At 28.3% G+C, this 942,883-nt stretch overlaps 145 protein-coding genes and 16 long non-coding RNA genes across 221 annotated transcripts; 75 read left to right on the top strand and 86 right to left on the bottom strand.

Annotated features, from left to right (window-relative positions):
• The first annotated feature begins 7,210 nt into the window (after positions 1–7,210).
• Positions 7,211–10,727, top strand: LOC113798625 (uncharacterized). The gene is made up of 12 exons (XM_027349188.2): positions 7,211–7,984; positions 8,731–8,953; positions 9,057–9,109; positions 9,233–9,344; positions 9,470–9,495; positions 9,590–9,624; positions 9,701–9,707; positions 9,785–9,883; positions 9,942–9,976; positions 10,041–10,125; positions 10,189–10,236; positions 10,311–10,727. The coding sequence occupies exons 1-12, from the start codon at positions 7,897–7,899 to the stop codon at positions 10,592–10,594; spliced, it is 1,095 nt and encodes a 364-aa protein (XP_027204989.2). The 5' UTR covers positions 7,211–7,896; the 3' UTR covers positions 10,595–10,727.
• A 128-nt stretch (positions 10,728–10,855) lies between these two features.
• On the top strand, positions 10,856–12,684 carry LOC113798580 (uncharacterized). The gene is made up of 3 exons (XM_027349138.2): positions 10,856–12,062; positions 12,136–12,241; positions 12,319–12,684. The coding sequence occupies exons 1-3, from the start codon at positions 11,006–11,008 to the stop codon at positions 12,569–12,571; spliced, it is 1,416 nt and encodes a 471-aa protein (XP_027204939.2). The 5' UTR covers positions 10,856–11,005; the 3' UTR covers positions 12,572–12,684.
• Positions 12,685–12,759: 75 nt separating this feature from the next.
• On the top strand, positions 12,760–14,333 carry LOC113798613 (protein FAM98A-like). Its single transcript, XM_075819443.1, has 2 exons — positions 12,760–12,994; positions 13,058–14,333. The coding sequence occupies exons 1-2, from the start codon at positions 12,820–12,822 to the stop codon at positions 14,170–14,172; spliced, it is 1,290 nt and encodes a 429-aa protein (XP_075675558.1). The 5' UTR covers positions 12,760–12,819; the 3' UTR covers positions 14,173–14,333.
• A 135-nt stretch (positions 14,334–14,468) lies between these two features.
• On the top strand, positions 14,469–15,596 carry prel (preli-like). The gene is made up of 2 exons (XM_075819449.1): positions 14,469–14,819; positions 14,878–15,596. The coding sequence occupies exons 1-2, from the start codon at positions 14,731–14,733 to the stop codon at positions 15,461–15,463; spliced, it is 675 nt and encodes a 224-aa protein (XP_075675564.1). The 5' UTR covers positions 14,469–14,730; the 3' UTR covers positions 15,464–15,596.
• LOC113798615 (peroxiredoxin-2-like) lies at positions 15,563–16,316 on the bottom strand. Its single transcript, XM_027349177.2, has 2 exons — positions 16,093–16,316; positions 15,563–16,043 (listed from the first exon to the last, which is right to left on the bottom strand). The coding sequence occupies exons 1-2, from the start codon at positions 16,308–16,310 to the stop codon at positions 15,593–15,595; spliced, it is 669 nt and encodes a 222-aa protein (XP_027204978.2). The 5' UTR covers positions 16,311–16,316; the 3' UTR covers positions 15,563–15,592.
• Positions 16,317–16,410: 94 nt separating this feature from the next.
• Grx3 (Glutaredoxin 3) lies at positions 16,411–17,303 on the top strand. Its single transcript, XM_027349179.2, has 3 exons — positions 16,411–16,548; positions 16,604–16,718; positions 16,775–17,303. The coding sequence occupies exons 1-3, from the start codon at positions 16,502–16,504 to the stop codon at positions 17,219–17,221; spliced, it is 609 nt and encodes a 202-aa protein (XP_027204980.2). The 5' UTR covers positions 16,411–16,501; the 3' UTR covers positions 17,222–17,303.
• A 138-nt stretch (positions 17,304–17,441) lies between these two features.
• Positions 17,442–18,968, top strand: LOC113798624 (uncharacterized). The gene has a single exon (XM_075819448.1). It carries the CDS (start codon positions 17,866–17,868, stop codon positions 18,901–18,903), a length of 1,038 nt encoding a protein of 345 aa, XP_075675563.1. The 5' UTR covers positions 17,442–17,865; the 3' UTR covers positions 18,904–18,968.
• A 402-nt stretch (positions 18,969–19,370) lies between these two features.
• Positions 19,371–21,975, top strand: LOC113798617 (uncharacterized). The gene is made up of 2 exons (XM_027349180.2): positions 19,371–19,697; positions 19,756–21,975. The coding sequence occupies exons 1-2, from the start codon at positions 19,518–19,520 to the stop codon at positions 20,056–20,058; spliced, it is 483 nt and encodes a 160-aa protein (XP_027204981.2). The 5' UTR covers positions 19,371–19,517; the 3' UTR covers positions 20,059–21,975.
• Positions 20,178–22,289, bottom strand: LOC113798611 (uncharacterized). The gene is made up of 3 exons (XM_027349174.2): positions 22,135–22,289; positions 20,956–22,066; positions 20,178–20,901 (listed from the first exon to the last, which is right to left on the bottom strand). The coding sequence occupies exons 1-3, from the start codon at positions 22,175–22,177 to the stop codon at positions 20,301–20,303; spliced, it is 1,755 nt and encodes a 584-aa protein (XP_027204975.2). The 5' UTR covers positions 22,178–22,289; the 3' UTR covers positions 20,178–20,300.
• A 1,912-nt stretch (positions 22,290–24,201) lies between these two features.
• On the bottom strand, positions 24,202–32,558 carry LOC113798610 (uncharacterized). Its single transcript, XM_075819435.1, has 8 exons — positions 31,889–32,558; positions 27,719–28,019; positions 26,964–27,610; positions 26,806–26,867; positions 26,492–26,739; positions 26,262–26,344; positions 25,377–26,180; positions 24,202–25,319 (listed from the first exon to the last, which is right to left on the bottom strand). Exons 2-8 carry the CDS (start codon positions 27,889–27,891, stop codon positions 24,712–24,714), a joined length of 2,625 nt encoding a protein of 874 aa, XP_075675550.1. The 5' UTR covers positions 27,892–28,019; positions 31,889–32,558; the 3' UTR covers positions 24,202–24,711.
• Positions 32,559–33,725: 1,167 nt separating this feature from the next.
• Positions 33,726–35,064, bottom strand: LOC113798519 (tetraspanin-2A-like). Its single transcript, XM_027349075.2, has 4 exons — positions 34,796–35,064; positions 34,529–34,726; positions 34,167–34,445; positions 33,726–34,099 (listed from the first exon to the last, which is right to left on the bottom strand). Exons 1-4 carry the CDS (start codon positions 34,865–34,867, stop codon positions 33,932–33,934), a joined length of 717 nt encoding a protein of 238 aa, XP_027204876.2. The 5' UTR covers positions 34,868–35,064; the 3' UTR covers positions 33,726–33,931.
• Positions 35,065–36,515: 1,451 nt separating this feature from the next.
• Positions 36,516–37,039, top strand: LOC142644866 (uncharacterized). The gene is made up of 2 exons (XM_075819450.1): positions 36,516–36,750; positions 36,803–37,039. The coding sequence occupies exons 1-2, from the start codon at positions 36,525–36,527 to the stop codon at positions 36,940–36,942; spliced, it is 366 nt and encodes a 121-aa protein (XP_075675565.1). The 5' UTR covers positions 36,516–36,524; the 3' UTR covers positions 36,943–37,039.
• LOC113798697 (uncharacterized) lies at positions 36,958–51,524 on the bottom strand. The gene is made up of 10 exons (XM_027349263.2): positions 51,300–51,524; positions 50,153–51,222; positions 47,341–50,082; positions 47,026–47,274; positions 40,172–46,969; positions 39,122–40,102; positions 38,806–39,054; positions 38,439–38,728; positions 37,538–38,374; positions 36,958–37,476 (listed from the first exon to the last, which is right to left on the bottom strand). The coding sequence occupies exons 1-10, from the start codon at positions 51,433–51,435 to the stop codon at positions 37,113–37,115; spliced, it is 13,716 nt and encodes a 4,571-aa protein (XP_027205064.2). The 5' UTR covers positions 51,436–51,524; the 3' UTR covers positions 36,958–37,112.
• Positions 51,525–55,702: 4,178 nt separating this feature from the next.
• Positions 55,703–58,407, top strand: LOC113798698 (NDP-glycosyltransferase YjiC-like). Of its 3 annotated transcripts, none has more exons than XM_075819441.1 (4): positions 55,703–55,779; positions 56,249–56,409; positions 56,700–57,482; positions 57,555–58,407. In XM_075819441.1, the coding sequence occupies exons 3-4, from the start codon at positions 56,885–56,887 to the stop codon at positions 58,379–58,381; spliced, it is 1,425 nt and encodes a 474-aa protein (XP_075675556.1). In that variant the 5' UTR covers positions 55,703–55,779; positions 56,249–56,409; positions 56,700–56,884; the 3' UTR covers positions 58,382–58,407. The 3 variants fall into 3 exon arrangements, with proteins under 3 accessions (XP_075675556.1, XP_075675557.1, XP_027205065.2); XM_075819442.1 differs by having other exon boundaries at positions 55,705–55,779; positions 56,919–57,482; XM_027349264.2 differs by lacking the exon at positions 55,703–55,779 and having other exon boundaries at positions 56,228–56,409.
• A 610-nt stretch (positions 58,408–59,017) lies between these two features.
• On the bottom strand, positions 59,018–59,961 carry LOC113798699 (uncharacterized). Its single transcript, XM_027349265.2, has 2 exons — positions 59,820–59,961; positions 59,018–59,739 (listed from the first exon to the last, which is right to left on the bottom strand). Exons 1-2 carry the CDS (start codon positions 59,863–59,865, stop codon positions 59,048–59,050), a joined length of 738 nt encoding a protein of 245 aa, XP_027205066.2. The 5' UTR covers positions 59,866–59,961; the 3' UTR covers positions 59,018–59,047.
• A 176-nt stretch (positions 59,962–60,137) lies between these two features.
• On the bottom strand, positions 60,138–62,199 carry LOC113798559 (uncharacterized). Its single transcript, XM_027349116.2, has 2 exons — positions 61,769–62,199; positions 60,138–61,674 (listed from the first exon to the last, which is right to left on the bottom strand). The coding sequence occupies exons 1-2, from the start codon at positions 62,197–62,199 to the stop codon at positions 60,264–60,266; spliced, it is 1,842 nt and encodes a 613-aa protein (XP_027204917.2). The 3' UTR covers positions 60,138–60,263.
• A 999-nt stretch (positions 62,200–63,198) lies between these two features.
• Positions 63,199–66,653, top strand: LOC113798542 (ectonucleoside triphosphate diphosphohydrolase 3-like). Its single transcript, XM_027349097.2, has 3 exons — positions 63,199–64,836; positions 64,933–66,056; positions 66,127–66,653. Exons 1-3 carry the CDS (start codon positions 64,612–64,614, stop codon positions 66,413–66,415), a joined length of 1,638 nt encoding a protein of 545 aa, XP_027204898.2. The 5' UTR covers positions 63,199–64,611; the 3' UTR covers positions 66,416–66,653.
• On the top strand, positions 66,456–71,283 carry Rrp5 (Ribosomal RNA Processing 5). The gene is made up of 3 exons (XM_027349096.2): positions 66,456–66,810; positions 66,864–70,422; positions 70,482–71,283. Exons 1-3 carry the CDS (start codon positions 66,702–66,704, stop codon positions 71,182–71,184), a joined length of 4,371 nt encoding a protein of 1,456 aa, XP_027204897.2. The 5' UTR covers positions 66,456–66,701; the 3' UTR covers positions 71,185–71,283.
• Positions 71,284–89,291: 18,008 nt separating this feature from the next.
• On the top strand, positions 89,292–106,751 carry LOC113798518 (uncharacterized). The gene is made up of 5 exons (XM_075819770.1): positions 89,292–91,473; positions 100,258–100,312; positions 100,812–101,925; positions 103,223–103,329; positions 105,136–106,751. Exons 1-5 carry the CDS (start codon positions 91,460–91,462, stop codon positions 105,805–105,807), a joined length of 1,962 nt encoding a protein of 653 aa, XP_075675885.1. The 5' UTR covers positions 89,292–91,459; the 3' UTR covers positions 105,808–106,751.
• A 38-nt stretch (positions 106,752–106,789) lies between these two features.
• Positions 106,790–108,736, bottom strand: LOC113798598 (isobutyryl-CoA dehydrogenase, mitochondrial-like). Its single transcript, XM_027349156.2, has 2 exons — positions 107,709–108,736; positions 106,790–107,650 (listed from the first exon to the last, which is right to left on the bottom strand). Exons 1-2 carry the CDS (start codon positions 108,256–108,258, stop codon positions 106,926–106,928), a joined length of 1,275 nt encoding a protein of 424 aa, XP_027204957.2. The 5' UTR covers positions 108,259–108,736; the 3' UTR covers positions 106,790–106,925.
• Positions 108,737–108,884: 148 nt separating this feature from the next.
• LOC113798534 (mitotic spindle assembly checkpoint protein MAD1-like) lies at positions 108,885–111,596 on the top strand. Its single transcript, XM_027349088.2, has one exon. The coding sequence runs from the start codon at positions 109,108–109,110 to the stop codon at positions 111,463–111,465; it is 2,358 nt and encodes a 785-aa protein (XP_027204889.2). The 5' UTR covers positions 108,885–109,107; the 3' UTR covers positions 111,466–111,596.
• fws (Conserved oligomeric Golgi complex subunit 5 four way stop) lies at positions 111,461–114,057 on the bottom strand. The gene is made up of 4 exons (XM_027349090.2): positions 112,340–114,057; positions 112,167–112,283; positions 111,719–112,114; positions 111,461–111,648 (listed from the first exon to the last, which is right to left on the bottom strand). The coding sequence occupies exons 1-4, from the start codon at positions 114,055–114,057 to the stop codon at positions 111,540–111,542; spliced, it is 2,340 nt and encodes a 779-aa protein (XP_027204891.2). The 3' UTR covers positions 111,461–111,539.
• Positions 114,058–114,084: 27 nt separating this feature from the next.
• Positions 114,085–114,793, bottom strand: LSm3 (U6 snRNA-associated Sm-like protein LSm3). Its single transcript, XM_027349092.2, has 2 exons — positions 114,620–114,793; positions 114,085–114,484 (listed from the first exon to the last, which is right to left on the bottom strand). The coding sequence occupies exons 1-2, from the start codon at positions 114,638–114,640 to the stop codon at positions 114,197–114,199; spliced, it is 309 nt and encodes a 102-aa protein (XP_027204893.1). The 5' UTR covers positions 114,641–114,793; the 3' UTR covers positions 114,085–114,196.
• A 6-nt stretch (positions 114,794–114,799) lies between these two features.
• Positions 114,800–115,908, top strand: sloth1 (sloth 1). Its single transcript, XM_027349091.2, has 2 exons — positions 114,800–115,157; positions 115,580–115,908. Exons 1-2 carry the CDS (start codon positions 114,927–114,929, stop codon positions 115,697–115,699), a joined length of 351 nt encoding a protein of 116 aa, XP_027204892.2. The 5' UTR covers positions 114,800–114,926; the 3' UTR covers positions 115,700–115,908.
• Positions 115,909–115,973: 65 nt separating this feature from the next.
• Positions 115,974–118,635, bottom strand: LOC113798667 (tetraspanin-6-like). The gene is made up of 6 exons (XM_027349230.2): positions 117,846–118,635; positions 117,638–117,777; positions 117,355–117,543; positions 117,116–117,286; positions 116,818–117,045; positions 115,974–116,486 (listed from the first exon to the last, which is right to left on the bottom strand). Exons 2-6 carry the CDS (start codon positions 117,725–117,727, stop codon positions 116,415–116,417), a joined length of 750 nt encoding a protein of 249 aa, XP_027205031.1. The 5' UTR covers positions 117,728–117,777; positions 117,846–118,635; the 3' UTR covers positions 115,974–116,414.
• Positions 118,636–120,998: 2,363 nt separating this feature from the next.
• On the top strand, positions 120,999–122,705 carry LOC113798538 (2-oxoglutarate and iron-dependent oxygenase domain-containing protein 3-like). Its single transcript, XM_027349093.2, has one exon. The coding sequence runs from the start codon at positions 121,529–121,531 to the stop codon at positions 122,642–122,644; it is 1,116 nt and encodes a 371-aa protein (XP_027204894.2). The 5' UTR covers positions 120,999–121,528; the 3' UTR covers positions 122,645–122,705.
• On the bottom strand, positions 122,668–124,804 carry LOC113798599 (ubiquitin thioesterase OTU1-like). The gene is made up of 2 exons (XM_075819482.1): positions 124,213–124,804; positions 122,668–123,814 (listed from the first exon to the last, which is right to left on the bottom strand). The coding sequence occupies exons 1-2, from the start codon at positions 124,640–124,642 to the stop codon at positions 122,814–122,816; spliced, it is 1,431 nt and encodes a 476-aa protein (XP_075675597.1). The 5' UTR covers positions 124,643–124,804; the 3' UTR covers positions 122,668–122,813.
• A 279-nt stretch (positions 124,805–125,083) lies between these two features.
• Positions 125,084–126,659, top strand: LOC113798564 (pyruvate dehydrogenase E1 component subunit alpha, mitochondrial-like). Its single transcript, XM_027349120.2, has 3 exons — positions 125,084–125,624; positions 125,689–125,836; positions 125,895–126,659. Exons 1-3 carry the CDS (start codon positions 125,305–125,307, stop codon positions 126,618–126,620), a joined length of 1,194 nt encoding a protein of 397 aa, XP_027204921.2. The 5' UTR covers positions 125,084–125,304; the 3' UTR covers positions 126,621–126,659.
• A 582-nt stretch (positions 126,660–127,241) lies between these two features.
• On the top strand, positions 127,242–130,154 carry LOC113798565 (uncharacterized). Its single transcript, XM_027349121.2, has 2 exons — positions 127,242–128,890; positions 128,960–130,154. The coding sequence occupies exons 1-2, from the start codon at positions 128,844–128,846 to the stop codon at positions 130,113–130,115; spliced, it is 1,203 nt and encodes a 400-aa protein (XP_027204922.2). The 5' UTR covers positions 127,242–128,843; the 3' UTR covers positions 130,116–130,154.
• Positions 130,155–130,718: 564 nt separating this feature from the next.
• Positions 130,719–132,443, top strand: LOC113798622 (uncharacterized). The gene is made up of 3 exons (XM_075819415.1): positions 130,719–131,405; positions 131,481–132,163; positions 132,218–132,443. The coding sequence occupies exons 1-3, from the start codon at positions 130,736–130,738 to the stop codon at positions 132,284–132,286; spliced, it is 1,422 nt and encodes a 473-aa protein (XP_075675530.1). The 5' UTR covers positions 130,719–130,735; the 3' UTR covers positions 132,287–132,443.
• Positions 132,444–133,075: 632 nt separating this feature from the next.
• On the top strand, positions 133,076–133,771 carry LOC113798582 (uncharacterized). The gene has a single exon (XM_027349140.2). It carries the CDS (start codon positions 133,082–133,084, stop codon positions 133,769–133,771), a length of 690 nt encoding a protein of 229 aa, XP_027204941.2. The 5' UTR covers positions 133,076–133,081.
• A 61-nt stretch (positions 133,772–133,832) lies between these two features.
• LOC142644877 (uncharacterized) lies at positions 133,833–134,667 on the top strand. Its single transcript, XM_075819476.1, has 2 exons — positions 133,833–134,509; positions 134,564–134,667. Exons 1-2 carry the CDS (start codon positions 133,946–133,948, stop codon positions 134,630–134,632), a joined length of 633 nt encoding a protein of 210 aa, XP_075675591.1. The 5' UTR covers positions 133,833–133,945; the 3' UTR covers positions 134,633–134,667.
• Positions 134,668–138,791: 4,124 nt separating this feature from the next.
• On the top strand, positions 138,792–139,643 carry LOC113798500 (uncharacterized). The gene is made up of 2 exons (XM_027349053.2): positions 138,792–139,476; positions 139,537–139,643. Exons 1-2 carry the CDS (start codon positions 138,793–138,795, stop codon positions 139,603–139,605), a joined length of 753 nt encoding a protein of 250 aa, XP_027204854.2. The 5' UTR covers position 138,792; the 3' UTR covers positions 139,606–139,643.
• A 500-nt stretch (positions 139,644–140,143) lies between these two features.
• On the top strand, positions 140,144–141,931 carry LOC142644888 (uncharacterized). The gene is made up of 3 exons (XM_075819526.1): positions 140,144–140,818; positions 140,891–141,582; positions 141,643–141,931. Exons 1-3 carry the CDS (start codon positions 140,152–140,154, stop codon positions 141,709–141,711), a joined length of 1,428 nt encoding a protein of 475 aa, XP_075675641.1. The 5' UTR covers positions 140,144–140,151; the 3' UTR covers positions 141,712–141,931.
• On the bottom strand, positions 141,794–146,674 carry LOC113798621 (uncharacterized). The gene is made up of 4 exons (XM_075819525.1): positions 146,421–146,674; positions 145,381–146,308; positions 142,234–143,589; positions 141,794–142,154 (listed from the first exon to the last, which is right to left on the bottom strand). Exons 2-4 carry the CDS (start codon positions 145,821–145,823, stop codon positions 141,950–141,952), a joined length of 2,004 nt encoding a protein of 667 aa, XP_075675640.1. The 5' UTR covers positions 145,824–146,308; positions 146,421–146,674; the 3' UTR covers positions 141,794–141,949.
• Positions 146,675–147,358: 684 nt separating this feature from the next.
• On the bottom strand, positions 147,359–148,502 carry agt (O-6-alkylguanine-DNA alkyltransferase). The gene has a single exon (XM_027349115.2). The coding sequence runs from the start codon at positions 148,426–148,428 to the stop codon at positions 147,859–147,861; it is 570 nt and encodes a 189-aa protein (XP_027204916.2). The 5' UTR covers positions 148,429–148,502; the 3' UTR covers positions 147,359–147,858.
• Positions 148,503–149,397: 895 nt separating this feature from the next.
• LOC142644854 (uncharacterized) lies at positions 149,398–149,908 on the bottom strand. Its single transcript, XR_012846033.1, has 3 exons — positions 149,784–149,908; positions 149,655–149,719; positions 149,398–149,430 (listed from the first exon to the last, which is right to left on the bottom strand). It is a non-coding gene; the product is annotated as an uncharacterized LOC142644854 (long non-coding RNA).
• Positions 149,909–150,637: 729 nt separating this feature from the next.
• On the top strand, positions 150,638–151,918 carry LOC113798548 (uncharacterized). Of its 2 annotated transcripts, XM_075819408.1 has the most exons (2): positions 150,639–150,839; positions 151,002–151,918. In XM_075819408.1, the coding sequence occupies exons 1-2, from the start codon at positions 150,752–150,754 to the stop codon at positions 151,739–151,741; spliced, it is 828 nt and encodes a 275-aa protein (XP_075675523.1). In that variant the 5' UTR covers positions 150,639–150,751; the 3' UTR covers positions 151,742–151,918. The 2 variants fall into 2 exon arrangements, with proteins under 2 accessions (XP_075675522.1, XP_075675523.1); XM_075819407.1 differs by having other exon boundaries at positions 150,638–151,918.
• A 3,670-nt stretch (positions 151,919–155,588) lies between these two features.
• Positions 155,589–158,968, bottom strand: LOC113789526 (carbonic anhydrase 1-like). 3 transcript variants are annotated; one of them, XM_075819512.1, is made up of 6 exons: positions 158,788–158,904; positions 158,450–158,717; positions 157,839–158,323; positions 157,535–157,656; positions 156,260–156,580; positions 155,589–156,167 (listed from the first exon to the last, which is right to left on the bottom strand). In XM_075819512.1, the coding sequence occupies exons 3-6, from the start codon at positions 158,155–158,157 to the stop codon at positions 155,778–155,780; spliced, it is 1,152 nt and encodes a 383-aa protein (XP_075675627.1). In that variant the 5' UTR covers positions 158,158–158,323; positions 158,450–158,717; positions 158,788–158,904; the 3' UTR covers positions 155,589–155,777. The 3 variants fall into 3 exon arrangements, with proteins under 3 accessions (XP_075675627.1, XP_075675626.1, XP_075675625.1); XM_075819511.1 differs by having other exon boundaries at positions 157,839–158,717; positions 158,784–158,968; XM_075819510.1 differs by having other exon boundaries at positions 157,839–158,717.
• An 18-nt stretch (positions 158,969–158,986) lies between these two features.
• Positions 158,987–160,110, top strand: LOC142644883 (uncharacterized). The gene is made up of 3 exons (XR_012846061.1): positions 158,987–159,350; positions 159,422–159,640; positions 159,704–160,110. It is a non-coding gene; the product is annotated as an uncharacterized LOC142644883 (long non-coding RNA).
• Positions 160,111–160,898: 788 nt separating this feature from the next.
• On the top strand, positions 160,899–163,305 carry LOC142644882 (uncharacterized). 4 transcript variants are annotated; one of them, XR_012846059.1, is made up of 9 exons: positions 160,899–161,288; positions 161,397–161,490; positions 161,555–161,609; positions 161,665–161,763; positions 162,135–162,260; positions 162,317–162,530; positions 162,587–162,711; positions 162,768–162,981; positions 163,038–163,305. It is a non-coding gene; the product is annotated as an uncharacterized LOC142644882 (long non-coding RNA). The 4 variants fall into 4 exon arrangements; XR_012846060.1 differs by having other exon boundaries at positions 160,902–161,288; positions 161,567–161,609; XR_012846058.1 differs by having other exon boundaries at positions 160,906–161,288; positions 161,397–161,494.
• A 1,287-nt stretch (positions 163,306–164,592) lies between these two features.
• LOC113789531 (uncharacterized) lies at positions 164,593–178,364 on the bottom strand. The gene is made up of 5 exons (XM_075819481.1): positions 177,248–178,364; positions 168,549–169,687; positions 168,154–168,457; positions 166,599–168,047; positions 164,593–164,670 (listed from the first exon to the last, which is right to left on the bottom strand). Exons 2-5 carry the CDS (start codon positions 169,568–169,570, stop codon positions 164,593–164,595), a joined length of 2,853 nt encoding a protein of 950 aa, XP_075675596.1. The 5' UTR covers positions 169,571–169,687; positions 177,248–178,364.
• A 2,458-nt stretch (positions 178,365–180,822) lies between these two features.
• On the bottom strand, positions 180,823–186,304 carry LOC113789527 (uncharacterized). The gene is made up of 7 exons (XM_027339076.2): positions 185,752–186,304; positions 184,762–185,648; positions 184,218–184,655; positions 183,414–184,070; positions 183,134–183,291; positions 182,078–182,993; positions 180,823–181,742 (listed from the first exon to the last, which is right to left on the bottom strand). The coding sequence occupies exons 1-7, from the start codon at positions 185,916–185,918 to the stop codon at positions 181,525–181,527; spliced, it is 3,441 nt and encodes a 1,146-aa protein (XP_027194877.2). The 5' UTR covers positions 185,919–186,304; the 3' UTR covers positions 180,823–181,524.
• A 4-nt stretch (positions 186,305–186,308) lies between these two features.
• On the top strand, positions 186,309–187,023 carry LOC142644867 (uncharacterized). Its single transcript, XR_012846045.1, has 2 exons — positions 186,309–186,694; positions 186,892–187,023. It is a non-coding gene; the product is annotated as an uncharacterized LOC142644867 (long non-coding RNA).
• An 858-nt stretch (positions 187,024–187,881) lies between these two features.
• Positions 187,882–189,031, bottom strand: LOC142644868 (uncharacterized). Its single transcript, XR_012846046.1, has 2 exons — positions 188,283–189,031; positions 187,882–188,177 (listed from the first exon to the last, which is right to left on the bottom strand). It is a non-coding gene; the product is annotated as an uncharacterized LOC142644868 (long non-coding RNA).
• Positions 189,032–201,486: 12,455 nt separating this feature from the next.
• LOC113795000 (cholinesterase-like) lies at positions 201,487–203,407 on the bottom strand. The gene is given in 3 exon segments (XM_027345172.2): positions 201,487–202,002; positions 202,069–203,074; positions 203,146–203,407. Coding segments are annotated over 3 exon segments (1,638 nt in total). The 5' UTR covers positions 203,327–203,407; the 3' UTR covers positions 201,487–201,551.
• A 990-nt stretch (positions 203,408–204,397) lies between these two features.
• Positions 204,398–205,292, bottom strand: LOC142644859 (uncharacterized). Its single transcript, XR_012846038.1, has 2 exons — positions 204,952–205,292; positions 204,398–204,866 (listed from the first exon to the last, which is right to left on the bottom strand). It is a non-coding gene; the product is annotated as an uncharacterized LOC142644859 (long non-coding RNA).
• A 511-nt stretch (positions 205,293–205,803) lies between these two features.
• On the top strand, positions 205,804–208,632 carry LOC113794968 (uncharacterized). The gene is made up of 5 exons (XM_075819782.1): positions 205,804–206,897; positions 206,975–207,163; positions 207,238–207,541; positions 207,622–208,108; positions 208,191–208,632. Exons 1-5 carry the CDS (start codon positions 206,148–206,150, stop codon positions 208,471–208,473), a joined length of 2,013 nt encoding a protein of 670 aa, XP_075675897.1. The 5' UTR covers positions 205,804–206,147; the 3' UTR covers positions 208,474–208,632.
• Positions 208,633–208,678: 46 nt separating this feature from the next.
• Positions 208,679–211,682, top strand: LOC113794967 (uncharacterized). The gene is made up of 5 exons (XM_027345134.2): positions 208,679–210,022; positions 210,096–210,284; positions 210,356–210,668; positions 210,743–211,232; positions 211,312–211,682. Exons 1-5 carry the CDS (start codon positions 209,237–209,239, stop codon positions 211,589–211,591), a joined length of 2,058 nt encoding a protein of 685 aa, XP_027200935.2. The 5' UTR covers positions 208,679–209,236; the 3' UTR covers positions 211,592–211,682.
• Positions 211,683–212,171: 489 nt separating this feature from the next.
• Positions 212,172–214,780, top strand: LOC113794966 (uncharacterized). Its single transcript, XM_075819479.1, has 5 exons — positions 212,172–212,708; positions 212,774–213,314; positions 213,377–213,659; positions 213,730–213,945; positions 214,025–214,780. The coding sequence occupies exons 1-5, from the start codon at positions 212,172–212,174 to the stop codon at positions 214,323–214,325; spliced, it is 1,878 nt and encodes a 625-aa protein (XP_075675594.1). The 3' UTR covers positions 214,326–214,780.
• Positions 214,781–215,031: 251 nt separating this feature from the next.
• LOC113794965 (uncharacterized) lies at positions 215,032–218,775 on the top strand. The gene is made up of 5 exons (XM_075819783.1): positions 215,032–215,446; positions 215,521–216,281; positions 216,349–216,567; positions 216,637–216,824; positions 217,464–218,775. The coding sequence occupies exons 1-5, from the start codon at positions 215,066–215,068 to the stop codon at positions 218,663–218,665; spliced, it is 2,751 nt and encodes a 916-aa protein (XP_075675898.1). The 5' UTR covers positions 215,032–215,065; the 3' UTR covers positions 218,666–218,775.
• On the bottom strand, positions 218,662–233,776 carry Nrg (Neuroglian). Its single transcript, XM_075819781.1, has 5 exons — positions 233,269–233,776; positions 220,583–223,845; positions 220,358–220,516; positions 219,941–220,303; positions 218,662–219,882 (listed from the first exon to the last, which is right to left on the bottom strand). The coding sequence occupies exons 2-5, from the start codon at positions 223,827–223,829 to the stop codon at positions 219,824–219,826; spliced, it is 3,828 nt and encodes a 1,275-aa protein (XP_075675896.1). The 5' UTR covers positions 223,830–223,845; positions 233,269–233,776; the 3' UTR covers positions 218,662–219,823.
• A 1,201-nt stretch (positions 233,777–234,977) lies between these two features.
• Positions 234,978–236,874, bottom strand: Arl8 (ADP-ribosylation factor-like protein 8). The gene is made up of 6 exons (XM_027345111.2): positions 236,550–236,874; positions 236,166–236,478; positions 235,915–236,069; positions 235,685–235,846; positions 235,538–235,608; positions 234,978–235,474 (listed from the first exon to the last, which is right to left on the bottom strand). The coding sequence occupies exons 2-6, from the start codon at positions 236,286–236,288 to the stop codon at positions 235,428–235,430; spliced, it is 558 nt and encodes a 185-aa protein (XP_027200912.2). The 5' UTR covers positions 236,289–236,478; positions 236,550–236,874; the 3' UTR covers positions 234,978–235,427.
• A 113-nt stretch (positions 236,875–236,987) lies between these two features.
• Positions 236,988–243,482, top strand: LOC113794964 (major facilitator superfamily domain-containing protein 3-like). Its single transcript, XM_075819514.1, has 6 exons — positions 236,988–237,288; positions 240,001–240,325; positions 240,861–241,028; positions 241,107–241,702; positions 242,250–242,422; positions 242,742–243,482. The coding sequence occupies exons 1-6, from the start codon at positions 237,269–237,271 to the stop codon at positions 243,056–243,058; spliced, it is 1,599 nt and encodes a 532-aa protein (XP_075675629.1). The 5' UTR covers positions 236,988–237,268; the 3' UTR covers positions 243,059–243,482.
• An 8,625-nt stretch (positions 243,483–252,107) lies between these two features.
• Positions 252,108–264,065, bottom strand: LOC113794992 (dual specificity tyrosine-phosphorylation-regulated kinase 2-like). Of its 3 annotated transcripts, none has more exons than XM_027345163.2 (2): positions 263,637–264,065; positions 252,108–257,755 (listed from the first exon to the last, which is right to left on the bottom strand). In XM_027345163.2, exon 2 carries the CDS (start codon positions 257,338–257,340, stop codon positions 254,932–254,934), a length of 2,409 nt encoding a protein of 802 aa, XP_027200964.2. In that variant the 5' UTR covers positions 257,341–257,755; positions 263,637–264,065; the 3' UTR covers positions 252,108–254,931. The 3 variants fall into 3 exon arrangements, with proteins under 3 accessions (XP_027200964.2, XP_075675577.1, XP_075675578.1); XM_075819462.1 differs by lacking the exon at positions 263,637–264,065 and adding an exon at positions 262,173–262,191; XM_075819463.1 differs by lacking the exon at positions 263,637–264,065 and adding an exon at positions 259,068–259,082.
• A 3,767-nt stretch (positions 264,066–267,832) lies between these two features.
• Positions 267,833–268,739, top strand: Vps29 (vacuolar protein sorting 29). The gene is made up of 3 exons (XM_075819414.1): positions 267,833–267,986; positions 268,060–268,251; positions 268,322–268,739. The coding sequence occupies exons 1-3, from the start codon at positions 267,984–267,986 to the stop codon at positions 268,670–268,672; spliced, it is 546 nt and encodes a 181-aa protein (XP_075675529.1). The 5' UTR covers positions 267,833–267,983; the 3' UTR covers positions 268,673–268,739.
• Positions 268,740–268,843: 104 nt separating this feature from the next.
• Scsalpha1 (Succinyl-coenzyme A synthetase alpha subunit 1) lies at positions 268,844–270,645 on the bottom strand. Its single transcript, XM_027345150.2, has 4 exons — positions 270,203–270,645; positions 269,889–270,139; positions 269,380–269,812; positions 268,844–269,322 (listed from the first exon to the last, which is right to left on the bottom strand). The coding sequence occupies exons 1-4, from the start codon at positions 270,240–270,242 to the stop codon at positions 269,033–269,035; spliced, it is 1,014 nt and encodes a 337-aa protein (XP_027200951.2). The 5' UTR covers positions 270,243–270,645; the 3' UTR covers positions 268,844–269,032.
• Positions 270,646–270,810: 165 nt separating this feature from the next.
• LOC113794982 (uncharacterized) lies at positions 270,811–273,780 on the top strand. The gene is made up of 4 exons (XM_027345149.2): positions 270,811–271,942; positions 272,002–272,756; positions 272,832–272,949; positions 273,025–273,780. Exons 1-4 carry the CDS (start codon positions 271,634–271,636, stop codon positions 273,154–273,156), a joined length of 1,314 nt encoding a protein of 437 aa, XP_027200950.2. The 5' UTR covers positions 270,811–271,633; the 3' UTR covers positions 273,157–273,780.
• Positions 273,781–273,835: 55 nt separating this feature from the next.
• On the bottom strand, positions 273,836–276,537 carry LOC113794984 (clarin-2). Its single transcript, XM_075819413.1, has 4 exons — positions 276,284–276,537; positions 275,031–275,998; positions 274,431–274,619; positions 273,836–274,169 (listed from the first exon to the last, which is right to left on the bottom strand). Exons 2-4 carry the CDS (start codon positions 275,359–275,361, stop codon positions 273,856–273,858), a joined length of 834 nt encoding a protein of 277 aa, XP_075675528.1. The 5' UTR covers positions 275,362–275,998; positions 276,284–276,537; the 3' UTR covers positions 273,836–273,855.
• Positions 276,538–281,201: 4,664 nt separating this feature from the next.
• Positions 281,202–292,991, top strand: Appl (amyloid-beta-like protein). Of its 3 annotated transcripts, none has more exons than XM_027345142.2 (6): positions 281,202–281,604; positions 281,691–282,275; positions 287,039–287,221; positions 287,408–288,283; positions 288,385–289,389; positions 289,457–292,991. In XM_027345142.2, exons 2-6 carry the CDS (start codon positions 282,183–282,185, stop codon positions 289,724–289,726), a joined length of 2,427 nt encoding a protein of 808 aa, XP_027200943.2. In that variant the 5' UTR covers positions 281,202–281,604; positions 281,691–282,182; the 3' UTR covers positions 289,727–292,991. The 3 variants fall into 3 exon arrangements, with proteins under 3 accessions (XP_027200943.2, XP_075675917.1, XP_075675918.1); XM_075819802.1 differs by having other exon boundaries at positions 281,670–282,275; XM_075819803.1 differs by having other exon boundaries at positions 281,663–282,275.
• A 403-nt stretch (positions 292,992–293,394) lies between these two features.
• Positions 293,395–296,802, bottom strand: Pdcd4 (Programmed cell death 4). The gene is made up of 4 exons (XM_027345187.2): positions 295,990–296,802; positions 294,505–295,379; positions 294,292–294,431; positions 293,395–294,230 (listed from the first exon to the last, which is right to left on the bottom strand). The coding sequence occupies exons 1-4, from the start codon at positions 296,237–296,239 to the stop codon at positions 294,179–294,181; spliced, it is 1,317 nt and encodes a 438-aa protein (XP_027200988.2). The 5' UTR covers positions 296,240–296,802; the 3' UTR covers positions 293,395–294,178.
• A 469-nt stretch (positions 296,803–297,271) lies between these two features.
• On the bottom strand, positions 297,272–299,066 carry LOC113795014 (26S proteasome regulatory subunit 6B). Its single transcript, XM_027345188.2, has 2 exons — positions 298,905–299,066; positions 297,272–298,815 (listed from the first exon to the last, which is right to left on the bottom strand). The coding sequence occupies exons 1-2, from the start codon at positions 298,935–298,937 to the stop codon at positions 297,592–297,594; spliced, it is 1,257 nt and encodes a 418-aa protein (XP_027200989.1). The 5' UTR covers positions 298,938–299,066; the 3' UTR covers positions 297,272–297,591.
• A 92-nt stretch (positions 299,067–299,158) lies between these two features.
• On the bottom strand, positions 299,159–300,251 carry LOC113795015 (mitotic spindle assembly checkpoint protein MAD2A-like). The gene is made up of 3 exons (XM_027345189.2): positions 300,050–300,251; positions 299,932–299,984; positions 299,159–299,841 (listed from the first exon to the last, which is right to left on the bottom strand). The coding sequence occupies exons 1-3, from the start codon at positions 300,117–300,119 to the stop codon at positions 299,356–299,358; spliced, it is 609 nt and encodes a 202-aa protein (XP_027200990.2). The 5' UTR covers positions 300,120–300,251; the 3' UTR covers positions 299,159–299,355.
• A 52-nt stretch (positions 300,252–300,303) lies between these two features.
• LOC113795011 (pre-rRNA 2'-O-ribose RNA methyltransferase FTSJ3) lies at positions 300,304–303,025 on the bottom strand. Its single transcript, XM_027345185.2, has 3 exons — positions 302,849–303,025; positions 301,917–302,784; positions 300,304–301,849 (listed from the first exon to the last, which is right to left on the bottom strand). Exons 1-3 carry the CDS (start codon positions 302,913–302,915, stop codon positions 300,361–300,363), a joined length of 2,424 nt encoding a protein of 807 aa, XP_027200986.2. The 5' UTR covers positions 302,916–303,025; the 3' UTR covers positions 300,304–300,360.
• Positions 303,026–305,458: 2,433 nt separating this feature from the next.
• Positions 305,459–311,509, bottom strand: LOC113795012 (G protein-coupled receptor kinase 2-like). 3 transcript variants are annotated; one of them, XM_027345186.2, is made up of 8 exons: positions 310,234–311,509; positions 308,573–308,739; positions 308,306–308,392; positions 307,859–307,974; positions 307,506–307,681; positions 306,515–307,343; positions 306,273–306,416; positions 305,462–306,188 (listed from the first exon to the last, which is right to left on the bottom strand). In XM_027345186.2, exons 2-8 carry the CDS (start codon positions 308,622–308,624, stop codon positions 305,793–305,795), a joined length of 1,800 nt encoding a protein of 599 aa, XP_027200987.1. In that variant the 5' UTR covers positions 308,625–308,739; positions 310,234–311,509; the 3' UTR covers positions 305,462–305,792. The 3 variants fall into 3 exon arrangements, with proteins under 3 accessions (XP_075675624.1, XP_027200987.1, XP_075675623.1); XM_075819508.1 differs by having other exon boundaries at positions 310,340–311,509; XM_075819509.1 differs by lacking the exon at positions 310,234–311,509 and having other exon boundaries at positions 305,459–306,188; positions 308,573–308,653.
• Positions 311,510–313,299: 1,790 nt separating this feature from the next.
• LOC113795005 (huntingtin-like) lies at positions 313,300–324,557 on the bottom strand. The gene is made up of 10 exons (XM_075819686.1): positions 324,330–324,557; positions 324,175–324,258; positions 317,426–324,105; positions 315,783–317,163; positions 315,579–315,687; positions 315,267–315,474; positions 314,769–315,079; positions 314,436–314,602; positions 314,091–314,178; positions 313,300–313,775 (listed from the first exon to the last, which is right to left on the bottom strand). The coding sequence occupies exons 1-10, from the start codon at positions 324,446–324,448 to the stop codon at positions 313,659–313,661; spliced, it is 9,264 nt and encodes a 3,087-aa protein (XP_075675801.1). The 5' UTR covers positions 324,449–324,557; the 3' UTR covers positions 313,300–313,658.
• A 77-nt stretch (positions 324,558–324,634) lies between these two features.
• Ntmt (N-terminal methyltransferase) lies at positions 324,635–325,385 on the bottom strand. The gene has a single exon (XM_075819689.1). It carries the CDS (start codon positions 325,383–325,385, stop codon positions 324,663–324,665), a length of 723 nt encoding a protein of 240 aa, XP_075675804.1. The 3' UTR covers positions 324,635–324,662.
• Positions 325,386–325,446: 61 nt separating this feature from the next.
• LOC113794988 (tRNA (guanine(10)-N(2))-methyltransferase TRMT11) lies at positions 325,447–327,113 on the bottom strand. The gene is made up of 3 exons (XM_075819688.1): positions 326,946–327,113; positions 326,807–326,872; positions 325,447–326,744 (listed from the first exon to the last, which is right to left on the bottom strand). The coding sequence occupies exons 1-3, from the start codon at positions 327,009–327,011 to the stop codon at positions 325,578–325,580; spliced, it is 1,299 nt and encodes a 432-aa protein (XP_075675803.1). The 5' UTR covers positions 327,012–327,113; the 3' UTR covers positions 325,447–325,577.
• A 1,171-nt stretch (positions 327,114–328,284) lies between these two features.
• LOC113794987 (uncharacterized) lies at positions 328,285–331,494 on the top strand. Of its 4 annotated transcripts, none has more exons than XM_027345158.2 (4): positions 328,285–328,367; positions 328,826–329,067; positions 329,388–329,560; positions 330,247–331,494. In XM_027345158.2, exons 2-4 carry the CDS (start codon positions 328,829–328,831, stop codon positions 331,278–331,280), a joined length of 1,446 nt encoding a protein of 481 aa, XP_027200959.2. In that variant the 5' UTR covers positions 328,285–328,367; positions 328,826–328,828; the 3' UTR covers positions 331,281–331,494. The 4 variants fall into 4 exon arrangements, with proteins under 4 accessions (XP_027200959.2, XP_027200956.2, XP_027200957.2 ...); XM_027345155.2 differs by having other exon boundaries at positions 328,367–328,509; XM_027345156.2 differs by lacking the exon at positions 328,285–328,367 and adding an exon at positions 328,611–328,744.
• Positions 331,495–331,577: 83 nt separating this feature from the next.
• On the top strand, positions 331,578–335,079 carry betaCOP (coatomer subunit beta). The gene is made up of 3 exons (XM_027345170.2): positions 331,578–331,787; positions 331,865–334,291; positions 334,497–335,079. Exons 1-3 carry the CDS (start codon positions 331,706–331,708, stop codon positions 334,940–334,942), a joined length of 2,955 nt encoding a protein of 984 aa, XP_027200971.1. The 5' UTR covers positions 331,578–331,705; the 3' UTR covers positions 334,943–335,079.
• Positions 335,080–336,223: 1,144 nt separating this feature from the next.
• LOC142644919 (uncharacterized) lies at positions 336,224–338,271 on the bottom strand. The gene is made up of 2 exons (XR_012846122.1): positions 337,149–338,271; positions 336,224–337,057 (listed from the first exon to the last, which is right to left on the bottom strand). It is a non-coding gene; the product is annotated as an uncharacterized LOC142644919 (long non-coding RNA).
• Positions 338,272–341,514: 3,243 nt separating this feature from the next.
• Positions 341,515–345,873, bottom strand: LOC113795023 (uncharacterized). Its single transcript, XR_012846121.1, has 3 exons — positions 345,010–345,873; positions 344,377–344,933; positions 341,515–342,791 (listed from the first exon to the last, which is right to left on the bottom strand). It is a non-coding gene; the product is annotated as an uncharacterized LOC113795023 (long non-coding RNA).
• Positions 345,874–352,242: 6,369 nt separating this feature from the next.
• Positions 352,243–358,001, bottom strand: Rap2l (Ras-associated protein 2-like). Of its 3 annotated transcripts, none has more exons than XM_075819690.1 (3): positions 357,066–358,001; positions 356,173–356,261; positions 352,243–355,972 (listed from the first exon to the last, which is right to left on the bottom strand). In XM_075819690.1, exon 3 carries the CDS (start codon positions 353,634–353,636, stop codon positions 353,085–353,087), a length of 552 nt encoding a protein of 183 aa, XP_075675805.1. In that variant the 5' UTR covers positions 353,637–355,972; positions 356,173–356,261; positions 357,066–358,001; the 3' UTR covers positions 352,243–353,084. The 3 variants fall into 3 exon arrangements, with proteins under 3 accessions (XP_075675805.1, XP_075675806.1, XP_075675807.1); XM_075819691.1 differs by having other exon boundaries at positions 357,877–357,994; XM_075819692.1 differs by lacking the exon at positions 357,066–358,001 and adding an exon at positions 356,549–356,567.
• A 1,308-nt stretch (positions 358,002–359,309) lies between these two features.
• On the bottom strand, positions 359,310–361,367 carry LOC113795027 (cholinesterase-like). Its single transcript, XM_027345200.2, has 3 exons — positions 361,161–361,367; positions 360,060–361,086; positions 359,310–359,995 (listed from the first exon to the last, which is right to left on the bottom strand). The coding sequence occupies exons 1-3, from the start codon at positions 361,315–361,317 to the stop codon at positions 359,512–359,514; spliced, it is 1,668 nt and encodes a 555-aa protein (XP_027201001.1). The 5' UTR covers positions 361,318–361,367; the 3' UTR covers positions 359,310–359,511.
• Positions 361,368–361,458: 91 nt separating this feature from the next.
• Positions 361,459–363,327, bottom strand: LOC142644918 (cholinesterase-like). The gene is made up of 3 exons (XM_075819687.1): positions 363,171–363,327; positions 362,049–363,075; positions 361,459–361,983 (listed from the first exon to the last, which is right to left on the bottom strand). Exons 1-3 carry the CDS (start codon positions 363,325–363,327, stop codon positions 361,506–361,508), a joined length of 1,662 nt encoding a protein of 553 aa, XP_075675802.1. The 3' UTR covers positions 361,459–361,505.
• Positions 363,328–363,515: 188 nt separating this feature from the next.
• Positions 363,516–365,414, bottom strand: LOC113795025 (cholinesterase-like). The gene is made up of 3 exons (XM_027345199.2): positions 365,208–365,414; positions 364,089–365,127; positions 363,516–364,024 (listed from the first exon to the last, which is right to left on the bottom strand). Exons 1-3 carry the CDS (start codon positions 365,359–365,361, stop codon positions 363,547–363,549), a joined length of 1,671 nt encoding a protein of 556 aa, XP_027201000.2. The 5' UTR covers positions 365,362–365,414; the 3' UTR covers positions 363,516–363,546.
• A 307-nt stretch (positions 365,415–365,721) lies between these two features.
• Sec15 (exocyst complex component Sec15) lies at positions 365,722–370,607 on the bottom strand. 2 transcript variants are annotated; one of them, XM_027345198.2, is made up of 2 exons: positions 369,108–370,607; positions 365,722–368,476 (listed from the first exon to the last, which is right to left on the bottom strand). In XM_027345198.2, exons 1-2 carry the CDS (start codon positions 369,836–369,838, stop codon positions 365,971–365,973), a joined length of 3,237 nt encoding a protein of 1,078 aa, XP_027200999.2. In that variant the 5' UTR covers positions 369,839–370,607; the 3' UTR covers positions 365,722–365,970. The 2 variants fall into 2 exon arrangements, with proteins under 2 accessions (XP_027200999.2, XP_027200998.2); XM_027345197.2 differs by lacking the exon at positions 369,108–370,607 and adding an exon at positions 368,579–369,025 and having other exon boundaries at positions 365,724–368,476.
• Positions 370,608–370,973: 366 nt separating this feature from the next.
• On the top strand, positions 370,974–374,176 carry LOC113795007 (T-complex protein 11-like protein 1). Its single transcript, XM_027345179.2, has 4 exons — positions 370,974–370,992; positions 371,699–372,592; positions 372,670–372,806; positions 372,875–374,176. The coding sequence occupies exons 2-4, from the start codon at positions 371,754–371,756 to the stop codon at positions 373,738–373,740; spliced, it is 1,842 nt and encodes a 613-aa protein (XP_027200980.1). The 5' UTR covers positions 370,974–370,992; positions 371,699–371,753; the 3' UTR covers positions 373,741–374,176.
• Positions 373,850–384,320, bottom strand: LOC113795031 (MAM and LDL-receptor class A domain-containing protein 2-like). Its single transcript, XM_027345208.2, has 4 exons — positions 381,075–384,320; positions 374,806–380,996; positions 374,221–374,735; positions 373,850–374,156 (listed from the first exon to the last, which is right to left on the bottom strand). Exons 1-4 carry the CDS (start codon positions 384,225–384,227, stop codon positions 374,002–374,004), a joined length of 10,014 nt encoding a protein of 3,337 aa, XP_027201009.2. The 5' UTR covers positions 384,228–384,320; the 3' UTR covers positions 373,850–374,001.
• A 454-nt stretch (positions 384,321–384,774) lies between these two features.
• Positions 384,775–386,643, bottom strand: LOC142644891 (MAM and LDL-receptor class A domain-containing protein 2-like). The gene is made up of 2 exons (XM_075819527.1): positions 386,324–386,643; positions 384,775–386,262 (listed from the first exon to the last, which is right to left on the bottom strand). Exons 1-2 carry the CDS (start codon positions 386,559–386,561, stop codon positions 384,860–384,862), a joined length of 1,641 nt encoding a protein of 546 aa, XP_075675642.1. The 5' UTR covers positions 386,562–386,643; the 3' UTR covers positions 384,775–384,859.
• A 302-nt stretch (positions 386,644–386,945) lies between these two features.
• On the bottom strand, positions 386,946–389,325 carry LOC113795032 (MAM and LDL-receptor class A domain-containing protein 1-like). Its single transcript, XM_027345209.2, has 2 exons — positions 388,921–389,325; positions 386,946–388,840 (listed from the first exon to the last, which is right to left on the bottom strand). The coding sequence occupies exons 1-2, from the start codon at positions 389,114–389,116 to the stop codon at positions 387,504–387,506; spliced, it is 1,533 nt and encodes a 510-aa protein (XP_027201010.2). The 5' UTR covers positions 389,117–389,325; the 3' UTR covers positions 386,946–387,503.
• Positions 389,326–389,655: 330 nt separating this feature from the next.
• LOC113795033 (uncharacterized) lies at positions 389,656–391,607 on the bottom strand. The gene is made up of 4 exons (XM_027345211.2): positions 391,143–391,607; positions 391,020–391,072; positions 390,712–390,953; positions 389,656–390,624 (listed from the first exon to the last, which is right to left on the bottom strand). The coding sequence occupies exons 2-4, from the start codon at positions 391,020–391,022 to the stop codon at positions 389,769–389,771; spliced, it is 1,101 nt and encodes a 366-aa protein (XP_027201012.2). The 5' UTR covers positions 391,023–391,072; positions 391,143–391,607; the 3' UTR covers positions 389,656–389,768.
• Positions 391,608–392,750: 1,143 nt separating this feature from the next.
• On the bottom strand, positions 392,751–399,940 carry LOC113794990 (uncharacterized). 3 transcript variants are annotated; one of them, XM_075819418.1, is made up of 4 exons: positions 397,281–397,640; positions 396,711–397,160; positions 394,623–396,347; positions 392,751–394,555 (listed from the first exon to the last, which is right to left on the bottom strand). In XM_075819418.1, exons 1-4 carry the CDS (start codon positions 397,287–397,289, stop codon positions 393,482–393,484), a joined length of 3,258 nt encoding a protein of 1,085 aa, XP_075675533.1. In that variant the 5' UTR covers positions 397,290–397,640; the 3' UTR covers positions 392,751–393,481. The 3 variants fall into 3 exon arrangements, with proteins under 3 accessions (XP_075675533.1, XP_075675534.1, XP_075675535.1); XM_075819419.1 differs by lacking the exon at positions 397,281–397,640 and adding an exon at positions 399,611–399,940 and having other exon boundaries at positions 393,283–394,555; XM_075819420.1 differs by having other exon boundaries at positions 393,283–394,555; positions 397,340–397,639.
• Positions 399,941–399,975: 35 nt separating this feature from the next.
• Positions 399,976–401,153, bottom strand: LOC142644855 (uncharacterized). Its single transcript, XR_012846034.1, has 3 exons — positions 400,670–401,153; positions 400,446–400,543; positions 399,976–400,382 (listed from the first exon to the last, which is right to left on the bottom strand). It is a non-coding gene; the product is annotated as an uncharacterized LOC142644855 (long non-coding RNA).
• A 1,864-nt stretch (positions 401,154–403,017) lies between these two features.
• Positions 403,018–405,647, top strand: LOC113794991 (uncharacterized). The gene is made up of 4 exons (XM_027345162.2): positions 403,018–403,747; positions 403,821–404,045; positions 404,282–404,578; positions 405,041–405,647. Exons 1-4 carry the CDS (start codon positions 403,566–403,568, stop codon positions 405,243–405,245), a joined length of 909 nt encoding a protein of 302 aa, XP_027200963.2. The 5' UTR covers positions 403,018–403,565; the 3' UTR covers positions 405,246–405,647.
• A 1,858-nt stretch (positions 405,648–407,505) lies between these two features.
• Nup107 (nuclear pore complex protein Nup107) lies at positions 407,506–411,356 on the top strand. Its single transcript, XM_027345145.2, has 3 exons — positions 407,506–407,754; positions 407,816–410,393; positions 410,448–411,356. The coding sequence occupies exons 1-3, from the start codon at positions 407,631–407,633 to the stop codon at positions 411,259–411,261; spliced, it is 3,516 nt and encodes a 1,171-aa protein (XP_027200946.2). The 5' UTR covers positions 407,506–407,630; the 3' UTR covers positions 411,262–411,356.
• Positions 411,357–411,429: 73 nt separating this feature from the next.
• Positions 411,430–413,043, top strand: LOC113794978 (leukocyte elastase inhibitor-like). Its single transcript, XM_027345146.2, has 2 exons — positions 411,430–412,792; positions 412,976–413,043. The coding sequence occupies exon 1, from the start codon at positions 411,430–411,432 to the stop codon at positions 412,702–412,704; it is 1,275 nt and encodes a 424-aa protein (XP_027200947.2). The 3' UTR covers positions 412,705–412,792; positions 412,976–413,043.
• Positions 413,044–414,313: 1,270 nt separating this feature from the next.
• LOC113794961 (uncharacterized) lies at positions 414,314–417,743 on the top strand. Its single transcript, XM_075819478.1, is given in 3 exon segments — positions 414,314–415,654; positions 416,229–417,177; positions 417,180–417,743. Coding segments are annotated over 3 exon segments (2,586 nt in total). The 5' UTR covers positions 414,314–414,400; the 3' UTR covers positions 417,563–417,743.
• A 75-nt stretch (positions 417,744–417,818) lies between these two features.
• LOC113794959 (iripin-3-like) lies at positions 417,819–419,143 on the top strand. The gene has a single exon (XM_075819534.1). The coding sequence runs from the start codon at positions 417,819–417,821 to the stop codon at positions 419,064–419,066; it is 1,248 nt and encodes a 415-aa protein (XP_075675649.1). The 3' UTR covers positions 419,067–419,143.
• A 592-nt stretch (positions 419,144–419,735) lies between these two features.
• Positions 419,736–421,193, top strand: LOC113794979 (intracellular coagulation inhibitor 3-like). Its single transcript, XM_027345147.2, has one exon. It carries the CDS (start codon positions 419,739–419,741, stop codon positions 421,080–421,082), a length of 1,344 nt encoding a protein of 447 aa, XP_027200948.2. The 5' UTR covers positions 419,736–419,738; the 3' UTR covers positions 421,083–421,193.
• Positions 421,194–421,365: 172 nt separating this feature from the next.
• Positions 421,366–425,208, top strand: LOC113794981 (iripin-8-like). Its single transcript, XM_075819535.1, has 2 exons — positions 421,366–421,798; positions 421,931–425,208. Exon 2 carries the CDS (start codon positions 423,182–423,184, stop codon positions 424,412–424,414), a length of 1,233 nt encoding a protein of 410 aa, XP_075675650.1. The 5' UTR covers positions 421,366–421,798; positions 421,931–423,181; the 3' UTR covers positions 424,415–425,208.
• On the bottom strand, positions 424,609–428,637 carry ric8a (ric8 guanine nucleotide exchange factor A). Its single transcript, XM_027345174.2, has 8 exons — positions 427,725–428,637; positions 427,579–427,620; positions 427,351–427,469; positions 426,884–427,285; positions 426,390–426,809; positions 426,048–426,308; positions 425,580–425,974; positions 424,609–425,506 (listed from the first exon to the last, which is right to left on the bottom strand). The coding sequence occupies exons 3-8, from the start codon at positions 427,426–427,428 to the stop codon at positions 425,242–425,244; spliced, it is 1,821 nt and encodes a 606-aa protein (XP_027200975.2). The 5' UTR covers positions 427,429–427,469; positions 427,579–427,620; positions 427,725–428,637; the 3' UTR covers positions 424,609–425,241.
• Positions 428,638–428,723: 86 nt separating this feature from the next.
• Positions 428,724–431,491, bottom strand: LOC113794945 (carboxypeptidase D-like). Its single transcript, XM_027345110.2, has 3 exons — positions 430,219–431,491; positions 429,553–430,160; positions 428,724–429,481 (listed from the first exon to the last, which is right to left on the bottom strand). The coding sequence occupies exons 1-3, from the start codon at positions 430,767–430,769 to the stop codon at positions 428,799–428,801; spliced, it is 1,842 nt and encodes a 613-aa protein (XP_027200911.2). The 5' UTR covers positions 430,770–431,491; the 3' UTR covers positions 428,724–428,798.
• Positions 431,492–432,374: 883 nt separating this feature from the next.
• On the bottom strand, positions 432,375–434,858 carry LOC142644893 (uncharacterized). 2 transcript variants are annotated; one of them, XM_075819533.1, is made up of 3 exons: positions 434,388–434,858; positions 433,144–433,825; positions 432,375–433,075 (listed from the first exon to the last, which is right to left on the bottom strand). In XM_075819533.1, exons 2-3 carry the CDS (start codon positions 433,672–433,674, stop codon positions 432,455–432,457), a joined length of 1,152 nt encoding a protein of 383 aa, XP_075675648.1. In that variant the 5' UTR covers positions 433,675–433,825; positions 434,388–434,858; the 3' UTR covers positions 432,375–432,454. The 2 variants fall into 2 exon arrangements, with proteins under 2 accessions (XP_075675648.1, XP_075675646.1); XM_075819531.1 differs by lacking the exon at positions 434,388–434,858 and having other exon boundaries at positions 433,144–434,378.
• A 4,937-nt stretch (positions 434,859–439,795) lies between these two features.
• On the top strand, positions 439,796–442,718 carry AsnS (asparagine synthetase). Its single transcript, XM_027345205.2, has 4 exons — positions 439,796–440,084; positions 440,163–441,016; positions 441,108–441,582; positions 441,648–442,718. The coding sequence occupies exons 1-4, from the start codon at positions 439,999–440,001 to the stop codon at positions 442,126–442,128; spliced, it is 1,896 nt and encodes a 631-aa protein (XP_027201006.2). The 5' UTR covers positions 439,796–439,998; the 3' UTR covers positions 442,129–442,718.
• Positions 439,800–453,608, bottom strand: Rab3-GEF (Rab3 GDP-GTP exchange factor). Of its 4 annotated transcripts, none has more exons than XM_075819530.1 (13): positions 452,374–453,608; positions 451,560–452,303; positions 451,019–451,463; positions 450,417–450,956; positions 449,977–450,352; positions 448,775–449,894; positions 448,033–448,708; positions 447,338–447,755; positions 446,859–447,272; positions 446,684–446,790; positions 445,261–445,269; positions 443,369–443,441; positions 439,800–443,273 (listed from the first exon to the last, which is right to left on the bottom strand). In XM_075819530.1, the coding sequence occupies exons 2-13, from the start codon at positions 452,099–452,101 to the stop codon at positions 442,942–442,944; spliced, it is 5,052 nt and encodes a 1,683-aa protein (XP_075675645.1). In that variant the 5' UTR covers positions 452,102–452,303; positions 452,374–453,608; the 3' UTR covers positions 439,800–442,941. The 4 variants fall into 4 exon arrangements, with proteins under 4 accessions (XP_075675645.1, XP_075675644.1, XP_075675643.1 ...); XM_075819529.1 differs by having other exon boundaries at positions 447,958–448,708; positions 451,560–452,326; positions 452,374–453,602; XM_075819528.1 differs by having other exon boundaries at positions 447,958–448,708; positions 452,374–453,602.
• A 752-nt stretch (positions 453,609–454,360) lies between these two features.
• On the bottom strand, positions 454,361–462,075 carry LOC113795030 (uncharacterized). 2 transcript variants are annotated; one of them, XM_075819432.1, is made up of 3 exons: positions 461,814–462,075; positions 455,035–455,201; positions 454,361–454,963 (listed from the first exon to the last, which is right to left on the bottom strand). In XM_075819432.1, exons 2-3 carry the CDS (start codon positions 455,099–455,101, stop codon positions 454,446–454,448), a joined length of 585 nt encoding a protein of 194 aa, XP_075675547.1. In that variant the 5' UTR covers positions 455,102–455,201; positions 461,814–462,075; the 3' UTR covers positions 454,361–454,445. The 2 variants fall into 2 exon arrangements, with proteins under 2 accessions (XP_075675547.1, XP_027201008.2); XM_027345207.2 differs by lacking the exon at positions 461,814–462,075 and having other exon boundaries at positions 455,035–455,529.
• LOC113794974 (uncharacterized) lies at positions 458,257–460,088 on the top strand. Its single transcript, XM_027345141.2, has one exon. The coding sequence runs from the start codon at positions 458,775–458,777 to the stop codon at positions 459,774–459,776; it is 1,002 nt and encodes a 333-aa protein (XP_027200942.2). The 5' UTR covers positions 458,257–458,774; the 3' UTR covers positions 459,777–460,088.
• A 1,063-nt stretch (positions 462,076–463,138) lies between the features above and the next one.
• Positions 463,139–464,944, top strand: LOC113794994 (glucose 1-dehydrogenase 1-like). The gene is made up of 4 exons (XM_027345165.2): positions 463,139–463,641; positions 463,836–464,346; positions 464,423–464,529; positions 464,597–464,944. The coding sequence occupies exons 2-4, from the start codon at positions 463,882–463,884 to the stop codon at positions 464,838–464,840; spliced, it is 816 nt and encodes a 271-aa protein (XP_027200966.1). The 5' UTR covers positions 463,139–463,641; positions 463,836–463,881; the 3' UTR covers positions 464,841–464,944.
• A 41-nt stretch (positions 464,945–464,985) lies between these two features.
• Positions 464,986–467,512, top strand: LOC113794985 (uncharacterized). 3 transcript variants are annotated; one of them, XM_075819431.1, is made up of 3 exons: positions 464,986–465,111; positions 466,379–467,083; positions 467,174–467,512. In XM_075819431.1, the coding sequence occupies exons 2-3, from the start codon at positions 466,432–466,434 to the stop codon at positions 467,473–467,475; spliced, it is 954 nt and encodes a 317-aa protein (XP_075675546.1). In that variant the 5' UTR covers positions 464,986–465,111; positions 466,379–466,431; the 3' UTR covers positions 467,476–467,512. The 3 variants fall into 3 exon arrangements, with proteins under 3 accessions (XP_075675546.1, XP_075675545.1, XP_075675544.1); XM_075819430.1 differs by having other exon boundaries at positions 465,001–465,471; XM_075819429.1 differs by having other exon boundaries at positions 465,051–466,032; positions 466,092–467,083.
• Positions 467,509–469,045, bottom strand: LOC142644863 (uncharacterized). Its single transcript, XR_012846044.1, has 4 exons — positions 468,497–469,045; positions 468,418–468,437; positions 467,928–468,185; positions 467,509–467,864 (listed from the first exon to the last, which is right to left on the bottom strand). It is a non-coding gene; the product is annotated as an uncharacterized LOC142644863 (long non-coding RNA).
• Positions 469,046–471,654: 2,609 nt separating this feature from the next.
• LOC142644861 (uncharacterized) lies at positions 471,655–472,365 on the top strand. 2 transcript variants are annotated; one of them, XR_012846042.1, is made up of 3 exons: positions 471,658–471,884; positions 471,974–472,210; positions 472,295–472,365. It is a non-coding gene; the product is annotated as an uncharacterized LOC142644861 (long non-coding RNA). The 2 variants fall into 2 exon arrangements; XR_012846041.1 differs by having other exon boundaries at positions 471,655–472,210.
• A 72-nt stretch (positions 472,366–472,437) lies between these two features.
• Positions 472,438–473,223, bottom strand: LOC113794958 (uncharacterized). The gene is made up of 2 exons (XM_075819477.1): positions 472,930–473,223; positions 472,438–472,862 (listed from the first exon to the last, which is right to left on the bottom strand). Exons 1-2 carry the CDS (start codon positions 473,221–473,223, stop codon positions 472,797–472,799), a joined length of 360 nt encoding a protein of 119 aa, XP_075675592.1. The 3' UTR covers positions 472,438–472,796.
• A 2,780-nt stretch (positions 473,224–476,003) lies between these two features.
• LOC113794952 (uncharacterized) lies at positions 476,004–479,354 on the bottom strand. Of its 2 annotated transcripts, XR_012846032.1 has the most exons (3): positions 478,095–479,354; positions 477,645–478,021; positions 477,101–477,153 (listed from the first exon to the last, which is right to left on the bottom strand). XR_012846032.1 is itself a non-coding variant. In XM_075819412.1 (2 exons), exon 2 carries the CDS (start codon positions 477,075–477,077, stop codon positions 476,028–476,030), a length of 1,050 nt encoding a protein of 349 aa, XP_075675527.1. In that variant the 5' UTR covers positions 477,078–477,153; positions 477,645–477,955; the 3' UTR covers positions 476,004–476,027. The 2 variants fall into 2 exon arrangements, 1 of the variants encoding a protein (XP_075675527.1); XM_075819412.1 differs by lacking the exon at positions 478,095–479,354 and having other exon boundaries at positions 476,004–477,153; positions 477,645–477,955.
• A 489-nt stretch (positions 479,355–479,843) lies between these two features.
• Positions 479,844–484,394, bottom strand: LOC113794957 (uncharacterized). 3 transcript variants are annotated; one of them, XM_075819575.1, is made up of 4 exons: positions 482,736–484,394; positions 482,544–482,672; positions 480,106–480,606; positions 479,844–480,036 (listed from the first exon to the last, which is right to left on the bottom strand). In XM_075819575.1, the coding sequence occupies exons 1-4, from the start codon at positions 483,579–483,581 to the stop codon at positions 479,971–479,973; spliced, it is 1,542 nt and encodes a 513-aa protein (XP_075675690.1). In that variant the 5' UTR covers positions 483,582–484,394; the 3' UTR covers positions 479,844–479,970. The 3 variants fall into 3 exon arrangements, with proteins under 3 accessions (XP_075675690.1, XP_075675688.1, XP_075675691.1); XM_075819573.1 differs by having other exon boundaries at positions 482,544–484,394; XM_075819576.1 differs by lacking the exon at positions 479,844–480,036 and having other exon boundaries at positions 480,243–480,338; positions 480,396–480,606; positions 482,544–484,392.
• Positions 484,395–490,675: 6,281 nt separating this feature from the next.
• LOC113795001 (uncharacterized) lies at positions 490,676–494,425 on the bottom strand. Of its 4 annotated transcripts, none has more exons than XR_012846127.1 (5): positions 494,026–494,425; positions 493,119–493,947; positions 491,655–493,051; positions 491,099–491,331; positions 490,676–491,027 (listed from the first exon to the last, which is right to left on the bottom strand). XR_012846127.1 is itself a non-coding variant. In XM_075819738.1 (3 exons), exons 1-3 carry the CDS (start codon positions 494,198–494,200, stop codon positions 492,679–492,681), a joined length of 1,377 nt encoding a protein of 458 aa, XP_075675853.1. In that variant the 5' UTR covers positions 494,201–494,425; the 3' UTR covers positions 491,407–492,678. The 4 variants fall into 4 exon arrangements, 1 of the variants encoding a protein (XP_075675853.1); XR_012846128.1 differs by having other exon boundaries at positions 491,099–491,345; positions 491,939–493,051; XR_012846129.1 differs by having other exon boundaries at positions 491,939–493,051.
• Positions 494,426–495,879: 1,454 nt separating this feature from the next.
• dbe (KRR1 small subunit processome component homolog dbe) lies at positions 495,880–497,027 on the bottom strand. Its single transcript, XM_027345139.2, has 2 exons — positions 496,865–497,027; positions 495,880–496,776 (listed from the first exon to the last, which is right to left on the bottom strand). The coding sequence occupies exons 1-2, from the start codon at positions 496,884–496,886 to the stop codon at positions 495,881–495,883; spliced, it is 918 nt and encodes a 305-aa protein (XP_027200940.1). The 5' UTR covers positions 496,887–497,027; the 3' UTR covers position 495,880.
• Positions 497,028–497,169: 142 nt separating this feature from the next.
• On the top strand, positions 497,170–503,241 carry Zyx (lipoma-preferred partner zyxin). Its single transcript, XM_027345137.2, has 9 exons — positions 497,170–497,490; positions 497,556–498,118; positions 500,125–500,362; positions 500,421–500,588; positions 502,253–502,354; positions 502,424–502,491; positions 502,551–502,729; positions 502,806–502,926; positions 502,991–503,241. The coding sequence occupies exons 1-9, from the start codon at positions 497,352–497,354 to the stop codon at positions 503,102–503,104; spliced, it is 1,692 nt and encodes a 563-aa protein (XP_027200938.2). The 5' UTR covers positions 497,170–497,351; the 3' UTR covers positions 503,105–503,241.
• A 94-nt stretch (positions 503,242–503,335) lies between these two features.
• Positions 503,336–505,107, bottom strand: LOC113794972 (uncharacterized). Its single transcript, XM_027345138.2, has one exon. The coding sequence runs from the start codon at positions 504,926–504,928 to the stop codon at positions 503,444–503,446; it is 1,485 nt and encodes a 494-aa protein (XP_027200939.2). The 5' UTR covers positions 504,929–505,107; the 3' UTR covers positions 503,336–503,443.
• Positions 505,108–505,246: 139 nt separating this feature from the next.
• LOC142644876 (uncharacterized) lies at positions 505,247–506,489 on the top strand. Its single transcript, XM_075819470.1, has 2 exons — positions 505,247–505,816; positions 505,888–506,489. Exons 1-2 carry the CDS (start codon positions 505,582–505,584, stop codon positions 506,487–506,489), a joined length of 837 nt encoding a protein of 278 aa, XP_075675585.1. The 5' UTR covers positions 505,247–505,581.
• A 129-nt stretch (positions 506,490–506,618) lies between these two features.
• LOC113794997 (uncharacterized) lies at positions 506,619–508,096 on the top strand. The gene has a single exon (XM_027345168.2). The coding sequence runs from the start codon at positions 506,701–506,703 to the stop codon at positions 507,673–507,675; it is 975 nt and encodes a 324-aa protein (XP_027200969.2). The 5' UTR covers positions 506,619–506,700; the 3' UTR covers positions 507,676–508,096.
• On the bottom strand, positions 507,593–508,234 carry Mocs2B (Molybdenum cofactor synthesis 2B). The gene is made up of 2 exons (XM_027345169.2): positions 508,098–508,234; positions 507,593–508,039 (listed from the first exon to the last, which is right to left on the bottom strand). The coding sequence occupies exons 1-2, from the start codon at positions 508,232–508,234 to the stop codon at positions 507,694–507,696; spliced, it is 483 nt and encodes a 160-aa protein (XP_027200970.1). The 3' UTR covers positions 507,593–507,693.
• A 280-nt stretch (positions 508,235–508,514) lies between these two features.
• Positions 508,515–510,349, top strand: Miga (mitoguardin). 2 transcript variants are annotated; one of them, XM_027345167.2, is made up of 2 exons: positions 508,515–509,507; positions 509,658–510,349. In XM_027345167.2, the coding sequence occupies exons 1-2, from the start codon at positions 508,515–508,517 to the stop codon at positions 510,210–510,212; spliced, it is 1,548 nt and encodes a 515-aa protein (XP_027200968.1). In that variant the 3' UTR covers positions 510,213–510,349. The 2 variants fall into 2 exon arrangements, with proteins under 2 accessions (XP_027200968.1, XP_027200967.1); XM_027345166.2 differs by having other exon boundaries at positions 508,515–509,519.
• Positions 510,350–510,941: 592 nt separating this feature from the next.
• Positions 510,942–512,146, bottom strand: LOC142644927 (uncharacterized). Its single transcript, XR_012846131.1, has 3 exons — positions 512,045–512,146; positions 511,397–511,951; positions 510,942–511,264 (listed from the first exon to the last, which is right to left on the bottom strand). It is a non-coding gene; the product is annotated as an uncharacterized LOC142644927 (long non-coding RNA).
• Positions 512,147–512,859: 713 nt separating this feature from the next.
• On the top strand, positions 512,860–524,106 carry LOC113795018 (uncharacterized). Of its 2 annotated transcripts, none has more exons than XM_075819734.1 (6): positions 512,860–513,796; positions 520,873–521,703; positions 521,779–522,504; positions 522,629–523,249; positions 523,329–523,524; positions 523,591–524,106. In XM_075819734.1, exons 2-6 carry the CDS (start codon positions 521,001–521,003, stop codon positions 523,772–523,774), a joined length of 2,430 nt encoding a protein of 809 aa, XP_075675849.1. In that variant the 5' UTR covers positions 512,860–513,796; positions 520,873–521,000; the 3' UTR covers positions 523,775–524,106. The 2 variants fall into 2 exon arrangements, with proteins under 2 accessions (XP_075675849.1, XP_075675850.1); XM_075819735.1 differs by lacking the exon at positions 512,860–513,796 and adding an exon at positions 520,487–520,617.
• LOC142644885 (uncharacterized) lies at positions 515,253–515,932 on the bottom strand. Its single transcript, XR_012846065.1, has 3 exons — positions 515,854–515,932; positions 515,616–515,762; positions 515,253–515,557 (listed from the first exon to the last, which is right to left on the bottom strand). It is a non-coding gene; the product is annotated as an uncharacterized LOC142644885 (long non-coding RNA).
• LOC142644928 (uncharacterized) lies at positions 518,608–521,147 on the bottom strand. 5 transcript variants are annotated; one of them, XR_012846135.1, is made up of 7 exons: positions 521,015–521,127; positions 520,765–520,952; positions 520,520–520,639; positions 520,239–520,445; positions 519,683–519,994; positions 519,016–519,619; positions 518,608–518,964 (listed from the first exon to the last, which is right to left on the bottom strand). It is a non-coding gene; the product is annotated as an uncharacterized LOC142644928 (long non-coding RNA). The 5 variants fall into 5 exon arrangements; XR_012846134.1 differs by having other exon boundaries at positions 520,239–520,639; positions 521,026–521,147; XR_012846133.1 differs by having other exon boundaries at positions 520,239–520,639; positions 520,761–520,952.
• On the bottom strand, positions 523,861–525,952 carry Alg12 (Alg12 alpha-1,6-mannosyltransferase). Its single transcript, XM_027345192.2, has 2 exons — positions 525,124–525,952; positions 523,861–525,048 (listed from the first exon to the last, which is right to left on the bottom strand). Exons 1-2 carry the CDS (start codon positions 525,884–525,886, stop codon positions 524,108–524,110), a joined length of 1,704 nt encoding a protein of 567 aa, XP_027200993.2. The 5' UTR covers positions 525,887–525,952; the 3' UTR covers positions 523,861–524,107.
• Positions 525,953–526,049: 97 nt separating this feature from the next.
• On the bottom strand, positions 526,050–527,109 carry LOC113795020 (regulator of microtubule dynamics protein 2-like). The gene is made up of 2 exons (XM_027345194.2): positions 526,698–527,109; positions 526,050–526,631 (listed from the first exon to the last, which is right to left on the bottom strand). The coding sequence occupies exons 1-2, from the start codon at positions 526,970–526,972 to the stop codon at positions 526,181–526,183; spliced, it is 726 nt and encodes a 241-aa protein (XP_027200995.1). The 5' UTR covers positions 526,973–527,109; the 3' UTR covers positions 526,050–526,180.
• A 3,823-nt stretch (positions 527,110–530,932) lies between these two features.
• Positions 530,933–544,767, top strand: unc80 (unc80, NALCN channel complex subunit). Its single transcript, XM_075819728.1, has 15 exons — positions 530,933–531,538; positions 531,646–531,795; positions 531,880–532,230; positions 532,335–533,101; positions 533,174–534,532; positions 534,601–535,152; positions 535,205–535,374; positions 535,443–536,103; positions 536,176–536,769; positions 536,841–538,229; positions 538,309–539,999; positions 540,067–541,031; positions 541,107–541,202; positions 541,260–541,900; positions 541,965–544,767. Exons 1-15 carry the CDS (start codon positions 531,330–531,332, stop codon positions 544,151–544,153), a joined length of 11,784 nt encoding a protein of 3,927 aa, XP_075675843.1. The 5' UTR covers positions 530,933–531,329; the 3' UTR covers positions 544,154–544,767.
• A 2,735-nt stretch (positions 544,768–547,502) lies between these two features.
• On the top strand, positions 547,503–551,056 carry LOC142644924 (docking protein 5-like). Its single transcript, XM_075819739.1, has 3 exons — positions 547,503–549,672; positions 549,765–550,034; positions 550,175–551,056. Exons 1-3 carry the CDS (start codon positions 549,369–549,371, stop codon positions 550,627–550,629), a joined length of 1,029 nt encoding a protein of 342 aa, XP_075675854.1. The 5' UTR covers positions 547,503–549,368; the 3' UTR covers positions 550,630–551,056.
• Positions 551,057–551,188: 132 nt separating this feature from the next.
• LOC113794986 (uncharacterized) lies at positions 551,189–552,470 on the top strand. Its single transcript, XM_075819742.1, has 3 exons — positions 551,189–551,608; positions 551,668–551,982; positions 552,048–552,470. Exons 1-3 carry the CDS (start codon positions 551,518–551,520, stop codon positions 552,194–552,196), a joined length of 555 nt encoding a protein of 184 aa, XP_075675857.1. The 5' UTR covers positions 551,189–551,517; the 3' UTR covers positions 552,197–552,470.
• A 63-nt stretch (positions 552,471–552,533) lies between these two features.
• Positions 552,534–554,848, top strand: LOC113795009 (uncharacterized). The gene is made up of 3 exons (XM_027345183.2): positions 552,534–552,977; positions 553,046–553,797; positions 553,863–554,848. Exons 1-3 carry the CDS (start codon positions 552,633–552,635, stop codon positions 554,758–554,760), a joined length of 1,995 nt encoding a protein of 664 aa, XP_027200984.2. The 5' UTR covers positions 552,534–552,632; the 3' UTR covers positions 554,761–554,848.
• On the bottom strand, positions 554,783–568,221 carry LOC113794993 (uncharacterized). 2 transcript variants are annotated; one of them, XM_075819732.1, is made up of 7 exons: positions 566,228–568,221; positions 559,933–560,210; positions 557,968–558,109; positions 557,645–557,868; positions 557,253–557,582; positions 557,083–557,188; positions 554,783–557,010 (listed from the first exon to the last, which is right to left on the bottom strand). In XM_075819732.1, exons 1-7 carry the CDS (start codon positions 568,182–568,184, stop codon positions 556,358–556,360), a joined length of 3,690 nt encoding a protein of 1,229 aa, XP_075675847.1. In that variant the 5' UTR covers positions 568,185–568,221; the 3' UTR covers positions 554,783–556,357. The 2 variants fall into 2 exon arrangements, with proteins under 2 accessions (XP_075675847.1, XP_075675848.1); XM_075819733.1 differs by lacking the exon at positions 566,228–568,221 and adding an exon at positions 563,077–564,686.
• Positions 561,676–564,992, top strand: LOC142644926 (uncharacterized). The gene is made up of 5 exons (XR_012846130.1): positions 561,676–562,021; positions 562,084–562,494; positions 562,567–564,444; positions 564,537–564,793; positions 564,852–564,992. It is a non-coding gene; the product is annotated as an uncharacterized LOC142644926 (long non-coding RNA).
• Positions 568,222–572,125: 3,904 nt separating the features above from the next.
• Nipped-B (Nipped-B cohesin loading factor) lies at positions 572,126–580,753 on the bottom strand. Its single transcript, XM_075819729.1, has 4 exons — positions 579,833–580,753; positions 573,008–579,762; positions 572,525–572,940; positions 572,126–572,462 (listed from the first exon to the last, which is right to left on the bottom strand). Exons 2-4 carry the CDS (start codon positions 579,467–579,469, stop codon positions 572,330–572,332), a joined length of 7,011 nt encoding a protein of 2,336 aa, XP_075675844.1. The 5' UTR covers positions 579,470–579,762; positions 579,833–580,753; the 3' UTR covers positions 572,126–572,329.
• Positions 580,754–583,325: 2,572 nt separating this feature from the next.
• On the top strand, positions 583,326–587,350 carry LOC113795010 (uncharacterized). Its single transcript, XM_027345184.2, has 6 exons — positions 583,326–583,904; positions 584,148–584,414; positions 584,486–584,545; positions 584,605–585,540; positions 586,228–586,614; positions 586,687–587,350. The coding sequence occupies exons 1-6, from the start codon at positions 583,697–583,699 to the stop codon at positions 586,776–586,778; spliced, it is 1,950 nt and encodes a 649-aa protein (XP_027200985.2). The 5' UTR covers positions 583,326–583,696; the 3' UTR covers positions 586,779–587,350.
• On the bottom strand, positions 586,947–589,526 carry LOC113795003 (uncharacterized). The gene is made up of 3 exons (XM_027345175.2): positions 588,391–589,526; positions 587,880–588,308; positions 586,947–587,807 (listed from the first exon to the last, which is right to left on the bottom strand). Exons 1-3 carry the CDS (start codon positions 589,154–589,156, stop codon positions 587,242–587,244), a joined length of 1,761 nt encoding a protein of 586 aa, XP_027200976.2. The 5' UTR covers positions 589,157–589,526; the 3' UTR covers positions 586,947–587,241.
• A 7,263-nt stretch (positions 589,527–596,789) lies between these two features.
• LOC142644925 (uncharacterized) lies at positions 596,790–597,829 on the bottom strand. Of its 2 annotated transcripts, none has more exons than XM_075819741.1 (2): positions 597,455–597,829; positions 596,790–597,379 (listed from the first exon to the last, which is right to left on the bottom strand). In XM_075819741.1, the coding sequence occupies exons 1-2, from the start codon at positions 597,645–597,647 to the stop codon at positions 596,874–596,876; spliced, it is 699 nt and encodes a 232-aa protein (XP_075675856.1). In that variant the 5' UTR covers positions 597,648–597,829; the 3' UTR covers positions 596,790–596,873. The 2 variants fall into 2 exon arrangements, with proteins under 2 accessions (XP_075675856.1, XP_075675855.1); XM_075819740.1 differs by having other exon boundaries at positions 596,791–597,379; positions 597,449–597,828.
• A 1,801-nt stretch (positions 597,830–599,630) lies between these two features.
• On the top strand, positions 599,631–601,105 carry Syb (Vesicle-associated membrane protein synaptobrevin). 2 transcript variants are annotated; one of them, XM_027338032.2, is made up of 4 exons: positions 599,631–599,850; positions 599,922–600,089; positions 600,165–600,216; positions 600,656–601,105. In XM_027338032.2, the coding sequence occupies exons 1-4, from the start codon at positions 599,803–599,805 to the stop codon at positions 600,670–600,672; spliced, it is 285 nt and encodes a 94-aa protein (XP_027193833.1). In that variant the 5' UTR covers positions 599,631–599,802; the 3' UTR covers positions 600,673–601,105. The 2 variants fall into 2 exon arrangements, with proteins under 2 accessions (XP_027193833.1, XP_075675858.1); XM_075819743.1 differs by having other exon boundaries at positions 599,655–599,850; positions 600,357–600,715.
• Positions 601,106–601,496: 391 nt separating this feature from the next.
• On the top strand, positions 601,497–603,274 carry LOC113788569 (tetraspanin-33-like). Its single transcript, XM_027338031.2, has 5 exons — positions 601,497–602,075; positions 602,136–602,339; positions 602,414–602,725; positions 602,799–602,966; positions 603,071–603,274. Exons 1-5 carry the CDS (start codon positions 601,797–601,799, stop codon positions 603,143–603,145), a joined length of 1,038 nt encoding a protein of 345 aa, XP_027193832.1. The 5' UTR covers positions 601,497–601,796; the 3' UTR covers positions 603,146–603,274.
• Slik (Sterile20-like kinase) lies at positions 603,158–608,602 on the bottom strand. The gene is made up of 9 exons (XM_027338028.2): positions 607,983–608,602; positions 607,746–607,910; positions 607,458–607,656; positions 606,825–606,897; positions 605,141–606,749; positions 604,909–605,078; positions 604,182–604,833; positions 603,676–604,119; positions 603,158–603,611 (listed from the first exon to the last, which is right to left on the bottom strand). Exons 1-9 carry the CDS (start codon positions 608,154–608,156, stop codon positions 603,525–603,527), a joined length of 3,573 nt encoding a protein of 1,190 aa, XP_027193829.1. The 5' UTR covers positions 608,157–608,602; the 3' UTR covers positions 603,158–603,524.
• A 742-nt stretch (positions 608,603–609,344) lies between these two features.
• Positions 609,345–613,230, top strand: Oga (O-GlcNAcase). Of its 2 annotated transcripts, XM_027338029.2 has the most exons (4): positions 609,345–611,513; positions 611,762–611,827; positions 612,052–612,690; positions 612,751–613,230. In XM_027338029.2, exons 1-4 carry the CDS (start codon positions 609,632–609,634, stop codon positions 612,885–612,887), a joined length of 2,724 nt encoding a protein of 907 aa, XP_027193830.1. In that variant the 5' UTR covers positions 609,345–609,631; the 3' UTR covers positions 612,888–613,230. The 2 variants fall into 2 exon arrangements, with proteins under 2 accessions (XP_027193830.1, XP_027193831.1); XM_027338030.2 differs by lacking the exon at positions 611,762–611,827.
• On the bottom strand, positions 613,192–617,816 carry RhoBTB (Rho-related BTB domain containing). 3 transcript variants are annotated; one of them, XM_027338025.2, is made up of 8 exons: positions 616,610–617,816; positions 616,169–616,388; positions 615,858–616,055; positions 615,555–615,593; positions 614,220–615,322; positions 614,027–614,145; positions 613,899–613,935; positions 613,192–613,820 (listed from the first exon to the last, which is right to left on the bottom strand). In XM_027338025.2, exons 1-8 carry the CDS (start codon positions 616,677–616,679, stop codon positions 613,312–613,314), a joined length of 2,295 nt encoding a protein of 764 aa, XP_027193826.2. In that variant the 5' UTR covers positions 616,680–617,816; the 3' UTR covers positions 613,192–613,311. The 3 variants fall into 3 exon arrangements, with proteins under 3 accessions (XP_027193826.2, XP_027193824.2, XP_027193825.2); XM_027338023.2 differs by having other exon boundaries at positions 613,192–613,935; positions 616,610–617,812; XM_027338024.2 differs by lacking the exon at positions 615,555–615,593 and having other exon boundaries at positions 613,192–613,935; positions 616,610–617,804.
• Positions 617,817–618,238: 422 nt separating this feature from the next.
• Abp1 (Actin binding protein 1) lies at positions 618,239–620,754 on the top strand. The gene is made up of 4 exons (XM_027338021.2): positions 618,239–619,001; positions 619,076–619,244; positions 619,317–620,262; positions 620,342–620,754. The coding sequence occupies exons 1-4, from the start codon at positions 618,919–618,921 to the stop codon at positions 620,575–620,577; spliced, it is 1,434 nt and encodes a 477-aa protein (XP_027193822.2). The 5' UTR covers positions 618,239–618,918; the 3' UTR covers positions 620,578–620,754.
• On the bottom strand, positions 620,634–633,647 carry LOC113788561 (uncharacterized). Of its 2 annotated transcripts, none has more exons than XM_075819737.1 (5): positions 633,477–633,647; positions 622,405–622,689; positions 622,185–622,348; positions 621,131–622,094; positions 620,634–621,072 (listed from the first exon to the last, which is right to left on the bottom strand). In XM_075819737.1, the coding sequence occupies exons 1-5, from the start codon at positions 633,507–633,509 to the stop codon at positions 620,755–620,757; spliced, it is 1,764 nt and encodes a 587-aa protein (XP_075675852.1). In that variant the 5' UTR covers positions 633,510–633,647; the 3' UTR covers positions 620,634–620,754. The 2 variants fall into 2 exon arrangements, with proteins under 2 accessions (XP_075675852.1, XP_075675851.1); XM_075819736.1 differs by lacking the exon at positions 633,477–633,647 and adding an exon at positions 622,786–623,812.
• On the bottom strand, positions 623,999–625,554 carry LOC113788565 (adipocyte plasma membrane-associated protein-like). Its single transcript, XM_027338027.2, has one exon. The coding sequence runs from the start codon at positions 625,313–625,315 to the stop codon at positions 624,032–624,034; it is 1,284 nt and encodes a 427-aa protein (XP_027193828.2). The 5' UTR covers positions 625,316–625,554; the 3' UTR covers positions 623,999–624,031.
• A 233-nt stretch (positions 633,648–633,880) lies between the features above and the next one.
• LOC113788564 (uncharacterized) lies at positions 633,881–669,211 on the top strand. Of its 2 annotated transcripts, XM_075819730.1 has the most exons (14): positions 633,881–634,357; positions 659,039–659,173; positions 659,385–659,768; positions 659,902–660,261; positions 660,361–660,657; positions 660,758–660,849; positions 662,680–663,049; positions 663,268–663,699; positions 663,812–664,264; positions 664,330–664,518; positions 664,627–665,161; positions 665,276–665,598; positions 667,288–668,045; positions 668,700–669,211. In XM_075819730.1, exons 1-14 carry the CDS (start codon positions 634,045–634,047, stop codon positions 669,054–669,056), a joined length of 4,998 nt encoding a protein of 1,665 aa, XP_075675845.1. In that variant the 5' UTR covers positions 633,881–634,044; the 3' UTR covers positions 669,057–669,211. The 2 variants fall into 2 exon arrangements, with proteins under 2 accessions (XP_075675845.1, XP_075675846.1); XM_075819731.1 differs by lacking the exons at positions 633,881–634,357; positions 659,039–659,173 and adding an exon at positions 642,166–644,225.
• A 6,866-nt stretch (positions 669,212–676,077) lies between these two features.
• Positions 676,078–714,426, bottom strand: LOC113788558 (uncharacterized). Of its 2 annotated transcripts, XM_075819416.1 has the most exons (14): positions 712,863–714,426; positions 699,519–699,581; positions 684,321–684,662; positions 682,602–682,712; positions 680,859–681,062; positions 680,417–680,767; positions 680,244–680,335; positions 679,565–679,841; positions 678,095–678,472; positions 677,558–677,857; positions 677,330–677,458; positions 677,153–677,261; positions 676,823–676,992; positions 676,078–676,728 (listed from the first exon to the last, which is right to left on the bottom strand). In XM_075819416.1, exons 1-14 carry the CDS (start codon positions 713,311–713,313, stop codon positions 676,169–676,171), a joined length of 3,537 nt encoding a protein of 1,178 aa, XP_075675531.1. In that variant the 5' UTR covers positions 713,314–714,426; the 3' UTR covers positions 676,078–676,168. The 2 variants fall into 2 exon arrangements, with proteins under 2 accessions (XP_075675531.1, XP_075675532.1); XM_075819417.1 differs by lacking the exons at positions 699,519–699,581; positions 712,863–714,426 and adding an exon at positions 697,346–697,878.
• On the bottom strand, positions 701,251–704,330 carry LOC113790467 (NDP-glycosyltransferase YjiC-like). Its single transcript, XM_027340140.2, has 2 exons — positions 702,932–704,330; positions 701,251–702,870 (listed from the first exon to the last, which is right to left on the bottom strand). The coding sequence occupies exons 1-2, from the start codon at positions 703,485–703,487 to the stop codon at positions 702,026–702,028; spliced, it is 1,401 nt and encodes a 466-aa protein (XP_027195941.2). The 5' UTR covers positions 703,488–704,330; the 3' UTR covers positions 701,251–702,025.
• Positions 714,427–741,141: 26,715 nt separating the features above from the next.
• Positions 741,142–749,390, top strand: LOC113789277 (multidrug resistance-associated protein 1-like). The gene is made up of 15 exons (XM_027338795.2): positions 741,142–741,489; positions 742,489–742,830; positions 742,902–743,219; positions 743,339–743,709; positions 743,785–744,131; positions 744,196–744,632; positions 744,708–745,111; positions 745,406–745,611; positions 745,693–745,773; positions 745,851–746,471; positions 746,548–746,764; positions 747,041–747,096; positions 747,478–747,536; positions 748,013–748,392; positions 748,462–749,390. The coding sequence occupies exons 1-15, from the start codon at positions 741,442–741,444 to the stop codon at positions 749,315–749,317; spliced, it is 4,743 nt and encodes a 1,580-aa protein (XP_027194596.2). The 5' UTR covers positions 741,142–741,441; the 3' UTR covers positions 749,318–749,390.
• A 13,731-nt stretch (positions 749,391–763,121) lies between these two features.
• LOC113798917 (uncharacterized) lies at positions 763,122–773,695 on the top strand. The gene is made up of 5 exons (XM_027349504.2): positions 763,122–763,636; positions 765,806–766,829; positions 766,920–767,227; positions 770,980–771,025; positions 771,165–773,695. The coding sequence occupies exons 2-5, from the start codon at positions 766,032–766,034 to the stop codon at positions 772,818–772,820; spliced, it is 2,808 nt and encodes a 935-aa protein (XP_027205305.2). The 5' UTR covers positions 763,122–763,636; positions 765,806–766,031; the 3' UTR covers positions 772,821–773,695.
• Positions 773,696–793,308: 19,613 nt separating this feature from the next.
• LOC142644942 (uncharacterized) lies at positions 793,309–795,489 on the bottom strand. The gene is made up of 3 exons (XM_075819800.1): positions 794,723–795,489; positions 794,046–794,650; positions 793,309–793,977 (listed from the first exon to the last, which is right to left on the bottom strand). The coding sequence occupies exons 1-3, from the start codon at positions 795,081–795,083 to the stop codon at positions 793,723–793,725; spliced, it is 1,221 nt and encodes a 406-aa protein (XP_075675915.1). The 5' UTR covers positions 795,084–795,489; the 3' UTR covers positions 793,309–793,722.
• Positions 795,490–795,533: 44 nt separating this feature from the next.
• On the top strand, positions 795,534–799,971 carry LOC113798919 (putative E3 ubiquitin-protein ligase HERC4). Its single transcript, XM_027349505.2, has 4 exons — positions 795,534–796,257; positions 796,322–798,972; positions 799,047–799,646; positions 799,730–799,971. Exons 1-4 carry the CDS (start codon positions 795,759–795,761, stop codon positions 799,895–799,897), a joined length of 3,918 nt encoding a protein of 1,305 aa, XP_027205306.2. The 5' UTR covers positions 795,534–795,758; the 3' UTR covers positions 799,898–799,971.
• Positions 799,972–800,022: 51 nt separating this feature from the next.
• On the bottom strand, positions 800,023–843,515 carry LOC113798920 (protein sax-3-like). The gene is made up of 11 exons (XM_075819797.1): positions 842,777–843,515; positions 841,605–841,936; positions 816,900–817,038; positions 816,640–816,827; positions 804,063–804,383; positions 803,857–803,995; positions 803,723–803,783; positions 803,577–803,643; positions 802,997–803,509; positions 800,939–802,935; positions 800,023–800,871 (listed from the first exon to the last, which is right to left on the bottom strand). Exons 2-11 carry the CDS (start codon positions 841,789–841,791, stop codon positions 800,173–800,175), a joined length of 4,311 nt encoding a protein of 1,436 aa, XP_075675912.1. The 5' UTR covers positions 841,792–841,936; positions 842,777–843,515; the 3' UTR covers positions 800,023–800,172.
• LOC142644941 (uncharacterized) lies at positions 807,511–808,954 on the top strand. Its single transcript, XM_075819799.1, has 2 exons — positions 807,511–807,665; positions 807,749–808,954. The coding sequence occupies exons 1-2, from the start codon at positions 807,647–807,649 to the stop codon at positions 808,828–808,830; spliced, it is 1,101 nt and encodes a 366-aa protein (XP_075675914.1). The 5' UTR covers positions 807,511–807,646; the 3' UTR covers positions 808,831–808,954.
• A 14,560-nt stretch (positions 843,516–858,075) lies between the features above and the next one.
• Positions 858,076–892,357, bottom strand: LOC113798921 (protein sax-3-like). Of its 4 annotated transcripts, XM_075819499.1 has the most exons (10): positions 891,712–892,357; positions 866,369–866,531; positions 866,108–866,286; positions 862,517–862,810; positions 862,303–862,441; positions 862,158–862,218; positions 861,966–862,032; positions 860,972–861,457; positions 858,516–860,917; positions 858,076–858,436 (listed from the first exon to the last, which is right to left on the bottom strand). In XM_075819499.1, the coding sequence occupies exons 1-10, from the start codon at positions 891,968–891,970 to the stop codon at positions 858,083–858,085; spliced, it is 4,404 nt and encodes a 1,467-aa protein (XP_075675614.1). In that variant the 5' UTR covers positions 891,971–892,357; the 3' UTR covers positions 858,076–858,082. The 4 variants fall into 4 exon arrangements, with proteins under 4 accessions (XP_075675614.1, XP_075675613.1, XP_075675616.1 ...); XM_075819498.1 differs by having other exon boundaries at positions 862,303–862,810; XM_075819501.1 differs by lacking the exon at positions 891,712–892,357 and adding an exon at positions 870,695–870,758 and having other exon boundaries at positions 862,303–862,810.
• Positions 892,358–898,289: 5,932 nt separating this feature from the next.
• LOC142644948 (tRNA (34-2'-O)-methyltransferase regulator WDR6) lies at positions 898,290–902,621 on the bottom strand. Its single transcript, XM_075819810.1, has 5 exons — positions 902,414–902,621; positions 899,434–902,352; positions 899,141–899,350; positions 898,687–898,996; positions 898,290–898,609 (listed from the first exon to the last, which is right to left on the bottom strand). The coding sequence occupies exons 1-5, from the start codon at positions 902,472–902,474 to the stop codon at positions 898,531–898,533; spliced, it is 3,579 nt and encodes a 1,192-aa protein (XP_075675925.1). The 5' UTR covers positions 902,475–902,621; the 3' UTR covers positions 898,290–898,530.
• Positions 902,596–903,377, top strand: LOC142644949 (uncharacterized). Its single transcript, XR_012846163.1, has 2 exons — positions 902,596–902,878; positions 902,943–903,377. It is a non-coding gene; the product is annotated as an uncharacterized LOC142644949 (long non-coding RNA).
• On the bottom strand, positions 902,794–903,583 carry LOC113795681 (methionine-R-sulfoxide reductase B1-like). Its single transcript, XM_027345888.2, has 2 exons — positions 903,366–903,583; positions 902,794–903,295 (listed from the first exon to the last, which is right to left on the bottom strand). The coding sequence occupies exons 1-2, from the start codon at positions 903,455–903,457 to the stop codon at positions 902,974–902,976; spliced, it is 414 nt and encodes a 137-aa protein (XP_027201689.1). The 5' UTR covers positions 903,458–903,583; the 3' UTR covers positions 902,794–902,973.
• Positions 903,584–904,077: 494 nt separating this feature from the next.
• RpLP1 (Ribosomal protein LP1) lies at positions 904,078–904,760 on the bottom strand. The gene has a single exon (XM_027345889.2). It carries the CDS (start codon positions 904,576–904,578, stop codon positions 904,219–904,221), a length of 360 nt encoding a protein of 119 aa, XP_027201690.1. The 5' UTR covers positions 904,579–904,760; the 3' UTR covers positions 904,078–904,218.
• A 286-nt stretch (positions 904,761–905,046) lies between these two features.
• LOC113795654 (uncharacterized) lies at positions 905,047–912,648 on the bottom strand. 3 transcript variants are annotated; one of them, XM_075819811.1, is made up of 3 exons: positions 911,567–912,648; positions 909,714–910,219; positions 905,047–908,722 (listed from the first exon to the last, which is right to left on the bottom strand). In XM_075819811.1, exons 1-3 carry the CDS (start codon positions 911,880–911,882, stop codon positions 906,047–906,049), a joined length of 3,498 nt encoding a protein of 1,165 aa, XP_075675926.1. In that variant the 5' UTR covers positions 911,883–912,648; the 3' UTR covers positions 905,047–906,046. The 3 variants fall into 3 exon arrangements, with proteins under 3 accessions (XP_075675926.1, XP_075675927.1, XP_075675928.1); XM_075819812.1 differs by lacking the exon at positions 911,567–912,648 and adding an exon at positions 910,518–910,633; XM_075819813.1 differs by lacking the exon at positions 911,567–912,648 and adding an exon at positions 910,411–910,498.
• A 4,369-nt stretch (positions 912,649–917,017) lies between these two features.
• Positions 917,018–921,138, top strand: LOC113795633 (uncharacterized). 2 transcript variants are annotated; one of them, XM_075819467.1, is made up of 5 exons: positions 917,018–917,119; positions 917,842–918,183; positions 918,257–918,383; positions 918,445–918,582; positions 918,643–921,138. In XM_075819467.1, the coding sequence occupies exons 2-5, from the start codon at positions 917,876–917,878 to the stop codon at positions 920,662–920,664; spliced, it is 2,595 nt and encodes an 864-aa protein (XP_075675582.1). In that variant the 5' UTR covers positions 917,018–917,119; positions 917,842–917,875; the 3' UTR covers positions 920,665–921,138. The 2 variants fall into 2 exon arrangements, with proteins under 2 accessions (XP_075675582.1, XP_027201637.2); XM_027345836.2 differs by lacking the exon at positions 917,018–917,119 and having other exon boundaries at positions 917,777–918,183.
• Positions 920,723–925,860, bottom strand: Ranbp16 (Ran-binding protein 16). The gene is made up of 15 exons (XM_027345835.2): positions 925,159–925,860; positions 924,929–925,075; positions 924,600–924,860; positions 924,474–924,535; positions 924,150–924,409; positions 923,973–924,076; positions 923,632–923,898; positions 922,879–923,564; positions 922,652–922,796; positions 922,445–922,592; positions 922,317–922,381; positions 922,144–922,232; positions 921,652–922,057; positions 921,080–921,585; positions 920,723–921,006 (listed from the first exon to the last, which is right to left on the bottom strand). The coding sequence occupies exons 1-15, from the start codon at positions 925,171–925,173 to the stop codon at positions 920,910–920,912; spliced, it is 3,258 nt and encodes a 1,085-aa protein (XP_027201636.2). The 5' UTR covers positions 925,174–925,860; the 3' UTR covers positions 920,723–920,909.
• Positions 925,861–926,135: 275 nt separating this feature from the next.
• On the top strand, positions 926,136–927,772 carry LOC113795634 (uncharacterized). The gene is made up of 2 exons (XM_027345837.2): positions 926,136–926,776; positions 926,843–927,772. The coding sequence occupies exons 1-2, from the start codon at positions 926,574–926,576 to the stop codon at positions 927,564–927,566; spliced, it is 927 nt and encodes a 308-aa protein (XP_027201638.2). The 5' UTR covers positions 926,136–926,573; the 3' UTR covers positions 927,567–927,772.
• Positions 927,773–928,002: 230 nt separating this feature from the next.
• Gyg (glycogenin 1) lies at positions 928,003–929,705 on the top strand. Of its 2 annotated transcripts, none has more exons than XM_075819774.1 (3): positions 928,003–928,393; positions 928,469–928,598; positions 928,662–929,705. In XM_075819774.1, exons 1-3 carry the CDS (start codon positions 928,384–928,386, stop codon positions 929,491–929,493), a joined length of 972 nt encoding a protein of 323 aa, XP_075675889.1. In that variant the 5' UTR covers positions 928,003–928,383; the 3' UTR covers positions 929,494–929,705. The 2 variants fall into 2 exon arrangements, with proteins under 2 accessions (XP_075675889.1, XP_027201665.2); XM_027345864.2 differs by having other exon boundaries at positions 928,005–928,393; positions 928,466–928,598.
• Positions 929,706–929,827: 122 nt separating this feature from the next.
• Positions 929,828–932,422, top strand: LOC113795656 (GTP-binding protein 2). The gene is made up of 3 exons (XM_027345861.2): positions 929,828–930,569; positions 930,639–931,603; positions 931,675–932,422. Exons 1-3 carry the CDS (start codon positions 930,239–930,241, stop codon positions 932,281–932,283), a joined length of 1,905 nt encoding a protein of 634 aa, XP_027201662.2. The 5' UTR covers positions 929,828–930,238; the 3' UTR covers positions 932,284–932,422.
• Positions 932,405–932,990, bottom strand: LOC113795661 (transmembrane protein 230). Its single transcript, XM_027345867.2, has 2 exons — positions 932,855–932,990; positions 932,405–932,787 (listed from the first exon to the last, which is right to left on the bottom strand). Exons 1-2 carry the CDS (start codon positions 932,981–932,983, stop codon positions 932,500–932,502), a joined length of 417 nt encoding a protein of 138 aa, XP_027201668.2. The 5' UTR covers positions 932,984–932,990; the 3' UTR covers positions 932,405–932,499.
• A 313-nt stretch (positions 932,991–933,303) lies between these two features.
• On the bottom strand, positions 933,304–936,819 carry slmb (beta-transducin repeat containing E3 ubiquitin protein ligase slmb). The gene is made up of 7 exons (XM_027345863.2): positions 936,083–936,819; positions 935,709–936,009; positions 935,469–935,655; positions 935,133–935,397; positions 934,610–935,064; positions 934,442–934,552; positions 933,304–934,363 (listed from the first exon to the last, which is right to left on the bottom strand). The coding sequence occupies exons 1-7, from the start codon at positions 936,155–936,157 to the stop codon at positions 934,102–934,104; spliced, it is 1,656 nt and encodes a 551-aa protein (XP_027201664.2). The 5' UTR covers positions 936,158–936,819; the 3' UTR covers positions 933,304–934,101.
• Positions 936,820–937,302: 483 nt separating this feature from the next.
• LOC113795659 (CD151 antigen-like) lies at positions 937,303–941,130 on the bottom strand. Of its 3 annotated transcripts, XM_075819775.1 has the most exons (8): positions 940,902–941,130; positions 940,770–940,827; positions 940,395–940,508; positions 938,521–938,702; positions 938,091–938,429; positions 937,986–938,009; positions 937,712–937,897; positions 937,303–937,648 (listed from the first exon to the last, which is right to left on the bottom strand). In XM_075819775.1, exons 4-8 carry the CDS (start codon positions 938,584–938,586, stop codon positions 937,517–937,519), a joined length of 747 nt encoding a protein of 248 aa, XP_075675890.1. In that variant the 5' UTR covers positions 938,587–938,702; positions 940,395–940,508; positions 940,770–940,827; positions 940,902–941,130; the 3' UTR covers positions 937,303–937,516. The 3 variants fall into 3 exon arrangements, with proteins under 3 accessions (XP_075675890.1, XP_075675891.1, XP_027201666.1); XM_075819776.1 differs by lacking the exons at positions 940,770–940,827; positions 940,902–941,130 and adding an exon at positions 940,618–940,730; XM_027345865.2 differs by lacking the exons at positions 940,770–940,827; positions 940,902–941,130 and having other exon boundaries at positions 940,395–940,577.
• Positions 941,131–941,264: 134 nt separating this feature from the next.
• On the top strand, positions 941,265–941,977 carry mRpS6 (mitochondrial ribosomal protein S6). Its single transcript, XM_027345866.2, has 2 exons — positions 941,265–941,591; positions 941,661–941,977. Exons 1-2 carry the CDS (start codon positions 941,398–941,400, stop codon positions 941,917–941,919), a joined length of 453 nt encoding a protein of 150 aa, XP_027201667.2. The 5' UTR covers positions 941,265–941,397; the 3' UTR covers positions 941,920–941,977.
• Positions 941,978–942,883: the final 906 nt, after the last annotated feature.

The raw sequence follows: 942,883 nt of genomic DNA, 5'->3' as shown, positions 1-942,883 counted from the left end.
TATTTCACCGTTGAACACCAAGAACACACAACATATCTATCGATTATTAATTTAAATCATTCACTCATTCATTTTGTCACTCTCTCTCTCTCTCTCTCTCTCTCTTTCTCTCACTTGCCCTAAAACAATGGCCATCATCATCATTATAATTTGAAGAATGAGATTGTTGTTGTTTGTTTCGACTTTGCCGAGGTGTCGCATTCATTTTATCGATCCAAAACAATTTCGAATTCGGATTGGATCGGAACCAAAATCCAAAAACGAACGAACGAGCAAACGAACAAAACAAAACCAAACGAATGAGACAAAAAAAAAACCAATCCATCTATTTCATTTTTGTTTCATTTGATTTAATTACTATTCATATATCTAAACAACGGGAAAAAAACAATGCCAATGAGCTCATCCAATGAATCTGAATTGACCAAAGAATTGGCAATTCTTCTCTCTCCGTTTCTCTTTTTTCTAGCAATTCAATTCGATGATGATGATAATGATGATGATGGAAAATTGAATTGACTTGAATCGACCATATTATATTCGATTGAATGTACAATATATTTTGTTATTCTCGTTTGTTTCCGGTTATCCATTCTTTATTCTTTCATGGATTTTTTTTTTTGCCTTCTTCTGTGTATGTCGAGACAATCAATTAATTGTCGAATGTTTCATCATCATCATCTTCATTGTCGATTTGTTGCCATTGGATTCATTGTAAGCAAGCAAAATATAAAAAAAAGCATTTTGACAATTTTTTTTCTGGTATTTTACATTCGCATTTAAATTATGAATGTTGTAGATGAATCCAAAATGGAAAAAAAGCAAAAAGAGAAAGGAAAAGAAAAAAATAAATCGAACCACATAGTCAGCAATTCGGATCAGTAAGAAACACGACAACACAAAGAATACGAAGAAGCAGAAGAAGAAGTCAGTCATTTCATCAATAAAATGTATTGGATCAGCACCCGAAAATTTTTTTGGTGCTTGATTTTTGATGTTTCAAGAAAGAGAGAGAGGGAGAGCTATTGCTTTCTTCTTTTTTCTTATTCCCTCTCCCTTATTATTTATCATATATGATCTCAATTGCTATGCATATTGTTTGGATGCTGGGTAAAGTATAATGAATATATTGCATTTGTAAAGCAACAAAAAAATAAAAATAATTAATTATTGCCAACGATTGATCTCTTGGATAGAAAATGGCAATAAATAGAAACAATTGAACATCTAGTTGGGAAAAAAAATGGATCGATGAGCAGCAAACAAAACAAAACAAAACAAAACGACTGAATCGATTCGAATAAAAGAGAGAGTGAGAGAGAATCATGAAAATCAAAATTCAATTTAGATTTGTTATTTGCGAATCGATTATTTAATTTTTTTTGCTTTCTTTTCTTTTTGTTTTTTGTTTTTTGTTGTTGTTGTTGTTGTTGCCATTATTATTAATTCCATTTGTGAATGGATGATGTTGATGATCAAATGGAATCGATTATCATCTAAGATCTGAATACAAAGAAAACAACAATGGTAATGGGGTGAAAATGGCCAAACATTATCATCATCATCAACAACAACAACAACAACGACAACAACAAAGATTCTATAATCATTGACATAATCCAGAATGGATGACATACATTAATTTAGTGTGGTACCGATTTTTTTCATTTTTTTGGTTTTTTCCTATTGTTTGTTTCACAATGATTTTCAAGATTATGATGATGATGATGATAATGATGTGATGTTGTTAATCCCCTTGAGAGTTAATGCAATTCTTTTTCTTTTTTTTACTCTCTAAAAAACAACCGAGTCACATTTCCATCATCAGTCCAGTTTGTTCTTTTGTTTTTCTGGTTTTTCTGATTTTCCAAAAAAAAAATGATAATATTGAAAGTTAAAAAAGAATCATTATTGAAAAAAATGGAAATGGATGCAATCAGAATGATGTGTGTGTGTGTTTGGAAAGCCACTTATCCCATCCATTACATAACCACAATTCAACCAAAGCCTCTTAGAGAACTGGTAGGAAAGTAAAAATTCCATAAAAAAAAATCATAATAATAATAACTTCACAAATATGACATGAAAAAGTAAAACAAAAAAAACATTTACATCCAAAATCATTGGAAAAAAAAGATCAAATAAACTGAATAGTCGTTGTTATTATTGAAATGTGATTCACATTCGATGATTCACATTTCCAAAGAATTATTTTTGATTTTAAATTTCACTTTCCACTTGGTTTTACTGGGGAATTTTTTATCCATAAAATCCAAGAGGTCAGATATTCATTGGTAAATATTAGTATTGGTTGTTCTTTTTTTGGTTGGCCGGTTATTCCAATTTCAAAAAAAATGGAATCCATTCTTTTTTTGTTTGAAACAATCGATTATAATTAATAACCGATCCCGGGAAAATGATTAAGGTTAAAATATCCTGTCCCGTGTTTCTATCCTTATCCTTATAGTACACGGATATCCGAAAACTTTTATAATTTTTTTCTTTTTTTTGGTATTTCGATTTTAATTGCTCAACATTATTATTTCTGTTGTCGTTGTTGTTGTTGTGGTTATTTTGAAAAAAAGCAAGCAAAAATAAAAGTAATAAATGAAAGTGAATATTGTCTCTACGGAAACAACCAAAGCGTAGAAAAAAAACTGACAATCGAATCATTAAATGAATCCGGATACCAAAAAAAAGAGAGAATGAGTAGAGTGGAGAAAAAAACAAAATTCAGGTAGCTTCACTTTTTTTTTGTTGGTGCACGTAGGATATCTGTGTTTGTGTCTGTGTGTATATCACTGAATTTTTGTTTGTCGTGATTTTTTTCCCTCCTGTTTGTGGTTCTTTACCACTTTACTGTATGGTACACACCATAGGTAACTGGTGAAAGGAAAAAGAAACAAAAAATTGTCCCGAAAAATATCTAACGGAAACTTTTTCATAATATGAAAAATGTAGAATGATCATTGATCATTCATTGCCATTCATATTAATAGCCATTAATTAATGTATTATTAATATGTGTGTGTGTGTGTGTGGTGTGTGTGTGTGTACACCTTATACACGTCTGATTATGTTGATGATGATGATGATGATGATGAAAAATTCGTCAACAAGCACAGAATTATTCATCATCATCATCATCATCAACACAAACACAGAATCTGTTGGATTCATATGTCGTCACACAAACACACTATGAAGAAAAAAAAAAATTCTGTAAACATAAAAAATGACCAGACAACAACAATAATTAGTAATCTTTTGTGGATTCATTTGAAGCAACGACAACAATAACAATAAACATTGTCAAATTGAAATGAATTTTCAAAATTCTGGAATCAAATTCTTGGTGTTGATATTTACATAGCATATTTTTTTCTGTATCATCATCATCATCATAATCATCCAATGATGACAATATGATGACAATTTTTTAATGTAAAAGTTTGTTTGTTCGTATTTTGTTAACTTTAAGCATTTTTTTCTTTACCATCAATTTTGTTTTTTCATATTTAGAAAGACTAGAGATTATTATTATCAATTTAGTTATTTTTTTGTTGTAAATTTCTCATGAATCATCAATATGTTTTACCTATTTTCTTTCTGTTTTCTGATTCAAAGTGGAAAATCCATTAATTCTGTAATCGAAATCCAAATGTCAACAACAACAACAACTAAAACAACAATTTTATGCACAAATGAATTTGATGGACCACTGTTGTTCTTGTTGTTGTTTGCTATTATTTTTCGATTCATATTCAAACCCTGAGAAGAAAAAGAAAGAGAGGATGATGATCATTGATAAATAGTAAATCTAAATAATAATAACAACAACAACAGCAACAATAATCATCATTAAAATGACCATAATAATAACATGGGATTTTTTTTTTTGGATTGACTGTTAACAAAACCAACAAAATCAAACAACATTGGACCAAACCAAACAAACCACATTCAATGATTCTTGTTATGTTGTTCGGGACTTTAATTTGTCAAAAAAACTATTCCCATTGAATATCACTGTATCATTCGTCGAATAAAGCTAAAAATAATAAATAAAAAAAATAAAAAAGATTAACCCGGCTCTATGTTTGTATACATACACACATACACTGACAACAATTATAATAACACTCTTGTCTTTTTTCTCTGTCTCTTTCTGTGTATGTGTACAAGTGAGGACAATGATAATTAAAATGATTTATTAATGGCGCATCCAGATTCTTTTTTTTTTTTTTTGTTAATATTCTCATTCGACACAGTTGTTTTTCAAGTTGTTGTTGTTTCTTTTCACTGTAAAATAGATTTTGGTTTTGTATTGAATTTGAATATGCTTTTTTCTGGGTCTCTTTTTTTTCCTTTCAATCATCAATTTGAACCAACCATTTTGAATCATATGGCTGGTAAACGAACGAAACGAACGAAAAAAATAAGGTGAAAAAATGTAGCAAACAAAAACATAAAATCATTGAGAAATGATTGGTGGCGGTGGCTCCACAAACACACATCCAAACAGATCGATTCCCCTTGATCGCATGTATATAATGTTATGTCATTTTTCTTTTTTTCGTTTTCGTTTTTTTCTTCTCACCAAAAAAAAACTTGATGGTAACGAGATGTGCGAAAAAACAAAAAGTATAACGACAAAGATCAACCAACAAGAAAATGATGATGATTATTATTATATCGATATATGTACATGTTATGTAATGTGTGTGTGTGTGTGTTTGTGTGTGTTAGTCAATGTAATCGATCGATCGATCCAAATATTTTTTGGTTATTTCTTGGTTGGGTTATATAATAATAATAATAATATCAATGTGTAGAAAGAAAGTGAAAGTGAAAGTGAAAAAAAACCATGTGTCAAATGCACATGGTGGTCGTCATTCATTCATTAGATTCGATACAAAATGGCCATACAGTTTTTATTTTTTTTGGTTCTGTTCTCACTTTTTCTCACGATTATAATTTTATTTGACTTTTGAAAAGAATTTGTTATAATAATTGTTGTTGTTGTTGTTGGTTTTGGTCATTTTGGTTTTGTGGTTAAATTTTCTTTCAATCAATCCTTTTCCACTCTCGCTCATTCATCCATTCAAACAAACAAGAAAAACTTTAGCAATAAATATTCAAAGGATTATTTGTCGATTTGGATTGTGGAAACAAAACTTTTTCTTTCCTACAAATCAAAGTAAGGGGAAAAAAACAATAACGGAAAAAAACTTTTAAAAATGAATATTTTTATCAATGTTCATTGGGTGATTTTTGCCATTATCTTTTCAAATAATGATCATCATCATCATCATTTAATGAAAAAAATTTTCCAATAACATCAATATGAAATTTAGAATATTTTTTTTTGAAAAATCCCTTCATATTGAAAAGATTTTTTTATCATTTTGTTTGCCGATATTGAATTTTTTAGGTGTATGTGCGTAGGTGGTTGCACTGTTTAAGTTTCAGATTTCATATCCAGAAACAAGAAATTTTTCAATATAATCTAAACCCGGTTCAGGGAATAAATGTCATTAATCATTCAAATGAATAATTTTACGTGTGTTGACATTTTTGGTTGTTTTTTTTTCAATGTTGTTGCCCCGTTTACAATTATCATCATCATCATCATCATTATTCAATGAAAACCGAATCAATTTTGGTTTTCAAGAAAAAATTTTTTCTCTTTTTTCATTTTATCATGGAATGTGCGCATATATCATTTGTTGATTGAATTCATTGCATATACGCGCCATTGATCGATGAAATTATTTGAATTTTTTTCTGGGTTTTTTTTTGCCAATCCGTTACTTTTATGGCCATCTAGTGAATGAAATAGGAAAAGGAAAATATTCTTGTTTTTTTTCGCCCGAAAAAAAATAATTTCAAGATTAATCCATTATAATCGATAATAGATGGCAGCTGGTGATATGATTTTTTTTTGTTTGAAAATCAAAAAACCAGAATCATCATTAAATTCTGACAGTTCTGATTCTGTTGGTTAATTGATTTATTCAATTTCATACATTTGTTACCATATTCACCACATTCGGTAATATGAATAATTTCAGAATTTAAATTGATATTTTTTATTCTTAAAGCAATCCTTTTGTTCCTGGATAGAGGATAAGGTTTTTTAATTGAAAACACACCAACATAAAAAAAACGCAATTGCCTTGAGCCACAATGTCAAATTGATGTTGTGATGTGTGTGTGTGTGTAGGTGTCTAACGGATTCAGTCTGTACCAGATGCATTCATGCACCCATTATCTAATTGAATCATTCATTCATTCATTCATTCATACATCACATACATTTTGATAACAAACAAAATGAAAATGAAAATAAAAATCCTTTCACACAAATAATGAAAAGTAAGTCTTATTTTTGATTTGGATTCTTTTCTTTCCGATTACAATAACCAACAATTGCAAATTGCCTAGGTTTTTTTCTTTCATTCTATCAACTTTAATAGTTTTTTCTGTTGTTGTTGTTGTTGTTGTTGTTCGGTGTGAATTTTGTTTTTGTTTTTCTGTTTCCTGAACACTTTTTTTCTTTTGGTTTTCTACCGGTTATATATGAAAAACTGACCGATAAAATTGATGAAGAAAGAAGAAATTCATCATTACCAATCGAAATCAATGAATAAATAATTAATAATTTTTTCTTATTCGATAAATCAAAACCAAACGAAATAAAAGATGATGAAAGAGGTATATGATTTGTTTTGATCAATATTTGGATACTGCATTTCTTTGATTTATCCAAGAAACAGAAAACAAAAACAGGCAAAATAGAAATTCATTTTCATATTAATTATTGATTCTAATGGGTCTATGATGATTAAGATCAAGTAAAATTGATGTTTCTGATGATGATGATGATGATCGGTTTCCGTATCCGATCAACCGAAATTCTCAGTAAATTTGACGTTATTTATAGCATTTTGTTTTTAAATTCTTAATTGAAGATTCTTGAAAATCAAAAAAAAATCAGTAAATATCGAATCCTGTCATCTCTTTGGTTGACCAGAAAAATAAACAACCAAACCTCAAAGGCCATTTTGCAAAAAAAAGATTTATTGGAACTGGATTCAAGCTTAAAATAAAAAACAAGTTTTACAAAAAAAAAAATCCATATAACGTTTGCTGGCTTTTAGATTTGTTTGTTCGTTGTTGTTGTTGTTTTTTTTTCATTTTGCCCATCCATATATCAGTATGGTTGTATATGGTGATCATCATCATCATCATCATCATAATTACATATGCGCGGCTTGTCGCCAACAATTTCTATCATCAAAATTTTCCGACCCCCTATTCCTTCATTTTTTTCCCCCCATCCGTACACCAACACAAACACACTACAGACACGCTAAGAATGCATAGATCACTTCATGAATTCGGCAGCATGATCATTCGAATTTTACGCGCGTGAATCAACGTTTCGTTTGCGATTTTCAGTTTGTTCAGTTTTTTTTCTTTACTGACCAAATTCTTCAAGTGCTGGTGTTTGCAATTTTTTATTTCTTAGTTTGCCTTTTGGTTTTTCTTTGATCTTTGGCTATTATTTTAGAAAAAAAATCAAAAGTTAACTGTAAAACAACAAACAAACATCTTATGCACGCAATATCCATTTGAAAAAAAAAGACAAAATTATTGTGCCTACAACAGCAGAATAAAAAATTTCTGATCGTTTATCGTGATTATCATTATTATCCATAAATTTTTTTGTTGTTTTCGATAATCCTTCTCGGATGAAATAAATTTCCAAATCTCGATTTTCATTTATTGTCATTTTATTTGTTCAACGTTTTCTTGTTTCAACATAGATTTTGATCTTGATTTTTGGTTGAAAAACATTGTTGAATTTTTTTAATTTTTTCCAAAAACAAAATGCTCTCAAATCATTTACCATCATGGATCATCATCATCACAATATTCCTTAATATTCGTTCATCATCATCATCATCATTATTGATTGGTAAGTTAATGATAACAAACAATCAACTATATAACAGGTCAACGATTAGAATGAATCATTTTTGGTATTTTTTTTATATAAATGCTTTTTGCAAGGCAGAAAAAAAACTAACTTTATATGCAAATCACAAATCAGCATAACCTGTAGTTTTTTTTACCGTTATTGTTTGTTGCAGGTAAAAAAACTAGAAAAAAAAGATAGATACCTTTAATTAATTGTCCATAATTGGTACTGTGAACAAATTTAAATTTCTTGATTGCACTTGGAATAATAATAATTTTTTCGGTGTTTGTGTGTGTGTAAGTGTAAGTATGTGTCCAGAATCAAATGGACACCTTTTTTTTTGACTAACTGTGTGTGTGTGTGCGTTACATAATTCATACGAACCTGTTTAACCATTGATGATGACGATGATGATGATGATGATTCAGGATTTTTTCTTTTTGCAGAATTGTATTATAGTAAAAAGTTTGACCAGAAAACAAAAAAAGGTAGAATATTTACCACCCGACGATTATAATCAATTATCTGAATCGAAATTCTTGTTGTTTGTTCGTAATAACAGAGAGAAAGAAAAAAAATTCCAAACTTTGTCCTTTAATTTCCGAAAAAAAACAAAATGATAATAACAGGCTTTCGGTGGGAGAAAACAAAAAAATGTTAATTTTTTTTCCTAGTTAATCGATTCCATTTTGGTTGTTTTTTTTGTGAATAATTTTCTATAATCGAAAATCCGAAATTTGTAGAAAACATCAAACCACCACCAGCAGAAGCAGCAACTAATCCCGATGAGATAATCCTAAATTCTACACGTACACATTATCAAATAATCGATTCGGATTTGGCTAAAAATGATCCAATCAGTCGTATTGAAATTATATTCGATACTCCAGTATTTCAATATGAAAATTTAATACTTGAATGTCGTTATCGATTGAATGTGGATAAAAAATTATATTCTATCAAATGGTATGTTTGTTTTAAAAAAAATAAATAAAAACTTAATTTTTCAAGTCACAAACATAAAAGTAATGATCATTTTCTTTATTTTTTTTTTAACACATTCCCTTAGGTATAAAGATGATGATGAATTTTTTCAATACATGCCCAATGATTATCCCAAAGGTACTTGTTCTATAATATGTGACACTGTATTCATCACTGTTATTACAGAATTTGTAAATAATTCAATTCTCACTCTCTCTTTCTCTCTTTTTAATTCTGTTCTGATGATTTTCTGTTTCAAAGTTCAACATTATAATAATAAAATCATAACGACAATGCCCGAATATGAAATTGGTTACAATTCATTTCGTTTATTATTACAAAATATTAATATAGAATATCAGGGAATCTATTCGTAAGTGTTTGTATTTTGTATTTTGTTTTTTGTTTTGTCAGTAAACTTATTGTTCGTTCTTTTGAATAATTGATTTTTATTTCAAATTTTTTTTTCATTTCACTACTTTCTTTTCTGCCTTAAAGATGTGAATTGTCGACCGATGCTCCAGGTTTGTGTTTCAAAATACCAAAACAAAAATATAAAAAACATAGTAATCATTTTGACAACATGATTTATTTTTTTTTTTCTGGTTGTTTGAATAGAATTTATGACATTTAAAGATTATAAACTACTAGAGGTCAGTGTCTCTTGATGATCATTCATTCATTCATTGCTTTTTAATTATTTATTTTGTTTTTATCTTTTTTTCTTAGGTTTATGGTAAGATTCGTTGATTTTTTATTTTTCATATTTTTTTTTTGGAAAACTGAATGGTTAAAAAAATTGTTTTCATCTAGTTTTGCCGAATAAAAGTCCACGAATCAGTGGTAATAAATTGAATTTTTTGCTCAAATCACGTATCGATCTGAATTGTACATCACCGAAAAGTAAACCAGGTAAATTGATAATGATGATTTTGCTAACAATGATGATGATGATGATTGAATTTTAAAGTGTCCATCATACAATGGTTTATCAACGATCAATTGGTTAGTATTTTCTTGTTTTATTTTAGTAAAAATCATAATCATCACTAATGAATTAATTGCTAAGGCTCCAAACGACTATCTTATCATTTATAATACGGTCAATCATACGGATGGTTTACAAACACGTACTGTAAGACTTAAATTCATTGGTAAGTTTATAAAATTTGAATAAAATTATCTGAAAAATTCAAATCCTAAAATCATTTTAAAAGTAAATGAAGAACATTATCAATTAGGTCATATGAAATTGGAATGTGTTGGTAAGTTTTGTAAAACTTTTTATTAAAATTGTAACGAGAGAACAAAACAAAAACAAATTCTTACACCTAAACAGCAATCTATAGGAAATTAATAATTGGAGAGAATGGTACAATAGTAAGAATCGAATCATCAAGTGTACATCATCAAGAATCGTTAACACCGAATGGACAACGACGAAAACCGGTAATTTGGACACGAAGACCTAATCGATTTAATACAACAACATTATCACCAATATTGCCAACACAATCATCATCATCAACATCATCATCTTTACTAGCGTTATCATTATGGTATATGGTTTATATGGCAACCATTTCGATTATTATCAATAGCAACAATTATTATTATGGCTAATTTTTTTGGTCGCCAACAACGACAACCAAGATTGAGCATCTCTCTCTTTCTCACTCTATCAACAAAATATGCAACAATCAAATGGATTTTTAGTTGATTATTAAAACTATTAATCAGGTAACCAACCAATCAATTTGATACTCAATGTTTTTTTTTATATGATAATGTATGATAATTATGAAAAGAAAACAAGAAACAAAGTTTTATTATTTGCTGTTCCAATACGATTTCATTCATTCTTATGGGTGTGTGATTATCTTTTATTATTATCTTTGGATTGTTTATTGCGTTTGCATTGCTTGTTTATTTGTGTATGTGTGCAAAAAATTTGTTAATTTTCTGGATTCACAACAAAAATTTTCTCAGAAATTAACCTTTTTTTTTTGTTTGTTTTTCAATTCAAAAATAATCATGTTGTTCAATCGTTTGATTATATTATTTTTATTATTCGTATTGGCAATTATTGTTGATGGTAATAATGAACAGAATCCGAACACAATCAAACAATCTACTACGACCACTACTAATAACAATAGTTCGGATGTTTGTAGTAAACTATGTTCATGTATAGATTATGATACGGGTGTTAATAGACATCCGAATAAATTTGTTGATTGTTCACGTCGTCGTTTAACAAAAGTACCAATAGCCAAAACAATACCAGTGAATATACAACATTTAGATTTATCGATGAATAATTTGACCGTTGTAGAAAAATTTGAAAAATTTGAAAAACTTAATCGATTATCATTGGCCATCAATGGTTTACATCAAATTGATAATTTTGCTTTCGAACAATTACCTAAACTTGAAAATCTTGATCTTAGTTATAATGAACTGGAAGAAATACCTGCAACATTATTTGAAGGACTTGATGAATTACAATCATTAAATTTGTCGAATAATCTTCTTAAATATTTACCAAAAGAATTATTCAAATCGAATGGTTATCTACATGAATTGAATCTGGCTCATAATCGAATCAATTTTATACAACCAGATTTATTTTCCCCACTAAGTGAATTACAAATATTGAGTCTAGCAAATAATCATTTTTATTCAATTGCTTCCGGTTTGTTTCATCGATTAGAAAAGCTAGAAATTCTTGATCTTTCAGGAAACAATCTACATTCGGTTCCAACTAATGCATTATATTTGTTAAAACGATTACAATTTATCGATCTAAGTGAAAATCCAATTCATACATTGAATGCAGCATCATTCAATCAACTAACATCATTACGAGAATTAACGTTGAATAAAATGCCTGATTTAGTTCGTATTGAAAAACAAACATTTTCAACATTGAAAAATCTTGAACGTTTAAACATTGAAGATAATCCACATTTGTCGACTATCGATGAAAATGCTTTTATGGGAATGTTTAATCGTCAATCGATTACGATCAAATATGTTAGTCTAAGACGTAATTTGTTAAGTCGACTTTCAGAAAAGACACTACCATTTTGTATGTTTTTCTTTTCTTATTTTGAATTCAATGTTTTATCTATTGACAATTTTTACTAATTCCTTCCACACAGGTAACCTAACACAATTGGATTTACGTCAAAATCCATGGAATTGTGATTGTAATATTCGATGGATGCACTATTGTCATGGATCGACCGAATTTGAAAAAGATATCAAGTATTTAGCCAGAATTTTTTTTCCAACATTTCATCAATATTCTGATATTATTTTGTTTTTCGTTTGTTTGAATATAGATGTTCAACACCGGAACCATATTCAGGACAGGAATTGGTAGCAATTGAACCGAAAAATTTTCGCTGTAAAAATAATCAATATAATGAAACACGTTATCTATTCTTTTTGTCATTATTCTTTATGACTGGCCTGTTCATATCGATCATTATGTTGATATTTCGTGAGAAAATAATTCAATTATATGGAAAACGTCATCATACTAATGAAGGATCGATCTATTATGTTCGTGCACAATCTGAACAATTAGAATAATACTACTGTGTTATCTATCTTTTTTTTCCTTTTTTTCTTTTCGATAAATTCTTTATCCATATCCTTTATCCGTTGAAATTATTAATAAAAATTTGATAATTATGATAAATGAATTTCAAAAAACCAAATCAATTTATGTCCATTCATATAGGACGAATGAATACATATGTGAATTAAATGCACGCGTTTCACAGTTGTTTGATTATTTCATTTGATTAATCAATTTGTTTAAATCCAAAAAAATCATCATGATGTTGATGTCACATGATTTGATCGACATTTTCGGTGAATTAAATTATCCATCGATTAAAGATATTGATCTGGATAGCTTATCATTGATTGATTTTGCTCGTTTATTGAATTGGATTTCATTACAATTGAATTGTTTTGCCAAAACTGATTCAATTGTCAATCTGATTAAAGGTTTGTTTCATATGATTTTTTTGTTTTCATCTTTATTGATTATTGATTTCAAATTCTTTGCAGATGAATCAGAACTTGATTCACTTAGAATCGAATTGAATTCATTGTTCGGTGAACTTGGTTCGATTCATTCTAACACCAGTATCGAAAATGTAGTAAATCGTCATATGATTCTTTATAGTTTAGCCGGTGATTTATTAGCTGCTCGTGTGAATTATGTAAAAAAATTTGATGAAAATCTTAATGTTTTTACCGATAAACTAAATCCAAAGAATGATATACAAGTGATAAATAATTGTCTATCAATACCGAAATCATCAAATCAATTGAAAAATATTAAAACTTATTTTCAAACCGTACGACAACGGCTAGATAAAAGCCCATTAAAATATCAGGATGAAGATAGTCTGCTGTTACCAAATGGTGGTCGTCTAACAACGGCTCAATGGACCGAATTGAAAAATCTGAATGAACAATTGGCCAATGAATATGCATTACGTCGGGAGATGTTATTACGTCGTGCCGATATGACTATTGGATCATTTTCTTGGAACCGTGAGAAAACCGACGATACCGATGAAAAAATCATCACTCAAATTTATCAGGAAAAACGTAAAGGCTGGTCATCAAAACCTCAAGTAACTCTATCACATTCATTAGCTGCCCGAAATTCTGATTGTGATTCATTGATCAACAAACGGATCAGTGTTAGTCATGCTAGTTGTATTATTGAAGCAAAACAGATTGGAAAAGCAAATATCGGTCTACAACAGCGGCTTCAATTGCATAAATTCTTAATTGGTGCCGTACCCGATCGCGGTGGTCGTCCGTATGAGCAGCCACCTCCACCCAAAGAAACTTTTTCACATCAACAGTCACAACGAGATAATCGAGGTGGACGTGGTGGTGCTCAACGTGGTGGCCGAAGCCCAAATCGTAGAAGCCGAAGCCCGAATCGAAGATATCAACAAAACTATAATAATTCCAATCGTTATAATGATAATTATGGTGGTGGTCGAATACAGAATGCTGGATGGCAGCAACAACATCAAGGTGGTGGATATTATCAGGATGATGATCAACGTGGTGGTGGTGGCTATCATCCTCGTGGTGGAAGAGGTGGCTATTATCGAGGTGGGGGTGGTTATCATCGCGGAAGAGGTGGTGGTCGATATTAGACCAATTTAGTTTGGTATTTTTATTCGAATTTGAAGAATAAAAACAATTTAAAATCATCTTTACAAACAAACGCCATCTGGTTGATCCATTTGAATTTGAACCCAAAATATTGTTTTTTTTTCTTTATCATCAACTCAATAATAAAAAAATTCAAACAACATTCTTTCCAATGCTTTGAGTTTGCGTCTTTGTTGAATGTGTCTCCGTGATTTTTTTTCTGTGTGTGTTTGTGTTCTGTGAATACATGCATGCTGCCAAGATGATAATGGATGGATATTAGCGAGACAACCTTGTTTATTATTTAGTGGTGTTTGCCTTTTTTTTGGGTTTGTTTGTTAGCTTGTTGTTGTTTTTTTTTTCAATTTTGGAATTATCTTCTGGAAAGTGTGTGTTGGGAAAAAAACAACAAATATCAAAGATTTTCAATATCTAAATGAAAGTTTTAGTTATCTTTTAATTTTTAAATGCGACCAAAGTATTGATATTGAAAATATCATTTAATCAAGGCAGTTGTGAATCAAATGAAAGTGAATGGAAATAAATAAAACATTAAAATAATGACCTATTTTCAATATATGCAAACATTCAATTATGGTTGGGAACAAGTAGCCATCGCGTTTTGGAACCGGTATCCAAATCCTTATAGGTAATTATTAAAATAATTTATTTGAAAGTGAAAGTGATTTTCAATATTTATTTTATAGTAAACATGTGCTTACTGAAGATGTCATACATCGTCGTGTAAATCGTGATGGTCGTCTTTTTACTAAACGTCTGTTAATGAAAACAAATTCCGCACCCAAATGGACCGAACGTTTTTTACCCGCAAACCATGTGTTCATTATTGAAGAATCGATTGTCGATTCAAAAGCAAAAACATTGACCACATATACTCGTAATATTGGCCTACAACATTTGTTAACATTAGAGGAAAAAGTTGTATATAAAATTGATCATGAACATCAACAACAAACTATTTGTGAACGACAAGCATGGATTCAATCAGCATTCTATGGTCTTTCATCAGCTATCCAACGGCTTGGTCTTGAACGTTATAAACAGAATATTAAAAAAGCCTACAAAGGATTCAATCTAACATTGGAAACAATATTTGATTCGGTCAATCGTAATAAAACAATTGTTGACATTGGCAATTCACAATTACCTATTCCTTCATTCAATCCAATATTCAAAGAACGATTACGACAAAGTGCTACAAAAGCCAGTCAATTTGCCAAATCAAATATACCGACAGTTATTGCTGCCGCTGGTTCTGATGATCAAGATTGATTTCTTTTTCTTTTTTTTTACTTTATTCATTTGTTACCGATTTATTTCTTTTTTTTCTTTGATATTTTTATCAAACATTTTACAATTAAACTATTAAACTATTACAATAAAGTGTTTTGGTTTAATGATCTAATTTTGTTTTTCGAAATATTCCCGAGCATTTTTCGGATTAATAGTTGGTCGATCAGGTTGCCAATTGGCTGGACAAACTTCACCATGTTTATCAGTATATTGAAAGGCTTTAATTAATCGCAATGTTTCATCCACTGATCGACCGACCGGTAAATCATTGATCGTAATCTGTCGTACGATTCCTTTTCCATCGATAATGAATAGACCACGTAATGCAATACCAGCATCAGGCAATAATACACCATAATCTTCGGAAATTTTTTTTGTCAAATCGGCGATGATCGGCATTTTCATATCACCTAAACCACCTTGTTTTCGTGGTGTATTACACCATGCTAGATGTGAAAAATGTGAATCAACCGATACGGCCACAACTTCGGTTTGAAGGTCACGAAATTCTTGTAATCGATCATTGAATGCAATGATTTCGGTTGGACATACAAACGTACTGAAATGATGTTTATTAGATTCAAATCGATCATTATCTAACTACTTACAAATCTAGAGGATAGAAAAATAGTACCAAATATTTGCCTTGGAAATCGGTCAATTTAACCTCTTTAAATTGTTTGTCAACAACGGCTGTAGCTTTGAAATCAGGTGCCGGTCGTTGTACAAATGCCGACATGAAACGAGTATTCATCAATGGATTGACATTGCGTATGGCCCATGGAATAGATGCTCGTGTGATAAATTTTCCAAGTAAAGATGCCATTTTTTTGTTCTGATTTCAAGTTTGAATAGCTATGATTGATTTTCGATAAATGATGAGTACTTTTGAAGATAATAATCAGCAAACTATAAACACTCGATGCGTTCTATATGAACGGGCCCTATTTATTCGTTGTTTTTTAATCATCAATCCAACCTCGTGGTCTTTCGATTTATTCTTTTACAAAAATCATCATGGAAGAAATCGAAGCATCAAATCTTGAAAAGACCATCCTATCCAGGTAATTATTGGTTGTTCAAAGTTTGTGGCTAATTTTCCTCTATTCAACACCATAGCCCATTGGTCGCCATAATATTCTATGCAAAAAACGATGAAAGATGTTCGCAAATTCTGGATTTCATTCCTGAACTTGCTGCTCAGGAAGAATTCAAAAAATTTAAATTTTATAAAGTAAGAATCAGAAACATACTTTCATTTTCTTGTATTCATTATTGTTCCATGATTAGGTTGATGCTGTATCGGGAACATTTGCCGTTCGTTCTGTGCCAACAATGATTATGTTTCGTAATGGCAATGAAATTGATCGTGTAGTTGGTGTTGATACATCAGCTATAACACAAAAGCTTCGAAAAATTGTTGAATCCGATCGTTCCATCGAACAGCGATTAGTATCGTTGATTAATCAACAACCAATCATGGTTTTTATTAAAGGAACTCCCGAACAACCAAGATGTGGATTCACCCGAACACTGCTCTCAATATTGAAAGAAATGAACGTACAATTCGGTTATTTTGACATTCTCAGCGATGAAGAAGTACGACAAAGTTTAAAATCCTATTCAAAATGGCCAACATATCCTCAATTATATGTAAAAGGTTCATTGATAGGTGGTTTGGATATTATACAAGATTTACGTGAAAATGGTGAATTGGAAAATGCATTGAAATGTTGAAATTAACAATTATTTACTAATTACAAATAATAATAATCATAAATCTAATTAAAATGAAAACAATCTGTGTTTTTGCTGTTAAGTCAATTGGGTTAATGAACTGTCAACTGAGCATGTTGATGAATTCAAGCATGAAATTACCATTACCGTTTACAACGGATGGATATTCGTTTATGGATGAAAAAAATGAGACTAAACAAAGAAACAAAAAACCGGCTCAACATCCCGCAATATTTAGGATTCTATTTTTACAACCATGTCACCTTATTGATTTATTGATCTCAATATAGAACAATGGTTATATCTCTCATTTGAATGTTTTCCCCTATATAACTAAATTTGTAACTAAAATCATATTTCATCTATTTTACCTGTTAGTGTTAATTGGTCACGACAATTGACGATGATTTAAATGTTCGGATCATACAATAGCCAAATAGAAAGTTGTTGTTGTTTTTTTTGTAAGAGAAAAAAATAATGATATTTTCCTCTCAACTTTCTCATCCTTATCCTTGATGGTTATACTTCCCCATGATTTTAGCTATGAAAGATATATTGTTTTCAATTGATAGTTATACTTGAAAGTCGAAAGTTTGTTATATTTTTTTTGGTAGATTGAATATTTTGGTTATTCTTCATAATCGATGGCAATAATGATTCTTCAGGAATCTATTAATCAAACTATCCGGTCGTTTCATTCGACAATATCACCAACAACATTGTTTTCCTCAACATTATCAACAGCGAGTCCTGTATCATCATCATCATCATCATCGTCGACAATGATCGCTACAGAATTACATCATCCTCAAGGTCATCTAATTCTGAATGTCAATTCAGAAACAACTACTGGTCTAGTTTTGGATTTTTCCGAATGGGCTAATACATTCACGTTGGGCTGTCTAATATTTCTGTTTTGTCTAATAGTGTTTGTATTTTCTTTATTATTCATACTGTCCTTTCGTCGTACTGAAACCGACATCGAGTCGAAAAGTGTTTCAACAACAACAGGAACGGGAAACACAACGAATACAACGATTGGTTTGGGAAATTCGAGAAAACGTCAACCAACATTTACCATAATGCCTGATGATAAAAATATTATGGAAAAATTTATTCGAACCGAAAGTCAAGATAATATCAGCAACAATGCGACCACACCTTGTGCCATAACATCATTAGAAGATGATCGGCGACAAGCTGATGAAGTGGAAAAAGAACGTGAAATAACTCTGTTCATTACAACAGCTAGATTTGCTCATTCTGAACATCATAATCGTTATTTTCGTTCGACAAAATATGCAGATGAATCCATTAGAGAAGATATGTATACGGATCTGTCATCACCGGAAAAATATAAATCTATAGCTCGAGGATCGCTAATATTATCCCCAACACCACATTATAAACGTTTTCGAACATTTAATGGTGGCAGAAATTTTCAATCATTGAACCTAACCACCATGACAACAAATCATCATTCATCATTGAAAAGACCATTGAAAGAGCTAAAAAAATCATCAAATGAGTTACGTAAACATCAAGCAATGACTACCATCTATAATATCGATTTGAATGAACCTGAATCGATTGTTGGTAATAATGAAAAATATCACAATTCTTATTCCGAAGTAATTGAAGAATTAAAAAATCGTTTTGAAATATTATCCACGGCTGCATAAACAAAAAATTATTCATTATAATTGTAATCCTTATCCTTATTCATCATTTCAAAATTTTTGCTGTTGTTGTTGTTGCTGTTTTGATATCTCTTGATTTTGTAAATAAAAAAATTTAGAAATTTGATTTGGTTGCTTCATATTTTTTTTAATATTTCCGCCGATATTAGTCACTAATCATTTGATGATTTCAAAAAACGTGTAGTGTTTTCTTTTTTTTTAGATCAGAATATATCGACATTATTGACATAACAGTGATTAGAAATGCTTATAATTTTGTTCATTATCAATTTGTTACAATTGATAATAGAAATACAAACAATTTATACTGCTTAGAGATTTATAGATGCTTAGAAACGACATGTTTGTTTTCTATACACACACACAAAACTCATCCCACAAAGGAAATAATAATCATAATAATTATATTGCACCTTGGTGATATACTTTAATCATATATGAAAGATCTTTAGAGATTGATAAATAGGATTTAGTTATAATTAAGCCTGGCATTCTATTCAATATAACAATTCGAAATCGTTTCATTTTTATCATTTCAAATTAATTTGTCTTCAAATTCACCTGTGTTTTTTAGTGTTTATGATTTCAAATAAATAATGGCAAAAATATCATTGAAATTTCTTTGTTCATCAACAATGTTAATTAAAACAATAATCATAATGTTTACCATAACAATATCATTAGTTAATGGTAGATGTACAAGCGAACAAATGGCTCAAATTAACCAATGTGCAGTTGATGCTCGATATGATTGGGATATAATAGATACAGATATTGTAAGTAATCTTTATTAATTGTAAGCATCATTTTCCTATTACATGTTTGTCTTGATAGGATTCTAGTACAAGGAAATTTTGCTGTTTCAAATGGGATACATTGAATTGTCAAGTAAACATTGCCGAAGATTGTGATCCAACTATGGCAAAACATTTAGCATTTGAAACCGAACAAACATATGGTGCAACGTGTGAATATTTTTATCGTCATTCACCATTATGTTTTATACGTTGGTGGTCAGCAATATTGATTGTATTAGCATTGATTTTAATCATAGCTTTAATTGTATTCATTGTTTATCGTAAAAAACAATCAAAATTTTCTCGTGAATATAATACTGCCGAAAGAAATTATTATTGATTCGTAAAAAAACAAAAATCAAACAAAAAACAAAACAAAACAAAAACAATCAACATTTGTAAATACTATAATCAATTAAATTTTTTGTTTTTGCCTAATTAATTAAATTTTCAAAAGTATCAAATGTTCACTCTTCATTTATTTTTTAATAGTGTTTTCATAAGAAAATTGAAACAAATTTAATAGAAATAAATCTAAATTTTTGTCTTTTCAAATCAGAATTTGATTTGATCAATGGGAATCTAGCTAATTTGTTGTTGTTGTTGTAAATGATTCATAATCCATTGTCGATAATGTGATACAGCTGTATAGATACCAGGAAAATCGGGCTGTGCACAACGATAACCAAATGATACAACTCCAATCTGATAATGAATACCATCTAATTGCAATGTTAACGGACCACCGGAATCACCTTGACATGCATCTTTTACACCTTGTTCAAATCCGGCACAAATTAATGTTCGTCCAATACCGTAACGAAATTTTTGATCAGCATGTGCCAATCGTCGATAATTTTTATCACAGAATTGATTTTCAATCACTTTGATATCGACAGCCTGAAGAAATTCTGATTGTTTTCCTTCGAAATTTGAATCACCATAACCGGCTACAGTCGCTTTCATACCGATCAAATTATGAGCATACATTCGAGGTGTAGCCAAACAAGCCGGCAAAACATAGGAATTAAATTGAACTGGATGTGTCAATTCAAGCAAAGCAATATCATGATAAATAACCGGTGGTTTATAATTCGGATGTAGAATGACACGTTTAACAGGAACAGCCGGTCCTTCATGTACAACGTTACTACCGTATCGAATATAGAACCAATCGGATAATCTAAAAAAATTTGATTTCAAAAATTGATTTCAAAATTTAACTATCACATCATACTTTGCACTGTTGAAACAATGTGCAGCAGTCAATACGAAACGATCAGAAATCAATGATCCACCGCAAGTAAATGTATCACGCAGATAAATTGAAACAATCCATGGTATCTCGCCGTTTGCAACAGATACACCGGATACGATTCGCTGCGAATGTGATCGAGAATCCCTTATCGTTGATGTTTGATTGAATAGCGACTGAAATCGATCATCCGATTCTAAGTCTTTCATACGACGATCAGGCAGTTCAAAAACATAACGCATAAATTGTTGCCGACGATGATTTCGATTAAACATTGTTTGACCACATCGGGGTTGCGCAACCTGAAAATGGTGAAAAGGATGAGAAATTAAAGAATTTTGTACGGTAGCCATTGGATGTGGGACAATATTCCAGAATGAGCCCATTGATGTTTGTCCATTACCGAAACCAAGTGCCAATTGCTTTTGCCACTGTTCTTCAATATCAGCTTCGTTGTTAAGGTCTTTGGGTGTAAATGATTGTCGTTTTTCACAACAAAGTTTAATCGGTATTCGTGTACCAGTCAATCTATTTTGTGACCATTCACATAGGTTGAAAACACTTTGTTTTGGTTCACGTTTCAGACAAATAGGAGTAGAACGACATTCACCCAATGAACCATGGATTGTTTCACATTCACCTTTATTAACTATGTATTCATTATTGGTTTCGTTGTCAGAATCATTTTCATAATCAGGAAGATTATATTCGAAAAATTCTCGATCTTCTTCATCATAATCACTAATCGTGTCCATTGGTTTGGTGGTGAATTTTATCGAATTCGAATCAGTTTCTACCATAGGATTTAAAGATGGCTGTTGGTTTTCGATAATATCATTACTGCCAGGTTCTAATTTTTGCAAAATTGGATCAATTTGATTGGTTGTTGTTTTATCCACTGATTTTAATAACGATTCGAATAATGAAAATAATGATGTTGACCAAAATGAATTTTGTTGAGGTTTTCTTGTTGATGATGATGATGATGATATCGAAATGGATGTGGTTGGATAATTATTATGATCGATTTGTTCATCAATGTTAAAATAGTCATCAATAAATGAATCATCATCATAACAATGACAAATGGATGCTTTAAAGACAAACAATGATTATCAGATTAATATTTTTTGATTTTGAAAAAAATGACAATCTACATACCGTAAATGGTTAATATTTGTAAAATAAAAATGAACATGTCCATAACGATGAATGATTTGTCAAACTGTGATTGATGATGATGATGATGATGATTCTGTCAATCGGTTATAGATCAGATTTGTCTAAAAAACATTTCGTGGATAATCAAATATTGAAAATAACCAAACGTAGATGATAAACATTGTGCTTATGAACATTTCGATATGGCAATCAAATTCACGTTTGACATGTTTTTTTTCAATATGTTTACAAAAAATATAAACAAACTGAAATCGATTAACACGATCGAATGAAATTGGAAGATATTTTTTTTCAAATTTACAAAAATATTGATGGCTGAAGTTGATAACTTCGTTTTATTGGAAAAAGTTTTGGCTGTATTGTTGAATCGGAACCAGTGGATGATGTATGACGTTGCATTTCGATTGCTGATAAAGTTATGTAGCCAACTTGTTGACCATCCTGATCCGATACGGTAACCGATGTTTTATGCTGTTCTGATTTACTAACCGAATCTTTATTATTAATATTCGACTGAATCGAATTTGATGTTCGATGCGACATTTTTGATTGATATTTCATAGAATTTGGTGTAAATATTTTGACACGTGGTAATTCTTTTCGGATTTCAAATCCTTGACGTTGTAAACGCATCATTTGATGATTTGAAATCTCTAATGATCGAAATAATGACATAAAAAATAACATCATACGAAATAATAGAACAATAATCAATCGAACATTAACAATTGAAAGAAACAATAAGAATATAATCTGTATGGCAACAATTGTCAAATGTAAAGTTAGCCATGAATGATGTGCCCAGATATAAGCAAAAAAACCATTCACTTGTGATGCATAGATTATAATGTAGACAGCCAAATTGACATCATATTGAAATGAATAAATCTTACTATCGCTATCTTCAACAAAACTAATCGAATCTTGTTCTTTATTTTTGGTTCCACTATTTCCGTTATCACCTCTACCGGTGGATGTAGTTTGTCGACGATTACGTATCGATGTTGAATTTGTTTCTAATGTTTTTACATCATCATTATCGACAGATGGTGATTGTTGTTTATGTTCACCTTGATGATGATCATGGTGTTGTTCGTGCCAAACATACATTGTATCCATATTTTTTACACCGAAATCAACATCGACCATAATGTAAACATAATCATAATATAACATTAATGTATTGAATATGAAATCAATGAAAAGCAATAAAACAAACACTGTTACTGGTTGTCGTAGGGTAAGTCGAATGATATCGATTCCTAATGATAAACGAATCGAACAACCATCACGTACAACATTAAAAAAACGAAATAATTTTTGTGAAAAATTTAGCCTATTTTCATCATCATTTGAATTATTTTGTTGATTAATATTCAAAACTAAATTATCATTAGAGAAATTTGAATGAATTGATTGATTTACTGAGGTTGTTGTCGATCTGATTACATTGAATTTATGTTGTTGATTTTGTTGTCGATCATCAAAATAATCTCGATTATAAATGTACATGTTTTTTTTTAGTTTTTCGGATTATGTCGACAATGAAGGAAGGGTGTGTTTGAATTCTTCAAATTCTGACACATTTGTTGCAAACAACAGAAGCTAGTTTTCACAAGAATCACATGAACATGATTCGATTATAAACAAAAACAAAAAACAAAAAAATGGTCATATCTCCATGGTGTCCATTTAATTTTCATCAATTTAGAACCTGACCATTGATTTTGATTTTGATTGATCGATCTATCTATCGATCGATCGATCGATCGATCGATCGATAAGAAAAACAAGAATTATTATCATTCGAATTCAAGTGCATTTCATTGTTTATTTGGGTCATTTTGTTTGTAAATAAAATTTTTGGTCACGATTCTTTCTTTCTTTTTTCATTTGTATTTGCATTTCCAATGTTGGTTGAAAGTAAAAATTCTATAGGTTCGAATATCGATCAAGGTAATAAAATTTAATGATTATTCGATCGATAATTTCCTAAAAATAAAGTAATAAAAATAAACAGACAAATAAAAAATCATCACCATCAAGTTTTTCTTCGTAACAATCAATTTTATTTTTCAAGCTGACATGTATGTGTGTGGCTTCTGTTTTTAAAGAATATTTTATGATATAAATGGTGAAAACAGAAAACAAACAGAACAACCATATTATATTTTGGAAATAAATAAAATGAATATTTACAATTAACGAAAAACGAGGGAAAAGAAAAACAATCTATTCATTCATATCATTTGACAACAACAATTTTTAACAATTCAATTCCGAATAACAACAAATAATATTAACAAAACTTTCAATAAACATCACATTTAGAATAACATTGACTTTTCAACATGAATATTTATAGAGAGAAAGGAGGAATAGTGATGTAGAGAATTCTGAATAACGATATGAAAAAAAATGTTGAAATGAGTTTCGGAAAAAAAAGGATTTGGGTCACTTTGGTGGTGGATTAAGCGCTTTAATTTTTTTTTTTTGCACAAGTCACAATCGATTAAGATTTTAAAATAAGAATTTATGATTTGATTGATTGATTGATCAGCTCATTAGTTTGTAATAAATTAATGCAGTCCAATAACCAATAGCGAACAATACAAATGAAAATGGAAATAGATAACGGCTACAATAATCAACTTCACTAAGTTTTGATCGTTGTGTTTCATATCCACCCATTCGATTACGATGAGCCGAACTAACCGCTTTCAAATTACGACTTGACATTTGTCGTCGTAATGATTGACGAAATTTTGATAATCGATGTGGTTTGTTTGTTGCGGTTGTTGTTGTCGATGTCAATGGTCTGGATGACTGTCGCATTGGTTTTCGTTGATGTAAAAATTTGCAATTTTCATTTTCATTATTACGATTATTATTGCTATCAATAATTGTAGATTGTTTTCCCGTCAATTGTTGCTGTTGTTGAATCAATGATAATGTTTGTTGTAAACGTTGTGCATCCAACATTGAACGTTGTGCCGATTGTACCATACCAAGTGTTTCAGCAAATTTTTCACATAATAATTGTTCCAATTCTTTTGATGCACTATGTATACGTTGTTGAGCCTGTACAAAACGATCATTAGTCGATATTGCTGATGGTGGTCTATTTTCATCATTTGTTTTTGCATCTGTTTCTTTGGCTGATTCTAAGAATGAATTTAATCCATTGTTAATGTAAAATTATAAAATCAATCTGTACTTACCATTCGAAAAGAGATCAGTCGGAAGACTAGAAGTTTTCAATGGTGAAACTTGATTATTATTATTATTGGAAATAGCTGCCTGAAATAATGTCTGATGTTGCATAGGATTCGAAGCGGCTGATGTTATTGGATTATTATTCAGTTTATCAAGTTTGCTACTCATCATAGAATCGATACCAGTATTGGCCATCATCAATGATTCTGATTGTCCAAGATGATCAAAACCAAATGGATTATTATTGTTATGATCAACATGGCTGCCATCATCATCATTACCATCATTATTATTATCATCATCATCATCAAAATTATCATAATAATGTGAAATAGTATAAGCTAATGCATATTCCATTAATGCTAAAAATACCATAATCAAACAGACAAATAGCCAAATATCTACAGCCGTAACATGATTACCAGCTTTTTCATAATTTGTTAGAATTTGTGTCATTATTGTCAATGTTGACATAATACCCAATGACATACGACCCGGTACAGCTTCAACATCGAACCAAAATTGCAACCATGATAATGTTACAATCAACGATGATGGTATATAAACTGTCAACAATGAATGTATTATTCGCCGTTCGAATATAAATTCAACGGTCAATACTGAATAATAATCATTTAGCCAATTGATTGTTGAATAACCGGCAGGCCGCTGTACACGAATATCAAATAATGATGGTGCAAATTCGGTTGAATAAATTACTTCATTTTGATTAACATCCAATAGATCTGGTTTCGGACTAGCCGAATTTGATAGCCATTTGAGCGTTACTTTTCTTATTGGATCGGTGACTAATATAATCATCATAAAATAATCGATAAAAGAAAAATATTGAATATTGATGATTGTTATATTGTTATCACATTACTTACATGTTCGAATCTTAAAATTACATGAATGTTTATCCATTGGATAGATCTGTAGATTCATGTGACAACGCACTTTTAATGAATATCTTTTTTGATCAAAAAATAAAAAAAAATTAACAACAACATCATTATTATTGTTCAATTTACAAATAATAACAACACTATCCGATTACAACAACATTAATCAAATGATCAAATTTCTATTAAATAGATTCGAACAACAAATAATTTACCTTGATTTTCGCAACAAAACTAATGATCGATTATATTCTGGATGTGCAAGTAATATATTGGTCGGTGGTAAAAGATGTTCTTTTTCGGTTGAATCTTCAAAAATCAATGATGGTGTCCATAAACAATCGGCCATATTTGCTTCTAAAACTGGTATTGGTTCAGATTTTCTTGACCAATATCGTAATGCTGTTGTATTCAGACGTGGTTCTTCCCACATTTCAAAAAGATATAATTGTAATGAAAAATACTGTACAAACAAAATTATTTTTAAAAAAATGTAACAAAATCTTCTAAATAATATTTATAAACTAACATTTTCAGCATCGTTTATATGATCAATATCAAGAATTTCAAGGCCTATGTATACAGGATGTGCTGTGATTTTGTTGAAATAGGAAAAGAAAATTTGTTTGTTTTTTTTTGTCGTCAAAAATGAAAATCAAAATGAAAAAAAAAACATTTCAAACTTACAATTCGATGGTGGTGAATATGAATAATGATAAGGATTTTTCTTATAGCTTATATGATTATTGGATTTTTTATTTTGTTTTTTTTGTCGTCGTTCTCGACTGTTTGTTGTTGTTGTTGTTGTTTGATCCTGTATTAAAGAATCTGTATTGATCGGTTCAGTTGGATCAGCCAATATTGGTTGTGTTTGTGTATGGCTCGATTGATCCAAATAATGTGGTTGTTGTTGTTGTTGATTTTGTATAACAGGAATCTGAACTGAACCAATATCTTGTCGACGAATTCGTATCGAAGATGATGATGTTGATGATTCTTTGGAATTAGGCAAAGGCAAAGATTCCATAAGGCTATGACTGGTTAGATTCTTTAGATTCGATTTGATGGTTGATGATGATGATGATGATGTGTTACTTTCCTCTTCTTTCGATATTGAATGGATGTGCGGATAATGTAAATTATTATGATGATGATGATGACGATTCGAATGTACAATAGTAGATGGCATTTCCTTCATTTCAAATATCGAACGTATCATTCGTTTTGATCTAGTTTGATCAATTTGATCATTGATATCATCATTATCATCATCACCACCGTTACTATCGTTAGAATTTTCATCATCATCATCATCAACAACATTGAAAATGAATCTAATTGGTGAGTGAGTAAAGCGGAAAACAAAAAAATCAATTTTATTTTGTAATTTGACTTTACAGAAACAAGAACAGATTCTATCGAAATGTTTTCATAGAACTTACTTGCAAAAATCATTAGAAAACATAATGGATGTAAATTGTTCTTCAGGCATCACTGATTTAATGTCTGTTTGTGTGGATGATTGATGAACAAAGCACATCACATTAACTGGAATGAGATACAAAATGATTGTCATCATCATCATCAACAAATTTGATAACCGATGGACAGCCATTTTTGTTGTTGTTGTTGTTGATGTTTGTCTTTAGTTGCTTTCAATTTACACAGATCAATTGGCCATTAGGTGATAATTTCTTTTTTTCGTTCATATTGTTTACGTGATTGTTGTCATTCAAATGAATTCTATCGGAAGATATTTACAATAACAATAATCAAAAAAATCAATCAAACAATTAATATAATGAATATTGACAATTGGCAAAAGGAAAATAGTACAATTCTTCAAACAAAACAAAACAAAAAAGTAAAGAATTTCTAATTAATTACACACTTTATAATTGGCAATCGATAATGTTAAATTCAATCAAAACATTACAATTAATGGACAATCCATTAGTCGAAAAGAAAATGACGGAAGATGAAAAAAAGAGGAATTCAATTTTGATTATACCTTTTCATTAACGTCATACACTCTTGTTGCATCGGACGATTTTCAATTTGAATGTCAAATCGATATGCAAAAAAAAATGAATCGATTTACATTCGTCCCATCCAACCGATCCATTATGTTGATTTTGTTTTGTTTTTGTTTTACAGAAGTTTACTTTCTGTACGTGATTGTAGAATATTTATTTTTTTCACATCCTTAACTTTTTATGTGAATTAATTTAATTAAATATATTGGCTATAATTGATGGTGATTGGTGTCAACAAATCTCTTGATGATTTTGTGTTTCAATTTGATTTTCATTCATTTAAAACATTGATACAATGTGTATTTGGCATATGATTTAAAAAAATGTTAATTACTTTAACCAAGAAAAAAAGAAAAAGAAAAATTCCTTTCATGAGAAACAAAAACAACTAACGATGATAATGATATGTTATATTATGCAATCATATTATCATTATCATCATTATTATTCCTTGATAGATCCTATAAGTTTGATTAACATATTGATTTATTTGTCAAATTCATTATTCTCCACCAAAATGAAAAAAAATGAAAAATTGGTTCTCCATATTCATTAAGATAATCACCATAATACATTGCTAAAAAGGAAAGGAAACCATGGACCAAAAAACCGACAACCATGTGTCTGGGCCTTTTTGTGCCCCTCCATTCGATATCACAGTCATTCATTTAGATCAAAATTTTCACAAACGGCGACGAAACGATCCGCCTGGAACATCTATTTTTTTATTATTATTGTTATTTTTATTATTGTTGTTGTTTTACCCGTCTGTGATTTTGCCGAACAGGCGTAAATAAAGTTAATTCACAAAAAGGAAAGGAAAAGAAAAAATTGAAAAAAAATTGTCTGCAAAACTATGACAGAAGAAAAAAGAAGGAAAGAAATGAGATGCATTGCATTACGATAAAATTGGGTATGAATAAATTATGATCGCATTATCATCATCATCATGATGATCAGTGAAAGGCAAATGTACCATTGATAATAATAATAATAATTGCTAAAATACAAGAATCCGGAGTTAGATGCAGAATTTTTTGTTTTTGTTTTTATAGATGTTGAAGAAAAAAATGGAAATTCCATTACAAAATATTTTTATTTTTTAGTATTTGAAGGAAATTTGTACGGAATATACACATTTTTCATCTGGGTTAATAAAATATATCTTTGTGAAATTGAGAAACGAAACCAAATATGAATGAATGAAAGAAGCAGCTGCTTTTTTCCCAAAAAAATATTTGTGGCAAAAGGATGTGTGTTTATGTATGTGTGGTCAAGCATTTGGAGCATGGAATTTCAATTTTTTTTTTTGAAAAGATGGATCGCTGATGTCATTTTTTCATCATCATCATCATCATGAAAAAGAATTCTTTTCAATTCTTTTCTCATTTCTAAATAATAAAAATTTGATAATGTTCAGAAATTAAATGCATCTAATTTTAAATTTAGATTTTCAACAATAAATCCTTCAAGATAGAATTATTTATTGGATTTTTTACTTTGACTATAAAAAAAATAAACAGACAAAAATCGAGTTCATCATATGGTTGTATACAACAATTCTGTTGTTTTTTTTTTCTAATATTCTTGAACTTGATCAACTTTTTTGTTTGTTTGTTTGTTTGTTTGAATCTAATTATAGGAAACATTTATTATGATGTCGCGACTAGATAAAATAATAATGTGTTAACACTTCTTTGCATCAATCGGGTTGTGAAAAATAGAAAAGGAATTTCTTTTTGTTGTTGTTGTTGTTGATGAATAACAAAAAACATCATTTACATTTTCAACTGATTTTTATTCATCAAATTACAATGTTTTTTCTCTATTCTGTTTTCTTTGCAATTCGACGAAAATCAAGATGAGTTAATGATTGTTTACCATATGATAAATTTAAAATGAACAAAAATACATTTCCAACACTTTTGAATGATTGGCCATAGAATAACAACAACGACAGCAAACTTTAAAAAAAACAAGCATGATAAACATCATCATTATGGATATCCGATGATCGAATGGAATGTCAAGATCAACATCAACATTTTGAAAAAAAAACAAAACAAAACAAACTTTATTTGTTTGTTTGTTGCATTTCATTTCATTGTCATTAAATTGTTGATATTCTTTGATTATGGCTCATTTATTGTGTCGTCTGCGAATCGATTCAAACAAATTTTTTTTCTTATTTCGAATGTAGAATTTTTTTCATTAGTTTTGAAAAAGTTTTAGCTTTTCATTTTTTTTCTTTTCAAAATATACTTGGCAACCATACAAGCACAAGATTGCCTTGGAAACATTAATGTATGCAGAATATTTTCCATATTCATTTATGCTCGATCATCATTGATTTGAATGAATTTTACATTTCTTTATTTATTTTTTCTTACGCCTTAATTCTTTTTGATGATTGCAATCATCATTTTGATTGATGTTTGATAAACTTAACTATGATTCTTGAATGAAATCATCATCAGATATAAACTGTGAATGATAAGTTTTTTTCGTTAATGAAAAACGAAGTAAATTTCATCTTCTAACCGTGAAAAAATCATTCTCCTGTCATCCTTTGTTTATTTTCCTTTCTCAATTGTCAATCAAAATTAAATTAGCTTAGATAATATCGCTGTTGGAGAGATGAATGTTTGCTTGTAATTAATTAGTTTTGATTAATTTTAGTTTTGTTTTCTCTTATCTAAAATCTAAGATTCGTCAGGAAATGTGTAGCTCAATCAGAATTTACATTACAGAATTTCTAAGTGTTTTGCTTGTAGCCTTTGAAAAACAACAACAAACATAAACATTTAATCATCATTGAATGTTGAGCCGGAATTTCAAGTGTCATTGTTTCAACAACAACAACAACAACAGCAAAAATGAAATTAAGAATTCTAAAAAAAATAGAATAGCCATTGAAATGTCAATATAGAATGAGAAAAAACGCATTTTTCCATCACTATTGAACGAGATATAGAGAGAATAAACAGAACAAAACTTTTTCTTCTTCAATCCAATTATATTTGACGATATAATTTCGGTAGCTAAGATGCTTGGTTTTTTGGTTTTGTTTACCGAACATTCTGTCGGTTTGTTTGATTTTGGCTGTTGAACATCAATGTTAAAAGATGAAATAAAATGAAAATTGGGTCATTGTCATATCATCATTGTCAAGAATATATGGTTATATGGTTTTTTTTGTTGTGTGTGGATGATTTTATTTCACTGGAATTCATATTCGCTTGTTGACTGTAACAAATGTTTGTTTGATCAATATTTGTTTGTAATTGTGGCTGCCTGTATTTATCGATTGTGTTTTATGCCGAAACATTTTCATTGCTTGTCAACAACAAAAAACGATATCAGACATATGTCCGATTGGAACATGTCAGATCGATCCATCGATTGATATATCAATGGAAATTCATTGATGATTTGATGAATAAAATAATATTTACTTTTTTTCTGGAAAGAATTTTATATTTTCAAAAAAAAAAAAAAAAATTTCGAAGAATTTTTGATATTGCAATATGTCAGCCAAAAGATAATCTTCAAGGTAAATATTATTAAAGAACTTACTTTATTATTATTATTATGTTTCATTTTGGATGACATAAATGAAATTATGATTAATGATGATAAAATGTTAAAGCCATAGATATTTTTCAAAACAAAACAAATCTTCATTACGACACACATATGTGTTTACAGTAAATATTATTAGATTAGATATGGAAAACAAGTAATGACTTGAATGACGGGTGGAAAATCATTATCATCATTATCGTTTCGCTTATTTAAATGAATAATAATCACAGATAGAATATGATGAGAATAGAATAAGAATCTTAAAAATTTTGGTTCGACAAACAAAACAAAATAATAAATTGTAACAACGAATAACATAAATCAAAATGAATTACGATGAAAAAAAACGACATAGAAAAAAATCAAATATGAATGAAATGAATGAGATACAACAACAGGCGCGCCATCAATATTTGGCAATGGCAATGGAAGCCATTCACAAAACTCTCATCAGATCAATGTTCAAGATGAAACTGAATTTTATATTTCCGAATGATGGCTGCTGGTAACTGAAAAAACCATATCGAAAAAAGCAACCGAATCAGCCATTATTCATTTTAGTTGTTGTTGTTGTTGTTGTACAGGTCCCAATTCTGTTGGTTGTTGTTGTTGTTTTATTTTTCTTTGGGGTCCCGCTTGTAGAGGTATTCTTTCTATCTGTTCGATTCTGTTGTGTATGTGTTTGAACTAAATTCTTGCCAGAAATACAGTCAAAAAAAAGAGAATATAAGCTGCCAGTTTATATCAAATATTTTTTTGGCTATATTATTCTTCATGTTTGAAGAAGAAGAAGAAGAGTATATTCCGCCATGCGTTCTTTTTTCTTTTTTTTTGTTCATTCCTTATGTTGATGATGATGTGGATGATGATGATAATATGAACAAACAACTGAATAAACAAAAACAACAGCACAGGAAAGTTAATCCCATAAAAGTAAAGGAATTTTTTTCAAATGGAACACAAAAGAAAAAGAAGTGAAGTGAAGAGCGATCCTAGAATCTAGATCTTTTTTTTTGTTGTTGGGATGATTATATGAATATCTTATCGATTATCACTTTTGAAAAGGTTCACGCATGTATTGTAGTAATGTGTATTGTAATCATAATCATTATCATCACATAGTGATTAACAGTTTCAGGCTAAGTTTCACTAGAGACATGTGCCATTGACATCGCAGGTTTTCCCCGATGAATTAAGTGATAGTGGTGGTTGTTTGTTTGTTTTTTGTGTACCAAAATCAAACTTACTTTACCGGAAAAAATTATTATTATGATTTTCATTAAGTAATTGGCAAAGGACATGATACAATTATATCCATATACTGTCTGGCTGAATGACTGACTGACCAAAAGTAATAAACAAACAAAAAACGTTAATGGAAACTTTTTTTTTCATTTTTTTTATTGTTACATCTAGATTCATTAAATTATATGCTTATCATACACACACACAGGCAGACACATTAACTCACATCACCACCAACCACCATCACCTTCATCATCAAACAGAATAAAGTGATAAAAATGAGCAAGAATCACTTTTTTTGTTTCACAACATTCTTTACAATGACAATTGAAAGCAATAGACCTTGGCTAATGAATGGCTTCCTAACAAGCCCAAAAACAAGACAAAACAAATCAAAACAAAAAACCATTTTTACAACTAAATAAATGAGTTTTACCATACTATCACTGAGAAATCTTTCATTCATACTTCCGAATTAATTATTTTAGCAAAAAAAAAAAAATAAATAAATAAAAAAATAAAGAATATAAAAAAAATCCAAACAGGAAATATTTTTACTGATTGATGTAACAAACAAACGAAAAACAACAAAACAATCAATCATTATTTATTTGACAAAAAAAAATTTAATGTATAGAAAAAAATTGGATGTATTGATTTGTAATGTAGAAAAAAATGGATGAATTGAATATTTGTGTAAATGAACAATAAATGGGTAAGAACAATTATTCATTGAACGAAAAAAAAAATGAAATGGAATTAAATGTTGTGTGTAATGTGTGTGTGTGTTTATCGATAATCATAATGTCTCATTTCATTTTTATATTCTTCACTTTGTCGTAGTAGCAAAAATGAGAATAACAATGATCCAAATTCAACAAGAATCAATGAACAAACAATACCACCAACAGCACCACCACGTTTTTCCAGATATCGTCGTAACATTTCAGCACAGCTCTGGAATAAAATTACAATCAAACAAATGAATGATTCAATATTAATATATTGGTTAGATTAAACTTACCCGAATATTAATATTATTTGTACGTGGTGAATTACAAGAAGCCGGTATATCTTGATACATTTTTCGATAATCCAACATAGTTTGTGCACCACAACATTCTAATTTTAATTGAATAAGATCAAGAAATTGTCTTGATTTTGTATTATAAAGTCGTTGTTCCATATGCCATTTAAATTCATCACCAAGATGATATTGTAAAGCATCACCGCCAGGTATTCGCCAAACAAGTATAGCGGCTGCAATTTCCAATATAATCAATATACCTGACATTATACAATACTTGATTTTTTTTTGCAAACAAAATGAATGATTATTTATTTATTCAAAAAGAAAAAGATTATTATCAAATATTCAATACTTACAAAAAGCATTAGGTATTTAAATTCATGTGCTGCACTTAAACAACCAAGAAATGCTAAAACCAAAATTAAAGCACTGATTGCCAAACATATATAGGTAGCTTGATAATAACGATAAATGTCCATATTATCACTATATGCCCATAATGCTGAATCTGAACGTATCCATATACAAATGGCCAATAATACGACACCTAAACTCTGTAATATTTTGTTTAAATAATTAATATCAATGAATAAGGTCATCAAAGGAATTTGATTGAAACAAACCCAAAGCATGAAGTTAGTTGCATATACACCCATTTTCAATGGAAGTAAACTTTCGTGATGTGTAGCACCCATTGTTTATTTGAAAAAATTATATGAATATGAAACAACAACAAAAAATGAGAAATGAATTAATGTTTTTTTTTCTGGATCAAAATAACAAATCGCTTAGAATTGCGTAGGAAAAAAACTTTTAGATATTTCTATATTTTTTTATGATTGCTTAATGGATGAGACAGTGGCCAAGAATGCAATGCAATTACAAATTTACAAACAATCCCTCTCTTTTTTTTTGTCTAATCAACAATCATCAATGATAACGGTAGTTAACGGATTGTTTTTTTTATAACTAAAAACAACATCTCTAAAATCCTGGTTTCCATTGACATCTTTTTTTAGTGTCAATGATAAATTTCACGGTAACCTATGGTGATTGTTTAATTATTTACTGTTTTATTTTTTTTTGTCAATATTAAAAAAAATCTAGCCAAAACCTAACAACCAATTATCATTATCAATAGCAAATAACAACTTGTTGTATAGGTGTGTGTCACACACATAAACAAAAAATCTTTTCGATTAGAATCCATACTGTTAAAATGGAAATTAAAGTTTTTTGGTTCATTCAATTTATGATTTTTGTTTTTTTTACGGAAACAAATCAATTTTTCTTAATACAAATTATTCAATTATAAATGAATTTTTTTCATTATAAAACGAAATCGGATCAAGCGGATATCGGATCCAAACAAAATTAAATACATGTTGTGATCGATCCATCAATCAATCAATCAATCAAACAAATCGAATAGATTTTTGATGATTATGTTAACCATCCATAATCATGATCATGGTTACCATGGTAAATTTTATTTCCATTTTATTTCCGTCGCAACATAACTCTTATCGTTTAATCATACACCTGCTGCATATGTTTAAACAACAAATTGTTTAAATTGATAGTTGTTTTTTTTTGTAATTGGAAATAAATACATCGACATTGACATCTGATGGCGGAAATTGTAATTATTTAATTATGTTTTTGTTTGATTATTGATGGATGTATATTGAATTGGACGATCATCGACAACAAAAGGATGAAAAAAATTTCGAAAAAAACGTTGGAAAAGATAAAGTGGTCGACGAATTAACCATATTGGACGTTGTTGATTATTATGACCCGAATCGGTCATATTGTTGATAATGTTATAATAATTATCAGGATATGGACGAAATTGTCTCTGTCCCGGTGGTATTGGTGTTTGATAATTTCGATTATAATTATTGTTCATTGGAAATGGAAACATCATTGAATTGGTTGGTTGTTGTTGTTGAGCATCGATAAAACATAAAATACAATAATAGCAATAAACGGTCATCAAATTGAGCCATACGATTGATAGTGGAATTTGTGCCATATTTTTCTATCGCAATGTTTAATATCACATGTCAATCGATAACAGAACTAATATATCTAACTTTTATAAATCATATCTTTTTATAGTTCTAAGAAACATATATAATTAGAATCGGTGACAAATTCCAAACTAATCAATCAAAATTGAATCATCATTATTGTTCAAAATTATGATTACAATTCAAAGCTGTCCAAATAAAAGTAGATTTTTTTTAATTAAAAAAATGTAATTAAAAATCAAGGTTAGAATTGCCGTCATATGCCGAAAAGATAGAAAAAAATTTGTATTTAAATACTATGATCATGAAATTAGAAATGATAGATCAATCAATCAATCACTTGTCAAATTGTTCACCAATCTATTTTTTTCAACAAACAATCAATATGAATGATCAATCAAAATGGCTGTACATCTTTTTCCTGATGACAATGATGACCATAACCATATCGTTGGCAATTAGTGACAATAATCCATCCGTCATGATGATGGATCAATTATTTCGACAACCTCAACCAATGTATTCTCAAGATAGAAATGGAGGTAAGTTTATGATAATGATATTAATGATTATTAATGGAATTACATTCACCAGGAATGGGTGGAGGAGAAGGAAGAGGTGGACAACAAAGACGACGAAACGGAGGACGAAGGCGAATGAGAAATGGAAATGGTGGTGGTTGTCGTTATGAAGATGATAACAACGAAAACAATCAAATGGGTACTGAAGAATGATTGTATCATTCTAAGTTTTGTCATTATTATTATTATTATTTGATATTTTTCAACATAAAGTTTTCAGTAATCAAATTAAAAAATCAATTTTCGTTTTTTTTCTGATCAAACAATTTTCCAAAAATATTAGATATGTCATTTAAATTGTAATTATAATTGTGTGTAATAATTTATTGTCGATTTCTTAACCATTCGAATACTTTCAAACGATAATTTTGAGTCCAGGCAATGTTTGTCTGTATGGTTTCCAATGATTTATTTAGATTTACATCGGAAACACCGGTATCACGATGTACGATGAAAAATTGTTGAAATTCTTTCAATTGTTTTTCCGTATAAAGATATCGAGCAAAATATGTTGCTAATCGTCCAATATTTGAAGATGATAATCTTTGTGAAAGAATACGACGATAATTTTGTTGAAAATATTGCCAACCAATTTCCAAACCAACAGGTGTCCGTAATATATAGGTATAAAGACCTAGATAATCTTGACGACGAACATATTTTTGTTCCATACCATAATCCATTAATCTACAATAAATTTCAGAAAAAAAATCAATAAAATCATGACAAGATCAGGATTGTAACTTACTTAATGAGCAATTCTTTGTTCTGTGTTTGAGCCAATGCTTGTAGATAATTCAATTTCATTACTGTAGATTGTTCTTCGATATATTTTTTCCATACAAAATTCCAATCATCAGCATCATTCGATTCTTGAATAGCGTAACGAAGTACAACAGTGATTATATTTGGCGATATTCTATCAATATAACCGTTACGCCATTTTTTAAATTCTACTTGGGCTTCGGCTAAACATAAATCAAAACCATAGGCACAGGCAAATGATGTTACTGTCGAACGTAATCGTTGCGAATTAATATCGGATTGTTTGGATGAATCTTGAAGATTGAAGTCTCGGTAAACATCACGTACAAGATCATGTGCAAATGAACGATAAGCTTGCCGCATTAACTGATTCAGATTGATTGATCCATCATCGAGATTATTATCATTACGGAAATATGGCCATAATTTGCTAAGAATATTTGAACCAGTTGACCAAACCGAATACAATCGATTTGTTTTCAATATTTCAAGTAATTCGAATACTTTTTCGAATGGCAATAGATTTACATTGGCTAAACGAAAAGCATCAAACATAAGATGTGAATAATCTTGTGATGTTAGACTTAATTTTGACATTGTTTCTTGATCTCGAAATAATGATGTCCATTTGTTCCATTCATCTATTGGATAATTGACAATATAGAATCCTTGAGAATCGCAATTAAATTTCAATGGTAATGATTCATCATTTGGTCTTTCCAATACGATTTCTTGTTCAACATTCGAAATATATTCAATTTTCAGCTCACCGGATTTCGAATAATCAATATAATATGAAAGCGGAACAATCCAATAATCACTGTAAAATTTTTCAGAATAAAATGTATAACTACATAAATAAAATCAATTAATTAATTTCATACTTATTATCAGGAAATTTTCCATTCGATAAAAATCTTTGCTGTGTTATCTTATATCGAGTACTATTATCGATTCGAGTGATGTTTATGTAAGGAAATCCAGGTTTCAATGTCCATGATTCTAAAAATTTTCTTGTTTCATCATATCCTTCGATTTTAATTTTAGAGATTTCAGTTAAAAATTTATCTGTTGTAACTGTTTGATATTGATTTTGTTTTAGATATTTTTCCAATTGACCATAAAATGGTTCGGTACTTAAAGCGAATTCAAACATTCGTAAGATGGATGAACCCTTATTTCAGAAAAAAATAAGTTTTAGAATCATTAATAAAATGCTCTGAATAAAGAAAGGATATAAAAATTTTAAACCTTTTGATATATAATAGGTGTTATATAGGGAATTTCGGAAGCTTTATTAATTGAAGGTCGAGCCAATGGATGGGCAGTAATACTAGCATCAGCATCCATACCGGCAATATAATCAGTTATAAAGAATAATTGTTTATAATTCCAATCCGGTTCAACATTATCGACAGCAAACCATTCTAGATATGAAGCGAATGCTTCGTTTAGCCAAAGATCTGTCCACCAATCACAGGTGACTAGATTTCCGAACCACTAATTAAAAAAAAAGAAAACAATAATTAATCAACAATTTGAATGACAATAATGAAAAAAAAATTACCATATGAGCAATTTCATGTGCAACAACAGCTACAACACTCATTTTATCTGCTGCCGAAGATGTTAAATTATTCCATAATAATGCCGTTTCACGGAATGTTAATAGGCCCCAATTTTCCATTGCACCAGCATTAAAATCTGGTAATGCTACAAGATGCATTTTATCCAATTGATATGGATAATTTAATCTTTTTTGAAAATTTTCAATTATATCAGGTGCTTTTGTTAATGAATAGGCTGTATTATCGATTTCAGGTGGTGATGAACAAATATCTACATTGATTAAGTCATTATTTAATGAATGTGTTTCATTTTGTTTACAATCAAAATCACTGATAATAAATGCCAATAAATAGGTAACCATTTTTGGTGTTTCTTCAAATTCCGTTTTTGTCCATTCTGTTTCATCGGCTAATACTTTGTTCGATTTTATTTTCGTATTTGATATGGCAGTATAATTGGCATGATGTTCAATTGTAACATGAAATATTGATTTGAATGATGGTTCATCAAAACATGGAAATGCTTGTCGTGCATGTGTATCTTGGAATTGTGTTGCAGCCAATTTCTTAACATTTCCATTGTTATCATTATATTTACTTAGATAGAAACCGGTCATATCTGTATCAAGTTTACTGTTGAATTCGAAATTCAATGTAATGTTCAATGGTTTTTGATTTTCAACAATGATAGATTCTTTCATTTCAATTACCCAAAATTCATTTGATTCATATGCAAATGTTTGTTTGATTTCTAAATCAGTTTTGGATTCAGTAATGGATAATTTCGAATCGGTTATATTCAATGATTTTGCCGCATGTAAAATCACATAATTAATTGTCTCTTTTATTTCGACAATAATTTCGACAGTTCCTTCAAATTGTTCTTGATCTAAATCAACTTTTATGGACAAATCATATTTTATGGGAATAACATTTGGATTCAAACGAAATTCAGTGAATGGACAAACATCATTTCCACACTATTTTGAAATAGAGAAATATAGATTTAACAAAATGATTTTTGCTTACTATAAATCAATTTTACTTACCAAAAGAAATCGTTCAACTTCAATCATTCGATTTGCTATCCAATTAATATTATTATCAATTTTGTTTAGAATATCATTTTGTTGATTTTGAGTAAGACCGATGTTTGGATATTTGGCAAAAAATTGTTTCATTTCATTTTTTTGATCGGCAGTGAAAAAATATCTGGAACTAATACTATTTAATAATGATGATATTTGTGTCAAACGTAATGGTGAACCTTTTCGAATGAATTTTGAATAATTATCTTGAATAAATTTCCATAAAATTGCTAAACTTTTTGGATTATCACAGCCACTGATTGCAATGAATACCGAATATGAATCTTGTGATCGAATTATTTGATCGGCATTCAATGCTTGTGTTAATAACATTGTTAATAATTTTTCATCATTAGTCTGTGCTAAAGCATTCATATAGATTGAACGTAATGTAGACGATGTTTCATTGGAATATTGTGACCAAACAAACAACCATTGATCGGTTGAATTAGAATTTTGTATACCATATTCAAGTACAGTACTCAATAGATTTGGATTTGGAATTTTATCCATTTCTTGATTCTGTTTAGCAATAATCCATTGTTGAAATAATCGATCACTTTGTTCAAGACAATCATTTATCTGATTAAAACAGGCAAATTCCAATATTGAAGAACGTAATCTTCGTTTAGTTACCGGTTCTTCTATCGTATCATTCCATCCCAAATTATCATAAACGGGGTTGATAAGATTTTGTAGATATTCACGGAATTTTTCTTTATATGAACTTGAATGCGAAATATATCTTTGAATTGAACTAAATCCACGTATGGCCGTTGTCCATGGAGATAAATGTTTTTCATTGACTAGATATTTAGCCAAATTTAATGGCACATTATATGAAAGTAGATTAGCTTGAGCAAGATAAAATGCATCCATCATTATTCCACTGCGATCAAGTACGGGTATTTCAGATGATTTATCCATAAATGTATCAATCCATTGTTTCCAAATTTTTGATGGATAATTTACGAGATAATAACCAGAATGACGAGCATTCAAATTGATTGGAAGTTGGATTTTGCTTGGAGTAAAATCCATTGTTTTATCGATCATGAATTTGGTGTTTGTATTATCCCATTCAGAATCAATATAGTATTTGATTGGTATTTTCCAAATAGGTATTGTATCATTTTTAGAATCTTGTAATAGAAATCGATCTTGTACAAGATGATAAGATCCAGTGCTCGATTCAGTAACATTTATGTAGGGAATACCATTACTGAAAAACCAATCCTGAATAAAATCGCTCATTTTTACTGTTTGATCAATATCATTGAATATAAATTTATTATCAAATTCTGCCAATAACATTTCAGGTCGAACGCTTGTGAATTTATGTTTATTAAGATAATCACGAAGTGCTAAATAAAAATTTTCAGTTCCCATTACTGTTTCAATCATACGTAAAATTGAAGCACCCTTTGAATAGATTATACTGGAATCAGCTTGTTCGCTTTGTTCAGTACGAGTAACATTACGTATTAATGGATGATTATCTTTAGCATCGGCTGTTAAACCGTATTCAAATTCAGATATTAAAAATAGATCGAATGTTTTCCATTCAGGTTCAACTTCATCAACTGTAGTATATTGCATATAGGTTGCAAATGCTTCATTCAATGCAATAAAATCCCACCATTCACATGTAACCAAATTACCAAACCAAAAATGAGCCAATTCATGTGCAATCGTATTCATGATTGACATTTTTCTTTCCGATGTTGTATCTTGTTCATTGAATAATAATGCTGTTTCCCGGAATGTAATAAGGCCCCAATTTTCCATAGCACCATAATAGAAATCTGGTATGGCAATCAAATCTACTTTATTCATTGGATAAGGATGACCAAGCTTTTTCTCAAGATGGCTCAAACATTTAGGTGCTTTTTCCAATGCATAATCTAATTTATGTCCTTGAAGATGTGATGCACACACACCAACATTAACTTGATTATTTTCAATTGTATAATTTTTACAAACAAAATTACTGACAGCCATTGCAACCAGATATGTAACCATATCTAATGATTGATTAAATCTTGTCTGAATCCATTGTGTATTGGGAATAGGTTTCACTTCAATCACTTTCATATTTGATAATGTTGTATTCATTTCTTTATCATGAATAATTGAAATATTGAATTTTGATTTAAATGCTGGTTCATCAAAACATGGAAACACTTTACGTGCATCGAAAAATTCAAATTGTGTTGAAGCCATTTTAAAATGTTCATTTCCATTCGTATAGTTTGATCTATATAAACCGGAAATACCAGCATCCAGAAGGTTGGCTGTAAAATTAAATGTTAATTCATATTGTCCGATCGATTGTTGTTGATCGAATTCAATTACAACAAATTGTTTTGGATGATATCTAAACATTGTAACATCTTCAATTGAATAATTATTCGATTTTTTAACTGATATTAATTTTACTTGAAGCATTTGAGCTGCATGTAAAACAATATATTCAAATGGTTGCAAAGCTTCAATTTGAATGACCACACTACCATTGTAGATATTTGTTGTTAGATTAACCTGTATGGTTAGATCATAATGTTTAGGCTGAATAATAGTCTTATTAATACGTGTTTGTGCCCATGGACATGGTTCAGGTGTTTGACGTCCACAAGCATTCTGACCAAACCATTCACCAACCGTTACTTTATTATTTGTCATCCAAGCCAGATTGTATTCGATTCGAGCAAATGTTGATTCTTGTCCACTCATCGAAACACCTGTTTGTTTATCTTTCAAAAAATTCCAAATAATTAATCGACGTTTTTCTGTAACAGTATGATCAGCAAATCTTGTAATAATCACATCCATCTGAGATGTTGATAATTTTCTTGATAACATTGAATAATTTTCGGTAAAATATTGCCAAATCATTTGTTCATGTTCATAACGATGAATAATGTAAACGAAAAATTCGACAAAATGATTATTCGATACAATTGATTCGTTCAAAGCAAGATCTAAATATTTTTGAACAATTTTACTGTCGGAAATATGACTTAAAGCTTCAAGATAGCTAGTTTTATTGGTATGTGTAATTTTTTCCGATAAAAATCTTTGCCAAACAAATTCATAATCTTGTAAATTTTTACTTGATTGCATAGCATACGATAATGTATAAGAGAATAAATCCGGTTGAATTGTATTATTTTGATCTTTCCATTTTTCAAACATTGTAAGCGCATCTTTCAAACATTGTTTATTACCACTTCCACATGCATTTTGTATCAATATTTTTCGAAACATTCGATCAATTATTGTTGTATTTTCAAAGTTCCAAAAATCAATACCACTATAATGTGATTGAGTTAATCGACGTTCAAAATGAAGATATGATTCACGATATTCGGTACGTTCCATTTCCCATGCAAGATTAGCAATCAATTTGGAATGAATAGTCCATGGAACATAATGTGTTTCATGTACAAGATAATTATAAATATCCAATGCAATCGAAAATGGTGCAAGTTTTGCTCGTGATAAAAAGTATGATGATGTTATCAATTCACTACGATCATTTACAGTTAATAATGAAACAATATTGTTTTCATTTGTTATCAAATTATTAATCAATTTTGACCATTGTTCAGCAGGATAATTAACAAAATAAAAACCATTAAAGTTTGGATTTATTTTAATACCATCAAAATTGTCAATCTGGCCAGTTTTTTTCGATAAAAATTGAATCGATGATTTTTTCAATTGTTGTTGTTCATACGTATAATATTGGAATGGTATTACATAGGTTAAATCATTTGATGGTCGATCACCATTTCGAATGAATCGTTCTTGTACATATGTACAGGATTTATTTATTTCATCACAAGTAATATTCAAATATGGAAAACCTATTTGTTCGGTCCAAGAAGTAAAAAATTCTCTTGCATTTTGTGTATCATTATAAAGCCAATTTGTTTCTAATGCTTCATAAAGATTTTCACTTGTTGCTGTTTGAAATTGTAATGAATTCAGATATGTTTGAATTGATTGCTGAAATTCTTTCGAACCCATTGTATTTTCAAACATATTTAATATTGTCGATCCTTTATTATAAACAATTCTTGTCATATAATTCATTTCATTTGGTTTGTTCACTTTACGAATTAATGGTTGAGATGTTTGTTCGTAATCACCAACGATTGCTTTATATGTATGATCCTGTACAAATGTATCCCATATATTCCATTCTGGATGTGCTGCATTCATTCCTTTATATTCCATAAATGATGCAAATCCTTCATTCAACCAAAGATCACCCCAGAAATTCATTGTAACTAGATCACCAAACCACATATGTGCTAATTCATGTGCAATCACATTACAGGTATCTTTTTTATCTTCAGAAAGATTATCCATTTCATACCACATCAATTTTTTCTGACGATATTTTATAATACCCCAATTTTCCATTGCACCAGCTGAAAATTGTGGTAATGCTATTTGATCCAATTTCGGTAAACTATATTCAATTCCTGTGTAAGTTTCATAAAATTTCAAAATTTTCGGTGTAACACTCAACGAATATTCATGATGATATTCACTGTACAATGGCGATGAACATACATTAATTGTAAGATTGCGAAGTTCAACGTATTGCCGTGGTGTACATTTGAAATTTGATACAAGAATAGCAATCAAATATGTAACCATAGGTGGTGTCGTATTGAATTTCGTTTCTTGCAAATTATCATCGATTTCATTGGTAGAAATGATATCCATATTTGATAATGTCGTTGACATTTTTTTCGGATGTATTACTGTAATCGATATATTTGATTTGAATGCAGGTTCATCAAAACAGGGAAACATTTTTCTTGCATGTGTTGATTCAAATTGTGTTGCAGCTAAATTGATACGTGTACCATTGTTATCATCATACCAACCGCGATAAAGGCCAACTTGATCAGTTTTCAATAGATTACCATCGAAATTTAATTCGACTATATAATTATCACCTTTTGTTGTTTTGTCTTTCAATGGAATCACATAAAAATCTAATGGTGAATAAGTAAATCCACGTCCGGTAGACAAATTAGATTCGGTTTCTGTATCACGTTTTTGTTTCTGTTCAATTCGAGTAATTTTCGGTGATGAAACATCCAATATATCTGCAGCATGAAGAATAATGTGATCGATTTCATCATCAATGTTTACCTGTATCTTAACGGTACCATTATATCGGAATGTATCAGTATCGATCTGAATAGTTAGATCATATTTTGTAGGTTTGACCAATTGATTCAATCGATATTGATTCCATGGACAATGTTTTGAATCACAATCATCTGTAACATATTCAATCACATTTTTATAATAAGATTTTGACCAACGAATATTTGCATCAATTAGATCTATTGTTTGTTGTCGATAAAGTTCACTTGCACCGGCTTCAGGATATTTTTGAAATAATTCCATTACTTCTTCACGACGTTTATTGGTGGTAAAATGAAATGCAAAACGATAAACAGCGCGACCAACATTCGAATCATCCAGTCCATATCGTTGTTGAATTTCAGGATAATGTTCACGATAAAAATCCCATGCTAAATCTAATCCAACAGAATTATCGGACATATACATGAGAAATGTAAAAAAATCTTGTGTACGAAGATAAGTAGTGTTCAACGAATTGTTAAGCAATTTTCGTAACATATTTTCATCAGTATTTGCTGTCATTGCTTTAAGATAGGTCATTTTTTCATTAGTTGTATTGGCTTGATTATAACGTTCTTGAAGAAAATTGAAATTATCTTCGGTTGGATTAAAATTTTGTGCATGAAACAAAAATACGGGCAATATATCGGGATCATAATTATTTGATGGTGATTGACGATATTCATCAAACAATTGTGATGCTTTTTTTCGACAATCTTGATGACCATATTTACAAGCTAAATTCAAAATCAATGAACGGAAAAGTAGTTGATTCATATTATCATCAGATTTTGCATTCCATCCAACATCATCATAATGTTTGGCAATCAATTTGGTTCGTACCCATCGATCGAAAGCAACACTTTGATCCTGTACAGCCATAAAAACACGTAAATATTCCAACATATCGGCAGCGATTGACCAAACCATATAAGACTTTTCATATTGTAAAAATTCAGCTAAACCCAAACATTGTCGATATGGAAGTCGACCGGAACGTGCCAAATAAAATGCATCCATTAATAAATTGTTTCGATCCAAAGCACTCATCTGGTTTCGAATAATGGATTTACTATTGTTCATTGTTTCAATCCATTGTTTCCATTGTTCTATTGGATAATTAACAATATAAAGCCCTTTTTGATCGACATTGAATTTGATCAAATCATCTGTTTCAATTTTTAGATCATCTCTATACATTTCTTTCGTATCCATGATAATTTTTTGAACATTTCCACTGATATTTGAAAATTTTTGATTAATCAAACGATAAGTAATTGGAATGGACCATAAATATGTTGAAATTGAATTGCTTGAATCTTTGAAAAATCTTTCCTGTACAAATTTCATAGAATTATTCTTATTATTTATCTTGATTGTAATTATGGGAAAACCATCTTTTTGTAGCCAAGTTTGCATGATTTTTTCTACATCTAAATTTTTATCAGCAACATTGGACAATTCATTCCAAAGATCATTGGTTAATGTAGTGGAATAGCTATATTTTTTTATATAATTTTTGATTCCAATACGAAACGTTTCGTCACCGATTAATGATTCCAACATACGAATAATACAAGATCCCTATCAAAATAAAAAGAAATTAAAGTCATGAAAATTTAATAAATATTCATACAAACTTTTGAATAAGTGATAGAATCAAAAACTGCTTGAACAGAATTATCATCAGTTACTTTTGTTAGCAATGGATGTGTACTGGGCATCGAATCCGACTCATATACTCTAGCATATTCATTAATTGCAAAAAAATCATGATAATTCCATTTTGTTTCCACATAATCAACAGCTTTGTATTCCATAAATGTTGCAAATCCTTCATTTAGCCAAAGATCATCCCACCATTTCATTGTGACAAGATTTCCAAACCACTAATTAAAAAAAAAAACAAAATTGAAATAAAATTTTAAAATATTCAAAACTTGAACATTACTTACCATATGTGCTAATTCATGACAGATAATCTGACAGATTCTAGCCTTAGATAATGTACTTGTTTCTTTTGCATCATAGAGAACATATACATCACGATAGGTAACAAGACCCCAATTTTCCATTGCACCCATTGCAAAATCCGGTATAGAAATCATATCCATTTTAGGTAATGGAAAACCAATTTCAAAATATTTTTCGGAATAAAATTCCAATGCTTGAGGACCGACTCTTAATGCATAATCGGTTTTATCAAGATTTATGGCTGGATCAAAAGTGTAGACACTAAAATTTGACAATAATGGACTAGATTTTGATACAAAATCACTGACAACAATGGCAACTAGATAGGTAGACATTTTTACCGAACGTTCAAATACTGTCATTTTCATGTTTTTATCATTTAACGATTGTTGAACATATAATGTAGGCATATTTGAAATGGCTGAATAATTAGAACCATGTTCAATTTGTAATGCAAATGTTGCTTTAAAGTTTGGTTCATCAAAACATGGAAATGCTTTACGTGCATATCCAGCTTGAAATTGTGTTGTAGCTAATTTGACGAATTCACCTGTATCAGAACGTTGATATTGTGATAGATAAAGACCGCTTAATTCTTTACTTAAGTTTCCATTGAATTGAAGTTCAACAATATATGTTTCAGGTAGAATTAATCCCTGCAAAGGAATGACCCAAAATTGATTTGGTCGATATGCAAAATGTGTCATTTGCGTATCGGATATGGATTCTGAATTGTTATTGATGAAAGGAATAGAAACTTCTACACGAGGTTGTTGTTTGGTAAATACAGCCGATGATGTTATGTTCAAATCTTTTGAATGTAAAATCAAATGACGAATCGGACGCTGAATTTCAACTTCAATTCGAACGGAACCTGAAAATTTTTCTTCATTCACCAAAACCGTAAGATTAACATCGTAATGTTTTGGTAGAACAGAATCACCAAGACGCCATTGTTTCCAAGGATTTTCATTTGGACTTTGTTGATTTAATATATTTGAAACATTTTGCTGATTGTTTTCAATCCATTGAATATTTTTACGTATTGTTTCAATAGCTTCATCACGAGCTCCTTGACCAGCACCAGCATCGGGATATTGTTTGAAAAAATCTTGAATTTCTTGCAATCGAGATTCCGAACGAAAACCACTAATGACTGAACGAACATAGGTTCCTAGACGACGATCATTCAAACCAAAACGTTCGATTAGTTTAGGCCAATGATTTCGAATATATTCCCATATCAATAATCTTCCCTGATCACTATTCGATGCGATTGATTGTTGAGCAGAGAAAAAATTTTCATTATTAATTTTTTCCGGATCATCCGAATATGATATTAAAACTGATAAAAGATTTGGATCAGTTGTCGATGTTAGTGCGGACATTATTTTTGATTTTTCGATTGCATCTTTTTCAGATTGATATAAATTCCACATACTTTGCCAATCCGATTCAATTGTACTAGTACGTAAACCATATTTATAAACATAGAATTTTGTATTTGAATCTAATGGTCGTCCATTATCCATCCAATCACGAAATCGTTGATAACATTGTTTAGTACATTTTTCATAACCAACTTTACATGCAATCGAAATCAAAACATTACGTAATGCTATTTCGTCTGGTGCTAGTCGATCGTCAATAGTTGTTGTCGATGTTGATAAATCAACATTTGAATCAAATAAATTGGCAATAATAGATTTGATAAAATCACGAAATTGTATTAATGTCATTCCACTTTCACCAAGTTTATTGATCAATGATGTTATTGCATTATTAGCCACTGACCATGGAACATAATTTGTTTCCTTTTCAAGATATGTAAATAGATTAAGTAATCGTTCATAAGATAATGCCGATATCTCTGATAAAAGATATGCATCATGTAAAAGATTTGCACGATCACCAACATTGAATGATTTTGGATTTCTTTTTAATTCAGTTATCAATAGATCCCAATCTTCTGGTTGATAGTTTACAATATAATAATCATGACCATCAGGATTTAATTTGATCCAATCTGATGGTGCAAGTTCATTTTCAAGTTCAACGGTCATTTCAGTTTGATTAAAAAGCCAGGCAGATTGTTCTCGTTTTTGTTGAATATATTTAACGTAAATTGGCCGTGGATCATCTTCCGAATCATTTGATGAAGAATTCGATCGATAAATTGATTGTTTTAATTGAAGTTTCATTGTTTTTGTTTGAGATGTTGAACGTTTCGATGTTTGTTGCTTACGTTCAACTGTAACGATTGGAAATCCATTTTGATAAAGCCATTGATTTAGAAATTTTTTACCATTCATTTTGGTTGTTGTTTCAATATCCTGATAAAAGTAACTCATCATTTTTTCTGTATCAACATTTGAATATTGATTTTCCTGAAGTAGATGACGGAAATTTTCAAGAAATTTTTGTCGACTAATAATACTTTCGATCATATAGGCAATCGATGCACCTTTTGAATAGGAAATTGTATCAAATTGAGCTGTAATCTGATTTGGTGTAAGAATATCATTCTTATTCGGAACCAATGGATGTGTTTTGGATAATGAATCGGTTCTAAATGCTGGATGAAGATCATCGATTAAAAATCGATTCCAAATATTCAATGAAGCTTGAAGATGATTTTGACCATAATATTCGATAAATGATGCAAAACCTTCTTGAAGCCAGAGATCATTCCACCAAGTTGCTGTGACTAGATTACCAATCCACTTTTTTTTGAAACATAGCAAAAGTTGTCAAGGTTGAAATTTCTATTAAAAATTTTTTTGTAATACTTACCATATGAGCTAATTCATGGGCAATTACTTGTGCTATTTTCCGTTTATCATCAGAACTAGATTCATTAGCATCAAATAATACATATGTTTCCTTATAGGTGACTAGACCCCAATTTTCCATTGCTCCGGATACAAATTCAGGTAAACCGATAAGATCTAATTTGGCCATCGATTGGGAATATGGAATAGCTGTTATATTTTCATAATATGATAAAATGGTTGCTGCCGATTCACAAGCATATGTTGTTTTTTTCACCTGATCTGGTCTTGAATATACACGAACACGTGTACCAAATGTTGTACGTGTTTCCGTATATTCGAAATCATTAACCGAAAATGCAACTAAATATGTAGACATTTTTGGTGTTTGGGCAAATGTTGTTTGACTGAATCCTGGTTCATCAATAATTGATACAGTTTCTGTTTCAATTTGATTTGATAATGCTGTTAATCCGGTTGGATAGATTAACGATATGTTGAATGTAGCTTTAAATGATGGTTCATCAAAACAAGGAAATGCCATACGTGCATATGTTGGTTCAAATTTTGTTGCTGTCATATATCGAATCTCATTTTTAATGGTTGTATATGAGCTACGATAAAATCCAATAATTTGTCCAGTTCGAAAAGTACTGGAATAGAAGATTTGTAATGCATATTCACCTTTGTTCAATGATTCATTCAATTCAAATACACATCGTTCAAGTTCTTGATCGATATGTACATTTTTTATTGTTATCGATGATTCTAATGATGAATTTAATATGTTAAGATTTTTACAATTAAGTACAATTTGATCGATTGAATTGTTAAGAACTTGTAACAAAATACGTACTGATCCATTAAAAAAATTCTGATTTGGATCAGTTCGTATTTGTAGATGATAATTTATCGGTATAACATTATGATCAAGCAATAGATCATTGGATATTATTGGTGGGTTAGATGTACTAGTCGTTATTGATGGATCTGTTGAATTTGACGATGAGGTCGTTCCAAACGTAGATGAAATCTCCGTCGATGTTGTTGTTGTTGTTGATGACGATTGATCTTTCGATAATTCATTGATTTCTAAATAATCATTTGGAATTGTAATCATATTTTTATTTGATTTCAAACTTTTGAAAAAAAAACAAAATCAAACTTACTATTATGTTCAACAATGTATGCGGCTAAAAAACCAATAAACAAACAGGCCAATATAAAAATGATAAAACCTAATAATAAGGTTTTTGTACGACCAGGTTTTGGTGAAGACGGTGATGACATCGATGCGCTTGCCATTCAAAATTTATTTCCAAAATTATTATTATTCTTATTTTCAATTTTAAAATAATGTTTTCAATATGATCAAACGATGGATTTCTGTTTTTTTTTAAAAAAGAAAATATACAGAGAACAATCAAGTAAAATTAAAATAACAAATGTTTTCTTTTTTTTCTTTGAATGATTATGAAATCAATCACATCATATTGATTATCAATCGATTACAAATTTGTATTCAACGACAAAGATTAACTAATTGATTCAACAAAAAAGAATTCTACAATCGTGGTAAAAGAAAGAAAAGCGATGATGAAAGAAAAGTTTTCAAATGGCGCCAAAAAAAAAATAGAAAATTGATAAACAGGAAAAAAAGTGTGATTTTCTATTTTAACTCAACGTCCTTGTGAGGAAAAAATAGAAATTACCTAAATAAAAAAAAAAAATATTGTTCGAATGGCACACACACACACAAGGCTGAGCTATTTGCAATCAAAATGGCACTTCTGCATCAGCCAGAAACGACAAGCGAAATCCAAATATTCTCTGATTCAAAGTCCTCGCTGGACGCGATCAAAGATCGGACCAACTGCCACCCGCTAGTGGTAGACATCAACAATCGAATCGATGAGCTAAGGGAAACGGGCACCCACGTTCAGCTATTTTGGATTAAAGCTCATACTGACTATATCTGGAACGAGACTGCAGACCGTTTGGCCAAGGAGGCAACTCTGGAAGCCATAACGCCAGAATCGTACAACAAAATGCCTATGGTGTCATACAAATTAAAGTGCAGAAATCAGACTAATTCAGAATGGACCGACAGGACCACTGGAAGCATCAACAGGACGGTGGACGACCCGACTCATCCCGGATCTGACAACGGCAGCGAAATGGCAGAGCAGAGTCGGGATAGACAGATATCTAACACAGGTGTTGTCTAATCATGGAGCGACTAGGCACTACCTATGGCGATTCAAATCCCGCGTTGACAACGCCTGCCCATGTAACGATCAACAACCACAAACAATGGAACATCTCATGCTGGATTGCCCAATCTGGGCTGATCTTCGACATCGTATAACGACTAAGCATAACATCCAGACGGACGACCTGGCGAATTTGGAAACAGTCCTCAGGAATAAAGACTTGGTGGAGGACTGGACAAGTTATGTTAGGCTTATCATGGATGGTCTGGCCCACATCAACCGTGAACCATGATCACACACACACACTTATGTACCCCATTCCTATCCTAGTTCATTTCAACCAACATTAATCATATTGACTTAATTGTCTTTGTTTATTTCATCTCTTATTTTCACTTACCTAATTATCTAATTGCATACACAACGCCCTACCTGCTATAATGTTTCCCTTGCATTGGCGAGTAGCGGATTATAAGGACACACACACACACACACACAAACGAAAAGAAGAGAGAGAGAGAAAGAGAAAGTTATGAAAAATGTTTTTTAATACATTGTCGTCATTATATTCGATGATATAACAAGAATCGGATGAGAATAACAAATTGATTCATCGACTTCGTCGTTTGTTTGTTTGTTTGTTTGTTTGAACAACAAATTAATAAAACATTCACGTCAGAAAGTAAGATTGAAAGAGTGGTAGAAGCAACGATTATGTTGAACGAAAAGAAAAAATCTTCGTTACCATCATCGTCAATCACTGATTGAAATGAAATTAAAAAAAAAGAATTAACCAGAAGAAAAACGAAAACAAACCACACCGAAAAAGAAAATCTTCATCATTGTAACATTGCATCTTGATTCTTGAAGAAAGAAAAATAAAATTCTCATATAAAAATATAGTTAACTTGTTGTCAAAATTTATAGAAAACGACAACAACAAAAAATGTTCACTTTTATTGCACTGACTATAACCGAATCTTCGAATAGACGACAACAGCCGAAAAAACCCTATCCATCAAATGTTATCCAATTCATCCATCATCATCAACATCATCATCAACATCAACATCATGATGATCAAGAAACATGTTTCATTTTCTTTGATTAATGAAAGCAAAAAAAAAATTTAATGAAACATTTTTATTTTTGCAATGAATAAATATGATTGACAATTAAAAAAAAGTAACTGGATCATCATCATCATCAACATGAACAACTTCAACTTTATATATGAGTATCATAGAATCTGTCATTCATACATATGGCATAAATAAATTCTCGATGCTTCTAACGAGCACACACTCACACACACACACACATGTTCAACCAAAAATGATTTGTTTTGATTATCATAATATTCTTCATCATCATCATCATCATCATCTTCACTATGAATGAAATGAAAATTAAAAGTTCAGATTTGACATCTTTAAGTTGATTTTTTTTTGAAGGATTTTTCTTCTTTTTTCTTATTGTAGCTAATGTTTTAATGAAATGAAATGAAATTTTCGTTAAATATCATCATCATCATCAAGAAGAAAAAAAACGGTACATTCACATTTGATTGCCAATGTTTCATGATTCTTCAAGTGTTTTTTTTCTCGTTCATAATGATATGATGATGATGATGATGATCAAAACTTGTGATGTTTGATGTATAGTGTAGGACGGATTGTAGGAAGAGAAGAAAAAAAACTGGTTTATGAAAAAAAAAGATTCCACTTTATATTTTTAGGGTCATTTTTTTAAAAAATCTACCCAGAATTTTGTCAAATAAATGTCGACGACGACAACGACAAAGACAAAAATGACAACAACAACGTCAAATCATTAATTCTGGTTGGCATTGATGAAGAATGAATGAATGAATTTGTTTTTCTTCATTTGATTCTCACTTTCTCACGCATACACACACAAAAACACAAACATTCGGTGGGCATCCACAGATTAAAAGATATCAAAATCAACAGAAAGGAACAATCCTATCAAATAGAGAAAGATCAACTATTATATTAAAATGAATGGTAAAACAAAAAACAAATTATATTCTTGTCCCAACAGTCATCGAATTCATTAGATTTTTTTTTCAAATCATGTGATTACGAACAAAACAATATAATTCATTACCGTTAATCTGAATGGATTATATTGGTTTTTTTTTTGGAAAGAAAGTAGAAATTACTAAACTAAAATTCTCAATGGACCAGTGTTGTAACATTGTATTAATTGTAGAAAATCATTTCATCAAGCGTACATTAATTTTTCTTCTTGGATTTTTTTTTTTGTTTTGCAATCAAAATTGATTGTATTGATTAATGATTTTATCATTATTATCTAGGCAGCAAGGGATTTTTTTAAATGTTTCAATTGTTGATTTTAATTAAAAATACATTTTTTTCATTTTTGGAATCTAATTTAAATTTGTTGTTAACATTTCAGATGGAAATAAATCCATCATTTGAATATTTGATGTTACTATGGATGATGATAATGATGATGATCACATTAAATTGAACGAAATCAAAAGGAATTTTGCAATTTTATTTGTAATGAAAACTGAATAAACAGAGAAAAAAATGTACATTTTTGTTCACCTGTTTCATCATGTTCAGAAATATGAAATTGTTGTTGTTTTCTTGTTTGAAAATTAAAAGTTTTTGATATTGAAATGAAAACATAAAATTGCAATATTTTGTTTATTAATCTCTAAAACGAAACAAAAACCTTTTTTTTCAACAACAAAAAAAAACTCGATTTCTGCATTACCAAATTGATTGATTAATCATTTTATTACATTGGTTACCATTTGGGATATGGAAGAAATATTACCTACCGAACAACAAAAACAATAAACAATCAATCAATCAATCAATCTCACCTTTGTTTTTTTTTCAATATCGATGATATCCTGATGATGATGATGTTAATTACAACAGCACAACACTACAGAAACTTACAAACCAAAATATTCAAAAATGCCAATGTTTTTCCTCTTCCAAAAACCAAACGTAGAAGAGAAAAACTTCCGAAAAATTTAACCAACAAAACAAAAAACTTTTCGCAAAATACAAAAAAAAATTTTCTCTCCGGTATTTAACTTATATTTGGATCAATATTTTTTCCTTTTTCCCTTTTTTTTATGATACCAAGTCGAAAACATCATCATCATCATTGATAATAATAATTATTTTATTATTCAAATACAAAAAACTCATAAAAAACGCATTTGATCCAATAGAAAAATTGTTTTTTTCTTTCAAATTTTTTCTTGATGAAAAAATGATAAGTAGCATCATCATCCTGATGATGATGATTATGGCATTTTTTTTATTACATTGAAAAATTTGTAATTAAACCAGAAAAAAATTTACAGATTGGGCGTTAAAAACATTCTCGATTAATCCCGAAAAAAATAATGCTAATAATTTACAAGGTAAAAAAGAAATTTTTTTAATTACAATTTTCCAAAGTTTCTGTAAAACAAAAATTTTTATTTCCATTTCGTAAAAATAAAAAAAATTTACAAAAAGGTCGCTAACCAAGTGATATAAAAAAAAAGAAGAAATAAATTTCCTAATAAATTTGATGACAAAAACAACAAAAAAAAATGTCAGTAGCTAAATTTACCAGTCGATACTGGATTGTTATTTTTTCTTTTCTTTTCTTTTCTAACATTTTTGTCTATTATGGATGTTGCGAAAAGAAAAGAAAAAAAGAAAAAAAAAGTAAAGTAATTCATATCATCAAATATTGTGATAATTGCCATAGTTGATTGATTGATTGATTGTCTTGGTAATGGTTATGTTTATGACAAACAACATTTATTAATTATCCTGATATATAATAATAAACATATTTTTTTTCGGATAACCATATCATATTCATTTATTTATTATTATTAGATGTAATTTAGTAACACGAAGTAAATTAAACAGCAGCAACTGCAGTGAATGCACCGAAATTTATAAAGAAATTCCAAAGAGTTGATTTTGCTGATTCGACAATTTTTTTTTCTTGGGAAAAATAAAATTATCAATTCAAGAACGATCGGACCTCGAACAAAGTATGTTGAACTTTTTTTTTCTCTTTTCCTCTGATGATAAATATATTTGGAGATTATAGTTTTAGTTGGTTGTACTTTTCCTTTCTTTTTTTCATCTCAATCAATCAATCAATCAATCAATGATGATGATGAGATTAGGAATTGGAATTTGTGATTATGCGATTTGATACTTTGTCTTTTTTTGTTGTTGTTTTCTTTTTCTCACTTTTTTATTTATTATCTTTTTTACTTACTTCCCGTTATCGTAATCAACAATAACAACAACAACAACATTATGATGATAAAAATAGCATTTTCTTGTCTGACATCATTTAAAAAAAACGGTGCATTCCCAATTTGATTGCTAATGTTTCATGATTCTTCAAGTGTGTGTGTGTGTGTGTGTGTGTGTGTGTTAACTTTGACGAAAATCATATAGATCAAATAAAATAATATTTGTTTTTTTTTATTCAATCAAATCAAACACTATCGATTGATGATTATGGCAAAAACAACAACACCACCAACAGCAACAACGACATCAACAACAAAATTGAATACTAACGAAAATAAAATGATGAAAAAATCGAAGAAAAATATTGTTATCATTTCATTGAATGCTGTTGGACATGTAAATGGTTGTCGTGGTGCATGTATTGAAAGTTTAATTGGCCGTGGTCATAATGTTTATTTTTTATTGGAAAAAGCATTCGAAGGTCAATTAAGACCATTTGGTTTTAAAGAAATTATTTATGATATTTCTAATGATCAAAATGAACCAGCAAAAAAACCTGGTGAACAATTAGCCAATGAATTATTATCATATAGAATGTTGGGAAAAATGACTATCGAAGAAAAACTTCAACAAATGATAAATTATTTTGCCAAATCACATACATTTCTTTGCTATTATCAACAGGTAGATATTTGTTTAAAACGATTAATGAATGAAATGAAAATCGATTTATTTATAATCGATGATTGTCATATACATCCTGCCATCTATTATTCAAAAATACCTGTAATTAAATGTATTACATCGGCACCATTTATTTTTTTTGCACAAGATCCGGCAATACCACCACCATTTACCGGTTAGTAGAAATTTTTTTTTCACACAGTAATAACAAAATATTCGTCTTTCATCAAATGAATTTTTTTCATAGGAATAGCATCCAATGCTGATCCGGAAACATTGCATAAATATCGTGAAATAGTGTTAGGTGTATTGAAAAAGAATGCATTCGCTGATCATATTGTAAAACTTGGTTATGAAAAATATCCAGATGATCCATGTGAAATTGAAAAACGATATGCTTTTTATGTTTATGCTTATCCAAAAGAATTAAATCATTGGAAAATTGAATCAACATATCCAAGATGGTTCAATTTGGATGTATTTAATCGAAATGTTCAAAATGAAACAATTGATTTGGAAAAATTAGTTGGTAAGGATTTTTTTCATGATGATCTTGGTGGAAAATTCAGTGGAAAATGGATTTATGTTTCGATGGGATCAATGGGATCAGTTGATTTAGAATTAATGCAACGTTTAACTTCGATTCTAGCTAAATCCGATCATAAATACATTGTTTCGAAAGGACCAAGACATGATGAATATGAATTAACAGGAAAAAATATGTGGGGTGCAAGATTTATTCCACAAGTTAAAATTTTACCATTAGTCGATTTGGTCATCACACATGGCGGGAATAATACAGTAACTGAAACATTTGCCCAAGGAAAACCAATGATTGTTATGCCATTATTTTGTGATCAATCAGATAATGGTCAACGATTAGTTGAAACAGGTTTTGGTGCATGTTTTGAACCATATGATTTTGAAGAACAACAGCTTTTATCAACCATTGATCGTTTATTGACAGATGAAAAATTAGCTGATAGATTACGTCGAGCATCCGATAGAATTAAAAAATCTAATGCACATCAATTATTTGGTGAAAAAGTTGAACAATTTTTAAATGATTATTGAAATAAATTATTTGTTTTATTGATAAATTCACAAATATTATGTTGTTCGGAAAGTACTGTCGGCGTTTTCTTGCATCAGTTTTGATCGTCTCTAAAAAATTTTTGGTTGAAGATTTTGAAATTTTTCAAAAGTCAATTAATTTCTTGGTTATCTGGCTATAATTTGATCTAAAAATTTTATCAATTTTCCAGCCCAAAGTTTGGCTAGGGCCGCTGGAAGTGACCCTTGTCAAAATCAAAATTTTGACGTTTTTTGTTTTCAGTCCACTGTGACCTCAAAAAAAATGTCCAACAACTTTTGACCCCTAATTTTGAAAATCACTTCTGGTTAGTCCCAAGACATCAGAGATTATCATTCAGTGGTAAAAAGTTGTCGGACAATTTTTTTGATGTCACAGTGGACTGAAAACAAAACACGTCAAAATTTTGATTTTGACAAGGGTCCCTTCCATCAGACCTAACAAAACTTTGGGCTGGAAAATTGATAAAATTTTTAAATCAAATTATAGCCAGATAACCAAGAAATCAATTGGCTTTAAAAAATTTCAAAATCTTCAACCAAAAATTTTTTAGAAACGATCAAAAATGGTGCTCGAAAAAAACGACAGTACTTTCCGAACAACCTAATATATTAATATATTCATCAAAAGAAAGTTTATTTTTTAATTTAATTATCATCTTCATGATGATGTTCATGGTGGTTTTCTTCATGATGATGTTCATGATGGTCTTCATCGTGATGATGTTCATCATGATGATGATGACGATGATGAACACGTTCCAATAAATGTTTCAACGAATCTTCATGTCGTTTCAATGCTTCTTCTTCACGTTGGAAATCATGTCCTTCTGGTCGTTTACGGATTTCTTCCAATAAATGATGTACAGCATGCATTTCATGTTCAATGGCTTCCAATTCTCTATCACCATGATGACGATGTTTTTCAACGACATCTTGTGCTTGACGCAATAATTCTTCACCACGTCTGATCAATTCTTCACCACCATGATGTTCATGGTGTCGTTCATGCATCAAAATGGCAATCTCTTCACTGACACGATTTTCATAATGTAATAAATCTTCTTCAATCAAATGTATATGATGTAATTCCATAACATTTTCAACTTTATGTTGAGATTCTAAATCTTTGACCAATGCTTCAACCAAAACGGCTTGATGTTGAATAGCATCCAATAAATGTTCATTACCATGATGTTTTTCCATTGTTTCTCGAATCAAATGTAACAATGCATGACCACGTTTAATGAGATCTTCGGCCATACGATGACGTTCTTCATGATCATGTTCATGATGATCATGATGATCATGTTCATGGTGATCATGGTGATCAGATTGAGCTATTGAGAAAACGATAAAACAACAACAGCAGCATATAATTAATGTTCAAACATTAATTAAAATAATTGTGTAAACTTACCCAAAGTTACGGCTACCATCATACAGACAACGATAAAAATTTTCATTTTTGAGATAGTTTTTTTTCTTGGTTGGAAATCTTAATGGTTAACAACAACAAAAAAAATGAGAATGATTCTGAAATTTTATTTTTGTCCTACTTTTATAGTGAAACAAAAAAATCCTTTATTAGAACAAATCAATCGACTTTTAATTATCGATCTGTGTGGTTGACGTAATTTTTTTTGCAAATTTTATTATCAATTAATATTATAATGATGATAAAGGTTTTGAAAACAATTGTTTTTAAATAATAATTTCAAGAAGAATGATCCCGGATCAAATTATCTTGTGATACATTATTTTAATCAATCAATCAATCTATCACACTTTTTTTGTAATAATAATGTCACATGATTTAAATTTTTTTAATTAAATTATCAATCAAAATGAGGGTAAATCATAATCAATTATGATGATTATTATTATTATTATCATTATTAATAGTTAAATTATTTGAATTTGAATGAAAACCACGCATTAATCGTATAAACCATAAATGATTACGTGAACAACGAATATGAAATGATGATCTTGATTGTATTGATTCAATTATAAATCTACAAATAGCAATAATTGAAATACCAAGCCAAATATGTGCATGTCCACCAATATTACCTAAAAATGATGAAGTGGTAAATTTTTCACGATGTTCAATATAAGCAACCGGTTCGGTTGACCATTCAATTCGTATTAATGAATCATTTTTATATAAATTCATATCTAGATTATAGCTTGTATCGATCCAAAATGTTTCTGAAAAACATTCTGTTGGACAATTTTCCAAACATTTACGTTTAATTTGACCATATTGTTGAAAGCTATCATTAATACTACAGAATTTAATATGAGTATATCTTATCAATGCATCGGTAATATTATCCATAATTTTCCAACGATTTTTCCATTGTTCATTGATTTCATTCATATCTCGTTGTAACAAATCAAATGTACGACATTGTGTTTCCATTGAAAATAAATGGACAGTAAATATTGTATAGAAATTTAAACATTGTTCATTATGGCCTAAATATCGCCACATACAATAAAGAAAACATTCACCACGTGAACGAAATAATTTCAAATCTTTTTGTTCAATTTGGCCATGTTCACGAAATACTTTTTGTTGTTGATCATCCGGTGTTATATTCACTAAACGATTATAATCAAAACATTTTGTACGATATGGTCGTGGTTTACGTTTTTCAGTCATTTTTATAAATTGAATCTGTGTATATTTACGTGGAAATATACGATGATATGAAAGGCTTAACATATCGGCTAATATTGTTGGTGAATGTAATACAATAAAAATACCAATTGTTTCACCAATTTCCGAATTATCAAATAATGAATTTGAATGCCATTGATCTTGACCATTAGCTACCGATTGAAGATATTTACCTTTTATATTTATTTCTAAAAATGGAAATTGATCAAAATCCATCATAATTGGAAGATTTTCTTTTGTATTATCCTGTCCATAATTATCATTATATAAACGTGAAATATCACCAAATATATCACTGAAAAATGTAAAACATTTATGTCCTTCTTGCATACTAACAACTACAGGTGCCAAATCTGAACAATTAAAAAATTTTGATTTGGTTTTTTCATTCAAATCTAATGCATTCGGATAGAATCGACAATAATTTATAAAATCGGTTAAATTTAATGAAAGTGCTTCATCATCTTTATCATTTTTATCATCTTTATCATCATTTTCATAATCATAATCCAAAATATAATCATCATCGATATTATTTTCGATTGCTTTATATACAAGCATTTTATTCTTTTTTGTTTGATTATTGCTGTTTAGATCAGGAAAAAAAAGGATTAGTTATTTCAGAATTATGCGGAAAATATAATAAAAGAATTCAATTCAATCAATTCAAACAAACTTACCTATATCGACAATAAATACAATGTGTACAGAATGTTATACCTGGTGGTCGTGTATGTTTCGGTGTACGATATTCCATATAAACAATTGTATCGAATGTTAAAAAATCCGAAAATACTGTTATAAAATTTATCCAAAACCAAACAATACATATTAATATGAATATAAAACGTGCAATACTATCCGAACGAAAATAATGTAATAATGCAAGACGTAAACGTTGACGACGATTAAATTTACGTTGAAATTGTTCAGAATTTATAGCTAATCGTCGTCTTCGATTACGTGAATCATCCAAATTATTATTATTATTATCTGATGATGATAATATTTCTTCATTGGTTATAAGTTCATTACGTGAATGATATATACGAAATATATCATCATCTTCAGCTGATGGCATTCTTTCGATCGTATAAATATTTTGCGACATTTTTTTTTAATTTTGAAAAACAAAATTACAATCAAAAATTCAATTTTACAATCAAATAGAATTTGAATAAATGCAAATGAAATTATTTATTCTATCGATCCAGATTTATATTGATTGTAATCATCAATTTAAACCATCTGTTCCATAAAAAAAAATATTATTTTTTTTCCATAGAAACAAATTGAATTTCAATTTACATTTGTAAATAATGGATTGGTAATGTAAATATCGAAAAATATAATGACATTGACATTAACTTGGCTAAAATGGAAATTCTCAACAACAACAAATTATAATAAAACAATCATTGAAGTAATTTTAAAAAATCAGTTTTTTTTTTGTATCCCTTTTAACCCAATAAATCAAATTTATTTCAATGCTATTCATTCATTCATTCATTTATTCCCCACCATCGAATTCACAGATTTGATAGAAAGGCAATTGAAAATTCCATTTTTTGAGATGATATAACTGTAGAAAAATGGAAATAAAAAGGGAGAAAGAGAAAAACAAACACATTAATCTTATTGTCATTACCATAATTGGCATCTTGTTTTTTTTCTGTTTCCCACATCTTGTATAATTAAAACAAAAAAAAAATTGATTAAAACAATTTCAATTGACTTTTTGAATTGATTTATAATCAATTTTTTCGGAATAAAGACATATGATTAATTATACAATAACAACAATAACAACAATGACAACATTAACCGATAAAGAAAAACAAAAAGAGAACCTACACACACTTACACAAGAAAAAAAATCATTTACATTGAAAAGCAATCAACAACAAAAAACACGTTCTTTGATGCATTTGAAATTCAAAATAGAAAAAAATTTTAAAAATTCATGAACATTTGAATCCAAAAAAATCAAAATGGAAAATGAATTTCATTTATCATTTAAAATTATTATTATTATTCCAAAAAGATTTGAAAATTTGATTTGATGTTTGTTTTTATTTTCTTTGTTTTTATCAAGAAATTTTTTTTTCCATTTACATCTCATCGTTTTCTTTTCTTTTATTTTTTTGCAGCCATAGAAAGTGATTGAAAATCAAGTATTAGATTTGTTATTAACCAGAAAAATCCAATATTTACTAATCACATTATCCCATCAATCAACCACAGAAAAAAAAATGATAATGATTTATAGTCGATGACAACCACAATGTTATATCGATATTAGCAAAAGATAAAGTCAAAAAAAAAATCTTGCCATAATAGAAGAAGCCTTGATTAACGGGTTTTTTTCTGTTGATCGATCAAATCCGAAAAACAAAAACAAAAACAAAACAAATAAGCTCGTGTGTTTGATTTAAAACAAAATCAAGTTTTCATTTGTTTTTGTTTTCATTCAAAAAAACAAACAAACAAACAAACAAAATCAATCGATGGTCAGACATTTAATCGTATGATTCTGCGATGATGAATTCATGTGATCAATCGTTTATTGTTTATCGGTGAATAATTACCGTTATTTCTTTTCATAAAAATCATACCAACATCGATCACATCCATTCACTATCATTCAATCAATCAATCATTTGAAGAAGTTTAATTTTTTTTTTCTTCATCATTTTCAATTATCAAGTGTCATATGCGTGTATGTTTGTAGATTGTTCATTTAATTTATTATATTGATTTGATTAACAAATGAATAAAATTTGGTGCATTTGTTCTTTTTTTTATAATCGAGAAAAAAAAATTAATCAAATTTTGTAACAACAACAAGAAAAAAAATCGGTTACAATGTACATATAATCAATACCGATAAATATCGATCGACAATTATATATTTTTGAATCAAACGAGAGAAAAAAAAATGGATCAACCATCAATATTGTTACGAATATTAAATTCTATTATGATTTCAATAAATTATTGTCGTCAATGAATAATATTAATCGAAAAAAAACAAATGATAATCGTCAAACAAATTGCTGTCGTTATTGGTTACCAGATAAACAGAATTCATTAGTTGATTTTTTTTTTTGTATTATTTTATTCATCATTGAGAATTTGCCGAAAATATTTCTGAAGAAAATATAACCATAAAATATTTAGAATCGATTAATCTTTTTAAAATATAAATTCATTGATTTTTTTGATTTGTGAAATTCGTTTCAATAAATAAACATAATTTAATAAAGAAAATTGGTTAATTAAACAACAAAAAAGCAATTGAAAATCAATTAGGAATGGCTATTCAACAATATAGTCTAATGATTGATTAAATTATCGAACATTAATTAATTAACATTTTCTAATTGTTGAAACAACTAAAAATGTTAGACGAAATAATAATATCGTTTGATTTTCATCAAAATGTTTTCGATTCATTGATAAAACATTAGTCGAATTGAAATAATATCGAGAGAGAAAGAGAGAGAAAGAGAATAAAAAAATTATGAAAAAATTTATCACAACATCATCATCATCAATGACAACAACATTAACACCAACATCCTCATCATCATCATCATCATCGTCAACACCAACATTACCATCGAAAAAAATAAAATCCAATTCATCAAGATGTTATTATTTTGACATAATTTTAATGGCCACATCAGTGGTTGGAATTTTACTTTTATTAATATTTTATTATTCGACATGGACTGTAAATTATAAAGTTAGTATTTTATTTTTTATTCTTTTTCTTAATGGTGATAATCAACGGAATAATTTTCGCAAAAAAAATTTTTGATTTCCATTTTTTTTTTAATAGTATTCGATTGCCATCGATTCTGGTTCAACACATAGCCGTGTTATATTGTTTAGATGGAAAGCTGATAAATTAAATAATACCGGATTGATTGAAGAGATTAATTCCTGTAAAATTAATCAAGGAATTGCATCATATGTTAATAATGATGATAATAAAGTGGTTGATGATATTTTCAAATGTATACAAAATATAACGGTCGATTTGAAGATTAAAAATGAAAGTCTATATGTATATTTAGCAGCAACAGCTGGTATGAGATTATTATATCTAACCGACCAAAATTTAGCGACCAAAATACTTGATCAAATACGAAATGAATTTCAAAAATCAGGTATGATTGTAAAACGAATATCTATTATCACTGGCCAAGAAGAAGGAATGTTTGCCTGGATTGCAGCCAATTATCTTTCAGGAACATTGTTTTCAAATAAATCGATCGGAATATTGGATATGGGTGGTGCATCAGCACAGATTGCTCGTGCTATACGATCGAAAGATAAACAGAATGATGATGATGATGAAAATTATAAACAAATTCGTTTATTTGGAAATGAATATTTAATTCATACATTTAGTAATCTTTGTTTTGGTTCTGAACAAGCATTATATCGTTATATTCGTTTATTAATCTCAAGACATACGGATAAAAATAATACAATTAATGTTGCTTGTTTTCCACGCGGTTATCAAACATCATCAACAAAATATCCTATAAATAATAATGTCTGTACAGAAATGAAATCAGAATCAGCAAATACTAATAATAAACATAATGAATATGATTTAATCGGTACTGGACAAATAGAACAATGTCAAAAGGATATTGATTGGTTATTGAATCGACAAAAATGTGAAGAAAATTTTAAAATCTGTTTTAAAAATATTACCATTGAATCAAATGATGATTATAATAATCAACAAATGAATCTATTTTATGCTATATCAACATATTATTATGAAACAAAAGTATTAGGATTTGAAAAATTAGAAAACATATCACGACAACAGTATTTAAATGAATATAAACGATTGTGTACAAAAACATTTGATGAATTGAATAATGAACTTCGTATTGATATTAAATATACATCAAATAAGTGTTTTAAATTACCATTTATAATCAGGTAATAATCAATTTGTTCATCAATTTTTTAAATTTTTATTATTATCATTTATTTTTCTTTTGCTATTCAGCACATTAACCAACATTTATAAATTCAATGATAAAACATGGCCTCTATTAAAATTTGCCCATGATGTAAACAAAACTTATCTTGGTTGGATAACTGGTATGATGATCAATGAATCTAATGAGATTGCAAGCGAACAGCCAATAATTTATTTTATTTCTAATGTAATCTATTGGGCAATGATAATCACATTCATCATGATATTCATTATCAGTGTTATAATTGTTTATAATTTGAAAATTCATCGAAAAATTGGCAAACAGAAACGAGTAGTACATAATACATTCGTTTGATTGAAACATTAAAAAAATATGGCGCGTTTAGTCAAAAATTTAAAAAAAGAAAAATACTAAATCTCGAAACATTGTTTATGAATTGACCAAAAAAAACCACGTGTTTGAAACACACGCACGCGTTGTTGACGAAACGAATCATCATCTGTGTTGATAATTTTAAAGATTCTTTTAGATTTTGACAGAATTTAATTTCATTTTTTAAATCATCCATTTTTAATAAACTAATTTATTGTAATTTAAAGTTGAATTTTTATTGTGTTATTAGTGTGTGTGTGAAAACAGAATGCCACTCAAGGAGGAAAATTTTCCTCGATCAAAGCCATCGAAACATCCAACGTCCATCGTTCCAGCATATCAACCATCAATTGCTGAAGATGAACAATTGTTCAAAAGTAAGATCATTACAGTGTGTTATATTTTCTAATTATTTTCTATATTTGATTAGGCAGGAAAAGGAAAACAGAATCTAAACCAGTCCAGCCAAAGAAACGATCTAAAAAAACTTTGAAAAAACATGAAACAAATGAACATAATCAAGAAAATCTCAAAAAGACAGTGATTGAAAATTTAACATTAAGTCGTTTGATTGAAAATACGGTTATACTTGGTTGCATTCAAGAGATTGCCGATTTTGAATTGAAATTTTCTATCACAGGTGGAATCGATGTTACCGTTCCCATAACAAATATTTCGACATCTTACAGCCAATTGATTGAAAGTTTTGCTAACAATGAAAATGAAGATATTGTAGAGATTGCCAAATTGGCTTCATTATTTAATTTGGGGCAATATTTTCCCATTCGAATTCTGTCCAAAAGAATTTGTGATAAATTTGGCCATGCTGAAGTTATCGGCTCAATTAATCCGAAAGATGTTTATCATAATTTTACTTCCAGGACTTTTCAAAAATTACCATCCGGATATAATTTAATTGCGGCCGTTCTAAGCAAAGAAGATCATGGCTACTTAATGGATATTGGTATTGAAGATTTAAAAGCATTTTTACCTAATGAAGATCTTGAACAGAATAATTTCACTACACTTAATATTGGACAAGTAATTCATTGTTCCGTAGCGACCGTCAACGAACGAAGTCTTACACTGACTACTGATCAAACAAAGGGAAAAAAATTCAGCATTGAAGATGATCATCAGCCGGGCATTCTTTTTTATTCTCCGGGAATCAATACGAATGCAATAATTACCGAAACTTTTAATCATGGAATTGAATTAGGATTGCCCGGAGGTTATAAAGGTTTTGTACCTCGATTTCACGTTAGCGATGATCTTTCTGTGATGCCAAAACAATTAAAAATCGGTGATACCGTTCAAGGCCATGTAATGTACGTACATCCACATACCAAACAAGTTTGCGTTTCACTTAAATCTAAAATGAAAATGAAAAAAATTAAAAATCTTATCGATTCAATACGAATTGGATCGATTATCGATAATGCTATCGTTTGTTCTCGATCTCAAAATGGTGGAATAATATTTCGATTACCGGGTAATAATTATTCAATTGCATTAAAAAAGAATCTTTTTGAACCAAATGAATTTGATGAAAATAATTATGATCGTTTATATCGATCGGGTTCATCACATCGTGTACGAGTTAAAAAATTTCATCTTATCGATAATCTTATTGAAATTTCATTACGAAAATCATTTATTGATCGTAAAGATTTAACAATCGATAATATTGATATTGGTACAATTGTAGAAGGTGTTGTAAAAAAATTTCGACCAGATGGTGTTTATGTAAAACTTGGTTTCGGTATCAATGGCTTTATACCGAATATTCATCTAACTGATACACCTACATTGAATTGGGAAAAAATTCGTACACAATTTTTTCCATTGAAAAGACAAGTTCAATGTAGAGTATTGAAATTGGATCAAACAACACGAATACCGAAAATAGCATTAACAGCGAAAAAAACTTTAATTAAAATGAATGATGAAGAAATGTTTAAAGATTTTGATAAAATAACCGCACGAATGTCATCAACAGGTGTTGTTTGTTTAATTACTGATAAAGGAATATTATTAGAATTTTTTAATCGTGTTCGCGGTTTTATACCAACCAAATTTCTTGCAACATATAAAATTGAATATCCGGATAAAGTTTTTCGCCTTGGACAATTGATAAAATGTACGGTTATTTCAGTTAATCCTACAGATCAACATATGGTCTGTTCATTGATCGATATTGATGAAACGAAAAAATTAAAAATGAATCTACAGATTAAAACAAAAAATGATACATATAATTCTAAATTGAAAGTAGGACAAATCTTAAAACGAATGCGAATAATTTCTAAAACACCAATGAAAGGTTTTGATTTGACCGATGTACAGGAAAAAATTCAAGTTTTCTTACCGATGGCTCATCTATCCGATGATACATACATTAGTCGTATATTGTTTGGAACATATAAAATCGGTGATATTATCGATGAATTGATGATATTTTCCAAAGATTCAGCCAATGTTGTTTGTGTTACGATGAAACCAATTTTCCTAAAACAAAACTATCCATTGATTATGAATGAACAAGATGTACAACTAAAATCACCATTTCCTGCCATTGTCCGTAATGTTACACCTACTGGTGTATTTTTCGAAACGACTAATGCACAATTTGGTGTGGTAAGAAAAAAATTCCTTCAAGATGGTTTTATTGAAGAACCAAAAAAACTTGATCTTTGTCGTGGTCAGACAATATTTGTCAATGCAATTGATGTATCATCATATGAATTAACTGAATCAAATGATAATTATCTAAAACGATTCAAATTTTCGATGAAACTTTCCGATGTTTGGAATAAAGATTCGAATGAAAGTATTGAAATATTAAAATCTTATCTAAAACAAATGGAATGTATTCGAACATCGATGAAAAATATGGCCGAAAATGAATCGATTCGATTGTTGTCATCATATTCGATTGGTGAAATTATTACATTCATCATTACAGAAATCAATGATGATCATATTAAAATGGATTGTAGTCGAACTGGTAATAAACATGAACCAACTGTAACTGGTATAGCTATGAAACATGAAAGTTTCGCCGATCTAACTATTTCACAAATGGGAATGGCTATTGTTTGTGATATTGATTTTGATCGAAAAAATCTTATTTTATTCATACAATCCAGTCCGGGAAAATTGATACGTCAGGTTAAAAATTTTCAACGTTCAAATTTAGCAAAAATTAAGCCAAATCAAACAATAAAAGGAACAGTTATTCATGTTAATCCAAAATATATTTTAACCATACTTGGTGGTCATTTACCTGGATTGATTGCCTATGTACCAGCACGAAAACATTACAATGACCTAAGACACGTGGAAAAATTATTTACAATCAATCATAGTTATCAATTTATGATTAAGCATTTTGATTATAATGATAATCATATCGAAATATTGGTAACACTTCATGATCAGACGAAAAAACCAAATGAAGTTCATAAAGAATCTTTAAAAAAATCTATCACTCAATCAATAAATGAATCGAATGAAAATAATGAAAATACCGAAACAGTGAAAAACAAAAGTAAAAATCCTGAAAAGCATATAGAAAATTCAACAACTACAATCGATCGATTTGATTGGAATGTATTGGATTTATCGAAATTGACAAATAAACGAAAATTTGAAGAATTACAAACAAAATCCGTTGATGATTTTGATTTCGATATTGAAAATGATTCTGATGATGAATCAAATAATGAATTGAATAGTAAAAAACATCGAAACCGTGATGAACGAAATGAAGAGGCAAGAAAACGTGAAATAATGTTACGAGAAAAAGAACAACAATTAACCGATTTGGATCGAAAACCAAAAGATGAACAAGATTTTGAAATGGCCATTGTTGCCAAACCAAATAGTTCATATATATGGATCGAATATATGGCATTTATGGTCGAACGTAAAGAAATTGAAAAAGCAAAAGAAATTGGTGAACGTGCATTGAAAAAGATTTCATTCAGGTATGTTTTTATGATATTTTTTTTTAAAAAACAATTTTTAATTTGTTATAATCAATTAGAGAGGAAAAAGAAAAACTCAATATATGGACAAGTTTATTGAATTTAGAAAATCAATATGGTGATGAACGTTCAATGCAAGAATTGATTGAAAAAGCTGTTAAATTTAATGATGCTAAAACCATTTATAATCGTGTGGCAATCATCTATGATGAAAGTGAACATAAAGATAAAGCTGAAATGATTTATAATTTTATGATCAAAAAATTTTATTCAGATATTTCTACTTGGATTTCATTCTTATTGTTTTATATGAAAAATAATCAAATTGAAAAAGGAAGAAAATTATTTGTCAAAGCTTTGGCTTCGATCGAAAAACGACAACATATTGATTTAATATCAAAATTTGCACAATTTGAATTCTGTTATGGTGATTATGAGAATGGTAAAACATTGTTTGAAAAATTATTGGCACTTTATTGGGAACGATTAGATAAATGGTCAATATATATCGATATGCTTATTAAATATACATTGAAAGATGACGATGATGATGATCACCGTAATGATGCTATCGAATTTATTCGCAATATTTTTGAACGTTTATTAACATTTAAATTTTCACCACATAAAATGCGTTTTATATTTAAAAAATATTATGATTTTGAAATGAAATATTCATGTAATAATGATGATGATCTATTGGAACGTTTAAAACAGAAAGCCGCAGAATACGTTGAACATGGCAAAATTTTTTCAAATTAAAATTGCTTGTTTTTTTTTGTTCATTGTTTGATTGTCAAATTATTATTTTTTTTTCAATTGAAAATTTTCGAAAAATAAATTTTAGTTTCAGCTGCTGTCCGTCGTATCTTTTCATGTTTGTTATTTTGTTTTTCAGAAAAAAATTGTTGTTGTTTTTTTTTTCAATTAGCTATTCATTGATTTGTATGAGATTTACATAGATGATTTTTACAAACAATCATCATCGTAGTCGTCTTCGTCAATCGACCATTGTCGTCGTCGTCGTGGTCGTCGCGCGCGCGAACGTTTTTTTTTGTTTCATTGATTTTAAAATAGAAATCAATGATGAGAGGATGGTGTTTTTCACAGCACGAAATCTTTTTTTTTTTCGTTAATTTCTTGTTCACCAAAAAAAAAAAAAAAAAAACGAAAATCAAAACTATCCGTCAGAAAACTAAGTGAAAAAACAAACGATCCTCAATTGATATTCATTTATTTTTTTTGGCTAAGTTGAAAAAAATATTCAAATTTTTTTTCCACTTTGTTTTAATTGAAATTTTTTTTTCGGATTCTAATTAAGTGAATTTGGCTAGAATTTTGAACCTTGTACCTTTGATGATGATGATGATGGCACGAGCTAAAAAATTTACCCACAATTATCACACTGTTATGATATTTGTTTGTTTGTTTTTTGTTATTCAAATTGCTAACTGTGTTTAGTTGAACATTTTTTTTCATCAATAATATCAAAAACAGCAGCCCAGCAATCAATCAATCAATCAATCAATCAATTATCGATTTATGAAAAGAATTTCATTTTTTTACTGCTGCTGCTGATAAAGTTCACCATCATCGATTGGAATGTAAATAATATTTTTTTTGGCTCGTGTTTCGAAATTATCATTATCATCCTCATGTTTTTTTTGCTATCTATTTTTGTTACCGAACAGTGTCAAGATGATGATTTTTCTCTCAAGTTGTTGTTTGACATTTGTAATTTATTTATTTTTTTTTTTTAGTTTGATGAATATTGATCGATCAACAACAACAACAACAAGTATGAATCGAAACAAAACATCTATTATTAGCTACTACAAGATATTATCATAGATGCAATGCCGGATACAAGTCATCATCATTATCATATGAAGAAGCTATAATTGATAATTACAATGATTATGATAATCAAATCGTGTTTTTTTTGACAAGAAAAACAAAGTTTATGATTATTATCATCATCATCATCATCAGACAAACAAAACAAAACGAGAGTGAGTGAGAGAGATAAATAGAGAAACATCTGTAATAATATTGATATTTTTTCAATTCAATAAATATCATTTCATCATTTTGTTTTCATTGGATAATAGGTGATAATGATGATGATGATAATTATAAATTGAATGATTACAATTACAAATGAATTCCGCATACCGGACATTCTTCATCATTCTTCTTTTTCACTATATTCAGTTTGGAAATATACTGTGAGGGCAAAATGCAAAATTTTTACGAAAATAATCAGTTTGGTTGTTATTGTTGTTGTTGTTGTAATTGTATTTATTGAAATATTTCTCTTTAAATAAAAAAAATGTCACATGTCACCGGATTTCATTATAATTGTAATCATCATTATTATTTATCCATTTAAAAGAAAAAATGAAAGGAATTTATTTTCAATGACTATTATTATGTTTATGCATTTGGTTATATGCATTTGTTTATCGTTAAAGATAGAAATAGAAATTAAAAGAAAACTGTCACATTAACATTATATTTTTAATTATTATGATAATGATGATGATGATTAACTCATTAAATGTATATTTTTTCTAAAAAATGTATATGCAATTATCATCATTCATTATAATCAAATTAGATAATTTTGGATTTTTTCATTTGTTGTTTTTGTTTGGTTTTTTTTCTGATTATAATCCATATTGATAAATAAGTGTCCAATGTCTTTTTTTCCAAATGATTTCTGATTAAATTATTTTTAATAAAGCAAGTGATTTCCGATTGAAATCTCCCGGATTGAAATCTCAAAAAAAATGTTCTTTTTTTTATTATTATTATTAAAAAGTTTTTGAAGAATTTTGTGACAATCCAAAACAGAGAAAACAAAAATATCAACAAAAAAAAAAACAAACGAAGGAAATCCATATTGATTGATTTATGCCGTAAGATTGATATTTAAAAGGTCTTAAGGTTCGGGAAATGATGAGGTGAGGCCCAAAAACAAAAACAAAAAAAAAGTACAATGTTCCATCGATCATTGAAAGAAAAAGGTTTGCAATCAATAAATCAATCAATCGCGATGAAAATGATGCTGTTTTCGTCATCAATGTTATTGTTGTTGATTGTTGTCTGCCAAATTGTCACACATTTTTATTGATCTTAAGTTCAGAATTCAATCAATCAAATCAAATTAACACGTATATCGATGACGTCAATTTGAGTATTTTCCATTTCTCTCTCTCTCTCTCTGTCAACAACATAACAATAATATCAACAATTTTCAATTCAAAAATGATGATTGCATCCAAATTTTTGTTTTCTTTTTTTGAAAACAAAAATAAATCCAACAATTTTTTACAGCTTGGGATAGACATGACATCATCAAATAATCAAAGAACAATAAATGGAAAATTGGATTTTGATTTTGTTTTCTATTTCGATTCAAAATGGAAAACACATTTGGATTCGGACACATTTTTGTTTGTCTGTTTTGTTTTGTTTTGTTTGTAAAAACATTCTGATAAAATCTGTCATCATCACCATTATATTAAACTGTCAATTGATATTTTTCAACAACGACAATGTCCAGTACGAAGAAATAAAGCGAAAAATGGAGAAAAAAAATGATGAACGAATGGTCAATTTATTCATTCAGAAAATTTTTTGTTTTGCTCTACAATTATCATTACACAAACACATCTGCTTCATTCATATAATGGCAATAAGTGTTTGACCAGTGTTCGGGCAATTTGCACCTAAAAAAATAATTTGATGGACAAGTTTACCGACCATCAAATTTATGATGAATGAGGACATCATACTTCAATCCACTTCACTTATGGATCGAATAAAATAAAAAAAGGAAGAGAGAGAGAGATGACCGGTATAATTGTTTCGGGATAATCTTGTTGTTGTTGTTAGTGTGTTTGTTCGACCATGTTTTTCCTTTCATTCAAATCAAATTTGATTTCAATATTTTGTTGTTGTTTTGCTCTTTGACTGATTGACTGATTGAATTACCGAATGACCGACTGACTGACTGACTGACTGACTGACTGAAAAATTTGTAAATTTTTTTTCATTCTTTCTCAACAAGATTATTATTGTTGTTGTTGTGCAAACAAAACACGTTTTAATGACACATTCGAAAATCGAATCAATCGAATGAATTAATTTAATACAAAAAACAATCGATGATCTGATTGAAAGCAAGCTGTTGTTACATTTCGATTAATTTTCTTCTTTGAACCAAACAAAATTGAAAAATTGTTTTATTGGGGATCTTTTTTTCCGAAAAAAACGAGAAAATTCCATTGTTTTTTTCTTTCATCATTTTTCATTATGAAAGATTAAAGATTTAACGATTAGTTGAACAACAACAAAAACAAAAATCTCTGGACATACCATACTAATTAAGTCAATAATTATGTCAATTAATTATATGCAATGAAATGTATGGGTGTAAATAGTAGAAACAAAAAAAAAAAAATGAAGAAGAAGAAACCCAAATCCAAAATTCACCTTTGGGTCAACACAAAATGATAATAAATTGTTCTAGTTTCAAAACTAGTAATTAAACACAACAACAATTAACCATTGTCAGTCAACCAACAGCATCAAAAATCTTTCTTTGAAAAAAACCATATATTCATTGACCTTCAAAAAAAAAAATTCTTTAAAATCAAAAATTCTTATCTTGGATTTTCATAGAAAAAACTATGGCTATTCAACAAACACAGGTACACAGGACCATTTTACAGTGAATATTATTATTATATACCACACTTTGGTGCTCATTGTTAGTACATCATCATCATCATCATCACAGGTAAGTATCAGTTGATCATATCACCCATAACCGATAATTTGTTCATTTAAAAGTTGAAAGAAAAAAACGCGAGAAAATTCATAATAATATTTTTCCATAATTTTTTTTAACCAGTTGCTTGCTTGCTTTTTTTTTGGTTAAACATTCGTCGGCATTTTGGATTTATTTCAAAGATTTTTTTTTCTTAATGATTACAGGGGTTTACAGGTATTATTTTTTTTGTTCTCCTGTTTTCTGGTTATAAATTTGATAGGCGGATTCTTTTTCTTTTCCATTTTTTTTAATTCGGCCAAAATCTTTTGATCTTTTGCTTTCATCCAATATTATTATTATGTAGAATCTTATTCAAGATGTAACAGGAATTTTTTTTCATTGAAAATGAAGAAGAAGAAATTTCTCAATCCAACCAGCCAAACAGAATACATTCCTATTTTTATCAAATAAAACGGATGTAATGATAATGAAATGTTCGGCAATAATCATCATAACATTTGCATATAAACAACATTCATTCAACAAAACAAACAAAATTTTTCATTTTTTTTGAAATAAATAAATTATCACCAAACGAATGTTATGTTATCTTACAACCTCAATGTAATTGATCTTATCACCTTTGATTCCATAAAAAGAACAGAAATTCTTACACACTATTTTTGGATTGAAAAAAAACAACAGCTGCTGCTGCTGTGAAAAAGAAATTTCACCCGGTATTTTTTCCAAAACTGTTGATCATCATAATCAATTACAACGAGCAATATATACGTGTGTGCAGTGAATATAATGAGTATAATCAATTAGAAAAACCTTAAACCAAAAACCAAACCAAAGTCTTTTGCTTGTTTTTTTTTTTTGGTTTATCTAAATTGAATTTGTTGAAATCAAATCAAATCAAAACAAACAAACAAAATGTCAAAACAAAACAAACAAGTTAAACAGCAAGAAGCTAATTTCTTGTTTTTGATTGACAATGAAAGATTGTAAAAAAAAACTTGATAAGATCTTTTTTTTTGGAGTTTGGAAGAAAAAATCTTTAAACTTTATCGACGACGATAATTATAACCAAAGCAGCAGCAGCAGAAGCAGCAGTAGTAAATAACTTTACAGAAGTCATTTTAATAGAAATTGGAAAATTAGAATAGGAAAAAGAAACCAATTGGAGGTATCACGAATAAATTCTTATTCAAAATGAACGAGAACAAAGATGTTCCATCATGATGGTCAATGTGTCATTGAATGATCATTTTCGCTTTCTATAAGTGGCTAAAGTGGTTGATTGTTGTTGTTGATCATAAATTGTTTTTTTTTTTATTACAAATTTTACAACATTGATCATATTCGGTTCATGACAAGCCCAGAAAAAATTTTTGTTTTTTTTTTCTGGTTGTTGTTTAATTACTTGGAATTTAATTTCAAATTCAAATTAGACAACCCAAACAAATATATCAGATCAGTCGATATAGTTTGATAAGTATAAATCTTTATAACTTCGTTTATAGGTGTCGAGATTTTAGTGGGAAATTTTTTTTTCCTACCATCCAAAACTACCCCCCGGATACAAAATTGTAGGTCCGTAATTTTTTTTTTTGCCCCACCATAAATCCACGCCTTAGAAATCATCATCATCATTAAAACGAATAAATTATTAATTAACAGAAACACAAAAAAAAATGAATTTCTTTTTCATCCAAATGTTGTTGAGAAAATCAAATAAAATTCCAATCTTTTTTCTTTTTGTTGCTCTATATTGAATTCATTTTGCCTAATTCATTTTGGTTGATTTTTTTTTCTTCTCTCAGGTTAATTAATGAAAGATTTTTTTTCTGCTGTTGATTAATTCAATTAAAATATAGCCAACCAACCAACCAAATCAACAGAAAATGAAATGAAAATGGTTTCATCACATTTCAACAGGTGGTAATGTAATACACACAAACAAATTTTCAACAGAAGGTGAAACCAACATAGAGAGAAAAACACGAATTTTTTCAACGAAATTCGATGAAAGATTTATGATGAAGAATAATGATGATCTGATGATGATTTCCTTTCACGAATAATATCATATCTTTTAACTTCGTCGAAGTCGATGATGATGATGATCATTATGGGAAACAATCATCACTCGCCTTGATTTTTGGTTGTGCTGCCGTATAAAAAAAAACCATTATCATCATCACCGCTACCGCCTACAACATATTTGTTGATGAAAGATTTTCATCATCATCATCGTCGTCGTCGTCGTGCAAACTCAATGATCAATTTCAAAATGGCCATATCAATGACTAAGCTTAACGAACGAACATGAAATGAAATCATTGAAAACATTTTTTTCTTATTTTTAAAATCGATATTTATATTAATTTACATTGAAATGTCATAAAATTATGACAGTTAAATTGAAATGTTTTTTTTTCCATTGAAACAAAAATATCTAATCATTTTTTTCCACCCCCGTAATTTTTTTGCTGAAAAAATTCCATCAAAACAATTTTCAATTTCCAACAGACTTCAGGTACACACGCATTGATCGCAGACTATTTATAAACAGTTTTGTAACAAGTTCATTTCTTTTTTTTTCACCTGAGGAAATATCGATTGATTTTATGACCAAACGAACAAAAAAAAAAACCAAAGTGACAAGTTAATGAAACAAAACTCGGAGTTGGTCAATTTTACAACCGAAAACAATTTAGTTAACAAAAAAAAAAATTTTTAGTGACAAAATTGATCTTCATTCAAAGATTGATATCTTAGTTTGATTGAAACACATATGAACAACAAAACCCAACCAAAGACAGGTAAAATTATCTGACCACATAAACGATTATCATGTTTTAGATTTCAAATCACATTAAGATTTACCTTTTCGGACAATATAAGTGTTCAGGTATTTGCAAGAGTTTTCCAAACTAATTACGGATTAAGGTATTCATTTGGTTATTTGTTAACCCTTTTTTACCTAGATTATGATCATCATTAAAAGCAGGTTGAAATGAATGCGGAAATTGATTTTTGGTTGTTGTTTTCAACACACACACACACACACACACAAAATTCATGGTAGCAAGTATTAATTAATCAAAATACAGAGAGACAGATAAAATGATTAATATCAAATTAAAAAAAAAAAAGAGTGGAACAAAAATAAATGATGATTGATTAGTAGCATCAAAAATACCTATGTTATGAATCAAAGTATACAGTGCAGACAAAATATTTGAAATGAAAAAATACAACAACAACAAACAACAAAATTGAAAAAACATTCATTCATTTACCGATGATGTTGAATAATGATAATCTTGTATCATCCAATTTTTATATGATTGAACGTGTCATCATCGAGTAAATGGCTAATAATAATGATGATCAAATAAAAAAAAAGCACTGGATTTACAAATGTTTATTCAGTAATTATTACGAAAAATATGATGATGATTTTTTTGTTTGCAAATCGGTTTTTTTATATGTCAAGTTGAAAAGGAAATAATATCTGTTGAATGATTTTTTGTTGTAAAACAAAAATAACGGAAATTATCGGATTGACTAACCTGACTGACTGACTGACTGAATGATTCACTGATATTAGAGATTCTATAATAGTAGTAATATTTGATCATTATTACTTTTTTTCATTTTTTTGTTTTGTATTTCTGTATTTGAGCAGATGTTTTTTATTCAGACTGAATAACTAAAGAAGAATCGATTACTATGAGTTTTATCAGATTTTTCATTCATTTGAACAATTTATTATCCGGATTTACACGTGTGTTTGTTTGAGTGTGTGTGTGTGTGTGTGTGTGCGGTCACCAGAACAAAACAGAAAAACAAAGATTAGATAAAATCAAGTTTGGACAAATTATTGGTGTGTTTGTTTTGTTGTTTTTGTTGTAGATTTTCTGGATTTCTCCGGAATTACAAACGACAAATGATTTTTTTTGGAAAAAACAACTAATTTTTCAAGATAAACAACCAAATGACAATAATAAATTATTTTAATTATCAATTTACTTGAAAGTAAAAAGACAAAAAAAGCAAATTATATTTTCAAAGTTTGGTTATTCGGAAGATTTTTCTTTTCTTTTCTTGTCCAAGTAAAGAAATAAAGTAAAGAAATTTAGATTTTTTGTGTTGTTGAAAAACTTTCCATTCACAGCATGTGATTTTCAATGTGAATTTTTCAATTTGAAAATTTTGAAAACTCATCATCATCATCATCAACAACAACAGAATCTCAATTGAAATAAAATGAATGAATGAATGAACACACCTTTCAAGTCATTTTTTTTGGACATCATTTGGGAATATGGCTTCAATATTTGACTTTTTGTGCATCATCATTTTTCTGCATCAATCATTCATTCATTGTACACACAATGTGTATATGTTTCTTTAAACGTTATCGGCATCGCAAAGCAAAAAAAAAAAACAAATAATAAAAAAAAATATCGATAAAATCAATAAATAAAAGTCCAGTAATCAACCATCATCACCACCACCACCACTGGAATCACATCATTCAGTGCAATCAATTTTCAATAAAAAAAATTGATTTTTTTTTATTAGTTTCAAAATTTTTTCAACAACGATTATTTAATGCAGGTCTCTTCCATCCATCGATGTGTGTGTGAGGTAAAGCCGGTAACAATCTGTCAAATTGAAATTGGAGAGAGAAATTCGTTAAAATAAAACACCTTGAAAATTTTCTTTTTATTGTGAATGAATTTGGTAGATTCATTGTGGAATTTCAATTTTTTTGATGGCTTGGTTTTTGTTTAATATGTTTTATATGTTTCATCAAGATTTTCAAATTAAAATGAAATAAAATCTTTTCTTTCTCTTTTTTCCAATTTTGATTACTATTGAGTGTTGACAATTGAATTTATTCATTCATTTCATTTCATTTTAGCTTGATGTGTGGCCAAATTTTATTATGTATTTTATTTTCTGATACGAAAAAAAAACGGTAAATTTTCATCAAATCAAATGAAATATTTCCACAAAAAAAAATAGATTTAAAAAACTGGGTATGTGAAAATAGGCGTGTGTCTGTCTGTGTGTATTTAGAATCGAACCAAAAAAAAATTCCAAGAATGATATTCCACTATTTTGATTGACATATTTATGACGACGACGATGATGATGATGATGATGATAATAAATTCAATGATATTTCATCACATTCCAAACAAAAAAAATGCAACATTATTTTTTACTGTTTAACAAAGAAAATTTATTTTTTTCTATGTTCTTATTTTTCACAAATTCAAACATCAATTAATTTGTCATTGCTCGAAGCTATTTTTTGCCATTTGATTTTACTGATTGATTGATTGATTGATTGATTAATTTTTTTTAAGCAATGGATGATACAAACATGTTTACCATTTGTGTGTGTGGGCATCCTATTTTACAAAGCAAAAAATTCAAAGTAAGAAATGTTTACATTTCATAATTATTTGTTTTGTTTTATAGCCAGGATTTCTCCGTAGGGAAATTTCCATGGAAAGAATTTCCTGAAGAACAAAAATTTTCTATTTGTTTTTCATCATCATCATCATCATCATCATCTATAATTTTCGGTTTCTGTTTTTTCTCCATTCATTCATTCATTTAAATCCTAAATGAAAAGAAAAAATACCTCAGACTAATTAATCATAAATGTCATATTAATATATTAGGTGTGTTTTTTTTTGTTCAGTATTTGTTTCACGGGTGTTCGTCGTCGTGCATCATCATAACGTGGGGCTAGTCTATGGATGTGTATAATTATCATTGAAACAACCAAACAACCAAACAAACAAAATGTTCAGCTTTTGTTTATCCAATTCATAATTAGTATTATTTACCTAAACAAACCAAAGAAAAAATTATTAATTATGAATTTTTCCAAGTCATATTTTTCAATCAATCAAATCAAAAAATTATTCAATGGCGGTAAATTCCTAATATTCTTCCACTACTTCTATGATGATCATGACATTTATGATGATGGATTATGTTGTTCCATAATCATAATCATCATCAATATAAACACGTGTAGTGCACCAAAAAATATGTATTTTTCTCCTATAGTCCTGGATACTATTACTTTTTTTCTGGTTTTTTTTTCTATCAAGCTGACCTTTTGTTTGGGTGGCCTGATACCACACACAAACAACCATAAAGATGTCTAACTAGGGTTTTAAATAAATATTAAAAAAGTAAGTTTTTGTTTAATCGATTTTAAAATTTAAACATCATTTTTTTATAGAAAAATGAAAACAATAATAAATATATGAAAAGAGTAAAAACGTGATCAATGTTTGATGCTAAACACACATACACACACACCAATCATTTACCATCATCATTATCATCGATTATCATCATCATTATAATCATCCAAAACCAAAGAAAAATTACAAGGAAAAAACAACATTGAATTTGCTGAGAAAAAATTTCTTTTCTTTTTTTCACGAACTTTCAATCATCATCCGGCTTCTCTTTTTTTTCTCTATCTATCTATCTATCTAATCATAGCATCATTTGATGTTGTACAACAGAATAGAATAGAAAAATTTTTCATAAACTTTCTTTCCTGTCGCAGAAATTATCATCCAAGTTATGTGTGTGTGTGTGTGCCTTACCTGTGATCGTTCCATAGCCAAAAAAGAAAAAAATCGAATTAAATAAACAAACGAAAAAAATCATCATCATCATTATTCGTGATTTGATCACGTGAATTTATGATATGGAATTTACCGCCACCACCACCACCACCACCACCATCACCTCCTCCGTCATCTAATAATGACTAGGTCTGTATGAAATATGTATGAGAAATTTATGATGACTATCCTCATCATCATTTTTTGGGATGCCAAAAAGATTGTCTGTAGTTTGGAAACAAAAAAACAAAGGGGGTGGAGAAATTTTTTGGCTAGACAAAATGTTTTTTTTTTTTGTTTTGGAAAACACCTCTTGAAGAATGAAAAACATTTTAACCGAAAAATAAAGATGGATTGATTGTCTTTGGTTTGGTTTTAGTTTTTGGTGTTTTTGTTTGGTTTGGTTTGGGTGCATACACTAAACTACTACACAATAAACCATGGTAATAATTAACCTGGTCAAAGGTGAATATTTTGTTGTTGTTGGTTGGTTGGTTTATTTGTTTTACAGTCTTTAATTTTGTACCCAATATTCCTTCATGTTGTTGTTGTTGTTGTTGTTGTTGTTTTAGTTGATCATAACCATCATATCAGTAGTGTCAGTGTAATAAATAATTCTTTAGATTTTCTTCTTCTTCTCAACCCAAAAGAGATTCAAAGAGAGAAAAAAGAAATTTATTTATTTGTTTAATAAATAGATTTTTCTTCTTCTTCGTTTGTTCGTTGAGCCATTTGTTCCATGTTTTTTTTTTATTCAACATGACAAGATCTAATTAGTTTATCCATCAATTTTTTTTTGTTTACCTGTATAGCCGCCACCGCTAACGCCTACCTAGACATATGGAGAGAGAATGATGATGATGATGAAGCAAATATTTTCAAGTCTAAACTAAATTGATGAATGAATAAATTCTCAACAGATAGTTTACTTTTGCAAATGTATCAAGGAAAGAAATATCGTCCAAAAAAAAAAAAAAAAGAAATTGTCACATGAAAGGAGAGTAAAAATCAATTGATTTTTTTTTCCATATTCAAAAATAAATCAATAATAGTTGTACCGGCTGGTACAAACAATCAACAATCAACAACAACAAAAAATAGCTTTTGTATTGCATGGAATTGTGAAAAAAAAATCATTGATTTCATTCGATTATCAATGATGATGATGGTGTTGACACGTTGCTGGTACCGAAACAACGAACCTAAAGCAATTCAGAAAATATGAATAATGACCATCACCATCATAATCATCATTGTTGGATACTTGTCACCACCACCAAAGTCCATAATTTTTCTTTTTTGCCTCATTTTTCCGCCAAACTTTTAAAAGAAAAATTTATTGACCAAAACCAATCAAAAACAATGAACAAAAATGGATCATAAGTTAAGTAGGAAATTTTTTTTTTTGAAAATTTTCATAAATTCATAACTAACAACAGATAATTTATTGCTAATCATAATTTTGTTTTTTTTTTCAGAAAAAACCTTCCACCCTTTTTTCTTTTCATTTCGTACGATGAAAACATTGCCGACAACAACAACAGCAAAATCAACATTGACAAATTCAATTGGTTCCGTTTCAAAAGATCAAAATTGAATGAAAAAAAAAAAAAAATACTCACATAGTATGAACTAGAACCCAAAACAAAACAAAACATAAAATATGAATCTATTTTCATTCATATATGATTTTTGTTGTTGTAATGATTTTCAATTGATTTATTTCTTCAATTCAACAACAACAACAACAACAAAAAGAATATCCCATTGAAAAAAAAAAAGAAACAAGACAAGATTTATCGATTAATAGGGAATATGAAAAAAGAATTGATTTCAATACTAGCCCTAAACAAGTATGAATCAAGTGATCAAATTTATGATCACTTATTTGGAAAAAATCAAAACGATCAATATAGATCAGTATCGATTGGTTATGGGGCTAATATTTTGTTGTTTTCTTTTTTTTTCTTTCGGGAATCCATAAATGATAGAATGGGAAAAAAAGAAGAGAAAAGAATGGTCAAAACTGAATCCAACCAGGTGATATACCTGCAAAAAAAGTACTTTTTTCAAAGATTTATTCACTTGAATTTCCCGAAAAATGATGATGATGATAATGATTATGTTTGATATGGTGATGAAATGGACACGAGCTGTAAATTAGCCATGGTTTTTTTTTATTGTTGAATTGTCAAGAGAAGAAAAACGAAAGAATAGAAAATCTATTTGAATAGAAAATTTTTATTTAAATTTTTTGAAATTTTAAAGCAAAAACAACAACAACAAAATCATGAATGATGTGAACAACAACAACAACAACAACCAAAATTCAATGGAAAATTTATTTGATTTTACTAAATTGAATTGAATAATAAAAGGGAGGCTTGTTCTATCTTGATTTACTGAACTGTGTGACCACCCACGCGATATTTATAAACAAAACAAAAAAACGAACGAATGGGAAAAAACAACATAAAAAACAAACTAATAAATGTCACCATTTTTTTCCATTTGTAGATTTTTCAATCGAATAAATCTAGAAAAACTGGAAGAAATAATGTGATGGTGGTGAAAGAATCAGGTTAAATAAATTTTAAAATTCAAAATTTTACTTGTGAAACAATCAGTGGAAAAAAATAAACAAACTAATTCGATTAATTAAGGATGTTTGACCAATTTTAATCTTTTTACCACAGTGGCTAAAATAGAAAAGAAAAAAAGACATTATAATGATGTTTACCATATGACACACATGTACAGAACAAAAACGGAAATCAATTTGTATCATCAATGAACAAATCGATGATGATGAATATATAGAAAAAGAAAAAACCGTGATAGTTAACTAATGATGTAGTGGTCATTTAGGGAAAATTTTCACTTTGTTGTCGGATAATAATATGTTTTTTTTTTATTTCTCTGTTCAGAATTGTTAAAATGATGATGATGATGATGATGATCATCATCATTATCGATTATGTATCAATCATGTTTACTAATGTCATTTCCATTTACATAGGATAACAAGAGAAAATTTTCTCAAAATGATATAATTTAACCACCATAACACACACAAACGAACGAACCTAGCCAACAAAAAAAAACTTATAAACTCTCGAAATCATTTATTCACCTGGATAAAGCCATTATTTTTTAGACGAAAAAAATATTACAGGGTAGACAACAACAGCAAAATCACAATTTTCACTCACTCACTATATCTTTCCTGTAATAAATTGATTTTAAACTTTTTTTTTCTTTTCTTTGGCTGCTGCCATTCATTCATTTTTTTCTGGAAAAAAAATCTTGAAAAAAACACACACAAAAACACCGAAAAAGGACCCGATTTTTTCTTCTTCCATAAAGATCCATTATGTGATCATTTAGTTAGTCGATTATCATAGGTAAACACCATATGTATATGGCATATGGTTTGTTCAGATGTTTTTCTCTCTCTCTCAAGATCTCTTCAGGTTGACCATCAATTTTGACCATAAATTTCAAAAATGAAAAAAATAATCATTCATCATAATCATCATTATTGGATAATGATGGTCAAAATATGGATTTGTTGTTGTTGTTGTTTTTCAATTATCGTTCGGGATCAATCAGAATCAAGGTGATTCATTCATTCATTTAGATTTTTATTAATATTTTTTTTTTGACAGAATCGGATGTGCACGATTTTATCAATTTTGTTATCAATTTGGTCCTGGGTGATTCAATCAATATTTGGTCAAAAATAGTTTTCTGGTTGACCTTTTTTCTAAAAGGAAAGGTCATAATATTTTTTAACCACAAGAAAAAAAATCAGGCACGCGCATTCATTTTTTTTTTTTTTTTTTTTTTGCTTTCAATCGATCGTGTTAATGGACCAATCAATCATAATAAATGAAAATGGAAAAAAAGAAGATAATTTTAGCTAATAAAAGTCATAATTTCTTGGAAAATTGAAATATTTTTTTCCTTGGTTGGATGTAATTTTCCAACAACTTTTTGCTGAATGACATACATAAAGACCCGGTGATATGGTCGAGTTTCGGGTCATCATCATGACCATCAACCATCGACCATTATTATCATTATTCATAAACAAAAGGCGAAAGGTTAAACGACGGTGGCTATATGGAAAATATATGAAACAAAAAAATGATGGTTAATTGAACAACACCCTCACCTTGAAATTGATTTTTACTGAAATTGAATTGAAAATATGTCGATTTCGGTTTTCAAATACAGCACACACACACACAAAACTTTTATGCTCGTGCCAAAGACTGAAGCCACAAAAATCAAACATTTTAGCCATATGGATTTTTTTTCATCAATCAATCGATTTTTCTTCTGAAAATAAAATCTGGAAAATTAATTTTTCTTTTTTCAATATTTTCATAGATTCAAAAAGAGATGTGAAATTGGATTGAATTAGATTGAATTTTACAAGGTTAAAATGTTAAAGTGTCAAAAATTTATCGATCATAATCTGGATCTAGATGTTGTTGATGATGATGATGATGATGATGAAAGAAAATCGTGCTAAAAGCTAAATTCTTAATGGTACACAGATGTTTTGATCATGTCATCATCATCAAATCAAATCATTTTTTAAATTCATTAATTTCTTAAGAATATGAAAATCTGTTTTTAGTTTTGGTTTATGTTTGATTGATTTTTTTTTTCTGAAGAAACCCACACCATCTTCATCATCACAATGGAATGTAACCATTTCGATTGAATAAAGTTTTTTTCCTGGATAAATGAATTCCTGAATGAAAATTAACCATTTAACAACAACCAATCAAACACAATCAGCCAAACAAAAAAATGATCAAATGATGACGACATTGAAATTTGGAGAAAATCAGAAAAGGAAAAGTATGAAAAAAAGAAAGAAAGAGTTAAATAAGAAAAATCAATCAATTAATTGAATATATAAAAATCAAATCAAATCGTTATTCAATTATGAAATGAATTTATAAAAATGAAGTTCTGTCAATCATTAATATTTGATTGGATTTGTTTGATTAACATTCGTATTTAATGTATTAATAAATGCAATGGAATTGGCGATTCTTGGAAATCCATTTATTGGAAGAAAGGAAAAAAATTGAAAATTTGCATCATCATCATCATCATTATGTTGGTGAAGGACATTCGATACTTTTTCATCTTCAGCATTACAATAATTATCATTTTTATCTTATGAACAAATTGTAATTGAATCTGTTGATGATTGGTGATGGTAATGGATGACAAGAAATAGAAAAAAAAATCACAACAATGACAAACAATCGCGATTATTTTTGTTGTTTGCCGACATTTATTTACTAATCGTTGAGGAATTTTCATAATTTTCCAAAACCTTTAAAAAAAATTAATTAAATTAATTGGGTTCAAATAATCATAATAATAATTAGTAAAACAGATGATTAAAAAGAGAGAGGGGGAATCGATTTTCAAAAAAAAAAAAATTTAACCCCCAATGATGATGATAATTGTCTCTTTTATTTGTTGTTTTTTCTTTCTGTTGGCTATAAATATTATTGGCAACAAACAATATACCGATGTATAGAGAAATGGAGAAAGAGAGAGAGAGAGAAAAATTGGATTTGGAAAACTTAATCCCGACAATTACATGCATAGTATAGTGAAAAAAAAGAAAGAAATCGGAATAATTAGAAGAAAAAAAAACAAGTTCAAATTTCAATATATAAATCCTATTCTTATTACATGCATCGATTGAATGTTGTTTGGTTAATAAATAATAACAACAACAACAATAAGCAACAATCGATGATGACAAATAACAAAATGACAATTCCCGAATACAAATGGATTAAAAATAAAATGTATCCGTTACAAATTTTCAAAAAAATAATTTTAGGTCCAAATGTGTGTTTGTTTTTTTGTGTAAATCAAACATATCAGAAGAAAACCAAACATAATTTTGAAACAGGAGGTAAATTTTTTTTTATGTGGATTTATTATTTATAAAAATAATAATAAAATTGTCGACAAAACAGAAATAGAAATTGAAAAAAAAAATGTTTGGAATTTCTTCTCATTTTTTTTATTATAATAATGTAATTTTATCATTTATGATCAAAAGAAGAAGATTATAAATATTTCATTTAACATCTGTTTGTTTTTTGTTTTTTTGATGGAAATTTAATGACGAAACCGAAAAAGGGTTGTCCTTACCATGATGATGATTATATTTTCTTTCTTTTTTCGGCCAAGAAAACTGGCCAATTTAAATTTTTCACATGATTTTTTCAACAAAAAATGATACTCAAATGGACAAGGACATTTGTAATTGTTATGTTGAAAATCACATCAGAAACATCACATATCATTGTTTGATTGATTTTCATATATGAAAAAGAGACGAAAGAATTTTAATTTTTTGCCAACCAACGCTTAAAATTGATGATAATAATGATGATGATGATGACATTCGAATATTTTGTGTTCGAATTTTTTGTTGTTTCTCCACCCCATCATCATCATCATCATTGGTTATTGAAACCAAAATGGAATGAATTTTTTTTAATTTTATTTGGGAGGGGGAGGAGCCCAGGTAGGAGTGGAAGGATTATATCTGTTCATTAAAACGATTCATTATTCCCCTTTCTGTATTTTTATTTCTTTTTTTTCAATGCTTTTCGCAACTTTTTTTCTCACTTGTTTTTGTAAGAAAGAAGAAAGAAAAAAAATCATTCCATATGGATAAGAATTATGGAATTTTCGTAATATTTTTCAAAATTATCATCATTATTTTCAACAATATTGATTTATAATGAAAAAATCAATCAAATGATTATCGATTCATCGAAGAATTTTAAAGAATTTCATTAGAATTTTGATTATTTTGTACCAGATGAATTCATTTTTTTGTTGTTTTTTTTCTCTCACTTTTTTCCCTTAATATCCATGGATCATAATAAATTATATCCATGGATAACGATGATGAATAATGAAAATATTTTTTTTTTGCCACTCTTTCCTTCTTGCGGTAAATTTCAATTTCATTTTCATTTTTGAAAAAGTTAAAAACACACAGGTAAAAAAAAATATTATGAAAAAAGTTTCCTCACCCTCTGATGATCTCGTAAAAAAAAATCATAACGTAATAATATGCTGCTAGCAGTTGCAGATAAATTACGAAAAGCAATTAAATTCTTTAACATTTTTTCATACTACTTCCTCATTTTTTTTTTTTTTTTTTTTTGGAGAGAGAAAGAGAGAACAGAACAGAAAATGAGGATGATTATGAGGATAATGATGAAGATCCGCCTTATCCTAACTATTTCCACAGTATTTTTTTGAAGTACATCATAGGAACAATTTTTTTTTTTTTTGGTCACACTCCTCGCACTCCTCACAATCATTATCAATGGCGCGTTTGTCCAAAAAAGTTATAAAAAACAAAAAATTTTTTTTTCCTGATTTCTGTTGTGTTTTTTTTTATATTAATCACAAATTCATTCCAATTTAGTTAGTCGATTGATCAAGTCGTAGATTTTTTTTTTTTTTTGTTTTCTAATTATTTTCACTAAAATAATCAATCAATCAATATTGTTAATCAATTAAATCAGTTGATTTTTTGTTATACCATGTGTGTGTCCATCAACACTTGATTGAAAATTCTCTTGAAATTTTTTTTTAATATTAAAGTGAGTTGACATCATTTGAAAATATGATAATGATTGATATATAAAAGCTAAATGTGTGTTTGAAAAAAAATAAAAATAAATTGTTTTCAATCTGCGATTGTATATCAATATCAATATCAATTATTATTGTCAATGTTTGTTGCAAATAAGCTCATATTACCCAAATGCGAACAAATTTTTCATTATTATCTTTTTCGAATGAAATCAATTTATCATCATCATCATTGAATATGCGAAGGTAAAATTATCTCAATGACGAATCTGAACAACAACAAAAAAAAAAAAGCTGTGAATATATAACAACAACATTGAAAACGATATATTTTTTTTTTTGAAGAAAAATCAATGTCAATGGTTGATTCATCAAACATAATCAAAAATTATTCAATCAACAGGTTTTTTTATGATTTGTTGAATGTTTGTTTAGTTTTGTTGTTGTTGTTTTTTTTCGGAATTTCCATCATCACTACAACTTAAAATTGATGAAATTTATCCACCGATTTTTTTTTGTGAATCATTTCAATCAACGATGAATAAACATCAAAATTGTGAATCATCAATATCGACAATTATTGATCTCAATGAATTTTTTTCAACAACCAAAAAAAATCGAATGTTTCATCAATTCGAAATGAGGAAATAATATTCGAATGTTGATCAATTTTTGTACCTCATTTGTGTATGGTTAATTTTTTTTGTTCCCCCTGTTTGTTTGTTTACCATCGATCGATATGTCATGTTTCATGATTTTGACATAAAAGCGATCATCATTATCATTAAGTCAAGTTTGAATGAAATGAGAAAAAAAAAGAAGAAAACAACAACATACGCAAAAAAAAATTTAATAATTCAATAAATGAATCAATGATCGATTGAAAAGCTCAATGAAACACTCAAATAGACAAAGAAGATCAATCAATCAATCATCGTAATGAAAAATGATGATGAACAGATCAACAAACTTTAATCATTTTTGAATAATAATAAAAAACAAAACAAAACAACAACAGAAAAATAAATCCGACATTTCGGAAGCTTTATTTTTCATTTTATTTATTTTTTGTTTTTTGTTTAAATAAATGAAAATCATCATTATTATCGTCATATAAACATTCATTTTTTACCGAAATCAAAAAAAACGAATCGCCATAATCAATCAATCAATCGATCGATTATTAAGATTTCATTGATCCAAATTATCATTGTGTAATAGGTTTTTTTTTGTCTGTACGCAACAAGAAAAATTATTTCGTATTGATTTTTGATTGATTAGAATAGGAGAAAAAAAAACTTCTTTTTTTTTGGGTTTTGATTAATCAAACATCGATTAATATGACGACGACGAAATCATTGTGAAATAATTGAATTCAATGAAAAAAAAATGTACTAAGATTAATGATATCATCATCATCAAAACTATCAATTTTAGTCAAATGTTAATTTCCCAAATTTCATCATTCAAATTTTTCCTATGTATTTATTTAACGTTATGTTTTTGGAATTATTATTCCCTGGATAATATAAGAAAATATCATTATCATCATTATCATCATATAAATAAATTGTGAATGACGTGATCATTTTCTTTTTTTTTTTTTTTTGGTTTGCACACAAAAACAAACATTGATTTCCGATATTTTTGTCTGAAGAAAACAAAAACAACAACAGTGGAAACAAAATTCATTCACCATTGAAGAACAGATTTGAAGATTTTTTTGGTGTAAAATTTCGTTTTTAATCCGGAAAAAGTTTAACCCGGTTTTTTTTAAATCAACCCGAAAATACCAAACAATCATCGAAGAAGAAGAGAGCGTGTGAGAGAAAGGAAACCAAACAACAAACAACTAAACAAAAAACGAAACAAGTCCGTATCAATGAATCTCGTTCGTGGCACATGACACATGTTAATTAACAGGTAGGTTTTTGTTTGTTTGTTTTTTTCAATACCTATTTCCATTTGCATATTTTCTTTTTCTTATTTTCTTTTGCTTGAGATCCACTGAATAACTATGAAAATTTTGTTTGAAGCCAAGGTATTTTTTTTTATTATTTTCGTTTGACATTTTTATTATTATTATCATCGGACTATGTATTTTTTCGTGATAAATTTTTTTTCAGATTTGATTTGATTTGATTTGGTTTTTTTTGTTTCTTGGTTCTACCACTTCTTTTTTTTCTATCAATGATCACTTTACTTGATGATAGTTAATTCATTTCATTTTCAGTATATGGTGTGTTGATGATCTTTGAATGAACCTAATACAACACCAACAACAATGATAATAATATCAACAAAACAAAACAAGCCAATCGACAACAACGAGGACTTTGATCGTCTTCAAAGTTCTTTACTTGAATTTTGCTTTTATATTTAATGTATATATGTAGACCACCCTCTGATCTTGATGAAAATTTCACTACCAAACCGACAAATCAACAGCAACAACAACAAGATGGTGATGATGACTAGGTTAGGGTCATAGATATTATTGAAGAATTGACATTTGACATATTGAATATATGAAGGAAAAATGTTTTCCTATTTTTTTTTTCTTCAGCTCCCTTTCATTTATTGATTTATCTCAATCAACGATGATGATGATGATGAGAAATATGAATTTTTTTTTTTTTGATCCAATAAAAAACATTCATGAATTAAGATTTATGCCTTTTTTTCACCTGTTTATTATGATGATAAGCAGAAAAAATAATCTCGATCATCATCATAAACTTTTACATCAGGGGTCAAATATTTGAATTATTAAAATGTTTATGATGATGACAGAATTCATTCATACATATCCCAACATATAATCATAAAATTCATGAGTGATTTATGTATGTGTGTGTGTGTGATTTACTACATATATTCATAAATTGGATCTTTTTTTTCATCACCCATTTGACCTTTTTTTTTGGCAGGTTAAATCTATTTTGATTCATTTTTTCTATACATTTCATCTTCAGAGCTTTTTTACATACACTTTTCAAACATGTTTTGATTGAATTCTTTTCATTAAATTTGTTTTTGTTTTGTTTGTTCGAGAAATTCATTCGAGATTTTCATATTCTTGCGGTCAAATCCTTTACCTGTTGCATCTGTTTTTTTTAATTCATATATATCGGAGTTTTTTTCGGGTACGAACTCATTGATTATTGAATGGATTTATGTCAAATTTTTCTTTTTCTTGTTACCATTCCACTAACTACCCCATTCATATTCACAAATATATTTTATATGTAAAAGTATTTTGTTGTTATTCACAATCAACAAGTAGTATTTATTGATGATTCAATAAGGCCAAATGATGCAAATAATAACATTATATGATATTAATAAGAAGAAATCAAAATGAAAAAATTCACAGAATACGGACTTTGACACTTGTTGCTGCTATAATTACAATTATTTTTGTTGTTGTTGTTGTTGTTTGCTGATTTGTGGCATTCAACATAATATAGTTATCATCCGCACACACATTGAAATCACATCGTATTTTATGATGAAAAACCAAAACCAAAAACATCCAAGTATTTTTTTTGTTGGTTGTTTTTTTCTTGGTTACCATATTTGATGTTTTTTTTGGGTGTTTTTTTTGTGTGGTTTATTTTCGGTCATTTTTTTTCGGTCTTCCACTATCAATCATTTGCGGTGTTGTGTGTTTACAATTTAATTATATTTTTTTTCCTCTCTTATTTTCTTCTTATTCGGCCAAAGCTTTTCGTTGTTTAGAACAGAAAAAAAATCCATAAAAGAACAAGATATATAATATAAAAATACCAATAGAATCAAGATATTACCATGGCAATATATCAATGAATCCAAAGGTTTTGTTTTTATGGATTCCCACATTTTTTATTCATCGTAATTTATGAATGTTTTGAATGAATTTTTTCAATGTGATGTATAGTGTATTGGGTTTTTTTTCATTCGTTCGTTTTTGTTATTCTTTTCATTCTAACAAGGTCGACCTTCACTGTTTCTCTGACTGATAAAACCTTTTTTTTTTTTATTTATTCACATGTCATTGGTTTGTCATCATCATGATCATCATCATTTTTGATCTAAATATGCCAATTTCATGCCGATAATAATAGAAAAAATACATGCTACCAGAAGGAAAAAAAATTGAAAATTTTCCTTTCCTGAATGAATTTTCATTCATTTGAAATTTCTATCTTTTCCGTTGTTGTTACCATTTATACATTCAATTATATATATTGATAAAATCGAATTGACAAGAACAAGCGTTTATGTGTGTGTGTGTGTGTGTAAGTAAAAGAAAAAAAATTCAATCATATCAATCAACATGTGACTTGTGGCCATGTGTCAACTCTACAAAATAACAAGATTTTGTTCGTTCGTTTGTAATTGACACCTTTATTATATTAAATTTCATTCAAAAAAATAAAAAAATAAGTGATTTTATGGGCCAAGGTATTCATCGAATGTATGTAACAACTGAAAAATGTTTTCTTTCGTTTTCTCTTTTTCATTTTCATTCATTCATTCATATATTTCATGAGATTATCATATCTATTGAGCCATATATTGGTTGTGGTAAAATATGGTCAATTACACAAGTACAATTCTTTTCTATCTCACCCAAAGTTTTACATTACAAACACCTACGCAAAATTTAAAAAAAAATAGATTTAAGAATTTTGTTGCTTTCCAACAACGAAAATAAAAAAATCCAATTTGCAACCAACAAATGAAATCCATTTATATAATGTTTATGGATGGATGATTGAATTGAAATGAGAATTTTTTCTTTTTTTTTGGCTTTCGTTCGCAAATTTGATTGATACGTCAGGTTAGAAGTTAGATCGAACCACAAATGTTTTCTTTCAGTGAAGATAATAAGATTTTCTTCTTCTTCATCATCTCCCATTACGAATAATAATTTCATTTTTTTTCTCATCGCCAAAAAAAACGTAATGTAACGTTTCTGGCAATTTTTTTCCCTTTCAAACCTTGTTATAAATTATTATTCGGCTTATTTCAAAAAAGAAAACAGTATCTGATAATAATAACCATTTTGCACTTGTCAAAAATAAAAATGAAACGTTTTTCAAAATCTCGTTCCAAAAAAAGGGGTCCATATTTAATGGACTTAATGATAAACCACGTAATATTTGACCTATACCGTACAAACACACGCCTTTTCATTATCGGATAACACTGCTTTTTTTTCGTTTCATTTCATTTCATTTCGATTCAATTCCCTTCATTCATTCATTTTTTTTCTTGATTATTTATGAAATTTAAATTTTTTTTTTCGTTGTTGGTGGTGATTAATTTTGTGTAAAAGTTTTTCTTTTTTTCCCTTGAATTTGCCGGCTTTTTTTTTCTTTCTTTCGTTCATTTCGTTCCTATTTGTTTCATTGATTGAGTTTACTTTTACCTGCGGCTACACACACAATACTGCACATACAAACACATTGACTGATCTAATATTCTTGATTCTTCTTAATGGACTTTGGCTTCAAAATAATTAAGATTTTAATTTTTTTTTCAAAGAAAAATCTTTTCAACACGTTTTAAACTCGTTCGTTATCGAAAACTTAAGTAGGGAATGATGTTGTTTTCACTTAAATTTTCGCAGATAAAATGTATCAATTTTTTTTCTTGAAAGAAGAAAATTCATTAATCATTAAGATGAACGAAAAAAATCATAAAATTATTTCACATTTCATAAATTGATCATGTCAACACTCAATGAAAAGCCAATCACCAACCACCTACTTGTATCATTTAATTTTTATTTTACGGCCATATGGTTGACATGATATTCAGTTTTTATTTTTTTTTTTTTTTTTTGTTGCACTCGAAAATTATCAAACATCCTACGATTTTTTTCAAATGTTTTTAAAAACATTTTGATTCATTTGTTGTTGTTGTTGTTGTTTGACAAAAAAATTGGAAACGAAATTTGATCGAAAAGTTATAAATTTAAAATTTGACATTTCCTGAATGGTTGATTTCTGCACTACCTATGATGACCGGTGGTAAATTTTTTTTTTGCTGACCACTTTTGTCTTTGTGTGTTTGTTTGTCTTTAGGCTATTGAAATTTACCTGGAAAAAAAATTGTAATCATTTGGTCTGGTTGGTTCCGTATGGCCAGTAAAAAAAATAGTTTCCATGAACGATTTAGTTAGAGATATTTACCCACCAGTTTGTCTTTTCTAAATAAGAGAGAAAAAAAAAGGGTTAGCTATATGGTAATCAATTGATCAAATGATTTTTGTTTTTGATTTTGGAAATTTTCTTTTAACAGTTCATTAATATCGTTTATTCTTTTTTATCGGTAAATTCATTGTTGATTCTGATGAACCCGATAAAGTTAATTGACTTTTTTTGTTAATTATTTTTCCATATTTACACGTTTAAAAGTAGAATGAAGAATTATGTTCATTTTAACATTTGAAAAGTTTTATCAATTTGGTTTTCTTTGTCTGTCTGTTTGGTTTTCTTCAACATTAATTAACCCACAGAAATATCATGTCAAATTTAAATTGTCTTTGTAAATTCTTTTTTTTTCTGTATATGTTTTGGATGGTTAATTGAAATTGACAGTTTTGGAAATGAAATGAAATGAAAAAAAATGGTTAATCCTATTATTTCAAAATGAAAAAAAGAACCGAATATAAAATTCCGGTCAATTGATTACTTATTTACTCATTTCAATTTCATTCAAGTCAAACAAATTGACAAACAATTATTTGGATCCTATTAGCTCGCTTTTTTTTTGTTTCTCCATTTCCCATTTGTCATTCCCATTTTTTTTTGCTTCATTTGAATATGACAATGATTGATCGATTTGATTAATTTCTTTTTTTCTGTTCATCGTGTGTGTGTGTGTGTATTTGCGTGGGGGGTTGATTATGAACAAATTATGATTGAACAAATTATTGAAAACAATTTGTCACCTATCAATTGTTGTAACTTTATGAATTACATTTGTCTTGGTATGAAAAAAAAGGGTCATGTTTATCATTAGTGTGTGTGTGTGTGTGTGTGTGTGTGTGGTTTTTATTCTGTTTACCCTTGGTTCAATCAAAATCTAATCGATCAATTTTTGTTAATCAAAATTGAATTTACATTTTTTTGCTTTTCAAAATTTTTTCCATGGCGGTATTCTTTTCTTATTTGCAAACCGAACAAGCAACAAAACTGACATTATAGTGATCAATTCTGTATTGTCACACACAGTAAATATTGATCATTGATTTCTGGCTTGAAATTCTGCATCACTTTTTTTTTTTGCTTGTACAAATCAAAATACATTGACAAACACCACGCACACAGTTTTTTTTCTATTTTTGTTTACTACAACGAAAATAATACCTATCAATAATATAGCCCAACAATCAATCCTAATACCAAATCATCATCATCCTGTATTTATGATATTTATCATCATCATCACCTTTTATCCATTATTTTAACAGAAAAAATAAAAAAAAAGTAAATAAATAATCAAATAAATATGTCATCTGTTTATGTGCGTGTGTGGGATTATATTATACAGTTCAGATTTATTTTTTCATCATCATCATCATCATCATTTGGTATTTTTCATTTTCACATTTTAGTTGAGTGCGAGAGATTATTGATGATGTGGGTGACATATACAAGAAGATGATGATGATGAAGAAGAAGAAGAAGGAGAAAAAAAGTGTGGGGAAATGAGAGAGGGATGAAACAAAAAAAAAATGTCACCTAGGCGACATGTCGGCATCAATTTTTCTTATGTTGTTTTTTTTCAATAAAGAAAGAAAAACATCAAAAATTTCATTATGTTTGTGCATGTTGTTTTCTTTCGCAGCAATAAAATCAAAGAAGAAAATTAACAATCTTTACAGGTATTTCATCATTTTTGTTTTCAATCGTCAATCATCATTGAAAACAAAAACAAAAAGAAGAAAAATCCTGATGGATTGCTCAAGATTACGATGCAACATTGCACATTTTTATTGTCGATGTTTTTTTTCCTTTTGGTTGATTGTTTGCAAATATTAATGATAATCCCGATATAGAAAATATTGATTTCATTCATTCAAGTCTCAACATTCACTCACTCAAATATACCACACACACACACAGGTATTAAGAATCGTAAATATTTTACGGAAAAAAATGAAATCAAATGACACATTCAGAACATATGATTACCTTATTTTGTTGAAATTGAATTGAGAAAAAAAAATTTCAATTGAAATTTAAGGTTATTTATTTATTGTTTGTTTGTTTATTTTTTTTCAAATTTATCATGTTTTTTTTTCAATCAAAATGAAATTGATTGATTGCAATCAAGATGATGTTTTGATTTTGCTTTTTCGCTTTATCTTTGTTTCAATTAAGTAATTGGAATTTTGTTTTTTGTTTTTTAAATTTTGTTTCAATTAAAATTTATTGAAATAATTTAGCCATTAGCACATTAACATTTGATTTCTTTTGATGAATTGAATAATTTTGACATTTCTCTCTCTCCCTTTCTCTGTATTTTTTTAAAAATGGAATTTTATCAATTTATTTATCACCATACATAGGACATTTATCTTGACTTTATGTTTGGTTGATTGTCCCAAAAAAGGCTTCATAACTTTCAATCATCATCATCATCATCATCAATGATCATTGATAATAAATCAGACTAGTTGTCGGATAATCAATCTAATGATAATTTTTGTTTTAATAAATATTTATTATATGACATTTTTCATTTCTATGATGATGATTATGAGAAAAATTGTTCATTCATAATGTTTTTTTATTTGTACCTACGAAAACTTCGAAATTTGATTTGAGTTTATTGTGATCAAATCTTATCACACAAAAGATATTTATATCGTAACCAAAATTTTAATCAAAAAAGAATGTATGATTTACCTGTACATTTTTGATAAATATATTAATTATAAAAAAATTGATTGACAATCAATGATGTTGTCATGTTATTATTGTTTTATGTCAGGATTTTTTTTTCTGTTTGGATTGATATGATATCCCGAAAAAAAAGAAAGTTTTAGAAAGATTTCCGATTCGACAATTTTTATATTTCTTCTTATGTTGTATACGGAAAATAATAATAATATCGGAAGCAATAATATCCGAACATCTTTGTTTGCACAATGTTTTTTCTGTTTGTTTGTTTGTTTGTTTTCAACCAAATATCACAATATGGGAGAATGCCATAAGTGAGAAAAAAACAAAACTTTTTGAATTGACGACGATTATGAATGCCACAAGCCACATCAATGCAACAAGTTTCTCTGTGTGTGTGTGTGTTTAGTAGGAAATTTTTATCAAATATCATTCTTTTGTTTGGTTGTTGTTTTTTTGTTTGTGGTTTGAATAGGCTTCTTGTATTTTTTGATTGCTATTTATGTAAATTCCATTTTGGTGTTGTATTTGATAGTCGGGTTTTTTCTTTTTCTTTATTTTTACTTAAATTCCTAAATCTTTTTCTGGTGAAAATATTGCATTCGGATGTCTGTGTGTGTTTGTGTCAACACACTTGCAAAGTTTGTATTTAGGTAAAAGAAACATCAAGAATGGAATGTGTTTGTTTGTTTGTTTTCAATGAAATTTCGATTACAAAATGGTTAAAACAATAGAACCGAAAAGATGCAAAAAAAAATTGATTTTTTGGGTAACTTCATCGCTTCCTTACTTGATGGTTTTTTTCCATTCAAACCCTAGAGGATTTTTCCAATTTTTTTTCAACAAAAAAGTAATCATTGAAATCAATTGTGAACAGGTTGTTCAAAAGAAATTCAATTTAAAAGAAGAGAAAGAATTAGCAAGAAAAAAATTTCAAGTACAACAACAAACCACTTTGCCATCATCATCATTGACATGTGATGTTTGTCCATGTCAACCATATTTAAATGTTTTTTTTTCACATTGGTTGATGATGATGATGATTATCATCAACAAATGAAGAAGAAATGAAATAAAATGAATAAAACAATGAAAAATTTTTCTTCTTGAATTCATTTCGGTCAATTTTTTTTTTGGTCATACCATTTTTGGATCATGATGATATACAGCTGAACATATGTTTGTTATTGTTGTTTAATCAAATTGTTGTTATTTTTTTTTTAATTTCATATTTTTTTCAGTATATACTCACTTGTTCACTTGTTGAATATGAAATAATTTTTTTTCTTCTTTTGCTTTGTTCATTTACATTTCATACAAATTAGCTCAATTTTCTTGTTGTTGTAAGAAAATTATTTATTCGTGTTTTTTTTTGTTGTTGTTTCTGATGATAATGATAATAACCTTGTTGGATTGTCATTTGGATGTTTCTCCCACACTGTTTTTTTCTTTTCTTTTTTTTTGTTGGAAATCATTCTAGTTTTTTTTTCGTTAGAATTGTTTATTTTTCTGTATTTGAATCTAAATTCAGATGAATTTTCGATGAAAATTAAACATTTTTTTTGAATCGATCCAATTAATCAATCAATCAATCAGTCAAATTATCGATTTGATTGGAAATTCTAATAATTGTTTGACATTGCTTGTGTCACTTTTGTTTGAAAATCGATTCAAATTTTTTCCTGTTTTTCCTATGTTCCTTGTTACAATTTATTCATTTTTTTGTTTCCAAAATCTTTTCCTGTTTTAAGTTGATTTTTCAAAATTGATTTTAATTGCAATTTTTTTTCTACTTTCCCAATTCTAGAATCATAATCTTCGCGGCAATCTTTTTTGTCATTCATTGCCCTTTCAGTGTTTATGTAAGTATAAATCTCTCAATATTTTGTTTTAAAAAAAAATTTAAAAAGTAATTTACATGAATATGATTGGAATGAATGGAATTTTTTTTCAATTTTAAAATTTTAAAAAATTTATTTTCTTATTGGCCCATGTTATTGATGAAACTGTTACACTGCTATACGCCGCCTACACACACACAAACACAAATAAACTAACATCACACACCTGGAAATTCATCATGAATTTTTTTTTTTCATCGTTTCAGGTCATTTTTTTGCTAGTTTTTCAAATGAAAAAAAATGTGAAATTTTTCCTATTTCAATTTGGATTTGAATGATATACATTTGTCCCTCCACCCATGCATATCACATTTTTTGAAAAAATAACTGGAAAATTTTTTTTAATTTCCCTTTCGTTTTTGGATTAGGGTTTTTGTTTTTGTTTTACATTGAAATTTGCCATTATCATTAATTTTTTTCTCATTAATTTATTCTTTTTCTTTATTGTTTTGAATTGTAGACCAATACCATCGCCATTGAACAAACATCATCGTCATCGACTCCATCAATATCATTACCATCTTCATTATCATCTTTTTTTTCTACTTTTTTGTTTTTACAAACGAAATTATTATTAATACGAAAAAATTCTAGATTAAATATCGATTTGATGACGAATCCGGCCACAATAGATCAATATTATAATCAACCAAAAAAATTATTATTACAAAATAATACATATCAAGGCCATAATTGGCTGGCTTTGGTTAGATCTGACCACAATAGACTGATAAATTGGCAAAATCATCACCATCATCATAATGATGATGGTGATGATGATAATAATCACGATTTTGATAAAAATTATAATCATCAACTAATGAATGATGATGATTATGATTATAATAATAATGATGCCGATGTCGATGATGATGATAATGATGGTCAAATAATAAATGTGGTCAGTAATCAACCAATAGCACAACCAAGGCCAAATAGATATCCTTATTATCAAGTTAGACAAAGAATAGAAAAAAATTTACATTCAAATCATAATTATCATAATCAACAACAACAAGAATCATTAAAAAATCAAATAAAAAATTCAAAGTCAATAAAATTATCATCATTAATCAATGATCATCATGATGTGATATTATCATTAGGTAATCAAAGAACAAAAAGTTACAATGAATATGGTGATTCTAGTAGTAATCCGGAAAATGTTATATCAAATATTTTATTAAAAAAACTGCCAAAATCCTTATCAACGGAATCAAGAATCGATATCGAAAGCGATGTATCGATATCATCATCATCATTATCAAATGTTGATACTAGTCATTTAAGAAATAAACGTCATGTCATTCATCATTCTCATGATAAAAATCATCATCATCATCATGAACAACAACATGATCTTCCTACTCATCATCATCATCATAAGCAAGAAACAAGTGACATATCATCTGAAGATTCAAATAAAAATCATACAGATATTTTCAAACATTCATTAGAAATGGAATCAAGAGTATATCGTCTGCATAATCGTTGTTCAAAAGGAGATTTATCATATAATAATCAAACGAATACGATTTTATCTCAATGGAATACTGATCCAACTATATCTGATAGTAAGTTTTTTTTTGTTTTTTTTTTAAATTATTTAATTGGAATTTCGGTTGCGAAAAAAGAACATCAAATTTTGCTACCTGAGTTCATATTTGTTCCAATGTTAGAATATTTACCGCACACACACACACCTGTTGATTTTTGAAGTGTATATTTTATGTAAATATTTTCATTGATTCAAGTATGTTTTTATTCTTTTGTTTAATGAAAACAAAAAGAATTCAGTAAACAGGATTTTAAATTTTGTTTGTTTGTTTTTGGTTTGGTTTGGTTTGAGTTGATTTGAGATTGAACAATTTTTTTTGTTTTGTTTTCATTTCTATTTTCTAAATCCTGTTTCATAAGAATTCTTGTTTAATTTTATTATCAATTCACAAGTGTGGAGAAAATGAAAGAAATCTACATTTTTCGTTTGTAGTCCAAACATTTATCGCTTTTGATGGTGTTAGCTAGGTATTTGAATATTGTGTGTGCAAAGGAATTATCATCATCAACTTCCATAAAGAGAAATTAGAATCGTTTTCGACAATTAGATAGATGTTTGTGTTTGTGTTTGTATGATGTTTGGATGGTTTTTCCCCTTGTGTGTTGTGTGATGAAAGGTATATTAAAAAAGGCCGACAAGAAGAAGAAGAAAAAAAAACAATAAGAAAAAAAGATGAATTGTAAACGTCGTTTATGATGGCAAAAATTTCGGCTAAACAGGATTTTATTTTCTTCTAGAAAATCAAATTTTTTTTCTGATGCAAAATTCATGTGGGCGATTCGCGATCATCATCTCGATGATGATGATGATGATTATATAAACTAAGACAACAACAACAACAAAAAAACAATAATAAATTGAATGTGGATGCTAAAGTGGTTGTTGTTGTTGTTGTTGTTTATTATGATTATTTTGGAGCATCAAACATTTACACAATTTTGATTATTAGATTTTTTGTTTTGTTTTTAATTTTCCCGTTTTTTTGTTGTTGTTGTTGTTTTGTAACTGACTTTTGATGATTGTTGTTAATCCTGTCTTGTATAAAATTCATTTATTATGGATCAAAAAGGGGCTAGACATCATTATATTATAGTGAGAATTGAAAGACAAAAACTTCGTAGGTGCTTGATAATTTTATTGAATTGAAACATATAGAGAAGAAAACAAGGGTAATTCGGATTATTTGTTTAGTTTTGTTTTTTTTTCTGATAGACTTGTTTCTTGAGAAATTGTCTTCTTCTTCTTCTTTAATTTGTGATTTGATTATTAATGATTCTTTCTTTCTTTCGTTTTTTCCAATCAAATTAATTTAGCTCATCTAACGTTTATTCCATCCAAATATTATGGTTTTAGTATCTATTGGCCAAGGCAACAAAAATTTCTATGCATCAATCCTAATACAAGTCAAATAATTGCTAAGGTAAGTTTATTTACTTCAAATGATAAAATAAAAAGAAATTTTCACACATTAATAAGATAACCCTTATCAATTTGTTCGTTTTATTAGTTAGTATCTCACAAATGGAATATATCATAACAAAATAATGATTCCAAAGAATATTTAGATCATAAAAAACAGATAATTTTATTTCACACAATATTTATTGGAAAAAATTATGATTATTTTATGTTTTTGATATGTCTATTCTATTGGAATCTAAACAATATTATACACCTAAACATGGTTGAATGAATTTTATGAATATTCTTTTTTGATTTGTTGAAAATCATCTTTGTTTTTTCTCATGAAATCAATTGTTTTTTTCACATATTAAAAACAATCATATCATGATGATGATCATCATCAAACATTAGATAGTCCGAAATGAATTTTTAGCCATATTTGAAACAAAAATTTATTATTATTTTTTATGATTCCATAAACACACATTGTGAAATTTTATCGTTTCACAATTTTTTTCTTCTTCTGTTGCTGATTAAAAACAAAATGAAAAAAAGCTGAAAAATTTTTCGTTTGATGTGTGTGTGAAACACGCCTTGGTCATCAAGAAACGAATCATTTTTTTTTGTTCAAGCCTGACCATAAAGCTGTCATGATTGATCCATAATTATAGCAATGTATGTGTATCATCATTTTGATTACCATTTGAACTTTTTCCGACTAAAGTGAAGAAAATTTTGGATTTTTTTTGTAGTTTTGTTTTGGTTGAGACGGTAGCCTAAAACAATTTTGATTGTCTGTTTGTTTAGGTTTTATTCATTCATTCATTCAATGATTATCATCATTTTTGACAAACAAAAATGATAATTACATTTGATTGGCGTTTTGTGATTATTTGTGAATATGAATAGATGGCCAACCAACAAACACTTGAAATAAAGTCATTATAATAATAATAATAATATAATCAATCTATCAATAGTTTTTCCACTTTTTGATTCACTAATAGCGGTGCAATAATTGATAATAACTGAATGATAATGATGTAGATGTAAAATATCTTAATTTTGACAAAGAATTTTTTTAAAAAAACATTTTTTCTATCTTTTATTTTGGTTTCGCGAAACATTATTTTCCCAAAACGATTATCATATCACATGCACACACACACACACACACAAACATAAATAATTGATACGCCAATCAAAAATTTTAGATTCTATATTTATGTATTTATAAGTCTTCCCGTGATTTTTTGTTGTTGTCGTCGTCGTCGTTGTCGTTGCTGTTTTTTGTGAAATGTATAGCAAAGCTAATATATAATTTTCAATTATAATTTTGTTGAATCAATTTGGCTATCTTTATGCTTAAAAAATTGATTGATTTTTTTGGTTGGCAATTTCAATTATATTGGAATGTTTTTTCTTTCGGATGAAAAAACAATTTATGTGAAAACAATTTTCCAAACGATCGATCGATATTGTTACATTTGTTTCGGCTACTTTATTTCTTTCACCAAATGATCATAATTTGGTTATCAGATCTGAATTCAAAGAATCATATCCTGGTATTGATGACGAATTGCCATTTAGTCACTTCAGTTTTTGTAGTAAATAACTGCTATGAACTTTATTATCAGTTTGTTTAAAACTCAATTTTGTAAAAATATTCTTATTATTGGTGACAAATTTTCCCTCATTTTAAATTATTTTTGGGTGATGATAATAATCTTTATTGATTTTAGTTTACTTATCGTTATTTAAAAATTTTTCTTTCAAATTCTCATTCAATTTTTTTCTTTTTTCTATTTTTTTTCTTTCACAGGATTGTTTTGATTGGTGTTTATGTAGCTTTAATGAAAGTTTTGACGGTGATCATCTAATGTATGAATTAGCCATGAATCCTGATTGGAAATTGGCATTCAATAAAGTTGGCCAACCAGTGGCTGTAAATAAAACGCAAAAAAGATATCTTAAATGTCGCCATTTTACGAGAATTGAAATTGATGATAACCATCATCATCATCATCATAAGCATCATTCAAAACATCATCATCATCATCATAATCATAATCAACAATTATATCATGAAAAAACCGGTCAAAACAAGTTTATATATGCTGAAGATGGTATTTGCAATGATTGGGAAAAATCGGGTGAAGAAATATTTGATAAAGCAATTCATCGTGATCCACGATTAAGTTGTATACTTACTCATCATCCACAGTATAGTCGTTTAGCCTCGAAGAAAAAATCAGAATCAAAATTGAAGCGAATAAAATTGAATATCAATCAAACGGATAATGATAATAATAACAATTACAATAATAATGATAATATCACTGAAATGGCTTTACCGAAATCAAATCGTTGTTTCAACATTTCATCCTTATTATTCGATAGTTCATATCATCAATCAAATAATCATAATGGTCAAACGATGCCATGGAAAAGGATTCGTCGTTTAGCAAAAAAGGTCAAACATTTGTGTGGGTGATCAATTTTTGAAAACATAATCATCATCATACTTGATGCCAAAAAACATTTTTATAAATATGGAAAAGATGACATTTGTCCACTGACGATGATAATATGACATGGAATTTCAAATATTTTCGGCTTTATAAATCAAAAAACAACAACAACAACAAAATGAAATTTGATACATTTTATGAAATGTAATTTTAATTTCTTTCAACAAAAAAAAAACATTGTCATGTCCAGACGTCGAACATCACCCACCTTTATATGAAAAAAAACCTCTTTACTACCTCATCATGAAACCAAAAAAAAAAAAAAACGTTAAAAAAATTTTAAAAAAAGAAAAAAAATCAAATTATTTTCGCACAATTCATGTATATTGAGAAATGAATCAAGAATTTCGTTCATCATCATCATCATCATCATATAATCGATTGAAATGTAAATGTATTATTATTTTTGTTTTTTTACAGCTATTAATTTTGAAATATCACCGATTTTATATATGACAAAACAAGCAAAAATCGATGAACATTGATTTTGTAAACAGTTTCGACAACAACAACAACAAATTCATTATTGTATAATTCTCATAATTGAAATTTTTTTTTCTGAAATTGAAAAAATCATTCATATAAGAAAACCTACTATGAAGAGACATCATCATCATCTTAAATTTAATTTATTTTCTCCCACACACAAACACACAATCACTATCACCACCACTCAGCAAAACACATCTAATCAATTTCACAATATTGCACTGATTTAACACCATACATTTCTTTTCTTTTTCTAATAATCAATTGGAACGAAAAATTATTCTATCTATTCTCATATATATTTGTATTTTTTCAATCGATTATATATACATTTTTTTCCAGACAATTGTTCTTAATTATAATTCATTTTATTAAATAAAATATTAAATCAATTATTATATTGATTACAAAGAATCAATCGATTTGACTTTATTGATTTATATTTATTTTCGTTTGTTTCATTTCGTTAATTTCATTTAAATTATGATAAAATTCGGTAATGATTTTTTTTTGACCACCGCATTACCATCTAGTGAATTGAAATGGAATTTATTTTTCTAATCATTTTTGATTTTTATCAATTTTTTTTTAATTATTTTTGTTGAACAAAATCGCGTGATATGATAAGCTGCATTATTTCATTCGTACCTTCCAATATACGATGTACACGTGTATCACGTAATAATTGTTGTAATGGAAAATCTTTTAGATAACCATAACCACCAAATAATTGTAAACATTGATCAATAATTGTAAATGCTTTTTCGGTTGTTATTAATTTTCCTGCTGCAATTACTGATGGTAATGGTACACATTTAAGATTCAATTCTGAATCATTAGTTTCGGCATCAAATCTTCGTGCATTCGAACGTATAACTAATCTTGATGCAAATAATTCAGATGCTAACAAAGCTAATTTGAATTGTGTATTTTGAAACGATGATATTGTTCGATTAAATTGTTTACGATCCGATGTATATGCGATTGTTTCTTCTAATGCCCATTGTGCTGCACCCAATGAACATGATGATATATTCAGTCGGCCACCATTTAGGCCATCCATTGCCATTTTAAAGCCTTGTCCTTCTTCACCGACTAAATTCTCAACTGGTACTTTACAATCTTCCATGATAACCGCTCGTGTAGGTTGACTATTCCAGCCAAGTTTTTTCTCTTTTTTACCAAAATTAAGACCTTCGGTACCTTTTTCGATCACTAAGCATGAAATTCCTTTTGGTCCAGGTGGACCTGTACGACACATAACTACATAAACTTCGCTATCACCTCCACCACTTATAAATGCTTTACTGCCGTTTACTGAAAAAAATAAATTTTATCATTCATCCATCCAAAGGTAAAAAATGTTCAATCTTACCTATATAATATCCATCTTTACGTACAGCACTTGTACTTAGATTACCCGCATCGGATCCAGCACCTGGTTCGGTCAAACAATATGATGCCATCTTTTTGAAACTAGTTAAATCGGGTAGAAATCTTTTTTTCAATTCTTCATTACCATAACTACAGATTAAATTGGTAGCCATATTATGTATGGTCAACAATGCCGTTGTTGAAACACAACCTTGTGCTAAAGCTTCGACAACAATCGATGTTTCTAATCGACTAAGACCAGAACCACCATCTTCAACAGGTAGATAAAGACCAGCAAATCCAAGTTCGGCACCTTTTCTCATTTGATCACGTGGAAAATGTTCATTTTCATCCCATTCTTTCATATATGGTCGAAATTCATTCAAAGCAAAATTGAGTGCCATTTCTTGCAATTGAATTTGATCAGTTGTTAATTCAAACGATGGATCAATAATCGTATTGATCGATGTTGATTGAAATCTTTTAGCATTACATCGAAAATTTATGAATAAATTTCGAAGTAAATTATTTCTTAATAAAACACTAGTCATAATAAAATATTCGATGAATATAATTTGATGAAAATCTAAATTGAAATGAATATCACGAAGGACGACGAGCAAATGATTTCACTAATGATCACCGATGACATATCGTTGAATATTTATTCAACAGAAAATTTTTCTGAACAGACCAGTTTCTTCATTTGAATGAGCAAATGTTGTACTTTTTTTTCAAATCATTCGATCATGTCAAAATTCATCATGTGAATTTGCAAATTTCTCCAAAAGAAAAATGAATCGATGTCTGAATGTAAATGATCCGAGAAAATACCAAAATCATAATCATCGGATAATCATCGTGTGCTTCTGTCGGAAATATTATTCAAAGTTTGTCAAAAAGATATTAATAAGAAAAAGATTAAGTTCAAGTGTAAGCTCCGCCTGTTTTGATTTTCTTTTACCCTCGCCTTAATTTACAAAGTTCAATTTTTATCAATGTTTAAGACAAATTCCAAAATTCAATACAATTTAATATCGAATGATTTTTGTTATCAAAAACAAAAATTTGATCATCAATAAAATGATGATAACAAAATGAACCAATTCATTCGAAAGAAGAAAAAAATTAATCGTTATAACCATTGTTAAATTGAATTAATAACGATTAACAATCATCATGATTCAATCAACAAGTGGTCAACATTGAATATATTTGATTATAATGCAAGAATCCATGATATCGTCATAAACAATGTTCACCCAAAAAAAGAGCGCGCATTGATTTGCGCACTTTGTCACTCGTGCTCGTACATCTAAATCAAGCGGTCAATATTGAAAGTGAAACATAAAATCTTTTCGTATTTTTTTCATTCAATAATCATTTGAAAAACAACGGTGATGGATTCGAGTATTCCTACGTTTAGTTCGAAAAAACCATCCGGTTCCCGGATACCAAATATATCGTCAATACCAAGACCATCAATGATTCCAACAACGGCAAAGAAACCATCGAATTCAAATATCATGTTTAGCGGTATTAAACGGCCAAGACCAAACGATCCATCTGTTTCACATATTCCAACATCTGTGTCTAAATTTAAACGTTCAACACCATTATCATTGATGAAAGCAAAAATTAATCGTCATAATATGATGGATGATTCGAATCCTCCTGATCTTAAATTAGATTTTCGTTCTCCAATGCCAATGAGTCGCAGTGTATCGGCTATGTCTATTAGTTCAAAATTATCAAATGTTCAAAAATCAGATGTAAACAATTCGAAAATTTCAAGTAATAGTTCACTGTTTGAAGAATCGACCTTAATTCCACGAACAGTAGAATCAAAAGCTACAAGTCCAATTGTTGATTGGAAAACAATCACCAAAGATACTGAAGTAATCTCATACAAAGTTCGTATCAATGTTTTGCAGAAAGAAGTCAACGAATTACAACGTACAAATTCAGAATTAAGAATCGATAATGAAGTCAATGCAACTAGATATCAAAATGAAATTGAAGAATACAAAAAACAAACAAAAGAATTACAGAACGAAATTCAAACATTAAAAAAGAATGAAGAAAAATTAAAATATGAATTTGATGAGTTTCAAAAACTTCATCTTGAACAATCTAAATTAATGGATAAACAGAATGTCGAACATGAAAAAGAAATTTCCAAATTAAAAGAAGAATTGTTTCAAGCTAAATCTGATGGCGAAAAACAACGATCTCAACTATCGATGGATACATTCAATTTTGAACATCGAATCAGTCTTCTTCAATCCGAAAACGATCAACTCAGACAGGAAAATGAACTACATCGTTCAAATTTATTGGATTTTGATCTAAAAAACAAAGAAATTGAAAATTTAAAATTGAAATTGAACCAAGCTAATTCAACTATCGAACAATTGAAAACTGAATTGAAATCATTTGAAGAGAGTAAAAAATTGGAACCAATTTTGCAAGATGTATTAAGTCAATTACGCACTATGAAAGATGAAAATGTTAATCTTAAAAATAAAAATGATCTTTTGTCAAGTGTGCATGAAAAGAATGTAATGTTGAATGAAAAATTATTAGGATATGAAACAAAGATTGATATACTTCAACAACAATTAAATAAAAAAAATATCGATATACATGCTTTGGAATCGAGTAAAGAAAAATTATTAAAATGGACACAGATTGTTGGAATTGATTCGCCCGAAATTGTTGCCGAAAAAATCATGACGTTCAATGAACAAATATCATTATTGAATGTTGAAAATGATCTGCTCAAATCTAAAATTAAAACATTTGAGGAAAAAATATCAAATGAAAATTTTCTTCTAAAATCTAATGAATTGAATTTGAAGAATGCTGAAACTAAAATTACCAAACTTAACGAACTTTTAGAACGTACCAACAAAAAATGTTTGTTCCTTTCGAAAGAAGTAGATTATTATAAGAAAATGGCTTCACAGGATTCTGTTAACAAAAATTCTGATGTTAATAATAGCCAAAAAATTACTGAATTAGAATCGATTATTGAACAATACAAAACTACAGCCAATAAATTCGAAACAGAATTGAATGAAGCACGTAAAGAATTGGAAACAAAACGATTGTTGGATAAAGAAAATGAAGAATTGAAAAATGAAATCCAAAGAATCAAAGAATTGAATCCACATATTTGTACAAATGTATCAATGTTAGATTGTTCAACTTTGCAAACAAACGAGAAACAATTCCGTATAATACATTTGAAAGATAATCCAGTTTCATGGGAAATCAAAAAACGTAACGAAGAATTTGAAAAATTAAAAGAAGAAAATGAACGTTTAAAATGTTTGGTAGAAATATTAGAACGAGGCGAAACAAATAATGCCGATATTACTCGACAGATTGATGAAGGATTACAATATCGTTTTAAAATGAAAAAAATGGAAGAACTTATATCCCGTTATGAACAACAATCAATTATATTTAAAGACAAATTTAGAAAACATTTAGATGATTTTCGTAGATGTTGTATGGAAGTAACTGGCTTTCAGATTGATTTTCTTCGTAATAAATATCGTTTACGAAGTAAATTGGCATTCAAAAATGAATTCTATGTTGAATTTGATGGTAAAAATATTCGATTAATAGAAAATGAGGTAACCAAACGTTTGAACGATAAAATTGATTTATATATCAATGAACATAAAAGTTTTCCTGCATTTTTTGCTAGTTATACGTTGGAATTATTTAAAGAGCGAACAATGATTTAATTATTCTCATTATATTTTTCAATTATTGTTTTAAATGATTTATTGATGATAAAATGACAATTTTTTTTATTCTTTTATTCAACAATAGCCTTTTTCATAAGATTTGACAATAAATGATATGTTGAAAAATATTGTTTCTTTTGTAATTTTTTTGCCTGAATAATGTATTCATTCAAAGAATTCCTATTAAAAAAAAAGACGAAATAAAATAATTTTTTTTCTTTTGAATTTTAAAATAATAAATTTTGATTACCTTATTATTGATAATCGTTCTTCATCACTTCGATTGGTCATAAACCATTGACTATATCGACTAATTGACCAATCTTTAAATTTATGTGGTGATTTCAATTCATCCGATGTATAATTGGCAATAAAAAAATGTATGACCAAATAATATGGAATTGGATCACCAACAATTGATGATTCGCATATTTCTTCCGGTGATAATGGTAACAATGTTTTGAAAGCTTTCAATATTTGAAATGATCGACCAACATCACCTAAACGATTACAGATTGGTATGATTGCTTCTTCCAATTGTGTAAAATCATTGGCAATTTTACGTCGACCAATTTCCGATACCGGACGGATTAGACAATTTTGTAGCAGAAAGAAATCGATAACAAATGCGGCCATTCGGTGGATTCTACATGAATAAAATTTTATTATTTGATTTGACGAAAAAAAAATATATTCACCTTTCTTTGATAATTTCTGAATCATCCGGATATTGTTGAAAATAATCTCGTGATACACGAGCAATGAATCGTTGTAGTTCTTTCATGTAAAGTGAACATTGACCTGGTAAAATTTCACTGAAAAATTTTGTTTTTAAAATTAACATGAATATTTAATTTTTCCAAACACCAACCTGTTGATATCATATTTTTCATTATGAATAGTAAGAATAATATCTTCAATAGCATCCTGAATTGAATTGATAAATGGTTCGAATGTATTCAATATTAAATTATCAATTGCTTTTAATGATGATATTTCTACATGTTTCTGTAGAATCGAATGATTATTATCATTATTGGCTATCAAATTTTTTAATTGTTTATGAAAATAATTCAATGTATAGATGATCAATGAATTATGTCGTTGATTTATGGTAAATTTACCAATCACCTGTGTTGCATCACCATCATTCGATACTAATTGTTCACATTTAAATACAAAAAGATTGATTGTTTTAACAATATTTCGACAAACTGATTCCAACAATATTGGATCAAAATTTGATGATGAAATTTCATTCGAAATATCTTTGATAACCATATCGACATCTTTTTCCGATGGTATTGTATCGATTTTTTGATTTTTAATCACACCAACATTGGTGAATATTCGATTAACCGATTCAAAAAGTAATGATAATGAATTGGAAAGATAAGCATTTTCAAATTGTCCAATAGTTGAACGTAATGATTTTTCATTTTCAATTTCCGGTTCATCGATAATGATTCGTTTTGAATAATCCAAAAATAATGATAATATATTTGAATAATCAGATTCGATTAATTTTTTTATTGCCGGTGAACTTTGAAATAATTTATCGAATGTTGATGAAAACATTCGAATAATTTCATTCCAAAATTTTATTATCAACAATTCATTTCTATTGTCAACAAATTCAATCAATAATGTTTGTGTTTGATTATCACGACGTTTTTTCAAAATCTTAATCATAATTGATAATTGATGAAAATGATTAAAAAGATTTTCAAGATTAAATTTACAATTATTACGTATATTTGTTTTCATTATATTATTCTGTCTTGGTGATGGTATAGTTAATTTTACTTCTTTTAAGCTCATATCATCAAATAATTTTGTTAATGATTGTTCAATTAATCGACATTTATTATCAATCAAATCATTAACTATTCGATCAAGTGAACGTAAATTATGATAAACTTGCATTGCAGTACTGATATTATTATGATCCAATGTTTCGAGACCATTTTTAAGTAATAAATCTACTTCGGTTATTAATTTTGTTTTAATTAATTGAAATTTTTGCAAATCTTTACTAATACAATTCAATTTGAATAATAAATTTTCCTGATCCGATTGAATAATACCATCAATTTCATTAATATATTGTGATAATTTGACAATTTCTTTTAAAAAAATTGGCTGTTCATTTTTTGTATTATCCAAATCGGATTCTTCAATTCGTTCCATTAGATGCATAATACGTAACATTTTTCTTAATAGATCACAGGTTTTCTGTAATCGTGATAATAAAATAATTTCATGACTAAGCTGTTGATGTGGAGCTTCGAATCTGTTACGCATTAATTCTAATGTTTTCATTAAATTCTGTGATTTTACACAGATAAAACGTAAATCATTATATAATTCATCAAGTTGTGTAGCTCGTTTGAAAAATGTTTCACAATTTTTCGATGTCAATTGATTGATATTGTTTTTCATTTGTTCAATACCGGTAGAAATTTTCGAAATTTGTTCCGAAAATGATAGATTATTAATCGAAGCAATAGCATTTTGTTGATTAAAATCATCGGCTAAAAATTCCGAATAAATCGGATCTATTGATTCTTTGTTTTCCAACATTATCATCAACAATAACAACAACAAATTATTCAATTATTGAGAAAAAAATGATCAAAAGTTTATTGAAATGATTAGTGAAATGATCGGACAAAAATGTTTATGAAATCAACACACACAAAAAAAACATGAAAGAAAAAAAATCGAATTAATTTGCATTTCGAACTGGTGGTGAAATAAGAATGACACTATCACCACGTACGAACAACATTGGAATGTTACGTTTATTTGTATTGATGAATTCTTCAAATGTTTCTTCATTTACTTCGATTGTTTTATTCACTTCTTCCACATCACTTAATACCATATTCAAATGTTGATCATAAGCATGAAGACGACCACGAAGTTCACGTTCATTACGTAATTTAACATAGATTCGTTCATCAAGACTTAAACGAATTAGATCGAGTGGTTCTTCAACGGTAACCGGTGCTGTCTAAAATTTTTTTAAGATAGAAATAAACAAAGGCATGAGTTTTTTCTTTGTCAATGATATAAATGATGTATTCATCGATGACATCATGAAACCATGGTATCGATATCATTTTGATTTATATCACAAATAATTTACCTGATTTCCTTCGTCACCCATGATGTTGTTAATGATGATTATTGGTTAATGAATATCGATTAAATTCAAAATGTAAAAAAATCAAATGATTCGTAGAAAATGACAATAAATTTCAATTTGTATTTCGAATTAATGAAAGAATAGTTTTTTTTTTTGCCGAGCATGCATGCCAGATGTTCTGTGATCCTGTCCATAAAGAACGATCTTCTTCATTTGATCCTGATTTTTTTGCGATTCTCATCGTTGTTTAAATTGATAATTTTATTCAAATTTGAATTTTACTGTGATATTTGAATTTAATAAAATAATGTATCGTTATTTTTATCGACAATATATGCAACAATATCGGAGAGTAATCAATGTTATATTAGATAATTGGCCATTACGTAAACAGCTTGGATTCTATGCTTATTTACCGATATTTTTTGCTATTGGTGCATGGACAGAATTTACAATGATTCATATGCGTATAAATGGTATTGATTTTTATTCTGTTTATATGCGAAAAGAACGTGAACGTTTAGCACAAGAACGCAAAGTAAGTTTTATTTTAAAAAACAAAAAAAAAATGCATGAAATATTTGTATTTCTGAAAAAAATTTGGTAAACTTTACCATCAAGAACATTCTATCGAATGTTCATTTGTTTCGGTAAGTTCCTGGTAAAACTTTATACCTTAATTCACATGTGGATCGATTTGATGTGGTTATTTTTTGTCAACAAATAAAAATAAAATTTCAATCCGAGAATTTTTTTTTGAAAAAATGCCATTCGGTTTATCATGGTCATCATATTTATCACGTGTTATGGCCGCTTTATTAGCCGCTGCTTGTGGCTCACAATTCGTTCATTCTATTTATCGACCTTTAGAATCAGATGTAAATTTTTCAACAAAATTTCCGTTCATTAATAATTTGATTTTTTGTTTCCTTTATTTTATTCTAAAATTAAATTATACAGAGAATCGAGCAAATGTTGGATGCAAAACGAGCTGAATTGGAACAACAACAATCATCATCATCATCGACAGCAGCCACAACAACAACAACAACAACGTCTAAAATGGTCAATCAATCTTGAATACAATCGATCATTGTCGCAAAAAAGATAATTGACAAAAAAAAAACACTGATTTATTATCAAATGAATCAATAATATATAATATGGATAAGGACGAAGAGGAAAAAAGAAACAAATCATATTTGTCCTTCAAAAAAAGAGAGATATATGTACATTGATTATCATTCGAATAATCTTCGAATGGATAATTAATTCTATCCAAAAAAAAAATTTCTGTTTTTTTTTCTGTAGATAATTTTTGTTGTTGTTGTTTTTTTTGTTTGTTACAAACAAATTAGGAATAAAAATAGATAATTATTTTATAAACTAAAAATTATTATAATAAAAATAATAATAATATCAATAACAACGAAACATTTGTTCAGACAACATTTTTAATTGTGTTTGTAGGAGATAATTTTTTTTCTTTAATTGTCTGTTTGTTTGTTTGTTTGTGAGTGAAAGTGCAACCAAAAGAGATTTTTGTTTCCATCTTGTTTTTTTGTTGTTGTTGTCTAATATATTCAAAAAAATTGTAGATCGATATTTAAATTTGAAGCTCGAAATTAAGTTTCGTTTGAAGTATAGGAAATGAATTGTGCTAAATGAAAAAAAAAACAAGATCAATCGCGATACACAGTGTTTTTTTGAATATGATGTTATGGAATTTTTTTTGTTTTGAATATTTATGTTTGTAGAAAATTCATTCAATTAAAAATTCTTGCCATTTTTATTATCAATACATTTCTTCATATTTTGCTTTGTTAATATGATTCGCCAGACAAACGGCCAATGTTACGCCACAAAGCTAGAAGCAAATAGAAAAGATAAAAAGTTAATTTTAATGATCATGATGATTGAATGAAAAAAAAACAATTTTCGATTGAATTAAATTAAATGACACGCGTGATATTGTTGAAGGTTGTTTGTGTTTGCTAAACGTGTACAATAAGTATATTAATTCGATTCGAATTGATTAAATTGAATTAATTAATCGATTGATCGATCGATAAATTGATTGATTGATTAGGACAAATAAGATCAAAGATCAAAATTGATCGATATTGTTTAATAAATTATGATAAATTTTTTGTTTTGTTCATTTAATTTAATAGAAAATAAAATTTCAAATCACGTACCTGAAATAATGCAATAAAAAATGTTCCCAAACCTAATGTACTTAGATTTTCATTGAATGCATTTACAATTACTGGATAACATCCAACAGCATAGATCTGTTCCACTTGTTTATTATCGCAATGTTTTAATGTTTTACAACAACTATCGGGAAATGATAGATTTTTATTCTGTTGATGCCAATCACTATTTAACCAATCTTCATATGTATTAACACCACAACAATCGAACTATTTTTTAAACAAATAAAAAAAAAAATTATTAAGTCAAGTCTATATCTAATCTTATGTTTCGACATACATGTGTTTGAATTCGATCAAGATCTTTATCCATAATATTACCAGTACCATATTCATTCAATGTATGATTTAATGATTTTAATAGCTGTTCTTTTAATGTATCACGATATGCATAGCCAGTAATTGATAGTGCAAATATTGATCCAAATATTAGGAAAAATATGACACTCAACTGATTGTTGATTGAATAGATAAAAATATAAATTATATTAATTCCAAAATTATAACCCCAAAACTTACTATATATAATAATGTTGGACTATCGGTTGATGAAGAAAAACAAGCCAAAACTGATACAATCATCATTATCGAACCACAAATGATTAACATTGTTGGTAAAGCAAAATTAAATTGTGGTGATATTTCGAATACTTTTCCGATAGAAACACGCATCCAAAGACCAAACATTAATAAAATAAATCCAGCAATCTTGATTTTTTTTTTGTTGAAATAATAATAAATTTTTCATCATTATCAATCTATCTGTTTTTTTTATCCGAAAAATATTCCCGCAAAAACTTACCCAAAAAATTACATTGAATAACATTAAAAATGTTCGTGCGCCAGCAATACAGGCTTTTGTTTGAAAACGTTTACGTGCTATTTCTTGCATTTTTTTTGTTTTGTTGATTTATTCAATCATAAAAATTGATGAGATTCAATCTATCACGAAAAACAATACAATTAAGATATGATCCAGAAATCAAATCATCAAAAAATAAAAATCTCACATTTACACTGAAAAAAATATACGAAATTTGAAACCAAAATCGTTAAAAAAAAGTTGATTTTTTTTATATAAATCACAAACACAAGATGATAACACACTTGTTGAATCAGAAAAATCAGATTGAACGAATTCAGTGAATAAGGTGCTAAATAATAAAAAAAAATGATGGTTTACTGGTAACAACAACAACCAAATCGATGATTTGTAGTGGTGGTAGGATTCACTTTAATGGTTTTCTTTTTGCCCAAAAAACTGAAAAGATTTTTCTTTCGTTGAATATCATCACCCCGCTCAAAACAGGTACACAACAACAACAACAGCCATAAACACGGTCACAACAACAACAACAACGACGAAGAAAGACGATTATATCGGATCGAAGAAAACTCAAATATCATTAACCATACATAGAACACCACACATACATGCATGTACGACTTTCTCTTTATTAATTTTCAGATGAAATTAAAAAAAAAAGAAGAATTCATCATCGGCAAAGGTAGTGAGAAATTTGAAAATGGTTAATGTGGATACACACACACAAACACACACTTATAACTAACATCATCATCATCATCATCATGAAAATCAACAATATTCGTTAGTAGTTGTTATCTTCTTCTTCTTCTTCTTCTTGTTGTTCGTCTTCGGTGTTATTTTATTTTTTTTTCGACACTAATCTTGAATGATAAATGCACAATTTATCAAATGAACAAAAAAGCTGCTTTGATAGGTTTCAAACACACACATACACACACACACCTTACAAGGTGAAAATCATAATGTTTCATTATGGCATTATAAAAAACAAAACAAAACAAAAAAAAACATGGTGTGATATGGCATCAATTAATTGAATGTAGTAATTGTGTGAAAAAAAGGTTGAGTTTTTTTTCTGTTGTTGTTTAATTCTTGGTAGAAATTTTTTTTTTTGATGAATGAAAACAGATTTTAATCATTCATTAATTCCTTGCTATTCCGGATGATCTATAGTAACAAAAAGAATGTCTGTTTATCATATTTAGGTCGATATAGACTTGGGTAAACGTTCGAATTTATCAATTTTCCAAGAATCTTTGAGTTCACAATTGAAGATAAATATTGTTGAATTATTTTGTTGTTGAACAAAAAAATGTTCAATGACAGCTAAAAATGATTAAATTTTTTGTTTCTCAATCTTTTTTTTCTGGTTTAACAAAATAATTTTGTTTTCGGTTCACAATTTTTCAACGAAAAAAAAAATTTCGTCGTGGCAATTTTTAACCATTTAAAAAAAATAACGAAATAAAAAAAAAATACTGTTTAAGATGCCGATAAAAGATATGTTATCTTTTGAAGAAATAAGTTTGTCCTTGATCATTCATTCATTCATTATCAGTTCAAAATATCTGTTTTTTTTCAAAAATAAGCAACGAAAACGATTGAAGAAAATAATAACATCACATCACATTCGATTTGATGGATCAATTCGCAAATGTATATTTTTTATTTTTGATACTCAAGAAAAATGAAATGAAAAAAAGAGAAATGAGAGCAGAAATTTTTTTCAAACAAACAATTTTTACGTCAACAACTTAAAAAAAACATTCGAAATTTTTTTTTGGATTTGCAAACATCAAAATGAAATTTCAAACAACAGGTAGGCGAGAGTCATACACCTGAATACACACACACACACGTTTATTTATTCAATGTTTCATTTAAATTTCTATTTGTTTCCGATTTTTTTTGTGCATGAAAAAAGAAAAAAATTGTACATTTTTAGTTTTTTTTGTCAGAAAACACGAACTACAAATATATTAATATGAGATCATAAATGGTTGACTGGGCGCCAAACAAACAAAATACAAGCATTATTACGCACGTTTACGTGAATGAAATTTCATTAAGCCACAATCACCACCACCACACCACGATTAACATCATTTTCGTGGATTTCAGACCAGTCACACTATTCAATTGATGAAATGGATACAAATTTTCTTTTCCCTCCTCTTTCCCCCACCAAAAAAAGCATTTTTTTGTTAATGATGTTTGTTTGGGGATTTGTTGTTGTTGTATTTCTTTTCGTTTTCTTCCTGTATTTTCGATCGACCAGAACAATATGACGTGTTTTTTTACTGTTAGTTTGAATATATTGAACAGAAATTAATTGATTGATTTTTCGTCGATGATCATCGTCATTTTTCTTTTGTTATTGTCGTGCAGTTAGGAAAATGAAAAATTATTCCATCGTTAGATTGGCGACAAATAAAAATAAAAATGGTTTTTTCCAACAAAAAAAACATTGAACCATTCGAAAGGATAATTTTGACATCATTGGATTTTTTTTCGTGCATCATTTGTTATTTTTGAATTTTTGCATGATGATTCCGTTTTGGTTGTCAATGTTGTTGTTGTTTTTTTATTTCATTTATTTTTGGCTGATTTTAAAATGGAAAACAAAATATGAAAATATTTTTTTTTATTTATTTTATCGCCTCCGACATTCTAAATTCGAATGTTTGTGTGTGTGTGTTCTCGACGAACGAACGAAAAAAAAAACCGAAAACGTTCGATGGCTATTTTTACTCAAACATTTCATTTTGTTAAGATGAAAATAAAAACAAATCTATGTCAAGATTATAAAATTATTATCATTAAAAAAAAGGAGACCGCGAATATAAGATGTTTTTTTTTTATTTTCTCTCGGGTTAAGATCCGGTTTTCGTTCATTTTGATCTATCTAGAATCTATTTTACAGCATACAACGGGTCAAATATGGTTTGTTTTCAATTAAAATCTTCTTCGTTTTTTTTTTTAAAAAAGACTAACAAAATTTAGATCATATCAGATTGGTCAGATTTTTTTTTTTACTAATTTTAAGAGAATTCAATTTGTTAATTTTTTTGTGGATTCAAAATGATTGTCACACAAAAACACATTAATCATATAATTTGGAATGACATTGACATCGATCATTCTCACAATAATATACCATGACGATATCACCAAATGTTGTAAATGTTGTTTAAAAAACGATCTACCTGTTACGAGCATCCAATTCGAAACCATAATCAAACGAAAGTGATTGATCACATTATTCGTTATTTAAATTTTTTTTCTTTCTTTCTTTTAATGGTAAATTGAATTTTGGCGCTATATCGAACAAGAAATGGTTGGCTATTTTTACCTTTGTATACGCACACACACAAACAGACAATTATAGCCATGTCAATTCCCAAAAAAAATGTATGTCAATTGCTCGCGTTATATTTTGAATCAATATTTATCATCAACAACAACGACGATTATAACCAGTTTTTTCCTATTTTGCTTTGAATTTCATTTAGCTCGATTATATTGACCATTGAATGAACATTAACGCGTTCGCTACCAGCGACGCATATATGCGTCGTTTATTTGCTGTAGTTCTATGTGTTTTTCGAAATCTCCGGTAGCGAACGCGTTAAGAAAACATATGATTAAGCTATCCATTTAATCGAATGTTTTGAGCTTCTCTAAATCTTTTTTACTTTCTTGTTTTTTTTGGTTGTTGATATTTTACGAAATTTGGAAAAAATAGCTAGTTTTTTTCGCCCTGCAACATCAACAAAAAAAACATTGACATTCATTGAGCATTAATATCTTATTTTTCGAAATTTCGATCATCAATTTGCAACGATTTTATTCAAGAAAATAAAAATGGTACAAAATAATCATCGCCGTCGCAATTTATTGCATAATGAAACGAATGTTAATAATAAAAATAAACAACATTCAAATGATGATGATGACCAATCTATTAATAACGATAAAAATATTGGTAAACAAAATAATTCAAAACAGCAACAACAACATAGATCAATGAACAGTAATGTATTCAGTGATGATAACCGTAATAATAATAATAATGTTACTAGTATATTATCATGGCCAATCTGGTTACGTAAAATTATGATTTCAATGTCGATAATGTTTATTATTTATATCTATCATTATCATAAAGATAATCAATCATTATCATTGAAAACAACAATAACAATGGCTTCAAGACATGATAATTATTTAGGAAGTCCGATTGGAAAATTTATACAATGTTCATCGAATGATTATCATGATGATCGAATTAGATTTAAACAATGTACACCAAATAAATGTGGTCGTTTTGTTAGTGATTCGATTGTTAATAATAATGAAGCATTAGAATTACGATTATTTGCACAAACCATATTCACATTGGTTCGACCACAAGGTGGTGTTGCTATTTTTGATTTAGCTTCCGGTGCCTTATCGAATGGAACACAATTTGTAAACTTATATAAATTGATAAAACTTTCATCAAATCTTCAACAGGTGATAAAACCAAAAACTTTTGATACATTTCATATTGTACGTAAAAAATTATTACAAACAATTTCATTGACATTCGGTATTGAAAGTAATCATCTTTATCTAACTAGTCCAGTATTTTTTACTCGTATTGATTCACGACAAGCAAAAACATTAAATGATGAATATTGGCATCCACATGTTGATAAATTTACATATGATAGTTTTCATTATACATCATTACTTTATCTGTCAACATATGATGAAGAATTTTCTGGTGGTCGTTTTATTTTTATGGATGAACAAAAATTGGATAAAAAAATTTCGAATACAACTATCGAGCCGAAATTTGGTCGAGTTTCATTTTTTACATCCGGTTCAGAAAATCAACATATGGTCGAAATAGTTTCGAATGGTGAAAGATTTGCCTTAACCATTCCATTTACATGTGATCCAAATAAACAGGCTATTCTGCCAACAACATTATAGATTTTTTGTAATTTTTTTATTAATTCAAAAAAAATAAAATTTTTAATGATTTTATTTATAATTTAATGATGAAATTTTAATATTTTCTAATCGAGTCTATTAATAAGTGTATAGGGTTTTTTTCAGTTTCTTTTCATACAATGTTAATAAAAATAATAATAAAAAAAAATCATTTTTTGTCAGTCAATTCACTAAAATTTATATGTCCAGTTGATGATGCATGTTTACGTGCTTGATTTTGATCAAATAATCTATTACATTGATTACATTTAAGATACATTTTATTTAGATCAGTGTATTGATGTTTAGCTTTTGCTTTACGTGCAACATCTAATGCCATTTCAATTACTTCAAAATCATCGGATGAAAAACTTGTTTGTATTGGATTATCTAAATCATTCGAATGTACTACCAATGGATCATAATGTATACCGTCAAATATTAGAAATATACGTCTCGGATAATTTTTATCTTCACCAAAACGATTTAAACGTTCATTTTGTGTATCAACAGCAACAATTTCAATTTCATAATATGCTGATAATATTGATAGTTCAATACCACCACCCCAATGATCTTCATTACGTATCCATTTTTGATATTCATCATTTGGTTTTCCTAAAAATCCTTCATTATATGTAATCGGATCAGATCGTACTGTTTCGGCTATTAGATTACGTAATCGTGGACATTTTTCCTGTATTTCGCCTGTCAAACAAAAATGAACACTAACAAATAGGCAAGAATTATTGGCAGGCACTTCGATACGATCCATACGACGTATCAGTTTATCTTCATTGATATTAAATGGTATAGCTGGTCGAACATTTTCACGATTATTCAATGATGATTGTCCAACAATTTCATCCATTATTAATGTTTCACGACGATTTGGTATTATTTCTTTAACTAATTGTTCATCATCGACAAGAAATATCTCTTTTGGTGGATAACCAATCATTAATTTACAATTATCTGGATGTATTTGGGTTATACTCCATATTACGGATTTTAATTCACCAATTGTTGATGACATACGCAGTGTATCAATAGTAAATTGACCATTTTTAGTTTTAATACGTAACTGTAGAGTATCATTCGGTACATTGGCCATATTTGTTTCAAAAAATGAAAAATGAAAATCTAAAAAACGAAATTTTGAAATAATTTTTCAACAAAGAATTCGCGAATAATGAATTTGGCTGAGTCGAAACGCAAATATATTCAATGCAAAATCAAAACAATGAGGAATACTACTACTATATCGACATCTATTGTCAACAATTATAATTATGACCGAAAAAAAAGTTTCTTTCATTTTATTCATCTCAATATAATCAATATATCAATCTGCAGATAATCTTTATGTTTAGTTTTTTTTTGTTTATTTGTAAAGGAATTTATCGCATATCAAAAAAGAGGAAGCTTACAACAATGTACAGAAAAAAAATGTGTAAAAATGTTTGTATGGTTGTTGTTGTTGTTGTATGTGTTTTATAAAAACCCAATTTGACAAAACAACAATGTCCAAGAATCGGGTGTTTGACTTGTTTATTATATTCATTTACCACTTTTAGGTACTAATGGTAATCCTTTATCTTTACCACGAAGTTTAATACCTAATGCACGTTCCAATTTACCCAAAATCTGTTGATTCGGTATAGCTTTACCGGCTTCATATTCATTAACCACTTGTGGTTTTTCACAGATTTTTGTTGCCAATTCTTTTTGTGTCATACCAATTTTTTGACGTTGTGATGAAATTAATTTCGATACATCCATCGATACATGATTATGATGAAAATCTTCAGTTTCTTGATCAAGTTTTACAGCACTAACACTTGGTCCGGCATGTTTATTTGTAGCGGCATTAAATTTTTTTGTCGTTTCAATTGGTACACCAGATTTCATAGCATTATTTACCGCTTGTTTAGTACGTAGTTCTGATTGACGTACTGGACGTTTATTCAATACGGTCACTTTATCCCAATCGCTCATATTGATAGGAAAATTATTTCTTTTTTATTCAAAATTAATAGTTTTAATTTTTCTTTTCAAAAATTAACTTGCTCGCTATAGTCATCCAATGTTTTCTTTCTAATAATAATAAAAAAACAAGACACATCGAAGCAATAAAACTGAAAAAAATATATAAACCACGTCGTGATCCTGTACATAAATGCCGTGATCAAAGAAAATTCGGGAATTTTATTCAATATTGCGGATTTTATAAATAGAATTTTTTTTCTTCCCCCTTTTTGTTTCGTTTATAATTGGAAATTATTATTAATTCGTTAAAATTTTTAATCATAATAATAATATCTAAAAATTCTATAATTAAATCAAAGGAAAAAGATTTTGAATCCAATCGCCGTGTTGACGAATTGAACGATTGACAAGAATTTTTTTTTTTTTGTTTTGAATGAAAAAAATGAAGAAAACTAAAATAATATTACTCAGCTGATTGATGAAATTCTGCACATGCACAGAATTGAATTCAGGATGTGTTTGTGAAGGAGATTTTTGATCTCAAAGTTATTAAAAGGAATCATTCATTTTTGATTAGAAATTATTTATTTGTTTTACTTTTTTCGGATCAGATAATCATTTCAATATAACTTTTACAATATATTTTGATATCTAAATAATATCTTCTAGTCATGTTTTCTTTACGAACGATTTCGTCATTATGGCGAACATCGAAAACCGATTTAATTGTTCAATGTCAACAACAAAAACAACGATTATCTTCGGCAACATTTACTGTACATCCATATAAATTACATCGAATTGATGAAGGTCCATCCACTGAAGTTACCTGTACACGTGATCAGGCTATTAATTATTATCGAGAAATGACAACTATACGTAGAATGGAAGCAGCAGCAAATGCATTATATAAAGAAAAAGCTGTTCGAGGTTTTTGTCATCTTTATACCGGACAAGAAGCTGTTGCCGTTGGAATTGAAGATGCCATTACGTAATTATTTATCATAACTGTTATCGATCATAAGATTTGTGTGTAACATTTAATATTTTAAAAGGAAAAAAGATGCCATAATCACTGCCTATAGAGCTCATGGTTGGACTTATTTGCGTGGCGTATCGCTTGTTGGTGTTTTAGCAGAATTAACTGGTCGTGAAACAGGTTGTGCCCGAGGTAAAGGAGGTTCAATGCATCTTTATTGCGATGTACGTATGATAATGGTTTTTGATTTGTTTTGCAATTTAAAAACATGTTTTTCCGCAGAGATTCTATGGTGGAAATGGAATAGTCGGTGCACAAATACCATTAGGTGCTGGTATAGCATTGGCACAAAAATATACAAATTCCGGTGAAATTACATTGGCTCTTTGTGGTGATGGTGCAGCAAATCAAGGACAAGTATATGAAGCATTCAATATGTCAGCACTGTGGAAATTGCCCATTATTTTTGTTGTTGAAAATAATGGCTACGGTATGGGAACTTCAGCTGAAAGAGCTTCTGCTTGTCCATTATTTTATACACGTGGTGATTATGTACCCGGTATTTGGGTTGATGGTATGGATGTTTTAGCCGTACGACAAGCAACAGAATTTTTAGCCAAAATGTGTCGCGATGGTCAAGGACCATTCGTTATGGAAGCATCAACTTATCGTTATTTTGGACATTCAGTATCTGATCCAGGTACAAGTTATCGTACACGTGATGAAGTACAAGAAGTTCGTCGTTCACGTGATCCAATTACAATGTTTAAAGAAAATATTATACAAGCTGAACTTGTTACCAGTGATGAATTAAAACAAATTGATGTAGATATTCGTAAACAAGTTGATGAAGCACAACAAAAATCACGAACAGATCCAGAATTACCAATTGAACATTTATATCATGATGTATATGCAAATATGATTGGTAATGATATACGTGGTATAACACCATTTCAACGTCATAAACATCAGAATACATCGAAACCATGTAATATTACAATCTGAACAAAAACAAAATGCTTTATAAATCCTTTATAATCCTATCATCATCATCATTATTCGATAAAAATCTTATCATTGTTTTTTTTTCTCTCTCTCTCACAATCATCCATTCTACTTATACTGATACTGAGATTTGTTTTATTTTTCTCAAAAATAGCTTAAAAAATTTCCTTAATTTTGTTGTTGTTGTTGTTGATATAATCCTTTTTTTGTTTTTGTTTTGTTTTGGGTTGATCAATTAGCTGGTCAATTTACATACACTTGTGTGTGTGTGTGTGTGTTATATTTAATAAATAAATGTAAAAAGATTTTTGTTTGTTTGTTGATTGTAAGCAGCAGCAGCAGCAGGTAATAATGTTGACCATTTTAATTCGGTCATCGAACCACAATTATATATATGGCCTTTTGGGTCGAATGGCTTGACAAATTAACAAGTTTGAAGATTATTTTCATTTGAAAAAGTTGTTTGTTGTTGTTGAGACACATAGAGCGCGAAATCTAATTTTGGAAAATTTTATTTGATTTTTTTAAACGAATTTTTTTTTCTCATTTTGCAAATGAAAAAAAAATTAAACAGAAATTTTCAAAATCCAATTTTTGACAAAAACGTCAAAACACTTTTGATAAATTGGAACAACCAAACAACAGCAGCAAAAATGAAATGAATCATCTTGAATATGAATTTCTGTCCATAATAACATAATTATCGTTTGTGAACAAATCCGTAGGCAGTAGGTTGTTGTTTGTATGTTCCAATTCTATATATATTGAATTGAATGAAAGACGATGATGTCGTTAACTTACTCCTACACGTGCCTTTATCTCATCGACAACAACAAAACATTATTGGGAAATCATTTTTCAAGAAAAAAAAGTGATTCTCTCCAATTTTTTTTTAAGAAAAAGGTAGATCGATGAAAAGAGAAACCATACGTGAGTGTAAATGAAAATTTTCTGTGTTCCTGTCCTGTTTTTGATCATCATTAACAAAAAAAAACCGATGATCATCATCATCATCGTCAGACATTATTTACCATTTATCATTCATCATCATCATCATCGGGTGACAAACAAACTTGTTGATTTAAACAGAAAAAAAAGAGTAATAAAATATTGTCATTATTTGTTTGTTAAGTATTGTTGTTTGCCTGTTTGCTTTTCTAATGTTATACAATGCAATTTGTTTTGCATTTTTGATAAAAACTGTTTCGGTTGACATCTTTTGGGTGGTGGTTGATTTCAAACATCGTTGTTGTGGTTTTTAACTCGCTCACCTTATTGTTATTCAATTCTTCATTGGCCAATGATGACGATAACAATGTAATTCCAGATCAGCAGACTTCCGATCATCATCATCAACGACAACGACAACATTATAATTGCGTTTAAATTTGATTTTATTTAATCAACAAAATCCATAATAATGTCGGTTTAAGTTTTTCTTAATGTGATGTGTGTGTGTGTGTTTTTTTGTTTGTTTGTTATCCGTTGCTATTGTACATTAACGCAATCAATGTCATATCATAAACATTGTCGTATCACCAAAAAGACCAAACAAAAAAATTGAAAACATTTTCCTTTCTTTCATAATCAAATTTTTTTCCGTTATAATTATCATCAAATTTGTTGGGCGCCATATGTTATTCTGTTGGTTTCATCATTGATTATGTTTTCATTTCCCAAAATAATCAATGAAAATCAAAAATTATCATTTTTTTTTTATTTTCTTCAATGCCGACATTCGAAATGGTGAAAATGATTTTATGTGTGTATGGTGATTTTAATCATTTCAGCAAAGAAAAAAAAATAATATTATCAATCAATGTTGACATTTTTCAAAATAATCGTTGAAAAATCGTTTTGGTTTCGTTTATTTTGATATTTTTCAAGTTGATATTCACAATGATTTATGATTGTTGTTTATGATATATTTCAACAAGGATTTAACAGTTTTTTTTTGAATTTCAATAGTTTTTCTTTCTGTGTTTGGTGAATTATTGTAAACGAACCCCAAAATAAAATTGGCAAATGAATTTCTATGACAATATATCATTTGCGGAAATCTTTAACCACCAGTTTTGTTTTTCACAAATTCAATGTGATTTTGATATTTTCATTAAACGTTTTTTTGTGGTTTTTAATTTGATGTCATCATCGAATAGCGAGCCAAAAATAGCATTTTAATTTCAAAAAGAAATCGATTAGTAATGTAAACGAAGAAAAAAAATGGGAAATTCAAAATCCTCAATGGCCATTGTACATAAATCTTTCGAGTAAGTTTTTGACTAATTTTCCCAAATTTGGTAATAATTTGAAAAAATTTTTTCTCAAACAAAAACAAGTGATTTTTACATCGATAGCGATTGGAAACAAAATGATTGTTCAATTTACACAAAAAGTTTTGATGATTATTATCAATCACATGGTGGTGGTGGTAGTGAACAAAAATTATCCGAATTAAAACGTGGACGTTCATTGTTTTATTCGAAATCAAAAATTAATGGATGTAATAATCAACAACAACAACAACAATCATCTACAACATCGTCATCATCTTCATCTTCATTATCAACAGCACAGAATTTTAAACGTATCAATTCATTACCACCGATATCACGTTTACAACGAAAACAACAACAACAGCAGCAACGACAACAACAACAACAATCAACAATAAATTCAAATCAAAATGAATTAATTGAACCAAAACAATTACATAAAGGTTTTGATATGATTCGTCATCATTTTGGTCAAAAAGATTGTGAATGGACACCAAAATTAACCGAATTAGAAACATCAATTTTATTATTGAATGAAAAAGTAACCGAATTAGAATTATCAAGACAGGATTGTTTAAGAAAATTATCACGATTAAAAATTGAATTAGAACAACAACAACAGTTGCAGCAGCAACAACAACAACAACAGCAAAAGAATTCAAGAAAAATTCTTCAATTACCAATGACAAACAATAAATCTAATCATCATCAACAATTGGGACATGTTTTACGAATAAATTTTATTGAAAATTATATGAAACGTTTAGAAAATCTATTGCATATTGATCGTGAACCATTTTTAGCTATTACAACATGTTCATCATCATCATCATCGATTGATAATCATCATTCTAATGATAATCAAATTGATCGATTCTGTGATAAAATACAACCAAACCAATCAACAGCGAAATTAACAACCGAAATGAAATGTAAACAGATAAAAAATTATTATGAATATTTATTAAAAACAGTAATGCCACAATTATATGGTAATCAAAATTCATTTAAACATAAATCGGATAAAAATTATTGCCAATTTCGTCAAACATTAATACAATTACGATATCAGGTACAAATAATTTCAACACAATCTGAACAACAATTATTAGATGCTAAACGTGCATTTATACAGGAAATTGATTCCTATATAAAAACATTAGATAATATGATTGTTAATGATTTTGATGATTGTCAACAATGTTATGATTATCAATAGCAAAAATGTTATATAATAAAATGATTTTTTTGTTTGTTCTATTATGGTATTTTTGGTTCGTTTTAAATGATTTTCGATTAACAAAAAACATTAACCAACAACAATTTAGTAATATCATTGCGAATTTGGTAACGATAATCAATATTACAAACTATAGAAACTAATGAAATGTCAAAAGTTTCCATTAAAATAATGATCAAATGTTTTTTGAGAAGAGGATTTTTTTTTAAAATTTTATTTCCAGGTTTGTTATGCATGATAAGAGAATTTATTTTTTTTTACTATTTGTTTTGTGTAAAAAAACTCATCCCAAACTAACAAAAAAACAAAATATGCACTAGAATTCGTATTGTTACTCGATATAACTGGATTGGTTTGTGCCAGGTTTCTCAGAAATTGAAAAAAAATAATAATGAATGAAATTGTAGTTGTTTTTGAAATACCAATTTTAAAAAATTATTGATTTTTTGGAAGAACAAAATGAAAAAAAAACCAATGATCAATGAATGATTCAATGATTTTTTTGGAAAAATTACAAAAGTTTTTTAATGTAAAGAACAAATATCTTGGAATAAATTTCATATTAGGCAGTGGTGCTGAATAGTTCTAAATGTTCAAAAATGTTCATACGTATTCATGAATTTAGCTATGGCCAAATTAAACAATTGGTCGAACGTAAAGATGATTATCGTTTACGTTTATTGTATCGATTTGAAATGGCCATCATAATCATATACATTATTCGTGTTATGGCTATTATGTTGATGCTTAAATGGCCGGATTTATTTCCTATATATCGATATGATTATTTTAGTGATTTTATATGGAGATATCATGATATTTATAATGAATTTTTATTATTCATATTGATTTTGGTACTTTTAATTATTGTTGTAGGTTTGCATACATTTTATCTTTGTGATAAACAAACATTAGCGTTTCAAATTCTTTACGATATAATGGTTATCAATTTTGAACATTATCAAAATTGTCTTATTAAAGATCCAATTATCATAAAGAATGCGATTGAACTTCGACGACAAAATTATCTTCAAAAACGTATGACTATTAAAAAAACGATCATACCGTTATTTATATATAGTCGATATTGCTGGCTAAAAGCATGGTTTGATTCTTGGTTCGAAATGGAATCTTTTAGATTGAATAGATCGATGTTCATTAGAAATCCAATGAAATTATTTTCAAAAGCACCAGTACGTGCAAGAGTATATCTTGTTCTTTTTATGATCATACAAGATGGTTTAAATTTCATTCTCCATTTAATTGCAAGTAAGTTTTGGACCATTTGATTAGAATAAATGAAATCTTATCATTTGACAATTATTTTCATTTATTATTACCAAGTGTTTTTATCAATTTACGTAATAAGTAATCTCATTAAAGAATTTTCTGAACATTATATCGAAAGTGTTGGCACATGGTTTATCGTAATTCTTGATCTAATTGTATTACTTAATGGAACAATGAATTTATTGCAATCAGGATTATTGACCATATTTGCGGCATCAACATCATCATTAGTCTATTGTCTTTGTTTTAATAATTTGAATAGGAAGTTTTATTCATTAATACGAAATATTGGTGAAAAAGAATATTTTCCTCATTTCAGTCTTTGGCAATTACAGTTTATTTGCTCCGAGCATAATCGTCTTACTGGTTTTATAATATGCACAGATCGTTTGAAATGGAGTATGGCATTATGTCAATTCCTTATGGTTGGCATACCGATGAATGTATGTTTTATGTGCATTCTAATATTTGGCCATCCAAGTCAAAGTGAAAAACAGATTTATATATTCATAACGGTATTACATGCATTCAGTTCAATTTTACCCACAGCATCATTAGCCCATATATATAATTATATTGAACATATTCGAAAATACATTTCAAGAAGTATTCCATATTTAGGACATTTACGATTGAAATTAAAATATGAACAGCTTTATGGTCATCTTATGTATGATAATCTATATTGTTTTACATTCGGTTATATTGGTCCTGTTACCTACACTACCCTTTCTCAGGTTTGTATTAATTTTTCAATTGAAAATTTTTCTTTTAATTATATTTCTATTTAGGCTTTGACAGCTTATATTTTAATATTCATTTTGGTGACAAATTTTTATTTGAAAAATTTTCATATTTAAATTAATATTTCAAAGGATACAAGACAACAATAATATTGTTTGTGTATATCTTAGTAAACGATCTATTTCATTATATTCATTCATATTATTATTGTAATAACTAATCAATTGCTTAAATTTATTATTATATGTTATAATTATTTGATTGTACCGAATAGGCACGAATAAAGGTTACGGTTAAACTAATACACAGAACAATAAAAGATCATTCCTAATCTAACGTCATTGATTATATTGTTATTGATTTTGTGATCATTTATCAATTAGGAAAAATGATTAAATTTTATTAAACTTTTTTTTTAAAAAAAAAAATGTGATTCGATTGGCAAATTCCGATATTATGACAATGTAGCGATCAATATTTGGAAAAAAATTAAGGAAAAAAATGGTATAGTTATAATAGTTTCCTTTTTTTTTGATCGAATATTTTTTTCAAAGAAACGGTTCAATTTTTTTTAATACAAAAAAAATAACTTACAGCAAATCATTGAATACAATAATGTGCGTCAAAAAATTGTCCCTCATAATACGGTATTTGATAAAGATATTCTATTGATTCATTATTCATTTATGAATGAATTTTATTTTTTTCAGTTATTTCAAATTTAAAAATTATTGATTATTTTATTTAAGGGCAGAAGGAAAAATAAACTTTTTGATCTATTCTTTTTTTTCCAGATAAGAGAAAAAATCAATGATTAATAAATAATCATTTTAGAATATATAACAAACGTTCAATGAAAACTAAATATTTTGAAATGAATTTTACATTTGTCAGTGAATCTTTCAACCAAAATGTTCATACGTATTCATGAATTTAGTTATGGCCAAATTAAACAATTGGTCGAACATAATGATGATTATCGTTTACGTTTATTGTATCGATTTGAAATGGCCATCATAATCATATACATTATTCGTGTTATGGCTATTATGTTGATGCTTCAATGGCCAGATTTATTTCCTATATATCGATATGATTATTTTAGTGATTTTATATGGAGATATCATGATATTTATAATGAATTTTTATTATTCATATTGATTTTGGTACTTTTAATTATTGTTGTAGGTTTGCATACATTTTATCTTTGTGATAAACAAACATTAGCGTTTCAAATTCTTTACGATATAATGGTTATCAATTTTGAACATTATCGAAAATGTCTTATTAAAGATCCAATTATCATACGGAATGCGATTGAACTTCGACGACAAAATTATCTTCGAAAACGTATGACTATTAAAAGATCAATCATACCTTTATTTATATATAGTCGATATTGCTGGCTGCAAGCATGGTTTGATTCTTGGTTCGAAATGGAATCATTTCGATTGAATCGAAGAATGTTCATCAAAAATCCAATGAAATTATTTACAAAAGCACCAGTGCGTGCAAGAGTTTATCTTGCCTTTTACATGATCATACAAGATGGTTTAAATTTCATTCTCCATTTAATTGCAAGTAAGTTTTGGACCATTTGATTAGAATAAATGAAATCTTATTATTTGACAATTATTTTCATTTATTATTACCAAGTGTTTTTATCAATTTACGTAATAAGTAATCTCATTAAAGAATTTTCTGAACATTATATCGAAAGTATTGGCACATGGTTTATCGTAATTCTTGATCTAATTGTATTACTTAATGGAACAATGAATTTATTGCAATCAGGATTATTGACCATATTTGCGGCATCAACATCATCATTAGTCTATTGTCTTTGTTTTAATAATTTGAATAGGAAATTTTATTCATTAATACGAAATATTGGTGAAAAAGAATATTTTCCTCATTTCAGTCTTTGGCAATTACAGTTTATTTGCTCCGAGCATAATCGTCTTACTGGTTTTATAATATGCACAGATCGTTTGAAATGGAGTATGGCATTATGTCAATTCCTTATGGTTGGCATACCGATGAATGTATGTTTTGTGTGCATTCTAATATTTGGCCATCCAAGTCAAAGTGAAAAACAGATTTATATATTCATAACGGTATTACATGCATTCAGTTCAATTTTACCCACAGCATCATTAGCCCATATTTATAATTATATTGAACATATTCGAAAATACATTTCAAGAAGTATTCCATATTTAGGACATTTACGATTGAAATTAAAATATGAACAGCTTTATGGTCATCTTATGTATGGTAATCTATATTGTTTTACATTCGGTTATATTGGTCCTGTTACCTACACTACCCTTTCTCAGGTTTGTATTAATTTTTCAATTGAAAATTTTTCTTTTAATTATATTTCTATTTAGGCTGTGACAGCTTATATTGGAATATTTATTTTGGTGACGAATTTTTATCGGAAAAATTTTCATACCTGAAATAATAATTCAATTAATCGAAATGTTTTTTTTTCCACATTAATCCTATTCAATGTATAATCATTTATATTTGTGAAAAATTATGCAATAAATGAAAACATTAAAAAAATAATCAATTATTTGAGATGAAGAAAAATTCCATACTAGAAAAAAATAATTAATGAAATATTTCAAACTTATAGTTCATCACAGAAATATTAGCTAAGAAAGTCTAATCATGACAACTTTTAATTTATTTGAAATGAAAAAAAATATCTTGAAAAAAGTTGTTGTGTTTCTCTATGTTTATGTTTTGACATTTTTTCCTAGAAGAATCAACACAAAAAAAATCGATTTTTGTTTTTTAGAAAAAAAACTCAACCATACGAATGGCAATTAATGATTATTTTGAGGCTAAAAAAAGTTTAATGTATATATCAAAGAATAAGATATTAATGATAAAATTTTTTAAGGCGGCGGTCCCACTTGTATAAACTAACAAACAGACTAAACCGAAAAATGCACTGTGGAAGTAGAAAACGGGAAAAGTTTGCGATTTGACAAACTTTCGAGTTTAACATATCAAGCAAGCATGATCCGGCAAACTAGTTTTTTTAGTTTATACAAGTGGGACCGCCGCCTAAAATTAATATTATTACAAGTTTACGATGGAAAAATAATGAATATAAGAAAAAAAACGATTGAATAGTTTTTGTCATTTTCCATCATTTATAATCGAGACATACATTGATAAACATTGAAACAATATGTTCTTAAATATTCGTGAATTTAGTTATGGCCAGATTAAGCAATTGGTCGAACAAGAAAATGATCATCGTTTACGTTTGTTGTATAGATATGAATTTTTCATGATTGTTTGTTATTATTTTCGTTGCATTGCCATCATAATTATGTTAAGATGGCCAGATATATTCCCAATATATCGATTTGATAATTTGGCGCTTTTTGTCTGGGTATATCGAGATATTTATAATGAATTTGCAGTATTCATTTTGTCTTTGATGGCATTACTTTGCCTACTTGGCTTACGGGAATTCTATCTTTGTGATAAACAAATATTGTCGTTTCGAGTCATTTACGATTTAATGGTTCGCAATTTTGAAAATTATCGTAAATGTTTGAAAAATCCAATTGACATTAAGGATTCGATCGAACTTCGACGGCAAATATATCTTCGACAACGCATGATTAATAGATCGATCATACCGATGTTTATATCTAGTAGATATTGTTATATAAAAGCATGGTTTGATTCTTGGATCGAAATTGATTTCTTCCGATTTGATCGTCAATTGTTCATCAAAAATCCAATGAAATCGCATCCGAAAACATCATTACGTACAAGGGTATATCTTGTCCTTTTTATGATTATACAAGATGGTTTATGTTTCATCCTTCATTTGTTTGCAAGTAAGTTTTGTAATGTTTGATTCAATTTCAATAATTAATTTGAATTTTGTCTGTTTTCATTTTCATTTACAGTATTTATAATGTGTTGTTTATATGTATTCTTTGTTATTGAATTCAAAACCAATGAAAATGTTGTCCAAAGTTTTCGCGCATGGTTTATCGTATTAATTGATATGTTTTTGGGAATATTTGTAGCGGGAATGATCTTATTACAAATATCACTATTGACCATAAGCGTGACAACTACAGCATCATTACATCATTGGTGTTATTTTAATGATCTAAGTAAAAAATTTCGTTTATTGTCACAACAATTGTGTTTGAAACAAAATTATTCAAATAAAAATTCTTTGCAATTACGATCAATTTATTTTGAACATATTCGTCTTAGTGGTTACATAATACGTGGAGATCGTGAAAAATGGAGTAGAGCATCATTTCAATTTATTATGCTTGGAATACCATTCAATGTTTGTTTTGTATGCTTTTTGATATTTGGTCATCCTGGTCCAATTGAACAAATTCTTTATTTATTCTTTACTGTAACGCATTTATTAATTACGATTTTTCCATCAGTATTAGCAGCTCATGTTCATAAGTGTATGATACAAATTCGTTCGCATATTCCGAAAACTATTCCATATATACGAAATATACGATTGAAATTAGAATATGACGATTTTTATAACCGTCTTATGTATGGTAAACCATGTTGTTTTACATTCGGTGTTATCGGTGCTATTACCTATTCTACTCTTGTTCAGGTTTGTTCTATTCATATTTATTCTGATTTTTTTTCCGAATATAATTTCATTTCGATTTAGGTTTCAATTGCTTATATGACATTATTCACTATGGTAGCTAATTTTTATATGAAAAATTTCAATCGTTAAATCGATATCAAAACAAATGATCAATGTCACTTTGGAAAGCCTCATTACATAGAAACTTATCGATTCAATTCGAAACAAATTATTTTTATTTCAATTTTTTTTTTTATTGAAAACATGAAAAATACATTCATTTTAGACATGTAATTGATTAATAGAACAAAAAAAAAAATTGTAAAAACTTTATAAATTAAAAATGATGATTATATTAAATGATGATCAATATCTGTTAATAGTTTTTAAAATATAGTACAACATGATAATAATCGATAAATTGTGGTGAAGATAAAAAATATTACAAAATTAGTAAACTAAACAAAAATAAAATAAAATAAAAAAAAAAATAAACAGAAATTACGAACAATACGATATTGGATATCGATTGTATTAATTGTATTAATTGAGAAAAATTGTATTATGAAAAATGCTAAGTCCGACGATTGGAAATTGACGATAGATAAAAATGCAGACGCATTGAAGATTTTAATTAAATTAAATCAACAAGAATTTATTCCGAAAAAAAATGAAGAAAAATATGACAATGTTTATGGACGACCACAAAATTTGGCAATGTAAAAGTAGATTGGAAAATTGCGATTCAACGATAATGAATATATCAGCTAAGAAAGTGATCGCTTCAAATTTTAATTTATTTGAAGTGACAAAATTAAAAAAATATTTGAGTGAACAACAACAAAAAAAAATTTTAAAATGTCTTTTTTCCATGAAAATATTGAACAAACTAATGAATGGTATAAATTCTTCAAGAATTTCAATACGTTTCATGGAAGCACTGGCATAAAAAAAACTACAAAAAAGAATGTTGTTGTTTTTTCTATTTTAATTTATTTACATTTTATTTTTATTGGAAAAAATAAACAGAGAAATAATAAAGAAAATAAAGAGACAAATCGATTCTTTTAAAACCTAACCATACAAATGGCATTTATTCAATAAAAAGTTCAATGTATATTCCAGAGAATGTAATATTAATGATATTATTCTTTAAAATTAATGTTATTACGATGAAAAAATAATGAATAAAAAATTAATTAAAAAGTTTTCATCATTTACCATCATTTATGATCGAGACATACATCGATAACATTGAAACAATATGTTCTTAAATATTCGTGAATTTAGTTATGGCCAGATTAAGCAATTGATCGAACAAGAAAATGATTATCGTTTACGTTTGTTGTATAGATTTGAATTCTTTATGATAGTTTGTTATTATTTTCGTTGCATTGCCATCATAATTATGTTGAGATGGCCAGATATATTCCCAATATATCGATTTGATAATTTGGCGCTTTTTGTCTGGGTATATCGTGATATTTATAATGAATTTGTTGTATTCATTTTGTCTTTGATGGCAATTCTATGCCTACTCGGCTTACGGGAATTCTACCTTTGTGATAAACAAACATTCGTGTTTCGAGCTATTTACGATTTAATGGTTCGCAATATTGACAATTATCGTAAATGTTTAAAAAATCCAATTGCCATTAAAGATTCAATCGAACTTCGACGGCAAATATATCTTCGACAACGTATGACTGTTAATGGATCGATCATACCGATGTCTATATTTAGTCGATATTGTTGGCTAAAAGCATGGCTTGATTCTTGGATCGAAATTGATTTTTTTCGATTGGATCGACAAATGTTCATCAAAAATCCAATGAAAATATTTGATAAAACACCAGTACGTACAAGAGTATATCTTGTTCAGTGCATTATCATACAAAATGGATTTTTTTTTATTTTTCACCTTATTGCATGTAAGTTTTTTAATGTTTGATTCAATTTTCAACAATCAATTTAAATTTTGTTTTGCTTTCATTTACAGTATTTTTAATGTTTTGCGTATATGTATTCTTTGTTATTGAATTTAAAACCAATGAAAATGTTGTCCAAAGTTTTCGCGCATGGTTTATCGTATTAATTGACATGTTTTTGGGAATATTTGTAGCGGGAATGATCGCATTACAAATATCACTATTGACCATAAGCGTGGCAACTACAGCATCATTACATCATTGCTGTGATTTTAATGATCTAAGTAAAAAATTTCGTTTATTGTCACAACAATTGTGTTTGAAGCAAAATTATTCAAATAAAAATTCTTTGCAATTGCGATCAATTTATTTTGAACATATTCGTCTTAGTGGTTATATAATACGTGGAGATCGTGAAAAATGGAGTAGAGCATCATTTCAATTTATTATGATTGGAATACCATTCAATGTTTGTTTTGTATGCTTTTTGTTATTTGGTCATCCTGGTCCAATTGAACAAATTCTTTATTTATTTTTTACTGTAATGCATTTATTAATTACGATTTTCCCATCAGCATCAAGAGCACATGTTCATAAGTGGATAATACAAATTCGTTCGTATATTCCAAAAACTATTTCATATATACGAAATATACGATTGAAATTACAATATGACGATTTTTACAACCGTCTTATGTATGGTAAACCATGTTGTTTTACATTCGGTTTTATGGGTGCTGTTACCTATTCTACTCTTGTTCAGGTTTGTTTTATTCATTTTTATTCTAATTTTTTTTCCGAATATAATTTCATTTCGATTTAGGTTACAATTGCTTATATGACATTATTCACTATGGTAGCTAGTTTTTATATGAAAAATTTTATTCGCTAAATCGATATCAAAATAATGGACAAAGATGCGGACGTGTTGAAGATTTTAATTAAATTAAATCAGCAAGAGTTTATTACGAAAGAAATGAAAAAAATATGATTATATGTCCATGCACGATTACAAAATTTTGCAATATATAAGTAGATTGGAAAATTGCGATTTAACGTTTTAATAGTGTGATCATGAAAACTTTTTATTTAATTGACATGAAAAAAATAATAATAAAATAGTTGTTTTTTTCAGTTTTCATGTTTTTACAATTATTTTTGTTTGTCAGAAAAAAAATGAATAAAGTAAAATCGATTCTTTTAAAACTTTTAACTATACGAATGGAATTTATTGACAAAAGGTTCAATGTTCAATTCCAAGAAATATTATATTAATAATATTTTTTTTTTTAAATTAATATCATTACAAGCTTATGTTGAAAAATTAATGATTTAAAAAAAAAGAAAGAAATTGATTGAAAAGTTTTTGTAACCATTACCAATTTTGTCATTTTCCATCATTTATGATAGAGACATACATCGATAACATTGAAACAATATGTTCTTAAATATTCGTGAATTTAGTTATGGCCAGATTAAGCAATTGATCGAACAAGAAAATGATCATCGTTTGCGTTTGTTGTATAGATTTGAATTCTTTATGATAGTTTGTTATTATTTTCGTTGCATTGCCATCATAATTATGTTGAGATGGCCAGATATATTACCATTATATCGATTTGATAATTTGGCGCTTTTTGTCTGGGTATATCGAAATATTTATAATGAATTTGTTGTATTCATTTTGTCTTTGATGGCAATTCTATGCCTACTCGGCTTACGGGAATTCTACCTTTGTGATAAACAAACATTCGTGTTTCGAGCTATTTACGATTTAATGGTTCGCAATTTTGAAAATTATCGTAAATGTTTAAAAAATCCAATTGCCATTAAAGATTCAATCGAACTTCGACGGCAAATATATCTTCGACAACGTATGACTGTTAATGGATTGATCATACCGATGTCTATATTTAGTCGATATTGTTGGCTAAAAGCATGGCTTGATTCTTGGATCGAAATTGATTTTTTTCGATTGGATCGACAAATGTTCATCAAAAATCCAATGAAAATATTTGATAAAACACCAGTACGTACAAGAGTATATCTTGTTCAGTGCATTATCATACAAAATGGATTTTTTTTTATTTTTCATTTGTTTGCATGTAAGTTTTTTAATGTTTGATTCAATTTCAATAATTAATTTGAATTTTGTTTGTTTTCATTTTCATTTACAGTATTTATAATGTGTTGCCTATATGTATTCTTTGTTATTGAATTCAAAACCAATGAAAATGTTGTCCAAAGTTTTCGTGCATGGTTTATCGTATTAATTGATGTGTTTTTGGGAATATTTGTAGCGGGAATGATCTTATTACAAATATCACTATTGACCATATGCGTGGCAACTACAGCATCATTACATCATTGTTGTGATTTTAATGATCTAAGTAAAAAATTTCGTTTATTGTCACAACAATTGTGTTTGAAGCAAAATTATTCAAATAAAAATTCTTTGCAATTACGATCAATTTATTTTGAACATATTCGTCTTAGTGGTTACATAATACGTGGAGATCGTGAAAAATGGAGTAGAGCATCATTTCAATTTATTATGCTTGGAATACCATTCAATGTTTGTTTTGTATGCTTTTTGATATTTGGTCATCCTGGTCCAATTGAACAAATTCTTTATTTATTTTTTACTGTAATGCATTTATTAATTACGATATTCCCATCAGCATCAGGAGCACATGTTCATAAGTGTATGATACAAATTCGTTCGCATATTCCGAAAACTATTCCATATATACGAAATATACGATTGAAATTACAATATGACGATTTTTATAACCGTTTTATGTATGGTAAACCATGTTGTTTTACATTCGGTGTTATCGGTGCTATTACCTATTCTACTCTTGTTCAGGTTTGTTTTATTCATTTTTATTCTAATTTTCTATCCGAATTAAAATTCATTTCAATTTAGGTTTCAATTGCTTATGTTTCAATATTCACTATGGTAGCTAGTTTTTATATGAAAAATTTTATTCAATAAATCGATATCATATACGTGATGGAAAACAAATGGTAAATGTCACTTTTGAAAAGTTTCATTATATAAAAAGTCATCGATCAAATCCTAAACAAATAATTTTTTATTTTTACGGTAAGAAAAAAAAATCATTTTTTCATTGAAAACATGAAAAATACATTCATTTTAAAGACATGTAATCGATTGAAAGAACTTAAAAAAAAATTGTAAAACTTTATAAATACACCGTTAAAAATAATGATTATATTAAATGATGATGATGATGATCAATATCTGTTAATGGTTTTTGAAATGTTGTACAACATGATCTTCGTGGATAATAATCGATTTCATTGATTAATCGTTTATTGTTAGCAATGTTTGTTGTTAGATTATGATATGATTGTGATCGAAATATTGGTATGTCACCACCACCATATATCATATTATTATTATCAATCATTTCACTAAATTGGGGTAGAAAATAAAAAAATATTACAAAATTAATTATCCGAAACAGAAATAATTAGCAAAAAAAAAATTTACTCATTTGTTGTTATATGTTCCATGTATAATGGATTTTTAGCTGATATGGTTGTTGCGGTTGTTGATGAATGATTTCGATCATTAAGTTGTTGTAAATTATTTTTCATCAAATATAATTGTGACATTGATTTATTGATAAAATGATTTGGATTCGGATTCTGTCGTTGTCGTTGACGAATATTCATTGCCATTGTTTTTTGTTTATCCATTACAATGGCTACAGGTGATGGTGGCGATAATGATTGTTGTTTATTTGTATGTAATCGTTTTTGTTGTTTTTCATCAACATCGATACAATCATAATTATCATCATCATCATCATCCGATCCGGTTAAATTCATTTCAACTGTTTGTACTTCATAATCACGATCATCAATTATTGATGAACAACGATTATGATTATGTTTCTTTTCCGTAATTATCTTTTCCTTACATTTAGCTGTCAATGATGATGATGATGTTGTTGATAATGTTGATGAAAAAAATGGCTGTAAATCTGTTTGTTGTTGTTGTTTTTTCGAATCATTTGGATAATAACGTTTTTTACCAAATAATGTAAATGATGATTTAGTTTTTTTATTCTTTTGGTTTTTGATTTTTTTATTAATTTTCTTCTTTTTAATATTTATCATTTTATTTTTTTCATTATCATGATTGTTTGATATTTTCTTTGGAATATCAACAACATAAATAGGTGATGATGATGATGGCGGTGATGGTGATGTTAACATTTTTGATGAGGCCATCATATTTTTATACATGAATGGATGTTCCAAATAATGATTGTTATAATCATTATTGTTATTATTGTTCAACAATAATTTAGATGCTTTGAAATTACTACGATGATGATGATGATGATGATGATGATACGGATGCGGAAAAGTATTATCTGCAGTAGCAAAGAACATCATTCTATTTTGATTATAATAACCATTTGATTGTCCGAATGATTTGATCACGCAATCATTTGAATGATATTCATCAAATAGACCGTTTGTTGATGTTGGTGATGATGAATGAAGATGATTTTGATGATGATGATGATGATGATATGAATTTGGTTGTTGTTTATGTTTGGATAATGATTTATTCCAACACCAGGATCTGATCATTAGTTTATGTTTGTTATTATTAATTTTTTGATTTTTTATTTCATCATTATTTGTTGATAATGATGATGATCGTTGTGGCAATGGTAATGTTGTTGATAATGTTGAACATCGTGAATCATCATAATCATCAACAGCAGCAATCATATTATTTGAATGAGTATATCGAAAACTATCATCATATTTAGCTAATTTGGTTCGATCCAATTTATATTCCAACCAGCTATTTGTATCGATATTTTTCCTATATCAAAAACAAAAACAAAAAAAAAAAGATGATCAAAATAAAATATTACATCATTTGAATCGAATTCAAGTGAAGAAAAATCGATTAATCGAATGTAAGGAAAACAATCGAAATTCACTATCGATTGTAACGAACGAACAAAAGTTTCGTATATCATGTCAAAAATATCGATCGGTCAAAATAATCGAACAATGACAATGATAATGATTCTTTCTATATCATCGATAATGTATGAATTTCAATAAAAATGAAATTTCCATATTTTTTTCCTATCATAATCAAGTTGAAAGTTTTCTCTTTCTCTTCCCCGCAACAACAACATTAATTTGTCAATCAAAGAATGGGGACAGAATAATAAATTTTCATCCCGAAAAAAAAATCAATTCACACTTGAAAGATGTCCACAAATACCACATTGAACTTCATCAACTTTTTTAAAAAAAAGAAACAAGAGAAAAAAACAATAGATATCATTCTCATCATCATCATCATTAATGTCAAGTATCACTCCACTTATCATGTAATTTCATGTAAGATGTGCAACTTTTTTTTCGGAGGGGAGCTAAAAAACTAACTATAAAAAAACAATTTACAATGCTATAAACAAGAGCTACATAATTCTCGTCTATAGAATGCGGAACTTTTTCTCCCGACCATCATCATTATCATCATCTTTTTTTCATTCAAAAGTTGAATGTCCAGCAGCAGCAAACAAGATCACAAGCATCATCATATAACCCATCATGATCTAAGTTATTACTAATGTTATTCCCTTACCTCTTTGGTTTCATTTCACAACAACAACAACAACAACAACAACGGTTTTAGAAAAAGTCTATTTTTAAAAATATTCGTACAGAAAAGAAAAGATCCTTGACCTAATCACAATTTCATCATCATGATGATACGGGTAATGATGATTTGAAATCCAGAAAAAAAACTGAATCTAATCTAAATATTGTTGAATTTTTTTTTAGGAGAAAGAATTTCCAATGAAACAAGCAAAAATCAATTTAAATCGCTAGCGGAACTATTTCAATTTTCGTTTTTTGTTTTGTTATCCGGGCAATTTTATCAAATTGAAAATTATCCAAAAGAAGAAGAAGAAGAAGACGAAAAAACAAAATTTGAATCGAATCAATTTTAAATATTTTGATTTGATTTTTCATTTCCATTGCATTTCCGTTATTGTTTGAATGAAAAAAAAATTTCATTCAATTTCCAATGAAAAATAAATAAATAAATTATTGATGAAAAAGAAGGAAAAAAATGCTATGGCAAACTATACAATTCAATCAAACATACACACCAAATACAAACAAAAATCAAATGATGAGAAAACAGAAATTGGGCCAATTTAATATCGATGATGATGATGATGATGAAAACTCAAGCCACCCACTCATTCAATCAACAACAATTTGATTTTATTTTCCAAATCACACAGCCATTTACACTTAATAATAATAGAGTAAATTTTGATCGGGAAGCAAAAAAAAAAAACCGGGAAAAAAATGTTTCAGAAAGAAAAGAAAATCAACAACAACAAACAAACAAACATTTGTAATTATAGAATTTGATTTGATTTTGGGTTATTTTTCAAACAACAACAACAACAACAATTGGATGTGTGAATATCAAAATCTTTTGACTTTTTTGTTGTTGTTGTTGTTGTTTGTTGAAATGATTTGGATCAAGAAAACAAAACTTCCGGTCAATTGTTGAATGAATGAAAAAGAATGATAATTTGGAATTAAATCATCATCATCATACTTTAAAACTACTTACATAATCATTGATTGTGATTTGGATTTTTTCCACATACGACATTGATAAATGATTGCCAATATACCGACAATAACAATTATAATGGACATAATAATTAAACCGATTGCAAATGAATCAAATTCTTTTGATAAATCCATAAGAATTTCTTTACAAATATTTATAATTATTTTATAATAATAATAATTATTATTATTTTCTAATTGTTGTTGATCATCATCTTCGATTTTATTTGAGATTATTATTGATTTATTATTAATCAATGATGGTAATAATAATGATAATGATTGTTCACCATTATCAATATCATTGATAATGGTTGTTGTATCGAATATTGTTGTTGTTGTTGTTGTTGTTATTGTATCGTATATTTCAGTTGTTGTTGATATTATGAAATCATCATTATTATCATCGAATGATGATTGATCCAAATCAATTATTGCCATTCTTTTTCAGGTTGCTTGATGAAGTTTTTCTTTTAGGGAAAAAAATCACAATTTGATGTTTGATGTTTGGTTTTTCAACATGCACATGTAGAATATATTGATTTGAACAACTAAAAATTTAAAATTTAAAAATTTTGACGGTTTTTTGTTTGCGTTTTCAAATTTTTCGAATCTAAACAACAACAACAACAATGTTGTTGTTTGCAGGGATTTTCAAACGAAAAGACCACAGAAACCTGTCCTGTATATGTGTGATTTCAATTACAAAGTTGAAAAGAGATTTGTTTTTTTTCTTCTGTTGTTGATCAACAATTATACACCGAGGGTTGTTTTTCGAGTTGTTGATAATTTTTTTTTTTTTTTTGTCGGTTGAAGTTGATAAGGAGTAGTGGACCGAATGGCTACTTTCTTTTTTGTTTGTCCAGCCGTAGAATCAAGAAGAAAAAATCAGCAACAAAATTTATTCATTCATTTTCACCTGTAATCTTTTTTGTTTGTAGGAGAGAACAGAAAAAGGTAAAAGTTGATGGACATAGATTGATTTCAAATGATCGAAAATGACCATTTTGGATGACCATCACATTCCAAACTACCCACCATTATACCACCAATATCGTTGTTAGATTCACACACAAGCACACCTGAAGAATGGGAGACTAGGAGAGAAAGATACAGGTTATAAGGTCGAATTATGGAGGGTCATTGATTGAATTGAAAATTTTTTTTTGTTGAAAAATTTTGTTCATTTCGAAACAGGTTTTCTTTTCTTTTTTCACATTTGTATGAGGGGTTTTTCTTTTCTTTCTCTTTTGATGACCTTAACTTGAATTTATTTTTCAAAAGAAAATTTCTATTTCTTCATACCTGAATCTATGATGTCCTTGAAACGATAACATAAAAAAAATTTTGTTGAAAAAAATCAATTTGAAGATCAGAACAGCAAACGAAAATTTAAATTTCACTTTTTTTCACTTGTATCGACACTTGATGATGATTCAAAAATGGTTCAAATGATTTTTTCTTTTCTTTTTCTTTATCACTCCATTTGATCCATTGTCATATTTGTGAATAGATAATATTTTCTCTTTGATAAACCATATGCCATAGACATGCATGGCCTCTCTCTCTCTCTCTCTTGCTTGATCTATTCTTTCTTTTTTTTCAAAAGAATTAAAAAAGAGAGAAATAAATGTAAAAAAACCAAAAACATCAACCAAAATTATCACCAATCATAACCAACGATGATTGAAAATTCCAAAAATCAATAACACAATCAACAAGTATGATTAGAAAATATCATTTGAAATCAAAATTTAAACAACGAAAAACAAAAAACAAGAAAACACATTTTTTATAATGTTGAAATTAGGCCATTATTATGATGGTAAATGGTGGTTATTATAATAAAATTTTTTCATCATCATAGAGATCTTGAATATATTGTCGATCCAGGAAACATTGTTCCAATTTGTATACAAATTTTTTTTTCAAATAAAACCAGCAAAAAAAAAAAAGAAAGCAAAATACACATATGCTTATGGGAAATGTTATTTATTTAATTCATTCATTCATTCATTCAACCAAATACAACAAAATGTGAACAATTTAAATCAAATGTTTTTTTTTTTGTTTTGTTGTTGTTGTCATCTTCAACGTAAAGGAGAAAACATAATTAAATGAAAATTGAATATACCGGTGTGGGAGTGTGTGTGTGATGTATTAATGGGATAACAATTTCCTGATGAAAACAAAATGATTATGATTATGATGATAATTGTTCATCATCACACATAATCACACATTATATAATGATGATAATTGTAATCATGTCAACATTAACATTTGATTAACATTAGTAAGTTATTGTTGTCATTAGTTTGGTTGATTTGATTTGATTTGATTTCTGTTTCTGTATCACAGTAACGGTAAATCCAACAACAGACAAATCGACAAATAGACAAGCACACCTTGTATTTTTTTTTTTGTTCATTTCGCAAGTAATTAGTATAGGGTGTGTGAAACAAAACAAACAAAATCATTTCCGTAGTTTTATTGTTGTTGTTGTTTTTTCATGTTCAATTAACCATCGTTTCATTGGATCTTCTTCACCAGCATATTTACCAATTATTCCAGATTTTTTAATGATACGATGACATGGTATCATTATTATTAATGGATTATTTTTCATCACTGTACCAATGGCTCTAGCACTATGATTATTATCGATTACCATTTTTGATAGTTCACTATATGATGAACATTGTCCATATTGAATATTTTTCAATAATTCTAAATATGTTTTACGTTTAAAATTAGTTAGTTGAATTTTTCGACATAATAATTTGTCATTTTTCATCAAATCATATAGATCCAAATCTGGTTGGCCATAATTATTATCGAAATATTGTCGAAACCAATTAAAAGCTTGAATCAATGATTTGGGATATGATTTATTATCAATATTTTCTGTATCATTTAAATGATAAATTTTTTGATTGAAAGATTGTTCGATACGTTTAATTTTATGTAAACCATTTGTACATGATGTAATTTCAAGTAAACATATCGGTGTTGATAAATTAATTCTGATCATTTTACAATCCATTATCGTTATTTGATCGTAAACTGTTTGACAAAACAATAAGAATCTAACGATTCATGCAGATGATTAAAATTCTTTGTCTTTTTGTTGTTATCACTGATAACAGATGGCAGCATGGTGTATTTTAAAATAAAAATATTCAATATTCATTCGATATTCAACTTTGGAAATTCATTTCTTTGTAATTTAATGAAAATGAATAGAGACCAATTGATAAAAATGCAATTAAAAAATGAATAATTTTTATTTTAACAAGTGAAAAAAGTTTTGATTAATAAAAAAATATTTATTCTTGTATCGGTTGTGAACGTATATCGGGTATATTGATCAGTACAGCTTAATAATCGAGAAATATATGTGGAAAATCTTCCAAATGGAACATTTTTCATCAATTCCACATATAATTGACGTTATAAAAATTGATGGACAAAGTAATTCAATACTTGCAATCGATTTGAACGATTTTGCATAAGAATGACAATTATAGAAAAAATATTTTTTCAGCCAACAAACAGCCGAGTCTTGGCATTTCTCGTAAATCATCAGTAAGCAAATAAATTTCGCTCACTATATCCTCAGAAATTTTGATCTGATGAAGGATTTGAAGAGAGACAGTCACGGAGAATACTGTCGTCGTCCTGTTCAGATTGCCAATCGAAAGATTCAATCATGCATATTCGAGACAATGCGTCAGCAATAACATTGTTACTACCTTCGATATGTTCAATTTCAAAATCGTATTCTTGAAGTTTTAATGCCATACGACCAAGTTTATTCGTCAAATTACGTTTGGACTACAACCATACCAATGGTTTATGATCAGTTTCCAAAACGAATTTTTTACCGATGAGGAATTGATGCCAATTTTGAATATACATATACACATTATAGCAGTAGTTTCTTTTTCAATCGTACTATAACGTTTCTGAGTATCAGAAAAGCGTACTCGATAATACCATGCCGTTATTTCAAGCATGCCAATTAGTGTTGAGACATTAATGGTAACTTTGTTGCAATAATATGATTGTTATCAAAAAAAAACATTAATCCGACAACAGAACAATGATTTGATTAAAGATGTTAAAAATTCAGCAAAATGAAATTCAAAAGAAAACAAACAAACGAACAAAAGAAAAATTTTCAATAAATTAGTTAATTGTTTTTTTTTCGATTCCATTAATCATCAATGTTAACTTGAATTTTAATCAATTCTAAGTGATTTAACTTACAAGATTAAATTAACAAGATTTTCATTGTTTTTTTCAGTTTGTTTTTCTTTGTTACCAAACAAAATCTACATTAAAAATAAATAGATATTGATTAATTAAATATATAGATTATTTTATTTTTTTCCATACAAATTACCCGAATACAATTTATTTGATTGAATTCTGTTTTCAAAGAAGAAGAAGAAGGAAAATCTCTGATAAACAAAATCGAAACATTGAAATTTCTTTGAAAGTTTCATGTTTCATATTGCAAAAAAAAACTTTTGAGCCATAAATGAGTGATGATGATTGTTTTCATAAGGAAAATGCCTTTTTTTTGCTGAAATCTATTTCCCAATTCCGTTATAAGTGATGATACATTGTATATGAATAGAATCAGATTACGCGAATTCTATGATGATGATGATTTGGAAGAACAAAAATTTGGCCATGAAATTAGTTAGAAAATGTCCTGTACATTTTTTTGTTGTTGTTGTTGTTTGATTTATTCTCGCGAGATATCTGATATTTGATTTGACAATAATCATCGAATGATATTTTTTTATTTATTTATTAAGATCACTTTATGCTTCTCGAGGTCATCTTGGTTGTAATTTTGGTTTTTTTTTCCAAAAAAACAAAACAAAACACAAAAGAAAAAAAAGAAGAATGTTCTTTCTTTATCGTGATTTACAATTTGAAATTTTTGTATTTTAATTTGAAAATTATTTTATTTTTCTAAATATGATTTTGAATTTTTCGTTGAATAGAATTTAAAAAAAAATTTTTAATTATTCGAGACGTAATGATTTGATAAAATCTCAATTTTTTTCGTTCGTTAACGTTTTTTTTATATGACAGTGTTTGTTTTTTTTCAAAGTTATCAATTTGATGATGGATTGATGGATTTGATTTGATTTGATTTGATTCGTGGTTTGTTTTTCTTCTTTGTTTTTCTTTTTTGTTGTTGTTGTTGGTTGTTATTAAAGGAGTATATAAAAACATCTTTCCAAAACATTTTCAGAATCACAAATCAAAATCGTTACATCATTTTTTTATGCTGCCTGTTTATTTTTCCAAACATCAACAATTGATTTTGAATTGAAAAATTTGAAAAAATGAAATTCATTACCGCTTTCGTATTTGCTTTTGTTGCCATTAAAACTGTAACCGGCCATGGTTATGGATCATCATTTCAAGGATTTGGCTCTAGCTATTCGCCAATGTCTTATGGTCATGGCTCTTCAGAAATGTCATCTGGTTATGGCTATTCACCAATGTCTTACGGTCACGGATATTCAGGAATGTCCTCTGGTTATGGCTACTCACCAATGCCTTATGGCCACGGTTATTCATCAAAGTCATTAGGCTCTGACTATTCACCGATGTCTTACGGCCACGGTTATTCAGGAATGTCTTCTGGTTATGGCTCTTCAATAATGTCATCAGGTTATGGCCGTGGTTATTCATCAAAGTCATTAGGCTCTAACTATTCACCGATGTCTTATGGTCATGGCTCTTCGAAAATGTCATCTGGTTATGGCTCTTCAGGAATGTCCTCTGGTTATGGCTACTCACCAATGTCTTATGGCCATGGTTATTCATCAAAGTCATTAGGCTCTAGCTATTCACCAATGTCTTACGGCCACGGTTATTCAGGAATGTCTTCTGGTTATGGCTCTTCAAGAATGTCATCAGGTTATGGCCGTGGTTATTCATCAAAGTCATTTGGTTCTAGCTATTCACCAATGTCTTATGGTCATGGCTCTTCAGGAATGTCATCTGGTTATGGCTACTCACCAATGTCTTATGGCCATGGTTATTCATCAAAATCATTAGGTTCTAGCTATTCACCGATGTCTTACGGCCACGGTTATTCAGGAATGTCCTCTGGTTATGGCTACTCACCAATGTCTTATGGCCATGGTTATTCATCAAAGTCATTGGGCTCTAGCTATTCACCAATGTCTTATGGTCATGGCTCTTCAGGAATGTCATCTGGTTATGGCTACTCACCAATGTCTTATGGCCATGGTTATTCATCAAAATCATTAGGTTCTAGCTATTCACCAATGTCTTATGGTCATGGTAATTCTTGGGGTTACTAAAAAATTAATCAAAAAACTGCCAGTTTTTTTTGTTGAATTTCTTTTTTCTTTTTTTTGTGTTACTTTTTATCCCATTTATCTATTTCATGCAATAATTGAAAGATTTTATTCATTTAAAATTTTATTTGTGCGTTGAAACAATATGAATTGGAAATAAATAAAATTTTGAATTCGAAAGTTGTTTTTGAGTTGAATTTTTTCAACAAAAAAAAAAATTGATGTAGAAAATAAAAATTCAACAAAAAATTCATTGATAATTATCAATGAAATAATAATATCAAGGTCAAATGTTTATGTAATACAATGTAAGACAATGTTGTCAATGTTGATCAAGGTTTTTTACAAACACATACGCACAACCACCTGGCAACCTGTATTTGATAAGAATCAAATTCTCAAAGATTCTTGGAAATAAAAAAATCAAAAGAATCGAAAATTCAGATTAATGTTACTTAAGATTAATATCATAGATAAAAGAGAATGATAGAAAGAAACCTTTTCATTCAAAATAATGATCATTAATTTATTGACGATGTTGTTGTTTTCGCAAACAAGTACAGTGATTTTGATCTGATTATATAATGATGATGATGTCATCAACAACTAGCCGCCGATCCAGATTTTTAATGTTCGGTGGGTTTTTTTCTGATTTGTGTCTGTGTGAATTTAATGATTCAAGTTTTGTTTTGCCTTGAAAAAAATTAATTTTTTTTCGAAGAGGACCTTGTTTACATTATAGAATCATTTGATTCGAATAAATTTCTGCTGTCCTGTTGTTAAGCTATTTAGATTTAATACGATTTTTTTATTGATAACATTGTGGTAGAGAAATTCAAGTTTTTTTTTGTTGCTTCAGTTCAATATCGATCAAATATCTTGATATTTGTTGCTAACCATAACTTATTCTTGTCATTATAATCGTTGTTGTTGTTTTTCTTGTCAATAATGATGATGATGACGATGATAATGGGAGAGAAAATTCACATAAAAAGCACGATGGCCAACACAATCCAATTGAATTTTGTTTGTTTGTTGTTTTTATCAAGAATTTTTTCTGGAAAAATTTTTCATTTTTTTTCTATTTCATTATGAAATTTATAATTATTTTGGCCACATTTTTAGTGGCTGTTAATGGTGATCATCATCATCAACAACAACAAGGATATAATGTTCAACAACAACAACAAAAACCAAAATTGTATTCATCGAATGCAATGGTTGATTCGGTCCATAAAATTGTTCCATCATCATCATCATCATATCAACAAGCTGATGGTCGATATTATTATTCAATGAAACCACAACCAACACCAGTAATATCGGATAATCAATATTATTCAATGCCAAAAATGTATTCACAGGCCGGTGGACATACTGGTTCGGGTTATATGGTACCCGTATCTTACAGTGGTAATTATATTCATAATCCAAAATATTATCCAACTGCAGTCATTCCATCATCTGTATCGGATACTGGTTATGGATCATCATCAAGATATTTCTATGGAAAACCAACAATATTTCTTGTTGGTCGATCATTTGATGGATCTAATATGTCTATAAGTGAAATTGTTCCTAATGTTACCGATGTAAAAAATGTTGCCGTTTCTTCCGTTCCAGTTAATGTTCCATCAATGACCAAAAAAATGGATACAGTTAATATTGTTGCTGGTAGATCATCAATCCAACCATCATATCAACCACCAGTTGTTTGTAATACTCAACCACCATCTGGTTATCAACCACGTAGTTTTCTTTGGGAAATGGAAAACATTGTTGTACCATGGCTTCAATATCGTGGCCTATTAAAATATTCAACACCATTAAATTCAGCTATACCACCATGGGATGGTGTAAGTAAATATTGGACAGCTATTCATACAGATGATTCACCATGTGGAATTCGATATGTTTACATGCAAGATGAATTGGAACGTATGTTTCAATCACATTTAATTTACGAACAACAACAACAACAACTGCCACAACAACCGAACCGTGTTTTACCCGGAACTGCCATTAGCCATCATCCAAATCAACAACCACATTATCCACAACAGCCACAATATCCACAACAACCACATTATCCACAGCAGCCACATTATCCACAAAAACCACAATATCCACAACAGCCACATTATCCACATCAACAAAAAACAATTCAAAATTCACCAATCATTGTAGGCAGCGGTGTACCAGTTATGGATAATTCTCATATTACCGGAATTCCTGTTGGACATAGTGAATCGATGAAAGCATAAATTTTTTTATTTTGATTGGGCTTACCATGATTTGATTGATTGATTGATTGAATAAAAAAATGAAAAAATTTTTGATTTTATTTCAAAAAAAAAACAAACAAAATAAAAGCAAAGTTACGCCACAAGATGGTGCTCAATACACACCAAAAATATTACATTTTTGTTCCATTTAAAATTTAAAAATGTAATGCAATGAAATTACACAATCACGATATGAAACAGGAACAGCAAAAAAAAGATCCATTAAATTCCTTTATTCACTATGGCCTGTAGATGCATTTAGAAGTGCAACAAAAATGAAAAGAAAATAAAATCATATAATCAATTTGGAAAAATCGAATCAATTTCAATATAAGAAACAAAACGGTTTCTTCTTCTGTTCTCTTTCGTAATCAAATTTCATTTTCTTAGAGAAAAAAAATGAAAGAAAGAAAGAAAGAAAGAAATCACCCGTTTCATGTATACAAATTTGCCATTAATCAGCATTTTCTGATTCTTTCAATTAAATATTTGTTTTGTCTTTTTTTTTCCATTTAATTTATTCCATTGAAAAAATTTTTTTTTCCATGATGATGATTCTGAATTCAATGATGAATTTCGTTTTCTTTCTTCTCAATCAATGTTTTTATTGAGAAATTTTTTTTCACCTCATTCACACACACATAACAGCAATTTATGTCAAAGGCCATCCATATAATGTTGATGATGAAATGGATTTTTCCTTATAAAATATAAATTGCTGATTGATTGGTGATGACTAACCAGGAATATTTAGTTGATATATAACCTATATGATATAAAAGAATTTAACAATTCGAAAATATATTTCAAGACTTATATTGATGAAAGAATGAAAGAATATCGATTTCAATTTTGCAATAAACATTGTTGGTTGTATTTTGAAACCAGAAAGAGTGAGTAAAATAAACATTAAAATTTCATGTTTTTCCGATAGGATAATGCAATTTTTTTTTCTTCGAAAAACCAATCAAAATGATGATTATTATTTTGGTAACGCGTTTACATATTTGACATTACAAAATTATGTTTGTTGAAAATGATGAAAAATGAATAACGGAAATTCTTGTTGAATCTCTTCATTTTTTTTGTGGTTGTTGTTGCCATTTACCCATTACAAACAAACATGACTTGTAAATGAGGTAATATATGGTGAGAATTTAGAAAAAAAAAGTTTCTTTTTTTGTAAATGTTGATAAATACTAATAGTTTAATCTATTATCTTATTTCAAAAACATTTATGAACTTTAATTCAACATTTTTATTTTCTATATAAAACACTGTATTATTATTATATTCCAAATTGATGATTGATTGGTAAAGGAGAGAAAAAAAAGCTTTTGAGCTAGATTCTGAATGACTGAACGAAACAGAATTTTTTTTTTTTTTTTTTTTTTTGTTACAGTTTTGTTTACTGTTTCCTGAATCATAAATTAAGATTTGAATTTTTTTTTCAACATCTTTACTAAATCTCTCTCACACCCGACTTATTTTTGTTTTTTAAGGAAAAGTTTCTGTTTTGTTGCATTTAAAAAAACCAAAGAAACCGAATTTTCCAAGTGTTTTTCATGCCGAACAGGAAAAGAACATTTATTTATTATTTTTCTTTTTGGTTGAAGAATTCGGAAAAAATCAATTTTTCAATTTAAAATTACAACGACAACAACAAAGACTTTTCAACGGATACATTAACAAAAACAAAAAATTTGAAAAATTATTAATTGAAAAATTTTCATCTTGATAGAATTTTCTATTGGCTATCGTAAAAATTGATGACCATTATTTGGACGTCTTGTATAATTATTACGCATGATTCTATTATTTTGATTATGATTATTATTCATCATCATCGTCATCATCGTTCTTGATGATGATGATTGAATTTCATTTGAATTCATCATATTTCTTGAAACGAACTGATTATTATTAATAATATTCATTCTATTTCTTGGAATTGTTGATGGATTTTGTATGGAAATGCCATCAGTTGTTGACGATGATTGAGATGATGATGATGAATTTGTATCACGAAAAAATTTAACAACACGTCCATTTAATGGTTGTGTATGGCGATAATTTTCAATTAACTGTCCACCAAAATTGGTTTCATTTTCACTTGTATAGAATAATTTACGAAATTTGGCAATCTAAAATTCATTTTTTTTTAAAAAAAGATTATCATTAAAATTTTTATCAATTTCTGAATAGATTTTAAAAATTAAAAAAAAAAACAAAATACCTGTTCATGTTGACTATAAATCGGTGTTGTATAAATGATCCATGTAACTGATTCAAATAATGGTGGTGTTGTTAGCGAACCATTATATGTCCAATATGAACGATTTGTTGGCATTAATTTTTCAATATCAATCGATTCATCAATCATACGTTTATCACCTTTATATTTAACAGTTTCAATTTGTTTAAGAACTTTTTCTAAACCATCATTCAATTGATAACCAATATCGATAAATACGGCAACAACAGCTAAACCATTTGGTTTTGTTAATGCAATTTCTGGATCATTATATAATGATGTATTCCAATGTACAAAATGTAACTAATTTTTGGTAATCAATTGTAGTTATGCAATTAAATAGTGAAAAGAAAAGAATAAGATTTTTGTTATTGTTTTATTTTTGTCGAAAATTTCATAGGAAAAAGTGAGAAAAACAAACCATCATCAAATCTTCATCATATGCTTTTTCTCGAACACCTACTTGATGATAATCAAATTATTATTGATGAATAACTTGTTTTTTTTCGTTTTTTATCTAACTATTTAGATTTATAACTCATTTTCATTTTCACATTTTCGCTTGTTTGCTAATTTATTGCATTCATCCATCATTATCATCATCAAAGATGATTGAATGTTTGTTTTTGTTTGTTTAGAATCATTGAATAAACATCATGAATAACAACAACAACAACAACAACAACAACAGTTCGATATATTCATTGATTAGGTTATAGTTTGTTGTTGTTGTTGTTGTTATTATTATTATAAAACATTCTATAATAATAAATTAATTTTTTTTCCAATTCATTTAATCCAGCGGTCGGGGAACCGGGGTAAATTACCCCAAATGGGGTAATGAATGAAATTTTCGGGGTAAAAATGAAAGTTTTGTGAATAACAATTATATATTTTTAATTTGCTATTTCTAACGATGGTCACTAACAAATCCAAATTCATTTACTAAACAATTTTAACTAAGTAACGAATTCAAATTCATAAACGAAACAAGTCCAACAAAGTTTAACAAATTTTATCGATCAACGAATAAAATTCGATTGGATGTTTTAGTGATCATTACTTGGTTAGTAAATTTGGATTTTTCAGTTGTTTTCTTTTCGAAATTATCATGGGGGTTATAATATGAAAGATGTTAAAAAGAGACGTTTTTTTTTTTGCTTTTCATCATGGGGTAATATCAACTTACAAAAAAAACATTTTTGGGTAATGACTAAAAAAGTTCCCCGACCGCTGATTTAATCAGAATTTACTTACTTCAGCTGAATAACTACGTTTATTAACAGTATGTTCAGAACCAATATTAATATTTGGTCCCCAATGACAATGAAATTGCCACATACGATAAATATGTCCTTTTAATGGACCACCAATCAATTCTTGTTTTAGTGTAATTTTTTTAAATGCATTTGTAAAAACGGAGGAAAAAAAAGAGAAAAAATTCTGTCATTTTTAATGATAATCATTTCAGATAAATCAATTTTTGAAAAAATTCGGAGATTCTTTGAAAAATTGAATCTGAATTTTCTAAAAAAAAAACAAAATAATGAAAAATATTTACCAGTTTTAGCTGCAACCATATCCGGTAAATCTAATTTCCAACCATAACCAGTATTCTGTATAATTAAATTTGACATTAATTTTGGATAAATAATTTTTAAACATTTTGTTCGTTTTAAATCATTCAATTCTGAATTCATTTCAACTAATGATGTATCAATATCGATTGGTGATTGTCTTTGACCAGTATCAACTGAATTTAATAATAATAATTGTTGTTGTTGTTCATTATTATGTCTTTTTTTACGTAATTTTTTTTGATCATTATCATCAACAATATTATTATTTGCATTGACAATATTGGTACAATTTGCACCCATTATATTATCATTTAAATTTCATTGATATTCTGGTAAATGAAGAACATAGATAAAACACAATAAATTCACATCATATTCTTGGATAATGAATCGAAATAATTGGCGAAAATCGAGCAGAATAAAATGTCTGTGTTTTGATTCGAGCAACGCTTTTTTTCTTTGGTTGCTTTAGAAATTCGATTGAAGAATTCGCAAATAAGTGGTGAATGGAGGGAAACCAACCAAAAAGAAAAAATGAAGAAGAAAAACAAAACCGCATTTAATAAGCAATAAATTCCAAATCATTGCTCACCGAATTAATAACAATAAAAAAAACACACAAAGCTTTTTACGTTTCATTGAATCCAATTGGATAATAATAATTTTTTTTTTTGTTGTAATTGATTCATTTCACTTGGAAATTATTATTATCTTTGAAATTGTCGTCATAAAATTGATTAAAAACGAGAAAATAATAATGATCATTTTATATCATTCATTTTTTTTTCAATCATTTTGTCGTCATCGTTTGTGTACAACGTCATTGTAGTGAAAAAAAAAGAAGAAAAAGTTTATCCATTCTATATTAATTTCAAATCAAAATTATCAATTGATTGTTTTTTTTTTTGTTTTGTTCAACATATTACCTACCTGATATAGTATATATGGGGGTGTGATTGATTGAAATTTTTATTTTATTTGAAAAATTTTCTTTTTTTTTACTTGAAATGTCATTCACATCGTTTAAGCGAAACGAAAAAAAAACGAAAAACACATTAATTTTAATTATTATTTTTAATTAATTTTTATTCTTCATTTTAGTCATTACGTAAATTCAAATGAAAATTCGAAAAACAAATTTACGTCAATCATTTTCGGTGTATTTGTTTGTTTTTTGTCACATATCATCACACAGAAAAAATCAGTTGAAAAAACCCTAAATTTTACACATGAAATGAGTGAACACTAAAAAATACACCACAAAATCGAGAGAACATTAAAAAATACACCATAAAATTAACTTTACCCTAAAATTTGTCCACTAAATTTTGAAACACTACAATTAGGATATGATGCGCATGCTTTTATACAGAAAAATCCGTTTGTAATTGTTTATCATTCTATGACGCAATTATTCAATAAATTATACAATCTTCAATAATTATCATATAAAATTGGATATTTTTTGTATTTTCGTCAATTTTTTTATAAATGTAAATATAATATTATTGTTCGATTGATTATGAAGACATTTTAATAACATAAAATATTCTTCATTTCATAGTTTAATCTTTGAAAAGCATTTTTCTTGGTTATTTTTTGTTTTCTCATCGAAATCATGGTACGTTTAGACGAGGATGCTTATTGTTTATGAATTGTTTATGCATTTATGAATTTGTTCATGCTTTTGAAAAAAAAACTTAAATCCAAAATACCGATTACCACACGGAAAGCGTGTGTTGATTTAGCTGATGAATATGATGGGCTATTTTTTAATTTACAAGTTTGTTATATTATATTGATTATAGTTATATTGATTATTGATTTTATTTTATTTTTGGAATAGATTAATGATGATGTTACTGGTATTTCGAAAAAAATTCATGATAATTATAATTCTCCAACTATATTGAAGCAAGTGGATGTGTTTTTTTTATCGTATGACCAAAAAATTATAAAATTGGATTCTTTTAAAAAATGTTTCATTTTGCTCCTAAAAATGTTATTAGTTTTGAAAATTAGAATCTCCAACGCCAATTCCAACTTTATAACATTTTTCAACTTGGTATTATTCGATATTAAAAAAACAAAGATTCCAAAAAAAGTTAATGATTTTTGCGATTCGATTGGCTTTGACAGAAAAAAAATGTTGCAAAATTCATTTCCAGAAATTATTTTTTCGTCTAAAACCATTAAAATCTGACAAATGAACGTTCACAAACTTTACATTGAAATAGTCTAATAAAATTTTGATTATAATAAAAATAATAATACAATTAAAAAATAATAATCAAAAATCTATTGACATACGAATGTGGATCGTTACAGCTTTTGCGAAATTCTTATTCATGTCAAGTTGAAATTTGTCATTTTTTCAATTCATGGAATGATTTGGCGCGTTTTCTTTCTTTGAACAAATTATCGAGGCTATTGTGATATGAACAATGTGGATCGTATTTGTATTTTCAAGATTCTTCAAGATTCTAGTTCATGTTAGGTTTGTCAAGTTGGTGTAAAGTTTGGTTTGGTAAATTTAATGTTTTCTCTATTAATGACAATTTTTGGCGCGTTTTATTTCTTTGAACAAATTATCAACACTATTTTAATATGATTAACATGAATCGTATCAACATTTTGAAGATTCTTATCCATGTTAGACTTGGTTTGGTAAATTTAACGTTTTCACTTTTCATGAAATGATTTGGCGCGTTTTCTTCCTTCGACCAAATTATCTACACAATTCTGGTATGATCAATGTGGTTTTGTTTCTTATTTTCAAAATTCTTGACCAAGTTACGTTTGTTGCCGTTCTTTCGATTCATGACAATGTTTGGCGCGTTTTCTTCTTTTGAACAAATTATCGACACAATTTCTTTATTTCACAACAAATTATCAATTGAATTCTTATGTGATTAACATGGATTAACATATCTTTATTTGCATCGTTCCGGATCATGTTAGGTTTGTCAAACATATTTCCTAATTCACACTTTTTGGAATTCAAAATATTTTTCATTATTTGGTACATCGATTCAAGAGAATTGAACTTTTTTGACATCCATAAATTCACAAGTTGGAAAAATCGATAATAAAATTAATTGTTGATTTTTGTCAATGTTAAGTCTATGGAAAATAATAATGCATTCTTTTTTTTCAAAAAATTCAAAAGTTCGACAAATGATCATTTGCGCATAGTCAAATGGCTAACTATTTTCAATACAATATGGTCTGCACTTTTGATAGTGTAAATCGTGTTGCGGCTCGTAAAAATTTTCTAGCGGCAAGTGGTAACTATTTTCTATACTTTTCCATCGTCCAATCATTTTGATTGAATGTTAGTAAAACGTTCGATTTGTCCTCGTCATTCTATTTCGAACTTTTTTTTTTTGTTGATGGTTGTTTTTTCGAACGCGTTTTTTCTGCTCGATCTTGTAAGTTATTTTTTTCAATTTTAATCATTGATTTTGGTCCGAATTTTTGGAACAACCACTTTTATTGATTAAAGATTATCTTTGTTTGTTTCGTTTATTTGTTTCCAGATAAAAAATTAGCCACGAAATTGATGAAAATTGTTTGGACGGGCGATGATGCAATCGACGAAAAATGATCATTTTCTCGATGGCATTTATTCAAGTTTGTAATTATCAAATGATATTTCATTATAAATAAACTTTCATTTAATAAAATCCTAATCAAGTTTATTTTTCAGTTTCATTATGGTGATAATTAGCACTTCCAATAAATCAATAAAGGTAATGTTACCATTTTGAGTGGCATGAAAATGATTACAATTTTCCTTCGTTTTAGCATACAATTCGACATGGCAAAAATCTATGAATAATTGGTCCAAAATAATAAAACTGCTGGTTGGATCGATGGATGTTAATCATTCAGTGAATAATCCAGGTAAATTTGCAATATAATCCATAATACCTTTCACTTTAGTTTCTCAAGTTTTTACTAATGAATGTCGAAACAATATTCGATTGATTATCATCATATTCCAGATTGATTTGTCGGTTCTATTGTTCATCGGCATCTGAATCAAGAATAGTTTGACAATGTTCAACAATAGGATAGGCTAGGTTAGATTAGGATTAGAGAACATGGTCTGAACTATTTCCTATTGAATTCGATATCGGGTGAAACTTTGTTACCGACAAAACGATCGACAAATATGATTAAATCAGTCGAATATCGGCACACTTGACATCGATTTGGAATGATATGTGATTGAATGAAATGAACAAACTGACAACTTATATTTTTTCCATCAGGTATTCACTATTATATCTCATCATCCGCTGGAACGGTCATTAGTGGACAGTGATATATTGGACGCTATTGGACATCTAATTGAGTCGACAGACAAAATTGGCCACTAATTGAATTGATAATGAATGGTATGTGATTGAATAAATGAACTGAACAAACTGACGACTTATTTTTTTTCTATCAGGTATTTGCCATTATATCTCATTTTATCATTTGTTGGAATGGACATGAAACGATATCATTGGCCCTTATCCAATGCCAATTCCAACATAATCACATTTTTAAACTTTGTCTTATTTGATATTAAAAAATCAATGATGCCGAAAAAAAGCAATTTTTGTGATTCAATTGGCTTGGACCGAAAAAAATGCTGCTAGAATCATTCCCGGAAATGAATGGTATGTGATTGAATAAATGAACTGAACAAACTAACAACTTATATTTTTTCCATCAGGTATTCACTATTATATCTTATCATCCGCTGGAACGGTCATTAGTGGACAGTGATATATTGGACGCTATTGGACATCTAATTGAGTCGACAGACAAAATTGGCCACTAATTGAATTGATATTAATGGTATGTGATTGAATAAATGAACTGAACAAACTGACGACTTATATTTTTTCTATCAGGTATTTGCCATTATATCTCATTTTATCATTTGTTGGAATGGACATGAAACGATATCATTGGCCCTTATCCAATGCCAATTCCAACATAATCACATTTTTAAACTTTGTCTTATTTGATATTAAAAAATCAATGATGCCGAAAAAAAGCAATTTTTGTGATTCAATTGGCTTGGACCGAAAAAAATGCTGCTAGAATCATTCCCGGAAATGAATGGTATGTGATTGAATAAATGAACTGAACAAACTGACGACTTATATTTTTTCTATCAGGTATTTACCATTATATCTCATTATCATTTGTTGGAATGGACATAAAGCGATATCATGGGCAATAGCTGTCGATCATAGATGTTGGACATTGGTATCAATCACTGATATTGGACATTGGCGTCAATTATCATTGCGATTATCATTGGAATTGGAAAGATTGGAATCCTTCAAAAAATGTTTCTTTCTATTGTTGAAAATGTCTCTTTTCAAACTAAAAATTCCCATTGCCAATGCCAAAATTTTGAAATTAAATTTTTTGTAAATTAAATTTGAGTAAAATTTAGTGTGAATTGCATTTGGGTGTAAAAATTTCATGGTGTGATGCATTTGGGTGTAAAAATTTCATGGTGTGATGCATTTGGGTGTGAAAATTTCATGTTGTTATGCATTAGGGTGTAAAAATTTCATGTTGTTATGCATTAGGGTGTAGGAATTTTATGGTTTAATGCATTATGGCTAAGAAATTGAGGTTTTTTTGACGAAACCCTAAAAATGGAACCTTCTGACAGAAAAACAGCAAAAATGTAACCCTACATTTTTACTCTCTGTGATCTGATTGAAATAATCGGTTGAACAATAACAAAAAAAAAAAAAAAAGTTTGTAAAACTTGAATTTAAATCATTCAGAAAAAAATGATGATGATTTGGGGATGGGGGAAATTCATTATATTTTCATTTTCATTACGATTCTACAATTTTTTCATTGAACCAAAAAAAAACGTTCGATTCAAAAAAAAAAAATGTTGTCCATAACAATCGATTGTATGATGATAATCGATTGTTTGCATTGTAAACAGAATTCAAGAATATATTCAAGAATTTCATTATTATGGTCAACCAAAAACAAACAAAAACAAAAAACAAAACAAAAAACAAAACAAAAAAAAAAAGGAAATAGATTATCACAATGAAGATCATTTGTTTCTTGTTTATTCATCTGTGTTTTTTTTGCTGTTTATCAAAAATTATAATGAAAATAATGATGACGATGATATTCGGAAATTATGCATCAAAGAAGATGCATAAAATATTAAACTAGAGAAAAAAAACCAAAAAAAAAATTATTCGATAAAACCTAAAGAATTTCATTTTCATTTTCATTCATGTATGTTTATCATCTAAAAATATGCATAATATTTTATACTTTATTATTAAATATTTTTCATCTTTTTCCATCATTTGCATCCTAAACACACATACACAGACACAAACACCGAAATTCAATTCACTTTCTTAAGGACACAAACACCTACACACTGAATAAATAGATTTTCCGTATATATACAAGCCACAAATGCCATTTCTAAGTAAGGAAATCAATGATGATGACGACAACGACAAAAAAAAAAACAACAACATCGACAAACATAGATAGAGAAAAATGATGATTATTTATTTAAAAAAAAAAAATCCATTAAGAAATTCATCATACCCGCAAGGTTCATTATAAACATTGCACTAAACAAAATGAAGCAATTTAAAAACGTTTTCGTTGTTGCTGATTTTTTCTCGGGAATCGATTTCTTACGATTAAAATCTTTAAACCCTTTGAATATTATGTTTTAAAAAAAGATGTTTCGTAATCTGGTTGCTGTTGTTGTTGTTGTTGTTTAAGCTTAAATTTAAGCTTGCTCTGTAAATCAATCGATCATAATCAGATTTTAAATTTGTAACTTTATTTTTTTTTTGTATTGTTATTTGATCTTATTTTTACAAAATTACAACATCAGCAGTGAAGAAAAACAAAATAGGATAATGTAAGAGAGAGATTATTTTGATTTTCCAAAAAAAAAAAAAAAATAAATAAATAAATTTTGTTGTTTGCTAAACAAACAAAAGAAAAAATTGACGAAAATTGAAATGCCAACAAAAAAAACTAAAATTTCTAAAGAATTTTTAATGAAAAAAAGAGTGATTATAAAAAAAATTTGGAAATTTTTCAATCAAAGAAAATTGAAAAAAAAGAAAAGAAAAGAATTCTAAGAAAAATAAAAATAGTGAAAATGTTAAGAACATTATTTGGAAATCATCGTCATTTGGAAAAAAAAAAATTATTTTGAATTCTAATGAATGATTGATGACGATGATTAGGAATATTCCTTCGACAATAATCAGTGTGTGTTTTCTTTGTGATTATGTTCGACATGACAGATATAAAAGGAAAAAGAAAGAAGAATAAGAAAAAAATTTCTAGCGAAATGAAGAAATGTTGTTGAACACGAGAATTTTCGGGTCTCTGCTCCTTCTGTTTTCAACTTTGTGATTCAGATTTGGCGGATGTTTTCAACAAAAAAAAAAAGCACTGACGACTTGAAGATTGAATTGAATGTTTGCTTTTAAAATCAATTTTCAAATATTCAAATAATTTACATATCTAAAATTGGATTTTGGAAAAAACAAAAATCATTTTCAACATAACAATCAAATTAATTTAATCATGTCAATGAAGAAAAAAAATTGATAATCAAGTGCGTTTTGATTTCCAAAAAGAATTTCAGAAGATTACAAATATATTTCAAGATGATCGAAAATTTTGAATTTCGATTGATTTTTTTTTTTTGAAGAAAATTCTTTTTTTGAAGATTTCAAAGATTTCAAATGATGATGAAATACTAAATAACTTAAAATCAAAAGTTTATTTTTTTCAACAAAAAAAAAAAGAAAAAGAAAAAGGAAAAATTCTTCAAAATAATGAGGAAATTCTTCTTCTTTTTTTTAAGTAGACTTTGATTAAGAATCTTGTTGTTGTTGTTGTTGTTGAACATCAAGATGTTGTTCCTATTTTATTTACTTCTTTCAAATTACCAACATCATCGGCTCATCAACATTGATTTCGAGTGTAAAGCACCAAACGAAACAAGAATCCATATGAATTACGATCGATCGATTGTTTGATTATTATTATTATTATTATCATCATTTAAAATAATGAGCATTGATGAACAACAACAACAACAACAATTTTGGCAAAATTTCTCTAAAAAAAAAAATTCAATCGATTCTTTGTTTTCCGCTATATTAAGATGATAACCAGAATTGTTTTGTTGTTGTTGTTTGTTTGTTTCCACATTTTGAATCCATCATTATTTTCTGGTTTCATTCATTCGATTTGATTCTGGTTTTTTTTTGATTTGTTTTAAAAACAAATTCATTATGGTTGTTGTGTTAATTGTTTTTCGAAACATCAATGTATAACGACAATGACAATTGATGAAAACCAAACCCATGTAAAACCATATAATGAGAGCAATGAAAATAAATCGATACTATCGATACTTATTTTTTTCGGAATTCGATTCCGAGCATAACGAAAAACAACGACAACGACGACGACAACGACAACGACAATCATCTTTGATGATGACGATAATAATGATGATGATAATGATAATGATCAAACCAAAGAAATATAAAAAAATCGATTCATTCAAAATGAAAAATATATATTCAAATCTAATGAAATTATTATTTGATGTAAATTTCCTTCTTCTTTCGCTTGGAATATCGAGAAAAATTCCGAAAAAAAAGGAGTGATAAACGAAGCAAAAAAAAAGAATAAACAAAAAAAGAATTTTTATTTTCATTCAAATTCAAATGATTATTATTATTATTTGAATTGTTTGTATGTTGTTGTTGTTGTTGTTGTTGTCGATTCTGTTTATTTTCATTATTTTTTCTTTTTAAATTAAATTTATTCAATGTTTTTGTTGTTGTTGATGGTGTTGTTGTTGTCGATGATGATGATGATGATGATGATGATGATAATAATAAAACTTTAGTTAAAATACGATTAGATTTTATAATGGAAAAAAACTTCGATTGACATGATTTTGTTGTTGTTGTTGTTGGTGTTGTTGTTGTTGTTGATAATGATGTTGATGATGATGATGATGATGATGATGGTAATGGTAAAGTTTTAAAATTTCCATCATTAATATCAATAGCTGTATCATTTTGATTGTTATTGTTGTTGCGGTTGTGGTTGTTGTTGTTGTTGTTGTTAATCTGATTATCCATATTGACAATAATAGTATCGATTTTTTCTGATTTTGTTTGACACAATTTTTCCTTACCATTAATATTTTTCAATGATAATAATAATGATGATGATGATGGTGATGATAATGATTGTTGTTGTTGTTGTTGTTGTTGTTGTTGTTGTTGTTCCATTTTTAATAATTGATCATTTTTCTTTAATCGTCCATTGTGTATTTTGGATTTATGATTATGATCATTATGATTATTATTACAAGAATAACGATTAAATAATTGTGGATTAAAATAATTTACAGCAACTGTCATTGAAAATGAACGTTTATTTTTCATTGTTGTTGTTGTTTGTGATTTTTGTTGTTGTTGTTGTTGCTGAGATGCTTTTCGATAATGCTTTTTACAATGATAATTACCATTATTTTGACCATTTCTCATTAAACTTTTATCATTATCGGTAATTATAATTGTAGTTTGTTGTTGTTGTTGTTGTTGTTGATTATTATTTAATGTTATTTGATGATTACTATTATCAGCACTAATACCACCGATGCTACAACCACAATTATTATTACCATTACCATTACCAGCACCACCAATACCGATTGTAGTTGCTAAATCACCATCAATATTATGACGATTATTATTATTATGAATATTATTTAATGTATTACTTGTGACACCTTGACCACAACCACCACCACCACCATCATTTCTGCCGCCGCCGCCACCACCATTATTATTATTAATCGATAATGAACGTGGACAACAGCGATATCTACAAAAACAACGTTGTAGAACAAAACGAAAACCATTACGAAATCTTTGATTCATCCAAATATAAATAAATGGATTATATGATGCATGTGACATTGCTAACCAATGACATGCAACCCATACATATTCAATATGATCATATTGATAAATATCTGGATAATGATCACCAATTATAATGAATATATTTAATGGTAACCAACATAATGTGAATGCAACCACACAGGTAATCATCATTTTTACCATCTTTAAACAAAAATGGGTTAGAAAAAAGAAAAAGAAAAATCATTGTTTTCAATCATGATTAATTAATCATTTTTTTTTAAATTATCTACTACTAATTGTAAATTACCTTTCGTTTAGATGCAGCAATACGTGCATCACGTCCACCATCACGTTCACCTGGTGTTTGTCTACCCCAAATCATTAATCCAATACGTGTATATGTAAAAACCAATACAGTAAATGGTAAAATATATTGTAATATCATTAATAATACTGAATATGATGTACGATATTCTTGATTATTATTCCAATCTTCTTGACAAATGAATGCATTATTATTATTATTATTATGATCATTATCATTATCATTATCATTAAAATTATTAACAAATGATTCCGATTCTTTTGTCATCCATAAAATATTTTCATTACTATTGAATATTAATATATTGAATAAGTTAAAAAGGAAACAAAACAAAACAGAAGAAAAAAATGAATTCACTTTTTTTTCGTGATTCTTACCTTAATGATGAATTTTTTAGCTTTACAATTTCTGAATGTTTTAATATTTTTGTCGATAAAATATTTGATAAATCAAATGATAATAATGATGATGATTGTTCGTTTGATTCATTTATTCCATCTAAATCATTTGAATATTGTTCATTATTATTATTATTTGATTGTTGTAATGATTGATCATTATTTGATTTAAATGTTGAATTTACGGTTGATACAAATGATATAGGCGATGATGATGATGATAATGAATGCGATACATTTGTTTGATCAATATCAACAACCATAATATTATTATTATGATCGATATTTGATGTTGATGATGATTGTAACATTAATCGTGATAATAAGGCAGTTGGTAATGGTGTTAAAAGGGCTACTATCCATACAAATAAAACCAAATATTGACTATGACGTTTAGTCATACGTGGCCTTAATGGATAAATAATGGCAATATAACGATCAATACTGATTGCAACCAATGTATATGCCGAAATAAATACAAATACTGCTTGAGCATATGATACTAAACGACACATTAATGAACCAAATGGCCATGCATGGAATAATAGATTAGCTGTAAATGTAAATGGTATACATAATATTGCCATCAATAAATCACCAATAGCTAAATTTAATATAAATAGATCGGTTACTGAACGACGATTTCGGCGAAAATTTACAATCAAATAGATAACAATACCATTACCACCGATTGCGGCTAATGATACTGTTGAATAAAGTATTGAATATATTATATTCTGTATTGTAAAATCGGATATCGATTCAAATAATTCAATAGTATTATCATCATTATTCATATTTTTTGTAAAATTTTCATTTTGATCATTATTTATCATCATTGCCGCTGTTGATAATGATGATGATGATGATGATGATAATGATGGTGTTAATGTTGATGTTAATATTGATGATAATGAATCAGCAATAATCGATCCTGTATCGACAAAATTTTTCGCTGATTCTGCCATTGATAAGGATTCAACAGTAAAAACCTGAGTCATTATTTATCATATTTGGAATCGAAATTCATATTTTTCAAGGCTATTGGTTATAAGCAAATCAATACGTGAATTTGATGTATAATAATCGATTGTCAATGGTGGTATACTATATTTTTTCTATTTTAAAAATAAAATTAAACAAAATAAAAATATGATGAGAAAATGAATTATCAGCAAAAAGCAATCATAAAGTGTAAGAAGAAATTGTAACAATACAAATCTATCCACTACAACAGAAAATTAGATTCTCCAAAGACATTTAAGAAATTTTATTTTTTTCCGTTGTAATCTAATTTGTTTAATTAAGAAACAAAGGTAAAATTGGCAATTATCCAAATTAGTCAATAAAATCAATAAATAAATTCCTGTTAGAATTACTATTAGAAAAACGAATGATGATGATGATGATTGAAAAAATGGACAAAATTAGCTGTATTTTTTCTTTGTTTCATACAGGAATCCAAGGATGGAATCCAATTATGTTGATGATCGGAATTTGTTTTGTTTTTTTTCGATTCAAAAACTGATGAATCTAATGTACCAATTTACACGTAAACAAAAACAGAAAAAAGTTTTTCAATTTAAATTTACGATGTAGTAAACATAAATACCAAGAAAACAAAAGCAGAAGAAAGAATATTCACTTCTTTACACTTTTCTATTTTATTGTTGTTGTTGTTTAGTTCAGTTCAGTTCAGTTCAACAACAAAAAATGAATGAAGAATGCATCCATAAATATGATGTGTATGTTTTATTTTTTTCAACAATCTTCAATAAATAATGAGAAAAATATGATTGTTTCATTTGCCTTTGTAACATCCATTTGTAATCATTTTTTTTGTGTTTTGTTTGGTTGATAACAATGATCATCCAGATTGTAATAATAAAAAAATATGATGGAAATATGATGTTATTTTTTTCCCCGGTTATTTTTTTCATTCTCTCATTTGTTGTTTTGAATTTCAATGTTTTTTCTTTGTTGTTTTGTTTGCAAAAATTGAAACATCATTATCATTTCAATGGCATTTACACAATGATTTTAGCATCTAAAATTTCATCATTTTGTTGTTGTTTTTGTTGTCGGTAGGAATATCATTTTTCATATTATTTTTTCTCTTCCTAATTTGTTTTCAAGTTTGTTGTTGTTCTTTTCATTTTGATAATTCTTTGAAAAAATAGGTCTTTTTTTTATTTCACAATGAAACTAATTTGAAAAATGTTACAAAAATGTTACATCAAAGACATTTACTCGAAAAATTAATTATTAATCAATGATGAAATAATGTGTTTCTTCTTCTGCTAATGATATCAAATAATTTGACAGATTTTGTTTCCAAAAAAAGCAAAAAACAAAAAGCAAAAAAGAAAAGAATCCCGAATCAAAGGTAATTTTTGATTTTAAAGTTGAATAACAAAAACATTTGGAAAACATGGAATTTTTAACAAACAAAACAAACGACACCCACCATCATCATCATCATTTTACATTATTGGTGATACATATTAGGTTTCACATTTATAGATTTGAAAAAAAAGAAAAAAAAAATTTCGATTGTAAAGAATTTTGATTTAATTTAAAATTAATGTTTTTCTATTTTTTTCCTCTCTATTTCAACACAAATATGGCTTTGTTTTTTTCAGGTGCATTTTTTCGTTTTTTCCTTTTCTTCTTCATCTTCACATATAAACATTGAATTGCATTGTCAAAAAAAAAGAGAAAAGAATTTTTCACCTAACATGTTTTTCTGTCAAATTATACAAATAATTTTTTTTTTTTACAAAGTTTAGTTCGCTACAATTGTTATATTTTCATTGTTATATTCAAGTAAATTCTAATTATCATTTTATTACAATTTGATAATAATGTTTTTTTTGAAACATACAAAATTTTACTAATTTCCGAATAATTTTTCCTCAAAAATTTATCTGTTTATTTGTTAAGGTAGAATAGAAAAAAATTCACCTTTTTTTACTCCTGAAAATCAAACAAACATTAAATTCTCATTCATCAAATTAGTTTTTTGTTGTTGTTGAATCAAAAATTGTAACAATTCAATACTGATTTGATATTCAAATAAACATTTGCATTGGAATTTATGTTTTTTCTTTTTTTTTCTCATTTGACATTCTTGTTTAATTGAAAATCATGTTTTTTCTTCTTTAATCTGATCAGCATTTTATATTTCCTTTCAATTTTTTTCCGCTTTTTCCCATAACAACAACAAGAGAAAAATTAACAGGAAAAAATACATGTTACAAATTAAAAGTGCTTTATGAAGTGAATCAAAAGTACACCTTTTTTTTATATTTATTTATTTGATTGGAAAATGAATTTTGGCAGTGAAGCCAACATTTTCATTTGATTTTCTAATAATAATGAAAATTTCTAATGAAAACAAAAAAACAATTCAACCGAAATTGAATCAATAATTTTTTTTTTAATATATCGATATATGTTTCAATCAATTTGTATTTTTCTTCTTCTAAATTTTATTAGTTTGTCAAATAATAAAGATTTTCAACAGAGAGAAATTGCAGAATTGCACTAGAAAAAAATGAATATATATGATTTCAATTTGTTCATTGAATTATATATTGTACATTTTTGAGAATTGTCAATGAAAAACAAGAAAAGAAAACTCCCCGGAAAAACATGTTCAAAAATGAAAATTATGGATCATTTTTTTTTTTGATATTTAACAATAATTTCGGTGTATTTTTGGAATGATTCTTTTCTTTATGGATGTTAACATTTGTAAAATGTTAAATGTTTTTTTTCCTCCAATTGAAAAAAGAAAGTAAGTAAGAAAGAAAATAAATTACATCAGAATTTTCAATCATTTTAAAGTGCGAATAAATGGAAAGAAGGAAAAGAAAAAATAGGAAATTAGGTTGCCATTGGCTATTTGATCTATAAATAACATTATCTATTTTCCGTACAATAACAACGACAACGACAAAAGAAGAGGAAATGTTTATGATAGACAAAATAACAATAATAAACAACAACAACAACAACAACAAGTGATGAAAGTGCCAAAAAAAAAATAACTTCTAATGGAAAATAATGATTATTATTATTATTATTATTATTATTATAACACTACTCATTATAGGAAATTCAACACACAAACAAACTTTTACACATTGACAAACATTAACATAGAGATACGGAAAAAAAAGGGGCAAAAAAAAAGAATACATTGAATATTGGAAATCGTATAGTAAAATTATATGATGATGTGAACGATGAAGAAGGCAAAAAAAAAGAATTTTTAGACAATAAATCGAAACTGAATGAACAGTGATGATGATGATGATGATAATGATGGCGACAATGATGGCCAAAATTCTCTATGATCACATAAAATATTCATGACTTTTTTATTTTTGGTTATTGTTGTTGATTCACTACAATCAATTGATGAAATGATGTTTTCTTTTTTCTTTTTTTTTTTTTTGTGTGTGGGGAGTTGAAATGACGATAACAACAACAACAACAGCTAAATATAGATGATAAAAAAAATGTTATAAGTATAGTTATAGTGTAATTTACACACACACATGAAAGTTATACTGGAAATTATGCATTGCTTTTTTTATTCTATCTTGTTGTCGTTGTTGGATTCTAGATGTAAATAAAAGCAAATTGAAAAGTAAAAGATTGATGGTGATCCAACGACAACAACAACAACAACAACAAATATATCAATGAAAAAGTAAACACATTTCAATGAACAAACTAACTAACAATATTGTCATCATCATCATCATCATAATGATGATTTCTTTATTCGGAATTTCGTTGTTGTTGTTTGTTTGTTTCATTCCACATTATCTCATTCAATATGATAAGATTCTATTTTTTTTCTTGAAGTAAATCTTCTGGTGAATAGATAAGGGGTTTAGCATCTTTGTTTTTTTTTAAATTTTTGGTTCAGATAAGTCAAACAAAGGTTAAATTCGTATACGTATGTGATATTGAATTCATTATTTTTTTTTGGAAATATTTTCATTTTCCCGGGAAATTTTCTCAAAAAATTTAAATAATGTAAAAAGGAAAAAAACTAAATCATTATTATTATTATTATTATTTTGACATTGTTGATGATGATAAAAGTAAATGAAATTAGAATGTCGACCATTTTGGTCATTATAATTTTTTTTTTGGTTTTTTTCAAATTCAATTCAACATTTAGAGAAAAAAATTTTGTCTTCTCTTTTTGCTCAATGTAGGTCCCAATTTCATTTTTTTTTTCATTTTTATTTCAAATGCAAAATATAAAAAAAAGTATTTTTTTTTCTCAATTGCTTCAAGCTGTTTTGTATATATGTCACTCTTTTTTCACTAGCTATCATTCTTGTCGTTTTGTTTTCATAACAAAAAAAAAATATAAAAAAATATCAAACGGAATCAAATTTCATCCGAATGTCATTATAGAATAAATAAAAGGGTTAAAAAATGAATCTAAAAATATAATTGGAATTTTTATTTTTTTGCTACTTTTCATTTGTTTGTTTGTTTGTTTATTTATCTGTTTGGTTGGTTGGTTGGCTGTTTGGGTTGCTTTAATGTAAATACAAATTTTTCTTTTCAACTCTTTTTTTTTTATTCACCACACTTTTCATCAATCAAAAAGCAAGCAATTCATATATTGAAAAATTCCAGAATTTTTTCGAAATTATATTTATTTTTATTTATTTTCAATAAAAACAAAAACAAAAAAAACAAAATATTCAATGTTTTCATACAAGGAATTTGAAATATTTATGAATGGAATGGGAAAAAAAACTTTTACTGAAAAAACTGTATATGAATTCATATTTATATTTATTGTAAATAATCTCTCATTTCAAAAAAAATGATAATGATAATGATCATCATTGAAACTTTTCATTTGTTTTTAAGGTGTTTTTTATTGTTGTTTGTTTTTCAATTTCAAATCACATGATGATGACGAAGATGATAATAATGACGATAAGGATGTTAATCATTTTTTTTAACTTGAAATAATTTAATGATGACAATTTTTTTTCCGTTTGTTCGTTCGCGTTTGTTAATGATGAAAACATTAATCTTTTTTTTCACAAACATACAAAGTAAATGATGATGATGATGATAAAAGTTTCAAAGAATTTTTCTTGATTTTATTCGAGAAATTTAGGGCATTTCATTTTCACCTAAACTTGTAGAATATGAAAAAACATTCGTTTATTCATTGCGAATAATTCAAGCTGAAAATTTTTAAACTTTACAACTTTGAATTGTAAAGAAAAGTAAAGAGTTAAAGTAGATTTTGTGTTTTTTCTTTTGAAAATTAATTTCAAATCTATAGGATTATTTTACTATATATTTATTTTCGAGTAAAAACCACATTATCATCATAATGATAATGAGAAAAAAAACAATTATCATAAACATTTTATTGTTTATTTATTTTTTGATTATAAATTCTTTTATTATAATTAAATTTACAGCTACATTATATATAAAATAAAAAGAGAATTTATAATTATGGAATTTTTCAAACTCAAACTGTAATGCGTGTGTATAATCCATTTTTTTTGGGTCCATTGCATATTCCGTTGGCTACAATGAATTTGTTCCAGAAAATTTACATGAACAGAATATTTATGGCAAAGGAATATTTTGTATGTAGAAAAAAAAAATTATTTTGACATTTATTGGGAATGAAAAATTCATGTGGATAAAAAAAAGCCCGCCAAAAATGAATTAGGAAATTTTTTTTTTTTTTCGATAAAATGAAGAAAAAAAAAACAATCATTGATTGAATGTGTGAAAAGGGTGTGAAAATTTCTTTTCAAAAGAAAAAAAAATCAATTAATGTTATTCGCGCACGCAAATTCCTATGAAGTTTGGGTTAGTTTTGACAAACCGAAAAAAAAATTTTTATTCAATTATCAACTACAGCATCAGCATCAGCAACATTCCTTGGAATTCATACAAATTTCTCTATTATTATTATTATTAACTTTGATAAACCTTTTTTCTAAAAACCAAACCATAAAATTATATGGATAATGTAACTAATCTTTAATTTCATTTCAGTGTATTTCATATATTATGCAATAATGAAAAAAAAAGAAAAAAGCTTCTTGTTTCTTTCTCATTCGTTATTCTTTGGAATTTCATCAGAAAATTTTTAATACAATTTTTTGCATATCAATAATTTTTAATTGAATTTAAAATCTTGTTTTGCTTGTTTGCTGTTGATGCTCAGAATAAGGTGCGTGTGTTCTGTTGTGTAACCCATATCACATATCAGATCGGGTTTTTTTCTTCTTTTTTTCCAATTAATTATTACATCACACACATGTTGATGATGATGATGATGATGATAATATTGAATGAATAGAAAACGAATAGGGAAATTTCTATGGAATTTTTTTAAAGTTTTTTTTTCGCTTCCTTCTTCTTCCATTCACTCATTTTCTTTAGGCAAAGTTGTTGTTGTTTTTTGTTTCGCATGAATATTTTTAAAAATTGGTAACAATAACAACCTAAAATTGAGAGAAAAATTCATGAAAATCCTATTCTGTTTTTGTTTTTTTTTTTACTTTCCTTCCTATTCACAACTTATTTTTAGCAACAAGCGCTAACCAAAGTGAAGAAAAAACAATGGAAATACAATATACGAAGAAAACTTTATGAGGAAAGAAATGTTGATTGATTTTTATTTAGAATTTCTAAGCCATATTGTTTGTTACCAAATGATAATAATATGATATCGAATATATTTGATGAATATTATCTGTTTCTATTATGTACACTGTTTTTTTATTTATTATTATTAGCATATGATTGTTATGAAATTGGGATTTTTCTTTTTCTTGTTTCGTTGGTTGATTGGTTGGTTGGTTGGTATTCAATCATTCAATTGGAATATTACTATTACAGAATTCATTTCATTTCATATTTTTCTTCTTCTTCTTCTTTACATTTAATATTCCTTCAATCATGCCTTCAGGTCTTGGTTTTCATTATTTATTTATTTATTCTCGATAATTTTTGATTTGCAAAAAAAAACTATTGATCGATTCATTACAGATCAATGATTTGATTAATAGTTTTGTGTGAGCTTATGTAGCGCTTACAAACGACGAATTGGGTATTGAAATTCATCTAAACCGCAGAATATTCTTGTAGAATTTATTCAAATAACTGATATTTATAAAACGATATTCATAAATGATTAACTATGTTTGTGTGTTGTGTATTGTAAGAAAATTTTCGACTAAAAACATATCAAATATGTGAAAAAAAAATGATTTTTCCATCAAAAAAAAACAACAGAAACAAAGCTGACAAATGAAGATAAATGTTTGTGGTAAAAGAAATTTTAAAATTTAATGTGACAAGACACACACACACACACAGAGAGAGAATCGAAAAAGAAGAAAACCAAATTCTTGTTACATTTATTCAACCGTTTTTTGTTTTTTGTTTTTTTTTTTTGATTTATTCACAACAATTTTTTTTGTTGAATTTGGCAATTTTGATGTTTATCTTCCATTCCTTCAATGTTTTGTTGTTTGACAGTAATGAATAATCAAATTAATTTGAAATTGATTTCAATCAATCAATCAATCAATCATGCTGATTAATTTGAATTTTGTGTTTTTTTTTGTTTTTTTTTGTTTTGCATTTCAACTTACATTTAAAATCAATTATCATCAAATTGATTGGATGGCAACGATGAAGAGAAAGAGATAACAGGATGAGAAAAACAAAAAAACAGAAAAAAAAACAGAAAACTGGATAACCGGGAACACAAAAAACCAAACCAAAACTATAACATCAAAGGAAAGAAGAAAAGAATAAGCTAATTAAATACTTGTTTTTTGTTTGTCGTTGAAAACACAATGTTAAAAGAAAATTCTGCATAAATTTATCATGATTCACGCAAACACACATACACACACACACCACATAATAATTATTTATTTAGATGTGTAAATTCAATGATTACAAATATGCAATTATCAAAATGAAAAAAAAGATGTTGATGGAAAAGTTATGGTTCTGGAGGATGATGATGATGATAGCAATTGAAATTTTAGAAAAACAACATTTGAAAAAAAATATGTTTCTGAATTTCCCAAAACAAGAATATTTAATTTCTTTTGACATTTGAGATGTTTGGATTGTTTTCCTCGTTGTTGTTGTTGTTGTTCAAGTTGTCTAAAAATTATAATTTGTTGGCCCGTAAACAACAGTAACTTTTTTTTCTGATTTTGAACAAAAAACAAAATGATGATGGTTAGTGGTTGTCAACTAAACAAATGAAAAATTATTTTGAAAAATCATTAATTTATTTTTCACAGAATTTTCACAGTGAAAAAAAATATATATGGAAGAATCTTTTGACAAAAACAAAATCTTGACAAGTTGAGAAAAACATTTTTCGTTTCCTCTGAAATCGATGATGATGATGATGATGAATTTGTAAGTAGATTATGTGAAAAAATAAAATAATAATCAAATACAATCTTCAATGGATTAAATTCTTTTCGATTTATTTATCGATTTTTTTTGGATCACCAGCATAATAAAATAAGAAAATAAAAATGCAAAACTATAGTGAGAAAAAAAAGGCCAGAATTTTTATTCACATTTTTTGTTGTTGTTGTTGTTGTTGTGAATCTATTTTTTTCACTGTTTCAACATAAACACAAAAATAAAACCGATTTAATTCAAATTTAAACTTATTTGAACTGAATTGAACTGAACAAAATCGAAAGACTTTTTGTTGAAATGAAAAGAAGTTTGAAGAAAGAAAGTATGAAATTCATTGCAGAATGATTCATTCATTCATTCACATTCACGCAAACAAACATGATCTTAGCAATTTTTATTCTGTCTGTCTGTGCGTGTCTGTGTATGTTACACAGACATATTCTATATCTGAATTTTCATCCAATGTTCATCCAATGTTTCTTCGCAATTACCAAGAAAAAAAAAATTGCGAATTGAAGTTTTGGCGCAAACGCAATCCTTTTTTTCGGTATATCAAATTCTCTCTATTTGCAACGAAAAAAAAAATACAGTGAAGAAAAGTAATAACAAAAAAAAAAAGAGGGAAAAAACAATGAGAAATTATATTCTTGTTGTTGTTTATGGGATTCTTTTTCATTTTTAATAAAATCAAAAAACAAAACAAAAATCCAAATGATTGCAATGGATCTATTATTAAATTACAGGAATTTTTTTTTTAGAAAACTTTTTTTTTCGATCAGCAACAACAGCAATTCTATTTATTACATACTTCCGATTTTTTTATCTGGATATTTCCAATAATTGTTGTAATCATATTTACAAAAACGAAAATTTTATTTTTAAAATTTTTGTTTTACAAAAATATCATCATCATATAAATCATATCAACAACAGTATATTACATTTATGATTTATTTTCCCATTTAACACACACACGTTTTTCTGTTGTTGTTTGTTTCGTTTATGATTTATTCAATCGCATCATAATTATTATAATGGAAAAATAAAAGATGTTTATTTAATGAATCATTTTGGAAAAATATCTATTTTTGTTTATTCGGGTCATCATCATCATCATCATTGTTTTTTTTTTCTTCCCACTTTCTTTTCATTTTCCGGTTGATTTCCACAGAAATATTTTCTTTTTCTTTTTTAACATCTCCATCATCATAATCAAACATTTTTTTTTTTTTTTTTTTGTTATTATCATTTACCCGGATTACAATCACATATCAAAACTGAAACATTATGAATTTCAGTTTTTTCCCATGAGATTCACAATGATTACTATTTTGGTTGGTTGATTTTGGTTAAGGGCTTCTGTTGATGTCATCACCATTATCGTCATCAGTTGGCTTGCATGCTTGATCATGATGATGATGATGTGGGTGAATTATATTAAATAATAAGATGATGTTCATGGATATGAATAATATTATTCGAACAAAACAAAACAAAACAAAAGTCAGGATATATACAAAAATGTAATTATGAAAATTGCATTGGAAAAAAAGATGGCCAACACAAATGGTATTGTAATTATAAATTTGTAAATTAAAAATTAAAACCAGAGATTTTTGTTTCTTTAAAAAATTTTTATTTTATTATAAAAAAATACAACAAAATTAATAATAATAAAAATCATTTTAAAAACAACAACAACAACAACAACAATCACAAATTGAATGAATTTTGAAAAAAAAATGGTATATATAAATATCGAAATGATTATGAATCAGTGTTGTTTTTTTTTTTCACGGGAAATTCAGGAATTTTTTTCTTCAGAAAAAATCAATTTATCACTTAAAAATAGAATCGATTTTGTTGCTTCATAGTTTGATTCGATTTTTGTTTCTGGTTGTTGAAAAATGAAATTTTTTTCTCTCTTGAAAATTATTATTGTTTTTGGATGAAAACGAGAACAGGATTTCCCGAGAAAACAAAAAATACATTCATCTTATCATCGATTGGTGAGATGTTTGGATGTTTTTTCTTTGTTGGATTGTTATTCTTCAGTTTGATCACCAATCAGTGGTTTGTTTTATCTTCTTCATCTTCTTCTTCCCAAAAGAAAAATATTACGTGAAATGAATTTAAAAAAATTTCGATTCATTGGCTATTAACGATTTGCTGATGTGTGTGTGTGTGTGTGTGTAAATGGTGATTATCTATCGAGCATCATTGATGATGATGATGATGAAAAAGAGCATCGATTGGGATAAAATGGATGTTGTTAAAAAACCTGAACGAAAGATGCTTTTTTTAAAAAAATACAACACATCAATAAATAAAGTGAAAAACACACACACACCAAGAATTCAATCCAAGTTTCTTTGTTTTGTTTTTTCGATTATACTGAAAAATTTTTTCCACTCGAATAAATTTCATTAAACATCTTTACACACCATCCACAATACGATACCCAACGAAGAGTTTATAAGCAGCGGTTTTCACACATGAAAAACATTATTTAATGTTTTTTGTTTTGTTTTTTGTTATACGAATGATTTTCTTGTTCACCACCATATTTTTTCATCATTGAATCTTTAGTTTTCACTATAGTTTTTCTTTCCAATCGGATGATTTTTTCTTATTATTTGAAAAAAAATATCAACACCATCAACAACAACAGTAATAACAATAAAGGTTTTTTTTCCATGATAAAGGTTCATTGAAAAATAACAATAGTCGAAACGAATAATGAATTGAATTGAATTCATTGAAAAGAAGCGTATCTTTTTTTTTTGTTCTCCCGAATGTTTTTGTCGTTTTGTTGAAATTTTTATCTTCACTTTCTTCCTGGATTCTATTTATGCCATCCTGTCCATTTCTTTATTACATAAGAAAAGATTGTTAATGATCGAAAACAAACAACAACAACAAAAAAAGCTTATGCCACAATATATTCAGTGAATATAAGGTTAAAGAATCGTTCATTCATCCATATATATTTTTTTGCGATAAAATTGACCAAGAAAAAAAACCCGTAGATGCCAGTGATGTTATCGAAATATTTTCGTTTTTTTTTCTTTCTTAAAAATTGAATCTAACGGTTTTTTTTGTTTTCTTCCTCTGCGAATTTTATTCACGATGAATAGCGATGGTGAAATGCATTCAAGCATGATTTTTTTGCTGCTAAACCAGGAAATTCATTGAGCAAGCACAATAGAAAAAAAAGAAACCTTTAAATTGATGATGATCATATATATTTGAATGATGATTATATATTGAAGAATGAAAAATTGTTGAAGAAATTCTTATTTTTTATTGATGATGATGATGATGATGATGAAAAGAGAAATTTTTAAAAAAATCATTTTTCTTCAATTTTCATTTCATTTCATTAATTTTCTTCAGGGGAAAAAAATATATTCAACAATTCGCATATTTTTCTATTGCTTTTTTTATGGTGAATTTGTTTTTTTGGGGGGTGGTTTCAAGATGATTTTGTCGATTGAGTTTTATCATTTCTAATGAAAATTTTCATCGATTCGGCAATTGCCTGTATTCGTTCAAGATTAATCGTTGTTGTTGTTGTTGTATATTGTTGTTGCTTAACATCATTATTTAAATCGTTCATTATATCATCTTCACCATTATCAAGTGATGAAAAAAATTTCAATGCATTTTGTAATGTTTGTTTTGATGCACATTCTATATTGTTTTTGTTTTTTTTGCCAAAATTAATTAGAAAAAAAAAGAATAAAAAAAGATTAAATTTTTGTTAATTAAATGATTTTAAGGTCAATTTGTTTTTTGTTCATTATTAGTTTGTGAATCTAGTCTAATTAATTTCCATTGAAAACAAGAAATGTTAAACAAAAGGTTAATTGATAGAGCTAAAAGAATAAATAAAGGCCTATTCTGTGCTATTCTATATAGAAAAAATATATATTCTCTGGTACAGAAAAGATAAGAATTTTCATCTGTTTGTTTTCTTCATCTGTTCTCATCTTATTGTTTGTCTGTTTTTTTTCGGGTTTGCTTACCATAATAAATATAACCATTATGTGCCATTTGTTTAGCTTGTGTTATCAACATTTTTAACAATATTTTTTCATCAATATTAATTATATTATTATTATTATTATTATTATTATTATCCATTATGATTGGTTTATAACCATTTGAATGACCATTTGCCATTGTATAATTCTGTTGTTTAAATTGTTCAGAATTTATATTCATTATTATTTTATGATGACAATTTTTTGGTTGATTATGATAATTGATACATTTTGTATCATTCATTAATTTCAATGATGATGACGATGATGATGATGATAATTCATTATAATTTGCTATACAATCGGCAACAAACCAATATGCTTGAACATATGGTTCTAAAATTGAACGATATAATGATAATAATTGACAATTTTTTTCAGTTAAACGTATATAAAATTCTTGTGGTAAATGATGATTATTATTATTATTATCTTCATTATCATCTGTAGATGATGATGATGATGATGATGATGATAATGAATGATCACTAATACAATCAATAACATCCATAATTTCATCATCATCATCATTATTATCATTATCGATTAAACGATCTTCATCTACTTCTAATATACATTCATTTTGTAATGTTCCTTCCATATTTTTAAACATACTACTACGTCTTCTACGTGTTGATGATGTTAGCCAACGATTTAATCGTCTATATGATACTGGTAAATTTTTTCCTGTTTTTATTATTGTTGATGATGATGATGAATGATGATTATTCGTACCATTTTGATGATGATGATGATTATTTGGATAAAGATGATTGGCAACATCCGACATTGGTAATGTTAAACCAGTTGGTTTGTTTGGATTCAATACAAATATATCATGTTTACAGAATGAATCGATAAATGTTTTTGCTAACATATGATCTAATGATTGACAGCTCTGTGAAATAGGACGAATATAAAAAAAAAGAAAAAAAACAAAATGTAAATTGAATGAAAATATTCTTTCTTTCTTGTTATTTTTTGAAAAGAATCTGACAATTTTTTATATAAACAAAATGTCAAAAATGTTAATTATACCTTGGTGAATATGAATTCATTCTGTAATAATGAACAAATTGTACGACAACGTTGAAAAAATTCACGTTTATTTATAGAAAGATTTGAAACAAATGTTGATGGATCATAAATGAGTGATGAGATCTCTGTTTGCTGTACAAATGTATGTAATGATATGGCTTTATGGAAAATGAAAAAAAACATATGGAAAAAAATCATTGATTGATTGATTGATTGATTGAATATATATTTTTTTTACAGAGAATTTAAAAAATTTCTTTGAAATGAATTTCAAACATACCTAAAACTGATTCGAATACAAATAATGATGAACAATAATTTGAATAATGTTGTAAATGTAATAATGATGCTAATTTATTTGATGGTTTTAAATAAATTATCTCTAATCTTGAATCCGATTTATTATTATCATCATCATCATATACGCCATCATTATCATTATTATTACATTGATTCCATGAATTTCTTTGATGATAATTTCGGGAATAATGATTATTATTATTCCATGATGACCATTTAAGACGAACTTTTTCTGTTTGTATTAATTCTTCTTGTCGTAATAATTGTATTGCTTGTCGTACTAATGTTTGTGAATCACCATTAATTGATAGATTTTGTTGTTTATCACGACATATTGTTTGCCTTAACCAATCTAAATCCTGTGATAATTGTTCAATCGTTGTACCTTTTGATCGATATTTATTCAATAATAAAAATGAAACTAAATGTGTTGACATTAATGATGAATCACGATATGCATCATATAGTACATGTTTGGCTAATGAATCACAACAACGATATCTACGTCGTATTTCTTCATCTAATCCATCATTTTTCTTGTCATCAATATTATTATTATTATTATTATTGTTATTCAACAATTTTATCGCCGACAATGATAAACTATTATTCTTTTTACAATGTGTTATTCGATCAACTATTCGATCAAACGAACAAAAACAGAATGATTTGTAAATAGAAAAAAAAAGAAAAGTAAAAATAGAAATTTGTTTGAAAGATCAAGATAGATTAATCATCATCATCATAATATATCAAAAAATATAAATATTTTTTGTAAACTTACGTGATGGTGGACATGCAACACAATCGGCTATTGTAACACCATAATCAATTTTTCTTGGAATTGGATACAATTTATTATGATCATTATGATGATGATGATTATCAGCCAGATCATTATCATTCATTGTTTGTTGTTGTTGTTGTTTTATACGTTGTTCATTTTCTAATTGTTGTTGAATTTGTTGTTGTGCCATACATTGATTCATATATTCATTTAGAATAAATGGTTTACCAAAATCAACACGTACTGCACCATAATTTGAACGTAATGTTTTCCAAATAGCCATTATTGTTGTTATAAATGTATCGGATGATTTTCGTTGCTGTTGTTGTTGTTGTTGTGGTAAATCCATTTGTTCACGTACAACTAGATTAGTGCCTTCAATGGATTTTTCATATGATATTGATACAGGAACAATGCATACCTGTTGCACTGAACCTTTTTTTTCGAAATCAAGAAAAATGAAGAAAAGAAAAAACATTAATCATCATGTGACGATGAGGAAAACAGAATAATATAACCAACAAAAAAAAACCAAACCTACCTTCAGCCAATGCATCCAAAACAATTGATAATAAATGAAGATTTGGCATCAAAACCTTACCAGTTGATGTACGAGAATCTTCAAGAAAAAATTCCATTGAATTTCCTTGTCGAAGATTTTCAATAATATATGATCGTAATATTGCTTTATGTATTGGATCATTTTCATTATCATCATCATCATTATTATTATTATTATTATTATTAACGTTGTTATTATTGTTACCATGATCCGCTTTAACATTATTATTATTTTTTATGCACTTTTTTCTAATAAAAAATGCACCTAAACCACGAATAAGATTATCAAAAAATGGTAAACAACAATGATCATTAATAGCAATTAATGGTGGATTTAGGCCATTCATTGATAATATAAATGTAATCAATATACAATCCAAATATGAACGATGTAATGGTAGATATATAATCGGTATATCAGATTTTTGTTGTTGTTGTTGTTGTTTATTTTTATTATCAAATAATTTTTGCCGTTGTCGTATTTGTTCAATTTGTGCTTTACTAAATTGTACACTATTAAACATTCTTGATAATAAACGATATAGAATCCAACCGGCAATTCTTAATAATGATGATGATATACATGAACTTAATTCTTCATATAATTCAAATGCTTTATGACGATTTTTTCTAATAAATTGTTGATATTCATTTTCATTTTTTACATCTTGATGACAAATATTTTTTACTTGTTGTTGTTTTGTTAAAGTTTTTATTCGATATTGATCACATGAAACTTGTTCAATTGCTCGGGTAACCGATTCTGATTTGAGAACATTTTTTCGTACATCAGGATAATTATGATTAATTTTTCTTGTTATCACATGCCATGCATAATAAAATGTTAATGATATAATATTTTCATAGCTAAATTATAAAAATTTATAATAAAAATCAAATTATAAAAATCAAATTAAATCAAGCAATTTTATTAATTACAATCTCGATTTTTTTTTGGTTGCCAATTTACCTTGTTTGACTGGTTGAATTTGATATTAGATTATCATCATCATTACCATTATTATTATGATTATTTGATGAATTTGTTTGTTTTAAAATATTTTGTTTGAAAAAATTCTGTACAAAATACAGAATCCATTGTAACCATTCGGAAATCATTATTAACATTGTAATCATTTTTGGAAGAATAAATAAAAAAAAATTAAACAGAATGATCAACTGTGATAATCGATCGATGATAATGAAGATGATTTCAAAGAATGGACAAGAATTTTTTTTTTTTGAAAAAAAAGGAAAGAATCTCTCACACTCACTCTCATACACACACACTCTCTCTCTCTCGCACACAAAGACAAATTTGTCAAAAAAAAAAAAAAAAAATTATTCAAAGTTTTGTTTTTCGCTTTCGAAGTTGTTGCTGTCGATGTTTATTTGTTCAATGATCAACTGATGAATGATGATGATGAAATGACATCAATGTTTTCAAACATTTTTTTACCAGAAAATTTTTTTTTCTGTTATTTATTTCTTATCTTTTTTGTTTCATTCATTCATTCATTTATTTATATTTTTTTTGCTTCAAAATGATGAAGATAAAACATATCATCAACAAATTACATGTACACATATAATTATAATATGATGATAATATTCATCTTATTTAGATGATTATATTGTTGTTGTTGTATCGATCGATAATTGATCAATAATTGATTTGATTTGATTTGAATGACAAATGAACAATCTTTGAACAATTTGCTGAAAAACAAACATGTGCACCAGAAAATAAAAAATCAAGTCATCATTTTGAAATGTTCAAAAAAAATGAAAGAAAGAAAGAAGGGGTGAGAATAAAACGATGATAATTCAATCAATGGATGGATGGATATCTTCAAATGATTGATCCATACAAAAAAAAAGATTTTCAAAACTTTAGCATCACTTTGATGAAAGTAATATTTTTGAAGTTTTTTTTATAGGGGTTTCACACTAGCAGCAATGTGAATGAAATATTTCAAATGCAATATTTCAGTCCATTTCAACCTTATGGGCTGAAATATTTTCGTGTATATATTTCATGAAATATTGCTGTAGTGTGAAACCCCTATTACTTTTTTTCATTTGTTTTTTTTTTTTTTGAAAATTTCAGATAATGATGATTGCTATTGTCGTCATTTGCTGTTGTTGCTTGGTAAAAGTGTTCATCATTTATTTCGCCAGGCGAAAGAAAAATGACAACATCGACGAGACAACAAAAAAAAAAAAAAAAACAATTAAATATTTAGTTGGTCTTCACACAGATTGTCGTTTTTTTTTCGTTTGATTAATTAGCCATAACAATTGTCAATCATCAATATTTAACAAATAAAACAAATCCAAAATGCTAATCAATTTCAATGAATCTTTGGATGAATCTTTTTTTTTTTTTTTTTTTTGATTTATTGATCACATCATTTTATCAATTTATTCATTTTTCACCAGAAAAAACAAAACATAAATGTTCCATGAACATGACAAAAAAAACAACAGAAAACATTGAATAGAAAAAAAACAATGATAATGTTCACGTGTGAAAAGAAATCACCAAGAAAATTAACAAGGAAAAAAATTGTATTTTTTTCCAAATATCAATAGTTGGTTGTATCAATCAATGATGGTAAATGATGATCATCATCGAACATATTGATGGCACAAAGACACTTCTGGATAATTTTTTATTTTCACATTTACTTGATGATTGTCATTTGCTAATAATTTTTTTTTGTTTGGCTGTCGATATTTGTCGATGTAATGTTGTTGTTGCTAACCGATTCAATGATCAAATGAAACCAGAAAATTTTTTTTTATTTCGCACTATTTTTTGTTGTTTTTTTTGTTGAATTTAAATTCGTAATTTTTATTCAATTTTGATTTTTTCACTGTCTGGATTGATAATTAAATTGAAAAAATCATTTTTATATACTTGATTTTTGCTTGTCTACTTTCCGGTCTAGAATCGAATCGAATCGAATGAAATAAATAGAAAATTTTTTGATAAGATTTTCTTTCGTTTTTCAATAAACCAAAACGAAACATTAAATCAAGTTGTAGCAGCAGTAAGGAACAGAGCAAGGCGAAAAAAATATTGAAAATTTCCAAATAAAATTGATTAAACAAACTTATATTGACATCATTAGCATCATTATTATGGTCTTATCAATCAATCAATCAATCAATCAAAGTGGTGGTAAATTGAAGAAGAAAATTGTACAAGATTTTTTTTTGTTTTTCGTTGTTGAACTTTGATTTTTTTTCAATTCTTGTTGTTGTTGCTTTTTGGTGAATATCACGTGCACATCACAGAGATATTTTTGGTTTTGGTTTTTCGATTCTGGATTCTGGATTCTTTTCATCTGAAAACCGCGATGACGATCCAAAAACTTGTTGATTTTAAAACTTTTTAAAATTAAAAAAAAACAAAACGCAAAATTTTTGATTATAATGAGCTTTTTGAGTTGGAGTTTTGTTTTTATATTTCCCAAATAAAATTCTTTTAATTACTATTCATTGTGTGTGTGTGACCTTTCACCGAAATGCCATAAACACACATACATAGACGTAAAAACTCAAATGATATTGGCCTTTTGCTGATGCTGCTACAATAAAAAAAAATGAATATTTTTTCGAGAATTTCTATTTCATTGAGTTAATGTATTTAGAGTATCTTGTGTGTCACATGTCTGTATGATACATATGTGATGACCTTCTAAACTTTGGCACGTAGGCCAAATTGAAAAAAAAACCAGCATGTCAATATCACACAATGTAGAGAGAGAGAGAGAGAGAGTAAAGAGAGAATCAATAAAAAAATCGAGCAAATCAATAAAATCAATAAGATTTTTGTTATTTTTTTTGGCTCTTCATTTTTGTTTTGTTTTGTTTTGATAATTTAATTTGATAAACGAAAATGGTCAATTTTTTTTTGTTGTTCTCTAAACATCGACATTTATGTTTGTTTAATAACCATAGTGACAAATGAAGATTTTTTTTTTTGTGGATTGATTTTATTTTCTGCTTGAAAAAATCATAGATTCTTTGATATTTGATTATCGATTTTCGATGTTGTCATAAGAAATCAATCAATCAATATGATGATAATATTTCTTTCATCAAGTTTGTGGATTTATGGATTTTTTCTGGTTGTCGTTGTTTAGTTACTAGGAAAAACAAATGTACCAAATGATGATGATTAAAAAGCAATCAAAAAAAAAAAAAAAAAACAAAATCAAATGGCAAAAATCATCTTATCATTGCGTAAAGAGAATGATTTTTCTTTTCTTTTTATTTGGATTTCTTAAAAAAATTAAATTTAGCAAAACAAAAGTTTTCAATTTTTTGTTCGATGTTGATTCTTATCACAGGCGCAGGCACAATTCAAGCATAATTCAATAAGGTTGATGAAATTTGAAATTCAAAAAAAAAAAATTTAATTTAAATTTAATTGAAATTTTAATAATTTCATTTTTTACCCAGATTTTTTCTCTTCGTTGATAACAGCATTGAAAAAACATTGAAAACAAAAGCGATAATTTTAATGAACTTTTTGATGATAAACAAAAAAATTGAAAATGAAAATTGAAAATTGAAAAAGCAGAAAATACTTTTATCTTTTGGACATTATGAAATCAATATTTGCATATTATTTCTCGTGCATTTTATGTTGTTTATGTCAATTACATATCCGGTTACGTAATGGTCATTGATTTAAATTTTGATTGTTTGAATGGAAAGAACAAAATTGCTTTCAATTCAATTACAATTGCAAATTTTATTCAAACAACAAAAAAAAAAAAAAAACAAAAACAAAACAAGGGTATCTCATTCATTATAATTTCTAACAAAGAATTGATTTGGGGGAAAAGTTCCGGCAATTCCTATCATTTCCTGTCAATGTTTTTGTGTGAAGTTTTAGTTCGCGTTTAAGTTTGTTTGTTTTTTATTCATAAAATGAACGTGCAAAAAAACAAATATGACAACAGTAACGACGTAACTGCGTTTTAAAAGAAAACGATAATATTCTGATCATTTTTTTTTTGTTGAAAAAATAGAGTTTTTAGCATCCCATTTCTACAGTTGTTGTTATTGTCGTTTTTTTTCTTTGATTTTCCTGGAATTATATAGATTGTTTGGTATATGTAGATTGTTTGGTATCACTTTTGTTTGTTTGTTGGCCATCAAATTTCTAAATCATTCGATAGATTTTTTGGTTTTCTTGGTTGGTTGATTGGTTATTTTTGGAATTCAGAAAAAAATTATCTTTGATTTTGTACGGTTTTTTCTCATAGTTGATTATTCGTTTTGATATGTTTGTTTTTCATATATGAATGAAAGAAGAAAAAAAACATTTCTGGGTCCAAAATTTTGTTTATCATCATCATCATCATTTCATTGATTTATTGATCGATCGCTAATTAATTGATTGATTCGATGATGATGATCATTTTTTTCCTGATATTTTCATGCTTGATTAATTTTAATAACCAAAAAGGAAATTATCATCAAACCATTGATATGTATTACCTGGAAAATGATAAATTCGTTGAAACTATGTTTCAAATTGAAAATTTTCCATAGAAAAAATATTGATATCATTAGTAAGGAGAACAAACAACAAAAACAAAAACATAAAATGATAATGATTGTTAGTGGATAGTTGTTGTTATATACAGGAATTACATAAGAATTTTTTTTTGTTTGTTTCTCATTGACCATTGGTCATTGCTGATATTTGGTAACGTTATTATTATCATCTAAACCATATCACATCATCATCATTATCGATTCTGCATCTCTTTACTTAATATGATTTGTTCTTATGGTATATTTTTTTCTTTTTCCCCATTCATTCGAATCGAAACAAAATTTCTATCATTATTATTCGTATACAACAACAACAACAACAAGCAAACAAACAACCACACGAATCATCATGTACACAATATTTGTTTTCTTTCTACGTCATACTAGAAAAACATATTCCATATTCACATCATATTTAATGATTTTTTTGAGACAAAAAAAAATGTTATTTGTTGTTGTTGTTGTTGTTGTTGTTGTCGATGAACACAGCAACAACAACAACAACAAAATTGTACATTTTCTACTGTCATATGTCTATAGACATTTTTTGTCATTTTTTTTTGTCTCTGTGTTGAATGTTTCAAAATTTTCATAAATCTTTCATTTTTGTACATTTTTTGCTAATCATTTTGTACATTTCCATATCAATTCGTTGTCATGTTGAATCCAGATTTGAATTGAATGAATGGAATATTGGAAAAAAAATGAAAATTATTTCATTTATATTTCGGAAATGATAATGATGATGAAATTAGAAACAAATCAAATGTGCCTAACCTAAAAAAAACTCATAGATAATTATTGAATGATTGAATTGAATGTACAAATTATTGGTTTGGGTTAATTTTTAATCAATGAAAAACCATAAAATACAAATGTTTTCTGGTTTTTTTGTTTGTTTGTATGTTTGCTTTTGTATCGTGAAGCTAGCGGAATTTTTTCTGGTTGTTGTTCGGAATGAAAAAATCCAGGATTTATTTTTTTTGTCAGCCCTTTCATCCACCCACATATTGGCTGGTCGTCAAAGAAAGAGAGAGAAAAGAAACATTTAAATGTTATGTCTTATATAACATACACAACACATCCATCCATCCATTGGGAAATGTTATGGGAATATTTTTTTTCTGGGTTTTTGTTTTGCCTTGTCTTTTTCTGTCTACGTGATTATTACAATTTGAATTTTATTGAAAAACAAAAACAAAATTCCCCGTACATTTTTCGTTTGTCTTTGGAATTTTTTTTCATTTCTTCACACTTTTCCTATTTAACATTCACTGATTTTTTTGCCTGGGATTTATGTATGTGTTTTTTTCCATAAGCATCTTCTTTTTCAACTTCTTCTTCTTCTTCGATTCGTATTGATCAAGATATTTTATCATTTCTTTTTTTTACCCAAAATAACATTGTCCAATGTTATTTGGTTTTGATTTGATTTGATTCGATCATCATGTGATGATGATGGTGGTTGTTGTTGTTGAAAAAAAACATAATGGTATCGAATCAAGAAATTTTCCACCTTTTTTTCTGGAAAATTTTACATCATTATATTTTTTCGTTTGTTAACTGATTGTTTCCGGGGAATTTTCTTTTCCAACAAACAAATTCCCAACAAACAACAATATGTATTTCACATCGTTTCTTATTTATTCCATAATAGACATTTTGTAAAATGGTATTTTGTTGTTGTTGTTGCCTGAATCAAATGATATTCGCGTTTTCTTTTTTTGAAAAAATATGGCCCATAAGCAATAAAAAAAAATCCATAGAAAATTCCTTGTTTTGGGAAATTTTCTGGCTTGATCGAAGTGATTTTTTTTTATTCTTTCACCCAGAATCTGTTGTTGTTCATCGTTTTTGTTTTAAAGAATTTTTTTTTCTCTTTTTTTTGATTTGTTTTTGAAACGAAACCATTAAAGAGGGCTTATTTGTGAGTGAGTGAGTGAAAAACAAATTACTAAAATATTAGTGAACAAAAATGACATTTTCAAATGCAAAAAACAAAAACAAAATTGATCGATTGATGTAATTCATACCAATTCCGAAAGCAAAACAAAAAACAAGAATTTTTTTTTGTGAAAATTAAATTTTGATTCTGTTTATTGTTATTCGGTTATTCTGGAAATCAATTTTGGGTTTTTTTTTTGAAGAAAAATGTCAAAAACATTTTCATAAAATCAGCGTTTTATGTTCGTTTGGTTGTTGATGATTCTTTTCTCACTTTTAGTTTTAGTTTTGTATTTTCGATTTTATACAAATGTCAATGAAATTCATTAGATTCAACAGAGAAAATAAAAACGAACAAAACTATTGAAAAAAGGCTCCAAAAAAAACATTCACAAACATTAGGTGGTTTGGACATTTTTTTTTGATTCAAAGAATATGACATTTTCAAAAATGTCTTTATTCTTTGTCATTATTTTTATGAATGGACCTTCTCTCTCTGCAAACAAAAAAGAAATTTTTGACAAGTCAAACAAAAAAAATTCTTTGCCAGCATAAATCTATTGATACAGTTCGGAATAATCATGGATGTTCAAATAAACCTATTGATACAGAAATTCTTTTGAACAGAATTTTTTTTTTCTTTATCAAAAATGATTGAAAACAAAATTTGAATCAAAAAAAAAAATGTCCAAACCACCTAATGTTTGTGAATGTTTTTTTTGGAGCCTTTTTTCAATAGTTTTGTTCGTTTTTATTTTCTCTGTTGAATCTAATGAATTTCATTGACATTTGTATAAAATCGAAAATACAAAACTAAAACTAAAAGTGAGAAAAGAATCATCAACAACGACATTTTTCATTTCACATCTTGCAAACTGTATAGAGTTCTTCAGTTTTTTGTTTCCAATCAACAATTTTATATTTTGAAACACATTCCTTGCGACATTCATTTAGTATTTATATATACGCAAATTCGAGTAATGATGATAATCTAAATTTACTTTGACATTTTCTATTTAGTCCAGTATTCTACTTTGAAACAAACATCTACACATCATCATCATCATCATCATCAACAAAATTATAAGGGTACATTAATGATTGAAAACTCTAAGGGTACTTATTAAAAAAAAGAAGACAATTTCAAAGTACATTTCGTCCAAAATAAAACTACTGTGACATGATGATGATGATGATGACTATGTACAGATTTGATTTCAATTTATCAATCAATAATGATGCAAAAAATGAAAAAAGAAATTCATGATCATTATTGATTATCATTTCTTTATTAGCCTCTCTATATACAATATTCAATGAAATCATTCATTCATTCACATTGATTATTTTGGAAAATCAAAAAAAAAAAAAAATCAATCATGTGAAATTATTGATCATTAATCTAATCATCATCATCATTATTTTATTTCTATTTGTTTCATTCAATTCAGATTGACCCTATTTAATGACCGATAAAAGTTATTTAGTTTCTTTGTATAAAAAAAACCTTGAGAATGGGTATCATTTTTTTTTCTTGCTTAATTTGGCCACCTCTTTTTGATTTCTTTCTTTCAATCACAATCCATTCAATACTGATTTTTTTTCTGATTGATTTAATCGACTGATTGATTGAAAATCGAAAAAAAATCTTCGTTTTTTTTTATTTTATCCATGGACATTATCATTGATTTTTTTTTTTTTGTTCACCATCGGTTTGTATTTTCTAATGTGAATTTTTTTTCTTTTTTGGGTTTTTTTTTCTTCTATATCAACCCGATATCGTTGACTACTACCATCATCATCATCATCATCAAATCGTGATATCGTTTGGCTAGTTTTTTTGTTGTTGACGGATTTGCGATAAAAATCATTTAGTGACAGAGTGTGTGTGTGTGTGTGTCAGGGAGAGAGCTGCGAAAGGAAAAACAAAAACAAAATCCAAGACCTTGGAACATTTCCTTTTTCTCTCTTTGGTTTTGTTTCTGGAAATTTTTCAAATAATCAAAACAAAACCATAACATAACAATCTGCCGCTTCAATCGATTGATTGATTGAATCGAATAGATTCGAATTCATTTCATTTGGATCCGGTTTTATTTTTCTTACTAATTTTTTCAACATTCAAAAAAATAATCATGATTATGAAATCAGAGTGAAAGAAATTACTGAGAATTTTATCAATATTTTGAAATGAAAACAAAACAAACAAACTGAAAAATTTTTCAAGCTTAAAACACCCACAAGAATCACTATAAATAAACACACAGACATATCTGTGAAAAAACCAAAACACATGCAAAAAATCTAGCAAACACGTGAATAGTTTTTTGATAAATCTAATAGTTTATTCATGATTCGCTTCTAGACACCGAATGACTTAAAAAATAGTTTAGAACAATTAAGAACAAAAGTTTGAATAGAACAAAAGTTCGAATAGAACAAAGATTTAAGTTCGGAACATCGAACTTGATTTTAGAATGTTTTTGCTTCATGACACTCCCGGCGCGGAAAGGGAATATCAGTTCGTTGTCATCTAATAAAACGATTAGCCATAAATTACATCTGAAAATACGATCGTAAGACACTAAATCATGAATACCAGTTCTTTTAAATTTAAATCGAAAAACTTTCAAACGAATCGGCCAAATTCCATTTGTTTCCAAAACATCAACGTTTGTCGGTTGTTGTCGTCCGTATGCAATTACGAATGCACCAGGTGGAAAAAATATCCATTCAAATTTTCGGTTATCCAATTTGCTAAAAATTTCATTATCGTAAATCATTTTCTTTCGGTTACGATAAAATCGGTAGATCAAAATCATTCTTTTCATTGATGTATTACCTAGAGGTAATAGCTTATCCACAAAAATCATCAAATCATACGTCAATTTTTCCAAAAATAAACGAAAAACCAAAGACGAATTTTTCGGTATCCATATAGGACAATAATTAGGATCCCGAGTTTTAATTTCAATAATATCATCAATAATAATTGGTAATTTAATTTTATCAACATCATGACCATGTTGAGCCAATTTGAAAATTAAATTCCACCGGTAAATTGCTGTGTTTCCAATAGGTAACAATTTTTCAACAAAATCTTCAACTTGATCAGCAAATTCAAAATCTTTTGTACTCAATGACGATATTCGATGAGTTTTGAATAAATTTGAATCTTTAAAATCAAAACAATTCGCATCAACAACAAATTTAAAATTTTTCAAACAATAATTTGAATCAATAATTCTACTACGATCAGCTAATTCGAGATTCTTGAAAGACGAGCCATGACGATGTAAATTCATCATCGAATCTGACCAAATCGTTACTTTGTTCGGAAAATGAAATTTGACATCAGCAAAAGCATGAACGTCACCACCAGTAACAAGATTACGATTCATCTTCAATTTCTTCAATTCTTCCACACAGTCTAAAAGAGACAACGCTCCATTAATATTATGATCAGACAATCGTTCATCCCAATCATTGGTCAAAACTTCACGATTCCAAGAACTTAATTTCAATTTTCGTAAATCAAGGTATTCATATGGATCGAAAAAACGTCCAATCACTTGATCAAATCGTCGCTTGAACTCAATAACATCATCTTTATCTCTATCGTTGTTCAAATCATCATTGTCGAAATTCAAATCTTTTTCTAATTCCGGTTCCATCAACTCTTCTACAGGTGTAGATGATTGTTCATTTTTGAATTCAACAATATCTTTTTCTTTCTTCAAGTTCAAAGTTTGATTTTCGTTATCAATTTGGTGGATTAGATTCAATTCATTTTTAATTTCTAAAATCGCATCTTGATGAACATCGAATTTTTCACATATTTTTTTCCAAATATCTGGCGATGACATTTGTTGACCGATCAAATTATTAACAATACGGGCTGGTTCATTTGTCATTGTTTTCAATAATATCGATTTTTTCAATTCTTCATTAAATGAAATATTGTATATTAACAAATTTTCGACCATACCTTTGTAAACTTTCCAATTTGAAAATTCGCCATCAAACATCGGTAATTGATCAACCCTTATTTTTGTGATCGAAGAATCCAAAGATAGCTTTTCCTTTTGTTGAACAATATCTTTATTCTTCACAGATCGGTTGTTAACTTCCGGTAAATCAAAACGTTTCAAAAAATCATTAACACGACCATCATATAAAATCATCATTTTCAATAAAGCATCCGGTACATCTTCATCAGGTTCCAATAATTCAACCAATTGTTCATGCAAATACATTAATTCTATTTTCAAATTCAGTGTTTGATATTTATCCCAACGTCTAGCTGGCAACATGGTGATATTTCGACGGCAAGCCCACAGCTTGTTTTTAAGTTCTTCCGGAATAGGTTTCATTTTCACAAAAAATCAAAATCAAACAAAATCTTGACAAAATAAAATCAAATTCTTCCACAATCTTGAGGAAAACAAAAAATGAAATTCAAACAAAATCTTGAAGAAAATAAAAATCAAACAAATTCTTGACAAAAAACAAAAAAAAAAATCAAATACAAACAAAATCTTCACGAAAATCAAAACAAAAATCTTGCAAAATCTTCACGATAATCAAAACAAAAATCTTACAAAATCTTCACGATAATCAAATCAAAATCTTACAAAATCTACACGATAATCAAATCTTCCAAAAACAAAATCTTCCAAAATCTTCACGAAAATCAAAACAAAAATCTTGCAAAATCTTCACGATAATCAAAACAAAAATCTTACAAAATCTTCACGATAATCAAATCAAAATCTTACAAAATCTACACGATAATCAAATCTTCCAAAAACAAAATCTTCCAAAATCTTTAATGAAAACGAAATCGAAATCAAATAAAATCTTCACGAAAACGAAATCGAATTCTTGATGATAATAAATCTTCCAAAATCAAAATCTTACAAAATCTTCATGAAATCAAAACAAAATCTTCCAAAATCTTCCAAAATCTTCCAAAATCTTCCAAAATCAATAGATTCGATGAGCAATAATCATGAATAAATGTGAAAAAACCAAAACACATGCAAAAAATCTAGCAAACACGTGAATAGTTTTTTGATAAATCTAATAGTTTATTCATGATTCGCTTCAACAAAATCGGGAAAAAAAAACACCAATAATGTTTAGCATATGACTAAAATGTTAATGACATTTTTGTTTTACTAGTTGTTGTTGTTGATGATGATAATGTTTTTTTTTGGTAGGTTGATATATATCTTGGATGCAAATAAGATGATGATAATGATAATGAATGGCAGAAAGAAAGAAAGAGAATGGCTAAAAATATATGGCCATGTAGGTTTTTTGAATGATGAAGAAGAAAAAAAAACTTTTGGTTTTCAACTTTCAATGACAAATATATGCAAATGATGATAATGATGATTTTAATCGAATGAATGAAAAATCATCATCATCAAATTCAGATACAGGCATCAATTTACAATGTACAGAACATGAAAATGTAGAAAAAAAATTATCCATTCATTCAAAATCACACTACAGTAAGTAATGGAAAGAAATATTCTGGAAAAAATGATAAGGAAATTTTCTTCTTCTTCTTCATCATTTAATTTTTAGTATTCTTTTTTTTTCTTACAAAAATATGGAAACGAAGTGGAAATTGATGATCATATTAGCGACGAAATACTAAGTAAAAAAAACAAAATTCTATTCAACAAAAAAAAAAAATGATAATCTTGTAAAGTTATTTGGAAAAATTTTCCCAGAAAAGTTTTTCCTTGGAAATTTTTTGCCCTGTTTTAGATTAACGAGAAAATTTTCCCACCACGAAAAATAAATAAATTCATTTTGTAGAATTAATTGGAAAATTTTTTTCATATTTTTAAAATTCATTTAGCAATGAAAATTTCATTTAATTTAAAATCAATTACTAATTGGCCAAATTAATTAGATTCTGTTCATTTTGTTTGTTTGTTTGTTTTCGGGAAAAATTCCATCCCATTGAAATTATCGATACAGAATCGAGATCTAGAACTTTTCCATCAAACACAAATGATAACATGTATGAACCCATTCATTCAATTTGACAAATACAGTGACAAAATCAATATTCAAACAACAAACAAACAACAATTATCATTTATCGGTTGCTAACGAAAAAAAACATCATTTTTTTAATATATCAAATCATATCGATATTAATCGATCAATCAATCAATCAATCAATCGATATTAGATTCATGCATCACCATCGCTCATTCATTCATTGATTTAATCAATCCCAAATATAAAAAGACGATGATGATGGAAAATTTATTTGATTTTTTCGTATATGTGTATGGTGTATGTGATGATGATATTTTTGGCTGTTAAATGTTTCTATATTTTTTTTTGTCTTGTATCAGAAAAACAATTACATTGGTCAAATAGATTTGATCATTTTTTTTTGATTTATCAAATTAATTAATTGATTAATTGATCGATTGATCGATCGATCGATAAACAATCAATAACATCATCATCATCATCATCGTTTGATGATCGATTCAATTCCAATAATTTTATTATTGAATTGAAACGATGCCAAAATATTTCGTTGTTGTTGTTGATGTTTGTTTGTTTGTCATTGATTTCATCGATTTTTATTAGTCCTTGTTTATTTGATTGATTGATCATGAATGAATGAACATCATCAACAACAGCATTATGAATAAAATTAAACAAATGTAAAGTGATACGATTTCTATTTTGAGTTTCTAATCTGATTTGATTGATTATCGATGACCCCCCTCCCAAAAAAAAACAAATTAATTAATTAGATTTCATTGTCTGTGTGTATTCAATATGATCAAATTGAATCTTTTCAGGTTTGATGATTATTTTGCACAAGTTCAGGGACGATCAATTATTAGAGAGGGGTGGTTATGGTGGTGGTGGTGGTGTAGGGAGAATGAATGAAAAAAAAATGATAACTGTAAAACGATTGATGATTGATTGATTGATTGTGACAAACGAAAACGATGTTGATGATGATGATGATGATGGTTGTAATTACTTTGATACAATCAGTTTAGTTCTTTCATTCTTTTTAATTATATAATTAAAAAAAAATATTGATGATTATGTTCGAAAAGATTTTATGATTATGTTTTTTTTTCAATATGTCTATGTCTGTATCGTTTTGCTTCTTGTTTGTTTGAAATGATAATTTGCAAATTTTTCAATTTTTTTGCTCGTATCGATTATTGTACATATATTGGACAATATCCGATTGATCTAGATTTTTGGAATGATAAAATTTTTTTAGTTCAAGTTTTGACCTAAAAAAAACTTTATTTGATCAAAATATGTTATTTCATTGAATAAAGAATGCGAATAAATGAATCAAAGAATCTTGTTGTTGTTGTTGTTGTTTCTTCTTAGTTTTGTTTCATCGCACATCATCAATCAATCAAATCAAATCGATTGGCGGCCTGGTTGTTTTTTTTCTCACTCACTCTCTCTCTCTCTCATGCTCTTGGTGATGGAATGATTATTGATTTTAATACCAAAATAATAAAAAAATGATGGGTTCAAAGTTTCATTTTCTAATTCACTCACTCTCTCTCACTTGTTTCATTCGTAAATTTGATTTGATTCAAAGTCTAATGATGGAAAGAAGAAAAAGAAGAAGTGGAAAGAAATGGAAAATTTTTAAACAAAAACAAACAAGTTCTGTTATTAGATTATAAAAAGGATCTTATAAAGGATATGTTGATAAAGGTTATGACATTCATAATCTTAACACACACACACAGAGAGATCACTTGACCTTATACCTTGTTTCATCAATAACATTCATTACACAAAATTTCATTTCATCAAAGAAAAACAAATTTCAAAAACAAACCAAGAAAATTCTCTTTAAAAATTTTTAAAATCAATGAAATTTATCCACCTATCAATTTCAACAACGACAACAACAACATATGATAGATTTGTTCAAATTTTATCAAAAGAAAAAAAAAGATTATCATTACAACGAACATTACAATGTACAATTTATCAAATTAGTAATGATAATTTTCAGAAACGAACCAAAACAATCAATAGAAATCATTAAAAAGATTAGCATAGCAGTGACAAAACCAAATCAAATCAAAATTCTCATTATCATTATCTTTATGTGTGCGTGTTGAAATGTGTGTGATCAAATCGTGATCAATGATAATTTACACAGTGTAACGGTGGTAAACAGAACAACATAAAGATTAACAGAAATTTTTTACATTTTCTTTCATTGTTTATCTGATGTACTAAAAAAATCAAATAATCTTCACAAAAAAAATGAATAAAATATTTTTGTTTGTTTGTTTGCGTTTTGTTTGCGTTAGCGATTGATGAATAAAGTAATTCAATACAATGTACATTTGGTTTGGGCCGAATGGTGAGCTGGAGAGAGGGTGGAAAAATCCAGAAAAAATCGGGTGTTTGTTCAAATATATGTTTTGGTCATTTTCAATAAAATTCCTGATTACATTCTTCAATATCGATCTTATTTACATACCCATCCACCCACACACACACTTTTCATTCATCACAAAATTCACAGACATCACATGGTTGCATCATGATTTATCGGAAAAAAGAAAATGATTATAAACGAATGTAATGAATGTCCAAAAGAAATGAAAAAAAAAAATTGATGACAATCCAGTTTTTCATTTTTCATCTCTATTTTTATTTTTTTTCATTTTTTCCAGACATTCGTTGGTGTGTGGGAAAATTGGATCGCGAATGCAAAGATGAAATTTTTTTTTCATATTGAATATTCAAATGAAGTAAACGAACAAAAAAAAGAACATTCAAATAAATCACATGAACATTATTGTTTTTTTCTTGTTTCTGTACATTTTCATGCAATGTATTACTTATTTCTAAAAATTCCAATCATTCATTGACATTTATCAATCTCAAAACATTGATCAATCAATCAATCAATGAATTAATCAATATTGTTGGTATTGAAAATCAATATGGAAAAAAAGAAATTTATCATTATAGGCCACCAACATCATATAAATATACAGAGTGATTTTGTTACAATACAAACACAGTATACAGTGGTACATCGGTTAATCTGTTCCATCGAAACTAAGTAGATTATCATTTCCCATATTGATGATATTCCTTCCTCTTAAGTTCAAAATTCATTTCAATCATCTCAGAGTTAAAAATTAGATAATTTTTATTTTCAGTTTTAAGCTGTTATCTTAAAATAATAAATAATCAAACATTTTCGTCATAAATTTTTTCCCAGAATCCGCATACATCTTTGAAAATTCCTTTTTCCATTCTATTTTCAACATTGAACAACATAACTGATGCCGAATCTTTTTGTTCATTTTCATATACTTGTCGCCATTCAATTGATCCAACTTTACCAGGTTGGCCGGTTTTAACGAAATTTGTCCATGCTTTTAACATTTCATTACTTAATTTCATATCTTCAGGAGAACTTTTTATGACTGGATTATCGAAAACATATGCTACATCATGTCCATGACAAACACCCATCCATTCGAATATACATCCAAATTTAGGAGCCGATTCTAATCGTTTATCCAAACGATAAGAATAGAATTTGTTTGATTTTCCATAATCACGAGCCATTCTTTGACCAAATAACATTGTTGGACATAGCAAAAGGTATTCTCCAAGAATTCTAGTAAAAACATTCCTTTATGGTATGAGAAAAAAAAATCTATTTAAAAACAATCATAAAAACTCATATTATAACAATTACCGGACTTCATTGATATTGGATGCATTTAAGGTTTTCGTGTAATAATCAATAATTTCATTTGATTTTTTAATATTTAATTGATTCATCATGTTTGATATCATTTCATGAATTTTTTTCATTGTGAAAGTTGCTTTATCATTCATTAATTCTGGAAAATATAATAGAGTAAAAATGCTACCTTCATCATGAGTGGCACCGTAAATTAAGTCAACATGATTATGATAATTTTCATAAAGAATAGCCTTAATTGGTAGAATTTCATCACCATATATTGGTGAAAATAATTTTGAAGATAATATATTAGTCGAATCATGCATTACAATTTTTTTGATATCTTCGATAGATTTTGTTCTTAAACAGTCAATCATTTGTTCAAGGTCTAATACATCACAATTTAATTGTACAGCAAATCTTATTGTTTTTCTTAAGGCAATTTTTTTATCATTGAATAATGTTGATACTGCGGCACCAGATTCCATTATAGCTCGATGAAATAAACCTTCAGCTAATGGTGATTGAATTAATGCTGATACCGAAATCGATCCAGCAGATTCACCAAAAAGTGTTACGCTTTTAGGATCGCCACCAAAATTTTCAATATTTTCCTGAATCCATTTCAATCCTAGAAGCTGATCATGAAAACCAAGATTTCCTGGAGTATTATCATTACCGCCGTATAAAAATCCAAATGGTCCAACACGATAGTTGATTGAAACAACAATAACTTCACCTTATGATGCTAGAAAAGAAGCATCATACAATGAAAGAAATATTGAACCAATTTGAAAAGCTCCACCATAAATCCAAACCATTACGGGTAATAATTTCTCATTATTCGTAACTGGTTTATAAACATTCAAATATAAACAATCTTCACTTTCATTTGGTGCATTTTCAACCAATTGCTGAGCGAATTGTATACAAGAATTGCCTTCTTTTGTTGCATTGTAAATGCCATCAGGCCATGATGTTACCATCATAGGCTTTTCAAAACGATTAGCATATCCTTTGGAATGATAATAATTTTAAAAAAATTAATATTAAAATTGAATGAAATCCAGCAAGAATTAATCATACCAAAACGAAAACCTTGATAAAAATGTATTTTTCTTTTTTGATCACCTTCACCAATAGTTCGAATCAATCCACGAACTTTACCATGGCGAAGATTAATGATTGGTGCAAATTCTTCATCAGCTTCAAATGAACTAATGAAACCAAAATTGAGAAAAAATGCGATTATTAAATATCCGTTCATTTTGAATCAAAAACAACAACAGAAAAAAAAACAAACAAATTAATCAAATTAATTAACCCAAACAACTATCCGTTATATACTTAATAGATAATCTAATTTGAACCAAAGGACTAATAAATCAAGATAAAATCGATATTAATTTGTTTTCAAGATGCACTTTTAATATTTTTTTTAAATTTTATTTGTTATTAGATAGTTACTATAGTTGATAACTAATCTTGAGTGTTAATATACTTGTTATTGTTCGATTGTATTGTTAATTTCTAAATCAAATCAAGGACAACAACAAAAAATGAATTCAATTTGTCTATATTTACAGGTGTTTGTGTCTGTCTATAGTAGTCAATCATTCCCATATTGATAATATGCCTTGATAATAACATTTAAAACCAAAATGATGCTATAAGACTAAAATGATTGAATATTTACATTTTTTCCAAACACCCTGTGTTATTTATATTTATTATTTTTTTTGAATCTTATCTTTTTGAATTTGATTTGATTCGATTGATGGCTAATAATAATCTTTAAAAAAACTAAATTGGAAACCAAAAACCTCAATAAATTTTTTAAAAAAATGTACATTGCCATTACACAACAGCAACTTTATGTTTTTTTCAATAAATTCCTCGGAAATACATGATTTTTTTACAAAACAAAAATTTTAAATTTGAAAAATCAGCAAGTTTCGTTCGTTGTTCGATAATAATTATTAATTATCGATAACCGAATGATAAATAAACAGGGGAAAAAAAGAAAAAGAAAATTAGAAATTTTCCAATTGATTTCTGATTTTTTTTTCCAATTGATTGATTGATTGATCGATTACTGCAGATTAAAACTAATCGGATACTAATCTGATGATTTATCCAATTAGTTTATCATCATGGATATCACTTTTGTTTCGGTATTTTTTTTCTTTTCATCTTCTTTGTCAATATTATCTTATCCCCACCGCTCTCTCCCAATAAGTTATTTTTTTCAATTGATTACCCCCAGATTGAACTTAAATGTTTATATTTACAAATTTCGAATCAAAATAATGATAATGAGAATTGTTTATTTTCCGGGTTTTCCTTTATGACCATGTGCATTTTTATTTTATTTTTGTTCGTTCGGGATATACATAACAACAAACTAACCGAAAGATTTGGGGGGGAGATGGGTAAAATTTTATTTTATTTTTTCCATCATCTGATTCAATCTTGATTGATTATACACAACATCAAAGTGTAAAGATCAATGTAAAAGGAAAAACGTGATATATTTATTTAGAAGGGCAATGGAAAAGTTAAAAAACAACAACATTTTAACTGTCAATCAATCATCACCTGCCATTGTTGCTGATTAAATTGTTGATAATATTATCAATGGTTGCATTTAATGATTGAAATATATGGTCAAGCAACCAACAACAACAAAAAATTGAATGAATTGAATTTTCATCCAGAAAAAAATATCGATTGTTTTCATTTATTAATGATGATGATGAAATTGAAAATAAAATTCGAGGTTCCAATGTACTCGGAGGTTATATATCCTATATATGTACAGGAAAACAAAAAACAAAATTAAAATCAAATAAATTTTTTAAGCTAAACAAACAAAAAATGAAATTTTCTCACTTTCCCTTGTTGTTGTTGTTGTTTTTTACAAATCCAAAATGTAAAGGAAATGAGGTCAAAAAAACATTTTGTTTAATGTTTTTTTTTGTTCATTATATTAAAAAATTTACAAAAAGAGGGAACACAAAAAAAAATTGATGAATAAATTCATTGATCAGCAAATTCAAACAAACCAAACTGAAAAATTTGATATAATAAACAAAAGATCATTTCATTTTTCATTTTTCTTAACAAAAAAAAAAAAAAAAAAAATGAAACTTGTGATTGAAAAAAATTGAAACAAATTCAATTTCTTTTCGATTCAATCAACTTGTCAATCAATTTGGAATTTTTCAACAAAAAAAAAACATTCGAATGTTTTTGTTGATCGTTCGAAGAATTTTTTTTTTTTTTTGGTTCCAACACTATTACATCACTACTGCTGCCATCTTTCGAGTCGCTCAATCATCGCTATAAATAGTAAAGGAAGTTGGTTTTGGAAAACATTCGAATCGAATGTTTGAAAGAATTTTCAAAATTTTTTGCATAAAATTTGTAAATAAATTTCCTTCACTTTTTGACATTTCTAATGGAAAATACTATTTTTACTATATTTTCAATTGTTGATGATTATGATGAAATACTTGGAATAATGATGAAAGAAAATTTCCAATTACTATGGAATTTTCTAAATAATGATTATTATTATTTTCTGGTTTTTTCGCTTTCTGGTTTTTTTTTCTCCATTGTGATAAATATCATTATTTTTTGTTTTCCTTTTTCGTTATATTCTTATTATTCAACTGAAAAGATTGATAAATCGATTTTCTTATTTCAATGAATGAATCTTCCTCGTGATTTAAGTCTGTTGTGGTTTTGACAAGAATATTTTGTCTATTTCAAATCGAAAAAAAAGCCGAAAAAATATTGCACTTGAATAAATAATGATAAAGGAATTTTTGTGAATTTTGTTTTCATAAATTGATTGAATATTTGGAACAACAACAGCAACGGTAGAAGAAAATAAAACAAAAATTAATTATACCCATTGGGTATTACCATTGGTTCCAATAGAAGTTTATTTAGTTGATTCCTGAATATTCTTTTTCTTCTTCTTTTGCAATTTCAATTGCTTTTCCCTGTCTTGTGAAATCATTCATTCATTCAATTCATTTGTCATCATCATCATCATCATCATCATCATCAATATTCAAATAATGTCTTTACGAATTATCATCATTACATTTATAACAATTTATTCATTTCATACGTTTGTTATATCGATAACAACATCAAAAAATTTTCATCCATATTTAGGTGATAAAAATATATGGTCATATCTATTGAATCTATGTAAACAATTAGAGATTGAAAAATTTTATATAATTCTTATTGAAACAAATATTACAAATGTTGAACAACGACAACAATCAAAGAAACAATTTTTTATCAAAAATAATTGTCCAATTGATTATTTTGATAATTTACAATTAGCTCAACAACAAATATCAACAAATATTAAATATTATTATCGTAATATTCAAATTATTATTGATTTTATCCATAATAATAATAATAATAATAATAATGATGGACAGATTTTTAATTATAAAATTATTATTCAACAATATTTTTTTATTATAGAAAATATTTATCTAAATTGTGCTCATTGTGTACCAATAATTTTATTATTACATTATGATATTCAATTACTATATGATTGGTTTGATAAATTTTCAATTAAATTGGATCATAGATTTCGTTGTTCATTAGTATCGACCACAAACAACAACAACAACGATTCGAATGCAATGAAGAATGTCATGCATTTACGACCGACAATTGATGGTTGCAATCAATATGATGGTCTATTTTGGCCAAAATCATTAAATGATTTTCAACGATTAAATATATCACCATTAAAATGTAATCTTAATCAAACCGATATACGAATTGTTTTGAATAATGTTTGTATAATGATAATTATTTTATTTATTTTGAATGAATTGTGAATGATAAATGTATTTCTTTTCTTTTGATACAGTTTACACCATTCTGTCGAATGATTAAAAATGGTACGGAAATACAAATGACAACATCAGTGGAAAAATATATTATCGATACAATGGCAGAAAAATTTAATTTTCATCCAAAATTTATTGATGCAAAACAAAATTGGGGTAAATTTGTGAATGGTACTTGGACAGGTTCGGTTGCATATCTTGTCAATGAGGTAATTTGAAAAGTACAAACAAGAAAAGAAAGAAGATAATGAATTTTTTTGATGGTTTTCATTCCCCGATTCAGACTGGTGATCTAGCTATGGGTTCAATATCGGTTCTATATGAACGTCTTAAATTTATTGAATACAGTGATGTTTATCTAATCGATGAAGTAGGATTCATTTCAAGAATTCCAAAATTAAAAACAAGAGATTGGCTTGTAATTGAACCATTTACATGGCCAGTATGGTTGATGATAATGATTTCATTTTTTTCCGTCTCTATAATTCTTTATTTGATTTCTAATCGTATGTTTCTCAATGGTAATAATGAATCGTCACCGTTTCATTTAATTTGGTTAAAATTATTTGCAACTCTAGTCGATCAACGTAAGTTTTTGTTTGTTGTGTTTTACTCTTTAGACATTATCTTTTCTAAATTGTATTTGTTTGTTTTTTTTCTTAAATAGAAACCAATGTTCTCAATACAAGAATTTATGAAAAACGTATCATATTTATTTGTTGGATATTTGGAAGTATGATAATCAGTAAACTTTATTCTACACAATTCTATACTTTTCTTGCTTTACATCAATATGATCGACCATTGCTAACAAATATCGATTTAATCGATGCTATCAAAACCGGTGAACGTAAATCGATTACACTTAATCATAGTATTGTATTAGAATATAATATTAATAATGATAGTTTTTCGGATATTATTAAAGATATACGAAAAAATTCTGATGAAAATGTTCCCGTATTAGAATATGGATTCGATAAAATGGAAAATGATTCAAGTTATGTATTGATTGAATCAAAAACAGCATTTCAATATTTGATTAAAACTTATTCACAAAAAGCAATGCTTATGAACCAAGATAATATGGCCAATGATTATTTGGGTATTGGTTTCAGTAAACGTTCACCAATATTTTTATCATTTAATCGTTTGTATGTATCTGTCTATTTTGATAAAATTATCTGATTATTAATTTGATATATTTACTTCGTTTCTCAAATTTTGCCTAAATAGAATTAGAATATTAATTCGAAATGGTTTCATTCAATATTGGATAAACAAAGTAATACAATCAACAAACACTGCCGATTATGATGCATATTCATTATCGATGATTGGAATGCCTAAAACAACAATCGATACCGATGGTCTTGATATGAATAGTATTAAATCAATATTTATTGTATGGTCAATAGGATTAATTGTTTCATCGTTGATAATATTGATTGAAATTATACAAAAATTCATTTACATAAAAATGAACGTAAACAACAACAACAAAATGATTATTGTTTGATTATTGTTTGTTTGATTATTGTTTTTTTCTTCTCTCTCTCTCTTTATTTATGTTATTATTATTATTATTATTATTATTTCTTTTTTTTGATGTTGTTTAACTCATTGTATTTTTTTTATTTTTTTATTTTTTTTTTCTGGATTGTTTTTGTTTTTTACCCTTATTTTTTTGGTATAAGGGTTTTTTGTAATAAAATAAAAAAAAAAAAAAACAAAATGAAGAAAATGAATCGAAGAAAAAAATTTTAATGAATAAAATTTAAAAACAACAACGGAAAACAACAACAACAATCAAATCAAATCGGATAAATCTTAAAATTCAGAATAATTTTTTGGCTTCCCACTCGTTTTTGACAAAAACAATATTGCAGAAATGAACAACAAAAATGATAGAAGAAATTGCAAATGAATTTCCTCCTATTCATAATAATCGATACATTGATTATTATCCTTTTGTTTTTCAATCAAATTTCGATTAATTGTTTTTTCTCAACATTTTAGTTTTGCTTTCTTCTTTTCATCCGAGATTGTGTGTGTGTGTGTATTTCTCATTTGACGCAACTTAATAATAGCAATTAGATTGATCGTTTCAAGTCAGAGCAACGAACAACGAACATGTGAAAAGTTAATAGAAAAATCCCATGTCTGTACATAACGATGAGGATTGATTTGTATTTTGAGAAAACTTTTTCTTTTTTATTCTTCAATATTGAACCCAGATTTTTTTCTTCAACAATTTTATTACATTCAAAAAATGATATTGAATGAATTCAGATATAGATATTAGATCATTATTTATTATGATTTTCATCAATTTCTACAAAATAATGATCAGAATAATAAATCAATCATCATCATTATTATATTTTTCAAAAATTTTATTATTATTATCATTTATAATAATATCCGTTAATTGTATACAATCATCAAAACAATTTGTTCATTTTTATGGTGATCAAAATTTACAATCATATCTAAATAATTTATGTAATAATTTTGAAATGAAAAAATTATACATTATTGTTGTTGATAATAATCATAATAATCATTCATGGAAAAATAATGATTTGAATTTAAAAACATTTTTCAATAATAACAATTGTCCATATGATTATTTTGATTCATTCGAATCAACACAAATATCAATCAATAATGATCAAAAATATCGTTATCGTAAAGTATTAATTCTTATCGATTCATTATCATCGATTCATACAAACATTAGTGAATTATTTGAATTATCACAGAATATTTATCTTGATTGTATAAATTGTGTTCCAATGATTTTTCTATTACGTTATGAAATTAAATTTTTATACGATTGGCTATCCGATTCGATTCGATGGTTAAATCAACGTTTTCGTTGTACGATTATATCGTTTTATGATGAATCAATCGAACAAGTATTACATTTAAGACCAATTATAAATGGTTGTCTTGAATTGAATGAAATTTATTGGCCAAAAACTGAACAAGATTTTAATCGTTTACGTATTTCATCATCACGATGTGATCTTAATCAAACCTTAATTAATATTGTTATTAATGATGTAAGTCAATTGAATTATAATTTGTTTTGTTTTGCTCAATTTACCATTAATAAAAAATTTTTAAATTTCAAAGTTTAATCCATACAGTGAAATACTTTATCATGAAAATTATATTGAATTTGGTCCTTGTATTGAAAAAAATCTTATCGAACTTTTGATTGAAAAAACAAATTTTCGTTATCGATTAATCGATGGTTTTCAAAATTGGGGTAAATATGAAAATGGTGTTTGGACCGGTTCGGTTAATCATCTAATCAATGGGGTTTGTTATATTTGTTTGGTGAAAACTTGTTGAATTTTTTTTCATTTATCAATTCTGTAATTTTCCAACAGTCTGCCGATTTAGCCATTGGTGGTTTTTCCATTACATATGATCGATCATTATTCATTGATTATAGTGAAGTAAGAATGGTTGATGAAATTGCATTCATATCACGTATTCCTAAACTTCGATCAAGATCATGGCTAGTTTTGGAACTATTTTCTCATTTACTTTGGTTTACAATGATCATTGTATTCATAATAGTTTCTTATGTTCTTTATTTTATTTCAAAATGGGAAATTAATCATAATTATAATCATAAAAATATTTCATTATCATATCGATCGATTTGGTTAAAATTGTTGGCCATTATTGTTAATCAACGTAAATATTTTTTAAAAAAATTTATATAAACTTTTGCATTAAAAATCTTTTTTTTCCAATTCATACTGAACCAGATGCTCATGTTGTAATGAAAACAACTTTGAAACAACGTATGATTTTAATCGGTTGGATAGTTGGTAATATGGTACTTGTTATAGCATATTCAACAGAATATTATACATTTCTTGCATTACCACAATATGATGATCCATTATTGACTAAAAATGATTTAATCAAAGTAACACAAAAAATGGATCATTATTTATTCACCCTTGATGGTAGTATTGTAATGAATTTGAAAAATATCGAAAGTGATGATTTTAAGATTATCGGTGCTAATTTAGCACAAAACGAACGTTTCAATGTTGCACAATTAGAAGAAGGATTTGAAAGAATTGTTCAGGATTCTCGATTCATATTAATCGAATCAAAAGCAGCATTCAAATTTCTATTGAAAACATATGCACAAAAAGCAATGCTCATTAGTAATGATATTTTGGCCAATGATTTTTTAAGTGTCGGATTTACAAGAAGATCACCTATTTTTGATTCATTTAATTCAATGTAAGTTGTTGTTGTTGTTTTTTGTATCTAATCATGTTGATAATTTTTCATTAATTTGTCTTCTCATTTTAACGATCAGAATTAGCGCATGTAGCTATTTTGGCTTCAAACAACATTGGCTAAATAAATTGATTATATTATCAGAAACGGCAAATATTGAAGAATATTCCATTTCATCTATTCAAGCATTGACAACAAAAACAACATTAGCAATCGATGGTTTACAAATCAATGACCTTGGTTCAATATTTATCATCTGGTCGATTGGATTATCATATTCTTTTCTAATATTTTTGTTAGAAATTGTTATGAAACTTACAATCATATCACCTGGAATTTTAGATAAAATGTTTGAATAATAACAAATCTTTAGGAAAAAAACTGAAAAAAATCAATATAGAGAAAATAAATTCCTAAACAACATTTGAAACATTGATTTTATGATTTATAATAACCTGAAAAAATATTACCATTAAAAAACAAAATATCGATAATGTTTTTATCAGAAATTTTTCCCGTGATTTATAATGAAATTTCCCAATATCCTTGCTTGATATGTTAAATTATTCATGATATTCTTTGACATTCACACACCATATTAATGACATTTTTTTCTTTGTTGTTGGAAATGTTTCGGGTTTCCATTTTTGTTTGCCGTTGATATCGCGTTTGGTTGTTCTGTACATGTTTTGAGCATTTAAAAAAAAATTTTAATGGAGAAAAATGTTTGTCTATAAAATTCAATTATGGATGACAATTTTCATCATTATCAATACTTTCAATCAGTTAAAATGTTTTACTGTTTTCAATCCATATTTTATTGGTGATCAAAGTTTTGGTCAATATCTACGTGATTCTTGTCAAGCAATTCATAATCATAATGATTTTCATTTAAATTTGGTTGAAAATTTTAATTTTTCAAATATTACATCATCTTCGATGACTCAAATAAGTTCAGTACGTAAATTTTTACAACAAATTGATTGCTCATTTAAACATTTGGCCAATATTGATTCGAAAAATTTATTAATTCAATTGAATAAACATGCTGAATTAATTGAAAATTATGGTCTTTTATGTATTATTGATTTATTACATCAATCTATTGATCTAAATCAATATGAATTTTTCCAAATGATTCGATCATTAGAATATGTTCATGTTCAATGTATTGATTGTTATCCATTAATCATATTGATTCATCCACAATTACTACAACAATTAATAAAATGGTTAATCGATAGTTTTGACTTATTTGATCAAAGATTTCGTTTTACAATCGTATTAAATGATTACTCACTGGATAATGATGATCAAAATGGTCAACAAGTTATTCATGTTCGTCCAATTTTAGATGGTTGTTATTTGCTAAACAATGTTTATCATCCTCAAACCGTAAATGATTTTAATCGAATGAAAATTTCATTTCGAAATTGTAATTTCAATCAAACATTGATTAAAATTGCTGTAAATAATGTAAGTTCCATGAAAAAAATGTTGAATTTTAAACTGACACAAATAATTCACACCGATATGACCAGGTGATTCCGATTTGTAAAATCAAAAAACAACAACAAATAAATGGCAATGGAACAATAGATATGGATCTGAATCATTCACTTGATTTCCGTTTGTTGAAAATTTTAGCAAAACGATGGAATTTTAGTTATCAATTTATTGATTCACAACAGGATTGGGGTACTTTTGAGAATAATATTTGGACCGGTTCGATTGGTTTGATAAAAAATAAAACAGTCGATATGGGAATGTGTGGAATTTCTCATACTTATTCACGAAGTTTAATTGTTGATTTTAGTTTTTCTACCTTTATTGATAGTATTGGATTTTTAACAAAATTTCCAGAAAAATTATCACGAAAATGGTTATTATTTCAATCATTTCCATTACAAAATTGGATAACCATTTTATTATCATATATTTTAGTATGGATTTTTCTTTATCTTATTGATTGTAAAATTTATCCATGGTTACGAATGAATCGTTATCAATCATCCAGATCAAAGAAGAAGAAGAAGAACTTATCAATATCATTGAAATTAACAGCGATTTATTTGAATCGAGGTTAGATTTGTTTTTTTCTTGTTAATTTGATGATAATATAATGTTGTTGTTGTTTCAAATAGCAATCAAATTTGACCATCCAGAACCGATATCGATGCGTATTACATATTTTTGTACAATGTTTTCAATGATGATTGTTCTAATGTTATTTCCGGCAGCATATTATTTACAATTGAATACAGCACATTATGCTAAACATATTGATACGGTTGATGATATTGTTGATCTTGTTAAACAAGGAACACATACATTGATTGCTCAACGATCAAGTGAAATAATGAATTTTATTAAAAATTTACAACCAGAAAATGGTCCTTTATATTTGATTAATGAAAATATAAACCAGTATGTTATATTTAGTGATATTTGTATGAAAATTATATTTAAATTCTTGAATTTTTGTATGAAACTACAGGAAAAAACATATAGAAGTTTTGGATGATATTTCAGGACTTGATTTGGTTCAATCAAATTCAAAATATATTTTTATTAGTCACAAACTTATCCTTTATTATTTACAAAAAGCATATGCAGTTAAAAGTGTTTGGATCGGTACACAACCATTACAAATGGATATGGTTGCATTTTCATTTCCAAAACATTCACCATTATCCAAACCAATAAGTTATCAGTTTAGTTGTTTGAGAAATGTGATCAAAAACAAAATTATTATTATTCTAAAAATTTTTTTATAATTTTTTTCAATTTAGAATTTTAATAATACACGAAAGAGGTCTATATCTGAAATGGATTCGTGATGTATATCGTTCAACAAAATTAGCAAATAAGCCATCTTATTTAGAAGCAATTCGATTTCAACGAAGATTTCGAAAATGGTCATTATCATCGACAATAATATCGACATCATCGCCACCATCATTCGATCGTTTTTTATCACTTGATCTAGATGATTACGAAGCAATCATACATTCATGGACATTAGGATTAATAATTTCAGTTATAATTTTTTTAATTGAAATGATTATCCATAAAATTCACAATTATAAATGATGTTTATAATTAATTTGAAAATTTCTATCATGGTAAATATGATGAATAATTCAATATCCGTCATCCAAATTCATTTAAACAAAAATAAGACACACACACAAACACATTTAGATGAATGTTTTTCGCACCAAACACCTATAATTAAATTTCAATAACAATAATTATTCTCATGGCAACAACAACAACAACAACAAATTATAAATATCATTGTCGATTAATTGAAATCGATATCATTTTGTTTTTGTTTGAATGACATATCTAAAAGTTTGTTTTTTGTTGTTGAAATTTTTCAATATCAAATAAATGTCAAAACGAATGGAACAACAATGATGATTTGTAATCAAATTTTTAACATTATTTTAATCATCATGTTCAAGATTATTATTAATCAAAATTCTATACATTCATTAGGATATAAAGAAAATTTTAATACATTTATTGGTGATCAAACAATATGGAATTATTTGATTGATTTATGTCAACAAAATGAAAATAATAAAACTATTTCCATTATTGTGATTGAAAATTTTCATTATTATCCAGTAGATCAACAAAATGATTTATCATCATCATCATCATTAATGTCAGATTGGCGATCATCAGGTTTGGTAAGCAATTTTCTTCAACATCATCATTGTAAATATGAATTGTTCAATAATTATGATGCTAAAACTTTATTATCAACAATAAAAATCCGTAATAAACAATTAAGTTTTAATAATTGGTTATTAATATTCAATATGATATCATCAGATAAATTAAATATGACAATGTTTGAATATTTATCGGAATCAATGGGAAAAATTTATGTTAATTGTACAAATTGTTTACCATTGATTGGAATATTTTCACAATCAATTCATGATTTAACTGGATGGTTTTCAGAAAATTCTATTAAAAAATTGAATCAAAAATTACGATTAACATTAATAAGCAATAATGATGATGATCATCCTAATTATAATAATCAAATTGTAATACATTTTCGTCCAGTACTTGATGGTTGTAAACTGTATGACGGTATTTATTTACCAAAAACTAAATTTGATTTTGATCGAATGAAAATTTCCTATAAACAATGTAATCTGAATAAATCATTGATTAAAATTGCTATCAATGATGTGAGTGAAAAAAAATTGAAATATTTGAAAAGTGAAAAATTTCTGATCATAAACAAATATATTCAAACATTTAGGTAGTACCAGTATGTTCAATCATTGATTTGGGTAATGGAAAAATTACAATGGATGCTGATAAATCGGTTGATCTATTATTAGTAGAAACAATGGCTAAAAAATGGAATTTTACATATGAATTTGTCAATGCTGAACAGGATTGGGGAACATATAAAAATCAAACATGGACTGGTACGGTTAGATTATTAATGGATGGATATGCTGATGTTGGAACTTGTGCAATATCAACAACATTTTTACGTCATAAAGTTATTGATTTTAGTTCATATATTTTTATGGATCATATTGCATTCATTTTACAACATCCTAAAACTTCAACAAATAAAAATATATTAATACAACCATTTGGATGGGAATTATGGCTAGCAATTTGGTTTTCATTCATAATTGTTTGGATTTTAATAAAATTTATAACCAAACAAATTTATAATCGTTCAATCGAAAATGTTACAATGAAACTTTGTGCCATTTCGCTTAGACAAACGGTAAATTTTAGCAGTCAACAATCAACACCAATACGTATTCTTTATATGGGTTTAATGATTGCAATGAGCGTTTTGACACCATATTATTGTGGATCATATTTTGCTATATTAAATATATCCGAATATGATTTACCAATAGATACGATCGAAAATCTAGTAAAAGCTTTAAGTGAAAATTCTGTTTATGCACAAACAATAAAATTAAGTTCGTTAATGGATTTAGCAATGAATTCTCGTCGAGGACCTTATTATTGGCTTGGAATGAATATTCGAAGGTAAATTAGTTGACAAAATTTTAATTTGTTTATTGTTTTTTTTTCTCAATTCATATATTTAATGCAGAAACAAAAATTCAGTGAACATTTTCAGTCATTATGATGGAATCGATTTTGTTCAAAGTGATAATCGAAATATTTTTGTTGCCGAACATTTTTTATTATCATATCTACAAATTTTGTATGCACAAAAACCATTATTAATAGGTTCGGAATATTTTAATCAGGATAGTTATGCAATGGCATTTCCTAAACATTCTCCATTATTTAAACCATTTAATCATCAGTAAGTAATTTAATTGAAAGAAGTTCATATATCCAATACATTCATTACACACAAAACTTTTGCCCATAGGATAAAATGGTTTCAAAAAATGGGCCTATTTCAAAAATGGATGCATAAAATTTTTATGAATGTAAAAATTGCTAATCCCAAAGCTTATCCACAACAAGCCACACGATTACATTATCCATCCGAAAAAATTGAATGGACACAATTACGTTTGGTTGATTTTACTACCATATTTTCAATTTGGTTTTTTTGTATAATATTTTCGATTACAATTCTTGTCATAGAAACTATCATCTACAGAAACAAAACAAGACAACATTAACCTAATAATTAAATAATATTATTTGAATTTAAATTAGATACAAATCGATTTGCCATAAATAATTGTCATCGATTTTTTCGCTGTATATCATTATGAATTCAAAGAAACTTTTCCGAAAACTTTCAATTACCAAAGAAATCTTTCCAAGAATTTTTATGTCTTTTTTTTCCCTCACTTTTTTAAACAAATTCATTAATTTGGCGTGATTTCATCATTTTTAAATTTTTTCTTTTGAATTCTGATAAAGTAAATGTTTTGATAATGAAATCTACAGTTATTGGAATAAATCTTCGTACATTATCTAAATCGATTCGTTTAATGTCTAAATATTCTGATCAGATAAAAATCCTGGCCATTGAAGATAGTCTTATATTACAATCAATAAACGCCGAAGATACTGTATTTTGTCAGGTCGTTTTTGAAAAAGATTTCTTTCAATCATTCCAAAATGATAATGATTTCGAATGTAAAGTTGATATACGTTCAATTGGATTAGTTTTCAGAGTTGCCTGTTTAGGTTTGTATTGATGATGTTGATTATTTCATCACTAATCACTATATTCAACAGATAAAATAACCAACAGTTGTGAAATTGTAATGGATAATTCAATGGATCGTATTAATTTTCGTATGGAATGTCCTAATCGTGTAAAACGTATATTTTCGATACCGATTTTGGAAAATAATGATCATAAACGTTGCCCGGTACCTATATCAAGACAAATGTCAAAACCAACATTACAATGTGATGCTAATACTATGTTTGAATTGTTTAAACCATTTCCATTATCTGCTGATGAAATAATTTTTTGGACATTTCGTGATCATTTAAGTTTTAAAACATATTATGAAAACGATTATGAAGGACCTATGACCGAATTTTGCGTATCATCCGCTTTATTTAATACGAATGATTCGTTCTATAACTATACAAATGAAATGTCTAATGCATTCGATTTAAGAGATCTTCGTGCATTTTTAGATTTTGCCGTTCATCGTAACAGAATTATTTCGGCTTATTTACAATCAAATGGAAATCCTATTGAATTCACGTTTAAAAATTCCAATGGATGTTCGGCTTCAATTATCATGGCCACTATTGATTTGGAAACAAGTACTCAACGACCGGTGCCACCTACATTTCGAACAACTCGCCGAATAGTTGATGATTCATCATCCGGTAGTGTTATGCAAAACACAAGTCTAGATACGCGTACTTCTCAAGAAATTCCAATGAATCAATCAATGGAACAACAATCCAATCATGTTTTGAATTCTACAATCAGTCGTATTACAAATTCATCACCTCCTGATGAACTAATGCAAGTACAATCAAATCAACATGCTTCAAACTCTATCTCTACTTTTAGCTCTGTCACTACTTCTGCTATTCCTCCAACCTCTTCCGAAGATTCAATGGAACAACAATCAAGTGAACATATCTCAAGCTCCGGCATCACTTCTTCTACCCGATCTCATTCATCTTCTAATCAACCAAGTGATAAACAACCATCACCAATATCAAATCAATCCGCGAATGCCAGTGATCATCTTATGCAAACTGAAAACATTGAACCAAATAATGACTTTGATAACGATAATGATGATGATTTTGGCGATGATATTATCAAACAAATCATGATGGAAGATAATGATAATGAATTAACATCATCACAATTTCATTTTCTTCGTGGTGATCATGATGGTGATAATTATGATGAACGACTTGAGGATATTTTAGCATCATTTTCAGATGACGATAGTGATTGAATTTTAAATGTAAAATTTTTTATTATAATTTCATTTTTTGTTTTTTGTTTCGTTTGTTACAATCATCAAATATAGATAAATATTAAAAAAATTTATGTTTACATTTATAACGAATATCGATCTTTTTTATATATGTAAAAAAGTTTTTTCTCCAAAATCAAATATCATTTCAAATACAGAATTTTCAATCATAAAATTTCCATCCGAAATTTTTCATTTATTTACAATTTAAAAATTAGAAATTTTTCTTGAAAACATCAATGACAGATAAATTTTTATGTTATAAATGTATAATAATATTACCGGTGTAAAATGTTTAAAGCTTTATGAAAGGGGAATCAAGGGAAATTATTATTTTTTTTTAAAATCTGCTTTACAATCATATAAATATATAATGAGATCTATGCAGTGTTGATGTGGTGATGATGATGATGATAGTGATGTGAAAATATGCAACAGATTTTAATTTCTTTTTCTTCATTTAGTTTTGTGTTGTGATTTGTTTTTCAATTGTGTGAGAAAAAAAAAGTTGCCTCAAATCAATATATTAGATATTTGAAAATGATTGATAATAATAATATAAATCATTGGATAGAAGTGGTTTGAGCTGGAATTACATTTGATATAAAAAAAAAGAATCAATATAAAGTTGAAAATGATGTCAAAAAAAAACAAATAGAATTGATAAAATCATTAGCAATAAATATTCAAAAATTATATCAAATAATTTTGTTTGTAATAGCTACACACAAAAATACACATTTGGAATGTCAATTATCGTCTTTTGTTTTTTTTTAATTCAGTAATCATTCAACGATAATAAATAGCAGCAAATGTCCAAATGAAAAAAAATCAGTAATTTCGTAAAACTTTGAGGTTATTTCATGGTTATCATCCGATTTTTTTCTTTTCAGTTAAAATCACAAAAAAATCGGATGAGAATCAGCTCAATAATTGGTCATTTCGTTGTCTTTCCCAGCACATTTTCCGAAAATTGAAATAAAAAATAAAAATTCATGGAACCCATTTTTCAAAAAAATAATAATAATCACAACTTGACTTCATTGTTTTCTTGAAAGTTAATAATTTTGGATAAGGCGATAAAGATTCTGGCAGTTGAAATAATTGTTGTCGATATTGTGTTGTATACGAACACAATTAAACAAAAGTAGCAATTCCAGTTGGTGATTGAACATCATCACGTTTTTTCTTTGGACCTGATCAATTCAGAAATCAATTATTATCATGATATTCAATGAAAATTTAATTTATTACCATATTCTCCGATGAATGATCCATCTTCACCAAATTTTGAACTATCCGCTTCATAATCGGCCATTGAATCTTCATCGCTTTCAGGATTTAGGCTACTATTCATTGAATGACGACTACCACCACGTGGAAATGCTGATAATCGTTTATTATATTCAACATTATATTCATTAAAACCAGCTTCTTCATAATCATCTTTGCCATGGGCAACCTCTTTTTCATGAACCGAATATTTACCACCACGATTACGTTTAACAATACAGACAAGAACAACAGCAACAATTAACAATGCAATTGCACACATCATCGATATGAACCAAGGTGCAAAATTAGAAATATGTCCAATTGGATCCATACCGTACATGCCTATAATATAAATAATTAATAATTAGGATTCTTATTGAATCAATAGAAACTTACCACTTGGTATTACTTCTTTTAATTCACTCGGTGTTTCATATTTACCATCAACAGCAACAATTCTTACTTCATAAGTTTTATCCGGATCCAATCCACTAATGTAAACCACTGTTGAATCTTGATTTTCATCTCTTGGAGTGCTGAAAAATGAATTGGTTCCTATACTTTCAAACAACAAAGAAAAAATCAGTCATTTTATCTGAACAATTAAAATTGAAAACAAACCTTTTAATCGATATTGTACATAGAAATTATTGCCCGGTATTTTAGAGGAATTAGGATACCAAGTTATTTTTACATGATCAGTTCCATCATTAGCACGTACATGATCAATGTCGAAAACCGGTTTATCCGGTTGTGCAGCTGCATCCTCTCCTTTTGTTTCCAATTCGATGAAGAATGGTTCGCCCATACCAACTTTAGTGACAGAATGAATTGTGACACGATATTTTGTACCGGGTAATAGATTGCCAAGTTTAACACCGGTAATTTTTGGATCATCAATCTGTGGAAATCGTTCTTGTTTCGGACCAAGTTCAGTGCCATCAACACTTTCGTAGAAAATACGATAACCGGTAATTTTTCCATTCGGTTCATCGGGTGGTGACCAATACAAGTAAATAGCATTCGATCCCATTGAAACACCTTCGAATGATGATACAGGACCGGGAACACCTTCCGGTGTATTGATAACAACCTCATTTGATGGATCACTCATATACATTGAATTATACACAAAAATTCGGGCAATATTTCGTGAATTTGGTTTGAAAATCTGTACCAAACTTCTCGAAACATTTGGTGGTATTTTTACTTCACGCATTAATTTTATATCTTCACCAACTGCATATGTTTGGATTTTATAACCTTGAAAATGTCCACGTACAGAATCTGATGTTACTGGATCCCAAGCCATTAATGCTGATTTATGATCACGTACTTCAATAACACGAAAATTTTCCGGTGATCGTAATGGTTTAGCCTCACTTGACCAACCAATTACTTCACCAGCTGCAGAACGTGCAGCACCACGACGATTATGTGCTTGGACTTTAATACGATATGGTTTGAATATTGGTTGATTTTCAATCGTTAAATGATTCTGTTTCCAATCCGTTATTTGACGACTTTGCCATGAATCATTTTCAATATCATGTCGTTTCCATGATACTTTATAATAAAAACCTTCAGAATTATGATCAATTGGTGTCATTGGTGTCCAACGTATTACTAATGTTCCTGGTTGTTCACCACGTCCAACAACATTATCAGGATTTTTATATGGAACATCTTCTTTTGTTGAACAAAATCCATGAGGTTTACTTGGTTCACTGGGACCAATTTTATTCTTAGCAATCATTCTGAATGTAAAATTCGACCATGGACTCATGGCTACTCTTAATTTTGTATCCGGTCCAGGTAAATTTGTAAATGCATTAAGCCAATTATCCGGCTGAAATGATGTATTATATTGGATATCATATGATAAGACTGGAGCTCGATTATCACCTGTAGGTATCCATTCAACCATAGCGGTAAGACCTTCACATACAACACTAATAATTTTTGGTGAATTAGGCACATCTTGTACAGTTAATGTAGCTGAAGCATTCACAGAATCAAGTTCAGTACTTGCAATACATGTATAAAGACCGGAATCTAATTCTTTTGTTGTTGTAATGGTCAATGAATTATCTGTTGATTGAACAATTCTCGGATCATGTGCAGTGTCGATTGGACGTTCATTGAATGTCCATGATATTTTTAGATCTAAACTTGGATCAGCTTCAGCACTACAACGAAATACGGCAGTTTTTTTGGCAGCCACTTCATAATTTTCCGGTGCATGAATAATTTTTGTTTTTCCTTTCACTTTCAATTCACCCGATGCAAATCTGGTGCCAAATTTATTTGTCGCAATACATTTATATTTTCCTTGATCGGTTACACGAACATCATGGATTCGCAGATCACCATCGTCAAGTACTTCATAATTGGCACCATTCAATGGTGTATCATCTTTTTCCCATTTCACTTCAGGTTTTGGTGCACCAAATACACGACATTTAAGTATAACATCAGATGTAACAACAGCACGTGTTTCTTTTTCAGGTGGATCAACAATTTCCGGTGGTAATTTTAATACATTCAGATAAAAATCTCTAAATGCATAACCATTAACGTTTGATGCATTACATTGATAAACGGCAGTATCAAGAATTTCTTGTACATTAGTTATTGTCAATTCATCACCATTTACACGTATACGATCATTTGATACTAATGGTTCACCATTTTTAAACCATTGTAATTTAGGTTCAGGTACACCGGCAGCATTACAACGAAATGTAACTGTTTCAGTATCGGCAGCATTCGTATTATTTGGTGCTTCAATCCAATATGGTATCGATTTGACAACAACTTCCATAGCATGTGTTTGTATTGAACCAACACCATTGGATGCTGTACATTCATAGATACCTTCATCATTAAATTCTACTTTTGGAAATGTTAATGTTTTGCCATAATTTGTTTTCGTAACACCTTCACGAATACGTCCATTTCGTTTATACCATGTTACTTCGGGTAAAGGTGTACCACCAAATATACAATATAAATCTAATCGTTTTCCTTTCAATGCTGGTACATTCGGTGGTGATGCATATTGTCTTGTTGGTGGATAACTTGTTTGACCTATTGCACCGGATGGTTCAACAATTAATCTTGTACGACGTCCAATACGATATGTTGTTTTAAATGTTGATGTTGCACTACAAGCATAAACAGCATCAGTTAGTGTATCTTTATGTGTTAAATTTGAAAAATGTAGATTTCCTTCTGGATCAACTGAAAGACGAGATGAATTAATACCGTTAATCAATGCACCAGAATCGGATTGTATAATCCAAAATACTTGTGGTCTTGGATAACCAGTAGGTGGATGACATGGTATTGTAAATGGTTCACCTTCCATTGCATGTAAAACAGATATGTCATTACTTGAAAATGAATTTAATTCAGCTTTTTTCAAATAAACAGCATTCGATACCGAACGACCATGTTTATTTTCAGCAAAACATTGATAAAGACCTTCATCAATTGCTTGTGGTTTAGTAAATACTAACGAACCACGTCTTGGTTGTTGTGTAATACGTTTATCATATGCAACATAACTAAATTCGATACCATTCTTTTTCCAAGAATATGTTGGTTCAGGATTTCCATTAGCTTCACATTCAAGTACAAATGGTCTTTCAGCTTGTTCAGCATCTGAACCTTGAAATACTTCAAATAATTTTTCATGTTGTGGTTGTTTAATCATTGTTGGTGGTGATTGAAGACCATCCACTTTAACTATTATTATTGTTATTGACCAAATAATGGCCATTAAATTTATCATCCACGACATCATCATGTTGTCTGATTTTCTTCTTCTTCCTCTTCGATTATTTATATTATCATCATTTTCCATTGTGTATGGATTTTATCTATAACGAAAAAAAAACAAAAAACAAAAAATGAGAACAGTTAGATTTTATCTTTGAAAATTCAATAGAAAAAATAAAATTTATTTCATTTTTTATGCAAAAAAAAATTTAAATTTAAAACTCATTCATATCATTATGAACATAAAAATATCTTCAAATAATCATCGACATTATTTGAATTTCAATGAACAAACAACAAACCAAGCAAAAAAACTTTATGATGGTAACCTTTTTCAATCATCATCATCATCAAAGACTTTTTCTACCGAATTATGCTGTAGGAAAAAAAATGAAATCTTTTTTATTATTATTATTATCATCTACCACGAAGTAATAAATAAATGAATGAATGAAAAAGATGGAAAAAATGGATCAATAATATTTATGATATGTAAAAAAAAACAGACATAGTGAAAACATTATTGTTTCTGGTCAAAGAAAAATATTAACCCTTGTCATTTAATAATCAACACTGACACATATGGCTTGTATATATAAATTTATTGATTCGGAGTGTGTGTATCAATGATAATAAATAATAAGTACATGTAATTTGGGAATATATCGATAAAAATAAACAAAAAACATTGAAAAGAAAATGAATCCTCGTGATAATGTTGATGTTGATGATTATAAGCATGATGATGGTCTGGTTAGTAAATTATCACAACAAGGTAATATCGAAAAAAATAAACAACCAATAAGATATGAAAAAAACTTCAAATTCAAAATTTCAAATGAAATTTTGATAACCATTAATGATGATTATGATTAAGACAAAACAACACATATCATGTTTATTGATAACATACATATTTTTCATATAATCCAAAAGTGGACGAAAATTTTCATCTTTTTCAAAATCACCAAAAAAAATTGACAACAAAGACAAAGACAAAGATCAAAATTCATTATCATCATCAACATCTACCTGTAGACACAATAGAAAACCGAAAACATCATATTGATTAGTAGAAAAATATTGTCAAGTCACCGAAGAAACCAAAAATCAATAAAAATTGATTCTCACAAGACAATGATCATTGGCAAAAAAAAGATGGTACATTCAGATCATCATCATAATCATCATGAAATAAAGAGAGTAAGAGAGAGAAAAAAAAACTATAAAATTAAAAACGTAATATCATCATCATTAAATGTTTGACAATCAAACTGATAAACAAAATGTGATATGGATACATCAAAACATCAATAATCATTGTAATTGGATACACGGATAGACAAACGACTGCATATACTGCATTTTTCGAAAAAGTTTTTTCTTAAATCTTCGAAAAAAAATCCTAATCGATTGATTGATTTGTGTGTCAAACCAGAAGAAAAAAATAAAACAAAATAAAATCAATCAGGAAGTAATTTTTTTAAACAAGGAATTTGTTTATTCCTGACATTACATTGTCATCATTCTCAATTTTTATTGTTTTGTTTTTTTTTGAAAATTGTTCAATAAAAGCCTTTTATTTATTTCTAGCTCATCAAATAAAAATATTGTCATCATCATCATCATCAACAATGATAATATCTTTTCAATGTTCAGAACAGAAAAAAATTGACAATTAACGATCAATAATCATATAGGTGTGTGTGTGTATGGTGTGTGCGTGACATTTATACGAATTCATTCATCATTAAAACAACAACAAAAAGACAACGAATATAAAATCCTGCTGACATAAACATAAACAATAAAAATGAAATGAAAAATATCTTTATTTGGCTGCATTTTTCATAAATGAATGTTGTGGACAACAACAACAACAAACGTTATTTTTTGGGTAGAAAAATTGATACAACAAAAAAGTCAATGAAACAAAATGACTCTAGAACCCGGGAACACATATAGAAAAATGAATAAATGAATAATTGTGCGTGTGGTAAATACACACCAGACACACACACACACACACAGAATGATCGATCACACATAAACTTTTCTGCATTAAAAATGATGATAGATTGACATGTGACATGTGTATTTCATGGATATTCCGGTCGATTTATACCGACAACACGAAATATAAAGACAATGAGCTTTTCAGCGGAATAATAATCAAGTGAAGAAAAGATTGTTTGGTTGAGAAAATTTTCTTTTTATATTTCAACAAATCAACAGGCATCAAATTGTCACACAAAAGTGACAATGATTTTATTTTATTTTTTTGTCGTTTTGACAATTTCATCAAATCGATCTGCAAATCATCTGTTTTGAATATTTGAAGAATTTATTTTGCTGCTTTGGAAATGACCAGAGAAGAAAATTTCTCCAGCGAAAAACAAAAATCATATTTAATGAAGATAAATGACATATAAATATATGCAGATAATATAGTCATGTAAAATGTTTTAAACATCTCCCTCTCTTTCAACCATCCATACATCCATCCATCCATCCAGATATTAATAAAATTACACAAATTGACAAATATATAGTCGACATCTCAATCGACAAGAAGAATGATGATATCATTATCATTATTTAGACCGAAATAAATGTCACCGGGACAGGGTGCTATAGTGGAGATATACAAAAAAATGTAAACTGAAAAAAATAATGATGACTTTGAAAATGGTTGAATCACATTGTTTGGCACTTTTGTTTCCATGTTGACATTTGATAAAGAGAGTGAACATCAACACCAACGACAACAATAAAACTGACATTTATATGTGAAAAACAAACCAATATTAGCCATATTTTTTTCTTGTGAAATGAAAAAGGAAATGAACAATTCATACCATGGATACGCCGTATATGTTTCAATCAAATGAATGAATTTTCAACTAACCAACCAAAAAAAGAAGAAAAACTGGCTAAAAGTGAATGGGAAAAACCACGAAACCAAATGTTCATCAAACATGAATGATTGAATGGTTTGTATGATGTTGGAGTGTTCCATTTCATTCAAATTGGATTCGGTTGTTGTTGTTGCTGAGATGGTCGTTTAGATTGGCAAGAATTTTGTTTCATACATTGTGCAGATGCTGCATATGACATGGATAATAATTCTTTTCTTTCGTCTGAAATTCGTTGCTATAATGGATGTGCAAAACAAAAATGAATCATGAATCATCGACCGAATAAAGTTGAAACCATTGTCGATATGATCAAGCATACAAATTCACCAAGAATGAACACCAGCCAGCCACAACACTGGCCAGAACCGATCCAAATTAATGAATGAATGAAAGATTCCCTTCAGTAATCCAATTTAATTTTGGATACACAATTCTGGTGTCTCCCCAGAATACGTATTTCGTAAAATTTTTACATACAAACTTAATTGATGACAATGACATCAACGAGATTGAAAAATCAAACAAACAAACACCATATGACCGTAACTAATAGATGAAATGAACTATTAACAACAACCAAAAAAAAAGTCATTCCATTTTCAATGGGAAAAAAAATCTCAACCAACAAAAAATTAAATTGAATATCATTCGACCTTAACCGACATTAGCAACATCGACGACAACGTCGACGATGATGATGGCTAATGACTTTTACTTACAATGATGAATGATTGTAATGTAATGGTTGGATTAAAATCCCAGCCAAAGATGTTATGCATTATGAACAAACAAATACACACAGATAAAATACGGTATTACCATATTCTTGCATCATATTATATAATGGTAACAAAAAAAAATATATAGTCGTAATGAAATTAAATTCTCATAACATTCTCATTGACATTTAAAAAAGATTACCGAATGTTTTAAAATTATCATTATGTGAAATTCATATTTTTTTTTCTAAAATTAATTTCCAAAAAACAAAAACAATGGATCAAAATTGTAATCAACAAAAAAGATGTTGTAGTTTTGCGTTAATACATTTTATAATGAATGAAAAGAGATTCATTATTGAAAACAATTATGGCATCCATGCACACAGACGTTTTAACCGCCCACACACACACACATAAATTCTCTTTACATTATCCCCAATGCTAATATATCGTTGCAAAGATTTCAATTAAAAGATAAATAAATCTAGACTAGAATCACTGGTGTTATTATCGAAATGAAACTAAAAACAAAAACAACAATAACCCTTACATTTTCATTTTTCGTTGAACAAATTGAATAAAATTGTTTATCGATAATGGTAAATGAATTACTATCGATAAAAAACAATCGATAATTCATAAATAACAACCACAGTATTTTCATCAAATTCTTTATCGATTCTGAATATAAAAAAACAATCATTTCAAGTTTCATTTCAAACGATTCTTATCATCATCATCATCATCATCAACGACATTCATTGCCAAATGTTGTTGTAATAATCCTTTACTGTGAAACAAAAAAAAAAACAAAAAGAAATAACCAAAATATACTAAAGTCATTTACATTAAGCCGACTACAAAAAATTCCCTATGTAAACATTATTTTAACTTTATAATTTTCTTTCTCTCGTTGTCATCAATCTATTTCCATTGATGATTACTAATGATGATGATATATATTACAAAATGACAATCATCATCATCATCATCGTAATCATCAATGAATGTCTTTGGAAATAACGATGATAATGATGATGATGATGATAATAATGATGGCATCAATGAGTAAAATAATAATAATAAAAAACATTTAAAAAGACATCGACCGGAATATAATGAATGAAAGAATGGATAAAGAAGATAGAAAGAAAGAAAAACTGAATGAAGGCCAAATGATGTGTCATCATTAATAAAAAGCAATTTAACTATACACAGCATTCAAAATGTATATAATACAAACAAACAAACAAACACTTACTTATATAAACACAATATACACACATGCAATAAATATTTTGATTATATAATCTAATAGGCAACAAAAAAACCGAAAGAAAAAAAATGAATAAATTTAAAATTATTCATCACACCTGAATCGATAATAATGATGATGATATCAATTCAGTTTTTTTACATTCATTCATTCAATCATTCTTCTATGATGATAAAGGCAAAAGTGATGAAAACAAAATTCACATTCATTAAAAAATTCTGTCTTTAAAGTTTTTTCAAGAATTTTCTAATTCACTTGTTGAAAATCACATATAGAATACCATGTAAAACAATAAACAATAAACAAATTGAATTAAATGATGTTTGATTGGGGGGTTAGGAGATCGAGACATATGTAATTTGTAGTGAATAGAAAATATGGAATGAAAAAAAAGATGTTAACCTTCTTATTAAAGATTTTCTATCGAAGCAACAAAATAAAAATTACATACATTGTTTAACATGAATTTTTCGTTCACGAAATCAAAAAATCTGATGATCGAAACTGGTTTCCAACAACAACAACAACAACCGACGAAAACCAAGAAAAACTAACCATACCACCTTCAACATCATCATCATCGTGGTGGTTATATGATGCGAAAAGCAAGCAATCTGAAAAAAAAGGCCAACTGAATTATGTTGAGAATATATGAAGAAAAGAAAAACTTCAACAAGTTCAGTTCTTAAATCATGAAATGGAATATATAAAAAAAAAATATAAAAAAAATTTTATATGAAAAAAAAAATGATTAAACAACAACAACAACAATCAAACAAACAATGGATTTTCTTGTTTGTTAAAAAAAAATTTCCACACACACAAACACATTTGGTGGTGGTGGAAAGATTTCCAAGAAAACAACAACAACAACAACAAAATCCATTACCCAGATCAAAATCAAGAACGAAGCTAAAAGACCAAACAAACAAATTAAAGTAATAGAATTTCCATCAAGTGTTTTCCATTTACTCTAGTTTTTTATTCGTAGTTTATATCAAGAAATTAAAAAAAGGATTTCTTCCTATTTCTCTTTTATGGTAAAAAAACATCAAGTGATGATGATGATAATAAAAAAAATTCGGTTAGAAGATTATAAAAGTCAACAAATGATTGATGTTGTTGTTGTTGTTTTTGTTCATTGATATTTCTCAAAGAATCTTTTGACAAATCAAGTTCATGAAAGACAAACATTTCTTGGAAAGAATCAGATAAAATAGATTGAATTTATACCGAAAAAAACAGGTTGAAAGACTTATTCGGATTGACAATGGAAAAAACAAAGTTTAATTTAAAAAATCCAAATTCTTCAACAAACACAAAAGGACATTGGCATTTAGTGTATAAAAAGTGGTGTTCTTTTTTTTATTATTATTTTGGGCGTCATAAATCAAATGATTTAGATTGAAAAAAAAAGAAAATCTGGAGCAATCTAAATATCCAAATAAAAAACATACACAAACACACATAAATTTTGCCTTGAAAATTTCTACTTTTGGGTAAATATTTAAAGAAATTAAACACGAAGCAATAAGCAAACAACAATCGATCCATTGATGATCCTAAAGATTCTCCCTCTTTTCTTCTCCCACACACACACACATTATTAATACACATTTTCAATGAAAATAAAGTGTCCTAAATTAAATTGTTGTTGTTGTTGGTGATCAATATCTCCAACAACAAATGCTATTGGTTTGTGATATAATCATCAAATACAAGCAAAACAAACAAACAAAAATGTTATGATGGTAACCAAGTGTTGGCAAAATATAATCTGATTTTCAATTTTGGTTGGATAAGACAACCGACAACAACAAAAAACTTTGTAACTGAAATTTCATGTTTTCTTTTCTTTTCTTAATCTCATGTTCTCTGCAATAATAGAAAATATCCAAAATGGATGCATTTATGCAATATTTACATATTGAAAATGAAAAAAAACAACAAAAAAACGAAAATACCACCCCCATTCACAGTGCATAAGACAATTTTTCAGTTTGAAAAATTTGATGATGATGTTTATAGGAAAACAAGCAAGCGCACGTGTGTGTTTTGTTTGTTTATAGTGTGAGAAAGAAAAAAGATTTCAATTTTTTTTAAATAAACTTCTATAAATCAATCAAAATCAAATCAAATCATTTCATTTCATATCGGTTTGATCGGTGGTAAATAAAATGAAGATTTCACAATTTTAGATACAATTTTGTTTCATTTCATTTGCTGCTGTTGTTGATCTATTTCCGATCGATCCATGCTAACCATAATTTGCATATGGTAATTTTAAAAATAAATATTTGTTTAATTTTGAAAACTTTTTCTCTCTTCTTTTGACATCCATTAACATGAATGAAAATGGGGGGAAAAGAATTCATTACAAATATAGAAAATTGTTTTAAACTTTTGAAACTTTTGAAAAGAAAAAATAAACAAACGTTTTCGGTATTTTTCTGTTTTTGTTTTGTTCACTAAACATTTGGCAAGAATCTCGTCCAAACCAAAAAAAACAATGAAAATTGAATGGAGGGTAAACACGAAGGATGATAAAGAAAGAAATGGGAATCTTTTTGTTGAAATCTCAATTTTAAAATGAAAAAATCCTTTTTATCCCACTTAATATAATGACCTATATTATAAAGGTTGACCCGATGAATTAAGGGAAATCTTTTTTTTTTATTTTTGTTGTTGAAAAAAATGAACTTGAAAAACATAAAGAGAGAACGGAGAACCTAATTTTAAAAATAAATTTCTTCGAAATAATGATAATCAAACAAACAAACAAACGAAGGAAAGAACGAACGAACGAAAAGGTGCCATCAAAAATGGCCTAGGTTCAATGTTATTAACACTGTATACTACTATTCTCGCATAATAACCGGTATTATTATTATGATAATATTTTCAGGAAATAAATGGACGTTTTCTTTTTTCTTTTTTTTTTTACGAAACTGATATAAAGGTGAAAAAGATAATCTAATCATTGCTAGCAAAAAGGAAAAAAATTGATTCAAGTAAATTCGTGATTAATTATTTTATGATAATGTATTCTGACAACAACAACACATATCATACAAAAATTTGTTGTTGCTTAACAAAATAGATAATGATAATCATCATCTTGATTATCAATCGAAAATATATTCTTGACTGATCGTATATCATTGATATCATCTATACAAGTTGAAAAAAATCAAAATCCACTGACTATTTCGACATTTCAGACCCTCAAAAAAAACATTCGATTCTATTTCCACAAACATTCGAATGTTTTACATGATAATTATGATTATTGAATTGAATTGAATTTAATCAATTTGATGATGATTATGATTGACAACCGAATATCGGTACTTACCAAAGACTTATTTTTTTTTCCTGAAAAAATTTAAATATTAAAAATTATGATTATTATCAAAGAATGGCTGCCATATGATGATGAACATTGATGATGATGGACACCCACATTGAATTGAACGGATCACTATATAATTTTATCGATCAAAATATAATGATGGTAGGTATTGGTTGGTGTTTTTCTTCCGAAAAAAAACAATTCCAATCAATCAATCAATCAAATGAATATTTTTAAAGAAAAATTATTTTAAAAAAAATCACTGGATTCACCACACAAAGATGCTCGAATGAAAAAAAAGGTAACAAACTTGTTTCATTCAACTGAAAAAAAGCGATGACTTCACGAACAGCGAAAAAATGACAAGACGAAAATCAATCAATCAATCAATCGTAATCAAAATGAAATGAAATGAACGGCAAAAAAAACAAACAAACAAACAGACAAAATATCAATATGAACAAAACAACAAAATTAGATCATCATCATTCGGGTAATAATTAATGTATGGTATGCTGAAGGGTTGATTCGAACAAATTCGATTTCGGGTGGTGTCCGAAATATTATGAATGAGTGTTATTCATCGAATATTGATACTTTTTTTCTCCGAAAAAAAAATAAAATAAAATCAATAATAAACACTTAGAACGCACCAGGTGTATTCGACAACGACAACAACAAAATTCGAATTTTAACTCAACTAAAATTGATCAATTGGCAATGTTCTTCGTCTTCATCGTTTTTTTGTTGTTTTGTTTATAAAAGATTTTCTCTTTCTTTATTTTGAAAATTTCATCAATTTTTTTTTCTCTTGGAACATCTGTAATGTGAAAATCATGATTTTTCCGTTCGTTTCGTTTCATTTACACAGACAAAAACAAACTATTTTTGGAACGTTTTTTATAAAAGAAATGATAACCCTGTGATGTTGTTGGTCATATACACACACAATCGTTGAATCAAAAAGTGGTCAAGATGAACCGTTTTGTTTTCATTTTTTCAGTTTTGTTTGTTCAAAAGAAAAATATAGAGCAACAAAACTTTGTGTGAGGGAAAAAGATTCAAATAAATTTTGCAGCTGCTTTTATTTATAGGGGTTTCACACTAGCAGCAATGTGAATGAAATATTTCAAATGCAATATTTCACTACATTTCAGCCTTATGGACTGAAATATTGCATTTGAAATATTTCATTCACATTGCTGCTAGTGTGAAACCCCTATTACGGATATTTTGGAAACAAAAACCACACTTACTGTTTTTTTTTGTATGTTGGTTTGGTTTGGTCGATATTAATATTTTCTATTCTTTCGTTGTTTTTCGTTGTCGTCAATATTTTGGATTTTTTTTTGTTTTTTTGTTTTATTTCGTATTGTTGCTACAGTAGGGTCATCATTAATTTACTGAGCATTTTGTTTTTGTTTTGTTGATAAACAATCTATGTTGAAACACACAAAAAAACGCATGCCACAATTATAAAACGACACAGACGATATAAAAATGATGTATCATCGGATATTACTGATCTCAGGTTGGCTGGCTGGATATTGTCATCAAGATTCGAATTTGAAAAAAAAAATCATCGAAGTATCAAAATATATAACACAAAGATACTACTCTTTGTGGGGATATCAATGGACAAACATTTCATTTACCATGGTGAATTGCTCAATGTGTTTGACGGATAAATATATAAGGCGGCAAAAACTGGATTGTTATAATATAATATCCCGATCCGAAAAAAACATCAAACACAAATGATAACCAGAAATCATAGAATTGAAATACAAAAAAAAAATCCAAAAAAAATGGTAGTGGTAATGATGCTATTTGGATATATATAGATGCTACTAGCATCCCGTTTATCGAATGATGAGAATCTTCTTAGTGATCTTTCTTTTGTTGATGATGATGATGATGATGATGATAAAAGGTAGAAGCATTTGTTTGTACGTTGTTAGTTTTTCATACCCACCCGACTACACTCCACACACACACACACCTTCATTGTTAATTTGGCTACACCTTTTTGGTTTTTATCTTATTTTTTTTTTTGGCATTTTAAAACTGCACATGCGTAAATCGAAAAAAAGTGTTCTATTTTTTTTTTGAATTTGAAAAACATCACACCCATTCCTTAGAAAACAAAAAAGTTCTTTTGGTGTTCGAATTTCAAATGTCAATGAAAAAAAAATTACAAAAAAATAGGATGCTTTTTGATAATCAACAAATTTTAATTATGAAAAAATATTCTCAGTTTTTCTCGTAACAAAATTGATGAGTCATAATTGTAGGTGTATGTGTTTATTGACGCCTTTTGGATGTTTAAAGAAATATTTCTTTACTTATCAATTCTTAAGTTTGTTTGTTTGTTTGTTGAATCATCATCAACTAATCTCCTATAATTTAGTGGCATTGAAAAATGATGATTAAACGATAAAACGGATGTGCATAACATCAACATTACAGATCGTTGCAATAAAATAAAAAAATAAATTCCATGCCAAATCTAAATGAAAAAAAAAATTGACACTAATCATTGAAATGATGAACGAAAAATAAAATAAAAAACAAAACATCCAATTCTAATAAATGGATGTTTTTTTTATGGAATTTTTCTCAAGATAATCTCTTGTTAACCTGAAAATATCTTCTTTTTTTTGATAAAAAATCATTTAGAATCTTGAGTTTTTTTTTATTTTCCTCAAGATATCGGAAATCCAATACTGCTAATCAAAGATTATTTTAATCGGATTAATCTTTTGAATGATAAGGAAAAGATTGAAATACAAGAAAACAAAAAAAAAATCGATCAATTAATCAATCGAGATTTATTTTTTGAAAATTAAACAAAGCCAATTAAAATTAGCCATTAATTTCCCCCCGATATCGATACAATCGATTTAAAAAATTTCGATACAATCGAATTCGAAAGTTTTACCGAACAAACAAACAAAAAATCGAATATTTTTGAAAATAATTTAATTTTTTTTTAATGTTTTCAAACAATTTCATTTTGTCGATTCATATCATAATTCTGATGTTTGGTTGCGTTTGTTTTTTTGTTCTTGTTCATTAAAGATTTGTGCATGCATTGAATTGAATTTTAAGTGATTTTTAAGAATTTGTTGTTGTTGTTGTTATTGAAGACATTGATTGAAAAAAAATGAAAATGACCAAAACATTGAAAGAAAGAAAGAGAGAAAAAATCCAATAATTGTGATAAAATATAGAGAAAAAAAATTATCGTCATTTTGCAAATTAGATCATCAAATAAAGAAAATATTGAAATGACGACATCAAGAAAGGAAAAATAAAGAATGGAAAATAATTACAAAAAAAAAAAAATAAAATAATAATTCACACTAACAGCTTCTTTTTTTTCTGTAACAACAATGAATAAATAAATTTCGATTTATCGTGATGATTTTGAATGATTAATCAACCATTGTAAAGTGATATCTATATGGATGGATTAATTTAAAAAAAAATTATAAAATTTTCTATATTTTTAATCATTCTTACCGATATTAGTTTTATCTTTACAGGATATTGAATAGCAACAAATTTCACGATCTGGAATCGATCCAAGATCCCTAAATTAATAGATGTAAAAACATTGTTTTAAAGAAAAATTTAAATTATTCATTTTCTTCAACAAAACCAACATACATTTCATCAATCAATTGTTTTTCATCCAATGCACCAGGTAAATCTTTTTTATTGCCAAGTACTAATACAGGAATACCTTCCAATTGTGGTTTTGATAATAATCCATGTAATTCAGTTTTCGATGCTTCAATTTTACTAAGATCGGCAGCATCAACCATATAACTTTTAAAAAAAAGAAAATATTTTCCAAAATTTAAAAGTTTAATGAAATAAATAATTGTATAACTTACATAATTGCCTGTACACCACGACAATATTTTTCCCACATTGAACGAAATCTTGGCTGTCCACCAATATCCCAGATTTTAATTGAAACATTTCCTTTGGTAACTTTTCTCATATTAAATCCAACTGTTGGTATCATATCTTCGGAAAATTGACCAGACTTTTTGGATTGGAATGAGAATTGAAAAAAAACAAAAACAAAAACATCATTAAAATTCTATCGAAGTTTTTTTTGTTTGTTGTTTATTTTACATACAGCAATTACACTGACAAATGTTGTTTTGCCCGAATATTGTAGGCCGACTAGTGTTAATTCAAGCTCTTCTTTCCAGAATAGGCTACGAAGCCAATCAAGAAAACGTTGAAATATGGCAAACATTATTTTGTGTTGTTTTGTTTTATGGATGACAACAATAATGATAACGATGATGTTTCTTTAATTTTTGATCTTTTCTTCCAAGATAAGAGTGATGACAACTAGATCAATTTGGCGGGTTGATTTTATTCGGGAGCCAGCAAGCAAGCAAAGAAACACCAAAACACGAAATATTTATGAAATGGGCGTATTTCTGTTCGGAAGAAAAATTAGATTGTTTTTTCAAATAAAAATGAAATTCAACACCACACATCATTTACTTACATGAGACAGAAAAAAAATTGGAAAAGATTAACTAAAATTGGAACGTTTAATTCTAAAAAATGGAATTCTAATCGTATTTGAATGATAACCGTAAATTAAAACAGATGTTTTGTTTTGTTTGATATAATTGAAATTTCGTTGATTCGGTTTGTGTGCGAGCAACAAAACAAACAAACAAACAATGTTGAAAGAATCTGTTAAATTCCTGGAATTTTAGTTAAATAATTCTGAATTAAAAAGTTAAACAAATTTTTTTGGCAAACATCTGTCAATCTTGTTGTTGGATCATAAAGAGTTTATCAAAATATCAAGCTTAAAATGATGAAAATAAATAAAAAAAAATTGGGAGAGAGAAAAATACCCAAAAAGAAATTTGGAGCTTTTCACAAATGACGACTATGAATTGATTTTCTCTTTCAAAAAAATTTAAAAAAAGATTTTTACATTGTGTAAAAGACATTACAACTAGTTTTGTTTTTTTTTTCTAAATTTCTTTTCGTTTTCTCTTTTCTCAAAGATGTTATTGATGATGATGATGATGATGATCAATGACAACAACAATTATTATTGTCGATTGTTGTTGTTGTTTTTGTTTACCGGTTACGTTTTCTCTTCTCATATAATCATCGCTCATTGGTGAATTTGCTGTTTTTTCTTTCGTTTGAAAGAATAATTTTATAATTTATCCGAAGGCGAAAAACAGATCAACAAACAAAATCATGAATCGAATAAGAAAAAGGTAAGATCTATTTGGTTTTTGGCTAATAATAGTTTTCTTTTTGTTTGTCTTATTTCAAATTCTTAAATTTTCCCCAAAAAAAAAATCGACCAACATTTTTGGTTTTCGGAATTTTTTTCCTCAATTCATTGCATGTTGTTGATGATGATGATGATGATAAATCGATTCATTTTGATGATCATCATTTGTTTGTTTGTTTGTTTGTTGATTGATGAGTACACGTGTAACCTTGATTCTAATTATTCAATTTGAAATTATTTTTGAATTTAATTAAAAAAATTTCGTAATTTTATAAATAACATCCGTCTGCTGTCGCCACCTGGTGATGGCTGGCGAAAACTTTATTTTATTCAAACAATTCAAAAGTTTTGCAAAAATAAAAAAAAATTCATCAAACTAATCAATCAATCAATCGATTGATGACCATCATTCAATATTATTATTATCATTATAATCAATCAGATGAGCAGATGTTCAAACAGAATGATCCATGAAATGTTTATGTGTTTATTTCAATTGATAAAATTCAATTGATTTTTCAAATATCATTGACCTTTGATCCTTTTTTCGCTTGTCCGAATCATATGTTGAGATGTGTTCGTTGTTGTTGTTGTTGTTTTTATCTGTCCATTACAACAACAAGCAAGAAAAAAAAGATACTCAGAATATAATGTTATGATGATAATGGATAAAATCAATTTTCCACTATAAACCATTACCCATTCATACAATAAAATAGTTCAGCTGTCCATGTTTTATGGTCCGGAAAAACTTCCCCGGAAATTCATTGATGAATTATTGTTGTTATTGTTGTTGACGAAAAATTTACCAAAAAGAAAAAAAAAATATTCCATTTTTTATTATCAACCATGGTAACCATCTTTTTGGGTTGGTTTTTTTTTCTACCTGTCGTTCTTTATTCCCCTCAAAACCTAATGGATCCAAAGAATATCACAGGAAACAATATCATTTATGGTTTTGGTTTTTCATTGTACCAGAATTATACAAAAGAAACCCTCGGAATTCTTTAATGGTACCAACAACAACAAAAAAGTTCAATGAATTTTCAGTGTTTCTTTTTGATCAATTCGTGAAAATTTGATAACAAGGAAAAAAAATTTGTCACTTTGTCAGGTTGTTGGCCTTTGAATGGAACATAGTCTAAGTATTCGTGTTTCTCATTTCCTATTCCACGATGGTTTTATGGAAATTTTCTTTTGCAAAAAAGAAAAGAAAAATCAATTTCATTTTGCTAACAGAAAAATGTCCAAAAATGGATAACAACCAAAATCCCCAAAGATGATAATCCAATTTTTCCTAAGTGAAAAGAAAAATAAGATTTTTGTTTTGTTTTTTGTTTTTCAAGCTCCCGGAACACTAAACGATTTACTTTGTTGTTGTTGTCAATGTTTGATGTTGTCGTGATGATAATGATGATGATGATGATGATGATGACAATTACATTGATATCAATGATAATATCATCATCATCAAAAACATGGCAACTAAATATTATTTCCTGGTTTTATTTTGCTACTACCACCACCGTCACCATTGATGATTATCATTGTTTTTTCTGTTTTGTTTCGGAATTATCATCATCATTATTAGGTAATTTTGTTCGAAAAAAAGTCCATAAAATTCCAATGTTTTTTTTTTTTCACTGGCCATTCATTCATGATTTTGATTTTTGTTTTTGTTTTTTTTTCATTGACAATCTAATATCTGCAATGATAATGCAGTGGTGTAAATTTTTTTGTTTATCGGATATTATTATCGGGAAGTGGTTTACATTTATGATAATCTTGCTATGTGGGTGGTTGATGTGTGTAATGATAGTGAGAATTTCTCTTTCAAATAACTTGTTAGTATGATAAGGGGTACAATAAATAGGTACAATAAATGAAGGAGATGAATGGCGCCAATCCGTTTATTATTCAATCGAAAATGCGACGGCGCCATCATTATCATTTTGGTTTTTTTTTCTCGGTTAGAATTGGATTGTGTATGTGTGTGTGTGTGTGTGTGTGGATCCATATCAAGTTTTTTCTCTCGTGTTTTTTCCTCTACCCCATTTGTTTTGTTCTGTTTGGTTGGGTTATTTCACACCCAGATATTTCGGTTCAATAACCGTTGTATGAACACAACGTTGATACGTTCTTTGACTTTTTATTGTTTCTTTTTTTCTCTCACAAATTCCGAGATCAATGATTCCGATGCTTGTTTGTCTATGATGATGATGATGATGATGATGGCGTTGTAAATTGGATACCAGAATTCTTTTGGTTATACCCGATATTCATTGTAATTGAATCCTGGAATCTCAATTGATTCAATCAAAAGAAATTGATTCGAAAAACAAGAATTTTTTAACAAACATGTCATGAAATCAATGACCGCATATCATTCATCATCATTATAACATGACGATGATGGTGTAGGTGTTGAAAATTAATTAAATTCTTCAAAGAAAAAACAATGTAAATTATTATTTTGGAAGGCCAATAACCCCTTTAGCGTTTTATTATTCATTCACAATCATTCATTTATTCACAGCGGGACCATGGTAAATTACAAAATATCAAAATATTTTTTGATTGTTTCGATGAAAGTTTTTCGTTTTTTTTGTTTTTGTTTCAATTGACAATACCTTTACAGAAAGAATTTTGGGATTTTAATACAATATTTTTTTTCGCCCCTAAAACAAAATAGGTTATTGATCGATGATAATGATGTTAATAATAATGATGATGATTCAATCGACAAACTTTTAAAACAATCACCATCATCAAATCGACGAATAAAATTAAAAACAACAACAACCGCAACAACAACAATAAAAAATTTATCATCAACAGAATGTACAATATTTTTAGGATTATTATATTTTATACAAGGATTTCCATACGGTTTTCAAGATAAACTTATACCATTATTATTGATTATAAAAGGACATTCACCATCAACAATTGGTTTTATACGTTTATTATTATTACCATGGTTAACAAAGGCATTATTTGCACCATTAATCGATATGGTATATTATTATTATTATTTTCAACCATTTTTTTGTTGTTTGTTTGTTTGTTTCGTTACTCTTTTTCCCCTTATTTACAAAGCAGAAAATTATTAAATTCATAATTTCCATAATAAAATTCAGGGTTTGGTTTTTTTCTAGCGCGTAGGTAGAAAAAAAGCATAGCAAGATAGAAAAATGAAGAAAGCCAATGACCAATGAACAGATTCAGTCAACATTTTCAGGATCGAGCATATATCAGAAATTTACCACTCATTTTTTCTCCAGAAAATTTTTTTTTTTGAAAAGATGCTAAATTTAGCCACCATTATTATGAATTTTTTTTTCAATAAAATTTCTATTAAATTTTTTTCTGATTGATTTTTTCATTTGCTACTGGCACAATAGTCAATAGCGAATGGCTAAGGTCAATGTCTTTGATGTTGTTTTTTTTCTTCATTTTTCAATTTTTAAAAAAAAATTTAAAATTTCAATTTTCTGGAATTTATCAATAACATTTTCTTTTCTTTTTTTTGTTCATGATTCAAATTGATAGACATTGTCGATGACAAAATGGATTCAAATCAGTTTATTTGGTTTGATAATCATTTCAGCTTATAATACAATTTTCCCAGATACAACCGTTAATGATGATAGTAATGGTGAAATTACCTGGCAATTTATTATTGCATTATTTTTGTTGAATTTTTTCTCTGCATTTCAGGTTTGTTTAATGTGTGTTTTTTATCTAATTTTCGTGTCTTAATTTGTAATTACAAAACGAAAACAAAAAAATCAAAAGGATATTGCCGTAGATGCTATAGCCGTAACAATATATTCAAAACATCGTGATATAATGACAGGAAATGCTGGACAAATTGTTGGCTATAAATTAGGTGCATTTTTCGGTAGCGGTATACTATTCTGGATTTATAATTTATTCAATTGGAATGGTTTGTTTGCTGTTTTAACGATAATTTATACGATTGTATTATTCATATTTCAAACATATTCAAAACGTTTATCGATAAATTCGATCGATAATGTCGATGATAATGTTGATAATGATGATCAAATGACAGCAACAAATAAAAAGCGACGAAATCAAATGATCAAATATCGAAATCCTAAGGCAATTTCATCATTAAATGATCAACAACAAAAATCAAAGATTGACAAGGATAATCGAGAAACAACAACAACATTACCATTGATCAGTATCTATATATTTATATTTGTTTATAAATTAGGTGAATCTGGTTCAATGGCTATATATCCATTATTTTTAACAAAATTTAATACTATAACAAGTCAATCATTAGCATTTTGGAATGGTACAATTGGTATTATTTGTTCTATATTTGGATCATTATTGGCATCAAGATTATCAATATCAATGTAAGTATCAACCATCCACAAATACCATTCATTTTTTTTGTAAAAACACCAAAAAAAACTACAAAAATTCATCCAACCAAAACCAAAACGCGTTTATCGATTATGATTGTTGAAAATTTTTTTCATTTCGGGTTCATCAAACCAGAAAAACGCACTCACTATTCATATTGAATGTGTGTGTGTGTTTATGCAACAAGCCACAAAGTCAATCAATCAATCAATCAATTTAAAAATTTCAAACTTTTGAGAAAGAAAAATATGTAGATCAAATAACACAGAAAAAAATTATGGAAAAATTTTTTTTACAATCCAACCAACCAGAAATCTTGTATACAAGATAGAGAAAGCACACACACACACCGACACCACAAACACACATAGAGATCAACACTTATCTAATCTTCAAAATGTTTAAAAAACTTTTACTCCAGTTTTTCTAATCTTCTTTTTTCTCTTTTTTTCTTCTTTGGTATTCAAATTTGATTCGATCATTGTCGATGACAATTGATTGATCAAATCAATGAACAACAACAAAAAAAAACTATAGGCTAAATAAATTGATCAAATTTCGGTTATTGCCCTTATGTTTAAAATTGATTATCATTATTATCGTTATTTCTGTTAATCATAATCATCATAATTATGGCAATGATTTTATCAAATTTTTAACAACAACTGAAACAACAACAACCGAAACAATATCATCATCATTTTTAAATTGTAAGTATTTATCATCATTGAGAATGTATCGTATCAACGAGATTAGGAAGAAGTAAATAAAGATTTTCATGTTGGAATTGGATATCTGAAATGAATATTATCTGTAAATGATGATAATGCGATTCGTTTTCATTTTTTTGGTATTTTGTACTATGTATGACATACATTCATCGTATGAATTTCATATGATTTTTTTAAAAAAATGACAGAATTCAAACGAAGAAATCATTGAAATTTTTTTATTCAATGACCATTTCCATTTGAATCAATCGATTTCATTTAATTTTTTTTTATTTTATTTTTCTATTCACTTTTGCAGTTGTAAGCATTATATCAATGTTATTGTTACATTTTATTGGTGGATTAATCACAACCATGACCTTCACCTTGATGATGATTACTTGTCAACAACAACAACAACAGCAAATGTCACGAAAATCATCATCATCATCATTACGTGCAACACATTATACATTAATGTCAACAATTGAAGTTTTTGGTAAACTTTTATTATCATCATTATCCGGTTTGATTGTTGATAATATTGGCTTTATTGGTGCACAATCATTATTTATTTTATTGGCAATTTTACCATGTACAATTCTTCATTATCATCATCATCATGGAACAAAATAGAAGATTCTTCTCTCTCTCTCTCAATGAATTGAATTATCATTGAAAGATAATGATCAATCATTGAAGCACATTGAGAAAATATTTACTATTCAAACAAACTAACTAAAAAAAAAAACAGTCAAACTTTCTTCTCGAATCATTTTCGTTCATCAAACAATAATGTGTTTCAAATTTTTCAAACACAAACAAACAAACAAAAAATTTCATTTTATTATTGACTTTTTGTTGCCTTTTGTGTTATTATCTGGAATGTGAAAAAAAAATCTCAAACGATTTTATGAGATAATCAATTTGAATTATCAATTCTGTCAATATGGTTATTTTTTTTAACATTTTGAAGAAAAATGTTTGTTGTTTTTTTTAATCAAGTTTTTATTTGATTTTTTTTTTACTTTTTTAAGAATATCTATTTATTGTTAACTTTTGAAAAATTGTTTTTTTTCATCATTAAAAATGTTTGAAATAAATGAAATAAATTTCAACTTAAGGGTAACCAATTTTTCGGGGGTTTTTTTTGTGGATCAATAGGTCAATAATCATTTGAAATTCATCAGAAAAAATTAAGGTTTTTTTCGTTTCGTTTTGTTTTGTTTTGTCTTCAATTTTTTTTTTTGTAAATCGTTAATCGATTTATGATCCAAATACCAAAATGATAAATAATGATCTGGATCCGTTCGATGATGATTAATACAATTGGATTTATAATTGAGAACACCAACTAATTATTATTATCATCAGCGTTTTGTTTCTTCTATTTACTTTACTTTAATGTTTAATGTTTAAATGTGAAAATTGACTGGATCATTTCAACGAAAAAGAAAAATTTTCATTTTAATCCAGTAACACTTAATTATCCAGGTGCAAACAATTTAATCGATTTAATTTGACATTTTCACAAAAATTCCGAAAAAGATCTTCGTTGACATTTAAAACCATCAGATGATCCAATTATGATTCAAGTTTCCTGATATTAACGAAAAAAAAACGTTGCTAAACAGAAATAATTCGGCTAGTTTTTTGTTTTGTTTTGTTTTTGTTTCACCTTGAGCCAAAAAAAAAAAAAACAGGAAAGAAAAACAAATTCCAACATTGTCGCCGGTTAACAAAATATATGATCAACAACAACAACAACAAGATCATATGATGATGTTTTTGGTCGTTTAATTCTTGTGATCTATTTAATAACCGAAACAAAACAAAAAAATTGTTGACATTCAAAACAAAAACATATCAAGGGTGTTATATATTTATTTTTTTTTTTGTTCCACTTTATCATCATCATTATCATTGATGGATCATCATGTCAAAAACATATTCATTCATTAACAAATTCATCTAATTAGCTTTTTTTCTAGTTAATGAATGAAAACTTTTTTCCCCTTATCGATTGTTTTAATTTTTCTGGTGATGAACTTTTTGGTTCCGAATCTATATCAATGGATATTGCTGTAGTGCCAAAATGTTTATCATTATTCAATTTTGATACATTTGAAATGTGGATCAACGGTTGCTTTAATTTGATTAATGATAGTTGTGTTGATCTGAAAAAAAACAAATTCAAAACATGAAGAAAAAACGAAATATTATTATTATTATTAATCTGACAATCCCACACCTACACGCGAATATACTTAGATTAGATTATTTAGTTTTGATTTTTTTTTGAATGATGGTAATAAGGATGATGATGATTTGAATTTGATAAATAATCACAAAAAGTCATTTGTTTGTTTGTTTGTTTGTTTGTTTTTTGGAATAACGGGGTATTCATCATCATCATAATCATCATAATCATAAAAAGAATGTTATCTTAGTTTTTGTGTAGGTGTGGGTGTTTTTCGTTTATCCATCACCTGATGATGATGATGATGATAATCAGCATTTGTTGTTGTTGTTTGATTACGTTTGTTGTTGTCTGTTGTTTATGTACACAAGCAAACAAATCTAAATTCTTTTGAAATTTGGGTTGTTTTTCATAATCAGGTTGTTTTTTTTTTTTGTTGACCCAATGATCTAAGAATATGAATGAATGAATGAATAATTTATAATAATGTTTCATCTTTAGAGATTTATTCCGGAAATAACCGAAAGAGATAGAAAAAAAGTAGAGGTAGTAAACATAAAATCAACGATGTGATGAAAAGTTTGTTTTTTGGTTTGGTTCAAATTGATGTTTCAGATTGGCTAAACTGATGTATTTGGATTCATTTAAAATGAATTTAAAAACAGAAAACAAAAAAAGATTTTAATAATAAATTCTTGAATTTTTTTATAATTAAAAACCAAAACAAAAGTAGGTTTCAATGTCTTTTAATCAGCAATCTATCTATATTCAGAACGTATTTGTTAATTCAGTGTCTCTTTTTATAATTTTGATCCAAAAATATAAAATCCATAATGTCGAAATACTTTTTGAAGTGTTTTTTTCTGTTTTTGTTTTTGGATATTCTCATATCTATATAGAAGAAGAAGATAATGTCCATGGCCCGAATAATTTTTTTTTCCTCATCCACTATCAATTTCTGGTGTTTCCCATGTGTGTAATACCAGAAAACAAAAATGTTCAAGTGTCGATGTTCCAAATTTAATCTAATGGCCCTTATGATACGCGATCACAACATAATGAAAACAAAACACGGATATTCAAGACCTAAATATGATGATGATGATCTCATATAACTAAGATTATGATAGAAAATTTTTTCTTCGTCTTCTTCTTCTTCTTCATTGTCAAATAATGATGATGACGACAATGATAATGATAGAATAAGAAAAGGTGACCTAACTTTTTTTTTTTAGACACTTCCAACGTGTTCACTCATCATCATCATCAATATCATCATCAATATCATCATCGTTATTAAACATGGTAGAGAATTTCTCTCAGTATCTTGTATTGCAATTTTTTTTTTGGTTTTGTTTTTCTAGGTGAAAAACACAAGCGCATTGAATAATAATAATTGAATAAGAGACTATGAGCTATCTATGCTGTCTATATGTACGATCCAGGAATTGGGTTATATCAAAAAAAAAAAAAAAAAAAAAAAAAAATCATCATCATCCTCGATTCGACCAGAAAACCGTATGAAATGAAATGAATTGAACAAACTTGCTCCATTGAATATAACGGTTAGTATTTTTCTTCTTCTTCATTTTTTTTCGGTTTTCTTGTCATGTTCATCATCATCATCTTTTTCGGTTGGCCTATTTTTTTTTCTTTCTTCATTTGCTCTCTATTCTCTCTCTCTCTCTTTCCCTCTAACACACACGCACTCTACATTCTCTTTTCATGTATGTAATTCAACAGAAGAAGAAAAAAAAGTGTTGACGATTCTCATGTGGTGTTTAGGTCGAATGATTGGTATCATTCGCCAACACACATAATATTATTGTTGTTGTTGTTGTTGTTAGTAGTAGTGATTGTCGCAAAATTTCTTCCCCCCTACATTGAATGAAGAAAATTACATAACAAGACATGTCCTTATAATAATAATAATGTTGGCCATCGACCGACAATCGACAGTCCTTGATCGATATTCATATTATAGATTCATTCATTCATTCATCAATTTGAAATTATTTTTTTTTTTCATCTAATTAAATTCATTATAAATCTAATCATAATCATTATTATTGTTGTATGGCTTCTTTCTCCTCCTTATTACCCTGGCCGAATTTTGACCGAAATAATCGTCATCATCATCATCAATACAAACCCAAAAGCACACCCATTTTCATTCATGAAATCATCATCATCATTTTCGAATCGAAATTTAATGACATTTTTTCGTTGGAATTTTTTGAATATTTATCTTTAATTATCTGAAAAATAAGGTTAATCATTCATTTCTGGAACGATTTTTTTTTGTTGTTGGTGATCGAATGAATGTGTTTCAATGAGGGGGAGAAAAGGGACGGGTGGAGGACAAACATAAATTCCATAAATATTCCATAATTCGGGCATCTTTATCCCAGATTCACATTCTTAATTTTTTTTTTTTTTTTTTTGAAAATTTTCATTCAACTTCGTAACGATCGCGCAATGCCCTGTATTCGATGGCGATATAACAACAACAACAGATCGTTCTCTGCAATTCTGCATTCTGATCGTAACATATCTTTATGGCCGTGTCAAAGCTACCACCACCACCATCATCAACATTCTGGATGTCTTTATTTTAGAATATTCTTCTTTTTTCCCTCTAGTTTATCCTGTTTATTGAACCAACAATATGATGTTCGCGCAAATGCAGGCATCCATTGAATTTCTTTTTTTTCTTTTTTTTTTTTTTTTTGTTGGTATGAATGTTCAACTTTTTTTTCTGGCATGACCTAGTTTTTCTGGGTCTCTCTTACTCTCTTTATTCGTATGTGGCTCCCGTTTTTGTCGAAACAAAAATTACCAACAAATATAAAAACGAAAAAACATAACCGAAACTAAACTAAACTAAATTAAACTGAATTGACGATGAAAATAGAAAGAAAAATAGTGAGAGAGAGAGAGAGAGAGAGAGAGAGAGAGAGAGAGAGAGAGAGAGAGAGAGAGAGAGAGAGAGAGAGAGAGAGAGAGAGAGAGAGAGAGAGAGAGAGAGAGAGAGAGAGAGAGAGAGAGAGAGAGAGAGAGAGAGAAAAAACAAAACAGATGATGATACAAGTGTATCCATTGCGCCGGGTTATGAAATATAGTTTTAGTTGAACAACAACAACAACAACAACAAAAACAAAGCGAAAAAACAACAACAACAACAACAAAATACCAGTTAGCCATTGGGTTGATTAGCCTTATAGCCATTTATTTCTGGTTAGTCATATATTCTGGTTCAATTTATTATTATTTTCAACCAAAAAAAAGTAACTATTACAAAGAAACAAAGCAAAACGAAAAATTTGATTCATAATATAAATGATGTAAATAAACAGAATTTTTATTATTATCGACATTATGGCTTAACGAGGATATGGATCATTCATTTCATTCATTTTTTTCAGTCAAACACAAAATACGTGATAATTTCTTTCTTTCGACGAATTTTCTGGTATATAATGGACATACACATTAAATTACCAAACAATTTAAACGAATTGAAGAAAAAACTTGTTCAAGATTTTCTTCCAAAATGAAATCATGATATTAAGACTTTTCAAGGACAAAATTGTTAGCTTTAAAAAAAATAAAATCCAATCGAAATAATTTGCTCTGTGTAAATAATGTTTGTATTTTTTCGTTTCAATGGTTTCATTATAACTTTTGCTGTTGTTGTTGTTGTTGTTGGGTGTTTTTTTGTTTTCTCACATTTACTTACTTACATACTCTCTGTTCGAAACCAAAAACAAACAAACACTGTAAATGTATAGTTTCCGGCATTTGAACAAAAAAATGAAAAATGAAATTTTAATCAATTTTTTTTTGTTCACCAAAATGAATTTCTAATCAAAACTTGAAGCTTTTTATTCAATCATCATCATTTTATACCATACCCAATACACAGAATTCATTCATTTGAGAAATTTTTTTTTTGTTTTGTTTAATCGAAACAAAACAAACAAACAGCAGAAAAACCGAAAACAGAATCAATCAAAATTCATTTTTGTTTTTTTTTTGTTTAAATAATAATAATAGTTATGTAAACTAAATACTTTTTATGTGGAAAAAATGATGATGATGCTAACGGTTGTATATAATTTGTTGAATTTGTTTTTCTTTTTATTTCTAATCATAATCATTCAATCATTCATTCATTCAAACAAACATTTGATATTATCCATATGGGGTTTTTTCAATTTGAAATTTTTATAATTATGGTGGTGGTGGTGAATGCCAAACATATAAGAATTGAGCATTTTTTCTGATACAAATATAACGATGATGATGAGAGAAAGAAAGAGATGATCATCATCTTGAACATTTTAAAACATAGACATAGTTTGGCCATAATAAAAACAAGACATGTTTAATTGACAGATGAATGTTTCTTTTGGTTGATGTCTTGGTTATTTTATTTTGGATTTTTCTTTGGTAATAATCATTTTCATGATCAAATTATAATTTCGTTTTGTTTCGTTTTGATGTTTATAACCAAAAAAAAAAAAAAAAAAAAATCATCCAATCATCATAATAATCATAATCATCGACAAAGAATTAGAAAACATTGACTATATTGACATATAGATTTTTTTTTGATGATTCTGACAATACAACGAATGAAAACAAAAACAAAGAGAATAAAGAGAGAATAAGAATTATGGTTAGCATTGAACATCATTTTAAATCATTAATCATTTCCATAGAATTCCGGTTTTATTCTTGTTGTTTATTGATGATGATGACGATAATTATTCTTTTCGTATGTTTTACACAGGAAAAATGTTACTTTTTTATTTGTGACAATGTTATGTGTTATATATGGAATCATTTTACATTTAATTTGCCTTGAATTTTTTCTTTTCTTTTCTTCTTCGTCTTATCATTGAGATGGATATTAAGAGTGAATTGAATGATTAGAAAAAACGATTTAAAGGCCATTTCATCATTGTAATCGTGAAAGGATTCTTGATTTGTTTAGTAAAGTAAATTGCAATCATAAATGCTGAAAAAGCAGAAAAAAAAATAAACAGAATTTGGCTGAAGAAATTTTAGCTAGAAAACACAAGGAAGACGATAAAACAGATAAATTTCATTTCCAATCAAAGAAAAGAAAATAATTGACGAAACGAATTAGCTAAATTCTTAATTTATATAAAAAAATCTTTTTTTCATCATCATCATCATGATGATCTTTCTTCTTTTGCCTATTCTTTTTCACTGATCTGAATAGCGAAAAAAGAAAGAAAAGAAACATTTCCAAACAACGTTTCTGACGTTATGATTACATTATAATTTTCTTTCATTTTCTGTAGCTAAAATTAGATCAATTTTCGTTGTCAAACAAAACAGAAAACCATAGAAAGCCTGTTGAACGAATTCATAGGAAAATGAAAATAAAAAAAAATGTTTCGTTTCATCAGAATTTCAATGAATCAGGTTTAGTATAAAAAAAACCCATTAAAATATGGAAAAATAAACATTGCACAACGTGTGTGTGTTATTGGGGCAAGAAAAAACCAAATCAAACAAACAAACTAAGTATGATAATGTGGGAGGAATGTCATTATCTGGTTGGCAATGAAAAAAAACTGATTATGAATCATTTTTTGGTCAATGAAAAATATGCACGTGCGTTTTTGGGTCGTAATATTTGCCGCATTATCAACATTTGATGATAATAATGATGATGATTATGAAGATTCGATCATTGATCAATATCATTGATTGATTGATTGATTGATTGATTGTAATTTTGGATTTATACTTGGAAAAAAACAACAAATTAATTTCCTATCAAACCATTGAATCAATCAATCAATGATCAATGATTGCAACAACAACGAAAAAAAAAAAACATTGAAAACGTTAATTCATTTGTAATTTGAGAGATAAAAAAAAATCATGGTCATCGAACCATGATCATCACCATCGATGATAACCAGGATGATGATAATCCAATCCACAACAACAACAAAAAATCAAAGTCATCATCATTATCAAATTGTGTGAAAAAAAACAAATTTATTCATGATCGGATATGATTTTGTCAATTGTCAAAATCATGGTCATCATTTGAAATAACGAAAAAAATGATTATCATCATCATCATCATCATCATCATTGTCCAATGTGATAAACACATTGCCAAATTTTCATTTTTTTTTCTTGTTTTGCTCAATAGTCGAAAATTGATTCGACATTTCGATCGATATTTGAATTCAAATTAAACATTTCATCATCATCATCATTATGATGATGATCATTAAGGTCACACAATCTTAATGAGAGAATTTTCTTTTTTTTGCAAATGAAGAATTCCTTATTTTTCCAAGAAGAAATGCTAAAATTTTTCTTGATTTTAATCAGATTGTTTGGGAGAGAGAGAGAGAGAGAGAGAGAGAGAGAGAGAGAGAGAGAGAGAGAGAGAGAGAGAGAGAGAGAGAGAGAGAGAGAGAGAGAGAGAGAGAGAGAAAATTTCTCTTTTTCAATTTAACGGTTACTATCGTGACTTAGTTGAAGATAGAAGAAGAAAAAAAATGAAACATTGAAAACCCAAAATCCTGTGTAAATGGGTTTTTTCTGCTTTTCTTTCCTTTGTTTCAATGAAAAAACAAAACAAAATTAAATTTTTGCTTAATAAGAAAATGATTCAGAGATTCGGGAGAAAATTTCCTATGAAATCATTTTTCGATTTGAAAAACAAAAAAAAAAATTAAAAAAATGAAAATATGAATCCAAAGCTTATAACAATAAACATTGTTGTTAAGAAGAAAAAAAAACCACAGTAGGTGTATTGAAAGAATGAGAATGAAACATAAACACCTACCCACACACCGACACCGACACAGAATCTAAAATAAATGTTCCATTAATATGATAAGGCCCATCCACAATGATCTTTGAATGACATTTTAAAGAAAGAAGAAGAAACAAAGAAACAAAGAAGCAAGCAAGCCCCTGTAATCATAAAACCGAATCAAATAATTTTTCAAATGTTCCATCAAAAACAGAAAGATCAAAAAAAAAAATGAGAAAAAAAACCAATTTCAAAACACAGAATTTGGGTCATGAAAGAAGGGGAAAAATAATAATAATGAACACAAACAGATTGTTCCAGAAACAACACCAACAACACAAACACACTATGTACATGAAAATAATTGATCGATGATTATGATTATGATTATGATGATGATCAAAACCAAAGAAAAGAAGAATTTTTTTCTAAATGAAAACAACTTTTTGTTTTTCATTATGAATTTGACAAAAGGTAATAAAGAATTTGACAATGAATTTTTTTCAATTTTTGTTTACTTTTTAATCGATTATTATTATTTTTTATTTATTTTCATTTTTCATTTTCAATTTGTTGAGATAATCCAAGAAAGAAAAAGAAAAAAAAAATCAAAATTACATAAAAGATTAATGATAATGTTGTTGTTGTTGATGATGTTGATGATGATAAAATTTTTAAAAATCACAATTTTAATTTATTAATTTATATTTAGAAAAAAAAAATTACAACAACAACGACGACACAGACAAACAAAAGTGTGTGTGTGTATGACATTTCATCTGACATCAAGAAACCAAGAATCGATCCAAAATATTATTGTTGTGACAAAGTTTACTAACAAAAAAAAAGATCAAATGTTGCTGTTTATTATTGTGTGTTTCACTATTTGAATCTATTATGAGATATACACTGTTATAATAATAATAATTAGAAATAAAATCATCATATCATTGTGTAAAAAGAAAAGAAAAGAAGAAAATTACATTATTAGTGAGTTATAGAAGGAGAGTGGAGATAAAAGAGATAAAAGATGTGTTTGGTGGTAATGGTCGTCCAAATAGTTGATGTCCGAAGGTCCATTGGATTTTTCTGGTAATCATCATCATCATTTGAGGGAAAGATTTTCATCACTAGCTGATAAGACTAGTTGTATATCATCATCATCATCATCATCATCACCAAATACATCAAAATAATTCATTCTTTTTTTGTTTGTCCAAATTTCAAATTGTTGAATAAGGAAAATTTAATCAATCTTTTCATGTTCTTTTTGAACCTGTTGCTGGTTGTTCAATTGTTCAAGTGTTCAAGTGTATCTTTTGATTTGACATAATATTTATTTTCCATAAAAAACAAGACAAGAAAAGAAATTATTACATAATGATTTTGAATAAAATGATTGAAAAAAAATCTAGCTAAACAGAAAAAAAAATCAAAGTTATAATAATTGAAATATATCATTCGTGTATTTATAGATTTGTTGTTGTTGGTTGGTTGGTTGTCCTTAGAGATTTTCGTGTGAATTTCACAAATAAACATCCGGGTGATATTTTAAGAATATTTTCCTCTTTGTTTGTCATATTTTCGGTATTGTTTCATTTTAGTGTTTGAAATTTGAATCAAAACAATCAGCATTTGAAGAATGATGAGAAGAAGAAAATTTGAAAGATCGATGCAAATGATGAAGAACAGAAGAAGAAAAAAAAATATCACAAATAATCGATAGTTTCGTCATAAACTAAAAAAAAAGAAAATTCTTGAATTTGATTTTTTCATAGAAAATTTCCTTTTGCACCTTCTTACATTCTCAGGAATTTCAAACAAAAAAATTAAAAATTCTAGAAAAATGAATGAATGAATGAATTTCAAGTTTTTATCATTCGCCAATATTTTGTTTTGACAATTCTGTTGTGTGTGTGTGTGTGTGGGAGCCAAATAAACAAACATTTGGAGAGGGAGAAAAAAAAACAGAAAAATTCAAATATTTTTTTTTGTTTGTTACATAATGAAAAATTCATCAATGTTTTTTTTTCTGATGCTTTCCCTGAATGTTTGAAAATGAAATTTTTATATCAATCAAACAAACACACACAAACAAACAAACAAACAAACATTGATTTCGAGTATTCAATTCAGGTCTATAGAATCATCATCATCATCGATGAAAAATGACAAAAAATAATTTCAAATTTATAGGTGTTTTCGGTGCATCTGATGTTGTTGCTGTTGCCATTTTAAATTTACAAATATCAACGATGATGATGATGATAATGATGACAATGATGACGCCATCTTTATGTTTATTATTTGTCTGTTGTTGTTGTTGGATGATGATGTTGTTGTTGTTGTCGTTGGTAGACAAGACCAAAAAAAAAAAAAATTAATAAAATATTTATAATTTGAGATGCAATAGGTAATCTATATGTCGATGATGATGATAATTGATTGATGGATTCCAAAAAAAAAAAAGAAAAGAAAAAATTATTGAAATTGAGATGCTGCATTGATGTATTTTAGTTGATGACGTTGATGATGATGATGATGATGATGATGAGACAAGAATTTTGATTCTGTAAATTCTTAAACAGTGTTTATCACTAATAAATGTAGATAAAAATTCTATTGTTTTTTGTTTGTTTTGTTTTTTGGTTTCTCGGAAATAAAATTTGTTTGCTGTTTTTTTCCCTTTTTAAATTCAATCGATCGATAATGAAACAAAGCTATCACAAGTGTAGTGGGGTGTTGTTGATGGTGGTAATTTAGTTGATTGATTTTTCAGCCATATTAATTCAATAACAACAACAACAAAAAAAAGTGTGGATCGTTTTCAAAGTGGTCATCAACATTTTAAAAAAAGAATTTTGGTTTGTTTTTGTTTTTAAATTGGCAGTTTTACGTTAGATTTAGTGTGTAATCATTTAAAATATGGTAAATCAATTGATTTCAAAAAAAATCGGTGAATTTTTTTAAATAAATTTACATAATTTTTTTTGTGTGTAAGGTGTGAAAGCAAAACAAAGAAAAAAAATTGAAAGAATTTGTGTGAATTACAAGTGTAAACGACTAGTATCATTTTTTTTGAAATATTTTTTGTTTTGTATAGAAATTGCGTGATATAATTTGGTTTAATGTGTGTCAATGTTTGTTTTTCTTTTTTTTTCAATTCTTTATGTCGATGATGATGATGATGACGATGAAATGATGTGTGCGCAAATGAAGAAAAAAAAACTTGTCCGTCGTTACATAACTTTACGTTTTTTTCATTGATGTTGTTGTTGCTAAAAAAATGATCCATTTTTTCATTCATTTCCAATTTCCAAATATTCGATCCATCAAAGAATCATCACATTCAATCACAATTATTGATGATTTGAAACGAAATATAACGATAAGATGCAACAAAATGAACAAAAAAAAAGATGGAAATGAGATTCATTCATTGTCGTCATATGAAGAAAGTATGAAGAAAATTATGATGTTTGTCGTCATTGTTCAACGATTATATGAACGTCCAATTAATGATAAAAATAGGTCATTCGATAATGCTCGTACATCTGAACTACTATTATTAACAACGGATAAACCATCTTTATCTTTTCCGTTCAACATTTTTCCATTAACAACAACACCTGAATTTGTTGTTATAGCATCTTTACGTGTTGTTGACCATATTGATGATTCTTTTGTTTGTGAAACACCACCATTACCACCATTACCATTTGTTTGACCACCAACACCAAGACTATTTGTTGTTGATTTATAATATTTACTAAATGCATTTGTATTATCTGATTTTTGATCCGGACTACTTGGATCCCAAATTCTTGCCAAAAATGTTCCACCATTATTCGTACAGCCATTATTATTTGTATGATTACCAATATCATTTGTAACTGTTGTTGTTGTTGTTGGAACATTATTTGTATCATTTGTATTATAACGTTGACTATAGGAATTGATGGCTGCTGCTGCTGCTGTTGGTGGTGGTGGATGAAGTCCATTGCCATTTTGTTGTGTAGCTGATGTAGCAGTTGTTGATGATGCGGCTGATGTACCATTAATTTGATTAATCTGTAATGATGAATGATGATGTACAGGTGATGTTTCACTAACACTATTAGCAGCATTTTCACCACCATTTTGTGGAAGACGAGGTAAACGTCGTCTAGTAAGCCATGAATGACGTAATGCTGCATATGGTGTCATACGTGTATGTGGATCCCAATCCAAACATTTTTTAATAAAATCAACAAAACATTCATCTTCACAGCCTTTTAATGCAACTGACCAGCTTTTTGTGCCAGGTGGACCACGCATTTTACCACGTGGTGTACGACTTCCTTCGATCAATACCGAACCATCTGAAAGAACTTTGGTATAACAATAACGTGGATAGCCTTTTGAATTGAAAAATATTTTGGCTCTTTTTGAAACATCAATTAATTTTTGTGGTGGCATGCCCAATAATTCAATTATACATGATAATTGATCATTTTCATTTTCACCCGGTAATAATGGATAACCAGTTGCTAATTCGGCCAATATACAACCTAAACTCCACATATCAATTGGCATACCATATGAAGCGCCTAATATAACTTCGGGTGCACGATAAAATCTTGATTGAATATAAGTATAGATACGTTGATGTTCAAAACAAGATGAACCAAAATCAATGACTTTAATACCACTGCGTCCTTGTTGTTTGAGTAGTACGTTTTCTGGTTTGAGATCGCAATGGATAATTTTATTATTATATAAAGCTTCTAAACATCTTAGTATGGAATAAGCAAATCGTCGTATTAATTGTATACTAAAACCTTGAAAATGATTCTTTTTAATAAGCTCATAAAGATTGACACTGAGCAGTTCAAACGTAATGCACATATGATTACGGAATATAAAATGTTCATACATATGTATTATATTCATTGTATTATCTTTATCTTGTTTTTTTAGATGTTGTAATATTCTTATCTCTTCTTGTGCTTGTCGATGGAATCGTTTTTCATTTCGTACAATTTTTAATGCAACATGTTGCTGTGTTTTATGATCATAAACTTTGATCACTTGGCCAAAACTTCCTTTGCCAATTACTTTGAGCATTTCATAACGATAAGCAATATGATCATGTGGAACAAAAATATATGAGCCTTGTTCATCATCATAATCATTATTATTTGCGCCACCAATTATACCCATACGTTTGATGGCATTTGCACCGATAAAATATAATTCAGAATAATTAAATATTTCACGATGTTCATATGGTGTTAATTTATATGAATATAATTTCATCACTTGTTCAGGTGTAACGACCAATGGTTTTGTTTTGTTTGATGATATTTTACAAACACTACTTGTATTACTTGCAGCTGATGATCCATTTTGTGATCCATTAGCTGAACCATTTATCATTGTTTTTGGATCATTTGATGTTTCTTCATTTGATGTTGAACCTGATGATGGACTAGCTTCGGATGTGGCTGCACCACCACTACCGCTTCCAACTGAAGCTCTTGGTAAGCTAACAATATCATTACCATTTTGTTGATCAATATGTTGTTGATATGACCATTTTGTTGTTGATGATGTTGGCGGTTGTTGTTGTTGTTGGTCATGATGTGAATGATGATGATGATGATGATCACCACCACTATTATTATTTGTTGCTGATGCTGTCATTGTTGTTTGTTGACCAAAACCATTTGTTGATGATAATTTAAAACCTGAAAATGTTGTTGTTTTTGTTATCGGTGGTAATAACATTTGATTACCGGTTGTTAATTGACCATTTAAATTATTACAACTTTTTTCACAACCAATCTGTGGTAAAAATGATTCATTTGGCGTACTGCCATTTATATTTGCAATTAATGAACGTGTACGAGATAGTGGCATTATTGAAAAGAATTATATTATGATTTTTGTTTCTTCTTCAAAATAACAATATTCAATTTTTTTAAAATGAATCTAAAGATTTTTTCTTCGTCGAAAAATATTTTTATCGTTATCGTTATGAGACTATTTTTTTCTTCGGTTTGTAGGTTACGTTATATTATTATTATTTAATGAATAATCGATATTATAATATCAATAAATTATCCACACAGAAAAAAATTATTATTATTATTGATCTGATGAAATTGAATATATGAATTATTTTCATTTGACAAGAAAACATTATTCTTTCATTGAAATATCATAGAATTGAATGTTTGAATGTCACGACGTTGTTGTTGTTGTTATTGTCATAGACGTTGTTTTTATTGTCGTCATTACCATCACGGTATCTTTATCGTTTTTTGCTGTTAACCTAATGAAAAAAATAAGAAGAAAGAAAAAAAATCAATCATTTTGTTTGAAATAAAATCATTCAAATGATAAGAATAAAATATGATTGAATGAATGAATGAATGGAAAAAAACCATTACATCAGACACAATCGTCATCATCAAGAATTGAAAATTGTTCTTATCTTTAACTGAATTTGAAAATTAAAATTTAAAATGATGAAATTTGTAAACTTGAATTTATCATAAAAACATATCTAGATTTTCAATATTTTTTCAATCAATTTTCATTTTGTTACTAATTACATCTTCAATAATCCGGATGATCATCATCATTATGAACATCTTTCTTCTTTTAAATAATTTTTCATTCAGTCAATTAATTACAACAGGTGTGTGTAATGCTGTAATGATATTTGTTTGCTTACATCATTCATTGATTATAAATGATGATGATAGTGATGATGACCTCGAATCTTTGAATTGGTTCAAGATTATTATTATGATTTTTGATCAAGGATAATGAAAATCTGATATTATTATTGCCTGCCTGCTAACTTTTTTAGAAACAAAATTTATAATCAACAACAAACAAAAAAGAGAAACTTTTTTGTTGAAAAAAAAGTGATTAAACCCTATGTGTGTGTGTGTGTGTGTTTGTATATAAACATGGATAAATTTAAATCTTTTTAAAACTTTTGCCAAAAAAAAAAAACATAAATACCAGATCATAAATTCAAACGGATATCAGTAACATCAGTAGTTTAGTTTATATGTCATTCAGATTTGTTATCTTTATCAATAAAAAAAGAAAGAAAATGTTTATCGCTTTTTTATCATTTCTATCGATGCATGATAGAACGGATAGATAGAGCAGAGCAAATCCTATTCGGATAAAGTTAAATATAGGGGTGATTTAATTAACTAACCGGTCAAAAATCTAAACTAAAATTGAAACAGTTTTTTTTCATTATCAATTTGAAGAAGAAGAAAAAAACAGTAAAAAAATTTCATAAATCTTCAATATTCATCAAAAGTTTTTTCTTGCTTATATTCAATTATCATCTGTGAAAAAAAGGATTATTTCAGGTTTTCACACACACACACACACACAAACAAACATCTCACCTATGTTTACTATTTATTTATCATCCATAAGAATTTTCAATTTAATTTATTATTCAAAACTACGAACAACAACAACAGCAAAAAACTTGTTCAATCAAATCAAATATTCTGATATCAGTTATAGAGAGAAAAAAAAGAGTTAAAAATATATAGAACAAAAATTAGTATAACATTCTAATGGTGTTACAAATATCTATTTGGATTTACCTGAAGAAAAAACAAAAAAACAAAAATCACCGATAGGCCAAAAACAGAGTAAATATATTTTAAAGATCGGAAAAAAGTTTGCTCTCTTTTTTCAACTTTTTCATTCATTCTCTCATTCTCTCTATCTCTTTTTCTAAATCTCTTAACGTAACTCACTTGTTTGATCTCTTTTAATGATTAGAACATAAAAACTGAATGATTTTACTAACATTTTGGACAACAAGAAAAAAAAGGTTTGACCTCAATATTCATGATGTATTTATTTTAAAAAAGAAAGAAATGATTCGTCCATCACTAACATCATTAAACAGAAAAATGAAATAACCACATGGCAATAGCCTTAACGAATCAAATTTTCGTATTTCCCCTCCTATCACACCCCACCCCACCCAACAATAACACCATCAGTTTTTTCTTCCTCCACTTCTCTCTTTCCCCCACACACACACACAACATTATTCAATAAAAAAGCCTTCATGACAAATGCAAAAACGCTAAACAAATTCATAATTTTTTATCCAAACAAAATAAACGGATTGATGAATTTGGTATACAGAGAGACAGATAGATAGATTCATCTTAAAAAGGTAAAAATAAATAGGAAATAATAATAGCTGAAAAGAGCAAAGAAAAAAAATCCTACATCATCATTTGATGTGTAAATTTTTTTTCTGTTTTGTTTCCATTCAAAATGAATTGTATATCCAATCCATCCCCTCTTCGTATATAATATGAGAAATTGAAAAAAAATGACTAATAATAATATCTATACTGTTTTTGAATACTGAATATATTTATTGTATTAAGCATGACATGACATGACAGATCTGAATATACACAATGATACGTTTGTAAAACGTTTTCGACTATAAATGATATATCAGGTAGATGATGATTTGGTTAATAACCCTCTTTCACATAGACAGACAGACATAGAGAAAATAGATTGTCCATTGTAGATGCCATTGACCTATCATTAGTTGTGGTAAATCATCATCATAATGTTTTTGTTTGTTTGTTTGTAAAAACTCTTTAAAATCAATCAAAAATAATTAATAATTTAATTTAATTTTAAAAAGATAAATAATAATAATAAAAAACAGTAATTACAATTTTCTTCTGTTTTGGTTTTGAGGAAAAAAACATTGCTATAAAAATTAAAAGAAAACTAATCATTTACACAAACAAAAATGACGATGATAATAATGATGATGATGAAAAAAATACACCTGTCCATATTAAGAGAGAATGCAATGTAACATTGATGTTGATAATGATTTTTTTTTGTGTTGTTTTGTTTTCATTTTTGAAAGAAAAAGATTTAAATGGCCTCTGAAACAAAACAAAACTTGAAAAAAATTGGCCAAATTTTCAATTTAAAAAAAATTACTTCCGATAAATTTTCTCTCTCTCCCTCTCTGTCAACTTTCTCAATAAATCATAATCATGACCTTTGTTGCGGTGTAAAATAAAAATCATTACGACTATCAAATCATTACGTCATTATAATTAGCATTGTTTTTTCATTCATTCAATCAATTTATTCCGGTTTTTGTTCAAAAGATTTCATTATTCAAAAAAAATCAATTTGGTTACAGAAAACTTTATTTCATTTTCATTCGTTTGTACTTTTGTTTCCTTAATATCATCATTAAAAATGAAGAAAATTAATGAAAATATCATCATCATATCACTGGAAAATCATTCATCATGTTTTTTTGTTTTGTTTTTATTGATTTTTTTTCGTTCTCATTACCAGAACAAAAAACAATCAAAGAATCTGATAAGAATAGAATAGGAAAACAACGACAACAAAAACAAATAAAAATTTCAGATTACAAAATCCAGAAAAATAAAGATTACAAGAACAAAAAAAAAGAGTAATTATATAAATGAAATAAGATGAAAGATAAGTAAGATGTTGATGATATTATCAATCTGTGATTGATTGATAGATTCAACTATTAAATTTTTAAAAAAGAGGATTCTCTCTCTCTCTCTCTCTCTCTCTCTCTCTGGTTACTATTAGTAGATTAAATTTAGAAATTTAAGAAGAAAATTTAAGATGAAAGAAAAGAAGTCTGGTTAAAAACTTATCGACTTACAACAACAACAGAAAAAAAATCCTATTGGCACACAAACTTAAATTCATTAATAGATTCTCAGACTTGATCATTAATCTTGATCATCATCATCATCATCATCAGCTTCTTAACCCAATCATTCATCGAATATAAAGTTTTGAAATTTTAAAAAAAAAACTAAAATCCAAATTAAATTTTTTCCTCTTCTTCTTTTTTTACAATCAAAGATTCGTATGTAGTTGAGATCGAAACACCTTTTTCGTCGTCGTTGTCATTTCTCATGACAATTTTCATCATCATCATCATCAACCATTTGGGATCCTGTATGACGATAGTGATGAAAAAGGATGATGATGGTGGGGGACGAAAAAAATAAAAATAGAAACTAGACTTTAACAGCCAACCATCATAATCAACGTTTGATTCTGAATTTGTCTTCATCGTCGTTGTCGTAAAAAAAAAGCTTTGATGTTTTTTTTTTTTTTTTGAAAATCGAATAATAATGATGAATGAATGGCATAAAAAAAACATAACAATAATCATTGGGAAAAAAAATATTACCATCACCATTATTATGATAAATTTCTCTCAATTTAGCATTTTCATTTTTACTTATTTCATCATAACAATCGAAAACAAGGATAATAAAGGTAGAAATAGGTAATAATAATAATAAGATATTAAAGATATTATAAGATGTATATAAGTAAAACAAGAACAAAAATCCAAATGAAAATTGATCAAAATTGAATATTGAGAAGAAAAAAAACTAATTGAACAATGATCATTCATTTTGAAAATCATCGACAACCATCATCATATAACTTTGATGGATTTTCTTCATTTCATTCATTCACTGAATATATCATAGATTTCTTTCAAACAATGATGACGATTGAAATGAAACAACCCAACCATCAAGTTTACATTACATTTTGATGATTCATCATCATAAACATTTTTACAAAAAGATTTAAACCAAAAAGAAAAAAAACATCAACAGATGTAATGATTTAATTACCCGAATAATAAATTAATTGATGATGATGATGATGATAATTCTAACAAGGAATAATTCTTGTTGTGGCTAGTTGTTGATGATGATGTTTTCGAAACAAAGCAAAAGAAAAAAGAAACCAAAAAAAATGGTCCATATGGTGATCATCAAATTGAATAAAGAAAGATTTCTTTTTATTGATTAAAAAAAAAATTTCCAGATGTCGAATCACGAATCACGAAAAATAATAACAAAAACAACAAAAACAGAGTCGATCACCAACAAAAGGCTAGGCCATTTCTTTCGTTATTTTTCTACGGTCATCTGTTGCTCATTGCTGTTTGTTGTTATTGTTGCTATTTTGGACCTCTCCTTTTCTTAGGGTCTGTTTTCAAGATTTTTTTTGTTGTTGTTGAACAAGAACCAAACACACGCTCAGCAACAGGCGAAAATGAAAAAAAAATCTTGTAAGACCACTGAACCTGGTCAACAATCAACCACAACCATTCATATTGGCTGAAAAGATATAAACAAAAAACAACACCAATCTTCCTCCCCAAAAACAGATTCCCGTGTTCAGCAAAAACAAGATTTAAATCAAACAAACATCGACCGGACGACCTCTACAAAACATTTGAACTTTTACATTTTAAACTAAATATAAATTTTTTTAAAATCTCTCTTTTTTTGTATAATATAAACAAAATCTGTAATGGATTTTATTTTTGTAAATTTCAAAAACGGAATTGGGGCCATATGTTAAGGTCATTGTTGGTGGGGGAGAAAACAACAACAACAACAGCAGAAAATCGAATAGAAGAGATCGATCAATATTGATCAATTCGACAGAAATGATAATTTTCATCAAACTAAACATTATACAATGGTAGGATGATGATGAAATCCAGAAGGACAATCATCATCATCATCATAATCCATGATCAATATGGTAAACCAATTACAAGTCAGACAAACAAACAAATATAAAAATTGAAAAATAACTAATATTTTTTGATTGAATAAATCAACAACAACAAAATTAAAAGATACAAGGTTTCGACCTTTATCAAAACATAAATATACGACATATATGAACATTTTTAAAATATTCATTTCTGTTTTTCATTTCATTTCATTTCCTTATTGATATATCAATTATATTCATATATTTTTTCTTAGTTAGCAAAAAAAAGGAAATTCAATGATAAATAATAATAATAATAATAATAAATTATCATTTACAATGGAATACAGACGACAAAACAAAAATAAAAAGCAGACGATTGATAATAAGGATGCTTGGATTAAATTCAACTATTTTAACATGTGTGTGATTGTATCTATTTCAAATTATCCTACCAGGATTCATTTCAGACTTGATCAGACATTGTTTTTTGTTTTGTTTTTTGTTTAGGATAATGGATTGGATCAAATGAACAATCACTTATCAAGAAACAAAAACAAAAAATGTTTTAATCTTTAACTTACCACAATTTGTGTTTAGAAATAAATGATAAATTGTAGAAATAGTTTAAGAGAAAATTGAACATCAACACAGACACAAACAAACAGAGTATATATTTCCGGTCAAATTATCAAACAAAAATGATAATAATGACGATGATAATAATCACAATATATATGAATGAACTTTTGTGGCCGGTTTTTATTATTATTATTATTTTGTAAAGAAACAAATTATCATCAAATTCAGGATATAGTTGAATGTTGTTGTTGTTGTTGTCGTTGACAATAATGTTGATGATCCAACATTATCATCATCATTAATAATGTTGTTGTTGTTGATGATGATTGAAACTTTGTACAATTATCAATGCTAATTTCCATCATCATCATCATAATGACAATGATCTATTCATTTGGTACAACAAAAAAAAAACTTGAAAAAATTTTCAATTCAATTTTTGAAAAATTGTTGTTGTTGTTGTTGTTGTTGTAACACACATATCAACAACAACAACAACAGATAATAGTAAAAAGATGAAGAAGATTTTGTCAATATCGTTGAAATATTGATGTCAATGATGAAATAAACACACAAACAAACTATTTAAAAAAATCGATTGATCCAGATATATGTTTGGAATGGAACGTATGTTCGATAAGCACAAATGATAAACACTATTTTGCATCGATAAATGGTGATGTAATTTTTGTTGTTGTTTTTTCAAAAAAAAAAAATTTAAAAAAAACATCACGAGGAAACAAAAAAAAAGAAGAAATTAAGCAAGAATAGATCGATAAAACGATTGTGGTTAAATAATCTCAATTTACAGGAGAAAGAAACAAGCTCAAATTGACCGGAAAAAACACTAATCAGGCAGTAATTTGTTATTATATAATCGAAGATAATATGATGATGATGATTTAGATCAATAGAAACAAACGAAAAGAGAAAAAATTCTTTGAAAATTGATCCGGATCTATTAGATATTTCTATGGGCGAAATAAGATTTTCGTTTTTCTGTTTTTGATGATCAAAAAAAAAATGTTATTATGGTGGTCGTTTTTTTTCTGACTAGAAATAAGGATGATCAATTGATGAAATTTAACGTAGACAAAACAATAGACATTTTTTAGAAAAATCAAACCAAACTAAAAATAGCCAAAACAAAACACCGGATTACTTTGATCAATCAATAAAATTTTTGTTTTTTCAATTTGATGATGATGGTGGTTTCCTGGGTTTAATCATCCATCAATATCGATGATATTTTTCCGTTGTTTTTTTGTTTGGTTGTTGTTGTCGTTATTGCTCAAATCAAAATGATTGAATGGGAAAATCATGAAAATCATTCAATTTATATACCATCATCATATCTAAACTTTTGTTTTGTTTTGTTTCTATTTTAATTATTACGACATAATTTAGTCGTAGTTTGATTCAAATTAAATAAACTAAACATACACATAAATGATGATGATGACTAATTAACAATTTGTGTTAAAGGATTTTGATCTTTTTTTTGAGGAAAACGACGATGACGATAATCAAACGATGGAATACATCTACGCACACATTCGAAGAGAGTGTTGACAGAAATTTGAATTGAAAACTTTTGTTTTTGGGAAAATTCAATGGAGGGTGAGGTTTTGTTTGTTGAATTTTCAAATAAAATATTCACATGGAAGTTTTGCTGATGATGATGAAGATGATTAGGAATTTTTTTTCTGGTTGCTTTCTTCTTCCCTGTTTTTTGCTTTGCATTGGATCACAATCAAAAATAATAATAATAATAATCAAAGGGGGTAATTGGATATTATATGGATGTATTTTTTACAGATTTTTTTTTGTTGTTGTTGTTGTTTAAAAATAATGCACATACATTTATAAATGAGAACAAACAAGAGAGATCAATGGTTTTGTTTTTTCTGTGCAGCTGAATGGATGGATCCCCGAAAAAAACGATGATGATGATCGTTGACGCCAAAAAAAAATACTGATACTGGATTCTTTTTCTTTTCTTTTTTTGAAGAAGAAGACGACGACCGATCGACCGACGACGTTATACACATCACACAGATGTAGTTGGATATTTTTCTTCTGGGGGTTTTTAATATCCGAATGGTAGTGGTATTTCTTCTGGGTTTTTTTTCTGCAGAATGGTGTATGGTGTAGCAGATAAAAACCGAATTTTTTCTTTCATTTATTGAATAAAAAGATTTTTCGTTCGTAATTTTTGTTGGATACCACGACGACGACGACGACAAATGATAAACAATGATAATTGTATGAATGATGATGAAAACGACAAAACAAAACAAAAAATTGAACGAACAACCTTAACGAAATATTCGAATTGTAGAAGCATAGATAAAGGTGGACACTAGGCCATCGCGCATGTTGGATAGGATCCATATTCTCACAAAGGATACACAATCCCTTGCATCATCCAAAAAAAAAAAAAAAACGGTAGTGGTAGTTTGTTCGTAAAAAAAAAAAACAAAATCCATTCTATTACATCACATGCTGCTATCATTTTATTTCCTCTTTCTCTTTGTATCTCTAAATGGGGAAAAAATCGTCTGTTTTTTGTTTCTGTTTCTGTTACCTGTTTCCAAAAGTTGATGATGATGATGATGAGGAGGAGGATATCTCTGGGTCGTGTTTACAAAAAAAAACAATATGCGCATGTTCTATTCGTAAAAAAAAACTTGTCTTTTTGTTTTTGTTTTTGTTTTGTCAAAATACTCATACAATTTTTATTTTATTTTACTGGTCTTCGACCTGGTTCTTCAATGATTTTGAATCATTTCATCTTTTAATAATAATCATCATATATGAATAAAATGGAAGCATCATTGAATCCTGCCACTATCTTTTTCCTCTCTTCTATATTTTTTTTGTGTGTTCGGGTATTTTATTTTCATTTTGTAAGGTTGCCCGGTTGTTGTTGAATCAATGTTGATGATGATGATGATGATGATGATGATGTCCTTAACATCACATCACGTACATTTATAAAATCTTTACCAACCAGTTTTTTTCCAGATTCAGGGGAGAGAAAATTCTTCCTTATTATTAATATCACAACCATCCATTCCTATTTAGACTAAACAGAAAACATTTGAATTGTTTTTTTTTCTGGTTGTTTTTGTTAAAATATTGTTTAATTCTTCGATGGATTGATCTCTATGATTTTTTTTTCAAACAAATAACAGACAAGATTAGCATTCATTTCCGCTTCGTTTTAGTCTGCCATTCGATTCTTTCACATAATAATGTTTTCATGAATGATCAAATATAAGCAAACATTAACGCAAACACCAGAAACCCTCATAGAACAATGACCCAATCGAACCGGATGTTAATGAACTCTTCTTCTTCTTGTTGTTGTATAGGTTTATTGTCATTCTTGTCATTTTCATTGATTTTAAACCAGAAAAACTGACAGTTTTATTGTAGGTGGTATCATCCGTACGATCACCTTATATACCAATTTTGTGTATATGTAGTCATAATGATAATGATGTTAAACAAACAAAATGATTTAACCATTGAGAATCTATTATCCATTCAAGAATTTCATCATCATCATCGAAATGATTGAATCAAAACAACAGAAATATATTGAATTGATCATTGAGAATATGATTATCCTGGGTTAACACACCCTATTTTCGAAAGAATTTCATACAGGCGACACATTCCAAAAAAAAAGTTATATGAAATGAATCGATGAATCTGGGACCTAGATTTTCTATGTTGTTGCTGTTGTTGGTGTTATTGCGTAAGATGATCCAAAATTCTCTTCCGCATTTTTGCATCTACATCTCTGTATATGAACTCTGGGCACAGATTTATGGACATTAAAATGAACAAACTGCTGCTGGCAGCTATTTTATGATGGAAAAGTTCTCCATTCTATATACAAAACAAAAATGATGAAAGAAATTCTTCTTCATCGAGTTCAACACATTTATATAGTTTCAATTGGAAGTTTTAAAAGTTCATTCGATAAATCTTAACAAAGCTTCTTTTTCTGGATCAAATGGAAATGCACAACAAATCCGTCCATATAATTGGCGGGTAAATTGAATTTGATATTAAAATTTTTTTTGCTAAAATCGGTGCTACCATCTAATGTTTGAAATTTTAGTTTAATAATGAAGTAATGGAATGTTTTCGATACGTCCTTTTCGACGATGACCAATTAAAAATTCGATATGATTTTTTGTTTTCTGTCAATTTTCAGAAACAACAACATTTTTATCAAAATCGAAAAAAAAACACCTATAGATTTTTTTTGGTTTGTTTTTAATCAAATTCATTTCATTTCATAATAAATCAACGAACATTTCATATTTTAAAAAATGGTATGTTTTTTTGTTCAAAAGAATATTCTGTCCAATATTTTAATCAATTTTTGTTTGCTTTTTTTTTGAATAGCTTGTACTTGTAATCGGTGATTTTCATATTCCATATCGTAAACATAGTTTACCAAGTAAATTTAAAAAATTACTCATTCCTGGCCGTATTCAACATATACTTTGTACCGGTAATCTTTGTACAAAAGAATCATATGATTATTTAAAAACATTGGCAACCGATATTCATATAGTTAAAGGAGAATTTGATGATGTAAAATTTTGATTTTGAAAAAATTGTTGAATTTATTTTCTAAAAAAAATTTTTGTTTCTTCTTTTCTAGAGTAATTATCCGGATAAAAAAGTAATCACTATTGGTCAATTTAGTATTGGTCTTTGTCATGGTCATCAAATTGTACCATGGGGTGATGATGAAAGTTTAGCAATGATACAACGTGAACTTGAAGTTGATATTTTAATCAGTGGCCATACACATAAATTTAATGCATTCGAAAAAGATGGAAAATTTTTTATCAATCCTGGATCGGCAACCGGTGCCTATTCATCATTGGAAGATAATATTATACCATCGTTTGTATTGATGGATATACAATCAACAACTGTTGTCAATTATGTTTATCAATTAATCGGTAATGAAGTTAAAGTTGAACGTACTGAATATAAAAAAAATTAAATCAAAAATCAAACGAATCCAACAAATCAATCCGTTTTGTGTGTGTGCATTATCATTATTCCAAAATTTTTTTTATATCCAAAAAATCAGGAAAAAAAGATGTTATCAATGAAATAAATCAATTTTTTTTTCTCTTAAAATCATATTTATTAATCATTTCATTTCATTTTTGTCAAATGACGATAACAGCAAAAAAAAAGAAGAAAAATTCAATGAGAAAGAAAGTTCGGTTTTACATGGCTTGTTTGACATTTTAAAGTTTTTTTTTTTGAATTTTCTAACCAGTGTATTAAAAGATTTTTAGTGTCAAGTATGTGTGTGCGGGTGTTAAATTTTTTTGTTTCAAAGAAGATTCTCTCTTTAAGCTAAACCACGTTTTTTCATTTCATCCAATAATGATGAACCCATTTGTGCTGGTGATCGTGTAACACGTACACCGGCATTTTCTAATGCATCAATTTTATCCTGTGCACCACCTTTACCACCGGCAATAATTGCACCAGCATGACCCATACGACGTCCAGGTGGTGCTGTTAAACCGGCTATAAATGATACAACAGGTTTACCATTCGGACCAGAATTATTATTCTTAAGATATTCGGCTGCTAATTCTTCAGCATTACCACCAATTTCTCCAATTAAAATTATTCCTAATGAAATCATTTTTTTTTGTTAAAAAATCAAAATTTATCATTAATAAAACAAACCTTTTGTTTCAGGATCATTCAAAAAAATTTCCAAACAATCAATAAAATCAGTACCATTAAATGGATCACCACCAATACCAACACAAAGTGATTGACCTAAACCAACTTCGGTTGTTTGATGTACAGCTTCATAGGTTAATGTACCGGATCTTGATACGATACCAATTTTTCCCGGTGTATGAATATGACCGGGCATTATACCGATTTTACATTCACCCGGTTTAATAATACCCGGACAATTTGGACCAATTAAACGTGATTTATTTTGTCTTACTAAACGATGTTTAACTTTTACCATATCCAATTGAGGAATGCCTTCGGTAATGCATACAATTAATGGTATTTCAGCATCTAATGCTTCCATAATAGCGGCTGCAGCACCAGGTGCCGGTACATAGATGACTGTTGCATCGGCATCTGTTTTATCACGTGCCTAATTATTCATTATCATTAGTATATTTTTAAGAAGAAAAAAACAAAATGAATAAAATTCAACAGATTCAACATACTTCTTTAACTGTTTTGAATACAGGTAAATCTAAATGAATTTGGCCAGCTTTACCTGGTGATACACCACCAACCATTTTTGTTCCATATTCAATAGCTTGTTTTGAATGAAATGTACCTTGTTTACCAGTAAAACCTTGACAAATAACTTTTGTATGTGAACCAATTTTCAATGAATTACGTGTTGATGTATAATCCGAACGTATAATTTGATGATTAAATGAATTTGTTTTGATTGATATTAATCTTGACACTGGAATGAAAAATTTTAATTAAAATCAATTTTGTTTTCTGCAAACACAAATTAATAATTTACCCGATAATTGTCGAAGAATGTTATTTACTTGAAAAACCATTTTTTTATGATTTTTAAAAATTTTTATTTTTATGAGAGAGAGAGAGAGAATCAACAACCAAGAAAAAAAAGGGCAGTATAAAATTCAGTCAACGAAATTTTATTTATTTTTTGCTCATAAATTGCTTATCCCAATGATATTAATATTTATTTTTTTTCATATACACGTTACGATAGATATTGGATGAGGTCGAGATTTCAACGACAACAACAACAACAATAAATAATGATAATTACACCGTAAATATATCACACAAATATATTTACCACCACCCTCAATGGATAATGAATGTTTTAAATGAATTTAAATGAAAACTTATTCGAATTTTACAGATAACGTTTTTATATCGCACATCAATCACACATCAATATCAGTTACATGTAAATAAAAAATTTAGTGGTTTTTTTCTGGATGCATTTGTACTTGCAAAGATTTTTTTTTGCTGTGAATGAATGGAATATAAGATTTATCAATGTTGAACCAGCTGTATTTCTAATGCGATTGCGTCAAATATTAACGCTCAAATATCACGTTTTTTTTTCATTTCGCAGCGATTCTTTTTCATAGATTTTGTTTTGTTTTTTTGTTTTTTTGATTTTAAAATTCAATTTAATTCATTATTCTGAACTGATGCTCAATCAATCGATCGATGTAATTAATTAATCCATCTGATTGATTGATTGAAAAATATTGTTTGTTTGTTTTTGTTGTTCGGAAACAAAAAAAGAATTGCAAGCAAATTTCGATAAATGATTAAATCCATTGGACCAAAATCTAAATGTTGATGACGATTATTTAATCAATCGATTTTTCGAATTTCCGGAATTTTGTTTGTTTTTTTTTCTCGGACAAAATTTCCAACAATAATCTAATCTTCAGTAACGTTGTGTTTGAATGAATTTTGAAAAATTTAAATTCTTATCAACCAAAAGCCCAACTATTATACTGCCACTGCTACTACTGCCACCCATTTTTTTTTTGGTTTTTGGCTTTTAGCCTGAACGTTGATGGTGATTGGGTTAGAAGCCGTTGAAGAAGCTGCAGCGCCAAATTTTTCTGTTTGGTTCACAATTGTTTTAGCGCGCTAACAACACAACAACCATCGAAATCAATCGTCAAACATACCAGATTTTTTCAATCATCAAACATCGAATATTTCGATGATCATAATTTAATAAATTTTTTCTTCTTCAATCATCATCATCATCATCGATTGATTGATTAATTGCTCGGTGGTTGTTGTTGTTGTTGTAATTATCGTCGGTGATGGTGGTGGTTGTTGACCAGATTTTTAATTGTTTTTTCCGTTGAATTAATTACCACGAAGTATCATTTTTGAAAAACGTAAAATTCTATCGATATCTCCGTTCGCAATTAAGATAAACAAAAAAATGGATGAATCAATGATGAGTATCGAATTAAATCAAAGTATTGATGATCATTTTGATGATGATGATTTTATACAAGAAACATTAAATGTATCGATGAATAATAATAATTCAACAAACGTTGAATTTAAACTACCATCACCTGTATCCGAATTAATCACTAATGTAACATTACCAAAATGTCGTCTTGATTTTAATGTTTCTGATATTGATACACCAAGAAATAGTTCAACTGTTGCACGTAATCGAAAACGACGAAATTTTACTCGTCGTTGTCTTTCCACTGATTTAAATGGCGATCATAATAATATGGTTTGTTTTCAAATCAAAACATTCTTTATGCTAATTATCAATTGTTTTTTTTTCTTTAGTCGGATCAAATGTCTTTTCAGGAATTTCGTTTTACCAAAGAAACAACACCAGCCAAAACATCAATAAATGAATTTAAAAGTCCAGTATTATCATCAATTCAGAATATAATATCACCACGTACAACACCTAAATATAATCTTGTAACATTAGAATTGACACCAGAATTTAATAATATTAAACCAGTATCATCATCATCATCAACGATAAAATCATTTGATGAAAATGATTTAATACCAAAAGCTAAATGTATTAAATCTTCATCAATAAAAACATTGAACAGCAGTAATAATAGTAATAATAGTGGACCAAATGTACCGATACAAAAATATTTTAGCGAAAATCATGCATCAATAATGCGTGCCGTACAATTATCATCAAGTGATTCAACATTAATCGGTGATTTTAGCCGTACATATGCATTACCATTGATACAAAATTCAAAACATCAAGATCTTCGTTCAATTGATTGTCATGTATTAGCTAATCTTTTACAAAATCAACAATATATGGAAAAAATACGTTCATTTACAATAATTGATTGCCGTTATCCATATGAATATGATGGTGGCCATATACGAACTGCAATTAATCTTTATACACAAGAACATATTATAAATCGTTTTATTAAAACTAAACCTAAAGAAGCTGATTGTTTTAATAATAGCGATGATGATGATGATAAACAATCATCTAATGATAAACGTGATATATTAATATTTCATTGTGAATTTTCATCCGAACGTGGTCCAAGTTTGTAAGTTTCTATTTGCAAAAAAAAATTCTTTTCGTGAAAATTAATCAGAAAAATTGTTATTCAATATTTGAATAGATGTCGTTTTCTTCGTAACAAAGATCGTGTTAAAAATAGCCGTGTTTATCCAAATTTACATTATCCAGAAATTTATCTACTTGAAGGTGGTTATAAAGAATTTTATCAACATTATTCGGTTAGTATTTTCTTAAAGCTTTTTTAGTTTATTTTTTTTTTCACTGTTATTCATAATTTTTTTTTATCCAACTAGAATCTATGTGAACCATGTTCATATCAACCAATGCATTCGAAAAATCATGAAGATGATTTGAAAAAATTTCGTACCATTTGTAAAAGTTTAGATTATAAATATTCTACACGAAAACGTAATTTACGTCTTTAATTTGCAATCAACAATGATCGATGGATGGATGGATGGTTACACTTAACCCCCCTCCCCCAATTTTAATCTCTTTGTATACGATGAAAATCAAATGAATATTTTGGCGAATCAAACCCACTATAAACAGTACAACGAAAAATATTTATTTTTCTTTTCATCAGAATTTTTCTGATCATATCTCATCTGATACCACCTTTGATTATGTTCTTTATTTCGATTTTTTTTCCTTAAACTTTCTCTTGCACTCATTTTGTTCTCATTTGTGTGATTCAAAAAAAAAACGATCAATCCAATAAGCCGGAAAAACAACTCACCGATATTCGATTGATTGTTTCGTTACATTGAATTTTATTTGGCTTTAATAATTTTCTAAAATATTTTCTAACCCAAAAAATTTCTTTTGTTTATTTCGATCAATAATTCTCTGCATCTATTTTTTATGTTTTTGAGAAAAATTTTTCTTTTGATTTTTGTATTGAAAAACAACTAATAAGATAAGAGAATTATAAAATAATAATAATTTTAAAAAACTTCAAAATTCAACCTTTATTTACAAATTATTTCATATTAAAAAAAAATTTCACAATTGGAAATTAATTGGAAAAGAAAAAAATATTTAACAAAGATTTTTTTTAAGAAAAACAATGGAATTTTTTTTTCACTGATCGTTCGTGATGTTGATAATGTTGATGATGATGATCAATAAAGCATGATTAAACCTTCCGGATGTTTATCATTACGATTTGATCTTCGTTCATTACAACGATGACGACCATTACAATTTGATCTTTGTTTGGAATGATTTTCAATCATTGTTGTACCATAATAAATGATAAATATATTGATTAAATGTAAACCAATAGCAATAATAATAACATAATAGCTAAAACTTAATGATGTACGATTCAATGATGTCCAACCATCCTGTTGTTCATCATCGGTCATAACATTTTTAATTAATCTGGTTTGATATTGTATTAACCATGTGATTGCGGCAAATGTACAGAATAAACCTTTGTTTTTTTTGTGTTAGAAAAAAAAATTAGAGAAAAATAAAAAGAGAAATGAAAAAATACCCGATCAAAATAAGATAAAATCATTTGATAATTTGATTTATGATACTATTATTTGATCAATCGATTTGGTTAATATCGATTGAAATGTCAAATTTGAAAAATGCGATTTGATCATCATCAACATCATTTTTCTAATACAATCATCTCACGAAATTTGTTTCCTTTCAAAAAAAATAAAAAAATAAAAATAAAACTTACTTGCCAATGCATTCCATAAATATAAACCTTGTACACCTGTAATAGTTTCAATAGGCGTCATTACTGTATTTATAATTGAAAATATGGCAGCAACCAAACCAAATATCATTGCAATTGAAATGGATAATATTGTTAATAACCATAATGTAAATGACATTAGATTTGGATTACGAAGCATTTCTTGTTTTACTATAGTTTTTTTTTTTGGAAGAAATAAAAATAAAAATTGTTAATTTTAAATTTGAATAAAAAATTGGTCAAATTTTTTGTTTGGGAAAAAAAATCCCTTGAAAACAAAAATATCGATTTCGTGATCATTTTTGTAACCACAAAACAAAACAGAAAAACATGATTATGATATGTGTAATCGATCGATGATGAACATAATCTTGATGATGATTATCATTACAGTAAGTAAGTGTTGCTGTCATGATTTTGACCATCATCCAACAATCAACAATAATCTATCATTGAACATGTGATATGAATGAATAAAACACAAACAAACAAACAAACAATCATCGATAATAATCTGCATGTTTTTTTTTTTGAATTTAAATTTGAAATTTGAAATTTGAAACAAAATACAAACAAACTTACACCAAATAATTGTTGTACGATCACCAAGACCATAATTTAAAACTTTTGTACCTTGAAATAGGCCAAAATATACAAAACCACGAAATTTTTTCGGTAATTCTAAATCGATTGATTGTGGCAGTTTTTGCTGTTGTTGTTGTTGTTGACCACCAACATTATTATCAACAAAATAATCATTCAATTGAAATAATGTTGATGAATTTAATGATATTAAACGTATTGGATATGCTATAATCCAACGATGTGTTGCTAATGATATTGTTAACAATGCTAAACATGTTGTACAAATGAAAAATGTTAAAAATATATAGATACGTTTACGTTGTTCCATTTCTTTCTCTAACTATCTTGGTGTATGTTATGTTTGTTGATCTTTGACTGAATTGCAAAAAAAAACTTATCGAAAATTTTCATTGATCACCGTTGATGATGATGATGATGGTAATCATCTAAATTATTCAAAATGTTTAACAAAATCATTTTCCAAATTGGATGTTTATGAATCAATACACACAAACACACACACAAGAACCGTTTGAATTGATTCTTGAAATCAAAATGATTTCAATGTTGTCGTCGTTGTCGTTGTTCTATTGATCATTATTATCATTATTATTGTTAGATATCAATGCAAAAACAAACAAACAAACAAAAAAAAATCAAAGTCATTATGTTGTTGTTGTTGACCATCTTGATGATCATGATGTTTGGTGATGGTGGTGGTGGTGGTGGTCAATTTCATTGTCTCTTTGTTTAATGAGTTTTTTTTACGTCGATCGACACAAATTTAACACATTTTTCATAGACGATTCAGAAAAAAAAGGCCAGGTGTTTTTCTTCTTCTTCGTTGTCGACAAACAACAGCAACAACAAATTATCAGCCACAAAGAATATTGAAACAAGAAAACAACAACCCAGTAGCAGATGTGATATGTTATTCGTTTCACTTTAAACCAAATAAATAAAATCTGATGCAGATTGGCGAAAAAAAAATAATAATCAAATTTTGAATAACAACCTGGTCGAGTTTTATCATCTCTCTCTTTGACTAATCAACAATCTTTGGTGTCTATTATTTTTTCATCTAATTTAATGTAATTATGTCTAACTGCATGCAGTAAGATTGGCTGAAATATATTCATTTCAATTGAGAAAATGAAGAAAAGAAAATATGCGCCCACTATATCATCACTATCACCACCACCATAGCCACAACAAATATCAAAACAACCGAAGCAAAAAAATACAATCACCTTTACCGAAGAACAATGTTTCAGTTGAATTGAATTGAATTGAACAACAAACAGCGAAATAAACAAGAAAGAAATGAATTTCATTCTTTAAACAGAGGAAAAAAATGGATGGATGGATGGATGGATGGATGGATAGGTTGATCTTTTTCTCTCTACACTTCTTTTTTTTTCCTGTTCTATACAAACGGTATACACAATCCTATGAGAAAAAAACTAGATATTCAGCCTGTTGTTGTTCAAATTGATTTTATTAAAAGTGGCAACAAACGAAAAATGAATTATTTTCATTCAAATTTCCATCCATTCATTCATTCATTCTCTCTGTCTCTGTCGGTTTTGTTTTGTAAATTTTTTTATTATTATTATCATTACTTTGGGTATGAAATTTTGGATTTTTTCACTTCTCCACACACACACTTATCATCATCATCGGATTGTTTGAAAAAGAGACCAGAGCAAAATGGGTATTAGCTTTTTTCGCTTCTTTTACATTGAATAATCAAATGATGATGATGATGATGATAATGAAAAATTATTTAAACAAAAAAAAAATCCTCATTAAATGATGATTATTATGAAGCAAATTCAGAAAATTTTTCGGTAAGAATTGTATGGTTTTCATCATCATCATCATTTGAAATGAATGGATGATTTTTTTTTTCATTTGATGGTCGATGGTTATTCGGTCGGTCGTTCATTTTTTTTTTTTTTTTTTTTTGGTCGTGCTTCAATGCTATTTGCATTATATACAAATGGTTAAAATGGCTTTTATCCATTATTATTTTTCGCCTAATTCAATATGAATTCGGTATGTATGTATGTATGTATGTATGTGTGTGATGTCAATGATATTTTTCATTCATTCATTTCATTTGAAATATGATGATCCAGTTTTGTTTGGAAAAAATGATAACAAAATCATTGTGAATGAATGAATGAATGAATGAATGAATGTGTGGTGCTGTCAATCTATTTCTTTGTTGTTTGGTAGTCTTTTTCATTGTTATTTTTTTTTGAGTAATTATAATAAATAATAATCACTAATTATAAATTATAATTATGAGGATTTTGGGTTTTGTTTTCTTGTTCACTTGACTCATTTAATTAATGATATTTTTTTCGAGTATTGATATATAGTTTTTGTTTGTTTTTTTTTGATTGTAAATGCCGAAGAGATTTTTAAAAAAAAATTTAAAAATACCAGTTTTACATTATGGGCAACTAGATGGCGTTCATAGATAAAGAAATTTCTTTTCAAAATTCTTGTTTCGAAATTTTTTTTTTTTTTTTGAGAAAATTTGATTTGGTTTTTACCGTTTAAACAAAATGAACGGAATTGAATTGAGACATCAAGATATTTTCCCAAGAATTTCTTCTTTTTTTTCATTCTGTTGTTGCAAATCTTTTTTTTCTTGGAGAGATAAGTGTTAACAGATCATACTTAAAAATCAACTTGAATTTCTATGTCCTATTTTATATTTAGATCTTTTCATTCATTCATTCATTCATTCATTCCGGTTTATACAGGTATTTCTATCTTTAATCCATCCAATTTAAAATCTATGAGTGCCAAGAAAAACAAACAAACAAACAAACAAATAACAACAACAACAGAAAACGAAAACGAAAACCATTTTTGTTTACGAAAAAAAAATATAATTGCAATCTATTGATTTGAAATAGAGAGAGATTGATTGATTGATTGATTGATTGGATGAGCTTATAACAAACTTTTTTTTTTTTTTTATCTTTCCAACGACAACTGTCAAACAACATCGGCATTGACAACGACGAAAAACAAGCAACAGCAATTAATCACAGATTAATGATATCACAACTGAACTGAAAAAAACAAAACAAAACAAAAAAAGTTTTTATTTGCAATTTTTATGGAAAAAAAAAAGAAGAACACAGTTGATAATGATCAAAAAAATACTAACAAAAAAGAAAAAGTTTTATCTAGATAATCAAATGAAATGAAATCCGAAAATAATAATAATACCGAAATCGGAATTTTTTCGGTAGAAAACACCCGGGATACACAATCCAAAATGAATGAATTCCAAATGGAATTTTTTTTTGTTGGATACTTGGCCAATCAAAAGAAAAAAAAATTTGTGATTTTATTTGGCTGCTAACAAATAAATATTTTTTGTTATAAATAACCAAAATGATGGAAAATGTTTCTGATAATCAATGTTTCATTGATTAAAATATATGAAATTCCATTTTTTTTTGTTTTTACTTTCAAATAATGACATTGATTCTTGGTGGTTCTCATGGTTATCATCCCGGTTCTCCATCCATTACATAGGCTTGGCCATTGAATCTGGATTCAGGAAAACTCCAGAAAAAAAGAATCCCAGAGCTCAACCAACCAGCCAACATCACTGGAATGGATTCCTGAAAAAAAATCTGGTACTTTAAAATATGTTATATGTTGTTTGAAAAAAAAACGTTAATAAAATTTGTTGTTTAGGAGAGAGAGAGAGAGAGAGAGAGTGAAGAGAGGAAGAAAACAAATGGAAATTTAAATGGAAATTCTTGAGAATTCTTGATTGTCATCATGTGTGTGTGCGTGTGTTGTGTGTTGTTGTTTTTTTCGTTGTTGAAATACAAATTGAAATTCAAGAATTCAAGTTGTTTTCAACTCCGAAAAACGAAACGAAAACGAAACTTTCAAACAGAATGGCCATTGAACAGCGAAAAACTGGAAAAAATTCATTTTCAATAACCCTTATATGTGATCAATTCTCTGGAAAAATTTTTTTTTTTAAATTAAAAATTTCATTTTAACGCGTTCGCTACCAGCGACGCATATATGCGTCGTTTATTTGCTGTAGTTCTATGTGTTTTTCGAAATCTCCGGTAGCGAACGCGTTAAAAATCAATTTTTGTTTTTCCCCTTCGACCAAAACCAAAACACACTGGATCCAAAATAAAATAATTTCTTTTGAAATCGACCAGAAATTCTTTCGCTTGTGGAAATCAACGAAATGGAAAACAAAAATATATTCTCCCACACAAAACACCCACACATAGAAAAGGAAATTAATTCCAAAAATATTAACACCCAATTGTTACATTTTTTTGAGCAAAACCAGAAAAAAAGAAAAGAGCAACCAGAATTTCAAAAAAAAATTATCATAATAATAATAGGGTTTTTTTATGGAAAAAAATAATGAGAATTTTTTTTTTTTTTTGAAAAATTGATAACAAAAAATGGCTTTTCTCTGAAAAGCCATAAGCCACCATCATCATCATCATATGGTTTACAGAATGAAAAAATAATGATTTTTTCCCCTTCTCCCCTCATCTCACTCTATTTGATGATAACTTTTTGTTGTTGTTTTGGTTGTTGTTGTTGTTTTTCGTTGTTGTTGTTGTTTTCAGTCATAATAATTATTTTTCATTCAGAGAATCATTCATCACCACCGCCATCAACAACAGAATCAACAGAATCATTATTCATTATTCTGGATGATGTTTATTGATTATTATTCTGATACATGTTTTGTTTTACCTGATACTTTTACTTGACCAAATGACCGTATATGTTATGACTACTGAAATTCTTTTTGTTGTTGTTGTCCATTTTTGGCTTTCAAGAATTTCTCTCATACAGAATTCTATTCTAACAGTTTTTCATGGTTCTGTTTCATACGGTTCATCGATTCTCTTTATTCATTTCACATTTCATTAGGAAATTACTATTTGTGTGTGAGTGAATCGAGTTAATTTTTTTCTGGTTCGATTCATTTCTTTTTTCTTCTTTGGATTCTTTTTTTTTTTTGGCCATTTCGAAAACCCAGAAAAATATTTACTTACAACTGTCAGTTTTATTGTTGACAGAATGAAAAAAAAAATGGATAAGGATATATACAAAGTCACCAGCTATTCAATGTATCATCCTATTATTCTGTTTTTCATTTTGGTTGTCTATTTCGAGAATTCCCACATTGAACACATCGATGTCCATTTCATTTTTTCTCTTTCCAATGGAATGTATCTGGTTGAATAATTCTACGCTTTTTTGTGTTTGCACACCCCCATCCTTTATGCATGTGATTTCTGGTTATATTCGATATCGATATGTCCAAAACGAAAGCAAAAAGAAAAGATACACACTATATATAGGGTTTTTTTTTTCACTGTTTGATTTTGACATATGGGATAAAATTGAAAATGGAATCGATTACATTTTCGGTAAAACAAGCCGGGGGAGGGAAAAAAGTGAAAAAAAAACGATTCTATCACATAGGAATCTGGATCATCATCATCATCAGCTATTTTCCGAAAATGCGCCTGTGTATTCTGTATTCTTTTGTTGTTGTTGTTGGACTTTTTCATATCTCCTGTGTATTCACACAACACACTAAACAACGATTACAAATAATCCGTATTTATTGAATCGGTAAGAATTTTTCACTTTTTTTTTCTTGTCAAAGAATCTATTACAAAAGTATGAAATTATATATTTGTTTGATTCAAAAAATCCAAAAAAAAGGAAAAGATTATGCGCGCTTTTTTTTATATTGAAAAAAATCGGGCATGCGCATCAACAAAAAAAAAAATTTTCATCTTTGAATGCTCCACCCACTTTGTATATTTATCCAAAACATGAAGAAGAAGAAGTAGAACAGGAATAAAATGGAGGACACACATGCATAACATATATGTACATATACGGTGTTCATGTAGAGGAAGTGGAAAAACGAGTAGGATGATCAAGAGAGAAAAACAGAAAGAAAAAAGGGAGTACCGTTTCTTTTTTTTTGTTTCATTTCATATGTGGGTGAGTAGTAGCACGACCGACGACCATGATAAGTGGATTTCCCACATCTCCTTCCCCCCTCTTCGATGAAAATAAATTCCTCAATGAGAGAGAATAAAGATGGATATTTTGTTAAAGTTTTTATTTTTCGTTTATTACTGCTGCTTGATATGATGCTCGACAAACAAGCTTTTTTTTATATATAGCTTCCTTTTGGGAAAAGAAAAAAACTTTGAAATCTTTTTTCTTCGTGTTTTGATGAGAGAGGAAAAAAAACACCACCACCACCACCACCATTGACCGTCATCGAATCAATTCGAATGTTTTTATGGTGTTATATTGTTGTTGTTGTAGTTGGCATCAAGTCTCAAAGAAAAAAGTGGTCAAAGTGGTCTTCTACTTCTTCGAATTTCATTCATCTCCTTGTTTTGTTAAGGAACTTCGATGTGTTTGAATAAGAATGAATGAATGAAAGAATGAAAAGTTCAATTTGGTCAAATAAAATGTTACGCTCCAAAATGATATAGATGATATCGATAAAGAGAGGGTGAGTAGTATTTACAATCTATACGATATTTGCTAGGTACCAGATCTTATATATATAGATTTCAGATAAATTCTCTATATATATAGATGCCACTACCACCATTTCCATTACTGTCATCATCATCATCATGGATTGATCCATACCAACACCCACTCATAAAAATTGTAGCAGCTATTTTAATGTCCAATACCAATCGCAGATAATAATTCTTCAAATTGAGTCTCTCGTTTTTTATTTCTTTTTGGATCCATAGTGATCATCATCATCATAATAATCATCGACATTAAAAGTTATTGAATTTTCAGTGGATCATCATCATCATACATGAATTGATCAAGTTTTTATCCTTCAAGTTGTTTCAAATAACAACAACGATAACGACATTGAATCATCATTTGGAATCTGTTGAAAAAAAAAACAGAATTAAAAGGTTCAAATTGAGACAAAATTCATCTTTTTCTTCTTTCTTCATTCATCAACCCATCCCCTACCAATCATCATCATCCATAAGTGATAAGATTCATTTTGTTTTTTTGTTGTTGTTGTTATTGGTGGTGAATTGAAATCAACAACCAAATATGAAATTCATCATAATCAATATGAATATTTTAATGATTATCAATATTATCATTGGCTGTTGGTTAGCCGGTCAAGCTTTTGCCTATGTTGAGGTAGGATTTTGTTTTCTTTTTCATTTTTTTGAATCCATGTTTTCAATTCCCTAAAGTTATGTATTTTTCTGTAATTAACTTGGTAGAATCTTTCTTTTCATTGTTTCTTTATTTTTGTTCGAATCATATCTTGATAACAAGGAAAACCCAATAATAACATTAATTCCCGTTTTTTTGTTGTTGTTCGGTGAGGAAAAGAAACAAAACAAAAATCAAACAAACTTGTTTCTTGTTATTTAATTTTATTATTATTTCAAACAACAAAAAAAAACCTGACTCCAAACATAAGTTAATTGGAAATTATTATTATTATTATTATATCATGATGATGATCAAATCAATCAACAAATATTTTTTTCATTCATTCAATTTTGATTAAAAAACAACAACAACAACAAAATGTTTGATCAGTTTTATCTACTTTAGTTTTATTATTATTATTCTTTTTTCCTTTGTTTTATGTGGATTTAGGTGTTTGTTCTGTGTACATTTGGTGGATTTTGTTTTTGTTTTGTTTTGATTGTTTAATGATTAAAATCTTATAAATTTTTCTAATATTTGTTGATTTTGTTGATTGATTATATTGTCTTATCACAACAACAATAATAATAATATTCTTTTTTTTACACAATATATATGAACGGTTTATCTTTTCTGTTTTTTTTTTTTTGGGTAAATATATTCTTGTTTGCCTTCCTGCCTGTCTGGTTTTGTTTACTTAATTCATTTTCATTTTTTTTCATGTTTATAAAAGTTTTAAGAATTTTTTTTGTTTTGTTTTTGTTTGTTTTGTTTGTTTGCCTATTTATTTACTTAGGGTTCAAAGAATATGAACCATTTGAATAAAACAAAAATACAAGTAGAAAATTTTATTCATCATTTTTTTTGATCTAGAACTGAATGAATATTTGCAATGATATGCAAGTTTTTTTTCTGTTTGTTTGTTTGATTGATTCTCTTCATCTATATTTGTTTTTTTTTTTTGTTTCTGTGTTTTTCTGTATAATAATCATTTGAATTTGATGATAAAATGTTTAATATGGTAATGTTTAATAATGATGGATAAGGGAGAAAAACATTACATTCGTATACACACAAAACAAAACATGGATATACATTGAATGTTTGAATTGAATACCATGGATGGAAATATACAACAGAAAAGAAAATAAATTCATTTGCCTTATTTGTACATTTAATTTTTGAAGAGCAAAAACAACAACAACAATAACAGGCTTTTGGCTTAGCTTAGTTATTACTGTTTGATAATGTTATACAGCGTTTTTTTTCCTTTTTCATCATCATCATCATTATCATCAAAATCGCCCACGTTTATTATTTCAAAATGATGATGCTGGCCTTTTTTCTGTTGTCGTTGCTTTAATCAATAAGCAATACACACACTTTGGAATATGATATGTTTATATCGATGAAAACATGTATTGATGACCAAAAACTTAGAGAAAAAAATGATGATAAAATTTCTTTTTCTACGGATTTAGGGTAGGATTGAAAATTTATTCGAATTTTCAATGGAAAAAAAGACTTATTTTCCTTTGTTTGTTGTTTGTATTTGACCAGGAGAAAGAAAAAACACTAAAACATTTGATAATGAAAAACACCTGGTGTTTCGTGTGTTTCAGCCCAAATTTTCTTCATTTTGTTTTCATTTCAAACGAAAACAACAGATTTGACGTAAATAGAAAACTAGAAAAAAAACAAAACAACCAATCCCACCCTCATATTTGACCAGAAATGAAAACTAAAGAAAAAAGATAAAGAAAAATGGCAGCTGACAATCGAGAATCTCAATGATAATCATTGAATCACCATCATCATAAGGTTATGATAAGGTTTCTTTTAGTTTTAGTTTTTTCTTGTTCAATTATTTTAAATTGATTTTTTTTCTTTTGCTTGGATCGTTTCCTTGGAAGTTTTGTTTTGTTTTGTTTGTTTTGTGAATTTGTTACTATTGTGTTGTCTGTTGCAATCAATTGAATTCAATCAATGAGAAAAACATATTGAAACAAATTCATTTGATATTTCATATTACAAATGAAATACAACCGGATTCTTCTTTGTTTTTTGGAAACATTTCTTTTTGACGCCAGAAACAAAAAGAAAACAGCATGTACCGTTTCTTAGGAAACTTGTTTTGTCTATGAATCATCGAGAATCGATGATCCAGCAGAAAAACAACAACAACAAACAAGCAAAATGTATAGAAACGAAATTCATTCATTTTTGATGCTTATTGAAACCATATGATGTATGTTCAATACCCTTTAGGGCAAAAGAATAATCTTTAGCAAAAAAAATAATGATCTCTTATAGATTCTGGTGAGAATATCATCAACCGATTCTTTTTTTGCACAGAATAACAATAATTTATTTGTTTGCCCGATACATTACATCATTGATTTCGTTTATCTTTGTTTAGAGACACAATGTATTTTGGAAATTCTCTAAAGTTTTTGTTGTCTAAATTATTTTTAAAAAATAGAAATATTTTACCCAGAGAATATTTGAATGGAATACTGCTAAATAAATAAATTTTTTTTTACAAAAAAAAGTGATAAGAATCATCATTTCTTGAATAATGAAACTGATTGTAATGATGATTATTATTATTCCCAAGAAAATAATGCTGATAATAAATTAGAAAAAAAGTTTTCTTTTTCTTATTCTTTTGCATTCAACTTTCTTTTGCATTCATTCATTCTTTACACATTGATTTCAATCATCATCATTATTTTGCCGAAAAACTTGTTTGACAAATAAATCATTTGCTTGTTTGTTTTTTTCATTGAAAATAAACATTTTATTTTTGTAAAATAAACAAACAGACAAATTATAGAAATAACACAGAAGATCCATCCATTGCACAGAGCAAATGTGACTTAATAAAAATGTTGATGGAAAAAAATTAAATTTAAAAGAAGAAGAAAATGATTTTGCGGCTGGAAAACATTAAAGTTAACATGAAATAATAATGATGATGATTTATTTATTCGACAACAAATAATAATGCATACATCATGTATAAATTATCGTATTGAAACCTTCTATACTACCCACCCATTCTACAGAATAATTTCAATTTTTTTTGCAAATGAAAAATTGAATTTAGAATTTTTCGATTTGGAAAAGAAAATCAATTTTGCCTATCGATGATTATTCCTATTACATATTATTCTTTGACCTTTTTTTCATCGCCCCTTGTTTTTTTCGAATGTGAATGACGTCTGGAATTCATTTGATTATTATTTTTTTGCTTGTTTCGAGACGCCGTCGTTGTTTTACGAATTGAGACACACACAAAATGTATGCATTCAACAAAATATGTTTCGCTTCAATGTTTTTTTTCGTTGTTATTCTCTGGGAGTAGATTTCATCGAGCAAAGAATAATAATGAATTTGGTTGGAAAAAAAACCGACAACAAATTTTCCCAAAGAAAAAAAACTAGCCGAAACACTTTTTTTTCATCTGGAATGAATTTTGACAAATATTAGTGAGTGGTGGTGGTGGTGGTGTGAAAATAAAACCGAATAAATAATATTCGAAATGTAGAGAAAAAGCAAAAACAAAAAACTTTTACCATATCATTACCGTTGTCAATGTTTTATTTTGGTTAACAAAAAAAAAGTTTCACCACCACCATCATCATTCATTGGGCAAGGTTATTTTCTCTCACTCTCCTTTGAGCCCCATTTTCCCCTTTCCATTGGTTCATGATGCAAAGAAAAAAAAAAAGAAATATGGAACACTTTTTGTTTCTAACTTTCCTTCTCGCTTTCTCTATATATATGTCTGTCTTTCAATCTGATGAATCTATATATGAAATGAAATGGTATTTTGGAAAATTCTGATTTAATGTACAGCGGCTGTGTGTGTGCTCATACTATCTTGATAATGTTGGTGATGATGATGATGATCCATTTGGGAGCAACCAAACAAAAAAAAAGAATACTTTTTCTTTCGTTTTTTTTACAATATGAATGAAGGATTCTTGTTGATGTTGTTGTTGTTGTTGTTGGTTATGTGTGTTGTTTTCCACAGCCACCCCTTTTCCACCCAAAACTCCCATAGAAAAAAAACATCAATTTTGTTATTTGTTTTTGATTGTAATATTTTTATTTTTCTTTATTATTACAAAGATGTTTTTCCTCACATTCAATAGTCTATTTCGAAAAAAAAAGAAAAAGATTTTCCATAGAGAATTATTTCAATTTTGGGTATATTTTTTTCACACCCACATTTAAACACCTACACACCATATACAAACATTATCGAACTGTCCATTTCTAAATGAATGTACATTGAATGTGAATGTCATAAATTGTTATTGGAATTAATGGAACCGAATACAACAAAAAAATAAAATAAAATAAAATAAAAAGAAGAAGAAAATCTTGATTGACGTTTATAGAAAATGAAGAAATCTCTCAAAAAAAAATTCTGGAATAGGAATCAGTAATTGGTAGCAGTAGTAGTTAATAGAATCTAAAGAAAAAAAAATTCCGGCAAATTCTCTCTTTCATTAAATTGACAGATTTTTTTTCTCTCTCCAGAATTCTGATTAAAGTTTATGATATTAATTTCTTTTTTTTTTTTTGAACATTTATTTAAGCTTTTTGACAAGTTTTTTATTTTTATTATTATTATTTTGGTCACCAAACCAACATATTGGTTACCAAAATAAGAATTTGGCTGTCTGAAAATAAAAATTTATTTACTTTTTTTTTGGTTTCATTAAATTTAGGCATTAGCAGCTAATCTTGATACAGCACAATTAGGTCATTTTCAGCCAATGGTTGCCATATTATGTGGACATGGTAAATACCATAATCAATTTCTTAATGAAGATAATAAATGGATAACAGATATGGATTCAAGAGCTGTTTGTACGAAAAATACATTGGAAATATTGGAATATTGTCGAAAGGTAAATTTATTTTGTTTGTTTGTTTGCTTTTTCAACTAATGATGACATATAAGACAGATTATTGTCATTCGTGACTTTTGTAATGTTATTCAGATTTTAGATAATTTTATTAAATATTTTGTTTGTTTGTTTTTTCTTTTAAAATTTTCAATTAAAATGATAACTAAATATATGTTGAATGTGTAGGTTTATCCGAAAAAAGATATTCGTAATATTGTCGAATCGAACAAATATTATCGTATTGAATGGTGTAAAGTTGGCCAAACAAAATGTAAAACGAAACATTATGTTAAGCCTTATCGATGTTTAGAAGGAAGCTTTCAAAGTGATGCATTATTGGTACCTGAACATTGTGTCTTCGATCATATACATAATAAAAGTTTATGCCAGAATTCACAATATTGGAATCATACAGCAATAATTAGTTGCTCTACACGTAATATGAAATTACAAAGTTATGCAATGCTTTTACCATGTGGTGTTGGAATATTTTCCGGTGTTGAATTTGTTTGTTGCCCACATTCTTCATCATCAATGTCCATGAATCATGTAGCAGGTGCGGCTGCTGCTGCTGCTGCTGCTTCTACTTCGAATATTCATTCTTCTGGATCTAACAATGATTATTGGTCATCGAAAAAACATAATACATTATCAGCTCAAAATCAAATGGATGATATGAGCGATACTGTTAGCAATAATAATAATAGATATAATAATATTAATAGAAAATCTGATGATATTTATAATGATCAATCAGATTCATCGGATGAAGATCAAAATGATGGCGAAAATAATAACGATGATAATAATATTAATGGTGATGGTGGTGGCCAAGATGATGATTATTATGATGATGATTTTGATGATGATAGTGATGTTGAAGATTTACCATCAACAAGATCACCAAGCACAACAACAACAACAACTACTACAACAACAACGACAACAACCGAAACACCAATAAAATATTATCTAAGCCATTTTAATTCACAAAAAGAACATCAAGCATTCAAAGATACACAAAAAGCATTAGATGATGATCATAAATTAAAGGTTACAAAGGTTAGTTTAATAATAAATTTCGATTTGATGTCAATTTTATATATTATTATAAATTATTTGTAATTGTTTTTCAAATTTTATGTCATGTCATTGTATTTTAGGTTATGAAAGAATGGAGCGAATTAGAAGAACGATACCAGGAGATGCGTATCAAAGATATGAAAAAAGCAGATGAATTCAAAAAACGAATGACAAATCGTTTCCAAAAAACAGTTGAAGCACTTGAAGAAGAAAATTCGGCAAAAAAACGACAAATTATTTCAATGCATCAACAACGTGTAATGTCAATTATTAATATGCGTAAAAAATCGGCAATGGATTGTTATACACAATCATTGGATGAAATTATACCGAAAGCAAAAAAGATTGAAAAATGTTTGAAAAAATTATTACGTGCATTAGAAAAAGATCGTATGCATACATTACATCATTATAAACATTTATTGAATTCATTCACTAAACAAGCATTAAAAGATAAGAAAGCAATATTAGATCATCTTACCGATCTAATCAAAATGGCAAATCAAAGTATACAGATGTTAGATCGTGTTGCAATCGTTGCAGATAAAATCAAATTCCGTATGATTGCCTATTGGCATAATTTACGTGGTGTTCCAATTGAACGAACAATTTCACATGAAACTGAACTTAACATTATGAATCGTTATGAAGAAGAAGTGGCACAAAAACAAATCGAACGTGAACGACAAAAAAGCTTAGAAGAATTGAATCGTGAACAAAAAGAATTGGATGAACAAGAACAACGTCAGAATAGTGAAACAGTAAATAGCTCACAACAGCAACAAAGTAAATCATCAAATCGTTATCAATATGATCCCGAATCAATGGAAGATGAAAAAACATCAGCTCAAGCATCTGATGATGATAATGTTAATGATGCATCATCATCATCATCATCATCAAGTTCATCGACAACTAAATCAGCAATGGTTTCATCATCATTATCATCATCAACATCAACATTGTCACCAATTGTCGATGATTTCTGGAGCCAAGAAGATCCTGAATCAAATGAAATAAATCGGGTTGCCCATTCAAATCAACCATTATATATACAAAGCCAATCTTTTCATCACAATGAACCGGTAAATAATCGTACATAAACTGTCTTAATAAATTAAAATGATTATTTTCTATTCTAATCTTTTATAGAGTTTTACATTAAAACGTGAACATTATCATTCAAAAATGAAATGGAACGGAAGTGTTTATCTTACATTGGCATTCGCTGGTATCGCATTGTTAACGGCAACAATCGTTGGTGTTGTATTATTACGTAAACATACACAAACATCACCACATGGTCAAGGTTTTATTGAAGTAAATCAAGCATCAACACCGGAAGAAAAACATGTTATCAATATGCAAATCAATGGCTATGAAAATCCAACATTTAGATATTTTGAAACACAAGAAGATTAATATTTTGAAAATAAAAATAATAAACAGCTGAATAGAGAAGAATTTTACATCATAAAACAATGACATTTATAATGATCACAAAAATACACATTCTCACACATCCATAAACTCTCTCACTCTCACACACACATCCCAATATATACACAATGTAATACCAGTGTGTTATTTCCTAATTAATCATAATGATATTCCGTGAATATTTCTTAATCACTATTTTTCATTATAGTCATTATTTTGGGACCAAAATTCTTATTATTATGCCATCATCGAATTGAATTTTGGTTCTTTCTAATTGTTTACCTACCAACATTCTTCGGTTTTCTTTCTATTTTATTCCATTTATTTTTTTTCTTTCATTTTCGTCTTCACATCACACACATTTATATATAAATTATATCAGCCAACACAAAAAAATTATGATTCAATTTGATGATGATACAAAACAAAAACCTAGGCCATGTCGATGAATCCTGTGTGTGTGTGTTTTTCTCATTCAAAATCTTTTTTCAAACATCTTCAAAACAAAAAAAATAATGTTTCCGTTTCACAATGATTTTTCTTTCAATATATTCTTGCTCTTAAATGTGTTTGTGTGTGTGTGTGTGTGTTTTGTACATTTTTTTCCGTTTGTTTTTCTTGAGTGTGTGTGTGCATCCCCGTGTTCTTTTTTCTTTTGAATTGAAACAACAACAGCAGCTAAAACAAAATATAGAAAACAAAAAACAGATAAAATTCCTGTATAATATCTTCACAATTATATCCGATTTTTTTTTCTTTTCCTTTGATTATTATTGTTACTATTATTCTCATAATGATTGTTTTCATTTACAGAAATGAAATGAAAAACACTGACAGAATATTCTTACACACATAATCTATACACACATTTATACCCATCATCACATTATATCAACAACAACAACAACAAAAAAAACGACTGATTACATAAAGTTATGAACACATCACCATCATTCAATTATTAATCAGAAAAAACATCAGGCAGCATCAGACAGTATTATTATTATTATTATTATTTTATCAAAAAAAAAAAAAAATTTCAACATCATCATCATCTATATTTGATCGATATTATATGATTTCAAATGAAATATTCGTTTTCGATATTCTTTCTATTTGTTTTGTTTTGTTTTGTTTCGTAATCACGACAACCGCAAATTCACCACAAAATTATCGATTTTGAAGAAAAAGAGACATTAGAAAAAAAACATCATTCAAAATGAATAATGTCTATCCATATATAGAATTGTCGGATCAAAAAAAAGAGAAGTTTTCATTCGTCTAACAAACAAACAAATCGATCAATTTTTTCATCATTTTTTTCTCACACACAAACAAAATATTCATTTATTATTAGTTCACAAAATCGATCTATTTCGATTCAATCGATTGTGAAATTGATGTATGACGGTATGCTTCAAGAAGTACTCATCTTATCATTTCGGTTATTATTATCATCTTGTTCGGCTGCTTTTCTCCCCATCCTTTTTTCGCTCTCTCAGATCGATTCATCAACGGAAAGAATTATACATAATTGAAAATAATATGCTGAAAAGAAAATATCTAATATCGATCAAAACATAACCCATGTTGTGGATGGTAACCGAGATTCTTCTTTTTTTTGTTTGAGTGAGGCCCGATCATCATTTTTATCGTCGTTCATCATCAACATCAACGATAGCAACTTTAACATTAACAACAACAACAACAACAACAATACAATCATCATAGACAAACATAAACACACATTTTGGCCATCAATTATAACCAAAAAATAATAATTATTTAGCATACTACCTACACACACACACGGAAGAGCAGCTCATATCATATTCCGAATTTAAAGTAGGATATAACAACAACAACAACAAGCTCACGCAAACTCAAGAATCGTTGTCAGACAATGAAAATAGACTTAATGGACCAAAATCAGGAATTTTTTGCTCTTCATTATGATAATTATTATTATTATTATAATGAACAGGAAATTAGAATTTTTCTTTTCATTACATTTCTCTTTTTTTTTGAAAAATTCTTCTTCAATCACATGATAACAAATGTACCAGACAAAAATATTTCCGAGAAAAAAAAATTCTTTTCAATTTTTCGAAACTAATGCTGCTGAATTGTTTGCAAAAAACAACACTATATTATCTTGTCATCATTATTATCTTAATGAAAGAAAACGTTCGTTTTGTTTTTGTGAAAATTTTGAAAATATTTTTTTTTTTAATATCAAAAAATTCAATTATTTTCATTTTTAATCATTCCATGATTATCTCATTATTTCATTGACAAAAAAAAAATTCACTTATTATTATTTCATTTTCATTTTTTTTTGTTTGTTGCTGTTAACTCTATAATTCCTGTGCCATAGGCTGCTGCTGAAAAATAACTGTTTATTTTAATTTCTGAATTGCCATTTTTTTTTAATTTCATTTTTTTTTTCTTAATTGATTTCGTTTAATTAAATTTTTATTTTACCCTCATCATCTTTTCACATTTATCAAAAAGAAAACGATCGATTTTGTTCGATATATATTGATTGTGTGTGTGCGTGCATATTTACCCGAGAATCGATTTTCGTATGACTTGTTGTTGTTGTTGTTGCTTTCGTTTAGCCTAAAATAATGTAATACAAAATTTATATTTCAACAAAAACAGCCCCCAAACAAACCGATAATTATAATTATTAATTAAAAATCTATAATTTTCATTCAGTTTATTTTATTTTCGGGCTGAAAACAGCTAAAACCGAATTCATTTATTTTCTTTTTCACACCATCCGATATATAAGCAAAGCAAAAAAACAACAGTAATGATGAAAAAATTCTGATTCAATTTGAATTTGTTCCTTTCTTTGATTCTTTTCTATATATAAAAATCCTGACAAAAATTCAACAAAAACAACAACAACAACAACAATCAACTAATCAATAGACGATAAAGAATTTCAAGGTTAAACAAAAACTGTTCTGCAAAAAAAAACAACCAAGCAAAATGCCTATCCATCCATTTGAAACATACAATAAACAGAAGCAGTAGAATTTGTCGTTTTTTTCTTCTTCTTCATGTCACTATTTTCTTATTCCATTCAAAACAAAAACAAAAACAAAAAAGAAATTTCTTAAAAACAACAACAACAACAACAAAAAACTATAACAACAAAATCTACCTGAGAAAAAGATTTTTTTTTTCACCTGAAAAACAAAGAATAATTAAAATTAATTATAAATAATTTGAAAAATAACCAACCAACCAACCAATCCAGTCAAAAGTAAAAAATTTCACAATGAAAAATACCACCAATTAACACACACACACAAACTTTTAAAGCAACCAAATTTATCATCATTACCATAATAATAATAATAATATGACAGAATTTCAATTATAACCCAAAAAAAAAACTAAACTAAAAACAAAAACAATTTTGAAAAAAATGAAATAAAAACTTGAATAAAAAAAAATTTAAATAAAAAAGACACACGTGTGTTTACTTCATTTTTTTAAAATTGATATTTATTGAAATGAGAACACCGAATCAATCGAGCTACTTTGTCGATTTTTCGAATTGGAAAAAAAACCGACAAAATTCATTTCAATTTCATCTAAACAAAATGTGTTGAAGATTTATTTTCAACTAAATATTGATATTTTTAAAGAAAAAAAAATTTTATTTTTTCACTTTCACAAAATTTTGTTCCAAAATTTAATCATTTTTTTTCCATTCCATATTGTTGTGTTTTGTTAATACAATTCATTTGTTATAATATCATCAATTTCGAAAAATTAAAACAAAATGTATTTGTGAATAAGAGATGTTTTTTTGAAAGAACATCATAAGTGTTTAATCAACACAAAATTCAAATGAATAGATTTTTTGTTGTTGATGATAATTGATGATGATTAAGAAAACAATTTCGAAATGATTTACTCTTTTTTTGCATTATTGAGTGAAGAATTCATTTATTTTTTATTTTTTGGTTCCGGTTTTTAAAAAATATCCAATGGGAGAAAAATTGTTTTTGTCCACAAAAAAGTTCATTCGCCTTTTAAGATTCTTTTGAAATTTTTTTCTTGTTACGCCAACAAATATTGTTGAATGAATGTGAATTGAATGAAACAAATTAACGACGGAAATATGAATTTTGAATGAAAGATGAAACATTGAATGCGAAAAAAAGAAGAATATTCTACAAATTCCATTTTTTTCTTCAGAAATTTTGTTTCTTTTTCTCATCATCATCATTGGTGTTTGAAATTCGATGGTGACTATATATATATTTGATTGGCAACAATATAGAGTAGATATATATGCTGTGAGATATATAAAATTAAAAAAAATTGTTTGACAAATGACACGAAAATATTGGAGACTGAAAATGAGCTACGGTAGCCATTTTTTCCAAGAATGAATGAAAAAAAAGAATCTCAAGCTTTAATAACACCACCATCGCCTTCAGATACGAAACGTTTTCGTCCCCTAGTTAGAATATATTTTAAAATGAAAAATTTTCACCATTATTCGACATCAAAACAAATACCTTTGTGGCATTTCCTTTTCCAATTCAGCTGGAAATGAATCTAATTTTTCTGCTTTGGTTTTGATCTGATCAAGTATTTCATATGCAAACGGTACATCGATGACAATATCAGGCATCTCTTCAAACACACGTAGATAGCCCTTTTTAAAATTCAAAATAATAATAACAAAAGTTATAACAAAGCCATAACAAAGAAATAGAATAAAGACTTACATTTTTCAATTGATCGATAGTGATGACACCCGAATCAAAAAGATATTTGAGCAATGCACAAATCTTGTCGATTGTCGTTTCTTTACTATCTTCGATAGCTTTTACAATGGCTTCATAAACAAATTCATGATGAAAATGTGGAACTTCCAACTCATTGAGATTGGATCCAGCATCTGTTGCCAGATTTGATACCATATATTCTTCTAAAATCAAATGCATCTGTTTGACAAGATATTTTACTGGTCGCATACCACCAGTAAAACCCCAGATGCGATCAACATTAATAAGACCATGTTTAGAGGTCAATAAATCGTTCGCAACTTCAATAGAAAATTTTTGCGGTTTTTCCGTATATTTTTCTTTGTTACGTTTAACATAAATCGGTGGGATACAATCATCAGCAACTGCACGGGCAATAAAATTACCCAATAATTCATCAGCACTCGGTGTGTCAAGCATTAGATCTGGAAGCATTTCAAGCAAAACATCGAATGCATGTTCAATATCAGACTGACGGAATACATGGCCATATAGATCGGATATCAATACTGATGTCATCTCTCGATTAGCATTTTTTCGTTCCATTGCCAATGAAACAGCGATGACAACAATCATATAAACATGATCGCCAAAATTAAATTCTTGCAATGAATCAATTACCTCTTCAGTGTTTCCATGTTCATAATATTCAGTGACAATAGGTTTAACATATTGTTCAATTTGATCTTCATCCAACACTGGTGTAATGGCTTCAATTTTACAATTTTCCATATTATCCGAATCATAATTTGGATCATTTGGATCCAAAAAATCACCATCACCATCTGGATAGACTTCACATATTTTTCCCCACGTACCTTTACCACCTGCACCGCCTATTTAACAAAAACAAAACAATTAATAAATTGAATAAAAATAGAAAACTCGCGCACATTCAAAAATGCCAACAAGTTAATTATCATTATCAATATAGTGATAATCTTGCTATCATCATTTGACTTTATTTGATGTTGATAACAATAATAATCATTAAAATTGCAATGGCACGATCAAAAACGATCAAAACAAAATTGAAAAACAAACTAACAAACAAATTAAATTGATTGATTAAAAAAAATACCATATTATCATCACCCATATCACTATAAATAACAATCATCATCATACACATAATGATAAAAATGAAGCCCAATAATAACAAAAAAAACAAGGAACTAACAAATTAAACAAACATCGAATATAAAAAGAGAATTTGGTGAGCGTGATTATCATCATTCAATCATTTTCTTCTTCAATTCTATTCTATTATGGTAGTAGCAAATATGCTGATCTTTTCAATTATATGACCTTATGTGAATTAAATTAAAAGTTTATGTGCAATAATTTCCAGAAAAAAAATAAAATAAAAACAATGACATCCAATTAGGCCAAAATATGAATAGATGACTGTAATAATTGTCACCAAAATAAATAAAATAAATTTACCTTTTTTGGCTAAACCACGACCAAATCGACTACGTGATCGTCGACTATTTTTCATAAATTTTTTCATATTAGCTTCGGTTGTTGGTGAATGAGGGTGATAATCAACCGATGTTGCTGTTGATGACGTTCCATGATTCGGTATAGGTTTACCTTTACCATTCGAATCATTTTTACCATTATGATGTTGATTGAGACCGGCATCTTCAACGCCATTGAAATGACCATCCATAACATTTTTAGGAGATGACATTGTTGGCAGATTAGTTTTTGGTTAACGATAAAACAAAATAAGTTCGAATTTGAAAAATGACAAATGAAAAGCAGAATTTTTTTCAGAAAACAAACAAACAAACAAGAAGAATGGCAGAATATCGAACATCAATTTGAAAAAAGTTCTTTTCAAATTTTTTTTAGAGGAGGTTATGGCAGTCACGAAAAACGCACGTTTTTGTTATTTAAAATTCGAATTATATTTTTTTTCGGAAAAAAATTGAATGATGCTGATGAATTTTTCAATTTCTTCGTTTGTTTTGTTTTGTTTTTTTTGCTGCTGTATTCACATGACATCAATGTCCACACACACGAATCAATGTGATTTTGATAATGATAATAATATTTATGTCGTAAATATGGAAAACAAACCACAAACAAACACATATACACAATCTAAACAGACAAAGAGATTGGGATTATTAAAAAAAACACATAGAGCTTCTCTCACTCGATTTAGCTAATTTTTTTTTTGGCTTTCTCTTCTTTCTTTCGTTGTTTTTTTTTGCTTTAAAATCAACGATGTTGTTGTTGTTGTTGTTGTTGTTATAGTTGATGTTGTTGAAACAAGGAACTATACACATACAAAGCAAAAGCAAATGAAAAAAATACTTATAAAAACACTATTCAATATATCGCGAGAGAGAGAGAGAGAGATATATCGGGGGGATCAAAATGCAAAATAATAAACCAGAGCTGGCCAAACTGCGGCTCGCGAGCCGCATGTGGCTCGCGAGCCACACTTCTATAATTCAAAAATCGAGGGTGAGGAGGGTGAGCTTGGCCACCCCTGTAATAAACATTCGAAATTATATATTTATAGTAGTGGTACGGGTGGTTAAAAGTAGTGGTATGAAAAATTGTTTTTAAACAAAAATTGTTTCTGCTGATTTTCATTCGAAAAAAAAACAAAGAAAATAAATTGCGCTTGCGCTTGATGATGAGACCGAATTCACTTTCTGGAATATTCGAGAATTTTATTTTCTGAATGAATAACGATGGTTTTCAAAAATTTTCAAAATCAAATATTTTATTTTGCAGGAAACAACGGGAAAAAAGTGTCTGATTTTTTGTTTTCTTTGAGTAAACATATGATGATTGTAATTTCAATTAGCCCAAAGTTAGTCTCCGGCGGAAAACATAAAATTATCAAAATTTTAATTTTGTAATAAAAATGAAAAATAAGGAAATAATGAATAGGAAAAAAAATCATCATCGTTGTTTATTTAGGAAAACATTCAAATGAATTTTATTTTTATTTTTATTTTTACCTATACTTTATATATTTCAATAGAATCTTCAATTCTTTTTTAAAAATAATAATGATGATGATTATTTATAAAATTCATGTTCCGATTCATCTTTTTTGATCGTATTTTTATAACCTTTTTCAAAATCTTTTGGCAAAACAACATAACGATTTTCACGTACTGCATGCATACCAGCTTCTTGACAGATTGCATTAATATCGGCACCAGAAACTTTATCCGGTCTTGCAACATAATCTTCTAGATCGACTTCATCACTTAAATTCATTTTAGATGTAATTGTTGAGAAAATTAATCGTTTTTGTCGTCGATCTGGTAATGGGAATTCAATTTTACGATCCAAACGACCGGGACGTAATAAAGCTGGATCCAATGTATCGGCACGATTCGTTGCCATTATAACCTTTACATTGGTAGTCTGATCAAATCCATCCATTTGATTCAATAATTCCAATAGAATACGTTGAACTTCACGATCAGCACCAGTTTGTGCATCAAAACGTTTGGTAGCAATAGCATCGATTTCATCAATAAAAATAATTGCCGGTGCATTTTCTCTAGCCAAACGAAAAACATCTCTTACCATTCGTGGACCTTCACCAAGATATTTTTGTACAAATTCTGATCCGACTACACGAATAAATGATGCAGTAGTATGATGAGCAACAGCTTTGGCTAACATTGTTTTACCACAACCAGGTGGTCCAAACATTAAAACACCACGTGGTGGATCGATACCGATTTGTTTGTATAATTCAAAATGTGTAAGAGGTAATTCAACGGCTTCACGAATTTCCTGTTTTTGTATATCAAGACCACCAATATCGGCATAACAAACATCAGGTTTTTCATCCGGTCGTAACATTGCGATTGAACTATCTGCTTCTGGTGGTAAAACATCGACCAATGCATTACTATGTTTATGTAATGCAACCGAACTACTTGGTTTTAATAATTCACGATCAATAGTGCTCAGTATACGAACATAATAATTTGAACCGGTTGTTGAACCAACAATACCAGTGTTTGCATCAACAGCTTCTAAAAATTGTCCAATCACTAATGGTACACTTTGTATACGTTTAACTTCTTCCTGTGCATGTAGATATTCTTTTTTTAAATTTTTTTGCTCATCTTTTATATATTCTTCTTGAACTTGTAAAAATTCTAATTGACGTTGTAGCTTTTTAAAGATAACATATAAATCATCAACATCATCGGTAAGCAATGTTTCACAAATCGATGGTGTTATTATGTTTTTAATTTCGCTTGGTGATGATTCTTCTTGCTATTATTATGGTATTCAAATACACGTGAAACGAGAAAAAAAAGTCAGTTTTTCTAAATTAAAAAAACAAAAACCAAAACAAATCATACCTTTTCGGGCACAACAATTCCAATCTCTTCCATGTTTTAAATGTTTAATAAAGAAAAAAGAAAATTCAAGATTAAAAACTCGATGCGAAACAAACGATGAAATTATTTTTGTGATTCGAACAGATGCGGATGACAATCTGGCAATATTGGCGAGTATTGAAAATGAATGAGATTGCTATTTTATAGTGCAAACATCATAATCATAGATGGCGCTCGTTTTATTTCGAAAAAAAAATCGAATTTTTATTGGAAAATTCTTTTATTTGAATTTTTTTTCTTTAATTCCTGATTTTTTTTCAAATTCATAATTTTTTCATATTAATGAAAAAAGAGCTTTAAATAACACAAATTAGAAAAAGGAAAATTGCGAACAGAATAAATATCATTACTTTTTGAATGATTTTTTTTAAATGAAAAAAAAGATGATAGATTAATTTAGCCAGATCGATAATTAGCCATTTTGTTTAAAGGCAACCGATGCTTTAAGATTATGAACTTTTGTAGTAAAACTACGAAGCTGTACTTCTTCAGCATTCGGAATGATATGTGATGATGAATCAGACCAATCTGTAGATGATAATTGTATATCTTTGTCTGTGTAGAATAGTATGTCAAATGAAACAGGATCATCAATTAATGGTAAATAAGTGATACTGGCAGTAATTTGACGAATCAGATCACGAATCTGAGTCTGTATGGCTTTCAAATCAACTTCAATCTGTTTATCGTCGGTAACACTATTATTACAATCAATTTTAAATTCCCATCGTTCAATTGTTTCTTGTGTATCTATTCGAATCAATGTCATAACAACACGATGAAGTTTTCGTTGTAACAAAAATTCTTGCATCTGATCGAAAATAATTTGCAAATGTTTTTTCAATCGATCATCCTTTGTCATCAATATGGTTAGACCATAATTTTGTACAGCTTTAAACTAATAACATTTAGAAAATTAATAATCATAACAGAATTTAGTCTTCCTTATGTTTTCTATTTTCCAATAATTAATTCACTAAATACTTACGGAATCCGATGGATAAATGCCACGTTGAAAAAGGATATTATTGATACAATAATCTATCAATTAGAAAACAGAAAGATTCATTAGAAAAATTTTTGGACAAAATTCTATTTTTGCTTACTGAAAAATTCCTTAATAATCGATACCGATCCTTTTAGATTGATCGAATTACAAACACCAACCGATGACATTTTGATTAATTGATTTTAAAAAATCGAATCTTTTTGACAAAATAGAAAACAGAGAAAAAACTGGCGCAAAAATTGATCAAAAAAAAACACACACACAACGGTCAGAATTCTAACACTATTGTGACATAGACGACCATACAATGATTAAATGGAAAAAAAATGATAGCGACATCTTTTATATGAATTTCAAAAAAAATAGAAATGAACTTTATTTAAAAAAAGAATATATTTTTTTCAACATTTATCTAGATTTTTGTGGTTTTCGAAACTTTTTTTTACCTTTACCAGTTTTTCGTTCATTTTGTTGTTGTTTTCGTTTATCTTTTTTCATTCTTGAATCAACAATTTTATAACGACCTTTTACACCTGGTGGTCGTCGATTACCGTATTGTTTTTTGGCCACCACAAGTTTTGGTCGTTTTTCATTTTTAGTCGATGCTCTTTTATATATTCTACGTATAGTATCAGCTTTTTCTTTATTCGACATACTTGGATCTTCTGTAAGTGTTTCCGCTTTAATACGAGCTTTTTCCAAACGTCTCATGGTACGTTTCTTTTTTCTTGCTTTAGCTTCCATTTCTTTTTTATTTTGTCGCGAATTAATTCCAGGTGTTATTGATTGTTTTGCAAATTCTTTTGATACTGGCATCGGTTTACGACAATGTTGTTCTTCTTCTCTTTTAAACCATGATGGTGCACCATCTAGATCATTATTCATATAACGATTCCAGCTATCATCAATTAAATCACGTTTAGATTTTTTCGAATGAATCATTGCGGTTGCCATTGTTAATTCTTCTGGGCTAAGCATTCGTTTAGCTTTTTCTTTACGATTCATTTTCTTACTTAATCCATTAGTCATTGTTTGATTTTCTTCTTTTTTCATAACTTCATCATCATCATCATCATCGTCGTTATCTTCAGATTCTTCTTCGTTATCTAGTTTTGTCAAATTTTGTTCTTCATCTTTTTTATTATCTGATTTTTTAAGAAAATTTTCAATCTCTTCCAATTCAATTTCTTCATCATCTTCAAAATCTTTGAATATAGGCTTATCAAAAAATCGTTCACTTTTAACATCCATTGAATGATCTTCAAGATCAACGATTAAATCATTACCATTATCATCACCATCTTCATCATCAAGATCGAAATGAATTACACCATTTTCTTTTTTTACATTGTCATCATCGAAATCATTTTGATCTGAATCTTGATTATCATCATCATCATCATCATCATCATTTTCAGATAATTCATCTTCAGAATCAAGATATTTTTCATCTTTATCATAATAAATCTTTTTTTGTTTTGAATTTTTTCCATCATCATCAACATCATCATCATTATTGTCATTATCGTCTAGTACAATATCAGGATCAACATCTTTAATTTTATCCAAATTTTTACGTATTTTAGTCAAACTAAATAGATCTTGTTCTTCTTGAACAAGTTGATCATTTTCTAAAACCATTTTCAAATTCATTCGTTCAGTTAATTTACGTTTTTCTTTAGCCATTTTTTTCTTTATTCGTTTCATTTTGATAGCTTCTTCATTTTCGAATGAATCAATTTCTTCAACTTCATCATCATCATCGTCTTTATCAACATCATGATTTTCTTTATCGTCGATATCAACATTGTTTTCTTTTTCTTCCGAGTCTTTATTAAATTTTTTTACCAAATTTTTCATTTCATTATTTATTGTACGACGCCAATTTATTAAAAGCCTGAAAAAAAATTATAAATTATTTCATTGAAAGATCATTGAAAATGAGAAGAAAAACAAAAACTTACAATAATTCTTTTCTACCAAGTACTTTAATATCTTTGCAACATTCAACAATTTCATCAGTAGTTGCAGGATGATTTCGAATATAATCATTATTGATGACAATTTCACTTGATTTACTTAACAAATCTGCATAATTTTCATTTGCGATAAAATCAGAAGCATTCAATTTTCGATATAAATTTATTTGTCCATCATCATAACCTTCAGCTTTAGCTTTTTTCTGTTTCATACTTGCTTTAAGCAAATCATTTGTTGTTATTTTTTGTTCCGATTCTTGAAGTTCAGCAAACACATATGTTGGATCGAAAAATTTCGGATCAATTCGATCGGGTGCAATAAAATTTTGACAAACAACAAAAATTTCGGCCGATTCATTACGTGATGCTTGTGGTTTAGTAGCGAATACTTTTTTAAAAAATTTATTCAATACCCATATTAATGCATTATAATCTTTGGAACGAAAAACCTTTGTTATAAACCAGCCACCTTTGACAAGAAAATCACATGCCAAATGTAATGCCGATAATGTAAGACGATTCTGTTCGAATGCATCATGTATCCAACTTTTACCAACATTTGGTGCACCATCATTAAGAACAACATCAGCTTTCCATGTTTGTAGATTTTTCTTCAATGACATTCTACATTTTTGTGTTGTAATATCTTCTTGTAATGTAATAACATTATGAATCGGTTTGATTGGTACTAAATCTACACCAATTATAACACTAGATACGGGCATATATTTTTGTGCTACCTGTAACCATCCTCCTGGTGCTGCACATAGATCAATCAATACTTTTGATCTTTGTAAAAATTCAAATTTTCGATTCAATTGTATCAATTTGAATGATGCACGTGAACGGTAACCTAACCAATTAAAAAAGTTTTAATAAAAATCTCCAATATAAACACCGATTCAAAAATTACTTACCCGTCTCTTTGGCTAATTGATAATATTTATCTTTACGTTGTTTTCCTACTTTTCCTTTTTTACCCATTTTTTTATTTATTGCTAAAAGGAAAAATTTTTGCCAAAAAAAAAGAATTGTCGTGAAAAATTCTCGTGTCTACAAATGTATCAAGAACCACATGGCTCATCAGAATCGGTCATGAACGCCATCTTTTGGTACGAATATCATCTCTCTCTCTCTCCATTTATATTTTATCCTTTTAACAGAATTGTCAAATCCATTAACTTCGATTTTCTATCAAAAATAATATTCGTGAGTAAATATTTATTTCCGTAAACAAACGAAAAAAAAGACTACAATTATAATATAATGTAAAATTTGATCAACAAAAGAAAGATAAAGTGGCACAATAAACATTCGGTAAAAATCAATCATCAAGTAATAAAATTACCCGAAAGAAAAAAATCATTATTTGCAAATTATCATTCTCCATTCAAAATATCATGATCATTTTTTGCATCCAAACACAATCAACAAGCAAAATCTTTTTTATTGTTATATATCGATTCATATAAAGATTCTGCCATCATTATCATCATCATCATAAAACTCGATACAAAGACATATCACATAATCGTTGTTATTTGTTATTGTTGTTGTTGTCAAATAGATTCATTTTAAATTCAACAAAACGACAACAACAACAATAATAATAATAAAATAACAAAACAAAATAGCTTCGGGGTTATTTTTTCCTCTTGTTCCATCTTATTTTGTGTCATTTTGGATCACAAAAGAAGAAAAAAACAAACAAGAATTTGCTTTGTTTACACAAATTCTTAACAAATAACCAATGTTTTAATGACCATTTTTAAGATTATAAATCATGGGTTCTAACCATAATAATGATCTAATTGTCGATCAAACAAATTAATCATCGTTTTTTTCCAGAGAACCAAAAAATTGAATCAAACTCTTAAACTACCCCCACCACCACCCCATACCATCATTAATTCCTGTCATTTTTTGTTTGAAAAACATGAAATTGCTTTCTAACAATCCTGAAACAAAAAGCTTAAGAACAGAATTTTTTTTTTTTTTTTTTTTGGTTCAAATATAAATCAATAAATAATGATGATTTAGCAAGAATTTTTCCCATTTCTATTTCGAATCAAGTAAAACGAATCAAAACGACAGCATTAATTCCATTTTGATTTTCGATACCTGAGTGTGTGTGTGTACTGAATTCCGGATGTTTGATTCATTCCAAAACACTCGCCTCCTAAATAAATGTCAAATGGAAGTCAATCGGAAAGATTTTTTTTTTCATTTATTAATTCATCATCATTTCGAAGAATTTCGAATGTTCCGTTTTTTGGTTTCAATGACAAACAAAACAAAAACATTCGAATCGCGATTCTTTCGAATATTGTTTACTTGAAAAACAAAACAAAAAAAAACAAGATTAACGTTGATAATGAAAAAACATTGTTGTTTTTGTTATTCAATGTTTTTTTTAGTTTTTTGTTTTTTAGTTTTTTGTTGACGTTGGTTATCTCTAAAAACAAAAACAAAATAAATCACATTCATTATAGGGTCAACAACAACAACAGCAAAAATTATATAGAAATTTTCTGTTGTTGTTTTTGTTTTTAGAAAAAATAAAAAAATTACCAAAAAAAATACAATTTCTGTTGATTGTTATCCATCCGAATCATTAACCAAGAAATAAAAAATTCAATTAACCAAAAAAAAGCAAAAAACAACATAAACAAAGTGATTAAAAAAAGGAAGAAGATAGAAATGTGTGAAAATTAAGATCATATCAATTCTGTTTGAATCTTCAATTCTGGACAATCAATTCAATCATTTTGTTTGATGAATTTTATCTGTTCGATTGTCTTTCGTTGTTTCGTACGACGTGATCGAAATAAAATTTATGAACAAAAAAAAAAGACATCAATGAAAACTTTGGTTTTCGGGCCATTTTTTTTCTTTATTATTATTCCGTAGTAATGTATTTTTATATCTTACTTATCTAAATATTTTATATGTTCAAAGTTTTTTTTGTCGTCGTCGTCGTTGTTGTTGTTGTTTTGATCAATATCGAAATACACGATGATCAAATCTGTTTTTTTTCAGGCAATATTCGATTGGATAATATTTCGTCGATCAATCGATCGATCGTTCGATCCAATGTTTTGCCAATGACATTGATTAATTCAATATGTGTAGTTTTCTCTTTCTTTGGTGTAATAAGAAAGAAATTCTTGTTTTTTTTTCGTTCAATGGTGAATTGGTCGAATTACTTTTTTTTCACCCAAATTTCTTGGAAAAATAAAAATTTCCATCTTCGTTTATCGAAAATAAATAAATAAATGAAAATGATCGATCGAATTGTCCTGAAGTGAAGCCTAGGAAGTATGTTTATCAATATTTTTTTTCCAAGGAAAAAAAACAACCCTGAATATAGCAAAGACGAAAAACCCCGATAACGAATACCAATGGATTTAATGGTCCTGAATATTAACGGAAATAGGAAAAATGATTTATTTTGTAATAATCAAATTTTTTTTTTGGTAATACCCCGCTCATCATTTATTTATTTGAAAAAAACAAAACATTGGATTTCATTATCATGATATGATAAGGATATAATAATAATTTATTTGGGCTACAGAGAAAAAAAATAATATTGGGAAACAATAATGACAGGTGATGATTATGATTGAACAAAAAAACAAATATGGAATGATGATGATGATGATGAGTTATTGTAGAAAATTATTAATTAATTAAGTAGAAAGAAAGAACAGGTAGAAATGAATAAAATGATGATGATGATCAATTAGCGATAAATTATTTGGTTGAGATTTTTTTTTTTTGTAAAAATTAATTAATTAATTAATTATATATATTTTTTGAATTAGAAGAATTTATCAACAATGTTTTTCTTTTCTTTCTTCAATTTGTTTGGCTAGATTCGGTTGTCGTAATCATTTCAGATTCATTATTAGTATTTAATAATAATTTATTATTTAAATTTAAATCATTTTTCAATTTAGTATTATTTTTATGACGATGTTTACGTAGAAATGGAAAACAATTATAATTATCTTCAATTTCTGGTGGTCCATTCGATATGATTAGATCGGGTGTCAATTCATCACCAAATGGGCCACCAAATATACTTAGCTCTTCAAAACAATCTGTTTCAATTATTTCATTTTGCCAAGGTATCGATACACAACCAGTATTAAATTTTGAATAAAATGTATCATCAGTTGAATCAATATTAACACCTTTTACAGTTGAAAATTGTTCAATATCAAGAACATCTTTGGCATAAACGGCATGTGGCTATATGAAGAATATTCAGAAGAGAAAATTTTCAGCAAACAGAAAAAACCAATTTAATTAAAAAAAAAAAATTTCTTTACTTACATCGGGCACAAATGGAGGATCAAGAAGACCAGCTTCAAGTCTTTTCCAATTAATATCTTTGAAAAAGATATGATTTTTTACTTCACGTGCACCATAACGATCACTTGAACAACCAAGTCGATCTCTAACTTTTTTCTGTAATAACTATATTTTTTGATTTGATTTGAAAAACAAAACATTTAATAAAGTTTAAAAGTTTAAAAGTATTTTGTTTTTTGTTTCAAAAAAATCAATATATTTACCTGTCTACAAATTAACATAGAATCTTCGGTAAATTTTTTTGAATATACTTCCTGTTCATATTTAATACGTCTTTCAACTTCTTCACGTTTAACTTTTTCTTTACGTGCACGAAATGGTGCTTTACCTTCAATCATTTCATAAATTAAACAACCCAAACTAAACCAATCAGGACTATATGAATATTTTTCATTATCAACAATTTCTGGTGACATATAACCAACAGTACCGACACGTCCACGTACCATTTCATTTTCAGGTATTTCAACAGCTAGGCCTAGATCCGAAATACGTACATGACCATGATCATCAAGTAAAATATTTTCCGGTTTTAAATCACGATAAACAATACCGATTGAATGTAAATGTTCAAAACCTAATGTAATTTCGGCAGCATAAAAACGAGATCGTTGTATACCGAAACCGGATTCACCACCCATATTATAGATATGAAATTTAAGATCACCACCATTCATTATGGTTAATATTAGGCATAAAAATTCTTTCGTTTCATATGCATATGCAAGACTAACAATAAAACGTGAATTAACTTTTTGTAAAATTTGTTTTTCCGTCAATACCATCTGTTCGCCTTTACGTTTTTTTATACGTTTTTTTTCCAATTTTTTACATGCATACATTTTGCCTGTAGCACGAACCTGACAAGCACATACTTCGCCGAATCCTCCTTTTCCAAGTACACGATACATACGAAATGTTTTGCTTGTAACTGGACGTAATTCTAGAGCTTTCCATTGTAAATATCGTAAAAAATATTTACTATTTTCAAATTCTTTAAACGGTTTTTCCGATAGATAATGTTTAACATAGCTAAAATAAAAATAAAAAAAAATGAATAAAACATTTTAGAATTCAAACAAAAAAAAGTTTGAAAATCATTCAAGCTAAAATTTGTGACAAGCATTACAATAACAACAACAACAACAACAACAATGACAATGATTTGAATAAATTTTGAAAAAATTCACTTACAATGAACAATCGGCAAACAATCCTTTGGTTGCATTCGATGAATTTGATAAACAACGTTCAACAATTTCTTCGGTTAGAATTTCGACAAAATTTTTGCTTTGATTATCTGATATTAAAAATTCTTGTATAATTTTTTTGGCAGTTTTTTCCTTTTCTTCCGATAATTCGTAATTTTCCTATATATATTTTATTTTTCCATAATCAATCAATCAATCAATCAATGGCAAACATAGGAAACATTAGAAAAAGAACCAATAATAAAAAAAAACAAATTAGAAATCCGAAATTGTAATTCGTATCACATAGAAAAAATAAATAACAAAAAAATAAATAAATAATCAAGTATTAATCACCAGAGCATCGAGAAATAGATTACAATTATGATATGAAAGTTTTGTTGTTTCACAAAATTTACGAAACAATAGACGACCAATTGGTTGAAGCTCGACAATATATCGATAATGAATATCTGAATGATGAATCGGTTCGTTGATTTGTTTTATATTCGGGGGGAAGGGAAGGAATTGGAGCAAAGAAAAATGACAAGAATTAGAATCAACAACAAAAATAATCAATAATAATGATGATGATAAGAATAAGAAATAGGACAAACAAACAAACAAACTAAAAAAAACAATTAGTTTTGTAAAATCACTTGAGTAAAAATAATTAATGAATAAATTACAAACAACTAATTATTATTCATAAGAAAAAAAGGAAAAGATATTGATAACGAAAAAACAATAGGAATGCAATGAATGCATTGAATTTTGATAGAAAAAACAAACAAACAAACAAACCTAATTTATCCTTCAGATAAAGGCATTGTGTAATATGTGGAAGTTGTAATAATTTTTTCCATTTTTTGCTTCTGCCTTTATTACTGTCTGAATTGGATTGGATTGGATGATGATGATAATTCAGCAGAATGGATGATGTAATTTTTTTTAAAAAAGATAAAAGTTTCAAAAAGGATTAAAAGTAAGAAAACCAAAATTAATTAATTAAATTTGAATTTAAATTTTTTTGAAAAAGTTTTCTTTTCTTTTCTCTCTTTCTCAATTTACCTTCACGAGCCTTAAGATACACAGTATTGGCAACAATATTCTCCAATTCCATCAACTCCAGCTTTGACGATTTATTTTTGTTGACGTTTTGTTTTTCTTATTGTTTTCCAGTTGTATCAATATATTTTATTTGATGAATGAATGAACGATTTGAAAAAACTGAAATTCTGAAGAATTAAAGGAGAAAACCAAAAAAAAAAAATCAATTTTGATAAAATTAAAACAAAACAAAAATCTCTTATCAGAATTACAAAACACTGGAAACAAATCAAAAATCAAAGATAAAAATAAAACAAACAATTCCAAAATCGTATGTCAATCATCATCATCATTTTGTATTCATTTCAATTGACAATATCGATAATGATTGATTGATTGAAGAATTTTTCTCTCTCTCTCTCTTTTCTTATTCTCGTAAAATTTTTACAGAATGACAGCTGACATGTTTCACTATCATATTTCGTTTTTTTCTGGTTTCAAATATTTCACTTAAAAAAAATAAGAAAAGCTGATACCAACTGACGCCATTTATCCTTGATGATTGTCGTGATTTTCAACAATCTATAATGATGATAATCAATCAAAAAATAGATGGGGTTTTTTTTCTCACACTGGGTACAGTGATAAAGGAAAGTAGTATGTAGTTTATTATAATAGAATTAACAAAGACTAGAAAATGATATGAATCAAAAAAAACGGATTATGGATTAATATCAAAAGAAGGAAAACCGGATTTTGGGCATTTATCATCATCATTTGATCAATTTGACACTTTTTTTTTCTTGTAACACCGGCTAAAATGGAATTGATTTTTGTTGTTGTTGTTGTTGTCTGTAACTTTTTTCTATAGAACAAATCAATCCACATCAATCGATGGTTATCACATTTTTTTTAGACATAATCTTTCTTCTTTTTACAAATCAGATTTTTTTGTTTGTTAATCAATCAACACAATTTAGTTATTTTTTTGTTTTCCTATACCGGATTTGATGTCATTTCGATTTCATTTAATGATTCAATTAGTTTTGGTTTTTGGGCTGGTTTTTTTCTTTGTCCCAAATCGATCATTAAAATACAATTTGAATAAATGTCGAAATTTTTTTCCACGACATAAATTGTATTCAAAATTACTAATCAGTTTGGATGAATAATTGTAATCGGTTAGAGTGAAAAACCTTGAAATGAATTTCTCAACAACATCTAATGATGTGCAACGGAAGAGTTTTTTTTTGTATTGATTGATTGATTGATCATGGAAGAAAACCCAAAAAAAATTATTAACCCTTCGATCATTCAGAAACAAAAAAAAAAATGATCAAATTCCATATCTGCACGCACACACACAAAACACCTACGCATATTATTCATTTGTTTTGAGAATTTTTTTCGATTATTAAATGACGGATATTTGCGGTAGAAAATGATGATGATGATGATATAGTGATAATAATAACAAACAAAAAACAAAACAACAACAAACAAAATTGACATTTAAACAATAACATAATTGACACTTTTGTCTTTCAATGTTTGTTTGTTTGTTTGTGTTTTTGATTAAATGATGAATAAAATGCTGACACAAACAAAATTTTTTTATTCATCAAACAAATTAATTAAAGTAAATTGATAAAAAAAATAGTAATGATAATGATAATAATTACCCGTCAAACAATGGTAAAAATAATAATGATGATCGGGTGATCAGAATCGGAACGAAAAACAAAAAAACAAATGGTATTTGAAAAATTTTTTGTTTTGATTATTTACTTTACATCGTTTATTTTGATCGAAATCGTCGAATAATGAAATTCTTTGTTGACAATGATATTTTCGTTTTGTTTTTTATTTGTTTTTTCAATTCGACCACAAATACATTGACGATTTTACACTTGCGTGAATATTATCAATTGAGATTTTTGTTGGTTGGTTGGTTGTTGTTGTTAACCAGCAACGACGACAAACCGAAAAAACCCGAAATATCCGGAAATTAAACAAAACCGAAAATTGAATGATTTGAACGAAAAAAAACGACAATAAGATGAACGAAAAGAAATCAGAATCCGAATAAATTAAATGACAAAATCATTGAATTATGATGATAATAAAGATGATGATGATGTTCATCAACGAGAATCATCAAGAATCATCATCATTTTTTTTTGCTCTCAGAAATTCTTTCATTAAATAAGGCTGAATATGAGAAACAAACAAAATGAACAAACAAAATGAACACACACAGCAAAAAAACAGTCACATCAATTCCACTCAATCAATCGATTGATTAATCAATCAATCAATCAATCGGGTAATCAATTTATTGATGATATTTGAAAATTTTTGAATCACAGAAAAAAAACACTTTTTTTAAGCAAAAAACAAAAAAACCGATTGCTCAACACAAAATGATTGTTGGGTAATTCTGGAAACCAAAGAAAAAAAAAGAAAATTGAAAATCAAAAAAGGAAAATTGAATGTTGAATGATGATTATTATGGAGATTCTGTTCGTTTCAATTTCGATGATGATGATAGGTTCACGGTGAATGAATCCAAGTCCAGTTTGAATTCTTCAATTCGATTCGATTCGATTACATTTCTAATTTCTTTTCTTTTCTTTTTTTTCGTTTGTTTGATCGGATGATGGTTTTTTTCTTTTCTTTTCTTCTTCAATCACTATAATAAAGATATAGATGTTTGTTTGTTATTTGGTTAGTTAGTTGTATATAAATGGATACCCCGAATAGAAAAAAAACCAAAATAAAAGGTTTTTTTCTTCAGTTTCTCAATGTAATTCTCAATTCGGGAATTTTCGGATGAACAAGAAAAATAAAAAAAATCATGAAATCTTCTTGGTGCTCATGAGCAACAACAACAACAACAACAACAATAAGAAGAAAATTGGTCCAGAACCGGCTACAACAACAACAACATAACATCTATCTTGTGTCCTATACGCACTTTGTATATAACGAGATACACACTAACACTGTATACCACTTTCCCTTTTTTTCTGGTTGTTGTCTTTGCCCAAAACACAGCCACCACAATCCATCCATGAATGATGATGATATATACATGGGATACACATAACAGAAATACACGAAGATACAGACAGATTTTATATAGCAAATTGGATATTTTAATGTTTTTTCATTCATTCAATTCATTTTTTTGTTGAACAACATTAAAAATTAGGAAGAATATGGCATATGGAACATCCTATATAATCATCATAATGTTGTTATTGGAAAGGTTTTTATTTCGCTTCTCAGAAGAAAAAAAAACATTTTTTATTTTTATTTTTTAAAAAATTTTAAAATTAAATTTTCATTATGAATAAATGTATCTTTCTTGTAAAGTTTCTCTATATCGAAAAAACGAAAAACCTATTACCATTTTCATTTTTGTTCTTCACTCCCATTTTCTTCATTCATTCATTCTCCATTTTCATTATTCATTCGATGTTTTGAATATTGAATGATATTCTTTGGAAACTGAACGAAAGAAAAAATAAAAATTCTAAATTTCATTCAATTCATTTCAGGCGGAAAAAAAATCTTTTTTCTCTCTCTCTCTTTGATAACCAGAATAACCAGAAAAGATAACTAATAAACAAACAATCCGAAAAAAATTATAACCCTTTTTGACCTGAAATTTTTTTTAATTTTAGATTAATTTTCGCTTTGTTTGTTTGTTTGTTTAATGATTATAAATTATTTATTTTGTTTTTTGTTTTTCATTTAGCATCATAAATGATGAATTCAATGAAGTTTGAATGAAGTTTTATTTTAATTGGAAAGCTTTTTTTTTTGAAAAAATTTTGTAACAAAAAAAATTCGTAAAAAGATGTTACGGGTCTGCTTTTTTTTCCATTTCAAATTTTCATTAAAATTATTAGTTTTTTTTAACATTTGTTTGTTTTTGTTTTGGGTTGTGTTTGTCCCAACAGAGACCTGTCATACACATATCATTGTCCATCACCATCATCATTATCATTGAATTCTCAAGAATCCAAAAAAAACAAAAAACAAAAAAAAAAATCATTACCCCCTATGAGAATTAAACAATATAGTCACGTTTATCACGATTTATCATTTTCAAATATACACCACACACACACACACACACACACACACATATAAATCAAACAAAGAATTCTCTATTATTATTATTGTTTTCTATCTATTTATCTTTATGTTGATGATGTTGGTTGACCCAGAATATATTCTCTCACTCTATTTATACCTATATATATCATAGGTCTATGACGTATGTTTATTATTATTGTTAAGTTTTTTTTTATTATTATTATTATTCTTCACATGCACAGAATTATTCTTGAACATCCTACACACTTGAAACACACACACACACACAAACACATGACAAATACTATAGTTTCCCAAATAACTTTATAATTCAAAATTTATTATCATTATCATGATGATCCTAAATTCTTGGTATTGAAATAAAAAAAAATTCGTCATCATTATCATGTGGATTCCTAATACTTCCTACTACCTAGCCCCAAAAAACCTCCCCTCTCGCTCTCTCTCTCTCTCTCTCTCTCTCTCTCTCTTGCCTCCATTATAATAATTATCCAAAAAAATGGTATACGTTTTAATTTGTAGATGGCAAACAAAACAAACAAACAAAAAAAAAAACCATATTTTTACATTCATATTTTCAATTAAATTAAATGATAAAATTATAATGATAGCAACAAACAAACAAACATAACTTTTTCATTTATTTAAAAAAAATAAAAAATATTACAATTAAATTTATTAAATCTTTGTTGTTACTTGGTGTTGTTTCCTGTGTGTGTATACTCTTTCCCCTCCGGTAATTCTTGGTGATATTTGGATATTGAAAGAATTATATTTTCCCTTCTTCATTCACTTACAATTTTATTAATAGAAATTATTAATTGGATAACGAAGCAAACATAGAAAAAGAATAAAATAAAAGATGATGAAAAATAAATGAGAAAGAACGAAAATTAACGATTCTTCTTCTTCTTCTTCTTGATTACTTTTTTCTTCTTCCTATTTTTTTTTCTATTTTACTTTAAATTTGATTATTTAATCACAGATTTATATCATCCCATAAATATTGTAAAACTTCAAAATATGGTGAATTCGGTACACATGCCGCTTTTTGGAATGTTTTTATGAACGACATTTTATTATCATCCGATTTGATCTTTTTGTTTTTTTGGTTATGTTGGAGCAAGTTTCGGTGCGTGGGAGAGGAAGAGAAAAAAAACGAAAATTCCCATTTCGATTCAGAATCCATACGATGATGATGATGATCATAAATGAAATAGAAATAAAAAAATGAAAAGATTATTTGGATTTTTTAGGAAAGAAATGTGGAAAAAAAATGATTTGATTTTAGGCCAAATCAAAAGTTATCAAAGTTAAATTAAAAAAGTATATTCCAGTGGTGGGTAGTGATTGTTTTTTTGTTTAATGGCAAAACTTGATTCAAAACACAATTCCAATAATATCAATATACCTCATTGTAGAAATTATTACAGATGGTGAAAAAAGCTCGTTTATCGTGTTCATTAAATTTACCAAATCGATTTTGAAAATAGTAATAACTGATGATGGTGATGATAATGTTTGCCGCCGCAAAAAAAATTCCCAATGAATATGAAAAAAAGGAAAAACAAAAAAAAGATAATGAAAATCAAATGGAATAATAAATGAAAAAAAAATATTATATTTCATTTTTGGGATATGGAAAACCATTTTGCTTTGTGGCTGCATTTGGCATTTGCATTCATTTACTCCATTCATTCATATATTACATCTATTTCACAACAAAAAAATATATATAGAACAAAAAAAAACATACCATGATCGTATCCAATGATTATGTGATGCACAAATTAAAAAACAAGTTAATGCCCATAATGCATGTGATATTGGTACTAATTGTGTAAAACTTGATAATGATAATATTACCCAATCTTCACCAGTATCATCTGTATGTTGACAATCAATTTGTAATTTACTATAAATCTTTTTTATTTTGTTTGTAGCAAGAAAAAAGAAAGAAAAAACATTAATGGAATTCTATTTTATTGAAAAAAAATATTTGGAAAAGTGAGGTTTTCATTCGGCCAAATCAAAAATGAAGAAAACAAAAAAAAAGGAATTCTTGTTTACAAAAGAAAAAAATACTTACAATAAAAAGTATTTCAATCAAATATTTATAATGATTCTGTTGTTTAGATAAAAATTCACCAATACATTTATTTAATATATCTTGTGGTGGAAAAAATTCAGCTAAAAAATAACCAAATACTTGACAAATAATCATTGCATCAAATGAATTACAATAACGTAATGGTTCAAATATGATTGATAATTTTTCCATTGTTTTAAATAATTCATTACTACCGTCAGCATTTGGATCATCATCATTTGTATTATTATTATCATCATCATCATCATCATCACCATTATTGGTTTCTAGATTAAAATTTGTTGTTTCCACTTTACAAATGTTTGATTATTATCATTATTATTTTGTTGTTGTTGTTGTTGTTGTTGATAATAATGGACAATAAATAATGGATGAATTGGTGATCATAGAACAAAAAACAGAACAGAAAGGAAAAACAAAACATTTACAGTTCCCATTTCATTTCACAAAAAAAAAGAAGAAAAAGAAAATTCTTACCTAAATATGTTGTATTAATAATCATATTCAACATTTCAATCTGATTTGATTGATGATTATTTTTATTCATACGTTTCATTGATAAATTTCTTAATAATTTTGCTTCATTTTTATTTAATTTTTTTTGTCGTATAAATTTTTCCAAATATAATGTTATTATTTTTATTACATTTATATTAATATCTTTGGATATTAATCTAATCAAGCCCTATAAATGTATTGGAAGAATGTGTACAACAACAACAAAAAAAAGATTAGGCAACAATTAGAATCCAGAAAAAAACAAAACAAAACAATAATTTTAACAAATACCTTTATAATCTTTTCATTTTGATTGTGTAGAAAATCCTGATTCGAATCAATCAATTTGAATGAAATTCGTACCAATTTTTCAACATATTCTTTACAATAACTGCTTGGTCTATTTTGGAAAAAAATAAAAGATTTCAAATCATTTATAAGGAAAGAGAGAGAAAGAGAAAAACAAATTAGATTAGATTTTCACTGGAAACTCACATGATATGTTCAGTATTCAAATGTTTGATAATATAATCCAATAATGGTTGTAAATCTTTTGTTTTGATAATTTTTCCATCAATCATATAATCAATTGCATCAATCGAATGTATACGTGTTGGTAGGAAAAATTCTTTAAAATTTTTTTCAAATATTTGCTTTTTTTGCCGTTCAATATGTTCATCCGAATGTTCATCTAAAATTGTATAAAATTTACATAAACCAGTACCGATAAATTGGCCAAGTATTTCATCATCATAATTTTCAACAATTTTTTGTAAATCAATAAACAAATTCAATGCATTACGATATTGATTACGATCAACAAATAATTCGGATAAAATTAATGTTGATCTAGCAATTTCGGTTATGATTGGAAAATGTATTAGATTTTTATTCAATAATGATCGAATCTGTTGAGCGTAATAATCGATTAAAAATTGTATACATGAATATAGATCAATCGATGTTTGAACATTATTATTAACTGCTACTATCGATGATGATGATGATGATGATGATGATTGTGTTTGAAGTGATTCCGATTGATTACGTTCGATTACATTCGATGAAAAATGAAATTCATGAATTGATTTGAATTTATAATGAAATGAATGATTCAATATTGGATCATTATAACGTTTTAGGATTTGTCGATCTGAATGAAATTTTCTATGAATAATATGATAAATTTGTTCATATTTTTCACCAAATGATGATGATATTTTATCATCATCATCATTATTATTATCAATATCATCAAATGAATCGGATATAGAATAATCGGAATGATAATCATTTGATAGCATTGTTGTATTTGCATTATATAAAAGATTTGTAATAGCTATTATTACTAATTTTGTAAGTAAAATATATTCACTTAATTCTTCAATACTAACACCTTGACGATATTGTGTTATAAGTGATATTGATTCGGAATATACACCCAATAATGTCATCCATATTTCTTCAAATTGTATTCGATTTATGAAACCAATATTAGCAATACGAAATAAAAATTGTCGAAATATTTCCGTTTCACAAAGAAATTGTGATGCCATTATCGGTAAATTTGTTAATGATTGTATACCATTCCAGATATTTGCATTTGTTGAATTCAATAGATTATATGGTATATAAATTAATGAATTAAAATATGGTAAACGACATATATTCAATATTATTCGTTGCATTATTCGATGATAAAGTGATGATGGTGGTGGTATTGGAATTTTCATTCTATTCATTGAATCATTTTCCAACGAATGAAACATTGTAATTATTTTCTGATAATCATTAATTGTAATATATTTTGATTCAAATGAAATATAATTTAAATCAAAATTAATGAAAATATTATCCATTGACGATATTGAATAATCTATTTCAATTATTATTATGAAATGTTAAGCAAATACAAAAACAAAAAACAGAAAAACAAAAAATGTACGGAATTAGAAAAAAAAATCTTGTTATTGTAATAGGGGTTTCACACTACAGCAATATTTCATGAAATATATACACGAAAATATTTCAGCCCATAAGGTTGAAATGGACTGAAATATTGCATTTGAAATATTTCATTCACATTGCTGCTAGTGTGAAACCCCTATAAATGAAATCATACGAAATTGAAAACTTACGATGTTTAAATGAATAATAAATTGAATTGATCAATGTTAATTGTAAACAAAGAAATTTTTCCTCACCAAATTGAACAAATAATGTACGATTATCGAGGAAATTTTCAATTACATTCAGAATATTCAATATATTTTGATAATCTTGTCTATCCTGTTCATCATATAATAATGTTGAATAAACGATTGTTAAATGTATGATTATCGATTGTATCGATGATGATTGTTCCGGAAAATAATTATCAATCAAATAATTTTCAAACAATGATAAATGTTCAATAAAATAGATAAATGATGAACAAAATGATTGTAATAAATCATTATAAAATGGATAATCATCATGTATCAAAAGTTTATTACGAATATCATTCAAATCGATTTTTCGAACATTATTATCATCACCGTCAACATTGTTGTTGTTCATATTAAATAAATGAATCAATGGAAATCTTTCAAGAATCGATTGTAAAAATCGGCAATAAATTGGTACAATAAATTTGGCCATTTCTTTTGCATCAAGTGATTGTTGTTGTTGTTGTTTATGTTTATGTTGTTTTGTAGCACTGCCAACAACAACAACAATACCTTGTTGGCTATCTTGTTGATGTTTTTCAACAATCAATTTCAAAATAATAATAAAATTTTCAAATGAAAATTTTGATGAAAATATTAAATCAATAATATCATTATTTGTAAGACGTTCCAATGATGTCATTATATTCGTTATATTGATCGGTTGTCGTCGTTGTGATAATTGATTGCCAATCAATATTTTAAACCAATTTTTATCCATATCCGGAACGGCAATACGTTTCAATCTTAATGGATCTTTTATATCTTTATGATGATGACGTTTTTTTCTTGCAAAACGTTGCTGTTGCTGTTGATTAGTTGAATTATTATCATTGATTGTATCATAGAATCTTACACGTATCATTTTTAATGTAAAATATAATTTATTATATGATGTATGTTTGACAATTTTTAATAGATTATTAAAATCATCAAAACTAAATAATAATTGTTGTTGTTGTTGTTGTTTTTTAGTTGATTTTCTTGATTTATAATCATAAATTAAATTCAAACGATCAATAATAATTGTTTCAGCATATTTACAACATTTATAATATAATGATAATCGTATATTACAAATATAACGTTCAATAAGAAACATTATTAATGCAATATTTTGTCGATTATGTGAACGTTCTAAACAATAAAGAATTTTCTGTACCATTAATGGACTATCATTATTTGTATTAAAAAGTTCATCACATTTTGAACTTATTACTTGTAATAATAAACCACTTGATACTGGTTTACGATGTATTGTATTTATAAATTCTTTGATTGGCATTTCATGACAATGTTCAATTATTTCATGTAAATAATTTATTATAAACCAAGATAAAAATTCAACATTTTCAAGATTTTCGGATAAATAATCACATAGTAATATTAATGAACATCTTTTCAAGATTTCCCAGTTGATTATTTTTGTTTTTGTCATCGTTGTCGTCGTCGTTGCTGTTGTTGTTGTTGTTGTTTGCTTTGATTTCATATTATTCCCATTGGAAAAGATGTTAATTTTATTTCTTTCAATACATTTGGATAGTATTTTTGCCAATCTATCATAGTTAAGTATGTATAGAAAATTCAACCATGAAATTGTAATAAATGGATAGAATTTTGTAATTTTTAGAAAAATTTCATTAACCATACGTAGATTAAATGTTTCATTATTCAATGATAGATATTCGGATTTTGGTTGTTGTCGTATTAATAATGTAGCAGATCTAGTTAATCTTGGATAAAAACCTGATTGAAATAATGAAACTAAAATCATATGATAATGACGATAAAATGTTACAATTAATTTATGATCATTAACAACAATATTATTATTATTATTTGAAATTAAATAATAATAATTTCCATTTGAAATATCTGAATCAATTTCCATAATAATTTTCTGTAAAAGATTTAATAGAAAATAAGCAAAAATATCTTCAGAATCGATTTTTTCCAAACAATCACCTGTACAATTATTAACAGGATTCAATATAATTATATTCATTTTCATTTTAATATAATCAATTTCTTTCATAATAGTTGTTTCATTCATATCCATTAGTATTATTTTCAAATACATTAAGATTTTTGGTAGCCAATGTTTGAATAGAATTTGTGAATTTTGATATGATCGATATTCATTGAACATAATCTCCAATAATGATTGTGATGATGATGATAATGCTGTTGTTTTTGTTGTTGTTGTTGTTGTCAAACAAGATAAAACACTTGGACATAATGTAGCCAATAATGATTGTAATGAATTAAAATATTCTTGTGAATCGATTCGTATATGATTTGTTAATAATTTTCCAATAATAATATCTAAAATTTGTTGTGAAAGATCATTCCATTTGATTGGATCACAATGTTTATAATGTTGTAATATTAATGTTAACAGTTTGAATGTACCTTTTTGATTGATTAATTTAAAACAATAGGCAACAATTACTTCTTTTTGTGTTTCAATAGCCATAAAAAGTTCATCATTAATTAATGTTGTTAGATTTGAATTATTTGATAATTTGGATGATGATGATGAAAAATCTAAATTAAAAATATGTTCAATAAGTATATGTAAACCATCGATAGCTAAACATTGATGACCATTAGCAATTAAATTATCACATAATTGTATAATTTTTGGTATGCTAACCAAATCATCATTAATATAATGTTCAGCCGAAAGTGTTGCTAAAAAATGAAATACATGTTTCATTAATAATTCGTATGGACCGGAATCATAAATCATTTCCAATTGTTCAAATTGTTTCATAATAAAACTGATGAAAAAATTTTCCGAATCAAGTAATGAATAATTTATATGAAATTGTATTAATTGTACAAATAAATCTAATATGATTGATTGAAATTTTGTATCATTACTGAATGCATAATGTTTCATTGATTGTATAACTAATGGTTCAAAACATTGAATTTTTGTTGTTAGAAATTTTTTCAAACAAAAATCAGAATTTTTCCCAATTGAAATTCCACGTGTTACATCGGAATTCATTATTTTTATATATTTATATTCAATCCATTTTCTTAACCAATTTAGATATGATATTGATGGTAAAGTTGTTGATGATGATATTGTTGTTGATGAAGAATGATCAACAACATTACCACCAATCGATTGAAAATCATTATATTTCATATATGGAATAACAAAACAAATATTATATAAACTATTCAATTCGATTGATAATGATTTTGATTTGGTATTTCGACGGCCACGATTACGACGATAATGATGCGAATGATGAACATTACGAAAACTATCATTATGATTAAATATTTCCATAAACAATGAAATATAATTAATTTCAAATATACATTTCATTAGTTGATTAATTGTTTTGATTGTAGCCGATGGATTCATATAGAATATCATTTTCAAATAGATAAGTATATCTTCTAAATGATTACATAAAAAGGATGAACTTGTAAATTCTAATAATTTTGAAAATATTATTAACATTGTATTTAGATGTGATGATTTATCACTTGTTGTACGTGCCGATATTGTCGCTGATTTACGATGATGATGATGGTGGTGGTGGTGATGGTTACGATGATTTTTAAGAATTTCAAACAATCGAAATGATATTGAATCATATGCCAAAGCTTCACGACGACGTGATGCTTTTGTTCCACTAAATGGTGATGATGATGATATAGCTGCTGATGGTTCTTTACGATGTTTATCTTTATTCATATCGAAAAAACTTGTAGAATGTTTTCGTATTATTGCCGATATTGATTCTCTACGTGTATAAAGATTATGAATAAATGTTGTAAATATTAATGGATTATCTTCATTAATTGCACTATAAATAACAATAATTTTATATAAATAAAGAAAAAATGTTTCAATACATTGAGCAAATTCAATGGAAATCATTTGATGAAGATAATTTGTTGATTCAATATGTATTTTATTTGAATGATGATTTTGTAGCTGATGAAAATAGTTAATACAAACACCTTCGATTAGATTCATAATTAATTCGGCAAGATTTTGTTGTATGGATAAATCATTAAGTATCATTGGATTTTTTGTCAAAATTTCAATAAGTAACATAATCATTTCAACTGAATTATGCTTTGATTGATCATCATTCGATTCAATAAGCCAACCATTTGAATGTTTATTTGGTGGATATAATTTTGATAATGTACATAATGAATTTAAACAAATTGTTAATGTTTGTTTACAATGATAATGTTGACGTAATTTGTAGAAAAATTTCTTAACAAAATAACCAATATTTGATTCGATAATAAATTTTTTAAAATTAATAAATTCATCATCATCATCATCATCAATTTCATCAGCATCAACATCATTGATAATCGATTCAAAATTTGAATCAAACAATTGATTTTCATTCAATGGTTGTTCAAAAAGATCTAATGATGGAAATTTACCATTAAAATATTTTGATTTATCCAATTGATAATCATCATTTGATAGAATTGAATTTATAACCAATAAATTGATACAATCATTTTGGAAGACATAATTATTTAGGCAAATATTATCAATAAAATTTGGTAGTAAATTTAATGTTGCTTGTCGTACACGATAATCAGAATCGAATATAAAATGAAAAAGTATTTCTTCCAAAATTAATTTTGTAATTGGAACATGTTTTAGATGATGATTTTGAATTTTTAATAATTTCCATTCATCAGCGTTTGATTTAAGTATAAATTCCATATGTTTCAAATATGGAATGGAAATTTTGGCAAATAAAGTGATCAATTCAATTTTGATCAACCAATATGAATTATCTTTCAAACAAATTAACTGATGTATTAGATTGAATATTTGTATAATATTAATTTCATTATGTTCGATTAATATTGGTAGAAATTGTTGTAAACTAATCAATACCTGACGAATTGTAATTGATGATGAATCCAATAGAAATTTTTCCAATAAATTTAAAAGTGAATCAAGTGAAAGCTCATCATTATTATTATTATTGTTTCGTGTAAGAAATTCATCATAAGAAAATGAATATGATAATGTACGTTGCAAATATTTTCCAATAATCATTGCTATATGTCCACGTATATTTGGATCCGAATGTGTTGAATATAATAATATATCATTGATTAATTGTTGTGAAGTTTTTTTATGTACAATTTTATCCAATAAAATTTTTGGACAATGTTGAACGATTGATGTTAAACAAGATAATGATAAACTTTTAATGGCTACACGAACTTCTGTATCGGTCATTAATTGACCTGATTGTCCTTTGAGTAGATATTTTAGACAAATCAGTTTCCCTACATGTTCAAATGAAAACAATGGACCAAGATTATAATCATCCAAATCAATTGAATTGAATTGATTTTCAGTAATAATCAAATCAAACGATGATGATATATCGAATGGTGAATTCAAACATTTATGGCTTGTTGTATTTAATGATGATGCTTCGGATGATAAATCAAATTCAGGTGTTTTATTTCCAATCGATTTGGTATCGATTTCACTTTCATGATCAAAAATCATTGATCCAGTATTTTCAATCAAAGAATTGGAAAACATATTTTCACTTGCTTCCGATACATCATCATATAAATCAACGGTAGATCCTGCATTACTAAAATAAATACCCGCTTTTTCAAATGTATCATCTTCAAATTCATCATTAAGATTTTCCAGATTTACCAATGAATCATTATTAACACTTTTCATTACTGATGATCGAAATGAACTTATATGTTTAAATTCCATTTCTTCTTCACATAAATCTGTAAACATTTGAAAAATTTTTTCAGGCATTACATTGAAAAATTCAGCTAAAGCTTCGAGTATAGCAATAATCAAAATATTATTTGTTGCATGTTTCATTGTCAATATCATCTGTTGATAAATATAGGATAAATTTTTCAATAAAGAATCAAATAATTTTGGATGTTCATTTGGATCAAGATATTTGATTAATTTGGAAAATGAACATTTTGCCATCATAAATATACCAGTAAGTAGATAATCTTTATTTTCTGTATTGTTAGATTTTATCGATGTTGATATTAGATTGCTAACATGATTCAAAGCAACATTAAAATAATGATCCGATTTTCTTGCACTATCACATAGTATGACAATTGAAAGTGAAGAATATCTTCGAATTGTATTCGATGATGATGATAGATTAATAAGATAGGCATTCATTATATCGAATATTTCTCTTTCGGTTGCATATGGTGTAAGCAATGGATAAATTTTACAAATAGCTGTATATAATGATTCTTGTACAAGTTCATCTTTGGACAAATCGATCAATATCGTTAAAAAACTTGAATATAAATTCATTGTGAATGCACGATATTTGTTCGGACGAATTCGATGACATATTTCGGCAAATTTTGTCAATGATAAACGAAGTGAACGATTTGATGAAAATTTTGTTATACCTTTACATAGTTCACTTAATAATCGATTTGAATTGAATTCAATAAGATTGCCAATAATTTTATCAAATGTTTCTTGAACAACATTATGAACATCTATATCATCATTATTGCAAAGTTGAAATAAAAGTTCAATAGATTGTGATAAGAATTTATTGAAATCCGGATGATTTCTATGATCAAAACAGAAAACGCCTATTAAACTTTGCGAAAAAAAAATTCAAAATAGAAAAAAAATTTACCTAAAACTAGTCGAGATTAGAATATTGCCAAGATGATCACATTGTTTAAGACATTCTTTTTTATCAACAATATTATCTTGTCGCCTTGAATAATCAGAAAAAACAAAACAAAATCATCTCATCTAAAAGTTATGCATTTTTTTCGACAAACTTACAAATATTTGGGCGAAATTAATGATTTTTCCGATGGTAATTGTCCAGATATTTTCGGTGTTTGTATTGTAAATTGTTTTATTAATTCAAAACTACGTTTAAACTTTTCAATATTTGCCATTTTTTTCCCTATCAATATTCTAATAATGATTCTGTAAAATTCATGATAAACTCAAAAATTCTTTGATTCGCCCTAATATATTGTTGATATCAACAAATTATATTGCATAATACAAAACATTCGCAGCGACTGTTACCACATTGATCGACCATTCGTGTCGTTATATCAAAATATTTTGGAAAAAAATTTAGAAAAAAGAAAAAATTTAAAGAATTTAATAAAATTTAATAAAATTATCATCATTATAATTCGAATTTTGATGAACAAGTACAAACATTTTAACGGGTAATAATTCTTTTGGCATTCTTTTTTGTCGCAAAATATTTTTAATAATCAAATTCGGTACTTTGGAAAAGATATTTAAAAATTGTCTTTCGGTTCTTGTTACAAAACCATCTTCTTCATCAACATAAGGATCATTATTGCCCGATACATTATCTTTGATCACAATAAATCCATGTTGTTTATTTAGGATTCGAAGACATTTTTCAAGAAATAAAATTAAATCTTCATCGGTCAAATAACCATAAACCCATTGACCCCAAATACAATCATAGATTATACCATCGATAGGAGTAAATTCTTGCATTCCTTGTATAAAAGTATTCTTTACACGATGATAATCATTACCGAGAAAATCTTTGGCTTTTAATAAAAACGTTTCATTTTGTTCGAGTAGATCAATTTCATCGAAAAATTTTGATAAAACATATTTACTAACACGACCAATACCGGCACCACAATCTAAACAACGAAGTGAACGATTATTCGATTGGTTAATTGGTTTCAATAGAATTCGTAGTAATTTTCTTGATTCATCAACATCGCTTGTATTGATATTCGACCAACCGCCTAACATTCCATCAATATTCGGTGCAATACGATTCCAATATGTTCGACTTTTTTCATAAAAATCATTATCATCATAATCAGCCATATTGTTTAATTTTGTGTCAAATTTTACTCATAAAAATATTGATAATATTCATTCGAAATTCAAAAAAATTATCATCATTTTTATTATCATTATAATCACAGATGATCAAAGAATAAAACATGCAGACATCAAATTTCAGCATTCTATAGTCATATTCATAGATTACGTTAATCTTTTTTTTTTTTTGAAATTTTATTTCAGAATTTTTTGCATTACAACCAATATTCTTGAACAATTTTTTGTTAATTTTTGTTCACCAAATGATAATAAACGAAGATTTTCATGTTGAAAACGTATAGCCGGATCTTGATGATCATATTTTGGTAATGAATCTATTTGTGGTAATGTTTGTGATTGTTGTTTGAAATTTTTATAAAAATGTTTAAAATATGGTGCCCAAAATATAACAATACCATTTGGTTTTAAATGTTGTGCAGAAAAATTTAATAAATCATTATAAATATCATCAAGTTTATATTGTAATTTAGCTGGTAAATGACGATCAAGATATTCAATCGGTACGGTTGGATCAGATTTTTTTGTACCAATACGTTCACGTGATTCTCTTATACCATATGGTGGATCAGTAATAATTGCATCGAATTGAATATCATTACGAAATAATGGTAATGATGAATCACCGGCAATAACATCAATATATCTGGATTCAAGTTTATATTGTTTAAGATTTCCATGTACAGATTCATCATCACCACGTTGTTGAGAACCAACTCTTGTTGGTTTTATCATACCATGTAATAATGGATAATCAATATCTGTACCACAAACATAGGCACCAAAATAAGCAGCTGATACCAGTATACTACCGGAACCGACAAAAGGATCATAAACAATATCATTTATATTGATTTGAGCAATATTAGCCATCAGAAATGATAATGTTGCATCCATCGATGTATTGGCTATAAATTTTCTTGTTTTCAATGAAAATATTGAACATAATTTACGATTACTATCAGTAATCCATTTTCCAAATAAAATTTGATATGGTTTTTCGGGTTGTCGATTAGGATTTAATCCATAATATTCCATATAATAAAATGTTACATCCGGATTAATCATACGAATTTTTCCTTTCAATGGTAAACCTGATAAACGTTCGATTCGTTCAATTTTTTGTTGTTGTGAAATTTTTCTACCAAATGCTTCAACTTGTATACGAAATGAACAATTTCGATAATAATCATTATGAATTTGTTTACAATTATTTACTTCATCAATAAATTCATCAAAATCCAATGATGAAACCCAACATTCGAATAGACTTGTAGCTAAAATGATTCGATTGAATACATTCAATAATGCAGCTTCATCATTAGTTTCGATAATCATGAATGGCTTTTTGGATTAATGAAAATCAAATGTAAAATAAATCGCGATTTGTTTTTAAAATAATTTACCTTTTCCGATATCGGTTCAATGAATTTAAAATCTAATTTATATAAAGATGCTAATGCATTGAATTCCTTGAAAATTTGAATTATTTACAACAACAACAAAAATTTCTCATCCAAATTTTTTTCCCAAAAAAAAACTTACCATCGAACGAAAATTATTCAATTCATTAGCAAAACGTATGACATAGGATTTTTTTGTTTGAGACATTTTGTCAAAAAAAAAGATTTTTATTCTTTTTCTTTTATCAAAAAAAAGAAAAATCAAATGACATTTTTCATTGAGAAAAAAAAACACACACACACATGATAAATTTTCCGAAAAAAAAACTTTAGCAATCCGAACAGGAAAACTTTTCGGAAAAAGAAAAAAAAATTTGAAAATTGCGGTTAATTTGAAATAATTGGATAATTATTGGTTAAAAAACGATACATTATCATTATAATAATTCGATAATTGTAATAATTTTTTTTAATTACAAAAATAACTAATTCGACCTAATCATTTTGAACAATAACAACGACAATTTAGGTCAATCAATGTAACAAAAATTCGGTGATCACATTAAAAAAAATGAAATATTTAAATTAATCCGGTACCATTGTCTCATACATATTTGATGACAATGATGATGATAAACATATTTTTTATGATCATCATCATCATCATCATAATCATTTGCATTTGAAATTAATATTTTATGATTTTATCAATTCTTTATTTAAGTTGAAAATTTCGAAATCAATTTTTTTCATGGTAAAGTACTCCATTATGGATCGATCCAACAGACTCTGATTTGAAGTTTTGGTAGCGTTAGAAAAAACCGGTTACAAGTGTGTTTTTTGTTTGTTTTCATACTTCAAAACAGAAAAATGTAAACAAAAATAATTTGATTTCGTCATTAAAACTAAATCAACCAACCATGTTAAGTTCAATGATGATGACGACAACCAATATAGACAAAACTTTTTTTTTTGAATCCAATAGATTCTCTTCTCCCTTTCTTTCTCATTTTTCAATGAACAAGCAAGGAGAGAGAGAGGAAACTTTCTCTTTCGTCCATGTATCTCTCTCTCTCTCTCGCTATATAATCAAACAACACATACATCCAATGTATTCTATATGGTGGAAAACGAAGAAAAAATTCTAGTTTGTTATTTCGTCGTTTTGTTTGTTTGGGTTTCATTCAATGGCGCATTCATATGAATGCACATTAATTCAATTGTTTCATAGCGCGCCTCTGTCATTCGTTAGTGTGTACTGCGGTTTAATCGTATATTGATTTGCTACTCCATTCTGGTTTTGTGTATTGGATTCGTTTAATATTTTTGTTGATGAATTTTTCAATTGTATTCAATTCTATATAGACACAACAGTGGTGGTGGTGGTAGTAGATCTTTCTTTTTTTTAATATTTTGGTGTCACCCATTTTATAAACATTCATATTTATCGTCGGTATTTTTTTTTTTTTAATAAAACTTTTGCGTTTTAATATATCATATGTGATTTGAAGATTATAAACATTATCATCATCATCATTACCATTGTCGATGACATTTTCTGGTTGTATGTGTGATATTATTGATGCAGCATCAGCAGTGATATTAAATTCAATCCAAATATTATCAGCAAATTTATTATTTTGGTTGAATGTCGCCCCTTTTATTTTCAAACAAAACCAAAACAGAACAGCTAATAAATCAATGATGTAGGATTTTTTTTATATATTTGATAAAATTTATAATAATGATGATGACGATGATTGTTGTTTGTTAAATGTTGATATATTTTATTTTTTACTTTCAAATGATAATCAATCAAGATTTTTGTATATTTTCCACTGCAGTGTTTACTTTTTTGTTGTTGTTGTTTGTTTGTTAACGAATTTTCATCAAATTCGAATCATTTGTTTTTCCGGAATCTTTTCTACATCCCTTACTCAGGTTCCGGAAACTTTACCTTACTTTACACAAAAAATTATTCCTAGGTTTTTAAAATTAATTACATTTTTTCTAATTAATTAGAAAATGTCTACACAAATTGTTCTGCCATCATCATCATCACCATCATCATCATCCAAATCGAATCCATCGTCAGCGACATCAACAACAGCAGCAAATAAATCATCATCAACAACAACAACAAAAACAAATCGTTATCGTTTTCGTCCACAACGTAAACCTGAATTACAATTAGATAAAAATGAATTAAAACAACAATTAACACCATTACAATATAAAATAACGCAGGAAAAATTTACTGAAAGGTATTTTTATTTTATCGTTTATTAAGAAAAAAAGAAATCCTTAAATTATACTCAAACCATGGTTCAATGATTCTCAAGTCCTCGTTTTTTTTGATCATCTTTTGTTTGTTGCTGTTTTAAATTGTTTATTTATCTGTCAATCTTTGTTTTTTTTTCTGTTCTGTTGATAATAATTGACTGACAGATCTGGATCCTATTTTTATCTTTTATGAAATTTTGCCTTTTGTAAATCATTATTCTTTATGAAATTTACCTTTTTTTTGTTTCGTTTTCTGACTTAATGATTTTTATTGTTTTTCTTTGATAAAAATTTTTTTTAGACCATATTCAGGTGAATATTTACGTCTTAATGATCAAGGTATCTATTGCTGTATTGTATGTGGTGAAGAAATATTTTCATCCGATACAAAATATGATTCGGGTTGTGGTTGGCCAGCATTCTATGATACAATTGATGGTGATAAATTAATTAATCAAATGGATCTTTCACATGGTAAGTAAACCATGAATCGTTGTAGTTGATTATTAATGCAAATCGAATTCAGACATTGATTGAAAATCAATCAATCAATCAATCAATTGTCGATCGATTAGAAACATGATTGAGAAAACATTCATTTTTCCTTAGAAACAAAATTAGATTGATTTCCTGATTTTGAAAGATTTCACTGTTTTTTTTTCTGAATAAACTTTTTTTTTGTTGATAGAAAGAAAGGAAAATTTGGCAGCAGACAGAAGGAATTGATGTTGATCAATGTTTTCTTTCTTTTTTCTAAATATTGTTCGACAAATCACGGCCATCGTTAATGGCCTTGATTTGGATTTTTTTTCGTTGAAATTTTGTTTCTTGTTGCATTTTTTCATGGCGGTGTTAATGGCAGAAAAAAATAATGTTAAATTCAATACAAACAAGAAAGGAATGGAAAAAATTTCAAAAATTTTTCTTTTTTTGGATAGAAATTTGTAATGTTTTTAGTTGTCGAAGTAATTTGTAATTTTTTCTGTTGATTGAAAATTTTGTAAACAAACTTTTTGGCACAAAAATTCGTTCGAATAATGTTTGCGCACGCGTTAATCGAATTCGAAAGTTTTTTTTTTTTTTTTTGATGATCCATGATGAAAACAATGAAGATTACTAAAAAATCGTTTTTTGTTGAAATTTTTTTTTTTTTAATTTAGTTGGCGGAAATCTTCTATTATTAGCATTAAATCAAGATCTAGCACGTACTGAAGTAAAATGTGCAAAATGTGGTGCACATCTTGGTCATGTTTTTGATGATGGTCCACGACCAACCGGTAAACGTTATTGTGTTAATTCAGCTGCATTAAAATTTAAAAAATCTAATGGTGAAGAAATTATCTGTGATACATTATTGTCATCATCATCATCAACATCGAGTTGCTGTTTTCGTTCGCCCACCAAAATAAATGATTCCAAATCATCATCATCATCATCATCATCGACATTACCACCAACGCCAACGACGACAACGACATTACCACCTTCACAGCCTACAACAAAATCGTCATCGGATACCGTTAAAGATGATAATTCAACAAAAACATTATCATCGAATTCATTAGCAAATAAAACACCATTATCAATACCGACAAAACCTTGTCGTCAATCCAAACAATCAAAAACAAAATCATTATCACCTGCAACACGTACTTTGAATGATAATGGAACAAATGAAACAACAACAACAACAACAATACAGCAGCCATCATTGCATGCAAGAAAAGTTCAGATGAATAGAGAAGATTTTTTCAAATCATCACCATCATCATCCACAAATAATTCAATTCGTACATCAAAATATAACGAAATCAATGACCGAATAAAAAATTCATTATCATCATCAACAGCAACAACGACAACGACAACAACAACAACAACAACAACAAAGCCTATTTCAATCAACAATCGTACAAGAAGAATTGCCCAAACATTTGATAATGAACAGCAACAAAATTCTAAAAATGATATGAATAATAATAATCAATATTGTGGTAAGCTGACAAATTTGTCATCATCAACGACAGTAAATAATAAATTATATAGCGATGTAAAATCACGTTATCTTGATCATTTGGATATGATGAGTAAAAAAAGTGTTATCAAACATACATTTACATCGTTGTCGGCGAAAAAATCATCATCATCTAATTCAACAACAACAACTGTACCGGTACTGGAAAGTGATTTGTAAATTTTTTGATAATTTTCTCTGATCTTTGTTTGTTTTTTTCTGTTTGAAATTCTGTGATGTTGAAATGTTTCTTTCAACAAAAAAAGACAATTTGTATTTGATTTCTTTGAATTTTTTCCCGGTTTTTCAACAATTTTTTCTTATTTCAATTTACAATTAAAAATTATTTGAAAAATAAAATTTAAAAATAAATTTTTTTTTCTGATAAACTATACGCCATCTTTTGTCGTAAAATCTATTCATTGATTCACAAATTTATTCGAAAGATGGCGTAAAGATCCTGGATTTCTTCGATGCTCAACACTGCAGTGACGTGGTCTTTACTCAATTCGATGGATCGTGTTGGTGGATTGACCGGCTGATATTCATTCATTTTTTTTTTGATTCTTGATTTTATTTCAACAAAAAAAACTTATCATTTAATCATGGCCGAATCAATTTGTTATACGTTAATAAATGTTGAAACTGATGATACTACGAATGAAGTTTCGATACGAAATGATATCGGTAAATATATTTTTTTGCTAAATGATGTTGAATTTTGAGTTGTTAAACGTTTGTTTTTCACAAAAAAAACTAAACAGAAAAAGGTGATACGAAATCTAAAATTACAGCATTGAAAAAATTAATCTACATCATTTTGAATGGTGAAAAATTTCCACCAAACATGTTAATGTTTGTCATTCGTTATCTTTTGCCATCGAATGATCATCAAATTAAAAAATTATTATTAATTTTTTGGGAAATTGTACCGAAACGTGGTCCGGATGGTAAACTATTGCATGAAATGATTTTAGTTTGTGATGCTTATCGTAAAGATTTACAACATCCTAATGAATATCTTCGTGGTTCAACATTGCGATTTTTATGTAAACTTAAAGAACCGGAACTTTTAGAACCATTATTGCCAACCATTCGACAATGTTTAGAACATCGTCATTCATATGTTCGTCGTAATGCAGTATTAGCTATATTTAAGATCTATATGAATTTTGAATTTCTTATACCGGATGCACCGGAATTGGTTTTGGATTTTTTGGGACGAGAATCTGATGCTAGCTGTAAACGTAATGCATTTCTAATGTTGATTCATTTGGATCAGAAAAAAGCTTTGGATTATTTGAATTCATGTTTAGAACAGATTGGAAGTTTTAATGAAATTCTTCAATTGGTTATTGTCGAATTGATATATAAAGTTTGCATATCTAATCCAGGTGAACGTTCAAAATTTATTCGTGCAATTTATAATCTATTAAGTATGTCTACATCGGCATCTGTTCGATATGAAGCTGCTGCAACATTGGTCACTTTATCGCAAGCACCAACAGCATTGAAAGCTGCCGCAAATTGTTTCATTGATATTTGTATCAAAGAAAGTGACAACAATGTTAAACTAATTGTATTGGATCGTTTGATTTCATTGAAAGATTCAGCTTCTGGTGCTGAACGTATTCTACAGGATTCATTGATGGATATTCTACGTATATTGAATGTAGCAACCGATTTAGAAGTTAAACAAAAAGTTTTGAATCTTTCATTGGATTTGGTTAATCTACGTAATGTTGAAGAATTGGTTCAATTATTGAAAAAAGAAATCCTAAAAACCCAGAATGAATCACATGGAACACAAGAAGAGAATAGTAAATATTGTCAAATGTTGGTTAAAACTATTCATGTTATTTGTATGAAATATCCCGATGTAATCAATTCAAGTAATGTTCTGACAACATTGTTTGAATTGTTGGCCACTAAAAATGATGAAGCAACCGCCATATTAGTTATTGTTTTCTGTAGGCAATTCATTTCGAAAAATGCTCAGCTTAAAAATTTTATCCTAAATAAATTGATGGAAGTATTTGCATCGATCAACAATGTCAAGGTACATCGTGGTTTGATTTGGCTTTTGGGCGAATTTTGTGATGAAAATGCTGTTCAATTACAAGAAGTACTTGAACTTATTAAAACATCTATGGGAGAATTGCCTATCGTTGAAAGTGAATTACGTAAACTTGATGATGGAAATGAAGATAATTCAACCTATGTAAATCATGATGCTTCAAAAACTTTGGCCACTTCATCGGCACCAAAATTGGTCACAGCCGATGGATCATATGCAACACAATCGGCATTAAGTGTAACAACAAAAACAACAACTAATGAACAATCACAACCACCATTACGTCGATATATGTTGGTGAATAATGAATTTTTTATTGGAACAACAATTGCCAATTGTTTGGTTAAATTATCGCTTCGATATAAACAGATGCCTGGTGTTGATCAACGATCAATTAATGTTTATCTAGCTGAATCAATGTTATTATTGACATCAATATTACATTTGGGTAAATCTAAATTGGTTACACAGATGATCAATGAAGATGATTATGAACGTATATCATTATCATTATATGTATTGATCAATATTAATAATATGGATACGAATGAAATTGAAACATTAATGAATCAGATTTATTTACACGATACACGTCAATCATTGATGAGCATGTTGGATAATTCAAAAGAATGTGAAATTAAATATGATTCTGTATTGAATAAAACGAAAAAAGCTGTTGAAATTGATGATCATCTAATATTTTCACAGCTTATTAATAAAGCTACTGAACAAATGGAAAATCTATTGGATGTAAGTTTGAATCAGGCAATAGCCGGACCAACAGCAACATCAACTGCATCGGGTAGATCATCATCCACTGGACTATTATCGGCAAGTCAATTATCCAAAGTAACACAATTAACTGGTCTTGGTGATCCTGTTTATGCTGAATGTTATGTTAATGTTAATCAATATGATATTTCATTGGATGTATTGATTGTCAATCAAACATCGGATACATTACAGAATTGTACATTAGAATTATCTACTATTGGTGATTTAAAATTGGTTGAAAAACCACAGCCAATTGTATTGGCACCGCATGATTTTACCAATGTTCGTGCATCGATTAAAGTAACATCGACCGAAAATGTTGTTATTTTTGGCAATATTGGTAAGTTCGTTTGTGTTTGTGTTTATTTGTTTTGATGTTGTTCGTGTTCAGAATTTGTTGTTGTTTTTTTCTTGACATGAAAAAACTTTTTACGAAAAAAAATCAAATTTTTGTTTCTTTTTTTATTTATTTCCTTGATTTTAACCTCTTATTTTTTTCTGTTTGTTTGTTTATTTATTTGTATGAAACAAAAAAAACGAAATAGTATACGATATTTCGGGATCAACATCGGATCGTAATGTTGTCGTATTGAATGATATTTATATCGATATTATGGACTATATAATACCAGCTACATGTAGTGATGCACAATTCCGTCAAATGTGGACTGAATTTGAATGGGAAAATAAAGTAACTGTCAATACTGGAATCAATGATCTAATTGAATATCTAAATCATTTGATCAAATCGACTAATATGAAATGTTTAACACCACAAAAATCATTATCGGGTAATTGTGGATTTTTAGCTGCAAATCTTTATGCAAAATCAATATTTGGTGAAGATGCATTAGCTAATGTTAGTATTGAAAAAACATCATTAGATGCACCGGTTACCGGTCATATACGTATACGTGCAAAATCACAAGGAATGGCATTAAGTTTGGGTGATAAAATTAATACATCACAAAAAATGGCTAAAGCTGCTTAGAATAAATAAATAGCGAATGTAACAACAACAACAAGAACAACAATAAAAAACATTTAAAACAGATTCGATTCCAGAATATTTGAATGAAAATGAATTTATTCTGCAAAAAAAAAAAAAAAGAAAATATCATCAACCAATGAACCAGAATTTATTATTTTTATTATTATTTTTACTAAGAAAAAATTACAATCTTTTTTAAAAAAAATAAATAAATCGCAAATTGAAATAAAATTATCATTTTTTTCCATATCAAATGTGTCAATACGATTCATGTGTGTGTGTATATGATTCCATTATCCTAGCCACTTATAATATTTTTACTTTTTTTTCAAATGTTTTTTGTTTATAAAAACATCTAGTGTTTCTTTTTTTGTACGATGATGGTAGTAGAAAAGGAAAAAATTTAAATTTTATTTCTTTCAAATTTTTTTTCTCGAATGATAATGTCAAAACATATCATTTTGGATGGCTTCGACCACAATTGAAGTAAGTAAGCAGACAGTTAGACAGACGGGGAATAAATTTGAATAGATAAACAAATGATGAGGCCTACCACCAAATATCAAAACAAAACAAAATTCAAAATAAAGAATTTTAAAATAGAATTCTAAAAATGGCTAACAGAAAAATCCTGATTTATTGGGTCTTTTTTTTCAACACACAAAATGAAATGAATATTCGAAAAACGAAAACAAAGACAGAATCTTTTATTTTGAATAATATTGGAATTTTGTTTCCATTTTTGTGGTGGTTGTGGTTTTTTCTATTTCTGGTGGGTAGAATAAAAATTTATTCATTTTTGAATTTTGTAATAAATTCTTTATGGGGGTAAAAATAGTCTTTTATGGAAATTTTTGAACCAGCAAAAGAAATTAATTTTCGATTTTTTTTTCTCTCATTAAATTTGATCATAAATCAAAAAAAAAAAAAAAACACAAGACAAACAAACAAACAAACAAACAAAAAACATTGTTCCAAAAAAACTGTATTCTCGATCAAGAGCATAGGACTCGTCTCAATTTACACTTGAAATTCCATGTTTAAATGAAATTTTCTCTGCGCGTTTACACACACATTGTCGACACCAATTGTAGACAAGAGTGAAAAGTGTTAATGATTCAATTGTGTTTGAAACATTAATAACAATGAACAACGAACACATCATTCTGTGTGTGTGTGTGTGTGTGTGATACATCTGTCTTTTAGCCAGTGATGGGGGGGATGACAAACACGATTATTTTTTGGATGCGAAAGTAAAAAAAGTAAATTAACTGTTTAAAATATAACAGAAAAAAACTGATAATGTTTTATTTGATGTTCGGGACAAAGTTCATTCATTCATTCATTTAATCCTCATGTGTGTGTGTGTTAATTTGTTTCATTACAAGTCTTTTGCTTGAGCATCGTTTTTTTTTGGAACAGCAATGAAATAAAATGAAGGAAATAAACGTTGCAGAACTTTTTTTTTTTTTGTTTTGTTTTCAAAACCAATCTATTTATCTATCTTCTGTTTATTGCACGAAATGTTTTTTCTTCGTAAAGATAATTACAATATGTGAAGTTGGATAAAAACAAAACGAAGCGAAAAAAAAGACCAAACCAAATTGCCTTGTTGGGAAAAAAATGCAGCATTCTATCCATCTCTTTTGATTTGTTGTCATTTCTTTTGGTGGCCGTTTTTTTGTGATATTGTCATTTTCTATGGATGAATGGAATTTAACTTTGAATAACAAAATAACGATTTGGTTGATTTCTTGGATTTGTTTTTTTTCCTTTTTCATTTCTTCGAGTGCATTTTTAATCAAACAAATTTGGGCCAAAATCATTATCAATGATAGAAAAATGATGATCAGTGTTGATTGTGGGTCCCTATTGAATAAAAATGGAAAGCTGATGAAATTTTTCGATTGTTATTGACATCTATTATCAAATGTTATCATTGATTGAAAATCAAAAACCAAAAAACACCCGAAACCCAATGATGATAATTGTCAATTCAAATCATGAATGAATTGAATAAAAATGGCCATTATAATCATTGATTGTGGATCGAATTTTTTTTACTTATTTCCAATTTTTCTTTGATCATCATCACCATCATCATAATGATTATTTCTGGTTATATAAGGTTACAGAACAGAGAGAAAAGAAAAGAAAAAAAACATTTTCATCTTTTATTATTATTATTATTGTTATATAATCATACCATTGAAATCTATAATTGGCCACAAATGATTCATTCAATGATAACGATAATGATGATAATGGTAAAAAATTCAAATCGAAATGAGCGAAATTTTGGAAAATAATTTCCAAACAACCAGCAATTGCAATTTCGAACAAGACCAGATAGTGTCGAAATAGAAAAAAAAGTTTAGCGAGAGAGCAAAGAGACGAAAAAAAATGGATTGGAAATCCGGATTTTCTAACTTTTTTCTTCAAAGAAAATTCAATTTGGAAAGCAAAAAAAAAAATGATAAATTACTTATTGGTCTATTGTCATCATCATCATCATATTTCATAAATAGTATGGCATCAATAAATTTGAACAAAAAAAAATACTTTTTCTTTTTAGCTAAAAATATACAGTGGTACCTCGGTTAACGAACACCTCGGTTAACGAAATTTTCGGTTAACGACGATGGGTCAGGAGAAAAAATTACCTCAGTTAACGATGATTTTTTCGGTTAACGACGATTTAAAAAAATCAATTTTTTGATTTTTTTTGTGTATAATTTATTATAAATATTTGATTTTTTCAACAAAGACAACATCCTACTTATGAGAATTGATACCTAATCAAAAAATTTCATGAAAATTACAAGTTCCAAATATAATAATCGCTAGCCGAAAATGATTCTTTTTGGTTGAACAAATCTGAATTCCCTTATTCAGTTATGATTACTAACGATTCAAAATTCGCTTGCTTAACGATGATCACTAACAAATCCAAATTCATTTGTTTGAAGATCATCACTAAAAAATCCAAATTCACTTGTTCGAAGATCATCACTAACGTATCCGAATTCACTTGCTTAACGATGGTCACTAACAAATCCAAATTCACTTGCTTAAAGATAATCACTGAAAAATCCAAATTCACTAACCAAGCAATGATCACTGAAAAATCCAAATTCACTAACCAAGCAATGATCACTGAAAAATCCAAATTCACTAACCAAGCAATGATCACTGAAAAATCCAAATTCACTAACCAAGCAATGATCACTGAAAAATCCAAATTCACATGCTTAAAGATCATCACTGAAAAATCCAAATTCATTTTCTAAACAATTTCAACTAAGTAACGAATTTAAATTCATAAACGAAACAAGTCCAACAAAGAATGAAAAGTTTAACAAATCTTATCGATCAAGGAATAAAATTCGATTGGTTATCAAAAAGTGCTATGGGAGAATATGGTTCATTTTTGAAAGATTTCGGATTTGAATAAGAAAACAATTTTCTGGGTTTGAATGGATTTAAAATTTCATTTTGAATTCAATCGTTTTGAACGAATTGAATCGTTATAAACACGTGAATTTGAATTCTTTACTGGCCATTGTTGGAATGGTTAAACAAGTGAATTTGGATTTGTTAGTGACCATCGTTAAGCAAGTGAATTTGGATTTGTTAGTGATGATCTTTAAGCAAGTGAATTTGGATTTGTTAGTGACCATCGTTAAGCAAGTGAATTTGGATTTGTTAGTGACCATCGTTAAGCAAGTGAATTTGGATTTGTTAGTGACAATCGTTAAGCAAGTGAATTTGGATTTGTTAGTGACCATCGTTAAGCAAGTGAATTTGGATTTGTTAGTGACCATCGTTAAACAAGTGAATTTGGATTTGTTAGTGACCATCGTTAAGCAAGTGAATTTGGATTTGTTAGTGACCATCGTTAAACAAGTGAATTTGGATTTGTTAGTGACCATCGTTAAGCAAGTGAATTTGGATTTTTCAGTGATCATTGCTTGGTTAGTGAATTTAGATTTTTCAGTGATCATTGCTTGGTTAGTGAATTTAGATTTTTCAGTGATCATTGCTTGGTTAGTGAATTTAGATTTTTCAGTGACCATCGTTAAGCAAGTGAATTTGGATTTGTTAGTGACCATCGTTAAGCAAGTGAATTTGGATTTTTCAGTGATCATTGCTTGGTTAGTGAATTTGGATTTTTCAGTGATCATTGCTTGGTTAGTGAATTTGAATTTTTCAGTGATCATTGCTTGGTTAGTGAATTTGGATTTTTCAGTGATCATTGCTTGGTTAGTGAATTTAGATTTTTCAGTGATCATTGCTTGGTTAGGAAATTTAGATTTTTCAGTGATCATTGCTTGGTTAGTGAATTTAGATTTTTCAGTGATCATTGCTTGGTTAGTGAATTTAGATTTTTCAGTGATCATTGCTTGGTTAGGAAATTTAGATTTTTCAGTGATCATTGCTTGGTTAGGAAATTTGGATTTTTCAGTGATGATCTTTAAGCAAGTGAATTTGGATTTGTTAGTGACCATCGTTAAGCAAGTGAATTTGGATTTTTCAGTGATCATTGCTTGGTTAGTGAATTTGAATTTTTCAGTGATCATTGCTTGGTTAGTGAATTTAGATTTTTCAGTGACCATCGTTAAGCAAGTGAATTTGGATTTGTTAGTGACCATCGTTAAGCAAGTGAATTTGGATTTTTCAGTGATCATTGCTTGGTTAGGAAATTTAGATTTTTCAGTGATCATTGCTTGGTTAGGAAATTTAGATTTTTCAGTGATCATTGCTTGGTTAGGAAATTTGGATTTTTCAGTGATCATTGCTTGGTTAGGAAATTTGGATTTTTCAGTGATGATCTTTAAGCAAGTGAATTCTGATACGTTAGTGATGATCTTCGAACAAATGATTTTGGATTTTTTAGTGATGATCTTCAAACAAATGAATTTGGATTTTTTAGTGACCATCGTTAGACAATCAAAACATATTGCAACTCTTTTTTGAGAAAAAAAGGTAAAGAATTATGACAGTGAAGCAAACTTTTAAGGGAAGTGGGACATTTTTCATTTTTATCGCCGAAAAGTGATGATTTCAGTTATCAGATCCAGTCTATGGATTAGCCTAGATAAGAATGAATTCAAAAATAATCAGTTTATTATGTTTACATGGCTTTTTTCGAGAATTTAAGGTGATAATAGGAAATCAAGGTCTGAGGTCGGATCAATTCTATCCGCTCTCCATTGAAACCTATGGAAAATCGTACCTCGGTTAACGAACATTTCGGTTAACGACGGTTTTTCAGGTCCCGATCATCGTCGTTAACCGAGGTACCACTGTATATCGATAATATCAAAATTGTCATATATATTCATTTACCCTATAGGTATTTCAATGACAATCAAGTTTTTCTTTTTTTTTAAAAAAATGTTTGAATGAAAATTAAAAATAACTTTTTTTTTCTTTTTTTTAGTTGTTGTTGTTATTGTCGAATTGAATAATGATTGGCAATCAAGAAAGTGGAATGTGTGTGTGTGTGTGTGGCCTTCTTTTCACCAAAGATAATAATTTCATAAATGACAATGATAACAAACAATCAGAAACAGACAAAAAAAATCGTAACATTATCATTATGGTGATGATGATCAACTTTTTTTTCCAAAAAGTTATATGAATGGATCGAGAGCGAGGAAGAAAAAATGAAACTTTTTTTCTTCTTTGCTTTACAATGTCAATATCAATTGAATGATAATGATTATCATTATGATGATGATGATGGTGATATAATGATCCTTGAAGATTTCATTTACTGTTTCGTTTTTCCCATTCATTCATTCATTCGAAATATTTCTTTTGGCAAAATTTTAATTTCATTTTCTTCACCACCACCACCACCCGTTCAATAATGTTGGGCACCATAACCATGATCACTATACACAGAAGCAACGAAAAAAAAAGATTTAAATCGATGAAAAAAAAATAGGCTAATCCATTGAATTTAAAGTGCATTTTCGTTGTTCGCCTGAAATGAAAATTGAAATTTTAACAACAACAACAACGACGATGAAGATGACGACAAAATTGGATTATCTTGATCCTTTGAGGATTAAATAATATTTGATGGTGACATGTGGGTGGATGATTCCACTTGTACTTTTTTTTCACACTTTTTCGTTCCAATTGGATTCCGAAAATTTTTTTTCTTTTTCTTCTCATAAATTCGTTGGCGTTCTCATAGGGGAATTGGAAAAAACGAAAACAAAAAAAAAAATTATCAGAACCATAATCTTTCACATCATCATCATCAAATGATACACATTTGTCACATTTTTCAGGACAAAATTAAAAAAAAAAATCCATATTTGGCATATTTGAAGAAAAAAAAAGACAGAACAGAAATGGTAAAAATCTAATTGAAAATGGATAATATTATGAAATATGGAAGACGAACAATTAATCAAAAAAAAAAGAGCAGAAAAAAAGTTATTTGTTCAACTTGTATCGATGCCAAAGCCAAGAAACATTATATTTCATGATGATGAGGATGATAAAAACCATGAAATCTTTTCATTTTGCATAAAGAATCTTACATCAACATTAAACCGTAAAGGATTATTTTCAATGATTATGTTGATGATGAAATAAATTATATTTCTTAATCTAATTTTATACAACCAAACAAGCTATCATTATATTTTAAGAATTTGACAATATTTTTTTTCTTCTTCATTCTGTCTGGATGTGTAAACGAAACTGAAGAAATTGAATAACGAATCTTTTCAAATCATATTTCATACTTGATGATGATGATGGTTACATCGAAAAAAATATATAGAACAGATCTTGCAAATTGATGCGTTTGTTGATGATTCATTCATTTGTTCTACTTTTTGTTGTTGTTGTTGTTGAATTCATTCCAAACATTTTCATCATCATCATCATCAAACTTAATTATTATGATAACTGTGTCTATAGACAAACAAAAAAAATCTTTCATCTATAATAAACATAACAGTGTTGCCAATTTGAAACCAAAAAAAAAGCAGAAAATTTCCGATAAATAATGATGATGATGATGAATCAGCTGAAAATCTTAATGATGATGATAATTATTGTCGTCGTCGTCATCATCATCATTAAGAAGTTTATCATATGATTGAATTCTTTACATAATGAATAAACACAAAGCAGAAGAATATTCTGTTTTTGCTCAAAAATCAAAGTCAATATCATGAATCGAACATCTCACGAAACAACATCGTTATCATCATCATCAATTTGGTGATTGGAATTTGGCATTTTGGTTGCACCGAAATTTTTTCATTCATTTCGTTTTGAAACGACATAAAAGGTCGCTGCTCTTCTCTGTTCGGCATTTTTTTTTTCTTTCTCTCTATCTCACTTATCAATTCCTGGGGTGTCTCTTCGTCGTTCCAATTGGATCGTAATATATTAAGTTTGATTGCCTATTTTTTTTCATTCCTGTTCATATTTTATCTCTGTGTTTTTGGAGAGATGTTTCTTTCGTTGGTTTAGTCTGGTTCGGTATATACGATGCTAAACTATTAAATCATACACGGTTATAACAATATGTGGCCATATCATTCGATTCTATGTTAGCACCTTTTTTTTCTTTCTCTTTCGATGAAAATCAATATTATTGAGAGAAAAAAAAAGTTCAATGTATTCTTTTTTTCCTCTGGATCGTACCATTTTCACTCAAAATGGTTGTTTTTTGTTTGTTTTGTTTTGTTTTTCGCTCGGATTCTCGACAAACAGGAAAGTTGATTCTCTTTTTTTGTTGTTGTTGTTGTTGTTGCTCGAGTTTGTTTCGTTGGCTGTCCGTTAATATATGTCGCTTTTCGAAAGAAGTTTGTTCCTAAGGAATAAAAGTCAGAAAAAAAACCATTAGTTTTTTTGTTATATACCATCATCAATTTAATAACTCAGGTCATCATGGTTTGAATTTATGATGAAAACGATTAACACCCACATCAACACAAACACACACAGACAGACAAGAAAATAGATTGAATAAGGAAATAAATTAATTTTCGTCACTTCTGGTTATATATGATTCACGAGTCGAATACTAAAACAAAAAAAAAAAAAAAACAAAAACAAGAATTAATCCAGCTTTAGTTCAAAGCTTTTTGTTATAAAAAGAATAATAATTCTGAGAATAACCCAAAAAAATGGAAAGAAACAAAAAATAACCAATTTTTTCATTAGGCCGGTTACAAAAAAATTCTGGATCATCATCATTTATTCGATTCGAATCATCAACTATTTCCACAAAAACGGATGTTCACCATTTCAACATCATCATATTTCATTATTTTCTTGTTGTCAATTTTTCATTTTTCTTTCTCTCTGCCATATCCGACAATTGATATGGAAAATATTTTTCATTTTTGTTTCATCAAATATAATCAATCGATGATGATGATGAAGCCCTCCGGAGAGTTATCTTTCCGCCAACACAACCTGATAATATTGCGTGTGTAATCATCAGCCTGTAAATATCATCATCATTTTTATTTCAATTTAATTCATTGTATGATTAGTGATGATCATCCAATTGATCCGTAATTCATTGACAATGTTGCAGAAATATATTCGAAAATTCCTATCCAATTTAATGAATATAAATTTGATTTGATGTGAAACGAAAAGAAACGAAAAAAACAAGTTTATTGAAGCATATGAAATGATAATGTAAAATTAATCATTTTTTCTTTGGTTACATCCGTTATTTTTTTTTGTTGCGAGAATGTAAACATTTGATCATCAGGATAATAAAGAAGCTAAAAAAAAGCCAAAAAACTACAAATTCTTCATTGGATCGTTCGTTTGAAATGGATCGCAAATTGCCCTTCCGGGCAATCATTTTTTCCAATTTTTATTCCATTACACAGACATTCATATGATTGGATTGACTTGATTGATTGAATTAAGTGAGAGAGAGAGACAGAGAGAAAACAGGAAAAATCCATCATTCATTTTCACATGATGAAAATGAATGATGAAAAAAAAGTTGCCTTCAAGTCACATGACAAACAGAATAAACTTTTTTTTGAGAAAAAAAAACATTATAATTATCATAATGATTAGGTATAGAAAAGAGAAATCAATTATATCTTTGATAAATTGAATTAATTTCGAATGTTTTTAATTGTTGTTTTTTTTTGTTGTTGAAAAGTTAGTTTTCTTTTTTGATCAAATTAATCTATCATTGAAAAAACAAACATTGAAACAACATCTTATTTGTTTTTTGGTTTGTTTGTTTGAACGAATTTTCAATGATAAAAACAATGACATTTCTTGTTGGTTAGATCCAATCGATGATTATATGGAATAAACGTTATAATCAATGGTTTTTCATGTAGAATATGATGAACATCAAAGTTATAAACATCATTATTATGATGATCGAAAATAGTCTATATTATGACATAACATACATCTCTTATCATTATCATCATCGTTTTGTGTTGTTGTTTGAATTGATTTTGACTTTTTTCTTTTTTTTTTTTTGTTGACTTCATTTGTTTGTCCATTGTCATCATCATCATCATCATCGTCATCGTCATCGAACAATAAAAGCTTCTGTTTAGTGGAAAAAAACTTTTGGCCATTTAGCTAAAATCAGAACATTTTGTTCAGATCAAAGCGAAAAAGATTTAAATCGATTACTGTTATTCAATAATAATAATAAAAATAACATATGTTTTGGGATAAAAACATTCCACACTAAACAACAAAATCAATGATGGCGAAAAGCAGCAACAAAAACAAAAATCATTGCCAAAATCGAAAAAAAATTCATGAAAATCTTGTTCGTTCGTTTGACCACAATTGACCCACGATGATCATGATCATGTTCGAATCGATGTGATTTTGAATTTGTTAAAATACAAAATATTTTTTTTTTTGAATTTAAAATGTTTTTTATTTCCTAAACGAAAAAAAAAAATCCCATATAGGGATCGATACAAACAATCGAAATGATTTCTGTTTTCTTTAAACGAGAAAAAAAAACATCACATGATTCAATCATTAACGTTTTTAACAACAACAACAGAAAAAAAACTTACCAAAAAAATTCAATTCATTCAAACTTTATCACGAATTATACAAAGCAAAAAAGAAGAAAAAGAAAAAGAAAAACACAATTTAAAATGTTTTTTTCGCATCCAAAATGAGATAATGATGAATGTTTTTGTTGTTGTTGTATCCATTATCATTCGAATCGAAAAAAAAGTGTTCGAACATAAAAATTATCGATAGTATCGATGTTGTGAATGTGTGTATCGACTTTCCATCCATCCATCCATTATTATCTGGTCGATAAATTGAATCGATTTTGTTTTTTTGTTGTTGAAATTGATCACAAACAGAAATGATTAAATCTGCATATTCAAATTGCGTCAAAGATAATGTCATTGATTTTTCTTCCACCATGTGAGTTTCAAAAAAGCTGAATAATTGGTTCTCAAAACATTGGTCATCAATATTCAAGCGAAACCGAAACGAAAATCCAATTAAAGAATCAATGAAGCGATAAATGTCAATTACAGAGAGAAATTCCATTCCCAAACAATTAAATCTTCTTTTTGGATAATTAAATGAACCAGATCAATTTGATTATACCCATCGAGCATATTTTAATCCGAATTTGATTTAATTTCCAACCCCCCTCGAATCAAAACAAACATTATCATTATTGGATTGTTTACTCTCCATTGGCTTTTTTGTTTTTTTTTCAAACTTGATTATCATGGCCAAATATCCAAATCATTGAACACTCGAAATCATCATTTGAACATTCGAAATGGATCCACCACCACCATTATAGTTAGCTAATCAGAATGGAACATCTGTTTCCCGGGAAAATTCCACAAATGAAATTACGATGATAATTTTTGATTTATGAGAATGAAATGTTTTTTTTTTTGGGTTGTTTCCTTTGAAACAAACAAACAAACCGAACAAAACAAGATTTTTCTCGTTAAATTGCGAACATGGAATTTTTTTCTAGAACACAAAATTCCAGGAACACACGACGTAATTTTATTATGAAAAAACATAATTATATCAAACACAAGAAAGTAAACAAGAAGCGAATTTCGGAAAGAACAAAAAAAAAATTTACATTTAAATTAAACAACAACAACAACAACGACGACGGATGATGATGAAAAATGTAAAATAATTTCATTCAAAATTTATAAATTTTTTCTTTCTTCACAAGAATTATATTCAAAAAAAAAAAAAAAAAAAAGGAAAATTATGATCCCGGGTGATGATGATGTTTGAACAACAAATGTATATTATTCAAAATTCAATTTTGATTTGGGAAACACCATAACAACAACAACAACAACAACAAAAAACTGCCGATGTATCAAGAATTATTTGATAGAAAATATGAAAAAAGTAAGAATTTTTTTGTTTTGTTTTTTCCGAAAACTTATTTTTCACGGTTTTTCGATTCTTTCAGCAATCAATCTTCGATCTCAGACCATCAGCTGAACACATATTCTAAGAGGATTTTCTTTTCTTTCGTTGTTTTCACCGTTTTTTTTTTTGTTGTTTGCAGATAAAACAATAGAGAAAATATATAGACAAGTAACAACAACAAGAATTCATGAATCGATAAGAATTTTAAGAAGATTTTTTGGTTCAAAAGATCCAAAAACTTTAACTAACTAACTAACTAAGTGTAATTCTTTAATTCTAACAGCTTGCAACTATTCTGACAACTTTTTATCTTTATTCTTGAAGTTTTTTTTTGTTGTTTTTGTTTTTCACCGAAAATCCATTTAAAAATCTGATAAATCCAAACAAAAACACGATTCAAGTTGATTACACAATATTGTTGTTGTTGTTGTTGTTGATTAGTCAATTTAACAACAACAACAACAACAACAACAAAAATCAACCATTCAATCAAGACAGTGATTATGATTTTGTTTCCATCCATCCATTCACCATCACCAAAATGAATGAATGAATGAAACACTTTATTAAACACACTAATCACTGTATGAATGTATGTGGAAAACAGAAAAATTTGTTGTTGTTGTTTGTTTGAAAACTGAAACTTTGTAATTTGTTCCAGGATCAAACAACAATAACAACAGCAAAAGTTTTGTTCAATTTATTCGTCAATGAAGTGTGTGTATGTCGATCCAAAGTTTTTTTTTCATTTTGTTTCGGTCTATAAACACATACAAACGAAAATTATAACAAGTTTCACTTACAACGAACGATAACGGTTTACGTAAATGAAAAACTAAAATGAATATTTTAAGTTTGTTTTTTTTTTGAAAAAAAAGTAAATCTTTTTTTTCTTCCCAAACAATTTGTTGAAATTTTTTTTTTCTTTTGGATCGTTCCATATTGTACTCAAACATAAAAAAAATATATCACGTACCAAACGATGTGATCAATAAAGTTTGTGAGGTACGGCGTTCAGTACTGCCATTGTTGTTGTTGTTGTTGTTGGAAAATAAACGTGCATATTTGATCCATGCAAATGAATGAATGAATGAATGGATGAATGAATATGGATATCATCAACCATTCAATAAATATTCGAATGGTATATTCGTCGTGAAACATGGACTATTTTTGAACCAAAACAAAAATATCATCATAAATATAGACAGGAAATGAACCATAACAACAACAGAAAACGAAGAGCTTCTTAAGATTGTATTTCGATGATGATAATGATGATGATGGTAATAATAATACTGACGACGATCATGATCATCGATCGATGATTTGTGGCTGTCCACATATAATGTATACAGGGGGAGGAAAAAAATATTCGAATGTTTTTTTTACTCACTCATCTTTTTCCTTGTTGTTTAGTTTTTTCGGTCCATTTTTTTCATTTCAAACGTTTTGAAGATAAAATGCAATCAAAAATTTTGTTTGTTTGGACGCCAGTGAAAAGTAAAACAGCAAAAAAAAAAATTGCATTTGAAAATTACCAATAATGTTTCGTGACTTGATAAAAAAAATGAATCGAAACGAAGCAAAATGAACCGAACGTGTGTTTTGTTTTGTTTGTTTGTTTGAAATGGTCGATGATGATAAGTTGATCATCAACAATCATAATCATGGTGATGGTGATGATGATGATGATGAAAATGGTGTTCAAATTTATTTTCTTTCACACTCGTTTTTTGAAAAAATCCAAATTCATCAACCATAGCCACTTAACTTTTGCGTCAAAATAAGAAAAGAAAATTGTTTGAATTGACGATAATGGTGAGTGTTTGTTCAAAAAAAATTTGTTCCAGGAACAAAACAAAATCTGTAACAACAACAAGAACAGCAATTTTTTCTTTATCTTTTTTTCGTTGTTGTCATCATTAACAACAACAACAAGTAACGTCATCAATGAACAGATTCTTTTTTCGGACACCGGATGATGATCGAATCGTTCGAAAATAAAAACATTCGAATTTCAACTTTCAATTTTTTACCATAATTACAATATAACATCCGTAGATCATCAAATCATTTTCACTTTTTTTTTCTTGATAATATTATTATCATCATCAGATAATGATCATCATCATCATCATCATCAAATCACGATTGTTATTTTGATTGATCGATCATCCTTTTTTTTAAGAAAAATTAAAAAACTCTATTGAATTTGTTCATCATCATCATAATCAATCAATAAGATTGAAAAATATTGATAATTATTTTATCTCTGTTCAAGTTTTTTTTAACCAATGATTGATTTTTCATCCAAAAGAAGAAAAAAACTGAATTTTTACCGTTGTTGCCTAACATAAACATCTCTTCAGGATAATTCAATTAAAGGAACATGATTCGGAAAAGTTGAAAATTCAAAACGAAAATTCTGAACTAAAATACATAAACAAATATTCTTCATTTTCAAACAGACAATTTCTGTTTTCTCTCTCTCCCTTGACTTGAGTGAAAATGATCCAGATTTAGCTGAATATCGTCTTACTAACTTCTACAAAGAAATGAAAGGAAAAAAATCCGAATTCAATGATTTCAATGATGATGATGATGGTAATGGTTATATTAGGTGTTTGTCGACAGTTTTTCATTTTGCTTTTCAAATAAAACGATGTCAACACTATTGAATGACAAACGATTTAGTTGATGATGATGATGATGAAGGAAAAAACTTTCTTCGATGGAAAAAAAAGTTACCGAAAGTTACTTAACGGAATATAATGATTTTTTTCTATCTTCTTCGTCGATAAATTTGAAGATAATGTCATCGAAAACGACAACAACAACAACGAAGATCATTTATAAACATGAACTTGTTTTGTACAACAAGAAAAGTTAAACATTTTTAAAAATTGATTGAATTTGATTTTTTTATATTTATTTCGTCAAGAAAATTTTCCATAAAGTTTTTTTCCCTGAAAGTTTACCAGATAATTTTCCCATTAAAATTTTCTTCATAAATAAATTCATTTGAAGAATTTTCAAAGATTCTACATTCGATTAATGTAAAGTTTTTGATTTTTGATCAGATTAAAAAAAAAAAATTCGGGAAAATGAAAATGAAAACCAAAAAAAAAAAACCAGTTTATCTTATGGTCAAACGATATTTGCAAAAACAGAAAATCATTATCACCTTTATGATGATTTAATTGTGGTTACCTATGGTGAGTGAGAGCGAATGAAAACTAGTTTTTTTTTAAATTATTCATTCTGATTAGCATGCATACAGTACTCTCATTTGGCTCATCACTTATTGATAATTCAAGATAGAAAAACGAAAAATCACTTTGGATTTGATTTCATCTTCGATTCGTAATTAACAAGAGAAAAAGAAGAAGGAAAATTTGGCCCTTTTAAAAAAATATGGATCATCATTTTTTCACACCAAATATGGTTATTATTAATCTGGAGAAAATCTATGGCCATAATCGGTGTGTCTGTGAAATACAATTGTTTGTGAACAATCAAAGGTCACCAATTGATGACAATTTTTTTTTGTTGTTCTCCCCTTAAATATTCAAAACGACAACAACAACGATTGAAAAAAAATCAATCAATCGATAAAAATCGGTCATTTGATTGATTGAATGATTGATTGAATGATCAGATCAACAACAACAATAGAAAATGAATGAATGAATGGATAATCATTATAATGATGTGCTATGGATGATTATACAGGATTAGCCTTTTGTTTTTTGGCTAAACTTGGTTTTTTCTTTTGTTTTTTTTTTTGAATGTTCTAATTATAATTATTATCATTTTTTGATGATAATAATGGAAAGCCTGGCTAAAAAAGAAAGATAAAGATACAAAGATAAGGTGGTAGCAGAAGTTTGGATCATCCAAGATCTTTTCTTTTCCTTGGAAGAAATTCATTTCTCATTATTCATAAAACCAATGAACGAAGAGAGTAAGTGAAAAAAAAAATGATAAAGTAACATTCTCATTCATAGTTGATGGTATTATTCAATTATCTTCATTTCTTTGTGGTTGATAATTATATCCAAGATCCATGATGATGATGATGATGATGATGATCCATAATGATGATATAATGATGATGATGATGATGAAAGTGGCTCGTGTTTGTTTGGGTGAAGAAAATGAAAATTGAATTTTTTTTTTAAAAACTTTGTTGCTTCTTCTTCTTCTTCTTCTTCTAGCTAACCATCAAAGATATCATCATCATCATCATCATCTTCGTGAGTTATCATTATGAAATGGTTGAATGATTTTTTGTTGTTTGTTGTTTTTTTCTGTCTACAAAATTCATTCATCCATTCATAGATGGATATGGTCTGAAAAAACAAAACAAAAATCGATTGACCAATTGAACAAACTGACAAGAACCAGAACATATCGATTGATTTACTCTCGTTTTTTATTCGTATCATTTTGAAAGATAATTTGTGATGCAAGCTGTTTTTTTTGGCTACAAACAAAAAAAATGTCAACATTCGAATTTGCTGCCAAAAGAATCTCATTTATCATTTCTTGAATTGATTGAATATTAATCAACAGAAAAGAGAAGAAAAAGAAAAAGTTTCTCTCCCAAAAACCTATTTATAATGAGGATGATGATGATAAATGATGATGATAATAAAAAAAAAAATATTTAACGATATCCTCCTGTATGTCTCAATGTGTGGGAATTTTGTTAGTAAAATTTAAATTTATTTTTTCTTTTTGTAAAATGAAAAAATTAACAGGAAATGTTTTTTTTTATTGCGAAAAGTTTAAAAAAAAATCAAATAACGTAATTCAGAAGCTGTTGTTGTTGTTGTTGTTGTCATTGTAAATGATGAACGACTTTCATCGATCCATCGATGATGATCGATGATTGAATGATACATTCGATTCGAACGTATTTCGAATTGAAAATGAAATTTATTGGAAAAAAAATGAAAATTAAATCCTTAAAATCAACAACAAAAACGAACAAACAACCAATTTATCATCCGCATCTTCTTCAAGAAATGAAAAAAAAATCCATGTCCAAAACAAATCAAATCAATCAATAATCAATAACCAAGTGATCGATCCAATATACTAAACGAATGTATGAATCAATGAATGAATGATTGACTTGAACATGAATGAATCAAAATATATCATTCAAATAAACAATCAAAATTGATTGATTTATTTGATCGGCAATGAAATTTTCAATGTTTATATGATCGAAAAATTATTAGTTTTTTTTCCCAGTTTCTCGCATAAATATCTGAATCAAAGAAATAATCAACAAAAAAACCAACAACAACCATAATCTGAATTTGAAATAACCTTCACCAATGATTTTTAATCATCATGATTTGGATAACAGAAATATTTTTTTTATCATTCAAATAGATTTTGTGATTATGATTTTTTACCCAAAATGAAATGAAACCGAAATTCAATTTGAAATTAACCAAGTATGTGTGTGTGTGAGCGCGGCATTTCAATCAAACATTTCTTGGTTATCAAATATTCAATCAATCAATATGATTCGTTCCGAAATCCAATACGATTAATAAAATTTTTCCTTTTCCAATCAATCAATCAATTTGATTGATTTAATTTCAAATGATGATGACTAAATTCAACAACAATCGTTTTTGTTTCATTCGGAAAAAAATGGATTTATTTTTTTCGCTCAATTTTTTCCCGAAAAGAAAATAGAACAACCAGCTTGCAGGCTAAAATTGAACGTTTCAAGTTTATGAACTAAAAAAAAGTTTTGAAAAAAAAACAACAACAACAGAATTTAAATGATAATTTTTATTATATTCCGCAGTTGGAATTTCATCAAAATTTAAAAAAAAAACTTTAAACACCGGCAAAACAACTTTTATTTTTTTTACAAACAAAGTGTAGTTCTTTGTAAATAATATCAGTGTGTGTGTGTATATAAAAAAAAGTATTAATAAACTGATAATTTGATGATTGCCTTATTTGATGATCAAATGTGTGACATTTTTGTTTTTTAAAAGAAAAAAAAAATCTTCTATTACAAATGTAGATTTACAAATTATGAATTTTTTTTTATATATAAATAAAAAAAAAATTATATAATAAAAACAAACAGAAGAAAAGAAATAAGCTTTGTTGAAAAATTTGAAGAGAAATTGGATCAAGACATTCATTCATTCATTTTGTTGTTGTTGTTGTTGTTGTTGTGTTTTTGTATATATTTTGTACAAATCAAGTAAATTCAAAGAATTAGAAAAAAAAATTGAAAGGAATTATATAACGAAAATGAAAATAGAAAATCAGTGAAAAAAAAGTGTAGGTGTGAATGAGTGGATGAATGAGTGAGTGAGAGCAAGATTTATTATTATTATTATTATATCACAAGTGAGTACACAAATCGGTAAAAGACAGAAGAGAGAAATTAGAAGAAAAAAATTGCAAAGCAAAAAAAAAAAAAAGTAAGGCCATTCTGTTGTTGTTGTTGTTTATTACGTCATGGAACGATTGGATTCAATATTCATTTGATTTATAAAATGGCCATTTCACAGCCAGATTTTATATTGGATTCGGATTCTTTTATTTATTAAATTGAATTGGATGGATTCGATGATGTAAAATTCTTTTTTTTTCTTCTATACATTCGTTGTTGTTTTTGTTATCGTTCACATTGATTTGATAAAATTAATTAATTAATTAATTAGATAATCGTACAGCCATTACAACAATAATTTGGTTTCTCTTTCTGTGAATTATAGCTCATTTCACGAACAACTTCGGCAAAAACTTCATTTACATTATGACGACTTTTAGCTGATGCTTCCATAAATGGTGAATTCCATATCTGAGCTAATGTTATACCTTCCTGTTTTGAAACTTCACGTTGATGTTCAATATCAACTTTATTACCAACTAATAATATTGGTACACGATCACTACCTTTTACCCGAACAATTTGTTCTTTCATATTTTTAATATCTTGAAATGTTTGATGGCACGTTATTGAATAAACAACAACAAAACCTTGACCATTTTTTATATAAAGATCACGCATTGATGCAAATTGTTCGGTGCCAGCTGTATCTAATATTTCCAATACACAAGGGCTACCATCAACTTCGATTTCTTTACGATAAAAATCTTCAATTGTTGGATCATATTTTTCCATAAATGATCCGGATACAAATTGTACGGTTAATGCCGATTTACCGACACCGCCACTACCCAATACGACTACTTTATATTCACGCATTTTCTTTTTTGTTAAAATTTATATTCTATTTTTTTTTCAATCAACAATTGAAGAAAACAACAAACGACTTTTTTTTATTACAATGATAAAATTATAGTGATCCTTTGTGATGAAATTGGACGAACAAAACAAAAAAGAAGCTCTTTGACGATAACTCTACAATTTTTATGATGATGTTGTTGTTGATGATGATGATGACACAGCCACAGAAAGAAATATTTTATTTTTAAAAATTAAAAAAAAAATTTACAAAAGAAATATAAAAAAATTGATGAATCAGTAGAAAATAAACCAATGCACAAATACACAGACAATTGTGTAAGATTGGATTCAAATGAATGAATGATGATGAAAAAAAATATATTTTTTTCAACAAAAAAAAACTTTATTCAAACCAAAATCAATCTTATAAATTGGTTACTCATTATCATCATCATCATTTGATGACACATACATAGACATAGACAGATATCAAGAAATCACGGTCTAAATATACAAATTATTATTGGGTGGATGTTTGATATGATTAAGATATTGATGTTAGATTTTATTCAAATGAATGATTCGATTCGAATTATAATTTTTCAGTTTTTTTTGTTTTGTGGTTTGACACATCAATTGAAAAAAAAACGAATTGATAACAATTTTTTGTGTGTGTGATTAAGTTTGAGATCGTAATTTAAAACTGTTGCTTTTGAATCATAAGGATCTAATCAATAGTGAGAGATGGAGAGAAAATGAAATTGGCTCAATATCAATTTTTTTTTTATCAATCAATAATACAATATAATTCCATAAAACACATGGGATCACATCAATTATTATCAATATATATGATTGTATTGAAAGTTGATTGATCGATTACAGATGTCTATACTGTTTTGTTTATTTGATGATAACAATAATGATGATATGATGATATAGTTGAAAATTTGAAAAAAATGTCGTAATAATTGATTTGAAAAAATTATGAAATTTTCCAAAACGTAAATATATCTATTTTTTTTTGTTGAACAAAATGCTACTTAGAACAAAACATAAACAATATTATACAGCCATTCATTCATTCATTTATTTTTTTTTGGTACAAAATGCAATATTAATGATGATTGAAACGTTGAAATCTTTCAAATACGAAACAAAACAAACTTGTCGAGAAAGAGCATGAATGAATGGATTGAAGAAAAGAAAAAAATGAAGAAGATGATGTTCTTTGGTCGATGATAATGGTGATGATGATGAACACTGCTACCACCACTACACACAACCAGAAAAAAAAACAACAACAACACGATCAAATGAAAACCGAAACCGAAAAAGAAAACGATGTTTAAAAAAAATGGCAATCAAAGTTTGTTTTTATTCGTTGTTGTTGTTGTCGTCATTCACAATGTGCTATGATGATTGCTTTATGCTTATGGTTTTCTTCTTAAGATGATAATGATGATAACTTTTGAACGTCGTAGATGATGATGCTGTTATTATTATTATTGGAATAGCAAGATGTCTATTTTATCTGTCTATCCACATCTATCGTCGTTTTTGATCATCATAACATAGTCGACAAAGTTGAATTTCAGATTTTGCGACGACGACGACGACGTTCGATTGAATGTATCGGTATAGAAATCACAAACATAAACACACACACATAAAAAACATACAGGTAAATTATCCATTTGCACACATAAACATTGATTATTATTATTTTTTCATTTGTCTGCTTATTATTATGATATTGATGATGATAATGGCGTCTTTATATATTGTGAATGAAAAACAACTGAAAAAAAGTCTCGATGCTAAATATGCACATTATACATTCAATGGTAGAGTTTTTTTTTTGTTTTGTTTTCATTCAATCGATTTTGATTGCAATAGAAAAAGGGCAAAATTTTTGTAGTTTTGACTATTTCTTAACCAATATACAGTTGTTTTATTTGATGGTTGATATATTTTTTTTGCTGTTGTTTTGTTTGTAGTGGTTTGGATTTAATATCTCATCATTTGGAAAATGTTGCCGTTCGTTACTTTATTTTGCCATTTTTTTTTTGTTGATGATTATAAAATCCAGAAAAATAAGCTTACTGGTTTGAATTGATTGCCGTCAAAAATTGGATTTTTTTTTTTGTTGTATATATTTTTCTTTTCTTTTGGTTAGCTGCCGTTACTGTTGTTGGTGATTGTTGTTGTTGTTGTTGTTGTTGTTAGTATTTGATGTTATCATTTATAGCTATGGTTATTATATGATGATATGGATTTATATGTTTAATGATCCGCAAAGCATCCGAAATCAAAAAATGATGGCAAAAGAAAAAGAAAAAATTATGTCGAATCTAATCGGAAATAAACAAGGCCAAACAATGTTTGTTTTTTTTTGTTTTGATCCACCAAAACGAATGTAAAAAAATAAAATTTCGAAATTTTCCAACAGAATTAAAAAAAAAGGTGAAGAGAAAAAAAAACGAAAAGAAAATAAATAAATAAATTTTCAAATAATCAAAAAAAAAAATATATTTCACAAATAAATACATACAATTTATCAAGCATCAATCACACGAATGAATCGATTATCAAATTCTTCGGTCTTATGACGACGACGACGACGACGACAATGTTGTTGACCTATAAATGAATCAAACAGACAAAAAAAAAAATAGAATTAGGAAATGGATTAAAAAAAACACCGAAACAAACAAACAAACAAAAAAATTTTCATTGATAACAAAAATCTAAACATTATATCATTTTTCTTTTTTTTTGTCAACGATTGCTAATAGCAACAACCAAAAAAAATACGAAATAGAAAATAACAATGACAACAACAACAACAACCATGATGATGGTAAAAGAATTGGATTGGGGATAACAAATTCCGTCGAATAAAAAAGGAGAAAGAAAAAAAGATTTACAATTTCTTGATCGAATTCGGTATTCTCTTTTATCTTTGTACCATTATTTTATTGGATTTTCTTCACCATAAGAACACACAAGGATTATTATTATTATTATTGTTTAAACACTAATAAAATAAACAAAGGAAGTTGTCATCATCATATTTTTATTATGATTATTATTATCAGAAAAACATAATAATAATAATAATCAAAAATTATCATCATTTTTTCGAAAATTTATGATGTTGGTGACACACAATACTCTTTTTTTTTATAACATAAACACAACCAGAAACAATAATATTTTCTTGTTTGTTTACCAAGTCGAAACAAAAATCATCACAATGTTTGTCATCCAAACAAAAAAAAAAATGAATAATACAAACAGAAATTTTTGTTGTTGTTGTAGAAAATCAAATTTTTTCTGGTGAACAAAAACAAAATTCCTCAAAATTCGATCTTATTGGTCACATTCAACATTGATGACAATCGAAAGAAAAGAAGTAAAATATAAGGGGGGAAAAAAGCTCACTTTTGCTGATGACCACCGGTTTTTTTTTGGCTTTTCTTTTGGTTCGGTAGCTATTTTGGATGGATGGATGGATGTATTTTTCTTGTATGTTTGTTGAACGTATCGAATGTAAAACACAAATCCAAAATAAAATATCAAGTCTGTGAACAATTATGGTATTTTGGTGTCGAAGGTCGAAGGTTCAATCTTTATATTCACACAGGAGAAAAAATGTTTGAATACACAGAGAGAGGGATAGAGAGACAAAGACGTGACACCAATGTGTTTATGTGTATGTATGGGTGACCTCGGGACATCAATTCACCATAAAGACTTTTTTCTTGTTGTTCAAAAAAGAAAAAAGAAAAAGATAAGGTCCAAAAGTCTGCAGGCACTTTTTTTTCTCCTTGTTATACAGATGTTTTAAATCAAATACAGATTGATGATGTTGATACGGTCGACGTGTTGTGTTGTTTCGGTATTTTGAACATTTGATGATGGACAAATAAAGAAAAAAAAACATAAGAATTTGTTTAGCTCCTATAGGATGACAAATTAAAATAACAATGATTTTTTCTTTGATCAATTATTCATCATCAGCGTATTTTTGCAGAATAATAAATCAGTGTAATCACAGTGATATATACAGGCTGTTTTGACGAGAAAGAAACAAAAAAAAAGCATGTGGAATTTGGATTCTGATTTTATTCTTTTGTTTATTCAGATGACGATGATGATGATGATGATAATGGTGGCAGCAATACAAACAAAACAAATTAGCAGCAGTAGCAGCTGACAAAACTTTTATCAGAATTGTTGAAAATAAAATTACAGAATTATCTTCGAATAACAACAATTATTATTGTTGTTGTTGTTGTTGTTGGAAACCATTTATACAATCACAACAACCATTTCGACCATAAATAGACGTTTATAATAACTTTGAAACATTCGATTGAAAAATGTTCGAATGATTGTTATGGCTGGATGTGTAAACCACTATCATATTTCAAAATATTATGGAACAAAAACCATTCGAAACAAAAGCTTTACATCATTCATACATACTACTACTATTTGGATTCTTACCACTATCCAAAAAAAATTTTCATAAATATCTTTTCGATATTTTATGCTACTATGTTATAACCAAAAAAAAACTGCTACTACCTTTTAGCTTTGGGCCATTGTCCTATTGTGTTTTGAATCTTGAATTTCAAATTCAAAGTAGCAGCATTAGTTTATGAACAGAATACTCTTCAATTCAAAAAATTCGAATCCATATGGATGGTTCTCTCTTTTCTCTCATCATGATCATCATCATCATCAATTTCAAGTTCTTCGATTTAACAAACAAAAACAAAAAAAAAATGACAAATGAATCTTGTTATCTTCTAAACTTTTGTATATTTCTTTAAATGATGATGATGATCATGCAATAGGCATGTAAAAAAAAAAAAATAAAGGTATAACCTTCCCCCCTTCAAACAAATGAATGATTATTATAAGATGTATTCAATTGCTTTTTCTTTCTTCCATTTTTTTCAAATTAGAATTCGTATTTTTAAATTGAATTGAATGGATGGATGAGTCATTCGTTGTTGTTGTTGTTGTTCGAATTATAACAAGTTTATGTTTACTCCCTGTTTTCTATTGCTATTGCTTACCTTTATTCATTAATTATTATTAATTGACCAATCTGATCGCTTCTGTTCTGTTTCTTCAATTTCCACAATTATCGTCATTGCCTTGAAGCATAATAATCTATAGATAAAAATCTTGAAAATTTTCAAATTAAAATGTTTTATTTATGATGCCTGTTGCTTGTCATCATTATCATCGGAATTTTCAAAGAATTTCAAACGCATTTCTGATTTTTTTCCCATTCGATTCGTTCGAAATGATTGATTCATCATAGTCCTGTTGACATATGTCCTAAATGATTTAAAGAAGAAAAAACCAAAATGTTAAATGTCATCATCATTAAGATCTTACTGGAAACAACAACAACAAAAATGTTATTGTCCATTTGATGTTGAATAAATGAATGTTATTTTTTTTGTTGTTGTTAATGTTCACATATTATCATCATTTATGCAACAATACCTACCTGAAGAAGAAGAAGAAGAAATGAAAAATGGGAAAAAGGTTTTTAGGTCATCAAAAAAAGAAAAAGGAAAAACTTTTTCTGTTTTCCATGTGAACTTATGGTTTGAACAAAAAACACACACAAATGGAAAAACATTTAATTCACATCATATGATAATCACAAACATTACTGATTTGGTCATTAATTTTATTAATTTTTCTCGCTGGACATTACAAACATTTGATGTCCATTCTGGGTTTATTTTATTTAATTCGCGAATAACATTGAAATCATTTTACGGAAATCAAATTGAATTTTTTCAAAAAAATTGCATGATTACGCCATCTGTTGGTGATTTAAAATATAAATATATTTTTTTCATTTAAAAATGTATGGTTTCCAAAATTTATCACATTTTTCTTCAAAATAATTTTCAATCATTTGATAATTATTTGGATCTAATGACATAAATGAAACATAATCATCATTGGTATAATTACTGTTGGTCATAGCCATTTTCCATTCAATCGGTTGATTTGGTTTGGATATTGTTGTCAACGAACCAGGATTACCATTTTTAGCAAATAAAGTCCATGCTTTTATCATATCATTACTTAATTTAATTTCTTGTTTTGTATATAAATGATGATTCAATGGAACATAAAAAAGATATATAACATCTTGTACATGACAAACACCTTGCCATTTTTGACAACTCCATGGACCATTTGATAATGGTAACATTAATCGATATGAATAGAAATGTTTCGTAAACGGTTTCATTGCTCGTGCATAATATTCACCAAATAAAATTGTTGGACAAACATTTTGATAATCACCAAGTATATCGGCTATAGTTAATCTTTTAAAAATTTTAAAGAATTTCAAATTTTTGAGAAAAAATTTAAGGATATTTTTTTGTTTACCTTAAATCATTTTGATTTGTTGATTTGTTTAGATTTTTTGAATAAAATTCTACCACTTTTTCAGCTGTTTGTTTAGATTCTTGAAATGCCATAACTAATAATCGTATGGCCATTTTTGTCATCGATAATGAAATATCATTAGCTTCTACTTCGGGAATATATTGTACAATAAAACCGGCTGCTTCATTTTTTGTTACGCCAAACATTAAATCTACTTGATTATTGGCTACTTTTAATGCTTCATTTGGTGAAATAGGTAATAAATCATCACCAAAAATCGGTATCATTAAACGTGAAAATGTCATTTCATCATTATAAACATTTAAAATCTGATTGATTGTACGATTACGAAGACAATCCAAAATATTTGGCTGATAACAATGTAAACGATGAGCAAAATCTAATGTTTTTTGCATGGCTAGATTTTTATTCCATGATCCATAATAGGAAAGAATTGCACCGGATTGAATGATTGCACGATGAAATAAACCATTGGCTAATGGTGAAAGAATTAATGCCGATACAGATAATGCACCTGCTGATTCACCAAATACTGTAACCATGTTTGGATCACCACCAAAATGACCAATATTATTCTGTACCCATTTAAGTGCTAAAATTTGATCATGTAATCCTTGATTTCCAGGGGAATCATCCGTACCAGCATAAAGAAAACCAAATGCACCAAGACGATAATTAATTGTAACAACAATAACTTTACCCATTGAAACCATATAGCTTGGATTATAAATATCATCAAATATTGAACCAACAATAAATGCACCACCATGTATCCAAACCATAACTGGTATTCGTTTATTGTTTGATATTTTTTCCGGTCGATATATACTTAGATAAAGACAATCTTCACTCATTGTTGGTTGAGAATTTTCTGGTGAATTATCCAAACCAGTAATGATTGTATAATTGCCTTGTTGTGGACAAACACTACGAAATTCAATAGCATCATATGTATCATTCCAATGATTTTGTAAAAATGTAGATTTTTCAAATCTTTTTGCTTGTCCTTTTAATGGAAAGATTGAAAGATTTTTGTTAGTTTTTCATTTGGTGATTTAAAAATAAAAAATTAAAATTTACCATAACGAATTCCTTGATAAACAAAGATCGAAGAATTATCCGTAAGTTTCGTTATAAAACCACGAACATTACCACGATCTGTTTGAATAATTGGTGCATATTCAATACAAAAAATTGTCGATTGAAAACACAGTATTATTATAATCAAATGTATCATTTTTCATTGCGAGTAACAAAAACAACACAAAGATACAAATAAACAATTTAAAAAAAATTGATATTTCTTTTTATAAATTTATCATCATTTTGTTGATGTTAAATAAATTAATTTATTATCAAATTGATGATAACAAAGTACTTGATCGATCGATCGATTGAAAATAAATAAAAAACAATGTTTATTTATTATTCTTTAAATAAAATTGGTTTCCAAAATTGATCACATTTAGTTTGGAAAAAATTTGTAATCATTTGATAATGATTTGAATCTAATCCCATCAATGAAACACTTTCGGAATTATCATTCGGATTGATTGCTTCTGTCCATTCAATTGTTTGATTATCATCCAAATTTTTCAATGAATTTGGATGTCCTGTCCATGCGAATTTTGTCCATGAATAAATCATATCATTACTTAATTGAATTTCTTGTTTTGTATATGTTTTAGGATCAATAGGAACATGAAATAGATAAATAATATCCTCAGCATGACAAACACCTTCCCAACCTTTACATCTAAATGGTCCACTCGAAAGCGGTAACATTAATCGATATGAATAAAATGTATTGATTGAAGAATTTAGACCACGTGAAAAATATTCACCAAATAACATTGTTGGACAGACCAAATGATAATCACCAAAAACATCAGCTATAATTATTCTGTAATTAAAAGAAGAAAAGAAATCTTTAAATTATTTTTAATCATCATCCAAACCAATGATTACCTAATATCATCGAAATTGGATTTTTCATTCAATTGTTTCATATAAAAATCAGTAATTTTTTTAGCAGTTGGATCTGATTTTTCAAACACCATCATCATCAACCATATTAATGCTTTAGCCTTTGATAATGTCATATTTGGATGTTTAATGTCCGGTTGGATTACTGAAAAAAATCGTTTAACAAAACTAGATCCTTCATTTCGATTTACACCAAACATAATGTCAATCGGATTGAATTGTTTTGTTTCCAATGCTTTGTTCGGTGGAATTGGCATCAATTTTTCACCATAGATAGGAATCATCAGACGGCCATTAAGTATATCATCTTTAGTTGCATCCAAAATATCTTCGACACTAGTGTTACGTAAACATTCAAGGATCGTTGTTGAATTAAATGGTTCTTCATAACAATTTAATCGTTGTGCTAAATGAATTGTTTTATTTAATGCCTCATTTTTTTCACATGATCCAAGATAGGCATTAGTTGCACCAGATTGCAGAATTGCTTTACCGAATAAACCTTTTGTTAATGGTGATAGAATTAATGCTGATATTGACATTGAACCAGCCGATTCACCAAATATAGTTACACGATTTGGATCACCACCAAAATGACCAATATTATTCTGTACCCATTTAAGTGCTAAAATTTGATCATGTAATCCTTGATTTCCGGGTGCATTATCCGTACCATCATAAAGAAAACCAAATGCACCAAGACGATAATTAATTGTAACAACGATAACTTTACCCATTGAAACCATATAGCTTGGATTATAAATATCATCAAATATAGAACCGGTTATAAATGAACCACCATGAATCCAAACCATAACTGGTAATTGTTTATTGTCAGATATTTTTTCCGGTCGATATATACTTAGATATAAACAATCTTCACTTATTGTATATGAATTTTTCTTTTTCTTTATATTCAGTTGTGGACATGAATCACGTTTTTCAATAGCATCATAAATTCCTTGCCATTTTTCAACAAATTTTGACTTTTCAAATCGTTTTGCTTGACCTTCATGCGAATAAAGGATCAGCGAGAAAAAATCATAAATATTCGGATGCCAGTTTTTCAACAAAAAAAAAAAAAAAAAAAAAAAACAAACTTACCATAACGAATTCCTTGATAAATATTGACAATACTATTATCGAGTAATTTAGATTGGAATCCACGAACTGAACCTGAATCAATTTGTATGACCGGTGCATATTCAATACTATACGCGATATGAAGTAAACTGATGACAAAAACCAATAAACGTAACATTTTGTTTTCGACATCAAAATAATAGCAAATGCAAATGGATTTTAATTGAAAAAAAAAATCATTGGAAGAATATCATCAAGTATTCGACATTTATTTTCTTCATTATTGAAGCATCATTGAACTTTGAACTTTAAATTTCGATAAAAAAAAATATATGTAACATTTAAATTAATAGTTTTAACGTAAAATCAAAATGAAAACAATTTTTATTTTTATTTATTATTCTTTAAATAAAATTGGTTTCCAAAATTGATCACATTTAGTTTGGAAAAAATTTGTAATCATTTGATAATGATTCGAATCTAATGACATAAATGATACACTTTCGGATTTATGTTTCTGATTGATTGCTTCCATCCATTCAACTGTTTGATTATCATCCAAATTTTTCAATGAATTTGGATGTCCAGTCCATGCAAATTTTGTCCATGAATAAATCATATCATTACTTAATTGAATTTCTTGTTTTGTATATGTATGTGGATCCATAGGAACATGAAATAGATAGACAACATCTTCACCATGACAAACACCTTCCCAACCTTTACAGCTAAGTGGTCCATTCGAAAGTGGTAATATTAATCGATATGAATAAAATGTATTGATCGATGAATTTAAACCACGTGAAAAATATTCACCAAATAACATTGTTGGACAAACAAGATGATAATCACCAAAAGCATCAGCTATAATTATTCTATAATCAAAAAGAAGAAAAAGAAATCTTAAAATTATTTTCAACCATCCAAACCAATTATTACCTAATATCATCCATATTGGATTTATCATTCAATTGTTTCATATAAAAATTGGTAATTTTTTGAGCAGTTTGATTGGATTTTTCAAACACCATCATCATTAACCATATTAATGCTTTGGCCTTTGATAATGTCATATTTGGATGTTTATTGTCCGGTTGGACTGCTGAAAAATATCGTTTAACAAAACTAGATCCTTCATTTCGATTTACACCGAACATAATGTCAATCGGATTGAATTGTTTTGTTTCCAATGCTTTGTTCGGTGGAATTGGCATCAATTTTTCACCATAGATAGGAATCATCAGACGGCCATTAAGTATATCATCTTTAGTTGCATCCAAAATATCTTCGACACTAGTGTTACGTAAACATTCAAGGATCGTTGTTGAATTAAATGGTTCTTCATAACAATTTAATCGTTGTGCTAAATGAATTGTTTTATTTAATGCCTCATTTTTTTCACATGATCCAAGATAGGCATTAGTTGCACCAGATTGTAAAATTGCTTTACCGAATAAACCTTTTGTTAATGGTGATAGAATTAATGCTGATATTGACATTGAACCAGCCGATTCACCAAATATAGTTACACGATTTGGATCACCACCAAAATGAACAATATTATTTTGTACCCATTTTAGTGCTAAAATTTGATCATGTAATCCTTGATTTCCGGGTGCATTATCCGTACCATCATAAAGAAAACCGAATGCACCAAGACGATAATTAATTGTAACAACGATAACTTTACCCATTGAAACCATATAGCTTGGATTATAAATATCATCAAATATAGAACCGGTAATGAATGCACCACCATGAATCCAAACCATAACAGGTAAATAAATTTTTGGTGAACGTTCCGGTTTATAAACGCTAAGATATAAACAATCTTCACTCATTGTATTTGAGTTTGAAATAATTGAATGATTTTTCATTTGTTTACCCGGTTGTGGACATGTATCACGTTGTTCAATAGCATCATAAATCCCTGACCATTTTTCAACAAATTTTGATTTTTCAAATCGTTTTGCTTCACCTTTTTTTGTTTGAAACAAGACGGGATTATAATCATCGATCAGAGAGAAAAAAAAATATTTTCGACAAAAACAAACTTACCATAACGAATTCCTTGATAAATATCAACAACACTATTATCGTTTAATTGTGATCGAAATCCACGTACTAAACCGGAATCGATTTGTATGACCGGTGCATATTCAACACCGGACACAGTATAAAAACTGATGACAATAATCAAAAAACGTAACATTGTTTGTTTCTTTTTCCAACATCAAATGAAATAACGCAAATGAAATGGATGATTTTTCGCCCATTCTTTTTATATATTTTGGATTTAAAGAGAAAAAAAAATTGAACATAAATTATCCTGCAAAAAAAGAAGAAGAAGAAGGGAAAAAAATTTTCTGAAACATCTTAGCAACCATAATATTTATGGATTATTGAAATGCAAATAAAAAAAACCCTTAGATCAATAAAAAAAAAACAAAATTTTTTGATTAACTTTTATTGATCTGATCTGATCTGATTAATTTAATTAAAATTTTTTAAATTTCAAATCAGTTTAAAAAAAAAAAAAAAAATTTATTCAAAATTTATAACAATTTTTTTTTTATTTGAAAAACAATGAATATTTAATAAAAGTGTTGGACAATTGGAGAAAAAAAAAGGAATGGAAAAAAAAAATTATAACATCATCATCTTGGATAAATCATTATTGGGATTAAATTAAAAAGGGAAGTAGTATATTATATCAGCATGTGGATCAATCAATCAATCATAAAGAAAATTGTTGTTGTTTTTTCCAAGGAGGGGTTAAATGAAAAGAAGAAAATCTGAATTGGCACCAAAAATTTGTTTTTTAATTATTTGCAACTATTAATTGTTTAAGCTTTTTCAATATTGTATCAATTTTATTTTTTTTATCTCGTTCATTTTTTGATAATGCTGAAAATATTGTTTTTTTATTATCACCACGTACTAATTTTTCTAATAATATTAATGCTGTTTGTGGATTAACTCTCAAATATCTGGATTCATTTTTACCATATTCAGCAAAATAAGTACTCCATGAATCAAATTCCATAAACAGATCCATTGTTTGTCTTAGTTCAGCAAAACATGATTGTAGTGCACCTTCTTCAAATTCTTTTACCGGTTCACTACCGGCAAACATTTCACATTGCATTAAATCAAGATTGAATTGTTGTAAAAAACCATGTGATATAGATTTAATATCATCTTCAAGCAGTATGTTTAATAAACGTGATGAAATAAATTTACATGCCGATAAACATGCAGTTTGTGCAACTTTTGATGGCAGATTTGTGAATGCTTCGAATGTTGATTTTAAAAATGCCATTAAATCAAGAATATAACTTGATGCTTTACCCGGTGAATCGGATAACATATAATTATATGTTGCAAGTGAAAAAAATTCTTCAATCTTATTATTTAATTGTATATAGATTTGTGATTCAGCTTCTGATCTTGAATCTTTAAACATTGTACGACCTTGTAATCTAGCCAAATGTGATTGTGATGATGGTTCAGATATTGATAATGAATATTTAAGACGATTTGATGATGTAAAATTATCGGATGATTTTTCTTTTGTATTTTTACGATGAATTAATTCCGAAATAAATACTTCTAATACAATGCTTGATTCTTCCAGATAATTTGTATTAATTGATATTTGTATCAATTGTAATAAGCCTAAATTTGGTTTTTTAATCAGACTAGAAAGTGAATCGCTTAATGTTCTTGTCAATAGAAGATTTGTTGATTTTCTTACAGTATCTTCTTTATCACTATCATTTAGATTTAAATCTTCAATAAATTTTAAACAAACAATAATAAATTCTTTAACTTTTTTATAAACATGTGGTACGAATGATGAAAATGGAAATCGTTTTGGAAACATATCCAATTTTTGCATAGTATCATCATTATCTTTAAACATTTCTAATTCTTCAGCATTCAAATCATTAAAATATTCATTAAATTCATGTTGATTATTCACCACTAGCGGATGATAAGTATCGGAATCGAAAATTTTTCGAAAGACTAGTGACCATTGTTTAAGAAGAATATCAGTATAAAGTTGCCGTAATTCGACCAATAATTTTATGATTGATTCAACTGAATAACCATAATTATGTGTAGTTTCACAGAATAACATTAACATATTTTTCATATATAACATTTGTTCGGAATCTTGACATAATGTAGCTTGAAAATGAATCGATTCAATTAATGATTTTATAATATCATTCCAATTTTCTTCAAGATATTCTTTCGTAACCAAACCATTCGAAGTGTTCAAAAGATGATCTTCAATGACAAAAAATCCAACAACACCGAATAGATAATTTTTAAAATTTTCACGATTAAATACATTGGTAATACTAGCTAATGATGATGGTGGAATTGAAAATGATTGTAAAATTAAACGTGCCTGTTGTTTACGTTGTTGACGATAATATGATTCAAATTGACCACGTGCACCAAGACAACCAAAAATATGTAAACAACGATAAACTGGGCTAAAATCAACTAAATCAGTTGCACTTAATTCTTCTTGTATCATCATATAATCATCTTCATTATCCGAATTAATACCATTATTATTATCATCATGGTTTAGATGATTTAAACCATTCATTTTATCACCATTCGTTCGAATGAAATTTGTTCCCAATTTTGAGCGATCAATATTTTTATCACGATTATTTGCCATCGATGAAATTGTTGTTGTTGTTGTCGATAGAATCATGGCAAAATCTTTTGATTTATAACGTATGGCCGTATTTTTCATTGCAATTTCACCAATTTTAAATGTTAATTGACGAATATTTTCAAGAAAATCTTTTAAATCTTTCATCGATTCTTTTTTAATTGTTTCACGTATTTTAGGTACACGTAAAAACATTGTTTGTGCAAAACGATATTTTTTAAATTTAGGCATATATAAACGTTCGAATTGTTCCAGGGTTTTCAATGCTGAATAATATTTTTTTTCATTCATTTGTTGATCAAGTTTAGAAAATGTATCCAACATTGGTAAACATTCCTGTAGATATTCGATTGCTGTTTTTGTATTGCATAAAACACGACGATATTTTATTAATTCATCTGCTTTTCGTTGAATATTTTCCGATGATTTCAACAGTTCATTATTAATTTGATTGATTTCAGTTTTTAAATCCTGTGCTTGTGGTCGAACTTTTAACAATTCATGTATACAATCAACAAATCCTTGATAATGACAATTACACATTCGTTCAATATCTTTATCATGATTCTTGATTCGCATATCAAGTTTTTCCATAAAACGATCATGTTCATCACCATCATATATTGCTCTGTTTGAAAAAAATGAGAACAAAAAACATTCAAGATTAGTTTTCCATCATCGTTTGATCAACAAAAAAAAAAAATCATTTTTCGACAAACAAAAAGAAAACCTTAAAACAAGCGCTATGGTACTAGCATCCGAAGATTCTAATTCCAATAACAGATGATCAAATTTTGTATCCGAACGAAATAATGGTTTGGAATTTGTATTCGATAATGATGATGATGATGATGTTTTCCTCGTAGTCGTCGTCGTCGACGACGTTGTTGTTGTTGCCGTAGTGTTTATCATCATTTTAATCAATCAAAATCAAAAGAAAAAATCGAATCAATTCACGAGGAAAATTTCAAAAAACGAAACCAATTCAGTTGAATAATTATAACTGTAAACTATCGTGTGTTTTGTGTTATAGATGTATCCATAGCATACAAGCACAGCAAAAATTGAGCAGGACATATAGTCATCATCACTATGTGTTGTGTATTTGGGATACCAAACCCAAATAACAGTAACAGAGCAACAATAACAAAACCAGGATTCAATGAGAAAATATCAGCTGATTTATTTTAATTTAGAACACGCGAGTTTGGCGTCGTAAACATTCAACAGAAAAAAATATCGATATTTTCAATACTAACCTTATTGTTGATCCTAATTGAAACACAGGATCCATTTCAATTTCAGCAATATACATATCGATACGACGTTCTTTAATTTCATATTCAAAATGATCATCAACATTATTATTTTGATTATTTAAATTATTTTGATGTTGTTGTTTTGTTTTTAATTTTAAATCTCTTAAATCATTGATTGAATGTGAAAGACCTTTTTGTCGTTGTTTACGTAATAAATTCATTTGATTCATATTCATTGAAATATTTATTGGTGAAAATAATGATTGTTGTTGTTGATGATCAATCTTTTCATTGTTTTTCATATTGACTAGATCTTTTTTTGGCTTAATTTGTCGTTGATTATCATTATTGTGATGCTGATGATTATTATTTATCGATTCTGATGTGGGGTGTTTCTCATTGACAACATTATTTGATAGCATTATTCGTTGTTGATTATTTTGATTTCGATAATGGTGATTATTGTAACGAGATGGTGAATCATTGATCGTTGTCGTTGGTGAATTATTATTATTATTTTGGATAAAATTTTTTGACAATCGAAATTGATTAATACGATTTGTTTGCGTTTGTAATGATGGACTATTATTATTATTGTTGTTATTGCTACCACCACCACCACCACCACCACGTATACTCCAACTACTTTTCGATAGAAATTTTTGATTCATTTTCAATAATGATGACATTTTTGTTGATGTTTGATGTTGATGGCGGTTTTTGTTGATCATTAACCAAACAAAACAACGATGATCAATTGATTTTTCTTCCCTGAGTGAATATGTTTATTTTCAAAATCAATCAATGTTTGTTGACGTTGTCAGAAATTTTCTGTTTATTTTTGGATTTTCTTTTCGTTTGTTTGTTTGTTTGGCCAGTTTTCCCCGATTTTTTTCTTTTTGTTGACGAAATCACAATGATGATGGTGATGAATGGATTCGATGATGATGATGATGAAAAAACGATGATGAAGATGAAGGAAAACGATGTTCAAAGTTTGTTTGTTTAGAGTTCGTAAATCCGTAAATGGCCACGAAGTTATTTGCCAAAAAAGAAAAATGTTTTTCTATCTCACTCTTTCATTCATTTTACTCAGAAAAGGAATGGATGAATGAAGAAAAACAAACGTTAACGAATGATTTTTAGCTTTATCGTTTACCACCACCACCACCACCGCCATCAACTACCACGGCTACAACGAAGACTACGACGATGATCCTGAATACCATCCATGTATGACAATAATAACAACCACCTTTGCTAAAAAAAATCGATAAGCAGCTGAAATCAACTTGTTTTTTATATTCGGCATTTTTTTCTTCTCACTTGCATCATCACCATTCATGCATGAATGTGTGTCCTGCTTATTTTCTTCGATGTTTTTTTTTTTCTTTTCTATTCGGTATATCCAGTTCATGGTAGTTTTTTTCCCAAAAAATGATCGAGAAAAAACAAAACAATGTTCAATGTAATCGATGCTAATTAATTTTTTATGCAAACAAAACCAACAACAGGTTTTTTCCCATCACACAGAATTTCAGGGGGGAAACAGATTCGAATTCAAAATACATTCGAATTATAATAATGTTTTAGTTTTTCCAAAAGATGGCGATACTAAATAACGGAATAAAAATAAAAGTCTCACATATGATTTTTTTTTTTTTTTTTTTTTTGGATTTTCATTCGCAAAAAATTGTTTTTTTTGTTGAATGAAAAGTCAGGAAAAGAGCGAGTCCATTTTATGACCAAATGTGAATCATCATTTGGAAAGAAACAAAAAAATTTCTGGTTACATCCATTATCCAAACCAAAAAAAAAAAAAAAAAAAAAAAAAAAAAAAAAAAAGATTTCCATTATTGAATCATTCGAATTGTCAAAAACAAAGGTAACCAATCAATCTCTTTTCAATTTTGATTTATAATGACAAATATCCTTTTTAAATTACGTCTTTGTTTTGATTGTTTAATTTCTGTCAAATCATCATCATCATCGTGGGTTTATCATTTTCCAAAAACAAAACAAAAGATCCTATTTAAAAGGAAAATTTATTCCCGTCCTACGGTTATCTGTTTTCTCTTCTCAATTTTTTTTCAGAAAAATAAAAGATTAAATATTTGCTACGCATCATTAGACTTTCTCTTTCCTTCTTTTTTTTGTTGTTGAAAACTTGCTCCAAAATTTCCAGAAATTTTCAAATTTTTTTTTCCGTTATTTTCTCTTTCTTTTCAAAAAAAATTTGTTTTTTAAAAAAAGAAAGAAACTTGTTCATCACAATCGAGCAACAGTATACGTGGTTTGTGTGTATTTTTAACCAAACAAAAAATAAATTTCCGCATTCAAATCTGTTCAATCATCAAGCTAAATTCTTATTCTTCTTGCTTAAATTCTTGACCTAGTTTTCTTATTTTTTCTTCATGTTTAATTCTTTAAAATTAGTTCATTTGTTGTTGCTCTAAATTCATTTTCATTTGATTTTAAATTGTTTTAACAACAACAACAAAAACATTGTCGACAGTTGTTTTTTTCGATTTATAAATATCCAAGACAATCAATTTTTTCTTCAAATTAATTGATTTTTTATTTTTTTAAAGATTTACTTTTTAAGATTTTAGATTTTGAGAAAGACTAATTCTATCTTCCAACAAAATGCAAAACAATACGAATGATGGTGAAAAATTTGAACAAACACAAAGTTCAACTAAATCATCATCATCATCAAATAATGAAATTTTTCATCTTGATACCAATGATGAACAACCATCATCATCGTCTTCACCATCATCATTTTCGATGAAATCTTCAACGGCTGGACGTAAAAATGGTTTCAACGATGATGAACGTGATGAACATGAACATCATCATCGTAAAGAATTTCATAATAATGATGATGATGATACTGATAATAAACGACAACGTCCAACACCATCATCATCGTCGAATAATCCTTCCAGTACAAATCAAATGCCTATATTCGGTATTACACCACCGAATTTTGTTTCATTCGAAGAAATTATGAAAACAGCAAACGAAATGAATCGTATGGCATTAGTAAATGAAATTGTATTGAATAAAGATTTTAAATTAGAACGTAAAGAAGAATCATCATCATCATCATCAACAACAACAACATCACCATTATCAAAACTTGAATCAAATGTACGTGAAACAATGAAAAAAGCATTCTGGAATATTCTGGAAGAACAATTAGCTGAACAGCCACCAAATTATCAACAAGCAATTTCATTATTAAATGAAATAAAAGAAACATTATTATTATTTTTAATGCCACAACATGTACAGCTTAAAAATGAAATTGATGAAATATTGGATATTGAATTGATTAAACAAAAAGTTGAAAATGGTATTTTTGATTTTCAACGTTATTCACAATATATTTTATCAGTTTGTTCAAGACTTTGTTGTCCGGTTCGTGATGAAATGATTAAAAAATTGACCGAAATTAAAGATATGATACCATTGTTTAAGTATGTTTTTTTTCTTTTAAATTGTTGCTTTTTATATCTAATGATTTTTTGTTTTTCTCCCCCCCCAAAAAAAATAGAGGAATATTTGAACTTCTTGAAGTAATGCGTTTAGATTTTGCCAATTTTTATATTCAACAATTCCGTCCACATATACAATTAGCATCGGTAGAATATGAACGTGAAAAATTTAAAAATTTAATCGAAGCACATCAAAGTAAGTTTTGTTTTGTTGTTTTTTTTCAATCATAATTTTCTTTTAAAATTTTTCAATAAAAAAACTAGAATATCAAATCGATGTACTTGAATATACCAGTAAATGGATACGAAGAAATTATGAATGTTTAGATCTATCGCATGAAACAGATATGAAAAAATTATTCAATAAAGTATTAATTTCATCATATATTGATCTACTTCAATGTTTAAATCCATCATTCAATTGTTATATGATTAATAATAGTGATGAACAAAAAACCGAAGATGATTATCCCGAAACATTATTATTGATTCGTAATCGTATTGATTTGGTTCGTGAAAAAATTTTCAAAGTAACATTGATTAGTAGCGTTTTTGTTGTTACATTTGCCGCTATCGGTGAACCATTACAATCGATTAAAGATTTTCGTTTAAAATTAAAACAAGATTTAGAAGCAATAATGAATACATCTAGTGGTGATGATGAACAACAACAAAAAATTCCATTACAATATTTGAAATTAAATGATCTAAAATCGATGCTTACATCGATATCCATACAAGTACGAACATCGATTGAAAAAGCATTAAATGATTATCAAGCACCTGGTTTAAGTGAAACAAAATTAGATTCACTTAAATATCAGATAAATGAACTATCAACACCAGGTAATCGTATTCGTTCAGTTATGGAAAGACGTATACTTGAATTTATTGAACGTGTTATTCAATCACCATCATCACAAACAGCTGCACCGATACAGGTTCCAAGTGGTTTAAGTACATTTGCTAACGAATTAATACAGATTGCAAGTGAATTTACACGTTTTGTTTCATATAATCGTGCCGTTTATTCACCATATTATACAAAAATTATTGCCGAAATTGCCGGACCAACACATTTTATTCCACAGAATGAATTGAAAACAATTGAAAAATCATTCTATGGCTAGTCCTTCTGACAACTGAATCACTGGGCGTATATTCTTTTTGATAAAACTTTCTTATATATTATTCATTATCTTTCGCTGTTTCAATTATTGTAATTTCTATTATTTTCAAAAAAAAAAAAAAAAAAATTTGCTCTTGTCAATTATGAAAAATTATTATTATTATTATTATTGATAATTAAATTAAAATAAATATTTAGAAAACAAAAATGAAAAACAAATGAAAATCAATCAAATTTTAGAAAAAAAACAAATTAAATTAAATCATTGATCTGCCAATACAACCGTATCACTTTTACTCATAAACATTGTAACAAATGAACGATTTAAACGATTTTGTCCATTTGAACGTCGATAACCATAAAAACCGAATGCAATACCAATTATTAATAATATTGGTACCATGATAGCTGCCCATGCTAAATATTAGAGAAAATAAATTTCAAAAAAATCATTCAAATAAAAAATATTTTATTAATTTACCTCCATGATGATGATGATGATTATTATGAATATATGGTGGATTTCCTGTAGTAATTGGACCGATTGTTGGTGGTGGATTTGTTGGTATTGTTTGATGAATACAATATAGACCATAACTTAAATCATCAATTGCTATACGTGTTTTTTCATAATTCAATATACCACGTATAATAAATTGAAATGGCCGATGAGATTTATGTAAAATAACTTGTTTATTCCAACGTTGTTGTTGATCATATTGGCCACGTATAAATAATTTCGATATTAATGAACCAGTTGAATTTTTCATATCATCCGTTAATTCTTGTACATATACTTCTAAACGTTCCATTGAAATTTTATCAAAATCCGAATGCATATACCAAAAGAAACGAAAATGACAAGAATTATCATTCAAATCATTTGTATTTGTTGTTTGTGTTCGAAATATTGGTGTATAAAAATCAGCATGAATTAATGGTTGATTCCATTCGGGTTTCGGTACTAATAGGAAATAATTTCCATTTCCATTTCGTCTACAATGATAATGACAAGATTAGAATTTTTCATCAGAATTAAAAAAAAGTAAAAGAAAGAACTACATACTGTGTATTATCAATCAATGGTTCATAGCCAATTTGTCGATCAGTTCGATGTTGATTTCCATTCGATTGTTGCCATAAAACACGTGTTTGATTATCTAACGGTATAGTTAGACCACAATCATATAATGAATTAAATGAACATAAACGATAACGATAACAATTTCTTTCATCATCCATATCATCACAATCATTAACATTATCACAGATTTCATCGATTGTTATACATAAACGTGTACTATTACAAAGAATTCCTTGTTTTGGACATACATGATTAGCTGGTAATGGTTTTGGCCGTGAACAATTTACAAATTTTATATTATCCAATGCGAATATTGTTGTTGATGGATTGATTTGTTGTTGAAAAGCATCAAATTCAATGAAAAATGATGATAAAACTTGTCCAACCAATGCTCTTGCTTGACGCCAACCACCTTGACCTTCATGTGTTAACGTATAGAATGTCGATAATTGTGATGGTTCATGACCAAAACTAACTTTCAGAAAATAATCCGATATTGTATGTAGATAATAATCAAAATGAATTTCACATGTTTTGAATGAATTTTTTAAATAAAATGGTCGAAGTTTATAATTGATTGCCATTTCAGAACGACCTTCATCTGTTTTTAATGGTCCATGTGGTCTCATTATAACATAATGACCATTCGTTTTGGATGAACCATCCATTTTTGGTGCATTTGAATTGATTAATTGTAATTCATTTACACCAACACGTTGCCATGGTAGATTTATTCCTTGAATTTTATCTGTATCTAACCATCCACACATATCTGATTCAAAATTACAATTACCACAACCCATTTCATCCAAACCGCTTGGACAATCATTAATAAAATTACATATACGATCTTGATCGATTGCAATACCATTTTCACAAAGTAATCCTTTATTATCACATGAACCATCACTTAATACAATATCATCAATAGCAATTGCTGACATTCGATTCGAACCTAATGATCCTTCGATTAATATCTGTACTTCATCGGTTCCATCAAGAATTGTTTTATTTAGTGTATATAATATTCTTGTCCATTCACGTTGTTCAACATTTTTCATTTCAAATGCTAAAATTTTTCTATTTGAATCATTCCATTTTTTACCATAACGTATGATCGTTACTTTAAGACTAGCATCATTACTATTGATTACGGTCCACATTTCTAAACACCCGACATTATTGTTTTTTGAAATTTTTCGAACACCGGAAACAATTTTTGCATGTAATGGTTCAATATGTGAAACAGCACGATAAGCAGTTAAGAATAGATAACCACCATCATTACTTTTTATTGTATGATCATATGTTGGTCCAGGCCATTCAAGATCAATTGCTGGTGCTTGAAATACTTCAAAATGATAATTAACATCTGAATCTTGATATGATGTATATGTACAATAATGACCCATATCAAAATTACAATCAATTGGTGCGGTACATGGATTCAATAATACGGTAATATCATCCAAAGCAACGAAACTATCATCTTGACCTTTTTTCGACATATAAAATATTAATTTTGAAATATAATTTGCACCGATATTAAATTCTTCAATAGTCCAAAATGATCGAGGATTTTGTTGATACCAAATAGGCCTGTAATATCTCCAATCACCAACTAATGCCAAATCATTCGGTAGATGATAGATATAAAATTCAGCATTACCACGAGATTGATAAGCAAAACGAACACAAATTTTAAAATCAAAATATTGTCTAGGTATATTACGCATTTGTAATGTATCAATAAAATATTGATTAGCAATATTATTGATTTGTGGTGAATTTTTGAATAGAAAATAATAACCATTTGATGTATATGTTGTATGATCAAAACCGGGTACATTTTCGAAATGATCTTCGTTGTTTGGATAGATACGAACAGCCAATTTATACAAATTTATTGGTTGTAATTGTTGAATTTCTAAATTTTCAATTCCTTTTGTAAATGTATAAACATAATCATATTGATGACCACAATGTCCTGGTCGTACTTTGATATCATCAATAGCAAATATTGAGAAAAATTTTGGTGATGATGGTCGATAATTTATCTGAATATTTATTCGTGATTGTTTTTTTGATCCATTATCAACATATGGTATATCGATTTTAATCAATTGCCAACGACGTGTTTCCATTGTTGAACCATAACGGCCAATTAGCTTGGTTTGATCATTAACATTTAAATGATAATAAAAACTCAAATAAAATGGATCTTCACCATCATTATAATACCAAAGTAATAGGCAACGATCTTTATCATTTGAAAAATCAGGTGAAATTAATTTATATTCATCATTATTAGTTGTTGATTGATTAGTAAATAAAAGATAATTTCCATATCTTGATAAATAGGTATGATCTGTTGGTGGTGCATACATATTATGACGAATTTCATTAACAAATGATATTATTTTCCATACATCATTCGAATATTTCCATTTACAATTTGTTTGTTCAAAATTACAATCGGCAATTTTTTCACTATCTGGTATCGATGTTGTTGGTCGTAAAGTTGTTTGGGATGATGGATTTGGACATGATTTTTGTTCAATTTGAATATCATCAATACCGATATCACTTTGAATACGTTGAACATTTGAAACAATAATACGTAATGAATAAATATTTGGTACATTATCAAATGTTTGTTTAAATAATGTCCATTGTAAACTGATTGTTGCATTTGTTGCAAATTCTTTTACTGTTTGTCCATTTTCAAGATTTATCATCTGAATTTTCATTGCAATAATACCAATTGAAGCATCAGAACTTTTAGCAAAATAATACATTTGAAAACAAATTGATTCTGATGATGATTTATGTTTCATATATGGACTAATCAATGTAACTGTTCCAGTTAATCTTGAATGCATTTCAACAGGTAATACCAAATAATTTCCCATTCGTGAACGTAATGTATGATCATATGACATTCCATCTTTTTTTGCAAAACGATTTGTCGGTTGTAAACGTACCCAAAATATTGTTTGCTTATGTGATAATGATTCTTTCCAATCATTATGCCAACCACACATATCATATTCAAAATCACAAGTACCTTGTTCTTTACATGATGTTGGTCTAATAATAAAATCATCCAATAATATTTCTGTTTGTTGATCATTACGTTCAATACGAACAATCAATACATTTTCTTTAATAGCCATAAAATTCACGCTCAACAATGACCAAATATTTGTTGATTTTTCATTATATGCATCATTGATTGTTATATTTGTTAATTTTTCAATATAATTTCCACGAAAAACTGAAATCGAAATTGATGATTTAGGATCTAATGGTGGTGTTTTTGTTGAAAAATAATAATAAAGATTAAAACATAATTCACGTTCATCTTGATCATTAATAATAAAATATGGTAGATTTTTCAAATCTTTATAAAGTGAAACAGTTGATCCAATTTTTTGTGTTTTATCCGTCAAATATCTACCAAACGATGTTTCAGTAGTATGATCAGGAATTATGCCACCACCACTACGTTTAATTTGATTTTCAGGTTTAATTTCCCAATCACAATTATTTACTTCAAAATCACAATATTCAACACTTTGAATTGGACATTCTTTATTTATCAATTGTATATCATCAATACCGACAATTGTTGTCATGGATACTAGAGCTTCAAAAAATAGATAAAATTCTGAATCCGATTCAAATTCAACTTGTGCTTGTTGCCAATAACGAATATTTGGTATTACACGCATCCATATGGTTAAATTTGAACGATGATTGTAATTATAGATAAACACACGAAATGATGCTAGCTGTATTCCAAAATAATAATGCCAAAATGTTAGACAAAATTTTTCTTTACCATTCGGTTCAATTGGTCCTGAACTACGTAATTGATTTGTTGAAAATTTTTCACTTGTTGAAAATGTACTTAACCAATTACCATAATTATGTGGCCGTGGTATAATTAATTCTGTATGATCTTCACCCGGTTCTTTTAATGGTGAATTTGTTCGTATCCATGTATCATAATTGGAATCAGATCCAGGTACAATCCAACCACACCAATCTTGTTCAAAATCACAATTCAATTTTTCAATTTGTATTGGTTTTGTATCATTATGATTATGATCATTGTTTGGATTACAATCAATCATTCGTATATTATCAATAATCATATAATAATCATTAACCACATATAAAATGTGAATAAAATTCGGTAATCGATATGTTTTTGTATGGATAAAAATATTAAATGGTGATTGTTGTCGTCCAATATCTGCACGTATTGTTATCCAATCAGTTTTTCTTTTAGTAATACTACGTAATAATCGATTATTAACCAAAATAGATATTGTTGTAAACATATTGGATTGATAGGAAAATTCAATTGAACAAATTTCCGTTGTTGGTGCATTAATTTGTGGACCCATAATACTTGATTGTAATCTTGCATTTACAATTGTACGTTTATATGCACCAACATATCCACCATTCGAACTATTATTTGCATCTTTTTTTGGTAAATTTTCTGGCGTTTCATTTGCAACATATAATTGATATGGAATATTATCACCATTCATATTACCCGTTTTCCAACCACACATTGTTTGATTATTAAAATTACAATCACCACATTGTTGTTCATCTTCACCATTTTTACATTGTTCAATAAAATCACAGATATTTTGTACAGGTAAACAGATTTTTTTTTCATGTTTATCATTACAAACTAATCCAATACATGGTTTTTCTGTTGTTAAATTATGTATTGGATGATCGATTAATGTACAACCTTTATAGAATATAATATCATCAACAGCAACATATGGATCAAGAAAATTATCATCCGTACGATTAAGTAATACTTCGATTAATAATTTATATGTATAATCATTCGATTCTGAATGTACAGTAATCCAATTTGGATAGAATGCCAAACCACGATAACTATCAAAAATACTTAATGTTTTTATTCCACCTGTATCTAGATTCCATAATTTAAATGAAATAGTAGAATTACGTGAATTTTTCATTGTAAACATTCGTATATCACATTGATCATAACCATTTGTTATTGTGAATGCTGGACTATCGATTATTGCATGTGAAATTGGTACATCTTTTGCTGAACGTGTAAAAAGATATGAACCACCAACAAAACCAGTTGTATGATCAAATGTTGGACTTTCACGTAAATTTCCAATACTATTTGCTCGTTGTAATGTCCAATTATTTACATGTGGTAGATATGTTTCAGCCCAACTTTGATAACCATTTTCAAAACTAAAACGTAATTTTTCATCACAATTATATTCATCGGAATTATCACCACAATCATCTTCAAAATCACAAACAAATTCTTCATTAATACAGACACCATTTCGACAATGAAATCGATTTTCACATTCTTCGGCAATATTTTTGGCCGGTTCTGGTGGTTCACAATAATCAAATTTAATATCATGTAATGAATGATAACCATGTTGTCGCATTGCTGTAAATGGATGTGCTTCAAATTCCAGATAAAATGGATGTACGATTCGATTTAATTTTATATAGATTTCATTCCATTCATTTTCAGGTAATGGATTTATTGCTGAAATTTGCCATATTTTTGTTCGTATACCTATATTATCTAGATAGAGATAAATATTAAATGGTTGATGTTTAGCCATTTGAAAATTGGTAACATTTGTATTGAATCGATAATAGAATTTTAATTCACAACCAAGATATGATTGATGAATAAGCGGTGTTATAAGTAATGATAGTTGATAATTATTTTGTCCAGTACCACTTGCTGTTATTGATGATCGAAAATAATAATCATTTGGTTGATGATCAGGTGTTTGATCAGTAAAACGAAATCTAAATGAATAATTATCATCTTTTTTCGGTATAATCGAATATCGACATTGATCATGCATTTCGAATGAACATGATCCACAATATTTTTCATCCATATTGTTTGTACAATCTTTATGATAATCACATACTTTTGAAGAAGGTATTAATGATCGATGTCCATCGATTTGACAATCAAAATAACCATTTGGTATTTGTGTTGTTGTTGATGATGATGATGGATTTGTAGTTGTTGTTACAATATTTGATGGATTTGTACAATGATCTTTTATTTCAAAATCATCAATACCAATATAAGCTCTGCCAATTAATCCGGTTGCAACCTATAATTATTAAGTTATATGATTAAAAAGAAATTATCTTAAAAAAATAAATAAATAAAAAATTAAAAAAATACTAACAATAAAAAAGAAAATATCTTCAGTTTTATCATTACGAGCATTAGCAAGAATTTCAAATTCTTTCCATGAATTAGTATTATAGGTAAGTTCCCATATTTTCATTCCTTCATCCAGAATGGATGAATCACCTTGATAAACTTCAAGAATAACAGATTGGCTTGAATAAACGGCCATTGTTAAACATAATGATCGTTGTTGTTTAGATAATGAATAACGTTCAGTAATAATAATACCACGCCAACCACGTAATAATTGTATGATTAGATATTTTCCATATCTAGAACCTTTAGTATGATCAAATGGAACAAATCCATCATGTTGTTGTAATGGTGAATAAACATGAAATAATTCATCTGTATAACCGGATAAATAATCGATATCAAGTAATGTATAATTAGCTCTTTTGGTTAATTCTAATGCTTTATCTGCAGAAATTTTTGTGCTTATAGGTAATATTGGTTCCAAAGTACAAGTATTACCATTTTCAAAATCACAACGAATAGATGGATCACATGTTTTTGGATAAATGGTAACATCATCAATAAATGCCATTCCTTTTTGTTTGTTACCATCATTTTTAATACCAAATTGTAGATGATATTTTGCTTGTATTAATTGTGCATCAATATTATGTTGATGTGTAAACCAAAGACCATTGGTTGTACCGGATACATGCCAAATAGATTTTTCCAAATCGGTTGATGTTTTATAATAAAGTGTAACATCATCAGTTAGATAATAGGAAAAACGTATACAATATGGTGATTGATATGATAATGATTTTGTTTGAACAATTGACGATTTGACTGATGTTGAACTATCAAAAATAAAACCATAAACATGTCCATCCGATGTATGTGTTGTATGATCAACCATTTGTAGGTCAATTGATGATGCAGTCATTATACTCCAATATTCACTATATTGATTATAAACATTTTCAAACATACATTTACTATTCATTTCAAAATCACAAAAATCATGATTATGTGTTATATAATCACAACTAGATTCAACAGCACTTATATCATCAATGGCCACAATACTTCGAACACTACCAATAAATATAAATGAATCATAATGATCATCAACTTCAAATTCGATCATAGTACGACGCCATTCTAATGAATCAGATTCATAACCTAAAAATAATGTATGATTTTTATGTTGATTACCAAGAATTAAATTCAATTTTGATTCATATGCTGCATAGAAATAAAATTCAAAACAAAATTTTGTTCCTTTATCGAATGGATTTTTTGCTTTCATAAATGGTGTCCAATCATCAATTGTAGAACTTGCGGCAAAATGTCCTTGTGAACTTTTAGTAGTATGATCGTCAAAAATATCATATTTAGTATCTTCAGCTTTATATATACGAAAATGTTCTGATAATGATTGCCATGAACAAAAATTTCCTTGCTCAAAATCACAATTTAATGATTGTTTTGATGATCGGATTGTTGTTGATGATGGTGTATGTGACCATGATGTTGGCCATGTTGATTCGGTTGTTGTTGATAATGGTGTATGTGACCATGATGATGATGATGTAATTATTTTATTACAATGTGAAAATGTAGTTTCATAATTAATATCATCAATAGTGATATATGTTGATGAATGAGCCGATTTTGCCACAATAATTAGTCGAAATATTTTACCATTATTATATGGTATATAAATGTTAGCATGATTACTACCACGATCATTTGAATTGAATCGCCATATTTCTTTTTCCATTGTTTCATTTTTTTCAACAAATGTTTGATAATTGATAAAAAACTTATCGGTTTTCGAATCAAATGACCATACTTCATAATTCAATCGTATACATGCACCAGATTTTGGTATACCATCATCAACAATTTCACTAATTATTTTCATTTGACCAATTTTACCATCAGGTAATTTAGTAAAATCTGTATACAATAATGGTTTTGTATGATAGACAAATTTTTTTGTTGAATTTAAAAATGTTAATTTGGTTACATCATGTACACGTCCAATTCCTATATTCCATGTTAATTGATTATCATCATTTAATTGATTTTTCCAACCACATGTATTCAATAGAAAATTACAAGAAATTTTTTCCGGACATTTATGGGAAAATAAACCAAAATCATCAAATCTTATTGATCCACGACCAGTATAATTTAAATGAAATTGTAGCCTTGTAGTTGATGATTCGGCGGAATTTAAAGTTACTTGAAAACGATTCCATTCTTTAGCCATTTGTTGTGTAGCATTTAATTCCCATATGTTTGTGGTATTATTATCATCCGATAATTGATGTAATGATAATTTTAAATATTCAACAGGACCATCATCGATAAAAATCCAAAATTGAAAACATTTTTGTCCATAAAATTTATCAATAACCGGACTTGTTAAAGTTGCATTTGATAAATGGTGTACTGAACAATATCTACCAAATAAAACATAACCATATGGTGTTAATGTTGTATGATCAATTCCTTTTGGTGTACCAGCATAAAAAGCAAGTGTTCTTCGAATTGTAATACCACCTTTCCATGATGATTTCCATCCACAGATACCAGTTTCGAAATCACAAATATTGACATTTTTCGGACAATGATCATATTTAAGATGAAAATTTTTAACAGCCATTAAACCACCATCACTATCGGCAATAAAGTTCAATCTAAATGATTTTGATGGTCTTGATATTTCCACATAAGTATGATGCCAAAAATCAGTGTTTAATATTGGTGTTACCCATATTTTTTTACCATTTTTGACAGAATTTGATTCAAATAAATATAATGTCAAATAATTTTGATTATCATGACGACCATCATTCATAAAATAATAATCAAAATCAAAACAAACATATTCTGAACTAGATTGCAATGAAAATTCTGGTGATTTTATAAATTCATTACGAATTAAATGATTTTCTAATTCATAACCACCTTCATCTGTAAATGGTGTTGAATTTAATTGTAATGAATGTTGATCATGTTTACCAGAAATCGGTTGCCATTTCCAATTTGACGAAAATGTCCAATTACATTGACGTGTTTGAAAATTACAACCACTTAGATCAGAATAGTGATCACCATACACATTATTATTGATTATGAATAACCAAAAAATAATTCGAATGAATCGAAAATTTCGATCCATTTTGTTGTTGTTGTTGTTGTTAGTAAGTCACTTTCACAAATTGAAAATATTTTGAAACGAAAAGAGCAAAATTTAAAATTAAATGATTGAATGAAAAAAAAGCAAAAACATCCAAAAATCACCGATCGATTGGCTTAAATAGAATCGAATCCATTCAATTATCGATCCTCATCAATGAATGATCTGATAAAGTCAGGTGTCATTATCATCATCATCATCGTGTGTGTGTGTGTGCAATATCTATTGTTTTCTTCATTAGCCCAAAAAACGCCTATTGAATAACAATAAAAAAAAGGATTATCTTTTGTTAACCCAAAAAACAATTCCATTCAATTCAATTCAATGATTTCATGGTCATTCAATTTTTGTTTTTTGTTTTTAAAAAAATCAAATGATAATCATCAATAATGCAATCGGATAATGAAGATGAATATCGATTGTTCTCGAAACAAAATCTCAATTTTCAATTTTCATTGTTTGTTGTCTGATTAAAATGATGAAACTTTATATAGACGGTTGTTGTTGTTAAGGTTATTTGAAAACAAAATTGTACTTTTTAAAAAATCGCACTTTTATTAAACTTAGAAAAAATTCAAAATTCAGAATATCAAATACAGAACTGGACATAATAATCAAACTAAACTTTTGCTACAATCATCATTGATTGATGATTTTTCCCAGAATTGAATTTCTTTAACAGTAATATATGTTGATGAATGTGCAGATTTAGCTGTCAAAATTAGACGAAACAATTCACCATCAGTATATGGTAGTTGCAATGTTACAGTATTATTGCCACGATTATTTGAATTAAAATGCCAGATTTCTTTTTCCCGTGTTTCAGTTTTTCCCAAGAATGTTTGATAATTAATGAAAAACTTATCGGTTTTCGAATCGAATGACCATACTTCATAATTCATTCGTAAACAAGCACCATGTTTTGGTATACCATTTTCAACAATTTCACTGATCATTTGCATTTGACCAATTTTACCATCAGATAATTTAGTAAAATCTGTATACAATAATGGTTTTGTATGATAGATAAAATTTTTAGCTGAATTTAAAAATGTTAATTTTGTTACATCATGTACACGTCCGATTCCAATATTCCATGTTAATTGATTATCATCATTTAATTGATTTTTCCAACCACATGTATTCAATAGAAAATTACAGGAAATTTTTTCGGGACATTTATTGGAAAATAAATCAAAATCATCAAATCTTATTGATCCACGACCAGTATAATTTAAATGAAATTGTAGTCTTGTAGTCGATGATTCTGCGGAATTTAAAGTAACTTGAAAACGAATCCATTTTTCAACCATTTGTTGTGTAGCATGTAATTTCCATATGTTTGTGGTTTTAATATCATTTGATAATTGATGTAATGATAATTTTAAATATTCAATAGGACCTTCGTTGATCCAAATCCAAAATTGAAAACATTTTTCTCCAGAAAATTTATCAATAACCGGACTTGTTAAACTTGCGTTTGATACATCGTATGCTGAAGAATATTTGCCATATAAAACATGACCATCTGATGTTAATGTTGTATGATCGATACCTTTTGGCGTACCAGTGTAGAAAGCAAGTTTTCTTCTAATTGTAATACCACCTTCCCATGATGATTTCCATCCACAGATACTGGTTTCAAAATCACAAATATCAACATTATTCTGACAATGATCATATTTGAGATGAAAATTTTTAACAGCCATTAAACCACCATCACTATCGGCAATAAATTTTAATCTAAATGATTTGGATGGTTTTGGTAAATCCACATAGGTATGATGCCAAAAATCAGTGTTTAATATTGGTGTTACCCATATTTTTTTACCATTATCAGTTGAATTTGATTCAAACAAATATAATGCCAAATAATTTTGATCATCATGACGATCATCATTCATAAAATAATAATCAAAATCAAAACAATAATATTCCGAACTAGATTCCAATGAAAATTCGGGTGATTGTATAAATTCATTACGAATTAAATGATTTTCCAATTCATAACCACCATCTTTTATAAATTTAAAAAAAATCAATTAAATTTTTGATGAATTTCATTGGAAAAAATTTACCTTGTTCTGCAAATGTTGTTGAATTTAATTGTAATGAATGTTGATCATGTTCATCAACAATCGGTTGCCATTGCCAATTCGATGAAAATGTCCAATTACATTGACGTGTTTGAAAATTACAACCACTTGGGTCAGAATAGTGATCACCATACACATTATTATTGATGATGAATAACCAAAAAATAATCGAAGAATATATTCGAATGAATTGAAAATTTCTATCCATTTTTAATTGCATTTAATTAATTGATTGAATGAAAAAAAAGCGAAAAACGTCAAAAATCATCAATCGATTTGTTTTAAATACATCAATAATCTGATAATCAAAAAGTCATATGTCAGGATTTCATTATCATCATCATTATCGCATGTGTAATATCTATTTAGAACGCCCATTTAATTAAAAAAAATAAGTGTCTTTTTTAAAATCAAAAAACAATTCCATTCAATTCAATTAATCATTTCATGGTCATTCATTTTTGTTTTTTTCAAAAATCTAAATGATAATCGTCAACAATACAATCAGATAATGAGGATTATGATGAATGTTGGTTGTTTTGTAAAACTAAAATTTTTCAGTTTTCATTATCACCAAAATGGCTATGGGGCGAAAAAATTGAATTTTTTTTTGTGCACTTCCAAATTGAAAAGGTGACAGTTTTTATTTACTCATCTTTTTTTTTTTGGTTTTTGTGTGTGTAGGTGGATGGTTGATTTATTGGTTGGTTGCTTTCATCCATCCATACATCCCTCGTTAATAAGCGTATCAGCGTAGGTTTTCTGTTTGCTAGTTTGTAAATCCTTGAACTCTATATAAATAGATTCGAAATGTTGTTGATATTTGAAAAACAAAATCAAACTTTTATTATTAAGTTTTGTTTTGAAAAGAAAATCAGAATACCGAACTGGACATAGGTTTTAGTTTTTTGAAAGAACAAAATTTTTAAAATTATCTGGTTTTTTACTACAATCATCATTCACTGATGATTTTTCCCAAAATTGAATTTCCTTAACAGTAATATATGTTGATGAATGTGCTGATTTAGCTGTCAGAATCAAACGAAATAATTCACCATGTGTATATGGCAATTGTAATGTTAGGCGGCGGTCCCACTTGTATAAACTAAAAAAACTAGTTTGCCGGATCATGCTTGCTTGATATGTTAAACTCGAAAGTTTGTCAAATCGCAAACTTTTCCCGTTTTCTACTTCCACAGTGCATTTTTCGGTTTAGTCTGTTTGTTAGTTTATACAAGTGGGACCGCCGCCTTACAGTATTATTTCCACGATCATTTGAATTGAAATGCCAGATTTCTTTTTCTTTTGTTTCTGCTCTACCCCAAAATGTTTGATAATTTAAATTAAACATATCGGTATTTGAATCAAATGACCATACTTCATAATCCATTCGTAAACAAGCACCATGTTTTGATATACCTTCTTCAACAATTTCACTGATCATTTGCATTTGACCAATTTTACCATCAGGTAGTTCGGTAAAATCGGTATACAATAATGGTTTTGTATGATAGATAAAATTTTTTGTTGAATTTAAAAATGTCAATTTTGTTACATCATGTACACGTCCAATTCCAATACTCCACATTAATGGATTATCATTATTTTGATTATTTTTCCAACCACATGTATGTTGAAGAAAATTACAGGATATTTTCATTGGACATCTATATGATATCATAGAAAAATCATCAAATAATATCGAACCACTACCACTATATTTAAGACGAAATTCAAGATTTGAACTAGGATAATAATAAAAATCGATAAAAACTTGAAAACGATTCCATTCTTCGGCCATTTGTTGTGTAGCATAAAATTTCCAAATTTCTTTATCACCTTCAAATTGATCATTTGTTCGATGATATAATGATAATTGTGCATAATCAATTGGACCATTAACATAAAGCCAAAATTGAAAACATTGTTGATTTAAATATTCACTAAAATTTGGACTAGTTAATGTAGCTTTTGGATCAGATCGTGGATTAGATTTTGCAAATAAAACATGTCCATTCGGTGATAATGTTGTATGATCAATATCATTCGGTGAATTAGTATGCGATGCTATTTCTCGTTCAATTGTAAGACCACCTTCGTATGAAGATTTCCATTCACAATTATCTGTTTCAAAATCACAAACACCACCAGTTTTTGGACATTCATCAAATAAAAGACGAAAAAATTTTACGGCTGCTAAACCACCATCACTATCGGCAATAAATTTTAATTTAAATGATTTTGATGTTGGTCTTGCAAAACTAACATATGATTGACGCCAATAATCACCATAAAGCATTGGTGATATCCATATTTTTTGTTGTTTTTGATCACCATCAATAAAATATAAAGTAAAATTATTCTGATCATTACGGCCATCATTCATAAAATAATAATCAAAAATAAAGCAAAAATTTTCCGATTCAGATTCTGGAAATAATTCCGGTGATTCCATATATTCACCACCATTTAGATGATTTTCCAATTCATAACCATTACCTTTTTTAGAAACATATTGAAAAAATGATTAATTTAGAAAAAACAAATTGATTTTCAACCGAACCAGAAAATAATTTCACCTTTTATTGATGGTGTTGAATTCAATTGTAATGATCGTTGATCATGTGAAATTGGTTTCCATTTCCAATTTGATGATAATTTCCAATCACATTCACGTGTTTGAAAATCACATCTACTTTCTTCATGGCAATTGATAAACAATGTTGACAATGATAATAGATAAACAAAACAAACAAATTGAAGAATTTGATTCATGGCTTTTCTTCAATCAATAAGATCAGTAAACAATGATTAAATCAAATTTAGTTTGATTTGATTATTGATCGATTCAGATTTATATAGAATCAAATCAATTGTCAAAAAAAATGGAGCAAAACAAAAATACAAAATCAAAGTCCAATGTAAAATTATCATCATTTGTGTTAGGATTTAACATACAATTCTATCAGAATAATCCAAAGATTATTTCTCTTTCTTTAAATTTCATTCAATAATTTTCATAATCATTATTGATATTGGAGAAATCGATTGCTAATCAATTTATTGAAGGTTATAATCAACCTGGAAACAGAAACAAATTTACTCACCCACACACATACACACAAACAGACAATTGTTTTGTCATAAAAAACTTGAAAAAAATCAATACTAACACTTTGTACCTAATCTAGAAAAAATCCAAATCAAAATTTGTGCTAATTTTTCATTGTGTTGATAACATATCGAAAGGATCTTCTTTACTTTTTTTTTTTTGAAAAAACAACACATTTGTTATTTGTGTTTCTCAGCGGATCTGTACGTTTTTATTTTTATTATTTTCACATTATGTCAGGAAAATGGTTAAGATAATACCGAAGAAAACAATCAAAATTAAAATTTTTTAAAAAAATCCGATCAATCAATCAATTTAAAATGCATATGAATATTGAAATGCAGCCGGTCCAAATTGTTTGAAATTAACATGTGCATGTGATTGTCCAGTACCGGGAATACTATAACGTGATGAACGTTGTGGTTGTGATTGTTGTTGATATCCACCTTTAACCGATGAATATGATGCTGCCGGTGAATAAGCTGTGGATGATGATGCAGATGCGGATGCGGATGATGCAGCAGAAGCAGCTGATGATGCAGCCGATTTATATGCAGATGTCAAGGATTTATATGGTGTTACAACTGCTGCTGGTTGCTGCGGTTGTTGTTGAATTTCAGTCAAACGTGCTGTTGGACTTTTCAATGCACCCGAATATTGTTGTACTGATTTGGTTTGATAATATCTAGCTGCTGGCTGTATTGTTTTTTGTGAATAATATTGTCGAACAACCGGTGATTGATATTGATTATTATTGTATAATACTTTTCGTTGATGATTATATTGATTTGAATAATAATTTCCATATTTTACTGGTGCTCTTGGAATTGTTGGTGTTTCAGCTACAATACGTTCACTATAGATATTCTTACTGCTACCACCTTTAATATTGTATTGTTGATTAATAGAATTATCCGGAACTGTTGTCCAATCAGTTTTTCCATTACCATAATAACCACCTGTTGATGATGATGATGATGATGCTGAAGCTGCAGCTGATGCGGCTGATGATGATGAAACTTGACCAGGAGCTTGTTGCCATGTTTGTTGTTGAATTTTTGTTGCCTGATCATTTTCATATAATAATCTTTGTTGTCGTAATGTTTCCTGATCAACACCAATATCACCTTCAGCATAATAACCATCAGATCCAGCACGATATTTAACTATTCTATTTTGATTAGATTTTTTTCAAAAAAAATTCATATGATTAATATGCGGAATTGAAAATAATTCTCATTAGACTATCTATACAAACCTTAATTGTCCATATGGATCAACATATCCATATTTACCATGAACATTACCATATTCATCACGACTTTCTTCACGAAATGATTGTGCTAAATCTGGTTCATTATTTGCACCGGTTTGATAAGAAAATTCATAAGCACCATTACCATTATCATATTCATTACGCTCATATGGTTCGGTATAATAATATGCTGAACAAAATTCTATTGCTAATATTGTCCATAGACAAATAATGATTGATCGAAACTTTTGAAAAGATCAAAAACATTTCAAAGGAAAAATTATCAACATAATTGATTTAAATTCACTTACCATCTTTAATGATCAAATTCAATTCAATTCAATCGTATGAAAAGAAGAAATTTCTGAAAAACAAAACGAAAAAAAAAGTATTTTTTCACAAATTAATCATCAAATGGAAAACTAAAAACATACAAAACACAAAGATTCGTAAAAAAATTCTTCCGTTGTCCTATCAACCATCAAATGATAGAATAAATGATTGAAATAAATGGCAAAACGAATTTCTAAATTGAAATGAACATTTATAAATTTTCAAATGAATTCTTCAATTATTTTCAAACGACAAATAATTGAATAAAGAATGGAGGCGGTGGTTGTGGTTGTGGTTATGATTTATAAATAAACTAGACGAAATTATTAAATGATGGTCCATCCCTTTGTATCATCGAAACAGGTGTTGATGACGATGATGATGACAATGTTCCAAGATTAGCTCTATGTTGTTTCGTGCAATTGATGTTTAGCTTGTGTGTGTGTGAGTGTGACATTGGTAATGTGATGCTGCTGCCCATTGTCGTTATTGATGATGATAATGATGATGATGCTAAAAATTGATAAATAAGAATGTGTGGGCGTCAATTGAAACAAAACAAAAAAAAACAGAAAAAAAAGTGATACAGGTGATTTACGATAATTTTGAACGAGAAAAAAAACAATGATGCTAATTTCATCTGATCATCATTCTTATTTCCACATATTGGGTTGTTTTTTTTCGAAAAAAAATTCCATTCAAAAATGTTTCGTTTCATCAGCCATCATCATCAATAAATCAGACAGACTTGAAATATGATAAAACGACACCCACAATATTTTGTGGCTTGAAAAAAAACCTTGAAGGGTTGATTTTCCAAAACAACTCATAGAAGATAATCCTTGTTTGTAGTTGTTAGTTTTGTTTTGTCTTATTGGGAAAATTATTGAAAAGGATTCATTTGTTTTTGTTCAGCAAATTTTGGCGACATTCGATGATAATAAGCTTCCGATTTTAATTTGATGATAATTTGTTACGAAGAAAGAAAGAGAGAAAAGCATTTTCCAATCAAATATAGATTTCAATAACCCTTTTTTTTGATAATGAATTTTTTCGTATCGTTTTCGTTTTGTTACTTGACTAAATTTGGGTTGAATTTTAAATTATTCATGTACCATTATCGATCCAAATATGGCAATTCATTCATTTTGTTGTTTTCCACCACTGTATAGAAAAAAACATTAAAACAGTGATGGCTATCAATTATCATCATCATGGTTAATCATAATCCAAATGACAATGAAAAAGGGAAATGAAATGTTTTGCGACAAAATTCTTTTTTGGATTTCAAGATTATTATTTTAACTTATGGCCAGACTTAGTAGGTTTTTTCGGATTAATGATGGTTTTAATTACGATGATGATGATTATCTCGAATTTCTTTCTTTTTTGCTTTAATTATTTCATTTATTATTATATCATTCATCGAAAAAAAACATCGGAATTCGACCACTATTTTGACCAATTATGATGATAGTGTGTGTAGGCGAATTTGATTTGTTTTTTCCTAAAATTATAACGAAACAGAAGAAAATGAAAAAAAAGAGAATGCAGATGTTTGTTTGTTTTATATATTTTTTTTCAATGTCATAATCTGGTCATAAGACTGACCATTTTGATGATGAAATTTTTTTTTCTTGAAAAAATTACCAATTTTTTCAAGAATGAAAAGAAAACAAAAAAAAAGTTTGTCAGACATACATATTTACTTACCATCAGAATTTTTTGCATTGTTTTTTTTTGTTTTGTTTTCAAAACACAAAAACGATAAAGATCATACATTTTTTGATGGAACAGGTATTCAGGATTGTTTACTTGTCATCGTCATTATTATTATATCGTCGTTGAATCTTGTTTCGTCTTGATTTATTTAATGATCAAATTCTACAATGATGTTCATGAAAAAAAAGAGATGGACGGCTCAAAAAAAAAAATTTTGAAGGTTATTATATTCGAATCATGAAAATAATCGATACTATCGCGATTATGGAAACAACAAAATTGTAGAAAAAAAAATACATTTCCCTGTCCCATCACAGTTACACGTGCGACAACAAACAAAAAACTTAATTGAAATTCCTGATCTTAATCAAAAATTTCTGAAACTCTTTTTGAATTAAATTGGCCGATTTATATCTGAAACAATGTTGTTTCGAGTTCCATTTATCGTGGTCATTGTATCGAATCCGAAAAGGATTTTTTTCTCTAATATACCAAAAACAAAAACAATGTAAACACACATTAAAAATCTATGAATATTAAATTTTAATAATTTAATTTTTTTTTCAATGTTACAATGAATTAATTAAAATAATAATTAAAAAAATAAAATAATAAAATCTTGTTCAAAATTAATTTAAATTTAAAAAAAAAAATCACATTTGTTTGTTGAAAATCAACAACAATAATAAAAGAAAAACTTTGTTGTCCAACAACATATTTATCCACTAAAACGTCGATTATTTTCCGATATTTTTGCTTGCTTCTGTTTGGAATCATTTTGTTGATGATCATCATTCGATTGATCATAATTAATGGTAGAATACAATGTTGATTGTGTTGCTAATGGTGATGATGATGACGATGATGATGATATGTATGTCGAAGGTGTTATGGATCTTATCGATATAATTGATGATGAATCAATTGATGAAGAACTATCGTTTACAGATAGATATTTATTTATTGTTTTGGTTGATTTTGTTGACGATGTTGTTGATTGATAATCAGAATTTTCAATTGATAATTTTTGATTTAATTCCTGTATAATTCTTTCTAAACGATCTATCTGTTGATATTGAATTTCGGATAAATTTTGACAGATTTTTGTTACATTTATTAATGAATTCTGTATAGAATTAATACGTGAATGCATTGTTTTTACACGTTGAATAACATCAGCATGACCAGCTGCATTTTGTTCAATAACATCATTAATATCATATGGACGTAATGCATTTTTAAAATTTTTTCTTGCTACTTCAAATTTAACTAAACGTATGAAACGTATCATTGATTTTTCGGCCGGTGTAAAATATTCACAATAATATTCATCATTATTTTGATTCATTATGATTGGCATTGTTGTATGATCTAATAAACGATGTTTATTTTGATAAATTTTTGGTGATGTTGCCATTATTGCAAATGATTGTATGGATCGACCACTACTTTCATTATTATTATCAATTGTATTTGATGATCTTGAAGAATAATCAACTAATGATGATTGTGATTCGCTACCAAAATGTTTATGAATTTTATTTCGTAAACATTTTAGATCAACAACACTACTAATCGTTTCGATTTGTTGATCCGAATTTGATTGTGAAATATTTTTCAATTTATAACGTCGTCGTTGTTGGTGTTGTTGCTGTTTTTTCAAACAAACTTTCCATGTTGCAATTGAACGAGAATTTTTCGATGATGCATAACAACGCCATGCACATTGTATTAAAAATGCGGCTGGATCACGTCGTTTTTCAAAACGTTTTTGTCGTTGTTGTTCTTGTACCTATTTTTAATCAAAATAAATGATAATTAGTATGAACAATTCATTGAATTTTTTTCAAAATAATTACCTCTAGTGCTAGACCAGTACCAAGAATACCAGCAGGTAATGCAAATGATGAAAAACAGATTAATAATAAAATACTTGCTGTAAATTTACCGGCTATTGTTGTTGGTACCATATCACCATAACCAATAGTTAATAATGAAACAATACCCCACCAAAGTGTTTTTGGTATTGATGTAAAATCAGTATCTGGTTGATTATGTTCAATAAAATAAACAACAAATGTAATGAATATTAATGATAATGTACACATATAAACAGCAACAGTAAGATGATCACGTTGATTCCAAATAACTGATGCCATTATACGCCATGGTTTAAAACGATGACTTAAACGTAAAATTTGAAATGCTTGTGCAATACGTAACCAATTTATTTGATTCGAAATGGATGGATCAATTTTATGTACATAAAGTACAGTTGATGCACATAATATGATAAATATATCGATCAAACGAAATGTTGATGTACAAAATCGTAACAAACCTAACCATCCTTGATATTGGCTAATACATGATGATGACCATGCACGTGCCAAAAATTCAACAATAAATAATGCCAATATGAATGTATCATATATACGTAAATATTGAATAGTTTGTAAATAATAATCGTCAACAGTTGATAAGGCAAACAATAATAAACCAATAATAATAATTATGATTACAATTCGATGATAAAATTGTGGCCAAAATCCTTTTGGTCGTTGTAATAGATTATAAATTAAAAACCTTTGTCGATAATATGGTACTTCTTTTCGTGTTGGTAATGGTTTACCAAGTATACTTGTACGCATACTGATTGGTGATTTTTTATTCATCGAATTATCAAACGATGATTGATGATGATCTGATTCTTTGAAATCGGACCATTGTTGCTGTAAATATTGATTTTTTTCATCATCATCATTATTCATCTGAAATTTAAATGTTGATGTTGGTGTTGTAAAATTGTCCATAATATCATCTGTAGATTGATTATATCTTTCATAATGATTATCGATTGGATCGATATTGAAATTCATTTTACATTTATGATGATTAATATTGGATGATTGTTGTTTTATCAATTGTAATTGATGTTCATTATTTGTTTTAGCTGCAATTGATGGTGAAATCATTTGATCATTTTCAACAATAACTACAGGTGAATCAAAGATATTGTCAAATACTGAATTGTTATTATTTGATTTTGAAATTTTGTTATCGATCATTTTTGGTTGTGGTGATGGTAATGTTTTGTTTGAATCATGTTGTTGATGATCATCATCATTTATTTCGATACAAATTGAATTATCATCATCATCATCAACATCATAATCATCAACAATATCGTCATTTTCATTTGTAATTATTAATTTTTTTTGTTTTTCTCTGATCATTTCATTATCATCATTGGAAAAACTATATGGTCCAACGAATGATTTATGATGAGGATGAGGATGAGAATGTGAATGATTCGATGTTAACATTACCAATGATTTTGTTGGTGATGATGGAGGTTGTTGTTGTTGTTTTCGATTCAATTGACCTAATGAATTTTTAACCATTTTTATTCGATTCGGTTGTTGTCGTCGTCGTTGTTTAGATGATAAATCAAGCTGTAAGAACTGATTATTTTGCTGATGATGATGTTGATGATCACTTGATTGTTGATGTTTTAATGACAGTTGATTTTCATTTGATTGTTGTTGTTGTTGTCGAAGTTTTTGTTGTTGTTGTTGTTGTTGCTGTACGAAAAAAAAACAAAATAAAATGAAAAAAAAACATCAAAATGAAATTCCGTGAAAAAAAACATCAAAAAAAAAAATTGTGATTTGATTTGATCAAAACGAATCCGATGACGACATTCATTCGGATGGAAAACAAAACAAACGAAAGAACCAAAAACAAACAAACAGAAAAAAAGAGAGATGCATTTCAGTGTAATTCGACTTTGACAAAAAAAAAAAAATTTTACCAGATGATCATCTTGATTGATCGATGGTAGTAATGTATTAGTCCAATGACCATTGACTGGATCAATGTTTGATCATTTGTTTTGTCTGTGTACACAGTGCCGTATGTGTGTATAATTTTGATCATGAACTAACCTGATGATCATGACGATTTGGTCGTTGTTTTTGTTGTTGTCGTTGATCATCATCATAATAATCAAAAAAACCATCATCACTTGGTGATGTTATTATTATTTTGTTTATTTTCTTTTTCATTGAATTATCATCATTATTATCATTGGATTTGGTTTCAATTCGATCCATTTTTGTCTTCGATAACGATGATGATGATGATGTTTGAACACTTGTTGATTCAACATCAACATCATCATCATCATCATCTTCATCTTCATTAGTTGTTGTTGCCATTTCATCGGAAGTATCATCAATATTACTAAGATCTTCTTCATCATCAACAAATTCTTCTTCTTCTTCATCTTCTTCAAGATGATTATTAAATTTATTAAGTAAGTTTTTCGATTTATCATTAATAATCATTTTTTTTTTGCAAATGATGGTGATAATCAAAACCACAACAAAATTTATCTAAATAAAATTAAACAAATAAAAGAAAAATTTGGATAAAAATCGAAAGCAAGGTAAAATTTGTAGCTTTTTTTCAAAAAATAAACTTTCAATGTTAATAAAGTGTGCATTTATATATACATTGACCATATTGAATTTTGTTTTTTTTGTGGGATATTAAATAATAATAATAAAGTTACTTATTGGAATTCACGTGATTCAGACATTTATGTGTGTGTGTGCGTTTGGTTGGATGGGTTTAGTTTTTGGGTGATTATAAATATCATTCAATTAGAATAATTAAATTTGACAGTTCATTCGTCATCTGCATCATTTATTTTCAAAAAAACAACAACAAGAGATCAAGAGACCTGTTGAGTATCAAAGATTAAGAGCTGTTGTTGATTGATTGTGTTTGTGTGTGTGTGTGTTTGTTGAGTTATTTTGGTTTTCAACCGTAAAACAAAATCATTTAAATTGTGGAAAATTTTAAAAAATTGAACTTGAAAAATTTTTGAACGAAAAAAAACAACCATGAAAAATGAAATGATTTCGATACCTGTGTGTATAATCGCGGGTGATGATGATGTTAAAAACGTGAATAAATGTCACATGACAAAATTGATGATTTTTTTTTTTTTTTTTTTTTTGGTTGATGCGATTAAACCATCAAACAAATTGGATTATTGTTTCTTATTTCAGGTTAAATAAATGAATGATAATGATGGCTATTTTTAGATCAGAAAAATAAAAAAAAAAAGAAATTTTAAAAAACCAAATTAGATATGTTGATTTGTGAATGATGTTGTTGAACAAAAGAAGAAAGATTTAAAGAATGAATGAATGAATGAATGAATGATAATTATAAACACGCACCACCGTTTGTGAAAATAGTCGTTTTCAAAACCAAATCGATGATAATGATGATGTTGTTGGTAAAGAATGGTGCAATTAAGATAATTTTTTTTTTGGTTTTTTTTTCGTCTTTGAAAAATTTTCAATGACAATGTAACCAGATGTAAATGTTGTAATTATTTTGTTCAAAAGTAACAACAAAAAAAAGCATCAATTAATTTCTAGATATTTCCATTTGGAAATTCCAAAATCAAAAAAAAATGTCATTTTTATCGTTGACTTTGGATTGATTTTCGTACGGATATTTTATACTTGAATTTGGTCTCTCTCTTTTGGTTTGTTGACCGTCGAAACAACGTTATCTAATAATGATTTAAAGCCACAGAAAGAGTTAAAAAAAAATTCAGATGAAAACGAAAGAAAAATAAACAACAGCCAAATATTTAATTGACACAAATTCTTGAAATTTTTGAAATTTTCAAACATCTTGATTATACTACACACAGGTTCATCAGGGTCGTTAGTCGTTTGTTTGGTCAACATTGACATTGACATTGAATGTTGTTGTTGTTGTTTATTGATGAATGTTGTGAGGGGGATAAAAAAAATTCGGTTTGGAATGTCGCCGCCATCATTATCATCATCATAACCGATAACGTTATTTTTATTAAAAATATTCAAGGTGTGTGTGTGTATAATGATTACAGAGAAAATTTTTGTTTTTGTTTTTCATAAATAAATAATGATGATGAACGGGTTATTATTGACCTTGTTGAAAGCATATTATTATTATTATTATTATGCAATCAAGCAAGCCAAAAAAATTCGATTTATTTAACCCGTTTGATATGATTGGGTGAATGTAATGGTTTAATTAGATCTAATGAGATTCAATAGGTTGTTGTTGTTGTTGTTGTTGTTGCTTACCTGATAAAATCAAAGAGAAGTTATTTTCAAGAAGAAAAAAAATTCAAATTTGTATGATGTGTACTTGATTATGATGTAATCATCTAATGATAATGTTTTTTTTTGTTCGTTTCGTTTATTGTTACCTGTAATGTTATTCCGGCAATATTTTGTTTTTCAATGATCGATTCTTTTACATAATAATCCTGAAAAAGATTTTTATTGTGTGTGTGTGAGGAGGGGGGAAAAAACTTTTGAAAATTGAATTTTTGTTCAATATGATTATTATAATGGAAATTCATTGATTGTTTGTCGTCATCATCATCATCATCCACCACAATAATCATCAATGTAATGGTAACAAAACGATGATGATGATGATTGCCTAAAACTTTGATTTTAACATACACACACACACACACACACACACACACACGGATTGAAATTTGTTTTGTTTTGTATATTTTGTCATTCATTCATTCATATCATCAACAAACAACAAATGTAAATGTAAACTAACTACAAACAAACATTGAATTGATTCATTAAACACGTATCAATGATCAATTCAATGATTCGATCAGAAAAAAAACCTATCTGCCTGCACAGGTATTCATTATAATTAAATTTCATCATCATCATCGAAGACAACATAAAAGAATCAATTTTTAAAATGTACGAAAAAAATAAGAAGAAAAAAACCAAATTACCTTTTTGTCTTTTTATTCTCCGGTGTTCAAATTTAATTACAAAAAACCCTTTATTTCGGTTGAAAAGGATGTGAAACCGCACACACACACACACACTCATCTCATAAACAAACTCATCTTAAACAACAATTTCACTGACTTTTGCAAAGACATACACACATTACTTCGTATCCAAAACAGACATTTGAAATACAACACACAAAATTAATCACCAAATTCTTCATAAACACAAACACGCATTTGTATTTTCTCTTTTCATAAACCCTTTTTATAATTTTCTTATATTCTTTTAATAATATCAAATAAAATTTTGGAGTTATGCTCCTTAAAAAAAAAAAAAAAAAAAAAAAAAAAAAAATACACACACACACACACATTCAACAGGTTGGATTTTTCGTTTTTCACTTATTGATTTGTTGTGTGATGTGATGATGATGATGATGTCCAATCACTTTTGATGCTGATTAATAAATGATTACATTTCGTTTAGAAAACAAAAAAGAATTATCTCATTTGATGATGCGGCGGCGGTGGTGATGGTGATGATGATGGCGGTCATCCATCCAGGATGATTAAAATGATTTTCTGTTTACACAAATGATGATGGTGATGATGAGTACATTCCATACAATTATTGTTTTAGTAAACGATGATAATTGATGATGCTGAATTTGTCGCCTCTAAAGAACATCATCATCATTATCATTATCATTATCATGAAAATTTGATCTTGATTTTTCTTTGATGGGGGATATTTTCCCATTAACAAAAACTTAAAATTTAAAGAAAAAAAAAAGAAAAAATTATAAAATTTAAAAATAATTACAAAACGTACCAACCGAAAAAAAACAACAACAACAAACAACATATGTAGGAGAGAGAAGAAAAATTCCATCATCATCATCAAATTCTTGATAAAACAATTTTCTTTTACTGATAAAACGAAACAAATAATAATAAAAAAAACAAATTTAAAATTGAAAATTCAAAAGATAAGCAATAAAGGTTGGTCGTCAAGGGCCATTCGATTATCATTCGATTTTTTAAAATGATACTCACCCTCTCTCTCTTTCTTTTTCGCTGTATCTTGATTTCTACATTTACCATGATTATCATTGAAATGAATTTCTTTGATTTTTTCCATCATCATCATCATCAACAACAACATTGCTTTTTTTTCTTCACCAAACCTTTTGACCATTCGTTAGAAGAAGAAGAAAAAAAAGGTTAGTTGACCTTTTTTTTCGAAGAAACAAACAAACAAACAAAAAATCAAAATGATCATGGCCTTCGAATGAAAATGAAATATCTTGTCCATGTATTTTGGTTGTTATTATTCGAATTCGATGATCGTATTCAATTTCAACAACAGCAGATGGCGTTGATTCTTTCTTTTTTTTTTTGATAAAAATTTTCAATCATTACCGGTTAATTGTGTGGGATCCAAATGGAAATTTCCGTTTTTTTGCCATTCAAATGTGTTTTTCAATATATTCAATTGGAAATAGAAGTACGATTTTTTTTCGTTTCCCCACTCTCATTCACCGTCACCACAACTTTTTAAATAGAATTTTTTTTGGTTCAAATTATGGATAGAGAAAAAAAATTTAAATAATTAAATATTGGCTGACGATACATATTGATATTTTGTAGAAAAAAAAATAGAAGTTTATTACGAAATAAAGTAAAGAAAAATTCTTGGTGCGAATTTGTACATAAGCCCATAAGGGTGAAAAGTGTTTTTACAAAAAAAAAAAAAAAAAAATTCAAAATTTTGGAAACAAAAAAAAAGATTTTTTCGGGAATGTTTTTCGGAAATTTTGCCATCCAAAAACATTTGATAAAAAGAAACAAAAAAAATTTGTGTTTTGAAAATTTTCCCGAAAGCAATTTTGCATTCAAAAAAACAAATCCAATTCATTTGAAATCTATCTATCAAAAGATGGTTTTGTTAAAAAAAAATATTTTTCATTCCACCAAAACTAAATCATCATCAACAACCGATTCGATTCACAATCATTTGATGATGATGATGATGATGATGATAATAAAAAAAAAATATTGCCACCTTTTCCATTTTTCTTTTCCTCGTAAATCGGATGATGAATAAATTTCAAGTTTTATTGATCCAATATCGATATTTTATAATTAAAAAAAAAGAAACAAAATTTATTGTATCAATTTTGTCTCGATGGAATGATGATCATGATGATGACAGCAACAGCAAAGTAATCAACAAAAAAAAACGGGCCAATAATAATGATTAAATCAATAATGGTTTCATCATCCAAAAATCATGAATCATTGAAGATGAAACCATTCTGTCGTGTTTGAATTGCAATGGATCGATGGATAATAAAATGCAATCAGTAATTTTGGAATATAATAAAAAATCATTGATCAATTTTGTTTGTGTTAACTTTTCATTTTCATCTGGTTGTTGTTGTTGTCGTTGTTGTTATAAAATTTTGAATAAACATTGAAGAAGGAAAAAAAATCATGATCAGGATACTTTTTGTAAGAATCATCTTTTATTTCTTCTGCTGTTGTTTCCGTTGAATTCAAGTGCAATTCCCCACCAAGTATGTTGGTTGGTTACATCCGATATGGATAATGTCGTCATTAGTGAACCAAAAAGACGCTAATCAATCAATCGATCGATAATTACGAAATTTTGAAGGAGGAAAAAAAATCCATTAGTAATTATCGGTTAATTGGAAATTCTTGATTGTGATTGATTTTGCTCATTATTTTGATTCATGAATGATATTCGTTCGTTTTGTTTGTTGCCAATTTTAAAATTTTCCAAAGAATTTTCAATTTACAATATTTTTTACAAAATTTTTTTTCCTGCTTGTAAATCATTTATAACTGGTAATCAAATTGAAAAATTTTTCTGATGGAAAAGTTTTTCAATTTGATCTTTATTCTGGAATTATTATTTTTTCCCGATAATGATGACATCAACTTTAAAAATAATTTGCCAATTTGACATAATAATAATGGTGAGGAGAAGAAAAAAATTTGTTAAATTCTTCTTTTACAAATCACATTCGAATCTGTAAATTGGAATTTTTTTTCTTCTTCTTCATCATCAATAAATAATAATAACTGAGAAAAAAAGGGTTGAATAGGAGCAACAAAAAAAAAAAAAAAAAAAAAAATTCAAATAAATAACGTCACTAAAACAGCATGATGAGATGTTGTATTGTAAATATGATATATACACACAGTATGATTTAGCAATAATAATAAAAAAAAACCGAAATTTTTCAATTTTCCAATATTATTATCATCATCATCATCATAATGATCACAACAGATGGTTGATTGATATTCGAGAGTGAGAGAGAGAAAGTGTTACCATTATATATCATCAACATGATGATAATAAAATGATTGACGTATTTTGATGATTTTTCAAGTAAATTTTTTTTCTGGTTCGACAACAGATTCTTGACATCTTGTATTATTCAAGTTATTGTTGATTATCATCAATTCATCGATTGATTGAATTTTTTTCTTTTTCATTTTCATCAAACAAACAAGCCATAATATCAGTTTATCATCAGTTGTCAATGGACACCACCTTGTTTAGGTTTTATTTTTCGGTAATTCGAATCTTGCAACAAAAAAAACATTCGAAAAACATGAACATTCGATTTACGCATGTGCGGTTATGATGGATTCTTTTTTCGTTCGATCCGGTTGTACGTAAAATTCCTAATCCATTTTTTTCATATAAAAACGAAAAAACATTTTTCATTTTTTCTTCAAAAAAAGAAGAATTTTCAAACAAAATATGTGAACAAAATTCTCTACCACACACACAAAAAACACTCATTCAAACACCCAAGAGATTCAAGCAAAAAGAATCTAAAATTGTTTTACCTGGGTATTTTTTCTTAATTGATTCTTTAATTAGAAATTTTAAATTTAAAAAAATAAAATAAAAATGTTTGAAAATAATAATCGAAAATATCGCTATCAAATGACATTCATTTGGTTAGCCAACATTATAATGATGGCCAGTTTGATTGGAACGATTTCTGCTTCAATTTCTTCATCATCATCATCTTCATCCGAAATGGATGACCAACCACAACGATCATCATCATCATCGATTCGTAATTCAAAGTAAGTTTCCTTTTTTTTCTCTCTTTTTATTTAATATAAAAAACAAATAAAACTCATTGATCAATATATTAAGTTATCGTTTAAGATTATTACAACAATCATCATCACCAACAACAACAACATCGACAACAAATTTATTTTCAAATCAACAACAAAAACATCATCCACAACAACAATTAATTGATGATCAATTTTTTAATAATATTAAAGATCGTTTATTTATGTTACAGCCGATTATGTTAATCCATGGTGGTGGTGGTGGTAATTTTGATGATAATGGTAATGGATATATTAGCCGGTAAGTCGAAAATCAATCATTTTCTTATGATCAACATAAATATCGAAGGCTTTTTTTTCAATTTTATTTAAAATTTTCTATTTTCCTCTCTTTGATCCATTTGATGGACAATCGTTTTTCGTTTTTTGTTTTCAATGTTTATCAAATTGACAAACCCTTCCATCCTACAATAATCGATATAATCGATATTTTCATATAATGGTAAAAATCATCAACAAAAAACAACTAAACAATAGAAAACGTTCATGTTTGATCAATGCTGGACTATCAAATAATTGCGATTTTCGTGATTTTATTTCAGCATCGAATGCTCGTCGTATTTGGGAATCACAAGCATCACCCGGGAAAAAACGTAATAGTGAATCTTCAACAACATATCGATTTTTACCAATAAACAATCGATTGTTATCATCATTATCAAATAATCCATCATCATCATTATCATATAATACATGGTTTTCGGAACAACAACAACAACAACAACCATCATCAAAATTATTAATCGATAATGATGATTTGATAAAAAATATCGAGTAAATATTCCAAATAGCAGGCATGATTTCGAAATTTCATTTAAATTTCAAAGATGATGATGATGATCGAATTTCGAATCCAATTTGATCAATGACCAGAATTACTGCACTCAAAATTTTCACGAATGAATTTTTCCTAAAAACCAAATTTAGTTGTTTGCACCCGAAAAAAAAATTTCAAATTTATCTGTGATGCTGTCATGGTTTTCTTTTCATTTTTTTCACGTTTTTTTTCAAATTGCCTGATCTCGAATGAATGATTTCCCCATTTTTACCATCCTTGTTGTGGTTTGATGAATTGATTTTTTTATCGTTTCGTTTAGTTTTTTCTTGATTTAGTTGCATAATTTATTACTGCAAATGATGCATGCAATGTTTTCTTATCTATATTATTTATCGATTTATGAAAGATAATTTATTAATTATCAAATTTCTAATTGATTTTTTGTTTTTGTTTCATAGAGTTCCGCATCGAATTACATCATCATCATCGATAAATGGTAATGGAAATCAAGAAAGGCCATTAGTTAATAATGATCGTTTAATTATCAAACGAATGGAATGTATAAGCGGTTTACCCGGTGGTGATTGTGAAAATTCATTTCTTGGTGGTGAAAGTTTAGGACAAGATTTTCTACGACCAGGTGGACGTAATCCTGGTAAATAATTATTATTATTATTATCGATGAAATCTATAAATATGAAGCAATCGATTTTTATATCGATTCGATCGATCAATATTGCACATGATTAATCTGAAATTTTGATCAAAGAAAAAAAAAATCACAAAAAATTATCATCCCACCAAACAAAACAAAACAAACCAGAAAAAATCAAAACCATCATCATCGTCGTCGTTGTCGTCGTCGTCGTCATTATTATCAGTTTATCATTGTCTCCTTTTTATTTGATTCTTTTGAAATTTCTTCTTCATTTTTTTCTCTCGATAATAATTCTTTAAAAATTAATAAAAAATTTTTGTTTGAAAAAAAAAGAATCCAAAAAAATAAAATTTCGAACACCATTAAATTAATGCCGTTCATAAATGACGTGTTCCTTTTTTGAAGAATATTCTTTTGGTTTTTCAACTCACTTCATATCTAAGTTGAATGTTTGTTTGTTTTTTGTCTTGTTTTTTTTTGATTTATTTCATTAACATTATCCATATTTTAATGATAATTATCCATCCATCCATTATCGTCAATAAATAATGTTTCAAAAAAAAAAAATCTTTATTGTTGTTGTCGTTGTTGATATTGTCACCATAATCATCATGGTTATTAGCCAAAAACAAAAATGAAAATCTGAATTTATTTCCGTTTTTCCCTCTGAATTTCCAGTAAAAACCTTTACTTCACCCAATTATTAATGATGATCATAATAATGATAATTCATTTGCAAAATCAAAATCCAAAAAGAAAAAAAAATTTCCATGTTAAACATTTACATCTTTTTTTCAGGGTTGGCAAATTGATAAAAAAAACAACCCGAAAAAAGTAAACGAATGACATACACACACGCAAACTATATGAATTTTAAAATTTCCAATCTTTTTTTTCCAACGAACCGACCTTTTTTTTCAATTTAGATCGATTATTATTATGTTTTTCCTCTAATCATTAGGTAAAAAAATATTCATGTTTTTTTTTGAAAAAAAAATTAATTCACTAATGGTTTTTTTCATTCAAATTCAAACAAAAAAGAAAAGAAAAGAATTCAAATGAATGAAAGGAAAACCATTATTTTCCACCGAAAACAAAATTTACTAAACTAAACAAAATTCTTTATAATGTTTCCATTGTGTGTTGGTATTTTCACGGGGCTGAATGGGATTTGGAACATATATTTTTTTTTTTTTAAATTCATCATTTTTTTCTTTGTAATCATTCTTGTTTCACCTGATTCTCCTGTAGTAGTTGTTCGATACAATTGAACAAAGAAGAAGAAGAAGAATATTTTGAATAATTCTTTTTGGATTGAATTGAAAGAATGTCATTTGAAATTTAAATTAAAATACAATTCGGATATTCATCATCATCATCATTATGTAATTGCTTTTAGGCATCGTTTTTTTTTCTTCTCAACAACTTTTGAAAACATTATTACATTATTCATGGCATATATTTCATTATTTACTTTTTGTTGTTGTTTTTGTTGTTGTTAAAATGAAATTGAATATCAAATTTCTTATCAAATATTATTGTCATTCGTTCGCTCGCACATCCGTTTTGGCTATTTATTTTTTTGGCTATTCGGGAAACGAAAATTTGATTACATTACCATGGCCTGGTTTGTTTGGTAATCGTCTCATTTTGGTTTGATGGATTTGGACAGATAAACAAACAAACAAACAAAATAAGGGTTTATTTACCGTCAAACAACCCAAGATAAACCGGAATTGATCGATACTGTCGAAATAGGAATTTTTATTGCTCGTGTAGATAAATCTGAACTTAACAATTTCTATTTCCATTTCAAAACAAACAACAAAACAGAATTAGAATTGATATAAAAACAAACAACAAAAACAAAACCACCTCCTCCTAATTAATGATAATTAGGAAAAAAATGCACTAAATATTATTAATTATAAATTAATTAATAAAAAACTAATTGATTCTATGGAAATGATTTTCTGTTTTGTTTTTGCTGTTGTTGTTGCAATCTTTCACCATTTTCAATTGATTATAATGTTCGTCGGAATTCCTTATAATGATGAATACACGGAATAACAGATCAAAAATCCTGAATTTTCATATTTCATTCAACAAAAAAAAAAAGAGTAAAAATTCCTATTACATAATGTTGATTGTAATCAATTGATTTTATAATTAGCTTTTAATTAAGTTGTAAAATTTTCAAAATTTAACTAATAGATGGCGTTGATCAACATTATCATTTTGTGATATAATCCCGCTCATCAATCACGTTGGATCACATGTTGTATATGTCACAGACGGTTGAAGATTTTTTTTTCATTTTTCATTTTTTTAAAAATTTCATTTGATTTGACTGGAAATTTGAAGGAAACGAAACCAAATAGAAGAAAAAAATGTCACAATCATCAAGTTTTAATAATGATCGTCAATCGATGAATTATTCATTATTTGATTCATTAGCAATGGATTCACCGATTGCTTATCAACGAAATTTTTCACGTTTTTCAAAACTTGCCGGTATGTTTCATTAAGATTATCTATGATTGTTTTTTAATAATTCATTCATTTGTCGTTATAGATCGATCTCGTACTTTGTTTGGTGGTAATAATTCTTCAGCATCATTTGCTGCTATCGATGAATCACCAACATTGTCTCAATCAAACATATCTGCCGATTTACATCATCAATCTATGAATATAACAATACAATCACCAATATCTACTAGTAAATTGATAAATATATCATCATCAAATGCAACCATACAATATTCACAAAATAATTTAGATGATCAACATATTACCGAAGATGAAATGGCTCGTTTAGCTATATTTGAATCATTTTTTGAATTAAATCAAAAATATTTACCACCATTAGATTTACAGCATTCACCATCACAACATTCTACTACCAATGTATTTACAATGATGGATTTATTTCAACAAACTTGTGATGATAATCTATTGGTTACACAACGATTGTTAGAGAATAAAAATCAACATTCAGAATATCAATTAAATTATCTGAATAAATTCTGTCAATTAATACGTTTGGAACGTAATATTTGGTGTCTATTAAAAGTATTACTTGGTGATCGTTGTACCGCTACAATGATTACCAACAATAATCATCAACGAAATCTTTTGGCTGCAGCTAATAATAATTCAGGTTTTGGTGAACTAAATAATCAATCAATAATGGATATGGAAATGGAAATTGAAGAAGATATGCGATTACGTTTAAATGATTCGGAATTAGTTGAACGTGCTATGGAAAAAAATTCAATGTTACGTGAAATGCAAATCATAATCGATTGGCTTGAATCAATGTATGAAGATGAAGAGGAAAAATCAATGGAAAAAATGGATTTCTATTCTGATGGTCCAGCATATTGGGAGAATACATTACATCAATTAAAAATTTCGTCAAAACAACAACAACAACAACGTAGTAGTATGTTTATGACAGCAGCTTCATTAGGAACGGGAAAAAATTCAAGAATTTTATGTCAAGAAATGGATCCAGATGCACCGATTCGTAATGGACAACCATTACATGATTTGGATAAAGAAGATGAAAATCGTCTTTTTCATCATCTATTCAAATTAATTCGATCCGGTCGGCTACCTGAAGGAAAAGAAATTGCCGAACGTTTTGGTTATTTTTGGCTATCGGCTGCATTGGAAGGTTGGATTTTTCATAATGATCGAAATTATAATGAAAAATCTGAACAATTAAATAATGAACAAAATGATCAATTAATGACATCATCATCACCGAATAGTCGAATATCGATCGCATCACAATATTCATCAACAGTTAAACAATTAGCACCAATTGAAGGTAATCCATATCGTGATCTGTGGAAACTTTCATCATGGAAATGTTCAAAAATGGATGGTACAAATCTTTATGAACGGGCAATTTTTTCTACATTCAGTGGAAATCGTTCAATATTGATGCCATTATGTAATAAATGGATGGATAAATTATGGGCATATTTTAAATGTTCACTTGATGTACATTTAGAAAATTTATTAATCGATACAAATATTTCTAAACCAGATATGCAACCAAGAAGTAATATTGAATTACCAGATTCTTATTGGGATAATCGTCTTACACCAGATGAAATTTTTCGTGAATTAGAAACACAATTTAATTTACAAACATCATCATTTATAACAAGATTAGAAGAAGAATGTTATCGTGCTATTGTTAAAGATATTATTTTATCAAATATTGATTCACTTGTTGATCATTTATATGAATGGTCAAAAACAATACAAACAAATAGAGAATCACGAACAAAAATGATTGCCGATCAAATATCACGATCATCATGGAATAAACTTCGTGATATGGAAGAAGAATTAATGGTTAAAATTATTGAACCAAATCTATTACGTTTGTTTGCACATATTGTTATCTGTTTGAAAGAATTAAACCTAATCAACATTGAACGTCATTCGATATTATGTGTAGAAATTTTAGAAATTTATATTGGATTTTTAATCGAATATAAATTAGTTGAATTGATTGCATTCTATACTAGTTTTCTACCTGAAACTAAACAAGTTCGAACATTTGCTACATTATTGGAAACAATTGATGATGAATCTGATCGTCGTCTTTGTTTGATTATTGCTAAAAATGCTAAATTAAATTTATCGGCTATTCTTTCAATGGTTATTGAAAATATTCGTTTAAATAAAACTGGTTATCAATTATTGAATGCAAAATCCATACCATTTGCTAATTTTGGTCATTTTCAATCGGATAATATGAAAAATATTGATGAACGTTCTGTTGTTGATGAATCAAAATCAAAAATTGCTAAATTATTATCAAATACTGTTACTGAAGATGATATTCGAAAAATTAATTCATTAGATTGGTTATTATTGGATGGTGATAATCCACAATATTTAGAATTATTATGGCAAGCAAATGCATTGATTAGAAATTTTTTATTAGAACAAAAAATTGATTTAGCATTTGAAACATTTAATAAATTACCATCAAATATTATAAATGAATCATATAATGAATGGAAATTATCATTAAATTTTGATTATGGATTTGATATTGAAAATGTTATACGTGAATATCTTTGTCATTCATCATATTTTGAAGCTAATGAAGCATTTAAAAAATGGTAAGATTGATTCTTTTTTTAAACAAATTTAACTTTTTCTTCCTTTTTAAATAGGCATCATTTTCTTTATACAACAAAACCACGTGAACCAACTAAACCAAAAACACCAATCAATCGTATTGCCGATCGTGTACTTTATGAACAACGACAAAAACAATTTGAACAAGATATGGAAATATGGCGTAATCAGTTAAATGTTCAAGCTTCAAATACGACAAAAAAATTATTGGCTTTTCTTTGCTTTCCAAATGGTATATGGTTAGATGTTGTCGATTCAAATCTTATGCAAGAAATCTATATGAATCAAGATCGTCAAACAATCGATACGGATGATATTCATTCTTCTCGTAATCAGATTTCGATTGCTGAAGCAACAGTCGGTGAAGAAGCACCATCAGTTTTATCAACAGAGATTGTTATCGCTGGAAATGATCAACAACAACAACAACAACAAATGCATTCAGAAGCTGTTGATGATGATGATTATAATGATAATGATGATGCACAATCATTGATGACAATTAATAGTATTGGTATGTGTAAAGAACATGAATTGGTCATTAGACAACAATTGGAACGTAAACGTAATGAATGGCAAAATTGTCGACCAGGACAAATGGATGGCATACGACGAATCTATATACCACAATTTTGTTTTCTATTACATTCAGTATATCGTGATTCAGGTGATCATCAACAATGTTTACGTGTTGCTGATTTAGTTGCAGATGAAAATCAACGTTTACATACAACATTTACACAGGAAAATTTATCCGATTTTCTTGCATTGATACGAGAATCAGCCATTAAAATACTTGATTATAAATCTGATCCATTTGGTTGTGATTCTGATAATCATCAACATTGATTAACAATGTTATTTTTTTTAATGTCAATTGTCAAACATGATGTATTTTTTCCGATTAAAATCATAATAAATAAATGCGTATCAATTTAAAATAATCACGCGTTGTTTTTTTTTAAATTAGCATTCTTTTTTCTATTTTTGTTTCATTTGATATCCAACCACCGATTGATGATGATGATGATGATGATAATGACGAAATTAATCTTGACGACATTGCTAATCGGACAAACATTTTGGACGGTCCGGGCCATTAATCATGAATCAATTGCTTTAGCATTTACAATTGCATCGAATCAATTTGGTTTTGATCTTCTGCAACAATTATCCGTAAAAAATTATGAACAGAAAGAGAACATTCTTTTTTCACCATTAATATTGGAAATATCATTATCAATGATTTATGCCCGTTCACAAGGAAATACAAAATATCAAATGGAAAATGTTTTAAATTTTTATGAATCACCTTGTGCTAATAATATTATCGATGCAATTCAAACGATTCAAAATAATTTGAATGAAACAAATTGGATTTATCTGAATTTAATGGCCATAAATTCAACTGAAAATTCAAATCCAGATTACAAAATATTTATGGAAGAAAATTATCAAGCGAACATTATCAATATGATGAATGATATGGAAGATTTGAAAAATCAAATCAATCAATTTGTCTTACCGAATGCTATGATCAATAAATTGATAACGACGTTACATTCGTTCAATCTTACGTCGATCAATGATGATAATGATAGAAAACCAATTGCTTTGATTAATATGGCAACATTTCAAACAAAATGGTTAGAATCATTTGATCAACAACAAACACAAATTGGTTATTTTCATAGTTCGAATGGTGAAAAATATTCAAATATACAATATATGTTTAAAAATGGTCTATTTCCACATCTATATCTACCCGATATGGATGCCGATATGATTATGATAAAATTTTTGGATCAAAAATTTTCATTTATCGGTATTCTACCCAGATTAATCGAAATGGATTTAAATCGTATTCATCGATCATTATCATCACTGTATCTATATCATTTAATTGAAAAATTAAATCAAACATTTGCAACTGAATTTGCTTTATTTTTACCACGTATGAATTTATGTATAACATATGAAAATCTTGTCGATGATTTCGAAGAAATGGGTATCAATGATTTATTTCATCCATATCGTTCGAATCTAACTGATGATAATAATGAAAAAACCAATGAATGGATTGATCGTATTTATCATCAATCACAAATACAAATGAATGAATATGGTATAGGAAATGATGATTCATTTTATGATTTACATACAATGGATAAAATTATTGTTGAAAAACGACAATCATTACCTGTATTAAAATTTGATCATCCATTCATATTTTTTATCAATCATATTCAATCTGGACAGATATTATTTTTAGGTGAAATACAAAGATTATAATTTCAATTCAAAACAATAAAAAACAAAAAACAAATTTCATTCATTTCAATTTCACGATAATCATTACTATTTCAATCGTAAACAAGAGGTATTATTGCAATTGATTATTATCATGTTTTTTTTTAAATTTTGTTTTGTTTTTAAGTAAAAGATGTTTATGTTTTTTTTTGTGTCACTATCATCATATTGATGCGGCTGTCATTTATATTTTCACTGATAACAATTTTTTTCTGGAAAAATATACAAATAAAAATATCATCCGAATAACCAGCTGAATCATCCGAATTATTCTTATCGATTTAAAAAATTGTTTGATAATTTTGTTTTCCACTCTTATTTTTTTTTTTTTTTTTTTTTTTTGTTTGTGGCATCCTTGAATCGAATGCTAAAAATAGCCAGTAAAAGAAAAAAACCTAAACCAAGTGGCCAATCAAGCAATAATGATAATGCTTGCCTGCCTGCCTGGCAACAACCAGAATATACACATTTTCGAATGAGAATCAATATGAAAAGATTTCCATAGCAACGAATCCTTCGAATGAAACGAAAAATGATGAATTGATTGAAAAAATTATGAAAAAAATAATATTAGAATTCAACAAGTGCGTGGTGTAGTAGCCATAATCAATTGATTTATGTCAGAACAAAAAAAAAACAAACCCAAACAATGATGATGATGATGATGATATTTGTTTGATTGAAAATGCTCAAACTTGTTCTAGCCAAGGACATATAAAAAAAAAAGAGAGAAAAATCGTTTTGTCCCATTCGTTTGAAATAAATGAATGAAAGAATTCATTATCATCACACTATAATCATAATGATGATGATCATCATCATCAAAAATTCACATCATCATAGCCTGGACACATCAAAATCATCATCTATTATGCGAGACACACACACACAATGAAATTATGTTTTTTAAAAAATAGAGAAAATAGTGGTCGTCTTTTGGTTGTTTTGTTTTGTTGTCAAGATGGAGGAATATATGTTTGATTGTTTGAAATGCTTAAAGACAATGGAAAATTCATTGATTATATGATTGTTGTTATGGTTGTCATTTTTCCTGTACATTTTTTTGCTATTCGATTAAACACCCCCACGACAACAACAACAGCAACAAAAAGATGATAACCACGGAAAATCTTCCATTGAAATGGATGATTAAGATATTTTTTTATTTCATTTCTTTCATTTCGATTAAAATTATCAATGAAATGATTTTGATTCGTAAAGGATAATATATCGCATAGTAAGCCAGTTTTTTTAGGTTGGTTTTGGCTATTGATGATTCAAATTTTATTTCTTGTTTGCTAGAAATTTCGAAAAAAAACAAACAAACACAGAAATTGAATTTCTTTTTAATTTTGAATAATTTAGCAACAACAGAAATTCAGCTTTGTCATCATAATTCAACAAAAAACAGACAGACAGATAAATTGATTGAGGCTATGATTGAACGATCGATCGATCTCAATGATCAATACAATCAATCGTATGACCATGGCCATGCATTCATTTTGGCAATGAAATAATAATGATGATGATTAGCATCATCGGTAGCAAAAGTGTTAAGGCGATATGATAACAGGTTAATATTGTATAAAAACAACGAAAATCGATCATTTTGTTTCATCATTTTCATCGAAGAATTTTCATCAAACAACGAAATTCAAAAAAAAAATCAAAGAAAATGAAAATTTTTATTACATCATTTGTTTTGATGATGGTGATGGCTGTCACTTATGCAGCTCATGTTGGCAGTCATAGTCGAAAACCGGCATCAGCTGAAGGATTTGCCAAAGCTTCGAATGATTTTGGTTTCGGTTTATTGAAACAAATTGTTCAACATCAATCATCATCATCATCCGGTTCGAAAAATGTTCTTTTCTCACCATACAGTGTTGCTGTTGCATTATCGATGGTACATCAAGGTTCACAAGGATCAACTGCCGAACAATTTAAACGTGTATTGAATTATGATCAAGTATCACAATTGAATAATGGTGAACATCAAGCTGTTGCCAATTCCGTAAAACAATTACGAGAACAAATGACAAAATCAGAACATAATAAATTGGAATATGGTAATATGTTGGTTGTTGATCATAAAATGCCTATTAAAGATGAATATCGAAAAACTATTGAACAATATTATGATGGTCAAGTAATGTCGGTTGATTTTCCCAAAGAATCGAAAAATATTATGGAACAAATCAATCAATATATATCGAACAAAACACATGGTTTAATTGATCGTATGCTTGAACAGCCACCATCGTCCGGTACTGTTCTTGCATTGATAAATGCCGTTTATTTTAAAGGTGAATGGTTGAAACCATTTATTCCAAGTAATACCGTACAAGGTGTATTCTATGATCATCAAGGTCATGAATATAAAAATGTTGAATATATGAATGGAGAAGGTCCATTTGGATATGCTGAGATTAAACAATGGAATTCCGATCTAATTAAAATGCCATACAAAGGTGAAGATGTTGCCTTCTACGGTATATTACCACGTGAACGTAATTTTGATCTAAGTAAAATTCGTCAATCATTAAATTCATCTTATATTGATGAAATTGTTGGCCAAATTAATGATGATCAATCATCAACTGTTTATTTTCCAAAAATTGAACTCAGTACATCATATGAATTACCCGAAATCTTAAAATCAATGGGCATTCAAGATGTTTTCACTGAATCGGCTGATCTTTCTGGTATCAGTGGTAATAAATCAATGAAAATCGATGAAGCCATTCATAAAGCCAAATTAATTGTCAATGAACAAGGAACTGAAGCTGCTGCCAGTACCTATATTCAGATAGCTCTTATGTCATCATTTAGAGAATCAAAAATTTTCCGTTTTGATCATCCATTTTTGTATTTTATTCGACATCAAACAACCGGTCAGATTTTATTCCTTGGTGAAATTCATAATTTTTAAATAATAATAAAAAAAAAGATCACCATCAATGTTATACATTGAAATCCCATTCCCTAAATGTATAAATCGAAATAAATAATTGTTGTTGTTTACCTCTACCGAAAAACAAAATGATAAACACGGAAAAATCTTCAATAAATATAATGATTAAAATGGATGATTGCGATATTTTTTTTTTCATTTCTTTCATTGATTGGAAAATTATCAATGAAATGATACTGCTATGATATTATATCGCATAGTAAGCCAGTTTATTTTTTATTTATTTTTGTTTGGTTTTCCTGTTGATGATTCAAATTGAATTTATTTATTTTTTAATTTTTAAATAATTTAACAAATGATAATATAACTGTAAATATGTAGAGATGTTTACAGAAATTATGCTTTGTCATCATTATTATTCGAAAAATAGACAGACAAATTGATTGAGGCTATGATTGGACGATCGATCGATCGATCGATCAATACAATCAATCGTATGACCATGGCCATGCATTCATTTTGGCAATGAAATAATAATGATAAACCGGTGACAAAAGTGTTACGGTGATATGATAACAAGTTATATTAATGTATAAAAAACTATGAAAATCGATCATTTTGGTTTCATCAAAGAATTAGACAACAACAACAACAACAAAAATCAAATAAAATGAAAGTTTTTATTTCATCATTTTTTTTGATGATAGTGATGGCTGTCACTTATGCAGCTGATGATGAAGTCTCAATAACCGGTGTTGATAAATCACAATTACAATCACAACCAGATAATTATAGTCAAAATCCGGCATCAGCTGAAGGATTTGCCAGAGCTTCAAATGATTTTGGTTTTCATTTATTGAATGAAATTGTTAAACATCAATCATCACCATCTTCATCATCATCCGGTTTGGAAAATGTTTTTTTCTCACCATACAGTATTGCCGTTGCATTATCAATGGTACATCAAGGTGCACAAGGATCAACCGCTGAACAATTTAATCGTGTATTGAAATATGACAAAGTATCACAATTGAATAATGGTGAACATCAAGTTGTAGCCAATTCCGTTAAACAATTACAAGAACAAATAAAACAATCCGATTCTATTAATAAATTAGAATACGGTAATATGTTGATTGTTAATCATCAAATGTCTATTAAAGATGAATATCGAAAAACTATTGAACAATATTATGATAGTCAAATAATATCGGTTGATTTACCTAAAGAATCGAGAAATATTATGGAACGAATCAATCAATATGTATCGAATAAAACACATGGTTTAATTAATCCTATGCTTGAACAGCCACCATCACCTGATACTGTTCTTGCATTGATAAATGCTGTTTATTTTAAAGGTGAATGGTTGAAACCATTCAATGAAATACGTACTAAAGAAGGTATATTCTATGATCATCGTGGTAATGAATATAAAAATGTTAAATATATGAATGGACGAGATCCATTTGAATATGTTGAAATTCCGGAATTGAATTCCGATCTAATTAAAATGCCATACAAAGGTAGCGATGTTTCTTCTACGGTTTATTACCACGTGAACGTGATTGTGATCTAAGCAAAATTCGTCAATCATTAAATTCATCTTTTATTGATGAAATTATTAATCGAACTTATAGTAATTCTGGTCTGTTTTTTCCAAAAATCAAACTTGATACATCATATCGATTGCCCGAAATCTTAAAATCAATGGGCATACAAGATGCTTTCACTGGATCGGCTAATTTTTCTGGTATCAGCAATAATAAATCAATGAAAATCGATGAAGTCATTCATAAAGCAAAATTAATTATTAATGAAAAAGGAACAGAAGCTTCTGCCAGTACCTATTCATCATTTATGTCTAGAATGTATACAGGAATACCAAGAACTATCCGTTTTGATCATCCATCCATAAATTAAAATGAATAATTGTTGTTTTTGAACATTAAAACAGTTCGAATAATTTCTAGTTCGATTCACGGAACCTTAGCCGTTTCGAGAGGAAAATGTTATAAATTGAATTATAATTCAACAGAATTTTAACAATTAAGAATAAATTATATAAAGCTAAGCTTGGTTCTAGCTAAATTTTAACCTTTAATAGTTTGATTATTACTATTATTAAAAGTATTTTTATCCGAGAATTATCCAACAACCAAAAACAAAATCAAAGAAAATGAAAATTTTTATTACATCATTTGTTTTGATGATGGTGATGGCTGTCACTTATGAAGCTCGTAATGTTAGTCTTATTAGTCATATTGTAATACTGGGATCAGCTAGAGGATTTGCCAAAGCTTCGAATGATTTTGGTTTTCATTTATTGCAACAAATTCAACATCATTCATCTGGTTCGGAAAATGTTTTCTTCTCACCATACAGTGTTGCCGTTGCATTATCGATGGTATATCAAGGTACACAAGGATATACTGCAGAACAATTTAAACGTGCATTGAATTATGATAAAATATCACAATTGAATAATGGTGAATATCAAGCCGTAGCCAATTCTGTGAAACGATTGCGAGAACGAATGAACAAAGCAAAACATATTATATTGGAATATGGTAATATGTTGGTTGTAGATAATAAAAAACCACCTATTAAAGATGAATATCGGAAAACTATTGAACAATATTATGATAGTCAAGTAATGTCGGTTGATTTTGCCAAAGAATCGAACAATATTATGGAACAAATCAATCAATATATATCGAACAAAACACATGGTTTAATTGATCGTATGCTTGAACAGCCACCATCGCCGAGTACTGTTCTTGCATTAATAAATGCTGTTTATTTTAAAGGTGAATGGTTGGAACAGTTTGATCCCAAATTAACCAAACCAGGTGTATTCTATGATCATCGTGGTCAAGAATATAAAAATGTTCAATATATGAATGGAGATGGTCCATTTGGACATGTTGAAGTTAAGCAATTGAATTCCGATCTGATCAAAATGCCATATAAAGGTAAAGATGTTGCATTCTACGGTTTATTACCACGTGAACGTAATTGTGATCTAAGTAAAATTCGTCAATCCTTAAATTCATCTTTCATCAATGAAATGATTAGTCGAATTGCTGGTTATTCAACTGTCTATTTTCCAAAAATTAAACTTGCTACATCATATGAATTACCCAAAATCTTAAAATCAATGTGCATTCAAGATGTTTTCACTAATTTAGCTGATCTTTCTGGCATCAGCGGTGATAAATCATTGAAAATCGATAAAGCCATTCATAAAGCCAAATTAATTGTGAATGAACAAGGAACTGAAGCTGCTGCCAGTACCTATATTCAAATAGGTGTTAAGTCAGCTGGACTATCAAAAACTTTCCGTTTTGATCATCCATTTTTGTATTTTATTCGACATCGAAAAACCGGTCAGATTTTATTCCTTGGTGAAATTCATAATTTCTAAATCAAAATCATCACCATCACCATCACACATCAAAATCCTATTTCCTAAATGAATAAAATTCTTTTTTCTTGTTACAATTTCTGTTTGTTTTTATTACTTCAAAAAAAAATCCAATTTCAGGTAGATTTTTCCAATCTGGCTAACCATTCTCATCAATGATGATCATCATACATATCATTTTATTTTTCTTCTACTTTTTACTTAACTTTTTCGAATGCAAACAGAAAAAAAAATTGTACTTTTAAATCTGAAAATTGAATTTCAAGGTAAACTCGTTTCGTTTCCCCAATCATCTCTATCCCTTTCTCCTTCATACAGGATATCTAGAGTGGATGCTTCCAGCCAAAAAAAATTAATGTACTAAATTCATTTGTTTCCAATCCCTTTTTTTTCTGTTGTTGCTTGATAAAAGATCTTAACATCCTAACACACACACACATAATCATTGTTATAAAACATGTATTTATTATAATATATATCCCATTGATTCAAGGTGGTCATGGCTTTTTTTCTTGAATAATAAGGATGTTTGCAACATCTTCTAAATGTTGTTGTTGTTTATGAAGATGCGGCTGTTGTTGTTTTGTTATCGGTGAAGTTCTTCTTCTTCTTCATCGTTTTGTTGCTTCTGAAGAAAAAAGTCCGAAATTTTTGTTTTCCTATAAAAATTCAATGATTATTGAATTTTCTTTTCATTCCAGTTTGTTTTGTTTTTTGTTTAAAGTTTATTTCCAATTAATTATTTTGTTTTGTTCAATCATCATCATCATCATGAAATTCTTTTCAATTTTTCTATTGAATATCTGTTCAATATGTTCATTAATTAATTGTCAAAATGTTATTCTGTCAGCAAAACAACCGGAACAGCCAATAGTACCATCACCATTTGTTAGTGCATCGAATGAATTTGGTTTTAATGTTGTTGAACAATTAAATCCATCACCACCGGATGATGCTACTGAAGAAGCTAGATCTCAATATGCGGAACCGAAAAATATTCTTATATCACCATATGGTTTAGCATCATCATTGGCAATGTTATATGATGGTGCTAATGGCCAAACAGCTGAACAATTTGCTAAAGTAATGAAATTTGATTCAATGGATAAAGCAATGATACCGAAAGCTGTAAAAGATGGTTATGAATCAATTCAATCATCATCATCCGGTGTTACATATCGTATGGCTAATGCATTGATTGGTAAAGATGGTATTGGTTTTACCGATGCATATCGAAAAATGTTAGAAGATAATTTTCAAGCACAATTATTCGAATCAAATGTTAATATGAATGATTTGAATAAAATGTTTGCCGATAAAACTGATAATATGATTAGCCAAATGATAATGGCTAAACCATCGGATATAAGTATGATGTTAGCAGATGGTACATATTTTAGTGGTAAATGGATGTATCCATTTTATGAAGAAGATAGCCATATTGATACATTTTTTGGTCGTAATGATGTTACTTATAATAATGTTACATTTATGAGAAAATTTGGACGATATGGTTTTGTTTATCTATCGGATGTTGAAGCCGATATGATTGAATTTCCATTCAAAGATGATCAGGTTGCATTTTATGGTATATTACCAAGAGATCCAAATGATGATCTTTCCGATATACGTACATCATTGAATGTATCATATATTGAAAAAATGATCAATAAACTATCATATAAAATTGATTCAACTGTTGAATTACCAAGATTAAATGTTGATTATAAAGAAGAACAATTATCCGATGTTTTAATGAAAATGGGTATTGTTGATGCATTCGGTAATGATGCTAAATTTGGTTCGATTTCAACACAATCGGGTGCACATCTTACACAAGTAATTCATCGATCCAAAATGATTTTGAATGAAAATAATGCCAAACGAAAAGATAATGAAAATGAAGATTCTGGTGTTGCACCAATATTCTATAATTTTAATCATCCATTCTTTTATTTTATACGTCATAAACAAACCGGACAGATCTATATGATGGGCGAAATGCATACATTCTGAAAAACAAAAAAAAAACAAACAAAAAACATTAAGGAAGCGAATTTCTTTATTGAAAAATTTTAAAATTGAATTTCGAAATAAAAAAATAAAAAAATAAAATTTTCCATTGAATTTTTTTTCGAGAACAATGAAATTGAATAAAAAAAAATAAAATGAAAAAGTTTCATACCCGCGATAAACTCTGTGTGTTGACAATTTTTAAATGATGTGATGGATTTTTTGTTTTGTTTTGTTTTGTTTTTTCTTGTACGGTTTTGATGGTAGAGGAAATGTAAAATGAAAAAAAACTTTCCATTTTATTTCGGGTTTTGGTAATGGTAAAATTGATTGAATCTTGATCTGGATCACGATAATGATATGAGGATAATGGTGGTGGTGGTGGATGTCTAACCGTCCATATCTTATCCAACACATCACCATCATCGTTTTAGATGTATTTTGGCTACCGGTTTTTTTTTGTTTCAATTTTTGGAAGCCAAAAAAATCCAAAATGAGATTAACAAACAAACAAACATCCTGATGATTGTTTTGTTTTGTTTTTTTCCCATATCCAAAAAAATCGATAGTAAATGTTCATCACTATCGCGCCATATTATTGTCGATTGGAGAATTTTCATTTTTAAAAGTTTTTAAAAAAATTTTGCAATAAAAAATGATAAATAAATAAACTGATTGAAAGATTGTCAACAAACAAACAAACATCGAGAAAGAGAAACGTAAGGAAAATTTCTTAATAAAATAAAAATTGTGAATTGATTTTTTTATTTGAAAAAAATACGAACGAACAACAAACGAAAAATTTTATTTAAATTTATTTTTCTTTTATTTATTCAATTGTCATTTAACAGGTCTGTCTGATGACGATAATGGTGATCATCATTATCGATGACAATACAAAGATTTTCTTCTTCTTCTTTTTTTTTGCCAAACGTTCTTCATTTCTTCTTCAGTGGTTATGGATCATCATCATTATTGAATCAAGAGAAAAAAAAACAAAATTATTATCAGGTGTCGTCGTCGTTGTTTTGACACATTCGCGAATTGAACAATATTTTTCGTTTTTCTTTTTTTTTCAATGAGAAAATTTCAGTCATGATTTGAACTCTTTTTGTTGTTGTTTGTTTGTTTGATGAATACTCTTTTGATCCTTTATTAGTCAATGTTGATGATGATAGTCATCAATCGCGTGCTTGTCCATTTCATTCTTCATTCATTCATTCATTCATTCATTCATTCCTTATCCATTGAAATCGACATTCTCTTTTTTTCGGATTTCATCATCATTATGATGTGTGAATTTCATCATCATCGTCATCGGCAGCAGCAGCAAAGAAATGTCTAAATTTTTTTATTTGCACGTGCACGTTGATTCATAAGAAATGATGACAGTGGACATTTCATAAAGAATTTTTTTGCTTCTTCTATTTGGGTTGATCACCACCATCATCATCACCACCACCAGTGAATTGTTTCCATCAACCAAAAGTGAACAACATCGACCTTCGTTTCAATCTGTCATTATTATTATTTTGATTTTTTCATTTTTCATCTATCCTGGATCATTTCGGCTGCGCAAATTGATCACAAACATTATTGATTGATTGATCGAACGATCAATCGATCGATTGGCATCATTAACGGCATTGAATATATATACAGCTACTGAAGAAGAAGAAAAAAAAAAATTATATTTTGATTATGATGATAATGATGATCATCAAAATCAATATTTTCCATTTCAAATTGGTTAAATTTATGCTTTGATGATGATGATGATGGTGATGTGTGTGTGTTTATAGTTGATGTGTCCATGATGTGACGGCTACGACTACAACGACTACGACCACAACAACGAAAACATCATTAAAAATTCATTTTTTTTTTTTTTGAATTTCATCCTGACCAAAACATATCATCTTTTTTTTTGTTTGTTTGTTGATTCGCCACCAATTTGTGATAATCATCATCAATTTTTTTCATCAAAATCAATTTTGTTTTCTGTGTTTTCATTCCTTCATTGATTGATTTTTTGGTTTCCGGATTTCATTTTCAGCTAAAGAAAAGCCAATGAAAACAAAACGATCCCCAAGTAAACAAAAATGGCTATTGATTCGTTGAAAATTCAATCAACAATAATTTGTTTTATGGTTATGAATTTATTTACCAAACAAACAGTATCATCATATTCAAATCGTCCAATTATAATACCAAGAAAATTTACATTAGTTACAAATTATTTTGGTTATAATTTATTAAATCAATTAAATAATGAACAATCTGATAATGAAATAAGAAAAAATATTCTAATATCACCATTAAGTTTAACAACAACATTAACAATGTTACATCTAGCCACTAATGATGATTCGGATGCTAATCAACAATTAGAATCATTATTAGCATTTTCAATGGCCAATATTAGTCCTGATCGTAATCGTGAACGTGAATTGATACGAAAAATTTTACTCAAAACAAATGATCTTAAAAATACACGTGCATTAATTACAAATCAAACATTAAAAATTAATCTTGATTATGCACAAATGATACAAGATTATTTTAAAGCTGAAATTATTATTAATCAAAATCCATCGGATTTTATTTTAAATGGTTCAACATTAATCGAACAAATACCGGATTCGAATGAAGCTGTTGTATTATTGGATGCAGCATTTTTTCATGGTATCTGGTTAAATCGATTCGATATAACGAATACAAAACCGGCAACATTTTATGGTGCAAATTATGTTACATATGATAATGTTCCATTTATGAGATTAAAAGCACCAGTTGCTGTTGTACCATTAGATGAAATTGATGCAGCAATGATTGAATTACCATTCAAAGAACAACGATATGCATTATATATAATATTACCATCACGTATTAATGATGATCTTTCATTAATTCGTCGTGCAATTAATCCATGGTATATTGAAACAAGTATACGTCGTATGGATGTTTATGGAAAAATTTTAATTGAATTACCAACATTCGGTATTGAAGCCGAATATGATCTCCGTGGTACATTAGAACGAATGGGTGTTCGTGATATATTTCAACCAAAAATGGCCAATCTATCATCAATAATAACGTATCAGGAGAATATTTTTGTCAATGATATTAAACATAAAGTACGAATGGAATTTGGTGAAAATGGAATCGGACCTGTTGATTCGATGTTTACGAAAAAACGTAAATCCAAATCCAAATCTAAATTAATTAATGATTCAAAAAATGCTGCCCTTTCATTTGATCATCCATTTTTATATTTTCTACGTCATACTCGAACCGGTACAATTCTATTGATTGGTGAAATTCATGGATTCTGAACAGATTTTTTTATATTTTACCGAATCAGAATTTTTTTTTTTTGTTGGATGGAGAAGCTTCAACGCCATCTATTATTGCGATTCTCAATTCATTGTTTATAATTTCCAATATTGTTTTTTTTGTTGTTGCGAAAAATCCTGCCATTAGATTCCTAAAAAACATTTTTTTTTTTAAATAATATTTTTCAAATTCCGAAAATTTGCAAACATTTTATATTTTCATTTGAAAAAAAAGAAGAAGAAAGAATCAAATTGTTATAAATATGAAGTTTTTTTTCGGGAAACAAAACAAACAGAAAAAAATAAGCTTTTTCATATAGCGAAAAGAACGGAAGGAAGGAAGGAAAACAAATATTCATATAGAGCAAAAAAGAAAGAAAAAACAGACGAGAAAAGTATTTTTGAATATATATTTTGTTGTAGTTGAAAATCATCTTGATTGAATTGTTTTTGTTGTTTTTTTTAAATCGTTGATTAGAAGAAGAAACATTCAAAAAAATGAAGTATTAGTTGAAATGAATGAATGTAATTGATATATATTGGCCAAATGTTGAATGATTTAGTATTGAATTTCAATAATAATAATGATGATGATGATGATTGATGATGCAAAACAAAACAAAACAAACAAAAACAGAAAAAAACAATCAACAAATGAAAAAATCAAATATCGAATGGTTGAATAATGATGGAAAAACCAAAAAAAAAAAGAGTAAATAAAGTTATCAAAGAATTAAATAATTTGATGATAATTTGACTAAATAAAATAATGATGATGATGATGCAAAAAAAAACACTTCGTTTTTGTGTTGTTGGAATAAATAAATTCAATCAGAATCAGAATCTGATTGTTGTTGTTTTCTGTTTGATGAATGATTATTTCGTTGATATTCTTCTTGTAATTGTAATACATGTTCCACTGGTTGTGGTCTACCATCAGCACCAATACGACATGGTTGTATTATACCACTTCTTTGAAGTTGATCAATAGCATTAACTAAACGATTAGCTTCATATTCTTTTTGCTCTTCAGTCATATTGGCTAATGGATCGGGTCCTTCTTCTTGAACACATCCAACAATTGGATTTATTCTTTTTTTATGGTAATTTTATTTCGAAAGAAATTTCGTTAGACAATTATTTGCTGAATGAAAACAAAACTTACTTATCAACATTTGATGAATATTCTTCTGTTTCACTTTCTTCTGAATCCGATGAATAATTTAACATTTTTGAATCTGTTTTCATTAGACCAAGACTGGCCAATAATCCTGCAGCATTACCATAGCCAGTATATTTAATTAAACGGCCAACATTTCCTTTGCATAGGATGAATAGAAAATGTGCGGATAAATGTTTGAGATTAACATTGGTTGATGTCATCAATCGAACCAATTTATTTCGCATTGTATCGCCTTGTTCGGGTCGATTTTGTACATCTTTTAATGGAGGTAATATTTGATAACGAACATATTTTCGAATGATTGGATGAGCATCACAAGCTCGTATTAAACATTGTAATATTGGTGCCAAACGTTCAAGGGCATTCGATTTATCTGCCTAAAATATTTAATTATTTTTGATGAAAAAAATCAATCAATTTAGAATTTGATTGGTTTAAAAAAAAACTTACATCATCAAGACGAATACGTAAAAAATCCAATAATGCAGCTATTACTTCAAGATTCATTTCCATATATTCATGTTCAGGATTTTCTGGTTTACCAAGTTCGGCAATTTTCGATAAAAGCTCTTCATAACTCTGTGGAGGCATATTGGTTAATAGATTAACAATATGGCTTTGTAGATCTTCTTTGCGATCATCATTTTTTGTATCACAGAGTAGAAGATCATGTAATATTGATACTAAACGAAAAAAATGTGCTTCTTCAAACTTTTTAAACAGAAGGTTTGGGGAAAAAAACAAGATGATTAAACAAAACATAAACAAAACAAAAACATCAATCAAACAAACCTCATTCATTGAATTTGAATCAATATTCATTGTTAGATTAAATAATACTTTAATAACTTGTATGGATAGATTAACTTCCCAATCATCAAGACAATAAGCTACAAGTGTATCATCCAAACGTAAATCTGACATTGTTTCATTTATTTCATCAAAATTTTTAGCTGTTTCACCACCACCACTGGTATTTGATGATTGAGCATTATTATTACTATTATTTCGTTTACCACGTCTTGAACCTTTTGAACGACGTTTATTTTTATATGGCATATTTTCGGCCAAATATTCGGCATTATTTTTCAATAATAAATCAATAGCTTCCATTAAATAAATTAAACCATGATATTCATCACGTATTTTTTGACGTAATTCGGCACAATAAGCAGTTAAAAAGAATAACATTAACATGTCAAAATATTTAACCTTTTTGGCAATAATAATGAAAAAAACTAATCAATTTTTGTTTCAATTAAAATTAATTATAATTTTAAACAAACCTCATATGGTAGATTAGGATCTGGATGCATACGAAGTCTAAGCATTATACCATCAATACAAGAATTATTACTACAAGTACGACGTATTGTTGATGATAAAGCAATCAAATTTGAAAGACATTTTTGTGATTCAACAACAATTTTAGCATCAAATGATTGACTATTTTCAGTCATAAATGCTTCATCTTCACCAACCAACATTGCTAAATGTAATAGGGTTTCAATGCGATCATTTGAAAATAATGTATCTACTGTTGAATTATCTCTTGTTAATATACGTAATACTTGTAATGTTGTTGCATAAAGATGAATTTTTTGTTGATCTCTTAATACTCGAAATAGATTATCAACTAATTTTTGTTTTAATGGTAATGAATCTTGTAGAATAGTTGTATTTCCATACTGTAAATAAATAGGATAATTTTAGAAAACAAAAAAAAAGTAAAAACATTAAAAATATTCTATACCTTTTGAAAAAATTTGACCAATTCGGTGGAAATTTGTTCATCATTACCAAGCTGTAATGTTTGTATAAGAAGCTCCATTTTGTTATGATGATTGAATGATGTTTGAATGAAAATGTTTTCTTTTCACATTCAGATTCGAAGAAAAAAAGAAAGAAAAATTGACCATAGAATAATCAGGCAGGATGATTAATCGAATGAATTTGATGATTTAAAAAAAAATACACCTACACAAACACCGACATAGAATTACTATTGATGATAATTTTAGATCTTGAAAAAAAAAGATGAATGTTTTTTTCCATCAAACAAAAAAAAATGATAATAATAATGTTATATCAGAATTCAGCAAATAAAATAAAAAAACATCAACATACAACAATTTTGCTGTTCCAATTCTTGGAAACTTCTATCATCATCATCCTAATACGAGTTAAAACGCGCATCATCAATCCTGACAAACTCGAACCAACATCTATAGTTTGGATCCACCAGATATGATGTTGATGATGATGATGATAAAGATTCGGCCTGAAAAAAAAATATATAACATTCAGGCGTCCATCAATCGAACACACTATACAGCCATCATACCATCATCATCATCGATATAAACAATTGAATCGAATCAAGGCGGTGTTTTTCTTGTTGTTGTTGTTGAATAATAATCTATATAACTAAATCACCTTGGAAAAAAAATTCAATGTTGATACAATTTTGATGATGATGATGATGATGGTTGCTTAGCTCGGACGTGATCGGTTGATCAAATTCGAATGAAGAATAAGGCCGCCAACTAACCAACCAACCGAAGGGAAAAAAAATTTAGCCAAAAATCTTGAAGAAACACACTTCAATATTTATATATAGCTGTTGTGTGTGTGTGTGTGTTTGTGATGTTTTCTCGTCTCGTTTAGTCAAAGATGAGCATCATCAAATCGATGATGATGATGCTCAAGTCATTCCAAAAAGGATTCAGTGAATCAAATTCAAAATCACAGAACAAGAAATAATTCTTATGATGAGAAAACCTAGCCAGAATCGGCGCACATTAAAATGATGATTCGTGAAAGCAGAATTCGTTTGTCTCCCAATAGAATTGTGTGTAAATTCTATTTTTTCGATTCTTGGATAATCAATGAATAGATTATGGAATAGATTAAATTGTGACTTGAATTATCACAATTTGGAATGAAATTATTCGGGATTCTTTTTTTAGAAAAATGATAACAAATAAAATCCAAAAAAAACACATCAAATAGAACTCATCAATTTTTACAGAATTTCATCAACATCTGGAACAAGGCAAAAAAAAGTTGGACAGCGCCATCTATGAATTGAATTTCTTTTTTAATCAGAATTTTTTTTGTGTGTGTTTAAATTCGAATCGAATGTTTTTTTTTTTTTTTTTTTAATTGATTGAGAATTTTGTCTGTTATCTTTTTTCCCAATTAAATTGATAAAAATCTTATCGATTCAATAATGGTGTGCAACAAAATATTAATCAAAATAATGGACATATAGATTTTTGTTGAAAAATTTAACATTGGTGAAAATCGATTTGTTGGTACACGATTATTGATTAGAAACATTTTTCTCATTCCAAATGTTGGTGATGTTGGCGATGATGATTTATTCATGAACAAAGTTTGATCATCAAGTTTTTTCCATCGATAATGATGATTATTGTTTATATTTGATAATGATGATGTTAATGTATTAAGCTGTTTACCATTCTGTTTTCTTATTGGCGTTAAATATAATTCCATTACAGTAATTTTATTTGCCAAAACTGTAAATTGTTTTTGTAATCGTGAATAACCATTTTGTTTTACAATTAAAACATAATCACCGGGTAATAATAGACGCCAAAATCGACCTTGATTATCACTTTGAAATTGAACATTACGACCCAATATTGTTATATTAGCTTTAGCGATTGGCATTTCTGTTTGATAATCTTTAACAAAACCTTTAACACCTTTATTTGCTTCATTCAATAATGATAACATTGGTATTTTGTTTTCATTCCAATGTGTTAATAAATTTGTTGCATTTGGATATTTACAGCATGATATTTCAAGTGTTAATTCCATACATCCAGCATAAATGTAATTATAATCTTGCATGCTTCCTGTTATCCAATTTAATCGATTTAATCATCAATGTAACCAAAAATAACAAAACAAAATTTGTATTACGTACCTTGTACCGGATACCATGCATTACCATTTGTAATACCATCAATAAAATTATCATCTTTTCGACATTTAATTTGTGATTTAAGTTTACGATGACGTTGTGCATATGTTTTGGCTAAATGTAAAAAAACATCATGATCGGGTGTTTTTTCCAAATGTTCTGAATCAATAATAGCACTACCATCAAATGGATAATTAACAACTAATGCACCACCATGTATATTTGCCGAAAGAACAAATTGTATTTGATTCAGCCATTTACGAATAGCTTCAGTTTCAGGTTGTTCAATTTCAGTACGATTAAATAAACGATCAGGAAAATTACGATTCAAATCAATACCATTTGAATTTTGTCTACCTGGTCCTTCACAACGACCTTCAATAGATTTTTCAAATCCATCCGGATTCATTGATGGCATTATATGAATATTTGTATGTTTTAATAATTTTTTAACATTTGCACTACGATTAGAAAAATTGACCAGATATGCAATTAAATGTAGAAGCATTTCACGACCAACAGCTTCATTACCATGCATATTTGCAATATATTTTACATTTGGTTTTAATTGAATGGATTGATTATTGATCGTTGTATCATCAATTGAATCGCTATCAATTAATTAATAATTATCTAAACGTGAATTTAACAAAACAAAAAAAAACTTACTCAGTAAGATGCATAACCCATAATTCACGTCCTTGTAATGATTTACCAATCGAATATAAACGTGTTAGATTTGTATGTTTTTTAGCTACATTTTTCAATAATCTTGTCATATCATTATAATTATGATATTTATTAAAACGGACGGTAATTTTATTACTATTTCCAGTGGTTGTTGTTGATGTACGATTTTTTTGCTTTTTACTCAATGATTTAACAACGGAAGGTGATGATTTCAATGCTGCCGAAAATGATGATGATTGATTGTTAAATTTCGTTGATGATGATGAATTAGAATCAGGTGGTAAATATGATGATAATGAAATGGAAAAACTTCGTAATGGATATAATGTTGGTTGTTTATCAACATTATCATTTGGATAATAATTTAAATCATTCAATGTTTTCGAATGATTTTGTAATGAAAATGTTGAAACAATCGATTGTGATGATTGCGATGATATCGATATTTGAAATAACAATATAACGATAATCAACAAATTGATTTTTGTTGTTGTTGTTGTTGTTTTGAATTTTTTATGAATTGAAAACATGATGAATAATTAATTTTACGAAAAAAAAACAAACAAACAATGAATTTCAATCAATCCGATTGATCGATAATCGATAAACATTGAATAAGAAAAAATCAAATTATTCAATCAATCAATCAATCGATCGATCCGATGCAAAATCAAAATGATGAATTGATAAATTTCATTGGTGTTTTTATTTGAAAAATGATCAACCAAACCAAAAAATTCGATGAAAACAACATCAATTTCCACATATGAAATTACAATTAATATTTTTTTGTTTGAATGAATGAAGCAAATACAAAAAAAACTGAATTGCAAATAACATAACCATATGTTGATCATCGCGTTTACCACACACACACACACAAATTGATCATTTACTTCCTATTACAGATGATCATCGTAAATTTTTGTTGTTGTTGTTTTTTTTGTTCATAGTTTTTCTTCTTTTTTCGAGTTCTTCCTTTTTCCTTCGACAATCATCATCCGTTTATGAACCACACTCACAAAACGTTTTCGAAATGAAAATGGCAATGAAACTTTTTCGTTGATTAAATTTTTCGTTGGTTCGTATGAACAACAATTTCATCATCATATGATGATGATGATAAAGAAATTCAGCTTAATTAACTTGTCATTGAACTATTTTAAATTCATCAAAATCCATCATCAAACAAATAGTTGGGTATAGTTCTTATTTTGGCCAACTGGAAAAACAACAAGAATTTACGACGACGACGACAACAACAACAACTGGAAATCAAAATCGATAACAATCGATAAATTTCGATCAAACAAAACAAACCGATGAAATGTGTGAAGAGAAATCAAGATTTTTTGTTGTTGTTTTGTTGTTTCTCTATTTTTGAGGGAAACTATCAGAAGAAAAAAAAAGTTGAATCCTTTGATGAAAAAGAGCTTTCTTCGGAGAGTGAGAAAAGGAAATACACATCGGCATGGACATGGACGTTGAACGATGACAATCAATCAATCAATCATTGTGATTGAATCCATAAACTCTATTTTTTATTTAGTCTATACTAAATGATCAATAGTTATAGCTATAAATATCATTAATCCAATTCCTTTTTTTTCAAATACGTCATCTTTGAAAGGTTAGTTGCTCATATTCCGGTTGATGTTTGAACAATATTTTTTCCAAAAAAATTGTTGTAATCATTTCTAACCTGCAGCTATAAATCAATCAATCAATTTTATTTCGATCTTTTTGATCGAACCGTTGTTCAATGTTTTTTTTTATCAATTAGTGGCCCATACATTTTTTTCTTTTGATCAATTTTCAATCAATTGTGTTTTGTGTCAATTTTTCATTTTTGTTCGATTGATTGATTGATTGATTTAGAATCGATTATTTTTATCTGATGTACAAAAAAACCCATCATCTACCATCATCATCATTACAGATATTTACTGTTTGTCCAGACAAAATCCTTTGTTCATGTTTCATGTTTTCAATTGAAAAACATAAATTATTTTCGATGTCCATCCAATTGATTGATTGATTGATCGATCGATTATCTCCCAAAAAAAAAAGAACATACATTTTTTTTCGTATTTCACTAATTAAATTTAATCTAATTAATGTTTTTTTTGGTTTTGTTTTGTGGATAGAAATGTTAGATAATCATAGTTAATAAATGTTTATTTTTTTTTCGTGTTTTAGCTTTTCGTTGATCGATTCATTCTGTACAATACATTGCTAATGATGCAATAGCACCTAATGCTGTTGTACAAAAACAAAATATTGTCATACGATCTTTTTTCCATATATAATCTTCGGTAAATTTTAATTGATATTGTTGTTGTTGTTGTAAATTATTATTGATCAACATTGGTGATGTTGTTGTTGATAATATTGTTGATGTTATACCATTATTTATATGAAGAAATTTACGTTTATTTTTTTGATTATTCTGATTATTATCAAGTAAATTCATTGTCGATGCTACAGTTGATGTGGATGAATCATTCCATGCATTACTTATTGGTAATTTTTCTTTTGTCATCATCATTTGTGTTGTTAATGTTGTTTCAAGTTTATGATATTCAAGACTTAATTCAGCTGATTGTATTGATGATAATCGGCTTCGATTATTTAAAGAATTTTTATCATAATTATCATCATCATTGTCGTCGTCATCATCATTATCATTATCATTAACATGATGATGTATCGATGATGATGATGATTTTAATCGATTATTATTCGATGATCGATTTATTCGTCCATCATTATGATTATAATTCGAATGTTTTTGATGAAATGATGTTTCTATTAATTTTTTTGGCTGACTAGTTATCTTTTTTAATTTTAAAAAAAAGTTAGAAATTTTTTTTCTTCACTTTAAAATCTTCAAATTCTACTTACAATTGTTTGTCGTGATGATGAAGAATCATTATCATCATCTTGATGAAGAATATTACGATTCAATGAAAATGATGTTGATAATGTTGATGATTTTATTGATCGTATATCATGATATTGTCTTGTTGAAATATTGTTATTATTAAAATTATTATCACTATAATTTTCATGGACATTATTATCATCAGCAACATACATATCATCTTCATCAATATCATCATCATCATCATCATTATTATCGATAATTATTTGATCAACTTTTGAATAGCTTGGTGGACGATCATCATCATTATCATATTGATTTTGATTTTGATTTTCATTAAAATTATTTTCAATATCTTTAATAATCTGATTTTTTGTTGATAATTTTTTCAATTCTTCATTTTTCATTGATGATGATGATGATGATTCTATATCGAATGTTGATTGTCGATTTAATGGATTTCGATTTATCGGTTTATCGTTATAGATTTTATTATTATTATTATTATTATTTAATCCTTTTGTCAATGATATTGATGATAATTTCATCATTTTTATATCTTGTTTATTATCATCATATCTTAAACTATTATGATTATCATATGAATTGGCTGTCTTTGCCTTTGTTGTTGTTGTTGTCGAACGAATCGTTGGTGTAAAACGTTTTAAACTAATTTTATCCAAACTAATAATCGATATATCACTATCATTTGACGACATTATTCAAACAAAAACATTATTTTACAATCAAAGAAATATATAGGTAATAAATCTTTTTTGTTATTATTGTTGTTTCATTTCAAAAATCTAAAATGTTTATTTTATTTTTATTTGTTTCTGAATGAAATTCGACAAAACAAAATTATGATATTTTTGTCGAAATAGTCGTTGTTGTTGTTGTTGTCATGATTACTCTGGTTTTGAAAATGATTATTATGGAAATATGGTTTTTTTAATGGATTTCTGTGACTAAACAAAATTCACCTTCAAAATTCGTAATAATGATAATGTTTGTTGATTTTATCAGCAAAACACTATAGCCTGACTGTATTTGGAAAAAAAATCTCATCATGAATATTGATCATACTACCGGTCACATAGCCAAAAAAAAAAACATGCAGACAAACAATGATGATTCTTTGATTTCGTTTATGCTTTGTTTTTTAATTTTCTGATATTCTTCACTGATGATTTTTTTTCACTTTACTTTAGTTATGTGATACGATTCGATTGTTGTTGTTTTTGGGAGACATTTTGATACTCACCCTGAATATTTCCAGTGAATTTTGAAAAACTAACTTTTTTTCTTTGGTTTCCAAGGGTTTCAAAAAATTCATTTCGATTTTTTTTTTGGCTTTGCTTCTATGTTTCATCATTATGATTAAAAATTCAATACTTTTTTGAAAATTCATTCAGGTCTGATATGTTATTTTTTTAATGTCAAGGTTACCTTTCCATTTTTTTTTCGCTTAGTTTGTTGTTGTTGTTGTTGTTCACAAACGATCGATTCCTTCTTCTTCATTTTTTTACGTAATGATCATCATTGATGATTATCACTCAAATATCATTATCGTTATAGGTTTTTTTTCCTTGGTTTTTTTGGTTGTTGTTGTTGTTGTTGATTCTTTTGATTATTGATTAAGAAATTCTTCATTTTTTTCCAATTTTTTCATTTGAAAATAATAAAAATTCATGTGCGACGAATTTTTTTTCTTTTAACTTTTTTGACATTTTAAAAAATTGATATTTATTGATCGGAATGGTTGAATGAAATATTTCTAGTTTATGGGGGGAAACAAAAATTTAAAATCTTGTCAGATCAAGTTTTGGTTGTTGATTTTTTTTCACTCGAAAAAAAAACCATTTATTTTTGATGACGATAATCATGATGATGTTTATGGTTGAAGGAATGTTCATTGGTTCGCTGACCACATAAATTCTGGATTTTCCAAAATTTTTTTGCTCGTCATATCATCATGAACATACACTAACGGGCATGAATAAATTTCCAAATGAATTCGGATTAATCGTTTAAAATATGTCAAAAAATGTATCATTATGTAATTGAAACACAAAAATATCCAACAAATCGAACAGTTAGGAAAATTTCCCGGGGAAAATGCTCAATTTTTTTTCAAAAAAAAGTTTACGGTAAATCATTTTTTTAACGGAAGAAAACGTTCCTTTTTTTGTTTTGTTTTGTTTTATGAAAAGGAAATCTGTTCGAATGAATGAATGAATGATTTGATTCAACTGGTTTGATCCTGTTTCTTTCCACCATTTATCGATAATAATTATTGATTGATTGATAATTTTTTTTTTAATATTTATTTAAATGCTTAACAACAATTTCTACCGTCAAATGATGATGATTAAAGTTGTACCGAAATATCAAATAACAACAGCAAAAAAAAAAAAAAGAGAACGATACAAAGATCATCGAAAAAACTCGAATTAAAACTGATGATGATGATGAAACAAATCTCCATCACCAAATATTATCAACAATTCCATACATTCAGATTATCAGATAATCTTTTATGTAAAAGTAACTGTTGTAGTATATTTAGAATTTAGTAATTGAATTATACTTAGATTAATATAAATATGTGAACACTTGAGTTAAATAAAGCTAAGCGTAATTCGTATCAAATTTTACTTTGTCTAATAGGTTATGGGCCCCAGCTTTTAATACGTTTCTGCTGGTTATTTGTAATTGTTATTAAATTGTTTTGTTTTTGGTTATTGATACGTATTACTTGTTATTATTGTTTTATCGTTGTTAATATTGTTTTACCGTTGTTAATATTGTTTTACTGTCGTTATTATTGTTTTGGTTATCGTTTTATTGTATTTATCGTTATGTCTTCAAATGAAAACGCTGTTATAAAGGTTTTAAAGTTGAGTAATGCGACCTATCGCCAATGGTACGATACATTGGTAGATGTTTTAGAGGCATTGGATTTAGATATGTATATTAATGAATTTAAATATGAAAATCGTTCGCCGGAAAATCCAATAACTGGTTTACAAAAGAGCAAAATTGCGAAAGTTCGTAATATTATAAAGCAGTCTTTGGGTAAAGAAGACTTGGAAAGTATTTTAGATTTGAAGAATCCTAAGGAAATGTTAGCGGAATTAGAAAGAAAATATCGTGGCCCTGGTGCCAAGTCAGCTTGGGAATTATTAAAGGATCTTGATTCGATCAAGTTTGATGGTTCTATACCGTGTTTGTTTTCCCAGTTACGTCAGTTGTATTCTGCTTTTGCTGATAAGAATATCAAGTTGCCGCATCATATTATTAATTCAAAAGTTCGTTCAGTTCTTCCTCCGGAATATTCAGATATGTGTACAATGTTGGACATTTATAATGGCGGACGTCTTGAGTCTGATTATATGTCAGATAAACAGTTTGAATCTGAATTATTACGTTTTGATAGAGAGAGAAATTTGGTCAAAACCGATGTACAATCAACTTCTTTGGCAGCTGTTTCGTCTCCGTCTTTACCAGAAATTTCATCAACTACTTTGGCAGCTGCAACTTCCAAGAAACGTTTTAATGGAATTTGTCATTATTGTGGTATTCAAGGTCACATAGAACGTTTTTGTCATAAGAAAAATCGTTCTAACCGTTTTATTAGTAATCAAAGTGTTAATCGTTATAATGGCAATAATGGTGATAATTATTCTAGTAAGAATGAAGCAGTGACTTTAAGTGCTGTTGTTCGTTCACCAAACCCGTTTGTGAATCCTCAGTTATCTAAGGTCTTGCCTTCTGGATCGTTGTCATTGGTCTCAGCTTCTTCTGTTAAATTTTTGGCCGATTGTGGTGCGTCTTATCATATTGTTAATGATCGTTCGTTGCTGACCAATATACGTAATACCAATGGTTCAATCCGAACTTTAAGTGGTGAAATTGTTAATCCAGAACAGGGCGACATGTCTTGTCATTTGTTTAATGGTCAAAAGTGGATTCCTATGGTTATCAAGGATGTGTTTTATGTTGCTGATCAACCGTTTAATCTTATTGCTATCGGTAAAATTTGTAACAATGATGGTTTTAGTCAATGTTTGAATAAGAATGGCATGATTGTTTATCGTTATCGTAAACCTATTTTGATTGGCAATTGGAGTAATGATTACGTTAATCTTATTGAGTTGCTTATTCGTGTAAATGGTTCGTCTACCGGTATTGTTAGTGCGGTTGCTAGTGCTGCTGCTGTTAATTCGTTGTCGTGTTGGCATGAACGTTTTGGGCATTTCTCTGTTAAATCTATTGCTAAAATGGTTCGTCAACAATGTGTTACTGGCATTCCTTTACGTCTTAAAGATGATATTGATTTCTGTAGTTCTTGTTGTCTTGGTAAAACTACGGATGTTTCTCATCATTTAGAGAATGATGTTGATCATATTAAACCGGGTTTCAAGTTGCATCTCGATATTGGTGGTTATTTGGATCCGTCAATTCATGGTAATAAATATTTTCTTTTGGCGGTCGATCATAATTCTCGTTATATGAAAGTGGCTTTTATGAAGAGTCGAGATCAGACGCTCGAGAAATTTAAACGTATTGTTAATGAAGTTAAAATGGATATTGGTGTAGATGTTTTATGTATTCGTACTGATATGGGAACAGAATTTTGTTCAAATTCTTTTAAAAGATATTTGGAAGAACGTGGAATTATTCATGAAAATGCAACTGTAGCTACTCCTCAGCAAAATGGAAGATGTGAACGCGCTATGCGCACGTTAATGAATCATTCGGTCTCGTTATTATCGTCTACAGATCTGCCACGTAATTTATGGGATGAAGCGGTTAATTGTACTGCTTATTTGTTTAACCGTGTGTTGAATTCACGAAATGTTATTCCCTATCAACAATATTTTGGTCGCAAACCCGATGTTTCAAATCTGAGAATTTTTGGATCGGGGGGAGAAGCATTGGTCAAGGATCGTCATAGTAAATTTGATCCAAAAACTAAGTTTGTTAGGATGGTTGGCTATCAAGGTGAATCTATTTATCGCGTGTTTGTACCATCTACTCGTCGCATTGAATTATGTTCTTCAGTTATATTTAATGAAAAGCCTAAATGTTCTTTTGATGTCAGATCAAATGTAAATGAATCATCGAATGTCATCAATGATGCTGATAATTTTATTTCTGTCAGTGAGTCATCTGAGGGTGGCATCGATGTTAACAATGAAAATCGTCGTGGACCTGGTCGTCCTGTTGGATCGCGAAATCGTTTGTACCAACGTGATGAAGAACGAATTGCTTCTTTACGTCAATTGCCTAGTCGTTCTTTTGTTGGTGTTGGTGTTCAAAGTAAAGTCATACAAAGTCATACAAACAATAATTTATTTCGTAATCGTGATTCAATTTTACGAAATGTTTGTGTTTCAAGTTTTTGTAAAGTATGACTTAATACTAAATAGGGGGGAGTGTTGTAGTATATTTAGAATTTAGTAATTGAATTATACTTAGATTAATATAAATATGTGAACACTTGAGTTAAATAAAGCTAAGCGTAATTCGTATCAAATTTTACTCTGTCTAATAGTAACAAACCAAAAAAAAAAAATTTCTCAAATTTCGAAAAAATTCCTTAATCTAGAAAAAATCTTCAAACATTCTTGTGAAAAAAGAAGAAGGAGAAAAGTGATTTTTTTTCAATTTATAAATCTTTTTTCCCATTAAATCGACTTTATTTTGGTATCTTGGTGTTTTTTCAAATTCAAAGAAAAAGCAAAAAACGAAGAAAATTTCCAAAAATCGATCATATGTGATAGCAACAACGAAATGAAAAAAAAATAAACATTCGAATCAACGGCTATATCAACATTGATGATACATATGGATTTAAATGTACAAAAAAAAATCCACATCCACACACATTCCAAATCAACAGAAAAAAAAAATCTTTGCCAGTTTTTTTCTGGTGTTCTTTTTTTCAATGTTTGCATAATTTTTTTTTGTGAATTTTAAGTGCTTTAACGAAAAAATTTTTCACTTTAAAAAAAACAACTTGTTGCTAAGCGCGTAAAATATATGTTTATTTAGTTTGTACAAATATTATTTTCACATTTAAAATTTCAATCAACCAGAAAAAAGAGAGAGAGAAAACAGCATTTTTTTCTCAATTATAAATGACCGCCGGATAAAATGATCGATGGAGACTTGGAGATTAATTTTTCTATATTTGCCAATGTAAACGAAATTTTTTCATTCAATTCAAACATCAACAGCAACATAGCGACCACAAAAATTCATCAAAAAAAATGGCCATGAAAATCATTTGCCATACATTCATTCATTGCCTGCCATCCATATAGACGCAAAGCAAAAAGATACAAGTTCAAGCGAAAAAAAATCGATCAAAAACCAAAAAAAAATCATATCAAATTTCTCTTTATCATCATCATATGGAATTAATTTATTTCATAAGCCAAAGAGAGAACGGAATACCAATCTATTTTTGCCATGTGCCGCTGCTTTTCCCAATAATAATAATCATTACGTACTTCTTTTTCTGCTTCAAATATCAAATGTTCGGGTTAAACATCAGTGGTGGTTGATGATTATGATTGAATTAAAAAAAAAAATATCATAAGACTGATGATGATGATGATGATCGAAAAAAAAAATTAATAAAAAGCCGTTTCAAATGAAAATAATCTTTCTTTTTGGATTTTAGTTTGTGTTGTTGGTTGGTTGTTTGTTTGTTTGTTTGTTGGTTGGTTGATTCGTTCATTTTTTAAAATTCGTATTGGCTGTTTTGTGTGATTTACTATAATAATTCCATCCATTTACATTCAATTTCATTCCGATTTCGATTTTGATTTTAATTAGTTTGTGTAAACATCATCATCATCATTATGTGTGGAATATTTGCCGTACTTAATTATTCAAAAAATGATGATGTAAAAAAAATTCGTCAAAAAGCATTGAATCATTCGAAAAGGTATCAAATTTCATTACAATTTTTTTGTAATTCAATTTTGTAATTTTGATTGTTTACGAAAAAAATAAAAAAATAAAGAATTCGTCATCGTGGTCCAGATTGGTCAGGATGTGTTATATCGGATAATAATATATTTTGTCATGAACGTTTAGCTATAATTGGTGTTGATTCAGGTGCCCAACCAATTGTTAGCCATGATAAATCATTAATATTAACTGTTAATGGTGAAATTTATAATTATCGTAAATTGAAAAATAAATTATTAAAAGATTGTCAATTTGTTACCTATTCGGATTGTGAAGTAATTATACATCTTTATCGTATGTTTGGTAATGATTTTGTTAAATATTTGGATGGAATATTTTCATTTGTATTATATGATAATAATGATAAATCATATTTGGTTGCAAGAGATGCTATCGGTGTAACAACACTTTATTATGGTTATAATAAAAATCAACCAGAAACATTATATTTTGCATCCGAAATGAAATGTTTAAATGATTTATGCGATACAATAATGTCATTTCCACCTGGACATATTTATAATTCAAAACAAAAATCTTTTCAACAATGGTATCAACCAGAATGGTATAATGAATCATTGATACCAACTAAACAGCCAGTCGATTATGAAATGATACGTAAAAAACTGACAAAAGCTGTTAAAAAACGTTTAATGTCTGAAGTACCATATGGTGTATTGTTATCAGGTGGTTTAGATTCAAGTGTTATTGCATCAATTGCAGCACGTGAAACACGTCGTATGCTTAAACATGAATTTGTTGCTAATAATCAATTTTTTAACAAATCATCAAATGATGAAGATTTAGTAATAGCAAATAATGGTGATAGTAGTGGTGGTAGTAGTAGTGATGAACAAACTGATTCTTATTGGCCAAGATTACATTCATTTTCGATTGGATTACCAGATAAGTATTATATAAATAACGTTTTTTTTCAAATCTTGATCCTATCCTAGTTGAACAAATTATCTATTTAATGAATTTTTTTGAACTTTACGATCCCCTGATTTAGTTGCAGCAAGAGAAGTTGGTAAATTTCTTAAAACAGTACATCATGAATATACATTTTCAGTACAGGAAGGTTTGGATGCAATTTCCGATGTTATTTATCATTTAGAAACATATGATGTAACAACTGTACGGGCAAGTACACCAATGTATTTGTTATCAAGAAAAATCAAAGCAAATAGTGTTAAAATGGTATTGAGCGGTGAAGGTTCGGATGAAATATTTGGTGGTTATCTTTATTTTCATTCAGCACCAAATGAACAAGCATTTCAAGAAGAAACAGTTAAACGTGTTAAAAATCTTCATACATCGGATTGTTTACGTGCAAATAAATCAACAATGGCATGGGGTCTTGAAGCACGTGTACCATTTTTGGATAAAGATTTTCTTGATACGGTTATGAATATTGATCCAAGAGAAAAAATGTGTTCGAAAAATCGTATTGAAAAATATATTCTTCGAAAGTAAGACAATAATAATAATTTTATTGTGAAAATTAATTACCAATTTTTTATATTTTGATGATTAGAGCATTCGATACATCGGATGATCCGGATAAAGAACCATATCTACCGGATAGTATTTTATGGCGACAAAAAGAACAATTTTCTGATGGTGTTGGTTATTCATGGATTGATTCATTGAAAGCAGAAGCTGAACATCGTATAACTGATCAAATGTTTGATTTACGACATGAACGATGGCCAATGGATACACCAATGACTAAAGAAGCATATTGGTATCGTGAAATATTTGAAATGCATTATCCACAACCAGCTTGTATGGAAAGTATTGTACGATGGATACCACGAACTGATTGGGGTTGTCCAATGGATCCATCTGGCCGTGCACAAAAATCACATAACCAAGCATATGTTAAATCTACAGCAACAATCAATGGCAACAATACAAACAATATCGATGAAAATGGTCATTGTAAAACAACAATTGTAAACAATGGACAGAATAACAACATTACAACAATGACAAATGGTTCGATGGTACATTGATTCCAAAGAATTCAGAAGAAGCAATCAAAGAAAGAAAAAAAATCCCTAAACCCTTTTTGTCCAAATTAAATAGAAATTATTAGCAAAAAAAAATAAATAAAAAAATTGAAAATTTCCGAAAAAAAATCGATATTTATTTCAAATTATTATAACACAATTTACAAATATAAAGATTCTAGAAAAAAAAGATCAAAATACAAAGTTAATTTTTGCTTGGTGGTGTAAGTTTAGTTCAAATAATAATCAAGTTTTTCTATACAAACATTACACAAACAAACAAACAAACATTACACTAATCCTTATTGAAATATAAGCTTATCCTAATTATGATGATATGATATGATGATGATGATAACGATGATGAATTTAAATACCTAAACAAAACAAAACAAAATTCACAATAATAACAACAAAAACAACAATGATGATGATTATGATGATGATGAAAGTTTCATTTCTATACTTTATCTATCTCCAATTTGTCAATTTGTAAAAGTACAATTAATTAAGAAATCTTTGTGTGTGTGTGTGTGTGTGATTCTCATTCATTCATGAATTCATTTGTGTGGGATTCTCTATTGTGTGTGGGGGAGTAACAACAAAACAAAACAAAACATGGACGGTTAACGTAATGGATGAAGATATGGATGATGATAAGAATATAAGGAACTTTTTTAAATGAAAAAAAAAGAAGAATTAAACACAAAGGAAAACCAACACACACACACACACAGACAAAATGTACAACAGAATTAACCAATTCTCTGTCAAGTTTGTCAAAACAAAAGTTCCTAAAATTCTTTAGATTTTTGTTCAGTTTGATGATTGTTGTTGTTGTTGAGATTGTGGAACAAGTATTGCACTGATTACTGTTGATGATGATGATGATGTTGTTGTTGTTGTTATTGTTGTTGTTGCTGTCGATGATGATGATGATGATGATCGTTGAATATTTGTTGGACAAAGATTTTTTGTATCCATTTTTCCATGTAGTTGATGATGTTGGTGTTGTTGTTGTTGTTGTTGACGTTTATGTTGTTCAAGACCAGCAGCAATATAGCTAAAAACACAAAGTACAGCATAACATATTTGATCGGCCATTTGTGAACGATATTTTCGTTGAATTGTTTGTCTTGTTTTAGGATCTATGGAAGATTTTCGATCAAAATAAAAAAAAACGAACGAAATGATAGCGAAACGAGATGACAAAAAAAGAATTGTGTGAAAAGAAAATTCTTACTGAATTCTTCGATGATAAATATTCCACCTTTTTGTGTAAAACATTTTCGTATGTTTTCCAAACGAATGAAAAACTATTTCCATTCATTCAATCAATTAATCATTAAGCGAAAAAATGAAATGAATAAATAATATTGGGAAAGAAATTGGAAATAAAAATTACAAGAGATAATAATTAGAATTAATTAATGAATAAAAAAAATGTTTATAATTAACCAAAAAATCCTGAATAATGAAAAAAAACTACAAACAAACCAGAAAATAATAAAATTTAAAATTGATAAAACTTGAAATGAAATTTATAAAAACAAAATTCCAATCAGATCAGGATATGATATTTTGAAGATCAACTTTGTTTGTATATAAAAGGAAGAATTCCCGAATATCGGTGTTAAATGTTTTATCTGACGTGTATTGTGTGTGTGTGTGTTTATTGATTTGATTCGGGTATTGGTGTGTTCTAATTTGGTAGATGTATTTGATGCTTTTTAAAATTTTTTAACCTGTAGTTACCAAACGCACACACACATACATGCATACGAAAAAACCGACTAAGCAAAGGTAAAAAATAAAATTCAAGCTAAAAAAATAAAACGATAATTACGGCAGGCAAAATGGACAAAATGCACACCAAAATCAATCAATCAATTAATCAAGCACGATCGATAACAAACAAACAAACAAAAATTAAATTAAAATCAAAAATCAAAAATCAAAAAACAAATCATCATCTATGATTTTGATTGTGGTATATGAAAGAGAGGAAGAGAGAGAGAAAATCAAAAAAAAATTCTTTGACTAAATTGAAAATTAAAAACCGGCTACTAATTCCACTAATTGGATACTAATTGATAAATTACTATTACTACTGCTAATGAACTAAATTGAAAAAATTAAAATTCTAATACAGAAAAAAAACGATTCTCTCCTTTTGTTTATATAGATTATTATTACACACACATAGATTTTAAAGCGACTAAAATAAAACTTCATAAAAATTGGATAAACATTTAATGTTTTTGGGGTTTGTTTGGATAAATTTGAGATGGTTTTCAAGAAAAAAAATTAAAAATGAAATAAAATAAAATTAACCAAATTGGGAATAAACAAAATTAAAAATCAAATAAAACAAATAAAGCAAAATAAATGAAACAATTTTTATTTAAAAAACCCCGGAAAAAGATACCTTTTTGTATGACTAAATTATTCCAATTAACTAATTTTACTACTACTAGTAACTAACTACTACTAAATAAAATTAGTAAAAAAAATTATTGAAAAAAAATCAATGGAATTTTTTGGACAATTTTCTAAAATTTGTTTGTTTGTTTCAGCATCAAATAAAAAAGATACACACACACACACCTTCACACAACATTCTTAAGCAGCATAGTTTCTATGTCATTTTTTTTGTTGTTGTTGTTGTAAACGGATATCAAATTTGTGTCAAAATTAGTTTTAAGTGTGTGTATGTGGTGCACAAAGGTTTCAAACAAACAAACAAACAGAAAAAAAAATTCCGGTGAAATTAGGTTTTATTTGGTTTTACTGGGTGAAATTCGGGGTGGTTTTTCTTGTTTGTTAGTGTATTTTTTATATTCAGTTTATTTTTTGCATTAAAAAAGTCGACAAAATAACATATCCCGACCGATTTGAATATTGTGTGATTGGGAAAAAACAAAAATCAAATTGAAAAACAAAATCAAATAAAAAACAAAACGAAAACGAACAACAATAAACAAAAGAGATGGAGAGAAAGAGAGAAACGAAAAAAAAAAGAAAAACTGAAGCAAATGAAAACCAAAAAAACTACAAAATTCTACAAGAATTTTTTTACATATAAAAATCAATTTTTATAAATTATTTCAATTATAAATAAATATAATAATATACCTCAAAATCCTAATCCAAAGTAGTAGGAATTGATAGTTTTTTGTTTTCAATTTAGAGAGAGAGAGAGAGAAAAAAATTTATAAGAAAAAAAACATTGTTGCAAAGATAGATCAATTGGTAGGATTTTGATTGGGAAAGGATTAATGATAGAGAAAAAAAAAGAAAGAATTAAAAAGAAAATGAATCAATGAATTTTGATAAAATTTAATAGATTTTTGTCTTTTAAGTAAACAACGAAATTAGTATTTGGTATGTGTGTTTGTTTATTTGTCTATGGAAAAAACTTAATGAATGATTAAATATTTCAATGCAAAAATCCCACACACCAAACTCACACACACATAAACCAAGAATATTCACAAGCAAGATTACTATTTTACTAATGTGAATTTAGAATTGAATTTCCTGTATAGATGAAAGAAGACTTGAAAATTATAAAATTAAAAAAAAACAAAACAAGGAAAAATGAAATGAAATAAAACATCCTAGCCATCAAAGGACCATCTCAAATTTTAAAAAGTCTAGGGTTGAAAAACAAAAACAAACAAAAAAATAACAGAGGAGAAAAACAAACAAACGAACAAACATCTAGGAAAAATAATTTTATTCAATTGTATGCATGTATGTGCGTGTGTGTGTAGTATCTTGAATCAATCAAATTATCATATACGGAATTTGATTCGATTCTCCAATAATAATTTTTTTTGTTTTGTTTAACTAATCTCGATTATTTTGTTTGGTTGATTGGTAGATCGGTTGGTTCATCTGTCTTGTCTGTTTTGTTTGATATTTTTTGAGTGGTCCGAAATAAATAATTATCAATCAACTTAATCAATCAATCAATCAATGGTTAAAATGTTTACACACACACAACCGAATCATAATGATGATATTCGAAACAAAACAAAAAAAATCAAAGGCGCAAACTTAAATTTGAAAAATAATAATGAAATAAAAAACAAATCAATCTGGTCAATCTTTGGTTATAAAGATTTTGTTTTTTTTTCGGTGGGACAAAATAAAAAATGAAATCAGAAAAAATTAAATTAAAATTCAAACAAATTGAAAACGGAATGTGAAAAAAAACATTGTTGTTTCATTTAATTATTTGATGAAATATTTCTTCAAGTAAAATACTAATCAACGATGATCAAACAAAACAGAAACAAACAAAAAAAAAGATTGTTAATCAATCAATCATAAGTTTCAGTGAAAACAAAATACAAATTACCAATCACAAACAAAACAAAAAAAAAATATTCCTATTCTGTTTTCAATTTCAAGTTCATAGATGTACATGGTCTCACACATCACACATTACAAACAACAAATTTATTTTTTTCAATTTAATATAATTAATGAGGAGAGAGAGAGAGATAAAGAATAAAAATTGAATCAAACATCAGGTAAACCAAAGACTTACCTTACTATTGGCAAATAATAAACCAACGCCTTCCATACAAACTTGTAATAGGCCACCTTCACCACTTTTCATATCTTGTATTGGAAATTCACCACCAAGTTCAGTACCTTTTTTTTATAATGAAAAAAAAATTTAGTAAAAATAAAAAATTTTTTTAAAAATTAACAAAATTTACCTGGCAATGTACCTGTACCATTTTGTACAGCACGTTCCATTGATTCTTTAATACAATAATAAAGATCTTTACATTTACGTGTATAATATTTATGTAATTGTGTATGGGCACCATTACGGCGCCACAAACATAATACTTTATTTTTGGGCGAATAAGTCATATTGACTAAACGTTCATACCACCAACGTTCAATAATAATACCATTTATTGAACGTAATATGAGACCATCATCACGTACCTCCATGAACATCATATCACCCAATGAATCAGTACCCATATGTACAGTAAATGTTTGCCGATGTATTTGTCTTGTTGATAATGGTTTTAAATCAATATCATTACCATGTAAGTAATCAATTTGATCTAATACTTCATTAATTTCGGCTGAATAAACAAGACCAATATGACATTTACCTATTTATAATTACAATTACAATTAAGATAATTATGATTATTATTTTATTTTTCGATATATTTACCCAATAAACGACGACATTTACGTTTAATTTCGGTACGATCAATATTGACCATAATCATAAATGCAGTCATATTATATAAAAATGTTGCTAATAAACGATCCTCTTCATGTTCTAAACGTTTTTTATCAATTTCCGATAATGTATGATATCTACTCATCATTTCACCTGGACCTTGATCCATACCGATCAGATCACGTTCTTGTGAAACAGCATCCAAAAATACATCTTCCCAAAATTGCATCTGATCCCATAGATTTGAACGATTATTACCAATAATACCTTCAAATAGATAATATCGTTGAATTTCCATCGGTATTGAACCGATTAATGCACCACCATGATAACGAAAACCAGCCGATATTGATGATTTACTACTCCATACACTTGATGTACGTGATTGTCGACCTTGTTGTAATCCCTGTTATTGAAGAAAAAAACAATTCAGAAAATTAGCTTAAAATTCTTTTGGTTACGAAATATGCAAAGAATTTTGGTTTCCCTAAAAAATAGCTAAATGGTATTTGTTGTTAAATGTAAAATTGTTGAACAGAAAAAAAACGTGGAAAAGGAAAGGTCTATTAAAAACAAACAAAAAAAGAAAGAATAAGTGGAAAAATTACTTCTATATCAGTGTCAGAACAGGTAGAACGAAAAGAATTGCTGTTGAATAATTTCGTGCCAAAAATAGGATTTACCGTCAATGATCCGGCATCAGAGACATTGCATGACGGTGATGCATCACTTAATACATCCGATTCAAATGAAATTAATTGATTTAACATTAGATTACGTTTCCAATTTGGTGTTGTTTGTTGTTGTTGTTGTTCATTTGATTTTGATATTATTGTTCCTTTTGTTTCGGATTGTAATTCAGGTGATGGTTGTTGTTGTTGTTGTTGTTGTTCAATATTAATCGATTTTGAAAGATTTTCATTCGAACCAAATGGTGTTGAACGTTGTGAACAAGTTGCCGTTGTTGCTGCTATTGATGATTTTTCTTCCGCTGTCATTTCTTTAACCCAATAATGTGTATGTGCAATTTCTAATATTGCAAATGTACTTGCCATACCACCACTACCGCTATTATTATTATTACTGGATGGATGATGAAAATAATTTTGTTCTAAACCATAAATCATTGCATTCAGAATTTTCAGTAATCCTTTCCAAACATTACGTGGTATTTGTACATCTTCAATATGATCATCAGGGCCAATTTTTCTCGGTACAGCTTTATTTAATAATTGTATTACTAATGAACGATATTGTTCATCTTCCATTAATTTTTTTAATCTTGATAATTTTAACCAACCAATACCTTCACCATCCAATACTGAATTTATTGAATCTTTTAAGAATATTTGATTATCACTGTATAAATTTAAAATTATTAGTTAACCCTTCAGACGAACAAATAGAAATTAAGAAAAAATTTACCTATGATTTTGATTTTTTTGTTCAATCGATTGTTGTTGTTGGCCTGATGTATGACGAATTAAATTTGATTTTTCAATCAAACCTTTTTTACCTTTTGGAAATGGTCCAAATGGTTGTGTACGTTCTTTTACTTTGGCCAGATTTGATTTGCTAAAAAAACCCGATAACATACCGGCTGTTTTATCGGCAAGACCATTAAAATCATTTGACATTGATGATATGATTGATGATGATGATGATGATAATGGAAGTCCAAAATTATCTACATTTGTTGATTGTGGTGTATGTTGTTGTTGTTGATGATGATGATGATGATGTTGTTGTTCATTTTCTTCTTTTGAATAACGCCAAAATTCTTTTGCCTGTCCTTTCATTGGTTCACCAAAATCTTGTAATTTAGCTAAGAATTTTTTCTTACCAGCTTGTGCAGCTGGTTTTGCTACAACTTCTTTTGCCACCGCTTTTGCTTCACGTGCCATATCTTTTGCTTCATTTGTTAAACGATCTAGAATTGAATGACCACCCGATATTGAATCACGATGTGTTTGTGATTGTGAACGTGAAAATACTGATGATATTGATATAGCTTTTGTTAATGTTGGTGTTGATGTACCGGATGATTTATCCAATGAATTTGATGGTGATATGTTTGGTATTGATGAACTTGATGCATAGCTAATATTTTCTAATGCTTTTGGTGTTGAACTACGACTAATTTCGGTAATTGGTTCCATTGTTTCAGTACTTTCACTTGTTACTTTATTTAAATTTGATGTTATTTGATTTAAATCCGGTAAAGTGATGTTTGTTTTTTCATATAATGTGGTTGTTTTAAATTCATGTTGTTGATCATCATCATCTGAATCTGAATTCGATGATGATGATGATGATTTATGTATTTCTGGTTGTTGTATTGATTGTTGTTGTATGGAAGATTTTCTACGAATTTTTGTTCGTGCAGTTATTATTGGAACAATATCAACATTCGAATCATTATTATCTATTTTATCATAATAATTATCTTCAGGTATTGATGTTAATTGTATTGATTCAGGTGGATGAAATATTAAACTTGTATCACATAATGTAAAACTTGAATTTGATGGATCTCTTAATGTATCTAGTATCGCGTGATTTTGGAAAAATAAAAAAAAAACATTAAATCAAATGAAAAGAGATATGGATAAAGAATGAAAACTCACTTAAATACTCGGAATTGATACGATTTGCATTACACATTTGTTCAACAAATTCATTCAATGATGAATATGATGATGATGTACTTGGTTCATCAATACTATCATCATCATCATTTGCATTATCATCGTCATCATCATCATCGTCATCATCATCATCATCATCATCACTATCTTGTAATTCTTTTTCCAAAAATTCTTTAAAAATTTTTGTCAATTTACAATTAACATTACTGCAAACACGAAAATTTATTGTATCCAATTGAAAGCTATACCATTTAGCTTTATCACCAATAATCGCTGGATCATAAACACCATTTTGAACACGAATAAAGGCAACATTATCAGGACATAATGACCATTCGGCAAAAAATTCAACAGCCTAATTAGTAAGTATGTAAAAGACATTGATGATAAATATTGGAAAATAATAGAAAAATTTTTACCTGAGTTTGAACAAATTTAGTTAGGAAGACAGATGATTTAGGACGTGAATGTAGAAATGAATTGATTTGAAAGGCAACAACAGGTCTTGGAAATAAACGTATTGTTCGTGTATATTCAGAAAAATTCAATAATAAACCATTTGAATTGAAAAATTTAACCATCGCTATACGGGCAGCAATATCAACCGAATCAACATCATTACCAAATGATAATGGATCAAATATACGATTTGAACCGATTTGTTGTTGTTGTTGTTGTTGTATGGAATGTAAGGATGTGTTATTGCTTGTTATTGATTGTTGTTTTAATTGAGCCGGATTTGTTATCGACATTGATGCAAGAACTTGTTTAAAATGATTTTTCAATGTACTACCTTCTGGTTCAGGTAATGGTGGTAGATCATCAGCAGCAGTTGGTTTAATTATTTTATTTGTATCCAAATCAACTAACCAAACATCATCGGGTAATTTGAAATTTCTTTTATATAATAAAAATGATGATGGAACACCTATTATGAATGGAGTTGGTGCCAATAATAACTAGACCACAAAAAAAAAATCAATTAATTTGTTAATGTTTTTTTTTGTTTTTCGTAATTTACCTGTTCAGCTGAATTCATACATGTTGGCAATAATGGTATCACAGGAAACATATATTCAAATGGATAAATAATTGTAACAAATGCCATAACTGACATTGATAGGGCATTATAATCTCTTGATTGTATAACAATTTTATGTTCCATCATAATCATTGTTATTACTTTTAAACAAGTTTCAACACCTAATAATTCTAATGGTAAATGTAATGGAAAATCTATTAATGAAAATCTTGTATGATCAGGTAATGCTAATATTAATGGTTGATGAATTTCTTGATCCAATATTTCTAATTCAACTTTTGTTTTACCCGGTACAGGTACTGGTGAACTTAATAAACGTAAACACCATGTTTCAATTTCACAAACATCATTTAAAATATTTTCGGGTAATATTTTTGTAAAATCTGGTTCAAATTTTGTTGTTAATAATGTCCATACAAGATCTCTGAATAAAATACATGAAAATAAAACAAAAAAAATAAAAAAATAATCAAAATTTTGTTTCTGGAAAAAAATTTCAGAAATTTTCTTCTTTTCTTACCTTCGATGTTTTTTATCTCTATTTCTTTGGCTAAACATAAAAATCATTTTTCTTAATATTGTTAAACATTCACGAAATGTTGAAAAAAATGGATGATGTGATATAATACATAATGATATCAAGGAAAGGCATCTTTGTTTGGTTTTACTACTTCCAGTAGTTTGTTTACCACAACCATTACCATCATTATCATTATCATCACCTGATTTTGAACAACGTGGTGTATGTAGATCAAAATTTCTATAAAAATTCATACAAATACCATAACGTACACGTGATGTATCTTTTTCGGTTAATGCAAATACAAATGAATTTGTATCCCTTTGTGATAAACGTCTTATATCCGTATTAATACAACCTTCTGGTTGACAAAAAAATACAACATCCGGTGATAATGGAAAATCTTTATGATCTTCAGGTGGATAACGACGTAATAATTCTGGTAGCTGTACTGATTGTGTTGATGATGGTGTTCGTGTACCAACAATAACAATATAATCCAATAAACGTGGTGAAAAAAATTTTTTCACACAATCTGCCATTGTTTTTGACTTTAGGATTTTTCAATTTTTTTTTCGATTTTTGAATTTTACATTTGATTTTTTTCACTTGCTTGCTGGCACATCAAATGAAGACAAAAAGAATATTGAACTAACTTAATTTGGGAAATTAAGTTTTTTTGTGGGAAAGATGATAATCCGATTAATGATAATCGAAGCTCTTTTCTTTTGATATTTTCGTTTTCTGTTCCAAAAATAATTAATTAACTAATTAATTCAGGTAAATTATCCAAAAGCAAATCAGCAACACTTACCTGTGAGTGTGTGTGTGTGTGTAGGTGTATGTGAAGGTTAATTGCTTTAAAATTTTTTTCAATTAATTAAATTCAATTTGTTGTTGTTGTTGTTGAGAAATTGATTGAGCCAAAAAATTATTTGTAGTTTTGTTTTTTCCTGGCCATCATAATAATTTTGGTTTGTTTGTTTGTTTATCGTCGTTGTTGTTAACAACAACAAAATAGCTGGAAATATTCAATCATTTTTGAAGAAAATTTATCATTTTTTTTTCTCTCTTTTTTGATTTGAAAATTGATTAACAATTCTTCACCGCCACCTTTACCATCATTATCGTCATCATCATCATTGTCGTCGTCGTTGTTGTTGTCGTCGCCCATTTTGAAACCATGGCAATATTGATTTTTTTCTTCGTGATTGAATTCAATTCAATTGGCTTGGGTTTTACTGTTACAAGCAGTGAATTTTGTTCTTCGGCTTAATGACAATGAATGAATGAATGAATCTGATGAAAACCAGATGATTGATTTCAAATGAATCACAATGTTAACACAACGAATGAATGATGAATGAATGTTGTGTTTGAAAAAATGTTGATCACACTTATGAATCGATAAATTTTATTTTTGGTGTGACTTTACTCAACCAACAGGAAAATGTTCGTTTCAAATTTGAAAAATTCTTAGCTGCAAAAAACCAAATCGATTCTTGACAGATTCTTGATACGTCAACTAAAGTAATGATCGGAAGAATTTTAAATTTAAGAAACAAAACCACCAAAACCACAAAAGAAAAAAAAATTTTGAAGCAGAAAAGATTAATTGAATGACGTCTATAATGATGATGATGATGACGAAGAAGATCTTTGACTAATTGGATGGTCAATGTGAGTGATGGAAGGGGGGACAAAAACAACATCAAAAATAAAAAAAATTTGGGATTCAAACTCGAAAATAAAGCTCAAATTTGACTGCTGCTACTGAAAAAATAAGGGGAAATATAAACTTGGGTGGATGGGGGAAAAACATTCAAGTATTCTGACTCAATACATATGGGATTTTTTTTGAAAAAAAAATCTTCGGATACCCAGTTTTTTCTGGTTTTTTCCCGGTTATATAGACACAAACACACACACACATACCAACAAGGACGATGTAGTTGTACAATGAAGGCAAAAAAAAAATCCAACAACAACAACAAAAATGGCGTTCCAAGTGTTTCAAAATGAAGATAAACCTAAATTCAATGAATGTATATATCACAGGGAGCTATATAGTCAAATGCATTCACAATGTTCCAAATGGAACATTGGTTGTTACGAGACGTAACGAAGAAAAAAACTTTGGGTGCGAGCCCTTTGTATACCAAAAAAAAAAAAAAAAAAAAAAAACAGCAAAAACCAGCCAAAATTCACCAAAAATCTTATCTATATACAGGACTTTCAAAAAACCAACCAAACAAAATTATTTTTTTCGAAACGACAATTCCTGACGATATCACCAAACACACACACGCCAAAATGACAAATGGAAAAAAATATTTCTTATCACAATTTTGCTCTGCCTTTACCTTTGTTAACAAATATTGTATTACTTCTAGCCAGAAAAAGAAGAAGAATGATGACATTTTTTTTCCAACCATCTGTATCCTATATAGTTTCCTGTTTTTGTTTTTTTTTCGTTGGTTGGTTGCTTTTTGATAAATTTATCATTCACTTGCTTTGCTTTCACTTGGCCTTATAACTTGATCGATTTTTCAAAAAATGTTCGGATGTTCAATACATCCGTTTATTACATTATATATGATGATTTTTTTTCATTCGACCTCTCTCCCTCTCTCTTCATCCAAGTGTGGGTGGAATGAATGTTGAACGCATTTTCGTTTCTGATTATCGTTTTTTGTTTCGACCAAAATTAGTGTAAAAATATCGATCATATTTATTTCCTGACCACCACTCGCCATCTAGTGGTTGACAATCAAAATGAAAACATTTTTTTTCATAAATTTTTTTTATTTTTTAAATTTTTTTTTCGGTAAAACCAAAAATACAAATAAAAGGAAGTAAAAAGAAGTAGGGAAAAAAACAACAAAATCAATTACGATTCATTTTTAATGCTTGTCGTTCATCAGCATCATTATCATCTGCATTATCAACGTTTTTCATAATGTTCGGATCTGTACCGGATTCCAGATCACCACCATCATTATCATTATCATCCGGTTTTGTTAATTCAAATTGATTTTTTTCACCATTATTAATAATTGTAGGAAATTTTTTACATTGACGACGACGTTTTTGTCGTACAATCACGATAATAATGCCTGCAACGATAATCACAATAAGTAATATCGATGTTAATATGATCAATGCAGCCAAATAAGGATATCTGGGTATTAAACACAGTATAGTTTGATCATGATAAACAGTACACCATTTATTTAGATATGGTACTAAACGAAATGGTAAATGAAATATTAATTCTGATTGATTTTTTGAACAATATTTTTCACTATGTGATATCCAACAATCACGTACTAGCCATATACCACAACATTTAATTATTTCACCAAATTTTGATTGTTCTTCAATGATGGTGAATATTTGATTGGCTTTAAGAGAAAATGGGATTTAAAAGTTTTAAAAAAATTTTCATAAAAATCGAAAACATTTTTTACATTACCTAATGCAGACATTTCTAAATTACATTGTGAAAATTGTTGTCGCCAATTTGTAACACAATCAACCATTGTATTATAAACATTTAATTCATCAACATTAAATAATTGTATTGTTTTATGTTCACTATAATCGATTGGTTTTTGACAATTGATTATATTTGATTCGATGCTGATTGAAATGATGATGATGATGTAATTAAAAATCAATAACCGGTTATTATTATTATTATTACGGTAATTCATTATCGTTTTAATGTAAACAATTTCGAAATTAACACTTTCAAAAACAAAATAATGATGCTTTCTGTTCAATTAATTAACACAGAAAAACTAAATGCATTTTTTCTGGTTTTTCTTGGTTACCAAAAGGATTTTCTATTTCTTTTTCTCTCTTTCTCTTTGAAAGTTTTCTTGATATATTTTTTTCTTCAATTCGGTTAATGATCGATTAGATAGAATCAATGAATAAGAAGGAAAATCAAAAAATGTATAACGCACAAATGCATCACATTTGTATGTGTTTGAATGTAAACGTAACACATTCAATGTCACGATCAAGATTTTGGACAACAAAATCCTCGTTTTTTTTCCATTTCATAATAATTAAACAAAACAAACAAACAATTGATTACCTTGAACTTAAAATAAATCTTTTTATATTTAATCATTATCATCATCATCATTATAAATTGTGGAAAAAATCTTATAACATTTCTATGGAAAAAAAAGAAGAAGAAGAAGGTCAATTATCATTGAAAGTAATGGATGCTGAAAGTAATGAAATTATCAATTTGTAACGAAATTATTATTATCATTGAGCGGTGGTGATAGTTTTTACGATCCAACAAACCACTCATGTAGATATAGTCGTTTCGAATGTTCCGTTGTTTGTTGTTCCGATGAACAAATCGATTAATCAATTGAGCAACTTTTTTTTCAATTAAATCATTTCATCATCGTTTTTCTTAACATCAAAACTGGATTTTTTTTTTATCATTTTCATGACCGACTTTATCATCGTGAATCCAAAAATACAAAAATGTCTTTTTTCTTTTCCTTTTTTTTCTGTTATTTAATTTTGACATACCAGGTTTATCATCGTTATCGTCATCTAAAGATAATTCAGTTTCTATAATCTATTTCCAGCAACAACGAAAGATTTATTTTTTTGTTTTTGTCTTCTTTTTCCTTTTCCCTTGTCGTCTATGATAAACGTTATAAATGAAAATGAAATTTTTTTTCTTCATTTTTTCCCCGAAAAAAAATGTTATTATTGATACAGGTATCAATCATGGGATAAAATGAAACAAGAACATTGAAAGATCAACAAACAACAACAACAACAAAAAAGGAATTATCAGGTTTGAATCCTTTTTTAATGAAAAAAAAACAACAACAACAACATCGTCATCGTCAACGGAAAATTCCAGATTTATAATAAATAAAAAAACGAAGATGATTAATGATAATTGATTTTCGTTAGAAACAGAAGAAGAAGACGAAGAAGAGAAAGTATTAATAACATCCATCGATGTATGCCTACGTTCAATTTTTGTTCCATTTAATAATGAAAATTTTTGTTTGATCTTAGCTGGAAATGAACGAACGAAGAACTTTCCATAATCTTTGATGATGATTATGAATTCCCTTTTTTCCGAAAATTTTCTCACTTTTTTTCTTTCAATTATATTCAAATATTATTCATCAGAATTATGATGAATAATAATAATGAGATTCAAAAAGCGAGAGAAAATTGAATTTCACAAATTGGATTTATTCATTTTCGCATTCAGGTTTGTATTTGTTTGTTTTTCTTGTTTTTGCACCAGAAATTTTTTTTTTGATCATTTTAATTAATTAATTATGATTCTGGTGATCGAAAGCGATTCGATTTCGGTTACCTGAATTTCAAAATTTGTTCGTTTCCTATTTTTTCCCAATTTGATTTTGAATTTGAATTTTTTCCCCTTCCGAAAAAAAAACATTTAAACAGCATTTGTCAAATGTTTTTTTTTCAAATGAAAAATGCTTTGTTTTGTTTGTGAAACAAATTCTGTTTGTAAAATGTTTTCATAAAACGGAAACAATTTACTTTTGTTTTTTTTGGGTACTCTTTGTGTTTACAATGAACAAACAAACAAAAAATTTTCAAAAATAGATTTCATCAGACAATTAAAAAAACTGATGATAATGATAATGAATGGAAAAACAAAAAATCCATTCAATTATCAAATGATGGTCAAATAGATTTGTTGATTTTTTTTCGTTTGTTTGAAATGAAAAATTTTCCATTGTCCAGAGAATATTCTAGAGATTGGATTTTTTTTTTTTTTTTTTTTTGGTACAACCAAAAAAAACAATAACAACAGCAAAAATCAATTCCAATATTCCATATAGATGTTTTTTTTTCAATATTTAAACATAGCTTACGGGTAAGTTACACAAAATGACCACACATACATTGTCATCATTATCAAGGTAAATCATTTAAATTGATTTTAATTATTTATTCCAGAATTTTTTTTTCAAACAAAAAAGATGAACCAAAATGAACTGGAAAACACACAGTTGAATTCAAGTATCAAGAATATCGTGATTCTATCAGTGATTCTATATGGTGAGAATTGTGCCAAAAAAAAACAATTTCACAATTCTCATTTCGTTTCATATTCTGAATAGGATTTTTCCTGATGATGATGATGATGATGATGATAATGATAACTGACATCATCATCATATACCTGCCTGTCACTTACACACACATGTCAAATTGTTAGATTAGAAATTGGATTGGATTGAATGATTGGATCGGGGTATATTTCTTTTTGTGTATGTTTCAAACAACAACAACGAGAGAAAAAAAAATTTCCGGAAATTTTCCAAAAAATTGCTTTCAGAAACAAAATCAGACAAAAACATTTTTCTTTTTCTTTTTCTTTTTTATTTATTTATTTATTTATAAATATAAAAAACAAATGATCATTACAAATGAAAATAACAGAAAGATTTCCATTCTATTCATCATCATCATCATCATCATTATCGACATTGATGATTTCATCTTCAAAATGTGTGTTTTTTTTTGTATATTAAAAAAACGACAGAATTCAAAAAGAAAAAGAAAAAGAAAACTAACTAACTAAAAAAAGGATTTCATTTGATGATTTTGATAGTGATGAATGCGCATGATTCATAGAGGATAATGAAAACTTCTTTTTTAACCCGAAGACTATATAATAATAACCGAAAGAATAACAGAATAATGTTACATACATACACAAAACGATACAATCCGAAACAATTAGTAAGAGAAAAAAACAAGCGCGATTGCACAAAGTTTAAGCAAACCATCATCATTATTATCAGGCAAATGGGTTATATTCTATACCGGTCTGATGGATCATCATTGAAATTTTTCCGTTTTTCGTTTTTCAGGGATATTCCTTGATAGCAGGTTTCAGAATATAAAAACCGTTGCAACTTGTCCATCATTCTTTCTTTCTTTCCCACACACATGCAAACATTTCACACATTTATTGTGTTTGAAATCGACACACATCAAAAACACCAAAGAAACACACCATTGTGTGTTAGCGAAACACAAACCATATCAACTTTGAAGTTTTTTTTTATCCTGTTTTGAACAAAAACAAACATCAAATTTCATTATTTTAAACATCTCTGGTGGTTACCTGTTTCACTTCGTTTTGTGTAATTTAAATATTTTTATGATAAAAACAAAATGTTTGCAACAACAAATTCGTGGTTTGTCGCCCTGAATCATCATCATGATAATCAACATTTTAATAATTTTTTATTGAAAAAATTTTCATTATTCATTATGATGTTGGTCATTTTCGTATTGATTGGTCCGATATTTGGTCAACAACAATCACCAACAACGACAACAGCATCGACAACGATATCAAAACAAGAATTACCGACAATGATGAAATTATCGAAACGTTCATTACAACCATTTGGTGGATCATCATCATCATCATCATATCGTTGTTTATCGATTTGTCGTCGTAATGAAGAAAATCTTTGTAAACGTTGCCTATTTCGTGAACCAATGCGTTTTGGTAAACGTAGTTTATCATCATCAACATCATCACAATCATCATCATTATCATTTCGTGAACCAATGCGTTTTGGTAAAAAACGTTTAGCTAATCAATTTAGACAACCAATGCGTTTTGGTAAAAAATCATTATCAAATGGTAATTTTCGTGAAATGATGCGTTTTGGTCGTCAAAGTAATTTACAAAAATTTAATAAAAATGATAATTTAGATAATGATAATGATGATAAAATGATTCAAATCATTGATGATGATCAATTAAATCAGATAAAATCAATAATAATGAAAATGATGATTGATTCATCATCGGATTTGGATGATAATTACAATGATCAACAACAACAACAACAACAACAACAAACATCATCACCATCAACATTAATGAATTCGATTCAAGAAAATCAATCAATATTTGATCGTGATCAATTTGCTAATCTAGTTTTATGGAATCTACAACAACAACAACATCAACAACCATTGAAACGTTCATTGAATGATACGAACAGGAATGGACAACAACAACAGCAACCGCAACCGCAACAACAAAATGAATTAGAAATATCGATCGATAATAATAATGATTATAATCAACAACAACAACAACAACATGGTGATGATTTATCATCAATTGAAGATACAAATCAAAAGAAACAATCTTAAATGCATCGAAAGTCGTTTTTCTCTGGCAATCAATTTGAAAAAAAAAAATTTAAATGAAAATTTAATTTACAAAAGTTTTTAAAAGGTTTTCTTCACTTGCTTTTTCCTTTTTTCCTTTTCACTTCTCTCTACACCCACACACACCTGAATCCTTTAAAAAATTCATCAGTTTTAACCCCCACCACTCCCACCACCCGAAATAAACGAACCGAAACAAAAATTATTCATCAATTTCAACAAGTATAGAATTTCGGAAATCATTTTTTTTTTGGTTCAATCATCATCATCATCGGTTAATTTCATTATCATCATCATCATCATTATTATTAGCCAAGAATCATCGTTTATGAAAGCGAAAAAAAAATCATCAGAATTCTTTTACAAAAGGAAAATTTCTAGCTGAAAAAGAAAAGAAAAAAATTTCTTAAATTATTCATCATCCACAAAGATCAATCTTAACCAAAAAAAAAAAAAAAAAGATACTAACAACTTTTAATGTGAAACATACACACCGAACAAACAAAACTTTCATTTTCATTTCACTTTTATTTTATAATCATTATTCGTTTTCATTTTATTTTCTCAAATGAATTGATAATAATAAAAAAAAAAGTATTTTCAACATCAGAAAAACAAGTTGAATTTTCTTTTAACCCTTTTTTTTCTCATTAAAGATCATTTTGGATCAGTTTGTTTGGCGCGTGTTACGTGGTGTAATTAAAAAATACAGATGATGATTATGGTGATCATCATCATCAAGTTCTTCTGCGTCCAATTTGCGTTTTTTGCCTAACGTTTTTTCTCAGGTTTTCTCTTCTTAGCTGTGGAAAAAAAAATTCTGATAAACAAAATAATTAAAAAGTTAGCTAAGAGAATATTCTTTTTTTTTTTGGATGGATAAACATTATTCTGTTTTTGTTTTTATTATCATCATTATCATCATAAAGACAATAACGAATAATAACGATGTTCATATGATCATAAAATGTAATCAAAACAAAACAAATCAACAATCTTTTTTCATGAAGAATATATTCAAGAAAAAAAAGGTCATTAAAAAAGATTCAGAGGAAAACTTTCAGGGAAAAAGAATAGAAGTGGGAGAAAAAAAACAATAAACAATTTTTTGTTTTCGGTAAAGTTTCTTGAAGATTCATCTATTCATTTTAATCTATTATGACTATCATTATCATCAATATGGATGAAGATGATGATGGTCATCATCATCAATAATTGATTTATCTCTTTCTTCTTTTTCTTTTCATTGACCTTGTCTTGTGAATATGATCACCATCATCATCACAGGTGTATGATTTGTCGATTAACAACAACAAAACAACAAAAAGAAATTACATTAAATGTAATTTTTTATTATATGGGGAAAGAATTTACAATTCTAGATTAATAACGACAACAACAACAACGATGATGATGATAATGATACCCAAAAGGCTGAAACCTGAAATCGAAAAAAATCAAAATCGAAAAATTCTTCATAAAGCCCACACACAGAATCAGAAAAACAGAATCAAAAACAGAAAATTCATTTCCGCCGTTGATGATGATGATGATGATAAGTTTTCTTGTTAATTATTCTGGTTTTCTTTCTTTGATTAACCTTTTAGTTTTTTTTTTTTTTTGGTTAATCATTTTCTTCTTCTTGCTGTTTGATTGTTTGTTTGTTTACCTGTCTGATGATTTTCGGAAATAATCGGAAAATTTGTTTCTCTCTCTCTCTCTCTCTCTCTCTCTCTCTCTCTCTCTCTCTCTCTTCGGTTGTTTGAGAAGATGGACAACCAGAATTACCGAAAAAAAAGAAGAAAAACCGAAATGTGTAATTGAAATGAAATTCAGGGTTTTTCATCAGAAACATTTTTTCATTCTTTTACAACAGGAAATTTTTTTCTTCTTTTTTTCCTACAACAATCATGCATGATAATTTGACATTTTTTTTACAAAAGTTTCAAATTAATTGAAATGAAAATGAAAATTTCATTTTCATTTTTTCACATGAAAAAAATTCATAAAAATATTTACGATTCAAAATGGCCATAATAATAAGCGAGAAGGTTTTTTTTTGGGATAAACAAACAAAAACATCATAAGGTTCACTTCGATTCGGTACATTGGACATTTTCATTCAACAAAACAATATCCATTTCCATTTGTTTGTTCGCTGATGTCGTTAGTGTTGGAAAAAATTATTTCAAAAAAATTTCAAAATTTCACAATTTCACAATAATAATCATAATGATGTTCATTGTCATCCAGACGACAACAACAACAACAACAAAACTGGACAATAGATTTTGTTGTTGTTGCTGCTGTTTTTCGGGACATTTTCCCGAAAAAAATGATGATGATGATGATGATATTTATGCAATATTGTTTGTTTTGAATACAAAAAAAAAACTTTAATCATCTTGGTCGTCATCATCATAATGTGGGAGTGAAATGAATATTTCATTTTTATGATTGAATTTGAGAATTTTGAATAGGGAAAGTGGAACTTTTCGGTTCGGTGGGTGTGTTTAGTGCGATTTTTTTTTATAAAAAATTTTCCATTCTGTCATTGAAAAGTTTATGAATAATATATATTTTTTTTGCTTGTTTGTTGTTTGTTGCATTTTTTTTTTATTTTACAAAAATTTTACAATTGAAAATAATCAATTAAATTGATGATAAACATTGTCCGGATATCCGTTGTTGTTGTTATACACTCGACTCATTTTGCTATTGTCATCAAAATAGGATTATTAGGATCACAATAGAATCGAATGTTGTTTTTTTTTTTTTTTGCCGAATCGAATGTTATTGTCCGTATATTGCCGGTAACATTCGAATGAACAAAGAAGAAAAAAAAAGTTTGTAATTTTCTTGATTACCGGATTTCGGAAATGAAAATGATCAATTTTAATAATCAATGGATAGCCATCATTATTATTGTCCATGAAAATGTAAGTATGTGAAATGTAATTTTTCAAAAACAAAAAAAAACACTGGTTGATTGTCAGATACATCTTTCATTGTGTGTGCGTATTGTTGTTGAAGAAATTTCGAAATTTTCTCTTCTTCTTCTTACATAAATTATCCAAAAGAAAAACTTAAATCCCCAAAATGATTATCATTATCATCATCATATGAATCAAAAAAAGAAAAAAAGAAAAAGAAAAATAATCAAAATGTGATTACAATGATGGATACAAGATGGCCTTGAGTTTTTTTCTTCTTCTTCTTTCATCATTTATCATTATTTATTTTGTTTTTCGTCTGTTTTAATGAAAATCAAAAATTTCTTTTCACATCATCATAATCATCATCATCATTATTATCATTAAAATATCAGCCCACAACACAATCCACGGATGGATTTTTCTTTTTCTTTTTTTTTCTCTCTCGATGTCATTTCATAGTACAACATTATTTTAATGATAATCCTTGTTTGTTGTGGTGTTTGTTTTCATCATCATCATCATCATCATCAAAATACGACAATTTTTGTCACCCAAAAAGAACTAATAATTATGTTTGAATGACAAACAAGAAACGAAAATCAATAAAATAGCAAAATCATTCATTCATTCATTCAAAGTTGGTTGGTCATTGATGACAGCAATCGAATCAAATCAAACCAGCAACGAAAACGTTATATCGAAGATTTTGGTGTGAAAAAAAACGATCGAATGATATTCGTAAATCATAAGATTCCTTGAAATATTGATTGAAAATTTAAAAATATTGTTTATTTTATGTAATCTTTGTGTGTGAGAAGATTTCAAATCTTTCAATATCTTTTCTCTACGTGTGTATTTTTCATATATTGAAAATTTTCAATTCATCATTTTTCAATTCACTTATATATCGGGTAATGTTGATTTTATTTTTTCATCAAAAAAAAACAAATTAAATTAGATTTAGAATTGATTTTTTTTGATTATTTTTGTTTTTTAAAACCAAAAAAAAGAAAAAATTTTCCATTATGATGAATAATTATACAATAATTTCAAAATATTTTCGAAATTTTAATCAAATTTTTCCATTTTTTTCACGAAATTTTAGTGTCAAGATAAATAATACCATAAAAAATCCTACTAATAATCAAACAATGTCGATTCATTGTGATTTCAGCGATAAAGTTGTATTGATTACCGGTTCAAGTTCGGGTATTGGTGAAGGTATTGCCGTACATTTATGTTCACTTGGTGCAAATATAACAATTACTGGCCGTAATGCTGAACGTTTAAAACGTGTTGGTGAACGTTGTCGACAATCGACAAAAAATCCAAATGCCAAAATATTGGAAATAATTGGCGATATTAATCAGGAAAAAGATGCTGAACATTTATTGAATAAAACAATTGAAACATTTGGTAAATTAGATGTATTGGTTAATAATGCTGGTGCATATCAAGTTTCATCAATTTGGGATGATAATTATATGCAAAATTATGATATGATGTTTCATACAAATGTACGAAGTGTTGTTTATCTAACCAAATTGGCAATACCATTTTTAGCTAAAACACAAGGTAATATTGTTAATGTATCAAGTGTTGCTGCACAAAAACCTGTATGTATTTTTTTTAATATTCAATGGATGGCGTTGTTTTTCTTTATTTTAAAAAAATATTTTCAAAAAATCTTAGGCGGCAAATAATACATTGTATGCAATGTCTAAATCAGCAATCGATATGTTTACCAAATCGATGGCATTAGAATTGGGACCAAAACGTATCCGATGTAATGCTATTAAGTAAGTGTTATGGATAATTTTTGTGTTTTTTAAATTAATTTTATTTTCTTTTTTTGAATCATAAAAGTCCGGCTGCTATTCGTACACCAATATTCAATAAAGTACAGAATAGTGATCTAAGTACTGATCGTATGGCTGATATTGCTGCACGTTCATATCCAGTTGGTCGTATTGGTGAACCATTAGATTGTGCTAATGCTGTTGCATATTTAGCAAGTGATGCGGCTAGTTTTATTAATGGTGTTTGTTTATTAGTCGATGGTGGTTCAGTTAATTCGGCATTAATCATGCCAGATGATTCAAAAAAATAAACTTTGTGTAAACAAAAAATTTCTGTGGACAAGACAATTATAATGACCAAAAAAAAAAGAAAATTTTTAAGAAGCTACAATAAAAATGAAACTAATTTTTTTTACCCCGTCTGATTTTCTTTCTTTCTTTTTTTTCACCCTACTTCACATTTGAGATCAAAAGTAACCAAATGAACCATAAAAACCACACGACCACCACAATCAAACAACAATAACCACTTTAGATTTTGTTTTCCGATGATGATTATGATTATCATCGAAAATAAGTGATGTGTGTACACATGTTTTCTGAAGTGTGAATATAAACAATGAATGAATGAATGAATGATTATGATAGGGGAGGTGGTAGTTGAAACACGTTGATAAACGTGTTTCAACAAAATGGGCAAGGCGTTGATGTGTGAACAACAAAAAAAAGAAACAGCCTTATGGTGGTGATGGAGGGGGAAAAATTCATTCAATCTTTATTATCCGGGACAACAACTTCGATGATAATAACCGAACAAAATAGAGGACCTACTTCAAACTGAAAAAGTGGAGAGAGGGGGGTTGATTTTTGCAAAATTAGATGACAATCAATCCAGTTGTGTGTGATCCTCGACCTACCTTCCAACCAACCTACGTAACTACTGTACTACGCTTTATCATTTTCGTTTAACGTAAACGTTTTCGGCCACTTTTTTTCTGCTGTTGTTGTTGTTGTTGCCTATCATCACCAATGGGGTGTGAAAAAAGAAAAAGGAAAAACTCTCTCACAAATGATTAACCTTTTTATCTAATTTTATATTTCAACTCCTCCTCTGTTATCAATCGTATCAGATTTCCTATTTTTTTCTCCCCCTCTTCCTATTGTTATTATGAAATTAGTTTGAGAGGGGTAGGTGTTAAAGTCAAGTCAAATCAGAATCGAAATCAAAATCAAATACATTTGAATGATGATAAGGATAATTGATAAAAGTTGGTTGAATTTATACATTGAAAGTTTCTCATTTTTTTTTCTCAAAAAAAATCGTTGTTTTATAATCGGTTATTATTATTTATTTATTGTTGTTGCTGCTGGAACAAAATGCCTATGTTAACCCCCACTTCCTCCCCTTGCATTCATACAACACACACACCCTATTTAAATTAAGTGAGGAGGTGTAAATTGGTGTTATTGTTGTTGTTGTTGTTGTATGAATAGCGTATTGTTGTTGTACGTGTAATAAGGGACCACTTGAAAATTACTGAATATTTTTTTTTTTGTTGCAGGAAAACATTTGACATTTGACCAATGAAGAAGAAACACACACACTGAACACTTTACCTATGCTTTTATTCGTGGTCAAGATAATTAGATTGAAACAGAATGTCGAATGAAAAATTTGTCAATCAATAATTTCAGCTACTTTTTTTCCAATTTTTTTTTTAATTTTTAAAAAATATGAATCCAAATAAATCAATATTTCGTCCATGGGATCATCATTCAAATCAAAATGATGAACGTATTCAAAAATCATCGAATGAATCATCATCGATACAATCGAATAATTATTTAGATGAAAAAATCCATTCTTTACCGAAACAACATATTGGCAAAGAAGAAAAAAGAATGAAAAAACATCTTTATCGACAACAACAAAATTCTCAACCGACAAAATTTCCATCAACACCAACAACAACAACACAGCCATCATCATCATCATCATTAACCATCAATGATCAATATTACCGATCAATGACACAAGAATTTTTCAACAATTTTCTCAATCATCAACAATCCGCACAACAATTTCAATATGGTCCTTCATTTGGTTGTTCGGAATATTTTTTTGAACAATATTTTCATCATTATTATCATCATCATCATCCACAACAACAAAATTCAATGATAAATTCCGGTCAAATTGATTCATCAAGAAATTTTCAGAATTTTTTTGAAAATTATTTTAATCCCGTAAATTTTCCCATCATACAAAATTATGATTTTTTACCGAAAACAGCAACATCATCGGCCTCAACAATGTTTCCGGCAAATAATTTCGATTTAGATTTGATAAAAAATTCAATGACCAAATTAAATTGTCACCAACAACAACAACAGCCGGAAACAACAATAACATCAACAACAACATCGACAGCAACATCGACAACAGCAAATAATGTAATGAAAAAACAACGTCCAAAACGTTTTCAATGTCCACATTGTCAAGTGTCCTTTTCAAATAATGGTCAATTAAAAGGTCATATTCGTATTCATACTGGTAAGTAATTTTTTCAAATTACAAAAAAAATTCTTCAATTATTCTGATCTCTTTCTCTTTTGGTGTTTGTTTTTTTTTTGTTGTTATCAGGTGAAAGACCATTCATTTGTGATCATCAAAATTGTGGTAAAACATTTACTAGAAATGAAGAATTAACTCGTCATAAACGTATACATACTGGATTACGTCCATTTTCTTGTAATCATTGTAATAAACGTTTTGGTCGTAAAGATCATTTGAAAAAACATGTTAAAACACATCAACGTCCACCACAATTACCAACATCATTTTTAACAAGACCATCACTAACATCATCATCATTATCAATGACATTGGCAAATTTTCCAACAAATATTGTTTCAACATTATCAATGCCATATACATGGAAATGACTGATGATCGATTTGTTTCACCTTGTTATCGCTATATGTATATATTATTTTTGTTGTTATCATAAATGATTTTGTTATTTACAAATTTTTTTCTAATTAAAAAAACTTTTTTTTTTTTAAATTATACTTTTCTCGTTGTTTTTTTTCAAAAACTTTTCATCATCATCATCTCTGTTCTATAAATAAAAATTATTTTATAGGATCAAAACACACCCGACAAATGCAGAAAAACATCATCATCATAATATTTTGCATTACAAATTGATTTCAATAAAACCTATAATGTTGATGGTAATCCGATCTATTTTGATCCGATTAGATCAAAATAGCGTCAATAGTGTGACAAAAAAGAACTGATTTATGTTTCTGTCTCTCCGTGATCTTTTGTACTAGAAAAAAATGAAATGATGTTAGTTTTGTTGTTGAATAAGATGGATTTATAATCACTTAACTTTTTTGTAAACAACTATCGATTGTTCACCGAGATCATGATTATCATAAATCCGATTTTGTTTCGGTTGTTCATTCATTCACCGAAAAGGAAAAAAACTCGAAAATACCGGCTTTGAAGTTTTTTTTTGATTCACAAAAAAGCAAACAAGAAAATTATCACCGGTATTCCGCCATTCAAAACTTGTTAGATTCATTTATCGTATTTAGTCTCTGTTTGGTTTGATTACCGTGAATAAATTGATTATCAAATTATTGATCTGATTGATTTGATCGATGGATGGAACACGTTTTTGAATCATTGAATAAAATTTCATGAAATTTTAAGAATGAAATAAATCAAATTAGAAAAAAATTGTTGAAATTTCGAAATAAAATTTGTCACACATAGTGATGTTGACAAGTTTATTAGATTTGATGACAGTTTTTTTTTTCGTTAAAGATTTTCTTCTTCTCAGTAATCAAATCAATTATTCTGATAGCGAAACATACTTATCATTATTATCGACTAACTAGAAATAAAAAGAAAAAAAGTTAATAAAAAAAATTTGTTATCAATTTTACTAAATACAGGTATATTTGTTACGCAAATTCGTAACGGTTATCATGTCGAAGATTGTGATCTGTCGAAGTAGTCATTGTCGGTAGTCGGTACTCGGTAGTCATCGTGGATCGAAGTAGCTAGTAGATATACACGAGGACGCACCCAATTCATTCGATTCGATTTGGGCTACTGAATTTGGCACACACAAAATTTTTTTCTTCTTTGATTGTCTGATTTTCAAATTAGTTTTGGTTATCATTTGAATATTATCAGTTTTTTCCCCACTTATTATTTGGGCAACCAAAAAACGAAATGAAAAAAAAAGATTCGATTTTAATTTGATTTGATAATTATCTTCTTTCTGTAACCTGTAAAATTTTTCCTGTCATAATTTTCAAATGATTAATCGATTATTAATTATTCTGTTAACATTTGATTAATTTGAAAAAAAATGATCGATTGATTTCAGATATTGATTCACTTTTTTTTAAAAAAAAGAATAACCGCTTTAAATTAAGAAATCAAAATATTTTGATTTGAAATTCTTGAAAATCACAGATTAGAAACAACAAACAAACAAACAAACCGAAAAACAACCAAATTCTGCTCAAAGATTCGAATATGATCGGATGATGTTCGAACACTAAAACAACATCGAATGATCCGAACATGTGGAAATAGAATCGAACGAATCGAATTCGAACGTTTTTTTTTTTTTGTTTGTAATTTGATGCATCCTTTGATTTAATCATCGTTATTAAATCCATTTTTGTAATCAAATAATGATTATTATTATTATCGTTTCAAGTGTTTATTTTCAATCTGATAAAATCTGTTTAAATCAGTTTCTGTGTGCTGTGTGTGTTTTTTACCGCCATACAAAATTGATGATTATTTTCAACAACAACAACACCTAAAGTAGTTGATAACATCAAACAATAAACAAAATGACTTATGTATTTAAGTGGTGGTGATGATAATGGTGGTGAAGTGAGTGAAAAAAAAATTTTTTTGAAAACTTTTCGATGTCTCAATTGTGTGTTTCAATTGAATAGAAAAAGAGGGCCGATTTTCTTTTTTTGTTATCGAAATAACGAATCTCGCTATTTCTTTCTCTTTATCCACTCAATTTTTATGAATTGAAATGAAAATGATCCAAAATTTGAATGTGTGAAAACCTTGAATAAATGAATGGTGATGAATGAATGAATGAATGAATGAGAGCAAAGAGGGTCAAATTCAATTGAAACATTCATATAAATGGATCTCTATGGAAATTTTTTTTTTGTTTTGTTTTGTTTAAGAAATCAAGAAAAAAAATTGAAAATGAAAAGCGATATTCACCGACATTCACAGATCGGTAACAAACAACAATTGTTGACAACCTCAAACAATATTTTTTTCAACCTTTATTTCATTCATTCATTCATTACAATTATATCGTTGATTGTCGTCATCCGTATTTCTCTATGGTAAAAATCCTATCCAAAAAAAAAGAGTCCTAAACATTGTTTTTTGGTTGAATGAGCTGGCTATATATATTGAGCAAAACTGGCTGGGCAATTGGAACCTGAATTTTTTTATCTCTGATTCGAAGTATTTGGTCCTTTTTTTCTGCCTGTATGTTTTGAGCCTCTCGAGTGAGCCTTCAACTCATTTGTAACATTGTCCTTGTTGTTGTTGTTGTTGTTGTTGTCGGGTATGAAAAGAGGACGCCCCGCAAGCTAAGGTCCAAGTTTATGAAACCAAAAATCGATATGATGATGATGATGATGGGCCCCAATTTTTTTTTTTTGAACGATATCAACAACAATAACCACCACTTGATTTCTTTTTTTTTCTTTCTCTTTTCAAAATGATAAATTTTTTCAACACCTTAAAATTTTTTGTCATCAAGGGGCCGCAATATTCTCATTGATTTTCTACTTTTTTTTTATTGTTGAAATTTTTTTTCTTAATGATAATGATCGATTGGTTGATTGTCACCAATGAAACAAAATTTTTTTCATTCGAATTTTATTTCGAATGCAGACAATCGATTGTATCGTTTTGATTTCGACATTAATACGACCCTCACTTTGATCTGATATAATAAATGAAACATATCGGATTACAATCAATATATGATTATAATTATTCAATTGATCAGATCCAAGATTAGATTAGATTATTTTTTAATAATAATGAAACCGGAGAAGAAGAAGAAGAAGAGAAAAAAACATGCATGATTACATCCTTAAACATTTTAATATAAAAAAACGATTGTTCGATATATAATCGATACTTTTCTCTTTTTGTTGTTGCCGATATTATCATTCGAATGTCGAATGTCGAATGAAAAAAAGAAACGGTAGCCCGAAATGTGTCAAAAAAAAAAAGCCTAAAGAGAACATATGAAACTAATACTACCCGAAAAATTATTTCTTTTTCTTTTATGTTCGCAACAATTATTATTATGAAACATAAAGCCAAAAACGACGAACACAAAAGAAAAATGTGTTAATGAACAATGGGCAAATGAATGAATGAATGAATGAGAGATGTAGAGCAGTATAGGAATAAATTGAATTGAATTGAATTTATGGTTATTTGAATAGAATGAAATTTTTTGTTGCGACAAAAAAAAAGAAAGAAAGAAAGCCAATAAATGGTAAGTGTTGATGATCATTATCAATAGAGCACAAGATAAATGAGAATATAGTATGGTATCCGTCCCCTCTTAATTTAATCCACTTGAAGAGTCAAAAACGAGACATATTGAGTGTTGATTGCTCTCTCTCTCTCTCTCTCTCTCTCTCCCACTTTGATGAGTGTTCCATATCTCTTTTATATGTATGTTTCCCTCTCCAAAAAGAAAAAAAACCAATAAACGGAACACAACGGATCTATAGAAAAAAAAAATTTGGTGAAAAATTTCCATTCTTCTTTTCGGTTGTTGTTGTTGTTGTTGAATCGATATTATTCACTTTACAGTTTCTCATTCATTTATTTATTCATATCACAGACACACTCTCCGATATTTATCCATTGTGAATGAACAAAAACATAACAAACACAACAAAACAAAATTGAACAAAAGTGAAGCAAAAAAAAAAAAAAAAAAATTATTCAGATTTAAAGCCAGGTTTTATGAAAGTGTGAAGTATTATTATTATTATGGATCTCAATTTCTCATTGTCATTGTCATCATCATCATTTAACAGAAAAAAAAAATCATTCAAACCGAAAAAGAGAATTTAATTTTATTGTCTCCTATGATATTCACACAAAATGTATACCAGCGATTAATGAAAATCAAAAAAATCTTATCGATCAAGAATTGAATTGAACAATCGATTGTTACGACAATCATCCTCATCGAATACACCTTGTTTTATGTATTTTGTTTGTTCGAATTTAGATTATACGACCGACGGTTAGTGATGATGATAATTCGGGTGAATACATCATCATCGTCGATTGAATGATATTTGGATTTTTTTTTTTAATTTTTTTGTTATCCAGAAAAAAAGTCATAAAATTATACGTTGAAATCCATTGGGTAAATTCTATTGTGTGTGTGTGGAAAACAAAAACAAAAAAATTACAGAAAAGAAGAAATTTTGCCCATAAAATCGTTTGATATCGTCGTTGTTGTATGAAATGGGTGCGAAAAAAAACCAGACTGGAGGCCATGATGAAACAAAACGAAAAAAAAAGAAAAATTCAAAAGTCGAAAGGCTGATATTGTTAAAATTTGGGGTAAGCAACAAAATTCAATTGAAAGTCGAATATTGAACAAGATTTATTCATAAATTTTGTTTTTTGTTTTTTTTCTTGGTTTAGATGACGGGAAACAAGAAAAAAAACAAGATCAAACAAAATCGACCGATCCAAATTGGTTTGTCAAGTACGAATTGTCGATTGTGTTTAATGAAATATTTAATGATTTTTGATTGGAAAAAAAAATCTATTAGATATTGGGGGGAAAAATAGCATCTTGAATTAGCTTGAATTTATTAATTTTTTACGAGAGTTTTTTTTAATAATGTTAAAAATCGATTGTTGAAAACAACAAAAACAACAAATCGAAATAAAAGTTCTTAGTGAGTGAGTTTCTTTTTTTTTCGTCAAACAAAACAAAAAAATTGATTTAACAACAAAAACCAAAGGAAATAAAAGTTTTGAAATTTTAAATGGTTAACAAAAAAAAAACTTTGAATGAATTTTCAATCGGGTTGCTATGACAAAATTCTGACTGAAATTATTTAGGTTTTTTTTGTGTGTGTGTTTGTGTGTCGGTGTTAATTCCATTTTGAAATTTTGAATGAACTAATTCTTGATTTTTTTAGACATTATTATTATGGAAAAATGTGAATGTTATCAACATTAAAGCGAAATAGGACATTAAAAGCTAAATATGGAATAGAAAAAATTGATTTAATTCATTGAAATGAATAATATCATCAAAAAAACATTACCTGAAAAGAATTATGATAATTAATGATAGCAATACGACCACAATAAAAACCAAAACCATTACCGGTAGTTGATAAACGTTCATAAAATTCATGAACTTGCCATTTAATTGTTGGTTCTTTCATATATGATTGAATCGTTGGTAATTGTCGTTTAAATTGATGAGCAGAATAAATCAATAATGATGCAACTAAAAATACATTGAATAAAACAAACGATTGAAATATTAAAAATCCTAAATACATAAATCGATTATTTAATGAATCATATTTGAATAAACAATTATAGATACACATTATATTCAATGGAATATTGGATATTATTGCCATACAATAAGCATTATTCCAAACATCTTGACCACTTGAAAACGTCGCCAACATAATAAACGTTGACAATGTAATGAGAATTTTTTCCTATAACTAAGATCAACGAATAATTGTTTAAATTTTTCATTCAAAAAATTCATCTGTGATACATAGAATATTAGACTGATTGAAGCAAAATCGAAAAAAAGAACAGCATTTCGTATGAAAATATAAACACAATATAGATTAAAAATACAATCAAATAATGCTAATGGCCATAAATTCCACATATGAATATGAATAAAATTAAAATATTTCAAACAAGCAAGATTGAATGTAGTAGATATAACCAATGTCAACAAAAGTACATCCATACAATGTAATATAAACATTGTTATTGCCAATGCGATTCTTTGCTTTAAACCAGTATAGCTGAAAAATTTTAATTTAAATTTTTCAAATTTATAAAGATCAATATCCAACATTATTCGTATGAACAATTTATCTAAGAAATTTTTTTCATTTTTCTTCAACATTATCGCCAAAGAATTATGCATAAATTTTGTTGATTTGGTCGTAATTGATATTGATTCATTAGATTCATTGTTATTATTTATAACAGTTTTGATCGCCTTATTTATTATATTCATATTTTTTCCACGAATAATTGAATTATGAAAATGATCATAATTACGAATGGTAATATCATATAATGACCGACATGCTAGAGAATTTCTATCGGTTAAAAATATTACATATTCACTATGTAAAATATATAGCTGTACATTGATAAACGTTGATTTACGTTTACCAAATATTTTCATAATTTTTTTATTCAATATATTCATTTGTGATGCAAAAAATGTAAAATTTATTAATGCAAAATCAAAATAAAGTACAGCATTTCTTAAAGCAATATAACCACAATAAAGGTGATAAATACAATCGAACAATGCTAATGGCCATAAATCCAACATATGATTGTAGATAAATTCAAAATATTTCAAACAAGCAAGTGTAAATGTAGTGGATATAACAAATGTTAACAAAAATACATCCATAAAATGTAATGTAAACATTGTCATTGCCAATGCGATTCGTTGATTTAAACCAGCATAGCTAAATATTTTTAAACGTAATTTTTCAAATTTATGAAGATTTGTTTCCAACATTAACCGAATGATTAATTTATCTAGGAAACTTTTATGATTTTTATTCAACATTCTTACCAAAGAATCATGCATCATTTCCGATGATGTTGCTAATGATGATGATATTGTTTTATCAAAATTTTCTTCGTTACTTAATGATTTGATTACCGTTTGAATCATATTCATATCTTTACCATGATAAATTGATCTACGAAAATGATCATAATTACGATTAGAAATATCGTATAGAAAATTCCATGTAAGTGATTTATGATTATTTAAAAAAATTACATGCTGAGTATGTAGAATGAAAATTGTAAAAATTGTCAATATAATCGATGTTATACAACAATCAGTAAGATTTAATAATGTTCCATTATCTAGATGATGAAAATAATTGAATAATGGTGCAGCAGTTGTATCATATGGACAATATGAACGTACGAAAGATTCATTCATAAAACTAAGTAAAACATAGAATGATAAACGTACAGTTTGAATGATGATCAATAGAAATTCAAATAACCACCAACGACGATTTTTTTGATCCAATATTTGTTCCAATCGATAATAATATTTTAAACGATCGAAAAACATTGTCGAATTAAAACAGGTATTTTTGCAAATGCAATCAACAAATGAATTGATTAGGACAACTGGAGAATTTACGAAGAACCTTACGAAAGAAAGAATGAATCAAGATGAAAATTATGAATTGGTAAATTATTATTATTATTTTTTTGTCGACGAATATGATATGATTTTTATATGAATTTCATTCATGGAATTCATGGTTTTTTTCTTCACTTATTTCGTAATGGATTTTTCACAACAACGAAACAAAATAAAAAAAAAGTACAATTTTTTTCTGGATCTTTTACGTTTTTTTTATTAAATAAAAGTTTAAAACTTATTGTTTTCTCTTAAATAAAACAGTTAATGAATTTGATCATTTAAGGTTTCTATGACAAAATGATTCACTTTTTGTTTCCTTCGACATATTTTTTTCCGAACAAAGATTGTCATACACGATCGATTGATGGCCACATAGAGAATTTTTTACTAATGAATAATTCATAAAAAAATACATCATTTTTTTATGTGAACAAAAAATTGATTTTATTTTATTGCGTAACATAAAAAATTTTAGATATTATTATTTAAAAAGAATTTAAACATTATCAACATGAAGGCAAAATATGAAATTAAAAGCTATTAGTAGTTACAACAGAAAAAAAATAATTAATTAAAAAAGTTGTTTTATAAAATTATTTATTTGATACAAATATATTACATTACCTGAAATGAATTATGATAATTAATAAGTGCAATACGACCACAATAAAATCCAAAACCAGTATCGGTGTTTGTTAAACGTTCATAAAATTCATTTACCTGCCATTTAATTGATGGTGGTTTTTTCATACATGATTGTATGATTGGTAATTGTCGTTTAAATTGATGGAAATAAAAATTCAATAATGATGCAACATAAATAACATTGGATAGAATAAACATCTGAAATATGAGGAATCCTAAATACATAAATTGATTATTGAATGAATTATAACGAAATACAAGATTATAGATCAACATTATATTCAATGGAATATTGGCCATAATACCCATAAAATATACAACATTTCAAACATCATGACCACTATACATTATACAATATGTCATATGTTGATGTTGTCGTTGAAATTGACGCCATACCATTAGACGTAAATAATTCAATCGAGAATTTATCATATGTCTACTATTTTCGAAAATCTTTCGAAGTTTTTTATTCAAGCTATTCATTTGTGATGAATAAAATACAAAACCAATTGTAGAAAAATTAAAATAAAGTGTACAATTTCTAATTAACATATAACCAGAATAAATATGATTAATACAATCAAATAATGCTAATGGCCATAAATTCCACATATGAATACGAATAAAATTAAAATATTTTAAACAGGCAAAATTTAATGTAGTCGATATAACCAATATAAACAAAAATACATCCAAACAATTTAATAAAAACATTGTCATTACTAATGCCATTCGTTGCTTTAAACCGGCATAGCTGAATACTTGTAATTGTAATTTTTCAAACTTATAAATATCGATATCCAACATTAGCTGAATGATTAATTTATCAATAAAATTTTTTGGATTTTTTTTCAATATTCTTGCTAAACAATCATGTATGATTCTAGGCGATGAATTTAGCATAGATTCATTGAATTCATAACAATTATTGAACGTTCTGATCACTGTTTTAATCATATCTACATTTTGTACATGAACAATTGAATTACGATAATGATCATAATTACGATTGGATATATCATATAGTAAACACCATGTTATTGAATTATGATCATTTAAAAATAACATATATTGACTGTGTAGAATAAAAATCAAAAATATTGTCAATATAATCAATGTTAGACGACAATCAATAAGATTTAATGGTGTTCCGTTATTCAAATGATTAAAATAATCAAATAATGGTGCAGCAGTTGTATCATATGGACAATATGATCGTAATACAGATTCACCCATAAAACTAAGTAAAACATAGAACAGAAAACGCCCGGTTTGAATGGTGATCATTATCAATTCACATTGCCACCATAGACGATTTTTTGGATTCAATAATTGTTCAAATTGATGATAATATTTTAGACGATCCAGCAACATTGTTGATTAATGAAAAAAAAAGTGTAGCAATCATCCACAAAATGTCAAATGAAAATGAAATAACTGATGAATTTCACTATGTTTGCAGTGAAAATTGTTTGCGAAAAAAAAATCATTAAAGATGGAAGATTAATTGTTTTTTTGTTTTGAAAACGTTATTGTTCAAGTACAAAGCTATTTTTTTTGTCAAGGAGAATTGTAAAAATAAAATATGTTTGACATTTTACAAAGTACAACTAAGAGAGAGAGAGAGAGAGAGGGGAAAATTATTGCTTTTTTTAACTAATCATTTTTCTTTGCGGAAGAAAACAACATAATTAATTGGTTAATTTTTTTTTTTTGAAAAGTTTTCAAAGGTGTAATTCATTCATCATATAAAGAATCAATAATCAAAGCAAATATGTTTTTACAAATGTGAATAAAGTATAAACAGAATAAAGATAGAATAATAGAATGAATAAAAGAAAAATGTAATGCTTATTCTCAGTCATAATCGGTAATGATGATCGAAAATTGTTCTTGAAAAAAAGATCTCACTTTCTTTTCGAATAATAATAAAAAAACTACCTGATAATTTTTTTATCATTCAATTTCCATTTAATTAGATAATGTTTGTTGGCAACCAAATTGAAAATTTAAATGTCGACTTTTTGGATTGTTTTGTTTCAATTTAAAATGATGATTATCAATTTTGACTGAAAAATTTTAAATGAATTTTTCACCTTTCTGGTTTCTATGACAAAATAATAATTGATTTTTACTTTTTGTTTTTCATTCAATCAATACTTTAAAATTCCAATTAACCAGAATATTTGAATCATTGAAAACAAAATTGACAAATTAAAAACAACAAAAAAACTATTATGATTGATAATAATTTAGAGATTATTATTACGAAAAAATGTAAACATTATCATCATGAAGCCAAAATATGAGATTAAAAGCTGAAAAATGAAAATGAAAAGTAAAAGAATATTATTCCATTGATTGAATATTGAAAATATTATGGAATATTACCTGAAAAGAATTTTGAAAATTAATAATAGCAATACGACCACAATAAATACCAAAACCAATAACAGTGGTTGTTAAACGTTCATAAAATTCATTCACTTGCCATTTAATTGATGATGATTTTTTCATACATAATTGTATGATTGGTAATTGTTGTTTGAATTGATGAAATGAAAAATTTAATAATGTTGCAACTAAAACAATAGTGAAAATGATAAATGTTTGAAATATTAAAAAACCTAAATACATAAATCGGTTATTCAATGAATTATAACGAAATATTAGATTATAGATACATAATATGTTGAATGGAATATTTGAAATTATTGCAATAAAATAAGCATTATTCCAAATATCCAGACCACTATACATTAAACAATGTGTCATATGTTGATGTTGTCGTTGAAATTGTTGCCAAATTAATTGACGTAAATAATTTAATTGAGAATTCATCAAATTTCGATGATTGCCAAACACCTGATTAAGTTTTCTATTTAAACTATTCATCTGTAATACATAGTAAATAAGACTAATTAAAGAAAAATTAAAATAAAGTGTACAATTTCTAATGAAAATATATCCACAATAAAGATGATTAATACAATCGATTATTGCAAATGGCCATAAATTCATCATATGAATATGGATAAAATTAAAATATTTTAAACAACCAAGATTGAATGTAGTTGATATAACCAATATCATCATGAAAACATCAATGCAATGTAAAGTAAACATTGTAATAGCCAATTCGATTCTTTGTTTTAAACCAGCATAGCTGAATACTTTTAAACGTAATTTTTCAAATTTATAAAGATCAATATATAACATTAACTGTATGATTAATTTATCCAAGAAATTCTTTTCATTTTTTCTTATCATTTTTTTCAAAACATTATGCATCATTTTTGATGATGAATTCGATATAGTTTTATTGAATTTATTTCTATAAAACAATGTTTTGATTATCATTTTAGAAATATTCATATTTTGTCCATTGATTATCGATACACGATATTGATCATAATTACGATTGGAAACATCAAATAATAATCGCCATGCAATAAAATTATGATCAGTTAAAAATATTATATATTGACTATGTAGAATAAAAAAGAAAAAAAATGTCAAAATAATTGATGTTAAACGACAATCAGTAAGATTTAATGGTGTTCCATTGTTTTGATGATTAAAATAATGAAATAATGGTGCAGCGGTTGTATCATATGGACAATATGAACGTAAAACCGATTCACCCATAAAACTAAGAATAACATAGAACAGAAAACGTCCTGTTTGAATGGTGAGTATTATGAATTCAAATAACCACCATTGACGATTATTTGTATCCATTAATTGTTCAAATTGATGATGAAATTTTAGACGATCAAACAACATTGTTGATCAAAGTAATCGAGAATATATGATAACAACAACTGTAAAGACCAATGAAACAAGAATGAAATAAAGAAAGTAATAAACAAATCTAACAGAAAAAAAAGTAATTATTGAATCATTTTCCAAATGAAAATTGTTCATAGAATATTAATCTCCAAGGTGGTAAAATTTCTTTGAAAAAAAATAATAAAACGTCTTATAATCGATTCAATTCAAGTATATTATCTTTAATTTTATAATGTATTTTTTTGTGTTTAACGGATTCGGATTAATCTTTTTTATTATTATAACACAAGAATAATTTAATAATGATCAGAATTCATAATATAATTTGCTGATAATAAATGCGTTAAAGTTGAATGTTAATTACAGGGAAAATAAGCGATGATATATTTTTTTTTGTTGTTGTCAATTTTGAAGTATCCATGGGAATATTTTTTTCCACAGATTAATTATTCTATATTATTTATTTCGATATAATTTAGACATTATTATTGAAAAAGAATTTAAACATTATCAACATAAAGCCAAAATATGACATTAAAAGCTAGATTTTTTTCGAAAAAAATAGACTTGTTGAATAGAAATATTTATTTGATTTTTCAAATTAACTTACCTGAAATGAATTATGATAATTAATAATAGCAATGCGACCGCAATAAAATCCAAAACCTTTGCCGGAGGTTGTTAAACGTTCATAAAATTCATTTACCTGCCATTTAATCGTCGGCTTTTTCATACATGATTGTATAATTGGTAATTGTCGTTTAAATTGATGAGCTGAAAAATTTATTTCCGATAAAATTATAATAACAGTGGATAAGATAAAAGTTTGGAATATTATAAATCCTAAATACATAAATTCATTATTTAATGAATTAAATTTGAATACAATATTATAGATACACATTATATTCAATGGAATATTAGCCATTATGCCCATAAACAATACACCATTCCAAATTTCCATACCACCATACATTATACAATGTGTAATATGTTGATGTTGTCGTTGAAATTGTCGCCAAACTAACTGACGTAAATAATTCAATCGAGAATTCATTATATGTCTGTGATTGCCAAAAACTTTTTTAAGCTTTCTATTTAAGCTATTCATCTGTAAAACATAGAAAATGAGATTTATTGAAGAAAAATTAAAATAAAGAACAGAATTTCTGATGACAATGTAGCTACAATAAAGATGATTAATACAATCGATTATAGCAAATGGCCATAAATTCATCATATGAATACGGATAAAATTAAAATATTTTAGACAACCAAAATTTACTGAAGTAGATATAACCAATATAAACCAAAATACATCCATATAATGTAAAATAATCATTGTCATTGCCAGTGCGATTCGTTGCTTTAAACCGGCATAGGGGAATATTTTCAAACGTAATTTTTTAAATTCATAAAGATTTATATTCAACATTAGCTGTATGAAACATTTATCAATGAAAGTTTTACGATTTTTTTTCAACATTTTTGCTAAGCGATCATTTATTATTCTAGTTGATGAATTCGGCATATGTTCATCGAATTCATTGCTATTGCTTAACGCTTTAATTACCATTTTGGTTATATTCATATTTTGTTCATTAACAATTGAAGCACGATAGTAATCATAATTACGATTAGACAAATCATATAATAATCTCCATGCAAGTGTTAATTCATGATCGGTAACAAAAATTTTAAAGTCACCATATAGAACAAAAATGAAAAAAATTAATATGATAAGTGATGTAAGACGGCAATCATTAAGATTCAATGATGTTCCATCATTTAAATGAGTAAAATAATCAAATAATGGTGCAGCGGTTGTATCATATGAACAATATGATCGTAAAACGGATTCATCCATAAAACTAAGAATAACATAGAATAAAAAACGTCCGATTTGAATGGTGATCAACATCAATTCAAATAACCACCATTTACGATTTTTTGGATCCATTAATTGTTCCAATTGATGATAATATTTGAAACGATCAAATAACATGACTGAGAAGAAATCTTCAATATTGAATAATCAGTAATGCAAACACAATTGAAATAAAGAAAGTATTCAAAAAAAAACTATCAAATTATATCAGTGTTCGGAGTGAAAACTATTTAACGCATTCGCTACCGGAGATTTCGAAAAACACATAGAACTACAGCAAATAAACGACGCATATATGCGTCGCTGGTAGCGAACGCGTTAAGGAAAAAAATTCATTATTGTTATGAAATTCTTTTGAAAAGATGAATTTTTTTTAATTGTTCTTTACCACAAATATTTTCAATGAATTTTATAATAATAAGCTTTCATTTACTCACATTGCTAATAACACATTTGTGCAAAACAAATTTAAGAAATGAAAAACAAAAAAACAAAAAAAAATCAATTAATAGTTAATATTGAATTTTATAATGATTTTAACATTATTTTGTCAAGGAGAATTCATTGATAATCAATATTCGGTAAAATATGCTGTCATTTAAAGTAGAAGTAAAACAATAATGAAGAAATTACATAAAATATAATTATATTAAAGGATTATTTAATTGAAATTGAATTTGAACAAAAGTTAAGAAAAAAAAAGTTAAGAAATATATTAAATGAATGTTGATTCTCCGAAAAATAAATAAGTTAATTTTGAAGTTGCTATGACAAAATAACACTATAGTATCATTATTGAAAAAACATAATTATCATCATAAAGTCAAAATATGAAATTAAAAAATCTAAATTCAAGAATCCAAATCATTATAACGTAAATAATATAACCGTAAATTTGATAAATGTTTATGATTATTGAAAAGATGAACAAGTTTTTCATTCAATGTATTCTTTTTTGATGAATAAAATACAAGACTTCTCCCAACTAATAAATTTTTCATAATTCAATATTGTTTATTTTGATATGATTCAAATATTATTATTGAAAAAGAATTTAAACATTATCAACATAAAGGCGAAATATGAAATTAAAAGCTAGATTTTTTAAAAAATAAACATGTTGAATAGAAATATTTATTTGATTTTTCAAATTAACTTACCTGGAAGGAATTATGATAATTAATAATACCAATACGACCGCAATAAAAACCAAAACCAATTTCAGTGGTTGTTAAACGTTCATAAAATTCATTAACCTGCCATTTAATTGATGGTTTTTTCATACCTAACTGTATAATCGGTAATTGTCGTTTAAATTGATTAGCTGAAAAATGCATTGTTGAAGCATTTACCATGATTGCAGATAGAACAAACATTTGAGAAATTAAAAATCCTAAATACATAAATTGATTATTGAATGAATCATTTCGAAATACAAGATTATAGATGCACATTATATTCAATGGAATATTGGCCATAATACCAATAAAGTATACATCATTCCAAAGATCATGACCACTATACATTATACAATAGGTCATATGTTGATGTTGTCGTTGAAATTGAAGCCAAACTAACTGACGTAAATAATTCAATCGAGAATTCATTATATGTCTGTGATTGACGAATAGATCGTTAATCATTTTATTTAATGAATTCAACTGTGATGCATAAAAAATGAGACCTATTGAAGAAATATTAAAATAAAGTAAAGAATTTCGTATGAAAATATATCCACAATAAAGATGATTAATACAATCGATTATAGCAAATGGCCATAAATTCCACATATGAATGCGAATAAAATTAAAATATTTCAAACAGCCAAGATTTAATGTAGTAAATATAACCAATGTCGAAAGAAATACATCAATACAATGTAATATAGCCATTGTCATTGCCAATGCGATTCGTTGCTTCAAACCGGTATAATTTAATACTTTTAATCGTAATTTATTAAACTTAAAAAGGTCAATATTTAACATGACCTGTATGAACAATTTATCTATTAAACTTTTTCGATTTTTGATCAACAATTTTTTCAAACAATTATGTAATGATGATGATGAATTTGGTTTAGGTTCATCGAAATCATTGCTATTACTTAATGCTTTAATTATCATTTTGGTTACATTCATATTTTGTTCATGTAATGATTGAATTACGATAATGATCATAATTACGATTAGAAACATCATATAATATAGTCCATGATAGTAAAATATGATTGGTCAAAAACAATATATAATGACTGTGCAGAATAAAAAAGAAATATAATGTTAAAATAATTGATGTTAAACGGCAATCATTAAGATTTAATGGTGTTCCATCATTAAAATGTGTAAAATAATGAAATAATGGTGCAGCGGTTGTATCGAATGGACAATATGATCGTAATACAGATTCACCCATAAAACTAAGTATAACATAAAATAGAAAACGTCCTGTTTGAATGGTGAGCAAAATGAATTCAAATAGCCACCATTGATGATTTTTTTGATCCATCAATTGTTCCAATTGATGATGAAATTTTAGACGATCAAACAACATTGTTGATCAAAAGCAATAATGACTTTGTTCATAAATTTTAAAAAACAATGAATAAAAAAATGACTAAACGACAATAACTAATAAATTTATATTTTTAATGCTAAAGCGGCATTGAATTGTCTTATGACTGCAGTTTATTGTATACTAGCATTGCAAGCCATTGGCCATTGGCTTCGTCCACTAAGTGGACGAAGTCTAGCTTAGTCATAAGGCCAAGTCCAATGCAAGCCAGCCATTTGTTTATGTAAAAAATCAAAAGATCCTTATAAATAAAAAATGCAAGCCATCCATTTTTCGAGCATGCGCATTGAAATAGAAAAAAGTGTTTCGTCTCAGCCAGCCAGCCAGCCAGCCAGCCAGCCAGTCAGTGTTTTACTTTTTTATGTTATTAGATATTTCCTTTTAATTTTATAATGATTTATTTTTGTTTGAACATTTCGAATTAATTTCTTTATTAGGAAAAACTCAATAATGATCAATATTCCGTAAAATTGGTTGATATTAAAAGGCTGAAATTACTTTTGAACAACTGTTAATGGATGTTGATTCTCCAAAAAAAAAAAAAAGCAAAACAAATTATGAATTTTCAAGTTTCAATGACCAAAATTACAACAAAAAAAATCTATTGATTCTATAATAATCGATATAATTTTAGACATTATTATTGAAAAAGAATTTAAACATTATCAACATAAAACCAAGATATGAAATTAAAAGCTAAATTTAAAAATGAAAAAAAATAAAATAAATTATTCAAGTTGTTTTAGGTAATAAAAAGTATATATAGAAAACATACCTGAAAAGTATTTCGATAATTAATAATAGCAATACGACCCAAATAAAAACCAAAACCATTATCGGTGGTTGTTAAACGTTCATAAAATTCATTAATTTGCCATTTAATCGTTAATTCTTTCATGTATAATTGTATAATGGGTAATTGTCGTTTAAATTGATGAGAAGAAAAATTTATAGTCGATGCATTTGTCAGAATATTTGATAGAACAAATATTTGAGAAAACGAAAATCCTAAATACATAAATCTATTATTTAATGAATCATAACGAAATACAAGATCATAGATGCACATTATATTCAATGGAATATTTGCCATTACGCCCACAAAGTATACTTCATTCCAAATATCATTACCACTTTTCATTATACAATATGTCATATGTTGATGTTGTCGTTGAAATTTTCGCAAAATAAATAGAAGTAAATAATATAAACGAAAATTCATTAAGTGTTTACAAGTTCCAAAAACATGATTAAGTTTTCTATTCAATGAATTCATCTGTGATTTTAATGATATAAGACTGATTGCAGAAAAATTAAAATAAAGTAAAGAATTTCGTATGAAAATATAGCCACAATAAAGATGATTAATACAATCGATTATAGCAAATGGCCATAAATTCCACATATGAATACGAATAAAATTAAAATATTGAACACAGCCAAGATTTAATGTAGTAAATATAACCAATGTCGAAAGAAATACATTCATACAATGTAATACAAACATTGTCAATATCAATTCGATTCGTTGTTTCAAACCGATATAGTTAAAATATTTTAAATGTAATTTTTCAAATTTATAAAGATCAATATTCAACATTAGCTGTATGATTAATTTATCAATAAAACTTTTGGGATTTTTCTTCAACATTTTGACCAAACAATTATGTAATGATGATGATGAATTTGGTTTAGGTTCATCGAAATCATTGCTATTACTTAATGCTTTGATTATCATTTTGGTCATATTCATATTTTGTTCATTGATGATTGAATTATGATAATGATCATAATTACGATTAGAAAGATCATTTAAAAAATGCCATGTTAATAAATTTCTATCAGTTAAATATATCATATATTGACTGTGTAGAATATATATGTAAAAAATTAATAATATAATCGATGTTATACGACTATCGGTAATATTCAATGATGTACCATTGTTTTGATGATAAAAATAATTGAATAATGGTGCAGCGGTTGTATCATATGGACAGTATGATCGTATTACGGATTCATCCATAAAACTAAGTATAACATAGAATAGAAAACGTCCAGTTTGAATAATGAGAAGCCATAATTCGCATATCCACCATTTACGATTATTTCGATCTAATACTTGTTCAAATTGATGATAATATTTTAAACGATCAAAAAACATGGTCGATCCACAAAACAATGTATATATTCTTAAATTGTTCACTCAAAATGCCAACAGAAAATGAATTTTTTTTTTTTTAAATTGTAGAAAATAAAAGAACTAATGAATTATTTCATCTTGTTTTCAGTGAGAAAATTGTTTACGAAAAAAAAATCATTAAAGATGGGAAAAATTTAATTGTATTTTGGAATCGTTAATGTTCAATTTTCAATTGTAGTTTTTTTCTCTAAGGAAAGATTTTTGATATTATTTTTGTCAAGGAAAAAATAAAATATGTTGATGGGGTTAATTACAACTATAAAAGAGGGGAAAATAAAATTAATGTTTTTTTTTTGTTTTAGTTAATTGAATAATTTTATATTTTTTTTCGAGAAAAAAAACAACCATAGTTAATTGGTAAATTTTTCGAAAAGTTTCTATGGTGAAATTCATTCATCATAAATAATCGATTTATGTTATCGTATTTTTTTCCGGCAATTTTTTTTTTAATTTTTTTTCAGCCCGAAACCCTGTATCGATGTATTGATGTCAGTGATTTCGATATAATTTAGGCATTATTATTTAAAAAAAATTTAAACATTATCAACATGAAACCAAAATATGAAATTAAAAGCTAAATTCCAAAAATTTAAATTATTTGATTAATTTTTTTTCAGTTATATAAATTAAGAAAAACACATACTTCAAAAGTATTTCGATAATTAATAATAGCAATACCGCCCAAATAATAACCAAAACCAATACCTTTGGTTGTTAAACGTTCATAGAATTCATTAACCTGCCATTTAATTGAAAATTCTTTCATACATAACTGTATAATCGGTAACTGTCGTTTAAATTGATGGAAAGAAAAATGCATTGTTGAAGCATTTAACATGATTGCGCATAGAATATACATTTGAAATATTAAGAATATTAGATACATAAATTCCTTATTCAATGAATTAGTTTTGAATACAAGATTATATATCAACATTATGTTCAATGGAACATTGGCCATGACTCCCATAAAGAATACATTATTCCAAACATCATGACCACTATACATTATACAATATGTCATATGTTGATGTTGTCGTTGAAATTGTCGCCAAATCAATAAACGTAAATAATATAACCTAGAATTTATTAAGCGTCTGCGATGGCAAAATATTTCGATAATCTTTTTATTCAATATATTCATTTGTGATGCAAAAAACATGAGACTCATAACCGAAAGATTAAAATAAAGAACTCCATTTCGAAAGAAAATATATGTGCAATAACAATGATTAATACAATCAATTAATGCTAATGGCCATAAATTCCACATATGAATTTGAATAAAATTAAAATAATTCAGACAAGCAAGATTTAATGTAGTAGATATAACCAATGTCAACATAAATACATCCAAGCAATGAAGTACGAACATTGACAGTGCCAATTTAATCCGTAGCTTCAAACCGGTATAGCTGAATACTTTTAATTTTAATTTTTCAAATTTATGAAGATCGATATTCAGCATCAGCTGTATGATTAAATTATCAATGAAACTTTTATGGCTTTTTTTCAACATTTTTGTCAAACAATTATGTAATGATGATGATGAATTTGGTTCAGGTTCATCGAAATCATTCCTACTAAACAAAGCCTTAACCACAGTTTCAGTGATATTAATATTTTGTTTAGCGATTATTAAATCACGATAATAATCATAATTACGATTAGAAACATCATATAATAAACGCCATGTTATTAATTTATGATCAGTAAAAAATAACATATATTGACTATGTAGAATAAAAATGAAAATTATGAAAAAGATAATCGATGTAATACGACAATCATTAAGATTTAATGGTGTTCCATTATTCAAATGATTAAAATAATCAAATAATGGTGCAGCAGTTGTATCATATGGACAATATGATCGTAAAACAGATTCATTCATAAAACTAAGAATAACATAGAATAAAAAACGACCGGTTTGAATGGTGATCAATATCAATTCACATTGCCACCATTGATGATTTTTTGGATCTAATAATTGTTCAAATTGATGATAATATTTTAAACGATCAAAAAACATGGTTGATATACGAAACAATGTATATATTCTTAAATTGTTCACTCAAAATGCCAACAGAAAATGAATTTTTTGAGAAAAAAAAATTGTAGAAAATAAAAGTACTAATGAATTATTTCATCAGGTTTTCAGTGAAAAAAATTGTTTACGAAAAAAATCATTAAAGATGGGAAAAAATTAATTGTTTTTTTAGAATCGTTAATGTTCAATTTACAATTGTAGTTTTTTCTCTTAGGAAAGATTTTTGACATTATTTTTGTCAAGGAAAAAATAAAATATGTTGATGGGGTTATGTACAACTATAAGAGAGAAAAAAATAAAATTAATGTTTTTTTTTTTTGTTTTAGTTAATTGAATAATTTTATATTTTTTTCGGGAAAAAAACAACCATAGTTATTTGGTAAATTTTAGGAAAAGTTTCTATGGTGAAATTCATTCATCATAAATAATCGTTTGGACATCGATTTATGTTATCGTATTTTTTTCCGGCAATATATTGACATTGATCAACATACAGGTTATCGTTTTTACCTAGATAAGAGCAAAGCGATTTTTTTTTTTGTTGCATAATTGTTTCAAACAAATCTTTCTACGTCAAACTTAAAACAAAAAATTTAGATTCCCTTTTATTATGTGATATTTTTAAACATAAATTTAAAATTGTTTGATTATAATTTAGTGATTTAGATATTATTATTACTTAAAAATGTAAATGTTATTAGCATCAGGCCAAAATATGACATTAAAAGCTGAATTTAGAAATTAAGAAAAAAAAATGTTAAAATTTTCTATTTGATTAACCGAAATATTAACAAAATACCTGAAAGGAATTATGATAATTAATAAGTGCGATACGACCACAATAATAACCGATACCAATACCGGTAGTTGTTAAACGTTCATAAAATTCATGAACCTGCAATTTAATCGATGGATCTTTAATATATAATTGTATTGCTGGTAATTGTCGTTTAAATTGATTAGCAGAAAAATGAATTGTCGATGTCATTGCCATGATTGCTGAAAGAATATACATTTGAGCGCTTAAAAATCCTAACGATATAAATTCATTATTCCATGAATTAAGTTTGAATACAAGATTATAAATGCAAACTATATTCAATGGAATATTAGCCATTACGGCTATAAGATATACATTATTCCAAACATCCTGACCACTATACATTATACAATAGGTCATATGTTGATGTTGTCGTTGAAATCGTCTCCAAAACAAATTACGTAAATAATTCAATCCTGAATTGTTTGTCAAATGTTTACGTTTGACAAATAGATCGATGATATTTTGATTTAATGAATTCATTTGTAATGAAAAAAATATAAGACTCATTGAAGCAAAATTAAAATAAATGATTCCATTTCGAAGAAGAATATATCCACAATAAAAATGATTAATACAATCGATTATGGCAAATGGCCATAAATGCCACATATGAATATGAATAAAATTAAAATATTTCAAACAACCAAAATTCAATGTAGTAGATGTTCCCAAAATCAACAAAAATATATCCATAAAATGTAATATTAACATTGACAATGCAAATTCTATTCGTCGTTCTAAACCGCTATAGCTGAATACTTTTAATCGAAAATTTTCAAATTTATAAAGATCAATATTTAGCATAAGCTGTATGATTAATTTATCAATAAAACTTTTGGGATTTTTTTTCATTATTCTTGCTAAACTGTTATGCATTATTTTCGGTGATGAATTTGAAATGAATTCATCAAATTTATTATTGTCATAAGATAACGCTTTAATTACCGTTTTAGTGAAACTATTATTTTGTTCATTGATGATTGAATCACGATATTGATCATAATTACGATTAGAAACATCATATAATAAACGCCATGCTATTGAATTATGATCAGTTAAAAACAATATATAATGACTGTATGAAATAAAAATGAAAAATATTAAAAAGATAATCGATGTTAGACGGTTTTCGATAATATTTAATGATGTTTCATTGTTTTGATAATCAAATAATGGTGCAGCGGTTGTATCATATGGACAATAAGATCGTAATACGGATTCATCCATAAAACTAAGAATAACATAGAATAAAAAACGTCCAGTTTCAATTGTGAGTATTATGAATTCGAATAGCCACCATTGACGATTTTTCGGATCCAATAATTGTTCAAATTGATTATAATATTTTATACGATCAAACAACATGGCTGATCAAAAAAATTGTGAATGTACAGTAATGCAAACACGATTGAAATCAAAGAAAGTACAAAACGAATGAATAACGAAATTTAAATAAGAAAAAAAACCATCAACAACATAACAATTAAAATTATGTAATGATCGTACTGAAAATTGTTTACGAGAAAAAAAAATCATCAATGTTTTGATATTCCTTTGAAAAAATGTTTTTCTTTTAATTTTATAATGATTTTTTCCTTTAATGAATTCCAAATAATTTAAATATTTGCTTTTGTCAATGACAATTTCGGCAAAAAAAAAAAGTACAAAAATATGTTGGTGACATTATGGCAAAAGTCATGTTTCAACAACGGTGTGATAAGAATAAAATGAATGTTATTCTTTTGTTGTTCTTGTTTCATTTGATGATTGAAAAAAAAACATGACTAGTTAATAAATTTTTTATGTTTCTATGACGAAATTCCAAGAAAACTTAAAATATTCGCTTCACTTCAAATAAACGATGGAAATTCCAATGGTTATCATGTTTTTTATACGTTCGATAATTATGATCATTTTTTTTGATTGGAAAATTATTGATTATTATTACGTAAAAATGTAAACGTTATTAGCATTAAACCAAAATATGACATTAAAAGCTTAATTTAGAAATTAAGAAAAAAAAATGTTAAAATTTTCTATTTGATTAACTGAAATATTGACAAAATACCTGAAAGGAATTATGATAGTTAATAAGTGCGATACGACCACAATAATAACCGATACCAATACCGGTAGTTGTTAAACGTTCATAAAATTCATGAACCTGCCATTTTATTGTTGGTTCATTCATGCATAATTGTATTGCCGGTAATTGTCGTTTAAATTGATTAGCAGAAAAATGAATTGTCGATGTCATTGCCATGATTGTTGATAGAATATACATTTGAGAGCTTAAAAATCCTAACGAAATAAATCTTTAAAAACCTTAAATAAGTCTTTAAAAACAGTTCTTAAACTGTTAAAATCAGCGCGTTTTTTAAGGGTTTTAAAATAGTATTTTAATAGTAATGATTTACAGTTCGAAAACTGTTTTTAAAGAGTAATAATTCTGCCTGGGGAATATTTTTTTTTCGTTTGTAAAACACCCACTCTATATAATAGTTTTTTTCGAGTATTTTCAAACAAGCAAAAAATCTGGTAAATTTTTGTTTTCACACACACCGCAAAATGTAGACAGTAGAAAGACTAGATAATAATAATGAATAACAAAAGATTGAACGTACTTGAACGAGCGAGAGAAACACGTTACGGAAATTACTCTTGAAAAAATCAAACCAAACCAAACAAAACAAAATCAATATCGGTGACAAAAGCCAATTGTGTTTGCGAGTGAATGAATGAATGGAAAATGTAAATGAAGTGAGTGAGAAAAAAAAATCCATTGCTAAACAGTGTCAGATGATGATAAGGATCATTGGTTGGTTCGGTTCGGTAAAGTCAATCAATCAATATCGATAGTTTCTTTTTTTTTTTTTTGCGATAGACATCCGATACTTCACTTACTTACCTTACTTGCTTATTGAGTTTCACAATTCAATTGGTGTTTTAGGTGTTTTATTGTTATTTAAATGTTGACAATTTGCATTTTTGATTTTTGCTGTTATCTATTTTCGGTTGTTGTTGTTCGTTGGCAGATGAGCCAATTGTGAAAAGTTTCTTTTATTCATTTTTTTTGTTTTGTTCAAGAACTACTGGTCATCATCATCAAAGACCACACACCAATACCGGGGTCATTTAGACTAAACAATAAGACCACACCAAACCATCAGACCAACTTAGTCAACCTAACTTATGACAATATTGTCTATCGAGTTTTCTTTTCTATGGACCAAATAAATTATGAATGAATTGTATTCAGTCAATTCAATGAGATGATATTCATTCATTGAATTTCTCGAATCCATGGATTGTTTGTTCATATATTTCAGTCAATTAGTGGCCAATTATGGTAAGTAGATTCAGATTTCTTTTTATTATTATCATTATTTTGAATTTCATTCATTCATTTTTCGTAAAAAGAAAAAATACTGAATGAAAAGAAAAGAAAATTATGATTGTTTGTGTGAATTGTGTGTGTGTGTAAAAAAAACGTTCCAATTTTCAATTGTCAATTGTCAGATATTTGAAAATTGATAATGATGATGACAGTTTGAGAATCGAAAAGAAGAAAGAAGTTTTTTTGTTGTTGTTGTTGTTATTGTGGTTGTTGACGAATTGAGTTTTATTAATATAAATTTATTCTTCTTTTCAAACAAATTTCAATGCATAACTTGTTAAACGATATAATTGTATAAATTTTCTTAAAAATACTAAATCATATTGTTGTTTATCATGATCATTGATTAATAATTTTATATTATCATCTAAATCAATTTCTTTATTTATAATAAATAATAATGTTTGTTGTCGACGACATTGTTTCAATATTTGATTTAAATGTTGATTAAATTGAAAACCGGATATATTCAATTCAAGTAAATCTTTTTTCGGCATATAAATAAATGTAATTAATTCTTGTTTATTTGTTATACAAATAGCCGTTTTATTTGATGTTGATAAACGTAAACGTATATTATCTTCAGCATTTTTTACACGTATTTCATATAATTTATTTATAGCTCTATGAGAGAGAAAAACAGAATTGATTAAAAAGATTGGTAACCAAAATTCAAAACAAAAAAACAAACCGAAAATAAGCTGCATAATTATTATCGACATCATGAGGTGAATTTCCATTATTATTACGACCACCATCACCACTACCTGTATTTTTAATTTCCAATTCTTTACGTCTTGTTGAATGTCTGATTAATTTTATGGCAACAAAATTACAATCAAAATTAATAAAACTTGGTGTTTGTTGTAGAAATAAACAATCACGAAATAATGTTATACGATTTGGTATTATATTGACAAGAAATATATTTTCATATGGACCTTGATTTTGTTTTTCAATTTCCTGTTTTAATAATGTTAATATCCAACTATTTGTTATAATATTTGCATATTGTCGTAATTGTAAACGTAATTGTTCTTCTTGTGATGATTCGGATTTTCTTCGTTTCGAAATTGATAATGAATTTATTTCATCCAATAATGATTCAGAATTATCATCAATATTTGTGGTATTTAAAAAATTATTCATTGAAATTGGTTGCTGTTGTTGTTCCATTGTTGTTTGTAATTCAGTAAATTTTCTTATTCGTTCATCAATATTATCGATAATTAAACGTTCCATATCGATATAATGATAACTAAAACGAAATCGTTCTAAATCGATTTCAATTTCATTATTATTATTATTATTATTTTCAAATTTGTTTTTCTTGTCAACATTGTTGACATTATTATTATCAAAATTGATTTCGTCATCACCATCATCACTATCATCATCATCATCATCATTATCGATTAATAATAATTTTATTAGATCATTATTCTGATTATTACGATAATTTTCACAACTTTGTTCCATTATTTCCCAGATAAATTGTCCTTTATTCGAACCAGGACCGCCTGTTACAAAAAAAACAAACAACAATTTTTAAAAGAAAATTTAAAAAAAAAAAACCGTTGAAAATTGAATATTCTTACCGAATATAAATATACATTTTGGATTAGGATTATCTTCCGAAAGAAAACGATATAGATTATGTGGTGCAACAATTAATGCTTTTGAATTTTTCGATATATTCGAACGTTTTGATAGATCAATAATATGATCATTAAAATAACTGATTGCACAGCCCATTGCATTCAATATTATCATCACGATAATAATAATAAAAACAGAAAAATAAACACAGAATTTAGTTTTTTTTTTTTTTGAAAATTTCAACAGGAATTATCAACAGGCAAAATCACAAAACAAAACATAAGAAAAAAAAATGTTATTTTCACAATCAACGTAACTCGTTGATTTGAAGGAAATCGAACAGCAATAACCATTGGAAGACGAAAATTGTTGAAGAAAAATGTAAAAATTGAAGATTTTTTGATGATTGATTCGATGATGTTGGTGGCGTTGATCATCATAATCACAATCAACAGAATCAAAAATCGATTCCAATCGAAAAATGATGAACAAAACTAAAGCAGAAAAACGAACTGGATTGAAAAACCACCGGGTAAATATGATTGTAAAACGAATTAGATTCTTATTCTCTAGATGGATTTTTCTCGACTAATCAAATTGAAATCCAATATTCTATATAATGAAAGATTTTTGTTGTTTTGTTTTTTACCAGAAAAAAAGACGAAGAAGAAGAAAATGGATCTGATAATGTAGTGGTGGTGGCAGTTGGTGGTCGGTTGATTTGGCGATTATTCTACAATCCGATTATTATTATAACATTGGAATAATTATCCCGTAAATGTCAAATTTTTTTTTCTCCCGTTGTTTTTTTTTTTCTGGACGTCAGAATGAGCAAGAAACAAAACACAACAACAACCAACGACAACAACCGATAATTAAGATCGAATCGAATTCTTATGATGATGATGATCAATGATCAAATATTTAAACAATGATCAAATGTGAATGAATGAGCCAACAAAAAAAAAGCAGCAAACTGTCAAACTTTTCTTTTTTTGTTTTGCTTAGGTAAACAAACGTAAACATAATAATAATCATTCTAGGATCTAGTCATCAAGAATCTATATAGAACAAACGGAAAATGATATGATAATCATTGACCATCATTAACAAACTGTGTTGATTCTTTGCTCAAAATAAAAGAAAAAGAAAAAACAAACAAATCAAACATCGCAAAAAAATAAAAACCATTAAATGAAATGATAATGTTGAAATAATCGACAAATGATGATGATGATATTGGAACTGGATAATCAACAACAAAAGAATTATCCACATACATTTTGATGGTAAATTGAATGAAACCAAGAAAAAAATGTCAAACATTCACCAAAAAGAAAATCCGTCGCGTGACAATTGGTAATTTTCATCATCATCATCATCACCATCATCATTCATAAATATAATGATTGATGATAAATTCAAAGTTGGATAACCGTGTTTTTGTTTTTTGGTTTTAAAGAATTCTCGGTACAGAATCAAAACAATTTATTTTCTTTCTTTTTTTTTGTCATTAATTTTTTGTTTCATTTTATTTTTTATTTTTAGATAATGAATAAATTCAATGATAATGGATTATACACAAACATGAAACACAAAAAAGATAAACTTTAGGATCCGATTTATATCGAAGGCTAATTGATGGATAGGCAATTATCTCGATAATGGTATCCCGGTATACACACATTAAACACATAAAATCCATACACACACACATTGTTTTCATCAACGTCATCAGTCTTGATTGCAATCAGATTAATGACGATAAACAAAACAACAACAAAAAATGAACGCAGAATCCAAGATCTTCAAGTGAATGTTTTCCCTTTTCCTCAATAATTCTTGGTTCTTGATTTAATTTTTTGTTGAACTAAAATCCGGTTCCGATGGTGGAATAAATGATCGTTCACGTTTTTCTTGTTGTCGACGTTTTGTTTCGATATTTTTTGCCGATTTATCACGTCGATGTTGTTTGTTTTGTTCCATAAAATATTCACCCGTTGCAAGTTGTTTATCGATTTTGCTTTCAGTTTGCGGCGGTGGGAATGGTGTATATTCTTTCTTTTTATTTACAGTTTTCGGACGTTTACGTTTGGATAGATTTTTTGCTTTATATTTTGGCAGGAAACGATCCCAATTTTCATTACGAAGTTTAGGATCTTTAGCAAGTTCACGTTTGATCATTAATGCTTTAATATTATAGATTGGATGTATATTTTTCATTGTATCTTCAACAATTCTTCGAACCTGTTGTAAACCTTTATGTGGACCAATTGCAGCAACTGTATTACCTTGTACTAATACATAACAATTAGTCAATAATTCTATTGCCTTCAATGTTGAACCATTTGGTCCAAGTAAACGTTGTCGTCGACGTATAAAACTTTCTTTTTTATTTACTAAATCACCAATTTTAATTATATCGGATGCATTTTCATCTTCTAGGATTTTGATCGCTTGTTCATATGGTACTGAACGTGCCAATAATTTTATCATATCTTTAGCCTTGATTATTATATATGGATCCCATGTTTTTCTTGTTGTTGCAACAGTCATACTACCTTCTAATAAATCTAATTCAGCTTTGATAGAATATTCGGCTAATGTTTTTTGTACTAATGGCCAACATTCTTTTAAATATTTTTCACGATATTTTGGAAATAATGTTGCAAATGCACTTTCAACAAGAACACCATGTGGATTATCTTCTGGACGAAATTTTGGTATATCCATTTTCCATGGATTGTCAACTATTTTATTTCAGTGAAAAAAAAAATAATAAACAAAAAGGATTATTATCAAAACAAATGAATCACATAAATCATTGTATAGTCATACCAATACTTTCATCATCAGCCATGTTTAATCCAGGATATAATTGGAAAAGAAAATAAATTATTTTGATTTGGAAAAAAAACAGTAAAATGAAAACAATTTTTTTTTTTGGTAAAAAAAAAAACGAGAGAAAAAAACACGAATAAAACACGTGACAATGTTGTGTGAGCAGAATTCGAATCAAAGTAATGGACGTATAAAATCGATACTATCAACTATCGACCCAACTGTTGTCAGTGTTGTATTCGTCATTGAATTCGAATGATATAAATTCTTTCGATATATTTCGTATGAATTCGTCCATTTCTTGTTTTTGTTTACACAATTTTTTTGTTTGTGCAATCTTGAAAAAATTTGGCATTTCCAATAAATTTGGCAATAATCAATCGATGTTCGATTGATATTTTGTTTCTCTTTCACTCAATCATTCTTTCACTTTCCATTTAACACTGTGATCAACAAGTGCCATCAAAAATTTCAGCATTTAAATATGTCTTATTATACGATTCCGAATAAAATCCAGAATTCAAATAACAATAATCCTAATTCTCAACAACAGCAACAACGTACTAATCCAAACATTTTACCTTCATCAAATATTTACAACAATTTATTAATCCATAATTCTGGTAAGTTTCCAAAAATAATGATCCGGTTGTCATTTTTTGAAATGTTTACAAATTGTTTTTGCTAGGCCAATCATTTTCTCCCGATTCTTCTTCACGAATTTATGCCAATAACAATATTAATCCAATAACAAATCATGAAATTTTAAATCATAACAATAATAATTATGAAGATTTAGACAATCTGTCATTGCCACCACCGCCGCCTCCTTCTTTTCATTATTATCATCAACAGCCGCAACAACAACAACAAAAACCATTGAAAATTCCGTTGAATCATCAAGAATCAAATATTCGACATATTTCTCAACAACAATCGAAAACAAACAAATTTGATTCACGAAATAATTTTCCTTTACCACCACCACCACTAGCAATATCTTCCGATATAGAAAATTCTGCAACATATGCCAATTTGATTGATACATTTTCTGGTGTCAATATTGATAATGTTGATCATAAAAATTTAAATCATTATCATCATTCAAATCAATTAGTAGTAAAGTCAATTGAAAATCAAAAACAGCAACAATCAAAAAATCAGCCACCATTATATGGAAATATTGATGATTATCGAATGGTAAAAAATCCAACCAACAATAACAATTCTATCCATGGATCTAAATCAAAAGTAAGAGGTGTTAAATTTTTTTCTGTTGTGTTGATTGATTTATCAGGATTATACCATATCAGTCTATGATTTTATATCAAATTGACATTTTCAAGTGTCACAGTTTTTTTCCAATCTTGACAATGACATTTTCAAAAAATATTTTGTGGTTTTTTTCTCTGTTTCAATGAAACCCGGATTAATCAAGAGAGAAAGAGTAAAACATCGAGAGAAAATCCGTGTTTTATGATAATGATGATGATTGATATATGTACATTGCAAACAGTGTGATTGTACAGCAGTGTATTTGTGTAGGCGGATGTACAAAATTAACGAACGCAATATATTACCCTTTGGATTGTTAAATGATTGACAATTGGAAAAACTAAAGGTTTTTGGAAACTGATCATTCCAAATTTAGTTAGTTAGTTAAACAACAACAGCAAAAATTTCCAAATAAATTTGTTTGTTTTTAAATTGCTATCCAGTGAAAAAAAAAATATTGTAAATTTTAAAGTAAGTTGAAAAAAAATTATGTGATTCGCTTTGTTTTTTTTTGCCTTTTCATCAAGAATTGGACAATATTTGTTGCTGTTGAATAATCATCAGCATCATTGTTTGAGATGATGACGTCGATGACATGATGATGATAATATTGACCTTGATCCAATCTTCGAAACCGTTTTTTTTTGTTAATGTGCCATATTTGTTTATTTATTGTTCAGCTCAGATGGTGAAATCATTTTTATCACTGATTTTACTACCGCTGCTGCTGCTGTTGTTGTATTTTTGTTACCGGGTTTTAATCGTTTTTTTATGGTGAGAATATTCACGTTGTTGTCGAGGATGTTTTTTCAGTTTGATGATGATGAGAATTAATATTTTTTATTTTGAAAAAAAGCTAATTTTAAGCCAAACAAGAGGACAGGGGAAAAAAATAAATTATATTTAGCAATTCTATATAGGAATTTTGTTGAATTCAAAATTCTATCATCTTGAATATTATGACGTACAAAGAGACGCAAAGAATATGTATTTCGGCACTGTATTTGAATAATGATGATGATGGAAAAAAAACATCTTTTTTTGCACTGATGAAGATTGAGATTTTATTTTTTCATCCATGTCAATTGACAGCCCGCACACACGCACACACCTACGCGCACACTTACTAAAATTGTTTTATTTTCAAAACCTACATAATTGAGATGAGAGAAAAAAAAAGTGTAAATTAATTCTTCAAAGAAAAACGACGAAAGAAAATTCTGTGAAAATCTCGTCCCTCTTATTTTAGCTTGTCTTTTTGTGATTCTTCAAGTCTTTTCAAATGTATCACACTTTTTTCATTTTCATTTTCATTCAGTGATTCTTAACCTTTTTTGTTTGTTAATGATTGTTGTTGACATTTGAATTTCACTGAATGAGAATCACTGAACAATTTGTTGTTGTTGTTGTTGAAAATTGATGAATAACATTCAACAGAATAATTATTCAGAATCAAAGAAAAAAAGAGTGCAAACTTAAGGAGAAATCCTTGATTTTAAAAAACGATTTTTTTCACTGAAAATATCTACCCAAAAAACACGAAACAAAACAAGAAAAAATTTATTCAGGTTTCATTTTCCTTGTTTGTTTGTTATTCTATATGCATGGATCATCATCATAATCATAATCATCATCATTGAAAAACAATAACAAAATAATTACAACAGAATCTTGTGATTGTTTTTTTGTTTTGTTTTAATTTTTTTTGGCTTTGGCTTTGTAAATTTATACGGATTTTTAATTCTGTTTGTAGTGAAATAAGCGATTATCCTACCATAAAACTAAAATTAATTAATAAGAAACATAATTATTATTCTGATACCGGTAAGATTTAGATTTTGTTTTGACTTTTTTTCTTATTTCGTTTTCTTTTGATTGTAATCTCCCTATATATAAATATACCAACGAATATATAAACAAAATCATTTCATTTTGTCTGTTTTTTCTAATTGTTTGTATCGTCGTTTTGTTTATTTTTTTAGGTACAAAATATTTATGATTCAATATTTGAACCAGTTATTGATCATTCATCATTAGCTAATAATAATCAACATTATCGTGATCAACAACAACAACAACAGAATCATCATCAATCACCATTCTTGAATCAATCGAATCAAATCTTTGTAAAGAATTATAATTCGAAAAATTCTACCAATAATAATAATAACAAAAATATTTCGAGCTTAAAAAATCAATCATCAACAAATATTAAAAATTGTAAGTAAGAATATTCTTTTTAAACAGAATTTTAAAATTTTTTTTTAACTAAAAATAGATTATCATCCAACACGTTCGAATCAGACGACAACAATATCATCATCACCAATCAATAATAATAGGCCAAAACAAATTTTGGTAAAAGGAAATCAAGAAAAACAAGTTGATCATTTAACCGATTTATTAGTGAAAAGCATGGAAAATTCGGGTGAAATTGATTTTTATGGTAATTTTTTGTTTTTAAAAAAATGATATCTGTATGTTTCTTTTTTGTAAAACATCGATTTAAACAATCGAGATTCTATAGATGTCAATCGGAAAAAAATACTGATATGATTGAAAATCATCATTGACAGATAGATGTAGTTAGAAAACGGAATACACCCATTTAAAAAAATGTAGTTGTAGTTTGTTGTCGTTGTCGTTGTCAACTTTATGTTGTAAAATTTCATTTATTTTTTGCAATTTACTTTTTTTTTACTCATCAATCTGTTTATTTGTTTGTAGAAAAAAAAACAAATTTACTTTTTTTGGGGATATTTTTAGTTTTTTATTTGCTGATTTTTATTTTCACTTCAATTCGCTAGAATTTTTTGTTTTGTTTTGCGCTATATATAGAGAAATATAGATTCATCAAAGTCATTTGATTCGGCATTTATCATTTTATTCTTTGTTTTTCCTATAGGAAAACTAAATCATAATTTACAGTAACCTGATTATATTTTGATAAAATGTCTAATGTCAATCAAATTAGATGTTTTTTTGCCGGAAAAATTTCTCACAGAAATTCATAAAACAGGAAGTTTCTCATTATTCGACTATTTTAACTATTTTGATTATGTTGCTCATTTTGGCTATTTTTACTAAAAAACAATGAATGTGTGTGACGAATAATTCTAATTAGATGATGATGATGATTATGATGATGATAATTATCCATTAATCGTCATTATTCATTGTCATCATCAACAAAATAATCATCACCATCATCATGATGATGATTTGATTATGTATAGGATAGGATGTGTAAAATATACACTACACACCCACCCACATAAGAATCTTATAAAATGAGTACAAAAAAAAACAAAAAAAAATGTTATGATGCAATTCAAACTGAAGAATTGTTTAATTCTTTCTCTCTCTCTTTTGCTTGCTCACTATTTGCATAAGAATAAGATGTAGAGTGGGCGATAATGATGTAAAATGACAAGAATAAAAAACAAAAAACAAAACAAAAAATTCTTTTAGAATTTTACAACAAATAAAAGAATCTTATTTGATGATGACACAATATGGCTATGATAACGATGTAATCGTCATCATCATTTTGAATGAATGAAAACTTCAAGATTATTTTTATCATTGAAAAATATTTCCGTTTTTGTTTTTTTTTGATATGATATATTTGATTTGATATATGATTATTTTTCATTCATTAACAATGATGTTAATTTATTCAATTCTGTTATTCAAGAAGATATATATTCTGTTTGCTTGTTTGTGAAATAGAGCAATGAATGATTTTGAGAAAAAAAAACAATGAATGATTATTGATAATGACATTTGACATTGTTTCTTGCTTCTGTTTGCTTTTTCTGAGATGTTGATGATTCTTTTTTTTTGTTTGAAAATTCATAATTTTTAAATTTTTGTTCTGTGTATGAAAACAACAAACTATCATAGTTCATTCCGTTCATTTTCATTTGGTTTCAATTTTTTTTAAAAAAACTAATGTTTGATTCATTTTATGTTTGCAAATGTTTGACCATATCAGAATTGAAGATAGTGATTTACCGGATTATGTTCTTGGTATTTTTTTTTAATTGTTTTGTTTTGTTTCGATGAAATTTTTAAATTTAATATTTTTGATTTCATCATTTGTTTCAGGAATGTGCAATAAATGTGGTGAAAAAGTTGTAGGCGAAGGAAGTGGCTGTACAGCAATGGAAATGGTTTATCATACACAATGTTTTACCTGTCATGGATGCAGTAAGTGAATCTTTTTTTTATTTGATTTTGAATTTTTCTATTCATTGTGTTTTTCATTGATTTTTAAAGACAGTGAACTTCGTGGTAAATCATTCTATTCGATGGATAATAATCCACATTGTGAACAATGTTATATGGTTAGTTTGATAATTTTCTATTTGATTTTTATTTTCTAATTTTGTTATTTTTTTTACAGAATTCATTGGAAAAATGTTCAGTATGTGAGAAACCAATTTTGGATCGAATACTTCGTGCAACAGGTAAACCATATCATCCAAGTTGTTTTACCTGTGTTGTTTGTGAAAAATGTTTGGATGGTATACCATTTACGGTTGATGCTTCCAATCAGGTTCATTGTATTGATTGTTTTCATAAGTATGTATTGATTTGATCATAAAATTATTCTAGTTATAATTTAAAATTTTTATCTTTTCTCTTTCTTTTTCATTAGTAATTTTGCTCCACGTTGTTCAGTTTGTAACAAACCAATCATACCGGAAGCAGGTAAAACTGAAACAGTTCGTGTTGTTGCATTGGAACGAAGTTTTCATGTTAATTGCTATAAATGTGAAGTATGTATACGTTTTTTTATTACAATTCAATGAATAAATTTTAATTCTTTTTTATTATTACAAGGATTGTGACCTGTTGCTTTCATCTGAAGTTGAAGGACGTGGTTGTTATCCATTAGATGATCATATTCTTTGCCGTGGTTGTAATGCTAAACGTGTACAAGCTATTACTGGTTAAATTGTAATGGTTGTTATTCTTACCAACAACAACAGCAACAAAAAACTTCATTTTTTTTCATTCAATCACAAAAGCCAATTACTTTTATTTGTATCTTCACACACACATTACACAAATTGAACTTATGACAACAAAAAGGGAAAAACAATTCAGCATCCAAGATCCTTTAATATAAAATATTTCTGATGCTTTTTTTTCTCTGCCAAATGATCAATCAATATCTACGAACAATTTTATTTTATTTTAATTGAATTTTATTTTATTTGAATAAATTTTAAATATCAATGAAAGAAAGAAAGAAAGAAGAAAAAAAATGTTGAATAATTTCATTTTGGAAATTTATTTGTCGTATAATCGTGAGTTTTGTTCCTGTTTCCAAACAAATCGTTCCGGTGATCGAAATAGTCGATGATTCGAATCTTCATTATCAATAAATATTGTCGGACGATTTGGTCGAAAATTATATGAATTTTTTGATTGATTTAAATCAAAACTATCGTCATCATTTGGTTGAAATGATTCATCTGTTTCATAATCAGATAATGATGATTCATTATCATCATCATCTTCGGTACTATACTCCGATTCATTTGATAATATTCTTGATGGTATCGTATATTTATGATTATCGATTGTTAACATTTGATGAATATTTCTTAAAATTGATGCATTCGTACAAAGAATTTGATTATTAATTTCATTCATATCTTTATAGGTTAAAAATCTCCAAATAAATATGAATGCCTGTGTGAAAAGCATCGATTTTCTTAATAACCATATTTTTTGATTCATATCCCATTGCATTTGTATGATTGAATCGAATATATTCGTCGATGATGATAAATTTGATGGAATTAAATTCAACCACCAGCATAAATATTCCAGTCCTTTTTTCTCGAAAAAGAAACAAACAATCATAATCATATATAACCATGAACGAATATCAATAGTTCGTTTTGGTGTTGTGATAAAATAAATAACCAACATTGTTATTATATAGAAAAATATTGTTGAACTTGTTGAAAATTCAGTGATAAGAAAATCTTGTAACACTGTAAATTGTGTAATAATTTTTTCAATCAAATCTTGTTGTTTTCTTGTTTGTCGTTGAAATTGTTCCAAATTCATTTTAGCTTGATTTAATTCATGATTTATTGTTATCTGTGCTTCCAATGATGAATGTTGTAATTGTTCTAAATTTTGTATCTGACCAACAGCTGTTGTTAATTCATTCGAAACAATATGTGCATCATGAACAAGATTATTCACTAATTTTTCAGTATTTTTTTGCCATTTTTCTGATTGTAGATAAAAACAAATACTTTGTGTATGAATAAAAAACATTGTATATGTATTGAATAGATTGGAATCAATCATATTACGTGTACATTCTTTTATTTTGTCTCGGTTGGATGAAAATTCCGGTTTAATATGACCAATATTATCATTATCATTCCATCGGATTACTTGTTGACAGGAATCAATATTCAATTTACTACCCATATTTTGAAGAAAACATGATGTAAATGATATTGATAACCATGATTGTCGTAATTCATTCATTTGATTACAATTTTCTTCTAAACGTTCAATAGCCAGTTCCCAACATTTACCATATACAGGTATGTTACGTTTTTCCAATAATGTTTCATATTCTTTTCGTCCATTTTTGATTAATATATCCGAATGTTTTGGTGGTAATACAGTAAACTCGAATGATGATGATGATTCTTTAATCGATTCAATTTCACATTCGATCGGAATGATTATAGCAGCAGCAATTAACAATAAGAATTGTAAAGAATGATGATAATTTTTTGTCATTTTTTATGATCAAGAATCGAATGAAACAAACAAACAAACGAAAAAAACGTGTGTTTCACATGTGAAGATGTAACGGCATAAAAACGACGTTTTGATAACGAATTTTTTTGTGAAAAAAATTTTCGCTTTTTTCACTCCCATGTACAGTAATTGTGTCATCTTGTTTTGTTGATTTCACTCTCGTTCCCTCACTTTTATTTCAATTTTCCTCTGACAGCAAACTGGCAAATGATCAAAGTATTTCAAAAACAAAGGGCGCCAAAGGGAAAAAAAATCAAATATCGAAACGTTATCTATGAATAATGCCGATTTTCCAGATTCCGGATTTCGAAATTTTTTTTAAATTTTACCAAAAACAAGAAAAAACTTAATGTTTTTTTCCTAAAAAAATTACCTTTTTTTGTCAAATTTTTTTGAGCTTGAAAACCAAAACGATCAATAATTTCAAGTTTTTTTTTCACCTGGGGAACGTAGAAAAAAATCGAATTTTAATTTTTTTTTGAAGAAAAAAAATTCAAAAATGGTCTGTTTTTGTTACCTCGGATACGAGAAAAAAATTCTTTGTTTTTCTCTCTTCTGCTCTTACCTTGTCACTATTTTTAGCCACTTAGACGAATACCTTAGATTTTACCTTTTTACCTTTTATTTTAATCATGCTAAATTATCTTAATAAACTTAATTCGGCAAATGAAACACCAAAATGGATTGTTGATAATCCATACATTCGGAAATGGTTTCGTCCATCAAATCTTAATCATTTTGAATGTCTATGTTCAATGTTTACAATACATAATCAAACATCAAATATTTGGACACATTTATTTGGTCTTTTCATAAGTCATTATTATGTTTACTACAGATTTCCTTCACACCTTATCAATTCAATTGGTTAGTAAATTTTAGCGAAAAACAAAAAATTGAAATTAATTTTCTTTTTCTCTTTTCTAATCAATCAACAGATATTCTGTTCATGTCGATTACCTATACTGGTATTACAATATCATATTATTGTTCAATATTATATCATATATTCAATATTGGTTCATCATATGAATTTTCTTGTTTTCTTACACGTTTAGATTATTTTGGTATTATATTTCATTTAATTGGCTGTATGTTAACATTAGTTTATTTTGTTTATTATCATCATTCATCGTTTATTCAATTTGGTTATGTTTTAATGTTTATTATTATTGGTTCAATATGTTTATTAATGAATTATTATTCAATGTTTACATCGATTGTTAATACAAATATGAATGGTTGGAAACGTACATTAATATTTGTATTGGTTGCTGCATTATCATTACCACCACAATTGAAAATATGTTCGAATTATCCATTGAAAATTGTTTCGTTCGTTTTGTTGACTGATTTTTCCTATTTATTGGCTGGATTAATTTATTCATTAAAATATCCGGAACGTTTATTCCCTGGTCATTGTGATCTATTTAGTTCGCATGCAATATTTCATATTATTATCATTATAGCTGGTATTGGATCAATGCATTCATTATCAATGATATCATATTATCAAATTAACATGACAAAATTATTTTAACAAATTTATTTTTTAAACTAATTTTAGTTAATTAATTAATTTTAATTTTAATTTGAAAATTTTTTTCAATAAATTATTTCAAAATCCTTATTACACACAAATGGATCCATAACAGTGGAAATAGAATCTTTGTTTTCATTCGCACAAATCCAAATCCATGTGAAAATTTTGTCATTTTCAAAAACAAAACAAAACAAAAAACAAAATCATCATGAATGAAAATGAAAAATTATTCGGTCAATTAATAATCGGACCAGCTGGTAGTGGAAAAACTACTTATTGTAATGTTATTTCCAAATATCTAAATAATCTTAATCGTGATGTGATTATTGTAAATCTTGATCCCGATAATGAAACATTTCCATATAATTGTCATTTAAATATTCATGAAATGATTCGTATGAATGAAGTTATGCAAAATGAAAATTTAGGTCCAAATGGTTCATTTTTATATTGTATTGATTTTCTTTATAAAAATATCGAATGGTTATACAGAAGAATCAACGAAGAATTTATTAAAGCTAAACAACGTATACAATCAAATGTGACAAACAATGTTGATCGTCGACAACCATACATTCTATTCGATTGTCCAGGACAAATTGAATTATATACTAATTATCCTGTGTTTAAAAAACTAATACATCATCTATTGAATACAAATCTAGATCCTGAAACAAGTGAAAAAAGGCGGCAAAAATTTCCAATCGATATGCGATTAGTAGCTGTTAATATTGTTGATTCACATTATGCAAATGATCCAACAAAATTTATTACAGTCGTATTGAATTCACTAATTTCTATGCTACATATTGAAGCTCCATTTATTAATGTTCTTTCAAAAATCGATCTCATTGAACGTTATGGTGAAATTGATTTTGGTTTAGATTTTTATTGTGAATTGTCCGATCTTAATCGATTGGTTGATAGAATTTCTGATGATCCACGATTAGCACGTTATAAAAAGCTTACCGAAGCTATTGCATCGATTATTGAAAATTATGCTATAGTTTCATATGTACCATTGAATATTAACGATACAGAAATGATAACCAAAGTGATCACTTTAGTCGATAGAGCTAATGGATTTCATATAGCTGATCTATCATCCAATCAAGATGTATTTAATTGTTATCAAAAAATTCAGGCAGATTTTGAAGCATCAAAATATGGTGATCTTAGATGAAAAAATAATAAATCAATTTTATGATTGCTGTAGCCAGAATGCTTCACTTTTATCACTCCATTTACCATCAATGATATCTTTACTATCGAACTGTATTTTTTTCCATATCGGTACAGTTTGTTTAATTTTATTCAAAATTTCCATCACCATTCGATGACCAGCTAATCGATGCGGTGATGATACGGCAATAATAATCGATGTTTCACCCAATGGTACATGACCAATTTTATGGCGAACATATACTTTTATATTTGATTGATCATCATCATTCTGTTCGGATAATATATCCATCACTATTTTATTCATCATATTCAATGCCATTTGATCATATGCTTCATAATAAAGTGAATGAACATGACAATTGCTAAAATATAATGTATGAATTTTTTAATAAATAAAACCAATTTCAATTGTTTGCTTACGTCGAATCATTTTCATTGATTCGTGTTGTGCCTATAAATATGGATATTGCACCACAATTTGGTGATGATACGAATTTTTTCGCTTCATCAATGCTTAGATTTTCACGAGATAATTTGATCGAAATTTTTTGATTCATTTTTTTCCCATTGCTTCGTTTTTTTTCTTCATCCAATCGAACGTTTTCCACACATGTACGACTATTTTCACCCAATACTAGTTTTTTTTTGCAGATGTTTTTTTTTCGTTATGTTGACCGGACAAAAATTTTGCCATGGCATGATATTTTGTCAATTTATACTTGTTTAATTTAAACGAAAATTAAGAATAATGATCATTTCAATCAATTTTTATCTGTTCTACCCCCTGAATTAATCATAAAGAATTAACAAAAATCGCAAAAAAGAAAATTATCGAAAATGTCATCAACATCGTTATTACGATCATTTCGATTGCAACAAATTTCATTGCCACAAAATATTATTGCCCGAAGATTGATCATATTTGGTCCACCATTAATACTTGGCAGTTTTTATATCGGTAAACAGCTTTATTTGTATCTGAGAAAACGGCGAAAAAAACAATCAAATGTTAACGATAGTAGAAGAAATTTCTATGATACATTTGATCATTCACAAGTAACAACACCGGGTACAAATACAAATTCAATTTCATTAAATCATTCGGATAATACTGATGGTTGTTTATTAGCCACTATAGATGATCACCATTCATCATCAAATCATCATAATCAAATACGTTCATCATTACTTTCAAATAAATGTTCATATTGTCGTAGTAATCAAAAATTATCATTCAAAGATTCGGATATATTTGAAACATCATTGAAAAATCTATCCACAACACAATTGATAAAAATTAGTTTGGATAAGTTGAACAATGTTGCACAAACATTAGATGAAATGAAAATAAAACAAAATATTCTTAAAGAATATAAAGTTGATACAACAAATATTGATAATAAAATTATTAGTTTACATGAAAAACTTGATTCAATGATAAATGAATTAGAATCATTACGAAATGAATATATGCCTATAACATATGGACCAATTAATCAAATTAATGATGAAAATGATGGCGATGATTTTGATGATCAAGCATCATATATATCATCGGCAACAACAGCATCACTTGGTTATTGGGATCCCGAACCTAATCTACATTTTTTTCAATTATATCAAGATGCATTAAATATTGTGGATAAAATTAAACCACCAAAAACTGATCGTACAATAATAACTGGTAGTGAAAATTATAATGATTTTCTTGCTAAAGTTCATTGTTTACGTAAAGCATTTGAATCATTATTTACTAATCAAGATTTACGTTATCGTTATGCAAAAATTGGTGAAGAAATATTACGTATAATAATGGATCATTCATTGAGGGTAACCATTTGCGTATGCATCTGCTTATTTAGTTTTTTCATTTTAACCAAAAAAATCTTTTAGTTTTTTGCTTTGTTTTTTTTTACTTCCAAAATCTTGAATTTGTCTTGATTAATTTTTTTCTTTTTTTCTTTTCTCTTTATTACCTAGGATTCAAACGAATGTATCAAAGCATATTATACATTTTTAGATTTTGTTCAAAATGAAGATAATCTTTCAACAATTGAAATGGAAATTGAACCAAGAAATATACCATTAGTATCATTTTATGATATTGTTTTGGATTATATGTTATTAGAATCATTTGATGATATTGAAAATCCACCATCAGCTGTAAAAAGTATAATTAGTAATCAATGGCTATCGGCATCGTTTCGTGAAATTGCATTACAAACAACAATATCAACAGTAATGCGTCGTAAACGTTCAAAATTATTGGTTAAAGATGGTTTTTTTGAACATTTTTATCGTATACTTGATCATTTATCACCAATATTAGCATGGGGTTTTTTAGGTACCGATGATAATCTAAAATTTAAATGTGAATCAGTTAAAGATTCAACACATGCTGTTGTAAGAGATTATTTTTCATTTGATCGTTGTCGTTATACATATTTAGATGATCTTTGTGATGATATAAAACGTGTTACTGAAGAACGTTTTTGGGAATTAAATAATAAGCTTAAAATTTTAAATAATTCTTAAAAATAATTATTGATATTTTCCAACACACTCACTCCACTCTCTTTACTCACTGTTTGTAATTTTTAGTATCATCATTATTCGATGTAAAAAACAAAATCTACTTTTTTTTTTGTTGTTAAATTAGCCTGCCATAAAAAAAATTAAAATTAATAAAAAAAATTTATTTGAAATTTTCCATTGATTTTTTGACTTTTTTTTCAAATTCGTCGTTGACAAATATTAACAGTTGATGTAAACAACAAGCAAAAAAAAATGTGTAAATTTTCTCACTGAAAATGGCTTTTTTTTCATTCGTTCTTCGTTCTTCCATCCAATAAACTTGATCCTCAAAGAATCAATTCTGAAGAAGAAAAAAACAAAAATAGTGGCTGAGAGAAAGAGAAAAAAGTGATATTTTTTTCACATCTTGTTTCAAAAAAAAACAAAAAAAATATGAATTTTTTACCGTTATTTGACTAACATTGATGGTTTCCAAATATAAACCTATTTCCATCTGTCACGGGGTTAAATACGAGAGAGAGAAGAAAAATGAAGTTCACAATGACCAAATATACCTGTGAGATGAGATAGTTGGTTGGTTGGTTGTTCGTTTTTTTTTCTGAATCAATATTGATTTTTTCATTTATTCATCATCAATTTTTTTTCCACTTCATTAACGGATTTTCATCATCATCATCATCATCATAACTAATTCAGGCGAAATAGTTTCGGTTTGACCAAGCTGAGAAATTGACAAAAAAAAAAATGATGCCCAATAAAAAAAAAAATAGATAAAGGATTTATGTGTGTGAAAATTTGGTTTTTTTTTTTTGGCAAAACACCAAAAAAAACACACAAAAACATTGCCGGTTTTCTTTCGTCCACGAAGAAGAAAAACATTTCTCATTTGAATTCATAGATTATGATGAGCAATTTGTTGGGGATTTATGAAAAAAAAATTATTGCAATCTTACGACAAGTTGTGACAGGCAATGACGACGACGACGACGACGATGACGAAGGGCCCAAATCAACCAGTCAGCAATAGCCAAGGATTCTCTCATCATCATTTTCTGAAACAAAACAAAATGAAAAACAAATTGATGATGAATATGAAAATAAGAAAAATTTTGGCGGTCAAAAATTTTTTTTCTGTTTTCTGGGTGATGATGGTTAATTTATTATCATCATCATTACTTACTTACATTACTTATATTTCATTTGAATGATTGAAAAACATGGGACATTTTTGACAAGTTTTTTTTTCTTTTTACATTTCTTATCTTTTTTCCATGTTGCATACATAATTTTTCATCTTTGGTGAAAATTTATTATCTATGGGGCGATTGGTTTTTCTTGCTTCGTCTTCGTCTTTTCGTTGAATGTCAAATGGATTTCTCTTTTTTGCTTGTTGATTATGATTATGATGATCGTTTGTCATCATCGTTTTGTTTTTTTGGCTGCATTATCATATATTTCATTGTAAATCACATTTTTTTTTGTTTTGTTTTGTTTTGGAGGATCAAATTTTCCGAACGAAAAAAAAAAAATCAGATGAATGGTGGCTACTTGAATTTTTTGTTTCGTTTTTTCCACAAATCAAAATCGATTAATGATGAATTGAAATGGATATATATCTCCAGTGTAAAATTTTGAATTTGTAAGAAAAGAGAAAGTTAGAAATGTTTACGGATTTTTCTTTTTTTCAGTGTAGTTAAGGCGGAGTAAAATGTACAAAAAAAAATTGATGAAAATAGAAACTGATGAAAAACAAAAACAAAACAAAAACAAAAACAAAATAAAATTGATGAAAAAATTAGTTAATTAACAAATTTCCAAAGAACAATACATACATTTGATGATGATGTTGATGATGATCGGTAGGTAACATCATCATCATCATGATCATCATCAACATTCAAAAAAAAAAAAATTATCGAAATGAAAAAATTCAGGTTTAAGAAAAAAAAAGACAGAAATAAAAACCAGCAGCAGCAGCAGCAACAACAGCAAATTTGACAACAACGGTGGACGCACACGATGTAATCGATGATTCTTTCGTTTCTTTTTTTTTTTCTTTTTATTAATTTCCAAAACAAAATGATGATGATGATGATGAAACAATTTACTTTGATTGAAAAATTAGTTTAAAAAAAGAAAGAAAGATTAATTTTGAATTTTTAGTTTCATTTTAAAAGTTGCTATTTTGCAATTGAAAAATTTCTCGAAAATTTGATAAATTCTTTTTTTTCTGGAAATATTCTCAATCCATTTCCTATAGGACCATATTTTACCTATGTGCTAGAATTTCTTTCTTTTCAAAAAATTTCATCACCCCCAAAAATGAAACAACCAACCAACCAATAAAAAAAAAGTCACAAAATTTTCTTATTTTTTTTTTTTTGGTTGTTGTTGTTATTGTGCACTTAACTTTCACTACTTACCTAAATTGAAAAGAAGCAACAAAAAAAAAATTAAATTTTTACTTCTTCTTCTTCCCATATAACCAAGTTAGTTAGTAGATTTTTTTTTCTTTCTTTCTTCTCATTTTCATTCTTTGAAAAGTCAGTGTTAGTGTTTGAGGTGTGTGCAAAAGGTATCCCAGGTATAAAGCTAATGAAGAAAATGACAGAGATAGAGAGAGAGAGAGAGAGAGAGAGAGAGAGAGAGAGAGAGAGAGAGAGAGAGAGAGAGAGAGATATTCGGATGCTCTATTGGTTTACTTCTTCATGTCGTCGTTGACTTCGCTGTATAAGAAAAATTATTAATTGTAGAAAAACGTCGATGTTGACATCACATATTCTCAACTAACCAATTAACCAACCAGCCAACAAGATGATCATCATACTCTCTTTTTTTTTCATTTCTTATTGTCGATGATGATGATGGTGGTGATGGCTTTCTCTCTCTCTCTCCATCGGTGTATCGATTATTAGTATTTTTTTTAACTTCCAATCAGATTTTTTTTTCATTCACTTTGATCATTGTTTATTGTGTAAGTTGGTTAGTTGGTTAACTTGAATTTTTGTTTGTTTGTTTGTTTGGAAAAAACATACAGTTTTGTTGTTGTTGAAAAAATTCATTGAATAAAGTGATTCTGTTATATCATGATAATTCGGTTTTTCCGCTTATTCTTCAATTTCGTCTGTAATTCTGATCGATAATGATTTTCACTTTCAATTATGATAATCATCAAAATCAATGTGACCAAAAACAACAAAAAATCAAATCAACAAGAATTGCTATTACTGGTGAATTCTTTCATGAATTCTTCGTTGTTGAATTATCGTAAAATGACCAATCTTTTTTCAATATGAAACGGTTAATTGATTATAGTCCAATCTTCTTGAACATTTCATCTTTCATTAAACAACACTTGTTGATTTTATGATTCTGTAATTTTTATTTCCCAAAACACATTGAATTATCGAATGTTTTGCTAATTCGAATCTTTTTTTTTGTAAAAAAAACATTCGATTTCCGTTATTTGCGTGTGTGCCCTTGTGTGGTCCCTTCATAAAAATCGTATTCCATCAAATCAATCAATATTTCAATTTTTTTTCACATCAAATCAACAATATTCATCAAAGAATCATTCGCGTGTGGTAAGTGCATTTCTGAAAATTTGTTTTTTGTTGAATTGAAATTGAATTGAGAGAGAGAGAGAGAGAGAGAGAGAGAGAGAGAGAGAGAGAGAGAGAGAGAGAGAGAGAGAGAGAGAGAGAGAGAGAGAGAGAGAGAGAGAGAGGGAGAAAAACAAACACAGAATTTTAACACAAACATCAACGGGAAATTATGAGATGAGAAAAATCAAAATAATATTTTCTTTCTTTTTGATTATCATCATTATCATTCGTAAACAAATATCGATTTGATCTTTAGTTCAATAGTGATGATGATGATGATTGTTAATTACTGCAATGGACAAGGACAGTGAACAAACGAAAAAATTTTGATTTGATTGATCAAATTGAACAAAACAAATGAAGAAGAAAAAATATTGATATTTCAAAGATTCAAAAAAGGGAAATTTTATTTATTTTTTTTCTCATAATATTTTTTTTTCTCTAAATCCAATCCAATCGAAATCAAATTGATTTAGTGAAAAAAATAATAAAATATTCAATCTGGCGTCGTCGTCATTGTCGTTGTCGTTTTGCTGTTGTTTATCGTCAATGGTGACGATAATGAAGAATGGATTTAAGAAAATGATATGCAAAATTATATGACAAACATGGACATCCATCTTCTTCGTCATTTGTCTTGTCCCGTGTCTTGTCCTGTATCTCATGTTTCTGTGTTGTTGACCAATTGATTCATCGATTCTAAATCTGAAATATGAAAAAAATTCTTTTTCTTCTTAACAAAAAAAAAAAAAAAAAAGAAAACTTATGACGAGAACGAGAAAAAAGTTTCCCAATAAATTACCTATATGAATTTTTTTTTTTTCATCATTTCTCCCTTCAACTAATTTCATCATCATCGTTGTAAGCAATCGCAATGTTGTTTGGTGATTTTGTCATTTGTCGATTTCCATTTCTGATCTGGTCTTGGATTTTTTTCACAATGAAATTCTTTCAGAAAAATTCCGAGAATGAAAATAAAATTCCCGAAAAATTTCTCTTACTTTTCAATTTTTTTTCTGTTTGTTCACAAAATTTACAATTTTACAACGATGATGATGATGATGAAGGAAATCCAGAAAACAAAACAAAACAAAAACATCCTAATCAAATTGATTAACAAATTATAAAAATCCAAAAAACTTTTTACTTTTTCGGGGAAACATTATCAATTACTCGGGACAATTTTCAGTTGAAAAGTTTTTTTTTGATTTTAAATCAATTTTCATTGTAACTTGGTCGTTGAATTTTTAGAAACTTTATCATTTCAGATTTGAACAACAACAACAGCAGAAGAAAAATGATAATCTTTGACCAAATCAACAAAAAAAACGGGGTACATCATCGGAAATGATTCCGACTGTTTTATTCAATGAATTTTATTGACTTTTTTTAAAAAAGTAACAACAAAAAGTCAATAAAATTCACTTACCCGGTGTGTGTGTTTGTTTCCATAAAGTTCAGGTATTTATCAGTAGAAATAAAACAGGTCTGGTTTTTTAAAAAAAAACTCATTATTACAATGTTTTTCAGTTACGATTCTTGTTTGTTTATCTTTGTCAAATATCATCATCTAATATTTTTCCATACAACCAAAATAAAATCATTTTTTCATCGTTTGTTTTGATTAGATAGAAAAACCGAGAGGGAGAGAGACTAGCCACACACTTTTTGGTACGTATTCCGTTTTTGTACGCGAAATGATGATGTTCGGCCGACAATTTTTGTTTTGTTTTTCTTTTACTTGAATGAAAAATAAAATAAAATTCTTAAACTTTCTCTATGGTTTTTTTTTGCTTACTTAGCTTCATTGTTGTTGTTGTTGTTGTTTTTGGTTGGTTATATTTACAATTTTCTCCCAAGGTATAACCAGCCATGATGATGATGATGAAAACTGAATTTTCATTCATTTCATTTCGGAAAGAATCGCTATGAATGAAATTTTTTTCTTTCATTTTGAAATAAAAAATTTTTTAAGAAAAAAAAAGAAAAAATAAAGTAAATTGTAATTGCTTTTTTATTGCTTCTTTCTTATACACCTTATATATATTCTTTTGTTTATTTTGTTTTTTTTTCGTCGTTTTCGTTTTCATTCTTAAAAATTCATTTCAATATTTGTTTCTTTTAACTTTGAATCATTGTCCAATGATGATGATGTTGATGTAATATATATATATTCTAGATCATTTCAATGACAAACATCACCAAAAATAATCATTGTCAAAATTTTTTATGAAAGAAAGAATCAAATAGTAAAATGATTGAATGAATGAAAATTTGATTTTCGTTGTAGAATTTCAAGTTTTCTTTTTTTTGATTCTTGAAAAAAAAACTTTAGATGAGAAAAAAGGAAACAAACAAACAAAACAAAACATAAGAATTCGAATCTTTTTTCGAATGTTGATAAAGATTCGATACTATTTCGACATTATCAGTATGAACCTATGACAATAGACAACGATGATGATGATAAAATTGATGTTTTGACAATTCCCAAAACGAATAATTTTTTCCGGAAAAAAAATCTCATCATTGAAATCAAAAAAAAATGTCATTGCAGAAGGGGACAAATTGCCAATTGATTTGGGTGGCAAAAAAAAAAAAAAGAAAAGAAAAAAGTCTTTTTTATTTGCTTGATTTGGCCTTTCCAATTCATTCAACTGTTTGTTTGTATTTGGACAACAATTATTCAACAATCGATGATAATGATGTGAAATAAACCAATCATCTTCATTTCATAACAACAATAAAATTCGATTTATCATTGTCATGGCCAATATTGTTGTTGTTGTTGATTGATCCTGACCACGACCCGATCATTTGGATCCAAAATGATCGGTTAAGATCAAAATATTGATGATATTTGATCCGATCGAATCATATGGCCCTTTCTTTCTGTTGTTGTTGTTATTATATAATATTTTTGATTGTCAATATCAAAAAAGTTCATCAACAATGAAATGAAATGAAAATTTTCATTTTAAAGTCCAAAAAAAAAATCAAATCCAAATCCAGTATCATTGAATTTTTTTTTTTTGTGTGTGTGTGTTGATTATTTAACCCGAGAACAAATATGATTGGAAAAGACGGCCATCCAAATGATAAATGAAAACGACTGTCGTTTTTTTTGGCCATAAAATGAATTAAGAAATCATCAATGAATGAGGCTCAAGTAACAGCTACTTGGATACAGATCTTGATGAAGCCAAACAACAACAACAGTAACCAATTCATTGAGAGGGAATGTTGAGCAAAGAAAAAAAAATGAATAAAATGGCCATCATCGATAACGGATATTCATTCATCGATTATAGTTGAATTTTGATTTTTCTTTCTTTCTTTCTTTTTTGGCCACTTTATCGTTCCATTTTTTTTCTTCTTCTTGCTTATTAAATGTCAATTTTCGTTGTTGTTGTTGTTGTTGCTTCGACGTCATTTTCTTAACGCGTTCGCTACCGGAGATTTCGAAAAACACATAGAACTACAGCAAATAAACGACGCATTTATGCGTCGCTGGTAGCGAACGCGTTAAGAAATTTTTTTTTTTTTTTGAAAAAATAAAACATATATCCAAAATTGACGCCAAAGTAATGAACAAAAAAATACATTTCTGCACAATTTTTATCACTTATAAATTCATTTTGGATTGTCTTTTTTCAGAACTGTAATTATAAAAAAAAACAGAAAAAATTTAAAGTGAAATCCGTTATCCATCGATTATATTTTTGATCGATCAATATACCGAAAACAAAAACAAAACGAGATGAAATTTTGGCCATGTAATCTTGTCGTTGTCGTTGGCCATATATTTCACGTGTTGAAATTTTTAATTTTGCTGATGTTTTTGAATTAGTTTCACTCAATGAAAATGATGTATTGATTTGATTATCTGGATTTGTAAAATTGGTTGAATGTAAAGCAAGGTATTCGACCAACAAACAAAACAAAAAAAAATTCATAAAAATTTCTACGGAAATGAGTGGTAAACATCGAAAGTCGCTCAACCAAAAAAAAAAAATATTTCCATAAAATTTCTTTTGATTTTCATTTTCGAAAAAAAAAGTTTCCGAGAAAATTTTCCTTTCTTGATCATAATTTGAAAATCTACCAATTTTTTTCCATCCAGATCATATCCAGGATTTTCTTGTTGTTGTTGTTCCAATTGGAACATTTTCACACACACACCATATACACACATCATAAAACAAACAATTAACTTTGAAAATCAAAAACAATAAAACACAATTCATTTGACCTTTGTTTTTAAAAAATATTCAAAACATTGATAATGAATTGATTTATTGTTTTGCTTATAATTATGATTTATTTTGAATATCTGATTGATTGAAAATTCAATTAATCAGTTCAAGATCAAATTATCATCATAATCATTATCACCAAATGATGATGATGATAATGTTTTATTTGATCTAAATTTCATTCAATCACGAAATCATTGAATCATTAAGTTTGTTTTGGTTTGTTTATTGTGTGAAAGAGATAAAGATAAAGTGAAAGTGAGTTAGTGTAAAACTGATAAATTTTAATTATTCGAATCAATTTTGATCAATATGGATCATTTGGATCACAATAGACATCCACAAGTAAACATAGGTCACAAACACGAGCAGATAATTTTTGTTGTTTTTTTTTAATCAAAATAAAATGAACCAGAAAAAAAATTACGATGGATTTTTTCTGATGAAAAACGATACGAAAAACGAAAAACTTTTACTTTTTTTCAGGATTTTCAACTGGAAAAAAAATTTGCGAAAAACATTTTTCCAAACAACAAAAAGCATTGTAACGTTTCAAAGTTTTTTATTTGTTTCCAATCATCACTAATCGGAAACAAAACAAAACAAGCTAATAATTAACATTTGTTTCTTCATCAGGTTTCTTTTTTCCCCAGAAATATAATAATCATCCTGTATCTGTAAACTCGAAAAACTCCAAAGAAAATCCAGCGTGTTTCTTTTTTTCCAATTTTGCCAAAAAAAAAATTTTCTGTCGCTTCCAAAGATGTTTTGTCTTTTGAATATTTTATCGTTTTTTCTTTTTCTTTTTCTTTTTCAAACGTTAACAAACCAAAAATGCCCATATATCAAATGTTTGAATCGTTTACCGTTTTTTTTTGTCAAAAACAAAATCTAGTTATCGATATTATCATTTCGCAAAAAAACAGAGAAAAAAATGCTTACCTTTTTGTGTGTGTGAATCCATCTTGGATATTTTTTTCGCCTTGTTTCCATTCTCATTCATTCATCATATTTGTTTTGTTAATTAGTTGTTGTTGTTAACGTTAGATAACAACAACAACAGAAGAAAATTACATTTCAATATTATGATTATTCAACAACAACAACAACAAAAAACTAGTAGCGAACAGAAAAAAACTTTGAAATTGATTGACTTTTTTTCGGCAGGTAATATAATTTTGAATATAAGATATGAAAAATGAAATCTGAAACTTTAAACGTTCTGTTGTTCGGTTGTTGTTGTTGTCAAAGTGAGAAAATAAATGATAACAACAACAACAAATTGATTTGAATATAAATAGATTTTTTTTGGATATGAACATCTCTCTCTCTCTCTCTCTCTTGCATGTCGTTTTGTTTTCCTGGTGAAATAATCATAATAATTATTATTGAATTGTCAAAAATTTTTGTTTTTTTTTTGGGCAAAAAATAATAATTGTTAACACGATGTAATGGCGACCAGAAAAATGTTTTGTTTTGTTTCGTTTTTTCTGTTCTGAAATAATCAGTTATCAGTTGTCGTTTGTTGTTTGTCGAAAACAATCATCTATATTTTATTTTGTGGGAAAATTAATCGATTTTGTTATTTGTTGTTGCTGTTGTTGTTTACCTTATATTGATGATAATAATTTCAATAAATCATTATCATCACTTTGAAAATTTGATGTTTTTTTTTCTTGTTTCGCTCCCATTTAGTTATTGGAGATTTGTTTGATCCACATTAGAACTTGTTGCCCAGTATCATTATTTCACCATGGTCAATTGATTGATGATCGATGAATTCGATGGATAAAGGGAAAATATTCTTCATTTTTAACCAAGAAATATTCTTTTTCTGGAAATTTTCTTTTTGATCAAAATCAAAAATCGTGATGATGATGATGTTGGGAGGCAACACATTTCACACACACACACAATATACCTATATAGAGAAATCAAAAACAAAACAAAAAAAATTGTTAAAATGATGCATCACATATTGGCAAAAAAGGAGGAGGAGCTTTCTCGAAATCGAAATGAAATTTTTTTTAAAAAATTGATTCATTTTTTCAATCGAAAAAAAATCAAATTTTTAAAAAATATCATTTCATTTGATTGACACGAGTAACAATCTTTTTCTTTTTTGTTTTAAATTTTTTGTTTTTTTACCAGAAAAAATGTCTTACCTATGTGATCATCAACAATGTCTTCACATAATTATGGTGATCGAAAAAAAACATCGATAATACAAGGACATTGAATGAAATTTTGAAAACAAAATCGTGATCTGTGATCGATGATTCTTCTTCAAATTGGCCACACGATTTTTTGTTTTGTTTTGTTGTTGCGTGGGTGTTTTAAAATCGATCAATAATTGATGTTCATTTAAATATCTAATAAGAGAAAAAAATCAAAATCAAATCAAAATTGTCATATCAATCAGAAAAAGAAAAAAAAATTGTTTCACGATTGATGATTGATCAGCATTTATCATCGATCAGTCCGGTTAATTCCATATTTAACCAGATTTTGGTTGAATTTTCTTTTGCTTTGGTGGTCATGAAAGTAATAATTTAAAAATTTTTTTCTTGAAAAACAGTAACAAAAAAAAATAATGATTTCTTTGGACAAAAAAGTTCGTGGACATTGAAAACGAAGAAAAACGTTTTTCAATGTCCAGGATTTCTTTTTCATTTTCTTTTACTTACTTACTTTCACTATTTGATTTTTCCAAAAAAATTTCAATGAACCTTCGATGATGATGATGATGAACTAAACCAGAAATTTTTTTCATTTCATTTCTTGATTTCGAATCATCAGCAACAGGAAAAAGTCATTCGATTCGAAAACCACATTCGAATCATTTCGTCACAACTGTAAACATCATCATCGATTTTGATCTTTTGGGAAAAAAAACAGAAAAAAAATTTAAAAAATTAATAAAAATAATGACAATGAGTACATTATTGATACATCAGATTGAACCATTTTTTGGTGGTTCAACAATACAATCTTCATCATCATCTTCATCTTCATCATCGTCATCTTCATCATTATCATCGAATCCGGTTGATGATCAAATGGATAGTTTTTCACCAACATCCGTAAATCTTACATTTCCCGAACAATATGGTGGTGGTGGTTGTGGTAGTGTTGAATCATCGAATCGTACATCAACGTCATCATTAAATCATTCAAATGATAATAATGTTGGATTTATAACCATAATGAATTATAATCTTTTTAATCAAACAAATGATAATGAAAATTTTAATCATCATCAACAATTATTATCTTCGATTAATACGGAATCAGATAATACCAACAATAATAATCATGATGATAATTTAGTTATAAATAATAATTGTCAACAACAATCATCATCATCATCATTTTTATTACCATTTTCGAATGTTTTATCAACAAACAACAATAATCATCATGACGAAAACCATTTTGACTTGAATAGGTCATCTATTGATCAAAATAGCCAACATCATAATAATAATAATCATTCGAATTCCTATCATCATCATGTTGATGATTTTATTGTCCATAATAATTCGGATGATAATGATGAACAAAATGAAGATGATAATAATAATAATAATAATAATATTGTTAATTGTATGCCATGTATTCTTCATGATGGTAAGTTTTGTTTTGTTTTTGCTTGAAGTTTATTTTTTTTTTTCAAATTAAATTAATCATCATCATTGAATCTAGATTATGATATTTCCAATCATATCGAACAACATTCATTGACAACAATAGGAACAACTGCATTATCATCATCATCATCATCATCATGGTCAATAAAATCACCGGAACAATGGCAACCAATTGAAGTAGCTGAATGGATACGTTTTTGGGCATCAAGAAACAATATACAGGATATTGAAATTGCACATTTACTTTATAATCAAATGTCTGGCAATGAATTATGTCAAATGCAACGAGAATATTTTACTAATATTTGTCCACAATATGGTAATCTTATCTATGATTCATTACAATCATTAATGGAACAATTTCGTCATTCGAATCAACAACAACAACAATCGAATGATGATAAAAATTGTTTTTTGCTATCCAATCCAAATTCTGATTACGCTCAACAACAACAACAAAATCTTCATCATGATGAATCTTTACAAACCAATGACATATCAAATCATCATCATCATCATTTATTACCAATTCATTTAGATCTATATCATCATCATCAACATCATCATTCGTCAATGATAAATACAAATTTAGATTCAACAATAAGATTGGCTATCAGTAATGATGATTTATTCGATGATAATAATAATAATAATCAACAACCGCAATCATCACAACAAACAAATCATCATATACAAAATCAATTTAATCATCATCATCATCACCATCAACTTAATCATTATAATAACAATACATTCGAAGATCCAAGTCCAAACTCTTATGGTAAGTCAAATCGTAAATGACAAATTAAGAAACGAAAAAAAAAAATTAATTCAAATCCAAATTAAAATCAATGTCTTTTCTTTGGAAAATTATTCTTTGTTACTTTTTTTTCATTTGAATTTAGCATTTGATTCTGATCGTGAAAGTAATACTAGTAGTACAACTTTTAGTGATCATCATCATCATCACAAACACAATCAACAACATGGAAATCATCAACAATATCGTCATCATGAACAACAACAACAACAACAATTACAAAAAATTCCCCTCGTTATCGGATCCTATTATTTATCACCACTAGAGCAACAACAACAACAATGGCAACAACAACAACCACAATCAGCATCATCATCACCATCATCCACATCATTATCATCATCAATTTTGATCAATAATAATAATAATAATAATAATAATGGTCATCAGCAACAACAACAACAGAATTGTCAAGAAATTCATGTTATTTTTAGTAACAATGATAATAACAATAATGAACAGGATCATCATCATCATCATCACAATCACCAATCATCCAATATCGAATTGGACATTGATCAAACATCGATTGATGATGATGAATTAGCCTTGAAACAGCAACATCATCATCATCAACATTTAAATCATCAATATACAATGAATAATAGTAGCCATCATCATTTTCAAGATAATAATAATAATTGTTCCAATGTAATTAATAATGGACGACGAGGACGGCCACCGAAAAAAGAGAATAAATCTCGAAGTAACTATTCATTACTTTATTATTTGGTGAAAGTAATTAATTTATTTATTTATCCTAATTGAATTTGTTCATTTAAAAGGTAAAGGTAATGGTAAACTATGGGAATTTATTCGTGATTTGTTATTAAATCCGGTGACCAATCCAAGTTTAATACGTTGGGAACGACAAGAAGATGGTATATTTAAATTCATACAATCGGATAAGGTGGCAAAAATGTGGGGTGAACGTAAACAAAATCCACGTATGACATATGAAAAATTAAGCCGTGCAATGAGGTAAAGACATTATTCAATATTTTTTTTAAAAAGACATTAGTTTTACAAAATATGATTCATTCATAGATACTATTATAAATCACAAGTATTATTACCGGTATTTGGAAGACGATTAGTTTATAAATTTGGACCAAATGCAACTGGTTGGAGGCCAATAAAAACAACAACATCAATTGATGATTATGATTATTCACAATCATCTCCATCGACGACAACAATTTGTGAAATGACACATTTGGATTCAAAATGAAAATACTTTTCCCAAAAACAAAAAACAACGACCTATCGTTCGTAATTATACCAAAAAACAAAATCCGGTCTCTTAAAACATCATCATTTCATTATCAAACATCATCAGCATTATTATTTATTCAAAAATTTCTTATATTTATCTTATATAACATTTTTAACATTATTTAATTATTATTATAAATCTCTTTTTTTTTGTATTGCATATTGATCATCATCAATATATTCATTAATTTAATTTAAATCATCACATTTTTTTTCTCTTAAACAAATGACAAACGACATCTAGTGTGTTATTGAATAAATATTTCTTTTTGGTTTTTTTAAAAAAAATTCAATATGATGGACGATTATTTGATAATTCGATAGAATCGTTTACGATAAATGATTGACATTTATGAATTTCGAGAACGATATGAAAATTAGTTAAACTTGATTTATCCAATGTTAATATTGATTGTAGTAATGTACAATTGAAATGATAATGATGATCATGATGGTCATTTTTCACTGTCGAAGATATTTGACAATCATATTTATCATTACATTGATTGAAATATTCCGAACGATCTTTTGGTTCGATCAGTAGATAGATCCAATCGTATTGTTGAAAATTTTCAATATAAAATTTTGGTTCTTTATTATAATAAACATTTTCAAGCTGAAGAAATCTTGTCACACCAGATTGAGCAGCCAAATCACAAACATAAACACCAAATTTTTCGGATGTTCCAGATTTTGATTGTAATTGTTGAATATTACCATTAATAATTTGTATTGAATAACCACCTGGATAATTATAACTTGAAATATATAATTTGATAATTGTTATTATCAGATTAAGAAAAAGATTTACAATAAGGCCATAATGAAAAAAATGTTGTAAATGTTTGATAAAATATACGGATATCGGATTGATAAGTAATCGATTATTTTGACATTTAGACTGTTTCAACAGTTTGAACACATAATGTTGAAATTGAACAATAAAATCATTGATTGTAATGATAATTTGAGCAAATATTGCATTCAATAATGGCACAACATAAATGATAAATCGAAGTTCTTTATGCGGTAAAAATGAATATAAAAATATAAATGCAAACGATACGAATGTATATGGATGCCAGAATTGTTTGAAAATCAATGCAAACGGTAATAATAAAATTGTTGTGAAAAATATATTCGGTAAAACATTGGTAAAATACCAATAAAATGGCTGTACACCCCAAAGATGTGATTTATTTTCAACAATATTAAACCATATTGTATCACCTATTTGTTTATGGAGAAAAAAACATGAAAATTAAAAAGATATTATCAAAAAAATGAGAAGAATGTTAAACAAACCTTCAGGCCAAATCCATTTGTTCCACATAAACGAATCAAACAATATGGTTAATAATAATGAAAAACAGCCACTTGGAATTCCATAAATAAAAATATTGATTAATGATAATCGTCGTGTGTAGAAACATTCAATCAAACAGATAATGGAAAATAATATAATCGTTTCAAATCGAACAACAATAACAGTGAATGCAAATAAAAAAATAAACATTGGCCATCGTTGACGATTCCAATAATCATATGCAAATAACATTAAAATCAATGCAAATGTATTTGGTAATGTACGTGATGAATAGAAAATTAGATGAAATTGTGTAATTGTTAACAATGTTAACCACCAAATGGATGAATTATGATGACGATAACTAGTAGTAGTTGTTGTAGAATGAATAAATCTTTTGAATGCAAATGTAAAACAAAATAACAATGATAAACGTATGAAAATTTGTGCAAAAAATTTATCCAAATCGATAATAGTTTGAAATAACCAATAAAATGGTTTTGTAATTATTGCGATAATGAAATTTGTAATGAATGTTCGATGTACAACACCGGGAAAATTTTCATGATCCCAAATTATCTTAGAAGATTGTTGTTTTGGATCGTTAGCCGGTGATGATGATAACCATTTGGAAAGGAAAAGAAAATCATGACAAGCTTGTATACCGAATGATTCTTCAACTTTTGTATAAGGTACTAAAAATAAATGTAAACAACCAATTATGAATATGAGAATTGATGAAATTAATGAAATATTCTTCATGATTTTCGAAGAAAATTTTTTTTTTTTTTTGAAATGAATCCAAAACAAAATTCCAAATCATCTGTAAAAAAAATAATAAAAATTACTTAAGAACACGCCATCTATCCACAACGATCAACATTAGTTGCGAAAAATTGAATTTTTTTTTATTTAAAAAACCCCGAAAAATTTTAAAATTTTATTTTATCCATTCTTATAATTTTGATAATAATTTAGATTAGAAAAAATTGAAAATGAAAAATTTCTATGTTTTTGTTTTTGTCGCTTGTCTGTTGAACCAATTTGAAATTATTATTATTTGGCACGATATTTTGCATAAGATTTTGCCAATGATTCTAATTCTAATTGTGCAACACCATCTTCAGCTGTAATTGATGGATATGATAAACCATCATCAATCCATTGCATTGCTTCTGGATATTTTTTCATTGAAATCAATACTTTAGCCATCCATAAATGATTTGCTTTCCATTCATGTTTTAATTTATCAGCCATTTTTAATGATTCTAATGCATCTTCATATGTTGCTTCAGGTGGTGTACCGAAAAATGTTTTTGCAATTTGTCGTTCCATAAATGAAAGACTGGCTACTTCTGAACACCAACGACCATACATATGATGCATTAATTCATCATTATTATCAATGGAAACGGCAATATCACGATGTTCTTTAAATTGATGTCCCATTTGAATACGTTCTTTTGTACTGACATGTGGTGCCATTCGTCCAACAGCAGCACAATACCTGTTGCAAAAAAAATTTGAAATTTTGAAAAAATTAAAAAAAAATTAAGCCAAAAACAAATCATACCATTTATGTGCATTCATCGATTTTGGATCCAATTCTATAGCTTTTTTAGCATATTTTAATGCTTCTTCTTCCCATTTTTTTCCTTCAGATTTATTCTTTTTTTTCAATTCACAATCAGATAATGTTAAACAAATAATAACCAAACGATAACAATATTCAACATTTTTTTCACCATCATCATTAAATTGTTTCAATAAACGATTATATAATTCCATTGGATCTTTTGATGGATCGGCAACATCTTTATCATATTCTACTAAAAAATTATCAGCCATTTTATTCGTTGTTTGATGGTGTTAATGAAATATTCAACGATGATACACGTGGAAACCGAGAAGAAAATTTCCAAAAAAAAATCACTATGAAAAACACGACAAGCAAAACAATTTAGAAAATTTGATGAGAAAATTATCTATATTTATAGACGATGATTTAAAAGAAATTAGGATCAATCAAAAATTATCAGGAAAGTGGAAAAAAATCTCTAATCGTACCGGTGGATTATGATTCTAGGAACAAACAAACCAACCAACCAAAAAGTCACAATCAATCAATGAGAAACACAATGAGAAATTGGTAAAAAATCAAAGAAAAAATGATTCGATTTGCTTGGATGAATGAATGAATGAATGGATTTTATATGCATGTATGTATTTATGTATGTTGTGTAACTGTGTGTATATTTTCATTTGGCCAACGCCTGCAACAACTTTCCAAACTAATGTTGGTTGATAATTTTATAAAGAGAAACAGATACACTTTTTTTTTGATCAACAACTGCTTTTAGAATACAGTTTGTTGTTGTTGTTGTTGTTGGTTACAACATTCGATGATTGTAATCGGAATTATAACAACAACAACAACAAAAATGTCGACAACAACAAAAAAACATTCATTGATCAATAATTTTTTGAAAAATTTTTCAAGTACACATAGACATTATGTGTGTGTGTATGTCTGTGTACGAATAAAAAAGATAACGACGAGAGTGTTGTATCTTTTCTTTTTTTTTTTTGTTTTTGAATAATTTTTTTTTTACGCAGAAATACTGATTTTCTATCAGAGGATACACCACTACTTGTGTATTGGATGATAAATTCATCATTATCATATTTTTTCGATAAGAATGTAATGACGAGAAGAAAAAAAATATAAGAAATCTATTGATTTGTTGATTGATTGATTGATTGTGTGATTGATTGGTTGTCTGGTTAGTTGTTTGGTTGGTTGATTGATTTCTAATCAATTTGGATTTTGTCGTTTGATTGTACTCGATATACATGTATCCAGATACAATTATTATTAAAACATTTTTCTCCTCGGTTCGATTCGGTTCGTTAGATTTGTGATTTGAATTTAAATTAGTAGATTATGGTAATGGGAATTACATCATCATCATCATAATCATCATTATTAGAACGTACCGAACACAGTGATCAAGGTTAGATTCAATAGACCGGAGATATGAATCGTTTAATATATTTAGAAACAAAAAGGAATTGCACACAAACACACATTGTGTTTGACTGTTGATTGACAAATAACGATAATTTTGACAGAAAGAAAAATTGACAAAACTTTTCAAACGGATAACATAAATGAACAGAAAAAGGAAACTAATTGGAAAATGATAATTTCACAAACCAGATTCATTCAGTAATGTAACTTGTAATTTTATCAACAACAACAAACCGATTTCACTAATGATATAATGCCAAAAACAGGTGAATACGCAACAACAAACAACAAAAAACGAAAGTAAATCACTTGAATCGAAACAAAAACAAAACAAAAAACAGATTTAAATCAGGTCAAATGTGAAATTGGATTGAAGAATCAGCAAAAGAAAGCCAGAGAAAGAGAAATTCGATGAAAAGTTGCAACAACAACAACAGAAAACATTCGAAAGAGAAAAAAAAACATTCGAAATTTTGACGTTCGAATATTTTCGAACGTCAAAAAAAAAAAAATGAGAAAATTTCTTTTCTGGAAAACTTTCTTTTCTTTGGATTTTAAAAGTTCATTGTATCATTGTTGATGATGATCAGTCTTGATGAAAACCTTGAACGAAACAAAACAAAAAAAAAAATGTAATCACATATAAGCATGTCCAAATGGAACGATTAATTTTCATCATGATCATCAAAGATCATCAAGATAAATGATCAAGACTGTAGGTGTGTTTGTGTTTGCATTTTCACTTTCTCTCTCACTCACTCTCTCTCTATCTCTTTTCTCAAACAACAACAAATATGATGACCATATAATCTTTTTTTTTTTTGCGTTTCTTTCGAATGTATCTTTCAATCATCGATCAACAAAACAAACACAAAGATCTCTTTCATATTTCCAGAAAAAAGGAATGAAAAATCCAATTTGATTGATTGATTTGGTCATTGAAAGATTTGTTTGTTTGTTATCCTCATTTCAATCCTTTTGTTTCTCGATGAGGAATCCATAATATGATTCGGTCAGTTTTTTTTTGGGGGGGCGAAAAAGTCGTCATTAACGGTAATGATTTCGACGAAAAAAAAAGTTTTTTTTTTTTGGTAAATTTAATTGTTCAATGGAAGGAAAAAAAAGCCTGAAGCTTTGAAAATCATCAACAACAACAACAGAAAAAAAGTGATGATTTTTTTGGAAAATGTTATTTCATTTTTTTGTCAATTTGATTGAATCAAAAATCAAATCAAATCACAAACCAATCTGTTTTTTGGAAGATGAAACAGAAAGTTTTCAATTTTCTTCTTTCGTTTGTTTCCTTTTCGCACTAAAATTATTCAATTAAACTTTTTTTTTTTGTTTAACTAAAAGTTTTTTTTTGGTTCCCGAGAAAAATTTATTTATAAATTTGACGAATTCTGGGGGGGAAGAAAAAAAATTTTTGACGAATTGATTGAAACCAAAAAGAATTTGACAGAAAAAAATATTCTTTTTCTCTTGCAGAATTCCAATGAATAATTAAAAATTCAATGGAAATTTTTTTTTGTTTTCAAAACATCAAACAAACCATGCAGACAAACCAAACCTTCAAAAAACAATAAACAAAGTTTCAATGAAACAGAGAAAAAAATGTTCCGTTCGGAATAATGTTTTTTTCTTCTTTTGAATGGCGTCGACTCATCATGTCCGCATCATTTTTTTCAAAACAACAACAACAACAACATTCCGAAACATCATCATTTGGTGTGCTGTTTAAAATATTCTTGAATTTTGAAGTAAAAAATAAATCACTATTCCGCTGCCACTGCCACTGATGTTATATAACGCTTCTCCAGAATCCTCTTGTATTTTCTCTCATACAGGATGATGATAGGAAAGCAAAATGTATGAATGAATTTATAAACCCATTCTGATCAATCTGGCGTATCCAAAGAATTATTCAATAATTTTTTTTTGCTGGATTATAATTTTTTCTGGTTGTAGTAGTAGTAGTAAAAAAAATGACAGTGGTAGTGGTATTTTCCAATGAAAATGACGCCTATACACCTTTTTTTGGAGATAGAATTGATGTTTCTGGATTTTTCACTTACCGAGAAATTTCATTCAGATATTTTTTCATCCAAATGAATATATAGTGTGTGTGTGAATACGAGAAAATAGTTTTTTTTTGAAAAGATTAAACAAAAAAGCCGAAACAAAAAAAAAAAAAAAAAACAAAGAATTCAGTTCTGACCATCCATTCATTCATTCAAAATGAATGGAAAAAACGCAAAATAAAATCGCATCAATATAGTCAATGCGTGTGTGTGTGTGTGATTAATTCATTTTTGAAACAAATTTTTTTCGTTTCTTTGAACGAAAAAAATCTATATAGAATTTCAATGATGATGATGATCACTTGGTCCACGATAATGATGCTACCATCATGGATGTTTATATAACACATCCATCCAAATTCTTGTTTTCTACCGAACATTAACATCTATATAGAATTTGGGAAAATATTCGGGAAACATTAGACAAAAAAAAAACTCGATTCTTGATTCTTTGGATGTTGTTGATGTTTCTAGAATCCAAAAAAAAAAACAACATCACCACTAGCAAAAAATTTGTTAAAAACTTTTCATCATCATCACCACCAACAACAGAATCGTATACCAGAATTCTTTGACTCTAATTTTCATTATTATTATCTTTTCTTTGATTCTGGTTTTCTCTCTTTCTCGCTCACTCTATTCTGGATTCTGTGTGTAGTAATATCTTCTGTACGGGTTTTTCTCTTTCTCTCGCTTTCTTCCAGTAATGTATCCATGTTAATTTTTTTTTTTTGTTTTTTTTTTTGTTTCATAATTCGGACTCTATTTTTTTTGGGACTTTCACAACATTGAATTGATGATAATTTTCAACAAGAAACCCAGCCAATCAATCAATCAATCAATCAATCAAATTCCGTTTTTTTTTCAAACTCTCCTCTCTTCTATTTTCCGAATCATCGTTTTGTTGTTGTTGTCGTTTTTCCGAATTATTATCTTTTTTTCTCTCGCAAATCATCCCATTATCAGTCGTTGTTATTCAGACAAAACACAGAGACTTTCATCGATTAAGGTGTTTTTCGTTGTTGTTGTTGTTTGAAATGTTTATTAATCATTGTAATGCGTGAATATTCTAATCATATTGATCGAAACGATAATGATCAAACGTAAATCATCACATTCAATCGTTGGTGGTGCGGGAAGCATTCGCAGTAGAATCAATACCAACAGTAGTATTGGTGGTGATGAAACACATAATAATAATAATAATAATAATGAAGAAGATGAAGATGATAATGATAATAATGATTGCCTTTCATATTCAATTCCATTACCAATACAAACATTTTTATGGCGACAGACAAGGTAAATTTTTTTTAAAAATTTGAAGTTCTTAATTAATTTAATTTAATTTAATTAAATGTTACCTGAAATCGCCAAAAAAAACAATCAATCAATCAATCAATCAAAAGTCCATTTATAAGACCAAAATTAAGTAAATTACAAGATGCATCAGCAATGGAACAACGTGAAGCATGTAAATTATTTGAAAAAGTACTTGTACAAAATATACGTTTCGGTCTTTCACCAAGTTTAACAAAAGCAATTGCTAGTGTTAGCAGGTAAATAAAATATTTAATTAAAATTGAATTTTTCTGGACAACCATTAATGATTTTTTTAAAAAAATTACTTTAATAATGCAAAGATGGCGACTAATTGTATCAGCATTACCACATGTAATGCATTGTTGTTCAACATTATTATATATACGTCGGAAAAGTTCATTTGATAAATTATCAGCATCGGAAACAAAATTATTATATACATTACATTGGATATTATTGGATGCAGCTGAAGAATGTGCTGATGAAGAATTAGAACGTGGTATTAATCGTCAACAAGAACATTATATACTTCCAATAACAACAATACAAACATTTGTTTATTTATTTGCACCATTAATACCTCATCTAAAACAATCAGATTTTTTAACATCATTTCGTTTAGAAAATGGTTATAAAATATGGATACCATTATTTAATTATTGTCATCCAGAGTAAGTATTTCATTCATTCCAAAATCAAAACTCAATTCAATTCAATCCTTTCATTTGTTTCCCTTCCCCTTATTTCTCATGTTTTTTCCCCACTTATCTCTCAGAATACCAAGCTTTTTAGCACATGCAAAACAGAATACATTTTCATTAACAAGAAATGCAGAGAAAAAATTAGCAATTCCAAAATTTGGTGATGTTTTTATTGGTTCATCAACACAATTAGATAAATCTGTTAATAATATTAATAATGATGGTACAAATGATAAAAAATCAACAACATCTACAACAAAAATTGATCGTAAAGATTCGAATGATATATTTAATTTTGGTCAGCCACCGGATAGTTCTCCATCGCATTTAGTCAACGGGTTAAGTGAACAACAACAACAACAATCATCATCAACAACAACTACGACAACAACAACAACAAAAACAGAAGAATTAAAGAAAAAATATGAATATCAGAAAAAAGATTTACCCGAACCATCAATGGCAACATATTTAGATGTTGCTGTATTACGTTGTTTATTTACATCACAATGGATGGAAGATGGTATTGATTGGGCATTAAATTTTCTTTATTATCGTTTGGAATGTATTGAAAAAAGTCGTCAAAATCAACAACAAAAACACCAACAACAACAATTTTATCGTCATCGATCATATTCATTACCAACACCAAGACGACGTCGTTATCGTGATTCAACAATAATGTTTAATATTGGTGGTATGATGATACAAGAATCCAAACGAAACCGTCCAAATGTCAAAGATCAACATCATCATCATCAACAACAACAACAACAGGATAAGGAATCCAAATTGAAAACATTTAGAGATGTTCGTCGTTCATCATTTTCTGGACTTCCAGGTATTTTTGATTATTGTTATTTGAAATTCATTTTTTTTAACCAAAGAAAAAAACTTTTTTTACCACACACAGGACTGTCAGGATTTCAGGCTTTAATAAGCAGTACTACATCAAGTGCCTCATTTGGCAGACATGGAAGTGAAAAAGTTAAACATAAAAAATCATCAAAAAATAAATCCAATCCAAATCAAACAACAACAACATCACCCGTTGAATCTCAACAACAACAACAACATTCGTCAACAACAACAACAAAAATTCCATATAAATTAATTAATGCTACAAGTAGCCATCATCATGTGCCAACACCGCCATCATCATCAGCATCAAAATCCGATATTCATGTTAATAGTAAACATCATCATCATCATAAATCTGGTTCATCAAAAAATCATTCCACAACAACAACAACAACAAATAAATCGGCTAAACAGACAATCCGTGATGTTGTCCTATCAAAACATTTACATTATCATCAAAAATCACAAAAATCTTCAGCAGCTGTTGTGGTGAATGATGATCCACAGCAACAACGATCAACATCAGCAAATAGTTTTAAAAAACGTAAAATTTCACTTTCATCAATGGAAAATCGTCTGATTGATCGAAATGATACAAAAGGAAAATCAATGCCAACATTACATCTTATTAATGATGATGATGATGAATTAATTCATTTTGGTGGTGATGGTGATGAGGATGATCAATATCCATCAATTTATTTATCACCTGAACAGGTACGAACACCAAGTCGTACATCATTGACTGAAATCGGTGGTGGTATATCATCTACAAATGATCAACAACAACAACAACAACAACTCAATCAACAACAACAACAATCGACAACAACAACAACAAATATATTTCCAATCATAACAATAACAGAACATTCACCTGTTTCATCGATAAAATTTTTTAATCAAAATCGTTCAAATAATGATAATGATAATATCAATGATGTTGATGATGATAATCGAAACAAACGAAAATCATCAACAACAACAACAAAACATAAATTCTATATCGATGATGATGATAATGATAATAATGATGGTAATGGTGATTATAATGATGATGATGATGATGATGATGATAATGATGATTATGATCAACATTATTATTCAAGTGCCTATTGTTCTGGAGGTAGAAATAGCCATGGTGGTGGTAGATCTGCAACATTATTATTACGTTGTAAAAGTGATGGACAAATTGATTATACAATTGAAACAAGTGGTGAATCACTTGCATCAATAAATTATGTTAATAAAAATGGTCAAATTAGTTTGGTTATTGTATTGAAAGCAATACATTCAATTACATTAAAAGATTCTGTTTGTACAATGCGTGTTTGTAAAATGATACATAAAATTTTAAATAAATTAATGAGCTTTAAATTGATTTCAAAACGTATTGGTAGCATCTATGTTGGTAAGTAATTAATTTTTTTGTTATTTTTAAATTCTTTATTTCATTTGCTTCTTTCCGTGTCGAAATAGCCAAAAAATATAAAACATTTAAACCGAATTGTGAAAATCCTGAATTATCGATACATCATCTGTTTATGGATACATTATTTCGTATTATAAAACAATTAGGATGTTCACGTGGTTGTGGTGAAGGTCGTCGTGAATTGGAAGCAATTCGTTTAAAAGAAAATGTTATGAAAACATTAAAATTACTGCATGAAATGTCTGAATTATTATTTTTACAATATTGTGAAATGTTGGTTACAAGTCATCCAATACAAGAAATAATGGATATATTTCATGCATTTTTTGGTTTTTGTGCCGAAGGAACAACATCATCATCACATTTATCAACAGCAGCAACAAATATTCAACAACAACAACAACATTTAACAGCAACAACAACAACAACAATTCCATTGAAAAAATCATTACCCTGTCAGATAACCGGTACAAGTAGTGGCCTAGGTGGCGTTGTTGGTGTTGGTAATACACAATTAAAAAATGGTTATTTTAATAATTTTGGTGCCGGTTTTTCTACTACCGGTACGACATTTGTGAATGGTTCAACATTATCTAAAAGTAAGTTATTTGAAAATTCAAATGATTTTTTCATTGATTTTTTTTTCTTCAGTAAAACTTGAAGTCGATACGATAATCGTTAAATATACATTCAAACCATTCATAAGTCGTTTAGTTTTTGTACAAAAAGAATTAAAAGTACAGGAAAATATGTCATTATATTGTGAAGTACGACAATTTATATCCTATGTTCGTGAAAATCATGGTGGAATATTTCGAAATGTAAGTTTTTTTTTATTGTTTGTTTCCGGAAAATTTCTCAAATTTTGTTTTTCTCTAATCTTTCGTAGGCTGCACTAAGTGGCCTGATAGAAAGTACAAAATTTGTATTACAAAATCAACAACAGCAACAGCAACAACGTCAAAATACTGAAATTCCAGGTAAAGATGATCCGCAGGCATTATCGCAACAGCAACCATTACCACTTTCATCATCAACAACAACAACAACAACAAGAGTGGCAAAACATAAAAAATGGGGTGCAAATCGTTCCAAATCAACAATGATGGCTGATTCGTTAATCATTAATGATTCGATAATTGCACAATCTGAATCATTAATATTTCCTATGGGAAATGCTCAACAACAACAACAACAATCAACAAATCAAATGGAATTACAATTAATATCAGCAACGACACCATCGATTCCAACAACAACAAATCAATCGAAAATTGATTTTTTTGGTATCCACAATGATCCAACAACTCGGTTACCATCCGAACATTCATCAATGATAATCAATAATGATAATAATCAAATTGATCATTATCATCCACAGAATAATAATAATATTCGATCAAATGATTTTGATGGTGGTGGTGGTGGTCAAAATTATCTTACAATTACATCACTTGATCAACAACAACAACAACAACAATCACCATCAACTACGACAACAACAGTGATGATTCGTCGTGGAAGTTTTAATAAACAAACACAACTTAAAGGTAATCATTAATAAATGGCATGTGTGTATCAAGTGTGGTTAATTTGATTTTTTCAATCGGATTAACCAATAGGATTTACAACGGCAAATCAATCATCATCTTCATTTGCAGTTACAATGGCAGCCGGTGCTGCTATAAATCAAAAATCAACATTTTTTAAAGCAAGAAAACAATTTAAAAATGTATTCGGCGGTGGTGGCAGTGGTGGTGGTAAAAATAAAATCAAACAAAATAGTTTTGATGATACACCGGATTTATCAAGAAAAAATTCCCTACAAGATTTTGATCGTTTACAACAACAACAACAACAAGATGTCGTCGGAATTGGTTCGACAATCAATCAAACGATGAATACATACGGTGGTGGTAAACCGGGAATAATGCCTACCATTAATAATAATATGATGGATATTCCAATGAAAAAAACACGTACAATTTTATTTGAAATTCTTAAAGATGGAATGCTAAAATTTCAATTCTTATTGGATACATGTACACCTGGTTCAATACCGGATGCACAATTAGTTGCGGCAATGTTAGATTTAAAAGCACCAGTATTATCAAGAGCAGCATTCTTATTGGAATGTTGTCATTTTGTACATCGTTGTAATCGTGGACAATGGCCCGGTTGGATGAAAATGAATTTTAATTTTTTTCGTCCTTCAGGTAAAAGGACATTGTGTTTTACTTTGTGTGATGTAAAATGACCATAATGATTTTTTTTTGTGTATGTTTAGGTCCAAGACATGGTTCACAAACAGTGGTCAGAAGTCGTGCATCAACTACATTACAAAAATATGCTGGTCGTTGTTTTTATCAATGGGGTGAATTATTATCATCACGTTTAGAAGATATTCTGCAGAATGATATCGATATGATGCAATCTGCTGCAATTGCTGATAGTGATGGAAATCAGCAACAGCAACAACAAGATGAAGATGATTTTCTAACAGTTTCTTGTACGGATAGTAAAGAAGGTAATTGTCCGTTTGCATTGAAAATCATTGCCTGTCAATTATTGTATGAAATAACTACATATTTACGTGAAACACATCAATATTTATTGACACAAAATTCACGTCGAACATCGATGGTTATGAATCCAACAGCAATGCAAACAGCAGTTGCATCGGTTAAAGATAAACTTTCGGTTGAACCATTAGCAAGGCCATTAGCTATGCATCAAAATCGTCGTTGGTCAATGGCATTAAGTACAGGAACATTTAATAATTCTGCACATAGTTTAATGTCATTATCAAATTTTCCTGGTGGCCAATTACAACATCATATGGAATCACAACATCATATATTACCATCAACAAATGATAGACGTATTAGTTTTGTACTACATGAAGCAGCTGAAAATGAAAATGATTCAAATAGTTTAATCGGTTCAAATGAAGATATTATGATGATGCAACAAAATAATGATCGAAAACGTTTATCACAAGTTGGTTCAACTAATTTAAGTACATGGGGTGGTAGTGGTGTACGTAGCGGAAGTGGTCATCATGAAAGTTTTCGTCGTCGTTCAATTAAATTGAAAAAAAATGATAGTGGAAGTGGTGGTGGTGGTGGTGGTGGTGGTAGTAAAAAACAACCAAAAATTCGTTCATCAACATTAGTTGAAGATGATTATAAATCATCATTATTTAAACGTTCAAATTCATTACGTTCAAAACGTAAAGTAAGTGCTGCATCAGAAAAATCAGATACATCGGAAAGATTTTCCGGTGAAGAATCACCAGGACTGTTTTCGGAAGAAGGACATAGTTTTGAATCAGCATTACTTGATAATATAAATATTGATACAAATGATATTGATATGGTGGAAAATATACCATGGCTAAAAATAACAACATTATTTTCATCATTAATTAATTTTGATTGTAATCATCATCAACAACAAAAATGTTTAAATAATTGTCATAAAAAAATTATACAATCAGCATCATTCCTGACGAAAGAAGTACAAAGAATTTATGAAAAAGATGTACAACCATTATTTGATTTTGATATGATGACACAAAAATTATTAGATGATAAAGAAGATGTTGCTAAAAAAGAGAAAAAATTGAAAAAAATTTTAATGGGACATACATCACCATTAAAACGAAAAGTATCAGGTAACATTTAAATTCATTAATAATAACAATAACTTTCGATAATGATTTCCATAATTCTTTTTCTTTTCTGGTGTTTTAGGTTTTCAAATGGATAAATATTTGGATCGTGATAGTAGCCATGGACATAGTGGTGGTGTTTATAATAGTCAAACAGGTCTTGCACATTCAGCAATCGATCTTGAATATGGCCTATATGAAAGTGAAGATCCCCGATTAATATTTCATGATGTATTAAGTTATCGTTTAGAAAGTAAACAAGAAGAAAATACAACAATGTTGTATATATTGAATCAGGTTAAAAATCCATTTCATTCAATCATATCGATGATGCTTAAAAGTGCATTAATATTAAATCGTAATCAATTTGAATATTTATTAAATCTTTCATGGAATTTAATATTGGATGATGATATACAAATATCATCATCAGCATCGGTTGCCATAATTGTTTGTTCATTAAAATGTCCAGATATTGTTATAAATTTATTGAATCAAAATCTAAATCATCAAAATGTTGATATACGTGTTAGTGCTATAAATAAATTCCTGAAAATTTGGTGTAATCGTCATCAATGTTGGCAACGATTAGAAGAAGGTGCACATTTAGTATTAAAACTACCACCAGCTGCAATTGAATTTACATTACCATCACCAAGAATTGCTGTTGAATGTAAACCGGTAGTCGATCCACCATATATGCCTATTGTTAAAACAAAAGTTGATGAAGTTGCTATTAATCAAGAACCAACAATACAAAAATCATTTGTTGCTGCAACAAAAACACGTCGTAAACAACAAATAGAATTAATATCAAAAGCATTACAAGATCAAGAAGATAAATTAAGAGAAGAAAGAGAAAATTATCGTTTTAATAGTGTACCGGTTACATTACAGGCTGCATATGAACCAGTATTATATCATACAATTGATGATCATGATGATCAAGAAGATGATGTTGAACGTATACCATTACATCATTTACAAGTAGCACAATGTTTTTTTCCATCCAGTTTAACAACAGCATCATTTTTGATTGTTAATCTTTTGGAAGATACACAAATGAATACCGATGGACAAGCTGTTTATGATGTTGCATATAAAACTATTTGGCATTGTTTAAGTGAAGATTCAGCATTATTCTTAAGAAATTTATTGGAAAAATTAACACGTGAAAAGAAAAATGTTGTCATACAAACTATTCGTCGATTAATACGTTTCGTTCCAAGATTACCGGCACAAGCTGCATTTACATTATATAATTATCTGATTGGTTTTATTATGTATCATGTACGAACACCAACTGAAGATTCACAATCAATTATAGCATCAGTTATGTCTATACTGTGGTTAATTGTACCGAATGTTTTTGGTTTATTTCTTAAAGATTTAAAACAAATTCTTCGTAAAGAACAATGCGATGCAACCATATTGATCACTGCCAATGTACCAAGTGCCAAAAAAATTATCGTTCATGGACCGGATCCAGGTTCAATTCCATCACAATTTCCCGTACATGAAGATACACAATTTTCACAAATACTTACAGATAGTTTGGATTTTTTCGGTATTGATGAATCAAAACATAATGAATATTTTTTGGTCGATACAAAAACCAATCAGATTCATAATCTGAATGCATTTGTACGGGATTTTTATTTCTTTAAACGATCACAATATCCACAAATATCATTGGTACATATGAATCCGATTGATGCATATGATAAATTTCAACGACAAGCATTTACTTTACAGTTTACTGAATTGGGAAAGGTAATGTTAATATTCATTCTCAAATTCATGTTTCTAATATTATTTTTTTCTTTTCAATTTGTATCAGTGTTTAATGTCTTTATCATTGATAAAAACATCTTATATGGGTATACAACGTGTACTATTTTTACATGAAGAACTAATGAAATTACCATCATTTCCACGTAAAGCATTGGAAACAAATTTAACATTATATACAGGTCCAATGGGTCGTGAAGTATTAGGCTTGGATACATTACATAAAATTTCATGGGTTAAATTGGTTGCAAGAATGTTTGAAGCAACATCCGGATTTTTTGCCGATTCAACCGATATTCATCTATTTTTAAATGTTGTTAATGGAACATTATTACTGCATTGTGAAGATGCAACAATTCTAAGATTATGTATGGCAACCTATATAAATGCTGCTCATCAATTTAAAAATATATTCGCTACAAATGGTTATTTGCTCATTGTACAGACTATCGTTCAGATTTATGGTACACATCAAACAAATTCATTACTATGTCGTACGATTGAATTTGTATTCAAACAATTTTATATACTACATTCAAAACCATTTGTATTACAAATGTTTGGTGCTGTTGCACCATTATTGGATGCAGATTTTTTAAATAAATATGAATCATCATCATCATCATCATCATGTCAAATATCATCAAAAGCATTTTTTCAATTATTACAATCATTAGGACAATATACAGCCGACCCGTTAGATATATTGGAATTAGTTGATGCTGAAAAACCATTAAAAGCATTAGATTTTTGTTATCAAATGGATTCAGAAACATTAACAGTATTGGATTCAATATCATTATGTGTTACGGTTATATCATATGCACCTGATTCTGAACGTGGTCATCAAATGTTAACAATACTTGATTCAATATTACCATTTCATTTAATGCATATGCAAATATTAACAACAAAAAAAGAAACACCCGGTGGACCACGTGCCGAATTATCAATGATACATAATATTTCTGTTTGTATTAAAACATTAATCTATAATTGTGAAGCATTGACCAGGTAATTCGATTCATTCGATCAATGTTTTTGTCTTCATGTTTTTTCATGTTCTTTTTTCATGTTTTTTGGAAATAGAAACTTTACCGGACCACAACGTACATTGGATATTCGTGAAACAAGTGTCAAAAATCTATCGCCACACATTGAAATTGATGAAGATAGCCATTCAAAGTATGAGCAAAAGTTAATCTGAATATTTTTTTAAAACATTTTTTTCCCTCATTTCAGATACAATGCTGAAACTTATTATCCACCACGTCATAATCGTATTGAATTAGATGATGGTGAACTTTGTCGGCTAGAATTTCGTAAACCGCGTGATTTATTATTGAAAATTGTTTCGGAATTTCTGACAAAAAGTACATCAAGATTTGCTGAATTAAGTAAAAAAATTGCCGAAATTCATCAGAAAAATTCTAGTTATGAATTATTAGATGTTAAATGTCATATTCGTTTAGCTGAAATTGCACATAGTTTATTGAAATTAGCACCATATGATCCACAAACAATGGCCTGTAAAGGTTTAGTTCGTTATATGAATGAAATTCTACCGAATTCAGAATGGCGACAAGAATCAATGCGTCCAGCATTGATTATGGTACTGCGACGATTAGATAAAACATTTACAAAAATATCAAAAAAATCGGCAATTAAACGTACAACGGATTGGGAAGCAGCAAGACGGTTATTGAAAGGTGTTTATTTGACATTCGCTAAACATCCTTATATTGTACATCTACCTCATTTAAAATCATTGATAAATGTTTGCCAGAATATAATTATCGGTGATCAAACATCATATTTTCTTTCGGAATCATCATCCGCTGTATCATCATGGACGGCTGCATTAACACAAGCACCACCACCAGGTAACGCTACCTATTTCATTTTTCAAATTTTTTAATGATTTTTTTCAAATTTTTGTATTCACAGGATTTACATCAGTTGCAGTACGATTAATATCACTACAAATGATACAATTAGGTGATTCACAATCATTAGAAACAATATGTTCAGGTGCATTTTCATCACCAGAAAAAAGTGAAATATATTTAATGAATATGATTTATCCAATGTGTATACGTACAACAAGTGGAATGAAAGATACACCAAAATTTCGTCTTTGTGATATTAATTTTGTACTAAGTGTTATATTGAATATTTTAAAACCATCAAATTCAAATAAACCAACAAAAGGTAGTGATTCATCACAAGCAGGTGTACAATTGAAACAATTTTCCCTGCAACAAATTGGTTTTCTTGGATTAAAAATCCTAATTACTTGTTTTGAAAAACAATTAAATACTGAATGGTATCATATTGCAAAATGTATTCGTGATTTAGCTGATAAACCACATCTGATTGGTTCAACATTTTGGAATTTTATTGATTTCATTTCAACATATCGTTCACCGTTATTTGTATTGATGTTACCATATATTGAATGTAAATATCTGCAAAAAAATTGTGAAAATGGTATTGAAAAAGCTTATCAATTACGAATACAAGAAAAACTGAATGGTTGTGGTTTACCATTTAATCGTTCAAAAGGTAATCTTTATGTATCATTAGTAAATGAAATGAAATCATTACGTGAAGATATTATACGAAGGAAAAATAATCCAAATTTAGATGAAAGAAGTAAATCAATTGTACAAGAACAGAATAGTGCAAGTGATAGACAACAAGAACAAAGTGGTGGTGGTGGTGGTGGTCAAGGTGGTCATCGATTAAGTTTTGCATTTTCACAATTAGCTGCAAGTGCATCAAAATTATCGAATATTAGTACAACAATGCAACCAAATGCAACTGGTGCGGCTGCTGGTACAACCGTTGGTCAACAACAACCGCAAGGATCACAACAACAACAACAACATGGTGAACATTCAATAAATTCACCAACGACAACAACAACATCATCATCAATGAAACCAAGAGTATTACGTGGATTAAGTTTTCGTTTAAGTTCGGATTCTCGACGTTTAGCACAACGTGGTTTAAGTGTAAAATTAGCATCAAATCAATCGGATAAACGAATGTTTACACGTCGTACAAGTTATCCAGATCATCCAGATTTTGATGAATCAGGTGATATTAAACATCCATCCGGTTCAGAACCAAAACTATTTCGAAAAATGACATTAAGTTCATCCAGAACAAATAAAACAAATCATAAATCATCAATATCATCAAGCGGTGAAGCATTAACGGAAAATATTCCACCCGCACCACAATCAATGAGCTCAATAACATCATCATCATCAACAACAGCATCGAATGTTCCAATTCGAAAAGAAACATCATTTACATTAACAACAACAACAACAACGACGACAAATAAAGAAGAAATAAAACAACAACAACAACAACAACAAAGATTACAGCGTCAACAACAACAACAACAAAAATCTTCATCGACAAAAAAATCATTTCGATTTAAAAGTTGTAGTTCAGTATCATCATCAGATGATCATTCATCATCAACAACAACAAAATCGTTAGAAAATTCTACATCTGATGGACATGATTATAAACCACCACCACCACCAACATCAATTTTAAAATCATCAATAAAATCAGCATCATGTGATAATGAACAACAACAACAACAACAAAAACATCAACAACAACAACAATCGTTGACAAAATCATTATCGGCCAATCAAGCAATGAAAATTACACCATTTGTTATTCAACAACAACAATATTCGATCAATAATTTTGAACATCATCATCCAACAACAACAAGAAATTCTGTACCAATTGTTGTTGGACAATTACCATTGATGAAAACAACATCGAATATGATCGAAATGAATAATAATAATCAGACGCAAATAACATCGATGACACAATTATCATCAACATCGACATCGACCACATCGATGGTATCACCTTTGTGTACGGAAACAACAGCAACACCAACCGGTAATAATAATCATCAAATTCAACAACAACATCAATCATCAACGACTGGTGGTCAGCAACAAACCATAGTTGGTGATGATAATCAACAAGCAACGAAAAATGGACAACAATTATCATCAACATCAGCAACGACAACGACGGCGACTATATCAACATCAACGATAACAATACCGTTTGCTGATGAAGAAACTTGAAATTAATCAATCAATTTTTCTTTTTTTTTCTTTCAATTCTGACTCAAAAAAAAGTTACCCTTATTTCATTATCGTTATTTCGATTTGTTTTAAACCAGAAACACACTACAAAACGGAAAAAAACCGAACGAAAAAACAAAACAAAACAAATTTTCATCAAATCAAATAGTGAGATTTATCTATTTTTTTTTCCTTTAAAAAAATTCTTCAAGAATTTATTTTTTTTTCTCATTCAAATCATTTACTTTATCATCATCATCATTCTTTCTCCTGCTTTGTTACCATTATTATCTCTTTCTCTCTCGTTGATCATCATTCAATTATCATCATCATCATCATCATCGAAAAACATTCAACATTTAACATAAATCATTGAGAATATTCTTCTAATCATTATCGACAACAACAACAAATATTCCGTGAACTAAAACAACAACAACAAAGAAAAATTCAATATTCGTTATTCGTTTATTCATTAATCAAATGTTATCGCGATAAATTTATTATTATAATGATTATTGTCAAATTCTGTTTCTTTCTCTTTCATTTTTTTAATCTTTCCATAATTATCATTATCATATGACGGTCAGAAATTAAAAAAAAGATGAATTTTCAATTTGAAAAAACCAAAATAAAATTTATCTATGTCAAAAGTCAATTGTGTGATGGTCGAAACACTGGCCAATTGTGTGATGGATTTTGTTTGAGCGCGCCAAAAAAAAATTCTGAAAAAACTTTTTCATTGTCATTTTGTCTCGAATTTCGCGCTACTTTTTTTTTGTTCTGGATTGAAATTTCCAATTACAAAAGCAAAGAAATGAAATGAAATGAAGCCACTCAACCGAACACATTTGATATGATTTTTTTTTTTTTGAAAAAAATGTTTCAATTCAATTCTGGATCACAAAAAAATTCACAATTCAAAAAATTTTGAATTGTTCATTGAACAACAACAACAAATGAAAATGAAAAAAGGGTCAGATTTTGTTGAATTGTTGATACAATTCATTTTAAATTTCTTTTTTTACAAAGAAAATCGTTACTGCTGACCACCATCCATTCAATTTTTCCAATTCGTTTTGTGCAACAGTAAAAAGAAAAAGATTTATGTCAATCGTTTCTTCAATATTCACAGTGGTCATCATCAAAGTGGTCAAAGTTGAATTTTTAAATTTCAAAATTTTCAATCTTTTTTTTTCTTCTTTCAACCAAAAATATGGGTTTGGTGTATAAAGATAGTTAAAGCTTGGTGTGGCGGTGGTTGTGATAACCCTTGTTTGTTGAAATAGTTGCTCACTGCTGGGTCCACCAGTGTCAACTTTGGCTTGTCCATAAACAAAAAGTTAGAGAAAAAAAAGTTCATTTTTTCCCGGGCCCAAGAAAAAAAAACCCAAAAAACTATATAATCACCCCAGAAAAAATAAACACCATTTAAAAATGAATGAAGTGAAAGTCTTTATGTCTTTTTGAATCAAACGAAAATAATGGGGTTTCAAGTTTAGTCACTCCTATCTTTTTGGCTGGGGAAAATTTCTGTCTTGAAAAAAACTTTCGAAATGGTTTTTTTCTTTCGTTTGATAATCATGGGACACGATTCGTTTTTTTTTGGTCAAACAAAATATACAGAAGTCATATTTGAAGAGAAAATTGAAAACATTGAATTCTCGAAAGTAGTCCAAATGCCTTGAAGGTTCAATTTCTTAATGATGATGATGATGATGATGACCACCACCGACACCATCGTAGATGATGATGATGATGGTCATCATATAATCAGCATCATCGTTTTCGATATTAGACAAGGGCAAAAGTAAGGTAAAAAAATCGACACGAGGTGTTTTTTTCTGTACCGAACACCACCATCATCCTTCTGATGATGATGATGATGATGAGATGAGATGATCATCACGATGATGATCGTCGTCGTCATCATCATTAAAGTATCATATATTTTTTTTTCTTCTTGCTTCTTTCTCATTCAATCGAATTCAATGTTTGAATGAAAATTTTGTTCTAAGGTTTTATGACGATGATGATGATAATTATGTTGATGATGATTTAGATGGAGATATGATACATTTTTTAGGTGATGGACCATCGAGATGAACGAAACGAAACTGTGTAGATAGAAAAACCATGTCTAATTCGATATGAATTGAATTAATGTTTAAGAAGATGAAAATGAAGAAGATAAAAATAAAATTTTAAAAGAAAAAAAATTGTTATTAATTAAGTAAATCAAAGTTTTTGTTGTTGATGATCATCCTGATCATGATATTTATGAATGATTCGAATTCGAATCATTCGAATCCGTTCGAAACGAAAAACGTTCGAAATCAAAAACGTTCGAATTTGTTTTTGTTTTGTTTTTAGGTTAACCTGATTTTCCTTTTTTTCGTTGTTGTTGAAAGAAAACTACAAGGGGATTACCATGGATGTTTAGAATTAAATTAAGTAAGAAAGAAACAAAATCGAAAATTAAATCTTCACGAATCGAAAACAACAAATCCAAAGTTAATTGATTTAATAAAAAAAAATAGGTAACATTATTATTATTATTATTTTCATTGATTTATGTTCATCACGAATGATAATCATCATCAACAACAACGATTGTTTCATCAATTACACATCGATTGATGATTTTTTTTTACTTACTCAACTTATAAAGAGAAAATAATTTAATCATCATACAGGTATGAATGAATGAATGAATGAATGATGATGTTTTTCTTCTCTTATTAAGATTTATTAAGGTAAGGTTTATTTATTCCCATTTGGGAAAACAACAAAAACAATAATAATAATAACCGATTATTAACCCGATTTTTTTCTTCTGTCTATTTATGAAATTATTATCATATAACCTGAATGTAATGAGAAACAACAACAACAACAAAATTGAATTGAATTGAAAGAGAAACCGAAAATGTTTGTTTCTCTTTTTGTCAAAAAAAATTGATTCATTTCAATTCAATTCAAATTTAATTTTGTTATGAAAAAACTGAAAAACAAAAAATATTGAATGATGTTTCTCAACCAAAAACAAATGAAATTATCCGATTCAATCGAAATAGATAAAAATCCGATTTTAACCACCAACAAAAACATCAAGATATTCATCATCATCATGTAAAAAGAGGAAAACACCAAAAAGGAAACACATCATCTATTTGATCATCTTGAATTGCCCATTACGATTGCCTCATCATTATCATCATCAAACGCGATTGGGGCATCATATTTTTTTTGTGTCTGTTTGGCCAAACCAAAAAGATCTTCAATAAGTCAAAACAAGTCGAACCAAAAAAAAAAAATTACGAAATAGAAATCATAATTATATGTATGTGTACCACCACCACCATCATCATCAATTTTTGTTGTTGTTGTTGATGATATTTTCAACATTGAAAATGTGGTTGGCTCACCAACAATTCAGCCAACAACAACGAAGCAACGAAGAATCGAATCGATGTTCAATCCTGTGGCCTCTGTATACAAGTTTCTTTCCTTTTGAGAAAAAAAAGTTTTGATCTTTGGCTCATCATCATCATCATCATGAACATTTTCTGAAAGAAGCGCAAGCCCGAACAACAAAAACTTGCCTTGTTTTTTTCCCGCTTGTTTCAATTGAATTCAATACGACGACCAAAGATGATGATGATGATTATTTGACCAAGAAAAAAAACTTGAACGAAGACATGGCCAAACAAAAATGGCCAACCTTATGCCAAACTAATCGGTATCTTATTTCTTCTTCCACCACCACCATCACATTGATAATATATCTTCTGAACTATTCTTCGGTTCTCGTCCATCGAAAAGAAAAACTTCGTTCTTGCCTTATCTTGTTTGGTGTGTGTGTGTGTTTGTATTTAAATTTTGCCCTCCTTTTTCTATTCATTCAATTTTTACCATTCGGTCATTCGATATTTTATTTTCTATATGTTTCTTCTTCAAGCTCTGGGCACATTCGATCATCATCATCATCGAAAATGATCCATCTTCATTTTTTGAAAGCTTGATTTTCTTCTTTTTTCTTTCTTGCTCTTCCCTTCACTTGTTTCTGTCTTTATGTTGTTGTTGTTGATGATGATGATCATCATTCGGGTTGTTTGGTCGGTCGATTCACATTTTCTTTTTTTTCTTGTTCCTCAATTCGATTCAAAACAAGCAAAAATTCATTGGCCTTATATGATCAACAACAACAACAACAACATGGCAAAAAGAGAGAATAAGAGATGATAATGGTACCACTATGTTTTTATGGATTATTTATTTTCTGGGGTTGGCGGTAGCGTAGATATAATGGTCAGGATGGATGATGGTAAATTTCGGAGGGGTGGATGTCGATATTTAAGAGTATTTCTCCTCCTCATTATCATTCCCTCCTCATTATCATTCCCCCCTCATCACCATCAACAAAAAAAAGCAGGTCGGTGATTTTTTTTCGCTCCTATACCCAATTTATTTATTCAATGTTTTCGGTCGACGTTCTATTTCGAAGTTTGAAATTTTCAACCATTTTCTGTCTCTCTCTCTCTCTCTCCCGATTGAACCTATGTCTATCGGTTTTATGTATGGTCGTCGTCGTCGTGGTTGATCAAAAAAAGTTCTTCATAACTTGATGGCTACAAGTGCTGTAGCTGGTGCTCATCATTATTAGTATTTCTTCGTCTTCCCTATCTTTCTTTATGTCATAGTGTTTTTGTGTGCTTGTTTCTATTCATCATTTGGTTTTTGGTTATATACCCTCCGTTGTCATTTTATCGGGCATTTTTTTCCCAATCCACTTGTTGTGCCTTTTTCAATTTCAATTGTCGTCATTAATTTTTTTGGTCTTGAAAAGACGACAAATATTCACTGTGGTGGTTGTTTTTTTTTGGTGACGCGAATATTATTTCTTCATGGTTAATATCGATTCTATACTTTTTTTTTTTTGCTTTTTGGTTGCGAAAAAAATCAATTAGTAAATTTGTCATCGATTGATCAGCCACTTTGTTCAATTTGTTAAAATTTTCTTTGGTCAATGATAATGTTATTCATGTTGTTTTTGTTTAAGTTTTTTTTTGAAAATGATTTTTTACCAAAATTGAAAATTTGAACAAAAAATATGGCACCATTTCATCCAAATTGAAATTTTGTAAAATTTGTTTGTTTTTTTCTCTTGAATTTTGAATTTTGAAAAAAAAACTCTAAATAAATAAAGTGAATAATGGCAACCGATTTAAGTGATGTTATAAAACAAGGTTATATGAAATGTAAAAGTCGTTCATTAGGTTTATGGCAAAAACGTTGGATCATTTTACGTCGACAATCAACAAAAGGACCATGTCGTTTAGAAAAATATCTAAATGAATATTCAGCAAGAAATATTGATCATCATCATCACCATCAACATAAAATACAATTATTAACAAATGTTATATCGATTGATCGTCTTTCGAATTCACAAAAACGTCATGCATTTGAAATTGATTTTAATGATGGTTCAGCAAAATATTTTGCATGTGATTCCGGTATGTTTTAGTTGAATTTTTTTTCAAACTTAACAAATGAAAAATTGATTAACACCTTTTTCGGTTCGTTTTATCAAAAATCATCATCATAGATCTTGAAGCTGATCAATGGATAAAATTAATGATACAAGAATGTTTTCTACCTGAATCTGGTATTTCAAATGGTGAACCTGATGTACTGAAACCTGGAATACAAAAAGAATTACAAGAACAATTTAAAGTTTATTTAATGCCAAGTTCAAAATTAGATATATTTGGTGAATGTTTTCTACAGGTAACCCATGAAAATATTTATCTATGGGATTGTGTAAATACTAAACAAAAATTATGTGCATGGCCATTGACCGCACTTCGTCGTTATGGTAAATAATTTTTTTTTCATTTAAGATTTTTTTTCCTATTTTGACCTCACCCGAACACGAATTAACTGATCATTTTTTGTTTGTTTTTGCTGTTGTTCTGATCAATTGTCAATTTTTTTTTGTTTTGTTACAAAAAAAAGGTTCGGATCTAACAAAATTTACATTCGAAGCTGGACGACATTGTGCAACCGGTGAAGGAATGTTTATATTTCATACATTAGAAGGTGAAAAAATTTATCGTAAAGTACATCAGGCAACATTGACCATTGCTGAAGCACATCAACGAATGAAAAAACAACAACAACAACAACAAACATCATCTTCTTCGTCAATGAAAAAATTACAAAAAAATGATCAAACTACTAGTCTTCTTTCCAAATATAATGATGATGATAATGAAGATGATGATATCGATTTAGAATTTAATCAACAACAACAAAGATTATCCACAACAAATAATAATAATGGTTTGGCAGATTGGTATCATTCGGATAATGATTCAATACATTCATCATCGACAACATTACAAAGTCAACTATATCAACAACATCATCGTCATAATCATACCAATATGGCCATGGGTCTTGAAGTTTAGAATAAAATTATCATCAAAGAATGAAACCAGATGATATTTGTGATAGAAAATTTGGTGGAGCGAAAATTTTTTCTGGTTGAAAAACAAAAAACAAACAAATCGAGTCATTTTCATATATCATATCGAAATCCAAACATTTTTTCTTCTAAATTCTGTCTACCTGTAGAAATTGAATCCATTTCACCTACGCACAATTTTTTTTGAAATTTATCATTTTTTTTTTTCTGAAAATTTTTTTCATCATTTTTTCGCCGAAAAAGATGTTGTGCCATTTTTTATGCTCTTAATTGCCTTGTTCGTTACTTTCTCTCTCTTTTTTTTCGGTCATAAAACAAAAACAAACATTTTGTACATACAGATGATGTTAATGATATTCTATTTTTTTTCTTGGAAAAAAAATTTGAAATAAAAATGATTTTTTTATTAATTTTTTTGGGTAAAATTTTTTTTTGAAAAAATAGTTTTGATCATTGTTGGATAGATGTCGCCATCGTCTAGTTGATAAATTATTTTTTTTTGCTCTCATTTTTTCTCCTGTTGTTTACGAGTTGATGATCAATTGATGGTGATGATCAGAGTCAAATTATCATCTGATATTCAATTTATTCGATAGGTTTAATTTGTTGTCAATCCTTTACTTTTTTTCCTATTCATTCAGCAGCCTTGACAACGATTTTTATTTGTTTGTTTGCTTCAATTAAATCAAATCAGTGTTTTTTTTTTGTTGTTGTTTTTGTTGCTAAATTATCATTCAGATCAGAAATAAACAATAAATTTTCATTGATTATTCGGGTGTTTCCGTGTTTGATATTTTGTTTTGTTTTTTTTTTGCTATTTTTCGAAGTTCAATACACACTGTCACTATTTTGTTCCTTGACGAAAAAAAAAATGGGAAGCTGGTGTTGTTGTTTTTCAAAATCGGATACCGATAATGATGAAACACAAGGTATTTTGGATCATCCAATCGGTATCAATGATGGTATGATTTTTTTTTAATTTTTATCATAGAAAAATTTAAATGTTTATTTATTTTTCTAGGTGATTCACATTATGGTTCAACAATGGTCAACAATAATTCTAATGTTAATCAATCATATCCAAATCAAAATATTCCTAATCAAATGAATGGTTCGAATATTAAACAACAACAATTACAACAAACAACAAATCAACAAAATCAATTATATCAAAATGTTTTAGATCGTCTTACATCACGTGTAATTGATATAGCGGCTATTGAAAAAAGCTGTGAACAAGCTGATCTTACTGATCGTGAACAAACATATCGTGATAAATTAATGTCCATACGTCGTCATGTTACGTTGCCTTCAAATTCTGCAGCAACTATTCAAGGTAACCGATATTTTTTTTGTGATAAACATGAATGAATGAATCTAATGATTAATCTAATTATTTAGCGGCCGATTATCCACATAAAAATAAAGATCCAATGCCAATGGATGATTATAAATTCATTACCGAATTAGCATTGAATTTGAATGCAGCCATTCAGGATGGTTTCAAAATTCATTGTGACGAACCTTTTGTTGTAAATTTTGATGCCTGAAATTTTTGATATGGCCATATATTAATTATTAATTCAAATGTTTTTTTTTCAACATTATCGTGATTTGCAAATTCTATCATAATATTCGATAAATCAAATAGTTATCATTGGAATCGTCTGGCAATTAATTCAATGGGTTTTCTTTTCGCCCCTCCATCCAGTATAATTCTCTGTACATATTTATCATATAATATTTAACAATGTTTTCTAAATCGGTATTTTGTATTATCGATAAACAAAAAAATTTTTAATAAAAAAAATTTTTAATTGGTGATCATTCGACTATTTTTATTCAATATCAGCTATTTTAACCAAATAGGTTGATCGATCAATTCTTGCTTATTTCTGTGTTTATCAACATTGTTTCGCGGCTATAAAAAAAAAGAATCTGTATTTTTTTATTGGTTTTTCTTTTTATTGGTTAAATTTTATCATCATGAATGATCAACAAAAACCCGGACCTTCTGGAATTAAATCTGAAATGACAGAAAATTTGGATGATTTTCTTCGTTATTTTAATATTGTTCGTGATGATCATCACGACAGAATAGATGAAAAACCATTGAATGATCAATGGGAAAATGATGTATCGAAATTTTTATTCGAAAACAATTCAAATGATGATATTGATTTTGATAGGCCAGAATTCGATTCAAAAGATGTTGCCGAAATTGATAAATTGCTTGCCAATTTTATCGGTAATACTGATCAAAATGAAGATGAAAAAAAACCTCAACAAAAAGCATTTATTAATCCAAATTTGTACAAACTCAAATTCAATGTATGTATTTAGAAAATTAAAGAATATATAAAAAGTTGTTTTGTTTTTTTTTGTTTGGTATAAATTAGGAAAAGAAAATGTTTCGATTATTTCGAGAAAATATGCTATACGATCCAATGGATGATATACTTGAAAAAATTGAATCAAAAAAACGTAAACATTTAACCACCGAAGATGATAGTTGTTGTTCAGATTCTGATAATGATAATGATGATCATGATCATTCCAATTCAATTGTTGGTGATGGTGATGAATGTCAATCTGAAATCAGTTTATATTCGGATATTGGTGGTGGTGATGATGATGAAGATGATGATTCGAGTTATAGAAATAAAAAATTGAAAACAAATGAACGCATTGGAACAACAACAACAACAACAACATCATTAGAACAAGGTGGCAGTAATTTACCATTATCATCATCAACATCATCAAATACAATGGCTATTAGCCCGAAAAAAGAGGAACCAATTGAACAACAGCCAATATGTCGTAGACTAAGACGACCAACATTACGAAAAGATTATCTTTCATCATTACCTCGACATGGAAATGTATTCAATTTGATTCGATATTCATGTACATCACGTATTGCACAAGATTTTCTTAAAACAACTGAAGGTAAACAACAGGTATTAGATGCAATAAAAAATTGTCGAAATATGTCTACATTGATCATACCGGAAGAAGAGACAGCAAAACCAAGTAAAGTTTTATTAATTTCACAACAAAATTTTAAAAAATCTAAAAGTGCTAATCATAAATTTCGAAATTCTGGTTGGCATCGACAACTAAATCAAGGTGTTAAAATGGAATCATTGTAAGTATTGTATTGTTGATTGTTGATAGCAAAGTGTTATTCAAATATTTTTTTTTGGACACTAGTTTATTTCAGACAAATTTTCGATTTTTGAAAAAAAATCTAAATCAATCATGGTTTATTGAAGAGAAAAAACAGGAAAAAATTGAAGATAATACACCATCAATGAATTTCATCAATGATCATGGTTGTTTTAAATCCGTTCCAATTGGATTATCAATTCTTTGTGATAATAATGGACAACAACAACAGCAACAAATACGAAAAAATGAAATTGCAAAACATTCTGTCAAAATCAAAATTAAAGATATTCCCGTAAGCGTTGAAGAATTGAAAACAAAATTATTGAAAAAATTTCATGAACCACCAACAAATCGATTAGAACAAATAGAAACATCTATTATATCGGATGTGAATTGGCTGAGAAATCAACAAATAGTTACTATATGTCCAAAACCATCATCATCATCATCATCATCGACGAAATCAATTACTTCAGATAATATTGATATTGATGAATTTCGATCAAAACGTATAGCTGAACTAAATGATTCGATGAACGAAATATCTAATAATGATATATGGAAAAATTTTATAAAATTTGATCGAAAATGTACAAAAACCAAAACCGAATCTCGACCATATTTTAATATGTGTGATAATTTTCAATTCATATCATCCGATATGAATTGTATACCTATTGTTAAACGTATAAAACCGGATATATTTGATGATAGTGAAGATTTGAAACAATTATGGATAAGAATGAAATCATCGAATGAATTTCCATTCGAACAATTTTTTCAACAAACAGAAAAATTGGTAAATGGTCGTCAACAAATATTACGATTAGAATCATTAGCACAACGACCTGATTATATTCAAATGCATGGTATGACAGCAATACTTGAATCAATAGCCGATAATCATCTTATATTTAGTCCATTTTTTTCTATCGAATAATTGATTTTTGTAAAACAATCGATTGGTTAAATTAATCATCATATTTTATAAATAATTAATAATTAATAAATAATGAAAGAATAATGTAGATGGGTTTATTGTGTAGTCTATGTCATCTATGTGTGTGTGTGTGTGTGTGTGGGTGGTTGGATGGGTGTAAATAGGTGTGTGTGAGCGTATGTTCCGCTAATGAGAATTTGTTGACAAAACATTTTTTTTTTTGGAATTTTGATGTTTGAAATTTTCTTGAACAATAATACTGGTCATTTTTGTTTCATGGTTTTTTTTGGAACAGGTGTGTGTAATGTCGAACAACAACAATAAAAAAAAATGAAAAAATTGAAATCAAAATGTCATGTATTGAGGGGGGAGAAATGTGCGAATATAAAAACACACACACACAAACCATGTATATGACAAATCAATCAATCAATCAAGATCGATGAATTTAAAAAAAAATTAAACAAACAGGAAAAAATGAGAAAATTCGATAGTGGCAGTGAATTTGCTTGGTTTAATTTGTTATTTTGTAAATAAAAATTTGTAAACTTTTGAAAATGTTTTGATCCTTTTTTTCCATTGTTTTTTTTAAACCACCCCAAGATGCACAGCGAAGAATATTAATTATGTGTAAATCATTTTGTATCAAACTTTGTCCGGGGGATGTAAATGTATTCTATAAAAAAAATGCTGGCTTCGAATTCAGGGGATGGTAATTTTTTTTTGATCGATAATCAACGGAGGTGGATTATGAATGATGTGATAGTAAGGAAGGAAGGAAGCTTGAATTGTAAGCTTACAAGAAGAAACAAAAAAGCGAATGTTTTAAATGAATTAATTATTTTGCGAAACAAATGAGAAAAAAAAGAAAAAAGCAGAGATAGTGATAGAGAGATAGAGAGATAGAGAGAAGAAGAAGAAGAAAAAACAGCAACAACAAACAAACAAAAACAAATAAACAAATGTGTTGTGTGTGTGTTTACACAACGAATATGATGAATGAAATGAAATGAAATGAATGAATGAACAATCCGGAAGAAAAATTTGTGAAAAAAAATTGCAGATTTTTTTCTTCCAATTTTTTTCTGTTATGAATGATTTGATCCTAAACTTTGTTTTTTTTGTCTATGTATCATTTTCTACATTTTTTGTTGCTTGAAATGATGAATATTTTAAGAATCATCAAAATCTTTTGTGGCTGCTTCTGTTGATATAGTTGAGATTTTGAAATGAGGGTGTGTGTATGTTGGTGGGAAATTTATTTCTTTTTCTGTTAATTAATGTTATGGATTTTGAAGGGGGAAAAAACTGAAAGCAAAAAACAAAAATCAAACAAAATCCATCAAATCAATCAAACACATCACACACACACACATTAACACACTCCCACTCAGACAAGAGACATAGACACATTCAAAACACCATGCATACATAGATAATATTTATATGGAAAAAATATAACAAAAAAAGAGAGAGAGAGAAAAAAAACGGAAATTGGAAGTGAAGTGTTAATAATAACAATAATTAATAAAGTGTGTGTGTGTAAATGTGTTTGGAAAAGGGTTATTCACAACAACAATCATCATCATTATCATCATTAATCTTCTAATTTGATTCTCATGGATGTTGTTTGTTGTTGTTGTTGCTGTTGATCAACAACAACAACAACATTATTCGATGATAATGATGATGGTGTACCAATCATTTGAACCTGTTGTTGTTGTTGTTGTTCAAATGGTTCAGTTTTAATAATTGTTTGTGTTGTAGTTGCCGGTTGTATCTGTATTTGTGATGTTGATGATGATGATGGTGGTGATGATATTTGATTATTCAATGTAATTATTGGCTGCTGCTGCTGATGTGTTAATGATGTATTCGATATCATTATTGTATCATTATCATCATCATTATTTAACGTCGTCGTCGTTGTCGTTGTATTTATTGGTTGTAATTGCTGCGAATGATGATGTTGTTGTTGTTGTTGAGAAAATGATGACATTTTTGGTATATCAAATATTTCGGCAAACAATGGAGGTAGTTTTAAACGTGACCAATTTGTACGAAACCATTGTAAATGTAATGAATGGCTTGAACCAATTGCACGTAATTCATTTAATTTCATTATTAATTTTTGGAATGTTGTTTGTGAACCTTCATTTTCTCTATGTTTATTTATTTGAAATTTTAATGCAGCAATTATTGTTTCCTGTATTTTATTGATTGCTTTTACATCATAAATTTGTGGTCGATCTGTTGATGTGAAACAAGAAGAGAAAAGTTGAAAGTAATTGATAAATAACATTATCATTAATTGAAGATTACCTGATTGAAGAATAATGATTGCTGAAAATAGGGCCACTTCTTCATCCGTCAAATTTAAACTATTCAATCCGGACATTAGATGAAATAGATTACCAACAAATTCATGCTAGAATTGGAAAGAGAAGAAATGTAATGCTATGTTTTTCATTTGGAAAATAAAGAATACTTACATTAAACATTAATTCTAATTGTCGTCGACTTAGAAATGAACCATCAGCAAATGTTAATGTATTTTCAATAAAATCAATAGTTTTTGATATATGAACTAACCAAACTTCAAAAAATCCTAATTTTATTAGGATTAATTGATCATCTTGTGTTAGATCAGAAAAACCGGGTATACGTTTTGCAAATTCAACAATACGTTGTATACACGGGGTTATTAATAATGCTAAATGTTCCCATAATTCAATTTTTTGTGTTTCTAAACTTTCCGATACTGAACCAATATCTGGTGATGAACAGGTTTCTGTTTCATGTTTTAATTGACTTGTTGATAGCTAACCAAAACAAAATCAAAAATCAATCAATAAAATCAATAGTGCTATATAGCGTTACTTACAAGATATATTGGTTTTTTATTAATTCCTTTAATTTTTTCATTTGTATATGAGCAATTATCATGATGTGCTTGTGATATTGTTAATGCAATTTCATAACAAGCTAAATCTTTTGATTCATTATCACCATTTGATGATTGATCAGCTTCGGCTTGTGTAACACGTTTATTTTCATCTAAACGTTCTTTTTCTTTGGATTTTTTCGGTACCCGACCATAACGAACAGCTTTTTTTTGAAAGTAAATAAAAAGTAAAAAGTGAATAAAATTGAAAATTACAATTAAAATTATTAAAAAACAAACAAACAGATAAATAAATTACTTACAATCACGTGACATACCAACAGCTAAACATTTTTTAAATCGACAATATTGACAACGATTACGATTTAAACGTATTATTAAACATTTACCATCACGTAAACAACGATATTCAATCTGTTTCTGTATGGAACGACGAAAGAAACCCTTTTTTTTGGTTGGAGGGGGGAGAGAAAGAAAAATTATCCGATAAGAAAATATGAATGAAAGAATATTTCCAGAAAAAAATAAGGGGGACTTTGAAAATCCGATTTTGGAAAAATTTCCGGAAAAGAAATTTCCCAGAAATTTGTCATAATTTTCCACGAAAAACTTTACAAAAAACAAAATATATGACATTTTCTTTTTCTTCTTCTTGTTTCGTCCATAATAATGATAATTATTATTAAAAAACAAAAAACAGAAAAATTAAATGACCATAATTATTCATAATCATAATTATTATTATTTGATAATGATAAAAACAAGCAGAAAACTTTGTCGAGCAAATTGGCTTTTGGCTTTTGAAAATTATGAAAAAAATTATGAATGAAATTATTTCCCGTATGAATAAATCATCAAACAGGACATTCATTTCCGTATTTTTTTAATATCAATTTTTTCGGTTGTGCAAGAAGAAATGAATTTTTTTGAAAAAAACCACGATTTTTTTCAAAAATGGTTATGGAATCTCATTGCCAATTCTTTGATCTTGATCATTGAATATATGAACAGGACCTTATCGAGTGAGTTAAACAGGAACTCAAACAACAACGATGATGAACGGGAAAAAAACCTGTTCGATTTCCTTGTCCCTTTCCGAAAGAAAAAGAAAACAAAATATTCATTTTCGGGATAAAATGAGATTTTTTTTTTGTTTTCATTATTATCATCATCATCTTCATCAGCAACAATGGTAAATAATTTCAATTGTTTTCTCTCTCATTCACTCTTTGATGACTAAAATGACTCTAATGATAATGATGATTGCGAAAAGAAAAAAATTTCGCATTGGATCTATACAGGTTTCTGTTTCGCCAAAAGAGAATCAACAGAAACAAACAAAAAAAAAAAGATTTTGACAACGAAAACCGCCATTACCATCATATGTGTGTGTCTTTTGAAGAAATATTTTCCCGAACATTTTCATCATGAATTTTAACGTCCCACACACCACACACACCCGGTAATATCAATGATTTTCCTTTCGTCCGGTATTTGTTTGTTTGTTTTTCATTTTTCATTTTTTCACTGTTTCAATGATGAAAAATGAATTCCCGCTTTTCCTTTCACTTATTCATTCATTCACTTTTTGTCTCTTCTTTTCCCTTACAAAAAAAAAAAAAAAAAAAAATGAAAATCAAGTAAACACAGTGTCAAGAAAACGAGCAAAAAAAATCCGGAAGTGCAATGCATTTTTTTCATTCATCAGCATTCATTCACAATAATGAAATAAACACACAGGTTCCAATTGGAACAAAAACAACAACAACGGAAAAAATTGCTGCATAAACGAGAGAAAGATTGAAAAAAACAAGTTTTGCTTTTTTGTGTGTTCTCAGGAACAACAACAAGATGATGACCTTAATAGTGAAATTTCATTTTTTCAATTTTTCAATCAAGATCCTGAAATTTTTCTTCCGTTCGTTACTATTTACTTTCTCTCGGCGCCATTTTTTCATTTGCAGTCGTAGAAAACGTTCATATACAACGTATCATTATCATTTTAAAAAGATTTAAATCAGATTTCACTGTCCTGTACACAATGTTTATCTTCTTATCTTCTTATCTTTTAAGATTTGAAAAACAAATGATGAAATGAAAATTCAATTTTTTTTCTTCAAAATTTAAATCAAATTTTCTAGATTTTTGGCTTTTGTTTTTGTTTTTGTTTGTTTGTTTATCTTGACCAGGAAATATAAATATTCTTTGAAACAATTAGCCGGGAAAATTATTGTTTGATTTTTGATGTTTTTGTTATTCAAACTTACTTTACATCCTTCACAGCTAGTTACACCATAATGATAACCCGATGCTTTATCACCACAAACTTTACATGGTACAAATGCTTTTGAACTAGGATTTCCGCTATTTGAATCTGCATCGGTAAATTGTTGTTGTTGCTGTTGGTGTTGATGACCATTTCCCGTTGATGATGTTTCTGTTGTTGTTGCTGCCGCTGCTGCTGATGCACCTGTTGTTTTTGTCGTTGCTGTTGTTGTACCATTTGTACCGGAATCACCATTCGATTGATGACCACCACCACCACCTATTTTGAAACAAACAAAAACAAAAAACAATTAAAATTTCATTCAAAAATAAAAGAGAAAATTAATTATCGTTTCTCGGTAATTATAATTCGGTTAATTATTATCATCATCATCATCAAATAAACAAATCATCATTATTATCATTAAAGACAATTCACATGATAATTATTTTAAAATTTAAATGATGATGATGATGATTATAAAACAAAACAACAACAAAACCATTGATTTGAAACGGGAATGAATGAATGAATGAATGGCGGAAATTCCAGGTTTCAATTGAAAATGAAAAAGATAATTGAAAAAAAAACTTTAAAATTTTTTTGAAAAAAGGAAAAAGTAAAAGGAAATGAATCAACAAAATGATGATGATCCTGCGCATGTTTGTTTCGAATGTTTTTTGTTTCGAACGTTCGAAATGACCAATGCGAGGAATACATAATTATCATCATCATCATCATTGGTTAACATTGATTCGAAATTCGGGAATTTTTTCCATTGAAATTTCATTATTTTCATCATCATTATCATGGTCTTTCATTTTTCGGAACAATAAACGGAATTTGTTCATTTCATTTTAAATTCAAATTTTTTTTTGGAACAAAAATGATACGTGAAAAAACGCGTGATAAAAAAACTTGCATTTTTGTTTTTTGTTGTTGTTGATCGACGTCTGTTGTGCAACATACATCATTATAATGAAGCTTTCTCTCTTTTATTTTCGTTTATTTCCAAAATGTTGAATGTCGATGTTGATGTTGATGATCAACCCGGAAGTAGATATTTGTAGATTCATTACGGGATCCACTTGAAAAAAAATTACACAAAGTTTGTTTTGATCATTCACAATTTTTCTTTTTTTCAATATTGTTTTCTTCCAAAAATATTTACATCATTATGTTTATCATTGGCTTTGATATCTGGATTTTTTGCATTTTGGCTTGAAAATTTTACCTATAACACATAAATGATCCATTGTGTCTTACAATGTAACAAAACAAACGAAAACGGATGAAAACGGTAATGTGTACATTGCATTGAAATTCTCTTTTGTAATGTTTTGTTTAGTTTTGAACAGCGAAAGAAGAGAACAACAACAACAACAAAAATGAATGATTTATTTCAACAATCACGGACGATAATGACCAAAAATTGTTTTCAGATGATGATGATGATGATGATGATGATGATGATGATAATGATCCAAACGATGCACGCAAATAAAAAAATTGAATTTTCTTCATATCTATAGGTGTGTTGATATTTGACCATCAATGGCTTTGATGGTCAAACAATGTTCATGAAATTGAATTTTTTTTTCAAAAATTTTTTTTTTCATGTTCATTATGAAAATAACCCGAAAAAAAAGAATGCATTATTTGTTTTTTTTTAACATTCGAAATCGATAGTTTCGTTCATCACATTTTGGTTAGAGAGAGCAAATAGAATCGATTAATTCGAACATTTTTGAATGTTTTCATTCGAAAATGTAAACAACCTTCGAATGAAAAAAAATGAAAAATGTGAACGAACTCTGTATTAGTCTGAAAAAAACATCATCTTTTTGAATTTGTATTTTCAAATTAACAAAAAAGAAAAAAAAAGATCCATACAGGTATATTATATAGGTGTTTGCATGTCTACCATTCAATTTTAACCTGGCTGACTGAACAAAACAAACAACCCAAAAAAGAAAATTTGAAACCAGCAATGAAAAAAAATCATTATTTTTTTCGACAAAAATCTGTCTCTGCAAAAATCTACAATATGGCTGCATTGGTCCCTAGACAGCTAAACAACAAAAAACCAGGTATATAATGTGAATGAACTATGAAATTCCCATTTTTTTATAATCTTTATTTTAATCAACAGTCGTCATTTTTATAAACAGAAGCAAATGGCAATGGCAATGAAAAAAAAGTAAAGTAAAGCAAAAAACCTATTCAGTTATGACCCGAAACGAAATGAAAAATACCGAGACCACTGTTTGTCTGTCAGTCTGTTTGTCCATTCGAAATATTCAATGCCATTGATCCAAACAATCAAAAGCAAAGCAATCAATGGACCCTTGCCATGGTCCACCACCACCGCCATCACCATCGATAAAGTAAACCAAATGGAACCAACAGTGGTGACTACAAATTTTGAAACGCGATCAAACAACATAAAATGCCAAGGCCAAACACAAACACCGATAACAACAACAAGTAAAATTCAATAATCAAACATCAAAAAATGATGATGATCAACGAAAGAACGAAATATACATAAAATCAAACCAATGTATGTATGAAAAAAAAGGCGAACGACCTTTTTTGGGATAAATAATTTCGTTTCGTTTTTTTCTTCTTGTAGTTGTTTGCGCATATTTTTTCAAATCATCATCAATTGAACAACGAAAAATGCAAAAAACACACACACCGAATATAAACATTTCTTTTCCTTTTCATTCTTGTGATTATTAAGAAAGGAAAAAAACATTCGGTGTGTGTATAGTGGTGGTAGTAGTCTTTTCCCGATCTTTTTTCAATCGTCTTCATTCTTGGCCATCGCTCTTTTGCCAAGTTTTTTTGTTCTTCAGTGAACGGGCATTGACATTTTTTTGTTTGTTATATCAACCAGAAACGAAAAAATGATGATGATAATAATAATGAAGCCCATGCCGAGATTTGAAGCAATGAAAATGGAAAAAATGAATTTTTTTTTTTGACAGCCCTTGAAGAAATGTAATGTTTGTCTATGCTGTGAATATCACCATATCGAATATCGTCCATTCATAATGAACAACAACAACAACAACAGGACCCTAGGATTGTCCTGTTCATATTGTCTTTTTTTTGCATTTTCATGGTATTTGAACCTGACCTTTTTTTCTATGTTGATGATGATGGTGATTTGAATGATGATGATGTGATTGTTGTTGTTGATGATGATGTTGATGGGGTGTGTGTGGTGTTGGTTGTTGTTGTTGTTGTTGTTGAGGAGTATGATGATGTATTTGATGCTGTTGATGATGATGATGATTTAAATGATTTGTAACCGATGATGATGATGGTGATTTAATCGTATGATGTTGTTGTTGATGATGATATACAGGACTTAATACAGATGATGATGATGATTCAGCCATTTCACGTTTTATATCATATGTTGAACATGGTGAACTAGATGTTGATGATGATGCAGATGGTGATGAATGATTTGATGATATTGATGATGATGCTGTTGATGATGTTGATGTTGAAGATTTTTTTGCTAAAATACATGATCCATTTGATCTTGATTGTAATGGTAATTGTGAACGTTGTGATGTTGGTGAATGATTATGATGATGATTATGATAACCATTATTATTATTATTATTTAGATGATGATTATGTCCATGATGATGATGATGTTGGGTTATCGTTGGTGTTGATGATGATAATGATTGTCCAACAATCGTACCATGATTAATATCAATTAATGATTGTGAATCAGGTATCGTTTGATATATTGATGAACCAATATAATTATTAATATTTCCTTTATCATTTTCTAAATGATGATATTGCATCGAATGTTGATGATGATGATGATGATGATTATGATGATTATGAATAGGATGGTGATGATGATTTTGTAAATGATGAGAATTTTTATTCAATTGATGATGATGTTGATGATGAGAATCGATTTGATAGGATTGTTGTTGATCATTACTATTACTACTGCTACTACTATCTAGGTTATAATAGCCATTTCCGCTACCAGTATCATTAACAATTCCAACATTACCATTATCATCAAATAAATCACCAGTTGAATTTGATGATGATGATGTTAATTTATCATTATCAATTGTTGTTGTTGTTGTTGCTGTTGTTGTATGTGCAACAATTACCGAAGTAGGTGTTGCTAATGAATTATCTGTTGATAATTGACCATAACTAGAATTATTTGCAGATGTTGTTGTTGTTATTGTTGTTCCATTTCGATATGAAAGATTTCCATTTGTATTTGAAATGGAATTTGTTGTTGTTGAAGAATTTGTATCATTCGATGATGATGATGATGATGATCCATTCGATGTTACATATGGATGTACTGGGCTATTAAGATGATAACCATTTTCCACCACTGTCACACCACCAACACCACCACCGGTTGATGATACAGCTGTAGCTGTTGAACCAACACCACCCACACCATTTCCCATACATGATGATGATGATGATGTTGAACTAATTACAGGTATTGGTGATAAAATATTTGGACAATGTTTGTCCAATTGATAATAATCCATTGATGTCATTTATATTATTTTATTTTTAAAAAACGAACAGAGGGTTAAAAAAAACATTCAAAGACACAACAACACTACATTATGATGATGATGATCAACAAACAAAACAAACAAATGGTTACAAGAAGAAGAAAAAAAATTTCATAAAATCAAAATGATCTTTGGCTACCCGATATGATGATGATGATCATGATCAAACATCACTGCCATCATCATCATCAAATGAGAGAGAAAGAGAACGGGAAACAAAATTGAAATGAAATTCAAATTGTGAACAAGCAAGCAAGCAAGCAACAGGTAACATTTTTATTTTTTTGAAAAAAAAATATTTACAGTTTTTCTCTCCCTTCTATAGTTTAATCGAACCGAAAACAAGAAAGAACTGAATTGATGAAATAGACGAAACAAACATTGTAACTTAATGGTTGTTGTTGATGATGAGGATCGGGAAAAATAACGAAAGACTTCGACCACCACCACCACCACCTTCAACAACGAAAAACAGCCATGATCATGATGATGACGCGACCACGGAACAACAACAACAAAAAAAATCAAATAAAAAAAAGCTGAATGAATGAATTGAATTGAATTGTACCATGGATAACCACAAAATATTATCAAGGCAAGGCTTCAAGGTTTTTGAACCGCCTCATCTTTCTCTCTCTCACTCAAATTTTATGAGACCAATTTTTTTTTATTTCAATAACTGGATTCAACAGCAGCAAATTCAATCATTTTTACAGCTAGCGCAACATGGTCCCCAAAAAAAAATGTGGCAAAAAAAAAGCTTGCTTGAACTCTGTTAGTTGTTGTTCTCTGTCAAAGTTTTTCGAACTCTCTTTCATTCATTCATTCAATGTCCATTCTTGAAAATATTTTTTCCAGTTGTAGTTCGTTCACCGCTAGCTGTTGCTGCTGTTGTTGATATTATCAATGTTTCTACCATGCTTATTTCTCTCTCCCCTCTCTCTCTCTCTCTCTCTCTCTCTCTCTCTACGAAAAAAATTATCATCGAGAAAAAATATCGATTTTTACAAGATCATCAAATGGAAGCGGTAATCAAAGTCTCAATAATCAAGTTTCATTTGGATCTTTCTTGTTTTTCTTCCCCCCTCCCCGAATTATTTGTTTTTCGGTATTTTATTCATTTCCCCCTTTTTTTTCGTATTCATTTTGTTTCAGTTAAGCCATAACAAAAAAAAACTGTATATATCGATATCAACTTCATTTTCAAAACAAAAAAACAGACATGATAGACAAACAAATGAATGAATGAATGATTTTATTTGAAAAAACAAAAATCAAATGTTCATTTCAAACGTATATTTCGATACGGAAGTTTATTATTTTCGTTGATGATGATGATATGATCAGTTGCTTAGTTGTTGTTGTTGTTGTTGTTATTCAGTTGAATGGCTTCAATTCAAGTTTTTTTTTATTCGAAAACCATTTCAGGCTGTTTTGATTTTCCTTATTTTTTTCTCTTTTTTTTTTTGAAATTTTTTTCTTTTCGACAACAGCAGACGATTTGATGAAACAAACAAACAAACATCAATGTCTTGTTGTTGTTTTATTTTGTTTGATGAAAATGAAAATCTAATTCCGGTTTTTTTTTCAAATCAAATGTTGAAAGGGTTAAAACAAAAACAAAAAAATTTCGAACGCAAACGTATTCGAACTTTCGAATGTTTTGTATACAAAAAACCGAAAAATTCATAAATGACGTACCTTGTGAATCAATTGTTTTTGATCCGGAAGCTATTGCTGCTGCTGCTGCTGCTGTTACCGTTGATAATAATGTCATTGTTGCTGTTGCTTGTTGTATAGGTGTATTTATTGTTGTTGATGATGATTGTTGTTGTTGTTGTTGTTGTTGTTGTTGTTGTTGTAATTGTTTTTGAATTGCCGATGAATTCTGTATAATTGTTGCCATTTGTTGTTGTTGTTGTTGTTGTGCGATGTTAGATGATGATGATGGATAAATTGTTTTCTTTATTGCTGCTCGAACAAACTGATGTTGTTGTTGTTGTTGTTGTTGATTGAGTTCGGAAACGGATATTGATTGTTGTTGTTGTTGTTGAGATGGTTTTTCTTCAATTATAATCAATCGATGATGATGATGATTATTATTATTACCGGTTGTTTCCGATCCTAAACCACTTTGTATCGAAATAGGTGTTCGTAATATTGTTTGGCCATTATTTTGTTGTTGTTGTTGAAGATTATGTTGATGTTGTTGTTGTTGTTGTTGTTGAAATTGTTTCTGAAGATTAGATTGTTGCTGTTGATGATCACTATTTCCACTACCGCAACTATTTCCACCACCGCCACCACCACTAATAATAGCCAATACATTTGATCCAACAACTTTACCTAAATTAGCTAATGATAATGTTGATATTGGTACACCACCAGCAGTAGTTAGGAATACTTTTTCATTAAACAATTGATACGTTTGTGTTGATGATGATTGTGATGATGATTGTGGTGGTAATGTATTTGTTGTACATGTTAAACGAGCCAATGTTGTGGAATTATTTGATGATGATGATGATTTAATTTCAATCGGTATTGTTGATATGTTTGTTGATTGTTGTTGTTGTTCGATCGATGATAATTGTTGTTGTTGTTGATTTAATGAATATTGTTGAGTTATTGATTGTGGATTTTGTTGTATCAAAGTTAATGTTTTGGTCGCTGTTGGTGGTGGTAATGATAACGTTTGATGCTGTTGTTGATGATCATTATGATGAATTGATGTTTTCGTATCACGAAAAAATTGAATATCATCATCATCATCATCATCATCACTATTATCAAAATCACAAAGATTATTCCTATTATTTCTCATCACTGTCATTGTCATTGTTGTTCGTTTGGATTGTTGTTGTTGTTGATTTTGTGGTGATGTTTGTAATAATGAATGATCACAATCAAATGCTGATGATAATGTATCATATGATGCTGTTGTTGAACTAACTAATGGATCTGATGATGATGAATTTAAAAATGATGATGATGTTTGACCAGAATTTGTAATTCTTCTTGTATTATTATTAATAATATTGGTGGTATTACCCGTATGACCACCATCATCATCATCAATCATAATCGTACCAGATGATGGTGAATTATTATCTTTTAATAGCTGTAGCTCAAGATTATCAAGATAATCATCATCATCATCAACAACATTAGTTATTGTTGAAAGACAATCAGATTGATTTGTTATTGTTGTTGTTGTTGTTGCCGTTGTTGTTGTTGTTGTTATCACTGGTGTTGTTGTTGTTGTTGATGATGATAATGTATCCAATAGATTAACACGATCAAAAAAATTTGGATCAAATGAAACATTTTGTAATAAAATTTGATCATTCAATAATAATGGTGATGATGATGATGTTGATGATTCTAATATTAATGCTTTTTCTAAATCTACATTATTCAAACTAATTAATGAATCAGTTGAACCAGAACTTAGCGAATGATTATTATCGTTGATTATTGTTGTTGTTGTTGATGTTGTTGTTGTTGTTGTTGTCGATGTTGTTGTTGTTGAATTGGTCATCGAATCAAATAATAATGATTCAATTAATGCTAATCCATTTGCATTATTCATATTATTATTATTATTATTATCATTATTATTAGCCGTTGTTATCGGTGTTTCTGTTGAACTTGTCATTTTTGTTGTTGTTGTTGTTGTTGTTGTTTCTATCTTTTTCTTCTTCAACAACAACAACAACAACAATCAGAATTTTTCAAATTTGACATTTTCTTTTTTGACAAACAATCGGATGATGTAATGATGCAATGATGATGATCACTATTGATTTTATGTGAAACAATTTGATGATAATTAATTTCGTTTGTTTTTTTTCCTGATTATTATCATATTGCTTGTTTGTTGAACACGGTTATTATTAATGGCCATATTAAATTTCACACTATTTATAGAAAGCAGAGAAAGAAGAAAAATTTAAAAATTTATTAATTGAAAAATCCCGGGGATAAAAATGATAAACAAAACACCCACACACACACCTTTTATCAATGGCTTGATAAATGGTAAACATTTTTGGATGTTTTGGTTTTTTTCGGTTTTGCAGGTAGGTATATAAAATACGTCGACGTCGATGATGATGATGATTCGGTAGCGTTCGGTTTCACAATGATGATGATGATGATGATAGCGATAGCGGGGGCGTTGGCATTCGGATTCTGTATCCTAGGATGTTTATATACTATGTATTTTGCTGGTCTGTCTCTCTGTGTATGTATGTATCATACACACAGAAAAGAAGAATATTCTACATGGATAACTGGGTTTAAGAAAAAAACCGTTGCCCAACTTTAAAAGAAGATTTCTTCTTCTTATATTCTTAATAAAGAAAAATCAAAGAATTTTCTTCGTTTTCTTTTTCTTGTGAAATGAACCCAAAAAAGACAGAGGCCATTCCCCTTCGTTTCTCTTATTGTGTTATCATCATCATCATTATTTTCATTATTCTTACCCTGTTGTAGTTTTTTCAACTAACTAACAAACAGAAATTCTCTATTTGTCATACTCCGTGTCCTAAATTTTTTCGCCATCAATTTCATCATTCTAACCAGAAGAATCAAGCGAAGAATTCTTTTTTTTCATATATACACATCTGATGTTGTTGTTGATGTTGTTGATGGTTGTTTCCATGGGAAATCCTCGTCGAAAAAAAACGAAGAAAATGAACAAGAAAAGTCGATAGCCGATTCTTCATTCATTCATTCATTCATTCATTCATATTATTATTATTATCACGGAAGAGAATTTGTTACAATTACATAGGCATAGACATTGGCAATAGGAAAAGTATTTGAAAATCGTATAGAATCCACAAACACACACACACACATACAAACACTCATGTATAAATCAAGAAAGATGTTGAATATATAGATGATGCTTATGAACCGTAAACCGCCCATACGTATCCATGGATAAAACACCCCCTTCAAAACTTAGTAAGAAACACACTCACATACACAGAGAATAAATTCCTTACAATTCCAAATTCTGAATATTGTTGTTGTTGTCCAGAAAGTATTTGCCGTTTGTTTTGTTGTTTTCCATCATCCTTTTTTTTATAACAAACATAACATCCATTTTGTGGAAATATCCCATCTTTTTGCCTATAGATTCCTTTTGTTTTGTTTTTCGTTTTTTTGGATCAAATTTTCTATTAATTTAGTTTAGTTTCTATTTCCACCCCCTTCATATTATGATGATCATCCGGGAACCAAAAAAAAAAAGTGGTGGCAATGTCTTCTGAATGAAAAAATATTTTTCTGGTCTCCTCCTCATCATCAACAACCTTTCCTTCTTCTTTCATCAATACAAATATACCACCTTTTCTTCGGCTTTCCCTCTCCCTCTCTATGTGTTTGAATTTGGTTTGATAATGATGATGATGAAAAAAAAACTGCGCGCTCATTTCGGTCATTCAACCCAAATAATGAAAAAAAAAATCACCAGAAAAAAATATTACATTATCAATGTAGTTTCAGCTTTTCATCAAGAAACAAGAATAACCAACCAGAAAAAAAAATTTCGCGATGTGTGTGAACACCACCACCACCACCACCACTACCACTAAATATCATATAGTTTTTGACTACCATGTTTTATCTTCTTTTTTTTCTGAATATTCCACCATTTTTATTTTTATTTTTTTCAATTCAAATCAGAGATTTTCACCCGTTTGTTTTGCTGTTCCAAAATCAATCTCAAAAATAATAATAATAATACCATCATAACTTGTCTATAGAGCTTTACACAAAATTAATATTTTTACAAACCTGGTCAAAAACTAAGTAAGGGCACGTTGACCTCTAAAATATAATTTTCAAATTGAAAATGAAATCCTTTTTTCAGTTGTTGTTGTCCATTTTGATTACCTATTTCTACTACAACTACTATTGAATATTTGCTACTACTACTACTACTACGGTGTAAATAGTGAAAAGGAAAATCCCACATCAGTTGGTTGATGGCCACCATCCGCACATAGCACCAATCATTATTTTTGTTTATGTTTTTTTTTTAAAACGAAAAATTTTCAAGAAAATAAAGGGAAAAGAGAAAGCCAGATTTTCAACAATGATGATGGTGATTGAAAACCCAAGTCCATGGTCAATGACATTCAGGGTGGTTATATGGTGAAGACCCTATTTGGTCCATTTTGAAATTACCCTTGAATCTATGAAGTATATACAAAGCAGACTGGACAGATGTGTCAATGACACCTACTGGATAGAAAAAAACGTGCTGCTGTTGGTTTTTTTTGTTGTTCAGAGAAAAAAAAATAGCGAAAGCGAAAGCCATTGAATGATGGACCAGAAAAAAAAATCAAACCGAAATAAAAAGTCAAAGACCTAGGGAACCTAGGAAGGAAAGATCGTTAAAATTCAAAAGTTCAAAAACCTTTGAATTGATCCAATATGTGCAATATATGAAAACAGAAGGCAGACAACAAAAAAAAAAAAACAAAAAACAAAATGTAGCAATTTTTTTTCATCATCCTCCAGTACCTCCACACATTAAATAAATACGGAAATAAATTATTATGTTATTTTTTTATTATTTAAAAATGTGAAAATTTTTTTCCAATTCACAAAGTAAAAACAATAATCAAATTGAATGGATGTGAAAAATATGCATAATGATGATGAGAAAAAAAATAAATGAAAATCAAATTACAAGTGTTGATGAAATGAAATTATTATTATTTGAATTTGTAGTTTATATAGCTAGTAAGTGTTTTTATGAACAAACAAGTTATAGTTTTTTTTCCAGCCAAAAAAAGAAAAAAAAAATTCATAATAATTTTACAAATAAATATTCCAACGAATAAGAATGAAAATTATTGACAAACAGCGAATGTGCGCAATGATTAAAAAAAAAAATTTGTAGTTTTTAATTAATTAATGTTTGTCATTTTAAAAAAATTGATTAATTATCGTTGATTTGTATTTTATATATGTTTGACAATTCGTTTGTTACAAAAAAAATCTTTATTTTGTGTAGGTGTAGGTTTATATTATGATAATTCTATATGGGGGGAAAGAAAAAATAGAACCGCCAAATGATGATGGTATTTTACAAATGGAATTGTGTTCACATTTCACATAGCCTATTTTGTGGTAATTTTGTTTATCGTTTTATCATCAATCAACAACATCAAAAACAACAAAAAAAAATTATTAATGAATAAAAATTTTTTTCATAATTATGAATTTATATTGCAAAGAAGAAGAAAAAATTTAAACTAAAATAATTGAAAAAAAAAGAATTCAGAAGTAAATTGAATCAATCAATCAACGAAATGATAATTACAACAGATGTTATTTAAGAAATTTTCTTGAAAAAAAATGGGTCCACAGTGTGTTGATATAACGATGAAATTTTAAAGATGTGACATGAGTATTCTCCCAATGATAATGATGATTATGATGACAAGTTTTTTTTTCTCTACATACTAAAAGGCATAATTGTCACTGTCACTGCTTGTGTATGATAGGAGGAAAAAAATTTATCATCAGGTGAAAATAAATAAATTACTGGAAAAAATTGGAGAATTTTTTAAATGTTGTTGTTGTTGTTGTTTTGATAACATCGGGATAATTTTCATGTCAAACATTCTACATCAGGATATCTTATCGTTACATTAAAAAAAACATTCGGATGGATAAATAATGAAACTTTGTTTTGATACAGATAAGTTTTTTTTGAGGTCTTGACTTGTCTTTCGGTGTAAGTTGATTGATATTATTTTTTGGTCATAAATTAATAGATCAAAATCCTTGTTGATAATCTTCATCATCATCGTCATCATCTTCGGATGGTGATTCATCCGAATCATCATCAAAAACGATCCGTTTACGTTTCTTTTTTGTGGTAGATGATTTTGTGCTTGATTTTTTATTGCTATATCGAAGAAAAATGAAAATGAAAATGAATTTTCAAAATCAACTGGCTTGCAAACTTACCTGTTATTCATTTTGGCAGTCTGTATACGTTGTTGCTGTTTGTTTGGTGTTTGATCGGCAGATATAATCATATTCGGATTATCAACGCAATTGGTCACTGCTGCGATTTCTTCATTACCTTGTGGTTGAGATTCATCAGGTGTACGGTTTCTTTGATCAACATTTGCTGTGGATGGAGCAACCGCTTGTACTGTTGCTGCTGAAGATTTTGATGAACCAAATTGAAAAAATTTCGCCAATAATGTTGGCTTAAAATTTGGATCAAAATTATTTAACGAAACTTGTCGAAATCGTTTCCATTCATTTAATAATTGTTTTTCAACACCTTGAAGATCATTACTTAATAATAATGATTCTTGTATATCAATATTTGGTTTTGCCAAATTAAACAATTCTCTCAACTGTAAACTTTCAATCTAATAGAAAAAATAAATGAAATTAATTAACATACACAGTATATAGATATAATTAAACAAAGTTTACCTGTCGACGATGAATAGGTTTTTCCCATGTTTTTGCATCATTCGTACTATAATCATTAATTTTTTCATCTTTTAACAGATAAAATTCTTTCAACATTGTTCGTAATAATGTTTGTAGATAAATTGTTCGTAATGATCGTATTAGATTATTTAAACGTTCATTATGACGATCAGTTAATAATAGATCAAAATTGACATGAATATTGCTTTCATATTTTTTAAATTGCTCTTCATTCTCCAAATCAATATCTTCAATATCAATGATATTCGATTGTTGTTGTTGTTGTTGAGATTGTTGATATTGATTTATCATCATTTGTTGTTGTTGATTATCAGGGTAAATCATTTGCGCATTGCCCATATGATCATATATAATTTGAGGTTGTTGATTCATTAATCCTTGTAACAATGGATCTAAAGATGATGGATTATTAAATTGTTGAGATACAATCGGATTCTGTTGTTGTTGTTGTTCAGATGATAATGATTGCTGAGATCGTTCGACTATGAAAATTTCTTTGAATAATTGAGTAACATGTGTTGAATTGATTGAACTTGTACATTCTAATTGATTTAAAATGTAAAGTATTTCATCGTATACAGTGTATGGAAAAAATAATATACTTTCGACAAAAAATTCAATATCAATCAATTCTGGTTTTGTATTTGATGTTGTTGATGATGATGATGTTTCAGGTGTTGATGATTGACTATTTGTTTGATTTGTTGTTTTTACAACAAATTCCGATGTATCAAAATGTCTAAGTAATGATGTGATGAATCCACGTCTTGATTGACGATTTGTACAGATAACCTGATATAATGTACTCAAACGAGAACAAATTTCTTTTGAAGTAGTTGGCATTGAGATCAAAGTCTGTCCATCTTGTGTGGCAGTCGATGTTGATGATTTTTCCATAAAAATTCTAAAACCGGAACAATTTAATTTTTTACAAAATAATGCAGATAATTGTACAGCTTCTTTGGCTTTCATGGCAACATAGCCATGATATTTTCGTTCAATATCATGAAGAACATGATCAGCACGAACACGTATCTGATAATCATCATCACATGTCATGGCAACCAAATGCGGAACAAGCTGAAGTGGATGTACATGACCACCAGAATGTATAACATGTATTACATTACAAGCAACACGACGAATCGATAGATTTGGATTCAATGCATTGATTAATATTGAACTTAGATATTTTTGTATAATCTGTGATTGTGTTGAACCTGAATCATCTTCAGATGATTGCATTGATTTTAATGATTCACGTGCCCATTCAATAGTCTTTACAGCATTCTCATCCAATTCAATCGATTCGGATAGATAATTACGAAAATTATTCAATACCTGAATACAAAACATTTCATCATTTTTACGACTTATCGATTGAATGCTAACATTTTCCGAGTATTCATTTCGTAATATTCTTGTATAGATTTCAATCACATTTGGTAATAGACATATTTTCGGATCAGATTCAATAATGAAACCAAGTGCAACAATTGATTTACATTTAATATCAACATCATATGGAGAAAGAATCAATTCGATGAAAGTATCTCGTACACGATCCTTATATTCATAGATATGGAACGAGAAAAATTTGGCAAAAAGACCACAAGTATAAATGGCACGTAATAATTTCGGTTTGACAAGCGGTTCATTATGACCTTCATATAATAGATTTTTATATTGATAGAGTATTTGTTGAAATTTACAGAATAATTCCACAGCCAATTTTGTATTCTTCGTATGATATTTGATTAGAACAGATAAACATTTTACTGAACATTGTATAACATTTGCCGTAGATTGTAGAATATTTTTAGTCAAATCTTCTTCAATACGTGTCACCAGATATGGTGATGGATTATTGATATGTGGTAATACAAGTTCAATAGTCTGTATGACTTTCATACGTAAAGAAATTTCAATCAATGTTTCACATGGTAATGACATTAATGATTGTAATGTATCACAATGTTTAACCATCAATTCTGGACAACATTGTGTCATCATAACAACACATTGTACGGCACTTAATTGAGTTTTCTTTGACGATTGTGGCATATCATCGATTAAAACATCGTTCATGATTGAATCACAAATCTGTTGTGCGATTGGCATCGTATCAGATTTGATTAGCTGATCGAATAATGATTGCATCGATTCCATTGATGCATTATCATTTATCATATTGGCAATTACATGTAATAAGGAATATACTTTGTATTTGATCGGTGTTCCTTGTGTAGTATTCGTAAACCAAAGATCACGACATGTATCGACAACAAGTCTTCGTATACCTTCACCATCATCATTAATTCTTCGTACAATTTTTACGGCCATTTCACCACATTTTTCATATTCAGGAAATTCAATACAAAAATCTCGAAGTATTTTGATCACACGTTTACGTACAGAAATACCCGTATCAAGAATACGATCACCAATCAAATCGGAATAACGTTGAACAAGATTCTGATCTTTTGATTGTAATACAAATCTACCAATTAGATCAACAGTTGCTTCACGTACCGATGTAGAAGGATCAAGTAATGCTGAACGCATTGCATTTTGTAAATCTGTACGAGATAAAAGCTGTGTAGCACGATCAATTGTACTTGAACTAAGTATATTCGATAAACATTTCATTGCACGGCTTCTTTGTGTAGTGTTTGATGTATTCGATAATGATGCTGTCACATGCGAGATCGATATGTCAAACAAACGAGAATTTGTTGAAAAATGAACAAATTCCATATACTGTATACATAAGGCGGCAGTAGAAATGGCAACAACCGAACCAGAATCTTCATTAAATTTTGATTGATTCAATTTTTGTAGGAAATCTTGTTCATTTCGTTCATTTTCAATAAAATATTTATCCTTCAACCAAATCGAACCAAGACAAAGTTTTTCACGATATAATTTTTCCGAATTAAAATAATCGATAAGATAATTCCAAACTTTAGCAACAAAATTTTCATCTTTTTGTTTCTGTTCTGATTCCTGTTGCTGTTGTTGTTTATCACGATGTTTATTCTTTTTTACTGGTTTAACATCTGGTTCCTGTTCGATAGTGGAAAATGTTGTCTGCAATTCTTTAATCGTTTCATCTTTTTCGGCTAAAAATTGTGCAAATTTCGAACAAACAATAGATAGATATTCAATGGCTAATAAACGTGCCGCTAATGATGATGTTTGTGTTGATTTATTTTGCTGTTGTGGTGCAAGATATGAAATCAACAATTTAATTATAACCTGTACAATCAATATTGATGCCGTTTGATGTGGTGAATGTATTTGATCCAATAGATCATTCAATAATGATTCAAATATTAGTTTAAAATCAACATCAGAATTACTACCCGATGATGAATGTTGATGACATTTACGAAGAAAATGTGAAAGAAAACTACTAATTATTTGTAAAGCGGCTGTCGATTGTTTTGTTAATGAATCACGTGTGTGCGTTATTGTTGTATCCGGTTGAAAGAATGCATTTGTCAAACGTATTAACATTTGTGTTAATACCGAATCTTTTCGATGTGATTTTTTTGTTGGTATTTTTGATAAAGAATTTAATAGCTCTTCAAGTATCGATATACGATGTTTTTGATATTCTTCAAATACATGACATAATATTTCGATCGAAACAAATTGCATTTCGGCCGTATTTTGTAACAAAAACAAGGCACTCATTGAGATCCGTGTTAATGATAATATCAATGTATCTGTTAATGAACCTTTTGTTCGAAGATTAATAAATTCAAATATTAATTGTAATAATTGTGTCCATCTTGTTACATGTCGTTTTGATACACCAAAATGTTGATATTGATGATGATGATGATGATTTGATGATGATTTTGATTTTGATTTTGGAGTAGATGTTGTTACGTGTGTTGCAGAACTTAAATTATTGGAAAGAAAATCAACAATAACTTCGATCAATTCTTCCAAACTAATCAATTGTGTTTGATCAGAACCAGATGATGATGATGATGATTGATTCTGTGTTGTTGATGTCATTAAATGTAATGCTGATTGTGATGCATTACAACATAATTCCCAATAATGTTGACGTTCATTTTCATTATCATCATCATTATTATCCGAATTATTGTTCATTTGAGATGAATCATTATGATGATGTGACATTGCTGAAACTGATGATTTACTTTTATACCTTGTTAACCAAATATTCAATTGATTTGATAATATTGTTAAAAATAGTATCAATTTTTTTCGTTCAATTTCACCAATACGATTTGTTTGTTTTAATTTGGCCGATAAAATCATTATTTCTTTTAATTGATCTGAATCGATTGATACATTGAATGACATTCCATTCATATGATTTGCTGCTGTTGCAGCCATATCATATCCGGATTTAATACGTTTATTATTATTACGATTATGATGTTGTTGATGATATTTTTGGTATTGATTATTATTATTATTATTTTCATATCCAGAATTATAATAACCATCATTATCACTTGTATCATTATAACCATGACCCATACCAGCGACTGTATTGGATCCATCACCGGCATATAATTCATTATAATAATCATTAAAATCATTGCACGATGTTTGTAAAATTTGATCAATTATTTGTTCAAATCTTACAACAATATCAACAGATTTTGATAAAAATATCGCATCATTATCAATATCAGTAAATTGATATTTAACTGAACGTATTTGTGGTTTGACCAATTCTACTTTAGGCCTTGCCGGTGGTTGTTGATATAATGGTTTACGATTATAATTTATTATTGTCGATGATGATGTAGTGGAAGATTTACGTTGAGGCATTGATGAAGATGATGAGGTTGCAGCAGCAACAGTACCAGCAGGTAGCTGCCAATCTTTATCATCAATCGATGATGATGATGATGATTGTGTACCGAATTCATTCTTAATATTAGCCGCTGCAGTCATTGTTCTTGTCATTGGCATTTGATTCATTGAATTCGAATTATTATTATTATATAATGTTTCAGTTGACATTGAATCATTGGTCATTATCATTGCCTGAGAATTATTATTTGGTATTATCTGTTGTTGATTATAAAATGGTTGTTGTTGTTGTTGCGTAGACTGTTGTTGATTTGTTCCAAATGTTGCAGCATTCGCTTGTATAGCTTTGGCTGCTGCTTCTCTTTGTCGACTTTTTACACGTTCACCAAGTGATGAATAATTTTGATTCTGATTTGGTAATTGTTGTTGCTGATATTGTTGTTGTTGTGTAAGAAGAGAATGATGATCGGATTCTATTTTGATTGTTGGATTTACATCATTATGTTGTTGTTGATTATTAATATTGGTTCTTTGTTGCTGTTGTTGATGATGATTCATTTGTGAAAATTCATTATTATTATTATTTGACATTAAATGATGTCCATGATTGCTGCCGGTCAATACTGAAGAATGATGTTGTTGTTGTTGTTGATGAGAATGTGGATGATGATGTGAATATAGATCATTCGATGTTGATGAATTGGTTGATGTCGTTGACATTGTTGGATCACAGCATTCATCATTAATAAGATCATTCATTAGATTTTGATGTAAATCAGGCATATGACGAACATCAATTGATGGTTCAATTGAATGTAAATCATTAACTATTGAATTATTTAAATCATGATTAGTTGTCGTAATGGTAGCTGCTGCTGTGCCGGTCGTTGTAGACGATGTTGTTACTACTGTTGCTGCTGATGAAGATGATGATGATGATGGATAAATAGATGATACATTTCCAGCAATGACAGGTGTCGTAGCTGATGATGATGGTGTGGATGATGTAGATGATGCGGCTGTAGATGTATTAAGAAAACAACCACGTGCTAATAATTCATGTAATAATTGTGATGGTTGTTGAGGATGACTTGGACTTGGTCCACCACCACCACCAGCCGCTGTTTGTTGATCCGATGATGGTGATTGCTGTGTATTTGAATTACCGGATCCAGGTGATGTTGATGAATTATGATGTGAATGATTAAGATGAAATGTAACATCGTTTAAATGTTGTTTGGCCATAAATAATGCCTGTTGTATTTGTGGCACCATTGTTAAATCATTGAGCAATGTATTTCTTGCCGTTGTCATATTAACATTTAAACCGGTAATCAATGAACGTGTGTGCGACGATTTATCCTGTACGGCTGTTGGTAATGGAAGTTCAGTGAGTACATCGCATAATGATTGACAGCAGGCTAATGTAACGGATGAAGCCATGTTTGCATCGAATGAACCAAACATTTGTTGTAATGGTAAACCGGCTCCAGTATTACCACTTGTATTGGGACCTCCACCACCTGGACCAGGACCAGGTCTAGTTCCAGCTGTTACAGAAGCAGTAGCGGTAAGACCATTTCCGTGTCCAACAGTGGATGGTCCACCTATCAGGCTATTGATTGGATGATTCATTTTTTTCTTCGTTTTTAAAGTGAAATGGAACACTAATTGATTCAATGATGATAAATTATGAAATTTAAGAAATAATAATGATGAAATTCGACAGATAAACAATCCAAGAAAAAAATTGATGATAATAGTATCGATAGTATCGATTAAGAATCCAAATTAAAAAAAATGAGATTCAGAAATGAATAGTGGGTGGTTTATTGTGAATTTTGGTTGATGATTCGAAAGAAAAAACGATTCGAAGAATCCAGTGGATGAATTCAGTATTGCGACATAATTTTTTTTATCGTTGATAACTAAAACAAAACATTTTAGAGGGAAAAAAATCAATCAATAATTGCATAATAGTTTTTTGATTGTTCATACCTTTACAAAACGTAAAAAACAAAAATTTCGCGGCCTAATCAAGCAGCCTGAATTTTGGCTGGCCTGTGTTCAGTGCACACCTGACACGGGCTTTTGTTTTTGTTCTTTCACACACACAAACTATTTCAAAAATAAAATTTCAAAAATAAAATAAATTCAATGAAAAAAGTATTCATTAGTTGTGTCATCTTATGATAAGATAATAAACAAGTTAAAATAAAACAGAAATCCCATCCATTGAATTCTGTTGATTAAAAATTTTTTGAAGTAAATAAAAAAAATTATCTCCAAAATCATGTTATCATTTTAGACACAACAAATAGACACACAACAAACAGACACACACACACCGAAAACAAACAAAGTGTTGGATGATCATTGATTAATTGTGTAATAAGAATCGTTGATTTATTTTCAAGAATTTGAAGATCCTGGGCGCTTGTTTGGTGTATTTGTGATGATAATCAATCAAGATAAACAAAACGAAATCAAAAAAAAACAAAAACAAACAAATAAATTTCAATTTAGGATTCACAAATATTGTACCATTATTTATTTATGGATTTTATTATTTTTATTAAAATTGAATGTTGAAAATTAAAAATTGAATGTTGTTGTTGATGATGGACTGACTGATTGTTGTTGTTGTTGTAGTGGTGTGGCTATATTGGATATTAGCAAAAAGCAAAAAACAAAATTAGATAATAGATCTTAAGCATCAATAATAATGTTGATGGTATATCTCCCTCGCTCGTTTTTTTTATTCATCATTATCATCATCACCAACATCAACAACATCATCAAACATCGACATCAACATCAACCAATTTTTTTTTTTTTTTTTTTTTTTTTTTGGTTCTCTCAGTTTGGATTGACTTTTTTTCTTTCGACGTTCGGAAGATTCGACGATTGTGTTTGTGTGGAGGATAACAAAAAAATGACCACTAGCATATCGAATGCAAAAAAAAAAAAATGATTGTTGTTTTTTTTTCCACTACAACTACTATTCTTCGAATTCAGTCAGACATTTTGTCATCATTTAAAACAGTGAAAAAAGAGAAAGAATGAGAATGATGAGTGGATCGAGGAGGATGAACGTATATATATTGTGTGTGTGTGAGTGTGCTCATCATCAGTTCAATTTAATGCTACTACCATTTTTTTTTTTTGAAAAATAATTTTTGATAAATTCATAAAGGACGTTTTTTTAAAATTGTGTGTTGTAAATATTCTTTTCTGAATTTCGAATATAATTTCAAATTTTTCAAAAATCAATTGTTGTTTCATATTTACTATCCCGGTTTTGATTGGAATGTATTCGGCAATTTCTCTTTTTTCGGTAAAGAATTTCCATTTGTATTAATTATATTGTTCGGTTGATGAAATAGTTTGTTTTTCCACGGAAAAAATATAGCATCTTTATTATTCAGATATTCTTTGGTCATCTCATCATCATCATCATCATTTGATTGAAGAGATTCGCTAGCTAGGTAAGTTTTTAATGTTTACTTTTGATGTGAGAGTAGACGTATTTAGGATACCATGTTAGATAACAAGCAAAAAAAAAAAAATTGGGAAACTCTCGCGCGCTATGATCATTACAATATTCTGGTGTATCCACACCATTTACCACTACAACATTTTTTTTTGTTGATGAATGATGGCGCGAGCCATGCATGCATTTATAACCAAAAAAAAGGGTGGCCTTTTTTTCCCTTAAATATAATGAGGGTAAAATTATTTCCAAATATTGTTTGCCATCTAGTGATAACCAATTGAAAAGATTTGATGAGAATTTTATTACAGAATAAAAAGAATCTCTTCGGTATCGATGTTGAAATAAATTCTGTTCAGTTTTTTTCCGATATATAACTTCTACCGCCACCATCTAGTGGTTGATATCGACGATAATGATGATTAGTTTTTCATTCAAAAAAAAAAAATCTCACGATATTTGAATGGATCATTCCAAATGAAAAAAACCTTACAACAAAACAAAACCAGTCCATTATCAAATGCAAACATCCATTACACACGTACGTACATCGATTCTTTCCCACGATTTTTGTTTTTCGTTTGATATTTTTACAGAATTTTTTTTTCTGAAAAATAACATTCGAAAAACGCGTGCGCATTTGAAAGAAAGAAAAAAAATTTTCCCGTTATAATCGATTTTTGTTTCTGTTTTTTTTTTTTTGAATGAAAATTTTAGATTTTCTTTTGGCAGAAAGAGGACAACAACAACAACAACAAAAATGAAAAAGCCGTAAAGGGATTTGGCGCCAAATAATGTTTTGTTATGGTTTGACATTTAAACACCAAAAAAAATCTTTGAATTTCAAGGATAATTTTTCCGGAAATTCAAAACCAAAACAAAAATTCTCATTTGTTTTCCAAACACACACTGGCATCTTATTCATCATCATTTCACCAATATTTTTCTATTGATTCACACACCAATATTCTTTGTTATCTCCAGACACACACACACGCCAAAAATGATAAAACAAAAATTGAAATGAAAAAAAATACAAACAAGAAATCCAAATCATATAAATATACAGCACATGCGTTCGACACACACACACACAAATGAAAATAACTATTTTTTTTGAATGTAAAAAAAAACTTTTTTTTAATATTTTTTTTTCGAAAGAAATAATATTTTTGTGTGTGTGTTTTTGGTGTGTGTGTGTAAATTGTGTGTGTGTGTTTTTGGTGTGTGTGTGTAAATTGTGTGTGTGTGTTTTTGGTGTGTGTGGGATCGCCATGATCCTCCACATTCAAAAAGAAAAAAAAAAGTATGGCGTTTTTTTTCTCCTTCTTTTTCCTATCTTTGGTGTGAGTGTGTGTTTTGTGTGTGTGTTGTGTGTGTGTGTGTTGTTTGTGTGTGTATATATCTCTCTTTTGTAATAATAAAAATGCAGAGTGTGTGTGTGTTTGCGTGTGTGTGTGTGTGTGTGTAATACAGTGGTATCTCGATTATGGATGTTTAATAATGAAAAAAAATTTGATTAGGAAAAATGAGAATTCTGTGTTAAGGATTTTTATTGATGTCATAAGGGTGATTAGAGTTTTTTTTTGAATTTGAAAAATTTAGAATGAATTTATACCTTACAAGTTATACATTTGTAATAGGTAATTACAAAAATGTGTGTATGTATAAAATTGGTATGATCGGTAATCAATAGAAATCTGGAAAAGTAATTTCCTTTACTTTTTTTTTAAATTGAAGCTTTTGTTGGTTTTACTAAGATTTTGAAACGACTTTTTTTTTCTCAAAAAAATCGCTTTGCTTATCAATTTTTTAGTGATGATTTTTTTTTGTTTCAATCCAGAATCCAAATGAAAACAGAAACGAATAGCAGAATATTTTTTTTAATAATTCTTTTTCCTTCTCCATTAACATGGTAACAATGGTAGAATCTTAATAAAAAAACAAAATGATGATTTTAGGCACCCAAATATTTTTTTTTTCATTTCAAAAACGAGTTGCCACTGTAATATATGTTTGTGTGTTTGTATTTTTTTTTCTTTTTTTTTGTGTGTGTGTGTTTCATATATGAATGCTGTGAGTATTGTGAGTGTGTGTTGGTGTAAGTGTGTATATTTGGTGTGTGTGTGTGTGTATCTTGTTTGTTATATTCAAAGTTTTATTTTTTGTTTTGTTTTCATTTCATTTTGATATAATATTTTTTGGTTCAATATTTTTCGTTTCATTTTGTCTGGTTCCAAAACGATCCATCAATTGAAAACATAGAGAAACAACAAGAAAAATTCTACTTACCTTGATTCTGTTTATGTTTGTCTGTTTTGTTTCGACAGTCTTTTTTTTTGTTTTTCATTCCCAAAAAATAATTTCAAATGACTACTCATCAACCGAATTCAAATCATCATCATCATCATCAACAACAACATCATCATACGATTCAAAATTCAAAATCAACATTGAATAATAATAATAGAAATCGTAATCATCATCATAATCAAAAATTATCATCATCACCTATGGTGTTCAATAATAATCAAAAGATTAAATCAAAAACATCATCAACAACAACAACAACATTAGGTTAGTTTCGATTGATTGATTGATTAATGATTTTTCGGATTTATTCATTACTTTTTTGATTGAAATAATTTTGGCGCTAATTTGATGTTTTATATTGACATGTTTATCGAGAATCGAATGTTTATCAATTCGACAAATATAAAAATGCGACCTCTTCATAAATGTTGTGTTCCGTTTTGCGTTTTTTTTTTTGAAATTTTTTTTCTCAAACCTTTCTTATTTGTAATTAATTTTTTTTTTTAGTAAATAATCAATCTGGTTTTCGATCATCGACAACACCAACAACATCATCCACAACAATACCATCATCCACAACAATACCATTGGATGCGGCAGCATCATTTGATCATTTAGTTGCATCAACATTATCAACAGCAAACGGAATGAAAAATATTGAACATTTTATTGATAAAACATTAATCGATGGTAAACAATGGTATTGTTGTAATTGGCAAAATTGTTCATATCGAACAATACGTTCAGATTCGATTGTTAGACATTCAAGAAAGCGTAAGTGATTTTTACTTAATCAATAAAGATTAATAATTATTGATTTGATCGACATTTCTTCATTTCTATAGATACGGGAGAACGTCCATATAAATGTTGGTTTTGTTCATATGCAACAATACAATCATCAGGTAAATTCTCTTTGATTGAAAAAAATTGATTTTCAAATTAATTTTCATTATCATTTTAGCATTGAAAATACATATACGTCGTCATACCGGTGAAAAACCATATGTATGTAAATTTAGTGGATGCGGTAAACGTTTTGCTGTGCTCAATACATTAGTCGTACATGAACGTACACATACCGGTTATAAACCATTTAAATGTTCATTTTCATCAACATGTAATTATTCAAGTAGTGATCGTTGTAAATTAGTTGGTCATATGCGTCGATCACATCAATTAGATTTGGATTCAAATTCAATCAGTACATCATCATCAACAACATCGAATCGTAAAACAATTAATATAAATAATTTACAACAACAACAATCATCGTCATCTGGTCATACAAATCATAATAATAACAATAATAATCATCATCAATCTCAACTTCATAATAATAATAATAATAATAATAGATCAACAGGATTATCGGCAATTTTTTCCAATGTTGTTGCTGGTAATGGTCAAAATTCTACAAATATTGTTAATAATAATAATTTATCTGGTAGTTCATCAAATTCATTAGCACTTGTTTCTGGTGCAATGTCATCAACACAATTATTAATGGCACATCATAATTCAAATACTCATCATCATTCTTCACATCTTTCTAATCAACATTCTTCTCATCATAATCATCAAACAAATCATTCTCATCATCATCCTCATCAAGGTGTTTATAATCCATTTACAGCAACAACAATACATTCAGCACAGAATACAACAGCAACCGGCAATCATCATCATCATCATCCAAATCATTCATCAATGATGAATCAATTTCAAACAAAATCATTATCATCTGAATCGACAACATCAACAACGGTTGCATCATCAGCTATAGCAGCAGCAGCAGCTGCTGCTGCTGCTGCATCACAAACAATTTCAACAACATTTGTACCATTAAATCTTCTACAAAGTGTTATATCGAATGCTGGAAATTATGAAAATCTTCAAAGTAATTATTATCTTCTTTTTTTTCAAATTATTTTTTTTTCCCCAAAAAAAATCCATATTTCTTTGTTCTGTTTGTTTCCAAAAAGAAAAAAAGAAAATTCAATCGGGAGAAAAAAATCAAATAAAAGAAGAGAAGGAGGATGAGATATATTGGGATTAAAAAACAAAACAAAAAAATTTGATTTGTTATGATTTTCTATTCTTTCTTTCTCCCTTTGTGTTGTGTGTGATTTATCTTTCTGTTTCAACTTTTAACCTTAACCTAACCATCCTATCTACCTACCTGTTTTTTTTCATAATAACCCTTTTGATTCCTTTTCCTCATTATGCTATCCGTTCTTTTTCTATACTACCCAAACTATTTACAATAAAAAAAGCACATTTTTCATCATCAAAATGAATAACACGAAAATTACACCCACGCATACACCTACGTCTACCTTGACTAATGAAAATTATGTTCGGATCCACTCTATTTTCATTTTTTCTTTTCATCCATCCATTCATCCATCCTTCCTTCTTTTAGTCCCGATGAAAAAAAAGAAAATTTTCTTTAAAAATACAAATTTTTCTATTTTATTTTTCTTTTCTATTTTTTGTTTTGATCAGAATACTTTTGATTAATCTTCCAAACTCTCTACTCTCTATCATTCATTCATAACTTATATGTTCAAAACAAAAACTATAGGCACAAATATGACGTATGCGACGAATATTGGTCATCCTAATTATCAGCAGCAGCAGCAACAACAACAACAACAACAAAAATCAAATAATCGATCATCATCATCGTCGAAAAGATCTCGCAAAACCAATGATAGCAATAATAATAATCAACAACAACAACAACAATCATACCTTGTCAATCTGGATACAAATCAAACAACAACAACAACAACCAAATCGATGAAAAAAAAATCAAATAATGATGTTGGCAGAGAAGAGAATAGTATAAAACGTTTAAATTGGTTTGAAAAACGTTTTATCGATAATCAATCCATTTATATTTGTCAATGGCCAGATTGTCAATATTCAACAATCCGATCTGATTCGATTGTTCGTCATATTCGTTCACGTAAGTTTTTTTGATTTGTATTTTTTTTCCTGAAAAAATTTTAATTTTTAAATTTTTTTATTTCAATTAAAGATACCGGTGAACGTCCTTATAAATGTCATCTTTGTGTTTATAGTACAATACAAAGCAGTAGTCTGAAAAAACATTTGGCTCGACATGTTTAAAACAAAAAAAAAAGAGATTTTGTCACATGAATTATACTATCTATAATTATATTTATAATGATATTTAATATATTTAAAAAAAAAATAAATTTTTTTCAATCATTTTATAAAATTAATTAATGTTACACATTTATTTTATTTAAAAATAATTTTCTGTTTTTAAAAAAAAAATCAAATTATTTAACATAGAAAATTTTTATCAAATCAACAAAATTATCTCAGGTAAATTATTTAAAATATTGAATGGAATTTTTTTTTCCTTCGGTGTGAAAAACAACAAACAAAAATTTTCAGTAATAAAAATATCAAGTTGAATCTTTGGAAAACTTTTTTTTTGTTTGAAGAAAAAAAATTGTAAAATTTCAATTTTTTTCCATAACAGACCAGAGTTTGGTTTTTTGGCATTAAAAAAATAAAATAAAATTTGATAATGACGAAAAAGAATTGTTTGTTTTTTTTTTGGCTAGACAATCATCATTAATGGTTGACGTTTGGAATTCAAAAATAATTTCCATGGCCATTCGAATGAATTTACAATCTGTATATGATGATGAATAGTATTTTTTTCAAAATATTCAAATATTGTATACCACCATGTATTCAATGGATTTCGTTGTATTTGACAGTGTTGTTGTTGTTGTTGTTGATAGATAAATGATTCATCGGATGTTATTGGACGATGATTATTAGTGGAGCTAGAATCAGCTTTGATAACAATCGATGTATCATCTGTTGATTGATGATTATGATTGAAAGGATTTTGTTCAAAATGTTGTTTCATCGATTGTTGTTGTTGATGATAACGGTGATGATTATGATGAATGATAGCATAATGGCATAATACATGATAAATATAAAATATCAATTTACTAATAACAATAGCTAGAACAATATCGACCATATAATGTCCTCTTGCAATTAGTATGGCAATAATTCCAATGATAACCATTAGATGGTAACCATATTTGATAAATTTAAAATAAATAGGACGACGATCAGATAGCCAATAATAGACAAGAAATAGATCAGCTTTATTTTTTTTAGTAGAAAAAATATATGTTAGGAATAAAGTAATCGATAAAAATACTCAATAATACTTACATGTAACAAGAATGACTGTATGACCTGAGAAAATAAAATCACCACAATATGTATGATGACCATTAACTGAAAGGCCCATACCAAGAGATAGATAAATGATACGCCATATAACTGTTTTAATTAATTCCCAAGTAGATGTTTCCTGTAGATTTAGTCTTGGTGAACAATAATAATCTTTATTCGATACAGGAACCTGTGTTACCGACATACAAATGGCACGAAAAATGTACAATAAACCAAGAATAATAAACAAACGTGAAATAATAATCCAACGATATCGATGACAAGCAATCATTAATAGGACGGATGTGCTCATAAACATTATTATATATTCAGATACGTTCAATGCCAAATCATATCTGGGTAACAAATCGAAAGCAATATCCGGTAATGTTGCCGCATCATATGGGACACGTTCATGTATGATTGCTATTAAATTTTTTTAAATAGAGAAAAATTGTTAATTTTATCGATTTTCATAATGAAACATTTGAAAAATATAATTGATTACCTAAAACAGCCAAATTAAATATGACACCGATACAAAGAAATGAAAATGATGATAGGAATGTTGATAGATTGGCCCGAAATGTTAAAAGACTAGAATCGATCTTTATTAATGATGATGATGTAGATGTTGTAGATGATAATGATGTTGACATATTTGTTTCTTCCGTTTTAGCAGCCATTGATGGCGTTACTGATATTGAAATTTCTTTACAATTATTACTATTTTTATTATTTGTATCATTACAATAATTATTCACATTGCCAACATTGTTATTATTATTATTATTGATATGACCATTGGAAGTATTATTATTATTGTTGTTGTTGGCCATCAAACGATATTTATCATTATCATTATCATGATTAATAACATTTATATGAGCACAATGATCAACACCGGTTTGTTCGTTGATTTTTGTATCATTCAATGATTGTTGTGAAATGTTAATGATTTTATGATGAATATTATCAAACAGATGATGTTGATGATGATCACAATGATTATTATGATGATGATGATTATTATTATTATTATAGCTACCACTATGATTGATGGCTACCGTATTTGTATTGCCATTCATCATCAACGATTTCATTGATTGATGGCGATTTTTTTCACTGTTGTTCCTATGATGATGATGATGATCATTTGAAATGGTAGTACCATTAAGCTGACCGTTAGAAATATCACCATTTCGATGATCGCCATTACCACCACCTCTTTCATCATCATTAAATTCATTAATTCGATAAATATCATTAGCCATCTTTCTTTCTGTCGATATCAATATGGGTTATTGATGAAATTCTTGGTGGTTTTTTTCAACAAAAATAAAAAACACAAACTTAATAATAAGCTCTGAAGTAAAAGATTGTCGGCTTTTTCTTCCTATCTTTCTCTCACTTTGGTTTGGCAGTCTATTTGTATGATTCAATTTTTACTTTGTTTTAAAGTAAGAAAAAATTAATAAGAAGAAAAAAAAATTTCATTTCAAACTCAACGATGACTCTTGACGATGTTGATGATGTTGATGTTCAATTGGTTGATAAAAAAAATTTTTTCGTCTTCAATTTCTCACTATTTATTTATTCGGAAATGATGATGATGATATGACAAGTGTTCTTAGGTAGATTATATTATTAATATATATATTTGAGTCCGTCGATGCATTTCAAATAATAATAACAATTAATATCAACAGGAATAAGGATCATCATCATTATCAAGTGTACATTTTAGCTATCATTTTAATGATGATAATTCATTATAAACATAGCTTTCTTTTTTTTTAATGATAAAACAACAAGGATGGCGCCATGTATAAGAAATTGCATATTTGCTTGTTTGAAAAAATTGTTTTTTTTTAAAGAACAAACAACAAGAAAATTAATTACACCATACACAGATAGATTAGTCATCGATTAATGAATTGAAATAATAATAATAATAAACAAAAAAAAACAAGATGTGAACAACCGGAACACACACACGTTTACGAAAATTTGATGAAAAAGCTCGAAAATCAATCGATATATTTATGAGGATGAGATGAGATCAATAATTTTTGATTTGATTTTGTTTGCTGGATAAAATAAATTAATCATAACAAAAAATTTCTCTTCAAATTTTGATTTATAATCTGATCCAAAAAAAAATAAAAAAACACAACACACGCAAACACTGAGGATATTGATATATACGGTAGATATGATCGCGTTATTGATTAGGATTTTTTTATGTGGCAGGAAAAAAATATTATTGACAATATTGATTATAATTCTATGATGAGTTTATTATTTGATGGAAAAAAAAATAATCCTCCTATTTTTCGGAATTTTTGTTGTTGTTGTTGATATGCCATTTGTAGGGTTGCCAGATACGGGGAGGACGGGAGGACATGTCCTCCTTTCAGAAATTTTGTCCTCCTGTCCTCCTTGAGCATGAAAATGTCCTCCTTTCATATAATTTTTAAAAAAATTTTGAAAATTATTCAATTTTAATAGACCTTCATGTAATAACTTTTTAAAACTGTCGTGTATAAAATTGGTAAATGCTTTCGCATAACTATTGGTGCACTAAACAAGCTGAATAATGAGTATAAATCTTTTTCATACACTGGAAACATAAAGAAAATCCGCAACTAACCAATCCAACCTAAGGCCGCGGTCACATTAGAACAGAATAACAGACAGACAAAACCAAAATTTATTTTCCGCCAAAATTTATTTTGTGTCATGATTTGATTGAAAATACGAATGATTAGATTGATTTTCATTTTACATTTTATCGAACCTTACTTGCGACAAAATGATTGATGTTTTTCTTATTCATTGGATCATAAGCCGAATTGTTTACCTAAGAATTTTGTTTTTAATTAATTGAAATGTTGAATTTCGAATTTGTGAATCGAACTAAAAACATATTTAAATCAAAACTGGAAAATTCCAAAGGTTTCAAGGTATGAGTGTTTTTTCTTTAATTTCATTAATTATTAAACAATTTAGAGAATGAATGAAATTCCGTCACATTCATTGTCTATGTTAATGTGAAAACGTGGTTTTTTCTCGAAATGATATATAAGTCGTGATATCTCATAATATCGAACTTCAGCAATCGAAATTATGTAATTTACTATTGCTATTCACGATTCACAATCAACTATTGGAAAAGAAGAAGATTCTCAGCTATCATCAAAATCTTTCTTTATTCTTTCCGTTTTTGCTCAATCAATCAGCTGAACGAGATGAACAATTATATTCTTCTTAATAATATAGTCGAAGATGAGACAAAACAAGCCTAAGTTTTGAGGCATATGCTGTATGAAACAAAATTTTTCTCGGCAAAGAATTTATAAGGATCAAATTCAATACCAAAACAATAAAGCAATTGTGACTAAAATTTACAAAACGAAGGAATTGGATTTTAAAGACGCAGATCAAATTGATTTCCTTCTGTGGCTTGATTATGTTCAAAACGAGAACCTTAATAACGACAACTTTTCAGATTACCAATTTATATTTGTTATAAAAAGATATTCTTCACCTTAGATTGGAAATTTGTATTTGTTATAAAAAGATATTCTTCACCTTAGATTGGAAATTTGTATTTGTTATAAAAAGATATTCTTCACCTTAGATTGGAAATTTGTATTTGTTATAAAAAGATATTCTTCACCTTAGATTGGAAATTTGTATTTGTTATAAAAAGATATTCTTCACCTTAGATTGGAAATTTGTATTTGTTATAAAAAGATATTCTTCACCTTAGATTGGAAATTTGTATTTGTTATAAAAAGATATTCTTCACCTTAGATTGGAAATTTGTATTTGTTGAATGAAGATATTCTTCATGTTAGATTTGAAATTTGTATTTGTTGATTGAAGATTCTCTTCATGTTAGATTACCAATTTGGATTTGTTAAATGAAGATATTCTTCATGTTAGATTGGAAATTTGTATTTGTTATAAAAAGATATTCTTCACCTTAGATTGGAAATTTGTATTTGTTATAAAAAGATATTCTTCACCTTAGATTGGAAATTTGTATTTGTTGAATGAAGATATTCTTCATGTTAGATTTGAAATTTGTATTTGTTGATTGAAGATTCTCTTCATGTTAGATTACCAATTTGGATTTGTTAAATGAAGATTCTCTTCATGTTAGATTGGAAATTTGTATTTGTTATAAAAAGATATTCTTCACCTTAGATTGGAAATTTGTATTTGTTATAAAAAGATATTCTTCACCTTAGATTGGAAATTTGTATTTGTTATAAAAAGATATTCTTCACCTTAGATTGGAAATTTGTATTTGTTATAAAAAGATATTCTTCACCTTAGATTGGAAATTTGTATTTGTTGAATGAAGATATTCTTCATGTTAGATTTGAAATTTGTATTTGTTGATTGAAGATTCTCTTCATGTTAGATTACCAATTTGGATTTGTTAAATGAAGATTCTCTTCATGTTAGATTGGAAATTTGTATTTGTTATAAAAAGATATTCTTCACCTTAGATTGGAAATTTGTATTTGTTATAAAAAGATATTCTTCACCTTAGATTGGAAATTTGTATTTGTTATAAAAAGATATTCTTCACCTTAGATTGGAAATTTGTATTTGTTATAAAAAGATATTCTTCATGTTAGATTGGAAATTTGTATTTGTTATAAAAAGATATTCTTCGCCTTAGATTGGAAATTTGTATTTGTTAATTGAAGATATTCTTCATTATAGATTCCCAATTTATATTTGTTATGAGAAGATTTGAAATTTGGATCAAATGAACCATTTTGAATTAAAAATTAAAAATTTTCATTTCTTGTTTGAGCTGCAATGCTAATGGGACAGTTGAAAATATGAAAGTGAAATTGGAACTTTTCCAAAACATCGAAAACTGTTTAAACTACGAATACATGGAGTTTGGGCCGTATAATTTCCCTGGTTTGCGCACAAGAGCGATTTAATTGAGCCTGGGATACATTTGCAAAAAAAAAAAAAAATGTCCTCCTCTGGCCCTCCGCCGATCTGGTAACCCTAGCCATTTGTCTCGTTGTCAATGATGATAATGATGATGCTATCGGTGGTTATGATGTTGCAAGAGAGAGAGAGAGACAAAAAAATAATTTTTTTTTCTTTTTTCCCCCTCGTACACACACACACACTTAAATTATTTACAGTCACACATGGTTAATGGAACACAACTACTACCGTTATGTTTGGTTGTTGTTGTTGTTGATGATGATGATGATGATGTTATGAATAATCATTGATTAGATAAGACATCCGTGTATATAATGTGTGTGCATGTATAATTTAGATATATTTAGGATCACTGTTAATGGGATGGGAACGAAGAAAGAGGGAGAGAAAAAAAAATTATCAATATTTTTTTTATTTATTTATTTTCGATTATAAACAGAGGATAAAAAAAAAGTAGTTCTGGTATGACATGTGATGGTATATGCCATACAGCAAAACAGCCAAAATACCACCGACACATTTATATATCAAACACAAAAATAGAAAAACAAGAAAAACGAACAAGATAAACTAAAAAAACTAGAAATTTATACAATTTATTGATTATAGGTATAGGTATGTGTATATATGTGTGTTTCGAAACAGAAATTATTACAAACAACAACAACAACAACAACAAAACGGGATATTTTGCAATGAACAGAAAAAAAAATCCCGTTTCAAATTGAAAAAAAAACACTAAACACAATTTCTAGGTTCAGTCAAGATTTGTTCGGATATGATTATGCAATGAATTTGTATAATATCTTGTAAATGGCTTGTTTGTATGGAAAATTTTTTTTCAAATTCAAAAAGATAAAATTTTTATGAATTTTTTTTTCTTGTTATTGAGAATGAAATGCTGTCCATTCCGTAGAATTTATTCGTTTGTCATGTGTTGGTGGTTATGCGAACAACACACACACACACACACACAGAAAAGATACAAAAGGAATTTGCGCGAAAATGAAAAACAAAACAAAACAAAACAACATACGCAAAATGCGCGCGCTATTTTTTTCTAGTGCCACAAATAACAACAGCAACATTGAACCGAAAAAAATGTGTGTTAAATACATAACATTACATACCTTTTTAAAGTAAATAGCGAAAAATTATTATGATTTCAAAATGAAAATATCATATGTTAATTGGAATCCGTTGTATGCATGCGTTGTTGTTGTTGTTGTTTGGATTAATGGATTGATGTTGCGATGAGAGATTTGAATCAATGTTGAAGTGATTGAATCAATAAAATAATTTTATTTTACCAAAAAAAAAATAATAATCATTTTTTTTCTCCTCAGCCATTTTGTTTGTTTTGTTTTTTTTGGTTTTGGTGGTGGTGATTCGATTGTTGAATTGGATTTGCTAACGCTCACCTTAATAAACACACACACACACACACACAAAAATTATTTACACAACAAACACATAGGGTGAAGAGAGGGATAGAAAATCTTTGTGAAGAAGAAAATATTTTTTTTTTTGGAGAAAAAAAATAAAACCCGACAAACACTAAAATATTGTGACTAATATCATCCAATGGTTATGGTATGTGCAATTGATTGAAATGTATATACACGACGATGAAGAAGAAGAAGAAGAAATATTTCCGAAGTAAGAAATATGTGTTTGTCTGTTTCTGTATCGAGTGTATACATACATAGAAACGAAGAAGTTTGAAGACGATCATAACTGATGATTACAATTTAACCAAGACGACGACGATGATGGTGATGATGATCAAGTCGACGACGACGCCGTCGGCTTTATTATTTTGGCCAAAATGTTTATTGGTTGATTGGTTGGTTTGGTTTGGTTTAATTTGGTTAATGTTGTCTAACCAATCTAACAACCAGATATATAAAAAAATATAGAGATAGAAACAAGCTTTATAGCCAGTAAAAAACAACCAACAATAATAAACAAGATTAAAATCCAAACAACCGAAATCAATCAATAATAACAACAATAATCTTTCTTCATTTTGGTGATGATTGAAAAAAAAATTAATCAATTTCGAATGAATTTCAACATTCGAATGTTTTCTTTCTTTTTACAACATTCGAATTCGATATATCGATGATATTAACAATCGATTGTTGTTTATATCCGATTCCAAAGAATTTTTTTTTTATAAATCAAGTTGAATGTCTGATTATCTACGATGACTAATCAATGAATGTTTGTTTGTTTGTTGTTGAGACTAATTATCAATATTTTTTTCCAATTTATCAAATTGATTGATTGATTAATCGATTGATTTGTTGTTGTTGATTGTTGATTGTGTGTGTGAATCAGAAGCCGAAGAACGATCTTTCGATAATCAAAAGATCGTTGAACGATAATTTTTGTCAACAGAAAAATCTAAATGAAATGAAATGAACGACGATCCTGAAATTTAAACAAACAAAATCAAATGATCAAAACCATATTATGAAAAGATTTTAATTGATCATATGATTTATTGATTTATTGAAAAATGAAATACGATATTCTTCATTGAAAATTGTTTATTATTTGATCAAGATTAAAATCGTTCTTTTCTTTTTCTTGTTTCTTGACATTGAAATCATCATCTGATGGATTGTTTTTTGATCGAAATTTGAGATTTGCTCTGGTTTTTTTTGTTTATTTGCAACCAGAAAACAACAACAAAAACTGAAAATCAAAACAGAATTTTTCAAACTTGAATATAATTAACACAAGGAAAATTTACTGGAATTTTTTTTTGAAACTTTTAAAATCTTTAAAAAAAGAATGAATGAATGATATATGTCACCAGCAGATTCTCTTTCAACATTTATGTAATACGTCTTTTCTTTTCGTTTCTTCCATAAGTGTTGCCATGGTGAAAAAAGAAAAACGTACAAAATATCTTCTTCGGGTAACTTCTTTTTCAAGGATAGACAAACAAAAATAAGTAAAAAAAAAAGTCTAAATGAAAAATCATCATCATCATTATCAAGGCTACCATAAGTCATTATAAATGTGAAGATAGAAAATTATTTTTCCATTCCGGCATTCAAATGTGAAAAATGATTTGAATTTCTGTGTATTAAGAATTTTGTTGTTGTTTTGATCTTTGAACGATCATTTATTATTCTTGTCGTCTGTGTTTTTGTTTTGCTTGTATAGATTCTGTTGTTGTTGTTGATGATCTTTAAGAATCTCGAATAACAACAACAACAACAATTTAGCCAACATGCTGGGGTTTTTTTTGCATAAGAATATTCTTTTATATAGCCTGAACAGAATTCTCTCTCTCTCTCTCTCTCTCTCTCTCTCTCTCTTTTCCAAGAATTTCTTCTCAGAATTTTCCCGGATCATTTTTCGTCAATTTATTGCTTGCCTGCCTGCTTGTTGGATTTGGAAAATGTTAGTAAATTAAAATCAACTGTTATTCGAAGGACAATGTTTATCAATGAATGAAAAAAACTTTTACAATCAATATTGATTACACGTAATGATAATGATCTAATTCAAATATTTATTCATTTTATATCGATCATTCATTGATTTTGATTGATTTGATTTGATTGATTTTCTCTTCGTTTTTTTCTGTTGAATATCTGAATTGGAAATTGATTTGGATTTTCCCTTCGTTCGTTCGATTGATCAAACACATTGATTAGAAATTCTTTTTTTGTTTTGTTTTGTTTATTGTACATTTGCCATAAAAACAAATTCATCATCATCATCATCATCATTGACAAGAATTTGAAATTCTTTATCCCGATTCTTTCGGGAACTATTTTCGCGAAAAAAAACTCAATGATCAATGATGAGAAATTTTTTGGAAAAGAATTTTCAAATCAAAAAGAATTCCTGAATTTGTTTTGATTACAAACCGATTTGTGATTGATTTGTTTATGAAAACTTTCAAAACAAAATTTCAATGTCAAAATTTTAAAGTTTTTAAAAATAAAAATAATTTTTCAATAAACAAAAAAATTTTGTTTAAACAATAATTCGATTTATTATTTGTGATGGTTCAATTGTTGCTATTTGATCAACGGATGATCGTTCGATCGTTGGTTGATTATTTTGATCATTCTGCTGTTGGGATATTATTTCATTATAAGTAGGCGGTGGTGGTAGTTGATCTATTGATGATTGATCATGATTCGTAGATCGTCGTGGATATGATGAAGATGAACTACGATAAACATAATGTATCGGTACACTATGTTTATCAATATCATCATAATCAGGTAGATTATCATTCAAATTATTTATTGATCTTTGATTGCTAGTTGTCGCTGTCGCAGTTGTTATTATGATTGGATGTGATGCGACCAGAATCGATGATGTTGATCGTCGTTGTGGATGATTTCTTGTTGTTGTTGTGGCCATCGTTGTTACCGCTGTCGATAATGATCGTTTTCTTTCAATATTATATTCAAACAATGCCATCATTGGACTTGATATTAATATTATTGATGAAATAATTAGAAAAAATATTCCTAAATTACCGCGGTAAGCAAAGAAAATTTTTAGAAATTTTTCCGGAAACTTTCTCAAAAAATACAAACCAGTACCAATAATAAGATTATAATGACTAGTATGAATAATATTACAAATTAAAATGATACCAATAATTAATAAAATAATACCAATTATAAATGAACACCAACAACTATGACATAATGTAAAATGACAACATTTTCTAAATGATTCTAATTGATTACGATGTGTTTGTACATTGAACAAACGTTGTGGATAGAATTTCATTATTGATCGTAATTGGTTCGGTTCGGTTGATTGATTGTTTTGCGATATTCAAGAAATTTCAGTTATTTAACCAACGAATTTTAAAATCAAAAAAAATTCTCTGTTTGTTTATGGGAAACAAACATTGATTCGAGAATAGCCTAAACACACACAATTGGACAATGGAAATGGAAACAAAATATTCAAATCAAATTTCTTTTTTTCAAATGTTTCTGTTGTTGTTGTTGTTTGGTTGCTATGCTTAATCATCATCCTCACGTTAATTAATTAATTAGTGACATTGAAAATTCGATGATTCATTCATTCATTCATTGATTTACAAATTTGGTTAACCGAAAAACAAAAACAAAAAAAAAAATATTCAAATTTATTCAATCATTTCGGGTTTCTAAAATAAATTTATTTTCAAAATAATAACAAAAAAAAAAATTCATCAAATTAGTAACGGATAATCAAAAAAGTATAAAAATCAAAAATCAAAAGTAAAAATCAAATCAAATGATGATTTAGCGGAAAATAAACAATGAAAATCAATGAAAATAACAACATTAATAATGATAATGAATTTGAATTCAAATTAACACCACCGGCACCATTTTGACATTCTTTACTATCGATTGGCCAACGAATACAACCTTGTACAATACGTTCATGAATGATTTGAAAATATTTTCGTACATCATTGTGTTGACATTTTGATTCATTCAACATAAAACGTTGTAAACATTGTTCCCATTTCCATGTAGCACAACAAGTAGTAAAATTTGTTGGCCATTGTAATTTATTTATATCAAGATTATATTCATGTGTTGGTTCTAACCAACAAGTCCATTCAGTACCGATTATATGAAAATAACATTGTTGAAATTCATCATTGGTTGGTTTTTCAATATCATCCCAGAATTTTTTTGATGATAATTTTCGAGAATAAAGGTCATCAATAGTATCTTGGTTATTGATTTGAGCATCAATAATTTTCAATGAAATAATTAGCAAGAAAAATTGATAAAATATAGCAGAATTCATTGTTGATTGATTGATTGATTGTCACTGGTTTTGCTAATGGATTGAATAATGAAAATGTGTCAGGTTGCTTTTTGCTCCAAAATCAAAGTTAAAAATGAGAATTTTCAACAGAAAAAAAACGTATCCTTTATCAAACAAAGAAGAAGAGTGTATCATGGATATTAATCCCAGTATAAAAATTTCAAACATTCTTATGGATTAACGGTGGTTTTGATTAGAGATAATTATTTCTTTTTAAAAAATTTGATGACACTTTATGTTGGCAATAACCAAATAGTCATTCCAAATTCTCATCAAAAAAAAATGAAAATCATTCGATTCGATTTTTATTTTTTTGGGCCATGGATCAATTTGGTCATTGGTTTTGTTTTTTTTTGCTACGGAAACTTTCTCTATCTGTTTTTCTAATTTATTTTTTTGTCAAATGATAATCAATTTCCGTATTGAGATTATGTTGATTAATTGATAAAAAATCAATAAAATCAATGACATTTCAAACACACACAAAAAAAAACTATATTAACCTAAAACGAACATTGTGTTTAAATAGTGATGATAAAAAAAGAATTTTTTTTTTCTTTTTTTTGATTCCGTTGACCGCCACTTGTTGACATATGTTTTAATCATTCCTTTTTTTCTGGATTAAAATAATTTTACTAAATCGCCGATCTAAATTCCGATTATTCTAACTTTGTGAATCATCATCATCGAAAAAATCAATGCAAAATTTGATTGACGCAGCACCATCTATAAAAAGAAAAAACATCAAAAATCATCGTCATCGTTTATATACAGGTACACAATATATAAATCGTATCGTTTATATGTGCCACTTCTTCTTCGAAAACGAGGGGAAAAACACAAAAATTTTCGATGGGGATCTGGTATGCAACAATAACAACAAAAACAACACTAACTGACTAACCAAATCGCAAAAACCATCGATGGTTATAGAGCTTATTATTATTATATTTACCTGATAAAAGTGACACTGGGCGAGTTAAAATTTCAGTTTTATTATTTTTTATTATTGTTGTTGTTTTTTTCTGTTGTAATTGAGATATTTGAAACGTTTATTTATTACTTTCTATTAATTAAAATCGATAATCGATACGAAAACAAAAAAAAAATGTCGCAAGGATCCAGTTCGAAAAGGTTTCAACAAACGCAAGCTCAGGTACGTTTGATGCGATTGATTTTGGGATTTTATTTGTTTTAATGTTTTTTATTGTTTTTGTTGCGATTCAGGTGGACGAAGTGGTTGGTATAATGCGTACAAATGTTGAAAAAGTATTGGAACGTGATCAAAAATTATCCGAATTAGATGATCGTGCTGATGCATTACAACAAGGAGCTAGTCAATTTGAACAACAAGCCGGTAAATTGAAACGTAAATATTGGTGGCAAAATCTTAAGGTGATCTTAATCAATTCTATGTGTTTTTTCCAATATCGTTTAATTATGTTTCTGTTTTCCCCTCACCCAAATTAGATGATGCTCATACTTGGTCTAATCGGATTGGTCATATTGATCATTATCATAGGTAATCTATCATAATAGCCTGCTTCTTTCCTCTATCTTTTTATTCTGCCTATCTTGTTTTTCAATTAATCAATTTAACCAACATAAAATCTGTCATTTTTTCTGTTTCCTTGAAAAAAAAATTTTCCTCATTCCAAATAGCTTCATGGTCTGATTGAATATGGAAGCTTTAAAACAAATAAACAACCATTTACGACCTTATAACCTTTAACACTCTTCCACCACCTCTACAAAAATCAAATCATATCTTCATCTAAACGAGAGCTATACTATCAAAAGCAACAACAACAACAATCCTTTGAAACTAACGAACTTATTCTTTCACTATTTCTTTTCATTTTCACAATCTCTCTTTAAATGTCCAATTTTAAGATATTCTAATAAGTCTGATAATCATCTTTTTTAATAATAATGATTTTTTTCCCTTTTCATCAATCCAGTTGCCGCCACACATTGATTATTTTGTTTAACCCGCACACAACCGCACACACACACAAAAATCGGATGGATCTTATTTTTTTTTCTCGATTATGTCCATTGATAATTGTCCATTTTTAATCAACCATGTGTATCACGTTGTCCTTTTTTTTTAAATTTCCGAAGCAAAAAATCCATCCAATCAAACAATTTTTTTCAAAGTGAAAACAAATAAACAAAAAAATGTCCCTATAATTCTTCTATTGCACACTATTGATTTCGAACAACAATATCACGAAAGGAAACCAACAACAACAAGAAAATCATCATCGTTTTCTATCTGTTTTAATCAAAAATGTTTTTTTTTTGAAGAAAAATGTAACATTCAATCCAAAATATGAATACATTTTTACCTTTTTCAAAAAAATGATGATAATAATAAAGTGATTGTAATTAAAATTCTTTTTAAAAAACTTTGCCATTTCATTCATTCATTCATTCATCCATTTCATTCGTTCAATTGTGTCAATACGAAACGAAACGTTGGAAACCAAAAAAAAAAGTTTCGGATGACACATCCAAAAACCATAGAGAGAAAGATTGAAAAAAAGACAAAAAGTTAGTATTGCACATTGCTTTTTGTGTATGTTTTTGTGTGACGCCTTTGCCATTTACATTATCTTGTATGTATGTCTGAAGTCTGTATGAATGAATAACGTTTATCCATTGAATAAAATGAAATGAATGAATGAATGAATGGATATACAGTGAGCAATTCATTGACTGCTGGCTGTATTACAATATTGTCTGCCTTGTTTTGTTATGATTTTCACTGAGCAAGCCAAGATTTAAAGTCTGTGTTTTGTCTGTCTGTTGTGTATAAACTATCAGAATATCAGGTGATGACAATTCGATCTCTTTTTTTTCTTTCGTTTTGTTATGTTTGTTTTGATTGATATTATGATGTCAACAAAGTGAATTTCTTTTCTTTTTTTCTTTCTTTGTAAATAATATTCGTGATGTTTTCTTGAATGTTTTCTGATCTGATCATGTTGGATTAAATTTTGGAAAATATTTTTGTTGTTTTCTGAGCGATTCACCATCATCGTCAATTTCAATCAGATCTCGATCAATTTAGGTATTTAAAAAAAAATTGAAGCAAACATGACTCGAAGTCAAACAACTGCCGCATCATCATCGTCCGCACCATCGCAACGAAATAGACAACAACAATCATCATCATCATCATCATCGAATGCAAATGTTAGACATCGATCCAGTAACAACAACAGCAACAACAATAATAATAATCGTCGCCATCAACATTCACATTTGAATACATTACGTTTAGCACAATTATTACAATTACAATATGATGAAAATTTTACATTCATTTCACCATGTATTAAATATTTTCTATTCTTTTTCAATCTAATTGTTTGGGTAATTTGTTTTGAATCAATTTTCTGATTGATTGATTAATAAGTTTATTTTGTTTGTCAGATATTCGGTTGCCTATTGATTGGTTTAGGTGCCTGGTCATTTCTTGAAGAATATAGCGATAATACGGCTATTCATGTTCGTACTGTTATTGATCTTTTGCTTAACATATCATTGTTTATTATTGTATTTGGAAGTATTGTTTTCATCATGAGTTTTACCGGATGTATTGGTGCATTACGTGAAAATCTTTTTCTTCTTCGATTGGTCAGTTGATTTTTCTTTTGTTTTTTCTACAAATATCGTTTTAATTTTTTTTTTTTTTTTTGGTCAAAAAACAGTATTCGCTAATATTATTGCTTATGTTTATTGCTGAGACAATTTTATCGGCTGTTGCAATCCTATTTCCAAATTCATTCCTGAACCTGGTGAAGGAAGCATTCTCAAATGAACCAATTATCAAATATCGAGATGATTCAAATCTACAGAATATTATCGATTTGGTACAAACAGAATTTCAATGCTGTGGTGTATCGGATAAAGGTTATAAAGATTGGTCAAAAAATATTTATTTCGAATGTTTGGATACAAATCCTAGCCGTGAACGATGTGCCGTACCATATTCCTGTTGCCGTAATTCTCGTAATCTGGATGTAAGTTTCTCACTAAGATCTGTTAGTTTTCCTCATTTAACATTGTCATTTTTTTTTGCTTACCTATTTCCAGTCTGGTCTAATTAACAATGAATGTGGTTTTAATATGCAAAATATAAGTTCAGTTGTCGAAGTAAATAAAGATATTTTTACACGTGGTTGTATTGAAGCTATTACGGAAAAAATTGCACCACATATACCTATTCTTGCCTATGTTTGTATTGGTATTGCTATCATTCAGGTTAGTAACATATCTAGTTCTTTTTCCATCTGATCCATCAAAACAAACAAACTAATCATTTTTTGGATTTGTTTTCTTTCTTTTTCCTATTTGTTTCTTTATAGTTATTGCTTATGTTTTTAGCACGTTCATTACAGGGCCAAATATCGGCACAATTATCCCGTTGGAATGGAAGATGATTTTGATGATACGAATATTGCATATACCAATTCTTTTTTTTTTTTTTTTTTTTTGGGTCTTCTCAATTTTAAACTCAATTGTACAAATTGAAATCAAAATAATAAAATATATACAATCATCATCATTATTATAAATACAAAATTCATTCATTTTTTTTTTTTTTGTTTTGTAATTTTAAATACGATTGTAAAACTACTACATTTGTATTTACACACACACAAAAAATCATTTTCGGATGATGATGATGATGATTATTAGGATGATGAATGCAAACAAACAAAAAAAAATGTGTACGGGATGTGTGTGTATAAAAGCGGACTAGTTTGGAAAAAATTATTGTAATTTTTTTTCAATATAAAAGATTAATCATCATGCGAGTCAATCAAAAACGGCTGCATTTGCTGATGTAGTTGCATAGAAACGTTCTTGATCTTCAATTTGTCGAATAAATTCCTCTTCCAGTTTCTACAATAACAAAAAGAAAAAATTTTGTGATTAATAGAGTAAGATTATTTTAAGCAAAACAAACCAATTTGCGTGGCATTAATTGCGATTTCCATTGTTTCAGCTCTTCAGCATGTTCTTCTTCAAGCATATTTAATTTAAGAATTTCATGTTCGCAAAGTGCTTTTTTCTTATCTTTATGAATTTGTTCCAATTCATGTATAACCGCTGCACAACGATTCTTTAAATTTTCAATTTGTTTTTGATGTTTAATCTCTTGACGAGCTTGTTCATCTTTGTATCGATGTTTTTCACTTTCTTGAAATCGTTTAAGTTTTTCTCGTTCATCTTCATTACTGTAGGCATTGTTTAAATTGGCCATACTGATTTGTAAACTTGCACGATACATCATTTCACGAGTTTTCATTTCCGAACGAATTCGTTTCGGTAATGATCGTTTTTCAATAGCCTGTCTTTTCAGTAATTCCTCTTCCTGTAGACTATTCCAACGTTTATAATGTTCAAATTCCTGTTCAAAAAATGAATGAGATTAATGAAATGTGATTGGACAAATAAAGTGATTGGACAAACCTTTTCATGTCGATCAAGCATCTGATGTCGTTGTAGGAAAAATGATTCGTTTAATTGTTTCTTAAGAAGACTATATTTATTATAAATATGTTTTTCTTCCAATTCCCAAATTGCTGCTTCTCGTGCTCTAAGAAGTTTTTGTTTTTGTTTTAAAAATTCTCTTTCCATCATGGCCAATTTTTCACGATGACTTTGATTCAATTTGTTGATGTTATATTCGAATTGACGATTCAAAGATTCAATAAATTGTCTTTCCTTTTCGGCGTGAATTTTATCCAGCCGATCTTTACGTATTCTAAATTCATTTTTACGTTTATCTTTAGGCATCATATCCACATCTTGTCTGAGCATTTTTTGTTCAGCTTTAAGTGATTCACGAAAATTTTTCAATTCTCGTTCTTGTTCTTGTTTAATACGACGGGTAGCTAATTTTAGTTCAGCCTGTTGATGTTCTTCACCTTTTTCGACTAGTGCTTTTTGTTCTCGAATCAATGATTCCAGATCAATATCGTATGATTTTTTTAATGCGGCCATTTCCATATCAAACTTTTTCTCTTGTGCATCATATGCGGCTATTGAACGACATTCAAGCTCCTGTAGTTGTTTGATTTCATGTTTTTGTAACATTTTTAGCTCTCTTAGCTCTTGTTTCCTGTTAAAAATTATTTGGAAAAAAAATTATCGTCAAAAATAAAATAAAAAACAGGTAGTTGTCCGGAAAACTTACCTTAAATATTGATCGTTGTTCTTATCGTTTTCACCATCAATTACTTTTTGAGTAGTTGTTGTGACAACCACACCATCGACAACAAATTTACGGGTCTTTGTTTTTAACGTTTTCTTCTGTGCTGAATGTTCAGAAACTTGAGATTTTTTCTCACGTCGAGATGGTGATTCCTATAAATTTCAAATATGATTAGAATTGTATTGATAGATTTGCCTGAATAATAGTTACATACCATATCTCGTTGTTTCTTACGCAACAAAACTGCAGCAGACGATTGATCATTTGCTTGTTGCATTTTACCGTTATTATTCAAATTGTTTAGGATATTCTCTTTATCACTGCTACCTACACTACCAAAATTACTGCTACTTGAATTGGATGGTTCTCGTTTTAAACTTTTGTTATTCGATTCTATTGGTGGTGATTGAACGGTTTTGTGATGATGATGACCATGATGATGATGATGATGGTTATTGCGTTCATGATTGCCATTGTTTCGGCTATTAACAATAGGTGTTACCTGATCAATTCGAGTGGTAACATGGTTTTTATCAACCGGCACACGTTTCGGACTATTTTGATTACGTCGTTCATTTTCTGCTTTTGGATTTAAATTTACTTTGATCGTCGTTTTTACATTAGCGTTCGCTGCTGGTTTAGAAACACCATTTTTGGTAGATGAAGGTGGTTGTTTTTGTGATGGTGATGGAGGTTGCGTATGTTTATCAGTTATTTTACCATTGGATGGTTTATCAATCACTGCATAGTCATCGTTGGCTGGTCGATCTAGTTTGTCGTTTGAATGAGCTTCAGAAGTTTGAATGGAAATAGGTTTGCCATCATCGATGGTCACTATCGATATGTTACGTTGATCTTCGGACGTTGGTTGACCGGTCGTATTAATGATTGTACTGTGATTGGAAAGAATGGTCACCTGACAATTATCATCATCAAATACTGATTCGTTCATTTGTGGGGTATGGCACGGAGTTAGATCGTCACAGTTGGAAATGTCTTCAGGATCACAATTAAGAATAGGATTATTGTCATCGGTGAACAAAGCTATTTCGTTTTGATCAACCAACTTCTGTTCATTTAATGTGCTTGAATCGGTTGTGGTGATCAATGCTGGTGATTCAACATCATTTTGGACCTCATTTGACACATCTTGGCTTTTCGATTCATTTTCTTGCGTTTGTTCTTCATCAACTTCTTCAATAGATTCTTGTAAAACTTCTAATGCTGCATTATCACTATCATTACTACCGTTGGTCGAAGCTACTGAAGAAGTAGTCAATACTGGTGGTAATGGAGCAGGTACACGTTTTGTGCTTTTCTTTACTTCCTCTACGGTTGGTGTAGTAGGTGTTGATGGAATCTGTTCATCAGTAGAAGGCGAATTTTCTATTGAAGAATCTTGACGAGAAATAGTATCCTTGCTACTGACATCATCATCTTCGTTTACTTCGGTTTCATATTCAACAACTTCGGCTTTGTATTCACTAATCAATGCTAATAAGGCACGTTTATCTTCGACAGGTTTCACCTGTTTCAAAAATGGATGTTCTAAAAGTTCAGAAGCATTAGGCCTAGTATTGCAATCTTTAATAAGACATTTGGCTATAAAATTGTTGAATTCGGATGACCATTTTTTCGGGTTATCTAATCTAGGTGGATCACCTTTTTGAATTTTTAATAAAACACGCATCGGACTCATTTGATGATTTGGTGGCTCTGTTTGAGCAAATTCAATCAAAGTAATACCTAAAGACCAGATATCAGCTTTATAATCATAAGGATTATCGCGAATAGTTTCACACATGATTACTTCGGGTGCCATCCTATATCGTATAGTAAAAAACCAAACAAAATGAATTTTTTTTAATTAACAGGGTGATTGTTTTTTACTCGCTTACCAATATGGAGTACCGATAAAAGAATCACGTTTCTGAATGGTATTCTTGTTTTTGGCCGATACACCAAAATCAGCTATAAATTGATGAAAAAAAAAGATTAATAAAGATTTTTAACCCTCGGCTATCCATGTGGGGTCAAATTTGACCCCAACGACATTTAAAACTTCGCCATTCGAAAATCTATCGACATAAATCAATTTTCTCTTGAATGATCAAAGATCTATGTTTATTGAACATGATAGGCAATTTCACCGTTTTCCGACTAAAAATAGTGGAGAAATCATCGATTTTCGGGATGAAGTCTAAATGTGCATAACGTAAGTGCTGTAGGATCCCTACCTACAACACTTACGTTATGAACAGACCCGAAATTTAATAGGAAAATCAAAATTTGTTTGCCGCTTTGTATCATTAATGATATGCTTTTAAGATAGAATTTTTTGATGAAATTTTAAAATTGATAATATTTTCTAAGAGTTGAGCACAAAATTTTAGATTATTTTAACTTTCTAACATAATTTAAAAGCGATCAAAGTTGGGGTCAAAAATGACCCCACATGGATAACGACGTGAGAAATGCTGCGTGAATAGCGGAGGGTTAAAGATTTGATTTTTAAACACATTCACACTTACCCAGTTTAACATCACCTTCAAGCGTTAAAAGAACATTTCCGGCTTTTAAATCTCGATGTATCACCTTTTTTTCATGTAAATATTTTAATCCTTCAACAATTTCACGACAAACAAAACGTATTTGTGATTCAGTCAATGGTTTTTCCAAATCCATCATTATTGAATCGATTGCACCACCTTCACAGAATTCGATAAACATCTAAAATATGGAAAAAAACAAAAAGAAAAGACCATTATTGAATGATGATTCCCTTTGAATTTTCAATTTTTAATCATCATCATATTTACCCAAAGTTTGCCTTCAAAAAAATAAGCTTCAATTAATTGTACAATGTTTGGATGACGACATTCAGAAAGTATATCAATTTCAACAACAAAATCTTCTAATTCATCTTCTTCTTTTAATTCACAAATTTTTGCTGCAGCTAATTGGCCATTATGAATATTTTCAGCCTATTCAAAATGTTTTAAGCGAGGTAAATTATCTCAAATTTTTCTTCATGTTTTTTTTTAAAATCAACTTACCTTATAAACTTTACCAAATGCACCATCACCAATTTCACCAACAGTTTTCCATGTTTCTTCGGGATTTTCATCAAATTTAATATTATGAAAAAATTTTTTACGTTTAGTACCGGCCGATCCATGATTACCGGCACGAAATACTTTATTTTTTATACGTTCAAAAAATGTTGACATTTTTTTTTCTTGTGTGTCGAAATTGTACAACAAAGTTAATATGGAAAACTAATAAGTTATATAATGATCGACATTTGATCAATAAAAATCGAATGCAAATATATAAAAGTCATAAATAACAAACAAAAAAATGGAAGGAATGTTGTTGCTTGCGGATCATGAATTTATCAATTGTTTTTCGAATCAATATCGACCGGCATCATCATCACTTTGATTACCGTTACACATCAATCACAAATCACAAATCACAAATACTCATCATTCATTACACTAAATGATAATGATGACGAAAATAAATGAAAAAAACAGGACACAATCAAGCTGATTGCACACACACACACCGTATACACACGTACCTGTATACAGGTTGCAAATGTTTATTATCGATAAGTTACACCTTTTGTTGTTGTTGTTGATGATGATGATGATTATTATCTTTTTTTTTTTTGATTCAAAACGGGAAAAAAAATTTTGATAAAGACAAATTTACTCACAACAGCAACAACAACAACGAACAAACAAAATAAACAAAATAAAATGGACAGGTCAGCTGTGGACACTTTTTGATGGCGGTGGTGGTTGGTTGGTTGGTGATTGGGGGGGAGGAATGTGTTTAATATATTTTGGTATTTGTATTTGCAGATGGATCACAATCAACTTTTGTTGTTTTTTTTTCTTCTTTTTGGTTGAATATCAAACTGATGATGATGATGATTGCTGATTGCTTGTTTGTTTGATGATTAGTCGATAGATTACCAAATGAAAATTGAAGCTCAATTTTTATTTTTGATTCAGATAAAAGAGAGAGATATGGTGGATTTATTGGAGAAAGATAAACACTGGATAAACACACAACTCTCTCTCCAGAAAAAAAACAAATTGATGTTGTTGTTGGTGTATTATTGCAGGCATCACCAAAATAAAAAAAATTGTGGCTGTATCATTAAATACACAGGGATATATGATGATGGATATATTGGTCTGAGCTACAAGTTGTTGTCGATTGGCATCCACATCTGTATATGTGCCAGGCAGGCAGTTATATTAAACCAACCAAACCAAACCAAGCCAACCAGCCAATCTAAATCTAAATGGTGTGGTCGATTTATGCACCATCTAGTTTTTGAAACAATGATTTTAAAGAATCTAAATGTCGACCGAGCCCTGTATCATTATTTTGCTTTTTGTGTTTTGTTTGTTGAGTGCATCCATTGAACTATCATCGTCCACCATCCAACAGTGTAAACGAGAGAAGAACAAAATAATAAAGGAGCTATTATTTTAGCATTGTGTGTGTGTGTTTATTCTGTTCACATTCGAATTTAGCATTGATCTGTGTGTGTTATTTATTGCATAATTGATTGAACACGTTCATCGTAAATCGATGTTCGTTTGGATATCGTCGTTTTTTTTAAAATCTTCATAATCGATTTGTAATATTAATTAAAATAAAATAAAAGAACACTATTTACATAATGAGCCTGGACGAAGAATCGACATCAATTATAAGCAGTACATCAAACGAATCAACACCATCGAATTGTAAATCGAATACATTTCTTTGTGGAGTTGTTGAAGGATTCTATGGTCGACCATGGACACTTGAACAACGTAAAGATCTTTTCGCTAAACTAAAACGTTTCGGTATGAATGTTTATATGTATGCACCAAAAGATGATCTCAAACATAGAAATTTATGGCGAGAATTATATACTGTTGAAGAATCGGAACAATTGTCTGTGTTAATATCGAATTCTAAGTCAAATGGTATTCTATTTGTTTATGCTATATCACCTGGTTTAGATATCGGTTATTCGAATCCAAAAGATGTTCAAGCATTGAAACGTAAATTGGATCAAGTTAAACAATTAGGATGTGAATCTTTTGCTTTACTTTTTGATGATATTGAACCTGAATTAAATGAAAATGATCGTGAAGCATTTAAATCATTTGCCAGTGCACAGGTTTCAGTTACCAATGAAGTTTATCAACATTTAGATCAACCTGTATTTATATTCTGTCCAACTGAATATTGTTCATCAAGAGCTGTACCAAATGTACAACATTCAGATTATTTATCAACAATCGGTGCTAAACTGAATACAAACATTGGAATCATGTGGACTGGTAATCGTGTAATATCTCAAAGTATTGGTTTGTCTCAGATTCAAGAATTAACTGATGTTCTTCGTCGAAAACCAGTTATCTGGGATAATCTTCATGCTAATGATTATGATCAGAAACGTTTATTTTTAGGTCCATATAGTGATCGTTCAACGCAATTAATACCGCATTTAAGTGGAGTGTTCACTAATCCTAACTGTGAATACGAAGCTAATTTCATTCCAATTCATACGTTAGGTCAATGGAGTAAATGTACAAAAGATGCTAATGAATGTCAATCTAATTCGGATATTAAACTTGAATCTGAATCAGAAAATGGTTCTATTGAAGATGTACCTGTCGAAATGGATTCTTGTGTTTATCATTATCGAAATGCATTACGTGTGGCTATTCAAGAATGGATTACCGAATTTTACAAGGTGAAAAATCCACAAATAAAACCGAATCTTGTGCTTGGAACTAGTACTACCGGTAATCCACCACCTAATATTACACTCAATTATGATTCGCTCATAACTACGACAACTAAATCAACATCACCTTGCAAAAATGAACCATTAACCGAAAACGGTTTGATGCTAGATTCGGATATAGGTAATCGGATCGAAAACGGTAATTCGACAATCAATCATGACGAATTGCTTGAAAATAAAGAAAATACTGTTCAAAGTTTAGAACCAATGGATTGTAATCCATCTCCCGATTCTTCACACAAGATCAATTCTTTGGACGTACCAATGATTGAAAATTTAATCAAAGAAAGTGATGGAAATTCAGCCAAAAACAGCATGAACAGTGTTGATTCAGATGAAATGCAAACCGAAGTAACATTTGAAAATGATGATTCAGCGGTAAACGAAACTAAATCCACAATGCTTACTTTCGAAGATATTGCTCTGTTGGTCGATTTATTCTATTTACCTTTCGAACATGGACCTCAAGGTGTTCAAATTTTACATGAATTTCATTGGCTTAAAACAAATGGATTTATTGTTTCGGAATATCGTCGTAAACGACAAACGGCCAATACAAATGAACAAACAAATGTTAGTGCCGAAATCAATGAATGGTATGATCGTGCAGCTAAATTCAATGAAATGACAATGTTGATTGGTCGTTTATTAACACGTTTAACATTTTGTAAAAATCGTTCATTACTTTATGAACTTTATCCATATGTTTGGGATATAAAAGGAGTTATTTCATTGCTCAATTCATATGTAAAATGGATCGGTAAGTTTTTTTTATTTTAATTTCGAAAAATATTCTTCTTTTTTTATTGAAAATAATAATGGCCCTAATGAATTTGCTTTTATTTATTTTGCATTTCTTGTTTTATTTCTATTATTCTCGTTCTCTCTCTCTCTCTCTCTCTCTCTCTCTCTCTCTCTCTCTCTCTCTCTCTCTCTCTCTCTCTCTCTCTCTCTCTGTCTCTCTATCTCTCTTAATCTCTGAACCCGTTTACCATTTGATTGATATAGCACTCGGCCGAGTACCGGTGACAAACTTTTTCCAACCAATTGGTTTATTTCCCGCAACTTTTACATGTATGATTGATGGCTAAATTGATTGATTTGATTTGATTACATTAATTTCCTGATAGTGAAACATATTTGTTCATCTATAATTATAATTAATATACATATTAGATCCCCACAATGCATGCCTGTCAAAAATTTTTTTTCTTCCAAATCTATTTAATTCATCAATCCGTATATGATAATGTCGAAGTTGATTTTAATTTTTTTAATTTTTTTTTTTAATTTTAAAGGGTTCTCAAAAGGATATAAAGAAGCATTTCAAAGTGGTGAACAAGAACCATGGTTATTTCGTGGTGGTCTTACCGGTGAACTACAACGAATGTTACCGGTAGAATCGGTTAGCGATTTATTCCTATATAAAGCACCTGATTCACCAACCAGTCGTATCTATACAATCCGTCCATATTTGCCAAGTGATTTACAATCGGTTTATGAAATATGTTTTAAAAATTATGATCGACATATTTTGCTTGAAAATAATGATCAATTAGTTGGTGATAAATTAATTGGCGGTTTTCTTACGCTCAGTCCTGAATATTGTTTTATAGTTGAAGATGATGTTCGTCTTTGTGGTTATGCATTGGCCGTATTGGATGCTAAAAATTTCTTTGCCAAATTAGAAGTTTCATGGATACCAGGATTGTTGGAAAAATATCCATTGATGGCCGAAGAACGATCATTAAAAGAAAAATATGTTGGCCAATTTGTAGATGAAATGCATAATCAATATAAACAACAATTATCCGATCCTGAAGAAATATTCGCAAATTATCCTTCACTTTTAACATTGGCAGTTATGGCCAACATTATGGATCTTAGTGTACCAAAACGAATGCTCACCTGTGTGATTGCTGCACTTAAAGCAAATGGTTTGTTATCTCTATATATAATGCCAATCAAATTTAATTCGTTTATTTTCTGAATTCCAGGTTCGAAAGGCTTATATTGTCGAATACCCGCAAACGATAAGAAAACTATTGAATTTTATCTGAAATTAGGATTTCAAACTATTAACATTAGAAATTCAATTGCAACTGATGACGTTTATGTTGGACGAGTCATCTAAAAATTTAGTAAAACTATCTTAATTCATTCATCTCATCTCATCTCCACTTTATCATTTGACTTGACACTTGACACAAACACACAATGTGGACACACTGTTTTCTTCTTCTTTTTTTTCGGTGATATAATCTCAATATTTGGGTGATATCCTTTTTTTTCATACCTATCCTTATTATTATTATATCCAATTCTTTTCATTCCTAATTATTTAAATAATGCATGCTTTTTGTTTCATTTTTTAAATGAATTTCACATACAACACACACACGTACACTGATAATATAATTTTAAAAATAGAAGAAAGATTTTGTGAAATGAAATAAAAAATATTTATTCAAATATGATATTATTTGATTATGATTATGTTGAATTGGATGGATTATGAATTATCAATGATAAAAATGATGATAAATGAATGAATAGGATCACAGAATACCAATAATCTTATAAGTCAAACCAGAATAAGTTGTTGTTGTTGTTGATGTATTTGTTTTATTCAATTGATTATTCAAATGATTAGTATTTGATTTAGGTTTGGATGGTGAAAAACAAAAACACCCGGCATTTATACGACGTCTTTTATAACATTTTGGATTTTGTTGCCATTCACGTTCACGTACACAACGTTCAAAATAATCTAATTCTTTTAGATACCAAATTGGTGGCCAACGATTACGATTTAAGTAGGCTTGATTTTCTGGATGTAATGATCGTAATGATTTTGTATGATTATGACAAATATCATTATAATGTGTTGTAATATAATGTAAACAAAATTCCGTTAATTGATCAGCATTATGTATTTGTGATGGTTCCAATAATCGTAGTACAGCAAGTGTTATATCAGTTTTTTGTTTTTCAGCTAAATATAATAATTCATTTACAATACGTTCTTCAATCAAACCAATTAAACGTGTTAAACAAAAACGATTAGCTAATTCGATTAATGGAAGACAATTTTTATGATTGATACTATCGATCAACATATCGGTATAAATGTAGAATAACATACTGTAGAATGTTTCTTTGGTCACATTCGGAAACACAATCTGTTAGAAGAAAACAAAAAAAAGCAAACAACCAAAAATTATTTAGAATCCACCACAAAATTGATTTGATCAATTTACACCACACAATTACCATTTGAGCTAAACTTTCACGAAAATCACCTTTAAACATTGCTTCCATTACTTCACATCTAGCCATAAGTACAGCTTTATGACCATAACAAGTACCATCGTCCAATCGAAATATGACATCTATTTTTTTTTTTGTTTGATAAACAGATATATTTACAATGACAATTCATTGACATAAAAAATGTAATACGAACCGGAAAATAATCCTTTTTCAATACCGAAAAAAGCAAAACGTTTAGCAAATATATCATATTTGCATGTATCAATATAATGTTGAATATTAGGTAGAAAATTATCCAATGAAAGGACGGATGTATCAAAGTCGACAAAATCCAAATAGGAAAAACATTTAAAAAGATCATTTAATTGATCAAATGTAAATGATTTTATTGTTGTTGTAAATGAATATATTAATGAAATATATGTTTGCAATGCTTCAAATGGAATGTTTTCACCATCAAACGATATAATCGATTGACGTGTTGATCGTAAATTTGTTCCATCTAAACGTACTTGACGTACATGTTTATAAAGTGTAATTAATTTTTGTTGAAATAATTTCAATCGTTGTTTTGATTGTTGAAAACGATTATATGAAAAAAGTTTTTGTTTACTAAATGAATGTCTGAATAGTTTGGACGTATCAAAACTTAATAATGGAAATAATGAGGCACTGAGTACATATTTAAGATGATTCCAACGAACATCCAAAAGACTATCATCAGCAAATGGTCTTGGTTCATGTTTATCTAGATCTTCAACCGAACTAGCAATACTAAGATCACTTGCACATTTGGTCATACATTTATTTGTATTCATATTTGAACCCATTACCGAATCAATACATGTTCCAAAATGAGCTTTACAACGATTATAAGGTGGAAATGTAAACAATGTATTCAACATATCGGATGCTGTAATCAATACAATTTTATGGCAGTTGATACTAATTTTACTATGTTGTTTATGATCTAAAAATACAACATCTGTATATGCTTGTCTATTGAATAATGAACCAATATCTTGACTATAAGTTGATTGTGGAACTATTAATTGCGCTAGTTGTGGTTTTGGTGGTAAAAATGGTTCCTGCAATAAACAATCACGAACATGTTTTAAACTGGTCATTAGAAAACGTTGTTGACGTCGAGCAATCAATGCTGAACGTATTACATTTTCAAACACTTGTTTAACACCATAACCAGTAAAAACACTTGTTTCATAATATGATGCATTCATTTCTTTAGCAACATTACGACCTTGTTCCGGTGATAATATATCACATTCTTTAAGTGGCCTATTTTGAAAAAAAAATTGAATTAAGAATTTTTTTCATTAGTTTTCATTACTTTCAATCACAAACTATGTACATCATCCTCATCATCATGTAAGTGTTTTCTGTTATTTATTAGTCTATCTATATTCTATTCGTTAAACTAATTAACTAAATTAACTAACTACACTACTGTTGATCATCTAAAAAAATTGCTAAAAATGTAACAAAGAAAATTGATCAAATTTTTTAGTACCTTCCACATTCAGGAAATCTGCAGCAAAGATGATTAACCCTATTTTAGAAAGAAAATTATATAGAAAATTACATTGAGAAATAGTTGATGAGAGAGTGATATGGAAAGATAATCAACTTGGAATTTTTTTTAAAGAAAATCATATAAGAATCAAAGGATTTTTGACTATTTTGGTAAAAACAAAATGATAACTTGTGTAGGTGAGTGTTTCGGTGTGTGCATAAAGGTTTCTATGAATTGAACATTCAACATGGCATGTGCATCAATTAAGCAAAAAAAATAAAATTTTGATTTAAAAATTACCGAAAAAATGGACTTCGTTCACGGCAAAGATTTTGAAATTGTTCATCACGAAACATATAACGTAAATCATTTTTACAACCAACCAATACGATAGGTGTATTTGGACAAAATTTTCTAATCTCTGGATACCAAATTGTTTTACAATTACGTAATGATAATGGATTTGCAATTGAAAAACATAATAATACAACATCCGATCTAATTTTTTAAAATAAATTTTTTTGTTTTTAAAATTAAATTATTTTTGGTAATTAGCAGAGGAGAAAAAGGGTTAACAAAAAACTTTTTTTTGTTTCATCAATCAATCATACCTTCCATATGCAAAACGACGATCTTTATCATGATCACCAAATGTATCCCATAAACGTAATGAAACATTAACACCATCAACAACTTCCCATGAACGTTCCAATACTTCTTTATGTATTCTATATTGATCAATTGCCCATACTGTTGGTATATGTGTTGTCATTAATTGACTTAGATCAAGTATTAGATTACATGCTTTTGCACATATTAATCTTGTTTTTCCTATATTTAGGACGCAAACAAAACAAAACAAAAACAAAAACAAAACAAAAAATTCAATGAAAAATTCAATGAATGAATAAATTTCCAAATAAAGTGATGCATATCATCATCATCATAATCACAAGACAAGACAAAACGCTTCCTGGACGTGATGCGACAATAATGCTGCAACACAAACACTGTAAAACTGAATAAAATTAACAACAAAAAATAATACAAACCAACAGCAGTATCACCAACAACGACGCACTTAACCAATTCCTGATGCGAATGTTCATAATCCATCATCATTACCACCAAAAAAAAAAAAAAATCAATCAAATCAAATCAATTTGTTACGAGGGAAAAAAATTTGATGATTATGTAACATCTGTAACCCTTTTAGGTTTGTTAAAAAAAAATTTAGTTTAAACTGTGACAATTATCGGAAATAGTGTAAATGATGGATGGATGGATGGATGGATGCAAAAAAAGATGAGCCAATTATAATCGATAAGGTTGTTGATGATAAGGTTGATAATTAGCCATGACTTTTCAGTATAGATCACCTGTCACCATGATCACCAATTGATTATTTGTCAATCATTCAAATCAAACATTTCGGATCGATGAACACATCAACAACAGACACATCGATGATTTTTTTTTCGGTTAATAATGATGATGATGATTGCATAATAACGAAATGATGCACAATAAAATCAATCAAATCAGATCGATCGATCAATCAATCAATCAATCAACAACAGCAAAGTAATTTAGAATCATGTTAAACACACACACATACAGAAACACAACAACGATGTAACCAGAAAATTGATTTTTGGATTTTCAACATGTCAACAAAATGATAAAACATTTGAGAAAGAAAAAGAAACTTCTATATTGAATTGTTTGTTTATTGCGTATGTTTGCGTTTGATTATATGCTCAACATCGTTATGATTTTTTTTCATTTGGAATGTTTTTTTGTTGTTGTTTTGTTTTGATTCAAAGGCAGCAACCAACCAACCAACCAACCAATAATAATAAAATAACATGACTGACTTGACTTGACTGAAACCATGATGGTTAGAATCTTTTGCCTGGCTAAAATAACGACAACAACAACAACCAAAATAAACAAAGCAAAGCTATCATCATCACCTATACACAGGCGCCCATTTATTTCGTTTTCTTCTTCGTCGTTTTACCATAGTCGATTATTATTATTATTATTATTATGATTATGGTCGGACCATTATATTTACATCTTTTCTATACCCCTTGTGTGTGTGTTTTTAGTGTTTATCAATCTGAATTCTTTTTTCCTTGATACAGGATCCAACCAAATGGATCATGTTTGTTGACGCTTTTTTCTTGCTTTTCTTTGTTGTTGTTGTTGTTGTATACGACGTATATACATACAACCAATGATACAAACTCGTGCATCCATCAAACAAAACAAAACAAAAAGACACCATGGTTGACGACGCATATTCCAACCGACGCTATACACAAAATTGATGGCGCCTTTTTAATCCCATTTTGTACATGTACCATTTTGGATATTATCATTTTACATTTACCAATTGCCGGCTGTTCATAATTGGGCGTCGCACCCTACAACAACCATTTTTTTTTTTTTTTTTTTTTTTTGCTAGGCGCAATATTTTTTTTTTTGTTGCAAAACTTTGAAATGGCGCATCAATATATTTCTTTGCTTTTCTTCGTATTTCTTTCTGGTTATGGATTTCAACATGAAAGATTTATCCATATGGATAAAACAAAAGAAACGCGCGCATTTTTTTTTTGTTTGAATTTTGAATCTTTTCTTTTTTTTTGAATAACAACTATATTGCACGTCTAAATACACGCCCAAAAAAAAAATAGATTTGGGCGTAATGAACTATGAGATTAGCAGGGATAGATGTTTGGTTGTTTTGTTCTGCGAGAATGATGATTCATTCACCCCTGATATAAAAAAAATTTGTTCGATGTTTACGAAGATGATGATGATGACCATCGTCGATCTTTGGATATGGTAGAATATGGTGAATAATGATCATTGAAAATTGTTCTGATCGAATATGAATCATGGAAAAAACAAAACAAGACAAACAGACATTATCCATGCATGTTATGGGTTATGGGTTAGTCAGACCTAAAACAACATTCTTCTTCTTTTCTATCTTTCCAAATGGACGTCCAATATATACAAATCATCATCATTGAATGAAATTGTTATGCTCACTCTCAGCTTTCAAGTCTCTTAATATTAATGGTGTGGTGATGTCTGCATTCATGTTGTGCAGACATTTAACTCAATACCGTACACACGGATTTATATACAACAAAAAAAAACACTCATAGAAAAACTGGTAGATTGATTGGTGGCTCTTTTTTTTTCTTGTTATTTTTTTTTCTTCTTCTTTTGGTTTGTCAATATTTGTTGCCCCTTATTTTTTTATTGCACACGTTTTACAATTAAAAGCAATAATCATCATTATTATTAAAATAAAATAATCTTTGGCCATTGATTAAAAAAAAATATGGCCATCAATTTTTATAAATATCATGATCAAATTGTTCAAGCATATAAAGAAGTATTGGATGCTAAATGTCCAATTAATTGGTTTGTTTGTTTATTATGATTCTGTACATATTATAGAATCAATTATTTTTTTTTTTAAATATCAATATTTACAGGGCATTATTTGGATATGAAAAACAATCGAATGATTTAATGTTAATCACAAAAGGTGATACTGGTCTTGAAGAACTTTATGAAGAATTTAGCCAAAGTAAAATTTTATATGCATTCTGTGAAGTTAAAGATGATTCATTAAATATTCGAAGATATTTGCTCATCAATTGGGTAATCTTATCAATTAAAAGCTTATAAAAAAAGGGGTTAATGATTGATTTGTTTGTTTTTTTGTTTGTACAGCAAGGCGAATGTGCACCGCTACAACGTAAAGGTGTCTGTATGAATCATTTTGCTGATGTTCGTAGTTTTTTTAAAGATGCTAATATCGTATTGAATGCTCGACATGAAGATGATGTCGAACCAGAAGTGTTGATGCAGCATGTTAATAAATTAGCCTCAAGAATCAGAATCGATAAACAAACAAATGGTGGTAGCATACATCCGACTACAAATGGTAACGATAATCATGATGATGATGATCATGATAATTCAAAACCGGTAGGCACCAATTATCAACGAACAGTAGCACAGCGTGAAATATCATTAAAAGAACGTGAACGATTCTGGAATCAACAGAAACAAGAAGAAGAACAACGATTAAAAGAAGAAAAATTGAAACAATCGGCTAATCGTTTTGATATGAAAGCCGAATTACAACGTAATTGTCAAACAACAACTACTGGTCAAGAATCGCCAATCAAAACTAACCAAAGTCAATTATTACGTAAAGAACGTATGGAAGAGGCCAAATCTTTGATTTCTAAAAACAGTATAAGTAATGCACGGGCATTTTTTGAACAAAATTCTTCTACATCCGCAATACAACAGCAGCAACAGCTCAATTGTCAATCACAATCAACAAAATCATCGACAGCAGCTTCAAATTATGTAAATCATGTACAATCGATGTTATTGCAAAAGCAACCTGAACATACCGAACCAGAACAGCAACATCAACCACAAGAACAACAACAACAACAACAACCGATCTCTTTTAATAGTGAAGAAGTGGATGATGTTGTTGAAAAAGTTATTGAATCAAATCAGAATAGCAATGATGGTGGTGAAGATGAATCTTCAAGTGATGAATCGTTTCATACGAATCCAGTCGATGATCAACAACAACAACAGCAATATGGCTATTATAATGAACCAAGACAACTGGAAAACATTGAAGAAGAACAAAGTAAGTGTTAAACAAAACAAAAAAAATCAATACAATGAAATAATACCTTTTTTAATGATAATTGTTTTTTTTTTTGTAGATGAAGAAGATGATGAATCAAACAAAAGAAAAGATGAATTAGAAACAGTTTCACAAGGATTACGTGCAAAAGCACTTTATGATTATCAAGCAGCTGATGATACTGAAATTAGTTTTGATCCTGATGATATTATTACACATATTGAACAGATTGATGCTGGATGGTGGCAAGGACTATCACCAAATGGTGCCTATGGATTATTTCCAGCCAATTATGTTGAACTTTTGGACAATTGATAAACAACTAAGATCCAACAATAACAACAACAACAACCGAAGCAGCAACATAGAATCTGTTATGATTTTTTTTATTTATTTTTATTTTCATTTTTTTCTTTTCTTTTTTGCTTGTTTATCCGTCGATTTTTGCATCGATTATTGATATTTACATTAAATGATTTCTTCTTATTATTATTATTGATGAATATGATCTTCAATCTTGATGATAATGTTTGTTAAATATTTTAACCAATCATTTGATGTAGAATTATCATTAAGATTACAATTGTAATCAAAAATGGCAAAAAATTCTTTTTTAATTTGGCGATTTTGTAACCATTCATCAATCGATTTGTTTGGTAATTGTTCGGAAAGTTTTTTATTCGAACTACTACTAGTTTCTTCAAGACTAAAAATTGATCCATTTGATGATATTTGACTATATTTTCGATCAGGTTTACTCGGGTAAACTTTTGATACCATATTTATAGCATTAAATGTTTCTGATGATTTCTAAGATTAAAAAATGAAAATGTAAGGCATTATTTTCAATCAGCTTAATAAAACTTACCTGATGAAAGTGTATTGAATCGGACCAACATGCATAAACAAAAAAGAATTGATAATGTCGCCAAAAAACTAGATTCTGATTCTGTTGTATAGCTCGAATATAGGCATCTTGTAATAATTGACTATAAAGAATATGAATATCAGCCTCAATAATGTTACGATGATCTTGAATAAAATGATTATCAATACGATCGACCAATATGAATGCCAATAAATTGCTGTATACCTGTAAACCTTGTAAATTATTTAACAAGGTTACATTACTTGAATATTTTAATCGAATAAAATCCAAACAGCTTTTAAAATTATTCATTCGGCCAATTTGATTGGAAATAGTTTGACTTAGTTGATGTTTACGATCAATAACCAATTGATTGGAATCATCGATTTGTCCATATAATGTTTTGAATACTTTTTCATATGTTTGATGAAGATTGTCTAACAACACCGAAAATATTCGATCTGTTTGTTCTTTGATTAACTGATCGGTTTGACTAGATCTATGGCTATGTGCTTGTTTAGCTAAACGATTCAGATTCTCTAATGAATCCATATTAAAAAGATGTTGTCGTCGTGGAAATGTTTCATCAAAATTTCGACACAAATATCGATCCATACTACGTATACATTTGATTAGATAATCGATTGAACGTTTTGCATTTTGTCGCCAATCAATAACAGTAGTTCGATAACCTGTTACCGAATTGATCAACGATGGTAATGAAATAATTAACAATGAAGAAATTTCGCTCAAACAAATTACATATAGATCTTCACTGATTAGAATTTTTCTGTACACATGTGGAACAGGTATAAAAGATGATGATGATTGAAGAAATACTAGACGTTGTGATTCAATTGAATAAGTTTGAATCGTATCGTTTTGTTTATCACAAGATGAGCTGGTTTTTGCAAGCAAAATTATCATACATAAATCATTTGGTTTTAATCGAACTCTAGTACTGCTGTATTTTTAAAATGGAGGGAGAGGGGACGAGATTAAAAAACAATAATCATTCATTCGACAAAACCAAACAAAACCAAACCGAACTTACCTTTCATATTTATAAACCAATTTATCACGATATAGAATGAAACAAAATGAAAATGTTTCTTTATGTTGAACATTTGCATCAAGTTTGAAAATTTTTTCCAATTTATTTGTTAATCGTTGACAAAGTTGATTAATATGATAACCAACATATAGTTTTTCGATACTCTATATGATAATTAATAATGTCAAAATTGAATAAATTAAAAATTCGATTAACCTGCCTTGATTATAAATGAAATTTGTAATGAATTTTCATTCCATTCATTTAACATTGAAAATAATGTTTGTTGAATTGATTGATTTTTAGCCACCAAATATAAACCATTACCCGCCATAAATATGGTGGCTGCACAAAATGCATTAACTTTAAATTGATATTGTAAGATGAGAGTATTTTCTGTTTGTTCATCAGTAGTATCATCATCATGATCGTTATGATGGTCTGTTTTAATTGTTGTTTGATGATCGTGTTGACAGATTAGATGCATGAAAATAAACTCTTGATACTAATTGAGGGATGAAAGAAGAAAAAAAAATCAAAAAGTAAATAATACGAATAATAATCAATTTATGATGATAATAAATATACACTATTCGTTTACATTTTTACGGACTACATAAGTATCAGGTATCTGATCGAAACGGTATTGACAACAAACATCATTATCATCATTATTATCATTATTATTATGGCCATTACATTCACGAAACATTGAAACATAAGGAGTTAGGTAAACTGAAAGCCAATTATGAACATTATTGTCACTATCTTCATCATCGTCATCATTATCGTTATCATCATTAGATTCGTAACCATTCAACATATCATCTTTCTGGCCATTTACATTGGAAAATTGTAGTAGAATTTGTCGAAATTGTTGATCACAATGACTGAATATAAGATTATCTTTTGGATCAAAAATAATAAACGAACTCATCGTATTTTTTTTGTCGAATGAATCGGGTGATTGAAAGGAAATTTTTTTTAACAAACAACATACGAAAATGTCGATCCAATTTATCCACTTGTTATTTGTTTGTTGTTCGACATGATGCTTCGTATACTGGCCTTTTGTATACAAGTTTGTTTCAACATAAAGCTATGCATCATCAACATCAACATTATCGATACGAGCAACTATAGCTTAAGATGAGTGTTGTTGTTATTATTATTATTGTCGTTTTTGTTGTTGTTGTTGTTATTGTTGATGATGATTATGATGTTCGATTAGATAATTGCCACTTTTTTTTTGTTTGGAAGCCATCATATCAGCCGTATATGGTGAGCAATACTCGATAATATCAGAAGTCGTATATTTCATTTGATGTTCAAAATATACATTATTTAATTGGCATCCATATAACAAAAAAAAAAAAACAAACAATAAAATAGACAATAATGTCCATTCATTCATTAGAATTCTTTCGGGTCATGTAATTTGCTTTGCATGATTATTGATAAGATTTGTTGATTGAACAAAATTGATTGATTGATCGATAGCTAATGATTGAATGTTTTACCAGACCAGATCAAAATTATCTTAACACGAGACCATTGACGTCATTGATGTCTTTCGCTTTTTTAAAATGATTATTATTATTGACATTATCGTAAAATCAAGATTGAATCGAATGTTTTTTTTTTTTTTTTGTAATCGGAAATGTGCAAAAAAAAAATTTCTTCAACTTGTGTTGCCATCTATGAATCTATTTGATTACTTCTAATTGAGTTTTTTGACACAAGATGACAGCAGTTTGATTTGAGATTATTTTTTAAATGAAATTTTAAAATTTAAAAATTTTAAACAATTTAAAGAGAATTTTATCAATTTCTTTTTTTTTATTTATTTATTTAGTAAGAATAATCTTTCGCATTGCATTATTAATAAATGAACCTAAATACAATATACGTTCATTTGGATAATTTGGTGATGAAATTTCACGTACTTCAGTCATTTTCGTACATTTATCATCAATAAAACTATTAAGAAATTTACCATTCTGATCGATTTCCAACATTAAACATCCTGGTTTTTCAACAATAGTATGTATTTTAAATGTTTTCAAAAGTTCAGCTGCATATTCGAGCCTTTCAAAAGGTATAAATTGATAAATAAATTCCAATATTTTACCAAACAAATGAAGTGATCTTATTATAAATCGTCGAATCGATGGATATCTCATCATAATATCGGATGAAAAATCTGGATTCGTTTCGCATCGTGGTCTTAACATTGCTAACCAAAATGTTTGACCATTTGCACTTAAACGAATATTATCCGTTTCTGATGCCATATGACTAATAATATTAATCATTTTAGGTTTTCCATTATTATTATCAAATGTACATTTACGAATAGAACGATTTCCAATATCGGAAAAAATAAAACCATTCTTATTACCGGGTAAACTTTCAATACCATTTGGAAATATAAGACCATCTTCAAGTACATCCAATTTACCGGTATCAGTATCATAACGTAATATTCTTCCCGTTCTATCTGGTTCAGCTAAAATGAAAACAAAATTTTCAAGCGTATATTTTGAACTTACATCGGTTATGTAAAGAATATGGCCACCAGTAGATTTTTCATACAGGGCAATATCATCGAAAAAAATACTTGTAGCACCAATTTGACCAGTTTGATCAATATCAAATACAAGATCAATAATGGGTGATGATGTAAATACATTTTTAACACGATAAATACCAAAATAAGGTTCGACTATCCATAAATTACCTTTTGAATCAAATTTCATTCCTAATGGTCTTGAAATACGTGTATAATTACTTGCAGCTAATTGTTTATCATTAACTAAACGAAACAGACGTTTAACATTTGCAGGATTATTTAGATCAAATTCATAAAGATAACCATCCAATGCACCGGTTATCATTTTTCCATTTTTATAACCAATTGATTCTGGACCAGGTATTTCAGCTACAATTGATGAATATTTCATTTTTAATGTTGATTTATAATCATCAAGTGTTGCCGGTAATGGTATATTAACAGCTTCAGTATTAATATCAAACATTATTGATTCTGGTGTTAACATAATAAATGCAATAAACATTGTTAACATTACAGTTATTTTGAATATAAATTTGGCTAAACATTTTAATGCCATGACTAGTTGAAAATTATTTTTTGTTGTTGGTCGTCGTATTGAATCTTGTTACCCTTTCTCGTTTTGGTGGAATGACAAATATGTTGAAAAGAGACAAGTGATGAATAAATGTTTGAATAATGATGATTTATTTTTGTCGAATACAAAATGAAAATCAATCAATCAATCAATCAATCGATCAATGTCATTTGATGAAAAAATAATTTGAATCACTACTTTCTTATATTCAAAACATTATCAAATTTGTTTTCTTTTTTTATATATCAAAATTTACAGTTAGCTTGTTTTTTTTCATCTTTTTTTATATTTCTGGGTACTTTTTTGTTTCATTGATTGTCGATTTTTTTGTGATTGTATAAATCAGAGATTGTCAGGGTTTTTTTTCACACACTATTGAAAATCAAATCAAACCCAAATCAATATTAAATATGGATAAAGAGAGAGAGAGAGAGAGAGCAAGAGATAAAATACCAACAACAGCCAACAGTAGTATATACAGACATTTTGACTTGTTGTTGTTGTTTTTGTTCGTTTTCCGTCATTGAAAATTGAAAACATTGATTTTTTCATGTGTTTTAAAATTGAAATTTAACAGTAAAAAATATGTACAAAAAAACAAAAAAAAAAAATAACCCACCATAATCATCATTATCATCACACAACACATTTACAATTTTGCAATTACATCATTATATAAACGTGTATTTGGAAGACAAAAGCAAAGCGAAAATTAATGTTTAAAACATTTGTCTTTTCTTCTCTTTTTTGGATGGAAAAAAAAGTTGTACAAAATTTCATTCGTAATAGAAAAAAAAAAGATGTTTTTTGGCTTTCTTCTTCTTCTTCGGAAAAAAAACATTGATATTTGGATCGAAAACTTGAAATCCAAAACCCTAATTTGTAATCGATTTTAATCAACTTTTTCTTTCTCTCTCTCTCTCGCTCGGATTTCTCTTTCTTTCTTTTTTTTTTTCTGTGATAAAGATTTAAAGTTTCGTTTCCCTTTTTTGTAGTATTATTTTTGTCTACATCTAATCATGATGAATCTATCGTTTTGAAAGCTTTTTTTCTCTCTCTCTCTCTCTTTTTGCTTCTAATAACCGCCAGAGATAAATGATAGCAGCTGAGATAAGATTTTTTTTTTGTTATCCATTCGTTTGATCGATGTTTGACGATGATTTGTTGAAACAGAGAAAAAAAGAATTTTGTTTGTTTTTTTACAAACAAACAGCAACAAAACACCAATCCTGAATGATTGAAAGAATTGAAATTAATTGTTTTTAAATCAGATTAAATAGACAATTCGATCGATCGATCGATCGATTCGATGATTGTGATTGATTTTTTTGCATCGATCAACATCATTGATCATGATGAATCGATCGATTGCGATTGTCCATTATTCTGTTAATTTAATTTGTAGTTTTTTTTTAATTCTGTTGATTATCATCATCAACATTTTCAAATATTAATCGGTTTTTCGTTTCGTTGAAATCTTCAGTTTTTATTTTGGATCGGGTTCATGATGGACGATCGATCGATCGATTGATTGATGGATCAGTTTTCTATGTTGCATTAAGTGTTTATCTGCTAGCTAATTGTCCGGGTTAATTCTTTTTTGTCGAATCATCATCAATAATGTTTCCCACACACACACATTTAAAAGCATCATAATCATCTTGTCTTGTTTTTTTTTGATCTTTTGATTCGAAAATGAATTACTGAAAGAAAAAAATGTTCGGATTGATTTGATAATTGACCCTTTTTACTGGCCAAAACACATCAGTATTTTTGTTGTTAAATAAAGTTTTAGTTGCAAAATTTCAATCAAATATTGAAACAACCAAAAAGTTTCATTTGATAATGTGAAGATGAAACAAGTGGAACGTGTCATTCATACATGTCACGATTATTAGTATTTTTGGCCACACAAAATGTTTGAATTCCATTCGCTGGTTTTAAAACGAAAAAAAAAGAATATTTGTTACAAAAGTTTCTGTGATAAAAGAGTTGTTATAAGTTTCAATGTTTTCTTTTCGTTGATGGTTCATTATCAGAAACAATGAAACAAAAACAAAAAACTCTTGATACATATCGGCTAATGTAAACACAAAACATATGTTTGTCTTGACTTGGAGAAAACAAAAAGAAGAAGACTTTATTTGCTAAAGAATGTATGCCTTAAAGGCTTTCTGTTATTTAAACATCATCATCATTATCATCATTTGGAAAACAAGTTACACAACAGTGTTAAAATAGTCAAACTATGTTTTAAAGAATATAAGAGAGACAATCAATTTAATACAAAGACAAGATATTCTTTGATAATGTTACAAGTTTAATATTTGAAAATTTCATATGGCGTGTGTGTGTGTGGGGGCCAGTGACAAAAACAAAGCGAAAAAAAAGTTCACAAACACAAATCTAAAAGTTTTTTCTTTTTCTTTCCAATTCTGTAGTTGTTTTTTCTTTCGGAAAAAATCATCGAAAACAATTCATTCATTCAGTTTTTTTTTTTTTTTTTTTTGGTAAATGAATCTCATTTCATCTTAAAATAACGATAATGTTAAGCAATACAGAGATCCATACCAAATTGATGTTTTCCCTTCGTCGTTGTCGTTGATGATGATGATTATTATTATTATTATTATCATTTATCTCCAGAGACAAACTACTGCGACTACTGCTACTTGGTCCAATAAAATAAAATGAACATGGATGTAACAACAACAATAAAAACAAAAAAATTGAATAGAATCCAATAGAATCCAAGACAATCCAAGCTAAGCAAAGCCGTCATCATCATCATAATTTTTAACTGACTTGGATCAAAATTCTTGTTTTGTTTTGTTTTTTGTTTTGCCAGAAACCAAAATCTTTTTTCAAAAAAGGATAACATCAGTTGAAGAAAAAAGTAAATTGGATCTTATTTTTTGGTGTTGTTAAGCTTTTTCAATAATTTAACATCAAAAAAGATGAAGATTTTTTTCCCCCGCAAAAATAGATATGGAAAATGTATTTTTGTCCATCAAGAACATGGCGGGAAAATAAAAATTTGTTACCGAAAAATTCTACAAATGAATTGATGATAATCAGTTGGTCGGTTGGTGATAATGAATGGTGGCCAAGAGAAAAAATGATTGATGAAAAAACGACGATGAATATCGATTGTATCGATTAATTCGTTTTTTTCTTCCTGTGGGATTGATAAATGAAATTATCGATGAAATCATATCGTAAAAAAGAGAGAGATTATATGAAAACCATAAAAGGCTTATGATATGCAAATGAAAACGACAATGACATTATTATGATTTCTTTTTTTTTTTGTTTGTCAATGAATTAATCATTGTCGTCATGGAAGAAGAAGAAGAAAAAAAAAGTTTTTGGTTTCTGGTTTCTGGATCGATGGATTGTTTTTTTTCTTCTATTTATTATCGCTGCTGCTCACTTATCTTTGATTTTGAAACATTTTCAGCTTTTTTCCATCAGGATGATGGTGGTGTTTTGATAAATTGTTTCATTATTTGATTAAAAAGGAAAAGGAATAATCAAAAAAAAATTCATAAAATCTGTTATCGTTTGAACATTGTTTGTGAATGGGATTCGAATTTTATTTATGCTTGTTTGGCTAATTTTCAAATGTTAACACTCTAATGATGATATCACTTTTATGAATGATAAAATTTTCAAAATTTTCAAAAAAAAACAAAAAAAAAATTTTTTAATCTCATTTTCAGTGAAATTGAATTTTGTTTTATTTTCTTCAGAAAAAAATAAGCTAATGAACAATCAGTTGACTGTTGAAGAACAAAATCCTCTTAATTTAACGGAGGGAAAAAAATCTTAAATTTTGCATCTTAAAATGATCAGAATCACAGAATTTATTATTTAAATTTGGGTTTTTCTTTTCTTCTGGAAAAAGAATCCAAAATCAATGGAAGAAGAAATAAACAAAACTGAAAATCCTAAATAATTTAACCCGAAATGATTCCATTCGAAGTACAACATTCAATTGATTGAATCAATGATGATGATACATGCAGAAATTAGGAATTTTTGTTTTGAATTGATTTGATACTGATTCTAGATGGCTAGAATTTTCTCTCTCTCCCTCTCTGTCTGTGATGTAAACTTAACAAATCAATGTTGTTGTTGTTGCTGTTGATAAAGACTTTGTCATTTTGTATGAATTTGTGAATAGTGAAAAAAAGCAAACAAAAAAACTTTAATTAAACCAAAATTCATTCAATCGCAATTGAATTCAAATTTCATTCAACATAATTCGGACAACAGATTTGTTAACAACAACAACCGAAGAAAAGAGATGAAAATCAATTTCAAAGTTTAGTTTAGTTTATTATTTTGCTACTGTAACGGTTATGTGATGGTCAATCATTTTGTTTTAGATTGAATTGGATTGGTTGTTGAGATAGACAGCACAGAATGAATGGAATGAGAAAGCAAAATGCAATAAGTAATTAGGCAATGGAATTCAAACAAACAAGACATTTAAAATGTATGTTTGTATGTTGGAAAAAAGGGGAAAAAGCAGTTCAAATTCTTTTGCATGACGATTCTGTATATGTTTGACGATTTATTCAAAATGAGACTTTTATCGACTTTTCATAGCAATAAGCAAATGAACCAAATACACTCAATGTGTGTTTTAGTCTGAAAAAAAGAGTCATAGATTTTTTTTTGGTTTCATGAACGTGGATTCTTTCGTTTTTTCGCTTCTTTTCGATCCAGTCGATTCCAAATGAAACACAGACATAAATTCTGGATTCTGCTCCATACGCTGTGGATGAATAAAATGACGACGACGACTACGAAATGACGAAAAATTATTCAGTAGTTATCATTCAACTGAAACAACAACAACAACAACGATAATGATATAACCATTTTCTCAATCTGTAAAATAATTTAATTTTTTTGTTTTCTGTCAATCAAAAATTGTCTAAAAATGTCAAAATTTGTCTTTAGGGCCATAAAAATCATCATAATTTTTTCCAGTTTTTTCTTTCCAGTTTGTGATTGAATTCAACAAAAAATTTCACCTAGCTTGTGTACGACACATCATCAATTTATTTTTGTGGTTAAAAAAACAACTAAGAAATTGGTGAAACATTGCCGGAAAGATTCCAGATTCATTCATTGATTAATTGATTCTACGATACAAAGTTTTCTCCGGCCATATTTCAATGTCGACACGTTTCATCAGATGAAAAAAAACCATTGTTTTTTCTTTCATAATTTCAACCCAATCAATGAAATCATTTTGGGTTTTTTGTTGTGCAAACAACAACAACGAAACAAAAATAGTAATTACCATCAATGGGTAAAGACTGCAACTACAAACAAACAAACAAACAGAATCCAAAAACAGAATAAGTGTTTTTTATTGTTTGGTATTATATTTGTGGTTTGTTTTTTATTATAGTTTTTCGATTCAATTCACAGACAACAACAACAACAAACAACGAATAAAAATCCTGAAAACAACATTTAAATGTGTGTGTGTGTGGTAATAATACCCAACCAACGACGACGATTATAAATAGTAAAATTGAAAACACATAGGAAAATAAAAAACACAGAAAATCCAACAACAAAGGAAGAAAAAAATAACTAATTAAACCAAGTCAATTAATCAAAGCTTATCATGTTTTTTCCATGCATAATATTTTATACGAAAGAGAGAAAATCTACAAACAGCAAACTACAACAGCAAACTACAACTACTGAATGATTCTTTCTCTCTCTCTCATTTACAAACACACCAAAATCAATGTTTCTTGTTTTTTTTTTTTTTTTTTTTTTTTTGTTGAAAACAACAGATTTTTTTCCAGATTCATTCAGATTTTATATCCCAAAACAACAACAAAACAACAACAACAACAACAATATTATTAAACCACGATTCATTTTACGTGTGTTTAGTGTGTTTAGTGTGTGTGATTATTAGTGATTATTATTACTATGTGAATATTCACAATAAATTCAAGTTTCTTCTTACCCTTTCATTTTGGCTGCTCATCCATTCTATCATTATCATCATCATCATCATCATTAGTATAATGATCATAATGACCATCATCATTATCATTATGATGATGATGATGAATTTTGTTGGATAATTGGCGCGTAAAGAATATTTTTTAAATATTTTAAATCACTTCACTTTACTTTCTTCAAATTAATCAATTATTTTCTTCACGTTTAATCATTCAACAATTTTAATAATTTTTTGGTGTGGTTTTCATAAGAAAAAAAATACAATGACAATTTTAATCAAGAAAATCATTGATCATTTGACAAAATAATTATTCAGGTATGTAGATGCTATTTTGGTTCCATCCGGATTTGAGTTTATACCTCGCTAGTACCACAGCCAGAAAAAAAAATCACCACCAAATTAAAGCTAATCCAAAATTCTACCCGAACTCGATATCACAATATTTATGAATCCAGAAAAAAAACAAGTCCAGAAAAACGGAAAGAAAAAAACTGTATATACCGGGATATCATCAAAAATTTAACACACAAAGTACCCACCCAGCCAAAAAAACCCATTCTATCAATTATTCAGGTCATTTTCAATGTTTCCAAAGCAAAAAAAAAAATGCCAGAAAAACATACAGAAAAAAAACCAAAATATCAAAAGCCAAATATGAAAAACAGCAGCAGGATACAGGTGTAGAGGATAAATGATTATGAAAAAAATTATTATTTCTAGCCCAATTCTATGGTCAACAATATTATCTAACACTGCAGCACACCATACACAGAACAACAACAACAATCTTATCATCTTATCATCATAGGAATTCGGGCCATTTCGTTATTCTTATTCTATGATTCTATGATCCACGAAAATGGTTTTCCAAAAACAAAAAAAAAACCTATTTTTCCATTCTTTTGATTATTATTTTTTGATTTTGAGATTTTTTCTCTTCTTCTTCTTTTTTCTTTTTCGGATTTTGGCAAAAACAAAAGAAAGAAAACACTCAATATGATGATGATGATGTCCATGTTGTCAAAATAAAAATGAACAAAAAAAAATCATTGAAGAAAACAGAATCGAAAAACAAAAAAAAAAATAATGATAATAAACACACCATGTTGATGATAGAATCGTTGAAAAATTAATAAACTAAACAAGATATTGCTGTTTACGGTAGCTGCTGCTGCTGCTGCTGTTTTTGATAACAGATAAAAAATTCTTACAAAAAAAAATTCTTATGATAAATGTTTGAAAGAAAAAAAAATGACCGGTCCTGGCTGTTTTGCCATAAGATTATTTTCTTTATTTGATCGTTTTTTTTTTCTTTTTCTGGTATCTTGGATTGTTGTTGTTGTTGTTGTAGGTGTAAGAGTCTAGTTGGAAAAGAAACTAAACACATAAAATTAATTAAAAGTAAGATAAGGTACGTCATTTAAGGTAAAATCAAGGTAAAATCATATCTCGATGTAGTAGATGATGGCTAAGTGAATGGCAAACAAACAAACGATTTTTTAATGATTTTTTCTATGCTTCTTAAAAGACTGTGTGTAATTCTGATCTAATGTAATCTCTTCAGTAACAACAACATTCAAAGAATCAAAGAAATATAAAAACTAACTAAGATAATTTCTTTGGTAATTAATACGAAACAACGTTCAAACATTGCATGAATACACGGTAAAAACAGAAGAAAAAAAACAGGAAACCTAATACCGACTTAGTCTTTTTCTGCTTTCAGTGTTATCTATTCGGATACCATGTTTGTAAAAAAAATTCTTCTCAAAAATTCATTAACACCGGAATTTTTTCTTTTTTTCGCTGAAGATAATGATGCATCATCGAATCTTAAAAACAGTAGCATCATTTGATTTTGATGATTCTGATGATGATCATTTAATGATGCTAAAATTAAAGCTAAAATCTTTTCTGTACCAGGAAACAAGAATGAATGTTTCAATGAAAAAAAAAATAAATGCGTAGGTTGTTTGGACCCAAATGAACAAAAATTAGTGAAAAAAAGGGGTAATTGTTTGAACCAAGAAAAATCAAAATGAATTTTTTGACAGGCGAAAAAAAAATTTGCATATTTTTTTTCCTCTGATGCATCTGAATAATCAAATTAAAAATTAAAAAAAAACTAAAAATTCATACTTTTTTTTGCTTTGCTCCATTTCCAGAAAACATCCATGACAACTATGATGATGATGATGCGGATGATGTAATGTTGCTGTGGCTGTTTCTACATTTTCTTCTTCTTCTTCTTCTTGGATCATTGGATTCATCACTTTATCGATGAAACAACATGATTTGTGTGGCTGTGTAAAAAACAAAAAAAAAACATTCATTGTAAATCCGGTCGAATAATTTAAAATAAAATATGATGATGATGATGACGTGTTTGTTTGTTGTTTGTGTCGGTGTGTCAAAAGTTTCAATGTTTCAATGGATTCTGTCATCATCATCATCATCATGGATTCAACATACACATCGATCGTTTATGGCGTTTTTTGATGTGATGTGAACAAATTTTCACAGTTTTTGTTTTGTTTTTTTGTTTATCTCTGTTCTTCCATTTGATCGATCAATTATTTCAGCTGAAAAACTAGAAATTTTTTTTTGCTAATCTTGTTGGTGTCTGATTTGGTTAGGTGGTTTGGTTTGGTTGGTATTATAAATGTTTCATCGAAAACAGGAACAATAATATTGAAAATCCCAACAAATGCCCAATCGGGTTAAATTATTGTATTGGTTGGATAAAAAGATTGTTTACGAAACAAATAAAGCCACCACCATCACCAATAATATCACCAACATTGCCGTAAACGAAAAGATTGGTGGCCATTATCATCAACAACATCGACAACAACAACGTTCAAGATCAAATCGATATCAATTGTCAAGATTATCAACAACAAATATTAACAACAACAACAATCAAATCAATAAAACATTAATTATCAACATGTTAATAATAATGATGATAATAATGTTTCAAAATAATAAATCAACGGTATTGTCATATTCATCTGCAAGTAAGTTTGTTTTTCATTTGCTTTTGCTTGTTGTTTGTTAATTGCCTTCGATTTGAACACACAAGAGACTGGACAAACGGTTCGATTACATTTGAAAAAGTAAATTAGGATCATAATGAACGAAGAAAATTAGTTACAAAAAAAAATCAATTACAAGAAAAAACCCAAAATACAATACAAACATAATCATCATATTAATAATTTATAGTAATGATGAGGATCTTTTAGTTTTTGTTTTCCTGTATCAAAATAAATAAATTCTGTAAAACGAAAAAAATTTAAACCTTGAAAGTTGTTCATTTAGGTTTTCTCGTTGAATTTTGGTTTGTTTTTTTTTCCTTGGTTTTTTCCGTGGAAAACCGTCTTTTTTCCGGGAATATTTTCGAGAAAATTTAAAGTAAGAAAAAAATCTATGAAAAAAGAAAAGATAATTAATTAGCTTTTTCATTGTTTGTTTGTTTTGATGAAAAATTATCCATTCAATTTGAATTGGAAATCAAAAAATCATTTTTTCATTCATTTTTTCACCCATTTAATACGCAAACATCATCAAACAAACAAACAAACAAACAGTTAATAATGTCTGAGTAAATAACATTATGATGATGATGAACTGGTGAAAAAAAGGATTCAGATTGTTTCCTGGAAATTTTCTAAACCCTTGTTTTCACTCAATGATTCATTTGCAAATAAAAAGTAGAAAACCAAAAAAAAAAAAACAGAAAAAATTTGAAAATTATTTCGTCATCAACATTGTCGATATTTGATTCTGTAACCTGGATACGGTATTAGTTGGAAAATTTTCCTGGAAATTTCTTTTTTTTTTCTAGGTTTTTCCATTGTTGAATTCAAAACCATTATAAACATAATCTTATAAAAGCAGCGGGAATATTTTTTCAAAAAGAAAAAGTATTAACAAAAAAACTGGCAGAAAATTTTTGAATAAAAAACAAAACCGAAAAATAAGGTGACAGATGTTAAACAACATCGATATATATCCAGGTTTACAAACGAAAAATCGATATCAAAATGATTATCATTTTTTGACAGAATGATAATAATCATGATCTAAATTCCATTCAAGAAAGAGAGAGAAAGCAAGAATATTCTCTAGAAGTGAGAGAGAAAAAAAAAATCATTCAATCATGATCAAACGAAAAAAAAAGAAAAAACAAAAATGGTAAATTGAATCCAATATCCTATGTTGGTTGATATATAAATGATGCTTTAGAGGTAGGGATTTAGTTTTTTGGAAAACATCCATACTGCACACAGTGTGTGTGTGTGAATCTTGTTTCAAACAAACAAATAAATAGGAATGAAGTACTGGGTTTGTTTGTTTGTTTGTTTTTGTCATTTGAACTTGAAGAGAAATAACTAACTAAAATACACCATATTCTTGTTGTTGTTGTTGTTGGATCTTTTTTTTTTCTTTTGGGTGAAAAAAATTTGGAACCGGAACAACAACAACAACCCAAAAATAATGAGATGAAATGAAATGATGCTCTATTCTGTTGTTGATTGGTTTTTTTTATTGCTTTTTATTTCATTCAATAATTGTAAAGAATATCTTCTTCTTCTTCTTTTTTTTTGTGTATGGTGTGTGTAAATAGTCTATATTTTATTTTCGGGGTTTTTCTTTTTGCTTTTCAAAAAAAAAAAAAGAATCGATTCCAATCAAGAAAATTGAAATATTTCCCAGGGAAAAGTGCATGTCTTTATACCGGCATATTTTTTTCTGATTTTTTTCTGATTTTTTTCTGCTTTTTACATTTTGGAGTGAGAGAAAAAACAAAAACAATCAAACAAAGGTTGACATTTCAGTGAGAAAGAAAAATTCTGTTTCGAAAAAAATCAAAAAATGATGAGCAAAATGAAATGCAAACAAAACAAAAAAAAATGTAAAACAAAAAAACTACGATCGATGTTGCACTAATGCGATGATAATAAATTTTTTTTTTCGTTGAAACCACCATCATATGGAAATATGGTTTTTGGGGGGGGATAAAATTCAGACCAGCATCAAAACGACATCCATCCATCCAAGAAGAATATTCCGTAAAAAGAAAGAATATTCAATGAAAACATCAGAAGGGAAATAAAAGCCATCATTTTTCATTCATTGCTTTTTTCTTTTTTTTTTCTCTCGAACATTCATGTCATTGAAATCTTAATATTCTCTGTATATTCTCGGTTGTAGTTTTACTAAAACAAACACATATAGAGAATATTCTTTGAAACAAAAAAAAACGATCCATGTTTTCATCATCATCATAAGGCTAAGGGTCGTAATTTAACTTTTTTTTTTCTGTTGGGTGATGTGAGAATTTTTTCTCTCATCATCTTTTCTTTCTACTTTTTTTTTCTTTGGCAAATCCATTTATACCATAGGAGAGAGTGAACCAAAAGAACCAAAAAAGCTTTGCTAAACAAATCGATATTCGCTATGAATATTCTTGGTTGCCTGTCATTTTGGCTGTGTGGGTTGTTTTGGTTGTTGAAATCAATGCAAAATGAAATAAAATTGAAAATATACACCCTGCACACGAATATAAGAAACTTGTGTGTGCGTTTTTCTGCTAAAGTATCACATATATTTTTGAATTTTTAACCATTCATTACCATCATCATCATCAGTTTTTACTGGTGGGAAAACTGAAAACTGAAATGAAAATCATTGCCATATGACAAAGACAATTACCGAATCTCTTTCTCTCTTGCACACAAACACATACACAACAAGATTGACAAAATCAATGTTATATGACGACAAAATATCCTTCCGACCAAAAGCCAAAAATTTGAAATGAATAACCATCGAAACGACCAACCAACCAACCAACCAATCGACCGAATTAACGAAATGAATGAATATTTTTGGGCAAAAGTTTCTTTTTTGTGTGTCGAAAATAAAGCACAGAATATTATGAAGGGAAAAAAATCAATGTGCTTCTGGTTGGCAGTGAATATGATGATGGGAAAAGAAGAAAAGAAAATCTTTGAAAAGAATCAGAATTTTTTTTCCTTTTGATAATTATTGTCATTCAGAAAAAGAGAAAAGTACTTCAAGCAAAAATCAAGGAAAAGGAAAAGCGAAAAATGAAAAAAATTGTTGTTGAAAAATGAAATTGGAATTCAAACCAAAAATGATTGGATCAACACCAGCACCGGCTAGAATCATCCGGTATTTTTTCAAAAAAATATCCGATTGTTCAACTAATGATGTTTGAATATTCTTTATCTTGGAAAAATTTGTTGCAATTTTCTTCTTATAATAGAAAAGAAATTCTCGAAGGTTCCAATTTATTATTCTAAACGACAAAAAAAATGTATCTGATTTTCTTGGAAAGAAATGAATCAATGAAACTAATTTTTCGGACACCAAAAAAAAAAATCCTCTTCTTTGAATATTTGTTAATGATCTTTAAATTTACATTATTATCGGGTAGTCCAGAATTGTAATGATATTATCATATTCATAATGATGAAGGAGGGAAAAAAGTCAGTAAAGAATCAATTTTGAAAAGAATCAATTTATCAAGTATACTAAATTGTTGAACTGTAAAAGTATCGTCGTTTGTAAAAGTATTGTCTAGGATAGACAATATATGTGAAATGGAGAATCCAGCAAACAAACATTACTTTTACTTTTACCTTCATCCATTCATTCATCGATTCATTCAGAAGCCAAAGATCATTTTTTTACATCGATTTCGATAAATAATCGTTATAATAATAATAATGATGATGATGTTTATAAACAAATATTCATTCGATTATATGTAAAAAATATATGGAATGGTCGACGATTTGTTATTGTTATTTTCGTTATTTTCGTTATTGTTGTTATCATCATTATCGGTGTTTTTGTTGCTTCTTCTTATTACCTTACCTTATTGAACAAAATTGGCCGTTACTTTTTCAGCTGAAAAAAATGAATACCAAAATAATAATAATATTTGAAAAATTCAATAAAATTTCTGTGTCCATATCTCGTTGAATGCAGATACTAGGAAAAATAATAGGAGAAAGAAAAAAGTAAAAATAACCATTACTTATTATGTATACAATCGCGATACAATCGATATGTATGGTAGGAGTGAAATGAATGAATTATATTCGATTCACCTGAATGAATTGAAATTTTTGTTGTTGTTGTTGTTGAATGAATTTATCAATCATCATTGGTGCAACATTGGTGCAACATTGAAAACGAACCTAGTTTACATATTTCTATATTTGAATCAATCATTAGTTTATTTTTAGGAGAACATCATCATTGCCATCAACAGAATCAAAAATTTTTGATTCTCTATTTCAACAACAGCAACAGCAAAACAAATTATAATAATATTTTGGCTATTTTAACCGAATTCTTATATATGATTCGATTCTATATCTAATCATTATCGAATCAAATTCTGAAGAAGAAGAAAAAAAAAAGGAAAAAGGTGAAAAAAAATGGAAAAATAAATAAAGTTTTTCATTCATTTCATTTCATTCAGTTTATTATAAATCCATTATTATTATAATTTTGTCATTTTTTTCATTACTTATACACACAATTTGTGATTTGAAAATTTTCGATGATGATCATGATCATGATGATGATAAAAGAATGTCTACAATACAATGTCTATTTTTAATATGAATTGAATGGACTAACTGACTTTACTGACTGACTGACTGACTTGACTTGACTGGACTAAACGATAGAAATCGAGTGAATTAATGAATTAATGAATGATTTGACCGACCTGGACACACACATACACACACAGACAAACATATTGTGGAATCATTATCATCGTCATATATAATGTTAATAAATTCAAATCACGAATTTAGCTCATGATTTGTGTGTGTGTGTGTGATAGTAGAATATTCTTTTCATTTCACTACATGACCAAGGCTATATGAAGAAATCATATTATGATGATCGAAAAACGAGATCTTTTTTCTTTACCTAAATGGATATTTATATTGGGAATAGTTGCCGGAATTTTTTTTTTTTTTTTGATCGAAATTCATTTATTTATTTTTATGAATGACCAACGACAACAGCATAAAGTTATAGATAAATCATCACATTGGTACTTATTTTTATTAATTTTTATTTTTTAAATTAAAATTCTTTTTCCTAGAAATTGATGTTCTTTTTTGAGAAATTTTCCAGGAAAATTCAAAAAAAAAATTCTTCTTTTGTTGTTACCACCAAAAAATATCATTAAAATTTTCTTTTATTCCGTTTTGCTGGTAAATTTCCCGGGTGGGTAAATGGTTGAATGGGTGTCTGATTTGAAAAAAGGAAAGAGAGAAAGAGAAAGTTTCTATCATTTGAATTCAATATCGATTTTTATATCGATATCATTTTTTTGTGTTTTCAGGCAAATCATAATCGATTTGATTTTTTCTTTTTTCTCTTTCATAATTATTATTATTATTCCAACATTTGATGACATTAATTATCATTGTTATCATTTATAATCACTAATTTTTTTACTATACTAATTTCGTGTGTGTGTTCAACCTCTGTACTTTTTGGTTTTTTGTGGTGATCATCATATATTTTTGCTTGAAAAAAAGCCAAAAATAAATGAATGAATCATTAGGATATTGATACATTTTTTTCCATTTCATAATGATGATTATGTGTCCACTATAATCGATTCTTGTCATTTCATTTCATTTTCGGTTTGGTTTTTTTTGGAAATTAATATGGTTGAATTGAAACATATTAACCATCGTCATCATCTTGATGATGATGGTAGCCATTAGCTAAATGTGAAATTTTTGTTTTATAACGGTAAAAACTTTACCGTAATAGCTTTTCGTGAAAAAGACTTTCTTTTTTTATTGATGATGATTACTTGGAAATGATGATGATGATTATCATCAATGAAAATGATTGGGTAATTTGTTTTCAATTGATCGACTGATTGGCTGATTGGTTGGTGATCAGAAATCAGTTAACAGTTTTTTTCTTTAGATAGATTCTTTTAGATTCTTCTTAAAGACGTTGTTGATTGTTTTTTGTAATGAATTTTATTTCAAACGAAAAAAAAATTTAAATTCTGGCATTACAAACGCCATCTATTGTTTAAGAATGTGAACTTTTTTTCAAGAAAAAACGATAATAATTGCAAATGCAGATGGCAGCAGCAGGTTTAAAAATTGATTTTAATCAAAGAATTGGTTTGAAAATCAGCAATTTGTTTGAATGACAATGGTGAAACAAAAAACAGGTATTTATATCCGAAAATGAGCCAGAATTGATGTTTTTTACAAGGAATAATGGACATCATGAAGGGTGGAGAACAATTTTTATCGATCAAAATCAACATGATTCAAAATGAGAACAACAACAACAACAATCGATAGATTTGTTTTTCGCTGCTGTTGTTGCAGTTGTTGTTGTTATTTAGCTTTATCAAAAATTTATAAACCAACCAAATGTAAAATGGCCAAAATTGAAACCGAAAAAATGAAAATCGAAATGAAAAAAAAACCACTAACAAATTTCAAGGCAATCATAATAATGATGATCGAATTTCTAGCAAGAAGCAAAAATGCGAAAAAAACTTGTAACCAAAACTTTGCAAAAAAAAAAATCCAAAATGAGCAAAAAAAAAGCGAGGCAATAATGATGATGATTAATACAAAACTGACTTTATTGGACTGCCATCTTTATATTCTTCGTTTTATTTGAAAAAAAATCAAAATTTTTTAATTTGAATGAAAAAAATTCAATCAATTTCCATCGGAAAACCAAGAAGAAGAAAGACAAGAAAGAAATTTGCAAACGATAACGAAAAAACTATTATAATTTGATTTTTTTTCTGCTGCTGCCTGAATTTTTTAGGATAAGAAAGATAAGGAAAGGTTTGGTACTTTGAAGATATTCGTGATTTTGGATATGCGACAATTTCATTTCGTTTTTTTCCCTTTAAATCGATCCGATTCTCATGAAAAAATACATGAAACAAATATGCAAATGTTTCAAACGTAGAAAAAAAAGAAAAGTTTTTTTTCTTCTTTAACCCAAAGAATTTTTCTTCTTTACTTTGCCTACGTGTACGAGACGACTAAGAAGAAAAAAAACCAATAAGAGATGCTAAAGAAGCTATTTCTACCCATTTAATATTAGTAGGAATAGTAGGTTAATTAAGAAGAATGAATGAATTTGAATTTTATCATCATCATCATCATCATCATCATCATCATCATCATCATCATCATCATCATCATCATCATCATCGTTTGAAATGCAAAGAAAAAACTTGATCATTTTTGAATCCATCTCATTGATTACATTTCAATCTATCCATCCATTCATTGAACAATGTTTTGTGTCTGTGTGTGTGTGTTGGTACAAATTGATGAAATTGATCTTTGATTTTCAGTTAAGTGTGTTGGGTGGTGAATGGTGGGTGGATGACTGGTGGATGGATGGATGGATGGATGAACCAAGGGGGTTTTAAATAGAAATTCCATTGCAAAATCGTGTGATGATGATGATCATGATCATCATCAATATAGACTTAATGTGTTTGATAAGGCAACACACATAGACATAGGATACAAATGTGAATCTTTTTTTTTTTTTTTTTTTTGATCCAAAAAGAATTTTTTCCCATTCAAACATATATAGAGAGAAAAAGATAATTTGGTCATGCTCACATCATATTCTTACATTTCAAATATTTGATAATGATGATAGTGTATATATCGCATGTTCGTTATTATAACTGAATCTGGTATTTTGGATTCTTCATTTTCTCTTTTTGTTGATTCGTTTCAATTCAATTCAATTCATTTGTATTTGATCTTGGTCTATGATGGGCGCCATTCTTTATTATTGTTGTTTGTTGTTGTTGTTATTATGAATCAGTTTGGAATTGTCGGTCAACCAAAACAACCACTATGAACTATGATTGATTTTTGACCAATATTTGTTGTTGATCATTGATGACCATGATCCGAAAAAAATCAAATTTCATAATTATGATGATGGCCATTGGGCATTATTATTTGACCACATTTTTGCAGTGTTGCTTCCCACTCAAAAAATAGAAAAATTATCCAAAAGTGATTCGGTGTCCAACGATAATAATAATCATCATGATCCATGGGCGTTTTTTTGGATTCTGTTATCATCATCATCACTTTTTGACCATCCAATTTGTTTGTTTGTTTGTTTGTTTGTTGGTGTAATAACAAAATTATTGAATTTTTCACATTCACTTAAAATCTTTGGTAATCATTCATTCATTCATTCATTTTGAATGAATGAAGGAAAAAAATCCTGACTATGACTCTCCAGAGATCTGTGTCCAATAACGATATGTTTTGTCCATCGTTTTGATTATTATCATCATCATAATCTTGATCACCATCATAATCATCACTATCATCATCATCATATTTGGGTTGACACATAAGCCAAACACTATTCGTTATCTCTCTCTCTCTGGTGAAAAGCGAGAGAGAGAAAGAGAGAGAGTGAAATATCCTTATCCATTATCATTAAATTTCATTCAATCTATCATATACATTACTATGAACTGAAAGCAGCCAGCAACGAGAAAAAAAATTCATCGTTATTTATTTCTTCAAATACTGGCCTTTTTGCCAAGAAAAACCCAAAATAGAAGAAGAAAAAAATCCAGAAAAAAATCCAGATTCATTTAGATTTGATTTTTCCCAAGTTAAAAAGTTTACTTTCATCCCCCGTTATTTTTTTCAAAAGAAAAAAATAAAATAAAAAAATTCAGCCATCATTATCAACGACAACGACGACGACGAAGACGACGACGACGATGATGATGATACAATTCATTATCATCATCATCAGTATCATCATCAAATGATTCAATTTTATTGCTCGTGGTCATTTATTTTTTCGGGTTGTTTTTTCTAAGAAATTTGATGTAAAACAACAACAACAAGCAAGAATCTCTCTGAAGATATATCACTTGGAAACAACAAAACAACAACAACAACGAAATCTCATATAAGACACATATTATATGGGTTGCTTATCTTGTTTGATGCTCCCATCATGATGATGATGATGATGTTATTTGGGTGGAAATAGTTTAAATCGGATATGTTAAAAAAAATCAGAAATAGAGAGAATTGAGATGAAAAAACTTTCTCATTAATTTATTGTGATAAAGTGAATGAAATTTTTTTTTTTGTTGTTGTTGATGTTGATGTTTTTGTGTGTTTGTTTGATTTTCTTTTACCACTCTCTTTCTCTTTCTTGATGGCAAACATCCGATTCAATTTTCATTTTTGGGATACCAAAAAAACAAAGATTCGAGAATCAATCGGTTAAACTAAAGTGAACTGCAAAACAAATTTACAAACAAAGAGTTAATGTGATGGACTAGAGATGGACAACCGAAAAAAAATCCTTCCAAATCGTTCATGTTATCACTAACATGGCATTCTTTATCTTATCTGGAATTCCTCAGTTGGTCTAAATCAGTGTTTAAATAGACAGTCAAACAGTCAGTCAGTCAGACAGACAGACAGATTAAAGACATTATCTAATCGATAACAAACAAACAAATCCGAAAACAACAAAAGAGCCACGAAAAAAACAGAATCACATATATAAATGGTAATCTTCAAATGTTAATGTCGTCGTCTTGTTTTGCATTGTTATTATCGTCGTCGTCGTCGTCATCGTCATCATCATCACGATCACCACCATCAAGATTATCATCATCATCATCAAAGTCAAAGTCAAAGTTACAAAAATCATCATCATCATCATCATCATTACAGAATCAAATATTATTAATAATTTTATTCATAATAATGATAAAATGTTATCATGTAAAAACAATGTGGATTATTGGTAAGTTTTTTTGTTGTTTCGGGTTTTACAAAAAGAAAAATTCCTGAAAACAAGAAATCATTCATTATCATCATCACCAAATGTTTACGGGAAAATTTCCGGTTTTTTATATTGTTGTTTTTCGATGAAAAAAACTACTATTACTAACTACAACTTTGCCAAATAACGTTATTTCTTAAAAGAAAGAAAGTTTTTCTGATCTTTTTCTGATCATTTACACTTAAAACATGATGATTATTGACCATTTCATTGATGTTCAATTATTTTATTTGTTAGATCGGTTGGTTAGTTGGTCGGTTTGGTTAGTTAGTTAGTGGAATAACTTGCTCTGTATATATGACTGTCATTCATTTCATTTATGATATCGTTTGGTGGTAAACCTTGCAATTGCAAAACAAATTTTCCTTTTAGGCTAATTGATTTCTATCATCATTTTTATCAAGATAAGTTGTTGTTGTTGTTTTTATTGTAATCATTGAACCACAAATAAAGTTTTTCGTTTGTGGTTCATCATTGATGATTAGCTACTGGTTTTTATCATTATTATTATTATTATTATTTACGATATGGGATAATAAACAACAAAAAGTTTTTTTTTCTTCATTTGGTTTTTGGCTTAACATTCTGTATAAATTCCTATTGGATACTAATTATTGAATTGATGATTGATTTCAAACATTGAAATAATGAAGAGAGAAAGAGAGAAAAATTCTTGATGGAAGGAAAGAATATTCTTCGTGAAGGAATTCCATTGTTTTAAATGAACAATTCAAAATGATAATCATCTGTGATATGTCATAATCACGTGATATGTTTTTTTGAAAGGTAAAAGATTCTGGTTCAAATACCGATTTTATCAGGCTTTCTACCATCAACCATCAACACCAATACCACTCACAAATATCATTATCAAAATGATTTTTGAAATCCAATCATTATATGGATGAATGAATGATGGATTTTTTTTCTCTGCACAACGATAACATCATTAATTTTCATTTTCGTTTCGTTTTTTTTTGTTTTTCCAACGAAAAACAAACAACCAATGATTTTTCGTTTGTTTGTTTGAATGATGTTTGTTCACCACCACAGTTGGTGGGTAGTTTTTTTCCTGTAATGATTTTTCATCACCTTACACACTTCGAACTCCACAGAATCTGACAATGAAAGATCATCATCATACAATGATGATGATGCATCATTGGCATAATTGAACAGGAACTGATAACAGAACAGAACAGAACAGAACAGAAAAACTGTGAACCAAGAAAAATTCTTCTTTTTTTTCTGTTGACGAGATATAAATAAACAAAATGGAATCATGCATGATGATGATGGCCAACCGATGAAAATATTAGTAACGACAAAAAATCAATGAACAGAATTAACACAGCAGCAGCAGTAAACCCAAACCATAGGCATGGTATTGAATACAGAATTTCAAAAAAAAAGGGAGAGAGAGAGAAAAAAAACAGCAACCAAAATCAATAAAATATTTATAATGTCGATTCGTCGTCACCATTCATTCATTCATAATAACCGACCGAGAAACAAGAACCAGAAAGAATGGAAAGAGAGAAAAAGTCGTTGACTGAAGCCATAGTTTTTTTTTGGGTAAATGTTCCATCAATGTGAATCTTTGGAACGCGATTCTTGTTTTTCCTCCCCCCAGCCAGAAAATTCATCCACCACCACCATCAACCAAAACAATCATCACCAACCAATGTTACGCCTAAGCAGAAAGAAAGAGAAAGGAATGATGGGAGAGAAAAAAAACGCATCGATTTTTTTTATTTTCGACCAAACAACCAACCAGTAACCGACAACAACAACAACAACCGACAAAATCATCATCAGAATAAATTCTGGCAATTGATAGATCTACATCACACACACACACACAAACACACATTCCAGAATCATCATCATCATCATCATCAGAATCGTATATATAGATATATTCTGTGTTTATATTTAGTTTGATTTTTTTTTTGCTCAGAATATTCTTGCATTTTATATTTTTTCCCCCTTCTCTCTCCCCTTCTCTCTCTCCTCAATTTTATTCATTTCACATTGAAAATGACGATGACGATGATGATTATTCTCTCTCTCATCAAATGTTGAATTCCCAATGTCTCTTTAGCGTTTATTTTTTTATTTTTTTATATTTCTTTTGCGTGTGAGATGGATAGAAATAATAGTGGGCCAATATTGATTGATCAATTTTGACATCAACATCAACATCATCATCATAATCATGATGATGTTGATGATGGTGATGATTTTCATTTAGTCATGATCATTATCGTTTGCTTCATTTTTTTTCCAACCATTATCATCATTATATTCTGTGTGTACATTCTGTATTGTACAACACAAACACACAGAATCTACAGAATACAGAATTTACATTTTTTTGACTTGGTTCTGGATTTTTTTTTTCGGGGGGGGGAAAAACAGAATATTTGTGACAAACTTACGACACGCACACAATGTTTTTTATTTACATATTCCATATCTCTTTTATTGTTTTTTTTTGTCTTCTGACTTTTTTTCTGGGCAAACAATGAATGAAACAGGAAAAAATGTTTAAAAATTTTCAAAAAATATTCAATATCAACGACATTACAATATGTTTTTTTTTTCATTCTGCATATTTCATTCATCACTTTCCTATTTTTTTTTCAATCAATCATTTGAAATGATAAATGATTTTTGGATTTTTACGAAGCAAAAAGAAGAAAATTAACAATTCAAATTCAATTCAATTTAAAGTCAAATTCAACAATCAACAATCATTGGTTTTTGTTGTTGTTGTTCAAATGACAGGCCAACATCATCATCATGTCATTATTTTCACATTTTCACATTGCTAGCCAATAGTCGAATTGAATTCCATCAATGATTGTTGTCCACTATAGGTTTTTTTTCCCGCTGCTTTATTTTTCAATTCTTGGTTTCAGTTGACTGATTTGTTTTATTCACTTTTCATTCACTTACTGTATATATGTCACATTGTATAATGTCTTTTTTTATTTGTGGTCAAAAATAACCATAAATAATAACCACAAAACACACTGGTTTTTGGATGATGGAAATAAGAAATTTTTTTTTTCGATTTCCAGATAAGCCACAAAGAATTTCAGGCTCATTTCTTACACTGATTTTTGGTGCATCATGTAAAATCATCACATCATTTTTTTCAAAAAAAAAATAACATTGTATCCATCACTATTGAACTTTCTCTGAAAATTTTTTTTTCATTGATTTTTACATATCGATATTTTTTTCGATTCTTTTGTTGATTTTTCTTGAATAACAAATATGAAAAGAAAAATTCAATGTTTAACCATTTCCTGTCCTCCTACTACTTTTTTTTTCAAATTTAATGATGAAACATTTTTTCTGCAAAAAAAAAAGTTAACCCACCACACATTATGGATGTGAACCAGCAAAAAAAAAAGATAAAGACCCAAATGAATGAATGGTTGGAAAAAATTTTTCAAAAGTAAAACAAGATAAAGAAAATTGCAAAATTTTCAAAAAAAGGAAGAAGAATTTTTTCACTAGAAAAAACACATATACATACACTTTTCACTTTCTTTAAAGAATAATAAGCAAGAGAAAAATGAAAAAATGAAATAATAAAGAGAAGAAGAAGAAGAAGAAGAAAATCTGAACAAAACCAGATGAAGAAAATGAGATTATTTAACATTTTTGGCTCTCTTGGTTGGCTAAATAACTTTATTCACAAAAAAATAGAAGAAAAAGAAAATTCTCTTGAAACCAAACACGGAGAGAGAATGTTATGGTCGAATCAAATGAAACTAAAAATGTGCGGTAACTAAGTTATCATCATCGTCGTCGTCGACGACGATGAACATTTACCGTTTTTTTTTCATTCATTCATTCATTTAATACGAACAAAATGCAATGAGCTGCAGATTTCATTTTCTTCTTTTTCTTCTTCTTTCATTGAAAATTCTTTATTCTGACACACACACACAGATACAGAATATGAATTTTGGCCATTTCTCATCGTTTTTTCGTTTATTTTCACTATAAAATATTATTATTACATTTATACAAAAAAAAAAATGCCCGGTATTTTTTTTCTTTTTTTTTGTTGTTGTTGTTGTTGTTTGGTTGCCTATTTTTCATTTCTATTTCGACTCTGTTGATTCCCATTACCACATGTACATTTTGTGAATCCATCTTGGCAATATTCTTTTCGTTAAGAGATAAAATTGAGATAGAGAAGATTGCAAAATGAATATTTGTGGACTCGAAAATTTTGATTTTAACACTGATGTGGTGGTGGTGGTGGGGGTGGGAGGGAAAGAGGGAATCTATATATATCTTACGGCCGTGACAAGTGAAAAAAAAATATATGAAGTGAAAAATTAATATCAAAAAACGAAGAAGAACGAAGAATAAATCTATCTCTTGCATTTTGTGTTAATACAGAATATTTATTTATTTATTTTTTTTCGTGAAAAATAATAATGTTATCACAAGAAATTTCGTTGTTTTGTTTTTCTACATGAAAAATATGGTTTTCTTTTGATTCTGTAATGGCTCTATGGATTTCTACATAATGTAAAATCATTATGAATTTTCATTTCATTTTTTTTCTCGTGCTTAAATGTTGTTTTTTGTCACTTTTGGAATATTCTCAGAATATTGGCTGTTGTTGTTGTTAATGGTGGTGGTTATTATTTTGGCTATTTTAACCGAAATCGATTAAAATAAACAACAACGGTACTTTGCGAAATGATAATGCCTCGCCCACTATTTCAACACAACAACAAAAAAATAACACTCTTCTTCCTTTTGTGTTTATACGATGAAAGTACATCGAAATTAATTTTTACAAACGCATATATTCGCATGAGAATAAATGAATCAATGTTATGACAGAATTTGACACATCCAGAATCAAACGATAATCATCATCATCGATTGACATTACCCCAACCAAAACAACACTCATAGCCGTCATGAAAAAAAAACAAAAATTCTTTGTTTTCATTCAAAGCTTTAACTTAGGAATTTCTTCAATTCCTCCTCATGCATTCTAAACTGACAGCACAATAACTTGGGGAGAAGGAAAAAAATCCGTCAAATAGAGTGAGTGTTAACAAATGAAATGAAAAGCGATCTCATAAACACTGATGAGTCGATATAGTCGTCGAGAATATTATCATATCATAATATCAGCAACAAAACCAAATTGCACAGAGAAAAGAAAAGATGACATTTTCTCCTGACAATAACAACAACAACAACAACAAAAAATAACATTGTCAACGAGAATAAGCAAATCACATCACTTGTGCAAAAGAAAAAATGAAAACATCATGCATGCGATACCCTTACCGATGATGTGTTGATGTTATCACATCATAAAATGTTCGGCAATCCGAAAAAAAACGATCCGGGTAGATATGAATGATAGATAAATGGAAAGAAAGAGTCAAAATAGAAAACGAATAAGATTATTACACCCGAACAATGAAATGAAATGAAAAAAGAAAAAGAAAAAGAAAAAAGAAAATTGACAAGCTATTTCGCTAGAAATATCTATAGATTATTGATGCATAAATTTTCTTGTTGTTGTTGTTGTTCAGTTCGTTTTTTTTCGGTTGAAAAAAGAAAAATTTCTGGAAATCCAATAGGGAACACACACACACAACGGATATTTATATTTATGGGAAATTTTTCTTCTTTTCATTCATTCATTCATACATAATGCCTAATCTCAAAAGCATATTGTGTCATTATCATCATCACTTTACTTTGCCTTTGATTCTTTTCAATTCAATCAATTTTGGTTGTTGTTGTTGTTGTCGTTGTTGTCAATAAATAAATCTGGGTAAATAATAATGTTTATGCCCGCTGATCATTTCCAAACAATCAAACACACACACACACACTTGATCCATTTGACTTTCATTTTCCCCAAACGGTTCATCATCATTGACAGAACAGATAGGAAAAATGAATAGGAAATGAATGCGGTAAAAGTTTTTTTTTATTTCTAAGAAACCCGGAATATTATTAACGTTTCGCATATGAAAAATATTATCCGAGGAATATCAGAGGAAAATTGACACCGATTTTTGCACTGTAAATTTCGATGGATATGATGATTTGGGTATCCCGGGAGATCCAAAAGGATGAATACAAAAATGATTCGAGGAAAAATTTATCAAAATTGGATGATAGTTACAAATTTTTTAAAGTGACAAACTTAAATCGTTTGTTGCGAAAATATAAATAAATAAATAAAATTTTTTCATCTTTTTTTTTGGTTCAAATAGAAACAAGAAAAAGAAGTTAACGCGTTCGCTACCAGCGACGCATATATGCGTCGTTTATTTGCTGTAGTTCTATGTGTTTTTCGAAATCTCCGGTAGCGAACGCGTTAAGAAAGAAATATTCCCGAAAGTTTGACTGTAAAAAAAAAGTTGCCATAATCCACCCAATGGGTCGATATGGATTCGATTTTTTTGTTCTGCTTAAACCGGACTTTTATCAAACGAAAAAACAAATGAAAACTTTTCAGACAAAAAACAAACAAGATGAACAACTTTTTTGTTTTGTTTTGTTTTGTTGTAGAAAAAAATATAAATTTTATTTGTAAAAAATAAAAAACAACTATTATGACTTTCTCTCTCTCTCTCTCTCTCTCTCTCTCTCTCTCTCTCTCTCTCTCTCTCTCTCTCTCTCTCTCTCTCTCTCTCTCTCTCTCTCTCTCTCTCTTTCTCTCTCTCTCTCTCTCTCTCTCTCTCTCTCTCTCTCTCTCTCTATCTGTAGATGTCATTATTATTATTATTATTATTTTCTAGCTTGACTTGAATGATTGAAATCCTGTCATTTACAAGCGAAAAATAGCTTGGAAAATGAAAAACAAAAAACAATGTTGTTCTTCAATAATAATCTTGAATGATGTTCGGAAGAATTTAATTTTGAAAAACAACAACAAAAAACAAAAATTAATTTTTTGTTCTGATCATCTTTGAGTCTCCAGAAGCGAAGCGAAAAACAAAACTGGCAAAATTCATTTTGGGAAATTTTCTTCCCCCCGGTAGTAGTTTTTCTTGATCAAATTTTTTCAATTTAAAATTGAAAATAAATGTGAATCGAGCGTGTCAATGTTTCTGTTTTTTTGTCATTTCATTCGATTCTATTTCTACCCTTCTATGCTAAGGTCGAATTCATCCTCGCTAGAAATAATAATAAAAAACATTTTTTTTGGTCGTTTTGTAACTGCGAAAAAAATGATAACATCATCTATTTGCTATTTGGAATGTTTTTTTTTCTTCACTCTCTCTCCAAAAATAATAAGGATATCACATTCTATATCATTTTTTTTAGTTGAGAAAACTTCCCCAGAAAGAAAAAATTCATAAAAAAAATATCAAAAATTATTTTTCAATGGAATTTTTTCCTCATTGTCATTTGGCTCTATGTGTATCTTGGTGTGAAAATAGTGCAACAAAAAAAACCCGAAGACAATCATCATCATTTACACAGAATACTGAAAATTACATAGAAAAAAATGTTTGTAAAATGAATTAATTTTGAATTTTTTTTTCATATTCGTTGTTTGATTCTGTCATCCATAATACAAATACAAATACAGGGTGAAAAGAGAGGGAGAGAGAGAGAAATGTGGGTGAATCGTGGAACATAATAATAATAATAATAATAATTCTGTCATCAAATGATGATGATGATGATGAATCGATTTTTCATTTTTTTTATTATTATTTTTGTTTGTTTTGTTCAAAGGAAAAACAAAACAAAAAAAAAAAAAATGTTAATCAAAACAATCAAATTGCGTAAGTGTGAATGTTATGTTTGTTTGTTTGTTTTCCGTAGAGGAAGAGAGAGAGAGAGAGAGAGAGAGAGAGAGAGAGAGAGAGAGAGAGAGAGAGAGAGAGAGAGAGAGAGAGAGAGAGAGAGAGAGAGAGAGAGAGAAGGAAAAGCAAATAAAATTTCTCGAAAAAACATGTAACCAATTGATGTTATGTAATGATAATTATTAGCTTTCAAAACAGAATTTTCTTTCCACTATTTCCACCCACCCAACTACATAAACGAAAACGAATTGAATTGAACAACAACAATAGTGAATTAAATCAAATCTGATTGATCATTATTATCATTATCATCATCATCATCATCATGTTTTTCCTTTTTTTTTGTATTTTTGAGTATGTAAAAGTGAAAATAGTGGTCATCATTTTATGTGTCAAAATAGTTTTGGTAAATTTTTTGAAAGGCTGTGATGATGGTCAAAAAAATGAAATGAAAAATGTATGTTTCAATGGCGAGAAATCTTTCGGGAACAAAAAAAAACATTCTTGTATAGTGTATGTAATAGTTTGGTTTCCAAATCTATTAGTAAGCAATTAAAATAACATTTATCATTTTTTTTTCTTCCCTTTGTTCTATTCTGGTATATATGCCGGGTGTCGATTTGTGTTCACATGGTTTACACACACACACGCAATCATTGTGTGTGTCTGTTGAAATTCCAACCAAACAAACAAAAACTCAAGAGAGACTTGAAAAGACGTCAATTGTTGTTTCACTGTATCATTGTAAAACAAACAACCATAGAAGCATCCTTTTCATTCATTCTTTCTTTTTCTTTTTTGGATTCTGATGGATGAGAAATTGTTGTTTTGAAACATTATCGATCGAACCAAACACATCATCAACACATAAAGATAGAGAGAAAAAAGAAGAGTTTTCTCATCCAATTTATGTGTGTGTGTGGCAGACCAATGTGATTTTTTACCAAAAAACATTTCATTCATTTAGTATGGAATGATATAGACAAAATGAAGAAGAAGAAAACTAAGCTAATCTAACAACAACAACAAAAAAAACATCATTTTCTCGTTCGTATTTCGACGATGGATGTTTTAAAGTGTATAATGTGGCCTGTAGACTGTTTTTCAAAAAAATAAAATAAAAGACGATTATAATTATGGAACCAGTCATGTGATTAATTAATTATGATCATCATCAGCTATTCTGTGTATCGAGAATTTAAAAAAATACTGTAAAATTAAAGTGATGGACGATTCATTAATTTTAATGGATCTGTGAAAAAAAAACTATTTAAAAACAACCAAATGATAACGCTTTAAAAAGTGATGAATTTTTGAATTTCTTTTGAATTTTGAAAAAAAAATTATTTTTTCTAGTTCATTTCAATCAGGTTAGGTTGACTATGATCATGACTTTTAGTTTGGTTTGGTTAACATTGTTCCATTTGGAACACACACATGTGACGAAACGAGATTTAGCTCGTTTCTATTAGAACTTTCGAACTATTTTCCTGTTATTTTTCTTATAGGGGTTTCACACTAGCAGCAATGTGAATGAAATATTTCAAATGCAATATTTCAGTCCATTTCAACCTTATGGGCTGAAATATTTTCGTGTATATATTTCATGAAATATTGCTGTAGTGTGAAACCCCTATTATATAAATGGTTGTATTTCATTATATTTTATTAAGCTGAATGTGATACAACCTGTAATAAACTACATTAATTTGAATTATTATATTCGCTTTTTTACATTTATTACAGAGATTACACGTCAGCATACTGATTTTATGTATGATTTTTGTGATTTTTGATGATTATGATTTTGTGATTTCTATGATTTTGTGATTCTTTGTGATTCTTATGAATTTATGATTTTTTGTGATTTTGAGATTTTTATGAACTCTATGATTTTGTGATTCTTTTAAAGATTTTTGTGATTTTGTGAACCTTTAGAAGATTTTGTTGAATTTGAAACCAGAAACCAGAATTTATTGAGAATATTTGTCAATATGATTGCTGTACCTGACGAGTTGAGAAAGAAATTATTGGCTTGTCGAAGAATTATATCACGTTTGTCGGATTGGAGATGGGATTTTGAACATGCTGAAGCATTACGTGTCGAAATGGATTCTTTGAACGCAGAATTGTTTGATTTGGTTCCTGAAGACGAAGAAATCCCTTGTGAGTTTGGAGAAAAAGTTGAGCATTATAACGTGATGTTGGATCGTTATATTGATCGTTTGAAATCTGGCTCAGTCTCTTCGATTCTGAATTACAATGTGACGTCTTTAGATGGTCTGGCGAAATCAATGATTTGTAGCGAACATATGAATGTGAATATGAATGTATCGAAGGATTCTAATGATGCAGTTCGTGAAGATCTTGTGAACAATTTGGATGATCCTAACAGGACGATTCTTGGTGAACATATGATGAACTTGGTCGATTCTCACGAATCAATGTCAAATGTGAATGCTGTGGATAATTTTGTTGTATCGTTAGCTAATGGTGGTCATGTTAATAATTTGGATGCTAAGAAGAATGAACCGGAACCTGAAACGTCATCTCGGTTTGGCTTACGATTTCCTTCGAGAGAAAATTGTTCGATTGAAATTCGAGAAAAAACCAATGAACTTCAATGTTCGATTTTGGAATTTAAGAACGAATCGAATTTGTCATCGAAGTTTGAGTTTTTTGATGAAGTGAACATTATGAAAGAAGCTAAAGAAATTGTAGATGGTGCTGATCTGGCTTTTGCCAAAAATTGTTCATCGAACTATCCAGACTTTCGTGAATTTATGTTCATGTTTACGATTATGAATACGAATGATGATGATTTTGTTTATGATTTTCTCGAATTAGATCTTATGAAAACTCAAAGTGATCGTTTAGTAATTATTGGAAAGATTTTCGATCCTTACGGTTTTGATCCTGGAAAGCTGAAATTTAAATTATTGTATCGACTGGCGGATAATCTTGATTTGGTCGTTCCGTTTCCGATTATGATTGTCGAACAAGTGATAAATCATTTGAAATTTGTGAATGAATTATCAGATTTGGAAATGTATCGATATTTTTCGGCTAATGGAGAAATTTATGGTGTTTTGTATGTTTTCGTTTCTGCTTTTGGTTATGTCGTTTATGATATTGAACAAATGTATTTTGTTTTTGGCTATTTGTTATATCGTATCCATCCGATTCTTTCTGGTTTATTTACGTTTTGGTCGGATTCTATTATGAATTTTTATCGATTAGATTCTTTGCCTAGTGATCGAGATCGTCAAGTGGCTGTTTTATTGAAGAAATCAATCAAAATCATTTATGTATTGAATTTATCGAAACGCAACGTTGTTGGTTTGATTATTCTTGCCGTGTTATTCTGTGGAAACATTAACGCAAAACGATTCGTCATGGATTTGAAATTTTTTGTTGGTTATGATCTTATTGACGCTTCTGCTTTTGTTTTATCTAAAGTATATTATAATGTATCGATTTTAAGCAAAAAATTTGAATTTGCTGGTCAGGAGGAAGATTATGAAAAATTAGAATCTATTGATCAACTTTTGAATTTTGTGCGTTGTTTATTACCCGAAGGTAATATTTCGTGTCATCGCCGGACTTCGTTTTATCGTATGGCGCATGAAAATGTTTTTTTGGATTTACCGTCGCTTCGAATTTGGTTTACGTCACCTTTAGTATCGATTCGTATTGATTTTGTTTTACCGATGAATTATATGATCGTAAGAAGATTTTGTGGTTTAACTGCTTTTTGTATTGTTTCTCGTATTGTTTATCTAGTCATGGTTCAGTTTTTGTCTGCTTTTGCTGTTTTGAATGTAATGAATCTAATTATTATTGTATTGTGCAGTTTTCTCAAGAAAATATTTTTCGTTATGGAATATGAAATTCGTTTTAATGAAAAATTTTGGCGTTATCAATATCTTTTGTCATTGTGCCTATTTAACGCTCAGAAAATGATTAGTTTTAAAATTGATGACTTGGTTATGGTCCTTTATGTTCTGGTAAATCGATATGAATGGCCGTTTTTTCGAATATTTTCTGAAGATGATAGTACTGATGGATGTGAAAAATTTGAAATCTTTGAAAAAGTAACCGAAATGATACTTCCGATTAGCGAATTTTCGATTTGGAATCGCGCGGGGAGTGTGACGAAACGAGATTTAGCTCGTTTCTATTAGAACTTTCGAACTATTTTCCTGTTATTTTTCTTATATAAATGGTTGTATTTCATTATATTTTATTAAGCTGAATGTGATACAACCTGTAATAAACTACATTAATTTGAATTATTATATTCGCTTTTTTACACACACACATCAAAAATATGATGGATATTTCTTCTTTGTTTGTTTTTGGATGCTGATGTCAGATTTGGATTTCCATTGAAAAAAACAAGGAAAAAACATGTTTCAAACAAACAAACAAACAAAAAAATGGATAGTAATAACCGAAAAAGAACTGAAAAAAAACATGAAAACAAGCAATATTTTTTTTCTATTCCAAAGATTCTTTCCATATAATTCTCCATCTTTTTGTGTGTGTGTGTGTGATATATGACTATGATATCCGTGAAAAAAGGCCAAAAAAAAATATGACTGCCTGCCTGGTTGTGTGTTATCTGGTTGTCTGGTCGACAAAGTTGTTTTTTTCTCGGTTCTTTTTTCTATTCTTTTTACCGTATGGAAGCAAGAATAAATCGTTTTTTTTTGTTTGCGTACGGTGAACTGAATACTGTAATGGATATCCAACAGAATGGATTGAGAAAGAGATAGAGAAAGTGCGAGTGAAACTAAACTAAACTAAACTTGACCGTTATTTTTTTCCCACTCTGAATCGGATGATGAGTTTTGGATGCTAGACGTTGTTACTTTTTTTTGATTAATTAAATAAAAATAGGGTACTTTTCCGTTAGCCGGGCGCATTTTTGTATAAATGTATAAACTTATATATTTTGATATACAGTTATATAAATATGGTATTATGTGCAACACAGGCAAATGAACATTTCGAAGTGTTGTTTCGAACACTTCGAAATGTTAGTGCAAATGAAACATTCAGTTATGGATTTTTCAGTAAAAACATTTGTTTATTTAAAATAAAAGTAGATTTTTATCATTTCGATTAATTTCAATTGGGAATATTAGATTAGGAATCAAAAACTTGCACAACTCAATGATAACTACATACATAAACAAAGGATAGAGCAAATGTACATTCTTTGGTTTTTAATTAATCAAACTTAATTTAGGCAGGTTAGGTTAGGTTAGGCTTTGACAGTTAGGTTTTCCGGGTAGGAAAACCTAACTGCTAATAGAAATATTTGATTTAAAAAAATATCCAATATCAATGCAAAGAGTTTTCATATATGATGATGTCTTCATTTATAATCGTGTGGTGAAACGTTAAATTTTTTTTTCTAGCAATTCGCATGAAAATTTATGAATCAAAATTTATGATTGAATTTAAAAATATTTGATAATCTAATATATGATGAATTTCGTTAGAATTTTTCCTTGATTAAAGATAATGCAGATTAAGAACTCATAAATACATGCAACTATATCCAAAACCCTATCCACTTATTAACTGCAAGTAACAATTTCATAACACCTTATCATACACCACACTTGTACATATCATCACAAAAAAACAATCAAATTCAATAACATTTGCAAACACATCCTTCTTCATCTGTAAATATTTCTAAATAACACTTTCTTTACATTTATTTTATTTGTATTTTCATTTACTTTATTTGTATTTTCAGAAATGGTGCAAACATCCCGTTGGATGAAGCACTTTCTTTCAAATAAAATTATTATTATTCTATCCCATAAGAACTCATAAAAAACCTCATATAGGAACCCAAAACGGTTTTGGTGTTCTTAATCTACAGGTGATCCATTTCAAGTTTAGTTTTGCAAAAAACAGTTAGGTTTTCCTACCCGGAAAACCTAACAGTTATAACCTAACCTAACCTAACCTGCCTAGATTAAGTTTGATTAATTAAAAACCAAACAATGTTCATTTGCTCTATTCTTTGTTTAGAGTCTTTAATCAGGTACTATTATCATGGATGTTTTTTAAAATTTATCATGCAAATATCAAAATGAAAGTATTCTAAATAGCATTCAATCGAACATTCGAATTATTGTTTTGTTTTAAATATCACTGAGAGAAAAGTGTGCACGCCACTCGCTAACACATTTGCATTCACACTTTACACAAACATTTTTTCAATATATATTTTATATATATAAAATATTTATATAATGTATACAAAAATGCGCCCGGCTAACGGAAAAGTACCAAAAATAGTAGTAACTGGGGAAACCCTGAAAGGAAAAACAAAACAAAAAAAATCATTTTGGAAAATCAGTTAGCCAACAACTGCTGACAACACTAACACGGATATGACTGATATGCATATAATAGATTTATTCGTTCGTTTTCTATTACCGTAATACTGATGGGAATTTTCACGGGATAACTAAACTAAACTGACTGACTGACTGACTGGATGTTTTTGTTTTTACATTGAAATCAAACACAAACACTATTACATCCAAAACATTATTGAGTCTATCTAAAAGATGTCCGAATAATGTCTGATGTTTTCTTGCTTTTGTTTTTTATATATTACAAATATGATGATAGATGATAGATTAAAGGCCCATAGGGGCCATCATCATCACATTACATCACATAACACATCGCATTGTTTTTCCTATTGGTCAGATACAATAGATATTATCAATCAAATTTAATGGATTTCTTCTTTTGCACCAAGAGAAAATCTGTATGATACCCTGAATTGATCCAACAAGAACCGTTTGTTTTCAAAGTGTTAAAAAAAATGTTCAAATCGAATGGCAAAAAGCAAACATTTTTTTAGATTAAAAAAACTGAATTTTCTTTCCCTACCTTTACCCGTGATAGAATATGAACGACGTACAACAACATTTGGAACAAATAATCCAAATGGACCAAATGGTATTATTAATCAAGCTACTAGTATTATTGGTGGTGGCGGTGGTGGTGGTGGTAAAAACCATCGTATGCGATATTATAAAAGTAAAGTTTTCTAAATTTTTTTCTCTGGAAAATAATCAATTTTGACAACAGAAAACCGGAATAGAAATCTGAGAATGATGATAATGATATTTGATTTTTTGATTTTGTTTGTAAATTTCGTAATTTTATAATAACTAATTAACCTTATTTTCGTTTCATTTTACATTGAAAAAATACACACACACACACACATCACTTCGAATATATGAAGAATATCAACCATATAATGCATTAATTGGTGAAACAATATCATTACCATGTAATATAACACCACCAACAAGTGATGATGATGTATCATTAATATTATGGTATCGTGATGATCAATCAACACCAATATATACGGTTGATGCACGCGGTATTGGTAATAGTTTAAAAACGGCTAAACATTTTTTCGATCAAACAATATTAGGTGTTGATGGTATTGATAATAATAATGATAATGATAATGATGATCGTGTAACATTCAATATAACATATCCAATTTCATATCTACAATTTAAACAAACAATTGCACATGATACAGCTGAATATCGTTGTCGTGTTGATTTTCGTCGTGATCGTACTATTAATCGAGTGATGAAATTAAATGTGATTGGTAAGTTATATTGAATCAAATGAAATGAAATTTAACACTTTAACACTTCACAACTTATTATTATTTTCTGTTTCTACTACTAATTATTAATTTCAAATTCAATGATTATCAACAAAATTAAAATAAACAAAAGTACCAGCCAATAAATTATTAATATATGATCAAAATAATAATAATATTAATGATATTGCCGGTCCATTTAATGAAGATGATTCGTTAAATTTAACTTGTTTATCTGAAGGTGGTTATCCAAAACCAAAAATTCGTTGGTGGAAAGGTGATCAAATGATTGGTGATTATAATATTGTTGTTAATGATGATAAAGAAACAACAACATTAAAATCATCATCATCAACAACAATGTTTATAGTAAAAAATGTGATAACATTTAAAAAGATGTTACGTGAACATCTTATGATGCCTCTAACATGTGAATCAATAAATACAAATCTTACAGTGCCTGTTACTAAAACAATATTAATCGATTTAAATTGTAAGTTTTTTTCTGTTGTTTGAATTTAAAACCTGAAAATGAAAATCTATCTTTTTTTTACTTTCAATCAAAAATTGTCATCAAAAAATCCAAAATTAGTAAAACCAATCGAAGTAAAAATAGTACGACCATTACATAATATGACTGTTGGCCAACGAATAGAATTAATTTGTCAATCAAGTGGATCAAGACCACCGGCAAAAATTGAATGGTATAAAGATGGAAAATTGCTGGAACATTTTAGTGAAACAACATCAGATGATGGTTCCGTTACAACTAATTATATGGCATTCATACCAACAATCGATGATAATGGTCGACAATTAAGTTGTGTGGCTAAAAATCCACAATTCAAACAATTCAAATTAGAAGATCGAATTGAATTGAATATACAATGTATGTAAATTAACTACTTTTCCATAATCAATTTTCATTAATTAATCAATTCATTTTTGTTTCTTTTCTCTTCAAATCCACCGGAATCCGTAAAAAAAAGATGCACCAATCCTATCATTATTGTTGGGAGCAAATGCTAAACAACAGGAAATTGTTGAACATAGTAGTGTCTATTTTGATTGTAATATTCAAGTAAGTAAAAATAGTCACCATAATAATCATCTTGAGATTGAATTGATCAATCAACCTTGTTTCGGTGATTTTTCAACGATAATTCAATTATATTATCGATATTTATTCGATGAAAAAAAAAATTGATCAGTATATAATTGGATTGAATCAATCAGATAGAAAAAAAAATAATAATCGGATTTTGTTGTTGTTGTTGACCATCGCATAAGAGACAATCACATTGATTGACTCTATGCGTTGTTGTTGTTGTCAATAACTAAATTTAAAGTTTTTCTTTTTCATTTTGACTGACATTAATTATAGAAAATGTATGGTTTTCTCCTTTTGGTTTTAATTAGATTTTTTTTTGTTCAAAAGCCAAAAATCAAATTAAATAATGATATTATTTTTGGTTTTATTTGAAGTTAATGAATTTGTTCAGAAATCAGAAAGAAATCATCATTATCATTATTTTCATTTTTGTCAAATTAATCTTAAATCAACTTGAAAATTTATGCTTGAAAAAAAGTGAATCAAATATCAAATGAAAACCATTATAATGATGAAAGTTGTCATTAAGAATTTCTTCTTAGTATCTTTGATTTTCTTGGATTTCTTCAACCGCACTCACTAGCACGTTTCCGCAATATGATGAGTTGTTTATTTCCTGTTTTTCTTTTCTGTCATTTCAACTTTGATAATGATGATGATATTTACTAAATCAAACAAACAAACAGAGAGAGAGAACTAGCCAGCTGTTTGTTTCGGATTCACTTTGAAGAATTTCTTAAATTAAGTAATAATCAACATCATTATAATCAATCGATATAGTTTACATCCATTACATCTTTATCTTACTTTCGCACATCGACATTATCATTATAGAATTGAACGAAGAAGCAAAAAAAAATTATTATTTTTCTTTTTGGATGACAGTTTTTGTGTGTGAAACAAACGAATGAAGAAACAAACGACTAACGAACGAAGAACAAAGTCAATAGAGTGGAATTTTTAATGAGAAAAAAATATTGGAATTGAAAAAACAGAAAACAAACAAACAAAACGAAACGAAAAAACAAACAAAAAACCGAATGTTCTCAACTCTCTTGGATATTAATATTTTCTTCTTCTTCAAAAAAAAATGTCCAATGATATTAGCAATGTGAAAATGAAAAACAAAAAATTGATTTTGCACTACTAAAGTCGTTAGCCAAATTATCTTGTTTAGTTGTTGTTAATGTTGTTAATGTTTGTTAATGGCCATTTTTTTCAATCATCAATGATGATCGAAAGGGATGATGATATTGTCATTGGAATGAACAAACGAATCAAGAATCAAGAATGCTTAAGAATTCTTTGGAATTCAATGGAATTCTCGTTTTTGTTTTTGTTTTTTTTACTCCACTAATAATAATAAAAGTTGGCCGATATGAAATTCTTTACGTTTTCACATCACCATTACACGGAATCAGAACCAAAATTCAATTAGAAAAATCGATTGTCCAGTTGTTGTTTTGGTTGTTATCATTTTGTTAACCCTGAAGCTATTTTTCGAATATAGAAAAATGTTTGTGAAAACAAATCGTAATCTTTTTTCCTTGTTGTTGTTGTTGTTGATAAGAAGCAAGGAAGAGCATGTTCTGGATCACGAGATGCTTAATAATAAATCACACAGTTAATTATAGTTTTGATTAGTTGAAAACAGCAACATTATGAAGCAATCAGCGATCATTTTATGACATCTTTGCCTCTTGAGATCATTTTGTTGTTGTTGATAAATTTCATTGATTTGATTGGAAATTTTAATGATTTTTTTTCTGACATTTTACAAAAAAAAAAAATGAAAAATAGGCAAATCCATCGGTAGAAGAATTTGGTTGGCTTTTCAATGGAATCGAATTGAATCAAACGTTGAATAATGTTGATGATAATCGAAAATTGAATGAAAGTCGACAAGCAATCAATAAACATCAACAACATTATCATAACAGCGATGATGATGATCGAAACGATAATTTTGACGATGATAATCAAATTGATTCGGACAATGATAATGTTGTCGACAACAACAACAACGATAATAACGATAATGGAATCGAAATACGAAATAATTCAATAATAATCAATAATGTTAATCATAAACATATTGGTGGTTATCAATGTTGGTCTCGTAATCGTTTGGGTAAAAGTTTTAGTGAAATTGTACAGCTTAATGTTAAATGTAAGTTAAATGAAGGAATGTGGAATGTTTTTTCTGGACAAAATTATTGAATTACAATGTTTTTTTTTCGTTGTTTTGTTTGGTCATTTATCACTCACTTTTTGCAATCTTTGAAATAATTTTCTGTTTTTCTGTTTCAAATGAAATTTAATTTGTTGCATTTTTATTTTCGTTTTTGAAAAACAAACAAAATGAATGAAAAACATCATCCAAAAAAGATTCACCAATTTGTTCAACGGATAAAACAATGACATTTGAATTGGAATTATTTGAACAATTGTCCATTGAATGTACTGTACATTCAGATCCAAAAGATGTTATGTTTTTCTGGGAATTTAATTCATCATCCACATCCACATCATCATCCGCATCGCCTACAGCAGCTGATATGTCGATCATTGTTGAACATTCAAACAACAACAACATGAACAACAATGATAACAATGTTTTAGATTCTTCTTTTACATCCGAAAATCAACAACAACAAAAACATCCATTAATGAATATTGAAAATTTTGAAATACCATATTATCGTAGTGTTATACATTTTCGTCCTAGTTCAATTGAACATTTTGGTACATTATATTGTTTTGCACAAAATCGTATTGGTCGTCAACATCGACCATGTATATATCATATTCATAAATCAGGTTCGTAAATCATAGCGAAAAAACTACAACAACAACAATGTTAACTTTACTTAAACAAACAAACATTGAAAACTTGTCCAAACAACTAATATTTGTTTTTGTTTGTGTATAGAAACACCAATGGCGCCAAAAAATTGTTCATTACATAATATAACATCAACATCATTAACTGTACAATGTCCATTGACGATAACATCATCATCTTCATCTTCATTGAATAACAGTGGCGTTTATTTGAAAAAACATTATTCAAAAATAAATGATTATAATGATGATGATGAGCATCATCTATCGGCAAAAAATAGCAACTATTATTATAATTATAATTATAATTATATTTTATTAATTTATAATGGTTTAAATCATAAATTAATTAGAAATTTAACACAAACACCAACATCTTCTTCTTCGTCATCAGCAATGATTCGATTTGATGTAAATAATTTATCGGTTGATGATATGGATAATCTGAATATATTTATCTATGCTGTTAATCAAATGGGTGGACAAAGTGAAAGAATTCTTGTACCGGCTACGAATCTGGTTGGTCAGCCAAAAAAATTGGGTAAGAATTTTCAAAATTTGAAAAAAAATCCAATCTTTCTTTCTTTGGTTTCCTGGTCACTATAGAACACATTGAACAATTTCGTTTAAATAATATTCGTCCATTTCTTTTACTAATATTCATCGTTGGTTGTTTGATAACATCGATCGGTATTTTTATTATTATGTTTTCAATACGTCTAAAACGTCGACGACAACGTTTACGACAACAAACTAAAACAGCTAAAACAACAGCAACGAAAAAATATTCTAAAAGTAAATATTTGCTGAAAGCAAAACCAAAAAACATTTTTTAAAATTCATAGAGATAATTTATTACTTTTGGATGTAATTTATGGACAAAAAAAAATTCTTTTTTCTTAGATTCTAAAAACACTAACAACAACAACAACAAAAATCATTTTGAAAATAACCATAATAACCAGAATAATGAAAAACAAATGACATCAACAACAACAACAACAACAACAACAACTAGAAATAACGACAACAACAACAACGATGAAACAATACGAATAGGAAATGTTTTTGACATTGGTGACCAACAACAACAATATCAAGATGTTTTGGCAATAAATTCAACGAATCAAATGAATGTTGTTGTTGTTAATAGTGGTGGTTATGATGATAGTACAGTTCAAACAACTGATGCTATTATTATTATGGCACCATCAACAACAACAACAACAACAACAACAATGACAACAACAACAACAACAATCACCGATAATAATAATAAAAAAACTACATTACAGAATAATAATAATGATGATGATGGTGATAAGATTGCCAATTCATTATTATTGTTACAAAAAGTATCAAATTCTAACAACAACAACAACATAGATTCTTCCGGTAATTCTGTTCAACAACAACAACATTTTAATTCGGAAACAATGTATGTTTCTTTTCTTTTTTGTTTCCCTCTTCATTATCATCGTTTTCGCATTCTAAACTTTTTTTCCATTTGCAATTCTCATTTTTTTCTTTGGATTTTTTTTCTTACAAACAGAAGATGCAGTTCAAGATCAAATTCATTAAATAGACCAACAGCAATGTCAACAACAACTGCAAATTTGAATGGAAATTTAATGAAATTTAAAACAATCAACGGTGATAATCATGATGGTGATAATCACGTTAGTTGCAGTGGACAATTGTTATCAACATTTTCAACAACATCAACTAATAAACATTGTCAAATAGTTCAAATGGCCAAAACATTTCATAATAACGGTAATGATAATGACAATCAAAGTATTTTGGATAAAAATATCGTACATTATCCACCACCACCACCACCACATCATCATCATCATCATCATTTAATACATTGTAAGTACATCGATTTGACTTTTCTTTCCATTCATTCATAATTTTCGGTGTTAATAATAAAAATGATGGAAAATAAATATTTTAAAAAACAACAAAAAACCGAAACACAAACGCCCGTAAAACAAACAAATACGTTTTTTTCTTCTTCTTCTGCTAAATGTAATTCCACTAAAAAAAATGAACAGAAAATATAACCGTAGTAATCATATATAATTTACCATTTATGTGTGTATATGGTCATCATCATTTACAAAAAAAAACATTGTTCAATCGTATCAATCATTTTGTGTTTTGTTTCAAGTAATCATTCGAAATGTATTTTCCAAGGTTATTGTTGTTGTTCTGTTGTGTTGTTTTCTTTGGTTCTTTATTCACAGAATGGCAAGAATTTGTTTCCACCACTATCTGGTAATGTCATTCACTGGCCTTTCAACAAACGAAGGAAAAATTTTCACCGTACATGAGGAAGATGAGAGAAAAAATTCATAAATGTTTTATTTGGTCAGTTTTGATATACCGATTTTCGATTTCAAATATCAACGATACAGGGTGTTGTTATTCTTGTTGAAAATCAAACCTAAACAAACAAATACAAACAACCAACGAAGAAATCTTATATATTTTTTTCCCCGGGTAATAAACAAGAACCAAACACACACACACACACATTAACATATGCAAAACATTTGTTCCGAACATATACCGATAACCGAATAAAATCGGGTCACCCAAACAATTACAATAATTTGGGAAACTGGCTGGAGAAGAACAAAAATCAAGATTCCTCTGATGATGATGCGTATCCCCTTTAGTGTTGTTTGTCTTCCCCCAATGTTATTTATTTATTTCAACAAAAAAAAATATTTCGATTTCCAAAACCAAAGAAAAAAAATGAACCATAAACGATAAGTGAGAGTGAGAGAGAGGCGAAAGAAAAAAGCAAAAATCAATAATTTATAATGCCATTCACAGAGATGAAATGTTAAATTGGTAAACAGAAAAAAAATCCAAAAAAAATCTAAATCTAAAAATAAAAGGAAAGGAAATGGATTCCATATCCATTTAGCCAGCCAATTCAAGTTTTTCTAGGTTTCAAGCATTTGGATTCTTGTTTTGCTGTTTTGTTTTTGTTATTTTTTCCAATCCGAATTAAACAAATCAAATCAAACCAGAATCGAATAGCATTTCAAAAAAATTATTCCAATTTTTGGGTAAACAGCAAGGCAAATTGTCAATTTGGAAATATTTGTCTCCTTTCTTTTTTCAACCAAAACAAAACAAAACAAACGAAGAGATTCGAGCAAATGACAATGATACTTTGGTTTTATTGATTTTTTGGAAACAAAAAAACAAAACCAAAAACAAAAAAAAAAAGACAAAACCAGAATAATCAAGCAAACAACAACAACAATGAGGAGAGAAAATGAGAAAAACAAAATACGTTTTTGATTGAATTTTAAATTTTCAAACAACAAAAATTGTTGTTGCCATCAAACAATCATCATCATCATCATTAGAATATTGAATTTTTTTTCTTGGTTTTGGAAATCTCATTAACAGCAATCGATTTTTTCGTTTGTTTTGTTTGTAAATTACATAATCAAAGCCACAAAAATCAATTTGATAATAATGTTTGTTTGTTTGTGTTTGTTTGTTTGTTTTTTCATTCATTTGTTTCATTCATTTTAGGTACAAATCATAATGATAAAATGATTGAAGGAATCAACCAAGATGATGAAATGAAATTATTACCACATCCTCATCATTCTTTTCATACAAATCATTCTTCGGATTACCACCATCATCAAAATCATCATCAAATAAACATAACAACATTACCAAGATTAAAAACATCGAAAACATTAATAAATTGCTCTTGTTGTTGTGGTGGTTGTGGTTGTTGTGGTTGTCATCATCATCAAAATGAACATCCAAATCATCATCATGGATCATATTCAGAATTAACAACACAACAATCGATTGTATCGAAACCATCACCATCGATTATCAATAATAATAATCATCAAAATCAAATCGATTATTTATTACATCATCCACAACAACAACAACAGCAACAACAATATAATCCTGGTTTATGTACAGAATTATTACCGATGACCATAATGAATTCATCATTACCAAATAATGATAATAAACAATATTCACATGTACAAATCTGTCCATCACCACCATCACAATTATCATCATCATCACCATTATCAACCATAACACAGATTGATGATTATCATCATCATAATCATCATCAACAGCATTTGGTTCCTGAAGAGCTTACCGTTTATATAACCGAAGATAATCCAACGATGAATCCAATGATAATCGATGGTAATCATCATCATCATCCGCTACAACTTCATCAAGATGAACAGAATTTTCTTGCTATAAACAATTTAACCGATCAACAACAACAACAACCAGAATTACATAATGTAAGTATTAAGGGTAATTTTAATGATAACCAAAGATTTTTTTTTTTCAAAGATGACATCTTTTTATTCACAAGAAAAACAGAAAATGGGAAAATGATATTATGTTGAAGGAATGGAAAAACAAATAAACAAGACTTTCTTGACGGTTTGATTAATTAACCTTTTGTTGGTTGTTAGGTTTTTTTTCTCTCAATCCAATGTCATTGAGAGAATGTTTGGTTGTTGTTGAAATGAGAAACAAAAAAATCATTAATTTAGATGTTAAAAAAACTAAGGAATATCATTGTGTGTTAAAGAAGAAATTGTTGAATTAGCATCTTTTGTTCAAGATTTATTTGTTTGTTTGTTTTGGTTAGTTAATACTGTCAGAGATCAGATCTGCTTGTTTGCAAACCGAATAAAAACGAGAAATATCCATCTTCAAAAAACACAAAAAAACAAAACAACCAACCGAATGACCTGAATTTGTTAGACAAAAAACAAAACAAAGCAGAAATCTTTGTACAACATTAGTTTCTTTTCTCTTTTCTCTCTCTCGCAATTCTTCTGGATCAATTAATAATGACTACTGCTAAAATCGTTTTTTGTTGTTGTTTTCTTTAACCCTCTCCTTCTCTCTTTTTCTTTTTCTTTTTCTGTTTCTTTCTGATAAAGAATTCATTTATCTTAACATCATCATCTCAATCATCAGCAGCATCATCATCAACGAATGATCAATCGGTAGTGATAACATCAGCAGATTTGGTACCAAAAATAGCAACAACAACAGCGACACCTGTTATGAAAAATTCTCAATTACATAATAATACAATGATGTTAACAACAACACCAATACGACAAGTATCAAATTTCCGAACAACATCTATGAATGGGATGTTGATATCGGATCAATCAATGATAATGGCCACCAACACCACTGCAACAACAACAACAACAGCTATAACATCATCACCATCATCATCAATACAATTACAACCAAAATCGGCAATTAAAGTACGATTTGTTGAATGATTCGAGAAATTGTTTTCGGAAATTGTCAAAAAATAATGTTAAATTTTTTCTTTTTTTTTTTAAACAATAATAAAAAACTGTATAAATATTATGTAATAGGATTGTTATTATTATAATGATAATAATAAAAAAGAAATGTTTAAATCAATTGCTAATTTATAAAATGGTTAAATGTTACATCATTACTTTGGTGAGAGGGGAAGGAAACATTGTCATGATCATGATGATCATCATGATAATAAAATGACAATTTTGATTCGTCTGGCTGGAAATTTTCTTGGGAATTTTGTAGTTCAACAAAAAGAAAAAGAAAGTTTCTTTCTGTTGTTGATGATAATGATGAAAATCAAGTCATTCATTCGAAATAATAATGGAAAGTGATGAACGAAATAATCGATTCTTATTATCATCATCATCATCATCATTAGATCCATTTAAATTTAAATTTAAATAATGTGAATTTTGATTGATCCAAGTGAATTTTGAATTTATCATTTGAATTTTTATTTTGACTGTAGCGAAAATAATCGTCCATCGCTTAACGAAACGGAAACACTTTTTTTGATAATGATGATGGCTATAATGTGGAAAAATAGAGCTTTTTCTACTGCTTCTGCCGCTGCTGCTGATAATCGACTGTGGGGAGAGAAAAAAATTAAGCTTCAACCTCCCCCCGTCAAACGCTTGAATTTTAAATGGCCATCAAAATATTTAAAAAACTGAATTTTGGACTGGATAAAAAATCGATTCAAGAGGAAAAAATTTAGTTTTTTTTCCAAAAAAACAAAAAAACAAAAAATGAAACTTTTTCAAAAAAAAAATTATTGTTATTCGGAATTAGTGAAAAAAAAAAAACGAAAAGTGGTCACATCATTTGAAACAAAAAAAAAGTTATAACCAACCAAACAAATACCAGAACCGAAGGCGATATGAAAAAAATAGCAATTGGTAAATTCCTGCTTGCAGAATAATTCCTGATGGTAATATAGTGATTATTTCGGTGATTTTCAGTTATTTTTATTATTTTGACATTTCAAAAATCCAAATGCTTTTAGGCTTTCATTTTTTTTAAATTATAAAAAAAAATCCAAATTAGTTCATTATGATGACACTAGATTACGCTACATACATCAGATTTATAAATGAATGGAAAAATTCTGTAGGGTTAACTCTGATCCAATTCAAGTTTTTTTTTTTGGAGGATCAATTCTTGAAATTCTTTTTTTGTTCTTTTTCATTCCCAGATGTTTCCAGATAACTTTTATTTTACAAAAAGAAAGTAAGAATAAATCCATAACAACAACAACAATTGTATTCAACAACAACAAAAAGGTGTAAATAGCTTTTTCGATAGTACAGTGATTGATATGTATCGATTGTTTTGCGTTTTCGATTGTGTCAACAAAAGTTATTAAGACAAGAAATAAAATGAAAAGAAATTTTTTCAGAAAGTCGAAAATTTGTATTGTTTGTTTGTTAATTTTTCTTCTTTCTTTCACTTATTTTTGAATGAATCGATATCAAAAGATAAGAAGATTATGTGTGTGTGTGTGAAGAAAATAATTGATAATCATCATCATCATCATCATTTTTGGGCGCTCAATCTGGTAATTCAGTTCAATTTGACTTTTTTTTTTTGGTGCATTCTTTTGACAATTTTTATTCTTTCATTGAAAGTCAATGAATGAATGAATGAAAACTTTGATGCCTTTCATTCCATTTCATTCATTCCATTCACACATTTTAGATATACATTATTATTATCGTGATGATAGACAAATAAATAAAGAATTTTTTTTTCTTAAATTCTGGATTCTTCTGTGATTTTGGATTCTGAAGTTTTATTTTCCAAGAAAATAATAATTCTTTTGTTGTTGTTGTTGTTGTTTGATATTTTTTTTTTGTTTCATTGTTGTTGTCGTTTTTTTGATTATCTTTTGGCCATTTCTTCAGAAATCAACAACAACAAAAAATTTTACCTTGTTAGTTAGTTCAGTAAAATGTTCAGAATTTTAGTTTGTTGTTCACAATGATGATGATGACAAGTATTGATGAAAATGAAAAATATTTTTTTTTCTACCATGAAATCCCATCACCTAATGATACAAACGAATTTGAAGTGAAATGGAAAAAAAAATCAAGGGAAAGACAGATCCAAAGATTGATCGATCGATGACCTGAATCCAGGGATTCTTGTTCATTTTCCAGGGAAAAAAAGAGTTAAATTAATGAAAGAAAAATATGGATTTTAAAATAAAATTTTTTTATTTTATTTCATTTCTTCGACATTTCACCATTATCATCAAAATTGAAACAATCAAAACAGACAAACAAACAAACAAACAATACACAATCATCAACATGATAAACATCAAAATATTATTAGTTTCATCAAAATAAAGCTAGAATACAAAAAAACAAAAATAAACATTCCCGAGAAAAAATATTTCCCGGAAACTTTTTTTTTTTGGGCTATTTCAACATCCAAATAACCTCGACATCAGTCATCATCATCATTTCATTGATTTTTTTGTTTGTTTGTTTCTCATCGAAAATGTTTTCTTGATGATAATATTGTTTTTCTGGGCCAAAAAAAAAAAAAAAAAAAAAAAAAAAAAAAAAAGAAAGGATGATGATCATTGGTGATGGTCGTTCGGTTGGTTTGTTCAATTTTTTTTTTTCGTTTTTGGCCAAAAATGTTTTGCCCAATCAAAAGTTGTGTTGTTTGTGTCTATGGGCACCATATAGTGTTTGTTTGTTACAAGCAAAAAGAAAGAATAAAAAAAAAATGTTTAACCAGAAACACACAGAATATTTTTGTTTTTTCCAAAGAAAAATATTTATCATAAATGAATGAATGAATGTTTGAATTTGAATTTGAATTTAATAAACAAAAACCCCTATTCCATAAAAATTATAGGGGGGGAAAAAATAAATAAAAATAAAAATAACAAAATTCAAAGATTATTATAAATGAAAAAAACAAATTTCAAAAAATGATCAAAATTATTAGAGTTACAAAAATATGTACAATCATCGGAATTTATCAAATTATAAAAATTAAATCTCTCATATGCAAAACGATTACAATTGTTAATTAGGTGCAGTGATGATTGAACTTGACAAGAACAAAAATTGCAAACGGAAGAATTTGAAATACGGAAACGCGAAAGATATTGATTAAATTTTCCATGATTCGTTAAAAATTGAGTAATGATAAAACCTGGTATCAAACAAGAATCCAATCGATGTTGAATAGTAGGAAAAAATTTCTTAGTACACGAGCCATTAGTTGTTGTAGTCCAATTCTGTTGCCAATTGTTAATCATTAAGGATTTTAAATTACGATGCGCGAAAGACAGAGGAAGAAGATCGAAAGAAACATCCATCAAAAGAGTAGCTTGCTTGGCGTAAAAATCAGCTAAATCATTACCGAAGCAACCATTATGAGCCTTTATCCACTTTATGCAAATGCGACCGGTATAATCAGCAACCATCTTAAAAATAAGTTGTACCAAAAAATTAGTAGAATGAAAGTTACAGATAGATTGGATAGCAGACTTGGAATCGGAAAGAATAACTGCATCCGAGACGCCATTCTCGATGACCCAGGATATAGCATTGCAAATTCCGAAAAGTTCAGCTTGATACACTGAACAATTACTATTTAAACGATAGGTCAATACCAAAAGAGGAGAACGTTTTTCATCATTAGCAAAAATAACGACCGCGGAACCAACTTCATCATTAATTTTCGATCCATCTGTATATATGGTATAACCAGAACTATTACGATCATTATCAAAGACGTCGGATCCACAAAAATCAAATAAGATATTAAATTTAGCAGGATGAACAGTAACAGAATAATCAACCGGCAACTGATAAATATGTTCTGAAGAAAGACCATGTTTGATAGCAAAAATTTTAGTAAAATAAAGAATCTTCAGATCAATAGGTGGAATATTAGCAATGACTAAAGCAGCTTCCAAAGAAACAGTGCGGTAAGCTCGAATCATACTAATAGCAAAACAACGTTGCAAACTTAAAAGACTACAACATTTGGTTGAACAATTCAAAATATCCGACCAAACCGGACAAGCATATAAAATAATAGGTTCTATTGCTTGAAGATAAATAGTGCGTAGTACATCAAAACTCAAACCCCAATTTGATCCATGTTTCCATCTTATCAGGTTATAAATTTTCATGGCTTTCGATTTAATATAAGAAATATGATCATTCCAAGTTAATTTGGAGTCAATCAGAACGCCAAGAATTTTGATACAACGTACTATATTAATCATGTGTCCATTCAAGAAAAGATCCGGAAGAACGAAATTGCGTCGTTTTGTTACCATCATAGCTTGTGTTTTCATAGGATTAAAAACAAGACCATTATTCAAACCCCATTGTTCAATAATCTGTAAAGCATTGTTAGTTAAAAACGCACAATTTTCAATGCTCCTATGCTCACAAAACAAAATGGTATCATCTGCATAAGCCTGTAAAAAGCAATTGGAAGGTAGTGGTAATTTGAGCAAATCGTCGAGCAAAACATTCCACAATAAAGGGGAAATCTTCCCTCCTTGTGGACAACCACCAGTAACTCGTTTTGATACCATAACATTCAATAATGGCAATTCCACAATACGATCTTTGAAATAATCAACAATTACAGCATAAATATTAGGCGGAATTTCGAAATTTCGTAATCTTTGCAAAATGATATCATATCTGGCACTATCAAAGGCTCCTTTAATATCCAAAGAAACCATAAATGCAAAAGATTTGTTGTCGAAAACACGCTTCATTTTATCGACAAGCGAAAACAAAGCCAATTCTGTTGATTTTTGGGGTAGAAATCCGAATTGTACATACGATAATTTAGAATTAGAAAGCAGAAAATGTTGTAATCGGCGTGCAATGATCCCCTCAAAAATTTTGCCCAAAACGGGAAGTAAAGAAATTGGTCTATAACTATTTCCAATATTTTTCGGGATCAGTTTCACTATAGATTTTTTCCAACATTTGGGAAAATTAGCAAAAAATAAACATTTGTTGAACAATGACTTTAAAAATGAAGGGAAAAGTGAATGAATCGATTTGATAATGTTGGCGGAAATCGCATCATAACCAGGACTTTTAGCGTCATTTTCCACCTTGATTGCATAATCGACTTCTTTATCAGTGATCAATAAATCATTTTCAGTTAAACAGGAAGAACAATACCATGCATGGATAGGATCATCAAGATCGTGTGAAAGATTCGGAAAAAATTTATCCAAAAGATAATTAGCAGTATCAATAGGAAGAATGGTACACGTATCATCATCTTTTTTAATAGTTGTTAGTGTTTGATTAGTCATTGAAGGGTTTTTCCAGAAACGATAAGCACTTTTCCAAATATTATTACGATCAAGCGAGGAGAAGAACTCCTTACAAGCATTAATTTTCGATAAATACAATGATTCCTTAAAATCTTTAACACATGTTAAATAACGGTCACGCCATAAAATTCTATTCGTAGTATTACGTTGCCGCTGAAATCTACGTCTTAGACACTTAAGCAAGGACAATTTAGCAATCAGCTCCGACGACAATTTCTTTTTGGTTAAATTTTGCTTCAAAATAGGTAAACAATCATTACAAATCTGCATCAAAGAAAGCATAAAATTATTCACAAACAAATCAATTTGATCATATGACATTATATTGTTTACGGAATCTGCAAAAACAGAGAGATTAGAGGCAGCGTGACGAAAATTGGACCAATCAATATTTTTTGTATAAAATTTTCGTGTTAAAGATTTTGAATTAAACGACAAAGATGAATTATAACAAAAAGAAAATAAACGATGATCAGAACCAGAAACCACATCTTCTATTTTCCAGTCAGAAACTAATGATAATGCATTTTGATTTACAAAAGTAATATCTATTGCACTCTGATGTCTGTCATTATCAAATGTCACCGAGCCATCATTCAATAAAATCATATTTTGACCAAGGATCAAATCCATCACCATCGTACCACGTTCATCATTAACTTCACTGCCCCAAACTGTATGATGAGCATTTACATCTCCCGTAATTATAACTGGATAAGACGAAAAAGACGTGATCAAATTATCAATATGTGCCAGATCCTGTTCCAAACAAGACAAACCATCATTACGAGAAAAGTAGACCGAACAAAGAATAAAAGGTTTAAAACAATTAACAATAGCACAAGCACAAGTTGATGTCGTGAATTGATCAAGTTTAAATAAATCAAAGGTTGACACAATAGCACTTCTCGGATTCGTCACATGATGAACCTTATTAAAACAAGGAAAACCATTCAACGAATCCGAGAAGTGTGGTTCTTGTATACAGAAGACAGAAGAATGTAAATATTCAGCATTAGTAGTAAAGACTGTCGTTGATTTAAGACTATGTTGAAGATTTTGATTCAGAATTCAGAATGAATGAATGTTGTGTTGTGTGTGTTTATAGATATCGATTATATGTTTTTTTTTTTCTGTTTGCTGCTTGAATGATTGAAATCATTGAATGAACAAACAAGCAATAATATCGACAAATTGATGTTAATGTGATGCAATATTTTGTTGTTGTTGTTGAACGTTATCCATCCGAGAAAATCTTTTTCTTCAAAATTTTGCTTTTTTTTATTATTATTTCCATTCAGGCATTTGGTCAGATAATAATGTTATGATCGATACTATATATTCAATCATTTCAATTGGCATATTTTTCCGATTTCTTAATTTCCCTTGGTTGTTTGTTTGTTTGTTATTTTGATATTTTGCATCATTACACATTGAATTTTTGATTTTTTTTTCTCTTTTGAAAATATCATCCAGGAACTGAACCAATATATATAAAAAAAAGGTTAAACATGAAAAATGAAAAAGTTTTTTTTCTGTAGTCCATCATTGTTGATTGTTGAAACAAAAATCTAAATTGATTTTTCATCCAATTATTTTCCGTTTGTTGTTGTTATTGATGCTCAAATTGATTTACTTTCGTTTTTTTTTGTTTTTGTTTTCAAAGAATCCTTAATCTTGTTATGAAATTGCAATTGAATCACCTTGGAACACCTATTGGATTCAGGAAATCATTTCCATTTTAGCCGTTTTTGTTGTTGTTGTTTCTGAATTATGAAGTGGTGATAATTGTGGAGGTGGTGGTGGTGGGGTTGGAAATGAACGACATTGTTCAATTTGTTGATCATGATCATCATCATCAGCATTTTGATTACTATCGATTGTATCGAAATGTGATAAATTATTCTCAACAATTACATTCGGATCATTTCCATGACAATTTAGATCAGTAAAATGATGATGATGATATTGAAGATGTTCTGATAATGATGGTGGCGTTAAAATAGCCGATAATGTTTGATCAGTATGCAGATTTTTAGGATCTAATGTATAGAATTCTGGATTTTTCATAGTTGTTGTTGTTGGTGTTGAGGCTGTTGCGGTCATAATAGTCGTTGAAGGCACAAAAGAATAAGGCAAAGTTTGATGATTATGATGATGATTGTGATAATAATTCGGATCAATATGGTGATGATGACCAAGATGATCCGATGATGAATCAATAGTTATAGTTGATATACATTGATTATTACCATAAAGATTATCATCTAAACATTCAACAACTTTGTTTTAATAAAAGAAAAGAAAAAAAGAATGGTCACTATTTTGTTATCCGCAATACACACATTTGGTTATTGATTGGATCAATCAACTTACCATTGAATGTTGTTAGATTATTCAATATTGGATCCTGTTCGTTATTATGACCACCACCACTATGTACAATATGACCATTCATTATGGCAGCAGCAGCAGATGATGTATCAATAACCGATGCTGTTGTTGTAATAATATTCGTTTCAGTCGGAATATTCCAACTTTTTTGCCTTGATTGAAAATGAAAAACAAAGCAAAAAAATTTATGATTCAAAAAAGTCAATAAAATTTCAATTTCAATTTTGTTTTCAATTCATTCTATCATATGCAATTGGAATAATAAATAATTTCTTCTTTGAGAATTTGCTACAACGAAAATAATATTCTTACTTTTTCATAATAGATTTAGGCGTTATATTGGTTGACGTTGGTGGTTTATGAAGATGATTGTGATGATGATGATTTGAATCATTTGCCTGTATCACGGTTCGCATACGACCTAAAATATTTAAATGATAAGATTTGTGGTCAACATAGGGTGTTTGTTTTTTTGAAAGAAATAAATACCTTTTATACGATTCCGTATATGTACCAATATGGTTATCAATAATATCACAATAATAATTATCACAATTATAACCAAAACAAATGGTGTTATTATAGTTGAATTATAATCATTTGTTGATGGATATTCAGCTGTTTTTTTTGATTAATTAGAAGAAGAAGAATATTCCTCATTATAAGATTGTTGGTAAAAATATTTGAATAAAAACAAAGAAAAATGAAAAAACATACCAGATTTCCAAGGTGATGGTTCCGTTGTACTACCTGTAATTTCAATTGATTTAGATTTTCCTTTACGATTTGTTGAATAAATAACTAATTTAAATAGATAACCAGCCGGTAAATTATCGATTGAAAAATATGGTTGTTGTGTATTGCTTAGATTTTTTAATAAACGTTCTGGATTTAATGAATAAACCTGAAGGAAAAATGTTTGCTCCAAACCACCACTATAACCGGATGAACATTCAACTGTTAATGAATGTGCTGTTTTATTTACCAATGAACAATTATGTGGATGGCTTGGTGCTTCTGTTCAATCATACATACGATAATGATAATGATGATAATGATAATAACCGGAATTCAGACCCGAGAAAATAAAACGCAAACACATTAACATCACAAAGTCAGCAAAAGTGATAATCATTTCAAATAGAAAAAAGAAAATGGAAAAAAATAAGAATTCGATACACGAAACAATGGGGAAATTTCCCGGGAAAAATAATGACAAAAACGTTTTTGTTTTTTCATTCATTTAAAACTTACCGGCTTTAATGATATGAAAAATACATGGCTTATCTTGTCGACCAATCGAATTATTCGCACGACAATAAATCCTACCATAATCATTGATTGTTGTTGTACGATATTTAGCTAAACTACGTAAACCAATATTGGTAAATGATTTGATCATTATACGTTTACTGGTTTGATTATGATGATGATGATTTTGGCCACCACTATCATCATAATTATAATTATTTGAATCATTTAATGATGATGATGATGATGATGATGAAAATTCTAACCACCATTCAAAATTAACATTAACTGGATTAGCTAATACTTGACATTCAATAGTAACGATTTCATCGATAGCAACACCAATAGCAATTATTTGTTTATGTTTACATTTTGGTGTATCTGGTGGTCGTTGTCATTATTATCATCATTTGCCATTATCCATATAAGTAATCCAGCGAAAATGAAAAAATGGAAAAATGAAAAAAAATGAAAACAGAATAAGAAAAATTGAAAAGAAAACCAGCCAAACAGAAAACAGAAAAAAAATAACAGAATCATCATAATGGATCATCATCATCATCATCAGTTGAAAAGCAACGGAAAAAAACAAAGAAAAAAAGATGCTCTTTTGGCCTATTTCTACCCCTATGTGTGTGTGCTCTTTCAACATTCGGATGCGGCAAACAAAACAAAACAAAAAAAGCCCACTTTCTTTCGCTTTTCGTTTTTGAATAGATTTTTTATAAAGAAGAAAAAAAAAGCAAGAAAGAAGAAAATTCGAGCATCAAAATTCGCGAGTAGAATACACAAAAACAAAACAAAAAAAACGAAGAGAAAGAAAAAAAATCAATCGATTTTGCGAATATAAATCGAACGACATTCAACCAATTGATGATGATGATGATGATTGAATTGAATTTAAATCGAAATCGATTGGAATTGATTAAATCAATTTCAATTGAAATGAAAGAAAGAAAAAGAATCAAGATTCAGATTTAGATTCAAATCATGATGATGATGACAATCGATGAGTATTTGCACCCAAAAATATTATCTTTTTTCATTCAATAACCCGATGTCATTATCATCCTCATCATCATCATCACCAATAGCAATTTCTCGGAAACTTTTTGAAAATGTTTCCCCAGCAAAACAAAAAAATTGAATTTAATTACAGATGCAAATTCGTTTGTTTCTCCTTCCTATCTTTCTCGGTGTAATTCGCATTCCTCGCTGGAAAAAAGGTAATTTTTTTCAATCGGGTTTTTTCGATGAAATTGAAATGATTTTTTCGTTTTCAGATGATAATCGAGCAAAACCAGCCACACACACACACAGAATTTACGCACGAACGGACGGAAATCATTAAGTGTCACACACGCACGCACTCACACACATCAAACAACAAAAAACTATTTTTAAAACATCCGATTGATGCTTTGCTGATGCTTTGATGATGAAAATAGAAAAACAAAGTGAGTAACAACTTACATTTAACATTTAGAAAAACGGATTCACTTTGGCTTGATCCAATACGATTATTAGCAAAACATTGATAATGGCCATAATGTTCGTGATTTACATTTGTAACCAATAATGATGTATTACGCATTTCAATACCATTGATTTTTTTTGCTGTTGTTGTTGTTGAATTTAATGATAATGATGATGATGGTAACGATGATGATGATGTCCAAGTACTCGTATTAAGAATATCAAGTATTTGTCCATTAAGTTTCCATCCAAATGTAGTGACATATGGATTGGCCTGTCGATTTTTTTTTTTGATTTTGTCGATGTTTGAAATGAAAAAACAATGACAAAAAAAGAAAAAGAGAAAAAATTGATATAGTTAGCGGCCAGATTGTGTGATCATATTTAATTTTCACTTAATTTTCTAACTGGGTAATGGGAAAAAAAGCCTAACAAACATCCATAGTGGACAATGGCAAAGATGTTCAGAAAAGAGACATTTACAAACTAAACTAAACTACAGACATTACTATTATTATGGCCTGTCAACGGAAATGAATTTATTCCAAATTCCTTTTGGCCAGAAAAAAAGAATTTCTTTGATATTTGATTTGACAATGGACGATGAAGAAAGAAAGAGAAATTCTATCGCTTTCTTTCGAAACAATGACAAAAGGATTTTTTGGGGGGGATTTACCTTTATATCACATTCAAAATAAACATTATTTCCTTCGACAATATCCTGTGAATGTGAATCAGAACCCATGATTAATGATAATATTGGTGAATCTGTTTTGAAATGAAATGAAATGAAAAACAAAAAAAAAAAGTTTTATTTGAATTGTAAAAAAATCATAATAGAATACATACATGTTATATTGATTGGCCATGAATTTTCAATTGAATATTTTTCAATTGATATTTTAGGATTAAAACCGATACAGGTAATATTTTTACCATTATCATCGATTGAAGGCACAAATGATAAAAAACTAGTTGTTGTAAGACCATCCTGTGAAATGATCTGTGAAAATGCATCCAACCATTGTACATTATTATTATTATCATGATTATCATTAACATTATTATTTGATTGTTGTGATTTTTTCCATTTAATTTTTGCAGCCGGTTTCGAACCTGAACATTGACATGCTAATTCAATTGGATTCAATGTCGATATATTATTCATTGGTGTTATTATACGTATTTCTTTTGGTTTTACTATAGTAAAAAATATAAAGATGAGTTATAAATTATAAATTACAAATTATGAAACAGGAATTAAAAAAAAAAAAATAAAAATATTACTTACAATAAAGATCCAATGTAATTGTTTTAATAATAGGTATTGTTAAATTTGTATTATATGCTTGACATGTTAATGATAATTGTAAATCATTACGTGTTAAATTATTTAATGTTAAAACATTTCTTGATATACTATTATTTATTATATAATAATCACTATCGATTAGATTTGAACCACGCCACCAATGTACAACAGGTAATGGATTACCTAATTTATTTTTTGGAATAAAAAACAAACCAGAAACAAAAAAAACGATGAAAGAAACGACGAGAATCAAGATATACAAATGAAAGATGAAAAGATAAAAAACCAAAAAAAAAAAAAAACAAAAAAAAAACAAATCAATACAAAACACACCATTCAAAAGAAAGAAAATCATATCATGTATTGATTTATATGTATGAATGGATTGATGTTGTTTCCATATGTCTAAGTGTGTGTGTGTGTGTATGTGTGTGTGTGTGTGTATGTGTGTGTGTGTTTACCCGAATAAATCAGAGATTAACTAACAAACCAACCAACCAACTTTTGCCAACATTAAGCTTCAATGATGATGATTATTATTATTATAATGATAAAACATATATAGACATTGTATCTTTTTTCATATAGTTTTTTGCCAATAGTTTGTTAGTTAGTTTGTTCAAGATTTCAGATAATAATAATAATAAAAATTATTAGCTTGTAAATAAATATTGTCGGATTCTATTTGTTAAAAAAAAAGTGATGCGTTGTTCTCTTTTTGTGAGAGAGAAAAAGATGTGAAAAAATAGTGTTATGGAGCCATCAATATGTTTGGTGTGTGTGTGTGTGATGGTTAAGCCATGGCAATTTTTCACCTTCATTCATTGAATTTTTTTTCCTTCTTTCTTTTCTGTTGAACAGCGAAAATCAAATGCTATATTGTAAGGATAGAGAGATATTTTGTGTAGTAAAAGAATCGACGAAAAAGAAGCAAGAATAACAGAATAACAAACTAGATTAATTTTCAAGCTGAATTGCCATCTTGTTTTTTGTTTTTTTCAGCTGGAATACACACACTCACATAGACAGTTGATGAAAAGTTTTTTTCAACGAAAAGAACCCAAAAAACTATCCTTTTTCTTTACAGAATCTTTCCAGCTTTCTGGATTCTCGATTCTGTCGTCGTAGTTGTTGTTGTTCATTATCATTATTATTTCTAGTGTTTTTTCTGTTGTCTTTGGCTTCAATTATATTATATAATCAAACAAAAACAAAATCCAAGTAGCTAAAGACTAAAACCTAGAATTAACTTGATAAATTTTCAACAACAGCAGCAACAAAGTGAAAAAAAGAATCCGGTAAAAAAATAATTATTTCATGAATAACCGAGGAAAAAAATATCTGGTGTTAGTTTCTATACGGGGATTTCAGTTTGGTAGTTTTTTTTGCTTCGACATTCGATAACCAGAAAAAAAAGAAAATTATAACCTTGCTTTGCAAAAAAAAATCCAAATGAACATTGCCTTAATTAATTTGAACAGAAAAATCTATCTATCTGAAGTAATTCTAGTATAGTGCGTAGATTCTTGACGCCCAGTGTAGTTAAAACAAAAAAATTTCAATGGGAAACTTTCCAGGAAGAAAAATAAAAAATAGAATTTGTTGAACACCTGATCTTTTTTGTTTGTTTGTTTGATTTTTTTAAAATTATGAAACGATTCAGGAGAATATAGGAATACACAGGAAAAGAAAGAAAGACAAAAAAAATAACTTTAAACATACCTTCATTTGAATCACAGATAAGGCTTTGTGTTGAATCTTCTTCAAATGGACCGGCAATTTTATCAATGATTGTAAAATTTTGATCATAAATTATAACAGATGTTGTTGGCACTGGTAGTTTGTTTTTGTTTTTGTTGTTGTTGTTTTCCAGTTGTTGAAAATTAAATTTTCACAAACGAACCATTGTGAACCGGGAAAAAAAAATAACCGAAAGAAACGACGAAAGTAAAAAAAGAAAATTGTAAATGAATGAAAGCAAATTCTTGAAAAAAAAGCGTGGGCGTATGGAATTCTGTTTGGTTGATTCGTGTAAACTATGGGATTCGAGGAAACAACAACAAAAATCATCAAACATGTAATCAAACATCACGTTTTTTTTGTTTTTTTTTCTGGTTGGTAGTGATGGTGGTGGTGGATCGTTAATAATCTCCCTTGATGATGACCATTGTTAACGAAAGTTTCATTCATTCGTTCATTCACTATATTGAAAAAGTCATCATCAACTAACCAACCAACCAACTAACCAATTTGATGATGTTAAGTTGATTGGCGACAAAAAAAAATAAATTCTTCTCTCTCTCTCTCTCCAATTGGAATTATTATTATTATGATTATCTTTTGGTTGGTGATAGAAAAAAAAACAAACTAAGTTGACAAGATCTATTGGTTTTTTCCTATAGGATTTTCCACTCTTCTTTTTTCGTTCGGCTCGAAACAAAGTATTCATTGATGATAATGATTACGATGATGAGAGAAAGACAAATAAATTGAAACAACTAACCAACTAACCAACCAAATTGGTTTAGTCAATGAAAAATTGACTGATTAAGTTCTTCATATGAAGAACTTTTTTTTTATTTTCATTGATTCTATAGTGATTCTGGGAAGTTTTTGCCTTCAATGTTGTTGTTTACATTTGTAGCAACAACAACAACAACAACAACAATAGCCTGAGAACATTGGATAAAAATGTTTAATCTTTTGCTTTTTTACACTGGATTCTGGTGGTTTTTTCTTTTTCGGGAAATTTTTCGGGAAAAGCAATCATTATTTCGGGAATTTTTTTCTTTGTTTTTAAATAGAGCACAGGCAAAATTATCATTAAAAACATATAATCTGATTGTAATTTGATTTATTTTTCTGATTTATTTTTGTTTCTGCTGCTGGTCGATTATAAATCAATGGAAAATCGAAAATTACGAACGAAAAAAGAGAAAAAAATCAACCAGTAATACCATCATTCATTTCCTCATATCCATCAAATGGGAAACAAAAAAAAAATGGTAATTAGATTTTCTTCATTCGGGTTTTTTTTCAATCTCTGGTTTGGATCGATGATTCTTTCTCGTTTTTCATTTTGAATTTTTTTTTTTTTTTTGTTTCCAACTAAACGAAAAGGTTATTTTCGAAACCAGAATGAAAAATTATCATCATCATCATCATCATTGATTTCGGTCATTGATTTTGTTTGGCTGAATCGATTTTTTTTTTTTGTTACCCGAACAAATTATCTATCGTCAAACAGAAAGGGTTGATACATCAGAGTTTTTTCTTCTTTCTCCTACTACTACTATCAACGATACAAAGTAGTATCGTTTGCATTTTTATCGCTTCGCAAAAATGAAAAATTGTTATTAATTTTTCATCCTTGGCTGAAATTGGATGTGCGCGTGTGTATGTGTGGGTATGATTTTAAAATAATGAATAAAAAAAACTTACCAATAACGGTTAATTTTAATATACGATTTACAGTACGAGCACGACGAAAATCAACACGACAACGATAATCACCACCATCATTTGATCGTACATGTTTGATTAATAAAAATGCTAATGGATAGCTAATATTAAATGTTGCACGTTGATCAAATATATCTGTATGTAGAAAATGTTGTGCATTTTCTAATGATGTTGATTGTCTTGCATCAACCGTATATATTGGTGTTGCAATATCATCACGATACCATAATACTAATGATACACCATCATCAAATGTTGGTGATGTTATATTACAAGGCAATGCTATTTCACCATTTATTATAGCATTATAACTGGTATTGTCTATATGTTGATAAAAATAAAAAAGTGAGAAAAAAACAAACAGAATTCATTATTATTTAAAAACAGGTAAAAATAAATTTTATCAGAATTTTGAAGAAAAAAAAACTTTTCAAAACCGAAAAAATCCTAAACAAACAAATTTTTCAAACATTTAAATGTTAATAACCGAAAGAAAAGAGTCATTTTAACAAGCAGAAAATTAAATCATTAAAAGATTTAAATAAAAATTTTTGTTTTGAGCAAAAACAGAACGGTAAACCATTTACTAACAGTAAATGATGAAAAAGAGTATGTGAATGAAAAACATTAACTAGAAAAAAACAAAATAACAGTAAATAATGATCATCATTTGCATCCAGAATTTTTTCCATCATGATGATAATGATGCATTATTAGGCAGTTAATCTATGAGACGAAACAGAAAACAAAATGAAAGTATAACACCTTCATCCAGAATTCCAGGAGATAGAATATTTTTAAACAACAACATTGAAGAATGAAAAAAACGAAAAACTCTTGGTTGATTCTAATGATTCATTCTTTTTTTAGTCATTTAACACCTCTGCACACAAACAGGCATCTACGAAAATGAAAAAATCTCATTAACAACAATAATAATAATAATTCATGGATGAAACGAAAAAAATGGTCATTAGGTTTTAATGTTTTATTCTTTCTTTTTTGGGATAATTTTTTTTCTTCTTTTTCACCAAAAAAACCATCATCACATCAACGAAACGAAACGAAAAACATTAATATTCATCATCATCAGACGATGAATTTTTTTGGTTATTTTCGGGAAATTTTCCCCCTTTCCAAAAATGACCATAACCATACAAATATACAAATTTTTTGGTTGAAATTCTTGGATTCAGCAACGAAAAGAAAAAATTTCGTTTGATGAAAATCGTTTTTTTTCAGCCAAAAAAAAATCGATGATTTTGTTTCGGCTTGATGATTTTAAAAAAGTGGCAGAAAAAAAATTGGAATGATTGTAAAGGGTTAAGTATTCCGGATGATGATGATGATAATCACCATACATTAACACTTATGACTACTGGAAAAAAATGATTTCTTTTTTCACCAAGTTGAAAATCGTTTTCTGTTTCTATTTTTGGTTTTGAAATGATGATGAAAAACACTTAGACAATTCACCAAACATAAATGATAATTTTCATAATTTTAAATTCATTTTGCCGCTTGATGCAAACGAAAAAAGAAAAAAATCCTTTTTAAATTTTTTAAACATTTCAAATCAATCGATTGATTGATTGATTGATTAATGCATGTAGCAAACAAATGATGATGAAAAATAAATCAAAAGGTTTTTTCCTGAGAAAATTTCCCTAGAAAATGTCAAAGTTAAACGAATTCTTTGATTACTACAGTGAAAAAAAACTTGAATCTTTTCTTTTCTTTTTTGGTTCAAAGATGCATTTATTGATGATGATGATGGGGGCGTATTATGTTTGAACTAAATTATCTCTCTTTTCACTCAGCTTAGTAGTTTTGAAAAAAACTAGGTTAAAATTAGGTTTATTTTTCCAAAAAACGAAACAATCGACTATTTACACACACATTACACACAGTAAAAGAATCAAAAATTTGACAATAAAAGAAGAAGGAGAGAGAGAGAGAAAGTGTGCTAATTTAAGCCTTGTTAAGTACACTGTTAAAAATGGTATGACTTTATAAGTTCATAAAGTGGAAGTGTGGACTTATAAGTTCACATTTTTTCTCGTATGAAGTTATAAACTCACATTATTTCTCGTATGAAGTTATAAGCTCACAACATTTTTCGCATGAGTTTAAAAATTCGAATTTTGGATTTTATTTGTAATTAAAAACTCATAATGTTTTTTCGGATGGACTTATAAACTCACATGGTTTTTCATATGAGTTTATAAGCTCACAATATTTTTCGTATGGAGTTATAAAATCACAACGTTTTTCGTATGAGTTTAAAAATTCGAATTTTGGATTTAATTTTATTTTTTTTAAATTAAAAACTCATAATGTTTTTTCGAATGGAGTTATAAACTCACATGGTTTTTCGTATGAGTTTATAAGTTCATAATTCCTTAAAGTGAAGTTATAAAATCACAACGTTTTTCGTATGACTTTAAAAATTCGAATTTTGGATTTTATTTTATTTTTTATAAATTAAAAACTCATAATGTTTTTCGTATGAGTTTATAAGTTCACAATTCCTTAAAGTGAAGTTATAAAATCACAATTTTGATTTTATTTTATTTTTTAAAATTACAAACTCAAAAAAATTTGGATTTTTGGACTTGGAAAATTTTTTTGAAAAATTGTGAATTCATGTGGAGGCGACGAGCGCCCTCGTAATTGAAATTAGCTGTTAGGGTTCTGTTTTGATTATTTAAACTACTGTTCGATTAGTTGTTATTCATTATTTTTGTTAAGTGTGGTTCGCTTACAAAGTTTGGTTATCAGGTTTGCTCATTGAATATGATTGTTGTTTATGTCTAACTTGTTCCATATTTTTTCCTAATCTCATTGGTTTTGTTTTAAGTATTTTTTATCACTACCTACAATAACACGGAATCAAGCTAAGATTGAGAAAGAATGACATTTATGTTGGGGATGGTCGATTGCTATCTGTCCCAACTTCAATGCCGACAAGTGTCGAATGAATGCAAAGATTCTAATTTACTTTATTTGTCCGTTTGATCACGAGGTCATAATCTATAAAGATGGATAGAACAATGAAAACCAAGTCGGGTTCTCTTTTCATGTTCCTGAGCCGATTTCTATTGATAAATTTCTATTATAGGGGTTTCACACTAGCAGCAATGTGAATGAAATATTTCAAATGCAATATTTCACTACAATTCAGCATTATGGACTGAAATATTGCATTTGAAATATTTCATTCACATTGCTGCTAGTGTGAAACCCCTATTAGCCTTGTTTAATAATTATAATAATTAATAATATATCTTTAAATGAAAAATAATTAAAAACTTCGATAATTCAATTTAATTTCACTTGCGCATCAAGATTTTTTAAATCAAAAAAAAACGCTTGCGTATAGGGGTTTTTATTTTTATTTTAAAAACCTCACATTTTTTCTCGTATGAAGTTATAAACTCACAACATTCTCGTATGAGTTTATAAGCTCACAATTCCTTAAAGTGAAGTTATAAGTTCATAAAGTGGAAGTGTGGACTTATAAGCTCACAATTCCTTAAAGTGAAGTTATAAGCTCACAATTCCTTAAAGTGAGTTTATATGTTCACTTGGTCTAATGTGAACTTATAAGTCCACACTTCCACTTTATGAACTTATAAAGTCATACCATTTTTAACAGTGTACACACACACATAAAATGTGTTACAATATTACTTAACAAGGCTTAAATTAGCACACTTTCTAATAAAAAAAATTACAAATAAAATCCAAAATTCGAATTTTTAAACTCATGCGAAAAATGTTGTGAGCTTATAACTTCATACGAGAAATAATGTGAGTTTATAACTTCATACGAGAAAAAATGTGAACTTATAAGTCCACACTTCCACTTTATGAACTTATAAAGTCATACCATTTTTAACAGTGTAGTGGGTATTTTAGAATCAGAAAAAAAGGCACGCGATATATCAAAAACAACGACGAAGAAGAAAATAAAACGTGATGATAATGTTTCCTCTTTATTTTCTGGCTATAAAAACTATCAGAATTGTTATATGATTCGGGTTGGTTCAGTTTGGTTTGTTTTTTTGCGAATTATTCTCTTAATGATGATTAGCTACTGTTTTTTTTGTTGTTGTTGTTGTTTCTTCTTCGGAAGAAAAACAAGAAAAGAATTACGAAAATGACGATTCTTTTCTTTTTTTTGGGCTATTTTAACATTTCATGTTTTTTTGTTTGTTTTTCCCTTTCAGTTTGAAATCCTCATCATCATCAAACCAATCGAATTGTGAATGAATGAATGGCTAGTGATGTGTTGATGAGTTTGTTGTGTGTGTGTGGGTGGATTTTTTTTTGCAGCACAGCTTATAGCGAAGTGTTAAGAAGAAAGCCATTCGAATGACTGAATGAATGACTGACTGACTGTCGATTCCAATTGGAACATCATCATCATCATCATCTATTCTTGTTTCAAAGATAATATTAGTCCGGCAATAATGTTAATCTTAAAATGATGACTTTTCATTAGAAAAATAAAAAATTGAAGAAAATTGGAAAAGAAGAATGATTCCCAATTGTAAAACAAAACAAAACAAAAGAAAAGAACCATTAAAAAGCTAAAGCGATTTTGGAATGTTGTTTGAAAAATAAAAGAGTTGTTTCAGTGAAAATCCAATGTTGTAAGCAATTTTTAACACACCCCCACACACCAAACAAACAACAAATTCACATTAAAACATTCGAATGAAAACGAGGTGTTTATTTTTTATTATTGAATGAGAAAATCGAATGAGAAAAAAAAACAAGAATCTAATCATAATCATCATCCAGAGTAAAAAGAAGAAGAAGTTGATGATGAACAATACAATAATAATGTTTTGGAATTAGTCTGAAGAAGAAGAAAGCTTGGGTTAAATGTGTTTTTTTTCACACTCTGTAACTGTAATGATTTTTTTTTTTGTTCAATGGAAAATGGCAAATGGATTTACTTTTAATGGATGTTAATTAAACCATTGCTAGGCCCTACATATATAATTTTTGATGATAATGATGACAATCGGCTTTTGACTTTGTTTTTTTCATGTTGTTTTTTAAAAATTTCTAATTTTTTTTTGGAAATTTTTAAATCATTCCAGTCAAACTATATCGACACCGATTCTTTTCTTCTACCTCACTATCAATGATTAATTAGCAGAGAAAAATTTCCCGGAAAAAAATCTTTTCGGGAAAATTTTATTGATGAGAAAGAAAGAAGAAAAAATCTCGTGATAATTCAAAAGTTTGCAAATTTGTTTTCATTTCCATATACATGAAAATGGCCATAAGCCATTTTTATTTATGAAATTTTGTTGTTTGTTTGTTTGTTTGTTTGTCATTGAATATATTAATAATGATAATGAAAATTGATTCCAAAAATACATTTTTTTACATGTTTATTTCATTCATTCAATCATCCATCATTGATGAAAATAAATGAATTGAATCAACATAATGAATGAATGAACGAAAAAATACATGTTTATCGAGCCAAATAAAAAAAATCAAACATCAACCGGACCGAAATAAAAAAACAGAACCAAGAACCGAACCAAGAATAAAAAAAACAAATAACCCATTCAATGGTGAAAGTGAAATTCTGTTCATTCAGTGCATTCATTTCAATCAACGAGGAGGAAATATTTTCTTTCCCAGGTATTAATAACTTTTTTTTTCTCTACTTTCATTTTCACTTTACTTTTTTACACAAACACACACACACACACATTCCGAAACACAGAATAAATTTATTATTTATTTTCTGATGTCGACACTGTTTGATCAAAATGAGAAATGAAATAGCAAGAAGAAGAAAAAAAAACAGCCAACAAGAGAAAAGTAAAAAATCGAGGCCATTCCGGTCAATACATCATTTTCATTTTCATTTTCATAACGAATGATAATGAAAATCAGAAAATAACCAACCAACATTGATTCTTTTCCATCATGTAAAAAACAATCAACAAACCTGAAGCAACAAAAACGAAACGAAACGAAAATCAATCAACTAACATTGCCCGATTTTATGCAGAAAATATAAAAAAAAAGTGAGAATGAAGAAGAGAAATCATCATCGCAAGCATCATCATCATCATATGATCATCATATATAATACAGATTCACTCTCTCTCTCTCTCTCTCTCTCTCTCTCTCTCTCTTACTGTCAAACAGAAAAAAAATGTAATAACTTTTTTTTCTTCTGATTCATTCGATGATATCATCATCATCATCATCTTTGGAACGGATATTCAAAGCATCCGGTTTTTTTTCTTGCTGCATCTTCAAACGAAAATATATAACAAAAAAAAAAATCATCTAGATTTAGATTAATAAATATTGTTATTATTATTATTATTATTATTTGTATTTTGTGAACTAAAAAAATAAAAATAAAAATCCAGCAAAATAATAATAATAAACATGTTTTTTTTATAAAAAAAATGGATGCATGGATGGATGGATGAATGATTATAATTCCGTTATATATTTATAATAATAAATTATTATTTATAATAATAATATTTTCAGAGAAAAGCAAAATCTAATATCGTTTTAATATTATAATAATAAAAAAAAACTGACTTGTAATGAATTTTTTTTGTATATGAAAATAATATTAATATATTTTACAACAACAACAACAAAACAAAAAAGGTAAACACTAATGTAATCTTGATATTTGATAAGTTTTGGTTGTTTTCTGGTGATAAAATTTTGTTTTTGTTTTTCACCTATTTCTACTGAATTTGGCTTAATGAACCTTATTTCTTTTTTCTTGTATAAATGTCATTATAATCAGATTTCCTTTTTTTCCATTAATTAATTAATTAAAATAATGATACAATCACATACGCAAACAGACAAAGACAATGAAGATCATCATTCACCAATTGAGAAACGAAAAAAACAAACAAACAACAAAAAGTAAAAAAAAACGATAAAATAATGATGTTTCAATGACTATAATCATTGAAATTCACTGAGAGACTATTATATATAAGACACTGAAAGTCTATAAAAAAAATAGATGTTATTATTTTTCATTTTCACCAGATGTGATGCATTGAGTCCTGGTGGTGTTTTATGCTAAGAGAAACCCCAACTAAAACAAAAAATATTTACTCAACACAAATGAGAGGAAGAAAGATCCAAAAGAAAAAAAGCAAGAAATGTCTCTTTAACATCATCATCATAATAAATTATTGAGATTTTTGTTTTCCATTTAATCGAATCAACCAGCAAAAAAATAAAAAAAAAACAATAAGATATCCATATATATAGCCAAGCAAAGTAAAAAACAAAACTAACGATGGTTATTTTTATTTTAGTTATTTTTGTTGTTGGTTCCTATAGGATTTAATGTGTTTTTTTCTATCTCTCTCTCGTTGGTTGGTTGGGTAGAAATAGTTTGAAAAAAAGAAGGTTGATGAAGATGATGATGATGATACAAATGGTTAGCAAGAAAAGCAAAAAAAAAAAGACATAATTTTCGATTTATCACTGGGCCAAAGTGAATCGAAATAGACAACAACAGCAGCGTTTGTACTATTTTTTTGTTTTTTGAGTGTTTTTTTGGGAGGGGGGACAAACAAAAAACGACAACAACAACAACAGATTGAATTCTATGTTTTGTTTGTCAAATTTAACGGCTTTTGGAGCGGGGGGAAGGAGGGAGAGAAACACAAAGATTCATCCGTTTTGTCTATCCAAAAAAATTCTCGTTTATTATTACGACTATAGTCTAGAATCAAGAATTCAAGAATCGAAATGGAATATTTTTGTTGTTGGTTGTTTTGTTGTTTTCGAGACAAAACTTGTTTCATTTTTTTTTATTATTATTATTCGACTTGAAATCAACCAACCAACCATCCACCCACACATTCACATTCACATCTGGAGTTTTTTTTCGTAAGATTCAGAAAGACTGAAGAAAAACAAAAAAAAATTTTATTGTTACCAATTTCTCTCTTATCATCATCATCATTGGATTGTTGTTTGTTGTCACAGAATTTACTTGTTTGTTGTCGCAGAATTTAGTTGTTTATTGGTTTTTTCTGGTTTCGATTCTGTTGAATGATTGTTGAGAGGAGGAGGTGGAGAATCAATTCGTAACCAAAAAAATCTAAATTCATTCAATAAGTGTTTACTTTTGTTATTAAAAAATAAAAATAAACGGGTTGAACAAATAAAGAAAATACGAACCCCTAACCCGAAACAATTGAATTGAGAAAAACCAACAGAATAACACAATGTTTTCTGGTTTTCAAAATGAAAGAAAGAAAGAAACTTTTTTGAAAAATTCAATAGGAAAAAAACATTGTGTTTTTCTCCATTCATTCGTTTATTTGTAAATCAATTTTTTTTCATTTCATTCAAACCCAAATCATCATCATCATCAGAATGATGTTTCAGCCACCAATGTCAAAATAGAATTTTTTATTATCGATAAACTTGAAATGAAAATAAGAAAAATTTTCAAATTGAAAAAAAATTTTGGTGAAAAAAAAGGATTTTCGATTATGCGGGTATTGATGATCGAATAGAAAAGCCGACGAACCGAATCCGGGTAACCACACACATAGTGCAAACACATCAAATAAAGATCCAAAAAACTATGGTTTTGAATTCATTGTTCCTCATTCGGTTTTTCTTGTTTGTTTTCGATTATTATTATTATTCGATTGTTGTTACCCTTTAAACCAGTGATAATGTTGTAACGATGAATGAATGAATGAATGGATGTTCAGACGATGGGGAGAGAGAGAGAGAGAGAAAATTTTCGGGAAAAAAAATCAAATTTTTTTATTTATAACCAAGGAAACTAAACAAAGAAAGATAGATAATCAGGGTTTAATGTGGTTGGTATGATGGGTGGTTTTTTGATTTAAGAAAATGAAAAGAATCTTTTCCACACACAAATCTATTTTAAGGGAAAATTTTCGGAAATTTTTTTTTGAAAGAATCGATGAGAATTGAAAAAGGGAAAAAAGAGCGAATGAAGAATAATCGAATGATGATACAATTATAATCTTGTTTCAAGAAATTCTTTCTTTCTTTCATTTCGAAAAAAAAGAAAAAAATAACAAAAGAATATTCTTTGCTTTGTCAATGAAACATATTGTTCTGATATGATCAGAACTTTGAAAAAGAAGAAAAAGAAAAGGAAAATTTTTGTGTGAAAGAAAATCAAACATCTTATTTTCGGTTTTTGGTTGATTGTGTAATAATAAAATGTGTCGTTAGTTAGTTAGTCGATTGTTGTTGTTGTTGGTGTTTGAAGAATTTTTTTTTATTTTGTTTGCTTTTTTTGACAATCATAACCAACACTCATTTACACACTTACACACTTGCACACACACACACACACACAAACCGACAATCGTTAATTTAAACATCACACGGGAATTGACAAAAACTCAACCGACAAACAATGAACAAATTTTCTTCTTCTTCAATTCTTTCTTCCCTGGGATTGAATTGAATATTATCAGTGATGAAGTCGAACCCGAAGCTAGAAAAAAACCATAAAATGGGAGAAATCGAAATAAAACTAATAAAATGATGATGGGGGGAGGGAAGTGTTAAAGTAATAAAATGTTCAATCAATTTTTTATTTTCAATCAAAAAATATTTGCAATCGAAAAAAAATAAAAAGACTGATGAGATTCGCTGTTCATCATCATTTTAGCATCTTTTCTTTCTTTCTTAATCTTAACATATTGAAAAACGAAACCAATATTCATGTTTGTCATGAAGATCATCTTGATCATCATCATCAACAGAAATGAAAAAATCTTTCCCGAAAACATTCCCGAAAAAAGGAACAATGTAAACTCAGTAAAAAAAAAAATTCTTGCTTGCAGATAAAATCAACGAAGATGATGATGATGATGATGAAAAAAGTTTGGCTTTTCTTATTTATTGATAGATGAAAATCACTTTTTCTTTCTTCTTCTTCGTTTTGCTTGTTTGATGGGCCAAAAAAAAACGAAAAACGATTGATCACTTAGATACACAACAACAACAACAACAACAAAAGTTAGATGGACAGTGAAGAAGAAGAAGAATATTTCGCTCAAAATTTCAATTCGATAACGATGATGATGATGATGGACAATAAATTGGATCGACCATTCTTTATAATAATAATGAGATTCTCTCCCTCACTCTCACTATCTTACTCTTGGCTATTCTTACAGTGTAGAGTTTCAGCTATTTCAACTCAAACAATGTAGCAAAAACAAAGTACCGATGGTAAAAGTTACAGTAGTCAGTCAGTCTCAAGATGAACAAAAAAGTAAAGAATTTTTCCAAAGAATCCAGAATAAGAATAGAAAAAATAATAATCATTCAATCAAATCAGTTATAAATCATCATCATCATCATCCTTATGGCTAGAAAAAAACTAAAAGATGATAAAATGATGATAATGTGAAAATAGTCGAATCGAATAAAAATCGATAAAACGTTTATAATGATGATCATCAGTAAATGATGATGATGATGATGATGTAGTGTTTTGGTCAACATCTTTTCAAACATCATTTGCTGTTGTTGTTGTTGTTTTTATTATTATCACTATCCATTAACAACAACAACAAATCAATGAAAGAAAAGAAATGAAATTCTGTGGTCACCAATTGAATTGAATTGTTTAATGATTTCCCAATAAAATTGATAATGTAACTTTACTAAAAATCGATTTCTACTACTAGGTATTTGTAGTAGTCAATATTTACCAATTCAATCAAATTTAATTGTGACAATTTTTACTACTTTTCTACACACCACCACTTCTACCATTTTTTTTATAACTTAGTCATTTTGATGTAGTAAAATCTACACACCCACAAAGAATATTTAATCACTTAGTTTTTTATTACCCATTTTGATTCAACGGTATTAAAATTTTCCGGTTGAATTCGGTTATTCGGATTCAGTTTTTCTTTGGTTATAAAATTCAATGAAAAAGTATTTGAGACAAAAAAAAAGGGAGCCAAAACGTTATTACAAACAAACGAATTTAAAACGAAAAGAGTTTTTGGGTTTTCTTTTGGTCAGAAAGAATAAAGAAAAAGAATAAGAAAAAACCTATTAAAACTTTATGTTTGTTTCGAGGTCGAACAAATGTAACCGAAAATAATAATAAAAAACAAACAAAACAACCAGACAAACAAACAAACAAACGAATGTAAACATCTTGATATGAAAAAATTGTAAAAAAAAAGTGATGTTTTTGAAGTAGAAACCACACACACACAAAAAAAAACTTTAAAGAAGTATAAAATTCATTTCTTCATATGGAATTCTTCCCTTTTTTTCATCCAATACACTTTTGGTTCTATTCAACCAAAAGTGTTTTTTTGCTTTTCTAGTTTGGTAATTAAGGTTTAACTATTTCCTCCCCCCCCACACACACACACTTAGAATATCAAAAGAATTTGATAGTAGTCAAAATGTAAAGTGAACCAAAAAAAAAAAAACACAAATTTTATCTTTGAACAACAAGAATTTCGAAAAGCAAAACATTTAAATGGTAATTTTAAAGGAACGAAAAAAAACAACGAATTTTCGTCGTTGTTTTCTTTTCCGCGAAAACTTTTTTCGGAAAAGAATTTACAACAACAACGACGACGAGCATCACTGATAAAAAAAACAACAACAACAACAATTATACCGATCGTTGATCGTTTGTGAAATTCTTGTTTTTGTTTTGTCAAAGACTTTTTCCAGAAAATCCAATTTAAAATTTGGGAAATTTTTTCGGGAAAACAGAAAAGTTTTCGAGAAAAAAAAGTTTGATTCTTCACACACACAAAATGTCAAAAAAAGGTTAATTAGCTAAATAAAGAGCAAGAAAAAAAAACAGAATTATCATCAAAATTTTCCAAAGAAAATATTAAAAGCTTAAACTCTAAATTTTTTGAAATTAAAATCATTATCGTTATTTTTTCTTCCAAAAACCGGAATTTTTTCCCACCGAAATCAAATCATTTTGGATCAAACGAAGAATAGGAGACCGAAAAATATTCATAAGTTTCGGCAACAAAAATTGAAACATAAAGAATCTGAAAAGTGCACAGAATTTTACTATTTTATCAATTTTTTTCGATTGTGGTTATAACTTGATTTTCATTTTCGACTACTTTATTTTATTATTTTTACTTTTTACTTTTTACTTTTAGTTTCTCATCATTACATGAAGAAGAAGAAGCAACTTTTTCTTCTTTTTTTTCTTGGTTATTCTGGATAATTGGATTTGAGTGAATAAATGAATGAATGACGATTTTTCAACCAACCAACCAATTGGGCCAAAAACAAGTCTATCTATCTATCTATCTAAAGTGTTTTCAAATGTCTAAAACTCTATCTTTATTCATTTATCTTTTTACATTATAGAAAAAAAAATATATATTCAACCAGAACATTTCTCTAATCGTGTCAGACAATGAAAATGAAGTAAAAAAAAATAAGAGAAAAAAAAAGTTCATTCATTAGGCATTTTTTTTTTTTTGGGTATTCCGGTATTGCCATTCACATAAGGTTAGCTAATATTAATTTTCTCTCTCTTTCTGTCTGTCTCTCTCTCTTGCTCTACATTTTTTTTTATATTTGATTTGATGATCATTTCTATGGTTCATCATTAGAGTAAACGACAAAAAACCGAATCGGATTCTCGATTGAATGAAAACATTTTCTTTCTTTCTTTTTTTTTCATTCGCAAGGTTAATAATAATAATCATCATTATTATTATTATTCTATGAATATTTACATTGAGCAGAATAATAATTTTTTTTTCCTATTTACGGTTCCTATGTATATATGACGGAAACATGATGATGATGATGATAGGAAAATGAAAAATGAAAAAAATTATGAATTTTTTTTTTTTTTTGCACACACATATCAAACAATTATTATTATTTTGTGCGACTGCCATGATGATAATCATTATTATTATTATCATCATCATTATTATTTAGCTTACCAATAATCCACATTGGTTCTGTTGATGGTATTTGTATTTGTATTAATAATAAAATATAAAGAAAAAATGGTAAAATAATATGATAATGTATTGTTGAAAATATATTTAATTTATTTAGATTTTTTGATTGTTGTTGTTGTTGTTGTTGATGATGATAATGATAAGGATGCCTAGAAGCAACATAATGAATAATCTGTATTGGCTTTGCTGTTGTTGTTGTTGTTGTTGTTGATGATTTAGTTGTGGATGCGGATGATAATATTTTTGTTGATTGTTGATGATAATTTACTAAATATTTATTATGGCCAATAGATTTTGATATTTTTGTTGTTGTTGTTGTTTTAGTTGTTGTTGTTGTTGGTGATGATTTCAAATCATCATCATCATCATCATCAACAATAAAAATAATAGCCGTTGGCATTATCATATCGAATATGATTGGCCAAATTATTGTCCAACAACACATTTCTTATTTTGATTGATTCAATCAATCATTCAATCATTGATTCATGATGATGATTAATTTGATTTGATTTAAGAATATCATTTTTTGGATGAAAAAAGAATGAATAAATCAAAGATGTGATGTGAAGAAGATAATCATCATCATCATCACATCTTATATGTGAAATGAATTTTTGATTTTTTTGGATTTTTCTTCTTTTTAGTTGAAAAACGGATTGAAACAATTGAAAAATGTGAAACAAAAAAAATTTGTCAACTTTTTTAGAACATCACAATCATCATTATCATCAATGAGATGTATACGGTCTGTATGGCAAAATGGAAAGAATCCAAGTGACGAACCAAAAATCGAAATCCGAAAAAAAACTTTTCGAAAAAAGAAAGTTTACAGAAAAAGAAGGAGGATGTATGTAAAGAGAGAGAGAGAGAGAGAGGGAAAAGTATGCGCAAAAAAAACTTTTCTTTCTAGTTAGTTACATCATCATCATCACCACCATTGATAAAAATGCATCCAGAATATATTTTTTTCTTCTTCAGTTCCAGATGAAAAAAAACATAGCGAATAAAAAAAAAATATATAGCAAGAATCAAAGAATATTCTTCTTTGTTGTGGACCATGAATTCTTGTGTTCTGATGCTACTAGGCTCTAGAACAAGAACCAGAATCTCAAAAACCAAAACCAGAAGACAAAATAAGACAACAACAACAACAACAACAACAGAAAAAAAGCAACAGTCAAAATGATGATGAAGAAAAAATTTGATTCAAATTGAAAGGAATGATGAATATTTTGTTTGGTAATTTTCATCAACAAAAAAGTAGAGAATATTCTGTTGTTCATCAATGATTGTTGTTGTTGTCATTATAATTCAATTCTAATTGTTGTTGTTTTTTCACTGTTTTCCATCATCATCGTTGTTGTTGTTTTTTCATATTTAACCCTTCGTAAACACAGACACATTCCTTCATTATGTGGTGAATATTGAGATATATAATAAAATCAATAAAGCAAGAAACTTTGCCAATTTTATCTAGTTTTGATCTTTTTGACTTTCGTCTCCCCGTGTTTTAATTAATTATTCAAACAGTATGTTTTTTCGACCTTTTTTCTTCTTTCTTTTCATGAAATTATTATTATGATCATCATCATAATCTTTGGTGAGATCCATATGTTGTTTGTTGAAATATTTTTTTCTTTTTGGCCATAAAAAAAAGTTTCGATAATTGAAAAAATTCCGTATACGAAATTAATGATTAACTTTTTTTTTACCCTGTTTTATTTGTTTTTCGGGTTATTTGGGTTGTTTTTTTTATATTCGGGATTATTTATGGTAATGATTATTCATGACCAACCATAATTAAATTGTAATTTTTTTTTTTGGTTAAATTCGGGATGCTTTTGCTTTTTCACCCGAAATGATGATGATATGCAAGAGAAAATGCCATACCATTCACCAAATATGCATATCATTCTATAAGTTTTTGATTGATGATTTCATCATTTGTTTTTTCCTCGGAATATTTTTGTTGGGATTCATTAAAATAACTCGATTAATTGAATTTTCATTTTTTTTAAATTTGAAAATCCACCATTTTTAAATACCAAACGATAGATGGCGACACCGGTTTCGTAATTGATAAAAAAATTGGTTCAAAATGTTTAATTCAAAATTCAAAATTTAAAAAAAATCCTCAGATAAAACTTACCAATTCTTCGTTGATATAAATGATGATTTTTGGCATTGTCCGAATCGGATTTTAGTTTAATACCTGTATTTGGTGTGTGTGTTTTGGGTTAAAAAATGAAAGAAGAAAAATGAAATGGAAAAAATATTTTAGTCATTTGAATCCGGATCGATAGATGTCGCTAAATTTTCCAGAATTTTTTTCAGAATTTTTCAAACTGAAAAAATATAACAATATTCCGTAGGGGTTAATGGGAGGGTGATACATTTTTGGAATAATATCCATTTTTTATTATTCTTATTATATTGCTTTTGGATAATTCATGCATGACCAAAAAAAAAACGATAGTATATTTTGATTTATTTCGCTGTGTGTGTGTGTGTGTGAACAAACATGAATTTACTTTTTCGTTTTTGGCTGTGTGTGTGTGTGTTTGGAACAAAAAACATTATTTTTTTTTTGCTTTCCTGTAAATGTATTTATTATCATTTAAAGGCAATAAAATGCAAAAAAATGTAAATGTTTCATCAAACAACCAACCAAACAAACAAATACAATGAATAAATAAACAAAACAAAAATGAACAGAACATCAAACAAACAACAATTTTGCATCATGCAAATGATTCTTGTTGTTGTTGTTTGTCTGATGATTCTGATGATGAATCCAAATGGTTTAGAAATGAAACCATTTACCCCTTTTTTTTTGCTTTATTTTGCTTTATCCATCCAATGTAATGGTTATTTTGTATTACCAGAATCATACATTCACCAAACCATACCGTATTCATTCAAATTCATTTAAGGCAATTTTCTTAAATGATTTTTTTCTGTTGGTTTTTTTCCACACACACACACGCACACATAAACAAACAATCATCCATATATTTACCACATCAGTTATTTTTCTTTGAATGATTATTCTAAACCAAAGAAATATTTATTTTCAAGTTTTTTTCAGTTTTTTTTTTTGATTTTCATTCATTTTTTTTGGATTTAATTGAATTGAATTGATAAAGACAGAGAAACAGAGAAAAGGATGCTAAAGGAAAAATATTTTTGATTGAAATTTGTTCAACCACTTTCTCTCTCTGTCTCTATTTTTCTCACATACATTATTTCATCGAGGTTTTTAGTTTAATTGAATTTTTCTTTTGTTCTTCACGCACACACAAACACACACACATCAACATCATCATAGTTTTTTGTTGTTGTTGTTTTCATTCATTCATTCATTCATTCATTTGTTGTTGTTGTTGTTTAATGTTCATGAAAACAACAACAACAAAAAAAAACAACAACAACAACAAACAAACGTTTAAACAATAACCATATAGATCAACTCAGATAACTATTATTTTCTTATTATTATTATTATTATCATCAGCATCAACTTTCTTTTCTAAAAGAAACCATATAACCCAAACAAAACAAAACAAAAAAAAAAACATTATAAGGTCTTTTTTGCTTCTTAAGGGTTATGTGAATTTTATTCTTTATTTTTATTTTTATTCACTTTTAGACACGTTTAGGCAATTGTTTTCTTGTTCATTTTACTGATCTAAATTGTTTGTAGTGAATTAACCCCGGAATGATGATGATCATCATGATTATGCAACGATAGTTTTTTTGTTTTGTTTTGTTTTGTTTGCTCGAAATTTAAACTTGAAGAAAATTTTAAAACAAATTTTTGTTTTTTTTCCATAGGAAAATTCAGTTAAATAAGAAAAAGAAAAATGGCAAATGATAGAATCTAGGGAATGGAAAGAAATTTTTTATTTTTATTTTGTTATCGAGTTAAGTAAAGATAAAAACTTTCAATGAATGAATTTGACAATCAACGACAATAGCTACAAGGGAAATTAAATCCCGTAGATAAAGTTTCCAGTTGGAAAAAAAAACCCTTTTTTTCCATTGGATTTTTATGTCAACTCTTGGTTCACTTTGTTTTATTTTTGCTGAAATTGATTGTTATGTTTGCGATTTTTTTCTCTTCCATCTAGAATCCAGAATCGGTCATCATCAATTGACCCGACTGAAAATGGAATAAATTCTTAGCAATTTTGGGTTTAATTTCACCAAAAAAAAAAACCTAAATCAAAACGAACCAACGAAAAAACTTGATTAATTAATATTTTGTGTGTGAAAACCAAACTTTTCGATACTTTGTTTGTGTATATGGGATTGAGATATGTCAAAAAGAGTGAAAAGAAAAGAGATAAAGTAACATAGACCTGTCCATAAGATTAACGGTGTTATCATTACCATTACCATCGCCATTGCGATTTAATGTTTGAAAAAGTTTTTTTGCTTTGTTTTTATTTTTGGTTTTTTTTCTGAAAAAATGTTTCGGGAAAACTTTTTTCCATGGAAATTTAACCACCAATGTGGCCAATGTTAATCTATGGGATTTATTTTGTTTTTGGTTTTGGTTTTTCTGGCCAAAGTTTTTGGTTTCCATCGTTTTGCAATCAGGTTTTGTTCGATTCAAATTTTGGTCAACCAGAAAAAAAGAAGAAAGAAAAGTTTTTAATCTTTTTCTTTGGTTTCTTTCAAACATAATTTTTCAATTCTTTTACAAGCTTCTAATTTCGTTTCGGATTGTCGAATACGTATTCCAGTTTGTTCACATCGTTTTAGCATTTCAATATCATTAAGAATTTGATCAATCATTGTATTCATTTCGGATGATGTAAATCGATGCGTATCAATACGTCGACCATAACCACATTCTTGAATACGTTGTGCATTATCATATTGATCTGTATATAATGGCATAATGATCATTGGTTTACCTGCCATTAATGTTTCAGTAACAGTATTATTACCACCATGTGTAATAACTAAATCGATTAATGGTAAAATCTGTGTTTGTGGTAAATATGGTTGACCCCATTGATTTTCAGCAAGCAAAATTTGTTGATGATACAGTCCAGTAGATATAATAAATTTATGTAATGAATTAGCTGCTAAAGCATCTATTAAACGTTTCATTAATACGACATTAGCACTACCAAATGAACCCATCGATACATAGATTAATCGAACATTTGATTTAAGATTTTTTCGTTGAAATTTTTCAGGTAATTCAAATGATGAATCAGATGATGATGATGATGATTGTCGACAAAATGCATCGATACGAATAAAATGATCAGGTAAATTGGCCATTTTATTGTAATCAAGTTCTTTTGGATAACCATAAATATTTAGATATGGTGAAATAAATGGTAAATCATTCGAATTTTCAATCATTCTATCATAACCAAGTTGTTCGTTTAACCAATTCTGATAATAACGAATCGATGATATAAATGTTTTATTGAATTTTTTACGAAATTCTGACCATCCATTTTGATTATCGGATGGATATCCTGGGAAAAAATTATGATAACGTTTTTTTCACTGATGATCGATTGCTAAAAAGATTCTTACCAGACATCATTGGTGGTATATGATCAGATCGATATAATAGAATAGGATTGGCACTCCAAGAAAATGCCCAACAATAAGATCCATATAAAATACATGGTGCAACAATCATTGAATCGACAATAATTAAATCCGGTTGTAATTTATCAATAATATTCAACATTTGTTCATGAACATTAAGAATTTGTTTAGACATTGTTCTTGTAAATATATTTGGATTTTTATTATGATCATAAAGATCTAATTTTTCAAATGGTGACATATCCGATAATAAACCGGATTCAATAATAACATTCATTAATTTATTATTTTTGATCGGATGATCATCGTCATCATTATCATCATTCGTCGCCGATTCATTCGTATCGATTGATTCGTTGCTGTTGTTGTGAAGAATAAATTCTTCAAAACCATAGCGATCGCGATATTGACCGGCCATTTGTTTATTGGTAAAAAAATATATTCGATGTCCACGCAATTGTAATGCTTGCGCTAAACCAATACAAGCATTTATATGGCCAAGACCATCACATGGATTGAATAAAATTTTTAATGACATTTTTATTTTCAAATAAACAAAAACAAAATATCAAATGTGAATTGTTAATCAAAAGAAAATCAGAAGAAATTTTGCTCAATTTTTTTGTTTGTTGATTAGGTTTAGTGATGCGATAAATTTTTCAATTTTTTCACATGCTTTTTGTTTTGAATCGGAACAACGTAAACGTTTTGCCATTTGTTGACAATGTTTTTTCATTTGTTCATCATTGATAATATTATCAATCAATGATAGAAATTTTATTTGATCAAATCGATAACCATAACCTTTTTTCTTGAATACGTTGTGCATTATCATATTGATCGACAAACATTGATATTGCAATCATTGGTTTTTTCAGCCAAACATTAATTAATTGAATCGATTGCAAGTCGGTTTGCACAAAAATCTTTATTTTTTTATGACGATCATGAAGATCTTCATTTTTCCAATGATGAACGTGAGGATAAAATACCCAAAGTAATAATATTATGTATAATTTTTTTTTCATTATTGGCATTTGGATGATTTGATGATGATGTTTTTGGTTCAACATTTTGTTCTTCAGTTGTCTTTCGATCATCATCATTATTAATCAATAATAATTCTTTGAAACCAAATTTCGAATAATTTCCTATATCATTTTCATTATTAGTAATAATAAAATAACATTGATGACCACGTTCGATTAATGTTTGTCCAATACAAATACATGTGCCAATTAATATGACCAGTTGAATCCAATGAATGAAATATAATTTTCAATTTTTTGTTTTTGTTGTTCATTAGCCATCATCATCATGTAATTTTAGTGTTGATCAATACAAACATATCAAACATATCACTAAACAACGATCAAAAAATGTAAACGTGGCAACTCAAAACAACAAACGACAAATTCACGTACATTTTGATAAAACAAAAAAAATCAATGATAATCATCAATACAGAGGGACAACAAGCTTTTCAAATCAAAAAAAATCCATACATTTATCATTATTATCATCAACAACAGTCGGTTTTTAATTGTGTGATTTCAAAAGGAAAAACCGAAAAAAACTTTCCCGGTAAACATCCACAATTAAACAGAAATATTTCCAGAAAGAAATGTTAGATAAATTGATTTTTGTTCCTTGATTTTTGTTTTTATTTTTATTTGATTTTCTTTATCTCATTTTGTTTGTTGGCTTTTACTCTTTGCTGAAGCAAGAATTTAAAATTGAATTTTTTGTTTCTGTCGAGTTGGTTTTTTTTCTACCCTTAATTTATCTATCTTCGTTTTTTTTTTTGGTTGTTGATATGCTCAATTAACATTCGAGTCAGCCGTTTTTTTTCGAAAAAAAAGAAAAGAAAAAAATTCTTAAAGAATTTGATTGCTCACACATACAAGTGCAACCAAAACTTTTGATCTTTTTTTTTTTGTTTTTTTTGTTTGAAGAACCAAAAATTCCATCATTTTAGCTTGTAATGATGATGCTGAACATTCATAAAATTTATAAAAGTGAATGAATTTCATGAGAGGAGAGAATTGTTTCAATCAAAGAAAAAAACATTTAAATGAACAACAAAAAAAAGTCTGAGCCAAAATAAAAAATTCTGGATTCTGTAACAGAATCTCAATAGCCAAGAATTCAAATTGCCTAAAGGCTATTTGAATTTTTATTAATATTGTTGTTACTTAAACAAACAAAACAAAACAAAACAAAAAACAAACGAAATTCTTTGGTCCATAAAGAATTTCGTTTGTTGTTGTTGTTTTTTTGTGAACCATAAATAGCCATAAAGATTATTGAAATCTTCAAAAGAAAAAAAAGGTCATCCATTTGGAATCGTTGAACATCAATAATGGCCAATTGGAATAACAAAAAAAAAATCGATGAATAAATAATCAATGAGCAACAACAAAAAATGAATCAAGAAAAATCAAATCAACAAATTTTTTACTAGCGGCCATTCTCCAAAATTCACAGAAGAAGACGAAATAATAACAAAATCAAAAAGAATTTGATTGTTGTTGTCCGAAGAATATTATTATTGTTTGCATTGTAAAATCATTCTTTTTTGGTTATCATAAAAAGATAGAAATGATATTCATCCAGCCCTTAAGGTATAAATGATTGATTGATAGAGAATATTTTTCAAAAATAAGTATTCCAGTTGAATTCTTTGATTTGATTTTCTTTGGTCTGTTTGTTTATGTATGATGAATCAAGGAGGGAAAAATAAATTTCCAGTTCAGTGTTTTTCATTGAGGACCAGCATTGTTGCAAATTAATTAAATGAAAATTATCTTCGAATGATGATGGTGGTCAGTTGATGAATTTGCTTGTTTGTTTTGTTTTTCGGTTGCCCACTTAATAATGTTAATGAATTTTAATTAATTTCTTCAGAAATAAACAGAATTTTGCTTGATCAGAATCGTAATGTTTGCATTGTTTTTGTTTCCTGGTTTGTTTGAATTTACCTTCATTCATTCATTGATATTTCATAATTCCGAAAGGAAATCAATCAATTTGATCGCGTGAAAAAAATGTAAACGGAATCGAAAGATAAACAAACAAATAAAAACTACAGCAGAACCAGAATCATCATTCATTTATTTGGATGCTGATGTCTTTTTTTTTGTTTTGTTTTCGAATTGAATTGTTCAAATATGGCAAACAAACCAGAGTAAAATTTTGTTTTAGAGAATCAAAATCAAACAACGATGGTAATTCAACGATGCTGATGATGATTATGAGAAATATATTTACGGCAAAAACGACAACAGCAGCAGCAGTAAAATATTGGTAAAATCGTAAAAAGCGAAAGAGAAAGATCAATAAATTCTCTGTCATCACCACCACCGAAGAAACGAACGAAGAAAAAAAATGATTCAAAAATCGTAGATGATGAATGATTAAAATGATTCGATTTCGGAATCATCGTTATCATCATCGATTTCAACAACAGCAAGAGAGAGAGAGAGAGAGAAAAAGAGAAATATGGTTTCTTCATTGAAATATAGAGACTACTGTACGCTATTGAAAGATTAAAATTGCTTGAAAATTCTTTTGAATAATAATGATAAACCATTGATTTTATCATTTCGATTGATTCATTCGTCGATCCATTTATTTATTCCGGAGGAATTCTTGAGAATTTTGTTTGTTTCAAAAAAAAAATAAATCTTTATTTTGGGAAAAAAGTAAAAATATTTATGACATTTTCCATAATTTCAATCGGATCTAATTGTTTGTTTGTTTTTTCTGGCCTTCATTTCATAAAAACGGATTTTTTGTTTTGTTTTTCTTCAAAATGATTCAACAATGCAATGAGAAAATCTGTTTTCGAGCTTATGTACAGTAAAATATTAGGTAAATGAATGAAAACGAAGAAAAATGTCAAGCATTTTTGCCTAACAAAAAAAAAGAAAGAAAAAGTTTTCTCGCGCGCCTGATGTTTGCGCCATAAGTGTTAGTTGGTCGGTAGGTGGGTGGGTGGTTGGTTGGTTGGTTGGAAAGCTGCATTTTTTAACCATTAATTTTCTCTCTCTCTCTCCCATTCACTTTCTTTTGTTTTTTTTTTCATTTGTGTAAAGAATTTTTTTTTCATGAAACAAAAAAAAAAAGTTTTACATAGGTTTCAATTCCATTATGATTATGAAAACATTTTCTTTTCATAATGTTTAGGTTGGCTGGCTGGTGTGTGTGTGTGTTATTAAATTATTAATTTTTATTATAATCTCTTCAGGAGAAAAAGAAAAAAAAATCCAAAATAGCTAGTTTAATGAATGAATGAATGATTTACTCCTACATCACTAATGCCCCAACACCAAAAGAATAACACAGTGAATGAAAACAAAAAAAAAATGTCATTAGTTTCAAGAATATTCTCTCTCTCAGTCAGTTTCAATGTTGGGATATTAAATTTTGTTTTGTTTTTCGTCATTTAAAAAAAACCCACCGAAAAAAAAATGAATGAAAATGAAACTGATTAAGCTAATTTGCTTTATCGATTTCAAAATGAGACAAAACAAAAAAAATCTGGGTATTAAAAAAAACAAAAGTAAAGTAAATGGATTCACAAACACACAAAGAAGGATTGAAAATCAGTAATGTACAGTTAGTGTGAGTTTGTTTGACAAACATTTTTTGAATCATGAATTTTTTTTGGTTTTGGTTTTCTGGTTCATAACACATTTTTTTTTGTTTCCGTGTGTATATTTTGCCATAAAACAAATCAATAAATGATGTTCTTTATGTTGTTCGATGAGCAAAAGTAAAATGATGATAATATTGAATGATTCAAATGATGTGAATGATGATAAACATAAATAGTTTTTTCTTTTCCTTCTTGTTTATTTCAATTTCCACATGTTTAATATGAATGTGACCACCATTATCATCCCTATCAACAAAAAAAAACCCAAATGAAAAAAAACTACAACAACTATTTTGCACCGTTAATGCGTTTAAGCCATTACGCACATTCATTCATTCATTCATTTATTCACCTAACCAACCACCCACACACAGATCGTCAGATCAAATGATTCTGATGAATGGAAATGAAATCCCCAAATGATCCATTTTTTTTAACAAAAAATAATCATCATCATTTATCTTTGTTGTTGATTTTCATTATCAACATTTTCATTTTCAAACGTCAACTCTCTCTCTCTTCAAATCATAAAGAATTTGCATTATTTTCATTTCGTTGGAAAATGATTCTTTTCAATGATAATAATCATTATCATCACCTTTGATCATTCGAGCATAACTTTTTATTCCGGTTTTTTTTTTTTGGTTGATTTCGTTTGTTGTTGTTGTTGTTGATCTAATGGTCATTTCTGGAACAACAACAACAACAAAATGACCGATTTTTTTTCTCATTTTGTTTTTGGTTTATAAATAAATCAAGCAAAGAAATTTGCAATCAAAACCAAAAACCAGAAACCAAAACATAAATCAGGATCACCCAAGGATGGATCATCATTGTCCTGTCCATAAAATATGGCGGGAAAATTAATTTTTCAAAAAAAAAACATTGCATACATCATATATGAACAGATGATGATGATAGATATAGGGACTAATTTCGGTCAAAAAAAAAGTAAAAAACTTTGTTCCTATTCACCACCACCACCATTACCACATAAAGACATGTGTTGTTAGCCAGATTAAATAATAAAAGTTATAAGTTACACAAGTTTGGATCGCTATCACATTGTCCATAAGGAACTAAAAAAAAAGAAAAGAAAAACTTAAGATTGAAAAAGTGAAACTTTTTGCTTTTTTTGTTTCCACAATGTTCTAGTCGTTGCTGTCGAAATAGGAGGAAGATTCTTCTTCTTCTTCTTTTTCTGTGCCTTGATGTTGTCATTCATTCATTCATTTATTTATTAATTGTTTTGCATCTTTTTTTTCGTTCCTGGACCAAAATATAATTTTGTTTTTCTTTTTGATATGATCCATGTGTACATTTCATTCGATTCAATTGTTTTCATTATTCCCAAAAGATTTGACCTGTCAAATAATGTTTTTGGGAAAATCTTTCCAAAAAAATCAAACTGATCTGGTGATGCAAAACAAAAAACGAAAACGAAAATATTGGATACCTTAAGGAAAATTTTTTTTTGGCTAAGAAAGAATATGATTTTTTCCTTAAATAATAAACATTGGATGCTACAAACAAACAAAAGGGAATCGTTCGTTTTTTGTTTTGTTTTTTTGTTGTGGAGTGGATAGAAATTGATAACATATGAATGGACCGACATCAAATTTTTCATGTTTGAGATTGAGAGAGAGAGAGAGAGAGAGGGAAAGATTAATTAATCATAAATGTCCAGAATCAGCAATGTTAATACAGAATTTTATATATGTTTAACACAAACACACACGCAAACACTGGAGAACTGGATCAATCGATTCTCTATCGATCGATGGCCGAATTGGTTGTTGTTGATGTTTTTCTCTCTTTTGCTATTTTGAATGTAATTTTCTCTTCGATGTTTGGTAAACAACGAGGCAAGCAAACAGAAAAAAATCACTGAAATGAGCAAAAAAAAAAAAATGAAACGAAATGAAATTTATTTCATCACTCAAACCAATCGAGCCCGAAAGACCAAGCTAACTAATAAATGAAAAGTTGTTGTTGTTGTTGTTGTTGTTATAATCAAAACAACAACAACAACAACAAAAAATTATAAACAATCAATTTTCATTATCAGGATTATTATTATTATTATTATTATTTTCACTGGGCAACACTTTGTTGTTGTTGTTGTTATTTTTGGATGCTTAAAACAACAACAACAACAACAGAATCGAAAGTGAGTGAGAGAGAGAGAGAGAGAGAGAGAGAGAGAGAGAGAGAGAGAGAGAGAGAGAGAGAGAGAGAGAGAGAGAGAGAGAGAGAGAGAGTAAATTCTATCAAAATTGAAGAATTGTCGTCATTATTTCATTTCATTTTTTATTTTTTATTTTTTCAATGGAAAAATATTTCAGCAATTTTCCTTCCAATATTGTTGTTGTTGTTGGAAAATTTCTTCTTTTTTTGTTTTTTCCGAAAATTTTTTTTTCTATGTTATTTATGGAACAAAAAACAAAAGCTAAAATTATTACACAATATACATCATTATTGTGTAATGGGAAAAAATGAAGCGTAAAAGTTTTTTAGTTTTTTTTTCTCCTTTTTTTGGTTTGGAAGGGGTTATTTTCATTTTACACTTGATATTTTTCAATGAAAAAATTTTTCAGTCAACTTTTTTTTAGAAAAAAATATATGATAATGGCCCAAATACACACGAAGATTGCATATTTCAACTTTTTTTTGGCAAAAAAAAACTAGAAAAACGAAAATCAAATGAACCCAATAAACACACATACTGGGTAAACCAAAAAGTAAACAACAATTTTTTTTTTTATTTTGAAAAATGATTGAATAAAATACATTCAGGTCAAAATAGATGTTCATCATTTGATGATGTTTGATGTTGTTGTTGATGATGATGGAAAATAACCGGCCCAAAATTCCCGGTTATTCTAAGTGACAAAAGAAATTCTTCGTCAACCAGGAAAAAAAATCATCATTATGTAATAATGATCTAGGCGTATAGCATCCAGAATATAGCGTGTAACCAAAAAAAAAAAGAAAAAAAAAAAGAAGAACGCCTGGAGTGTGATGATGGAATTGATGCGTTTGATGATGATGATGATGATGACAAATAACCCGGTTTGAAGAAAGAAAGAAAAAAAAAGAATTTATGGGATGCCTGCATCAATATGTCATCATTATCGTCATCAACATCATCATCGACATCATCAACGGGCAATTGATTCATTTTTTCTGGTGACATTTTCAAAGAAAGTTTTCGGAAAGTTGTGTTTGTGTGTGTTTGATGTTTTTTGTTGTTGTTTGATGTTTGATTGTGTTGTCATCGCCGTCGCTGTCTCTGCCGACAATGACAATCAAAAGTTTCCAATTCCAATATTGACATGACATGATCATCATCATTCAATTCAAACAGAATTTTCCAGCAAAAAACGAAAGAAAGAAACTAACTATTATGTAATCCTGTAAAAAAATACAAACATTTTCATTTTGCAATGAAATTGGCAAAAAAAAATACGGATTCCCGATGGAATGCATGCATGTTTGTGTGTACGTGAATGGTCAATAGAAAAAACAAAAAAAAGAAGAAAAAACATTTCATGAAGATAACATGATTGAAATATATCGAGTGAATATTATCAACAAAAAAAACATTTGAAACAAAGCAATGGAGAAATTAAATTGAAATTTTCTGTGGAAAAAAAAATCAAAATTTCATTTAAATTTTGATCAAAATGGGAATTGAAAAAATTTCATTTCAATTTCATCCAAGTTTTTTATCGTTTTAGGCAGTTGATAATTTCCCTTCCTACTCACTCTATAGGTGTTATCATTTATAAATTGAAATTAAAAATTTTTTAAAAACAAAAATTTTTCAGGCGTTACTATCATCACACACTCCGTGATGATTATGCAATGCATTTTTTTCACTACATTTGGAAATGAAAACTTTTTATGTTATCGAAATGTTATCAGCCTGGATCGAATGAAAAAAAAACCACAAACAACAAGGGATGAAAAACAAGAACTTTTTTTCCCACCACTACACTACTAAGCTGTATCATCATTTGATGTTTTTGTTTTTCTCGGTAAAATTCTCCAAAATTTGAAACCTCTAAGCCACCTTGTTGTTCTCATTTCCACGCACCGAGAGAGAATTACAAACTGGTAAATAGTATTATCGGAATGTTTTCACAATTTGCAAGAATATTCTGTGTGTTTGGCTTCATTCAAACACTATGATCATCAACAACCAAACATTATTGATAATCAAACAACCTCGAGCAACAACCATGATGACAACAACAACAACAACAACAACAACATTGGGTATTAAAAAACTGCAAATTCTTTGTTTTTTCTCTCTTTTTTCGTTCATTTCACCGAAAATAATGATCAATTTTTTTCATTTCCCTATGTGTTTGTTGTTGTGCAAAAGACCAAAAGAAACAAAAAATTGTTGGCCGAAAACAACAACAATATTTCATGATCAATGATGATGACCGAAATAGAATCTGGACAACCAAAAACATAAATTGAAAATCAATAACCTTTTCGTCTCTCTCTCTCTCTCTTGCATTTTCACTGGATTGTCAACAACAACAACAACAACAGAATTGGTGATGACCAATGCAGAAAACAAAACAAAACAAAAAAGAAAAATATTCTGGCGACACATTTTTACAATTCTGATTCGATTTCTTTTGTCTGTGTGTGTGTGCGTTTCACTGTGTGCTGGACAGAAATTCAATTTCAACTATTTTTACCAACAATCAAATCACAGTGAAAATAGGGCCGGAATCAACAAAAAAAAAATCGAAATCGAAATCGATGACAAGGCCAGGCAAGCAGTAAAAAAAACCCAAAAGTAATGATTTTTTTTTCTCTTTCTCAAGCATCTCATTTTCAACAGAGATCCAGGCAAACCAAACACCACCAACGATAATTAATTGATCAAACTTTTTTCTTTTTTTTTCTTCTTCGTTCTTCTTCTTCATTCTTTTCTGTTGTAAATAATGAACACTATTCGATTACAATGAACCACACACACACACACACAGAAGATCTATTCGATATAATGATAGTGTTTAAGTAATCAAAGCTTATTATTATTAAATAAAGTGTTGATGAAATTATCATTAAACTTTTTTTTCAGAAAAAAAATTCTGATCTCAAATATCAACAAAGAGAAAAAAAGAAAAAAAAAATCAAAAAGAAAGGTAAAATAAGGTAAATTTTTTTAGGAAAGTTTCTCGGAAATTTTCTGGGAAAATTGCCAAAAAAATAAGGAAAAAAACTTACTAGTTGAATTGATTTGATGAAATTGTTGAAATATTATTATTATGAATAACATAAAAAATAACCATAATGATGATAATAGAAAACTTGTTGTTTCAATGGTTATTCGTTGTCGTCGTCGTCGAAAATGATTCGGATGTGAATGTTGATGATAATGATTAAAATTTTTAACCGTTTTTTTCATTATTAAAATTATTAGGCACTTAAATTGAAGCTTTTTATCATTTAGAAAAATTTTTTGCTGCTGTTGTTGACCAACATTATGATGTGAATGATAATAACCGGATAAAATTGATGATGCCGGTAATGATGACGATTTGATGCGGTTATAATGATTGTAACATTTATTATGATAATAATGTGATGATAATGGTGAATAATGAGAAAGAATTGAATCTAAATGTGTAGTGTTATTGTTGTTGTAAACATTAAATTGATATTCTTGTTGATTCATTTGGTAAACGTGAATTTTAGATTTATAGATTTTCTGTTCTAAATAAATGATGAGAAATATTCGAATGAGAAAATGGAAATCAATTTGTCTCTCTTTTCGGATAACTAAAAACAAAATGTTGATGAACGAAATGAATGCCGATTGAGTAGAAACGAATTGAATAATGAGAATTGTTTATAATTATTTCTCGGGAATATTCCTCGTTGTTGATGATGATGATTTCGGTTTCAGAATTTCATTTAGAAACAGCAACACACACATTACACACACACACCAAATGACATTTAGAATAATGTCGTTTTTCGTAAGAATAAATTCAAACAGAGAGAGAATTATTCTTGTTGTTTTTTTTATTGTTTGTTTGGTTGTTTGGTTGGTTGGTTGATTTCTTTGTAATTTTGCTTGTTTTTGGTGATGATATGGGTCACACCATAGACAACAGAAATAAACGATTATAAACGAAACAAAACAACAGAAACAGAAACAGAATGTGAAATTAATCTAGGATTTTTTTCATTCTTCTTCTTGGTCGTTGTCGTTCGGCAAGAACATCTTTCAGCAAAAAAAAGTCCATACATTTTAAACACAGTGTCTTTTTTTTTGTAGTTTCAATGAGTTTCATCATCAGTCTTTTTTTTTGTTGAAACAACAACAATAATCATTCGAGCACTAAAAATGTCTTAAAGATCAGTTTTTTGTTTCTGGATTGTTGTTGTTGTTGTTGTTGATGATGATGATCATCAACATCATGATCATCATCCGAATCCATTGCCCAACATCATGATGATGTTGATGATGATGATCATGATCATCTTCATTACTTTTTTGTTTTGTTTGTCAAGTTTTTCTGTTGTTATGTTTGTAACTGCTGCTGCTGTTATGTTTGTAACTGAAAATACTGAAACTTAATGAATGAATGAATGAATGAATGATAATTTTCGGATGTTTTTTTCTTTTGGTTTGTTTCACTGTGTGTTGTTAACAATCCAGAGAATAAAATAATAATAATAATAATTGTGGTGTTCGTTTGTTTGTTATTCTAACGTTATTTATTTCATTTGTTTCATTGTGTTTCCTTCATTTGAAATGATAGAATCAGATGTTTATAATGAGAAAAGAGAAAATGAAAATAAAGATTCAGAATTTATTCACAGTTATCGTTATTAACAGAATAAATTTATTTGTCGGAAAAAAATTTATAAATTTTAAATTTTATTAATTTTTGAAATCAAAATCGGTCCTTGAAAATCACATTCGATGTCGATTCGATTCGATTTGAAAAGTTCAAAGTGGATTTTTTTTCTTTTTGTGGATTGATTATCATTTGTGAACATCACAAGATCGATTCATTTGAACATTTACAAATCGATTTTCCGGTCGGTGCATGGTCGATGTTGTATGGTTGTTTTTTCGTTTCGGGATGGAAAAAGTAAAATCCGGTTATTTCTAAATTTGAATTGAATTCCGAAAAAAAAGAGAAAAGAATTAGTCAAGAATCGTTGTTGTTTGAGTGAAAAAGTGTAAAGTGAGAAATCTACTAGAAATCTAGAAATGTAATTCTTTTTTTTTCTCATGACTGATCTTATTTCATTTCGCTTTGTTTTGTTTCTCATTTGATGAATGAATGTTTTTCTGGTTCGAAAACAGAATAGAAAAAACTAAGAATTCTTTTTTTGTACAGGAATTTAGTCAATCAATTCTCGAACGCACAAACACAAAATTGGATGGATGAATGATTCTAACGATCATCGTACGAAAAATTCTTTCTTTCTTTTTTGGTTTCTTGGTAAATAATTATATTTATCCCAATCATCATTATTAACACACACACACACACACAAACACACGCATTTTCACGGATTCTGTTCGCTTTTGTTTTGTTTTTCCTGATCGATTTCAATCATCATCATCCTCATCATTCTCTAGCCATGTTGATTATCGATGATCGATATATCGGGTCTTTCCCTTCCCAAAAACCAAATTCTTTCATTTGATTTGGATTTTGAAATTTTTCCAGTTTTTTTTCACGGATTATTTGAAGAAAATCTTCAAAAGTTCAGAGACAAAATTTGAAAATTTTTTCTTTCAATTGAAAAATTCACTGATGAAAACTTTCGATAAAAAAAAACTTTGATGAGAATTAGTGTGACAGGCTGTTGTTGTTGTTAATGTTATTGTGGTTTAAAATAACCCTTGATTCGAATGTTTCATCGCAAAAAAAACGCCTTCTATTTCAAATCCAATGTGATTTGTTGTAATTTAATATCTTTTTTTCTGTGTGTGTGTGTGTGTGTGTGTTATTATTATTTTCTCTCGTTACAATCCACCCACACATCTGACAAGATTGGGAAACAAAAAGTTTTAGCATCGAATTTGAACTCAAATGAAATGAATGAAGAAAATTCACTAGTTGTAAATTCAATGATTTTGTTCAACTAGAGAAAAACTAAACTAAAATGTGAAAAGAAACAAAGCTTTTTTCATGATGATGATGATTCTGTCGACAAGTCCATATATATATAGTGTGAATGTAATCGGATTCGACTTGGAAAAAAATAATAATAATGCGAGAAAATAAAACGAAAATTGAGACATATAAATAATGTTTTCGAAAGAAAATGGATAGTGAGAGAGAGAGAAAAACTAGGAAACAAAATGATCAAAGATCACCATTTTGATGTCACAATTGCACACACATCATTATTATTATCATCACAAACAACAAAACAAAACAAGATTAAAATTGGGTCCGAAAAACTAAAATTTGACATTTAAAATCAAATTGAATTGCCAAGTTGTTTTTGTTTTGTTTTTCTGTACCATTTTGTAATGGCCCATTATTATAATCATCATAGTCATGATTTAATCAATTTTAATGATAATGATATGAATGAGTGAGTGAGTGAGTGAAAATAGATAAATTTTCGCTTTTTTTGATCTGATTACAATGGCAAATCAAAAGAAAAGAAAAAATAAATTCTGTTGATATCCGATTCATTTCAATGTCATTTTGAATATGATTTGATCATTGATTTAATCATTGATCAATTTCTTCTTCTGGGCAAAAGACAATCCATTTATTTTAATTATACAATTAAACAATTTCTTTGTATAATTGAATTTTGATTCTTTGAAAACAAAAATCCTTGAATTTAAATGTAAATTATCGATTGATTTCTTTGTTTTGATTTTGCTTTTTTTGCTTTTTGCTTTTTGGTGTTTTTGTCAATTTCCATTTTCTTGATTTTCTTGATTTTTTGATTTTTTCTTTTTTTGGTTTATGGAAAATTGAAATAAAATTTCATTTTTGATAACTTTAAACCAAAACATTTTTCCACAGAAAAAAAACAATAACCAAAAGAATTTCTCATTTCTCAACCAAAAATGACCAACACATGTGTTTCACCCAAACTAAACAAGAAAAAGAAGAAAAATTATCATATTCTTTTCAATGGAATTTGTTTCTCATTTGGTTTGTCATTTGAAACATTTGCACACACGAACAAATCGATGATTGAAATTTGATCAGGAAATCAAAAACAGCAAAAAATTTGAATATTTTTTTCACTTGAATTGTTACAATGGGTTAGTTTCTTTTTTTTGGGGAGAAAATTTCTCAGAAACAAAAAAAAACAACTTGAAACAGCAAAAATGAAAAAAATATTCAGCATTCCCTTCTCATCATCAATGGGAAATACTATAGTTTGGCTATCCAAAGTTGTCCAGCAAATTGAAATATAAAAAAATCGACTTTTTATTAAGGCACGTACACGGACAACTCGAAAAGAAGAAATTCAACAACAAGAAAAAGAAAATTATTGACTATTTTGACTATATTATTACACTGTTGTTGTTGTTGTTGTCCAAAAATGATAAAAGATGTTCAAACAATAAAACATTTTGAAGAAAAAAAGAATAGAGAAAAACAAAATCATGATGATGATGGTCAGAACAAAATTTTTATTATTCTTTTCTTTTTTTTTCTGGAGAGAAAAAAAAAGCGCCGGTCACATTTGATTTTGGACTGTGATGGTGATGGAAATTTCAATGATTTTATTTTCTCTTTTTACATTCAAAATATCTTTCACTATAATGAAGATGATTTGAAGTGAAAATTGGAAAAAAAACTCGAGAAATAAGAAAATTCAATTTGCCTGATGAAAGTTTTTTTTTGCAAGAAATAAAATAAATATAAAAATCAAATCAAATAACCGAAAAAGAAAAGATAATGATGGTGATGGCAATGGTCATTGATGATGGTGATAATAATGATAATGATGAAAAATGGCAAATTTACACGCACACACACATCATGGCGATTGAAATGGCCATGATTTTTTGTTGTTGGCACGTTTTAAATTGCTAAAATGAAACAAACAAGGATAGAGAGAGAGAGAGAGAATAATGATCTTATTATTTTGTTGCCTGATATTGATTCTTTCCTCAAGACATTTGTACAAAGACCAAAGAAATGAAACAAAAAAAACAACACTATTTTCAATTGGGGCAAAGAGAGAAAAATTTCCCGGCCAAAAAAATCATTTTGATGATGATGAAAATTGCCCGGGAAAATTCTTTGTTTTTTTTTCGACCAAACAAAAACAAAAACAAAAAAAAAAATGATAAGAAATTGTGAAAAGATAATATCAGTGGCCATCAAAGAGCCGGCTTTTTATTTCAAATTCTGATTCTGCCCACTTTACAATTGAACAAAACAAATGAATAAAAATGTCGCATCAAAAGATAAAAGCGGAAAAAAATTTTTTATTTCTGAATTGGCTTCACATTTGAGAAAAAAAACAGAGATCAAAGATAATGATTTACAGGCAGACACACACACACAATCACACACATCTCACTTGAGTTGATATAGTTGTCACTTATTTCTTGATATAATATTTATCTTTGAAGAGAAAAGAAAGAAGAAAGAGAAATTACAATGACTTTTTCTGGATGGATACAATAACCGAAGGAACCCAGTGAAAAAAATCATGATTTTAAAACATCAAATAAAAGTTTTTTTATTCCGAAAATGAAAACAGAATGATGATTGAATGCGTTTCAGAAATTGCTTTCAAACCACTTTTTTTTTTTTGTTTTTCTAACTGTAAAATTGACAATAAAATATGGCAAGTTGAATGTGGAAATGTGAAAACCGAAAAAAAAACGAAAAAAATTTACTTTATTTTTCCATTATTCCGGTTGACTTTATCATCATCCGCATCATTTAAATGATGCTAAATGAATAAATTTTGTTTCTGGTTTTTTTCGTTTGAAAATTTAATTCAATTTATCAATTTTTTTTTGTGTGTGAAAAAAAGGTGATGATACAAAAAAAAGAGAAACTTTTCGGAAATAAAAATTGCTGATGACAAATGATTGATTTGTTTTTCCGGAAAACTTTTTCTTTTTTCTTCCTCGTTGTTCGAAACAAAATTGACCACCGAAAAAGCAAAAATAAAAAACTTTTCTCTTCTCTTACAAAACAAAAATCCAATGATAATAATGATGATGATGTAATGACAAACACACACACCACCATTGGATGAAAATAGTCGTCAATAAAGCCCGAACAACAAAAAAAAAAACAAAATCTGAATAAAACTATTTTGAAGTTTTTTCTTCTTTTCTTCTTTTACTTATTGCCTTATTTTTCCGAAGTAAATTATTGATAAAGTTTTTTCTTTTTTCATTCTTTTCTACTTTTAACTTCTTCTTGAATCTATCTTTGAAGTGAAGTGATTGAAATCATTGGTAGAGTGAAAAGGAATTACTTAATATTGAATTGAATTGATCCCCATTTATTTCGCTTTCCATATTATTAAATAAAATGAAAAGAAGAGAATCGAAAAGAGAAGAATCCATTCCAAATGTTTGAATTAATGTCTTTTTATTTCACCATCCCATTTCATTCCATTTGCTTTGCTTTTGCTTTGCTTTGTTGAAAAAAAAATTCTTTCTTTCGTTCTCGATTTCAGCCTATTGATGATGATAATGATAATAATAATAATGATGATCTTAATTAATGGATTCGACAAAAAAAACTGCTGTTGTTGTTGTTGATGGTGTTCCTGTAGTTGATGATGATGATGATAAAGACATTTTCTCACTGATTTCTCTCTTTCTGTGTTTGATTGCATGCAATATGAAAACATACACACACAGAGAGAATTGTATGAGTGCAAAATAAAAGAAAATCTACCTAATCTACACACGATATTCTATCATTTATTCAATAATAATAATTAACGAATATTGTCATATTTTTCTAATTATTCTGTGAATTATTCTTTTTTGTAGTTAAAAAGAATATTCCTGTTATTCCTGTGTTTGGCTGCTTGATTTTTTGGTTTTAATTGAACAGAGTACATACGCACTGAATGGACCCTTAAATGTTGGCTTCACTGTCATAATTCACTGAAAAAAAAATCTATTTTTTTCACCAGATTAGCTAAATGTTCATTTTGTTCATTTTGTCAATTGTCAAACAACCATAATAATAATTATTTGAATCAAAGAAATTTTTCTTCAAATTCTGTTGAAAATTTGATATATTTTTTGGAGAAAATTGGAGAAAAAATATCAGCAACAAAAAAAATTTAATCCAATTCGTTTTGTGAAGAAGAAGAAAAAGAAAAAATAGATAAATTTTCTCTTGCAATAAATGTTATGAAATTTGTCTTTTGAGAAAAAAAAAGAAAAATCTTGTTTGTCTTTTTTTTTATTTTTGTTACTGGAAAATTTCCTAAGAAAATAAAACTTTGCTAACAAACCAGACCAAACCAAACCAAACAAACAAATGGAACGGAAATACACACACGCAAACACACACAGACATAGAGAAATTTTATTAAATTTGATCAACGGATTGAATGAAAACATTTACCCAATGATTCTGGAAAGAATCGGTCAAGAATCCCCCCTCAAAAAAAAAGAAAAAACAAAATGACCAATGATAAACGGATATGAAAATAAAATTGTACAACAACAACAACAACAACAACATTCACAAATCTTTTGCTTGTTTTGGAAAATAACCAAATAAAAAAACTAAAGAAAAACAAAAAATGCAATTTCAAAAACAAACAAACATCATTTTATTATTATTATTATGGATCTGTATTTGGAAATTCCCCGAGGTGTGTGTGTTGTTTTTGTCGTTTTTTTTCTGTTTGGTTGGCCAAATGAAAATAAAAAAAACCACAAAAAAAAAAATCATTGAACAAATAGAAATTCAGGTTTTTTTCCATTTTGACACAGAAACATCAATGCGAGAAATCAGAAAGAGGAGAAAAAGGGTCACACAAAAATCAAAATCATATTTTATTTTGATTCAATGAAACAAAAAGCAGTAAAAAGAAAAACTTTTACATTTCCTTTTTGGTTTTGATATTCTGTTAATTCAATGTAGTTGTTGTTGTCGTTGATGATACAGTCAATTGATTTTTAAAGTGGATTTTTTTTTTCTTCAAAAAAATCGATTTTGAAAATTGGTAATGATGATTGACAATTGATTAACAATGACAACCAACCAACCATTTGAAAGAAACAATCAATGTTTATACTTTTGTCAAACAATAAAAACAAACAAACCGAACCAATCTTACCGAAAGAGAAACAGTGAAAAATTGTCCTTTAGTTAATGTTTATTTAGTTAACTTGGTTAACATGATTTGTTCACATCATTTGTTTATGATTGATTTAGTTTTGATGATTTTCATTGCCGGTCAAAATTTGTAACCTTCATTGACCAAATATATGATATTTGAGGTTTGATTTGAAACAAGTTTTGATTATCAATAATGATGATAATGATGACATTCGACATACACACTTGAAACAAGCATCAAATGAACAGCAAAACTACAAAAATAAATTAAATTTGTTGAAACCAAGAATTTTTGATACAATACAAACACGCAAACAGAAAAAGTCGAAATAAAATAAACTTTATTTGCACTATAAACAAATTCATTTTTCACAAAATTGCACAAATGATAATATTGATAATGATCTACCAATGGAACAAAATAGAAAATCACAATAACATTATCAAAGACCAAACATTATTTTTTTTATTATCATCAGGCAAACAAGCAAGATTCAGAACAGAAGAAGAAGAAGAAGAAGAAGATGATTTTCATCCATAAACACATTGAGATAGTGAAAGAAAAAAATAACAATTTCTTCTCGTAGATAACAAACTTACAACAAGAACAAGAATCCAAAAAATAAAATAATGTTGATCATCAATGATCATACACCAAACATACCAAACATGTACTGTTGTCTATGTGGTGTCTGAATGAATACTGCTGATATATTTTTGCTGGTTTTACTGGGCCAGCCACAGCCAAGAAAAAAAAGAAAGAAAAAAACATTGCAAGAGGAAGCGAGAGAATACATGTTGTTATTTTGAATGGTTTTTTTTCTATAACCCCAAACAACAAAAATGCAGCCAAAAAAAAACATTGAAATCTATGCTATACGCACATACATACAGTATACACATGGATTCTGTTATCCTTCTTCACTATCTGATAATAGTTTTTTTGGGAACAGTCGATTCTCTTTGCTTTACTGTACTCTGTGTATGTATCATTGGATCATTGCGTTGTTACAAGAGAATCCTGATGGTTTTTTTTTCTGGTAACGAATTGGTTGAAGAGGGAAACCAACAACAACAACAACAACCGAATACTGAATTCTTTTCAGTTCAATTCATCGAGGTCACTCATATTTTTCCCCCCGATATCCCCCGATTTTACAGAAAAATTCCATTCAAAAATTTTTCTTACGATTTTTTTTTCGTTCGTTCGTTTGTTCGCTTAATTACATTGAAAAATTGTTTTTTTTTCTGACAAAGCAGAAGCATCATATTTGTTTCATCAAAATGAAAATGAATGAAACATTCATTTTTTTAACCAAGACGAATCTTCTTCTTTTCTTTGGGTTTATTTTTTCCTGTGTGATTTTTCACGCAAATCAAATGAGAAATGAGTTTCTCTTTTCTCTCAATTCTTTCTCCCTTTCATTCACTTCAAACGATGATGATGATTTTGGCATTTTTTTTTGTTTAAACGATTCTTTCATTTCATTTTGCATATATTCAGTGTTTGTGTGTGTAAGATGCCATATTCAAAATATCAAATAATTTTTTTCTGAAGAATTTTTTCTTGCTGCTGCTGATGCTTTTGTTTTGAAAAAGAATCAAGACGAAACTGAATCATACTGTTTTACTTGAATTCTTCAACGAGAATTGATCAAAATAGAATCACGAAAAAAAATGAAAGAAAATTTCTTTTCTTTTCTTTCATTTTTTCTTGGTTTTTCGACAGATTCATTTTATTATATCCATCACTATCATCATCATCATCATCATCAGTTGAAGTATATCACGTCATTTTAAAATTTGAAAATTTTTTTTTCTTTCAAAAAAAAAAAAATCTAATCATTATTATGATTAACATATATTGCATGTTGTTGTTGTTGTTGTTGTTTTGATGAAAATTTTTTTTTTTTGTTTATTTCGACACAATTTTTGTTGATGTCGGTGGTGTTTATTATAATCATTATAGGTTTTTGTTTTTGGACATTTTGATGGCGAGGCCAGAGAGAGAGAGAGAGAGAGAGAGAGAGAGAGAGAGAGAGAGATTCATGAAAACAAGTAATTCAATGTTTCAAACCAAACCGAACGAAAACAAAAAAAAATCCAGAGATAAATGGCCAAAAACATTTATGAATGGCCGTTATATCTTTCAATCTTTAAGAAATATATTTTTTTTCGAGAAACAAAAAAGTAATGTTCCGACATATATTTACCACCGCCATCATCATTTTCCATAAAAAAAATTTTCGATGTCGATGATGATGAAAAAAAAATGAAAATAAAAATGGCTTTTTTTATATATTTTCAAAAAATAAAAACAAACTAATAATTCTCTTGTTTGTATCCAATTTGAAGGGAAAAAAACAACCAAACGACCAACGACCATAAATTATATAATCTATAAGATTAGAAACATGCCAATGTTTAATATATGTTATAGAGAGAGAGAGAGAGAGAGAGAGAGAGAGAGAAAGAGAGAAATGATGATGGTGAAAATGAAATTGATAACACACCATGATCATTGGTTGTTATGATGATTATTTCCATAAAGAACATGAAGAAGAAGAAACTTGACAATGTTATTTTCTGTCTGTAGATAAGATTAGCTTTTCTTTTTTTTTCTTTCTTTTTTTGGTTTTTATGTACGTCATATGTGAAAATGATGTTAAAAAGAGAGGAAGAACAAGAAACTTGAAAAATCTTGATAATGATGAAATAATGTGACATTCTGAAGGTATAATGAATTTTTCTTTTCTTCAAATCGATTAATCGATAATTAGAATCTATAATTAACGATGATTAACAATGCAAATTATTAAATCGTTTAAATCGTTGATTAGATCAGAATTGATAGAAATGACATAATTTTATTGCTGTTGCTGTTGTTTGAATTATGTCATTTTTATCAGGAATCTTTAATCAATGTTATTGAATTCCGGGGAAAACAAGCAAAATTCATAAATTTTCTGATTCCCCAAGCATCAAAAAAAAAAAATATTGTTTGCAACATTATTCATACATCCATTCGTCAGTAAAGTCTGTCATCATTGGCTGTAAAGATTCTTTATTCGTGAAAAAACATACGAAAGATAAACAAACAAGCTTCCAAGAAGAAGAAAAAGAAGAAAAGCGTAAGAATAAAACTTTTCAATCTAAACCTTTTCTCTCTCTCTCTCTCTCTCTCTCTCTCTCTTACTCACTCTATCTTTTTTTGCATTCTTCCATCCGGAATCAATGTTTTAGTAAAGAATTTTTCCCCGAATAACAAACAAACAAGCAAAAAAAACTAACATCCACATTAGAATTATCTTGGGTAAGATTAATTAATCAATGGAATTTATCATCATCATCATCATCATCATAATCATTATCCAATGGGGACACATTTAAAACATTGTGAATATATTGGCTATATGATGTAAAGAAGAAGAAGAAATGTAACCAAACAAAAACAACAAAAATCAGGTCAGTGCCATTTAAACCAGAATATTCTTTTGAAGCAATAAAAGAAAAGAAAAGAAATTCTTTAGCATCTTACCCAAGAAGAAAAACTTGATTTTCTTTCATTCATTTGATTTTGGCTTGGCTTAAGTAATTGTTTTCACTCACTCACTCATTAATTATTATTAATTTTATGCTTCATATGGTTCTGGCAAACCAAAATATGTACCACCACCATCACCATCATCATCATGTTTGAAACAAAACAAAAAAAATGTCAGAACAACAAAGTTACAACCAAAATAACAACAACAACAGAATTTTGATGCAAAACACAATAAAGAATATTCTGAATAAAGAATGAGAGAAAGAAAGAGAGAAACAAGCAAAAAACACATGTAACCAGCCAGCCATCTAGATGATGATGATGATGATGGATTTTGATCGATGAGCTCGGGCTCCAAAACAACCGAAAACCAAAACGAAGAAAGCGTGTTGAAAAACTTTCATTTCATCTAATTTTCCTCTTCTTCTTCTTCTTTACATGTTTAATAAATGTTTATGCAGATGCCGCCGGTCTTTTTTGGCGATTATTTTCATAATCGCAAGCGATGATGATGATGATAAAATATCGCAATCGATTAGATCGGAATGATGATGATGATGATACCGAATTTTTTCGGTTATCGACTATTTCGACATAGATGAGATGTTATGTTACTTTTTCGGTACAAAAAAAAAAATAGTAATCGTTTGATAAAATTCAGTGATGATAATCGAGGATTAATTTGATGATCAATCAATTTGATAACGGTAGTTTTTTTTCTAGTTTTAAAAGTGAACCAAACTTTGTGTATCTTTCTTTTCTGGGAAAATTTCCTTTGCTTCCCGGAAGTTTTTTTTGAAATTGATTATTAAACAACAACAACAACAACAACAAAAATAGTAATCATTAGCTGATTATTTAAAGTAAATTGTTTATTAAATGATGTTTGGATGTTTTTTGTTTCTGTAAACAACCATAGTTAGTTAACTAACTAACTAACTAACTTGACTGACTGACTGACAACTCTTTAGGCATCAAATTTTTTTTTGCAAGTGCGTTTTTTCTTTTCTTTTTTCGGTAATTAGTACGATGAAGTTAATCGTTGACAGGAATCAAAAAAAAAAAAAAAAAAAAACAGTAGCAATGCTCTTTTTTGGATGTAAAATTCTTCTTAATTTGATGATAAACGGTTATTTTTTTTCTATTTTAGTTTTTTCGATGATAAATTGGTCTGATCTAAAAAACAGCAGCAGCAACAACAACAACCAACCGACAGAAAGTTACGTTGACCAGTTTAATCTAGAATTAATTACATTGCAGTTACGAAAAACCAACTAACAACAATCGTAACTACAACCGACCATTTCCCAAAAAAAAAAACATAAATAAAGAATTTGTTTTTTTTTCATTTTCAGGAAAAAAATTTTTTTTTTGTTTGCCGAATTAAATTGCAAAAAGAAAAACTAAACATAGAATCCTGAATGAATAGAATTTAATAAGCTATGAAAAAGCCTGAAAACGAGAAACTTTCCATTCACTTCACATCACTTCATTACATTTTTGTTTTTTCATAATAAAAAGAAGATTTCAATTTTAAATTTTTTTTTTTCATTTTTTTTTCGCTACACTATCACACTATCTATCTATCCTTTTACTGTTGTGTGATGGCCACAAATCTTCAAAGATCAAGCCAAAGAAAATCCCGAAGAATATTCTATCCAAAACGACGATGATGATCAACCGAGAAAAAAAACAATGTCTATGTATCATGCCCATATTTATTTAAATGAATCCAAAAGAATCTTTTGGGTTCAGAGAATAAACTTGAACCCCGAAAACATCATCATCAACCAGTAATTCTATGGGAAAGAAAATTTCAAACCAAGTTAAAATTCACAACACACACAAACAACTTATTCACTTTCGAAAACCAAGTGAAACTGAATTCTTGAATGTCTTTTCTTTTTGATTTTGTTTTGTTTTGTTTTTTGTTTTTTAAAAAAAGTCAGCAAATAAATTTGGAAGAAAAAGTGGTAGTAGTAGGAGGAAAAACGAAAGAAGATCCAGATCAAACAACTTTATCAAATAGTGAAAACAAAAATTGTCCATGATTTTTTCCCCCTCCCAAAAAAAACTCATCATTATTTTGGATGATGATGATCATCATATAGAGAGACCACTCTATAATCATCCTGTCTATTCTGTGAAAGGAATCATTGATATACAGAGTGACTAGAAAGAGGAGAAAATATATTCAAATTCAGGGATCATGAAGAAGCCAAACAGCCAGAGAAAAAAAAAATAGGAAAAATTCAAACGTCATCATTTGTGTGTTGGTGGTGGATATAGCCATTTTGTTTTGAAACAAAAATTTTTTCTTTCGTTGAAACAAAATCAAATGGAAACAAAACGCAGAAAAGTATGGAAAGAAAGATGAAAAAGAAGAAAAATGAAACATACAACATACAGTGATTTTCGACCGATTGATTCGGTCGTCAATTTTTTTTTATTTTACCAAAAATCACAAATACAGAATACAGAATCGAAAAACAAAAAAAAAAACTAAAGAATTTGAATTTGAAAATGTTTTTTGTTGTTGTTGTTGTTGACATGAGTGAAGGGAAAGATACAGAATTTCAGATTCAAATGTTTGACTGACATAAATCAATGTTGATGTTTTGATGTGTGTGGGAAAGAAGGGGGATGTGAATTATTAAGGGAAATTTCGTTTTTGGATCCATTCATAAATAATGTGATGAAATTTCATCATATTTTTTCAGTCCCGATTCATAATTTTGTTCAATGTTGTTGTTGTTGATTTGATAACATTTTCTATTTCTACGACAATCGATTGATTCATTGGATTACATATCAAAAATCAAAAATCAAAGAGAGATAAGGATGGAATAGAAAAAGAAAAACTTAAAACACAAGTAGTAAATTCATGAATTAATAATAATAACGATAATAAAGTAAAAAAGAAAATAGAAACAAAATTTCAAATCAAATGTCGTCGATGGATAACAAGTCGAAAACATCAATATTTTGTTCCAATGTGGAAACAAATGAATAAATGAATGAACGAATGAAGAAAGAAATGATGTTGATGGATTTTTTTCTCAAAAAAATATGGATTCGTGAAAAAAAAGAATATTCTTGACAGCCAACAAAATTCTTGATTTGTGTTTTTATTTTCATTCAAATTTCATTCTTGTAGAATTCCGTTTCAAATATATGAAATCGTTGTTATCGTTATTTTTGATGATTTGATTGAACGGAAATAAAAAAAAACGAAAACGAAAAGTAGGCGGTTGAATAAAATGATTCAGAACCAAAGAAAACAAAAACAAGCATCCAATTCAATTCGATGAATGGTCAAATGAATGAATGAATGAATGAATGAAGAGGCCAAACAGAAACAGAAAAAACGATGTAAATTTCACATTCTTTCCATCACAGAAACAGAAAACCAATTGTATTTAAGAAAAATAGATATCGTTATGATGATAATGATAATATAATCTTCAAACATGATGATGATTATTGTAATGATAATGATAATAACTTAATATAATGATATAATGGTATTTGCTATTATCATCATCTTCTTTTTTTGGTTGTTTTTGCTTTTCTTTGTTTGATTCAAAAAAAAAAAAAAAAAAATGAAAAGAAGATTGTTTTACCGTCTTCTTGTCTTTATTGTTAATGTTATTATGCAACTCTTTGCATCCCTCTCTTTTGTTTTTTTCCCATAATAAGTCTAATGGATGAAATGATGGAGCCAAAAAAAGAATATTCTTATTTCGGATTCCAACAATTTTTTTTTTTGGAGACCAATTTTGATGATTGACCCTATTCGGTGGGGAAGAAACAAAAAAAAATTTTCAAATAAACTTTCGTTTTTTGTTGTTGTTGTTGTTGTTGCTGTTTAATCGATTCAAATGAAATTCAAATTTTCATTTTTTAAAAAATTTTCCCCTAAACATACCGGAGAAATTTCCAAAGAATTATCAATAGCCATTTCCTCTTCATGGAAAAAGTTTAAAATGCTGATGAAAAATAAAATTTCAAAAATTTTTTTTCAAAACTCAAATGAAGTTGGAAACAGAAAAGCAACAAAAATATAAAAAACCTTTTTATATTTGCACTATCTGCCGGTTGGTTTGTTGGTTGAATGGTTTGTTTGTTTGGTTCCCCCAAAAAAAAATTTGAAAATTGCAAAGATTTTTGCTGTTGTTGTTGTTTTCCTTTCTTTTTATTATTCATCATTTTTTTCCTATTTCAACAACAACGTTTCAAAAATAAGAAAAACAAAAAATCTTTTTATAAGCTGAGTAAAATAAACAATAGTAAACACAATAATAGGGCAATAAAAACTGGTTGACTCTAACTGTAGTCAACACGACTTTATTTATACTCTTAATAACAATTAATCATATTCAATTATATTATAGAACTTTAATTAGTTTGTTAAGCTATACTCAACACTTTTTTTTTCTTTTGAAAAAAATAACCATTTTTTATATTAATAGTTACTATTAACCATTTTTTCTGGTTTGGATGATGCAATCAAAATTGGCACCAGCAAAATGAAGGATGTTCTCCGGCCAAAATTTCTCAATATTTTCGAGTAGTAAACATATTCCAACGAGAAAAAAATGGATAAAAAGAGTGTTTGTGTGAAACAAACAGTAAAACAGCAAAACAACAAAAATCGATATTAAAGATTCGTACATTTGATATTTGATAATCAAATGTTGTTGTTGGTGTAAAGTGAAACAAAGATTTGATGATGATAATGATGATTTTTGGATCATATAATTGATAGTTTTTAACACTCAAAGAGTAAGAAAAGAAAATCTTCCATTTTTTCAATAAATAAATAATAAATGGTTTTCTCTCGATTGGTTTTTGTTCAATCCGGAATATTTTTTACAATTTTCTTCCCTATCGGCTATGATTAGATGATGCTTATTTTACACTCGTTTAAATATTATTAGTTACAAAGTGAAGAAAAAAAATTATGAGCAGTAACATCATTTGTAATTTGATCTTCTTGATTTTCATTTTCTTATTATTATTATTATTATTATTATTTAAAAGTTACATCAGGATCGAAATAGGCAAAAAAAAAAATGATAATAATGATAACAAATTTTCATTCAAACTTGCTTACTTATTTTATCGATAAATATTTTCAAATTGAAAATATTTTTCCAAACCAAAAAAAAAACGAAAATCCATTCAACAAAAGAAGCAGGAACAAAAATACTTTATTACATTTTTATTATAGCCATATTTATATACGCAAGGAAACTTTGCTGACAATCCCCACTCAAAAAAAAAAAAAAAAATGTAACATGAACATCATAAGAATTGGATGCTAAAAGTAAGCAAAAAAAAAATCATTCATATTATAAATGGCCTTTATATTCAAAAATGATAATAATTTTCTCTCTCTCTCTCTCTCTCTCTCTCTCTCTCTCTCTCTCTCTCTCTCTCTCTCTCTCTCTCTCTCTCTCTCTCTCTTTGAAAATTTCAACCAACCAAAGAATAACAGAATATAAAATGTCACAAATGAATCGGCGACGGCCGCCGTATCTCAAGCAATAATAGCATCAACATTATCATCGGCATTAACAAACAAACAAACATGAATCATAACCTATTAGGCGAATCATTTTTTCTTTTTCTTTTTTTTTACGAGAAGAAGAAAAAAATAATATTTTTAGCATCCCTTCAACGATGCACATTTACCCTTTTTTCATATTTATCTGATTTTCTCTCTCTCTCTCTGTGAGAAAATCACGAACAAAATAGCTTTTACACACACAAAGATAATAATGATGATAATAATAAGAAAATCACACACACACACACACATCACATCATCATCATCATTTGTCCTTTGCCAAGATAAGTAAAAATGTAGATAATAAAAACGAAACGAAACGAAACTTTAAAATATATCCAACACGAAGAATACAAAACGAAAGGAAAGGAAGAAGCGAACAAACTATTTACATTCATTTTTTTTCAAATGCAAAAATAGGAAAATGAAAATAAAATAACAAATCCGGAATGATTCAATGATGCGAAACCTTTTTTTTTTTTGCAAAAAAATTGGAAAATTTACTTGACTATCATTCGATTATTATTATTATTATTATATTGACATCAATTGATGATCATCAAAATGATTATATTTTTGGTTGGTTAAAGCTATGCTAAAGAGATGAAAATTTTTCCCCTTGGTAACAAGTCATATAAAGATTTGAATTTTGTTTTTTCGCATATCCGTTAACCATTACTATTTTTTTTCATCAAAAAAGTAAATCAGTTTTTTTGTTGTTTTGTTTATGTAAATGGATTTTTTTTCAGTTGTTGTTGTTGTTGTTGTTGTTCAGGTAATGACTGACTGACCACAAATGAATATTTAACAAAAAAAAACCGAACCAAGAAGCGAACCAAGGAAATACATTGCATGACCATTATTCATATATCGTACGGAATATTTTTAAAAAACTTGTATTTCTTTTTTTTACGGGCAAAGAAAATTACCGGGATCGAATAACCAGAATTTTTTTTCTTTTCACAGATTTTTTTTTTTGTTTTTGGACAAAAAGAAAAAATATTCTTTGACGCCCAATGTTTATTGTTGTTGTTCATACGAGAGAGAGAGAAAGAGAAAAAAAATACATAGATAAATTGAACGGTAAAGGCAAGTAACAACAAACAAGAAAAAAAAATTTGTTTCGGAAAATTCATTGAAGCATCATTCGTGGATTCATACAGTATAGTTTTTCTACTGTTTTGATTCTGGATTCTGGATGATCATCAAATAGACATACCATACACACACACCGTGTATCCGTTTGAAATGAAACAAAACGAAAAGAAGAAAAATTGACTTCAAATCGAAACTTGCAAAAACAGAAAAACAGAAAAAAAAATCGACATCAAAACATTGGGTAAAGCAATAAAACAGCAAAAAACAAAAAAATTCAGTGTAAAACGAAACGAAACGAAATAAATCGATCCACAGTTTCATCGAACAAGAAGAAGTAAAAAGAAATACCGTAAAACTAAAATAACATTATGCCAATTTGTCTTCGGTGTTTGTCTGTTTGTTTCAACTTTGTGTTTCATTCATTTTATTCTGTCTACATTTTTTTTATCCGGTTATTTCCATTCTCACATCAATGTCGCCAGGATAGTTGTTGTGATAAACACACATACACATACACAATGATTCTCTGTTCCACAATCAGGAATGTTTTTTTTTGTTTTGTCGAAAAAGGGAATATTCTGTTCGTTCGACAAAAAACAAAAATTCATTCACCTTTACTTTCGGTGTTTTTAAACATTGTTTCTTTCCAAAAATACAATGTAAAAAAACCTATTGGGAATAATATTTTTTTTCGGGTTGGTTGATTGGTGTGTGTGAATAAACGATACGTTTTGAAACGGTTTATCGTTTTACAAATTAGCATCATTTATTTTGGCTAAAAATATTCATGCGTAATGTCCTTTATGATGGGTCCATCATTCAAACACACACCAAATCACGTGTGCTGCACATGATAAAAACAAAGTTTTTTTATTTGTTCTATTTTTAGCGCTCAATTTTGGCCAAAAATTTCGAAATTTTCAAACTTTTCCGATTTTAAAACTAGAAAATATGGATAAAATCAATAACGAGGATGATAATTCGACCGTTCGTTTGAAAGTATCAAAATTATTGACAAATTTTTTCGATAAACATGATGACAATGATAATCAAAACAACAACAACATCAAAGATGCTGGTGATACAAATCAACAACAACAATATTCAATTGATGAAATAAAAAATCTAAATATAGAATTACGTAATCAAATGGAACAAATAATAGATCGTAATGATGAACTAACAGAAGAATTACAATTACAACAAGAATATAATAAACAATTGTTGAATGAAATTGAAAAATTTGAACAATTTAAAATTGAACTAGATAAATTGACTGCTGATGATCAAAATGATTCGAATAATGATGATGATGGCGAGGATGATGATGTACAAATTGACCAAATTTCAAAATAAAATGTTTCAGCAAATTCTTGTTTGAATTGAATTCTATGTGATTGGATTTTCCTTTTCTCTCTCTCTCTCTCTCTCTTTGTGTTTGTGTGTTTGTCAAATCAAATCAGAAAAACCAAAACCAAAATGCCAATATCTTCTTCTATTGATCTCTTGATATTGATTTCAATTTTCCAAAAAAAAATTGTTTTTTCTTTTCTTTTCTTTTTAAAAAAAATTCTCGATTTGATTTTCTCCTTTTTTTCTGGTCCTGATTCGATCAATTCGTGGTCAATTGATTTTTTTTTTCGTTCAATAAACCCAAAAAAGGAACGAAAGAAAGTAACATTTCAAGCATAAAGATAAAAAAAAATTTTGTTTTTTTTAAACCAAAAACATCATTTCTGTGCAATTCTTTCTTTCTGAAATTCTGTTATCATCATCGATAGCAGCAAAAGAAACTTTCTGTTTAAAAACAAAGTGTCAAACAAATCAATTTGGCAAGAAATCAATCAAATACACACAGCACAAAATGGCCTGATAATGATATTAGATGGTTGTTTGTTTTTATAATTTGAAATTATCTGAATCATTTGATGATCAAATGATGATCAGAATTTCATTTCACCGATAATGACGTCATTCGGGTCAACAGAATTGATTCACTGTTTTTAAAAATTCTAGTTAGTTTCAAACTCGAAGAAACAAATCAAGAAAAATATTCTCTGATTCGTCGTATGGGACTATTTCAACTCACTTTTCTTGATCTCTGATCTTTTTTTTCATCTTCGTCACACTGATTCCTATAGCGTTTCGATTCCACTCGTCTCTCTGTTTTCAGCAGAAAGATTCAGTCAGTCAGTTTTTTTCTGTTATCGGATTCTCGGATTTCAAGTAAAACTAATTCAAAATTATCATCATGATGATGATGATGATGATATTACATACTTGAATAGATCACTTTCTTTGGTTGGTTGGTTGTTTTAAAAAAAATGCAGACATTGATAGTGTCCCGTTTACTGTGTTATTTCACTTTTCTATTTCGTTTAGTAGTTTTTTTCTCTCTATAGTTTCTTCGCACCATTCATTTTTCATTCAAACCAAGTCAATTCAGAATTCAGTGATGATGATGAAAAACTGTCCAATCTGTGTGTCGGTCTTTTAACTGGTTCATTGTGAATGACCGTTTTTTTCTGGTTCCAAAAATGCGGGTAGTGTGAATAAGTTCAAATCATTCGAACCGAGAAAAAATCTAGTTAGTGTTCGGGGTTCTGGTTCTTTGTTTTTTTTTAAACGATAAACGAAAATAGAAAATTAATGTTTTCAATTACCGAAACAACGAAAAACGGATAGATCCGAAAATAGACCCAAAAAAAACAGAAACAATTCAAACAAACAAACACAGAATCCATCGAAACGGATATAGATGATTTGGATGTCATTATTAAATTGAAACGAAAGAAGTTTTCTGAAGAAAGAAAAAAGAATTCTGTAATCCAACGGGAAAATAAAAATAAAAATAACCCGAACAGAAAAACGAAACGGAAATACCGATCCGGTCCACTATATTTTCATTTCATCCATTCAGTTGTATTTCACTAACGAAACAAATGAAATACAACTTGGACCAATTGGGCAAGGAGGAAAAAAATGAAATCTAAAACAAAAGCAAAGGTTTTTATCTTGCTTTCTCTCTATCTCGCTTGCTTGTTTCTTTTTTGTTTTGTTTCAAGAAAAAAAAATCCAAACAATCATTGTTCACAATCCATATATCAATTGATAACCGAAAAATATACACACACTGAGTTTTTTTCTTTGAAAATTTTTCAAAAGAATTTTTTTGCGATTCTGGATTCTGGTAAACACACACACACACACAGTGGAATGATATTCAATGGTCAATGTTTGTTTAGTTATCAAATGGAGAAAATTCTGTGAAACGAAAAAAACGAAAAAATGACGTTGATCATGATCAAGATAGACTTGCATTGTATAAACCTAAACCCAAAATGAAAAAAGAAAGAAATTCTTTCTATTTCTATTTTTATTCTTTCAAAGAATTTATCATCATTTTTGCCCTGCAAAAGAAAAAAGTGATGAAATTTTTGTTTTTTTTCAGCTGGAACACCTTTTTTGCTTGATTAGATTTTTTTTCTCTTGCTTTGAAAAGATTTAATTGGAATCTTCTTTTTTTCATTTTCGCCAGAAATTACGTCATTGGATTCTTTTTTTTTTTTTTTTTTTTTGCTGTTTGGTCCAGAATTAAAGAAAATTTCATTTGTTTCAAATGTTTTTTTTTCGTTGTTGTGATTTACAAGCATAAAGTATAAGTATAATCTCTTAAATCTTGAGAAAAGATCTCAATTTAAACAGAATGGAAAAACAAAACAAACGAAAAACAAACAATTTTTTTCATTTTTCGTTTCATAAAGATCACGATGATGGATATATCCAGAAACAAATTCAATGATCCACACACACACACACACAGATATTGTGGACAACAACAGCGACAGCGACTAATATTTGTTCCAAAATATTTTATCGATTCTATCGATTGTTGTTGACCATCATCATATCGATGTTTGATTGTATTGTATATGCAAGAATCGATATTGAGATTGATTTATTCCATTTTGTTTTGTTTTGCTGTTTTTGAATTGAAATGGACAAAAAAATCACCATGTTTTTGTTTCTTTTTCGTGGAATTCTGTTGTCAATCGTTTTTGTGTTGTCGGTTGTCCATCAACAAAATTGACCAGACAGACCCCAAAATGACTGACTATAAACTGACTTGAATGATTTGAGGAATAACTGGGGAAAAAACGGAAGAAAAAAGTGTCTGCGAATGTATTTTTATTTGAGAATTTTTTCAGAAAGAAAAAAAAGTTTCCAGCAACAACAAAAACATTGTCCAAATTTATGATTCATTCAGATTCGAAACAGAGAAAAAAGCAAGAATATTCTTTTTGGATAGGGTGAAAATTTCTTTTCAAAAAGAAAGAAAGAAATATCATTGAATGAATGATGAATATTGTCGTTGCAAGAAAAAGAAGAAGAAGAATCGTTGTCCCACCACCACCACCATCAACATTACCATTATCATTATTTATGATTCAAAATCATTTGACATACACAGAATAACAACAACAACAACATGATGTTGATGATAATCAATAAAATTGTTATCGATTTTTTTTTCTGTGTTTCAATTGAATCCTTTTAATTTCAATCATTGTTGCTGGTTGTTTTTTGGATGTTTTATCATCATTTTGATTCTCGAAATTTACCAATAGTTTCAATTAATATCAATTTTCTTTCTTTCTTTCTCCCCCCGCAACTCATTATTGTCATTGTGAACGATTTCAGAATTTACATTTACATTTTCCAAAAAACTGGTGAAAAGAAAAAATCAATCAGAAAAAAAAACATTTAAAAAAAATGGAAAGCAAAAATAAAATGGAAAAAAATGAAATAACGAAGCTTATAAGCTTCAGACCAAGAGAGAGAGAGAGAGAGAGAAAAAAATGATAGAATACTGGATTCTACATTTGAAAAGCGAGAAAATAAAATTAGATGATCATTCAGTTTTTTTTTCTCTCTCTCTCTTCAAGAATCTATCGATAACAAAATGATCCACATTTCTCAATGACATGAATGATGATGATGATAAGCTTTGGATTTTTTCTTTTTTTCTTTCTTTCGTCTCTTTTTTGCTCTTGATATTATCAAAACATCCACCCACAACCGAAAAAATTATTCGACCCAAAAATTATAACAAGAGATTTACACTCACTCATTCATTCATTCATTCTATCTATGTGTTTGTTCGTAATATTTATCGATTGATTTTTTATTCCATTTTTTTCTTCTTCGTTTCCCAATGATGATCATCATCATCGGAAATGGCAAATGGATGTGTGTGTGGTGAGGGTTGGCTTTTGGTTGCTGATGACTACTATAGAAGCGAAAAACAATTTCACCAAGAAAAATACAATAAGTCATATTATTTGGTGGAAGACGAAAAAAAATTTCCAGATTCTACTTCTTCAACAAGAGAAAAACTTGCTTCAGACTTTCTTGATTTTCGAATGCCATAAAACATCATCATTATCATCAATGGTGGTGATGGATCTATTTGAAAATCTATTTGAAAATGAAAATTTTCAATTTCTGAAAATCTGTGAATATAGTCAATGTTGTTGTTGTTGTTGTTGTATTTACTTGCTGACCGCTTGTTGACCAGATGTTTTTCTTTTTCATTTTCTTTTTGCTATTCCTCTTGTTTGACTGATGAAAATTCATAAAATGATGATAATGATGTTTTGGCCAACAGAATAGATTTGTTTATATTTTGTTTTGGATTGAAAAGCCATTGGTGAAACAAACTTAAGGATCATTGATAAAATTGACCCGAATTTACTCAAAGTTGTTGTTGTTGTTGAAAACTTTTTTATTATCAAAAAGTTCCTTGTTGTTGTTGTTGTTGTTCAACGATGGCAACAACAACAACAAATTTTTTTTTTTTTTTGCTTATCATGGCAGAATTTCTTTCTCTTCTTCTTCTTCTTTCCTTCCTTTCAAGATTCTGGATTCTATTTTTTTTCGGGCTCTTGATTCTGATGATAGTTTATTCATTTATTCTTGTCAACAAAAAGTAGATTCTGGATGAATTGAGTGGTGGTGCATCTATTTTTTTATCTTTTAATGGAAATCTATCACCAACAGCAGCAGCAACAACAACAACAAAAAAACAAGTGGCCGGCATATCCGACATGGTTTACGAATTTCCACAATGTTTTTTTTATTTTATTTTTTTCCCCACATTTTCTATTTCTTCAGGCCACATTTATACTTGATGAATGATGATGATGATTTTCGCCTAACAATGCAAAAACGAAAACCCAGAAAAAAAACATCATCAGCATCCTCAGTAGCGAAAAATTCATTTATATTACGAGGATAGATGAAACACACACAGTGACAATGACTATCAATGACTATCATCATCAATAGTAATGATTATGATTATTGGTTGATTTTTTATAATGAAAATTATCATTATACATTGATAATTATTATTATTATTATAATGATAAAAAATTTATTATCATTATCAAATAACATTATCAAAAAACATTATGTAATAATTATAATTATAATTATTATTTGTTGGTTACCGAAAATATGAAAAAAAACCCAAATTTTTTGGTTATCGAAAATATGAATGGTATGGAATTTTTTTCATGGGACGATATACACGGAATTGTAACTATTTCTGTCTTTCTTTCGTTATATTTGGTTGTTTGGTTTTGGTTGTTTGATTTTGGTCGTTCCATCATCAACATCAACAACAACATCATTATCATCATCTGAAGGCCAGACTAATAGAATAATGTCATTGACAATCATCATCATCATCTAGGCATCATCAAATTCTATTGTATGGCTGGGCAACAAGAATTGACAAATTCAAATCTATGTAATAATAATTTTGTTGATGATGATGATGAAATGTTACTATTTTTTTCCATCATCAACATTCATTCAAATGTTTATTTCTTTATTTCTTTGTTATGAATGTTTTTATATTATTTGCTATACAAATATTTGTTTCTTTTCCATACAATCATCATCATGTGTGAATGGTGTGTATCTTAGTTAGTTTGATGTTTTTTCTATAGTTTATTTCCCGACAAACAAACAAACAAACAAACATATTATATTACCTTTGGCCTCTTTTCTTTTTTAGTTTTTGGCGTTTTACATTTACATTATTTTCTTTGGGAAAAAAAATTCAAAAATGCCAAGTGTAATTCCTATGGAATTTTGAATCTTCTTTTTTTGTACGATAATGATCTTGGTCATCTTGGATGTTTTAATGTTTTTTTTGCAAATTAAATTTTCATTGTTTTTTGTTTTTTGTTTTGGTATTGATTCGGTCTGAAGAAAACTAACTAACTAAATGTTTCATTGAATGATTACAATGTATACCCAAAAATACCATGATAAAATAGATGTTTCTTTTATTATAGCCGGCAAACAAACAAAATATAAAATGATCTTTGTTTGTTTGTCTATTTGATGTTTAAACACAATTGATTGGCATCCATTAAACTTTTTTTCTCTCACTGTTTCTCTGTTTGTTCAATGATTCATTTAATTTAATTTTAGTTATTCTCTATAGATGGATTCTATAGAAATTTTGCTGGACAAGTTTTTTTTGGCTCTCTCATCATTCATCCCCATGTGCATTTATTGATTATTTTTGATTATGATGATGATCCCAAAAATTCTTAAATAAAATTCTAAACCAGACTTATGACTTTTGTAGAATTTCATTTAATTGTTGGGATAGAATTTTTTTTAACCCACTACTACCACTACTATTACTAATTTTAGGATTTCGGAATACCACTATCACAAGCTTTATGGTCAATAATGACCAAAATACCAATAGTAACACAATAATAACAGATAATGTATGACAGTCGTTTTTGTTGTTGAAAAGATAAAACAAAACAAAAAAAAATCAAATCATTCAAACTAAATTGTCTTTCCAATGGGCCATTGTGAATCAATTCTTTTGGGTCCATTAAATTAATGAAAAACAAAACAAAACAAAAAAATTTGTCATTGAAAAAAATAAAGTTATTTCAACAACAATAATAGTAATAAGAAAATAGTAAATGACCAATATATTTTGAAAATTGTCAAAAAATTTTTTGGCTGATAAATATGTTGCTATCGCAAATCACAGACCATATTTAAATGGAATATTTTTCTATAAATTTTCAAAATAATAAAAAAAATTTTAATGGACATTCATTAAAAATAATTATTATCAACCAAAATGAAATATATCTTATGTTATGGATAACCAAATAGTAGTAGTAGTAGTCAATGGTAATAGTGAAAAAAATGGTTGTACAATAATAGTCACATTACATAGCCGCATCAAGAGATGATTTTGTTTGTTTAGTGGAATTTTGCACCAAACTTGCACTAAACTCATTAATATGTACTCTTTTTTATAAATCCACCACTTATTTATATGATAGATATTAACCCTAATTATAATTAAAAATGGGCCATTAAAATTTTTTTTCCCATATTTTGATTAGTTTTTTTAATCCTTCGTTTCTATTATTTTTCCTGTCTTGTCAAAAAGAAAAAAAAAACAACTCATCACTAATCATTAATCAATCAATCGGATATTATTTTTTTACAGTGCAACGCAGATTTACTTTGATTTTTTTTTACCGATAAAAATACGCACACACACTTGAGATTTTTAATTAAATCAAATATCAATGATGATTGTAATAGAATAGTGCATTGTAAATGATAAGAATGGAATATTTTCAATCAAAAAAAGTAGCGGTTATTAACGGAAAACATTATTCCACAAAATGATGATGATTATTTCACTAGAATTCTATTACCATTCTCCGAATCAAATGAAGCCAACCAAGAATAAAAAAAGAAAAGAAAAATCTTTTTCCAATGAATTCACTTGATAAACCATTGAGAATATTTCTCTTCCCCTCTCTTTATTCACATTCATATAATTGTAACGATTAACAAACAAACGAAAAGAATTAAAATTAATCGAAATACAAAAAACCCATAGATTGATTATTGAAAGCAAACATTGTTACAAAATTGGATTGCATTGATTTTTTCTTATCAAGACCATCATCCAGATTCTGAAGAATCGATTTTGAATGAAAAAAGGGGGCGAAAGAATTTTTCACGATTTTTTCCCCACTAAATAAATGAATGATTATTCAAAAAATGGAAAATTTTCTTTTTCGAAAATAACAACCCTTTATTCTCAAACGAAAGAATATTTTCATCTGTCATTTTGTCAAAAAAAACGAAAAACGATAAAATTTAGCCCAGAAAAATAACCGCTTCTGCTTTTCTCTCTAGTCGTCATAGTCGGTTAACGAATCAACTTTTTTTGGATAAACTTTTTTGACAGCAGCATCCCCTCTATAAGAAAACGGAACCAAGAAAAAAAAATTCGGTAATCATAATCATCATCATCGATGATGATGATCATGATAATCAAATAAGTCAGCAAAAAAAAAGAAAAAGAAAAATTTAAATAAACGATGTTCCAATTGGAAACATCAAATGTCAAGAGAGGATCATCATCATCAAGCCTTTTTCTGGAACGTATCACACAGACAATTTTGATGCAAATTTCTCAGTTTTTTTTTCACTTTCAATTGTCGCATCAATTTAAAAAATCACCCAGCATCATCATCGTCATCTGACAATTTTATGATGATGATGATTTTCCATTTTTTCCGTCGGTTGAGAAGTAAGAAAAATGAGTGAATGAATGAATGAAATGCACTCAATAACAATAATAAAAATTGTCGTTTCAAATGAGTGGGTGTTGATTGTTAACATTATCATCATCATCATCACCATTGTCAATTTTTTTGTGATAACATCTTATTTTCTTTCCCTTGTTTAAGCATCTTAGCAGCAATAATAATAATAATGATTATCATTTCTCAACAGACATGTCGTTATAATGATAATTAGAAATTAACAGCTTTTTTTCCCCATTTTTTCCTTTTTCCCCCTCCTTAATTTCCAATTTTAAATCGGTAAAAAAATGATGTGTGAGTGCGTTTTAGACAAAGATATTTTTTCAGTGCGTTACATTGTTACATCTCGTTGTAATAAAACTAGAAAAAATTTATAATTTTTGTTGTTGGTTTCCAAAAATTTGATTTGGATCATCATCAAATTTCAGCTAAAATCCATTTCAATTCATCATAGTTTTCTCTTTCAGTGTGCGTGTCTCTAGTGCTGTCAATTTTTAAAAAGTTTTCATTTCATTTGGCATCAATTTGTTTTTTGTTTTACAAATTTATTAAATTAAAAAAAATTCACAAAATTCACAGGAAAAAAAAGGTCGTTTGAAAATTTAAAAACATCATTTTGATAATGATGATGAATACATTCGATTCATATTGTGGATCCGAATCGATTTGGGTAAGAATTTTTTTTCGTTTCTTTTTTTAAAATTCGATCATTTTTTGTTGTTGTTGTTGTTGTGGTTCTTGTGATTTTAATAGTGGTTCTTGTGATTTTTGTTGTGGTTCTTGCGATTTTAGTTGTGGTCCATGGGATTTTTGTTGTTGATCTTGTTGTAGGTGCGATTGTTGTTTTTGTTTTTTCTTTTGTTTTTGTCGTTGTTGTTTTCTTTGTTGTTGTTGTTGTTGTTGTAATTGTTGTTGTCGTTGTAACTTGTTGTTGTTGTTGTTATTATCATTAAGAACATTCATATCTTGATTAAATTGATTAAATTTAAAATTATTTTCATTAAACATAAATGATAAAAAACCAACACAAAATAATAAACACATTATAAATGTAATAATAATTGTAAGTGTTACATAAAGCCATACTTTACAAATCATTGAACAAATTGTACATGGTAAAAAACATGTTATAAAACATATAAAACAACTTATAATACAGATCAACAAACACATTGGAAATTCCATTATTCTCAATTATAATCTGAATACGTTGAGTAAGCAATTAAATTATTTCTAAATATCAAATTTCATTGCTATCATCATCATAAAATTATTAAATGTTTGAAATTATATATCCAAATGAAACAAAAAAATGGTCAGAAATTAGAATTTCAATGAAAAACAAAACAAAACAATAAATAGCAAAACGAAAGTAAAAGCTTATTTCGATTGTTGTTGCTTTACTTTGTTGTCCAAAATGAATTTAATTAAATCATTTATATGATTTTGCTCGTATTTGGATTTTGTTCGTTTTATTCGAATTGAATATGAATCTTTTAATGTTTCAAACAAGTCCAAAAACTACTTTACTTTTATCATTAATTCGATGAATTCTTGATTCGTTTATTTATTGATTAATCGGAAATGTTATTTTATTTTTTCTCTTAAAATTACCCGTACCAAAAAATAACGGATATTATTAAACGGATTTGTAAAACGAAAATATAAGGATGATCAAATAACATGGACAACCGAAGAACCAAGATTAACATTATGTTTTCGAAAAACAATCTTGGTTTGGTTACCAGCTATTTATCTGATAATTTTATCACCAATAATAATTTTTTCATTAATTTATAAATCAAAATCATCATCATCGACAATAAGATTTAAATGGAATAATTATAATAGTTTACGTATGGCAATTATCGTTGCCTTGATATTAGAATTAATCATTGATCTTGTATTGACCGTTTATGATTATAATCATAATAATCATAATGATAATATAATTGAAAATCAAAAATATAAGGCTGATATTGTCAATGCTATTATACGATTATTATGTTCGGTATGTTACTCTTTTTTTTGTGAAATTTTTCCCAAGAAAACCTTTCTCACTCTCAACTCTTTTGATAACAGATAATTTTAATGATAATTTTTTGGTTAATGAAAAAATATTCTCAACATACATCGGCTATAATATGGTCATATTTAGCATTACAATCATTATCACTTTTATTGGAATTAATTTCACAAATAATGGATCGATATCGTTATTATCATCAAGATGAACAACAACAACAACAACAACAATCATTTTGGCATCTTGATTCACAAATGTCCAGCATGTTTATATTTTTGATAAATTTTCTATTAAATTTTTCATTATTCATACAAAGTTTTATATCGGATCCTGAAGCTGATAAAATAATGAAAATAACGATTGATGAAAAAAAGGTAAAGGTTTTCGTTTTTTTAACGAAAAAAATTGTCATTTTCAGAAAATCTCTTTCACTATAAATGATTTATTATCTCATTTTCTTTTTCGCTATTTCAATGAAAAAAAATAAACACAGTCCACCGATAACAATGATGAACAGCGAAAACCATTGGCCAAAATGACAGCATCATTTTTTTCTCGGCTAACATTCAGTTGGTATTCACCACTTACCTATTTAGGTCTGAAACGTCCAATAATATTATCCGATATATGGCGTATACGTGAACAGGATAGTTCATTTTATAATTATCAATTATTTCAACAAAAATTAAATGAATTTCGTCATGAATATGATACGAAAAATAATGTTTTTAATAGTAAAACAAAACCATTCAAAGTAAATATTATTAAAATAATATGGTCAACACTTAAATATTATTTTATACCCGGGTCATTGGCAAAAATCCTAAATGATTTTTTTGTTTTTGCTAATCCAATGGTTCTAAAGTAAGATTATAATCTTCTAACTTTAAAAATTATTTACACATTATAATTACCCCCCTGTTTACCAATTCTCAATAGACAATTAATTAATTTTATGGATGATCATCAACAACCAAATTGGCATGGATATTTTTTTGCATTATTATTATTTTTAGTTACATCCGGGCAAATATTTGCATTAAATTATTATTTTAATCGTATGATGATATTTGGTTTACGTATTCGTACACAATTAATTGCTGCTATTTATCGTAAATCATTAAAATTATCAAATAGTTCAAGATCAAAATTTACAACCGGACAAATTGTCAACCTGATGGCTGTTGATGCACAACGTTTTGTTGATGTTAGTAGTTTTATTAATCTATTATGGTCGGCACCATTACAGATTATTATTGCAATGATATTATTATGGCGTGAATTAGGTTTGTAATATTCAAGATGTAATCAATAATAGGTTTATTAATATATCCACTTGATTATTCATAGGTGTATCTGTTTTGGGTGGTTTTTTCTTCATGTTAGCAATGATACCAATCAATGCATATTTAACAAACATATCAAAACGTTTACAAATACGACAAATGAAATTGAAAGATGAACGTGTTAAAGCAATGAATGAAATTTTAAATGGAATGAAAATTATTAAATTATATAGTTGGGAACAGGCATTTATTGAACGAATACAGACAATACGTTCAAAAGAATTACAAATGTTAAAACGTATTAATTATTTAGGTGCATTCATACAGGCTATATGGAATTTAGCACCATTTCTTGTATCATTCATAACATTTGCCATATATGTTTGTATTGATCATCAAAATCGTTTAACAGCATCCAAAGCATTTGTTTCATTATCATTATTTAATATTTTACGTTTTCCATTAGCAATGTTACCAAATTTAGTTACATTGATTATTATGGTAAGCCATTTTCATTTTGTCAATCTCTTTTCTCAAGCTTTTTTTCACTCTTATTTCATCCCAATAATAATATAGACCAGTGTTTCAATGAAAAGATTAAACAATTTTCTTAGTTCAACTGAATTGACAAATTATATTCAACGAAATGAATCAAAAAACAATCCTGGTGATGATGATGACCATTGTATAATTCTTGATAATTGTTCTTTTAGTTGGTATAATCAAGATGAACAAAATAACAATAACAACAACAACAACAACAACAAAAAACAACAAAAACATTCTAGCGAAAAAAATGACCATCAACATGATGATGATGATGATAAACAAAATCATTCAAAACCATTCTTACAAAAAATCCAAATGAAAATTAAAACAAAATCATTCGTTGCTATTGTTGGTGCTGTTGGTTCGGGTAAATCATCATTATTGCAAGCAATATTAGGAAATATGGAATTGACTAATGGAACAATCAATATGTACGGTGAAAAAAAATCTTTCATTACAAACACACACAAACACTTACATAGAGAGTTACATTCGACAGACGAAATCTTATATAATTCTTTAAACAAACAAAACAAAACAAAGATTTCATCAATAAGGGCAAATTCATGATTAATGTTTAATGTTTTTTCTTTTCTTTTCTCTTTTTTTTCTTTCCCCCTATTTATATTATTCTTGCAAACTGAATTCACTTATTGGGGGTGTCAATCGAATGATGATGATGATTGGCTATCGTCATTGGGGCAAATAATAATAATGATATTTAGTTCAAAATCTAAACGAATAGCATATACACCACAGGAACCATGGATCCAGAATAATACTGTACGTGATAATATATTATTTAATCAACCATTTAATGAACGAATGTATTGGAAAGTTATTGATTCTTGTTCATTAAAACCTGATTTACAAGTATTAACTGATGGTGATCAAACGGAAATTGGTGAAAAAGGAATTAATCTTAGTGGAGGTAACATAATAATAGTGTTTTGTGAAGAATTTTTCAAAATGAATGGAATATTAATGAATTTTTTTTCAATGCAAAAAAAAGGACAAAAACAACGTGTTAGTTTAGCACGTGCTTGTTATAATGATGCTGATATTTATTTAATGGATGATACATTATCTGCTGGTATGATTTTTTTTTTTGATTTTGTTTTGATTTTTCTTTATTTATTTTATTAACATTTTTCGTTCTTCATCATATAGTTGATTCACATGTTGGTAAACATATTTATGAACATATTATATCATCAACAACAGGTTTATTAAGAAATAAAACCCGAATATTGGTTACAAATAATTTATGGCTTTTGCCTGAAACTGATTATATTTATGTATTACGTGATGGTCAAATAATTGAATCCGGTTCCTATCCGGAATTAATGAAACAGAATAATTATTTTTCCAATCTTATACAACAATTTAGTAATAATAATCCTGAAGATGATGATGATGATGATAATCCCGAAGATAATGATAACAATGATGATAAAACCAAATTAAACAAACCAAAACCAAGATTTCATTCATTGAATGATCAATCAGCAATTGGTGTTGATAATAATGTTGGAAAAAAATTAACAACAAGTAAATTGATTGAAAAAGAAATGGCACAAATTGGACAGGTTAAATTTCATGTTTATGGTCGTTATTTAAAAGCAATTTCAATTACATGGGTTATAATTATTTTAATTAATTATGGCGTTGCACAATTATCCAATGCCAGTTCTGGTGTTTGGTTATCAATTTGGTCAGCACAATCAGAAAATTATGATCAAGGTGAAAATATGGAACATTCAGATACAATCTATTATCTAGCTATTTATGGTTTGTGTTTAGAGAGATCATACATAAGATTAACAATAATTTTTCAATGTATTTCTTCACTGATTCTCATAAAAAGGTGCAATCGGTCTTTGTCAAGGTATATTCTATGGGCTTGGTTGGATATCAATGACAAACGGAATAATCAAAGCAGCCAGTTCATTACATAATCAAATGTTACAAACAATATTTCGTTCAATGATGTCATTTTTTGATGTAACACCTTTAGGGCGAATATTAAATCGTTTTAGTAAAGATATTGATGTTTGTGATACATCTATACAGATGAATTTTCGGTAAAAAAGTTTTTTATTTTATTTTTTTCCACAGAATATTCTGCTGTTGTTGTCACTGTTGTTCAACCCAAACAACAATAGACAGAATCTGAACAATAGAATATTAATAACAAAAACGACAACGACAACGTCTAATGATGATTTTCTTATTTATTTTTTCTTTCTCCCCTTTTTGTAAAACCGAAAATAAATAACCCGAAAAAAAACCCGAAAAAAACACCATTACCAAAATATCGAATCCAAACCAAACCAAACTAAACAAACTTGGTAAAATAGGGTATTCATAACCTGTCTATTTTCAACATTGGCTACATTGATCATTATTTCTATGAGTAAGTTTTTGTTGCTGTTTCGTTCGGTTTGTTTCGCTTTTATTTCCCAATTTTTACCCCATCATCATCATGGAGAAAATATCGATGGCAAACAAGCAAAAAAAAAAAATAGAGAAAAACTGCCGGCAAACACAAAAAACCATCGATGGGATACCATGGCACATTCCATTAATCTTTTGCCATTCTTTATTTTCCCATAATAATAATCATTGATTTTACTGATTGATGATGTTTTCGTTCAAAATTTTCTAATATTTTTTTTTCTTCGTTTTGACTTCCGTTTTTCCTTGTTGCCGCTACTGGAAATATTCCTCAAACAACAACAACAATAACAATATTGACGCTACTGCTGATAATGATGATGACAAAAATTTTCGATAGAAATTCCAATATTTTTAACAATTATTCTACCAATGGTTATATGTTTCTATTTAATTCAGGTGATTTATATCATAGAATCATTTTCACATCATAACAATCTATTCTCCCTTCACATTAACAACAACAACAACAACACAGCAACATAAATAGATCGATCATCTTATTCATTATCGATTTTTGTTTTTTTCTCTTTTTCTTGTTTCTTTCCCTTTTGTCCCTTTTTTTATATATCACCATTATGATCATCATCAACAACAACAACATGGCGCATATGTTTTTCAAATGTTTTGCCATTATTCATTGGCCTGATGTGTGAAAAACAACAACAAAAAACGAAAAAATCCATTTTCCAATCATAATGTTCTATGGCCGCTTGTGTAATTCATTTTTTTCAATCTTGGATTTTTTTTTCGTTGTTCGTTGCTGACCATTCTATCGACTGGACAAACCAAACAAACAACAACAACAATTCTGTTCAATCATCATCATCATCATTCAACCATTTTCAATAACAACAACGAAAAAAAAACTATAGAGACTATACATATCGACAGCTCGTCAATTGAAACGTATTGAATCGATTACAAAATCACCCGTTTATTCACATTTTAGTGAAACATTAACGGGTGTTAATACAATACGGGCATTTTCTTGTATGAAAGAATTTATTATAAAAAATGATGATAATGCAGATATTAATAATTCTTGTAATTTGGCAATGATTATATCGAATCGTTGGCTATCAATACGTTTAGAATTAATAGCTAATTTTATTGTATTTTTTGCCGCAATTTTTGCTGTTATTTATAGACAAAAAATGGATTCAAGTGCTGTTGGTCTTATTATAACATATGCATTGAATACAACACAAAATCTTAATTATTTAGTTCGTTCATCAACCGATATTGAAACAAAGTTAGTAACGACATCTATTGATTATGGTTGTAACTAATGTTTGTTTTTTTTTGAAAAAAATTCCATCAGTATTGTAAGTGCTGAACGTATTCTAGAATATACGGATCTTTCGGTTGAAGCTGAATGGGAAATTCAGGAAACTTCACCACCAAATAATTGGCCACAACAAGGTCGTATTGAATTTATTGAATATGGTACACGTTATCGTCCAAAATTAGATTTAGTATTAAAAAGTATAACAGCCAGAATTGAACCAAGTGAAAAAATTGGTATTGTTGGTAGAACTGGTGCTGGAAAATCATCATTAACATTAGCATTATTTCGTTTAATCGAAGCAGCTAATGGTTGTATACGAATTGATGGTATTGATATATCGAAAATTGGTCTACATCAACTACGTAGTCGTTTAACAATAATACCACAAGATCCAGTACTATTTTCCGGAACATTACGTACAAATTTAGATCCATTTAAAAATTTTTCAGATGAACAAATATGGCGTTGTTTAGAATTGGCACATTTGAAACAATTTACATTATCATTAGATGGTCATTTAGAATATGAAATTAATGAAAGTGGTTCAAATTTATCAGTTGGTCAACGACAATTAGTTTGTTTAGCACGTGCATTATTACGTAAAACAAAAGTTTTAGTATTGGATGAAGCAACAGCAGCTGTTGATATGGAAACCGATTCATTAATACAACAAACAATACGTCAATCATTTATTGATTGTACAATTCTGACTATTGCACATCGTTTAAATACAATAATGGATTCGGATCGTATATTAGTATTAGATGATGGTCAAATAGCTGAATTTGATACACCAGCAAATCTTTTGGCTAATAATGATAGTATTTTTTATTCAATGACACGTTCAGCTGGTTTATTATCGGATAATAACATCAATAATGACCGATGATAATCGTTATGTAATCCGACTTTTTTTTAAACTTTTGATTTGTCCTATATATTAAAATGAATTGAATTTATCATTGATTTGGTTTGTTTCGACTAGTTTTGTCGTTAAATATTTATTGCTAAAATAAAATATGACGCATTTCAAAAAAAAGTGGTTCTTTTTTGGTTGTCAAAACAACCAGAAATTAGTCATACAATTAAACATTAAACCATCATCATCATTGATTATTTTTCGCTGTTACCTAATTTGTTTTTCTAGCAAAGCAAAAAAGTAAAAAATACCGGTGATGGTCATCATCATCATCAAGATCATCATTGAATCACAGAAACAAGTAAAAACATGATTCTCATATTTTTATCTCGCTTACTTTTTCCAAAAATTAATTATTTATAACCTTATTAATCGTTTTTTCTGGTTTCATGACAAGCTTTGGTTGTTGTTGTTCTACCAACTTACCTGCTGAGAATTTTATCCAAAAACGAAAAAAAACCGAAATGGAACCGATTCGATTTACAACCAGTAGAAAAAATAGCCAAATCCACAGTTATCAGTAACTAAGAGAAATTCTTTGTTTTTTCTCACACAGAATTGACTGTTTGGTGGACGTGAATTACATATTTTTTTTATTATTTGAAAAACTCGAAAAGAAAGAAAAAAAACAAAATAACTCGATCAATGTTATATATAAAATCATCCATTATATGAAAAATTTTATTATTATTAATTATTTATAACACTATGTATGTAGATTATTCTATTTTTTTTATCAATTCATTATATTAAAGATCTTTACTGTGTGTGTGTGTGCGTATGTTTGTAATGGAAAAGAATTTATAATTAATAGAATTTATTAACGGAAAATAATAATAATAATTCTCATCATTATCATCATCATTATGATGATGATAATATCATTGCATTTTCTGGTCATTTTGGTCATTCTAATGATGATGATATTGTGGTTTGTGGTTTGTAGTTTATGTTTTTTGTCTGGCTGGCTTTAGTAATGGTGGTGATAATTGTAAAGTAGTGTAATTAACTAATTAAATAGGATTTTGTTGTTGTTGTTGTTGTTGTTTTCAATGAAATATTCTACTTTGTCGTCATCAGTTTTGAGATCATAAAATGGGTAAAGAACAACGGATATTTGTGATATTTATATGCGAATATTGATAACGAATTGAGTTAGTTTTCGTTAGATTATTTTATTTATTTATTTTTTCACGTATACTGTGATTGCTATTCGTTTTTTTTCTTGGGTATTTTGTCAAAATACGATTTAGGAATTTTCAATGAATTTTTTTTCTGTGACCAATTTTTTTAATTAAAAATCATACAGCAAAAATATCACATTCCAGCCATTACAACCACTCTGTCTGCTTGATACTGAAAGAAATTGGTAAGAGAGGGAAGAGAAATATTAAATCTGGATAAGTAAAACCTATAAAAATTATATATTTTTTTTTTTGTAGATTATAATGATGATCTAATGGCAGAAGAATATCAAACATTTTGTTGTTGTTCTGTTCAATTTTTATCCAAAATCAAATCGAAATCATTCAAAATGAATTGAATTGAATCAGGAAAAAATTGCTTGTTTGTTTCAATGACAATGATTGATGATTAGCTTCGTTTTTTCTACTTTTTGCAACGATAATTTCATGATGATGATGATCAAATTTTCGTTATATCGATTGATATAGTAGCCAATTGATTTGTGGTTATATAATCTATTGTTATGTTGTCACACACAAAGGTTTTCATTTTGTTTTGTTTTGTTTTTCTCGGTGAAAATCATCTTCACAATAATAATAACGATGGATCGATATTTTGTTTTCAATGATTTCAAATTTTCACGCCAACCAAACCAATCAACTAACCAGCTAACCAGAAACAAAAACAACAACAGAAAAACATCATCATCATCATCATCATTGATGATAATCACCACTATCAAATCAACATCAATGACCATTGCCAAAAAGCACAAACAGAAACAGCAATTCAAAACAATTTACCTTTACCTTTTTTGAATATATATTTGATATTTGTCATTTCATTATATGTGATTATTATGTTGATTTAGTTTATTCATTCAGTCAGTTAGTTGTCTTTCAATATTTGATCATAATAATAATAATGATGATCGATAAAAAACAATAGAAAAATAAAAGACAAACAAGAATGGTTTGTTTCGTTTTTTTGTTTTGATTGATAAACCCCTCTCTCTCTCTCACTTTTCGATAATAATAATCGATTGAGATTGATTTCCAAAATCGATTGATTTTCTTCAGTTGTTGTTGTTTTCTTTCAAAATCAAATGAAAAATCCAAAATAGATTTGTTCGTATTGTGTATAGGTTTGGTTTGATTTTGTTTTTCTGGTTGCTGTTGTCAAGTTATTGTCAATTTTCTTTGGTTTTCTTGATTTAATGATACCATCTAACCATCGTTTGTGGATGATGATGATCATCATCAATGTTTATCATTATTATGCAGATGATGATTATTATTGTTTTCGTTCATTCATTCTCTTGTTGAATGAATGGATCATCTTCAAATATATTTCTTTTCTTCCAATTTTATTTCGGGTTTTTCTTTCTTTCTTGATTGTTTCATTCAACAAAATTTTCATCATCTGTAACCATTCCATTAAATGATAATCATGATGATTAGTAAGATGATGATGATGATGATCTTTGACACCATAATGGTTCAGGGAAAAAGAAAACACTTTATTATCATTATTTTATTGATTGATTTTTTTGATGTTTGTGTTTTGTGGGGGGGGTGGAAGGAGAAAATACATTTGATTTTTGCCTATAAAAAAAACAAATCATTTGGTCAACGCCTTATCAATATTGATGTTTTTTCTATTCCCTCCCCATCATTTACATATTTGATATATCCAAATCATCATTACATGATTGTTATATTTACGAAATGAAGAAAAGGGCAAAAAAAATCAATTGATTTGTCGAATCATTTTTTTAGGAAAAGAAGATTGAATTTCATCCAAAAAAATTCACATAAACAATCAAACAATCATCATCATTTTTATTTTATTTTTCAGATTCAAATCAATTAGCAAAAACGAAAAAAAATAGTTCATCATCGTAGTCTTCATCATTCAAAAAAATCCATCAACAAGATTGGATTATTTTAATGATTTTTTCCCCTTTTTTTCGTCTAATTTCTTTTTCAAATATGAAATAAAATCATTCATTCATTCATTCATTTATTTTATATCCATCCGTTCACAATTGATGATTATTTATTTACGTTTTTTTTTTCATATTAAGATTTATTTCTGAAGAAATGAAACGAAAAAAAATTCATTTGTTTGATTTGATGATGAATTGGTTTTGGAAAAAAATCATCATCATCATCAATGTTTTTCTGTTGCTGATCTTATTTAAATAGTTCATCATTATGATGTTTGTTTGTTTGTTTTTCCAAAGAAATCATCATCATCATTACATTTGATTTTAGAAAGAAAAAAATAGTGAACGATATTCAATCCAATCCATAATGATGATGATGATAACGATGATTGAATGTGAACAATAAATACGAAAAAAAACAATATTACCTTATATAAATTTGAAATGAAATGAATCAATTTCATTCATTTCATTTCATCATCATCAATGATTTTTTTCTGAATTGAATAATTTTCAATTTATTTTATTTCAATCAATTTTCATCACCGAAAAAGAACCATATCATCAACAATGTGGTTTCATTTCATTTCTTTCTGGCCAGAAATTCAGTTCACATCAATTTTGTTTGTTTGTTTGCGAATAAAAATGATCAATTACCATTGTGGTAGTAGGTAATGAGTAAATAGTAAATTATCAATTTAAACATGATGATGATGATCTATCATTGGCTTCATAAAAATAGTAAACATTAACCAATCGACCGGCAGAAAATTCAATTCAATTCCATTCATTAAATTTTCTTTTTTAATCATCATCTTTTTTTCTGAATGAATGAATGAATGAATGAATTTAAATGAAATTTTCAATGATTTTAGGTTGTCTATATCAAGAATATAATTATTGTTTTTTTTCTTTCTCGGTGGTGGTAGTAGTAGGCTACTTCCTGTCCTGTAAACAATAGTTATTGAAAGTTATTTTAGTAACCGTTGACCCATTTGATCCACCCTGGGCACAATATGACATCGACACAAATTTTCATTGTCAAAATTCTTTTTCCGATCCGATTTTCGAAATCAACTAAAAATAATTCATTCTAACAAGATTCATGATGATTATGGTTTGTTGATGACCAATCATCCAAATCGTTTGTAGAATCCATCATTGATGATGATTACCACTACTACTACCACCATCAACATAATCACCACCACCAAAGTTATCAAAGATAATTGTAATGATGATAATGATGTGTGAATCAGATAAATAATAATCATAATAATAATAATAATAATCATCATAATCATCGTCACAAACATCACATCATTATTATCATCATCAATGACCATCATCATCATCATCAAAGGTCTCAATTTTGTTATTTTCTTTCAACAACAAAAAAGAAAAATTTGATAATTGAGAGTTTTAAAACCAATCTACCCTCAGCTAACTAACTAGGTAGCAATAGTTATTTGATGATGTTGGAAAGAATTCAATGAATGAATTTGAAAATAGCAATCATCAACTACTATCGCTGCTAGTTGTGCTGCCCAATCAATAGATAATTATATTTGAGCAACGAAATAGAATTGTCTGATAGAATCAAAAAGAAGATGAAGAAGATCACTAATCATCAATTGTCGTCTTATTTTGGTGTGATGGTGATCGAAGATGATAATAGTGGTGGTGGTCGTCTTCGTCTTTGTCGAATGATATTTACCATGAAAATGAAGAAACGAAGAAGACGCACACCATATCAATTGTCTGATTTTGATTCAATTGCCACACACACACACTGGTTTTCATTTCACAAATTGGCTTCAAATTTTTCTTTTTGTTGAAAAAAAAATTCAAATTCTTTACACCACACACACACACACACACACACACACACACAAATTATATTCGTTTAAATTTCATTCAAATTATATCCATAATAGATTTTTGAAAAGAAAGATGATTGGAAAAAAGAATTGAATATTCTCTACCTGTGTGTGTGTGTGTGTGTCTACCTGTTGGTTGTTGATAGTGAATTGAACAATGTAATTTTGACCAAACGTTAAACGATGAATGCAATGATGTTGATGGAGACACACTGTTTTTGATGATTATTATGTTTAGTTATGAATATGATTGGCATTTTCCTGCCAGCAAAATAAAACCAGTGACGGTGATGATTATGATGATGATGATAATGGTCGACAACAACAACAACAACAACAACAACAGTGACGAAGAACAGAAAATCAACTGATAATAACCACAGTAGCAGGAAAGGAAATCAATTGATACAATTTGAAAATGAAATGATAATGATAATGATAATGATGATAATAGAGTCATTCAATAATCATTAATTATATTGTTAATAATAAAGTTATCATTATCATCGATCGATTGATTGATTCAATGAATGAATGAATGAATGATTCAAACCACCACAATTGGACACAATAAGATAATGATTGGTGGTTTTGTCTTCAAAAGTGACAAACGGTTTTTTTCTCGTTGTTGTTGTTATTGTCCAGACAAAATTGGATGATGATGATAATGATAATGTGACCACCTTCTTCTTCATTTTTTTTTTTGTTTTTGTTTCAATTTTGTCGATGACCCACCACCACCATCATCATTTATACCTTGTTTACCTGCAGCTGGGTTTTGTTTTGTTTTTTTCTCCATTCAATTTCTGAATCACATCAACACCTGTTTTTCGTTTTTGTTCATTGACTTTAGGCCCTTGTGAATGAAATGATGATGACCAACAACTTTTGACATTTCAATAAAATTTCAATCAATCAAAAATAGAAGTAGAAAATCGATAATTGGTCGATTCAGGTTGTGTGTGTGCAATTGTTGTCTATTTCGACCACCCTATGACATTTTTTTTGGTCGAAAAAAAATTGATAAAGTTGTCATCAAAATACCTATATAATTTCTTGGTTTTGATCTTTATTTATGCGTAACGATGATGATTTCTGTTGCTTTGTTTTTTCGTTGACGATAAAATTCACATTGGACATCCTCTGTGGTCTGTGACGATTGTAGAATGCAGAATGAAACTTTTTTGATTCAAGTTTCATCACTGTAGTTTTCCATCTCGTGGGTGGTATCTGATTCTGATCTGATCTGATGTTCTTCTATGATCGAATTGTCAAAATTTAATTGCCATTCAAACAACCAGAATGACATTTGGAAAAATTTTCAAACAAAAAAAATGAAGCTATAACTTTCACAGCAAAATGAACCAAAAAAAACAAATTTTCGAAATAAAAATTTTCTTTCAATAAGCAATTAATTTGATTTCTGGCCAGATGAAAAGACCAAAAGAAAAAAACTAATTTTATCTTCAAAAAAAAGGATTTTGTTGTTTGGTAATTTTAGAAAATTTATCGTTTTTCGTTTGAAAAATTCAATGACATATTTTGTGGTTTGTGTTAAATCAATTTTAACCCCTCTCGCATATTTTTTGGTCATTTTTTTTCTCTTTGCAATTTCAGTTTATAATGAGGATGATTATGGATTTTTTTTCCTTTTTCTAGATTCCATAATGACATTCACACCAAAAAATAAAACAAACATAAACATGGCGACGACGACCACAACGATAAAGAATCAAATAAATTTCAAACAAATTTATGATTATTATGTAATAAAATATCCCGCCAAAGTGTTGTTGTTGTTGGTGGTGGTAAATTGTGTGATGAAAAATTATCAACGATGTTTCCAATGTGGATGATGATGATCCGTATCGATTATTAATATGACAAGCGCAATAGAAACAAATGCAAGAAGAGAAAGAAATATGTTTTTATGACCATTGCCGAATGATAATTATTTTTACCTGTCACAAAAAAAACCAATTTCAAATTTTCAAAAATTTTGTTATTCAATCTAATAATAATCAAAAATGGTTTGTTTTCAGTGTTTTAAAAATTTAATTCAAATTCTTTTGATATGTTGTTTTCCACAGAAAGTGAGATAATCGCATCAAATAGTTCATCATCAATTTCAATTTTATAAATCTTTTTTTTTCTTTTCAAATGAATTTTCAAATCTCCGGGTAATCATATCATCGATAATTTCAATGATGATTTGCTTTTGATGTGTTGTTGTTGTTGTCAACGATGCATCACCAGAGATTAAACCTGAAAGAAGAAAGAAAAAAAAAATTTAATTTAAATTTTCATTGAATTTAATTATTTTTTTCCGGAGAAACTTTTTCGGGAAAAAAGAAATTCATCAAAAATTTTCTTTCCGAAAAGTTTTCCCGAAATTGTTTGTCTTTTTTTCAATTTTTTTTTTGAAAAACCTAATGATGATGATTGACAAAAATAAATGTTACCATTGTTTATTGTCAATAAATTCGGGAAAAACTTTAAAATCCAAATATAAAACACACACACATACAGAAACACAAAAGAAAAGATGATGAAACCCAGTAAAGATGATGATGACGATGCAAAAAAAAAAATATCGTCGAAGAATAAACCCCAAAGAAACTTTGAAGAATAAAGGTGCGGCAAGAAATCGATCAAATGAAAACATTTTATTGCAGCGGCAAAATTTAAAAACAGAAAAAAAATCGACGGAATCAAATCAAAAAAAAAAAAAAAAAAATATAACCCCCCACTCTCTATTGAATCATTTAGCACCACTATCATCATATTTAAATCGTTTTTTTTTAAAAAAGATCATCTCATTATCATCATCAAGATGATAATCATGGTTCGAACACACACACACAAGAATAACATCCCAAATGATGATGAACAAAAAAAAAATTTTATTTACAAATGGGCGTATCAATGCATGAAATCTTTAGAATATACACACACACACAGATATCCATTATGCTAAATATTTAATGATAATCGTGTGTTAGTGTGTGTTTGTAACAAACACTGATCAATAGATATTGATCGGTGCTTTTTTCTCTCTTGTTTTTGTTATCATTAATCATTGATGATGATTCCAGTATAAATAAGATAAAGATTCAAAGGTGAAAAAACAAAATAACGATGTTATGCAATTAGTGTTAGTGTGTGTGTGTGTGTGTGTTCAATGGCCTACTGAAAACTTTTTTTTTGAAGAAAAAAAATATGAATGGGATGAATGAATGGAATGAAAAAACTGAAAGAAGAAAAATTCAAATAAAAAAAATTGATTGTAAAATCTTCGAATAAATTGATCGATTATTGAACCTTTTTTTTTGGTTCTTGATAATGTTATTTTATTCCCGAAAAGGTATTCAAAAAGGAAATAAACGAGAATTATCTATTCATAATTACATTATTGTCGATCATCAGTAAATATTATTAACACCAAATTGAATGAGAATTGCTAAAGATTGTTTTTTTCATCTTTATTTTTCATAGGATGATGAGATAAAGTTCATAAAATGATGATAAAATATTCAACAACATCAACCAACACCTTGATCATCATCATCATTATCAAATGAATAAATAATTTCAAATCGAAAACGAACAACTAACTAACTAACTAATTATTTATCACCCAACAAACAACAAACAACCCCAAAATAGTTAATAAATTAGCTATTTAACACTTGTTTATCATCTTTATTCTTCTTCTCACTTACTATTACTATCACCTAATAGTAAATAGGTAAGGTTATCGTTAAAAAAAAACAACGATAAAACCTGGCCAACATTAATATGATGTCGATTATGATGATCAACAACAACATTGATTTTATTTCCCCCTTAAAAAAATGAATACAAAATCAGTAGATAGAAATACCTGGATATACCTGAAGCGGTACTTTGTTGTTGTCGATGTTGGTGTTTGGTGTTTGGTGTTCACGTTTTCATATTTGATTTTTTTTCATTATTGAATTTCAAAGTTTCAAATTTCTTTTTTCTGCTGTTTTTGTTTTGTTTTGGGTGAACAAAAACCTAATAAAAAGCAAATTAATTTTTCACTTCTTTCTCTCTCCTCATTTTATTGTAAAAAAAATTTGTTTTTAAATTAATTAGACTTGGATAAACGAACCAACTAATGATGCACACCAAACAAGAGCAATAAGGTGTGTGTTTTTCTGAATTTTCAACGAAAAAAAACTTTGTTTAAAAAACACCTTGTTATTTTGCACCAGAAAAGAAAAAACAATTGATCAAAAATCAATATAAATCATCAGTAAAATGAAATGTTTCCAAAACACACACACCGCGCCAACCAAAAAAAAAAAAACCAATCCAAACACGAAATATGATCGACAAGCTGATGGCACACACAGGTAAAGATTGAAAAAAAAAACAAGAGCAACCTGTCAAAATTTATTCATTCTTTTTTGTTTGATCCGTGTGTGTGTGTGTGGTGTTGGTGTGATTAGCACAAAAGAAAATTTTTCTGTTCGTTAATTTTATTTTACATCCAAAAATTTGATGATGATAATGATGATGATTATTTTTAATGGAAAATCATGACTACCATTAAAATGAAAAAAAAATTTCATAATGAAAAACACACACATATAACAAGTAAATCGTAGAACCGTCTCCGTCGTTGGAGAAATATTTCGGCAACTTTTTGATTGTTTTCTACCACTATCTAACAACAACAACAACAACAACAATGGACCGCTGAAGTTCTTTCTGGTCATCATCATCAAGCCGGTAATTGCTATTGTTTTTTTTTATTATTTGGGCAATTTATTTCGTTGATGATGATAAAGAGAATAAATTAGAGAGAGACAAAATCAGATTCTGATCAATGATGTTGATGATAATGATGATGTTTATCATTATAAATATTTTATATCCATCAAGAAAAGAAAGATAAAGAAAATAATCATTACGCGCGTTAATAAAATTTAACTCATTTCGTTATGAAGAAACGAAACGAAACGAAAATTCTGTTGGAAAAAAATTCATTTGAAAACGATGAAAAAAAATAGATGCGGATGATCAAAAGATGCTGGTGATGATGATTATCTTGTAATAAACTTCAAAACACGAATATTTTCTCTTCTTTGTACGCCAAATTTTTTCGATGAATAAACTGAAGATAATGTTTTAATTGAGTGTAATCAGAAAATGTGATTTTTTCCAACAAAAAAAAAGACTCTAATGAATATGTAATTAGTCAAAATGGAAAAAAAACAATAGCTTAATGAAAATGAAGAATAATTGAATCACACACACACACATCTTTCATCTTCTCACTCTCCTTCACAAGTCTGTCAGATTCCAAAATATCTATCATCAATGATCAGATCATTGAAATTTTGTTGATCAATTTTGTTGATATAGAAACAACAACAACAATGGATATTTATTCATGTTTAAAAAAATGATAATAATTCTTGTTGCGTGCATCATTTTTTTCACAGATTTTAATCAACGAAGAGAACGATGAATGAATAAAAATTCGTATCAATCGATTTTGATCAAAAATCTTTTGTTAACAAAGTTATTTTGGAATGTTGAACAACAGAAAAAAAATGAAATGCACGAATTTTTCGTTGATGATGGGATGTGTTTGTGAAAAAAAACAAATTTGAAATTTTTTTTCAATCTTTTGATTAAGGTCAAATGATTAGAGGTAATAAATTTTTTCGATCAAGAAAATATCGATTTTCAAGAACTTTTTCATTTTCAAAACCAAAACAAAATTATTAAATTAAAAATTTTTCAAATTTTATAGATTCAATGATGACATTTTAATGAAATTTTTCAGCAAATGCAAATGCACATTATCCATAATTTATTACCTTTATTTACCTGTAAAAAAACGTTAATAATGATCCGATAAAGCTGATTATATTTGATGAAAATAATAATCAAGATTATGGACAAAAACGATCATGGTGGTCATTTAATATTATCCACCCTTTGCGCTACAAAGGATTAATTTTGTTGTTGTTTATTTCAAATGTCATGATTATCACAAAATGGTAAAAATGGTAATGATCATTTTGGCCAAATAATTATCATGTTTTCTTCTTGGTTTTTGGTTTTTCTCTGCTTGCTTGATTATATCGAATGAATTTTGATTTTTGTCATAAAAAGCAGATTCAATTGCGTGTCCAGTTAAATAATAATGTTGATGACAGTTTGTTCCAATTGGAACAACAACAACAACAAAAAAATGGATTAAATTTGGTTTACCTGAAATGTTTTTTAACATTGTTATTTGTCCTTGTTTTTGTTATTTTTGATTATTCATATTTGATGATAGGTTGATTTCATCTAAACACTATAGTCAAGTACAATAAATGACTGACTGACGGAATGATATTATCCAGAAAAAAACCAAAAAGAATCCGGAATAACAGAATGTGCAAATATGCAAAAAAAATGATCCTTTTAATTAATAATCAACCAGGCGACATTGTTGAAAGTAATTTGTTGTTGTTGTTGTCCAAAATATGAGAAAAGAGAGAGAAAGAAAAAATGTTATGGATACGAGGAGATGACAGACAAGGAAAACATTGTTTAACTCTGAAATGAATAACGAAATTTCAGAATCTAAATAAATGATTTGAATTGCGCACATACACACATAACTATTGGACTATTTTGACTTTTTGTTATTCCATTTGTTGTTGACTAGCTTGAATATGACAGATAGGACAGTAGAGTTGATAGATTTGTTTCAAGAAAGTTTCCCAAATTTTCCGAAATGAACAAAAAACACAATGAATAAATGAATGAAATGACTATGATGATGATGATGATTATTATGATGATAACATAATCCAATTGATGCTTCCGGATATTATCTATATTCAACAAATTCAAACAAACAAACATTATTATTATTATTACTATGATCAAAATTGATCATATATGATTATCTTTGATTATCAAATCTTTCGTTTCATTTTGTTTCGTTTTATTGTGATTAATCATCATATAAAATGAAATGAAATGAATGAATGAAAAAATTCACATCAACAACAATCTTCTTGTTGTTGTTGCTGTTTAAGCGGCAAATAATTATTATCAAGTTTAAGGCTTGGCCCTTTTGATTCATTCCATCCTAGGATTTTGTTGTTTTTGTTGAAACGAAACATAAACAGCAAATTTGATCTAATAATGATTTTGTTCATTCGATTCATCTAATCTCACAAAATCCTTATACCAATATGATTGTGATAATAAAGTTGGCTATTTTGTTGTTGTTGATGATGATAATCATAATGATTATGATTATGATGATACCTACCTGTATTATATTTTCTCCCCAAAAATTCATTCATTCATTATATACAATGAATGTGTCAAATTAGATTTTCTTTCACTTCTTCTTCTTCTTCTTCATCTTCTGTTTTTTCCACCTTTCAGATTTTCAGATTTATTTACCTGGCGCTACCAATTATCTTTGTTTTCGTTTTGTTTTTCTCTCAATATTCCATAATGTTCAATAATAACTCCGGTATTTTTTCAAGTTAGCACTCAATGGTTGTTTGTTGTTTCTTGTTCATTTAAATCGATGATGATTAAATCAAAACAACAACAGTGACAACGAGAAAATGATTAGCAAAGAAACTCTATATGGATGTCAATAGGATATTTGTTTTAAAACAAAGAAAACCCTCTTTAAAAAAGTCACAAAAAAAAACAGAAAACCTGAATGATTTGCTTCACTGATCTTTCGAAACTATTTATTTATTTAAAATGAAAATTTTTAAATTTTTGAAAATTTTATTTATTTATTTTAACTTTTACAGAACAAAATAAAAGTAAATATTTTTTCATTCAACCTGAACAAAATTTTAAAACAAAAAACAAATGATATGTCGCGTTTATATAATTCATTTATATAATTTTCCATGATTTACATTTGCTTTGCTTTTTGTTTTATGTTGAAATTAATTTGCTTGTCAATCTGGAAACAAAACAGGAATGCTCTCATCATCATTATTCAGGTAGTAATCAATAGGATCATCATCATCAAAATCATCAAAGATTGGAGAAAAACTTCAAAAAAGATATTGAAAAATGAAGATCATCATCGATTCAATTAACCAAACAAAAATAATAAAGATTAAAAAAATAGAATCCAAAAACAATGAAATTAGTTTAGTTAGTTTAGAAGTCAACTCGTTATTTACATGTAAATAACTAAAACTTTTTTCAAAAAAAAAAGAGGTGTGGCCATTCACATTGATCATCTTAGATAATATTATGAAAATCTATTGGTTAATGAATAAAAATGGGCGGTCCTATTCGATTGTATATAAATGAATTACAAAAAGAATTGATCAATAAAATGATTGGTTAGTTAAAAGATAAAGTAGGCGGAGCTTAAATCTATGTGTGTGTATTGGATGAATTTCTCTCTTTTTCATTCATTCATTCTCTCTCTCTTTCAAGTAAAAAATGTAGAGGCAATTTCTGTTTGATGATGATGATTGAAAATTAGTTGTAAAATAACTTCAATTTATAAGCTTTACGAACAAGTGAATTTAATCTAATTTTTTTCTTCCCTTTTTTTTTATTTATTTATGGCTAATACACATGCAGTGACGTTAAATCATTTGCTCCGGTAGTTTTTTTTTATTAAATGTAGTGGTCCACAATAACGATGATATGTAAAAACATCACCATAGCAACCGACCAAACAACATTTAGAGAACTAAATGAAAAGAAATAGAAAAAAAAAGAAACTTGAATAGCCACAAGCCGATAGCCACACACACACAGGTAACACAGGTAAATTTATAAATTCAGATCTAGTTTATATCTCGTTCGTATTGGTTGTGTGAATGTTTTTCATGTTTTCTTTGCTTCAATTTTACGCATTGCAATACACAGTGTATTTATTTATTAGATTTTTTTTTGTTACATAATATGATTCGGTAATTTCAATCATTCATTTCAAATTAGATAATCATCATTATTGATCAGTATTTATTGATTTTTTTTTCTTCTTCGATTATGTGATAAATTCAACCAGTAAATGTGACTATTTTGTTATGCAAATGAAATTGTTTTATTCGATCTCTATTGTGTGTGTGCCCGTGTTGGTCTGTTTATTTGTTTACCATTTTCAATCAATCAATCATCAAATACCTCAAATTCAAAGATAAACCTATATAAATTCGATCAAAAATCACATGATTTGTCATTGAAACATAAATCAAATTCATTTTATTAATTGATTTAAACCAAAACAAAAACAAAAAGGTATGATTTCAATCACTTGTCGAACAAACAAACAACAAAAACATCAACATTTTTTTTCATTGGAAATTCCTTTTTCATATCTTTGTTTTTCAATCAAAATCTTCAAGAAAAAAAAACTTGTAGATATTTCATTAGATAATTGAATATTTTAGTTTTTTTAGAAGAAAAAAACATCTTTTTTGCGACATTATTTTTAGCGCCCCTTGAAGCATTTTGTCCATTTTGTGGTCAATCTTTGTGTTTCAATCTTGTCATTTTAACGAAAACGACTAATTGACAAGTTACACAATACAGATACATATTTTCATTAAAAATCCATAAGATAATAGCCCAATCAATTAGTGTGTGTGTGTTTGTGTTGAATTCGCATCAACGGCATCATATTTCAATGATGTGATTGGATGATGATAAAAATCAAATAATGGCATCATCATTATAATGTATTTTTCAAATGTTTTTTTCCTTCTCATTTTTTTGCTAATGTTGTTATTGAAGATGATGATAATGACGATGACAAGATTAAAAAATGAATTAAGATAACAGTGGATTATAACAACCACTAACAACATTATTGAAAATGTAAACAAAAATGAATTTTTACTTTTAAAATACATTTTTTTTATTTCCATATTTTGTCACGAAAGCATATCTATGGAGAATATAAGAATGTTAAAAAAGTTGTTTGATTGTTTGTTTTTTCAATTAGACAGGTTTTGAATGTTTTCACTTCATAACATTAGCTATATCAAATGTGTTTTTCATATACAGTTTTTGAATAACCCTTTTTTATTTCTCGTTACAAACTTAACAATGATATATTTCGATAATTGCTCAATTTTTTCAATATCATAATCATGTAAGATATCCGTGTGAAATTTTCCGAATAAAACAAAACAAAAATTCGGGTCAATTTTCTGTCAAATTTCTCCCTCTCTCACATTTTAAACTAATTATAATACAAATTAGTTGTTGTTCAATCAACAACAACAACAACAACAACAAAGCAAGGGCATTAAATTAACAACAACAATCCACTAAGAGAAAATTAAAAACTGAATTCAATTCGTCAACAACAAAAACAATGATAAATTTATTTTCAGTTTTCTTATTAAATCCGGTTGAATGAATTGAATAATAAACATATTGTGTTCACACATATATAATGACAATCAAATTATCATCAAACAGTAATAAAAAGCACACAGCAAGAATAAAAAGCAAGAGAAAAGATTTCATCCATTAAAAATTAGTGCGAGAGTGATATTTATCGTTGATTGCAAAAAGAATTAAGAAAAATCAAAAGAAAACTTTTAAGACAAGAGATTTTTCCGTATAATGTATTCGTCGATGGTGGTGGGTGCAATATCTAATTTACTGTCCACCATCATCATCGTTTATGATCACCAATGGTAACAAACGGAACGAACGAACGAAAAAACAACACAAAACCGGACAATCGTCACGCTAAACTGGCCATCATCATCATCATCATCATTCAGAGATTTAGTTAGTCAATCTTGTTCTGGATGGACATTTATCCAACGAAAAAAAAAAATGTTGTTCAATGTTGCTAATGATTATATTCGGTGTGTATGTGTGTTTGTGTATAATCATCTCCATAAAGATCTCAAACCAAGCATAAATCTCTTTTTCTCTCCCTTATTAAATGTTTTTCTATCTCACTTATTTTACTTATTCGCGTTTTTTTTTATTTGATGGCCAGTTAATAAATGATATGACATGATATTATTAGATTATCGTATTCAAGATTGAAACAAAAAAACAACAAAAACAACAAAAAAATTCTCATCGAAAAACGAAACAAACGAAGCAAAGTTACCATTATTTCGTTCGTTCGTCTGTTCGTTTGCATGTTAATTTTTAGCTGTTAACGCGTTCGCTACCGGAGATTTCGAAAAACACATAGAACTACAGCAAATAAACGACGCATATATGCGTCGCTGGTAGGGAACGCGTTAAATATTTCAGAATGTAAAGTTGAATGCAGGTAACATAAGCAAAAGCAAAAAACGGTGTTTGTTTGTTTGAATAGTGGACATTAATAATGATGATGATGAGATAATTATTTTAATTAATTAAATCTACATATTTATAAATGAATATAAATTACTAATGAATAAATGCAATTATTTCATTATTTTTTCCCAGATTTTTTTTTTGGCTGAAAAACAAAATCAGATTATCTTTTTTTTTTTCTTCTACGGATTTTTTTTTGACATTGACATCGACACAGTCAGCAAACATAAAGCATATCTTTTCCAAATGATAATAATCTTTTGATCTCTCTTGAAAAATTTATAAATCGAAAAAATTATTCTGGAAATTTTAGTTCGTAATTCTTTCGTTCTTTGTGGCTTGAAATTCATTTGTTTCAATGATTGATTGTGAAAAAGATATCCATTTAAATAATCAACCCAAACAACAACAACAACAACAACAAGAATTTGGTCAATTTGATAAAATTCTTCATAATCATCAAAAATTGATTGAAAAAGAATTGTTATTATTACAACAACAGCACCAACAACAACAATCTACAATTAAATCAGATAAACAACAACAACAACAACAACAACAACACCTTCCAATGGGTATGGGGGTGTTGCCAGTACCAGATTTTATTGATCATCATTTAAGACATCATCATCATCATCTTACACACCATCATCAACAACAACAACACAATCAACAGCAGCAGCAACAACAACAAAATCTACTTAATCAACATCATCATCATCATAATCAGCTTTTAAATAAGCTGAATATGATTAATAATCATCCATTTAAACAACATCAACAACAACAATCACAACGTGATCAATTAATTGCATCGATTTCGGCATTTGAATCAGCAGCATTTGCTGCTGCTGCAGCTGCAGCTGTTGCATCATCATCATCATCAACATCGGCTACAACGCCACCAATATCATTACAACAACAACAACCACAGAATTTAACCATTTCAATGAATAACGGTAATCATCAAGATAATAATGATGGTGATCATTTAATCGATAATAATGATGATTGTGATGATGATGATGTCCGTGGTGATAATGATAGTGTTAATGATGATAATGATAATAATGGTGATGATGATGATGATGACGATGATCTAATGAGTATTAAGGTGGATGAAGAAGATAAAGATGATGATGATAATGATTTATTTGTAAGTAACTTTTGTCATTTGTAAAATTCATTTACATTTCCATTTTCAAAAGGTTAAAATAATTGAAAATTTTGTTTAATTAAATTAAAGGAAAATGAACAAACAACAAAACATCGATCAACAGCAATAACCTCGTCAGCAACAGCATCGACTACATCGGCAACAATGCTAAATCAACAACAACAACCGCAACATCATCGTCCATTAATGCCACCAACAATGTCAACAAGACATTTATATGATCCAAATATGCATAATCGTCATCATCATCATCATGGACATTCAGATGATTTTCCAAAACGTAAACAACGTCGTTATCGTACAACATTTACTAGTTTTCAATTAGAAGAATTGGAAAAAGCATTTTCACGTACACATTATCCGGATGTATTTACAAGGTAAATGAATGAATAATCAATTATCAGTCAGTCTAAACAAACAGGAAAGAATCCATTTCAATTCCTAAACACAAATCCTACACACACAAAAATCTAAATTGAAAAAAAAATTTCATTATCACTCATCATTCGCCAATCAAAATAATGATGATAATTATAATCACACACACATACTTACCAAAAAAAAATAAAATAAAATAAAATGGTCGATATCAACCATTTTCAGTTAGTCAGATAATAATTTTATTTTTTTGCTGATATGATTTCAAATGACCGGCAATCAAATAAGATAAATTTAATAAAAAAAATTTAAAATTTCAAAGAAAAAAAAATTTAATTTATTCTCTCTCTCTCTCTCTCTCTCTCTCTCTCTCTCTCTCTTTCTCTCTCTCTCTCTCTCTCTCTCTCTTGGCATCACCGATCAGAAGCAAAAAAAAACCTAATGATAATAATAACACCATTTTTTGGCCATGTTTTTTTTCCTCTGAATTTTTTCATATCATATCACATCTTTTTTTTCTTTTTCTTCTTTCAAATATGATTATATCGATTTGAAAAAAAAATTTCGGCTTCATACTGTGTAAGTGACACACACACACCTGTGTGTGTGTGTGATCTTTGCATCATTTTCATCCTGGTCTTCAAGATATTTATTTCATTTCATTTCATTTGCACTGTGATTATCAGCAACAGCAAAAGAAAAAACACATTTTAAAAATTGATTACTTTAAATATCCTCTTCTCTCTCTCTCTCTCTCTCTCTCTCTTGGTTTTTTCTTTCAATCAAGTTTCAATTTTCTCCACACACACACAGACACAATTCCATCGAAACACTAAAAAAAATATCCAGCAAGAGAGAGAAAAGATGAAATTTTTGAAATGAAATTAAAAAAAAATTTGAGAATCTTTTAAGATTTTAAAAATCACGAAGGAAATATAATCCACATACAAACAAACAAACACACATAGTTTGTTTAATCATGTAATTTATGGAAAACGAAAACGATCATCATCATCATCATCATCGCCAGTAATCAGTGATCAGGTTTATACAATGAAAATAATGAATTTTTTTTAATATTAATAAAAACCTGATGAAATGAAATTTTATTTGATGTTTTTTGTTTCCAATGAAATGAAATGAATTTGAAACATTTTGATTTCGGAAATCAGTAATGATTATTTTTTTTAAAAAAACGATGTAACAAACATGTTTTTTAGTGTGTGTGTGCTGAAAAGAAAAAAAAATCAAAAATTAATTTAATTGCCTTTAAATTGGACTCAATGAAGATGATGATGATGATGATGATGATGATGATAAACTTGTATGATGGTGCCATTAATGATGATGATAATGATGATTATTATCAACACCGAAATGACGTTTATTTCTTGTCAGTTTTCTTACATTCTCTCTCTCTCTCTCTCTCTCTCTCTCTCTCTCGCTGTATATGTTCTCAAATATATCAAATTTCGAGGCCATTTTTATAAATCTAATTATTTTATCAATATTGATTTGATTCGATAATTGAGTTTTTCATTTCTTTCTTCATTTTGAAAATTTCATTTCATTTGGTCGTTAATTTGATCAAAAAAAAAACTTCTACGGAATCACAAGACGATTATATACACTGAAGAATGTCAATGAATTACTAATCTAATATAGAAAGTAGAGAGGAAAAATATGTGGAGAAAATTATCATTTTTTTTTGGTTTTAAGGAATTATCATCGAATGAAATGAAAATACAAGTTTGATGCTGCTCAAATGGCCATCCATTTATCCTGTTCTTCATGCTCCTCATGTTCTTCATTTTCTTCGTTTTTCTTTTTTCCATTTTTTTTCCTTAATTGTAATTAATATTTCAATTTGCCGATTACACACATTACATGCATACATACATTGAAATTGAAAGACAGACACATTTTTAAAAGGCAATCCAATAATGAATTATCGCTTGTTATTTCGAAAAATAATAATAATAATCATCATTATTAATTACATAAATTAAATTGTCCATTTACAAGCATCGAAAAGCAAAAGCAAAAAAAAAATGAATAATTTTGAAAATTCAATTTAATTTCTCTCTCTTCTCTTTTGCTATGTTATTTCTGACATTTTCAGATTAGAAGAAAAAATTTTTTTTTCTCATCAAAATGACAGAGATGAAGCAAAACAACAACAACAAGAAAATCCTATTTGTCTTATGATGATGATGATGTTGGAAGTGTAAATGAAGATAAGAAAAATTATTATGAACAAAATTTGATTGGTTTGATTCAGTTGATTAGTTTGGTTGGTTGGTTGATTGGCGTGGGTATTCTATATGTATTCTGTTTTAATATGCAATCAATTTGGTTAATGATGACCATTACTAATTATCATCATCATCATTATTATTTAGTTAATGTTTACAATGAATGACATTAATGTTTTTAAAAGAATCAAAAATCAAAAATCAAATGCAGCTGCTGCCTAATCGATTTATTGAAGAAGAAAAAAATGAAAAATGATATTTGGATTTAATTAAGTTGTAAAATTATCATTTTTGTCTTTTTTTCCTTAAAAAATAACCAAATATAAATGTTTTTTCATCCAAAGCAATTGATAATTGATATTCCATTGCTGTCCATGTAATGTAATAATTGATTTTTTTTGAATAACTAAATTAAGTAAATTTTCAAGTTAACAAACAAAAAAACGATAATGATGATTATGAAGAATATTAAGTTATCAATCATAATTTCATTGATATCTTAGTGGTAGTAGGCCAGATCATCGCATGAATATTATTCTTTTTTGAACGAATTTATCATCATTTCCATTCATCCACATATATCATTATTGGCCATTTATAATGATAGTGTTGTCGATATATAAAAAGCTTAATGGTGGTTATGATGATGATGGTGGTGGTTAATGTTGTTCTTCAAGACGATCGACAACATTTTTTTGACCATGATGATGATGATGATCAATGATGAGATAATAGCCATCGTAACATGTCTGTCTGCCATAGATATCTGTATTTAAATTACAAAAATAAAAAAATATTTGTTAATAGCTATCATACATACATATCATCATCATGTTGATAATAACCATTCGGTCAATAATAAATGGTTGAAAATTATTATCAAATTGAAAGAAAACTAGATGATTTTCTTTCCAATAAATAACTAATTGATCATTGTTTGGTTAACCACACACATGGATTTAATAACTTGAAAAAAAACGTAACTGTATTGGAATTTTGTATCTGTTTAAAAAAGAATTTTAGTTACTGATGATGATCAATATGTTTTCGGTGATTTTGTATCACGTTTATCAAATTAAAATTCTTTTTGCTGCTGTAATTCAATGTCTTCTTAATTTCATTGTGTTTCTCGTGCAAACATCATATAAAAATCATTGTTTACATTCAAAATTATTATCCACCGCAATGTAATCCAAGGTTAATTGGATTCAACAACAACAAAAACATCAATCATAATAGCTAATTGATTTGAACAAAAATGAGACACCTGAATTATAATGATAATATAATAATAATAATATGTGAAAGTTATCAATCAAAAAACAAAAGCATTATGATTACAAATCTATTATATTAAAAACCATTTTTTTTCCCATAAACAATGATTATTATAATGATAATTAAATACATTTTTGGGTATTATTTTCTGTTTTTCCCCCGGATATTAAAAAAATTTGACTGATTTTTTTTCATTTAATCTATACTCTATTGTACAGAGAGGAATTGGCCATGCGTGTTGATTTGACCGAAGCAAGAGTTCAGGTATGTTTTAAAAAAAATTGTCCAAAAAACAACAAAATCATGATTATTTTGGATTATTTTAATGATAATCTTGAGATTAATTGAAATGAAATTTTCTTTTCTTTTTTTAATTTGAATCCAAAATGATTAAAAATTCAAGGTTTGGTTTCAAAATCGTCGTGCTAAATGGCGTAAACAGGAAAAAACAACAACAACAACACCAACAACAATGACAATAACAACATCAACAACACCTACTACTATTGGTAGTAATAATAATAATGGTGGGGGAAGTGGTGGTGGTCAATCATCGGGTAATGGCAATAATAATAATAATGGTTCCAATAATAATATTCATTCATCATCACCTCATCAATCATTTTATCATCAAACTGCGCATCATCCGTATGGTGTAGGTGGAATATCCAATTTAATGATACCAACATCAACATCATCATTATCATCACCACCACCCTTACATTGTACATCATTTAATAATAATAACGGTAATACTGGCAGTAGTAGTAGTCATAGTATTAGTCCATTACATTTAGTACCGCCTATACTTCCGTCTCATTCATCAACATTGGCGCCGCCTACTTCTATTTCATCATCAACATCATCATCATCATCATCAACATCATCATCGGCAACATCATTACATAATCAAGCGAATAATAATAATGATCCAACATCATCATTATTGACACCGATTACATCCGCATCATCATCGATAAATCATCAATTTTTTGGATCACATGCAGCAGCTGCAGCAGCTGCTGCTGCTGCTGCATTATCTGCTGCATATCGTAAACAAGCAATGGCTAATATGTTGCAGCAACAGCAACCAACAACGCCCACATCATCATCATCATCATCAGCTTTATTAGAACAGTCAATAAAATCCTGTATGTCAAATTATGCAAATAGCAATTCAATGCTTGGACCAAATCTTTCATTTGGATTTCCAGCCACTAATGCATTTGCAATGCGTGAATTAGGTTTAGCATATTCACATTTATTTCCACCACCACCTCCACCACCACCACCACCGCCATCTCAATCATCATCAACAACATCACCATTTGGAAATATATCACCATTTTTTTCACCATATGCTTCAGCAACAAATTCATTTCAAAGTCTTTTAGCATCATTATCATCATCATCACCAACATCTAATACAGCGCAACATTTACAGAAAAATAAATCATTATATGATGATGCTATAACAAAATTATCAATGCAATTTCCCACCAATATTAACACCAATTCATCAATTGGTAATCCTTTGTTAGATATACCGAATAGTATGGCACCAACATTGAATAGTCTTTTTCATTATCATCAACAAAATAATCAACAACAGCAGCATCATTGTTCATCATCACCACCATCAACAGCAATGGATAAAGATCATCAACATAATAATAATCGTATACGATCATCAATAAAATCACCATCAATCAATGATAATGATGATGGATCAATAATGAAATCATCAACAACAGCAACAGGAACATCATCTTCATTAATGATATTAACTGGTAGTGATGATGATTCACAAACAGATATTAGTGAAAATTCATCACCAAATCATAATAGTAAAAATGAACATCAACATCATCAACAACAACAACAACATTCATCAAGATCACCATCACCATCACCATTATTATGCAATAAAGATGAAACATTATCATCAACAAACAATGATCAATCAATATCGACAAATTCGGGTAAATCATCATCATCATCATCGGCTACTACTAATAATACAAACACCAATAATACTACTGCTGCTGCAACAATTTAGTCAAATTCCAAGATGGAAAAAAATTTCCCATAAAACAATTACCACCAAAGCAAAAAAAAAAAAAATGAGCAGTATTTTTTAGTCAAAAAAAAAATTCTTCTGAATCATCATCATTATCAATTTCATTTTCATTTTCATTATCATTTCGTGATTCTTGTCGAAATTCTTTTTAGTTTTTTCAAGAAAAACACATTGTAAACATACACAAACGACCTAGACTCAAATTATTTATTTGATCATCCTCATCATCATTGATATTGAAAAAAATTTTCAAATACCATTCTCATCATCATCATCATCAACTTAACAAGATAATCACGTTTGTTTTGTTTTGATTTGTTTGTTTCTGTGTAAAAAAAAATTATCAAACATTAAAGGAATGTTCACGAAATTCCCAAAAAAATGACTATTTTAGTTATTATCAACTAATTGATCATATAAACATCACCAATACTACTACTACTATTAGATAAAATATAACAATTTGTATCAACGATCATCATAATCATCATTAAAAAATTATTTCGTGAAAATTCATTGAACAAAATCATTATTATTATTATGATATGATATTCATTACAAACATTCATTGGCTAATTATTATTATTATCAATTTTCATTACATTCTTTAATTATAATTGTCATTATAAATCGAAAAAAAAATTACAAAATGATGATCATCATTTCGTTTGTTTGCTTGTTTATTTTGTTCTGATAATGTTTGTAACAATTAACCTTTGAAAGTTTGAAAAATTTAGAAAAAAAAATTCTTTTGTTTTTTTTCACCCACACATAAACACGACAATAAAAACACAATTATCAATTATCAAACTTCGAAAAAACAAAACAAAACAAAACATTCATTACATTTGATCAATCAAAGAAAAGAAAAGAAAAGAAATTAAAAATCCTATAATAAATAAATAAATGAAAAAAAAAAATTATTTGAAATTTTCGTTTGGTGGTTTCAAAATTCAATTGATGCTTTCTGTGTGTTTGTTTGCTTGTGTCTTGCTTGCGTTTTGGTTGTTGCCGAATTTTTTCCCTAATTTGATTCATTTGATGGTTTTTTCTTTTCTACTCTTTTCGGATATAAATGGATGGCCTCAATTTTGTTTAAGTATTTTTTCAGTTTTGTTCTGTTCTGTTGTTTCCAAACTATAAATTATCTTTAATTGAATAATAATTTATAGTCCATAATCATTATTTGGAATGATTTTTCTTTTTCTTTGATCATCATTGAGGATGCATTTTGAAATAATTTTTCGGTAAAATTGGAGCAATTTTCTTCGTTTCTTTTCAGACAAAATGAATGTATAAAACAACAGAAAATGTGTACACGACAGGATGTCTCCATTTATCATTTTCTTCTATGATGTTTGCCTAAATAATTTAATTTCATAGCCATCTTAGCTAATAAACCCAGTCAATTTTTTCATGCACTTTAAGATTGTAAAATTGAATAAGTTAAGTAACTACAATCGCGATTATATAACCTTAATCAACTTATCAATCAATCAATCATTTGGTTTTGGATTGATTGATTGATTGTGAATTCAATAAATCACAAATTAGCAAAATTTCAAATGGAAAAATTGATCATTTATGGTTCCATTCTATTGATCATCATTCATCATTGATCAACCTTTTATCGATCAATTTTTTTTTTTGGCCAGCCAATATCAAATTATCATTTTCTACATTTATTTAACTCGAAACTGAATTTGATGCATGAATAACTTTCAAGCTATACACACACATTTTTTGGTGGGGAAAGAATGTTGTAATTTTCAAAAAAATCTATAGATTTCATTCATCATTTCACGCAAAAAAAAACTAACTAACTATATCGATCTAATTGACTCAACAATATAATTTTTTTTTGTTGGTTGTTCAAAAATTCAATTATGGTTTGAATTTCCATCATATTTGATCTTTGATGACGACGACGACAATTTTCTTTCATCAACAGAAAAAAGGTAACCAAACAAAAAAAAAGACAAAAATTGAACCAAGGTGTGTGATGGATGATGACATTTGTTATGATCACATTCATTATGATCATATTGCATGATGTTTTCATGATGATCATTATAATCATATGATGATGATGATGACAGGACAGACTGTATATAGACCAAAATAACAACAAGAATCTTGTAGTTGTTTGACGATGATTACACCTTGGATATTGATCAATAAGGAAAAAACCAATTTTTTTCTTACCTGGCGAAGGTAAAAAATTCAATTTAATTTTGTTATTTTTTTAAAAAAAGAAAAAAAAATCGATAACAATGTTTACACAATAAACAACAACTACACTGCATATTACACATCAACGTCAAATTATTGTTTGTTTGTTTGTTTGGCAAATTGAAATTCATTTTTTTATCTCCCTTTGTTTACCTTTATTCAGTTATCAATTACTATTTTTTTGAGTTATTAGTTAGTTAGGTAGTTTTATTTTTGAAAAAAATGACTAATTATTTCATCATCCTGTCAATCATTTTTTAAAAAACAAAACGGAAAAAACAATCTTTTTCGAAACAACAACAGCTAATTGATCCAAACAAATTGATCCAATGTCAAATGAATTGATTGCGTGTGTGTTTTGTGTGTGAGAATATTTTCCGTTTTTGTTGTTCAATAATGTTCATAATCAATTATCAGTTGTTAATATTGTCAGAAAACAAAAATTACTTAAAACAAAACTTTTGAAAACTGGAAAAAAAACTAATCATATTTTGACAAAATTATGTCATAATTTCACTAACCATTTATTCGCAAATAGTCATTTTCACCCAAAAAGATAATAAACTGGAAAAATGAAATGAAATGAAATTTTTCGGATTACAATCCATAATCATCATGATAATGATGATTATAATAATCATAATCATAACCGAAATGAACGAAAAAGAATTGTAAATTGAAAATCTCCTTTGATCAATCGTGATATTTTCATTTTCATTTTCATTTTTATCAAAATCAAAAAAAAAAACCAAAACAGAAGAATGAAAATGTAAATGTAAATCCCCTGATCCAAATGAATAATGTTCGCATATTGTTGTTGTGATTGTCGTTATTATTTTATGATTCGTTTGTTTGTTTGTAAAATGAATGAACTTTATTATAAAAATCAATTAACAATATAATTAACATTCAGTGTGTTTTAATTTTCTACGTTTTTTTTTATTTCTCATTTTGGTTTAATATCACACAAACATAATAATAATAATAACATCGACATTAAAAAAACAACATAGTATGGTCATAATAAATGTAATTTTCGTTCGTTTTTTCATTTCGGTTTTGGTTTTTTGGTGATTAAATGAAAAGCAAAGCCAGTGGGGAAGAGAATAAAAAAATGTCAAATCAAGTATGGATTAATTTATTTCTCGTTGCTTGTTTGTTGTATGTTTTTTTTTCTCCCAAATTTTAATCCTGTTTAAATGAAAATGAAACTGGTTTTCTGGACGTTGATGATGATGATGATGATGACCTTATCCAGGTAAAATTACTGTAGCGTTACTGTTTTTTTCAGTCTTTCTGTGTGTCTGTTTCGACACGTATTACACAAGGGAAATATTAACTTCACGGGGGGAAAAAACATAGCAAAAACACCATCGATCCAAAAAGACAGAAAAAGTAGGGGGTGTTTTTCGGTTCCAGAAATGATTTTGACCATCATAATTTCATGTTGTTGTTGTTCTGGTTGTTGTTGTCAAAATGAATTACATATCATCATTGGAAGAATCCAACAACCAAACAACAATCAGAAACAAAAAATCTCACCGAAATAACATTGATCATTTGAATGTACATAATGATTATTTGTGTGTGATCATTAGCTCATCATCAATGGCTAAATGGCTAAATTACGTGCTAATGGTTTTTTTCACTGAAGTTTATGAAAAATTAGGAATAAGCCAGAAGCAGAAATTTTCAATTCAAAAAACATGATTTTTTTGTTTCTGATTCAATTGGAAAAAAAATATTTTTTTAATTCAATTTTTTTCCATTTTCAATCATCATCAACAACAACCATAATTTACATAAAACCTATTTGGTTATCTTTGATCGAAATTCTTTTTATCAAATAATCTGGTTGCAAATGGATAATGAAAAATTTATCATTTCCAGGTAAATGTCATAAATGTTTTGCTTTTGATCATTATGATCTTAAATTGTCATCATCATGATAATGATGATGATTATCATTATTCTCTTTGGTCATTATATGAAAATGAGATTCCAACAAAAAAAAACCAAAACAAATGAATGAATGTAATGTACAATCCAATCTAAACTGGCCAAACCAAACCAAACCAAACAACAAATGTAATCAGTTAGAAAGAAATTACGTTCAATGAGATTTAATTTCATGATTCAAATGTTTGATTATGAAGTTTTAACACCAACAACAACAAAATTCAATCAGGAATTTTATTTTTAAATTTGAAAATTAAAATTAATAAAATGAAATTCCATTACACAAGCTAAGTGATCATCGATCAATCAATCAATTGAATCCAACCAGCAAACCAAACCAACGAAAATGATATATGATGATTGATGAACATCACCGTACTTCTCATCATCATCATCTACTTTGTATCCGTATAAACTGTCAGAAAGAAAACAAAATTATCATTTCCGTAAAGATTTTTTTCAGGAGTAAATTAATTTAATCAAAAAAATTTTAATCATCATCATCATCATTGGCCGCATCAACAACAACAACAAAGGTATCAACAAAGTGATTATGATGAATAACAACAACAACAACAAAACATCATCAAGTAATCATAAGAAGCTGTTGTTGTTCGGTGAAGAAATTTTCCAGAAAGAAAATTTATTTAAAGAAAAAAATTAGATTTTCATTCATTCATTCATTTTTTTTATGTATTACCTGTGTTATTCATACCTGTTGTAATGATGATGATGATAATAATGAAATGAATAGTAATTTCATTTCATTTCATTCAATTTGTCAAAATAAATATTCTATCTATGAAGATTGAGTAGAAAATTTTTTTTGTTTCGCACGAATTTTGTTTAACAACAAGATGTAAACATCGAGAAAAGATGCTGTCCACTTCCCTTCCCTTCTCTATCTATTCCTAATTCACAAAATGAACTGAAAAAACAGAAACAGAAATGATTGATACGGAATGGATGTTAGTTAGTTAGTTACCTTCATCATCATCTTCTATCAAGACGACGAAAACAACCAACCAAGATTGATCTAGTTATAATAATGATTGATTGTTATCATCATCAATTGGTTTTTGTTTTCTTTTTCTCCATCTTTTGTTGTTGTTGTTTATCATTATTTCGGGTAATATTAATCAACAGCAGCAGCAGCCTATATAAAAATAGACCCGGTTTTTTTGGTAAACAAAAAACAAGCATTGAAAATTAGATGACAGCGATCATGTCGTGCATTTTCAATCATCATCATAATCATCATCATCATGGATAATGATTTTCAATAAGATTTTCTTTCTATATAAGTTATTTCAAGTTATTTCGACGTAATTTGTAATCACATTGTCTCCAATTTTTGAAGGAAGAAACAAAAAAACAATCATATTATCACACACACGAAACACCCTGTATTAAATAAATATTAGATCAGGACGAAATTTGGTTCAAAGTTGTGAATTGATTTATGTGTGTAATTGAACAATCAATTCGCCCATCACTTTTATTCATAATAATAATAATATCGATACAATCGATATCAGCAAATTAATTCGACATTTTTTTTCTGTGATCAGGGTCAGATTTCAACCGTCAAATTTTTCTCGGTGTCCAATCACCGCCTCAATAATAATGATGGTGATCAGTTTTCAAATGAAAAAATTTCATGCTTTTTTCAGAAGAAAAAAAAACATTGTTATTGTCCGTGTATAATTTAAATCGATCAATGATGATCAGATGATGATGATATCTAGACTAGTCAAAAGTCTAGTCAAATTCAACACATCACCAGATCTCTGTGTGTGTGTGTTTGGATTTTAAAATTTTGAAATTTATTTGATCGGGCGAGAAGCGAAAAGCGAAAAAAAAATAAAAACTGAAAATCAAATCAAAATCACCTGATAAATCATTAGTTTCAGCTTGTCAGAAATTTTGACATTTATTTGAAAAAAAGCAAACGAACAAAGTTTAGTTTAGTTTAGTTTAGTTTGTCTTCATCCGACACACATCACATCACTTGTTGGTTGTTGGTCGTTGCTGTTTATTACTTTACGACAATATAATCATAGTATAGGATGATGATCAAACAACAGTGTTAACTAACTAACTAATTTTTTTTTCTTTTATTAGTAAATTAATTTTCCATCATCATCATCAATATCGTATACACCTTTGTAAAATGATGTGTGTGTGTGCGCATCAATTTGCTGTTTTTTTTTCTTCTGGGATTTTTTATGAGTTTTTTCTTTCTTTCTTTCTATCTTTTTTTTTGTCTAGAAAAATCTAATTCATCCAAAACGAATTGAATTGTCGAAGTCAAAGAATGAATGAAGAAATTTCTAAAAATTTTGCTTCGGTCATAAAAGAAATGAAATTTTCTTCAAGAAAGTTAGTCTCTATTGTTGGTTACTCACTAACAATTGATCATCAATTAAAGATTAATTAAATCAAATTTTAAAACAAAAACAAAACGAAAAAAAAGGATGTCACACAAAACAATTTTGTTATTACTTTAGTTGTGTATCTTTTCCGAAAATACCTGTATATAATATCTAAACAAGCAAATATGCACACACCTAATAATTTAATTGAAGATTTACCTGATTTACCTTTGATCATTGATAAAAGAAAATCCGATAAATAATGTTTCTTTTCTCTTTTATTTTCCTTGCCACGCATCATTATTCAATATCGAAAATAAATAATCGATTGTCATTTTTCGTTTCAGCCAAAAATTAGATTTATCAATCAAAAAAACAAAAAAACTAAACAAACATAAGTGGCATCCATCCATTTATCATCAGCATCTTTAGCATCATTAAAGCTATTAAATCAAAAAATTTGAAACAAAACAAAACGAAATTGATTATATAATTATATAATTATCTCTGGATAATAATAATAATAATCATTTTCATCGTTGATTTTATAATATTAAAACAAAACAAAAAAAAAAAATTAAATTTTGAAAGAAAGATGTTTACCGAGGGAGAGAGAGAGACCACCATTATTACCACTGTTGCCAGCATCACCACAAGTGATGATTGTAAGTAAGCGATAATTTGCCTATTGCCATTAGCCAATTGATCAATAAGGATGATGAAGATGAAGAAAACCCGAAATAATAATGATGAGGATAATGATCGGAATGATTTTCATATTTTCCAAATGATTATCATTATTATTATTATGATTATTATGGCTTCGAAAAATGGTTAAACTCGATAGATGATAAAATCTTTTTTTTTTTGCTGGTTGCTGTTGGAATTCTTCTCATTCATTCATTCATTCATTCATTTGATCAATGATATTTTTGTTTTTTGTTTTTGTTTGTTTTTTATTCATTATTGAAAAAATCCAAAATCAAATCAAACTAAACAAATTTCGGTCAATGTAATTATAAAATTAAATCAATAATAATAATTAATGGCCTGACCACACACATATGTTTGATTTTTCCATCGTTTTTCATTCGTTTTTCGAGCATCATTAAATTAGATTTTTGTTTTATTTGGTTTTTTTTTGCTTCTTCGAATCAAAGATGATTCCTTCATTTTCCCAAATGATAATTTTTTTCGACTGAATCAATAAGAAAATTGAAAATTTAAACATTCTGCGGGTAGAGGAAAAAATGAAAATTGCCAGATGATGCGGATGGTAATTATGATTTTTTTTTCTAATCATCAAAATGTGAATGAGCGAAGAAATATCGATTATGAAGATGATGATGATGATGATGATAGTATGGTTGACCATTGATATCTTTATTATTATTTTCTTTTTAAACATAATTTCTTTTTGTTTGTTTTTTTTTCTCTCGTTATTCTCATGATATTCATCAAAATGATGATTTTCTCATATTATAAATTTAATAACTTCTTTTGGTTTTCCATATTCAATCATCAATTCTTTGATGATTGAATCATTACATTTACCAATCAATCAATCAATCGATCGATTGATATTATTATTTGATAATCACACACACACAGAAATTAATGATTGACTGGTTCTTTGGTTGATGGACGATAGTTTCTTAAGATTCGATTCTGAAAAAAATATGGAAAAATGGTGATACGATCTATATGACAATAATTTGATAATTTCAAAATGATAACGACGATGACGACGATGACGAAAATGATTTCATCAAAAAAAGATTATTATCATCATCATCATCAGTATTGATAATTCTTTTTCATTGCCGATGTTTGTTCAGTATTTTTTTAATTTAAAAAAGAAGAAATTCAATAAGTTTTTTTCCAAGGAATGATATTGATGCTGATGCTATGATGCTATTGCTGACTATGATGATATTGATATGATCATTGTCCAAATGTGCAATAAAAAATTTGAAAAAAATTAAAAATTATCAATTAAAATGTGTGTGTGTGTGTGACAACCACAAAGATTATTTTTGCACTCAATTCATTCAGTGTGAACACATAATATTCATTACATAAAAATAATGTCATTGCAAACATGCAGAGAGAGAGAGAGAGAGAGAGAGAGAGAGAGAGAGAGAGAGAGAGAGAGAGAAGAGGAAAAATCAATGAGAAAATTGTCGGTAAAAAATCAAAAGAATTTATTCAATTTTTTTGTTTTGAATCTTCAAAGGAAAAATTGAAATTGAAATTTTTAAAATTCAAAATTAAAATAATGTTTTTTTTGATCATAAATTTTATAGGATTTTCAACGAAAAAAAATGAGTAAAAGATGTTCATGTTTCGAAAATAGCATCATTTTCTTGAAATTTTCTAAATCAGTTATTCAATCAGTGAATGTAAAAATCATTCAATTAATCAAAGATTAATTGAATAATTTCATTTTTCTCCTGATTAAATATCGGTTTGAACAGCTGCTGTATCCCAAAAATAGATAGATTGATTGATTGAACATCATTTTGTGAAAAACTATAGCCGATTATAAATCAATTGATTTGCTTTTTGGGTGATTCGAATTTCTTCTCTTTCTCTCTCTCTGATCAAACTCTATCTCTTCTGTAAGCAAAAAACAAAAAACGAAACATCTATGATTGAAGCTAATTAATTGATTCCAAAAATATTTCCAATCAAATTAATAATCAATAATTACAAAAGCAAAAATCGAATTGAATCAATTTGTAATGCATTATGTGTGGGCAATAACAGCAACAACAACAACAATGTTACATCAGCAGGTATAAGACAAAGAAGATAATTGAGATTTTTTTTCAGGTAGTTTTCCACCTAAAAAAAAGTTTGATTCAAAGTCAAAGGTTTTTCGCTTCTTCTTCTCCTTCATTTCATTGTATAAACATTCAAAGAAAGAAGAAAACTGAATAAAATGAATTAGAAAATCTAATAATAATAATAAATGGACCGGATTTGACAATTTGATAATCTTTTTTTTATTATTATTTGTCGTTATCATTATTATTATAATCACCACCAGTAGCAGCAAACAGCAAACGACGACAAAATTTTAATATCATAGCCATTTCTTTGATTCTTCAGATTCAAAGTTGTTGATGATCATCATCATCATCTTGTTATTTTTGTGTCGTCGTCGTAGTCATTGTCGTGTTCAACGAACCGTATAATAGGGTTACCAGATCGGCGGAGGGCCAGAGGAGGACATTTTTTTTTTTTTTTTGCAAATGTATCCCAGGCTCAATTAAATCGCTCTTGTGCGCAAACCAGGGAAATTATACGGCCCAAACTCCATGTATTCGTAGTTTAAACAGTTTTCGATGTTTTGGAAAAGTTCCAATTTCACTTTCATATTTTCAACTGTCCCATTAGCATTGCAGCTCAAACAAGAAATGAAAATTTTTAATTTTTAATTCAAAATGGTTCATTTGATCCAAATTTCAAATCTTCTCATAACAAATATAAATTGGGAATCTATAATGAAGAATATCTTCAATTAACAAATACAAATTTCCAATCTAAGGCGAAGAATATCTTTTTATAACAAATACAAATTTCCAATCTAAGGTGAAGAATATCTTTTTATAACAAATACAAATTTCCAATCTAAGGTGAAGAATATCTTTTTATAACAAATACAAATTTCCAATCTAACATGAAGAGAATCTTCATTTAACAAATCCAAATTGGTAATCTAACATGAAGAGAATCTTCATTTAACAAATCCAAATTGGTAATCTAACATGAAGAGAATCTTCAATCAACAAATACAAATTTCAAATCTAACATGAAGAATATCTTCATTCAACAAATACAAATTTCCAATCTAAGGTGAAGAATATCTTTTTATAACAAATACAAATTTCCAATCTAAGGTGAAGAATATCTTTTTATAACAAATACAAATTTCCAATCTAAGGTGAAGAATATCTTTTTATAACAAATACAAATTTCCAATCTAAGGTGAAGAATATCTTTTTATAACAAATACAAATTTCCAATCTAACATGAAGAGAATCTTCATTTAACAAATCCAAATTGGTAATCTAACATGAAGAGAATCTTCAATCAACAAATACAAATTTCAAATCTAACATGAAGAATATCTTCATTCAACAAATACAAATTTCCAATCTAAGGTGAAGAATATCTTTTTATAACAAATACAAATTTCCAATCTAAGGTGAAGAATATCTTTTTATAACAAATACAAATTTCCAATCTAAGGTGAAGAATATCTTTTTATAACAAATACAAATTTCCAATCTAAGGTGAAGAATATCTTTTTATAACAAATACAAATTTCCAATCTAACATGAAGAATATCTTCATTTAACAAATCCAAATTGGTAATCTAACATGAAGAGAATCTTCAATCAACAAATACAAATTTCAAATCTAACATGAAGAATATCTTCATTCAACAAATACAAATTTCCAATCTAAGGTGAAGAATATCTTTTTATAACAAATACAAATTTCCAATCTAAGGTGAAGAATATCTTTTTATAACAAATACAAATTTCCAATCTAAGGTGAAGAATATCTTTTTATAACAAATACAAATTTCCAATCTAAGGTGAAGAATATCTTTTTATAACAAATACAAATTTCCAATCTAAGGTGAAGAATATCTTTTTATAACAAATACAAATTTCCAATCTAAGGTGAAGAATATCTTTTTATAACAAATATAAATTGGTAATCTGAAAAGTTGTCGTTATTAAGGTTCTCGTTTTGAACATAATCAAGCCACAGAAGGAAATCAATTTGATCTGCGTCTTTAAAATCCAATTCCTTCGTTTTGTAAATTTTAGTCACAATTGCTTTATTGTTTTGGTATTGAATTTGATCCTTATAAATTCTTTGCCGAGAAAAATTTTGTTTCATACAGCATATGCCTCAAAACTTAGGCTTGTTTTGTCTCATCTTCGACTATATTATTAAGAAGAATATAATTGTTCATCTCGTTCAGCTGATTGATTGAGCAAAAACGGAAAGAATAAAGAAAGATTTTGATGATAGCTGAGAATCTTCTTCTTTTCCAATAGTTGATTGTGAATCGTGAATAGCAATAGTAAATTACATAATTTCGATTGCTGAAGTTCGATATTATGAGATATCACGACTTATATATCATTTCGAGAAAAAACCACGTTTTCACATTAACATAGACAATGAATGTGACGGAATTTCATTCATTCTCTAAATTGTTTAATAATTAATGAAATTAAAGAAAAAACACTCATACCTTGAAACCTTTGGAATTTTCCAGTTTTGATTTAAATATGTTTTTAGTTCGATTCACAAATTCGAAATTCAACATTTCAATTAATTAAAAACAAAATTCTTAGGTAAACAATTCGGCTTATGATCCAATGAATAAGAAAAACATCAATCATTTTGTCGCAAGTAAGGTTCGATAAAATGTAAAATGAAAATCAATCTAATCATTCGTATTTTCAATCAAATCATGACACAAAATAAATTTTGGCGGAAAATAAATTTTGGTTTTGTCTGTCTGTTATTCTGTTCTAATGTGACCGCGGCCTTAGGTTGGATTGGTTAGTTGCGGATTTTCTTTATGTTTCAGTGTATGAAAAAGATTTATACTCATTATTCAGCTTGTTTAGTGCACCAATAGTTATGCGAAAGCATTTACCAATTTTATACACGACAGTTTTAAAAAGTTATTACATGAAGGTCTATTAAAATTGAATAATTTTCAAAATTTTTTTAAAAATTATATGAAAGGAGGACATTTTCATGCTCAAGGAGGACAGGAGGACAAAATTTCTGAAAGGAGGACATGTCCTCCCGTCCTCCCCGTATCTGGCAACCCTACGTATAAGAATCTTGCCATAATAATAATAATAATAATAATAATATCAACCGATAATAGTAAACTACATTGTCTCTTGCCTGATGAACAACAACAAGTTGTTGTTTCGATTTAGTTTAAAAGTGAACAAAAACTAAATTCACAATTCACAACTTCTACTTCATTTACGCACACCGGAACTTTATTTCTTCTTCTTTCTTTTTTTTGTCAATGAATGGATTCATATTCATTTCGTTTCGTTTCGTTTCATTCTATCATCATACATAGGTAACATTCTATCACCTGTGTCGTCAATTAGATGATGATTGTTGTCGTCGTAGTCGTCGTAATGGAGTAAATGATCATTCATTCATTCATTCAAAGAAACTTTTTCCATTTTCATTCATTCATTCTTTTTCGTTGTTCTGATTTGATTTATTCCTATTCTCTCCAAAAAAAAAAAAGAAAAGAAACCATTTTGTTTGTTTTGTTTTGTTTTGATAATCTCTTTCAATGTAAAGACACACACACACACAGAAAGCTCAATAATCATCATCCACATAATAATCGTTTTGATACAAAAAAAAATTTTACAATTTTAAAAACCCAACAAAGACACACGACTACGACGATGATTCGATCGAATGAAACAACTAACTACACTACACTGATTATCATTCAACAAAAAAAAAGGATAGGATTCTTTTCGAAGAATGAATAATGATAATTTGCAAAAAAAAAACCTGAATATTTTTGGCTAAAGAAGAAGAAGAAAGAAAAAAATTTAAAATTTAAATTTAAATTTAATTAGACATTTTAGTCGATAAACTTTTTTTGCTCTGGCTGTTTTTGTTTTGTTTTTTTGGAAAGAATTTCCATTTTGCTCATCATCAGTTACATCATTATTGATTTGTTTCCTTTTTTTTCTCTGTCTGTCTTTCAGCGAGTTTATCATGATAATTATTTTAATTACAAATTTTTTTTTTATTTTTTCGAAAAAAAAACGGATCAACGATTTTTTTTTTTTTTGGTAACCTTTAATTTCTTCTTCTGTTTTTACCTGGAATAATTAACCTGGAAAAATGTCTTCTTTTTTTAAATTTTTTAAATGAAAAATTCATTTATTTCTCTCTGTAAATAGGGAAAAAAAGCCATTATCATCCTCATCATCATCATCATCATTATTGTATTGAATTATGGAAAAATTTCTCAATATTTTTTTTTCTGGTTTTAATGACATTCTCTCTGATATCATCAACAACATTTACTTTGTTATTTTCGAAGATAAAAAATAAACATAATTTCCGTTTGATTAGAAACAAAAATGATAAATGTCATTTGATGATGATGAAGAAGAAGAAAATGTCATACAAAGATCTAATCAATTTTTGTTTTCAAAATTAAAAATTCGGTTTTTTAAAGATGAAATCAATATGGCGAAATAGAAAAACAAACAACCCGAAAAAAAGATTAATTGGAATTAATGAAAAAAAATTTGATCTGTAATAGAATCCAATTGATTTGAATTTTGCATGATGATGATCATCATGATGATGATTGATTTGTCAATTTGAAGCTTTTTCTTTGTCATTTTTTTTTAAAAAAAAGTTAATCGGTTGATTGAAAATCAATTTTTCTTTTTCTGGAAAAATTCTCCAAGTTCTCAACACAAATTCGGTAAAATTTAAATTTTTTTCCTAGCCTAAAAGTTGAAGATGATGATGATGACAAATTTTCAAGCAGAAAAATCATCATCATCATCATCATCATTGGATCATGGCAGGTTCATTATACAAAAAAATTGTCGTCTTGAAATCAAGGTAAAATCAAAGGTAAAGGTAAGATGTGTGTGTGTGTGTCGATGTCGATGTAATTACATTACACGCACCAGTAATTGAGAAAGCTTGAATTTTTTTGTTGAGAATGAAATTATCATCCAGAAAACTACTACAGAGTTTGAAAAACAAATTTTTCAATTTCAACAATATTCACAATAATCATCATTTGCTGCTTGAAATTTAAATATAATTTAATGTCACACACACATTTGACATTTTGGACATTTATTTCATTCAAATTAAGTTGATTTTCTTTTTCAGTAGTAAGCTTTGATTCTAGTAAGATTTTGCTGTTGTTAAATTAAATTTTCAATGATTCATTGACATTTGATATTCGATCGCTGTTGTTGCTGTAAAGGTAAAAGTAAAAATCAAATCATTCAAAGTTGTAAATTTACCTCTGAAAATCAATCAACAGAGATTGATTGATTTTCGCTGATTGATTCATTAATATTCTTCAGAGTTTCTTTCAAAATTAAACTTTGTAATTAAAAAAGCAAAAAATCGTGTAATTATAATGTGTGGGAGAGAGAGAAAATCTTTACAGGGAAAAAAAGTAATCTCTCACAGACACACACTCGATGACAATCATTGACCATTTTAATTACCGTTTCGGTAAAAATCCGAAACAATCATTTTAATCTATCAATCGGATAGGGAAAAAATCGAAAAAAAATGTCCTCTTATCACCAACACTACCACCATGTTATATTTAGCAAATATTAATTAAAAGTTTTCCATCGTCATCAACAGATATTGCCTGGTAGTCAGATTGTCATTCATTTATTCATTGGTTTGATGATAATGGCCATGGTTGGAACCAAAAAAATATTTGGATAAAATCCCTTCATTTATTCCTATGTTGTTGTTGTTCGTTTTTTCGCTGGTTTCATATCCAATTTATTAATATTCAGTTCCCATTCTGTTTTTTTTTTTTTTTGATATGATTTGGTTTTCTTGGTTAATAATATTTATCACACATCAATAATGTATGTGTTTGATGGCAACCACGACCTTATTGTTTTCAATCAATTTCGCCAAAAAAAATGTCGGTTTTTTTCCACTGATTATAATCATTATCGTTAGGTAACTGAACATTTTTTTCCCTAACAAATTCACAGGTTAAAATTCGTGATATGAATTTTTCTTCTGACCGACAAGATTCTAATTCTGTATTCAATGCACACCATATGTGTGATGATCAGGTGATGATCGCATAGAATCCTCCAAACAACAAAAAACACAACCCACCCCACCAGAAACAAAAAACATTTGAATATTTAATTCTGTGGATCCATAGACCGAGATTCTCAATGTGATAAATGTGAAATTTGTTTTTTTTCTCTCATTTATGAATCATCATCATTGGATATTCATAAATATTTCTTTCTACCAAAATGATTTTTTTTTGCATATTTTCAATCTTTTCGTTCTTTGGTGATATGGTGGTTGGTTGGTTTGATTTAATTTTGTTTTGGAAAATTGAATTCATTTTTGTCGTTGTTCAATTTTCAGTTTGTTTCAACTAAATAATGGAAGAAAAAAATATTCATTCGATTTATGGATTCATTTTTTGATTTAGATTAAAAAACAAGCGAGCCAGAGAGAGAGAGAGAGAGAGAAAGAGAGAGAGAGAGAGAGAGAAAGAGAGAGAGAGAGAGAGAGAAATTGAATATAGCTGACATTATCATTGCAATTATATCATTACGACTGGACCAAAAAAAAAACTGGAAAAAAAATCATAAAAATTTTCATCAAAAAAAAAATGACAAAGTTATTTTAATGGCCATTTATATATCATTATCATTGAAATTATCAAAGATCATATCTATGTATGGATTGTGTTTTTTTATGACAAACCCACCAACCAACAAACAAACAACAAAAAAGAAAGAAAGAAAGATTGTTATTTTGATGTAACAAACATTTTTTCTTTGATGTTTGAATGTATGATTTTTCGATTTGATTTGATTTGATCAACAACATTAACATCATCATCATCATAATGTCCATTATGATTTCGGTTTTTCCTTTCTCATTTTTTTGATATAATGTTAAAAAATGGTAAATGATTTGGCGATATGATCAATAATAATGGGAAAAAAATTTATTTATTTTTAAAAATGTAATTTCTTTTTTTTCGGTTGTTTTTAAAGATCAAGGATAATTATGTAATTTGGGTTTTTAATTGAAAAATTTTTTTTTGAAAAAAAATTGAAATTTTTGCGAAAAAACCCGAACAACTTTCACGCTATAAACAATCGCATTTCGATCTGATAATTTTCCATCGATTTTTACATAGAGAATTCAGGTGAAAGAAATTCACCTGAATTATTTCCAAAAGATGATGATGATGATGATGTTATTATGATTTTTTTATAATTTCATTTCATTTTGTAAATTACCTTTTCAAACTACAATTTATAACCTGCCAAAAAGCAAAAAAACAGAAAAACAATTTCATTATTTATTTATTATTCTCGACCAGAACCAACGAACAAAGCAAAAGCAAAACAACGAAAAACAATCACTGAAAATGATGTAACTAATCATAAATAATAATGAAATTTGGACAACAACAACAATGATGATGATGATGTTTAGAATGATGTCCATTGTATTCATCATCCAACTAACCAACCAACAGTGAAACAAAAAATTATAAATTAAGTTTACATAATCATCATCATTGAAAGACGATGGAGATGGTGGTGTTTTTTGCTTCTGCTGCTGCTATTCTCCATCCGTATTCATCAACATCATATTCATTTTGGATGATGAGATTTACATTGAAATGATTATTACAAGCAACAACAAAAACAACAGCAAAAAAAAATCTATATATTTTGTGGCTTCTGTCTTTTGTTGTTGTTGTTGATAAATGTTTTGCTGTCTATCTGCCTACCTGATGATGATGATGTTCCATATTTTCGTTCGTAATTCATTGTTCGGGCTACCATAATAATAATGATGATTTACGAAAAATTTAATGCAAATAGATCAGATTACATTACATTATTATTACATCATCATCATCATCATCATCTTTGTTGTTGTTGTTACCTGGGCCTCGAAACAACAACAACAACAAAAAAGATAATGAAAATGTTTATTAATGTAGAATTTTTCATTCATTTTGTTGTTGTTGTTGTTGTTTGGGTTTTAATTAATTAATTAATTAATTCAAACTTCTGTGTGAGTGTGTGTTGCTGGTTCATTATAACGATAAAATCATTTTCATTTAATTTATTTGGTTGCCTTATCTTATTTAGTTTTTTAGTTTCTTGCTAGTTTTTGATCGATTCGATTCAATGATGATGATGATATTAGGTTACGCTAGGTTCAACAGGTGTGGGTAGAATTTTCAATATATTTTGGTTGTTGTTGTTGGTAATTTCATTTCAATTGATTGGATTTATCTGACGCATTATATTTTCATTTTCATTCATTATAATTTGATATTTTCTTTCTTTCAGTGAATTAGATTAGGCTACTTTTTTTCTTATCTCTGGATATCTCTGGCTGATCGGCTTTTTTTTGTAATTGACTAAACCTAACCTAAATGCTACACCCACACACAAACACACACACTCGCTCAAACACACACCCTACACAATCATATTGATAAAAATTTTACCTTTACCTTTTTTGTTTTGCATTCAACTGAATCAAAGTAAATTGGATAAATCAGGTACGGTCACACTGGCTATTTACACATTCATTACACACACACACATCTTTGATTATTGAAAATATGAAGAAAATATGAATTTTCTGGCCAGAAATCCCACATTCCCTTGATTCGATAAAAATATTTATCTTTGATGTAAATATGCAACAACAACAACAACGATAAAAAAAATTAACTTAATTTGATTTTTTTTCAAAACGCCCTGTATTTTTTTTTTTCTCAAGAAAAATTTCAAATTCACATCGTGTATTATCACCACCAACGACCATCAATCCAATTTGGTTATGATGATCATCCCGGTGTGTGTGTGTTGTTGGTGGAGGTTATCAAACAAACAACCACCGTAATCCATCAACATGATTTGAATTTTTGAAGTTTTTCTTTTCTCTACTTCTCTGGTTGTCATGTGTTTGTGTTTGCTTGTGTAATATTCATTCATTCAGTTTTTTTTTTGATTTAATTTTCAACCCCTGGACTGAATTGTTGTGAAGAAAGAAATGGAAAGAAAATTAGCCATTCAATTACTATTACGTTAATTCATTTTTTTTACCTTTTACTCATACACACTATCTATGGATGGATGGATGGCAGGTAATCATTGTTTTTTTTGTTGTTTCTGCTACGTTTTTGATATAAATTTCATTAATAAAAATGATTATCGTTTCTTCATTTTAGTTGTTTTGCTTCTTCATTTTCTTCCCTTGTTCAAGCTACCAAGTTGATTCAATGGTTGGTTGATTTGTTTTTATTTTTTGCTGTGTTTGGATCATCTTAAAAGTCATCTTTCTTTCAAAAGATAATTTCTAATTACTTTAATCTAGATAATTATCCAAGGTAACTTTTAGCTACCTTACCTTACCTGATGATCTTACTAATTCATTCATTCATTCATTCATTTTTTCATGCAAAATGTTGATTCAATTGGTCGTCGTCGTCGTTGTTCGTTCAACAACAACGATCATTTAATGAAAAATAATTAACAAAAGTCATCTAATTCAGTCAGATTGACCGAAGCTAAATTGCTCCAATTTTTTCTTTTCCTGCTGTTGCTGATCTAAATTTAATAATAACCATAGATTTTCTGTTGTTTTAAATAAAAATTTTTAATAAAATTACGTCAAAACAAAACAGAAAAATGAAAAACAAATGATGATCACCATTACCAGTATTATCCTCTTCATTTACAAACAAAAAAACGAAAAAACAATCAAAATAAGTGTGGTAAATTATCATTCAATTTGATTTTCATCATCATCATCAATGGCCCCGCAAGCTATTAAATGTTTGTTTGTAATGTTGTTGTTGTTGTTGTACACATTGGCGGTATTTTTATTAAAATAAGTTTTGTTCTTCCAAGGTTTCTCTCTTCCACCCCCTTCTTCTTCTTGGTTTCTTCTTCTTTTTGGAAATAAAAAAAACATAATTATCTAAGATGCCACTTGCTGGTTTTTTTTGTTTTTGCTTTTTGCTTGCTTAATATCATGATGATGATGATGATGATGGTTACAAATTAGAAAACAGTTGGAGGTCTTTTTGGGTTGTACTTTCTTTCTTTCACTCGCTCAAGAATGATGTTTTTGGTTCTTAATTTTTTTTTTATGGAAAAAAAATATGAAATTTTCCAACAAAAAAAAAAATCAACGAAAGAAATGAGATTTTAAAAACATAGAAACATAGTTCTCACACCGCATTGACTGGAGATATTTTTTGTTCAAAATCGGAATCATTATCATCATCATTTTTCGGGTAATAAACAGAATAACATTAGCCAAAAAATGTAATTTGAAATTTAAAACTTTTTCAAATTGAAAACAAAAATTCAATGTTTTTTTTCTATAATAATAATCATATTATGTACGAAGAAAACCGACATAAAATGATGTTTTGGTGATGGAAATATATTCAATTTCAATCAATTAAAAAAAAAAATGTGAAAGAAAAAAAAGTAAGAGTTTCTTTCATTTCATTGGAAATTGGAAATCAAATTTTTGTATTTCGCATTTCTTTCTTTTCGCTAATTAATTAATTAACTAATGAAATTCATTTGCGTGTGTTTGTGATTCGCCAAGTGTGTTGATTAATTTGAAAGAAAAACAGCGAATTTCTTCAATTTTCCATTTAATTAAAAGTTGATTCAATTAGATTTGTTTTCCGTTATTTCCAAATGTTTTTTTCTGCTTAAACCAAAACGAACGAACATTGAATGAATGAATGATGGCCATTTGGGGATCCATAACGTTTGGAATTTTTCGTTATTTCTTTCACTCTCGATTCAATTCAGGTAAAACAACTGAATGTAACAAGAATATTAATTAGATGAGGATGATGAGTCATGTAATTTAATTAATAAAAAAATTTTTAATTCAATTAGTGATCACCAGGTAAAAAAAATGTAATTCTCGTGTCTCGGGGTTACGCGTAAAAACAAAACAAAAATTCGTGTCATGATTATGATGATAAAATATCAGAAAATCCCCAGAGAATGATGACCAGGTGAATTAAAAAAAATGAAAAAATAAAATTGAATTTTCAAGAAACATAAAAATGATACTTGGTTCCAGAAACCACTACAGGTTAATTATATTTCATTTTTTTGTTTCTTGTTTTAATTAATTAACTAATTAATCAGGCTTTTTTTCTTTCTGGAATGTGGATGAATGAAGTATGTTGCGTTTTTTTCCATGGAAAATCCAAAAGATTGATAGTGTTGAACTGAAAACTTGAAAAAAATCAAAGGTGTCTTGCTGTGTGTATCTTGTGTGTTGTGTTAATGAAATTAAAATTATCATTAATTTTTTTGGTTGTTGGTTGGTCGCAAAAAACAAGAACGAAAGATAAATTATCAATGTTTGTTTCACCTGGAATTTACCTTGATTAATTAGAAAGTTTTTTTTTTGGTAAACAAAAATCGATTAATTGAATACTATTTGATTGTTTAGATTCGATGAAACAAACGAATTAAAAAACAATTTTCCAGAAATTTTTTCAATCGATAACGTATATGATAAATAAATAATAATAATGCTGTTGATAATACTAAAATCAATATGATTAGCATATAAATGGCAAGAAAATTTGTTCGTTTAGTTTGATTATCATCATCAGTTGTTGATGATGATTGATAAGAATATTCTGATTCAAAATAATCCTGATGTCGATTACAACCGAAAAATGTTTTCCATGATTTTGTCTATTTTTTTTGGAAAAATAAAAAGAAAAACATCAGTAAAAATGATGAAATTTTTTTTAACAAATTACCTTTTTAGCAAGAAGAAATTTTCGACTATCGATCAATTCGATTAACATTGATTGTCTTTTTCCAATTGTCGATGATGATGATAATGGTTCAACCATTAAATAAATTTTATTATCACCATTAAATGATTTCCATTGAAATGCACCTTTATAACGAAATTTTTCTGGTTGATTAATTTGTTTTAAAAACCAATAATTTTTCATGGATTTTTCCGATAAAATATGTATTGTACTTAATGAAAATGGATCACTATGATTTGTAAATATATAGATAGATTTTTCACGTTCTAAATCATAAACAAATGTTGTATAATAATTATCCCATAGATATTGAATGGATGAACATGGAAATATACGACATATAATCCTGGATGATTGTAAACATTTTTGATTTAAATGATTACATCGTTGATTTGATTGATTATTATCAATCAAACAATTTGATTGTATCGATAGCAGATCTTTACAATCGATTGTACGATTATTATTATCAGTTGTCGATGATCGTTGATCATTACAGCAATAAAAATTTTCACCATTTGAAATATTACGATAAAAATCTAGATAAATTTCCAATTGATCAATATAGAATCCACCACGTGGTAATACTAATTAAATAATGAAACAATCAATCAATAAATCAATCAATCAGTCAATAAATCAATCAATTGGAAAATTACCATTAGACAAATGTTGTTGTTGTTGTTGTTGTTGTTGTTTGGATGATGTTTTACGAAATTCATAATAAAAACGATGTTCATCGCCATTATAGAAAAGCAAAAATTCATCATAAACAAATTCATAACCATCAAATGGATGTATAACTTTACGATTAACAGTAAAACGATATGATTGTCCATTATAGCTTAATGAATCAAAATAATTTTGTGAACAAAATAAATATCTAGCCATTTGAGAATCTTTTTTCTTATTGCCAATCACCGGGTTTAATGATGTGGATGATGAAGAATGACATCGGACAAACCATAAAATATGAATTTCGAACCAAAAACAAGCGAATAATATTCGATGAAAATACATGATTTGATTGAATCTGGAAAAACACTTATTTCCAAGCAATTCCAAATGAATGACTACCGTTTTTCAAGCAGCATTTTTCATTGATATGATTAGTGTTTAGTGATTAATGTTTTGATCGATGAAATTACTGATGATCAGCATCATCAAACAAAAAACATCCGCTTAAAAACAATAATAATAATAATTTCCTAATTTGGATTTTTTGAAAATCAAAAAAAAACAAAATTTTCAAAAATCAAGTGATAGTTTCGCCATCTAGTATCATCAATGTGAACAGATTGATAAACAAGGTGGCGGTGAGGGTATCTTCTGGCTAAATGCCCGGAAAAAATTTTCTGGTAAACTCGAGAAAAATATTTTTAGAAACATTTTCTATTTTGTGTTGCTATTTTTCCAACCATATTTGTTGTTGTTGTTGTTTGAATGTTATCAAGAGTACGTTATTTTTTTCATTATCGTTTTGTTTCTGTTTTTCTGTGTTTTTTTGCTGTTGTTGTCTAATAAACAAAACTGAGTTGTATAATCAAATAGATTTATTTTTTCAGTTGTTGTCATTATTGATTGTTGAACATTTTTTGTTTTTTTTGTTTTTTCGATTGAACAAAAAAGCAAAATACTCATGTCATCATCATTGTTGTTCGAAGAAGAATAATTCAAATCAAAATCAAAATCAAAATGTTAAAAGTTTATTGTTTTGGTAATACAGAAAATGGTGAACTTGGTCTTGGTGCTATTGAAGATGAACATATTTTAATACCAAGAAAACAACGTTTACCATTTGATCGTCGTAAATATTCATTAATACAATTAAGTTCTGGTCGTAATCATACATTATTATTGTTAAAAAATATACAATTAGATCAAAATGTTGTATTTAGTTGTGGTTCAAATGATCGTTTACAATTAGGTCGTAATGGTTCACGTAAAAAATTAGAACAAATTGATGGTCTACAACATCATAATATTGTTAAAATATCTTGTGGTTCAAATCATTGTCTTGTATTATCTGAAGCTGGTCAATTATTTTCATGGGGTTGTAATCTTTTTGGTCAATTAGGTTTAGGTAATCGTGAAGAATATGAAATTTCTAAACCATCATTGATTAAAAAATTAGCACCAAAACAAATCATACAGATTAGTTGTGGTGGTAATCATTGTCTTGCATTGGCTAAAAGTAAGTGATCGAAATTTTCAAAATTGTCAATTTTATTGATTGTTTTTTGTTTTCTGATTGAAAGATGGTGAAGTTTATTCATGGGGATCGAATGCATTTGGTCAACTTGGTCTTGGTAATTCGGGTTATTGTCTTAGTACACCAATGTTATTGATATCATTACAATGGACACCTGTACGACAGATTGCTGCTGGTGGTTCACATTCGGCAATATTATCCTGTACTGGTGCCATTTATGTATGGGGTAAAAATGAATTTGGTCAATTAGGCTTAAGTGATTGTGAAAATCGTTGTCTTCCAACATTACAAAAATCACTTCGTAATCAAAAAATTGCTTACATTAATTTGGGTGATGAACATTCGGCTGCATTAACCTATGAAGGTGGTTTGTTTACATGGGGTGCCGGAATGTATGGACAATTAGGACATGGTCGTAATACGAATGAAGTTTTGCCAAGAAAAGTTTTCGAATTGATGGGTGTAAAAATTGTTCAAGTTTCTTGTGGTCGTTGTCATACATTAGTAGTTAGTAAACAAGGACGTGTATATTCATTCGGTTTAAATGGATCCGGTCAATTAGGTATCGGTAATACATGTTCAAAATATTTACCCATATCGATTCGTGGACCTTGGAGTGAATTGGCTACTAAAGATATTATTGTTCGTGATAATCATCGTTCATTATTATTGGTCGATGATTCTATGGAACAAAATCGATCAGAATCTGATCGAACAACAACAACAACAACAACAAATGAACAAACAACGAATGGTTCATCATCAAACATTCATCAAACTTCTGATTCAATGATGGAAGTTAATGAAATGGAAATAATAAGTGAAGATTGTGAAGTAGGAAATATTGATAATCAAGATAATGATGGTGATTTTATTATTGAAGAACCAGAAGATGATCGTTTTGATGATAATAAACAACAACAACAAAATCAACCATTATCACAGGCAAAATTTGTATGTGCAAATGATACTGTATTTGATGAATCAAATTTATCATTACAGATTGATGAATATGAAAGTGATCCAGATTCGGATCAAGAAGAAGGACCGAATCGTTTACAATATATTTGTAAAGAAATTATTGCCGGTAAAGGTGATCATAGTTTTGTTATTGCACAACCATATTTGGAAAAAATTCTGCCAAAAGATTTACGACAATCAAATTGTAATGATGAAATTGTTCGAATGAATAATCAAATTTTTGAACAATTTTCAATGATTTCAAATGAATTATCAATACCATTAGATATTATTGATTATATTGAAACAATATTTACATCAATACCGGCAATCAATGCAAGTTTTCTTTGTTCATCAACTATTGAAGCCACCAACAATAATGATGATGATGATCAGAAAAATAATCCGAAAAAGAATAATGAACGAATTAAATTACAAAAATTTAAACAACAAGAAAATATTGTATTCGAAGAATTGATTAATTTTCATGATGGTTTAATTAATTGGCAACAAGCATTTCATTGGTTTAATATGATTGAAGATGCACAAAATGAACGTATCAATGAATTAATTTATCAATTTCTAATGAAAATGATACCAAATTTACCCGATTTATCTAATATGTATAAACGTTTTGCAGTTAAAGATGTTGAAAAATTTAAAAAAGATTTTCCCGATTCGATTGATGAAGAAGTAATGCGTATTTATCAAATAATACCATTATTTCATATGTTTCATATGCCATCATATTGTGAACGATCACAATTATTAATAACATCATATGCAAGATCATTGAATACATTATCTGAACGTGGTATTGATTGTATGAAAATATGGTGGTATCATATGAATTCAAGATTTTTTAAAAATCTTGTTGAAATTTTAAAAAATAGTATCAAATTAAATCTTTATGAACAATATTTAAATGTTATAAAACAAGATGATAATGATAATAATAATGATGCCAATTTACGTTTTGAATATAATATTGAACGACAATCAGGTTTTGGACGATCAATTCCAACTAATAGTTCGGATAATATCGGTAGTTCGGTACCAAAATTTCCTATATCACATCATATTCATTATAATTTAGCTACATGTCTTGGTGCATTGAAACGTTTATATTTGGTCAATAAATTTAATGGAAAAATTTCATATAAAGAATTTTACATAAAAGGTATAAACGATTGGTTTGATTTGAAATATGATTATACTCTTTGGAAATATAATCGTAAAACAAAACCAAATATATTTTTTCTTTGTAATTTTCCATTCATTTTTGATCCACCGGCTAAAACAATAATATTGAGTGCTGATTCTGAAATTCAACAAAATTCTGCAGCACATCTGTCCATACGAAAACAGATACTCATGTCAAGACCGGATCCTGATGGTACTATTGAAGTAAATCCTTATATCGAAATCAATGTTCGCCGTGATAATATTGTTGAAGATACTATACATCAACTTTGTTTGTTTAGTAATTTTCAAGAAGCTGAACTGAAAAAACCATTTCGTGTTTATTTTTGTGGTGAAGAAGCTGTCGATGCTGGTCGTGGAATGAAAAAAGAATTTTTCCTGTTAGTCATGAAAGAAATGCTTGATCAAAAATATGGAATGTTTGTTGAATATAAAGAAACAAATACTATTTGGTTTAGTCATATTTTGGCTGATGATGATGATGTTATGTATCGATTAGTTGGTACACTTTGTGGTTTAGCTATCTATAATCAGGTATTTAATTTGTATTTGTATTTATATCACGTTTGTAATATCTATTTAATTTCTTTATTTCTATTTCGACAAAGGTTATAATCGATTTGCCTTTTCCATTAATATTATATAAAAAAATTCTCAATGAAAATCTTGAACTGGATGATCTTGTTTATTTGGATCCAATTTTAACCAAAAATCTTAAAGAAATTCTTTCTTCCACTTATGAACCAGATGAATTTAATGCTATATTTGGTGAAATGACATTTGTCATTACATTATCTGCATTTGGTTCAAATGTTGAATATGAACTTTGTCCAGATGGTAAAAATCGACAATTAACATATAAAAATCGTGAAGAATATGTTGAATTATATTGGAAATATTTATTAATCGATTCGGTTAAAAAACAATTCGATGCATTCTATAATGGTTTTATGAAAGTTTTAGATAAAGATGTTTTGCAAATATTTCAAGCTGAAGAATTAATGCAATTAGTTGAAGGTGAAGATATGATCGATTGGAATGAATTAGAACGTGCAACTCATTATAAAGAACCATTCAATAGTAATCATCCAACTATTCGATTATTTTGGAAAGTTTTTGGTTCATTTTCGGAAGAAGAAAAACGAAAATTTTTAAAATTTTTAACCGGTTCTGAACGTATACCGATCACTGGTGTTAAATCAATGGATGTAAGTTTATTATTGAAAGTTTTTATTTTCAAATAAAACTAACTGTTGATTGTTTAATGATTTTTTTCCTTTTTTTTTGACAGATACAAATTCAATCAATGAATGTATCTGAAGATCATTTACCAGTAGCACATACATGTGTACATATATTGGATCTTCCATTGAATTATAATTCAGAAAATCGTGAAGAAATAATGAGAAAAAAATTATTAAAAGCTTGTGATTATTGTATTGAATTTGCCTTGATATGATTTATCAGAAAAAAATTTATTTATTTTACTGAAATAATGATGATAAATAAATAAAATCATTTTTGATTGTGAAATTACTATTTGCAATTTTTATTTATAATCAATAATTATTATACAACAATAAGGGAAAAATTATACAAAAAAAAATCATTCAATACAAAGAAATTGATTATCAAATATTGAAGAAAATCTTTTTAGCAAAAGAAACAAACAAAAATTTTTGTACAACATGGAAGCGTTTAAATTTTGTCGATTCAATAAAAAAATTCATTGAATTATGAATCTGTTGTAGTCATTTTACGTTTATTACGTTTTTTATTATAAATTCTATTTTTGGCCATTTGATTATGTATATTGTTTATGTTTGATGAATCATTATTGACGTATGGATGATGATGATGCGGATGATGATGAGGATGCGAATGATGATCATATTGATTATCACAATTATATAATGGACCAACAATAGTCATTTTATTACTGATGCTATTACCTGAAGAATTTGTATCATTATTGAATGATGATCCAAGGCCTGATGGAATAATTTCACTTGATGCATAATAATGATTTGAATCATAATTATTATTATTATTATTATTAATGTTATTATTATGACCATTAGATGATGAACAATCAGAACCAGAATCATATGATGATGATGCAATAGGATTATTAATGATTCTTGTGCCATTTGATGATAGAATATGACCATTTTGTATTGATGGTGAATGATGATGATGATGATGTGATGATGAGGATGATGATGGTGGCGGTGGTGGTGGTGGTTGATGATTAAATGTCATCAATTGATTATTACGACCATCATTTCGGCTATAACCAATTGGTAATGAATCAATATCATGATTATTATTATTATTATTATTATTATGATTACGATATGAAAATGGTATTGATCTACCCGATGGTAAACTATTTTGTTGATGTTTTTGTTTTTGTATTTCACGTACAAACATCTAAATAATAAAGGTAAAAATAGGTTAATAATTAATCAGAATAAGGACATTTCGAATTTGAACTTACCCTTTGTTTACTGTCATCATTATCATCATCACCATTAATATTACCATCATCATCATCATTATCAATATTCGTAAATGTATTAGTCATAATATTAGTGGCCATATCAAAATCCTTATTATTAAACATATTGAAACCAATTCTTGATGATGGTAATGGTGGTGGTGCTGGTGTTGATGATTGATCATGATTTAACATTATCATTTTACGAAATGATGTTTGACATTTACCATTACCATTTAAATGTGTAACCAATACTGGTTGTCGATGATTTAATGGATGTATCATATCTGTATTATTTAAATGATGATGATTATGATTTTTATTTAATAAAGGTGATTCACTCATCATTGAATCATTATTATTATTATTATTTAAAAGATTTGTTTGTTTTTGTTGTTGTTGTTTAGTCATTGATTTTTCAATCAAAGGTGTCATTGCATATGGTTCAGCATTTTGTTGATTATTATCATCATCATGTTGTTGTTGTAATGTTTGTCCATAATGTTTAAAATCATTAACTTCAGCATATTCATTATTATCTGGACAGCTTGAATATTTACTTGAACTATTACTTGTATCATATTTAGCAAATGTTTCGCTAAAATTTTCATCCGCTTTTTCATAAATTGATTTTACTGGATTTTTACGATTCGAATAAAACAATACTAAACGTACGGCTAGTATGAATAATATAATAGCCATTAATATAGCAATAACATATGTCCAAAATATTGGTGATAATAGATATTCATTTTGATTGTTGTTAGATCCACCATCAATCGATCCATTATAATCAATATTATCAGATTGAATATTATTACTACCATCCATACTTAAATAGATTGGTGAACTAAGTGGACCATTACCAATAGCAGTAAATGCTGACATTTGTATTGAAAATATTGAACCAATAGTAAGATTATATAAAACAATTGAATTAAATGTTGAATCCAAAGTAAGATTTGTATACAAATAGGTATTATTTTCAAAAATTTGTAAATAATATCCTAAAATAATTCCATTTCGATGTTGTTCGATTGGTGGTAACCATTCAATAATAGCCGATGTTGAATTGATTGCTTTAGCTGTCAATGAATATGGTGGTGATGAAGGTCGATCTTCAAATGTACGTTCAATGATTAAATTACTTGGTCGTCCTTCAACATTATGATAAAATGGCATAACAAAAAATCGATAAGCAGTATATTTATGTAGATCCTGTATCTGATACGTATATGTTGATCCACCAAATACGGTAACCATATTGAATTTGGCACCATTCATCAATGATGATGATGCTGATAATAATTGATCATTATTATCAAGATTTTCAAAACGAATATAATAACCATCAATAAAATCACCATTACCAACAACATTCCAAAATAATTTGATCGATGTTGATGATATGGCACGAGCATCACGTAAATTAATTTGTACATTATTCAATATTGTACGAGCTTGAGCAATAATTATTTCATCATTCTTTGATGATGATGATGATGTTGATGAAGATTTTTGATGATCATTCGTACGAATTTCATCGGATACATCCGATGGTAAACCTAATCCATGTATATTCTGTGCCCGAACATAAAATAAATAACGTGTATTTGGACGTAAATTTTTTACAGTAAATATATCGGCCAATATACGATTGGCAACCGGTTGCCAACTATGATTAGGAAAATCTGGACTATATGCTTCAATGGTTGTACCAAGATGTGTTGCCGATGATCCAATATTACCATTGATATTAATATTACTGCTGCTACTGCTACGTTGCCATCGTAATGTTATTGATGTTTCAGTTACATTGACCAATGTTGGTTTTTTTGGTGCTTCAGGAAACATTGTTATATGTGGCATACGAAAAAATTTTATATTTGGATTTAATGGTGATTCAACTGTTAATCTTGATGTCCATTTTGTTAAACTACCTGTTAATTGACTAATAGCTTGACAAGTATAATCACCTGAATCGATACGTTGAATATCTACAACGATTAAAAGAAACAAGAATTAGATGTAAATAAACAATTTTTTTCATTTGTTTACCTTGAATTTGTAATCCATTCGATGTAATTTGAAAACGACTATCATTATGAATAGGTATTTTATTATAAAACCATTTGATTGTTATTGGATCTAAATCGAAATTAGAATTTGTTGTTTGCATTGATAATGATGATAATGCTTCACATGGTAATGATGCTTTTGTATCTAAAGGCAATGTTTGATTAGTTGAACCTAATCGTATACGTGGTGGAGGCACATCATTTCGTTCCAAAATTTTTACAAATGTTCGTGATATTGTTGAACCAACTGTAGATATAGCAGAACAAATATAATATCCTTGATCTTGTTTAGCAAGATTAGTTATTGTTAATCGGCCTTCATTCGATACATTATATTTGCCATATTGATGGCCAGGAAACATAAGTAGATGTCCACTTTCTTTATGCCAAAAATATAATGGTTCAGGATTTCCCATAACCATACAATCAATTTCTGCTACATTATTCACTAATGATTGTATCAATTTTGGATTTGTAGTCAATGTTGGATGTGCTATATGTGTATAGTGTTAGGATTTCAATTAAATTTCATTAAAAATTGACAGAAATTGATAACTTACAATTGACAATCAATGTTGCTGATTTGGTTATTTTTCCGGCTGCATTTTCAGCATCACATACATAGGTCTATTTAAATAATGGGAAAAAAACACGAGAAATAAAATTATTATCGTCATCGTATAAGGCTACAATGGCTGGTAATTACCCCTGCATCAGATGTTTTAACCTGATTAATTTTTAATGCTTTATTTTCCAATATTTGTGATCTACAAAGTTGAAAAATTTTATGATTGCCAATGATTACTTGTCATATAAGTAAAACATGTTACAAACACTTACTTATCAATAGCTAAATCACCTTCTAATTTATGCCATGAAATTTCTGGTTGTGGATCACCACCAACTTGACAATGAAATATAATATCAGTACCGGACATTGTTTTTATATTATCCGGTGGTCGTATAAAATATGGTTCAACTAAAAAGAAAATAGTGTGAAAGGGGTTAATCAATCAATCGATCACTTTCACCTAGAAAAAACTTACCTAATACTTTAAGTGTAATAGCCGGTGATTCACGTATACCGATCATATTTTTAGCAATACATTGATATTGTCCTTGATCATCTTTCATAACATCATTTATTATTAGATTTGTACCATCTAATCGAAAACGATGATTATGATGATTCTGATGATGATTATGATTACCAATCGATCTTTGATTCAGATCAATTGGTTTTCCATCATGTAACCAATAAACAATTGGTTCAGGACGTCCTTTTGGTGGTGAACATTGTAATATAGCTGTTTTACCTTGTGCAATTTGTGTATTCATTGGCATTATACGAAATTCATCTTTTAACACTATATATTTGTTTACAGGAGAGAAAAAACAAAACAAAACAAACAGAAATCATCAGATAATTGAAGAAACAAATGTCAAATATTTTTATGATAAGCAACAAATGTTTATTGGAAATATGCTTGTTTTTTGTGGTGGTAAATTTGTTATCAGCAAACAGAAAACAACAACAACAACATTCATTTTATAATGGGCAAATATTGTTGTTTTTCATTTGTTGTTGCAAATAAATCTCCCCGAAAAAAATGAAAATTAGATTAATTCAAAATCAAATATTTGTTGAATAATAATCATCATTATCATTTACAATTTACACACAAAACAAACATTATTCAATGTTTTTTCTTTTATTATTTAATTCACATCGCTTGATTCATTCATTCATTCAGTTAGTCAGTTAGTCAGTCAGTCAGTCAAAAAAAAAAACAATGTTTTCTATATGGTGGATTATTGAATGCATCGTTCATCATATCATAACATCATCATCATCCATATCCATATAATAAGACAAATATTGATCATTGAAAAAATTACCATTATTGATCACAAACATTGAAATCAAACAATAAAAATATATTCTTCAACAACAGCAGCAGTGAGAAACAAAAACAGAAATTTTCGAATGATTATCAAACAGCGAGAATTAATGATGATGATGATGATGATGATGATGATGATGATTGCTGTGAAATTTTTTTTTCATTCAAACAAAACCAACAACAACAAAAAATGTTTATTATTTGCTTATAAAACGATAATTATTATATAATGTGTTTGTGTTTGGCCAACTTACTAAACTATAAACTAACTTGAATGGAATATAAGAAAAAATGTCTGGAATTTTATTTCTTTGTATATTTATTATTATGATGATAAACCGCTGTAAATTGTTTATAATCTTCAATGAATAAGCTTATGAGAGAGAGAGAGAGAGAGAGAGAGAGAGAGAGAGAGAGAGAGAGAGAGAGAGAGAGAGAGAGAGAGAGAGAGAGAGAGAGAGAGAGAGAAAGAGAGAAAATAAATGAATGAACAAATCAAAACCAAAGAAAAACCGAAAATCTTTTCAGGAAAAAATATTGAAAAAGAGACTTTCAAAATACCAAAGAATCGACCGGATTTATTATTATCAAACAAAACGAAATTCTGGAATAGAATTCTTCTTCTTTTTTTACTATATTCTCTCTGTTGTTTGACCAGAATATAATAAAAATAATAATAATAAAATAGGAATTGTCAGGCAGGTAGATTGAGAGAGAGAGAGAGAGAGAGAGAGAGAGAGAGAGAGAGAGAGAGAGAGAGAGAGAGAGAGAGAGAGAGAGAGAGAGAGAGAGAGAGAGAGAGAGAGAGAGAGAGAGAGAGAGAGAGAGAGAGAGAGAGAGAGAGAGAGAGAGAGAGAGAGAGAGAGAGAGAGAGAGAGAGAGAGAGAGAGAGAGAGAGAGAGAGAGAGAGAGAGAGAGAGAGAGAGAGAGAGAGAGAGAGAGAGAGAGAGAGAGAGAGAGAGAGAGAGAGAGAGAGAGAGAGAGAGAGAGAGAGAGAGAGAGAGAGAGAGAGAGAGAGAGAGAGAGAGAGAGAGAGAGAGAGAGAGAGAGAGAGAGAGAGAGAGAGAGAGAGAGAGAGAGAGAGAGAGAGAGAGAGAGAGAGAGAGAGAGAGAGAGAAATAATGATATACAATGTGTGTGCTTGTAATTACGTAATAATAACGAAAAAATAAATTTCCTTTTAAGCTTAGCCGTTGTGTGTGTGTGTGATTGTACGAATGTTATCAATCAGAATGGCAAAAAAAGAAAAGGAAATCGATGAATTGTCAAAATGATGATGATGCTTATCTTTCATTTTAGATTTCCAATTTTTTTTTTGCCAAAATTCTCAAAGATAAGTATTTATAGATAAGATCTCTCTCTGTGTGTGTATGGTGTTTGGAAACAATTTTCGTCGTTGTTGAAAATCCGATTGCTTTTTGTCAACCAACCAATCGTCACTTATCGAAATAGAACAAAGAAACATACAAACCTAGAAGGCAAAGAAGAAATCCAGTAAAAAGCTGATCATAAACAAACAAAACTGAAATGAATGAAAATCTTGATCGATTCTTAATTAAAATAGAATTAATTTTTTTTGGGAAGAAAAAATCGATGATGATGACAAACAAACAAACAAACAAACAAACCAGGAAAAAAGTCAGGTTTGACAGAATAACCATTACCACTGGATACTAACCATAATATTGACAACTGTGTTTTTGGTTGGTTGACAAAGAAGCCATTGCCTTATTAACTTTAATTTTTTTTTTTTTTGACTGAAAAATATTAAAAAAGCGGGAAAATTGAATTCATCACCAAGCCCATTGTTGGACATGGGTATACAGCAACACACAATGGTGAAGACAAAAGGCAAACGTCGATCCATTTGGATCGAAATGAATGAAGCAAATGAATGAAAAGAGAATATGTCAAATGAAAAACAAAAACAAAAATCCTGTCAATGTCAAAATGACTTTAGAATGATTATTATGATTATGATTATGGTGATGATGATGAACGGAAAGAAATGAATGAAAATTTAATCACCAAAATTGAGTAAGAAGAAAAGAAAGAAAAAAAATCGATCGATTATATGTGTGCGGGTAAATAGAGAAAATGTAGAACAACATGGAATATTCACATTTAAACAAATGAACATCACCAGTAGTGTTAGGTAATATATTGGCGGTTTTGATGATTAGGATGATTATGACAAGCGACATAATGTCCCGTTCTCGGTTTTTTTTTCTCGGGTAGAATTTCAAATTTTTTCGGGTAAACTATAGTTTGGATTATAAAAAAACTTTTCCCGAAAAAATAATGATGATTGCAAGATAGTCTTGCAAGATATTGATTAAATTCTTCCTTTTTGTTGTTGTTGTTCAAGTCAACAATCGATTCTATCGATTATTGTGATTATCTTGTTGTTAGATTGACCATCATAAAGAATTTTCGATTTCCAAAGGGAAAAATAAAAAAAAATTCTCAAATGATTAAAATCTATTGAAATTGATTTTTTTTTTTGTCGATTTACAATCTTAATATTGGAAAAATGTCGAAATAGCCGCTCCAACGAGCAGTGTTTACAAATTTAATTCTTTTTTTTGATATTCTTTTTTTGATTCTTTTTTTTGATTCTTTTTCTGTTTTATTTATGCCAAAACAGAGAAAAAAAAACGCTACTTATTCAGTTGTTACGTCAGACTCCGAGTCTGAAAACAACTCTTCAAAAATGCATAAAAAAGATGATGACAATTTTGATAAGTATATATCGAATACTGGATTGATTTCAAATTTAAATTTTCATCAATGTTTTGATATTATTAAAAATTGTTGCTCAATTCAAGACAAACGGTCTGTTTCCAAGTATGCTGATGCTATTATTGTTGCTTCCGAAAATATGAAGAAAATGTACGATGATTTGTTTAATAAGTGTAATACCAATGTTGATGAATCAAATAAATTATTGTTGGAAATAAGAGATAAATTGAATGCCCCTATTCCATACAATGTTGTCGCTGCGAAGCCAAAACATGATTCTTCGTTTTCTGTCTCTCCTACTAATTCTTCAAAACCAAATGAATTTACCTTGTTCGTGAATGCCAATGAAGGTGTATCGAGCAATGATATTAATGGTAAAGTTAATCAAGCTATTAAAGATTTGAGAAAAGTTAAACCATGTTTAAAAATTAATAAGATTATCAGAAGTGCCAAAGGTAATATAATCAAGATGCCAAATAGCAACGATCTAGATGTGCTCATCGATCATTTTCGTAAACTTGATCAATTTAATAGTATGGCTACAGTATTCATCCCCAAACCACGTGATCCTACTATTGTCTTGAAAAAGGTCAACAAATTTACTCAATCAAAAGACATTCCTAGCATTTTATCAAATGTCAATGAACAGCTTTCTGGTTTGGAATCTGAAATCAAAGTTGCTTTTGAATTCCGTTCAAGTACATTTCATCGTGATATTGTTTTAAGAGTGTCTCCTAATGTCTTCAATCGTATCTCCCATCAAGATATTTTGTTTACCGATTTTGAAGCTGTAAAATTTTATCATCGCGTCTTCGTCAGACAGTGCAAATTTTGTTTTCAGTTCAATTCTCATAAATCCACTGAGTGCCCGCGCAAAGATAAACCCATTTGTTCTGACTGTGGTTCTGAAGGTACTCATCAATGTTCAAAAATCCATAATTGCTTGAATTGTATCAACTACTTTAAAAATAATGTTAAATCTAATTTAGTTTGCCACAAACCCAATACTATTGATTGTCCTTTATATCAGAAACAAATTGATAAAATTTTTCATCAAACAGCATTCAAACCTTTTGATTTTCCGTCTTCTAGTCGATTAACCACTACAATTGAACTTTCGTCACAACAATCATCTTCTTCCATGCTTATCGATGGACAACAAAATTAAAATTATTCAACAAAATTTAAGAAAAAGTCCCACAGCTCATAATGAACTAAGAAGTTCAATTGTAAATTTTAATCCAGATATTATAGCTCTTCAAGAGCCTTATGTCGTCAATAATCGTCCTCCATTCCCCATCGTATCTCGAATTTTTCAAGTTTCTGATAATTCTATCATATATTGTCCGATTGTTGTTTTAAACAATTCTTTAATTGTTAATCAAATTGATAATTTTACTAATTATTTCGCCACTGCCATCAAAATCCAAACAAATTCTTCATTAATTATTCTTGTTAATATTTATTTGCATTCTAATTCATTCAGTGAGGTGCATTTCAATTATTTTTCTGATTTGTTTGCGTCTTTTGATGATTATCCTATCATTATTGTGGGTGATTTTAATGCAAGAAATACCTATTGGAATGATACTATCATAAATAAAAATGGTTATAAATTTAAAGAAATCATCGATTTGTATAATCTCATTGTTATCAATAACAAATCTAAAACTTGCCGACAATCCAGCATAATTGATTTGACTGTCACTAATTCAAAAGCTTATAATTATATTGTAAACTGGAAAGTTTCTAGATTTACACAATTGTCAGATCATGAAACTATTTTATTTGATATCGCTTCTCCTAATGACAATTTTGAAATGCATTTCATCAAATCTACATGGAAATTTGTAGAAAATAATATGCAACCATTTATTGATAGTATTAATCGTGACCATATCAATCAATTGTTTCATTTTATTGAGTGTTGTTCTAGTCCTCAAGATATTGATCATGCTGTTCACCGTCTCACAAAAATTCTTATTGAAGCTGCCTATTCTTCACTTCCAATTCGTAAATTTAATCCTTATCCGAAAAAATACTCCTGGTGGTCTCAAGATCTTGAATATCAAAAACGTCATTTTCATCATATCAAAAATTTGTACTATAGACCTATTCCTATGATTTCCGAAGGATGAGTATATCATTGCCAGAAACAGTTATATTAACAACATTAGAAAAGCGAAACGCAATTCTTTTCATACATTTCTTGAAGATGCTGACTCCAAAGATCACTTTGGTAATACTTATAAAATATTGAAAATGTTATTATCAAAAAGCAATAATCGAATTCCATTAATTGATGATCTTGCCCCGTCTAATAAACAAGCTAAAATGTGTTTGATGTTAGATTCTTTATTTCCGGATGATAACATTTCAAATGATAATCCAGCAGCTAGTTCCATAAGAAATCATCAAATTTCATTCAATAATCACAGCAAAACATTATTTAATATGGAAGAATTGTTGTTTTTCATAAAAAATTTGAACCACAAAAAGGCTCCTGGTATTGATCATATTTCGAATAAAATGATTTCTTCTTCTGCTGATCTCATTGCTCCATGTATTTTGGCTTTATTTAATAAATGTATTGATTTACATTACTTTCCTTACGCCTGGAAAATAGCTACAGTTCGTATTTTGGCAAAACCCAACAAAACTGATTATTTTGATATGAAAAGTTACCGTCCTATCAGCCTATTATCTAATTTTGCAAAGCTTTTTGAAAAATTGTTAAATAGTAGAATTTATGCTCATTTTGCAAATATCTTGCATACTGATCAACATGGGTTTATTAAAGGTAAATCAACAATTTCTGCACTCAAGTCTATTGTAGATTGTGCTCTTTTCTATAAATCATCTCATAAAACTGCTATTATAACCATCGATATTGCTTCTGCGTTTGATAGGGCCTGGTGGCCGGCCATATTATTTGAAGTTGATAAACAGAATTTGCCCGGTGACTTGATCAAAATTTTAAAATCTTATCTCAATAATCGTTCGGTTTCTTTTAATTATTCTAAATATTGTTCATGGAAATTATTGTCAAATGGCTGTCCACAAGGAGGGGCCTTGTCCCCTCTTCTCTGGGTTATTCTTATTAATGATCTTCTAGTTTCATATTCTATTCCAAATTCAAAGATTGTCGCCTTTGCTGATGACATTACGATTATCTGTTGGGCTGATTCTAAACTAAATTTGATCGATGTTATTAAATCTTCCATTTCTTTCATAGAGTGCTGGTGTTGTAGTCGTAAACTGGAAATAAATCATAAAAAAAACGAATATTTTGTATTTATTCAATAAACCGATTCCTAAAATTTCATTATCGAATAATGTTAATTTATTTCCGTCTCTTGTTCTTAAAATTTTGGGTATCACATTTGGTAATCATCGACATCTCAACAAACTTAATTTTACTCCACATATTAACAATTTAATTGATAAAATTAAGAAGATTTCTAATATTTTTTTCGCGTTTATTGGCAACACGTGGGGTATTAATTGTATCAAAAGAATTAATCTTTTTAAAAGTATGATCCGTCCAGCTATTACTTATGGTTGCCAAATTTGGTTCGATAGAATTACTGTTAAGTCTAAATCAAAATTAGTGTCGTTGCAACATAATATTTTAATTAAAGCTACTAAATCATATCGTACGGTTTCCAAAAACATCATCTCGGTTGTTTGCAATATCTGTCATCTCGATGATTATTGTGAAATTTTGTCATCAACATATTTTATTCCGGATAAATTGGTCAAAAAATTGGAACGTATCAATCGTGAAAAACAATATATAGAAAATTATTTCAATGAAACAAATTCAAATTTTCGTAGTTTTTTCTTATCGCTTCCGATCCCTTCCTTCTTTCGTCCGACTTTCTTTAATATGCAATTTCTTTCTGCTCACGGAAATTTCAATAATTATCTACATCGTATGAATATTATTTCTTCGCCGTTTTGTGAATGTAATCGTTTTATTCAAGATCCTCAGCATATTCTTTTTAATTGTGATTATTATAATTTTTCTAACCGTCATCAATTTATTTCTCCTGATCAATTTCTTTTGAATCAACATAACTTCAATTTATTCAATCAAATTTGTTGTTGCTATTTTTCAAAAAAAAATAACTGTTAATTAATTTTTTTAATTTCTTTTCATTTCAAAATTTTTTTTTTTTTTTTTGCACAAGTGCATTTTGCAGTGTGCATAAATAAAGTTATTATTATTATCTTAATATTGGAATTGATTTTGATATCGATCGGTTATTATGGCCAAATAAAGTGAGTGTGTGTGTGGGGCGTATTATCCGAAAAACTAATCAAATCGAATCTTGGTGAATTTAGATTGTTGTTGTTGTTGATTTCAATTAATCAAGACATCCAATTTTGGCTATCAAAAAGGCGTGTGTGTTTGCTGATGTTTATTCTGTCTTCACCACCATCACCACCAAAATTTTTTTGTCAGGTGACAATTTGAATTCCAAGTTACAATTCATTCATCTTACTTTCACTTTTTTCACTTTTCATCCTGATAAATTCAAACATTTCAAAAAGGTTGTTTTCGTTTTTGTTTTGTTTGTCTGACATCGACATGGTTGACTAATTGAATTTTTTTCACCATTAGTTTTCTCGAAGAATTCATCATTTGAAAACTTTGTTTTTTCAATGATAATTTCCTATCGAACACATCGTATATCGGGAAAAACTAAAGAATCGAAAATTGGCTCCCAAATTTATTGGGAGCCAATTGAAAAGAAGATAGATAAAGAAATCTCATAAAATCGATAAAATTGGAAATTGGAAAAAAGGCAAATTATTATTGTCGATCCAAGAAAACAATCAAACAAAAAACAAATGAAATTTTGCAATTAATGATTTTAATTGTTTCTTTTGCTTGTTCATTCGTATATTCTGTGTATATTTCTTAATTTCGAAAATCGATTGATTCAAAACAAATGAAAAAAAAATCATGATCATCAACATCATTATCAAAACACAGCAAAATATATAATGAGAAAATGGATAAAGATAAGAGAAAGAAACAAATGAAAAATAAAGAATCAACGGAAAATAATTAATTACAAACACGACAATAATATTAATGATAATGATGGTTATTGTGTGATTGAATTCAACCTAAATTCAATGAATAAAGAAGAATCTTGTATAGTGTGAGAGAGGATAACTTTTTTTATGGGTTATTTTTTTTATTATCATTTTTTTTGGTCAAAGATTGTCTTGGATTCTTTATTCTAGATTCTTGGCTATTCTTACTGGCTGGACTCAAATGAATCTCAAGTGTATTTTTTTGGGTCGAGAAAATAAAACTCTGTGTTGGCGAATGGATGGAGAATAGCGTTTTTGGCCACAAACATTCAATTCAATTCGGTTATTACAATTCGGTTGTTGTTGCTATTGTCATTCAGGTCAGGCTAATTAGACATGGACTATATATATTCTCTCTTGAAGACTACTGTAGAGAAAGTTTTTTCCCTCAAAAAAAGTTCCCAAAATGACGGAAACTTTTCTCTCAAACAATTTCACATTTCGATTAGCTAAGCAATTTTTCTCTAAAGAGTTTCGCACAACAAAATCGATTCAAAAAAAGTATAATCTTAATTTTCAATCAACCAAGATAATAGATTGAGTGAGAATTATTTTGAAAAAAAGTCAAAAAAAAAGTTGAACTCAAAAATTGATTAAATTGATGTCTTTCTGTCTCTCACTATTTAGATTTTGTTTATTTTATTGGTCAAGCAATAATAATAATCCCATGTAATTCAACAACGATAATGTGATTCGATAAGTTTGATTCAATAATAATGAAAAAAAAAATCATTTAAATTTTTTTTATTACGATGTGAACATTTTAATATCAAGATGATGACGATGATGTTTGTCTGATTGATATCATATCATATCATTGACGAATTTTCACAACACAAGAATATTTTTTTATCATTTTTTCGAAAGAATATCAATAGAAACACGGAGAGTGAGTGAGGGATAGGGAGAAAAGCATTTTCAGCTTTTTTTTTATCAAAAAACAAAACGGTCATTTAAACAAACAAACAAACTGAACAAAATGAAAATGTTTGTCATTTAAGGATTAAAGGATATATTTCGATTTTTTTTTTTGCTTTCGTTTGCAGAAAGTGTTCATTCTCTTCGATAATGATATTTGTGTGTGTGTTTAGCTTACTAGCTTGATTGGAAACAGCCAATCTACCGACCAACCAACCCATAGCCATTTGACGCCACGGGAATTATATACCCGCACACTATACACAATATAGGAATTTGGGGAGCCAAAGAAAACCATGGTCATCATCATCATTGAAATAAGGAGCGAAAAGAAAGATAGCAAAGTTTTTTTTTCATTTCATTTTTGTCGAATGAGCGAAAAAAACAAAACAGAAAAAACTTTGAATAAGTTAAATTGAACATTTAAATGAAATGAAATTCATAAAAAACAACAAGAGAGTAGAGAGAGAGAGAGAGCAAATAAGAGATGCTAACCAGAAAAAAAACTAAACTAAACGATAAAGATGTTTGAAAAGAAGAATGAAAGAAGAAGCGAAATAAAAACTAAACGACCGACCACCAAACAAGATGATGATCATCTTGAATTAGAATGATGATGATGATGATGATGATGATGGTGGCCATTCTATTTCATTTTATAATCCCCAAAAGATTTCCAAAACAAAAAAAAACAATTCATATTAGATATCTGGATTGAAGGAGAGAAAAGAAAGAATTTTCTCTATCTTGTCTATCTATCTATCTATCTGTCTCTATATATACGAGATAGATAAAACATTCAGAAACTACTATAGGAATCCAATGTATAAGATGTGTTTGTGTGTTTAGTAAACGTGCGATAACATTGTGTGTTTATGGATGTTATTTTTTTTTGTTGTTGTTGTTGTTGGATCAAGCACCACCAACAACAACAACAACAACAACAACAACAGAATCAAATTGATCCAAGCTCTTCATCATCATCATCATTGCATTGGCTTTACATATATTCTCTATTGTCTTTTTTCTTGTTGTTGTTGTTGTTGAGGCCATTTCAGTGTATAATGTCATTTTTTTCACTTTTTTATGGTTGTTGTTGTCGTTTTCGGTGAAACGAAAAAGTTACAGAATTCTTTTTCCAAGTTTCCAAAACAAAAACAAAAATTATTGAAATTTTATGCTAATTTTCTCATTCTCGCTTTTGGTATTAAAATATATGAAAAAAATAGATGTTTGTGTGTGTGGTAAGAAGTAAACTTTCATTTTCTTCTTCTTCTTCTTCTACTTATTCTTCTTGTTCTGAAGAGTCATAACATCACATCACATCATATAACACACACATAACAAACACATCATCATCATCTTCATTTTCTATTGTCTTAGGAAATAAAGATGAGATCTTTATTATTATTATTATTATCCTGAAATGATCTTGGTCTTTTCCACTACATAACTTTTTTATAATCATTCATTCATTCATTCAGAATAAAGAAAATGAAAACTTTCAACTTGGTTGTTGTTGTTGTCAAAGAGAAAAAAAAACATTGAGAAAATTCATGTCAGAAAGGATTTTAGAATGAAATTCTTCTTGTTTTTTTCAATTTTCAAAGAATTTTAAAGAAATTAACAAAACAAAAAAAGTTTTTTTTTTGCATTACAATGGTCATTACAACAACAACAACAAACTAACTGACCGAAAAATAATCGATTTAAATCGATTATTGATAATCGATGGTTCTTGATAATAATCAAAAATGCTTGACACGAAACATAAAAACGATGCAATTATATGAGAGGAAACGATGAAAGAAGATGGAAAAATTTTTTTTGATGAAAACAGCATACGACGTGTTCAAGAGCATCTATCTGTCTATCTATATAATAAACGACGGCATTAATTTTCAATTGAATCGATCAAATCGATTAATAATCAATCGGATGATCTGATCTGATCATCACACACACACACACACATCATTTGCTCTATCATGTACCAAGCAAGAAGAAGAAAAAAAACTGTGAATATGATCGATTTTATTCGATAAGATTGCAATCTGCAAAAAGCGGAAAACTTTTTGCATGTTATTCACGTCTTTCTCTATCTATCTATCTATATCTCATCATCACTTGAAAGACAGCAATTCTCAATGTCTATGTCAGGGGGAAAGATTTTTCCCGATCAAAGATGAAATGATAAGTGTGTGATGGTGATAAGAAGAAATCAATAGAAAAATTAAATCAATCGATGAAAATATCGATATTTAAATCTTAATCTTAATTTCTCATTTTTGGAATCAAAATTCAATGAAAAAAACAATCCAAAGATTCTCGATTATTCAATGTTTTTTCACCATTTTTTTAGCTCAAAGTTCATTATTCTTCTGGTTGCTCTTTTTTTTAAAATTTGTTGTTCACCTTGCCAATAATTAATACCTACTTTTTTTGTTTAAAAAAAAACCAAATTTGGTCATCGAAAATGATGATGATCATCATCATCATCAACGTTATAATAATTATCATAAATCAAATTGAAACAAAAAAAAAAAAAAAAAATCATAACTACTATTTTATTGGCTAGACATTGCAAAAAATGGCCAGAAAAGGTCAGTTTTGCTGACCAATTTTCTCGAAAAAAATAACAACGAAAAATGCTATGAAAGTTAATTACAATAATTTCTTTCTACCGAACTGATAATAATCATTTTTTTGCAGCTCTGTTATAATACTCAATGAAAAATTCATTCATTTTTTGGGCCTCCTGAATGAATGAATGTTTCATTCATTCATTTATTTTCTACCTTGGTTTTTTTCGGCTTTCGGTTGATAATTATGATTATTATAAGTTTTTCAAGTTTTTTAAAAGTTTTGTTTCGAAGAGTTTTTTCATTTTGGAAATAAATTTTTGTTGATAAATGGATTGTGTTGTGTGTGTGTGTATGAAAACACTTACTTGCTACATCCAATGTTGCATTATTACTTCGTGCTTTACCAACTTCATTTCTTGCTAAACAATAATAAATACCGGTATCACTATGTTCACCTTTACGTGTATTTACATGTAAAAAAAATAATGTTTCACCATCAGCCATTATGATTGGATGTGATGATGATTGTTCTATTTTTACATTATCTTTATACCTAAAGAGAAAAAAATGGTGGATAATTTGGTAAAAAAATCGATGATAATTTATCGATCCAAAAAAAACTTACCATTCAATAATTGGTTTAGGATTACCATCAGCTTTACATTCCAATTGTGTTGGATCATGTTTTTTAACAACCATACTGATTGGATGTTCTTTAATTTTTGGTGGACGTAATTGACCATTTTGTTGTTGTTGTTGTTTATCTATAATGATAAATGATTGTAAAAAACAAAAAACAGAAAAAAAATTGAAAATAAAATGACCAGTTAAATCCATAAATCAATAAAATTAAATTATCATTTATAACACACAAGCACACAGGGAATACAAGATTTTTTTTTCATTTGAAAAATTGAAAATGTTTCCATAAACACCACAGTGGAAAACAAAAACAATGAAATAATACAGATGTAACGACGAACAATCTTCCAAAAGATGGATTATTTTTCATTGAATTTTTTTTCAAAAAAAAAGTCAAGAAATTCTTGAATAACACTGAAGAGAGAGACTGAAAATTCAATTCAATTATAGTTGAAATTTTTGGTTTGTTCATTTTTCATTTTCTCTCTTGTTTTTTGTGAAGGAAGCTCTCAAAGCTTATCATTTTTCCTTTTTTGTTTTGTTTTTTTCTCCAAGTTTTTCGTTCTTAAAAAGTTGAAAAAAGACAGAATTTTTCTTGTTTTGTTTAAAAAACAGATTTTTGTTTCTTCAAAACATCCTTTGAACATCTTTTCCCGAAAATAATAACATCTAATTAATATTTAATTTAAATGTTTTTTTTGGGAATGAACTTTTTCTGGTTTTTTGCTTTGTTTTGCTTTACGATGACGATTGTCTTGTTTTCCACACACAAAAAAAACTTTAAAATTCTTGAAAAGAATAAGATCAACAATTCAGCAGAAGCAGCAGCAAAAAATCTATTACATCGACAATGATACAATCTGAATTTTCAAACCGAAAAAAAATTCTCTTTTCCTGACTGGAATTTCATTTTTTTCCCTGTCGTTTTATGATGACCATAAAACAAAAACGAAAAGAAAACGACAGGAAAAAAATCCCGTAATACAATTTACGGTATTTAGAGAAACAAACTGAGGAAAATTTTTCAAAAAGAAAACGTTTATTGATTGCCAATTGGTTAGTCGAATCCAAGTATAATGAAATTTCGTTTCGTTTTTGTTTTTCATTCCAGTCAAGTCAATTTTTTTCATTGGATTTTCAAACCAAACCGAAGAAAAAAAATACAGCAAATATGAATGATGTATTAATGATGATGATGATGATTAAAGTCTTTCACGTTTCAATCCTTAGTTTTCATTTCATTTCATTCGGGTTTTTTGTTTTTCTAATCATATTATTTAATACCACCGACCATCATCATCATCATCATCATCATCATCGATGAACAGGAGAAACCAAAAAATGGTGATTATTTGGGCGCCAAGAAATATGTATGACGATAATAATGATGATGATGGTGGAGAATGGCAAAATGGTGAAATAAGATGGAGAAAATCCCCTGATATCAGCAAGGGTTCCTTTCGACTATATCCATGTACTGTGCTATTTTTTCATTCATCCCAAAAAAAGTAATGGCGTCATATAGCGGTGGTGGTATTTTTTTAATATTAAAATAAATCCAATTTAACAACATTGAATCGTGAAAATGTGGAATTAAATTAAATGAAAATGAAAAAACCAGAAAACCTTGTTTATCATCATTATTATCATTCAGAAGACTTATGATTCTTAAATATTTAAAAAAAACTTTCTTTTCTCTCTTCATCAACTTTTCCTTGATTTCTTGGTTTTCAAAGTCGAAAAAATTCTTAAAATTTCGAAGAAAGAAATCCGAAAAAGAGAATATTCTGTTTGAATCTCGAATCAAGAATCCTATGTAAATTGCATGACAGCTACCTTTTCTGTTTTTCATTTCAATTCTCTCTCTCTCTCTCTCTCTCTCTCTGATCGAATCAATGAAGCAATAAAATGATTGTTTTTTGTTTCACTTTCCATAATGCCTATTACCACCCAACCAACACCATTACCAATAGCAAACTGAATGATTCTTTCTGATTTTCAGCTTTTTTTGTTTTCATCATCATCACCGACTTCGTCAACATCGTCATTCAAAATTGCCTAAACCATTATTATTATTATTCGGGTATTTAGGAAAAAGAAAAAGTTTAAGCGCGCCCGTTTTACGCGAAAATTGGCTTCCACATATTTATACTCAATCGTCATTCCAGGTTCAGATTTTTTTTTCGTCAAACGCTCAACATTATTATTATTATTATTTGGATTCGTCGAACCTCAATGCATTTCGGGTAGACACACAGAATCGGTTGGCGTTATTTCTAAATGACGCCAAACAATCAAAAACGCTGCTAGTTAACACACAAACATCTTCAGCAATAAGTCGACCACTGAATGAAACTACTACTACTACTGCTGCTGCTGCCAATGAAATTCTTGACGAAAAAAATCTCATAAAACTAATCCAAAATCTTACCAATTTCTGGTTTCTTTCATGGGGTAGTTCAGAGCGATCGATTGTTTGATCGATTGTTTGATCGATCGATCGATTTTCGTATACTATACACACACCGTTTTCACCCAAATCGAATAATAAACAGAATCAGGCAACAGAATTCAGAAATTCATATCACGATATTACCCAAAACTGAAAAACACAAACACAGAGGATTCTGATTCCATTTCATTTCACATTTCATATGAAACAGAGAAAAAAAATGATAGAATTCGTTTACCAAAGCGAAAAAACAAAAAACAAAAAAAAAAATTTACGGTTATTTTCATTGTTTCCATTCAATCATTTGGAATCTCTTTTTTTTTACTCCATACGATTCACACCCATAACCACCACCCCCGCACACGCAATCACAATAACCAACCAGCCAACCAACCAAACAACAACAACAACAACAGGAGAAAATTTTTGCGTGTTTCCAATAAAAAAAAACTGAAGAAAGAAAGAAAATGTTATTATTATTGTCATCATCATTTTTATATTGAAAATTTTTGTTTCATTTCATTTTTTTTAGGAAATAAAAAATTTCAGTACAAAATCAAATTTCATTTTATATAAAATTAATAAATAGTAGTCATTGTTGGTGTGTGTGTGATGCAAGAAATCACTTGAAATGATCAGAATATTGAAGAACAATCGGTGGATTGTGAACGATTTTGGAGCCATTTGGAATTGGAAAATGGAGGGATAGAGAGAGGGAAAAATTCAATTGAATTGAATCGATCGATGTCTTCATCATCAACATCGTTATTATTGTTGTCGATTGGTTGTTTGGTTGTTTATATTGATTGTGTCCATCGTGTTTGATATCGAACTAACAATGCAAAAAACATCATTTAACATTCGACCTTTATTTGGCTATCGAAAAACAAGAATGTGACATTTTTTTTTGTTCAGGGAACAAACAAAACAAACCAAAAATTCAATCGAAATATTCAAGATAATCAATCATTTTCATTTTTTAATAAAATATATCGATTGTATCGATATCACATTCGATAACAACAACAACAACAACAATGAAAACATCATATCCGATGGTCAATTGTGCGACATTATCCACCGCAACAACATTATCATCGTTTATAACTTTACTCAAAAAACAATCATCGATTGTTATTGTGAAGAGAAAAACCAAAAACAAAAAAAAACCCAGAAAATCAATTTTCAATTGATTGGTTTGTCTATATATGTTTATATTATGAAGATGAATGAATCTCACTAACAACATTTTTTAAAAACATTTTTGTTGAAAGAAGAAGAATTCATTCACTTAATCTTTCTGTTAATAAGAGAGTATGGTTGCAAGAAAACATATGTGTGTAGATTGATGTAAACATTGATACTTTTTCTTTTTTGAAATTTTCAAGTTTTCAAGTTTCTCAAAAACTTTTAAAATCAATATTTCTTTCCACAAACACACTGTAAAAAGTTGTTATTTAAGACAACAACCATCAAGATGATGATACAATTTCGGTTTACATCACACAAATATGATCCAAAAGCCAACAACAACAAAAAAATCCGAATTAAACTTATTTCCGTTTGCATTCGGTTTTTTCTATCTTTTTCGAAAAAACCCTGATGTTATATTCAAATAATAATAATCTCTCTATGATGATTGTGGAATTATCCGACAAACAAACACAAAGAGAAAAAGTAAATATGGAAAAATTCATATGGACCCTACGGAAAAAAAACCATAAGCCATATCTCTATTGATGATGATTGATATTTTTCGCATATTCATCCCTCGATACAGATTCTTTTAAGCTTGTTTTCCTCGAATAATAAGCTTGATCAATGAATATGATAGACATGTGTTAATCTAATTATCAATTTGGATTTTAAACATTATTCTTTTTCACTGAATTTTCGTTATTTACTTATCGTACATACACACATAAATATTATCTGTAGATCCGGGTATATGAAGATTTCATGTTTGCCTCTCTCTTTACAATCAGCAATTTTTTATCTTAAATTCTGTCAGGAAAAGAACATGGATAGTGTGTGTGTGTTGAAGTTGAACAGAAATCGTTGTACTAAAAGTGCTGAGAATTTTTTTTTGCTTTTAATTTAATTATAAACCACCAAAGATTATCACAGTAACAACAACAACAAAAAAATTGTTAACCTTTTGAATTTCTATGGGATCGATTGAGAATTTTTTGAGAAAAATTCTTTTGGGTAGGGAATTTCGGTTAGAAATAAGAGTTTATCTCGTTTCTTTTTTGGGATTCTGGTTTTTGTAAAGAATCCTGATTTTGAAAAATGAATGAAATTTGCAACAAAAAAAAACCAAAATTTTCAACTTTTTTCAGATAAAAATATTCAAAAGTTTTGTCTGCCTGTTCTTTTCTTTTCTCTTTTTGATTATTTGATTAGTTTAGTTGTGAATGACTTTTTTTCTTTCTCTCATTTCTCGCATTCTACAATGCCAATTTGAATTCTGTCTAAATTCATTCATTTACACACACACACATCGAGAATCGAGAATCGAGAATCCTCGTATACCCAAAGGATTCATTTCTAACCAATATTAGACGAAAAACGAAAGAAAAACGTGTCTTTATTGAATGAACAAACATTCATTCAAACACATTCGTCTGTCCCCTACCAAAAAAAAACACCAGCAAAAAGACCAACCAAACTAACTAACTTGACTGACAATCAATTCGACCAAAATGAAATGAACGAAAAAAAAATGAAAAAAACCTGCTTGTAAAAAAAATGTCGATCCAGAATAAAGTGTTCGGGGGGAAGGGGGAAAGAAATTGTTCCAAACCAAAGGAGGAAAACATTAAGATGAAAGCAAAAAATCAACCAACCTAAACAACAACAACATTCGGTCGACAAATGGTGTCGGATGAATGAAAATAATTAACTGATTCAAGCTGCTGCTGTTACTTGCTGTGTTTTCTCAATGTAAAAACTTGTGTTTTTCTTGTCGAAACAAATGAAAAACAAATGAAATATGAATCAAAAGATTTTTTTTTTTTTTTGAAAAGAAAAAAATTAAGAAATTAAAAAACAAGAATAATGGAAAACCGGTCGCAAAAAAACACCGAGCAATTTTTGATTGGAACAATCAAAATGATGATGATGCAAGAATGATAAAGTTGTTTCTAGATTCCGGACCAGAAAAAAAACTTGAACAAATTCTGTGTGCGCTCTAAAGTAATTACCATCATTATTATGATTTTTTTTGAGAGAATGAATTTCTCTTTGGTTTGGGAAGAAGAAGATTGATGCAGCTACTGTGTTACTTCACTGTGTGTTACAGCAGTTGTTGTAACTGTTTTTTCTCCTGTGAAATATAATAAATTACTTTCAATCATGTCACTTACACAAAAAAGTAAAGGTATTAGTAATGTGAAACAAGTAAAAAGTAGGAAAAAATCAGATGAATAATGGTGCTGGTGGTGGTTGGATATTGGGAGCGAAAAAAAATCAAAAGAGTTAAGACAGATGATGTTAGGATTCAAAGATTTTAGCCGTTATAGTTTGATGTGTAAAATGAAGAAACGAAGAAAAAAACAATTTATCTCCATCTTGAACACAAAAGCAAATCAAGAAAGAAATAGATTTGGATGATTTTGCTTCCCGATTTATAAAACAGTTTTTTTTATTTGATTTGATTTTCATAAATATTTCTGGTTTGATTATGATGGCCAAAATGATTGATTGTCAATCATCATTTTGCATCATCAAAAATCATTGAAAATCTGTTTTTTTTTGCAAATCCTAATCTAAAAGTGTACAGATAAAGAAGGATTGCTCAATGATCAAAGATTTTTTGCGAATGAAATTCATGTTCAATGGATTAGTTTTGTTTAGCTGGTTGTGTGTGTGATCAGAAATCAAAATTTGACCAAAATCAGTTTGAATTTTATTTTATCAAGTTAGAAAAATGAAGAGAAAACAAAAATTAATCATTCAATCAATCAATCAGATTGATTGAATTGAAATTATTTTTTCCTGATAATTTATTCTACAAAAAAAAATTTGAAAAGAATCTATTTGAATGTAATTAGTTTCAATTCAAGAATCAAGAATAATAACAAAACAAACTTAACAACAAACAAAAAAAACATTGAATGAAACAAATCAAACATCATCATCCATAATGATGATGATGATGGAAACATGCTCAAGTCAGCTTTATTTACAGCAAACAAAAAAGAAAAATTCTGTTTCTGTTTGCTTCTCGTTATAACTTAGTTGTGCACGTTTGTTTGACATATTCTCGTACACTGAAAAACGTTGGACATTTAATAGTGAATTGATGGCAATTAGTTCTTTCTCTCTCTCTCTCTCTCTCTCTCTCTCTCTCTCTCTCTCTCTCTCTCTCTCTCTCTCTCTCTCTCTCTCTCTCTCTCTCTCTCTCTCTCTCTCTCTCTCTCTCTCTCTCTCTCTCTCTCTCTCTCTCTCTCTCTCTCTCTCTCTCTCTCTCTCTCTCTCAGCTCCGTAACATATTTCTCTTTCCTTCTCTCTATTCATATTTTGGGTAACATATTGGATGGACACAAAACATACAAATGTAACGAACATATACAAAAGGCTCGCTCGCGTGAAATTCCGAATATCAGAATCCAACAGAATATTGAAGAAGTGAAACAAAAAAGAGATAAATGAATCGATTATTTCGATTATTATAACGATAGTTTCGATTTCAGCTGTACAAACAAACACAGTGAGAAATTTAATCCAAAAGAAACAAGTTACAAGCGAGAGAAAAAAAACATCAAGAGAGAGAAAGATCAGTAAAGATTTCTCTTATTTCAGAAATCCAGAAATATCCCAGAAAGAAAGAAAGATAAAAGATCTGTCAGAAAAGCAAAAGAAAGAAACACATATATCAAACAATCCAAAAAAATGATAAAGAATCTTTGAAAAAAATGGGACGATACAGCTAATCATTGTAATGATGATGATGATCATCATATTAACAGTAACAAGAACAACAACAACAGTAGCCAAGAATAGAAATCAAAATGTGAAAAAAAAGAGTGTTTATAATTTAGATGTAAAAGTTTTTTCTTCTTCTTCGTTTTTGGCCTCTTTTTTTCATTCTTCGTTTTCGGGGCCGATAACAGAATTTTCCTCTGTAATTGGATATATGATGATGATGGTTACAATGATGCGTTTTCGGGAAATATTCTCCAGAAAAGTTATTGCACACACACACACACCACTTTCATATGTCATTGATCATCATCATCATCATCATGATCATCATTATCATTACAAACATCAAAAAAGATCCAAATTGAGATGAAACAACGAAATAACGAATTTTGAACTTGATCCCAATCATCATCATAATGATTATGACAATAAATATAAACGAAAAAAAGTTGATAATGATTTTCAATAGAGAAAAAATTTCTATTGGAAATAAAGTTTCAGAAAAGTTTCCAGGGAAAAAGTAGAAATTTTCTCAGTCATTTTTACCCAGTCATCTTTCTATTTGGATATGGTGATTAGCGAGAGCGAGAGAACCAATTAATATCGTTTATAATGGGAAAAAATTATTCAAGACAGCATTTAGTTTGTGGATAGGAAAGAAAAGCGAAGAAGAAGAAAAAAATTTATTTGTTATTCATAATTAATGGATTTGTTATGCTGCTGCTGCTGTTGCAAAAATAATCAACATTTGGAATGAAATTGGAAGCAAAAGTGGAAAAAGTGGAACCTAATTAGTATCATCATAATCATCATCGTGGACTACTAAATTGAAACGAAATGAAATGAAAAAACTTATGAATATTTTTTTCCACTGGAAAATATCAATTTTGAAACTTAAAACTACTACTACACACACATATGGAGTTAATAAATAATTTAACTTTCTAAACCCGGCTTAATAATCATTGAAAATTGATATTTTCAATGTCAATGAATGAATGGTAAGAAAAGAATTTCGATTTTTGTTTCTGGTTAAGAAATATAATTTTCCACGGAAAATTTTCATTATTGACCATTTCAATTACATGGTTAATTTCAAATGAAAAAATTTTCAATTTTGTTTTTAGTAAATTAACTTCTTTCGCTGGACAAGTAAAAAAAGCCGCGGTGGTCGACATTAACGACAGAAAGTCAATAAATTTTACCCCAAAATAAAAAACATTTCAAAATCAACATGGTTGATGTTTAATTGACTTGAATTTTGATTTTCATTTCAGCTCAATTATGACATAAAAAAGTTTTGATGATGATAAGGTCGACGAATCCTGAATTGAATTGGAGAAAAACACGCGCTTCAAATTTTAATCATCCAACATTCGTCTTTATGAGTTATGGAAATGGTTTTTTGATGCATCGAATCAGTGAAGAGTGCAAGCAAGCAATTAAAAAACTTCCAAGGAAAGAATTTTATTGGAAAAAAAACAAAAACCAAAATAAAATTCATTAGTACCACCAAGTGGTTTAGTTTTCTTAAGTTTTTCATTTTAAAACATTCTTTCGAAATGTTTGTTTTTCTTTTCTGCTTGCTGCTGTCAACAAGAAGCAAAATGCGAAATGTGAAAGATTAAGTGTATTTCATTCATTTTATGATCATTTGATGGTGATGCAAAACAAGAAAAATAAAATCTTAAACATCCGTTGAAAAAAGATATTATTTGATATGTGATTTAGTTTCAAGATAATTTTTCTTGTTTGGTTTGGTTTATTGGTTTTTGAAATAATCTTGTTCAACAGCAACAGCAAAAGTGCAGTGCTTTCAAATATTTTGAAAAAAAAGGATTTTTCCAAATGAAAAATTTGTTTTCGATGACAATTCTGAAAAGAAAGGATTCATTCATTCAATTATTGTTTGTGTGTAAAAATATTTTTTTTTTTTTTTGCAAATTTTTCAAATAAAAATTATCAAAATGATATGACCAGATGATATCCATTCATCCATCCTAAACAAAAATGTTGTCGTCGTCATAGACCGACCTTACACAAAAACATTTGATTGTTTTTGGTTTGTCAACTTGAAATAACACCGAAGTGACTATGTCTGAATGAATGAATTTCTTATCAGAAACAGAAATGACGAAAAACGAAAATTGTAATCAGATAGATTCATTTTCTTCTTTATACAGACATCCTTATGAAAATAAAAATGGTTCATTTTTATGATGATCATGTTGATTATGAACAACAACAACAACAAGAAAAAACTACACCGAAAAAAAGATGATAAAGTTGTTGTTGTTGAATGATTTTTCTTTATAATCAAAAAGAGGATCATTTAGATTGAAGCAGACAAAGAAGAAACTTGAATATAATCAAAAGTTTTTTCTTATTATCAGTTTAATTATGGAAAGAAAAACGAAGAAGGCATCTTTGCTTGAAGAATCAACGATTAAAAAGATGATGAGTTTTTTTTGCCTCGCTTCTTTAAAACATCAATAGATTAATCAATCAAAAATCGATGGCAAAAAACATTTCATCGCAGAAAGAAAGAAAAAACATCCAAAGAAACAAACAAAAATGTTTAACATGTGTTTTATGTTGATGATAATGATAAAGACGAATCGAGGTAATTTGATATCATCCTCATCATCATCATCATCATCATTGTATAATGAATCATCGATTGTGCATATACATCCTACGATAATTGTTGTTGTTTTTTGTTTTAGTATGGATAATTAGCAATGTTTTTTCGATGATGAAAAAACATCTACCATCATGCTCTTGATGTAATACAGAAGTTTTTAGCTTTTAGGAAACAATAATAATAAAAATCTCCTGATAACAACAGCAACAACAATAATGGCAGATTCAGCAAAAAAAAATGTGACAGAAACGATACGAAAAAAATGTAAAAATTATTCAAATCTTTTTTCTTTTTTAGAATCATAAATAAAGAGATTAGATTAGAAAAAAAGAAGAAAAAAAAAGATTTAAAAAAATGTATAGGGTGATAAACAACAACACGTGGACAACCAGAAATAATCATTAAATATTGTGTGGATTTTTTTCATCTCCCATCAATCGATTGATTTTCGCTTCTCTGTTTTGTTCATCATCATGTTTTATGGTGATGATATGTTTTTTCCCCAGCATAAAATGTATGTCACTGTGATTTGAATTTGTTTGAAATTTCCGTTATTCATTGAATGAATGTTTTTCCATCTATCTGTCTGGCTGGCTCATTCATTCAATTTTTTATTCATTATCGAGCGTTATGGATATCCATAAAAAATATGGGATTTTTATTACGATGGCGAAACAGCAGAAAATCTAGATATATTTTTGCTGCATGTGTTTACTTATGGTGATTATTATGACTGAAAATAATTGATTGATATGGATGCAATGCACACACACACATTCTGATCAATTTTGATCAATTTCGAAGAAAAAGAGAAAAATTATATGACAGATAATAAACACACACACATCGACCAGCCAACAGAGAAAAAATAGATAGATAAAAATGATCGAAAAGCACACTATTATCGTCAATTATAATGATGAATTTGGTTCCAATGAAAATAAAGAACCTTATTGATTCCGATGATGATGGTGATGTTTTTTGCAAAATTCTAATCATCAATTTGGGCAAGCGAGGAATGATATAACTTTTTTTAAGCTGATGATGATGCTAAGATCAACGAGAGAAAGAGAATAGGAAATATTGAATGTCAACAACCAAATGAAATAATGAAAAAAAAACATTGGATGTATGGAGAGAGGCAAAAGATGACAATCTCATCATCGCCATCATCGAATTGACAAACAATGCAAATATAGATCCGAAAAAAACACCAAGTCAAACACTTAACACTATCCAAATATATATTGAGAGAAAAGATATGGATATGAAAAAAGTAAACTTTGACGTTTGAATTTCATTTTCATTTTTTCTTTGGTCATTTTTGGCTTATTCTCTTGGTTGCGATTATGTAAACACACACACGCACAACAAAGAAACACCAAAAAAGTAAAAAGTGATATCCATTACACACACACACACACACACACAGGGAGATAACAAGAAAAAGAATCGATCTAAATCAATGAAAAATTGAAATTTTTTTTCAAAAAGAGAGAATTTTAAAAAAAGAAAGAAAGATAAATGTTTCTTTTTCAACATTCAATGTTGAAAAAAACTCTCTTTTCATTTATCCAAAAAAAAGAGATAAATTTACCAATTGTATTCAGTGTGTAAACATCCCAACAAACAAAAAAACTGAAACGAAAAAATCCATAAATCATTCTCCATTGATTCTCTTCATTGAATGAAAGTGATGGTGGTGTGAAAAACGAAAAAGAAAAACAACTTTCAAAGTGTAAATCAGACAAACTAACAATATTATTAGATAATGGAATGGATGAATGGATTCAATGATGATTATTATGATGATGATGATGATGGCGAAAAAATTAAATGAAGCACAAATAATGGATGTTCGTGAATTGAAGAAATTGAGAAATCAAAACTCAAAGTGACAAAATAAATAATGATGATTATGATGAAATTGAATCATCCATAAGAGAATTTTTTTTCTTTGCTTTTTTTACACTCAATTTAAAATCAATCGATATAATCGATGATGATGATTGACCAAAAATAATATTTTGATCAATCATAACACTTTTTCGTTTTTTTTGCTTTGGACATTTCTATTTATCATCATGAAAATGCGCATTTTTCCCGGGAAATAAACATTTTTCCCGGGAAAATTTCTTTCTGGTAACAAAAAAATCGATTTTTGTTTGTTGGTTTGTTTGTTTGTTTCGGCAAATGATATTCAATTATTCATTTGAATAATGATTTTGTTCATTTTTTTTCTTGCTTACTTGAAAAAGTGGAAAGTTTTTCTGTGTTTTTTCGGTTAAGAAATGGAAACAAACAAACAAAATCAATCGATCTGTCCTGTCGATCGATCGATCCAGTTCTTGAAAATAAATGAATGGAAAGACACCCGAAAAAATGAAAGTTAAAAAAAAACGAAAATTCTCACAGAGATTCTGGCCATTTGTGTGTCAAAGATCAGTTTTTTTCTCTTCTTCTTTTTCAACATTTGGAAACGATTCTTTTTTTCCATCGAAAATCAAATTAAAATTTTAAACAAGTCAACGAGAGAATGCTACAAGTATATTTTTCACTTAATGTCTTCCTGGTTTTGTTTTGTTTTGTTTTGTTTCATTCGAGGGAGAAAAAAAAAGAAAAAATTTCACCAACCAAAACATAGCCAACCAAACAGCCAACCAGCCAAAATAAAAACAATAAATTTTCATCATCATCATCGTCGTTGACATCATTTATTCGATGATCATCATCATGATCATCGAATAACCAAAACAATTTGATGCGAACAAAACAAAACGAACGAACGAACGAAAAACAGATTTGATGCCGAACATTTCAATGATCAATTTAAGCCATAAACAAATCAAATTCGCCAAAAAAAAAGTTTCATTGAAAAAAAACGAAGATATTCTAAACACACACAGCCAAACAAACAAACAAACACAGTGCACAGAGTAATTAGTTGATCAATGTTTAATTGACTATGATTTTTTTGGCCAATTTCGCTCTGTCTATCGGCATTTGAGTTATTGACTTTTTTTTCTCTCGATATTCAGAAAACATCGACAATGTTTTTTGAGAGAGCGAATAGAGCCGAAATAGACCGACTAATTATTTTTCAAAAGTCACAAAAGTGTGAGGGAAGAAAAAATCGATAGAATTGAAATTCGTCCATCACTCCCAATTGAACTAACCACCCACAATACTTGATTCAAAGTTTTTTTGTTGTTGTTTCGAATATTGAAGATTCTGGTTATTATTATAATGATGATGTTGATGATCATTTCCATATGTGGACTTTTACCATCCAGAACTAAAAATCCATCATTTTGGTTGGTTGGTTGGTTGGTAAAAAAACTCAATCAATCATTCAGTCAAGTGGATGGCTTGTTAGCCTGGAATAGCCTTGTCGAGCGATCAATAAACCAACCCAGCAGAACAATGGCCTGCCATTAAAGAAAAGGTGAACAACAAACAGAATCGAAAGAATTTTAAAATCTGAAAAAATTCTAGAAAAATCTGTTTGTGTGTATAGCCCAACATGTGTCGCCAACAATAACAATCCAAGAATCACCAGAATCACCAGAATGCACCAGCCATATATATTAAATTATCATTCATTTCTTTGGTTGGTTGTTTGTTTCAAATTGTGAACCAGAAATAAAAAAACAAATTTCATTTTGAAAAAAAAATATTAAATTTCAAAATGCCGACTTGAATATTTTACAAAGAAAGCAAGAAAGAATTCAAATGAAAAACAAAAAACAAAACAAACATCTTTTGTTATTAGATTTTTTGTTTATTTGAAAAAATATTCTTTATTCTTTAATTCTGTTTCTCTTTCTTTCTTTCATTCTCATTCACTCTCGGGTCTCTCACTCTTGGTTGAATAAAGATGATGATGCTTATAGGAAGATGCTCAGTAAGATGATTGCAATAGTTTCTTTTCCCATCATCATCATCATCATCATCTTACTAATGAATATGATAACCACAAGCAAACAAACAAACAAACGAAAAAAGAGCCAAGAAAAGCCAAGTAAAAAAAAATCATCCATCCATCCAAATACTGAATCTATTATGCAATAATAAACAAGCTAAGCTGCAAAAAAATGATGATTGTTTGATGATATTTACTACCTCCCCCCTCAAGACCAGAATAACACTATCCACCACCACCGCTGCTATTCATTGCTACTTGGCTATAGCCACACATCTTCATCCAACCGATTCAATAAGAATTTTCTTTTTCTTTTGATGATGAAAAAACAAAGAGAGAACCAAAATGAAAGAAAATCTAAATACATTTTTTATATCCCAGAAAAGAAATGTGAGTTTCATTTGTGCGTTTGTTGTGTTGAATGAAATCAACCAAACGAAACAAAAACAACAACAACATGACATGAATGGGAGAAAAAATGAAATTCAATACCCCTTAGAATAATATACAGAAACAAAAACGAAAAAACAAACAGAATAATAAAGAAAAACAACAACAAGATTATTATAGAATATTCTGCTTTGTGTGTTTTCTTTGTGGTTGAAAAAAAAACAAACTGAAATCCAACATTTTTTGTTTTCCAAGAAAGAAAATGTTTGAAATATTAATTAGTCAGTCAGTTACTCAGTTATGAAGACTTTTAATTAATCATCAAAACGAGGTGAATATCTTTCTTCAACAAGAAAAAAATTCGTACAAACACACACACAGAGAAAAGCTTCTGACTTATGATTTCTTCCTAATTGAAATGGATGGATGGATGGATGTTTGGTTTTTTTTTCGTTGTTGTTGTTGTTGGAATTCAATTTCAATGATATCATCATCATCATTTGATGATGAGAGAGAGATGTTTTTTTTTGCAATGATGATAATTGATTAACACAAAAAAACCAATAATAACAATAACAAACCGAAACAACTTTTGAATATCATTCCAAACAATGTTCAATGGTTTTTGTGTTGGTTAATATAATTAAGGCAAACAAAACAAACAAACAAACAAACAAACAAGAATCATCATTCAGCTACAGGGCAAGTCCAAAAACAAAGAAAAACAAAGGAAAAAATTCTGTTAAGTTTTGGCTATTTTTATATACATTGTGTGTAAATCGATTGATTTTTGGTTTTTTGGTTTGGTTTTTTGTTCGGGGGGAATCATCATTAACATGAATCTCATATCATATCCTGGATAAAAGCATGTTTCATTCATTCATCCATTGTTTTTATATTAGATTCAGAAATGTTCAGAATTTCCCATTTTCCTGAAAAAAATCACATGTGTTTTTGCATTTGGCAGTAACGGTAAACAGAGGAATGAGAAAAAGAAGAAAATTAAATTATCAGATTAAGTGTGGTTGGTTGGTTGGTTAAATATCAATAGTACATACTTCCCAAAAAAACAAATCAATTCCTGATTCTCTCTCTGAATTCAAATACTCGAAATGCGAATTCCACATTCCAAATTTCTTTTGACAATCGAAATTCCGGTGTCGGTGGTGTACATTTCAATTGCAGTACAAATTATTACTACTCTTCAAACCAAAAATCAGATAAAGAGAGAGAACAATCAGAAAAAATCAAAAGATTGGCCAACTAACTAGCAATAGCAATAGTTTGCAAGAATCCCAAAAAACATATCGATAGTTAACAATTTCCAAAAATGTAAATTCATTCATGCACACATCAACATTTATGCACAGGAACAATAACAACAAACGAAAATGAAGAATATTCTCTCGAGATCTCTGTCTCTCTCTCTCTTCTCGAGTAAAAAGTGAACAACCAGCAGCAGAATAAACTTATGAAAAGCAAAAAAAAAGTGAAAAATAAGAAAAGAATATTCTCGCTTGTTTGTTTATGTAACTGCTAGATAGTTTGGTTGGTTGGTTGATCGTTTAAATGTCGAGAATATTTTCATTTTTGGCCAAACAGTGTATCTCATAGTTTGACAATGATGTTTTCATCGACAATGAAATTCATATTCAAAAAATGAAAATCTTTACTGAAAAAAATTTGTTATTTTAAGGCAAAACGGTGGCCTTGATTCTACCCATATGACAACAACAACAACAACAACATCAGGAAACATTTATTTGCGATCTAAATTTGAAAATGAAAATTTTCGTTTCGAAAAACGAAAAACGAAAAAAACTGTCTAGTCATGGCAATGGTAAAGGTAAACGAAGGTAAACGAAACAAAATTTACTTTTTTTTTGTTTACCAACTTTTCATCGGCACTTGAAGCACCCTGAAAAATTCAAAAATCATCATAAGGGTGCATATTGAATGAATGAATAACATTTTCGGTGTTGAAAAACATGCTGACAACATGATTTGGAAATTTTTTTCAATGAAAAAAATCTTGAAAAATGTGACAAATTTCTAATTCGTTTAATTCAATTCCAGTGATGATAATCAAATTCACAGGACAAAACAAACAAGTTTAATTTTCCTTAACACCGATTCCTTGCTTAATAAATGTTAATCGTTTGTTGTTTTTTTTTGGAGAAAAAAATAGAGAATGTCCAATGTGAATGTCAATTCATCAGGTTTATTCATTATTCTTTTGAAGATTTAAAACAAACGATAACAACAACAGAACATTGTGACGGAAAAAAGTGAAAGCGAAAAACTCGGAAACTTTCCCGAAGTTAAACAACATGAAAAAACAACAACGAATTAATTCCAAACGATGGTTCCTGATATAATCAAGAATTTAGAAGTGAAAGTGACAAAGTTGAAATTGAAAAAGAATGAAAAAGAAATAGAGTAGAGTAGGACATAGAGAGAGAAAAAAAAGACATCAATTTAATGGAGAATTCATGCTCTTTGAATTAAATTTAACACTAGTGAAGTGAATAGTGACAAACATGAACAAGCATGAAGAATCTATAGAAAACAACAAGATTCAATGTTGAATTTGAATTAGATGTAATCAAAAGGAAGAAAACGTTGACAACAACAACAACATGGGTTTTACGATTTAATTTTCCAGATTCAAAAGAATCTTAATTCAAACTAGACTAGAATCAGGAGAATAATGTCACCCGAAGAATATAAACAGAAATGGCCATAGAGAGAGAGAGAGAGAGAGAGAGAGAGAGAGATGTCGAATGTTTTTTTTTGTTTTTTGAAAAAGAAATTATCAATGTCAATCAAATATGATTTGTCCGGGAAAAAATAACTAATCATAATCCGATAATGTTAATGTCAAAATACCTTTGAAACATTTTAAAAATGTTTGTCTATATTTCACTGAATTTATTCATTCACAAAACATGGAATTGTCCAGCGAAAAAAAATGTTTTCAAAAATTATTCTCTGAACAATGTTTTTTTCAATTCAATATCGTTGGTTGTTGTCACAACCAAACAACCATTTTTTGAAAAAACTCAAAATCAAATCACAAAATGAATTGAACAACAAGGAAAATAAAAAAAATTTTGTTTTGACCGTCCGGAAAGTCGATAGGAGAAAATTTTGTGTTTCCACTTTTTTCATACAAAAATATAAAATGAATTGATGCTATTTTGTAAACGGGATTTCTTTTAAGTGATAGGTATATGAATGGATGAATGAAAAAAATACGGGAAATGAAAATTCAATTCCGGGTATACATTATTAAATTCAATTTGTATCAGTGGAAAATGAAATGAAAAAAAAATGAAAATGAAAAGTATGTATCATCCGAATTCGTAACACAGTAGTTTTTTTTCAATTTCCAAAAGAAACTAAATGGAAAATCAATCATCAAATCAATCGAACTGTAATCGAACCAAACAAAAACAACGACAAAAAAACTTTTCAAATCACATTACTTTTTACTTTTTTCTTTTTTTGGCAAAATTGTAACAAATTTCCTTTTCAACCAAAAAGCTTATTTAGCAAAAAACAAATGAAAAGAGTACATCAACCTTGTTTCGCTTACCTATAAGATAATTAAGAAAATCTTTAAGAAACGTTAACAAAGGTACATGACATTGAAAACAAAAACAAAAACAAACAAACTATAACAACCCAAACAACAATGATTTAAGCTTGAAACAAATCCAAAACAAACATAAAAAAGCTAATTGTGGCTATTTTGACTTAAAATGGTATTAATTACCATTCCAATTTAATCATCACGATCATCATCAAAATCACCCGAATTTGAAAATGAAATAATTACATTTTACAACAACAACAAAAAAGAAATGAAATGAAATGATTATTCAAATATAAACATGTCTTTTTTTCGTTTGTTTTGATGCAACTTGTCATCAGCAATAGTATTTTGAAATATGAAAAGAAAAACAAACCAAAATAACGGTAAAATGTCGTCGGGTTTTTGGTTTTTTTGGCTGTCATTGTTCAAATTGTACGTTTCATTTCTTCACTTTACTCAAATTGTGAACAACAACAATGTTTCAATTGTTCACAATTGACAATTGTCAATTGTGAACAATAATTGTATGAATATTCTAATCGACCGACAGAAAAAGAAATAAATAAGCAATGTAAGAATGTGCAAAAAATAAATAAATTGGAAAAAAAGAAGGGTCCAAAATCATACACCGAGGTTTTTTCTCTTCACTCATTTTGGATCGTTATTTAGGGAAAACATTATTCACGTTGTCGACGTTATCGACGTTGTCGTTGTTGTCGGTGACATTTTCTATGATTTTGATTTTGATTTGATTCAGTTGAAAATTTTCGATTGTATTTTTCTCTTTGGATCATACCAAATGTATACAAGTGTTGTGTGTACGGTGATGCCTTTGAAAAAACCATTGAAAAACCATTGAAATCAATGAAAAACACACACACTAAACACACACAAACTACACACAGAAAGATCAATGATGGTCCTAGCCTGAAAACATATATTCCAAGGTCCCCCACAAAATATAGTATGCTTTTCATTGAAAATCAAATCTAGGACCCTAACCGAAAAAGAAACCCAAAATGAATGTCAGATGGCCAATAAATGAAATTAATGGTAATCTGTGGGATGAATTGAATTGAATTGAATGAAAGTTCTCTCTATTCATTCATTCATTCAGTGATTCAATTCATAAAAATCAATTATTATTATTATTTCACCATAAACCTTTTTTTTTTTAAAAAAAAAAATCTATTTTTCATTTCATTCAATGATCATCATCATCATAATCATCTCTAATAATAAATGTTCACAAAAATTCATTCATTCATTCAATGATCACCGAATTTTCCGTACGATGCAAAAAAAAACCCGAAAAGAAAAAAGAAAACCGGCTGTGTGTTTTTTTTTCGGTAAATCTGGTCCATCTTCATCTGTGTGTGACGGTAGACCGGATCAATAATGGAACCAGGGGACCAAAATTTTTTACAGTTGACAAAAAAAGTCAAGCATAGATATTGGGTCCTCGAAACATATATAAAAAACAAACAAAAAACCAAAACAAAAGCTAATGCAGTACACAGCACACATAGCAAAGTTTATCCATTACACATGTAATATTGGTGATGATGATTACAATTGGATTTTTTCAGCTTTTTATTTCACGGGTTTTTTAGTTAAAAAAGCAGAAAATTCAAATACGAACCGAAACGATCCATTCATTTCCATTATGCCATTATACCATTATCATTATCATTTTGAATTTTTCAACATTAAAGTTTTATGAATGAAAAAATTTTTTCCACTACAAAGAACCTACGATTGAATGAATGAAAGTTTTTTTTCTCTGACCAGAAGGTAAAAATAATAAAAAAAAAAAATTTAGGTGATACTGGGGGATATAGAAATTTTTTTCGGTTATTGGTTCCAAACAACAACAAGATCATTTTTTTTTCTATTTTTTACTTTTTTTCGGACCAAAAAAAAAAGCTAGGTCAATTTTTTTTTTGCTTTCTGATGTTCGAATTGAAATTGATTTCTATTTCTTCTTCATTATCATTACAATAAGCGTACTGATCAATCCGCTGACCAAACGATCGATCGATCGTTCAACCGTAGAAAACGAAAAATCATTGTCTCTCTGCGTATACTTACTCACTATGTATTTGTGAAAAGCTTCAGGGTAACCGAGAAGAAGAAACAGAAATTCAATTCGGAATGGTCAAATGAAAACTTGCAATTTTCAACTAAAAATGACAACAAAAAAAAAAACTTGCAATTTTGTCCAGCCTGATATTCCAGGTGTCAATGTCTTCAAGATGTTTGGTGTGTTGTTGTCTAATGATAACACTAAATGACCATTCAGTAGGTAGATGATGTTTAGATTAGACAAATTGCTGAAGAAGAAAAGTAAAACGAAACCCGATCCTTACTTTTAAAATTAAAATTTTTCACTTTAAAAAACATCAAAAAATGACAAATATCGAAGAAAAGATAATCTTTGCTGCTGAAGATGATCACCATCATCATCATATAGACAGAGAAAGAAACAAGTGATAAATTGTCGTATAATCTTTCAAGAAGAAGGAAATCTTTACAGCAAAAAAAAAGAAGAATATTTTCAGGATTTTTGTTTCTTTTTCTTGCTTCTTCGTTGCTTTGCTTCTTTGCTTCTTCCTGAATTAAAATTCCATTTTATTTATGAATTTGTGTGTTTGATAGGAAGAAAAAAGGAGAGAGTAGTAGGAAAAACAACATTTTCAAAAAAAATTTTTGAATTTTTCTGCAAAAAAACCCTCGTCAAATTCAACAACGATGATGATGATATGGGATTTTATTATTATCAAACCATTACGGAAAAACATAAGCTTATTAAAAAAAATTTTCGAAATGATCCATGAATTTTTCAAGTTTTTCCGAGGAGAAAAAAAGGGCAAAAACCGGGGGAAAACAGAGGGGAAAAAACAAAAAACAAAAGAATCAAATAATGACCACATTTCACTGATATCTGATAATTCTCATAATAGCTTTTTATGCAATATTATTCTCTTTGCAAAGCAAAGAATTTCCAAACGAAAGCCAATTTGAAAGAATACCTCCCCCTCCCGAAAAAATAGATAAACAATATGCATTTGTGTTGGTGTTTGCTTGTTTGTTGCCATAAAGGATTATCATATTTTTTTTTTGTTTTTCTCTCGTTTGATGCTTCTTCGTCATATCAACAATCATCAGCTTCATATTCGATCAAAGTGAAAATTGATCAGAAAAAAGCCGAAAATATATAGAGCATAAAAATAATAATAAAAATGGGAGATTAAAAGCCAGGCAGGCATCGATTTTTGCCGTTGCACACACTATTCATCATCATTATCATGAAATTATTATTATGAGGGGAAAAAATGTGGATGGAGAGGGAAAAAGAATCGTGATTTTCGCCAAAACAAACGATATTTGCTGAAAACTATCTTCTTTTGTTCTTCGGGTTGCTATAACGTTAGGTTAAACGGACTCAAGGAAAGAAAAAAGTTCGCACAAAGTAAGGTTGTCCAAACCCTATTGGCTATCGAACGAAATAAATAGCCACTCTCAACAACATTCAGCCAAATAGACAAACAAACAAAACAAATGTGGACATTGTCCAAAAAAAAAAAAAAAAAAATTCAATTGGTTTCATTTTACATTTCTGGATACAAAAAAAGAAAAATGTTTGATAAAATCAAATGAAAATAATGAAACTTTTTATTATTATCACTTCAAAAGTGTGTATGTTTGGATGATGATGGTGGGATTAAAAATAAATCTCTTTTTACCATTTGGATGTGTTCAGCTGTCGATTTCGTTTTCGATGGATAGTTTTATGGATCAAATTTGACCATGTTTTTTCTCTGTTTTTCAAACAATGTAACACCGTGAGGAAGAAGAAGATTAGCTTTTAGTGGACAAACAACATAACAAACAAACATAACAAACAACGGTTATTATCAAAAACACGGATTTTTTGAACCCTACAAAAAATTGAATGTATGGATGGATAAAATTTCACACACACGCGCGCCATTATTATCATCGATCAAATTGATCCAGAAAACAAAAAACAAAGATAAAAATAAAGATAAAGATATTGTAATCGGACACTATACGATGATTGACGGTCACACTTATTACACTTTTTTTTCACTACCATCATTACTTGTTTGTTTTTGCAATTATTTTGCTATTTTGCTAATATTTTGAAAACCATGAAATGAGATCTAAATTATTATTATCATAATATTCCGACAGTAATGAGAAACTCTCTCTCTCTCTCTCTCTCTCTCTCTCTCTCTCTCTCTCTCTCTCTCTCTCTCTCTCTCTCTCTGCATGTGGATTAATCGATGATGATGATGCTTATGATACACGCTTGATTATCATCGATATTATCATCATTGCAGCAAGATTTTCAATTTTGCACGAATGAAAAAAACTAATCGGTTTTTCTGCATTCGATAAACATTATGATAACCGAAAAATTCGGGTAATCATCATCATACATATAATAACCGTAAAAAAATACGGGAAGTAAAGGGATATCATCAGAAGAAGAAAACAAAAACAAAAAAAAATATCAACGAGTGTAGGTGGGGTGAATCTTGGCGAAAAGATTAGCCCAAAACATCACATCACATCGCAGCAAATTCAATCAGAAAAAAATTAATTTCTTTCTGCTTTATGGCAAAAAAAATCAAAAAAAAAAATAAACCCAGGATAGTTTATCGAACCACACACACACACATTGGCTGACTGATTGATGCTAAATACCTTTAAAAAAGATTAAAAGATTCATGAATTTTTTCAGCCCGAAAAAACTAAAAAAAAAAAATCTTAGAATGAAATGAATATTATAATAAGAAAGCGTGTGTCTCTCGGTAAAAGTGTGTGTGTTGTGCATGCATTTTAATCACATTGTCGGATGATGGTTGTGTTTTTTTCAAAGTTTAAAAATCTTTTTTTTACCTGTTTTTAACACTACTTTACTACTATGGTGATGAACGAATGAAAAAAAAATTCTGAAAGTCAATTTCTATCATTCACGCTCTCAGGTGGTCATTTCGATATTGATTTGTTGGTGGTCATTTTTTTCTGGCTAACGGCCATTTACCAAAAGAATCTCATTCACACAATCAATCAATCAATCAATATTGATGATGATTATAACTTAAAATCGATCCATTATAATTATTTTACATACGAAACGAAACAAATGGAAAAAAAGTCAATGATAATCATTACTTGATAACCATCTAACACACACCAGACACATTCGTGTTTTTTTCTTCTACAGAATTCTCTCACCAAGTTTTTTCACTTTTTTTTGTTTGCTTGGTTGCGTTTCAAAGCCAAAGAGAGAGTCTCACTTAATTAAGACGATTGTTTGCCGACACGAACAAACAAACAAACGAACATTTGAATTGTATTTCGTTCTAAGGAAAGTTTCTTAGGTTTTTTTTTCTTCTCCAACAAAAAAAAACGAATGAATGAATGAAACACACAGAAAGAGATTACAAATAATGATAACGAAAGCAAAAAATCTTTTGATTCTTTTAAGATTGTATGGAAAATACACAGAAAAATTCAACCGAAAATGTAAAGCAATTAAAGATATGATATGAATTTTCTCCGTATAACGTTTTTTGGTCGAAAATTTAAATTTTTAGATATGAAAATTTTAAAATTCAAATTTAAAAAAATAGGAAATGAAAACAAACACAGCAAAGCAAGAGAGATGGAAAAGAAAGATTCGCAACCATCATCATCATCATCAAAGTATCACCATAATCATCATCATCAAGGTATGAAAATGTCAATAAAACCATTCCACATTTCATTCATCATTTCCATAATTATAATTGGTGATTATGATGATGGCCAATTATCATTATCATTATGGAAATTTATAATAAAAAAAATTCGGACTAATTATGATAAGAGAAAAAAAAATCTAAATTTCAAACGATAACCTGGAAAAAAACCTACCTGTATTTACTTTTGGCTACTGTAGTTTTATTATGATTATTATCATCAGAAAATCATCACTAAAAAAATTGATTTTTCAACTTTAACTGACAAATTTTCAGAAAACAAAAAAAAAAAATGAATGAATTTCGGACAGTGAAGAGAAACGTTATGAAACGATTGACATTGATAATTTCTTCTTTCTTTTTTTTTTTTTGCTTTTCTGACAAGGTCAACCTGACAACAACAACGACAAATGACAAATATTTCTCAAATCAAATCATCATCATAATATCAAATGACGACGAGCAAGAAATGAATGATTATGTCAAACCTGCAAGACAAACCCTTCTTTTTTTTTTTGGATATTAATTACAAACTAATTACCATAAGGAATTTTTTCTTTTTCTTTTTTTCTTTTCAAGTAAAAAATTTACAGGTAAAACACCATTCTGATAATCTTTACCTTTATGAACAACAACAAAAAAACATTGAAAAATTTCTGTTTGAATGAATGAATGAATCCTGCAGTTCATATCATCAATCATCATCATACATATGATTTGAATGTCAACAAATATTTCTTTCGCTCTCTCTCTCTCTCTCTCTCTCTCTCTTGAGGTAATGACATTTCAATCGACATATAGCACACATGTGGTAAATCAAAAATGATCAATCAAAAAAATTGATGATGATTTTTTCTTTTACAATTCTTAATTAACATTTGTTTAACAGAATTCAGTCTTTCACACACTCACCTGTCAATACAATCATATTGTTTGAAAAAACATTGGAAAAAACAATGGAAATAAAACCTGTACTTACCAACATTGTTGGCCAATGATAATGTTGTTGTTGTTAATGACGATAATGATATTATTAATAAAAATAATAATATTAATATTGGTTTGATGATGGTAAATATCGCAGCTATTGATGATAATGTTGATGATGCGGATGCGGACGATGATGATGATGATGATGGTCGTAATTGACCAAATATATTCCACATTCTGTTACGATTCGCTTCGGTTTGTGTTTTGATTTGATTTTGAAATTTAATTTACATTATCCAAATTCAAATACAAATCAATCATGTTTGATTTGATATTATTTCGCTGATTGATTGATTGACTAGCCACTGTTGTCATCATTATCTGAAAATTAATAGAAAGAAATTATTAACCCGTTAGCAACATTAAGGATAGATAAGTTTTTTGGTTAAAATGCTTCAAATACGGAACCAAAAACAAACAAAAACTTTTAAAAAAAACAAATAAAAGTCATCGAACTGATGATGATTTCAATTCTCCATTCGATTTCTCTTAAAAATCTTTTCTAGTTTTTTTAAAAAAATTACACATTTTGAATGGTTACCATTGGTTACTACCATCATCAATTACAATTATGATTAGCTTTTAATTATCAATCGATTTGAATCAATAAATAAACCATCATCACCACTAACTAACACTAAAAATAATTATTTCAAAACTCCAAAAGTAAAACTAAAAAAACCAAAAAAAAAAAAAAAATCAAATCAAAATCAAGATGGAGATAATTATTTGATCATAAAACTGTCAAATTGGCAGAGAATATAAAGCGAGAAAAATGAAATTTCCATTGACACCAACAGAAAGCTAATCTGTTGATAATCATCATCATCATCATTTGAGGATTTTATCAATCAGATCCGTTTGTTTTTCTTTTGCTTTTTCTTTTTCTCTAGTGGATTTTTTAAAAAAGATTTTCATCATTCCATCACAGACAGACAAACAGACAGTGAAAACCTGAGAAAAAACAATATTTAGTGTTGGTGTTGGTGAATCCATTATGAATCCAAATGATCAATGGGTCATAAATTTTTTCTTCTTCTTCTCTCTGGTTGGTTATCAAAAACAGATATTATCAAAAAAACTAAAATGATAACCATATGATTTGTTTGTGTGTGTGCGAGTGTGTGGGTGGATGATTGGTTGCATCACCTAAATTTTTACCTGTTAAATTTCTGTCTACGACGCTGTCGTTGTTAGTTTGGTGATGATTCTTTTTTCTTTTTTGGGGTGATTTTTTTTATGATGATCATGAGCAACACGTATTTGAAAAATAATCAAAGATTTTTTAGCAGAAGAAGAAAGAAAGAAAACATCATTTTTTACAAATGATAAATAAAAAGAAACACCGAAACAAATAAACACTTTGGAACACATCCGATAATTTTTTTTTCTTGTTGTTTAAAAGATTCTTCGTGATGATCAACGATTGATGATCAAAACATCATCATCATTGAGGTGATTTCTAAATCACGAATTTACCATTCACACACACTTGATTATCATCATCATCATAAATAATCATGACAACTTCGACAACAACAATAACAACAACAATGATTATTCTTTTGATTTAGATTTGATAAACATCGAAGGCAAAAACAAGAAATCACCCAAAAAGAAAACTTTCTGTCTATTTGGATGGATTCAAAACACACACACACATAAACAACACATTTAGCTAATCGATTAGAATCATGATTTAATTCATTCATTCATTTATTTAGGGATGATCCAGATGTTACACAACACAAAAAAACAACACATTTATGAAATTACATTATCATCAAAATTGTTTTGACAATGTCAACAACATTATTGTAGAAAAGCAATTTTACGAATGAAAATTTGGATAATGTTGATTATCATCGTCGTCGTCGTTGTCGTTGGTAAAATGTTTTTCTTGTAACGAGAGAAACACACTCGCACAGACGTTGTCGGCTGTTCATAGGATTTATACAGAGGGAAAGAGAGAATAAATCGTCTATTCTCTATACATCCTGTATCGTGGTAGGAATGAGGAAGTGGCATTCCAAAATGATAGCCTTGTTGGTCGTTTGGTTCGAATGATAGCAGTCAGGATTTCTGTTAGACGTGGCAGAGACCTAATATGCTAGGACCATATATTCAATCATTAATTTTGGCGGTATCCAAGAAAAAAAATGTAAAAAAAATCAATAATTTTCAACAAAAAAAAAAAAAAAATCAAAAATCAAAATAACATCTGATGATTGAAATCTTTTGCTTGCTTGTTCGTTCGTTTATAATTTATTGAAATTAAATATCCCCTCAAAAAAAAAAATATGAAAAAAAAAGACCCGAACAAAATTGGCCTCTTTAATATATTGATCGTCAATTCGACAAACAAAAAAAAAAAAAAAAAAAAAACATCCATCTGCCCCATCACCAATTGGTTCAATCTGACACCTTCAACCGAAAAGAAGAAAACATGTCTCACGTTTCATCATTTTTTTCATCGACACAACATCCTCATTAAACAAAAAAAAATAGGCAGAGAAAAATAAACTCATAAATGCTGGGAGAAAAGATCGTGATCATCCATATACCGCACACACACACACACATGGTTATTATTATTATTATCGAATATGATCGATATTATTTATCGGATGTAAACCATCATCATTACATCATTTGTGAATTTTTTTTTTTAGTTTTCCGAAGCATCGTATTACCAACCAACCATCACCCCAGAAAAAAAATTATGAAAATTAATTAATCAATTAATTAGTTAGAACGAACGACCGGTACAATAATAGTCAGTTTTCTCACCCATCCATTGTTGAGGTTAACAAATAAAAGAACTTAACTCTACGAATGCAGAACAGCAATTAAAACTTTATTATAACATTCAGTAAATATAAAAATGTATAGTTCTAAAATATTCGAATAATAGAACATTTAAGTTATAACCATAGACACAACATTTTCCCCCTTTTGTGTTATAACATTAAATGTTCTTGATAAAATCAAAAACAATATCTGTTGTTACAAATTGCAACAATTTTCTAGACCCATTAAACCATACGGTTTTGCATTTCTTCAATTGATCACTTTCTTTTGTTATTTCACAAATAAATTCATTTTGACCAATTGAATTCGTTTCATTATAGTTAGGAATTCTTTCAATACATTTATATCCATATCGGATTGGTGGTACACCTTTATTGATACGTGATGAACGTCTTGGTTCAGCCGAAATTTCATTTGTTGAAGTTGTTGTTGTTGAATCAGTAGAATCCAATTCTTCATTTTCATTTGTTTGTTCATTTGATGATTCATTTTCATAATTAAATATATAATCATCATTATCTTCATTACAATTCATTAGATCAAAATTTGATGATGATGTGACTTCAGATAAATTTTCCGAATCAAATCGTTCATAATACATTTTTCTTTCATTAAACTGAACATTATTTGATATTATGATATCTAATGTTTGAGGATTCAATAATCGATAACATCCAATTTTATTTGTGTATCCGATAAACATAAGTCGTTCAGACATTTGCGGACATTTCACTTCACAACCAAAAACACGTAAATTATCATAATTTGGCTGTTTCGAATATAATTTTTCATATGGAGATTTTCCATCTTTTCGAATCCATGTATTGATGACATAGATTGCCGAACACATTGTTTCTGCCCATAATTGTTGCGGTGCTTTTGCGGAATTCAACATAACTCGAACTGTTTCAAATACCGTTCGGTTCATTCTTTCTACCACCCCATTTTGTTGTGGTGAATATGCACACGTCAATTGGTGTTCAATATCATTATTTTCACAAAATGTTTTGAATTGATTATTTACGAATTCTGTACCTCGATCAGTACGAATCGATTTAACTTTACATTTTAATCGTTTTTCATTCTGTTCAATAAATTTAATTAATTTATCAGCAGCATCAGATTTCGAAGCAATAGGTATTCCAAATACAAAACGAGTATTATGATCAACAATTAACATACCATATTTGCTACCTTGACATGATGAGACCGGAGCCTGCCATAAATCTACATGTAATAACTCAAATGGTTTTACATTGTATTTCATTGGATGATTATGTGGCGCGGACACAGATTTGTTTAACATACAATCTTCACATGTTTCAATATTTTTATCAACTTGTGATACAATTTTTCTAATTCTTTTAATTGTCTTTTGACCACAATGAGCCAAACGTTTATGCCACAAATTAAATATTTTATTTTCTTTTGGTTTACTATTGATGGTCCACAGATTGTTTTCATCAATATTTGCTATAAAAGATACATCATCTCGGAAAATTCGAGCATTATTTTTACCAAATTCAATTTTGAAACCGTCTTCTGCCAGTCTTGACAATGACAATAAATTTGAATTGAAATTACCGAAAGCAACATCAGTTAATACCAGTTCACAATTCGGTTCTGGATTAAGATGAACAATACCAGTTTTCTTTGATTTCACGGTTTTCCCGCTTGCAATTTCAAATTCGATCTCTTTATCTTCAGGATCAATTAAACAATTTTCATTATTTGTTATATGCGAAGTACAACCTGAATCTAGAATCCAGACATCAGGAGACTTTTTAACTGTTGTAAGCAATAATGATTTGGCCATTCTTTTAGTACAAATTTTCGGCTCTTTATCATTTGCATTTGATGATGATGGTGTGGACGTTTCAACTTTAGATGATGAATTAGAAATCAATTTTTGTTTTTCAATCTTTTGTTTAGTCCAGCACTCATCCGTTTTATGACCATTTTTGAAACAAAATGAACATTTAACATCACTTTTAAATTGTTTCTTTTTCACGAGTTGAACTCTTTCTCTAGAAACAAAACTTGTTATTATCGATTGCGATTTTTGTTTTTCATCATGTTCAATGAATTCATTCATAATATCATTCATTGTTCCTTTTTGATTCATCATTATACGATCTGCAAGTTGTTCAAAATTACCCATTGATCGTAACATGCTCATTACAATAACGCATCGATGTTTATCAGAATATGTGCACCATTCGGATTCAATTGATTCGAATTTAGCAATGATGGTTTCAAGCCATGATCTTAAGCTACCACCATTATATTTACAACTCATTAATTCGGTTTGTTTTCTTACTGCTGTAGCGTACGTATCTTTTTCAACTTGTGACATGTGTTTCCATACTTGATACACGCTTTTGCAATGTTCGATAATTTCGAACTTTTCAGGCACAAATGTTAGAGAAATCGTACCAAGACAATTTTGATAAAGATGGTAATCTGGATGTGTTGCTTCAAGTTCACTTTCTAAGAAATGACTGTAACCACAACTTTTGAATGCAGCTTTAACGGAAGATAGCCAATGTTTTAAATTTTTACCATCATATTTCACAATTTGCGATAACACATAATTTTCATGATTAGATTTTTGTCGAATAACTGGTGGATTTGTTGATTGACCAATCAATTGTTGATTATCAACACGCTCATTTTCGATACGGGAAATACGTTCATTGAGCTTTTCCATGAAATTGACAAGTTTATCAAAAGGTCCAGGAGTCTCGCCATCGTTGGTTGCCATGATAACACATGAAAAAAATAAACCACGTGGACTGCTACCAAATGTTGAGGTTAACAAATAAAAGAACTTAACTCTACGAATGCAGAACAGCAATTAAAACTTTATTATAACATTCAGTAAATATAAAAATGTATAGTTCTAAAATATTCGAATAATAGAACATTTAAGTTATAACCATAGACACAACATCCATAATTTAATAACCGGCTTTTTTTTCTACTATTATTATTTTTCCCAGGTAAACATCTATCTTTATCTCAGGTAAAATATTGGATAGTCATCCTTTTTTTTTTTTATTTCTTGTCACTATTTCGACAGCATTCGTCATTCATTCAATTTTGGCCTACAAGCCATTCATTCATTATCGTCATCATTTAATTAAAACTTTACCATTCTTTCAAGTAAAAAAAAATGTTATAAAATAATTATTATATCATCATCATCATCACAAACACATCAAAAGCAAACAACAACAGCAGCCAGTTTTATCAAGTCAACCATATTGTTGTTATCTAGCCTTAATAGCCAAAGAGAAGAAGGGAAACAAAAGCTAAAAACATTTTCATTATCATCAATAATTGATTATGAGCATCCCTGGCTGCAGCAGCAGCAGAAGAAGAAAAGAGAAACATAAACTGGAAACCAGATAGATAGATAGATTAACAACAAACCGGGTAAACAAACAAACAAACATTGACAAACATCAAAATCATCTATTGTTTACATGATGTTTGTTGTTTCCGTTTTGTTTTTTACATCAAAATTTTAAACAAAAACAAAAAAATTTTAATGAATTTTTGTTTGTTTTGGTTATTCCGGTTTTCGTTTAATTAAATCAGAAAAAAATGTGGTTATTAATAACTACGGAACGAACAAAATTTTTTTTTCGGTTAATCATTCGATTGAAAATCTTTAAGTTTTCAATTTTGATTTACCAACTACTACATCATCATAATCATCATTATCCTTATCATTTTAGTTTTTTTTTTTGCAGCCAAGCCAAAAAAAAAAAAAAAATATCCAGTAGCCAAAATAAAAAACGATTGATCATTGTTGTCAACCTAGAGAGATGTTCAATTTAGTTTATCGTAACCCTTTTTTTTTGTTCACCCAAAAAAATAAAAATAAATAAAAATTCAAACCCGCATTTCATTAACTAACTAAATCATTTTTGGATTTTTTTCCCAACAAAAAAAAACCATTATGTAAAACAACATTTACAAGAATCTTTTTCTTTTATCTGAATGTTTGCATTTTTTCCATTTTCTCTCTTTCTGATTTGGTATTGGGCGCCATTTATTTCATTATTCTGATTTATTTTATCCAAATTCTGCTGTTTGAGAGAAACAGAAAAAAATCATTGAAAGGCAGAGAGATAAGCATGCTATCGCTATGGTAAAGTTATCGAATTGGAAATTGAAAAGAAAAAAAATTTTTTTGAAAGAATTTTCTTTTTTTGCCAGAAAAAAAAGGAATTTCTTCTGATTTCTTCAAAACAAAACAAGCAAAAAAAAGTTTTTCGATTTAGAATTTTATCATTATCATTATTACGATTAAAGAAAGAAAGAAAGAAAGAATCGTGGTGGTGGGTAAGCAATTTCATTTCATTTTCAAAATGATGATGATGATGGTAAAATTGAGGGAAGAAAAAATAAAACCGAAGGGGATAGCTAGGGGTTAAATGTTTTTTAATTTTATTTTTACTTTCTTCCATTTTTGAAATACCAGCACGGATGTAACAGCCGCTTGTATTATTATTTTTTTTTTCATTTTCTAATTTTTTTCGTTAACCCATATTGCCATTGCCGAAATAATTGTAAAATCGGTAAGGTCGGTCGGTTGATCGTCGTTTAGGTTTAATCATTGAATCGAAATTCAATTACGAAAAGTTGTTTTTTTTTTTTGAGTTTTTCTAATTTATTCGATATATTGGAATCGAGAGCAGAATATATTTTTTTAAAAACTTTAAATTACAATTTAATTCATACATTGAGGTTTGGAAAGGAATTTTTTTCTAACTAAACAAGTAGGAAAAAAAAGTTTTCCAGGGAAAGAAAAATATTTGATAACCGAAACAAATATGAAATCAGCCATAACCACCATCACCAGTATGCTGGTTATCTCTATTTCCGAAAGAATTTTCAGTTGTTTTTTTTTTGTTGAAGGAATTATAATCTCTATTCAGTCGAAATAGTCAAGGTGTGGTTTTTTTTTGTTTGTTGCTGGTTGATCATCATCATCATCATTATAATGATGATGATGATGATTGTTTAATACCAATAAATTTGAAATTATCTTCTTTGGTTACATAATTTTTCATTAATCTAATTATACGAAGAAAAGTAAAAGATTTTCTCCATATCTTTTCTTTTCTGATTCCATAATCTATTGTAATGGAAAAGCTTTTTTCAGATTTTCGATTTTCGTTTTTCTTCTGCCTGAATAGAATAATGTTTTTTGGTTTTTTTTTTAAATCTTCATTCGACTATTTTGATCCGGTAATGTTTTCTCGGTGGTGTGTGTTACGCCCGAAATTATCGAAAATGATTGGTTCGGGATTCTTGCTTTCCTCTTCTTCCTTTAGGTTGTTTTTTCTTTTGAAAAAAAAATATAATCTAAGTTTTTTTTGTAAAGAAATTCTTTTCAGTTTTTTTTATTCTCAAATCGAAATACAGAAGAATAATGAAAACTAAGGTCTACTATTTCGATCCAATTCGATTTTTTCGGTTTTCGGTTTTTTTTTGTTTTGTGTGAATAGATTCGATTTCCCAAAGAATCATTTTCAGCCATTTATTCCTTTTGGCCATTTTCTACATTATCATCATCAACAGAATCATCATCGTTTCGGTTGAATTATTTTCATTTTTTTCTCTCTCTCGCGTTTGTTTAATAAATGAACAGGAACAAAAGAAAAAAACTGAATGAATTGAATCAAAATAGTTGAAAAGTTCTTCGTTTTTTCTGTTTTTTTTTTTTTGTCCATAATTGAACATTATAAACACAGATCATATCCAGAATGAAATAGAGCGAAATTTAGTTCAGAGCTTTTTTTTCTGCTGTTAGCCTAAGGCAACTATTTCGACTTAAATGATATAGAAAAAGAAAAATGTCAGATCCACTATTTTGTGATTCAAGGAAGGATATCAACAACGCACACACACACAGAATACAATCAAGTAAAAAACAATGCAATTATTCTGTCTTTTTTAGCGATGTGCTTGGCTTTTTTTTTTTGAAAACAAACAAAACAAAAATGTGCGCAATCAACATCATTTTTTAATTGAAATTTAACACGGAACAACATTGATATATTTACTGTCAATCATCTTTTTTCTGCAGAATTTCTTCTGCAAGAATAATCCATGGAAAGTATATATAGAATATTCTCGAAAATTGAGTCATTAAGTCATGACAACTGCGACAACGACGACCAGGAACCTAAATTTTATTACAGGTTTTATTTTTTTTTTGGGCAATAAATATTCAGTGATTTTGGAAATAAATCACAGAACCGAATAATAATAATAAAAAACATTCAATTTTCTCTGCACAGACAAACTTGTTTGGTGAAAAAATAAAATTGGTCAATTATGATGAATTTTCTTTTTCGTGGATCAATCAGAATCAGGCAATAAAAAAAAGCAGAGCAGAGAAAAAAAACCAAAATTAGCATTCCAAATGAATATTCTGAATGGATCACATTCATGGAATTACACACACAAACACAAAGAGAGAGATTCCATGTCAATGTTTTTTTTTCTGGTGTGTTACATGTCAATCTTTCTTCCTCTCTCTCTCTCTCTTGGATATCTATATTTCGAAATGTTTTTTTTACACTCCGTATGAATACATAATATTTAATTATGTAAATTTTTTTTTTGTTGCTTGATTCATTCAACTAAATAAATTAACTTGAGCGTAAAATTATCATCGTTTTGGTGGGGGGGGGGTTTCTAGAAGGGAGATGTAAAAAAATTTTGAAACTCAATTTTTGAATCAAAACAGAATCAGAGAAGAGAGTGAATGAAATTCTGTAGAAAAAAAATTCTGTTTAAAAAAAAAATTTACAAAATGAACATTTTGCTCTCTCTCTCTTCGCTATCGTTTACTATGATTATTTTCATTTTTTTTTTAAACTAATCAACTCGTAAGTTTTTTTTCTCGATTCTTCGGTAACGTTATTCGGGTTTGAAATGTGCCTTGATAGTAACCGTGTATTTTTTTTTTTATTTCATTTTCGGGTAACGTCGTCGTCGCCCAAACATACCCAAACACAAAAGTCCATTGTTTTTTCTACACACAGAAAAATAAAGTCGTAAAATATACGGCAAAATTCATAACATTTTTGGGTTTTAACGTCATCCACAAAATGTTATGGTTTTTTTTCTTTTTTTGTATTTCTGGGCAAAATCCATGAAATATTGAGGCAAAAAACTCAAATATTTGTGGCCAAAAAATCATGAAATATTCTGGAAAAGACCTAATATTTCTTGGAAAAATCCATGAAATATTCTGGAAAAAGACTGAATATTTTTGGACAAAAAATCATGAAATATTCTGGTTAAAAATATTTTTATTTACAAAAAAATGCGAAATAAAAGAGAAAAGAAAGATAAATTTAGCCGACTAAGGTGGCATAAAGATCATTTTTTAAATTTATAAACAAAAAGTAAACAAGTTAATCAGTGAATTAAATGATAAAAAATTAAGATTATTGGCCAAGGATAGATTGAAATTCTCCGATTTGTTTGCTTTATTTTCCAGATTATCGCTCAAATCATGGCTATGTGATTTCTAATAATTTCCCATGAATGGATGAATCTTCCTTGGTTGCCCTCAGTTCACCACTGATGCTTGCTTGAGTTCCATATCGCTTCCGATTTCTCGTTCGACCGTTGGAGATTTCCTTATCCAGCCACAACGCTTTCTATTGTTTTTTCCATGCTTTGAGCCGTTACACGAAATAATATTTTCGGATTCGAAAAATAGTCAAATGGCAAACGAAAAACAAAAACTTCGTTTAAAAACAAAAATGCTGGATTCGAATTATTTCAATTGTTTAATTGAATTATTAACAATGTTTCGAATGTTAGCGAATTGTTTCAAATTTCAAGTTCAATTGTTATGGCTCAATCGAACAAACATCGATTTACCAAATCTTTTCATGAATCGATCATGAATCCAATCTGATATTGAAAAGCAATTTTAGGTTATAAGTTGTTTACGAAGCCAGCGTGGACAACAGCCACTAGTTTTGGCTTCATGATCAAATTGCCACATCTGACCCCTTCATATTTTTTTAACCAAATTAGATATTAGTCAATTCGATTGGAACTCATCGTAGACAAATGGAGGAAGATCCAATCCAAATGAAGGAAGATCCAATCCAATACCTTCTTCTTTAGCCCTATTGAAAAAAATTTGCTTAGGAAACATCCATTTTGTCTGTATGATTATTCTGTCCGGAAGATAGGATAGGATAGGATTCCATTCTCATTGAAACGTGGTTTCAAATCAATCATTTTTTTTGTAGATCCAACTTCGCAAATTCATTGCAAACGCGATATGTTTGGCCGAGTGTCAAATTGTACATATTTTATTATGAAATTTTGATTAATCCAAAAAATGAAAAAAATTTTCTAAGTCCAGAAATTTTTCATGAAATATTGAGGCTAGCAAAAAAATCCATGAAATATTGAGGCAAAACAAAAAATCCATGAAATATTGGGACAAAACAAAAAATCCATGAAATGTTTGGGCAAAACAAAAAATCCATGAAATGTTTGGGCTGAGTATAAGATTGGCCAAAAATCATGAAATATTCTGGAAAAAAATCCTAATATTTCACGATTTCAGTTTTCCATAAAATATTGAGGAAAAAAACCATAACATTTTGTGGATGACGTTAAAACCCAAAAATGTTATGGTTTTTTGGCAAAAAATCGAACTATTTTACGTTTCATTTTTCTGTGTGTATTTGGGCTGCTGTATAAAAACTTTGATAATTTTCTATTTTATTTTTTAACAGCAACAAAAAAAAAAACGAAGAAAAAACAAAAACAAAAATCCTGGATCATTTTTTTTTGGAAAAAAGGCCTTGGTTTTTTTTTTGATAGGGACAACCAAGCAAACACAAGCTTAAACGGAGAAAAAATCCAACAAAAATTATGAAGGAAAGGAAAAAAGGAAGCTGAAACATAAATGATGATGATGATGATGATACCTTACAATTAATATAATAATCATAATAATCATTTATTTGCATATATAATAATTATAATTATTATCATTCATTCATTTCATTTTCCGATTCATTTCAATGGACAATGAATGAATGAATGAATGAATTATGTGTTATGCGGAAATTCATTCATTCATTCATTCGCATTCAACTAATAATAATACAGCATATAAACGAATGGCAAACGGCTAATTGTAGCTTTGCTATGAAAGAACAGAAAAGAATCGTCAAACAGAAGAGAATTGCCAAACAGAAGAATCTATAGAATATTTTGAAAGATACAGATAGCACGGAGTAAGAGAGAGAGAGAAGCAAGATAATTATAATTCTAAATGATATTTCATAATAATAATGATATCCAATTGGCAAAAAGAAAGAAAAAAATGGAAAGTTTTCATCATCGATTGATGAATTGAATGAATGAATGAAAAATGAATGAATATTCGAAAACAATCGAATTAATTGAAATGTATACTTCTTTTTTTTTGTTTCTGAACCATATTTTTTTTGTTGAAAATCTAATCATCATTATTAGTATGATCAGTATCGGAAGTAATAGAAGAATCGATTGTATTTTATGAAACAATCGATACATGTCATTCACATTTCCAAAATTTGGATTTTTTCGGAAAAACAAAAGCAAAAAAAAAAAAAAAAATAACTAGGTGGTATTTCGAATCATTTCATTTTCCCCAATATTTGATAAATGACAAATTTCTCTGTTTCAATTTCTCTTAATGTTTTTTTGGCAAAAAAAAAGAAAAGAAAAAATTGGAACAAATATTTTGTCATATTTATGGAATTGGTGGAAATCCACCAACATAAATATCAAATGATTCATTTGGGTTCCACCATCATCATAAATATAAATATAGAGAGAGAGAATAATTTCATTTTCTCTCTCTCTCTCTCTCTCTCTCTCTCTCTCTCTCTCTCTCTCTCTCTCTGATATTGCCTTAAGTCATCATAAGAATATATACATGAAACTCACAAATATTTGACCAATTGTCAATTGGATATTTTTTGTCCATAAATTTCATTTCATTTCATGGGACATTATATGAAAAAAAATTGAACCCAAGATACCAGAAATTCAGGAACAAATAATGGATATATATTCCAGATAGATTCATAGATCCATAGATAGATAGGCAATTGAATGGTGTGGAGGGGAAAAGACAAATTTCATTTCGAAAGGAAATGATCGATTTGTCATTATGATTGTTAAACTGAATGAATATTTTTTTCTGGTCCCTACATTTGTAGAAACAAACAAACAAACACACGTCAAGTGATCTTTATCATTGGAAAATTCAAAAACAAATAAAACCAAACAAACTTATAGACTTTATGACTTTTTTTGAAATCTACTTTTTCAAACAAAATATAGAAGTAGATTCTACTAAAAACAAATCACATTGATAATGATGATTAGATGACAGAACCAGAGAGAAAGTTTCTGGAAACACGCGTTCATCATCAACATCAACATTTTTCTGCATATTTCTGAATGTTTTTAACAACGTCATTATAATCATCCTCATCATCAACAACATCAATAGTATCCAATCAATTGCAATTTGATCCAATCACATCATCATGATTTATAATGAATGAATATCGTTCAAATTCACACGAATTCACTCATGATCGTGTGCAAAATATTAGTCTCTACCACGTGCACGAAGCAAGCAGCAGCACGTGTCAATATGATTTACAAATGAATGAATTTTGCTTGCTTCCTCTCCTGTTTTTTTCAGTTCTTTTTGGTTGAAAAAAAAATCTGATCAAATAATGAATGTAGATGGATGGATGAATGGCCTACCGAAAATGAATCGTGTAACAATCATCATCATCAATGGACAGCGTGAGAGATCAGGAGGTAGATTGAACAAATTTTTTTCTATTTCCATTTGAATCCTGTAGTAGTAATTGGTTACTACTAAACTAGATTTTCCTTTTCTGTTGGTCGATGGTTCCTGAAACATACACACAGCATGCCCAAACATTTTTGCTTCGTTTAACATTTTTGCTATTCAATCATTTTCAATTATTATTACTATTGTCGAAATAGAAATTCCAGAATGAATGAAAAAAGAAATTCACAGCACGAGTACCATCATCATCATTCAATGATGATGATTATCAAATGATGATTATGATGAAGATCAAATGTAATCAGCCGCAATCGACCATCAAAAAATGTTTGAATGTTGTAACAAACATGACACAAACACACAGAAACCAACCGACAAACAATGTGAAAAAACTAATTGCCAATTGACCATCATTACCTAAAAAATTTTTTTTTTGACTGAATAATTTACAAATCTCGATAGAGTCTGAAAGAGAGAAATGAATTTTACTGATCAAAAGAATGCAATCAATAAGTAATTGATATATGATTCATATTATGATAATGATTAGGTTCAATAATCATCATCATTATCCTATGCATCATTATTATCATGTTACACCTGTATTTGATTGTTTCTTCTTCTTGCCTGGCCAATAAATAGGTTTCATTTCTTAGGTGTAACAAACAACAACAACAACAAATTTAGCTTTACTCTCCTATTTCCTTTATTTTCCTTCGAAAAACTTTAAACTTTTTTGTTTAAAGGAAAAAAATCACTTAACGCAATTCATATTTTGTAAGATTAAATATTGATTAATTATGATAATCGTTTGTTGTTGTTGTTGTTGTTGTTTGTTGTTTGAAACATAATCTAATATTATTACATTAATCATCATAGGTAACATATGTGTGTGTTATGTTATGTGGGTGGTATATAAAACGATCATCAAAATAATGATTATCCATCCATTTAAAACTTGAATAATAATGATCCGTATTTATTTATTAGGATGCGGATGATGATGATTGAGAAAATATGTGAGAAATTGCATCTAAACATCTTTCATATAAACATCTAAGTTGTGTTTATATGTGAATGGTGTAGATTTTTCAAAATGAAAAAAAAATCCGGCCAGAAACATCTGTATTTCAGGAATGTAATATTTTGATTCCTACCAAAAAAAAAACAACAGAGAATTTCGTTTTATTTTGAATCATTAAATGGCTAAATGTTAGGATTTAGAGCAAAAAAAAATAAACATCACCTTAAAAACACATCATGAATCTTGTTCAACATTTTAAAATTTCATCGTGCTGAAATACTAGTCAATAATAACCAATTATGTGTTTAGATTTAGTTAACTTTCTACTGCGAAGTGTTATAAACAAATCTTGAATATATGTTTCAACCAAACAAACAAACAAACAAGTTGATGAAAGACAACTCTTTCAAACAAAAAAAAAAAATCCAGAGTTTTTCATCACCATCACACTATTTTTTTTCAAACAATCATTTTTCATTGATTGATCGAAATATCAAAATGTTCAAATTTCTTTTTTGCTTTTTTTGATTCCACGATGATGATAATTTGAAAAAATAACAGTTTTTTTTCTTGATTTTTGATAGCCTGTCTCTCTGTGTTTGAATCAATCATTCGATGATGATTACAATCATCGACGGAAATAATGATGAACTAAAAATGAATTTTTTTTTGATGTTATTTTTTCTCCCATTCAATAAAGATTCTTTGAATTTGAATAAAACACCAGAACATCATTTACACACACACACACACCGCACAAAGAAATTACTTGAAGTTTTGTAACAAACAAACTTTTGCCATTTGTTGTTGTTTGCGGATTAAAATCTATTCTTTTTTTCGCCTCTCTTTTTAATCTAATATTCCATCTGATAATAAAAAGCAAAAAAACTCGAAAAAAATTCGATTATTAATCCCACCAACCAACCAAGATGATGATGTAAAAAAACGTTTGTTTTCATTTTCCATAAACAAAACATTGGATGGAATGGAATGTGAATGGAATTGGGGAAAAAACATTCTTGTTTTGTTTTTTTCTGGGGAAACTTTTTTTTTGCTGGTTATTAAAAGGCAGTATTAAAGTATTGCTTTTCGCCAAAAGAATCCAATATCATATTATATAATAGATAAATCCCTAGGATTTTGTTTGACTGCCAACCAACCAACCAACCATCCTTTGCCTGTATCCAATTCAATATAAATCAATGCTTATCGGAATGTTTTTAGTTTAACGATGATGAACATGATAATAATAATAATAATGATGATTATGATACGTGATAACTATCCATTCAATGATGCTTAAAGTTTTTTTTTGTTTTCAAAAAACCTTTTATTTTTGTAATCAAAAGTTTTCAAACAGAAAAATTCAAATTCCAGCTCGAATGGCGCCATCTATTGGCGGGAAATTTGAAAAGAAAATTTGAATTTTGTTTTTTGTTCATTTTCTAAGCAAAATTTATTCATTTATTTAACACAATTAACAAAAAAAAAAAAAAAAAAAAAAAAAATGAGAAATACAAATTGAGATAAAAATTTACAGAAAGAATTTCGAAAACATTGTGACTGTACAATTGATTGATTGGAAAGAATTATTTGTGTATTGATGACATAGATTCTAGTAGTAGCAAAATGAAATGTAAAATTCATTCAACAGAAAAGAGAAAAAGTAAAAGTAAATATTACAAACACATAAAAAGAAAGAAAGAAGGAAATTTTGTTTTGTTTTTCTCAAAAGATAAGTCGTTTGTTTTCAAGATAATTCTTGATAGGTAGATTCACTATCACAGATATCTATTATATTTTTTATATCATTATTAGCTCTATTTCGTGATAGATAAATATTTCCATTATGACTATGATGATCATTTTTGAATGATGATTGTTTAGCCATCATACGGCCTTCATACGATTGTTGTTGCGGTTGAGTATTATTCATCATAATCAATGGATTTTGTATTAAATGTTGACGATTTTTATTTGATTGATATGATTCAAATTGATTTTTTTGTTGTATTGTTGTTGTTGTTTTTGGTGATTGTATTCTTGTTATTGAATCATTTGATGATGTTAATATAAATGATGATGATGTTGGTGGTGGTTTTGACTATATATTATAAGAAATAATAAACAAGAAAAAATGGGTTAACTTTTTTTACAAACTTAACTTTAGATAACTTAATTACCTTTTGATTATTATCATTTTGTTGAAAATTATTATTCGAACCATTTTTAATTTCATAATGATATTGTTGTTGTTGTTGCTGTTTATTAATTCTTGATAATGAACCATATTTAACCTGATTAGCCATTAATTTTGATGATGGTATTTGTGTTACATTATTAGTTAATGATGGTGATGGTTGCTGTTGTTGACCAATAATATTACCACCAATTGATGAACAATATGCAGCTGAATCAGCATAATGATAATGATTTACATTATCATTATTATCAATTGGATGATATTGTTGATGAAGATGATGACCATGATGGCTACCAATTAATGGTTCGGTTATATTGATATTTTTACCACTACCACCACCAACACCACCACCAAGAATACCAATTTCATTGATAAATAAATTCTTTTTACCATAACGATTTTCAATAACATTTTGATTATTGTTATTATTTTGTAACATCAATGTATTACGATCTAATGTTGCTGCAAAATTTAATGGTTTCATATGATTATCATTTTTTGTATTTAATAATTGTGTACGCCATTGCATTGGTTGCTGATTACCATTATTAATCGTTTGATTATTCAATCGATATGGATTATTATTAGTATTGTTATTATTAACGTTATTATTATTGATTACAATACTTGAACTAGCATATGCAATTGGACCATCATCATCATTATTATTATTATTATTATTATTATTTGTTGTTGTTGTTGTTATAGATGGATATGGTTCATATGTTGTTGATTCATAATTATTTTCACCTTGTTGTGAAACATAATCATAATCAGCATAATCAGCAGCTTGATCATCAGTTGTAACTGTTGAATAACCATTATTATCAGTTGGTATTAATGTTGGTGATAATTTTATCATTGTTCCCGATGAATGTTGTTGTTGTAGTTGTTGTTGTTTAATATCATTTTGTTGCCATCCTTTTGGAAAATCAAATGGTCTTGAACAGAATAAATGATCATTCTGTGTGGATTTTAATTCACGATTTAGCATTGAATTTTCATTATTCTTTTTCATAATTGCTGAACGTTTTTTAAATAATAAAAATCCTAATAATAATACAATTAAACTTAATATTATTAATGATATGATTAATACACAAATCCAAACATTTGATGAATCAAATATTCCTGTTTGATTATGTTCATTATAAATAATATCATTTGACATCATTAATGGATCCATTATAAATGTTAATGGTGCTGATGGTACACCAACACCAACACTAGTGAATGCTGTAATTTGTATAACATATTCTGTTTCGGATGTTAAATTTCTTAATAAATATGATGTTGTATTTGAATTAACAGTTAAATTTATATTATAACCAGTATAGGTACCATGTACAAATATTATATAACCCAATAGTAGACCATTCATTTCTTGTAATGGTGGTGGTTGCCATGTAATCAATGCTGAATCTGAACTTATTGGCCGAGCTTGAATTAATGTTGGTGATGCAGATGGTACACCTTCCAATGTACGAACAATACGGCTATTACTTGGTCGGCCATCAATTGATTTGAAAAATGGTACAAGAAAAAATTCAAATGTTGTATATTTAGGTAGATTATTGATAATATATGATGATGCACCACCATTATAAACAGTATGCATTTGATATTTATTTTCAGAATAATTTTCCCTGTGATGATTATGATTATGATGATGATTGTAGTTGTTATTATTGTGATTATATTCTTGATTTGGATCAATTTTACGATAACGAATATAGAAACCTTCAATATAATCATGATTACCATTACTATGTATATTCCAGAATAATTTTACAGCCGATGAACTAATTGTTCGTACATCTTTCAGTTCGATAATTGTATTTTCTAATTTTTTTCGTATATCATTCATATCTAACATTTTTGTTGTAAGCATATTATGATGATTATTATTATTAACCATATCGACAGTAGTAGTAGATATTTGTATTGATCCTAATGTTCTTGCTTCATATGAAATTGGACTTGGTGGTCCAATACCATGATTATTTTCCGAACGTACAATAAAATAATAACGTGAACCACTTTTAAGACCGGTTATTGTAAAATGATCCGATTGAATTCCTTTAGCCGCTTTAATCCATTCATTATGATGATCTGGGCTAAAATATTCAATAATAATACCTTTGAATGGTGATGAACCATCACGACCACTACGTATCCATTGAATTGTTATTGAATTTTCTGTTACATTCAATATGTTTGGTCGACTTGGTGCATCCGGAAATGTTGCCGGATCAGGCATACGATGAAACATTGTATTTGTACTATGTGGTGATGCAACCAATAATTTTGCTGACCATGATGCTTCACCATTTTCTGAATAAGCAAGACATTTATATTCACCTGAATCGGATAATTGTAAATCTGTGAAAAAAAGAAAGGATTTAGATTTAGAAAATTTGAATTTGAAATAATTACCATCAATTTGTAATGTTCCTGAATCAAGTTGGCTAAAACGAGCAACATTATTAACCGGTAAAGGTGAATTATTAAAAAACCATTTTAATGTTGGTACTGGTTGACCAATTACATCACAAGGTAACATTGCTGTTGTATGTTCAGGTAATGTTTGATCAGCAGGCCCGAGTACAATAATCGGTGGTGGTAAATCAATCGATGAACTTATATTTAAATATGCTTTTGTCCGTGCTGAACTAACTACCGATAATGCTGAACAAACATAATAACCTTTATCTTCTTTTTTTACCGGTGATATGATTAACGATCCTTCTGGTGTAACCATAAAACGTTCATATTTATTATCCGGAAACATTAAAAATTGATTTCCTTCTTTGTTCCAAAATACGGATGGACGTGGATTTCCACTTGCAATACAATCAAATCTTGCCATTGAATTTATTGTTACACGAACATCATTTGGTTCAATTAAAAATGTTGGTTTTGCTTCATATTTTAATCAGAAAAAAAAACGATAAAAAACAAAACAAAATTAGAAAAAAAGATTATTTCAACAAAATGTCAATCAAATTTCTTTTCTGCTTTCAAACAACCCAAAAACTAATCTTTTTCATTTAATCATTTTTCATTTCCATTAATTTTGAAATGAAAAATTCAAAATTATCATCCTTATCCTGATCATCATTTGAATGGCGTGCATATAGTCAATCTATTTTTATCTGTTGAAAAAATTCAGTTTTGGAAAAGAATGAAAACGAAAAAAAAAATTTGCAAAAATCAAAGAACGACACACACACCTTAGATAACAGTAATTTTTCTTTTACAAAAAAAAAGATAACCAAAAAAATATATAAATCTTATCAGAACCGAAAAAAAATGTCAAACTGAAAATTGCCTGGTACCATCATCATCATCATGATGATTAACTCTTATCTGGTTCCATTCATACACCGAGAGAGATTATATAACAAAAAAAGAAAAAAAGGATACTTACAATGTACGATTAATGTTGCCGAATGTGATATACGATCGACAAGATTTTCAGCTTGACAAATATAAAGCTATATAAAGGGAGTCAAAACAAAACAAAAAAGAAGAAAAGAAAAGAAACGAGAATGAATATCATGCAAATTTTTTTTCGGTTTTTTGTTTGAAAATAGACATTTCATATTGATCGTATACATACGCCTTCATCTTCTTCGGTAACATTAACGATTCTCAATGAATTATTTTCGTTTATCGAAGCTCTATTATTTTAGCAAAAAAAAACAAAAAAATATGATTAATTGCAATGTTGCGGAAGCAAAAAAAAGCTCCAACGAAAAAAATACCTTTGTGATGATATTTGACCGCCTTCACGACGCCAACTAACATTCGGTATTGGATCACCACCAACTTTACAATGAATTTCGGCAATTTCATTTGCTAATGCTGTTATATCTTCAGGTTTTATTATAAAATGTGGTTTTACTAAAAATAATTTAAAAAGGTAACGCAATAGGAAAAAATTACAAATTGAAGCAAAAACTTGTAAAAAAAACAAACCTCGAACATTAAGTTGTGCTGGTAATGATTCTCTTTGACCGGCCATATTCTGTGCCAAACATTGATAACTACCATTATCTTCTGGTTGTACATTATTTATTTGAAGATTTGTACCGGATAAACGATAACGACCACCATTATTATTATTATTGTTAATTGATAACAATTGATCATCTTTACGCCAACGTATTGTTGGTTCAGGATAACCACGTGGTGGTGAACATTCCATTATAGCCATTTCACCAACATTTGCAAATACATTTTTTGGTAATATACGAAAATCATCTCGTATGGCTAGAATGACGTTAAAAAAACAAAACAACAACAACAACAACAGATAATTAATTAACAAATTTTTGTTTCTCAAGAGTTTATCAACAATGTAATTTGATCACAGTGTTTGCCAAAAAGAGATTTTTTTTTGCTTAAATTGGCTTAAATTTCAAACACATCATCACATCATCATCATTACATAGGCACACTTTTTTTAACACTTTTTTTTCCACATACAAAATTAATAGCCAAACTCATCATCATCATCATCGTGTTGATGTTTATGGAATTCATTAACGCCTTAAGGAAAAGACAGGGAAAAATTTTTTTCGCCCAAGTTCTTCATTCGTTCAAAGAATCAAAATAAGATCATCAACAACAGCCAAAAACAGAAAAGCAAAAATCAATGAAAATGATGGCCAATATGTTTTCTTTAGTTTCTTCAAACGAAGAAAAAACTAAATTACACTCTTGAGATGTTCTGCAGCATGCAGAATCAACGAAAAGAAAGAAAGGAAAAAAATCGATTATTTATCGTATTTGTAAATATATACGGGAACAGCAAGAAGAAAAGAAAAAAGTAAAACGAATCAATCCTGTCGCCCAAATGATAATGTTATACTTTTGTTGTTGTTGTTTTCTTCGTTCGTTCATTCATTTATTTATTTATTTATTTTCGTTATTATTATTATATAAACTTGGCGGCCGAATCCATTTTGTAAAGAAACGAAAAACAAAAAACGTAAAACAAAAATGAAACGAAAACGAAAAAAAAAGTTTGTCGCTTCCCTCTTTCTTAACATTAAAGATGTTATTTTTTTGTTTTTTTGGGAATTCTAAATGGCATCTTTCGTTTTCGGTTTTTTCTCTTAGTTTTGTGATACAGCTAATAATAATGATAATAATAACCGTATACCGATCGACCGACATTGTTTGATGATACTGTGCTCGGGTAGTGTAGTTTATTCACAACTTTTTTGCTGTTGTTTTAAAAAACAGCCAAACGAAAAATAAAATTCAATGTTTTTCCATTTCGATTTTTTATTAGTTCATTCGATTCTTTCGTCGTAAAAAGATAAATAACGTTATTTTTTTTGTTGGAGGGAAATTTTCCATCAATTTGCATCAATCATCAATGATCAAATTTCTTTACGAAAACTTTTCCAAATATATTAAAAAAAATATAAGGCGGATAATAAACTAAACTATGATTATCATTAAACATACAAAACAAAAAAAAGTTGAATGAAATGTTTTTTTCTTCTTCATACCAAATTTGTAAATACACACACACACACTTTATTTGTAAAAAACTCTAATTGTTCGCCATCAACATCTATCGTTTTCAAGAAACTTTCAAAGTAAAAAACTGGATCATCAACAAATCGTTTTGTGTTCTTTGCAAAACAAAATGAAATTCAAGTTTTTTCCTTCCTTTACCTGCCCGTCGATGATGATCGTTATATGAAACACTGAAAAGGTGCGTTAATAATGTTTATAATGATGATCATCATCATATACAATCGGTGAACATCCCCGACAAAAGAATCTGTAGGCAAGCTATATTCGTGTTATAATTATACAGTGTTTATTTGACTGACTTCAATGCAGGATGATGATAATATTCAGTGTGGGGTGACTAATATAGAGAAACTTTCGGAGAAATTTGTTTTCGTTAAAAGATGAATAACATCGTCATCAATTTTGATGTCGATTATATAATGTTTTGAATCTCAATCTCAATGATGACGATGATCCATTAGAATGATTAAAACAACAAACAAAAAACAAAAACAAAACAGACAAAAAAAACTTGGTTGAAAAAAGGAATCCTATCATTATGAATGAACGGGGTGAACGAAAATAAGCTAAACATTATTCTATCCATTTCGTCCGCTTGAATAGCCATTTATCATAATCATTAATAATAACAACAACAACAAAAACAGCAGAAGACAAATTCTAGACAAATTACAAGTTTATTTAGTTTAGTTTTTAGTTTAATAAACACTAGTTGTTTGAAGAATGTTTTGTTGATAAATGTTCTTCGGCACATAGATAGCCTATACCGACATATATGATGCAATCGATATGAAATTGAATTTTTGTAACAAACAACGAAAAAACAAAGTTTTTATTATTACAATCAAACATTGTAATAAAGTGAAATTATAATGAAAAAAAGGAATAATTAACCTTCAATAATATGATCATTTTTATCATTATAATCATCATCATCATTATAATGTAATCATCATCAACATTAATGAAATGAAATGAGAGAATGGTTTGGAAAACAAACGAGAAAAATTGATTCTTTCTTTCTTTCTTTTTGAATGAAGAAAGTAGAAAACAAAACTTTGTGATATAATAATGCAAAGAGGATGCTGAATTGAAGAAAAAAAAATACAAATTGAAACTGAAATTGAACAAAAACATTTCTTTCTTTCTTTCTTCTTTCTGTAAAGATTCATTTCATTTTGGATGTAACCAAGTAAGCAAGTAAAATCATCATAATCATCATCATTAATGGACACAACAAGATAATGATTTGGATGATGAAAAAAAGAAATTATGTTTTGTCTTGTTTGGTTTGTGAAGCAAAAGAAGAAGAAAATTTACCTGGCCATTATTACAAACATTATCAGCATATTTTTCTTCCTTTCTTTCCTTCCTTACTTGATTTATTCAGTCATAATCGATAAACAATGCAAAAAAATGTATCTTTCTGTCTCCATATTCTGATTGAAATATAATCCAGTTCAACAAACGACAACAACAACAAACAACTAAAGAATTACATGCATCGTTAAACATTGTAATCTTGTAAACTAAACTGCCGGTAACTTCCTTTTTTCTTCTTCTTCTTATCATATCGTTATCTTAGCATTTTGTTGTTGTTGTTGTTGGGTCCATCATCATTATAATAAAGCTCATTGAACAACAACAACAACATGTCATTAGGAGATTTCGACAAATAGAAAAGACAAGATTTTTTGTCCTTTTGTCTTTTCTTCTTCGTTGGATTTTATGTTCATTTGTGTCCAAATCATCATTTGTAGCCCGAAAAAAAACAAAGATCATATCACAAAGAAACTTAGCAAAGAAGAAAAAAAGATAATTCTTAGTCGAAAAAACGACAAAAAGACAAAAATTCGCATAGTAAAAATGATAAAAAACAAATCTATTTTTGGCCAGAAAAAGCAGGCAATCTTTCAAGACTAAAACAATTTGCAATGATGAATTTGAATGAATTTTTTTAATTAAAGTTTTGTTTTGTTTTTGAAATGAATTGAATTGAATTTGAAAAAAACTTACTTGCAATTTCAATAGTAGCATTATGGCTACGTGCTTTACCATTAATATTACGTGCTAAACAATAATAAACACCAGTATCTTTTTCTTTACGATAATTCATTACTTTTAATATGAATAGATCACCATTATTTAAATAGATATGATTTGGTGATTTTTTTACCAATTCATTATCTCGATACCTATGAAAAAAACGAAAAAAACGAAAAGATAAAATTTTTTAATTAATTTTTGATTCAAAACTAAGAAAAAAAAATTACATACCAATCGATAACCGGTTCTGGATCACCATCAGCTTTACAAGATAATGTAACCGGTTCATGTTTTTTAACAACCAAACTATTTGGATGTTCTTTGATTCTTGGTGGTCTTGGTATATTACCACCATGACTATGATGATGATGATTATTATGATGATTAGGATTATCTAATTTAAAAAAAGTAAAAGAAAGATAAAAAATCAATTTAAAAATTCAACAACAGCAACCATGAATGACGTATCAATTTTCGAAAAAACATGAAGAAAAACCAGAAAAAATTTTCAATTAAACATTCATGTCATGCAATGAATGAATGAATATCCAGCCACACACACACACACACACCACATAATCATTATTATTATTTTTTTGATAATTATAATTACCAGAATCATCTTTTCTGAACAGCTTAATGTTTTTGTTTCTATATTGCATTTCATTTCAATTTTCTCTTTCGCTTTCTCTATGATCATAGAATGTGATGATGATGACAATCATCATCGGTCATTATTAATTAACTGGACAACAACAAAAAAAGCAAGCCATTCTTCTTCTTCTTTTTTCGCTGAAAACCATAGGTCATCTTCGTCATTTCATTCAGAATCCATAAAGAATTTTCATCATTAAAACAATGACGACGAAGAAAAAACAAAAGAAAAAAATCATTTTTGAAAAGCAGAAAAAAAATTTAAAATTCATAAAAGAATGTCATTAAAATGTCAACTGTGTGTGTGCGTGGGTGGTTGGTTGGTTGGTGGGGTGGTGGGGAAAAATTCGTTAAAGAATTCTTCGTCGTTGATGACGACGATGAAAACAGGACAAAAGAAAGAAGAATAAAAAAATAAAAAAACAATAGCCATTCATAAATGACAGTTTTGGGAATTACAAAAATGACCAACATGATCCTGATGATGATGGAGATATGAATAGACATTCAAAAAAAAATGAACCAAACAACAGAAAAAAACGCTAATTATAATAATTATCATATCGTTGTTGTTGTTGTTGTTGCCCGTTTGCAGTGGCCAATCATTCATTAATCGTAAATGTCGGTAGTATATTCGCCGTGTGCTTGTGTAAATGATTTTCAATGAAATTCAATTCTTCACCGCCAGACAATAAAAAAGCCAGAAATATTAACCAGAAAATGACTGGAAAATGACCGAAAGAAACATTCGGAAAAAATCTACCTTTTTGGGATGGATTTTCTGGTTTTTCATTAATCATTTTTCATCATCAAAAAATAAATCTTTTCAATAAATGACCAGCAATGAAACCAAAAAAAAAAAAAAAAATCTGGTTATTATTACTTGCGGTAAGATCCATATATAATTATCCATTTGAGAATGAACATTATTCATTCATTTAAATTTAGAATTCAGAATCCAAGAATAGAATGACAAAATGACATGATTTCCTTTTTTTGTTTTTTGAAAAAATTGAAATGAATCGATCATGAATGAATCGAGAGAATCGACATAGAGTAAGAGAAAAAAGATTGATGAACTGATTTTCTCGAAAAAGAAAATCTGTTTTCAATTTTCAAATTTGATTCATTGAATGATGATGATGATGATCTTTTCGGCGTGTGATCCAAAATCCATGATTATTTGCTATTCGTTTTTTTCGGGTGTTATTGGATAATTGAAAGTGCAAATGTGTCTTTCGTGTTGTGTTGTGCTGTTGTACAAATTAGCCGGATGATAAATTATCTGGGAAAATGTTTCTATTTCTAGGCAACGGTAAAATTCTATGTATTTTTGCAAAACAACAAACAAACAACAAACAACCGAAAATCCCAATGTTCAGAGATGTAAAGGCAGACACATAGCAAACAAATGGATCTACAGCAATGGATTCTTCTTCTTTACGAAATATTCGCCTTAACAATTTTCGGTTGATTGGATTGGCAGGCTAAATTTAGTTGTATATACACAAATATAGCATCAGCAATCAGCAAATAAACAACGAAAAAAAGCAAAGATTCAAATGTTTTCAATATGTGTGTTCGATCATTCATTTGGTGATCAGAAATGGAAACAAACAATTCTGGTTCGTTTTCGCTTTGTTTTGTTTGTTCAATTTGTTTCTTCTTCTTTTTCTTCGTTGCGAATATTGAAAAACGAAAACAAAAGCAAAAGCAATTCAAATTGATGAATGTTTTTCGTTCTCTCTCGATGTTCTGGATGTAGAAAATCCAGAACAGAAAACAGAAAAAAAGTATCAATCTTGATTCATAGTGAAAATCCACCCACTATCCATTCTTACTATCAATTTTTTTCAAAGAGAATAGGAAACATGTGAAAATAGTAGTTGTTCAATTGATGATGATGATCATCATCATCATCAATTGATGGTGATAATTAATGATAAACATGATTATTGTTGATGTTGAACATTTGCTGCTGCTGCCTGCATCAAAATAAGATGTGAACCAGATGAACAAGAAAAAAAGAGAGAATTTTTCAATCATTTTGATTGAAAAAGAAACAAAACAAAACTAAATTGGATTTTCTGTGTTCTTTTTTGTTTCCCGATCAATTTTCCTATTTGCCGTACGGTTATTCAGAATGTTGAATACAAGCGGTGAACACGGCAAAACACCAAAATCTTCTTTTCTTTATCGCATTTATTTACCGTCCTTGTCCATATTGATCGATGTAAGGATGATGATGATTGAAAATCTAGACCAAATCAAATTGAAAACATTGTTTTGTTTGTTTTGTAACTTGTTAGACATTTGATTTAGATTGATTTATAAACAAAAAATCAATCAATCAAATCAAATCAATTCTTCATTAATGCAAAAAAGCGGCAAAACATTTTTTTTTCGTTTCAAATTGACATTAATTATCAACAACAACATCATAAAAATCCTCAAAAACAAAACAGAACAAAAAAATGATGTTTTCAAATGATAAAATGACCTAATTAACAACCGAACAACAACAACAAAACGACAAATTGATAAATCCTAATCAAAATTTACAGATGACAACAACAGAAAAGAAATTACAAGCCGAATTAAGCCGAAAATCTTTAAAAAAATATCCAAAACCAGATGTATATCTTTATCCAATGAAAACGAAAAAAAAACATTTGATGACATCCATGATATCATCCATGATGTTTTAAAGCAGCGAAAAAAAAATCAAAAATCAAAAAATCAAAGTAAAAAAAACATGATATGCACATAAAAAACATAACATACTTTTTTTTTCTCAAATACAAAGAAAAAAATACATCAAACATCCATTGATCATCATTTGTAGCAAGAAGAAGAAAAACAACAACTAAACTTTCAATTTGATAAATGTGCGTGTGTTTCGATGTTTCGAGATGTTTTTTTTGAATGGAAAAGTTTATCAAAAGAAAAACCTACATATAATTATTATTATTTTGGTAGTCTAAATGCGTAAATCCTGTCACATATTCTTTCCAATCTTCTTTTCAGTTTTTCAGTTTCAGTGTAACTAAACTAAATAAGTAAAAATCCATTCAAAAAAAGTAAATGTGAAAAATAGCAAACGAGCGAATTGAATTGAGTGAATGAATGAATGAATTGCCTAATTGAATTAAATCAAAAAAACGAAAAAAGGAACGGAAATAAATTTCCAATTCGATATTGTCATTTGTCATTTTTCTTTTTGGTTTTTCGCTTGTTGTTGTTGTTAAATAATCTCGTAGATAATGTATGTTTGCGTAGTGAATGAATGAGGTTAGGTTAGGAAATACAAAACCATCGAAAAAAATGATGATGATGAAGTCAAGAAATGTTTCATGTTACACGCAGTGGAAATTAACTGGTAACGAAAACGAATAAAAATCTGGGTGACAGAAACCAGAAAAAAGTAAAACAAAAATCACGAAACTAGCTTCGTATTTCATCATCGAAAAATGGCAGAATCGATCGCCATTATACCAAATTTGCTCAAACAACAAAAAAATCGGTCATCAAACAAACACCAAAAAAGGACAATCAACTGAAAAAACATTTGGACTTTGACATTCATTAGCCTTGAAAAAGACAAGACAAAATTGATAAGATTGGTGTGTGGTGGCAATCCATCTATCCATCCATCCATCCATTACAGATTCAGTATTTTGTTTTTTCTTTCTTCGAAAAAAAATGTGACAAGATTCATGTTTGTTTCTTTCTGTGAGATAATGGCGGTCATTCGTTTCGGTAAAAACAAAGAAACTTTCTAGAAACATGAAACATAAATGAATAAACGTTATCATTCGCTGTTGGTGATAAGAAAATTTTCAGAGAAATTTTTTCCGACAAACCTAAATCAAATGGATCAATCAAGAAAAGGACAGAACGAACCGAAAGCTAAAGAACATATTGTGTTTGTTGTTTGTTTGTTGTTTGTCATAAGATTCGAGAGGGAACAGAAACAAAAAAATCATATGATAAAGACGACAACCAACCAAAAAGATATATTCTTTCTTTCTTTCAAGTTGATGATGAAGATGTTTGTTTGTTTTGTTTTGTTCATAAAAAAAACTTGTTCATTTATAATTGATACAAGATGCTGGATGACATTTTTTTTTAAAGAAAAGAAAATTTTAAAAATCTTCAGAAAAACTGATGTTACATGGCAAGCAAGCAAGAGAAAAAAAGTTTTTTGCACAAAACATTTTTTTGACAATAATAATGGTGAAAAACAGCACAAAAAGAAAAGAGATTTACTGATGATACACACACAGAGATCGGGATCAATTTTCAAAATTTGATCCTGGTTTTTTCCAGCAAAAAGTTTGACTTTTTATATCAATGTTGTTGTCGTTTATCGTTTTTTTTGCGCAAATAAAAATCAAAAACCACACAATTGCAAAGGCAGAAACCAACAAAAAAAAGCTACCGAATGTCTTTCTTGAAATTAACAAATGTTCAATTTTCAAGGCGGCATTTCTTATGACCAGAACAACAACAACAAAAACAAAACAAAAAAAATTGAGAAAAGGAAATTGTCGATTGACACATCGATGATGATGGTCATGGATATTTTCTATTTTTTTCTTTTGGTCTAAAAATATAACAAGCAAATTAATCTTGATCTTTTTTTTTCTCTGATCTTCAAAACTTTGAAGTTTATTTTCTCATTGATGATGTAAGTAAGTAAAGTAAAGTAAGTGTGCGAAAGGAATTTTTCTGTTTTTTCATTTTTTTTCGATTATTTCCAATTTCCAATTTTCATTTTTTTTTTTTTTTTTTGATATTTTGATCATCTTTATCAATGAAAAATGAATGATTGATCATTTTCTCTGTCTTTTGTTGGTTATTTATTGATGTTTTTGTTTAAAAAATGCTTCAAATGTAGAAAAAAACGTGGTAAAATGATGATAATCAAAGAAAAAAAAGGAGGGAAAAGATTTTCATTTTGAAGTCAGGTTGTGAAATCACATCGATTAATTGCAAATTTTTTTTCCTCTTGCTTTGATTGTGATGAGATTATATCATCACCATCATCGAATAAATCTTTTCACATTCAGAAAACGAAAACTCTAAATTAACATTTTTCTCCCCTTAAAATAATAAATTTTAATTTTACAAATAAATTTTACAAATAAAGATATTCAACTGTCATCATTATCATTATTTAATTATAATTTGAATCCAGATAATGATGATAATGATGAAAATTAATTATCCACCAACAACAACTATCATTTCATAATTGAAGAGATAAATTTTCAACAGAAAAAAAATTTCATTGTCTATTTCGACACTGATGACATATCATCTGGGGAAATCTTGAATATTTTTTTCAATGACCAATGGTCGGTTTGCATGAGAAACAACAGTCAGCCAAGTCAGTCAATTTAAACAAGTTCATTTTGTTGAGGCTATAAATTTTCAAACCTTACCCTATTCATAAAAACAATGAATATTTCTTTCATTCTCTACCGAATCTCACACATACTGTGTTATGAATTTGGGCGCCCATATTATCATTGCTAAAGTGTTTTCCAGCATTGACGAAGAAGAAAGGTCGCTGCCATTTGAAACAAAGGAGCAAAGGTAATAATAATGTTGGTGTTGGTGGTGGAGTCTACCCGTTTTTTACGAACAAACGATGAATTCGTCCATCTCTTTCGGTATATCATGGTTGAACGATACACGAGAGCGCGAATACACGCATTGTTGGTACAACCAGCAAATGACGTTTGAAGTATTTTTTTTCTCAAAAAAAAGTCAAAGATAAAAACCTAAAGACAACAACCGTTGTATAATGAAACGAATGATGATCAAAGAATTTCATCTTTCGAGTTGGTTTTGTTGGTTGTTCGAATAGTTTTTTATTTTCGGGCAACAAAAAACATCATACACACAAAGATCATAGAGAAAGAAAAATATTTGGATCTCAATTCCATACTGACTTTTTAAATGTTTACTTCGTGCAATGTATACGAAATTTATTCTATTTTTTTTGGTTGATTTCCAAAAACAACAACAACAACTACAAAGCGAAATGGAATCGCTCCCTCGGAAAGCAGCAGCAATGTTTTTTCTTCTTCTTTTGCTACACAGGGCGTTCTGGTCATCAAAATGGATCAATTTATAACGCCAGACACACACAAATAGACAAACAAACACCAGAATCATTTTGGAGAAAAAAAAATCATTCTAGGGTAAAGACAATGTTTAGTTTGAAAATTTCATTTTCATTGGTTTTTATCATAGAATTTTCATCTCTTGATTAAAGCTTATGGAAGCAACGAAAACGAAAAAACGAGAAACAGCAATTTCGCCCTATGTTATTGGCCACAATGGATTCGTCGTCGTCGTTATCATCATTTATTAGGCTTTTCTCTGAAATGAAAAAAAAATTTTCCAGGAAAGAAATTTTCTCGGAAATTGATAATGAAGACAAATTTTATTTTGTTTATTTTGTTTTTTTTGTAAAATTTAAATTAAATTTAATTTAATTATAAAATATTAAAAACAAACATGTTTTATTTCAAAAATTTTCGTTATTTTAACATTTTTTGAAATTAATAGAAGAAAAAAACTTTTCACCTTTTTTTCTCACTGTTTGTGCTGTTGCTAATTAGTATTCCGAATTTTTTTATTCGTTTTTTACCTAAAAATATAGAATTTTTGAGAGAAAAATTTCCCGGAAAACCAAAATGCTCAAAAATAAATTCCCGAAAAATTGACCAGAATAACTTTCACTCTTTCTCCCTCCGTATAGAAAAAAAATTTTTTTGATTATATTCTGGGTTATATTCTTGGTTCATTGGCTTTCTCCCCTATTTCCACACACACGGGACTTGTATTTCGGATGAAAAAATAGACCAAAAAAAGAAAATTTTGACATTAAAATTGATTATAAGTCTCTCTCGCTCTCTGTATGTAAATGTATCGCGTAAATGTTAATTATATACGACAAATCATAAACGAAGAGAAGAATCGTCATCATCATCATAGAATTCAATTATCATGAAGTAAATTCTATCCGGAGAAAATATACTAAAAAAAAATTCTTGTGAATGTGACACACCTACGTAAAAATTTAGCCCGTTCATAAATTTCATCATTTCGTTTTTCTGGTTGACCGCAATATTATTATTATTATTTTTGTAGTGGTGATGGTGAAAATAGTGGAAGACATATTTATTGGAAGAAATCGAAACACACGCAATCCATGATAATGATGATCATAATCATAAAGTCAAACAGAATGAATGATTGAAATTGGAAAAATTGAAATCGAAAAACTAAACGAAAAAAATCCATTTTCATTTGGGATTTCTCCAGAAAAAAAACAAAATTGACTATTTCAACCCCATTAAATGACCACCACCACTAGATCTGATGATTAATGTTGAAATAGTTTTTCATATCTTGAAAAAACAAAATGAAATTTCCTTATGATAATGATTTCAACAAAAATTCTTAAAACGTTGTCGATTTTTCATCATCAACATCGCCATCATCAAATATTCCAATTTAAAACAAACATCAATTTTTCAAAAAAGAATCAATATAGAAAAGAAGAATATTATTGAATTTAAATCAATGGAAAGCACACTTGCCATTCTGCAATTCTGTGATTCATAAGAAAACAAATTCAACATGAACCCAGAAACAAAAGCAAGCAAAGAATTTTTTTCTCAATTTTGCTTAGCTTGCTAGAATTGCCTATACAAGAGAGCAACAGAGAGAGATTGTATCATCAATATTATCAAATGTGTGTGGAACTTCACAAACGAGAAAGTTTCCGTAAAACTTTTTTTTCCACTTTGTTGTTGTTATAAAAACATTGTGAATGATTTTCTATTTTTCCATTGTCTTCCCAATGGGAAAAATAATAATAACGGTAAATGTGAAAAGCAAATTCATCATTTCGGTCGGTCGGTGTATGATGTCAAATACAAACATCCAAAACAAACGAGAAAAAAAAGGTTATTTGAACAAAAACACACTTGAAACAAACTTCAAATGAACAAAAAGTTTGATCAATTTCTGAAAAATTGATTTTCAATGTTTCTCGCTCGATCTTGTCCTTGACAGACAATAAATTCAATCAAAAAAAAATTTTTTTTATTGATTCGATTCAAATCGATAATAGCAGCAGCAGCAGAAAGGAAATTCAAGTGGAATCAATTTTCTGAAAAAGAAAAACGAAAGAAAAAGAAAAACGAAAGAAATTTAGACTTTTTTCTTTCTTCTGCCGATTCTAATTGGAAAAAAAACTAAAACATATTGAAATCATAAACCAGAAAAACCAGACCGCATCTGTGTGCGAGCATCCATAATCAATTTTTGGTTTTTTTCAGTTTTTGGTTTTCAGTTTTCGGTTTTTGGTTTATGGTTTTTATGGTCAATGAAGATGATGATGATGATGACAGGATTCTATTTAAACAAAATAAATAACCATAATCAACAACAAACTGGAACAAAAACAACCAAACAACCAAAACAAAAACAACATGTAAATTTCATTTATTTTTAGAATTTAATAATCATCAGTTTTTCTTTCTTCAGAATTGTTAGTCAAAGAATCTGTGAAGGAAAAAAAACCTCTTTTCTGGTTTTACACAATGATAATAATGATAACGTAGTAGAAATTTTCTGAATGAAGATCTATATATAAAATACACAGAGAGCGAATAGAGATTAATTGACTTGATTTTTTTTGTTTGTTTTCAAATGTGACATACAAACGAAACAAACAACGATGATGACAACTGAATAACCAAAAAAGATTTATGAAAATGGATATATAGAGAGACATCAAATTCGTTGTTGTTGTTGTCATTGTCAAATGTGTATGTTTTTCGGGCTGAAACTTGTTTTAAATGAAAAATATTGTTTAGTTTCTCGGGAAATTTCTCTCTTGGTTTGTGAATGTGGATACATCCTATTGGTTTGTTTTCAATCTTTATCCTTTCATTTTTGACCTTTGTAACCTCGATCGGTCGAAATAGTCATTCCATTTTTAATGTTTCTGGAAAATTTCTTTCTTTTTGAAATGAAACAGAATTCATTCATTCACTGATTGCTGGTTCGAAGAAAAATTAATTAAAATTTTTCTTGTTTTCAAAAAAAATCATTTAATTTCATTTAACACTCACTCACTCTCTCTCAACGATGTGTGACCCGAGCTGAACTAAACTGAATCAAGAGCGGCCAGATGCTTAAAACTAATCATCATCATTTACTCAACCAAAATTTCAATGTCTTTACTCTTCTTCTGCCCCTTTTTTCTGGTCGAACGAATTTTCAAACACAAATTCTATGTGTGGAATCTACACCACATACAGAATTCAAGAATTTTTTGAGAAAAAAAAAAATCAAAAGGCAATTTAGAAACAAAACTGCTGCTGATGCTGTATCTATCTGGATCTGATAATTTGAAAATTTTCAACAAAACAGAAAGATTCTCGTAAAAGTAATTTGTCTCCACACTTCCACATCAGCGAAAATTCTAATTTACACTATTTTAACTCGTTCAATATGCAATATGTGTGCATAAAAAAAAAGAAAAGAAACTTTGATGGAATTTTTTTATTTTCCTAAACAGGAAAAGCCTGATGTGACAACCAACAACAACAAAAAAAAAAAAAAAAAAAAAACGAAGCGCATCAACCAAACGAGGATAGTAATCATTAACGAAACTGGAAAGAGAGAGACAGAAAAAACAAAAGCAATTTGACTAAATCTATCTAATAGTAATAGTGATGTGATGTGTGTGTATGTGTGTCTGATGGTTCAACAACCCAAATTCATTTGTTTTAATGTCAACCGAAAAAAAATTTGCTTTTCGCTGGTTTTTCATTCCGTAAAAACAAAACAAATGTGTGTGAACGATAGCATCCATAGCTATGTCATTCGGTCATTCGATCAATTCATTTGTGGAACCGAAGTAAAAAATTCTTCTTCTTCCAACGAAATTAATGCTGTAACAAAAAAATATATGAAAAATCTTCCCTTTTTCCACTATTTCTACACCACATACTATATTCACACATTCAAGATGATCTTGATCGATGATGATCATCATTCGAAAAAATTCCTAGAAACGATAAAGTGAATTTGTTCAACCAGTGTAAAATGACCAACAGAAAACAACAACAAAATTCAATATTCTTCAACAATGTTGTCCACTTTCGAACCAAAAAAACAACAACAATGTTTTTAATGTTTTTGTTTTTCAATTTTGAATCCTCCAGTGATGTAGATGATGATCCAATATTCGAGCAATTACAAGAAAAAAATTTTCAAGTAGAATCTGCGTTAGTATAACAACCACTTCAGCAAATAATGACATGAAATTTTTGTCAAATGAAAAAATAAATAATAGAGAGACACACACATACAGAGGGAAAATCGATCGATCGATATCCGATAGAAAAATCGATTAAGAATCGATCAAAAAAAGTGAACAACAACCAAATAATAAAAAACTAATAATAATGATAATTTAAATTGTCAAATGTCATCAAAAAAAAATGGTCAGAAATGTTTTTTTCGGTGCATCGATTTTTCGTGGAACACAGAAAAAAACCTTTTTCGTTCGGTGGTTGTATAATTTAAATTAATTGAGTTGTGTAAAGAGAACTAGAGAAACAGAAGAAAAACATTATTGGAATGACATTAATTTTCATATTTGATCACTGATTTGGTTCGAAACTGTGATTCGAACCAATGGAAAAAACCAAAGGAAAAAACCAAAAATGCACGCAAACAAATCATTTACATTTACCCAGTGTGAAATTTAGATGCAAAAAACATAACCGACCGAATATTATTCCGGTAAGTAATAAATATGATTTCCGGGCTGCCAAAAATGGTCAACCGAAGGAAAGGAAAATAAGGCAATCATAAAAAACAAACAACCCGAAGAAACCAGAAAATCATAAATACGAAAAAAAAATCAAACCAAACCAAAAAAACACTTAAATGAAAATAAATTGTTCAACATCACACACACACACAACCATCAAGTCAATCTTTTCATTATTAAATATGGAAGAAGAAGAAAAATCAGATGATGATGAAAACCTCAGAATGAATGAAAATGACAAAGTGACTATGGTGGTAGTGATGGTGATGCGAAAAAAAAAGTTATCCGAAAAAATATATTTATTAAAACAGATTGTCAAAACATCATTTCTTTTAGTGAGGGAAACCTGTCTGTCATATTTTATTTATTTATCTTCTGTTCAGTTTCTGGTTCCCGATATTTATTTATTGAACGAGAGAATGCGAAAAAAACCAAACAAGAATGATTAAAAGTCGACACTATGGACATGTCATTCATTTTGGTTCAATTCATATTTAGAATGTGCGAGAAAACATCAAAGAATCAAGGGAGGAAAAGAATCAAAGAATTCATCGGTTATTCCATTCACATCCCAACTAAACTAAACTAAACACCGAATTCACTAAAAACATCAAAATGAAAGTGAGAGAAAGAGAGAAAATATTTATTTAAACATTGACCATTTTTGGAACAGAAAAATAATAATTATTTTTCACTATTTTCACTCATTCAGTAATGTCGCAATGTCATCAAAATTTTATTAATTAAAAAAAATGTTTCTGAAACGACAAAAAATATGTGACAACCATGTTTTCATTTGAAAAACTTGGAAAAAAAACTAAAATTCCGACTGACCTTTATACACTGCAGTTATGAGAATAAGGAAAAAGTAAACTTGACACGTACAAACATGATCATTCAAACAAATGCGAAAAAAAAGGCCAATAAAACTGTCAACTAATAATATTCATTTTTGGGATAACAATTTTTTTTCTAATTCAAATCACAAACCGGAACAATCAAAAAAACCCAAAAAAATCTATAGAACAACAACAACAAAACGATGACCTGTAATAGCAATAAAAAATGAAAATTTTCGAGAAAAAAAAGGTAATAATTGTCACCCGAAAAAACAAAGAAAAACATTTCAAAAACCACAATGAAATAAAAAACTGAATTCAAATTCAAATTGGTTTTTTATGGTTATATAAAAAAAATTTGAAAATCCAATAAAAAAAAACCCATAAAAATAGAGGATCTTTACTCGAGTTTTATTTGATATTCATTTTTGCATTGCATTTTTCAAGTTGGCCAATTGTTTTACTAATTACTTCAAAATGGCAGTGGTGGGTAGCATCTCATCATTATCCATAAGTAAATAAAGTGTGTGTATGTAGTTTATTCAACAAACAAAAAACAAAAATCCCTATTCTCTTGCTTTTGCAAGTCATAATCATAATGATGATTGAATTATGATCATCATCATTGTTGTTGATGATAAGCACCCTATACTCAATTATTGTTTGGCTATTCAAACAGAGAAAATTTTCATTTTTTGGAAAGCCAGCAGCTGTTTTGCAATGAAAAGTTTTTCCATCCATACATCCATCCATCTATCCAAACGAACATTTTCTATTCATTCATTCATTCCGATCATCAAATTGGATGAATGTTATGGACAAACCAGGCAAATGGATTCGTCTTATATCGGTTTTTGTGTGTTTGGGTAATGAAAAACCTTTTCATCGTGGCTGTCGTCGTCGTTTCTTTTTCCAAAATAGCAAGCAAAACTACCAGATAAAAACACGTTTTTGTCACACGACACTACTACCAAACAAAACAAAGAAAACAAAAACGCATATGGATCTTATTTGTGATTCCCGAATTAACAACAACAACCAAAAACCAAAAATTTTCAACACCGAGAAATTTTCGGGAAACACAAGCATACACACGCGTTTTTTTGGGGGGGGGGAAAAGCAAAATCCATTCACAAAAAAAGAAACATCTAATTGAACACACACACACACACTGTATACATTGAACAAATACAGATATCAATAGGACCAGCAATAACTGGAAAAACATATAACTAAAAAAAGTAAAAGTAGAAATCATCATTGATTATTTCTGACTAAAAATGTTTATGACAAGCCAGAAAAAATGAATGAATGATATTCAAAGAGATCTATTGGCAACATTACAAATGAAAATAATAATAATGATAATGATAGGAAAATGGGCAATTTGTCCATTTCACTCTCTCTCTCTCTCTCTCTCCCACTCACTGAACCGCCTCGAATATTATTATTATTATTGTCTGATGATGATTAGAAATGGGGAGAATGAGGGGGTGGAAAAAATATATTAACTGGATTTCGATTGTCACACAAACACAGAACAACAACAACAAAATCATCAACGACGAATGATGATTATTTATAATCACAATTCTTCTGCCAATATATATTCTCTCTGTCAATGTTCGGTGTTTTATTCATTCATTTTCATCCAGTCCAGTTCAGTTTGATTGTCAAATCGATTTTAGGATTTGGCTACTGCTGTGGCTGTTTCCCGAATGATAGTCGGTTAGTTAGAGTTTGGGAAAAAAATTGAGTGGAAATAGGTATTATTATGATTGCCTGAATGAAATCTCTAAAATAATAATCGGATTTTTTTTTGTCTATTGGGTTCCTATTTTGACCCAATCGGTTTCTCTTAGATTCGTTGAACACAAACTACACATCATCTGCGTGGGATAAAAAACCGAATATCAATTCATTGTGGATTCTCAAATTCAAATAAAACAAAAAAAAAAAGTTTATAAATTCAGTGAGATTCGACTATTTCGACACCAACACAAGACAGGCAATAAATTTTTTTTCGAAAAAAAACTGGATTTACAAGATTTTTTCTTCGTTGCATGACATTCTCTGGAAAAAAAAATCGTGTCGATCAACCAGAAAAAAACAATGATGATGATGATGATAAAAATCCGATTTGTAAAATAAAATTGGCCAGGTGATAACCAACAAAAAAAAACAAAAACCAAAAAAAATGATAACAAAACAAAGCCATCATCATCATCTTCAAACTAATCATGATGATAAACAAACAAAAAAAGAACAACAATGATTCTATGTGGATTTGATTCAAAAATCTATCAAAACGAGAGAATCATTATCATCGACAACAACAACAACAATAAATAAAACATCAAACAATAGAGAGAGAGAGAGAGAGAGAGAGAGAGAGAGAGAGAGAGAGAGAGAGAGAGAGAGAGATAACATCATCATCATTTGTAATCACCATCATCAACAACAAATAATGAAAATATCGATCAAATGATTGATTAATCATTGTCTGTTGTTTGTAAAGCTAATTTGAAATTGCTACATTTTTTTTTATCAATGCTTTGTTTTGTTACTTCAATGATTGCTACTTGTTTGTTTGTTTGTTTTGGTTTCATTCGCTAAGAAGTATCGATATTTGGGAGAGATAATCCGTATGAATGAATCAATGATCTACAGGATCACTACACTATAGGATTATTATTATTATGGGATTAAGTTTTTTGAATGTCAATTTTCTGCCTTCTGCCTTTGGTTAACATTATTCATTGATTTTCAACAAATGAATAAAAAATGAACAAATTTTGATGATGATGATGATGATGAAATCTGAGATTGAATGACCCGATATCCGATTACATTGCAAGCATTGATTTTCGACATTTTCAACATTGAAAATTGTCTTTTTTTTGACATGAACCAGATGGATCCCCAAAATGACATTATGTTGGTTGGCGTGTGTGTGTGTGGTGAATTGAAAGAAAAAATTAGCCAATGTTTTTTTGCCCCTGTTTGTTCACAATGTTGACAACTTTTTTTGGCTATAAAATTCAATTTGAATTTTTGACAATAAAAAAAATCAAATTGAAAACTTTTTTTTCTCGGTTGTTTGTCCACAATATTCATGCATGCATGCATAAAACCGAAATGAAATAAATAAACAACCAGAGATGCACGGTAGTAGCAGCAGCCAGTAGCCAATGTTGTCGTCAAAAAGGAAGATAAAAAATTTTTAAATCCAAATACAAACAACGTCGGTCAAACTTAATTGAATTGAATTTGTTCTCGGCTGGATTGTCAATGGTATAAAGGTCAAAGGCAAACAACAGAGACCAACGACAACGAGAAATTTGTACAAATTCATTGTGTTTACTGTGTTTGATCAAAGAGTGAATGGCAGCAGAAGGAAGAAGGAAAAAGTTTTAATCAAATAATTGCCAGCTTTTGGTTATTTGGTGAATATTTTTGATCGGATCAAATCAACGGATCAAAATTAAATGATCAATTGTCCAGTAGCCAGTAGCAGTAGAAATAGCTTTCGCATAATAATAATGCTAATAATAAATATTGACCAAACCACACACATCAGACATACACAGTGGCCAGTTAAAATAGCCAATGATGAAAAGTGGAAATTCATTTTCACTTTCAATCAATCAATTCTGATTGTAAATTTTTTCAACTTTGTGCAAAAACTTTTTTCATTTCCCTTGTTGATGTTCTGTGGATCGAAAAATGAACCAGGATTTTTTTTCAAATCCTGAAATCATTTTCCAAAAAAAACAAAACAAACGAATCAACACCGAGCGATTCAATTCAATTAGATTCGATGAGAGGGGAAAAAAAGTTGAATAACCCCATGGTAGACAAACGAAATAAAGCTCATCATAATCGAAGCAATGATCTGTAAACACGGCAGTAGAGATTCTATTTACTAAACTAACTGACTGACTTCATTCTAGTTAGTTAGTTGAATTAAGTTAGTTAGTGTTGATTGAATTTTCATCCAAACACACACACAATGATACAATTGTCTTGCGAGGGGGGGTGATGTTTGATGATCCAAATGGATCGAATTTTCTGTTTTTTGTTTTTGTTTTGGCCAGAAAAAAAGCATTCATTTTCATTCAATCCAAACAAACAAATGATACAATTGAAATGGAAATGGCAATGAATGCTTGAATGAATAAAGCAAGAAAAAAAACAACAGAAAAAAATCAAAACATCAAATGATGATGATGATGGGAAACCAAAAAAAAAAAAAAAAGAAATGAAATCCAATCTCGAGACAGAAAAAGTCTTAACTCTAATTAAAAGAAAAATTGATGCTTATACCATCATCATTATCATCATGGTTGCTTTGATCAAAAGTCAATTTTTTTCCCCCACAAGAAATTGAATCAATGATGCAAATCACAATCCAAAAATTGCATCCATATTTCTTTCTTTCATCTGCAAAAGCAAAAAACAAATTTCAATTTTTGTTTTCGGGATTTTTTTTTGAAACGGAATATGGTAATACCCGGAAAACAAAACAAAACAGAAAAATGTTCCATCTATAGAGATGCCATTGAATGAAAGAAATTTCCGTCATTGTTATCACGATAATAATAATAATAACCGGTCTTTGGAAAACAAACCCGAAAAAAATGAATGAATGTTTCCCGTCATTTTTTTCATATTATCATAATAATAATAATAACCACAGAATAATAACCGGAAAAATGAATATCAAAATGAATTTTAATTCATCTGCGACAACAAACGACAAACAAATCAAAAACAACAATAATAACGGGAGCCAGAAATTTTTCAGAAATAAATTTTACAAAAAAATTTCTTTTTTTTTGGTTAAACAAACAAACAAACAGAAAAATGTCATAAACAAAAAATAAAGAATTGGGAAACCACCACTACTGCCACCATAATTGTTAATTTATGATTCCTGTACACAACCATTCTATCATCATCATTATTTACAGACATTCAAAATAAGGAAAAAATATTCTGTAGTTTTTGTCTGCATGATTGTCGAGAATGTAAAGAATCGAGAAAGGAAATATTTCTTTTCATTTCTGGAAAAATTTCCCAATGTATTTCGGCCAAAAAAAAAACATGAACAACAAACAAGCGAATTGAAAAATAAAATTTAAAATTTGAAAATTCTTGTTTTTTTTCAAACGAAAAAAGAATAACATAATGATCATCATCAGTAATGTTATTGTTGTTGGTTGTTGTTTGATAATTCGTTTATATTCTGCAGACTAATAATAATAATAATAATGGAATACAGAATACAGAATTTCGGTTGTTATTCCAGAATAAATCAAGCATCAAACAAACAGGAATTTTGTTAGATTCTTTATTTTTTTTATGTTTTGTTTTTGACGACATAAAAAAAATTGTGTTATTGTTCATTCATTCAATGATTGTTGTTGTTGTTGTTGTTTTTACAATTCCATTTACGATAGAAGAATATTGATCATCAAAAAATTCTTTAGAAGAATAATAAAAATAACCAATTTCAAAATAACATCCAAAAAAAAATAATCGATAGTATCGATAGTAATAACAACGATGATGGAAAAAAAAATCTAATTATATTCAACAACAAAAAAAATGAACATTATTTATGGACCATTAGCCAGAGTTGGATGAATGAATGAATGGATCGAATGTTTTTGCTCAATCTACCTTTCCATTACTTTTTCAACGAATGGAAAATCGACAAGAAATAAAGGTCAAAATTATTCATTACATTACATAACCTAACCTAACCTAAAAGTAATCCGTCAAAATTTGAATGATGTCTTTATTCAATTTGGAAAATTACTCCAAGAGGCAATATTCAAAATGGAAGAGTTCATTTCATAGAAAATATCAGAAAAAACTTTTTTCTTTTTTTTTTTTTTTGGCAGTAACATTGTGTAAATATGTGAAAATATGAAAAGAATGGTCGCTATGAATTTTGTTATCAACCAAAAAACCAAGTTAAAATCAACAGAATTGAAAATGAAAATGGAAACATTGATTAAACAAACAAACCAGTTATGTAACCAGCATTTGTTGTTGTTGTTGTTGTTCAGTATCGCGTGTGACACGTGCTAAATTCTCAACCAACCGACAACAACAACAACAACAAAGTTTTATCTTTTCCAAACGAAACAAGAATTATTTGTTTAGTTTAAAAAAAAATTCTGTTGATAATAATGGTAGTGGTTGGTTGATTGATATCACTAGTGAGGATTCTTCTATACACACACGCGAATTTAGTTAGAAAGAATTTTCATTTTCAATCAAAAAAAGTTGCACAGAAAGTTACCCAGGAATGGAAAAACAGCAAACATAAAACACATTATTCAAGCAGCTGTTACTGTTTTTGTTTCTTTTTACGTGAATTCGACATTCACACACAGACAGAATTGAATTGAATCAAAGAATCATCTATACCTGCCATTTTTAATGTTATTGTTTTGACTATTTCGACTGCTAAAGTCTGTTGTATTTGAATGAATGAACAAAATTTCTATTTTTACAATACCAAACCTCCCCCCCAAAATTGTAATAAATTACACCATCATCATCGCACATGGAACCAGAATCGAGAATATTTTCCTGCTTTTGGTTTTGGTGATACTTTCTGGTCTTATCATCATCATAATAATCATCATTTATATAATCTATCTGATGAATCTATCATCATCATCATTATCATTATGGCTAGTTGATGATAATTTCCATTTAGATCAGAAAAAAAAAATAATAATAATAATCAAATGCAAATATTCAGAATGAAAAAAAAATGGCAAAGAATTTAACCTGCTGTGTGTTGAACTGTTGTTCAGGTAGAAATAGCCACAAAAGAATCCAGAATATCTATAGGTGTGCTATTAACAATTTTTTCAATCAATTTACCTCAGTAACAACAAAAATACTATGGTAATCATGATAGAATTGGTGACAAACAACAACAACAACAAAACACCGACATAGTAAAATGAGAAATTCTTTCATTTTTGGCCAGAATTAATAATTGATTTGAATATTGTCATCATCTGGGCTGGCTGGTATTCGTGGATAATGTTGTTGTTGTTGAGAAAGTTTTCCGGAAAATATAACCAACCAGGTTGCCAATTTTCCTTTGAAAAAAATATTCAATTTCCAATTGCAAACCAATTTTAGCATAAAAATGTTTCTAAAAAAGAATTTCGTCTAAAAAATTGTTGTTGGCCGGCCCATAGTGAACGAAAAAATTCAATCAATCATTTTGATTGTGTGTGCGGTATGTGTGGTGTTTGTGTGAGAAAAATTTTTTTTTCATTACTTTATCATTCGAGGTTGACAAACTTGTCAATCCGTTTGAATAAAATGAAAAGGAATGGCAAAAAAAAGACTGTAAGGAGCAAAATGTATTGCTATTAATGGGGAAATGTTTCCGGTAAACTTTCCGAAAATTTTATAATCTTTTTTTTCAATTTTTTTTTGTTGACGAAAATTTTCCCAAACGATGATGATGATGATCCTTTAAATAATCCAAATTGAAAAGATTCTATTTTTTTCGATCGATTTAAGTTTTCGGGAAATCAATATCATCGGAGAAAACACAAAACACAAAAAAAAGAAAGAAAGGAAAAAACGAGATAATGGAAAGTTTTCGGGCAAAGAAAATTTCCCGAAAGAAAAAGCTTAAAATAACTAATGATGATCGATATCACCATTCAACCAAATAGAATCCAATGAATTTTATTTTATTTTTTCATTTTCCCGGATAAATAAATAACCGGAGGCGATAAACATTTTAATTTAGTTTTCATGTTTTGGTTATTTTCAAACTAAAAAACAACAAAACAAAACAAAAAATCAAATTTTAAAATTTTAAAAAAACTTTAACAGAAAAGCGATTCCAAATGAACCAAGTAATAGAAAAACATATTGCCATTTGAACAATTGGAAAAAAGTTTCAAAACAATTCCATCAATGAAGATTATGATTGAAACTTTATTTTCACTGTTTCGGACAAACTTGAAAATTGGGAAAAAAATCTAGATCAGAAAAAACAACCAGGATTCACAATCATTTCAAATGATAATCATCAAATTTCACATGATTTTCAACAAACGAAAAACTCAAAATCAAACGAAAAAAATTTTTCCTCATTAAAATCCTTGATTAGTTTGTTTTAAAAAAATGGTGTAATTAGTGATGATGTTTTATGTGATTATAATGATTTTCTGGTGGAAAGAAAAATGATTTTCTGGTGGAAAGAAAAATCACACATTCAACCACATAACCAAAATTAAGGTCAAAATAGAAAAAAAAATCCAATTTATCATCATCAGATTAACATTTTGGTTATCAAATTGATTTTCTCTCACATTCACTCAATGACTAAACACACAAACACACACATCCTGGTGTGTACACATTTTGGTTTGAATTTTTTTGTGGATTTTTCAACAAAGCTAAACCCAAATGATAATCATTTGAATAATTTCATTTTTCCATAAAACTAGATTATCGATTTTTTTTCTTCATTTTCATTTTTATATCGATGCAAAAAAAAGCCAAAAAAGAAGAAGAAGTGGAAAAACAATTTTGATCGATTTGATTATCGATCTGATATTCTCAAAAGTAATTCAATTCAAACATTCAAATTCTCTCTCTCTCTCTCTCTCTTCTCTCTTCTTCGAGCTTGATTAATGAGATTTTCTTCTAATAACAACAATGGCCAATTGCCAACCAACCAACCAACCGACGGACCGACAATCAACCAACAGCCTAAAGAAATGATCGTCGCCATTATCATCATTCATGATCGTCGATTCAAATCGACCAAACTCTCTCTCTCTCTTATACAGTAAATGTTAAACGACAATTATCGTTTTTGGACAAAAAAAAATAGGAATGAAAAATGGTCAAAAAAATAAGGAAATTTTTAGTTTAGTTGGCAAGAAATGAATTTGAAAAAAAGTGAAAATGTAAATCAAATGAAAATCAGACACCAGCAACAATATCCACCACCACCACCACCAGTATAATCAATGTGCATAATAAATGAAGGAAATTCATAGCCTGTTTTTTTTTTTTGAAGACATATAATGAACCTCGAAGTTTTTCAGTTCTCCTCTTCATCAATGGTAATAATCACCAACAAATGATACACACACACATAGATTTTATGGCAAAAAATGAACCACATGATGATCATCATAATAATCATTATCAGCATGATACGATTTATTTATGTATGACCACTCAATTGACCTTGTTGTTGAATCAAACATGTGCAACATATTTTTTTGCAAATTGACCCCTAGGACCAGAAAGGAATGGAATTTTTGACCAAAATGATCGACAAACCGATGATCGTTGATCATTGATCGTTGACCGTAAAATTATTGAATCAAGGCTACCGCGGCATACTACTATCAACAATTGTGGACAAACAAAATGATTTTTGTTAGACTTTATCATTTGGTCAACACAGTGAACAAAATTGACCAAACAAAATTAACCAAACAAACTATCGGTCAACATATTGATCTGATTTTGGTAATGTTGATATGGTTGTGGTAAGGATAAATCGATGATGATTACCATAAATGTCTGTTGTTGTTTTTTTTCGTTTTGGATACAATTTATGGCTTCTTCTACTGATTATCATTGGTTTATGTTCATTTGGTGCATGTGTGTGGTATCTATTTTCAAACCAGAAAAAAAGCAACAAAAAACAAAATTTTCGCTCATTTAATTTAAATTAGTGTAAAATTTAAAAAATATTTTACCCAAAAAACAAACGATTATTTCATTTCATTTCAGTGAAATTCTCGAAATAGCAGAATCTTCACAAAACATCTAAAGATCTTGACAAACGAAAACAGCAACAAAACAAAAGCGAAAATGATGATCCATTTCATAAAAATAATGACCATCCATTATAACAGAACAAACAAACACAAGTACAAGTACAAATGTAAAGAATATTTTAAGTAAAGTAAGATTAAGAAAAACAAAAAAAAGAAAAGATTAACTTGAACAACAAATGAATGAATGAATAAAACAATAGCATTCTCTTTTCATTATTGTTATTATTATGATCTTTTTTCGTTCGTTTGTTATCAAAGAAATATTGGATGTGATGATAATGACAACAACAACAGAAACAACAAGAGGTTAACAACAACAACAACAACAACAACAGAAACAAAAAAAAAACTACTTAAAATACATTAAGATTTATTGAGAGTTATGGAAAAATATAACAACCCAAAATAAAAATCTCCTTCCCTTCTTTGATTCAGTATAAATAATTTTCATTCATATATTCCATATTCATCATTGCTGAAAAATAAAGAAAAACATCACTATCCTATCCTATCCTAGTTTTTCTTCTTCAAAACTTTAAACATCTTTAATGTGTGTGTTGTGTGTGTGTGGGTAAGTGTTTTTTTCTGGTAGATGATGGATTCATAACATTTCCATTGGCTTTTCTCTTCAACGACTATTTTCATCTTGATTTATTTTTTGCCAAGGATTACTATTCTACTTTTCTTAAAGAAAATCTTTGAAATTAAAGAAGAAAAAAACTAACTGAAAATCATAATAATCATAACTTATGTTATGAGTAATATTCTTCGTTACGAAGAAGTAGAAATAGAAATGAAATGATGAATAATTATGACTTATGGATAGAAGCGAAGAAAACAATGGATAATAATAATATTCGCGCATCATTGATTGATGCGAATAAATCAACTATTTTAACCAAAAGTAGAAATATGGTGACTATTTTAACTTTCAAAAAGATTTAAAGTAAAATTAGTCAAGAAATGAAAAATCCAACTAATGGATTTTCGTTTTTGAAAAAGAAAAAAACTTATCAATATTGACCTTATTCGAAAAAAAAACATTGAAATTATCAAAATTTTCAATCATTTCATTAACACACTGCGACACACACACACAAATCGTGTGATAATATTTGTTAGATAAAAACAAAATTTTTTTTTCAAATTTTAATTTTAAATTCAACACATCACGATAATGGACACATTTTTATCTCTCTCTCTCTCTCTCTCTTGGGTTTTAAAATTCCACACACACACACACACACATTTTAAATAGATGTCATATCATCAACTATAGTGAAAGAAATTGAAAACTAAACACCAAAAAAAATATTCGGTTGAATAATCAAATGTTAATTATTTTTTTTTTTTTTATAAAAAAACGAAGATAATGATAATGGAAAATGACAAAATGGACAATGAACAACATTTGGATCAATATAAAAAAAAGACTCACTTGTGTTAAAATAGTGATTCTATATCGATTCTAGGTTATTTAGATATTTTTTCTTCATTTTTTGGGTTACAAACCTTTTTTTTCTGATATCCTTTTAATACCAGAAATATATTTTTGAACCATTTTGATTGCACAAACTAAATCAAACCGAAAAAAAATTGATTCTTTCTCAATCAGATAGAAAAAATTCAGTTCAGTTCAGTTAATAGCATTATGATAATGATGATGATGATAATTATGACGGTTGATGATGATGCTTCTCATCATCCGCATCATTATTATTGTGATATACAATCGAATATACTTTACTCGTTTGTCTCTTCAACATCCTTTTTTTTCTAAATAAAAATGATAATAGGATTTTCTCCCATCCACTCTGCCCTCCCCCTCTCCATCTTCATTCATATGGTATTATCATTATAATCATTGATTCAAGTGTGTGTGTGTTTTTGATGAGTTTTTTTCCATATTCGATACAAAAAAAAGAAATCTTTCGGAAATCTTTCCGGAAAATTTCTCAGTAAATAAAAAAGATTTTCAAATCAAAAAGTCTGTCAAATGTGTTCCGGAATATTCTGAGCTCAAAAAAAAATCTTTTTTCATTCATTCATCTCCCTAAAGAATGAATATTGATTTCTTTAACATGTCAAATATATTTCAAGATTTTCAAAAAGAAAAGTATTACTTTTTTCTTCTTTTCCATTGGATCAATCAAAGTATCAATAAATATCCTTGCCGGCAATATTATCGATGAAATTGAATTTGGAAGAAAAAAAAACGAGAAAAAACTTTTTTACAAATATTTTATCAGTATGTTGAAAGAGAGAGATCATAAGTGATATGATTTTCTGGTAAAAGTAGGAAAATTTCCGGAAATTGAATCTCATCTTCAAAAAAATGTTTCAACAACACTCCTTTTTTTATTTCAATAGGTTTATCTCTCTCGCATTCTATTTCTACCCACATCAAATCAAAATTGAAAAAAAATGTTTAAAAGTGTTTCCAATCTATTTAGAATCACTATGTATCTAATATTTAAAAAAAAACTAAATAAATACATTGAGAATCTCTTTCTATATTTAAATTCAAATTTTCAATCCAAAATCGATTCCGAATAACAAGGAAATAAAAAGCAAGAGAAATGGTTCTTCTTCTCTGGTACTTTTTAACATAAAATATCGATAAACTTCTAAAAATTTGAATAAAAAAATTTTTTACAAACGAAAAAATAACAAGCACACACAGCAAACAAACAAACACAAATCAAATCAAATCAAGATCTACTTTTACAAACACACACACACATCAATCACAGCGAAAATTCAACATTTGTTAAAATAGACAAAGATAGGCGAGAAAAAGATGGATAGATTTCAAATATAATCATACAACAGCAACAACAATAATTCGGGAATTATGAATTATCACCCCACACACACACACCCGAACATAACCGAATAATATCCGGGATTTGAATTTATTTAGTTGGTTGTAAGGAGATTTTTAACAAAAAGATTTCCAATGTCAAATTTTCATCGCTTTTCATTTTTTTGATCAGCAAGACTCCATGATCATGTGGTGCCTAGGATTCTCAATTTTAATCAAAAAAAAACCAAGATACTCGACGAAAATTTCCCGAAAACTAAATTCTCAAAAAAACTTTCCGGTAAAGATTGACAACAAAAAAATATCTAATTTCCATTTTAAAAATTTCAAATTAACTAAATTAACATTTATCATCATCATCATGATTATGATGGCGCCGAATTTTTTTCGTCGGCTTCACACACAAACACAAACACAGGGTTAATTTTCAATTAAATTTGCCACACACACAGACAGATAACGAAAGAAAAAAATTCCCGGGGAAATTTCTCAGCAACAACATAAAATTTGTAATTTAAAATGCTTACTTGAATTATTATTGTTATTTTCAATGGAAGCAATAACATTAGCAGCAGAAGCAATTGGTATAATAAACATTTCTGTTGATAATAATAGATAGACGGAAAACAAGGCAATCATGTAAAATGTTGATGTTTTTGATGTTTTTGATATGAATAATTTGGATATGATTATGAATAATGATGTTGTTGTTGTTGATGATGAAAATTTTCTACGACATCGATCTAACGATGATGTATGATACCATCGATTAAAATCGATGGCCATTTTGGTTTTATTGTAGATTGGTTCGATCGTTGTCAAATAGGGTTGAAATAGTCGTGCGGATGTTGATGATGGTTCATTTGGAAATTTACTTTGACGAATTTGATGATTATGACATTAAAAACACAAACCATACAGGCCAAAAATCATACACACACAAACACGACACGTTTTTACCAAAAATAACATTTTCGACATTATCGCGATAAACAAATTTCGACTATTTACACCTTTTGATTAATCGATTTTTTTCATTAATTTCCGAATCAAAAACACAAAACTTTTTCACGTAAATCTAAATGGATAATCAAGAAAACAAAAAGATTTTGAAAACAAAGACACCGACTACGACGATAAGAAAACCGAACCGAACCAAAACACAAACAGTCGACAAATGAGAACAGAATGTATTTTTTCCAAAAAAAAATTTTTTTTCATTCATTTTTTACTTTGTTGATATCAGGTAGTGGTAATAGCCGCCGATGTCGTCAGTTATTACATTCATCAATGCTTCTAGTTCTGTACGAAAAAAAAAAATCCATGGATTTCCGTATTATCATCATGGTGGTGGTAGTGGTACAGTTGGCTAAGGTCTCAACTATATCAATATCAACAAGGCCAGATGGTCGGATTTGAATATGACCGTGTTTTCATTCATTCATTCATCCCTTATCTAAATTTTAACATTTTCAAACAAAACAAAACGAAAAACGAAAAAACGAAAATGAAAATTTCCATAAATAATACGGGTAAAAGATCATCATTGTGTTGATTTTCGTTTTGTTTGGTTCGTTTGTTTGAAAAATTCATAATAATATTTTCAAAAGAAAGAAAAAAACGAAATTCACAACCGTCATTCATTTCATTTCAAAATGAAAATTTTTTGAATTAAAAATTAAACTTAAATGGACCATAATGATGGTGATGAAACGGTATATGTCTGGTGTGTATGCGTTTGGAACACGGGTGTCGTTCCATCAGTGGCTGTTTAATTTATCCCATTATATCAACACTGCAGTATGTTGTTTGGCTTGTTTGTTTGTTTGTGTGTGTGAAGGATATTATTATGATGATGATGATCCCTTGGAGATCATCATCACAGCAACAACATCATAATGTGACCCATTATAAAAAGCTTTTCGAGTTTTTTTCTTTCATTTGATTAAAAATACATCAAGAGAGAGAGAGAGAGAGAGAGAGAGAGAGAGAGAGAGAGAAGTACGACTTATCCGATTGAAGACCATGAAAAATGTATATACAAACCACCCGGGTGTCTAAATAGATAGGAATTGAGAGGATCAAAATAGTAATACCTCTTTGGAAAGAAAATATGCAAATTCTTTTTCTTTTGGCTATTGTTACCTATGTGGTTGTTTGTTTGTTTGTTTGTTTTGTTTTCGAATGTTTGGTTAGAATAGTGTCACAAATACATACATTTGACATTTCCTATTTGGTTTTTTTTCGGTTGATGAACATTATCATCGTGATCATCAAACAAAATCTTTATCAAGATTTTGATGATTTTCTACCATTGTTGTACACACATCAAACCAACAAACAAACACACGACACATCTTTGAATTCCATCGCACACAGAGATAATCACAAAAAAAGAAAATTTTTCACACCTTTTCTCTCTCTCTCTCTCTCTCTCTCTCTCTCTCTCTCTCTCTCTCTCTCTCTCTCTCTCTCTCTCTCTCTCTCTCTCTCTGTATTTACCTTAAAATTTACTTTACTTTCTTTTTTTTTTCCTACAGGTATTTAAAACAGCAACGGTTTTCTCACCATCATCATTTTATGTGATTTGTGAGACTATTTTCACCTTATCTCTACTTTACCTATGCGCAAATCGAATATATTTGTAAAAAAAATATATTCGATTTGCGCGACGCAAACATAATCAAAAAATGATTTTCATTCCACATTATTGATGATGATTGTCAAATGTATCACTCAAACATGTCAATCATCATCATTATTATCAATATTGATCTAATGAAAATAACAACAACAACAACAACAACCGAAAAATCAAAACAGATTTACCGAACACATTCATTGAAAAGCATCCTCCAAAAAATATTCCTTCCATCATTATCATTATCAAAAAGTATTTTACAGCTTTTCGAACGTAAACAACAACGAGCAAACGAAAACAAACGAAAAAAATTGCCACAAACAAACGAGCGACCTAAAAACCATCAAAATCAAATCAAAAATTAAACCAGATTTTTCTATTTGATTATGTAAACATTATGTTTATGATGATGATGATGAGAATATTTTTCTTCTTCTTCTTCCCTCTCAACAACTATTTCCACATTGATGTTGATTCCATTTAAAAAAATGTATAGGGTGTGTGTTTTTTTGTTTTTCCAAGGCAAAATATTTACATTGTATGTTTCAATCATCAACCAATCATCATATTCAAATTTTTCATTTCCATCAACAACAACATCATCGATAACTTTTTTTATCTTTGTTGTTTGGCCATTTGGTTTGATTTGTGGCCGATAAACAAAGCAGGAGAAAAAAAAACCTGGCAACAAAAATGTTTGTTGTTGTTGTTGTTGTTGTTAGGATTCTGTTTTCAACAACAACAACAACAACCATCTGAGTAATTTTTATTTATTTAAACAACCAAAAAAGAAATTAAGTTAAACAAACAAGCATTTTGCTCTATCGCCAAATGGTTGTTTTGATTGGTCATTATCAGGCCAATATCTCTCAAAGGCCAAGTGGTACGATCCAAAAAACTTTGTTTTTTCCTTTTTTTCTGTTTTTTTCAAGTTTTACCGCCACCCAGGTAGAACGAGGCAATGAATTTGACCTGGATGAGTTGTTAGTTCGTATGGGAAAAGCTAACTTTATTGATCTAAATATCGATTATCGCTGAATCAATCAATCAGTCAATCAGTCAATTTGTATAGTGCAAAAAAAAACAGAACTTTCAAAAAATCAGAGCTGACTTTGTTTTTTACAAAATTTCAAATGTTTTTGAAATTAATTTCATTATTACAAAGCAAAAGCAAAAAAACTGAAAAAGAAATTCTTGATTCTTATCATCTCCAATGATTCACACACACTTATCTATTTCATTCATTCATTCTGGTGGAAATTACTGATTCATTTTCTATTCAAAACGAAATGAAAACAATGCCAGTCGACGCAAACGAGCATAACAGCATTACCAATTATAATTAGTTAGTTAGTTGGATGTGTGTTTGGCTGGAAAAGAAAGAAGAAAAAAATTGTCACTTTTAGTAGAGACAAGAATCGATGACAACGACGACAACGACAAAGACGATTGGAATTTCCGTTTTTTCGTTTCAGAATCATTATCAATTACAAATTCTGAATTCTGAATTGTGAATTGAATTTTTTCGTTACTTTTCTCTCTCTTCTCGACAATCAATTTGCCTTTTTTGTTTCTCCACTTGGTTGATGAATTCATAAATTTATTCAGGTTTTTTTTGCTGTAGAATGCAATGATGATAATGATATCGATTGAAGACGACAACGACTGAAAAAGTTAAAATATTTCTTCTTTGTACTTTCTAACGACTTTCATTCAATTTCGATTGATTCAGCAAAAAACAAATGAAAAAACGAGGAAGAAAAAATCGGTTAATTTCTTTATGCAAAACAATTTGGAAAAAAATTCTTCTTTTTTCTTCTTCTTCGTAGGGGAAAAAAACTTTGAAAAAAATGAATAACTTTTGAAACACGAACAACAACTTGATTATTCAGTGTGAAGAAATCGATTCTGGAGAATTCTGCTTTTTTTAGAAAAAAAAGGTACACCGGAGAAATTCACAAACTATCATCCGAAATGTTCATCAACAACAAAAGTAATCAATCGACACTATCGATCAAAACCAGCACGCAGTAGATATTCAGATTTTTTGTTTTGACATTTCATCAAGCCAGAAGAATCCTAGTATAGTTCCTGGGGAAAAGTCCAAACCATTCTTTCACTTTTCACATTGGCGAGAGAATTGACAGCATTTTACTATTCTGGATCATCAAGAACATTGGTTGCTGGCAAAATTCCTGCTTTTTTTTGGTCGATTCCAAAAAAAGCAGGAAAACAAATTACATTTCTCGGGTGGTTGAGGTGAAAATTCCTCTTCATCGTTGTGGTATTTGATCCAGGAACGAAAACGAGAATTTGTTACTTTTTCATTCGATTTTGATGAGATAACGGTCTAGAAAAAGCAAAGTTGTAATGAAAAAAAAAGAAAGAATTTTCAGGCAAGAATCCACAAGAATCGTAAAATTCAATTCATCTTTCTTTCTGATCAAAAAATTATTACCTTAGTCATTTTATTTATTTATTGCCTGTTCAAATTCTGTCTGATTCTATCTACACACCTGGGGAAAAAACTGTTGGTACAAACTGAATGTTCTGCAGAAAGTTCAATAAAAAAAATTCTGCCATTCAAGGTTGAATAACCGTTTGGGAAAAAATATTTTCAAGTACCCGAATCCAAAAAAAAACATACAAGGAGCCAAACATAAGTAAACAAAAATACAAGCCAAAAACATCCTCTGAGACAAAACAACTAATATTACTTATATGGATCAAACAACAGAGCGAAAAAAATGGAGAATATTCTTGTCTTTACAACCGACATCGACAACAACAACAAAAGTAAAGAATCTAATCAAAGGAAAAAAAATTGATAATGTAATTTAATGATGATCATCATCATTTCCAAGACAAACAAACAAACATTTAGGGCCATTTTATTATTACATGAATCTCTTTGCTGTTCTGCTCTCAAAAAAACTATCGATGTTTAGCTACCAGAGAAAAAAACATTAAAAAAGAATAACCAGGACAGAAGAAAATCCTTATTTTGTAAACAACAACAAGCAGAAACAGAAACTAGAAAGAATCCAGAACCCAAAAAAAAAAAAACAAATGAATGAATGAACGGAAAATCAAAAAACTTAACGTCATAATAATAATCATCATTTCATAAATCGATTGTTTATTTATGTTTTTTTTGCTTTCTGTTTTCGGTTATTATATGTGTTTTAGGCAATATTTTCCTCTAACAAATAAATAAATCGATTGTATCATCATCATTATCATTAAAGTCTAAAGAGATTTTGTTTGTTGTTTGTTTGTTTTTACCAACCATCCATCCATCCATCCATCCATCCATCCATCCATTCATTTGATCTTGTTTATATTCAGATTAATTTAACATATTATTTTCAAAACTATCACTCTATGTACAGGGTGTTCTTGTGTTTTCATTTTTTTTTCTCGAAGCAAAATGCCAAATATTGCTTTGGGTAATGAAACAAAATCGGTACAATTGAAGCAGGTGAAAAAATTCTTTGTTTTTTTTTCAGTGAAAAATTACTTAATTATTTATTCACATTTTAAAAAAAATGAAAAAATTAAAAAGCTTTTCATCAATTTCCATCTTCTTCTTCCATCTTAATACAGTGTGTTTGTTTGTTTGTGTTAATGTTTGGCTGTTAATTAATCAAAAACTAAAGTAATGATAATTTTTCATCCAAAAGTAAAAAAAATTTTAAAAATCCCATTTTTGTTTGTTAAACACACTCGAATAATGTTTATTACGCCCACAGCAAAACAGAAAAAAAACTTTAAAAATATGCAATAATTATGATCCTGATGATGATGATTATGGAAAATTTTTAGACATTTCACTCTCTCTCTCCCCATAGAGACAATGTTACAAAATGAATAATAATTATTGTTCAAACTAGCAAAAGTTGAAAAAGTTTAAGCCAATTGATGTTGTTTGTCGTTGAGAAAAAAAAGATGATAAATGAAAATTCATAAAATAATAATATCCATTTTTATGAAAGTTTTTCTGGAAAAATAAACCTGAAAAATGAAAATATCGTTCTTCACTTTACCAAAACAAGCTAAATTCATGTAAATCTTCTTATTTTTGCTATGTAACACACAGGACACGTGTGCATCGTCGTCGACATCAGTGTTAATGTTTTTTTTTACCTTTGGGCCATTATCGTTTGTGAGGTAACACCAAAAAAGTGATTTTTTTTTCTGAAAGTGAAAATTAATCTCCTCCTCCTTATTTCTCGGTTTATAGCAACCAAACACCCAGACAAGCATCAATTGAGTGATGTATGATCGAATCGAATCGAATCGAATCGATCGATTGATTGCTCGTTTGAAATAATAATAATAAATATTTGCCTAAAGGGCACCAGCGAACCAGCCAAACATCGTCGTTGTTGATGATGTTAATGTTCATTTATGAATTACAGAATATGAAAAATATTAAATAAATAATGTAACACCAGCAAAAAAAAAGAGGGGAAAAAACGTTTATTTTGTTTCGTCGATTAGAGATTTTTTTTCAAAACAGACGCTTTACACATTTTGGATGTTTTTTCTTTCTTGGTCTGATTTATCATCAATCGATCGATCGATTGATCCATCAATTCGATAGCCTCGAGTGTCACACGTATATCAATCCACACAGAGACACAGATTGACTGGCCGGATTCTTCATTGGTTTTTCTCTCGACCAAAAAACCATTCAATTCAATCAGGAATTTTTTTTTTGATTTCGGGAAATCGATTGAAATCCATCACCACAAATTAGCCATATATCATCATTATCATTGCTAAAATTTCAAAAATAATGATAGAAAACAAGAAATCAGTGACCAAAAAATGATGATTATATCAAAAGCAAACAAACCATTGTTTTTTATTTATTCTTTGTTGTTGTTGTTGTTGATCATCATTATTATTTCCATCTTGATTGAACAATGAACAAAATGATGATACATCCGATATGGATATTAAATGTCGATTGATTGATCGTATTGAATCAATACCATTATTGGATGGTTTGTTTAGTTTTTGATATGCATCATTGCTACCACCATGATCCTGATCATCCTGATCAAGACCTTTGTCAGCCATATGTATACACCAGGAAATTATTTGCTGATCAATCGATATACTAATCAAATTTCGATAATCATTTTTATCGATAAATTTTACATCTATATGAGAAGATGCAGAATGAATAAGCAAAAATAAATAAACAAACAAAAATCGAATCGATCAATAAATTTTTTTTTCGATTAAGTAAATAAATTAATCAAAAAATAAAGTAAATAGACAACAAACAAACAATCATAACAAACCTGTTATTTGACATGTATGGCCATGATTGTTGTACGATGGTTGTTGTTGTTGTTGTTGGCTGCTGAATGATCGTAAAAAATTTAATCTAACTTGCTGATGAGGAAGATCGCTACCATTATGATTATCATGACAATCATCGACAAAACAAACATTAATCAATGTTATAATTATTTGATTATCATCACCACCGGTTGCAATAATTAATATTTCTTTAGTTTTTCGGGGTAAAAAAATCAATCAATCGATTATTGAACTGAATTGATTGAATATTTCAACAACAACAACAACTTACCATTATTAATAAATTTCCAATCAATAGCAATAATACCGGATCGATGAATTTGCCTGGATAATAATAATGATGATCGATAATTATCGTCATTATTATTGATTGAATTTTGATGATCAATCGAAAAGAAATGAATATAACCATCATTTGTTGTAACAGCACTTGAAAAAATATTGGAACCAGTGCTGCCATCTTTCGAATGCAAATGATGATTTGAAAATTTGAAAATTTTACATCTTAACAAACATGACATTCCTAATTGAATTTTATGAAAAATTTCAATTTTGTTATCCCGTTCATTATAATTAAATATACGATATGATGCATCTGAACAAGCAACAGTTATATGAAATTGAATAGCGTTTTCATTATTACGAAATTCAATAAAATCAACATCCAAATAACGAACATCCAATTCAAGAAGTTCTTGATCATTTGGTTTACGAATTTTTGTTTCAAATTCCAATTGTTTATTGAAAAGACCGAGAAAATTCATTGATTTTTCTTCACAAATCAATCGTCGTTTCTGGTCATGGTGATCATACCAAAATCTCCATATAATCATCTGTGATCGACTACCAACCGAAATAGCATATGTCATTTGATTAATATTTGTTAAACATTTTATAGCATTTATGGTTGCAATATGACCATATAAAATTTCAACAAGTTTAAATGAATTTTCAATATTATTTTCATCATAGCTAATAATTTGAATTGATCGATCTTCACCTGCAATCAGGCAATAAATTAATGATGATTGTTGATCAATAATCATCTGCGTACAGCAATTTATCTTTCTTGGTATTGTTGAAAATGATAATTTTGATTTCGGAAATTTTGGTGAATGACAACAACGTCCAACATGTTTGATTGTATCGGATTTACTATAACAAAAATCAATTTGTATTAATTCATCATCATCGAATATCGATTGTTCAATAGAAACATCAAATGATCGATGACCACCACCACAATCTTCTTCAAACAATATATTTTGATCATTATCAATATTCCAAACAATAAATTTACGCCAATCAAATCCATAAACAAAACAAGGCCTTTGTGTTTGCCGGTCAAATTCAAATCCACAAATCCATTCAACACTTGAAAATGATGCATACGTACGAAGTTTTTGAAAATCAACAATCATATTGTTTTCATTTTCAATAATCAAATATTCAATTATACGTCCATTTCTTCCACTTGAATAAATGAATCGAGATTCCGGTTGTCGTCGAATACTTGTTACACCATTCTGTCCATGAATATGCCAGAATTTTCTGAATGGTTCTGATGATTGTTTATCAGTCCAATAACCAAGAACATTACCCGAATAATCACCAACGATGAAAAGATTTTTATATAAATGACCACATGAACACCATTGATGTTTACTATTTGGTAATCGATAATCATGTTTATCGATTATTAATCGATAATTTTCACCAACAACAACAACAATAATATGAACAATTTTTACTAATCCATCAAGTAAACAAATCATTAATTGATCATCATCATCGATGAAACTGATGTCGATAATTTTCCGTTCAAATATTTTTTGCAAATAAACAAATTTAACATCATTTGAATCGGTAGTCATCATCAAACCTAAATGACCAAATTTCGATCCAACAATAATCATATTTCGTTTCGAATTCGCCGCCATTTTAATATAATCACCAAATATATCATTAAGATTATATTCCTGATCATCTATGGCTTCAATTTTCTCTTTCTTCAAATCATTATCACAGCAAAAAAATTCACCTTTTATACATGCAGTTATTGTTCGTAAAGAATTTGATTTGTTTGTACGTAAAAATCCTATAGCTTTTATATAGGATAATTTTTGATTCCATTCATTAATTTTAAATTGATTTAATTGTAAAATATCTTCAATATAGGTTAATTGTATGGAACTATCACTACCACCACAAATAATTTGTTGATGATCATCATCATTATTGGTTGTACAAAGGCTCCATATTCGATTATTTCTTATAAAACGTTTACGTCTAATCATACCATATGGCTGTTGTAATGACCAAACAATTAATGATGAATCTTCACCAACTGATATACAAATATTGGGAGAATCTGTTCGAGTCGTAGTGATCATTACACGCCATATCCGGGCTTCATGTCCATAATACGTATGTGTTAATTGAAATTTATTCATTTTCCATGAACAATGATTATTTTTCATTGATGATTCTGAAAAATTATCACAACAACCATTCCATAAACGAACACTTCGATCATCCGATGCTGTAACCAAAATATTAAGTTTTGAATTATAATCAATGGCAAAAATAACACCATCATGTCCATTTAATGTTTGTAATTCTTCAACTAATGGTTTTTCATCATTGTTCGATGATAAAACAACTGACCATATCAGAATCTGTGTAAAAACAGTTCCCGATGCAATGATTAAACAGTTATTATCAATGGATGATTCAAGAATTTTTGCCGAATAAAGTATACATTTTTGTGGACCAAATATTTTTTCCGGTTGTTGTTCATCATCATCAGCAGAAACATTGTTGTTGTTCAATTTTTCAACAAGATTCCTAATGATAATTTCATTACGTGCATTTATTATGATTATCAAATTATTATTCCAATCGATTAAATCAAGTATCATATAATGATTAATATAACTATTGTTTATAATCAATTCAAAATTATCAAAAATATTGTCTGGATTATAATAAATCGAACAATAATACATGTAATGAATTGAATAGATAATCAATTGACGTTCGATTCGTTGTTGTTGTTGATCATGATTTGTTTTATTTAAAAATTTTATACCAATAATATTCTGTTTCACCGAAAATGGAATGGAACGAATAAATTGATATTGTTGATGATCATCATTGCGATACCAGACGAATACAAACGAACCGATACCTAAACCGAAAAAAAATGAAAATCAGAATCAAAAATCAAAAGTTCAATAAATCAAATTTACCAGCCAATAAAAATGGTTTTTCGTATGTTAAACATCGAACATGGCTTTTGATCGATGTCATGGCTCTTCTTCTTTTTCGATTCGGATGATAAAACTGGATCAAACTGAATCAAACTGGATTAAATATTTGAAAACAAAATCAAAAACAAAAATAAAGAAAACATCCACGTGATTCGCATATTTTGTATTACGAAATTGACAACAACAAAAATTTCCGATAAAAATTCCCTAACAACAACAGATAGATACATTCGAATGTTCCGAAGATATTTCCCAAAATGAAAATCAAAGTTTGTTCAAAGTTTTTTGAGCAAAATTTACGCTTAACACGCAACAAAAAAATTTTCCTTTCAAATCAAAGTTGAAATAAGCGAAAGATATTCACGAAAAAAAATATTTAATCAAATTTCAATTTTGTAAAATATGAAAAAAAAACTCTGAATGGATGGCTGTGTTTGTTTGTGTGTAAGTATTTAGCAATAATCATTTTGAAAAATAAACTACAAAATCTTAATTTTTTTCATTTTAGCTTCGATTTTATTATTTCATTTTTTGGGACGCTAGGAATGTTGTTGTGGAAAACGTTCAAATTTTAATGATGCAGAATTGATACAATAACGTTTACCGGTTGGTTTTGGTCCATTTTCAAAAAGATGACCTAAATGTGCATCACATTTTGCACAGGTAATTTCCGTACGAATACGTGGTGCTTTTTTATAATCAGGTTTAAAACAAAGTTTATTCATATCTAATGAATCAAAAAATGCTGGCCAACCACAACCAGATTCATATTTTGTTTCCGATGTAAATAATTGTTGTTCACAAACAATACAAGAATATATACCACCATCATTACAATTATTATATTCACCTGTAAATGGTCTATTGGATTGAAAACATGATTAGATTTTAAGAAAATCAAACAGAAAAATAAAACAATCAATCAACTTACTCTTCAGTATAACCATTTTGTGTTACATTATACTGTAAATTGGTTAAACGTTGTTTAAGATTTTCACGATCAACAACAAAACTTGTAGCCATTTTCTTCTTCTTCTTCTTCTTGGTCTTTGGTTGCTACCGAAACTTTAAAAAAATGATGATTATGATGTATGAATGGAATGAATTCCAATGAATCGTAATTGAACGAATCATCATCATTCATTGGGTTTTTATAATGCCATATATCGCGCGATTATCAACATTATCATCAAATTTTTTTTTCTTTTTGTTTCAATTTAGCTTATCATAATTAGTGTTGAATTTGTGCCTATGGAAAAAATGAAAAAAGAAAGAAATCAAATCAAATCAAATTGATCATAATCATCACCATCATAACCACCATTATCCACACTTAAAAATGGCAAAAAAAAGAATTTTCAAATGTACTATGCGTGCCGCCGGAGCACGGTCAATGTTTGATTGATTGATTGATTATTGTCGTCATCATCAATATATGACAAACATCTTATCAAATCAAATAAATTCGTATGATTTTTTTGTTTGTTTGATATGGGGGAGAAAAATTGTTAAATTTCTGATGAAATAAATTCAATCAATTTCGAAATATAGTTTGTTTTTCAAGAATGAAAATTTCCCTTATTTTGTTGTTGTCAATTTGATTGAAAATTTGATAAATTTTTTTCAAAGAAAACGAATCGAAATTGAAATTAAACTTTTTTTTTATTTTGAAAAAATTAAAATTAAAAAAAAATCAAGATTTTTTAGATCAAAATACGGTTGTTTTTTGTTATTTTGACAATTCAAAAAAGTTGGTTGTTGTTGATGTTTCCCAATGGAAAATTTTAATCGAAAAGACCGAAACCCATATCATCATCTTCTTCGGATTCTGGTTCAGCTTCTTTTTCTTTTTTCTTCGATTTGGAATCATCGGCTGCGGCAGCATCGCCGGCTGCTGCTGCAGCACCACCGGCTGCAACACCACCAGCAACAGCTGGACCAGCACCAACACCCGATCCAACATTTGTAATCAAACCTTTGACATCGATATTTTCCAATGCTTTAGCGAATAAACCGGGCCAATATGGTTCCACTTCAACGTTAGCTGTTTTCAAAATTGTTTGAATTTTTTCAGCAGTGATGGCCACATCATCATCCTGAAGGATCAATGAAGCATAAACGCAGGCTAATTCGTTGATAGACATTTTTTCAATTGAAATTTGTTGTGGATTCTTTTGTAAAGTTGCAAAATTTGATTGAAAGAATTTTGCCTTAGCTCAGAATTTGAATTTTTTTCGGTAAAAAATTTGAGAACAATACAAGGTAGAAACCACGTGTATGTTTGTGTGAATAGCTTGTGTGAGGAGAAAACGAAGCGAGCAACAACAGTGAGAAGAAAAAATTTGAACGGAAAAGGAAAAAATGAGCAGCATGCATGCATGCAAACAAAAATATATTCGAAAAGCGCATGTGCATCAAATTGACTTTATTTCAAAACGATAGATGCCGCTACACGACACAGGACTTCGAATTTATTCAATTTTTTTTTGGCGGAAAATTTGAAATTTTCAAAATTTTTTAAAATTTTTAAAATTTTCAATGAAAAAAACAAAATGATTTTTTTTTCTATAAAATTTTATTTATTTAAAAAAAATGTATAATTTTTTATCAAAAAAATATGTATGTTTCGATGATGACGATGAGATTAATTGAAAATATCAAAAAAAAAATTGTAAAAAATTTGTAAAAAAATTGTAAAAATTAGTGAAAAAAACATGAGATTTTTGTAAAAAAATGATAGAATTAAGTAGTAGTAAGTTTTGTTTGTTTCGTTTTTTCAAAAGAAAAGATAAAATAATTTGCGCGTTTAATGAATGTGTTTGTAATTTGTAATGTGTGTGTGTGTGTCTTGCGATGTAAAAAAATGGAAATTTCGTTGTAAAATCATGAAAAAATCAAAGTTTCCTGTGTATATAATGTGTGTGCGAGAATTTTCAAAAAAAAAGGTTCAAGGATTAGCCGTAATGTCTTTGTGTCGGTGCTTGTGTCAAAAAAAAATCGATACAAAAAATTCTGTTTTAAATTAATAAATATCAAAAAAAAAGTAGCAAAAATGTAGCAAAAAAAAATGTTCACAAAAATGATGAGAAAAAAATATCTTTTTCATCGTCTTCGTTGATGACATGACATAAACAAACAAACACAGAATAATGATGGACAAAGATGATCAAAAAAATTGAAATGAAATGAAAAATGTTTGAGGTGAGTTTGATAAGCGAAAAAGAAATGATATGATTTTTGTTTTTGCTTTAATTTGTTGAAAAGAAGAAAGAATTCAAAGATTTTTTGGTTTTTGAGTAACTATTATTATGTACACATCTTTAATTGGAAAAAAAATTTGAAAAAATTGAGATTTTTGTTTTGTTTGAGAGAAAATGATGAAGAAGAAGAAAAAAATTGTGTGATTAAAAAAATGACTATAAAAATATGAATTGATTTGATTAATCGATTGGTTGATTCGATTGATTCAGTTCTCTTCGGATTCAGTCGAATCAAATTGAAACCCTCGTCGTTTGCTGATGGTGGTGTAATGATGCGAATGCGGATGATGCAGTCGATGCAATAATGACAAGCCTAGATAGTTGATAATGAACGAAGAAAAAAAAAAATACTTCAAGATGATGATGATAATGCTTCACCATCATCATCATCATGGCTACTTGATTTGACATCAACATTATCCTCATCGTGATCTTGATGATTTTCCGTTAAATGTTTAGCCAATTTTTCTGATTTAGCCAATAATGGATGTTGAAATGATAAATGATTATTATTATGATCATTAAAACCTTGAAAACCCATCAATTCTTGCGATGGTTGTAATTGATCATTAGTTAATGTTAATGGTAAATTATTATTATTATTATTATTCAAATGTTGATGATGTAAATGTTGATGTGAATGATGTATTGAATGTGAATGTATTGAATCAAAATCATCACTAAAATTATCATCGATTATTGATCCATGATATCCACCAACACTATCACCACCACCACCACTGATTGAACGATATGTACCACCACGAATTAATTCAAAATTTCTACTACCCATTGATGGTAATTTTAAACGTTTTGTTGTCGATGTTGTTGATGATGAGGATTTTTGTCGCCATGATGATGATTCATGTGATACTTTTGGCATCGTATCCGAATGTGTTAACAGTTCCATTTCATCAAGTTGATCATTACCATTATCTTGCTTAATCATCGATGTTAAATTGTTGTTATTATTAATATCATGATGGTCATCATCGATGGTTAAATTATCTTTTTGATCAAAATTATCATCAATATTACGTTTTGTTCTTTGTTGTTGATGATTTCGTGGATATTGTTTGATTGTATCCGCATCAATCAATTCATAAAGATCAATTTGGCGACGTCTACGACGTTGTCCAATACGTTCATCACTATTACTATTAGAATTATTACGGAAACGTTTAAATACATTTGCTGGATTTAGGTAGCTAATAAATTTTTTAAATTTCGATGGTTCTTCTTCTTCTTCATCTTTTAATAAATCCGATAGATTAATACCACCAGGTAATGTTTGTCCAGCTAATGCTGAACTAACTTGATCATTTGTTGATGATCCACCTGAAGATGATGATTCAGATGATGAACCACCGGATGATGATGATTGTTGTCCTGTTGATTGTTGCATCATACCTGGATGTTGACCAATACTACCAGGATAAGCACCATATGCACCATATCCAGCCATACCTAATGGTGAATATGCAGCACCATAACCAGTCATTGGCATCATCATTGGTATTGCCATTGCTGATTGTGCTGTTGCAGCGGCTGCATAATTCATATCAGCTGCTGGATTACGTAGATAAGGTGATATACCATAACCACCATAAGCACCACCACCACCGGCTGCAGTACCATAACCACCAGTAAAACCATATGGCATATATAATGGTGATGACATACCATTCATACCACTCATTGCTGCATACATTCCACCTAAACCGGACATACCACCCAATCCAGAAATACTACTATAACCAGTTGGATATGATGACATTGTTGGATATTGATTACTTGCTGCTGCCATTTGATGATATAAATTTGAATGACCATATTTTGCTGTTTGATATGATGGCATATAATCATTTGAATTATTACCACCACCATCATTTGTTTGTCTACGTTCACGTCTTTGTCGTAAACGTCTTAACATATTTAATGGATTTAATTTACTTAATAAACTTCTAACTGGTTTTGATTCAGACATTTTATGATCTTGAATTTTTTTACTATTATCTTTATTATTTTTATCTTTTTGATTACCACCATTATTCGATGATGATGATGAAGAAGATGTCGAAGATGATGACGATTGCATTGGACGAATAATTGGTAAACCATTTGGTTGTCTTGAAATCATATTCGGTAGATTTGCAGCACCAGCCGGTATTGTTATATAGCCAACATGTTTATAACCCGGTGGTGCTGGTAATTGACCACCTTCAGGTGCCGGTTGAAAACCGGCAATACCAGCATTTATTTGATTCATATTATTACCGTTATTATTATTAACACCACCAGCACCGTTAACACCATTCATTGACATTGGTGACATTGAATCCGAAAATGAACCAAAATCAGCTGGACTTAGATTTGAAAATTCATTGATAATAGCATTTTTAATATAATTATTACTACCATCATTCGATGTTAATGATGACATTAATGTTTGCATTTCATTATCATTATTTCCATTAACTGAATTTGTTGTTGAATGAAAATCATTTGTATTTGCTGTTGCCATCGGATGATGATGGTGATGATTAGTATTAATCGATGATGAATACATTTGATGTTGTGAATGTGGATTATCATCATCCTGATGGCTACTATACATTGGATATTGTTGTGATGATTTAGTGAATGGACCATCCGTTACATCCATTTGATTTTCATTCGATGATGTTGTAATTAAATCATTGCCATTACCATTAATATCTTGATTCATTGATGATGGTGATTTAAAATAATGATGATGATGATGATTTGATTCTGGTCGTTCATTTGATAATGATGATTCTTCAAAAAAATTATCCATACCATTCAAATTACTATAACCGGCTGCAAATTCTTTAAATAATTCATCTGCATTTTTTGTCTGTAATTCGGATGCTGATGATTGCATTGGTTGTTGTTGATGATAATGAAATGATTGACCATTCGATAAATGTGGATGATGATAATTATGACGATTTCCATTGCCATTAACACTGTCATGATAAACAGGGTTTAAATCCATATTTTGATCCTAAACAAATGGAGACATTGGGAATGGAAATGAGAAAAAAACGAAAAAAAACCAGATTTAAAAAAAGAAACGAAAAAGAAGAAAAAAAATTGGTGCCATTAGTAAATGAACCGTTAATAATATTCATTATTCATATAAGAAAAAAAATGAATGAAAGAAAAAATAAAGGTGTGTGTGTGTCTACTGTGTTATGTAACATTCAAATGAATGAATGCATGCATGCATGAACCTGAAATCATCATCCTTTTGAATTGAATTGAAACTTGAATCAAAGATCAAAGTAACGAAGAAAAGAAAATAGAAACCGATATATATTTTGGATTCATTTCATTTTGAATCAAAGAAAGAAAAAACTGAATGACTATAACTATCATTTTTTTTGGAGCTAAAAATAGCTTGCCCGAGAACAACCAGCAAAAAGCAACCAACAAACAACCAAACAAACGGTTATTTTTCTTTTTTCTTTTGATTTTTTTTTCATCGTAAACAAGTCTCGCGAATTTCAACAAATAAAACAGAAGAAGAACTAACTGTTGTTTTTTTTCAGTTAGTTTGGCTACCTGCATCTACCTGAATTCTTTTCAATTTCATTTTCAAATTTTTCTTTTTTTCCTTGAAACAAATTTCAATTAATTAATCGAATCACCAATTAATCACCTGTAAACGAAACCTAATATAAATCGATTAAAGAAGTTGCATTTGAAAAAAATCTTTGAAATTATCCATAACACTAACTGACTGACTACCAGCAGCAGCAGCTTTTCTCCTAAATCCTAATTTATTTTTGCTCTCTTTTTTCTTCTTTCATTTCTTCTTTTTCGGATTGTCGTTATTGTTATTCAAAAGAAGAAGAAGAAGACGAAAAAAAAATCTGGTTCAACTCAATTCAGGTGTGTAAAATATGATTTAGTTTAGTTTTTGTACACACACACACACAGGTAAGATATGTAGATTTAGTAGTCAAACAGAAAGAAAAAAAAACAATTAAAACCTGTTGTTGTTGATATGGATGATTATGATTATGATGAATATGATGATGATGTTGTTGTTGTTGATTATCATGATTGAAATGAGGATTACGTTGCTGCTGTTGTTGTTGTAAAAGATTTCTTCCATCTTGATTATTATTATTGCCTAAAGAATCATAAAAATCCTGTTGTTGTTGTTGTTGATGAATCAATGCTGCTGTAGGTTTGGCAATCGGTATAAATCCCGATGTTGTCGATGATGATGATGATAATGATTGTTGAGAGGATGATGATGATGATGATGATGATGGTAAAATTGCTTGAAGATTATTATTATCCTTTTGGCTATTTACCTGATGATCCATTATCATTGAAATACTATTACTATTGCCACTGTTGCCATTAATACTCCCACCTACTATATGATCATTATTAATACCGGTTGTTGCTGTTACTGTTGTTGTTGGTGAATGATTATTATTATGTTGCTGTTGCTGCAGTTGCTGATGATGATGTGAATGTAGATAACCTAAATTATTATTATTATTATTATTATTATTATTATTATTATTATTATTATTATTATTATTAGACAAACGAAACGAAACAAACAGAAATTCAATTGAAAAATATTCATATTTTTGCAAGGAAAATCAAGAAGAAGAAAATCATTATGTAATGAAAAAGTTCATTGAATACACACACAAACAGTGAACTTACTGAACAGCAAACCTTATAAGATTAGATAATGGATTATAGATGAATAGAATAGGATAGATAGTGATAGATAGTGGTGGCGGTGGTAGTAGTAGGTTAAGATAATTTACCTGAAAGATTTAACCCTAATTTCTCCCTATTCTGATTCTCTGTTTTGCATATTTTTTTATGTGTTTTTTTTATGTTTTGTCTTTTTGTCGTCTTGTTCTAGTTGTTTGGGGAAAAAATTGTTTGTTTTTTGATTAATATTTTTTTAATTTTTTTTCTTTGGTTGTTTGTAATTAAAATGCTCTAGATAAATAAACTAAACTAATGGCTATTTAATTTAACACTTTGATGGCCACATTGATGACACTCGAAAAAATATGTCACCAGTTTTGAAAAAGAAAATTTTGTCACCTAAATGATGCTAAATATTTTCTTTCCTTTTTGGTTTTCTTAGTAAAATGACCAAATTGAAAACAGCAAAATCAAATAATAATTTCACAGGAACAAAGAATGTTTAACCCCAATGATCGTCATCATCATCATCATCATCAATGACCTACTCTTTATCGACTTTGAATATTTTTTGATAAAAAACATTCATTCATTCATCCATCATCATTTTCGATTTAATATTGAAAATGATGTTTGAACAAAAAAAAACATTTCCAAATCAAACAATCATCACACACACACACAAATGGAATGTGTGTTTACAATTTTTTTGGCAAAATCAATCGATCAATTGATCGATCGATTGACCGACTTTATCGATTCATTTCATTTAAAATATTTTTTCTGTTTGTCGATGAATAGAAAAATGAATGGAATATTCAAATCAAATTAATTAATGAATGCAAGATGATGATTGATCGAGAATTTGTTTTCATTTGAAAAACTCGAGATTTTTCTGATTGAATTACTATTGGATTTAATTAATCATTTGCGCCTCCGGATTTTTCAAAACAAAATTAATCAATTTTTTGTTTTTAATTTGAAAATTCCAATCAGGTCAGATGAAATCAAGGGTTAATTAGAATTGCCAATGGGGTTCAAATTTGAACAATTTTTTTTCTCCTATTGATTAACTGAATTAGCATCTTAATGGGAAAAAATTTTCCTGGGAAAAAGTTTTTCGGAAAGATTTTTTACAAAACAAAAAATTACAACATACCTGTACGATGATGATCTTGATCTTGATTATTATTATTATAATGATTATTATTCTGTAAAACATTATTCATTGTAATATTATTATCTCCATTTACTAATTGTAAATGTTGATTAAAAATTATTATTGATAATATTAATATAATTAATGTAGAAAACATTTTTATTAATTTTTTCATTGTTAATTTGTTTGTCGTTGACAATATCGTTGTTGTTGTTTTCGTTTTTGTTGTTGTTGTTTTCGTTTTTGTTGTTGTTGTTTTTGGTGGTGTCATCTTCATAATGATTCGTGATTGATGATAAAATCTTTGATAATTCATATCTTTATTGTTGTTGTTGTTATGATGGTTGTTGTTGTTGTTTTAAAACAACAACAAACAAATAATGATGAATCGGCAGAATGACCAAAATTGAATTTAAAGTGAATTTTTTGAATTTTTTTTGGAAATTTTTAGTGAAACAGTAAAAGACACAAACAGAAATTGAAAAGTTCAAAAGTTTTTTTTGTTTACTTTAACATTTTTTTCTGTTTCATTACCGGCCGGTATTACAATTTGATGCTTACGACGATGCTAATGATGCGGCTGATGATGTTAAATACACACAAAAAAACACATGCAGAGATCAACAGGTAAGACACATGCACACACACACACCTGGTGTTTATGGCGTTCACACACCATTTATATTTACGAATTTTACGAAACGAAAAAATCCAGATTTTTTTCTGCACAAAAAAAAACGAAGAATCACAATATTTTTTTTTCTTTCAATTTCAATATCGAAGACGACCTAAATCCTGACGATCAACAACAACCAAAATAAAAAAATGTCGGCCAATTTGGTTAAATGTCAAGTGATTTTATATGACACCACTGCTTGCTATCACAGGTAAAGAAAAATAAACCGAAAGAAAATATCCGATTATCATCAACGTCGTCGTTGTCGTCGGTAGTAGTAGTTGTAGTTGATTCTTTTTTGACTGTTTTGAAAATTACGGTTATTCAACCTAAATATGTCATGAACTACTACTACTACTAATGCTATCAGACATATCATATCATTTTTTTAGCTACCTCTTTTTTTCCAAGTTTTTTTTTCTCTCTCTCTCTCTCTCTCTCTCTCTCTCTTTTCTATCGAGTAATCTCATCATAGACATTTTCATTTTCATTCCTTGGCACACATTAAGAAAAAAAGAGCCAGATTCTCTCTCTCTTTCGGTAAATAGAATAACCGAAATTTCGGTAATAAGAAAAAAGAGCCGAATTTTTTTTGCAGGTAGTATTTCTCTCTCTCTCTCTCTCTCTCTCTCTCTCTCTCTCTCTGAATTGTTGCTGGTTTTTTTTCAGGCCAAGAATTTATTGAACCGTTACCGTGTGTTAGACGGGATAATGATGATGATGATGATGAGGGATATCAACAAAAAAAAAAAATGGACGAACGGGTGGAAATAGGCAAAGAACGAAGAGAGGGAAAAATATTACATTATCACCCTCATAATATTGGTGAGGATGGGAGAGAGAGAGAGAGATGATATTCGACTATTAACTTATTGACTGACTGACTGACTGATTGACATACAAACACTGAACAACAGTGAAAAAAAAAGAAATATTGACTTTTGAAAGGAAAAAACGAAAAAAGAGTTCATCCTTTTTTTTCATTCATGAAATTTTTGGAATTTATTTTCAACAACAACAACAGCAAATTTAAATACTTTTGAACAAAAAAAAAAAAAAAAAAAAAAAGGATTATTGATTTTCGATTGATTAAAATTATCGATCGATTGATCGATTGAAAATATATTGGATGTGTGTGTGTGTTTACGTTGGATGGATGCAAATGTAAAATAGATAAATAATCAGATTATCGAGGAATGATTGAATTCTTTGAATTTTTTTCTATGATGGAATTACCAAAGAAAAGAAAAAACAGGTAGCATTTTGCTGAAGAAATGAAAACTACCTACACACACCTGGTTTTTTTTTGTTTTTTGCTCATAAATTATAATCCAAATCCGAAAATGTGAAAAAAAATTTCAGAAGATTTGGGTAATATTGATTGATTGATTATCGATTGAATTTTCAAATGAATAAAGTTTTTTTTTTTGGTCAATTGAAAAACATTGATCGATTGATTTCATCATCAACTTTCAACTAAAAAAAAATAAATAACCCCAGTGGAAATGAAAGGTGTTGAAAACATTGAATTCAAACAAACAACAAACGAAATCAACATTAGCTATAGATATTAATAGATGTTTAACGAGAAATGAATGAATGAATGAATGATGTTCGAACCACAAACCATGCCTATGTAACCATTGAAAAAAAATTCACCACCACCACCATTACCATGATCATAATGAAAATTGATTTCAATTCAATTCAAATCAAATGAATGAATGATGGATAATGTTTGAAGATTTTTGTTGTTGTTGTTGACCAAAATTAACCGCAAACTGCTGTATTTTTTTATACAGCAGTTTTGTCTACAAAGATGTCCAACAACAACAACAACAAAAAAGAAAACCTTGGGAGAAAAGACGATTGATGAATGAATGAATGAATGAATGTAGAGGCTATCTACAAAAAAAGGATTTTTTTGTTTTGTTTGTTTGTTGTCCATGATGGTGATGGTCGTTATTTCCACCAGATGATCATGTCTGGTGGAAATAAAATGAATTTTTTGTTTGGCTATAAATAGCTGACATCGACAATGATGATGATCGAAAATCGATGTGAAAAAAAACCAAGAGAGAGAGAGAGAGAGATGGATGGATGGAAAAATAAATCGGATTCACCCATCACTCAAACAAATGATGACCATAATCATTTTGAAATTAAATATGATTTGAAATGACAATTGTTTATGGCCAAAAACAAACAAACAAACAAACAACCCTGTTGAACTTGAACAACTGAATTTTGGTCAAAATTTTGATTATGGTGGTCATCGTCGGTTTTTCTTTTGTTTTGTTCTAACGAAATGATAATGATGATCATGATCATCTCCAAAATTCATCATCATTATTCAACATGACATTTGTCCAAATCTAAGCTGATTTTTTCCCAAAAATTATCAGCTACAGAATCCAAATTTCCCAAATCCATATTAGACTCATCAAATCAGTCAACTTAACTTAACCAAACTAAACATTTTCATTTTCTATATTTGAGTTTTCCATCTTTGCATTATTTCTTCAGTTCAATTGATCAATTATGTTAGTGTTTTTTATCATTATTATTATTATTAGTATCATCCTAATCATCAAATGGGCTATATTTGGAATTCCAATTTTCGTTTTTCGTTGAAAAAAAATGAAAAGATTTTCTTTCCACCGAATGACAATTATTATTGTTTTTTGTTCAAATGAAAAAATAATTGATGAAACAAACGAACGAAAAAATCAAATTTTCATTCAGAAAAAATTCAAAATAAGATTATCTCATTATATAAATGTCGGGGGTGATATTTTCGATCATCATCGTTATCGTTATCGTCAAATATGTTTGTTTTAAAAATAAATGCTGCCAAAAGAAGGCCTAAAGATATTCACACACCGACCGACTATATCGACTTTATCGACCAAAAAAAGAAAAAGAAGATCACATCCAAATTAGCCTTCAAGGCTAATCATCAATGGATGAAAATAGCAATAAAAAAAAAGATATTTTCTGAAACAATAAAACAAAAAAATTGAAATCAAAAAATAGATTCAAAACAATATCGGTTATCGTTTATTTTTGATAATAATTGAATACCCGGTGTGTATAATATGTTGAAATAGCCGTAAAATGCCTTTCTCCCATCCATCAACCAATTTTTCTTTTTGTCGGATTGTTCGTTGAACCCAAAATCATCATCATTGGATCATTGGATAATTATGGATCTTTGAACTAAAAAATAAAAGACAAATATGACAATATGGCGATAATGATGATTAGTGAACAAAAAAAAAAAAAAAAAAAAAAAAAAAAAGACAGGTAAACAAAAAAAACCCTGATAAATAATTAGCCTAGAATTAGGATGGATAAAATGAGAAGAAAAAGAAATTATTGATTACCAATCTTCTCACCTGGAAAAAAACTGAATAATCATCATAGGTTATCAGAAATCCATGCAATAACCGAAACAATAACCGAAACAATAGCTGGATTTAGCTAAAATTGGATACCTAAATCTCATTAACTTTTTTTTCAGGTAATTTTGTTTGTTTTTTAAGTTTTTTCGTTTTTTTAAATTATCAGATTTTTATCACCCAAAAAATCTTCAAGTACGAAAGAAAACCGGGGTGATGTTGCTAATCATTACACGGAAAACAATTTTTGTTGACTTCTTTTTTCTCTAAAAAATTTTAAAATTTTTTTTGATGAAAGGAAAACAAGCAACGAAAAACACACTTGAAAATTTAACTACCTGATGATGATATTCAATGATCCGAATCCAAAATTGTTTTTTTGTGTTTGGAAATGACAAAAAAAAAGTTTTTAAAAACTGAAAAAGATAAAATAACCCGGGTATAACCAAAAACAAACATATCCAGTTAACAAGAAAATAATTTTCAGGAAAAAAAATTGATTGATTTTCAATCAATCTAACCGAAAAAAAACACGCGTTTGGTCATCGGAGAGAAAATTTCTCGGTAAACAAAAAAATATTTACGGAAAAATTTCGTTACTTTCAAAAAAAATCAAACTTTTTTCTATGTCGTCAAATCAATATTTTTGTTGTTGTTGACAAGAAATTTTTCAAGAAATATCATTTTGACAGACATACACTTTCTTCTTCTTCTTCGATACTTTTCTCTCTCGCTATAGCAATGTGATTCTAAATTATCCTTTTTTAAAAAATATGGAAACACAAGAAGAGATGAGAAAGATTACCTTATTTTGACGACAACAACGATGATGATGATGATGATGAAAAAAAGTTTTTCGAGACTAATTTTCGAGTTAACTGGATCGGAATAAATACGTTTTTTTTCTTCCATTCACCAGTCTCCAGGTAAGTTAGTCTGGCAATCATCATCATCATCATCATCATCGATTTGTTCGACTCTCATGGATGGCGAGAGAAAAAAAAACCATGAAAAAAATGACTGATTTTTTCGAAGATTTTCGAATGAAAAAAATTGATTATTTTGTCGAATGAGTGAGTGAGTGGAAAAAAAGTTTTCGAAAAGAAAATTCCAAGGAAATATTCTTCGGTTCTTTTCCCGGATGTTGCACCCAGAAACTTGACAGAAAATTTTGCAACAAAGTTTTTTTTTCTCATCATCACCACCGCCATTATCATCGACGATGATGATGTCACAGTTGATAATTTGATTGATTTAAAAATATCCATCCAAACAAAACAAGAAAAAGTCTTACCTAAAGATAGAGAATCTGATTAGTTTTTTGTCTATTTTCACGTTGGCTACCTATTTTTACCCAAATAGCTCTCCCATTTTTCGCCTTCGCCTTCTTCAAGCTAATCATCATTATCATCATCATAACAATTGTTGATGGATAAACTTTCCAAAAAAACAAAAAACGGATGCCCCAAACGAAATGTGTGTGCTTTGTTTTCGTTTCATTTTCGTTTTTTTTCGTTTCTTCTTCACCGATAATAATAATATCTACACAATCGATTTGATTTGAATTTACTAAATTTAGATTTTTCTTTTCTTTTTCTTTTTCGTTATTACTTTTATCCATTATTATTATTATGATGATGATGATTATGATTATCAATCGTTTAGTTAGTTAGTTAGTTAGCTAGTTTAGTTAGTTTAGTGTGATGGTTGATCATCAAATATGAAATAAAATTTGAATGGAATGGAATAGAACCGGTTGATTGGCATTTACCGGTCGATGAGCCAATTTTTCGTTTCGTTTTGTTTTGTTTTGTTTTTGTTTCAATCATTGAGCCGTTACAATTTTCCCCACTTAGTTAGTTAGTTAGTTTTATTTTCGCTATCGAAGCTTGAAGCGATCGATCGATCGATTGTTTAATCGATTGATTATTATTTATGATGATGATGATTATGACGATGATTATTATGATTATTTAAAAAAAACGGAAACGGAAGATTTTTTTGGTTCTGTTTCGTTGACTAAATACAGATTATAATGTTTTTTTTGACCATTTAAAAAATCATTTAATAATCGATTGTATCGATAGTTGTTTGGCCATCGAACAACCAAACAAAAAAAAATCGTCTGTTTTTGATCACAGATGATATTTGTTTGTTTGGTTTTTTTTGAAATTGTTTCTTTTTTTTTTTTTGAAAAGTGGGAGTTTTTTTTCTGCTGTCCGGGACAAGAATATGGCATCCATTTTGAACAGATTGAATCCGAAAATTGATATAAAATCTAAACAACAACAACAACAACATCATCAACAACATCAACAATCAAATCAACTATTATTAAATCCACGAAGTAATGATTGGTTTGATCGTTTTATAGAAATTTCAACACAATTATGTTTTGATGATTTTAATCCAAAATGGTTAATCGATATTCATGCAAACATTATTCATGATCTTTATGATGATTCAATTGGTGTTGAAATACATTTACATTTATTATCATTATTGGAACAAATGTTTCCATTATTTGATTGTCAAGAAAAGTATGTTTAATTTTTTGATCCTAATATGTTGAGTTTTTTATTTTCAATTTTCTTTCTTTTTTAAAAAAATAAGAGTTGCCGAAACCTTTCAAACATTGTTATCGTTGATTGAACGAAATTATAAATCTCGACAAAGAACAATTATTATTCCTCGTCTATATTATTGTGCTACATCTTTGTTGCTGTTTTTTAAAGATTCGGTAATTTATTTTTCTGTTGAACATTTCATCGAATGACATGATTTTTAATCAATCTAAATAGATAATCGATGCTGATAACATATCAAAATTGTTTTCAATTTTCCTACGAACTTTACTGACCAAAACCAATACTGATCAACAATCATTTGAATATGATACATGTCTAGATTGTTTGCGAGAAATTTCCGCCACATTTCCCGTATGAATAATTTTTTTGTTTTTAATTGAAAAAAACTAATTATTTTTCTCGAAAAAATAGGAAATGTTCAATGTCGAAATATCAAACGATTTTAAACTCTTACAGCGAGCACCAAAAAATCTACAAGAAGCATATTTTATGTTACCATTATTTGATTTGGAAAATAATTTAGATAAAATTCGTAATCTAATTCAACAATTTGATGATTATATATCGGATATAAAATTCTATCATATTTGTATGGATGTTCATCATTTAATACTTTCCGGAAAATATAATACTGATAAATTATCATTATTAATTTTACGACCATTTTTATCAAAATTTATAATTAGTAATCAAATTCACCAGATACAATTTGCATTAAAACTTTTAATTGAATTTGGTTTTGATATTTATAGTTCAAGAGAAGAAGAATTATTCTTACGACAAATGGTACAAGCATCAACAATACCATCAATACCTGTTGGTCATCGATTATTATTACTGGCTTTTATACGTATTGCTTTCGAATCAATTTATGAACCACCATTAAATTCACCACCATTATCATTATTGAATTCATTATATCCACTTCTGTTTGATGGCCCAGATACACAGGAGAAAAAACTTCAGATTCTAAATCAATCAACATTCATAATATCGGATGATGAATTTTTCAATCTATTCTATCGTTTTTATCGTCAATGTTCAACCGATAAACGAAATTATATACGTGCCTCAAACGGTCTGTTTCACCTGATGAATCAATCAATTCGTAAACGAACACAATTAACCGATCGTCTTTTACAATTATTATTGGATAGTTTTTTCAACACACAATATCTACATTATATTCGAAAATTTTCACTATTCTGTCGTGATCATAAAGAATTGGGTCAAAAATTGGTCGATAATTTTATTGCCAAATTAATGATGATGACTAAAGATCAGGATAATAATTGTAAAATGGAAAGTTTAAAAAATTTACCAATCACTATTACTAGTTTTAAAGTTTATATTGTTTATTTGGAATTTATTGATTGGTTTCTGTCTGTTGCACATCGTCATATTCGTTTAACAGAATTTCAAACAGAATTCTTAATCAATTTTATTCATCGTAATAGTTTTCATTATACTGATTCATCAACAATGGCATTACAATGTTGTACATCAATTCTTTATTATCAACGTGTTACACAAAAAGTTAAAGGTGCATTATTTAGTCTATTAGAATGGTTAAGAAATGAACGAAAATCTGATTTAGAAGCATCAAGTTTGGCGCAGATTTATCTTTTAGCATTACGAACATTGACCGAAGAATCAATCAAGCAAGTATTTACATCCGACGAAGAGGAATTTCTACTTTATCAAACACCAGAAATATTTGAACAATATTTATTGAATGTTAAAAATACATTACAACAATGTCCAATACAAATTGAACGATCTAAAATCAATATTGTTCGACAAAAATACTGTCAACCACCATTCAGTAAAATTATTTCATTTGATTTATCATTAGATCAACATAGTAGATTTAATCGAATATTTGCCATTGAAATACGGTTTAAATGTAAACAAAATAATAGTTTTGAAAAACTAATACAAATACCTTGTTTGGATGATAAACAAAAACCGATTCGAATTGATTTACCAATCGATTTTCTAATCAACGATACAATCCAGCTTATTATTGAAGTAAAATTTGTTGATATACGTGGTAATATTTATGATCATCATCAAAATCAAATCGAACCGATTTCATTTGAAGATTTATTAATTTCATTCGAACAAATCAATATCGATCAAATTAAAACCAATAAACAATGGACAGAACATTTAGATTTGATTCAAACAATAATAATCTGTTTGCCAGATTATCATACAATACAATCATTTATTGATCATCATCAATGGCTAGAATCATTCATTATAAATGATGATTCTATACAAAATTCAACATTGTTGTTTGTGATTGGTACAACACCCGATCGATTAGTCATAGGATCAATCAAATTAATCAATCAATGTATAAACATTGAATTGGAAACTAATCATTATGGTATAATGCCGGCGCTATTTTCCAGATTTCGAAAATAAATAATTTCAAAAAGGAAATTTTGCTTTTGGTGGAGAACAAAAGAAAAACATTGCAAAATTTTACAAATCAAGGATTTAATCATTATTGGTAAATGTAAAAAAAAATTATCATCTTGATCTTTGACAGATTGTCAATGTTGTTATTTTATAAAAAAAATATATAGTTATTTTGAAACAAGTAATGAGAAAAAAAAATATTAACAAACAGCTTCTGCATATATATTTAATTTGATGAAAATGATTAATCAGTTCATCATATTCATCATTTCATTGTTATTCGGTACGCTTCCTTTTTGAAAATCGCTCAATTCACGACGAAATGTTGATACGTTTTGTGTAAATCTGTTTTTTGTAAAAAAGTTATTATTTTTTAAAATTTTAAAATTTTTGTTATTTCAAATTAAAAAACACTTACCTATCACGATTTTTAGCTAATAAATTACGTGCAACACCTTGCATAAGATTATCAAACAATTGATTCATTGTTGCCTGTTTTTCAATCGGTTGTTGTGAAATTATGTTACGTCGTAATTCATTAAAATAATCTTCATTCAATAAAATAAGGCCAAGTAATGGTCTTGACATTGACCATTGATTACGACAATCTTCAAACATTATTATATTCATTATAGTTGATAACATTTGTTGAAATATTTCTGGTTTTAATTCCATTAAACAATTAACTTCATATGATGATTTTTTCTTATTCTGTTTAGATATTTCTTTAAATATATATGATACAATATGATCTAATGCTGAACAACAAGCTGTACAAACATTATCCAATGAATTTAAACCTTCCGATATTGATGATATGATATAAAGAAAAACATTCGGTTCAAGATTAGCAAGAAATTTCATATGATCTTGTGCAATACATTCCAATAGTACATAATATGATTGACTAAGTTTTGGATATTCCTGTATACAAAGACAAACAACAAAAAATGATTAATTAATGAATCAATTAATTACAAAGATTATTACCAATATATCAGTAATTGAAATGGAAAGTATTAATTTGATGAATGTATTTAGTGCATCTTTTAATGCTGTATCACCATATAATTCGAATACACCGAAATTTACATATGATCCACTTAATGCTAATTTTAGTATGGAAAAACAAATCGATATTCCTTTCAATTTCATTGCATAAAGACGATCATTAGGTAAATCATGTAGCATAAGTATTTTTGTTCCATAATTGACCAACAGTTTACTTGCATCACAAAACAATAATATACCATTTGGTGATGATATATCAAAATGTAAACGTTGTGATCGATTATTAACTAATTCGGCATATAATTTCAATACCGGTGTTGTAACCTGTGGATCATTAAACCAAAGATCAATAGCTGCATGAAAAACTGGTGTATATGTTGGATAACTAAATTTGCAACAAAATGGAAAACAAGATTTAAAAAATTTCGAAAAATCAAATTAACAAATTTAGAAATACAAAATAATACATACATCCAATTGAAAAAGATCATTATATTTGATTTGGAAATAAATGAATATACTAGGCCACGTAAATCACGAGATATACCAATCAATGCTTTCTGTTTGATTCAAACAAAACAAAACAAAAAAAAATTAATAATTAGAAAAAGGATTGTTTTCTCTGCTTATCGTTTACTACTAACTTTTGTTTCCTCCTCATTAAACATTGATTGATTGTTGAGCATATTTTTCAATGTATCCAACGATGCTAACCAACGAGAAAAACATTGAATGAATCAAATTAAAACAAATAAATAAATAAAAAACATACAAGTGATTGGTTGCATAAATTTTTCAAATTTATCTTCATCTTCACCCGAATCGATCATAAATAATCGTCCTAATGATGTATAGAATATTGTACGGCACTTCATATATTTTATATCAAAAGAATTGCTTAAAAATGGAAAATGTTCGGCCTGAAAATTTCAAACAAATTAAATCATTTCTTACTGCAAACAAACAAACAAAAACATACAGTATGATTATTCAATATAAATTGAATCTCTTCTAATTGAACCAATTTTCGTACACTTGAATAACCAATGGATAGATCATTAAGAATTTGTAATGTTTTCGTAACAATATCTTCATCATTTCCCCAATATTTTAGATTGGTTATTCTGTTTGTGTTGTAAATACAGAAAAGGGTTAAATAAAAAAAAAATATTAATATCCCACAGTAATGTGATAATCTATACTTACATTTTACGTATAAAAACACTTAAAACCATTGTTTCTTCACTAAGACCAAGTACATCGGATAAACGTTTATAAACAGTTGATGTTTTTTGTACTTGATCACCAATATAAGTTTTACGAAATTGTTCAAAAAAACTTAATATAGCTAGATCAAGTTTTTTACAAAATCCACCACGTGCTAAACGTATATCGGTAAAATTCATCAATTGTAACACACGAAATGCCAATTCACCATCCATATGATCTTGTTCATCATTACTATGAAGAAATACACAACCGCCAATAGCAGCACCAATAATATACACTAACCATGTCAGGCGATTTTCTTGTATTTCAACTTCAACCCGTGATTGTGGCATTGTTTGCATTAAATCTTGATATGATTTTGCTGACTGATCAAACAATGTTACCAATAATGAACAAGTATTTTCATATTCACAACGTGCTATAGTTGATAATTGTTCTAATTGTTGTTGTACCATACCAATATCATCGAATGGATCTTCCAAACCATTAACAACAACTTCATTAACCATTTCTAATCTTGATGTTATATATGCTCTGGTTACTTCAGGTGCAAAACGTTCTAATAAATGTGGTTCAGTTGCTTTTACATATGGTACAGATGTAACTAATTTTTGCCATAATGTTAGTAGATAATGGATTGAATTTGATGCTACGGTCCACATCTATAATTAAATTTAAGAAATTAATTAATTAATAAAAAAAGATTGATTATCCAATTAATTATCATACCCTTAAACTGGTAATAGTAAAATTGGCAATCAATTCTAATGTTTTAGCATAATCATCTGCTTTAACTAATTCACCCAATTGATAATTAATTTTCAATCGTGCTAATAGACGACAAAATTCATGATAAGCACTTGGATCAGAAAGTTTGGTTGGATTTTCCAATATTATTCGTATACCAGAGATCAGATTATTAATAAAATTTACACGTTCAGTATTGTTGAATAATGATCGACGAACCGATGCTAGCTGTACTAAACATGAAAGTGACTATAGAAAAAACAAAAACGAAAAAAAATTTTGCTTAAAAAAAGCTTAAAAATATTGTCATCATAATCATTTACCAATGATGATATATTGGCCGGTAATAAATGGAATAGATCAAAGTAAATTTTGAGATTATTCATATCAAGAAATGCCGGTCGCCAAATGGTAGGAATTTGTACACCTGTTTGAATAAGAAAAAAGTTTTTTTTTGTAAATTTTTAAAGTTTTAAAAGTTTTTAAAAAAAAATTCTTACATGTTAAATCATCGGATGAATCATCCGATGATGCACCAATAAAATCAAATGAAAGACAATTGATTATTAATTTTAATAAATTACTAATCAATGTTTGTTCATCATCATCTAATATTTTATTTTTTTTCAATTCATCCAAAGCACTTTTTAATAAACCTTGTGCTAATTGAAAAAATTCATATAAATTTTTATCACGAAATGATGATGCTATTTTACGATGACGAAATATTGAACGATTTGATTCATGTGCGTTTGGTTGGCTAAATATTGAATTGAATAATTTTCGGTTACAAAATCGAATCGAATCAATCAAAATTTACTTACTTCATTTCAATGACAAGTGTCGATATTAACTGTACACCAATATTACAATATTCAACTGTTCCCTATTTTAGTAAAATTTTAAAATTATAAAAAAATTTTGTTATCAAATTAAAACAACAAACATACACCAACAAAATGACTGATGTGCGGTATAATATCACGAAAAACAAATTGTTCATTTTTCATATCAACCCATCCTACTTTTGTTATACGAGCAAATAATGTAACTAATGCTTGTAAAACAAATGGTGCCAATTTTGGATTTGATGCTAAATAATTTAATATATAATTTCGAATGTCTAAACGTTGATCAACGGAAAGACCGGTTGGATTACGTGTTATTAATTTGGTCAATGTTGTTGCAGCTAATAATTGTGCAAATGCCGACTATTTTTTAAAAAAAAATCAAAGATTTTAATTAATAAAAAGATTTCGAAATGAAAATGAAAACATACATCACGACGTTCCAATAAAAGTTGACATTTTGGTAGACAATCTAATGAATTGGAAAACATTAACAATGCAGATTCAGCTTGTTTACGTTCATCTGAATCGCTTGATTCATATAATTTTTTACATAATGTTTCCAATTGGATTAATTCCTATTTTTGTTTTGCGGTAGAAAAAACAATCAATAAATAAAGAAAAATTTTTCGGGTTTAAAAAATTCAAATTCGAACGTTACCTGTTCATCACACATGATGTTTGATTTTTTGAGAGTATTTTTGTTTCGTTTGTAACGATGATTGATTTTAGAAAATTTTAAATGACGTAAGATACCACCAATCTCGAAATGGTCAAAGAACAAAACCCTCAACAATTGATAATAATCATCAAAATGACAATTCGAAATTCGAAGAGAAAAAACAAAATAGTTTCTTTCAAATAAAAATGACAATTCTTCCCACTTACTCACTCAAACAAACAAACCAAAAATGATTGATCGGTAGTCACGAATTAATTGATTTGAATTAATTTTCAAATAATAAAAAAAAACAGATTCAAAGACAGAATATTTGGCGGAATATTCATACGAAAAAACAAAAACACAGCAAAAACAGATACGGGCGCCTTAATTATTGTCGTTATTGAAGCCTGCTGATTGATTTTTACAATTTTCTCATTGTGTGTTTGTGTTTATTATATTTTCTGTTTTCTTTTTTGCATTCATTCATTCATTCGTCGTCGTCTTCGTTTTTTGTTTTGTTTTGTTTATATCATCCACACACAGAAACACACACTTGACATAGGACCAATAGCCAGTAATAAATAACGATGCATGCTTTTTTTGTTTTGTTTATAACGTTGTGGCAGTGTGTTGAGCACCCAAAAAAACAACATAACATAGACACACAACATACACACTCTTTTTTTTTCATTGAAACACATTCTTTGCTTATTCCAATACTCTCTTTTCATAATACAACTTTTGTGAATTTATAAATATTTTGCAGGGGAAAAAAATGGCCAAAAATTAAAAATTTATTTGGAAAAAAATCAATCAATTTTTAAGAAAAAAATAAATGTTTTTTCGGGATTTTTTTTTGAAACTTTTAAGTCGAAATAGAATCGAATATGAATCGAAATAGAAATTTTTTTTTTGGAATTCGAATTGTCTTTTTTTACATTCGATTTTTTTCCATATACCATATCCGTCCGGAGATAGGGTGATAGGTAAAATGATTGAAAAAATGGAAAAAAACAAAAATTATGGTTAAATTTCTAATTTAAATTGTTTTGATTATCCATGATGATTATTATCTTTGATAAACGAATTTTTTTGAATTAGTTTTGTTTTGTTATTATTGTGTGACTTGCGCCCTTTGGATCGATCCATTTGGTCATCATCATCATCATCAACAACACTGTACCAAGCCCAATGCAGTCTTTTTTTTCCTGCAGTTTTACTACTCTCATTGCAATTTGGCTCAACCAAAAAAACAACAAACATGATGCTACTCTTGATTTGCATCTGATTTCAGGAACCCATCGTTTTGTTTCTTGTTGTTGTTGTTTTTGGAACAATCATTACAAGTCAAAATTTAGGATTTTTTTTTTTGATTGAAATCAACTAAAATATCTTGATCATAAAAAAAAGATATGATGCATAATATTGAAATGGATGATAATATGATGACCATCAATATTGATGATAATAATGATAATGATTGTGACGATGATGATGATGATGATGATGAACAAATCAAAATTATTCAACAACAACAACAGCAAGAAGAAAATGAACAAAATGGCAATAATAATCTAAAGAATAAATGTTTTACTATATGGCCATCTTTATTTCGGTAAAAAAAATGTTTTTTAAATTAATTTTTTGAATTTTTTTAACCATTTTTTTTACCTATCAACAGACGATCAACTTATTTTGGACGTTATAAACGTAGTCATTCATCAAAACGATCGTTCGAACAACAACAACATCGTTTTGGTCGTAATTATTCACAAAGTTTAGGTTCATCATTGAATGACGATAATCTTTCACCACCACCATCATCATCATTATTATTATCACCATCATCATTATCATCAACATCAACAACATCAAGACCATTATCATCATCGAATGTACCATTTCCAATAACAGATAAATATCTAACACCAAATTCACCAATATCACCACGTGTAAAAAATTTTAATCTTGATATGAAAATATTAGTTTTATCACGTAATGATAATCCATATCTAATGAAACAATTAGAACGTTCAAATTCATTAACATCGAATAATTCATCGATTACAACGGCTGTAGATGAACAAGAATATTTTGCTATCGATCAACAAACAACAACAACATCACATTCAGCATTACATACGCCAATGTTTAATCGTCGAAATTATTATCGAATCAATAATAATGGTTATGGCCGTTCATCATCTACATCAACAACCAGACAACAACACCAACAACAACAACATCGATCAACATTATCATTTACATTTGATTTTGATAATCAAAAAAATTTGAATGATAATGAAAAAAATCTTCATGAACAATTAATACGTAGTCCACCGCCAAATTTTCCAGAAAAACTTAGCCATTTTTTATTTACAGAAAATCTAATCAAAAATCTTTAAAAAAAATTTTTGTTTTTCCGTTTTTTCAGTTTTTCATTCATCCAATCAATGATAATAATGAAGCCAAACATTGTAGAAACCCACCAAAAAAAAATATTTTATTTTCCTGTTTCAAATATATTGCTACTGCTGTTGTTGTTTTTTTTTGTTATTCAAAATCAAAATCTAAATAAAATTGAAATGAAAAAAATGGTCGTTTATCGAAATTGATAATCATCGACAGGATTCGAGTTTGTTTTAATCTAAAATGATTTCATTACGAACAGAGTGTGTTTGTGATAATCGTTCAACTTTCATCATTCATGGCCAAATGAAAACATTGTATGGAATGTTTTTTTTTTGATAAGATTGATGCGCGGGCGATATTTGATTTAGTGGTGGTGGTAGTTTGGTAGCTTGACTTTAAACTTTTTTTATGATAATAATCATGCCAGATTTTCGTTCTTTGTTGATTGCTGCCAAACAAAGCAAATAAACCAAACGAATGTGACTGGATTTTCCATTCATTGGTTATGTCGTCGACTTTAGTGCACAAATCATCAAATATATCTTCACAATTTGCCATAGCATGCCATGTTTGTTTGCCTGTGAAAAAATTCAAACAACAACAAAAAAAAAATCTTAAAACATCTTTGTGTTTGTTATAACATCGACAACATTTTCTTGTTTTCGTTGATTCTATTTATAAACACAAATTTTTGCTTGTAACATTTTCATTAAATCTTTGAAAAAATTCGTTCAGCATCTTTGAAGATATTCTGTGATAAATAATTAAACGATAATCACCGAAATTCGTTGAAGAAAAAAAAACTCAAAAATGTCTTCCGGTAAGTTTCCCAAAATTCGAATTATCGAATCATCACTCATTTTTCCCAACGGCTATTTTAACATTTCCATAGAAGCATTTGTAACATTAGCAACAAATGATAATTATGCTATCGGTGCAATGGTATTAGCATCATCATTACGTAAAGTTGGTACTCAAAAACATTTATTCATATTGATTACCGATAATGTTTCCGATAAAATTAGGTTTGATTTTTTTCATTATTTGATTGATTGATCTAATTAATTAATAAATTCTTCATTTTATAGAGAAGTATTGAATAAATTTTTCGATACAATTCAATTGGTAAATTTATTGAAAAGTCCTGATCCAAAAATACTTGAAGCATTAAAAAGACCCGAATTATCAGTTACATTGACAAAATTATATTGTTGGAAATTAATACAATTTACTAAATGTATTTTTATGGATGCAGATACATTAGTCGTACAGAATATTGATGAATTATTTGAACGACAGGAATTATCCGCAGTACCGGATATTGGTTGGCCGGATTGTTTTAATTCGGGTGTTTTTGTTTATCAACCATCCGAACAAACATTTAATAATTTGATTGAAATGGCTGCACGTGATGGTAGTTTTGATGGTGGTGATCAAGGTTTATTAAATCAATATTTCTCTGATTGGTCAACCAAAAATATTGACCATCATCTTTCATTTATTTATAATATGACATTGGCATCAACTTATTCATATTTACCAGCATTTAAAAGATTTGGTAAAAATGTTAAAGTAATACATTTTCTTGGATCATTAAAACCATGGTATTGTTCATATAATGCATCAACAAAAAAACTGAATACATTTATTGGTAATGATCATGCACGGGAATTTATTGAAAAATGGTGGCAAATGATGGTTGATAATGTTCATCCAGTTATTGAACAATTAAATATTGTTGGATCAATGTCAAGTATGGCTATTAGTAATCCAAATCAACCATCATCATCCATAACAACAACAACAGCGGATGATGATCGTTATCAAGCATGGCAACAAGGACAAATGGATTATCTTGGTGCCGATAGCTATGATAATATACAAAAACGTTTAGATCAATCTATTCATGGTCAACAATGAACCACGATAACAACATTCGAATGACAAAATCAGAAATCGCAAAATCAAAAATAATGTTATTTGAGAGTGAATCTAGATTTTTATTTTCTCAATCTTAATTAATTAATAAAGAAATTCAAATGTTTTAACCACACAAGAAGAGAAACAAGAGTGTAAATTGAATGAATGGACATTGACGATTTTAATGACGTAATAAAGATGCAATAATCACATCTCTTTGTTTTAATTTAGTTTTTTTTTCTCCAAAAAACAACAAAACAAAACAAAGCGAGAAACTGTAAACGTTTTGGCAACGTAATCACTTTCTCTTTTCTGTTTTTTTTTTTTTTTTAAATAAAATCGGCTGACTTTGACTCTCTTTGTTGCTATGTTGTGCATACTGCAGTATATTTGTCCTGATACAGCTGATGAGCTGTATTTTTTTCTCCCTGATAAACATCTTTTGGATATTTTTTCACGGATTTTATTCAGTTGACTGCGCGCTTTTTTTATTTATTACGACGATTCTCAACTAATTAGTTTCTCTCGTTGTTTGTTTGTTTGTTGCCAAACATCTGATCTCGTTTATTGTTTGTTTTGTTTTTGTTTTTGTTTTTTTGGTTTTGGCGAACAAAAACAAAATAATAATCCCACCAAACGACCCACTGAAATTGACATTCAAATTTGGCGGTTATTCGACAACGACGACGACGAAACAATCAATGACATAAATCCATTTTAGAAAAACAAATCACCAAAAAAAACAATGCAAATGAATCCATCATTATCAACTATATTCGATTATGATAATGATGATGATAATGGTCAAAATGATCTTCATTTTCATCAACATAATCATCATCATCATCATCAAAAATCATTTCAAAATCGAAGACAAAATTCACATCGACATATTAGACGAACATCAACAATTTCAACATCAAAATCACATCATAATCTTTTACCTATAGATAATGATACAATTCTACCACCCGAACAAGAACAAGGAAATGTTGAATATAAACTTAAATTAATTAATCCATCACCAAATCGTTTAGAACATCTTATTACGCAGATGAAATGGCGTCTTGAAGAAGGTAATTCTTTCATTCGATTTGATTCGATTTCAAAGCTAACATTGTTTTTTTCAATTCAAAAAAATTCAGGAGATGGTGAAGCCATCTATGAAATTGGTGTTGAAGATAATGGTGGTCTAAAAGGATTAACCGATGATGAAATATCATCATCATTACAAACATTAAATTTAATGGCCAATAAAATCAATGCATCCGTATCGATAACACAGGAAAAATTAATTGAATCAACTAGAAATGATAATAATCCAAGAAAAGCATTAGAAGTTTTAGTGAAAAAAATACCAAACGATCGACAAGCAGCTGAAATACGAATTTCAGTTTTAGGTAATGTTGAAACTGGGAAAAGTTCTTTATTAGGTGTATTAACACAAGGTGAACTTGATAATGGAAAAGGTCGTGCAAGATTAAATCTATTTCGTCATCGACATGAAATTCGTTCTGGTCGTACATCAAGTATTAATAAAGAAATTCTTGGTTTTGATAATCGTGGTCGACCGATCAAATATTGTGATTATCAAACATCGGAAGAAATTTGTCAATTATCATCAAAAATTATTGTATTTATTGATTCGGGTGGTCATCGAAAATATTTGAAAACAACTGTTTTCAGTTTAACAGCTACACATGCTGATTATGCTATACTTGTGATTGATGCATTAAGTCCATTAGATTGTGGTACAAATCTTTTACATCTGAGTTTAGCCATAGCACTTGAAGTTCCTATAATGGTTGTTATAAATAAAATTGATCTTTGTGATCAAAAAATGATTGATCAAATTGTCAACAATGTTCAACAATTAATTGAATCATCATTTTGTAAGAATAAAAAATCCATTACCATCATGAATAATAATGATATTATAGATTATTGTAATAATAATAATAATAAATTAAAAAATTTGGTGCCTATTTTTCTGATCTCATGTGTTAATGGTAATGGTTTGGAATTATTATATAAATTTTTACATTTGCTGGAACCATCATTAGATTCAATCGATCGTGATAAATTAATCAAACAAAATTGTACTTTTCAGGTGAGTTTTTTGCTTTATTCGGTTGATATTTTTTGATTTTTTCTCATTTGTTTTTTTTTTCTTCTGTTCAGATCGATCAAACATTTAATATACCAAATCTGGGTGTTGTTGCAAGTGGTTTTCTTCGTTCTGGTCTGATTGAAGAAGGTTCTGTACTTAAAGTAGGTCCATTAGATGATGGTCATTTTGTTGATGTATTTGTTACCAGTGTACAACGACATAAAGTTAATCGTCGTATTGTTCGACCGGGTGAAAGTTCAACATTAGCATTGAATTTATTTAAAAATTCTACAATAACAATGAACGATGATAATGTAACCGATTCAGCAAACAATAATTCAACAATAATATTATCGAAAATCATTCGTAAAGGAATGGTATTGTTGAGCAATGTTGATCCGAATTCAATTTGTCAATATTTTCAAGCACAAATATATTCATTATCATATTCATCGGCTGTAATAACATTAGGATCATCAGCAATTGTTTATATTGAAAATGTTCGCCAATCTGGTATAATATTGGCAATTAAACATAAAGAACAAATTTATGCTGATGAATCGGCTACAGTTATCATTCGATTTATTCGTCGTCCAGAATATATTCGTAATGGTTATCGTTTGTTGCTGCAATTTGAACGAGCCAAAGCTATTGGTCATGTTACCAAAGTTTTTTTCTAAATCAAAACAAAAAACTCACTCATTCAGATAATTCTTCCAAAGCCGCCATATTTAACCCCACTATTTAGACATAATTAATTTTTTAATTTGTTTTCAAATTTAATTTCTGTTTAAATTATAATTTCGTTGTTTGTTATTATTTTTATTTTTTAAATTTTCTCATTTGTTTTTTGCTATGACATATCATTAAAATTACAAAAAAAATGTTACAAAAGATCAATTTAGATCGGCAATATCATCAAAACTATAACCATCATAACCACGATATGCACGGAATGCAATTATGGAATGATAAAGACCAGGTACTAATGTTATAAAAGCCAATGTTAAAAATGTAAAATTATCATCCGGACGGAATGCAATCCAACCCATTTGTGAACAAATAAAAACAATAACAATAATAATGCCAATCAATGTAAGCGTAAATGCCAATAGAATACCTTTCCATGGTATATGATCATTGAATCGATTGGATTTTTCATATTTTTCATTGTCAACGGAATACTGTTGTTGTTAACAAACAAAATTATCAATCAATCAATCAATCAATCAATCAATCAATCAATCAAACCTGTTCTGTTTTATCAATCAAATTTTGACGTTCATCATCATCATTTGCATCATAATTATCATCATCATAATCATCCGAAATATCGTTGGATAATAATTTTGCCGATCTTCGATAATGTAAATTGGCCATTATGTCAACAAAATTTGGAGAAAAAAAGAGAAAAATGTGACCAAACAACAAACAAACAATAACTGTAAAAATCAAGCTAATTCAATTGTCATTAATGTTTCGATCAAAACAGACTGCCATCTATTGATCAGAATATTAAACACTGAAAATAACGGTAAATTTTTCGAATCATATTTATTGAAATGTTTATCAATTTAAGAGGAGATAAAATTTGAAGAAAAAAGAAAAAGAAAAAAGAAAGAAAGAAGAAAAAAGATGATGAAATTAAATGAAGAAATTAAATTGTTAAATGAAATAAAATGAAAGTAAAGTAAAGTAAATTGGTTTTTTGTTTTGTTTTTTGTTATTTTTTCGTGATTATCACAATATTGTGTGAAAAGAAAAAAAAAGCATGCGATTTGATTTGATTTGATGGTTGATGATGATGGATGCGATGATCAGATGATGATGACTTTTGCTTTTTCCTCTATGGCTCTCTCTCTCTCTATTATTTGCTGAAATGTTTTTTCAATCGTCGTTTTGTTTGTACACATATATAGAAAAAAAATACATAGATTAACAATGGATAAGTGTGTAAGTGTTTTTATGTTATGTCATTTATCGTAATTATAATAATGGTTATAATAAGAAAAGAAATGGATAAAATTTTCTGTTTGTTTGTTGATAATTAATACTAACAAAAAGAAGAAAAAAAAGAGAAGAAAATTTCAATTCGAAATGAGCATTTCGTTAAAGATATATTCGATAACTATTATTAAAATAACAATGAAAGAAAGAAATACAATCTATCTATCAATAATGATGTTTTATGTTAAAAAAAAAACGGTATTCAATGTTTGTTGATAAGGGTAGAAATTTTTGTTGTTGTTGTTGTTGAAATTCGGAATTTATGATAACACACACATGCGATGGTAGTTCGGGTGGGATAAATGTTTGTGAGAGAAAAAAAACGGAATGAATTTTACAGGTAATCAATCATTATGATCTAATCAAAGATTGAATCTATGAATCATTTCATGGCTACGGGGTATATGTGTGTGTGTGTGATTTGTTTCCAAGTCAGCAAAAACGTACCATTCTTTTTCAAAAATCCAAATTCCTGAATAAAGTTATGATAGTCATCTACTATCCTTTGTTATTATAGCACAATGTTGTTGTTGTTGTTGCTGTTGTTGGTGATTAATTGATTCATTATTTGTATCAGGTGTAAGAAAATCCCAAATTAAAATTGTATCATCATGTGAACTGCTAACAATTTGAAAATCATCAAATTGTAAACGAAATACACGGCCAGTATGTTCGACTAATGTACGTAAACATAATGTACCGGATGGTGATCGTGGATCCAATGCTGCAGCTAAATCCCATACTTTTATTTTACTAAAAAAAAGCAAAAAAGCAAAAAATCAAAAATCAAATCAAATCAATCAAAACACAATCCAAAAATCCAAAACATACCCATCATAAGCACCGCTAACAATTCGTTTATTATCAAATCGTATACAACGAACCAATTCATCATGACCTTCCAATACACGTAAACAATTGCCAAATTCAATATCCCAAACTCTGTATTCAGAACCCGAATTAATAATTACCATTCAATAAAACAAACACAATACATACCTAATTGTATTATCCGAACTACCACTGACAACTAAACGATCACGATATTGTAGACAAGCAATGCCACGTTTATGTCCATTCAATGTCCGAACAAATTCACAATCAGATGTTTTCCATACTTTAATCGTACGATCACCGGATGCTGAAACAATATATTTTTCATCAAAATCAACAACATTTACAGCAGCACGATGACCAACTAATACACGTCGTAAATTTATTTCCGTTGGTGATGTCATATCCCAAACAGCAATCGAACGATCTTTTGAACATGTAACCATCATACCATTATTAAAACGTAAATGTAATACAGCTTCACAATGATGTATTAATGTTTTAATCATTTGTCCGGTTTTTATTTCCCAAACACGTACAGTTGCATCACTTGAACCGCTTATTATAACATGATCATCATATTGTAAACAAAGAACCGATCCAGTATGTCCAGTTAAAACCTTTAGAAAACCAAAAAGTTTTATAAAATCTCCAAAAAAAAACTAAATTTCAATTTTGTTCAACTTACATTTGAACAGGCCAAATCTTTACGATCCCATATTTTAATTGTATTATCACGTAGACCACTGATAATTTTTTGATCATCATATTGTAAACAATAAACACCTTTACTACCTTCACTACGACAATTAATACGATTTAATGTATGTTTTCCTGAACGCCAATTATTTTCCGTACAACGTATATCCATTATAATTGTTGGAAATAAACGTCGATAAAACATATGATCTGGATGTGATTCATTTGGTGGTGGTTTATAAAGATAACGTATCCTTGATTTTTGTAAAAAAAAATTTAAAATTTCTCAAAACACAAAAAAAAACAAAAACAAAACAAAACATACCAACCACGACGATGTGCAAGACCACGCCATAATGAATCAGTATTAACTCTTGATTCGATTAATTTTTTCCATAACATTCCTTCCGATATAACACGATGCCATTCTTTACAAACTAATTCAGCTGCACATAATGATTTTTCATCCAAATATGTTAAAATACTTTCAGCTATATGATCTAATCCTTTTTCTAAAACACAAAAAAATGAATCAAAAACTCAATCAAAACCAAAATCAGCTTACTTGGAAGTAATGAAATAAAATCACGTTGTAACATTGGTCGTAAAAATGTATTAATTCTTGAATGTTGATAATGTGACATATGTGATAATAATTGTTGAACGAAAGAATCTTGTAATGATTCTGACCATGAACCAAATGTTTTAAAAAATCGTTGATATTTTTCATCATTATTAAATAATTGCATTGGATCGAATGATGTACTATAATCATTATTCATATTACCACCGTTTGTATCACTATTACTACCATTATTCATATCTTTTAGATCGGTTATCATTATTTTTTCATTCAATGCAACTTCCTAAATGGAGAAAGTAAAAAAAACATGAGAATTATTCATTGAAAAATGGAAAAAAAATCGAAAACAAACATACCAGATCTTCAATCATATCTTGATGTTGATCCATCATGTTTTTTTTTTCGTTTGTTTCAAATGAAAATAAGATCATTAACCATACAACGAAAGGAAAATGGAAATTTCGAAATTTTTTTTCTTAATTTTTTGAAAAACAACAACGAAACAGAAATTGATTCAACGATGATGCGTAATAACCAACCAAACAAAAACAAATGAAGAAAAAAAACCAACAGCTAATCGATTGATTGATTGATTGGATGATGAGGAGGGATTCAAATTATCGATTTTTATGTTGAAATAAGATTTAGTTGCGGTCGTCGTTTATGTTGATGTAAACATGATATCATATCCGATCTGTTGATGATGATAACAAGAATGAACCAACGAAATGAACGAGCCAAAATGATGATGATAATTAGAACACAAAGTTGTTTATTTGAAGAACTTTCTGCAAGTGTGAAAGCGGTATGAATTTTTTGTTAATTTTTATCAGAATTTCGATCAAAAAAAAAACTAAAAATTTTTTTTCCGCATATAAACAATAACAAACAAACAAACAAACAAATATTTAATCGATATCTAGGTCTTTGCGAATTGCGAATTGCGATGATGATGATGAAGGTAAAAAAATTGTTTAAGATTTTCTTTTACTTCGTTCGTTGATTGAGATGATGACGATTTTACCTTTTTTTTTTTCTTTTCTCGTCTGATGATGATGATGTCTGTTTTGTCTGTGCTCATTTTTTTTTTTTTTTTGCTTGCATCGTCAAAATTTGTAATGCCGTTCGTAGAGTACGTATTGCGCATATGTATGTTCGAAATTGAATGATTCGAAAATCCGGAAAAACTTTTGTTTTTTTTTTTTTGTAATTTATTTTAATGTTTTTTTTTATTTAATGAAATGATTTTAAAATGATAATAGATTTCTGTGTCCTGATATTGATCTCTATTCTATATCGATAGAGATTTTCTAACATCGGATGATGATCAATGATGATTTTGATGACGGTGATGATCAATGATTTGATGATTTTGATGATGGATATTTAAATCTAAAGTTTGTTGCATCAAATTGAAATTGTCAACAACATCATCTTTTGGATGATGACTTCTCTTTTTTTTGGCCAAATTAAAAATGATGATTATGAAGAAAAAGAAAAAAAGGGCAGTCCATTATTGATTGATTGAAAATTATCTGTGTGTTTTTGTGTTTGTGTAAAATTTTGAGCCATATAGGCTAAATTGATTGATTGGCTGTACAGAAATGATAGATTTTTTTGTGTTGTTTTCAAATGATGATTCAAAGTTTTTTTTTGTTTTCTCTGTCTATATATAATGAATGTGTGTGATTGTCTTCGTCTACATTATTGGATGATGATGTTGATAAGTAGATATATAGGTTAGAAGATTGTTGTCCAATTGTCCATTTATGAATGTCCAGATATTAATTTTATTCGATCATACAGAATAATGCCATTGAAAGTACCATACCAATGATTAAAATACAGGCAATACCGATACCAATACCACCAACTAACATTGCATGTCCTTTGACAAAATTTTTCATTTTAACATAACAATCCTGTTTTGTTTTTAGAGTGGATTAACATTTTTTGACTTTTGTGAATTTAGAAATTAAACTTACATCATGATAAGTATGTTCACGTTTTTCCGGTTCCATCATACATTGTTCAACTGATGATTCATCACGTAAATTTAAACAACAAGTACGTGGTACTCGTCTACGGCTATTTGATCCAAATACTGGATTATTTAAACGATAAATAGTATAACCAGGATTACCACCTAATTCAATACCACAACAATGAAACTGTGTAGAATATGAAGAATCAAACAAACAAAAAATTCATTCAAATTAACAAAAATCATTCCTGCAAATGGAAAAAAAGCAAACTTACATTTCGTTGAACCGAATCCCAGGCCTATTCAAAGACGAAAAAGAAAAAGAGACAAAATTTCGATTAAAAACACTAAAAATTGAGACAAAAACAAAACAAACTTACATCAGTAATAGCCGAATCATTACCATAATTACTGATTGTAATTTGCATTTCACGTTTCATACGATCATCAACTTGATTACGAAAAACATAGCCCAATATACCTCCCAATAACATCAGTATGAATATTAAAAATAATAATACAAAAAATACTAATAACATAAAACGTATTTCTTTGTATGCACCCAATGAACCTAAAAACGAAATAAATGATACAATAACACCGGCTGCAATTAACAATGATGCTGATGTTATATAAAGATTCGATCCTAATAAACGTTCCATAAATGAACGATCGGCTAATGTCCAAACACCGATTGAAAATACAACTAAACCACCGACCTATTGTATATGTTTTCCGGAAAAAAGAAAGTTTACAGAAGAAAAAAGAAAAAGTTTTCAAAGAAAAAATTTTACAGAAAAAAAAACTTACAAAAATAACACCATTGGCTGCAAACATGGCAAATTTAATGCCTTTACCAACACCACCGTCAACCATGTTGAATTAATTCTTGTTGCTGAATCAGAATATAATGATGAATCCAGGTGAAATGAAAAGAACAAGCTGAAAATGTTGTTTGAAGGAAACAGGATTTTTGTTGACAAAAATCACGACTAAATAACATTTGGGAAAAAAATCAAAGCAAAAATATTATCATTCGAATTGTATTTTATTGATTGATTGATCGATCGATTTTGTTGTTGTTTGGGGACTAGGAAGTTTGTTTCACCGAACAGTAAAACAGTTTATCGGTTGTTGAACTTATTTTGTTGTCTTGATTTTGCACTGATTGAATTTTTTGTTTTCTTGATTCATAGATAAAAACCGAACAAATACAGAATATTCTTTGTTCAGAAAAAACTTACACCGACTAACACCAACCTTGATCTGATAAAAATCGAAAAGACCAAACACACACTAAAATCATATCCAAAATTCAGATTAATGATTTTACTTTTAATATTTTCTCTCTCTCTCTCTCTCTCTCTCTCTCTCTCTCTCTCTCTCTCTCTCTCTCTCTCTCTCTCTCTCTCTCTCTCTCTCTCTCTCTCTCTCTCTCTCTCTCTCTCTCTCTCTCTCTCTCTCTCTCTCTCTCTCTCTCTCTCTCTCTCTCTCTCTCTCTCTCTCTCTCTCTCTCCCTGATGATCTATATTTATATTGATGACGATCCAGGAACACACACAAACACTGGAAACTTTTTTGTAAAGCAAAAAAGTTTCCAAAAATAATCATCGACATTTATAATGATAATCAAACGAAAAAAATTAGTGAAAATAGTGTGTTTCGGTGGTTTTATTTCGGGCGTTGTTCTCGATTTTTTTTGGGATTCAAAAATTTTTACTTTTTACTTTTTGTTTTTGGGGTAGTTAAACACTATTTATCATTGACCGAAATTGTTAGTTTTGGAGCCCAAAACAACAACAACAAAAAATTTAATAATAACCACCACCACCACCATCGTCATCACCTGAATCCACAATGATATTTATCTTGTGAAGGAAGAGAGAGAGAGAGAAACATAAATTACATAATGGTAATTGGTGAAGTCGTTGGTGGATCTTGTGGATATTTTTCTGGTTGGTTTTCCCGAACAAAACAAAAAAATCTTTCTTATCGGGTGTGGTTTCAATATTGGAAAAATGAAAAATCAAATTTTGATTTTAACATTGTGATCCTGGATCAAACGAAAAAAGGTTATCATCAAAGAAAAACTGGAACAATGATGATGACGACATTTAACAAAAAAAAAAAAAAAAAAATTTGATTACAAGTGTGGTTTGGTATGTAGTGTGGTATGATAAATGTCATCAGATGGATCTTTTTCTAGGTCTGGATAATCTAACTATGTGGGACATTACATAAAGAACCAAGAATTTTTTCTGGTAAATTTCAAAGTTCAAAATCAAGAAACAGCAACAAAGGCAGCAGATAGGAAATTTGGGTCAAATTTTTTGTAATGTTTTCTAAGAAAATTACAAAAATTTTTATAAAGTAACAAAAAAAATAATAATAATAATAATTACTTAACAGGAAAAAAGGTGTAAATTGTTTGTTATCAACATAATAAACAGATCGATATCATTTCAATCAATCGATTGATTTGGTTATTGATTTTTTTCGATTCTTAGATTCTTTACAGAATTTACAGTATTCTATTCGTTTAATCTTGTTTGGTAATAACCAAGGTAACTTGAATGAAATTAAAAAAAATTCTGTAAATTTTTGCAACAAAACTAAACAAAACTGATCAAAAACTGGTCAAAACTGATAAAAACAATTAAAAAGTATCAAATTAATCAACTTACCTGTGTGGACGAAAATAGGTGAAAAATTTTCAAAAGAAATTCTTTTTAATAAAAACACAACCAATCAACCGACCAACCTATCGATCTGACAACATTGGATCAAATGTGGATCGACTAAAAATGATTATTATTATTTTGAAAAAGAAAAAATACTGTGAAATGTAATGAAATGAATATAGCAAAGATAGAGAAAGAAGAATATTACACAAACTCGCGCACGTACATTTGGATATATGTAAGTGTTAGTCATTAGTTGTTGTTTTTTTAGTTATTTGATGATTGTTATTTTCAAATTTGTTTCTTTTTTTTCTTCTCATATTTACAACCAGGTAATATTAGTGAAAACTTAAAGAAGAAAAAAAATATAGATATTACCTGGACAAAATACATTTGTTGGTGGTTGATTTGTGTATATGTGAAAGATGTTGGAATCCTAGGAGATTGATAACAAATTTACACATTTATCATTAGTCAGTCAGTCAGTGAATCAACAATGATCATAATTACCTGATTCGGCTTGATTGATTCATCTTTGTTGTTGATTTACCGATTTGCTGTTTATTATAGGCGATTTGTTGTTGTCGTTGCTCAGATTGCCGTTTGACAACAAATGTTTTGCCGCCAAATGATTTTAGATAACGGAAGTACTTGATATCGATGTTTATGATTATGATGATCATGATGATTATGATGATAAGAAAGATGATTTTATGGGCAATAATCATCAATTAACCAAAAAAACCATAATGGTAAATCGTTGCTCAAATCAGTCATCATCGTTATCATCAATTTTTTTTTCTTTTTTTCCAAAATTCGAATGTTTTTGTTTTTGGTGATTGAATATTCCATCGAAAGATGGCGTTTGAATCTTTGCACATGTTTTTCGAACGATTTTTTTTTCGTGCGTTCCAAACATCTGATTTTCGAATCTGTGCGGATTTTTCATTTTGTTTTCGAGAAAAAATCTTTCAAAATCAAAAGAAAATCTTCTTCAAAAATCAAAATGCCCGCATTTGAATTAATATTGTTGATAAAAAAACTACAAAAACCAGAATTAACATTATGTATGAAACGTGCTGCAAATTTTATATTCGATAATCAAGGTATATTAAGAAAAATGGAATATCTTGGCCTACAGCCATTACATTTTCGTCTTTCATCATCCATACCGAATGCTAAACGTTTTAATCAGGCAAAGTAAATCGGATAATTTTGTCAAAAAAGATTTTCTTCCAAATTTAACTCTTTCTTTTCTTTTCCTTCCAGTTTTATTCTATATCATTTGGATTTACCCATAGAATCAATGAAAAAAGTATTTGAAGATTGTCGTTATGATACTGATATAATACGTGCATATTATATACGAAAAGAATCTAATCTACCCGAAAATTATGAATGTGAATTATTTGATGAATTAAAACCACCAGCAAAACGTCCATCAGTTATGTCATTGATTGAAGAAGGTAGAAAAAAGAAATCCGATTATGATATGGGTGATTCACCAAATGTTCGACAAATTTTGTAAAATTTTTTCAAAAACAAAAACAAAATAAAATGTACAATTAGTCAATGATGTAATGTAACACTTTCATTTTTTTCAATCCTTTTTTGTTTTTCTCCTTGATCAAATAGAAAACAAAACAAAAGAAAATTTAAATTAAATTTTTTTTTCTCATTTGAAAATTGAGAAAGTTCTCAATATTGAATGAATTCTTTGCCTTTTCTTTCCATTGAATGTTTGAATACGCAGAATTCTGACAAAAACAAAAACGAGAAAATTCCACTGGAATCGCGTCAAAAACAACCTAAGAATAAATTCGTAGTGTGGGAGAAACACACTGGTATAGGGTCAACATCATCATCATCATCAAGAATAATTTTCATTAATTCTTTTGAATGAAAGAGAAGAAAGAAAAGAAGAAACATTCTTTCATAACAAAAGACCATAAAATGTCAATGTTTGTTTTGTTCTGGTGTTTGTCGTCAGTCAGTCAGTCAGTTGACAATCGTGCCTGAAAGAATCAACAACAGAAAACCGAAACCGAAAACAAAAAAAAATTTAATTAGCTAGGTCATCACCAAAAGAATCCAACAAGGGATTAACGGGTTAATAAAACGGGTTGGTTGTTTGTTTCTGGTGGTGATTCTGGTAGTTAACTGGAACAAACAACCAACCAATTTTATTAGATTTATTGACCCACCACCATCAATGAAAAATGACCAAAATTAAATTTTGGAACTGAAAAAAAAACCAAACAAACAAGCTTTTTTCATGTTCCAACAACACCGATCGATCGATCGAACCGAGTGAAAAAATTCATTTTAATATCCGGTTAACCTAGTTTAGTTGAGTTTAGTTAACACGTTTTGATCAAAACAACAACAACAGCAAAAAAATCTTCCCTGAAACATTCTTATGACATTTGTTTCGATGTTGGATTAAATAGAAAATTATGTAAAGATTTTTGTTACATTGTTTCGAAGATTAA

The sequence above is a fragment of the Dermatophagoides pteronyssinus genome, unplaced genomic scaffold (assembly GCF_027571235.1).
Source record: "Dermatophagoides pteronyssinus isolate colony J.1.1.1.1 unplaced genomic scaffold, Derpt_VIB-CSIC_2022.12 sq0004, whole genome shotgun sequence".
Taxonomy (NCBI): Eukaryota; Metazoa; Arthropoda; class Arachnida; order Sarcoptiformes; family Pyroglyphidae; genus Dermatophagoides; species Dermatophagoides pteronyssinus.
The sequence above is the reverse complement of the archived record's forward strand: the minus strand, read 5'-3'. Positions and strand labels throughout refer to the sequence as shown.

What these genes read in the sequence shown, in the direction of transcription:
- Grx3 (XM_027349179.2), top strand. Translation starts at nt 16,502, where the DNA reads ATGGAAGAAATCGAAGCATCAAATCTTGAAAAGACCATCCTATCCAG. An exon ending in GAAAAGACCATCCTATCCAG is followed by an intron (nt 16,549 to 16,603) that starts GTAATTATTGGT and finishes TCAACACCATAG; the next exon opens with CCCATTGGTCGCCATAATAT. An exon ending in AAAAATTTAAATTTTATAAA is followed by an intron (nt 16,719 to 16,774) that starts GTAAGAATCAGA and finishes TTCCATGATTAG; the next exon opens with GTTGATGCTGTATCGGGAAC.
- Rrp5 (XM_027349096.2), top strand. Translation starts at nt 66,702, where the DNA reads ATGCCACTCAAGGAGGAAAATTTTCCTCGATCAAAGCCATCGAAACAT. An exon ending in AGATGAACAATTGTTCAAAA is followed by an intron (nt 66,811 to 66,863) that starts GTAAGATCATTA and finishes ATATTTGATTAG; the next exon opens with GCAGGAAAAGGAAAACAGAA. An exon ending in TTGAAAAAGATTTCATTCAG is followed by an intron (nt 70,423 to 70,481) that starts GTATGTTTTTAT and finishes ATAATCAATTAG; the next exon opens with AGAGGAAAAAGAAAAACTCA.
- LOC113798622 (XM_075819415.1), top strand. Translation starts at nt 130,736, where the DNA reads ATGTTCATACGTATTCATGAATTTAGCTATGGCCAAATTAAACAATTG. An exon ending in CATTCTCCATTTAATTGCAA is followed by an intron (nt 131,406 to 131,480) that starts GTAAGTTTTGGA and finishes ATTATTACCAAG; the next exon opens with TGTTTTTATCAATTTACGTA. An exon ending in CCTACACTACCCTTTCTCAG is followed by an intron (nt 132,164 to 132,217) that starts GTTTGTATTAAT and finishes ATTTCTATTTAG; the next exon opens with GCTTTGACAGCTTATATTTT.
- LOC113794957 (XM_075819573.1), bottom strand. Translation starts at nt 483,581, where the DNA reads ATGATGTTTCTAATCGTAATTATGATCATTATCGTAATTCAATCATTA. An exon ending in ATTATCATAATTCCTTCCAG is followed by an intron (nt 480,607 to 482,543) that starts GTAAGTTAATTT and finishes TATGTTTTACAG; the next exon opens with ATGAATAGCTTAAATAGAAA. An exon ending in ATTATCATAATTCATTTCAG is followed by an intron (nt 480,037 to 480,105) that starts GTAAGTTAATTT and finishes AAAAAAATCTAG; the next exon opens with CTTTTAATGTCATATTTTGG.
- LOC142644942 (XM_075819800.1), bottom strand. Translation starts at nt 795,083, where the DNA reads ATGTATTTTCATCGAATATTATTCGCTTGTTTTTGGTTCGAAATTCAT. An exon ending in ACAACAACATTTGTCTAATG is followed by an intron (nt 794,651 to 794,722) that starts GTAATTTTCCAA and finishes TTATTTAATTAG; the next exon opens with TATTACCACGTGGTGGATTC. An exon ending in AATTTCTTCTTGCTAAAAAG is followed by an intron (nt 793,978 to 794,045) that starts GTAATTTGTTAA and finishes CAAAAAAAATAG; the next exon opens with ACAAAATCATGGAAAACATT.
- LOC113798564 (XM_027349120.2), top strand. Translation starts at nt 125,305, where the DNA reads ATGTTTTCTTTACGAACGATTTCGTCATTATGGCGAACATCGAAAACC. An exon ending in GGAATTGAAGATGCCATTAC is followed by an intron (nt 125,625 to 125,688) that starts GTAATTATTTAT and finishes ATATTTTAAAAG; the next exon opens with GAAAAAAGATGCCATAATCA. An exon ending in CAATGCATCTTTATTGCGAT is followed by an intron (nt 125,837 to 125,894) that starts GTACGTATGATA and finishes GTTTTTCCGCAG; the next exon opens with AGATTCTATGGTGGAAATGG.
- LOC142644877 (XM_075819476.1), top strand. Translation starts at nt 133,946, where the DNA reads ATGAATTTATTGCAATCAGGATTATTGACCATATTTGCGGCATCAACA. An exon ending in CCTACACTACCCTTTCTCAG is followed by an intron (nt 134,510 to 134,563) that starts GTTTGTATTAAT and finishes ATTTCTATTTAG; the next exon opens with GCTGTGACAGCTTATATTGG.
- LOC113788558 (XM_075819416.1), bottom strand. Translation starts at nt 713,313, where the DNA reads ATGAATCAACAAGAATATCAATTTAATGTTTACAACAACAATAACACT. An exon ending in ATTAAAATTAACCGTTATTG is followed by an intron (nt 682,713 to 684,320) that starts GTAAGTTTTTTT and finishes ACAAACTACCAG; the next exon opens with TGCCAACAACATCTGTTATA. An exon ending in ACCATCACCTTGGAAATCTG is followed by an intron (nt 677,459 to 677,557) that starts GTATGTTTTTTC and finishes CAAAAAAAACAG; the next exon opens with CTGAATATCCATCAACAAAT.
- Alg12 (XM_027345192.2), bottom strand. Translation starts at nt 525,886, where the DNA reads ATGAAGAATATTTCATTAATTTCATCAATTCTCATATTCATAATTGGT. An exon ending in CAAATGGATTTGGCCTGAAG is followed by an intron (nt 525,049 to 525,123) that starts GTTTGTTTAACA and finishes ATAAACAAATAG; the next exon opens with GTGATACAATATGGTTTAAT.
- Nup107 (XM_027345145.2), top strand. Translation starts at nt 407,631, where the DNA reads ATGTCACAATCATCAAGTTTTAATAATGATCGTCAATCGATGAATTAT. An exon ending in ACGTTTTTCAAAACTTGCCG is followed by an intron (nt 407,755 to 407,815) that starts GTATGTTTCATT and finishes TTGTCGTTATAG; the next exon opens with ATCGATCTCGTACTTTGTTT. An exon ending in AATGAAGCATTTAAAAAATG is followed by an intron (nt 410,394 to 410,447) that starts GTAAGATTGATT and finishes CTTTTTAAATAG; the next exon opens with GCATCATTTTCTTTATACAA.
- LOC113798548 (XM_075819407.1), top strand. Translation starts at nt 150,752, where the DNA reads ATGAAATTCATTACCGCTTTCGTATTTGCTTTTGTTGCCATTAAAACT.
- LOC142644925 (XM_075819740.1), bottom strand. Translation starts at nt 597,647, where the DNA reads ATGAAATTCTATCCACAACGTTTGTTCAATGTACAAACACATCGTAAT. An exon ending in TAATCTTATTATTGGTACTG is followed by an intron (nt 597,380 to 597,448) that starts GTTTGTATTTTT and finishes GCGGTAATTTAG; the next exon opens with GAATATTTTTTCTAATTATT.
- LOC113798697 (XM_027349263.2), bottom strand. Translation starts at nt 51,435, where the DNA reads ATGGCAAGCGCATCGATGTCATCACCGTCTTCACCAAAACCTGGTCGT. An exon ending in GGAAAATTTCCTGATAATAA is followed by an intron (nt 38,375 to 38,438) that starts GTATGAAATTAA and finishes AAAATTTTACAG; the next exon opens with TGATTATTGGATTGTTCCGC. An exon ending in AACAAAGAATTGCTCATTAA is followed by an intron (nt 37,477 to 37,537) that starts GTAAGTTACAAT and finishes AATTTATTGTAG; the next exon opens with ATTAATGGATTATGGTATGG.
- LOC113798580 (XM_027349138.2), top strand. Translation starts at nt 11,006, where the DNA reads ATGTTGTTCAATCGTTTGATTATATTATTTTTATTATTCGTATTGGCA. An exon ending in AGAAAAGACACTACCATTTT is followed by an intron (nt 12,063 to 12,135) that starts GTATGTTTTTCT and finishes CCTTCCACACAG; the next exon opens with GTAACCTAACACAATTGGAT. An exon ending in GAATTTGAAAAAGATATCAA is followed by an intron (nt 12,242 to 12,318) that starts GTATTTAGCCAG and finishes GTTTGAATATAG; the next exon opens with ATGTTCAACACCGGAACCAT.
- LOC113798534 (XM_027349088.2), top strand. Translation starts at nt 109,108, where the DNA reads ATGGATTCGAGTATTCCTACGTTTAGTTCGAAAAAACCATCCGGTTCC.
- LOC113798538 (XM_027349093.2), top strand. Translation starts at nt 121,529, where the DNA reads ATGGTACAAAATAATCATCGCCGTCGCAATTTATTGCATAATGAAACG.
- LOC113789277 (XM_027338795.2), top strand. Translation starts at nt 741,442, where the DNA reads ATGATGATGAATACATTCGATTCATATTGTGGATCCGAATCGATTTGG. An exon ending in GCTAATCCAATGGTTCTAAA is followed by an intron (nt 743,710 to 743,784) that starts GTAAGATTATAA and finishes AATTCTCAATAG; the next exon opens with ACAATTAATTAATTTTATGG. An exon ending in TCAACCGATATTGAAACAAA is followed by an intron (nt 748,393 to 748,461) that starts GTTAGTAACGAC and finishes AAATTCCATCAG; the next exon opens with TATTGTAAGTGCTGAACGTA.
- LOC113794945 (XM_027345110.2), bottom strand. Translation starts at nt 430,769, where the DNA reads ATGTTTTCAATTCATAAAAAATTCAAAACAACAACAACAACAACAAAA. An exon ending in TGGGTTATGCATCTTACTGA is followed by an intron (nt 430,161 to 430,218) that starts GTAAGTTTTTTT and finishes ATTAATTGATAG; the next exon opens with CGATTCAATTGATGATACAA. An exon ending in TGCATGGTATCCGGTACAAG is followed by an intron (nt 429,482 to 429,552) that starts GTACGTAATACA and finishes ATTGGATAACAG; the next exon opens with GAAGCATGCAAGATTATAAT.
- LOC113798611 (XM_027349174.2), bottom strand. Translation starts at nt 22,177, where the DNA reads ATGGACATGTTCATTTTTATTTTACAAATATTAACCATTTACG. An exon ending in ACAAATATTAACCATTTACG is followed by an intron (nt 22,067 to 22,134) that starts GTATGTAGATTG and finishes TTGTCTTTAAAG; the next exon opens with CATCCATTTGTCATTGTTAT. An exon ending in CATTGTTTCAACAGTGCAAA is followed by an intron (nt 20,902 to 20,955) that starts GTATGATGTGAT and finishes AAATTTTTTTAG; the next exon opens with ATTATCCGATTGGTTCTATA.
- betaCOP (XM_027345170.2), top strand. Translation starts at nt 331,706, where the DNA reads ATGGCCGAATCAATTTGTTATACGTTAATAAATGTTGAAACTGATGAT. An exon ending in TTCGATACGAAATGATATCG is followed by an intron (nt 331,788 to 331,864) that starts GTAAATATATTT and finishes AAAACTAAACAG; the next exon opens with AAAAAGGTGATACGAAATCT. An exon ending in TGTTATTTTTGGCAATATTG is followed by an intron (nt 334,292 to 334,496) that starts GTAAGTTCGTTT and finishes AAAACGAAATAG; the next exon opens with TATACGATATTTCGGGATCA.
- LOC142644918 (XM_075819687.1), bottom strand. Translation starts at nt 363,327, where the DNA reads ATGTTACGTTTATTGGTTTTTGTCATCAGTTTACTTCATATCGCGTAT. An exon ending in TTATCAAGGAATTCGTTATG is followed by an intron (nt 363,076 to 363,170) that starts GTAAGTTTGTTT and finishes ATTCGCATGAAG; the next exon opens with GTCAAGCAAAACGATTTGAA. An exon ending in TCCAATTTCGATGATATTAG is followed by an intron (nt 361,984 to 362,048) that starts GTAATCATTGGT and finishes TTTTAATTACAG; the next exon opens with AATAATTATAGCTGATGTTT.
- LOC113795020 (XM_027345194.2), bottom strand. Translation starts at nt 526,972, where the DNA reads ATGGCTGATAATTTTTTAGTAGAATATGATAAAGATGTTGCCGATCCA. An exon ending in TCGATGAATGCACATAAATG is followed by an intron (nt 526,632 to 526,697) that starts GTATGATTTGTT and finishes TTTTTGCAACAG; the next exon opens with GTATTGTGCTGCTGTTGGAC.
- LOC113794964 (XM_075819514.1), top strand. Translation starts at nt 237,269, where the DNA reads ATGAATCGAATAAGAAAAAG. An exon ending in TCAAGATTATCAATATCAAT is followed by an intron (nt 241,703 to 242,249) that starts GTAAGTATCAAC and finishes AAAAAACTATAG; the next exon opens with GCTAAATAAATTGATCAAAT. An exon ending in ATCATCATCATTTTTAAATT is followed by an intron (nt 242,423 to 242,741) that starts GTAAGTATTTAT and finishes TCACTTTTGCAG; the next exon opens with TTGTAAGCATTATATCAATG.
- unc80 (XM_075819728.1), top strand. Translation starts at nt 531,330, where the DNA reads ATGATCAAACGTAAATCATCACATTCAATCGTTGGTGGTGCGGGAAGC. An exon ending in TAAACAAACACAACTTAAAG is followed by an intron (nt 536,104 to 536,175) that starts GTAATCATTAAT and finishes ATTAACCAATAG; the next exon opens with GATTTACAACGGCAAATCAA. An exon ending in GATGAAGATAGCCATTCAAA is followed by an intron (nt 541,203 to 541,259) that starts GTATGAGCAAAA and finishes CCCTCATTTCAG; the next exon opens with ATACAATGCTGAAACTTATT.
- LOC113795007 (XM_027345179.2), top strand. Translation starts at nt 371,754, where the DNA reads ATGCAAAACAATACGAATGATGGTGAAAAATTTGAACAAACACAAAGT. An exon ending in GATATGATACCATTGTTTAA is followed by an intron (nt 372,593 to 372,669) that starts GTATGTTTTTTT and finishes CAAAAAAAATAG; the next exon opens with AGGAATATTTGAACTTCTTG. An exon ending in TTTAATCGAAGCACATCAAA is followed by an intron (nt 372,807 to 372,874) that starts GTAAGTTTTGTT and finishes TAAAAAAACTAG; the next exon opens with AATATCAAATCGATGTACTT.
- LOC113798518 (XM_075819770.1), top strand. An exon ending in ATTGCCCTTTCAGTGTTTAT is followed by an intron (nt 100,313 to 100,811) that starts GTAAGTATAAAT and finishes TTTGAATTGTAG; the next exon opens with ACCAATACCATCGCCATTGA. An exon ending in TGATCCAACTATATCTGATA is followed by an intron (nt 101,926 to 103,222) that starts GTAAGTTTTTTT and finishes AAATTAATTTAG; the next exon opens with CTCATCTAACGTTTATTCCA.
- LSm3 (XM_027349092.2), bottom strand. Translation starts at nt 114,640, where the DNA reads ATGGGTGACGAAGGAAATCAG. An exon ending in TGGGTGACGAAGGAAATCAG is followed by an intron (nt 114,485 to 114,619) that starts GTAAATTATTTG and finishes AAAAAATTTTAG; the next exon opens with ACAGCACCGGTTACCGTTGA.
- LOC113798559 (XM_027349116.2), bottom strand. Translation starts at nt 62,199, where the DNA reads ATGTCGCAAAATATTTATACGATCGAAAGAATGCCATCAGCTGAAGAT. An exon ending in TGTATTTATTGTCGATATAG is followed by an intron (nt 61,675 to 61,768) that starts GTAAGTTTGTTT and finishes TGATCTAAACAG; the next exon opens with CAATAATCAAACAAAAAAGA.
- LOC113795654 (XM_075819811.1), bottom strand. Translation starts at nt 911,882, where the DNA reads ATGAATTATCAAAGATTTTATCATCAATCACGAATCATTATGAAGATG. An exon ending in TCAAGATCATCATCGTACAG is followed by an intron (nt 910,220 to 911,566) that starts GTATGTTGTAAT and finishes ATAATAATTTAG; the next exon opens with GTTATCTACATTCACATCAT. An exon ending in ATCCATATCAACAACAACAG is followed by an intron (nt 908,723 to 909,713) that starts GTTTTAATTGTT and finishes CCATTTGTTTAG; the next exon opens with GATCAAAATATGGATTTAAA.
- LOC113795633 (XM_075819467.1), top strand. Translation starts at nt 917,876, where the DNA reads ATGGCATCCATTTTGAACAGATTGAATCCGAAAATTGATATAAAATCT. An exon ending in TGCTGTTTTTTAAAGATTCG is followed by an intron (nt 918,384 to 918,444) that starts GTAATTTATTTT and finishes CAATCTAAATAG; the next exon opens with ATAATCGATGCTGATAACAT. An exon ending in AAATTTCCGCCACATTTCCC is followed by an intron (nt 918,583 to 918,642) that starts GTATGAATAATT and finishes TCGAAAAAATAG; the next exon opens with GAAATGTTCAATGTCGAAAT.
- LOC113788561 (XM_075819736.1), bottom strand. Translation starts at nt 623,121, where the DNA reads ATGAGTTCGTTTATTATTTTTGATCCAAAAGATAATCTTATATTCAGT. An exon ending in AAATTTCATTTATAATCAAG is followed by an intron (nt 622,349 to 622,404) that starts GCAGGTTAATCG and finishes ATTATCATATAG; the next exon opens with AGTATCGAAAAACTATATGT. An exon ending in TTGGTTTATAAATATGAAAG is followed by an intron (nt 622,095 to 622,184) that starts GTAAGTTCGGTT and finishes TTAAAAATACAG; the next exon opens with CAGTACTAGAGTTCGATTAA.
- Sec15 (XM_027345198.2), bottom strand. Translation starts at nt 369,838, where the DNA reads ATGATCAACAAAAACCGCCATCAACATCAAACATCAACAAAAATGTCA. An exon ending in CAATTAGGATCAACAATAAG is followed by an intron (nt 368,477 to 369,107) that starts GTTAGTATTGAA and finishes TTTTTCAAACAG; the next exon opens with AGCAATATATGATGGTGATG.
- LOC113788564 (XM_075819730.1), top strand. Translation starts at nt 634,045, where the DNA reads ATGCCCAATCGGGTTAAATTATTGTATTGGTTGGATAAAAAGATTGTT. An exon ending in TCGTATGCGATATTATAAAA is followed by an intron (nt 659,174 to 659,384) that starts GTAAAGTTTTCT and finishes GAATATATGAAG; the next exon opens with AATATCAACCATATAATGCA. An exon ending in ATATCATATTCATAAATCAG is followed by an intron (nt 663,700 to 663,811) that starts GTTCGTAAATCA and finishes GTTTGTGTATAG; the next exon opens with AAACACCAATGGCGCCAAAA.
- Arl8 (XM_027345111.2), bottom strand. Translation starts at nt 236,288, where the DNA reads ATGTTTGCCATATTTCAACGTTTTCTTGATTGGCTTCGTAGCCTATTC. An exon ending in CATTTGTCAGTGTAATTGCT is followed by an intron (nt 236,070 to 236,165) that starts GTATGTAAAATA and finishes CAATCCAAAAAG; the next exon opens with TCTGGTCAATTTTCCGAAGA. An exon ending in CGTGGTGTACAGGCAATTAT is followed by an intron (nt 235,847 to 235,914) that starts GTAAGTTATACA and finishes TTTTTTTAAAAG; the next exon opens with TTATATGGTTGATGCTGCCG.
- LOC142644893 (XM_075819531.1), bottom strand. Translation starts at nt 433,842, where the DNA reads ATGTCGTCAAATGATAGTGATATATCGATTATTAGTTTGGATAAAATT. An exon ending in CATCATCACGACAAACAATT is followed by an intron (nt 433,076 to 433,143) that starts GTAAGTAGAATT and finishes AAATTAAAAAAG; the next exon opens with ATAACTAGTCAGCCAAAAAA.
- Ntmt (XM_075819689.1), bottom strand. Translation starts at nt 325,385, where the DNA reads ATGGCTGATTATGATGATAATGATTTTTATGAAAAAAGTCGAACATAT.
- LOC113798599 (XM_075819482.1), bottom strand. Translation starts at nt 124,642, where the DNA reads ATGAGCGATTGGGATAAAGTGACCGTATTGAATAAACGTCCAGTACGT. An exon ending in ACCATTAGTACCTAAAAGTG is followed by an intron (nt 123,815 to 124,212) that starts GTAAATGAATAT and finishes TTCTTTGTTGAA; the next exon opens with AAATTATTTCAAAATTTCGT.
- Mocs2B (XM_027345169.2), bottom strand. Translation starts at nt 508,234, where the DNA reads ATGAATCAAAAAATTTCGATCAAATTATCTCGTGAAAATCTAAGCATT. An exon ending in ATCAATGAAAATGATTCGAC is followed by an intron (nt 508,040 to 508,097) that starts GTAAGCAAACAA and finishes ATTATATTTTAG; the next exon opens with CAATTGTCATGTTCATTCAC.
- LOC113794985 (XM_075819429.1), top strand. Translation starts at nt 466,264, where the DNA reads ATGAATCCAAATAAATCAATATTTCGTCCATGGGATCATCATTCAAAT. An exon ending in TCATATTCGTATTCATACTG is followed by an intron (nt 467,084 to 467,173) that starts GTAAGTAATTTT and finishes TGTTGTTATCAG; the next exon opens with GTGAAAGACCATTCATTTGT.
- LOC113790467 (XM_027340140.2), bottom strand. Translation starts at nt 703,487, where the DNA reads ATGTCATTAAAAATTTTATTCAATCCATGTGATGGTCTTGGCCATATA. An exon ending in TATACCACCAATGATGTCTG is followed by an intron (nt 702,871 to 702,931) that starts GTAAGAATCTTT and finishes ATTTTTTCCCAG; the next exon opens with GATATCCATCCGATAATCAA.
- LOC113789526 (XM_075819511.1), bottom strand. Translation starts at nt 158,157, where the DNA reads ATGGGTGCAAATTGTACCAATATTGTCAATGCAAATAATAATATTGTT. An exon ending in TATGGTTGCAGCTAAAACTG is followed by an intron (nt 157,657 to 157,838) that starts GTAAATATTTTT and finishes CACTAAAACAAG; the next exon opens with AATTGATTGGTGGTCCATTA. An exon ending in AACGTAGTTATTCAGCTGAA is followed by an intron (nt 156,581 to 157,534) that starts GTAAGTAAATTC and finishes ACCAAAAATTAG; the next exon opens with TTACATTTTGTACATTGGAA.
- LOC142644948 (XM_075819810.1), bottom strand. Translation starts at nt 902,474, where the DNA reads ATGACATCGATCAAAAGCCATGTTCGATGTTTAACATACGAAAAACCA. An exon ending in CCATACATGTCAAATAACAG is followed by an intron (nt 898,997 to 899,140) that starts GTTTGTTATGAT and finishes CTTCTCATATAG; the next exon opens with ATGTAAAATTTATCGATAAA. An exon ending in AGAATAAATAAAAAACAATG is followed by an intron (nt 898,610 to 898,686) that starts GTTTGTTTGCTT and finishes TTGAAATTTTAG; the next exon opens with CAATGATAATGATGATATAT.
- LOC113795033 (XM_027345211.2), bottom strand. An exon ending in GATCCATATGGACAATTAAG is followed by an intron (nt 390,625 to 390,711) that starts GTTTGTATAGAT and finishes TAATCAAAATAG; the next exon opens with AATAGTTAAATATCGTGCTG.
- AsnS (XM_027345205.2), top strand. Translation starts at nt 439,999, where the DNA reads ATGTGTGGAATATTTGCCGTACTTAATTATTCAAAAAATGATGATGTA. An exon ending in ATTTTCGATTGGATTACCAG is followed by an intron (nt 441,017 to 441,107) that starts ATAAGTATTATA and finishes TTTGAACTTTAC; the next exon opens with GATCCCCTGATTTAGTTGCA. An exon ending in GAAAAATATATTCTTCGAAA is followed by an intron (nt 441,583 to 441,647) that starts GTAAGACAATAA and finishes TTTGATGATTAG; the next exon opens with AGCATTCGATACATCGGATG.
- Vps29 (XM_075819414.1), top strand. An exon ending in TTAAAGGAGAATTTGATGAT is followed by an intron (nt 268,252 to 268,321) that starts GTAAAATTTTGA and finishes CTTCTTTTCTAG; the next exon opens with AGTAATTATCCGGATAAAAA.
- LOC113795681 (XM_027345888.2), bottom strand. Translation starts at nt 903,457, where the DNA reads ATGGCTACAAGTTTTGTTGTTGATCGTGAAAATCTTAAACAACGTTTA. An exon ending in CAAAATGGTTATACTGAAGA is followed by an intron (nt 903,296 to 903,365) that starts GTAAGTTGATTG and finishes TCAATCCAATAG; the next exon opens with ACCATTTACAGGTGAATATA.
- LOC113798542 (XM_027349097.2), top strand. Translation starts at nt 64,612, where the DNA reads ATGAAAAAATTTATCACAACATCATCATCATCAATGACAACAACATTA. An exon ending in CATGGACTGTAAATTATAAA is followed by an intron (nt 64,837 to 64,932) that starts GTTAGTATTTTA and finishes TTTTTTTAATAG; the next exon opens with TATTCGATTGCCATCGATTC. An exon ending in AAATTACCATTTATAATCAG is followed by an intron (nt 66,057 to 66,126) that starts GTAATAATCAAT and finishes TTTGCTATTCAG; the next exon opens with CACATTAACCAACATTTATA.
- RhoBTB (XM_027338023.2), bottom strand. Translation starts at nt 616,679, where the DNA reads ATGATGATGGATTATGAACATTCGCATCAGGAATTGGTTAAGTGCGTC. An exon ending in CGTCGTTTTGCATATGGAAG is followed by an intron (nt 616,056 to 616,168) that starts GTATGATTGATT and finishes TTAAAAAATTAG; the next exon opens with ATCGGATGTTGTATTATTAT. An exon ending in AGATTTCCTGAATGTGGAAG is followed by an intron (nt 615,323 to 615,554) that starts GTACTAAAAAAT and finishes TTTTCAAAATAG; the next exon opens with GCCACTTAAAGAATGTGATA.
- LOC113794972 (XM_027345138.2), bottom strand. Translation starts at nt 504,928, where the DNA reads ATGACAAAAAATTATCATCATTCTTTACAATTCTTATTGTTAATTGCT.
- dbe (XM_027345139.2), bottom strand. Translation starts at nt 496,886, where the DNA reads ATGGCTGATGATGAAAGTATTG. An exon ending in GGCTGATGATGAAAGTATTG is followed by an intron (nt 496,777 to 496,864) that starts GTATGACTATAC and finishes GAAATAAAATAG; the next exon opens with TTGACAATCCATGGAAAATG.
- Ranbp16 (XM_027345835.2), bottom strand. An exon ending in ATGATCTTTTTCAATTGGAT is followed by an intron (nt 922,058 to 922,143) that starts GTATGTATTATT and finishes TTGCAAATTTAG; the next exon opens with TTATCCAACATATACACCAG. An exon ending in TTTCAATTACTGATATATTG is followed by an intron (nt 921,586 to 921,651) that starts GTAATAATCTTT and finishes CTTTGTATACAG; the next exon opens with GAATATCCAAAACTTAGTCA.
- Oga (XM_027338029.2), top strand. Translation starts at nt 609,632, where the DNA reads ATGAGCCTGGACGAAGAATCGACATCAATTATAAGCAGTACATCAAAC. An exon ending in ATTTCCCGCAACTTTTACAT is followed by an intron (nt 611,828 to 612,051) that starts GTATGATTGATG and finishes TTAATTTTAAAG; the next exon opens with GGTTCTCAAAAGGATATAAA. An exon ending in TGCTGCACTTAAAGCAAATG is followed by an intron (nt 612,691 to 612,750) that starts GTTTGTTATCTC and finishes TCTGAATTCCAG; the next exon opens with GTTCGAAAGGCTTATATTGT.
- LOC113798667 (XM_027349230.2), bottom strand. Translation starts at nt 117,727, where the DNA reads ATGCAAGAAATAGCACGTAAACGTTTTCAAACAAAAGCCTGTATTGCT. An exon ending in TTGATCGAATTCAAACACAT is followed by an intron (nt 117,046 to 117,115) that starts GTATGTCGAAAC and finishes TTTAAAAAATAG; the next exon opens with TTCGATTGTTGTGGTGTTAA. An exon ending in TTTTTATTGCATTATTTCAG is followed by an intron (nt 116,487 to 116,817) that starts GTACGTGATTTG and finishes ATTTGCTTCTAG; the next exon opens with CTTTGTGGCGTAACATTGGC.
- LOC113794982 (XM_027345149.2), top strand. Translation starts at nt 271,634, where the DNA reads ATGGATGAATCAATGATGAGTATCGAATTAAATCAAAGTATTGATGAT. An exon ending in ATGGCGATCATAATAATATG is followed by an intron (nt 271,943 to 272,001) that starts GTTTGTTTTCAA and finishes TTTTTTCTTTAG; the next exon opens with TCGGATCAAATGTCTTTTCA. An exon ending in TCCGAACGTGGTCCAAGTTT is followed by an intron (nt 272,757 to 272,831) that starts GTAAGTTTCTAT and finishes ATATTTGAATAG; the next exon opens with ATGTCGTTTTCTTCGTAACA.
- LOC113798621 (XM_075819525.1), bottom strand. Translation starts at nt 145,823, where the DNA reads ATGGCAATAATTGATTTGGATCAATCATCATTCGATGATAATAATGAT. An exon ending in AAATCACAATCAATGATTAT is followed by an intron (nt 143,590 to 145,380) that starts GTAAGTAGTTTT and finishes TTTTTGATATAG; the next exon opens with GAAAAATATCGATACAAATA. An exon ending in GAACATATAACAACAAATGA is followed by an intron (nt 142,155 to 142,233) that starts GTAAATTTTTTT and finishes ACCCCAATTTAG; the next exon opens with TGAAATGATTGATAATAATA.
- LOC113794987 (XM_027345158.2), top strand. Translation starts at nt 328,829, where the DNA reads ATGTCTACACAAATTGTTCTGCCATCATCATCATCACCATCATCATCA. An exon ending in CAGGAAAAATTTACTGAAAG is followed by an intron (nt 329,068 to 329,387) that starts GTATTTTTATTT and finishes AATTTTTTTTAG; the next exon opens with ACCATATTCAGGTGAATATT. An exon ending in TCAAATGGATCTTTCACATG is followed by an intron (nt 329,561 to 330,246) that starts GTAAGTAAACCA and finishes TTTTTAATTTAG; the next exon opens with TTGGCGGAAATCTTCTATTA.
- LOC113788569 (XM_027338031.2), top strand. Translation starts at nt 601,797, where the DNA reads ATGACTCGAAGTCAAACAACTGCCGCATCATCATCGTCCGCACCATCG. An exon ending in ATCTTTTTCTTCTTCGATTG is followed by an intron (nt 602,340 to 602,413) that starts GTCAGTTGATTT and finishes GTCAAAAAACAG; the next exon opens with TATTCGCTAATATTATTGCT. An exon ending in GTAATTCTCGTAATCTGGAT is followed by an intron (nt 602,726 to 602,798) that starts GTAAGTTTCTCA and finishes ACCTATTTCCAG; the next exon opens with TCTGGTCTAATTAACAATGA.
- LOC113794992 (XM_027345163.2), bottom strand. Translation starts at nt 257,340, where the DNA reads ATGCCACTATCTCGTACACGTTCATTAATTGCAAATATAAATGGCAGT.
- LOC113798610 (XM_075819435.1), bottom strand. Translation starts at nt 27,891, where the DNA reads ATGGCTGTCCATCGGTTATCAAATTTGTTGATGATGATGATGACAATC. An exon ending in ATATTCACCACCATCGAATT is followed by an intron (nt 26,868 to 26,963) that starts GTAAGTTTGAAA and finishes ACAAAATCACAG; the next exon opens with CACATCCTGTATACATAGGC. An exon ending in TAATTTTAAGATTCGAACAT is followed by an intron (nt 26,181 to 26,261) that starts GTAAGTAATGTG and finishes TGATTATATTAG; the next exon opens with TCACCGATCCAATAAGAAAA.
- sloth1 (XM_027349091.2), top strand. Translation starts at nt 114,927, where the DNA reads ATGTATCGTTATTTTTATCGACAATATATGCAACAATATCGGAGAGTA. An exon ending in GTTTAGCACAAGAACGCAAA is followed by an intron (nt 115,158 to 115,579) that starts GTAAGTTTTATT and finishes TAAATTATACAG; the next exon opens with AGAATCGAGCAAATGTTGGA.
- ric8a (XM_027345174.2), bottom strand. Translation starts at nt 427,428, where the DNA reads ATGGAGCTTCTTATACAAACATTACAGCTTGGTAATGATGAACAAATT. An exon ending in ATCCTAATCTACCATATGAG is followed by an intron (nt 426,810 to 426,883) that starts GTTTGTTTAAAA and finishes ATTGCCAAAAAG; the next exon opens with GTTAAATATTTTGACATGTT. An exon ending in TACGTATTCGTCTTGATGAT is followed by an intron (nt 425,975 to 426,047) that starts GTAAGTTTTTTT and finishes TAAATATTTTAG; the next exon opens with GCAGATAAATCGAATGCCCT.
- LOC113798598 (XM_027349156.2), bottom strand. Translation starts at nt 108,258, where the DNA reads ATGACTAGTGTTTTATTAAGAAATAATTTACTTCGAAATTTATTCATA. An exon ending in TAAAGATGGATATTATATAG is followed by an intron (nt 107,651 to 107,708) that starts GTAAGATTGAAC and finishes TATTTTTTTCAG; the next exon opens with TAAACGGCAGTAAAGCATTT.
- slmb (XM_027345863.2), bottom strand. Translation starts at nt 936,157, where the DNA reads ATGATCTTATTTTCATTTGAAACAAACGAAAAAAAAAACATGATGGAT. An exon ending in AAGATATGATTGAAGATCTG is followed by an intron (nt 936,010 to 936,082) that starts GTATGTTTGTTT and finishes TTCTCCATTTAG; the next exon opens with GAAGTTGCATTGAATGAAAA. An exon ending in GTTAGCGGTGCTTATGATGG is followed by an intron (nt 934,364 to 934,441) that starts GTATGTTTTGGA and finishes GCTTTTTTTTAG; the next exon opens with TAAAATAAAAGTATGGGATT.
- LOC113798582 (XM_027349140.2), top strand. Translation starts at nt 133,082, where the DNA reads ATGTTCATACGTATTCATGAATTTAGTTATGGCCAAATTAAACAATTG.
- LOC113794993 (XM_075819732.1), bottom strand. Translation starts at nt 568,184, where the DNA reads ATGACAAGTTCAACAGAAACACCGATAACAACGGCTAATAATAATGAT. An exon ending in TGTTGGTATGTCACGTGATT is followed by an intron (nt 557,869 to 557,967) that starts GTAAGTAATTTA and finishes TTCAAAAAAAAG; the next exon opens with CTGTTCGTTATGGTCGGGTA. An exon ending in ATAAAAAACCAATATATCTT is followed by an intron (nt 557,583 to 557,644) that starts GTAAGTAACGCT and finishes TGTTTTGGTTAG; the next exon opens with CTATCAACAAGTCAATTAAA.
- LOC113795015 (XM_027345189.2), bottom strand. Translation starts at nt 300,119, where the DNA reads ATGTCATCGGTTGGTGTTTGTAATTCGATCAATCTAAAAGGATCGGTA. An exon ending in GATTATTAAGGAATTTTTCA is followed by an intron (nt 299,985 to 300,049) that starts GTAAGCAAAAAT and finishes TCTAATTGATAG; the next exon opens with ATTATTGTATCAATAATATC. An exon ending in GCATTTATCCATCGGATTCC is followed by an intron (nt 299,842 to 299,931) that starts GTAAGTATTTAG and finishes AAATGTTATTAG; the next exon opens with TTTAAAGCTGTACAAAATTA.
- Rab3-GEF (XM_075819529.1), bottom strand. Translation starts at nt 452,101, where the DNA reads ATGGCAGATTGTGTGAAAAAATTTTTTTCACCACGTTTATTGGATTAT. An exon ending in AGAGATAAAAAACATCGAAG is followed by an intron (nt 451,464 to 451,559) that starts GTAAGAAAAGAA and finishes TATTTTATTCAG; the next exon opens with AGATCTTGTATGGACATTAT. An exon ending in TAAATGTCGTCGTTTATTGG is followed by an intron (nt 447,273 to 447,337) that starts GTAAATATATCG and finishes AATTATAAATAG; the next exon opens with GTAAATGTCATATTGGTCTT.
- LOC142644924 (XM_075819739.1), top strand. Translation starts at nt 549,369, where the DNA reads ATGGCAACCGATTTAAGTGATGTTATAAAACAAGGTTATATGAAATGT. An exon ending in ATATTTTGCATGTGATTCCG is followed by an intron (nt 549,673 to 549,764) that starts GTATGTTTTAGT and finishes TCATCATCATAG; the next exon opens with ATCTTGAAGCTGATCAATGG. An exon ending in GACCGCACTTCGTCGTTATG is followed by an intron (nt 550,035 to 550,174) that starts GTAAATAATTTT and finishes TACAAAAAAAAG; the next exon opens with GTTCGGATCTAACAAAATTT.
- LOC113798617 (XM_027349180.2), top strand. Translation starts at nt 19,518, where the DNA reads ATGGCAAAAATATCATTGAAATTTCTTTGTTCATCAACAATGTTAATT. An exon ending in ATATAATAGATACAGATATT is followed by an intron (nt 19,698 to 19,755) that starts GTAAGTAATCTT and finishes TTGTCTTGATAG; the next exon opens with GATTCTAGTACAAGGAAATT.
- LOC113794988 (XM_075819688.1), bottom strand. Translation starts at nt 327,011, where the DNA reads ATGTCTCAAACAAAAAAATCCTATGTCATACGTTTTGCTAATGAATTG. An exon ending in TGAATAATTTTCGTTCGATG is followed by an intron (nt 326,873 to 326,945) that starts GTAAGTTTTTTT and finishes CAAATTTTCAAG; the next exon opens with GAATTCAATGCATTAGCATC. An exon ending in TTGAACCGATATCGGAAAAG is followed by an intron (nt 326,745 to 326,806) that starts GTAAATTATTTT and finishes TAATCCAAAAAG; the next exon opens with CCATTCATGATTATCGAAAC.
- LOC113794994 (XM_027345165.2), top strand. Translation starts at nt 463,882, where the DNA reads ATGTCGATTCATTGTGATTTCAGCGATAAAGTTGTATTGATTACCGGT. An exon ending in GTGTTGCTGCACAAAAACCT is followed by an intron (nt 464,347 to 464,422) that starts GTATGTATTTTT and finishes AAAAAATCTTAG; the next exon opens with GCGGCAAATAATACATTGTA. An exon ending in ATCCGATGTAATGCTATTAA is followed by an intron (nt 464,530 to 464,596) that starts GTAAGTGTTATG and finishes GAATCATAAAAG; the next exon opens with TCCGGCTGCTATTCGTACAC.
- LOC113798615 (XM_027349177.2), bottom strand. Translation starts at nt 16,310, where the DNA reads ATGGCATCTTTACTTGGAAAATTTATCACACGAGCATCTATTCCATGG. An exon ending in TTTTTCTATCCTCTAGATTT is followed by an intron (nt 16,044 to 16,092) that starts GTAAGTAGTTAG and finishes ACATCATTTCAG; the next exon opens with TACGTTTGTATGTCCAACCG.
- LOC113795661 (XM_027345867.2), bottom strand. Translation starts at nt 932,983, where the DNA reads ATGGCCAATTTACATTATCGAAGATCGGCAAAATTATTATCCAACGAT. An exon ending in TGATTGATAAAACAGAACAG is followed by an intron (nt 932,788 to 932,854) that starts GTTTGATTGATT and finishes TAACAACAACAG; the next exon opens with TATTCCGTTGACAATGAAAA.
- LOC113794990 (XM_075819418.1), bottom strand. An exon ending in CAAATCGTCATGATCATCAG is followed by an intron (nt 396,348 to 396,710) that starts GTTAGTTCATGA and finishes TTTTTCGTACAG; the next exon opens with CAACAACAACAACAACAACA. An exon ending in GTACTGGTCTAGCACTAGAG is followed by an intron (nt 394,556 to 394,622) that starts GTAATTATTTTG and finishes GATTAAAAATAG; the next exon opens with GTACAAGAACAACAACGACA.
- mRpS6 (XM_027345866.2), top strand. Translation starts at nt 941,398, where the DNA reads ATGCCCGCATTTGAATTAATATTGTTGATAAAAAAACTACAAAAACCA. An exon ending in AAACGTTTTAATCAGGCAAA is followed by an intron (nt 941,592 to 941,660) that starts GTAAATCGGATA and finishes TTTTCCTTCCAG; the next exon opens with TTTTATTCTATATCATTTGG.
- LOC113798921 (XM_075819498.1), bottom strand. Translation starts at nt 891,970, where the DNA reads ATGGCCATCGATTTTAATCGATGGTATCATACATCATCGTTAGATCGA. An exon ending in CCAGAACCGGTTATCGATTG is followed by an intron (nt 866,287 to 866,368) that starts GTATGTAATTTT and finishes TTTTTTTCATAG; the next exon opens with GTATCGAGATAATGAATTGG. An exon ending in GGTCAAATATCATCACAAAG is followed by an intron (nt 862,219 to 862,302) that starts GTATTTTTTTCG and finishes CTAAAATAATAG; the next exon opens with AGCTTCGATAAACGAAAATA.
- LOC113798500 (XM_027349053.2), top strand. Translation starts at nt 138,793, where the DNA reads ATGTTTTGCGTATATGTATTCTTTGTTATTGAATTTAAAACCAATGAA. An exon ending in CCTATTCTACTCTTGTTCAG is followed by an intron (nt 139,477 to 139,536) that starts GTTTGTTTTATT and finishes ATTTCGATTTAG; the next exon opens with GTTACAATTGCTTATATGAC.
- Rap2l (XM_075819690.1), bottom strand. Translation starts at nt 353,636, where the DNA reads ATGCGTGAATATAAAGTAGTCGTATTGGGTAGTGGCGGTGTCGGTAAA.
- Nipped-B (XM_075819729.1), bottom strand. Translation starts at nt 579,469, where the DNA reads ATGAATCATCCAATCAATAGCCTGATAGGTGGACCATCCACTGTTGGA. An exon ending in AACCTATTCATCGTCGACAG is followed by an intron (nt 572,941 to 573,007) that starts GTAAACTTTGTT and finishes TTTTTCTATTAG; the next exon opens with ATTGAAAGTTTACAGTTGAG. An exon ending in ACTGCCAAAATGAATAACAG is followed by an intron (nt 572,463 to 572,524) that starts GTAAGTTTGCAA and finishes TCTTCGATATAG; the next exon opens with CAATAAAAAATCAAGCACAA.
- LOC113794965 (XM_075819783.1), top strand. Translation starts at nt 215,066, where the DNA reads ATGATATCATCAGATAAATTAAATATGACAATGTTTGAATATTTATCG. An exon ending in CTTGGAATGAATATTCGAAG is followed by an intron (nt 216,282 to 216,348) that starts GTAAATTAGTTG and finishes TATTTAATGCAG; the next exon opens with AAACAAAAATTCAGTGAACA. An exon ending in ATTTTCAATTTGGTTTTTTT is followed by an intron (nt 216,825 to 217,463) that starts GTATAATATTTT and finishes TATATTCAACAG; the next exon opens with ATAAAATAACCAACAGTTGT.
- LOC113795031 (XM_027345208.2), bottom strand. Translation starts at nt 384,227, where the DNA reads ATGGATCGAAATTTTCGATTCATTCGAATTATTTTTTGGTTATTCATA. An exon ending in AAGATATTTTCTTTTTTATT is followed by an intron (nt 380,997 to 381,074) that starts GTTAGTATTTTT and finishes TAATAATTATAG; the next exon opens with GTTGCAACCGGATTAATTGG. An exon ending in CCATTGATTGATAATACACA is followed by an intron (nt 374,736 to 374,805) that starts GTATGTAGTTCT and finishes TTATCATTGTAG; the next exon opens with ACGAAATGGAAATGGAAATT.
- LOC113795003 (XM_027345175.2), bottom strand. Translation starts at nt 589,156, where the DNA reads ATGGCTAATGATATTTATCGAATTAATGAATTTAATGATGATGAAAGA. An exon ending in ATTTAATTTGGCTGTTTTAG is followed by an intron (nt 588,309 to 588,390) that starts GTAATCAATTAT and finishes AAAATTTAATAG; the next exon opens with CAATCATACATGAACGTGTC. An exon ending in TACAGTCATTCTTGTTACAT is followed by an intron (nt 587,808 to 587,879) that starts GTAAGTATTATT and finishes AAAAAAATAAAG; the next exon opens with CTGATCTATTTCTTGTCTAT.
- LOC113795014 (XM_027345188.2), bottom strand. Translation starts at nt 298,937, where the DNA reads ATGGAAGAGATTGGAATTGTTGTGCCCGAAAAG. An exon ending in GAATTGTTGTGCCCGAAAAG is followed by an intron (nt 298,816 to 298,904) that starts GTATGATTTGTT and finishes CCATAATAATAG; the next exon opens with CAAGAAGAATCATCACCAAG.
- LOC142644876 (XM_075819470.1), top strand. Translation starts at nt 505,582, where the DNA reads ATGCTAAATTATCTTAATAAACTTAATTCGGCAAATGAAACACCAAAA. An exon ending in ACACCTTATCAATTCAATTG is followed by an intron (nt 505,817 to 505,887) that starts GTTAGTAAATTT and finishes ATCAATCAACAG; the next exon opens with ATATTCTGTTCATGTCGATT.
- LOC113795032 (XM_027345209.2), bottom strand. Translation starts at nt 389,116, where the DNA reads ATGAATCAAATTCTTCAATTTGTTTGTTTTGTTTATCTATTATCATTG. An exon ending in TTCAACACCATCAATAAAAG is followed by an intron (nt 388,841 to 388,920) that starts GTGAAATTATTT and finishes TTTCTAAAAAAG; the next exon opens with GTAATGGTTATGAATTGGAA.
- Zyx (XM_027345137.2), top strand. Translation starts at nt 497,352, where the DNA reads ATGTCTTATTATACGATTCCGAATAAAATCCAGAATTCAAATAACAAT. An exon ending in TTTTACCTGTCATGGATGCA is followed by an intron (nt 502,355 to 502,423) that starts GTAAGTGAATCT and finishes TGATTTTTAAAG; the next exon opens with ACAGTGAACTTCGTGGTAAA. An exon ending in TGTATTGATTGTTTTCATAA is followed by an intron (nt 502,730 to 502,805) that starts GTATGTATTGAT and finishes CTTTTTCATTAG; the next exon opens with TAATTTTGCTCCACGTTGTT.
- LOC113794974 (XM_027345141.2), top strand. Translation starts at nt 458,775, where the DNA reads ATGTTTGCAACAACAAATTCGTGGTTTGTCGCCCTGAATCATCATCAT.
- LOC113798917 (XM_027349504.2), top strand. Translation starts at nt 766,032, where the DNA reads ATGATTGATTGTGAAAAAGATATCCATTTAAATAATCAACCCAAACAA. An exon ending in ATGATGATAATGATTTATTT is followed by an intron (nt 766,830 to 766,919) that starts GTAAGTAACTTT and finishes ATTAAATTAAAG; the next exon opens with GAAAATGAACAAACAACAAA. An exon ending in TATCCGGATGTATTTACAAG is followed by an intron (nt 767,228 to 770,979) that starts GTAAATGAATGA and finishes TCTATTGTACAG; the next exon opens with AGAGGAATTGGCCATGCGTG.
- LOC113789531 (XM_075819481.1), bottom strand. Translation starts at nt 169,570, where the DNA reads ATGACTCAGGTTTTTACTGTTGAATCCTTATCAATGGCAGAATCAGCG. An exon ending in TTGCTGCATCTAAACGAAAG is followed by an intron (nt 168,048 to 168,153) that starts GTAATTTACAAT and finishes TTTTGTTTAAAG; the next exon opens with ATGGTAAAAATGATGATTAC. An exon ending in AAAATAAAAATTCTTTTTTT is followed by an intron (nt 164,671 to 166,598) that starts GTTTATTCTTTT and finishes ATTGATTTACAG; the next exon opens with AGCAAGCTTAAATTTAAGCT.
- LOC113798920 (XM_075819797.1), bottom strand. Translation starts at nt 841,791, where the DNA reads ATGTGGAATATATTTGGTCAATTACGACCATCATCATCATCATCATCG. An exon ending in CCTAAACCAATTATTGAATG is followed by an intron (nt 816,828 to 816,899) that starts GTAAGTTTTTTT and finishes TTTTCTCTTTAG; the next exon opens with GTATAAAGATAATGTAAAAA. An exon ending in AGCAACATTGATTGTCAATT is followed by an intron (nt 803,510 to 803,576) that starts GTAAGTTATCAA and finishes ATACACATATAG; the next exon opens with CACATCCAACATTGACTACA.
- LOC113798613 (XM_075819443.1), top strand. Translation starts at nt 12,820, where the DNA reads ATGATGTTGATGTCACATGATTTGATCGACATTTTCGGTGAATTAAAT. An exon ending in AATTGTCAATCTGATTAAAG is followed by an intron (nt 12,995 to 13,057) that starts GTTTGTTTCATA and finishes AATTCTTTGCAG; the next exon opens with ATGAATCAGAACTTGATTCA.
- LOC113798565 (XM_027349121.2), top strand. Translation starts at nt 128,844, where the DNA reads ATGGGAAATTCAAAATCCTCAATGGCCATTGTACATAAATCTTTCGA. An exon ending in ATTGTACATAAATCTTTCGA is followed by an intron (nt 128,891 to 128,959) that starts GTAAGTTTTTGA and finishes AACAAAAACAAG; the next exon opens with TGATTTTTACATCGATAGCG.
- LOC113798919 (XM_027349505.2), top strand. Translation starts at nt 795,759, where the DNA reads ATGTTAAAAGTTTATTGTTTTGGTAATACAGAAAATGGTGAACTTGGT. An exon ending in TTGTCTTGCATTGGCTAAAA is followed by an intron (nt 796,258 to 796,321) that starts GTAAGTGATCGA and finishes TCTGATTGAAAG; the next exon opens with ATGGTGAAGTTTATTCATGG. An exon ending in GTTTAGCTATCTATAATCAG is followed by an intron (nt 798,973 to 799,046) that starts GTATTTAATTTG and finishes ATTTCGACAAAG; the next exon opens with GTTATAATCGATTTGCCTTT.
- LOC113795030 (XM_027345207.2), bottom strand. Translation starts at nt 455,275, where the DNA reads ATGAATTACCGTAATAATAATAATAATAACCGGTTATTGATTTTTAAT. An exon ending in TTTAGAAATGTCTGCATTAG is followed by an intron (nt 454,964 to 455,034) that starts GTAATGTAAAAA and finishes TTTCTCTTAAAG; the next exon opens with CCAATCAAATATTCACCATC.
- Pdcd4 (XM_027345187.2), bottom strand. Translation starts at nt 296,239, where the DNA reads ATGTCATCTCCTAAAAATGTTATGGATGGTCATTTCAATGGCGTTGAA. An exon ending in CTATCGATCAATTGAAAAAT is followed by an intron (nt 294,432 to 294,504) that starts GTAAGTCTTTAT and finishes AATTTTAAAAAG; the next exon opens with GGCTATCTACGTGTGTTTGA. An exon ending in GAAAAGGAAATGCCACAAAG is followed by an intron (nt 294,231 to 294,291) that starts GTATTTGTTTTG and finishes TATTCTAACTAG; the next exon opens with GGGACGAAAACGTTTCGTAT.
- LOC113795027 (XM_027345200.2), bottom strand. Translation starts at nt 361,317, where the DNA reads ATGATACATTTGATTATAATAATACTGTGTTTTCAATCGACAATTTTT. An exon ending in TTATCAAGGAATTCGTTATG is followed by an intron (nt 361,087 to 361,160) that starts GTAAATTTTAAT and finishes TTCCATTAAAAG; the next exon opens with GACAAGCAAAAAGATTTGAA. An exon ending in ACAAATCAAAATGATTTAAG is followed by an intron (nt 359,996 to 360,059) that starts GTAAACAAAAAA and finishes AATTTTTAAAAG; the next exon opens with ATTAACTATAGCCGATATAC.
- LOC113795018 (XM_075819734.1), top strand. Translation starts at nt 521,001, where the DNA reads ATGACAATGAGTACATTATTGATACATCAGATTGAACCATTTTTTGGT. An exon ending in GCCATGTATTCTTCATGATG is followed by an intron (nt 521,704 to 521,778) that starts GTAAGTTTTGTT and finishes CATTGAATCTAG; the next exon opens with ATTATGATATTTCCAATCAT. An exon ending in AAAAGAGAATAAATCTCGAA is followed by an intron (nt 523,250 to 523,328) that starts GTAACTATTCAT and finishes TTCATTTAAAAG; the next exon opens with GTAAAGGTAATGGTAAACTA.
- LOC113794978 (XM_027345146.2), top strand. Translation starts at nt 411,430, where the DNA reads ATGATGATGATGATGATGATAATGACGAAATTAATCTTGACGACATTG.
- LOC113798698 (XM_075819441.1), top strand. Translation starts at nt 56,885, where the DNA reads ATGATTATGGCAAAAACAACAACACCACCAACAGCAACAACGACATCA. An exon ending in AATACCACCACCATTTACCG is followed by an intron (nt 57,483 to 57,554) that starts GTTAGTAGAAAT and finishes TTTTTTTCATAG; the next exon opens with GAATAGCATCCAATGCTGAT.
- LOC113795011 (XM_027345185.2), bottom strand. Translation starts at nt 302,915, where the DNA reads ATGGGTAAAAAAGGAAAAGTAGGAAAACAACGTAAAGATAAATATTAT. An exon ending in TCAATTAGCCAAAGAGACGG is followed by an intron (nt 302,785 to 302,848) that starts GTAAGTAATTTT and finishes TTAATTGGTTAG; the next exon opens with GTTACCGTTCACGTGCATCA. An exon ending in CTTGGTAGAAAAGAATTATT is followed by an intron (nt 301,850 to 301,916) that starts GTAAGTTTTTGT and finishes ATTTTTTTTCAG; the next exon opens with GCTTTTAATAAATTGGCGTC.
- Scsalpha1 (XM_027345150.2), bottom strand. Translation starts at nt 270,242, where the DNA reads ATGGTTTTTCAAGTAAATAACATTCTTCGACAATTATCGG. An exon ending in CATTCTTCGACAATTATCGG is followed by an intron (nt 270,140 to 270,202) that starts GTAAATTATTAA and finishes TTTTCATTCCAG; the next exon opens with TGTCAAGATTAATATCAATC. An exon ending in GAATGATCCTGAAACAAAAG is followed by an intron (nt 269,323 to 269,379) that starts GTTTGTTTTATT and finishes TGATTTCATTAG; the next exon opens with GAATAATTTTAATTGGAGAA.
- LOC113794967 (XM_027345134.2), top strand. Translation starts at nt 209,237, where the DNA reads ATGAATTCAGATATAGATATTAGATCATTATTTATTATGATTTTCATC. An exon ending in TTAATCATCTAATCAATGGG is followed by an intron (nt 210,285 to 210,355) that starts GTTTGTTATATT and finishes ATTTTCCAACAG; the next exon opens with TCTGCCGATTTAGCCATTGG. An exon ending in TTTGATTCATTTAATTCAAT is followed by an intron (nt 211,233 to 211,311) that starts GTAAGTTGTTGT and finishes TTTAACGATCAG; the next exon opens with AATTAGCGCATGTAGCTATT.
- LOC113794979 (XM_027345147.2), top strand. Translation starts at nt 419,739, where the DNA reads ATGATTATTGAATTTTCTTTTCATTCCAGTTTGTTTTGTTTTTTGTTT.
- Miga (XM_027345166.2), top strand. Translation starts at nt 508,515, where the DNA reads ATGTCATCAACATCGTTATTACGATCATTTCGATTGCAACAAATTTCA. An exon ending in CATTGAGGGTAACCATTTGC is followed by an intron (nt 509,520 to 509,657) that starts GTATGCATCTGC and finishes TTTATTACCTAG; the next exon opens with GATTCAAACGAATGTATCAA.
- LOC113795659 (XM_075819775.1), bottom strand. Translation starts at nt 938,586, where the DNA reads ATGGTTGACGGTGGTGTTGGTAAAGGCATTAAATTTGCCATGTTTGCA. An exon ending in ATGATTCGGCTATTACTGAT is followed by an intron (nt 938,010 to 938,090) that starts GTAAGTTTGTTT and finishes GTCTTTGAATAG; the next exon opens with GCCTGGGATTCGGTTCAACG. An exon ending in GTGAACATACTTATCATGAT is followed by an intron (nt 937,649 to 937,711) that starts GTAAGTTTAATT and finishes AAAACAAAACAG; the next exon opens with GATTGTTATGTTAAAATGAA.
- LOC113795009 (XM_027345183.2), top strand. Translation starts at nt 552,633, where the DNA reads ATGAATGATCAACAAAAACCCGGACCTTCTGGAATTAAATCTGAAATG. An exon ending in TGTACAAACTCAAATTCAAT is followed by an intron (nt 552,978 to 553,045) that starts GTATGTATTTAG and finishes GGTATAAATTAG; the next exon opens with GAAAAGAAAATGTTTCGATT. An exon ending in GGTGTTAAAATGGAATCATT is followed by an intron (nt 553,798 to 553,862) that starts GTAAGTATTGTA and finishes TTTGGACACTAG; the next exon opens with TTTATTTCAGACAAATTTTC.
- LOC113795005 (XM_075819686.1), bottom strand. Translation starts at nt 324,448, where the DNA reads ATGGCAAATATTGAAAAGTTTAAACGTAGTTTTGAATTAATAAAACAA. An exon ending in TTATTATTCATTTAAACATC is followed by an intron (nt 317,164 to 317,425) that starts GTAAGTTTTCAA and finishes TAATTGAAATAG; the next exon opens with ATTATTCAATATCGTCAATG. An exon ending in TGATTGAAATACTTTTTATT is followed by an intron (nt 314,603 to 314,768) that starts GTAAGTATTTTT and finishes AAAATAAAAAAG; the next exon opens with ATTTATAGTAAATTACAAAT.
- LOC113795001 (XM_075819738.1), bottom strand. Translation starts at nt 494,200, where the DNA reads ATGATAATATTGAATGCAATGGGCTGTGCAATCAGTTATTTTAATGAT. An exon ending in AAAATGTATATTTATATTCG is followed by an intron (nt 493,948 to 494,025) that starts GTAAGAATATTC and finishes TTTTTGTAACAG; the next exon opens with GCGGTCCTGGTTCGAATAAA. An exon ending in AATTATGCAGCTTATTTTCG is followed by an intron (nt 493,052 to 493,118) that starts GTTTGTTTTTTT and finishes TCTCTCTCATAG; the next exon opens with AGCTATAAATAAATTATATG.
- LOC142644891 (XM_075819527.1), bottom strand. Translation starts at nt 386,561, where the DNA reads ATGCAATTAAAAATGGATAGAAATTTTCAATTCATTCGAATATATTCT. An exon ending in AACAACATTTGCAGAACAAG is followed by an intron (nt 386,263 to 386,323) that starts GTAAATTTTTTC and finishes AATTTATAAAAG; the next exon opens with ATGGTGGTTATGAATTGGAA.
- LOC113794984 (XM_075819413.1), bottom strand. Translation starts at nt 275,361, where the DNA reads ATGGAACAACGTAAACGTATCTATATATTTTTAACATTTTTCATTTGT. An exon ending in TCGTACAACAATTATTTGGT is followed by an intron (nt 274,620 to 275,030) that starts GTAAGTTTGTTT and finishes AAAAAACTATAG; the next exon opens with TAAAACAAGAAATGCTTCGT. An exon ending in TTTATGGAATGCATTGGCAA is followed by an intron (nt 274,170 to 274,430) that starts GTAAGTTTTATT and finishes AAAAAAACAAAG; the next exon opens with GTTTATTCTGTACATTTGCC.
- Slik (XM_027338028.2), bottom strand. Translation starts at nt 608,156, where the DNA reads ATGTCAACATTTTTTGAACGTATAAAAAATAAAGTATTTCGTGCCGGT. An exon ending in TTTTTGAAGGCAAACTTTGG is followed by an intron (nt 607,657 to 607,745) that starts GTAAATATGATG and finishes TCCATATTTTAG; the next exon opens with ATGTTTATCGAATTCTGTGA. An exon ending in AATTAATGCCACGCAAATTG is followed by an intron (nt 603,612 to 603,675) that starts GTTTGTTTTGCT and finishes TTGTTATTGTAG; the next exon opens with AAACTGGAAGAGGAATTTAT.
- LOC113794997 (XM_027345168.2), top strand. Translation starts at nt 506,701, where the DNA reads ATGAATGAAAATGAAAAATTATTCGGTCAATTAATAATCGGACCAGCT.
- LOC113798699 (XM_027349265.2), bottom strand. Translation starts at nt 59,865, where the DNA reads ATGAAAATTTTTATCGTTGTCTGTATGATGGTAGCCGTAACTTTGG. An exon ending in GATGGTAGCCGTAACTTTGG is followed by an intron (nt 59,740 to 59,819) that starts GTAAGTTTACAC and finishes TTTTCTCAATAG; the next exon opens with CTCAATCTGATCACCATGAT.
- LOC113794986 (XM_075819742.1), top strand. Translation starts at nt 551,518, where the DNA reads ATGGGAAGCTGGTGTTGTTGTTTTTCAAAATCGGATACCGATAATGAT. An exon ending in TCCAATCGGTATCAATGATG is followed by an intron (nt 551,609 to 551,667) that starts GTATGATTTTTT and finishes TTATTTTTCTAG; the next exon opens with GTGATTCACATTATGGTTCA. An exon ending in TTCTGCAGCAACTATTCAAG is followed by an intron (nt 551,983 to 552,047) that starts GTAACCGATATT and finishes CTAATTATTTAG; the next exon opens with CGGCCGATTATCCACATAAA.
- LOC113794959 (XM_075819534.1), top strand. Translation starts at nt 417,819, where the DNA reads ATGAAAATTTTTATTACATCATTTGTTTTGATGATGGTGATGGCTGTC.
- Gyg (XM_027345864.2), top strand. An exon ending in AATGTTTCCGATAAAATTAG is followed by an intron (nt 928,599 to 928,661) that starts GTTTGATTTTTT and finishes TTCATTTTATAG; the next exon opens with AGAAGTATTGAATAAATTTT.
- agt (XM_027349115.2), bottom strand. Translation starts at nt 148,428, where the DNA reads ATGGATTGTAAAATGATCAGAATTAATTTATCAACACCGATATGTTTA.
- LOC113794952 (XM_075819412.1), bottom strand. Translation starts at nt 477,077, where the DNA reads ATGTTGCTGGATCGTCTAAAATATTATCATCAATTTGAACAATTATTG.
- LOC113795634 (XM_027345837.2), top strand. Translation starts at nt 926,574, where the DNA reads ATGATGCATAATATTGAAATGGATGATAATATGATGACCATCAATATT. An exon ending in ATATGGCCATCTTTATTTCG is followed by an intron (nt 926,777 to 926,842) that starts GTAAAAAAAATG and finishes ACCTATCAACAG; the next exon opens with ACGATCAACTTATTTTGGAC.
- LOC113794958 (XM_075819477.1), bottom strand. Translation starts at nt 473,223, where the DNA reads ATGTGTATCTATAATTGTTTATTCAAATATGATTCATTAAATAATCGA. An exon ending in ATTATCATAATTCTTTTCAG is followed by an intron (nt 472,863 to 472,929) that starts GTAATGTTTTTT and finishes TTCCATATTTAG; the next exon opens with CTTTTAATGTCCTATTTCGC.
- LOC142644888 (XM_075819526.1), top strand. Translation starts at nt 140,152, where the DNA reads ATGTTCTTAAATATTCGTGAATTTAGTTATGGCCAGATTAAGCAATTG. An exon ending in TATTTTTCATTTGTTTGCAT is followed by an intron (nt 140,819 to 140,890) that starts GTAAGTTTTTTA and finishes TTTCATTTACAG; the next exon opens with TATTTATAATGTGTTGCCTA. An exon ending in CCTATTCTACTCTTGTTCAG is followed by an intron (nt 141,583 to 141,642) that starts GTTTGTTTTATT and finishes ATTTCAATTTAG; the next exon opens with GTTTCAATTGCTTATGTTTC.
- Syb (XM_027338032.2), top strand. Translation starts at nt 599,803, where the DNA reads ATGTCGCAAGGATCCAGTTCGAAAAGGTTTCAACAAACGCAAGCTCAG. An exon ending in TTCAACAAACGCAAGCTCAG is followed by an intron (nt 599,851 to 599,921) that starts GTACGTTTGATG and finishes GTTGCGATTCAG; the next exon opens with GTGGACGAAGTGGTTGGTAT. An exon ending in ATTGGTGGCAAAATCTTAAG is followed by an intron (nt 600,090 to 600,164) that starts GTGATCTTAATC and finishes CACCCAAATTAG; the next exon opens with ATGATGCTCATACTTGGTCT.
- LOC113795012 (XM_027345186.2), bottom strand. Translation starts at nt 308,624, where the DNA reads ATGGAATTGGAGAATATTGTTGCCAATACTGTGTATCTTAAGGCTCGT. An exon ending in ATCTATTTCTCGATGCTCTG is followed by an intron (nt 307,682 to 307,858) that starts GTGATTAATACT and finishes AAATATATATAG; the next exon opens with GAAAATTACGAATTATCGGA. An exon ending in CTATGTTAATTTGTAGACAG is followed by an intron (nt 306,417 to 306,514) that starts GTAAATATATTG and finishes CAAAAAATATAG; the next exon opens with TTATTACAGAAAAAAGTTAG.
- LOC142644866 (XM_075819450.1), top strand. Translation starts at nt 36,525, where the DNA reads ATGATAGATCAATCAATCAATCACTTGTCAAATTGTTCACCAATCTAT. An exon ending in TTCTCAAGATAGAAATGGAG is followed by an intron (nt 36,751 to 36,802) that starts GTAAGTTTATGA and finishes TACATTCACCAG; the next exon opens with GAATGGGTGGAGGAGAAGGA.
- prel (XM_075819449.1), top strand. Translation starts at nt 14,731, where the DNA reads ATGACCTATTTTCAATATATGCAAACATTCAATTATGGTTGGGAACAA. An exon ending in CGGTATCCAAATCCTTATAG is followed by an intron (nt 14,820 to 14,877) that starts GTAATTATTAAA and finishes TTTATTTTATAG; the next exon opens with TAAACATGTGCTTACTGAAG.
- LOC113795025 (XM_027345199.2), bottom strand. Translation starts at nt 365,361, where the DNA reads ATGTTACGTTTTTTGATTATTGTCATCAGTTTTTATACTGTGTCCGGT. An exon ending in TTATCAAGGAATTCGTTATG is followed by an intron (nt 365,128 to 365,207) that starts GTAAGTTTGTTT and finishes AAACAAAAAAAG; the next exon opens with GTGAAGCAAAACGATTTGAA. An exon ending in TCCAATATGGATGATATTAG is followed by an intron (nt 364,025 to 364,088) that starts GTAATAATTGGT and finishes TTTTGATTATAG; the next exon opens with AATAATTATAGCTGATGCTT.
- LOC113794966 (XM_075819479.1), top strand. Translation starts at nt 212,172, where the DNA reads ATGACTCAAATAAGTTCAGTACGTAAATTTTTACAACAAATTGATTGC. An exon ending in TTAAAATTGCTGTAAATAAT is followed by an intron (nt 212,709 to 212,773) that starts GTAAGTTCCATG and finishes CGATATGACCAG; the next exon opens with GTGATTCCGATTTGTAAAAT. An exon ending in AGCGATTTATTTGAATCGAG is followed by an intron (nt 213,315 to 213,376) that starts GTTAGATTTGTT and finishes TGTTTCAAATAG; the next exon opens with CAATCAAATTTGACCATCCA.
- LOC113798519 (XM_027349075.2), bottom strand. Translation starts at nt 34,867, where the DNA reads ATGGGTGCTACACATCACGAAAGTTTACTTCCATTGAAAATGGGTGTA. An exon ending in CAACTAACTTCATGCTTTGG is followed by an intron (nt 34,727 to 34,795) that starts GTTTGTTTCAAT and finishes AAAATATTACAG; the next exon opens with AGTTTAGGTGTCGTATTATT. An exon ending in CAAATAATATTAATATTCGG is followed by an intron (nt 34,100 to 34,166) that starts GTAAGTTTAATC and finishes ATTTTATTCCAG; the next exon opens with AGCTGTGCTGAAATGTTACG.
- Appl (XM_027345142.2), top strand. Translation starts at nt 282,183, where the DNA reads ATGAAATTCATCATAATCAATATGAATATTTTAATGATTATCAATATT. An exon ending in AAGCTTTTGCCTATGTTGAG is followed by an intron (nt 282,276 to 287,038) that starts GTAGGATTTTGT and finishes CATTAAATTTAG; the next exon opens with GCATTAGCAGCTAATCTTGA. An exon ending in TATTGGAATATTGTCGAAAG is followed by an intron (nt 287,222 to 287,407) that starts GTAAATTTATTT and finishes TTGAATGTGTAG; the next exon opens with GTTTATCCGAAAAAAGATAT.
- LOC113798624 (XM_075819448.1), top strand. Translation starts at nt 17,866, where the DNA reads ATGGCAATAATGATTCTTCAGGAATCTATTAATCAAACTATCCGGTCG.
- RpLP1 (XM_027345889.2), bottom strand. Translation starts at nt 904,578, where the DNA reads ATGTCTATCAACGAATTAGCCTGCGTTTATGCTTCATTGATCCTTCAG.
- LOC113789527 (XM_027339076.2), bottom strand. Translation starts at nt 185,918, where the DNA reads ATGATTACAATGTTAATAATGATTTCCGAATGGTTACAATGGATTCTG. An exon ending in TGTTGCATGTCCACCATCAC is followed by an intron (nt 184,071 to 184,217) that starts GTAAGTTTACAA and finishes TTGATCGAATAG; the next exon opens with TTGATCGAATAACACATTGT. An exon ending in TAATGGTTATATTTATTATG is followed by an intron (nt 181,743 to 182,077) that starts GTAAGCAAACCC and finishes AAAACAATATAG; the next exon opens with AATGTGCATCAAAACAAACA.
- LOC113795010 (XM_027345184.2), top strand. Translation starts at nt 583,697, where the DNA reads ATGACTACTCATCAACCGAATTCAAATCATCATCATCATCATCAACAA. An exon ending in TGCAACAATACAATCATCAG is followed by an intron (nt 584,546 to 584,604) that starts GTAAATTCTCTT and finishes TTATCATTTTAG; the next exon opens with CATTGAAAATACATATACGT. An exon ending in TGTTCGTCATATTCGTTCAC is followed by an intron (nt 586,615 to 586,686) that starts GTAAGTTTTTTT and finishes TTTCAATTAAAG; the next exon opens with ATACCGGTGAACGTCCTTAT.
- LOC113788565 (XM_027338027.2), bottom strand. Translation starts at nt 625,315, where the DNA reads ATGGCATTAAAATGTTTAGCCAAATTTATATTCAAAATAACTGTAATG.
- fws (XM_027349090.2), bottom strand. Translation starts at nt 114,057, where the DNA reads ATGATAATGTTGGAAAACAAAGAATCAATAGATCCGATTTATTCGGAA. An exon ending in TCAGAAATTATCAAAGAAAG is followed by an intron (nt 112,115 to 112,166) that starts GTGAATATATTT and finishes TTATTCATGTAG; the next exon opens with AATCCACCGAATGGCCGCAT. An exon ending in GAACGATTATCAATAATAAG is followed by an intron (nt 111,649 to 111,718) that starts GTAATCAAAATT and finishes TTTTTTTAATAG; the next exon opens with GAATTCTTTGAATGAATACA.
- Nrg (XM_075819781.1), bottom strand. Translation starts at nt 223,829, where the DNA reads ATGGAAAATGATGATAATATAAATAATCGAAGAGGAAGAAGAAGAAAA. An exon ending in TGTACAATATCGATTAAAAG is followed by an intron (nt 220,517 to 220,582) that starts GTTTGTTTTCAA and finishes TTGAAAGTATAG; the next exon opens with GAACCAATTCATTTTTCAGC. An exon ending in AAAAGAAGTAATACCAAGTG is followed by an intron (nt 220,304 to 220,357) that starts GTAAGTTTCTAT and finishes TTTATATTATAG; the next exon opens with GCATGTACGGTATGGATCCA.
- LOC113795656 (XM_027345861.2), top strand. Translation starts at nt 930,239, where the DNA reads ATGCAAATGAATCCATCATTATCAACTATATTCGATTATGATAATGAT. An exon ending in GAAATGGCGTCTTGAAGAAG is followed by an intron (nt 930,570 to 930,638) that starts GTAATTCTTTCA and finishes AAAAAAATTCAG; the next exon opens with GAGATGGTGAAGCCATCTAT. An exon ending in AACAAAATTGTACTTTTCAG is followed by an intron (nt 931,604 to 931,674) that starts GTGAGTTTTTTG and finishes TCTTCTGTTCAG; the next exon opens with ATCGATCAAACATTTAATAT.
- Abp1 (XM_027338021.2), top strand. Translation starts at nt 618,919, where the DNA reads ATGGCCATCAATTTTTATAAATATCATGATCAAATTGTTCAAGCATAT. An exon ending in GCTAAATGTCCAATTAATTG is followed by an intron (nt 619,002 to 619,075) that starts GTTTGTTTGTTT and finishes CAATATTTACAG; the next exon opens with GGCATTATTTGGATATGAAA. An exon ending in GATATTTGCTCATCAATTGG is followed by an intron (nt 619,245 to 619,316) that starts GTAATCTTATCA and finishes TTGTTTGTACAG; the next exon opens with CAAGGCGAATGTGCACCGCT.
- LOC113794968 (XM_075819782.1), top strand. Translation starts at nt 206,148, where the DNA reads ATGTCTTTACGAATTATCATCATTACATTTATAACAATTTATTCATTT. An exon ending in TACGAATTGTTTTGAATAAT is followed by an intron (nt 206,898 to 206,974) that starts GTTTGTATAATG and finishes CTTTTGATACAG; the next exon opens with TTTACACCATTCTGTCGAAT. An exon ending in TTGCATATCTTGTCAATGAG is followed by an intron (nt 207,164 to 207,237) that starts GTAATTTGAAAA and finishes TCCCCGATTCAG; the next exon opens with ACTGGTGATCTAGCTATGGG.
- LOC113794991 (XM_027345162.2), top strand. Translation starts at nt 403,566, where the DNA reads ATGTTTGAAAATAATAATCGAAAATATCGCTATCAAATGACATTCATT. An exon ending in TCATCGATTCGTAATTCAAA is followed by an intron (nt 403,748 to 403,820) that starts GTAAGTTTCCTT and finishes CAATATATTAAG; the next exon opens with TTATCGTTTAAGATTATTAC. An exon ending in GATTTGATAAAAAATATCGA is followed by an intron (nt 404,579 to 405,040) that starts GTAAATATTCCA and finishes TTTGTTTCATAG; the next exon opens with AGTTCCGCATCGAATTACAT.
- LOC113798625 (XM_027349188.2), top strand. Translation starts at nt 7,897, where the DNA reads ATGCTCTCAAATCATTTACCATCATGGATCATCATCATCACAATATTC. An exon ending in ATCATCATCATTATTGATTG is followed by an intron (nt 7,985 to 8,730) that starts GTAAGTTAATGA and finishes CGAAATTTGTAG; the next exon opens with AAAACATCAAACCACCACCA. An exon ending in TATGAAATTGGAATGTGTTG is followed by an intron (nt 10,237 to 10,310) that starts GTAAGTTTTGTA and finishes ACACCTAAACAG; the next exon opens with CAATCTATAGGAAATTAATA.
- LOC113794981 (XM_075819535.1), top strand. Translation starts at nt 423,182, where the DNA reads ATGGCTATTGATTCGTTGAAAATTCAATCAACAATAATTTGTTTTATG.